The sequence below is a fragment of the Hyla sarda genome, chromosome 1, assembly GCF_029499605.1.
Source record: "Hyla sarda isolate aHylSar1 chromosome 1, aHylSar1.hap1, whole genome shotgun sequence".
Taxonomy (NCBI): Eukaryota; Metazoa; Chordata; class Amphibia; order Anura; family Hylidae; genus Hyla; species Hyla sarda.
In genome coordinates this window covers 386,818,260-387,971,692 of record NC_079189.1, presented here as the reverse complement: position 1 = coordinate 387,971,692, position 1,153,433 = coordinate 386,818,260, and the positions used below count along the sequence as shown (strand labels likewise).

General features: G+C 42.9%; 4 protein-coding genes across 7 annotated transcripts; 1 reads left to right on the top strand and 3 right to left on the bottom strand.

Moving 5' to 3' along the window:
• Positions 1–186,222: 186,222 nt before the first annotated feature.
• On the bottom strand, positions 186,223–400,432 carry LOC130276223 (glutathione S-transferase theta-3-like). 2 transcript variants are annotated; one of them, XM_056525267.1, is made up of 5 exons: positions 400,399–400,432; positions 234,001–234,088; positions 233,752–233,902; positions 191,037–191,213; positions 186,223–187,134 (listed from the first exon to the last, which is right to left on the bottom strand). In XM_056525267.1, the coding sequence occupies exons 3-5, from the start codon at positions 233,899–233,901 to the stop codon at positions 186,916–186,918; spliced, it is 546 nt and encodes a 181-aa protein (XP_056381242.1). In that variant the 5' UTR covers position 233,902; positions 234,001–234,088; positions 400,399–400,432; the 3' UTR covers positions 186,223–186,915. The 2 variants fall into 2 exon arrangements, with proteins under 2 accessions (XP_056381242.1, XP_056381252.1); XM_056525277.1 differs by lacking the exon at positions 400,399–400,432 and adding an exon at positions 243,932–244,064.
• Positions 399,055–801,001, top strand: CNTNAP4 (contactin associated protein family member 4). Of its 3 annotated transcripts, none has more exons than XM_056525258.1 (24): positions 399,055–399,570; positions 476,553–476,663; positions 538,376–538,569; positions 575,408–575,555; positions 591,268–591,471; positions 593,745–593,929; positions 616,511–616,654; positions 618,718–618,979; positions 620,021–620,170; positions 624,629–624,800; positions 648,215–648,321; positions 671,278–671,397; positions 694,579–694,776; positions 705,173–705,257; positions 705,608–705,735; positions 733,163–733,333; positions 735,073–735,291; positions 750,053–750,292; positions 751,917–752,138; positions 758,079–758,212; positions 779,260–779,347; positions 786,332–786,556; positions 795,231–795,302; positions 800,126–801,001. In XM_056525258.1, the coding sequence occupies exons 1-24, from the start codon at positions 399,486–399,488 to the stop codon at positions 800,323–800,325; spliced, it is 3,864 nt and encodes a 1,287-aa protein (XP_056381233.1). In that variant the 5' UTR covers positions 399,055–399,485; the 3' UTR covers positions 800,326–801,001. The 3 variants fall into 3 exon arrangements, with proteins under 3 accessions (XP_056381233.1, XP_056381226.1, XP_056381217.1); XM_056525251.1 differs by having other exon boundaries at positions 705,101–705,257; positions 786,335–786,556; positions 800,126–801,000; XM_056525242.1 differs by having other exon boundaries at positions 399,056–399,570; positions 705,101–705,257; positions 800,126–801,000.
• A 30,271-nt stretch (positions 801,002–831,272) lies between these two features.
• Positions 831,273–852,643, bottom strand: LOC130362613 (uncharacterized). Its single transcript, XM_056567447.1, has 3 exons — positions 852,529–852,643; positions 840,050–840,251; positions 831,273–832,271 (listed from the first exon to the last, which is right to left on the bottom strand). Exons 2-3 carry the CDS (start codon positions 840,065–840,067, stop codon positions 831,273–831,275), a joined length of 1,017 nt encoding a protein of 338 aa, XP_056423422.1. The 5' UTR covers positions 840,068–840,251; positions 852,529–852,643.
• Positions 852,644–919,472: 66,829 nt separating this feature from the next.
• Positions 919,473–920,961, bottom strand: LOC130362572 (uncharacterized). The gene is made up of 2 exons (XM_056567324.1): positions 920,914–920,961; positions 919,473–920,582 (listed from the first exon to the last, which is right to left on the bottom strand). Exons 1-2 carry the CDS (start codon positions 920,959–920,961, stop codon positions 919,584–919,586), a joined length of 1,047 nt encoding a protein of 348 aa, XP_056423299.1. The 3' UTR covers positions 919,473–919,583.
• Positions 920,962–1,153,433: the final 232,472 nt, after the last annotated feature.

Sequence of the window (1,153,433 nt, the reverse complement as noted above, 5' to 3'; positions counted from 1 at the left end):
AATCTTAATCCTTCCAGTACTTATTAGATGCTGAATACTACAGAGGAAATTATTTTCTTTTTTGAACACAGAGCTCTCTGCTGAATCACGAGCACAGTGCTCTCTGCTGACATTTCTGTCCATTTTGTGTAGGAGAAAATCCCCATAGCAAACATATGCTGTGGACAGTTCCTAAAATGGAAAGATATGTCAGCAGAGAGCTCTGTGGTCATGATATCAGCAGAGAGCTCTGTGTTCCAAAAAGAAAATAATTTCCTCTGTAGTATTCAACAGCTAATAAGTACTAGAAGGATTAAGATTTTTTAATAGAGGCAATATACAAATCTGTTTAACTTTCTGGCACCAGTTGATTAAAAAAAAAAAAAAAAAAAAAGATTTTTCCACCGGAGTACCCCTTTAAAATATTGACCAACATACTGACCAAAATATTGTGTATAAACCAAGCCTTTGCTTTATTATGCAATGTGCATTTTAAATTTCAGTACTAACAGAAAACGTTTTCTCGCAGTTTCTTTCAGAATTCAGGGTAGGTAAACTTTGGCACGCAGAACATCAGAACTTGGCAAGGCTTGGGTCATGTTAGCCTGCATCAGCGCTATTATTAGCAGAAGGGATAAGGAACACATGGCATTTTGGTGCCTGAATAACTGGAGGAAGTACCAGGAACACTGAGATGAAGTCAGGGTAGCAAAGCATACCTTGCATCTAGCAGCAAGATCACATGACCACAGAATACTTGGTGTTGATGTATTGGAAGCAGAATAACTGATCTAGACTTTTCCCCTGTAGCAGTGGAGAAATATGATATAAGGTTATGGCAACACAGTGACACGTGCGGCAGAATGACAAGATTACAAGCAATCATATTCCTTATCAATAGTTGCGATGTAGCACAATTTTGTGTCATGCAGCTACATACAGCCATGTAACACTGTACAAGGAATGCCCCAGCTTAAACCTGCTCCTACCCAGCATCTCTCAGCTCTAGCTAATAGAAGACGGAAAATGAACATATGGACAGGGAAAATCTTCATGAGACAACCACTTTAAAACCTACATATATATATATATATATATATATATATATATATATATATATATGCATTGTTTACATAATTGCAAAATCTATTCAGATTGGAAATATAAGGGGAAATTAATCAAAACTTGTGCAGAAGAAAAGTTGACCAGTTGCCCATAGCAACAATCAGAATGCTTCTTTAATTTTTTACAGGCCTCTTTAAAAATGAAGGTAGTGATCTGCTTCGTTGCTGTCAGGGTCCGGAGTGGTATGTAGGGATGACACGGGTAGTGGATTCTCTATGTCAGTGAGGTGATGGCGTGGGCCATACCAGGGGACGGAATCTAAGGGGTTACTGGTTTTCACCAGAGCCCGCCGTAAGGCGGGATGGACTTGCTGCGGCAGGTAACCCCCAGGTCGTTCCACCCAATAGCGACTCAACCTCACTGACTGCTGAGTCAGGCGCGGTACACAAGGACTAGGCAAAAGGCAAAGTCAGACGTAGCAGAAGGTCAGGGCAGGCGGCAACGGTTCATAGTCAAGGGCAACGGCAAGGGTCTGGATACACAGGCAATGGACACACGGGAATGCTTTCACAGGCACAAGGCAGTGATTGGTACTGATTGGGCCAGGCACCAATTAATGGTGCACTGGCCCTTTAAATTTCAGAGAGCCGGCACGCGTGCCCTAGAGAGCGGGGCCACGCACGCCGGGACAGGACAGCAGGAGGACGGAGCAGGTGAGAAGATTGGGATGCGACCCGCGGGGGGGGGGGGCGCACCCCGCTACGCGGATCGCATCCCTGCCAGTGTTAACAGAGCAGCGCTCCCGGTCAGCGGGTCTGACCGGGGAGCTGCACGCTGAAGAACGCCGCGAGCGCTCCGGGGAGGAGCAGGGACCCGGAGCGCTCGGCGTAACAGTACCCCCCCCTTTGGTCTCCCCCTCTTTTTGGAGCCCAGGAATCTGCCGACAAGCTCTTTGTCCAGAATGTTGGCCTCAGGTTCCCAGGACCTTTCTTCTGGACCACAATTCTCCCAATCAATTAAAAAAAATATTTTACCTTGGACGATCTTGGAGGCGAGGATCTCTTTGATAGAGAAAACATCAGAGGAGCCAGAAACAGGAGCAGGAACAGTGACCTTGGGAGAATAACGGTTAAGTATAAGAGGTTTGAGAAGAGATACATGGAAATAGTTGGAATATGAAGAGAAGAAGGAAGGTGGAGCTTGTAGGAGACAGAATTGATTTGTTTTTTTATTTAAAATGGCCCGAGATAACGAGGACCCAACTTGTAGCTAGGGACACGAAACTGTATGTATTTGGCAGAGAGCCACACTTTGTCACCAGGGACAAAGACAGGAGGAGTTCTTCTCTTTTTATCAGCATGTCTTTTCATACGAGAAGAGGCCAGTAAGAGCGACTTTTGAGTCTCCTTCCAGATAGAGGAGATGTCCCGGGTTAATTCATCCACGGCAGGAACTCCAGAAGAAGTGGGAATGGGGAGGGGAGGCAGCGGGTGACGGCCGTACACCACAAAAAATGGAGATTTGATGGAAGATTCCGAATTTTTGAAATTGTACGAGAATTCAGCCAAGGGCAGAAGGTCGACCCAATCATCTTGGCGGGAGGAGACAAAATGTCGCAAGTAGTGACCAAGAATCTGGTTCACTCTTTCCACTTGTCCATTGGATTGGGGGTGATGGGAGGAAGATACATTTTATTTGATCTTTAATTAATTGCAGAGTGCTCTCCAAAATTTTGACGCAAATTGAGCACCTCTATCCGAGACGATATGCGTGGGAAGCCCGTGAAGACGAAAAATCTGCTGAAAAAATTGCTTCGCCAACTGTGGCGCATTAGGAAGGCCAGGAAGCGGAATAAAATGAGCCATTTTGGAAAAACGATCAACGACCACCCAGATGACAGTGTTGCCATGGGATAAAGGAAGGTCAGTGATGAAGTCCATGGCTATGTTGGACCAATGTTGTTCAGGCACCGGCAGAGGAAGGAGAAGACCTGCAGGCTTCTGGCGTGGGGTCTTGTCACGTGCACACACTGTACAGGCTCGTACGAAATCGGTCACATCCTTTTCCAGGGAGGACCACCAATAGTGTCTGGCAATCAACTGTATAGATTTTTTGATTCCAGCGTGACCAGCCAGAAGGGAGGAATGGCCCCATTTGTGGATCCAGAGGCGAAGACGTGGAGGAACATAAGTTTTTCCTGGAGGAATAGGCACCAGAGAAGAAGGAGCAGAAGAGATCAGACACTCAGGAGGGATGATGTGCTGAGGAAGGGTCTCGGCTTCTGAGACATCTGGGGTACATGATAGAGCATCAGCCCTGACATTCTTGTCTGTGGGACGAAAATGGATTTGAAAGTTGAAACGGGCAAAAAACAACGACCATCTAGCCTGGCGAGGATTTAGCCACTGGGCGGATTGAAGATAAGACAAATTTTTGTGATCTGTATAGATGGTGATGGGATGAAGGGATCCTTCCAGAAGATGTCTCCACTCCTCAAGTGCCAACTTAATAGCAAATAGTTCATGGTCTCCTATGGAATAGTTTTTTTCAGGAGGAGAAAAGGTTTTGGAGAAAAATCTGCAAGTGATATTTTTTCCTTTAGCGGATTTTTGTAGGAGAACAGCTCTGGCTCCAACTGAGGAGGCATCAACCTCAAGGAAGAAAGGCTTCAGAGGATCTGGTCTGGACAAGACAGGAGCAGAGGAGAAGGCGGCTTTGAGGTGGTTAAAGGCTTCCTCCGCCTGTGGCGGCCAGGATTTCGGATTAGCATTTTTCTTAGTCAGTGCTACGATAGGAGCAACGATGGTGGAGAAGTGGGGAATAAATTGATGATAATAATTTGCAAATGCAAGAAATCTTTGGATAGCTTGTAGGCCAGTGGGACGAGGCCAATCTACTACCCCAGATAGCTTATCAGGGTCCATTTTGAGACCTTGACCGGACACAATGTATCCCAGGAAGGGAAGACTGCTGCGTTCAAATAAGCATTTCTCAATTTTGGTGTAAAGATGATTTTGGCGTAGTCGCTGAAGCACTTGACGGACATGAAGGCGATGTTCCTCTAGGTTGGAGGAAAAAATGAGGATGTCATCAAGATAGACTACCACACAGGAATACAGCATGTCCCGAAAAATCTCATTAACAAAGTCCTGAAAGACTGCTGGGGCGTTGCATAGGCCAAAAAGCATGACTAGGTATTCAAAGTGACCATCTCTAGTATTGAAGGCGGTTTTCTATTCATCACCTGCTCGAATACGGATGAGGTTATATGCGCCCCTTAGATCAAGTTTGGTGAAAATCTTTGCTCCACGCAGTCGGTCAAAGGAACTGGGAGGAGACATCACTTGTGGCAAGAAGATCCCCAACACTTAATGTCCCCGGTGGCCAAGTCGAGGCTAGGCGAGTGACGTTGGAGCCAGGGCAAGCCCAGAAGAATTTCTGAAGTACAGATGGGCAGCACAAAAAATTCAATATGTTCATGATGGTGAACTCCAACGCTCATGAGCAGCGGTTGAGTGCGGTAACGCACGGTGCAGACCAGCCTCTCTCCATTGACGGATGAAATGAAGAGAGGTTTGACAAGACGGGTAACTGGAATATTGAATCTGTTGATTAGGGAGGCTTCAATGAAACTTCCTGCTTAACCAGAGTCCAAGAAGGCCACAGCGGAGAAGGAAGTATTAGTATTAGCGGATATAGCAATCCGCACACGTATAGTTAGTCGTGGAGAGGAAGAATTCACACCTAGCAACGCCTCTCCAACGTTAACTAGGTGCGAGCATTTCCCTGATGCGGAGAACGAATAGGACAGTCCTTTAGGAAATGTTCGGTACTAGCACAATACAGGCACAGGTTTTCGTTCCTACGGCAGGTCCTCTCTTGTTGGGTCAGGCGAGACCGATCCACTTGCATAGCCTCCTCGGCGGAAGGCACAGGAACAGATTGCAAAGGATGCTGGAAGAGAGGTGCAAGGGGAGGAAACCGTCTGGTGCGAACAAGATCCTTTTCCTGACGAATCTCCTGGTGTCTTTCAGTGAAACGCATGTCGATGCGGGTGGCCAAATGGATGAGTTCAGATAGGGTAGCAGGAATTTCTCGTGCGGCCAGAACATCTTTGATGTGACTGGATAAGCCTTTCTTGAAGGTCGCGCAGAGGGCCTCATTATTCCAAGATAGCTCAGAGGCGAGGGTGCGGAACTGAATGGCGTATTCGCCCACTGAAGAACTCCCTTGGACAAGATTCAATAGGGCTGTCTCGGCTGAAGAAGCCCGGGCTGGCTCCTCAAAGACACTACGTACTTCTGAGAAGAAGGACTGGATAGTAGCATTGGCAGGATCGTTGTGGTCCCAAAGCGGTGTGGCCCAGGACAAGGGCTTTCCAGACAGGACCACGAACGCCACCTTCGACCGTTCTGTAGAAAATTGGTCTGACATCATCTCCAGGTGTAGGGAACACTGGGACAGGAACCCACTGCACAGTTTAGAGTCCCCATCAAACTTGTCAGGTAGGGACAGGCGGAGTCTGGGAGTGGCCACTCGCTGCGGAGGTGATGCAGGAGCTGGCGGAGGAGATGGTTGCTGTTGTTGAGGCAGAAGCTGTTGTAGCATAGCAGTCAACTGAGTCAGCTGTTGTCCTTGTAGCGCGATCTGCTGAGATTGCTGGGCGACCACGGAGGTTAGGTCAGCGACACTGGGCAGCGGGACCTCAGCGGGATCCATGGCCGTATCTACTGTCAGGGTCCAGAGTGGTATGCAGGGATGACACGGGTAGTGGATCCTCTATGTCAGTGAGGTGATGGCGTGGGCCGTACCAGGGGAACGGAATCTAAGGGGTTACTGGTTTTCACCAGAGCCCGCCGCAAGGCGGGAGGGACTTGCTGCGGCAGGTAACCCCCAGGTCGTTCCACCCAATAGCGACTCAACCTCACTGACTGCTGAGTCAAGCGCGGTACACAAGCACTAGGCAAAAGGCAAGGTCAGACGTAGCAGAAGGTCAGGGCAGGCGGCAATGGTTCGTAGTCAAGGGCAACAGAAAGGGTCTGGATACACAGGCAATGGACACACGGGAATGCTTTCACTGGCACAAGGCAACAAGATCCGGCAAGGACAGGAAAGGGAAGTGGGTTTTTATAATGTGGGAAGTGATTGGTACTGATTTGGCCAGGCACCAATTAATGGTGCACTGGCCCTTTAGATTGGGATGCGACCCGCGGGCAGGCGGGCCCCGCTACGTGGATCGCATCGCCGCCGGTGATAACAGAGCAGTGCTCCCGGTCAGCGGGTCTGACCGGGGCGCTGCACGCTGAAGAACGCTGCGAGCGCTCCGGGGAGGAGCAGGGACCCGAAGCGCACGGCGTATCAGTTGCTGTGGGCAACTGGTCAACTTTTCCTCTACACAGGTTTTGATAAATCTCCCCGATAATGTGTATATGTGCAACAGCATTAGTTCTCTGCATTGTGTTATATAAAAGCATGTACAAGAAAGGAAATCAGACTAAGTGCCATATTTATAAAAAAAATAAATAACCTGTCATCACTTTCATGCTGCCAAAACCATGAGTCATCCGGGGTGTTCCCCAGTGGCTTCTATCTGCCCCACAGGCCTTAAAGGGGCACTCCCGTAGAAAACTTTTTATTTTTTTATTATTAATCAACTGGTGCCAGAAAGTTAAACAGATTTGTAAATTACTTCTATAAAAAAAATCTTAATCCTTCCAGTACTTTTTAGGGGCTGTATACTACAGAGGAAATGTTTTTCTTTTGGGATTTATCTTATGTCACGACCACAGTGATCTCTGCTGACATTTGCTGTCCATTTTAGGAACTGTCCAGAGCAGCATATGTTTGCTATGGGGATTTTCTCCTGCTCTGGACAGTTCCTAAAATGGACAGCATAGGTAAGCAGAGAGCACTGTGCTCGTGACGGAAGCGAAATCCCAAAAAAAAATATTTCCTCTGTAGTAAACAGCCCCTAAAAAGTACTGGAAGGATTAAGATTTTTTTATAGAAGTAATTTACAAATCTGTAAAGATTTAGATCAGTTGATCTAAAAGAAAAAGTTTTCCAAGGGAGTACCCCTTTAACCCCTTAAGGACGCAGATCGTAAATGTACGTCCTGGTGAGGTGGTACTTAACGCACCAGGACGTACATTTACGTCCTGTGCATAACCGCGGGCATTGGAGGGATGCCCGTGTCATGTGCGGCTGATCCCGGCTGCTGATCGCAGCCAGGGACCCGCCGGCAATGTCCACCATTAACCCCTCAGGTGCCGGGATCAATACAGATCCCGGCATCTGCGGCAGTGTGCGATTTGAATGAATGATCGGATTGCCCGCAGCGCTGCTGCGGGGATCCGATCATTCATAACGCCGCACGGAGGTTCCCTCTCCTTCCTCCGTCCGGCTCCCGGCGTCTCCTGCTCTGGTCTGTGATCGAGCAGACCAGAGCAGAAGGTCACCGAAAACACTGATCTGTTCTATGTCCTATACATAGAACAGATCAGTATTAGCAATCATGGTATTGCTATGAATAGTCCCCTATGGGGACTATTCAAGTGTTAAAAAATTTTTTTTAAAAATGTAAAAGTAAAAGTAAAAAAAAAGTGAAAAATCCCCTCCCCAATAAAAAAGTAAAACGTCCGTTTTTTCCTATTTTACCCCCAAAAAGCGTAAAAAATTTTTTAAAAGACATATTTGGTATCGCCACGTTCGTAAATGTCCGAACTATTAAAATAAAATGTTAATGATCCCGTACGGTGAACGGCGTGAACGAAAAAAAAAATCCAAAATTCCAACTTTTTTAATACATTTTATTAAAAAAAAATTAATTAAAAGTTTTTTAATATGCAAATGTGGTATCAAAAAAAATTACAGATCATGGTGCAAAAAATGAGCCCCCATACCGCCGCTTATACGGAAAAATAAAAAAGTTAGAGGTCATCAAAATAAAGGGATTATAAACGTACTAATTTGGTTAAAAAGTTTGTGATTTTTTTTAAGCGCAACAATAATATAAAAGTATGTAATAATGGGTATCATTTTAATCGTATTGACCCTCAGAATAAAGAACACACGTCATTTTTACAATAAATTGTACGGCGTGAAAACGAAACTTTCCAAAATTAGCAAAATTGCGTTTTTCGTTTTAATTTCCCCACAAAAATAGTGTTTTTTGGTTGCGCCATACATTTTATGATATAATGAGTGATGTCATTACAAAGGACAACTGGTCGCGCAAAAAACAAGCCCTCATATTAGTCTGTGGATGAAAATATAAAAGAGTTATGATTTTTAGAAGGCAAGGAGGAAAAAATGAAAACGTAAAAATTAAATTGTCTGAGTCCTTAAGGCCAAAATGGGCTGAGTCCTTAAGGGGTTAAATGAGTAGTGTAGTTAAACGTGACTTATCCTTTATCCAAAGGATAAGGGATAAGTTATAGATCGCGGGGGATTCGACGGCTGGGACCTCCCGCGATCTCCTGAATGGGGCTTCGGCAGTCTGCTGGAAGGGGACGTGCTGACCGCCGCACGGAGCGGTGGCCAGCATGCCCCCTCCATGTATCCCACAGCGGCTTTCTGCGGGGGTCAATAACAGCCACTTCCGTTCAGGAGATTGCGAGGGGTCCCAGCAGTCGGACATCCACAATCTATAACTTATACCCTATCCTTTAGATAGGGGATAAGTTATGTTTCATAGCGCTACTCCTTTAAGTGATACATGTTTTTCTATTTGGGTATAGGGAGCGGTCTATCAACCAAGGCTGGCAGGGCATATAGAAAATACCAGGGACCATGTCCAATGGCTTGTGGCTCGCACAACATTAAAACCAGCCTTCCTGGCCACTATTCCTGACACAAATATTTGTACATTTGGGAAAAAGGAGGTTTAACTCGCTTTTCTAAAAAAAAAAATCTTGGTGGATATAAACACACACACACACACACACACACACACATATATATATATATATATATATATATATATATATATATATATAATTTGGAGAACAAGTGAACAAAACGTGTACAATGGAAAGAGTGATAGAGCTAGTGGCCTTTTCATGTTCTTGGTATTTTCTACATTCCTGTGACTTTTGTGAAGTCTTGGTTCACTGGAGGATAACTTCAGCTGCGATGCTTGGCTCACTCTTGTATTTAATAGATTATTTTTTTTCATCTCCTTCCCATTTATGACAGGAACACACCAGGTGGACAGTTCATTCTACCATCTCTCCCTCTAAATGTTGTCTATCTATTGAAGCACAGAAAAAATGAAATTCCATTATGCTTTCAAAAGGTCAGCAGACAAAAATTAAGCTGCAATTTTGGGATAATTGTCTTTTTCTCTAAGTATGATTATTGTCAGTTTTAAATTACACTGAAAATTACTTTTCTAACTAATTTGATTTAATATACAGAACACTGTTACAGTGTTTAGAGGGTTTGTGGAGAAACCATCCACAGTAAGTAATGGTTTATCTAATTGATACAGTAACAATTGCTTTCAAGTTTAATTACATTTTTGTAACTTGAGATGTGCAGATCGAGGATGTCTGAATTAAAACTAATAAGGCACATCAGTTGGATCTGTGACACAACGAGTTGTTTACTGGAAAACATAAATGCAATGCACATAGTCCCATTGACAGAAGAAGCCAAAACCAAACTAAATACCAATTGCTTTTATATTAGGCTAGGTTCACATCATGATTTGTGCTTCCAAGGTACAGATACATTGGGAAACTGTCAAAATGATATGCCAATGTATCCATGCTTGAACAGGACAGGCCATTTCAATGGCCTGGATATAGTCAGCTAGTGACTACTGTCAGGTAATTTTCCAAATGAATCCATGCCTTGTCTTAGACTGAAAAGTACTGCAAGCCTTACTTCTCAGTCCGAGCCAAAACTTGTATACACTCTGAAAATGACGTGAACATGGTTGCTAGCTGACTTTGCTCAGGCCGTCAAAATGAATGGGGGCCATGCCTGTCCAAGAATGGATACATCGGCATGTTGCTTTGACAGTTACCCCACGTATCCAGAGGAATAAATTGTGATGTGAACCTAGCATTAATATTTTAGCACTGATTCATTGCAAAGTAAAAAAAAAAATATAATAATAATTATTATTATTTCAAAATATAAATTATTTCATCTGTTTAGTTTTTCACACAGGTTTTCTTTCTGGTGTTTATTGGAATGTTGCTGCTGCAGTTTTTGAGCCAAAGCCATAAGTGAATCCAGCAGGGAGAAGTAGTAGTCCTTCCTTTATATTTCATTTTCCTTTTGAATACAGAGGTGGAAACCCTGCCTGTTTCTCAGTTAAGGACCCATTGCAATTTGATCCTGTGGTGCCCAGTGACATACTAATTTAAAAACACTATGGACTTTCTGTTGGATTTTTGGATTATTTTGCTTATTAAGTATCTGGATACCACCCCTGTCAGATTTATTAACCCCTTAACGACCACAGACGTAAATGTACATCCTGGTTTGGCGGGACTTTGCGCACCAGGATGTACATTTAGGTCCTGTGTATGACCGCGGGCATCGGAACGGTATTCACGTCATACACGACAGGGGACCTGCCATTAATGGACGACATCCGCGATCGTGCGGATGTCTGCCATTAACCCCTCAGATGCTGTGATTAATACAGATCACGGCATCTGCGGCAGTGCAGTACTTTGAATGGATGATCGGATCGCCCAAAGCGCTGCCCCGGCGATCCGATCATCCAGCATGATGGCCGGAGGTCCCCTCACCTGCTTCCATCCGTCTCCAGGGGTCTTCTCCTCTGGTCTGAGATCGAGCAGACCAGAGCAGAAGATCACTGATAATATTGATCGGTGTTATGTCCTATGCATAGCACTGAACAGTATTAGCAATCAAATGATTGTTTTAAAAAGTCCCCTATGGGGACATAAAAAGTGTAAAAAAAAATAAGTGAAAAATCCCCTTCCCCAATAAAAATTAAAATTGTCTGTTTTTCCCATTTTACCCCCAAAAAGCGTAATTTTTTTATAAACATATTTCGTATCGCCTCGTGCGTAAATGTCCAAACTATCAAAATATACACCATTCCCGTACGGTGAATGGTGTAAACGTAAAAAATAAAAAAAAGTACAAAAATGCTGCTTTTTTGTCACATTTTATTAAAAAAAATAATAATAAATGATTTAAAAGTTTTATATATGCAAATTAGGTATTAATAAAAAGTACAGATGACAGCGCAAAAAATGAGCCCTCATACCGCCCTACATACGGAAAAATGAAAAAGTTATGGGTGGTCAAAATAGGGCAATTTTAGATTACTGATTTTGTACAAAAAGATTAAAAATTTTTTTAAGCAGTACAAAAAATATAAAAGTATCTAGCCATGGTTATTGTTTTGATTGTGTTGACCCACAGAATAAAGAACACATGCCATTTTTACTGTAAAGTGTACAGTGTGAAAACAAAACCCTCCAAAATGTGCAAAATTGTGGTTTTCATTAAAATTTCTTACCTCAAAAAAAGTTTTTGGGGGGGTTTGCCGTACATTTTATGGCAAAATTAGAGATTTCATTACAAAGAACAATTGGTCACGCAAAAAATAAGCCCTTATATGGGTCTGTAGATGGAAATATAAAAGAGTTATGGATTTTAGAAGGCGAGGAAAAAACGAAAATGCAAACATAAAATTGGCCTGGTCCTTAAGGTTAAAATGGGCTTGATCCTTAAGGGGTTAAGAGTAACCTTCAGTTTTTCAAAAAAATTGTGCCTACTTCATCAATTGTCTACAGAATAATGAAAAGGGGTCATGATCTTGGTATTTTCTGCTTTCCAAATAGATTTATGATGGGGTTCCCTCCAGGGTCTGAAGCATGTACTCTGCTTTCCATCGTGTGAACATAGCCTAAAGGTAGAGTCTCAACTATGTATTCAGATGTTGCAGTCAGATGTTTTTACTTTTTCATTTTGAATGCAGTAGTAGGAGCTACATGTAACCTGACCACCAACTGGAATGCGACACAGAACTTTTGACTACAAACAAGTAGAATTTATTAGTAGAATTTATATATTGCAACTCTGTAAATAGTTTTTCATTTTTTTATTTTATTTTATTTTTTACAGCTTCTATAGATTAGAAACCTAATGGTAAAATATTACATGCAAAACTTTTATAGTCTGTTTTTCCTTTTGATCACTTCTTCTTGCTAATCTACTAAATAAAGATTGTTTGTTGTTAAGTATCATTTCCCCCACACAATATCACTTACCCATTCCAGTGTCATATCTCTTCTCCACAAAATCACCTCTTCCCTAACTCAGTTATCATCCCCTGATATCATCTCATTCTTTAAATGGGCACAGTCAGATCCAAAAACTTTTTATATGTTATTACTGATGAAAATTAAAGACCTTTTTTAATATGGTTATCTTAAGGACCCAACCTATTTTCACCTTGACCCCTTAACCCCTTGAGGATACAGGGCAAATGGGTACGCCCTGGCTCACTGGTACTTAAGGACCCAGGGTGTACCTGTACACCCGTAGGAATTTCGGTCCCCGGCACGCACTGGGATGTGCTAAAAATGGCCAGGTCTTAAAGGTGAAATGGGCTTGGTCCTAAAGGGGTTAAGGACCCAGACCATTTTCACCTTAAGGACCCGGGCATTTTTTGGACATCTGACCTCTATCACTTAAAGCATTTATAACTCTGGGATGCTTTTACTTTTCATTCTGATTCCGAGATTTTTTTCCCGTGACATACTTTACTTCATGTTAGTCGTAAAATTTCGTCGATACTTGCATAATTTCTTGGTGAAAAATTCTAAAATTTTATGAAAAATTTGAAAATGTTGCATTTTTTTAACTGTATTTAAAATGAACATCCCAAATAAATGATATACTGATTCACATATGCAATATGTCTACTTTATGTTTGCATCATAAAGTTGACATGTTTTTACTTTTGGAAGACATCAGAGGGCTTCAAAGTTTAGCAGCAATTTTCAAATTTTTCACAAAATTTTAAAAATCTGAATTTTTCAGGGACCAGTTCAGTTTTGAAGAGGATTTAAAGGGCCTTCATATTAATAAATACCCCATACATGACCCCATTATAAAAACTGCACCCCTCAAAGTATTCAAAATGACATTCAGTAAAGTGAAGGAGAAAATTCAAAATCAAAATTTTTTACACTCACATGTTCTTGTAGACCCAGTTTTTGAATTTTTACAAGGGGTAAAAGGAAAGAAATCACCCTTAAATTTGTAACCCCATTTCTCTAGAGTAAGGAAATACCTAATATGTGGATGTAAAGTGCTCTGTGGGTGCACTAGAGGGCTCAGAAGGGAAAGGAGCGACAATGGGATTGTGGAGAGTGAGTTTTTCTGAAATGGTTTTTGGGGGGCATGTCACATTTAGGAAGCCCCTATGGTGCAAGAACAGCAAAAAAAAAAAAAAAAAAAAAAAACATGGCATACTATTTTGGAAACTACACCCCTCAAGGAACGTAACAAGGAGTACAGTGAGCCCTAACACACTATTTTTTTTTTCACAAAAATGCTGGTTTTCCCCCAAATGTTACATTTGTACAAGGGGTAATAGGAGAAAACGCCCCCCCCCCCCCCCCCCAAATTTTTAACCCCATCTTTTCTGAGTGTGGAAATACCCCATGTGTGGACATCAAGTGCACTGCTGGGGAACTACAATGCTCAGAAGAAATGAAGTCACATTTGGCTTTTGGAAAGCAAATTTTGTTGAAATGGTTTTTGGGGGGCATGTCGCATTTAGGAAGCCCCTATTGTGCCAACACAGAAAAATAAAAAAAAATAAAAAAAAAACAACTGTTGGCTGTGCAAATGAAAAATAAAATTTTTCCTTTTCACAGACCACTGTTACAAAAATATGTCAGACACCTGTGGGGTGTAAATGCTCACTGCACCCCTTATTACGTTCCATGAGTGGTGCAGTTTCCAAAATGGGGTCACATGTGGGGGGGGGGGGCACTGTTCTGGCACCATGGGGGCTTTGTAAACGCACATTGCCTTCAATTCCAGGCACATAGAGGGAGATTTATCAAAACCTGTCCAGAGGAAAAGTTGCTGAGTTGCCCATAGCGACCAATCAGATCGCTTCTTTCATTTTTGAAAAGGCCTCTGAAAAAAGAAAGGAGCGATCTGATTGGTTGCTATGGGCAACTGGTCAACTTTTCCTCTGCACAGGTTTTGATAAATCTCCCCCATTCTCTCTCCAAAAGCCCAATAGTTTTCCTTCTCTTCTGAACATTGTAGTGCAGCAGCAGAGTACTTTACGTCCACACATGGGGTATTAAATTTTGGGACAACACCAGCATTTTTGTGAAAAAAATAAAATATTTTCATTTTCACGTCCAACTTTAATGAAAATTCAAAGGCTCACTATACCCCTTGTTACGTTCTGTGAGGGATGTAGTTTCCAAAATGTTTTTTTTTTGTTTTTTTGTGTTTATGTCAGAACTGCTGTAACGATCAGCCACCCCTGTGCAAATCACCTCAAATGTACATGGCTCTCTCACTCCTGAGCCTTGTTGTGCGCCCGCAGAGCATTATATGTCCCCATATGGGGTATTTCCATACTCAGGAGAAATTGCATTAAAAATTTTGGGGGTCTTTTTTTCTTTTACCTCTTGTGAAAATGAAAAGCATGGGGCAACACCAGCATGTTAGTGTAAAAAATAAAAAAAATTTACAACAACATGCTGGAGTAGACCCTAACTTTACCTTTTCATAAGAGGTAAAAGGAGAAAAAGCCCCCCAAAATTTGTTAGGCAATTTCTCCCGAGTACGGAGATACCCCATGTGTGACCCTAAACTGTTGCCTTGAAATACGACAGGGCTCCCAAGTGAGAGCGCCATGCGCATTTAAGGCCTAAATTAGGGATTTGCATGGGACGGACCAGGATGCAAGAATTACACTTGCTTCCGATACCAAAATTACCCTACGGCAGTGTTTCCCAAACAGGGTGCCTCCAGCTGTTGCAAAACTCCCAGCAACCTGGACAGTCATTGGCTGTCTGGCAATACTGGGAGTTGTTGTTTGGCAACAGCTGGAGGCTCCAGTTTAGAAACACTGCCATATGAGACGTTTTTTTATTTTTACTGTAAAGGATGGGAGGGGGGGTGTAAGTGTAGTGTAGTGCTTTTAGGGTACACTCACATGGGTGGGGGTTTACAGTGAGTTTCCCGCTGGGAGTTTGAGCTCCAGCTGTTGGGGGTTGTAGTTATGCAATAGCTGGAGGACCACTGGCTGCAAAACACTGAGAGTTTGTTACTTAACTCAGTTTTTCGCAACCAGTGTGCCTCCAGCTGTTGCAAAACTACAACTCCCAGCATGTACGGTCTATCAATGTATGCTGGGAGTTGTAGTTTGCAAAAGCTGGAGGCAAGCTGGTTGCGAAACAGTGAGTTAGGTAACAAACTCTTAGTGTTTTGCAATCAGTGTGTATCCATCTGCTGCAAAAACTACAACTCTCAGCATACAGTGACAGCCGAAGGGCATGCTGGGAATTGTAGTTATGCAACAGCTGGAGGCATACTACTACAACTTCCAGCATTCACTTTGGCTGTCCGTGCATGCTGGGGGTTGTAGTTATGCAACAGCTGGAGGCACACTGGTTGCAAAACACAGAGTTTGTTACTTAACTTAGTGTCTCCAAACCTGTGTGCCTCCAGCTGTTGCAAAACTACAACTCCCAGCATGCATGCTGGGAGTTATAGTTTTGCAACAGTTGGAGGCACACAGGTTGGGAAACACTGAGTTTGGAAACAGACAATGTTTCCCAACCACTTTGCCTCCAGTTGTTGCAAAACTACAACCCCCAGCATGCACGGACAGCCGAAGGGCATGTTGGGAGTTGTAGTTATGCAACAACTGGAGAACAGTTTGGAGACCGCTGTGTAGTGGTGTCCAAGCTGTAGCTCTCCAGATGTTGAAAAACATCAACTCCAAGCATGCCCAGGCATGCTGGGAGTTGTAGTTGTGCAACATCTAAAGGGCCAGATGTTGCCGAACTACAACTCTCAGCATGTCTTGACAGTCTCGGTATGCTTACAGTTGAAGTTTTGCAACCTCTGGAGGGCTACAGTTTGGACACCACTGTATAGTGGTCTCCAAACTGTGTCCCTCCAGATGTTGCAAAACTATAACTCCCAGCATGCTGAGACTGTCCAAGCATGCTGGGAGTTGTAGTTATGCAACATCTGAAGAGCCAGATGTTACAGAACTACTACTCCCAGCCTGCGCTTTCTGGGCTTGCTGAGAGTTGTAGTTTTGCAACATCTGGAAGGGAACAGATTGGAGACCACTGCACAGTGGTGTCCAAACTGTGGCCCTCCAGATGTTGCAAAACTTTGACTTCCAGCATGCCCAGACAGCCAAAGGCTGTCTGGGAATGCTGGGAGTTGTAGTTTTGAAACTCCTAGAAGCAGTAGTGAAGATCCCTTTACAGAGATCTTCACTGCTGCCTCTGATGTCACCGCCACTGCATCCATTTGCCTTCGCCTCCTTTCTGCGACCGGTCCCCGTGTGTCCTCCAGGTATCATCCGCTGGTCCCCCCCGCATTAATGGCCACCGGAGCTGTCAGCACCATCTTTCACTCCTCTGGCCGGACTTCTAGGGGCGGGCACAGCGGGGGAAATTAACTTTCAACCCCCCCGCACCTGCCCTGTGATTCGCCGGTCTTGACCGGCCAATCGCAGGGGATAGGAGGAGGTGGCCTCCCTGCCACCTCGCTCTTATTCTTCAGGATGATCGCGGTTTTCAGCAAATTTCAGCAGGCATCCTGGTCCGGCGAGCGGCGGGGACCGGAATTCCCACGGGCGTAAAATAAATATAGGTGATAAAGGAATAAAGATTAGATGTGCATGGCAAGGATTAGGTACTGAGTAACATATTAACGTGTTAAGGACGGAGGGCATAACTGTACGCCCTACGCCCGGTCCCAGTGTTTAAAACAGGGTCACACCGTAACCCTCCATCACACCGGGTCAGTCCCGGCTGCTAATGATAGCCGGGACCCTGGGCTAACAGAGCATGGCACCGATCGTTGTGCCGCGTGCTATTAACCCTTCAGACGCGGCGAGCAAAGTTGACTGCCGCGTCTGAAAGTGAAAGTAAACGCTTCCCGGCAGCTCAGTCGGGCTGATCGGGACATCGCGATAAAATCGTGATGTCCCCATCAGCTAGGACGTGAGCGGAGAGCCATTGTTACCTGCTATTAGTGCATAATAATACTGTACTGGGCTGTACTGCACAGCCACTCTGTGCTGCAGCACTAGTGTGTACTACATCACAGCTAACAGGGGCCAGTTAGGGTTAGCACAAAAATCCATAGTCACCTGATTTTAGTGCCTAATACAGGTTGCATAGCGGAGCGTATTGTTCTCTCATAAGTGTTACCTGTGCGTACATAGGTGGTGTACATTTTTTTCCCTGTGAAACTAGTTTGGGCCTACTTACTGTGAAAGGCCAGCCAAAGCTGCACACTTGTTTCTGTAGTCTAATGCAGTTTTAAGGTACGGTTACACGTACGCAGATTTGATGCGCAGGATTTGATGCACAGGATTTTCTGCCACTTCTAATCGGCAGTTACAAATCCTGCGCATCAAATCTGCGCAGGGTCTTGTATGTGTGAACGAACCCTTAAGTGTAGCGGAGCGTATAGTCCTACTCTCATAAGTGTAAAATGTAGGTACACCTATGTGGTGTCCTTTATATTTTTCCTGTGAAACTAATTTCAGCCTAGTTACTGTGAAAAGCCAGCCAAAGCTACTTACTTGTTTCTGTAGTCTAATACAGTTTTCGGGTCTGTTCACAAGTGCGCAGATTTTATGCACAGGATTTTCTGCTGCAGATTTCAATGTAAACTAAATGACTGAACACTGCTTCGGCAGTTACAAATCCTGTGCATCAAATCTGTGCAGGATTCTGTAGTTTAATACAGTTTTAAGGGTGGTGGAGCACATAGTCCTCCTCTCAAAAGTGTAAACTGTACCTAGACCTACGTGGTGTCCTTCATATTTTTTCCAAATTTTAGGGTGATTTCTCTCCTTTTACCCCTTGTAAAAATTCAAAAAATGGGTCTACAAGAACATGCGAGTGTAAAAAATGAAGATTTTGAATTTTCTCCTTCACTTTGCTGCTATTCCCGTGAAACACTTAAAGGGTTAACACATTTATCATTTTGAATACTTTGAGACGTGCATTTTTTATAATGTGGTCATTTTTGCCCCCTGCTTGAACACCTGTCATCCACCACCACAGTTTTTTTTTTGTCTTTCTAACAAGTCTCATTCCAATCCAGCTATGCACCCCTTTTCCTTTATCCTGCCACACAACCCCTTTTCCCAACCACTGCACATACCCTCCTTAGTATACCACTCTTAGGACAAAGCTGACGTCTACAAAAAAACACAAGGGCCATCCAAACAACACCAAGAATACAGGTAGCTTGTATAGCCTGGTGGTTAGTGTCGCTGCCTTGCAACCCTAAGGTCGTGAGTTCAATTCCCATGATGGTCTAGAAGCCAGACGTACCAGAAGAGTCCAGCCGGCATCCAGGAAGCGGATATACCTTGAACATCAGAGATTCTCAGCAAAGGAACAAGGGCGGTGAAAGCAGTGACCAGTGAAGAGACCTATCATGAAGCAGATGAGACGGCTCACGCTTATCCAGTCTCAAATCCAGGAATGTGCAAGTGGTGCAGAGACATATCGTGAAGGTAGTAAGGACAGTGAAGGCGGGTAGGGTGGTAGAAGTGGTCAAGCTCATCGGAGCAGGAGGTTGGTAGTGGCAAAGAGAGAGGGCCCCTCAAATTCACTTCAGAACTGAACTGGTCCCTGTAAAATTCTGATCGTGGAAAATTGCTGCTGCTGAACTTTGAAGCCCTCTGATGTCTTCCAAAAGTAAAAACATGTCAACTTTATGATACAATCATAAAGTAGACATATTTTTTATGTGAATCAATATATAATTTATTTGGGATGTCCATTTTCCTTATAATCAGAGAGTTTCCAAGTAAAGAAAATGCTAAATTTTCTAATTTTTCATCAAAGTTTGGAATTTTTCACCAAGAAATGATGCAAGTATCGACGAAATGTTACCACTATCATAAAGTCGAATATGTCACGAAAACACAATCTCGGAATCAGAATAAAAAGTAAAAGCATCTAAGAGTTATTAATGCTTAAAGTGACAGTAGTCAGATGTGCAAAAAAATGGCCGGGTCCTTAAGGTGAAAATGGGCTGGGTCCTTAAGGGGATAAAATTATGATATTGTCTACTTTTCAGAATTTTGCTTTTTGTTACTTTCCTGGTGATTTTTTATTTATATTTTCTTTAAAAAATGAAGCATGTTGCATTAGCAGATATTTTGTAAGCATTATCACATGCTTCTAAAACACAGCAACAAACAGCAAAGTCTTAAACAAACCTAAAAATTTTGATTGTATTAAATAAAACTACAATGCAGGTAAAACAAAGTAATCTGCTTTTTATTTAAATAGATGCAAAATAAATATTTACAATTCTTTTTTTTTACATATTATATCTGTTTCATTTTTGTTTTCTTGTTTAAAAAAAAAGAAAAATGAAGAATGTGTGTTTGGAGTTTTTATTTAGGTTCACTTGAGCCAAGTTCAGCCCATAACAGATGTTGCACATGAGCATTGTATTACTTTCAACTGCACCATCATAATGTTTAGTGGAAAAAATATTAAAGTTCCATTTGAGAGGTAGAGTTAATGAGATGTAAATGCTATGCTTTGACACATTAGTGCCTTGATGTTAGCACATCTTAACAACACAATATTAGGCAAATGAGTGTTTGATGTCGATAGTGATGTGGTATAAATGATGATATCCTTTTGAGATTCTTAACCTAAGCTGTATCCTTTTCTCTAGTCTTCTGAACTTTTCATGTTTTCCATGTTAACTCACCAATTATTTACACTGATAATCCAACATGAAACTGCTGACAGGCCATATTAAAAACATTGATGATCTTATGATCAATAAATATGATATGTTAGGCAATAAGTGAACCGTCAGTTGTTGGAGAAAATATATTATCGTACAAAAATGTTAAGTGTAAAGATTTCAGCTGGTCAAATTGTAATGGCTATAGGATTGTGTCATCTTGAAAATGGTAGATCTTGTGGAATGTTCCTGTAGTTGTGGTAAGTACCTACCAAAAGAGGACCAAGGAAGGGCAGCCACTCAACTAGGCACTCAAGACTTATTGATGCCCCCAGAAGTAGCACAACTTCCTGAAAGCTTAATTGAATCTTTCAGGAGGTTAGGCCCTAAAGGCCCTTAAGATGCTAAAAGGGACAGTTACCATGAGCATTATACCCATAATAGGACCCTCCAGGTCACGGTATACCTGCAATATCAGTTTTATTAATAAGGAAATTAGGCTGTAATTCAAGGGCACTTCAGAAGGGAGGTTCACTATTCTTCATTAGCTGGTGTTGGTAACCCTTAATGATGCAGGATGTAAATATAGATCCTGGTGAGTTGGTACTTAACGCACCAGGACATACATTTACGTCCTGGACATGACCGCGAGCATCAGAGCAATGCTGGTCATGCGTGGCAATTCCTGGCTGCTGATCGCGGATGTCGGCCATTACTGGCAGGTCCCTGGCTGCTATCAGCAGCCAGGGACCTGCCAGTAATGGCCGACATCCGCGATCGCACGGATATCTGCCATGAACCCCTCAGATGCCGTGATCAATACAGATGCATGATCGGATTGCACACAGTGCTCCCGTGGCGATCCGATCATCTGTCATGGCGGACAGAGGTCCCCTCACCTGCTTGCATCCGTCTCCCGGCATCTTCTGCTCGGGTCTGAGATCGAGCAGACCAGACCAGAAGATAGTCGATAACACTGATCAGTGCTATGCCCTATGCATAGCACTGAACAGTATTAGCAATCAAATGATTGCTATAAATAGTCCCCTATGGGGACTATTAAAGTGTAAGAATAAAAGTTAAAAAAAATTGGAAAAATACCCTCCCCAATAAAAATGTAAATTGTCCCTTTTTCCCCATTTTATCCCCAAAAAGTGCAAAATAATTTTTTTATACACATATTTGGTATTGTCACGTGTGTTAATATCCAAACTATTGGAATATAATGTTAATTATCCTGTACGGTGCACGGCGTGAACCTAAAAAAAAAAAAGGCAAGAAAAGGACAGGAACCAGCGCTGGGATATCTTCAGATTTATTGGAGGTTAAAACACAGGAAAAGATAAGCACACATACCAACATACAGAGAAGGCAGTAACGTGTTTCAGGTCATGTGACCCTTTGTCAGACTGATGCAAAGTGATTGACACACACGTATTTATGCGGTGGTTCACAGGTGAGGCCAGAAGGAGATTGAAGACGCTCCATTAACCCTTTATAGGCCAAACGTAGGGAATAACACCTTACACTTCGCATGTAAAGGTACAAAAAACATTCTATGCACAACAACATAAAAAAAAGGCAATCACAAATGATTCCTATGCATTAAAAACGAATGCTATATAGAAAAAGTATATATAAATGATAATTCACATGGGAGCATGCACATAGAACAAAATTACAAAAAAAAATTTAAACATTAATTATTATGTAAAATGATGATTATGGAGAGTTTTCACCCAGTCTCCACCTCAATTTGGCCTATATACTTTCTCTATACCATTAAATGAAAAAGAAGAAGTATCATCACCATGTTCATCCCGAAAGTGCTTGGAAGCACTTGAGATATTAACATAATGTGGGTTACATATGCTTCTGACATGTTCTTGAATCCTAAGCTTCAAAAGGCGTTTAGTGCTTCCTATATATGATATTTGACATGATATACACATAATCCTATATACCACATGTGATGCCTGGCAATTAATAAAGGATTTTATGAGCAATTTGTGATGGTCAGACAGCCCAGGTGTGAATGCACACTTATGGGCAAATCTGCAGACCACACATCTAGATCTGCCACAAGGAAAAAATCCCTTTAATGCCAACCAGGTGTCAGAATGTGGTTGCAAAGTAGGCAACATACTAGGAGACAATAAATTGCCAAGGGTAGGAGCCCTTCTGGACAAAAAATTACAACCATTTTTCAAAAATTTTCAAAATTTTAGCCAGGGATGGATCCTGGTATAAAATGGTAAGATATTTCTTGATAATATTGATAATTTGCTGATATTGGTTTCTAAAAGTTGTAACAACATTTTTCAAAATTTTAGCCAGGGATGGATCCTGGTATAAAATGGGAAGATATTTCTTGATAATATTGATAATGTTACGCCGAGCGCTCCGGGTCCCCGCTCCTCCCCGGAGCGCTCGCTTCACTCCCTCCGCTGCAGCGCTCCGGTCACGTCCTCTGACCCGGGGCGCTGCGATCCCGCTGCCAGCCGGGATGCGATTCGCGATGCGGGTAGCGCCCGCTCGCGATGCGCACCCCGGCTCCCCTACCTGACTCGCTCCCCGTCTGTTCTGTCCCGGCGCGCGCGGCCCCGCTCCCTAGGGCGCGCGCGCGCCGGGTCTCTGCGATTTAAAGGGCCACTGCGCCGCTGATTGGCGCAGTGGTTCCAATTAGGGTAATCACCTGTGCACTTCCCTATATTACCTCACTTCCCTTGCACTCCCTTGCCGGATCTTGTTGCCTTAGTGCCAGTGAAAGCGTTCCTTGTGTGTTCCTTGCCTGTGTTTCCAGACCTTCTGCCGTTGCCCCTGACTACGATCCTTGCTGCCTGCCCCGACCTTCTGCTACGTCCGACCTTGCTTCTGCCTACTCCCTTGTACCGCGCCTATCTTCAGCAGCCAGAGAGGTGAGCCGTTGCTAGTGGATACGACCTGGTCACTACCGCCGCAGCAAGACCATCCCGCTTTGCGGCGGGCTCTGGTGAAAACCAGTAGTGGCTTAGAACCGGTCCACTAGCACGGTCCACGCCAATCCCTCTCTGGCACAGAGGGTCCACTACCTGCCAGCCGGCATCGTGACAGTAGATCCGGCCATGGATCCCGCTGAAGTTCCTCTGCCAGTTGTCGCTGACCTCACCACGGTGGTCGCCCAGCAGTCACAACAGATAGCGCAACAAGGCCAACAGCTGTCTCAACTGACCGTTATGCTACAACAGTTACTACCACAGCTTCAGCAGTCATCTCCTCCGCCAGCTCCTGCACCTCCTCCGCAGCGAGTGGCCGCTCCTGGGATACGCTTATCCTTGCCGGATAAATTTGATGGGGACTCTAAGTTTTGCCGTGGCTTTCTTTCCCAATGTTCCCTGCATCTGGAGATGATGTCGGACCTGTTTCCCACTGAAAGGTCTAAGGTGGCTTTCGTAGTCAGTCTTCTGTCCGGAAAAGCCCTGTCATGGGCCACACCGCTCTGGGACCGCAATGACCCCGTCACTGCCTCTGTACACTCCTTCTTCTCAGAAATCCGAAGTGTCTTTGAGGAACCTGCCCGAGCCTCTTCTGCTGAGACTGCCCTGTTGAACCTGGTCCAGGGTAATTCTTCCGTTGGCGAGTATGCCGTACAGTTCCGTACACTTGCTTCAGAATTGTCCTGGAATAATGAGGCCCTCTGCGCGACCTTCAAAAAAGGCCTATCCAGCAACATTAAAGATGTTCTGGCCGCACGAGAAATTCCTGCTAATCTACATGAACTTATTCACCTAGCCACTCGCATTGACATGCGTTTTTCTGAAAGGCGTCAGGAACTCCGCCAAGATATGGACTCTGTTCGCACGAGGCGTTTCGTCTCCTCGGCTCCTCTCTCCTCTGGTCCCCTGCAATCTGTTCCTGTGCCTCCCGCCGTGGAGGCTATGCAGGTCGACCGGTCTCGCCTGACACCTCAAGAGAGGACACGACGCCGTATGGAGAACCTCTGCCTGTACTGTGCTAGTACCGAACACTTCCTGAGGGATTGTCCTATCCGTCCTCCCCGCCTGGAAAGACGTACGCTGACTCCGCACAAAGGTGAGACAGTCCTTGATGTCTTCTCTGCTTCTCCACGTCTTACTGTGCCTGTGCGGATGTCTGCCTCTGCCTTCTCCTTCTCTACGGTGGCCTTCTTGGACTCTGGATCTGCAGGAAATTTTATTTTGGCCTCTCTCGTCTACAGGTTCAACATCCCGGTGACCAGTCTCGCCAGACCCCTCTACATCAATTGTGTAAATAATGAAAGATTGGACTGTACCATACGTTTCCGCACGGAGCCCCTTCTTATGAGCATCGGAGCTCATCATGAGAGGATTGAACTTTTGGTCCTCCCCAATTGCACCTCAGAAATTCTCCTTGGACTTCCCTGGCTTCAACTTCATTCCCCAACCCTGGATTGGTCCACTGGGGAGATCAAGAGTTGGGGGTCCTCTTGTTCCAAGAACTGTCTAAAACCGGTTCCCAGTAACCCTTGCCGTAACTCTGTGGTTCCTCCAGTAACCGGTCTCCCTAAGGCCTATATGGACTTCGCGGATGTTTTCTGCAAAAAACAAGCTGAGACTCTACCTCCTCACAGGCCTTATGATTGCCCTATCGACCTCCTCCCGGGCACTACTCCACCCCGGGGCAGAATTTATCCTCTCTCTGCCCCAGAGACTCTTGCCATGTCCGAATACGTCCAGGAGAATCTAAAAAAGGGCTTTATCCGTAAATCCTCCTCTCCTGCCGGAGCCGGATTTTTCTTTGTGTCCAAAAAAGATGGCTCCCTACGTCCTTGCATTGACTACCGCGGTCTTAATAAAATCACGGTTAAGAACCGCTACCCCTTACCCCTCATCTCTGAACTCTTTGATCGCCTCCAAGGTGCCCACATCTTCACTAAATTGGACTTAAGAGGCGCCTATAACCTCATCCGCATCAGAGAGGGGGACGAGTGGAAAACGGCATTTAACACCAGAGATGGACACTTTGAGTATCTGGTCATGCCCTTTGGACTGTGCAATGCCCCTGCCGTCTTCCAAGACTTTGTCAATGAAATTTTTCGTGATCTGTTATACTCCTGTGTTGTTGTATATCTGGACGATATCCTAATTTTTTCTGCCAATCTAGAAGAACACCGCCAGCATGTCCGTATGGTTCTTCAGAGACTTCGTGACAACCAACTCTATGCCAAAATTGAGAAATGTCTGTTTGAATGCCAATCTCTTCCTTTTCTAGGATATTTGGTCTCTGGCCAGGGACTACAGATGGATCCAGACAAACTCTCTGCCGTCTTAGATTGGCCACGCCCCTCCGGACTCCGTGCTATCCAACGCTTTTTGGGGTTCGCCAATTATTACAGGCAATTTATTCCACATTTTTCTACCATTGTGGCTCCTATCGTGGCTTTAACCAAAAAAAATGCTGATCCCAAGTCCTGGCCTCCTCAAGCAGAAGACGCCTTTAAACAACTCAAGTCTGCCTTTTCTTCGGCTCCCGTGCTCTCCAGACCTGACCCTTCCAAACCCTTCCTATTGGAGGTTGATGCCTCCTCAGTGGGAGCTGGAGCTGTTCTTCTACAAAAAAATTCTTCCGGGCATGCTGTCACTTGTGGTTTTTTCTCTAGGACCTTCTCTCCAGCGGAGAGGAACTACTCCATCGGGGATCGAGAGCTTCTAGCCATTAAATTAGCACTTGAGGAATGGAGGCATCTGCTGGAGGGATCAAGATTTCCTGTTATTATCTACACCGACCACAAGAACCTCTCCTACCTCCAGTCTGCCCAACGGCTGAATCCTCGCCAGGCCCGGTGGTCTCTGTTCTTTGCCCGATTTAATTTTGAGATTCACTTTCGTCCTGCCGATAAGAACATTAGGGCCGATGCTCTCTCTCGTTCCTCGGATGCCTCAGAAGTTGATCTCCCTCCGCAACACATCATTCCACCTGACTGCCTGATCTCCACTTCCCCTGCCTCCATCAGGCAGACTCCTCCAGGAAAGACCTTTGTTTCTCCACGCCAACGCCTCGGAATCCTCAAATGGGGTCACTCCTCCCATCTCGCAGGTCATGCGGGCATCAAGAAATCTGTGCAACTCATCTCCCGCTTCTATTGGTGGCCGACTCTGGAGACGGATGTTGGGGACTTTGTGCGAGCCTGCACTATCTGTGCCCGGGATAAGACTCCTCGCCAGAAGCCCGCTGGTTTTCTTCATCCTCTGCCTGTCCCCGAACAGCCTTGGTCTCTGATTGGTATGGATTTTATTACTGATTTACCCCCTTCCCGTGGCAACACTGTTATTTGGGTGGTCGTTGATCGATTCTCCAAAATGGCACATTTCATCCCTCTTCCTGGTCTTCCTTCTGCGCCTCAGTTGGCTAAACAATTTTTTGTACACATTTTTCGTCTTCACGGGTTGCCTACGCAGATTGTCTCGGATAGAGGTGTCCAATTCGTGTCTAAATTCTGGAGGGCTCTCTGTAAACAACTCAAGATTAAATTAAATTTTTCCTCTGCATATCATCCCCAGTCCAATGGACAAGTAGAAAGAATTAACCAGATCTTGGGTGATTATTTGCGACATTTTGTTTCCTCCCGCCAGGATGACTGGGCAGATCTCCTTCCATGGGCCGAATTCTCGTATAACTTCAGGGTCTCTGAATCTTCCTCCAAATCCCCATTTTTCGTGGTGTACGGCCGTCACCCTCTTCCCCCCCTCCCTACCCCCTTGCCCTCTGGTCTGCCCGCTGTGGATGAAATTTCTCGTGACCTTTCCATTATATGGAGAGAGACCCAAAATTCTCTCTTACAGGCTTCTTCACGCATGAAGAGGTTCGCGGATAAGAAAAGAAGAGCTCCCCCCGTTTTTTCCCCTGGAGACAAGGTATGGCTCTCCGCTAAATATGTCCGCTTCCGTGTCCCTAGCTACAAGTTGGGACCACGCTATCTTGGTCCTTTCAAAATTTTGTGTCAAATTAATCCTGTCTCTTATAAACTTCTTCTTCCTCCTTCTCTTCGTATCCCTAATGCCTTTCACGTCTCTCTTCTCAAACCACTCATCCTCAACCGTTTTTCTCCCAAGTCTGTTCCTCCCACTCCTGTTTCCGGCTCCTCGGACGTCTTCTCGGTCAAGGAAATTTTGGCTGCCAAAAAGGTCAGAGGGAAAAATTTTTTTTTAGTAGACTGGGAGGGTTGTGGTCCTGAAGAGAGATCCTGGGAACCTGAGGACAACATCCTTGACAAAAGTCTGCTCCTCAGGTTCTCAGGCTCCAAGAAGAGGGGGAGACCCAAGGGGGGGGTACTGTTACGCCGAGCGCTCCGGGTCCCCGCTCCTCCCCGGAGCGCTCGCTTCACTCCCTCCGCTGCAGCGCTCCGGTCACGTCCTCTGACCCGGGGCGCTGCGATCCCGCTGCCAGCCGGGATGCGATTCGCGATGCGGGTAGCGCCCGCTCGCGATGCGCACCCCGGCTCCCCTACCTGACTCGCTCCCCGTCTGTTCTGTCCCGGCGCGCGCGGCCCCGCTCCCTAGGGCGCGCGCGCGCCGGGTCTCTGCGATTTAAAGGGCCACTGCGCCGCTGATTGGCGCAGTGGTTCCAATTAGGGTAATCACCTGTGCACTTCCCTATATTACCTCACTTCCCTTGCACTCCCTTGCCGGATCTTGTTGCCTTAGTGCCAGTGAAAGCGTTCCTTGTGTGTTCCTTGCCTGTGTTTCCAGACCTTCTGCCGTTGCCCCTGACTACGATCCTTGCTGCCTGCCCCGACCTTCTGCTACGTCCGACCTTGCTTCTGCCTACTCCCTTGTACCGCGCCTATCTTCAGCAGCCAGAGAGGTGAGCCGTTGCTAGTGGATACGACCTGGTCACTACCGCCGCAGCAAGACCATCCCGCTTTGCGGCGGGCTCTGGTGAAAACCAGTAGTGGCTTAGAACCGGTCCACTAGCACGGTCCACGCCAATCCCTCTCTGGCACAGAGGGTCCACTACCTGCCAGCCGGCATCGTGACAGATAATTTGCTGATATTGGTTTCTAAAAATTGTAACAAAAGAAACCTTTGATGACCTGTCTATTTCGTTCACATTATGTGATTATGCGATGTACTGTTATTCCCACCAAAAAGCTTACAAATTAGCTGCCGAGGGGGAAGACTTTGCCCCCATTGACGTATGTGGTAATGATGAATACAAAGATTTAATATCCATAGTCAGCCAGGAGTATGAGGACTTCCACTCAAGCTGGCTGATGATGGATAACTAATGCTGGGTGTCCTTAATATAACTTGGACAAAAAGAAACAAGGGGCTAAAGGATAGAGTCCACCCACTCATGTTCATTTAAAGACACGATGCCCGCCACGATGGGTCTCATAGGTGGCGGGAATCGGCCCTTATGAACCTTAGGGAGTCAGTGGAATACCAGGACGGGGTTGGATATCAAAATATAGTCAAATTGTTTCTGAGAAATGACCCCCATGAGAAATCCTATGTTCAGAAGTTGAGTAATGTCCTGTGTGAACATCACAGTAGGATCATAACTCAAATGACTATACATTCTAGCATCATCTAAGAGGGCTCTATTCAAATTGCAATAAAGTGACCTATTAATACATATCACTGCCCCCCCTTATCTGCCGCATGTACTACCAACATGGTTGTTTTTCAATTGCTGAACAGCCAGTTTTTTCCCTTTGGACAAGTTTCCCGGAATCCTGTCACACAAATTGTGTTTTAAACACATAAGATCCTGTATAACAACGTCCTGGAAACTGTCCATAGGCGGAGATCTAGACTGTGAAAGGTAAAAACCAGAATTACCTACAGCAAAATAAGGAGACTCATAGAAAGTATGCATAACCGAAGATTAATTTTCAAGTAATCAAAATGTTTTTTAACCGTTAGAGTTCTAACAAATCTGTCCACATCCAGGATGGTGTTAAAAACATTAAAATGATGCGATGGAGAGAAGCCCAGTCCCTTAGACAATAACGATATATGAGTTTTGCTTAGAATAAAAGATAACAGGTTTATCACATCCTGAGAGACGGTTACTTGGTTCCTACCTTGTTCTCCCATGTATATTGCCTTGGGCCGGTATATTCTGCCGGCCCTGCGGCCATGTTTTTTGGATTTTCTTTTAGAATCAGTGTTACGTGGATGAGATAAATTCAAGGTATCCGCAGCGGCGTCCAACATCTCTGATGTATCTGAAAAGGAATCAGACAAATCTGATTCAGGGGAACTAAAAGTAACTCTTTGTCCTTTAGATTTAAGTGTAGCAGGTTTCTGTTTTTTAAGCATTGATTTAGATGAGGTGATTTTGTCCCAATAACTCCACACATAAAATTTTTTAGACTGAAAGTTTTGGAGGTCTTTCTGAAACTTCTACTTTTTAGCTTCAATGACCACACTCTCCAATTTGGGCATATTTTCCTTAAGCATATGGTCAAAAGCAATGAGTACAGGCAAATCAGAGTAGGGTGCTAAATCCTCCTGTGTCTGTTTAATCTTGTTCCTGACCTTAGGGAGAGAGGATTGTTCAGATGTAATCAAAATGTCAATCAATTTCAAAGAACAGGCAGTTAATGCTTCATCCCACATAAATTGTAATTCCTCTCCAATGGGAATGGTGGGAATTCTCTTGAGACGTAAACCCCTAGGAACTATTTTCTTTCAAACATATTGTTCCAGAGTAGTAATGTCCCACCACAAAGTTTCACGTACCGAGGTGGAGATTGAGTGAAAACTCTCCGTAATCGGGAAGTCTTTTGGATATATAATTTACAATGCTATCAACCTTGTGGTCTTAATCTAAGAACAGACATAATTTTACATCATAATTAATGTTAAATAAAAAACATGTTTTGGTTCTATGTGCATGCTCCCATGTGAATTATCAGTTATATATACTTTTTCTATATAGCATTTGTTTTTTAATGCATAGGAATCCTTTGTAAATGCCTTTTTTCTTTTTATGTTGTCATTCATAGAATGTTTTTTGTACCTTTATATGTGAAGTGTAAGGTGTTATTCACTATGTTTGGCCTTAAAAGGATTAATGGAGTGTCTTCAATCTCCTTCTGGCCTCACCTGTGAACCACCGTGTAAATACGTGTGTGTCAATCACCTTGCATCAGTCTGACGAAGGGTCACGTGACCTGAAACGCATTGCTTTCTTCTCCGCATGTCGGTATGTGTGCTTATCCTTTCCTGTGTTTTAACCTTCAATAAATCTGAAGATATCCCAGTGCTGGTTCCTGTCCTTTTCTTGCCTGTTTTCTGTGGAGATGACCATGCGCTTGGGATAAGTGAAGCTGACTTCCATTCTCGTTTGTCTAAAAAAAATTAAAGTCCCAAATAGCTTTTTTTTATAACATTTTATAGAAAAAAAATTGATAAAAAATGTATTAAAAGTTTTCAAAAATGTGGTATAAAAAATGTGGTATAAACAAAAAGTATAGATCACAATGCAAAAAATTTACCTTCATACCGCTGCTTACACGGAAAAATGAAAAATTTATAGGTCAGCAAAATAGAGGGATGTTAAATGCACTAATTTGGTTAAAAAGTTAGCGATTTTTTTTAAGTGGTACAATAATAGAAAAATATGTAATCATGGGTATCATTTTAATCACATTGACCAACAGAATAAAGAAAACATGTCTATTTTACTGTAAAGAGTACAGCATGAAAACAAAACCTTCCAAAATTAGCAAAATTGAGGTTTTCTTATCAATTTCCCCACACAAATTGTATTTTTTTTCATTATTCCATACATTTTATGGTAAAATGAGTGATGTCATTACAAAGGACAACTGTTTGCGCAAAAAAAAAAAAAAAACAAGCCCTCATACTAGTCTGTGGATGAAAATATAAAAGAGTTATGATTTTTAGAAGGCAAGGAGGAAAAAACAAAAACATAAAATTACAAAAGTCCTTATGGCCCAAATGGGTCCTTAAGGGGTTAAAGAGAGAACAAGAGGGCAGCCATATTGGTGCACCTAATGGTATAATAACGCTCCCAATAAAACTCATATTACAGATAAAAATTATCATATTAAAAAGTACCATTTTGCTCATGGTAACCATCCCTATTATCCTAACCTTATGATAGATTTCCTTCAACCCATTAACGACATAGGACAGAAATGCATGTCCTGGTGCCCTGGTACTTAACTCACTAGGACCTACATTTCTGTCCTATACATGAGGCCAGCACCAGAGTGGTGCTCGCATCATGCACAGCAGGTTCTGACTGTTATCAGCAGTCAGGGACCTGCCGGTAATTGCAGACATTAACGATCACCCTGATGTCAGCCATTAACCCCTCAGATGCCGTGATCAATACAGATTAGATCATCCAAGAACTTGCCTCTGTTCATCCTTCCAGCATCTGCTTCGCTGGTCTGACAATGAGCAGACCAGAGAAGAAGATCACCAATAATACTTATCAGTGCTATACCTATACATAGCACTAATCAGTATCTGCAATCTAAAGATTGCAAAAAGTTTAAAAAAAATTGGAAAAAGACCCAATTTTCCACATAATTAATATTGTTTTGTTTTGCCATACATTTTATGGTAAAATGAGTGATGTCATTACAAAGTACAATTGATCATGCAAAAAACAAGTCCTCATATTGGTCTGTGGAGGGAAATATAAAAGAGAGATGATTTTTAGAAGGAGGGGAGGAAAAATGAAAATGTAAAAATAAAATTGACTGTGTCCTTAGGGGGTTAATAATGACTGTGATAGAAAGATATAAAAACACACAGGCCCAGATTTATCAAAGAAGGTCTACAGTAGAGCTATTTTCCCACGTTAATTTGAGTGGTGGGTTTGACTAGCGTGCATCTTATTTATCAAGAAGGTGCAGCAGGATGATGACTTTTGTGCAGCTCTGCTGTGGTGGGAAAAGCTCTACCACATACACTTTTTCTAGACACTTGTGAGGGAGGGAAGTAGACACTTTCTTGGGTCCTGAATTTGTCAGGATAGGTGTTTTTACTTACTTTCACAGAGCTGCCGGGACATTTTTATTGGCATTTTAGTCGCTACAATCAAATTTGATTGCGGTGTCTAAGGGGTTAAAGCCGGGCATCACCGTGACCGTTGATATCTGGCATTAGAGATGGGTCCTGGTGGCAGCTCCTGAGCATGTGTCATAGAAGGGGAGTGGGACGCTGTCGTCCACAAGAGGTTAAAGGTTGAATTGTGGAAAGTAGAAGTGATTCTCACGCCTACTGGTAGGCGGTGTAGCTTCGCGCCTAAAAAAGTACCTTTGCGCACAAAATAGAGACTTTTGACAGAATTCTCAAATGATAAATACGGGACCACTGCATGGTGAAAAAGAAAAAGTTCTACAGGTAGGAAAAAAGAATACAACTGTCTATATCAAAAGGCGCATAAAAGTCTCAAAATATGCTGCTTGCGCCTGAACTGTGCCTAAACATAGACGAAAAAAAAAAATGCTCTAAAAGCAATGACAAATCTCCCCCTGTGACAGTGTATAGCAGTATGTTGAAGGTTGGACTTTGTAGCTGCAGACTAGGCAGAATGCCCACGGGCACACAAGCATGTGAATTAAACCACCGAGCAATTAAGAAGGTTGTCAGGTCTGATTAAACCCCTCCCTCCACAGGACGTATAGGTATGTGATGAGGGGGGGGGTTGGGAATGGCATTGAAGTGGGATTGTGACGTCATCCTGGTCCGTACCATGCGGCACCCTGCTGGAATTGTCAGGAAGGGGCTACAGATAATAGATGGCAGGTAATAGCCTGCAGTGGTGATTAAAGCTACTAGGCTATTGACCCTTTAGATCCCCAATAAACCTAAAGTATGTTACTACAGATGAGCGGTTGGTGAGCTAAGTTGATCAGGACCACTGCAAGGAAATCACAGGGTCCCGATGAGCTTACATGATGGCTGGAGGGTCCCTACATGCCTCTGTGCCGTCTAATCCTTTCTGTGCCTGCTTTGGCAGCCTAGAACAACATAGCACAGATTACACAAATCAAGCTGACATATAGATTCCATGTTATAGGTTTTTATGGGAACCAAAAAAGTGTAAAGCTTAATAAGAGAAATTGAGTAATAAAAATTAACAACAGTTTAAAAGTTACAAGTTTGAATCACCTCCTTTTCCTATTTTTAAATAAAATAAAGTAAACAAAAATAAACAAAAACATGTGGTACCACCAAGTTCAGAAATGTCCGAACTAGTTAAAGAGAACTTTAATTTAACTACATGGTGAATGGTGAATGTTGCAGATTTTTGGTCACTTCATATACCACAAAAAAAATAAAAATAAAAATAAAAAATTATATATATATATATATATATATATATATATTTATACAAAAAAATCTATCTATAAAAACTACAGATCATGGCTTAAAAAAAATAAAAAATGGGCTTTCATAAAGCTCAATATGCGAAAAAATTTAAGACGAAAAGGTATCACCAAAACCTCAAGGATAACAAAAGTATTTACTGGTGCATGATGGAAAATGGCTATAGAAAAGACTGTGCTTTAATTATATGTTGGTTTTATTAATATAAATACATACAATATATAAATCATGCCACAGGGCCCTTGTGACAGGAATATCATAAAACTGTATATCAGCAGATAAAGTACACACTACTACGATATGCTATAGAATATTCACTAATTATATTATATAAATCGAGCATTTGTTTAAACATGCAGTCCTGTATGTAAAAGACCTGTATAGTGGCCTAAAGTTAATGAGATTTCATAGGCAGGCATGAAAAGTTCTCACCCATAAAGTGTGAAATTATGACGTTGGAAGATCTGCAGCCACACTTGCATAAGACGTCAGACGCTGTAACTAAAGCGTTGGCAAGCATGGCTGTAGATGGTCCGGTGGTGCAGGATGTCAGATGTGATTAAACCCAGAGCGCTGGAGAGCGCTGCTGCGGCTGGTCCGAAGGCACGGGACACAGTAGATGCCTCAGGATGACTGGAAGATGAAGCTGAGGCTGGAACGCAAGTAAGCGCTGCTGGTCCGATGGCACGGGACACAGTGGAAGCCGCAGGAAACTGAATACACTGTTTAGAAAAAATGAAATACCTTGATGGCTGTTTGATGAGCCTATCCAGCTAATAGATGAAGAGGTAGCAACACGTGCTTGTAACACACACTTTCATCTAAGTCTAAGTCACTGGCTCAGTTGTCTCTATAACTCTGTCAGACTTCAGTGGAAAGGGTAGTATGCATGAGTGGTCTCTTCTTCTTACATGGCTGCAACAGAGAATTAGGTCCCACTGTGGGATACAGGCCTCCACCAGTCTTGAGCTGGCTCTGACCATGTTTGTTATTTTTAACACTTTAAAGGAGTAGTTCAGTTTAAAAAAAATGTATCCCCTATCCACAGGATAGGGGAAAAGTGTCAGATGGTTGGGGGTGTGACTGCTGGGATCCCCCGCCATATCCTGCCTTTGCCCTGGCTCTCCCCATGAATATAGCTGAGTCAACCACTGCACAAAGCTGTGGCCGTGCTTCTATGAGAGAGACGGAGATACAGCGCTTGTGCAGATGAATGATATGTTTTTTTTTAAACTGGAGTACTTCTTTAATAAAAGTTGCTTTGCAGGTGTGAAATTGCTTATTACCCACATTCACTACCTACAGTAGTGGCAAACTATACAATGATGCATTCATTATTTCTTCACACTATTACGTTAATAAAGTATAGAACAAATTGAAATACATTTTTTATGAACCATGACTATCTGGCTACATACTTTATTTCTGTTATTTCCATGCACATTTTGTACTTCAAATATGTATGCCCTGACTCTAGTTATGCCATGAAGTTAATGAGGCAAAAGATATGAAACGTTTAACCGAGTCTAACAGCCCTCCATCTTTTATATTGTGGAAAGATTTTCATGTTAATTATACAATATGCAGCTTGTAAACTCCGCTGACTAGGTTTGATAACAAGCCCTAAGATTTTAGAATGTTATAATCTTTAATTATACTGGTTTCAATTATATAGCGGCATCCAGTACAAACAAGGATACTACATCTATAACACATAGAATAAAATGGCATCATTAAAAGAGCACAATTGTCTAGCTTTGAGTACATGGCAAAACTAATCTGGTTCAGTTAATGTTTGAGTTCTTTTTATAATCCATCCGAAGTGAATCATGAGTCTCAACATTCTCAGGTAAACAACTGCCATGGTATCCTAAACTGAAAAACATTTCTCCCTCTAGAACATGTAAACTCTCTCAGCCCAATCTGTAGTAGAAGTAGAAAAAAAAAGACACCGGAGAACAGCGCCTCGTCTGTTATCCTTGTATGATAGGGACCCTTAGCTATCGCTCAGGGAGAAGCATGTTAAAAGTCAGTCAAGATGGCCGCTCACCTTAATTTTGAAAAAAGGTGCATATCACCCCTGTGAATGAGGTATCAATGTCCTGGAGATGGCTGCTTAGCCAGATGGTCACAGGGTGGGGGCAACTTAGCCTTTTTAAATGCAATAGGAAGAAAAGTAGAAGAGGACCATTCAATCAAAGGCATTGGTAGTACAAGGAGTTAAATCCAAGTGTGATTCTTTATTAAAACAACAAAAGTCATAACAGGCAGGATAAGTATTGGTTGACTTAATTAAGTTAGCCTGATTTGTGGGAGGATCTGGTCTTTAAATGCCCACCTTTTTCACACTGTCAGCAGCGTGCTAGACATCCAGCAGGTTGGCATGCTTCTTGCTTTCCGGCATCTCCTCGTGGACAAGGGCACAGTATTCTGTGCAATCGTCCATTTTCCTTTCCTTCGCCAGAAGAGACCAGTTGGGTAGTGGGGCCTATGTGTCAGTAGCCAGCACGCCACTGCAGTTGATGATCAAAGTGCTGGTTGATATTTTTGCAGAACCGCACTCCATACACATGTATTGCGGCACTTGCAACCATCCCATTCCTGGTTATGGACCCGCGCTGCCGGGTTTCTTTTCAGGGGGGTCACGTGGGCTGCCGTGGCTGAGGTAAGATCCACACAGAGTCCGGGGGGATCCTCCAGGCTCTGCCCTGCTGTTAATCCTACTCTCATGCAATGGCAGTGGCTGTTGGGCGCTGCTCTGGCCGGTGATGCTTGCAAGTTGCACAGTGTTTCTGCTTGCAGCTTCACAGTGCAGGTGTTGCAAGGGTGTCATATCACATCAGAGATTAGCCTGTCATAAGCAAACAATTCCTCCTGCCGTTTTCATAACATTAGGGATATGTTTACTTGTTGTGTGCTGACTTTGAGTTCTATTTTATGGCCTAGAACAATTTTACTCACTTTTCGTCTGGTAGGGACACTGTACATACATTACATTACTTATTTTGCACTAATCCTGAGTTATAGCCTCTATTATACTCCAGATCTGTACTCACTATTCTGCTGGTGAGGTCACTGTGTACATACATTACTTATCCTGTACTGATCCTGAGTTATATCCTGTACTCAGGAGTTGTACTCACTATTCTGCCGGTATTGTCACAGTGTTCATACATTAAATTACTTATTGTAACATTCACGTTTCAGTAGACTGGAACACAGATGATAGTGGATCCACTGGACCTGTGTGGTGGATGACTCGGGCCGTACCAGGGAGCGTAGTCTAAGGTGCCGCTGGTTTTCACCAGAGCCCACCGCAAGGCGGGATGGACTTGCTGCGGCAGGCGGCACCCAGGTCGCTACCCCTGGCATGGCTCGACCACACAGGCGGCTGAGGAGATTCGAGGCAATGGTGGGATTAGGCAACTCGTGGTCTGGTTAGCAGGAGGTCAGGACAGGCGGCACAGTAGCGTTGTCAGGAATGTAGCAAATAGTCAGTAGGCAGGCGGCAAGGGAGCAAGGTCAGGTCACGGAGCAAAGGTATGATACACTGCAAGGCAATACACAGAAATTCTTTCTCTAAGGGTCTAGGGCAACAAAGATCCGGCAGGGAAGTGTGGGAGGTGGAGGAATTTATCAATGAGCCACACGTGTTACTTCACTAATGGACGCACTGGCCCTTTAAATCTTAAAGCTCCGGCGCACGGGCGTCCTAAGGGACGGGGACACAGGCGCAGGAGCAGAGAGGCAGAGGTGGGGGCAGGAGAAGCACCAGGTGAGTGACGGGCTGGGATTCACATACGATGCAACTCTAAGCCCCGCCAGCAGCAGGTAACGGGACCATGCGCTCATGGCCAGCACGTGCGGCCGGAGTGCATAACGTAAGACTTATCCTGCACTGATCCTGAGTTATATCATGTATTATACATAGTTACATAGTTACATAGTTAGTATGGTTGAAAAAAGACATACGTCCATCAAGTCCAACCAGGGAATTGAAGGGAAGGGTGTAAGGGGATAAGGGAAAGGGATGTAGTTTTATAATTCTGCATAAGTATTAATGTTATTTTGTTCCAGGAATGTATTTAACCCTGTTTTAAAGCTGTCAATTGTTCCTGCTGTGACCAGTTCCTGAGGTAGACCGTTCCATAAATTCACAGTCCTCACGGTAAAGAAGGCGTGTCGCCCCTTTAGACTAAAGCTTTTCTTCTCCAGACGGAGGGAGTGCCCCCTCGTCATTTGGGGGGGTTTAACCTGGAACTTTTTTTCTCCATATTTTTTGTATGGGCCATTTATATACTTATATACGTTTATCATACCCCCCCTTAAACGTCTCTTCTCAAGACTAAACAATTGTAACTCCTTTAATCGCTCCTCATAGCTAAGATGTTCCATGCCCCATATTAGTTTAGTTGCGCGTCTCTGCACCCTTTCCAACTCCGCAGTGTCCCTTTTATGAACAGGCGACCAAAACTGAACAGCATATTCCAGGTGAGGCCGTACCAATGCTTTATAAAGGGGGAGTATTATGTCCCTGTCCCTTGAGTCCATGCCTCTTTTGATACATCTAGGATTGTTCGCAATGTGTGGGAACCGCATAGTTTGTGAGTAAAGGACGAAACCAGAAAAAAATATATTACATTTTTAGGAATATAGTATATAAGTTACTATGTATAAGATAATGTACATGCAGTACATAAATAGAAAGCACTTTATGGATAATGTTGACTATAGTATTTAATAATGTGAAAATGATAATACATGCATATGGTGTAAATTAGATGTGCACTAAGTGAAAAGAAAAAAATATATATATATATAAAGAGATAATAAAATAATAAGTGAAAAGTATATATAAGAAAAACATTTATTATTTAAAAAAAAATATATATATATATATATATATATATATATATATATATATATATGGTGAAAATATAATAGTAGTTAAATAAGGATGTTAATAACTGATAACTTAAAATGTGACCATATGTGGCATGCTGTTAGAGTATATCAACAAAGTAAAGGAAAATACTACAGCATCCGCCTCTGAGCATAAGGATAAAAAATCCTACATTGTGTATGTTAGTAACATGCATAAAGTTATCAGTTAATTAGACTAAGAGTATCTAATTGGAGCTAATTATTCATGTGCTGTAAGAGTGTATAATTCCAACCATGGGAAAAGTCCCCCAACATCACAACCATGCAGATACCCACAGTAATTAAAAGAACCCGAACGGGATATGTGAGGCTAATCGGACCAAGCACCTGTAGTATCAATACAGAGTTAAGTATCTACAAGGACAGTATAATAACAATAATTGTGAATAAGCAATAATGTAATTAGTAATAATGTCTCTATATTAATCATATCTTTATAGTCATCCTATTGTTCAAAAAAATGGAGGTGAAGAACAGCCCATATATCAGACAATAGGCTGGTATTGCTTGCATGGAGTACCTTAAGGACCTTGGTTCCCGTAACGTCCAGTTCTGACACAAGTGTCCACAAGCAACTAAAGACTTTTTTTCTTTCTTTTTAGGCAATTTTTCTTTCTTTTTTTTTGGTTTCGTCCTTTACTCACAAACTATGCGGTTCCCACACATTGCGAACAATCCTAGATGTATGCTAACTCTACATGCTCCATTCTCTTGGATCTGCACCTGCGCGATCATCGTCTAATCATGTGATCACATGGGGACTCACGTGACTCGGACGAGTCACCTGTGTCAACAAACTACGTCACAGGCCGCTTCCGACCAGCCGCGTAGTCGACGCGTGCGTAGTGCTATCGTCGATGATACTGGGGCTGACGCGTGCACAGTACTTTTTGTTCGGGGTGGACCAGCGCATGCGTGCACCACATTAGCCAAAGGCTGAAGTACACAGGGCGGAAGTCCACGCCAAGTTATTGCATGCACACAGCGCCCATACTACGCAGGCTCGGACCACGCACCTGATAGGTATCTTTTCTGTAATTTGTTTTGTATATAAGAAGGAGACTGAGAATCTTCATCCAAAACCCCTGAGGAAGTCACCTGGGAGTGACGGAACGCGAGGGGCTTTGCTCTCCCTGCCCTTTTTGGTATTGTAATACTGCTCCTCCATCTGTGGATTGCTTTTTCTGCACTCATACTGCATTATTGCCTGATTTGCATTATATATATATTTATCTGATGACCTTTTGTTATTTTGCACATACCACTTTGGAGCATTAGTTATATCTTTATATTGATATCAGGGCAGGGTAGGGGTTAGGGGGTCATGTCCCCTTCCCCAGTGATGTTTTTAGGCTCACTTGGGAGCCTTTTTAAATGTTTTTAGATGTATGTGTCTCATCTTATGGTTTCTACTAATAAAGTTCTTTGTATTTATACTTATTTTGGGTGTGCACTGTTTGCAGCTTGCTTTTCTTGGAATAGATAAGATCTTTTGATACATGACAATATCCTGCCGGCTTTGGAAGCAGCAGCCTGTCATTGCATGCTATTCTGTAGTCTGTGATCTACAAGTACACCCAGATCCTTCTCTACCAGTGACTCTGCCAGTTTAATCCCCCCCTAAGACATACGACGCATGCAGGTTATTAGTACCCAGATGCATAACTTTACATTTATCCACATTGAACATTTGCCAAGTGGATGCCCAGACACTTAGTCTATCCAAGTCATCTTGTAACTTATGCACATCCTCTATAGACTGTACCATGCTACAAAGCTTGGTGTCATCTGCAAAGATAGAAACAGAGCTGTTAATACCATCCTCTATATCATTGATAAATAAATTAAACAGCAGCGGGCCCAGTACTGAACCTTGGGGTACACCACTAACAACCGGGGACCAATCAGAGTACGAATCATTGACCACCACTCTCTGGGTACGATCCATGAGCCAGTGTTCAATCCAGTTACAAACTAAAATTTCCAAGCCCAAGGACCTTAACTTACCTGTCAGACGTCTGTGAGGGAAAGTATCAAATGCTTTGGCAAAATCCAGAAACACTATATCCACAGCCATTCCTCTGTCAAGGCTTCTACTCACCTCTTCATAAAAGCAAATTAGATTGGTTTGACAACTTCTATCCTTAGTAAACCCATGCTGGCTATCACTTATAATACTATTATCCCCTATGCATTCCTGTATGTAATCCCTTATAAGTCCTTCAAACAATTTACCCACAATGCACGTTAGACTTACCGGTCTATAATTGCCTGGCGAAGACCTAGAGCCCTTCTTGAAGATTGGTACCACATTCGCCTTGTGCCAGTCCCTTGGCACAATACCAGACACCAGAGAATCTCTAAATATCATGAACAAGGGTACAGATATTACTGAACTTACCTCTCTAAGAACTCTTGGGTGTAGTCCATCCGGCCCTGGAGATTTGCTTACATTTACTTTACTTAACTTACCTTGTACCATCTCTACATTAAGCCAGTTCAATACATTATATGATGTGTTACCAGCACTGACCTGGCCAATGTCAGCTCCTTCTTCCATAGTATATACAGAACTAAAGAACCCATTCAGTAGCTCCGCCTTCTCTTGATCGCCCGTGACAACCTCCCCATTATCATTATTAAGGGGTCCTACATGCTCTGTCCTTGTTTTTTTCGTATTTATATATCTAAAAAAAATATTTAGGATTAGTTTTGCTTTCTTTGGCCACCTGTCTCTCATTTTGAATTTTTGCTGTTTTTATTAAATTTTTACAGATTTTATTAAGCTCCTTGTACTGTTTAAATGTTATAGCTGACCCATCAGATTTGAATTTTTTGAAGGCTATTTTTTTGTTGTTTATTGCTCTTTTAACCTCATTTGTCAGCCATGTAGGATTTAGTTTTAATCGTTTATATTTGTTCCCCTTTGGTATATATTTAGCTGTATAGTTATTTAGAGTTGATTTAAAGATGTCCCATTTACCTTCTGTATCAGTATTTGAGAACACCTCCCCCCAGTCTATGCCCTGTAGTGTAGCTCTCAGCCCAGGGAAATTTGCCTTTTTAATGTTATATGTTTTTGCCTTCCCCGTCTGTCTTTGTTTTCTACATTTTAAGTCAAAAGTAACTATATTGTGGTCGCTATTACCAAGGTTTTCCCGCACAGTTACATTACCAATCAGCTCTGCGTTGTTGGAAATGATCAGATCCAACAAGGCATCACTTCTTGTTGGGTCCTCCACAAACTGGCCCATAAAATTATCCTGCAATAAATTTAGGAATTTTCTCCCCTTTGTAGTTTTAGCCAGCCCCCGGCCCCAATCTATATCTGGATAGTTAAAATCTCCCATTATTACCACTGTACCTGCCCGGGCGGCCCTCTCTATTTGTTTATACAGCCGACCTTCTATCTCTTCAGTGATATTAGGGGGTCTGTAGATTACACCAAATATTATTTTTTCAGTGTTTCCCTCCTTTTGTAATTCTACCCACAGTGATTCTACCTCCTCAGAATCATCACACACTATGGCATCGTTCACACTGACTTTCATAACACTTCTTACATACAGACAGACTCCACCACCTTTTCTGTTCATTCTATCCTTGCGAAACAATGTAAATCCCTGCAGATTGACAGCCCAGTCATGCGAGGAGTCCAGCCAGAGCTGTGCTCACTATTCTGCTGGTGGGGTCACTGTACATACATTGCATTCATTATCCTGTTCTGATCCTGAGTTATATCCTTTATACTCCAGAACCATATTCACTATTCTGGAGAGGTCACTGCATACATACATCATTTTATACTAATCCTGAGTTATATCTGGTGCTGTACCCAGAGATGCACTCAGTATTCTGCTGGTGGGGTCACTATGTGCGTACATTGCATCACTTATCCTATACTAAGTGTAGGGAAAGTGTAAAATGTAGGGAAACCTTAGTAAATACTGTGGAAAATAAATTATAGGGAATTAAAACCCACATAAGGGCCAGTAAATAAGGGCCAGTGTCTTACTCCGGTTCCTACTCAGCGGATGTGCATATTTTTCCCTGGCAGTGTGGTGCAACATCTAATGCTTTTCTTCAACGTGGCTTGCATACGTTCCTTACAGTTTGTCTTCATGGCTTATGGTCACGTTTCAGCACTGTCATGTTGTTTGTGCATACATGACCATGACATTTAGGCTACTTTAGTTCCGATGATGTGCTTTACCTGAGCTGTTACCGTGCTTCTGTTAATTATTTCTGGTATACTGGGTGTTGATACTAATGGCTGTTGTACTGTGCTCGGGTTATTATAGTTAATATACTGGGCTTTGTGTTAATATAGCCGATACTGTGCTTTCATTCCATTCCATTGCTGTCATAGGGTGCATTAGTGTTCCTATAGTTGTTACTATAGGGGTAATTATGTTACGTGAGTAGTAGTCATATGCTAGGCACTAGTGTGAAGTTGCTGATATACTGTACATTAACGTTACTCGGGGCTTGCGTTACTATTACGGATACACTGGGCATTGAACGTTCCTTTTACTGACATTAGGGGCCTATGTTAATATTGATGGTAATTTGTTTCTCATTACTGTTGCTTATAGATACTGTGTTTTAGTGGTTAATCTAGCTGTTATGCTGAACTTCCATGTTACTTGGGCTTACGTTACTATAGCTCAAATGCTGGGCATTGATGTTATACGGTGCTTATGTTACTTCAAGTGACATACCTAGCTTTAATGTTAACGGTTCCCTATGATTTGACATACATACGGTCCCCTACAGGGTAATATTCATACAGTTCTTAGTGTACATAGTTATTGTTATGGTCTTTTGTTTCAGCTCTGTCCCATTAGGCTTATATTATGTACACTAGTGAAGTACTTTGGGCATTAGTATTAGATTTATGTTTCACATGTGCTTAGGTTGAGTTATTAGGCGTTGCTTACATTGTTCTTGTAGGCATGTCAGGTATGATAAGCTGTCATTATAGTTGGGTTTCACCAGGTTAGGCTGTCTTTGTAGTGTTTGCATTATGTTTGTGGATGCAGGTCTGGCATGTGTAGATGGTCATTATAGTCTTTATATACCCTTTCTGTTCCCGTTACCCCACTTTTGTCCCCATAGCTTTGCATATTACCTAGAATTGTCTCCATGCACTAGTTAACAGTGCGTTGACACTTGTGTAAGAGGTGATGGGCACTGTTACTACGCTTATATTACATTTGTTCGGTTCTGGACATGTGTTAAGTCTTGTAGGTCAAGTCAATTAGTTGCTATAGCATTGGTTTACGCAGATTTCTTTGTTGAGTTAGTACGTTCTCTTTAGCATAGCAGCATTTGGCGACATTTCTCAGATACCCTAGCAGGTATTATTCCATTACCAGGTTTGGTTTCCCTTTTAGCTCTATACGTTCGGTTTAGTTGAAGGCAGATTGCTGTCATCAATCCGTGAAGCCTCTTGTCTTTATAGGTTCCCTTTATAGTTGTTACACTCCCTGCTACAGTTTGATCTCGCGTTCCAGGTAAGCTTAAGTCAGTTCTGTTGATTTCTGTGTTGCATACATTTCTGTCCAGGGCAGACTGCTTTGTCAGTCCACAAGCCTCATGTCTCCATTCTGTTACTCTCTATTTTGCATACGTTTCTGTCCAAGGCAGTTTGCATTGTCAGTCCACGAGCCTCATGTTGTTGTCATCTCTTTCTTCTTCTCACATTTGCTACTCATGTGCCTTATCGTGATCTTAGTTGTACACGTCTTAGTGTTAAGTTCTTTGGTGTGAGTATAGCTTCTGAGCCTCTTGTTGTGTATGTTCATGTCTTGTCATGCGTTTACCTGTTGGGAAATTTGCTCTGATCTGTTATTTAACCTGCTTGTCATGTTGTTTTCTTTTGTGATAAGTCTCAGTGCCCAGCAGTAATCATCTTCTTTACGGCTGCAAGTATGAAGATACTGCCTTATTGGTACCTGAGACCTCAGGTTAAGTATGTCTTGTCCTTTATGTATTAAAAAATCTACGGAAAAACGGAAAAAAAAATCATTGTGAGACAAAAAAAAAAGCCATTTTGTAACTTTTGGGGGATACCGTTTCTACGCAGTAAATTTTTCTGTTAAAATTACACTCCTCTTTATTCTGTAGATCCATACAATTAAAATGATACCATACTCATATAGGTTTGATTTTGTCGTACTTCTGGAAAAAAATCATAACTACATGCAGGAAAATTTATATGTTTAAAATTGCCATCTTCTGACCCCTATAACTTTTACATTTTTCTGCATATGTGGTGGTATGAGGGCTCATTTTTTTGCGCTGTGATCTGAAGTTTTTAGGGGTACCATTTTTATATTGTTCAGACTTTTTGATCACTTTTTATGCATTTTTTCATGAAATTAAAAGTGACCAAAAAATACGCTATTTTTTGGTGCGTACGCCATTGACCGTGCGGTTTAATTAATGATATATTTTTATAAATTGGACATTTCCACACGTGGAGATACCACATATGTTAATTTTTATTTACACAGTTTTTTTTTTTTAAATGGGAAAAGGGGGGTGATTCAAAGTTTTATTAGGGGTTAAATTATCTTTATTCACTTTTTTTGCACTTTTTTTTTTGCAGTGTTATAGCTCCCATAGGGGGCTATAACACTGCACACACTGATCTTTTACATTGATCAGCGGTTTCTCATAGGAAATCACTGATCGATGATTCTGCCGCTTGACTGGTCATGCCTGGATCTCAGGCACTGAGCAGTCATTCAGCGATCAGACAGCTTGGAGACAGGTAGGGGCCCTCTGGCTGTCCTGTAAGCTGTTCAGGATGCCGCAATTTTGCCATGGCGATCCCGAACAGCTCCCTGAGCTAACCGGCAACGTTTTAGTTTCACTTTAGACGTGGCGATCAACTTTGAATGCCGCGTCTAAAGGGTTAATAGCGTGCTATTAGCCACGGGTCCCGGCCGTGGCAACGCGTTATAGAACGGGAGCGGACTTAACAGGTTAATATGTTATGTGTATAGCATGGGACGCTTTGCGTTTTTGAAATTTATCTGGCTCTACCTATTGAATACCTACTGACGTCTGTGCTTTGGCCACTTCTCAATCTAATCAGAGTCATTGACCCTGAATTACTAAGAGTGGAGTGTTTATTCTGGAGTGATTTCAATATCACTCATCTTTTTTTTCAGGCTTATTTACAATTCTGTCGCACATTTCTTTTTTTTTCTGTCGTACTTTTTTTGTGTCCCACTAGTCAATTGTGTTGCACAAACTCTGAGCTAAAGAAATTAGTTGTGTGAGTCAAAATGGTTTAGACTTTGTTTAAAAATATTTTCATGAATCAAAAGAATTCATGTGTTATAATTTTTCAAACATTACAACAATTATCCTTGTTTATCAGCTTGGGTGTTAAATTAATTTAAACCTAATATTGCAAATGTGTTAAAAGAAAAAAAATATATAAACATTAACTATCACAAAAGCATTCAATATTTTATTGATAAAAGTGTTGAACTGTACAAAATGTTTTCAGGTTAGAAAACAGGTTACTTTCACACAAAACATAATGGTTGTCACGATGCCGGCTGGCAGGTAGTGGATCCTCTGTGCCAGAGAGGGATTGGCGTGGACCGTGCTAGTGGACCGGTTCTAAGCCACTACTGGTTTTCACCAGAGCCCGCCGCAAAGCGGGATGGTCTTGCTGCGGCGGTAGTGACCAGGTCGTATCCACTAGCAACGGCTCACCTCTCTGGCTGCTGAAGATAGGCGCGGTACAAGGGAGTAGGCAGAAGCAAGGTCGGACGTAGCAGAAGGTCGGGGCAGGCAGCAAGGATCGTAGTCAGGGGCAATGGCAGAAGGTCTGGAAACACAGGCAAGGAACACACAAGGAACGCTTTCACTGGCACTAAGGCAACAAGATCCGGCAAGGGAGTGCAAGGGAAGTGAGGTAATATAGGGAAGTGCACAGGTGATACCCTAATTGGAACCACTGCGCCAATCAGCGGCGCAGTGGCCCTTTAAATCGTAGAGACCCGGCGCGCGCGCGCCCTAGGGAGCGGGGCCGCGCGCGCCGGGACAGAACAGACGGGGAGCGAGTCAGGTAGGGGAGCCGGGGTGCGCATCGCGAGCGGGCGCTACCCGCATCGCGAATCGCATCCCGGCTGGCAGCGGGATCGCAGCGCCCCGGGTCAGAGGACGTGACCGGAGCGCTGCAGCGGAGAGAGTGAAGCGAGCGCTCCGGGGAGGAGCGGGGACCCGGAGCGCTCGGCGTAACAGTACCCCCCCCCTTGGGTCTCCCCCTCTTCTTGGAGCCTGAGAACCTGAGGAGCAGACTTTTGTCAAGGATGTTGTCCTCAGGTTCCCAGGATCTCTCTTCAGGACCACAACCCTCCCAGTCTACTAAAAAAAATTTTTTCCCTCTGACCTTTTTGGCAGCCAAAATTTCCTTGACCGAGAAGACGTCCGAGGAGCCGGAAACAGGAGTGGGAGGAACAGATTTGGGAGAAAAACGGTTGAGGATGAGTGGTTTGAGAAGAGAGACGTGAAAGGCATTAGGGATACGAAGAGAAGGAGGAAGAAGAAGTTTATAAGAGACAGGATTAATTTGACACAAAATTTTGAAAGGACCAAGATAGCGTGGTCCCAACTTGTAGCTAGGGACACGGAAGCGGACATATTTAGCGGAGAGCCATACCTTGTCTCCAGGGGAAAAAACGGGGGGAGCTCTTCTTTTCTTATCCGCGAACCTCTTCATGCGTGAAGAAGCCTGTAAGAGAGAATTTTGGGTCTCTCTCCATATAATGGAAAGGTCACGAGAAATTTCATCCACAGCGGGCAGACCAGAGGGCAAGGGGGTAGGGAGGGGGGGAAGAGGGTGACGGCCGTACACCACGAAAAATGGGGATTTGGAGGAAGATTCAGAGACCCTGAAGTTATACGAGAATTCGGCCCATGGAAGGAGATCTGCCCAGTCATCCTGGCGGGAGGAAACAAAATGTCGCAAATAATCACCCAAGATCTGGTTAATTCTTTCTACTTGTCCATTGGACTGGGGATGATATGCAGAGGAAAAATTTAATTTAATCTTGAGTTGTTTACAGAGAGCCCTCCAGAATTTAGACACGAATTGGACACCTCTATCCGAGACAATCTGCGTAGGCAACCCGTGAAGACGAAAAATGTGTACAAAAAATTGTTTAGCCAACTGAGGCGCAGAAGGAAGACCAGGAAGAGGGATGAAATGTGCCATTTTGGAGAATCGATCAACGACCACCCAAATAACAGTGTTGCCACGGGAAGGGGGTAAATCAGTAATAAAATCCATACCAATCAGAGACCAAGGCTGTTCGGGGACAGGCAGAGGATGAAGAAAACCAGCGGGCTTCTGGCGAGGAGTCTTATCCCGGGCACAGATAGTGCAGGCTCGCACAAAGTCCCCAACATCCGTCTCCAGAGTCGGCCACCAATAGAAGCGGGAGATGAGTTGCACAGATTTCTTGATGCCCGCATGACCTGCGAGATGGGAGGAGTGACCCCATTTGAGGATTCCGAGGCGTTGGCGTGGAGAAACAAAGGTCTTTCCTGGAGGAGTCTGCCTGATGGAGGCAGGAGAAGTGGAGATCAGGCAGTCAGGTGGAATGATGTGTTGCGGAGGGAGATCAACTTCTGAGGCATCCGAGGAACGAGAGAGAGCATCGGCCCTAATGTTCTTATCGGCAGGACGAAAGTGAATCTCAAAATTAAATCGGGCAAAGAACAGAGACCACCGGGCCTGGCGAGGATTCAGCCGTTGGGCAGACTGGAGGTAGGAGAGGTTCTTGTGGTCGGTGTAGATAATAACAGGAAATCTTGATCCCTCCAGCAGATGCCTCCATTCCTCAAGTGCTAATTTAATGGCTAGAAGCTCTCGATCCCCGATGGAGTAGTTCCTCTCCGCTGGAGAGAAGGTCCTAGAGAAAAAACCACAAGTGACAGCATGCCCGGAAGAATTTTTTTGTAGAAGAACAGCTCCAGCTCCCACTGAGGAGGCATCAACCTCCAATAGGAAGGGTTTGGAAGGGTCAGGTCTGGAGAGCACGGGAGCCGAAGAAAAGGCAGACTTGAGTCGTTTAAAGGCGTCTTCTGCTTGAGGAGGCCAGGACTTGGGATCAGCATTTTTTTTGGTTAAAGCCACGATAGGAGCCACAATGGTAGAAAAATGTGGAATAAATTGCCTGTAATAATTGGCGAACCCCAAAAAGCGTTGGATAGCACGGAGTCCGGAGGGGCGTGGCCAATCTAAGACGGCAGAGAGTTTGTCTGGATCCATCTGTAGTCCCTGGCCAGAGACCAAATATCCTAGAAAAGGAAGAGATTGGCATTCAAACAGACATTTCTCAATTTTGGCATAGAGTTGGTTGTCACGAAGTCTCTGAAGAACCATACGGACATGCTGGCGGTGTTCTTCTAGATTGGCAGAAAAAATTAGGATATCGTCCAGATATACAACAACACAGGAGTATAACAGATCACGAAAAATTTCATTGACAAAGTCTTGGAAGACGGCAGGGGCATTGCACAGTCCAAAGGGCATGACCAGATACTCAAAGTGTCCATCTCTGGTGTTAAATGCCGTTTTCCACTCGTCCCCCTCTCTGATGCGGATGAGGTTATAGGCGCCTCTTAAGTCCAATTTAGTGAAGATGTGGGCACCTTGGAGGCGATCAAAGAGTTCAGAGATGAGGGGTAAGGGGTAGCGGTTCTTAACCGTGATTTTATTAAGACCGCGGTAGTCAATGCAAGGACGTAGGGAGCCATCTTTTTTGGACACAAAGAAAAATCCGGCTCCGGCAGGAGAGGAGGATTTACGGATAAAGCCCTTTTTTAGATTCTCCTGGACGTATTCGGACATGGCAAGAGTCTCTGGGGCAGAGAGAGGATAAATTCTGCCCCGGGGTGGAGTAGTGCCCGGGAGGAGGTCGATAGGGCAATCATAAGGCCTGTGAGGAGGTAGAGTCTCAGCTTGTTTTTTGCAGAAAACATCCGCGAAGTCCATATAGGCCTTAGGGAGACCGGTTACTGGAGGAACCACAGGGTTACGGCAAGGGTTACTGGGAACCGGTTTTAGACAGTTCTTGGAACAAGAGGACCCCCAACTCTTGATCTCCCCAGTGGACCAATCCAGGGTTGGGGAATGAAGTTGAAGCCAGGGAAGTCCAAGGAGAATTTCTGAGGTGCAATTGGGGAGGACCAAAAGTTCAATCCTCTCATGATGAGATCCGATGCTCATAAGAAGGGGCTCCGTGCGGAAACGTATGGTACAGTCCAATCTTTCATTATTTACACAATTGATGTAGAGGGGTCTGGCGAGACTGGTCACCGGGATGTTGAACCTGTTGACGAGAGAGGCCAAAATAAAATTTCCTGCAGATCCAGAGTCCAAGAAGGCCACAGCAGGGAAGGAGAAGGCAGAGGCAGACATCCGCACAGGCACTGTAAGACGTGGAGAAGCAGAGTAGACATCAAGGACTGTCTCACCTTTGTGCGGAGTCAGCGTACGTCTTTCCAGGCGGGGAGGACGGATAGGACAATCCCTCAGGAAGTGTTCGGTACTAGCACAGTACAGGCAGAGGTTCTCCATACGGCGTCGTGTCCTCTCTTGAGGTGTCAGGCGAGACCGGTCGACCTGCATAGCCTCCACGGCGGAAGGCACAAGAACAGATTGCAGGGGACCAGAGGAGAGAGGAGCCGAGGAGGAGAAACGCCTCGTGCGAACAGAGTCCATATCTTGGCGGAGTTCCTGACGCCTTTCGGAAAAACGCATGTCAATGCGAGTGGCTAGGTGAATAAGTTCATGTAGATTAGCAGGAATTTCTCGTGCGGCCAGAACATCTTTAATGTTGCTGGATAGGCCTTTTTTGAAGGTCGCGCAGAGGGCCTCATTATTCCAGGACAATTCTGAAGCAAGAGTACGGAATTGTACGGCATACTCGCCAACGGAAGAATTACCCTGGACCAGGTTCAACAGGGCAGTCTCAGCAGAAGAGGCTCGGGCAGGTTCCTCAAAGACACTTCGGATTTCCGAGAAGAAGGAGTGTACAGAGGCAGTGACGGGGTCATTGCGGTCCCAGAGCGGTGTGGCCCATGACAGGGCTTTTCCGGACAGAAGGCTGACTACGAAAGCCACCTTAGACCTTTCAGTAGGAAACAGGTCCGACATCATCTCCAGATGCAGGGAACATTGGGAAAGAAAGCCACGGCAAAACTTAGAGTCCCCATCAAATTTATCCGGCAAGGATAGGCGTAGCCCAGGAGCGGCCACTCGCTGCGGAGGAGGTGCAGGAGCTGGCGGCGGAGATGACTGCTGAAGCTGTGGTAGTAACTGTTGTAGCATAACGGTCAGTTGAGACAGCTGTTGGCCTTGTTGCGCTATCTGTTGTGACTGCTGGGCGACCACCGTGGTGAGGTCAGCGACAACTGGCAGAGGAACTTCAGCGGGATCCATCGCCGGATCTACTGTCACAATGCCGGCTGGCAGGTAGTGGATCCTCTGTGCCAGAGAGGGATTGGCGTGGACCGTGCTAGTGGACCGGTTCTAAGCCACTACTGGTTTTCACCAGAGCCCGCCGCAAAGCGGGATGGTCTTGCTGCGGCGGTAGTGACCAGGTCGTATCCACTAGCAACGGCTCACCTCTCTGGCTGCTGAAGATAGGCGCGGTACAAGGGAGTAGGCAGAAGCAAGGTCGGACGTAGCAGAAGGTCGGGGCAGGCAGCAAGGATCGTAGTCAGGGGCAACGGCAGAAGGTCTGGAAACACAGGCAAGGAACACACAAGGAACGCTTTCACTGGCACTAAGGCAACAAGATCCGGCAAGGGAGTGCAAGGGAAGTGAGGTAATATAGGGAAGTGCACAGGTGATACCCTAATTGGAACCACTGCGCCAATCAGCGGCGCAGTGGCCCTTTAAATCGTAGAGACCCGGCGCGCGCGCGCCCTAGGGAGCGGGGCCGCGCGCGCCGGGACAGAACAGACGGGGAGCGAGTCAGGTAGGGGAGCCGGGGTGCGCATCGCGAGCGGGCGCTACCCGCATCGCGAATCGCATCCCGGCTGGCAGCGGGATCGCAGCGCCCCGGGTCAGAGGACGTGACCGGAGCGCTGCAGCGGAGAGAGTGAAGCGAGCGCTCCGGGGAGGAGCGGGGACCCGGAGCGCTCGGCGTAACAATGGTAAACAGTCCCTTGTTAGAAATCACTCCATTTTTGGAATTTCACTCGGCCTCTTGGCTGTCGGTTATTGTGTGAGGCAAACTCACTTTTTCTCGAGTGATTTTTGAAGTACTCCGAGTAATTTTAGTTTTTTGTTGGTAAAATGACAATCTTTGCATAAAACACGCCCATTTCAGAATGAAAAAAAAGTGTCGGTTGTGCGACTAAAATTTGGTTGCTTGAATAGTCGCACAGACGTTGCGACTACAATTTAAGCGCAATAACCGAGAAAAAGTTGGTTGGACTTTAGTAAATGAGGGCCATTGTTTCTTCATATATATCTAGCACTTCTCCTAAAACTTGTACAATATGAAAAAGATATAAAACAGACAAAAGCGCAAAAGACATGTGCCGTTACTCCGATGGTACAGAGATAAATGGAAGCAGCAGTAAAGATAACCGCTCACCTGAGGGCGTTATGCTCAGAGCACATCTATTGAAGCTTGTAACCCAATAATAGGGTAAGAAGTCGGGAAGCAGCCTGGATCCTGCCCGTCTCTGTGTAGCACAGTAGCGGTCGGGGAAATCACGTTTGGAACTGCAAGATTTGCAGAGGAAAAAACTTGGATCCTCCTGGCGCTCACCGGTTAAATGAAGAAGCCGTGAAGGACAGTAGATAAAATATTCACAATTCTTTAATCAGCACTAGAGACTACGCGTTTCAAGAGGGGGTCCCAACCCTTGAAACGCGTAGTCTCTAGCGCTGATTAAAGAATTGTGAATATTTTATCTACTGTCCTTCACAGCTTCTTCATTTATCGAGTGAGCGCCAGGAGGATCCAAGTTTTTTCCTCTGCAAATCTTGCAGTTACAAACGTGATAGCACTTCTCCTACACTTCATATCTCGGTCACCTAGATTTCCTTTGTTTTCATGCACACCCTGGTGATACCATTCTGGTGGGCAGCGCTATGGCTTCAGAAGGGCCAAGTGGTACATCCAGAATTCCATCTTGGTTCAGCTCCCTAATGGCTGAGTCAGCCTCTGGGTAGGGGCTTCTCTTGTCAGTTATCACTTATATGTTAAGTTAGGGCACTGTTATCGCTCTGTTCCACTAACATGTTCCAACCGGCTGTTAACTGAATCATTTTGTCTGTTACCTTGGGTTCTTATGATGTATGTTTATAACCATTAATTCTTGCATTACCTAACTGATGTGTTTTGCCCGCTTCTTTAGGTTACCCATCACGGCCGGCCAGGCACACCCCAGGCCTATTGATTCACCTAGTGGTACATTCCACTCACGGTACATGTAACCCGACTACAAGTATTGGTGGTTAACTTAATTAAGTTAACCTGATATGTGGGAGGTTCTGGTCTTTATATGCCTACCTGTGCCACACAGGTGCTGTCAGCAGCGCGATAGACATCCCACCCTCCCTTTCCCATTTTCTTTTCAGTCACTCTCAGGGTATCACCCTTCTTTAAGTTACCCTTCATGGCCGAAGGTACATTCCACTCACCGTACATGTAACCCGACCACAATTACACTTTTTGGGGCATCATACCCTTCCTAAGTTTGTATCGAGTGAAATAATGGCAGGGACAGGGTCTGGGAATGAGAGCAGCAACCAGGGCAGGTTCCTTATACAGAAATTTCCACCCATACTTTTTCTTAAGTTAAGAATTGCAATTTCACATACAACCAGCACAACACAATATAATGACATGCTATCAGAACACTCAAAAAGGCTTCATTTATAATAAAAATAAAAATAAAACACTGCTGGGGACACAAAATAGACTTCTACAATGTTCTATTTACTGAAATTGTTGCTGGAGATCATGTTGTCATGAAAGGCTGGTAATCTCAAATAATACATCATTAATACATTAAGTTTAGAGAGAAGTTAAGAATGGACAAATCTATAGTATCTACTTGTCATATGTGCTTGTCAACAGAGTATAATATAGATTATATAACATAGTAACATAGTTCGTAAGGTTGAAAAAAGACCAAAGTCCATCTAGTTCAACCTATATCCCTAATGAGTCCCTATTGAGTTGATCCAGGGGAAGGCAAAAAAACCTCAAACTAGAGGTAAAAATTCCTTCCCGACTCCAAATATGGCAGTCAGAATAAATCTCTGGATGAACATGCTGTCCCTAAATATCTAGTATACATAACCATTAATGTTATTATTCTCCAAAAATGCATCCAGACCCCTTTTGAACTCTTTTACACGATGACCACCTCCTCTGGGAGAGAATTTCACAGTCTCACTGCTCTTACAGTAAAGAACCCCCGTCTGTGCTGGTGTAGAAACCTTCTTTCCTCTAAACGTAGAGGATGCCCCCTTGTTATGGATACAGTCCTGGGTATAAATAGATCATGGGAGAGATCCCTGTACGTCCCCCTGATATATTTATACATAGTTATTAGGTCTCCCCTAATCCTTCTTTTTTCTAAACTAAATAATCCCAATTCTGATAATCTTTCTGGGTACTGTAGTCCTCCCATTCCCCGTATTACTCTGGTTGCCCATCTTTGAACCCTCTCCAGCTCCACTATATCTTTCTTGTACACTGGTGCCCAGCACTGTACACAGTATTCTATGTGTGGTCTGACTAGTGATTTGTACAGCGGTAGAATTATTTCCTTGATGTGGGCATCTATGCCCCTATTGATGAACCCCATGATTTTATTTGCCTTGGCAGCAGCTGCCCGACACTGGTCACTACAGCTAAGTTTACTATTAACTAAGACCCCTAAGTCCTTTTCCACGTCAGTCGTCCCAAGTGTTGTCCCATTTAATATATAACCCCGTCCCAGATTTTTCCTCCCCATGTGCATTACCTTACATTTATCAGTGTTGAACCTCATCTGCCACTTCCCAGCCCAAACCCCCAAACTATCCAGATCCATTTGTAACAGTGCACTGTCCTCTATTGTGTTTACCGCTTTACAGAGTTTAGTATCATCTGCAAAGATTGCTACTTTACTATTCAACCCCCCTACAAGGTCATTAATAAATATCCCAAGACTGACCCCTGTGGTCATAAAACAGTAGGTGCTGATTTTAACAATTATGACATTTTAGGGACTAGGGTCTTTATCCGGAGAGATAAATATCTGGGTCATAGAAAAGACAAAAGACAAACATGAATACTATAAGCAGTGTTTGGGCCACCTCACAATGTTGCCTTGCTGACTTGCACCATGTACAGGTACTGGAACTGTTACTATGCCACCCAGGTGAGGAGTGCTGCTGCTTGTGTCTATCTCACCGTCATGTCTGACTTAATTTCCCATTGGCTGTATTTTATAGTCATCACGTCAAAACATGGCTGCAATTTCTGGTGCCTGTGGGCAGACTGGTCTGATTAGGGAAGTAGAAGACAGACCGGACCTCTGCTCCACTGCAGAGATAGAGGGGCATTGGACATCTGTTGTGTGGTCTGTATCCCCCATGAAATTACATTCTGATTTAACAGCATGTTAGGCAGGAGGGTGTTGTAAAAAATAAATATCTGTGTATTTTTTATGTATAGACTTGAAAGGGAAATCACAGGATTGCAATAACCTTGCTTGTGCGTGTATGGTGTTATACACAGGCAAGGATGGTGCTTGCATTTCCAAGTGCTAATATATTCCTCTTTGCATCTGTTCTGAATCACATGGCCTGGTAATGGTTGAACAAACGGAAAACATTTATTATAAATTTGATCTTGTGGAAATATACAAAAAATAAGAATTTATAGGGAAGAAACACCATTTTTATGTATAGCAGCTGGCAGCAACCCACACTAAAAGGCACAACCCAAGGCAATAGACCTCTAGTACCTTTTCTACACAGTACATTTTTCTGTAAAAATGACACTTCTCTGTATTCTGTAGGTCCATACGATTAAAATAATACCCTACTTATATACGTTTGATTTTGTATTACTTCTGGAAAAAATCATAACTACATGCAGGAAAATGTATATGTTTAAATTTGTCATCCTCTGACATCTATAACTTTTTTTTTTTCCGCTTATGGGGCAGTATGAGGGCTTATTTTTTACGCCGTGATCTGAAGTTTTTTAGCTGTACTATTTTTGTATTGATCAGACTTTTTGATTGTGTTTTATTCATTTTTTCATTATATAAAAAGTGACCAAAAATACCCTATTTTGGACTTTGGAATTTCTTGCGCGTATACCATTGACCGTGCGGTTTAATTAACGATATAATTAACACGATTTTAGCATTTGGACATTTCCGCATGCGGCGATACCACATATGTTTATTTTTATTTTAATTTACACAGTTTTTTTTTTTTTTTATGGAAAAAGGGCGTGATTCAAACTTTTATTAGAGAAAGGGTTGATAGATCTTTATTAACTTTTTTCACTTTTTTTTGCAATGTTATAGCCCCCGTAGGGGGCTATAACACTGCAACTACACATCTTTTACATTGATCAATGGTTTATCATAGGAAACCATTGATCGGTGATTCTGCCGCTTGATTGCTCATGCCTGGATCTCAGGCACTGAGCAGTCATTCGGCGATCAGACATCAGGAGGCAGGTAAGGGGACCCTCCTTGTGTCCTACAGCTGTTCAGGATGCCATGATTTCACCGCGGCAGTCCCGAACAGCCCCTTGAGCTAACCGGCATTCGTTTACTTTCACTTCAGACGCGGCAATCAACTTTCAACACTGCATCTAAAGGGTTAATAGCACCACGATCAGTGCCATGTGCTATTAGCCACAGGTCCCGGTCCGCTATGACGTGGGGCCACACATTGGCCCCGCGTTATAGAAAGGGAAAGGACTCAGGACGTACAGTAACACCCTTGGTCCTTAACAGGTTAAATAAATATTGATGGATAAAGAAATGACACAGTTTGCAAGTGGCATGAAACAACATAGACACATTGAGGACTTTTCTATTTACGGAGACTTTTTCTCCAAGTTCCATTACTGGAAATATAGTACAGCAGACATCTTATTTAACATTATCTAGGAACATTTCTTAAAGATTACAGCTGTCCCTGTACAAAACACTGAAAACCACTTTCTATTTTAGCTCTTCTCATTCATGTCTACAGAGAAACTTTCAGAAAACACAATCGATGCTCTATTTGCTATCATGCCATTTTATTTTGCAATTTATAGTAACCTTTGGAGTTTTGTACACTTTATCCTCTACCCATCTAGAAAGCCATTTATTTATGTCTGGACTTTCAGTTGCAGTTGCATTGTGGTTAGTAACTGCATCACGTCAATTTCCAATATTGATTAAAGGGTTTTATTGCAATATTGAAAACTACAACAAAACTTCTTAAAATCAACAGACATTGCACATGTTTAGCTATGTTCACATGTCCAGCTGCACTGCATTTTCATTACAGTACTGTTGCGGTACTGCATAATTACGTAAAAAATTACCTGTACATCTTGGCCCAGTTTTATGAAGGCTGTGCCAGGCTCCGAGCTTGCACAAACAAGTTTTCTTAAATATCTGTGACTTTTTGCTGGGTCAGTGCTGCCCTCACCAGGTGACATGATGGGGGTATTGCCTGCCTTTGTTCCAAATCTACTACAATTTACACCTTTAGGTGCTGCAGATTTCTATGGCTGCTTTGCCTTAGATGCGGCGGATTTATTTAGAGGTGATTGTAAATAAATCTGGCATGGGTGAGAGAGGTGCAACTTTACCTCTCCCCCCACACCATGATTTTTTGTGAAAAGGTAAACAAATAAAGGTTCAAATTGCTCAAAACATATTTATCAAAATAGGTTAAAGCCATCAAACCTACTCTATAGGAATGTGCAACATGAACATTTGACATATTAGTAGATTGTCCTTTCTTGCTCTGCTGAAAATTATTATAGCACGTTTTAACTAGAGTTACATTTAATCAAGTTCTTTAAATGTATTTATTTGCTAAATAAGCACATTTGTAAATGTTTAAATTTATCTATCTATCTATATATATATATATATAAAACTCAATGGCCCTCATTAACTAAAAATGGAGTGTCGGTTTGTGTTTGACTTTTGCTTTTCCAACCTTTTTTTCTCTTAGTATTTACTAATCTGTTGCACTTTTCCCGATCTTTTTAGTCGCAGGGAAAAAAATCTGTTGCGCGGTAATTTACGTCGCAGGTTTAATACTGTAGCACAATAAAATCTGGCATGCATAAATCTGATGCAATGAAAATTTTGTCTCAGTGCGACAGATTTTTTAAATAAAAACCGGGAAAAGAAAAAAAATTATAACAATTTGGAGTAGAAATAGAGATATATAACTATATATATATATATAGAGAGAGAGAGAGAGAGAGAGAGAGAGAGAGAGAGAGAGAGAGAGAGAGAGAGAGAGAGAGAGAGAGAGAAAGAGATCTCTAGATATTAACCCCTTAAGGACCAAGCCCATTTTGGCCTTAAGGACCAGAGCATTTTTTGCACATCTGACCACTGTCACTTTAAACATTAATAACTCTGGAATGTTTTTAGTTATCATTCTGCTTCTGAGATTGTTTTTTCATGACATATTCTACTTTAACATAGTAGTACATTTTTGTGGTAACTTGCATCCTTTCTTGGTGAAAAATCCCAAAATTTGATGAAAAATTTGAAAATTTTTCATTTTTCTAACTTTGAAGCTCTCTGCTTGTAAGGAAAATGGATATTACAAATATTTTTTTTTTGATTCACATATAAAATATGTCTACTTTATGTTTGCATCGTAAAATTGATGAGTTTTTACTTTTGGAAGACACCAGAGGGCTTCAAAGTTCAGCAGCAATTTTCCAATTTTTCACAAAATTTTCAAACTCAATATTTTTCAGGGAACAGTTCAGTTCAGGCTCCAAAGTAAGAACGCCATGCGCATTTGAGGCCTAAATTAGGGACTTGCATAGGGGTGGACATAGGGGTATTCTACGCCAGTGATTCCCAAATAGGGTGCCTCCAGCTGTTGTAAAACTCCCAGCATGCCTGGACAGTCAGTGGCTGTCTGGTGATACTGGGAGTAGTTGTTTTGCAACAGCTGGAGGCTCCATTTTGGAAACAGTGGCGTTCCAGACGTTTTTCTTGCAGCCGGATACTTGCTGTAAGCCTCCACCCATGTGAGTGTACCCTGTACATTCACATTGGGGGGGGGGGGGGGGGGGACATCCAGCTGTTGCAAAACTACAACTCCCAGCATGCGCTGACAGACTGTACATGCTGAGAGTTTTAGTTTTGCAACAGCTGTAGGCAATGGTTATGTATCACTGAGTTTGTGACCTAACTCAGTGTTTCACAACCAGTGTGCCTTCAGCTGTTGCAAAACTAAAACTCCCAGCATGTATGGTGCATGCTGGGAGTTGTAGTTTGCAACAGCTGGAGGCACACCTGTCGTGAAACATTGAGTTAGGTAAAAAAAAATCTGAGTTTCATAACCAATGTGCCTTCAGCTGTTTCAAAACTACAACTCTCAGCAGTCACCGACAGCCAACGGGCATGCTGGGAGTTGTAGTTATGCAACCAGCAGATGCACAACTATAACTCCCAGCATGCACTTTAGCTGTTTGTGCAAGCTGGGGGTTGTAGTTATACAACAGCTGAAGGTACACTTTTCCAAAGAAAAAATGTGCCTCCAGCTGTTACAAAACTATAAGTCCCAGCATGCCCATAAGGGAATGCTGGGAGTTGTGGTGGTCTGCCTCCTGCTGTTGCATAACTACAGCTCCCAGCATGCCCTTTTTGCATGCTGGGAGCTGTTGCTAAGCAACAGCAGGAGGCTGTCACTCACCTCCAACTGCTGCTCCACGCCGCCGCCGCGCAGGTCAGTCCCTCGCCGCCGTCGCCCTCCTGGGGCCCCGATCCCAACAGGGACGCCGGGGTCAACTTCCCACACCCGCTCATGTCCTCCGGAAGAGGGGCGGAGCGGGTTGCGGGAGTGACAACCGCAGCAGGTGCCCTGATTGGTCGGCCGATAAACCCGCCCACGAATCAGGGCGATCGTGAGGTGGCACCTCACCCCTGCTGGCTATGGCTGTTCGGGGCCGTCAGAGCCTGTAATTCCGGGTCACCGGGTCACTGGAGACTCGATTGTCCCGGAATCGCCGCAGATCGCTGGACTAAATTGTCCAGTGATCTGCGGCCATCGCCGACATGGGGGGACATAATGACTCCCCTGGGCGAAATGCCGCGATGCCTGCTGAACGATTTCAGCAGGCATCTGGCTCCGATCCCCAACCGGCTAGCGGTGGGGACCGGATTTCCCACGGGCGTATGGATACGCCCTCGGTCCTTAAGCACTCGGAATGCAGGGCGTATCCATACGCCCTGTGTCCTGAAGAGGTTAATTAATTTAATAAAATAGTCTATCTATCTATATATATAAAACTGAATGGGGTTTATTTACTAACCTGATCCCAACTCTTTTTTATCGGGTTTTGCACCCAAATTCTGTCGCACGTCCCTTGCGACACAATTTGCGACCAAAAAAATAACAAAACTCTCCATTTTACAAGAAAAAACTGAAAAGGGGCGTGTCCACATGATGAAGGGGTGTGGTCCCATCAAAAGGGGCGTGACCCCACAGTTTTAAATAATCCCAACATATTTACTAAGGTTTCCATAGAAAATGTGGTGGATTTGAGCTGAGGAAAACAAGACAGATCAGAGCAGGTGTAAAAAAAGCAAAGTGTAGGGAAAGTGGAAAATGTAGGGAAACCTTAGTAAATACCGTGGAAAATAAATTGTAGGGAATTAAAACCCTCAAAGAAACATACACAACACTCTTAGTAAATAAACCCCAATGTGTGTGTGTGTATGTTCCACAATCACGTCCATATGGCACATGAAACTTGCCACACATGTTACTTATATGTCAACAACAAACATAGAATAGGTAATTTAAAGGGGTATTCCAGGCAAAAACTTTTTTTTATATATCAACTGGCTCCGGAAAGTTAAACAGATTTGTAAATTAAAAAATCTTAATCCTTACAATAGTTATTAGCTTCTGAAGTTGAGTTGCTATTTTCTGTCTAACTGCTTTCTGATGACTCACGTCCCGGGAGCTGTCTAGCTCCTATGGGGATATTCTCCCATCATGCAAGGGATATTCTCCCATCAAGCACAGCTCCCGTGACGTGACATCATCATTGAGCAGTTAGACAGAAAACTTCAGAAGCTAATAACTATTGGAAGGATTAAGATTTTTTAATATAAGTAATTTACAAATCTATTTAACTTTCCGGAGCCAGTTGATATATATATAAAAAAAGTTTTTGCCTGGAATACCCCTTTAACCCTTACTCACCCCCTATTTGCCAGGGTCAGGGTTTTTGTTTAAAGTCCCATACAAGTCTATGGGAAATATATGTTACTGCATAACTTCCAAACAGCTGGAGATATTTCGATAATACTTGGTCACATGTTACTTTTATGTCCACTTAAAATATAGGATAGGTAATTTAAACTTTAACTACCCCCATTTGTGAGAGTTGGGGTTTTTGTTTAAAGTCCCATGCAAATCAATGGGAAATGTATGTTCCCACATAACTTCCGTACGGCTGGGGATATTTCAATACCTAGTACACATATTAAAGGTCAAGATGTGAGGGCGTGATGGGAGGTCGGGATAGGAGGTCCAGATAGGAGGTCGAGATAGGAGCACGGGATGGGAGGTCGAGATAGGAGGACGGGATGGTCAGGATAGGAGGTCGGGATAGGAGGTCAAGATAGGAGGTTGAGATAGGAGGACGGGATAGGAAGATGAAATAGGAGGTCTAGATAGGAGGACGGCATAGTAGGACAGTATAGGAGGAATGGATAGGAGGTCGAGATAGGAGGACGGGATATGAGGACAGGATAGGAGGTCGAGATAGGAGGACGGGATGGTCAGGATAGGAGGTCGGGATAGGAGGTCAAGATTGGACGTCGAGATGGCAGATCGAGATAGGAGGACGGGATAGGAGGATGAGATAGGAGGTCGAGATAGGAGGACGGCATAGGAGGACAGTATAGGAGGACGGGATAGGAGGTCGGGATAGGAGGTCGAGATAGGAGGACGGGATATGAGGACAGGATATGAGGTCGGGATAGGAGGTCGAGATAGGAGGGCGGGATATGAGGACGGGATAGGAGGTCGGGATAGGAGGTCGAGATAGGAGGTCTAGATAGAAGCACGGGATGGGAGGTCGACATAGAAGGACAGGATGGTCGGGATAGGAGGTCGGGATAGGAGGTCAAGATAGGAGGTCAAGATAGTAGGTCGAGATAGGAGGACGGGATAGGAGGACGGGTTAGGAGGACGGGATAGGAGGATGGGATAGGAGGTCGAGATAGGAGGTCGAGATAGGAGGTTGAGATAGGAGGATGGGATAGGAGGTCAGTATAGAAGGACAGGATAGGAGGTCGGGATAGGAGGTCGAGATAGGAGAATGGGATGGGAGGTTGGATAGGATGTTGAGATAGGAGGTTGGGATAGGAAGTCGGGATAGGAGGTCGGGATAGGAGGTTGAGGTAGGAGGTCGAGATAGGAGGATGGGATAGGAGGTCTAGATACGAGGTCAGGATAGGAGGTCAGGATAGGAGTTCGAGATAGGAGGATGGGATAGGAGGATGGGATATGAGAACGGGACATGAGGTCGGGATAGGAGGTCGGGATAGGAGGTCGGGGTATGAGGACGGGATATGGGGATGGGATATGACAACAATATATGAGGACGGGATATGAAGTGAAAAGCTTCCTCCACAACAAGGATTAGGAAGGAAAAAGCGGGCAACAGCGGGTACTCAGCTAGTAAATATATATATATATATATATATATATATATATATATATATACTATGGGGGAGATTTATCAAATCTTGTCCAGAGGAAAAGTTGCTGAGTTGCCCATAGCAACCAATGAGATTGCTTCTTTCATTTTTCAGAGGCCATTTAAAAAATGAAGGAAGCGATCTGATTGGCTGCTATGGGCAACTCAACAACTTTTCCTCTGCACAAGTTTTGATAAATCTCCCCCTATGTATATATATATATATATATATATATATATATATATATATATATATATATATATATAACTCAATGTGTGTGTCTATGTATGTTCCACAATCACGTCCAAAGATAAAGATATTAACATGAAATTTGGCACACATGTTACTTATATGTCAACAACAAACATAGGATAGGTAATTTAACCCTTACTCACCCCCATTTCATGGGAAATATATATTACTGCATAACTTCCAAACAGCTGGAGATATTTCGATAATACTTGGTCACATGTTGCTTATATGTCCACTTAAAGTATAGGATAGTTTATTTAACCCTTAACTAACCCCATTTTTGAGGGTCGTGGTTTTTGTTTAAAGTCCCATGCAAGTCTATGGGAAATGAATGTTCCCGCATAACTTCCGTACAACTGGAGATATTTCAATAATACCTAGTACACATATTACTTATATGTCAAATAAAAAGATATGTGTTGGTCTGGCTTGCAAGCCACACCCCATCTCACAAAGACACACCCACTGTTTAAGCCCCACTCCTTTTATTCCCTACCATTTTTGTGCATCAGTCTGGCTTGCAAATCACGCCCCGTCCCACAAAGCCATGTCCCATTCTATTTTCAGCTTACAATATCTTCATCACAAATCAGTGCCACCTGAGGACAGGATATGAGGATGGGACATAAGGATGGAATATGAGGTCGGGATATGAGGTCTGGATATGAGGTCAGGACATGAGGTCGGGATTTGAGATCAGGATATGAGGACAGTATAGGAGGTCGGGATATGAGGTTGAGATGGGAGGATGGGATAGAAGGTCGAGATAGGAGGACAGGATATGGGGACAGGATAGGAGGATGTGATAGGAAGACAGGATGGCAGGTTGAGATAGGAGGGCAGGATATGGGGTCGAGATATGGGGACGGGATATGGGAACGGGAATTGGGGGGTCTGGATATGAGGACTGGATAGGAGGTCAAGATAGGAGGATGGGATATGTGGACTGGATAGGAGGACAGGATATTAGGTTGAGATATGAGGTAGAGATATGGGGACGGAATATGGGGTCGGGCTATGAGGACAGGATATGAGGTCGGGATATGAGGTCCGGATATGAGGACGGAATATGAGGCTGGAATATGAGAACAGGATATGAGGTTGAGACAGGATGGGATAGGAGGTAAGGATATGAGGATGGGATATGAGAATGAGATATGAGGTCGAGATAGGAGGTCGGGATAGGAGATCGGGATATGAGGACGGGATATGAGGTTGAGATATGAAGACAGGAAATGAGGATGGGATAGAAGGTCGAGATATGAGGTTGGGATATGAGGTCGAGATATAAGGACGGGATAAAAGGACGGGATATGAGTTTGGGATATAACAACAATATATAAGGGTGGGATATGAAATCAAAAGCTTCCTCCTTTGTTGATTTTACTCCCCAGCAAGGATTAGGAAGGAAAAACCATTCAGCGCCGGGTACTCAGCTAATGTTTGGAAAAATGTGTTATGCATTACTTTCCAACTTTGTAAATACACCGGATTTTCAAAAAACGAAAGTAATATTTTACTAAAAGAAATAATAGACATTGCATAATGTGTGAATATTATGTTACAAGAATGTCCCTAAAGACCTTGGCTCAGTCAGGAAAAAACAAGAACCTTTGAGAACATGATCAAAAAAAGTAAATTTGATGCAAGAACCCTGCCTAAGTTGTACTGTATGTGATTTCTTTGTTACAGTTCAGTCCAAAACACTGGCCTAAAACAGTGTTTCCCAACCAGGGTGCCTCCAGATGTTGCAAAACTACAACTCACAGCATGCCTGGATAGCCAAAGACTGTCCAGGCATGCTGGGAGTTGTAGTCTTGCAACATCTGGAGGCACCCAGGTTGAGAAACACTGTGCCCGGCCTCCGCCCCACCTTACTGTAAGGGCATGCTGGGAGTTGTAGTCCTGCAGCTGGGGGCAGGGGACAAGCTTGTCACTTGCCCACACATCTCCTGCACCACACAACTACAACTCCCAGCATGTCCTTACTGTAAAGGCATGCTGGCAGTTGTAATCGTGTTGGGCGGGAGATGTGTGAGCAGGTGATAATAAATGTACCAACCCATTTTTTTTCTTCTCATTTCAGATCCGTGTATCCTGTGGACTCCTTCGGATTTGGTGGACTACTTCGATGACCAGCGTTTTTCTTTGTTTGATTTTAATAAAATGGTTAACGAGGGCTTGTGGGGTAGTGTTTTTTGTAATAAATTTTTTTTAAAACCTGTTGTGTTTTTTCCTTACTTTACTAGACAGGCTTAGCAGTGGAAGCTGTCTTATAGACGGAGTCCATTACTAAGCTGGGCTTAGCATTAGCCACAAAAACAGCTAGCGCTAACCCCCTATTATTACCCCGGTACCCAACGCCACAGGGGTGCCGGGAAGAGCCGGTACCAACAGGCCTGGAGCATCAAAAATGGCGCTCCTGGGCCTAGGTGGTAACAGGCTGGCGTTATTTAGGCTGGGGAGGGCCAGTAACAATGGTCCTCGCCCACCCTGGTAACGTCAGGCTGTTACTGTTTGGTTGGTATTTGGCTGAGAATGAAAATAGGGGGGACCCTATGCGGTTTTTTTTAAATAAATAATTAAATATAAAAAAAACACATAGGGTCCCCCCTATTTTTATTCTCAGCCAAATACCAACCAAACAGTAACAGCCTGACATTACCAGGGTGGGCGAGGACCATTGTTACTGGCCCTCCCCAGCCTAAATAATGCCAGCCTGTTACCACCTAGGCCCAGGAGCGCCATTTCTGACGCCCCGGGCCTGTTGGTACCGGCTCTTCCCGGCACCCCTGTCTAGTAAAGTAAAAAAAAAAAAATGACAACAGGTTTAAAAAATTTTTTTTTACAAAAAAACACTCCCCCCACAAGCCCTCGTTAACCATTTTAATAACATCAAGCAAAGAAAAACGCTGGTCGTCGAAGTAGTCCACCAAATCCGAAGGAGTCCACAGGATACACGAATCTGTAGAAGAAGTAAGAAAAAAAAAAGTGTAAGTACATTTAGGGAGAAAAAAACTGTGTTAAAAAAATGTAATAAACACACACACACACACACTAAACGTCGTTTACCACTATTCTGAGCCATGACTACAATTTAGTTATTGAATTATTTAGATGTGGTGAAAAAGCTAAAAAAAAAATCAAAAACAAAAGATCCAGAAGGAAACCTAGCAGCCAAACCTATTCAGACAGCAGGAAAAAGGAACAGACTATTTTTTCTACTACATGAAGTAAATTTCCCACTTTTGCCTATGTGTGCCAAATTTATTAATGCCGTGCAACAATTTAGTAAATTTGTCGCACATAGTCAAAAATGAAGTAGAAAAAAACAGGGTAAAAACCAGACTACATAGTAAAAGATTAGTAAATGCCCCTCTATATCTTTATATTACTGTTGTGCAATATCATTGTATTAATATACTGTATGTATATGCACATTTACATTCTAATATACTCAGGCACCTCATTGAATTGGTGCAATATTTAGTAATACCCACAATCGTGGTAAGTGTATACTATATATACCGCACGTAGAGCACTCTAGCAGGAATAATTTATGTGAAGTGCAGTTCTCTAAGGACTGATAAACCATACTGATTACCTTCTACACCATATTATATGCAAGCTTATTGTAGCTGGCAGGAGCCCTATTTTTTTTGTACTGGTATTTAACCTTAATCCCATTTCCAATTTTTGGCGTCTGTTTACACTGTTTTTAAAAATTGCTTCAATAAAATCATGATTTTAATTATTAAGGTGTTGTTTGAACTCGATTTTCTTTTTGTATACAAATAATTGCACAAGAATGGTTAAGAAGGAAACAAAAATACTGTTTTAAATTGCCCTAATCCTGTTTATGCCATGTACTGTTTTGAAAATTGACATGCTTAAACATTCCCCATTAAAGTCAATGGAAGGTGGAAAACATGATTTTAGGGATGGTTTTATAGCATTTGTTTCCCTGTGTGAACATATCCATAAAAATGCACAGGACAACCATTATTGATGAATTCCCCCTATAGTGTCTACATTCGGTCTATTTCCTAAACAGATACTGTTTCTGGGGAGATTTCAAAAGTCAACGCCACACAGAAACAGTATACATTCAGTAAATGAACCAAATATTTCCATTATTAGACTATTTTAAGTCTATTAAAGGGGTTATCCAGGAATAGAAAATCATAGTTGAGTTCTTCCTACATCAATGTCACATCTATCCTCAGGTTATGTGTGGTATTACAGCTTATCTCAAACCATTTCAATGGATCTGAGCTGAAATCCTGGATAACCCCTTTAAACTTAATACTTTTTGCTAATATAGTCCACACTTAAAGATAGGAATAATACTGGCACAACCACACAATCCAGCAATATAGGTGCCAATATCAATGTTGTTCTCTTACACTTCTAGTATCTCACATATATAGGTGGTGCTACACGTAGATATGCAGTTCAAAATTAGATCAAAATATAGAGAACGGAGCACTAACACGGGAAAACTATAAATCAGTGGATGGTTCTTTATTTCATGAATTCATGTGTCGACAGGAACAACAAAGGAGAAGGGAAGGCAGACAGGATGGTATGGGGGGGGGGGTTTGCAGTCACATGGGGTGATGGTCCGGATCACGCGATGTCTCTTCGTCAGGCCCCCTGGCGTATCCAGACAGGGGAGCTTAAAGAACACGTGATCAGTAACCATAGTGAAGATCAACAAACAGAAATTAACGCATTGTTGTTAAGTGTACATTAAAGCTAAAACTCAGTTTAAAAAACAGGTATTTATAAAAGGCAGAAAATTCTTGTAGGTCATTTAGACCAAGAGGATCGTTGGCCTCCAACCGGAGGATCCAGCGTGCCTCTTTAAGCAGCAACAATTGATGCTTGTCTCTTCCAGGGGTAGCATTTTCCACTTTTTCAAGGGCAGCAAAGCGGACAGCATTAATATCATTATTATGAATCTCAGCCATATGGGCTATAGTTCGTGCCGGTCCGATTCCTGTCCTTAAAGAAGGGAAATGTTCCCTTATGTCTTTCCTATGTGATAAAAACCTCAGTAACATCTCATACTATGTACTACATAATCAGACCTGCACATAATGCATTTTTTTACATGCACGGTACAGCTACCTAATTTGAACATTTTGGACTTCATATTATATCTGCAAAAACAACAAGACCCGCACATGTGATTACCCAAGGGTCTAGTATCTGATAACTATTTAGTCTTCTTTTCTTTCATGACTTTTTTTCTCTGAATATGATCTCTTATAGTTTTATTTTTCTTATATGTAATCATAGGTGGTAAGTCGAAATTGAAGCTAAATCTGTGTCTTGTTATGAACCATTTTTTTTATAATAGAACTTTTGATGCAGTCGTTCACCGGGGAATTTTTTAAGAAAAAAAAAAATGCTCACCCTATGTTTTTCTGCTTGGAAGGGTATTTAAGCAAAGAACTACGGAGAATGAAATCCTCCCTAAAATGGGCATTTTTAACAATTTGTAGAGGGTAACCTCGGGCAATGAACCTTTTCTCCATTTCGTTGGCCTGACTTTGGTAAATCTTGTCTGTATTATTAATGCGTTTAATCCTAAATAACTGACTAAAAGGGATACTGTCTTTCTTCTGGGACGGATGGGATGATCTGTAGTTCAGGTTTTCTAAATCCTGATATACATAAACCCCCTCCTACTATCGCCGCGGGGATCCGATCATCCATAATGGCAGAAGGAGGTCCCCTCACCTACCTCCGTCTGTCTCCAGGGGTCTTCTGCTCTGGTCTGAGATAATACTGATAACACTGATCAGTGCTATGCCCTATGCATAGCACTGAACAGGATTACCAATCAAACGATTGCTTTAAATAGTCTAGGACTATTGAAGTAAAAAAAAAAAGTAATTTTTTTTTTAAATATATGAAAAATTAAAAAAAAATATGAAAAATCCCCTACCCCAATAAAAATGTAAATAATCCGTCTTTCCCATTTTACCCCTCCCCAAAAAAAGCGTAAAAAAATATATTTTTCTGAATTATCAAAATATATTGTTAATTATCCCATATGGTTAACAGCGTAAAAGAAAAAACAATCCAAAATTGCTGCTTTTTTGTCACATTTTTTTTTTTAAATGATAAAAAAAAATATAAAAAGTTAAATATAAGCAAATGTGGTATCGATAAAAACTACAGATTACAGCACAAAAAATGAGCCCTCATACCGCCCCATATACAGAAAAATTTGAAAGTTATAGGTGGTCAAAAGAGGACAATTTCAAACCGAATTTTGTTAAAACAGTTTGAGATTTTTTTTAAAGCGGTACAAATATGAAAAGGAATATATCATGGGTATCATTTTAATCATATTGACCCAAAAAATAAAGAAAACATGATATTTTTACCATAGAGTGTACAGCGTGAAGACAAAACCTTCCAAAATTAGCTAAATTCTGTTTTTGTAATTTTCCTACATAAATAATTTTTTGGGGGTATGGTAGAATAAGTGATGTCATTACAAAGAAAAATTGATGACACAAAAAATAATCCCTTATATGGGTCTCTGAATGCAAATATAAAAGAGTTATGATTTTTAGAAGGTGAGAAGGAAAAAACAAAAATGCAAAAATAAAATGGGCCTGGTCCTTAAATGGTTAAGCAGTTTTTAAGATTTGAAGATTTCAGCATCCATAGATTCAAATAACAAAACACATTTTATTTTAGTTATTTGGGTATAGTTACAGTTATGCAAAAAAACATAGGGTGAGCGTTTTTTTCCTTTAAAAATTCCCCAGTGAACGACTGCATCAAAAGTTCTATTATAAAAAAAAAATGGCTCATAACAAGACACAGATTTAGCTTCAGTTTCAGACTTACCTCCTATGATTACATATAAGAAAAATAAAAGAGATCATATTCAGAGAAAAAAAGTCATGAAAGAAAAGAAGACTAACTAGTTATCAGATACTAGACCCTTGGGTAATCACATGTGCGGGTCTTGTTGTTTTTGCAGATATAATACGAAGTCCAAAATGTTAAAATTAGGTAGCTTTACTGTGCATTTAAAACAATGCATTACATGCAGGTCTGATTGTGTAGTAAATAGTATGATATGTTCCTGCGGTTTTTATTGCATAGGAAAGACTATACGCCCATTGTTTCATAGAATAAGGGAACATTTCCATTCTTTAACCCCTTCAGGACCAAGCCCATTTTGGCCTTAAGGACCAGAGCGTTTTTTGCACATCTGACCACTGTCACTTTAAACATTAATAACTCTGGAATGCTTTTAGTTATCATTCTGATTCCGAGATTGTTTTTTCGTGACATATTCTACTTTAACATGGTGGTACATTTTTGTGGTAACTTGCATCCTTTCCTTGTGAAAAATCCTAAAATTTGATGAAAAATTTGAAAATTTTGCATTTTTCTAACTTTGAAGCTCTCTGCTTGTAAGGAAAATGTATATTACAAATAAAAAAATTTTTTATTCACATATACAATATGTCTATTTTATGTCTGCATCATAAAAGTGATGAGTTTTTACTTTTGGAAGACACCAGAGGGCTTCAAAGTTCAGCAGCAATTTTCCAATTTTTCACAAAATTTTCAAACTCACTATTTTTCAGGGACCAGTTCAGGTTTGAAGTGGATTTGAAGGGTCTTCTTATTAGAAATACCCACAAAAGACCCCATTATAAAAACTGCACCCCCCAAAGTATTCAAAATGGCATTCAGACATCATTTTAACCCTTTAGGTGTTTCACAGGAATAGAAGCAAAGTGAAGGAGAAAATTCACAATCTTCATTTTTTACACTCGCATGTTCTTGTAGACCCAATTTTTGAATTTTTACAAGGGGAAAAAGCGATAAGGGGATTTTGGAGAGTACGTTTTTCTGAAATGGTTTTTGGGGGGCATGTTGCATTTAGGAAGCCCTTATGGTGCCAGAACAGCAAAAAACCCTCACATGGCATACCATTTTGGAAACTAGACCCCTTGAGGAACATAACAAGGAATAAAGTGAGCCTTAATACCCAAGGGTTAATAGCAGGAAATACCCCTCAATATTTGTAACCCCTTCTCTTCTGAGTATGGAGGTACCCCATAAGTTGACCTGAAGTGCACTATGGGCGAACTACAATGCTCAGAAGAGAAGGAGTCATATTTGGCTTTTTGAGAGCAAATTTTGCTCGGGGGGCATGTCACATTTAGGAAGCCCCTATGGTGCCAGAATAGCAAAAAAAAAAAAAACATGGCATACCATTTTGGAAACTAGACCCCTTGAGGAATGTAATAAGGAATAAAGTGAGCCTTATTACCCCACAGGTGCTTCACGACTTTTGCATATGTAAAAAAAAAATAAAAAATTTCCACTAAAATGTGTGTTTCCCCCCTAATTTCACCTTTTTGCAAGGGTTAATAGCAGAAAATACCCCCAAAAATTTGTAACCCCATCTCTTCTGAGTATGGAGGTACCCCATAAATTGACCTGAAGTGCACTATGGGCGAACTACAATGCTCAGAAGAGAAGGAGTCATTTTTGGCTTTTTGAGAGCAAATTTTGCTTGGGGAGCATGTCGCATTTAGGAAGCCCCTAAGGTGCCAGAACAGCAAAAAAAAAAACACACATGGCATACCATTTTGGAAACTAGACCCCTTGAGGAACGTAACAAGGGGTACAGTGAGCATTTGCCCCCCACTGGTGTCTGACAGATCTTTGGAACAGTGGGCTGTACAAGTTTTCATTTTCATGGACCACTGTTCCAAAGATCCGTCAGACACCTGTGGGGGGTAAATTCTCACTGCACCCCTCATTACATTCCGTGAGGGGTGTCGTTTCCGAAATGGGGTCACATGTGTTTTTTTTTTTTTTTTTGCGTTTGTCAAAACGGCTGTAACAATCAGCCACCCCTGTGCAAATCACCTCAAATGTACATGGTGCGCTCTCCCTTCTGGGCCTTGTTGTGCGCCCCCAGAGCACTTTGCGTTCACATATGGCGTATCTCTGTAGTCGGGAGAAATTGCGTTACAAATTTTGGGGGGCTTTTTTCCCTTTTACCTCTTGTGAAAATGTAAAGTATAGGGCAACATCAGCATGTTAGTGTAAAAAATAAAAAAATTTTACACTAACATTCTGGTGTAGACCCCAACATTTCCTTTTCATGAAGGGTTAAAGAAGAAAAAGCCCCCCAAACCTTGTAACGCAATTTCTCCCGAGTACAGCGATACCCCATATGTGACCCTAAACTGTTGCCCTGAAATACGACAGGGCTCCAAAGTGAGAGCGCCATGTGCATTTGAGGCCTAAATTAGGGATTTGCATAGGGGTGGACATAGGGGTATTCTACGCCAGTGATTCCCAAACAGGGTGCCTCCAGCTGTTGCAAAACTCCCAGCATGCCTGGACAGTCAACGGCTGTCCGACAATACTGGGAGTTGTTGTTTTTCAACAGCTAGAGGCTCTGCTTTGGAAACAGTGGTGTACCGGACGTTCTTATTGGGGGAGGGGGGCTGTGTAGGGGTATGTGTATATGTAGTGTTTTTAACTTTTTATTTTATTTTGTGTTTGTGTAGTGTAGTGTTTTTAGGGTACAGTCACATGGGCGGGGGATTACAGCGAGTTTCCCAGCGCAAAATTTGCTGCATCTCAAGATGCGAGAAACCCACTGTAAAAGCCTCGCCCATGTGAATGTACCCTTGGGGGGGTTGCATCAGCTGTTGCAAAACCACAACTCCCAGCATGCACTAACAGACCATGCATGCTGGGAGTTGTCATAGTTTTGCAACAGCTGGAGGCACACAGGTTAGGAAACACTGAGTTAGAAACAGACAATGTTTCCCAACCAGTGTGTCTCCAGTTGTTGCAAAACTACAACTCCCAGCATGCCCAGACAGCTGAAGGGCATGCTGGGAGTTGTAGTTCGGCAACATCTGAAGGGCCAGATGTTGCTTAACTAAAACTCCCAGTATGCCTGGACAGTCAGTGCATGCTGGGAGTTGTAGTTTTGCAACAGCTGGAAGAGCACAGATTGGAGACAATTATACAATGGTCTCCAAACTGGGGCCCTCCAGATGTTGCAAAACTACAACTCCCAGCATGCCCAGACAGCCAAAGGCATGCTGGGAGTTGTAGTTTTCAGACTCCTAGAAGCAGCAGTGAAGATCTTCACTGCTGCTTCTGAGGACTACATACTTACCTGCCAGTCCCGTCGCTGCTCGTCCACGTGGCCGGTCCTGCCGCTGATCCTCGGTCCTGCCGCTGCTCCAGGTAAGTCCGCCGGTCCCCACGTGTTCCCCCAGTGTGCCGCAGGTCCCCGCGAGCCCCTGCAGCCTTCGTCCTCCGTTCTGCCCGACTTCCAGGGGCGGGCAGTGCGGGGGATCTGAACTTTCACCCCAGATCACTGTGATTGGTCCACAGGGACCAATCACAGTGATCGCTGACCAGGACCATCAATGGATGGTCCTGGGGGTGAAGCAGAAGTTGTCCCCTGCTGGAAACAGCGGGACTTCTGCCAGTTAACCCGTGCGATGCTGCGCATCGCCGGGTTAACTGAATGTCATTTATAAACGCCGGGATGCGCGAACGCACTGCACAACCCGGCGTTTATATATGACATTCTGCGGGAAGGGGTTAAAGGGGTTCTTCGGTGCTTACACATCTTTTCCCCTAGTCTGCCTGCAAAACGCGACTATTTTCCACCTCCAAAGGCGTTTTTCAGTTTCATGCGTAATTTCGTCATTTCTGCGAGAAATCCGCGGCTATTCCGGACGGAAATGAAGCCACCAAATCCTCCTTAAATTTCCGCTTAAATTTGACGCAGAAAACAGTGGGAGTGCACTGAGAGCCAAGTTCAGCCCCTTTTGGACCATGTGATTACATGACCCGACCCAGGTCCGTCAATTTTTTTTAAGTTTGGCTGGGGAAGTAAGGTCCCACATTATATTAAATTTGTGTGGCGAAAAAGCAGAAAGGAAACCAAACACCAAGCCACAAGAAAAAGCACAACTCCTTGACCAAAAAGGAAAATGGGGATTGCAAACTGGATAAGGGATGTATTTAAAAGGAAGAATGTGGGCTAGTCCAAGAAATGTGGGCTGATCATATTTAAATTTCTGACTCAAATCCGTACGGATTTTCCGCATGTAATCTGCTTTCAATCTGCCTACGTTCTGCCTTCGAACAAAAATCCGCCGGGAAATGAGAGTCCTATTGAAGTCAATGGGATTCTGCGGCGGAAATCCGTCTGAAGAAAGAGCACCTCCTTTCTTTATGCGGAAATTTTCAAGCGGAAATTTGGCACGCAAATTTCAAGTGAAAAAATCCGAAGTATGAACAGGTGCACGGAAATCCCATTGACTCGCATGTAATAATTATAATAATAATGATTTATTTATATAGCGCCTACAGCGCATGTACTTTTTAGCTAGCGGAATTTCAAACGGAAATTTTAAAACGGAATTTATGTCGGAAATTACGTAGTCTGATCCTGACTGATCATTAGATAGACCTGCGAGAAGTGCATGCTTATTACTCTTTGTCATGAACAAGATTTTTCCATAATCTAATGGTAACCACCTCAGTCACACAGACACATAGGGGGAGATTTATCAAAACTTGTCCAGAGGGAAAGTTGCTGAGTTGCCCATAGCAACCAATCAGATCTCTTCTTTCATTTTTCAGAGGCATTTTAAAAAATGAAAGAACCAATCTGATTGAAAGAAGCAGTCTGACAGGTTTTGATAAATCTCCTCCATAGACACAGATCAGAGAGAGAAGTGTACAGCCACATGCTTCCCCCCCTCCCCCCGATAGTTATAGTGATCGATTGGGATCTGAACACTCATACCCTGACCTGTCAAATCTTTTCACATAAACACAGATTGGGCAGAGAAGTGCACAGCAGCATGCTTCTCTCCCAGCTATTCTAGTGATTAGTTGGGGTCTGAACGCTCATACCCTGACCAGTCAAAACTTTTTACATGTCGCTAGGGCATATCAAAACTTTTTATAAGGACAAGTTGTAATGCCATTGATTGGCATCTCCCGGAATACTGTTTGTCCCGGCAATCACCGACTCCGAGAGGCACTCTCTTCTCCACTGTAGGCCTCAGGCTTCCCCTTATGGACTCACTTCTTCTGCTTTACCACTGCTGCAGTTTCTGCTATCCCCTCTAGAAGCTACAGTATGCATGAGCACTGCCTAAAACTTAATGGGTCAATGTGCACTTATCTAAAGTTTTCCTCACCGATCCATGTCAGACACCACATATATAAGGTTTCTCTATCCACCTCATGTTACCTGTGAAAAGTCTAGCTTCTGTATGCTAAAGCAAGAAAAAGTGTGGAAACCAGGGGAATACTTAGATTCTACCTCCAAGTTTGGGTCAAAGTTAAACCACTAGATGACAGAATGGGTCTCCACTCGTTGGGGTAATGCACAGGTACACTTTAATCCATCAAAATTCCCTTCATGTCCATATTGGAGAACACTTTTGCTTGATCATTCCGCAGTGTGAACCTGGCCATAGACAGCATAGAACATAGGCTATAAGGCTAGTCCTACAACACATCAGATTTTTGACTATGACAGAAATATAGCTTTTTGCCATATGGGTGAATAAACTGCACTATTTTTTGACTCTTCAAATACTGCTTCCTACTTGTATTTTGCATAGATTTTTGGGATGGTGAGGCGGGCCCAGAAGCTGGGCACCCAGGTTCCAATTATAAATCCTATATTGGACTACAAGTCTCAGAACTAACTAATCTGTATAAGTGGACTCTAGTCTTACTTCAGGAGCAGAAGTCATGTGACCTTCACAGCTCATCACTGGCCTTAGCGGTCAAGCTCCGTACTGATGGCAAAACATCTCAGTGATGGGCAACATGATGCCAGGAGTATGGAGCATGACCACCTAAGCCACTGATTATCTGTGACAGTCATATGACCTCAGCTCCTTAAAGGAGTATTCCAGGAATTTAAAAAACAGGCCTTTTTCCTTTCAAAGACAGCAAACTCCTTGTCTCCAGTTCTCGTGTGGTTCTGCAGCTTAGTTCCATTGAAGTGAATTGAGGAGTCAGGCCTAACCAACTTTCCGTTAACCAGTAACGCTGGCAGAGAGGCACATACTAAACCTTATTCTCCATTCCTGGCCAAGCCAGGACTGTTTTGCTAGATCTCTCTGGGAAAGTTAGATTTGGAGACTCCTCCCTTGGGCTTCCAAACCCAGAAGTATATCAAGCAGGAAGGAGACCTATAGATATAAAATACCTGTAAGTTAATTGGCAAAATCTATGTAACAGTAATAACTACCAAAAGTAGCCAGAGATGCAGCCATAAGAATCACATTAAAAGGGAGAATGGTAAATCAGGCCTAATCTTCAGACATACAGTAAATGTGATAATATCAGCTGTTTATTTAGCGAAATGCTTTTCTTTTCACCTTTACCCCTTAACTTGCACATAAACAATATAGTAGAATATCTGAAGAAAAGTTTGTTTTAAACTGAAGAAAGAAAAAAGACAATCGGGTCAAGGATTTTAGGACCTCGCATTGAAAATCTAGTTTCAACTATTGCATGAATAATAAGCGTCAAATTGACATTCCTGTGATTGCTGATCCCAGAGAGAATTCAGTTCTAGCCCTTTATCTTTTGAAATGCCAAGACTTTTATCTCAGTGGTCTACATCTGAAGATAAGCTTGCTGATATGTTATGCACTGCACCTTGCTGAACTATAACAGTTAAGTCTTTGCTTTTTGCGGTGTCTGCATGTGGACAGGAATTGTAAAGCTATAATGAATGACATTTCCGTTGAGAAAAACTTCTAGAGAAAAACTTCCAAGCAGATTTTCTCTTGAGGAAAGAAAGAAAATAAAATAAAGGCTTCATTTATAGCTCAGTTCCCGGGGAAAACATCCATTGTTTTCAAGTTCGATGGCCATGTATTGTATTATAGTAAGTCTTACCCCATTAACAAGTCACAATTACATCATGACAATATAATTTTGCCTGTATGATGTAATGAAAAGATAACCCTTAAAAGTAACAAATAAAACTTAGCACTTCAGGCAAAACATATCCATTGTATTATGCCTAGAGCAAAGCCTGAAGGGGGTAGCGCATGATACAAGAGTCTAAAGAACCATAGAGGCTGACACTAAGTAATACATTACCCGCTGCAGCCCTGTACTAGGCATGATGTATACATTTTGCTCAGGATGGTGCTACAGAGTGTTGTTTTGAATAAACTACAGGAAACACTACATCATCTGACAAATATTTTCTGTAGAAGGTGGGCAAATTCTGGCAAGAGATGCAGTACAGCAAGACTTTGGAGTAAGGATCATGGAGCAGACAGTGAGCTTGTGGTGACTATAAGGCTATGTTCACATGTCAGAATGTCCGCACGGAAAAAGATTGCTGGCACTGGTATCACATGCCGGAGCTAGGACTGCTCGGGAATGCATCATCTCATAGATGGCAAAGCATTCTGTGCAGAGTCTGCAGAAAGAATGGACATGGCCATTCTTTCTGCAGACACCGAAATTAGAATTTCCCTGTGTGGAAATTCTGCTATGCGCCCTGTGCAGCAGAATCCCATTGAAATCAATGGGACTTTGCTGCTGCAAAATCTTTGTGCAGAGTACCAATGCAGAATTCAACATGGAAATTCTGGCATGTGAGCATAGCCTTAGTGGTCTGGACTTACAGCTGGGGTCTACCATTGTTCTTTGTGGGGCACACAGTGGCAGAGATTTATCAAAACCTGTGCAAGGGAAAAGTTGCCCATAGAAACCAATCAGATCGCTACTATCATTTTGCAGAGGCCTTGTTAAAAATGAAAGAAGTGAGGTGATTGGTTGCAATGGGCAACTGGGCAACTTTTCCTCTGGACAGGTTTTGATAAATCTCCCCAAGTGGGTCTTAAATCATCTTGTCAGCCAATGGGGGTTGGTACTGGGAGTCCACTGGAGCTGTTTGAATAGTCAGTCCAATATGGGTGCCAGTGTTGTCAGGGTATGGTTGCAAATCAGGGAAGACTATAAGGCTAGGTTCACACTTAGGAAGCTTTAGTCAGAAAAATTCCTTCCAGGACTTCTGAGTGTGGCCCGCACCGGCTGAATCCCTTAGGTGGAATTTCCAGCGTTGGTTCTGCCTAAACATTGAGCAAGCTCATTCTTTTGGCAGAAGAATTTTAGCGGCGGCACATCTGCCACTGTTAATCTGTAGTGTGCAATGTGCAGCAATAGGATTCTGCTGCACCAGAATTTCTGACAGAAATTCCTAAGTGGAGTGGGAGGTTGCCTACCCTACAAGACTGGAGTGCAGCCCTAGTGTGTCTTGAGATCGCCCAATGCATGTTATTCTAGGCAGAATCCTTGAGATGCAAGGAACTGTGACTAAGAGGCAGAACCCTTGAAAGGCAAGGAACTCTGCCCAGGAGACAGATGGAGGTATCAAGCTTAGTTTCATGCAGCTGGACAGTATTCTGTGAATTTAATATATTGTGCCACACTGCGTCTTTTTTTACCTGCCAAGAGATGGACCTCTTAAAGAGATATCAACTTATACATTAGTGCCATTGTATTTAATCATGTTGGTAAAGCTTATCTGTTTATCTGCATGTGACCTGCAACATAATATGTTCCCTGCTGTCCCCATTTACAGTAGTAGCAGTCCATCAGTCCACTGTTATGAATGATCTGTTTAGATAGACATGAAGGAAAGTTGCAGATAGTGTCTTCTACTTTTAACCCCTTAAGGACCCAGCCCAAATATACCTTAAGGACCCGGCCATTTTTTGAACATCTGACCACTGCCACTTCAAGCATTAATAACTCTCGGATGCTTTTACCTTTCATTGTGATTCCGAGATTGTTTTTTCGTGACATATTCTACTTTATGTTAGTGGTAAAATTTTGTCGATGCTTGCATCATTTCTTGGTGAAAAATTCCCAAATTTGATGAAAAAATTGAAAATTTTGAATTTTTTTAACTTTGAAGCTCTCTGCTTATAAGGAAAATGGATATTCCAAATAAATTATACATTGATTCACATATACAATATGTCTACTTTATGTTTGCATCATAAAATTGACGTGTTTTTACTTTTGGAAGACATCAGAGGGCTTCAAAGTTCAGCAGCAATTTTCCAATTTTTCACAAAATTTTCAAAATCGGAATTTTTCAGGGACCAGTTCAGTTTTGAAGTGGATTTGAAGGGCCTTAATATTAGAAATACCCCACAAATGACCCCATTATAAAAACTGCACCCCTAAAAGTATTCAAAATGACATTCAGTAAGTGTGTTAACCCTTTAGGTGTTTCACAGGAATAGCAGCAAAGTGAAGGAGAAAATTCAAAATCTTCATTTTTTACACTTGCATGTTCTTGTAGACCCAGTTTTTGAATTTTTACAAGGGGTAATAGATGAAAAATCCCCCCAAAATTTGTAACACAATTTCTCTCGAGTAAGGAAATACCTCATATGTGTATGTCAAGTGTTCGGCGGGTGCACTAGAGGGCTCAGAAGGGAAGGAGCGACAATGGGGTTTTGGAGAGGAAACTTTGCTAAAATGGTTTTTGGGGGGCATGTCACATTTAGGAAGCCCCTATGGTGCCAGAACAGCAGAAAACCCCTACATGGCATACCATTTTGGAAACTAGACCCCTTAAGGCACGTAATAAGGGGTCCAGTGAGCCTTAACACCCCACAGGTGCAGTTTCCCCCCAAATTTACCATTTTTACAAAGGGTAATGGGAGAAAATGCCCCCCCAAATTTGTAACCCCATCTCTTCTGAGTATGGAAAAACCCCATGTTAGGACGTAAAATGCTTTGCGGGCGAACTACAATGCTCAGAAGAGAAGGAGTCAAATTTGGCTTTTTGAAAGCAACTTTTGCTGAAATGGTTTTTTGGGGGCATGTCGCATTTAGGAAGCCTCTGTGGTGCCAGAACAGCAAAAAATACCCACATGGCATACTATTTTGGAAACTACACCCCTCAAGGATCGTAACAAGGGGTCCGCTGAGCCTTAACACCCCACAGGTGTTTGACGACTTTTCGTTAAAGTTGGATGTGTAAATGAAATAAAAAAATTTTTTTACTAAAATGCAGTTTTTCCCCAAAATTTTACATTTTTACAAGGGGTAATAGGAGAAAATGACCCCCAAAATTTGTAACCCCATTTCTTCTGAGTATGGAAATACCCCATGTTAGGACATAAAATGCTCTGCTGGTGAACTACAATGCTCAGAAGGGGAGGAGCGCCATTGAGCTTTTGGAAAGAGAATTAGTTTGGAATGGTAGTCAGGGGCCATGTGCATTTACAAAGCCCCCCGTGGTGCCAGAACAGTGGACCCCCCCATATGTGACCCCATTTTGGAAACTACACCCTTCACAGAATTTAATAAGGGGTGCAGTGAGTATTTACACCCCACAGATCTTTGGAACAGTGGGCTGTGCAAATGAAAAATTTAATTTTTCATTTTTACGGACCACTGTTCCAAAAATCTGTCAGACACCTGTGGGGCGTAAATTCTCAATGTGCCCCTTATTACATTACGTGAGGGGTGTCGTTTCCAAAATGGGGTCACATGTGTCGGGGGTCCATTGTTCTGGCACTATGGGGGCTTTGTAAATGATTTCAGGGACTTAGGCCGCAAGCTTAAGGCAAGGACCTCCAAGGTAGTCTTTTCTGAAATACTACCAGTACCACGAGCCACACCAGAGAGGCAGCGGGAGATCAGGGAGGTAAACAAGTGGCTCAGAAGCTGGTGTAGGAAGGAAGGGTTTGGGTTCATGGAGAACTGGGCTGACTTCGCTGTCGGTTACCGGCTCTACCGTAGGGACGGGCTGCACCTCAATGGGGAGGGTGCAGCTTTGCTTGGGGAGAAGATGGCTAGAAGGGTGGAGGAGTGTTTAAACTAGGGACTTGGGGGGAGGGAACCTACAGCAAAGAGGGGGAAGATAGTGTAGATAGAGAGGTGGGAATTATAAATGTACCTGGGGGTGGAGCGGAGGGAGGGGTTAGAATAGTTAATAGGAATAAGCTTCATAGGAAAATAAAACTTACACCCTTGAATCCCATTAACCCCAATAACATAAAGGATGGAAATGTAAAGTGTATGTTCACAAATGCCAGAAGCCTAGCAAATAAAATGGGGGAGCTTGAGGCCTTGATACTGGAGGAACATATTGATATAGTTGGGGTCACTGAGACATGGCTGGACTCCTCGCATGACTGGGCTGTCAATCTGCAGGGGTTTACATTGTTTCGCAAGGATAGAATGAACAGAAAAGGTGGTGGAGTCTGTCTGTATGTAAGAAGTGGTATGAAAGTCAGTGTGAACGATGCCATAGTGTGTGATGATTCTGAGGATGTGGAATCATTGTGGGTAGAATTACAAAAGGAGGGAAATACTGAAAAAATAGTATTTGGTGTAATCTACAGACCCCCTAATATCACTGAAGAGATAGAAGTTCGGCTTCACAAACAAATAGAGAGGGCCGCCCGGGCAGGTACAGTGGTAATAATGGGAGATTTTAACTATCCAGATATAGATTGGGGTCCGGGGTTGGCTAAAACTACAAAGGGGCGACAATTCCTAAATTTATTGCAGGATAATTTTATGGGCCAGTTTGTGGAGGACCCAACAAGAAGTGATGCCTTGTTGGATCTGATCATTTCCAACAACGCAGAGCTGGTTGGTAATGTAACTGTGCGGGAAAACCTTGGTAATAGCGACCACAATATAGTTACTTTTGACTTAAAATGTAGAAAACAAAGACAGGCGGGGAAGGCAAAAACATATAACTTTAAAAAGGCAAATTTCCCTGGGCTGAGGGCTGCACTACAGGACATAGACTGGGGGGAGGTGTTGTCAAATACTGATACAGAAGGTAAATGGGACATCTTTAAATCAACTCTAAATAACTATACAGCTAAATATATACCAAAGGGGAACAAATATAAACGATTAAAACTAAATCCTACATGGCTGACACATGATGTTAAAAGAGCAATAAACAACAAAAAAATAGCCTTCAAAAAATACAAATCTGATGGGTCAGCTATAACATTTAAACAGTACAAGGAGCTTAATAAAATCTGTAAAAATGTAATAAAAAAAGCAAAAATTCAAAATGAGAGACAGGTGGCCAAAGAAAGCAAAACTAATCCTAAATATTTTTTTAGATATATAAATGCAAAAAAACCTAGGACAGAGCATGTAGGACCCCTTAATAATGATAATGGGGAGGTTGTCACAGGCGATCAAGAGAAGGCGGAGCTACTGAATGGGTTCTTTAGTTCTGTATACACTATGGAAGAAGGAGCTGACATTGGCCAGGTCAGTGCTGGTAACACATCATGTAATGTACTGAACTGGCTTAATATAGAGATGGTACAAGGTAAGTTAAGTGATATAAATGTAAGCAAATCCCCAGGACCGGATGGACTACACCCAAGAGTTCTTAGAGAGGTAAGTTCAGTAATATCTGTACCCCTGTTCATGATATTTAGAGATTCTCTGGTGTCTGGTATTGTGCCAAGGGACTGGCGCAAGGCGAATGTGGTGCCAATCTTCAAAAAGGGCTCTAGGTCTTCCCCAGGAAACTATAGACCGGTAAGTTTAACGTGCATTGTGGGTAAATTGTTTGAAGGACTTATAAGGGATTACATACAGGAATACATAGGGGATAATTGTATTATAAGTGATAGCCAGCATGGGTTTACTAAGGATAGAAGTTGTCAAACCAATCTAATTTGCTTTTATGAAGAGGTGAGTAGAAGCCTTGACAGAGGAATGGCTGTGGACATAGTGTTTCTGGATTTTGCTAAAGCGTTTGATACTGTCCCTCATAGACGTCTGACAGGTAAGTTAAGGTCTTTGGGTTTGGAAATTTTAGTTTGTAACTGGATTGAACACTGGCTCATGGATCGTACCCAGAGAGTGGTGGTCAATGATTCGTACTCTGATTGGTCCCCGGTTATTAGTGGTGTACCCCAAGGTTCAGTACTGGGACCGCTGTTGTTTAATTTATTTATCAATGATATAGAGGATGGTATTAACAGCTCTGTTTCTATCTTTGCAGATGACACCAAGCTTTGTAGCACGGTACAGTCTATAGAGGATGTGCATAAGTTACAAGATGACTTGGATAGACTAAGTGTCTGGGCATCCACTTGGCAAATGAGGTTCAATGTGGATAAATGTAAAGTTATGCATCTGGGTACTAATAACCTGCATGCATCGTATGTCTTAGGGGGGATTAAACTGTCAGAGTCACTGGTAGAGAAGGATCTGGGTGTACTTGTAGATCACAGACTACAGAATAGCATGCAATGTCAGGCTGCTGCTTCCAAAGCCGGCAGGATATTGTCATGTATCAAAAGAGGCATGGACTCAAGGGACAGGGACATAATACTCCCCCTTTATAAAGCATTGGTACGGCCTCACCTGGAATATGCTGTTCAGTTTTGGGCACCTGTCCATAAAAGGGACACTGCGGAGTTGGAAAGGGTGCAGAGACGCGCGACTAAACTAATATGGGGCATGGAACATCTTAGCTATGAGGAGCGATTAAAGGAGTTACAATTGTTTAGTCTTGAGAAGAGACGTTTAAGGGGGGATATGATAAACGTATATAAGTATATTATTGGCCCATACAAAAAATATGGAGAAAAACTGTTCCAGGTTAAACCCCCCCAAAGGACGAGGGGGCACTCCCTCCGTCTGGAGAAGAAAAAGTTTAGTCTCAAGGGGCGACACGCCTTCTTTACCGTGAGGACTATGAATTTATGGAACGGTCTACCTCAGGAACTGGTCACAGCTGGAACAATTTACAGCTTTAAAACAGGATTAGATACATTCCTGGAACAAAATAACATTAATGCTTATGAAGAAATATAAAATCTCATCCCTTCCCAATATCGCGCCACACCCTTACCCCTTAATTCCCTGGTTGAACTTGATGGACATATGTCTTTTTTCGACCGTACCAACTATGTAACTATGTGGCCTTAAATTCCGGACAAATTTTCTCTACAAAATCCCAATGGCGCTCCTTCTCTTCTGAGCATTGTAGTGCGCCCGCCAAGCACTTTACATCCACATATGGGGTATGTTCTTACTCAGAAGAGATGAGGTTACAAATTTGGGGGGGCTTTTTTCCTATTTTCCCTTGTTAAAATGAAAAATTTAGGGTAACACCAGCATTTTAGTGAAAAAATATAATTTTTTTCATTTTCCCATCCAACTTTAATGAAAATTCGTCAAACACCTGTGGGGTGTTCAGGCTCACTATGCCCCTTGTCACGTTCGGTGAGGGGTGTAGTTTCCAAAATGGGGTCACATGTGGGTAATTTTTTTTTTTGCATTTGTCAGAACCGCTGTAAAATCAGCCACCCCTGTGCAAATCACCAATTTAGGCCTCAAATGTACATGGTGCGCTCTCACTCCTGAGCCTTGTTGTGTGCCCGCAGAGCATTTTACGCCCACATCTGGGGTATTTCCGTACTCAGGAGAAATTGCGTTACAAATTTTGGGGGTCTTTTTTCCCTTTAACCGCTTGTGGAAATAAAAAGTATGGGGCAACACCAGCATGTTAGTGTAAAATTCTTTAGTTTTTACACTAACAGGCTGGTGCAGCCCCCAACTTTTCCTTTTCACAAGCAGTAAAAGGAAAAAATGACCCCCAAAATTTGTAGTGCAATTTCTCCCGAGTACGGCGATACCCCATACATGGCCCTAAACTGTTTCCTTGAAATACGACAGGGCTCCGAAGTAAGAGAGCACCATGCGCATTTGAGGACTAAATTAGGGATTGCATAGGGGTGGACATAGGGGGGGGGGGGGGACAGTGTAAGGGGGTATATATGTAGTGTTTTACCCTTTATTATGTGTTAGTGTAGTGTAATGTTTTTAGGGTACGTTCACACTGGCGTGTTACGGTGAATTTCTCGCTAGGAGTTTGCGCTGCGGCAAAAAATTTGCCGCAGCCCAAACTTGAAGCAGGAAATTTACTGTAAACCTGCCTGTGTGAATGTACCCTGTACGTTCACATGGGGGGCAAACCTCCAGCTGTTTCAAAACTACAACTCCCAGCATGTACTGACAGACCGTGCATGCTGGGAGTTGTACTTTTGCAACAGCTGGAGGCACACTGGTTGGAAAACCTTCAGTTAGGTTCTGTTACCTAACTCAATATTTTCTAACCAGTGTGCCTCCAGCTGTTGCAAAACTACAACTTCCAGCATGTACTAATCACCGAAGGGCATGCTGGGAGATGTAGTTATGCAACAGCTGGAGGTACCCAACTACAACTCCCAGCATGCCGAGACAGCTGTTTGCTTTCTGGGCATGCTAGGAATTGCAGTTTTGCAACATCTGGAGAGCTACAGTTTTTAGACCACTGCACAGTGATCTCCAAACTGTGGACCTCCAGATGTTGCAAAACTACAACTCCCAGCATGCCCAGACAACAAACAGCTATGTGGGCATGCTAGGAGTTGTAGTTTTGCAACATCTGGAGGGATATAGTTTGGAGACCACTGTATAGTGGTCTCAAACTGCAGCCCTCCAGCTGTTGCAAAACTACATATTTCAGCTTATCCAAACAGCTGTCTGGGCATGCTGGGAGTTGTAGTTTTGCAATATCTGGAGGGCTACAGTTAGGGACCACGGTCTCAGACTGTAGCCCTCCAAATCAACTTACCGGCTTCCGTAGGATCCCGGCAGCCGTCCTCTTCAGACGCACGTGACGCCGCCCGCCAATCAACGTCGCCGCAGCCTCCGGACGGGTAAGTGGATGTCGGCGCCCGGTCCCCTTCGGTTCCCCGTTCTGCCCCGCCTATTGTGGGTGGGCAGGACGGGGAAAACAAAACTTAACCCCCCCGCCCCCGGTATGCTATTGGTCGTCGCCTCTGATGATCAATAGCAGACCAATAGCAGGGATAGGAGGGGTGGCAACCCTGCTACCTCACTCCTATGCCTACAGGGGGATCGTGAGTGTCTTAGACAACCACGATCCCCCTTCTATTCCGGGTCACTGGGTCACAATATACCCGTATGACCCGGAATCGGCGCAAATCGCAAGTGTGAATTCACTTGGGATTTGCGCCGATCTCCGACGAGGGGGGGTCTGATGACCCCACTGGGCATTTGCACAGGGTGCCTGCTGATCGATATCAGCAGTCACCCCGGCCTGGTCCCCGCCCGGCGTGCGGCGAGGACCGAAATTCCCACGGGCATACGGATACGCCCTGGGTCCTTAAGTACCAGGACGTCAAGGCGTATCCATACGCCCTTGGTCCTTAAGTGGTTTAAGGGGTACTCCGGTGGAAAACTTTTTTTTTTTTAAATCAACTGGTGCCAGAAAGTTAAACAGATTTGTAAATTACTTATTTTAAAAAATCGTAATCCTTCCAGTACTTATTAGCTGCTGAATACTTCAGAGGAAGTTCTTTTCTTTTTGGAACGCAGAGCTCTCTGCTGACATCATGAGCACAGTGCTCTCTGCTGACATCCCTGTCCATTTTAGGAACTGTCCCCATAGCATAGAAACATAGTGTCACGTACCTGGATGTGGATGTCACGGAGCAGGTAGTGAATCCTCTACCTGTGTGGCTGATGACTCCATCCGTTTCGGGGAGCGAAGTCTAAGGTGCCGCTGGTCTTCACCAGAGCCCGCCGCAAGGCAGGATGGATTTGCTACTCCCGATAATGCTCGACCACACAGGTACTGGGCAAGGCGAGGTACAGAAGGATGAGACAGAGGCGTAGTCAATGTAGCAGAAGGTCAAGGCAGGCGGCAAAGGTTCGTAGTCAAAAAGCGTAGCAAGTAAGTCTGGTAACACGGGTAGGCAAAACAGGCAATGGGAACGCTTTCTCTTAGGCAAAGTGCAGTGAAGATCCTGCAGGGAAGTGTGGGAGGTACAGGGACTTTATTAGTTAGTGTCAGGTGCCTACAGTAATTAAGGGTGTACTGGCCCTTTAAATCTCAGAGCTCCGTCGCGCGCTCGCCTTAGGAGACAGGGGCGCGTGCGACGGGGCCGAGACACAGGAGCGGAAGTGGCAGCAGTACTGGGTGAGTGACAGGCCGGGATTCGCATGCGGGCGCGTCCCGCGATGCGCATTCCGGCCCCGCCGGGAGTAGGAACAATGCGCTCTTGGCCGTCATGTGCGACCAGAGCGCAGGCAGTAACAGTACCCCCCTCCCTTTTGGTCCCCCCCCCCCCTCCCCTTTTGCTGCTCAGTAATTTGCTTTGTCCAGAATATTGTCCTGTGGCTCCCAAGACTTCTCCTCCGGTCCGAAACCTTCCCAATCAACCAGAAAAAAGCATTTTCCTCTGATGAACTTAGAATCCAAGATTTCCTTTACAACATACACATCAGAGGTTCCGGAGATTGGGGCAGGAGAGATGTCCTTTGGAAACAAACGGTTGAAGATGGCTGGTTTCAGTAGAGAAACATGGAAGGAGTTCGAGATCCGGAGAGAGGAGGGAAGATGGAGGGAATAAGCCACAGGATTGAGCGGTTTCTTGACTTTATAGGGACCTACATAACGAGGACCTAGTTTATAACTGGGTATCTTAAAGCGGATATATTTAGTACATAGCCAGACTTTGTCACCAGGAGAATATTCAGGAGGAGGATGTCTCTTCTTGTCTGCCTGAACTTTCATACGAGAAGTAGCCTGTAGAAGTGAAAGACATGTTTTACGCCAGATGGAAGAAAAATTCCGTACTTGTTCGTCAATGGCAGGAACTCCAGAGGAAGAAGACAATGGATGAGGAGGACGAGGGTGAAGTCCATAGACCACATAGAAGGGAGAAGCACCTGAGGAATCGGAATTCTTGTGGTTGTAGGAGAATTCAGCCCATGGTAGCAGATCGACCCAGTCATCTTGACGCGCAGAGATAAAATGGCGTAGATAGTCACCAAACACCTGATTCACCCTCTCGACCTGTTCATTGGATTGGGGATGGTAAGCCGAGGAGAAATCCAACTTGATTTGTAGACATGTACATAGGGCCCGCCTGAATTTAGAGACAAACTGAACCCCTCGGTCGGAAACAATATGGGAAGGGAGTGCATGCAAATGAAAGATATGATGAAAAAAAAGCTTGGCAAGTGGTGGAGCTGACTGAGGGCAAGGTTGAGGTACAAAATGCACCATCTTAGAAAATCGATCGACTACCACCCATATGACAGTATTTCCTTGGGAAGATGGAAGGTCTGTAATGAAATCCATGGCAATATCAGACCAAGGAAGCTCAGGAACTGGTAAGGGCTGAAGCAGACCTGCTGGCTTGGAACGGGGAGTCTTGTCCCGGGCACAGATTGAGCAGGACCGAACAAAATCAACAACATCCTTTTTCAAAGTATGCCACCAGTAATGTCTTGAGATGATCTGTAGGGTCTTACGAACACCTGGATGGCCGGCCAAAAGAGAAGAATGTCCCATTTCAATTCTCAGAGTTTCATACGAGGTGATACGTAAGTTTTTCCAGGAGGTAGATGTTGGAGACTTGCTGGTGCTGAGGAAATGAGATGCTCTGGTGGGATAATATGCTGTGGAAGGGGTTCACCGTCGTGCACATCTAAAGACCTGGAGAGAGCATCAGCTCGGACATTCTTTTCTGCAGGACGGAAGTGGATGAAGAAGTTGAACCTCGAGAAAAATAATGACCTTCGGACCTGTCGTGGGTTGAGACGGTGGGCTGACTGAAGATAAAGTAGATTCTTGTGGTCAGAATAAATTGTGATGGGATGTACAGAACCTTCCAGGAGGTGACACCACTCTTCTAAGGCCAGCTTGAGCTCGCGATCTCCGATAGTATAGTTTCCCTCAGCAGGGGAGAAGGTTTTAGAAAAAAATCCACAGGTTAAAGTTCTCCCTTTAGTACACTTTTGTGTTAAGACTGCCCCAGCTCCTACTGAGAAAGCATCCACTTCCAAGAAGAATGGCTTGCAAGGATCAGGTCTTGATTAAAACAGGAGCAGAAGCAAAGGCGGACTTCAACTGTTTAAAAGCTTCTTCAGCCTCTGATGTCCACACCCTAGGATTAGCCGTCTTTTTGGTTAGGGAGACGATGTTAGCTACCAGAGTGGAGTAATGATGTGTAAATTGCCTATAGTAGTTGGAAAAACCAAGGGAGCGCTGGGTCGCTTTCAAACCAGATGGTAGAGGCCAGTCCAGAACTGCAAACAACTTGTCGGGATCCATTTGGAGACCTTCACTTCTAACAATATAGCCCAAGAAAGGAAGACTGGTCTTTTCAAAAGTGCATTTTTCCAATTTGGCATAGAGATGATTTTCACAGAGACGATGTAAGACTTGGCGGAGATGAGATCGCTGAGATTGAGGATTGGGCGAATAGATGAGTATGTCGTCCAAGTAGACTACGACACAGGAGTAAAGAAGATCTCGGAAAATATCGTTGACTAACTCCTGAAAGACTGCTGGAGCATTACAAAGTCCAAATGGCATGACAAGATACTCGAAATGTCCATCACGGGTATTAAACGCAGTCTTCCATTCGTCCCCTTTACGATTTTGAATTAAATTATATGCCCCACATAGATCAAGTTTAGAGTAGATTCTGGCACCTCTCAGGCGATTAAATAATTCCGAGATTAGAGGTAGTGGATAGCGGTTCTTCACAGTAATTTTATTTAAACCACGGTAATCCATACAAGGTCGCAAGGAAGTGTCTTTCTTCTCAACAAAGAAGAACCCAGCACCGGCAGGAGAAGAGGACTTCCTAATAAAGCCCTTGCACAGTTTTTCTTGGATGTAGTCTGCCATGGCCTGGGTTTCTGGTACAGACAAGGGGTAAACTCTGCCTCTGGGAGTGGTGGTGCTGGGCAGGAGATCTATGGGGCAATCGTAGGGACGGTGTGGGGGCAATATTTCAGCTTGCTTTTTACTGAAAACATCCGCAAAGTCCTGGAGGTAAGAGGGCAGTTCAGGCAAGGGTCTAGAAGTTGGTTTCTGCTTAGTAACTCGTACATGAATACAATGACTGTTACAATGTGGGCCCCAGCGTAGAACTTCTCCAGTTTTCCAATCCAACTGTGGGGCATGGAGCTGCAACCAAGGTAGACCAAGCAGGAGAGGAGAAGTACAGTGTGGGAGAACGTAGAAGGACAAGTTCTCCTTCTGTGAAACTCCGACCTGCATCGACAGGGGTTCTGTGCGGTATAGCACGGTACAGTCCAGTCTTTCTCCATTTACCGTAGAAATGTACAGGGGTTTCTGAAGGCAGGACACAGGCAGAAGATACTTATGCACCAGGGAGACGTCAATAAAGTTTCTCGCAGAGCCAGAGTCCAGGAAGGCCAGAACGGAGATGATCTATCCGGTATGCCAATTGTATCAGTTCATTCAATGTAGACGGCAATTCCCCGGCTGCAAGGACATCCTTAATTTGGCTAGATAATCCTCTCTTGAATGTAGCGCAGAGAGCTTCATTATTCCAGGACAACTCCGACGCCAGGGTTCGGAACCGGATAGCATACTCGCCAACAAATATCCTCTCCGCCTTTACCATGTTGATTCCCTATATGTATTTAAAAGTCTCTATCATATCCCCTCTGTCTCTTCTTTCTTCCAAGCTATACATGTTAAGGCCCTTTAACCTGTCCTGGTAAGTTTTATCCTGCAATTCATGTACTAGTTTAATAGCTCTTCTCTGAACTCTCTCTAGAGTATCTATATCATTTTGGCGATACAGCCTCCAGTACTGTGCACAATACTCCAAGTGAGGTCTCACCAGTGTTCTGTACAGCGAACATATGCTGCTCTAGACAGTTCCTAAAATGGACAGAGATGTCAGCAGAGAGCACTGTGCTCATGATGTCAGCAGAGAGCACTGTGTTCCAAAAATAAAAGAAATTCCTCTGTAGTATTCAGCAGCTAATAAGTACTGGAATGATTAAGATTTTTTTTAATAGAAGTAATTTACAAATCTGTTTAAGTTTCTGGCACCAGTTGATTTAAAGAAAAGAAAAAAGTACCCCTGCTAAGGTATCCTTATTGATGTCATAGGATTCCCAAACAACTACCAAATTCAGAAGCAGCTTTTCTGTATTTGGAAACACAACACTCATAATGAGCACACTTATTGTTTCCACAACAGTGTGCCTCCAGCTGTTGCAAAATTACAACCCTTAGCATGCCCAGACAGCCAACGACAAATAAATTGTTGATGAGAAGAACATGCAGTTCAAAAGCTGACAGCATGGGGTTAATACATTTACAATAAAGAGTTGAAAATAGTTTTCAGTAGTGCAGTTATTCACATACTAATAGCAATGCTAAAAATTCACAGAAAATGAAGTACAAATTATACACAACATAACTGTAACTAGACCCAAATAACTAAAATAAAATGTGTTTTGTTATTTGAATCTACGGATTGTAAAATCTTCAAATCTTAAAAACTGGTTAACCATTTAAGGACAGGCCCATTTTATTTTTGCATTTTAGTTTTTTCCTCCTCGCCTTCTAAAAATCATAAGTCTTTTTAATTTCCATCCACAGACCCATATAAGGGATTATTTTTTACGTCACCAATTTTACTTTGTAATGACATCACTTATTTTACCATAAAATGTATGGTGCAACCAAAAAAATATTATTTATGTGGGGAAATTAAAAAAAATACAATTTAGCAAAATTTGGAAGGTTTTGTTTTTACGCTGTACACTCTACGGTAAACATTATATGTTTTCTTTATTCTGTGGGTCAATATGATTAAAATGATACCTATGATATATGCCTTTTCATATTTGTACCTCTTTAAAAAAAATCTATAACTATTTTAACAAAATTAGGTTTGAAATTGTCCTTTTTTGACCACCTATAACTTTCTAATTTTTCTGTATACGGGGTGGTATGAGGGCTCATTTTTTTAGCCTTGATCTGTAGTTTTTATTGATACCACATTTGCTTATATTTAATATTTAATTACTTTTTATTAATTTTTTATAATTTTTTTTCAATTAAATGTGACAAAAAAGCAGCAATTTTAGATTGTTTTTTACTTTTATGTCGTTAATCATACGGGATAATTAACAATATATTTTGATAGTTCAGACTCGTACACACGCTACGATACCAAATATTGATACAGCAGCTCATAAGTACTGGAAGGATTAAGATTTTTTATATAGAAGTCATTTACAAATCTGTTTAACTTTCTTGCAGCAGTTGATTAAAAAAATAATTTCCACTGAAGTACCCATTTAAAGATGAACTGGCAGCTCTCCTAACATGTCTGTGTTACTAAATCCCTGCTTCCCACATAATCTAAAAATTCTAGGTTATCTTTTCTGACCTGTCTGCCATTCCTCTGTTAGTGAGTCATACTGGGTGCATCGGCAGCATATTTCACACTGCGGATTAGACGGCAGTCACAGAGGGACTGCAGATTGAGCTGCTGGCTGTGGCCATATAGTTCTGCGTGTCCACTCATAGTGGCAGATTTCTACAGCTGGAAACCCTTCACTAGAAGTAGAGAAACTTAGATACCCGGCCGCAGCTAGAAGCTCACTCTACAGTCCCTCTGTGACTGCCATTGGTGCATCCACAGTGTGAAATATGCTGGGGATGTGCCATGTGTCACCCTGTCCTTAAAGGGATACTGACAGTCAGTTCACCCGCACTAAAACCAATACATAGGGTTAAAGTGCGGGCAAACAGGAATTAAGAATGTTATCACATGTATCAATTACCCGGACAGGCACTGCTTAGATTTTGTGCTATATTATATTCTGGTGTGCTAGGCATGCTTCTGTATCTGGTTCTGAATTTTCTGATTTACTTGAGCTGAGAGGATGAGCTAGGGAAGAGTTCAGAAAGCTCTGGGGTCTTAAAATGAAGAGTTCTCCTGGGCACTTGTGATAGTGCCAACCAGGACATTAAAAATGTCTTTCATGAAAGTAACTAAGGTTATGTTTTTACTGCTATCTCCTCTGTTTAGTTCGAGATCTTCTGCCAGCAGCTTCCTGGATAAAGTTCAGTTTGCCGTCCACCAATATACTATATTTATCCTGTGTATTACCATTTAAAACAGAATTGTAAATTTTTATATCACAAGTGCATAACTTTAAAGATGTGTTATAGTTCAAAAAATATTATTCTAAATGAGTAAAAAAAAAAAAAAACACTTGCTCCAATCCCACAACTGCCATTCTGAAAGCTCCTGGTCCCCGCTGCTTCCTTCTTCCTGTGAGGTGTCCAGTTAGACAATCGGTGGCCGCGGGGGTGACCCACCTAATCCATTGATCAAGTGACCAGGCATTACCTGCGACGATAATATGTCACAGGAAGAAAGAAGCAGCAAAAGAAAAAACACTTTCTAAAGCCAGAATACCCCTTTAAATGTATCCACAATGAACTTGATAAGCATTCATCTATGTTATATAGCTGACACTTACTTGCAACAATCAGGGCTACACTATTCCAATGTCAGCTGTTTAACCCTTCAGATACCATGATCACTGGAAAATGCGTCATCAAAAGGCTTTCAAAGTAGAAGAGGTCTCTGTCACACAACTACACCTCCATTATGCAGTTGAAGGGTGATGAGGGGTTGTCATGTTGGCAGGGGACCTGCCTTTTTAACCCTTTAAGGACCCAGCCAATTTTCACTGTAGGACCCGGCCATTTTTTGCACATCTGACCACTGTCACTTTAAGCATTAATAACTCTGGAATGCTTTTACCTTTCATTTTGATTCCGAGATTGTTTTTTCGTGACATATTCTACTTTACGTTAGTGGTAAAATTTTGTCGACCCTTGCATCGTTTCTTGGTGAAAAATTCCAAAATTCGATGAAAAATTGAAAATGTTGCATTTTTTTATCTTTGAAGCTCTCTGCTTATAAGGAAAATTAATATTCCAAATAAATTATATATTGATTCACATATACAACATGTCTACTTTATGTTTGCATCATAATGTTGACATGTTTTTACTTTTGGAAGACACCAGAGGGCTTCAAAGTTCAGCAGCAATTTTCTAATTTTTCACAAAATTTTCAAAATCAAAATTTTTCAGGGACCAGTTCCGTTTTGAAGTGGATTTGAAGGGCCTTCTTATTAGAAATACCCCAAAAATGACCCCATTATAAAAACTGCACCCCCCAAAGTATTCAAAATGACATTCAAAAGGTTTGTTAACCCTTTAGGTGTTTCACAGGAATAGCAGCAAATTGAAGGAGAAAATTCAAAATCTTCATTTTTTACACTGGCATGTTATTGTAGACCCAGTTTTTGAATTTTTACAAGGGGTAAAAGGAGATAAATCTTCCTAAAATGTGTAGCCCAATTTCTCTCGAGTAAGGAAATACCTCATATGTGTATGTCAAGTGTACGGCGGGCACAGTAGAAGGGAAGGAGCGACAATGGGATTTTGGAAAGTGAGTTTTTCTGAAATGGTTTTTGTGGGGCATGTCGCATTTAGGAAGCCCCTATGGTGCCAGAACAGCAAAAAAAAAGCAACACATGGCATACTATTTTAGAAACTACACCCCGCAAGGAACACATCAAGGGGTACAGTGAGCCTTAAAACCACACAGGTGTTTGACGACTTTTTGCTAAAGTCGGATGTGTAAATGAAAAAAAAAATTTTTTTTCACTAAATTGCTGGTTTTCCCCCACATTTTATATTTTTACAAGGGGTAATAGGAGAAAATTACCCCCAAAATGTGTAACCCCATTTCTTCTGAGTATGGAAATACCCCATGTGTGGACATCAAGTGATCTGCTGGCGAACTACAATGCTCAGAAGAGAAGGAGCGCCATTGAGCTTTTGAAGACAGAATTTGGTTGGAATAGAAGTCGGGGGCCATGTGCGTTTACAAAGCCCCCCGTGGTGCCAGAACAGTGGACCCCTCCACGTGACCCCATTTTGGAAACTACACCACCCACAGAATTTAATAAGGGGTGCAGTGAGTATTTACACCCCACTGGCGTTTGACAGATCTTTGGAACAGTGGGCTGTGCAAATGAAAAATTTAATTTTTCATTTTCACGGACCACTGTTCCAAAAATCTGTCAGACACCTGTGGGGCGTAAATGCTCACTGCACCCCTGATTACATTAAGTGAGGGGTGTAGTTTCCAAAATTGGGTCATATGTGGGGGATTCCATTGTTCTGGCTCTATGGGGGCTTTGTAAACACACGTAGCCTTCAATTTCGGACAAATTTTATCTTCAAAATCCCAATGGTGCTCCTTCTCTTCTGAGCATTGTAGTTCGCCCGCCAAGCACTTTACATCCACATATGGGGTATGCTCTTACTCAGAAAAAATGGGGTTACAAATTTTGAGTTTTTTTTTTCCTATGTTTCCTTGTGAAAATGAAAAATTTTGGGTAACACCAGCATTTTTGTGAAAACACCTGTGGGGTGTAAAGGCTCACTATACCCCTTGTTACTTTCCGTGAGGGGTGTAGTTTCCAAAATGGGGTCACATGTGGGTATTTATTTTTTTGCGTTTATGTCAGAACCGCTGTAAAATTAGCCACCCCTGTGCACATCACCAATGTAGGCCTCAAATGTACATAGTGCGCTCTCACTCTTGAGCCTTGTTATGCGCCCGCAGAGCATTTTACGCCCACATATGGGGTATTTCTGTACTCAAGAGAAATTGCTTACAAATTTTGGGGGTCTTTTTTTTCCTTTTAACGCTTGTGAAAATAAAAAGTAAAGGACAACACCAGCATGTTAGTGTAAAATTTTAATTTTTTTTACACTGACAGGCTGGTGTAGCCCCCAACTTTTCCTTTTCATAAGAGGTTAAAGGAGAAAAAGCCCCCCAAAATTTGTAACGCAATTTCTCCCGATTATGGAGATACCCCATATGTGGCCCTTAACTGTTTCCTTGAAATACGACAGGGCTCTGAAGTGAGAGCGCCATGCGCATTTGAGGACTAAATTAGGGATTGCATAGGGGTGGACACAGGGGTATTCTACGCCAGTGATTCTCCAGCTGTTGCTAAACTCCCAACATGCCTGGACAGTCAGTGGTTGTCCGGAAATGCTGGGAGTTGTTGTTTTGCAACAGCTGGAGACTCCGTTTTGGAAACACTGCCGTACAATAAGTTTTTTATTTTTATTGGGGGGACAGTGTAAGGGGGTGTATGTCTAGTGTTTTACCCTTTATTATGTGTTAGTGTAGTGTAGTGTTTTTAGGGTACAGTCACACTGGCGGGTTACAGTGAGCTTCCCGCTAGAAATTTGCGCTGCTGCGAAAAGTTTGCCGCAGCTCATACTTGAAGCAGGAAACTTACTGTAAACCCGCCCGTGTGAATGTACCCTGTACGTTCACATGGGGGGGGCAAAGCTTCAGCTGTTTCAAAACTACAACTCCCAGCATGTACTGACAGACCGTGCATGCTGGGAGTTGTAGTTTTGCAACAACTGGAGGCACACTGGTTGGAAAACCTTTGTTAGGTTCTGTTACCTAACTCAGTATTTTCCAACCAGTGTGTTTATAGCTGTTGCAAAACTACAACTCCCAGCATGTACTGATCACCGAAGGGCATGCTGGGAGATCTAGTTATGCAACAGCTGGAGGGATCGCAACTACAACTCCCAGCATGCCAAGACAGCTGTTTCGGCATGCTGGGATTTGCAGTTTTGCAACATCTGGAGGGCTACAGATTAAGACCACTGCACTGTGATCTCCAAACTGTGGACTTCCAGATGTTCCAAAACTACAAATTCCAGCATGCACAGACAGCAAACAGCTATGTGGGCATGCTGGGAGTTGTAGTTTTGCAAGATCTAGAGTGTTACAGTATAGAGATCACTGTGCAGTGGTCTCTAAACTGTAGACCTCCAGCTGTTGCAAAACTGCATCTCCCACCATGCCCAGCAGCTGTCTGGGCATGCTGGGAGTTGTAGTTTTGCAACATCTGGAGGGCTACAGTCTCAGACTGTAGCCCTCTAGATGTTGCTATGCAACTTACCGGCTTCCGTCGGATCCAGGGAGCCGTCCTCTTCTGCCGCACGACATCACCGCCCACGCCGATCACCGCCGCCGATCCGGTCCCGCAGCTTCCACTGACGGATAAGTGGATCTCCGGCGTTCGGTCCCCGTCATTTCCCCGTCCTGCCCCGCCTATTGTGGGAGGGCAGGACGGGGAAAATGAAAGTAACCCCCCCCCCCGCCCCTAATCTGCTATTGGTGGTCGTGTCTAGACCACCAATAGCAGAGATAGGAGGGGTGGCACCTCTGCCACCTCACTCCTATGGCTACAGGGGGATCGTGGGTGTCTTAGACACCCGCGATCCCCCTTCTATTCCGGGTCACCGGGTCACCATAGACCCGAATGACCCGGAATCGGCGCAAATCGCAAGTGTGAATTCACTTGCGATTTGCGGCGATCGCCGACATGGGGGGGTCTTATGACCCCCCTGGGCATTTGCACGGGGTGCCTGCTGATCGATATCAGCAGTCACCCCGGCGCCGGGCGGGGACCGAAATTCCCACGGGTGTACAGGTACGCCCTGGGTCCTTAAGACCCAGGTACAGAAGGCGTATCCATACGCCCTAGGTCCTGTACGGGTTAAAATAAAAACTACAACTCTCCTTACAAATAGCAAACCTTTACATAGCTCTGTTGGTTTATACCAATTTTTGAATTTATAGGTGTCAGAATATGACAAAAGGAATAGTAAAAAAAAAAATAAAAAAAAAGTAATTTGGTATCATTGTATTCATACTAGTAAATAGTTTCACAAAAGAGAAAAATAGCTGCAACTTTAAGCGGTTAGTAACTATATGTATTAAAATTAATATGACTATATAAAAGGAGTAATTCATGAGGTTAATCTAATATAATATCATATACTGTTACATATTATAGACTTTTTTAGGCTTTTTTATTGCATAAAACACAGGTGGTAAAAATGATGAATGTTGCTATTTTATTTTTTTCCATAAAGATGACAAGGTAACAAGCTGGATCATGATTCATTTGAGCTAAAAGTAAACTGTGAGCCGTCTATGGGAAACCGCTCGGAACAATAACTTTATACTTTCTAATGTGCACTTAGTAAAAGTAATCCGTCCCCTAGACATTTTCACTATCTATTCACACCAGGTATCTAAATTTAGAAATACATTTTTTTGTTGTTGGCCCTAGGCAACAAAGTATCATCATAAATACCGCTCTCTATGTGAGATCTTATTGCATGATGAAGTTTTTCAATAATAACCAGAGCATTCTAAACGTTTCATATATCATTAGTTGTAATGTATCTACAAAAATGAAATAATAAAAACATTTTTTTAAAGAAAATGCAACCTGGCCTCAAAGACTGTACATGACAAACAAAGATGTTAAGGTGTCCATTCCTCATGAGGTATAGTGTTCATCTCAATGTAGCTGGATACTACCATTAGGTGGATACTTTTTAGCAGCAGCCACATCAATCATTCTCTTGACTGATAAAAGATTGGCTGGGCTACAGCACAAGGTAGAAAAGAAAAGCCTATTGTGGCATATTGTCAATACCTATGGTAGCTATAACACTGCAAAAAAAAAGTTAAGAAAAAGTTAATAAAGGTCATTTAACCCCTTCCCTAATAAAAGTTTGAAGCACCCCCCTTTTCCCATTTAAAAAAACAAAAAACAAAACAGTGTAAATAAAAATAAACATATGTGGTATCGCCACGTGCGGAAATGTCCGAATTATAAAAATGTATTGTTAATTAAACTGCACGGTCAATGGTACACGTGCACAAAAATTCAAAAGTCCAAAATAGCATATTATTGGTCACTTTTGATATCATGGAAGAATGAATAAAAAGCGATAAAAAAGTCCGATCAATACAAAAATGGTACCGACAAAAACTCAGATCACAGCACAAAAAATGAGCGGAAATATAAAAAAGTTATAGGGGTCAGGAGATGACAAATTTTAACGTATACATTTTCCTGCTTGTAGTTATGATTTTTTTTTTTCAGAAGTACGACAAAATCAAACCTATATAAGTAGGGCATCATTTTAACCATATGGACCTACAGAATAAAGATAAGATTTTACCAAAAAATGCACTGTGTAGAAAGCCCCCAAATTTACAAAATGGCATTTTTTCGTAAATTTTGTCGCACAATGAAATTTTTTTTCGGTTTCGCCGAGTTTTTTTTTTTTTTTTACTAAAATGACTAATGTCACTGCAAAGTAGAATTGGTGGCGCAAAAAAATAAGCCATCATTTGGATTTTTAGAAGGTGATGAGGAAAAAATGAAAATGCAAAAACGGAAAAACCCTGCATCCTTAAAGGGGTTCTCCGCCCCTAGACATCTTATCCTCTATCCAAAGGATAGGGGATAAGATGTCAGATCGCCGGGGTCCTGCTGCTGGGGACCCCGGGGATCGCTGCTGCAGCACCCCGCTATCATTACTGCGCAGAGCGAGATCGCTCTGCACGTAATGACGGGCAATACAGGGGCCGGAGCATCGTTACGTCACGGCTCCGCCCCTCGTGATGTCACGGCCCGCCCCCGTCATGTCATGAGGGGTGGAGCCATGACGTCATGCTGCTCCAGCCCCTGTATCGCCCGTCATTACGCACAGAGCGAACTCCCTCTGTGCAGTAATGATGGCGGGGTGCAGCAACGGCGATCCCCGGGGTCTCCAGCAGCGGGACCACGGCGATCTAACATCTTATCCCCTATCCTTTGGATAGGGGATAAGATGCCAGGGGCGGAGTACCCCTTTAAGGGGTTAAAAACCATCTGAATTATGTGGACATATTAGGGAAGAATTATCAAAATTTGTGGAAAAGTGGAGCAGTTGCCCATAGCAACCAATAAGATTGCTTCTTTTATTTTTCAAAACATCTCTGGAAAACAAGAACTGGAGTGTGATTTGTCACTATGGGCAACTGCTCTACTTTTGCTCTGTACATGTTTTGGCAAACCTCTCCTATTTGTGTATTTGTGTATGAATTTGTTAAACAGTATTTTACATCCATCTATATCAAGTTCTTGAAGAGTGGATGGCAGATGTTTAACCTCTAAGGCTAGGTTCACACTACGGAATCTCCGGGCAGAAAATTTCCACCCGGAGATTCCGAGTGCGGCCAGCGCCGACTGAATTCTTCAGGCGCAAATTTCCAAGCAGACATTCCGTTCACAAATTCCACTTCACAAATTCCGAAGTGTGATTTTGTGAACGGAAACCCATTCACTACTCTATACATTTTAGCAAGCGGAATTTCTGCCTGCAATTTCAAAGCAGAATTGCAGGCGGAAATTCCGTAGTTTGAACCTAGCCTAAAGGACACAGCCCATTTTGGCCTTAAGGATGCAGCCAATATTATTTTTGGATTTTCATTTTTTCCTCCTCACCTTCTAAAAATCATAAATCTTTTATATTTTCACCCACAACCTAGTATGTGGGCTTGTTTTTTGCGCGGCCAGTTTTCCTTTGTAATGACATAACTCATTTTACCATAAAATGTATGGCACAACCAAAAAAAATATTATTTGTGAAAGGAATAAAAAAAAAACTAAATTTAGCAAATTCTGGAAGGTTTCATTTTCATGCTGGAACTTTACGGTAAGCATGACATGTTTTCTTTATTCTTTGGGTCAATACGATTAAAATGATACCCATGATTACATACCTTTCTATTATTGTACTGTTTTAATAAAAATCTCCAACCAAATTAGTGCGTTTAAAATATTTATTTTGATGACCTATAACTTTTACATTTTTTGCTCCTTTTTTGCGCCGTGATCTGTACTTTTTAGTGATATAAACAATTTTTTTTATATTATGTGACAAAAAAGCAGCAATTTTTTTTTTTTTTTTTTTACGCTTACGTCGTTCACTGAACGGGATCAATAACATTATATTTTTTATAGTTCGGGCATTTGTATGTTCGGGGATTGCGTGGAAGGTATTATAGAGAGGTATTTGATCCATGCTGCATAAGAGGCCATAATGATGGGGTTGGAAGTAGGGAGGGACAATGGCTTCCAAAAGGGTAATAAAAGGACATCTCTGATCTGGTATGGAGCTACCATAGCTTGTTCAATATGCACCGATGGAAGTGTAAGAACAGCTTTCCATCAACTCCGTAGGAGTCCAACCAGAGTAGCAAAGTTCCACCCATGTGGACCCATGTAGGGCTCCCATTACACCCACTGCTCTAGTCTTGGTTTAAAGGGATGCCGTCACCATCGGTTTGTTTCCCGCCCACACAAATTGAGAGAGAATGCGTCTGGCTTTATAAAAGAAAGGTTGAGGGACAAATATAGGTAGTGTGTGGAACAGATACAGAAAGCGAGACAGAAGAAACATTTTAAATGTAGCAACTCGGCCTGTCCAAGAGATGTCAAACCCAGTCAGCCTCTGTGCTTCCTCTGTGATGGTTTTTAAAAAGGGTTCATAGTTGTGAGAATAGAGTTGTTTATGGGGATAAGACAGTTTGACTCCCAAGTAGTCGAGGCTGTCGGTTTTCCAATCAAATGGATGAAGAGTCCTTAAGTGGGCTATCATGTTAGAATCTAAGTGTAGAGGGAGGGATTCTGTTTTTGTAGCGTTCAAATGGTAGTAAGAGTGGTAACCAAAGTGAGATATAATATCTAAGGCGGCACCGACAGAGGACGAAGGGTTGGTAAGAACTAGGACTACCTCGTCCACGTAAAGGAAAATAAGGAGTTGCCAGCTATCTATAGAGATAAGTAATAAATTACGTGGAAGGATAAGGGTGTCCACCCACCCTAGCCAGTTAATAATCCCAGCAATAAATATGCAAAAGGATGGGGGGGGAGTGGGCCTTAGCAGCCGGCGATATTGCATGGCTCCCCACCACTGCGGGTGCATGGACATTGGACTGGATTTCAAAAACAGTCTCCCTGGAATGGGTTGGATGGCATACTCACCTATACCTGTATTTGTAACTGGCATACATATGTCTGACCATTGCTCCTGTATGCTTACAACAGGTTTATTGTGGGACAGCAGGACCACTGCATTTGTCTCTGTTGCCTGCATCCTTTGATTGTATCTCAGGTATCTCCAAGTCTGTGTGTGTTGTGACAGCCCCTGATGAGGCCGCCTTCACCTGTGAGCTGAAACGCATAGGTAAATTGACAGACTTACCTGCATTTTATGTTTTTGAGATACTACACTAATATTGACATTTCACCCCACTTTCTTATAACAGATGGTGAAGGATTATTCATTTGGCGTCAGAGGTTAGCCCCACAGTGGACTGCCTCTCCATATACTTCACAATTTAGAGGTTATTTTATCAAGAACCATAATCCCTAAATGACCACAGATGTAAATGTATGTCCTGGTGCAGTGGTACTTAGCGTACCAGGACGTACATTTACGTCCTGTGTATGACCGCGAGCATCGCAGCAGTGCTTGCGTCATACACAGCAGATTCCAGCTGCTAGCAGCAGCCGGGGACCCGCCGGTAATGGCCGACATCCAGGATCACGCGGACGCCCACCATTAACCCCTCAGATGCCGTGATAAGTATGGATCATTGCCTCTGCGGCAGTGCGCATCTTAAAATAGATGATCGGATCACCCACAGCGCTGCCGCAGGGATCCGATCAGCTGTAACGTTGGACGGAGGTCCCCTCACCTGCCTCCATCCGTCTCCCGCTCTGGTCTGAGATCAAGCAGACCAGAGCAGAAGATCACCAATAATACTGATCAGTGCTATGCCCTATGCATAGCACTGAACAGTATTAGCAACAAATGATTGCTATAAATAGTCCCCTATTCAGACATAAAGAGTAAAAAAAAAAAAAGTAAAAAAAATTTGAAAAATCCCCTCCCCCAATAAAAATTAAAATTGTCCGTTTTTCCCATTTTCCCCCCAAAAAGCGTAATTTTTTTTAAATAAACATATTTGGTATCGCTGCATGTGTAAATGTCTGAAATATTAAAATATAATGTTAATGATCCCGTACGGTGAACAGCGTAAATGTAAAAAAATCCAAAAATGCTGCTTTTTTGTCACATTTTATTCCAAAAAAAATTCATATAAAATTATCTAAAAGTTTTATATGTGCAAATGGTATCAATGAAAAGTACAGATGACGGCACAAAAAATGAGCCCTCCTACCGCCCTATATATGAAAAAATGAAAAAGTTATTGGTGGTCAAAATAGGGTGATGACTGATTTTGTACAAAAAGTTTTAGATTTTTTTTAAGCAGCACAAAAATATAAAAGTATCTAGCCATGGGTATCATTTTAATCGTACTGACACACAGAATAAAGGACACATGTCCTTTTTACCATAGTATGTACAGTGTGAAAACGAAACCCACTAAAATGTGCAAAATTCTGGTTTTCATTAAAATTTCCTCCCTAAAAAAATAATTTTTTGGGTTCACCGAACATTTTATGGTAAAATAAAAATGAGAGGGTTCATTACAAAGTACAATTGGTCACGCAAAAAAAAAACCCTTATATGAGTCTGTAGATGGAAAGTAAGTAAAAGTTAAGTTTTATGCACTCTCCCCCCATCCTTTTGCACATCTATAGAAATGCTAGAGACTTGAGGGGCTAAACGAAGGGCTTGAACAAGGTGGCTCCAGACAGAGGATAAAGATAAGGGGAAAAACGGGGCCCTGCCTTGTACCGTTTGATATCATAAATTCCTCCGACAGTGCTCCATTAGCAAAAATTCTCGCTGAAGGCAAGGTGTATAAGGAGGCGACAGCGTTAAAAATCGGAGGACCGAGAAGGCGTACGACTAGCGAAGCCGGTCGAACGCCTTCTCAGCGTCGAGGGCCAGTGCCAAGGCAGGGATGTTGTGAACCTCAATATGGTGAAAAATATATAAACTACGTGGTGTCCGAGGCCTGATGACCAGCAATAAATTGAGCCTGGCATGTCAGCATGCCAGGCTAGGTAGCACTGTGGTGAGACATGTGGCCATTACCGTGGCAAATATTTTGAGGTTTTGGTTCAGGAGGGAAATCAGTCTATAGTTTTGAGGGGCCATGGGAGACTTGCCTGGTTTTGGCAGAGTTACGATGAGAGCTGATGACGTTCTGCCAACTTCAGAGTAGATTTGATAAAATGCTGTTGACCTAAATTAGGTGCATAAAGAGAAAGAATAGTATATGGGGCATTGTTAATAACACAGCACAACATTACATACTTGCCATTGGAGTCGCTTAGTACTTTAGTGATAGAAAAGGCAACAGTGTTTCTAATAGCTATAGCTAAACCTCTGGACTTAGATGAAAAATGCGAGTGGTATACATGTGGAAAAGCGTGATGTTTCAGGCGAAAAGCATCAGCGCGTGAAACTCACCGTTACACGTCAGTGCGAATGTACCCTAAAAACACTACAGTTCACCACACTAACACAAAATAAAGGGTAAAACACTACATATGCACCCCCTTACACTGTCCCCCCCAATAAAAATGAAAAATGTATTGTACGGCAGTGTTTCCAAAACGGAGCCTCCAGCTGTAGCAAAACAACAACTCTCAGCATTTCTGGACAGCCACTGACTGTCCAGGCATGCTGGGAATTTAGCAACAGCTGGAGGCACCCTGTTTGGGAATCACTGACGTAAAATACCCCTATGTCCACCCCTATGCAATCCGTAATTTAGTCCTCAAATGCGCATGGCGCTCTCTCACTTCAGAGCCCTGTCGTATTTCAAGGAAACAGTTTAGGGCCACATATGGGGTATTTCCGTGAGGCCTAAATTGGTGATTTGCACAGGGGTGTCCGATTTTACAGCGGTTCTGACAAAAACGCAAAAACATAAATACCCACATGTGACCCCATTTTGGAAACTACACTCCTCACGGAACATGACAAGGGGTATAGTGAGCCTTAACACCCCACAGGTGTTTGACAAATTTTAATAAAATTTGGATGGGAAAATAAAAAAAAAAAGTTTTCACTAAAATGCTCGTGTTACCCTAAATTTTTCATTTTCACAAGGGAAAACAGGAAAAAAGCCCCCCAAAATTTTTAACCCCATTTCTTCTGAGTAAGAAAATGCCCCATATGTCGATGTAAAGTCTCTGCTGGCACACTACAATGCTCAGAAGAGAAGGAGCGCCATTGGGATTTTGAAGAGAAAATTTGTCCGGAATTGAAGGCCATGTGTGTTTACAAAGCCGCCATAGTGCCAGAACAATGGACCCCCCCCACATATGACCCCATTTTGGAAACTACACCCCTCATATAATGTAATAAGGGGTACAGCGAGCATTTACGCCCCACAGGTGTCTGACAGATTTTTGGAACAGTGGTCCATCAAAATGAAAAATTTTATTTTTCATTTGCACAGCCCACTGTTCCAAAGACCTGTCAAACGCCAGTGGGATGTAAATACTCACTGCACCCCTTATTAAATTCTGTGAGGGATGCAGTTTCCACAATGGGGTCACATGTGGGGGCGTCCACTGTTCTGGCACCACGGGGGGCTTTGTAAACGCACATGGCCCCTGACTACCATTCCATTTACGATCAGTAAATAAAACAATCAGGACAAAGGATATGGAAAACAACAGTATTAATCCAAAGGCACTGGTGGGGGACAAGTCCATGCCGAAGGCAAACAATATGTCCAAACACCCCAGCCGTACTCACAGCGAATACCAAATAGTACTGGGATCACTTCACAGTAGCCCAATCATTCTGGACTTTCCGAGGAGTGATGTTCTGGCGGTTGAAAAGGGTTCCACAATTATTTTCAAGCAAGACAGTAGCTCTTAGCCTTCCTCCAGTGTGCGGACAACATACATCTGATCTGTCTCTGCGGACTAGGAGACACACTGGAAATCACCAGTGATAGGGCATTTTTGCAGCCTAAAGAGCACCAGTAATAGGTTTTAAGTTGCGGTGCAGTTGTAGTGTAGCCGCTGAAAGGTCCGCATATAGCGAGATAAGGTGGTATAGAGCCGGCAGGCCATTGTTGATCCAAGACAGTTCCATCAAGCGTTCTTTTGTAGAAAAGAAGTGAATATGGGCCAAAATATCCCTGGGGACCGAGACATCCAAATGGCGCAGGCGAGACACTCTGTGGGCATGGTCCACTTTCAGTTCTTGTGCAGAGCAGGTCGGCAAGACCGTTTTAAGCAGCGAGCAGACATAGGGTAAAACCTCCGCAGGTGAGACTGACTCAGGGACCCCCCGGATCTTGTCATTGTTGTGGCGGCTACAATCTTCAAGGTCGGCAATCGTAGCCTTCAAGACCACCACATCTTCTTCCACAGATTTGTGTGTCTCAATAAAGTCATTATGTGAATTGGCAAATTCCCCAAATTTAGACTCTATGTGGTCTTCACAGTGACCTAAGTTGTCTACTGCAGTTTGCAATGGGTTTGCGAAAAGATCTCTGTAGAACAAGGAGCATGTCCTTCATTGCCGTGTCTTTCAGTGACATGTCAGGAACTGATATATCCCCTAGCATAAATATTGTCGCCCCCCCCCCCCCCCGTGTTTACCTTGGTTTGCCAGGCAGGAGAGGAGTAGTGAGGCCGTTGCTTCAGAGGGCTCCCTGAGGGAGAAGAGGCTTGTCTTGGTGAAGGAGAACTGCCATGTGAACCTGACCATGTAAGTGCACTGGGCTGGGGTTCTTAGGAGAGGCAGTAGCCGAGGTGGAAGGTACTCCGTCATTAGGTACGTAAAGCTCATGAAGTGCAGGGTCTGATATGGATCTTCTGTGCAGCTGTGGCGCAGATTCACCGAGGGTCTGTGTAAGAGACTGTTCAGAGTCACTCCCGACTTCGGTGTCATCTTGGATTGGAGACTTTGTTCGGGAAAAGTACAATTTAGCAAGTGACCCTTGTTTATAATTCTTCTTCTTGCACACTGGCATGATCAGGAGAGATTTTGGAACCCGTAGGTGTAAAATAATCCCAGGTATGTTCTTTGTAGTCCCTAGGAAAGGCGGGAATCACCAGAGCTAAGCTAAGATGCGACCATACAGTCCGGCAGCCAGGCCACGTCCCCGATACTTTGGACATTTACACATGCGGCGATACCAAATATGTTTATAAATTTTTTTTTTTTACACTTTCTGGGAAATGAATCATTTACAGTTTTATTGGGGGAGGGCATTTTTCCATTTTTTTAAAACTTTTTTTTTACAATTTTTTAAACTTTTTTTTTACACTTTAATAGTCCCCATTAGGGCTATTTATAGCAATCATTTGATTGCTAATACTGTTCAGTGCAATGCATAAGCCATAGCACTGATCAGTGTTATTGGCTATCTTCTGCCCTGGTCTGCTTAATCAGACCAGAGCAGAAGACCCCTGGAGATCGACGGAGGCAGGTGAGGGGACAATCAGATCTCTGTGACAGTGCCGCAGGCGATCTGATCATCCATTTCACTGACCACATGCCGTGATCTGTATTGATCACGGCATCTTGATGGTTACAGGTGCACATCAGCGCGATTGCTGATGTCCGCCTTTACCGGCGGGTCCCTGGCTGCTGATAGCAGCCGGGACCTGCCGCGCATGACACGAGCACCACTCTGGTACTCGCGGTCATGTACAGGATGTAAATGTATGTCCTGGTGCATTAAGTACCAGGGCATCAAGAGATACATTTACATCCTGTGTCGTTAAGGGGTTGAGAAGGAAAACATTTTTTTTAAATAAATTTTAAGTCAAATTGAGATCAGGACTGTTTACTGTCATTGAGTTGATGTGCCTTTTTTTAAGAAAAGCGTTGAAGCTCTTTGTACTGTGGCAAGATTTATTATTATCCTAAAAAGTTGCTTAATCATCACCAAACAATTTTCCATTAATAGAATAAGAAACATATTAAACATTTCTCCATAAAATTGTGCATTGACTGTTGAGGTAATGAGAGTCATCTCCCTGGTATGTTACCTTGAGAGCCGCAACATTTCATAAATATATGGGCAAATGTGATTGTTTTCTTCAAGCATTCAGTTTTATAGGTTTCTTTAGAAAGGCACCAGACACGAGTTCTGGCATCATCTCCTTGACCAATACAGATATGCTACTCAAAAGTGAATATCATTTTCATCTAACCATTCGCACTTCATGACTGCTTCTCTTTATCTCATTGTATTTATTTTCCCCAGTTCAGGTGTTACTGTTGGATTGTATTTAGCATTTCTATAGGTAAGAGCCTTTTCTTCAGCTGACAGCCTTGTCACAAACATTAACTCCTGCTTCCGTTCATTTGTTTTATTGTTCATTTTATATTTTCATGGTATATGCTCTGAGTTTGCTACCCTTTAAGCTATATGATCGACAATAGAAAAACACATAAGCAACTTTTATCTCACATCTGAATTTTGCACTAAAAAACAACATTAACTATTTGGCTGCTGTACCTGCCCCACATCTTCCTTCAGCACACTATTACTTTTAGTAAGTAGGGACAGTTTTACATGTAAGTCTATGCTCACACTTTATTTTTTTTAGCTGGAATTTAAGGGCTCCAAACATAGTTACATAGTTACATAGTTACATAGTTAGTACGGTCGAAAAAAGACATATGTCCATCAAGTTCAACCAGGGAATTAAGGGGTAGGGGTGTGGCGCGATATTGGGGAAGGGATGAGATTTTATATTTCTTCATAAGCATTAATCTTATTTTGTTCCAGGAATGTATCTAATCCTGTTTTAAAGCTGTTAATTGTTCCTGCTGTGACCAGTTCCTGAGGTAGACCGTTCCATAAATTCACAGTCCTCACGGTAAAGAAGGCGTGTCGCCCCTTGAGACTAAACTTTTTTTTCTCCAGACGGAGGGAGTGCCCCCTCGTCCTTTGGGGGGGTTTAACCTGGAACAGTTTTTCTCCATATTTTTTGTATGGGCCATTAATATACTTATATACGTTTATCATATCCCCCCTTAAACGTCTCTTCTCAAGACTAAACAATTGTAACTCCTTTAATCGCTCCTCATAGCTAAGATGTTCCATGCCCCATATTAGTTTAGTCGCGCGTCTCTGCACCCTTTCCAACTCCGCAGTGTCCCTTTTATGGACAGGTGACCAAAACTGAACAGCATATTCCAGGTGAGGCCGTACCAATGCTTTATAAAGGGGGAGTATTATGTCCCTGTCCCTTGAGTCCATGCCTCTTTTGATACATGACAATATCCTGCCGGCTTTGGAAGCAGCAGCCTGACATTGCATGCTATTCTGTAGTCTGTGATCTACAAGTACACCCAGATCCTTCTCTACCAGTGACTCTGCCAGTTTAATCCCCCCTAAGACATACGATGCATGCAGGTTATTAGTACCCAGATGCATAACTTTACATTTATCCACATTGAACCTCATTTGCCAAGTGGATGCCCAGACACTTAGTCTATCCAAGTCATCTTGTAACTTATGCACATCCTCTATAGACTGTACCGTGCTACAAAGCTTGGTGTCATCTGCAAAGATAGAAACAGAGCTGTTAATACCATCCTCTATATCATTGATAAATAAATTAAACAACAGCGGTCCCAGTACTGAACCTTGGGGTACACCACTAATAACCGGGGACCAATCAGAGTACGAATCATTGACCACCACTCTCTGGGTACGATCCATGAGCCAGTGTTCAATCCAGTTACAAACTAAAATTTCCAAACCCAAAGACCTTAACTTACCTGTCAGACGTCTATGAGGGACAGTATCAAATGCTTTAGCAAAATCCAGAAACACTATATCCACAGCCATTCCTCTGTCAAGGCTTCTACTCACCTCTTCATAAAAGCAAATTAGATTGGTTTGACAACTTCTATCCTTAGTAAACCCATGCTGGCTATCACTTATAATACAATTATCCCCTATGTATTCCTGTATGTAATCCCTTATAAGTCCTTCAAACAATTTACCCACAATGCACGTTAAACTTACCGGTCTATAGTTTCCTATAGACCGGTAAGTTTAACGTGCATTGTGGGTAAATTGTTTGAAGCACTTATAAGGGATTACATACAGGAATACATACAGGAAAACACATATGTTTGTTATGTATTTTTGCCAGTTTCCCCACCAAAAACAGTCAACCCTATGTCCAAAAATACTACCAAATAGGGCATGTCAATTAATTTTACGGCTATAAGTTTAATAAAATTTAATGGTAAAATGACAGCCATTTTTGACATGTTTAATTGCTATTTTACAGGGCACAAAAACTGATATGTGAACATAGTCTAATTCTGTCAAAAGCAATAATACTGATGTTGGTATGTGACTCAGGGTGGTTAGATGTATCACTACGTGATGCCAGCACACCGTTAACCTACAGGATCCTACAGATTTTCCTGGGTCAGGTGCGGGATAATAAATATACCGATGTCAGGTTATGGATAATGGTCTTTACAGCTGCAGGAACAGTTGTTACAATCCTCACAGCACAGATTAGAGTAGAGGTGGTGCAGGAGCCCTGTAGACTTGCTGGGACTTGTAAAATTTTACACCAACTTGACTTTACTTGTTGGAGACTTGGGACTTTAGACTTAGTATTGAGGCCTACCACACTGAATAGGGTTCTGATAGTGTCCAATTAAAGCTATACCACCAGGGTATGAACCAGCCCTTGGGATCTAGCTGCCAGAGGCTTTTTGCTGTATCTATCCCGGACTAATATTGTGTTGCCTGGTGACTTACCGGCTCCTGTGTCCACAGCTAGGAATTTTCCAAATCATCCTGGGCAGAGAACACTTGCAGAATGGCGTGGTGGTTTGCTTATAGATTTTCATTAGGCTTCCCTTGAATCACCTCACACTCCTGCTGTCTCTTCTCCGTGCTGCAGCTCACACTGAGCTCTGCACTCCACACGCTGAGACTAGACACAATCTCTCTCCTTCACTTAACTCTACACTGAATAACTCCTAACACTAAATAACCCCCCCCCCCCCCCCCCCCACACACACACACACACACACACACACTACATATGATCTAGCAAGGGGGCAATCAGGGTCACATGGGTACTCTGCATCATACCTCCTAACAGTTTATTAAAGATACAGTGCAAAAGTGCAAAACATTACAGATCAACAGGCAAAGACTATAATAAATAGATGAAGCAAAAAAGAGGAAAATACGGCTCCCAGGACTGGATAAAAATTTGTAGCTTTAATGAATCATATTAAAATCCAAAGTAGAAAAGTAGAAAAAAGAATGAGCTAAAAGCACAAACGAAACGCACCAACACGTTTCGACTTGTTAACAAGTCTTAATCATGATTAAGACTTGTTAACAAGTCGAAACGCGTTGGTGCGTTTCGTTTGTGCTTTTAGCTCATTCTTTTTTCTACTTTGGATTTTAATATGATTCATTAAAGCTACTAATTTTTATCCAGTCCTGGGAGCCGGATTTTCCTCTTTTTTGCTTCATCCTTTGTACCTGGGAACACGGCCCTTGCTCATTCCGTGGCTTCCGCTGGAAGGTGTGCTGAGTTCATTGTGATCTGGGTCTGCATGCTGCTAATGGTGAGCTGAACCTTTACCAATTTTTTTGGACTATAATTAATAGAGTTAAGCGAACTTTTGAAAAGTTTGGTTCGCCTGACTTGCCAAACTTTTCGGAAATCACAAGTACGGTTCGGCACAGTTTGACTCGAACTGGCAATGAAATAAGCCCCTAAACACCTTTATAACACTCCTGTCTAACACTGTCGAACTCTGTTAGGAGTGTATTAAAGTAGTTTTAAAGTGTTTTTAAGGCCCAGTTATGGTGACATATGGTAACCCATGGAAACTATTTCAGCTCGCCCATTTTTTAGGCTTATTCCCACCAAAATAAAACAACACAAGGTATCCCTTTTTTCGTGGCAGAGATAACAGCACAATGAGTACTGAAGGTGTTTGTGGAAATCTATTATATTCACAACTGTTTTGACAGGCCCTATAGATATATAGTTGCCACTTTATTACGCTTTGTGGGTGGGTGGCACAGATAACTGCACCTCACTGGCTGCTGCAGGTGGTTCTGGAACACTACTATAGTGAGAAATCACTGTGTTGCCAGGCCCTATAGGACTATAGGTGCCACTTGAATACACTTTGAGGGTGGGTGGCACAGATCACTGCACCTCACTGGCTAATGTAGCTGGTTCAGGAACACTCTTTAATTCAGGTATATGCAAGTATAAGCCTTAAAGGAAAACTGTCAGATATTTTCTCCTGCACTATTCACAGGTACTGATGGATAGTGCGGGAGACGCTGATTCCAATGAGCCCTACCTTGCCCGGATCCGCCCGGCTGTTCGCCCACAATTGTAGTTTTATTCTATGTTGAAATCTTGCTGTAACTGGCACAGGCGGGGCTTCAGCAGCTTAACTGGCACTGACGTCAGTGCTGCTTATGACTATTCATCCCCCCTCCCTCCAGTTCTCCCTCTCTTTGCCGCACCTAACTGGAGGGAGGGGGGATGAATATTCATAAGCGGCACTGACGTCAGTGCCAGTTATCTGCTGAAGCCCCGCCCGTGCCAGTTACAGCAAGATTTCCACATAGAATAAAACTTCAATTGCGGGCGAATGGCCGGGTAAATCTGGGCAAGGTAGGGCTCATTGGAATCAGCATTTCCTGTACTATCCATCAGTACCTGTGGATAGTGCGGGAGAAAATATCTGACAGTTTTTCCTTAAAGGGGTACTCCGGTGGTTAATTTTTTTGACTATATGGCATCTTCTTTGTAAATTTAATTTTTTTGCAATATACATGTGCTATATGTTTTGGCAGCATGTATGTGTTTTTCTTACCTGTTTGTTGGGCAGGAAGTTCTGTAGTTCAGAGGGTTTTCTTTTACTGTTGTCTACAGTTCTGAGTCTGTTGTGGACAAGATGTCACAGCTTTTTTTTTTTCTCTGTCTGCATGAGAGGAATAAGCCACGCCCCCTCATCTCATCCAGCTGAGTACACAGCTCCTCACCTCCCCTCCCCCCTGCTCTGTATTCTAAGGACACAGGTCTGCACAGGAGAAGGACCTCACAGAGAAGATAAGTGTTATCTGAAGGGGAGGATGAGAAGGTGCACGGGCTGGGGATGTATGGACTGCAGGGGAATAAATCTCATACTGGTAATGATCCCTATGGGGGAGATTTATCAAAACCTGTGCCGAGGAAAACTTGCCCAGTTGCCCATAGCAACCAATCAGATTACTTCTTTCATTTTTCACAGCCCTTCATAAAAATGAAAGCAGCAAGCTGATTGGTTACTATGGGCAACTGGGCAAGTTTTCCTCTCCACAGGTTTTGATAAATCTCCCCCTATATATGAAGGGGGGGGGGGGACCCTTGAATGACACATGCCGGGAGTTGTAGTCCCTGTTGTGTGTGTGTGTATATGCTAGTGTTCACAAACCAGTGTGCCTCCAGCTGTTGCAAAACTCCTAGCATGCCCTGACAGACTTTGGGCATGCTGGGAGTTGTAGATTTGCAACAGCTAGAGGTACACTGGTTGGGAAACACTGTTCTAGCCTATTCAGCAAACACCAGTGTTTCCCAACCAGTGTGCCTCCAGCTGTTGCAAAACTACAACTCCTAGCATGCCCAAAGGCTGTCAGGGCATGCTGGGAGTTGTAGTTTTGCAACACCTGGAGGCTTATTTTTTGCGCAACCAATTCTACTTTGTAATGAAATCAGTCGTTTTACCCAAAAATCTACGGCAAAATGGGAAAAAAAATCATAGTGGGACAAAATGGAAGAAAAAACACAAATTTGTAAATTTTGGGGGCTTCCGTTTCCATGCAGTACATTTTTCGGTGAAAATGACACCTTCTCTTTATTCTTTAGGTCCATACGATTAAAATTATACCCTACTTATATAGGTTTGATTTTGTATTACTTCTGAAAAAAATCATAACTTCATACTTTTCATCACTTTAAAAAAAAAAAAAAATTATGGTAGTAAAAGTGACCAAAAATACGCTATTTTGGACTTTTAAATTTTTTGGCGCATACGTCATTGACTGTGCGGTTTAATTGACAATATATTTTAAAATTTTGGACATTTACGCACGTGGCAATACCACATATGCTTATATTTATTTTTATTTACAAAGTTTTTTTTTAATGGGAAAAGGGTGTTGATTCAAACTTTTATTAGCGAGGGGGATAAATCCTCTTTATTAACTTTTTTCTTCACTTTTTTTTTTTGCAATGTTATAGCCCCCTTACCTTTTAAATGCATTGCAATGCATTGATCAGTGTTATCGGCCATTGATTGCTCAAGCCTTGATTTCAGACTTGGAGCAATTAATCGCTGATCGGATGCACAGGATGCAGGTAAGGCACCCTCCTGTTGCGTTCTAGCTTATCCGGACCAACCACAAAAAGAACCCCTGGGTGGGTTAGGGATCCCACTAATATATATCACACAAACCCGGGGCCTAAGCCCAGGGCACAAATCCCTTTAAGGTGAACCCCCCAAAATAAAATATAACTTTTATTGTATTATCATATAAAATGATGACAAGTGATTAAAACCACAAATTTCACAGTTCCAGATAAGTAATGAATTCTGGGATTAACCCAGTAATTTCCTGTCTTATGGGTCTGCAGTACCCAAACAAATGGAATCTGTGAAATTGATTAAAATCTGAAATTTGCCTCCTCTACTAGTTTCGGCGCATCTGCGCCGTCCTCAGGAGGAGTATGAGGCAAACACCCGTCCACGTGTCTCACTCTGTCTTTTATATCCTAGGTTTATTACCTCATCACTCCTCGACACTCTACCGGGCCAATCCTTGATTCTTTTCCTTATATCCAATAAGTACTTTCCACCTCACTTACCTGTGTGGAATGTGGCCAACCAGGTTGATGTTTACCTGTTCCTATCTGATGACGTGAACTACTGTCATCACGATGCGCCATTGTTATGATGTCCCGATCATGTGTGTAGTCACATGATCGGTTGATCGCTTGTCCTGTTGCCGCGCATGCTTATCTGGAACTGTGAATTACTTGTGAATTACTTATCTGGAACTGTGAAATTTGTGGTTTTAATCACTTGTCATCATTTTATATGATAATACAATAAAAGTTATATTTTATTTTGGGGGGTTCACCTTAAAAGGATTTGTGCCCTGGGCTTAGGCCCCAGGTTTGTGTGATATAGCTTATCTGGACATCACGATTTTACTGCGATGGTCCTGATCAGCCCGGCTGAGCTGCCGGGAAGCTTTTACTTTCACTTTAGACGCATTGATAAACTTTGATCGCCGATCCGTGATGTCTGGCATTTGCCGTGGGTCATGGTTGCTTATAGCCAAACCGTTTAAAGGGGTATTCCAGGCAAAAACTTTTTTATATATATCAACTGTCTCCGGAAAGTTAAACAGATTTGTAAATTACTTCTATTAAAAAAAATCTTAATCCTTCCAATTGTTATTAGCTTCTGAAGTTGAGTTGCTGTTTTCTGTCTAACTGCTTTCTGATGACTCACGTCCCGGGAGCTGTCCAGCTCCTAAAGGGATATTCTCCCATCATGCAAGAGATATTCTCCCATAATGCACAGCTCCCGTGACGGGACATCATCATTGAGCAGTTAGACAGAAAACTTCAGAAGCTAATAACTATTGGAAGGATTAAGATTTTTTAATAGAAGTAATTTACAAATCTGTTTAACTTTCCGGAGCCAGTTGATATATAAAAATAAGTTTTTGCCTGGAATACCCCTTTAATGCTTGAATGTTCACCGAGCTGGAAAGATCCTAAAGTTTGGGTCGAATCCAGGTTTGCCGGATTCGACTCACTCATCTCTAATAATGAATATTAAGGCATCACCTGAGCAGCAGGGCCCAGCACAGGCACCTGAAGCTATTTTTACCTGACAGGACCCACTCAGGTACTGGGGACACCGCATATGTTCCTAAACACCAGGCACCTATCTACAGTATATGATTTCCTACTTTTCACAGCAGTTGTTTTTAAGACGTAGATGAGGAACAAGAAAGGATTTTTTGAAATTCAACCCTTAAGGGGGTGAAAAAGGGGTTGAAAGTTTGTATGGAAGTCCGTCATTTTTGAAGCTTGAAGCATGAAACTTTGTTTTTAGGCCAACAATTAGAGATAAAGAAACCCGTGTTTTAATGTTTTCTAAAATTCCACCCCTGAAGGGGTAACATAGTAACATACTTCATAAGGTTGAAAATAGACCAGAGTTCATTAAGTTCAACCTATAACCCTAATAAGTCCCTCCTGAGTTGAGTTGATGCAGAGGAAGGCAAAAAAAATCCTCCTCCTTCCTGACTCTAAATATGGCTGTTATAATAAATCCCTGGATCAACATTTTATCCTTATAAATCTAGTGTACATAACCAGTGATGTTATTATTCTCCAAAAATGCATCCAGATGCTTTTTGAATTCTTTTACAGAGTTCACCATGACCACCTCCTCTGGCAGTGAATTCCACAGTCTCACTGCTCTTACAGTAAAGAACCCCCGTCTGTGCTGGTGTAGAAACCTTCTTTCCTCTAGACGTAGAGGATGCCCCCTTGTTATAGATACAGTCCTGGGTATAAATAGATCATGGGAGAGATCTCTGTACTGTCCCCTGATATATTTATACATAGTTATTAGGTCGCCCCTAAGCCGTCTTTTTTCTAAACTAAATAACCCTAATTCTGATAATCTTTCTGGATACTGTAGTCCTCCTATTCCCCGTATTACCCTGGTTGCCCGTCTTTGAACCCTCTCCAGCTCCGCTATATCTTTCTTGTACACTGGTGCCCAGTACTGTACACAGTATTCTATGTGTGGTCTGACTAGTGATTTGTACAGTGGTAGAATTATTTCCTTGTCATGGCATCTATGCCCCTATTGATGCACCCCATTGTTTTATTTTGCCTTGGCAGCAGCTGTCCGACACTGGTCACTACAGCTAAATTTACTGTTAAAGGGGTACTCCGGTGAAAAACTTTTTTTTTTTTTTTTTTTAAATCAACTGGTGCCAGAAAGTTAAACAGATTTGTAAATTACTTCTATTAAAAAATCTTAATCCTTCCTGTACTTATTAACTGCTTAATACTACAGCAGAAATTCTTTTCTTTTTGAAACACAGAGCTGTCTGCTGACATCATGAGCACACTGCTCTCTGCTGACATCTCTGTCAATTTTAGGAACTGTCCAGTACAGCATGTGTTTGCTATGGGGATTTCATTTTACTCTGGACAGTTCCTAAAATGGACATAGATGTCAGCAGAGAGCACTGTGCTCGTGATGTCAGCAGACAGCTCTGTGTCTCAAACAGAAAATAATTTCCACTGTAGTATTCAGTAGCTAATAAGTACAGGAAGGATTAAGATTTTTTAATATAAGTAATTTAAAAATCTGTTTAACTTTCTGGCACCAGTTGATTTAAAAAAAATTTTTTTCACCGGAGTATCCCTTTAAGTAAGACTCCCAAGTCCTTTTCCATGTCAGTCATCCCAAGTGTTTTCCCATTTAATACATAATCCCAGCCCAGATTTTTCCTCCCCATGTGCATTACCTTACATTTATCAGTGTTGAACCTCATCTGCCACTTCCCAGCTCAAACTTCCAACCTATCCAGATCCATTTGTAACAGTGCACTATCCTCTATAGTGTTTACCGCTTTACAGAGTTTAGTATCATCTGCAAAGATTGCTACTTTACTATTCAACCCCTCTACAAGGTCATTAATAAATATATTAAATAGAACAGGCACCCAAGACTGACCCCTGTGGTACCCCACTAGTAACAGTCACCCAATCAGAAAAAGTACCATTAATAACCACCCTCTGTTTCCTATCACTGAGCAAGTTACTTACCCACTTACACACATTCTCCCCCAGCCCAATCCCTCTCATTTTATCTGGAGCTCACCTCCTCATAAAAGCTGATCAGGTTAGTTTGACAGGACCGATCCCTCATAAAGCCATGCTGATATGGAGTCCTACATTTATTTTTATCAAGATATTCCAAAATAGCATCTCTTAGAAAACCCTCAAACAACGGGGGTTCAAAGTTTGTATGAATTAACCCGTTGTTGCAGAACACCGGGTATACCCGGCACTGCAGCATGGGAGGGTTATGAAGCGTGCTCAGCAGCCAGGACCCGTGGCTAATGCTGGACATCGCCATTCCGGCAGATGTCTGGCATTAACTCTTTAAACACGGCGATTAAAGTTGAAAGAATTCAGGTTTCTTGAATGCCCGTAGACTTTACCCAGAGCGGCATCATTACTATAGGATCGTAAAAAGTAGATCTATGTTACCGCAAATTTAACGCAAGCGAAGCCGCAGGCAAAAGCTAGTGGCACTATATATGTAGAAAACATGTACAGGCCCGTACATTTCTGAGATCTTGATGAAGACATTCATTACTGCCCTTACGGCTCACAGAGCTATTTCATATTTCTGTGATTTTCCCTTTTGTATAGCATATATAGTTGTTATACTGCAAAACAGAACCACAACATTTCCTTTAATTTGGATCCAGGAAAAAGGCAGAGTTCTACATTGGAGCCTGGAAACTTCACACTGTTGACAGTTGATCAGCATTTTGTTGTATTTCGTTAATCAGAGTTTTCATTTAGACCATCTGTAACCTGACAATATTAACTTGCTATAAGTGATCTAATCTTCACATGGTGTCATTATTCCTGTTACTGTCATCTTCTCTTCAGTAACATGAACACAGCAATGGACATATCACGGCCTCACATTAGATGAGCACAATTGTCTCCTGCTGTGAGAAACATTCTGAACTGTCAGACCATGATATGAAACTTTCAGTGATCCAAATGACAGAAAACACACAGACAATCAAAAGTAGAAGATTGAATAGTACACAGGCCATAGTCAGATACACCTTTAACACCATCATAAAAATACAATTGTTTCATGTATGATGAAATGCACTCATCTTTAACTCTTTGAGATCATATTGTTCTAAATAAATATGTTACCTTCTTCACTATTCACTGCCTCAAATTTAACCTTTAATAACCCTGTCCACCAAACCCATTTTTTTACTTCTTTTTTTTTATTTATTTCCTATTTGCCTTTTCAGAGCCATAACAGTTTTGCATTCCATAAAAAATGTGATATTCATGATATCCATTCAGCCGTTCAGACCAAAATATTGTGTGTATGAACATAGCTAGAATGGTTGAATTATTTTTGGATTCAAAGGCTGATTCAGTTTCAGCCCCACAATTTATGCAATGCACCAGGCCTAATGCTGAATGTATCACAAAGCACTGTGATTTTATTGAAATCTCCTATTATGTCATGACAACCAAATCACACTCCAGTATTGCACTGTGGGGGAAGGGGGGTATGGCAAAAGGGGGCACAGTCAGGACTGACACCTGGCATCTAACCAACTAGATGTTGTCATCACTATTGTTTGCAGCATTTAGAGGGTTAAACAGCCAGATATGGAGATATCATCAATCTCGACTGTTAATGGGTTCACATATGTTCGGCATCCGGCATAGGTGAACTCAGTCTAGACCTTGACTGCAAGCAAGCTCCGTTCCCCTGTCCGGTGCTCTACGGCATGTCTAACCATCCTGTGTCAAAATTGAGATGCTGGATGATCGCCGAATGACTGCTCAGTGCCTGAGATCCAGACATGAGCAGTCAAGCGGCAGAATCATTGATCAATGGTTTCCTATGAGAAACCATTGATCAATGTAAAAGATCAGTGTGTGCAGTTTTATAGCCCCTATGAGAGCTATAATGTTGCAAAAAAAAGTGAAAAAAAGTGAATAAAGATCATTTAACCCCTTCCCTAATAAAAGTTTGAATCACCCCCCCCCCCTTTTCCCCATTAAAAAAAACCCAGTGTAAATAAAAATAAACATATGTGATATTGCCACATGTGGAAATGTCCAAATTATTAAAATATATTGTTAATTAAACCACCCGGTCAATGGCGTATGCGCAAAAAAATTCCAAAGTCCAAAATAGCGTATTTTTGGTAACTTTTTATATAATGAAAAAAAAAAAAAAAAACGATCAAAAAGTCCCATCAATACAAAAATGGTACCGATAAAAACTTAAGATCATGGCGCAAAAATTAGCCCTCATACCGCCTCATATGTGGGAAAATAAAAAAATTATAGGGGCCAGAAGATGACAATTTTAAATGTATACATTTTCCTGCATGTAGCTAAGATTTTTTCCAAAATCAAAATACAACAAAATCAAACCTATATAAGTAGGGTATCATTTTAATCGTATGGACCTACAGAATAAAGATAAGGTGTCATTTTTACCGAAAAATGTACTGCGTACAAACGGAAGCCCCCAAGAGTTACAAAATTGTGTTTTTTTCTTACATTTTTTTCGTTTTGCCATAGATTTTTGGGTAAAATGACTGATTTCATTACAAAGTAGAATTGGTGGCACAAAAAATAAGCCATCATATGGATTTTTAGGTGCAAAATTGAAAGGGTTATGATTTTTCAAAGGTAAGGAGGAAAAAATCAAAAGTGCAAAAACGGAAAAACCCACTGTCCCCAAGGGGTTAAGGACACAGGGTGTACCTGTATGCCCCAACGCCTTAAGTGGCTTTAAGCAGTAAGTGTTTGCTACTATGAGTAGTCAGACACTCACTGCTTATGGCGGTCAGTGGCGATCCCACTGCTGCCCATCATTTAACCCATTAGACACCGTGATCAATGATGATTATGGTGTCTCAAGTAAAAGTAAACATCTCTGGTAGCTCAGAGGAGCTTATCGCACTCCCGCAAAGTGATCGCAGGGGTTCGGTAAGCTAAAATGGTGAAGGAGGGTCCCATTACCTGCCTCCTGCCACCAATAGCCAATTCATTGATGTATACTGACTTGGCCAGCCTATATCAGTGGATCACTGATCTCACTGTGTAATGCTATGCCACCAGGGTTCGGTGAGCTCCATTGAGCTACTGGAAACTATCACTTTTGTTTTAGACACCATGATAGCCATTGAATACAGCATATAAAGGGTTAAATGTCAGGAACTGGTGGGATCAACGCTGCCTGGCATAAGCAGTGACTGTCTGGCTACTGATCGTAGCCAACACTTACTGCTCTCAAGCGAGCACAGCTTCTGTGTCCGCTTCAAAGCCACTTAACTCATCATGGCATACAGGTACACTTGGATTCCTTAAACCAGATTCCTGCCACTGGGGACCCCCACAATCTCTCCTGCATTACTCCCTATCATCATGGACCGAAGATCGCTCCTTGTCTGATGACTCACGATACAGGGGCCGGAGTTTTGTGACATAAACTTGCATTGAGGGGGCGGTGAGTGACATCACGAGGGGCGGAGCAGTGATGCCACAACACTCTGGCCCCTGTATCGTGAGTCATCAGACACTGAGCGATCTTTGCTCTGTGAGGCTGATGACAGGGGGTGCTGCAGGAGAAATTGCAGGGACCCCCGCAATCACACATCTTATCCCCTATCCTTTGAATAGGGGATAAGATGTATATGGCTGGAGTACCCGTTTAAGTACCAAAACGTGAGGGAGTACCTGTATGCCCTGCATCCTTAAGTGTTTAAATTCCCCTTTTTAACCCCTTAAGGACTGAGCCCTTTTTCACCTTAAGGACTCAGCCATTTTTTGCAATTCTGACCACTGTCAATTTAAACATTAATAACTCTGGAATGCTTTTAGTTATCATTCTGATTCCGAGATTGTTTTTTCGTGACATATTCTACTTTAACATAGTGGTAAAATTTTGTGGTAACTTGCATCCTTTCTTGGTGAAAAATCCCAAAATTTGATGAAAAAATTGAAAATTTAGCATTTTTCTAACTTTGAAGCTCTCTGCTTGTAAGGAAAATGGATATTCCAAATAATTTTTTTTATTCACATATACAATATGTCTACTTTATGTATGCATCATAAAATTGACGTGTTTTTACTTTTGGAAGACACCAGAGGGCTTCAAAGTTCAGCAGCAATTTTCCAATTTTTCACAAAATTTTGAAACTCGCTTTTTTTCAGGGACCAGTTCAGGTTTGAAGTGGATTTGAAGGGTCTTCATATTAGAAATACCCCATAAAAGACCCCATTAAAAAAACTGCAACCCCCAAAGTATTCAAAATGACATCCAGTCAGTGTTTTAACCCTTAAGGTGTTTCACAGGAATAGCAGCAAAGTGAAGGAGAAAATTTACAATCTTCATTTTTTACACTTGCATGTTTTTGTAGACCCAATTTTTGAATTTTTGCAAGGGGTAAAAAGGAGAAAATTTTTACTTGAAGTTGAAACCCAATTTTTCTCGAGTAAAGACATACCTCATATGTCTATGTTAATTGTTCGACGGGCGCAGTAGAGGGCTCAGAAGGGAAGGAGTGACAAATGGTTTTTGGGGGGCATGTCACCTTTAGGAAGCCCCCTATGGTGCCAGAACAGCAAAAAAAAAACACATGGCATACCATTTTGGAAACGAGACCCCTCAGGGAACATAACAAGGGGTAAAGTAAACCTTAATACCCCACAGGTGATTCACGACTTTTGCATATGTAAAAAAAAAAAAAATTCCCTAAAATGCTTGGTTTCCCAAAAGTTTTACATTTTTAAAAAAGGGTAATAGCAGAAAATACCCCCCAAAATTTGAAGCCCAATTTCTCCCGATTCAGAAAACACCCCATATGGGGGTGAAAAGTGCTCTGCTGGCGCACTACAGGTCTCAGAAGAGAAGGAGTCACATTTGGCTTTTTTGAAGGAAATTTTGCTCTGGGGGCATGCCGCATTTAGGAAGCCCCTATGGTGCCAGGACAGCAAAAAAAAAAAACCCACATGGCATACCATTTTGGAAACTAGACCCCTTGGGGAACGTAACAAGGGGTAAAGTGAACCTTAATACCCCACAGGGGTTTCACAACTTTTGCATATGTAAAAAAAAAAAAAAAAAATTACCTAAAATGCTTGGTTTCCCAAAAAATTTACATTTTTAAAAAGGGTTAAAGCAGAAAATACCCCCTAAAATTTGAAGCCCAATTTCTCCCGATTCAGAAAACACCCCATATGGGGGTGAAAAGTGCTCTGCTGGCGCACTACAGGTCTCAGAAGAGAAGGAGTCACATTTGGCTTTTTGAAAGCAAATTTTGCTCTGGGGGCATGCCGCATTTAGGAAGACCCTATGGTGCCAGAACAGCAAAAAAAAAACACATGACATACTATTTTGGAAACTAGACCCCTCGGGGAACGTAACAAGGGGTTAAGTGAACCGTAATACCCCACAGGTGTTTCACGACTTTTGCATATGTAAAAAAAAAAAAAAAATTAACCTAAAATGCCTCTTTTCCCAAAAATTTTACATTTTTAAAAAGGGTAAAAGCAGAAAATACCCCTCAAAATTTGTAACAGAATTTCTCCCGAGTATGGCAATACCCCATATGTGGCCCTAAACTGTTGCCTTGAAATACGACAGGGCTCCAAAGTGAGAGCGCCATGCGCATTTGAGGCCTAAATTAGGGACTTGCATAGGGGTGGACATAGGGGTATTCTACGCCAGTGATTCCCAAACAGGGTGCCTCCAGCTGTTGTAAAACTCCCAGCATGCCTAGACAGTCAGTGGCTATCTGGCAATACTGGGAGTAGTTGTTTTGCAACAGCTGGAGGCTCCGTTTTGGAAACAGTGGCGTACCAGACATTTGTCATTTTTATTGGGGAGGGGAGGGGGGTTGTGTAGAGATATGTGTATATGTAGTGTTTTTTACTTTTTATTTTATTTTGTGTTAGTGTAGTGTTTTTAGGGTACAGTCGCACGGGCGGGGGTTCACATTAGTTTCTTGCTGGCAGTTTGAGCTGCGGCAGAAAATTTGACGCAGCTCAAACTTGCACCCGGATACTTACTGTAATCCTCCGCCCATGTGAGTGTACCCTGTACGTTCACATTGGGGGGGGGGGGGCGGGAACATCCAGCTGTTTCAAAACTACAACTCCCAGCATGTACGGTCTATCAGTGCATGCTGGGAGTTGTAGTTTTGCAACAGCTGGAGGCTCTGTTTGGAAACAGTGGCGCACTAGACGTTTTTCATTTTTATTGGGGAGGGGAGGGGGCTGTGTAGGGATATGTGTATATGTAGTGTTTTTTACTTTTTATTTTATTTTGTGTTAGTGTAGTGTAGTGTTTTTAGGGTACAGCGGGGGTTCACAGTAGTTTCTCGCAGGCAGTTTGAGCTGCGGCAGAAAATTTGCCGCAGCATAAACTTGCAGCCGGATACTTACTGTAATCCTCCGCCCATGTGAGTGTACCCTGTACATTCACATTGGGTGGGGAACATCCAGCTGTTGCAAAACTACAACTCACAGCATGTACGGTCTATCAGTGCATGCTGGGAGTTGTAGTTTTGCAGCAGCTGGAGGCACACTGGTTGTGAAACACCGAGTTTGGTAACCAGTGTGCCTTCAGCTGTTGCAAAAGCTACAACCCCCAGCATGTACGGACAGCGGAAGGGCATGCTGGGTCTTGTAGTTATGCAACAGCTGGAGGCATACTACTTTGGCTGGGGATGCTGGGGATTGTAGTTATGCAACAGCTGGAGACACACTGGTTTGCTACATAACTCAGTGTACCTTCAGCTGTTGCAGAACTACAACTTCCAGCAGTCACCGACAGTCAACGGGCATGCTGGGAGTTGTAGTTATGCAACCAGCAGATGCACTACTACAACTCCCAGCATGCACTTTAGCTGTTTGTGCAAGCTGGGAGTTGTAGTTACACAACAGCTGAAGGTTCACTTTTCCATAGAAAAAATGTGCCTCCAACTGTTGCAAAACTACAAGTCCCAGCATGCCCATAAGGAGTTGTGGTGGTCTGCCTCCTGCTGTTGCATAACTACAGCTCCCAGCATGCCCTTTTGCATGTCGGGAGCTGTTGCTAAGCAACAGCAGGAGGCTGTCACTCACCTCCAAGGATCCACGCCGCACAGGTCAGTCCCTCGTCGTCGCCGCCGCCGCTGCTCCTGGGGCCCCGATCCAAACATTGACGCCGGGGATCGGGGTCCCCAGCACCCGGGGTGCACGTCCCGCACCCGCTCACGTCCTCCGGAAGAGGGGCGGAGCGGGTTGCGGGAGTGGCACCCGCAGCAGGCGCCCTGATTGGTCGGCCGGGAAACCGGCCGACGAATCAGGGCGATCGTGAGGTGGCACCAGTGCCACCTCACCCCTGCTGGCTGTTGCTGGGCCACCTGTAATTCCGGGCCACCGGGTCACTGGAGACCCGATTGACCCGGAATCTGCCGCAGATCACTGGACTGAATTGTCCAGCGATCTGCTGCCATCGCCAACATGGGGGGGCATAATGACCCCCTGGGCGATATGCCCCGATGCCTGCTGAACGATTTCAGCAGGCATCAGGCATCGGCTCCCCTCCAGCTAGCGGCGGGGGGCCGGGATTTGACAGGACGTACTCAAACGTCCTGAGTCCTTAAGGACTCGGAAAAGGGGCAGTTTGAGTAGGTCCTGCGTCCTTAAGTGTACCTGAGTTTTCATGTGTAGCGTCCTGGTACCGCATCCTATATGGTACCTATGTATGTGTATCCCCATAGCCAGAGTCCCTAGGATGTAGGGATCCCTGTCATTTAATAAAACCCTTGTCGCCTCTATTTCTACTAATAGACCAGTCGTCTATATAAGGTTAATGTAAATATAATGATATATCTGTAAATAAATGGTTAATTATCTGTGCCCTAGCGTTGCAGGACCTGCAGGTCTTGGGACTAGGTGAACTCTATGGTATTAAGCTTAAGGAACTTTGGAGGCCCTGTGACGTAGGCAATCCCATTACTCTCTGTAATGGTGAATGGCAGATGTTCGGACCAATCGGATTTGCCCCGCCAGCAACTAACGCAGTGAGTTAGGCCTGAGCCTTGCGGCAACGGCTGAACAATTCTAAGTCTAGAGTGTATCAATCCCCAGACACTCTGCAGCATCACCGGACCTAATAATACCCCTAAATCCGGACGGATCTGCAAATATCTACCCTAAATTCAGAGACTGTATGACTAGCTCAAGGTCCACAACAACTGCCAGTCACTAAGCAAATAAGGGCTGTTTATATGAGACTGTTACTGTGCCTTGGATACTGCAATCACTTAAGTAAAGTTGTTCAAGTTCAATCTCTTTGTGGACCTTCAGTCATTTCATGCACCTATCGTTACTGGGAAGGGCGGCGATAGGCCGGAGCATTGACTCAGCATACCAGCCCTCACCCTGGCGTCACGAACTATAGGGTTAACATTAACCCCTCCTATACCGATACCATACCACCACTACCATACACCCCCCAAGGGCTACCACACATGTTAAAGTGAGAGACCTCTTTGGCTTCATTATTTAAACATGAGGCACTGGTTAAACCACTCTTCATAGTTGCATTATTTATATGCCATGTCCTATTTCTGTTGTAATTTCTCTCCATGGCAGGGAGCATGTCTCTTATCTGGAATCTACCAGTACTATCCTGACTGCAACTTGTGACAGTTCCTACACCAAGAGGCTGCCAGATAAAATCTGAATTCCTAAACTTTTGTGTGTCCATGCTTACTGGAACAGGAGACTAGCAACAATCAGACAAGACACTAAAATATATGCTTTATCCCAGTATTCCCTTTTGCTACGTCTATGTGTTCTGCATTTCACAACTACATTTGTCCTATAGATGTTTTTATAGTGATGATGACTAAATGTGGGGGTCACCTCTGGGCAGCCACTGTACTATATATTATCCTTATTCATCGCATGGTTGTTTTAGGATATAACTAAACATTAAATCAGACTCTTGTCAAAAATATATGCTGTGTCGGGGTTCGCCACTCAGGGACTGTCACACAATCAACAGAGCAAGAGATGGGAGAACAGCACCAGGTTTATTTGCAGATATCACAGAACAAAATGCAATCCACAGGATGAGGGGTGATCCAGAGTCTGGGCAAACAATGGGCAACAGAAGGGCACAGTCACTGGGAAAAGGGTGAAGGAACAAACCACCAATCCCGGGATTCCGCTCCGGGTCCAACACTCCTCACTCCAATGTATCATCCACAGTCCACAGATAACAGCTCCACGTCTAGTGGTTCCTCAAGTCCCCCGGGATGTTCAGTCTTCACATCCGCTCCTCAGTTCACAGGGGTCCACATCTAAGTCCACTGATAACTCCAACACGATTCCTTTGTTCCAGAGGGCGGCCTCAACCACGGCTCCTCTATCCCAGCAATTCTCCAGATTCTGCGGCACAATCTCCAGGGCAGTGTTGTACTAGCAGCAACTCTTACCTCAGAGATCATCACAGCAACTGCAGGCTCTGTCCTCACATCAGGTGCCGTCTCTGGGACATCACACACTCCCCCGAATCCCACACCCAGCTCTTCTTATCTTCCCAGATTCCTGTGGGAGGAGGGAAGTCACCTCCAGTGTCTCCAAGGTGTCTGCCCCAAGACCTGAGGTGGTCAACTGGAATGATTTGCATTCCTTTGGTCAGTATCCCCTCATCTTCCTGTGTCCATCCAGCCCCCAGCCAGACCATATGAACAACAGAAGCAATTCACATTCCTTTGCTCAGCATCTTCCTGTGTCCATCTCATGAACAGATCTGACAACCATGACATATGCCCTCCAGTATCTTTTAGCTTCTTCTTCAGTCCCATATACAATGCAAGAAATCAGAACATTATCTCTGCTGTATGTATGTATATTACACTTATTTTGTTTTCTATTTATTTACTTTTTTTATGGCACTCCACTTGCGCAAACAATATTAACTTTATTCTGTGGGTCAATAAGATCATTGAATTACCAAAGTTGCATAGTATTTTTTGTATTTCTATACTTTACTACTTTTAGAAACTGCTTGATTTTGTGGTGCCTTAATAATTGACCAAGGACAGCTACAAACATGTACAAAAGGAACCTAGCTTACTAAGGCATAAGGGGTAAAAGGAATAAGGTATATGTGATAGGAAAGGGATATGAGGGAATATGGAAGGTCTCGCTCACTGCTCATCTCATCTTTAAGCAGACTTATATACCATTCATACAAACACATATATGCCATGCATTACCCATCCCCGGAACACCTTTTAAATACTCTTAGCAAATCAGGACAGTTCCTTCACATTCTAAGCCGTAGAGTTCAACACCTTTCTGTAGGTAGCATCCTTTAGGAAGAATAGACCCAGAACAGCTGTCACACATGCACAATTTATTGAGAGCAACAAACACAGGGGCTGGTTTTATGACTTTACAATAGATGGAAAACAGGAACTAATAGCTCATCTCCATTCTTATCATTTAGCTGCAAGGCTTATTGACATTGATCTTTATGGCTTTAGATACAATGAAAGCACATGACTGTTGAATCAATCACTTCTCTTGCATCAAGTCAGCATTCCATCCATGATACTCCATTTCATTGTATTCTTAAGTCTATCAAAATATATCAAATTTATACTGGGTGCTGCCAATGTTGGTTTCAAACGCTGCATTAAAGGGGTACTCCGGTGAAAACCTTTTTTCTTTTAAATCAACTGGTGGCAGAAAGTTTAACATATTTGTAAATTACTTCTATTAAAAAAGCTTAATCCTTCCTGTACTTATTAGCTGCTGAATACTACAGAGGAAATTATTTTCTTTTTGGAATGCTCTCTGATGACATCACGAGCACAGTTCACTCTGCTGACGTTATAATAATAATGCTTTATTTATTGTTGTCCTTAGTGGGATTTGAACCCAAGTCCCCAGCACTGCAAGGCAGCAGTGCTAACCACTTAGCCACCATGCTGCCCTTAGCATACATCTGCTATGCATGGTTACTAAAATGGACAGAGATGTCAGCAGAGAGCACTGTGCTCGTGATGTCATTAGTGTTCCAAAAAGAAAGGAATTTACTCTGTAGCATTCAGCAGCTAATAAGTACTGGAAGGATTAAGATTTTTTAATAGAAGTAATTTACAAATATGTTTAACTTTCTGCCACCAGTTGATTTAAAAGAAAAAAAGGTTTTCACCGGAGTACCCCTTTAATATTCTGAAAAACACTTTTTTTATGAAAATACTTTTTTATGGGAGGAATTGCAACATTCATTAATACCATTTTGGGATACTAATATCATTACTGTCCCTCACATATTCTCTCATTCTCTTAAAGGAGTAGTCCAGTGGGGCCCCCAGCGATCTCCTGTACGGAGCCCCGACAGCCCGGGGGAAGGGGACGTGTCGACCTCCGCACGAGGCGGCGGCCGACACACCCCCTCAATACAACTCTATGGCAGAGCCGAAGCGCTGCCTTCGGCAATCTCCGGCTCTGCCATAGAGATGTATTGAGGGGGCGTGTCGGCCGCCGCTTCGTGCGGGGGTTGACACCCGCTATCTGGGCCGAGAGCCGGGTCCCCGTACAGAGAGATCACAGGGGGCCCCAGCGGTCGGACCCCCCGCGATCTCAAACTTATCCCCTATCCTTAGGATAGGGGATAAGTTTTTCACCACTGGACTACCCCTTTAAGAACTCTGCCTCAGCTCTCCCCTCTTCCACACCTCATACATCCATCTCCAATGCTTCCCTTTGCTTCCTCTATACTGGATCTCACTAGAATTGACTCCTTAAGCTCTCACCCACCATCAGATTATGTTCCCTAACTACTCCTAACACCCCTCCTGCCCTTAAAATAATGTTATGAGCTTAAAAAATCTCTGTATCATACCTTTTCCCTTCCTTACATTGTGTGAGCTCCCGGCAGGAGAAAGTGGGCGTTCCCCAGCAGGCGCAACATCAGTGAAGCCTGTGAGATCTGTGCCTTGCCATGCCCCACACGCACTTCCTGAGTTTGGTCTCCTGCCAGGCTGGGAGGAGACCAAAACTAACTGTTTGATTTAAGGCAGGCAACAGAACAGAGTCACCTAGCGGCCGTTTTTTCAATCACATTAAAAACAAGGTTGGGAATTTTAACAGCAAGTAAATAGCAAAGTCTCTTATAATTACATAAGGAAAAATATATTAAAAGTTTAGTTTGGTGACAAGCACTCTTTAACTTTTCATGGACTACTGTCCCCTTGAAGATTGTTAGCCCTTATGGGCTGCAATTTTCTCTGCCACACATTAACTATACCTGCATTTGTGCCAAGTATTGCAACCTTTATTATATATGTATGGCCCCCTCGAACCAAGAGTGCTATATAAATAAATAAATGATAAATAAATAATACATCTTCTCAATCACTTTAAAGTTTTTAAGTTTTTTTTGTTTTTTTTTTGAGAGCAGACCCTGACACTCTTACGTAGCTAATAGAGATGAGCGAACTTACAGTGATTCGATTCATCACAAACTTCTCGGCTCGGCAGTTGCTGACTTTATCCTGCATAAATTAGTTCAGCTTTCAGGTGCTCCGGTGGGCTGGGGACTCTCTCCTAGGACTCTATCTACCTTTTCCAGCCCACCGGAGCACCTGAAAGCTGAACTAATTTATGCAGGCTAAAGTCAGCAACCGCCGAGCTGAGAAGTTTGTGACGAATCAAATTACTGTATGTTCGCTCATCTCTAGTAGCTACTTACAGCTACCAAAATCATAACTGACTGTAGGGTGTAAGGAATTAAATAGTTGGGAGTTATATTTGAAAAAGGCAATTGTAACAGGTTATATACTGTATGTTACTGATGACTCTCTCTGCGCTAAACATGGGCCCACTGAGCCATATATGTGTGAAGCAGGTCACCCATTATCTTGGCACTTTAGCCAGTTTATCATTTAGATATGTGGTTGAAAAACATGTTGTATCTACATACTGAATATCTGCATTTATATAACAAAATAGGTAAAAAAAACAAAAACAAAAACAAAAAAAAACATCATCCAGTAATTTACCATAAATCATGGCTGGCCAGTATTAGTGAATTCAATGCAACATTTAATTTAAAAGCCTCATCCCTCTCTAGTAAGGGATTTTATATAAAAAATAAAATTAAAAAAAAGAACAAATTTCTGCAAAGCAGCAAAAACTGTGAAACCATCCATGAAGATATTCTTTGACCAATATTTCAAAGACCTTTTGAACTGAATGTTTCCACTTCACATAATTCTGCATTTATATGTAATCACTATTACTAAATGATCTTAAACCTTGTTAATGGCCAGTGACCTCATCAGTATGTTTAATGGAATGAAGGTGTATATTAAAGGACTTGTTCTATCACTACATATACACCAGTTGTGTTCAATGGGACAGAACAAATTACATTTCTCTTTCAAAGTGAATCCTAATCTATATAAAATCATAATAAAATAATTGTACTCACATAATGATATAATGATACAAAAACAGCCTTATGGCATTTTTAACTGTTTAGCTATTGTTCCATGACTGCAGGTAGATTAAAATACTTCAAAGGACTTTTACTGGTGTAAGCTTAACCCCTTAGGGACTCAGCCCATTTTCACCTTAAAGGGGTTCTCTGGTGACCGCTATCACGCCCCCTCCCGTATGCTTGCATTGAGGGGCGGAGCGTGACGTCACCCGGGGCAGAGGCGTGACATCACATGCGGCAGGCCCTGTAGTCGCCGGTAATCAGACCCGGAGGGAACACGCTCCGGAGACTTATTACAAACGGGGTTCCGCGTGCAAGATCACGGGGGTCCCCAGCGGCAGGACTCCCACGATCAGGCATCTTATCCCTATCCTTTGGATAGGGGATAAGATGTCTAAGCACCGGAGAACCCCTTTAAGAACTCAGCCCTTTTTTGCAACTCTGGCCACTGACACTTTATGTATGTTATACAGTGTGCTCCAGCCGGACACACTGCCCATGAGTGCATCTCCACGTTAATCTCAGCAGCCGACAAGGCTGGGATTCGCATCGCGGGACGTGCCCGCATGTGAGTCCCATCCCGTCACTCACCTCCATCCTCTGCCTCTGTTCCTCAGCTCTGGCGAGCATGCCCCCGCCTCCTAGGGTGCACGCGTGCCAGAGCTCTGAAATTTAAAGGACCAGTGTGCCCGTAATTAGCCTCCACACCTGTACCTCTGTTATAAGTTCAAGCACCTCCCTCATACCCCTGCCAAATCTTTGTTTGCCTCGGTGCCTTAGAGAAAGCATTATTCTGTGTTCCTTGCCATCTATCAGACCTTGCATTCCGTCACCCGACCGTTTTCCTAGCCGCCTGCCTATTGACCTACTGCTACCTTCCTGACTGCACTCCTGTTCTGCCTGCCCTGACCTCCTGCCATCCAGACTACGTTCTGTCTCATCCCTTCTGTGCCTCGCTGAACCCCAGCCGTGTGTGGTCAAGTCGTGCCAGGGGTAGTGACCTGTGGGGCTCTGGTGAAAACCAGCAGCACCTTAGATCCCGTTCCCTGGCACGGCCCACATCATCAACCACACAGGTCCAGCGGATCTGCTACCTCTCCAGCTCCAGACTACCGTGGTCCAGCGGATCTACTACCTCTCGAGTTCTCGTCAACTGAGGTGAGTATAACAATGTATTAATAACTTTGAGATGCTTTTACTTTTATTCAGATTCCGTGATAGTTTTTTCAGGACACAATCTACTTTAACATAGGGGTGAATTTTCGTTGTTACTTGCATCCTTTCTTGGTACAAAAATTCCAACATTTCATGAAAATTTTGAAAACTTTGCATTTTTCTAACTTTGAAACTTTTTGCTTGTTAGGAAAATGGACATTACAAATAAATTATAAATTGATTCACAAATACAATATGTCTACTTTGTGATGGCATCATAAAATTGACATGTTTTTACTTTTTGAAGACATTAGAGGGCTTCCAAGTATAGCAGCAATTTTCAAAGTTTTCACAAAAAATTCTAAATCTGAATTTTTCAGGGACCAGTGAAGTTTGAAGTGGATTTGAGGGGTCTTTCTGTTAGAAATACCCCATAAATTACCCGATTATAGAAACTGCACGCCCAAAGTATTTAAAATGACATTAAGAAAGTTTGTTAACCCTTTAGGTGTTTAACAGGAATAGCAGCACAGTGAAGGAGAAAATTCAAAATCTTAATTTTTTACACTCTCATGTTCTTGTAGAGCCATTTATTTTTTATTTTTACCAAGGGTAAAAGGAGAGAAATCCCTCAAAAATTTGTAACCCAATTTCTCTTGAGTAAGCAAATACCTCTTATGTGGATGTAAAGTGTTCTGCGGGCGCAGTAGAGGACTCAGAAGGGAAGGAGAGACACTGAGATTTTGGAGAGTGAATTTTGCTGAAATGGTTTTTGGGGGCATGTTGCATTTAGGAAGTCCCTATGGTGCCAGAACAGCAAAAAAAAAAAAAAACTACATGGCATACTATTTTGGAAACTACACACCTCAAGGAATGTAACAAGGAGTACAGTGAGCCTTAAAACCCCACAAGTGTTTGCTGATTTTTCATTAAAGTCGGATGTGTAAATTATTATTTTTTTCACTAAAATGCTGGTTTTTCCCCAAACTTTAAATTTTTACAAGGGGTAATAGGAGAAAATTTGTAACCCCGTTTCTTCTGAGTATGGAAATACCCCATGCGTGGTTGTCAAAGTGCTCTGTTGGCGAACTACAATGCTCAGAAGAGTCACATTTGGCTTTTGGAAAGCAAATTTAGCTGATATGGTTTTTGGGGGCATGTCGCATTTAGGAAGCCCCTATGGTGCAAGAACAGCAAAAAAAAAGCCCACATGGCATACTATTTTGGAAACTACACCCCTCAAGGAACGTTATCAGGGGTACAGTGAGCCTTAAAACCGAACAGGTGTTTGATGACTTTTCCTTAAAGTCGGATGTGTGAATGAAAATAAATTGCACTAAAATGCAGTTTTTCGGCCAATTTTACATTTTTACAAGTGGTAAGAGGAGAAAATGCCCCCCAAAATTTGGAACCCCATTTGTTCTGAGTATGGAAATACCCCAATGTGTGGATGTAAAGTACTCTGCGGGCGAACTACAATGCTCAGAAGAGAACCAGTCACATTTTGCTCTTAGAAAGCAATTTTGCTGAAATGGTTTTCTTCTGAGTATTTTTGGAGAGAAGATTTGTCTGCAAGAGTCAGGGGCCATGTGCGTTTACAAAGCCCCCATTGTGCCAGAACAGTGGACAGAACAGTCCCCCCACATGTGACCCCATTTTGGAAACTACACCCCTCACAGAATTTAATAAGGGGTGCAGTGAGAATTAACACCCCACTGCCATTTGACAGATCTTTGGAACGGCTGTGCAAATGAAGCATTACATTTTTCATTTTCACAGACCACTGTTACAAAAATTTGTCAGACACCTGCGGGGCGTAAATGCTCTCTGTACCCCTTATTACATTCCGTGAGGGATGTAGTTTCCGAAATGGGGTCACATGTGTGGGGGGTCCATTGTTCTGGCACCATGGGGGCTTTGTAAACACACGTGGCCTTCAATTCTGGACAAATTCTATCTCCAAAAGCCCAATGGCGCTCCTTCTCTTCTGAGCATTGTAGTTTGCCCGCAGAGCAATTTACATCCACATATGGGGTATGTTTTTACTCATAAGAAATTGGGTTACACATTTTGGGGGTCATTTTTCCTATTTTCCCTTGTGAAAATGAAAAATGTAGGGTAACCTAAACAGATCTGAATTGATCGTGGTCTCAAGACCCACCAGGGGTTTGCACAGGGTGCCTGCTGAATGACTTCAGCAGGCAATCACGTTCCATGAATTTCCAGGGGCGAACAGGTATGACCTGGGTCCATAAGGATTGGGGATGCAGGGTGTATGCATACACCCTGCTTCCATAAGACATTAAAGAGACTAAATGTGAATCATATAAATCTAAATTACTACTATATTATAATATATAATGCTTCTTGTGGTTCTAGGCCACATTTCTGAGCAGTCTAAACTGTAAGATGGGTATGTATTGTATAGGCATATACGTTTCTGTGTATGTGTAAATGTGAGTAAACAGCAGCATGGTTGACATTATAGAACAGTGCTGAGCAGTCTAAGCTGTGAATAAAGCCCTGGTGTGAAACTATCTGTAGTTTAAGGTAACTTTTCAGCATAAGTTGTTGTTTGTGTACATGAAGACTAGCACACAGGGGGTGGAGCCTAATGTTTATGATGCCTCCCATACACTGCTCACATAAAAATAAGGGAAGCCTGCTGTTCTATCTCATACTCTAATATATACTAAAAATATATTCTATATACTCATATACTCTTAGAAGCAGCAGCTGCATGGTTGGCATCATAGAACAGTTCTGAGCAGTCTAAACTGTGAGATGAGTATGTACTATATTGGCATATAAGTGTGTGTGTGTCTGCGTGTGTGTATGTGTACATATGAATAAACAGCAGCATGGTTGACATTATAGAACAATGCTGAGCTGTCTAAGCTGTGAGTAAAGCATTGGTGTGAAATTCAAAGGGGTACTCCCATGGAAAACTTTTTTTTTTTAGATCAACTGGTGCCAGAAAGTTAAACAGATTTGTAAATTACTTCTTTTAAAAAAATGTAATCCTTCCAGTACTTTTCAGGGGCTGTATACTACAGAGGAAATTATTTTCTTTTTGGATTTCTCTGATGTCACCACCACAGCGCTCTCTGCTGACTTCTGCTGTCCATTTTCGGAACTGTCCAGAGCAGGAGAAAATCCCCATAGCAAACATATGCTGCTCTGGACAGTTCCTAAAATGGACAGCAGAGGTCAGCAGAGTGCACTGTGGTCGTGATATCAGAGAAATCCAAAAAGAAATGCATTTCCTCTGTAGTATAGAGCCCCTAAAAAGTACTGGAAGGATTAAGATTTTTTAATAGAAGTAATTTGCAAATCTGTTTAACTTTCTGGCACCAGTTGAGTAAAAATAAAAAGTTTTCCACGGGAGTACCCCTTTAATACTCATAGTAAAATCTCTTTAAAGACTCTATTTGCTTTGCTTATGTATATATGTGAATATTAGTGTGCATGTGTGTGTAAAAAGGTGTGTGTAAGTGTGTATAAGTTTTGTGTTTGTATATGCGTATATAAATATGTTTTATATGTATATAAACTGTGTAAGTGTGTGCATTCATGAGTGTGTATATGAGTATTACTGGAGATGCGTAAAAGTGTGTGTGTGTATGTGTGTGTATGAGTGTGTGTATGAGTGAATAGGTGTGTATTTATTTGTTTTTTGTGTGGGAATGGAACTTTAATAAGCAGAAAAATATTAGACAGAAAAGTCCAATGAAACACCAACACATCAAATTTCACACTTCCATGTCAATCACATGACAGTATATTTAGATGTAACGAGGAAACTCCCCAATACATTGTATACACAAACAATTATTTTATGGAATATCAAAATATAAAATATGTTTATATAGAAACATTCTCTACAGAAAAGGAGTTGGATTAGTACTAGGAATGTGCTAGCAAAATTGCAGACAACAGATATCCAGCCTCATACATCCTAAAAATGTCATAGTATCATCAAATATATCAAAGACTAACACAATATAGCTACACCTTGAAAAATAACTTAGTCCAAAATGTACATAGGGGAGCAGGCACAGACATGACCAGCATCATGGGTAAGATCTCTACTAATTTTGTTTTGTTAAGCACGTAGCATTTTGTTTGCCCTAGTGTCCACAGTATAGAACTTTTCTGCAGTGAGTACTTTCTTTATTGGTCTCTATTTAGGGCGATAATGTTTCCATGGTTGGATATATGTACAACAGTACTTTTATTGTGGTAGACAGTACTATATTGTGCTAGTCTTGGATATATTTGATACTATGACATTTTAAAGATGCATGAGGCTGGATATCTGTTGTCTGCACGTTCTTGGTGATACTCCAACACTTTCTCTGTAGAAATGTTTCTATATAAACATATATTTTATATTTTGGCTATTCAATAAAAGAATATATATTTTATTTAATTATGGATGGTGAATTCTAGTATTTGTGAATAAAAAGTAGAAAAATATGTATTACTTTGGTATTCCCATCTCAATATTTACAGCATATCCTATGTAAATGTCATGAATAGAAACATAAAATGTGTTGGCAGATAAGAACCCTTTGGCCCATCCAGTCTGCTTGATATTGTGTAGATTTTAGAGGTGGCACCCGCACCTATCTTCAGACTATGGCCTTAAAACGTCCATTTACTTCTATAGCTGCTCTTTTTGCAATCCTCGCCGTTTCTGTTTGCCATGACCGAGCCAGAATGGTTCATGGTTGCCCTATTCTAGAGATAGGTGTGAGCACTATTACTGTGCAGAGGTCTCTAAGGGGACACAATTACGGTCTAGTTGCAGTTAGGGAATATTATTCCTGTGAGGCTGTCACTAATTACAATGCATGGACACATGGGGGCATTATTACCATTTAGGGCACTATCAGTTTTGCACAGATTTTTGGAATATTGCTATAACTATGAGGGCTTTGGGATCAGTAGAAGCCAGAGCATTGGGGGAGAGCAGCAGAAACTTGAAAAGCCAGGTCTCTAAACTGATCTGGTGAACTTTGAAGGGGTCAATCTTTGCTAGAAAAAAAGCATTATGGTTGTTGGGGCAGATGGAGAACATAGGGAAATTGCATGACACCAATCAGAAAATACATCACCTGTGAGTCACTTGATGTCACTGCAGTGTAATCACTTATGCAGTCTGCAGAGCCAGTGTAGGAATTATTAGGATAATATTGTATGTATAGGACCCATCAATGTGCTCCCCCCCCCCACTGTTTCTGAACCCCTGTCTACCCTTTTGCATTTAAGGAATGTTCTTTAAATCTCTAATCTCTAGTGTCATGCATGGCCCATTTAGACCCTGATCTAGGCACAATACAGCGCTTCACTTTAGCCCATTGCAGGAAATTTATTAAGGGTGGTGTAGGTGAATGATTTTTCTACACCTTAAATTTGAGTGATAGCAATATGAACATGCGGAAGTTTGTTAAATGGTTGCATGCCATAAATATGGTGCTGGTACACATTTTTTATTACGCTTCATCATACCATTTTGTATGGTTAAATATTATGCATCTTTTTTACCTGTTTCTCCAAAATGTGTGACTTTTTACAAATGCTGTCCGCAGCCAGTTCTGTAATCTAGGTCTGGGCTGGTGTAGATTTGCAACCAATTGAGGGAAAGATCACAGATGATCAATTCATGACAAATTGTGTGACAAATCAACACCATAAAAACAGGATAAAACCAATGATATATCCAACCCCCCATATCAGGAACTATATATATATATATATATATATATATATATATATATATATATATATATATATATATATATATATATATGTTTTTTCTTTGTTTTTTAAAAGAAATTAAATATTTAATGAACATTGTGTGTTTTATTAGGAAGCATTCTACCTCAGAGAACCATTGCAGACTTACAGTGAATAAATAAGTGTTCCTGTAGGAAATTAGATGCAAATACTGCCCAATATATTTCCACATTAATTACTAATCATTACAAAATGGAAATTACCAATTAGCACTTAATGTAAGTTACTTTATTATATGTGACTTGTGCATTTAGCTCATTAACACATATAATTACTACATTCTACAGCAATTTTAGTTTTCATTACATTTTGCAAGATCTTTATTACAAACAGTTTTTATATAAAGTATGAAAATATAATAGACAGACAAAGAAAGAAAAAAGAAAAAGTAAAAAAAATATGAAGAAATATGTCTTGGGTCAAATGTACCAACATTGTTGTAACTTAAACTAATTGGCTAAATGGACATGTTAAGCAAACATGCCATCACAACATACAGAGTAGCAGAAGAAATATATAAACAGGTAAATCACAAACTTTATACAAGCAAATCACAAGCAGAAGATGGTATACAAAGATAAAGCCAGCAGGAAAGAGCAAAGTTCCAGTGACCTGAAAGAAGGCCACCTTCAGGGGGAGATAGAAACTATAGGCAACATATCTAACCATGTACTATACTGACTAGAGCACAAACAAGGTCCTCAAGAACCAAAAAGGGTGTTCACATTGTTTTACACTTCCCACGCTTAACATCATTTTTCTAGACTAAAGATCTGGAGAAACAGGGCTTAACATCATTTTCCTAGGCTAAAGATCTGGAGAAACGGGGCTTAACATCATTTTCCTAGGCTAAAGATCTGAAGAAACGGGGTGCTTGTCAGCCGACTGAGAGAGACGCCATTCTTGACATAAGCATAGTAGTACCTTTGGAGAAGTTACATGCTTAGAGCTTTGGTGAGTAGCGATGATCCAGCCTGCAAAAGATCTCATTGTCTCGAGGAATCTTAATTCAAGCATTGAATATGCCATGTAACTTGAAAAGCCAAAGTAGCTGGAGAGATCAGCAAAAATGGATAGATTGGCAAAGCATTCAGGTAACGATGGTGAGCATCTGGCCACATCCATAGGCTGTTCCATAATATGAAAGAAGGTATGGCATCTCAAGGAAAGGTAGACAAAAAAAGATTTAGACTTTGGCCGCCGATAAGCACAGTCCAGGAGAAGTTCAGCAGTAGATGCAGATGGTAATAATAAGTTATCCAAAAGAAAGTCCCAAAGATCCTGAGTCTTAACAGCCTCCAAAATTCCTTGGTTGCGGAGGTTGTTCCGCCAAGAACAGTCTTTAACATCAGCTAATTTATATTTTTGGCAATTTCTTCTTTCTTAGCATTAACTGTATCCACCACACTGTTGTTAGAGGTTAGTTTGCAGTTAGGTTAGTTTGCAGTTAGTTCAATATAAGCAGCATGGGAGCCAAGAGGTTGTAGGTTCTGCTGAATATTGGAGACAGCAGAGTGGATTTCTTGTTGGATAAAGTACTTCAGTTCTGCAGAAACAACCAGCAGAGTAGCTTTGGTGAACACAGGAGATGTGCATACCTCCATGTCGTGCTTCATGGGTGAAGCTCACTGTGCTAAGAAGATGGAGGACCCGGGCTGGCTGGTAGTAGCACGTAGTTGTGGAGAGCCAGTCTCTGGAGACAGGGCTGAGCCTAAAGATGAGGAAGCCTGGGAAAGCCTTCTTGAGGGATGAGACTGAGATCTGCCACTCCATAAGAATCTTGTAGTACTAGCAAAAGACAGGCTGCCACCACCATCTTCAAACCCTGCAGCACTATAAAACTCTGTGAGTTTGGTAGGACTGTTTTTAGCCTTCATGCAAGTGTAGGCAGGTTTAGGGGAAAGTAGGGAAAGTTTGAATCTGAAATAGCCATTTAGCACTGCTTAATATACCAGTATCGTATAGAGCTCTTGCACTATGCAACCTCCGCCATGCACTGCTAGCGATGCCCCCCCATTCTACATAAGACTAAAGAATGTTTACTTCTCTGTTCACACTTTATTATGGAGGGTTAAAGAAGAATATTAAGAATTATTGGGGCTTTCCTTGATTTTACAATGCTGGACTATCCTAAGGAAAGGGATTGAGTGATCTCTGGGGGTCTGATGCCTTTTATACTCAATGATTAACTTAAAAATAGGTTTGTAGTGGTCACTTGAGTGCTCAGACATCTTTAGTGTAGTAACCAGTTTTCTCAAATCAGTCTTAGTGCAGTTACGTACACTTAAAAGGGTATTTCAGTTTGGGTAAAAAATGTATATAGTGCTAGGGATGTGATAAAATGGAAAAAGCTATACTTACCCACCCCGAGTCCCCTGCTGATCCTGTTACTTCTTCCTACTTCTGAGATGAGAACTCTGTACAGGACATGTCTGCTTTAAAAAATCTTAGACCACAGCAGTGTCTATTTTCAGCCAGTGATTGACTGAGGGAGCAAGTCCTGCATTAAGCTCTAGTATTGGAAGTTGTAAGAAGGCAAGTGTGGTGTCCCAGCACAGGATGTCATCATGTGGGCTAAAGATCACCTCGGGCATCCCTGCTGTCTCTGTGCTGGGCCCACTGCTCCATCATATATTTTGTTACACTGTGACATATTCCTATGTTATGTTATCATTAATTGTGTACTGTGTTCTTAAAGGATTGTGGCAGAGAAAATTGTACATCTAATTCTGACTTTTTGGAACAATCACGTATTTTACAGAATCGTTTTAGAGAGAAAAACTATCCAAAATCGATTCTAAATAAAGCTTACAATCAGGCTAAGGGACAACGACAAGAGGATTTGATAATTGATAAAATTAATGCGAATGATATTAAGAAAGAAATTATAAATCCCACAATCGACAAATGTCAAATTGATTGTAAGAATAGTAAAAAATCCAATAAGAATTATAGTCACAATTTCGTTACCAATTTTAATTGCGCAGCACCCAAGATAAAAACAATATTTAATAAATATTGGTACATATTAAAAGGTGATCCGATACTTAAAGATATATTACCTGACCACCCAGGTGTCACATTCCGCAGATCACAAAATCTGCGTAATTTGGTGGCCCCCAGTGATGGTCTTAAGAATAATTGTTTTGTTACATCTAATTGTGTAGGACAGGATAATGGCACCATCCTCTGTGGAAAAATGAGATGTAAATGCTGCATCATGATAGAAAAAGGTGACAATTTTGTTTGTAATATTTCGAAAAATGTATTTCGGATTAAGGGAACGCATGATTGCGAAAGCAGCAATGCGGTTTACCTTTTATCTTGTATTTGCGGTTTGCAGTATGTGGGCCGCACCGTTCAGACAGTGCGGTGCCGCATGAATAAACATCGTTCTAATGTGGGAAGACAATTCATGCTACACAGTGTCTCACGACACATATGTCAAATACACTCCGGGAATTTTGACTGTCTTAAATTAAAAATCATTGAAGTCATACCATCTATTATAAAAAATTGTTTTCAAAGGCAATTAATAGAGAATCATACTGGATTTTTTCACTTGGTTCCCTTTTCCCTGGTGGTTTAAATGAGATGATTGAGAACGCTGTGTGACTTGACTTGCCTTCTTATTATATTACAAATTTATCGACATATTTTATATTTTATGTATATACATATCCAATTTTTCTAGTTGGGTATGTGAGATATATATAATTTCCTATCTATTTATTTTAATATATTTTTGTATTTTATCATTTTTTATATGTGTGTTTTATGGGCTCCTGCCTATTGCTTTTATTCCAGCAATGTGCGGGTTAACTGTTGTGTATAAATACCCTATATGTCTCCACCCTCAACATGCCTGATGAAGCTGGTTATCCAGCGAAACGCGTTGCATGCCGGGTAAATAAACCATTTTACCTTTGAAGTCCTGTGCGCTGCCTCTATCCTGGTTTGTTCCCTGGAGGGATCCGCTTCACATACCATCCGTGGCACCACACAAGAACATTGGGGGACCAGAAGGAGATAAACAGGAGCTTCAGCTGGACCAGTGGAGACTTGTATTGCAATGATGCCAAATCTGTATCTTGAATACTGTAGTCTTGAACAAGTCTCAAGCAAGGGGTATGGAAATTCAAACACATATCGCTGGAGCAAAACTGGACTTTTAAAAGTACTCGGCTCTTATAACACTCTTTATTATAGTGCAGCATTGCGACCTTTCATTTTGCCAGGAGTTTAACTTAAATATGTTAAGTCTGTTCATGTTTAATTTAAGTATTTCATCTAAATTCCGGATGACCTTAAACAGAAGAAATTAAAAGTTAAATATTAACATAACAACTTCCAAATTAACTGGGAATGCTTAATGAAAGCCAAACAAACAGACTCACTTTTTTTCGTGATCTCTAATAAACTTTTTTCCAAAAGTGAGACAGAAAAGGAGAGGACAATGTGTTATTTATCAATCTCTCAGTCCATAATGATATATTTTATTTGGGTGAGTTTCATTCTTTCTGATATATTGATGGGATGTGTAGATGAGTTAACAGATATATTTTATGTTTCCTTTCTCACACTGCCATCCAGCTTCATTTATTGCATGCACAGTACATTAACCACATTCTGGCAGATAGATTATTCAGATCATGACACTGCTGTAATAATGGCCTTGCAAACGGTAGCTCTTTTTTCAGGAGTAACATATTCTAAGATGCCATTAACCAAGGAGGGAAATGTAACTTATCTTCTTTGCCACACATATGACGTTTTTTTTCTGTTGTGTTTTTCTTATACTTTGTTATACCTAGTGCAGTTCCTGAGAGGATTATACATGCACAAGGATCTCAAGGCGATATGAGTGAATCCCTATGACATGCCCCCTAGTGCCTTATTAGGCATAACAAAGTAAATCAGATTTGCCCAGAGTGATCCTTCTTTCACCTGATCACACCCCCCCCCCCTCCTGCAACTCAAATGCAGATCACAAATGGTTTAATATGACAGTCGAGGACTTAAAGGGGTACTCCGGCAGGAAATATTTTTTTTCATATTAACTGGCTCCAGAAAGTTAGACAGATTTGTAAATTACTTCTATTTAAAAATCTTAATCCTTCCAGTACTTATCAACTGCTGTATACTGCAGAGGAAGTTGTGTAGTTGTTTTTTCTCTGATCACAGTGGTCTAAGTTGTATAGTTGTTTTCTGTCTGACCACAGTGCTCTCTGCTGATATCTCTGTCCATGTCAAGAACTGTCCAGAGCAGAAGCAAATCCTCATATCAAACCTCTCCTGCTCCTGATCCGGACAGTTCCTGACACAGACAGAGGTGTCAGTAGAGAGCACTGTGGTCAGACAAAAAAGAACTATACAACTTCCTTTAGAGCATACAGCAGCTGATAAGTACTGGAATGATTAAGATTTTTAAATAGAAGTAATTTACAAATCTGTTTAACAACTTAAGCACTTTAGTTTTTTCCTCCTCACCTTCTAAATTTATAATGCTTTTCCTCCTACAGACATATGTGGGGCTTGTTTTATGTGCTACTAATTTTACTTTGTAAGGACAAAATCTACGGCGAAACAAAAAAAAAAAAATATATATATATACATATATATATATATATATATATATTTTTTTTTTTTTTTTTTTTTGTGGGACAAAATTTAAAAAAAGAAAAGACATTTTGTAATTTTAAGCAGCTTCCATTTCCACACAGTGCACTTTTAAAAATGACACCTTCTATTTATTCTGTAGGTCCATACAACTTATATAGGTTTGAATTTGTTTTACTTCTGTAAAAAGAATTATAACTTTGTTCACGAAAATTAGTACATTTAAAATTGTCCTCTTCTGACCCCCATAACCTTTTAATTTTTTTCTATACTGACATGTGTGAGGGCTCATTTTTTTCACCGTGATCTGTAGTTTTTAACCCATACCATTTTTGTTTTGATGTGACTTTTTGATAGCTTTTTAAACTTTTTTTAGGGTATACAAAATGACCAAAAAACACAATTTTTTTTTTTACATATACGCCATTGAACATGCGGTTTTATTTTTTATAGTTTGGACATTTACGCATGCGGCGATACTGCATATGTTTATGTTTATTTTTGTTTGCATTCTTTTATGGGAAAAGGGGGTGATTCAAACTTTTGTTAGCAAAGTGGTTAATTCACATTTATTAATTTTGTTTAACTTTTTTTACACCATTTTATATTCCCCATAGAGTACTATTACATGCAATCCTTGGATTGCATACATCATTCAATGCTATGCTATAGCATAGCATTGATCAGTGTTATCAGTGCTCAATTGCTCCAGGCTGCTGAGACTGCCTGGAGCATCGAGGAAGAGATTGGACAGCAAGGAGGCATGTAAGGGCACTCCTGCCACCCTCTAAGCTGATCGGGACACAGCGGTTTTACCGCGGTGGTACCGATCAGCTCCACTGAGCTGCCGGGACTGAATTCATTTTAGGGTTAGAGGGCTAATGCCAGGCATCACCACAATCTTTGATTACCGGCATTAGACACAGGTCCTGGCTGTTGATAGCTATGTGCCCGCGTCATAGCAGGGGAGCATGATGAGGGCATAGAGGTATACCCTGCGCTCTTAAGGGGTTAAATGTCTGGCACCAGCTGATTTGAAAACATTTGTTTTCCACCGGTGTACCCCTTTAACATTGGGCCTTACTTCTGGCATACTTTCTTCATATCCTTGACCTTTATTTCATTGCCAACCTGCCAACCTTATGCAGACTATACTGTCATATGGAAGCTTATGATAACGTAAGAAAAATTATATACTGTTAAAAATAAATAAAATAAAAAATCCCCCATTTCTCTTTAGTATGGAGAAAAAATGCACCCATCTCATATTGCTGCATCTGTATTGACTCAAAATATAAGGTCCTTCATAAATGGAGGACACTTATGAAGAAAAGTCTGAGACATCATTTATCAAATCCATTCCTGGCTTTTTGTTCTATAATTGCATTTAAAAACCTGCAAGTGTGAACACACCCTAAACCATAATAGTTAAACTGCATGGTAATCACAAGAAAAACAAACAGGATTGCTGTTCTTGTCAATACCACAAAATGGGAGAAAAAGCTATCAAAAAGTAAGCCTTTACATAGCTCTGTTGACAGAAAAGTAAAAGTAATATGTGTATTGTGATGAGACAATTTTTAAGTGTTTTTATTGTCCAATTGTGGTATGGTAACATAATAAAACTATTGATTTGGAATGCTGTAATTGTACTGTCCCTCAAAATGTCATGTTATTTATATTACAGGCTAAAACCTGTCAACAAAATAAAACAAAATTAAAAATCTAAAAGACAATGCCAGTATTGCTGTGTTTTGTGTATCCTGCCCCCTGGAAAATGTTATCATGTCACGAAGACCAAAGCTGGATGCAATGCCAAGGTTTTAAGGCGAAGAGCCGCATGAGAACATTTCAAGGATTTCAAGCACTTCTGTTATACTGACACTGTGCCCGGCATTAAATATATCTGCACATATACCCATTCTGCTTCTGATTTGTGGTTAAGGTATTTGCCTCTTTATATTTATTTCACTTTATTAGACATGCTGACTAACTTGTATTTTGCATTACAAATGAGTTATGGGCCAAAGTAGAGTCTCCTAGGACTGTATCCACCTTTTCCAGCCCACAGGAGCACCTGAAAGCTGAACTAATTTATGCAGGAAAAGTCAGCAACCGCCGAGCCAAGAAGTTCGTGACGAATCGAATTTACTGTTAGTTCGCTCATCTCTAGGCCAAAGCTTACCAAAATTACTTTCTACTGTATAATGGTTCATAATACTATTATTATGTTGGCCAGGACATTATTATAAGCATCATTTTATGCAAAGATTGGACTTAATTTACTAAGAGTGGAGTATAGTTTTCTTTGTGGGTTTTGTTTCCCAACAGATATTTTTCCATGGTGTTTACTAAGGCTTTCCTATGTTTTGCACTTTTCCCTACATTTAGCTATTTTTTTTTTACACGTGCTCTGAGCTGTGGGGTTTCCCAGAGCTCAAATCCACCACATTTTTTTGTGGAAACCTTAGTAAATATGTAGGATTTTTTTGAAAATGTTGGGGACACGCCCTTTTCCAGTTGACCAAGCCCCCTTTTCAGGTTTTCTGTGTAAAATGGAGAGATGGTTGGGTTGTCAAAAATGTTTGCCGCAGACTCTGGTGTAGACACAATTTGTGTTGCAATGGCCAAATTCTGGCGCACAACCCAACAACACAGGTCAGTTTTAGAATAGTAAATCACGGCCATTGTGTTTTACTTCTCTTTTATTGCTTTGGATGACACTCTAGTATGCTATTTGTATATTAGAGTTAACGTATATGATTGCTGTAGTTATTTGCTTTCTTTGAAATAAGACCTTATTCTTTTACTAGCTTTAAACTCTTCAGAAAATGCCTAAAGCAATGTTCCCTATCTATCATTGGTAGCCTTTGGATGTTTGACTATGCCCATGATTGGTGTTGGGAATTGACTGCTGATACCAACAGTCTCTGACCATGTATAGTAGATATCACTAGAGATGAGTGAACGTTTGAAAAATTTGATTCGGGTGATTCGCTGAATTTTTCGATGGTTCGATCCAAATTTATTTGCAGTGAATCTATATTTAAAACAGCTATTTCTGGCTGTTACGCCGAGCGCTCCGGGTCCCCGTTCCTCCCTGGAGCGCTCGCCTCATCCTCGTTGCTGCAGCGCCCCGGCCAGATCCACTGACCGGGTGCGCTGCGGTACCGCCCCCAGCCGGGATGCGATTCGCGATGCGGGTGGCGCCCGCTCGCGATGCGCACCCCGGTCCCCGTACCTGACTCGCTCTCCGTCGGTCCTGTCCCGGCGCGCGCGGCCCCGCTCCCTAGGGCGCGCGCGCGCCGGGTCTCTGCGATTTAAAGGGCCAGTGCACCAATGATGGTGCCTGGCCCAATCTTCCCAATTACCTTGATTAGTTTCCACCTGTGCACTCCCTACTTATACCTCACTTCCCTTGCACTCCCTTGCCGGATCTTGTTGCACTTGTGCCTAGTGAAAGCGTTCCCTTGTTTGTTCCTAGCCCGTGTTCCAGACCTCCTGCCGTTGCCCCTGACTACGATCCTTGCTGCCTGCCCCGACCTTCTGCTACGTCCGACCTTGCTTCTGCCTACTCCCTTGTACCTCGCCTATCTTCAGCAGTCAGAGAGGTGAGCCGTTGCTAGTGGATACGACCTGGTCACTACCGCCGCAGCAAGACCATCCCGCTTTGCGGCGGGCTCTGGTGAAAACCTGTAGTGGCTTAGAACCGGTCCACTAGCGCGGTCCTCGCTATCCCTCTCTGGCACAGAGGATCCACTACCTGCCAGCCGGCATCGTGACAGTAGATCCGGCCATGGATCCCGCTGAAGTTCCTCTGCCAGTTGTCGCCGACCTCCCTACACTGGTCGCCCAGCAAGCCCTAAAGATCGCCCAACGAAATCAACAGCTGGCATACTTGACCTCCGTGACACTGCATCTTCAGTCACAGATACAGCAGCTGCAGCCGCAGATACAGCAACTTCAGTCACAGCTACAGCTGCAACAACCATCTCCTCCGCCGGCTCCTGCAACTCCTCCGCAGCAACCGGCCGCTCCTAACCCCTGCTTGTCCCTGCCGGACAAATTTGATGGGGACCGCAATGATCCTGCCACAGCCACAGTCCAGTCCTTCTTTGCTGAGGTCCGTGGTGTCTTCGAGGAGCCTGCCCGAGCTTCTTCTGCCAAGACTGCCCTGCTGAACCTGGCCCAGGGTGTTTCTTCCGTTGGCGAGTACGCCATTCAGTTCCGTGCTCTTGCTTCCGAGTTGTCCTGGAATAGTGAGGTTCTCTGCGCGACCTTTAAAAAAGGCCTATCCAGCAACATTAAAGATGTTCTGGCCGCACGAGAGACTCCTGCTAACCTACATGAACTCATTCATCTTGCCACTCGCATTGACATGCGTTCTTCCGGATGGCGTCTGGAGCTCCGCCTGGATATGGACTTTGTTCGCACGAGGCGTTTTTTCTCCCCGGCTCCTCTCTCCTCTGGTCCTCTGCAATCCGTTCCTGTGCTTCCCGCCGCGGAGGCTATGCAAGTTGACCGGTCTCGCTTGACACCTCAAGAGAGGACACGACGCCGCATGGAGAATCTTTGCCTGTACTATGCCGGTACCGAACACTTCCTGAAGGATTGTCCTATCCGTCCTCCCCGCCTGGAAAGACGTACGCTGACTCCGCACAAAGGTGACACAGTTCTTGATGTCAACTCTGCTTCTCCACGCCTTACTGTGCCTGTGCAGATATCTGCCTCTACCTTCTCCTTCTCTACTATGGCCTTCTTGGATTCCGGATCTGCAGGAAATTTTTTTTTGGCCTCTCTTATCAACAGGTTCTACGTCCCTGTGACCAGTCTCGCCAGACCCCTCTACATCTATTGTGTTAACAATGAAAGATTGGACTGTCTCGTGCGTTTCCGCACGGAAACCCTCCTAATGTGCATCGGACCTCATCACGGAAAAATTGAGTTTTTTTTCCTCAGGTTCTTTGGCCCCAAGAAGAGGGGGAGACCCAAGGGGGGGGGTACTGTTACGCCGAGCGCTCCCGGTCCCCGTTCCTCCCTGGAGCGCTCGCCTCATCCTCGTTGCTGCAGCGCCCCGGCCAGATCCACTGACCGGGTGCGCTGCGGTACCGCCCCCAGCCGGGATGCGATTCGCGATGCGGGTGGCGCCCGCTCGCGATGCGCACCCCGGTCCCCGTACCTGACTCGCTCTCCGTCGGTCCTGTCCCGGCGCGCGCGGCCCCGCTCCCTAGGGCGCGCGCGCGCCGGGTCTCTGCGATTTAAAGGGCCAGTGCACCAATGATGGTGCCTGGCCCAATCTTCCCAATTACCTTGATTAGTTTCCACCTGTGCACTCCCTACTTATACCTCACTTCCCTTGCACTCCCTTGCCGGATCTTGTTGCACTTGTGCCTAGTGAAAGCGTTCCCTTGTTTGTTCCTAGCCCGTGTTCCAGACCTCCTGCCGTTGCCCCTGACTACGATCCTTGCTGCCTGCCCCGACCTTCTGCTACGTCCGACCTTGCTTCTGCCTACTCCCTTGTACCTCGCCTATCTTCAGCAGTCAGAGAGGTGAGCCGTTGCTAGTGGATACGACCTGGTCACTACCGCCGCAGCAAGACCATCCCGCTTTGCGGCGGGCTCTGGTGAAAACCTGTAGTGGCTTAGAACCGGTCCACTAGCGCGGTCCTCGCTATCCCTCTCTGGCACAGAGGATCCACTACCTGCCAGCCGGCATCGTGACACTGGCCTACAGAGAGCCTCAATAGGGGTGTAGGTGTAAAACACTTTGCTCTGTTCTAATATGCATATGGAGTGTGCTGGGGTAGTATAATAATACTGTTATTCAGAATAACATGCAGATTACCGGCATCACTTTTAGAATCACTGCCGCAGAGTGGCACAATGACAGAGCCTGAAGGTGGCATCAGAATGAAGAGACCATATAGTGGCTGAATGAAACAGCGGGGAGGTGTTGGCAGCATGAGGAGACCATATAGTGGCAGAATGACACAGTGCGGAGGTGTTGGCAGCATGAGGAGACAATATGGTGGCTTAATGACACCTTGTGGAGGTGGCGGCAGCATGAGGAGACCATATAGTGGCTTAATGACACAGCGTGGAGGAGGTGGCAGCATGAGGAGACCATATTGTGGCTGGATGACCCAGCTTGGATGATGCTAAAGCATGAGGAGACCATATAGTGGCTGAATGACACAGCATGGAGGTATTGGCAGCATGAAGAGAACATATAGTGGCTGAATGGCACAGCCAGGAGTTGGCAGCAGCATGAGTAGACAGTAGGCCTTCACAATCCCTAAGATTATAATATGAATTCTGAATTTTAAACCGAAGATTTTGGGTAGCTGGTGCTTTTACATTTTTATTCCCATACCCAGTCCCAGCAGCATCAGTAAACCATATATTGCCTGAATGGCACAGCCTGGAGTTGGCTGAAGCATGAGGAGACCCTATAGTGTCTGAATGGCACAGGGAAGTTGGCGGCAGATGAGGAGACAATAGGGCCTCACAATCTCTAATAATAAAAGAGGAATTTTGAAATTTCAATTATAGATGCATGGTACCTAGTGCTACCATAAACATATATAGGTAATGTCCTAGGCTCAGCAGCATCACTAAACCATGTAGTTGCTATATGACACATACAGGAGCACAGGCAGCAGCATGAGTGAATGTTGAAATCTCTATTGAAGATGCATGTTAGCTAGTGCTACCATCCAAAAATGTAAAGCCCAAGCCCAGCAACATCACTAAACCATGTAGTTGCTGAATGACACAGACAGGAGCAGTCAGCAGCAGCAGTACACAAGAGGGTTTCATAACCCATAAGATTGAAAGATAAACATTGAAATCTCAATGAAGCATGTATTTAAGCTAGTGCTAACATCCAAAAATGTAAGGCCCAAGCCCAGCAGCATCAGTAAGCCAAGTAGTTCCTGAAACACAGTCAGGAGCAGGCATCAGCGGTACACAAGAGGGTTTCATAACCCCTTTTATTGAACAAACAATGTTGAAATCTCAATTAAGCATGTATGTAAGCTAGTGCTAACATTCAAAAATGTAAGGCCAAAGCCCAGCGGCATCAGTAAGCCAAGTAGTTCCTGAAACACAAAGTCAGGAGCAGGCATCCGCAGTACACAAGAGGGTTTCATAACCCCTTACATTGAAAGAACAATGTTGAAATCTCAATTAAGCATGTATTTAGCTAGTGATGAACATCCAAGAGTTTAAGGCCCAAGCCCAGAAGCATCAATAAGCCAAGTCGTTCCTTAAACACACACTCAGGAGCAGGCATCAGCAGTACACCAGACATATTCATAACCCTCAAGATTGAAAGATCAATGTTGAAATTTCTATTAAGCATGTATTTAGCTAGTGCTAAACATCCAAAAATTTAAGGCCCAAGCCCAGAAGCATCATTAAGCCAAGTAGTTCCTGAACTGAAGGAGGAGGAGGGGGCACAGTGGAGCACAGTTTAGGTTTTGCGAGATTGGCATTTTTTCTAGTCATCTGACAGGAGAGGAGGAGCAGGAGCAGCCAGAGGAGCTAGAGGGTTATGAGGAAGGCTAGACACAGAACCCAGATACACCATGGCAGTATACAGTGGAGATGGAGGCTGGTAGTCCCTCGGAGTTACTTGCACAAATGCACGATGCATGCTCACTTGCTTGCGTAGTGACCACCGAATTGTCACCATTCGGCAGCGAGATGACTTTTGGCTCTCCACCTTATTGGACCCTCACAGGTCTGACTCGGGGGGCACTCTGTGCTCACCTTCCACTGCCATGGCTGCTGGGGAGGGGTAGGGTGGCAGAAGCAGTACCAGCTCCTTCAGCAGCAGCCTGAGTCTACAGTCACTGATGAGTAGCTTTCTTCACCCGAATAGTGAAGCAACTCATCAGCAGAAGGTAGACCTGGAGCAGGACCTGAACCAGCAGGTGGTGGCATACCTTGACATGACCATGCCAACACACCTTGAAGATCTTCAATCTTGGACTTCTGGGCAGCCAAACTTTGTGGCAGCAACTAGCAGAGTTTGCCCTGGAAAAGTTGTCCTGCCCGGGCAGTAGTGTGCCATCAGAAAGGGTGTTTAGTGCAGCGGGGGCCATAGTCACCCCAAGGAGAACTCATCTGTTCACAAAAAATGTGGAGAGACTGACTTTTGTGAAGATGAGTCAGGCATGGATCAGCCAGGATTTCCACCCACCAATGCCTGATGCATCAGAATAGATTGACCATGGTGCCACACCAACACTTCACAAATATGAATAGTGCTAAACATATTTATGGCGCTGCTCTCCAGTTACAGACATTCCTCCGCATCAGACCACAAGTAAGTATTGAGGATATGTATTACATAAAACTTAACTTTTAATAATATTCTTAGGATAAAATATATATGACCAGAATTTTTTGGAAATAAAACAAAAGGAAAGGTGTGCAAAAAACAACAAGTGCCACCTACACCACCAAGTACTGATGTGATGCAAAGACCTCTAAAAGGTGGAAGGGAACAATGTATGGTCCATTGTAACCAGTGGGGGTAAAAACTTCCCCTGTAATGCCCTACTCTCACATTATTATTTCCCTTCTTGGCAAGTGTTACTCGCCCTAAAAAGTGTTGCCCCACACAGGAAACTCTCCCTATTTCACCCTATAAACACTGCCATTTCCCAGGGGTTTTAGGTGGAAATAGAGAGAGTTTCCTGTGTGGGGCCACCCTTTTTAGGGTGTGTAACACTTGTCAAGAATGGAATTAATAATGTAGAAAACTAAGTAGGTGCCATAAAATATAACTTTTAATTAGATAATATTAAAATACACCAAAATAATAAAGGGTAGTATATTTAATGTGGTTCCAACCCAAAACAAAAATACAAGGGTGGGGGGGGGGGGGGACACAAGATGCAGCTCCCCTAACTCACATAAAGATCCTTATCTCTGTACACAAAAATAACACCAATATCAATCCCATTTTTTATATATAAATATACCCAACGTGTCTCCGTTCAATCAGAACTTCATCAGGGGTAATTTGGAGGGCACAAGTATTATACCAAAGAGAATATATATAATATAGATGACCGGTGTCAGATAGGTAGATAGAAAAACCACACTACAGACAGCACCAGGTCCAATTGCTTAGAAATGCAGGAATTAGAACAAGTAATACGAATTAGATTATTAGAACTTCAGAGTTGTAACAATTAGATAAATAACCTCTAGCAGGCATGATAGCCTGTAAATGGATGATACCAATATACCAGGGGGTACCAAAGAGCTCTTCATACACCAAATGAATCATAGAGATGAGCTCAGGTTATACATAGGGGCCATCTAGCTGCTGCTGAACCAAAGGCGGGGTGCCAGGTAGACTCAGTAGCAGTAGCAGAGTGCCCGTACAATGCCGAGGAGGTTTTTCTTTCTACCTATCTGACACCGGTCATCTATATTATATATATATGGTCTACTCATGCTGCCACCACCTCCACACTTTGTCATTAAGGCACTATATGGTCTCCTCATGCTGCCGCCAACTCCAGGCTGTGTCATTCAGCCACTATATGGTCTCCACAACTCTGCAACAGTGATTCTAATAGTGATGCCTCTGATTTGCATGCCATACTGAATAACAGTATTATTTCAATGACCCAGCACACACCCTATGCGTGTTACAGCAAGGCAAAGTGTTCTACACCCCTATTGAGGCTCTCTTTAGGCCAGAAATAGCCGTTTTTAACCTCTTAATGACAGAGGACGTATGTTTACGTTAATCAAAGTTGACCGATGTGTTCGAAGTGAAACCAAAATCATCCCGGCAGCACAGGGGGGGCTGTTTGGGACCACCACAGTGAAATTGCAGCATCCTAAACAGCTTGCAGGACACAAGGAGGATCCCTACCTGCCTCCTTCATGTACAATCGCTGAATGATTGCTCCGTGCCTGAGTTCCAAGCAGGAGCAGTCGAGCGGCCGTAACACTGATCAATGCCATGTTAAAGGGGTATTCCGCGAATTTTTTTTTATTTGACTATGCTACAGGGGCTGTAAAGTTAGTGTAGTTCATAATATAGTGTCTTTACCTGTGTGTGACGGTTTTCTCACAATTCTTATGTGATTTTCACCCCAATATTTATTTTTAACACAATGTGTACTCAAGTAGAAAACAGACATGGTGCACATCTATAATCATGCACAATGATCCAATTGCTTCTCAGCATAATTTCTAAAACTAACAGGTTGTTAGTATATACGTTTTGATCAAAAAGTACAAAGCCCACTCGCCACGTCAAGGCCACCTATTTAGAGTGGGTCCCTAACGTCCTTAGCATAAAATGGCGTAGCACCGGGCGGCGACCACCACCGCCGCAACACCAGGGCCCACAGGGGGAACGACCCACTGGCAGAGCAGCCCCAACGCCACTCAAACCAGTCCATGGTTCGCACCTCTCCGCAGACACGGCGCCACGGCAGCAACGGACGCCGCACAGCACCACACCAGTGTGAACAGGATGTTATAGCACACTTACCATGCTCTCCCAGTCAAACTGTGAGGCTGCCAGTAAAGAAAAGGTGTTACGCCGAGCGCTCCGGGTCCCCGCTCCTCCCCGGAGCGCTCGCTACACTCTCGCTATTGCAGCGCTCCGGTCAGATCCACTGACCCGGTGCGCTGCGATCCTGCCTCCAGCCGGGATGCGATTCGCGATGCGGGTGGCGCCCGCTCGCGATGCGCACCCCGGCTCCCGTACCTGACTCGCTCTCCGTCGGTCCTGTCCCGGCGCGCGCGGCCCCGCTCCCTAGGGCGCGTGCGCCGGGTCTCTGCGATTTAAAGGGCCACTGCGCCGCTGATTGGCGCAGTGGTTCTAATTAGTGTGTTCACCTGTGCACTCCCTATGTATACCTCACTTCCCCTGCACTCCCTCGCCGGATCTTGTTGCCATTGTGCCAGTGAAAGCGTTTCCTTGTGTGTTCCTAGCCTGTGTTCCAGACCTCCTGCCGTTGCCCCTGATTACGATCCTTGCTGCCTGCCCCGACCTTCTGCTACGTCCGACCTTGCTTCTGTCTACTCCCTTGTACCGCGCCTATCTTCAGCAGTCAGAGAGGTTGAGCCGTTGCTAGTGGATACGACCTGGTCACTACCGCCGCAGCAAGACCATCCCGCTTTGCGGCGGGCTCTGGTGAACACCAGTAGTGACTTAGAACCGGTCCACTAGCACGGTCCACGCCAATCCCTCTTGCCAGCCGGCATCGTGACAGTAGATCCGGCCATGGATCCCGCTGAAGTTCCTCTGCCAGTTGTCGCCGACCTCACCACGGTGGTCGCCCAGCAGTCACAACAGATAGCGCAACAAGGCCACCAGCTGTCTCAACTGACCGTGATGCTACAGCAGCTACTACCTCAGCTTCAGCAATCATCTCCTCCGCCAGCTCCTGCACCTCCTCCGCAGCGAGTGGCCGCTTCAGGCCTACGACTATCCTTGCCGGATAAATTTGATGAGGGCTCTCTGTAAACAACTCAAGATTAAATTAAACTTTTCTTCTGCTTATCATCCTCAGTCCAATGGGCAAGTAGAAAGAGTTAACCAGGTCCTGGGTGATTATTTACGGCATTTTGTTTCCTCCCGCCAGGATGACTGGGCAGATCTTCTACCATGGGCCGAATTCTCGTATAACTTCAGAGTCTCTGAGTCTTCTTCCAAATCCCCATTTTTCGTGGTGTACGGCCGTCACCCTCTTCCCCCCCTCCCTACTCCCTTGCCCTCTGGTTTGCCCGCTGTGGATGAAATAACTCGTGATCTTTCCACCATATGGAAAGAGACCCAAAATTCTCTCTTACAGGCTTCATCACGCATGAAGAAGTTTGCTGATAAGAAAAGAAGAGCTCCCCCCATTTTTTCTCCCGGAGACAAGGTATGGCTCTCCGCTAAATATGTCCGCTTCCGTGTTCCCAGCTACAAATTGGGACCACGCTATCTTGGTCCTTTCAAAATTTTGTGCCAGATTAATCCTGTCTCTTACAAACTTCTTCTTCCTCCTTCTCTTCGTATTCCTAATGCCTTTCACGTTTCTCTTCTTAAACCACTCATCATCAACCGTTTCTCTCCCAAACTTGTTTCTCCCACTCCTGTTTCCGGCTCCTCGGACATCTTCTCCGTTAAGGAGATACTGGCCTCCAAGAAGGTCAGAGGGAAAACCTTTTTTTTGGTCGATTGGGAGGGCTGTGGTCCTGAAGAGAGATCCTGAGAACCTGAGGACAATATCCTAGACAAAAGTCTGGTCCTCAGGTTCTCAGGCTCCAAGAAGAGGGGGAGACCCAAGGGGGGGGGTACTGTTACGCCGAGCGCTCCGGGTCCCCGCTCCTCCCCGGAGCGCTCGCTACACTCTCGCTATTGCAGCGCTCCGGTCAGATCCACTGACCCGGTGCGCTGCGATCCTGCCTCCAGCCGGGATGCGATTCGCGATGCGGGTGGCGCCCGCTCGCGATGCGCACCCCGGCTCCCGTACCTGACTCGCTCTCCGTCAGTCCTGTCCCGGCGCGCGCGGCCCCGCTCCCTAGGGCGCGCGCGCCGGGTCTCTGCGATTTAAAGGGCCACTGCGCCGCTGATTGGCGCAGTGGTTCTAATTAGTGTGTTCACCTGTGCACTCCCTATGTATACCTCACTTCCCCTGCACTCCCTAGCCGGATCTTGTTGCCATTGTGCCAGTGAAAGCGTTTCCTTGTGTGTTCCTAGCCTGTGTTCCAGACCTCCTGCCGTTGCCCCTGATTACGATCCTTGCTGCCTGCCCCGACCTTCTGCTACGTAAGACCTTGCTTCTGTCTACTCCCTTGTACCGCGCCTATCTTCAGCAGTCAGAGAGGTTGAGCCGTTGCTAGTGGATACGACCTGGTCACTACCGACGCAGCAAGACCATCCCACTTTGCGGCGGGCTCTGGTGAACACCAGTAGTGACTTAGAACCGGTCCACTAGCACGGTCCACGCCAATCCCTCTCTGGCACAGAGGATCCACCTCCTGCCAGCCGGCATCGTGACAAAAGGCCCATGTGTAGCTAACTACTAATTATATAGTGTTGGGCTGAGGGGGTGGGGAAGAGTGCAGACAACATGTTCAAACAAAAAAAAAAAGAGGGGATAGAAATCACAATGTGTACTCAAGTAGAAAACAGACATGGTGCACATCTACAATCTTACACAATGATCCAATTGCTTCTCAGCATATTTTTAACAGCATACAAAATGACTGCTGTCTCAGAAATTTTCCCAGCTTGCAATGCGGTCGAGACCTTACTCACTAGTCAGCTGATGACAGGGAGCCTGTCTGCTTCAATGGGTGAAGGGATTAATCTGCAACTAATGCAACAGCTGTAGGCATCCTGATTGAAGACCACAGGTCTGCAGCTCATTTGGTTTCAATGGGTGGGGTAGCTGATGTGTGGGAAGGGGGAAAATTGAATCATGGGATTTGTAGGCAAACAAGAAAACAGAAAACAGGAAATACAAGTTCACAGAAAGCTATCCACAGTGTTATGGTAATCTCACAGCATAGCCATTTAGCCCAAGACAAGCACAGATCCTTCCTAAGCATGTCCATTACTGTCTGCCAGGTATGTACTAAAATCACCTTATGCTGGATAACCCCTTTAATGCATGGCAGTGATCAGTGTAGGAAATCAGTGTGTGCAATGTTATAGCCCCCTATAACATAAAAAAATTATGTAAATAAAAATAAATATAAACATATATTGCATTGCTGCGTGCTTAAATGTCCGAACTATAAAAAATATATTGTTAATTAAACCGCACGGTCAATGACGTACACGTAAAAAATATTCCAAAGTCCAAAATAGCATATTTTTGGTCACTTTTTATACCATAAACATTTTTATAAAAAGCAATCAAAAAGTCAGATCAAATTAAAATGCTAACAATGAAAACTTCAGATCATGGTGCACATAATGAGCCCTCATACTTCCCCATATGTGGAAAAATAAAAAAATTATAGGGGTCGGAAGATGACATTTTTAAACGTATAAATTTTCTTGCATGTAGTTATGATTTTTTCCAGATGTATGACAAAATCAAACCTAAATAAGTAGGGTATCATTTTAATCATATGGACCTATAGAATAAAGATAAGGTGTCATTTTTACCGAAAAATTTACTGCGTAGAAATGCAAGCCCCAAAATTTACAAAATGGCGTTTTTCCTTAAATTTTTTTTCTTTCACCGTAGTTTATTTTTGGTAAAATTACTGATGTCATTACAAAGTAGAAATGGTGGTTCAAAAAATAAGCCATCACTTGGGTCTGTTGGTGCAAAATTGAAAGGGTTATGATTTTTAAAAGGTGAGGAGGAAAAAACGAGAGTGCAAAAATCGAAAGTCGAGTCCCCAAGGGGATATTCTATATATGTGTATATCGTATATATATAACTTTTGGGTAAAATGACTAATGTCACTGAAAAGTAGAAATGGTGGCACAAAAAATAAGCAATAATATGAATTTTTAGGTGGAAAATTGAAAGGGTTGGGGTTATGATTTTTAAAAGGTAAGGAGAAAAAATTAAAATGCAAAAACCTAAAATCGCTTAGTCCTTAACCCCTTAAGGACCAGGCCATTTTACACCTTAAGGACCAGAGCGTTTTTTGCAATTCTGACCACTGTCACTTTAAACATTAATAACTCTGTAATGCTTTTAGTTATCATTCTGATTCCGAGATTGTTTTTTCGTGACATATTCTATTTTAACTTAGTGGTAAAATTTTATGGTAACTTGCATCCTTTTTTGGTGAAAAATCCCAAAATTTGATGAAAAAAATGAAAATTTTGCATTTTTCTAACTTTGAAGCTCTCTGCTTGTAAGGAAAATGGATATTCAAAATAAAACATTTTTGGGTTCACATATACAATATGTCTACTTTATGTTTGCATCATAACATTTATGAGTTTTTACTTTTGGAAGACACCAGAGGGCTTCAAAGTTCAGCAGCAATTTGGAAATTTTTCACAAAATTTTCAAACTCGCTATTTTTCATGGACCAGTTCAGGTTTGAAGTGGATTTGAAGGGTCTTCATATTAGAAATACCCCATAAATGACCCCATTATAAAAACTAAACCCCTCAAAGTATTCAAAATGACATTCAATAAGTGTATTAACCCTTTAGGTGTTTCACAGGAATAGCAGAAAAGTGAAGGAGAAAATTCACAATCTTCATTTTTTACACTCGCATGTTCTTGTAGACCCAATTTTTGAATTTTTGCAAGGGGTAAAAAGGAGAAAATTTTTACTTGTATTTGAAACCCAATTTCTCTCGAGTAAGCACATACCTCATATGTCTATGTTAATTGTTCGGCGGGCGCAGTAGAGGGCTCAGAAGGGAAGGAGCGTCAAATGGTTTTTGGGGGGCATGTCACATTTAGGAAGCCCCTATGGTGCCAGGACAGCAAAGAAAACCCACATGGCATACCATTTTGGAAACTAGACCCCTCAGGGAACGTAACAAGGGGTAAAGTGAACCTTAATACCCCACAGGTGATTCACGACTTTTGCATATGTAAAAAAACAAAAAAAAAATGTTTTACCTAAAATGCTTGGTTTCCCAAAAATGTTACATTTTTAAAAAGGATAATAGCAGAAAATACCCCCCCAAAATTTGAAGCCCAATTTCTCCCGATTCAGAAAACACCCCATATGGGGGTGAAAAGTGCTCTGCTGGCGCACTACAGGTCTCAGAAGAGAAGGAGTCACATTTGGCTTTTTGAAAGCAAATTTTGCTCTGGGGGCATGCCGCATTTAGGAAGCCCCTATGGTGCCAGAACCGCAAAAAAAAAACACATGGCATACCATTTTGGAAACCAGACCCCTCGGGGAACGTAAAAAGGGGTAAAGTGAACCTTAATACCCTACAGGTGTTTCACGACTTTTGCATATGTTGAAAGAAAAAAAAATTACCTAAAATGCTTGGTTTCCCAAAATGTTTACATTTTTAAAAAGGGTAATAGCAGAAAATACCCCCCAAAATTTGAAGCCCAATTTCTCCCGATTCAGAAAACACCCCATATGGGGGTGAGAAGAGCTCTGCTGGCGCACTACAGGTCTCAGAAGAGGAGGAGTCACATTTGGCTTTTTGAAAGCAAATTTTGCTCTGGGGGCATGCCGCATTTAGGAAGCCCCTATGGTGCCAGGACAGCAAAAAAAAAAAACACATGGCATACTATTTTGGAAACTAGACCCCTCGGGGAACGTAACAAGGGGTAATGTGAACCTTAATACCCCACAGGTGATTCACAACTTTTGCATATGTAAAAAAAAAAAAAAATTACCTAAAATGTTGGTTTCCCAAAAATTTTAGATTTTTAAAAAGGGTAATAGCAGAAAATACCCCCCATAATTTGTAACACAATTTCTCCCGAGTACGGCGATACCCCATATGTGACCCTAAACTGTTGCCTTGAAATACGACAGGGCTCCAAAGTGAGAGCGCCATGCGCATTTGAGGCCTGAATTAGGGACTTGCATAGGGGTGGACATAGGGGTATTCTACGCCAGTGATTCCCAAATAGGGTGCCTCCAGCTGTTGTAAAAGTCCCAGCATGCCTGGACAGTTGGTGGCTGTCTGGTAATACTGGGAGTAGTTGTTTTGCAACAGCTGGAGGCTCCGTTTTGGAAACAGTGGCGTACCAGACGTTTTTCATTTTTATTGGGGAGGGGAGGGGGGCTGTGTAGGGGAATGTGCATATGTAGTGTTTTTTACTTTTTATTTTATTTTGTGTTAGTGTAGTGTAGTGTTTTTAGAGTACAGTCGCGCGGGCGGGGGGTTCACAGTAGTTTCTCGCTGGCAGTTTGAGCAGCGGCAGAAAATTTTCTGCAGCTCAAACTTGCAGCTGGATACTTACTGTAATCCTCCGCCCATGTGAGTGTACCCTGTACATTCACATTGGTGGGGGGGAACATCCAGCTGTTGCAAAACTACAACTCCCAGCATGTACGGTCTATCAGTGCATGTTGGGAGTTGTAGTTTTGCAACAGCTGGAGGCACACTGGTTGTGAAACACCGAGTTTGGCAACAAACTCAGTGTTTTGCAACCAGTGTGCCTTCAGCTGTTGCAAAAGCTACAACCCCCAGCATGTACGGACAGCGGAAGGGCATGCTGGGTGTTGTAGTTATGCAACAGCAGGTGGCATACTACTTTGGCTGGGGATGCTGGGGATTGTAGTTATGCAACAGCTGGAGACACACTGGTTTGCTACTTAACTCAGTGTGCCTTCAGCTGTTGCAAAACTACAACTCTCAGCAGTCACCGACAGCCAACGGGCATGCTGGGAGTTGTAGTTATGCAACTAGCAGATGCACCACTACAACTCCCAGCATGCACTTTAGCTGTTTGTGCAAGCTGGGAGTTGTAGTTACACAACAGCTGAAGGTACACTTTTCCATAGAAAGAATGTGCCTCCAGCTGTTGCAAAACCATAAGTCCCAGCATGCCCATAAGTGCATGCTGGGATTTGTGGTGGTTTGCCTCCTCCTGTTGCATAACTACAGCTCCCAGCATGCCCTTTTTGCATGCTGGGAGCTGTTGCTAAGCAACAGCAGGAGGCTTTCACTCACCTCCTGCTGCTGCTTGATCGCCGCACAGGTCAGTCCCGCCGCCGCCGCCGTCGTCGCTCCTGGGGCCCTGATCCCAACATTAACGCCGGGGATCGGGGTCCCCAGCACCGGGGGTCGTCTTCCCGCACCCGCTCACGTCATAAATCAGGGCGATCGTGAGGTGGCACCAGTGCCAGCTCACCCCTGCAGGCTCTGGCTGTTCGGGGCCGTCTCTGACGGCCCCGATCAGCCATTAATTCCGGGTCACCGGGTCACTGGAGACCCGATTGACCCGGAATCGCCGCAGATCACTGGACTGAATTGTCGCCGACATTGGGGGGCATAATGACCCCCCTGGGCGATATGCCGCGATGCCTGCTGAACAATTTCAGCAGGCATCGGGCACCAGCTCCCCGCCGGCTAGCGGCGGGGGGCCGGGAAAGGACAGAACGTACTCCTACGTCCTCGGTCCTTAAGGACTCGGAAACGGGGGCGTAGGAGTACGTCCATTGTCCTTAAGGGGTTAAGGGGTTAATAGCGATTTGCCACCAATAAATTCAGACCGAAACAAATTGTGGGGGAAAATTCGGCGAATAGGCCAAATCGTTTTTTTTTTTTAAATTCGCTCATCTCTAATAATAAACACAGAAACAACACAAGGCTGAAATGATTACAGACAGCGATGTTCCATAATTAAATGTACCAAGTTAGTGTAGGACAAAAATCCTAAGAACCCTAGGTCAAAAAGGAATTCATAAATCAAGAGTAAAGGATGAAAAAGACAAGAATAAAGTAACAGGAATCACAGCCAGCATGTGGTCAGTTTTTTGCCGATCATGTGACCTGCTCAGCAGGTTACGTGGTCCGCGTCTGTGACATATCTCAAGGAGGTGAAGTCTTCCACTCCCCCTCCTCTATTATTACGTGCCCTGCACCGTCACATGATCAACACCCCTTTCATGTGACCTTCTCTACTTCTGATGGAATGTAAATACCGGAAGTTGCAGTTTACGTAGCCGACATTCAGCCTTATCGGACCATGTGTGTATTGTGCAGCGGGTATTTGTGATGTCACACGCCGGACATACCGGCATATCCTATTACAGGCCAACATGAAGCACGTTTCGCAGGATGTGATGTAGATGGGATGGATGCGATTGGGTGCTTTACAAGTCAATCACAGGAGAGGAATTATGATTGGGTGACCTGCTATACCAGTGTGTGGGGTTAGAGACGCCACCTGAGGAAGCCATTTTGGGTGACACTTACGTTGGGGTAGGTGGTACTGTGTTCTGGATTACATACAGCTGGATGTGATTCTTGTTACTTTATTCTTGTCTTTTTCATCCTTTACTCTTGATTCATGAATTCCTTCTTGACCTAGTGTTCTTCGGATTTTTGTCCGACACTACTATGGTACATTTCAGCCTTGTGCTGTTTCGGTGTTTATTATATGTATATCCATTACCAGTAATGCTATTCATCTGTATCTGTCCAATCTCTAATTTTTTATACATGTTTGTCATTTTATTAATGAGATTAATAAAGCATTTTCATCTTTGTAATTAGTGACTGGTGTCTTGTTTGTTGGTGATTTTTGCCTTCCCAAGGTTGTTGAATGGACTAGTTACCTCTGTGCAGCTGCTGTTGATATCGGCTTTTGCAATTCAGTATGTCTGTTCTTCTTTTCTAGATTGTTTTATTGTCTCTTTTTGCCAGTATGATCCTATATGATTGTGGTGTCCATTATTTGTGGTTCTTTGTATGAATCATTTTGCATGCACATAGGAAGAAGTTCACCATTCCAATGGTCAATGCGTATGAAAAAGGACCTTAGCACTGGCGCAGCTCACATAGTAATGATACATGAAAAAGTTGAGTAAGTATGTATTGTTTCTTCTTCTTTCTTATTTGCAGATTTAAAGCCCAACTTAACCTAATGTATTTGAACCTGCTTTAGAGTAGTGTTGCTCACGAATATTCGCAATGCGAATTTTATTCGCGAAAATCGCATATTCGCGAATTCGCGAATATTCGCGAATATAGCACTATGTATTTGTAATTACGAATATTCTTTTTTTTTTTTCACAGTACACATCACAGTGATCATCCCTCTCTGCTTCCAGCTTGTGTGGTGTAAAGAAGGCTCTAATACTACTGTGTGAGACTGGCGTGCGAATTTTCGCAGATGCGAAAATTTGCATATGCTAATTTTCACATATGCGAATTTCCGCTTATGCTAATTTTTGTATATGCTAATTTTCACATATGATAATTTCCGCATACGCAAATTTTCTCATATGCGAAAATAAAACGCGAATATTATGAATATGCAAATTTAGGGAATATATGATGAATATTTGTCCATATATTCGCGAAATTTCGCGAATTTCAATATGGCCTATGCCGCTCAACACTACTTTAGAGTATATACTGTAGTGTATAATAGATTACTGTATAAATAATGATATGAAGATGTTGTTTTTTTAACTCTCTGGTGCCTTGGATGTTTTATTTTGAATTTGTAGTGATGTGATTTCATATGTAACAGACTTTCTTGTGAGTGTATATATATATATATATATATATATATATATACATATGATCTTCAGCTTGTTTACCCCATCCTCTGAAGTCAAAAGTCATGCAGTAGACCGGAAACAGGTTGTTTTTGTGTTTTTAAACTGCAAATAAAGAAGAGACAACCCATGTATCATTCTCCTGTGAAGTGCATCAGTTTGAAGGTCCTTTTTCATCTGCACTGTTCATTGCTTGCTAACGGAATGCCCAGCCAATCTGGGTGGACTATGGGCTGCATCTCACTTTATTGTGTTAAGAACATGTCTCTTGAAAGACAGCTCTGGCTGCAGTGCTCTTAGGATAACATTTTAAGGTGACTGCATTTTCTCCATCTCACAAGTGTTTCACATAGTAGCAATGTACATATGGATGCTCTCTCTGTTTTTTTTTTATATTCATTTTGCAAGCACTGCAATTTCTATCATTGCAATCATACCAAGTAAGTAGATGCTCACTATCTGTACTATTACTCCTATCTGTATTGATCATCCTGATGAGAAGCTGCTCTTTATTTCTGACTTTGATACAAGTTTTTATCAATTTCTTGCACAGTTGCTGGTGGGTCTTCCTATCCTGCCATACCATAAGCCCTGGGGGCATCTGAGTTTGTGGAGCAATTATGTGGACCTCAGAAAGACCACTACTGTAGGTGATTCCTGGTTATGCAGCTTAGCAGCCCACCAATCTTTGTTACACACATTGACATTACAGGGCAGCTATGGCTAAAAGGTGGGACTGCACTGGACATACACTGCCCAGTTAGGAACATAACACCACTGTTCATCTCATGTGAGTTAATGAATTTACATGTTAATCAAGTTTCAAACATTTTCAATCAACATTGCTAACTGATTAAAGGTGATATTGATTTAAGCACTTTCCGTATCTTATGTATTCTAATGCGTTCTATATTTTATAATCATGATTGAATAATTAGCATTTATTGTACTATGCAATATTATTCAAACACTGCTGGAAAAATGCCCAAAATAGAATACCTTTTTATGTTCATCTTCCGTAGCTTAGAGAGGAGCGTCTGAGAAGGGACGAAGTGGGCGGGGCCTGGCAGGCACGACATCATCTGAAGCCTTGCCGGGCTGCTTCCGCCCTTCTTCCTGTATCTCGAGAGCTCGATCAGACGCAGGCAGACCCAGAGTCAAATACAATAAAAATATGTTCTCTGTTCAAGAGCTGCGCTCAACTGACTCTGGGCCAGCACGCACCAGCTCTCCTTGTCAGCGGGAGGAGCCTGAGACGCAGTTGGCCAGCAGAGTCAGGAGTGCGCCTGGCAGGGATGCGCGCAGAGCGCTCGCTCCCGCCTGTCTGCTTGACAGGCGGGAGCTGCGCTGAGTATCAGATTGCGGACTCAGCCTCCAGGCCGGCGTGAGTCCGAAATCACCAAAAAAGGGACTCCTAGGGAGACCCCTAGTGGGCAAAAGTTTAAACACAAAAAAAACATAGAAGAATGCATTTTTTTTTAATAGATACCCTATTAGTAAATTGTTTTATATACAATAAACTATAAAATATAGAACATCAAAGAAAAAACCAGGGTATTCAGGGACACAAATTTCAAACTTTATTGTTTTAGAAAAAAGGACATACATTTAAAAACATTTTAAAAAAAGGGGGGTTACAGAGTACCAAGATGGTCCTACAAATGCACAACCGGAGGTCCATAAAGCAACAGGTTAATCACCAGGAAATGTCTATATATACAAATGGCTATAAAGAGCCTACTTTATAATAGCAAAAGTGTCCCAGCTAATGGCTATGATAGCAGAAGTGTCCCAGCTAGTGGCTATATTTAGTAAGGTAACAGCCATATACATTTATACATATAGCAAGAGGATGTTAGTATCACCTTCTAAGGACACACCAGGACCTCCGTCACCCAACGTTTCGCAATTAAATGCTTCTTCCGGGGCGGAAGAAGCATTTAATTGCGAAACGTTGGGTGACGGAGGTCCTGGTGTGTCCTTAGAAGGTGATACTAACATCCTCTTGCTATATGTATAAATGTATATGGCTGTTACCTTACTAAATATAGCCACTAGCTGGGACACTTCTGCTATCATAGCCATTAGCTGGGACACTTTTGCTATTATAAAGTAGGCTCTTTATAGCCATTTGTATACATAGACATTTCCTGGTGATTAACCTGTTGCTTTATGGACCTCCGGTTGTGCATTTGTAGGACCATCTTGGTACTCTGTAACCCCCCTTTTTTTAAAATGTTTTTAAATGTATGTCCTTTTTTCTAAAACAATAAAGTTTGAAATTTGTGTCCCTGAATACCCTGGTTTTTTCTTTGATGTTCTAATTTTGCATGGTATGGGAACATACAAATAAATATTGGCACTTTATATACAAACTATAAAATATGAAAAGTTTTTTTGATGAGAGGTACTCTTTAAAGGAGTTCTCCAGTGCTTACACATCTTTTCCCCATTCCAAAGGATAGGGCATAAGATGCCTGATCGCAGGAGTCCCGCCGCTGGGGACCCCCGGGATCATGCACACGGCACCTCGTTTGTAATCAGTCCCCGGAGCGTGTTCGCTCCGGGACTGATTACAGGCGACCACCAGGCCGGTGGCGATAGCTATCACGCCCCCTCCCGTAGGCTTGCCTTGAGGGGTGGAGCGTGACGTCACAAGGGGCGGATGCGTGACGTCACGCGCCGCCGGCCCGGTGGTCGCCTGTAATCAGTCCCGGAGCGAACACGTTCCGGGGACTGATTACAAACGGGGTGGCGTGTGCATGATCCCGGGGGTCCCCAGCGGCGGGACTCCTGCGATCAGACATCTTATCCCCTATCCTTTGGATAGGGGAAAAGATGTGTTAGCACCGGAGAACCCCTTTAAATAAGGGTACTCAATCAGTACCAAATGTGTTAATTATACAGCAATCAAGTGAAAAATACAGAATAACAGCAATCAAAAAAATATAGTGTACAAAGCACACATCATATTAAATACAGTGCAAACAAATATTACAAGCCGTGTATAGTGATCACTTAGATGTGATGCAGTATCACCACACCATAAAAATAGGATCATTATTACATTATTAACCACATCCTAGTGCAGAGTTAAAAACAAATGCTTACAGTTTCTATGGGCACTTCCACTCACCGGGACACACGTGTAAGGATCGTTTGTAAGCATTATCAATGCGCTTGCGCGCCGAATGCACCAGGGACGCGAATCGGCGTTCGCAGCATAGAATGATGTCATATCCTAGGGGATGTACGTACATGCAGAGCGAGCTGGTGACTATGGCAACCCGGCTTGAGTATAGTGCACATTCCCAGAACCTCTATGCTTAGGTAGGAGCCATCTTTGTTGAGGGAACAATGCCCTTAAGTGTGTTTAGAAAAGAAATAAATAACGAAATATGCAGCCTCTTATGTGGTAGATAGATAAATAGATATTGTATATATATATATATATATATATATATATATATATATATATATATACAGGGTGGGCCATTTATATGGATACACCTTAATAAAATGGAAATGGTTGGTGATATTAACTTCCTGTTTGTGGCACATTAGTACAGTGGTCCCTCAACATACAATGGTAATTCGTTCCAAACGACCCATCGTTTGTTGAATCCATCGTATGTTGAGGGATTCATGCAATATAAATTATAGGAATTTATACTCACCTATCCCCGCCGCTCTGGACCGCGTCCTCACCGCTCCCGATGCTGTCCCAGGGGCTCCCGATGCTGTCCCGCTGCTCCGGCATCTTCTTCGGGATCCTCCGGATTTTTCCGCATCTTCTCCGGTGTCTGGGCCTCATTTTCTGGTGACGTTATTACTTTGAGGCGCCGGGACGGCGTGTGCAGTGACGTAATAACGACGCCTGAAAGCGAGGCCCGGACCCCGGAGAAGATGCAGAAAACGCCGGAGGATCGCGAAGTGGACCCGGAGCAGCGGGGATAGGTAAGTGAACCTGTCCGGGATGCTTAAACTGCTATCCGACAGCAGCTTAAGAATTTTGCGCTGTCGGATAGCAGTTAATGCGATGGCCCCGACATATAAAAGCCGTGCATGTTGATGCTGACATCGACATGCGATGGCCTCTGAGAGGCCATCGTATGTCGATTTGATCATATGTCGGGGCCATCGCATGTCGGGGGGTTACTGTATATGTGAGGGGGAAACTTTTCAAGATGGGTGGTGACCATGGCGGCCATTTTGAAGTCAGACATTTTGAATCCAACTTTTGTTTTTTCAATAGGAAGAGGGTCATGTGACACATCAAGTGCAAGTCTGTCATGCCCCCTCCCATAGACTTGCATTGAGGGGCGGGGCGTGAAATCACACGGGGCGGAGTCGTGACGTCACGCTCGTCCACCATTGTGGTTGGGATCTGAAGCCTCCAACGTTGCCGGTGTGAGGTGAAAGCCGTACAGGTGGGTGCTGCTGCCGAGATCCCGGGGTCCCCAGCAGCGGGAACCCTGGCGATCTGACATCTTATTCCCTATCCTTTGGATAGGGGATGAGATGCCTAGGAGTGCAGAGTACCCCTTTAACTCTTGTTCTACACATTTTTTTGCAATGTTATAGCCTCCATTGGGGACTATAACATGCATTACACTGATTGAATACACTGTTCAATGCTCTGCCATAGCATTGAATTGATCAGTGTTATCGGCGGTCGATTGCTCCAACCTGGATCTCAGGCTTGGAGCAATCAATCGCCAATCGTACAGCTGGGAGAAAGGTGTCTGCGGAAATCTATTGTATTTAATACTTTGTTGACAGGCCCAGGCACTATAGGTGCCACTTGAATACACTTTGTGGGTGGATGGCACAGATCAATGCACCTCCCTGGAGCTGGTTCAGGAACACTAGTCAACTCAGGTACATGCAGGTATGAGCCTTGAAATGGATTTGTGGTAACAAAAGATGAGTCCTTAAGAGGCTGCGATTAAGATGTCCCCTTATATGCTGTTTTGGTGTAGAGGAGCACCTATGGGATTCTTCTTGTATGGGGATTTAATCCTGTTTACACACACACACATGGTCTCTATTTGTAATCTTTCTCTCTCTCTTTCTAATCACTAACTTTTCCTATTTCTTCTTTCTTTGTAAACTGTATCTCAGTCTCTATCTTTCTAACCACTAACTGTCCCTAGGTCTGGTTCACTCCCTCTATCTGTCTGCTCTATGCAGAAGTTCCCAGCTCTCAGAACGCTATGGGTGACGTCAGTGCCTGTTTGCCTTTTATCTGTGTGTCCATGGTTGTGTCCCATTGGCCTTTGTGTTTAATTGACACAGTAAGCAGCAAATCACATGATAGACCTGGGTTATCATGTGATCTGCTGCTTTCCCTACATCATCTCACCGCCCCCTGTCCCTCCTGCTTCTTCTGTCCTCCAAAAAAACATGCCTTCAGGTTTTTTGTGCTATTTACCGGCTTGTGCTAGCTGAAATGGTAAAAGCTTGAATGTTCACCGAGCCGGAAAAATCTTAAAGTTATGGTCGAATCCGGATTCAGCTCGCTCATCTCTAATAATCACATATTGAAAAAAATGCATCCATTTCTTTGCATCGACTGGCCTAGTAAAAAGATTCACAAGTTTATTATGTAGCGAATGACAAGCCCTTTTTCTGAGGTCTCACTTCTCCCAAAGCCTCATTATCAATAAACACTTTAATCAATATAGCACTGTAATCAGATTGCTGAACTGAAACTATTGTTTAATGTTTTGTGTATTTTAAAATGACTATTCACCTTTAAATCAATAACAATTATATTTCTTCTGATTGTGTTTAAAATAGATATTGATGGAAAAAAGAATGTTAAATGTGTTCCAGGCAAATTGTGCACATATATTTGTAACAAATGTCAGGGGTTCAGTGAAAATCTGGTCATAAATTTGTGTACTTTTAAAGGTCATCTTCCTTTGTGTTAGATGTTCAATGTTTGGAAAGAAAATGTATGCAGGTTTGGATTGGCTCACATTAAGAAAACAGTATACAGAAAGTATATTGCCACATGGCATAGGGAAAATAATATAGGATTGATCCTATAGGAGAACATAAGTCATGCAAACTCACCAGCCAATCACTGCAAGTATATACCAGATTCTATGATTGCTTTATTTAAATATCAGCGATTTGGGCATTATAGTCATGTGTGGTGTAGTCACTATAGATGACACAGTGGCAGTAGATGTAGAATACTGATGGTTGCGGAGTGCTGAACAATCTGTAAAGCAAGTATTACAAGAAGTTTGTAACTTCTTATTTGCACATATTTTTTTTTTTTTTATAAAAACTTTACAAATATCTCCCCTTCTCAGTATGTACCCATCCATCAAGCGACCCCCTCCCATTCTAAGCATGACCCCATCCATTTATAAGGTGCCCTCCTTCTCAGCATTTCCCCATCTATACTTTGTCCTACCCTCCTCATCATGTCCTCCTTCCATCCTTTGCTCCCCACCATGAGCATGTTTCCCCATTCATACATTTACCCCCCCCCCCCCAGCATGCCACCATTCATACTGTGTCCTCCTCTCCTCGGCATGTCCCTCCAATTATCTAGTGCCCCCACCTCTTCAGCATGTTCCCTCCATCCATCCTGGTATTCCCTTCCTCACATTCATCCCGTGCAACCCCCCTTAGCATGTCCATCCATCTTGGACTCCCCTTTTCAGCATGTCCCCCCATGCATCCTGTGTCATAATTCCTCCTCAGCAGACCCTGCCCCCACCATCAATCCTGTATCCCCCACCTCAGTATGGCCCCCCTATCCATCCTCTGTCCTGCCTCCTTAGCATGTCCCCCACCCAGTGTAGAAGAATAGTAGACCAGGTGCCCATACTAACCAATCAGTTTCCCTTTTTTTATTTTTCAAAAGCCTTTTTTTCAAATTAAAGAGGCAATATAATTGATTGCTATATGAGCAACTGCTTGATAAATCTGTACCTTCATTTTTATTATTAATCAAAAGCAGATTCACATACTATGGAAGATGACACTATCACTTGTTAGTGAAAGCTTATACTTTGAAGTTCTTGATGTCAACCCTCAATTTAGACGGGGAACTTATTATTATTTACATATGTAAAAATTATATTATCTGGTAATCAAATTTTAACCATTGTGAAATAAACCATAACATTTATTTGTTTGGCACTGGATTTATCTTCTTCTTGAAAAATTAGGCAATTATCGCCTTAGGGTTTGGGTAAGGTGGTATATCTTTATGTTTGTACTGTATGCACATATGGATGCAGGCACATTTTCAGTTGGTTTTCTTTCTCTGCTCTGGTTATGTCGATTTTTGTTCATTGCAGACATCAAATAGTAAATGAAAAGTAGCACAAAACAGCAGGAAGTAAATTGAATGTATCAATACCATGGCTGTAACCTGGAAGAATAAATCAATGATCTGCACAGTGCTTGTAATATTTAGTTAAATCTGTTTATCCAACAGCTCTATTATTTATTCTGACAATGAGGAAAGTGTCATTGTATGTCCTTAATACCAGAAAATCATACTTCACATCTATTACCTTCACACAATAAACAGAATTCAAACAACATTGTCCAAAATTAGCCATAGCCACGGTTCTCATATAGACTTTACTGTGATTAAAATAGATGAGATTACATTGTCATAAGCAAATAAAAATAGGAAACTGGATTATTAAGCCTTTAACACCCAAATATATTTATGCTGGATTACTATACTATGTTACTGTACTGTTTTCCCAAACACTAAGCACTAGTTGAGCAACAGTGCATACATAGGAATCATAAACATCCTGAGAAAAAAATAGCTTGGCCCTGAAAAGACCATTGGCACATTAACAAACATAAGTAAAGAGCCAAATATGTGAGTCAGTCCTGGGCAAAGGCCGATTTGTTAGTGCCATTCTGGATGATGATTTATGACTTTGCATTGAGTGGAAGATCTCTGAGACTTTGCAATCTGTTGCCTCAACGCTAGGGTCTGTCTAATTAGCTATCTGGGTGGATTCTTCAAGATGGTGCACCATCTGCTCCTACTAGCTAGCAAAACAATCATCCATCGAAAGGGGATGGCAAAAATAAATAATAATGAATCCTGAAGGCCAATTGCTACAACGGGTCAAAACAGTTAAGCTACAGGATGCAAATGACTGCAGCTGATAGCAGGGAAGGAAGGCAACAGGTGTGACATATGGTAGAAAGGGTCAAAAGCATTGGCATATTTACTGTCACCGGCCAATGATGCAGTAACACAATTCTAATGAATATTGTGTAGCGTGTAATGAACCTAGACATCACACAAATGGTAGTCTGTTACAGTGAAAATGTGACACATTGCCATTGAAAATCCTTTGTGTTCTTTTTATGTTAAGGAGTTAGATGTCTGAATAGATTTTGTTTAATATTCACAGCGTTGTAAATCACAAAGTCTAAATCCACACTGTAAATACACAATTGTCTTAAGGCATTCAGAATCGCATGTAAATGACCAAGCCAAGATGTGACATTTACCTGACTGATAAACTAAAATTGTAAATAAAAATACATAGCTACAATAGTTGCTGTTCAGCATGAAAGAACATAAAAGTAAATAAAATAAAAACAATATAATAAACAATATCATTTGCTAAAATAAGAAACATTCAAGTTGCTTTCTAGATTCTTTCAATAATGTAAATTTGTATTTGTTATTTAATTGAATATTTTAAGTGTGTCTTAAAGTTTTAGAGTAAATAATAAAATAATGACTATTTTAGTATCAATTGAGAGGTACTTATTAGGTTTTCACAGGGGTTGAGCAAGCAAAATTTTATCCAATATGTTATAAAATTTTGCACCCTCTAGAAAAACTAGATTGATTGATATACAGAGAATATTAGAAGCTGTATAGCTTGTCTTTGCACAGTAAATAAACTACAAAACCCCTTCAACAAATCCACCTGTCAATATTTCACATACAAACAATGAGATGAAAGGTTTCTTCCATTCTATAACTCTATCATCTTACTGGTTCCTTTCATTTCACCATGCCATATGGGCTCTAGCTGTTTTGTTGCTCAACAAGCACTACTTGATGGAGATATGGTTTATATACACACTTTTAAGCTGTATACAAGTGGAAATAAAATATATTGTACAAAAAGGCTGTATCGCAACTATACATCAGTAGGTGATGTACATCGATGTACAGCTGCGTGATGGTGGAAAATAAATTATTTTCAGGGATTTAGAGGAAAGAAAATTGCTTAGGTATTAAATGTTTGCAGAGGGCATGATTAAATCATGAGAAGGTAAAATTTGGGTTAGCATTTGAAAATATTTTTTTTTTAATTTAAAATCCAAATATATTGAATTTGGAACAAGTTCAGATCCCCCAGGGATCTACTATATGTAAGCAGGTTTCCTAATAAACTTAAAAAGTAACATGTAAATATATGTCACGATTCGGCTGGCAAGAGGTGGATCCTCTGTGCCAGAGAGGGATTGGCGTGGACCGTGCTAGTGGACCGGTTCTAAGTTACTACTGGTATTCACCAGAGCCCGCCGCAAAGCGGGATGGTCTTGCAGCGGCGGTAGTAACCAGGTCGTATCCACTAGCAACGGCTCAACCTCTCTGACTGCTGAAGATAGGCGCGGTACAAGGGAGTAGACAAGAGCAAGGTCGGACGTAGCAGAAGGTCGGGGCAGGCAGCAAGGATCGTAGTCAGGGGCAACGGCAGGAGGTCTGGAACACAGGCTAGGAACACACAAGGAAACGCTTTCACTGGCACGATGGCAACAAGATCCGGCGAGGGAGTGCAGGGGAAGTGAGGTATACATAGGGAGTGCACAGGTGAACACACTAATTAGAACAACTGCGCCAATCAGGGGCGCAGTGGCCCTTTAAATCGCAGAGACCCGGCGCGCGCGCGCCCTAGGGAGCGGGGCCGCGCGCCGGGACAGGACTGACGGAGAGTGAGCCAGGTACGGGAGCCGGGGTGCGCATCGCGAGCGGGCGCCACCCGCATCGCGAATCGCATCCCGGCTGGAGGCGGTATCGCAGCGCACCCGGTCAGTGGATCTGACCGGGGCGCTGCAGTGGCGAGGATGTTGCGAGCGCTCCGGGGAGGAGCGGGGACCCGGAGCGCTCGGCGTAAAAGTACCCCCCCCCTTGGGTCTCCCCCTCTTCTTGGAGCCTGAGAACCTGAGGACCAGACTTTTGTCTAGGATATTGTACTCAGGTTCCCAGGATCTCTCTTCAGGACCACAGCCCTCCCAATCAACCAAAAAAAAAGTTTTCCCTCTGACCTTCTTGGAGGCCAGTATCTCCTTTACGGAGAAGATGTCAGAAGAACCGGAAACAGGAGTGGGAGAAACAAGTTTGGGAGAGAAACGGTTGATGATGAGTGGTTTAAGAAGAGAGACGTGAAAGGCATTAGGAATACGAAGAGAAGGAGGAAGAAGAAGTTTGTAAGAGACAGGATTAATTTGGCACAAGATTTTGAAAGGACCAAGATAGCGTGGTCCCAATTTGTAGCTGGGGACACGGAAGCGGACATATTTAGCGGAGAGCCATACCTTGTCTCCGGGAGAAAAAACGGGGGGAGCTCTTCTTTTCTTATCGGCAAACTTTTTCATGCGAGATGAAGCCTGTAAGAGAGAATTTTGGGTCTCTTTCCATATGGTGGAAAGATCACGAGTTACTTTATCCACAGCGGGCAAACCAGAGGGCAAGGGAGTAGGGAGGGGGGGAAGAGGGTGACGGCCGTACACCACGAAAAATGGGGATTTGGAAGAAGATTCAGAGACTCTGAAGTTGTACGAGAATTCGGCCCATGGTAGAAGATCTGCCCAGTCATCCTGGCGGGAGGAAACAAAATGCCGTAAATAGTCACCCAGGACCTGGTTAATTCTTTCTACTTGCCCATTGGATTGAGGATGATAAGCAGAAGAGAAGTTTAATTTAATCTTGAGTTGTTTACAGAGAGCCCTCCAGAATTTTGACACAAATTGGACCCCTCTATCCGAGACGATCTGCGTGGGCAAACCGTGAAGACGAAAAATGTGTACAAAAAATTGTTTTGCCAACTGAGGCGCTGAAGGAAGACCAGGAAGAGGAATAAAATGTGCCATCTTGGAAAATCGATCAACAACCACCCAAACAACAGTGTTGCCACGGGATGGGGGTAAGTCAGTAATAAAGTCCATACCAATCAGAGACCAAGGCTGTTCGGGGACAGGCAGAGGATGAAGGAGACCAGCAGGCTTCTGGCGAGGAGTCTTATCCCGGGCACAGACAGTGCAGGCCCGCACAAAATCAACAACATCCGTCTCCAGAGTCGGCCACCAATAGAAACGAGAGATGAGTTGCAAGGACTTTTTGATGCCCGCATGGCCAGCGAGGTGGGAGGAGTGACCCCATTTGAGGATTCCGAGGCGTTGGCGTGGAGAAACGAAGGTCTTCCCTGGAGGAGTTTGCCTGATGGAGGCTGGAGAAGTGGAGATCAGGCAGTCAGGAGGAATGATGTGTTGCGGAGAGAGCTCTACTTCCGAGGCATCCGAGGAACGAGAGAGAGCATCGGCCCTAATGTTCTTGTCGGCAGGGCGAAAATGAATTTCAAAATTAAAACGGGCAAAGAACAGAGACCACCTGGCCTGGCGAGGATTCAGCCGTTGGGCAGACTGGAGATAGGAGAGATTCTTGTGATCGGTGTAAATGATAACTGGAAATTTTGATCCCTCCAGCAGATGCCTCCATTCCTCCAGTGCTAATTTAATGGCCAGTAGCTCTCGATCCCCGATGGAGTAGTTCCTCTCCGCCGGAGAGAAGGTACTAGAAAAAAAACCACAAGTAACAGCATGCCCGGAAGAATTTTTTTGTAGAAGAATGGCTCCAGCTCCCACTGAGGAGGCATCAACCTCCAATAGGAAGGGTTTAGATGGGTCAGGTCTGGAGAGCACGGGAGCAGAAGAAAAGGCAGACTTGAGCCGTTTAAATGCGTCTTCCGCTTGAGGAGGCCAGGACTTAGGATTGGCATTCTTCTTGGTTAAAGCCACGATAGGAGCCACAATAGTGGAAAAATGTGGAATAAATTGTCTGTAATAATTGGCGAACCCCAAAAAACGTTGGATAGCACGAAGTCCGGAGGGGCGTGGCCAATCTAAGACGGCAGAGAGTTTATCTGGATCCATTTGTAGTCCCTGGCCAGAGACCAAGTATCCTAGGAAAGGAAGAGATTGACATTCAAACAGACATTTCTCCATTTTGGCATAAAGTTGATTGTCTCGAAGTCTCTGAAGAACCATGCGGACATGCTGGCGGTGTTCTTCTAAGTTGGCAGAAAAAATCAGAATATCGTCCAGATACACAACAACACAGGAATATAAGAGATCACGAAAAATTTCATTAACAAAGTCTTGGAAGACGGCAGGGGCGTTGCACAGGCCAAAGGGCATGACCAGATACTCAAAGTGTCCATCTCTAGTGTTAAATGCAGTTTTCCATTCGTCCCCCTCCCTGATGCGGATGAGATTATAAGCACCTCTTAAGTCCAGTTTGGTAAAGATGTGGGCACCTTGAAGGCGATCAAAGAGTTCTGAGATAAGAGGTAGAGGGTAGCGATTCTTTACCGTGATTTTATTAAGTCCGCGGTAGTCAATGCAAGGACGTAGGGAGCCATCTTTTTTGGACACAAAGAAGAATCCAGCTCCGGCAGGAGAGGAGGATTTGCGGATAAACCCCTTTTTTAAATTTTCCTGGATGTATTCAGACATAGCAAGAGTCTCTGGGGCGGACAGAGGATAAATTCTGCCCCGGGGTGGAGTAGTGCCCGGGAGGAGGTCAATAGGACAGTCATAAGGCCTGTGAGGGGGTAAAGTCTCAGCTTGTTTTTTGCAAAATACGTCAGCAAAGTCCATATAAGCCTTAGGGAGACCGGTTACAGGGGGAACCACAGGGTCACGGCAGGGAGTACTGGGAACCGGTTTAAGACAGTCCTTGAAACAAGAAGTACCCCAGCTCTTGATCTCTCCTGTGGACCAATCAAGGGTTGGGGAACGGCGTCGAAGCCATGGTAGTCCAAGGAGAATTTCGGAAGTGCAATTGGAGAGGACCAAAAACTCAATTTTTTCGTGATGAGGTCCGATGCACATTAGGAGGGGCTCCGTGCGGTAACGTACGGTACAGTCCAATCTTTCATTGTTAACACAATTGAGGTAGAGGGGTCTGGCGAGACTGGTCACCGGGATGTTGAACCTGTTGATGAGAGAGGCCAAAATAAAATTTCCTGCAGATCCGGAATCCAGGAAGGCCATAGTAGAGAAGGAGAAGGTAGAGGCAGATATCCGCACAGGCACAGTAAGGCGTGGAGAAGCAGAGTTGACATTAAGAACTGTCTCACCTTTGTGCGGAGTCAGCGTACGTCTTTCCAGGCGGGGAGGACGGATAGGACAATCCTTCAGGAAGTGTTCGGTACCGGCACAGTACAGGCAAAGATTCTCCATGCGGCGTCGTGTCCTCTCTTGAGGTGTCAAGCGAGACCGGTCAACTTGCATAGCCTCCACGGCGGGAGGCACAGGAACGGATTGCAGAGGACCAGAGGAGAGAGGAGCCGGGGAGAAAAAACGCCTCGTGCGAACAAAGTCCATATCCTGGCGGAGCTCCTGACGCCTTTCGGAAAAACGCATGTCAATGCGAGTGGCTAGATGAATGAGTTCATGCAGGTTAGCAGGAATTTCTCGTGCGGCCAGAACATCTTTAATGTTGCTGGATAGGCCTTTTTTAAAGGTCGCGCAGAGGGCCTCATTATTCCAGGATAGTTCGGAAGCAAGAGTACGGAATTGTATGGCGTACTCGCCAACGGAAGAATTACCCTGGACCAGGTTCAGCAGGGCAGTCTCAGCAGAAGAGGCTCGGGCAGGTTCCTCAAAGACACTTTGAATTTCCGAGAAGAAGGAGTGTACAGAGGCAGTGATGGGGTCATTGCGGTCCCAGAGCGGTGTGGCCCATGACAGAGCTTTCCCAGACAGAAGGCTGACTACGAAAGCCACCTTAGACCTTTCAGTAGGAAACTGGTCCGACATCATCTCCAAGTGCAGGGAACATTGTGAAAGAAAGCCACGGCAAAACTTAGAGTCCCCATCAAATTTATCCGGCAAGGATAGTCGTAGGCCGGAAGCGGCCACTCGCTGCGGAGGAGGTGCAGGAGCTGGCGGAGGAGATGATTGCTGAAGCTGTGGTAGTAGCAAAGCGGGATGGTCTTGCAGCGGCGGTAGTAACCAGGTCGTATCCACTAGCAACGGCTCAACCTCTCTGACTGCTGAAGATAGGCGCGGTACAAGGGAGTAGACAAGAGCAAGGTCGGACGTAGCAGAAGGTCGGGGCAGGCAGCAAGGATCGTAGTCAGGGGCAACGGCAGGAGGTCTGGAACACAGGCTAGGAACACACAAGGAAACGCTTTCACTGGCACGATGGCAACAAGATCCGGCGAGGGAGTGCAGGGGAAGTGAGGTATACATAGGGAGTGCACAGGTGAACACACTAATTAGAACAACTGCGCCAATCAGGGGCGCAGTGGCCCTTTAAATCGCAGAGACCCGGCGCGCGCGCGCCCTAGGGAGCGGGGCCGCGCGCGCCGGGACAGGACTGACGGAGAGCGAGTCAGGTACGGGAGCCGGGGTGCGCATCGCAAGCGGGCGCCACCCGCATCGCGAATCGCATCCCGGCTGGAGGCGGTATCGCAGCGCACCCGGTCAGTGGATTTGACCGGGGCGCTGCAGTGGCGAGGATGTTGCGAGCGCTCCGGGGAGGAGCGGGGACCCGGAGCGCTCGGCGTAACAATATATAACCTCTGATGATATAATATAATAACCTCTGATGATTCTCCTGAAAGTAGCAACAAAAGGCTTCACAAGATAAACTGTCACGTGTTTTCTGATACAGAACAGATTACCAAATATTCCTATAAATAGTGTACTTCACTTTGCTACAATGAGTGCAGTCTTAGGAAAGCACATCCATTAGTTTTCCAAGTTTGGATACATAAGCTTCACTAAAGAAAGTTGAAGGAGAAAACTCCAGCCAGCTCACCCCGCCCGGAACAGATGGAGCACGGATCCGGGTGCCGGACAACTCCAAACAATGGTGAAGAACAAGGAAGGTAGGATCCAGCTCAAATGCAAATAAAATCCGTTTATTGAGGACAAAGCAGGAACAAGAATGTAGTTACGCGTTTCAAGCGCCAAGCGGTCTTAGTCACTGATATCTTTGTTTTCTGAACTCAGGGAACGGGCCAGCTTCAGTGCATAAAGAGGGAAACACATCATCATGTAGGCAACTAGATATGCAAAATTGCTACATTATGATATGTTTCCCTCTTTATGCACTGAAGCTGGCACGTTCCCTGAGTTTTTCCAGCAAGATGGTACACCACCACATTATGGGTGTCAGGTCCGAGCATTCCTAGATGAACAGTTTCCTGGAAAGTGCATTGGTCGTCGTGGGCCAGTTGAATGGCCTCCAATGTCTCCCGATCTGACCCCCGATCTGACCCCTGAAACTACTGATACTTGAAGCCTGTGCTAGCATTTCTCCTGCGGTGTTGCTATCAGTGTGTGAAGAGTGGGAGAAGAGGATTGCATTGACAATCCAACACAATGGGCAGCACATTGAACACATTTTATAAGTGGTCAGAAACTTGTAAATAACTCATGAAAGAATACAGCTACGTTAAAACCAAGCACATCATTGTTTTTCTTGTGAAATTCCCAATAAGTTTGATGCGTCACATGACCTCCTTCCTGTTGAAAAAACAAAAGTTTGATTCAAAATGGCCAACTTCAAAATGGCCACCATGGTCACCACCCCTCTTGAAAAGTTTCCCCCCTCACATATACTAATGTGCCACAAACAGGAAGTTAATATCACCAACCATTACCATTTTATTAAGGTGTATCCATATAATTGGCCCACCCTGTAGTAGAAAAATGCCAAATTAAAGTGCAAAAGTAAAATGTCATGGGTGGGGGATATATCAGTGTGAACGTGGACCGTTCTACCAGTCAGCACCAATTGTGAAAATAAGGTGTTAAATAAAATTGAAATATTTTCACAAGTGTTTCAAAGCCCTATAAAAACAACATTTTACAATGGGTCAACATCACTCATTGGTTCGATATAATAGGGTCAAATTCATTACACTTAAATCTTACCCAAACCAGCTCCCTGTATAAATTGTAAAAAAAATTACTTTTGGCTTGACATTTCATGGATGTCATATTCTCATTTCCTTAAAATATCAGTTTGTCATCTCTTACTATATCAGATCAAATAAAAACTGTGGGATAATACATTTGTAGGTTTGGTGGCAGAAGCCAAATGGGCTTTATCAAAGTACATCATTTCTGTTATAGGGGAAAAAAATAAATAATCCACTTACCAGTATCTGGAAGTATTGTACCTAGCACTAGGTACAGACTTGTCTTTACTTAAAAGGGTACTCCAGTGGAAAACAAATTTTATCAACTGGTGCCACAAAGTTAAACTGTGTAAATTACTTCTATTTAAAAATCTTAATCCTTCCAGTACTTATCAGCTGCTGTATACTACAGAGGAAGTTATTTTCTTTTTGAATTTTCTTTCTGTCTGACCACAGTGCTCTCTGCTGACACCTCTGTCTGTATGAGGAACTGTTCAGAGCAGGAGAGGTTTGCTATGGGGATTTGCTTGTCCTCTGGACAGTTCCTGACATGGACTGAGGTGTGAGCAGAGAGCAATGTGGTCAGACTGAAAAGAACAACTCAACTTCCTCTGTGGTATACAGCAGCTGATAAGTACTGGAAGGATTAAGATTTTTTAATAGAAGTAATTTACAAATCTGTTTAACTTTCTGGCACCAGTTGATTACAAAAAAAATGTCTTCCACTGGAGTACCCCTTTATCTGTCCAAAAATATTCAATTCTGGGCATTGGTATATTTTTTTGCATACACCATTGACCATACAGTTTAATTAATGTTATAGTTCAGACTTTTACGCAATAGTTCAGACAATACCACATATGTTTATGTTTATTTTTGTTTACATTATTATTATTTTTTTATTTTTATTTTTTTATGGGAGAAGTTGGGTGATTCAAACTTTTATTAGGGAGAGGGTTAAATCACATTTATAATTTTTTTACATTTTTTTTTTACAAATCCTGTGGATAGGGGATATCCCGTGGATAGGGGAAAAGTTAAAGGGATACTCCAGCCCTAAGAAATCTTATCCCCTTTCCAAAGCATAGGGTATAAGATGTCTGATCGCGGGGAGGTTCCCACTGCTGGGACCCCTGCAATCTCAAATGTAGCACCCACCTACCCACCTGTAGCGCTGCAGCCTCCGAGTCTGCCAGGTCACAACTACGGGGCCAGAGAATCGTGACGGGGCGTGATGTTACAAAGGGGGGGGGGTACTCCGACTATGTAGTCGTAACCAGGTAGACTCGGAGGCTGCAGCACTGAGTGCAGCTCCCATAGGTGAGTGCTGCATGCGAGATTGCAGGGGTCCCCAGCGGTGGGACCCTGCAATCAGACATCTTATCTCCTATCCTTTGGATGGGGGATAACATGTCTTAGGGCCGGAGTACCCCTTTAATTTTGGCTGCAGTACTCCACCTCTCATTTGTTACAAGAACCCCAGGGATCACTCAGTAAGAGGAAATATCAATAGTCAGACATTTAAACCAAGACAAACTTTCTTAGCCAATTGTCTTTGTTTAAAATGTGGGGATAATTTTTCCCATCCACAGACTGGAAAATATTTCCTCATTAGAGATATTTTTACACTTGACTCCAAATACGCAATTTATATAATAAATAGTGTTGAGCGGCATAGGCCATATTCGAATTCGCGAATATTCGCGAATATATGGACGAATATTCGTCTTATATTCGCGAATATTCGCATATTCGTTATATTCTCGTTTTTATTTTCGCATATGCGAATATTCGCGTATGCGAAAATTAACATATGTGAATATTAGCATATGCAAGATTAACACACGTGAAATTCGCATATGCGAAAATTAGCATATGCGTATTTTCGCATATGCGAATTGTAGCATATGCGAATTTTAGCACGCCAGTCTCACACAGTAGTATTACAGCCTTCTTTACACCACACAAGCTGGAAGCAGAGAGGGGTGATCACTGTGATGTGTACTGTGAAGAAAAAAAAAATAAAAATAAAAAAAAAAACGAATATTCGTAATTACGAATAAATAGCGCTATATTCGCGAAATTCGCGAATTCGCGAATATGCGATATTCGCGAATAATATTCGAATTGCGAATATTCGCGAGCAACACTAATAATAAAGTGCCTTTGTGGCCTTGTGAATGTGGGGGAGACCACTCAACATACTGTATATGGGACCAAATATCAAAGCATAAAGCCACCATCCATTGCAAACAGACTTTACTACCCATTCCTTTCACCTAAAGAACAATCGAGTACCCCATCTATGATTTTCAGGTCATCAAGATCTTTGCTATACTCCGTAAATACCCCCCTCTTAATTTTTTTCCCTGTTTTTCCTCCCCACACCCTCTTTTCTACTTGCCTCTTTTGATGCCTATCTACTATTTTGCCCTTATCTTTCCTTTTCCTATATCCTTTCTCTTACCTCATCACCTTGCTTCCTTCTTTAAAGTCCTCTTTTTTTATATTCCTATTTTTGTTCACTACCACAAGCATTCCACTTTTACATTTTCCTTTCTTATTCTATCACGCCTTATTTATATTTCTTTGCCAGTATCCTAATTCACACAACTCATATATCCTTCTTAACTATATATTCCCCCTTTTGCTCCCTTATCCAGGGCTTGTGCAAGGATTTTGCCACCATAGGTGAAAGCTAATTTTGCCTCCCCTTGACCCCACCTATTGGATCTGCCGTTTGACATGCTCCACCTTACTACTGGGGTGACACACTGTAACAAACCTAGTCATGTGATCACCTTACTACTGGAGTGACATACTCTAACAAACCTAGTCATGTAATCACCTTACTACTGAGGTGACACACTGTAACAACCCCCCCTCATGTAATCTCCTTACTACTGGGGTGACACACTGTAACAAAGCCACTCCTCATGTAATCTCCTTACTACTGGGGTGATACAGCGTAACATACCTTCTCCTCATGTAATCATCTTATTACTAGGGTGACACACTGTAACAAACCTCCTCAGTATGTAATTACCTTACTACTGGGGTTCTGGAAAAAGGAAGTAACAGCCCTCTGTGGTGTGATAAAAGAGGACAATAAAAACGTATAAAAGCTGTATAAGCTGCTCACCTGATACAGTTGTGTAACCACATACACAACAATGGTGAGCATGTAATATAAGGGTGTCCGCAGCCCTTCTGCTTATAGCAATGGTAGAAAGGGGTAGCTTTGAAGGAGACGCCGGCTCAATGTGGTGGTGGACACAGGCAGCCAGAATAGGTAAAAGCAGGGGTGTTTATTTTTTAAGAATGCAACATGTTTTACTGCATAAGCAGCTTCATCAGGCATCTGATGAAGCTGCTTATGCAGTGAAGAACATTGCATTCTGGGATAAATAAACACCCCTGCTTTTACCTATTCTGGCTGCCTGTGTCCAGTGCCACGTTGAACCGGCGTCTCCTTCGAAGCTACTCCTCTCTACCATTACTACTGGGGTGACACACTGTAACAAACCCACTCCTTATGTAATCTCATTACTATTGGGTCGACACACTGTAACAACCGTCCTTCTCATGCAATTACCTTACTACTGGGGTGACACACTGTAACATACCTTCTCCTCATGTATTCACCTTATTACTAGGGTTACACAGTGTAACAAACCTTCTCAGTATGTAATCTCTTTACTACTGGGGTTACACACTATAACAAACCTCCACATTGTCCTTTATAGCCCGAGCGGGGGAAGAGTGGAGGAGACAGAGTGGTGATGTCATGAGACAGAGGACATCAGTGATCATGCTTGTCTGCCTCTGAGGAGCACGTTGCCGCTGAAAGCAGTACTCCTCCGAGGCAGACCGACGTGATCACACAGGAGCGGAGGGGGGTTGGGGCGGATGTATGGAGGCGCGCGCAATGTCAAGATGCTGTACGTAACTGACCTGCCTGTCTGCCTCAGAGGTGGCATGGCACTACTCCAACAGGCTGAAGAATGCATATTGTTATCGTACCCATATCGTACTTCAAATGAGCGTGTGGATGCTGGCTGGCTACTAACTTTCTTGCAGCAGACAGAGTGGCAGTTTCTTGTAGCAGGCAGAACCGGCCCTGCCCTTATCTAGATACTCCTCACTTTCTATGGTGCATGGATAATAGTATAAATTTGCTACTAGTGAGGGTATCAGCTGCTTTTCTGATCTACTGTGTTCCTAACTCAAGCCTGTTACCCTACTCAGCCTCTGTCTGATCCTGCTTGTACCTTCCTGATTCTCTAATGCATGGCCCAGGTAGTTGATCATGCCTCCTTCCTCTGCATACTGAATAAGTTAAACACAACCTTGCTTTTTCTGAGCTACTCAGCTCTGCTACTAATACCAAGTCAGTTTTGCTACATTGAACTCTGTTTGCTGTGCTATACCATCCACAGCCTCAGTTCGCCCTTCCTGCCTGTATTCCCAATGCCTGGCACTGTGTCGTTCTGGCCTGCTACCATATAACCGGAACAACTTGGTATTTTCCCTGCAGCTGATGCATTCTGGAGAGGAATAAAGGGTGAAAACTAGGGGAATAGTTAAAATCTGCTCAGGAGCCAAACTGATAAGTGGCACACCTGTTGGAATTATACAACAGCACTATTCCATACACAAATTCTATCCTTTGGACTTCCCCTTTCATACACCTAATTTTCAATGTTTATTTTTCACTACACTCTCTAGCATCACAGTCCCTTCTTTACTCTGAACCGACCCCTTTTCCACCTCTGAAATTACTTCGCACATTGGCTGCATCCTGACTCCCTGACAATCCCGTGCACCGCCAGCCCTGACAACCAATGTGAGTGATGTCACAGGCATGATACATTATGAAAAGTGAATAGAGGAACAGCACTCGGCACTGGTGGAATTTAAATGTCCTGAGTCTTAACATGCAGGGAAAATGAAACTGTAATAAGGGTTTGCCGGAGGTGCCAAAGTGCTGATAGTTATAGACTGTCTTGTAAATGCAAAGATAAATAGTAGCACAGCACTCACCCTTTAGTTGCCAGTAGGGATGAGGTTTATTTAAAAAAAAACAAAAAAAAACATTAGAATAGTGGTGGAAGGATAGAATTGAAGAGCTCCATGGAGCTTGTGTAGCGACAGTCCCATTTAACGGATTTTCCCGCTTGGTCATGATACATGCCATCACTGCTGGACCATCTTTTTCCTATTTATGCTCCAGTATCTGCCCTCACATTTATTTCACCCCAGCTGTGACCCTTATTACTGTGTCTCTCTCCCACTGTCACTGACCTGGGGAAGTGTCAAGTCCCCTATCAGTGGAACACCTAGCATATAGGCAGGGTACACCACTGTTATGAGGTCCAGTGGCCAGGGATTGCTGCCAGAGACCAAAGGGTCATGCCCCCCAATCCACCTGACCCCGCATAGTTTGAGCGGTTGTGTAAACTGCCCACTTTTTCTCTTGAACTTTAACCTGGAGGTTAGTGAGTGCCATTTTGGTGAAGGCAGCAGACAGCCTATGGCTGTAGCATACACCAGGAGCACAGCCTGACCTCTTCCCTGCACCAGACCCGACATGGAAATAGGGTAACTGGCTGCTTTTCTGCAGTGGAGAAGTGATAAGTATGATTTTTTTTAATATATATTTGTCAGTATAATAATTGGGGGGGGGGGTCTAATGTGAGGAATACTTGCAGACTGTTGGGAGGCTAATCATCTGGGAGTTCCTGCCTAATGGTAGGGACTACATGCCTACTGGGTGGAGGCTGCCTGACTAATCTGGAGACTACCTGCCTACTGGGGGTGAGGGCTACCTGGCCAATGGGGGAGACTGTCTAATGGGGAAAAGGGCCTGCCTTCTAAAGTGGGGAATACCTTTCTACAGGGAGGCTTCCTGCCTAGTGAGGGCACCAACTGCATTATGGATGAATTGCCAGTTACGGGTGCAAAATAATTAATTAAGTACACCCCTGCTTTTCCTCCCAGTGGTGCTGAAATGATAATATATATTTGCATTTATATCTTAGGGGAGTCCCCCGGCATCTCCTTCTCTTCTTCATCTATAAACTTTTTGTCCACCTAAGCAACAAAAGAGTAGAGGGACATTCACCAATATGTTGCAATTTAAAAGTTTCCTTTATTCCATTTTATAAGTGCAGCATACAGGAACACCTTAAGCAGATGGCTGGGATGCTAAGGTTACAGCAGTTTCGTGTGATTAATTGTGTAATTTCAGATATGAACTTTGCATTTTTCTCTACAGATGTGACTTGATAAAGGTCCTGCGTGGACTGGAATGTCAGACCATATATCTACTACTACATCCACCGGTCTTTCCTTTATACAGTATAGAAAAGGAATAGCATAGCAGCTATTTCTTGTTTTGCTACATGTGTTTTCCACTTTGATGCACAAACATATATATATATATATATATATATATATATATATATATATATATATATATGTATATATATTTGTGTGTGTGTGTGTGTGTGTGTATCTTTCAGCATTAACTTCAAAAAGGCTGGAAGTTAACTTCCAAGGGGACCCACTTTAGATCAATTTTCCCATTTAAAGGCAGAGATGTCTCTTTGTGGTTGCTGGAACACAATATATATAATAATCAACTGTATAAAAAAGGTGGTCAAATTGCCTTGCATTTAGTTTACTTTTAAGGCTAGGTTTCCACGCAGGTTTTTTCTCGTGTTTAAAAAAAAATGTCACTGCAGTTTTTGAGCCAGAGTCAGAAGTGGATCCAGTAGGAAGGAGAAGTGTAATAATTTCTTTTTATTCCCCATTCCTATTGAATACACTTCTGGTTTTGACTCAAAAACTGCAGTAGCAGATTTCCAAAAAAAACATCAGAAAAAAAACCTGTGTGGAAGCCTAGCCTAACACTGAAAATTAACAGGAATTAATAAATATTCCACCCATGTCTTTTAAAATGTATTTTTTTCCCAACTAGGATCTAAACTGCTTGGATATTTTTTTTCAGTGATAAAGTATATTTAAAAAAGTAGACAAAAATTTGGAATGATTCATGAGGAATGCACAGGACTTATAGTGCACGAAGCCCAAATATTTGGTCTCCGACTTCAAACAGATACTGCAACAAAGGCTTTGTAAGCAGAATTGTCTAACAGAACCTTTATGAACCCTAAGAGATACATATATTGCTGATTTATTATAAAATGTTGTATACATTAGCACAACCACATCCCAGCATTTGTAAAAAGACGAAGTCTGCCTTTAAATTGCTCCTTGGCTTCAGGGGTCAGTAAATTAAGCTGTTGCTCCTGAACATTGAGGATGTCCTCGTGAGCTTCTCTAAAGAGCTCTGACCCCAGCTCTTCCTCAACTCTCTGTTTCCATGCTTCAAGCTTTGGTCTTTCTTCAAAAATAGGTACTCCACTTGCAGTTACCTGGAGAATGAAGAACAGTATGGTCAACATTACCAAAATTCTGTCCAAAAATGAAACTGAGGACAGAACTGTGGCAGCAGGACAATGTAGTCCTGAGTATAAATTATATATTACACATAGGTTTTTGGTTTTACATATGCCACACTTTTTGGGAGGAAGAAGGTAAAAGGTGGATATGATCAAAACATTTAAATGTGCTAAAGGGTAGATAAGTTTCAGGAGGTAATTGTTTGTTAACAAAAACCTAAACACAAGAACAAAGGGGCTCATTCTTAGGCTAGGTTCACATTTGCGTTATGCTCTGTTCAGACACTTTGTTGCATGCTTAGTTGGGAGCCAGATGGTCCTTTATAGACACCGTTGGATCCTGAGAGATCGCATTGCTTTCAATGGGGTCCATCTGGTTACTGTGTAGTGTATATTTATTTAGCAGGATTTAAAATGACTACTTGCTGTATTTTTTTTGTCCAGTCAGATTCTCAAAAATAAACTCTGACACAGAGCCCTAAAATTGAGCAATAATACCTGAACCTCAAATATTATTTTACCATGAAAGTAGTAAATGCTTGGAACAAACTCACAGAAAGTGTAATTGATAAAGTATACCCTCAACTACACACAACAGACTGTACCATGTCATAATGGGCAAAATACAAATGGCATGTGTGAAAAACTAAGTACACCATGTGAATCAACAGCCTGTAGAACCACCTTAGCAGCAATAATGCTGCTATCAGTCTCTCATGGATAAATTGTGGCCCCAGGGCGTTGTGATGTGTGGGCATTTGTATGTGCACAGCTCTGTGAGGCTATGTTCACACTGCAGAATTTCTGTATGGAATTCCTCACAAAAATTCCGCAGAAACAGAGTCTTATTGAATTTAATGGGTTTCTGCTGCACTGTTAACATTGCAGAAACATCTGGTGCGGAAATTCAAATTCCAGTGTCTGTAGAAAGATTAGACGTGTCTATTCTTTTTGCAGACTCTGCACGGAATGCATTGCTCTCTATGTTATGCCAGCGATCTGCACTCAGGGCAATGTCAGCACAGAGATTTTCCGTGCGAACATTGCCATGTCAACATAGCCATTAGGTCTCCTCTACTGGGAGAATTGTCAGCTGCTTTAAATGTATTCTACTTCATTCTTCAAAATTGCGACTGGGGTTTTTCCTCCTTGGCATTAGGTAAAAATGCCTGAATGCTCCCGACCAGCAAATTACCAAACCTTCTGCTTCAATAAGGAAGGTCAAATTTGCTAATTATCAATTAATCAAGGGCACTTAATAAACAGCACCTGGCTGCCACTTACACTCTTAATTTCTTTTTAAGCATTGAAGGTGTACTGCATTTTTTCACACTGATTTAGCATGTTGACCTTGTTTTTGTTACATAAATATTTGGTGTATTTATTTAATTTTAAGGATCTAGGGATCTGAGTTTATTTATTATGTTACATAAAACATTAGAATTCAAAGAAAGTGATTTTTTTTCATGGCTGTATGCCAGCCATTGTAACAGAGGAAATTAACATTAAAAGTCAACACTGGACACCATTCGTCTTGTACATGATGATATTCACTGCTACCCTGGAAACACAAATAGTCACAGCAAGATCGGAAGGCCCAGATATTAAAAAATTCGGAAGTTTTGATGCAATCAAACCTCAGCATTTTTTTTACTTTCTGGGCCTTCTAATCTTGCTATGACTAGTTTTCTACAGACACACAAAAACACACACACACACACACGCAAACAGTTATAAAAAAAAAAAAGGATTTTAGCAGCATTTTGTGATTTTCACAAAGGAAAATATAGAAAATATAGAAACACTTTTTTTTAACAGTAAAAAGCAGAAAGTTTTGGCTGGTTCTCAAGGACTAAATAAAGAATAATAATAGATAATAAATAGATGAAATAAAAATAGGATGGGTGTGATAATAGATCATAAATAGAAAAATTATATAGTCAATGTAGTTGTATAGAATGGTGTGTGTAACAGTTGAGTATTGTGTAGGTGTGAATGGAAACAGTGTTGGTTAGTGTTAATATATTGTAACAAATGTATCAAAGGGATATATAAATTCTAGTGTGTTACAATAACTCATGTGCTGACCATGTCCAAAGTATAACAATATTTTATTAGATAAAATTTATAAACACTATAATACAAGTGCTGGATCCTAGCACTAACTTACAGCGCTTAGAGTAATTGGCATAAAAGTTTGTGAATATTTAACAAATATTAAACAAATAATTAGTCATAAAAGTTATTAAAAATTAATGAACATTGTTCAAACAGTCTCAGGGGGTATGAGGAACAGATAGATAATACAAGTTAGGTGGTGGGAGCGCCTGCAGTGCACTTGCAGGCGCTGGAGTACCACAGTTCTTTGCCCACTCCTATTTAGCCAAAGTAAGAAGGTCCCAGGCGGACCAAAACACGTTTGATCCAGTTAAACAGCAAATTGACATTACCCTCAGCCTCACATAAGGTACCGGACACATCGTGGACATCAGCAAGGACATCACCGCCACCACCGCTGCACGCACCACCGGCGCTCATTGCTCCACGTCTACAACTCTGAGCGTGGTCCCACAAGCCACCTTACCCGATCCCTGACGGAGTGTTAACCTGACATGGAAGATCGGACTGCTGGAATGCAGACCCGGCCGAGACTATTAGGAACTCACCGCAGAGGAAGGAGAGGACTGCCATATCCTTCAGCACAGGGTAAGAGGTACTCTGTACCGGCGGGACTTCATTCATTCATTCACGGCCGCCGTGCCGTTTACTATAGTTGGAACTTTGCTGCATAGCCGCTGTGCTGTGTCTCCAGACGGCCACCGAGCCATCCACCATCTACTGTATCACATCTAAGAGTTTGCATTAGCCTGTCCGGCAACCATTTCATCTTTTTTACCACCAATGAGGAACTTTTACTTTGGCTAAATAGGAGTGGGCAAATAACTGTGGTACTCCAGAGCCTGCAAGTGCACTGCAGGCGCTCCCACCACCTAACTTGTATTATCTATCTGTTCCTCATACCCCCTGAGACTGTTTGAACAATGTTCATTAATTTTTAATAACTTTTATGACAAATTATTTGTTTAATATTTGTTAAATATTCACAAACTTTTATGCCACTATAATACAAGTGCTGTAAGTTAGTGCTAGGATCCAGCACTTGTATTATAGTGTTATGTTTATAAATTGTATCTAATAAAACATTGTTATACTTTGGACATGGTCAGCACATAAGTTATTGTAACACACTAGAATTTATATATCCCTTTGATTCATTTGTTACAATATATTAACACTAACCAACACTGTTTCCATTCACACCTACACAATACTCAACTGTTACACACACCATTCAATACAACAACTACATTGACTATATAATTTTTCTATTTATGATCTATTATCACACCCATCCTATTTTTATTTCATCTATTTATTATCTATTATTATTCTTTATTTAGTCCTTGAGAACCAGCCAAAACTTTCTGCTTTTTACTATTTTCTCCAGTGGTTTGAGGATACCATTTTAGGCTAATTTCTCGGACAATACACTGTTAGATAGATAGAGTAACCCCACCTATTGTTACTTTTTTTTAACAATTCATTAAAACAAAAAATGTACTGATATAAAAAAAACATGTGTTGCTAAAAAAAAAAGCAGTAATCAAATTTGAATACCTGTAAAAGAACAAACATTATAGCTTTTAAATCATTCTGAACAGTAAAAAAGAAAAAAAAAAACACAAGATGAATTAAAAAATAAATAAGTTAATGTGTCCGGTCACAATTGGAGGAAACTAGCAGTGGTTACAAGGAGAAATACCAAAGCCTTTGCTAAAGAAAGAACTGTTAAATAATACCGTTAGTATTCTCACCTGCATGATTTCCACTATAGCCACGAGATCTGCCAATGATATTTCATCTCCGGCCAGAAATGGTTTTTCTTGCAGGAATTTATCCTCAAACTGTATCATGATCTCTCTGAACTCAGCAAGGACATAATCCAGTTTTTCTGGTGCAGCCTCTTCGTCCATAATAGCTGGAGTCATACACTTTAAAAAAAAATACATTTAGATTTATGGAAAAAAAAATGATTCCCCTTCAAAACATTAAATCATTCAAAAAAGTAAAGCGAAGACATGAGCATTACTATTCAACTGGGTCTTATAGGGAGTTCCCACCTGGACATTTATGCTAGAGATGAGTGAATTTTTAAAAAATTTGATTCTGCTGATTCGCTGAATTTTCCCCAAAAATTTGTTTCGGTCCGAATTTATTTGCGGCAAATCGCTATTAAAAACAGCTATTTCTGACCTACAGAGAGCCTCAGTAAGGGTGTAGAACACTTGACCTTGCTGTAACACCCTTAGGTTGTGTGCTGGGTTATTGAAATAATACTGTTATTCAGTATAACATGCAGAAGAGTTGTCATTAGAATCACTGTTGCAGAGCAGCACAATGATAGAGCCTGGAGGTTGAATCAGTATGAGGAGACCATATAGTGGCTGAATGACACAGCATGGAGGTGTCGACAGCATGAGAAGACCATATAGTGGCTGAATGACACAGCCTGGAGATGGCGGAAACATGAGGAGGCCATATAGTGGCAGAATGACACAGCCTCGAGTTGGCAGCAGCATGAGGAGACCATATAGTGGCTTAATGACACAGCCTGGAGTTGGCAGCAGCCTGAGGACAACATGTAGTGGCTAAACGACACACAGCCTGGAGGTGGTGGAAGCATGAGGAGACCATATAGCAGCTAAATGACACAGCCTGGAGGTGGCAGAAGCATGAGGAAAACATATGCTTGCAATATGAGACATTTTGGAGCTGGCATCAGCATGAGGAGAACATATGGTGGCAGAATGAGACAGATTGGAGGTGGCATCAGCATTTGGAGAAAATATGGTGGCAGAATGACACAGTCTGGAGGTGGTATCAGCACGAGGAGAACATATGGTGGCAGAATGAGACAGCCTGGAGGTGGCAGCAGCAGCATCAGTAGTCCTAAAAGTGAACCCGGTGAAAGAGTGGTGCGGTGGGTGGCAAGACCAGTATCAGGTGTAGAAGGTGAAAAAAAGGAGAACTTTGCATCAGATGTGTGGTATCAAGCGGGTGGCATGATCAGAATAGTAGCTGAGGCAAGTAGGCAGAAGAAAACGGTCTCTTTTGTAAAAGTTTTATCATGCACAAGTAAGTATTGAGGATATGCATTACGTAAAACTTAACTTTTAATAATATGCTTGGGATAAAATATATGGACCCAAATTTTTTTTTTTAATCAAACAAATGGAAAGGTGTGCAAAAAGCACCATGTGCCACATACACCACCAAGTATTGATGTGATGCCAAGACCTCTAAAAGGTGGAAGGGAACAACGTTTGGTTCATTGTAACCGTTGGGGGGTAAAAACGTCCCCTGTAAGGCCCTACTCTCATATTATTAATTCCCTTCTTCACAAGTGTTACTAACCCTAAAAAGGGGCGGCCCCACGCAGGAACCTCTGCTTATTTCCACCTACAAACACTGCCATTTCTCAGGGTTTTTAGGTCGAAATAGGGATTGGTTCCTGTGTGGGGCCGCCCTTTTTAAGACGAGTAACACTTTCCTTGAAAAGGTGGAAGGGAACAACGTATTGTTCATTGTAGCAGGTGGGGTAAAAACTTCCCTGTAAGGCCCTACTCTTGCCCTATTAATTCCCTTCTTGGCAAGTGTTACTCACCCTAAAAAAGGCGGCCCCACAGAGGAAACTCTCTCTTTTTCCACCTAAAACCCTGGGAAATGGCACTGTTTGTAGGTGGAAAACGGAAGAGGTTCCTGTGTGGGGCAGCACTTGCCAAGAATGGAATCAATAATGCCAGAGTAGGACCTTACAGGGGACGTTTTTATTCCCACCCTTTACAATGGACCATACGTTGTTCCCTTCCACCTTTTAGAGGTCTTTGCATCACATCAATACTTGGTGGTGTAGGTGGCACAAATTTTAAAACATTTTTGAGTACATATATTTTATCCAAAGAATACTATTAAAAGTTAAGTTTTACGTAATGCATTTACTCAATACTTACTTGTGGTCTGATGTGGAGGAATATCTGTAACTGGGGAGCAGCCCCTTAAATATGTTTAGCACTATCCATATTTGTGAAGTGTTGGTGTGGCACCATGGTCAATCTACTCTGATGCATCAGGCATTGGTGGGTGGAAATCCTGGCTGACTCCACATTTTTAGAGGACAGACGAGTTCTCCTTGGGGTTATTATGGCCCTGCCCCACTAAACACTCGCTCTGATGGCACACTACTGGCCGGGCAGGACAGCTTTTCTAGGACAAACTCTGCTAGTTGCGTCCACAAATCAAGATTGGCTGCCAAGAAGTCCAGCTGATCTCCAAGTTTTTTTTGGCATGGGAATGTCAAGGTATGCCCCCACCTGCTGTTTCAGGTCCTCCTCCAGATCTGCCTGCTGCTGATGAGTTGCTTCCCTATGCAGGTGAAGAAAGCTACTGATCAGTGACTGTAGATTCAGGCTGCTGCTGATGGAGCTGGTACTTCTTCTTCCACTCCACCCCTCCCCAGCAGCCATGGCAGTGGAAGGTGAGTGCAAAGAGCCCCCCCCCCGAGTCAAATCTGCGAGACGATGGTGCAGATAGGCATCGGCCAACTCACTACGTAGGATATCTCTGTAGTAGGTCACTTTGTCCTCCCTCTCAGTTGGTGTAAAAAAGGCCCCCATTTTGTGCCTGTAGCGAGGGTCCAATAAAGTGGAGAGCCAGAAGTCATCCCGCTGCCGAATGGGGAAAATTCGGTGGTCACTAAGCAAGCAAGTGAGCATGCATTGTGCCATTTGTGCAAGTGATCCGGAGGGACTCCCTGCCTCCATCTCCACTGCATACTCCCATGGTGTGTCTGGGTCCTCTGTCTCATCTTCCTCATAACCCTCTAGCTCCTCTAGCTGCTCCTGCTCCTCGTTTCCAGTCAATGTGCTCCTCCTCCTCCAGTTAGGTCCCCACAGGGCTCATGAAGCTGGGAGTTGTAGGGGCCAGTGCCCTGACCAGCCATTGTTTGCAACATGTGTTGTAGAAGATGAAGCAGTGGAATGACGTTGTTCATCCCGTAATCCTGGCGAATGACTTATAATGTGGCCTCCTCAAAGGGCCTGAGCAAACAGCAGGTGTCACGTATGAGCTGCCACTGGTTGACATTGAAGTTAACCCACAGCTGAACCCACAGCATAAGATACTTCTGTGGGGGAGGGAACAGCATAGGACAGGGGCAATGGGAGGACAGAGATTACTCCCGGGCCATGCTAACTGAGGGTTGTGTCTGAGGAAACCAATGACTGTTGACTGGGGGTGTCAGATGTCACTTGTGATGAAGTGGATGACCATGTTAACCAATCAATGACAGCAGATGGGTTGCTGGTCGAGAAACGACCCCTAGCTGATACCGGGAGCTCGGGCCTCTCGCTTTGACTCCTGCTTCTACTTGCCCCTAGTCTGCTGTGACCTCTGCCTGATGAATTTAGGCCTCTGCAACTCCTCTGAGCAAGTCCTGGCACTTCTCTGCCTGAAATACTTAGTGTGTATATATGAGGGGAGTACAAAATGCTCCACTACGTGTAAAACAGTACGACGTGTACTTTTGCCTGGCTTTTCACAGTATCTAGGCCCTTAAGACTTTAACAGAACAAAATGGTACACCACTTAGATGTACGTATGTCGTCTGCACTTATGAGGTGAGGACCATGCGCTCTAGTACGCTTTAAACAGTATTTGTCTACAACACCAGCAGGTGGGTACTTTTGGCTGGCCTTTCACAGTATTTAGGCCCTTAAGACTTTAACAGGAACAAAATAGTACACCCCTTGGATGTACATATGTGGTATGCACTTATGAGGGGAAGACAATGGGCTCCAGTACGCTTAAACAGTATTTGTCTAAAAAAACAGCAGGTGTTACTTTTGCCTGGCCTGTCACAGTATTTAGGCCCTTAAGACTTTAGCAGGAACAAAATGGTATGCCACTTAGATGTACTTATGTGGTATGCACTTATGAGGGGAGGACAATTCACACCAGTACGCTTAAAACAGTATTTGTCTAAAAAAACAGCAGGTGTTACTTTTGCCTGGCCTTTCACAATATCTAGGCCCTTAAGACTTTAACAGGAACAAAATGGTACACCACTTAGATGTATGCACAGGTTACACTTAATAGAGGACAATATGCTTTTAGTGCTCTGCTCACCCTAACTGACTGGCTATTATTAGCTTTTCAGTTGTTGTACACACCAGTGCTGCAGCACACAGTCGCTGTGTACTACACCCAAAATTGCATTTTCTCTCCCAATCTCACTCCCTTCCCTCTCAGTGCTTCTGGCTGGATTTGGGCTTGAGGTGAATCACTGCTGAAAAAAAGCTTTTCTGTGCAACACACTGCTCTCTTTCCCTCTCTGCAATAGAACGCTGATGTGACTGGGAGGTAAATCGCTGCTGTCAAAATGCTTTTCTGTGCAACTCACACTGCTGTCTGTCCATCTCTCTCTCTGCAATAAAAGGCTGAAGTGACAGGCCGCAAGAGGGCTGCCAATTATATAGGGCTGTGACATCACAGGGGTGACTGGCTGCTGATAGGCTGCATGCTGCATGTGATTCAGGGTCATCCCGCCAACCCTTATTTCTGCCTTCCCAGGATTACTTGCCCCATGTCCTCACATGTGGATCTGCCATTTTAGATGCCCTGGAGCCTGGACAGCACTAAATGGAGTTTAATGAAGCAAATCAAAATTTTCCTGAAATTCCTAACGAATTTGGATTCGTCAGATTCGATTCGCTCATCCCTCTTTATGGCATATGGACAAAATATGTCATACATGTCTCAGAGGTTCATTTCTCACATTGCCCTAGATTTACTATTCAAATGTAACCAAACTTTAATGTTACAAAAATAAATTATAAAAGACATCACATTTATTAAACACATTTCTGGCAGTTTTAAACACATTTCTGGCAGTTTAAGGCTATGTTCGCATGGGGGAATGTCTGCACGTTAAATTTCCATGTGGATATTTCCCCAACAGCAGAGTTGTTTGGAAATGTTTTGTCTCATGAATGGCAATGCATTTCCGTGTGAAGTTTGCAGAAAGAATAGACATGTTTATTCTTTCTGCTGACACCGGAATTTGAATTTCTGCGCCAGATGTTTCTGTCAAGGAAATGTTACTATGTAAATAGCACAGCAGAGTCCCATTGAAATTAATTGGTTTCTGCTGCTGCGGAATTCTGCATGGAAATTCTATCGTATGAACATAGCCTAACAACTCTGGTTGAAACTAAACCAATGAATGACACTCTTTTTATTTAGGATCAACTTCTCATTTTGCTCCAAAATATGAACCAAACTGCCTGTTGTAAATCTAACCTAACTACTGTCATAGAGTTACCAGGCATAATTTTGGTGCTAAGCCATCAATTGGGTACAAGTCTACACAAGTTTTGGTCTGGTATACAAAACTGGCTGTGGGGGAAGCTTGCATGGTGTAAGGAGGCAGCACATTCCCAGAGCTCCTACCTGCCCCCTGCTGTTAGGACAGCTTCCATCAGCTGTTGAGACACCAATATGCTGTGTCAGGACTCCAAGACAGAAGTCTTGCTCACCACGGCCATAACATGTATGGCCTGAACAAATGGAGAGGAGCACTATAGAGCGGCCAGCTCATATTTCTGATACCAGCGCTCTCTTACCTACCTGAAACTTGCACTCACGAATGCCTCTTCTGTTCTGCACTGAGTTCATCTCCACAACATTAACCCCTTTGCTGTACAGTTCTATTGTGTGTATATATATATATATATATATATATATATATATATATACACACCTGCTATGTACCTTGCCTTCAGCCATACTTTCATACAGGAAAAGGGCACTAGAATTCACAATATCTTACAGTCTCAATACTCATTTAACTATACCATTTCTTCAAATGTGTACATAATGAGCTAACCATTACTCTTTGCCACATTGTTCTTCCATGTTTTGACGAAACAGGCAAAAAGACACAAATTTTTACACAGCAGAGGAACCATAAAGTAGTGTACTGAAAAGTTGTTTTAAAGAAAAAAACTGTATCAGCACCATATTTATCACATGCCATGCAGACATTTTATAAATTTGGGCAATGTACACATTAGCACAATTAAAGGTGCAGAAAAATCCTTTACCAAACCCCTCAAAAAATTTCCCCCATAGGAAAAAAAAAACTTGACTAACTCATGTTTAGTGTATATTTTAAAAGTGCACATGTCACGAACCGGCAGGACTGGTAGTGGATCCTCTGGACCAGAGAGGTGATGACGCGAGTTGTACCAGAGGACCAGTTCTACGTGGTTACTGGTTTTCACCAGAGCCCGCCGCAAGGCGAGATGGACTTGCTGCGGCGGTAACCACAGGGTTGTATCCTCCAGTAGCAACTCGACCTCTCTGGCAGCTGATATGGCGTAGTACACAGGGAGCGGGCAGGAGCGTAGTCGGACGTAGCAGAGGTCAGGACAGGCAGCAAGGTTCATAGGCGAGTGAACGGTAGCAACAGGTTCGGCAACAGGCAAGGCAATATACACAATATGGAACACTTTCTCAAAGGCACTGGGGCACAAAGATCCGGCAAAGGCAGGAAGGGGCAGGTAACATTTATATGGAGGTGGACAGAGATAAGGAACCAGTGCACCGATTAATGGCGCACTGGCCCTTTAAATTTACTGAAGGCGGCGCACGCGCGCCCTAGAGAGCGGGGCCGCGCGCGCCGGGAGACAGAGATGGACGGCGCAGGGAGCGAGGAGCCGGGTAAGCGCGATAAGGACGCGGCGCGTGAACGGGGACCAGCCGTCACGGCAGCCACGTCCCCGACACAAGGGAACCCGTGCTCCAGTTCAGTGCGTCTGACCGGGGGACGCCGGGATCCCGAAGCAGGGGGCCGAGGGAGCGGGCGCTCCAGTCCGGTAAGGGGACCGGAGCGTACGCTATGAGAGCACAGATTCAATTATATTGGTTTGTTCAACTCCTATAAAAAGTAACAACTGTTAAATATCAGGCTGTTGTAAATACAAAAGAATAGAGATGAGCTCACTGAGCCTGGAAAACCTGCTCTCGCTCAGAACTTTTGAGTCACAGTGGCTCGCCAAGCTTTTAAAGTTTGCCAGGCCTGCGCAAGCCTGACAGTGGCAGCAATAATAGCAAAAAGGATGAGGAACATATGATGTTTTGGCACCTGAATGAGTAAAGGAAGTAAAGGGAACACTGAGATGACATCAGGGTAGCAGATCATACCCTGCAGCCAGCAACAAGATCACATGACCCCAGATTATCCAATCATTGCTTGCATTTATTTGACATACAGCTCCCAGGCCATTCAGGATACTGCAAAGGGATGGGTTTAAGAGACGGATGAAGCCCTATGCACTGCATTGCGTCTGCCATCTTAGAGAGAGAAGATCCAATGGAATTTTAAAAGCAGCTGAGCAAAGTATTGATTAGTGGGTTGACCTCAGGCAGTAACCTCCTGTCATCTGCATTTGTGGTAGCCCTTGGGGGGGAATATAATACAGTGGGGGTGTTGCTTAGGTATATGAGGGGTTAATGTATCCCCTGTCACTCGTGACGCCAGGGTGAGGGTAAACACGCTGAGGTAAATCTTTGGCCTATCGCCACCCTTTCCAGAAACGATAGGTGCGTGCTTAAATGAGTGAAGGTCCACAATTAGGGATGAACTTGAACTTGCATAAACTTTACTGAAGTACTTGTGGTACATCCAATTAACAGCAACAGTCTTAGTAATACAGTCTCTATACAGCTCAGCAATGATTGACAGATGCTGCGGGCCGTTGACTTATCCAAGGGTTAATTAAATTAGGAGTTGTGTAGAGATCCATCTGGATTTAGGGGTCTATTTAGGTCCGGTGATCCCGGGAAGTTAAGAGAGATTAAGATAACTCACAGTTCTGTATGGATGGCCGTTGCCGCAAGGCTTGGGCCTGGTCACTGCTGAAGATAGCTGCACAGATCCTCCTCTATCAGCAGCCCACGAGGAAAGAGAGAGCTTAATGGCCGCCGCTCCCTTATATGGGCAGCAGCAGAGACATTTTGGATTGGTCCGTGTCAGCTGTCACTCACCGTTACAATGCATGGTGGGAGAACACGTCACTGGGACCTCTTAAGGTCCTAAAGCAAAACCATAGAGTTTCACCTGATCACATGACCCCGCAGGTCCTGTCATGCTACAAACAGGTAGATAATTCACTATATACACTTTTTATACTTATAACTGTATAAGTATCAGATAGAACTATTATATGTCTAGTGGCTAAGTGAGAGGTGACAAGGGGAAGACTAGAAAAGAGGGACCCCGACGTCCTAGGGACTCTGACTATGGGGACCTCTATAGAGGTAACGTATAGGATACAGTACTGGGACACCAGAAACCCCGTTTATTAAAATAAGTCGACCTCGACGCCTGTCCCCTAAGGCAGAGGACTAGGACTAAACAGGATTATATATATATATATACATTTTTCTATACATCCTGACAAAACCTAAGCAAACATTAAACACATTCACATTCTCTGGATACTCTTACTAGTATCTACTAGACAATAGGAATCTATCTAGACATTTTGATGCTACCTAGACAGTGATGAAGCTATCTAACCTTTAGTTTCTAGCTCCTTAAACATTTATTATAGCTCTCTATAATATTTATGAGGCTAACTAGACATTAGTACAGCTCTCTATACTTTTAGCTTCAAGCTGACTATACATTTTGAAATCTCACACTTTTTCTTTTTTTGCCAACAATAAGTTACCTGTTAGTTCACGAAAGGTATACTGGCTAGCCGGAAGCTAGGTCACAGTAAGATTGGCTGCTAGGGTCTATCGGCTACACGCTACTTACCCCTAGAGCACTTCCAAATAACCTACCTAGGTTACCTTTAGAAATACGTGTTTAATTCTATACTCGCAAGAGCACCTACTGGCCAGGTAGAGCATCTCACACACGTAATACAGAGAAAATAAATATGAGTGTACCTAACAGTGGCAGGAGTTGGATATCAATAGGCTACAATAAAGTGTTTCTTGAATGTGAGATATATTATATTTTTGTGTATGTACTGAAATAGACTGAGGTAGTACATTTAAGTCAGTAGTTTAGAGTACTATGTGTGCAAGTACTATCTTAAGGGTAATCTTCCCTATTTTTTTCTGTTGAGACAGGTGCTAGTGATTGGCGACCGCAATAATACTACCCTCGGAGGAGCCGGGGTGTCACCTATTTAGCAACTACTAAACACGTTTAGCATTCTATACATTTGTATGTACAAGAATTATTTACGTTTTTAGGGTTTAGTGTACACGTGTAACATGCTGACATTTTCCATGTACAACTCTTACCTGTTTTTTTTATGTACACAGACACGGGGATACCTTCCTGTGTACAAGAACCATATACCCATTTATTACTCAAACCCTACACAATTATCAACACTCCAACAGGGTTCAGGCGCATTCACCTGATAAGTGCAACATTTAGCATAAGAGTTCTTATGAAGCTGCTGGTATATACATAAAGCAGACGTGTAAGGATCAACAGTCCACCTACACTAAGAGTCCATAGAAATATAAAAATTGACGTGTAAGGATCAGCAGTCCACCTACACTAAGAGTTCATGGGAAGGGAAAGGAAAACAGGGCCGTACCACAAATCAGCCGGGTACAGTCCTTATGAATCTCCTACTGGCTAGGAGTCTCTTGACTCAATACTTAGGCACAAACCTTAGTGGTTACGTTGCTGAACTTTGAACTGGAACAATCTTAGCACAGTCCTGCTAGGCACAATTCTTGAACTTGGTTGCTGTAAAACAAAAGTGGTTAATAAAACAACAAGACATTACTTTGAAGTCCTTTAGAGAATATTCTTCCTCACTCTTGTTGTGCCTCTTCTGGTTCCTCTGTACCTCCCAACATCAGGGACAGGTATGAAATTAACATAGCTCCGCCACACCATACTGGTAAGGGTGAAGTGGTTGATGGTAGGATTCAAAGAGGCCATAGGCTTGCTAGCCGGAATCTAAGTGGGGCAATAGGGCTTGAGCACCATCTCCAAACTAGGATGGACCCATGACCCTTTCGTCGGTACCTCAGGAACAGGCGAACTCTCATGGCTCCGAGAGGGCCTAGGTACTGTTTGTGGTGGCCGCAACTTTGGGCTACTTTCCTGATCCTGTGCAGGACTTGGCTCTTGGCGGGACACAGAAGATGATGAACTTGGCTCTTTGCTGTACACAGAAGAAGATCTTTGGTGTTGAGGCTCCCCCTCCTTTGGTACGTTGATGGAGACTTTAGGAGCGGACCATGTCGGCCTCAAGTTAAAGGGATCGGACTCCCACTCAGTCGACGGGAAATACTTGAAAGGAAGCTGTGTTGGGGCAGTTGGTCTTGTGACCGCAGCCGCCCATTCTCCACACAGGCTTTGGACGGGGGTGTACTCCACAATTTCACCCATCTCCAAGGTGTAGAACTTCTTGTGTAGATATGGCCTTTGTACTGCTCGCCAGTTTACGAGGATGGTCTGCCCAGTGTGGCAGTCAAGAAGTGTCCCATAACCTCTGACCTTGTTGAATTTGGCCACAGTTGCTCTTTTTCTTTCCAATGGCTCCTCCCCTTCTCGGGGGGGATTCCATTTGCATATGTACAATGCCTCAATTTCTTTGGTATTTTCTTGATACCGCATTTTTTCTTCATTAGACAAATGCACGTGTTTAGGGGCATACAGTTCTTTGTGTCGGGCCTTTAACTTTTTCATCAATTCGGCTAGTTCGGCTTCTTGATGGGCCCTTTCTCTCTGTGCAGTTGGGATTTGTGGGAGTGTCTTCCCAGGTATTGGCTGAAAAACCTTGTGCATATATTCGATCAGCTCCGGCTCATCTCCAAACACCCATTGTGGCAATTTCGGTGAGCATGGGGGTGCACTTGGCAAGCTTGATCGGGGTATGACCTCAGGGCTGGAGGAGGAAGAGAAGTCCGCCTCTGGCGGGGTACTCACTGCAGACTCCTCCGATGGGATCTCGGGCCACGAGCCCCAAGTTCTGTGGTGAGAGGGACAGTCTCACCGGTGATGCACCTCCAGGTATCCCTGCGCTCTCCGCTGGAGGTGTCTCTGGCCAATCTTCGTCATCAGGCAGTGGGGGAAGATTGCAGTTGACAACCGCTGCAGACAGTCAGCAAGTTCTTAAAAAATTTGGGCTGCGACTGCCACAACTTTCAGTTGTTCCGGCGCCATTTTGCCATCTTCACCACGTGGAACGCTGCTCTCCGCCGTGTCTGTACTCTCCGGCTCCCTGTGCAGACTGAAGAGGTCGCTGTGCGTGGTGTCTTTTATAGTGGGCTTCCCCAATATGGCGGCCGTTAGGAAGGACGTCATCGGTGCAGCCCCGACTTAAATATGCATTGAATGCAGTATAACCACCTAAGTGCACTTTCTGGCTTTTAGTCAAACATATAACCCTTCTTCCTGGGTTTAACAGAAATACACATTAAAATCATTGAAAGTGGAAGTAAAAAAAAAGTCATTTGATAGTCAAATTAGTCAAAAAGGCCAAGTTTTGTGTATTTTCTGAATTTAATCAAACACATGGTATTTCTACCTATGGGTAACATAAATATGCACTTAAACACATTACGAGTACACAAATAATTGTTCTTAGACCAAAATGTATGTATTTTCTGGGTTTAATAAAACATATAAGATTTTTACATCTGGTTTTACAATAGAAAAACATTACAAGGATTGAAAGTGAATGCAGAATAGCAATTTAAGGCCAAGTTAAGTGCATTTTCTGGGTTTAATCGGACATAGCGTATTTCTAGCTGGGTATAACATAAATATGCATTAAAAGTGTTGACAATATGATGTCAAGACAGGTGTCAGTGGATTCTTCATTGTCTCAGTTACATGGCATGGTGGGACTGTCCGTCCTAGCTGGAAATATCTGTATATCTTTTCCTCCCCCCCAGTGCAGAAGGATATCATTAGTCACACATAGGAGTTGTGTGAGGACAGTCAGCCTTTGGAGTGTGTTGCAGAGGTGCTAGAGGAGGAAGCTGTAGCTGACAATAGCAATAGTGGGACTGGTGGTTGTAGGCATGGTGGGGATACTGTCGGGCATCATGGTGGATATGCTGAGGGGGAGCAAGGAACCCATGAGCAAACATCAGAAATTCATGCTGGGGATGATGAAGAGGAGTTTGATTATAACAATGTAGCACTGGACAGGATTTGGATACAGGTTGTGGAGAAGGTGACATTTTTCGAATACTTGGGTATTGGAAGTGTCAGTAAAGAAGAGCATAGCCTAGGTAAGGCCAGACATCTGACAAACATAGGCATGTTGGTCTTTTCAGCTCAGGTGATGCAGAGTTGGCTTTAGACTTTGTGAGGCCTTAAAGGGGTACTCCGGTGAAAAACTTTTTTTTTTTTTTTTTTAAATCAACTGGTGCCAGAAAGTTAAACAGATTTGTAAATTACTTGCTATTAAAAAATCTTAATCCTTCCTGTACTTATTAGCTACTGAATACTACAGTGGAAATTATTTTCCGTTTGAAACACAGAGCTGTCTGCTGAATCACGAGCACAGTGCTCTCTTCTGACATCTCTGTCCATTTTTAGGAACTGTCCAGGGTAAAAGGAAATCCCCATAGCAAACATATGCTGTCCTGGACAGTTCATAAAATGGACAGAGATGTCAGCAGAGAGCACTGTGCTCGTGATGTCAGCAGACAGTTCTGTGTTTCAAAAAGAAAAGAATTTCCGCTGTAGTATTCAGCAGCTAATAAGTACAGGAAGGATTAAGATTTTTTAATAGAAGTAATTTACAAATCTGTTTAACTTTCTGGCACCAGTTGATTTGAAAAAAAAGTTTTTCACCGCAGTACCCCATTAAGCAAAACTCAAGCACAAGGCCCTCACTGACGAGATGCGTGATGTAGTGTGGGTTGGCAGCACCTTGGGCTAGGCAAAGTATTGCAGTTCTCCTCACCAGGGGCGTACACAGGATTTTCTCAAGGGTTGCGATATAGAAACAAAGCAATACCTCAAGACCAGGACCACGAAAAGAAAATGTGTCGACTCCCACACGAAGCGGCCGCTGACAGAGAGCTAGATATTTACGTTCCCTGTACCCCTTTCGATCAGACACTTATCCCTTATCTACTTTACAGAAGACCTTGCATTGTGCCATCTTAGAAAACAGAAAATAAGATGTGGCCAGGTTACATACTGTATATAGGAATTATGTTTCTATGTAGGTACATGGAGCTGCATCACACGGCCGCTTGGGACAGTCAAGACGCCCCACAACTAGAAAAATCTAGTGCATACTAATGCTCTTTTTACAGGTAGTGCATGCAATATCTTGTCCTCATCAGTGTCATGTCCTTCTTCTCTATCCCTTTAGTCATCTACTTTGGAATGTATATCATACAGACAACAGTATTTCCCAGTCACCCTGTTGTATTGCGCCTTAATTAGCACCTGGCTAATTTGCTGTGGGGTAGCCAATACTGTACCATCTTGTTGGCTCCATGGCTTTTAGAAAGCTAATAGGGTGTGTCCATCCCAGGTGATGCATACCTAGTTTCCATTATTTTGCCAAAAATGATGTCCCGTTTTGCATAGTCATGTGATGGATAGGGTGGGCCACTCCATGCAGTGGTCCATGTTCAGTATATTGCATGCTATGGTAGATACTTAAAGTAGTAGCTATGGCCTGGGCCAAAACATGTCTTTTGCAGCCCACTGGGTCAACATCCTGCAGAACGAGGTTTCACCGCAACGAGGCCAGAGAATAGTAGTGACACCTCCACTGTGGCACCAATTTGGTTCAAATATCTTACTTGTAGTTAACCCTCTTCCCTCATTTCAAAGTTAAGTGCTGCCACACTATTACATCTGGTAAGCCTGTATATGTTGCTGCCCTGTCTGTTACAGAATGTTTGACACTGACTCTCTACTTGTAATCTAAGATTGGGAAACATGGTCGCAAACATTGTAGTTGCTGCGTCTCACACATAACACACTCTTCGTGTATGGAATATGCTAAATCTTGTCGTCAAACATTTAAGAAATTGTGATGTGCTGGCTCTGTGCAGGAGAATGTCTAATCATTTTAGCATTTCTTATACTTTTAAACATGCCCTCCTATACCTACCGCATCAAAATAGTCCTTCTCAATACTGCCTCATTTGCAATGTTCCAAAACATAGTGGAACTCAACATTACATATGTTGAAACGCCTGTTCCTGCAGCACAAATTAATGACAGACTTCCTAATGCAGCAGACTGACAGGATACGCTGACAAGAATAGGGAGCTGTATTTTTTCTTGTTTGCAACAGGCATTTTAAGCTGGTGAAGGAAAGTACTGGAAAACCACACTCTTAGAACCTTGGTATAAAGCCAAATAGGGGAATTTTTTTCATCTTCTGAAAAGGATAAATTGTATTTTCATAGGGAGTCGATACGCAGCCAGCCTGCCACAGCTTTCCAGCACCAAAAGACCTGACAAATAAGGGCTCCACGCAGAAGCAGGAGCAGTGGCAGCAGCATCCTCTTCAAGTACATGATGACAACATTTTTACATCCAGTTTATCTTTCTGACATGAATCATCACCAAAGTGATCAACACCACAATCTTATCAACCAGGTGGATGAATACCTTAGTAGTACCCTTTCTCTGGCAGACACCATGAGCCCAGATCCCATAAACTTCTGGGTCACCAGATTAGGCTTTTGAGTGAAACTTGTCAAGTTTTCATTGGGTGTTCTGCCTTGTCCACCCTCCAGTGTAGCATCAATAAAGAGCATTCAGCACAGAAGGTGGCACCACCCGTAAGGGTACAAAATTGTTGGCCATCATTGTGGAAAAACTTTATAAAATAAATCTGGCATGGATCAGTGAGGAATCTAAAACTCTTGTTCCAGGTCCCACTGACTAGACAGTACTACCACCACCTCTGCTGTCTGCTGGCTGCTATAACTCCCACCAGTCTGCCACTGCCTGCTGTTCTCTGGATACTACTGCTGACACCTTTCCACCACTACCTTCTGTCCACTGGCTACTACAACTGCCACCAGTCCAGACCATTTTAGGAGACCCAAGTAGTGTTATACAGGGTTTTAAAGCTCTTATGCAGTGCTATATATGCATTTTGAGGCTTTGTTTAATTTCTGGTTTGCAGAGAACCTGTTCATCACGAACCAAACTTTTTCAGACAGTGTGTCGAGCCTGTCGATCCAAACTTTTGAATGGTGGGCTCAGCTCTACTAAAGAACTATATTCATCACCTACACATTTTCCATGCAGATTTTCTATTGAATTTCCTTTGATGTCAATGGGAATTCTACTGTTTAAGTCACATCACAGAAGTTCTTTACCAGAACTTCTGATGCAATAAAGGATTCTGCTGAAAAATTTAACAAATTCAATCTTCTGGTGGAATCTGCTGGAGAAGTCCCAGCACTGTGCTTTAGTGAATGGGATGGCACTTACTGCGTGCGGTAGATTGCCACAGACATTCAGAGCCAATTCCTGAGGAGGCTGCTGTTTCCATAGTTTGAATGGGGCCTCAGGCCATGTTAACATGTACGAAAAATGTTGCAGATTTCATGCAGCAATCTTTAGCATCAATTAACCAGCATAAAATCTGCAACATGTACAGAATATGTTATAATATCCATATAAAGATATAAATCATTAAATGGGTTCTCCAGGATGGGGAAAATTAATAAATGTCATCTTTTCTCGACACTCTGCTTCCTCTTTGCTATGGTCTCAGAATATACCTTACAGTCAGTAGGGTGGGTACTGTCATTATGTTTTGGCAACATCTTGCAGCTATTGGCAACTGCATACGTGCTTGATTTCGCCAAGATGCCATAAATCTAAATACAGCATCCACCCACCCTGGCTGAGTAGTTATACTTCCGAGATAACTGGAATATAATGTCAAGAACAAAATAACCTAACTTCTTACAAAGTAAACTCAAAACTTTTAAAAAGCTCCTTTAAATGACATTTATTTGGAAGATTCTACTACAGGTAACAATCAAACCGCATGAATCTTTCACAGTCATACTGTGTTATACTTACAGGTAGTTATTACTTTGCAGTATGGATTAAAATTTAACCTGATTATGTGGAAATGCAAATGAAGTGTCTTACCCTCCAGAAATAAAAGATGTGTATCTATATATGCAGGCCGTCAAGCTAAGTATGAAATGTGCTGAATCATAAATACCAGATACTCCATTTTTCAAGGTCATATTAGAAATATTAATATTTAATATTGTTCTTTGTCAAGATTGAACATCACCCCAGTATATGAAATTTAAACAGCAATGGCATTTACATGTGTTCAAAATTAGATTAAATTGCTTAAAGAAGCACTACATCCCCCCTCCCCCCATATCATGGTACATTCCCCATTACTAATTCTACAGCGTTCTACTTCATCACAGCTGCATTTCATTACTGTAACTCATCACTAGTCTGACCCACAGAAAATCAGTTATTTACATAGTAACATAGTTCATAAGGTGAAAAAAATCAGAGTCTATCAAGTTCCACTTATATCCCTAGTTTGTCCCTACAATTGTTTTGATTCAGAGGAAGGTAAAAAAAAAATAAAACCTTATGAGGCTGATATCAATTGCCCCATAACAGAGGGAAAACTTCCTTCCTGACTCCAAATATAGTAGAATAAATCCCAGGATCAATGTTCTGTCCCTATAAATCTATTATCCATAACCTCTAATGTTATTACTCTCCGGAAACACTCTCCAGAAACACGTCCAGGCCTCTTTTGACCACTTCCTCATGGAGAGAATCCCATAGTCTCACTGCTCTTACAGTAACAAACCCCTATGTAGAAACCTTCTGTCCTCCAGACGTAGGAGATGCCCCCTTGTTATAAATACAGTCCTGGGTATAAAAAGATCAAAAATCTGAGATTTTTGTACTGCCCTCTAATATATTTACACATAGTTATTAGGTCACCCCTTATCTCTCTTATTTCTAAACTAAAGAGCCCTAATTTATTTGACTTGGAAGCAGCTGCCTGACACTGATTGCTACAGTTAAATTTACTAATAAATAAAACTCCTTAGTTTTTTCCCTCGTCAGTCGTACCTAGTGTTATACTATTTAATACATACTCCCAGCCTAGATTTTTCCTCCCCATGTGCATAACCTTACATTTATTAAACCTCATCTGCCACTTAGCCCAAACCTCTAACCTTTCCAGATTCATTTGTAACAGTGCACTGTCCTCTATTGTGTTAACCACTTTACAGAGATTATTATCATCTGCGAAAATACTTTAAAACACCTCTACAAGGTCATTTAGAAATATATTAAAAGGAATACTCAAAACTGACCCCTGTGGTCTCCACTAGTAACCATCACCCACTCAGAGTATTTACCATTAACCCCTTAACGACGCCGGACATAAATGTACGTCCTGGTGAGCTGGCACTTAACGCACAAGGATGTACATTTATGTCCTATACATAACCGCGAGCATCGGTTCAATGCTCGCATCATGTGCGGCAGGTCCCAGCTGCTGATAGCAGCCAGGGACCCGCCGGTAATGGCGGACATCCGCAATCACGCGGATGTCCACCATTAACCCCTCAGATGCCGTGATCAATGCAGATCACGGTATCTGCAGCATTGCGAACACTAAAATGGATGATCAGATCGCCCGCAGCACTGCCGCGGTGTTCCGATTATCCAGCATGGCAGCCGGAGGTCCCCTCACCTGCCTCTGCTGCCTTCCTTGGGTCTTCTGCTCTGTCTGCGATCGAGTATCACAGTGTGCATAAATATCCCAAATATTAAAATAATATGTCAATGACGCTGTACGGTGAACGGCGTGAACGTAAAAAAAAAGTCCAAAATAGCTGCTTTTTATAACATTTTATTCCCAAAAAATTTATAAAAAATGTATTAAAAGTTTTACATAAGCAAATATGGTATCAATAAAAAGTACAGATCACAGCGCAAAAAATGAGCCCTCATACCACCACTTATATGGAAAAATGAGTTATAGGTCTTCAAAATAGGCGGATTTTAAACGTACAAATTTGGATAAAAAGTTTGCGATTTCTTTTAAGCGCAACAGTAATAGAAAAGTAAACTATCATGGTATCATTTTAATCGTATTGACCCAAAGAATAAAAAACACATTTTTACCGTAAATTGTACGAAACAAAATCTTCCAAAATTTCGGTTTTCTTTTTAATTTTCCCACACAAATAGTATTTTTTGGTTGTGACATACATTTTATGGTAAAGTGAGTGATTGCATTACAACGGACAACTGGTCGCGCAAAAAACAAGCCCTCATACTAGTCTGTGGATGAAAATATAAAAGAGTTATGATTTTTTGAAGCTGACGAGGAAAAAACAAAAACGTAAAAATAAAATTGAGTCCTTAAGGCCCAAATGGGCTGAGTCCTTAAGGGGTTAATAACCACCCTCTGTTTCCTGAGTCAGTTACTTGCCCACATTCACACATTCTCCCCCAGCCAATGTATTCTCATTTTATGCACCAACCTTTTATGCTTTGGAGAGGCAGTGGCCAGTCCTGGGTCAGCAGACTTCCTGTCAACTATAGGATAACATCACTTATCAGATAAATCCTGCTAGTTTATAGACCCCTACCCTCTGAACTCTATCTGCTGCTGTCATTTCTATGGAGTCTGGATATATGGTCCCCCTGAGGCTGTGCTAACATGTTTTTTTTTGTTTTTTTTTTGCTGTGTTTTTTTCTTTGTGCTGTGTTTTCCCCCAAATTGCTGCAACATTATGATATTTAACTAATGTGTGCAAATCACATTACAAATGTGTGATTTTTACTACAATTTTGGAAAGCAGAAAGAGACAAAATGCAGTCAAAATTCAACATATGAACACAGCCTAAAGACTTCAAATCTTCTTAAAACTCCTCTCTTGTGATTTTAGGCCAAATCTCTTTTGCCCAAACAATATTTGTTAAAAAAAAAATGCACTTTTAGCAAGAAAACGTATGAAAACTGAACTGACCTTAACCCACTTATGAGTCTAATGAGTTCACCTGAACGCCAACACCAGTCTACTTTGTCATTATAGGTTACAGCATGCAGAATTATGGGGGGCAATCCAATTTTTTTTAAAGCATTAATCTGTAACAAGTTTTTAATACAAGTCTGTAAGAAAACAAAGGATATTTTTGAATGCACTGTACACCTCACTTGTAAGTTGCAGGTTTGCATGTCGGGTGTACTAGTAAAGGTACTGCCACTATATAGTCTAATGAGTTTTACAAGACCTCAATGCTTCCTTCCCTTTTTGCTATGGCTGTTGAGCATTGCAATAGTAAAAGGCAAGGCATAGATGCACTGCACAATCTAAGTTGAAATCTCCAGGCTCAGACATTTACATACCACCAACAACACAGACAATATTAAAATATGCAGAAACCTTGCAATGATTTATAGTTGCTAGTAAAAGCTTGCTCTAGGCAGATATATGCTCACACTTAATCAGGTTTGTATGGCAGAGGAACAAGAGTGGGTCAAAACAAAATCTGCAATTCGTTCCCATATCTGTAGAATGTCAGGAAGGTTTTAACTTCTTCAATTAACCCTTTAAGGGTGCGTTCACACTCTAGTAGCTAGCAGAGAGTTTCCAGCTGTGGGAAACCTGCTGCGAGTTACGCTACCATTGATTTAAATGGGTCAGCAGACATTCCACAAATCTGACACTATTGCGGACAGTCTGTGGACCAATTCAAATCAATGGTAGCGTAACTCTTAGCAGATTTCCCGCAGCTGGAAACTCGCTGCTAGCTACTAGAGTGAAACCCGCTGCGCGAAACCACACTGTTAGTAATAGCATGGCATGGCAGTTTCCGTCATGTGACACAGAGCCAGAATCTTTCTAGTGTTTGGTTGGGGTTTAACTTCAAACTTCCACCGTCCAAAGCTTTTGATAAGTAATTATATATATATATATATATATATATATATATATATATATATATATATATATATATATATATATTGTGACGATCCGTCTTGGGGATTAGCTCTGGGATCGTCCTTGACCACGCCACAGGATGCGTTTCTCCTCAATAAACCAGCAAACAAACGCTTATAATGCAAATCTGCCACTTTTATTAGACAGGTTGCAGGGTAAGAAATGAACAAAAAGCAGGAACAAAACAAAATCCTAGACCGTCTGGTCACTGACTTAACAGATCAGCTTGTCCTGACTAACAACCGCTGAGCTTCCCTCAGTCGGTTAAACATATGTCCCCCTGCAACCTTCTACTCACAATGTCACTCTCTTTGAGCCACTCAGCTCGGGCTGTGTACTCCTCAGCAGCCTCTGTCTCTTCCCTACAGCCCACATGCTGTCTCCTAGGAAGAGCCCCAACTATTCTGTTCCTTTTCCTTTTAAACACACACTTTCCCTTCCTGATACCTCATTAATCAGGCCACAGGTGGAGCATTCTGCAGAGATAGCAAGGGAAATACACCCTTTCCTTGCCACACTGCCACATATCCCCCCCCCCCCCCCCTCTGCTCAGACCACCGGGAAGGAGCACTTGTATTCAAAAGGCAGAGTCCAACTGCCTTTCCTTTTCCTTGAACAACTACGTCCAACAGATTTTGAGGCACTTGGCTTCCTTCATCAGTAGATTTTATCTGCACCACTTCAATGGTGCACCCTTCTTTCATTCGCACTTTCATCAGCCACCGAGCACAAGACTTTTGGTCACCTTTGACAAATTCCTTGTAAAAAGCTCCATTCATGTCACACCTTTCCAACACCAGGTTCTTCATCTTGGTCTGTGCAGTGCTCTGGACTCTAGGTGCGGACAAGGCAGATGCTCTAGGCCATTGTCTTTTTCTGTCACTGGTATGACCATTGCACGAACTTTGCTGGTGGCCAACCGAGCCTGTATCACCCATTTGAAGGTCTTCCAAGTCATCCTCCACAATTTCAGGAGGCTTCCCTTTAATGCACCTGTCCCTCTTCTCCTTGAGACGGACTCTTCTCCAAATTCTACTTCTGCGGACTTTCTTCCAGTGTTTTCTAATCCAGTGCCTCTCAGGGTTTCCACCACGACCCAGTCTTCTATCACAGTGACCTCTTTTTAAGGACTCTGCTTTCTTATTAGCCCTTTCTTTAGGGACACAGACTTTCACAGGCTCATTTTTAGGCTGAGAACTCTTGGCTCCTTTAGCCAGTTTTTCACCTGCACCTTCAGATGTGTCACTGACTTTACTTGCAGCTTCTGCAGTTATCTCTGGTTTAACTTCTACCTCAGAGAACTTCTCTTCCTCAGAATTTTTACCATGCAATGTTAATATCTCTGCAGCTTCAGAGGACTTCCCATATGGTTTCACCTCAGTCTCAGCATCAGAGGACTTCCCATATGGTTTCACCTCAGTATCAGCTTCAGAGGACCTTTCATATGGCTTCTTCTCATGGTCTTCAGACTCTACTGTTTCTTGCGTCCATTGTTCAGACTCCGCCTTTTTTAGAGAAAGCATCCCTGTCTCCAGTAGCTTTTGCCTCACAAGCAATTTTTCTTCTTTTACACGGACCGCTGTGGTTTTGGCCTCAATTTCCATCTGAGACACTTTTAACCTCTCGTTAGCCAGTTCTGCTATAACTTGGTCACGGCTTTCTTTTAGGACCTTCATGTCCCCTTCCAGCTTTAAACATTTCTGCTGCTCACTCTTGAGCTTAGCAGAGTTCTTCTTCTCACTTTCCAGCAATTCTGTCAAGTTTTTGACAGTATCCTCCAGGGACAGCAGTTGTTCTCTCATCTGCTCATTGTCTTTATTCAGTTGCGCCATCTTGGACACTTTCTGCTCATAGACTTTTAGCTGAGCCTCTTGTTCAGAGAGCTGAGTACCCAGTGAATCCAAGGCAGCTGCGCGAGACTTAATATGCGTTTCGTTCTGCGCCTCCAGGCTCTGCACCTTATGAGCCATTACCACTTTCTCCTTCTCCAGCTCTTCCATGGCTACCAACCTAGCCTTGTGATCACTTTGTAGAGCCAGATATGCCCCACACAGGACATTCACTTCTTCATCCTTGAATGAGATCTACTTGGCCAGAATCTCCAATTCTCTCTCCTTGCTGGTCATAAGACCCTGGGAGCGGGACAGTTCATCCTGCAGAGCCGCAAACTCACTTTTGTGGCGCTCCATATCTTTCTGCAGCTGAAGCGTTGCTTCCTGCTCTTTATTCAAGTCTGCAAGCATTTTTTCTTTCTCCTCTGTCAGGTGATGAACCACTTCTTCCTTTTGAGACAATTTAGCAGAAACCATCTGTAAGGTTTCTTCAAGGTTCTGGATCTGCTCCCTTTTTTTACCAAGACCAGCGCGTTTTTCCGAGATTATTTACTTACAGCGGTCTCCTTACTCTCGCTGCTGGACCTTGTGACATTCTCTTGTCCTCTGACAGTCACCTGTGCTTGGCCTGTCTCTTCCTTCAAGCCAACTCGTTCAGACTCTTTTCCACCTTTAGGAGTAGTCTCCCCCTTTTCAAGGGTCTTGGTCACTTGGGCTTTAGGGTAGTTCCTGGACAGTCTCTCTGGACTGTCTCTCTGCTCACTGGCAGACTTCTCTTTCACTTCAACACTGTCTCTCTGCTGCCCAGCAGAAAGGTCTAGGGCTCCTGGGTCTGCAACAACATCTGGTCCAGTGGTTCGACCTTCCTGGTCACGATCCATCTCTGGTCCAGACATCACATCTCCTTCACTCAGGACTCTGTCTGTGACAGTAAGCGCAGCACCCAGCTCCACATGTACTCTCTTCAGTACTTCTGCATTATCCACAGACATCTCTGTAGCTTCTTTTCCAGTCACCTCTTCCAGATGACCGCGCAACTCTAGCCCCACCTTGGGCTCATCTTCAGCTGGCGGATGGAACCCATGTTCCTGTACCTGATCCGTTTCTGGTTTCACTGAAGATTCTGTTTCAGTCAGAGGCACACTTGTCACTTGAGTCACTGGATCCTCTTGGACTTGACTCACGGTCTGGTCTTCAGCTCCCCCAGCTCCCCCAGCAGTCTGGCAGACCCCTATCTGACCTACATCTAGTAACTGCTGACACTCCCCGTCCTCAGCCTCTGCTGAGTAACTCTCCTCTAGTGTGTGATGCAAGTCAGGTGTTGTGAGCCTATCAGGTGTTCCTGCTCTAGTCACCTGACAGTCTTCCCATAATTGCTGAAAAAATTGAAAACCCGTCCCCAGTACTACATCATACTCCAAGGAGGGCTCTATTGCAACCTTGTGACCTATAGTACCATAGGGAGTAGAAATACAGACATTAACCGTTTTATAACCCCAAATACCAGCCTCCATAGACATTATAGCGGGGTCTGGCTTTCTCCTGCTGGACTTTACCAGACTTATTACACATCTAGGGTCTAACAAAACCGTCATCTTTTTACCTTCTATTTCCAGCTCACACAGGTTTTCTTTTGTCCTGTCAGAGGTGGCAGCAGTTCTCTTTACATCTGAACACAACATAAGTTTTTCAACAAAAACATTATCAGATTGCACATGTTCAAAATTTACAGGACAGTTCATAGCACTAGGACCTAACTCAGGCAAAGTGTGTTTTGTTACATTTTCTCCCAGTCCTGCATTTAACATTTTCTGTTCACCAGATTTTTTCAATCCGATCTGCACAGTGTGAACAGTCTCATCAGTCTTCATGAGGGGTTCCCCACCCTCACATGATTGTGCAACTGGACATAGGTTGGTACCACCTTGAACACTGTTCACACAATCAACTAGGGAAACACCACCCTCCGACTCAGCATTTTTATGCACAGTCCCATCATTTTTATGCACAGTCTCATAGTCACTAAACATGGCCCCCATAACCTCTGGAACAGTCTTACCAGAATCTCTTGCCGTCCAATCAGTTAAGGGCTGGTGCTGGACACCTCTCACCAGCTTCTCTGCTGCAGAACATCGCTCCACTTGCTCTTTAAGTAGCTCTGCAACTTTAAACCCAGCGTCACTGTTAGGCTGCAGTGCACACTGTAGTCTTGCAGCTTGGCTTGCTCCCACTTTAGTCAGGATCTCTGTCTTGACTTTCTCATTGTCCCGTAAGATCTTTGGATCCAGTTCACAATGAACTTTTTGGGCATCTCCTCCAATGAATCCAAACACCAAGTTTCCCCAGTGTGTCTTGGGCCATGCCTCATGCATAGCAATCTTTTCAAACTCTGCAAAGCTTGCTTCCTCTTGTGCTGCAGCAGTCTGCAACAAAGCACTTATCAGGACATCCATCTTGCAACACTTCAAACCTTGCAAACACAGTACAGTCCTCTGCCGAAATGTCAGCCGCTTGCCAACAAAATTTTTCCGTTGCCCCTAGCAACGCCTTTATACACAGTCTCAAAACGTAATCTGCACTCTGCAGGTGGCCCGTCCACCTGTCTCCTTACTTGAGAAAGAGCGCCCACTCGCTTGATGCGATCTGTTGCCCCTAGCAACAACTTCACCACAGGCGCAGTCCTGCTCTTGGCAACAACTTCACTGCAACTCGACCACTGGTTGCTCCTAGCAACGTGTTTGCCCGCATCCTCCACCAAAATGTGACGATCCGTCTTGGGGATTAGCTCTGGGATCGTCCTTGACCACGCCACAGGATGCGTTTCTCCTCAATAAACCAGCAAACAAACGCTTATAATGCAAATCTGGCACCTTGCCAGTTTTATTAGACAGGTTGCAGGGTAAGAAATGAACAAAAAAGCAGGAACAAAACAAAATCCTAGACCGTCTGGTCACTGACTTAACAGATCAGCTTGTCCTGACTAACAACCGCTGAGCTTCCCTCAGTCGGTTAAACATATGTCCCCCTGCAACCTTCTACTCACAATGTCACTCTCTTTGAGCCACTCAGCTCGGGCTGTGTACTCCTCAGCAGCCTCTGTCTCTTCCCTACAGCCCACATGCTGTCTCCTAGGAAGAGCCCCAACTATTCTGTTCCTTTTCCTTTTAAACACACACTTTCCCTTCCTGATACCTCATTAATCAGGCCACAGGTGGAGCATTCTGCAGAGATAGCAAGGGAAATACACCCTTTCCTTGCCACACTGCCACAATATATATATATATATATATATATATATATATATATATATATATATATATATATATATTTATATATATATATATATATATATATATATATATATATTAGAATTTTCTTTTTATTATAGTGTCCATTTAAGTTTTGTGCAGCATAATTAGTTTTAACTTTATTCTGCATGTTAATACAATTACAGCTTTACTGAATTCATTGTTTTTTTATGATTTATTACTTCTGAACAATAAAAAAATATACCTATTTTATAAAATTTTATGGATGGAGCAGTGTTAGAGCATGTTTTTGGAAAGTAAAATGTAGTTATATTGGTACAATTTTGGGGTACATATACATTTTTTATCCCTTTTTTTGAGGCAGGAATGAAAAAGCACAGCAATTATTATTGAATATTAATTGAAATTATTGTTATTGTATTTTTATTTTATTTTTTGCATTTTCTTAACAATATTCATGAGGCATCCATGAAGTATAACTGCGGGTTGATGTAAGTACAGCAAGTTTTTATAGGCTTTTGAGTTTACTATTTTTCCAAAGTATATCAAAATTTTTTTAAATTTTTGACACCATATTTTAACTTTTCATACTTTAAATAATACATTGCCCTACTCCACAGTACTGTAGATGAGGCAGTGTGTTAAGACTATCTGTTATTATTCTAGCCATGCCTAATAGGATTCTGTACATGGCATCTGGCCGCAAAGCAATTTATTATGGAGAAGGGTTGACAAAATGATACCCCTCTATCTGTCTAGCCTCTGGTGACTACTTATTTCAAAATCTAAGGGGTAAAATGGCTGGCTAGCTTCAAACCTGGCCTTTTCTGCTGACATTTACTGATGATCATGTAGATTCAACTCAAGATAAAGATTACTAGCTCCTGATGTAATGGTACGTCACGGGGCAAGATGTGGTTTGGACCAGGCCAATTGGGGTTTTGGACCAGCTGCAATTCATGCTAAACTGCTGAAACTGTGAGATGGTAAGACAAGGAGATACAAGGTACCTTTCATATATCTGTCTGTACTTTCATAATGTAAAAATTCCCCTGTGCAAAGGGTCAACGTAATGTTCTCAAGCCTCTAAAGTGCTGCAGGCTGGAAAACTTCTTTACTCCACCTCCCATCCCTTTCCCTCTTTGATTGACAGTCAGCTGGAAGCCAAGCCCTGTCTCCATCTAATTTGTCTTGATTTAGCTGTTACTAGAGACAGATTACCCCTGACAACAGGTAGAGGACAATAGATTGCAGAGAAGCAAGATGCCTTGAGACCAAGATTTTAGAGATGTTGATTGACTGTTTGAAGTTGTTTGACAGTGCCCATTTAAGGCTACTTTGCTACTTGACATCTTGTTTTTTGTAGGGAAAGTTGTATTTTTTATCAGTGCAATTTAATCATATGTCAATATGATGCAATATGACAGTAGATTACTGTAGGTCATGCAAAATTAACAAGCATAACTAAGGCATAAATTATTACTAGACATCCTAACGGGTCTTTATTAGGACCTGGGCTGGTTCAATTCCAAAGCCAATCCTGGCGGATATGTTGCCAGCTGATGGGAACAGAAAAAAGGAAGCCCACTCTCTATGTTTGTTCAGTGATCAGCAGTTGCAGGATTTTTAATAGGATTTTTTTTTCCAATCTATTAGTGCATAAGTGTGGCCTTTAACCCCTTAAGGACCAGGCCATTTTATACCTTAAGGACCGGAGCGTTTTTTGCAATTCTGACCACTGTCACTTTAAACATTAATATCTCTGGAATGCTTTTAGTTATCATTCTGATTCCGAGATTGTTTTTTCGTGACATATTCTACTTTAACTTAGTGGTAAAATTTTATGGTAACTTGCATCCTTTCTTGGTGAAAAATCCCAAAATTTGATGAAAAAAATGAAAATTTTGGACTTTTCTAACTTTGAAGCTCTCTGCTTGTAAGGAAAATGGATATTCAAAATATATTTTTTGGGGGTTCACATATACAATATGTCTACTTTATGTTTGCATCATAAAATTTATGAGTTTTTACTTTTGGAAGACACCATAGGGCTTCAAAGTTCAGTAGCAATTTTGAAATTCTTCACAAAATTTTCAAACTCACTATTTTTCAGGGACCAGTTCAGTTTTGAAGTGGATTTGAAGGGTCTTCATATTAGAAATACCCCATAAAAGACTGCATTATAAAAACTACAACCCCCTAAAGTATTCAAAAAAACATTCAGTAAGTGTATTAACCCTTTAGGTGTTTCACAGGAATAGCAGCAAAGTGAAGGAGAAAATTCAAAATCTTCATTTTTTACACTCGCATGTTCTTGTAGACCCAATTTTTGAATTTTTGTAAGGGGTAAAAAGGAGAAAATTTTTACTTGTATTTGAAACCCAATTTCTCTAGAGTAAGCACATACCTCATATGTCTATGTTAATTGTTCGGCGGGCGCAGTAGAGGGCTCAGAAGGGAAGGAGCGACAAATGGTTTTTGGGGGGCATGCCGCATTTAGGAAGCCCCTATGGTGCCAGGACAGCAAAAAAAAACACATGGCATACCATTTTGGAAACTAGACCCCTCAGGGAACGTAACAAGGGGTAAAGTGAACCTTAATACCCCACAGGTGATTCACGACTTTTGCATATGTAAAAAAAATATATATTTTTTTTACCTAAAATGCTTGGTTTCCCAAAAATTTTACATTTTTAAAAAGGGTAATAGCAGAAAATACCCCCCAAAATTTGAAGCCCAATTTTTCCCGATACAGAAAACACCTCGCATGGGGGTGAAAAGTGCTCTGCTGGTGCACTACAGGTCTCAGAAGAGAAGGAGTCACATTTGGCTTTTTGAAAGCAAATTTTGCTCTGGGGGCATGCCGCATTTAGGAAGCCCCTATGGTGCCAGAACAGCAAAAAAAAACACATGGCATACCATTTTGGAAACTAGACCCCTCGGGGAACGTAACAAGGGGTAACGTCAACCTTAATGCCCTACAGGTGTTTCACGACTTTTGCATATGTAAAAAATAATACATTTTTTTTACCTAAAATGCTTGTTTTCCCAAAATGTTTACATTTTTAAAAAGGGTAATAGCGGAAAATACCCCCCAAAATTTGAAGCCCAATTTCTCCCGATTCAGAAAACACCCCATATGGGGGTGAAAAGTGCTCTGCTGGCGCACTACAGGTCTCAGAAGAGAAGGAGTAACATTTGGCTTTTTGAAAGCAAATTTTGCTCTGGGGGCATGCCGCATTTAGGAAGCCCCTATGGTGCCAGAACAGCAAAAAAAAAAACACATGGCATACCATTTTGGAAACTAGACCCCTCGGGGAACATAACAAGGGGTAATGTGAACCTTAATACCCTACAGGTGTTTCACGACTTTTGCATATGTAAAAAAATATATATTTTTTTTTACCTAAAATGCTTGTTTTCACAAAAATTTTACATTTTTTAAAAGGGTAATAGCAGAAAATACCCCCCAAAATTTGAAGCCCAATTTCTCCCGAGTACGGCGATACCCCATATGTGGCCCTAAACTGTTGCCTTGAAATACGACAGCGCTCCAAAGTGAGAGCGCCATGCGCATTTGAGGCCTAAATTAGGGACTTGCATAGGGGTGGACATAGGGGTATTCTACGCCAGTGATTCCCAAACAGGGTGCCTCCAGCTGTTGTAAAACTCCCAGCATGCCTGGACAGTCAACGGCTATCTGGCAATACTGGGAGTAGTTGTTTTGCAACAGCTGGAGGCTCCGTTTTGGAAACAGTGGCGTACCAGACGTTTTTCATTTTTATTGGGGAGGGGAGGGGGGCTGTGTAGGGGTATGTGTATATGTAGTGTTTTTTACTTTTTATTTTATTTTGTGTTAGTGTAGTGTAGTGTTTTTAGGGTACAGTCGCACGGGCGGGGGGTTCACAGTAGTTTCTCGCTGGCAGTTTGAGCTACGGCAGAAAATTTGACGCAGCTCAAACTTGCAGCCGGATACTTACTGTAATCCTCCGCCCATGTGAGTGTACCCTGTACGTTCACATTGGGGGGGGGGGGGAAATCCAGCTGTTGCAAAACTACAACTCCCAGCATGTACGGTCTATCAGTGCATGCTGGGAGTTGTAGTTTTGCAACCGCTGGAGGCTCCGTTTTGGAAACAGTGGCGTACCAGACGTTTTTCATTTTTATTGGGGAGGGGGCTGTGTAGGGGTATGTGTATATGTAGTGTTTTTTACTTTTTATTTTATTGTGTGTTAGTGTAGTGTAGTGTTTTTAGGGTACAGTCACACGGGCGGGGGATTCACAGTAGTTTCTCGCTGGCAGTTTGAGCTGCGGCAGAAATTTTGCCGCACCTCAAACTTGCAGCCGGATACTTACTGTAATCCTCCACCCATGTGAGTGTACCCTGTACGTTCACATTGGGGGGGGGGGACATCCAGCTGTTGCAAAACTACAACTCCCTGCATGTACGGTCTATCAGTGCATGCTGGGAGTTGTAGTTTTGCAACAGCTGGAGGCACACTGGTTGTGAAACACCGAGTTTGGTAACAAACTCAGTGTTTTGCAACCAGTGTGCCTTAAGCTGTTGCAAAAGCTACAACCCCCAGCATGTACGGACAGCGGAAGGGCATGCTGGGTGTTGTAGTTATGCAACAGCTGGAGGCATACTACTTTGGCTGGGGATGCTGGGGATTGTAGTTATGCAACAGCTGGAGACACACTGGTTTGCTACTTAACTCAGTGTGCCTTCAGCTGTTGCAAAACTACAACTCTCAGCAGTCACCGACAGCCAACGGGCATGCTGGGAGTTGTAGTTATGCAACCACCAGATGCACCACTACAACTCCCAGCATGCACTTTAGCTGATTGTGCAAGCTGGGAGTTGTAGTTACACAACAGCTGAAGGTACACTTTTCCATACAAAGAATGTGCCTCCAGCTGTTGCAAAACTACAAGTCCCAGCATGCCCTTTTTGCATGCTGGGAGCTGTTGCTAAGCAACAGCAGAAGGCTGTCACTCACCTCAAACGATCCTCGCTGCACCAGGTCAGTCCCTCGTCGTCTCCGCCGCCGCCGCTGCTCCTGGGGCCCCGATCCCAACAGGGGCGCCGGGGATCGGGGTCCCCAGCACCCGGGGTGCACGTCCCGCACCCGCTCACGTCCTCCGGAAGAGGGGCGGAGCGGGTTGCGGGAGTGACACCCGCAGCAGGCGCCCTGATTGGTCGGCCGGTAATCCGGCCGAAGAATCAGGGCGATCGTGAGGTGGCACCAGTGCCACCTCACCCCTGCTGGCTCTGGCTGTTCGGGGCCATCTCTGACGGCCCCGATCAGCCAATAATTCCGGGTCACTGGAGACCCGATTGACCCGGAATCCGCCGCAGATCGCTGGACTGAATTGTCCAGCGATCTGCGGCCATCGCCGACATGGGGGGTCATAATGACCCCCCTGGGCGATATGCCCCGATGCCTGCTGAACGATTTCAGCAGGCATCGGGGACCGGCTCCGCTCCAGATGGTTGCGGGGGGCCGGTAAAACACATGACGTTCTCATACATCATGTGTCCTTAAGGACTCGGAAATGGAGACGTATGAGAACGTCATGTGTCCTTAAGGGGTTAAACTCCCACTTCTCATGCCATGGAAACAATAGTTGTGCCAGATAATTAGCGATGACATACAAATGTGGTTAGAAAACAGTAAGATAGTCAGAACAACAACCAGATACAAAATAAACAAAAAAAAAAAAAAGGTTGCAACAGCACCATAGTAGTCTTTTGATCATGCAAGTAAAATCGAGGCAGGACCCACTATCAATTTAAAAACTCCTATGTGGATTTAACTTTTGTGATCAAATACATAGTGCTACTGTAAAAAAAAAGAAGAAAATGGCAGCAGCACACTTGGTCAACAAAATGGAGGCTCTTAGCGCACTTTTTGATCAAAACGTGTCCCCCATCCACCACGCGGATGTGGCCTCTTATCGGATGGGTCCCTAAACACTCACCTACCTCAGGCTGGGTGACATGTTGGATCCACTAACGATCCAAACCACCTCCTGTGAAAATAGGGGAGGGGATGCACGGCTACAGAGGGAGCCACTCCCCCCAAATTTGCACAGCAAAGAAAAAAAAAAAACTGAAAATGTAGCCAGCACCTAAACCCAATGCACGGGTGCACGCTGCTGTGGCAAGTACAAAACATGTAAAAAAAAAAGAAAATGGCAGCAGCACACTTGGTCAACAAAATGGAGGCTCTTAGCGCACTTTTTGATCAAAACGTGTCCCCCATCCACCACGCGGAGGTGGCCTCTTATCGGATGGGTCCCTAAACACTCACCTACCTCAGGCTGGGTGACATGTTGGATCCACTAACGATCCAAACCACCTCCTGTGAAAATAGGGGAGGGGATGCACGGCTACAGAGGGAGCCACTCCCCCCAAATTTGCACAGCAAAGAAAAAAAAAACTGAAAATGTAGCCAGCACCTAAACCCAATACACGGGTGCACGCTGCTGTGGCAAGTACAAAACATGTAAAAAAAAAGAAAATGGCAGCAGCACACTTGGTCAACAAAATGGAGGCTCTTAGCGCACTTTTTGATCAAAACGTGTCCCCCATCCACCACGCGGAGGTGGCCTCTTATCGGATGGGTCCCTAAACACTCACCTACCTCAGGCTGGGTGACATGTTGGATCCACTAACGATCCAAACCACCTCCTGTGAAAATAGGGGAGGGGATGCACGGCTACAGAGGGAGCCACTCCCCCCAAATTTGCACAGCAAAGAAAAAAAAAACTGAAAATGTAGCCAGCACCTAAACCCAATACACGGGTGCACGCTGCTGTGGCAAGTACAAAACATGTAAAAAAAAAGAAAATGGCAGCAGCACACTTGGTCAACAAAATGGAGGCTCTTAGCGCACTTTTTGATCAAAACGTGTCCCCCATCCACCACGCGGAGGTGGCCTCTTATCGGATGGGTCCCTAAACACTTACCTACCTCAGGCTGGGTGACATGTTGGATCCACTAACGATCCAAACCACCTCCTGTGAAAATAGGGGAGGGGATGCACGGCTACAGAGGGAGCCACTCCCCCCAAATTTGCACAGCAAAGAAAAAAAAAAACTGAAAATGTAGCCAGCACCTAAACCCAATACACGGGTGCACGCTGCTGTGGCAAGTACAAAACATGTAAAAAAAAAAGAAAATGGCAGCAGCACACTTGGTCAACAAAATGGAGGCTCTTAGCGCACTTTTTGATCAAAACGTGTCCCCCATCCACCACGCGGAGGTGGCCTCTTATCGGATGGGTCCCTAAACACTCACCTACCTCAGGCTGGGTGACATGTTGGATCCACTAACGATCCAAACCACCTCCTGTGAAAATAGGGGAGGGGATGCACGGCTACAGAGGGAGCCACTCCCCCCAAATTTGCACAGCAAAGAAAAAAAAAACTGAAAATGTAGCCAGTACCTAAACCCAATACACGGGTGCACGCTGCTGTGGCAAGTACAAAACATGTAAAAAAAAAAGAAAATGGCAGCAGCACACTTGGTCAACAAAATGGAGGCTCTTAGCGCACTTTTTGATCAAAACGTGTCCTCCATCCACCACGCGGAGGTGGCCTCTTATCGGATGGGTCCCTAAACACTCACCTACCTCAGGCTGGGTGACATGTTGGATCCACTAACGATCCAAACCACCTCCTGTGGTGGATGGGGGACACGTTTTGATCAAAAAGTGCGCTAAGAGCCTCCATTTTGTTGACCAAGTGTGCTGCTGCCATTTTCTTTTTTTTTACATGTTTTGTACTTACCACAGCAGCGTGCACCCGTGTATTGGGTTTAGGTGCTGGCTACATTTTCAGTTTTTTTTTTTCTTTGCTGTGCAAATTTAGGGGGAGTGGCTCCCTCTGTAGCCGTGCATCCCCTCCCCTATTTTCACAGGAGGTGGTTTGGATCGTTAGTGGATCCAACATGTCACCCAGCCTGAGGTAGGTGAGTGTTTAGGGACCCATCCGATAAGAGGCCACCTCCGCGTGGTGGATGGGGGACACGTTTTGATCAAAAAGTGCGCTAAGAGCCTCCATTTTGTTGACCAAGTGTGCTGCTGCCATTTTCTTTTTTTTTACATGTTTTGTACTTGCCACAGCAGCGTGCACCCGTGTATTGGGTTTAGGTGCTGGCTACATTTTCAGTTTTTTTTTTCTTTGCTGTGCAAATTTGGGGGGAGTGGCTCCCTCTGTAGCCGTGCATCCCCTCCCCTATTTTCACAGGAGGTGGTTTGGATCGTTAGTGGACCCAACATGTCACCCAGCCTGAGGTAGGTGAGTGTTTAGGGACCCATCCGATAAGAGGCCACCTCCGCGTGGTGGATGGGGGACACGTTTTGATCAAAAAGTGCGCTAAGAGCCTCCATTTTGTTGACCAAGTGTGCTGCTGCCATTTTCTTTTTTTTTACATGTTTTGTACTTGCCACAGCAGCGTGCACCCGTGTATTGGTTTAGGTGCTGGCTACATTTTCAGTTTTTTTTTTTTTCTTTGCTGTGCAAATTTGGGGGGAGTGGCTCCCTCTGTAGCCGTGCATCCCCTCCCCTATTTTCACAGGAGGTGGTTTGGATCATTAGTGGATCCAACATGTCACCCAGCCTGAGGTAGGTGAGTGTTTAGGGACCCATCCGATAAGAGGCCACCTCCGCGTGGTGGATGGGGGACACGTTTTGATCAAAAAGTGCGCTAAGAGCCTCCATTTTGTTGACCAAGTGTGCTGCTGCCATTTTCTTTTTTTTTACATGTTTTGTACTTGCCACAGCAGCGTGCACCCGTGTATTGGGTTTAGGTGCTGGCTACATTTTCAGTTTTTTTTTTTCTTTGCTGTGCAAATTTGGGGGGAGTGGCTCCCTCTGTAGCCGTGCATCCCCTCCCCTATTTTCACAGGAGGTGGTTTGGATCGTTAGTGGATCCAACATGTCACCCAGCCTGAGATAGGTGAGTGTTTAGGGACCCATCCGATAAGAGGCCACCTCCGCGTGGTGGATGGGGGACACGTTTTGATCAAAAAGTGCGCTAAGAGCCTCCATTTTGTTGACCAAGTGTGCTGCTGCCATTTTCTTTTTTTTTACATGTTTTGTACTTGCCACAGCAGCGTGCACCCGTGTATTGGTTTAGGTGCTGGCTACATTTTCAGTTTTTTTTTTTTCTTTGCTGTGCAAATTTGGGGGGAGTGGCTCCCTCTGTAGCCGTGCATCCCCTCCCCTATTTTCACAGGAGGTGGTTTGGATCGTTAGTGGATCCAACATGTCACCCAGCCTGAGGTAGGTGAGTGTTTAGGGACCCATCCGATAAGAGGCCACCTCCGCGTGGTGGATGGGGGACACGTTTTGATCAAAAAGTCCGCTAAGAGCCTCCATTTTGTTGACCAAGTGTGCTGCTGCCATTTTCTTTTTTTTTACATGTTTTGTACTTGCCACAGCAGCGTGCACCCGTGTATTGGGTTTAGGTGCTGGCTACATTTTCAGTTTTTTTTTTCTTTGCTGTGCAAATTTGGGGGGAGTGGCTCCCTCTGTAGCCGTGCATCCCCTCCCCTATTTTCACAGGAGGTGGTTTGGATCGTTAGTGGACCCAACATGTCACCCAGCCTGAGGTAGGTGAGTGTTTAGGGACCCATCCGATAAGAGGCCACCTCCGCGTGGTGGATGGGGGACACGTTTTGATCAAAAAGTGCGCTAAGAGCCTCCATTTTGTTGACCAAGTGTGCTGCTGCCATTTTCTTTTTTTTAACATGTTTTGTACTTGCCACAGCAGCGTGCACCCGTGTATTGGTTTAGGTGCTGGCTACATTTTCAGTTTTTTTTTTTTTCTTTGCTGTGCAAATTTGGGGGGAGTGGCTCCCTCTGTAGCCGTGCATCCCCTCCCCTATTTTCACAGGAGGTGGTTTGGATCATTAGTGGATCCAACATGTCACCCAGCCTGAGGTAGGTGAGTGTTTAGGGACCCATCCGATAAGAGGCCACCTCCGCGTGGTGGATGGGGGACACGTTTTGATCAAAAAGTGCGCTAAGAGCCTCCATTTTGTTGACCAAGTGTGCTGCTGCCATTTTCTTTTTTTTTACATGTTTTGTACTTGCCACAGCAGCGTGCACCCGTGTATTGGGTTTAGGTGCTGGCTACATTTTCAGTTTTTTTTTTTCTTTGCTGTGCAAATTTGGGGGGAGTGGCTCCCTCTGTAGCCGTGCATCCCCTCCCCTATTTTCACAGGAGGTGGTTTGGATCGTTAGTGGATCCAACATGTCACCCAGCCTGAGGTAGGTGAGTGTTTAGGGACCCATCCGATAAGAGGCCACCTCCGCGTGGTGGATGGGGGACACGTTTTGATCAAAAAGTGCGCTAAGAGCCTCCATTTTGTTGACCAAGTGTGCTGCTGCCATTTTCTTTTTTTTTACATGTTTTGTACTTGCCACAGCAGCGTGCACCCGTGTATTGGTTTAGGTGCTGGCTACATTTTCAGTTTTTTTTTTTTCTTTGCTGTGCAAATTTGGGGGGAGTGGCTCCCTCTGTAGCCGTGCATCCCCTCCCCTATTTTCACAGGAGGTGGTTTGGATCGTTAGTGGATCCAACATGTCACCCAGCCTGAGGTAGGTGAGTGTTTAGGGACCCATCCGATAAGAGGCCACCTCCGCGTGGTGGATGGGGGACACGTTTTGATCAAAAAGTCCGCTAAGAGCCTCCATTTTGTTGACCAAGTGTGCTGCTGCCATTTTCTTTTTTTTTACATGTTTTGTACTTGCCACAGCAGCGTGCACCCGTGTATTGGGTTTAGGTGCTGGCTACATTTTCAGTTTTTTTTTTCTTCATAGTGCTACTGTAACTTTCTTTTTATGCATTTTGTTTTTCCCATGGCTGCAATTAGAGATGAGCGAATCGAAGCTGACAAACCCGAATTTGTTGCAAATTTTGCGTGAATCACTTCATTAAGCTCCATTTACTGCAGTCCAGGCTCTAGGGCATCTAAAATGATGGATCCACATGTCATTACATGGGGCAAGGAACGCTGGGAAGGCGGGAAGGTAAGGCGGGTAGGAAAGTAGGCAGGATGACCCTGAATCACAAGCAGGATGCAGCCTATCAGCATTCAGTCATGCCTGTGATGTCACAGCCCTATATATTTGGCAGCTATTTTGCGGCTCGTCATATCATTAATTACACTGCATACAGACGGACATCGCTGTGTATGTGTTACACAGAAAAGCTCATTCCATCAGTGTTTCACATCAGCGTTCTCGTGGGCAGAGAGCAGTGTTTTTTACACTAAAGGATTTTTACTGCAGCTGAAGGCATTAACCTCACAGTCACTTTCTTTAGCATTGTATTACAGAGAGGGGCAGATAGCTGTGTATTACCTCATACATTTTAACAAGCTGCCTCAACTTCATGAACCTTAGCAGAGGAGGCAGCAATAATTTTTCAGAGCAATTCTGTGTCTTTGTTCCACAACAAATCATCTGCTGGTTATACTAGTCTGTAGACAGTATAATAGCCAGCAGTCCATTCCTAATAGTCTTTGACAGAGTGCAATTTTGTGTTTAGTACACAGCTGTTGTGTACTGCTGGTATTATGCAAAAATGAAAAATTTTAAGCATACTGTACCCCATCTTTCTGCCCTCATAAGTGCATACCACATACGTACATCTAAATAGTGTACTATTTTGTACCTGTTAATCTGCCAAGGGCCTAGATACTGTGAAAGTCCTGGAAAAAGTAATCACCGGCTGGTGTTTTATTAAAATGTGTTTTTTTAAGCGTACTGTACCACATTTTTTCTGCCCTCATAAGTGCATACCACATACGCACATCTAAGTGGTGTACTATTTTGTACCTGTTAATCGGTGAAGGGCCTAGATACTGTGAAAGTCCAGGCAAAAGTAATCACCGGCTGGTGTTTTACTAAAATATTTTTTTAAACGTACTGTACACCCTTTTTCTGCCCTCATAAGTGCATACCTGACACCACATACCTACATCTAAGTAGTGTACTATTTTGTACCTGTTAATCTGTCAAGGGCCTACATACTGTGAAAGGACAGCTAATAGTACCCACCTGCTGCTGTTCTAGACAAATACAGTTTTAAGCGTAGTGAAGTATATTGTACTCCCCTCATATATGCAATAATTAGGTCAGGCAGAGTAGTGCCAGGACTTGGCAGAGTCCAAAATTCTTCTGGCGCAGGCAGAGGTCATAGCAGAGTAGGGGCATGTGGCAGCCAGAGTCATAGCGAGAGAGTCTCGGCCAGCAACTCAGCAGCCGTGATTGATAGGTTCACTCGGTCATCCACTTCATCCCAAGTGACAACCGACACCCCCAGTCAACAGTCGGTGGATTCTTCAGACTCAACCCTCACTTGGCATGGCCTTCATGCTGCTGCTGCCATCTCAAGGCTCTGTCATTGTGCTGCTCTATGGTCTCCTCATGCTAATGCTATCACCTCCAGGCTTTGTCATTGTGCCGCCATATGGTCTCCTCATGCTGATGCTGCCAAATCTAGGCTCTCTCATTGTGCTGCTCTATGGTCTCCTCATGCTAATGCTACCTCCTCCACGCTCTGTCATTGTGCCACCTTATGGCCTCCTCATCCTGATGGTACCACCTCCTGGCTCTGTCATTGTACCGTTATATGGTCTCCTCATGTTGATGCTGCCATCTCCAGGCTCTCTAATTGTGCTGCTCTATGGTCTCTTCATGCTGAGGCTGCCACCTCCAGGCTCTCTAATTGTGCTGCTCTATGGTGTCCTCATGCTGATGCTACCACCTCCAGGCTCTCTCGTTGTTCTGCCATGGATACTGCAAAACATAAATAAGGTGCTGGTCCCCAGTTTCAATAATTACTCTGCATTAGGGTCACTTTCAGGACTCATGATGCTGCTGTCACCTCCAGGCTGTCTCATTCAGCCACTATATGGTATCCTCATGCTTCAGCCACTTCCAGGCTGTGTCATTCATCCAATATATGGTTTACATATACTTCAACCACCTCCAGGCTGTGCCATGCATCCAATATATGGTTAACAGTTGCTTCAGCCACCTCCAGGCTGTGCCATTCTTCCAATATATGTTTTACTTATGCTCCAGCCACCTCCAGGCTGTGCCATTCATTCAAATTTGGCCAGCCAGGTAACTCAGGCCTGGCTGTTTGGAAGGAGAGAGGGAGGTTGCAATAGCAACATTCAGTATGTCACAGTGGTTTACTGAAGGAATGTGTAGTAGCCTATGTACAGCAGCAAGTTGCGAAACCATTAAAATTAATTCAAATTTAGTCAGCCAGGTGACCCTGGATGGCTGAAGGGAGGGAGGGAAGTTGCAATAGCAACTTTCAGCATGTCACAGTGGTTTATTGGAGGAAGTAGTAGTATCGTGTGCACAGCAGCAAGTTGAGAAACCTTTAAAATCAGTTTGAATCTTTCCCCAGCCAGCCAGGCAGCCCAGGCCTGGTTGGAAGTACCAGGTTTGCCAAAAAATCTATTTCAATTTGACCAAAAGCCCTGACTGGCCACAGGGTGTTTTTAAAAGCAAACACAATAAATTACAATTTTGCCCCAGACAGGCAGACTGCCCAGGCCTGGCTGGAAGTAACAGGTTTGCCTAAAAAAAATTTTTTTATTTGGCCAGAAGCCCTGGCTGATTTTGCAAAGCAGGGATGGCTTTCTTTGCAAAATAATGGCGACTAAGCACACGCCACCTGGGCTGGTCACACCCCATTAGTTAACTGAATGCCATGGAGTCAACAAGATGGTATGGGAGGGCCTGCCCCACCAGCAAGTTGGCCAGGTTGGAATTGAAGCACACTACAACAGGCTCACTGGGAGAATATTGTTGTGTGGAGGACATGGATTCCCCAATGCATAATTGACAGTATCGGGGAGGAGGAGGGCACAGCACTGATGCGGAAAATCCCAAAATGTGCTGCCTGTTAAAGAGGCTTGACTGTAAGACAGTTGGGAGGGATCTGGAGAATAAATAGTAGCAGCAGCAGTGTTTTCCTCACATTGTGGGAGTGTCTTGGCTGTCCAACACAGTCTTTTGGTGATGCTCCATTTGCCTACGTAGAGATATAGTTCCTACACTCTGACCCTGGCCACGACTTTCTTTCTGTTTGCAGAGACAACATATCGCCATGTTTTCCACATCAAGTAAGGTGTAAAAGAAATTCCACACATCAGAATATCAGACGCAGACTGCACCACCACCTGACTGTGCCCCTTCTCTGGATGATTCTTTAAAAGAACCTGAACATGCAGCAGCATCGTTGTCACTTGACCTCATCAGACAAGAAGCCCTTTCTTCCCCTACCTTGGCTACACACTTTTAGGCTCACAATGCCACTTCCCTCCTGCTCGGAACATGTCAACTCAGGCATAGGTAATTCTCACGTCTTGTCTAACACCACATCATCGTCAATATCAAACTCCTCATCATCCATGCCACTCCTCTCTGCATGGACTTCTTGGGCTCCTTGCTTCCCCTCAGCATAGCCACCTCGACACCTTACAGTATCCCCACCACACCTACCACCACCATTACCACTTGTGCTGGGCTCGACCACTGATTTTACCTGATTCCAGACAAGTTATTTTTTGGTTACCTTTATCCTTTTTGGGTGAATTTTCACAAACCTACTTGTAAAATCTAAGTTCCAACGCTTTGAATGCTTTTTGCGTGGCAAAGACGACAGCACAATGAGTACTAAAGGTGTTTGTGGAACAATATGAAATACGAAAGAACTGTATTAAAGGGGTACTCTGGTGGAAAACATTTTTTTTTAACTGATGCTAAAAAGTTAAACAGATTTGTAAATTACTTCTATATAAAAATCTTAATCCTTCCAGTACTTATCAGTTGCTGCATGCCCTAGAGGAAGTTGAGTTGTTCTTTTCAGTCTGACCACAGTGCTTTCTGCTGACACTTCTGTCCATGTGAGGAAATGTCTGCAGCAGGAGAGGTTTTCTATTGGAATTTGCTCCTACTCTGGACAGTTCCTGACATGGACAGAGGTGTCAGCAGAGAGCAATGTGGTCAGAAAGAAAAGAACAACTCAACTTCTTCTGTAGTATACAGCAGCTGATAAGTACTGGAAGAATAAAGATTTTTTAATAGAAGTAATTTGCAAATCTTTTTTCTTTCTGGAGTCAGTTTATATGAAAAAAAAAAAAAAATGTTTTCCACCAGAGTACCCCTTTAACACTACAGGCTAGATACGTATATCTTTAACACGCTTTAAGTGTGGCAGGGTTGACATCACAAGGAGTACTGAAGGTGGCTGCAGAATAATATTAAATACACCAGTATCGTATAACACTACAGGCTAGATAAGTGTAACTTCAACATGCTTTTTGCGTGGCAGGGTTAACAGCACAATGAGTACTGAAGGTGTTTGTGGAACAATAGGAAATGCACCAGAACTGTATTCACACTACGGGCTAGATGCGTGTAATTTTAACACGCTTTTTCTGTGCCAGGGATGACAGTACAAGTACTGAATGTGTTTGCGGAACAATATTAAATGCAAGAACGGTAATACACTACAGATTAGATACGTGTAACTTTAACATTCTTTATGCTTATTGCCATATAATGATTGAACAATACCATTAGGAATAAGCAGTAGGAAGAGGAAAGTGCTCATGCCGCTGTACAGAGCACTGGTGAGACCTCACTTGGAGTATTGTGTACAGTACTGGAGACCATATCAACAGAAAGATATAGATACTCTAGAGAGAGTTCAGAGAAGAGTTACTAAACTAGTACATGGATTGCAGGATAAAACTTACCAGGAAAGGTTAAAGGGCCTTAACATGTATAGCTTGGAAGAAAGAAGAGACAGAGGGGATATGGTAGAGACTTTTAAATACATAAAGTGAATCAACATGTTAAAGGAGGAGAGCATGTTTAAAAGAAGAAAAACTACCACAACAGGACATAGTGTTAAATTACTTTACTGAGAGAGTGGTGGATGCATGGAATGGCCTTCCTACAGAAGTGGTCGCTGCAAATACAGTGAAGGAGTTTAAACATGCATGGGATAAGCATAAGGCTATCCTTCATATAAGATAGGGCCATGGATTATTGATAGGATTCAGATCATTGGTCAGACTAGATGGCCAAATGGTTCTTATCTGCCGACACATTCTATGTTTCTATGAGAACTAAGCAAAATGCCTACATCTGTATTCTAGGTTATGTGCATGATCTCAACACAACTAAGGACTTTAAGTTAACTGTTGTGAGAACATTATATCTTTCTAGGAAACTTGTTGCAAGATTCTACCTTGATAAATCACTTTCTTTCTATAAGAGAACTTAATGAAAGAGTGAAATGGCAAAGCAATGGAAAAGCACATTTATTTAAAGAAAAGCTTATCAGACATTTGAAAGAGTGTGGGCCACATGACTCAATAATTTTGGTCTGGCATCTTCTAATATTCCAAAACACAAGGTACAAGGCCTGAATCACACTTTGGAGCAGTGAGGGACTGAAATAAATCTTTAGTGGTCCTTTTCTCTAGGTTGTACTTACACAGATCACAGTCCTTTCCTAACAAGTCAAACAATGTGATAATTGTCCACATTCAAATTCTTTCTTTTTCTGGATTGATTTCTGTACTTTTTAGGGAAAAAGGGGGTGGGATGGGGGCTGAATTACTTTTTTGTTTGTTTGTTTATTAATTTTTTGTTGTTGTTAAAACCCTATAAAGAATCACTTGAAGAAAAAAGGGATTAGCAAAATATTTTATATGGCATGCATGTTAAGACAAAATTAGGTTATGTTTAAGATTTATAAAACCCATCTAGGCCAGTCAGATGTAAATTATGTAAAAGACTACAAGCCCTTTTTGCTGCCATATCATGTAGCGTAGCTGGGATAATGTACTATATCTATGTATTATCCATATACTCATACTTGCTTTCCTATAAGTGTACCCTTTTAAGGAGATTTGTGGTGTGGCACACACTGTGTGTCACTTGTTACGTGTTACGTAAATTTAAAATCAAAGAAAAGACCATAACCTTATAATAGCCAAAATGCTGTGTCACAAAAAAGTACCAGCACAGTGGCCACTATAAATGGTGCCACATAAACATATCCAGTCAGCAGCCTAACTTGAAGCTTCTGGGCCAATGTAAACAGAAGCTTAGTAACAGGACCCTTCTTACCATGTTTCATTCATAATACTGGTATCTTGTTAAGTGGATTAAGAGAGTTCTTTGGAATTGCTTATGCACCAAGGCCCACCTGAGAATGCCACCTCTGCACCCCTATAACTACACCACTGGTTATAGTACAGTGCATTTTGATAAACAGCATCATTAGACTACATGTTGTAAAACAAAGTTACCTTCACCCAGAAGACTCTACAGCTGTGGAGACGCGTGTTGGTGTGCTGCCACGCAAGATATTCATCAACACGTGTCCGTATCTGAGGGTCAGATGAGTACCAATGATCAGGTGTGCTGTATTTTTGTACCAGGTAGCGCAGCATAGCCATACTGAGGATAGATTACATATTAATTTCAGAATAGAAAACAAATTTGGTTAAAGTATTGCTAAATTAATAGTATGACAAAAACCAAGAGTTTGCATCCACCTTTCAACAAGTGTTAAGTCTCCATCTTTTAAGACTGGAACTTTGCGTAATGGATTTACATTTTCAAACTCTTCCGTGAGATGATCCCCTACAAAGGAATATCAAAAATCAGAGACAATGTAAAAATAATTTACAGGTCACAGATACTTTCAATTGTACAAGGTATTAAACGTCAGTTAAAGGGAATCTGTCACAAGATTTAAATCTCCTTTCTCACTAACCCCAGGAGATGTTCCTGCCCACAGAGATGGTGAGGATATAATGTTAGAAAGTCTCCCTGGGCGGGAAGGTATATTCACCTAGTTTTGTCCGGCTATAGGCACGCCGCCTCAGCATGATTGACAGCCCAGACATGGCCCAAGTTATGGCTCTGCTTCATCTGCTTAGGGAGCAGAGCAGTCTGAGGACTGTAAATCAGGGTGAGGGGGAATGATTGTAGCCGGTAAAGATGGGACTAGAAGAGTATAGCTCCCTGCCCAGAGGACTACTTAAGGGGCTGGAGGGGGACATTTTCTAACATCATATCCTCACTAGATAATTTTTGAAAAATTTTATTTGGCCAATTCGCAGTATTTTCCAAAAATTTTTAGGTTCAGTCCAAATTTATTGACGGCAACTGCTATTAAAAGCAGCTATTTCTGGGATAGAGAGCCTCAATAGGGGTGTGGAACACTTTGCCTTGCCATAACACGCATAGGGAGTGTGCTGTGTTAGTGAGATAATGCTGTTATTCAGGATAACATGCAGATTAGAGGCACCACTATTATAATCACTGTCTCAGAGCAGCAAAATGACAGAGCCTGGAGGTGGCATCAGTATGAAGAGACCATATAGTGGCTGAATGACACAGCCTGAAGATGGCAACAGCATGACGAGACCATAGTGCCCCACAATTTAAAAGATTAAAGATATTTTTTAACATTTAAATTGAAGATTTCAAATAGATGAACCTAAAAAGTTTTATTTAATGTGCTAGCAGAATGAGGAGACCATAATTTGGCAGAATGACACAGCCTGGAGTTGGCATCAGTATAAGGAGACCATATAGTGACTGAATGACACAGCCTGGAGTTGATGGCAGCAAGAGGAGACCACATAGTGGCTGAATGACACAGCCTGGAGGGGCCAGAAGCATAAGGAGACCATATAGTGGTTGAGTGATACAGCCTGGAGGGGGTGGCAGCATGAGAAGACCATATAGTGGCTGAATGAGACAGCTTTGATCTGGCATCAGCATGAGGAGAACATATGGTGGCAGAATGAGACAGCCAAGAGGTGGCATCAACATGAGGAGAACATATGGTTGCAGTATGAGAAAGCCTGGAGCTGGCATCAGAACGAGGAGAACATATGATGGCTGAATGAGACAGCTTGGAGCTGGAATCAGCATGAGGAGAACATATGGTGGCAGAATGAGACAGGCTAGAGCCTGCATCAGCATGAGGAGAACATATGGTGTCAAAATGACACAGCCTGGAGGTGGCAGAAGCATGAGGAGAACATATGGCGGCAGTATGAGACAGCCTGGAGCTGGCAGAAGCATGAGGAGAACATATGGTGGCAGAATGAGACAGCGTGAAGGTGGCATCAGCATGAGGAGAACATATGGTGGCAGTATGAGACAGCCTGGAGCTGGCAGCAGCATGAGGAGAATATATGGTGGCAGAATGAGACAGCGTGAAGGTAGCATCAGCATGAAGAGAACATATGGTGGCAGAATGAGACAGACTGGAGCTGGCATCAGTAGGAGGAGAACATATGGTGGCAGAATGAGTAGGAGCAGGAGCATCTGGAGCGACAGAAGATTGGTATGATACTAAGCTCCCGTCAGCTGAGGTGGTGGAGCCTTGGCTGGCTGAAACAGGTAGCAGCGTGCCACTGGGTGATGCAGCAGGCTAGACCACCACAATACGGAGCCATGGTTCTCCTCTTCATGTTGACGCTGCATTTGTTGACGCAAGGCCGTGGTGCCAACATTGGGGCCCTGGCCTGGCCACGCTTCACCTTCTGTCAACACATCTTGCAAGTAACCAGGTGAATATCCTCCGGATGTTTGATGAAAAACTGCAACACCGCTGAGTAGCTGATTTTCCCCCCAACAGTCCACACTAATTGACAACAGTCTGCACTGCTACTGCCGCCAACTCCAGGAACCCCTGTTTCACTACTTCCCGGGAAGGCAGGCTGCCGTGAAGCAGGTGGTCTCCCCCTGGCACGTTTGGCTCCAGACTTTCAACTTCTGCCACCTTGCTGGCTCAGCTGAATCCTTACGGGCAACCTGCAACCCTCTTCTCCTGATGATGATGCCACTTCTGCACCCAGCTCCCAAGTGCGATCGGCTTCATCATCATCGAGTTGTGCCTGCACATCACTGATGTCCTCTTCAGGTTCCTTAACAGTGTCCGCTTCAGGAGCCTGAACACTCGCAACACCACCTCCCATGCCACTCTTCTCATCACTACTTGCTCGCCTAGTGGATGAAGCGGCGGACGTCTCCTCCACTTCTTGGCTGGACAGTAGCTGCTGATTGTCCTCTAGTAGATCGTCCTCACTAAATCGTGTAGCTGTACCCACAGCATAAGATACTTCTGTGGGGGAGGGAACAGAATAGGATAGAGGCAATGGGCAGACAGGGACAGCTCCCAGGCCATGCCAACTGAGGGTTGTATCTGAGGAACCCACCAACTGTTGACTGGGGGAGTCAGATGTCACTTGTGATGAAGTGGATGACTGAGTTAACCAATCGATGACTGTAGATGATTGCTGGTTGAAACACGACCGCTAGCTGATGTCGGGAGCTTAGGTCTTTCGCTGCGACTCCTGCTGCCACTCATGCTTACACTTATGAGAGGACAATAAGCTTCGCTATGTAACCTGTATTAGGCAATGTAATCACAGGTGGGCAGGCCTGGGCAGAAAAATAATATTTCGCACCAGAGTGTCCTGGCACCCTGGTTGGGAATCAATGCCTCAGTGTTATGTGTGCTGGACTCCCCTTGCACACCTTGCAACAGCGCACCTGAGGCGATCACCTCACTCACCTCATCGGAGCTACAGCCCTGATGAACAGAACATGCAAGTGCAAAAAATACAAACTTCAAAAAACACTAAAATCTGTGATAAAAGTGCTTTAAAAAAAGAGATAGTATTATATGTGACAAGGTCATCAAGGGTGGATTTAAAAGTAGGGCAGTTTAAGTTGTAGAAATTTCTGCAACAGTCCATTCCAGAGTGAGGGGAACTCTGAGATGAATGTTTGCCACCAGTTGGTTTCAAAACAATTTATCCAGATTTGTAATTTTCTTCTAGAGCTGGAATAACCACGGTTGTTGGCACCAGACTTGCCCTCCAATGGGTCCTCAAAAAGGATAAAAAAATAAAAAATGTAATTAAAATGTAATTATAATATCTCGTTAATCTCTTCAATTGTGACATCATACTGTCTCCCGACCCTGCTGCCACATCCAGACGCTCTAAGGCAGTGATTCTAACAGCGACACCTGTAATCTGCATGTGACTTGTAAAAATTTTTATAATATTTAATATAATTTAAACAAATATTTGCTATACAACCCACTGACTGTTGACTGGAGGTGTCAGATGTCACTTGAGATGAAGTGGATGACCGAGTTAACCAATTAATGACGGCAGATAGGTTGCTAGCTGATAACAGGAGCTCAGGCCTCTTGCTTTGACTCCTTCTGCCACTCGCTCCTAGTCTGCTGCAACCTCTGCCTGATGAATTTAGGCCTCTGCCACTCCTCTCTGCCTGACATACTTATACACCAGCTGAGTGCTTATATGTTACACTTATGAGAGGAGGACAATACACCCCACTACCCTTAAAACTGTATTAGCCTACAGAAACAAGGGTATAGCTTTGAATGGCCTTTCACAGTAACTAGGCCCAGATTAGTTTTTCAGGAAAAAAACGTACACCAATTAGGTGTACCTACAGTTTACACTTATGAAAGCTGGACAATATGCTCAGCTTAAAGCTGTATAAGGCTATAGAAACAAGGGTGTAGCTTTGGCTGGCTTTTTACAGTAACTAGGCCAAAATTAGAAGATTTTACCATGTATATCCATATATATATATATATATATATATATATATATATATATAAAGCATTGCCACATGTTATTTATGGTAAAATCTCATGAAAGGTTCCCTTTAAAGGGATATACAGTATGCATGATTCATGAGATCCACTGCAGACACATCCCTCATACTGTTTTTATTATTATTCAAGATCACCAAACAATAATCTTTTCTTCAAGTAATAATTGCATCAGGGCTTTTAGACCTGAACATCAGCTATACTAAAATAATCTATTATCACTATAAGCTTTTAATGCGATCAATATGGCTTTAATTGAACCAGGATGATCCAGGCCTTGCATTCTAAAATGCAGACCCTTAAAGGACAACAGCAGCACAATATACACTTATCCCCTATCTACAAGATAGGGGATAAGTGTTTGATCGCGGGGGGTCCGACCGCTGTGACCTAACGGGGCGCCGCCATTAGCGCTCATAGTGAGCGCTGAAGGCGCGTAGCGTCGACCTAGAGGTCGACGGTGATGCCCCATCTCCTCCCCGTCCCAATACAGTTCTATGGGGGAGACGGGGAGGCAGGAACACTGCCTCCCCGCCTCTCCCATAGAGATGTATGGAGGGGGCGTGCCGGCTGCAATGTCATTCTGCGGCTGGGACGCCCCCTGCACGGGAGAGCCACGGCATAGCCGCTGCCCCATACAGGAGATCACAGGGGGTCCCAGCGGTCGGACCCCCCCGCGATCAAACACTTATCCCCTATTCTATGGATAGGGGATAAGTGTTAACCCCTTAAGGACTGAGCCCTTTTTCACCTTAAGGACTCAATTTTTTGCAATTCTGACCACTGTCACTTTAAACATTAATAACTCTGGAATGCTTTTAGTTATCAATCTGATTCCGAGATTGTTTTTTCGTGACATCTTCTACTTTAACATAGTGGTAAAATTTTGTGGTAACTTGCATCCTTTCTTGGTGAAAAATCCCAAAATTTGATGAAAAATTTGAAAATTTATCATTTTTCTAACTTTGAAGCTCTCTGCTTGTAAGGAAAATGGATATTCAAAATAATTTTTTTTTTATTCACATATACAATATGCTTACTTTATGTTTGCATCATAAAATTTACGTGTTTTTACTTTTGGAAGACATCAGAGGGCTTCAAAGTTCAGCAGCAATTTTCCAATTTTTCACAAAATTTTGAAACTCGCTTTTTTTCAGGGACCAGTTCAGGTTTGAAGTGGATTTGAAGGGTCTTCATATTAGAAATACCCCATAAAAGACCCCATTATAAAAACTGCACCCCCCAAAGTATTCAAAATGACATTCAGTCAGCGTTTTAACCCTTTAGGTGTTTCACAGGAATAGCAGCAAAGTGAAGGAGAAAATTCACAATCTTCATTTTTTACACTCGCATGTTTTTGTAGACCCAATTTTTGAATTTTTGCAAGGGGTAAAAAGGAGAAAATTTTTACTTGTATTTGAAACCCAATTTCTCTGGAGTAAGCACATACCTCATATGTCTATGTAAAGTGTTCGGCGGGCGCAGTACAGGGCTCAGAAGGGAAGGAGCAACAAATGGTTTTTGGGGGGCATGTCACATTTAGGAAGCCCCTATGGTGCCAGAACCACATGGCATACCATTTTGGAAACTAGACCCCTCGGGGAACATAACAAGGGGCAAAGTAAACCTTAATACCCCACAGGTGATTCACGACTTTTGCATACGTAAAAAAAAATAAAAAAAAAATTCCCTAAAATGCTTGGTTTCCCAAAAGTTTAACATTTTTAAATAGGGTAATAGCAGAAAATACCCCCCAAAATTTGAAGCCCAATTTCTCCCGATTCAGAAAACACCCCATATGGGGGTGAAAAGTGCTCTGCTGGCGCACTACAGGTCTCAGAAGAGAAGGAGTCCCATTTGGCTTTTTTGAAGGAAATTTTGCTCTGCGGGCATGCCGCATTTAGGAAGCCCCTATGGTGCCAGGACAGCAAAAAAAACCACATGGCATACCATTTTGGAAACTAGACCCCTTGGGGAACGTAAAAAGGGGTAAAGTGAACCTTAATACCCCAAAGGGGTTTCACAACTTTTGCATATGTAAAAAAATTTTTTTTAAATGTACCTAAAATGCTTGCTTTCCCAAAAAATTTACATTTTTACAAAGGGTTAAAGCAGAAAATACCCCCAAAATTTGAAGCCCAATTTCTCCCGATTCAGAAAACACCCCATATGGGGGTGAAAAGTGCTCTGCTGGCACACTACAGGTCTCAGAAGAGAAGGAGTCACATTTGGCTTTTTTGAAGGAAATTTTGCTCTGGGGCATGCCGCATTTAGGAAGCCCCTATGGTGCCAGGACAGCAAAAAACCCCACATGGCATACCATTTTGCAAACTAGACCCCTTGGGGAACGTAACAAGGGGTAAAGTGAACCTTAATACCCCACAGGGGTTTCACAACTTTTGCATATGTAAAAAAAAAAAAAAATTACCTAAAATGCTTGGTTTCCCAAAAAATTTACATTTTTACAAAGGGTTAAAGCAGAAAATACCCCCCAAAATTTGAAGCCCAATTTCTCCCGATTCAGAAAACTCCCCATATGGGGGTTAAAAGTGCTCTGCTGGCGCACTACAGGTCTCAGAAGAGAAGGAGTCACATTTGGCTTTTTGAAAGCAAATTTTGCTCTGGGGGCATGCCGCATTTAGGAAGCCCCTATGGTGCCAGGACAGCAAAAAAAAAAAAAAAACACATGGCATACTATTTTGGAAACAGTGGCGTACCAGACGTTTTTCATTTTTATTGTGGAGGGGGGCTGTGTAGGGGTGTGTGTATATGTAGTGATTTTTACTTTTTATTTTATTGTGTGTTAGTGTAGTGTAGTGTTTTTAGGGTACAGTCACACGGGCGGGGGTTCACAGTAGTTTCATGCTGGCAGTTTGAGCCGCAGCTCAAACTTGCAGCCGGATACTTACTGTAATCCTCCGCCCATGTGAGTGTACCCTGTATGTTCACATTGGGGGGGGGGGGGGGGGGACATCCAGCTGTTGCAAAACTACAACTTCCAGCATGTACGGTCTATCAGTGCATGCTGGGAGTTGTAGTTTTGCAAACGCTGGAGGCTCCGTTTTGGAAACAGTGGCATACCAGACGTTTTTCATTTTTATTGGGGAGGGGAGGGGGGTTGTATAGGTGTGTATACGTAGTGTTTTTTACTTTTTATTGTGTGTTAGTGTAGTGTTTTTAGGGTACAGTCGCACGGGCGGGGGTTCACAGTAGTTTCTCACTGGCAGTTTGAGCTGCGGCAGAAAATTTGCCGCAGCTCATACTTGCAGCCGGATACTTGCTGTAATCCTCCGCCCATGTGAGTGTACCCTGTATGTTCACATTGGGGGGGGGGACATCCAGCTGTTGCAAAACTACAACTCCCAGCATGTACGGTCTATTAGTGCATGCTGGGAGTTGTAGTTTTGCAACAGCTGGAGGCACACTGGTTGTGAAACACAGAGTTTGGTAACAAACTCAGTGTTTTGCAACCAGTGTGCCTTCAGCTGTTGCAAAAGCTACAACCACCAGCATGTACTGACAGCGGAAGGGCATGCTGGGTCTTGTAGTTATGCAACAGCTGGAGGCATACTACTTTGGCTGGGGATGCTGGGGACTGTAGTTATGCAACAGCTGGAGACACACTAGTTTGCTACATAACTCAGTGTGCCTTCAGCTGTTGCAAAACTACAACTCCCAGCAGTCACCGACAGCCAACGGGCATGTTGGGAGTTGTAGTTATGCAACCAGCAGATGCACTACTACAACTCCCAGGATGCACTTTAGCTGTTGGTGCAAGCTGGGAGTTGTAGTTACACAACAGCTGAAGGTACACTTTTCCATAGAAAAAATGTGCCTCCAGCTGTTGCAAAAATATAAGTCCCAGCATGCCCATAAGGGCATGCTGGGAGTTGTGGTGGTCTGCCTCCTGCTGTTGCATAACTACAGCTCCCAGCATGCCCTTTTTGCATGCTGGGAGCTGTTGCTAAGCAACAGCAGGAGGCTGTCACTCACCTCCAACGATCCAGCCGCATGAGGTCAGTCCCGCCACCGCCGTCGCTCCTGGGGCCCCGATCCCAACATTGACGCCGGGGATCGGGGTCCCCAGTACCTGGGGTGCACGTCCCGCACCCGCTCACGTCCTCCGGAAGAGGGGCGGAGCGGGTTGCGGGAGTGACACCCGCAGCAGGCGCCCTGATTGGTCGGCCGGTACCAGGTACCTCACCCCTGCAGGCTCTGGCTGTTTGGGGCCGTCGGAGACGGCCCCGAACAGCCTGTAATTCCGGGTCACCGGGTCACTGGAGACCCGATTGACCCGGAATCTGCCGCAGATCGCTGGACTGAATTGTCCAGCGATCTGCGGCCATCGCCGACATGGGGGGCATAATGTCCCCCCTGGGCGATATGCCCCGATGCCTGCTGAACGATTTCAGCAGGCATCGGGCACTGGCTCCCCTCCAGCTAGCGGCGGGGGGCCGGGATTTGACAGGACGTACTCAAACATCCTGAGTCCTTAAGGACTCGGAAAAGGGGCCGTTTGAGTACGTCCTGCGTCCTTAAGGAGTTAATTACGCTGCAGATGTCCTTTAAATGTAATCATATGACAGGTATGTGCACCCTTTCTTCTGTCTAGATCTCTGTTTGGTTACACTTAGATAAATGTGAAGATGTGACTTCTAGTCTATATATACTGCAGGATAAATATTGCTTCAGAAAAATATAAATGAGCATCTAAGAAATGCAAAGAGTAAACTCATTACTCTAATATTTTAGACACATGGGAAAGGCGTTACTGTTAACAGCTTGCACAGCATTCTCCTGTATGTTGCCCCTGGGTCTGTCTTTAACCTGTTGCAACAGAGATATGTTGAATAGTCTCAGGCTCTCTGCTTCATCTGAATATTAACTCATACTAAGGCATTCTCCATGCTACATATGTTTTAACAGAATGCTGTGTTCTTCTTTGCCGTTATAAATTGTGTACATTATTCATTCCATTCTTTAATAATAAACATCTAGTACACTATAAGGTCTATGGACTGTATAACTAACACAGTTCTTATTTTCATGTGTCAAAAATGCTCTGCAGCAAGTTTCTGCAAAAGAGTTCTACTTTAATAAATATACATATTATTTTATGTAGAAGGTACAATATCTTGAATAACATTAACTGAAACATGAACAAAATGAACAAGATAATATTGATCATTCTAAAGCTGGACATACTCTTCTGATAGGTGTTGGACAAGCGCTTGTTTGGCCGACATTTATTCTTTCCAAAGATCTCATACATATGCATGCTCTTCCTGACTGAGAGTGCATGTGTTTTTAAAGGGGACTGGGCAATAAGCCACCTTGTTTCTCATAAAACAAAATGATTGAGCACATCATAATCCAACTGCCAGATACTTCTCTCCCCACTAACATCTGTTAGAGGTCCCATACAAAATTGAGGGCTTGTAACATTTATAGGTATTATTATCATTATCAAAAGAAAACTTTCTACATGTGAACCCAACTAGGCAAATTACACATTTGTTTTAAAGAAAAATCATAACACCGTCACCAGTTATGATGCTGTATCTTAGAATACTCTGTTGCCTCAACAATTCTCCCCTTAACTTTACAATGCTCATGTACATCAAGCAATGAAATGATTTTGTAGTATCTAATAGAAGAAAATACTTATACTAAGACTTATATAGAGTGTAATTGTATATAGAGATAGACAACTGTCATAGTGTTACATTATCTTGTGCTGCAGCTGCCCCCAGCCTAATGTCTATATAGCACACATACCCCTCGGAATAGACACAAGATGCACAGCTAACCTTGAAACAGCTTTATCTCATGGTGCTGAAATGGAATGTTGTTGGCTTTTGCGAAGAGATAGACAAATCTGCAGGGCTGAGACCGCAGGTCCAGGTATAGCTTCAATTCAGCCATAGTGATAGTGACAGCCAAGCTATTCACATTCCATATACACAGCTGTCAAATGAACTGTTCTCAAGCTCCACCCAGAAAAAATATCTCAGTTCACACATTAACGCTCCCACCATCATCATCATGTCCTGGAGTCATGTACAGTTCTCTATCTGTGTAATTGAACACTGCTGAATATACTGTATCTGTGCTTTCTGTTGTGCTTTCCTGGCATGTTGTAGTGTTTTGTGTTCACATATAGGGATGAGCGAATCGAATCTGATGAATCTGACTTTGTTACGAATTTCAGGAAAAATTCAATTTGAAACAAATGCGAAAACGCCGCGATTCGAGCAAGCAAATTGCTTCATTAAACTCCATTTAGCGCAGTCCAGGCTCCAGGGCATCTAAAATGGTAGATCCACATGTGATCTGGAAAGGCGGGAACAAGGGTAGGCGGGATGACCCTGAATCACATGCAGCATGCAGCCTATCACCAGCCAGTCACCCCTGTGATGTCACAGCCCTATATAATTGGCAGCCATATTGCGGCCAGTCCCTTCAGCCTTTCACTGCAGAGAGATAGATAGGGACAGAGAGCACTGTGTGTTGCACAGAAAAGCTTTTTTCCAGCAGCAATTCACCTCCTAGTCAAGTCAGCGTTCTGTTGAACAGAGAGAGGGACAGAGAGCAGTGAGTGTTTTGCACAGAAAAGCATTCTTACTGCAGCAATTCAACTCCCAGTCACTGTCTATAGCGTTCTATTACAGAGAGGGACAGAGAGCAGTGTGTTGCACACAACAGCAGCGATTCAGCTCAAGCACAAATCCTGCCTAGAAGCACTGATAGGGAAGGGAGTGAGATTGAGAGAGACAGTGCAATTTTGGGTGTAATACACAGCGACTGTGTGCTACAGCACTGGTGTGTACTGCTGGTGTTGTGCACAAATACTTTTTTAAGCGTACTGTAGCGCATTTTTCTCCACGCATAAGTGCATACCACATATGTACATCTAAGTGGTGTACTATTTTGTACCTGTTAAAGTCTCAAGGGCCTAGATACTGTGAAAGTCCAAGCAAAAGTACTCAAAGGCTGGTGTTGTACACAAATACTGTTTTAAGCGTAGTGTAGCACATTGTTCTCCCCTCATAAGTGCATACCGCATATGTACATCTAAGTGGTGTAGTATTTTATACCTGTTAAAGTCTCAAGGGCCTAGATACTGTGAAAGTCCAGGCAAAAGTACTCACAGGATGGTGTTGTACACAAATACTGTTTTAAGCATACTGGATCGCATAGTACTCCCCTCATAAGTGCAAACAACATACGTACATCTGATTGGTGTACTATTTTGTTCCTGTTAAAGTCTCAGGGGCCTAGATACTGTGAAAGGTCAGACAAAAGTACACACCTGCTGGTGTTACACACAAATACTGTTTTAAGCTTACTGTAGCGCATTGTCCTCCCTTCATAAGTGCATACCACATATGTACATCTAAATGGTGTACTATTTTGTTCCTGTTAAAGTCTCAAAGGCCTAAATACTGTGAAAGGCCAGGCAAAAGTACACACCTACTGGTGTTGTAGACCAATACTGTTTTAAGCATAGTGGAGCGTATTGTACTTCCCTCATATACGCACTAAGTATGTCAGGCAGAGAAGTGCCAGGACGTGCACAGAGGAGTGGCAGAGGCCTAAATTCATCAGGCAGAGGTCGCAGCAGACTAGGGGTGAGTGGCAGCAGGAGTCGCAGCGAGAGGCCTAAGCTCCCATATGAGCTGGCAACCCATCTGTCATCATAAATTGGTTAACTCGGTCATCCACTTCATCCCAAGTGACCTCTGACACCTCCAGTCAACAGTCAGTGGGTTGTACAACCATTATTTGTTTAAATTATATTAAATATAATAAAAAAGTCACATGCAGATTACAGGCTTTGTAATTAGAATCACTGCATTAGAGCGTCTGGATGTGGCAGCAGGGTCGGGAGACAATATGGTGTCACAATTGAAGAGATTAAAATTTTATTTTTTTAAATCCTTTTTTGAGGACCCATTGGAGGGCAAGTCTGGTGACAGCAACCGCAGTTATTCCAGCTCCAAGGAGTGGAAGTGTTAACATTTTTAAGTAAAAGAAAATTACAAATCTGGATAAAATTGTTTTGAAACCAACTGCTGCCAAACATTAATCTCAGCGTTCCCCTCACTCACGTTTATGGAACGGACTGTTACAGAAATTTCTACAACTTAATCTGTCCCCCTTTTTAAATCCACCCTTGATGACTTTGTCACATATAATACTACTTCTTTTTTCATAGCACTTTTATCACAGATTTTAGTGTTTTTTGAAGTTTGTATTTTTTGCACTTGTATGTTCTGTAATCAGGGCTGTAGCTCCGATGAGGCTCCGGGTGCCAGAAAACTCTGGTGGGAAATCAAACATTTTTTTATTTTTCTGCCCAAGCATGCTCATCTTTGAGTAACAGGCATGCAGGCCATGCGGGAGGGAAGTCTGCGTGCTGTGCCGGGACAGGTGATGCTGCAGCTCCAATCCTCATGTATCCTCCCTCTCCTGTGGAGCAGCTCTGGACTCTGGATTCTCCCTGGTCCAACAGCAGATTGATCAGGATGGAGAGAAGGAGCAGGGGTGGTGCTAACAGAGGCCTACTCAGCTTCAGGCAGTGCACCCTCACCCTTCTTTCACTCCTCTACACCTCTCTGTCTCCCCTTGTAACCTTTTTGTAACCCCTGAACCCCTCTGTTATCCCATACACCCATCTGTCACATCTCTACACTCTTCTGCCAAACCTCTAAGCTCCTCTGTCACCCCAGTACACCCCACAGTTACCCCCTACACTCCTATGTCACCCCTCTACACCCCTTTCTCACCCCTGTATGCCCCTCTGTCACCCATGTACACCCCTCTATACCCCTGTCTCCCATGTACATTCTCCAAGTGTCAGTCATTGTAATACTCAGGTACCTGGAAATGGGACGAGCTACATAACTATTGTCCCTGGCATCTTAACATATGTGTATATTAAATGTCGGAGAGAGAGTAACACAAATCTATTTTCTATAGATTTTTCCAAAACACTAATCCCTTTTTTGTGTGAATTTTCCACAAATGAGGGATAAATGGCGTCATTCCTATTCAGATGTTCAAACAGGAACAACTCTTTTATCTAAGAGAAGGTCTCATGTTAGTATTAGCCAGGATAATCTAATATCACAATAACTTCTGTTTATAAGAAGAACATATAGACATATACACAAATAAGCTATTCCACAGCATACAAGTCTGGATTTGCTTTTGCTGAGCCATTAAAAACAGTATATCGCATTTTTGTACATATTTTATTTTATCTTTTATGTGAGAAATTACACCTTTCTACAATTTAACGTAGTGAGTGGACAGCCTGTATAACAGTGATTAATGTTGTTTCACCTCAAAATAACTCAATAATAAAATGATCTAGTCTATAAGAAGGGCAGGTTTCACTTAAAAGAGACCTCGCCATGGTCAACTAAAGAAGTTGATACGTGCTCAGCATCATATGTAGAGATTGTCTATGGGAAATAGACTTATGAGCGCTTCCAGCATTGCTGTAGAAAATGAAGGGCTGTTGAGTAAGCGTAGACAGTGCTCAGACCATATGCTGTATTAAATTAGTCTCCATGGTTGTGGTTTCAAAATGAAGCCTCTTCTAAAGATAAAGCACAAGAAATTTTACAGTTTGCTAAAGACAAGCAGACTAAGGACATGGATTTATGTAACAGTGTACTGTGGTCTGATGAGACTGAGATAAACTTATTTGGTTACAGTGTAAAGGCAATCCGATGAAAAATACAAACACATGCATGTCTTGATGATAGTAAAGCATGGTGGTGGGAGTGTCATGGTCTGGGCCTGCATGCGTGCTGCTGGCACTGGGAGGTTACAGTTTATTAAGGGAACTATGAATGCCAACATGTACTGTGATATACTGAAGTAGGATAATCCCTTCCCTATGGAGATTGGGCCGCAAGGCAGTATTCCAACATGATAATGACCCCAAACACACCTCCAAGACAATCATAGCCGTGCTAAAGAAGCTGAAGGTAAAGGTAATGGACTCACCTACAATGTCTCTAGTCCTAAACCCTATTAAGCATCTATCGGGCATCCTCAAATGGAAGGTGGGGGAGCAAAAGGCCTCTAACATCCACCAGATTCATGATGTTGTCATGGAGTAGTGGAAGAGGACTTCAGTGGCAACCTGTGAAGTTCCAAGAGACTTAAATGGGCACTGTCAGATGTAAAAATTTTATATGTTATAAAGCAGTGCAAATCAATATGTTTTGCAAGTGCTTTCATCAGAACATTTTTAGAATTTCATGGTGAAAAAGCCAGTCAAAAAACTGACCACTAGGGGGTCCTCCTGCCTTCTGGGACACATATCAGTCTGGCCCTGTCCTGTCGTCATCGCCTACATCATGGACGGACGGTTTCCTTGATTGACAGCAGGTTCAAGTGCGCGCACATACATCAGGCACATCAGCAGCATCAGCAGCATCCTGAGCAGCAACCCAAGACCAGGAAAGTTGGTATGTGTATGTTGCGGTCCCCCGGCAGTGTTCCAGTCCCCTAGCAGTGTTCTGGTCACCCGGCAGTGTTGCGGTCCCCCCAGTGTTGCGGTCCCCCGGCAGTTTTGCGGTCATCTGGAAGTGTTGCAGTCCCCCGGCAGTGTTGAAGGATGGAGAGGCAGCCAAAAGTGCTCCCCACAGGAGCTGCCGGCCCCCGGACATCGCCGCTTGTGAGAGCCTGGAGTAGTGGGGCAGGCATTTCGAGCGGACGTTTAGGGTACAGTAAACTCTCTGAAACTATAGCTCCTAACATGTCCTGACAGCCTGTATATCTGTCAGGGCACTATGGGAATTGTAGTTTCAGAGAGTGACAGGTTATGGAGAGCACTGTTTCCCTGCCAGGGCTCCCCCATCTGTTGCAAAACTACAACTCCCAGCATGCTGGGAGTTGCAGTTTTGAAACAGCTGGAGGCACCCTGGCTAGGAAGCAGTGCTCTCCATAACCTGTCACTCTCTGAAACTACAACTCCCATAGTGCCCTGACAGATATACAGGCTGTCAGGACATGTTAGGAGTTGTAGTTTTAGAGTGACTGCAGATTGACTGTGGAGGGATCATATAAAACTACAACTCCTTTCATGCTCTGACAGATATACAGGCTTTCAGGGCATGATAGGAGTTGTAGTTTTATAGTGGCTGCAGAGTGACTGCTTTTTTAGGGATCATATAAAACTACAAATCCCATCATGCCCTGACAGATATACAGGCTGTGAAGACATGATAGGAGTTGTAATTTTATACGATCCCTCCACATACAGTCAATCTGCAGTCGCTCTAAAACTACAACTCCTAATGTCCTGACAGCCTGTATATCTGTATATAGCATAAAACCAGAGAGGAAAGGGTTACAGATGAGACTTCTGTACTTGGCTGACAGGCTCGCTCCCAAGACCAGTGACTCAGAGAGAGGGAGGGGGAGGAGGGGGAGTGGTTATCACACTGAGGAGAAGAGGGACACTCCCCCTGCTTTTTGTGAACAACTTTTACAGTGAACAGCATATAAAAGGTAATTCTAACAGAAATAAAGGCCATGTAAAAATTACATGTACATGAGCAGGATGAGGCAACTGAGCAACATAGAACTTTTTTTTTTTTTTGGCTTATCTGAGAGGTATGCTTTAAGGCAGTCCTGTAAAATAATGGTGGCCATACAACATATTGACACTTTGGGCCAAATTTGAACATTTCCACTTAGGGTTGTACTTACTTTTGTTGCCTAGATTTAGACATTAATGGCTGTGTGGAGTCATTTTAAGGGCCAAACTACTACAAATTGCCAAATAACACATGTAGAGGTATATGAACCTTGCAACAATATAACCCTTGGGGGTTAGCTAGAACCTCTATGGCACATATGTTACTTATAAAACATAACTTTTAATGTGTATTAGAGAATAAAATAAAGGTAAGAATACACCTTTAAAAGCACACCCCAATTGTGTCTCAATAGGATTCTGAAAAATGTCGCTCTGAGATCACATACTGAATAGTCAGCCGAGGAGTGGACCTTAAAGGGGTTATCCACCATAAGGTGATTTTAGTACATACCTGGCAGACAGTAATGGACATGCTTAGGAAGGATCTGCGCTTGTCTTGGGGCTAAATGGCTATGTTGTAAGATTACCATAACACTGTGGCTAGCTTTTTGTGAAGTGGTATTTCCTCTTTGAGTTTTCTTCTTTATCAACAAATCCCATAATTCCATTTTTCTCCCTCCCGCACATCAGCCACCCCAACCATTGAAACATAAATGAGCTGAATCCATTCAAAAGACCTGTGGTTTTCAATCAGGGTTCCTACAGCTGTTGCATTAGTTGCAGATTGATCTCTCTCCCACCAAGCGATCGCTCCACCCATTGAAGCAGACAGGCTCCCTGTCATCAGCTGACTAGTGAGTCAGGTCTCGGCTGCATTGCAACCTGGGAAAAATCTGAGACAACAGTAATTTTGTATGCTGTTAAAAATAAATATTGGAGAGAAAATCACAGAACAATTGTGAGAAAACCGTCACACACAGGTACAGACACTATATTATGAAGTACACTAAGTTTACAGCCCCTGTAGCATAGAAAAAAAAATCCTGGAATACCCCTTTAACCTTTGGCACTAGATTACTACCACAGTGTGACTAACCTCTTATAACACAGATAGATCTATACTCCAGGGGATTAATGTGCATCAATTCATGCCAACCAACTAGGTTGGATACTCCTGTTACCAGGCCTAAATTATACTTGAGTGACGCTAATGCGTTCCACCTTCAGGTTACTCAGCCACTTATATATGTGGTATTGGAGCAGATATTCCCATATAACATGTGGTAACACTCGACTGACAATTCAGGTTTATAAATATCAGTGTCCGTTGCAATGCTGTGCACTGCAGGTATGGACAAAAATTTGTCTCACTAGCCTTTCATTTTGAACATGACCCTATTAGATATTAGGCACAATGGAGATGCAATTAAAACATATAACTGTCACACCCCAACATGTTTTGCCACTTGCGTGGCTTTATCAAGGAGACAACTGACAGCAATGGATGTCAAACCCAAATGAGTGCTAGGATGACCTTATTACTCAACTCATCAATAAGAGTCTGTATCCAATACAGCAAGTCATATTGCTTCTACTAAAACTCACCATACTCACAAGCCTTCTATAGGGCCAATCAGTGTGAATTATCTTGCACCACGTCACGCGCTCATTCTGCAATCCACCAGCCCAAATTCCTTCTGAAGAGACCAATACATGTATCTAGTTATGTAAACATCCGCATAAGTCACTGTGTAGATGTCTCCTCTGTGAGCGCAACATCCTCTGCAATCTCCGGTCCACATGACCGGCCGGACTCATGTGGTCTAATTTTTACTCACGTGACCTTTCTCTCCATACTGCGCTGTATCGGTGTGTTTTGTACATGTGCGCATGCATCCAACCGTCACTGTTTTCGCAAGCGCTCTTATGTATGGTATCTGCCTCCTGTTAACTCCTGCATGACCAGAGTTTGGAACAGTAACTATTAAATAGCCTAATCTATTAAACTCTTGAAGGGAATCCTGATTTATTAGAGACATAAATGGACATATGTTAGTATATTAGTGATCTATGGCCTTGTAATTCCAATATGTATTACCTATGGTTTATTAAACAAAGTGATTAAAATACATATATTATACTGATAGATCACCCCCAGTCATTAAATCAATATTATAACCACAATATATTGGAAAATAGTCCAACTATCCACCAATTACTCTTTTCATTTGTAAAACCTATACTGGGGGCCTCATATGCTATGTGAGATGGCTTACCAATGGATATAAATTTGCTCGATAACTACTCTACAGAGAGGCAAAAGTAAGTATAGAGAGGATCAATAGATTTAAATTATGACAAATTATCCTAGTCTGAGGATTTAGTAGGTCAATTCCTAATGTGAAAAATTAATGAGAGTTTAGTAAGTGAATTCCTAATGTGAAGCTTCTATGATAGGTTCCATATTGGGAATTTTTATTTAGCACTGGACTCAGTTTGATAGACACCATATTCTTCTCTATCAATCCATACTATGTTTAGCTTTACCATGTTATATTTTCTTCACATGTGGTTGAATAGTATCCATAGGACACAACATAGTGCACTTAACAGGTCATGATTACATCTATAGGTGAGTATATCCATACTTCAGTAACATGTTAGATAAAGACTGTATAGTTGAATCCTTAATTTAATCCATAGGGATTTAGAGTTTTCAACCGAAAAATCTATTTTGATTCTTCCTTTAGCAAAATATTGCCCAAATTGCCACCTCTTGGACCAAATCTTATCTGTCTTACACCCCAAAACCTCAAACTTCTTGGGTCATTGGCATGTACCTCTCAAATGTTACGGGCTATAGGTGTATCGGGACCCGTCCGGGTGCCGCTGAGATGTTTCGAAATGCGTAGCCGAAATTCTTGTAGGGTTTTCCCTACACATAACTTTGGGCATGTGCATGCACAAATATACACAATGCCTGTAACTTTTGTAATTAATAAAGTCATACAGTTTGTAGACTCTATTGTCCGCTGGGTTGGTAAATTTTTTCCAGCGAGTCACAAATGTGCATTTTTCACATTAAAATGACTGTGAACTACAAGGTCTCTTAAATTTGAGCCCCTCCAATAGGTAACACTCGGGTAAGTATGTAACACAGTCTTAAGATCTTCATCTGCTCTTAAAATGGACCAGTATATTCTGATAATATTCATTACTTCATCTGATCTGTTATTGAATGTTCCGATACAACAAATCATTTTAGTTGGTTCTCTTACAAGTTTGTTCTTCTCTTTTTACAAGTCCATCCTAGATATGTGTTTTTTTCCCTATAAAGGCCTTTCTTAAGATATTCCTTGGGGTACTCCCTGTCCTCTAATCTCTTGATCAGCTGCCGAGACTACAATTTGAAGGTATTGTCCTGAGAGCAATTACGCCTTACTCTCAGGAACTGACCCACTGGTATCCTTTGCTTCAAAGGTGTTGGGTGCCAGCTCCCCCACTCAAAAAAGCTGTTTACTGCTGTATCCTTACGGAACATAGATGTCTGAATACAGCTGCTATCGTCGATCTGATCCAAAAAATTAATAGATTTGTGTCCAAATTCTGATGTGAACAACATCCCTATCTGATTGTGATTTAAAACTGAAACAAACTTGTGAAAAAGCTCCCTACCACCATCCCACAAAATCAAAATATCGTTGATGAATCGACCCCAGAAAAGAATGTGCTCAGTGAAAATGTTATTGTCCTCAGTGAAAACAATTGTGTCTTCCCACCACCCAAGAAAGAGGTTCGTGTAGGTGGGTGTGCATACTGTGCCCATTGCGGATCCCTTTATTTGATGATAAAAAATATGAAAAGCAAAATGCAAAAGTGAAAGAACAAATTTATTGTGTGCGTGATAATGTTTACCCTTAGTGCTCAGAAAGTGAGTGAGTGCCTTAATACCCAGGTCGTGTCTGATGCTGCTGTACAGGGCATTCCCGTCCAGACTAGCTAGACATGTACCACTCTGCATAGAAACATCATTCAATTTACACATCGTGTCCTTCGTGTTTCATAAGAAAGAGGGTAAACTCTGAACAAAAGGAAAAAGAATATGATCAACATTGCGGCTGCATTCCTGCATTAAATTATCATTCCCAGAGACAATAGGCCTCCCTGGAATTGGGGAGGCCTTCTTGTGCACCTTTGGGAATGCGTAAAACGTTGTTATGACGGGCTGGGTTAAATTTATCCTTCGTAATAAGCTAGTTATTCTTAGCTTCAGTCAGCAAAGCTTTAAGCTCCTTACTGATATTCCCTTATGGGGTTTGAGGCCAGGACCTCTTAAGTAGTTCGGTCCCCAAGAAGTCTTAGGACCATGGCAACGTAGTCATCCTCATCAAGGACTACCACATTGCCTCCTTTGTCCACTGGCTTAATTTCAATGGTCTCATCTTTCTGAAGAGACTGTAAGGCATCCTATTCTGATGGGCTCAATTTGCTCGGTCTATTTTTCTTATTCATCTTAATCTGCCCCAAATCTTGAGTGACCAACTGTATGAAGCAAATTCCAATTCCCTTCAGGGTCGGAGACCCATCCGGGACTAAGACCCCCAACTAGGGTCACACACACACTTCCTTTTTGTATTATTTTTGCACTATAATTTGGTTTATTTTAATATAATAAATAAAAGTGAAGTTTTAAAAGGGTGACCCTAGTTGGGGGTCTTAGTCCCGGATGGGTCTCCGACCCTGAAGGGAATTGGAATTTGTGAATTAAATACCCTGGGTACCCTATGGGGGATTTTTGTGTATATGACAACTGTATGAAGGTCTCAATATTATTAAATTGACTCAGAGGTGGGGTAATTTTACTCTTAATTTTGAGATTTGAAAAAGATGCCTTTGGTAGTGGTGGGCCGCTCACATTTTCTTCCAATGAGGATATTAATTCCTCAATTACCTGCTCGTCCCCCTTACGCATGCCCATTTCTGTACGTTCTTGAATTGCATGATATTTGTGTGAAGCCAATTTGCGGCCAAATTAATTAACATCCTTGACCCAGGAAAATAAATTGGGGTAAGCGCCTCCGAGCGCTCCTAGAAGACGCCGATCTTCCCAGTGTCCCCGGACTCCTAGGATGGATGACCGCAACCCAGCGGTGAGTGCATACTACCTCTTTTCTTTGTATTCTATTTCATACTGCAGCGTAAAGGATAAACCCTTGGAGAGCACTGCAAGATGTTTACTCGACAAATTAATAATCTGTAATTCATCCTTCTCATGTTCGACTGTAGGGTTGATCTCTATTTCCGTATCCCTAGAAAAGTCGCTGATGTAGACGGGATCCCCAGTGGAGGTGCAATTGTATAACTTGGTATTATAGATTATGTCAAGTTTGAGACATTCAATCCACTTACAGGTCCAGGGCCACTGGTTTGCATACCATTTCTATTTATAGGATATTGGCTGTTGGGTGAAGAGACAGTAGAGGGCACAAATGATGTAACAGAGGAGTTGCCTATTATCGGTTGAGTTCTCTTGGGAGGGCATGTTGTGCTCCGATTTTTGGATGTTCTGGGGACTTATGATTTCCTTGGTCTCTGAGGATACCTCGGACTGGTCTTCCTCTTAGTGCCTGATCTGTGTGAATTCTGATCACCACCGACTGAACTATCAGTCTCTGAGGTGTCAGTTTTATTGGTTTGTCTGAATCTTAGAGGGGGTCTTGAGGTTTGTTGTTTCAGTGGATCTTTCCTGATTGGAAATCAGTGGAGTCCCTAATGAATTTCTGATGTTTTTGATCTTTTAAATCCTTTTTGTAGGATTCAATATTTCTCTGTAGATTTAGCTTGAACCGACCAAAATCAGAAGATGCTGACAAGGTCTGGACTATGTTTCCATGGTTCTAAGACTTCTTGGGGACCAAACTATTTACGAGGTCCCGGCCTCAAAGCCCATGAGGGAATATCAGGCGGAGTTCAAAGCTTTGCTGACTGAAGCTAAGAATAGCCAGCTTATTACAAAGGATGAATTTAAAGTTTTCTTCAACCAGCCCGTCATAGCGATATTTTAAGATCTCCCAAAGGTGCACAAGAAGGCCTCCCCAATTCCAGGGAGGCATATTCTCTCTGGGAATGATAATTTAATGCAGGAATGAAGCTGTTATGTTGATCACATTCTTTTTCTTTTTGTTCAGAGCTTACCCTCTTTCTTTTCTGGGGTCGATTCATCGACAATATTTTGATTTTGTGGGATGGTGGTAGGGAGCTTTTTCACAAGTTTGTTTCAGTTGTAAATCACAATCAGATAGGGATGTTGTGCACATCACAATTTGGACACAAATCTATAAATTTTTTGGATCTCACAATTCAGATCGACGATAGCGGCTGTATTCAGACATCTATGTTCTGTAAGGAAACAACAGTTAACAGCCTTTTTGAGTGGGGGAGCTGGCACCCGAAACCTACTTACCCAAGTGTTACCTATCGGAGGGGCTCAAATTTAAGAGACCTTGCTGTTCACAGTCATTTTAATGTGAACAAAAAGGAAATGTGGCATAGGAATCCGAATATAGGCACTTGGCCTTGTGGCCAATGTTCTTTTTGCACATATGTGACTCGCCAGAAAGAATTTACTAACCCAGCAGACAATAGAGTCTACAAACTGTAGGACCTTATTAATTGCAAAAGTACGGGCATTGTGTATATTTGTGCATGAACATGCCCAAAGTTACATGAAGGGAAAACCCTATAAGAATTCTGGCTATGCATTTCAAAACATCTGAGCGGCATCCAGACAGGTGCCGATACAGAGGTACCTGCTAATGACCCCAGAAGTTTGAAGTTTTGGGGTCTAAGACAGATAAGATTCGGTCCAAGAGGTGGCAATTTGGACATATTTTGCTAAAGGAAGAATCCAAATAAATTTTTTCAGTTGAAAACCCTAAATCCCCATGGATTAAATGAAGGATTCAACTATACAGCCTCTTTCTAACATGTAAGTAAAGTATGGATATACTGACCTATATATATGTAATCATGACCTGTTAAGTGCACTATTTTGTGTCCTATGGATACTATTCAGACACCTGTGAAGAAAATATAATATGGCAAAGCTAAATATAGTATGGATTGGTAGAAAATAATATGGATTCTATTAAATTGAGTCCAGTGCTAAATAAAAATTTGCAATATGGAACCTATCATTAAACCTTAGTAAGCCATGTCACATAGCATATGAGGCTCCCAGTATAAGTTTTCCAAATGAAAAGAGTGATTGGTGGATAGTTGGACTATTTTTCGATATATATTGTGGTTATAATATTGATTTAGTAACTGGGGGTTATCTATAATTATAATATATGTATTTAAATCACCTGGTTCAATAAACCATAGGTTATACATACTAGAATTACAGACCATAGACCAATATTATGCTAACATATGTCCTTTTATGTCTCCAATATATCAGGTGGGTTATCTATCAATATAATATATGTATTTTAATCACCTGGTTTGGGAAATGATAGGTAGTACATATTGGAATTACAAGACTATAGATCACTAATATAATATCATGTGTGCATTCATGTCTCCAATATATCAGGATTCACTTTAAGAGTTTAATAGATTAGGATATTTAATAGTTACTGTTCTAAACTCTGGTAATGCAGGAGTTAACAGGAGGCAGATACCATACATAAGAGCGCTTGCGCAACAGTGATGGTTGGTCGCATGCACACATATACAAAACACTCTGATAGAGTGCAGTATGGAGAGAAAGGTCACATGAGTAAACATTAGACCATGTGAGTCTATGTTGCGCTCACGGAGGAGACGCGTACACAGTGACGTATGTGGATGTTTACATAACTAGATACACGGATTGATCTCTTCAGAGGGAATTTGGACTTGTGGATTGCAGAATGAGCAGGTGATGTGATGCAAGATAATTCAAACTGATTGGCCCTATAGAAGGCTTGTGAGTATGGTGAGTAATGATTGGCACTGTGAGGTTTAGTAGAAGCAATATGACTGGCTGTATAGGATACAGGCTCTTATTGATGAGTTGAGTAATAAAGTCATCCTAGCACTCTATAAAAAGGCTCATTTGGGTTTGACATCCATTGCTGTCAGTTGTCTCCTTGAGAAAGCCACGCAAGTGGCGAAACATGTTGGGGTGTGACAGTTATATGTTTTAATTGCATCTCCATTGTGTCTAATATCTAAAAGGGTCATGTTCACAAGGAAAGGCTAGTGAGCCAATTATTTGTCCGTACCTGTGGTGCACAGCAGTGCAATGGACGCAGATACTTATAAACCTGAATTGTCAGCCGAGTGTTACCAAATTTTATATGAGAATATCTGCTCCAATACTACATATATAAGTGGCTGAGTAACCTGAAGGTGGAACGCATTAGTATCACTCCAATATAATATAGGCCTGGTAACAGGAGTATCCAACCTAGTTGGTTGGCATGAATTGAGGGACGTTAATCCCCTAGAGTATAGATCTCTCTGTGTTATAAGAGGTTAGTCACACTGTGGTAGTGATCTAGTGCAGAGTGCCAAAGGTTATGGTCCACTCCACGGCTGACTATTCAGGATGTGATCTGAAAATGACATTTTTCAGAATCCTATAGAGACACAAGGGGTGTGTTTTTAAACGTGTGTTCTCACCTTTATTTTATTCCCTAATACACATTAAAAGTTATGTTGTATTAGTAATGTCAGAACCTATAGTGTTAAAAGGTTCTGACAGCTTCTTTGTTGTTTTTTGTTGCTGGGTTACGCCTGGCTGTCTGGACTGGTCAGCTGACCTTGTTTGCAGCACCTGCTCTGGCTCCATATAAGCTGGCAGTCTACTCCCAGTCAGTGCTTGCTATAGAGCTCAGTTTGTACTTTTGCTAGCTGTCTTTTGTATTGGTAATATCTGGCTTTTATGAACCTTTGGCTCCTCTCTCTGACTATTCTCTCTGGTATTAGCGACTTTGTACTGTGACTTCCTGGCTTCAGACGCTGATAGTTGACATTGGACTTATTGTGTGAGTGTTTAGTCTTCCTTTGTTAGTCTGTCTGTTCCTATTGTCCCGGACCTAGTCTGTCATTGTAGTTTATTATTTTGACAATTACGCCCCTCATGTATATAGGAAGGGACTGTCTTCATGGTTATGGACCTGTCGTTTAGGACAGGTACGTAAGTAGGCAGCGACAGGGCTGCGGGCGAGATTAGAGTGCACTTCTTCCCTGCCCATTCCTGACAAGTAACACATGTACCATAGAGGTTCTATCTAACCCCCAAGGGTTATATTGTTGCAAGAGTCATTTTTAGGGGGCACAACATTAAACACTGTTATACAGGTTGTGCACTCACTACTTTACATTGTAGCAGAGTGTCATTTCTTCAGTGTTGTCACAGGAAAATATGTAATAAAAAATTTACAGAAATGTGAGGGGTATACTCCCTTATGTGGGATACTGTATATACGAGAGAATAGCACATACATAGCAGTAAAAGAAGATTTCATTATAGTTATTAGTGTTGCTCGCAAATATTCGCAATACAAATTTTATTCGCCAATATCGCATATTCGCGAATTCGCGAATATTCGCAAATATAGCACTATATATTTGTAATTACGAATATTCGGGTTTTTTTTAATAATTTTTTTTTTTCACAGTACACATCACAGTGATCACCCCTCTCTGCTTCCAGCTTGTGTGGTGTAAAGAAGGCTCTAATACTACTGTGTGAGACTGGCATGCGAAGTTTTGCTTATGCTAATTTTTATATATGCTAATTTTCGCATACGCGAATTTACACATATGCAAAATTAAAACGCGAATATTACGAATATGCGAATTTAGCGAATATATGACAAATTTTCATCCATATATTCGTAAAATATCGTGAATTCGAATATGGCCTATGCCGCTCAACACTAATAGTTATCATTAATTAAAAGCCATCAGGAATACGGGCACCATAAACAATGTCTGTATTTTCCTAATTTTGCTCATTTGTTTTATTATTATTCTATATATAGTACCATCAACTTGCATAGCACTAAAGAGTTAACTGCTGCAATAGGTTTCATTTTCTTTAAGGAATGACATTTTCTAGGTATGGCTGCAGGCATATCTAAAGCTGCTATGCTACTGTTAGGATTCCATCTCTTCTTGATTTAGAAAAAGCTGTTTGTCTCTGTATTCTGTGTCTGATGCCTAACAAAGTGAACATTGTTTTATCAGTGAAGCCAGTAAGAGACTGATGAGATGGCATAAAAGATTACACCTTAGGTCTGTAAAGCAGTTGTGTTTATCTTCTCCTATAAACTAGTCCTCCAAGCTTAGTCTAGTGTGTCTGGAGAGAAGGGGATTGTCGGAATAGCGTGTGCAGGTGTGCAAATGCATCATTGTCTCAATGTCCACTAAATGGGTGCTTATCTTTTCTGAAATAAGCAATTTATGTATATGTTTTTTGTATTCTGCTTCTAGATGGAGAAGGAGTTTAAGGAATAGAATGGGTAGCCACATAATCGGTTAACACTAAAAGTTTTCTGGATGTACAGTATGCCTAATGCAAATGGTCTCGTTACAATACAGTACAACCTGATATGTAAAGATCTGTGATAGAGCACTGACAGCATTCTATTAATGTAGACAGAACTAAAAGCTTTTCTATTTTTATAGACAGCAATCATAGTATTCTATTTTTATAGACAACAATCATAGTATTCTATTTTTATACACAGCAATCATAGCATTCTATTGTTATAGACAGCACTTATAGCATTCTATTTTTATAGACAGCAATCAAAACATTCTGTTGTTATAGACAGCAATCATAGCATTCTATTTTTATTGACAGCAATCATAGCATTCTATAGTTATAGACAGCAATCATAGCATTCTATTGTTATAGACAGCAATCATAGCATTCTATTGTTATAGACAGCAATCATAGTATTCTATAGTTATATACTGCACTCATAGCATTCTATTGTTATATACTGCACTCATAGCATTCTATAGTTATATGCAGCAATCATAGCATTCTATTTTTATAGACAGCAATCATAGCATTCTATAGGTATAGACAGCAATCATAGCATTCTATAGTTATAGACAGCAATCATAGCATTCTATTGTTATATACTGCACTCATAGCATTCTATTGTTATATACTGCACTCATAGCATTCTATAGTTATATGCAGCAATCATAGCATTCTATTGTTATAGACAGCAATCATAGCATTCTATAGGTATAGACAGCAATCATAGCATTCTATTGTTATAGACAGCAATCATAGCATTCTATTGTTATAGACTGCACTCATAGCATTTTATAGTTATATGCAGCAATCATAGCATTCTATTGTTATAGACAGCAATCATAGCATTCTATAGGTATAGACAGCAATCATAGCATTCTATTGTTATAGACAGCAATCATAGCATTCTATTGTTATAGACTGCACTCATAGCATTCTATATTTATAGACCGCAATCATAGCATTCTATTGTTATACAAAATACCAACAAGGACCCACCCTTTAAAAACAACCCACCCTTAAAAACCATAAACCCCAGAACGCTGACAGGGACATCACGAGGGTCAGCGGAAAAACGCCCTCAATGTGCTACATATACAACAGCAATGTTGCATATACAAGATTACAGCCTATTACCTGATTGAGACATCCGGAGTCCTACTGCACCATGCCTCACCTCTACACGTGTTTCAAAAAGTCTCTTCCTCAGGAGACTTAGGGATTACTGCACCTTGCTACCTTAACCCCTTAAGGACATGTGCCGTAAATGTATGCCGCTGCATAGCACCTCTTAGCGCACAGCCCCATACATTTATGGCACGGCTGTGATACGAGCGCAGGAGCTGCACTCGCTTTATTCCTGGCAGGTCCCGGCGGCTGTCAGCAGCTGATCATTACATATCACGGCATCTGCAGCAGTGCGGCACTTATAATGGCTGATCTGATCCCCACGGCACTGCCGCAGGGATCAGATCACCCAAAATGGCGGACGGAGATCACCTCACCTGCCTACGTCCATCTCCTGGGGTCTTCTGCAATGATCTGCCTTCCAGCAGACCAGAGCAGAAGATCACCGATAATACTGATCAGCTCTATGCCCTATGCATAGCACTGAACAGTATTAGCAATCTAATGATTGCTATAAATAGTACGCTATGGAGAATAAAAAAGTGTAAAATAAAAATGTATGAAAAAGTAAAAAAATAAAAAAAAATTGAAAAAGCCCCTCCCCAATAAAGTTTTCCCCCATATTAATACATAAAAGCGTAATAAAACAATAAATAATAAACATATTTGGTATAATTGCGTGCATAAATGTCCGAACTATAAAAATATAATGTTAATGATTCCCCACGGCAAACGGCGTAAACGTAAAAAAAAAAGTTTAAAATTTCTTCTTTTTTGTTGCATCAAAATAATTTAATAAAAAGCAATCAAAAAGTCACATATGCGCAAATCTGCTACCAAAACAACTTTCAGATCATGGCACAAAAAATGAGCCCTCACACATCCCAGAATACAGAAAAATAAGAAAACTAGAGGTGGTTAAAATAGGGAAATTTTTAACATACTGATTTTGTAAAAAAAAAGTTTGAGATTTTTTAAAATAATAGAAATGTATATAACCATGGGTATCATTTTAATCGTATTGACCCAAAGAATAAAGAAAACATGTATTTTTTACTATAAAGAGTACAGCGCGAAAATGAAACCCCCCAAATTTGCTAAATTATGATTTTCGTTTAAATTTCCATACACAAAAAATTATATTTTGGGGTTTACCATACAATTTAGGGTATAATGAGTGATGTCATTACAAAGTACATCTGGTCACGCAAAAAACAAGCCCTCATATGGGTTTGGGAATGGAAATATAAAAGAGTTATGAATTTTAGAAGGCGAGGAGGAAAAAACTAAAATGCAAAAATAAAATTTACTGTTTCCTTAAGGTGAAAATGGGCTTAGTCCTTAAGGGGACTGTCGGCACATCCGCCCACTCTCCACGCCGCCCGACTTCCGTTTGACGTCATGAGAGGAAGTGCGTCATATGATGCACAACCTCCCAAAAAGACAGCCCTTCTAAAGCCCAGAGCCATGATCATAGCGGGCGCAGCGAACTCCACCCCGGACCTCAGAATACGATGACACAATATAGCCACAAGAGGGAGCTGCTCAAGAGTATTCAATGGATGGTAAGTGTCATTAAGAATTAACCATAGGGAAAATTAGATGTGTGGACTTCCCACAGCTTCATTAAGTTATAAGGTAAAATAACTTTTTAAGGTTTGTAAAATAACTTTGTATGCAAAGTGGACTCCTAGACTGGAGATCAATGATGAGCATAAGATTTTCACTTGCAGACATGGCCACTTCAGCGAACTGCGGGACAGAATGCCTGTGTTTTTGTGCGCACTTCACAAATGTATATAAGCAGACAAAATAAGACCTGTCTATAGGCAGCAGTCAAGGAGACATTATGATAGTCTTTTGGTTGCTCTATGTACAGTGCTACATAGTTCCACACAGTACATTGTTCAGTGTGATCTTTTAAACACCATGAAGAAAAGATGACACATGTTTCATACACCTCTGAAATGGCAAGAGGAAGCAAAACATCATGCTCATTTAGATCAATAGGAGTCAAAGAAGTAAGACTTCTACTTATAAAACATTTATGGCATCTCTTATCAGTATGCCACAGATGGCCCTACTGGGACAACCTCTTAATGCAGAAGGGAATGTAGTATCCAAGTACCGTATTTATCAGCGTATAACACGCATATTTTAGACTAAAATTTTTAGCTTAAAGTCTATCTGCGTGTTATACGCCGATAGAATGTTTCTGGCCCCGCAGAAGCCACTTTAGTTCAATGAGTTAAAGTGGGCACTTTAAATCATTGAACTGTGCAGCCAGAGTCCTGCTGCCACCACCCGATTCCGTCCCCTATCCCCTGTTTTATAGTTAGATGTCACTGTCCCTGTCGCTACCCGATTCCCTCACCATCCTCTGGTTGCATGTTCCGCCGATGCCCGATTCCCTCACCGTCCTCTGGTTGCATGTCCCGCCGATGCCCGATTCCATCCTAGTGACCGAGCTCTTTATGGTCCTGCAGCATCCTTATCTGTCACTGTGCGCCGCGCACTGACTGATGAGTGATGTCGCGTTGACATGTCGCGTTGACATAAAGAGCGCGGTCACCAGGATGGAATCGGGCATCGGCGGGACATGCAACCCGAGGACGGTGAGGGAATCGGGCATCGGCGGGACATGCAACCCTAGGACAGTGAGGGAATCGGGCATCGGAGGGACATGCAACCAGAGGACTGTGAGGGAATCGGGCATCGGTGGGACATGCAACTAGAGGTCAGTGAGGGAATCAGGCAGCGGCGGGACATGCAACCAGAGGACGGTGAGGGAATCGGGCAGCAGCGGGACAGTGACAGTGACATGTTACTATAAAACGGGGGATAGGGGACGGAATCAGGTGGCGGCAGGATTATGGCCCCACAGAAGCCGCCTCAGTTGAATGATTTAAAGTGCCCGATTTAAATCATTGAACTAAAGTGGCTTCTGCGGGGCCAGAAACTGTTTTATTGAGGTATACCCACTCACACACGCACCCATATTTTAACAAGGATATTTGGGTAAAAGAAAACTTTTTTACCCAAATTTTCTTGGAAAAATGAGGGTGCATGTTATAGTCCGGTGCGTGGTATACCCCGATAAATACGGTAGATTAGGGCCTACATTTAAAGGTCCTAAAGGTCCTGTGCAGGTCTAGAAAAACATGGCTGCTTACACAGGTCATTGTAGGTGACTCCATTTACTTTACAATACCAGACACAAAACATGAACATGTATACTTTATATCATATTTGGTAATAGTTCTCCTTATCTAATTGAGCTTGTTAGGACTATACATGGTGGTGATTCTTTCAGTCCTTAATTTCTCAGAATAGTTAAATGTTCTTACCGAAGTGGCGATCAACATAATAAATTATTGAGAAGTAAAGCCATTTGGATCCTAAGAATCAAAACACTTGGACCTTTGGGTTTAAATACAAAAATGACATATTTCATATTCATTTAACTGCTATCTCTTGTACATTTTAAATCACTGGTTTTAACCACTTTGTATTTTTATGTGTACATTTGTGAAGTTGATAGATGCTGCTATGGATTACCCTTTTGCACTTCCGCTGTCCTTCCGTGTACTTGGTTGCTATAGATCCGATTGGTGATGTATATTACTAGCACCAGTTGCATGAGGTTTCACACGAGTCAGAGGAATCACATAGCATGAAACAGCTGTAGCTTGTCCTTGTGGAATGCACTGCTCCTGTTCATGCACGCCATAGCAAATGGAATAAAAAGCTTGAACAAAAAATTAGTAAGTGCTGTTCATTCATGTCTCTATTAGTGATGAGTGTCAGGGGCCATATTTGAATTCGCGATATTTCGCGAATATATTGATGATTATTCGTCCTGTATTCCCTAAATTATTTGCATATTCGATATGTTCGTTCACTTTTTTTTTTCATGCGGAAATTCGCATAAAAATTTGCAGAAAAATTTGCATGTAAAAAAATATATTCGTCATTACGAATATATAGAACTATATTCTAAATATCCGCAAAATCGCAAAGTGCTAATATTTGCAATAAAAATCAGCATTACGAATATTCATGCTCAACACTAGTCTCTATTATGATACTGTTTGGATCGCCTTTGCTTTCTATGCATTTGAGCTGAGCACAGTCAGAAGCTTAATCTAGAAGTCTGTGGCATGGCTGCTCATGTAAGTCATTGATGCTGTGATTAGTAGTGCCAGCTGTATACTTTCTCCCATTGGTAATTCCTAGAAGCAAATGGCAATGTTTTTTAAATCATGCGTAACCCCTGTCATGTAAAGGAAAAGTAACCTGGACAACTAGCGCACAGCAGTTTCTTAATATATTTTTGGGCCTATTTTACACTAAGTTGTAATTGTTTGACTTGGTAAACTAACACAAATTGTGCAGTCTTCATTTTCTTTTCCTCCTTCTGTAGTTTGCTATATACACAAAGAAAATCTCTTATTTAGTCATGCCATAGTCCCAGCAGTTCTTACACATAGGCTACATTTCCAAATGTAACTAAATTATTTATAAAAGGCCAATTGTAACTGGGCCAATTGGCCTATTGTACTGTAGTAAACACTGCCTCCAAGTGGTATTATGCTCAATTTGGTGGTAAGTTAGCTGGTGTTTCTTGCCATAGAATTTAATATGCATCTCTGAGGAATGCAAACATTTAAATACAAAGACTTGTCCTTAAGTAAATCAAAAGCTGATAGTTTTACTGCAAAAGTAGAAACAGGCAAGTGAAAATTAAAGGTGAAATAAGGTATTATTCCCCATATTATTCCCACGTCTGTTTAGTCAATTCTCCAGGGTCTATATCTGCTTGCATCAAGTGACAAGTTTCTTATCATCATTACACATTAGAGAGAAGTGTCAGACACATTTCTTGCATAATTGCTCTGGAAAAGTTACAGAACTTATTAGATTAATTGATGTTACCAATTCTAAAGCAGTTAGTAAGAGCATATGTGGCATCACAACTGCTGCTCAGAACCTTGAAGCTGCCAAGTATAGAAAACCAATCATTTTGTAAAGAAAAGTTATATAAATAGGTACAACTGTCCTTTAGGATTTGTGAATAAACTCCAAGAGATCCAGCATCATAGCATCCCCTCCTCTAGTGACCTAATGTTTTCTCACTCTCACTCTAGTTACCCTATCTTACATCTCCTCCCTACTGACCCAGTGTTCTAGTATCCACTGTTTATTGACATACAGCTGTGATTAATCTCAAGTGATCCTTCGGAATAATTTATTCATTGGTTCTCCTGTGCAACAGAGTCCTTTCCCTTGTGATATGCTGTAGGATCAAATACCTCAGACTCTGTTAAACAGTGGAAACAAGGTGTCGTAAACTAAATGTCTAAGTATGCAAGAACCTCTTTGGACAAGCAGGTGCCCTCCATACAAAAAGAGTAGTTTATGGAACTAGCAACAGGGTCAAAGCTAACCCCTTAAGGACTCAGCGTTTTTCCGTTTTTGCTCTTTCATTTTTCCCTCATCACCTTCTAAAAATCATAACGCTTTCAATTTTGCACCCGTTTCTACGCAGTGCATTTTTTAAAATCAAAATTACACCTTATATTTATTTTGTAGGTCCATACAGTTAAAATGATATCCTATTTATATAGGTTTGATTTTGTCGCACTTCTGAAAAAAATCATAACTACATGTAGGAAAATGTTATACGTTTAAAATTGTCATCTTCTGACCCCTGTAACTTTTTATTGTTCTGCGTACGGGACGGTATGAGGGAATTATTTTTGCGCCCTGTTCTGAAGTTTTTATCGGTACCATTTTTGTGTTGATTGGACTTTTTGATCGCTTTTTATTCATTTTTTATCATATAAAAAGTGACCAAAAATACGCTATTTTGGACTTTGGAATTTTTTTGCGCATACCTTATTAACCGTGCGGTTTCATTAATGATGTAATTTTATAGTTCGGACATTTACGCATGCGGCAATACCACATATGTTAATATTTATTTTTATTTACACAGTTTTTTTATGGGAAAAGGGGGGTGATTCAAACTTTTTTTTAGGGAAGGGGTTAAATGACCTTTGTTAACTTTTTTTTTCACTTTTGTTTTGCAGTGTTATAGGTCCCATAGGGACCTATAGCACTGCACACACTGATCTCTTATGCTGATCCTTGAAAAGCCATAGCTTTGCACGGATCAGCGAGATAGGGGCTTGATTGCTCAAGCCTGTAGCTCAGGCTTGGAGCAATCAAACCCCGATCGGACGCGGCGGAGACAGGTAAGGAGACCTCCGCCTGCGTCCCAGCTGATCGGAACATCGCAATTTTATGCCCGACTGAGCTGCTGGGAAGCGTTTACTTTCAGACGCGGCGGTCAACTTTGATCGCCGCGTCTGAAGGGTTAACAGCTCGCGGCTCGTGACCCCGTTTTTCACACAGGGACCGGGCTCAGGGCGTACAGGTACGCCCTGAGTCCTTAAGAGGTTAAGAGTGTTAAATGGGCACTCTTATTAAAAAAAAATTGCTATTGCACTCCTTATGGTAAATAAAAAAATCGTTCTAATCTACATTGTTTTAAAAAAATGAAGTTTTCTATGTTTTATTTGTGTTTAAAAAAAACTACAGCTAGGTGTCTCCCTACTTGTGCAGAGCACATTTTCCTGCATCTTTTGCACAGACTGGCCTGGCAGAAGTCCAAAATCAGGAAATACTCAGGGGGTGTGTGCAGCCTTAGCCAATCAAAGCTCATCTAACACACTGAACTGCTCTGGGCTGTGTGAAGCAGAGTGAGGGAAGTTCTCCCCTGTATGGATTCAGATGATGTCACAACCTGCTGGGGATCGCCCCTTCCCAGTCTGTATGAGACTGAGCAGAAAATACAAGTTAGAAAACTAAACAATTAATAAAAATAAATAAAGGCAGGGGGTGGTTTATCATGAAGGCGGCCGCGGGCAGTGAACTGGGAGGATTATAACATTTTACAAGATCATGAGAGGTACTCTTTAAGAAAAAGGTAACTTGTCTGGTCCAATCTCACAAAAGAACAACTGTGACACAACAGTCTAAAAAATGCTAAAAAAAAATGTCCAAAAATTTGAATTGTGGCTGTGCTAGAAAGGTATCAGAATACACAGAAGATGATACATTCCTGGGAATGGGGCGATTTAACTGAAGATTGTCAGATTGCCTATTAAGATCGATTTGCACTGTCAAAACACCTACAATGGAAATGTGAGCATCACACCTGATTCAAAATGGAAGATCTTGTGGATTGTCTCATGTACAGTATTGGTAGGTAGCCATGAGAAGGGGAACCCAAAGATCAATGATTCGCATGACAAATAAAAGCTAACAAATTTAGTCTATGATAGAATGGTGTGAGAAAGCCCAATGCATTGCCGTTTGCTTTGTATGTAGCTGTATAGCTGCAAACTGATCAGACAGCAAGTACTAAAAGCATGTACAATATGTATATGAGCATCAGAACCAGACCTTGGATCAACCTTGGTCTAATGAATCACATTTATTTACAGGTGTATTCTGGTGTTTCAAAATTCAAAATTACTATTACTCCTCTGTGCTCTCCTGTCTGATATAGTGTTGAGCGACATAGGTCATATTTGAATTCGCGAATATTCGCGAATATATGGATGAATATTCGTCATATATTCGCTAAATTCTCATATTCGTAATATTCTCGTTTTATTTTCGCATATGCGAAAATTTGCGTATGCGAAAATTAACGCATGCGAAAATTTGCATATAAATAATTAGCATAAGCGAAAATTCGCATATGCAAAAATTCTCAAGCCAGTCTCACACAGTAGTATTTGAGCCTTCTTTACACCACACAAGCTGGAAGCAAAGAGGGATGATCACTGTGATGTATACTGTGAAAACAAAAAAAATATGCGATATTCGCAAATAAAATTTGCATTGCGTATATTCGTGAGCAACACTAGTCTGATAGAACTCCTCTGTGCTCTCTCCTGTCTGATAGTACTCCTTTGTGCTCTCTCCTGTCTGATAGTACTCCTCTGTGCTCTCTCCTGTCTGATAGGACTCCTCTGTGCTCTCTCCTGTCTGATAGGACTCCTCTGTGATATCTCCTGTCTGATAGGACTCCTCTATGCTCTTTCCTGTCTGATAGCACTCCTCTGTGCTCTCTCCTGTCTGATAGCACTCCTCCGTGCTCTTCCCTGTCTGATAGAACTCCTCTGTGCTCTCTCCTGTCTGATAGTACTCCCCTGTGCTCTTTCCTGTCTGAGAGCACTCCTCTGTGCTCTCTCCTGTCTGAGAGTACTCCTCTGTGCTCTCTCCTGTCTGATAGAACTCCCCTGTGCTCTCTCCTGTCTGAGAGCACTCCTCTGTGCTCTCTCCTGTCTGAGAGTACTCCTCTGTGCTCTCTCCTGTCTGATAGAACTCCTCTGTGCTCTCTCCTGCCTGATAGTACTCCTCTGTGCTCTCTCCTGTCTGATGTTACTCCTCTGTGCTCTCTCCTGTCTGATATAACTCCTCTGTGCTCTCTCCTGTCTGATAGGACTCCTCTGTGTTCTCTCCTGTCTGATAGCACTCCTCTGTGCTCTCTCCTGTCTTATAGCACTCTTCTGTGCTCTCTCCTGTCTGATAGCACTCCTCTGTACTCTCCTGTCTGATAGTACTCCTCTGTGCTCTTTCCTCTCTGATAGGACTCTTCTGTGCTCTCTCCTGTCTGATAGTACTCATCTGTGCTCTCTCCTGTCTGATAGCACTCCTCTGTGCTCTCTAATGTCTGATATTACTCCTCTGTGCTCTCTCCTGTCTGATAGGACTCATCTGTTCTCTCTCCTGTCTAATAGTACTCATCTGTGCTCTCTTCTGTCTGATAGTACTCATCTGTGCTCTCTTCTGTCTGATAGTACTCCTCTGTGCTCTCTCCTGTCTGATAGCACTCCTCTGTGCTCTCTAATGTCTGATATTACTCCTCTGTGCTCTCTCTTGTCTGATAGGACTCATCTGTTCTCTCTCCTGTCTGATAGTACTCATCTGTGCTCTCTCCTGTCTGATAGTACTCCTCTGTGCTCTCTCCTGTCTAATAGCACATCTCTGTACTCTCTCCTGTGTGATAGCACTCCTTTGTGCTCTCCTGTCTGATCGTACTCCTCTGTGCTCTCTTCTTTCTGATAGTACTCCTCTGTGCTCTCTCCTGTCTGATAGTACTACTCTGTGCTCTCTCAGGCCTGATAGGACTCCTCTGTGCTCTCTCCTGTCTGATAGGATTCCTCTGTGCTCTCTCCTGCCTGATAGGACTTCTCTGTGCTCTCTCCTGTCTGATAGTAATCCTCTGTGCTCTCTCCTGTCTGATAGCACTCCTGTGTGCTCTCTCCTGTCTGATAGCACTCCTCTGTGCTTTCTCCTGTCTGATAGCACTCCTCTGTGCTCTCTCCTGTCCAATAGTACTCCTCTGTTCTCTCTTCTGTCTGATAGCACTCCTCTGTGCTCTCTACTGTCTGATAGCACTCCTCTGTACTCTCTCCTGTGTGATAGCACTCCTCTGTGCTCTCTATTTTCTAATAGCATTCCTCTGTGCTCTCTCCTGTCCAATAGTACCCCTCTGTTCTCTCTTCTGTCTGATAGCACTCCTCTGTGCTCTCTACTGTCTGATAGCACTCCTCTGTACTTTCTCCTGTGTGATAGCACTCCTCTGTGCTCTCTATTTTCTGATAGTACTCCTCTGTGCTCTCTCCTGTCTGATAGTACTCCCCTGTTTTCTCTTCTGTCCAATCAGACAGAGGAGTGTTAGCCCACCCTCACTTACTGGACTTTGTCCATGCCTGTGCTTCAGCTTGAACAAAGCCATGATTTTATAAACCATGATTTCTATAAAAAGGAAATAAAATGTTTTAAGAAGTATATTAGAAAGGTTAATGTTTTGCTAAGATGGACAACATATAAGTTTTTGTATCTGAGTGCCCATTTAACTGTGTTACACAATAGATTAAACATGTACAAATTATTATTATATTTTTAATGTTCCTATCTCATCTTCCTTATTTATGCTTTCACTGCCCCTTTATATTTAGTCAATGCCTTACAATTTCACCTGAAGCTACTACTGAGCGCCTCCCAGGGAGATTGGGAATGATTTGATCTATAGGATATAAAAATCTGTTGTGATCCTTAGTGATATTTTAATATCACGGCTAGTTTGTGTACATTGCAATCAATAGAATACCACCAAGAAATCTATGTGGGAATTTATCAGTAGTGTAGTTAAATGTTTTTTTACACCTCTAATTTGTGGTGTTGGAAATATGTACGTACCCCAAATATATTACATGGTGCAAGGCATGTGATAAATATGGCGCTGGCACACTTTTTTTTACTTCAGTATATCCCTTTGTAAATTTCCACCTGTGTGACTTTTTACGACCCGTTGCGAAAAAATTTGAACTTTTTAAACATGGTGTTTAACGTGATCTTTGTAAACCAGGTCTGTGCTGATGTAGATTTGTCGAGCTTCGGATGGGTTTGCAACTTTCTGTGCAACTTTTATAAGAAGTTGCAATAATAAATTCCTGACAACTGCCTCTGTAAACCGAGATTTGACTGTCCATAGTGTTTTCTCACAAAGCTGCTGTGGGCAAATAGTTGCAAAAAGTAAGCATGCAAAACGCGTGGAAATTTTTTAGTGCCAAACCACAGCGTAAATAAAAACTTTTAAATTCTTTGATAGATTCTCCCCTTTTTCTTTGTTCAAATGCTTTTACCTTCTTGTTTGCATTTCTGGACCCATGGAGACAACATTCCTTCAAACACCCATGGAAGAATTAGTTGTGAGTTCTTATTTTATTCATAGTAAGAATAAAATCGAAAAACATACATTTTAATAGTATTCTAAATTTGTCTCTTGTTAAATTGTCATATGTCAGTTCATACTAATACATGTCTTAGCTTACATAGGAAAGGTGCCAGGGGACTCATATTAGTGACAATTTACTATTTCCCTATTTAAACCATTGCAGGGTAACACTGGTAAATAGATGGATAATTAGTAAATATAATTGGTAATTATCTTCCTCCTCTCGTCCATGGTCTTGTTTACCTTTTCATGCAGACTCAAACTGTTTCCCTCAGATCAATGTAGCTACAAAGTCTAGCTCCTACTGTATGTCGCAAACATTTAGCGTGTTCATGTTAATTGCTTTTAGCATAGAGATAATGATACTTTCAGCCTGTAATCCCTTCATAAGCTTTGATCGTAATAGCACTGAAATCAATCAACCTTATACCACAATAATCTGGAAATTAATATTAAATTAGATAACATTATCAAAGCTTCTAGTTTTGGAAAATAGTCCTATATTCTAAGATTGGCTTTGTATATTTTAAATAATTTAGCACTTTGTACTTTAAATGCAGATACAAGTGATGCATTGTGCTATTATGTTACAGTATTTAACCCCTATTTCTCCATACAGCTCTCTTTTACTATTATGCATTGCTTTGGGAGCTCAAATATTGAATATTTACTTTTACCATAGAAAACAAAAAAAATCTTTTACATATGGAAATTACTATGTAGTAATATGATGCTGTTTTAGAAACTTCTTTCTGAGACCTTAGGAGGTATGGATGACAAGTAGATTTTAAAAGCTTCACAATAGGATATTGACATCTCTTTCTGGATTCTTTCCCAGGACTACCTTTGCAGCATATTTTACTGCTACCTAGAGGACATTCTGCTCACAAATTGCTGGAAGGGCCACCCTAGAGCATTACAGGCAATTCCTTACATCACCACACAAGAAATATTGGTCATTAAAGGAGTTGTCCACTGGTAAATTATTATTGATTCTACTTGCAGAGTACCCGGCGTTCTCCTGTGGATAGGGGAAAAGTTATTTTTTGCTGGAGTACTCCTTTAAGTGTAATGCTATGGCTCCTCCTTCAGTTGCTGATCTAGTAAAAGTAGTTATAGTGTTGCTTATCACTACAGTTCAGTTAATGTGAACAAAGTGGAGACCCCACTTCATATTTAAGTATTCTAATACACTGAGACCACAATATTCTTAGTCTATTCTTATTGTCATGGCAAGTATACTGTAAATAGTACAGTCAATAATAATACTACTGTATATTGGGTGACAGTACATATATGTAATTATGTAATATTTAGATTGTGATAAAATAATATATAAGCCACATAAATACAGCCAGATCATTTGAAATGAGTAAAACAAGGAAATAAAACATATTATTAACTACAAAGTAGGAGTGAAAGGCGTGCAATGTAACACCAAGCTAGAAATACACAGCATCCTGACAGTTACATCATTTACCTCTGATTATAACACCTAAGGTGGTTTACATGTTAAATTACAAATAAGTAACTAAGGCGCAGCTTATACTAAAGGAATTTGCCTACATTAGCTGCACACATTTTCTTGAAATACTTGTTTTATGTTTGAATAAAACTTTGATATAGACATTAGAGTCCTGCCTTGCTGTTCTGCAAGAGAAGAGAGCAAGTGGACTAGAGACTTCAAAGACGCTGTTATAATGGAGGCTGGGAAAGATACAAAAGCCTATGTGAAGCTGATCCTGATAAGGGGCCTAATGGTGTCAGTTAAAGATTAGCAAGCTAAGCCCCACCAACACAAATTCTAGATGAAGTTAAGGTTGACAGTGTAGCCCAGCATACTGATGTCAGGGTAGCCCAGCATACCTTGCAGCTATCATATGACCCCAAATTATCCAATCATGTGCTTGTGTTGATTTGTCATGCAGCTTCTAGGCCAATAGGATACAGCACAGGAGTGGGTTTAAGGGGTTGATAAAAACCCAATTTGGAGAGAGAAATCTGAGAGAGAGTAAGGACTACTGATCTCAGAAAGCCTTTACAAATCCTTTATAATTCCAATGCAAGCTAAGGACAACATTAATCAGTAAGCTTACCTCAGACAGTAACCTCCTGTCTCTTGCAGTACTGTGTCCAGTTGGTGCACTACAAACTTTAGCAAGCAGGAAACCAGCCCATAAAAAATCACATTACCATTACCTAGAAAACTGAGCAAAGCAATGGGCTAACCTGTATTTCAGCATAAATACGTGTTAATAGTGTTGTGAACTCGGTATAGAAATCTAAGGACAAGTTTCGTGTATTTTCTGTGTTTAATCTAATTTAGTCAATTAGATTTTACGTGGTGCTGGGGAAATGTACATCCTAGATGGTTTGTTCCATAACATCTGTCCTTACTCAACACAATTAGTGCTAAATAGGAGGATAGCATTAGCCACAAGGAGGAGTTGTGTCACAGCCAGGCTAGGTTTCCGTGCAGGTCTTTTTCTGACATTTTTTGAAAAACTGCCACTGCAGTTCTTGAGCTAGAGTCAGAAGTGGATGAAGCAGAAAGTATATTTGTATTTCCCATTGCTATTGAATACACTTCTGACCTTGGCTCAAAAGCTGCAGTGGCAGTTTTCCAAAAAACGCCAGAAAGAAACCTGTCTGAAACCTTGCCTCAGCCTTCAGGGTATGTTGCAGAGGTGGTGGAAGTGGAAGCAGTGGCCGAGCATAGCAATAGTGGGACTGGTGATGAGATCGTAATGTATCCTGGTGGATATGCAGAGGGGGAACAGACCATGATCAGATATCAGAAGTTCATGCTAAGACAATAGCGGGGGGGGGGGGGGGGGGTTAGTGATGAGAATGTCAGCAGACCTCAGGAGCAGGTGACAGCGACGTTGCTGTATCTGCGGGCTTTGTGAAAGAATCCTTCCAGAGAAGATGCACAGCCGCATAGTGGTGTACTTGTTTATGGTATCTTGCCATGTGGAGATTCTTTACTAACTTACCAGATGCAGATTCCATGGAGCAGCATCACATGGACTGGCTACAAGTATCAGTAGTCCACCAATGTCTGCTGGCTACAGGTAACTTCATGCAGTTGTCGATGAACAGCACAGTGCATGCCATACTACAGGGTCAGCCATTTATACTGATACACCTTAATAAAATGGGAATGGTTGGTGATATTAACTTCCTGTTTGTGGCACATTAGTATGTGTGAGGGGGAAACTTTTCAAGATGGGTGGGGACCATGGCGGCCATTTTGAAGTCGGCCATTTTGAATCAAACTTTTGTTTTTTCAATAGGAAGAGGGTCATGTGACACACCAAACGTATTGAGAATTTCACAAGAAACACAATGATGTGCTTAGTTTTAACGTAACTTTATTTTTTATTCATCTTCTTATTCACAAGTTTCTGACCACTTAAAAAATGTGTTCAATGTGCTGGCCATTGTGTTGGATTGTCAATGCAACCCTCTTCTCCCACTCTTCACACACTGATAGCAACACCGCAGGAGAAATGCTAGCACAGGCTTTTTGCACCTTTATCCTAATGTTAAAAGGCATACAAAATCTGCTAGTGTATTGTTTTTTAAACAAGTTACTCATGTAAATCAAACTTTGAAACCACTTTAAAATTAATTGAATACATTCCTATGTGACCCTAGCAGTGTTAAACAGGGCCTTAGAGCTCTTAGGCAATGATTTGTTGATTTGCAGAGAACTTGTTAAAGGGGTATTTCGGGCAAAAACATTTTATCTCCTACCCAAAGGATAGGGGATAAGATGTCTGATCGCAGGGGGCCCGCCACTGGCGGGAGCTGCGTCTCTATTTTCGGAAACCTCCAGGTTTCGAGGACTGGCGACGTGACGTCACACCACGCCCCCTCCATTCATCCCTATAGGAGGTGGCGTGATGGCCACCACGCCCCCTCCCATAGACATGAATGGAGGGGGTGTGTCATGATGTCACGTCCCCAGTCCCGTAAACTCGGAGGTTTCCGTAACTGGAGGCTCAGCACCCGCATAGAATGTGGGTGCTGCATGGAGATCGCAGGGAGTCCTAACGGTGGGCCACCCGTTATCAGACATAATATCCCCTATCCTTTGGATAGGGGATAAAATGTTTTTGCCTGGAATACCCCTTTAAATGCAAACCCAGGGTTATTGGGGCTATATTAGGGCTTTAACCCCGGGTCTCGCTCAGGCTCGCTCTCTCTCTCATGGGAATCTGGGACACTTGTCCTGGATCCCCAGGCGAGTGTGCGCCGCTTTTCCCTGTATGCACACACGTGCATACCGGTTAAAGCTGCCTGTCAGGGTAAAATGAAGGCCTGAAGGCCTCATGCAGTGCAGGCACAATGATGTCACTCATCGGTGCTTGCATTGTGGAGAAAAAAGGATGTGGCCGGACTGTGCACACCTGATCGCTGCGTTGGACTTTAGGTCAGTATATGTGTTTGCTTGTTTTTTTACTTTTTTTTCAACCTGGCACAAAGGGAAGGGGGGACTACCTGGCTGGCAAAATACCTGGCTGGCAAACTATATTACTGACTACCTGCATACCTAGATAACTCAATTCCTTGCTACCTCCATACCTGGTAAACTATATAACTGGCTAATTACATAACTGGCTACCTATATACCTGACTAACTACATAACTGCCTAACTTAACTACTGGATATCTACATACCTGGCTAACTACAAACCTGCCTACCTGTGTACCTGGCTTACTCGTTTCATTATTTTTTATTTGATTTTATATTCACATCAAACAGCAACATAAACAACAGAAAAGGAAACATGGAAAGAAGAAAAAATAAAAATAAAAGAAGAAAAAAATAAAAACATACACATAAACAAGCACAAAGGGAAAAGAACATTACATTTTGTCTGTGAAAGTCCTTATTCCTGGTCTCCTTTTTTATTCCTGATCTCCTTTTTATGAAGGTTATTTATATCTATTTCTACTACCTATTGTTTATGTTCTATTACATTTATCCACGGATTCCATATCTTATCAAAAAGAGCTATTTTACCTTTATTATAAGCTAAGGTTTTTTCACAAACATATGATTGCTTAATCAGGTTGGTAAGATCTTCGAATTTAAGAATATTCTCAGATTTCCACTGCTTGGTAATGGCCAACTTGGCCATCATTAAAATTTTGAATATTAATAGTCGTGATGTGCCCGAATATATGTGGGTATCTAGTAATAACAAAGCCCTCTGGAAAGTAAGTAGGATCGGAATGCCTGTTAATCGAACTAGTAGCATCTCAACTTTAGACCAGTAAGATATTAATTTAGGACAGCTCCACATAATATGCGTTATTGTGCCTACTGAACCACACTTTGTCCAGCAATTTGATGAGGCGTATAGTATAATTTTGCTGGGGTATAGTACCATCGGTATCTAGTTTTTATTGCAATTTCTAAATAAGTTACGCATGGGAGGGCTCTGTATGACCAATGGAAGCTTTCTTCCCATTCTTCTTCCGAAATACTACTGAGTGTATCCTTCTCCCATGCTCTAAATGGGGCATATTGTCGGAGGGCTTTAGGGCACTCTAGAAGATCATAGATAGGGCGAAGCCCTCATTGTGGTTTTGCTATGAGTTGATATGCCTCCATATTATAATGCCAACCCTTTTTAGTCCTCTCCTGTACCTGGCTTACTCAATAACTGGCTACCTACACACCTGGCTAACTACATAAATGATTACCTACACACCTGGCTAACATAATTACTGGCTACTTATATACCTGGCTAACGGCATAACTGGTTAATTACATACCTGGCTAACTCAATTACTGACTAAATACATAACTGGCTACCTATGTAACTGGCTAACTCAATTACTGGCTACCTACATATCTGGCTAACTACATACATGGCTAACTACATAACTGGCTACCAACATACCTGGCAAACTCAATTACTGGCTACCTATATACCTGGCTAATTACATAACTGGCTATTTACATACCTGTCTAACTACCTAACTGGCTACCTACATACCTGGCTACCTACATACCTAGCTAACTACCTACCTGGCTAACTACATTACTGACTAACTACTTAACTGGCTAACTACATTACTGGCTAACTACTTAACTGGCTATTTACATACCTGGCTAACTACATACCTGGCTAACTACATTACTGGCTACTTACATACCTGCCTGCTAAACCTCTTGGCTACCTAACTAACTACTTCAGTGTTTCCCAACCAGGGTGCCTCTGGAATTTGCAACACTTCAACTTCCACCGTGCATGGACAGCCAGAGGCTCTCTGGGCCTCTGGGCATGAGTTGTAGTTTTGACACTGCTGCAAGCATCCTCATTGGGAAACAGTGGCCTACCTACATTTTTGGCTACCTAGCAACATACCTGGCTACCTAACTACCTACTGCAGTGTTTCCCAATCAGGCAGGATGCCTCCAGAAGTAGCAAAACTACAACTCCCAGTATGCCCAGACAGCTAGAGGCTGTCCGGGCATGCTTGCAGTTACAGTTTTGCAGCAGCTGGAGGCACCCTGGTTGGGAAACACTGACCTACATACATACCTGGCTACCTAACTACCTACCTCAGTGTTTCCCAACCAGAGTGCAAAACTACAATTCCTAGCATGCCAGAGACTGTCTGGGCATGCTGGGAGTTTTAGTTTAGCAACAGCTAGAGGCACCCTGGTTCAGAAACTGTGAACTTCCTTCATGCCTGGCTACCTTGCTGTCTTTTTACTGAGCAGGAAACCAAGGGGGGATTATTACAGTTTGGGGGCCTATAGATAGGGAGATTGTGTAGAGGAGGGGAGGGCACTGGAGTCTAACATGTTTATCCTGCAGATGTTGAAGAGATACGTTTTGGCTGGAAGAAGTCATCATGGCGGTCTGATGCGAAAGAAGAAGCAAAGAAAAGAGAGTGTTGCTGATCAGAAAATATGTCATCTCTGAGTAACTTTAAAGGGGTACTCCGGTGAAAAACTTTTTTTTTTAAATAAACTGGTGCCAGAAAGTTAAACAGATTTGTAAATTACTTATATTAAAAAATCTTAATCCTTCCTGTACTTATTAGCTGCTGAATACTACAGCGGAAATTATTTTCTTTTTGAAACACAGAGCTGTCTGCTGACATCATGAGCACAGCGCTCTCTGCTAACATCATTTTAGGAACTGTCCAGAACAGCATATGTTTGCTATGGAGATTTCCTTTTACTCTGGACACTTCCTAAAATGGACAGAGATGTCAGCAGAGAGCACTGTGCTCGTGATGTCAGCAGTCAGCTCTGTGTTTCAAACGGAAAATCATTTCCACTGTAGTATTCAGCAGATAATAAGTACAGGAAGGATTAAGATTTTTTAATAGAAGTAATTTACAAATCTGTTTAACTTTCTGGCGCCAGTTGATTTAAAAAAAAAAAAAAGTTTTTCACCGGAGTACCCCTTTAACCCCTTAACGTCGCAGGACGTATATTTATGTCCTGCGCCGGCTCCCGCGATATGAAGCGGGATCGCGCCGCGATCCCGCATCATATTGCGTCGGTCCCGGCGCTCATCAACGGCCGGGACCCGCGGCTAATACCACACATCGCCGATCGCGGCGATGTGCGGTATTAACCCTTTAGAAGCGCCGCTTCTAAAGTGAAAGTGACCCGGCCGCTCAGTCGGGCTGCTCGGGACCGCCGCGGTGAAATCGTGGCGTCCCGAACAGCTAACCGGACACCGGGAGGGCCCTTACCTGCCTCCTCGGTGTCCGATCGGCGAATGACTGCTCCGTGCCTGAGATCCAGGCAGGAGCAGTCAAGCACCGATAACACTGATCACAGGCGTGTTAATATACGCCTGTGATCTGTGTAAAAGATCAGTGTGTGCAGTGTTATAGGTCCCTATGGGACCTATAACACTGCAAAAAAATGTTAAAAAAAAGTGTTAATAAAGGTCATTTAACCCCTTCCCTAATAAAAGTTTGAATCACCCCCCTTTTCCCATAAAAAAAATAAAACAGTGTAAAAAAATAAATAAATAAACATATGTAGTATTACCGCGTGCGTAAATGTCCGAAATATAAAAATATATCATTAATTAAACAGCACGGTCAATGGCGTACGCGCGAAAAAATTCCAAAGTCCATAAAGCGTATTTTGGTCACTTTTTATACCATTAAAAAATGAATAAAAAGTGATCAAAAAGTCCGATCAAAACAGAAACCATACCGATAAAAACTTCAGATCACGACGCAAAACATGAGCCCTCATACCGCCCTGTACGTGGAAAAATAAAAAAGTTATAGGGGTCAGAAGATGACATTTTTAAACGTATACATTTTCCTGCATGTAGTTATGATTTTTTCCAGAAGTGCGACAAAATCAAACCTATATAAGTAGGATATCCTTTTAACCGTATGGACCTACAGAATAATGATAAGGTGTAATTTTTACCGAAATATGCACTGCGTAGAAACGGAAGCCCCCAAAATTACAAAATGGCGTTTTTTTTCCGATTTTGTCGCACAATGATTTTTTTTTTCCGTTTCGCCGTGCATTTTTGGGTAAAATTACTAATGTCACTGCAAAGTAGAATTGGCGACGCAAAAAATAAGCCATAATATGGATTTTTAGGTGGAAAATTGAAAGGGTTATGATTTTTAAAAGGTAAGGAGGAAAAAACGAAAGTGCAAAAACGGAAAAACCCTGAGTCCTTAAGGGGTTAATCACGTTTGTGATATATAAATCCTGAGCACAGCTGGTATCTACCTCTATATGGTGAATGTATGTGGAAATATTGGTCTTTTGTATAGTCGATCTTATTTAGTAACAAAATACCAGTATTTAGTAAGTGGTAATGGTGGTGGTGGTAATGATGTTGTGGTGTAATTTGTCCCTTACTGGAAACACATAAAACTAGCAGTGCGCACATTTAAAAAAAAAAAAAAAAAAAAAAAAAAAACATTTGTACTGGTAATATTAGTATTACTGGCCTCGGTTTTGGTCAGTAACAGTATGAAGGTAATATGTATGGTGATAATATTCCTCCATGTATACTGGTATTATTGATAATATTGGTCTCAGTATACAGAATTTGGTCAGTAACAGTATGATGGTAATGTGTGTGGTGATGATATTCCTCCTTGTATACTGGTATTTTTGTTATATTGCTCTCAGTATAAAGGATTTGATCAGTAACAGTATGCAAGTAATATTGTCAGGGACGGACCAGGGGACAGGGAGAGTGAGCCCTAAACTGACCCTAAAACTGCTCTCCCTGCCTACTTGTCCATCTACCCTAAACGGTGGATTGACAACTGGGTCCCGGTCCCTTCCTGAGTTAAAGTGCAGGGGCCTAATAAAAACACATACTAATAAATAGTCGGTCACAAACAAGAAACATAACAGGAGCATGGAACTCAATAGTGTAGGTTCAGAGGACACAGATCAGTGAGCAGCACAGGGGACACTATGGATCAGCGGTCATGAACAGAGGACACTATAGGTCAGCGGACATGAACAGAGGACTCAGTGGTCGTGAACAGAGGACACTATAGATTCATGGTCGTGAACAGAGGACACTATAGATCAGTAGTCATGTACGGAACTCCAAAGATCTGAAATCAAGAACTAATAAAAATAGGGTTCAAAACACCAGACTTTAGGAACAGACAGGAATATAGCATAATCCCCCAGAACATCCAGTAGACACAAAGTCTCCATGGACCAGAAACAGGGATCAATCGCTAATCAGAAATATTTGCATTCCCTATGCAAAACCTCCAGTAGACAAGGAGTCCCATGGAGCAGTAACAGGGATGCCTAGATACACAGGATACATTTATAGAACACTGTTCACACTGAACACACAAACCGGACACTCCACTCAACTATAGGAGGAGCCATTAATAATAAATCCAAATAGACTACTGGCCAGCGGCACACTCCACCATGTGGTCAGGATGCTGGCCCAGTAGGAAAACAGAAATATAAAACACAGAACTTCCCATTAACGGATACAAGAGAAAACACAGTGTGAACAGACACATAACAGAAAGGATAAACAAATCCTAAAACCGACTAAACAAACACAGCTTAAAATCCACTAAGAGCATGCCACCTAACATGGCTTAAACCAGAAAATACAAAGTGCATGCTAAAACAGAGATAGTAATTTAAAAGATCAAACAAAGCGTGTTTCACCAAGCCTTCATTAGCAGCATAGCTAGCATGTTAGCAGCTAGACATCAGGAAGTCCATCAGTAAATGAAGTCAGGATGAAATGAAGTCAATCACCAGCCCAGAGGTTAGACTGGGCTGACTATAAATAGACACACCCTAAAGGCCATTGACTAACAGAGGCTGAGGCTGAAAAAAACAGAGACATTAACTATTCCCTGAGAAGAGAACATAAAACTGTTCACACACAGCAAATCCAAGAGCTGTGTGTGTATACAGACCAGGACAGACATGACAAATATGTATGGTGATAATATTCCTCCTTGTATACTGGTATTATTGGTTATATAGGTCTCAGTATAGAGGATTTAGTCAGTAACAGTATGATGGTAATATGTATAGTGATAATATTCCTCCTTGTATACTGGTATTATTGGTAATATTGGTCTCAGTATAGAGGATTTGGTCAGTAACAGTATAATGGTAATTTGTATGGCTATATTCTAGCTATGGCCCTGCCATGACAACTTACAGTGATGCATGTTTATGACACATGGATACATATACAACACACAATCCCCGCATAATCACACATACAACAGACAATCATCACATAATTACACAAATAGCACACAATCACCACATAGTCATGCATACAACACACACTAGATGTAACATGCATACATACAGAGTCACATATATGCACATTACTACAGAAATGAATAGCTATCTATCTTACTGCTAGTGAGGCTAGAAAACACATGAAGTACCATGACAGTAGTGCTGTGAGGTCACTTTATTTTCATGTCAGGGACCCGTTCCTGTGTAGATCATGGTTTTCATGGGAATGCAGGACAGTAATGAGTTAACTCTGCTTCTTCTGCAGTCGGGGTTGACAGGAGGGACTGTACAGAGCTGGTTTTTTGTCACTGTGTAAAGGCTGCTAGTTCTTATGTACCTGCACTCTATATGTACTCCCCTCCCCCTCCTTTCTGTCTCCATGGCTGAACCGTGCAGATCAATCCCATTCATGTTACTTCCTGACAGAGAAAAGGACACTTTTAGGAAGAGCATCAAAAGAGCAGGGACTCAGGCCCTCTTTCTAGTCAATACGTGCACGTCCCTGCTGCTACCACCAGCCCACTTACCCACAGACTAAGAAGTACACAGACATGGCAGGGGAAAATTAGGGGAGGCATTCTCATCAAATGTAATTGTTTCATTGTTTCAAAGTTAAAGAGGTATATCCAGCTCAACATTTGTGGCTTATCTCTAGATTTGGCACCTCTGACCCTAGATGCGATTCTATAAACTGATTTCTTGGGAGATAAATGTAGCCAACTGTGTTTACCACAAAAAGGGTGGACAGGGTCATAGGCCGCCATTCTAGAGACAGGTATAGACCCACATCTATCAGGCATTTATGCCATAAATGCTGAGATGGAAACACTTATTTAGCTGGTATAATTGTATTGATAAATCACCTTGGATATTTCTTTATCTGTCAATAAATTATTTGGTATGAAGCACTTCCATGTATAAATCAATGCAGGAATTGATTATGTAACATTTCTGAATCCGACTTTTATTAGTTAAATGCTAAATGAAAGGGAAATTCAGCTGTGTGTCTGATTAACAGAACATTTACAGTATCTAATTCCCAAAATGTTTATTGCCACCGCATATTAAATGAAGAAACACTTTCTTCTGGAACTATCAAACATTGTCTATGTGAGACTTGAGCCCGCATCAGGATAATATGATGAGATTCAAACATGCAGCTTCTATACATAATCTCTGGCCGGATGTGCAAATATATACACCCAGGTTCTCTGTTATCAATGCAAATCCAGTGCTGGGGCAGTCAGGGGAAATCAAAGAATACATTATATTTACAAATAAGTAGTAGGGCAAAGAATATTTTCCGAGAAGATTATGCTGAATGTTGAGAGCTTTTATCTCAGCAGAGTTGAAATATCTGCATAAAGTGAATAGTGAGATAAATAGATGTTCCTTATCGAATGTCACATTCACATTATAATAATTGTCTACTTTTGCATGTATTTATTAAAGAAAAGTAAAATTTAGAGATTTTGACTCTGCCCAGATGCGCACCAAAAACAAAGCTGTTTTATCGATCATAGGATATTGTAAATGTTAATTCAAAAAAGATGTTGCAAAAAGTAAAGGCCTGTAGTTCATGTAACATCAGTGGTAAATAGAGAGTGACTGAATATAAAAGCAAAACTGGCTTAGTTGCTCATAGCGACCAATCACAGCACAGATTTGATTATCAAGAGATACCGTATATCCTCAAGTATAAGCTGAGTTTTTCAGCACAATTTTTTGTGCTGAAAACTCCCCCCTCGGCTTATACTCGAGTGAACTCTCCGCCTGTCAATCCCTTCTCAGTAGTCTTCAACCTGGGGACCTCACGCTGCTGTGCACGGACGTCCCTGTTTGTCGTCGTCAAGGCAACGTCACTAGTCCGGGGCCGGGCCCGGAGCGGAGAAGAGGGCATCCCGGGGATAATGGACAGCCCGGAATGACTAACCCTCCCCACCGGACGGTCCCTGCAGCATAGATGGCCTGGACCAGCTCACCCTTCCTTCCCACCGAGGGGAGGTGAGTAGAAAACTAAAGGAGGGGGGTTTGGATGATGACGAAAGCCGATGGCTGTCCGGGCATGCTGGCAGTTGTAGTTTTGCAACATCTGGAGGTCCGCAGGTTGAAGACCACCGAGGGATTGACAGGCAGTGATGATGAAGGGGGGGGGGGATGATGACGGGGTGATGATGAAGGGGGGATGATGACAGGGTGATGATGAAGGGGGGATGATGGTGATGATGACGGGGGTGTTAATGACGGGGATCTGGATGATGACAGGGGGGGGGGGGATGATGTATTTCCCACCCTAGGCTTATAGTCGAGTCAATAACTTTTCCTGGGTTTTTGGGGTGAAATTAGGGGCCTCGGCTTACATTCGGGTTGGCTTATACTCGAGTACATGCAGTACATTTGAAATATGCCTACATAGTGTGATGGTGACATCGAGGAAAGAAAAAGCTTTTTGTGTGTTGGAATTTGCAAGAATTGGGTCTGTTGTGACTATACAGTGAAACTTTGGTAAATGTGTTCTGGATAAAAACATTTCACATTTGGTAAAGCAAATAAAAGCCGCTTGGTGTTAATGTCATCGGGAAAGACTCAAGAATAGACAGTGAACAGGTGTACGAGCCTGGTCATAGAAAGTTGACCAGACTAACTAGTATGAAACTACAGATCTCACAAACCAAGGCATGAAGTATCTTACAAAAATGTCTCAGTTATAAGCCATACAGATTACATCTTCTTTAGGAGATGAAACCAGAAACCAAACCAAACCCTGTTACTTGATCTGCAGGAACGATTGGAAAAGGACACATTTACTGACAGGCTGATGTTTAGAAATGAGGCAACCTTGGGGGCGTGGCTTGGCGGTTGAGATGAGCGGTCGCACGCTGTGAGTGCTCCCGCTTAGAACCTGCATTTAACTTATCCTGAGGTGAATCCTGGAGTCCCTGACCCCACAGACTCGGCTGAGGACCCGCATTATGGCCTCTAAACAAGACCCGACGAGAAACAGGGATCGACCGGCCGTGGAAAAGCTCCGGGACTATGCCCGCGCTGTCAGGCAAGATGGCGCCGCTCAGGCCGGGGCGCGTGTTCCACCAGCGGCTGAGGAGGAAGGAGAGGCTCCACATCGTGAAGAGGGAGCAGATTCTACTGACCTTACCCTTCGAGAGGTGAGCGATACCCTCCTGATGGCGATCCAGACATGTCGCACTTCTCTCACCGGAAAGCTAGAAGAGGTCAGGGTGGACGTGGGCCTCCTACGGCAGGACTTTCAGACCCTGAGGGAGCGGGTGACGGAGACTGAGACGCGCATCTCCACCCTGGAAGACACGGTACAGCCTCTACCCTCTTCACTCCGCGAGGTCCGGGAGCAGCTGGATTTGGCCCGTCAGAAGAATGACGACCTCGAGAACCGGCTGCGCCGGAATAACATTAGAGTGATCGGTCTTCCTGAGCGGGCGGAGGGTCAGAACCCGGGGGCCTATGTGGAGTCCTGGATAAAAGAGCTTTTTCCGGATGCCCCATTCTCAGCTGCTTACGCCGTGGAGAGAGCACACCGAGTACCATCTAAGCCTCCGATCCCTGGTGCACCTCCTCGTCCTCTATTGGCGAGGTTTCTCAACTGCAATGATCGGGACTTGATCCTCCGCTCTGCCCGGCGGCTGCCGGAGATCATAGTGCAGAACGCAAAGGTGTCCATTTTCCCGGACTTCTCCTCTGATCTTCAACGCAAGAGGGCCTCGTTTACTTCTATCAAGGCGCGGCTGAGAGAGAGAGGGGTACCATATTCCATGGCATACCCTGCCCGGTTGAGAATCGTGGATGGTGACCGGGCGATTTTCTTTACTTCCCCGCAGGATGCGGATGACTGGCTACGGCGCCAACGTTGATCCGGATCCTGTAGGTGACCCCGGATTATGTGGGGAGATGGAGATGCTGGTACAGGACCTCCTGCCATGACCTTTACCCTCCCTCTCCTTACCTCTACCCCCCTGTATGGCCCCGGTCTCCTGGACCCCTCTGCGGAGCTCAAGGTACTGTGCTTCCTCTTCCCCCCTCCCCGGGAGCCTAGTCTCCCCGGACCCTCCACTCTCCCCATGCACCTAATGCCTCCCTGATGATCCCAGGCCTTACCTCTCCCTTCCCTCGCCCCCATCCTGTTGCTTACTTTGGACTGCTGTGTGCCCTGATTCAGGACTGTTCCTCCGGGACTGCATGAGGGCCCTACCCTGACCCTCTGAAGGGATTTACTCTGTCCCTCTCCAGTCTATCTTCCACGTCACCCTGTCCCTTTTTCCTTGGTCGGTCCATTTTTTTTTCTTTTTTTTTCCCCTTTTTTTTTTATTTTTATTTTTTGAGTCACGGACTTGGAGGACGTCGGCCGCTGGACTACTAGTACGCGATCTTTATCTGGTCTCCTTCCCCCCTCCCTGATGTGCCATTTTTTCCCCCCCCCTTCCCATTCTCCCTTCCTAACCAACAAACCCCCCCCCCATTTTGGTGCCTTAGGCCTTTTGTTCCTCGACTACCAGGACTGTCCCTTGCTGTGTGACTCCTGTTTGCTGGGGTTATAAATTTTTCTTTTTTTTTTTTTTGTTTTGTTTTTTCCTTTTTCTTCCCTTTTTTTTTTATTTTTTCCATTTGTGGGGGGGTCGGGGTGGCGGGTGGACAATCTCTTGAGGAGGGGATGGGATTTACTGTTGATCATATGAGTTTCTCATGTTCTATTTCCTCTCTCTCTCTCCTGCTTCCCCTATCCTTCTCTCCTTCGTAGGACCCTCCCTCCACCCCCTGTTCTTCCCCCTCCCGTCCCCCCTCTCTCTCCTTCCTCTCTCCTTCCTCTCTCCTTCCTTTTCTCTTCCTCCTTTTCCCCTTCCCCCCCCCTCGGGTCTTTTTTTTCTTTTCTTTTCTTTCTTCCTGTATTCTCCTCCACTTCTTCTCTCGGGTCCCAGTTGGACTAGTATTCTCCTACTGATTGATGTACATACTCAGGGTTCTCCACTGTTAGCATGTATGAGCAGGTTCTCCCCACTAGATGGAGCTGTTGCTCCACTGATGCTTATGCAACACTGGTATAAATATGTTTACTGTTTGATTTATTTACTGTTCCCCTACTTAGTTTGGGGTTTCATTTTGCCTCCAAGATACCTACCCGCGAGGTCGCCTATTAGTAGGGTTTTGTGTCTAACCACTTCAGTACTACGGTCTATATATGGTCCCACGCATCCCTGTCAGTATTTCTCACCCCGGCTGGGGCATGTATGTCTTCTCTGTCTTTACCTCTCCCCCTGCTGTTTTATGTGTTGTCTCTTCTTATGGCTGATATTAAGATAATGTCATGGAATGTTAGAGGAGCACGCACCCCGCGCAAGCGCACTATGATATTCTCCCATATTAGGAAATATCAGCCTCATATTGTGGCACTGCAGGAGACACATCTTACTCCAGATAGAGCTGGTCAGTTTTCTAAACCCTGGGTCCAATGGTCCTTGCACTCCTATCACACGTCCTTCTCAAGGGGGGTTTCCCTACTGGTTAGTCGGAGAGTGAGGTGGGACCCGGTTACAGTACGTAAGGATTCACAGGGTCGTTTTATCTTTGTATACGCATTTTTAAATAATGTGCCTTTTGTCTTCTTATTCATATACAACCCTCCCCCCGCCTCTATGGATATACTCCATAAGGCGGTTACATTCGCAGCTAGTTATCCCTCTGCCCGTGTCCTCTGTATGGGGGACTTCAACATGGTACCGAATCCGTCCCTAGATCGTCATAGCCCCAGGGGGATCCCGGCGGGAGTTGGGGGTGGCCCTTTATCGCTGTTTTTGGAGGAGGTTGGATGGGTAGACATTTTTAGGGCCAGGTACCCTCAGGCTAGGCAATACTCTTGTCACACTCTGGGCAGAAATGCGCTGTCCAGGATTGACCTTGCATGTGGCAACTCGCTCCTTCTTCCCCAAGTTTCAGCGGTTTCCTATGAACCGCGGGCTATATCAGACCATTCCCCCCTAATGCTTGATGTCTCCATGGTAGATCCTGGTTCACCGCGGAGGTGGAAAATCCACCCTTTCTGGCTGGAACAGATAGGCCCCTGCGACCGTATTCCGGACCAGCTTCGAGTCTTTCTTGAGGCTAATTCCCCTGGGAGTTCCCCCACCCTGGTATGGGAGACACTGAAAGCGTATTTGAGGGGGTGTTTGCGCTCCACTATCTCCTTTCTCAAAAAGTCAGCGTCTAGGCGGGAGGAGGAGCTGGCTGGACGATGTGCGGAGTTGGAGGCCCGATACGTTGCGGACTCATCCGAGGCTAATAAGGTTGAATGGCTGTGTGCGGGGCGGCAATATATGTTGCACCTCTCAGAGAAGGCCAATAGAAAGCTGTTTTTCACAAAACAATTCTACTTTGAACATGGCAATCAATCTAGTAAGCTGTTAGCACATATAGTCAGGCAGAACTCTTCTGCCCCTGCGATTCTTAAGATAGTGGCCTCGGATGGGTCCGAGCTGTTGGGGGTTGCGGACATTGCGTGTTGCTTTGCCACATACTACTCTAATCTTTATTCTTCACAGGTGCAATATGGTGCTGAGGAGTTGGACACCTACCTGGACGGTATTGACTTTCCGGTACTATCGGATAGTGATCGGATGATGTTGGAGGCCCCCCTCTCCTTACTGGAGATTCAGGATGCCATGGGGGACATGACTAAAGGTAAATCTCCGGGCCCTGATGGCCTTCCACTGGAGATTTACTTGCGGTATTCCGACATGCTCCTTCCTTCCCTGCTTGCAATGTTTGAACGGGCATTTGAGGATGATATTCTACCAGCCTCTATGTATGAGGCAACCATAGTTGTCCTCCTAAAACCTGATAAAAATCCTGTGGAGTGCGGTTCTTACAGACCCATTTCGCTGCTGAATCTGGATTATAAAGTGCTTACGAAAGTTTTAGCTAACCGATTGAACAAGGTAATCCTATCCATAATTCACCCAGATCAATCCGGCTTTATGCCTGGCAAATCCACATCCGATAACATCCGTAGGGTACAGGCGGCTGTCCAGGTGGGTAACGCTCTGGGGGGAGATTGGGCTTTGGCGTCGCTGGACGCCGCCAAGGCCTTTGATTCCGTGGAATGGGGTTATTTGCAGGCTACCCTTGTTAAATTTGGTTTTGGTCCTAATTTTAGAAAATGGGTGTCCCTCCTGTACAGATGCCCGCAGGCCCAGATCCTGGTGAATGGTGTATGTTCCTCCCCATTTGCTCTCGGCCGGGGCACACGTCAGGGGTGTCCCTTGTCCCCGCTTCTGTTTGCGGTGGCAGTGGAGCCCCTCACCCTCCGCATTCGGCAGGATCCTGGCTTCCGAGGTATGTCTACGGGGGGCCGGGAGGAGCGCATAGGCCTCTATGCCGATGATATGGTGTTATTCCTCTCTGACCCTACATTGATGCTACCCTATGTCATGACACTCATGGACCGATTTGGGTATTTCTCGGGTCTACTCATTAACTGGACTAAGTCTGCAGTGATGCCGCTTCTGTCTAGGGATTGGCCCCCGGTAATGAATGGCCTCCCGGTGGTTTCCTCATTTAAGTATTTGGGGGTGCACATTCACAGAGATCCTTTGCTTGACCTGTCCGCCAACATACTCACTCTACTTCCTTATGTTAAAGCGAAGTTCCGGGTGTGGACCACGCTCCCATTGTCGGTCGCTGGCCGTATCAATCTTATTAAACTCATTGTCTTACCTAAGTGCCTTTATGCGCTGGAGCATGCCTCAGTGCCTGTACCTAGACACTTCTTTGATTCTCTTCACTCCCTTCTTTCACCATTTATTTGGGGCCCCAATAGACCTAAAATTCGGCTAACCACGTTACAACGCCCCAAGTTGGCGGCGGGAATGTCACTCCCTGATTTTTATTTATATTATTTGGCCGGTCAACTTCGGTATATCAGGCACTGGATCTCTGGGGATGTGGTGCCAGACTCCGAACAGTCCCTAGCTAGGTCTGTCCCGATAATGTCCCTTAGGATGCTGCTAGATAGTCCTGTCATGGGTGGTAGAGCTTATCTCCAACTTCATAAGCTGGCTATAAAGGTGTGGCGGGCTGTTAAGGGGATATATGGATATACTGACATCGCTGAGGATACCCCTCTATGGCATAATCCTCAACTTCCTCAAGTGAGCGATGCTCTGGACCCAGTCTTCTGGCAGAACGCGGGGGTGCTCACCTTGGGGCATGTTTATCGTGACAATGTGCTCTGTTCATTTGATCAGCTGCAATCCAGTCATGCTCTTCCCAGAAACAGTTTTTTTAAATACCTCCAGCTCCGACATGCCCTGAATGCCCAGTTCCCCATTGGGAGCCCATCGATATCAGCGTTTCCCCTCATCGGGGTTCTGAAGTCACAGGGTCCCAGGGGGCTGGTGTCCATCCTGTACACGCACCTTATTCAGGCCAAGAACTCCCGCAATCCAGTACCGGCGGTCCGGCATTGGGAATCCCATATCCCTAATTTGACTAAGGATGTATGGGAGGACATTTTTTCCTCCCACATGTTAGTGTCCCCGGCGGCGAATAATAAATTGATCCAATTGAACATTATACACTACAGTTATATCACTCCTTTAAGGCTCAATAGAATGGGTCGTTCAGACTCCGATGCTTGTCATCGTTGTAGCGCTGCCAGGGCAGACTTTTGGCATTTGATTTGGGCTTGCCCATATATCGCAGCTTTCTGGCATGCAGTGCTCACTTTTTTAGCTACTCTGGCTCAACCTTCCCTATCTCTTGATCCTTTGATCTGCCTTTTTGGTATCTTAGATGAAGAGATATGGACACATCACGTACGTACGTTTTTGCGGGAAACTCTGTTCTTGGCCAGGAAGGCTATTGCTCTTAAATGGATGGACCCCGGCTCTCCTACCCTGACTCAATGGAAGGCTATGGTAAATGCTACATTGCCTTTCTCACACATAGTGTACAAAAATAGGAAGTGCCCGGGTAAATTTTATTCTGTGTGGGGTGGTTGGTGTTCCTCTCCCTTGACTCAATGCTCGTATTCTGTGACCCCCTCTGGGACAGTGTAAGATACATTGATGCTATGCTTGCTATCTGTGGTCTCTACTAACCTTCGTTTCTCTTTCTGTGTACGTCTGTTGATTCTTTTTCTACCTCTTTGGATGCGTGGGTGCCTTTCGGGATTATTTATCATGGGTTATTTGATGGTACCACTAACTAGTGATAGTATTGGTGCTCCTCGCGGGATGGTATACGATTGCTAAATTTGGCGAATGTTCGCCTTCTTGTTCTATTTTGTTCTCAGTTTCCCTACCTCAGTTGGGTAGTGTTTTATGACTTCGACGTTTACCATGTGATGTAACCTGGAGTATCCTGTCGCTTACATTCTGTAAATTGATGTATGGTCTCATGACCCTTTTCTATGTACTGTGGATATGCTTCATGTTCACTTTAATGGGCCTGTGGTCTACAGTTATTTACTTTTCAATAAAACGAATTTAAAAAAAAAAAGAAATGAGGCAACCTTTCACCTCAGTGGGAAGGACAAGTGCCTCAACATTAGAATTTGGGGCTCAGAAAATCCATGTGCTCTTATGTAGCACAGGAGGGATTCACCCAAAGTAAAAGTATTCTGTGCAATGAGCAGGTGCAAAGTCTACAGTCCCTTCTTTTTAACCAACAATACTTTCACTGGCAACTCCTACCTGGACAAATTAAAGGAATGGCTTATGCTAGAAATAGAGGAGAATCTTCCAAATGTAGTCTATCAGCAGGATGGTGCATCTCCACATTTCTATTTGGATGTTCGCCGATACCTGAATAAAACTCAGCTACGCCAACACACCAATGTTGCGCTGGCCTCCATGATATCCAGATGTAACACCCTGCAATGTCTTTCTGTGGGGCAACATCTGCCCCCAGCCACAGGATTTAAACAATCTGAAAAGATGTTTCACTGAAAGAGTGAATTCCATATCCAAGGATATGCTGGCACAAGTCTGGGCAGAACTGGACTATCACCCAGACATCTGCTGTGTCACCAATGGAAATCACTTTGAACATCTGTAGTGTATAAATAATACTTAGATAGATAGTGAGCCCTCATGTCCATACATTTGTGTTATAAACTCTTGGTTATACAGTAGATATGTGGCCATCATTTTACACCATCTTTTTTTAATCACTCTGTATATGAAACACATTTTAATCAACTAACTGGAATTAAACTTTCATCTGCACCTATTTTACAGTAGGGCTCCTCTTACCAGACCAGCTGCAGAGATAATAATGATGCACAATAATGATGCAGTTTGGGGTTTTCATTATTATTATATTTTCAATTTAAACAGCCAATTTGTATACCTACCATAAAATTGTCCATCCTCCCCACCATTTATTTTGTTACATACAACTTTCTGGTTGTTCAAGGGTCTGTGCTTGTCTTGGGGCTAAATGGCTATGTTGTGAGATTTCCTTAACACTGTGGCTAGCTTTTTGTGAACTGATATTTCCTGTTTGAATTTCCTTCTTTGCTTTCAAATCCCATAATTCTATTTTCCTCCCCCCCCCCCACACACACATCAGCCACCCCACCAATTGAAACATAAAGTGGTTTTCAATCAAGGTGCCTACAGCTGTTGAAAAACTACAATTAGTTGCAGATTGATCTCTCTCCTACCTAAGCGATTGCTCCACTCATTGAAGCAGACAGGCTCCCTGTCATCAAGTGACTAGTGAGTCATTGCAATCTGGGAAAAATCTGAGACAACAGTCATTTTGTATGCTGTTAAAAAGAAACATTGTGGCAAAGATCACATAAGAATTGTGAGACCACAGTCACACACAGGTACAGACACTTTATTATACACTACACTATCTTTACAGCCCCTGTAGCATAGTCAAATAAAAAACAAAAACATTCCTGGAATACCCCTTTAATTATGCAGCCACCGGCAACAAACAACAACCGCAACATTAGAAAATACTCTTAAAGGAGATGTATCATGCTGAAAACTTGTCCCCTATCAAACGGATACGTTTTAGATCCGGGAGGAGGGGGGGGGGTGGGATCCATCCACTGAGACCCCAACACGATCTTCAGCATGGGGCCCTAGCTCTCCCTGGGCATGGTGTATGTCCACTCCAGCACGAAACAGTGGACGACATGCCCCCTCCACATATTTCTATGGGAGAGCTGGAGATTGGGGAACGGCTCTCCCAAAAAGATACACAGAGGGGTGATCTAAAACTTATCCCCTATCCTTTGGATAGAGGATAAGTGTTTTTGGCATGATATATCTCCTTAAAATCCTTTTACTATATAAATCCCTTGCGACTTATTGGCTTTTCCTTAATTTTTTTCTCTCTCATTTTTAGGTGTATTGGTTGTTTAACTGTTTTTATAACACATGATGTACATGTATACAACGTCTACAACCAGGTACTGCGGCGTAAGCTCTGAAGCTTAAAGGGGTACTCCGGTGAAACCCTTTTTTCTTTTAAATGAACTGGTGGCAGAAAGTTAAACATATTTGTAAATTACTTCTATTAAAAAATCTTAATCCTTCCTGTACTTATTAGCTGCTGAATACTACAGAGAAAATTATTTTCTTTTTGGAATGCTCTCTGATGACATCACAAGCACAGTTCTCCCTGCTGACATTATTATAATCATAATAACGCTTTATTTATTGTTGTCCTTAGTGGGAATTGAAGTGGGATTGCAAGGCAGCAGTGCTAGCCACTGAGCCACCATGCTGCCCTTAGCATACATCTGCTATGCATGGTTGCTAAAATGGACAGAGATGTCAGCAGAGAGCACTGTGCTCGTGATGTCATCAGTGTTCCAAAAAGAAAGGAATTTCCTCTGTACCATACAGCAGCTAATAAGTACTGGAAGGATTAATATTTTTTTAATAGAAGTAATTTACAAATATGTTTAACTTTCTGCCACCAGTTGATTTAAAAGAAAAAAGGTTTTCACTTGAGTACCCCTTTAACTCACTCTATAGATGGTAGATGCCAGCTGCTATCAGTACATAGAGATCATGCTATTTAAAGGGGTACTCTGGTGGAAAAAATTTTTTAAATCACCTGGTGCCAGAAATTTTACCTCTTAAGGACTCAGGGCGTACCTGTATGCCCTGTGCCCGGTCCCGGTCTATAACGCTGGGTCACGTCGTGACCCTGCATCATAGCGGGTCAGTCCCGGCGGCTAATGCAAGCCCGAACCTTGGGCGAATAGGATGCAGAAACAAACGTTGTGCCGCATGCAATTAACCCTTCTAAAAGTTGATCGCCCCATCTAAAGTAACAAAAATACACTCCCGACCATTCAGTTGAGATGATCGGGACCATCGCAGGGCAATTGAGATGTCCCGATCAGCTAGAACAAGAGCAGAGGGTCTGTTACCTGCCTCCGGCACGTCTGATCGGCGGTTGATTGCTCCATGCCTGAAATCCAGGCTTGAGCAATCGACCGCAGATAACACTGATCATTGCCATGTCAACGCATAGCAGTGATCTGTGTAGAAGATCAGTGTGTGCAGTGTTAAAGCCCCTAAAGTGTAAAAAATTAATCATTTAACCCCTTCCCTAATAAAAGTAAGAATAACCCCCATTTTCCCATTTAAAAAAAACTGTGTAAATAAAAAACATATGTGGTATTTCTGCGTGCATAAATGTCCGAACTATAAAAATATATAATTAGTTAAAAAGTATGGTCAATGGCGTACGAGCAAAAAATTCCAAAGTCCAAAATAGCGTATTTTTTGTCACTTTTTATATCATGAAAAAATGAATAAAAAGCGATCAAAAAGTGTGATCAATATAAAAATATTACCACTAAAAACTTCAGATCAAGTTATAGGGGTCAGAAGACAACAATTTTAAACATATTCATTTTCATGCATGTAGTTAGGATTTTTTCCAGAAGTAAGACAAAATCAAACCTAAATACGTAGGTTATCATTTTAATTGTATGGATCTACAGAATAAAGAAAAGGAAGGTGTCATTTTTACCGAAAAATGCACTGTGTAGAAACGGATGACCCCAAAAATTACAAAAAAGCATTTTTTGTCAATTTTGTCACACAATTATTTTCTTCCATTTTGCTGAGGATTTTTTGATAAAATTACTAATGTCACTGCAAAGTAGAATTGGTGGTGCAAAACATAAGCCATAATATGGAATTTTTGGTGCAAAATTGAAAGGGTTATGATTTTTAAAAGGTAAGGAGGAAAAAACTAAAGTGCAAAAACTGAAAAACCCTGAGTCCTTACGGGGTTAAACAGATTTGTAAATTACTTGTAATCTCAGTCCTTCCAGTACTTATCAGCTGCTGTATACTACAGAGGAAGTTATTTTCTTTTTGAATTTCTTTTCTGTCTTACCACAGTGCTCTCTGCTGACACCTCTGTCCATGTCAGGAACTGTCCAGAGCAGGAGAGGTTTGCTATGGGGATATTCTCCTGCTCTGGACAGTTCCTGAAATGGACAGAGGTGTTAGCAGAGAGCAATGTGGTCAGACAGAAAACAAATTTAAAAAGAAAAGAACTTCCTATGGAGCATACAGCAGCTGATAAGTACTGTAAGGATTAAGATTTTTTTTAACCTAATTTACAAATCAGTTTAACTTTCTGGCACCAGTTGATTTAAAAAAAAAAATACATTGGAGTACCCCTTTAAATGACAAAATAATTGTTGCCATGGTTTTAGGGTGATTGGTCTGCTTGACTTTTGGGTAACTTCTGAATGCCTTCGTGCTAGCTATATTGGCTCTGCTAATCTAGTCTTCATCAGACAGACTATACTAGCAAACTGCCAAATTAGCATAGCATTGATCAGTATCTGCAATCCAATGATTGCTTACATAATTTGCCTAAAATGTTTTTTAAAAATTATAGAAAAAGTTTAAAAAAATATCCAAAACGCTCTCCCCTAAGAAAAATTTAAATCATCCCCCTTTTCCCATTTTTTTTTTATAAAAAAAGGAAAGACAAAAGATATTTGATATTGCTGTGTAATATAATTTTTAAGGTACTATACAGTAATTGGCATAAATGAGGAGAGAAGAACAAAATGTCATTTGCGATGCGTAAACATTAAAACCCCAAAATTAGCGTTGTTTTTTTTTTATCGGCTTTGCCATAGATTTTTTGATAAAATAAATAATGTTAAGTACAAAGGGGGAGATTTATCAAAACCTGTCCAGAGGAAAAGTTGCTGAGTTGCCCATAGCAACCAATCAGATCGCTTCTTTCATTTTTGAAAAGGACTGTAAAAAATGAAAGAAGCGATCTGATTGGTTGCTATGGGCAACTCAGCAACTTTTCCTCTGGACAGGTCTTCATAAATCTCCCCCAAAGGGTTCAGCATAAAACAAGCCCTCATATGGCCATGTAGATGTAAAATTGAAAGAGATATGCTTTTAATGGCGTGGAGGAAGAAATTAAAATTAAAAAAATAAAACTGGCTGTGTCATGAAGGGGTTAACCCATTAGTGGCATCTGCCATCCTGCTGAAGCTCAAGGGAACATAGCTTGGGGTGTAATAGGAGATTGGTAAAATGACAGTATGGTGCAATGCATTAAGATTGATGTGTATTTTATACTCCATCAAAGGAATCATATGTTCAAGTCCCCTAGGGGAAGTAAGAGTATCAGTTCAAAAAAGGTTTAAAAAATTAAAATAATAAAAAAAATGATCGTATAAGAAAATCAAAACTATTAAAATCATAATTTATATTGCTTTGATCTGAAGGGTTCGGATTATTAAAATGTGACCTATTTTATATCCTGCACAGTGAAATTCACAATGCCCAAATTTTTTATAGTAAAACTTCACAAACTAGAATACTGCAGTATCACTGTAACCAAATCAAACCACAGAATAAAAATAACATGTCATTTTTAGCACAGAATAAATGCCGTAAAAATACTATGTTAGAAAAACATTACTTTAAAGAAGATCCCTCAAAAAGGCTATGAGGAGGGACAAATAAAGCAGCTTTGGCTCTTTAGAGGCAAAGAGAAAACAATGCAAAATAAATCTATGTCCCTAAGGTATAAATGGCGCTTGGGATACAACTGTTGTCAAGTAAGCACAGTTAACAATTGACTGAGCTCAAAGGAAGATGGTAAGATAGAAGAATACAGTGTAATACAGTGTACAGCATAGTCAGATATATTACTGTATCGAAAGAATAGAGGTTATCATTTAATAAAGCAGCTGGGACAGTTCTAACAGGATTGCGACAAGCTGTCATGCTATTAATACATTCTCTAGTTCCCAACACTAATGGTTAATGGTGTTTGTTTGTCTACCAACATTTGTCTCTAATGTCTTTATGTGCAGATTAATTCATGTTGCGTTGGTGCCATTCCATCTCACAAAAATAAATGTATCTCGGCAAGACAGGAATAAATGTCTAACTGTTTTTGGAACAGCATTAATATACAAGGTACAGCTTGTCTTTTACTTGGTGGATAAAATCCCGTATTGAACCACACATGAAAATCCCTTTACATAAATCATACAAGACATAGAAGATTACTGGCAGTAAAGGATTATCCCAACTCGTAAAACATTCAAGAGTCTTTGGCACTATGTTATCCTTTGCTTTGATTTGCTGGCCACGGGAGATTTAAGATGGAAGTTACAAAAGTCCCAATGCAAATAATCTTATTTTAGGTCCTTTTCAATTTTGAAATGGCAACATTTCCCGAGGTTTCATAAAAGCAAGGCAAATTGATGGTTTGCTAGGGTTACTACTTGGATCCACAATACAGAACATAGAATATTTGTAATAGTTGAAACATATCAAAGATTGTCATGAAGCAGATAGTGTTCACTTTACTGCTATAAGAGAAGATCACTTTATTCTATAGTAAACTTGTCATTTTAATTGAAGTCAAGAAAAGTCCACTTGTGCCACTAGGACATGGGTGTGACTGACAGGTATACACTATTGTACAGCTTAATCTCAAATTCACCCCACGTTTAGCTCAACACATACCCTAAACAGTCCACACTCCAAGAAACACTAGTGCTGCTATCATTTTTTCAGAAATAGGTGATAAGAGCTGAGCCTGGCGAATAAAATTTCCACTCAGACTTGGGGATGACCGCAGCTAGCTGTTCTTCTGAACAGGAGCAGGCTGGGGAGCTACAGGGTGATGAGGAAGAGAAGACAGAGTACCCAGACACACCGTTACCATGTGGTCTCCTCATGCTGCTGGCACATGAAATGAAACTTAATCTATTTAAAATCTTCAATTAAAATTTTCCAAAATATCTTTAATCCTTTAAATTGTGAGGCCCTATGGTCTCGTCAGGCTGTTGCCACCTCCAGGCTGGGTCATTCTGTCCCTATATGGTCTCCTCTTGCTGCCGCCAATTCCAGGCTGTGTCACTGCCAGTCAGATTATGGTCTCCTCATGCTGCTGACACCTCCAGGCTGTGTCATTGTGCCACCATATGGTCACCTTATGCTGTTGGCACCTTAAATCATTTTTTATTTATTTGAATGCATCTAAAATCTTTAATTTAAGTTTTCAAAAATATCTTTAAACTTCTCTTTTATAATGCCCTATGGTCTTGTCGGGCTGCTGCCACCTCTAGCTCTGTCATTGTGCCGCCATGTGACTCCTTGTTATATTGTGTTTTGTGGTCATACAGTATGAGTTCAAAGTAAACGCGTCGTGCACCCTGGACATTAAACTTGAGAATCTAATCAAAATCTTAAATTTAAAGGGGTACTCCGCCCCTAGACATCTTATCCCCTATCCAAAGGATAGGGAATAAGATGTCAGATTGCCGCTGTCCCGCTGCTGGGGACCCTCGGGATCGCTGTTGCGGCACCCCGTTGTCATTACTGCACAGAGCGAGTTCGCTCTGTGCGTAATAACGGGCGATACAGGGGACGGAGCAACGTGACATCATGGCTCCGCCCCACGTGACATCATGACCCGCCTCCTTAAGACAAGTCTATGGCAGGGGCGTGACGACCATAGACTCGTATTGAGGGGGCGGGCCGTGACATCACAAGGGGCGGGGCCGTGATATAACAATACTCCGGCCCCTGTACTGCCCGTCATTACGTGCAGAGGGAACTCGCTCTGTACAGTAATGACAGCGGGGTGCAGCAGCAGCAATCCTGGGGGTCCCCAGTAGCGGGACCGCGGCGATCTGACATCTTATCCCCTATCCTTTGGATAGGGAATAAGATGTCTAGGGGCGGAGTACCCCTTTAAGTAAAAAAAAAATCAATGTACACAAGAATCCAATGAAACAGGTTGGAGCAATAACAATGAGTCATAACTGATTAAATGAAACATTTGCAGTTCCACACAAGGTAAGACAGTCAGGGGGGGGGGGCACTGAGAGGCTGGGGCTGGAACAGGTGGAAGCTCGCCTTGCGGCGAACCGCCAGCTTGATGTTCGCCAGAATGGTTACTCAACATTTTTTTATACATTCAAATTAAATTAAATAAAAATTACATCAAGAAATCTTTTTAATCTCTTCAATTTTGATGCCATATGGTCTCCATGTTGCCACATCCAGATGCTCTGCGGCAGTGATTCTAATAGCGATGCCTGTAATCTGCATGTCATACTGAAGAACACTATTATTTCCCTAACACAGCACACTCCCTATGCGTGTAATGACAAGGCAAAGTGTTCTACACCCCTATTGAGGCTCTCTGTAGCCCAGAAATAGCCGTTTTTAATAGCGATTTGCCACAAATAAATTCGGACCGAAATACATTTTGGCGGAAAATTCAGCAAATTGGCCAAATTAAATTTTTCATAAATTCCTTTGTCTCTAATAAGGCCGTTTTAGACTTTAGTATGCAAAAATACAGTGTCTACTAGTTACAAGAAAAAAAGAAATAAAGGCAGAAATGCTCAATGACACAACACCCTTTCAACCTCAAGGAAAAGTTTGGTCCTGCCAGAGCTAGTTCTGTAAGAACCTGATGTTACTTAACCCCTTAAGGACTCAGCCCATTTTGGCCTTAAGGACTCAGACAATTAAATTTTTACGTTTTCATTTTTTCCTCCTCGCCTTCTAAAAATCATAACTCTTTTATATTTTCATCCACAGACTAGTATGAGGGCTTGTTTTTGCGCGACCAGTTGTCCTTTGTAATGACATCACTCATTATATCATAAAATGTATGGCGCAACCAAAAAACACTATTTTTGTGGGGAAATTAAAACGAAAAACGCAATTTTGCTCATTTTGGAAGGTTTCGTTTTCACGCCGTACAATTTATGGTAAAAATGACGTGTGTTCTTTATTCTGAGGGTCAATACGATTAAAATGATACCCATTATTACATACTTTTATATTATTGTTGCGCTTAAAAAAAATCACAAACTTTTTAACCAAATTAGTACGTTTATAATTCCTTTATTTTGATGACCTCTAACTTTTTTATTTTTCCGTATAAGCGGCGGTATGGGGGCTAATTTTTTGCGCCATGATCTGTACTTTTTTTTAATACCACATTTGCATATAAAAAAACTTTTAATACATTTTTTATAATTTTTTTTAAAATAAAATGTATTAAAAAAGTAGGAATTTTGGAGTTTTTTTTTTCCGTTGACGCCGTTCACCGTACGGGATCATTAACATTTTATTTTAATAGTTCGGACATTTACGCACACGACGATTCCAAATATGTCTATAAAAAAAAAATTTATGCTTTTTGGGGGTAAAATAGGAAAAAACGGACGTTTTACTTTTTTATTGGGGGAGGGGATTTTTCACTTTTTTTTTACTTTTACATTTTTTTAAATTTTTTTTTACACTTGAATAGTCCCCATAGGGGACTATTCATAGCAATACCATGATTGCTAATACTGATCTGTTCTATGTATAGGACATAGAACAGATCAGTGTTTTTGGTGATCTTCTGCTCTGGTCTGCTCGATCACAGACCAGAGCAGGAGACGCCGGGAGCCGGACGGAGGAAGGAGAGGGGACCTCCGTTCGGCGTTATGAGATCGCGGGCGTCGGCCATTGCCGGCGGGTCCCTGGCTGCGATCAGCAGCCAGGATCAGCCGCGCATGACACGGGCATCGCTCTGATGCCCGCGGTTATGCATAGGACGTAAATGTACGTCCTGGTGCGTTAAGTACCACCTCACCAGGGCGTACATTTACGTCCTGCGTCCTTAAGGGGTTAAAGGGGGTACTCCGGTGGAACCCTTTTCTTTTTTTTTATATATCAACTGGTGCCAGAAAGTTAAACAGATTTGTAAATTACTTCTATTAAAAAATCTTAATCCTTCCAGTACTTATTATCTGCTGAATACTACAGTGTAAATTATTTTCTTTTTGGAACACAGTGCTCTCTGCTGACATCCTGACCACAGTGCTCTCTGCTGACATCTCTGTCCATTTTAGGAACTGTCCAGAGCAGCATATGTTTTCTATGGGGATTTTCTCCTACTCTGGAAAGTTCTTCAAATGGACAGAGGTGTCAGCAGAGAGCACTGTGGTCATGATGTCAGCAGAGAGCTCTGTGTTCCAAAAAGAAAATAATTTCCTCTGTAGTATTCAGCAAGTACTGGAAGGATTAAGATTTTTTAATAGAAGTAATTTACAAATCTGTTTAACTTTCCGGCACCAGTGGATTAAAAAAAAAGTTTTCCACCGGAGTTCCCCTTTAATATAACTTTTAATAGTATATTCAGAGCAGGTGCACTGCAACTAATGCGGGTAATCTTTCCCCAGCCTTAGGGAAGGGTCACACGTAACGGATCCGCAGCGTATTTTACGCTGCGGATCTACCGGTGACATGGCCCATTGTGTGCCTCCAACTGTTGCCATCCTCATCCCCCCCCCCACACGCTCCGAGCAGCCACACAGGGGCCTGCGAGTGGCCACGCACATGCGCAGTACACTCAGACATCACGGCTGTTCCGCGATGTCTAAGTAAACTGTGAGTGCACTCGGCCGTTGCGAGCAGGACAGGGGCCAAGGCAGGGTGGGGGGTGGCAATAGCTGGAGGCACACTATCAGTCAGGCCACCGGCGGATCCGCAGTGTAAAATATACACCTGATAGAGGTTGGTGGGGTGCAAGAGCCAACATGGAGGTAGCCACTCCCCCATATGTGTAATTCAAACAAAGGATAAGTTGCCCAGCACTATTGATTCCAAACTATTATATGGACCTGGCTTACAGGTGCAGGCTGCTGGGCTAAATATACAGCAACAGGAGAATACAGCAGCACACTGCTAGCACAAAGATTGTTTGGAATCAATAGTGCTGGCCAACTTATCCTTTGTTTGTATTACACATATGGGGGAGTGGCTACCTCCATGTTGGCTCTTGCACCCCACCCACCTCTATCAGGTGTATATAAGGGGACTTGGATGTTCCAGATCCTGCAATGCCTGCTGATCTATTCACACAGAGGCATATTCATAGTGTAGGGTCCGTCCCAATGAGGTCACTTTATCGTGGTGGGACGGTCCAGGCTATTTGGCCACCAAATTGCAAGCTAAGTACCTCACTATTTCATTACTTCACAATTTTATACTTTCATCTACTGCACCATAGCTGAATAGCTTCTCATGTTGTATCTATATACTCATGTTTTATCTATATATTTGTGCTAGCAGTGTGCTGCTGTATTCTCCTTTTGCTGTATGTATATATATACCGTATATATATATATATATATATATATATATATATATATATATATAATTTTTTTTTTTACATATTTGTAATAGACCCCTCCAAAATCTGGATACTGGCAGGCCCGAACTATCAAAAATATTATTCTCTGGGACTGGGCATTAGAAGGCTGGTATTACTTGACTATCAATGGCAAAATACAGTGGGGCAAAAAGTATTTAGTCAGCCACCAATTGTACAAGTTCTCCCACTTAAAAAGATGAGAGGCCTGTAATTTTCATCATAGGTATACCTCAACTATGAGAGACATGAGAGAAAAAAATCCATAAAATCACATTGTTTGATTTTTAAAGAATCAAACAATGTGAGAGAAAAAAAATCCATAAAATCACATTGTTTGATTTTTAAATAATTTATTTACAAATTATGGTGGAAAATATGTATTTGGTCAATGACAAAAGTTCATCTCAATACTTTGTTATGTACCCTTTGTTGACAATGACAGAGGTCAAACGTTTTCTGTAAGTCTTCACAAGGTTTTCACACACTGTTGCTGGTATTTTGGCCCTTTCCTCCATGCAGTTCTCCTCTAGAGCAGTGATGTTTTGGGGCTGTCACTGGGCAACACAGACTTTCAACTCCCTCCAAAGGTTTTCTTTGGGGTTAAGATCTGGAGACAAATGCTTCTTACGAAGCCACTCCTTCGTTGTCCGGGCGGTGTGTTTAGGATCATTGTCATGCTGAAAGACCAAGCCATGTTTCATCTTCAATGCCCTTGCTGATGGAAGGAGGTTTTCACTCAAAATCTCACGATATATGGCCCCATTCATTCTTTCCTTTACACGGATCCTTTCCTGGTCCCTTAGCAGAAAAACAGCCCCAAAGCATGATGTTTCCACCCCCATGCTTCACGGTAGGTATGATGTTCTTTGGATGCAACTCAGCATTCTTTCTCCTCCAAACATGACGAGTTGAGTGTTTACCAAAATGTTCCAGGTTGGAGCTGTAAGAATCATTCTGTATAGTGGACCACACAGTTTCCCAGGCTTTCCTACTGTTGTTGGGCTGCCACCTCCACCATGCCTGGAGAGCCTCAAGCATAATGGCAGCTGTGTTTATTTGTTTTTTTTTCTCTCTCTTTTTTATTTGACTATGCTACAGGGGATGTAAAGATAGTGTAGTTAATAACATAGTGTCTGTACCTGTGTGTGACGGTTTTCTCACAATTCTTCTGTGATTTTCACTCCAATATTTATTTTTACCCGATTTTTTACCCAGCTTGCAATGCGGCCGAGACCTGACTCACTATTCAGCTGATGACAGGGAGCCTGTCTGCTTCAGTGGGTGGAGGGATCACTTGGTGGGAGAGGGATCAATCTGCAACTAATGCACCAGATTGAAAATCACAGGTCTTTTGAATGGATGCAGCTCATTTATGTTTCAATGGGTGGGGTGGCTGATGTGTGGGAGGGGGGAAAATGGAATTGTGGGATTTGTAATCAAAAAATGAAAAGTCAAACAGGAAATACCAGTTCACCAAAAGCTAGCCACAGTATTATGGTAATCTCCCAACATGGCCATTTAGCCCCAAGACAAGATCAGATCCTTCCTAAGCATGTCCATTTCTGCATGCCAGGTTCGTACTAAAATCACCTTATGGTGGATAACCCCTTTAAGTGTTAGCTTTTAGTACATTATTTCCTATTATTGCCAATTAACCTCAAGCACCAGAGGTACTGGTAACAGTAGGATTCCATAAAACTCAGCGTGTAAAAAAACAAAAAAAAAACAGGAATGCTGTGGCACTGGAGCATAATAGACTGGTAAAATTAGACTGGGAATGGCCAAAATAAATAGCCCTTGCCACCATGGTAATGTCAGGCTGCTACGGCTTAGTTTTGTACCTGGCTGGTTATGGAAATTTGAAGGGCCGCACACATTTTTTCATGAATAAATAAAAAAAGTGGGTCCACCCTATTTTCCATTAAACAGACAGGTATAAACCCAAACTGGGCAGCAATGGCCATTTATTTTGATGTTGCCAGCCTAATAATACCTGCCTACTTATCCACCAGGCATGATGGCCCGGGCCTGCCAGTACCCAGCTCTTACCAGTACCGCTGGTGTTGGTAGGTAGTGGGGTCAAAATAGGGGGGATTAGCAACAGCCAGTTTAGGGGCTAGCACAATTAATTATTATTATTATGGCTATAATTAATAGCCAAATATAATAAAAATATATATACACTACAAAAATTTGATTGATAGAAGCCTCTCATTAACCATTTTATTAAGTAATCATTTTATTTTCTGTTCTTGCCCTGGTTTTCTTTTTGTAAAAAAAAAAAACTAAAACATACCTCTTCTTTCTAGCATCTTAAGTGATTGGCACCAAGCCAATGCTGGTCAGGACAATCTATTTCAGTAGGCTATTATAGTAGCACACATTAAGTCCCTCCCATCTGCACACAGGATCTTTGGAGCTTCCTTACTAAGAATCTTTTTCCTCAATTACTTTTGTTTTGTGGGGTGACCAGCTCTAGAATCCTGGTTGCTCCAAAAAATTTTTAATTTTGGGATAGTTTTTGTACTTTTTTGTACCAATCTCCAGATCCTGTCTCAGAGGTCTACAGCCAGATCTTTGCACCTAATGACTATATTTGGAAAAACATTCACCGCTGACGAACTGTCCAGGGCAGGAGAAGTTTGCTATGGGGATTTGCTTCTACTCTGGACAGTTCCTGACACAGACAGAGGTAACAGCAGAGAGCACTTTGGTCAGGCAGAGAAGAACTACCGTATTTATCGGGGTATAACACGCACCGGCCTATAACACGCACCCTCATTTTACCAAGGATATTTGGGTAAAAAAAGTTTTTTACCCAAATATCCATGGTAAAATGAGGGTGCGTGTGTGCGCGTGTATACCCAGATACACCCCCAAGGAAAGGCAGGGGGAGAGAGGCCTTCTCTCCCCCTGCCTTTCCTGGGGTCTATAGCCCTGCTGCCGCCACTTCTCTCCCGCTGGCTATCTGCGCCGCTGCCCGTTCTCTCCCCCTGACTATCGTGCCGGCGCCGATAGCCGGGGGAGAGAAGCGGCGCCGACAGCCAGGGGGAGAGAAGGGGCAGCGGCACCCATTGCCGGCACCGCTGCCTTGTTGCCTTCCCCCATCCCCGGTTGCATAATTACCTGGGTCGGGTCCGCGCTGCTTCAGGCCTCCGGTGTGCGTCCACCGCGTCTGACGTCATGCGCCGCGCCGTGCAGCGCATAGCAACGACTCAGGGGACGCACACCGGAGGCCTAAAGCAGCACGGACCCGACCCCGGCAACAGGAAATTATGCAACTGGGGATGGGGGAGGCAACGGGGCAGCGGCGCCGCTGCCATTTCTCTCCCCCTGTCTGTCGGCGCCGCTGCCCCATTGCCGGCGCCGCTTCTCTCCCCCTGGCTATCGGCACCGGCACCGATAGTCAGGGGGAGAGAACGGGCAGCGGCGCCGATAACCAGGGGGAGAGAAGAGCCGGCAGCAGGGCTCTAGACCCCAGGGCAGGCAGGGGCAGAGAAGCCGGCAGCGCTGGCTGTCTCTGCACCTGCAAAGCCGCTGCAGTTCATTGATTTAAAGCGCCCGCTATCGGCGTATAACACGCACATAGACTTTAGGCTAAAAATTTTAGCCTAAAAAGTGCGTGTTATACGCCGATAAATACGGTATATAACTTCCTCTGTAGTATACAGCAGCTGATATGTACTGGAAGGATTAAGATTTTTAAATAGAAGTAATTTACAAATCTGTTTAACGTTTTGGCACCAGATAGGTAAAATATATATATATATATATATATATATATATATATATATATATATATATATATATATATATATTCCAACAGAGTACCCCTTTAACAAAATCTTTTTAAAATAGACAAAAATCTTACTAAAGCTCTTAATGATCTCTGCCTCTGTAGCAAAATGTCAGCTGTATGAACTTGAGAAGCATTATTTTATTTATTTATTATACTTTATCGTTTATTATAAAAAAGGAAGGTTGTTTACCTTTTTACATTAAACACGGAAAATTCAAGAAAACTTTGCCAACTATAAGTAATTGTGTGCATTCAGAAGCTATTGGCAGATGATGCCCTTTGTAAGCAAACCTGCATAACCACTGGATTCATAAACTGGAAGAAGGCACTTGAGTAATTCCAGACATATGATGCCAGCTTTTCCCATACGTTTCCATGCTGTCAGATCATACAGGCACAGAGCTTGGCTATCACAAGACACAGCTGTCACAGCAGGTATTAAGTCCAACTATGAAGAACGTTACGTTAGTTTCTGCAAGTTTCATCATAATAAAAAAGTCTAAAATTGTCAAAGAAAAAAATTAACACATATTCTCTGAAACTTGCTGGCAATTGGCTCTATATTATTTGACAAAAAAGCAAACAAATAAAATGATAAAACTTATGTTCATGCCTTCCAAAATATTTATTATGTTATACGCAAAAGGGTGAGGGTCTTGGCTCAGTGATAAAGAGGCATGGCTTTGCAGTAAGGATTGAGGCTTGAAATGTAACACTGAGTTTTTGGTGTAAACTAAACCAACCAATTAGTAAAATAAAGTAAGACAAAAGTGCCTAAAGATGCATAACCCCTTAAGGACATGCACTGTAAATGTACAGGGCTGTAAAGCACCTCTTAGCACACAGCACCATACATTTACAGTCGGCTCTGATACGAGCACAGGAGCTGGGCTCGCTTCATTCCGGCAGGTCCCGGCGACTGTCAGCAGCTGCGGACCCGCCGGTAATGACAGACATCAGCGATCGCACTGATGTCTGCTATTAACCCCTCAGGTGCCGTGATCAATACAGATCACAGCATCTGCGGCAGTGCGGCACTTATAATGACTGCTCTGATCACCCGAGGTACTGCCGTGGGGATCAGATCAGCAAAGATGGTGGACGGAGGTCCCCTCTCCTGCCTCCGTCCGTCTCCCGGGGTCTTCTGCACTGATGTGCCTTCCAGCAGACCAGAGCAGAAGATCACTGATAATACTGATCAGTACTATGCCCTATGCGTAGCACTGAACAGTATTAGCAATCTAATGATTGCTATAAATAGTCCCCTATGGGGACTAAAAAAGTGTCAAATAAATGTAAAAAAAGGTTTAAAAAAAAAAAGGAAAAAAAATTGTAAATAATATCCTCTCCCAATAAAGTTTTAAATCACCATTTTCCCCTATATTAATACATAAAAGCGTAGAAAAACGATAAATAATAAACATATTTGGTATTGTTGCGTGTGTAAATGTCCAAACTATAAAAATGTAATGTTAATGATCCCCTACGGCAAGCAGCGTAAACATAAAAAAAGTAAACAATGTCAGCTTTTTTGTCACATCAAACTGCAAAAAAATTTAATAAAAGGCGATCAAAAAGTCACATATAAGCAATTCTTGTACCAAAACAAGAATTCAAGATCAGGGTGCAAAAAATGAGCCCTAAAAATCCCTGAATGCGGAAAAATAAAAAGGTTAGAGGTGGTCAAAATATTAAACATACTGATTTTGTGAAAAAAAAGTTTTAGATTTTTTAAAGCAGTACAATAATAGAAATGTATGTAACCATGTGTATCATTTTAATCGTATTGACCCAGAGAATAAAGAAAACATGTATTTGTTGCTGTAAAGTGTACAACGCAAAAACGAAACCCCCAAAAGTTATGATTTTCGTTTAAATTTCCTTACACAAAAAATATTTTTGGGGGTTTACCATACATTTTAGGGTAAAATGAGTGATGTCATTACAAAGTACAACTGGTCACGCAAAAAACAAGCCCTCATATGGGTCTGGGAATGGAAATATAGAAGAGTTATGAATTTTAGAAGGCGAGGAGAAAAAAAAAAAAACACAAAAATAAAATTGGCTGCGTCCTTAAAGGAGATATCCAGTGGTGAACAACGTATTCCCTATCCTAAGGATAGGGCATAAGTTGCAGATCGTGGGGGGTCTGACTGCTGGGGCCCCCCGCGATCTCCTGTACGGGGCCCCGACAGCCCGCAGGAAGGGAACGTGTTGACCTCCGCACGAAGCGGCGGCCGACACGCCCCCTCAATACAACTCTATGGCAGAGCCGGAGCGCTGCCTTCGGCAATCTCCGGCTCTGCCATAGCGTTGTATTGAGGGGGCGTGTCGGCTGCCGCTTTGTGCGGTGGTCGACACCCGCTATCTGGCCGAAGAGAGCCTGGCCCCCGTACAGAGAGATCGCAGGGGCCCCCAGCGGTCGAACCACCTGCGATATCAAACTTATATGTTTTTCACCACTGGACTACCCCTTTAAGGTGAAAATGGTCTGAGTCCTTAACCCCTTAATGACAATGGACATAAATGTACGTCATGGTGACATGGTAATTAGCGCACCATGACGTACATGCCCAGCAGGTCCCAGCTGCTATTAGCAGCCAAGGACCCGCCGGTAATGGCGGACATCCGCGATCACGCGGATGTCCGCATTACCCCCTCAGATGCCGTCATCAATACAGATCACGGCATCTGCAGCAGTGCGGTACTTTGAATGGATGATCAGATCGTCCGCAGCGCTGCTGCGGGGATCCGATCATCTAGCATGGCGGCCAGAGATCCCCTCACCTTGCTTTGGCCGTCTCCCGGGGTCTTCTGCTCTGGTCTGAAATCGAGTAGACCAGAGCAGAAGATGACCGATAATACTGAACAGTGCTATGTCCTATACATAGCACTAAACAGTATTAGCAATCAACTGATTGCTATGAATAGTCCCCTATGGGGATATAAAAAGTGTATAAAAAAAGTTAAAAAAAAGTAAAATAAAAAAGTAAAAAAATTAGAAAAATCCCCTCCCCAAATAAAAAAAGTTAAACGTCCGTTTTTCCCATTTTACCCCCCAAAAAGCGTAAAAAAAATTAATACACATATGTATTTGGTATCGCCGCATGCGTAAAAGTCTGAACTATTAAAATATATTGTTAATTATCTCGTACGGTGAACGGCGTAAATGTAATAAAATAAAATAAAGTCCAAAATTGCTGCTTTTTGTCACATTTTATTCCAAAAAAAATTTATAAAAAATTTATAAAAAGTAAAACCTAAGCATTAGTGGTACTGATAAAAACTACAGATCATGTCGCAAAAAATGAGCCCTCATATTGCCCCATATACGGAAAAATGAGAACGTTATAGGTGGTAAAATTAGGGCAATTTCAAACATACAAATTTTGTTAAAATGGTTTGAGATTTTTTTTGATTGGTACAATTATAGAAAACCATATAACATTGATATCATTTTAATCGTATTGACCCACAGAATAAAGAAAACAAGTAATTTTTACCGGAAAGTGTACAGCGTGAAAACAAAACCTTCCAAAATTTGCTAAATTGCATTTTTGGTGAGGCAAAAAACAAGCCCTCATATGGGTCTGTGGATTGAAATTTAAGAGAGTTATGATTTTTAGAAGGCGAGGAGGAAAAAACAAAAATGCTAAAATAAAATTGGTCTGGTCCTTAAAGGGGTATTCCAGGAAAAAACTTTTTTATACATATCAACTGGCTCCAGAAAGTTAAACAGATTTGTATATTGCTTCTATTAAAAAATCTTAATCCTTTCAGTACTTATGAGCTTCTGAATTTAAGGTTGTTCTTTTCTATCTAAGTGCTCTCTGATGACACCTGTCTCGGGAAATGCCCAGATTAGAAGAGGTTTGCTATGGGGATTTGCTTCTAAACTGGGCATTTCCCGAGAGAGGTGTCATCAGAGAGGACTTAGACAGAAAAAAAACAACCTTAACTTCAGAAGCTCATAAGTACTGAAAGGATTAAGATTTTTTAATAGAAGTAATTTACAAATCTAGGAAAAAGAAGAAAGAATATGTGCAGCTCACAGTTATATAACCTACCGAGGACAAACGGGTAATATACCTATACCTATGGTGCTAGTATTAGAAATAAGAAAAAGAGGAAAAATACCCAGACCTCAAGGAAGGTATGAGAAATGTAATACATTGAACTATAATCAATAGACCAAGGATCGTGCTTCAATTATAATAAAATGTATTTTTATTAATTAATAAATAAAAATACCACCTCACAATGGGCCCCTTGTGAGGGAAGTATACATCTACCAACTAAAAGATATATAAAAATATAAAAACTATCACTGATATAGAAGGGTATTTTTTCTATTGTAGAATGCACTGAAGGAATAAAAAACACTTAATTAGTATCCTTAAACTCATTCTTTTCTCACTGTAGAGATGGTAAGAAGAGAGGATGCAATGATGTATGCGATATTGCAACAAGTTCCTTTTGGCAGACAGGAGTGTAACAGTGTTCAATATGTTACAACTATGAGGGTACCATTATTCTCTGTTGCACGTTTTTCTGTATCTCTGTATCAAAACAGATGACTGACAGCTTTACAGTACATTACCGGTCCTTGTGAGCGGAGATCTCCCGTTGGGCTAGATGGAAAAAGCCCTATGGATGGTCACTGTAGGTGAATCACCTCCGGATCCCGGCGCTGGCAGGCGTCGGGGATGGTATCTTGGAGAGGTGGTACTGACTGATGGAATGTCTCGGCGTGGAGGTCAGGTCTGCACTAGACCAAAGGTGGAAACTTCTGCCTCGTGGAAATGGCGTGTGACGTCAGTACCGATGTTACGCCTTGTGCCAGAGAAAGCGTTTAGTGTTGTCCAAAGCCTGTGTTCCAGACCTTCTGCTATTGCTATTGACTACGAACCTTGCCGCCTGCCCTGACCTTCTGCTACGTCTGACCTTGCCTCTGTCTAGTCCTTCTGTCCCACGCCTTCTCAGCAGTCAGCGAGGTTGAGCCGTTGCCGGTGGATACGACCTGGTTGCTACCGCCGCAGCAAGACCATCCCGCTTTGCGGCGGGCTCTGGTGAATACCAGTAGCAACCTAGAACCGGTCCACCGACACGGTCCACGCCAATCCCTCGTTGACACAGAGGATCCACATCCAGCTAGCCGAATCCTAACAGTAGATCCGGCCATGGATCCCGCTGAGGTGCCGCTGCCAAGTCTCGCTGACCTATCCACGGTGGTCGCCCAGCAATCCCAACAGATTGCCCAACAAGGACAGCAGCTGTCGCAGTTGACCGCCACGTTACAGCAACTTCTGCCACTGCTACAGCAGCAACCATCTGCTCCGCCAGCTCCTGCACCTCCTCCGCAGCGAGTGGCCGCTTCTAGCCTCCGCTTGTCCCTGCCGGACAAATTTGATGGGGACTCTAGATTCTGCCGTGGTTTCCTGTCTCAATGTTCCCTACATATGGAGATGTTGTCGGACCAATTTCCTACAGAACGGTCTAAGGTGGCGTTCGTAGTTAGGCTTCTGTCTGGAAAGGCCTTGTCTTGGGCCACACCGCTCTGGGACCGCAATGATCCTGCCACAGCCACAGTCCAGTCCTTCGCTGAAGTCCGTAGTGTCTTCGAGGAACCAGCCCGAGCTTCTTCTGCCGAGACTGCCCTGCTGAACCTGGTCCAGGGTAATTCTTCAGTAGGCGAGTACGCCATCCAATTTCGTACTCTCGCCTCCGAATTATCTTGGAATAACGAGGCCCTCTGCGCGACCTTTAAAAAAGGCCTATCCAGTAACATCAAGGATGTGCTGGCCGCACGAGAGATTCCTGCCAACCTGCATGAACTTATCCATTTGGCCACCCGCATTCACATGTGTTTTTCTGAAAGACACCAGGAGCTCCACCAGGAAAAAGACCTTGATCTCTGGGCACCTCTCTCACAGTATCCTTTGCAATCTACCCCTGTGCCTCCCGCCGAGGAGGCTATGCAAGTGGATCGGTCTCGCCTGACCCATGAAGAGAGGACTCGCCGTAGGGATAAAAATTTATGTCTGTACTGCGCTAGTACCGAAAATTTCTTGGTGGATTGCCCTATTCGTCCTCCACGTCTGGGAAACGCACGCACCCAGCTCACGTGGGTGTGGCGTCTCTTGGTACGAAGTCTGCTTCTCCGTGTCTCACTGTGCCCGTGCGGATTTCTCCTTCTGCCAACTCCTCCTTCTTAGCCGTGGCCTTCTTGGACTCTGGTTCTTCTGGAAATGTTATTCTGGCCTCTTTGGTTAATAGGTTCTACATCCCGGTGACCCGTATCGTCAAGCCGCTCTACATTTTTTTCGGTCAACGGAGTGAAGTTGGACTGCACTGTGCGTTACCGCACAGAGCCCTTGCTTATGAGCATTGGACTGCATCACGAGAAAATTTAATTTTTTGTCCTGCCCAACTGCACCTCTGAAGTCCTCCTCGGTCTGCCATGGCTCCAGCATCATTCTCCCACCCTTGACTGGACCACCGGGGAGATCAAGAATTGTGGTCCTGCTTGCCGCAAGAGATGCCTCATGTCTGCTCCCAGTCCCGTCTGTCGGGCCTCAGTGTCTCCTCCTGTGCCTGGTCTCCCCAAGGCCTATCAGGACTGTGCCGTGCCTCCTCATAGCCCCCGTCCTGGTGACACTCTGATCCGTGACAAGCTTCACCCTCTGCCCCCCCTCCCCATTCCCACTTCTTCTGGATTACCGGCCGCTGATGTAGCTACCCAGTACTTTTTTTTGTTCCGGGAGGAAACTCAAGAGGCGCCCCCTATGTTCTCTTCTCATTTGAAGGGACAAGGAGACAAAAAGAGGGGGAGACCTAAGGGGGGGGTACTGTTACGCCGAGCGCTCCGGGTCCCTGCTCCTCCCCGGAGCGCTCGCGGCGTTCTCCTCTCTGCAGCGCCCCGGTCGGACCCGCTGACCGGGAGCGCTGCACTGACATTCACGATGGGGATGCGATTCGCATAGCGGGACGCGCCCGTTCGCGAATCGCATCCCAAGCCACTTACCCGTCCCGGTCCCCGGCTGTCACGTTGTGGCGCGTGCGGCTCCACTCTCTATGGCGCGCGCGTGCCAGCTTTCTAAGATTTAAAGGGCCAGTGCACCTGCTCCCTGTCTATTTAACCTCACTTCCCCTGCACTTCCTTGCCGGATCTTGTTGCCATGTGCCAGAGAAAGCGTTTAGTGTTGTCCAAAGCCTGTGTTCCAGACCTTCTGCTATTGCTATTGACTACAAACCTTGCCGCCTGCCCCCAACCTTCTGACCTTGCCTCTGCCTAGTCCTTCTGTCCCACGCCTTCTCAGCAGTCAGCGAGGTTGAGCCGTTGCCGGTGGATACGACCTGGTTGCTACCGCCGCAGCAAGACCATCCTGCTTTGCGGCGGGCTCTGGTGAATACCAGTAGCAACCTAGAACCGGTCCACCGACACGGTCCACGCCAATCCCTCGTTGACACAGAGGATCCACATCCAGCTAGCCGAATCATAACAACCGGCACCTACAGGATGTGCTTAGATTGCCCTGGCTTTCTGCAAGTCCGCTCTGGACTGAAGCAGCAGGATCGTCTCCGGACCGGAATAGCAGGATCGCAATAAAATATCCAGGTGGATATGAAACAGAGGATTAGGATGTAGTTGTTGTAGTATCAAGTGCATTCAGAGCGTAGTTTCAGTGATAGTCCACAACTGACTAGACGCGTTTCAGGGTATATAAATGAACCCTTTCTACAGTAGTCATGACTACTGAAGAAAGGGTTAATTTATATACACTGAAATGCGTCTAGTCAGTTGTGGACTATCACTGAAACTACGCTCCGAAAGCACTTGATACTACAACAACTATATCCTAAGTGCAATTAAGCACATCCTGTAGGTGCCGGTACTGATGTCACACGCCATTTCCACGAGGCAGAAGTTTCCACCTTTGGTCTAGTGCAGACCTGACCTCCACGCCGAGACATTCCATCAGTCAGTACCACCTCTCCAAGATACCATCCCCGACGCCTGCCAGCGCCGGGATCCGGAGGTGATTCACCTACAGTGACCATCCATAGTGCTTTTTCCATCTAGCCCAACGGGAGATCTCCGCTCACAAGGACCGGTAATATACTGTAAAGCTGTCAGTCATCTGTTATGATACAGAGATACTGAGAAACTTGCAACAGAGAATAATGGTATCCTCATAGTTGTAACATATTGAACACTGTTACACTCCTGTCTGCTAAAAGGAACTTGTTACAATATTGCATACATCATTGCATCCTCTCTTCTTACCATCTCTACAGTGAGAAAAGAATGAGTTTAAGGATACTAATTAAGTGTTTTTTATTCCTTCAGTGCATTCTACAATAGAAAAAATAGCCTTCTATATCAGTGATAGTTTTTATATTTTTATATATCTTTTAGTTGGTAGATGTATACGTCTGTGATGCGAAAGCGCGCTGTCGTTCTGCTGATAAGCTCCTGCTCCGGCTGCCGGCTGGTAGCCGTATTCCCTCCCTGATGTTGTTTATGGACTCTGTTCATTTTATCGTGCTATGAATTAAAGCATGAATTGCATTTGAACATTATGGTGAGTGCGGACATACTTCTTTCTACTTTGCTTTTTGGTACTAAATTTAACAGGAGCTACTATGAGGAACTCCGCGGATGTATTTTAATTTATGACAAATAAGGTGGTGAAGGATTGGCAACTATTCTAAATATGTGCTAATGTTAATGCATTAATACGCATAGGCCATGCCCCTTTCTCTGCAGATGAAAGTTGGATAATCTATATACTAAATCTACTACAATCTCAACATAGAGATTAAATATATCTATTCACTATCTCAATTGCCATAATGACATCCACATTTTAACTCTGATTCTTAACATCTAAAAGTTAACTTGTTGTTACCAGTTGCATGTAACAAAGTAGCTTTTGTATATAGAAACCAAGAAGAAAGGAAAAGACATAATACATAACTATAATATTGTTACTGGGTATCTTTCCATGACACACAGCAGCACCTGGGACAGTCTCCCAGAGCCCTCATCTTGGCATGTGCCCCCGCCCCCTTGGTGCGGGTGGAGATGGCATACTACCTCATGGCATCTTCTGGTGTCCTCTGTTCCCATAAACCTCCCTTACTTCCTGTCCCCAGGTGCTTTTATGATCTCTTGCTGTCAATCAAGTAGACCCCGTGGTACGGACTTCTTAACCAATGGGTATAAATGACCATCCAAGTTCCAAGTTCCAAGCATATTCCAAGTTACACAACATAAAGGGGTATTCTGGGCAGAAACATGTTATCCCCTATCGAAAGGATAGGGGATAAGATGTCTGCTCACGGGAGGGGCCTGCCGCTGGGACCCCCCGCAATCTCCCTAGAGATAACTTGTCGGCGACAAAATGGAGCCTTACATGTTGGACTTAGCCCAATATGTCCGACACAGTGAGTAGTGGCAATATTGTGCAAATATTTTTTGTGCAAGACCTGCTATTAGGCAAAAAAAAAGTTGCACAAGCTCCCACTTGGCACAAAATCTATGTGCAAAATTTAGCTTACGCAAAAAATTGTGCAATATGACATTCTGCCCTAGCACAGGGAGTAATACATTCAAAGTAAAGAATTGTGAGAAAAAAAGAAAAATAACCAACTGTTCACTGTTAAGCATAAGGCAGTTGCTGGGGGCACTAGATATACTTTGCAGATGGAAACAAATGGATTTCACTAAACTTATCACCAAACCCTAAAAGCCAAGAGAAGTACCACACGAACTCACCTTATTCATAAAGTTGTGTGGGATAATTCAAAAATCAACAATACCGGCATGGTTTCTAACATAGGTTTTAATGCTATTTACCATGTCGTATAAATAGGCCAAAATGTACTGTTTATAGCACCCATTAAGTCTTTTCTTGGGGCCCTTGCTGCTTCAATATATTTAACCCCTCTCAAACACCCAACCAAAATTCATGGCATGGTTGCCATGCTTTAATGCATCATGCTGTACATTTAAGTTATAAGGGGCACTGTATCAATGAAGGGAGAGCATAACCAGTTGGCTCTCAGCAGTCAGCACTCACAGTCAATGTCTGATATTATCAATCATATTGACCTTAAATATGGTATCTAAGAGGTTCTGTGACAGGAGCAGCACCTGTCATCTCTTCTATCAGAACCACCGAAGTTGCATGTGACTGGGGTTGGCTTTCATGGTAGCCGGAGGCCTTCAGTTTATAAAACATGCCTCAGGCAGACGCTACATGCCAAGTGCCAATGCTATGTTATGGTGTTGAAATTGATTAAAATGATTCTGTCTGCTGATTAATATATTAATACTTATATGCCATTGCTATTGCTGCAAAAAGATATTTGTTACCCACCCTAAACCTATATACCAGCTTGCTATCTGCTCGTGACTAAGATGGAGACCTTGGGATGAGGCCAAGAGAAGCAATATAAAGAAGGCTGGAAGTTGGAAGACAAAATATTAGAAAAGATATAGACTGTGTAGGAGGACAGAGAAATCTGTAATTTTCCAGTATGAGAGTGAGAGGGCAGCATAAGTGAACTTTGGCCAAGAAAGAAATGGATGCTTAAATATGCTAATATATACAGACGCAATACTCAAATAACCAATCAAAATATAACATGATGAATTTGACAGGATAACTAACCTCCCCTTTTTGTCAAATGTAAAAACCAATGTACTTCTGTGTAATAAACACAACTTTTGGGACAGCTCCTGAGCTTCCTGCTGAGAAAGAGTTTTATACCAACCTTTTGTCTGTTGTATATTTCTTGTGTCGACACTCAGCAGTATACATCAGCAGTTATGCACATTTTAAGGTCTAACCAGAAGCCATCCTTGACAATAGCATAACATTGCTTATTATATGCATTCTAATGAATGCTTATAAAAGTTCCCTAGAGGGACCTAACTGGTTTATTCAGGATTAGAAGAAGTAGCTGATTTCTTAAAAAAAAAAAAAAATATATATATATATATCCACAGGTTACGTGTGATATTGCATCTCATTTCAATTTAGGTGAATAGAGACAAGATGTAATACCATACACACTATTTCTCTATAACCCCTTCAATCCCTTAACAGAATGGGTTTTGACATTGAAGACACCAATTAGTTTCATAACTCTTTTATTTTTCCATCCACTTTCATTTTACTATAAAATGTACATTTTTAATTAAAGGGGTACTCCCCTGAAAAACACTTTCTTTTTAAATCAATTGGTGCCAGAAAGGTAAACAGATTTGCAAATTACATCTATTTAGAAATCTTAACCCTTCCAGTATTTATCAGCTGCTGTATGTTCCAGAGGAAGTTCTTTTCTTTTTCAATTTCCTTTCTGTCTGAGTACTCTCTGCTGAGTGCTCTCTGTCCATTTTAGGAATTGTCCAGTGCAGGATAAGTTTGCTATGGGGATTTGCTTCTACTCTGGACAGTTCCTAAAATGGACAGGGGTGTCAGCAGAGAGCACTGTGGTCAGGCAGAAATGAAATTCAAAAATAAAAGAACTTCCTCTGGAACATACAGCAGCTGATAAGCACTGGAAGGATTACATTTTTTAAATAGAAATAATTTACAAATCTCAAAATAGATGGAGAGCTCACAACAAAAACTATACAAGGTTAACTGGGTGTACAATGGAATGTAAAATAATAGAGTTCCCAGTCCTCAAATATCTCAGCCACAATGGATGTTTGGAAAGATGCATACATTTTATTATAAATAACTTTTACACATAAAGTTTCTCACTGGGCCCGTGTGATATAACAAAATAACATAAAAATATTCATGATAATAAATGGACAATCTATAAAAAGGGAAACCTGTAAGATAGAAGAAAAATGTCCAGTGTGTTTGGAAGGACACTTCTGAATATATATATATATATATATATATATATATATATATATATATATATATATATAATAGTGATTGCTATTTACATTCAATAGCAGTTCGTATTCAATAATGCGGTATCTGAATAACTGATGGTACTATGTACAGCACACCACTCCTTGAATAATTGCTTTCCACCACTCTGTAAAGGCTCCGTTGATGTATGTAAAAATTGCCGGTGTACAGTAAATAATATTGCGACTCTGCCGGAACAGTATACAGCCAAGGTGCTCCAGACCAGGCACGTGTAGATGGTAAGTAAAAGCGTTGTCTGACGTCACTCAGTCAGCTGTTTCTGCTACGGCCAGAAGCTGAAGAGCTCCGGTGATTTTGAAGCGCTGGAGACACATGGTGGTATGCAAAGTAGTACCTGGCAGGGTACACAGATGGAAGCACACACAGTGGTATGCAGTGGTATATGAAATAGTACCTGGCAGGGTACACACATGGAGGCAGCTGGAGTAGTATTTGGCAGGGTACAAGGTTGGAAGCACAGATGGAGGCAGCTGGAATAGTACCTGGCAGGGTACACAGATGGAGGTAGTCTGGCGCCAAGAGCGGCAGAATTTTCGATCTAATAGCGGTCAGATAGTAATCCAGGTAAAGTTCCTAAATAAAAAGTCCTTTCTTAGCACCTTGTTCAGACAGGGTAGGTAGGCCAAACGCATTTTGGGGCATGGACAAGTGTGTACTAACCCCTTCCTCAGTGGCTTTAGAAGGCAATAAGGAAGCTCCTGCCGCCACACTGTTCCAACTACTTCCATCTGTGTACCCTGCCATCTACTATTCCAGCTGCCTCCATCTGGTTACCCTACCTTTTACCCTGCCAGGTACTACTCCAGCTGCCTCCATCTGTGTACCCTGCCAGGTACTATTCCAGCTGCCTCCATCTGATTACCCTACCTTTTACCCTGCCAGGTACTACTCCAGCTGCCTCCATCTGTGTACCCTGCCAGGTACTATTTCATATACCACTGCATACCACTAAGTAGTACCCTGCCAGGTACTATTTAGCATACCACCATGTGTCTCCAGCGCTTCAAAATCACCAGAGCTCTGCAACTTCCGGCCACAGCAGAAACAGCTGACTGAGGGACATCAGACGCAATTGGCTGTATACTGTTTCGGCAGAGTCGCAATATTTTTTACTGTACACCAGCAATTTTTACATACATCAATGGAGCCTTTACAGAGTGGTGGATGGCGATTATTCAAGGAGCGGTGAGCGGTACAAAGTACCATCAGTTATTCAGATACCGCATTATTGAATACAAATTACTATTGAATGTTAATTGCGGTCAATCACTATTACAGTTATATATATATATATATATATATATATATATATATATATATGTGTTTTTATATATATATATGTATATATATATATATATATATATATATATATATATATATATATATATATATATATATTCAAGCTGTCCTTCCATACACACTGGGCATTTTTCTTGTATCTTAAAGGTTTCCCTTTTTAAAGATTGTCTATTTATTATCAGGTATATTTTTATGTTATTTTTAGAGATGAGCGAATCGAAGTTGACGAACCCGAATTCTTTACGAATTTCATGAAAAATTTGATTCGCAACAAATACGAGTATCGCCACGATTCTATTGCTTGAATCGCTTCGTTAAACTCCATTTTACAGCGTTCCAGGCTATTGGAGACCTAAAATGGCGGATCCACATGTGAGTGCATGGGGAAGGGGATTATGGGAGGGCGGGAAACAGCGGCAGGAATGAAGGTAGGCGGGCTGACCCTGAATCACATGTGAGATGCAGCCTATCAGTGTTCACTGACCCCTGTGATGTCACAGCCCCTATATAATCGGCGGCCATCTTGCCTCTCTTCATTTCATCTATGCACTCAGATGGAGAGGACGGGACTGCGTGTGTGTGAATAGCTCATACCCCAGCGTTACACTGCAACTGCTAGTCACATCAGCATTAGGGAAAGACAGGAGTGCAGAGTGCTTTGCTGTTACTCTGAAAAGGATCATTAATTGCTAAACCTCCTATTCACCTTATAGAGCATTGCAGCAGAGAGGGGCAGATAGCTGTCAGCTGCATCATACATATCTCCAAGCTGCCTGAACTTTCTGAAGCATCTTATCTCCTCATTTTTCAGCTCTATTGAGTTTATTTTTATTTGCTTCACAAATCTTCTGCTGCTCAGAATTGTGTGACAGAGTGCAATTTAGGATTTAATCCCTGGATTTTTTTTTTCTGGTGCTGCACTGTTGGGTCCTGCTGCTGTTCAGAAATACGTGATTGTTCAGTGGACTGTAGTGCATTTGCACCATTTTGGACCTGTTAATCTGTCAAGGGGCTGGCTACATACTGTGCAAGTCCAAACAATACTATTCACCGTCTGTTTTTTTTTTTATTATTGTTTTTTCTGCGTATAGTTACGCAAATATAACAGCCCTCATCAGTGCATACCACATAGGTACATGCAAGTAGTGTACCATTTAGTATCTGTTAAGCTGTCAAGGTGCTCCATACTGTCAAAGTCCAAACAATAGTATCCACCGACTGGTGTTTTACAAAAATACAGATTTTTTTCTGCCAATAGGCATATTACTGCCCTCATCAGTGCATACCGCATAGGTACATCCAAGTATTGTACCATTTAGTACCTGTTAAGCTGTCAAGGTGCTCCATACCGTCAAAGTCCAAGCAATAGTATCCACCGGCTGGTGTATTACAAAAATACAGATTTTTTTCTGCTAACAGTTAGGCATATTACTGCCCTCATCAGTGCATACCGCATAGGTACATCCAAGTATTGTACAATTTAGTACCTGTTAAGCTGTCAAGGTGCTCCATACCGTCAAAGTTCAAACAATAGTATCCACCGGCTGGTGTTTTACAAAAATACAGAGTTTTTTCTGCTAATAGTTAGGCATATTACTGCCCTCATCAGTGCATACGCATAGGTACATCCAAGTATTGTACCATTTAGTACTTGTTAATTTGTCAAGGTGCTCCAAATAGTCAAAGTCCAAACAATAGTATCCACCGGCTGGTGTTTTCCAAAAATACAGAGTTTTTTCTGCTAATATTTAGGCATATTACTGCCCTCATCAGTGCATACGCATAGGTACATCCAAGTATTGTACCATTTAGTACCTGTTAAGCTGTCAAGGTGCTCCATACCGTTAAAGTCCAAACAATAGTATCCACTGGCTGGTGTTTTACAAAAATACAGAGTTTTTTCTGCTAATAGTTAGGCATATTACTGCCCTCATCAGTGCATATGCATAGGTACATCCAAGTATTGTACCATTTAGTACCTGTTAATCTGTCAAGGTGCTCCAAACCGTCAAAGTCCAAACAAAAGTATCCACCGGCTGGTGTTTTACAAAAATACTGAGTTTTTTCTGCTAATAGTTAGGCATATTACTGCCCTCATCAGTGCATACCGCATAGGTACATCCAAGTATTGTACCATTTAGTAGCTGTCAAGGTGCTCCAAACCGTCAAAGTCCAAACAAAAGTATCCACCGGCTGGTGTTTTACAAAAATACATTTTTTCTGCTAATAGTTAGGCACATTACTGCCCTCATCAGTGCATACCGCATAGGTACATCCAAGTATTGTACCATTTAGCACCTGTTAAGCTGTCAAGGTGCTCCATACCGTCAAAGTCCAAACAATAGTATCCACCGGCTGGTGTATTCCAAAAATACTGATTTTTTTTCTGCTAATATTTAGACATATTACTGCCCTCATCAGTGCATACAGCATAGGTACATCCAAGTATTGCACCATTTACTACCTGTTAAGCTGTCAATGTGCTCCATATCGTCAAAGTCCAAACAATAGTATCCACCGGCGGGTGTTTTACAAAAATACAGAGTTTTTTCTGCTAATAGTTAGGCATATCTCTGCCCTCATCAGTGCATACCGCATACGTACATCCAACTATTGTACCATTTAGTACCTGTTAATCTGTCAAGGTGCTCCAAACCGTCAAATTCCAAGCAATAGTATCCACCGGCTGGTGTTTTACAAAAATACAGATTTTTTTCTGCTAATAGTTAGGCATATTACTGCCCTCATCAGTGCATACCGCATAGGTACATGCAAGTATTGTACCATCTAGTACCTGTTAATCTGTCAAGGGCCTACATACTGTTCAAGGACAGCCGTAAGTAATCACCTGCTGCTGTTCTAGACAAATACTGTTTAAAGAGTAGTGTAGCGTATTGTAATACCCTCATAAACACACTAAGTATGTCAGGCAGAGAAGTGCCAGGACGTGTGCAGAGGAGTGGCAGAGGCCTAAATACTTCAGTCAGAGTTGGCAGCAAACTTGGGGCGAGTGGCAGCAGGAGGCCTGAGCTCCCGTTATCAGCCAGCGGTCGTGTCTCCACCAGCAACCCATCTGCCATCGTGGATTGGTTAACACGCTCATCCACATCCTCACAAGTGACATCTGACACCCCCAGTCAACAGTCGGTGGGTTCGTCGGACACAACCCTCAGTTGGCATGGCCCGGTAGCAGTCCGTGTCCTCCCATTGCCTTTGTCCTATGCTGTTCCCTCTCCTAAAGAAGTATCTTATGCTGTGGATTCAGCTCCACTATTTACTGAGGACGATCTAATAGAGGACAGTTAGCAGCTACTGGACAGCCAAGAAGGGGAGGAGACATGCGCCACTTGCTCCGCTAGGCGGCCAAGTATTGATGCAGAGAGTGACGTGGGAGGCGGTGTTGCAAGTGTTCCGGGTCCTGAAGCAGACACTGTTGGGGAACCTGAGGAGGACATCAGTGACGTGCACACACATGTGGATGATGATGAAGCCGATTGCAATTCGGAGCCGGGTGCAGAAGGGGCTTCATCATCATCAGGAGAAGAGAGTTGCAGGTTGCCCTTGAGGAAGCAAGGCGGTAGCACGGTTGGCAGTCAGCCTGGTGGCAGTAGTGGAATTTCAGGAGCTAAACGTGCCCGGGGGAGACCACCTGCTTCGCGGCAGCCTACCTTTCCGGGAGGTAGTGGAACAGGGGTTCCTGGAGACAGTGCCAGAAGCAGTCAATTAGTGCGGACTGCGGGTAGAGAAAATCAGCTACTCGGCGGTGTGGAAGTTTTTCATAAGGCATCCGGAGGAGGTTCATGTAGCCACATGCAAGATCTGTCGGCAGAAGGTGAAGCAGGGCCAGGGTCTCAATGTCGGCACCACGGCCCTCCGTCAACACATGGTTCGCCACCATAAAGCGGCCTGAGAGAACCGTGGCTCCGATGTAGTGGTCCAGCCTGCTGCATCACCCAGTGGCCATCCGCTCCCTCCTTCATCCAGCCAAGGCTCCACCACCTCAGCCGAAGGGAACTGTGTGTCAAACCCTCCTTCTGTCGCTCCTGCTTCTCCCACTTTTAGTCAGCCATTCTGCCAACAATCCATCGGCGAAGCCATGTCCAAGAGACAACAGTATGCGCCCACTCATCCAATGGTGCAGAAGTTGAATGTGCTCCTGTCCAAGTTGCTGGTGTTGCAGTCCCTCCCTTTTCAAGTGGTGGACTCTGCACCTTTCAGAGAATTGATGGCTTGTGCCGAGCCGAGGTGGAGAGCCCCAAGCCGTCATTTCTTTGCGAAGAAGGCAGTACCAGCCCTGCATAAGTTTGTACAAGAGAAGGTGGGCCAGTCCTTGAGCCTGTCAGTGTGTTCAAAAGTGCACGGCAGCGCCGACGTGTGGAGCTGTAACTACGGGCAGGGACAATACTTGTCTTTTACGGCTCACTGGGTAAATGTGGTTCCTGCACAGCCACAACAGCAACTTGGACAGGTCACACCGCTCCCTCCTCCACGCTCTCGCTCCCAGGCAGTTGGTCCTGTTACAGTGTGCGACACCGCCTCCTCATCCTCCACCGTGTCCTCGGCCTCCACTGCACGTCCAAATCTTGGTGGCCTTTCATCATACCATGTGTGTAGGGCACGGCGGTGTCAAGCTGTTCTTCACATGGTTTGCCTTGGCGAATGGAGTCAAACAGGGGAGGAACTGCTAAAGTTCATTCGTAAAGAAATCAGAGTATGGCTTACTCCATGACATCTGGAAATGGGAACCATGGTGACCGACAACGGGTAGAACATTGTGTCCGCGCTGCGACAAGGAAGTGTGAAACATGCGCCCTGCATGGCACACGTGTGGAATCTGGTTGTCAAGCACTTCCTCAAGTCTTCACCCCATTTGCAAAACATCCTGAAAATGGCAAGGAAACTGTGCATGCACTTCAGCCACTCGTACACCGCCAAGCACACCTTTCTTGAGCTGCAGCATCAGAACGGTATCCCACAACATAGTCTTATTTGTGACGTTGCCACACATTGGAATTCCACCCTCCATATGTTGGACAGACTATACGAACAAAGAAAAGCCATCACCGATTTCTTGATTATCCAAGCAGATAGGAGTACTCGCCTGTGTAACTTCAATGTGAACGAGTGGCAGCTCATACGTGACACCTGTCGTTTGCTGAGACCCTTTGAGGAAGCCGCATTATTTGTGAGTAGCCTGGATTACGCCATGAACGACGTAATTCCACTCTTACATTTCCTACAACAAATGATTGAAACCATGGCTGGTCACGGAAATGGAGACGTTGCGCCTACATCTCAAGGCTACATGAGCCCTGTGGGGGCTAAACTGGAGGAGGAGGAGGATGATGAGGGGCAGAGCGGAGCACAGTTTAGGTTGGATGAGATGGCCGGTGTTTCTAGTCTTCGGACTGGAGAGGAGGAGAAGGAGCAGCCAGAGGAGCTGGAGGGTTATGAGGAAGTTGAGACAGAGGACCCAGACACACCGTGGCAGTATGCAGTGAAGATGGAGGCAGGGAGTCCCTCTGAGACACTGGCGCAAATGGCACGATGCATGCTCAGTTGCTTGCGTAGTGACCCCCGAATTGTCAAAATTCGTCAGCGGGATGACTTCTGGATCTCCACCTTATTAGACCCTCGCTACCGTCCCAAAATGGGGTCCTTTTTTACACCCACTGAGAGGAAGGACAAACTGACCTACTACAGAGAGATTCTACGTAGTCAGTTGGCTGATGCCTATCGGCCACATGGTCCATTCACTCGCAGGTCTGACTCGGGGGGCCCTCTGCGCTCACCTTCCCCTGCCATGGCTGCTGGGGAGAGGAGGGTTGGGAGGAGCAGTACCAGCTCAATCAGCAGCAACCTGAGTCTACAGTCGCTGATGAGTAGCTTTTTTCACCCGCATAGTGAAGCAACTCATCAGCAGCAGGTAGACATGGAGCAGGACCTGAACCAGCAGGTGGTGCATACCTTGACATGGCCATGCCAACAACCATTGAAGATCCGCTGGACTTCTGGGCAGCCAAACTTGATTTATGGCCACAACTAGCAGAGTTTGCCCTGGAAAAGCTGTCCTGCCTGGCCAGTAGTGTGCCATCAGAGCGGGTGTTTAGTGCGGCCGGGGCCAAAGTCACCCCAAGGCGAACTCGTCTGTCCACCAAAAATGTGGAGAGACTGACGTTTGTCAAGATGAATCAGGGATGGATCAGCCAGGATTTCCAGCCACCAATGCCAGATGCCTCAGAGTAGATTGACCATGCTGCTACACCAACATTTCCCAATTATGGTTGGTTATGAAACCCTCTTGGGATATCAATTAGGGTTATGAAACCCCCTTTCGTACTGCGATTGCCTGCTCCTGGCTCATCCTGTCTTTCAGGAACTACTTGCCTCACCGATGCTTCTGGCCTTGGGCCTTTAATTTTTGGATGTTTAGCAGTAGCTAAATATATGCTTAATGTAAATGTCAACATTGATCTTTAAATGTAAGGAGTTATGAAACCCTCTTGGGTACTGCAAATGCCTGCTCCATACTCATTCTGTGTCTTTCAGGAACTACTTGCCTCCCTGCCCTCAGGCCTTGGGCCTTCAATTTTTGGATGTTTAGCAGTAGCTAAATACATGCTTAATGCAAATTTCAACATTCATCTTTAAATGTAAGGGGTTGGTTATGAAACGCTCTTGGGTACTGCCAATGCCTGCTCCTGGCTCATCCTGTGTCTTTCAGGAACTACTTGACTCACTGATGCTTCTGGCCTTGGGCCTTTAATTTTTGGAAGTTTAACAGTTGTTACGCCGAGCGCTCCGGGTCCTGCTCCTCCCCGGAGCGCTCGCGGCGTTCCTCTCTCTGCAGCGCCCCGGTCAGACCCACTGACCGTGAGCGCTGCACTGACACTGCCGGCGGTGATGCGATTCGCATAGAGGGATGCGCCCGCTTGCGAATCGCATCCCAAGTCACTCACCTGTCCCGGTCCCCTGCTGTCACGTCCTGGCGTGCGCGGCTCCGCTCCTTAGGGCGCGCGCGCGCCAGCTCTCTAAGATTTAAAGGGCCAGTGCACCAATGATTGGTGCCTGGCCCAATCAGTCTAATTAGCCTCCACCTGCTCCCTGCTCATATGACCTCACTTCCCCTTCACTGCTTTGCCGGATCTTGTTGCCTTGTTCCAGAGAAAGCGTTTATAGTGTTTGCCTTACCAGTGTTCCTGACGTCTTGCTATCGCCATTGACTACGTACCTTGCCGCCTGCCCCGACCTTCTGCTACGTCTGACCTTGCCTCTGTCTAGTCCTTCTGTCCCACGCCTTCTCAGCAGTCAGCGAGGTTGAGCCGTTGCCGGTGAATACGACCTGGTTGCTACCGCTGCAGCAAGTCCATCCCGCTTTGTGGCGGGCTCTGGTGAATAACAGTAGCAACCTAGAACCGGTCCACCGACACGGTCCACGCCAATCCCTCGCTGACACAGAGAATCCACATCCAGCCTGCCGAATCCTAACAGTAGATCCGGCCATGGATCCCGCTGAGGTCCCGCTGCCAGTTCTCGCTGACCTTACCACGGTGGTCGCCCAGCAGTCTCAACAGATTGAGCAACTAGGACAACAGTTCACCCAACAAGGACAGCAGCTGTCGCAGTTGACCGCCATGCTACAGCAACTTCTGCCACAGCTACAGCAGCAAATATCTCCTCCGCCAGCTCCTGCACCTCCTCCACAGCGAGTGCCCGCTCCTGGCCTCCGCTTGTCCCTGCCGGACAAATTTAATGGGGTCTCTAGACTTTGCCGTGGTTTCCTGTCTCAATGTTCCCTACATTTGGAGATGTTGTCTCCAAATGGACCAATTTTCTACAGAACGGTCGAAGGTGGCTTTTGTGGTTAGTCTCCTGTCTGGGAAGGCCCTGTCATGGGCCACACCGCTCTGGGACCGCAATGATCCTGTCACTGCCACTGTACAGTCCTTCTTCGCTGAGGTTCGTAGTGTCTTCGAGGAACCAGCCCGAGCTTCTTCTGCCGAAACTGCCTTGCTGAACTTGGTCCAGGGAAATTTTTCTGTAGGAGAATACGCCATCCAATTTCGTACCCTCGCCTCTGAATTATCTTGGAACAACGAGGCCCTCTGCACGACCTTTAAAAGGGCCTATCCAGTAACATTAAGGATGTGCTGGCCGCACGAGAAATTCCTGCCAACCTGCATGAACTTATCCATTTGGCCACCCGCATTGACATGTGTTTTTCTGAAAGACACCAGGAGCTCCACCAGGAAAAGACCTTGATCTCTGGGCACCTCTCTCACAGTATCCTTTGCAATCTACCCCTGTGCCTCCCGCCAAGGAGGCTATGCAAGTGGATCGGTCTCGCCTGACCCATGAAGAGAGGACTCGCCGTAGAGATAAAAATTTATGTCTGTACTGCGCTAGTACCGAACATTTCTTGGTGGATTGCCCTATTCGTCCTCCACGTCTGGGAAACGCACGCACCCAGCTCACGTGGGTGTGGCGTCTCTTGGTATGAAGTCTGCTTCTCCACGTCTCACTGTGACCGTGAGGATTTCTCCTTCTGCCAACTCTTCCTTCTCAGCTATGGCCTTCTTGGACTCCGGTTCTGCGGGAAATTTCATTTTGGCCTCTTTTGTTAATAAGTTCAACATCCCTGTGACCCGTCTCGTCAAGCCGCTCTACATTTCCTCAGTCAACGGAGTAAAATTGGACTGCACTGTGCGTTACCGCACAGAACCCCTGCTCATGAGCATTGGACGGCATCACGAAAGAATAGAATTTTTTGTTTTGCCCAACTGCACATCTGAAGTCCTCTTCGGTCTGCCATGGCTCCAATGCTACTCTCCTACCCTTGACTGGACTACCGGGGAGATCAAGAGCTGGGGTGCTTCTTGCCACAAGAAATGCCTCACGTCTGCTCCCAGTCCCGTCAGTCAAACCTCAGTGTTTCCTCCTCATAGCCCCCGTCCTGGTAACACTCTGCCCCATGCCAAGCTTCACCCTCTGCCCCCCCTCCCCATTCCCACTCCTTCTGAACTACCTGCCGTTTATGAGTATACCCAGGACTTCTCTGTCCTCCAGAAGGAGACTCTACAATCGCTCCCAATGTCCTCGTCCCATGTGGAGTGACAACCGGACAAAAAAGAGGGGGAGACCTAACGGGGGGGTACTGTTACGCCGAGCGCTCCGGGTCCCTGCTCCTCCCCGGAGCGCTCGCGGCATTTCTCTCTCTGCAGCGCCCCGGTCAGACCTGCTGACCGGGAGCGCTGCACTGACACTGCCGGCGGGGATGCGATTCGCATAGCGGGACGCGCCCGCTCGCGTATCGCATCCCAAGTCACTCACCTGTCCCGGTCCACGGCTGTCACGTCCTGGCGCGCGCGGCTCCGCTCCTTAGGGCGCGCGCGCGCCAGCTCTCTAAGATTTAAAGGGCCAGTGCACCAATGATTGGTGCCTGGCCCAATCAGTCTAATTAGCCTCCACCTGCTCCCTGCTCATATGACCTCACTTCCCCTTCACTGCTTTGCCGGATCTTGTTGCCTTGTGCCAGAGAAAGCGTTTATAGTGTTTGCCTTACCAGTGTTCCTGACCTCTTGCTATCGCCATTGACTACGTACCTTGCCGCCTGCCCCGACCTTCTGCTACATCTGACCTTGCCTCTGTCTAGTCCTTCTGTCCCACGCCTTCTCAGCAGTCAGCGAGGTTGAGCCGTTGCCGGTGGATACGACCTGGTTGCTACCGCTGCAGCAAGTCCATCCCGCTTTGCGGCGGGCTCTGGTGAATGCCAGTAGCAACCTAGAACCGGTCCACCGACATGGTCCACGCCAATCCCTCGCTGACACAGAGGATCCACATCCATCCTGCCGAATCCTAACAGCAGCAGCTAAATATATGCTTAATGCAAATGTGAACATTGATCTTTAAATGTAAGGGGTTATGAAACCCTCTTGGGTACTGTGAATGCCTGCTCCATATTCATTCTGTGTCTTTCAGGAACTACTTGCCTCCCTGCCCTCAGTCCTTGGGCCTTCAATTTTTGGATGTTTAGCAGTAGCTAAATACATGCTTAATGCACATTTCAACATTGATCTTTAAATGTAAGGGGATGGTTATGAAACCCTCTTGGGTACTGCTCCTGACTGCTCCTGACTCATTCTGTGTCTTTCGGGAACTACTTGGCTCCCTGATGCCTCAGGCCTTAAATTTTTGGAAGTTTAGCAGTAGCTAATACATGCTTAATGCTAATTTCAACAATGATCTTTAAATTCTCAGCGCTCTGCTAGGGCCTTCTCCTACCCCGCCGGGGCCAATCCGAGGACCTCACTAAACCATCAAATTGGTAGTAGAGACATGCGGTGTGTACAAAGGGCAGGGACTTAATGAAGCCGAGTTTATGACCGGCGCTTAGTTGTGATTCTTCTTTCCTGTCAAATAATTGCAATCCCTGATCCCTATCGCGAAGGGGGTTCAGCGGGTCACCCGCACCTGTCGGTGAAAGATAGACACATTTTAGGATTTTTTAAATACATACATACATGCTTAATTTAAATTTCAACATTTATGGTGCAATGTATGGGGTTATTAAACACTCTTGGGTAGTGTTTTTTTCAAATTTTCTGATAATTATCACAGTAATAAACTTGAATTTTCCACATTAATAACCATTACACCATTGAACAATTGTTGAGTGTGATTTTTTAAGTAAAATTTTCAAAAAAAAATACGCAGAGAGATGAACTCTGTGTCTTTATTTCATAAAAAATTATTTTATAGAAGAATGTCTTTTGGTGGTCCACCGTCCTGCATTATAGAGTCTTCTGGACTCTTGGATATGCGCTTGTTCTTAAACAAAGGTACAAAAAACAAAAATGGCCGGTCAGGACTATGGAGATGTTGCGCCTACATTTTACAGCCACATGAGCCCTGTGGGTGCTTGTGAGATTAGGTCCTTTGTACCCACACGGCGGGGTCCGGGACACAAATTTTTATTTAAATTTCAAATAAAAAAATCACACATTTCAATGGTCTCCTCATGCTGCAGCCAACTCCAGGCTGCGCCATTCTGGTAATATATAGAGAGCACTCGCTGTCCTAAATTTTCATAAAAAAATTTTCAGCAAAAATGTTTGTCTTTTTTTATTAGGGATTGTGAAGCTTTGGTGCATACTCATTCATCAGCCAACTCCAGCCTGTGTCATTCAGGCAATATATGGTTTACTGACGGTGCTGCTGGGCCTGGGTCTGGGAATTTCAAATTTTCTCATAGGTAGCACCCGCTATCCATAAGTCTTCTTCATAAATTTCTACAATTGTTGTGTTTTTTTGGATGGATTGTGAAGCCCTAGTGTGTACTCATGCATCAGCCAACTCCAGGGTGTGTCATTCATGAAACATATAGGTAGCACCCGCAGTCCTAAATATTCTTAAAATTATTTTAAAAATGGTTGTTTTTTCTTTGGGATTCTGAAGCCCTGGTGTGTACTCAATGCTGGTTCCTGCTACACTCTGTCAGCCCGTTGGTCCTGCGACAGTGTGCTACTCCGTCTCCACATCCTCCACTGTGTTTTAAAGGGGTATTCCAGGAAAAAACTTTTTTTATATAAATCAACTGGCTCCAGAAAGTCAAACAGATTTGTAAATTACTTCTATAGAAAAATCTTAATCCTTTCAGTACTTATAAGCTTCTGAAGTTATGATTGTTCTTTTCTGTCTAAATCCTCTCTGATGACACCTGTCTCAGGAAATGCCCAGTTTAGAAGAGGTTTGCTATGGGGATTTGCTTCTAAACTGGGCGGATCCCGAGACAGGTGTCATCAGAGAGGATTTAGACAGAAAAGAACAACCTTAACTTCAGAAGCTCATAAGTACTGAAAGGATTAAAAAAAAATTATAGAAGTAATTTACAAATCTGTTTAACTTTCTGGAGCCAGTTGATATATATAAAAAAAAGTTTTTTCCTGGAATACCCCTTTAAGCCTTCACTGCCCGGACAAGTCTCAGTGGCCCTTCAGCATACCATGTGTGCAGGTCACGGCAGTGTCACGCTGTTCTTCACATGGTTCGCCTTGGTGAGAAGTCTTGGAAACATTGGCCAGTCAGGGTAATGGAGACGTTTCGCCTAAATCTCACGGCCACATGAGCCCTGTGGGGCTTGTTGGATTTGGTCCTTCGTACCCACACGCTGGGGTGTGGGACACGCAAAGGTTGTTTTAAATTTCAAATCAAAAAATGATGGCGCTGCTGGGCCTGGGTCTGGGAATTTCAAATTTTCTCATGGGTAGCACCCGCTATCCAAATCTTTTTCAAAAATTTCAAAAATTCTAGTGTTTTTTGGGGGGGATTGTGAAGCCCTGGTGTGAACTCGTGCATCAGCCAACTCCAAACTGTGTAATTCAGGCAATATATGGGTTACTGATGCCGCTGTGGGTCCTGGGTCTGGTAATTTCTAATTATCTCATAGGTAGCACCCGCTATCCAAAATCTTTTTCAAAAATTTCAAAAATTGTTGTGTTTTTGGGGGGGAATTGTGAAGCCCTGCTGTGTACTCGTGAATCAGCCAACTCCAGGCTGTGTCATTCAGGAAATATATGCTTTACTGATGTTGCTGTGGGGGCTTGTTGGATATGGTCCTTCGTACCCACACGATGGGGTCCGCGACACTCAAAGTTTGTTTTAATTTTCAAAGAAAAAAATGATGACGCTGCTGTGCCTGGGTCTGGTAATTTCAAATTTTCTCATAGGTAGCATCCGCTATTCAAAATATTTTTCAAACATTTCTAAAATTGTGGTGTTTTTTGGGAGGGATTGGGAAGCCCTGGTGTGTACTCGTGCATCAGCCAACTCCAGGCTGTGACATTCAGGCAATATATGGATTACTGATGCCGCTGTGGGGCCTGGGTCTGGTAATTTCAAATTTTCTCGTAGGTAGCACCCGCTATCCAAAATCTTTTTTCAAAAATTTCTAAAATTGTGGTGTTTTTTTCTTAGGGATTGTGAAGCTCTGGTGTGAACTCGTGCATCAGCCAACTCCAGGCTGTGTCATTCAGGCAATATATGGGTTACTGATGCCGCTGTGGGGCCTGGGTCTGGTAATTTCTAATTTTCTCATAGGTAGCACCCGCTATCCAAAATCTTTTTCAAAAATTTCTAAAATTGTGGTCTTTTTTGGGGGGGGGATTGTGAAGCCCTGGTGTGTACTCGTGCATCAGCCAACTACAGGTTGTGTCATTCAGGCAATATAGGGGTTACTGATGCCGCTGTTGGGCCTGGGTCTGGTAATTTCAAATTTTCTCGTAGGTAGCACCCGCTATCCAAAATCTTTTTCAAAAATTTCTAAAATTGTGGTGTTTTTTTCTTAGGGATTGTGAAGCTCTGGTGTGAACTTGTGCATCAGCCAACTCCAGGCTGTGTCATTCAGGCAATATATGGGTTACTGATGCCACTGTGGGGCCTGGGTCTGGTAATTTCTAATTTCTATTCAAAATCTTCGTTGAAATTTCTTAATTCATCTTTTAATCTTAGGGATTGTGAAGGCCTAGTGCCTACTCATGCTGATGGCAGCTCCGGGCTGTGCCATTCATCCTCTATATGGTCTCCTCATGCTGACAACATGTCCATGCTGTGTCATTCAGCCACTATATGGTGTCCTCATGCTGCCAACACCTCCACGCTGTGTCATTCAGCCACTATATGGTGTCCTCATGCTTCAGTTTCATCCAAGCTTTGTCATTCAGCCACGATATGGTGTCCTCATGCTGTCAACACCTCCACACTGTGCCATTCAGCCACTATATGGTGTCCTCATGCTGCCAACACCTCCATTCTGTGTCATTCAGCCACTATATGGTGTCCTCATGCTGCCAACACCTCCACACTGTGCCATTCAGCCATTATATGGTGTGTGTCCTCATGCTGCCAACACCTCCACACTGTGCCATTCAGCCACTATGTGGTGTCCTCATGCTGCCAACACCTCCATTCTGTGTCATTCAGCCACTATATGGTGTCCTCATGCTGCCAACACCTCCAAGCTGTGTCATTCAGCCACTATATGGTGTCCTCATGCTGCCAACACCTCCATGTTGTGCCATTCAGCCACTATATGGTCTCCTCATGCTGCCAACACCTCCATGCTATGTCATTCAGTCACTATATGGTCTCCTGACACTGATGCCACCACCAAGCTCTGTCATTGTGCTCCTGTGCGGCAGTTATTCTAAAAGCGATCCCGGTAGTCTGCATGTTATTCTGAATAACAGTATTATTTCACTACCCCAGCACACTCCATATGCGTTTTAGAACACAGCAAAGTGTCCTATACCCCTATAGAGGCTGTATGTAGGCTAGAAATAGCCTTTTTAATATAGATTCACCGCAAAAAAATTCAGATCGAAACAAAGTTTTTCGGAAAATTCAGCGAATCGGCCGAATAAAATTTTTGAAAAGTTCGCTCATCTCTAGTTATTTTATGTTATATCACACAGGCCCTGTGAGAAATTTTACGTGTAAAAGTTATTTATAATAAAATGTATGCATCCTTCCAAACATCCATTGTACAATTTTTTTGGCTGAGGTATTTGAGGACTGGGAACTCTATTATTTTAATTTACAAATTTGTTTAACTTTCTGGCACCAGTTGATTTAAAAAATAAAAAAAAAAATGTTTTCCAGTGGAGTAACCCTTTAAGGTAAAACTGACATGCTATTTTTATTCTGTGGGTCAATACAATTAACCCCTTAAAGGTGTTAAACACCATAAGATGATTTTAGTACGTACCTGGCAGACAGTGATGGACATGCTTATGAAGGATCTGCGCTTGTCTTTGGGCTAAATGGCTATGTTGTGAGATTACCATGATACTTTGGCAAACTTTTTGTGAATGGATATTTCCTTTTTGAGCTTTCTTTTTTGCCTATAAATCCCATAATTCCAATTCCAATAAAAAAAAATCCTGGAATACACCTTTAAGGGCACAGACCATTTTGGCCTTTAACCCCTTAAGGACTCAGGGTTTTTCCGTTTTTGCACTTTCGTTTTTTCCTCCTTACCTTTTAAAAATCATAACCCTTTCAATTTTCCACCTAAAAATCCATATTATGGCTTATTTTTTGCGTCGCCAATTCTACTTTGCAGTGACATTAGTCATTTTACCCAAAAATGCACGGCGAAACGGAAAAAAAAATCATTGTGCGACAAAATCGAAAAAAAAACGCCATTTTGTAACTTTTGGGGGCTTTCGTTTCTACGCAGTGCATATTTCGGTAAAAATTACACCTTATCATTATTCTGTAGGTCCATACGGTTAAAATGATACCCTACTTATATAGGTTTGATTTTGTCGCACTTCTGGAAAAAATCATAACTACATGCAGGAAAATTTATACGTTTAAAAATGTCATCTTCTGACCCCTATAACTTTTTTATTTTTCCACATATGGGGTGGTATGAGGACTCATTTTTTGCGCCGTGATCTGAAGTTTTTATCGGTATGATTTTTGTTTTCATCGGACTTTTTGATCACTTTTTAATCCATTTTTAATGGTATAAAAAGTGACCAAAATACGCTTTTTTGGACTTTGGAATTTTTTTGTGCGTACGCCATTGACCGTACGGCTTAATTAATGATATATTTTTATAGTTCGGACATTTACGCATGCGGTGATATCACATATGTTTATTTTTTATTTTTTTTACACTGTTTTATTTTTTTATGGGAAAAGGGGGGTGATTCAAACTTTTATTAGGGAAGGGGTTAAATGACCTTTATTAACACTTTTTTTTTACATTTTTTTTGCAGTGTTATAGGTCCCATAGGGACCTATAACACTGCACACACTGATCTCCTATGCTGATCACTGGCGTGCATTAACACGCCTGTGATCAGCATTATCGGCGCTTGACTGCTCCTGCCTGGATCTCAGGCACGGAGCAGTCATTCGTTGATCGGACACCGGGGAGGCAGGTAAGAGCCCTCCCGTTGTCCGATCAGCTGTTCAGGACGCCGCAATTTCACCGCGGCGGTCCCGAACAGCCCGACTGAGCAGCCGGGTCACTTTCACTTTCGCTTTAGAAGCGGCGGTCAGCTTTGACCGCCACTTCTAAAGGGTTAATACCGCTCATCGCCGCGATCGGCGATGTGTGGTATTAGCCGCGGGTCCCGGCCGTTGATTAGCGCCGGGACCGACGCGATATGATGCGGGATCGCGGCGCGATCCCGCTTCATATCGCGGGAGTCGGCGCAGGACGTAAATATACGTCCTGCTTCGTTAAGGGGTTAAAGCGGTATTATTTCAGGATTTTTTTTATTTGACTATGCTGCAGGGGCTGTAAAGTTAGTGTAGTTCATAATATAGTGTCTGTACCTGTGTGTGACGGTTTTCTCACAATTCTTCTGTGATTTTCACTACAATATTTATTTTTAACAGCATACAAAATAACTCAGATTTTTCCCAGGTTGCAATGCGGCCGAGACCTGACTCACTAGTCAGCTGATGACAGGGAGCCTGTCTGCTTCAATGTGTGGAGGGATCGCTTGGTGGGAGAGAGATTAATCTGCAACAGCTGTAGGCACACTGATTGAAAACCACAGGTCTTTTGAATGGATGCAGTTCATTTATGTTTCAATGGGTGGGGTGGCTGATGTGTGAGAGGGAGGAAAATGGAATTTTGGGATTTGTAGTAAAAAAAAAAAGAAAAGTCAAAAAGGAAATTCCAGTTCACAAAAAGCTAGCCACAGTGTTATGGTAATCTCACAACATAGCCATTTAGCCCCAATACATGCACAGATCCTTCTTAAGCATGTCCATTACTGCCTGCCAGGTACGTGCTAAAATCACCATATGGTGGATAACCCCTTTAAGATACAGAGAATAAGAACCATAACTGATTGTTTTCTTTTCTATCTACAGACCCATATGAGGTGTTGTGCATGAAGCAATCACAGCTCCAGCAGTTGCTTCATGTACGGGACATAAATGTTCGCCCTAGTGAGCCAAGGCATTGGGATGTACATTATGTCCATTGTCCTTAAGGGATTTAAGCGATTTTCTAATAACATACTACTTTTATTTTAACAGTGTGTCCTGTTATGACAAGTGCCAGGCTGTCAAGGTGTACAGGTAGTCCTGCATTCCTCTGGGGGTTAAAGAGGTATTTACATCTCAAAGATTGTATTTTACTTTGTGGTTCATGTAAAAAAAAAAAACACTTTTGCAAATAGTTACAATTACCTTTCTTGCATCCTTTTAAATATATGGAGGGAGATTTATTAAGGGATTTAAGCATCTTTTTTGGCTTACAAAAGTCGCACAAAAAGTCTCACGTGCGCCTAAGCAATTTTTGTGTGACTTTTGTGGGTAAGCAAGAAATACCAATCAGCCCTACCTAAGCAACTTTCAGTTTTTACTTTGCAGTGGTCCAGGATTTATCATGGTTAAAGTCGCACGTAAGCAAATAAAAGTCACAAACCCCCTTCAAAAAGTCGCAAGTGTAAGCAAGGTCAGACCTGGCTTACAAACTTGCCTATGACAGCATTTTCAAAAAGTCGTAGGTGAGACTTTTTGTGCGACTTATTTTACTTTCATTTTCACAGGCACAGTGGGACGAGCAGGTAGGAGAAGTACAGGAGGGTGACAAGCTTGTCAACTGCCCGCACATCTCCTGCACACGCAACACTACTACAACTCCCAGCATGTCGTTACTGTAATGACATGCTGGGAATTGTAGTTGTGCGGCACGGATGGAGTTTGTTAGATGGGTGGGTGGATGACAAGCTTGTCACCCGCACACTGCTCTGAGTGCAGAAGCCCTTATCTGTATGTTTACTTTACTAGTGACAGCTGCCTGACTACTGGGGAAGAGGGCTCTCCAGCCCTGCATATTATATCTTAGCCTCCTTTAGGAGTCCTGAGCCAATTTAAGACTGTATTCACACCACATTGGGGAATATGCCAGCCGGAGCTAGCAGTGGAATTTCAAAACCGCCTCCCTTGTCAGATCCATGCCTTATCCCATTCATTTCGATGAAGTGATCGAAGTCAGCTGGTAAATCTGGTAAATTTTTTCTACCATATCTAGTTTTTGAACCAGATAGAAAAGTGCAGCAGACCCTTTTAATAAAAGAAAAAAGATGATGGTCATTAATGTAATCAAATGAATCCAACATGTACAGATCTGAAACGAGCAGAAAAGAAAAACACAAAAAGGGTTAGTAAATTTTAGGTGCTCTCTCCTGGGGAAGATTTCCCATAATGCAGTGTCTTCCCAAACAGGGAGCCTCCAATTGTTGCAAAAGTACAACCCCATAGCCTTTGGATGTCTGGGAATAATGTATTTGTAGTTCAGCAACAGCTTGAGTCTCCCTGTTTGAGAAGACACTACCAGAAGGGTCTGTTCACAAAACGCACAATGTTATGTTATACAATGTTATACAAAATGCACAATGCAATCAGAGCCTTACACATACACCCCCCCACCCTGGCGCCTACATACACCCCTCCCCCCCAGCCAGGGAGGTAAGTGAACTTCGGCTTCTCTATCCAGTATATCCAACTATCCAGCTAGTGCAGTATATCCAGCTAGTGTGGCTGTTTAAGTGTTTTTTGGGCCAACATGACCAAGAAAACCCCAGTGGAAACCTAGCAGAAGGAAGATATAAGCTAGTGAGGGAAGTAAAGTGGGATTGTGAAAGTGAAATGTATTTGATTTTGTATACTGTATATGTGTGTATGTATGTGAGTGCGTGCGTCTTTATAGGACCACCCACTCATTTTAGAGCCAAACCAGAAAGCTACACTAAGCCTGCAATTCCCTTAGTGATGCGTGGCACAAAGGAATCAAATAATGTATTGGCAGAAGAAAATGTAGGACAAATAATAATAAAAAAATCATCATAACTTTTATAAAAATAAATAAAATAATAACTTAGCATCATCTACACGAGAAGCAGAAATTCAGGATTATTTTGAGAACCTGAGCATATCTGCATTTTATATATGCAAATTACCCAATTTTGAATATCCAGCAGCAGAACACTGAAATATGTCATGGATGGTTTAACTTGCGTTTACGTGTGAAAGCATGTCAAAAGAATGTCCTTATCACTGTACTCCATTCACTGACATGCAATATGACTTTCCTATTTTAAATGAAAAATAAAACAGCTTTGGGACAAATCCCTCATACAGCCTGTACTTTTCAGGCAAGTCCCACTTTTTCCTGGTAATGCTAGATGACATCAGCCTTATAAATTGAGCAACTCAATCTTCTTAAGCATTATGGTTTACCTGGGCCTTCTCATGAGACGTTCTCTTATTGAGCAATTATTGTAATCCAGCTGTGTGGCTGCTGAACTGTGAGACACTGATTTCAATGACTTTCCGAGGTGTTTAGAAAAGCTGCAACAACATCCTTCGGATATTGTCAAGTGCTGCAGACTTTTCAGTCAGAAACAATACAAGTTCCGTGAAATTAATCCTAAAATCCTATTTCAAAAGGAATGAAGCATTTCATCATCCAACTCTTTGTACACAAACCAAGCATAATTCTGCGTACATATAACAAGCTTAAAATAGTATGATTTGATAATTGATTTGTATGACTATTCTCACTAAAATGTACATGACAACCAAGTTTTAGCAGATATCTAAAAATAAAACTTGCGGCAAGTATCGTCCTTACAAATTTTAGCGCTAAATTTCCTTAGCTGAAGATCAAAAATATTCTAGAACATTAAAGAGCTTATATTACACACTGTGTCATTCTCATGCTAGAAAAGAATTGCTAAATTCTGGATGGACTCCATTGTACTTATCTTTCCCAACTGGATACATTCATTTAACCCCTTAAGGACTCAGGCTTTTTCCATTTTTGCATTTTTATTTTTTCCTCATCAGCTTCTAAAAATCATAACGCTTTTAATTTTGCACCTAAAATTTCATATTATGGCTTATTTTTAACATTAGTCATTTTACCAAAGTATACAAGGCAAAATGTAAAAAAAAAATAATTGTGCGACAAAATTTAAGAAAAAATTCCATTTTGGGGGCTTCCGTTTCTACGCAGAGCATTTTTCGCTAAAAATGACACCTTATCATTATTCTGTAGGTCCCTATGGTTAAAATGATACCCTACTTATATAGGTTTGATTTTGTACTACTTCTAAAAAAAATCCTAACTACATGAAGGAAAATGTATACGTTTAAAATTGTCATCTTTTGATCCCTATAACTTTTAGATTTTTCCACATACGGGTCGGTATGAGGGATAATTTTTTGCACCATTTTTATATTGCTCAGACTTTTTGATCGCTTTTTATTAATTTTTGTTCATGATATAAAAAGTGACAAAAAATACGCTATTTTGGACTTTGCTATTTTTTGGTGCGTAAGCCATTGACCGTGCAGTTTAACCCCTTAAGGACCGGGCTTTTTCTGTTTTTTTCATTTTCAATTTTTCCTGCTCAACTTTAAAAAATCATAACTCTTTAAAATGTTTACCAAAAATTCTTTATGATGGCTTATTTTTTGCGCTACCAATTCTACTTTGTTTTGACATCAGTCATTTTACCCAAAAATCTACGGCGAAACGGGAAAAAAAAATCATTGTGCGACAAAATTGAAAAAATGCCATTTTGTAACTTTTAGGGGATTCCGTTTCTACGTAGTACATTTTTCGGTAAAAATGACACCTTATCTTTATTCTCTAGGTCCATATGGTTAAAATGATACCCTACTTGTATAGGTTTGATTTTGTATTACTACTGAAAAAAAAATCATAAATACATGCAGGAAAATTTATATGTTTAAAATTGTCATTTTCTGAGCTCTATAACTTTTTTATTTTTCCATGTTCAGGGGTCTATGAGGGCTCATTTTTTGTGCCGTGATCTGAAGTTTTTGTCGGTACCATTTTTGCATTGATCAGACTTTTTGATGGCTCTTTATTCATCTTTTCATGATATAAAAAGTGACCAAAAAATACGCTATTTTGGACTTTGGAATTTTTTTGCGCATACGCCATTGAACGTGTGGTTTAAAAAGCAGTATATTTATATAATTCGGACATTTCTGCACACGGCGATTCCACATATGTTTATTTTTATTTACAAAGTTTTTTTTTTATTCTTGGAAATGCCGGGTGATTCAAACTTTTATTAGGGGAAGGGATCATTGAAAGGGTTAGCGATTTTTTTATGCTTTTCTTATGCCATATTATAGCCCCTAAGAGGGGCTATAACATTGCATGTACTGATCTTTAACAATGATTGATGCATCTCCTTAGGAGTGCGTATAACCCCGCGTTATATCACGGGAGCGGGACCAAGGGTGTAAGTTTACGCCCTTGGTCCTTAAGGGGTTAATTATTTATATATTTTTATAGTTCGAACATTTCCGCATGTGGGGATACCACATACAGTACAGACCAAAAAGTTTGCACACACCTTCTCATTCAAAGAGTTTTCTTTATTTTCATGACTATGAAAAATGTAGATTCACACTGAAGGCATCAAAACAACGAATTAACACATGTGGAATTATATACATAACAAAAAAGTGTGAAACAACTGAAAATATGTCATAATCTGGGTGGAAAGTGTCCTCAAGTGCAGTCACAAAAACCATCAACAGCTACAAAGAAACTGGATCAGATGTGGACCTCCCCCAGGAAAGGAAGACCAAGAGTCACCTCTGCTGCAGAGGATAAGTTAATCCGAGTCACCAGCCTCAGAAATCACAGGTTAACAGCAGCTCAGATTAGAGACCAGGTCAATGCCAAACAGAGTTCTAGCAGCAGACACATCTCTAGAACAACTGTTAACAGGAGACTGAGTGAATCATGCCTTCATGGTAGAATATCTGCTAGGAAACCACTGCTAAGGACAGGCTACAAGCAGAAGAGACTTGTTTGGGCTAAAGAACACAAGGAATGGACATTAGACCAGAGGAAATCTGTGCTTTGGTCTGATGAGTCCAAATTTGAGATATTTGGTTCCAACCACCGTGTCTTTGAGCGACGCAGAAAATGTGACTGGATGGACTCTACATGCCTGGTTCCCACCGTGAAGCATGGAGGAGGAGATGTGATGGTGTGGGGATGCTTTGCTGGTGACACTGTTGGGGATTTATTCAAAATTGAATGCATACTGAACCAGCATGGCTACCGCAGCATCTTGCAGCGGCATGCTATTCCATCCAGTTTGCGTTTAGTTGGACCATCATTTATTTTTCAACAGGACAATGACCCCAAACACACCTCCAGGCTGTGCAAGGGCTATATGACCAAGAAGGAGAGTGATGGGGTGCTGTGCCAGATGACCTGGCCTCCACAGTCACCAGACCTGAACCCAATGAAGGCAAAAGGGCCAACAAGTGCTAAGAATCTCTGGGAACTCCTTCAAGACTGTTGGAAGACCATTTCAGGTGACTACCTCTTGAAGCTCATCAAGAGAATGCCAAGAGTGTGCAAAGCAGTAATCAAAGCAAAAGGTGGCTACTTTGAAGAACCTAGAATAAGACATATTTTCAGCTGTTTCACACTTTTTTGTTATATCTATAATTCCACATTCATAGTTTTGATGCCTTCAGTGTGAATCAACAATTTTCATAGTCATGAAAATAAAGAAAACTCTGAATGAAAAGGTGTGTCCAAACTTTTGGTTTGTACTGTATGTTTATTTTTATTTACACAGTTTTTTTTTAATGGGAAAAGGGGGGTGATTCTTACGTCTATTAGGGATGGGGTTAAATGATCTTTATTAACTTTTTTTCACACTTTTTTTTTTTGCAGTGTTATAGCCCCCCCAGTGGCTATTACACAGCACACACCAATCTGCTACACAGATCATTGCCGTGCATTGACACGGCAAAGATCAGTGTTATCGGCGGTCAATTGCTCAAGCCTGGATTTCAGGCTTGGAGCAATCAATTGCCGATCGGAAGTGACGGAGGCAGGTAAGGGGACCTTCGCTAGCATTCTTGCTGATCGGGACATCGCGATTTCAACACATTGGTCCCGATCAGCCCGACTGAGCTGCCAGGAAGCTTTCACTTTCATTTTAGATGCGGCAATCAACTTTGAACGCCTAGTTACAATGATTGGTACCGCATGCTATTAGCCCAGGGTCCTAGCTTTCATTAGCCACCGGAGCCAACCCGGTATGACGCGGGGTCACACCGTGACCCCGTGTTATATACAAGGATCAGGCGCAGGGCGTACAGGTACGCCCTGCGTCCTTAAGGGGTTAACAGAGTTTTCCAACATAAGGTGACTTTAGTATTTACCTACCAGACAGTAAAACAAATGCTTAGTAAGATCTGTGCTCATCCTAGGGCTAAATCACTGTGTTGTGAGTGCACCATAAAGCTACTGCGTTCTATGTGTGAAATGGTGTAATGTTTGAAACTACAAGTCCCAGGATCCCTTGTTTGTTAGTGTGAGGTAACTTTTCTCACTCTCACACATCAACCACCCCCTCCATTGCAGCACACCTGAGCTCCCTTGCATATATTCTCTGTTTGAAACTACAATTACCTGCAACCCTATGGAATATGATCTCCCACAGGTTCCCCTTCAACACCTGACTAGTGACGTAATGTCTTGGGCCACACTGCAACCTGGGAAAAGCTGAGACAGCACTCCTTTTAAATGCTGCTAAAAATGAACTTCCAGAGCAAAGATCACATAAGATTGCGAGACCAGCCATAAAACACAGGTACAGATAGTATATTATGAATTACACTAACTTTACGGCTCCTGTAGCACAATCAAATGAAAAAAAAAATCCTGGAATACTCCTTTAACCTTACACTACCACCTAAAAAATGACCTGTGAACACAAAAGTAAAGAGGTCATATTTTATAATACTAACAATTGCACAAACTCTCCGGCTACCATCTCCACCCAATCTCTTTTATTTGACTACAATTATAAACATCTATTAAAATATAATAATAATGAAACTGCGTGAGTGGTATAAACACAAATAATACAAATGTCAGGACAGTGGATTTTTTGGTCACATTACATCCACCAAAAACTGAAAAAAAAAAAAAAAACATCAGTGCCAAAAATCTACCAATAAAAACTACAGATTATGGCAATAAAATAGCCCCTCCATACAGGGTAGACAAAGAAGTAAATAGGTTATAGGGGTCAGAAAATAGAAAATTTAATAATTATTGTTAAATTTGTGAAAAATTGTGTAAAACGTGATGAAAACTACACAAATTGGATATTGTAATTGTATACCTCTCAATAATACCTTGTAAATTGCTTGAAAACAAAAAATTGAGCCCCAACCAATGCAGCCTTCCATTAAACTAATTTTTTTAAAGTATTGTTCAAGAGTTCACTGATTTTGGCATGTAAGACAATGATACCTTTACAATAAGTTGATCTCCCATGATCAACTTTGAGGAGTATCATTAAAAAATGTAAATGTTTAAAATCTGGGGGAACTCAACCACAAAGTGGGGTGGCCACATGCAAAGATGCGAATAACATAAAAATTGCCAACTTTCTGCTCTCTCAATAACTACATAGTTCCAAACCTTACTGGGCACTAATCTCACATAGAAACTTGTGTTGGGAGCTCAATGGCATGCAATTCCATAGCCAAACATGCAAGCCATACATCACCAAACACAATGCCATGCTTTAGATGGAGTGGGGAAAATCATGCTGCCATTAGACTCTAGAGCAGTGGAAATGTGTTCTATGGAGTTCTAAGGTGTTCTATAGAGTGACAAAATATGTCGGAGTGTAGGAGTGCAGCAGCGCTACAGTCTGTTACAGTTGAGAGAAATTCATCAGAGCTGTGGTAGGTATAATGCTGGCCTTTACACTGGGTTAAATAAAACTTGGAAGGCCGTGATCCAACACTTTGATCCAACAATGCGACTAGGGACTTTTAAAAAGGTATTCTGGTGTTTTTAGAAAAAAAAACTTATACGTTTCAGGAGCTATAGTTTATGCAGTCCTTAACCCCTTAAGGCCCATGGACGTACGCGTACGTCTAAGCACCCTGGTAGTTAAGGACCAAGGACGTATGCGTACGTCCGTGGGAATTTCGGTCCCTGCCTATCAGCAGTCACCCCGCGCAAATGCCCAGGGGGGTCATTAGACCCCCCCATGTCGGCGATCGGCGCAAATCGCAAGTGAATTCACACTTGCGATTTGCGCGATTCCGGGTCATTACGGGTCTGTGGTGACCCGATGACCAGGATCCCCCTGAAGGGATAGGAGTGAGGTGGCAGTGGTGCTATAGCATATCGGGGGAGGAGGGGTTAACTTTCATTTTCCCCATCCTACCCACCCACAATAGGCGGGGCAGGATGGGGAACCGAAGGGGACCGGCGCCGGAGTCCACTTACCCTGCGGGCAGCGATGACTTGCAGCAGGCTCCCTGCATCTGATGGAAGCCGGTAAGTTGCCTAGCAACATCTGGAGGGCTACAGTCTGAGACCACTATACAGTGGTCTCTATACTGTAGCACTCCAGATGTTGCAAAACTACAACTCCCAGCATGCCCAGACAGCTGTTTGCTGTCAGGGCATGCTGTAATTTGTAGTTTTGCAACATCTGGAGGGCCCCAGTTTGCAGTGGTCTCTATACTGTAGCTTTCCAGATGTTGCAAAACTTCAAATCCCAGCATGCTGTGAGTTGTAGTTTCGATCCCTGCAGCTGTTGCATAACTACATCTCCCAGCATGCCCTTCGGCAATCAGTACATGCTGGGAGTTGTAGTTTTGCAACAGCTGAAGTCACACTGGTTGGAAAATATTGAGTTAGATAACAGAACCTAACTGAAGGTTTAACAACCAGTGTGCCTCCAGCTGTTGCAAAAGTACAACTCCCAGCAAGCACGGTCAGTCAGTACATGCTGGGAGTTGTAGTTTTGAAACAGCTGGAGGTCCCCCCGCCCATGTGAATGTACAGGGTACATTCACACGGGCGGGTTTACAGTAAGTTTTCTGCTTCAAGTATGAGCTGTGGCAAATTTTTTGCTGCAGCGCAAACTCCTAGCAGGGAATTCACTGGAAACCTCTGCCAGTGCGATTGTACCCTAAAAACACTACACTACACTACACTAACACATGATAAAGGGTAAAACACTACACTTACACTTACACTGTCCCCCCCAATAAAAATTTAAAATGTCTTGTACGGCAGTGTTTCCAAAACGGAGCATCTAGCTGCTGCAAGGCTGTCCAGGCATGCTGGGAGTTTAGCAACAGCTGGAGGAACCCTGTTTGGGAATCACTGGCGTAGAATACCCCTATGTTCACCCCTATGCAATCCCTAATTTAGTCCTCAAATGTGCATGGCGCTCTCTCACTTCAGAGCCCTGTCGTATTTCAAGGAAACAGTTTAGGGACACATATGGGGTATTTCCGTACTCGGGAGAAATTGCACTACAAATTTTGGGGGGCTTTTTCTCCTTTTACCCCTTATGGAAAGGAAAAGTTGGGGTCTACACCAGCCTGTTAGTGTTAAAAAAAAGGTTTTACACTAACATGCTGGTGTTGCCCTTTACTTTTTATTTTCACAAGAAGTTAAAGGAAAAAAAGACCCACAAAATTTGTAACGCAATTTCTCCTGAGTACGGAAATACCCCATATGTGGGGTAAAATGCTCTGCGGACTCATAACAAGGCTCAGGAGTGAGAGCGCACCATGTACATTTGAATCCTAAATTGGTGATTTGCACAGGGGTGGCTAATTTTACAGCGGTTCTGACATAAGCGCAAAAAAATAAATACCCACATGTGACCCAATTTTGGAAACTAAACCCCTCACGGAATGTAACAAGGGGTATAGTGAGCTTTAACACCCCACAGGTGTTTGACAAATTTTAGTTAAAGTTGGATGGGAAAATGAAAAAAAAAAGTTTTTTCACTAAAATGCTGGTGTTACCCTAAATTTTTTCATTTTCACAAGGGAAAATAGGTAAAAAGCCCCCCAAAATTTGTAACCCCATTTCTTCTGATTAAGAACATACCCCATATGTGGATGTAAAGTGCTCTGCGGGCGAACTACAATGCTCAGAAGAGAAGGAGCACCATTGGGATTTTGAAGAGAAAATGTGTCCGGAATTGAAAGCCATATGTGTTTACAAAGCCCCCATAGTGCCAGAACAATGGACCCCCCAACATCTGACCCCATTTTGGAAACTACACCCCTCACGTAATGTAATAAGTGGTACAGTGAGCATTTACAACCCACTGGTGTCTGACAGATTTTTGGAACAGTGGTCTGTGAAAATGAAAAATAAAATTTTTCATTTGCTCAGCCCACTGTTCCAAAAATCTGTCAGACACCAGTGGGTCGTAAATGCTCACTGTACCCCTTATTACATTACGTGAGGGGTGTAGTTTCCAAAATGGGGTTAGATATTGGGGGGTCCATTGTTCAGGCACGATGGGGGCTTTGTAAACACACATGGCCCCTGACTTCCATTCCAAACAAATTCACTCTTCAAAAGCTCAATGGCGCTCCTCCTCTTCTGAGCATTGTAGTTCGACCACAGAGCACTTGACGTCCACACATGGGGTATTTCCATACTCAGAAGAAATGGGGTTACAAATTTTGGGGGTCATCTTCTCCTACTACCCCTTGTAAAAATGTAAAATTTGGGGAAAAACCAGCATTTTAGTGAAATTTTTTTTTTTTCATTTACACATCCAACTTTAACAAAAAGTCGTGAAATACCCGTGAGGTGTTAAGGCTCACTGTTCCCCTTGTTACATTCCTTGAGTGTTGCTGTTTCCAAAATAGTATGCCATGTGGGTATTTTTGCTGTTCTGGCACCATAGGGGCTTCCTAAATGCGACATGCCCCCCCCAAAAAATGTCAGCAATATTTGCTTTCCAAAAGCCAAATGTGACTCCTTCTCTTCTAAGCATTGTAGTTCGCCCGCAGAGCATTTTACATCCTAACATTGGGTATTTCCATACTCAGAAGAGATGGAGTTAAAAAATTTGGGGGGCATTTTCTCCCATTACCCTTTATAAAAATGGTAAATTTGGGGAAAAAACTGCCCTTTAGTGAAACATTTTTTTTTTATTTACACATCCGACTTTAAGGAAAAGTCGTCAAACACCTGTGGGGTATTAAGGCTCTCTGGACCCCTTGTTACGTGCCTTGAGGGGTGTAGTTTCCAAAAATGGTATCCCATGTGCTGGGTTTGCTGCTGTTCTGGCACCATAGGGGCTTCCTAAATGGGACATGCCCCCCAAAAACCATTTCAGAAAAACTCACTCTCCAAAATCCCACTGTCGCTCCTTCCCTTCTGAGCCCTCTACTGCGCCCGCCGAACACTTGACATACACTTATGAGGTATTTCCTCACTCGAGAGAAATTGGGTTACTAATTTTGAGAGGATTTTACTCCTTTTACCCCTTGTAAAAATTAAAAAACTGGGTCTACAAGAACATGCAAGTGTAAAAAAATGTTCTCCTTCACTTTGCTACTATTCCTGTGAAACACCTAAAGGGTTAACACACTTACTGAATGTCATTTTGAATACTTTGAGGGGTGCAGTTTTTATGATGGGGTAATTTGTGGGGTATTTCTAATAAGAAAGCCCTTCAAATCCACTTCAAACCTGAACTTGTCCATGAAAAATTCAGATTTTGAAACTTTTGTGAAAAATTGGAGAATTGCTGCTGAACTTTGAAGCCCTCTGATGTCTTCCAAAAGTAAAAACATGTCAACTTTATGATGCAAACATAAAGTACCGTATATACTTGAATATAAGCCAAGTTTTTCAGCACGATTTTTCGTGCTGAAAACACCCCCCTCGGCTTATACTCGAGTGAACTCTCCACACGCAGTGGTCTTCAACCTGCGGACCTCCAGAGGATTCAAAACTACAACTCCCAGCAAGCCCGGGCAGCCATCGGCTGTCCGGGCTTGCTGGGAGTTGTAGTTTTGAAACCTCCGGACGTCCGCAGGTTGAAGACCACTGCGGCCTTCGACATCATCCAGTCCCCTCTCACCCCCTTTAGTTCTGTACAGTACTCGCCTCCGCTCGGCGCTGGTCCGGTGCTGCAGGACTGTCCGGAGAGGAGGTCGTCCGGTGGGATAGTGGTTCCGGGCTGCTATCTTCACCGGGGAGGCCTCTTCTAAGCGCTTCGGGCCCGGCCCCAGAATAATCACGTTGCCTTGACAACGACGCAGAGGTACGTTCATTGCCAACGTACTTCTGTGTCATCGTCAAGGCAACGCCTCTATTCTGGGCCCAAAGCGCGGAGAAGAGGCGCCCCCAGTGAAGATAGCAGCCCGGAACCACTATCCCACCGGACGACCTACTCACCGGACAGCCCTGCAGCACCGGACCAGCGCCGAGCGGAGGCGAGTACTGTACAGAACTAAAGGGGGTGAGAGGGGGCTGGATGATGTTGAAGGCCGCAGTGGTCTTCAACCTGCGGACCTCCGGAGGTTTCAAAACTACAACTCCCAGCAAGCCCGGACAGCCGATGGCTGCCCGGGCTTGCTGGGAGTTGTAGTTTTGAAACCTCTGGAGGTCCGCAGGTTGAAGACCACTGAGGGCGGATGATGACAAGAGGATGATGAAGGGGGGGGTGTGGGATGATGACAAGAGGATGATGAAGGGGGGTGGGGATGATGACAAGGGGATGATGAAGGGGGGGTGTGGGATGATGACAAGGGGATGATGAAGGGGGGTGGGGATGATGACAAGGGGATGATGAAGGGGGGTGTGGGATGATGACAAGGGGATGATGACAGGTGATGATGATGAGGGTCTGGATGATGACAGGTGGTGATGATGATGAGGATGTTAATGACGGGTCTGGATGATGACAGGGGGGGATGATGTATTTCCCACCCTAGGCTTATACTCGAGTCAATAACTTTTCCTGGGATTTTGGGTTGAAATTAGGGGTCTCGGCTTATACTCGGGTCGGCTTATACTCGAGTATATACGGTAGGCATATTGTATTTGTGAATCAATATATAATTTATTTGGAATGTCTATTTTCCTTACAAGCAGAGATCTTAAAAGTTAGAAAAATGCAGAATTTTAAATGTTTTCATCAAATTTTGAAATTATTCACCAAGAAATTATGCAAATATCGGCAAAATTGTACCACTAACACAGAGTAGAATATGTCACGAAAAAACAATCTCTGAATCAGAATGAAAGTTTCCCCCATCATTCTGCACTCAATACCAAATAATTTGCATGTTAAACAAATAAAAATATTAGGAAAATTCTTAAAAAAAGAAAAGCAAAAGGGCTACATAGATAAATGTATTACATTTAGCTCTGGAGTTCTCCCAATTCTCTTGATAATCTCTGAGATGTTTTTAAACTTTGGTTGGAGTCATCTATGGTGAATTTAGTTGGTGGACACAATTTGGAAAGACCTCTGTTTATATATGGTATTATAGCTGAAAATGCATATCAGAGCAAAAAGAAAAAAAACAGGCTATGAAGGGGAAATAACTGCCTGTAGAGCTCAGTAGCAGGATTGTGTGTAGGCACAGGTTTTGAGAATGGTACAATTTTTTTTTTATAATTCTTAAATAGAAGAAGTTTGTAAAAACCATGACTTCTCCCAGTGCTGGGCATTTCAACAACTCAGTGAATGCCCTTGAGTAGCCCAGCCAGAACCCTGACTTAATCTCAAGCAAACAGCTCTGGATAGACCTGAAAATTGCTGTCCACTGACAGTCCCCATTCAAATTTACAGAGCTTGAGATGATCTGCAGAAGAGAATGGCAGATAATCTCAAAATCCAGGTGTGCAAACCTTGTGGCATCATACACTGGAGGCTGTAATTACTGTCAAAGGGGCTTCAACTAAGAACTGGGTCTGAATACTTATGTCAATAAATATTTTAGTTGTTCCCTTTTCAATAAATGATTATTTCTAACATTCTTTTACTTTGTCATTATGGGGTATTGAATGCAGAATAATGGGGTGAAAGGCCAAAACAAAACATAACCCAGAGACAACATCGTAAATATAGTGCGTTAATAAATTCTGCTCCACTAGTACATATAGGCAATACAAATGAGCATCAGGACATGAAATTATAGTTTCCCTCTAAATTAGATTCATACAGTAGGAAGTTTAAAAATACTGTAGAAAGAGGAAAATGCTAATATTGTTCATTACAATGATAAAAGATTCTAGGCCTTTTATGTCCCCTTGCTAATAATAAATGCCCTTTACATCTTAGAGTAACTGTTGACAGCTCAATATAATATAACACATTTAAATCTGTACCCACTGTTGTAAATGTCATACCCATGGCTGCTTTAAAAATGTCTATTCAGTTCTTGATTACAGTCAGCTGTGTAGAAATCGAGACGATAAAGACAAACTATCAAGAATATTCTTTTTTCATTTGAAGCAAAAATATCAAACTCACAAGCTGATATTTATAAGAGTACTAGCTGAGTACCCGGTGTTGCCCAGTTTTTCCTTCCTAATCATTGTTGAGGAGGAAAAGCTTTTGACTTCATATCCCATCCTCATATATTGTTGTCTTATCCCAACCCCATATCCCGTCCCCATTTCCCATCCTCATATATAATCCTCATATCCTGTCCTCATATCCTGACCTCCTATCCCATCCTCATATCCTGTCCTCATCTCGACCTCATATCCCGTCCTTATATCCTGTCCTCATATCCCGACCTCCTATCTCATCCTCATATCCCGACCTCATATCCCCTGTTCATATCCCTTCCTCATAGCCCAACCCCATATCCCGTCCTCATAACCCATGCTCATATCTCAACCTCATATCCCGTCCTCCTATCCCGACCTCATATCCCATCCTCCTATTTTGACCTCAGATCCCGTCCTCATATCATGCCCTCATATCTCCACCTCATATCCCCACCTCATGCCCTGTCCTCATATCCCGACCTAACATCCCGTCCTCATATCCCCACCTCATATCCCATCCTCATATGATGTCCTCATATCCTGTCCTTATGTCCCATCCACATATCCTGTCCTCAGATGGGACTGATTTGTGCTGAAGATATTGTAAGCTGAAAATAGAAGGGGACGTGGCTTTATGGGACTGGGCGTGATTTGTAAGCCAGACCGATGCACAAAAAGGGTTGATAACAAAACGTGTGTGGCTTCAACTGTGGGCATGTCTTTGTGAGATGGGGTGTGGCTTGAAAGCCGGAGTGACACATTCACCAGGAGATGTAGAGCAGAGCTTGTGGATAAAGGTACTGGAAGTCCCATACACTTGCATGGGACTTGAAACAAAAAAATATTTTTTAGAAGGGTGTAGGTAAGGGTTAATTTAACTATCATATATTTTTATTTGACATATAAGTAATATGTGTAACAGGTATTATTGAAATATCTTCAGCCATACGGAAGTTATGCGGAAACATACATTTCCAGTATTTTTGCATGCGACTTTAAAAAAAAACCCCGACCCTCACAAATGGGGGGTAGTTAAGGGTTAAATTAATATCCTCAATTTTAAGGGGACATATACGTAACATGTGACCAAGTATTACCGTGTTTCTCCGAAAATAAGACCGGGTCTTATATTAATTTTAGTCACAAAAAACACACTAGGGCTTATTTTCAGGGTAGGGCTTTACGGTATGGGGGGCTGCAGCAGTGTGGAGGATGGGAGGCTGCAGGATTGGGGAGGATGGGGGCTGCAGGAGTGTGGAGGATGGGGGGCTGCAGGAGTGTGGAGGATGGGGGGCTGCAGGAGTGTGGAGGATGGGGGGCTGCAGGAGTGTGGAGGATGGGGGGCTGCAGGAGTGTGGAGGATGGGGGGCTGCAGGAGTGTGGAGGATGGGGGCTGCAGTAGTGTGGAGGATGGGGAGCTGCAGGAGTGTGGAGGATGGGGGGCTGCAGGAGTGTGAAAGATGGGGGGCTGCAGGAGTGTGGAGGATGGGGGGCTGCAGGAGTGTGGAGGATGGGGGGCTGCAGGAGTGTAAAGGATGGGGGGCTGCAGGAGTGTGAAGGATGGGGGGCTGCAGGAGTGTGAAGGATGGGGGCTGCAGGAGTGGGAAGGATGGGGGGCTGCAGGAGTGGGAAGGATGGGGGGCTGCAGGAGTGGGAAGGATAGGGGGCATCCTCCACACTCCTGCAGCCCCCCATACTCCTTCAGCCCACCATCCTCCCCTTCCCCTGTCATCCTCCACACTCCTACAGAACCCTACAGCAGTGTTTCCCAACCAATGTCCTCCAGCTGTTGCAAAACTACAACTCCCAGCATGCCCGGACGGTATCGAAATATCTCCAGCCATTTGGAAGTTATGAAGTAACATATATTTCCTATAGACTTGTAAAGGACTTTAAACATAAACCCTGCCCCTGGCTAATGGGGGTGAGTAAGGGTTAAATCACCTATCCTATGTTTGTTGTAGACATATAAGTAACATGTGTGCCAAGTTTTATGTTAACATCTTTAGCCGTTTGGACGTGATGCTGGAACATGCACACATACACACACACATACATGCACACACACATACCTACACACACACACATACACACACATACATACACACATACATACACACATATACACACACACATACACACACACGCATACACACATACATACACACACATACATACACACATACATACACATACATACACACATACATACACACACACACACACACACATACACACACTCATTGAGTTTTACATATATATATTGATAAGCATTCTGAGATATCTGCCATTGTCTGTAATTGGAGGCGCTGGCAGGTTCTCACTGTCTTACAACTTAAATAACAAAAAAGCAGTCAATAAGCCAAAGTATTTTAAGCATGTTTTTCTGAATTTATCTATTGCAGTAAAATGCTGATGCAGGCTTTATCCTTCTTTGCTTTTAATACCAAAATAAAGGTAAATGCTGTGAAAAAATGGAAATTTTCTGCAATAAAAAATTAATGCTTTCTGCTAGGGCTTACTTTCGGGGTAGGGTTTATTTTCGGGGAAACACAATTAAACTATCTCCAGCCGTTTGGAAGTTATGAAGTAACATATATTTCCTATAGACTTGTAAGGGACTTTAAACATAAACCCCGCCCCTGGCTAATGGGGGTGAGTAAGGGTTAAATCACCTATCCTATGTTTGTTGTAGACATATAAGTAACATGTGTGCCAAGTTTCATGTTAACATCTTTAGCCGTTTGAACGTGATGCTGGAACATGCACACATACACACACACATACATACACACACACACACACACACACACATACCTACACACACACACACACATACACACACATACACACACATTGAGTTTTATATATATTGATAAGCATTCTGAGATATCTGCCTTTGTCTGTAACAGGAGGCACTGGCAGGTTCTCACTGTCTTACAACTTAAATAACAAAAAAGCAGTCAATAAGCCAAAGTATTTTAAGCATGTTTTTCTGAATTTATCTATTGCAGTAAAATGCTGATGCAGGCTTTATTCTTCTTTGCTTTTAATACAAAAATAAAGGTAAATGCTGAGATAAAATGGAACATTTCTGCAATAAAAAATCAATGCTTTCTATTTGGGCTTCTTTAATTTTGGAATTAAACTTCTACCAAAACTTTTGTGATTGGTTCCAAATGATTTTGAATGTTAGTACCTTATATACTCGAGTATAAGCCGACCCGAGTATAAGCCGAGGCCCCTAATTTCAACCCAAAATCCCAGGAAAAGTTATTGACTCGAGTATAAGCCTAGGGTGGGAAATACATCATCCCCCCCTGTCATCATCCAGACCCCCGTCATTAACATCCTCATCACCCTGTCATCATCCAGACCCTCATCATCATCACCTGTCATCATCCCCTTGTCATCATCCCACACCCCCCCTTCATCATCCCCTTGTCATCATCCCCACCCCCCTTCATCATCCCCTTGTCATCATCCCCACCCCCCTTCATCATCCCCTTGTCATCATCCCACACCCCCCCTTCATCATCCCCTTGTCATCATCCCCACCCCCCTTCATCATCCCCTTGTCATCATCCCACACCCCCCTTCATCATCCCCTTGTCATCATCCCCACCCTCCTTCATCATCCCCTTGTCATCATCCCACACCCCCCCTTCATCATCCGCCCTCAGTGGTCTTCAACCTGCGGACCTCCAGAGGTTTCAAAACTACAACTCCCAGCAAGCCCGGGCAGCCATCGGCTGTCCGGGCTTGCTGGGAGTTGTAGTTTTGAAACCTCTGGAGGTCCGCAGGTTTAAGACCACTGCGGCCTTCGACATCATCCAGCCCCCTCTCACCCCCTTTAGTTCTGTACAGTACTCACCTCCGCTCGGCGCTGGTCCGATGCTGCAGGACTGTCCGGTGAGGAGGTCGTCCGGTGGGATAGTGGTTCCGGGCTGCTATCTTCACCGGGGGCGCCTCTTCTCCGCGCTTCGGGCCCAGAATAGAGGCGTTGCCTTGACGATGACACAGAAGTACGTTGGTAATGAACGTACCTCTGCGTCGTCGTCAAGGCAACGTGACTATTCTGGGGCCGGGCCCGAAGAGCTTAGAAGAGGCCTCCCCGGTGAAGATAGCAGCCCGGAACCACTATCCCACCGGACAACCTCCTCTCCGGACAGTCCTGCAGCACCGGACCAGCGCCGAGCGGAGGTGAGTACTGTATAGAACTAAAGGGGGTGAGAGGGGGCTGGATGATGTTGAAGGCCGCCGATGGCTGCTCGGGCTTGCTGGGAGTTGTAGTTTTGAAACCTCTGGAGGACCGCAGGTTGAAGACCACTGCGGGTGGAGAGTTCACTTGAGTATAAGCCGAGAGGGGTGTTTTCAGCACGAAAAATCGTGCTGAAAAACTCGGCTTATACTCGAGTATATACGGTATATAATATTCTCTTTTCTACGGTATATATTTGGGTGAATACTTACTGAATACATACTTACCTTTTCAGAGAGAAAAAAACACACAATGGCACTGTATTGAAAATGTGTGATAAGGTTTATAAAAGGGTATAAAATGTTGTTTACTAACTTCCTGTGCAAAAGCGCTCATACTTACTGCACCTACTGTGCTGCAGCTGTCAGATCTTCCAGTCCCAACTGCGCTCCTCTTTTTTTCTTCCTCTTATTACATTTTGCTTCCTGCTCAGCCAATCACAGCATGGGGGGGGGATCATCAGAAGGTGACAAAAAGGAGTGAAGTGGAGACCATAAGATCTGACAGCTGCATCACCATGAGAACAAATAAGGTAAGCATGCCAGTATTTGTTTTTTTACTAATGTACAGGGAGGCAGTAAATGGCATATTACAATGAAAACCCCTTTAACCCCTTAACAACCAAGGATGTAAATGTATGTCCTGGTGAGTCGGTACTTCGTGCACCAGGACATACATTTATGTCCTGTACATAACCGCGAGAATCGGAGCGATGATCGGGTCATGTGTGGCAGGTCCCAGCTGCTTATAGCAGCCAGGGACCCGACGCTAATGGCCGACATCCGCGATCACAGATAAAATTGGCCTGGTTCTTAAGGTCAAAATGGGCTTGGTCCTTAAGGGGTTAAACACAATAGAGAGCGATTACATGAAGGGTCTCTCTCTGTACCTCTCTCTCTCCCTCTCTGTATCTTTATATCTCTCTGTATCTCTCTCTCGCTCTCTCTCTGTATCTCTCTCTGTATCTATCCCTCTCTCTGTATCTCTTTCTCTCTCTCTCTTTGTATCTCTCTCTCTCTCTGCATCTTTTTGTATCTCTCTCTGTATATCTCCCTCTCTCTATCTCTCTGCATCTCTCTCTGTATCTCTTTCTTTCTCTCTCTGTATCTCTTTGTATCTCTCTCTGTATCTCTCTTTCTTTCTCTCTCTGTATCTCCCTCTGTATCTCTCTATCTCTTTGTTTCTCTCTCTCGCTATCTCTTTGTATCTCTCTCTTTCTCTCTATATCTCTCCCCTCTCTCTCTATCTCTTTGTATCTCTCTCTCTGCATCTCTATATATTTCTCTCTCTGTAACGCTCTTTCTCTCTCTCTTTGTATCTCTCTGTATCTCTCCCTCTCTGTATCTCTCTGTATCCCTTTGTATCACTCTCTGTATCTCTCTTTCTCTCTCTCTGTACCTCTTTGTATCTCTCTCTGTATCTCTCCCTCTCTTTATCTCTTTGAATCTCTCTGTATCTTTCTCTCTCTCTCTCTCTCTCTCTCTCTCTCTCTCTCTCTGTATATCTCTCTCTGTATATCTCTCTCTGTATCTCTCTCTCTCTATCTCTGTATCTCTCCCTCTCTCTCTGTATCTCTTTGTATCTTTCTCTGTATCTTTTTTTCACACTCCCTGTATCTCTCCCTGCATCTCTCTCTTTGTCTCTCTCTCTCTTTTTCTCTCTGTCTCTCTATCTATCTCTCTGAATCTCTCTCTCTGTATCTCTCTGCATCTCTCTCTGCATCTCCCTTTCTGTATCTTTCTCTCTGTATCTCTGTTTCTATCTCTGCATCTCTCTCTCCTTTTCTCTCGATCTCTCTGTATCTCTCTGCATCTCTCTCTTTATCTCTTTGTATCTCTCTCTGTATCTCTCTCTTTCTCTCTATCTCTCTCTCTGTATCACTCTTTTCTCTCTGTATCTCTCTCTTTCTCTCTATCTCTCTCTGTATCACTTTTTTCTCTCTGTATCTCTCTCTTTCTCTCTATCTCTCTCTCTGTATCACTCTTTTCTCTCTGTATCTCTCTCTTTCTCTCTATCTCTCTCTCTGTATATCACTCTCTGTATCTCTCTCTCTCTGTATCTCTCTCTCTCTGTCTCTCTCTCTCTCTCTCTCCTTCTTTCTGTATCTCTCTCTGTATCTTTCTCTCTTTGTATTGCTCTCTTTCTCCCCCTCTCTCTCTGTCACTTAATTTTTTTGTTGACTTGACTCATTTGTAAAATACATGTTATTTTATTGGTGACTAGATGCAATTTATTTTGGGAGGATTCCCGTGACTCCAATTGTTGCAGATTTGACTCTGCTTTGCATAAGACACTGCACTTTCAAGGCCAGGTGTAGATTGCTCAGCCCAGGGAGTGTAATGAGTTAAGTGACAAGTAAGCAGCAGGGACACCTCAAACTACATACCGTGTGCCTCCTGCTCAGTAAATACTCATTGGGACTGGTACAGAGCTGTGCAAAAATGCAGTTTACAGATGTAAGTGGTGGTGAACAGCATTGTTACTTACCTCCATATAAGAAAAAGTATTAATGCAAAGTGAATAACTGCTTACTGTAGAGGAGCAGGGACCCCTGTCAAATGCCAAGGATCCCTGTTCCTCTTCTATTGGGGTAATGTAAAGATAATCAACCTCTTCCTGCTCCTTTCTGTAACCAGGCCTGAATTGGGATTTTTCTCTGTCCAAAAGTGGAGAGTGGATAAGTATTTTTTTTTTTTTTAGGTTAGGGGCTGAACATGCGTATGCCTGGCCACTCAGGAGCTGGATTAGTCTAAAGCAAATAGTAAAAAAAATGGATTTAACAGTTTTGGTAAAATGTGGAATCTAATTTGTATTGAATCTATTACAAATAGTTACTATGTAATCTTATATTTCAGGTATGGCAGTGCTGTGAGTATATTAAGGTGTACTGCTATAGGTTACTCCTGTTTTCTGTGCCCCCCAAATCAAAAGTAGACTGAGAACAGTGGTGGAACTTTGGGGAGAATCTATTAAAAAAGGTTGTTGTTAGGCAGTTTTTTAGCATTTTTTCTGATTGAAAAGTTATAGATTTTTTTTGTACGGCATGTGGTAACTTTGGCTATAATAACTTTATGGAATCAGCATTTTTGAATAGTCACACATAGTAAATACATTACCAATGCAAAATTCTTAACCAAACACAACCATATAGTCAACAACTCAAGAAATCTTCCATATGAAAAGATGTACACTTATGACAAAAATAGGTTTAAAATCCTTTTAATAAATGATAAATTCCCTCCTGTCTTGCAGAGGTTACTTGTGCACCTAAGCCCTGCTGCTTGATGAACTATAATTATGTCTTGTTGAAAAAATATATATACAGTATATACCATAAATTGCATAAAATATCTAGTGTGTGTTATTGTGAATAACACATGAAAATCACTCAAGTTCACCAGTAAAATAGGTCAAGCTCATCGAGCCGTGCCTGCACATGTTTTGGGATTCCACTCTGACTGGTGTCTACATAAACAGGATTCCTATTTCAGCATCTGCATTCTTTATAATACATATGTCCTTGCTTTCTAGCCTGATTGATATCTGTTATTTTGCTGCTCTGATATTTATACCCTGCAATTTTGCGACACATCTTTTTCTTAAATGCATGTGTTCTATGTAATAAACACAGGATATATTTAAAACAAAGCTATATTTTAAAACTTATTGGTCTAAAAAAGTGACGTGCTACGTGCAAGCCCAATACCTCTGATGGGTAAGCATTGAATGAAGTGAATATAATAGCTGATGCCAGAAAAGGGCTCACAACAGCCTGCATCTACACTTCTGTTTTTGAAGTTCACTGGGCTACAGCTCCCAGCACCTATTGCTTTTTAACCTATTCATTTCTATATATGAAATTTTTTGTTTTGTTTATTAGTTCTAATAGGCTTATACGTGCAATTGCTTGATCTGTAGTACACTGCAAAACTTACATGGGAGGCTTGATGATCTTTACAAGACTACAACCCTGTGGCACCCAAAACTGTATTGTTGGGGGTGGTCACCCTCTACCTAATCCATATCGATTGCAGCATTTGAGGGTTTAAATGGCCTGGATGTTACCTCTGCTTTCGGCTATTGTAGGTAGGTTTAAAACAAAGCTGGTACCCACTTGCTTATGGCATGGGCTCAGCTCCTGAGTCTGTACCATATTTTCTACTATATATGTATGGCAGATGTCACCAATGTCAACAATGGAGAAAATAAGAGAATAAACTAACATTTACAGATTGTACATGAAGAAAGAAATAAATACATTTCACACATAATGATATTTTCCCCCAGGACAGGAAATAAGCAGAAAAAGATAAAAGTTAGTGATCAAGGTAAATGAGAAAGAGAAATGAGTTAACACATTCACACTCAACACTGGACACTCAAAATGGATTGAATATTGTACACATACGGTACTCTGTTCGTGTTCTCATTGCCTACAGTAATGTAAACATCCTTGATGGCTGCTATTTGTTTTCACCAGATTTATTAAAAGGCGCCAGGCCGTTAATAATTCTGCCACTGTGCAGTGCTAGCCATGCACTGCACAATGAAATCCGTGCCAGGTCTGAGGTGAAGAGACCAATGGAGTCCTCCCATGAGGCTGAGATACATAAGATAGTATTGATCCAGAGATTCATCCACACAGAGACCAAAAGAAAATAATAATAAAATATAACTTTTACTGATAACCGTGTAAAAAATGCTTTACAATAATGACAAGACAAAAAATATAGCAAGTGAGTAGCCCACAGGAAATTGAGGATGGGAGAAAGGGTAACAGGTGAATACCTAACAATCACTAGCCTACCTAGCCTAAATAAATCTATACCTAACACTAAGTGTGGATAGGGAGGGATATGGAAACCAATGTACCATAACTGCTCTTGCTCCTTGTTTCCCGTGTGTATTATTCAATACATTGACATGAAACCATCATACTGGTGTCTGATGATCAAGTTTATATAACAAGAATGAAATGGCACCTCTAATGTAACTATCTGAAGAACAGCAAATAATTCCAGCTGAGTCCCTTTGTTCTCTTATGTTTCTGTAGCAGTGAAGGCTTGTTCACACAGGACCTTTTTCAAGTTGTAATCGCAAACAAAGCACATATATCATATGTTTGTAGAGTCTTCAATTAAATGGCATTCCCTTCAACAATGAAAGGGAAATGATGAGATGCAGTTGCTACAGGTACACAAAACACAAACTATAAAGGTTTTATTTATAGAATGAAAATACAGTGGGGCAAAAAAGTATTTAGTCAGCCACCAATTGTGCAAGTTCTCCCACTTAAAAAGATGAGAGAGGCCTGTAGTTTTCATCATAGGTATACCTCAACTATGAGAGACATAATGAGAAAAAAAATCCATAAAATCTAAATTTTAAAGAGTTTATTTGCAAATTATGGTGGAAAATAAGTATTTGGTCACCTACAAACAAGCAAGATTTCTGGCTCTCAAAGACCTGTAACTTCTTCTTTAAGAGTCTCCTCTGTCCTCCACTCATTACCTGTACTAATGGCACCTGTGTCAGGGACCAACCGGGGGACTTGGAGAGTGAGCCCAAAACTAACCCTAAAACTGCTTTCCCTGCCTACTTGCCCATCCACCCTAAACGGTGGATCGACGGTCCTGCGCTAAAGTGCAGTGGTGTAAATATATCAGATAAATGGCAGACATGATAAAATGAACAAGACTAGGCATGATATGAGTATACAACAGAATCCAGGAGATGAAGGGGATAAACAGAAGAACTGAGAGCCAAAACACTAAACTGAACAAGTAACATAGAACAATGTTCACAAACAGGTACAAGTACAAAGGACAAAGATCAGATCAGCCAAAAAGGATATAAATATAGGACACTGTTCACATTGGGACACAGAACATACAAACTGGACACTCCACTCCACTAAAGGAGTAGCCATTAATAATAAAGTCAAATAGGCTACTGGCCAGCGGACAAAATGCTGACCCAGTAGGAAACGGAAATATAATACATGAGACACTAGACTAGAACCGAATGAGTCTGAATAGACTCCAGAATACCGAACAAGAATTTAACATACAGAGCACAGGGTACAAGCTATGCTTACCAAAACCCTTTCAGAGGACAAGCCCCCTTCAGGGAAAACAAAAACCTTCACTAGGGTACCACTAAAAACCTTCTTTATTGATATGCATTATAAATGAAGTATTAATAACACATGAGACAAATAGTGATGTTTTCAAATTATCAGGGACTCTATTTATATCTATAGTTTACTTTTAATACTGTTTATGGGATGTATCCCTTACTTATGGTGAGATGGCAGCTACCTCTGTCACCAATTTATGATATGAGGCTAATTGTTGCCTTCCTTTATCATTGTTGGTGAGAACAGTGGAGGTATGGCTATGACAGTCGTCCTTTGAGAGGGCTGTCACTCCTTCTCATAGATGTATAGAGGAAGGAAATATACCCTACCAAGAGTTACTTAGTTGTTAATGGTGTACCAGATGCTCATGTCTTTTTTGTGGGGGTCTCTCACACCCTCCTACATTATGCTTATGCTGTTAGTACTTTAAATAGCCTGGAACTGACATTCAGGAGGGACTTTCTGCCTAACAATGACGTTGTTGCTCAGTACAGGTTTATATAGCACGTCCACTTCTACCTGCTATGACACCACTTATTTTTTGCTTTTTCATTTATATTAGATATTCTTATAGAGTCCCTGTCTAAAAAGATGAACACTAGCACGCCCGACGTTTCGCCAGTGAACTGGCTTTGTCAAGGGCTATTCAGCTAGACTGCACAGGGTACAAGCTAGACTCAGACACAGTGTGAACACAGACAGAGCAGAATGAACAAACATAATCCTAAACCATTGCTAAAAACCCAGATAAAATTACAAGATAAATACAAGGTAAATGCTCAAGCAGACATAGTCAGAATATAGCACAAACAGATATAGTAGTATTGCACTCAATAACCAACACCAGAATGCAGGAGAACTCTGGCTAAATAACTCCACCCAAGTTCTCATTCGTTCAGAGAATTAAAGGGGTATTCCAGGAAATTTATTTTACTTGACTATGCTACAAGGGCTGTAAAGTTAGTGTAGTTCATAATATGCGGTTGCGTTTTTTTCTATATTGGCAAGACAATAATATCACTATTCCACAGGGTGAGAGAGCACCTCCGCTCCTTTAAAACGGGTATAGGAGCCCCAAGGTTTATAAAACATATGAGAGATGTTCATGGGGGCCAGCCCGAAGTTTGCAGCCCTAGAAAGTTTAGATAAAACAAAAAGGTTTGGAGATAAGGATAACCAACTCAAGCGAAAAGAGGTGTATTGGATCGCATATTTAAACGCAACAGGCCCGCTAGGTCTTAATGACTGAAATGAGATGGGTGCGTTTTTTGCTATAATTTACTGCTTTTATATTGCGGTCCAATAATACCTCGAATAGCATGCCATGATTCTTGCAGGAGGTATAGTTCTTATTGTGAAAAAAGCGCATTTCCTTCGTGAGAAGTTGACATTTTTAACAGTTTTCTATGTTTAAAGGAATGTATGTTTACCTTTTACCTGGGATACCCTTCCGGTGGGGTCCTTTTTAAGCACACCTTTCTACCTATGACGTCAGTAAAGGGCCTTATGAAGCGCTTGTAGCGCGAGACGGGTCCGTAGCTATGTTTGACCTCTTCCGCGACACCCCCTGCACCTTGTCCAAGTGACATGAAATAAAGAATATTGAAGAAGCAACATAAGTGGTGAGTGGGCTAGAGTTATTTTCTCCTGCTTGGATTTGGCATTGCACTTATAGCTCTCATGCAAGCTTTGCACCACCACTGTGTCTATATCTACCTGGATGCTGCTACATTGTGACAGATTATTAGGAAGTCCGCAGGTGTGTGAAGTTGCAGTGCCAGACTATCTGTTTCTACCTTGCATTTGTTCATAATACAGTGTCTGTACCTATGTGTGCCTGTCTGCTTCAATGGGTGGAGCGATCGCTTGGTGGGAGAGTGATCAATCTGCAACTAATGCAACAGCTGTAGGCATCCTGATTGAAAACCACAGGTCTTTTGATGGATGCAGCTCATTTATGTTTCAATGGGTGGGGTGGCTGATGTGTGGGAGGGAGGAAAATGGAATTGTGGGATTTGTAGTCAAAAAAAGAAAAGTCAAACAGGAAATACCAGTTCTCAAAAAGCTAGCCACAGTATTATGGTAATCTCACAACATAGCCATTTAGTCCCAAGACAAGCACAGATCCTTCCTAAGCATGTCCATTACTGTCTGCCAGGTACGTACTAAAATAACCTTATGGTGGATAACCCCTTTAACTATTCCCTATTCAGGTGGAATAGCAAACTACTCTGAACAAACTAGTGTGTGAATACACACCTAAACAGAAAAATACAAAAACAAATAAATGGACATTACAAACTGTTTGAACTTGTTATCAGTATAAAAGACAGCTGTCCACAACCACAAACAGTCACACTCCAAACTCCACTATGGCCAAGACCAGAGAGCTGTCGAAGGACACTAGAAACAAAATTGTAGACCTGCACCAGGCTGGGAAGACTGAATCTGCAATAGGCAAGCAGCTTGGTGTGAAGAACTCAACTGTAGGAGCAATTATTAGAAAATGGAAGACAAACAAGACCACTGATATTCTCCCTTGATGTGGGATTCCACACAAGATCGCACCCGGTGGTGTCAAAATGATCACAAGAATGGTGAGCAAAAATCCCCAAACCACATGGAAGGAACTAGTGAATAACCTGCAGAGAGCTGGGACCAAAGTAACAAAGGCTACCATCAGTAACACTATGCCGCCAGGGACTCAAATCATGCAGTGCCAGACATGTCCCCCTGCTTAAGCCAGTACATGTCTGGGCCTGTCTGAAGTTTGCTAGAGAGTATTTGAATGATCCAGAAGAGGATTGGGAGAATGTCATATGGGAAGATGAAACCAAAGTAGATCTTTTTGGTAAAAACTCAACTTGTCGTGTTTGGAGGAGAAAGATACAATACAGGAATGTGGGTGCACTACTGTGGTAGATGTATACAATGACATTGGCTATCCCTCAATGTTAAAATTGAGACATTCGCCAGTATATCCTTATATGAAGAACATACCAGAGCCCGCACACCAAAGCCAAGGTTTCTCAAATGGCACGGGACCTAACGCTAAACCTACCTGTGCGTGATAAGCAAAACAGGGGCCAATGGGCAATTATGGCAGCATTAGATCGACTCACAGCATCCTCCAAGGTACCCTCCAGCGTGGCTACAAGCACACACATATAATGGGAGGAGAAGGGCAGGCTGCAAGCCCCACCTAAGTTGGCTAATATAGGTGCATGGCCTCACAGGTACTACCCTAATGCTGCCTGGAAGATATTCAAAGCGCATTACATATGGAGTTTACACACCTCCAAGTATAAAATTTAAACAAGCAACAAAAAACGTGGTCTCAAATGGCTGAAGGTGCTTAACCCCAAATGCGGTTGTGCATTTATACTGGGGGAGCAGATCTTGCCCTTGTAGTCCGTTGCTAGGGGCGATCCCCAGCATAAAAATGCATAAATGGAGGATGCCTGCAGCGGACTACAAGTGCCACAAATGAATCCTACACCAGATAGACTGTGTGGATGTGCAACAATTAGAATAATACAATACAGGAATGTGGGTGTCTACTGTGGTAGATATATACAATGACATTGGCTATCCCTCAACAATAATGTTAAAATTGAGACATTCACCAGTATATCCTTATATGAAGGACATACCAGAGCCCGCACACCAACGCCAAGGTTTCTCAAATGGCACGGGACCTAACGCTAAACCTACCTGTGTGTGATAAGAGTTGCATCCAAAGAACACCATACCTGCTGTAAAGCATGGGGGTGGAAACATCATGCTTTCAGTCTGTTTTTCTGCTAAGACAAATAGTGATGTTTTCAAATTATCAGGGACTCTATTTATATCTATAGTTTACTTTTAATACTGTTTATGGGATGTATCCCTTACTTATGGTGAGATGGCAGCTACCTCTGTCACCAATTTATGATATGAGGCTAATTGTTGCCTTCCTTTATCATTGTTGGTGAGAACAGTGGAGGTATGGCTATGACAGTCGTCCTTTGAGAGGGCTGTCACTCCTTCTCATAGATGTATAGAGGAAGGAAATATACCCTACCAAGAGTTACTTAGTTGTTAATGGTGTACCAGATGCTCATGTCTTTTTTGTGGGGGTCTCTCACACCCTCCTACATTATGCTTATGCTGTTAGTACTTTAAATAGCCTGGAACTGACATTCAGGAGGGACTTTCTGCCTAACAATGACGTTGTTGCTCAGTACAGGTTTATATAGCACGTCCACTTCTACCTGCTATGACACCACTTATTTTTTGCTTTTTCATTTATATTAGATATTCTTATAGAGTCCCTGTCTAAAAAGATGAACACTAGCACGCCCGACGTTTCGCCAGTGAACTGGCTTTGTCAAGGGCTATTCAGCTAGACTGCACAGGGTACAAGCTAGACTCAGACACAGTGTGAACACAGACAGAGCAGAATGAACAAACATAATCCTAAACCATTGCTAAAAACCCAGATAAAATTACAAGATAAATACAAGGTAAATGCTCAAGCAGACATAGTCAGAATATAGCACAAACAGATATAGTAGTATTGCACTCAATAACCAACACCAGAATGCAGGAGAACTCTGGCTAAATAACTCCACCCAAGTTCTCATTCGTTCAGAGAATTAAAGGGGTATTCCAGGAAATTTATTTTACTTGACTATGCTACAAGGGCTGTAAAGTTAGTGTAGTTCATAATATGCGGTTGCGTTTTTTTCTATATTGGCAAGACAATAATATCACTATTCCACAGGGTGAGAGAGCACCTCCGCTCCTTTAAAACGGGTATAGGAGCCCCAAGGTTTATAAAACATATGAGAGATGTTCATGGGGGCCAGCCCGAAGTTTGCAGCCCTAGAAAGTTTAGATAAAACAAAAAGGTTTGGAGATAAGGATAACCAACTCAAGCGAAAAGAGGTGTATTGGATCGCATATTTAAACGCAACAGGCCCGCTAGGTCTTAATGACTGAAATGAGATGGGTGCGTTTTTTGCTATAATTTACTGCTTTTATATTGCGGTCCAATAATACCTCGAATAGCATGCCATGATTCTTGCAGGAGGTATAGTTCTTATTGTGAAAAAAGCGCATTTCCTTCGTGAGAAGTTGACATTTTTAACAGTTTTCTATGTTTAAAGGAATGTATGTTTACCTTTTACCTGGGATACCCTTCCGGTGGGGTCCTTTTTAAGCACACCTTTCTACCTATGACGTCAGTAAAGGGCCTTATGAAGCGCTTGTAGCGCGAGACGGGTCCGTAGCTATGTTTGACCTCTTCCGCGACACCCCCTGCACCTTGTCCAAGTGACATGAAATAAAGAATATTGAAGAAGCAACATAAGTGGTGAGTGGGCTAGAGTTATTTTCTCCTGCTTGGATTTGGCATTGCACTTATAGCTCTCATGCAAGCTTTGCACCACCACTGTGTCTATATCTACCTGGATGCTGCTACATTGTGATTATTAGGAAGTCCGCAGGTGTGTGAAGTTGCAGTGCCAGACTATCTGTTTCTACCTTGCATTTGTTCATAATACAGTGTCTGTACCTATGTGTGCCTGTCTGCTTCAATGGGTGGAGCGATCGCTTGGTGGGAGAGTGATCAATCTGCAACTAATGCAACAGCTGTAGGCATCCTGATTGAAAACCACAGGTCTTTTGATGGATGCAGCTCATTTATGTTTCAATGGGTGGGGTGGCTGATGTGTGGGAGGGAGGAAAATGGAATTGTGGGATTTGTAGTCAAAAAAAGAAAAGTCAAACAGGAAATACCAGTTCTCAAAAAGCTAGCCACAGTATTATGGTAATCTCACAACATAGCCATTTAGTCCCAAGACAAGCACAGATCCTTCCTAAGCATGTCCATTACTGTCTGCCAGGTACGTACTAAAATAACCTTATGGTGGATAACCCCTTTAACTATTCCCTATTCAGGTGGAATAGCAAACTACTCTGAACAAACTAGTGTGTGAATACACACCTAAACAGAAAAATACAAAAACAAATAAATGGACATTACAAACTGTTTGAACTTGTTATCAGTATAAAAGACAGCTGTCCACAACCACAAACAGTCACACTCCAAACTCCACTATGGCCAAGACCAGAGAGCTGTCGAAGGACACTAGAAACAAAATTGTAGACCTGCACCAGGCTGGGAAGACTGAATCTGCAATAGGCAAGCAGCTTGGTGTGAAGAACTCAACTGTAGGAGCAATTATTAGAAAATGGAAGACAAACAAGACCACTGATATTCTCCCTTGATGTGGGATTCCACACAAGATCGCACCCGGTGGTGTCAAAATGATCACAAGAATGGTGAGCAAAAATCCCCAAACCACATGGAAGGAACTAGTGAATAACCTGCAGAGAGCTGGGACCAAAGTAACAAAGGCTACCATCAGTAACACTATGCCGCCAGGGACTCAAATCATGCAGTGCCAGACATGTCCCCCTGCTTAAGCCAGTACATGTCTGGGCCTGTCTGAAGTTTGCTAGAGAGTATTTGAATGATCCAGAAGAGGATTGGGAGAATGTCATATGGGAAGATGAAACCAAAGTAGATCTTTTTGGTAAAAACTCAACTTGTCGTGTTTGGAGGAGAAAGATACAATACAGGAATGTGGGTGCACTACTGTGGTAGATGTATACAATGACATTGGCTATCCCTCAATGTTAAAATTGAGACATTCGCCAGTATATCCTTATATGAAGAACATACCAGAGCCCGCACACCAAAGCCAAGGTTTCTCAAATGGCACGGGACCTAACGCTAAACCTACCTGTGCGTGATAAGCAAAACAGGGGCCAATGGGCAATTATGGCAGCATTAGATCGACTCACAGCATCCTCCAAGGTACCCTCCAGCGTGGCTACAAGCACACACATATAATGGGAGGAGAAGGGCAGGCTGCAAGCCCCACCTAAGTTGGCTAATATAGGTGCATGGCCTCACAGGTACTACCCTAATGCTGCCTGGAAGATATTCAAAGCGCATTACATATGGAGTTTACACACCTCCAAGTATAAAATTTAAGGGACCAGGACAACTGATCAGTGTAAAGGAAAGAATAAATGGGGCCATGTATTGTGAAATTTTGAGTGAAAACCTCCTTCTATCAGCAAGGGCATTGAATATTAAAATGTGGCTGGGTCTTTCATCATGACAATGATCCCAAACACACCGCCAGGGCAACGATGGAGTGGCTTTGTAAGAAGCATTTCAAGTTCCTGGAGTGGCCTAGCCAGTCTCCTGATCTCAACCCCATAGAAAATTTTTGGAGGGAGTTGAAAGTCTGTGTTGCCCAGCAACAGCCCTAAAACATCACTGCTCTAGAGGAGATCTGCATGGAGGAATGGGCCAAAATGTCAGCAACAGTGTGTGAAAACCTTGTGAAGACTTACAGAAAATGTTTGACCTCTGTCATTGCCGGCAAAGGGTATATAACAAAATATTGAGATGAACGTTTGTTATTGACCAAATACTTATTTTCCACCATAATTTGCAAATAAATTCTTTAAAAATCAGAGAAAGTGATTTTTTCTCAAAGTCAAATGTTTCTGACAAAGGGATTTTATGTTTTTTTTCTCATTATGTCTCTCATAGTTGAGGTATACCTATGATGAAAATGACAGGCCTCTCTCATTTTATTAAGTAGGAGAACTTGCACAATTGGTGGCTGACTAAATACTTTTTTGCCCCACTGTATATCACAGTGAATGCAGAGAATACAAAACATAGTAAGAGAAGAGTTAGACAGAAACTTTTAACCCCTTAAGAATGAAGCCTATTTTGGCCTCAATGATTGGGCCAATTTTCATTTTTGCATTTTCGTTTTTTTTCCTCTCTTTTATTCCCTTAGGGACCAAGCCCATTTTGACCTTAACCCCTTAAGGACGATGGATGTACTCCTACGACCCCGTTTCCGAGTCCTTAAGGACCGAGGACGTAGGAGTACGTCCTGTCCATTCCCGGCCCCCCGCCGCTAGCCGGAAAGGAGCCGGTGCCCGATGCCTGCTGAAATGGTTCAGCAGACATCGCGGCATATCACACAGGGGGGTCATGATGACCCCCCATTTCGCCGATGGCCGCAGATTGCTGGACAATTCAGCCCAGCGATCTGCGGCGATTCCGGGTCAATCGGGTCTCCAGTGACAGCCATAGCCAGCAGGGGTGAGGTGGCACTGGTGCCACCTCACGATCGCCCTGATTTGTTGGCCGACCAATCAGGGCACCTGCTGCGGGTGTCACTCCCGCTCCGCCCCTCTTCTGGAGGACGTGAGCGGGTGCGGGAAGAAGACCCCGGGAGCTGGTGACCCCGATCCCCGGCGTCAATGTTGGGATCTGGGCCCCAGGAGCAGCGGCGGCGGCGAGGGACTGACCTGTGTCCCAGAGCAGCAGTAGGAGGTGAGTGACAGCCTCCTGCTGTTGCTTAGCAACAGCTCCTAGCATGCAAAAAGGGCATGCTGGGAGCTGTAGTTATGCAACAGCAGGAGGCAGACCACCACAATTCCCAGCATTCCATTATGGGCATGCTGGGACTTATAGTTTTGCAACAGCTGGAGGCACATCCTCAATAAAAATGAAAAACGTCTGGTACGCCACTGTTTCCAAAACGGAGCCTCCAGCTGTTGCAAAACAACTACTCCCAGTATTGCCAGATAGTCACTGACTGTCCAGGCATGCTGGGAGTTTTACAACAGCTGGAGGCACCCTGTTTGGGAATCACTGGCGTAGAATACCCCTATGTCCACCCCTATGCAAGTCCCTAATTTAGGCCTCAAATGCGCATGGCGCTCTCACTTTGGAGCCCTGTCGTATTTCAAGGCAACAGTTTAGGGCCACAATTGGGCTTCAAATTTTGGGGGGTATTTTCTGCTATTACCCTTTTTAAAAATGTAAAAATTTTGGGAAACCAAGCATTTTAGGGAAAAAAAAAATTTTTTTTTACATATGCAAAAGTCGTGAAACACCTGTAGGGTATTAAGGTTCACATTACCCCTTGTTACGTTCCCCGAGGGGTCTAGTTTCCAAAATGGTATGCCATGTGTTTTTTTTTTTGCTGTTCTGGTACCATAGGGGCTTCCTAAAGGTGACATGCCCCCCAAAAACCCTTTGTCGCTCATTCCCTTCTGAGCCCTCTACTGCGCCCACTGAACAATTAACATAGACATATGAAGTATGTCCTTACTCAAGAGAAATTGGGTTTCAAATACAAGTAAACATTTTCTCCTTTTAACCCCTTGCAAAAATTCTAAAATTGGGTCTACAAGAACATGAAGTGTAAAAAATGAAGATTTTGAATTTTCTCCTTCACTTTGCTGCTATTCCTGTGAAACACCTAAAGGGTTAAAACACTTACTGAATGTCATTTTGAATACTTTGGGGGTGCAGTTTTTTTAATGGGGTCATTTGTGGGGTATTTCTAATATGAAGACCCTTCAAATCCACTTCAAAACTGAACTGGCCCCTGAAAAATGGTGAGTTTGAAACTTTTGTGAAAAATTTCTAAATTGCTGCTGAACTTTGAAGCCCTCTGGTGTCTTCCAAAAGTAAAAACTTATACATTTTATGATGCATACATAAAGTAGACATATTGTTTATGTGAAACAAAAAAAATTCTTTTAAATATCCATTTTCCTTACAAGCAGAGTGCTTCAAAGTTGGAAAAATGCTAAATTTTCATTTTTTTCATCAAATTTGGGGATTTTTCACCAAGAAAGGATGCAAGTTAGCATAAAATTTTTACCACTATGTTAAAGTAGAATATGTCACGAAAAATCAATCTCGGAATCAGAATGATAACTAAAAGCATTCAAGAGTTATTAATGTTTAAAGTGACAGTGGTCAGATTTGCAAAAAACACTCTGGTCCTTAAGGTGTAAAATGGCCTTGTCCTTAAGGGGTTAAGGACCAGGGCAATTTTATTTTTTTGTTTTCTTTTTTTTTCTCCTCGCCTTCTAAAATCCCTAACTCTTTTTATATTTTCATCCACAGACCCATATAAGGGCTTGTTTTTTTGTGTGACCAATGGTACTTTGTAATGACACCTCTCATTTTACCATAAAATGTACGGCAAACCCCCAAAAAAATGTTTAAGCGAGGAAATTTAAATGGGCACTGTCAGATACAAAAACTTTTGATATGTTGTAAAGCATGTAAAACCAATAGGTTTTACAATTGCTTTCATTAGAAAATTTACAGTATTTCATACTGAAAAAGCCAATCAAACAACTGCCCCCCCTGCCTGCTTGGACACATACTAGTCCTGCTGTGTGCATGCATCATGGACACACTTCCTTGATTGACAGCTGTCAGCGCAGGGCTCACAGCTAAAGGAAAAATCCTCCCACTGTCAGCTTGTGTCCCGCTACTGTCAGTGAGGACAAGCTGGGAGTTGTAGTTTTGCTAATGCTAGGGGAGATGTGAGCAGACAGCATATTGAGGGAGGGGGCGGAGACCTGCACAGTGAGGCCACGCCCCTTCCCTTTGAGAGGAATTAAGACTAGTGAGCTAAATTAAAAGTGTAATAAAAAAATAAAGGTGCTAGACACATAAAAATAAGATGTACATGGTCAGGATTAGGTACTGAGTGATATATAAAATAAAATTTTTGTTGGATCTGACGGGTACGCTTTAATGAAAACCACAATTTAGCAAATTTTGCAGGGTTTCGTTTTCACACTGTTCACGTTATGGTAAAAATTACATATTTTGTTTAATTCTGTGAGTTAATATGATTAAAATGATACCATAATTACATACTTAAAAAAAAAAAAGAAACTTTTTTTTCAAAATTAGTTTGTTTAAAATCTTCCTATTTTGACCACCTATAACTTTTTCATTTTTCCGTATACGGGGCTGTATGAAGGCAAATTTTTCACACAATGACCTGTAGTTTTTTTTAGTACCACTTTTGTGTATATGTGACTTTTTGATCACTTTTTATGAATTTTTTGTGAATGTAATGTGACTAAAGAGCAGCAATTTTGTACATTTTTATGCATAGGCATAGCACTGATTAGAGATGAACGAACTTTTCAAAAAATCGATTTGGCCGATTCGCCGAATTTTACCGAAAAGTTTGTTTCGATCCGAATTTGTTTGCAGCAAATCAATATTAAAAAGGCTATTTCTAGCCTACATACAGCCTCTATAGGGGTATAGAACACTTTGCTGTGTCCTAAAACGCATATGGAGTGTGCTGAGGTAGTGAAATAATACTGTTATTCAGAATAGCATGCAGATTACCGGCATCGCTGTTAGAATCACTGCCGCACAGCAGCACAATGACAGAGCCTGGTGGTGGCATCAGTGTCAGGAGACCATATAGTGACTGAATGACATAGTGCGGAGGTGTTGGCAGCATGAGGACACCATATAGTGGCTGAATGGCACAGCGCGGATGTGTTGGCAGCATGAGGACACCATATAGTGGCTGAATGGCACAGCGTGGAGGTGTTGGCAGCATGAGGACACCATATAGTGGCTGAATAGCACAGCCTGGAGGTGTTGGCAGCACTAGTACACTACACACCAGGGCTTCACAATCCCCCCCCCCCCCCAAAAAAAAAAAAAAAAAAACACAATATAGGACATTTTTGACAAAGATTTCTCATAGGTAGCACCCGCTTTCCAAAAATGAGAAATTTCCAGACCCAGGCCCCACCTCTGCGGCATCAGGAACCCATATATTGCCTGAAGGACACAGCCTGGAGTTGGCTGATGCACCAGTACACACCCGGGCTTCACAATCCCCTCCAAAACACAACAAAATTTACAAATTTTTTTAAAGAAACAAGCGCATATCCAACAGTTCACAAGACTCTACAATGCAGGATGGTGGACCACCCAAAGACATTGTTCTCAAAAATAATAAACCACACAATGTTTGAAATTTTTTTATAAAATCTAATTCAATATGTGTGTAAGCGCATCTGTCTCCAAAAGATCAGATCACCAAAGGACTTTTTTCACCCAAAATGATGAAGCAGAGTTAATCCCTGTCCGTATTTTTTTATTTAATTTTCATAAAAAAATCACACCCAACAAGAGTTCAGTTGTGTAACGATTAGCATTCTGGAAAATTCTACTTTATTACCGATAAAATTATCAGTAAATAAAAAAAAAAACACTACCCAAGAATGTTTAACCCCTTAAGGACCGGAGGTTTTTCCGTTTTTGCATTTTCGTTTTTTGCTCCTTGCCTTTAAAAAATCATAACTCTTTCAAATTTACACCTAAAAATCCATATGATGGCTTATTTTTTGCGCCACAAATTCTACTTTGTAATGACGTCAGTCATTTTGCCCAAAAATCTATGGTGAAGCGGGAAAAAAAATCATTGTGCGACAAAATTGAAAAAAAAAACGCTGTTTTGTAACTTTTGGGGGCTTCCGTTTCTACGTAGTACATTTTTCGGTAAAAATGACACCTGATATGTATTCTGTAGGTCCATACGATTAAAATGATACCCTACTTATATAGGTTTGATTTTGTCGGACTTCTGGAAAAAATCATAACTACATGCAGGAAAATTAATACGTTTAAAATTGTCATCTTCTGACCCCTATAACTTTTTTATTTTTCCGTGTATGGGGCGGTATGAGGGCTCATTTTTTGCGCCGTGATCTGAAGTTTTTAACAGTACCATTTTTGCATTGATAGGACTTATTAAATGATATAAAAAGTGACCAAAAATGCACTATTTTGGACTTTGGAATTTTTTTGCGTGCACGCCATTGACCGAGCGGTTTAATTAATGATATATTTTTGTAATTCGGACATTTCCGCACGCGGTGATACCACATATGTTTATTTTAATTTTTATTTACACTGTGTTTTTTTTTTATTGGAAAAGGGGGGTGATTCAAACTTTTAATAGGGGAGGAGTTAAATGATCTTTATTCACTTTTTTTTTTCACTTTTTTTGTGCAGTGTTATAGGTCCCATAGGGACCTATAACACTGCAAACACTGATCTTCTATGTTGATCACTGGTTTCTCATAAGAAACCAGTGATCAACGATTCTGCCGGATGACTGCTCATGCCTGGATCTCAGGCACTGAGCAGTCATTCGGCGATCGGACAGCGAGGAGGCAGGTAGGGGCCCTCCCGCTGTCCTGTCAGCTGTTCGGGATGCCGCGATTAGCCGCGGCTATCCCGAACAGCCCGACTGAGCTAGCCGGGAACTTTCACTTTCACTTTTAGCCGCGCGGCTCAGCTTTGAGCGCGCGGCTAAAGGGTTAATAGCGCGCGGCGCCGTGATCGGCGCTGCGCGCTATTAGAGGCGGGTCCCGGCTTCACTATGACGCCGGGCCCGCCATGATATGAGGCGGGGTTACTGTGTAACCCCGCGTTATATCAGAAGAGCAGGACCAAGGACGTACCGGTACGTCCTTGGTCCTTAAGGGGTTAATTACCCCATACATTACACCAGGAGCAGTCAGGAGTAGGCCTCAGCAGTACCCAAGAGGCTTTAATAACCCCCTACCTTTGCACGATCAATTGCGAGATCGAGCAATACCAGGTGTGTTATACCCTCAGATTTCCGGGGCCGCAGCCGCGCTCCACTGAACGGATTGGCGTGTCTCTATCTTTCAAGGACAGGTGCGTGTTGCACGCTGAAACCAGTTTGTGATAGGGATCTGGGATTGCAATTATTTAACCTTAAAACGAGGAATTACCAGTAAGTGAGGGTCATAAGCTGGCGTTGATTAAGTCCCTGCCCTTTGTACACACCGCCCGTCGCTATAAGCGATTGGATTAGTTAGTGAGTTGGTTAGTGAGGTCCTCGGATCGGCCCAAGCGGGGAAGGAGAAGGCCCTGGCAAAGAATTTAACGATCATTGTTGAAATATGCATTGAGCATGTATTTAGCTACTGCTAAACATCCAAAAATGTAAGGCCCAAGGCCAGAGGCACCAGGGAGGCAAGTAGTTCCTGAAAGACACAGAATGAGTCTGGATCAAGCATTTGCAGTACCGAAGAAGTTTTCATAACCCCTTACATTTAAAGATCAATGTTTACATTTGCATTAAGCATGTATTTAGCTACTGCTAAACTTCAAAAAATTATAGGCCCAAGGCCTGAGGCACCAGGGAGGCAAGTAGTTTGTGAAAGACACAGAATGAGTCTGGAGCAGTCATTCACAGTACCCAAGAGGATTTCATAACCCCTTACATTTAAAGATCAATGTTGACATTTGCATTAAGCATTTATTTAGCTACTGTTAAACTTCAAAAAATTATAGGCCCAAGGCCAGAAGCATCAGTTTTCCCCAGATTAGGCAGCATAGATGTCACCCAGATTAGGCAGCATACATGTCCCCCAGATTAGGAGCATAGTTGTCCCCCAGATAAAAAGCATAGTTGTCCCCCAGATTAGGCAGCATAGATGTCCCCCAGATTAGAAGCATACTTGTCCCCCAGAGTAGGCAGCATAGATATCCCCCCGGATTAGGAGCATACTTTTCCCCCAGATTAGGCAGCATAGATGTCCCCCAGATTAGGAGCATACTTGTCCCCCAGAGTAGGCAGCATGGATGTCCCCCAGATTAGGAGCATACTTGTCCCCCAGATTAGGCAGCATAGATGTCCACCAGATTAGGATCTTAGTTGTCCCCCAGATTAGGAGCATAGTTGTCCCCCAGATAAGGAGCATAGTTGTCCCCCAGATTAGGCAGCATAGATGTCATCCAGATTAGGCACCATAGATGTCCCCCAGATTAGGCAGCATAGATGTCCCCCAGATTAGGAGCATAGTTGTGCCCCAGATTAGGCAGCATATTTGTCCCCTAATCAGCGAGGGCCGGTCAGAGCCAATCAAAGGGCCGAATGTGGCAAGCGGGCGGTACAATGCCCAGATCTGCCCCAGAGGGTTTCATAACCAACCACAATAGAGAACATTTTGTTGTAGGAGCATGGTCAATCTACTCAGACTGTCATTGGTGGCTGGAAATCCTGGCTGATCCATCCCTGATTCATCTTGAAAAACGTCAGTCTCTCCACATTTTTAGTGGACAGATGAGTTCGCCTTGGGGTGACTATGGCCACGGCCGCACTAAACACCCGCTCTGATGGCACACTACTGGCAGGGAAGGACAGCTTTTCCAGGGCAAACTCCGCTAGTTGCGGCCATAAATCGAGTTTGGCTGCCCAGAAGTCCAGCGGATCTTCAATGGTTGTTGGCAGGGTCATGTCGAGGTAAGCCATCACCTGCTGGTTCAGGTCCTGCTCCATGTCCACCTGCTGCTGATGAGTAGCTTCACTATGCGGCTGAAGGAAGCTATTCATCAGCGGCTGTAGACTCAGGCTGCTGCTGATTGAGCCGGTACTGCTCCTGCCACCCCTCCCCTCCCCAGCAGCCGTGGCAGTGGAAGGTGAGCTCAGAGGGCCCGCCGAGTCAGACCTGCGAGTGGATGAACCATGTGGCCGATAGGCATCGGCCAACCGACTACGTAGAAGCTCCCTGAAGTAGGTCAGTTTGTCTTCCCTCTCACTGAGTGTGGGTGGGACTACCTGCCTCCATCTCCACTGCATACTGCCACGGTGTGTCTGGGTCCTCTGGCTCGCCTTCCTCGTAATAACCGTCCAGCTCCTCTGGCTGCTCCTGCTCCTCCTCTCCTGTCCAATGACCAGAAACACCGGCCATCTCATCCACCGTAAACTGTGCTCCGCTCTGCCCCTCATCATCCTCCTCCAGTTCATCCCCCACAGGACTCATGTAGCCTTCTGATGTAGGCGCAACATCTCCATTGCTGTGACCAGCCATGTTTTCAATCATTTTTTGGAGTAAATGTAGGAGTGGAATTACATGGTTCATGGCATAATTCGAGCGACTAACAAAAAATGTGGCTTCCTCAAAGGGCCTCAGCAAATGGCAGGTGTCACGTATGAGCTGCCACTTGTTCACATTGAAGTTACACAGGGGAGTACTCCTATCTGCTTGTATCATCAAAATATCTGTGATGGCTTTTCTTTGTTTGCATAGTTTGTCCATCATATGGAGGGTGGAATTCCAACGTGTGGCAACGTCACAAATGATACTATGTTGTGGGATACCGTTCTGACGCTGCAGCTCAAGCAAAGTGTGCTTCGCGGTGTACGAGTGGCTGAAGTGCATGCACAGTTTCCTTGCCATTGTCAGGACATCTTGCAAATGGGGTGAAGACTTGATGAACTTCTTGACAACTAGATTCAACACATGTGCCATGCAGGGAGAATGGTTCACACTTCCTTGTCGCAGCGTGGCCACAATGTTCTTCCCATTGTCGGTCACCATGGTTCCCATTTCCAGATTTCGTGGAGTAAACCATACTCGGATTTCTTCCCTAATGAACTTCAGCAGTTCCTCCCCTGTGTGACTCCGTTCACCAAGGCAAACCATTGGAAGGACGGCTTGACACCGCTGTGCCCTACACACGTGGTACGATGAAGGGCCACCGAGTTTTGGACGTGCAGTGGAGGCCGAGGACACGGGGGAGGAGGAGGAGGAGGCGCAAACTGTAAAAGGACCAACTGCCTGGGAGCGAGAGCGTGGAGGAGGAAGCGGTGTGACCTTTCCAAGTTGCTGTTGTGGCTGTGCAGGAACAACATTTACCCAGTGGGCCGTAAAAGACATGTATTGTCCCTGCCCGTAGTTACAGCTCCACACGTCGGCGCTGCCGTGCACTTTTGAACATACCGACAGGCTCAAGGACTGGCCCACCTTCTCTTGTACAAACTTATGCAGGGCTGGTACTACCTTCTTCGCAAAGAAACGACGGCTTGGGACTCTCCACCTCGGCTCGGCACAAGCCATCAATTCCCTGAAAGCTGAAGAGTCCACCAGTTGGAAAGGGAGGGACTGCAACACCAGCAACTTGGACAGGAGCACATTCAACTTCTGTGCCGTTGGATGAGTGGGCGCATACTGTTGTCTCTTGGACATGGCTTCGCCGATCGATTGTTTGCGGAATGGCTGACTACGAGCGGAAGAAGCAGGAGCGCAAGAAGGAGGGTTTGACACAATGCTCCCTTCGGCTGAGGTGGTGGAGCCTTGGCTGGATGACGGAGGGAGCGGATGGCCCCTGGGTGATGCGGCAGGCTGGATCACTAAATCAGAGCCACGGTTATCCCAGGCCACTTTATGGTGGCGAATCATGTGTTGATGCAGGGCCGTGGTGCCAAGATTGGGACCCTGGCCACGCTTCACTTTCTGCCGACAGATTTTGCATGTGACTACGCTAAGGTCCTCCGGATTCTTTATGAAGAACAACCACACCGCAGAGTAGCTGATTTTCCCACCTGCAGTCCGCACTATTTCACTGCTATTGGCGCCGTCTCCAGGAACCCCTGTTCCACTACCTCCCTGAATGGTAGCTTGCTGCGAAGCAGGTGGTCTCCCCCTGGCACGTTTGGCTCCTGAATTTCCACTACTGCCACCACCACGCGGATTGCCAACCGAGCTACCGCCTTGCTGCCTCATAGACAAAGAGCAAATCTCTTCTCCTGATGATGATGAAGCCCCGGCTTCTGCACCCGGCTCCCAATTGCGATCGGCTTCATCATCATCAAAAGATGTGTGCACGTCACTGATGTCCTCCTCGTGTTCCACAACAGTGTCTGCCTCAGGACCCTGAACAATTGAAACACTGCCTCCCACGTCACTCTCCGCATCACTACTTGCCCGCCTTGCGGAGCAAGTGACGCATGTCTCCTCACATTCTTGGCTGCCCATTAGCTGCTGACTGTTCTCTATTGGATCGTCCTCAGTAAATAGTGGAGCTGAACACAAAGGATGAGATACTTCTTTGGGAGAGGGAACAGTATAGGACAAAGGCAATGGGATCACGGGGACTGCTCCCGGGCCATGCCAACTGAGGGTTGTGTCTGAGGAATCCACCGACTCTTGACTGGGGTTGTCACATGTCGCTTGTGATGATGGGGATGAGTGTGCAAACCAATTGACGAGGAGAGATGGGTCGACGACACGACCGCTGGGTGTTAACGGGAGCTCAGGCCTATTGAATAGCACTGAATTTAGCACAGAGACAGAATAACAGGTTGTAAATAGTACACTACTTGGTTCTATGTATGCCCTTTGCAATGATGAGCGCACTGTTAAGCGTATTTATACGCAGAAAAAAACTCTTTTTTTTGTTGTATACACCAGCCGGTGTATACTAATGTGTGGAATAGCACTGAATTTAGCACCAAGACAGAAATACAGGTACTAAATAGTACACTACTTGGTTGTATGTATGCCCTTTGCAATGATGAGCGCACTGTTAAGCGTATTTGTACACAGGAAAAACTATTTTTTTTCTTTAATACACTGGCAGGTGTATAACGTGTGGTATAACACTGAATTTAGCACAGAGACAGAAAAAAAGGTAGTATATGGTACGCTATTTGCTTGTATGTAGGCCCTTTGCAATGATAAGGCCACTGTTAAGCGTATTTGTATGCAGGAAAAACTTTTATTTTCTTTAGTACACCAGCAGGTTTATAACATGTGGTATAACACTGAATTTAGCACAGAGACAGAAAAAAAGGTAGTATATGGTATGCTATTTGCTTGTATGTAGGCCCTTTGCAATCATAAGGCCACTGTGAAGCGTTTTTGTACGCAGGAAAAACTTTTTTTTCTCTTTATTACACCGGCAGGTGTATAGCGTGTGATATAACACTGAATTTAGCACAGAGACAGAAAAAAAGGTAGTATATGGCAGGCTATTTGCTTCTATGTAGGGCCTTTGCAATGATAAGGCCACTGTTAAGCGTATTTGTACGCAGGAAAAACTTTTTTATATAATCGGCAGCCATATTCCGGCTCGTCACTTCATTCTATCACTGCAGAGAGATAGGACAGTGCTGTGTGTTACACAGACAAGTTTTTTACAGCAGTGTTTCACCTCATAGTCACGTCAGCGTTCTGGTGGACAGAGAGCAGTGCATTTTTCACAGAAACTAATTTTTACTGGAGCCATTAACCTCCCAGTCACTATCTACAGCAGTGTATTACAGAGAGGGGCAGAGAGCTGTGTGTTGCCTCAGACATTTGAACAAGCTGGCTGAGAAACAGAGAATGAAGGAATAATTTTTCTGTGCAATTCTGTGTCTTTGTTTATACTAGTCTGTAGACGGTATAATACCCAGCAGTCCATTTCTAATAGTCTTTGAGAGAGTGAAATTTGTGTACTGCTGGTGCAAAAATATATTTTTAAGCATACTGTAGCGCATGTTTCGGCCCACATACCTACATTTAAGTAGTGTACTATGTTGTACCTGTTAATCTGTCAAGGGCCTAAATACTGTGAAAGGACAGACAAAAGTACTCACCGGCTAGTGTTGTATTCAAATACTTTTTAAAGCGTACTGTACCGCGCATTTTTTTGCCCCCACATAAGTGCATACCACATACCTACATTTAAAAAATGTACTATTTTGTACTTGTTAATCTGTCAAGAGCCTAGATACTGTGAAAGGCCAGGCAAAAGTAATCACTGGCTGGTGTTTTACTCCAATACATTATTAAAGCATACTGCAGCACATTTTTCTGCCCTCATAAGTGCATTCCACTTTTTTAAGTGTACTGTAGCGCATTTTCTGCCCTCTTTGTTCCACAACAAAATGTCTGCTGGATATACTAGTCTGTAGACGGTATAATACACACCTAGCAGTCCATTCCTAATAGTCTGTGAGAGAGTGCAATTTTGGGTTTAGTACACAGCGACTGTGTGCTGCAGCACTGTTGTGTACTGCTGGTGTTGTGCAAAAATATGTTTTTTAACCCCTTAAGGACCCAGCCATTTTACACCTTAGGACCCGGCCATTTTTTGAACATCTGACCACTGTCATTTTAAACATTAATAACTCTGGAATGCTTTTAATTATCATTCTGATTCCGATAATTTTTTTTCGGGACATATTCTACTTTAACATGGTGGTAAAATTTTGTGGTAACTTGCATCCTTTCTCGGCGAAAAATCCCAAAATTTGATGAAAATTTGTTCTAACTTTGAAGCTCTCTGCTTGTAAGGAAAATGGATATTCCAAATAAAAAAATTTTGATTCACATATACAATATGTCTACTTTATGTTTGCATCATAAAATTGACATGTTTTTACTTTTGGAAGACATCAGAGGGCTTCAAAGTTCAGCAGCAATTTTCCAATTTTTCACAAAATTTTCAAACTCACCATTTTTCAGGGACCAGTTCAGGTTTGAAGTGGATTTGAAGGGTCTTCATCTTAGAAATACCCCACAAATGACCCCATTATGAAAACTGCACCCCCCAAAGTATTCAAAATGACATTCATTCAGCATTTTAACCGTTTATGTGTTTCACAGGAATAGCAGCAAAGTGAAGGAGAAAATTAACAATCTTCATTTTTTACACTCACATGTTCTTGTAGATCCAATTTTTTTTATTTTTACAAGGGGTAATGGGAAAAAATTTATACTTGTAATTGTAGCCCAATTTCTCTCGAGTATACCTCATATGTCTATGTAAAGTGTTCGGCGGGCGCAGTAGAGGGCTCAGAAGCGAAGGAGCGACAAGGGGATTGTGGAGAGTTTTTCTGAAATGGTTTTTGGGGGGCATGTTGCATTTAGGAAGCCCCTATGGTGCCAGAACAGCAATAAAAACCACATGCCATACCATTTTGGAAACAATACCCCTCAGGGAACGTAACAAGGAATTAAGTGAACCTTAATAATAAATAAATATAAAAAATAATAAATATAAACATTTTTTTTATAAAATGTGTGTTTCCCCCCAAATTTCCCATTTTTGCAAGGGTTAATAGCAGAAAATACCCCCCAAAATTTGTAACTCCATCTCTTCTGAGTATGGAGGTACCCCATAAGTTGACCTGAAGTGCACTATGGGCGAACTACAATGCTTAGAAGAGAAGGCGTCAAATTTGGCTTTTTGAGAGCAAAGTTTGCTTGGGGGGCATGTTAAATTTAGGAAGCCCCTATGGTGCCAGGACAGCAAAAAAAAGAAAAACTGGGCATACCATTTTGGAAACTAGACGCCTTGAGGAAAGTAACAAGGAATTAAGTGAGCCTTAATACCCCACAGGGGTTTCACGACTTTTGCATATGTAAAGAAAAATATTTTTTTTTCACTAAAATGTGTTTCCCCCCAAATTTCACATTTTTGCAAGGGTTAATAGCAGAAAATACCCCCCAAAATGTGTAACCCCATCTCTGCTGAGTATGGAGGTACCCCATAAGTTGACATGAAGTGCACTATGGGCGAACTACAATGCTCAGAAGAGAAGGAGTAATATTTGGCTTTTTGAGAGCAAATTATGCTAGAGGGGCATCTCGCATTTAGGAAGCCCCTATGGTGCCAGGACAGCAAAAAAAAAAACACATAGCATACCATTTTGGAAACTAGACCCCTTGAGGAACGTAACAAGGAATTAAGTGAGCCTTAACACCCCACAGGGGTTTCACGACTTTTGCATATGTAAAAAAAAATTAAAAAAATGTCACTAAAATGTGTGTTTCCCCCCAAATTTCTAATTTTTGCAAGGGTTAATAGCAGAAAAGACCCCCCCATTAAATTTGTAACCCCATCTCTTCTGAGTATGGGGGTACCCCATAAGTGGATGTCAAGTGCACTGCAGGAGCGCCACAATGCTCAGAAGAGAAGGAGTCACATTTGAAAACTTTGCTGAAATTGTCACGATGCCGGCTGGCAGGAGGTGGATCCTCTGTGCCAGAGAGGGATTGGCGTGGACCGTGCTAGTGGACCGGTTCTAAGTCACTACTGGTTTTCACCAGAGCCCGCCGCAAAGCGGAATGGTCTTGCTGCGGTGGTAGTGACCAGGTCGTATCCACTAGCAACGGCTCAACCTCTCTGACTGCTGAAGATAGGCGCGGTACAAGGGAGTAGACAGAAGCAAGGTCGGACGTAGCAGAAGGTCGGGGCAGGCAGCAAGGATCGTAGTCAGGGGCAACGGCAGGAGGTCTGGAACACAGGCTAGGAACACACAAGGGAACGCTTTCACTAGGCACGAGGGCAACAAGATCCGGCAAGGGAGTGCAGGGGAAGTGAGGTATAAGTAGGGAGTGCACAGGTGGAAACTAATTAAGCTAATTGGGCCAGGCACCAATCATTGGTGCACTGGCCCTTTAAGTCTCAGGGAGCTGGCGCGCGCGCGCCCTAGAGAGCGGAGCCGCGCGCGCCAGCACATGACAGCAGGGGACGGGAACGGGTAAGTGACCTGGGATGCGATTCGCGAGCGGGCGCGTCCCGCTGTGCGAATCGCATCCCCGACGGCCATGACAGTGCAGCGCTCCCGGTCAGCGGGACCGACCGGGGCGCTGCGGAGAGAGAGACGCCGTACGCGCTCCGGGGAGGAGCGGGGACCCGGAGCGCTAGGCGTAACAGAAATGGGGGGGACATGTCGCATTTAGGAAGCCCCTATGGTGCCAGGACAGCAAAAAAACAAAACCACATGGCATACCATTTTGGAAAATAGACCCCTTGAGGAATGTAACAAGGGGTAAAGTAAGCCTTAATATCCCACAGGGGTTTCACGACTTTTGCATATGTAAAATAAAAATAAAAATTTTCACTAAAATGTGGGTTTTCCCCAAAAGGGTTAATAGCAGAAAAGACCCCCCAAAATTTGTAAATACATTTCTTTGGAATAAGGACATACCTTAATTTTTGATGATTTTTGCTCCGTGGGTACACACCAGGTCTTGGAGTGGGAGGTCAGTCAGGGGCCTTGAGCTTATTATAGCAGCCAGGATGTGGGACCCCCCCTCAAGGAGCATTAATGGGGGGAGCACTGAGCCCTAAAATAGGGGAACACTATGGGGGACAACAGGCCGTAACTAGGGTAGACAGGTGGGGTACTGAGGCCTGTAATATGGGGAAGAGTGGCCAGAAAACTATAAATCATAAAATAATAAAACAGGATATGTTCCCAGAATGATGACCCAGAGCATAGCTAAAACTAAAAAAAAAATATGCCCGCCCCAAACCCTATGCTCTGAATCATCATTCTGGCAATGTGATGTGTGTGGCCATCCCTAACCTGTTGCCTCAAATGCTCACCCGCTCAGGTGGACAGAGAGCGCTGCGCATTTGAGGCAACATAAAAAAGTCCCCGATGATAGTGACTCAGTGACCTATGACCCATTTTTGAAAAAACACCCCCAGAGGTCTCATCAAGTTTTTTTTGGGCAATTTAGTGATATATGGGGGTTATATTTTGGAATGTACTCTGGACTTGGTACATTGGTCAAATTTTGGAAAATTCTAATGAAAAGGGAAAATTTAGTCCTCCATGGAAGTGTGATACTCTCTGAAGCAGCCTATGCAGAGGCCTGGATTATCTGGGCAAGTGTCACATTGATACCTGGTGTCCTTCCGCATCCCCTTCCTGTAACACACTTTGCATTTTTTCTGGGATCGCCCCTTCTTTCCACTGTGGGGGACCTCACCTGGAAAGTGTTGGCCTGGGACGATCCTGGTGCCTATAACTCCAGACCGTTGGGAAGTCCGCCCTGATCTTTCCCGGTCAGCAAAGATCAGGAACCTTAGGACTTCTTTTTGGTACTGGAGGAATGTCCCTGTGTTGCCAGCGTACTGGGATAGTACAAAAGCGTTGTACATGGCAACTTGTACCAAGTAAACCTTTTTTGTACCATGCCCGTGTTTGCCGCATGGCGTTATATGGCTTAAGGACTTTATCTGAGAGATCAACTCCCCCCATATACCGATTGTAGTCCAGAATACAATCGGGCTTGAGGACCGGTCCCACGGTACCTCGCACAGGGACAGGGGTGCTGCCGTTCCCATGAATAGTGGTGAGCATAAGGACATCCCTCTTATCCTTATACTTTACCACCAACAGGTTATCATGGGTGAGGGCACGGGACTCACCCTTGGGGATAGGCGTATTAACAAAATTTAGAGGGAGGCCTCTCTGGTTCTTACGCACGGTCCCACGAGCAGACGTGGATCTGGTGGAAAGGGATTTGAACAGAGGGATGCTAGTATAAAAGTTATCCACGTATACGTGGAAACCCTTATCCAGCACTAAACACCCGCTCTGATGGCACACTACTTTCCAGGCAGTACAGCTTTTCCAGGGCAAACTCCGCTAGTTGCGGCCATAAATCGAGTTTGGCTGCCCAGAAGTCCAGCGGATCTTCAATGGTTGTTGGCAGGGTCATGTCGAGGTAAGCCATCACCTGCTGGTTCAGGTCCTGCTCCATGTCCACCTGCTGCTGATGAGTAGCTTCACTATGCGGCTGAAGGAAGCTACTCATCAGTGACTGTAGACTCAGGCTGCTGCTGATTGAGCCGGTACTGCTCTTGCCACCCCTCCCCTCCCCAGCAGCCGTTGCAGTGGAAGGTGAGCGCAGAAGGCCCCCCGAGTCAGACCTGCGAGTGGATGGACCATGCGGCCAACCGACTACGTAGAAGCTCCCTGAAGTAGGTCAGTTTGTCCTCCCTCTCAGTGGGTGTAAAAAAGGCCCCCATTCTGGGCTGGTAGCGAGGGTCTAATAAGGTGGAGATCCAGAAGTCATTGCGCTGACGAATTTTGACAATTCGGGGGTCACTACGCAAGCAACTCAGCATGCATCATGCCATTTGTGACAGTGACTCACTGGGACTACCTGCCTCCATCTCCACTGCATACTGCCACAGTGTGTCTGGGTCCTCTGTCTCGCCTCCCTCGTAATAACCCTCCAGCTCCTCTGGCTGCTCCTGCTCCTCCCCTCCTGTCCAAGCGGTGTGACCTGTCCAAGTTGCAGCTGTGGATGTGCAGGAACAACATTTACCCAGTGGGCCGTAAAAGACACGTATTGTCCCTGCCCGTAGTTACAGCTCCACACGTCGGCGCTGTCGTGCACTTTTGAACACACCGACAGGGTCAAGGACTGGCTCACCTTCTCTTGTACAAACTTATGCAGGGCTGGTACTACCTTCTTCGCAAAGAAATGATGGCTTGGGACTCTCCACCTCGGCTCGGCACAAGCCATCAATTCCATGAAAGCTGCAGAGTCCACCAGTTGGAAAGGGAGGGACTGCAACACCAGCAACTTGGACAGGAGCACATTCAACTTCTGCACCGTTGGATGAGTGGGCGCATACTGTTGTCTCTTGGACATGGCTTCGCCGATCGATTGTTGGCGGAATGGCTGACTACGAGTGGAGGAAGCAGGAGCGCAAGAGGGATGGTTTGACACAATGCTCCCTTCGGCTGAGGTGGTGGAGCCTTGGCTGGATGACGGAGGGAGTGGATGGCCACTGGGTGATGCGGCAGGCTGGACCACTACCTCGGAGCCACGGCTCTCCCAGGCCGCTTTATGGTGGCGAATCATGTGTTGACGCAGGGCCGTGGTGCAGAGATTGGGACCCTGGCCACGCTTCACTTTTTGCCCACAGATTTTACATGTGACTATGCTAAGGTCCTCCGGATTCTTTATGAAGAACAACCACACCGCAGAGTAGCTGATTTTCCCACCCGTAGTTTGCACTATTTCACTGCTGTTGGCGCCGTCTCCAGGAACCCCTGTTCCACTACCTCCCTGAATGGTAGCTTGCCGCGAAGCAGGTGGTCTCCCCCTGGCACGTTTGGCTCCTGAATTTCCACTACTGCCACCACCACGCTGATTGCCAACTGTGCTACCGCCATGCTGCCTCATAGACAAAGAGCAAATCTCTTCTCCTGATGATGATGAACCCCCGGCTTCTGCACCCGGCTCCCAATTGCGATCGGCTTCATCATCATCAAAAGATGTGTGCACATCACTGATGTCCTCCTCGTGTTCTACAACAGTGTCTGCCTCAGGACCCTGAGCAATTGAAACACCGCCTCCCACGTCACTCTCCGCATCACTACTTGGCCGCCTTGTGGAGCAAGGGATGCATGTCTCCTCACATTCTTGGCTGCCCATTAGATGCTGACTGTCCTCTATTACATCATCCTCGCTAAATAGTGGAGCTGAACCCAAAGCATGAAATACTTCTTTGGGAGAGGGAACAGCATAGGACAAAGGCAATGGGATTACAGGGACTGCTCCCGGGCCATGCCAACTGAGGGTTGTGTCTGAGGAACCCACCGACTCTTGACTGGGGTTGTCAGATGTCGCTTGTGATGATGAGGATGAGTGTGCAAACCAATTGACGAGGAGAGATGGGTCGACGACACGACCGCATGGTGTTAACGGGAGCTCAGGCCTATTGCTGCGATTCCTTCTGCCACTCGCCCCAAGTATGCTGCCAACTCTGCCTGAGGTTTGTAGGCCTCTGCCCCTTCTCTGTGCATGTCCTGGCACTTCCCTGCCTGACATACTTAGTGTGTTTATGAGGGTATAGAACAGCAGCAGGCGATTACTTATGGCTGTCCTTTCAAAGTATATAGGCCCTAGACAGAATAAGTTACTAAATAGTACACTCCTTTGTTGTATGTATGCCCTTTGCAATGATGAGCGCACTGTTAAGTGTATTTATACGCAGAAAAAAACTCTTTTTTTGTTGTATACACCAGCCAGTGTATACTAATGTGTGGAACAGCACTGAATTTAGCACCGAGACAGAAATACAGGTGCTAAATAGTATACTACTTGGTTGTATGTATGCCCTTTGCAATGATGAGCGCACTGTTAAGCGTATTTGTACACAGGAACAACTTTTTTTTTCTTTAATACACCGGTAGGTGTATAACGTGTGGTATAACACTGAATTTAGCACAGAGACAGAAAAAAAGGTAGTATATGGTACGATATTTGCTTGTATGTAGGCCCTTTGCAATGATAAGGCCACTATTAAGCGTATTTGTATGCAGGAAAAACTTTTTTTTTTTTAATACACCGGCAGGTGTATAGCGTGTGGTATAACATTGAATTTAGCACAGAGACAGAAAAAAAGGTAGTATATGGCAGGCTATTTGCTTTTATGTAGGGCCTTTGCAATGATAAGGCCACTGTGAAGCGTATTTGTACGCAGGAAAAACTTTTTTTTTCTTTAATACACCGGCAGGTGTATAACGTGTGGTATAACTCAGAATTTAGCACAGAGACAGAAAAAAAGATGGTATATGGTACGCTATTTGCTTGTATGTAGGCCCTTTGCAATTATAAGGGCACTGTTAAGCGTATTTGTACACAGGAAAAAAAAAATGTCTTTCATACACCGGCAGGTGTATAACGTGTGGTATAACACTGAATTTAGCACAGAGACAGAGTAACAGGTGAAAAATGGTAAAAAGGCACTAAAGTCCACACTAATATGACTTATTTCTGAACAGCAGCAGGACCCAACAGTGCAGCACCACACAAAAAAAATCCAGGGATTAAACCCTAAATTGCACTCTGTCACACAATTCTGAGCAGCAGAAGATTTGTGGAGAAAAAAAAAACTCAATAGAGCTGAAAAATGAGGAGATAAGATGCTTCAGAAAGTTCAGGCAGCTTGTTGATCTGTATGAGGCAGCTGACAGCTATCTGCCCCTCTCTGCTGCAATGCTCAATAACGTGAATAGGAGGTTTAGCAATCAATGATCCTTCTCAGAGTAACAGCAAAGCACTCTGCACTCCTGTCTTTCCCAAATGCTGATGTGACTAGCAGTTGCAGTGTAACGCTGTGGTATGAGCTATCCACACACACAGTCCCGTCCTCTCCATCTGAGTGCATAGATGAAATGAAGAGAGACAAGATGGCCGCCGATTATATAGGGCTGTGACATCACAGGGGTCAGTGAACACTGATAGGCTGCATCTCACATGTGATTCAGGGTCAGCCCGCCTACCATCATTCCCGCCACTGTTTCCCGCCCTCCCATAATCCCCTGCCCCATGTACTCCACCATGCCCCATGTACTACATGTGGATCCACCATCTTAGGTCTCCAATACCCTGGAATGCTATAAAATGGAGTTTAATTAAGCGTTTCGCACGACAGAATCACGGCGATATTCGTATTCGTTGCAAATCGAATTTTTCATGAAATTCGTAACGAATTTGAGTTCATCAACTTCGATTCGTTCATCTCTAGCACTGATCAGTATTATCAGCGATCTTCTGCTCCGGTCTGCTGGAAGGCAGATCAGTGCAGAAAACCCCGGGAGATGAACGGAGGCAGGTGAGGGGACCTCTAGCTGGCATCTTAGCTGATGCCATGTCGATCAGATTAGCGATTTCAAGTGCCGCACTACCGCAGATGCCGTGATCTGTATTAACCACTGTATCTGAGGGGTTAATGGCAGACATCAGCACGATCGCTGATGTCCGCCATTACTGGCGGGTCCCTAGCAGCTATCAGCTGATAGCAGACGGGACCTGCCGTGCATGACGCGAGCACCTCACCGATGCTCGCGGTCATGTACAGGATGTTAGTATACATCCACGTGCGCAAAGTTCCTCCGCACCAGGACGTACATTTACATCCATGGTTGTTAAGGGGTTAAAATCCATAACTATTTAAAGGGGTATTGCAGGCAAAAACTTTTTTTTATATATCAACTGGCTCCGGAAAGTTAAACAGATTTGTAAATTACTTCTATTAAAAAATCTTAATCCTTCCAATAGTTATTAGCTTCTGAAGTTTTCTGTCTAACTGCTCAATGATGATGCCACGTCACGGGAGCTGTGTATGATGGGAGAATATTCCTTGCATGATGGGAGAATATCCCCATAGGAGCTGGACAGCTCCCGGGACGTGAGTCATCAGAAAGCAGTTAGACAGAAAACAGGAACTCAACTTCAGAAGCTAATAACTATTGGAAGGATTAAGATTTTTTAATAGAAGTAATTTACAAATCTGTTTAACTTTCTGGAGCCAGTTGATATATAAAAAAAAGTTTTTGCCTGGAATACCCCTTTAATTTTTTCACCTACAGACCTATTTAAGGGCTTTTTTTTTTCCGCGGGAACAATTGTACTTTGTAATGACATCTTTCATTTTACCATAAAATGTATGGTGTAAGAAAAAAATACAATTTTTGGGCCGAAATTTATAAGAAAACTGCAATTTTGCAACTCTTGGGGGGGTTGTTTTTATGCAGTGTGATACATTATCTTTATTCTGTAGGTCAATGCGATTTAAATGATACCCAATTTGTACCGTTTTTCTATTATTGTACTATTTAAAAACAAATTATTAAAATTGGTATTCATAACATTGGCCTATAACTTATTTTTCTTTTTTGTATACGGGGATGTATGAGGGCTCATTATTCGCGCTGTGATCTGTAGTTTTTATCGGTACCATTTTTGTTTTGATGGACTTTTTGATCACTTTTTATTATTTTTTTTTCCAATACTTGATGTGATTAAAAATCTGTATTTTTGGGGTTTGGTATTGCTCCGCCAGTTTGGCTCACGGAACACCCCCCTCCCCACGACTAGGGATTCCCCTTTGTACCAAAATGAACTAAATATAGGATTTTCTGGTTTTGAGCACTCCACTACTGACCCCTACAGGTTACCCATACTGAATTTGTCCTACAACCAAGGCTAGCTACTCACAGACTAATGCCTTAATTACATAGCATTTTATAAGCCATCCACTTCTATTGACAATTCCTTTTTAGCACCAAGATAGTAAAAATGATCACTTCACTGGTTCATTTCTTGCGCTATAAAATCCCATCCCGGTTTGTCAAAGCAGTGCTATATGTTGCTCTTTCACAAAGCTGCTCCTTTTGCAAATAATTACTAAAGCTGGAGAGGTGGTTCAACCGGACATCTCCTGGCTCACCACGGGTCTGTGCCACATCTCCTGGCCTCCAGTAGACCTGTCTCCAGTCCTCTGCTGCAGAGGGGAAACCAGTGCCCCAATGACCAACCACAGGCCTATTTTTTAGTGCACACAGATCAATAGCATTTCTCACTGTACCTGACAACACTAACCCTTTACTTGATCCCTGCTTGGTACCATGAGCCCAGTACGCACAATGGCCCACATTTATCATTGCAGTGCAAGTGAAGCATTTTTTTATGCCTTTTTTTTGTGTGCTGATAATGTGTAGGAGCACCAAATTTATTAAAAGGTAAAAGAGCTTTGATAAATTTTGTGCAGGTCCACATTTTCTGAAATTTCTGTCTACGCATACACCAAAAAGCTACACCATGTCTGGGCTGGTGCAGTTTTAGAGACTTTTCAGTGGCTTTGCGCCTTTTTTGCTCCTTTTTACAAAAAGGCGCAATGATAAATCCCTTCCATATCGTGTCTATTGCCAAAATCAGTGGATTGCAACTCAAAATCAGCAGAAATGTGTAAACAAAAAGGGGCAAAAAAAGGCGCAAAAAACCCTGCTTGCGCCTTTTTTGCCCCTTTTTTAGACACAGGAAACAGTCTAAAGACAATGATAAATGTGGGCCATTATGCACAAACACAATTACTGAGAGGGAGAACTGACAGTTCATCCTTTATACAAGCTAAGCATCATGGGACCAGTGTCTCTCCCCTATGGATCATCATAAAATCCATATTGAATGCATGTGATCCATTTTGAATAGATAACCAAAAGCACTAGGGGCTCTTAACAGTGGCACTCTGCTCTGAATCATAAAGGAAGCTTCCAACTGAGAGTCTCTTCTTCTAACCCTAATAGGTCATATAAAAAATGGTTGTCCAGATGGAAAAACTCCTTTAAAGAGGTACTCTGCTGGAAAACATCAACTGGTTGCGAGAAAGTTAAACAGATTTGTAAATTACTTCTATTGAAAAATCTTAATCCTTCCAGTACTTATCAGCTGCTACACTGGAAGTTTTTTCCTTTTTGAATTGCCTTTCCTTCTGACCACAGTGCTCTCTGCTTACACTTCTGTCCACGTTAGGAACTGTCCAGAACAGGATAGGTTTGCTATGGGGATTTGCTCCTACTCTGGACAGTTCCGAAAATGGACAGAGGTGTCAGCAGAGAGCACTGTGGTCAGACAGAAGGGAAATTCAAAAAGAAAAGAACGTCCTGTGGAGCATACAGCAGCTGATAAATACTGGAAGGAATAAGATTTTTTAATAGAACTAATTAACAAATCAGTTAAACTTTCTGGCACCAGTTGATTTTTTTTTCCAGTGGAGTACCCCTTTAAGTTGTTGAAGGGGTTAGGCTACATTCACATCTCGTTTTTGCAGTACGGTCCCCATATCCGGTTTTAGTGTAAAAACCGTATTGCAAACCGTATGTATAGACATGTCATTGAAAACCGTATGCCAACCGTAGCATCCAGTTGTGCACATTTTGCATCATTTACGGTTTTATCCTATTTTTTCCTGTACACAAAACCGTAGTCTTCTATGGTTTTATGTCCAGGTGAAAAACCGGATACAACCCGTATACGTTTTTTTTAAAATGGTGGTCAATGGGAACCGTACAGAACCGTATGTGCATACGGTTTCATCCGGTTTGCACAATACGGTTTTGCAGTTTGCACACGCCGAAAGTTCTTCCCACAAATAGAACAAGAAGGGCTTTATTTAATTATGGACAAACATTAAACCCTATCCGTTTTTTTTCCTAAAAACTTATTAAACAGCATGCAACTGCACATCCGTTTTAAAACCGTTTACAGTTTAAAACCGTACAAAGGTATGTACGGTTGTATACGGTTCGGTTCGGTTTTGAGACATAGGTTTTTTTTTTACAAAAAACCTGATATGGGAACCGTATTGCAAAAACTAGATGTGAATGCAGCCTAATCCAGAATGTTAGGCTTTCCATTGGATAAACCCAGTAGGGTTTTAGGTTGCACTTAATGGGCACTTGCATTTTTTTTACCTTATAAACTATGTTACTATGTAACTGTGTGGTAGCTTGGGGGTGTAGGGTGTAGGTGGTGTAGCTGTGCAGTAATGAAAGGGTGTTGGATTAACCCTTAACTGCCGTGACGCCAGGGTGCGGGTTCTTCCTCAGTATATATATCCTACCGCCACCCGTCCCAGGAACGATAGGGAGGAATAAAGGTTTGTCCACAACCGGAGGTTTAGTAAACTGTAGATAACTTTACTGCAGCTTTTATGCAGGTTGATAATGGTAAACATTCTATATAGGAGAGTAGTCTGTAAGTTCCTCACAGTTGGTTGGGACCTTGTAGTATATAAGCTCTGAGTCTGGAAATATGCTGTTCCACTGGATTTAGTGGAATTGTTTAGGTCCAGCAGTCACGCAGGATTAACAGGATTTAGATTTGGTAAACTCACATTTATTAAGTTGCTGCAGTGATAGGCTTCAGACCCAGTTCTGTCTTTAGATTTGTGCTGAGCTCTGCTCGCTGTCATGTCCCGGGGAAAAGAGAGAGAGAGATTGGTTACAGCGCCCCTATATGGAGAGGGGCAGGCTTAGAGCTTATTGGTTCCCACCAGAGGTCAGTCCTTTCACAAAGCATTATGGTACATCATGTGACCACATCACGTGCCCTGGAAGGTCCTTAAGCTTAACTTAACTTTAGATTTAATGATCATGTGACCTAAGGTCCTGGAAGTACTATACACATAATAGAATATATATGATTTATACACATTAAACATAATAAAATTAAAGAAGGAAGAGGTGACAAGGGGTTGTCCCACCAGGAGGATCCTACTGGTACATAGGGACTCTGGCTTTGGGGACTTAGCACACAAGGTACGGTACAAGGTACGGTACCGGGACACCACATATGAATTTTGCAACAATTCATTTTCTGCCGAGACCTGGAAAAAAAATAGAAGTAAAACGCAGAAAAAAAAACTTTAAAATGTACTGTACCTTTACAAAGCAAGATAAATAATTGATAAGTGGTTATTTATGAATAAAAATATGTATCTTTAATTTATTGACATTCCTTTTCTGCAGCTAATATAGCATAAGAAAAACTATAGACCAAATCAACAGCATCATGTATGGCCCGAAACATCCTCATCCTTCAGTTCCTATAGGCTGGCTTCTGAGATGAAAGTGTTTTATAATGCTTTAGAAATACATAAGATGACTAAGCATTCTCTGAAAGGCCTTCACTAATAATAAATCACTAATTAGATAGAACTAGATGATTTAAACTTGTTGCGTGAAATACTGTACGTATTATTCTTTTGTGCCACAAGATGGCAATCTGAAAGTGCAAATATTTTCCGGAGAGCAACTTTGCAGCTAGGTGAATCAATTAGATGTCCCCTCCTATTTACTGTAAATATGAATCCAAGTGTGTACAGGAAAGATAAGATTACCTTGACTGCATTTCTTTATATATGTGCTAACAATTATTTATCTACAAAAAAACTAAAACAAAAAACACATGATGCTCCGCCAGCATCATAAAATATATTGTCAGTGTCTTTTATAAACACTTTACAGGAACTAAACAATTCATTGTCATACAATGACACCTTGCAGCTAAAATTAAATGGTGTTGGGTCATTTCATTCACCAATTCAATGGCTTTGAAAATATTCACAATACATAAAATAAGGCTTTATATACTGTAAATAGTCATATTACATCATATTGTAGAGCTTATTTATAATATGTAATTTATACTGACTGAAAAGCCTATGTAACCTAAAAACGTACCCGCAAAAGACCATAGAGTGCAGTGATCTTCAAGCGGTGGACTTTCAGATGTTGTAAAACTATAACTCCCAGCATGCTTGGACAGCCAACGAGGGTCTCTTATAAACACTTTACAGGAACTAAACAAGTCATTGTCATAGAATGACACTTTGCAGCTAAACAAAAATGGTGTCGGTTCATTTCATTAACCATTTCAATGGCTTTGAAAAGATTCACAATGAATATAATAAGGCTTTATATACCGTGAATAGTCATATTGCATCATTTTTTTATAGCTTATCTTTAATATCTCATTTATACTGACTGAGTGGTATATATATCCTATACAACATGTACACAAAAGACCATACTTTTAAATTAAATAAAATTAAATATTATTATAAGGATGCAGGGCGTACATGTACGCCCTGCGCTCAGTCCCGGTCTATAACGCGGGGTCATAGCGGGTTGGTCCCGGTTGCTAATGAAAGCCGGGACCCTGGGCTAAGAGAGTGCAGCACAACAATCCAAAGTTGAAAAAATTGCATCCCGGCAGCTCAGTCGGGCTGATCGGGAACACCGTAGTTAAACACTTTCGGTGTCCCAATAAGCTAGAGCACCAAAGGAAGGGCCTCTACCTGCTTCCTCGGCATCCGATCAGCCATTGACATCTTCTTGCCTGGGATCCAGGCAGGAGAAGTCAAGCCCCAATAACACTGATCATCTGCATGTAGTTCCTTGCCGATGATTAGTGTTAGGAATCAATGTAATGCATGTTATAGCCCCTAGAGGGGGCTATAACATAGAAAAAAAGTGGGAAAAAAAGTCACTAATGATGAATTAACCCCTTCAATAATAAAAGTAAGAGTTACCCCCCTTTTCCCATTTTCAAAAAAAACTCTGTAAATAAAAATAAACATATGTGGTATCGCCGCATGTGGAAATGTCTGAACTATATAAATATATTGTTACTTAAACCGCGTGGTCAATGGCGTACGCGCAATCTAATTCTAAAGTGCCGAAAACAGCGTCTTTTTGGTCACTTTTTACAGCACAAAAAAAATGAATAAAAAGCAATCAAAAAATCCAATCAAAACAAAAATGGTACCAATAATAACTTCAGATCACTGCACAAAAAATGAGCCCTCAATTGAGCCCATACGCGGAAAAGTTAAAAGTTATAGGGGTCCGAAAATTACAATTTTAAATGCATTTTCCTGGATGTATTTATGATTTTTTTCTACAGGTAAGACAAAATCAAACCCATATAAATAGGCTATCATTTTAACTGTATGGACCTACAGAATAAAGAGAAGGTGTAATTTTTACCGAAAAATGCACTGCATAGAAACGGAAGCCCCCAAAAGTTACAAAATGGCGTTTTTTCTTAAATTTTGTTGCACAATATATATTTTTTCTGTCTTGCAGTGAATTTTTGGGTAACATGACTGGTTAAACAGACAAATACATGCATATTTTGTTTTGGCATTTGTGTATCTCACCTAAAACAAATTCTTCTCTGTGATAGATAAATAAATAAATAAATAAACAAAAATAAAACAATCTCCTCCCCCCCTCTCTTTCTCTCTTTTCTTTCTTTCTTTCTTTCTTTCTTACTTCCTCTCTCTTTCTCTCCTTCATTCTTTCTTTCTTTCATTCCCTTTCTTTCTTCCTTTCTTCCTTCTCCTCTCTCTCTCTCTCTCTCTCTCTCTCTCTCTCTCTCCCTCTACCTCTCTCTCATTTTTATTTTTTTCTCTCCTTCTTTCTTTCTTTCATTCTTTTTCTATATTTCTTTCATTCTTTTTCTTTCTTTCTGTCTTCCTCTCTCTCCTTCTCTCTCTCTCTCTTTCTTTCTTTCATTCTTCCTCTATATCTCTCTCTTATTCTTATTTTTTTTCTTTCTTTCCTTCCTTCCTTTCTTCCTTCTTTCTTTCTTTATTTCTTTCTTCCTCTCTCTCTCTCTCTCTCTCTCTCTCTCTCTCTCTCTCATTCTTATTTTTTTCTTTCCTTCTTTCTTTCTTTCATTCATTCTTTTTCTTTCTTTCATCCTCTCTCTCTCTTTCATTCTTTTCTTTCTTTATTTCTTTATTCCTCTCTATCTTTCCCTCTTTCATTCTCTTTTTCTTTCTTTATATCTCTCTTTCTTTCTCTCTCTTTCTTTCTTTCATTTTCCTGTCTCTCTCTCTTTCTCTCTCTCTCCTCTCTCTCTTTCCCTCTATCTTTCATTCTTTTCTTTCTCCATTTTTCTCTCTCTCTCTCTCTCTCTCTCTCTCTCTCATTCTTATTTTTTTCTTTCCTTCTTTCTTTCTTTCTTTTTTTCTTCCATTCATTCTTTTTCTTTCTTTCATTCTCTCTCTCTTTCATTCTTTTATTTCTTTATTCCTCTCTCTCCTTCCCTCTTTCATTCTCTTTTTCTTTCTTTATCTCTCTCTCTTTCTCTCTCTTTCTTTCTTTCATTTTCCTCTCTCTCTCGCTCTCTCTCCTTCATTCATATTTTTTTCTTTCTTTCCTTCTTTCTTTCTTTCATTCTATTTCATTCATTCTTTCTTTCATTATTTTTCTTTCTTTCTGTCTTCCTCTTTCTCTTTCATTCTTTTCTTTCTTTCTTTATTCCTCTCTCTCTTTCCCTCTTTCATTCTCTTTTTCTTTCTTTATTTCTCTCTCTCTCTCTCTCTATCTATCTCTTTCATTCTTTTCTTTTTTTTATCTTTCTCTCTTTCTTCATTCCTCTCTCTCTTTCCCTCTATCTTTCATTCTTTTCTTTCTCCATTTCTCTCTCTCTCTCTCTCTCTCTCTCTCTCTCTCTCTCTCTCTCTCTCTCTCTCTCTCTCTCTCTAAACCCCTTCTGTCCTTTTAATGAAATAGATACAGCTTATTTTAGTTAGACATCTGCTGTGTGCTGTGACAGCCTCATATCACCTCAATCCCCTTTCATACCTTCCCACGTTGTGTGCCAGCCTGTTCAGTGATCAGGGCAGAGTGAGAGCAGAGAAGACATCTGCAGAAGGCTCTGTCCTGATGCACATGTGCAAAGCTGCTCCATATTTTATTGTCTGCATTTCATCGCAGAGTCACATTTCCCACCTGTCACCACAAGGGGTATGCAGGACACATTGTGAACGTGAAGCTCCAGTAACCAAGCTGATCAGGGGAGCAGTCTGACAGTTTAGCCCTGACTGATGGTGTAAAATTGGAGAGCTTCACACAGCTACAAGAAGCTGCTGCTGCTGCCAGGGCTGTTCTTAGGACTTGCAGCAGCCAGAACTGGAGCTTAGTTTCTTTGAGAGAAGATACAGGGGGGCATTTGTCTCTGTTGTCTGCCAGCTGGAAATCCCTGCTAGACATCAAGGAAGAGGCAAAGGGCAAGTAGTGAAGTGCTAAGAAGCCTCCCTGCCTACTACTTTCCAGCACTCTGTGGATTTAAAGATGGGTTTTGTCTGGTCAGTCCTTATCAATGGGATCCTTCTGCTCTTGCTTCATGATCCTATCACTGCGGTGAATGGGAATAAGTGTAAGTAGAACATTGTTTCCTATTCTTTTAGCTATTGGAATGAAATGTGGCATAGTGTGATGGTGTGCTCTGTCCAAGTGCTGAAATGCTCCATAATGGAATAGTAGGTAATGTGATCTATAGATTGTGTGTTCAACTTAACTCTGTTCAGACCAACACTTCTTGACTGAATAGAAAAGTTTACACCCCCTTGAGTATTTCTATTAATCAGTAATTCACTGTATATGTCTAATACAGTGTTTTCCAATCAGGGTGCCTCCAGCTGTTGCAAAACTACCTTCGGCTGTCCGGGCACGCTGGGAGTTGTAGTTTTGCAACAGCTGGAGGCACCCTGATTGGGAAACACTGGTCTAATGCACTGGTTAGTCCATACCATTATTATGCTTTATCACATATAACATAGGACTGGACAGCATCCTGTCTTACTTTTTTAGCCATGCATCATTTGCAGTCAGCTAATTCCCCATATCACGGGAACCTTGTCCTGAGATAGAGCAGATCATACAGAACTATACATTGACATACAGGAGAGCTCACATTGCAGAATGCATGCCTGACTTAGAAAGGCATAATAATTGGTATAAGTAGTGCACAGAATGGGACCAGGTTCTATATACTGCTATATTTTGTATACTGTAGCGGCATGTCCATTATTTTGCTTAGAATGCAGTGGACAGACCAAATCTGCTATGTGTTACTACATGGGGATGGAATGTTATATGGAACGATAGAGGCACATCCTGCTGGTATTTTATGAGTAGTGGAAATGAATTGGAGCAGTTTCCTATTGATGGATATTGGTATTTTGGGATAGCTAGGAAGACTTACCCTTAGGGAGAGCAGCTGTTCTGGGAGGTTGTAAATTGTCAGCAACACATAAGGTGGTTCCTATAACATTGATATCTTCTAAATATACCTCATCACATGACTTTAGTGGAGACAGTCTGTCCTCTTATGTCTTATAGTGTGGAGCACGAATATTCGTAATACAAATTTTTATCAGGAATATCTCGGCGATTTTCCGGAATATTTAGAATATAGTGCAATATTTTCGTAATGACGAATATTATTATTATTTTTTTTGTGTGTGTTTTTTTCACATGCGGAATTTCCATGAAAAAAAAGTGAACAAACATAGCGAATATGCAAATGTCACGAACATAGAACGAATAATCGTCAATATGATCGCAAAATATTGCGAATTCGAATATGGCCCCTGCCACTAATCACTAATTATCACTAATGTCTCATGCTTGCTCTTTATAAGTGGTTCATTCTGCTTAATATATTATGCAAACCGATTTATTATGACTCCTCTATATCTGGTTTAAACAATACAAGTAGCAATTGAAAGTTTGGGGCAGTAAGTGATATGGAATGGAAAGAAGCTTTAGTACAGTAAGCCATGCAGACAGTATCTCTGGTTGTAGCACAAAGCAGCTGAAGCGCTAGGGGTCACTCTAACAATTTAGGAAGCACAAGCTTTGCAGCAGCACAGGGAATAAAATATTAAAAAGCAACAAAGTGCCGACTACTGAAGCACTTGAGAAATTCAAAGCAAAATGGTGTTCAAAGTCATTTACAGTATACCAGGCAGGACATATAATGAATTTCTGTAACACTGGAAAACATGGCTTTATTCATAACTGAAAGAGGCTTGTAATCTGACTTAAACTATTAGAGGAATAATAGGTTATTGGGGACTTTTACTAAGCAGTGACCAGTTAAAGGGGTACTCCGCTGCTCAGCGTTTGGAACAAACTGTTCCAAACATGGCTCCAGCGTTCGGAACTGTTTGTTCCAAACGCTGAGCAGTGGAGTTCCCCTCTAAATGTGTGTAAGTGTTAGTTTAATAACTGGATAATACTGCTGAGGAAGTACATCACCTATAGTCTACGGATTGCAAACATACACATGTATACTTAAATTACGTATTTGTATAAATATGAATTATTATTATTGTTAATAATAATAATAACAATATGTGGATCTTTCTCTCTCTCTCTCTCTCTCTCTCTCTCTCCATATATATATATATATATTTATATTAAAAAGAGAGGATCAGGTATGTACATTTGATCAAAAAGCATACCCTAAATGATAATAACACCTAAAGTTTACAAAAAGTTTGAGGAAAAAGCAGCTACGCTTTGAGAATATTTTATCTGTGTTAGCTCTGCAATAGTAAATCAGTCAGTCAGTAAATCAGATCCTGGCTGGTAGACTAAAACTGGGTCACAAGCACTAATACACATGAGGTACGGTGTTTTCTCAGCTCAGAAACAATCCAGCAAATACATCAAAATGGACAGAAAGGCTATGAACATCAAACCAAGAATCTGTCCTTAAAAGGACTTGAGGCTTAGAACTTTTAAATCTCCCCTCTTTTATGTGATACTCCATGAAAAACTGCCCATTACTAACAAAGGTGTGGCTGTGGACCATGTAGATTTTACAGAAAACTCTAAAAATATTAACAAATTTAACTTTGGTTGCCATATCAAGTGGCATAATGAACCAATGTGATCATTCTATTCCAGTCCTGGAGGAATTTGAAAAGTTGGGTTTTCTGAATAAAAAGTTACTTATTGTGTTGTAATGTAACAGAAAGGAAGATTTAGAACATCTTAATGTGTCCACACATTAGGGAAACAATGGCTTGGTCAACATAATAGACCTGGGTCATTTGTGTGGGACAATTGTGTTTTCTATATAGTAGCAGTTAAATCGACCATACAGCATTCCCACAATGTATAGTCTTCAAAAGAATTGTTTACTTACACATTCAGCTCGGCTACATTAGTTTAAAGATATTTTATTCCACTAATGTTTGCTGGATGTTGGGATTTTACCATTTATACCATTCAGTTATAAACTTTTAGCAAATTTTTCAAATTATTAAAGTTGAACTTTGAATTGTCTTCTTATTTTGGAGAAAAACTATAGTGAATCCATTATGCCACTCTTTAAAATGCACATGTCAATACAATTCCCTAAGTAAGAAAAAAACATCAGTATTCTGCTGCTGACTATGAACTTTCTTAGATTAGACCCATTTTACTAAGATGAAACTCTGTCAGACATTGACTTTGTGCCTATCATTACTGCCAATACCCCAAAGAAAACAATGTCTTACTTTATAGAGCTTGTTATTTCTGGCAAGCGTTCTGTGTGTCATATTGTATTGTTTGTATTGTTAGTAAGGTCAATGCAATTTTAAAACATATTCTGACTATGGTGGATTGGTATTAATGTGTTCCAACAATGGGCTGCCTTCATATCAATAAAAGTACAAAAATACAACATTTTATAGGCTATATAAGGCAGTTTTTAGATATTTATCACCAAATAGGAGATGGTGAATCTCATTTTTCCACAACAACTAAGTCAATAGATAACTGTATTTTCTTAAAGTTGGTAAAGTTTGCTTATGAGGAAGTATGATATTCTTTATCAACATCAATACTGTCACTGTTGGCTTTATTATTTGGCACTTGCTATTCTTTGGCAAATATGTTCTCAATCCGAAGCCCATAAAGTGTTTTTAAAGGTAGTGTCTGAAATAAGAGTAAAAAGTTTCCTTTTAACCCAGACACAAAACCACTCTTTTTATATATAGCTATATTTAGTCTTGCAGCTCAGCACTATTTATGTGAACCCAACCAAGTCAAATTTCTCAAATCAGGCTGTATTATGATGAATGTCCTATGAACAAACAAAAAACAATAGAATGACCTCATAGTACCATGCATAGTCACACATTGATTAAAGAGACCATCTCTTCTATATGCCTCTATTAGTAAACAATGGCATTCCACGTGAAATAACAATACTAGTGCATGTTTTCTGTTGTGCTATGGGGAATACAAGTACAATATGTAGTCTATCAGAATATTTTTGTTTTCTTATAACATTAAGACCTCTATAAATTACTCTCTCTCTCTCTCTCTCTCTCTCTCTCTCTCTCTCTCTCTCTCTCTCTCTCTCTCTCTCTCTATATATATATATATATATATATGAATATACCGTTGTTTTACTTTATTTGTCAGAAGCCTGTTAAATATATTATTTAATTTCAGATTTGACCTTGAAGACAACGTGTTTCAATTAATTCGTACTCATGCCAATACCACCACTCTCAAAAGTGTTAACCCTTTTATTGACCTAAATTGAAATTTTTGTACTGCAAATTCAATCCAAAACGCCAACCTTCGGGAGTGCCACTTCCTTCTAACTTGATATTGACTACCTGTTGTCATATTTAGTCAATCTTTAACAGCAAAGCCACTAAAATAGATTACAGGAAATGGGGACACACTCCTGTCTCCTGGACACTACCCATCCCTACCCTTTCCCCTGACTGTCTTGAAATGAGTCCAGCACTCCTTTCCTCTTCTGTTGAGAATCCATATAACCATACTCTGTGGAGATTGAAGCAATGCAACTTTGTAACGTGCACATTGTTTATTTTCTTTTTCATTAAAAAACCATGTGGTTTTGCCATGATTTCACAAGTTAAAAAAGAAAAAATTATGAAAATCAAATAAAAAAAACATTAAAAAAAGCATCATGATGAAATAAAATGCATTCTGCTTGTCTTACAATTACCATATATAGATTTGCCCTACCTTGCCTCCCCTTTGGCTTAGGTAAGGATTCCAGTTTCTCCTGAAACCCATTCAATACAATACCATGTGATGCCACCTATTACCATATATTTCAGCCACCATTGCTGTTTAGCAGTGATGCTTGTAGGCAGTGATAAGGAATATATAGGTTCTATGCTTACACATCCTGTTGCCCTCAGTCTAGTTCTGCCAATGTCCCAATGCTAAATCCCCAGTGGAATCGCCCCAGTCACTGACCTCAACTGTCACGTGCAAGAGTTTACTTATCCACCAAGGTTGAATGCTTTTATGGTTCCTTCATGTGCATCCACTAAACGCTGAAGATAAGGCTGTTAATATTGAGACGTTCAATTACCTTGTGTTTATTGTTGTGGATTAAAATCACCACATAGAGTTTTTTTTAACTTTTCTATTAATCAGTGTATAAAAAGTCTATTTAAATTGTCTTCAATTTTATACTTTGTGAGATATATTTGATTCTACAGAGAACACTGAACATGGTTTTATTCTATAGAGAACCCAGCATGTTGCTTCTAGTGAATTGATCAGAGTCATTAAATGTTGTTAGTAGAGACCATTACTAAGGATAGACTAACATAGTGCTTTTACAGATATGGTTTACATGGAGTCAGAGCCATTTTTCACTTGCAAAAATATTTTTCTGTAATATAGGAGCAATAAAATACATAGCAAAATGCTCCTGTGCATTTAGTCCTCAGACTTTCCTTTCCTGTGTTGTTATGTCTCATTTCCCCATTTGACAATGATTGTACCTGACTGACTGTCAATGAATGACCTGAACTCGTGAATGTAGGTTCCCATATATATCAAAAGTGGTGTCATTTTAGATTTTATGTTTAAATATATTGTAGCCTTATTGTTTGAATATATTGGCATGTACTAATATATTGGCATGTGTTGTGAAAACTGTTATCCTAAGTGTCCTATGGACACTCCATCAATCACTGGCTAACCTGATACATGTTTTCACTGTCTACACATATACACTGTCTACACCAGAAGCTGTATCAACAGGGTGCCTTTAAGTTGCATAAGTCTATAAAAACAGCAGACAATTCAGAATCCATCACCTAACTGTGCCATCAGTTTTATTCCAGCACGGCCTCATTCATGGGTTTTATTACTATACCTGGGTCATGTGACCAGCAATCAGACCACCAGAAAATTACTTGGCTTTATGTGTCTCATGAAGTGGTCTGTTCAGGGTCAGCTGACCTTTGAACTATAGAAGAACATCAACACCTATCAGATCACTCTAGGCGGTTCCCAGCCCACCGAAGTAAGCCTTGACCTTAAAGGGGTACTGCACCCCTAGATATCTCATCCCCAATGTAAAGGATAAGGGATAAGATGTCTGGTCATGGGTGTCCTGTCGCTGGGGACCCCCGCAATCTCCCTGCTGCACCCTGCGTTCCTTTAGAGTGTCGGGTGCAGCACTGGAGGCTCGTGACATCACGGCCACACCCCGCTCGTGATCTCATGGCCATGTCCCCTCAATGCAAGTCAATGGAAGTGGGAGTGACGGGCGTCACGCCCTCTCCTATAGACTTGCATTGGGGGGGCATGGCCGTGATGTCATGAACCGGGCGCGACCCTGGTTGGACTTGATGGACGTATGTCTTTTTTCAACCATACTAACTATGTAGCATCACGAGCCTCCACCCTGCATTGCCAGTCATCCAGCACAGAGCAAAGTTCGATCCCTGCACCAGATGTCTGGGGTGCCGCAGCCAAGTTCGCAGGGGTCCCCAGCGGCGGGACCCCTGCTATCAGACATCTTATCCCTTATCCTTTATATAGGGGATAAGATGTCTAGGGGCGGAGTACCCCTTTAAGGAGGCATGGGATGCCTGGAACTTTATCATATTTTACAATATTAACCAAGGGAGCACTGACGTCTTCTCTCCCTTTTCTGTTTCTTTTTTTTTAATCCCATTTACATGTACACAATCCAATGGATGGACTAGGCAACAATTTGGGATCATATGTTTCTCTGTATACATACCAACAACTGGATTTGAACAAAAATTTACTTCCATAAAAAGTACCCCTGCATTTCCAGGACACTATAAGCTATGCAGTTGAAGTACCACAAAAATTACAATATTGTTATAAAATGATAATTGGTGTCTGTATAGAGGCTAACATTTGCTTTCTGCTGCCCATGAGTGGGCTCCTATGAACACTTTATTTATGACATAAGAAATGTACTCAAGCAAAACCCTCTTTGAGCTGTACAAGGCAAGTCATATGATATGCATTGACAACTTCTAAGTATTTTTATGGTTATTTTATGTCTCATTTGATCTATGTAAAGTCAGAAAGGTACTCTGAAACAAAATTATGATAAAGTGACCTAAACATCATATCTGCCGTTTGATGATAAGCGTCAACTGTAGAAGGATGCCTGGTGGTGCTTTGCGTTAAATATTAATACTGTAAAAGCTTCTAATGTATCCACTGATAAACAAGAGATTCCAGGTAAATTCACATTAAATAAATGACAAATGTTCATTAGAAGCAGGCAAATAAGAAAAAAATATATATATTGTCCAAGAAAGTTTTAATTGGTTCCTTAGAAGTTGATCTGCACACTTTTGTATGCTGCGCAGATGACACTAAGCCTTATAGGAATCAAAAACGTGTTTAATGGAATATTTAAACAGTGACAAAATTGCTTTGGTAAGTATTAAAACTTTAAACGAAGAGTAAATTACAGATTGTATCCAAATAGGGAACAAGTCTTAAAAACAGCTCCATGGCAACACGTTACTGCGAACGTTCTTTCTAAGAGACATAAGAAGTTGTGAGACACTTTAAAGAGAGTTCTGTAATCTGCACCTATTGAGAATTCATTTTCCACTCAACATTCCTCTTACTTATTCTGAAATCAAAGATCTAGTATAAAATGCTTATGATAATACCTTTATACCTAGACCACTGATGACTGAAAGTGTACATATGCAGTTCATTATTAAGCTAGATTCACACTGTGCTTTGGTTCAAAGTTTAACATATATATCTAATGTGCCTATAGACCAGTGGTCTCAAACTGTGGCCCTCCAGATGTTGCCCAACTTCAACTCCCAGCAAGCCCGGACAGCCGTTGGCTGTCCGGGCATGCTGGGAGTTGGAGTTTTGCAACATCTGGAGGGCCACAGTTTGAAACCACTGCCATAGACTGATGGAGGAAGGCAGGCAGAACACACTACCAAGAAGCTTCTGATCCAGGCCACCCTTAAAGGGGTACTCCAGTGAAAAACATTTTTTTTTCTAATGAACTGGTGCTAGAAAGTTAAACAGATTTGTATATTATTTCTATTAAAAAATCTTAATCCTTTTAGTACTTTTTAGCAGCTGTATGCTACAGAGGAAATTCTTCACTTTTTGAATTTCTTTTTTGTGTTGTCCACAGTGCTCTCTGCTGACACCTCTGTCCGTGTCAGGAACTCTCCAGAGCAGCATAGGTTTGCTAAGGGGATTTTCTCCTGCTCTGGACAGTTCCTGATACATGCATCAGGTGTCAGCAGAGAAAAATAAATTAAAAAAATAAAGATTTTCCTCTGTAGCATCAAGCTGCTAAAAAGTACTGAAAGGATTAAGATTTTTCAATAGAACTAATTAAAAAATCTGTTCTGGCACTAGTTCATTAAAAAAATAAGTTTTTCACTGGAGTACCCCTTTAAGGGTGGCCTGGATCAAAAGCTTCTTGGTAGTGTGTAGAGCTTGCATCTACATTTTAACTTCATCTCTTCCTCTGAGGAAAATATTATGAGAGACAGTGGAGGATGCGGATCACAGACTACACGGCATGTGTCACGTTTTTTTTAATTAACCCCTTCCCTCTGTGGCGATTTTTCATTTTTGTACTTATTTTTTCCTCCTTACCTTCTAAAAATCATAACACTTTCAATTTTCCACCTAAAAACCCATGAGGGCTTGTTCTTTGCGCCAACAATTTAACTTTGTAATACCATGACTAATTTCACTGCAAAATCTATGGCAAAACCAGAAAAAAAAATATTTGTGGGGCAAACTTGAAAAAAAAAAGTCATTTTGTAATTTTTTTGTGGCTTCCGTTTCTACGCAGTGCAGTTTTCGCTAAAAATTGCACCTTATATTTATTCTTTAGGTCCATGGGGTAGCAAGGATACCCAATTTAAAAAGGTTTGATTTTATTTTGCTACAAAAAAAAAATCATAACTACATGCACCAAAATTAATACGTTGAAAAATGTCCTATTCTGTCCCCTAAAACTTTTTTTATTTTTCCATATAAGGGATAATATGAGGGCAAATTTTTTGCGACATGATCTGACGTTTTTATCTGTACCATTTTTGTTTTGATCGGACAATTCGATCACTTTAGCAAAAGTGTTTTTTAAGTTTAGTTTGGTGACAGGTACTCTTTAAGTAAAGGGAACTTTAAAAGGGGCACAATGTGTATGGTGCTATTTAATGTAATACCACTTTACACTGTGAATATAGCACTATTTACTGTCAGGAATTCTCTTTTAATGCAGTATAGTATTAGGAAAATGCAGCAAAGCACTTACATTACTAAAGTAACAGCCTTCTGACATGGGAGAAGCAGGATGGTGGTTTTGTAAAAGAATGGACAAGTGCTGGGGACAGATGAAGCCCTGAGGGGCAAGTTTCATATATACTTACCTGTGAGTCTGTAACCAGTACCAGAGAAATCAGGACACCGAGACACTTAATTAGTTGAGATAAATATGGAGTCAACAATGCCGGGACAACCAAAGCAGTTAGATACTGTATATAGTATTTAACCCCTTAAGGACACATGACGTTCTCATACGTCTCCATTTCCGAGTCCTTAAGGCCCTTACCGGCCGACCATCAGGGCACCTGCTGCGGGTGTTACTCCCGCAACCCGCTTCGCCCCTCTTCTGGAGGATGTGATTGGGTGCGGGATGTGGACCCCGGCAGCTGGGGACCCCGATCCTCGGCATCCCTGTTGGGATCGGGGCCCCAGGAGCGGCGGCGGCGACGAGGGACTGACCTGCAGCGGCGGCGTGGATCAGCAGTTGGACGTGAGTGACAGCTTAGCAACAGCTCCCGGCATGCAAAAAGGGCATGCTGGGAGCTGTAGCTATGCAACAGCAGGAGGCAGACCACCACAACTCTCAGCATTCCCTTATTGGCATGCTGGGACTTATAGTTTTGCAACAGCTGGAGGCACATTTTTTCTATGGAAAAGTGTACCTTCAGCTGTTGCATAACTACAGCTCCCAGCATGCCCGTTGGCTGTCGGTGACTGCTGAGAGTTGTAGTTGTGCAACAGCTGAAGGCACACTGGTTGTGAAACACAAAGTTTTTTTTTAACTTAACTCAGTGTTTCACAACCGGTGTGCCTCCAGCTGTTGCAAACTACAACTCCCAGCATGCACCGTACATGTTGTAAGTTGTAGTTTTGCAACAGCTGGAGACACATTGTTTGTGAAACACTGAGTTAAGTAGCAAACCAGTGTGTCTCCAGCTATTGCATAACTACAATCCCCAGCATTCCCAGTCAAAGTAGGATGCCTCCAGCTGTTGCAAAACTACAACTCCCAGCATGCACTGATAGACCGTACATGCTGGGAGTTGTAGTTTTGCAACAGATGGAGGTTCCCCCCTCCACAATGTGAATGTACAGGGTACACTCACATGGGCAGAGGTTTACAGTAAGTATCCGGCTGAAAGCTTGAGTTGCGTCAAATTTTCTGCCGCAGCTCAAACTGCCAGCGAGAAACTACTGTGAACCCCTGCCTGTGTGACTGTACCCCCTAAAAACACTACACTACACTAACACAAAATAAAAGAAAAAGTAAAAAAACGCTACATATACACACAGCCCCCCTCCCCTCCCCAATAAAAATGAAAAACGTCTGGTACGCCACTGTTTCCAAAGCGCAGCCTCCAGCTGTTGCAAAACAACTACTCCCAGTATTGCCAGACAGCCACTGACTGTCCAGGCATGCTGGGAGTTTTACAACAGCTGGAGGCACCCTGTTTGTGAATCACTGGCGTAGAATACCCCTATGTCCACCCCTATGCAAGTCCCTAATTTAGGCCTCAAATGCGCATGGCGCTCTCACTTTGGAGTCCTGACGTATTTCAAGGCAACAGTTTAGGGTCACATATGGGGTATCGTCGTACACGGGAGAAATTGTGTTACAAATTTTGGGGGGTATTTCCTGCTATTACCCTTTTTAAAAATGTGAAATTTTGGGGAAACCAAGCATTTTAGGTAAAATTATTATAATTTTTTTACATATGCAAAAGTCGTGAAACACCTGTGGGGTATTAAGGTTCACATTACCCCTTGTAACGTTCCCCGAGGGGTCTAGTTTCCAAAATGGTATGCTTTTTTGGTTAAAAAAAAATGACACATTATCTTTATTTGGTAGGTCCATACGGTTACAGGGATACCCAATTTATGTAGGTTTAATTTATTTTACTACTTTAAAAAAAATTATAACTACATGCACCAAAATTGTCATTTTCTGACCCCCTAAAACTTTTTTTGTTTTGCATGTATGAAGCTTTTTGAGAGCTTATTTTTGCACCGTGGTCTGTAATTTTAATCGGTACCATTTTTGTTTTATATGACTTTTTAATCGCTTTTTATTAATATTTTTATGGAACATAAAGTGACCAAAAATTCACTATTTTTGACTTTGGTATTTTTTTACGTGTACGCCATCGACCGTGCGGTTTAGCTAACCTTACATTTTACTATTTCGGACATTTACGCATGCGGCTGTACCACATATGATTGTTTTTTTATTACATTATTTAAAAAATAGGAAAGGGGGGTGATTTAAACGTTTATTTTGGGGGCTTATTCACATGTATTCTCTTATTTTTTTACCAATTTTTTATTTTTTTTGGCTCCCTTAGGGGGCTATACTATGAAATCTTTTGATTCCATACACTGTTCAATGCTATGCCATTGATCATTGTTACCTATGCTTGGATCATGGTATGGAGCAGCAGATCGCTGATCAGACAACGAGGAGGCAGGTGAGGACCCTCCTGTCATCCAGTTAGCTGATCAGGACATTGCGATTCTGTCGTGATAGTCCCAATCAGCTCCGCTGAGCTGCTGCGATAGTTTCACTTTCAGTTTAAGGTTAATGCTCGGCATTAGCCGTGGGTCCTGGCTGCCCAACTGGGACCCACGGGGTTTAACCCGTTCTCCGCTTGTGAGAATGGTTTAAACCCTGTTAGCGGGACAAAGGACGTACAGGTACGCTCTGAGTCCTTAAGGACTCGGGAACAGCTGGGTACCCGTACGCCCTGCATCCTTAAGGAGTTAAGAGTCTTCTCTGTCCTCCACTCGTTACCTGTATTAATGGCACCTGTTTGAACTTGTTATCAGTATAAAAGACACCTGTCCACAACCTCAAACAGTCACACTCCAAATACCACTTTGGCGTTGAAGGACACCAGAAACAAAATTGTAGTCCTGTATCAGGCTGGAAAGACTGAATCTGCAATTGTCAAACAGCTTGGTGTGAAGAAATCAACTGTTGGAGCAATTATTAGAAAATAGAAGACATACAAGTCCACTGATAATCTCCCTCGATGTGGGGCTCCATGCAAGATCTCACATTGTGTTGTCAAAATGATCACAAGAACTGTGAGCAAAAATCCCAGAACCACACGGGGGTGGGGGGGTGGTGGTGGGGGGGGGGACCTAGTGAATGACCTGCAAAGAGCTGGGGCTAAAGTAACAAAGGCTACCATCAATAGCACACTATGCCTCCAGGAACTCAAATCATACAGTGCCAGACGTGTCCCCCTGCTTAAGCCAGTACATGTCTTGGCCCATCTGAAGTTTGCTAGAGAGCATTTGTATGATCCAGAAGAGTATTGGGAGAATGTTATATGGTCAGATGAAACCAAAGTAGAACTTTTTGGTAAAAACTCAACTCATTGTGTTTGGAAGAGAAAGACAGAGTTGCTTTCAAAGAACACCATACCTACTGTGAACCATGGGGGTGTAAACATCCTGTTTGGGGCTGTTTTTCTGCTAAGGGACCAGGACAACTGATCCATGCAAAAGAAAAAATGAATGGGGCCATGTATTGTGAGATTTTGAGCGAAAATCTCCTTCCATCAGGAAGAACTTCGAAGATGAAATGTGACTGGATCTTTAGCATTACAATGATCCCAAACACACCGCCCGGGCATCGAAGGAGTAGCTTCATAAGAAGCGTTTCAAGGTCCTGGAGTGGCATAGCCAGTCTCCAGATCTCAACCCCATAGAAAACCTTTGAAGGGAGTTGAAAGTCCATGTTGCCCAGCAACAGCCCCAAAACATCACTGCTCTAGAGGAGATCTACAAGGGGGAATGGGCAAAAATACCAGCAACAGTGTGTGAAAACATTGTGAAGACTTACAGAAAATATTTGACCTCATCATTACCAACAAAGGGTAGTTAACAAAGTATTGAGATTAACATCTGTTATTGACCAAATACTTATTTTTCACCATAATTTACAAATTAATTCTTTAAAAATCAATGTGATTTTAAGTGAGAGAATTTGCACAATTGGTGGCTGACTAAATACTTTTTTGGCTCACTCTAATAGCTAGGAAGACACCAAGTAGGTGGGAATGTGGGATTAGGTAAGTAGTTGGATAAGTACCCTCACCCCCTCATTAAGAATATGTGTCCTATTTTTGTTATCTGGTGTTGGAAGCATGATGACAACATTTCATTGAACTAAGGTGTCCCTGACCTGAAGGAAGCCTGTGACAAAAGGTGACCAATGACTTTCTGCTATCCCAGTTTCCAACTCTGAGGATGCAGATGTAGTTGAAAAGCAAGCAAATAGTGCAATATAAAATATATACCACATCATATGATATATACCACATGTCACAATGAAATAGTAATTCTGATGTAAAATGAAAGAACCAAAATTTGTTCTGGCAAAATGTTTTGTAATTTGGTCATCCATTTAATTCCTATTTAACAATTGATTTGGATTTGGTCCTATATTTGCTTGGCCAGCTGTAACTACTATCTCTGTAATCTCTCTGTGCTATCATTGGCCACTATGTTTTTAGTACACATAAGATCAAGCCAAAGAATCTCTTCATCCAAAATGTTGCTAAATACAACATATGGGTAGGTTTACATGGGTGGATCTACCGTGATTTTACATAGCAGATTACATTGACTTCAGTGGGATCTTCTGCAGAAGATTTGAAGAAGATCCGCCCATGTGAATGTGCGCAAAAGGAAAATGTTGTTATCTAGTATACAATTTTTCTACTTAAATTACTAGTTTCTCTACTAAAATTCAAGGGAGGGAAATTGGGAAGAGCTATTTTTCTTATTGTTCTAGAATGTTTCTTGAAATTTGGTTTTCTATAATTTTCTACACAGACTCAAAGGGGTACTCCCCGCCCTAGACATGTTATCACCTATCCAAAGGCTGGACCCCGCGATCTCCGGGCAGGTGCTGCGGCGTTATGGTCAAGAAAGCCTGGGACTTCTGTGATCGTGATGTCACACCACGCCCCCTCTATTCATGTCTATTGGAGGGGGCGTGATGGCTAGTACACAGCCGTCACGCTGTGTGCATCAGTCATCCGGCATGGAGTGGAGTTCGCTCCGAGTGGGGTGCCGCTGCAGAGATCGCTGGGGTCCCTAGCGGCCAGACCCCCTGTGATCAGACATGTTATCCCCTATCCTTAGAACATGTATACCTCTTTAAAGTCAGGTGTCTCTCACTATGCATTCTGGACAATATAATTGTATGGTAGTAGTTAGTAGTACATATTAGAGTCATTGAAATGGAATGTCATTGTACATTAGGACTGCCACCTTATAAAGAAATTGTATACTCCTCTGTGAGGTTTGAATAATAATAATGGTCTGTGCTGTAGTAGGTAATAATTCATAGTAGGAAAGGTCACTGTGTGGCAAGAAAGGATACAGCATGTGTGCTTGAAGATAAAGCAAACTAAAGAACGATATTGCTTTCAAGTGTTCAGAGAAGTACCATTATAACAGAAAAGATAATAAGGGGAAAAGGTTTCTATAAGAAACACAAACCCAATATAAAGGTCTTTCTATGTAAATATTTGTACAGTGTTTCTTTAGATAGCCTTTGCTGGCACTTGGTGTTTATGGTTAGTAGGTGAGTTATATATATAAAAAAAAGGATATACATTATTTGTGCGTCTAGAGAACCACCACAGTAACCATTTTTCAACAGGCCCTTTAAAAATAACTTTTGGTGCTTAACTATTGTAGTAATATTACCATGGAAAATACACATTAAAAGGAGAAATGTTATATTATTACTCTAGGTATCTGTAACAGTATAACAGGACATACAGTATCTCAGTACAACCCTGCCAGGGCCTTTCTCTTACAATCATGATATAATATTGCAACCATAGATGTCAGAGATGTCAAGTTTAACACTTGGTTTACCAGACATTAATATATAAAACAGCTAAATGCCTTATGGCACATGACTTGGAGGCTGAATGTCAACAATCACAGTGCCCTATGTCTTCATGCTACAGAGGCTTTATGGTTTGTGTTAAATAATTATTAAATTATTATTGTAGAAAAATGTTGATGTTGAATAGTAAGAAAAATCATTATAATTAAATGTTGCTAGAAAGAAAAAACATATCACATAATTATTTTAAAAATAATATATACATACAGTTGTGTATTGATGCATTACATTGTTTAAAAGCGCTGCATACTATAGTATTTATACAATGGCAAATGGTAACTACCAGCAGTGTATCTGTTATGGCCTTAACCCCTTAAGGACCACAGGTTTTTCAGTTTTTGCAGTTTCATTTTTTCCTCATTACCTTCTATAAATCATAACGCTTAAAATTTTGCACCTACAGATGAGGGCTTATTTTTTATGCCATCAATTGTACTTTGTAATGACATCAATTATTTCCCCACAAAATTTACGGTGAACCCAGAAAAAAAATATTTGTGGGGCAAAATTGGAAAAAAACGCCATTTTGGGGGCTTCCGATTCTACTCAGTGTACTTTTCAGTAAAAATGACACCATTTATTTATTCTGAAGGTCCATGCCATTACAATGATACCCAATTTATATAGGTTTTATTTATTTTACCACTTAAAATAAATTATAACTACATGCACCAAAATTTGTATGTTTACAATTGTCCTTTCCTGACCCCTATAACTTTTAAGTTTTTTGGTTTATGGTGCAGTATGAGGCCTAATTTTTTGCACCACAATCTGAAGTTTTTATCGGTACTATGATTGTTTTGATCTGAACTTTTGATCCCTTTTTATATATTTTTTTAGGGTATGCAAAGTGACCAAAAATATGCAATTTTTGGGCTTTGGGATTTTTTTACTTGTACGCAATTGACCGTGCGGTTTAAAGGGTAGCTCCCACCATCCTATTATTTTTTTTTCGGTCCCTGCCTATTAACAATCTATCCCTAACCCCCTCCCTGCTTTTAATTTTTATTTTTACTATATTAAAAATGCTTTTTGTCTGCCTGGCAGTGTGCTCACTACCAGGCAGACTTCCCCAGCAGGCACCACGTCACTGATGCCTGCTGGGGGGGACTTCCGCCCTTAGTTCATCTACACAGGGTGCCTCCAGCTGTTTCATCACTACAACTCCCAGCTTGCCCTGACATCTATTGGCTGTCAGGGCATGCTGGGAGTTGTAGTATTGAAACAGCTGGAGGCACCCTGTGTAGATAAACTATTAGTTACATGCGGCGCTAGCCCGTCCCCTCCGTCTCCCTCCCCCCCGCGCCATACCCCGTTCCCTCCATCACAACACCCGCCCCCCCCATTACACTTACTGCAGAGTCCGGCAGCTGGCGTGCAGGGACAGCGGCGGCGATGAGGCGGAGGCGACGGCGGCGATGTGCGGGAGGAGTGGCCTCCCAGCCAGTTGCCAGGGAGCCAATGCGCTCGCTCCCTACCTGTCTGATTGACAGGCAGGGAGCGAGTGCAGGCTGAATGAAAAAGGACCGATGCCCGGCCGCATCAGTCCTCTTTCAGGTGTGACATCACGCCAGGCTGCAGCCGGCCACTAGGAGGGAGACCCCTAGTGGCCGGTTTTCAAATGTAAATTAAACAATTTTAATAAAAAAAAAAAATAATAAAAGTATATTAGGAAAACTGTCACCCGTTCATCCACACTAAACCCAATACACAATGTTATAATGAGGGTGAACAGGAGACCGGTGCAGGGTTTCTGACAGTTATACGTACCTGCATTCCGGTGCCCAGGCCTTCTGAAATTAGGCTTGTTTCAGTGCTGACTTGCTTACTGGAGGCGGGCCTGCCATCTGAATTTGAATATTCAGGGGCGTTGGGCACGTGAGCGCTTGTGCCTACTGATACTGAGCACTCATGTGACCAGCCCCATGAATATTCAAATCCAGCTGGCGGGCCTGCCTCCTGTGTACAATTCAGTCCTGGAAGAAGCCGAAATTCAGAGGGACCAGGCGCTGGAATGCAGGTATATATATCGGTCAGAAACCCTTCACTGGTCTCCTGTTCACCCACACTATAACCCCGTGTATTGGGTTTAGTGTGGGTGAATGGGTGACCATTTTCCTTTAAAGGGGTCATCCACTATAAGTTGATTTTAGTATGTACCTGACAGACAGTAATAGACATGCTGAGGAAGGATCTGCGCTTGTCTTGGGGCTAAATGGCTATGTTGTGAGATTACCATAGCACTGTGGCTAGCTTTTTGTGAACTGGCTATTTCCTGTTGGTCCTTCCTTCTTTAACTACAAGTCCCATAGTTCCTTGTTTGTAAGTGTGCGCAAAAAAAAGACACAAAAAACAGCTTGCGCAAAATTTTGCACAAAAATTTTAATACAAAACGGGTAAAATATTTGATACATGTCCCCCAATGTGTGTGTGATATTAACATGAAACTTGCCAAACATGCTACTTATATGTCAACAACAAACATAGGATAGGTAATTTAACCCTTACTCACCCCCATTTGCCAGGGGTGGGGTTTATAAGTCCCATATAAGTCAATGGGAAATATATGTTACTGCATAACTTCCAAATGTCTGGAGATATTTCGATAATACTTGGTCACAGGTTACTAATATGTCCACTTAAAATATAGGATAGTTAATTTAACCTTTAACTACCCCCATTTGTGAAGGTCAGGTTTTTTTTTAAAGTCCCATGCAAATCAATGGGAAATGTATGTTCCCTCATAACTTCCATACGGCTGGAGATAATTCAATAATACCTGGTACACATATTACTTATATGTCAAATAAAAAGATATGATAGTTAAATTAACCCTTACCTACACCCTTATATAAAAGAGGGGCTTTTGGTTTCAAGTCCCATGCAAGTATATGGGACTTCCAGTACCTTACTCCACAAGCTCCGCTCTGCATCTCCTGGTGAATGTGTCAACCCGGCTGGGAAGACACACCCCATCTAACAAAGACACACCCACATTTTAAGCCCCACCTTTTTATTATCTTACAATATCTTCATCACAAATCAGTCCCACCTGAGTATGGGATATGAGGATGGGATATAAGGACGGACGGTATATGAGGACGGGATATGAAGACGGGATGTGAGGACGGGATATGAGGATGGGATATGAGGTCAGGATATAAGGTCGGGATATGAGGATGCAATATGAGGTCGAGATAGGAGGTCAGGATATAGAAACATAAAAACATAGAATGTGTCAGCAGATAAGAACCATATGGCCCATCTAGTCTGCCCAATAATATGAATCCTATCAATAGTCCCTGGCCCTATCTTACAAGAAGGATAGCCTTATGCTTATCCCATGCATGTTTAAACTCCTTAACTGCATTTGCAGCGACCACTTCTGCAGGAAGGCTATTCCATGCATCCACTACTCTCTCAGTAAAGTAATACTTCCTGATATTATTTTTAAACCTTTGCCCCTCTAATTTAAAACTATGTCCTGTTGTAGTAGTTTTTCTTCTTTTAAATATGCTCTCCTCCTTTACCGTGTTGATTCCCTTTATGTATTTAAAAGTCTCTATCATATCCCCTCTGTCTCTTCTTTCTTCCAAACTATACATGTTAAGGTCCTTTAACCTTAACCTTTAAGTTTTATCCTGCAATCTATGTACTAGTTTAGTAACTCTTCTCTGAACTCTCTCTAGAGTATCTATATCCTTTTGGAGATACGGCCTCCAGTACTGTGCAAAATACTCTAAGTGAGGTCTCACCGGTGTTCTGTACAGTGGCATGAGCATTTCTATCTTTCTACTGCTAATACTTCTCCCTATACATCCAAGTATTCTGCTAGCATTTCCTGCTGCTTTATTACATTGTCTTCCTACCTTTAAGTCTTCTGAAATAATTACTCCTAAATCACCCTCCTCAGATACTGAGGTCAGGACTGTGTCAAATATTCTATATTCTTTCCGAGGGTTTTTACGCCCCAGGAGCATTATCTTGCACTAATCCACATTAAATTTTAGTTGCCAGAGTTCTGACCATTCTTCTGGTATTCCTAAATTCTTTTCCATTTGGCGTATCCCTCCAGGAACATCAACCCTGTTACATATCGTTGTGTCATCAGCAAAAAAGACACACCTTACCATTGAGACCTTTTTCAATATCACTAAAGAAGATATTAAACAAAATTGGTTCCAGTACAGATCCCTGAGGTATCCCACTGGTGACAAGACCTTGCTCTGAATATTCTCCATTGACTACAACCCTCTGTTGTCTGTCATTCAGCCGCTGCCTAATCCACTCAACAATATGGGAGTATGAGCTCAATGACTGTAGTTTATTGATAAGTCATCTATGAGGGGCAGTGTCAAAAGCCTTACTAAAATCTAGATATGCGATGTCTACTGCCCCTGTGCCATCTATTATTTTAGTCACCCAGTCAAAAAAATCAATAAGATTTGTTTGACATGATCTCCCTGAAGTAAACCCATGTTGTTTTTCATCTTGCAATCCATGGGATTTTAGATGTTCCACAATCCTATCCTTTAGTAGGGTTTCCCTTACTTTCCCCACTATTGATGTCAGACTTACTGGCCTATAGCTTGATTCCTCCCTACTACCTTTCTTGTGAATGTGCATGAGATTTGCTAATTTCCAATCTTCCAGGACGACTCCTGTTACCAGTGATTGGTTAGATAAATCCGTTAATGGTTTTGCTAGCTCACCACTAAGCTCTTTTAATATTTTTGGGTGTATCCCATCAGGCCCCTGTGACTTATTTGTCTTCACTTTAAATAGCAAACATAGTACCTCTTCCTCTGTAAAGACACATGCATCAAACAATTCATTAGTCTTCCTCCCTAATGGAGGTCCTTTTCCTTCTATTTCTTCTGTAAAAACTGAACAGAAGTATTTATTAAGGCAGTCGGCTAGCCCTTTCTTCTGAGGACGGGATATGAGGATGGGATATTAGGTTGAGATATGAGGATGGAATATGAAGACGGGATAGGAGGTCGGTAGAGGAGGTCGAGATATGAGGATGGGATATGAGGACAGAATATGAGGACGGGATATGAGGTCAAGATAGGAGGACGGGATAGGAGGTCGGGAAAGGATGTCAGGATAGGAGGTCGGGATATGAGAACAGGATATGAGGTCTAGATAGGAGGTCTGGATATGAGAACGGGATAGGAGAATGGGATATGATGTCGACATATGAGAGCGGGGTAGGAGGTGAGAATATGAGGTTGAGATATGATGACAGGATATGAGAATGGGATATGAGGTCGGGATATGAGGTTGAGAAATGAGGATGGGATATGAGGTTGAGATATGAGGACGGGATATGGGGTTGGGATATGGCAACAATATATGAGGACAGGATATGAAGTCAAAAGCTTCCTTCTTTGTTGATTTTCATCCCACACAAGGATAAGGAAGGAAAAACCGGGCAACGCCAGGTAATCAGCTAGTACAGTTATGTACTACTATATATCGGTAGTAGTATATAGGGATAATAGTTACTTCCTCCCTTACTTCTCTAGCCAAGCAGAGCACAGTATAACAAATCACATACTCTGCTTTGCACTCATCATAGTGCTAGTGAAAATGCACTGAACAGACATGCACAGGGCACCAGCACTATTTTATAATTTGCCCAACTGTGGGGACAGGGAGAATGAGCCCTATGCTGTCCCTAAATACACTCTCCCTGCCTACTTGCCAATCCGCCCTAAGCGGCAAATTGATAACCATGGTGCCGGTCGTTACCTGCGCTAAAGTGCAGTGGGCGTAAAACAAACAATAATATACATAGTCGGTCACAGGCCAGAAACTACCAAGCAAGCAGATTTACAAGACAGAATATATACAGGAAAACAGGGCAGAATATAATGAACTAACATACAGTTCAGAAACCGGACTCCAGATAAACAGCAATTATGAATAAATGATCTAGACAAGGTATAGAATGAGTAAACAGCAGAAGATAGGAAATGCAGGGGATGAAAAGAAGAACTGAAACATAATCTGGAATTTAGGACACTGTTCACACTGGATTTAGATAACAAACAAACTGGACACCCCACTCCACAAAAGGAGTAGACAGAAATAATAACTCCAGATATAATAGTAATAACTCCAGACTTCTAACAAGCGGGCACACTCCACCGTTTGTTCCGAATACTGGCCGAGAAGAACATCTGCATCTGTTAACCCCTTAAGGACCAAGCCCATGTTGACCCTAAGGACCAGAGCATTTTTTGCAATTCTCACCACTGTCACTTTAAGCATTAATAACTCTGGGATGCTTGTACTTATGAATTTGATTCCAAGATTGTTTTTTCATCACATATTCTTCTTTATGATAGTGGTAAATTTTCATCAATACTTGCATAATTTCTAGGTGAAAAATTCCACTTTTGAAGCTCTCTGCTTGTAAGGAAAATAGACATACCAAATAAATTATATATTGATTCACATATACAACATGTCTACTTTATGTTTGCATCATAAAGTTGACATGTTTTTTTATTTTTTGAAGACATCAGAGGGCTTCAAAGTTCAGCAGCAATTTTCCAATTTTTCAAGTACATTTCAAAATCTGAATTTTTCAGGGACCAGTTCAGTTTTGAAGTGAATTTGAGGGTCTTTATGTTAGAAATACCCCATAATGGACCCCATTATAAAAACTGCACCCCTCAAAGTATTCAAAATGACATTAAGAAAGTTTGTTAACCCTTTAGGTGTTTCACATCGCAGCAAAGTGGAGGCGAACATTCTATATCTTCATTTTTTACACTAATTTGTTCTTGTAGACCCATATTTTTTATTTTTACAAGGGGTAAAAGGAGAAAAGCCCCCAAAGTATGTAACCTAATTACTCTGGAGTAAGGAAATATCTCATATGTGGATGTAAAGTGTTTTGTGGGCGCACTAGAGGGCTCAGAAGAGAGGCAGCGACAATGGGATTTTGGAGAGCGAATTTTGGTGCCAGAACAGCGAAAAACACCCCACATAGTACACTATTTGGGAAACTACACTCCTCAGGAAACATAACAAGTGGCACAGTGAGCCTTAACACCCCACAGGTGTTTGACGAATTTTCAATAAAGTTGGACGTGAAAATTATTTTTTTCTTTTTTTTTACTAAAATGCTGATGTTACCCCAAATTTTTCATTTTCACAAGGGGTAATAGGTGAAAATGTCCCCCAAAATTTGAAACCCTATTTCTCTTGAGTAAGGAAATACCTCCTATGTGAATGTAAAGTGATCTGCAGGTGCACTACAATGCTTAAAATGGAAATAGCAACATTGGGCTTTTGGAAAGCAAATTTTGCTGAAATGATTTTTTGGGGGCATGTCACATTTAGGAAGCACCCATGGTGCCAGAACAGCGAAAAACACCCCACATGGCACACTATTTGGAAAAGAACACCCCTCAAGGAATGTAACAAGGGGTGCAGTGAGCATTTACAACCCACTGGCGTTTGACAGATCTTTGTAACAGTGGGCTGTGCAAATGAAAAATTACATTTTTCATTTTCACGGATCACTGTTTCAAAAATCTGTCAGTCACCTGTGGGGTGTTAAGGCTCACTATACCCCTTGTTATGATATATGAGGGGTGTAGTTTACAAAATGGGGTCACATGTGGGTATTTATTTTATTTGCGTTTATGTCAGAACTTCTGTAACCAGCAGCCACCCCTGTGCAAATCACCCGTTTAGGCCACAAATGTACATAGTGCGCTCTCATTCCTGAGCCTTGTTGTTCATCCGCAGAGCACTTTACGTCCACATATGGGGTATTTCCATACTTGGGAGTAATTGTGTTACAAATTTTGGGGGTCCTTTTACTTCATGAAAATGAAATGTATGGGGCAACACCGGCATTGTTAGTGTAAACATTTTTATTTTTTTACACTAACAAGCTGGTGTAGACCCCAACTTTACCTTTTCATAAGGGGTAAAAGGAGAAAAAGCCCCCCAAAATTTGTAGTGCAATTTTAAAAATAAGAGTTATGGCTCTTAGAAGGACAGGAGGAACAAACGAAAACGGGAAAATTAAAATTGTCTGGGTCCTCAAGGGGTGAAACGGACAGCAATAGTGATGTGTGAACATACCCTAAGGTGCTTGATGCAATGTGAGCCAGCCTTCTAGCTAAATTTTATTACTTACAACGCTATGCCTATAAAGGAATGGAATGATTGGCAAATAGGAAGGTAAATAGTGAAGGTGGAAAAGAGGTAGAAGATAAAGAAAGGGAAGGAGAAGAGTAGTCTACAAGAATGATGAGCAAAAAATTAAAGAATCATGAAGATGGCTAAGATAAGGTCTATATTGCATTTGGAATCTTTATCACGGGTAAGAACATGATACCAACATATATTGTGGTGGAGAGTAGTGGGTGCAGTTTCATTCATTTGTCCAAACAGCGTCGCCTAGTCATTTATTTATGGCCATATACGCTCTTTTAACTGGACAGGACAACAAAGCCGATAAGTTGTGGTAAAAAAGCGTATACAGACAGAATGGAGCAGATTTTGTTCAGGCAATTTAACTGCTTTCCGCCACAGTATATGTCCGTTTCCAGTTCTTGGCTGGATGCTGACAGATAGATATTGTTCTTTTCTGGTATAAGTGTTATTCAACCATTGTATGGAGTGTTGTTCACAAAAAAATTGCAAATTTTTGGTCTCTTTTTAAACCATAAAAAAAATAATAAAAAGCGATCAAAAAGTTTGATCAAAACAAAAAGTGGTACCAATAAAAACATCAGATCACGGCAGGAAAAATGAGCCCTCATACCACCCCGTACCCATAAAAATAAAAAAAGTTATAGGGGTCAGAAGAGGACAATTTTAAACGTATAAATTTTCCTGCATGTAGTTATGATTTTTTTCAGAAGTACGAAAAACTCAAACCTATATAAGTAGGATATCATTTTAACCGTATGGACCTACAGAATAAAGAGAAAGTGTCATTTTTACCGAAAAATTTACTGCGTAGATACGGAAGTCCCTAAAAGTTACTAAAAGGGCTTTTTTTAAATTTTAACGCACAATGATTTTTTTTCCCCCGTTTCGCCGTAAATTTCTGGGTAAAATTACTGATGTCATTACAAAGTAGAATTGGTGGAGCAAAAGTAAGCCATTGTATGGATTTTTAGGTGCAAAATTTAAAGAATTATGATTTTTTTTTAAAGGTAAGGAGGAAAAAACGAAAGTGCAAAAACAGAAAAACGCTTGGTCCTTAAGGGGTTAAGAGTAATAAATGGGTCCATTCCTTCTGTCATTTACATTGTGGCTGCGGCCATTGACAAGTGGGGCTGGTATGCAGTAATTTCCAGGGCTGGTTTTTATCCCCAGTCCGGCCCTGGGTACTATAGATGGCATTACATTCTCAGGGTAGTTATGCACTGGCTTAGCCAGGTGCTACCTGTAGAAAGAAAATAAACAAGGGGAAATGGTAACATTAAGCATTGCTGCTGAGATTAGAGAGAAGCCTTGATTTACCTTGCATGGGCAATGCAGATCCTATGAACACTCACAGATGCAGGGGCACAGTCTTTGTTTCTCCTTCTTTTTCTAGCACAGAGCACATGCTAAACCCCACCCCACTTCTTTCAATCCATCTTGTGGATGCTGTTACTGGAGTTACATCCAGTGAACAGTATATTACAGAGAAACCTAGTAGCCGAGACCTTACAGCCCTTCTTCTGGGGTAAGGAGTCATTTTTTTTTGCAAAGTATAAATAGTTTTGATACACAAAAATGTTAGGGATCACATAGCCTATCAAATGGGGGGAAGTTGTTTGAAATGACTATTTAACTTATGTTATCTGAGCAACGGAATATAAGAAGACATTAAGGACTGTGAGACATTACAAACTACTGTATTGGATTGGATTGGAGCCAGCGGCTGCATTGTATGGAAAGGGTGCTCACTATTCTTTAGTTTAATATAGCAATTTCTGCTGCTAAGTAAAATCCATTAAATGGCTAAACATTATGTAAAATGATACTTGGAAAGTAATTGCCTAATACAGTGTACTTCTTTTGTATGAGGGGAACTTTTACAGTACATTTGATAGATGATAAATCAGAACATTGCCAACACAACTGGCAGGTATCCAAACCTATCTATTTAAAAGATGCAGATGTTCTTTGCATACTTTAAAAAAATTCATGGTCAATTTTGCCTACAGTAAGTATATGTTCAGACTGCAGAAATAGAGAATTTATTTGGTTGTGTATTAACCACACTATACAGTTTATGAACAAATAGCTTGTTCCAGATGGTCCATATTTTTCAACCTTTGACAGGCAATTTGTTTATGTCATAGATCATTTTGCCAACATTCAAAAGCATCTAAATAGTAAAAGGCAAGCATTTTGTAATTATAATTCACTTTTACATGGAAGAAATTTAAATCATTACACATGAAATGTTATACATTTGTAATTGCCAGTACTTTATTACATATATTGAAAGCATTTTTCAAAGATGTATAGGAAAAAGAAAAAGGGGGAATATTTGGACTGTGAGAGGAGTTAATTGGAATGGCTTTGGGAATAGTGTTAAGCGTACAGTTAACTGTCTAATTTTGGAAATGTTTTGGAAATGATATTTTCTAATCGCCATATGTCCAGCTTTTCAACACTGATTAAACCCTTTTTTTTGTAGACTCCTTAGTCAGCACAAATTTGTATTATTATTTTTTTGTGTGTGTGTCATTACTCCCTCCCCCTCCTTATGGTATTTTGTTCCATAGTGAGTACTTTAGTATTGTTTTAAAATTAATGTTGGGAGACAACCAGTGTGCATATTACATCTCAGGGAAGAAAAAAAAAAAAAAAAAAAAAAAAAAAACAGGGATTAGTGCTTTACTCATAGCTCCTCCACATGAGTTAACCTTTCCACTACCTTCTGGTACCATCAACTATTTGTCAGTTTTCATAATTTTTAGATCTATACCAAGATATTGTGCCTACATATTATCCATGAAGTTTGTTCAGTATTTTAAACCTTGACTCCAGATGTCTTGGCTTTCATGCCCTCACAAGATCAAGGCCAAACCAGTTGCCATCACCGAGATACTGTAGCAGGGTGTGCCCTGAGGGATCCTCTTCATAACCATCTGTACATCTCCTCTCTCTTACCTTTGCACCAGTCTGTTAGAGCATGGGACTGCCTTATAAGACACTTAACCTATGCTACAGGGGCTGTACAGTTAGAGTAGCTCATAAAATAATGTCTGTATCTATGTTTTATGGTGGTACCGCAATTTTTATGTGATCTTTGCCACAATATGTAATTTTAACAGCATACAAAATGAGTGTTGTTTCAGGTTTTCCCAGGTTGAAGTGAGGCCTGGGACATTACATTGCTATTCAGATGTTCAAAGGACCCTGTCTGCCCCAATGGGTGGAGCAACCGCTAGGTTGGAGGGAGATCATTCTGCAGTGGATTGTAGTTTTGCAACTGCTGGAGTCACACTGATTAGAAAGCACTGGTTTATTGTTCACAGCTCAGCATAGAAGGCAGCACACCTGTGGTTCAATGGATGGGGTGGCTGTTGTGTGGGAGGGAGAAAGGTGACTTCACACTTACAAGCAAGGAATTCTGGGACTTGTAGTTCAAGGAAGGAAACTCCAACAGGAAATAACCATTTCACAAAAAGAAATCAGCAGCATTATCGTGGACTCACAACATAGCTATTTAGCCCCAAGACAAGCATAATTCCTTCATAAGTATGTCCATTACTGTCTTGCAGGTAAGTACTAAAATCATATTATAGTGATTAACCCTTTTAAGCCTTACTGACAGAACAGTGACAAGGTCCTGTTCTCAGTGTTTGCTACAGTCTACTCTCCCCACTGAGCTGCTTCACAGCACCTTTTTATTAATTGGAAGGAGAGTGGGGAGGTGTAGGAAAGTAGGGAAAGCCCTTAACCTGAATATACTGGATTCAAAAATATATCAGTTGTATTTTCTGATCACTCTCATAAGCCTTACATATATTTGTCATGCTATTTTGCCTAATAAAGGAATAGACCTCATAAATGGTACCCTTACAGAGGGAATGATAGTCTGATGACTGATCAGTCTTTAATGATGGATTTGCAGTTATTGCCATTATTATAACATCTGAGTCATGAACTTGTTACAATGTGAATCTCAGTCTAATTGAGAATCCATTAATACTTGAAGTGCATAGTAATGGCACAGAATATCCAGCCCTCTCAGCTAGAAAAGCAGTGAGAGTATTAAAAAAAAAATAATAATAATAAAAAGATTAGGAAATACATCTTCTTATAGGTTAAATCTGCTAATGGTATCGTCCTTGTAGGTAATGATTTACTTGTTATTTTTATTCCTTCAGTGAGAGTATCTATGCCATTTTATCTATGAATAATGTATAAATAACATAGTAACATAAAACACATTACATAGAATACATTCTCTTTGACATATTACAATGCATAGTGCTGTCTACTATATATATATATATATATATATATATATATATATATATATAAATATATATATATAAATACATATTTGTTATATATGTAACTTTATACATTTAGGAGTTGTGTATGAATTAGTTTGTATAGATTGATTTATTTATTAATACAATGTACACATGATTCATGCTTAGGATGTACCATGGATATTAATCAAATTGTGATAACAGGAATTTGATTTCCTGAGAGACAAGGTGTAGGGAAGTAGCTTTCAAGTTGTTACTGATGTCTGTTTATTGATTTTTTTTCAGGACGCAATGATATTGTTAAATGTGTGTACATCATGTCAGATCACACACTAGTTACTGTTTTTCTGTTTAGTATTTATTGTCCGGGCTTGAATTATTTAATAACTTCATTCGAAACATGAAACAAACAAACAGAAATTGGATTCTGGGCAAATAGCTCTATCATGCTCCAGTTGTTTTTTTGAAAGATTAAAAAAATAGTGATAACTATTAAATGTATAGTGATAATAGGATGTGCCACAGAGTCCACTGTCTAGGACTCTTGCAGGTATCAGAATCCATATTGCGTGTCTCTTCATAATTGTAATAACAGAGAAAAAAAGGAATACACAAAAGGGCGCACATCCAAATGGAAGAAAAATATGACAATCTTTATTGTACAAATGCAGAACAGAGGTTAATTAGACAGACATTTATAAACATTTAAAAAGACCCCATAGGGTCATTCCACAACAGGGAGGAGCCCCTAGGATCCCTCCCAGGGCACCTGTACTAATCTAGTATATAAGACTGTCCCCTATGGTCCAAAAATAATGTCACAATCAAAATCAAGGTCCATATAAATTCCCCAGAACAATAATAAACCTGAATACAACCTGTAAAGACAGTAATTCAGTGCACTGATTAGCCAATAGTATACCAGGGAACGAAGGAGCCGGGAACAGCAGATGGAGGATGAATATCCTCATGTTCCTCCTCCATCTGCTGTCCCCGGCTCCTTCGTTCCCTCATCGCCCACTCATCCAATGGCACAGAAGCTGAATGTGCTCCTGTCCAAGATGCTGGTGCTGCAGTCCCTCCCTTTACAAGTGGTGGACTCTGCACCTTTGAGAAAACTGATGGCTTGTGCTGAGCCGAGGTCGAGAGTCTCAAGCCGTCATTTCTTTGCGAAGAAGGCAGTACCCGCCCTGCACAATTTTGTGGAACAGTGGGCCAGTACTTGAGCCTGACGGTGTGTACCAAAGTGCACGGCAGTGCCAACGTGTGGAGCTGTAACTAGAGTCAGAGAAAATACATGTCCTTTACGGGGTGAATGTGGTTCCTGCACAGCCACAACAGCAACTTGGACAGGTCACGCCGGTTCCGCCTCCACGCTCTCAGGCCACTGGTCCTGTGACAGTGTGTGACTCTGCCTCCTCATCCTCCACCATGTCCTCAGCCTTCACTGCACGGACAAGTCTCAGTGCCCCTCCAGCATACCATGTGTGCAGGGCATGGCGGTGTGATGCTGTTCTTCACACGGTTTGCTTTGATGAAAAGAGTCACACAGGGGAGGAACTGCTAAAAGTAATTCATCAAGAAATCGAATCATGGCTTACTCCATGAAAATTGGAAATGGGCACCATGGTGACCGACAACAACAAGAACATCTTGTCTGCTCTGCGACAAGAAAGCCTAAGCCATGCTCCCTGCATAGCACACGTGTTCAATCTGGTTGTCCAGCGGTTCCTGAAGTGTTCCCCCATCTGCAAGACATCCTAACAATGGGAAGGAAACTTTGCATGCACTTCAGCCACACCGTAAAGCACACCCTCCTTGCGCTCCAGCGTTAGAACGGCATCCCCCAACATAGTCTGATTTGCGACATTTCCACACGTTGGAATTCCACCCTCCATATGTTGGACCAACTATACGAACAGAGAAAAGCCATCACGTATTTCTTGATGATCCAAGTGGACAGGGGTAATCCCCTGTGTAACTTCAATGTCAACCAGTGGTTTACTCAGGCCCTTTGAGGAAGCCACATTATTAGTCAGGATTACAGGATGAACAACGTCATTCCACTGCTTCATCTTCTTCAACACGTGTTGGAAACAATGGCTGGTCAGGGCCCTGGAGACATGACGCCTGAATCTCATGGCCACATGCACCCTGTGGGGGCTGAACTGGAGGAGGAGGGGGAGGGGCACAGTGGAGCACAGCTTAGGTTTCACAAGATGGGTGGTTTTTCTAGTCATCTGACAGGAGAGGAGGAGCAGGAGCAGCTACAGGGTTATGTGGAAGGCGAGACAGAGGACCCACACACACCGTGGCAGTATGCAGTGGAGATGGAGGCATGGAATCCCTCCGAGTCACTTACACAAATGGCACGATGCATGCTCTCTTGCTTGCGTAGTGACTGCCGAATTGTCCCTATTTGGCAGTGGGATGACTTCTGTCTCTCCGCCTTATTGGACCCTTGCTACTGGCACAAAATGGGGGCTTTTTTTTATACCCACTGAGAGGGAGGACAAATTGACCTACTACAGAGACATCCTACATAGTCAGTTGGCCAATGCCTATCTGCACCATCATCCATCCTCTTGCAGGTCTGATTTGGGGGGCCCTCTGTGCTCACCTTCCACTGCCATGGCTCCTGGAGAGGGGTGGGCTGGAAGGAGCAGTACCAGCTCCATCAGCAGCAGCCTTAGTCTACAGTCGCTGATGAGTAGCTTTCCTTCACCAGCATAGTGAAGCAACTCATCATCAGCAGGTAGACCTGAAGCAGGACCTAAACCAGCAGGTGGTTGCATACCTTGACATGACCATGCCAACACACCTTGAAGATCCGCTGGACTTCTGGGCAGCCAAACTTCATTTGTGGCCGCAACTAGCAGAGTTTGCCCTGAGCGGGTGTTTAGTGCGGCAGGGGCCATAATAACCACAAGGAGAACTCCTCTGTCCACGAAATATGTGGAAGATGAATAAGGCATGGATCAGCCAGGATTTCCACCCACCAGTGCCTGATGCATCAGAGTAGATTGACCATGGTGCCACACCAACACTTCACAAATATGGATAGTGCAAAACATATTTAAGGTGCTGCTCCCCAGTTACAGATATTCCTCGGCATCAGACCATAAGTAAGCAGTGAGGATATACATTAGATAAAACTTAACTTTTCTTAAGATAAAATACATGTACCCATTTTTTTTTTTATGAAACAAAAGGAAAGGTGTGCAAAAAACACCATGTGCCATCTACACCATCTAGTAATGATGTGATACAAAGACCTCAAAAAGGTGGAAGGGAACAATGTATGGTCCATTGTAACCGGTGGGGGTAAAAACCTACTCTTGCATTATTAATTCTTCTTGGCAAATGTTACTCGCCCTTAACGGTGGCCCCACACAGGAACCTCTCCCTGTTTCTCCCTTCAAACACTGCCATTTCAAAGAATTTTTGGGTGGAAATAGGGAGAGTTTCCAGTGTGGGGCCACTCTTTTTAGGGCGAGTAACACTTGCCAAGAAGGGAATTAATAATGCAAGAGTAGGGCCTTACAGGGGAAGTTTTTACCCCCATAGGTTACAATTGACCATACGTTGTTCCCTTCCACCTTTTAGAGGTCTTTGCATCATATCAGTACTTGGTGATGTAGGTGGCACATGGTGTTTATTCACACATTTGCTATTGTTTGATTTAAAAAAGTTTTTGGGTCCATATATTTTATCCTTAGCATATTATTTAAAGTTTTTAGTTTTCTTCTGCCTACCTGCCTCAACTACTATTCAGCTCCTGCCACCCGCCTGATGCCACACATCTGATGCCAAGTTCTCCTTTTTTCACCCACCTTTGTCACCGGGTACTGGTACTACCACCCACCGCACCACTCTGTCACCGGGTCACTTTCAGGACTCATAATGCTGTTGCTGCCACCTCCAGGCTGTCTCATTCTGCCACCATATGTTCTTCTCGTGCTGATGCCACCTCCAGGCTGTGTCATTCTGCCACCATATGTTCTCCTCATGCTGATGCCACCTCCAGGCTGTATCATTTTGCCACCATATGTTCTTCTCATGCTGATGCCAGCTCCATGCTGTCTCCTTCTGCCACCATATGCTCTCCTCAAGCTGCCGCCAACTCCAGGCTGTGTCATTAAGCCACTATAAGTTCTGCTAATGCTGCCGCCAACTCCAAGCTGTTTCATTCAGCCAGTATATGGTCTCCTCATGCTTCTGCCATCTCCAGGCTGTGTCATTCTGCCACTATATGTTCTCATGCTGCCGCCAACTCCAGGCTGTGTCTCTCAGCCACTATATGCTGCCGCCACCTCCACGCTGTCATTCAGCCACTATATGGTCTCATCATGCTGCTGCCACCTCCACGCTGTGTCATTCAGGCACTATATGTTCTCCTCATGCTGCCGCCACCTCTACGCTGTGTCTTTCAGCCACTATATGGTCTCTGATGCCACCTCCAGGCTCTGTCATTGTGCAACTCTGCGACAGGGATTGTAATGGCGACGCCTCTGATCTGCATGTCATACTGAATAACAGTATTATTTCACTAACTCAGCACAAACCCTATGCGTGGTACAGCAAGGCAAAGTGTTCTGCACCTCTATTGAGGCTCTCTGTAGGCCAGAAATAGCTGTATTTAATAGTGATTTTCTGCAAATTTATTTGAATCAAAACAAATTTTGGGGGAAAATTCTGTAAATTGCCCGAATTGAATTTTTTTTTAAATTAGCTCATCTCTTATTAATACACTTGGTAGCACCCCAGCAGTTATTTCAGGGCTGAGCCTGCTTACTGCTTTATAGTCTCTTCATAATTATGTCTGCTTATAAATAACATTAAAAATTCAACAGATCATAATGGAGTACAATCATAACACAATAGATCTTTATATTTTTTTTGTAAAAAAGCAAAAACAGATCAAAGAAGTCCCAAATTAGTATAGTGAATGAAACTGTAACTGCTTTACCTCTAAATGTAATAGTTTATATCCAATAAAATTCAATTAACGGACTCTTTAGAATTAAATGAACAAAAGAAAAAAATTTAAAAAACAAGGAATAACAAATAAGATGTTTTGCATGATAGACTAGCTTTAGCTTCTTTTTCTTGCCCATATGTTTCTTTCCCTTCTTCCCTATTATGTTTCTGGATGTAAGACATGTAGCTGTTGCACAAATTTCCCCCACTGCTTTGTCTACAGTAGGACATATTAAATAGGCACTTGAAAAAAGTTTGACATGTCACAGGGAAATGTGATACCAAAAATATAGGGCTATGCAACTATAAGTCAACAACTGGTGTGTTGCTACAATAAACTCCCATAAACACACCAGAACAATGAGTATGAATAAATGTTTATCTTTATTAGACATACATGGTTAAAAACATTAAAAAAAAGGGACAGCAACAAGACAGACAAATCATGGCTGCTACATAGGTGGGTAATTGGCAATGTGCAAAAAAATTGATGTGCAAAAATACAAAAAATAAATACTACATTAAAGTGACTTATGCAATCTATAAGGCTGCCAACGTGCAGCAGAAAGTAGATATAGACAATGTAAACACTTCAATATGTAAACCTGTTCCTCCCTGAGGAAGCCTTCATGGCGAAACGGCGTTGGGGTCTGGCGTGCTGCATAGGGGTATGTGTGTACCATGGGTCTGATCCGTCACTCCGCTGTGGCAATTCACCTTCCAGCCTACTAGCTGACACCGGGTTTGATGTGGTGGGTTTTGCTCCAGGTCTTTCCCACCAACATCTTAGGTGTTCTTCTTGCCCGGCTCAGTAACGGGTCAGATAAGTGCAGGCTTTGTTATTGTTCTGCCCCCTTTCATTGTGTCACTTTATGTTATGTGAAATATTATTTGTCTGTGGTCATAATATTTACTGTTTACATATTGAAGTGTTTACATTGTCTATATCTACTTTATGCTGCGCATTGGCAGCCTTATAGATTGCATAAGTCACTTTAATATAGTATTCATTTTTTGTATTTTTGGACATTAATTTTTTTGCACATTGCCAATTACCCACCTATGTAGCAGCCATGATTTGTCTGTCTTGTTGCTGTCCCTTGTTTTAATGTTTTTAACCATGTATGTCTAATAAAGATTAACATTTATTCGTACTCATTGTTCTGGTGTGTTTATGGGAGTTTATGTCACAGGGAAATATCACAAATTGTGATCGGTTAGGGTTTTAGTGCTTGGCATTGCTGTTCACTCCCTGGCCTTTAGCAGCAAGAAAAAGATCCCTATGAGTAGAATGAACAGAAATGTTATATACTGTACTTCTCCCAGCTCATTTTCCTGATCCGTAGGGTTTTTGGCACTCAGAAAGCAAACAAACAATACTTCTGCAGTTCATCGCTCCTCAGAGTGTTGATATCTGCGGTTAAGGCCAGGTAGTCTGCTACCTGTCGGTCAAGTCGTTCTCTGAGGGTGGACCCCGAAGGGCTGTGGCGATACGTAGGACTTAAAAAGTTCTGCATGTCTGTCACGATGCCGGCTGGCAGGTAGTGGATCCTCTGTGCCAGAGAGGGATTGGCGTGGACCGTGCTAGTGGACCGGTTCTAAGCCACTACTGGTTTTCACCAGAGCCCGCCGCAAAGCGGGATGGTCTTGCTGCGGCGGTAGTGACCAGGTCGTATCCACTAGCAACGGCTCACCTCTCTGGCTGCTGAAGATAGGCGCGGTACAAGGGAGTAGGCAAAAGCAAGGTCGGACGTAGCAGAAGGTCGGGGCAGGCAGCAAGGATCGTAGTCAGGGGCAACGGCAGAAGGTCTGGAAACACAGGCAAGGAACACACAAGGAACGCTTTCACTGGCACTAAGGCAACAAGATCCGGCAAGGGAGTGCAGGGGAAGTGAGGTGATATAGGGAAGTGCACAGGTGAATATACTAATTGGAACCACTGCGCCAATCAGCGGCGCAGTGGCCCTTTAAATCGCAGAGACCCGGCGCGCGCGCGCCCTAGGGAGCGGGGCCGCGCGCGCCGGGACAGAACAGACGGAGAGCGAGTCAGGTAGGGGAGCCGGGGTGCGCATCGCGAGCGGGCGCTACCCGCATCGCGGATCGCATCCCGGCTGGCAGCGGAATCGCAGCGCCCCGGGTCAGAGGACGTGACCGGAGCGCTGCCGCGGGGAGAGTGAAGCGAGCGCTCCGGGGAGGAGCGGGGACCCGGAGCGCTCGGCGTAACAGTACCCCCCCCCTTGGGTCTCCCCCTCTTCTTAGAGCCTGAGAACCTGAGGAGCAGACTTTTGTCTAGGATGTTGTCCTCAGGTTCCCAGGATCTCTCTTCAGGACCACAACCCTCCCAGTCCACTAAAAAAAAATTTTTCCCTCTGACCTTTTTGGCAGCTAAAATTTCTTTGACCGAGAAAATGTCCGAGGAGCCGGAAACAGGAGTGGGAGGAACAGATTTGGGAGAAAAACGGTTGAGGATGAGTGGTTTGAGAAGAGAGACGTGAAAGGCATTAGGGATACGAAGAGAGGGAGGAAGAAGAAGTTTATAAGAGACAGGATTAATTTGACACAAAATTTTGAAAGGACCAAGATAGCGTGGTCCCAACTTGTAGCTAGGGACACGGAAGCGGACATATTTAGCGGAGAGCCATACCTTGACTCCAGGGGAAAAAACGGGGGGAGCTCTTCTTTTCTTATCCGCGAACTTCTTCATGCGTGATGAAGCCTGTAAGAGAGAATTTTGGGTCTCTCTCCATATGATGGAAAGGTCACGAGAAATTTCATCCACAGCGGGCAGACCAGAGGGCAAGGGAGTAGGGAGGGGGGGAAGAGGGTGACGGCCGTACACCACGAAAAATGGGGATTTGGAGGAAGACTCAGAGACCCTGAAGTTATACGAGAATTCGGCCCATGGGAGGAGATCTGCCCAGTCATCCTGGCGGGAGGAAACAAAATGTCGCAAATAATCACCCAAGATCTGGTTAATCCTTTCTACTTGTCCATTGGACTGGGGATGATATGCAGAAGAAAAATTTAATTTAATCTTGAGTTGTTTACAGAGAGCCCTCCAGAATTTAGACACGAATTGGACGCCTCTATCCGAGACAATCTGCGTAGGCAACCCGTGAAGACGAAAAATGTGTACAAAAAATTGTTTAGCCAACTGAGGCGCAGAAGGAAGACCAGGAAGAGGGATGAAATGTGCCATTTTGGAGAATCGATCAACGACCACCCAAATAACAGTGTTGCCACGGGAAGGGGGTAAATCAGTAATAAAATCCATACCAATCAGAGACCAAGGCTGTTCGGGGACAGGCAGAGGATGAAGAAAACCAGCGGGCTTCTGGCGAGGAGTCTTATCCCGGGCACAGATAGTGCAGGCTCGCACAAAGTCCACAACATCCGTCTCCAGAGTCGGCCACCAATAGAAGCGGGAGATGAGTTGCACAGATTTCTTGATACCCGCATGACCTGCGAGATGGGAGGAGTGACCCCATTTGAGGATTCCGAGGCGTTGGCGAGGAGAAACAAAGGTCTTTCCTGGAGGAGTCTGCCTGATGGAGGCAGGAGAAGTGGAGATCAGGCAGTCAGGTGGAATGATGTGTTGCGGAGAGAGTTCAACTTCTGAGGCATCCGAGGAACGAGAGAGAGCATCGGCCCTAATGTTCTTATCGGCAGGACGAAAGTGAATCTCAAAATTAAATCGGGCAAAGAACCACCGGGCCTGGCGAGGATTCAGCCGTTGGGCAGACTGGAGGTAGGAGAGGTTCTTGTGGTCGGTGTAGATAATAACAGGAGAACTTGATCCCTCCAGCAGATGCCTCCATTCCTCAAGTGCTAATTTAATGGCTAGAAGCTCTCGATCCCCGATGGAGTAGTTCCTCTCCGCTGGAGAGAAGGTCCTAGAGAAAAAACCACAAGTGACAGCATGCCCGGAAGAATTTTTTTGTAGAAGAACAGCTCCAGCTCCCACTGAGGAGGCATCAACCTCCAATAGGAAGGGTTTGGAAGGGTCAGGTCTGGAGAGGACGGGAGCCGAAGAAAAGGCAGACTTGAGTCGTTTAAAGGCGTCTTCTGCTTGAGGAGGCCAGGACTTGGGATCAGCATTTTTTTTGGTTAAAGCCACGATAGGAGCCACAATGGTAGAAAAATGTGGAATAAATTGCCTGTAATAATTGGCGAACCCCAAAAAGCGTTGGATAGCACGGAGTCCGGAGGGGCGTTGCCAATCTAAGACGGCAGAGAGTTTGTCTGGATCCATCTGTAGTCCCTGGCCAGAGACCAAATATCCTAGAAAAGGAAGAGATTGGCATTCAAACAGACATTTCTCAATTTTGGCATAGAGTTGGTTGTCACGAAGTCTCTGAAGAACCATACGGACATGCTGGCGGTGTTCTTCTAGATTGGCAGAAAAAATTAGGATATCGTCCAGATATACAACAACACAGGAGTATAACAGATCACGAAAAATTTCATTGACAAAGTCTTGGAAGACGGCAGGGGCGTTGCACAGTCCAAAGGGCATGACCAGATACTCAAAGTGTCCATCTCTGGTGTTAAATGCCGTTTTCCACTCGTCCCCCTCTCTGATGCGGATGAGGTTATAGGCGCCTCTTAAGTCCAATTTAGTGAAGATGTGGGCACCTTGGAGGCGATCAAAGAGTTCAGAGATGAGGGGTAAGGGGTAGCGGTTCTTAACCGTGATTTTATTAAGACCGCGGTAGTCAATGCAAGGACGTAGGGAGCCATCTTTTTTGGACACAAAGAAAAATCCGGCTCCGGCAGGAGAGGAGGATTTACGGATAAAGCCCTTTTTTAGATTCTCCTGGACGTATTCGGACATGGCAAGAGTCTCTGGGGCAGAGAGAGGATAAATTCTGCCCCGGGGTGGAGTAGTGCCCGGGAGGAGGTCGATAGGGCAATCATAAGGCCTGTGAGGAGGTAGAGTCTCAGCTTGTTTTTTGCAGAAAACATCCGCGAAGTCCATATAGGCCTTAGGGAGACCGGTTACTGGAGGAACCACAGAGTTACGGCAAGGGTTACTGGGAACCGGTTTTAGACAGTTCTTGGAACAAGAGGACCCCCAACTCTTGATCTCCCCAGTGGACCAATCCAGGGTAGGGGAATGAAGTTGAAGCCAGGGAAGTCCAAGGAGAATTTCCGAGGTGCAATTGGGGAGGACCAAAAGTTCAATCCTCTCATGATGAGATCCGATGCTCATAAGAAGGGGCTCCGTGCGGAAACGTATGGTACAGTCCAATCTTTCATTATTTACACAATTGATGTAGAGGGGTCTGGCGAGACTGGTCACCGGGATGTTGAACCTGTTGACGAGAGAGGCCAAAATAAAATTTCCTGCAGATCCTGAGTCCAAGAAGGCCACTGTAGAGAAGGAGAAGGCAGAGGCAGACATCCGCACAGGCACAGTAAGACGTGGAGAAGCAGAGTAGACATCAAGGACTGTCTCCCCTTTGTGCGGAGTCAGCGTACGTCTTTCCAGGCGGGGAGGACGGATAGGACAATCTCTTAGGAAGTGTTCGGTACTAGCACAGTACAGGCAGAGGTTCTCCATACGGCGTCGTGTCCTCTCTTGAGGTGTCAGGCGAGACCGGTCGACCTGCATAGCCTCCACGGCGGGAGGCACAGGAACAGATTGCAGGGGACCAGAGGAGAGAGGAGCCGAGGAGGAGAAACGCCTCGTGCGAACAGAGTCCATATCTTGGCGGAGTTCCTGACGCCTTTCGGAAAAACGCATGTCAATGCGAGTGGCTAGGTGAATAAGTTCATGTAGATTAGCAGGAATTTCTCGTGCGGCCAGAACATCTTTAATGTTGCTGGATAGGCCTTTTTTGAAGGTCGCGCAGAGGGCCTCATTATTCCAGGACAATTCTGAAGCAAGAGTACGGAATTGTACGGCATACTCGCCAACGGAAGAATTACCCTGGACCAGGTTCAACAGGGCAGTCTCAGCAGAAGAGGCTCGGGCAGGTTCCTCAAAGACACTTCGGATTTCCGAGAAGAAGGAGTGTACAGAGGCAGTGACGGGGTCATTGCGGTCCCAGAGCGGTGTGGCCCATGACAGGGCTTTTCCGGACAGAAGGCTGACTACGAAAGCCACCTTAGACCTTTCAGTGGGAAACAGGTCCGACATCATCTCCAGATGCAGGGAACATTGGGAAAGAAAGCCACGGCAAAACTTAGAGTCCCCATCAAATTTATCCGGCAAGGATAAGCGTATCCCAGGAGCGGCCACTCGCTGCGGAGGAGGTGCAGGAGCTGGCGGAGGAGATGACTGCTGAAGCTGTGGTAGTAACTGTTGTAGCATAACGGTCAGTTGAGACAGCTGTTGGCCTTGTTGCGCTATCTGTTGTGACTGCTGGGCGACCACCGTGGTGAGGTCAGCGACAACTGGCAGAGGAACTTCAGCGGGATCCATGGCCGGATCTACTGTCACGATGCCGGCTGGCAGGTAGTGGATCCTCTGTGCCAGAGAGGGATTGGCGTGGACCGTGCTAGTGGACCGGTTCTAAGCCACTACTGGTTTTCACCAGAGCCCGCCGCAAAGCGGGATGGTCTTGCTGCGGCGGTAGTGACCAGGTCGTATCCACTAGCAACGGCTCACCTCTCTGGCTGCTGAAGATAGGCGCGGTACAAGGGAGTAGGCAAAAGCAAGGTCGGACGTAGCAGAAGGTCGGGGCAGGCAGCAAGGATCGTAGTCAGGGGCAACGGCAGAAGGTCTGGAAACACAGGCAAGGAACACACAAGGAACGCTTTCACTGGCACTAAGGCAACAAGATCCGGCAAGGGAGTGCAGGGGAAGTGAGGTGATATAGGGAAGTGCACAGGTGAATATACTAATTGGAACCACTGCGCCAATCAGCGGCGCAGTGGCCCTTTAAATCGCAGAGACCCGGCGCGCGCGCGCCCTAGGGAGCGGGGCCGCGCGCGCCGGGACAGAACAGACGGAGAGCGAGTCAGGTAGGGGAGCCGGGGTGCGCATCGCGAGCGGGCGCTACCCGCATCGCGGATCGCATCCCGGCTGGCAGCGGAATCGCAGCGCCCCGGGTCAGAGGACGTGACCGGAGCGCTGCCGCGGGGAGAGTGAAGCGAGCGCTCCGGGGAGGAGCGGGGACCCGGAGCGCTCGGCGTAACAATGTCCTCCATCAACAGCATGTCTGTACAGCTTCCTGTCCTTGCCGGCGTGTTCGTGGGAGGAGGAGGAGGATTACTTTCACCTCTTCCCCTGTTAGATCCCTGCTGTACTGTGACATGACCCTTATACGCTGTGTACAGCATACTTCTTAATTTATTTTGGACCTGCTGAATCCTTTCCGCCTTGCTGTAATGCGGTAACATGTCAGGCACTTTATCTTTATACCGGGGGTCTAGTAGCGTGGACACCCAGTACAGGTCGTTCTCCTTCATCCTTTTTATACGAGGGTACTTCAACAGGCATGACAGCATAAAAGACCCCATTTGCACAAGGACGGATGCCGAGCTACTCATGTCCCGTTCCTCGTCCTCAGTGATGTCAGGGAAGGTATAATCTTCTTCCCCCCCAGCCACGTACAACCCCACAGGAACCAGATAGGTGACAAGGAGCACCCTGGGATGCCTGCTGTGGTTGGTCTTCCTCCTCCTCTTCAAAGCCACATTCCTCCTCTGACTCCTCTTCCTCACAATCCTCTTCCAGCGTTGCCGCAGGTCCAGCAAGTGATGCTGATAAGGTTGTTTCTGGTGGTAATGGTGTCCACAACTCTTCCTCTTCACGCTCATCTACTGCCTGATCCAGCAGTCTTCGCAGGGCACGCTCAAGGAAGAATACAAACGGTATGATGTCGCAGATGGTGCCTTTGGTGCGACTTACAAGATTTGTCACCTCCTCAAAAGGACGCATGAGCCTACAGGCATTGCGCATGAGCCTCCAGTAACGTGGCAAAAAAAATTCCCAGAATATTCATTGACGGCTTTTTCTTGTTGGAGCAGGCTGTCGAACATTAGGAGTGTTGAATTCCAGTGTGTCGGGCTGTCGCAAATCAAGCGCCTCACTGGCATGTTGTTTTGCCGCTGGATATCTGACAAGTGCGCCATGGCCGTGTAGGAACGCCTGAAATGGCCACACACCTTCCTCGACTGCTTCAGGACATCCTGTAAGCCTGGGTACTTGAGCACAAAGTGTTGTACAATCAGATTACACACATGTACCATGCACGGCACATGTGTCAACTTGCCCAACCTCAATGCCGCCAACAAATTTGTTCACAAACCACCTTGACGATCTCCAGTTGGTGCGGAGTCAGCCACTGGTCCACCTGTGCGTTCAGGGCCGACAGGAGCGCTGGTGCGGTGTGACTCTCCGCTTTGAGGCAAGTCAACCTCAAGATGGCGTGACACTGCCGTATCCGGGGAGCTGGGGGGGGGGGGGTGCCGGTGATGTGGAGCAAGACGCAGTAGTGGAAGAGGACTCGGCCGAGGATGTTATGGAAGAGGATGGAGTAGGAGGAGTAGAGGAGGTGGCAGCAGGCGGTGCCTGCAAGTAGTGGCAGTGTCACCAACTCCTCTGCAGAGCCACGCATTTCATGATTGGCAGCCGTCACCAGGTTTACCCAATGAGCAGTATAGGTGATATACCTGCCCTGACCATGCTTTGTAGACCAGGTATCAGTGGTCAGATGGACCCTTGCCCCTACACTATGTGCCAGACATGCCATAACCCCTACTAGGGTGACAAAATTTGCCCTGCAGGCAGAAAAAATGGCAACTGTGACGTGAACTAACAGTGACAGCTGATTTTATTTAACAGCCAAAAAAGGTATTTCTTTTTATTTGCACAACTGTCACACCTAATGTGATTTGCACTAGGGTGACACAATTTGCCCTGCAGGCAAGAAAAATGGCAACTGTGACGTGAACTAACAGTGACGACTGATTTTATTTAACAGCCAAAGAAGGTTTTTTTTTTTTATTTGCACAACTGTCACACCTAATGTGATTTGCACTAGGGTGACACAATTTGGCCTGCAGGCAGGAAAAATGGCAACTGTGATGTGAACTAACAGTGACAGCTGATTTTATTTAACAGCCAAAAAAGGTAATTTTTTTAAATTTGCACAACTGTCACACCTAATGTGATTTGCACTAGTGTGACAATGAGCAAAAAAACTTGCCAGCGTAGTTCTGCTTTTATGCAGTGGTCCCCAACCAGGGTGCCTCCAGCTGTTGCAAGACTAACAGACTGATATCTTTCAGCCCTTTGAATACTGTAGTAGTTAGTTGCTTGAAGGAACTTAAGTTTGATTCTGGAGTACCCCTTTTAACCAGCGGTTCCCTTCCAACCAGGACTGATATCTTTCAGCCCTAAAAAGGGCGTTTTTGGGTGCTGTCCTTAAAGCAGATGTTACACTAGTGCTTTAGGAGTAAACTGGACCCTGAATACACCACCTATCAGCAACCTAGCTATTGCTTTCCCTATACAGCAGGATCAGCTTCTCTAATCCTCCACTTCCTAAGCCTGCAGCATGCTGAATGAGGCTAAAATGGCGTCCGTGCAAGGTAGGAGGGTCTGGAAGGGAGGGACTGATGCTGATTGGCTGTAATATGTCTGCTGACTCTGACTCACAGGGTCAAAGTTTACTGCAATGTTAAAGTATAGGGGGTGGATCGAACTTCATATATGTTCGCCCAGCGATACGAATGCGAACAAGTGAAATTCGCCGGGAACTGTTCGCCAGCGAACAATTTGCGACATCTCTAATTGGCACTTGTCTTTACAGAATCTATTAAACAGCCCGAATGTCAGACATTGAGGACAGCATGAATGATGATTGAATCGGGGTTACAGCTCTTTGCATCAATCTGCCACCAGCTGCATGTCCCATATTACAGAGGGATATGTGCAGGTGACGGATGAAATTTTTTTAATGGGTTGACTTAGCTTATCCTGTAAGCCATTCAGCAGAATTTTTTTTCTTGACTTAAGGTACATTAGCACAGGCTTCTAAGATTAAAGTTGAGTGAGCTTTTAAAAAGTTTGGCTTACCGGCATGCAGAACTTTCCAAAAAGTTGGGCTCACAATAGCCCTCAAAACTTGTGTATAACACAGCCTAAGAGCTCTAAAGTGCAGTACAACATTGCTAGGGTCACATAGGAATGTAAAATAGTTCTAAGTAGTTTAAGGTAATGTCAGAGTTAGAGCAACATCCGGTTACCTATGGTAACTAACAGCTTGTTTAAAAACACACTGAACTATTAGAATTTGTATGCTTTCTAACAATAAAATAAAGGTGCATAAAGTATCCCTGTTTGATGAAAGATGCCTTCCGGTGTTAAAATGCAAGGTATCGGAAGATGCAGTGGCTTTTTTCAAAACTTTCAAAAACTCCTCCCTTTTTGGGAGTTTGAAGTGTCTCAAAATCGTGAGGAGGAAATAGATTTTTCAAAAGCTAGAAAAATTTTCCCTTTTTTGGGAACAATAGTGGTATCTGTAGCAAGCAGACAGCAGGCATTAGGGAACTAGTATTAGCTGTAACCAGTTGACAGCAGGCAGTGGAAGACTAGTGATTGTTGTAACCAGGTCTTGTGCTGTCACTCCATGTGGTTATGATGAGTGGGAATTCCCAAATTCCATGTTTTCAGAGATGCAACAGGATGAAAATTGCTTTTGTATTAGAAAGTTGGAATAGTTATCAAAAATTCTCCCTTACTGGGAGTTGCAAAAAGGATTGGTGTCCCAAAATTATTAAGAAGAAACAGATTTTGTATGAAAAGCTGAAAAACTAAAAATTCATTTTTAGGAGGATCATGGGTTATGTAAATGTATGCCTAGCTGGTAGTAGAAGCAGCAAGGGTGGTGGACTGGTGGTAGTTGTAGTAGCCAGGGGACAGCAGGGCTGGCAGACTAGTGGAAATAGTAACTAATGGAAAGCAGATAGTGGTGGACTGATGGTGGTAGTAGTAGTAACCAGCAGACAGCAGTAGTGGTGGTGGCTAGTAGTGGCCAGCACAACGCAGACAGTCGTGGACTAGTAGTGGTCATAGTAGCCAGAGGATAGCAGAGGTGGTGCTCTAGTAATAGTTGAAGTCAGTAGATAGTAGGCAGTTGTGGACTGGCAGTTGTGGACTAGTGATAGTTGTAGCCAGACCTTGTAATGCCACTTCATGTGCTTACGTAGAGCCACATTTCCTGGTAAAGTTCTAATATTCTGTGAACCTTGTTTTAGTCAAAGTAAGACTGTGTTTTATGTTTATGTTTCATGTAATAAAACTGAAACCAGTGAACCATAAACATAAAACACAGTTTAAACCAAACCTTAGTGTTAGAGATAACAGCAGGGGGGAGGTTACACACCAGGCTCAGATATTGACAGGGGGGAAAGAAATCAAGTAAGAAAGCTCACAAAGGCAGGAAAGCAGATATACTGTAAGGTAGTCTGCTGGGAAGAATCATATATCGAGGAAAAGCTCATAAAGCATATTGTAGAAGATGTACAAACAAAGTGAGCAAAATGTTTAATGAATACCTAATTCCCTATAAGTAAAAAGCAATAATAATGAAAAAAAAATGTTTTTTCATGTGTCCACAGGCTTCATAGCAATATTATATTAGGTAAAGCATTATATCCTTTTATATCCTTTGCCAATACTTTGGAAAATATATTTTTTCCCTTTTTACTCCTTTAAATATACATTATAGAATAGGATAGTCAATCCTTAGTTAATGAAGATTGAATGCAGACTGCCGTATATTAGAGTAGGCTTTGATACCTCATCAAAGGGGTGATTGTTGTAGTATCTTTATAATAACAAGAAAAACACCAGAAAAAATTCAGAATGAGGTCTGGGTAGTTTGGCTTTAAACTGTGACCACATTACAACTATCTGAAAACAGCCTAATGTGCATTATTATGGAGAGACAATGTTTTACAGACTCAAGAGACTATTTTTACCAGCAAATAATTATTTCACTGCTATTTTTTACTTTAATCAAAGCCTTTTAAAGAAAGAAATCCTTTTTTTTTCAGCCAAGCATCATTATCCACTGATTAGAAACAGGAAAAAGTGATCTTGCATTAGCTTGTAGTTTGCTTTATGCATTTTTAATGTTAGTTTTTTTCTCTTTAGAAATAAAGCCACATATGTGCTGCAAAACAATATAATTAAAAAAACAATTCTGATTCCACACAAGCAAATAATTTGTACTAAACACAATATACTGTATTTTTCCATGTGAGTAGTCAGAAAATCCTAACTGGGTAATCTAGTAAGGTTATTTTAAAATGATTATTTTCTATTTTAAAATGTATGGTTTTATTAACTACATGTTGAATGTTTAGTCAAGATGTTTTCAGTGATTGTTTATAAATCAAGAAATCTTTATGGAGTAGCCATATGTTGGAAGAGGCCATTTAAAGGAAAATAAATCAGCGCTATAAGTAGGTGGTATGTCCATTTTAAGTCTCAACAAATCCAAGTAAATTGGCTTCTTGGCCATTATGCATTTGTATATCTGTAGCTGATGGTTCCCAATTGTCATTTTCATTATATTTAATTGTGTAGAATGTAAATACAGCTAATAGTGATCTTCCGGAATTATTAGTTCCATGGAGAACAATTTTTGTATAGCACAGAAACCTTTTTTTATATAATTTGGATGGTATTTTATGTTGTAGTAGCCTAGCTTATTAAAACTTCTTTGATACTGTATACAGATAGGTCCACCCTTCTACAAATTTATTATACTATCATACCATGCTAACATCACAACCACTGGAAGGCTACATGCAGACATTTATTACCTATATATAGCCTGACAGAGTATCAAATAATCATGTTATTTTTTATTTTTTCATAGACTAGTCATCTCTCATCACACATATTAATTTATGTTGAGCCATATGGAAGGACGCATCTTTAACCCTTAACAATCAAGGACATATATTTACGTCCTTGGCTGGCTCCCGCGATATAACGCGGGGTCACGTGGTGACCCTGCGTCATATCGGGTCGGTCCCGGCATATGTCTGAAGCCGGGGACCCGAGGCTAATAGCGCGCAGCAGCGATCGCAGTGCCGCTGTTACACCAAGCGCTCCGGGTCCCCGCTCCTCCCCGGAGCGCTCGCACCGTTCTCTTATTCACAGCGCCCCAGTCAGACCTACTGACCGGGTGCGCTGCGATATTGCTCCCAGCCGGGATGCGATTCGCGACGCGGGACGCGCCCACTCGCGATGCGCATCTCGGCTCCCGTACCTGACCCGTTCCCCGTCTGTGTTGTCCCGGCGCGCGCGGCTCCGCTCCTTAGGGCGCGCGCGCACCGGGTCTCTGCGATTTAAAGGACCACTGCGCCACTGATTGGTGCAGCAGGCCTAATCAGAATCCTCACCTGTGCACTCCCTACTTATACCTCACTTCCCCTGCACTCCCTCGCCGGATCTTGTTGCCATTGTGCCAGTGAAAGTGTTTCCTTGTGTGTTCCTAGCCTGTGTTCCAGACCTCCTGCCATTGCCCCTGACTACGATCCTTGCTGCCTGCCCTGACCTTCTGCTACGTCCGACCTTGCTCTTGTCTACTCCCTTGTACTGCGCTTATCTCAGCAGTCAGAGAGGTTGAGCCGTTGCCGGTGGATACGACCTGGTTGCTACCGCCACTGCAAGACCATTCCGCTTTGCGGCGGGCTCTGGTGAATACCAGTAGCAACTTAGAACCGGTCCACCGAGACGGTCCACGCCAATCCCTCTCTGGCACAGAGGATCCACCTCCAGCCAGCCGAATCTTGACAGTAGATCCGGCCATGGATCCCGCTGAGGTCCCGCTGCCAGTGGTCGCCCAGCAGTCGCAACAGATAGCGCAACAAGGCCACCAGCTGTCTCAACTGACCGTGATGCTACAGCAGCTACTACCACAGCTTCAGCAATCATCTCCTTCGCCAGCTCCTGCACCTCCTCCGCAGCGAGTGGCCGCATCCAGCCTCCGATTATCTTTGCCGGATAAATTTGATGGGGACTCTAAGTTTTGCCGTGGTTTTCTTTCGCAATGTTCCCTGCATTTGGAGATGATGTCGGACCAGTTTCCAACTGAAAGGTCAAAGGTGGCTTTCGTAGTCAGCCTTCTGTCTGGGAAAGCCCTGTCATGGGCCACACCGCTCTGGGACCGCAATGATCCTGTCACTGCCTCTGTACACTCCTTCTTCACAGAGATTCGAAGTGTCTTTGAGGAACCTGCCCGAGCCTCTTCTGCCGAGACTGCCCTGCTGAACCTGGTCCAGGGTAATTCTTCTGTTGGCGAGTACGCCATCCAATTCCGTACTCTTGCTTCCGAATTATCCTGGAATAACGAGGCCCTCTGCGCGACCTTTAAAAAAGGCCTATCCAGTAACATTAAAGATATGCTGGCCGCACGAGAAATTCCTGCTAACCTGCATGAACTTATTCATCTTGCCACCCGCATTGACATGCGTTTTTCCGAAAGGTGTCAGGAGCTCCGCCAGGATATGGACTTTGTTCGCACGAGGCGGTTTCTCTCCCCGGCTCCTCTCTCCTTTGGTCCTCTGCAATCCGTTCCTGTGCCTTCCGCTGTGGAGGCTATGCAAGTTGACCGGTCTCGCTTGACACCTCAAGAGAGGACACAATGCCGCATGGAGAACCTTTGCCTGTACTGTGCCGGTACCGAACATTTCTTGAAGGATTGTCCTATCCGTCCTCCTCGCCAGGAAAGACGCACGCTGACTCCGCACAAAGGTGAGACAGCTCTTGATGTGAACTCTGCTTCTCCACGTCTTACTGTGCCTGTGCGGATTTCTTCTTCTACCTTCTCCTTCTCAGCTATGGCCTTCTTGGATTCCGGATCTGCAGGAAATTTTATTTTGGCCTTTCTCATCAACAGGTTCAACATCCCGGTGACCAGTCCCGCCAGACCCCTCTACATTAACTCTGTTAATAATGAAAGATTGGACTGTACCGTGCGTTACCGCACGGAACCTCTCTTAATGTGCATCGGACCCCATCACGAAAAAATTAAATTTTTGGTCCTCTCTAACTGCACTTCAGAAATTCTTCTTGGATTACCGTGGCTTCAACGCCATTCCCCAACCCTTGATTGGACCACAGGGGAGATCAAGAACTGGGGTACTTCTTGCCACAAGGACTGTCTTAAACCGGCTCCCAGTACTCACAGTCAAGACCCTGTGATTCCCCCGGTATCTGGTCTTCCCAAGGCCTATCTGGATTATGCTGATGTTTTTTGCAAAAAACAAGCAGAGACTTTGCCTCCTCACAGGCCTTATGACTGTCCTATTGACCTCCTCCCGGGTACTGCTCCACCCCGGGGCAGAATCTATCCTCTGTCTGCTCCGGAAACTCAAGCCATGTCGGAGTACATCCAAGAGAACTTAAAAAAGGGGTTTATCCGCAAGTCCTCCTCCCCTGCCGGAGCTGGATTTTTTTTTGTTTCCAAAAAAGACGGCTCCCTACGCCCTTGCATTGATTACCGCGGACTTAATAAAATCACTGTAAAAAAACGCTACCCCCTACCTCTTATCTCGGAACTCTTTGACCGCCTACGAGGCGCCCACATCTTTACCAAGCTAGACTTAAGAGGTGCTTATAATCTCATCCGCATCAGGGAGGGGGACGAATGGAAGACTGCATTTTACACCAGAGATGGACACTTTGAATATCTGGTTATGCCCTTTGGCCTTTGCAACGCCCCTGCCATCTTCCAAGACTTTGTAAATGAAATTTTCCATGATCTTCTATATACCTGTGTTGTGGTTTACCTGGACGATATTCTGATTTTTTCTGCTAACCTAGAAGAACACAGCCAGCATGTCCGCCTGGTTCTTCAGAGACTTCGGGACAATCAATTATATGCCAAAATGGAAAAATGTCTCTTTGAATGTCAGTCTCTTCCTTTCCTAGGATACTTAGTCTCTGGCCAGGGACTACAAATGGACCCATATAAACTATCTGCCGTATTGGATTGGCCACGCCCCTCCGGACTCCGTGCTGTCCAACGTTTCTTGGGGTTCGCCAATTATTACAGACAATTTATTCCACACTTTTCCACTATTGTGGCTCCTATCGTGGCTCTAACCAAGAAAAACGCCAATCCTAAGTCCTGGTCTCCTCAAGCGGAAGACGCATTTAAACATCTCAAGACTGCCTTTTCTTCTGCTCCCGTACTCTCCAGACCTGACCCATCTAAACCCTTCTTATTGGAGGTAGACGCCTCCTCGGTGGGAGCTGGAGCAGTTCTTCTACAAAAAAATTCTTCCGGGCATGCTGTTACTTGTGGGATTTTTTCTAGGACCTTCTCTCCGGCGGAGAAAAACTACTCCATTGGTGATCGAGAATTACTGGCCATAAAATTGTCGCTTGAGGAATGGAGACACCTGCTGGAGGGATCCAAATATCCAGTTATTATATACACTGACCACAAGAATCTCTCTTATCTCCAGTCTGCCCAACGGCTGAACCCTCGCCAGACTAGGTGGTCATTGTTCTTTGCCCGTTTTAACTTTGAAAAATTTTTTCGCCCTGCTGACAAGAACATTAGGGCCGATGCCCTCTCTCGTTCTTCAGATGCCTCTGAATTGGAAGCCTCCCCGCAACACATCATTCCTCCGGACTGTCTGATCTCCACTTCTCCAGCTTCCATCAGACAAACTCCTCCAGGGAAGACCTTCGTTTCTCCACGCCAGCGCCTCGGGATTCTCAAGTGGGGACACTCCTCCCACCTCGCAGGCCATGCTGGCATCAAAAAATCCATCCAACTCATCTCTCGATTTTATTGGTGGCCTACTCTGGAGACTGATGTTGTTGATTTCGTGCGGGCTTGTACTGTCTGTGCCCGGGATAAGACCCCTCGCCAGAAGCCTGCTGGTCTCCTTCATCCTCTGCCTGTTCCTGAACAACCTTGGTCACAGATTGGTATGGACTTTATTACTGACTTGCCTTTATCCAATGGCAACACAGTTGTTTGAGTGGTCGTTGATCGATTCTCCAAGATGGCACATTTTATCCCTCTTCCAGGCCTTCCTTCGGCGCCTCAGTTGGTGAAGCAATTTTTTATACACATTTTTCGCCTTCACGGTTTGCCCACGCATATCGTCTCGGATAGAGGCGTTCAATTTGTGTCTAAGTTCCGGAGGGCCCTCTGTAAGCAGCTCAAGATCAAATTAAACTTCTCTTCTTCTTATCATCCCCAATCCAATGGGCAAGTAGAAAGAATTAATCAGGTCCTGGGTGACTATTTGCGACATTTTGTTTCCTCCCGCCAGGATGACTGGGCAGATCTTCTACCATGGGCCGAATTCTCATACAATTTCAGAGTCTCCGAATCCTCTGCTAAATCCCCATTCTTCGTGGTGTACGTCCGTCACCCTCTTCCTCCCCTCCCCACTCCCATGCCCTCTGGTTTGCCCGCTGTTGATGAAGTGACTTGAGACCTTTCCACCATATGGAAAGAAATCCAAAATTCTCTTTTACAGGCTTCATCCCGGATGAAAAAATATGCTGATAAGAAAAGAAGAATTCCCCCCATTTTTGCTCCCGGAGACAAGGTATGGCTCTCCGCTAAGTATGTCCGCTTTCGTGTCCCCAGTTATAAACTGGGACCACGTTATCTTGGTCCTTTCAAAGTCAAGTGCCAGATCAACCCTGTCTCTTACAAACTCCTTCTTCCTCCTTCTCTCCGTATTCCCAATGCCTTCCATGTCTCTCTCCTTAAACCACTCATCCTTAACTGCTTCTCTCCCAAAGTTGTTTCTTCCACTCCAGTTTCCGGGTCATCTGACGTCTTTTCGGTGAAGGAGATTCTAGCATCCAAAACGGTCAGAGGTAAAAGATTCTTTTTGGTTGACTGGGAAAATTGCGGCCCAGAGGAGAGATCTTAGGAACCTGAGGACAACATCCTGGACAAAAGACTTATCCTCAGGTTCTCAGGCTCCAAGAAGAGGGGGAGACCCAAGGGGGGGGGTACTGTTACGCCGAGCGCTCCGGGTCCCCGCTCCTCCCCGGAGCGCTCGCAGCGTTCTCTTATTCACAGCGCCCCAGTCAGACCTACTGACCGGGTGTGCTGCGATATTGCTCCCAGCCGGGATGCGATTCGCGATGCGGGACGCGCCCGCTCGCGATGCGCATCTCGGCTCCCGTACCTGACCCGTTCCCCGTCTGTGTTGTCCCGGTGCACGCGGCCCCGCTCCTTAGGGCGCGCGCGCGCCGGGTCTCTGCGATTTAAAGGGCCACTGCGCCACTGATTGGCGCAGCAGGCCTAATCAGTATCCTCACCTGTGCACTCCCTACTTATACCTCACTTCCCCTGCACTCCCTCGCCGGATCTTGTTGCCATTGTGCCAGTGAAAGCGTTTCCTTGTGTGTTCCTAGCCTGTGTTCCAGACCTCCTGCCGTTGCCCCTGACTACGATCCTTGCTGCCTGCCCTGACCTTCTTCTACCTCCGACCTTGCTCTTGTCTACTCCCTTGTACCGCGCTTATCTCAGCAGTCAGAGAGGTTGAGCCGTTGCCGGTGGATACGACCTGGTTGCTACCGCTGCTGCAAGACTATCCCGCTTTGCGGCAGGCTCTGGTGAATACCAGTAGCAACTTAGAACCGGTCCACCGACACGATCCACGCCAATCCCTCTCTGGCACAGAGGATCCACCTCCAGCCAGCCGAATCGTGACAGCCGCGCGCTATTAACAGTTTAGACATGGCGTTCAAGGTTGAACGCCGCATCTAAAACGAAAGTGAAAGCTGCCCGGCTGCTCAGTGGGGCTGATCAGGACCACCGCACTGAAAATGCGGTGTCCCCATCAGCTGGGACACGAGCGGAGGTCCTCTTACCTTCCTCCGGCGTGTTCCTTCGGCGATTGATTGCTCCAAGCCTGAGATGCAGGCTTGAGCAATCGACCGCCGATAACACTGATCAATGCAAAGCTATGGCTTTGCAGTGAACAGGGTATAAGATCAGTGTGTGCAGTGTTATAGCCCCCTATGTGTGCTATAACACTGCAAAAAAAGTGTAAAAAAATGTTTATAAATGTGATTTAACCCTTTCCCTAATGAAAGTTCAAATCACCCCCCTTTTCCCATAAAAAAATGTAAATATAAACATATGTGGTATCGCCGCATGCGTAAATATCCGAACTATAAAAGCATATCATTAATTAAACCGCACGGTCAATGACGTATGCGCAAAAAAATAGCAAAGTCCAAAATAACATATTTTTGGTCACTTTTTATATCATGAAAAAATGAATAAAAAGCTATGAAAAAGTTCAATCAATACAAAAATGGTATCACTAAAAACTTCAGATCACGGCGCAAAAAATGAGCCCTCCTACCACCCCATACGCGGTAAAATAAAAAAAGTTATAGGGGTCAGAATATGACAATTTTAAACGTAAACATTTTTCTGCATGTAGTAATGATGTTTAACAGAAGTATGACAAAATCAAACCTATATAATTAGGGTATCATTTTAACCGTATGGACCTACAGAATAAAGATAAGGTGTGATTTTTACCGAAAAATGTACTGCATAGCAACCGAAGCCCCCAAAATTTACAAAATGGCATTTTTTCTTCAATTTCGTTGCACAATGATTTTTTTTTTCCATTTAGCCATAGATTTTTGGGTAAAATGACTCATGTCAGTGCAAAGTAGAATTGGTGGTGCAAAAAAATAAGCCATCATATGGAATTTTAGGTGCAAAATTGAAAGGGTTATTATTTTCAAAAGGTGAGGAGGAAAAAAACGAAAGTGCAAAAACGGAAAAACCTGTGGTCCTTAAGGGGTTAAATTTCTATATTTTTCACCCCTTAAAGTTTTCTCCATAACTGGCTGCTGTTGGCTGCTTTCAGAAACTGACACCTGTGGTGAGTAACTGTCATCATGCTAGCTCTGATTTAAATTATTTAACCATTTAGATGCCGCTGTCAATGGTGACTAGTGACATTAATACTGTTAGAAGCTTCACCATGGTGCCTTCCAGATTCAATAGCTTCTCTCTGAACTTCAATTATGGGAAACTGCTTAGTTGTCTTGGGAACCAAAGGCCTTTTATAAGCCTCCATGGCTGCCATGACATGTCAACAATTATAGCCTAGCAAAGATAAATGCTGTAAACAAAAACATTTGTGATTTGTGGTTTTTGGCTACATCACATTTTAGGAAAAATGGAATAAAATGCAATCAAAAAGTTCCATTTATCCCAGAATAGTAGATCATAAAGCCGAATAGACACATAACTAAAAAAAAAAGGGGTCAGAACATGACAATTTGAAGCATTTTTTTAAAAGTAATTTTTATTTAAAGTAGTAAAACATAACAGAAACTATATGAATTATATATTATTGTAGTGTATAGTTTTGACCAGTAGAATAAAGGATACATGGCAGTTTTACTGCATGGTTAATTTTATCTGATAGATAGATAGAAAGATAGATAGATAGATAGATAGATAGATAGATAGATAGATAGATAGATAGATAGATAGATAGATAGTGAAGTAGAAAACACGGCAGCACTCCAGGAAGTAAAGTGAATGATGGCTTTATTATCACCAAAATTCACAGCAACGTTTCGGCCACCTCACGTGGTCATCATCAAGAAGTCTGAATTACAAAGTGAGCAGTTTAAATAGGGTGAACATAATGACATCACATCCTGTGGGCGTTGCTTACATTAACATAAATACACAAATAAACTGACCATTGCTGTAACTTGAGGCCATGCACCTATATCAGCCAACTTGGGTGGGGCTTGTAGCCTCTCTCCCCCCTTCCATTGTATGTATGCTCAGTCATGCTGGAGGGAACTGGGAGCAGGCTGCATGTCGACCTAGTGCTGCTGTAATTGCCATCCGTGCCATCTGAGAAACCTTGGCGTTGGTGTGCGGGCTCTGGTGTGTCCTTCATATAAGGATACACTGGCAAATGTCTCAATTTTAACATCAGTTTTGAGGGATTAGCCAATGTCATTGTATACATCTACCACAGTAGTGCACCTAAATTTCTGTATTGTAGTATTCTAATTGTTACACATCCCCACCGTTTATCTGGTGTAGGATTCTATTGGGGCACTTGTAGTCTGCTGCAGGCATCCTCCATTGTATGCATTCTTATGCTGGGGATTGCCCCTAGCAACGGACTACAAGGGCAGGATCTGCTCCCCCAGTACATATGCACAACTGCATTTGGGGTTGAGCACCTCCAGCCATTTGAGACCACGTTTTTTGTTGTTGTTTGTAAATTTATACGTGGAGGTGTGTAAACTCCATATTTTAATGCGCCTTGAACATTTTCCAGGCAGCATTAGGGTTGCACCTGTGAGGCCATGCACCTATATCAGCCAACTTGGGTGGGGCTTGTAGCCTCTCTCCCCCCTTCCATTGTATGTATGCTCAGTCATGCTGGAGGGAACTGGGAGCAGGCTGCATGTCAACCTAGTGCTGCTGTAATTGCCCACTGGCCCCTGGTTTTTGCTTATTACGCACAGGTAGGTTAGCGTTAGGTCCCGTGCCATCTGAGAAACCTTGGCGTTGGTGTGCGGGCTCTGGTGTGTCCTTCATATAAGGATACACTGGCGAATGTCTCAATTTTAACATCAGTGTTGAGGGATTAGCCAATGTCATTGTATACATCTACCACAGTAGTGCACCTAAATTTCTGTATTGTAGCATTGCTGTAACTTACTCAGTTTATTTGTGTATTTATATTAATGTAAGCAACGCCCACAGGATGTGATGTCATTATGTTCACCCTATTTAAACTGCTCCCTTTTTAATTCACACTGCTTGATGATGGCCACGTGAGGTGGCCGAAACATTGCTGTGAATTTTGTGTGATAATAAAGCCACCATTCACTTTACTTCCTGGAGTGCTGCCGTGTTTTCTACTTCACTGCATATAGAGGGACCTAGGACCCGGGTCAAACTGCTTCCTGCACCCACCTACAATTCCATTGTGTGCTGCTCCATTTATCGATTGTCTAGATAGATAGATAGATAGATAGATACATAGACATACAGACAGATAGATAGATAAATAGATAGATAGGAGATAGATATGAGATAGATAGATAAATAGAAAGATAGGAGATAGATATGAGATAGATATATGATAGATGGATAAATAGATAGATAGGAGATAGATATGATATTGATAGATGGATAGATAGATAAATAAATAAATAGGAGATAGATAGATAGATAGATAGATAGATAGATAGATATGAGATAGATAGATAGATATGAGATAGATATGAGTTAGACAGACAGACAGATAGATAGATAGATAGATAGATAGATAAATAAATAGGATATATATATATATATAGATATATATAGCAGATAGATAGATATATATGAGATAGATGGAGATATATAGATAGATAGATAATTAGATAGATAGATATGAGATAGATAGATAAATAGATAGATAGATTGATGGATAAATAGATAGATATGAGATAGATAGATAAGAGATAGAAAAGAGAATAGCAGAGTAGCAGCATGACCAAAATTAGATTACTGAGGTGGTGCAGGCGGCCAATATTCCCCGGTCACAGGTCAAAATCCAGACAAAAAAAGAATGGCTGCAGCACTCAAAATGCGGTGAAAAAAACAGGTGGTAGCTTTATTCCAAGATAAAACACCGATGCAACGTTTCGGTTGCTTGTGTAGCCTTTTTCAAGCATGCTTGATAAAGACTGTGCAGACAGTCAAAACGTTGTATTGCTGTATATGAGGAAATAAACTTCACCGTGTTTTCACTTGGAATTGGAGTGCTGTGGGACGTTTTATTTGGTATCTACTGCTGCTGCCAGTGACCTGGGCTGCGATTGTGCCCGCTTGCACCCACATCACCTCGGACACTGCTGGTTGTGCTGCTCTCTTCTGCTTGCATATATAGATAGGCCATAGATATGAGATAGATAGATAGATAGATAGATAGATACAAGATAGATATATAGATAGTAGATAGATTGAAATATAGATAGATAGATATAGATAGATAGATAAAAGAAATTGTGAAACAGAGCAGCACAACCACACATTTGAAGCAACAACGGGTGCCGGCAGATAAATGTCTCAGGTCACGGGTCACAACGAGATCTCCACACCAAAGAAGTAATTCCGCAGCACTCCAGGATAAGTGAAACTTGAGTCAAGTTTATTGGCCTGACATCATAGCGACGTTTCGGCTGCCCACTTGCAGCCTCTTTCAAGCTTAACTTAAGTGATACTAACAGAGTATTTATACAGGTGATGTACATTTGTTCAATTCATTAACTTAATGAATACAAAATACATAATAAACAACAATAAAGTGCATAAACCACAAGATCTATTGTTCATAGACATGTATACAGTAAATACACCAAACAAAAAAGGAATCAGCATAACAATTATTGAAAAAATAGTGCATAAACTTTATTTAAGTGAAATACATAAAAGCATACTAGAAGGTAAGGAGATGATGATAGCCACAGAAGAAAGGTAAAGGCTCCAACTTGGTAGATAGCTCAACAGGACTACACATTGCACAGTTCCCATAAGATAAACATAGACAAGTGGCACAAAGTAGTAGCAGCATGTAAATATAATAGCAGCATCATTAGGGCATATTGCCTGTGTGTCCATCCATAAATTGCACAATGCCCAAGAGTATCAGAAAAATACATAATCAAATAAAACAGTGATATAAATAAAATACCTGCCATGCACCAAGTTAGGTTACCTATACCAGAACCCCAACGCGTGTTTGGCGTCTAGGCTTCGTCAAGGGTTTACCTTTCTTCTGTGGCTGTCATCATCTCCATACCTTCTTATTTTAAATGTATGCTTTTATGTATTTTAATTATATAAAGTTTAAGCACAATTTTTTCAATAATTGTTATGCTGATTCCTTTTTTGTTTGGTGTATTTAGTTTATTTTTGGGATCAGTATAGATTCCATTGCCAGTTAGCCGACTGTGTAGTTTGATGACAACATGTATACAGTGCAAATGCCAAGATGTTCTCCCATAAATAAGCAAACCATTGGGCATCCTGCATAGATATACAAAATGCATACAATACATTGTAGTGACTTTAATAACAATTAAGAGAGGGGGTGGAGCATACATACATGAATTTGCCGGGCAAGAAAGTCTGTAATAGTGCAAACTGTAATGGCGTGAGACGCTGCCTCTGCTTGCCAGCGACGCGTGCCGTTCAGTGTGTCTGTGTGCACGCGCAGCTATGACTCACTGCTGTGCAGAGCCTATCATCATCATCATCGCCTCAGCAAGGGATCTCCTGGTGTCTGCGTGCAAGCGCAGAAATGTATGTAGAGCGTGAGTCAGTCATTAAGGGAGCTGGCAAGCTGCACAGCTTACCCTCTTTGTGTATACTGGCAAAAGTCTTGACATGGGGGCAAATCCGGCAAGCATTTGAGTCACAACCCTGTGCAAGTCGCACAAGGAGGGACTCAATTCTTGCCAATGTGGAGCTCGTAGTAACGAGGACCACAGATGACCAGAAATACAGTCATGGCCGTAAATGTTGGCACCCCTGAAATTGTTCAAGAAAATGAACTATTTCTCACAGAAAAGGATTGCAGTAACACATGTTTTGCTATACACATGTTTATTCCCTTTGGGTGTATTGGAACTAAACCAAAAAAGGGAGGGAAAAAAGCAAATTGGACATAATGTCACACCAAACCAAGTCACAGGTGTGGGCAATAAACAAATCACACCTGAAAGCAGATAAAATGGAGATAAGTTCACTTAGCCTTTGTATTGTGTGTCTGTGTGCCACACTAAGCATGGACAATAGAAAGAGCAGAAGAAAAGTGTCTGAGGACTTGAGAACCCAAATTGTGGAAAAATATCAAGAATCCCAAGGTTAAAAGCCCATCTCCAGAGATCTAGATTTGCTTTTGCCCACAGTGCACAGTAGTATCAAGAAGTTTGCAACCCGTGGCACTGTAGCTAATCTCCCTGGGTGTAGACGGAAGAGAAAAATTGATGAAAGATGTCAATGCAGGATAGTCCCGATGGTGGATAAGCAGCCCCAAACAAGTTCCAAAGATATTCAAGCTGTCCTGCAGGCTCAGGGAGCATCAGTGTCAGCGCGAACTATCCGTTGACATTTAAATGAAATGAAACGCTATGGCAGGAGACCTAGGAGGACCCCACTGCTGACACAGAGACATAAAAAATGCAAGACTACATTTTGCCAAAATGAACTTGAGTAAGCCAAAATCCTTCTGGGAAAATGTCTTGTGGACAGATGAGACCAAGATAGAGCTTTTTGATAAAGCACATAATTCTACTGTTTACTGAAAACGTAATGAGGCCTACAAAGAGAAAAACACAGTACCTACAGTGAAAAATGGTGGAGGTTCAATTATGTTTTGGGGTTGTTTTGCTGCCTCTGGCACTGGGTGCCATAAATGTGTGCAAGGCATCATGAAATCTGAGGATTACCAATGGATTTTGGGTCGCACTGTACAGCCAAGTGTCAGAAAGCTGGTTTTGCGTCCGAGATCTTGGGTCTTTCAGCAGTCCAATGACCCCAAACATATGTCAAAAAGCACCCAGAGATGGATGGCAATAAAGCGCTGGAGAGTTCTGAAGTGGCCAGCAATGAGTCCAGATCTAAATCCTATTGAACACCTGTGGAGAGATCTTAAAATTGCTGTTGGGAAAAGGCGCCCTTCCAATAAGAGAGACCTGGAGCAGTTTGCAAAGGAAGAGTGGTCCAACCTTCCGGATGAGAGGTGTAAGAAGCTTATTGATGGTTATAGGTAGCAACTGAATTCAGTTTCCAAACGGTGTGCAACCAATTATTTAGTTAAGGATACCAATAATTTTGTCCAGCCCATTTTTGGAGTTTGGTGTGACATTATGTCCAATTTTCTTTTTTTCCTCCCTTTTTTTGGTTTAGTTTTAATACACACAAAGGGAGAGATTTAACAAAATCTTTCCAGAGGAAAAGTTGCTGAGTTGCCCATGGCAACCAATCAGAATGCTTCTTTCATTTTTAGAGGCTTTTTAAAAAATGAAAGAAGCAATCTGATTGGTTGCTATGGGCAACTCAACAACTTTTCCTCTGGACAAGTTTTGATAAATCTCCCCCAAAGGGAATAAACATGTGTATAGCAAAACATGTGTTACTGCAATCCTTTTCTCTGAGAAATACTTCATTTTCTAGAAAAATTTCAGTGGTGCCAGAAATGACGATATACAATTACTGTACAAACCGGGACAAGCATCTGTCAAGCAAGCATTATATGGTCTCTCCTGTGTTATTACCTTATTTCCATGTTTATGCATATAATTCTCTTTCTGGACCTGGAGGTGCGATGTGGCATGCAAATTTCTGGTCATCTGTGGTCCCTCGTTACTACGAGCTCCACATTGGCAAGAATTGAGTCCCTCTTTTTGCGATTTGCCCAGGGTTGTGACTCAAATGCTTGCTGGATTTGCCCCCATGTCAAGACTATTGCCAGTATATACAAAGAGGGTAAGCTGTGCATCTTGCCAGCTCCCTTAATGGCTGACTCACGTTCTACATACATATCTGCGCTTGCACGCAGACACCAGGAGATCCATTACTGTGGCAATGATGACGCTCGCCTATGATAGGCTCCGCACAGCAGTGAGTCATAGGTGCGCGTGCGCAGACACACTGAACGGTGCGCGACACTGGCGAGCAGAGTCAGCGTCTCACTCCATTACAGTTGGCACTATTACAGACTTTCATGTATGTATGCTCCACCCCCCTCTCTTAATTGTTATTAATGTCACTACACTGTATTTTATGCATTTTGTCTATCTATGCAGGATGCACAATGGTTCACTTAATTATGGGAGAACATCCTGGACTTTGCACTGTATACATGTCTTTGAACAATAGATCTTGTGATTTATGCACTTTATTATTATGTATTTTGTACTCATTAAGTTAATAAATTGAACAAATGTACATCACCTGTATAAATACTCTGTCAGTATCAATTGTTGTTAAGTTTGAAAAAGGCTGCAAGTGGGCAGCCGAAACGTCGCTATGATGTCAGGCCAATAAACTTGACTTGACTCAAGTATCACTTATCCTGGAGTGCTGTGGAATTACTTATTTGGTGTAGATAGATAGATAGATAGATAGCAACAACAGAAGAATGCAGCAGCACACTGCCAGCACAAGGATATAGATGAAACATGAATATGCAGTTAAAACATGGAGAGCTATACAGCTATGGTGTAATAGATGCAAATGTGAAACTACGAAATAGTGAGGCACTTAGCTCGCAAATTCGTCTCCGCCGGCAGTCAAATAGCTTGGACCGTCCCACCGCGATAAGGTGGCCTCATTGGGACGGACCCTACACTGTGAATATGCCTCTGTGTGAACAGTTCAGTAAGCATGGCAGGGTCTGGAACATCCAAGACACCTTATATACACACCTGATAGAGGTGGGTGGGGTGCAAGGCCAACATGGAGGTAGCCATTCCCCCGTATGTGCAATACAGACAAATAAGTCAGCCAGCACTTTAGTTGATACCAAACTATTATATGGACCTGGCCTACAGGTGCACGCTACTAGGCTAGATATACAGCAACAGAAGAATGCAGCAGCACACTGCCAGCACAAGGATATAGATGAAACATGAATATGCAGTTAAAACATGGAGAGCTATACAGCTATGGTGTAATAGATGCAAATGTGAAACTATGAAATAGTGAGGCACTTAGCTCGCAAATTTGTCTCCGCCGGCGGTCAAATAGCTTGGACCGTCCCACCGCGATAAGGTGGCCTCATTGAGACGGACCCTACACTGTGAATATGCCTCTGTGTGAACAGTTCAGTAAGCATGGCAGGGTCTGGAACATCCAAGACACCTTGGTGTCTGGCTGACTTATTCTTTGTCTGTATTGCACATACGGGGGAGGGGCTACCTCCATGTTGGCCTTGCACCCCACCCACCTCTATCAGGTGTGTATATAAGGTGTCTTGGATGTTCCAGACCCTGCCATGCTTACTGAACTGTTCACACAGAGGCATATTCACAGTGTAGGGTCCGTCCCAATGAGGCCACCTTATCGCGGTGGGACGGTCCAAGCTATTTGACCACCGGCAGAGACAAATTTGCGAGCTAAGGGCCTCACTATTTCATAGTTTCACATTTGCATCTATTACACCATAGCTGTATAGCTCTCCATGTTTTAACTGCATATTCATGTTTCATCTATATCTTTGTGCTGGCAGCGTGCTGCTGCATTCTTCTGTTGCTGTATATCTAGCCTAGTAGCGTGCACCTGTAGGCCAGGTCCATATAATAGTTTGGTATCAACTAAAGTGCTGGCTGACTTATTCTTTGTCTAGATAGATAGATAGATAGATAGATAGATGAGATAGACAGACAGACAGATGGATATGGGATAGATAATTAAATGGAAAGATAGATAGATAGGCAGATGGATATGGGATAGATAATTAGATAGATAGAAAGATAGATAGAAATATATACATGAGATAGATATGAGATAAATAGAAAGATATATATGTGAAATAGATAGATACATATGAGATAGATAGATACATACATATGAGATAGATAGATAGGAGATAGATAAAATGAACACTGTCATTATATAGAAAAAAATAGATCCTTATATGACTCTGTAGAGGAAAAATTAAAGAGTTCTGGTTTTTAGACTGGGTTTACATATATATCAGGATATCAGGAGTATAAAGTTAAGTTTTTTATTCAAAGATTTGTCCAGTCTTTTCACAATATTTGTAATAAAAAATCCATATGCTTATTATTATTTTCATATTTTTTCACTTTTACTACTACACTAGTGGGAAACTGTATGTGAACGAGCCATTATAAGGTGCAAAGTTAAAAATTTTAATTTTTTTTTCCTTAAAATTGTTTTCCATATCAGGCATATATGACATTATAACAGGGTATGCAGCATGAGTCATAAGAGTGGGTTCCACCTGTGGGTAGTCCACCGATTTGAAAGACAGGAGTCCTGTAACAAAATGGCCATCATTTACCACTTATTTGTGTTTTGTTTTATTTCCATATTAACTTTCTAGAGTGTTTTCTATCATATTCGACAACATGATTTTCAGAAGTTGGGAACTTTTGGAGCACTGGGAAATTGCCATAGTACACCCACATGAGCAAATTAAGATATTTACATTTAATTATTTATTAATTAATTTAAATGTAAAAGATAATGGTAAATTTAACCAAAAACAGTGCAGAAAGTGTGGGCACCACATATCAGATAACCAGCTGAAAGTAACAACTTTATTGAAAAAAAAAAAAAAAAGAAATTTTGGCATATGTTTGGCACAACATTAATAAATGGAGTAAAATGTGTTTCCCCATACTTTTTTCGTCACAATTTATTTCAAAATCCCATTAAAAAAAATGGGGGCCAATGTAAAACAAAACCTGAATATATTATACTAGTTATATGCTTCTTATATTCACATCATGTAGGAAAGCTCTCCACAGCTGTTTTGCCAGGTAGTATCAGCCAAAGTTTGTTTTGTTAAAGTTCTAGCCTTCATATAATGAGTTTTTGTTGGAACTGAACAAAGAGAATGTAGATAATTTGATTTATTTAATGCTTAGGCCAAGCTGGTTAGAGATAAAAAACGATGTTCAAAGTAAGTAAAAGATACTGTCACTGAAATGCATTTGAAATGAAAAGCAACTTTATTTTGAAGTAATAGTAACTTGTATTTTAATAGTTAAATTTAAATATTTGTATTGAGATTCAGATTAGAATGGAAAATGATAAATTATCTTGTTTTGGTCGCAGACACTTCCTAAATGTATATACATTGCATTGTATAAATTACTGTCCATGGAAAAAAAAAATTATACATTTTTTATACATTTTTATACAGTTTAATAAATCTGGGCTGATTAGTTTATAAACTTCATATAAAACATGACCACGGCAGTACTAATTCTGGAAAATAACTGATCTTATAACACCATTTTTTAACAGAAAGTACAACTATTTCTGCTTCCTCTTGATACTGTACATAGCTCATAGAAATATCTATAATTCATGTTAAATTGGGTTCAAGCATTAAAGTAGCTCTCTGGTTTATAAATAATAACAAAAAGGGAGGCAGACTGGTTTAATAATAAAAAAATAAAAAAGTATTCATCATGCCAATCCCTTCTGACAGTACTTGAGTCCCTGCTGATCTCGGTCTCAAAATACAGGAAACACCTTCTTATCCAATCACAGCACATATTGGTGACCTTTCTCTCCCAATGATTGGTTGAGAGGCATTTCCTTGTGTTGAGAAATGGACCATAAAATGAAGGTTAACAGGGTTTCAAGTGTCATTAGAACAGCAGTGTGGGCAATCAGTGAGTTGAGTACTGCCTTAAAGCATACTCATCAGATCCAACAATTTTTTTTTGTAATATATCACTCAGTACCTAATCTTGACCATGTACATCTATTTTTTTATGTGTCTAGCACTTTTATTTATTTTTTATTACACTTTACAATTTAGCTCACTAGTCTGAATTCCTCTCAAAGGGAGGGGGCGTGGCCTCACTGTGCATGTCTCTGCCCCCTCCCTCAGTATGCTGTCTGCTCATATCTCCCCTAGCATTAGCAAAACTACAACTCCCAGCTTGTCCTCACTGACAGTACCGGGACACAAGCTGACAGTGGGAGGATTTTTCCTCCAGCTGTGAGCCCTGCGCTCACAGCTGTCAATCAAGGAAGTGTGTCCATGACATAGGTGATGATGCATGGACACAGCAGGACTAGTATGTGTCCAAGCAGGGGGGGGGGCAGTTGTTTGACTGGCTTTTTCAGTATGAAATACAGAAAATTTTCTAATGAAAGCAATTGTAAAACGTTTTGGTTTTGCATGCTTTACAACATATCAAAAGATTTTGTATTTAACAGTGCCCATTTAATATTTGAACCTGTCTGCCCCTTTTTCATCTTATCTGGCCTAACAATTCCTTCGTGGAGTTTGAGTGTTTATAACCCCAGGTTTATAGAAACTCTATTGTCAATAACTTACTGATATTTGCCCAGATGAGCTGAAAACATCGCTTTTCTCTCATGTCAACAAATTACCTTTCAAAAAGTTTAAAACACACAACTGTCACCAACTTCAGTAAATATGTTTTTCATTTAAGAACATATTCCTTTAACACAATTGCAGCACTGTAGGAAAATTCAATAATATTGTTAGACTTATTGACATTCCTATTTAATTTTGGAATAAATATGCTTTTGAAATAAGGCACTGTATGCAAATCACCAGCTTTCTATAAAAATACATTTTGAAATGAATACTTCATACGACTGATAATTAATGTTGATACTTTGGAGATGATAGATGTGGATAATTACATTAAATATTGTCATATAACTTCTGAAATTTAGTTTTGCATTACATTGTACGATCTGATTCCAGTCGCTCTTCTGGTTTACAATGTAATTTGCCAGGGAAAATTGCCTCACATATAAAACAGGAGTAATTGCAATTTGTCTAGTGGTTATTGAAATACATTATGAGCCCTGTTTTGTCTTTCTAAACAGTCTCCATATAAAACATGGCTTATTTTGAAGTAAGAAATAGTATACAGGGAGTTTATTAATTTTCAATAAGACTTTAGGGAGTCTGCACAATTATAGATAGTAACTTGTTGATCTGTATACGCAGATACAGGAAAATGCCATCCTAAAAATGACTTTGCTTTTATAATTTGAAATAATCCGCATGAAAATCATTTCAGCAGAGGTGAATGACTAGAGATGAGTTTAGAAAATGAGAATGTATTTTGTCTATGTTTCTCAGACAATCAAAACTTCCCATTATGGAGCATTATTTCTCAGAATGGAGCTTCAAATAGTTTAATACAGATATGTATTTCAGTCTCCATTCTTATATGAAGGAAGCACAGTGTTGCTGTAAGATTTGCCTGTTGGTGGATAACAGTAAAGCAACTTCCTAAGCTAAGCATTGCTAAACTGTTTCAGATTCACTTTCTCAATAACAATTGAAACAATTGACCTAATTGAATTACTGACATAGACATTTTTTCTATTGGCACAGCTGTCACGCCCCCTCCATAGGCTTGCATTGAGGGGGCAGAGCGTGACGTCACACGGGGGCAGAGCCGTGACGTCACAATGCTCCGTCCCCGTGATCGACAGTAATCAGCCCCGGAGAGAGCACGCTCCGGGGCTGATTCTAACGGGGTGCAGCGTGGAAGATCACGGGGGTCCTCAGCGGTGGGAGCCCCGGGATCAGGCATCATTTGGATAGGGGATAAGATGTCTTAGTACCGGAGCACCCCTTTAATACAGAGACCTCTGGTCCGGGCTTCTTCTTGTGTAGCCCTGCCTCTAGCGATGATAGTGAGGGGGAGTTACACAAGAAGAGAACTGGACCAGCGACAAGAAGGTAAGTATTACTCTGTTCACTGTATACATTATACAGCCATATAAATGGCTGTATAATGTATACAACCCCCTTCTCCAAGAAGTTAACTAGAGCTGCTCAGCGGGTTGGGAATGTGGCTTTCTGTGACCTAGCACATTCACTATAACATACCAGATACTGGTGTGAATTATAGCTTAAACCTAAGTCCTATTACCTGGTGAAGATATCAGGATTCAGTGTGTGGTTCATAGAAGTTACTGATGTGCCAAATTTATAAAGCAGCCAGCATCTCTTAATAAAATTGGTGCATCTTTGGCTAGAATGCTTTACCGTAAGATTGGCCTATCATTTGATAAATTGCATTTATTGTTTGTAATGCTTAATATTTTAAAATAGATTTTCATGTAGCATCTGGCCATAGCATTTTTTGGAATAAAAATGCAAGGAAAAAAGGTCAGCAAAAAATGCCTTGTGAAAGTAGGAATAAATATTAAAATCTGCTTTACATACCGTTCTTAGATGCCATTTGGAGACTCAATCCTCTAAAACTATATTTTAGATAGAGACTTTAAAATGCCAGACTATTAAGAGACTTTCAATTCTACATTAGCAGTAATCTTGGGACAAAATCAGAACAAAATGAACTTTATCATAGAAAGAAATGTGTCAGAATATGCTAAGCTTTGGTAAATAAAACACTGTAACCCCTTTACTGAGGAAACAAAACCATACCAAATTATGTAATACAGATGTCTTCTATATCTGTCCATATAATAGATTACTCCTCTACATTAGGGCCTAGTAGTTGTTGCAGATTTTTTTTTACCTGTGCCATATATTTCTTGGGGGTTTGTGAAAATCCCACAAACATGCTGCAAAAACAACAAAAAAACTCATTCAGATGCATAAAATGTAGTATTTCTGCCATAAATCTGCTCTCATGAACGCATCCCCAAAGAATTTCGCCAGTGAGAGTAATTGAAAAATGTAACTTCAATAACAGTCTCGCTTTTCTGCATATAAACATATTAGTACATGCACTATGGTGTCATTATGGATGTTTGTCTACGGTATTCTGGTTTTTGCACTATCCAAATTGAAATAAATCCCTCATGAAAAAAGTCACTGAAATATAAATATGCTCCAGGAGCTAAGGATGAATAAATAATGTCTCAGGCTGTTAGATCCATGCTACCTTCATACTGCAGAGCTTGTAAATATCAAAACTTAATTAAATGGAAACTTTTAATGAGATGCATGCATTGGTGTCAACATAAAATACATGCACGCTTTATGGAGAAAGAAGAATGGACTGTACGTGGCAACGGAGGAATATGCTTGAAATGTTTAAATCATTCAATTTCTATTTAGTTTTATATGCCATCTCCTGTGGAAATCAGTTTTCAGTGTTCTGAACATAAGTAATTTTGTTTATAGCCGTAACCAGTAACATTGGCAACAAAAAATACAGGACACTTGCCTTCTTTTTAAAATCTACGTAATCACAGCATCTGGATCAACGATAGAACAAAGGAATGTCCAGTGCCAAGTGCGGTAAAAGGACACGAATTTTATTGTAGGATCAGCGGATACAAACTTGCATCAGGCAGGAGCCGACACGTTTCGGATGGTTACAGGTCCTTATTCATGGTATGGTCCGAAACGCGTCGGCTCCTGCCTGATGCAAGTTTGTATCCGCTGATCCTACAATAAAATTCCTTTAGTTTTACCGCACTTGGCAGTGGACATTCCTTTGTTATATCGTTGATCCGGTTCGGGAACGCTGCCGGCTAGCCCGCGCGCTGGTGCTGGAAACACGAGGGAGAGAGCTGTCCACACACAGTGTTGCTAATTGCATCTGGATCACTAACACTGAACACTAATGATGGTTTTCATGGCCTGCTTACACACCATCATCAGTGCTCGATGTTAGGCACGCTGAGACTACATGTCTACATGTAAGTGATATCTTCTTGCCCTCTTTAGCGTGACAGTCATTGAACCTTCTGATCCTTGCAGCGTCCAGTAAGGTTTTGTCTCACAGTTTATGTAGTGCGGTTTGCCCATGTGGGAGTTGGATTTAAACAGGCCAGGTACCTATTTTGGCAATGTGCATGGAGCCATATAGGAAGGGGATCTTACTATATTGTTTATTTTTATACTTTGGTGTATGTCCCATCTGTATAATAACCTTTTGGATCACTGTTTACAATAACGACTGCAATTCCTTGGGCACAGATTATTGGGCCACACATTTGATTTGTTGTATCCCTAATCCCGAAACATGTTGGATCAGATTTAGTGTTTGTATGCCAGGTCACAGACGGGCCATTGAATATCTCATGAATGCATCGGCATAGTGACCATGCGTTGGTATCTAGTAGTAGCCTTGACTTTTAGCCTCATCTTTCTTAGTCCTGTTTCAGGGGATTATTTACACACTCACACTTATTTATTATCTTAATTGTCCTTTTGTATTTTTTGAGTGTGTGTTAATCTACATAGGTATGGTGACTATTTATGGTAACTGGTTCATGTTTATCTTCACAGATAAACATGAGCCAGGTGGAATTTTTTTTTTTTAAATCAACTGGTGCCAGAAAGTTAAACAGTTTTATAAATTACTTCCATTAAAAAATCTTAATCCTTCCAGTACTTATTAGCTGCTGAGGAAATTATTTTCTTTTTGGGACACAGAGCTCTTTGCTGACATCACGAGCACAGTGCTCTCTGCTGACATCTCTGTCCATTTTAGGGACTGTCCAGAGCGGCATATGTTTGCTATGGGGATTTTCTCCTACTCTGGACAGTTCTTAAAATGGACAGAGATGTCAGCAGAGAGCACTGTGCTTGTGATTCAGCAGAGAGCTCTGTGTTCCAAAAAGAAAAGAATTTCCTCTGTAGTATTCAGCAGCTAATAAGTACTGGAAGGATTAATATTTTTTTTTAATAGAAGTAATTTACAAACATGTTTAACTTTCTACCACCAGTTGATAAAAAAAAAAATTCCACCGGAGTACAAAGGGAGGAGGTTCCAATGCAGGATCAGCCTTGTTGGGACAGAAACCTTGTTTACTAGGCAAGGTGAAGTCCTACTCACAAGTCCTACTCACAAACTAACCCTGACCCTTTAATCCTACCCACATTGAACTTTTACCACCCACAAATTGGTGAGACATTAATATTCAATGAGCTAGCGATTTTTTTCTGTTTCATTATTATTTACATTTTTAGAACTGGATTTTCTGTTATTTGCTTTTAACAATTAATGGCCCTGATTTACTAAGAGTGTTGGGTTTTATTATGTGGAATGTTTTAGATTTTGTTCCACTCTATTTAATATGTGGATTCACAGATTAGGAAAGTTATGACCAGAATTTTTTTAGTCAACTTCGCCCCTTTTCTGGAATACCTTGCTAATTTTATGGGTTTGTAGGTTTATTTTGCTGCATTTGCACATTTTGGTGCACAACCTGACAAAACTAAGTGTACAATTTTTTTTTTTTTTTTTTTTTGCATTAGGGCTAGTGGTCTTTTATTGGTTGATGATATATTTGCAAACCCTGTATAAACAGAAATTGTCTGTTTATGCAGGGTAATTCACACATAGCATATGTTTACACTTCTGATTTGGTTGCAGCAAATTTGTGTTACAGTATGTTTTAAAACATTGTGGGGGTTAACCAGGGCATGAAAAATGTCTATGTGGCTGGGGTAAAAATAAAAAAGAACCTATATTCACCTACCCTAATCCCCTGCTGCCACATTCACAGCTCCATGTCTCCTTAACAACTTCCGGCACTGCCCCCCTCAACCAACCCCTTTAAATACTGTACGTGAAAACAAGGTCAACTTGAAACAGCTAAATATTACTCTGTTTTAAGAATCTAAAATCAATTGGAGCTTGGTTTTATTTTGTTTATCCTGATGTTACGCCTTGGACTCGTACAGCCTGATTTTGTCATTGACAAATTTTATGGGAATGACCATTCATCTCTTTACTGTATGTGCCTTCAAATTCTAAATATGCCATTTATCTTCCCTATGTTTCAAGCCATAGCACAATAGAAAGTAAGCTTTGTTCACTAGAATCTATTGTGCCTACATTACTGAGTATATCAGTCTTTCCCTGATATGAAACCACCCTATGTCCCAAGGTAGAAAATTACTATAGTGAAGTCATTTTTCCTGTTTGAAGGAATGCATTATTATGATGGTAATGTATAGAAAATAGCGTTCACACATCCTTACATTAAACAACTACCCAAATCCATTTGGCGGCATTCTGAAGGCAATCATTGCTATTTCTCATAAAATAAAAACAATTTTATTATTCTACAGTCTAACCGGTAAAACAATACACAAAAGCATTTTAAACTAAAAGCATTGCCATATATAGTACTGTCGATATTCAGTTAGAACTGGGGAGAATGTTTAGTGAAAAATACATTCTGATCACAGCACTTTATTCTCAAAGACTTTGACATAACCGCCAGGTGAGTAGTCTAGCCTTACCTGTATGTTTTTGTTGTTACCTAAGCAAACTATATTCACTTAGTTCATTCCTAAATTTATGAGAGAAATCCGTGAATCCAATGTAGAAAAAATACATATATTATTTTTTTGTCATAGTTTGAATTTCTTGTTTGAATAGTAGTAAAATGCAAAACTCAAATTCCTAAAATAATATCTTAATGAAATTGTAAAAATGCTTAGATTAATGTTACTGTTTAGTGAGGGAGGGGAAGGCTGAGCAGTGAGCTTCTGCTTTTGTCTTCTCTATCTACCTGTGTCACCTTTCACTATAATGCTGTAGATATTACTTTCTAGCACCCCCTCCTTGCTATCAAAGTCTCAGCTTTGTTTTTGGCTTAGAGTTCAGAATGAATACTTCAGGATTTTAGGACTATTTCATTATATAGATAGTAAAATGGAAAATCAGAAAAAATACACCACCTAAATTCTTAAACTTTACCTCTTTTAAAAAAAAATATATTTTTACATGTCCTAAAGACATGTCACAAGTTATGACTGGTTGAATCTACAGTTCCTGACTAGTAAGGAAAAAAGTGCAGCTAACCAAGGCAATCCCATAGACTTACATTGTAAATGTGTCTCGCTTAGCACGCTCTTCTCCCAGCTAGTTCCAGTTATTGGTTGCAGTCTGAACACTTAGTCCCCCCACCGATGACATTTAATGACAAAAGGTCATGAATCACACTACGGTGAAAAGTTGTTAATCTCATGTCATACATCATACACAGGGCCGGTGTTAGGGCGGGGCAAACCAGGCAATTGCCTAGGGCCCCCATCCCCCAGGGGGCCCCTTGCTGGCTGCTCAGCACACCCTAATTAAGCCCAGGAGGGATTTGCGGCCACCACTGAGCAGCCCGCAGGGGGCCCCGTCACATTCTGGACATCCCTGTGTCCAGAAAGATCTTCTCAGGACACAAAGATGCCCAGGTTACCTTTCTGCGGCGGCCTCAGCTTTAACTTTAAAAACACAGGGGCCGCTAGGAGGTAGCGCACGTAGGGACGTCACTGATGTCCCGTGTGTGCGCCCATTGCAACAGAGGAGCGGAGTGGAGCTGTGAGGAGGACGCGCGCCGCCCGGCATGGTAAGTCACCAGCGCCAGCTGGCAGCACATCCTCTTCGGTGTTCTGACCACCGCTCCTCCGGTCCCGGGACTTACTGCTATGTTCTATAGGCCGGTGGTCGGAACACTGAAGTGGGGCAGTACACAGACATACAGCCTCCAGCCATACACTGTATATGGCTGAAGGCTGTATGTCTGTGGGGGAACTATACTGCACCTAATGTGGGGGGAATTATACTGCACCTAATGTTGGGGGAACTACACTGCACCTAATGTGGAGGGAACTATACTGCACCTAATGTGGGAGGAACTATACTGCACCTAATGTGGGGGGAACTGTGCTGCAGCTAATGTGGGAGGAACTGTGCTGCAGCTAATGTGGGAGGAACTGTACTGCACCTAATGTGGGGGGAACTGTACTGCACCGAATGTGGGGGAACTGTACTGCACCCAATGTGGGGGAACTGTACTGCACCAGTGCAGTTACCCCACATTAGCTGCAGTACATTCCTCCCACATTAGGTGCAGTTTAGTTCCCCCATATTAGGTTGGCAGTATAGTTCCCCCTCATTAGGTTGGCAATATAGTTCCCCCACATTAGGTTGGCAGTACAGTTCCCCCCACATTAGGTTGGCAGTACAGTCCCCCCCACATTAGGTGCAATACAGTCCTTCCACATTAGATGCAGTACAGTTCCCCCACATTAGGTGCAGTACAGTTCCCCCACATTAGGTGCAGTACAGTTAGTTCCCCCACATTAGGTGTAGTTCAGTTCCCCCACATTAGGTGCAGTACAGTTCCCCTACATTAGGTGCAGTACAGTAACCCCACATTAGGTGGCACCTAATGTGGGGGGAACTGTACTGCACCCAATGTGGGGGAACTATACTGCACCCAATGTGGGGGAACTATACTGCCAACCTAATGTGGGGGAACTACAACCTAATGTGGGGGAATTATACTGTCTACCTAATGCGGGGGAACATACTGCTTACCTAATGTGGGGGAACTCTACTGCCTACCTAATGTGGGGGAACTATACTGTCTACCTAATGTGGGGGAACTATACTGCCAACCTAATGTGGGGGGCTACAACCTAATGTGGGGGAACTGTACTGCCAACCTGATGTGGGGGAACTACAACCTAATGAGGGGGAACGATACTGCCTACCTAATGTGGGGGAACTATACTGCCAACCTAATGTGGGGGGAACTATACTGCCAACCTTATGTGGGGGAACTATACTGCACCTAATGTGGGGGAACCATACTGCCAACCTAATGTGGGGCAACTATACAAAAATATAAAATTGTACAATTCTGATCCCTTCTGATCCTCTTATTTTTCTGTATATGGGCATGTATAAGGGTCCTTTTTTACGCTGTGATTTGTAATTTTTATTGGTACCATTTTTGTTTTAATGGGACTTTTCAATGGCTTTTTAGATATTTTTTATGGTATTTGAAGGGAGCAAAAATGTGCAAATCTGGTTAGTGCACTATAACGACTTTTGGGGCCCCTCTTTTCATTTTGCCTAGGGCCACGCTAAGCCTAAAACCGGCCCTGATTATACATAAAGTTTAGAGATAAGTTAGGAAAGGACACATCTGTAAATGACAATCTGTTTCCAAGGGCAACCACTAAAACAATGTACAGCAGCTATGTATATAAAATGAGAAAATGCTTAAAATATCTGAGTATCTAGAAAAATAAAGCAAATATATTTTTGCACAGCGACTTAACATTTTGTATAGTTTTAACCCTGAAATTTTGATAAAAGATGTTTTTAAAATAAGGCATGTGCACTGCAGTGTTAAGATTGTATACATTAAAATAATCCTTTTCCATTTAATAAATTAATAATAAAAAAAACTACATATCGTATTTAGTATCACTGCATGTGGAAATATCCAAAATAGTAAAACTTAAATGGGGATATATTTAAAACCTACTGTAATTTCTGTTTCAGCGATATTAATAACACTTTTTTTTCCTCCTCACATTTTCAAAGGTCTCTTGTGCTGCTTTGAAAATATGAAAATATCTGAGTTCATTTTCGTGCCACTTTTGCTTTTTTTCATGCCAAAATTGTAAAACCCGAAAAAGTCTGGCAGAAGCATCTCATGTAATATTCCATGATTACTAGTACTCATACAATTTACAACTATATAAATAAAACATGTCCACGGGCTAATGGCTAAATGCGAGTACAGGTGCAGTGACCATGAAGAAAAAAAAAACATTTATTAACATTCGACAATAATTCATATTTATATTTTAATAACTGATTAAGTAATCCTCCCCCCCCCCCAAAAAAAAAGCTAAACTAAAAAAAACAACCATTTCTGTGATGTCTACACTAGCAAAGAGCTCGTGTGAATATTTTTTTTTTATGTAAAATGGACTCTCACCCCTTTGAAAATGTCATGTAAGACATGAAATTTAAACCTTGGATCATTATAATATAAAACACTTTGAATAACTGATGAAAACTTTTTCGAAGCATAACATTTTCGATGTGATGAGATTTGAATATGATCCCATTGTTTATGATCCCGTAAGGCAAACAGCGTAAACGTAGAAAAATACCTAATTCCACAACTGATATTTTTTTGTCACATTAAAGTCCAGAAAAATTGAGTAAAAAGTGATCAAAAAGTTATACATGCTCAAACGCGGTACCAATAAAAACTTCAGTTCATGGTGCAAAAAAATGAATCCTCATGCAACCCTGTATACGAAAAAAAAAGTTATGGGGATAAGAATACAGCAATAAAATAAAAAAAAGTTAGACTTTTTTTCAACCCCATAAGAACGCAGTGGGGATTTTTCATTTTTGCACTTTTTTTTTTCTCCTAGCCTTTTAATAGCCACAATACTTTACAAATTGTGGGGCACAATTGAAAAAAATTCAATTTTGTATCTTTTGGGGGATCAGTTTTTATGCAGTGCACTTTTCAGTAAACATGACACATTATCCTTATTATTTAGGTCCATATGATTATGACAATTTAAATAGTTTTTTTTTGTATTACTACTTTTAACCCATCTAGGACACTGGGCGTACAGGTACGTCCTGGCGTCCTGGAACTTAACCCCTTAAGGACGCATGGCATAGCCATGTGTCCCGGTTTCTGAATCCTTGAGGACTCAGGGCGTATGGATACACCCATGGAAATTTTAGTCCCCGCAAGTAGCCGGCACTTCAGCAGGCACCCCGTGCAAACCTTTGGTGGGGTCCTGAGACCCCCCCGTGTTGACGATCGCCGCAAATCGCCGCAATTCAGACCAGCGATTAGTGGCGATTTCCGGTCAATTGTTGACCCAGAAAAACAGGGTGATAGGTGCCATCCGAGACGGCACCTATCACTCTTTACCAGCTGGAATGAGGTGACACCTCACGATCTTGTGATCTTTCAAAATGACCAACCATCACTTTCCTGCTGGGCGGTGATCACCGGTGATTGGGACGGTGATCGGGGCCCTACTTACCTGTCCGGAGGTCATTGGGGACCCGTTTAGGTGGCGGCAATGGCAAGAGAAGCGATGGCAGCAGCTGGAGCAGCGGCGGCAGTAGGATACAGAAGGAGGTGAGGCTTGTTCGCCACCTGCTGTTGCTTAGCAACAACTGCCAGCATGCACAGCAAAAGGGCATGCTGGGAGTTGTAGTTTTGCTACAGCTAAAGGCACAACTACAACTCCCAGCATGCCCTTTGGCTTTCTGGGCATGCTGGGAGTAATAGTTATGCAACAGCTGGAGGCACACTGGTTGCAAAACACTGAGAGTTTTTTTTTCACATTTTAGACACTGGAATAAACTTTGATTGCAGAGTCTAAAGACTTAATGCCGGCCATCACCCTGGCCAGCCTTAGCCACGTTCTATGAGCATGTGTCCTAGAACAGAAGCATTTACGCCCTGTCCTTAAAGGGGTACTCCCGTGGAAATTTTTTTTTTAAATCAACTGGTGCCAGAAAGTTAAACAGATTTGTAAATGACTTCTATTCAAAAATCTTAATCCTTCCATTACTTATTAGCTGCTGAATACTACAGAGGAAATGGTTTTCTTTTTGAAACACAGAGCTCTCTGCTGACATCATGACCACAGTGCTCTCTGCTGACATCCTTGTCTATTTTAAGAACTGTCCAGAGTAGGAGAAAATCTCCATAGAAAACATATGCTGCTCTGGACAGTTCCTAAAATGGACAGAGATGAGTACTGTGGTCATGATGTCAGCAGAGGGCTCTGTGTTCCAAAAAGAAAAACATTTCCTCTGTAGTATACAGACCCTAAAAAGTACTGGAAAGATTAAGATTTTTTAATAGATGTAATTTACAAATCTCAATAGTAATATAGTAACCACACCTCAAGGATGATACACAATGAACAAAAATTATAGACTCAAGGCCCCTACTGAGAAGGGGCCTTGAGAAGCGCGTGAGTGCGCGAGGCGGACCAGCTAGCCCGAGAACGTCTCTGTACCTGTCGTCCCCCCGCACGTTTGTACCTGTGTCCGGCTGACCTGGCCGTGTCTTTGATGTCACGAAAATAAAGACGCATGAATATAATCTAAACCCGCTGAGTGCGCTGATCTTTCTTCTTTAAGTGCATAAGTCATTTATGTTGCAAGGCCTCTAGCTTGAGATTTTTCCATCCTTCCACAAAGCCCAATGTTTAGACTTCTTGTATCCATAGACTCCATCTCAAGGTTCTAGTCTTAATTACGGGCAAAGAGCAAGCTGCAATGTTTTGAATAAAGGAAAGCAAAGTTCTTCTGCAATATTTAGCAATAGCATATATGATTTAATAAAGGCATATGAGTATAGATATAGCAATCAATATATCAGAATATTATAGACCCAACATCATTACAAAGTACAATTGGTAGCACAAAAATTTATGGGTCTGTAGAATGAAGAGTAAAAGAGTTATGTCTCTTAAAAAGCGAGGAGGAAAAAAAAATGCTAAAAAGTTACTTGCGGTGTCCTCAAGGCCAAAGTGATCTGTGTCCTTAGGGGTTAAAAAAGAGAAAATATTATTATATTTTGAAATATTATTCTCAGTGTAATGTCACCTTAGTAGTTGGAATCTCATTGAGGATAATTTTATGTCACATTAATTTTCATGCACCACCCGCAGCATTGTTTAATGAATCCCCAGCTATCATTTTTTATGATTAAAATATGATGATGTTTAGCGCTCATGATATAGTATAGCCAGATTGACTTACAACACCCAGAGAGATACTCAACATCTGGTAAGTTCACGTGGTCGGCAGATCTTGCAAGTGATTTGTATTAGGAATGACAGATGTCAGTATGTACATTTTACAACGTGATAGCCCTGTTATATTTGAAGTTGTTCATTGAAGTCTCTGTGGGAATAGTAAAGTAGACTAGTAGACTGTAAGAAATGACTGGAGAAGCAGACTGGGACGAAAAAACTGATAGATTCAATCTAGTTGGAAAGAATTTGCTGGCCTAATTGATGTTTCTGTACCTCTATTATATAAATAGTTTCACTCTGAATTTTACACATAGATGTTATATTAAAACCTAACTTTCTGTCAATATTTATTAAATAGAATTTACAGATTAATGATGAAAACTTAAATATTCTCATTTTATTTAGCAGCTGTAAGGCTGGGTTCACATATATCAGGCGTCTGGCATAGTTTCCCTCCGGCGTGCACGGGAGGGAAACTGATGCTAGAACTGATGCCATTCATTTGAATGGGACAGTTCACAATCATCCAGCGTCTCAATTTTTACCCTGGATGTTCGGACTCACCAGAGGGTACTGGACAGGGGAACGCAGGAAGCTGTCATCAGTTGTAGCATCAGTTGCATCGAGATCTGGGCTGAGTTCACTTATGCCGGATGCCAAACATATGTGAACCCAGCCTGAGAAAGGTAGCCCCATAGAAAATAATATAATGAGACCCCTATTATAGTAACAGGTCTTGTTACCTATGAAAGATTTGCCTGGTATTTTTGGGGATCCCAACAGTGGGTCTTACCATACAGTAGCCAAGGTGATAGGATCAAACAGAACTGAGTGCTGATTTTCTAAGACCCCAATAATTAGATCTTTGTTTCTTGTATCTGGCACTAATAAGAAACGTATTTCAGTTTTGGTTCCAAAATTTTAAGACCATAGTTTTACTGGAGATATTTAGGTGGGGCTAACAACTTTAGTTCTCATGTTTATACTATATAATTGAAATTGAGTAATAGACAATTCATTTGAAGAGACACAAAGAATATTACCTGTTATCATCAATAAATAGATGTAAAGTTGGATAAAGTTCATATTTCTTTTTTTCTTTTCTTTTCGCAGATGATTGTGATGGTCAGCTTGCTTCATCGCTCCCTCCTTCCTCCTTCACCAGTTCCTCAGAATTTTCTAGCACTCACAGTGCTGGGTTTGCTAGGTTAAATAGAAGAGATGGTGAGTTTCTTTTGTTTTTGCTTGAACATTACACAAGGAGAGTGCTGACGTATATATCACAGTATTGCTGTCAGAGTTTTATATGGCTTGGTCTCCAGGGATAAGCTTATCACAATATATTTCACTTCTTGTTCCCCTGTGATCAGTTAATATTATGGGAGGAACTACTTTGTAACTGCTATTTTTCTTTGCAGTAGTACAGCAATAAAGCATTGTAAAATGTCCTTTGAGAACAGTAGGAACCCATTGTTTTCAAGGAAAATCAGCAATTCTCCAAAAACAAGGAGTTATGTTTTATATGATGAACTATTAGCCAGAGCCAAGATCCATGTATGTTCAAGCCTCTCTTTCTTTCAGCTTAGATTAATGCAATAGGACATATGCATATCATTTGTTAAACCAGGCAACCAAATCTATTTTATTAACCAATATTTATGTTTTATGTTAGTCAATAAAAAATATTGAAGTCTTATATACGCATGAATGTATGTCGATATACAGCCAAACACATGGATAGTTTAAGGTTTAAGGGCAGGTGAGCCTGCTGTCAATTTCCATTTAAAGGTAGGATCACACTTACTTTTTCTTTTGGATGTTCATACAATGTGCTCAATAAAAGACATTTAAACAGTTAGATTGTGTTTGTCTAAAACTGTGACTTATTCCTTTAGGGTAGGGTCACATGGAGCATATCCACAGCGTATTTCAGCATAGTCACAAGAGCGAGCTCCCTGCTGTGGCTGGGTAGCTCTGTGTGTCCGCTTGTATTGGCGGATTTCCCGCTGTAGACACAGTGCTGCTTGTGGCAGACAAACACAATCTAACTGTCTTTTATTGAACACATTGAGTAAACATGCACAGTGCAGGGGGAAATGGTGAGTGAATCTCTGTGTTAATAAATTCTCGCAAAAGGTAGGTAAATTAGGATGATGATATTGATAGCATGGGTTTCACAGAGGCTTTGCAGATTAAATAAAGGCATGCAAAAGATCTGGATGTACATCGATTCACATTTTGACAAATTGTCTTCATGTAGCTATGCCCCATAAGCACCATGTTAAAAAGCATAAGGGGCAATCCTGAAAGAGGTGAGAAAGAACACAAGGGTAACCTTATAACACCTGATTGAAATTTTACAAACTGCAAAACCTCTGTTCATGTTCATTTTTAGAAAAACTAAGAATGCTGTTCATCAAAACACACCACAAAGAAAGCTGCTTACATCCTACTTAATATCATACAAATCTTATTTTATAGATACAGGCAATGTTTTGTAGAGGTGATTGCTGCTAAAAAGGAAGCTAAAGATTATTAAATTTAAAGGGAACCAATCATCAGATTTTACCATATATAAAACTTGGCAACACATTTTATATGGTAAATCTGTATCCCTACTATCCCCAGGAATATTTTTGCACCTAGGGATGGTGAAAATATGACATTATAAAGTCCCCCCGGCCGCCTTGCAAGTAGTCCCCTGGGAAGGGACCTACACACACCAGCACCCGTTGCTCCCCGCCTCTCAGGCTGTGGCTCTGCCTCGTCTGCCTGATTGATGGCTTGCAGAGCAATAATGTGAGTCGTCAATCAAGCTGACTGGGAAGGGCCATGGCCAGAGCAGGTGCTGGTAAGTATAAGTTCCCCCCCAGTGGACTACTTGCGAGGCAGCCAGGGGTGACTTTATAACTTCATATATTTGCTTTCCCTGGGGGCAAAAACATTCCTCGGGTATAGGAAGTAGGGATGAGTGAATCCAATCTGACAAATCAAATTTGTTAAGAATTTCAGGAAAAATTAGATTCACAACAAATGCGAATATCGCCTCGATTCGATCGAGCAAATCACTTCATTAAACGCCATTTAGTGCAGCCAAAGCTCCAGGGGCCAAGCATCTAAAATGGTGCATCCACATGTGAGGGCATAGGGCAAGGAATCCAGAGAAGGCAGGAACAAGGGTCGGCGGGATGACCCTGAATCATATGCAGCATGCAGCCTATCAGCAGCCAGCCCCCCCTGTGATGTCACAACCCTATATAATCGGCAGCCATCTTGCGGCCAGTCACATCAGCGTTCAATTACAGAGAAAAAGGGACAGACAACAGTGTGTGTTGCACAGAAAAGCATTTTTACAGCAGCGATTTGCCTCTCAGTCACATCAGTGTTCTATTGCAGAGAGGGACAGAGAGCAGTGTGTTGCACAGAAAAGCTTTTTTATAGCAGCGATTCACCTCAAGCCCAAATCCAGCCTAGAAGCACTGATAGGGAAGGGAGTGAGCTTGAGAGAGCAATTTTGGTTGTAGTACACAGCGACTGTGTGCTGCAGCACTGGTGTGTACAACAACTAAAAAGCTAATAGTAGCCAGCCAGTTAGAGTGAGCAGAACACTAAAAGCGTATTGTCCTCTATTAAGTGTTACCTGTGCGTACATCTAAGTGGTGTACCATTTTTTCCTGTTAAAGTCTTAAGGGCGTAGATACTGTGAAAGGCCAGGCAAATGTACACACTTGCTGGTGTTGTAGACAAATACTGTTGTAAGTGTACTGGAGCGTATTGTCCTTCCCTCATAAGTGCATACCACATACGTACATTTAAGTAGTGTACCATTTTGTTCCTGTTAAAGCCTTAAGGGCCTAGATACCGTAAAAGGCCAGCCAAAAGTGCATATCTGCTGGTGTTGTAGACAAATACTGCTGTAAGCATACTTGAGCGCATTGTCCTCCCCTCATAAGTGTATACCACATATGTACATCTAAGTGGTGTACCATTTTGTTCCTGTTAAAGTCTTAAGGGCCTAGATACTGGGAAAGGCCAGCCAAAAGTACACACCTGCTACTGTTAAAGACAAGTATGGTTTTAAGCGTACTGGAGCATATTGTCCTCCCCTCATAAGTGCATACCGCATGCCTACATCTTAGTGGTGTACCGTTTTGTTTCTGTTTAAGTCTTAAGGGCCTATATACTGTGAAAGGTCAGTCAAAAGTACACACCTGCTGGTGTTGTAGACAAATACTGTTGTAAGCGTACTGGAGCGCATTGTCCTCCCCTCATAAGTGCATACCACGTATGTACATTTAAATGGTGTACCATTTTGTTCCTATTAACCCCTTAAGGACTCAGCCCATTTTGGCCTTAAGGACTCAGACAATTTAATTTTTACGTTTTCATTTTTTCCTCCTCGCCTTCTAAAAATCATAACTCTTTTATATTTTCATCCACAGACTAGTATGAGGGCTTGTTTTTTGCGCGACCAGTTGTCCTTTGTAATGACATCACTCATTATATCATAAAATGTATGGCGCAACATAAAAATAACAATTTTGGTGGGGAAATTAAAACGAAAAACGCAATTTTGCTAATTTTGGAAGGTTTCGTTTTCACGCCGTACAATTTATGGTAAAAATAACGTGTGTTCTTTATTCTGAGGGTCAATACGATTAAAATGATACCCATTATTATATACTTTTATATTATTGTTGCGCTTAAAAAAAATCACAAACTTTTTAACCAAATTAGTACGTTTATAATCCCTTTATTTTGATGACCTATAACTTTTTTATTTTTCCGTATAAGCGGCGGTATGGGGGCTCATTTTTTGCGCCATGATCTGTACTTTTTTTTGATACCACATTTGTATATAAAAAACTTTTAATACATTTTTTATAATTTTTTTTTTAATAAAATGTATTAAAAAAGTAGGAATTTTGGACTTTTTTAATTTTTTTTCGTTCACGCCGTTCACCGTACGGGATCATTAACATTTTATTTTAATAGTTCGGACATTTACGCACGCGGCGATACCAAATATGTCTATAAAAAATGTTTTTTACGCTTTTTGGGGGTAAAATAGGAAAAAACGGACGTTTTACTTTTTTATTGGGGGAGGGGATTTTTCACTTTTTTTTTACTTTTACTTTTACATTTTTTTACATTTTTTTTTACACTTGAATAGTCCCCATAGGGGACTATTCATAGCAATACCATGATTGCTAATACTGATCTGTTCTATGTATAGGACATAGAACAGATCAGTATTATCGGTCATCTCCTGCTCTGGTCTGCTCGATCACAGACCAGAGCAGGAGACGCCGGGAGCCGCACGGAGGAAGGTGAGGGGACCTCCGTGCGGCGTTATGAATGATCGGATCCCCGCAGCAGCGCTGCGGGCGATCCGATCGTTCATTTTAATCGCGAACTCCCGCAGATGCCGGGATCTGTATTGATCCCGGCACCTGAGGGGTTAATGGCGGACGCCCGCGAGATCGCGGGCGTCGGCCATTGCCGGCGGGTCCCTGGCTGCGATCAGCAGCCGGGATCAGCCGCGCATGACACGGGCATCGCTCCGATGCCCGCGGTTATGCTTAGGACGTAAATGTACGTCCTGGTGCGTTAAGTACCACCTCACCAGGACGTACATTTACGTCCTGCGTCCTTAAGGGGTTAAAGTGTTAAGGGCCTTGATACTGTGAAATGCCAGCCAAAAGTACACACCTGCTGGTGTTGTCGACAAATACTGTTTTAAGCATAGTGGAGCGCATTGTACTCCCCTCATATATGAACTAAGTATGTCACACAGAGAAGTGCCAGGACGTGTAAAGAGGAGTGGCAGAGACCTAAGTTCATCAGGCAGAGCTCGCAGCAGACTAGGGGCGAGTGGCAGCAGGAGTCGAAGCGAGAGGCCTGAGCTCCCGGTATCAGCTAGCAGTCTTGTCTTGACCAGCAACCCCTCTGCCGTCATTGATTGGTTAACATGGTCATACACTTCATCACAAGTGACATCTGACACCCCCAGTTCACAGTTGGTGGGTTCCTCAGACACAACCCTCAGTTGGCATGGCCAGGGAGCAGTCCCTGTCCTCCCATTGCCTCTGTCCTGTGCTGTTCCCTCCCCCACAGAAATATCTTATGCTGTGGGTTCAGCTTCACTGTTTAGTGAGGATGATCTAGAGGACAGTCAGCAGCTATTTCCCAGCCAAGAAGAGGAAGAGACATCTGCTGCTTCCTCCCCTAGGTGGGCAAGTAGTGATGAGGAGAATGGTGTGGAAGGTGGTGTTGCCAGCTTTCAGGCTTCTGAAGCAGACACTGTTGAGAAACCTGAGGAGGACATTAGTGACATGCAGACACAACTCGATGATGATGAAGCTTATCGCACTTGGGAGACATGTGCAGAAAGTGCTTCATCATCATCAGGAGAAGAGGGTTGCAGGTTGCCCATGAGGCAGCAGCTGGGCCCGCAAGATGGTAGCATGGTTGGCAGTCAGCATAGTGACAGAAGTGGAAAGTCTGGTGCCAAACGTACCCGTGGTAGACCACCTGCGTCACGGCAGCCTAACTTCCCGGGAGGTAGAGCAACAGGGGTTCCCTGAGTTGGTGGCAGTAGGTGGCAGTTGGTGGGAAAATCAGCTACTCGGTGGTGTGACAGTTTTTCATCAAGCATTGGGAGGATGTTAACCTGGCCACATGCAAGATGTGTGGGCAGAAGGTGAAGTGTGGCCAAGGTCCCAATGATGGCACCATGGCCCTCCGTCAACATATGCAGCATCACCATAAAGCACCCTGGGAGAACTGTGGCTCTGATGTGGTGCAAAGTAGCTCAAAAACAATGATGCTCTTGCCCCAATTCTTCACAGTAGGGATGAGGTTTGGTGTTGCACACAATTATTTTTCCTCCAAACATAGTGTTGTGCCATAATGCATAATTTTCCACTTTTCTTTTTGTTCCTTCCATGACATCATTCCTTTTCAGTGTTTTTCACACAGTGAATACATCTACAGAGGTTTCTGCAGCTTGTCCTCTAAATCAGTGTCACTTTTTTCAGAATTTCCCATTGTGATCAATCTTGGAGTGTTCTTAACCACTTAAGGATGCAGAGCGTGCAGGTATGCCCTTGTGTCCTGGTACTTAAGACACCATGGCATGCCAGTATGCCCTGAGGCGTTAAGCTGCTTTAAGTGAGTGCTGGATCTGCACTTTCTTCAGAGCAGTGATTGTCATCTACCATCAATAGCCAGATACTCACTATTTATGCCTGGCAGCGTTCCCGCTGCTTCCCTGGATTTAACCTTTTACGAAATGAAAGTGGAAGTTCCCGGTAGCTAAATAGAGCTCATTGAACCCCTGAAGTGTGATTATGGAGGTTCTGTGAGCTAAAATGGGGGAGGAGGGTCAACTTACCTGCCTCCTGCCACCGAATGCCAATTCACTGTTGTATCCTGAGTAAGATACTAGTTTTAAGATTTTTGGTGGAATCTGACAGGTAGCTTTAAGGCCAAAATGGGCTAAGTCATTAACTTTTTAGAATTGTTTTTCCAATTATAAATAATTTACCATCTATCTAGCACTCAGATCTTTAAAAATACTTATCATTTTCCTGTTCTGAGATCTACTAAAAATAGTCTGCATGTGGTTCACTCTAACCAATTCTTTTTGGGATGGATTGACAAAGACATGTTTTAAACATCTAAGTCTGATATTCAGGTGGATGTGGGAGGTTTTCAACAGATTCCTAAATAACCCATTTAATAAAGTACCTGTGGCCAACCCCCCAAAATTTTGAAATAGCTTAGGGTGCCCTAATCACATACTTTTTACACCTTTTTACAGTTTATTGGAACGCCCTCCTGTTCCTGAGATATGTCTGACAATTCAGGGAATCAGTCAGATAGGCGGGACTTAATTGTATTAATGGGAGTGAATATTAAGTGATGTGTGGGATTATACAGTCAGAGTTGTGTATTTGGTATACGCGCCCCTCAAATGTACAACATTCATACCCCCTAACTGTATAATCCTGCCCATGATCTGATATTTACTCCTACTTTTTAATTTATGTTCACGCCCGTCTGACTGATTCCTGAATTGTCAAACTATAAACCTGCAAATCTCAGGAGTGGGAAGACATGTCAAGAAACTGTAAAAAATGTCATCATGACAATATAATCTCTAGTTATTTGGGTTGACCACAGGTCATCTTTAGGCATTTGATTTCCCAAGGAAAGAATGATTTGATGACAGGCTTAAGAATGTCTCATTAGAATGATTTCTTATTAAGTTATGTTTATACCGGTTTGGACAGATCAACCGCCCTATGTAGATCAAATGGTATTATTTGTTTGACCATCATCCAGGGGCATTGAAAATCAAATTTTCATTGACAAAGTTGTTTGTATATCATGTGGTCTCATTGTGGGTTGCCAGCTGGTGTGTTCTGAGAATAAGTAATGTATTATTCATAGCTGATGCTTTAATGAAATAGCCTTTTTATAATTGAAGCTCATGATCAACTCAGATGTTTAAATCCTGATATCAAGATAATTGACATTTTATGAGCTTAGAAAATAAATAGAATGGTGCAGCAGATTAACACATTCAACAAATAACTTATGAATTGTGATAAACCTGAATAAAAATGTAAAAAAAAAAGAATGGTATGAGAACTATGGTTCAACATTGTAAGATTTCAATAGTGCAAAAGAGATAAATATTAGTAAAAGAGAAAAACATGGGTGCACCTTTGTGTAGAGGTCAATGTTTGATGGAACACAACACCACACTTAAGTTGTATACTAACCTTCTATAGCTATGAGATGAATAGACACAACTCTATGGTAGGTGATACCAACAAAAAGGCTGCTGCACCTGACCCGATCTGACAGCACTTGGAACCACATAGGGAAATCAAAATGGAGGAAAGAGGAACAAAGGGGGGGTTCTAGAGGCGCTGCTGCAGAACATGTGTGTGAATGACCACTGGCAATGCACAGGACAAATTAACTTTATTTTTACAGAACAATTTGTCTCATAAATGCAAAAAAATAACATTGATTTTCCCTGTGCCCTACCTACGGTCATTCACACACAAGTTATCCAGCAGCACCACTAGGATCCTCCCATTGTTTCTCATTTTAAGGGTAGGGTCACACATTGCACATACTCATTGTATTTCACGATGCACAAAAGCTGCTGCACAGCGGAAAATGTGCTGCATATTCTCCCATAAGCAAACACATAGGTTTTCCCTGCGGCAGCCCAATATGCGCAGTGAGGTTTGGAGGTGGGGCCAGCCTGCTACCTCCCAAACCCCTTTCCACTCCTCCCAGCTCCATATGCTATCTTTATGGAACCAGGGTATATATCACTACAGCTGAAATGCAGTAAAATGTGGAAATTGCTGTAAAAATCATTTGTGTGAACATAGCTTAAATATGTCAAATCTTCATAAAACAACATAATTTGTGACTGTAGGTCAAATCATGGCAATAAGTGTGAATTTGACCTCAACCCACTTTTATTCTAATGTGTGATCTCCAGTACTAGCAGCCTGGTGAGATGACCACAGTGAAACACCACAGCCAAAGCCGGAGAATGTGTGTGAAATGTAGGATGCATTATATAATCCACATCATTGCGCATTTGTAAAAATGGAGCCTATCCCATGCATGCCACATCTTCAAAAAGAGGTAAGAAAAGGTATACATAAAGACCACCACACTATTCTCTAATAATAGCCTTTACTGCACTATAGAAGCAAAAAAAATAGAACTGTAAGGGGTGCAATAAATAATAAAAAATAAAGCATTTAAATTACTGAAAGAAGAAGGTAGTGAAGAGGCATTAAAATGTATATGAAGAAAAATATGTTTTGTACAAGACAAATAAAGATTGAAGAGGTAAAATGTATTAGAAGTGTTTGTCCCCTCTGGGTGGTAATAATCTGGGTAGTATGTTGAAGGAAAATGAGGGTAAGGACATAAGGCGTACACCAAGGTGCTTGAAAGGGGATTTTCTTTTACTTCTGGCCCTAAATGACAAATCACACTGTATCCACATTCATGCAAGGATTCAATAGATTCTCCATTATATTCACAGCTCAGCTTTACACTTTGCCAGAGCTTGTTAGGATATGAAAACTGAGCTGTGATTGGTTGTTTTGGGCAAAATCTCTCCATTTTCCACCACACATTTTGATACACACAGTCAGTGCAATGATTAACCCCTTAACCCTTTCATGACCCAGCCTTTATGACCCAGTCAGTTTTTTCAAATCTGACGTGTCTCTTTAACCCCTTAAGGACTCAGCCCATTTGGACCTTAAGGACAATTTTATTTTTACGTTTTCGTTTTTTCCTCCTCCCCTTCAAAAAATTATAACTCTTTTATATTTTCATCCACATACTAGTTTGAGTGCTTGTTTTTTTTGCGCAACCAGTTGTCCATTGTAATGCCATCACTCACTTTATCATAAAATGTATGGCACAACCAAAAAAATACTATTTGTGTGGGAAAATTAAAAAGAAAACCGCAATTTTGAAAATTTTGGAAGGTTTTGTTTTCACGCCGTACAATTTATAGTAAAAGGGACATGTGTTTTTTATTCTCTGAGTCAATACGATTAAAATGATACCCATGATTATACACTTTTCTATTACTGTTGCGCATAAAAAATCGCTAACTTTTTAACCAAATTAGTACATTTAAAATCCCCCTATTTTGAAGACCTATAACTTTTTCATTTTTCCGTATAAGCGGTGGTATGAGGGCTCATTTTTTGCGCCGTGATCTGTGCTTTTTATTAATACCATATTTGCTTATACAAAACTTTTATTACATTTTTCATAAATTTTTTTGGGAATACATTTTTTTACAAAAAAAACAGGTTTTTTGAACTTTTTTTTTTTACGTTCACGCCGTTCACCGCACGGGATCATTTACATTTTATTTTAATAGTTCGGATATTTACGCACAAGGCGATACCAAATATGTATATAAAATTATTTTTTTACACTTTTTGGGGGTAAAATAGGGAAAATGGGACAATTTACGTTTTTATTGGGGGAGCGGGTTTTTTACATTTTTCTTACTTTATTTTTTTACTTTTTTACTTTTATTTTTACACTTTAATAGTCCCCATAGGGGACTATTTAAAGCAATCACTCGATTGCTAATCCTGTTCAGTGCTATGTATAGGACATAGCACTGATCAGGGTTATCGGTCATCTTCTATTCTGGTCTGAGGGAAGGCAGATCAGAGCAGAAGACTCCCGGAAGGCAGCAGAGCCAGGTGAGGGGAACTCCGTCTGCCGTGCAGGATGATCAGATCGCTGCGGCAGTGCTGCGGGCGATCCGATCATCCTGTTAAGTGACCGCGATGCTGCAGATGCCGTGAACGGTATTGATCACGGCATCTGAGGGGTTAATGGCGGACATCTGTGGGATCGCGGGTGTCCGCAATTACTGGCGGGTCCCAGGCTGTGATCCACAGCCGGGACCTGCCGCACATGATGCCGGCATCGCTCCGATGCCCGCGGTTATGCTCAGGACGTAAATGTACGTCCTGGTGCGTTAAGTACCACGTCACCAGGGCGTACATTTACGTCCTGCATCGTTATGGGGTTAAAGGGGTACTACCAGGGAAAACTTTTTTTTTCAAATCAACTGGTGCCAGAAAGTTAAACAGATTTGTAAATCACTTCTATTAAAAAATCTTAATCCTTCCAGTTCTTTTTAGGGGCTGTATACTAAAGAGAAATCCAAAAAGAAATGCATTTACTGTGATGTCCTGACCACAGTGCTCTCTGCTGACCTCTGCTGTCCATTTTAGGAACTGTCCAGAGAAGCATATGTTTACTATGGGGATTTTCTCCAGTTCCTAAAATGGACAGCAGAGGTCAGCAGAGAGCACTGTGGTCAGGGCATCACAGGTAATGCATTTCTTTTTTGGATTTCTCTTTAGTATACAGCCCCTAAAAAGTACTGGAAGGATTAAGATTTTTTAATGGATGTGATTTACAAATCTGTTTAACTTTCTGGCACCAGTTGATTAAAAAAAAAAAGTTTTCCACGATAGTACCCCTTTAAGTGGTAATAACTTTGAACTGTTTTTACCTGGCAAAGTAATTCAGAGATATTTTTTTGAGACATATTAGGGGAGATTTATCAAAACCTGTGTAGCAAAGCGATTCTGAGATTGTTTTTACGTGATATATCTTACTTTATATTTGTGGTAATTTTCTTGTTGATGCAGGCAGCATTTTTGGGAAAAACTCTAAATATTGTGAAAAAGTGAAGCATTCCTGGCATTTTTGTAAATAATTTTTTTATGCATTCACTGTGGGGTAAAAATTTCTGTGGATCGGTACATTTATGACGATACCCAATTTATATAGCTTTTTATGTTCTGTTTCCTTTTTACAATAAAATTCTTTGTTTTCCCATTTTTTGTGTTGTCGTGTTTTTTATTTTTCAACCAACCGCATTGTGTGAGGGCTTGTTTTTTTGTGGGACAAGCTGTACTTTTTCTTGGTATAATTTTTGCAATACATAATAGTTATCATTATGTTTATCATAGTTTTATAGTACATTATGGCCTTGGCAGTACTTATTATGTATATGTTTTTCTTTTTTGGGGAAGTAATACAGGGCTTTTTTTGGAAAGGGAAATTTTTTTTACACTCATTTATTTAAAAAAAAACTTTTATTTTAATACTTATTACTTCTTACAGGCTATACTTTGCTGCAGTACATCTGTACTGTAGCACAGTATTACTGTCAGTATTACACTTATGTCCAGTCTGTGCGATCCAGACTATAGCTGGACCTCACAGGCTGCTGTACTTGGCAGACAGGAGGCCATCAGCTGGCCTCCTGCTGCCAAGCCAGACAGAGGGAGCCAGACAGAGGGAGCCCCCTCACCTGTCAATCCTTTAAAAGGATTGTGGAGGGTCTCGCCTCTGGGGACCACCGTGATCTCGCACGCTGCACCCCGTTAAAATCCGTCCCCGGAGCATGTTTGCTCCGGGTCTGATTACTGTCGATCAAGGGGCCGGAGCATTGTGATGTCACAGCTCCGCCCCCGTGTGATGTCACACTCCGCCCCTAAATGCAAGCCTATGGGAGTGGGTGTGACATTCATTTATTAATTTTTTAATAGGGAGCAATTTTTTGGGTGGGCAGGGCACTAAAAATTTAGCTGTCATTAATAAAAATGTAGTGTGTGTTTGTGTTTTTCACTTTTTTTCTTTATTTTTTATAATTTTTAGGTAGTGCTTCTACTACTACTCCCAGCATGGGACACACTGTTCTATGATAGGAGTAGTAGTTCCTGTAACAATAGGCAGATCGCCTGGGTGTCACTCCTTACACCCGATGCGATCGTCCATAATATAGTAGAAATGCGGAGCAGCTCTATACAGTGCTCTATGCAGTGCACCATACTCCTGGTCGGCCAGTGATGTGAATAGAAATTTACCTCACTCATTCATATTTTCCTCCCGGAGTGTGGATTTGCTGGATGGTGGCAGCCAATCCCCGCTCTCAGCGGGAAATATGAATGAGTGAATGGCCGGTCGGAGTATAGTGCAGAGATGTGGAGCCCAGGAGAAAGCTGCTCCGCAACTCAGGGATGAAGTATGTGAGGAGGGACACCTGCTGTGATCTTTCCTTAACTGCAGGTACTACTGCTCCCAACATGGAGCCCACTCTGCTCTATGCTGGGAGCTGTAGTACCTGCATTAATAGACAGATTGCAGAGAGTGTCACTTCTGACACCTGTTGCGATCTGTCTATTAAAGGGGTATTCCAGGATTTTTTTTATTTGACTATGCTACAGGGGCTGTAAAGTTAGTGTAGTTCATAATATAGTTTCTGTACCTGTGTCTTATTTTCACCCCACTATTTGTTTTTATCAGCATACAAAATTACTGTTGTCTCAGATTTTTCTCAGGTTGCAATGCGACCAAGACCTGACTCACAAGTCAGCTGATGACAGGGAGCCTGTCTGCTTTAGTGGGTGCAGGGACCGCTTGGCGGGAGAGAGATCAATCTGCAACTAATGCAACAGCTGTAGGCCCCCTGATTGAAAACCACAGGTCTTTTGAATGGATGCAGCTCATTTATGTTTCAATGGGTGGGGTGGCTGATGTGTGGGAGGGAGGAAAGTGGAATTATGGGATATGTAGGCAAAAAAGAAAAAGTCAAACAGGAAATGCCAGTTCACAAAAAGCTAGCCACAGTGTTATGGTAATCTCACATCATAGCCATTTAACCCCAAGACAAGCGCAGATACTTCCTAAGCATGTCCATTACTGTCTGCCAGGTACGTACTAAAATCATCTTATGGTTGATAACCCCTTTAATGCAGGTAGTACAGCTCCCACCATGATGCAGAGTGTGCTCCATGTTGGAAGCAGTAGTACCTGCAGTTAAAGACAGATCCCAGCAGATGTCACTCCTGACACTTGCTGTCATCCTCCTGAATATTGTATAGATACGGCCGTCTGCTCTTCTATGGTCCGCTGCACTGCCAAATATATATACACCTATTCATATTTCCCACAGAGAGTTGTGATTGTCTGTAACCATCCGGCCAATTACAGCTCTCTGCGGGAAATATGAATCGGTGTATATATACGGCCGGCCACATCTAGGTGCCAGTATAGATATTACTACTCCCATCATGGAACAGGGTGTTCCATGCTGGGAGTAGTAGTACTACCTAACAAAATGTAAAAAATAAAGAAAAAAAAGTCAAACACACACGCACACTACATTTTTTTTTATTGTCGGCTACATTTTTAGTGCCCTACCCGCCCACATAAATTGATCCCTGTTTAAAAATGTATGAAAATTTTGTTATAAAAAAGATACATTTCGTTAGATACAAGTTTTTTCCATCACAACTGTATCTTTTTTATAATTTTTTTTTAATGGTACCCTACAAAATTTTATTAAGAAAAGTATCTCCACCACTTATTTGGATCGCTGAAGTCCAAAAAAGAATAAAACCCACATGCCATTTTTCTTGGCATTTTTTTTACTTTAACCCCTTAAGGACGCAGGACGTAAATGTACGTCCTGGTGAGGTGGTACTTAACGCACCAGGACGTACATTTACGTCCTAAGCATAACCGCGGGCATCGGAGCGATGCCCGTGTCATGCGCGGCTGATCCCGGCTGCTAATCGCAGCCAGGGACCCGCCGGCAATGGCCGACGCCCGCGATCTCGCGGGCGTCCGCCATTAACCCCTCAGGTGCCGGGATCAATATAGATCCCGGCATCTGCGGCGGTTCGCGATTTAAATGAACGATCGGATCGCCCGCAGCGCTGCTGCGGGGATCCGATCATTCATAACGCCGCACGGAGGTCCCCTCTCCTTCCACTGTGCAGCTCCCGGCGTCTCCTGCTCTGGTCTGTGATCGAGCAGACCAGAGCAGGAGATGACCGATAATACTGATCTGTTCTATGTCCTATACATAGAACAGATCAGTATTAGCAATCATGGTATTGCTATGAATAGTCCCCTACGGGGACTATTCAAGTGTAAAAAAAAAATAAAAAAAATGTAAAAGTAAAAGTAAAAAAAAAGTGAAAAATCCCCTCCCCCAATAAAAAAGTAAAACGTCCGTTTTTTCCTATTTTACCCCCAAAAAGCGTAAAAAACATTTTTATAGACATATTTGGTATCGCCGCGTGCGTAAATGTCCGAACTATTAAAATAAAATGTTAATGATCCCGTACGGTGAACGGCGTGAACGAAAAAAAATAAAAAAGTCCAAAATTCCTACTTTTTTAATACATTTTATTAAAAAAAAATTATGTATTAAAAGTTTTTTATATGCAAATGTGATTTTTACAGATCATGGCGCAAAAAATGAGCCCCCATACCGCCACTTATACGGAAAAATAAAAAAGTTAGAGGTCATCAAAATAAAGGGATTATAAACGTACTAATTTGGTTAAAAAGTTTGTGATTTTTTTTAAGCGCAACAATAATATAAAAGTATATAATAATGGGTATCATTTTAATCATATTGACCCTCAGAATAAAGAACACACGTCACTTTTACCATAAATTGTACGGTGTGAAAACAAAACCTTCCAAAATTAGCAAAATTGCGTTTTTCGTTTTAATTTCCCCACAAAAATAGTGTTTTTTGGTTGCGCCATACATTTTATGATATAATGAGTTATGTCATTACAAAGGACAACTGGTCGCACAAAAAACAAGCCCTCATACTAGTCTGTGGATGAAAATATAAAAGAGTTATGATTTTTAGAAGGTGAGGAGGAAAAAATGAAAACGTAAAAATTAAATTGTCTGAGTCCTTAAGGCCAAAATGGGCCTTAAGGGGTTAATAGATTTATGTGGGAGAAAAATGTCACAATTTCAAGAAAAAAAATGCCATAGGCTCAACATGCTGTGACTTTGCAAAACTGCCAAGGAGCTGAAAAAGGCCAAAAAAGAGTGAAAAAAAAAACACCAAAAGGATAATAAAAAAAAAAAAAAAACTGAAAAACGCAAAGTGGAAAAATAATTTAACGATTTCTCATTGATTTACAGCTTACATCTGGCCGCAGCGTTCTTCAATGAAAAAACGCCATGTGGGTCGTTTTGACATTTTTTGGGGAAAAACGCACAAAGAAAAGACAAGTGGAAACTTAGCCTGTATTTTTATAGTCTATGCGTGCAATAATTCTTTCTAAACCTATACAATTTTCAGCAAAACATCACAATCATTTTGTCATGCTTTTTTTTAATGTATTTTATTACAAATAACAACCCTGATATTAAAGGAGGAAGCACAGTATAAAAGTGTGCAAAATCTTTTCAGGTTTACGACAAAGCCCTTAGAGTGAAAAGGAAATAAATAATACTACAGTACACTGATAAGTTGGCAAACAGATTACTAAGCTTTGTGCTTCACCAATAAAGAACTTTTATGTTGGTTATTATAAGGTACAGTGTTACCAGATACATTCAATTTGCTTTCTCCCAGACGGATGTTGCAGTCAATAGCTGGCACTACAAAGAGCAGAAGGGATGCATATTTCAGGGATAGAGAAAAGTGAGAGGCCATTCTCTGATGTTACAGTGATAATGGCGTGCTGATAAAGAAATATATTACCTTACTAACAGAATGACAGATTTTAAGGCTTTTCTTCAAGATCAGAGGACATAACTCAGAAAAGAGGGAATTACTCTCCTTGGTTACTGGCATAAAAGCTAAACTCCATTCTTATGGAATAAAAAGTAAATACTTTGTAAATAGATTTAACAGTTTTTTGTTTTTTTTTGGCTTTTTTTAAGGAAAGCCCTCTGGAAAACGAGTGTGTGCTTTTTATATGATATTGCAGCTATTTATTTTGCAGCTATTTTATTTCTTATGTGCTTTCAAACATTGTATGCATACAGAGACATGGCTTTACACATATCCAATACTTACTCTCCAGAAAAGCTTTCACATCCAAGTAGTGTAGAGAAGTCATGATGATCAAAGCTGCTCTCTCCTTTCCCTCCCCTCCCTCTCCAGTACATCCATAGACTAGGTTTCCATTTGTTTTGTTTTTTTTACACCTAAAAAAAATGCCAGCAAAAATGCCAGAAAAACTACCACAGCTTTTTCCTGCGTTTTGGCAGTTTTTCCTGGTGTCTGGAAGAAGGCAATTTTGTCCCCTGTGGCAGTTTTCTCACTGTCTTCTGGGTACCACTCTGTGGGTCGGATGCTGAGCGCCCGGTCCACAAAGTGTAAGGAGATGAGGAGTGATGTATAACATCACTGCTCACCTCCCCAAGCCGTATAGTATATAGGGGTGCATAGTGTACCCGTGTATACTATACAGGAGCCGAGAATCCTGTCACCAGACTGACAGGACTCCCTGCTCCTATAGCCCCTTTGGGCTGTATACACTATATACAGCTATCTATAGATAACTGTATATAGTGTATACAGAAGATAAGGTCCACTTACCTCCCCCGGTCCCTGTCCCTGCTGGGTCTTTGTAGCTACGCCCCTATTGATGATTTCATTCGGGGCGGAGCTACAGACGGGAGCCAGGCTGGTAAGGGTGAAAGGCTCTGTCCTCCCAGACAGGGAGACTCCAGCTGTTGCTAAACTATAACTCCCAGCATGCCCAGATATACAGTTTTGCAACAATTGGAGGCTCCCTGTTTGGGAAGACATTGCATTATGGGTTCTCTCCCCAGCAGAGAGTGCCAAAAATGTCCTACGGCTTTTTTTGTGTTTCTTTTTTCTTCTCTTTTCAGATCCGTGTATGCAGAGGATTACAGCGGATTCTGAGGACTACTATTGTGGATGAACTGGATTTTTTTTCTTTTAATAAAATGGTTAAAAAGGGCTGTGGGGGAGTGTTTTTTAAAATAAAATAATTTTTCCAATGTGTCGTCTTTTTTTAAATTTATTTTTATTACATTTTCAGGCTTAGTAGTGGAAGCTGTCTTATTGATGGAATCCATTACTAAGCCGGGGCTTAGTGTTAGCCCCAATCACAGCTAGCGCTAACCCCCAGTTATTACCTCAGTACCCACCACCACAGGCGTGCTGGGAAGAGCTGGTACCAACAGGCCCGAAGCATCAAAAATGGCACTCCTTGGCCTAGGTGGTAACAGGCTGGCGTTATTTAGGCTGGGGAGGGCCTGTAACAATGGTCCTCGCCCACCCTGGTAACGTCAGGCTGTTGCTGTTTGGTTGGTATAAATATATGGGAAACGCTATGCGTTTTTTATTTATTTAAAAAAAAACGCATAGGGTATTTTTATTCTCAGCCAGATACCAACCAAGCAGAAACTGCCTGACGTTACCAGGGTGGGCGAAGACCATTGTTACTGGCCCTCCCCAGCCTAAATAACACCAGCCTGCTACCGCATAGGCCCAGGAGCACCATTTTTGATGATGCGGGCCTGTGAGTACCGGGTCTTCCCGACAACCCTGTGGCGGTGGGTACCGTGGTAATAATTGGGGGTTAGCGCTAGCTGTTTTTGGGGCTAATGCTATGTCCCGGCTTAGTAATGGATTCCCTCTATTAGATAGCTTCCACTACTAAGCCTGAAAATTCAATTTAAAAAAAAAAAGACGACACATTGGAAAAATTATTTTATTTAAAAAAAAGACTCCCCCACAGTCCTCTCCATTTTATTAAAAGGGAAAAAAATCCAGTTCATCCGTAGTAGTCCTCCGAATCCACCATAATCCTCTGCATACACGGATCTGAAACAAGAAACATTTTTGTCGCTCTCTGCTGGGGAGAGCACCCATATTGCAATGTCTTGCCAAACAGTTTAGCAACAGCTGGCGCCTCCCTGTCTGGGAAGACACTGCCAGATGGGTCTGTTTACATTTTTCAAAATGTACAATGTGAACAGAGCCTCACACCATTACCAGCCTGGCTCCTGTCTGTATCTCCACTCCCCTAATGACGTCATCACTAGGGGGCGGAGCTACACAGACCCAGCCGGGACTGGAGGGAGGTAAGCGGACTTCGATTTCTGTATACACTATATACAGCTATCTATAGATATCTGTATATAGTGTACACCACTCAAAGGGTTAACCTACACTGTCCAGCAGTGTAAGTTAACTCTTCCCTTGCTGGGCTGGTGCATAGCGCACCGCTCAGCAAGGGGTTAAGTGAGCTAGCAATGTGTATACTGTATACACATTGCAGGCTCACTGTAAGTTCTTGCTGGGCAGTAGATATAGGACATGTATCTACTGCTCAGCATCAGCTGTTCTAACGGCTCTGTCAGGAGTGATACCTGCTGTGATCTGTCGCTTACTGCAGGTACTACTGCTCCCAACATGGAGCACACTCTGCTCCATGCTGGGAGCTGTTGTACTTGCATTAACCCCTTAAGGACCAAGCCCATTTTCACCTTAAGGACCAGAGCGTTTTTTGCACATCTGACCACTGTAACTTTAAACATTAATAACTCTGGGATGCTTTTACTCATGAATTTGATTTCGAGATTGTTTTTTCGTGACATATTTTACTTTAACATAGCGGTAAAATTTTGACGATACTTGCATCCTTTCTTGGTGAAAAATTCCAAAATTTCATGAAAAATTTAAAAATTTAGCAATTTTCGAACTTTGAAGTTCTCTGCTTGTAAGGAAAATAGGCATTCCAAATAAATGATATTTTGATTCACATATACAATATGTCTACTTTATGTTTGCATCATAAAGTTGACATGTTTTTACTTTTGGAAGACATCAGAGGGCTTCAAAGTATAGCAGCAATTTTCTAATTTTTCACAAAATTTTCTAAATCTGAATTTTTCAGGGACCAGTTCAGTTTTGACGTGGATTTGAAGGGCCTTCATATTAGAAATACCTCATAAAGGACCCCATTATAAAAACTGCACCTCTCAACGTATTAAAAATGGCAATCAGTAAGTGTGTTAACCCTTTAGGTATTTCACAGGAATAGCAGCAAAGTGAAGGAGAAAATTCTAAATCTGCATTTTTTACACTCGTATGTTCTTGTAGACCCAGTTTTTGAATCTTTATAAGGGGTAAAAGTAGAGGAATCCCCCCAAAATGTGTAACCCAATTTCTCTCGAGTAAGAGAATACCTCATATGTGTATGTCAAGTGTTCGGCGGGCGCAGTAGAGGGCTCAGAAGGGAAGGAGTGACTATGTGATTTTGGAGAGTGAATTTTTCTGAAATGGTTTTTGGGGGGCATGTCACATTTAGGAAGCACCTATTGTGCCAGAACAGCAAAAAAAAACTCACATGGCATACTATTTTGGAAACTACACCCCTCAAGGAAAGTAACAAGGGGTCCAGTGAGCCTTAACACCCCACAGGTGTTTGATGACTTTTCGTTAAAGTCGGATGTGTAAATGAAGAAAATTTTTTTTTATTGAAATACAGTTTTTTTTCCCAAACTTACCATTTTTACAAGAGATATAGGAGACAATGCCCCCCAAAATTTGTAACCCCGTTTCTTCTGTGTATGGGAATACCCCATATGTGGATGTAAAGTGCTCTGTGGGCAAACTACAATGCTCAGAAGAGAAGGAGTGCCATTGGGATTTTGGAGAGAGAATTTGCTTGGAATAAAGGTCAGGGTCATGTGCTTTACAAAGCCCCCCGTGGTGTCAGAACAGTGGACCCGCCCCACATGTGACCCTATTTTGGAAACTACAAGGAATGCAATAAGGGGTGCAGTGAGCATTTACAACCCACTGGCCTTTGACAGATCTTTGGAACAGTGAGCTGTGCAAATGAAAAATTAGATTTTTCATTTTTGCGGACAACTGTTCAAAAAATCTGTCAGACACCTGTGGGGCGTAAATGCTCAATGTACCCCTTATTACATTATGTGAGGGGTGTAGTTTCCAAAATGGGGTCACATGTGGGTGTTTTTTTGTGTTTGTCAGAACCGCTGTAACGATCAGCCACCCCTGTGCAAATCACCTCAAATGAACATGGCGCTCTCACTCCTGAGCCTTGTTATGCGCCCGCAGTGCATTTTATGTCCACATATGGGGTATTTCCATACTCAGGAGAAATTGTGTTACAAATTTTGGGGGTGTTTATTTCCTTTTACCTCTTGTGAAAATGAAAAGTATGGGGCAACCCCAGCATGTTAGTGTAAACAATTTAAAAACAATGACAGCTGGTATAGACCCCAACTTCACCTTTTCATAAGGGGTAAAAGGAGAAAAAGCCCCCCAAAATTTGCTAGGCAATTTCTCCTGAGTACGAAAATACCCCATATGTGGCCCTAAACTGTTTCCTTGAAACACGACAGGGCTCCGAAGTGAGAGAGTGCCATGCGCATTTGAAGACTAAATAAGGGATTTGCATGAGGACGGAACCGGATGCAAGAATTACACTTGCCTCTGATACCAAAAATACCCTATGGCAGGGTTTCAGAAACAGGATGCCTCCAGCTGTTGCAAAACTTCCAGCATGCCTGGAAAGTCAATCGCTGTCCGGCAATACTGGGAGTTGTCTTGCAACAGCTGGATTCTCCGTTTTGGAAACAGTGTCATACGAGAAATTTTTTATTCTTATTTGGGGGGGGGGGGGGGTGTAGGGGTATGTGTATATGTAGTGTTTTACTTTTTATTTTGTGTAATGTAGTATAGTGTAGTGTTTTTAGGGTACACTCACACGACCGGGGTCTACAGCGAGCTTTCCGCTGAGAGTTTGAGCTGCGGCGGAAAACTTGCTGCATCTCAAACTTGTATCATGAAGTTCGCTGTAGACCCCCGCCTGTGTGAATGTACCCTGTACATTCACATGGGGGGGGGGGGGGGGTGTCAAACCTCCAGCTGTTGCAAAACTACCACAACCAGCATGCCCTTTGGCTGTCCGTGTATGCTGGGGGTTGAAGTTCTTCAACTGCAGAGTTGTAGTTTTTGCAACGGCTGAAGGCACACTGGTTGCAAAACACAGTTTGTACTTAACTCAGTGTTTTGCAACCAGTGTGCCTCCAGCTGTTGCAGAACTGCAACTCCCTGCATGTACAGTCTATCAGTGCATGCTGGGAGTTGTAGTTTAAAACAGCTGGAGAAACACTGGTTGCAAAACACTGAGTTAGGTAACAAACTTCACAACCAGTGATCCTTCAGCCGTTGCAAAAACTACAACTCTCAGCATGCAGTGACAACTAAGGGCATGCTGGGACTTGTAGTTATGCAACAGCTGGAGGCATACTGCTAACACTCCCAGCATGCCCTCTGGCTGTCCGTGCATGCTGGAGGTTGTAGTTATGCAACAGCTGGAGGCACACTGGTTGCAAAACACTGAGTTTGTTACTTAACTCAGTGTTTCCCAAAAAGGGTGCCTCCAGCTGTTGCAAAACTACAACTCCCAGCATGCCCAGACCGCCGAAAGACATGTTGGGAGTTAGTTTTGCAATATCTGGAGGGTCACAGTTTGGTGACCACTGTGCAGTGGTGTCCAAGCTGTAGCCCTCCAAATGTTGCAAAACTTCAACTCCAAGCATGTCCAGACTATCCAGGCATGCTGGGAGCTGTAGTGCTGCAAAATCTAAAGGGCCACATGTTACAGAACTACAACTCCCAGCTTGCCTGGACTGTCTGGGCATGCTGGGAGTTGTAGTTTTGCAACATCTGTAAGAGCACAGTTTGGACACCACTGCACAGTGGTCTCCAAACTGTGGGCCTCCAGATGTTGCAAAACTACAACTCCCAGCATGCCCAGACAGCCTTTGGCTGTCTGGGCTTGCTGGGAGTAGTAGTTTGGCAACTCCTGGAACGCAGCAGTGAAGATCACTTACCGCTGATCTTCACAGCTCCGTCTGCCGCTGCCTCCGCCGGTCCCGCGCTGTCTGTCAGGCACCGCCGCGGGTCCTGCTGCGATCGCTGGCCCCGGGACATGATCGCTGGTCCCGGGACATGATCGCTGGTTCCGGGACCCTCCGCCATCTTCCCCCCGCTCTGTCCCAACATCCAGGGGCGGGGCAGAGCGGGAATTTCACCTTTAACCTCCCGCCCCCCTCCTGCCATTAGTCGCTAGTCCTAACGACCAATGGCAGGGGTTTAGGAGCGAGGTGGCAGCTGCCACCTCGGTCCTATCCCTTCAGGATGATCAGAGCGGTCTCTGACTGCTCCGATCATCGTTATTTTCCGGGCGATCGGGTCACCAGAGACTCGATCACCCGGAACCCCGCAAGTCCTTGTCATTAGTCAGTCACTAACTGACTGACTAATGACAATGATCTGCAGCAGGGGACCAGTCTGATTAGTCCCCAGCTGCATAGTGTCATCGGTCAGCTCTCCAGTAAAGCTGAGATGACGTTTCTATCCCCATGGAGTCATATTTAGGAAGCCCCTATGGTGCCAGGACAGCATAAAAAAACACATGGCATACTATTTTGGAAACTAGACCCCTCGGTGAACGTAACAAGGGGTTAAGTGAACCTTTATACCCCACAGGTGTTTCACAACTTTTGCATATGTAAAAAAAAAATGTGTTTTACCTAAAATGCTTGTTATCCCAAAAAATTTACATTTTTAAAAAGGGTAAAAGCAGAAAATACCCCCCAAAATTTTTAACACAATTTCTCCCGAGTACGGCGATACCATATATGTGACCCTAAACTGTTGCCTTGAAATACGACAGGGCTCCAAAGGGAGAGCGCCATGCGCATTTGAGGCCTAAATTAGGGATTGCATAGGGGTGGACATAGGGGTATTCTACGCCAGTGATTCCCAAACAGGGTGCCTTCAGCTGTTGTAAAACTCCCAGCATGCTTGGACAGTCAACGGCTGTCTGGCAATACTGGGAGTTGTTGTTTTGCAACAGCTGGAGGCTCCATTTTGGAAACAGTGGCATACCAGACGTTTTTAATTTTTATTGGGGAGGGGGGCTGTGTAGGGGTATGTAGTGTTTTTAACTTTTTATTTTATTTTGTGGTAGTGCAGTGTTTTTAGGGTACAGTCGCACGGGCGGGGGTTCACAGTAGTTTCTCGCTGGCAGTTTGAGCTGCGGCAGAAAATTTGCCGCAGCTCAAACTTGCAGCCGGATACTTACTGTAAACCTCCGCCTATGTGAGTGTACCCTGTACATTCACATTGGATGGGGGGGGGAACATCCAGCTGTTGCAAAACTACAACTCCCAGCATGCGCTGACAGACTGTACATGCTGAGAGTTTTAGTTTTGCAACAGCTGTAGGCACACTGGTTAAGTATCACTGAGTTTGTGACCTAACTCAGTGTCTCACAACCAGTGTGCCTCCAGCTGTTGCAAAATTACAACTCCCAGCATGTATGGTGCATGGTGTACGGTGACTGCTGGGAGTTTTAGTTTGCAACAGCTGGAGGCACACCGGTCGTGAAACACTGAGTTAGGTAAAAAAAAAAATTTGAAGTTTCACAACTAGTGTGCCTTCAGCTGTTGCAAAATTACAACTCTCAGCAGTCACCGACAGCCAACGGGCATGCTGGGAGATATAATTATGCAATCAGCAGATGCACCACTACAACTCCCATCATGCACTTTAGCTGTTTGTGCAAGCTGGGAGTTGTAGTTATACAACAGCTGAAGGTACACTTTTCCATAGAAAAAATGTGCCTCCAGCTGTTGCAAAACTATAAGTCCCAGCATGCCCATAAGGGAATGCTGGGAGTTGTGGTGGTCAACCTCCTGCTGTTGCATAACTACAGCTCCCAGCATGCCCTTTTTGCATGCTGGGAGCTGTTGCTAAGCAAAAGCGGGAGTCTGTCACTCACCACCAACGATCCACGCTGCAGGTCAGTCCCTTGTCGCCGCTGCCGCTCCTGGGGCCCCGATCCCAACATTGACGCCGGGGATTGGGGTCCCCAGCTCCCGGAGTCCACGTCCTGCACCCGCTCACGTCCTCCGGAAGAGAGGCGGAGCGGGTTACTGGAGTGACACCCGCAGCAGGTGCCCTGATTGGTAGGCCGGTAAACCGGCCGACGAATCAGGGCGATCGTGAGGTGGCACCAGTGCCACCTCACCCTTGCTGGCTATGGCTGTTCGGGGCCGTCTCTGACTGGAGACCCGATTGACCCATCACTGGAGACCCGATTGACCCGGAATCGCCGCAAATCGCTGGACTGAATTGTCCAGCGATCCTGGGCGATATGCCGGGATGCCTGCTGAACGATTTCAGCAGGCATCCGGCTCCGGTCCCCAACCGGCTAGCGGCGGGGACCGGAATTCCCATGGGCGTATGGATAAGCCCTGCGTCCTTAAGGATTCGGAATGCAGGGCGTATCCATACGCCCTGCGTCCTGAAGAGGTTAAAGGGGTACTCCCATGGAAAACTTTTTATTTTTTATTATTAATCAACTGGTGCCAGAAAGTTAACAGATTTTTAAATGACTTCTATAAAAAAAAAATCTTAATCCTTCCAGTACTTTTTAGGGGCTGTATACTACAGAGGAAATGTTTTTCTTTTTGGATTTCTATTATGTCACGACCACAGTGCTCTCTGCTGACCTCTGCTGTCCTTTTTAGGAACTGTCCAGAGCAGGAGAAAATCCCCATAGCAAACATATGCTGCTCTGGACAGTTCCTAAAATGGACAGCAGAGGTAAGCAGAGAGCACTGTGGTCGTAACAGAAGAGAAATCCAAAATGAAAAACATTTCCTCTGTAGTATACAGCCCCTAAAAAGTACTGGAAGGATTAAGATTTTTTAACCCCTTAAGGACCAAGGATGTATTGGTACGTCCTGAATCCTCTCCCTTACTATAACGCATAATAGCCGGTCGGGCCCAGCCTCTAACAGCCGGGACCAGTGGCTAATAGCTCGCGGCACTGATCATGGTGCCGCATGCTATTAACCCTTTAGACGCAGCATTCAAAGTTGAATGTCGCATCTAAAATGAAAGTAAACCATTGCCGGTTAGCTTAGGGAGCTGTTCGGGATCGCCACAGTGAAATCGAGGCATCCCGAACAGCTGTAGGACAGCAGGAGGGTCCCCTTACCTGCCTCCTGGTGTCCGATCGCAGAATGACTGCTCAGTGCCTGAGATCCAAGCATGAGCAGTCAAGCAGCAGAATCATTGATCAATAAATAGTTTGTATTGAAGTCAGCTCCCTCCCTCCTTCTGAGCACAACTGTGCCGCGGACCCGCCGGCACCGCCCGGCTTCACTGATACAATCCAGGTAAAAACGCAATGTCCGGCATCAGGGGTTCAGATATAAAACTTATTAATGACAAGACATACAGTCGCAGTGGTCACCCTGACGCGTTTCGCGCTGTGCAGCGCTTTGTCAGAGAGTGAAGACCAACACATAACAACTTGTTAAAATAGTGTGCATACACATCACGTGATACATAAAAACAATGGGTAACAGGAAAACACAATATGGATCCATATAGTCCTATGAGAAACCATTGATCAATGTAAAAGATCAGTGTGTGCAGTGTTATAGCCCCCTATGGGAGCTATAACACTGCAAAAAGAAAGGTGAAAAAAAGTGAATATAGATCATTTAACCCCTTCCCTAATAAAAGTTTGAATCACCCCCCTTTTCCCATTTTAAAAAAACTGTGTAAATAAAAATAAACATATCTGGCATCGCCGCATGTGGATAAGTCCGAGTTATAAAAATCTATTGTTAATTAAACCGCACGGTCAATGGCGTACACGCAAAAATAGTGTATTTTTGGTCACTTTTTTTATTATGAAAAAATTTATAAAAAGCGATCAAAAAGTCTGATCAATACAAAAATGGTACTGCTAAAAACTTCAGATCATGGCATAAAAAATTATCCCTCATACCTACCCCTACACGATAAAATAAAAAAGTTATAGGGGTCAGAAGATGACAATTTTAAACTCATACATTTTTCTGCATGTAGTTATGATTTTTTCCAGAAGTACGACAAAATCAAATCTATATAAGTAGGGTATCATTTTATTCTTAGGGACCTACACAATAAAAAGAAGGTGTCATTTTTACCGAAAAATTTAGTTTTTTCTTCAATTTTATCGCACAATGATTTTTATTTCCGTTTCATCGTAGATTTTTGGGTAAAATGACTGATGTCATTACAAAGTAGAATTGGTGGTGCAAAAAATAAGCCATCATATGAATTTTTTGGTGCAAAATTTAAAGAGTTATGATTTTTTTTAAAGAAAGGAGGAAAAAATGAAAGTGCAAAAAAGGAAAAAACCCTGGTCCTTAAGGGGTTAATAGAAGTAATTTACAAATCTGTTTCACTTTTTGGCACCAGTTGATTTAAAAAAATAAAGTTTTCCACTGGAGTACTCCTTTAAAGGGAACCAATCATCAGATTTTACCCTTGGCAAAGCGTTATATAGGGTAAAATCTTTATTTTCACCATTCCCGGGGGATGCTCCTACCCCCAGGGATGGTGAAGATATGAAGTTATAAACTAGTCACCGCCGCCGCCGTAAGTAGTCACCTGGGCGGGGAGGTCCTCTTACCTACTCCCGTTCTTCTGCAGGCAGCGACGCCTCCTCCGCTTGATTGATGGGCTGCGTCATTGTTCCGCTCACTTAACGGACGGAGCAGAGCGATGACGCGGCCCATCAATCAAGCGGAGGGGGCGTCGCTGCCTGCAGAAGAACGGGAGTAGGTAAGAAGAGCTCCCCGCCCAAGGGACTACTTACGGCGGCGGCGGTGACTAGTTTATAACTTCATATCTTCACCATCCCTGGGGGCAGGAGCATCCCCCGGGAATGGTGAAAATAAAGATTTTTACCCTATATAATGCTTTGCCAAGTGTTATATAGGGTAAAATCTGATGATTGGTTCCCTTTAACCTCTTAAGGACCAAGCCCATTTTGACCTTAAAGACCAGGCCAATTAAATGTTTGCGTTTTCATTTTTTCCTCCTCGCCTTCTAAAATCAATAACTCCATTATATTTCCATCTACAGACCCTTGTAAGGGCTTGTTTTTTGCGTGACCAATTGTACTTTGTAATGAAACCTCTCATTTTACCATCAAATGTACAGCGAACCCCCCCAAATTTTTTTTATAGGCTGGAAATTTAAATGAAAACCACAATTATGCACATTGTGGAAGGTTTTATTTTCACACTGTACAATTTACAGTAAATATGACGTGTTCTTTACTCTGTGGGTCAATATGATTAGAATAATACCCATGGCTAGACACTTTTATATTTTTGTACCGCTTAAAAAATATCTAAAACTTTTTGTACAAAATCAGTCATCTAAAATCGCCTTATTTTGACCACCTATACCTTTTTCATTTTTCCGTATATAGGGCGATATGAGGGCTTATTTTTTGCGCCATCATCTGTACTTTTTATCAATACCACATTTGCATATATAAAACTTTTAGATCATTTTTTATGAATGTTTTGGGAATAAAATGTGACAAAAAGCAGCATTTTTGGATTATTTGTTTATTTTTTGCATTTACGCCGTTAACTGTATGGGATCATTAACATTATATTTTGATAGTTCGGACATTTATGCATGCGGCGATACCAAATATGTTTATAAAAAAAATGTGTTACGCTTTTTGGGGGTAAAATGGGAAAAACGGGCAATTTTCATTTTTATGGGGGAGGGGATTTTTTATTTTTTTTTTACATTTTACAACTTTTTTTTTACACTTGCTAATACTGTTCAGTGCTATGTATAGGACATAGCACTGATCAGTATTATCGGTCATCTTCTGCTCTGGTCTGCTCGATCTCAGACCACAGCAGGAGACGCCGGGAGACGGACGAAGGCAGGTGAGGGGACCACCATTACAGATGATCGGAATGCTGTGGGCGATCTGATCATCTATTTTAACATGCGCATTGCCACAGATGCCGTGATCTGTACTGATCACTGCATCTGAGGGGTTAATGGCAGACATCCGTGCGATCGCGGATGTCGTCCATTACCAGCGGGTCCCTGGCTGCTCTTAGCAGCTGGAACCTGCTGTGTATGATGCAAGCCCCGCTCCGATGCTCGTGGTCATACACAGGATGTAAATGTACGTCCTGGTGCACAAAGTACAGCCAATCCAGGACATACATTTACGTCTGTGGTCGTTAAGGGGTTAAAGGGAGTTTCCTGCCAGGGTGAGTTTTGCATGGCCATTGTAGAATATCTGCAGCAGACATCATGGAAGTCAATGTAATCTTCTGCAGATTTTTCTTCTGCAGACATTCCACCACAGCTTAAACCCTTAGCAAAAAATCTTCTAATCCATACCTATAACATACCTTAAAAAGCACTCTTTACTTGGTATTCAGTGGTGGCAATCTTTTACTTCCTTTGTGTATTACAGTTGCTGAAAAAACATGTTCATGTCACTGAAGACTTACTATGTATTGCTGAATATTTTTTGAAATTGCTGAAGTAATTTTGACTGCAATCATGGTTGCATGCCAAGTAATTCTTGTTTAGAAGTCATTTTACTTGCATGAACAACAACATCTTTCTGAGCTGGAAATTAGGCGTAAAAACTATTCAATTTTTGCCAGCTCTTTGGCACTTTCTGATCTAGGTTCCTCAATGAAACCTAATGCTGTAATGTATTGAAATAATGATTATGGTTCAGGAAAAGTGTCCTCTGGGGCCTGAACTGTCAAGAAGGCCCGGGGCACGGCTATGTGAATTGCTAGGAGAATAAATAGCTATTCTAAAATCTAGAATGGTAATCACAAATACAGCATGCTAGAATTAATGTGGGTCAGGGGAAAGGGTTATTTCATTATAAAACACGCAAATAAACTCGGTTTTTCATAGAACAATGAAAGTCGATGACATGTAGGGCGTCAACAAATTATGTGGATTAAAGTGTAATTGAAAATGAAATTTCATCAGAAATCACAGTACTTAGTTACTTTAACCAGTTCCCTTTTATTAGACTTCTATTAACTGTAGAACATACTGAGTATAGAGCACAGGCTAGCAGTAATTCTAAGATGTGTCAGTTCTCCTTACATTCAGGTATAGAATGTAGGTGCAACAGAGTGAATTGCTAGTATAATGCTGTCAATATCAATTCAAAAACTTTTCTTATGTCATCAAATAAAAAAGTATTTTTACAAGGTTTAGTTATGTCACAGATAATCTGTAGTATGTGGTGAAAAACTAAAATACATTAATGCTGTGTTCCCACAGTGCTTTTTCAGGTTTATTTTAACCCCTTCCTGACCCAGCATTTTATTTTATCATACAATCTATTACAAAAATATATGTAAGGCTAAACTTTAAAAAAAAAACAGAATTGCACAATTTTGTGGGGCAATAATTTTTTCAGGGCTAAAAATACGGTAAATCTGACATGCCATATTTATTCTATGGGTTAGCACGATTTCAGTGATACCAAACTTGGAACATTTTTGTTTCATTTTAAAGGGGTACTCCGGTGCTTAGACATCTTATCCCCTATCCAAAGGATAGGGGATAAGATGCCTGATCGCGGGAGTCCCGCTGCTGGGGACCCCCATGGTCTTGCACGCGGCACCCGGTTTGTAATCAGTCCCCGGAGCGTGTTCGCTCCGGGTCTGATTACCGGCGACCACAGGGCTGACGGCGTGTGACGTCATGCCTCCGCCCCTTTGTGACCTCACGCTCCGCCCCTCAATGCAAGTCTATGGGAGGGGGGGGGTGACAGCTTGCATTGACTGATTACAAATGGGGTGCCGCGTGCAAGATCACGGGGGTCCCCAGCGGTGGGACTCCCGCGATCAGGCATCTTATCCCCTATCCTTTGGATAGGGGATAAGATGTCAAAGCACCGGAGTACCCCTTTAAGGTAAAAAAATAAATAAAATAACTTGAAAAAAAAAAGTTTGTTCAATGCCATGTTCTGACTACTATAACTTTTTTGATTTTGTTTGTTTTTGGCGCTCGATTGCTAGCGGCTCCCTGATATAAAGACAACTATTTCACTAATTACAAATCATGCTGGGAGATGTATTCTCTTAAAATTACAGAATCGGTTTGTTATGTATAGTAGTTGTATATGTGAAAGGTAATTACTGTTTATTGCTAGACATCATATACTTGAACTGCGGACTGCCATGCTTTTAACATCAATTGCTTTTCATAAATAAGCTGACAGAGTTGCCCTTACAGATTGTATATTTCTTGAAAGGAAGCTTTTGAATTAATTTCATAAGAAAAGAGTTAAGGTTAAACAAGGTAATTTAGCATTATGCAATGCCATTAATTTATTCTAAAGTCTTACTTTAGATAGATCAAAAGATCTTCTCAGTGTAAGTAAGAAATTGCCTAAGCATGTACACGGGGCTCCTTCATCAAATATTCTCATTCATCTCATGATAGATATATATGACATTTTGCTATTTTGCACTGGTTCAGATATCATGCACATAAAACTCTATACAGCAAGTTAAAAGCATGGAAAAATGTAGTTCAATTTTACATAATATTTTTGTGGGATATATATTTACAGATGCTGCCTTGAGCATTCCACCTGCACACTCTGCAAACTTTATGCATACTCTACAAGCCATAGGCATACACAGCCTTTTTAGCTTTGCTAGAAGAAATGTGTAAAAGGTTATATACTAACTAGAGATGAGCAAATTTTTAAAGGCCAATTCGCCAAATTTTGCGAAAATATTCTGTTTGGTCCGAATTTATTTGCGGCAAATCACTATTAAAAACGGCTGTTTCTGGCCTAAAGAAAGGCTCAATAGGGGTGTAGAACACTTTGCTTTGTCCTAACACGCATAGGGTGTATGCTGTGTTAGTGAAATAATACTGTTATTTAAGTGTGACATGCAGATTACAGGCATCGCTATTAGAATCACTGCCACAGAGAAAATGGATGGATGTGGCAAATTTTTTATGTAATTTTTATTAAATTTAATTTGAATTTATTTACATTTTTTGATTACCCATTCTGGTGAGCATCGAGCTGGAGGTGCGCCACGAGGCAAGCTACCACCTGTTCCAGCCCCTGCCTTTCAGCGCACCCCCATACTCTAGTGTCCACCTGAAAAGGGAGGGACTGCAGTACCAGCAACTTGGAAAGGAGCACATTCAGCTTCTGTGCTATTAGATAAGTGGGCGCATAAAGCTAGAAGTGGCTGCAGTGAAAAAGCTCGTACTTGTATCTAAAAATCGAGCTGGCGGTCCTCTGCCAGGCGAGATACCACATGTTTCAGCCCCAGCCTCTCATCGCCCCCCCCTGACTGTGAAAATGTTTCATTTAATCAGTTATGGTTCATTGTTATTGCTCCAAGTTGTTTTATTGGAGACTTGTGATAATTCCACAGGTAATATGAGGGCGAAAACCATAGGCTATTGTAGAGCTAAGATGGCGGATCCACATGTGAGTACATGGGGCAGTGGATTATGGGAGGGCGGGAAACAGCTGCGGGAATGAAGGTAGGCGGACTGACCCTGAATCACATGTGCGATGCAGCCTATCAGTGTTCACTGACCCCTGTGATGTCACAGCCCCTATATAATCGGCGGCCATCTTGCCTCTCTTCATTTCATCTATGCACTCAGATGGAGAGGACGGGATTGTGTGTGTGTGAATAGCTCATACCACAGCGTTACACTGCAACTGCTAGTCACATCAGCATTAGGGAAAGGCAGGAGTGCAGAGTGCTGTGCTGTTACACTGAGAAGGATCATTGATTGCTAAACCTCCTATTCACGTTATTGAGCATTGCAGCAGTGAGGGGCAGATAGCTGTCAGCTGCCTCATACAGATCTCCAAGCTGCCTGAACTTTCTGAAGCATCTTATCTCCTCATTTTTCAGCACAATTTAGTTTATTTTTATTTGCTCCACAAAACTTCTGCTGCTCAGAATTGTGTGACAGAGTGCAATTTAGGGTTTAATCCCTGGATTTTTTTGTGTGGTGCTGCACTGTTGGGTTCTGCTGCTGTTCAGAAATAAGTCATATTAGTGTGGACTTTAGTGCCTTTTTACCATTTTCACCTGTTACTCTGTCTCTGTGCTAAATTCAGTGTTATACCACACGTTATACACCTGCCGGTGTATTAAAGTAAAAAAGGGTTTTCCTGTGTACAAATACGCTTTTTCAGTGGGCTTATCATTGCAAAGGGCCTACATACAAGCAAATAGCGTACCATATACCACCTTTTTTTCTGTCTCTGTGCTAAATTCAGTGTTATACCACACGTTATAGACCTGCCGGTGTATTAAAGAAATTCTTTTTTTTCCTGAGTAAAAATACGCTTAACAGTGGTCTTATCATTGCAAAGGGCCTAAATTTAAGCAAATAGCGTACCATATACCACCTTTTTTTCTGTCTCTGTGCTAAATTCAGTGTTATACCACACGTTGTACACCTGCCGGTGTATTAAAGAAAAAAAAAGTTCTTCCTGAGTACAAATACGGTTTTCAGTGGCATTATCATTGCAAAGGGCCTACATACAAGCAAATAGTGTACCATATACCACCTTTTTCTGTCTCTGTGCTAAATTCAGTGTTATACCACACATTATACATCTGCCGGTGTATTAAAGAAAATACATTTTTTCCTGAGCAAAAATATGCTTAACAGTGGCATTATCATTGCAAAGGGCCTAAATACAAGCAAATACCGTACCATATACTACCTTTTTTTCTGTCTCTGTGCTAAATTAAGTGTTCTACCACACGTTATATACCTGCCGGTGTATTAAAGAAAAAAAAGGTTTTCCTGCGTAAAAATTCGCTTAACAGTGGCCTTATCATTGCAAAGGGCCTAAATTCAAGCAAATAGTGTACCATATACCACCTTTTTTTCTGTCTCTGTGCTAAATTAAGTGTTATACCACACGTTATACACCTGCCGGTGTATTAAAGAAAAAAAAAAGTTTTTCCTGCGTACAAATACGCTTAACAGTGCGCTCATCATTGCAAAGGGCATACATACAACCAAGTAGTGTACTATTTAGTACCTGTATTTCTGTCTCGGTGCTAAATTCAGTGCTGTTCCACACATTAGTATACACTGGCTGGTGTATACAACAAAAAAAAAGTTTTTTTCTGCGTATAAATACGCTTAACAGTGCGCTCATCATTGCAAAGGGCATACATACAACAAAGGAGTGTACTATTTAGTAACTGTTATTCTGTCTAGGGCCTATATACTTTGAAAGAACAGCCGTAAGTAATCGCCTCCTGCTGTTCTATACCCTCATAAACGCACTAAGTATGTCAGGCAGGGAAGTGCCAGGACATGCACAGAGAAGGGGCAGAGGCCTACATACCTCAGGCAGAGTTGGCAGCAGACTTGGGGCGAGTGGCAGCAGGAGTCGCAGCAATAAGCCTGAGCTCCCGTTAACACCCAGCGGTCGTGTAGTCGACCCATCTCTCCTCGTCAATTGATTTGCACACTCATCCTCATCATCACAAGCGACATCTCACAACCCCAGTCAAGAGACGGTGGGTTCCTCAGACACAACCCTCAGTTGGCATGGCCCGGGAGCAGTCCCTGTAATCCCATTGCCTTTGTCCTATGCTGTTCCTTTTCCCAAAGAAGTATCTCATGCTTTGGGTTCAGCTCCACTATTTAGCGAGGACGATGTAATAGAGGACAGTCAGCATCTAATGGGCAGCCAAGAATGTGAGGAGACATGCGTCCCTTGCTCCACAAGGCAGCCAAGTAGTGATGCGGAGAGTGACGTGGGAGGCGGTGTTTCAATTGCTCAGGGTCCTGAGGCAGACACTGTTGTGGAACACGAGGAGGACATCAGTGATGTGCACACATCTTTTGATGATGATGAAGCCGATCACAATTGGGAGCCGGGTGCAGAAGCCGGGGCTTCATCATCATCAGGAGAAGAGATTTGCTCTTTGTCTATGAGGCAGCAAGGCGGTAGCACGGTTGGCAATCAGCGTGGTGATGGCAGTAGTGGAAATTCAGGAGCCAAACTTGCCAGGGGGAGACCACCTGCTTCGCGGCAAGCTACCATTCAGGGAGGTAGTGGAACAGGGGTTCCTGGAGACGGCGCCAATAGCAGTGAAATAGTGCGAACTACGGGTGGGAAAATCAGTTACTCTGCGGTGTGGTTGTTCTTCATAAAGAATCCGGAGGACCTAAGCTTAGTCACATGCAAAATCTGTGGGCAGAAAGTGAAGCGTGGCCAGGGTCCCAATCTCTGTACCAACACATGATTCGCCACCATAAAGCGGCCTGAGATAACCGTGGCTCAGATGTAGTGGTCCAGCCTGCCGCATCACCCAGTGTCCATCCGCTCCCTCCGTCATCCAGCCAAGGCTCCACCACCTCAGCCGAAGGGAGCATTGTGTCAAACCATCCTTCTTGCGCTCCTGCCTCCTCCGCTCGTAGTCAGCCATTCCGCCAACAATCGATCGGCAAAGCCATGTCCAAGAGACAACAGTATGCACCCACTCATCCAACAGCGCAGAAGTTGAATGTGCTCCTGTCCAAGTTGCTGGTGTTGCAGTCCCTCCCTTTCCAACTGGTGGACTCTGCAGCTTTCAGGGAATTGATGGCTTGTGCCGAGCCGAGGTGGAGAGTCCCAATCCATCATTTCTTTGCGAAGAAGGCAGTGCCAGCCCTGCATAAGTTTGTACAAGAGAAGGTGAGCCAGTCCTTGACCCTGTCGGTGTGTTCAAAAGTGCACAACAGCGCCGACGTGTGGAGCTGTAACTACGGGCAGGGACAATACCTGTCTTTTACGGCCCACTGGGTAAATGTTGTTCCTGCACAGCCACAGCAGCAACTTGGACAGGTCATACCGCATGGACTGGAGGGGAGGAGCAGGAGCAGCCAGAGGAGCTGGAGGGTTATTACGAGGGAGGCGGGACAGAGGACCCAGACACACCGTGGCAATATGCAGTGGAGATGGAGGCAGGTAGTCCCAGTGAGTCACTGTCACAAATGGCATGATGCATGCTTAGTTGCTTGCGTAGTGACCCCCGAATTGTCAAAATTCGTCAGCGCGATGACTTCTGGATCTCCACCTTATTAGACCCTCGCTACCAGCCCAGAATGGGGGCCTTTTTTACACCCACTGAGAGGGAGGACAAACTGACCTACTTCAGGGAGCTTCTACGTAGTCGGTTGACCGATGCCTATCGGCCACATGGTCCATCCACTCGCAGGTCTGACTCGGGGGGCCTTCTGCGATCACCTTCCACTGCCACGGCTGCTGGGGAGGGGAGGGGTGGAAGGAGCAGTACCGGCTCAATCAGCAGCAGCCTGAGTCTACAGTCGCTGATGAGTAGCTTCCTTCAGCCGCATAGTGAAGCTACTCATCAGCAGCAGGTGGACATGGAGCAGGACCTGAACCAGCAGGTAAAGGCTTACCTCGACATGACCCTGCCAACAACCATTGAAGATCCGCTGGACTTCTGGGCAGCCAAACTCGATTTATGGCCGCAAGTAGCGGAGTTTGCCCTGGAAAAGCTGTCCTGCCTGGCCAGTAGTGTGCCATCAGAGCGGGTGTTTAGTGCTGGATAAGGGTTTCCACGTATACGTGGATAACTTTTATACCAGCATCCCTCTGTTCAAATCCCTTTCCGCCAGATCCACGTCCGCTCGTGGGACCGTGCGTAAGAACCAGAGAGGCCTCCCTCTAAATTTTGTTAATACGCCTATCCCCAAGGGTGAGTCCCGTGCCCTCACCCATGATAACCTGTTGGTGGTGAAGTATAAGGATAAGAGGGATGTCCTTATGCTCACCACTATTCATGGGAACGGCAGCACCCCTGTCCCTGTGCGAGGTACCGTGGGACCGGTCCTCAAGCCCGATTGTATTCTGGACTACAATCGGTATATGGGGGGAGTTGATCTCTCAGATCAAGTCCTTAAGCCATATAACGCCATGTGGAAAACACGGGCATGGTACAAAAAAAGTTTACTTGGTACAGGTTGCCATGTACAACTCTTTTGCACTATCCCAGTACGCTGGCAACACAGGGACATTCCTCCAGTACCAAGAAGAAGTCCTAAGGTTCCTGATCTTTGCTGACCGGGAAAGATCAGGGCGGACTTCCCAACGGTCTGGAGTTATAGGCGCCAGGATCGTCCCAGGCCAACACTTTCCAGGTGAGGTCCCCCACAGTGGAAAGAAGGGGCGATCCCAGAAAAAATGCAAAGTGTGTTACAGGAAGGGGATGCGGAAGGACACCAGGTATCAATGTGACACTTGCCTCTGCATAGGCTGCTTCAGGGAGTATCACACTTCCATGGAGCACTACATTTTCCCTTTTCAAATTTTCCAAAATTTGACCAATGTACCAAGTCCAGAGTACATTCCAAAATATAACCCCCATATATCACTAATTGCCCCAAAAAAACTTGATAAGACCTCTGGGAGTGTTTTTTCAAAAATGGGTCATAGGTCACTGAGTCACTATCATCGGGGACTTTTTTATGTTGCCTCAAATGCGCACCACTCTCTGTCCACCTGAGCGGGTGCGCATTTGAGGCAACAGGTTAGGGACGGCCACACACATCACATTGCCAGAATGATGATTCAGAGCATAGGGTTTGGGGCGGGCATATTTTTTTTTTAGTTTTAGTTATGCTCTGGGTCATCATTTTGGGAACATATCCTGTTTTATTATTTTATGATTTATAGTTTTCTGGCCCACTGTACCCCATATTACAGGCCTCGGTACCCCACCTGTCTACCCTAGTTACGGCCTGTTGTCCCCCATAGTGTTCCCCTATTTTAGGGCTCAGTGCTCCCCCCCATTAATGCTCCTTGAGGGGGGGTCCCACATCCTGGCTGCTATAATAAGCTCAAGGCCCCTGATTGACCTCCCACTCCAAGACCTGGTGTGTACCCGCGGAGCAAAAATCATCAAAAATTAAGGTATGACCTTATTCAAAAGAAATGTATTTACAAATTTTGGGGGGTCTTTTCTGCTATTAACCCTTTTGGGGAAAACCCACATTTAAGTGAAAATTTTTATTTTTATTTTACATAGGCAAAAGTCGTGAAACCCCTGTGGGGTATTAAGGCTTACTTTACCCCTTGTTACGTTCCTCAAGGGGTCTATTTTCCAAAATGGTATGCCATGTGTTTTTTTTTTGCTATCCTGGCACCATAGGGGCTTCCTAAATGCGACATGTCCCCCCCATTTCAGCAAAGTTTGCAAATGGGACTCCTTCTCTTCTGAGCATTGTGGCGCTCCTGCAGTGCACTTGACGTCCACTTATGGGGTACCCCCATACTCAGAAGAGATGGGGTTACAAATTTTATGGGGGGGTCTTTTCTGCTGTTAACCCTTGCAAAAATTTGAAAGTTGGGGGGAAACACACATTTTAGTGACATTTTTAAATTTTTTTTTTACATATGCAAAAGTCGTGAAACCCCTGTGGGGTATTAAGGCTCACTTAATTCCTTGTTACGTTCCTCAAGGGGTCTAGTTTCCAAAATGGTATGCCAAAATGGTATGCCATGTGTTTTTTTTTTTTTTGCTGTCCTGCACCATAGGGGCTTCCTAAATACGAGATGCCCCCCTAGCAAAATTTGCTCTCAAAAAGCCAAATATTACTCCTTCTCTTATGAGCATTGTAGTTAGCCCATAGTGCACTTCATGTCAACTTATGGGGTACCTCCATACTCAGCAGAGATGGGGTTACAAATTTTGGGGGGTATTTTCTGCTATTAACCCTTGCAAAAATGTGAAATTTGGGGGGAAACACACATTTTAGTGAAAAAAATTCATTTTTCTTTACATATACAAAAGTCGTGAAACCCCTGTGGGGTATTAAGGCTCACTTAATTCCTTGTTACTTTCCTTCAAGGCGTCTAGTTTCCAAAATGGTATGCCATGTGTTTTTTTTTTTTTTGCTGTCCTGGCACCATAGGGGCTTCCTAAATGCAACATGCCCCCCTAGCAAACTTTGCTCTCAAAAAGCCAAATTTGACTCCTTCTCTTCTAAGCATTGTAGTTCGCCCATAGTGCACTTTAGGTCAACTTAAGGGGTACCTCCATACTCAGAAGAGATGGGGTTACAAATTTTGGGGGGTATTTTCTGCGATTAACCCTTGCAAAAATGTGAAATTTGGGGGGAAACACACATTTTTGTGAAAAATATATTTTTGCACCAGCAGTACACAAATTTCACTCTCTCAAAGACTATTAGAAATGGACTGCTGGGTATTATACCGTCTACAGACTAGTATAAACAAAGACACAGAATTGCGCTGAAATATTATTCCTTCATCCTCTGTTTCTCAGCCAGCTTGTTCAAATGTATGAGGCAACACACAGCTCTCTGCCCCTCTCTGTAATACACTGCTGTAGAAAGTGACTGGGAGGTTAATGGCTCCAGTAAAAATTAGTTTCTGTGAAAAATGCACTGCTCTCTGTCCACCAGAACGCTGACGTGACTATGAGGTGAAACATTGCTGTAAAAAGCTTGTCTGTGTAACACACAGCACTGTCCTATCTCTTTGCAGTGATAGAATGAAGTGACGAGCCGGAATATGGCTGCCGATTATATAGGGCTGTGTCACAGGGGTGATTGGCAGCTTATAAGCTGCATCCTGCATGTAATTTAGGGTCATCCCACCTACCCTCATGCTCACCTTCCCAGAGTTACTTGCCCCATATCCTCACATGTGGATCCACTATTTTAGATGCCCTGGAGCCTGGACCGCACTAAATCGAGTTAAATGAAGCGATTTGTGCGATAGAATTGCGGCGATATATGCCTTCATTGCAAATCAAATTTTTCATGAAATCCCTAACGAATTCAGATTCGTCAGATTTAATTCACTCATCTCTAATTCTAACATTTCATACTATTCTGTACAATAGCTATGCCCTTTGAATCCATACATAAAACAAAACATCACTCACACAAACATATATCTACAGTAGATGAATGAAAAACACAGGATATAAAGGAATGTAGTAGTTTTAAAGTGGTTTGAAGTTAATAGCTTTTGTAAATATTGAAAAGTTGAAAAAATGATCAAGAATTCTCCCATTTTGGGAGTTCCAACAGGTTTTATGGCTGGCAAGTAAAGAAGATGCAAAGGCTTTTTCCAAGTATTAAAAAAATGTTACCTTTTGGGAAAATTTTACCTTTTGAGGATTGATGTCCCGAAATTAAAAAAAATATATAAATAAATAGGTTTTGTATGAAATGCTAAAAAAATATATATTCTGATTTATCTCCAAATGGCGGAGGACAGCACAACCACTAAAGATCTTGAAGCGGTAATCCGGGTGCAATAGGCAAAAAACGTGGTCCCAGTCGCAGACCACATCCATAGATACCAGCAATAAGTCCAGCAGCACTCACGGGATCAAGTAGAAACACAGCAGTGTTTATTAAACCATGTATAATGCAACGTTTCAGTGATATCCACCATGCTTGAAAAAGGTGGTGGATATCACTGAAACGTTGCATTATACATGGTTTAATAAACACTGCTGTGTTTCTACTTGATCCCGTGAGTGCTGCTGGACTTATTGCTGGTATCTATATTCTGATTTATCTTTATGAGAGTTGCAAAAGGGATCTTGTCCTTAAATGGTGAAGAAGAAATAGCTTTTGTATAAAAATAAAAATATCCTTTTTTGGGATCATGGTTGTGTACGTGGGTGCTTGGTTGGTAGTAGTACCAACAAGGGTAATAGACTGATGGCGCTTGTAGTTGCCAGTGGACAGTAGGCAGTGGTGGACTAGTGATACTTCTTGCGAGGCCTTATGATGCTGCTCCATGTGTTTACATAGAGTTGTGATTCCTAAATTCGAACCATGGCTATGCCTTAAGATAGAAATGAAATTTCACATGGCAGAATACAATGAAAAGATTGGTACAACACCACCAAAAGGTGCCCCTCCTGCTCCTGAGCTGATCAGACCAACAGGCCTTCTGACATCATTATCATCATACTCCTCCTCATCGGCCCCCCCCCCACTCCTCTCAGTATAAACTTCTGATCTCTGATCATGGGTTCCTTGCTCCCCCTCAGCATATCCACTATGATGCCTTACAATTTTACCACCATGCCTACCACCACCAGTCCCACTTATGCTTTTCTCAGCCACTTCAAACACCTCTGCAACACACTCCAAAGGCTGACTGTCCTCACACAACTCCTCCTCATGTATAATGCTATCCTTCTGCTTAGCACTATAGGGATAAGCAAAGAAAGAGATAATGGAACAAACCATCTAGGATGGACATTTTCATCGTGCCATGGCCTAATGTCATATTGTCAGACTTTTCTTCCTCTGACTGAGAAGACCTCACACAAGCCATCCAGTTCTCAAGGGCCACAATATTCTCCAAAACCATGCAATTTCTGAAAGACAATGACAACTTTTGTTTGCTGATGCAAGTACTACTAGTAGTAGGCACCTGGTGCTGGTACAGCCACCAACATTCTTACTGGCAGCGGACATTTTTTTTTATTGAAATAGATTTGGAGGATATTTTTATGTTTTTGGGGAGATTTGTCACATATACCTGAATTGAATAGTGTTCCTGAACCAGCTCCAGTGAGGTATATTGATCTGTGCCCACCCACCCACAAAGCATATTCAAGAGGCACCTATATACGGGGCCTGTCAACACAGTAGTGAATATTTAGTTTTACGCAAACACCTTCACTACTCATTGTGCTGTCATCCCTGCCACGCATAAAGCGTTCAAAGTGTTGAAACTTAGATTTCCCAAGTAGGTTGGTGAAAAATCACCCAAAAAGGATAAAAGTAACAAAAAAAACATGTCTGGAAAACGAGTTGGTGGGGGAGCAAGGAGCCCAAGAAGTCGATTCAGAGAGGAGTGGCATGGATGATGAGGAGTTTGATGTTGATGAGGACAATGATGTGGTGTTGGACAGGACTTTAGAAACACCTGGGCATTAGCTACCATGTTCAAAGCAGCAGGGTAGTGGTAGTGTCAGCGAAGAAGCTCGTAGCCGAGGTTGGGGAAGAAAACCTGTGAAACGTAACAGGCGTAGGGCTGCTGGTGAGATTAGCTCATGTGACAGCGATGCTGCTGAATGTTCAGGTTCCATTAAAAAACAATCGAGAGGAAGGACACAGTCAGGTGGTGCAGTCCCTGTCCGATATTCTCATGTGTGGTACTTCTTTTGTACCTTACCTGATGCAGAAAACGGGGCCATAAGTCATATACGCGTCATGTGGAGCGTCACCACAAGGCCGCATGGGACAGTCAAGATGCCCCACAACGCGAGGGAAATGCTGCTGCTGCTACTGATGATCCTCCAGATACCTACTAAATGTTTAACAGCCAGGCCTCTTCCACAGGAAGCACATTTTCGTGATTTTTCTCATCAGTGTCATGCCCTCCTCCTCCCTGATCCCATCAATTATCCATTGGGAAATCCAAATCCTCCAGACAAAAATATTCTCCCTATCACCCTGTTGTAGTGCGCCTCAAGTTGTTGGTGGTCAAGTGGTTGGTGGGGCAGGCCCTCCCATACCAAAGTATTGACTCCACAGCCTTCAGGCAACTAATGGGGTGTGGCCAGCCCAGTTGCCATTTTTTTTTGCAAAATTTTTTTTGCTTCATTGCTGTGGTCTCGGTGTGATTCCCCAGCCAGACCTGGGCCGTCTGGCTGGGATAAAATTCAAATGTATTGTGTTTGCCTTTGCAAACACCCTACGGCCAGCCAGGGCTGCTTGCTAAATGAAAATTGATTGTTTGGTAATCTGGCATCAGTAGTCTCTCAGCTTTCCCTCTCCAATAAGGTGGCCTCAATGCAGTGTATAGGGCTTTATAAGCCTCTTAAACCCACCCATGTGATGTCTCCTAATTGGCTTGGGAGCTGTATGTTACATAATGCATTTCCTTAACTGGGGTCATGTGATCGTCCTGATAGCTGCATGGTATGCTGGGCTACTATGACATCTTATCAGTACTCCTAGCACTTCCTCCGTTTAGTCAGGGAGCAAAATGATTTTCTGATGCAGAAAATCTACCACTGAAAACCTGCTGCGGCTTAAACTCACTGAAAACTTACTTTTAAATACTTACCTTAAAAGTGTTAATTGTTTATGGAGAATGATTCATCAGTATTATTAATATTGATAACAATTCTTCCACTTACTTGTGCAGGTTATAACTAACTATAACAATCCTTGAAATTGCATAGCAAAAGCATCTATGTTTACAGTAAAATAAATACATAAGGAAAATTGTGGAACATCACAGATACAAAGAAACATAAGAAACACAAAATGACTTTCAAATACTATAATTTTCTACCCGCTCTCATTTGTATTCTTGTAAAGTGTGATGACCTTTGTGAATTTAAAACACGATCTCTGGAAATCAAACTTGCTTTAACCGAACTTGAAACTGCTATTTTATCAGATTAACTCTTTTGGTGCAAAAGGACTCACTGAGGCTTGTGGACCTTGACTACCTGCCTGTGCTACCATATACACAGTAGTGGCAGTCCCTGGTCAGTTTACGCCAACCTGCTGCAATAAGAACTTGCTTTTATGTTCTTAATATTTTATCCTTGTGTCTATATCCTCATATTATAAAAGAACAAACAACCTTACTGATGATGCAAACACACTTGATGCTCTTATATGAGGGTGTTCATGTGTCCTCTCACACGGCCGTTTTAGTGTGGAATGTTCACCTGGAAAATACACACTGACATTCCGCAAATTTGAATTATCTGGCGGATGCTAGGACTTCTGGGAAATGAGCTTTCTAATAGATAGCAATGCATTCCCGTGTGAAAGCTGCAGAAAGAATAGACATGTGGAAATTTCTTAATGTGAACAGAGAGGCGAAAAGGCCACTAAATTCAAAGCAACTTTCATTCTAGGCGGAAATGGAGTGGGATACTTGCACAGAATCACGCAAGTTAATTCTTCATCAATTCCTTAGTGTGAAGGCACTCACAAAAAAAAAAGTCAAATTCAGCTACAACCCCGGACTGAACCAGGTGATCACCGGCCTTAGACCAGTCAGGCTCCTGATACTTACTGCTCATCAATCCCTTACAGGTGACATCAAACACAATCTCTTCTTGACTCAGTTGTAGCGCCCCCTCGAGGTATGAGTCTAACCAACCATCCAACCTTCCTTGGCTTCCAGTCTTCTGTAGATGCATTACTCTGTTTTGTTTTTCGATTGTTTCTACACTTGAAATTTGCAGAATTAACCTTTTCCAACTAGTATATAAAAGGACATAAGACTAAGATTTCTAGTTAAATGTGTTTATTTCTTCCACTGATTTATTTTTGTCTAATCATTCAATTATAATAATTCTTTGCTGAAGTGCTGTCCAACCATACTGCTATGAACTACTGCTGCTATTTCCATGAGCACTTAGCCAAGGAAAACCCATCAGTATATTTCATACTACTTAAAGGGGTACTCTGCCCCTAGACATCTTATCCCCTATCCAAAGAATAGGGGATAAGATGTCTGATCGTGGGGGTCCCATCGCTGGGAACCCCCGAGATCTCTTCAGCAGCCCCCCTGTCATCTGGCGCACAGAGCGAACTTCGCTCCGTGCCTGATGTCTGGCGATGAAGGGGCCAGAGGATCGTGACGTCATGGCCCCGCCCCCTTGAGAGGTCACGTCCCACCCCCTTAATGCAAGTTTATGGGAAACGGCATGGTGGCCATCACGCCCCCTCCCATAGACTGGCATTAAAGGGGCAGGGCATTACATCACGATCCTCCGACCCCTGCATCACCAGTCATCAGGCACGGATCTAAGTTCGCTCCATGCACCAGATGACAGGGGTGCTGCAGGAGAGATTGCGGGGGGTTCCAGCAGCTGGACCCCCACAATAAGATGTCTATGGGCAGAGTACTCCTTTAAAATTACAGATTATGGCACAAAAAAATTTATGAAAGTAGTAAAACTGTGAAAACTCGACAAATTGGGTATTGTTGTGATCATACTGACCTGACAAATACAGAAGAATTGTCTGTTGTCACGATTCGGCTAGCTGGAGGTGGATCCTCTGTGCCAGAGAGGGATTGGCGTGGACCGTGTCGGTGGACCGGTTCTAAGTTGCTACTGGTATTCACCAGAGCCCGCCGCAAAGCGGGATGGTCTTGCAGCGGCGGTAGCAACCAGGTCGTATCCACCGGCAACGGCTCAACCTCTCTGACTGCTGAGATAAGCGCGGTACAAGGGAGTAGACAAAAGCAAGGTCAGACGTAGCAGAAGGTCAGGGCAGGCAGCAAGGATCGAACGGCAGGAGGTCTGGAACACAGGCTAGGAACACACAAGGAAACACTTTCACTGGCACAATGGCAACAAGATCCGGCGAGGGAGTGCAGGGGAAGTGAGGTATAAGTAGGGAGTGCACAGGTGAGGATACTGATTAGGCCTGCTGTGCCAATCAGTGGCGCAGTGGCCCTTTAAATTGCAGAGACCCGGCGCGCGCGCCCTAAGGAGCGGGGCCGCGCGCGCCGGGACAACACAGACGGGGAACGGGTCAGGTACGGGAGCCGAGATGCGCATCGCGAGCGGGCGTGTCCCGCATCGCGAATCGCATCCCGGCTGGGAGTAATATCGCAGAGCACCCGGTCAGCAGGTCTGACTGGGGCGCTGCGAATGAAAGAACGCTGCGAGCGCTCCGGGGAGGAGCGGGGACCCGGAGCGCTCAGCGTAACAGTACCCCCCCCCTTGGGTCTCCCCCTCTTCTTGGAGCCTGAGAACCTGAGGATAAGACTTTTGTCCAGGATGTTGTCCTCAGGTTCCCAAGATCTCTCCTCTGGGCCACAATTCTCCCAGTCAACCAAGAAGAATCTTTTCCCTCTGACCGTCTTGGATGCTAGAATCTCCTTCACCGAAAAGACGTCAGATGAACCGGAAACTGGAGTGGGAGAAACAACTTTGGGAGAGAAGCGGTTAAGGATGAGTGGTTTAAGGAGAGAGACATGGAAGGCATTGGGAATACGGAGAGAAGGAGGAAGAAGGAGTTTGTAAGAGACAGGGTTGATCTGGCACTTGATTTTGAAAGGACCAAGATAGCGTGGTCCCAGTTTATAACTGGGGACACGAAAGCGGACATACTTAGCGGAGAGCCATACCTTGCCTCCGGGAGCAAAAATGGGGGGAGTTCTTCTTTTCTTATCAGCAAATTTTTTCATCCGGGATGAAGCCTGTAAAAGAGAATTTTGGGTTTCTTTCCATATGGTGGAAAGGTCTCGAGTCACTTCATCAACAGCGGGCAAACCAGAGGGCATGGGAGTGGGGAGGGGAGGAAGAGGGTGACGGCCGTACACCACGAAGAATGGGGATTTAGCAGAAGATTCGGAGACTCTGAAGTTGTATGAGAATTCGGCCCATGGTAGAAGATCTGCCCAGTCATCCTGGCGGGAGGAAACAAAATGTCGTAAATAGTCACCCAGGACCTGATTAATTCTTTCTACTTGCCCATTGGATTGGGGATGATAAGAAGAAGAGAAGTTTAATTTGATCTTGAGTTGCTTACAGAGGGCCATCCAGAATTTAGACACAAATTGAACGCCTCTATCCGAGACGATATGCGTGGGCAACCCGTGAAGGCGAAAAATGTGTATAAAAAATTGCTTTGCCAACTGAGGCGCCGAAGGAAGGCCTGGAAGAGGGATAAAATGTGCCATCTTGGAGAATCGATCAACGACCACCCAAACAACGGTGTTGCCACGGGATAAAGGCAAGTCAGTAATAAAGTCCATACCAATCTGTGACCAAGGTTGTTCAGGAACAGGCAGAGGATGAAGGAGACCAGCAGGCTTCTGGCGAGGAGTCTTATCCCGGGCACAGACAGTACAAGCCCGCACGAAATCAACAACATCAGTCTCCAGAGTAGGCCACCAATAAAATCGAGAGATGAGTTGAAGGGATTTTTTGATGCCAGCATGGCCTGCGAGGTGGGAGGAGTGTCCCCACTTGAGAATCCCGAGGCGCTGGCGTGGAGAAACGAAGGTCTTCCCTGGAGGAGTTTGTCTGATGGAAGCTGGAGAAGTGGAGATCAGACAGTCCGGAGGAATGATGTGTTGCGGAGAGGCTTCCACTTCAGAGGCATCTGAAGAACAAGAGAGGGAATCGGCCCTAATGTTCTTGTCAGCAGGGCGAAAATGGATTTCAAAGTTAAAACGGGCAAAGAACAACGACCACCTAGCCTGGCGAGGGTTCAGCCGTTGGGCAGACTGGAGATAAGAGAGATTCTTGTGGTCAGTGTATATAATAACTGGATATTTGGATCCCTCCAGCAGGTGCCTCCATTCCTCAAGCGACAATTTTATGGCCAGTAATTCTCGATCACCAATGGAGTAGTTTTTCTCCGCCGGAGAGAAGGTCCTAGAAAAAAAACCACAAGTAACAGCATGCCCGGAAGAATTTTTTTGTAGAAGAACTGCTCCAGCTCCCACCGAGGAGGCCTCTACCTCCAATAGGAAGGGTTTAGATGGGTCAGTTCTGGAGAGTACGGGAGCAGAAGAAAAGGCAGACTTGAGATGTTTAAATGCGTCTTCCGCTTGAGGAGACCAGGACTTAGGATTGGCGTTTTTCTTGGTTAGAGCCACGATAATAGCCACAATAGTGGAAAAGTGTGGAATAAATTGTCTGTAATAATTGGCGAACCCCAAAAAACGTTGGATAGCACGGAGTCCGGAGGGGCGTGGCCAATCTAATATGGCAGATAGTTTATCTGGGTCCATTTGTAGTCCCTGGCCAGAGACTAAGTATCCTAGGAAAGGAAGAGACTGACATTCAAAGAGACATTTTTCCATTTTGGCATATAATTGATTGTCCCGAAGTCTCTGAAGAACCAGGCGGACATGCTGGCGGTGTTCTTCTAAGTTGGCAGAAAAAATCAGAATATCGTCCAGGTAAACCACAACACAGGTATATAGAAGATCACGAAAAATTTCATATACAAAGTCTTGGAAGACGGCAGGGGCATTGCAAAGGCCAAAGGGCATAACCAGATACTCAAAGTGTCCATCTCTGGTGTTAACTGCAGTCTTCCATTCGTCCCCCTCCCTGATGTGGATGAGATTATAAGCACCTCTTAAGTCCAGCTTGGTAAAGATGTGGGCGCCTCGTAGGCGGTCAAAGAGTTCCGAGATAAGAGGTAGGGGGTAGCGTTTTTTTACAATGATTTTATTAAGTGCGCGGTAATCAATGCAAGGGCGTAGGGAGCCGTCTTTTTTGGAGACAAAAAAAAATCCAGCTCCGGCAGGAGAGGAGGACTTGCGGATAAACCCCTTTTTTAAGTTCTCCTGGATGTATTCCGACATGGCTTGAGTTTCCAGAGCAGACAGAGGATAGATTCTGCCCCGGGGTGGAGTAGTACCCGGGAGGAGGTCAATAGGACAGTCATAAGGCCTGTGAGGAGGCAAAGTCTCTGCTTGTTTTTTAAAAAAAACATCAGCATAATCCAGATAGGCCTTGGGAAGACCAGATACCGGGGGAACTACAGGGTTTCGACTGTGAGTACTGTGAGCCGGTTTAAGACAGTCCTTGTGGCAAGAAGTACCCCAGTTCTTGATTTCCCCTGTGGTCCAATCAAGGGTTGGGGAATGGCGTTGAAGCCACGGTAATCCAAGAAGAATTTAGAGTTAGAGAGGACCAAAAATTCAATTTTTTCGTGATGGGGTCCGATGCACATTAAGAGAGGTTCGGTGCGGTAATGCACGGTACAGTCCAATCTTTCATTATTAACAGAGTTAATGTAGAGGTGTCTGGCGAGATTGGTCACCGGGATGTTGAACCTGTTGATGAGAGAGGCCAAAATAAAATTTCCTGCAGATCCAGAATCCAAGAAGGCCATAGCAGAGAAGGAGAAGGTAGAAGAAGACATCAGCACAGGTACAGTAAGACGTGGAGAAGCAGAGTTCACATCAAGAGCTGTCTGACCTTTGTGCGGAGTCAGCGTGCGTCTTTCTTGGCGAGGAGGACGGATAGGACAATCCTTCAAGAAATGTTCAGTACCGGCACAGTACAGGCAAAGGTTCTCCATGCGGCGTCGTGTCCTCTCTTGAGGTGTCAAGCGAGACCGGTGAACTTGTATAGCCTCCACGGTGGAAGGCACAGGAACGGATTGCAGAGGACCAGAAGAGAGAGGAGCCGGGGAGAGAAACCGCCTCGTGCGAACAAAGTCCATATCCTGGCGGAGCTCCTGACGCCTTTCGGAAAAACGCATGTCAATGCGGGTGGCAAGATGAATAAGTTCATGCAGGTTAGCAGGAATTTCTCGTGCGGCCAGCACATCTTTAATGTTACTGGATAGGCCTTTTTTAAAGGTCGCGCAGAGGGCCTGGTTATTCCAGGATAATTCGGAGGCAAGAGTACGGAATTGGATGGCGTACTCGCCAACAGAAGAATTACCCTGGACCAGGTTCAGCAGGGCAGTCTCGGAAGAAGAGGCTCGGGCAGGTTCCTCAAAGACACTTTGAATCTCCGTGAAGAAGGAGTGTACAGAGGCAGTGATAGGATCATTGCGGTCCCAGAGTGGTGTGGCCCATGACAGGGCTTTCCCAGACAGAAGGCTGACTACGAAAGCCACATTAGATCTTTCAGTTGGAAACTGGTCCGACATCATCTCCAAATGCAGGGAACATTGCGAAAGAAAACCACGGCAAAACTTAGAGTCCCCATCAAATTTATCCGGCAAGGATAATCGGAGGCTGGAACTCACTGGCGGCCACTCGCTGCGGAGGAGGCGCAGGATCTGGTGGAGGAGATGATTGCTGAAGCTGTGGTAGTAGCTGCTGTAGCATCACGGTCAGTTGAGACAGCTGGTGGCCTTGTTGCGCTATCTGTTGCGACTGCTGGGCGACCACCGTGGTGAGGTCGGCGACAACTGGCAGCAGGACCTCAGCGGGATCCATGGCCGGATCTACTGTCACGATTCGGCTAGCTGGAGGTGGATCCTCTGTGCCAGAGAGGGATTGGCGTGGACCGTGTAGGTGGACCGGTTCTAAGTTGCTACTGGTATTCACCAGAGCCCGCCGCAAAGCGGGATGGTCTTGCAGCGGCGGTAGCAACCAGGTCGTATCCACCGGCTCAACCTCTCTGACTGCTGAGATAAGGGAGACAAGGGAGTAGACAAAAGCAAGGTCGGAACGTAGCAGAAGGTCAGGGCAGGCAGCAAGGATCGTAGTCAGGGGCAACGGCAGGAGGTCTGGAACACAGGCTAGGAACACACAAGGAAACGCTTTCACTGGCACAATGGCAACAAGATCCGGCGAGGGAGTGCAGGAGAAGTGAGGTATAAGTAGGGAGTGCACAGGTGAGGATATTGATAAGCCTGCTGCGCCAATCAGTGGCGCAGTGGCCCTTTAAATTGCAGAGACCCGGCGCGCGCGCGCCCTAAGGAGCGGGGCCGCGCGCGCCGGGACAACACAGACGGGGAACGGGTCAGGTACGGGAGCCGAGATGCGCATCGCGAGCGGGCGCGTCCCGCATCGCGAATCGCATCCCGGCTGGGAGTAATATCGCAGAGCACCCGGTCAGCAGGTCTGACCGGGGCGCTGCGAATGAGAGAACGCTGCGAGCACTCCGGGGAGGAGCGGGGACCCGGAGTGCTCGGCGTAACATCTGTTTATGTTTGCCCCAGGGATGCAAGTCAGAACTAGACCACTGCAAAACCATTTTCTCTATCGGCTCCATTGGGGGACACAGACCATGGGTGTATGCTGCTGTCACTAGGAGGCTCGACACTATGGCAACAAGAGAAGTCGTCTCCTCCCAGCAGGATATACCCACCTCCAGGCCCTGAGCTAATCAGTTTTAGCCTAGTGTCTGAAGAAGGTGGACATGGTCTGGAGTTCTCCAGACCAGGTCTTATGTTTTATTATTTTCCTTGTTAGGGATGTGTTAGTTTTTTATTCCTTTTTCTTTCATGTTTTCAGTTGGGGATTCAGGAACTGCGGCTCACTGTCTCCCCATTGCGATTGAGGGGGCACATACATTGCTCTGTTACTCCGCCCTGTAGCAAACGTCGCTCCCCTAGAGGACGCTCCCATGGTCGCCGCTCTTGCTCTGTAGACCTGTGTACCTGGTCAGTCTCCCCCTCTTTCAGGGCCACCTCACACGTTCCCATTCACCTGGAGAACTTGTGGATGAAGTTTCCGATTTGGCCTTTGATTCAGAGGACCACACGGATATGTCGGACATGGTGCACTCATGGTGCACAAGAGACACCTTCCATCTAGAGGACCCAGGAACTTCGGACATGGCTCCAGAAGTTTCCTTTAATTGTGCCCAACCTCCAGGGCTGCCTCACCTCGTTCCCATTCACCGAAGAACTTGTGGATGAGATTTCTGATTCGGCCTCCGACTCAGAGGACCACATGGATATGCCTGATGTGGTGTACTCATTGGTTTTGGCCATAAGAGACACCTTCCAGCTAAGGACACAGGAATTTCAGACGTGGTCCAGAAGTTTCCTCTCATCATGCCCGACCTCTTCCAGGGCTGCCTCACCTCGTTCCCATTCACCTGGAGAACTTGCGGATGAGGTTTCTGATTCGGCCTCCGACTTAAAGGAACGCACGGATGCCTGATGTGGTGTACTCATTGGTTTCGGCCATAAGAGACAGCTTCCATCTAAAGGACCCAAGAACTTCGGACGTGGCTCCAGAAGTCTCCTTTTCTTCGTGCCCGACCAGCACCCAAAACCTTCAGCTCTCATGCTGAATTTTACGCCCTGCTGGTATCCGCCTGGGGGCACCCTGACAAGAAGTTTCAGGAAACATAGAAGGTTCAAGCGCAGTATCCCTTCACCAAGGACCTCATTCCTCGGTGGACCTCCTCTCCAACTGTGGATCTGCCGGTCTCCCGCCTCTCTAAGGTGCCTACCGGGCCTTTGGCTGATGCGGCTGCCTCCAAGGATCCAGCCAACATTAAGGTGGAGACTTTGGCAAACTTTGCCTTTGAGACAGCAGGATCTTCCTGCTTTTGCTTCGGCCTGGGGGTCAAGGGCCCTTTCAGTATGGTCTCCCATCTCTGCCAGGGTAGTCTTCAAGATCCCTCTGGAGGATTTCTTTAATCTAGCTCCTGATGCTCCGCAGCTGGAGATTTTCTGTTCCATGCGCAGCCACTGTGCTGCCTTTGCCACAAGCTACCTGGTAGCCACCGTCCGTCCATGTGGCTTAAAGCCTGGAATGTGGACGCCGCCTTCAGGAAGTGAGGTGTCGGATGGAAAAGAGTTCTTTATTACCTCTGGATACGGCTCACAGAACAGCTTTCCGTCGTAAGACCTCCTTCGGGTTCTGCGGACCTTTGGTACCACCACAGGGTACCAACAAAGGATCCAGCTGGGCGCCTTCACGGGAAGAGGGCTCCCTCCTTCCGGATCTGTCCCTCACGGAGGACGGCTAACCGTTCAGGCCATTTTGCGGCCCCACCCGTGGGCCTTCCTCGATCTGATGGGTCGCCCCCACCCGCCGACCTTTCTCGGGTGGTTGGTCGCCTCTTACTCTTCCGGGATGCCTGGATCAAGCACATTCATTGTCCCGGTTCCTTCAGGGGAACGTTTTCGAGGTTTATTCCAACCTCTTTGTGGTCCCTAAGAAAGGCGTTTCTGTCCGCCCAATCTTGGTTCTCGAGTTTCTCAGCCAGCATCTTTTGCTTCCCATCACAAATGGAGTCTCTCCGTTTGGTGCTGGCGTCTCTGGTTCATGGGGAATTTTCATTCTTCGGTGGACATCAAGGATGCCTGCCTCCACATCTCATTGTTCTGGTCATCAGCGGTACCTCCGCTTTGCAGTTCTGGACGGTCATTTTCTATTGTGGCTCTCGATTTCGGTCTGGCCACTTCTCCGCAGTCCTTTAACAAAGTTCTGGCGCCTGTGATAGCCCCTTTTACGGACAACAGTTGTTTCTGTGATTCCTTACTTGGACGACCTTCTGAGCAGAGCTCCAGCCAGGGCCCAGATCCTGGAGAGTCTTAGTCTCAACCTCCAGACCTTGTCTCTCTTCGGTTGGATGGTCATTCGGGACAAGTCCAACCTCTTTCCTGGGGCTCCATTTCGACCTGGCCTCTGCCCGCTTTCAACTCCGCCGACCAATCGACTGACTCTCTTATCAAGTGTCCGATTACTTTGGCACCCTGCTCCAGTTTCCATTCGCTTTTGCATGCATGTCCTGGGTCGGTTAGCGGCAGCCGTGGAGGCCGTGCCATTTGCCCAGTTTCATCACCGACCTCTTCAATTGGTGATTCTCTTCCGGTGGGACAGGTCTCCATTGTCACTCGACAGTCTTGTTGGCCCCTTCTATGGTGGCTTCGTTCCCCCATGCTTTTTCGGGGGCGCTCCTTCCTGCCCCTCCCTGCCAGTCTGTCGGGCTGGGGAGGTGTTTTCAAGGACCGGCCGGTCTGGGGCCTTGGTCCCTCGAGAAACCCTTTTCACCTTCAACATGTTAGGGCCTAGGGCAATCCTTTCTTTGCTTGCTTCTTGGTAAATTCCCTTCTGGGCGAAACTCAGGTTTCCGGCCATCTCAGCGGTTTTCATTCAGGGCGTTTCTGGGATGTGGTCTTTCTCAGCCGGTCCTCAGCCGTCCAAGGCGAGTGGTCTCTCGTGCCCTACCTTATCTGTTTATTGGTCGGGCTTTGCCCTACCTTATCTGTTTCCCCCCCCCCCCTTCCTCTCTTTTCGGGGTCCTGAGGAAACTCACAGCAGAGGGCGTTCCCACCATTCTCGGTGGCCAGACTGGCCCTGGCGGGCGTGGTACGTCGTCGTTTTCAGGGTCCCATACTACTTACCTCTGCACCTTCCTTATCATCCAGACCTCCTATATCAGGTCTCCTGTGCCACCCCTATTTACCGTCTCTGCTTTTAACGGCGTGGCAGTTGAGACAGCAGTTCTGAGGACCCGCATTTTCTCTTCCCAAGTGGTTCACACCATGCTGAGGGCTCACAAGCCTTCCTCTGCAAAGATTTACCACCATACCTGGCGGTCTTATTTCTGTTGGTGGGAAACTCAGCCTTTTTCTCCGGTCGTGGTTGGCTTTCAGCTTTCAGTCAAAGGTTCGGCCGTTTCCATTCTATTTCAACGTTCTTTAGCGTTCAATTATCTTGTCCGAACCTAGTTCAGGGAGTGGCACAAGCTGCCCCTCCTTATCAGTCTTCTTCTTTCCCTTGGGACTTACACTTGGTCTTAGGTGCTCTGCAAGATGCCCCATTTGACCCTCTCAGGGACATTTCTCTTTGCCTCCCTCCCCGGAAGGTGGCGTTTCTTATTGCTCTTCCCTCTGTTAGGAGGGTGTCAGAGCTGGTAGCTCTCTCCTGCCGTTCTCCCTTCCTGGTGGTATACCAGGACAAGTTGTTTTCCGTCCAGGTCCGTCCTTCTTACCTGAGATGGTTTTTGACTTCTTCATCTCAATGAGAACCTCGTCCTACCGTCCTCTTGTCCGGCCTCTTCTCATCCCTGAAAGCGTTTGTTCCACAACCTGGTTGTGGTGAGGGCTGTTCGGACTTATCTCTCAGTCACTCTTTCCTTTCGGCAATGTGACCCCCTTTTTTGTTTTTCCAGAAGGTCGTTGTATAGGACAACCTTCTTCTACGACCACCATTTTTCGGTGGATCCGGTCTGCTCTTTTTGGGAACTTACCGCTGCAAGGGGAAGATCCCACCCTTCAGGGGTTTGGCTCATTCCACCCATTTTTTGGGGCATCCTGGGCCGCTACGTGGCTTCAGCCTTGCAGTTCTGTAAGGCATCCACGTGGTCATCTTTGTACACTTTCTCAAGGTGCTACCAGATTCATGCCTTCGCATCAGTTGATGCTACTCTGGGCTGTAAGATGTTGCAGACGACGGTGGTCCAACCGTCCACCTGTCTGATTCCTTACCCACCCAAGGGACAGCTTTGGTACGTCCCATGGTCTGTGTCCCCCAATGGAGCCGATAGAGAAAAGGAGATTTTTTATGCTTACCGTAAAATCTCTTTCTCGAAGGATCCATTGGGGGACACAGCTCCCACCCTTTTTTTCTGGTGTTCCTATTTCAGTTATCTGTCCGAAGGTGTGTTCAGTTGCCTTTTCTTCTGATTGCTCAGACAGTCTGTGGTTTTCTCTTAATCTGTCGGTCTTCTCCTATTGCTCTGGGACTAAAACTGATTACCTCAGGTGCCTGTGGGCGGGTATACCTGGCTGGAAGGAGCTGACTTCTCTTGTTGCCATAGTGTCGAGCCTCCTAGTGACAGCAGTATACACCCATGGTCTGTGTCCCCTAATGGATCCTTCGAGAAAGAGATTTTACGCTAAGCATAAAAAATCTCCTTATTTTATTTCTTCTGAACTATTTAGATGTGGATTTTCTTGTGTGCTTCGGATCATTGTCCTTCTGCAAAACCCAACTGCAAGAATTATCAGGTGGAAGATGGAAGTACCAGTGGACACTGTCATTCTGCAGAGGAGGGAGAAGACATTATGGTGATCTGGGTTGAATAAAAAAAAAAAGACTAGTCTGCAACGCTACTGTATTTAGCTGATATCGTACATTGAATACACTGAGTACATGCACACATGTCATTCACAAAGTCAGAAAGTCAATATTATTCTGATTACCTAGAGTATCTATAGTAGTAATACCCTTTTATCCACTGATACAAACAGTCTTAATTATCACTAATGTAACTATTGAAAACAAACTTCAAAAAGGTTATCAGTAATATGTGAACAGATTTTACTCTACTATTATAGACACATTTACAGCGCACAATTTTTACTTATAGGGAAAAAAGTTTATTGCCTAGCAGAGCATAGAATTCTGCACAGAAGCCTAATAGTACCTTAAACTCAATCTGTCTCCTGTCAATAGCTTTGTGAATTGCACTTTGCTGATTTAAAACTGAATCTTGCCAAAAAATAACTATTCATTTTTCCCCAGATTGGCCTAGATTTACTATTGTAGTGACATAAATCTGACTGACTACAACATGAAGTATATCTAAGCATTGCTATTTCCATAATAGTAATGACAGATAACTGTCAGCTTTATACAGCTGAAATCTACATCTATTCACTCATTAGTAACCGCACTGTACATAAGGCCAATCATTAAATAGAAATAATATAACAGAGGCAGCCCAGCAGATCAAATAGACAACCTATACCTATAGCTTATTCATCTGGATCTTCTTCCCCTATTTATATTAACCAAACCTATAGTCATTTCATATAGTCACCAATAAGGAGGGAATCAGAGCATATGAAGGCTGTTTAGCTTCAAAGGAGCCCAGACGAAAGAAGGGCCCATGTGGCTGGCACTGTGACCAGTACTTGGTAGGATTACACACTGATGTTGCATCCTGCTGGTTTGGTATGATGCCTACCACAGGATGGTAGCAAATCAACAACGAGAAGGAGTATATAGATTCGGAGAGGAAGTGTTTGGGGTGCCTCAGTATCTCCAGGATACATTGATGGTAGGATGGACTGTTTAACAGTGTTGATAAGACATTTAAGGGGTACTCCGGTGGTAAACAATTTTTTTTTATATAAACTGGTGGCAGAAAGTTACACAAATTTGTAAATTACTTCTATAAAAAATCTTAATCCTTCCAGTACATATCAGCTGCTGTACACTACAAAAAAAGCTGAGTTGTTCTTTTCTGTCTGAACACAATGCTCACTGCTGACACCTCTGTCTGTTTCACAAACTCATCCTGCTCCGGAGAGTTTCTGACATGGACAGAGGTGTCAACAGAGAGCACTGTGGTTAGACAGAAAATAACTATTCAACTTTCTCTGGAGTATACAGCAGCTGATAAGTACTGGAAGGATTCATATTTTTATATAGAAGTCATTTTCAAATCTGTTTAACTTTCTGGCCCCAGCCTGTTGCTATCTCAGTAGTGTACAGTATGTTCAGGCATAGGATAGTGTGCTTTATATAGGGGGCATATGATAGGCATACTGTATAGAGTGAAATTAGGGGTTTATGGGCTGTGTACATTAAACTGTGCCAGCTATATTACAGTTTTTTTTTTTCACAAGAATTTCACTAAGGCTGTGAACTAGCAGCCGAAATGCATCATCTGGTCTGTACCGGTCTTTAATCTGTTAAATTCTCGTGAATTCACCGACACAAGCACTGAACCAGTCTGCTTTGTTGCCTGGACTTGGTCTGCTCCGGTCCGAGACGCTGGGGGCTATAGAGGGAGAACTGGACATTGCAGCACTTTAGAAGTTTCTTTTAAAGATATAATACAAATAAATCTGGTTGTACAATTTGAGTTAAGATTGAAATTGACATTTACCTGAAAAACCTTCATTTACCTGCACAACTTCAGCACAACTTCGCTCGCCAATATTAACATCTGAGATGAGATGCTGTAACTGTTGCAACCATTTTTTTTAAAAATGTTATTACATTTTTATTAGTGATTGGCTGCAGAGGTTTGATATGGAATGTCATTGCAGATTGCAGAAAAACTAAAACTGGATAAGCAACCACAGGATAATTTCTTGCTGGAGGGGAAGGGAATTTGACAGGTCTGTTTTGGCATATCTGCATGTATTCTACAGCCTTTTTTTTTTTGTAATACCTAAACAACCAGTTTAAAATGAATTGCCTTTTTTTAATAAGAGCATGGCATATGGCTAGGATTTACCATCACCTTAATGGTCATAACTCAGGATAAAAGATCATTCAGGAGAAGAGAGAGATGTTCTGAAGACCCATCAGAGAGCTCTGAGCCACACATAGAATACTATGGCCCTCATTTACTATTGCAAACCCGACATGCAAAACAACATATTTACTAAGGTTTCCACAAAAAATGTGGTGGATTTCAACTGAGGAAAACCAGACAGATCAGAACATGTGTAAAAAAAGGAAAATGTAGGGAAAAGTGAAAAATTTTGGGAAAACTTAGTAAATACCGTGGAACAAAAATTGTAGGGAATTAAAACCCACAAAGAAACCTACACAACACTCTTAGTAAATAAGGGCCTATATGTTAAAAAGTGCAGCCTGCAGAAGATGAACTGAGCTAAATTTTTAACAAAACTCTAACAAAAAAAGTTAAATTTTTTCACTATTTATTTTTGTTTTTATTTTTTTTACCATAAGTAGAAGGGAGTCCAAACACTCCACAGGTTTTATATCAGTTTTTTTAACAAAAGCCCCTTGTAGATTTAAAAGGAATAGGCAATATAAAGGAAACATTAGACTAAGTTCGCAGTTTTTTTAGCCACATTTTTTTTCTGTTCATACACAGTTTTTTCAGCATTTTTCTGCTTTTGGGCAATTTTTATTAGACATTCACAGCTCAAAATGAAGCTCCAAAATGGTTTGTGAACATAGCCTTAGACTGGGTTCACACAGCATAAAATTTTCAGCGCATAGTACATGTTGTGCATAGATATGAATGCATGGTGTGGCCACATTATCATTTTTTTTTTTTGCAGCCACGTTTTACGGCAGCATTTTTATGGCAAAATGTATTAAAATTGCTATGACATTTTTGCAATAAAATATTGTGTGAACTGAACCCGTTTTAATAAGTACAATGTGATAATGTAAAAAAAAAACAATGCTTTCAAGCCTTTATTGAAATTTATTTATATTAGCAACTAGCTGAGTACCCGGCATTGCCTGGTTTTTCCTTCCTATTCCTTGTTGGGGAAGAATAAAAACAAAGGAGGAAGCTTTTGACTTCATACCCCGTCCTCATATATTGTTGTCATATCCCGATCTCCTATCCCGTCATCGTATTCCGACCTCCTATCCCGACCTCCTATCCCATCCTCCTATCCTGTCCTCCTATTCCGTCCTCCTCTCATGTCCTCCTATCCAGTCCTCTTATCCCGTCCTCCTTTCCCGTCCTCATATCTCAACCTCCTTTCCCGTCCTCCTATCCCGTCCTCCTATCCCGTCCATCTATCCTGTCCTCCTGTCCCGTCCTCTTATCCAGTCCTCCTATCCCTTCCTCCTTTCCCGTCCTCCTTTCCCATCCTCCTTTCCCTTCCTCCTTTCCCGTCCTCATATCTCGACCTCCTATCCCGTCCTCCTTTCCTGTGCTATTTTTCCGTCCTCCTTTCCCATCCTCCTTTTCCATCCTCCTATCCCATCCTCCTATCCTGTCCATCTATCCCGTCCTTCTATCACGATCTCCTATCCCGTCCTCCTATCCCGTCCTCCTATCTCGTCCTCCTATTCGTCCTCCTATCATGACCTCCTATCCCGTCCTCATATCTCGACCTCCTATCCCGTCCTCCTATCTCAACCTCCTATCCCCTCCTCCTATCCCGACCTCCTATCCCGACCTCTTATCCCGACCTCCTATCTCGACCTCCTATCGCGTCCTCCTATCCTGTCCTCCTATCCCGATCTCCTATCCCGTCCTCCTATCCCGTCCTCCTATCCCGTCCCCCTATCCCGTCCTCATATCTCGACCTCCTATCCCGTCCACCTATCTTAACCTCCTATCCCGTCCTCCTATCCCGACCTCCTATCCCGTCCTCCTATCGCGTCCTCCTATCCTATCCTCCTATCCCGATCTCCTATCCCATCCTCCTATCCCGTCCTCCTATCCCGTCCCCCTATCCCGTCCTCATATCTCGACCTCCTTTCCTGTCCTCCTTTCCCGTCCTCCTATCCCGACCTCCTATCCCGTCCTCCTATCCCGTCCTCCTATCCCGTCCTCCTATCACGACCTCCTATCCCGTCCTCATATCTCGACCTCCTATCCCGTCCTCCTATCTCAACCTCTTATCCCGTCCTCCTATCCCGACCTCCTATCCCGACCTCCTATCCCGTCCTCCTATCGCGTCCTCCTATCTTGTCCTCCTATCCCGTCCTCCTATTCCGTCCTCCTATCCCGACCTCCTATCCTGACCCGTAATATGTGTACCAGTTATTGAAATATCTCCAGCAGTATGGAAGTTATGTGGGAACATACATTTCCCATTGATTTGCATGGGACTTTAAACAAAAACTCCGACCCTCACAAATGGGTTAGTTAAGGGTTAAATTAACTATCCTATATTTTAAGTGGATGTATAAGTAACATGTGACCAAGTATTATCGAAATATCACCAGCTGTTTGGAAGTTATGCAGTAACATATATTTCCCATTGACTTGTATGGGACTTTAAACATAAACCCCGCCCCTGGTAAATGGGGGTGAGTAAGGGTTAAATCACCTATCCTATGTTTGTTGTTGACATATAAGTAACATGTGTGCCAAGTTTCATGTTAATATCTTTAGCCGTTTGGACGTGATGCTGGGACATACACACATACATACATACATACACATACATACCGTATTTATCGGGGTATACCACGCACCGGCCTATAACACGCACCCTCATTTTACCAAGGATATTTGGGTAAAAAAAGTTTTTTACCCAAATATCCATGGTAAAATGAGGGTGCGTGTGTGCACGTGTATACCCCGATATACCCCCAAGAAAGGCAGGGGAGAGAGGCCGTCGCTGCCCGCTTCTCTCCCCCTGCCTTTCCTGGGGTCTAGAGCGCTGCTGTCGGCCCTTTTCACCCCCTGGTTATCGGCGCCGCTGCCCGTTCTGTCCCCCTGACTATCGGTGCCGATTGCCAGGGAGAGAGAAGCGGCGCCGACAGCCAGGGGGAGAGAAGGGGCAGCGGCACCCATTGCCGGCGCCGCTGCCCCGTTGCCTCCCCCCATCCCCGGTGGCATAATTACCTGAGTCCGGTCCGCGCTGCTCCAGGCCTCCGTCGTGCGTCCCCGGCGTCATTGCTATGCGCTGAACGGCGCGGCGCATGACGTCAGAGCGCCGCGCCGTGCATAGCAACGACGCTGGGGACGCACGACGGAGGCCTGGAGCAGCGCGGACCGGACTAAGGTAATTATGGTAAAGGGCCGACAGCAGCGCTCTAGACCCCAGGAAAGGCTGGGGGAGAGAAGCGGGCAGCGACGGCCTCTCTTCCCCTGCCTTTCCTGGGGGTGTATCGGCGTATAACACGCACACAGACTTTAGGCTAAAAATTTTAGCCTAAAAAGTGCGTGTTATACGCCGATAAATGCGGTACATACACACACACGTTGAGTTATATATATATATAGATATGTCCCCTTCAGGTCTTTGCATGTTTTATATTGTCTTTAGATGGATATATTTATGTGTTTTATTTGTCATAATAAAGATTCTGTATAAATATATATTTCTATTTATTTCATAGTACAGTAGTTTAACTGTTAATAGCTTTTGTGTCTTGGGTTTTTAGGTTAAATTCATAAAAAATGTTCCTGTTTGGTAACTGTGTTTTGTTGTGATATTTAAAAAAAAAAAGTTATGTGAGTGTGGTTTAAGGGTCTCTGGATACAATATTTTTTCGGGATATACCCTAGATACCGTGAGAGATATTGAATTGTCATTGATTGTCTGCATTAGATAAGTGAGACATGATTCATGACCATGGCCACTTACAAATAACAAGACGTGGAGGTAGGTTACAAGTGTTTTGTCATTTATATTTGGGATTATATGAAAGTGAATTTTGCTAATATATACAGTATGTAGTCATTTCACAATGTTGCTAGCAGTTTTTAGTTTTTGTGCGCCTATTAAGAGTTTACCATTTTATCTCAAGACCTGGAGAACTTAAATGAGCCAGACTCTAGTTTCTGCTCAGTCCTGTGCCCACTAAGAGGTAATCAGGTGGTCCAAAATTTTGATTCCATTTTTATTAAAGGTGTATTCTGATTTATTTAAAAAAGAAGTACTGCTGTGCATGTAGAATAACAAAGTAAGCATACTCACCTTGGCCAGTCTAGTTCCAATGTTCTAGCCTTTTTGGTAGAATGCTGTTTACTAAGGTTGGGTTCACCTATCTCAGTTGTCCGGAATAATTTCCCTCTGACGTGCACTGGACGGAAACTGATACTAGGACTGACCCCATTCATTTGAATGGGACAGTTCGCAATCATCCAGGGTCCCAATTTTGGAAGGTTGGAAATGCCGGACAGCACCGGACAGCTTGCTGCGTTCCCCTGTCTGGTGCCAGAAACAATGGACGCCGGATACCATACAACTGATGAGTTCACCTGTGCCAGATGCCGGACATATGTGAACCCAGGCTTACCCTGATGACCCACTCTCCCGGTTCTTCTGTTGAAATTCTGAACCCACTACAGATAATCACTGAGGCTGTGTGTGTTCAAAATGGGACCGAGGGATAAGGGTGGACCGGGCAAGGTGATTGTGTAAGTATGCTATATTTTACATGCACAGCAGCCTGTCCAGTTTTTTTAGTTTTTTTTGTTTTTTTTCTTAATAAATTGGAAACCGATTTTAATATTTGTCTTTCCTCAGATTTTTTTTTATTGTAACGTTTGTGCAAAGACAGTTAAAAAACTATTGAAATTCCTTCACTTCACCGCCTGTGAATATCTAACTTGACAACGGAAAAGAGTCAGGATTCAAATTGGAGAAATGTTGGTGGTTAAATCTGACCCACCTGTTACTATTTTACTAGCTTTGGTTGTATATGTCGTTTTATTGACTCATTCTGAAAAATAATTGAACAATTGTTGGACAGTGTTAGAAGCCTTGAACCCTGTACATTTCATGAATATCACTTTTTCATTTTCTGCAGGAGCTGGGGGATGGTCTCCACATATATCGAATAAGTACCAATGGCTTCAGATTGACCTAGGACAGAGGACTGAAATTACAGCTATTGCCACACAAGGCAAATATGGAAGTTCAGATTGGGTAACAAGCTATCTGCTTCTGTATAGTGACACTGGGAGGAACTGGAAACAGTATCATCAGGAGGAAGGCATTTGGGTAAGTTCTTAACAATAAACCCCAAATAATTTTCAATAACTGCATCAGTATTCTTTAAAAGTTCATTTTACCGTAAACTGCAATACAGTTTCTTGATTTTATATTCTATATGTCTTGCTGGGAATTAGCAGATTAAACTAATACATTTCACATTCAGCTATTTTGGTGATATGTATAAATGTATATATTTTTGTGGCATGAAACATACGTATATTTTAAAATGCTTAGCTTTAAGAGTAAAATAAAATACAAGTAATAGGGTAGGTATTATTCGTTTAGCTTAAGATCATAAAATGAACACTAGGAATGAGTTTACAGATGTAACAGAGTTAACAGTGTTAATGTGCTATGACTCTGACAGATAACACTGCTGTATCTTTTCTGCAAGTCTATGCATATACAGATGCAGCAGAGTTAATGGAATTAATGTACTATGGACTGCCTGTTATCTCTGCTACTCTATATCTCCTATGCAAGTCTATGCAAATACAGATGTAGCAGAGTTGTCACGATGCCGGCTGGCAGGAGGTGGATCCTCTGTGCCAGAGAGGGATTGGCGTGGACCGTGCTAGTGGACCGGTTCTAAGTCACTACTGGTGTTCACCAGAGCCCGCCGCAAAGCGGGATGGTCTTGCTGCGGCGGTAGTGACCAGGTCGTATCCACTAGCAACGGCTCAACCTCTCTGACTGCTGAAGATAGGCGCGGTACAAGGGAGTAGACAGAAGCAAGGTCGGACGTAGCAGAAGGTCGGGGCAGGCAGCAAGGATCGTAGTCAGGGGCAACGGCAGGAGGTCTGGAACACAGGCTAGGAACACACAAGGAAACGCTTTCACTGGCACAATGGCAACAAGATCCGGCGAGGGAGTGCAGGGGAAGTGAGGTATACATAGGGAGTGCACAGGTGAACACACTGATTAGAACCACTGCGCCAATCAGCGGCGCAGTGGCCCTTTAAATCGCAGAGACCCGGCGCGCGCGCGCCCTAGGGAGCGGGGCCGCGCGCGCCGGGACAGGACCGACGGAGAGCGAGTCAGGTACGGGAGCCGGGGTGCGCATCGCGAACGGGTGCCACCCGCATCGCGAATCGCATCCCGGCTGGAGGCGGTATCGCAGCGCACCGGGTCAGTGGATCTGACCGGGGCGCTGCAGTAGCGAGAGTGTAGCGAGCGCTCCGGGGAGGAGCGGGGACCCGGAGCGCTCGGCGTAACAGTACCCCCCCCCCTTGGGTCTCCCCCTCTTCTTGGAGCCTGAGAACCTGAGGACCAGACTTTTGTCTAGGATATTGTCCTCAGGTTCCCAGGATCTCTCTTCAGGACCACAGCCTTCCCAATCGACCAAAAAAAAAGTTTTCCCTCTGACCTTCTTGGAGGCCAGTATCTCCTTTACTGAGAAGATGTCCGAAGAGCCGGAAACAGGAGTGGGAGAAACAAGTTTGGGAGAGAAACGGTTGATGATGAGTGGTTTAAGAAGAGAAACGTGAAAGGCATTAGGAATACGAAGAGAAGGAGGAAGAAGAAGTTTGTAAGAGACAGGATTAATCTGGCACAAAATTTTGAAAGGACCAAGATAGCGTGGTCCCAATTTGTAGCTGGGAACACGGAAGCGGACATATTTAGCGGAGAGCCATACCTTGTCTCCGGGAGAAAAAATGGGGGGAGCTCTTCTTTTCTTATCAGCAAACTTCTTCATGCGTGATGAAGCCTGTAAGAGAGAATTTTGGGTCTCTTTCCATATGGTGGAAAGATCACGAGTTATTTCATCCACAGCGGGCAAACCAGAGGGCAAGGGAGTAGGGAGGGGGGGAAGAGGGTGACGGCCGTACACCACGAAAAATGGGGATTTGGAAGAAGATTCAGAGACTCTGAAGTTATACGAGAATTCGGCCCATGGTAGAAGATCTGCCCAGTCATCCTGGCGGGAGGAAACAAAATGCCGTAAATAATCACCCAGGACCTGATTAATTCTTTCTACTTGCCCATTGGATTGAGGATGATAAGCAGAAGAAAAGTTTAATTTAATCTTGAGTTGTTTACAGAGAGCCCTCCAGAATTTTGACACGAATTGGACGCCTCTATCCGAGACGATCTGCGTGGGCAACCCGTGAAGACGAAAAATGTGTACAAAAAATTGTTTTGCCAACTGAGGCGCTGAAGGAAGACCCGGAAGAGGAATAAAATGTGCCATCTTGGAAAATCGATCAACGACCACCCAAACAACAGTGTTGCCACGGGATGGGGGTAAGTCTGTAATAAAGTCCATACCAATCAGAGACCAAGGCTGTTCGGGAACAGGCAGAGGATGAAGAAGACCAGCGGGCTTCTGGCGAGGAGTCTTATCCCGGGCACAGACAGTGCAGGCCCGCACAAAATCAACAACATCCGTCTCCAGAGTCGGCCACCAATAGAAACGAGAGATGAGTTGCACGGATTTCTTGATGCCCGCATGGCCTGCGAGATGGGAGGAGTGACCCCATTTGAGGATTCCGAGGCGTTGGCGTGGAGAGACGAAGGTCTTCCCTGGAGGAGTTTGCCTGATGGAGGCTGGAGACGTGGAGATCAGGCAGTCAGGAGGAATGAGGTGTTGCGGAGAGAGCTCTACTTCCGAGGCATCCGAGGAACGAGAGAGAGCATCGGCCCTAATGTTCTTATCGGCAGGGCGAAAGTGAATTTCAAAATTAAACCGGGCAAAGAACAGAGACCACCTGGCCTGGCGAGGATTCAGCCGTTGGGCAGACTGGAGATAGGAGAGATTCTTGTGATCGGTGTAAATGATAACTGGAAATTTTGATCCCTCCAGCAGATGCCTCCATTCCTCAAGTGCTAATTTAATGGCCAGTAGCTCTCGATCCCCGATGGAGTAGTTCCTCTCCGCCGGAGAGAAGGTCCTGGAAAAAAAACCACAGGTAACAGCATGCCCGGAAGAATTTTTTTGTAGAAGAACCGCTCCAGCTCCTACTGACGAGGCATCAACCTCCAATAGGAAGGGTTTAGATGGGTCAGGTCTGGAGAGCACGGGAGCAGAAGAAAAGGCAGACTTGAGCCGTTTAAAGGCGTCTTCCGCTTGAGGAGGCCATGACTTAGGATTGGCATTCTTTTTGGTTAAATCCACGATAGGAGCCACAATGGTGGAAAAATGTGGAATAAATTGTCTGTAATAATTGGCGAACCCCAAAAAACGTTGGATAGCACGGAGTCCGGAGGGGCGTGGCCAATCTAAGACGGCAGAGAGTTTGTCTGGATCCATTTGTAGTCCCTGGCCAGAGACCAAGTATCCTAGGAAAGGAAGAGATTGACATTCAAACAGACATTTCTCCATTTTGGCATATAGTTGATTATCACGAAGTCTCTGAAGAACCATGCGGACATGCTGGCGGTGTTCTTCTAGGTTGGCAGAAAAAATCAGAATATCGTCCAGATACACAACAACACAGGAATATAAGAGATCACGAAAAATTTCATTAACAAAGTCTTGGAAGACGGCAGGGGCGTTGCACAGGCCAAAGGGCATGACCAAATACTCAAAGTGTCCATCTCTAGTGTTAAATGCCGTTTTCCATTCATCCCCCTCCCTGATGCGGATGAGATTATAAGCACCTCTTAAGTCCAGTTTGGTAAAGATGTGGGCACCTTGGAGGCGATCAAAGAGTTCAGAGATAAGAGGTAGAGGGTAGCGGTTCTTTACCGTGATTTTATTAAGACCGCGGTAGTCAATGCAAGGACGTAGGGAGCCATCTTTTTTGGACACAAAGAAAAATCCAGCTCCGGCAGGAGAGGAGGATTTGCGGATAAAGCCCTTTTTTAAATTTTCCTGGATGTACTCAGACATAGCAAGAGTCTCTGGGGCGGACAGAGGATAAATTCTGCCCCGGGGTGGAGTAGTGCCCGGGAGGAGGTCAATGGGACAGTCATAAGGCCTGTGAGGAGGAAGAGTCTCAGCTTGTTTTTTGCAAAACACATCAGCAAAGTCCATATAGGCCTTAGGGAGACCGGTTACAGGGGGAACCACAGGGTCACGGCAGGGAGTACTGGGAACCGGTTTAAGGCAGTCCTTGAAACAAGAGGTACCCCAGCTCTTGATCTCCCCTGTGGACCAATCCAGGGTTGGGGAATGGTGTTGAAGCCAGGGTAGTCCAAGGAGAATTTCGGAAGTGCAATTGGGGAGGACCAAAAACTCATTTTTTTCGTGATGAGGTCCGATGCACATTAGGAGGGGCTCCGTGCGGAAACGTATGGTACAGTCCAATCTTTCATTGTTAACACAATTGATGTAGAGGGGTCTGGCGAGACTGGTCACCGGGATGTTGAACCTGTTGATGAGAGAGGCCAAAATAAAATTTCCTGCAGATCCGGAATCCAAGAAGGCCATAGTAGAGAAGGAGAAGGTAGAGGCAGATATCCGCACAGGCACAGTAAGACGTGGAGAAGCAGAGTTGACATCAAGGACTGTCTCACCTTTGTGCGGAGTCAACGTACGTCTTTCCAGGCGGGGAGGACGGATAGGACAATCCTTCAGGAAGTGTTCGGTACCGGCACAGTACAGGCAGAGATTCTCCATGCGGCGTCGTGTCCTCTCTTGAGGTGTCAGGCGAGACCGGTCAACTTGCATAGCCTCCACGGCGGGAGGCACAGGAACGGATTGCAGGGGACCAGAGGAGAGAGGAGCCGAGGAGAAAAAACGCCTCGTGCGAACAAAGTCCATATCCTGGCGGAGCTCCTGACGCCTTTCGGAAAAACGCATGTCAATGCGAGTGGCTAGATGAATGAGTTCATGTAGGTTAGCAGGAATTTCTCGTGCGGCCAGAACATCTTTAATGTTGCTGGATAGGCCTTTTAAAGGTCGCGCAGAGGGCCTCATTATTCCAGGATAATTCTGAAGCAAGAGTACGGAATTGTACGGCGTACTCGCCAACGGAAGAATTACCCTGGACCAGGTTCAGCAGGGCAGTCTCAGCAGAAGAGGCTCGGGCAGGTTCCTCAAAGACACTTCGAATTTCCGAGAAGAAGGAGTGTACAGAGGCAGTGACGGGGTCATTGCGGTCCCAGAGCGGTGTGGCCCATGACAGAGCTTTTCCAGACAGAAGGCTGACTACGAAAGCCATCTTAGACCTTTCAGTAGGAAACTGGTCCGACATCATCTCCAAGTGCAGGGAACATTGTGAAAGAAAGCCACGGCAAATTTTAGAGTCCCCATCAAATTTATCCGGCAAGGATAGTCGTAGGCCTGAAGCGGCCACTCGCTGCGGAGGAGGTGCAGGAGCTGGCGGAGGAGATGATTGCTGAAGCTGTGGAAGTAGCTGCTGTAGCATCACGGTCAGTTGAGACAGCTGGTGGCCTTGTTGCGCTATCTGTTGTGACTGCTGGGCGACCACCGTGGTGAGGTCGGCGACAACTGGCAGAGGAACTTCAGCGGGATCCATGGCCGGATCTACTGTCATGATGCCGGCTGGCAGGAGGTGGATCCTCTGTGCCAGAGAGGGATTGGCGTGGACCGTGCTAGTGGACCGGTTCTAAGTCACTACTGGTGTTCACCAGAGCCCGCCGCAAAGCGGGATGGTCTTGCTGCGGCGGTAGTGACCAGATCGTATCCACTAGCAACGGCTCAACCTCTCTGACTGCTGAAGATAGGCGCGGTACAAGGGAGTAGACAGAAGCAAGGTCGGACGTAGCAGAAGGTCGGGGCAGGCAGCAAGGATCGTAGTCAGGGGCAACGGCAGGAGATCTGGAACACAGGCTAGGAACACACAAGGAAACGCTTTCACTGGCACAATGGCAACAAGATCCGGCGAGGGAGTGCAGGGGAAGTGAGGTATACATAGGGAGTGCACAGGTGAACACACTGATTAGAACCACTGCGCCAATCAGCGGCGCAGTGGCCCTTTAAATCGCAGAGACCCGGCGCGCGCGCGCCCTAGGGAGCGGGGCCGCGCGCGCCGGGACAGGACCGACGGAGAGATAGTCAGGTACGGGAGCCGGGGTGCGCATCGCGAGCGGGCGCCACCCGCATCGCGAATCGCATCCCGGCTGGAGGCGGTATCGCAGCGCACCGGGTCAGTGGATCTGACCGGGGCGCTGCAGTAGCGAGAGTGTAGCGAGCGCTCCGGGGAGGAGCGGGGACCCGGAGCGCTCGGCGTAACAAGAGTTAACAATTAAACTTAGTGAACTTGCTATGACTCTATTAACGTTGCTACATCTGAACATTAATGTGAAGCTGTTTTATGATCTAAACCAATGTTTCTCAACCAGTGTGCCTTCAACTTTTCCAACACTATAACTCACAGCATTCCAGGACTGCCAAAGGCTGTGTTTTTTAAGCTTGAAAAAAAAACCCTATGGAAGTTTGAAGGAGGAAAAACACCACAAACTAGAGCAGGCAGTGTTTTGGAAAAAGCTGCCACTGATCCAAAAACCGCCACAAACCAAAAAAAATTGAAGGCGTAGCCTGTTATATTTCCATATTGACTCCCTGGATGCAGTGTTTTTACGTGTTTCAGATTCTATTGATTTAAAAACACAAATGGAATCAAGAAGTGGACAGGAAGAAAAGTGGGAAATGGTTGCAAAGATGATGAACATTGAAATTTCGTCATTAAATGCTATCTCAAACCATCTTGTGCTGTACATAATGGTGATACTTCCTGTCTTCGGTTTTCTAGAGAGGGTTAAACCATGGAGGTAGGGTGGAGGTCTTGTCTGCAAGACCATTCAACCGTGAGATTAAAACTGATCTAATTTTACATTACTGAGCATTTCCATGTGAATTTTGAAATGAATGAGAATCTACACCCTGGAGCACCAAACCATTTATGGAAACACTATCACCGTATATGTGATAACAATTCAGATATGGGTAGGCAATGAGTAAGGATCAATAGGAACCAAAATGCTCTAGCATGTGTGGTGCGTTTCACTTCTGTTTTTTTACAATGGGAATTGTCCTCTTGATGTTGCTATACTGCAGTACAATTGGATTTTACTGGACTTTAAATGTGTTTTCAGCATAATGCTGACTCAAGTATCTGGATATATTTACAACTTGGAGAACTGCCATGCACAACAGGTTCCCAACTGAGATTAAAACCTTTTTTCGCTTTTTTGGACAAAAATATAGAAATGTAGACAAAGCTGTAAACTCTCCTGGTTTTCTATATTAAAGAGAATCTGTCACTTTGTATTTCTTCTCTAATGTTTTCCTGTCAGATGGCTTATATGCAGTTTTTCTTATCTGATCTGTAATGACAGGGGGGGGGGAATGCTACATAGTAAAAAGTGAATGTTATACAAGAGCAAAATATTTAGTGAGGAGGAGAAGAGGGTGATGGTCAGATATCTTCAGTGAGATCTCGTCTTCTGTGTATAAATACAAAGCTTTACCCTGGGCGTTTTTTTTTTTATAATACAGTAAATCACAGCATGCATAGAAAAATGACAGGTGTTCTTTAAGTACCTATTTTTATGTTGATTATAATAGAAGTCACAGAATTGCTTGTAGGGGTATCCAGCATAACAGTTGATTGTAGCGCTTACTATCTATGAAACTATCAAAATATGCAAAATCAGCCCCCTTGAGCTATCAGAACCCAGCTATATTGCTACTTAAATTAAAATTTATCCAAGTTACTTAAGATTGCTGCACTCTGGAGAGCTAGAACAACATATAGACATAGAGATCTCATTAACATCATGGCGTGATTCTTTAATATAAAACATCACAAGATGTTTCTAATGGAAAATGCATTTAATTTTGAAACTCAGTGGGCCTTGTTTATCACTCTTGTAGACAAATATTAAAGTTGTTGTGTATAGATGGTTTGTTTTACGATGAAACAGAAGACACACACGTGAAATCTGCTTCGCTACAATAGCTGGCGCTTCTATTTTCAGGTTTTTTAACTGTAATTTTTGTGGAGCTTGGGAAAGGCATATAAGGTAGGGATTCTAGTAAATTGGACATACAGGTTCTTCATACATAAGTCTGTCATACAGGTCCCTGGTGATAATATTATTCTGCACTGTTCTGTATCATTTAACTTTTGATTCAAAAATTAAGACAGGATTACATGGCAGTAATTGATAAGCATTCTTATCACTCAGTTGATATCTAGCCCAAGCTTTGTATGTAAAACATGACCAGACCACCATATTACCACCGTGCAGGCTCATATAACCTAACTGATGCAAGGCTTGGCAGTTTCTCTGTCATTTTTTTTTTTTTTTTTGACAATTAATTTACAAACAAATTAACCTGTGGGCAGAGTTGCAATGTGATGAAGTTCTTAGACTTCCTGACCAAATGTACTGGAAACTTGTCATTGTCCTGCATTAGGTCAGAGTCACCATAATTTCATAATTCTTCTAATACCAAGAGTGATTCCCTTTTCTGCTCAGCAACAGGGGTTAAACCCCTTTCCCCTATTAATGAAAATGTCTCTTAAATAACAATCTATAAGCAAATAGATATAAACTATTTAAAAAAATTGATGGCCTGAAAAAAGGTTAACCCCTTTCTAGACTACTAATTCCCAGGATGTTCAATTTTTCTCTCCAATTGTGTTGTTCTGGTTTTTACAGAAGATCTACCCTGTGTCCACCTTCCCTTAGAATAGTTGTATATGAGGAGGTGATAATCATGATATTGTGATAATAATCGTGCAGCTCACAATCTTTGCATTTTTAAACTATGTTATTGATGTTTAAATATCTTGACCTTGCGACTTTAAATTTCCATTCCCCACTTTCTGAAGCTGACATCCAATTCACTCTTTTATAGATAATCTGTAGGACTGTGTACAACATTTAACCTAACCTTTAGTTTATTAATCAACTAGCTGAGTACCCAGTGTCCGGTCTTCCCACCTAAATCTTGTGGGAGAGGAAAAACAACATTGACTCTCTCATCCTCATATCTCAACCTGACATTCTGACCTCATATCCCATCTTCATATGCAGACCTCATACCGCAATCTAGCCAGTTCTCATATCTTGTCCTCATATCCCATCTTTATCCTGCAGATGCAGAGCTTGTGAAATAAGATGGAGGGGAGATGTGATAAAGAGATTGTGGTCAAAGGATCTGTGTTGGTGTATCAGACAAAATGGCGTTTTCAGCCACTTAAATAAATAAACTTAAATAAAAGATAAAAGGTCTGAAAAAAAGAACCATCAATGGCTTTGAGTGGGGGTGGGGTTGGGGGGGGGGTAAATGGTTTGTGGGAGGGGCACGGCTTGCAAGCTGGACTGGCACTTACCAGGAGATGCAGAGTGGATCTTGTGGAGTAAGGTACCAGAAGTTTTATAGACTTGCATGGAACTTTAGCCAAAAATCCTGACCATTGCAAATGGGGGTGTTTTAGGGTTAATTTAATATATACACACACATTGAATATATATATATATATATATATATATATATATATATATATGAATGAGTCAGGACTTTTCGGCATGTGCCATATAGACAGCCCCTACTGCCACTTAAGTGTCAGTGTTTGTAGCACACCCCATCTTCTCTAATAAAAACTTCAAAATGCACGCTGAGATGGAAGCGGGATCCTACCTCAGGCATGTCAGTCTCATGTAATGAGTGTTTTTGAGTAATGGTTTATTTACATTAGTTCATTGTATCTGTTGTAAATGACTGTATGTGATATTATAGAGCCAGTATACGGCTTAGTCTTAGTCTTGCCTAATCTGACCCAATTAAGATTTTATTATTGGGTACTTGTTGTGGTTTGGAGTGGAGGGTTTGTTTTGTGTGTAACTGTATATTATTGGTATTGTGTAATAATCTAGGGTCATTCTACACTATTTATGGTATGTGGTTTGTAGTGTTGCTCGCGAATATTTGCAGTGCAAATTTTATTCCTGAATATCGCATATTCGCGAATTCGCGAATATCCGCGAATATAGCACTATATATTCGCAATTACGAATATTCGTTTTTATTTTATTTTTTTCACATTACACATCACAGTGATAATCCCTCTCTGCTTCCAGCTTGTGTGGTGTAAAGAAGGCTCTAATATTACTGTGTGAGACTGGCGTACGAATTTTTGCATATGCAAACATTTGCATATGCTAATTTTCGCATATGCGAATTTCTGCTTATGCAAATTTTCGCATATGCTAATACATTTTCACTTATGCAGAATTTCGCATATGCGAATTTTTGCATATGCGAAAATAAACTCGAATATTACAAATATGCGAATTTAGCGAATATATGACGAATATTCGTCCATATATTCGCGAAATATCGCGAATTCGAATATGGCCTATGCCGCTCAACATTAGTGGTTTGACAATATGTTTTGTTGCCACCAGTAGATTTTTGTAGGTTTTGACCAGATTTATCAATCTGTTTGAGGACATAATTTCTTATTATAACAACCAGCCATAGTCTAGCTTTTATATCTTTATGAGCTTTGGTAAAATAAAAGCTGAGCTGTGATTGGTTATGATGAACAAATAAGACCATTTGAGATTGAAAAATCTGAGCTACCTTTCACCTATGAAAACTATGCAGCCAATAACCACACTGCCCATAGCAACCAATCACAACTCAGTTTTAATTTGTTTGTGGATTTTCTGCAAAATTTGTCCTCAGCAAATCTAACCCATCTAGACCCATAAAAAAGTACAAAGTTCTATCATAAATGCATAATGTTTTTGTCAACTTGTACTTTTATATGAAAAAAATAATTAACTTAAAATTGTATTTTTGTATTGAAATACTAAATTGTTTAGTGAATTTAAAAGTGAAGCCAATTATTCCATTTGTAAGGAAATAATGTTTCATTATGCATTCAAATAACAGTTTTCTATTCAGAATTGGGTAAATGAATAGGAACAATGGCGGAGAAACAATGGAAATTTTCAAACAAAAAAGAACTAATCACAAGGACATATGGATTACTGCTAAAATTAAGCATTGTGCGCAGCACAGCTGATGAACCATTTCAGTTTTGGCTACCTTCCATGGTAATAGTAAAGCAAGAATACACATTGACATTAGAAAGAACAACCAAATGTAATTTTTTTGTGCAACCGTCCATGCATAATGTATACCTTTTTATCAAATAATATCATGAATGTTCTCACTACGGCTAAAGTAGATTGATTTATTAATCTCAAAAAATCTACTATACACTAGGTGTATACTTGTTATACTAGTCTCTATTGGAAGCACCTGGAATTGCATAGTCTTTTGCTATAGAGATCCCCACAGTTTAAATGGTTCCTGTCATTTGAAACAATGTCCTTGCATGTGATATACTGGGTATTCCCTAACATATTTTAATAGGCACTCCATTTACCAAAAATTACTTCTTACCCCAGAAAAAATACTAGTCTTGGCCATTATTTTATTTTTTTTATCTTCCATGCAATCTGTAGTCCAATGCCTGTTGTTAGGCTCAGACGATATTTTGGATTACTAGTGCCCCAGAGGGCCCACACTGTTTCTAAAAGATAAATCAAGTTTTCCTTCTTATCTTTGATCACCTATAGAGGTTTGGGCATTTTGGGGAATTTTATAAACACCAGTGTTCCTATTACTGTATTTAGCCAGTGCTGCCTCCTGAATATAACTCTCCCTACCACCTCACTTTAGTCTTCATTATTATCATCAGCAGCAGCAAAGTGTTTAATGTAACCCTTTCCTTTTTGTGCTGTTTATGCAGTTTTTTTACTTTCTGCTCAAACCAAGTACATCACTAACCCTTTCCCTCCCATGCCATCAATAGTGATATACTGTAACTCATTCCCTAGCACAGTGTCATCCTGTTTAATCCAGTGCACTTTCACCAGCACAGCTTTTTTGCATAGTTGCCAACCGTCCCAAATTTGCTGGGATCATCCTACATTTTTAGAGACAATCCCAGATAATTATTGTCCTGGCTCGGTCTTGGGCAATATAATTGAGACATGTGACCTGATGCTGAATGCAAAATTGTGTGCAAGTAAGAAATCAGCCTACTGGGCATAAAATGGCTACATACTAACAAAACTCCTTTCAGTTCCAGTAACAGTGGATGGTGGGAGGAATGAAAAATTGATCTAGCTATAGGCTGGCCTGCTGACACATTATGTGGGATGAGGATGTGGAGAAATGAATAGTGGTCTCTGCCATTGCTGCTGCCGATTTTTAAACGTGGCCGATCATGATTGATGTGGGGAAAGTGGAGTGGTACAAGTCCATACTGCCAGCTTACTGACCATGTGGTGGTGGCAGTGCTGCTGGCAGTGTGGAAAATATGGTTACAAACCATGTGTTTTATGCTGTACTGTGGGGATGAGAAGATGACTACATGCCTGGAAGTAGGGACATCAGTAGCAGTCCTGATCTTTTTACTTCCCTTTGATGCTAATAATGCATCCACTACTGCTTTTGTCAAATGATGCATGCCAGGGAAATAGGAAGATGAGGGATGTTACTGTTAATTTGATGGCAAGGTATACAGTCAATTGTCCACTGTGTGTCACATCTATGTTGGTGGTACAAGGCCATAATATCTGATGCTGACAAGTGGTATGGTATTGTCCATGGCATTGCCCAAAACATCACCTCAACAGACCTCTGTGTAAGGTCTATGTGTTGTCTATTTGATCATGTGGCAATCAGAGGTTATTAATGGTACATGGTAGATTTGGTGTCACATGTATATTGAAGGCAGTCAGCATGGCACATTACATATCACTTTTAAGTATTGGCAGCATGAATATTATTATTAAATCTGTGGTATTTTTCCCAAAATTGCTGTGTGTAAAAGTAAGGCACCCATTTCACACATCTTATTGGATGAAGGGGATGCAGTATTAAAATAAAGTTGTTGCATCTTTATTTTTAGGATCAAAGATATTTAGATAAACAATTTTTTTCTGATGGATTCCACTTAAGGGAGCAAAGCTGGGTAGGAAAAAAAAGGGAACAGGTAGGTCCCAGAGGCCAGAACCTAAGTGATCATAAAGTAGTGGATCATTATGTTTTATAGTGCAGTATGTGTTGTACATATAGAGGGATTCTTGCTTACCATTCCACATAAAAAAAGGATCACAGCCTGTTGTGGATTTTTCTAGCATGTTGCAATATTGTTTTGACTTTATCATTAGAAATTTAAATCCTTGACTAAATTCAAGGGATGGTAAGGGACACATCTCAGGGAAGGGCTGGACATTGGACAACACTTTTAACATGTCAAAAGTTTATTCAAATGACAGTGACACTTTAAGCAGAGAAGTAATGCTATATTAGGGTTCTTGATTTATTATCTGTTAGCCTAGTGTATTTTTTCCTTTTTTTTTTTTGGGTGTGACTCTGTGTGGGCCACTTTTTCCCAAACTGCTTCAATCATTTTACTAATATGGAAATCAGAATTGATACCGGAATTAACAATGCTAAATTTAAATGCAATAATATCAGATTTTGTAAGTACTGTAAAATTGATAAAACTGACTTTAAGAGCCAATTTATTTTTGTTGCCGCTTTTTTAGTTTGGACACCAAACTAGGTGTCATTATTGGCTCAACCCTGTCTATAAGTATCATATTTTATTCTAATATGGAAAATTACCAATTTAAAGTTGGAGAGAAAAATGCAAACACCATGCACCAGAATCTGTAGGGAATACCCACAATGCCTTTTTGGCTTAATACATAGAATTGTTACATAGGTGCAAATTCATGCAAAAAAAAAACAATGGAAAGTCATGATAAATAAATCAGGAAAGGTATGAATATGCTTGTAATTAGGGGTCAAGTCCTAGAAAAAAAAGTGTGGGAACCACAGATTTTCATTTAAAGGGGTATTCCAGGATTTTTATTTTATTTGACTATGCTACAGGGGCTGTAAAGTTAGTGTAGTTCATAATATAGTGTCTGTACCTGTGTGTGTGTTTTCTCACAATTCTTCTGGGATTTTCACTCCAATATTTATTTTTACCAGCATACAAAATGACTGTTGTCTCAGATTTTTCCCAGGTTGCAATGCGACCAAGACATGACTCACTAGTCAGCTGATGACAGGGAGCCTGTCTGCTTCAATAGGAGGAGGGATCAATCTGCAACTAATGCAACAGCTGGAGGCACCCTGATTGAAAACCACACTCATTTGAATGGATGCAGCTCATTTATGTTTCAATGGGTGGAGTGGTTGAAGTGTGGGAAGGAGGAAGATGGAATTGTGGGATTTGTAGTCAAAAAAAGAAAAGTCATACAGGAAATACAAGTTCACAAACAGCTAGCCACAGTATTATTTTAATCTCACAGCATAGCCATTTATCCCCAAGACAAGCGCAGATCCTTCCTAAGCATGTGGATTACTGTCTGCCAGGTATGTATTAAAATCAACTTATGCTGGATAACCCCTTTAACCCCTTAAGGACCAAGGACATACCGGTACATCCTTGGTCCTGCTCTCCTGATATAACGCGGGGTTACGTCATATCACGGCGGGCCCGGCGTCATAGTGAAGCCGGGACCCGCCTCTAATAGCGCGCAGTGCCGATCGCGGCGCCGCGCACTATTAACCCTTTAGCCGCGTGCTCAGAGCTGAGCCGCGCGGCTAAGAGCAAAAGTTGCCGGCTAGCTCAGTCGGGCTGTTCGGGATAGCCGCGGCGAAATCGCGGCATCCCGAACAGCTGACAGGACAGCGGGAGGGCCCCTACCTGCCTCCTCGCTGTCCGATCGCCGAATGACTGCTCAGTGCCTGAGATCCAGGCATGAGCAGTCATGCGGCAGAATCGTCGATCACTGGTTTCCTATGAGAAACCAGTGATCAATGATGAAGATCAGTGTGTGCAGTGTTATAGTTCCCTATGGGACCTATAACACTGCAAAAAAAAAGTGAAAAAAAAAAAGTGAATAAAGATCATTTAACTCCTCCCCTATTAAAAGTTTGAATCACCCCCCTTTTCCAATAAAAAAAAAAACACAGTGTAAATAAAAATAAAAATAAACATATATGGTATCATCGCGTGCGGGAATGTCCGAATTATAAAAATATGTCATTAATTAAACCGCTCGGTCAATGGCGTGCACGCAAAAAAATTCCAAAATCAAAAATAGTGCATTTTTGGTCACTTTTTATATAATTAAAAAATGAATAAAAAGGGATCAATAAGTCCTATCAATGCAAAAATGGTACCGTTAAAAACTTCAGATAACGGCGCAAAAAATGAGCCCTCATACCGCCTCATACACAGAAAAATAAAAAAGCTATAGGGGTCAGAAGATGACAATTTTAAACGCATTAATTTTCCTGCATGTAGTTATGATTTTTTCCAGAAGTCCGACAAAATCAAACCTATATAAGTAGGGTATCATTTTAACCATATGGACCTACAGAATAAAGATAAGATGTAATTTTTACCGAAAAATGTACTACGTAGAAACGGAAGCCCCCAAAAGTTACAAAACGGCGTTTTTTTTTTTCAATTTTGTCGCACAATGATTTTTTTTTTCCATTTCACCGTAGATTTTTGGGCAAAATGACTGATGTAATTACAAAGTAGAATTGGTGTCGCAAAAAATAAGCCATCATATGGATTTTTAGGTGCAAAATTGAAAGAGTTATGCTTTTTTAAAGGCAAGGAGCAAAAAAAGGAAAATGAAAAAACGGAAAAACCCACGGTCCTTAAGAGGTTAAGGGCTGATCCTGCAGGACGCCTACTAATGGGAACGGTGTTCTTGCTGTGGAAAAAGTGCAGGAACTCAGTTCCCACTCGTTCCTGCTTGTAATGCTTTGTATTGTTTTTTTATATAAATAAATTGGGGTCATCATTGTACACTAGTAAGAAGCTAAAGAGCTATAAGCTATATTATAAATGAGAAAAACTGTGGTTACTGCCTGTGGCATTGCTATGGAAGTAATAATCCGATGATTTTGTCACCCCAACTGGCATCTTGCTTGCCAGCAGAAGGAAAACAGGCATGGGAGAGTGAGAAACACAATCTTCCCATGCAACGTACCTAGGAAGATTGCGTGATCACAGACGGGGTAAGACTATATAGGAAATGCAGTAGGAGAGGAATGAGCCGGAATGAGAGACTGTTTCACGCTCCTTTGCGCTTCCTCCAGACGGTATACGACTTACACTCGTGCAGTGGCGTCATAAGAAGGCACCGCGTCAAGATCATCATTGCCAGGAATCCATGCAATGCACAATATCATGTGATACAGTGTCATGTGATGAGACAAAAACAAAAACAAAACGTGCTGGTACTAACAGTATAAACTAATACAAAAAACATAATTATCAGTGTTTAGATAGCAAACAGATCTTGCCGTAAAAGATACAGCCGGGATAATTATAAAAAGGGTGCCAGCTCAATGCGGTCATTCAAGCCTAAGGCTCCAACGGCATGGCTCCGGAAGGCGTGGCGATCACCGCCCTGTGGGAGTGCTTTAACTCTCTCCAAACCGGCAAACTTTACAATACTGGAATCGCCTGAATGGGCTTCTTTTACGTGGGCTACCAATTTTGGGGCAAGTTATCAAATCATTCACACGATGATTATAACCCCCCAATTTAAGGTGTCTCAAAGGGGCAAAAGGAACATGTACCACAAGAAATGTTGCCTTTTGGAGTCATGTTAGTAAGCCAGGTGCAACCGCTTGATGTTATATTCTGGATTCGGTATTAGGAATATTAAGTTATTCTTCAGGTATGTTGATGACATCCTAATTGTTTGGGATGGTCCAGAAGAGTTAATCAGCGATTTCGTCACATACCTGAATGGTGCTAATAGGAAGAATATGCTCTTTACATCTGTATTTGGGGGTCTCCAACTTCACTTTTTAGATGTCAAATTGACAGCTAATGGAACCACATTAATCTCACAAGGTTACTGAAAGAGCATAGTCCGCAATTCCCTGCTCCACTATACCAGCTCCCACCCCATTTACGTAAAATGTAGCATTCCCTACTCTAAGTTCTTGCGATTTAGAAAGGTAAACAGAAGATGATGAAACTTCTGATCTTAAGAGATTCCTTTTAGATCAATGGTACCCGTCTAAGGCTGGGTCCACACTACGTTTTGTCCCATACGGGAGCGCATACGGCAGGAGGGAGCTAAAAGCTCGCGCTCCCGTATGTGACCGTATGCGCTCCCGTATGTCATTCATTTCAATGAGCCGACCGGAGTGAAACGTTCGGTCCAGTCGGCTCATTTTTGCGCCGTATGCGCTTTTACAACCGGACCTAAAACCGTGGTTGACCACAGTTTTAGGTCCGGTTGTAAAAGCGCATACGGCGCAAAAATGAGCCGACCGGACCGAACGTTTCACTCCGGTCGGCTCATTGAAATGAATGACATACGGGAGCGCATACGGTTACATACGGGAGCGCAAGCTTTTAGCTCCCTCCTGCCGTATGCGCTCCCGTATGGGACAAAACGTAGTGTGGACCCAGCCTAAGTTAATAGATGAGTGTTTTGCTAAAGCTATTACAGTCCGCCATTCTGACCTCCTAAGTAGTGATGAGCGGCATTGCCCATATTCGAATTTGCGATATTTCACGAATATATAGACGAATATTTGTCCTATATTCGCGAATTTCACATATTTGTTATATTCGCATATGCGAATATTCGCATATTCGTGTATTCGAGGTAGAAAACAGTGAGGGGGTGGGCAACTTTACTATTGGTTGCTAGGGATGTTGTTGATAACCTCTGACAAGTGTATTTGCATCATTTTAGTTAGCCCACAAGTGAAAAAGAAGGAATATGCGCATATGCGGAAAAAAGGGAATATTCGCAATTTCGAATATATAACGAATATATTTGCAATATTCATGAATATGCAATAAAAATTTGAAATGCGAATATTCGCACCCAACACTACTCATAAGACCCAAAAAGAGGTGTACACAAAAACCCAAGATGTACATTTTCTCTTTGGCTAATTCCATCATGAATAACACCGTAGTCAGCGCAATCTAAAAGAACTGGTATATATTGGAGTCAGACTCCGATTTTAAAGAGGTAGCTTTGAATTCCCCTCATAACCTATATAAAAAAATTGAACTATAGGTGACAAATTAAAAAAGCTGCAACACCCAATCTAGAATATAGACTGGTTTACTAACATGACTTTTCTTGTGGTATATGTTCCTTTTGTCCCCAGAATCTTTTTATGAGACACCTTTAATTGGGGGGGGGGGGGGGGGGGTTATAGTTATCATGAGAACGATTTGATAACTTGCTGCACACCTGCTGTTGTGTACGTGATTACTTGCCCTTATGGTTTCTTTTACGTGGACAAAACCATCTGGCCCCTAAATGTCTGTTTCCGTGAGCATGTACGTTCCATTAGGACAGGAGCAAGTGCCCCAAAATTGGTAGCCCACGTAAAAGAAGCCCATGCAGGCGATTCCAGTATTTTAAAGTTTGCCGATTTGGAGAGAGTTAAGGCACTCCCACAAGGTGGTGATTGCCACGCCTTCCTCTTACATAGAAAAGCTCACTGGATCATTGTCTCGATGCCGTTGGAGCCTTAGGCTTGAGTGGTCGCATTGAGCTGGCACACATTTTATAATTCTCCCGGCTGTATCTTTTACGGCAAGATCTGTTTTCTATTTAGACACTGATAATTACGTTATTTGTTTTAGTTAATACTGTTAGTATCAGCATTTTTAGTTTTAGTTTTTTGTCTCATCACATGACACTGTATCATATGATTTACTATTAGATGATGTGTTCACATTGCACGGACTCCCGGCGATGATGCTCTTGACGCGGTGCCTTCTTATGATGCCACGGCACGAGCGGAAGTCATATACTGGCTTGTGCAGTCTCCTGCACCTGCAGATGTCACATAGGGCAATGGTAAGTGGCATGTCTTCACAGGGATGTAATAGCTCTTAGTTGTGTCAACAACTGGTGCAAATAAAGGGTACAGAGTGTAGTGCAACTCTCTTCTTGGCAGGTGAGAGCCAGGCAAGAAAAAGGCCCAGAACCCCAGTTTGAGGTAGGCATAGTTGAGGGACAGGGTCTTCCGTGATGTATATGGGCCTCTTAGGTCTGTGGGTAGAGGAGGTGTACACCACTGAAATATTTAGGGGTGTAATCCATGGCAACAAGAAAAGTCCCTTGGGTAAAGTTGAGATGCCACTGACTGGAGAACATTAGACAGAGGGACTCCAGACACTAGTCCATCACAGGCATAGGTGCAGCCCAGGGGATAACCCGTACCTTCATCCAAAAGTTATAGGGCCGGTAAGCAATGCTATTTGTCCCTATAAATACAGCTTAAGTTGTGGTACTATCTTGGCTTGGTCTGGATCAATAATGGTGTTGTTTGAGGTCTATCCTCATTTAGGTATGACAACAGGGCTTGGAAATACAAACCCCTCAGTGAGGTAAGAGGAGAATGACACATGAGATGTTGCATCTTTACTGGTCAGAGCCAGACTCTACACTAACTGTTAGAATCCCTTCCCTATCCCAGTGGGGTTGGGCAGCAACAAGCATGGTTTCTCTGATTGGCTGCAGAGAACATGTGACTAACTGATACTTGGGATTTTCTTCCCTATCCCAGAGTGATGTGGTGGAAACAAGGATGACTTCCCTGATTGGCTGCAGGAGACATGTGGTCTTCACCAGCTCTTTTAGTTGAAAACAGTTACCCTTTGCACAGCAGTATGCTGAATGCTGATAACACTGAAAAACACAATTAAATACATTTTTATATCAGAAATACATTAGGACTCTGACCTATAACAGAGACAGGCACCTTGGGAACTCCAACTACCATGACAGAGTTCAAGTAGCGAACTGCTCTTGGACACGACAAAAGCATACTATAGTATAATTGCCTTGAAAGGGTACTCTGCCCCTAGACATCTTATCTAGAGATAAGCGAATTTTTGAAAAATTTGATTCGGCCGATTTGCTGAATTTTCCCCCAAAATTAGTTTTGGTCTGAATTTATTCGTGGGGAATCACTATTAAAAATTTCTATTTCTGTCCTACAGAGAGCCTCAATAAGGGTATAGAACACTTTGCCTTGCTGTAACACATAGGGTGTGTGCTGGGTTAATGAAATAATACTGTTATTCAGTATCACATGCAGATTATTTTTGAAATGTCCTTCATGCCATGAGAATGTAGCGACAAGTGTTATCTTCCATTCTGGACTTCTTATCTGGCTTTTATGTATAGCAATTATTTATTTACATAATATTAAATATTATTTATTATTAAATATTATTTAAAAATGTACAAGTCACTTTTCATAAATTATAAAATGCCTTTAAACAAAGTCTGCACACTACAAGGCTCTTATAACAGCGATCATCTAAGTGCTAAACATTGTTACATGATGTGCATTACAGACAGAGCTGTAGCTAGCTCTTTTTGCTCCTGAGGGGAGAATGTAAAATAACAGCAATGAACTAAGTGCTAAACATTCTTACATGATGTGCATTACAGACAGAGCTGTAGCTAGCTGTTTTAGCTCCTGAGGCGAGTACAGAAAATAACAGTGATCAGATAAGTGCTAAACATTGTTACATGATGTGCATTACAGGCAGAGCTATAGCTAGCTCTTTTTGCTCCTGAGGCGAGAACAGTTAATAACAGCGATCAGCTAAGTGCTTAACATTGTTACATGATTGTTAACATTGTTACATGATTGTTACGTGGAAAAACTAAAGTGCAAAAATGAAAAAACCCTGTGTCCTTAAGAGATTGAAGGGGTTATCCAGGAAAAGAAAAACAGAGCTAATTTCTTCTAAAAAAACTGCTCCCCACCTGTCCCTAGGTTGTGTGTGGTATTACAACTTTCCTTCATTGACTTCAATGGAGCTGAGCTGCAATATTACACACAACCTGGGGACAGGCGTGGTGCTGTTTTTTTTATTTTTTTTATTAAAGAAATCAGCTCTGTTTTTCTAATACTGGATATAAAATTGACCAAAGTTTGTGTTTGAGATAATAAAATGATGTGAGTTCTGTTGGGGACAAATAACAATCTCTGTACAGCACTGTGAAAATGTTGGTGCAATAAGAAATGATAAATACAGTAGATTGAAAATCTGTTATTGGAAATTCATTTCAAATGACGATTCCCAAGTAAATATACCAAAAATGCTTATGTATTAAGCTAATAAACCAATATGTTAAAAGCTTCTCAAATGAATTTAGTTTACCCACAGAATTAATTATTTAAAGCAAGTTCTTTTCCTACTATGGCCTCTCCTAGAACTCCATATCTAGGGCAGAAAGCAAAAGAGCTCTAATTATACCTCCTCTTTGAGCTTCTTGGCAGAGTGCCTGAGGAGAGACACTCATTGAATACCTCAGTCAAGAAGGGAGCTAAAGACTCCTTAAAGGTCCGGTACCACTCAGATGTTAAGCCATCCGGACCTGGCGACTTCTTAGGGACAAAACCCTCGATCGCCAGTCTCACTTCCTCTTCCCTGATCTCTTCTGCCAAAACGCCAAGAGAGGGGTTTACCCCTGGCTCGGGAATGGCTTCAGCCAGGAAACCCGACATCACATCCCAATCCAGAGCCTTCCTTCCCAAGAGGTGCGAGTAGAAGGATCTGATGACCTCCAGGATCCCTGATCTGGACCGATTCAGAGATTTCATACTATTAATCAGTCCTGAAATGACTTTACCACTCACTGACATCTTACAGTTTCTCTAAGGGTCGGGCGAGCGGTACCTCCCTATATCCCTCTGAAAAACCAAAGATGTCTATCATACTGACACCTCATCAACAAGGACTTCACTCTGGACATATCCTGTTGGCTACCTTGAGTTAAGACAAGAAGCTGGAGTTTCCGCCTCCGACCCTGATACATAGGATACCTATTCAGGGACCTGAGGCTCGGGAGCTGGTGGAAGGACCCCGCCACTCGCTTCTTGAATATCTCCCACCACTCTGAATTACTACTACATAGGCCCAGTAAAGGTAACTGACTCTGAAAAAAGTCCTCAAAGGACTGTCTTACCTCTGCTTCCTCCAGGAGGGATAAATTCAGCTTCCAATAACCTTTACCCATCCGGGTGGTCTCTGAGACATTCAGGGAAAAATAAATCATACAGTGGACGTAGAACTCCACCTCAACCACGGACACCACAGAAGAGACGGCTTTCTCCTTTAAATAAAACCTAACTAACCTAGACCTACAGCTACCTCGATGAAAGGTGAAATCCACGTGGCCTGAGGGGCTCCGAATGTGGGCATTCTCTCGGCAAGCTTCCCTAACTACAGTCAGCTGATTATTGGAACCTCTCCTAGAGAGGGACGCCAGTATGTTGCTTCTTTCTTCGTATTACTGATGTGCTATTCATATTGTCCTAGCACCGCCGCATGTTGATTTACCTGACTACCTGCCCTTTGTTCCTATTATCCATCTCGGGGCTGCATCCATGAGGTATTGGTGCCACTTTTTCCTTTTTCTCTTGCTAAGTATCAAAAAAAGAAAGGGCTTAATCCTCAAAAAGAGATACTCACGGCCCCACCTGGTTTGTTCTGCATAGATGTTAATGAGCTGAAGCTCTTGTCCCTTCATGAAGACATCTAAGATCAGGCACCTCCCCATTTCTAATTCAATAACCTGTCGGCAATCAACAGGAGCGGTGAAAAGAACCGCAACCCCACAATACGGCTCAGCCGCAAGAGAACAGTGGAAGGGACCATGCCTCCACTCTCTTCTGGCTTTTACCAGAGAGGCTGGATCTGACAACTTGATCTCCTGTAAAAAAAAAAAAAAAAATGTCAGCTTCAAAGGCTTCAAATCTAGCCATATCAGACTTTATGCTGGCACAATTAATAGTGCCGCCATACAGGGTGATTAAATTTGATGGCCAAACCTTTTACTTTTGTTTTCCCTTCTTTTTAGCCCCCTCATCTCCGGAAGAAGTAGAGAAGGCACGCTTTGGGAAATTTTTTGGGATTCTGATTAATCCCTTTGATCTTTGTCCGGCCCCGGTCTAGCCCTGCCCTCCAACGATGATGCCTCCACAGGACAGGGCCCAGTTCCCCCCAGAAGCTTTTTCTCACTAGGCATCTTGCCCTCACCAGGAGATGGTATCGAGGACGAGGTACCAGTTTGACAGTTTAATCAGAGGGGGGCAGTCAGGCTTCTGTTTTGACTTGGCCCACAGTACAAGGAAAAGATGGCTCGGACCTCTTCTTTCTCCCTTCCCTTTTGCCCTTGTCTTTCTTTTTGGGCCTTTCCTTGCTCACCTCATCCACACTTTCATAATGGGAGGAATCAGAAGGGTTGGCCACATTGCCTTCCTTTCCCGACAGCACGGGCTCTGTGGCTGATCCAGGCGCCCGGACACTCCCCCCCCCCTCACAGAAGAGTGCCCCGCAGCGCCCACAGAGCATACAGTACTCGGAGGTTCCCCCCCTGAGCACCCGGACCCAACACTCTCCGCTGGCACCCAGACACTTCCTCACCTCACAGGGGAGTGCCCCGCAGCACCCGTAATGCCTGCAGCACTCGGGGAACCACTCCCGGAGCACGCGGCCGCATAACTTGCCTCTGCAACTCTGGAACGGTCCTTCAGTGCCAGTACTGCCCATCATAAACCGGTCCTGCCCTTTCCTACCAGCAGGATGGGTGGGCTTTACATCTATTGTGTCCGCAGCCATCTTTGACGCCATGCTGTACCCCCCATGCTGGCTCCATTCCACCACAGAAACGGGGTCTGGCAGTCTGGGGGGCCCAGCAGCCTGACCCAGCTTTGCAGCTGGCCCAGACTACTGGAAAGGACGAAACACGTAATGTACAGATTCTTGGGTCTTCTGTTTCTTTGCTCTTCTCTTCACTACCACATCCTGTCACTGGTCATCACCAAAAGTAAAATGCTGGAGGTGGGTTGGGGACTCCTGCATCCCAATCGCCCTAAATAATCCCCCAGCCTCACTCTCCACATCATCCTCCTCACTATCGCTTAAAGGAAGCACCACCTGGGCCAGCTCAATGTAGTTGTCCTGGGTGGTCTTGGTGGTCTGAGTATCACATGGAGTAGGGACAGACACTGCATCTTCCTCCACAACTTGTACACTTCCCTCCCACTTCTCCTCCTCCTTTACACCATCACTGCCATCTTCACTTTCTTCACCGCCACTACTCTCCCCATCCTCCACCTTCACCTTACCTGGGGATTTAATGGCGGCAATCCAGTCTTCGTTTTCTAGTTTCTCCCTGAAGAGATCGCTCCCTTCCAGGATCTCTGCACTCCTCTCCTCCAGCTTTGCGATCACAGCCTTCAGGGATTAAATAATTGTTTTCCGCTCAGGCCTGCTTCTCTTGGACCCAGAGTTTGCCAGACTCTGAGCCCCACGCATGTGCTCTCTTGCCAACCTGAGCTCCTTACCGCAGCGATCGTATTCAACAAACCGTGTGGTCATGCAGGAGCAGTATGCAAGATAGTACAATTTTACTGTGTTTTGATTTGTGAAATGTCATTGTATTAGTTTTTAAAAATGAAGCATTGTTCAGTATTAACAAGCACATAATATTGTGAATTTAATGGTTATATAGATTTTGCTGATATATTCACGTTCTTATGCTTGTAGCCAAATGCTGAACGTTAAACAGACAATTGACAAACTGAGACATCTGAGTGATCAAATTAAAGACATTATCAATTTTACAAAACAACTATAAACAAAGCCACCCGCTTATCATTTAGTAGCGTATTATCATAGAATTGCCAGCAAAGCAGAAACCACATACAAATGTGTTCTGCATGAATTCTTTAATAACATAGAATACAGAGTCACCACAAATAGTTTGCTGAAGATTTTCTGTTACTCATCCGACTTTCAATACAGTACATTATTTATCTGCAAAAACATATCCTTCATTTATGAAATAATTTTATATTTAAGTGCAAGCTGTATAAGATGAGTCATTGTAGACTAATAGACTATTGAAGTAATATACACTATACTAGCTTTTGTTCTGCTTATTGAGTTCAGCGCCACCACTCTGGTCCACCCTACTACCCCTGTTTACTTGTATTGATGACATGCTCTCCCTGCTCTCTTGATGATGATTGGAACCCACTGTAGACAACCATTGAGACGCCCCTTATAACATTACGCCACACCTCCTCAATGCAAGTCTATAGGAGGGGGTGTGGCAGCTGCCACGCCCCCTCCAATAGACATTCATTGAGGGGGAGTGATGTGACATCACGAGGGGGGCATGATCATGATGTCACAACCCCTGCAGACTGCACCGAGCATTCGGAACAAAATGTTCCAAACTCTGGGGCAGTGGAGTACCCCTTTAAGAGCATCATCAGGAAAGCAACATCCAAGCAAATAAACAGGCAGCAGGGGAAGATTAGAGTAGCATCATTTGGTTGTTCAAATATATATCTATCTATAATATATATATATATATATATATATATATATATATATATATATATAATTTATTTTTTATTTTGGTGTTTTTTTTCTAATTTTCCATTTTGCTATCTATATTATAAAATAATCATGAAATTGTGTAGTTTTCAGTCTGGCCGCAAGGTCAAAAACTAAGCAGAGACTTCCTGTTCTGTCTGTGATGATAATGATGAGGCTGCTGGAAAGTACAGCATTACAGTGAATTCCCGGTGACATCAGTAGGTAGAAAAGACAAGAGCAGTTCAGCCTCCCCTCCCCTGTAGAATGACATCTGCGTAGGCCATAGAGCATGCTTTGAAATCTATCCCACACATAGAATAGGGTCTGGAGATGATTAATGAGTATTTGTCTATGGGGCTTACTATAAAGCATTTCACTTAATGCTTCTAAAAATCTTATCAGGCAAGGTGGCAACCCCCATAATAATGTACTAAAAGTAAAAAAAAAAAAAAAAAAAAATATGACCAAAAAGTAGAAACATGTTAGAAAACAAGAACATGGTTCAATATATATCTATAGTCAGGAAAAATAATCTAGGCGACACATTCTCTTTGAAGCACCTGCTGTAAGTTTTGTGGTACATGTGTTTTGGAGCTTGTTCTTGCTTCACCACAAGCTGTTTCTTATGTAGCTAACAAACTACTGGCATCTAATTTAGTTGTTTTTAATGAGTATCTTTTAAAACAAAGGAAGTTCAACAATAATTCTTAGGTCACACACATGATTTAATGTAGCAGGGTTACTAAATTTTCTGGTAAATAGATGCACTTTACTATGAATAAATATAGTTTTCAAATTTTTATAAAGGCTAAATTGTTTTTAATCTATATGCAAATTCTGGTTTAGCATAGACTTCTTTTCATTTTAAAGATGATTTAGATTATGTTTTCAACTACCTCACTGCACAAAGAGAAGATCCAAAATAAGTGATGAGGAGAGAGAACATTCAATAACGAAATATATGCTGAAGCGTGTTTTGCACGCTGGCAAGGTACTGTATTATTTCTGCTTACACCACCCCCCTAAATCCCCCGCAGCAAATCCCTACCCCTCCCCCAACCACTTAAAAAAGTCAGGTCACACAGTCACACATACAGTTAAGAAAAGTGACTTACAACTGATGTCTTCTGTGATCGGGATCATCCGTTTTCCTTTTCTTCTCAGGCTCAGACTGCCACATCAACTTCTTCCAGCCAAAAACTGCTCTTCAGAATGTGCAGGACAAACATTTCATACTCTGCATTTGTTCAGTGGCCTCCCCTCCTCAACACAATCTCCCCATCTATAGGCCCTCAAACTGTAATAATTCTTCCCTTGGTGTCCCACACAGTAAAAGGTTAAAAGGTTAGTAGTTCCCCCATTAATTAGGTATATCCCTTATAGTAGATTAGGCAGGTATGTCCCACAGTAGTTAGTTCCCTTATAACGTAGCACCCCCCCCCCCCAGTATGTTGGTATTTCCTCAGGTTGGTAGCACACCCTTAATTGAGATAAGAGAGATATTCCAAATGGAAGTAAATCATTTTTAAAGGGGTAGTCCAGTGGTGAAAAACTTATCCCCTATCCTAAGGATAGGGGAATTGCTATGACAGAGCCTGAGATTGCCGAAGGCAGCGCTCCGGCTCTGCCATAGAGTTGTATTGAGGGGGCGTGTCAGCCCCCGCGTCGTGCGGTGGTCGACGCGCCCCCTTCCCGCGGGCTGCCGGGGCCCTGTACAGGAGATCGCGGGGGCCCCAGCGGTCGGACACCCCGCCCTCTGCAACTTATCCCCTATCCTTAGGATAGGGGATACGTTGTTGACCACTGGACTACACCTTTAAGTGATTCAAAATTTTGTATATCATTTCCTGAAATTTGAATATATTAACCTCTTTCTGTTTCTTTGGTCAATTGAGTATGATGTGCCCTATTTAACAACATTTTAAATTTTCATGAAAATAATTCAATGTAACATAACAACATGCTATCAAAAGACTAAATAGGCTTCTTTCACAGACCAATCACTGGGTGAGACACATCAGGTCTCATATACTATTACTGTTACTTTCAACAAGGAGGTTAGAAATGTTGGTTCATTTTGATGCAGTTTGGCTCATTTCCAATGTGCCATAGTTTAAAGAAATGTGAAACCCCATTCATACATATGATTAAAAAGTGAATTAAACGGGGAAATAATTGTACATGAGGCCCATAGACTTATATTGTGTTTGCACACAGGGTAGGATTTACTAAGACCAGCATTTTAGATGCAGGTCTTAAGTAAAGTCCCACTGGTTTTCTCTTTGCATGGTTTCTGGTGGCTTATATTGTTCACAGTGGTGCCTAGCAATAACTCCTTAGATACCACAATCAAATTTGATTGTGACATCTAAAATCTAAAAATAAATTATCCTGGCTGTTCAGTCAGGCTGTTCGGGACACTCACAATGAAATGGTGAGTCCCGATCAGCTAAGAGGATGATGAGAGTGCACTTACCTGCCTCCTTGCTGTCCAATCAGGGCTCCAATGCTCCAGGAAGTCATGGCAGTTTGAAGCAAGGGAGCATCGACAACACTGATCAATGTTGTCCTATGGCATAGCATTGAATAGTGTATGCATTCTAAGGATTGTGTGTAATAGTCCCCTATTTAAAAAAAAAATAGTGTAAAAAAAGTTTAAAAAAGTTAATAAATTTGAATTAACCCCTTCCCAAATGAAAGTTTAAATCACCCCTCTTTTCCCATTTTTAAAGGGTACCTTTCATCAAAATAGTTTTTTATTAATGTATGCAGAATAAGCTGTGTCCCAGCTGTATCCCGGCTGCAGTCTGCTGTATGAGATTTAGAACTCCAGCATGAGTCTGAAATCTATATTAAAAAAAAGGCTTACCGGACAGGACTGGTAGGATGACCCCTAGTGGTCATTTTTTCTAAGTGGAAAATTAAATAGAAAGAAGCCTATTTTTTTTAATAACATTCTACTGGAAAGTTATTCTGCATACATTAATCTATAATATATCAAAAGTTTTATTAAATAATAAATCTTTAAATTTAAATAATATTATGTAGACAAAAATTAACAAAAACATGTGGGGTAATGCCACATGGATAAATGTTCAAAATACAACGTTAATTAAATGCTTGGTCAATGGCATATACGTAAAAAAACATATATAAATTGGGAATTTTTGTAATTGTATGGACCTACAGAAGGAGAACAATGTGTCATTTTTACCGAAAAGTACTGTGTAGAAACGGAAGCCCCCAAAATTTACAAAATAGCCTTTTTTTTCTTGCAAATTCACGACACAAATATTTGTTTTCAGATTTTGTGGTGAAATTATCGATTACAAGGTCCTCATATGGGTCTGTAGGTGGAAAATTGAAAGTGTTCTGATTATTTGAAAGTAAGGAGGAAAAAACAAAAGTGCAAAAATGTTCTTAAGGGATTAAACCCTCAGTATAATGCAAGTGAATAATGGGGGAATTTTGCCAGCCAGCCTGCCAAACACCTGCTAAACGGGGGTCCAGTCTTCGCTTCCAGCTGAGTCAAGGCCCCACTACCTCTGAAAGTGGCAGGAGCAGCAGCAGCAGCAGTGACATATTCATGTTGGTGTATACAATTATGACATTTTTACATCTGATATTACAGCCTGACATAAGTCGTCACCTAAAGGATGTACTGATACTACCAGCCAGGCCTACACATACACAACCCGCCATGATCCCTAAAAAAGGATAATTTTTTTCAACTTATTAATGTTGACAAAAGCAATTTCTTCTTTGCTATTTTAAGACAATCACAACTCCTAAAAAGGGAGCAACTTTTCAATGTTTACATAAGCTATTTCATCATGTCTATTTTAAGATATCAATCCACTTGAAGCTCCCCAAAAGGGAAAAGTTTTAATATTTCTCTTTCAACTTTCCAATGTTTACATTTCTTCTTTACTATTTTGAGACACTTTATCCTGTTGCAACTTCCAAATAAGGAGAATTTTTGGAGACTTGGGACAAGCTTTTTTGTGCACTGGTAGGCATCTACCAAGAAACAGGGATACTTTACGCAGCTTTATTTTAGTAAATCCGCTAGTGCATTGTGTTTTTAACCCCTTCCCGCAGAATGTTATATATAAACGCCGGGTTGTGCAGTGCGTTCGTGCATCCCGACGTTTATAAATGACATTCAGTTAACCCGGCGATGCGCAGCATCGCACGGGTTAACCAGCAGAAGTCCCGCTGTTTCCAGCAGGGGACAACTTCTGCTTCACCCCCCAGGACCATCCATTGATGGTCCTGGTCAGCGATCACTGTGATTGGTCCCTGTGGACCAATCACAGTGACCTGGGGTGAAAGTTCAGATCCCCCGCACTGCCCGCCCCTGGAAGTCGGGCAGAACGGGGGACGATGGCTGCGGGGGCTCGTGGGGACCTGCGGCATAGGAGGGGAACACGCGGGGACCGCGGCCTTACCTGGAGCAGCGGTGGGACCGAGGAGCAGCGCGGGACCAGCCACGTGGACGAGCAGCGAAGGGACCGGCAGGTAAGTATATGGTCCTCAGAAGCAGCAGTGAAGATCTTCACTGCTGCTTCTAGGAGTCTGAAAACTACAACTCCCAGCATGCCTAGACAGCCTTTGGCTGTCTGGGCATGCTGGGAGTTGTAGTTTTGCAACATCTGGAGGGCCCCAGTTTGGAGACCATTGTATAATGGTCTCCAATCTGTGCTCTTCCAGCTGTTGCAAAACTACAACTCCCAGTATGCACTGACTGTCCAGGCATGCTGGGAGTTTTAGTTCAGCAACATCTGTCCCTTCAGATGTTGCCAAGCTACAACTCCCAGCATGCCCTTACGCTGTCTGGGCATGCTGGGAGTTGTAGTTTTGCAACAACTGGAGACACACTGGTTGTGAAACATTGTCTGTTTCTAACTCAGTGTTTCCTAACCTGTGTGCCTCCAGCTGTTGCAAAACTATAACTCCCAGCATGCACTAACAGACCATGCATGCTGGGAGTTGTGGTTTTGCAACAGCTGGTGCACCCCCCCCCCCCCCCTGTGAATGTACATGGTACATTCACATGGGCGAGGGTTTTACAGTGGGTTTCTCGCTGCAAGTTTGAGATGCAGCAAATTTTGCGCTGGGAAACTCGCTGTAATCCCCCGCCCATGTGACTGTACTCTAAAAACACTGCACTAGACTACCACAAAATAAAATAAAAAGTTAAAAACACTACATATACACATACCCCTACACAGCCCCCCTCTCGCAATAAGAACGTCCGGTACACCACTGTTTCCAAAGCAGAACCTCCAGCTGTTGAATAACAACTCCCAGTAATGCCGGACAGCCGTTGACTGTCCAGGCATGCTGGGAGTTTTGCAACAGCTGGAGGCACCCTGTTTGGGAATCACTGGCGTAGAATACCCCTATTAGTGTTGAGCGGCATAGGCCATATTCGAATTCGCGAATATTCGCGAATATATGGACGAATATTCGTCATATATTCGCGAATATTCGCATATTCGTTATATTCCCGTTTTATTTTCGCATATGCGAACATTCGCGTATGCGAAAACTATCATATGTGCATATTAGCATATACAAAATTAACATACGTGAAAATTCGCATATGCTAATTTTCGCATATGCGCATTTTCGCATATGCGAATTTTCGCGCGCCAGTCTCACACAGTAGTATTAGAGCCTTCTTTACACCACACAAGCTGGAAGCAGAGAGGGATGATCACTGTGATGTGTACTGTGAAAAAAAAAAAAAAAAAAAAAAAAAAAAAAAACGAATATTCGTAATTACGAATATATAGCGCTATATTCGCGAAATTCGCGAATTCGCGAATATGCGATATTCGCGAATAATATTCGAATTGCGAATATTCGTGAGCAACACTAACCCCTATGTCCACCCCTATGCAAATCCCTAATTTAGGCCTCAAATGCACATGGCTCTCTCACTTTGGAGCCCTGTCGTATTTCAGGGCAACAGTTTAGGGCCACATATGGGGTATCGCCGTACTCGGGAGAAATTGCGTTACAAGGTTTGGGGGGCTTTTTCTTCTTTAACCCTTCATGAAAAGGAAATGTTGGGGTCCACACCAGAATGTGTTTTTTACACTAACATGCTGATGTTGCCCTATACTTTACATTTTCACAAGAGGTAAAAGGGAAAAAAAGCCCCCCAAAATTTGTAATGCAGTTTCTCCTGACTATGGAGATACCCCATATGTGTGCGCAAAGTGCTCTGGGGGCGCACAACAAGGCCCAGAAGGGAGAGTGCACCATGTACATTTGAGGTGATTTGCACAGGGGTGGCTGATTGTTACAGCGGTTTTGACAAACGCAAAAAAAACAAAACCCCACATGTGACTGCATTTCGGAAACGACACCCCTCAAGGAATGTAATGAGGGGTGCAGTGAGAATTTACCCCCCACAGGTGTCTGACGGATCTTTGGAACAGTGGTCCGTGAAAATGAAAACTTGTACAGCCCACTGTTCCAAAGATCTGTCAGACACCAGTGGGGGGAAAATGCTCACTGTACCCCTTGTTACGTTCCTCAAGGGGTCTAGTTTCCAAAATAGTATGCCATGTGTTTTTTTTTTGCTGTTCTGGCACCTTAGGGGCTTCCTAAATGCGACATGCCCCCCGAGCGAAATTTGCTCTCAAAAAGCCAAATATGACTCCTCTTCTGAGCATTGTAGTTCGCCCATAGTGCACTTCAGGTCAACTTATGGGGTACCTCCATACTCAGAAGAGATGGGGTTACAAATTTTGGGGGGGTATTTTCTGCTATTAACCCTTGCAAAAATCTGAAATTTGTGGGGAAACACACATTTTAGTGGAATTTTATTTTATTTTTTTACATATGCAAAAGTCGTGAAACACTGTAGGGTATTAAGGCTCACTTTATTCCTTATTACGTTCCTCAAGGGGTCTAGTTTCCAAAATGGTATGCCATGTGTTTTTTTTTTTTTTGCTGTTCTGGACCATAGGGGATTCCTAAATGCGACATGCCCCCCGAGCAAAATTTGCTCTCAAAAAGCCAAATATGACTCCTTCTCTTCTGAGCATTGTAGTTCGCCCGTAGTGTACTTCAGGTCAACTTATGGGGTACCTCCATACTCAGAAGAGAAGGGGTTACAAATATTGGGGGGGGGGTTTCCTGCTATTAACCCTTGGAAAAATGTGAAATTTGGGTGGAATTTTTTTTTTTTTTTACATATGCAAAAGTCGTGAAACACCTGTGGGGTATTAAGGCTCACTTTATTCCTTGTTACGTTCCTCAAGGGGTCTAGTTTCCAAAATGGTATTCCATGTGAGGGCTTTTTGCTGTTCTGGCACCATAGGGGCTTCTTAAATGCAACATGCCCCCCAAAAACCATTTCAGAAAAACGTACTCTCCAAAATCCCCTTGTCGCTCTTTCCCTTCTGAGCCCTCTACTGCGCCCGCCGAACACTTTACATGGACATATGAGGTATGTCCTTACTCAAGAGAAATTGGGCTACAAATATAAGTATAAATTTTCTCCTTTTACCTCTTGTAAAAATTCAAAAATTGGGTCTACAAGAACATGCAAGTGTAAAAAATTAAGATTGTGAATTTTCTCCTTCACTTTGCTTCTATTCCTGTGAAACACCTAAAGGGTTAAAATTATGACTGAATGTCATTTTGAATACTTTGGGGGATACAGTTGTTATAATGGGGTCTTTTGTGGGGTATTTCTAATATGAAGACCCTTCAAATCCACTTCAAACCTGAACTGGTCCCTGAAAAATAGTGAGTTTGAAAATCTTGTGAAAAATTGGAAAATTGCTGCTGAACTTTGAAGCCCTCTGGTGTCTTCCAAAAGTAAAAACTTGCCACTTTTATGATGCAAACATAAAGTAGACATATTGCATATGTGAATAAAAAAATTTTTTTATTTGTAATACACATTTTCCTTACAAGCAGAGAGCTTCAAAGTTAGAAAAATGCTAAATTTTCAAATTTTTCATCAAATTTTAGGATTTTTCACAAGGAAAGGATGCAAGTTACCACAAAAATTTACCACATGTTAAAGTAGAATATGTCACGAAAAAACAATCTCAGAATCAGAATGATAACTAAAAGCATTCCAGAGTTATTAATGTTTAAAGTGACAGTGGTCAGAATTGCAAAAAACGCTCTGGTCTTTAAGGCCAAAATGGGCTTGGTCCTGAAGGGGTTAAACAAGCTTCTAGTTACCATTGGAACTTTCTGCATGTCATCGCAACTTTGACTTTTTGCTTGTCTTAAGTCACCATAAAACTACTTGAATACATTCCTATCTGACATTAGCAGTGTTATAGAGGGCTCTAGAGCTCTTCTGCAGTTCATCTTTATGATTGAGCCTTATTGCATTGTTGGTTTACAGGGAACCTATTCTCCACTATCCAAACTTTTTCCATAAGTTATGCAAGCCCAGCAAGCCGAACTTTTGAAAAGCTTAGTTAACTTTACAACTGATACATAAAATTGTATTTTCTTATGGCATTTTACTCGTTCTATTTCTAGGATTTCGCATTCACTTTGGATGCTGTAAAATCCTGTATCCTAACTAAACTAATTATTAAAAATGAAAGAATTTTATCAAGCAGTGATTTTATTTGCACATCTTTTTGATGGATTTTTATGTCAAACAAACCAATAAAAGACTCTTTTTGTGTATGTGATCTTATTATCTGCTACTAAGTATATATTAGAGAAGTCTGGGAAGCCTCAGGATATTTTCACTTGTGGCATTTGATTCAGTTTTTGAAGCCAAAGAAAAAAAGAAGTAGTAATAGTAGTAAGAGGGGTATAAAATACAGAAGGTTTAATGTCTCAATTTATAATAATGCATCAAAAAAACTGCATCCAAATTGTACATGTGAAAGCACTCTAATTTTATATGTATTGTCTAATCAACTCCAATGTAATAACCAGTGGCATGTATGATTAAAGGGGTATCTCATTGTAAATTATTTTTTTTTAATCAACTGGTGCCAGAAAGTTAAACAGATCTGTAAAGTACTTCTATTTAAAAAGCTTAATCCTTTCACCTTTCAGTTCTTATCAGCTGCTATATGCCCCACAGGAAGTTAAGTTGTTCTTTTCAGTCTGACCACAGTGCTCTCTGCTGACACCTCTGTCTATGTCAGGAACTGTTCAGAGCAGGAGAGGTTTGCTATGGGGATTTGCTTCTACTATGGACAGTTCCTGACATGGACAGAGGTGTCAGCAGAGAGCACTGTGATCGGACTGAAAAGAACAACACAACTTCCTGTGGCACATACAGTAGCTGATAAGTACTGGAAGGATTAAGAATTTTTCACAGAAGTAATTTACAAGTTTGTTTAACTTTCTGGAAATCGTCGATTTGAAAAACATTGTTTTCCACTGGAGTACTCCTTGAAAGATGAACAAATAGATTCAGAAAAAATGCGATCAGTTCTAAATATATAAAAAAAATCAGAATAGCCAAATATGATGAATCAATTCAGGCACAGGGACTCCTGTACAAGGAGGCATGCATGTATTCCTGCTGGTTTATTCACATTTACTGAGAAGTAAATGTGAATAATATGAGCATCATAATTATATGAGCATCGTAATGATAATTCACATACTCTAGGCTGAGTGTTTAGTAAGCAGTGAGGCATACAGTGTATGTCTTACCACTTAATACATAGTTTCCATGGCTCCCTAGCACTCTAGCCCAGCCAGTAGACACCGAGGAGAAGTAACACAATGGCCCAGATTTATCAAACTGTGTGAGAGAAAAAGTGGAGAGATTTTTCCACAGCAACCAATCACAGCTCAGCTTTCACTTTACCTCAGCTCGTTAGCTGAACTGTGATTGGTTGCTCTGGGAAAGTCACTCCACTTTTTCTCTCACAGAGTTTGATAAATCTGGGCCATTGTATTCCTTTTGCTCAGTTTGTAGTTTCTATGGCATGACTCCATGGAAACCACATAAAGTGGTAAGTACTTTTGCAGGTACTCCAGCACAGTAAGTTTAAAAAAATTCTCTGTATTATGATCCACGAAAAATAGGTGTAATATAAATGTAAAATATCTTGTTTAAAAGCAGCCTTTAAGGGCTGCCTCAAGTGAAATGTTTTTTTTACCCTTCCCAGCATAAGCACGGTGAGGGTACGCGGCCACTCTGCTATCCTTTCCACTTGTTGGCTATTTTGCTGATACAATTTTTTTCCAGACTTTCTGCTGTCCAATGTAGCTGATTTATACTCTGTGTTGAGTTAAAGAGGTTTTCCAAGATTAGAAAAACAGAGCTGATTTCTTCCAAAAACAGTGACTGAGGCTTTTTGCAGCTTTCAGTGAGGCTCTGTGCAGATATCAATCAAGCTCAGTGCAGAGAAGCCCTTCATGAGTTTGGTCTCCTGCCAGGCCAGGAGGAGACCAAGCTCACTGCATTAATTGTGGCAGGGAACAGAACAGAGCCGCCTTTTTATATTACATTTTAAGCATATTTATGTTGATGATTTTAAAAGCAAGTGTCTGCTAATTACACAAGTAACGCTATATTAAAAGTTTTATTTGGTGACAGGTACTCTTTAAGGGAAGAAAGCCACCTACCGTATTTTTCGCCCTACAGGACGCTCCGGCATATAAGACGCACCCTATTTTAAAGGTCCAAAATCTAGAAAAAAAAGATTCTGAACCCAACAGTGGGCTTCAACCTGCGGACCTCCAGATGTTGCAAAACTACAACTCCCAGCATGCCCGGACATCTGGAGGTCCGCAGGTTGAAGGCCACTGGTATAGGAGGTAATACTGCTCCGGACCCGTCCCCGCTGCCCTGGATGTCGCTCCATCGCTGTCACCGCGTCCCCGTGGTGTCCCCGACGCTCCGGACATCTTCTTCCCCGGGATCCACGCTCTCCATCGCCATCATCACGTCGCTACGCACGCCGCTCCTATTGGATGACGGGACGGCATGTGCGACGACGTGATGACGTCGAAGGAGAGCGCCGCCATGCAGGGGATCCCGGCACGGAGCAGACACCGAGGAGGCAGGTAAGGTCCCTCCCGGTGTCCTGTAAGCTGTTCGGGACGCCGCGACGGTCCCGAACAGCCCGACTGAGCAGCCGGGTTAGTGTTATTTTCGCTTCAGGCGCGGCGGTCAGCTTTGATCGCCGCATATGAAGGGTTAATACAGGGCATCACCGTGATCGGTGATGGCCTGTATTAGCCGCGGGTCCTGGCCGTTGATGGCCGCAGGTATTCGCCGTATAAGACGCACCAACTTTTCCTCCCCAGTTTTGGGGAAGAAAGAGTGCGTCTTATACGGCAAAAAAAATGGTAGTCAGGATGCGAGCGAGGCAACCCTCCCCTTCAGGATGCTTATGCTGGGAGAAAAAATAACTGGTCACGTTATGTACCTTTTTATATGTTAAAATGTAAATCCTTTTATTATTCTTTATATGTATATTTTGTCATTGTAGGAACTTACAGGAAATACAAATGCTGATAGTGTTGTTCACTATAAGCTTCAGAACCACATACGAGCGAGATACCTGCGTTTCAACCCATTGGATTGGAATATGAATGGCAGAATTGGAATGAGAGTAGAGATATATGGCTGCACATACAGTAAGTATTACTAGTTACCTTTTATACATATTTACCAAAGGGAAGGGAGTGGAAATACATCTGGAAAAGTATAAGTCTTCTTTTAATTTATATTCTATTACTAATCTAGTCAAGTAAGTTCAGTATATTGTGAATTCGGGTAGAATCGGGTAGTAAGTATATTACTTAAACAAATAAGAACATGAAGATAAGCACTGTTTATGCCTTTGATGCTTATGTATTCTCAGTTCATAAAATATGTTAGAAGAAGTAACAAAAAGTAAAATTATTTAGTGATGACTCTTATTAGTAGAGATGAGCAAAGTTACAGTGATTCGATTCGTCACAAACTTCTCGGCTCGGCAGTTGCTGGCTTTAGCCTGCATAAATTAGTTCAGCTTTCAGGTCCACCTTTTCCAGCCCACCGGAGCACTTGAAAGCTGAACTAATGTATGCAGGCTAAAGTCAGCAACTGCCGAGCCGAGAAGTTTGTGACAAATCAAATCACTGTAACATCGCTCATCTCTAATTATTAATTATAAAGAAACAATCACCAGAAATCTATAAAGGAATAAACCTAATATCTGCCATTTGTTAACTTTTCAACTGTATTGTAAACGTTATATGCAAACTTATTTAGTACAAAATAAAGTACAAACTCATTAAAAAAATGTTACTAAATGATCAGTTTTGTATAAAATTCAAATGTTAAGTCTGAAATTTTAAGTACTTATTGCCGCCACGCCTCCTCCCATATACTTACATTGAGGGGGCGGGTTGTGACATCACCAGGGGGTGGGGCCGTGATGTCACGTTACTCCCTGTATCGCCCGTCATCAGCCATGGAGCGATCCTCGCTCCATGCAGCTGAGGAACGGTGGTGCTGCAGAAGAGATCACAGGGGCCCCAGCGGTGATACCCCTGTGATCAGACATCTTATCCCCTATCCTTTGGATAGGGGATAAGATGTCTAGGGGCAGAGTACCCCTTTAAGGCGTTAACAAAACTAATAGGGAACGCATGGCTAGCAGCCATACACACTAGACATGTTGCGCTAGAACTTTTGCCCTCTACAGTCCCTTGAGAAAATTAAGTTGAGGTGCCGCTGAACCAATCTAAACTACAGTGGGACTTTCGAGACCACCCAGTTCAGTAGCCTGCGTTTCTCCAGAGGTGGTACCGTGAGAAGAATGCACTTGATCTCATTTCACCTCTTGCCATGATCTGATAACTTCTACTTCCCACAGAGGTTATAGTAGACTGCAGTGGCGAACCCTAACAGGCCATATTTCATCGGCGTTCGCGACTCGGGAACTAGTGTCACATACTGACTGTACAGCTGCTACATAAGCACTTGTTTTTCTGTGTGTACCTCTTCCATTATTGCCCCGGCTCTAATAAAATCTTTGGGTTGCTGACCCTAGTGCACATACTGGATCTTCATTACTTGCAGCAACTGACATTATTTACCATATTTTGTAAGCTTTTTTTGTCAAACCAGTTCTCCCCCTTTCTAATAAGGCATGTTAGTGGTCTGTAACAACCAGCCTAAGGTTTAAAGGGGTTATCCTGGAATCAAAAAAACTGAGCTTTTTTCTTTCACAAACTGCTCCCTGTCTGTCTCCAGGTTGGGTGTGGTTCTGCTGCTCAGTTCCATTGAAATGAATGGAGCCAAGTTGTAATACCACACCCAACCTTGAGACACACAGGGAGCGGTTATTGAAATAAAAAAGCTCTGTTTTTCAATTCCTGGATAACACATTTAATGCTTTCTAAGGGACACTGATCACGCCTTTAACCCCTATCAGTCTGTTCCTCATGCCAGAAACATGTGCATTACAGACTCTTCACACTTATCCTCGTGGACAGGGATCAGCAAGGGCCCTTTCATTAGTCTAATCAAATAAGATTTTACCTTCTCGACCCTACTTTATTTTTTAGTCTGTCACGTGCAGTATAACAGTTACGGGGGTACTCCACTTGCCAGCGTTCGGAAGTCTATAGGAAGGTGCGTGGCGGTCTTCACGTCCCCTCCCATAGACTTGCATTGAGGGGGTGGGTCCAACATCACAAGGAGACGTGGCCGACCCCCGCAGTGTACACACAGTGTTTGAAACTAAATGTTCCGAACGCTGGTTGGTGCAGTACCCCTTTAAAGGGGTACTCGGGTGGAAAAGTTTTAATCAACTGGTGTCTGAAAGTTATACAGATTGACTTCTATTTAAAAAATGTTATCCTTCCAGTACTTATCAGCTGCTGTATGCTCCAGAAAAAGTTATTTTATTTTTGAATTTATTTTCTGTCTGACCACAGTGCTCTCTGCTGACACCTCTGTCCATGTCAGGAACTGTCCAGAGTAGGAGCAAATCCCCCTAGAAAACCTCTCCTGTTCTGGACAGTTCCTGACACAGACAGAGGTGTCAGCAGAGAGCACTGTGGTCAGACAGAAAATAAATTAAAAAAGAAAATATCTTCCTCTGTAGTATACAGCAGCTGATAAGTACTGGATGGGTTAAGATTTTTAAATAGATGCAATTTAGAAATCTGTATAACTTTCTGGAGCCAGTTGATTTAAAAAAAAATTATTCCACCGGAGTACCCCTTTAATAGTAATGCTGGCTACTGCCTTTGGTATACCTAAAATATTGCTATATTGTAAAGACCTATGAAGTTTGTACCATTGCCTCTCTTTCAACATTTTGATCTTGGATAATTTTGAAAAGGCAACAGCATGTACAGACTAACAGTAATATCAGAGTAGAGAACTTGATGTACTCTTTTGAGTATACTCTGTGCACTTTTAGTCTTTGGTTTTTCGCTTTTAATTAGCAGTTCAGTACTATGATGCTCATAGTAACCAAAATTTCCTAAGGTATATGTCAAATAGTTGAAATAACATTTTTTTTCTAAAGCCAGGGTTATACTTGAGGTGAACCTAAATGCTACTTTAAAAAATGTAACACCTGATTGTCTCTAGTGTTGTTTTATAATGTCACTAAATACTAGCTGAAAAATGGTGCCTGTAATGAAAACATTGAAGAAGCTCTCCAGATTTTTTTTCATGAGATAACATGGCATTATTATGAGCTGGAAGCAGGGTTTGAGGTCTAAGAGGCCAGTCCTCTGCTGGCATCTCTCAGCATTGATAGGTCTCTCCCTCTGCCATAGAAAGACCAATGGAGCAAGGCTTCAATCACTGACCTTCCCCTGCATATACATAGTAAGAGACCTATCAGTAAAGCCTAGTGGGGTGGGGAGAAAGTGGAAAATGTGGGGAAACCTTAGTAAATACCGTGGAAAATAAATTGTAGGGAATTTAAACCCACAAAGAAACCTACACTCCACTCTTAGTAAATGAGGGCCAATATGCTTGGTCAACCCCTTTAAAGATAGTTTATCATTGTACTGTAGACAAGGAGTTTGTCTGTTTTTGTGTGTTTCTATGTTTTTTTTTGTTTTGTTTTTTGCCGGACTGAGTTAAAAAAAGAAGAAAAAAAAAAAAAACAGTACTCTGCGTGCCTAGCTCCCCTGCACTACTTTTCTGATAGTAACTGATTTGCCACTGCTCACCATTTTCTGATTCTTGTGTGAAGTCTTGTTTGCTCAGCTCACAAGCTGAGGCGGGTCATTACTACAGTTGATAATGGCCTAAGTAGACATTTTTACAGCCTGGCATAGTGGAAACTAACAGGTGAACGCCAGATTCTAGCACTCAATAAGACCTAAACTCCTTTTTTGCACTTGCTGAGTGGCTTATCAGACACAGATCACTGGTGTGCCTTCAGCTCTAAAAATAGATAAGAAGCTTTTACTTTTATTAATTTCAGACTAATCTATCTGATCACACCTAATTAAGCTGAGCCTCTCTGGAAATGATAGAATAGGCTCATAAATGAATGTGCTTTGCATTCTGTTGTATCTATAAAAGCCTCAGCATGAGCATTATGCATTCATTGATGGAGTTAAACATTTTTTAACATATAGTTATTATAAGGATAGGGAACAGCCTGTCAAGCTATTGCACTTCCACCGTGAGCCTTATTCCCTAGTCATTCTGGTTAGCAGAGTGGCAATTTCGGATATGTATTTTCTTTGACCTTTTTATTGAGATTTTTTGAAAATTTTCAGCAATTTTTAACACTTTGTATAAAAGTTTGCTGAATAATCTGAACCACGTAGCACAGAGAAGGGAAACAGCCCACTATAATCATCTCCTCCATCCAACCTTTTCCTCATCCTAGTCGTCCTACCGAATCTGAGTAGACCTGAAAACACCTTCTAAACATTTCAGAGCTTTTTTTATTAAACCCTTTTACAACCAGTCAATAATAATATCTTTCATTTATGTTTTGTCCCTTCCTCCTTGTCTTCTAGGAGTCATAACTTTTTTTTTCAAAAAAGCTGTGTTATTGTTATTGTGGGGCAAGTTGTACTTTAAATTTATTTATTTACCAAAAAATTAGAATTTTGGTACTTTGGTAAGTACCAAAAAATTTGAATTTATTCTTTGTCAGATGCAATATTTTTTAGATCTACAGTAGAACCATTCTCAAACATGTGACACAAACAAACTAATGATATTAAAAATACATGAAGAAATTTCTAGCAACCCTTGGTATCAGAAAGGGAAATTAAAAACATTAGATAAAGTGTAAGAACCGCACATGGCACGTTGCTCTCCGGTCAGGTAATAGTTACAGGTCTGAGCCAATAAGCAGCTAAGAAGGGGTTTTTCAAGCCTCCTCAGCCTTTCACGCTGGCTGACTCTGAATACATGTAACTTTTGTAGCTTACTTCTTACCTCTGTGTGCTTTTAGCTTAGATTGTTTGTTACCTATTTGTCTATGCCTTGGTCAGTTTATTCCGTCTAGTTTGGTTTCTGTATTAGTAACTTGCTCCTTGTATTTTGGCTTGTGTTTACACCTGTTTCTGTGTTCCTTTATGGTTAGGTCTGTTACATAGCTTGTTGCTTGTCCCTAGTGTCTGTTTTGTTCTTGTGTTTGATTCCTGTTCCTCTATGGGTTGGTCCGTTCCATAGTTAGTCACTTTGGGGGAGATTCAGCAAGACTTGTGCAAAGGAAAAGTTGACCAGTTGCCAATAGCAACCAATCAAATCGCTTCTTTCCTTTTTGAAAAGGCCTCTGAAAAATAAAAGAAGAGATCTGATAGGTTGCTATGGGCAACTGGTCAACTTTTCCTCTGTACAAGTCTTAATGAATCTCCCCCTTTGTCCTCAGTTCTAGTAAATCATATAAAAAAAAAAAGAAAGGAAAAAAAAAAGAAAGGCTTATTTATTTATTATTTAACCAGGGATAAAGGGAAGGGGAAGGAGATTGTAGTACTGGATGAAATGTATTATTATGAGGACTCTATATGGTTACTTAATGACACTAAAATGTGCAAAAAAAAACCTACTAAGAAATTTGTTGAAAATCTAACAGTATAGGAATGTAAAAAAAAAAAAAAATAATAATAATTTGAGTTAATTTAAACAAAATACTTTGTTTAGCTGCTTTCCTTCCCATCCCAAAAATCCAAAGGTACACCACTGCCCCTCCGGGCAGTCCCATTACATCTTGTATAGGTTGTGTATCTCACTTTGTTGATGAACATCTACAACAATATGTTAAAATACTACCAGCTTGCCTAAGGAATACCTCCTACATTCTCCAAATTTTTGAAAAATTGTGGAGAGATTCATTCTTATTGGGAATCCTCGATGTATGACATACTATAATAGAAAAGGAGAAAGGCTTTGAAGCGTTGGGATTTTTCCTTTGCCGCAAACTTCAATTTGAGCCAATTATTTAATACATATAAATACTTTTTATTTGCAGACCTTGAATACTGCTATTGGGACCAGATTTGACCCTAGGTATGCCAACCTGTACATGTATCATTTTTCCAGGGACACAGCTTAGGCTAAATCTGGTACTCTGGAAGTGTTTTAGAGACAACATTTTCATTATTTGGAATAGTATATATGGCCATGTACCAGTTTGTGGCTGAACTACAAAACAATAATTTCATTTTACTTTCACTACTTCTACATCAGCATAACAGGAATGCTTTTTTTTAGACATCTTGAGGCATCAATCATTGTTGTTTTTACAAGTTGTATACTGTGGCCACATATTGCAAATATTATTGGTGCACAGTAGTGATTTTATATATTTTATTTGTACACAGCTCTGGGATGTTTCATAAAAATGTCTGTACCACTGTTTCCATGACCAAATTTATGCAGTACTGAATTGATTGAGTGTACCTGGAATGAAGACTAGAGGGGTACGGCTACTTTATATTATTCCCCACACCATAAACCTGGCAGTAGTACCTCCTTAACATTGAAATTACAACACCACATAGGAAAAGCCATAAGGTTATGGTGCAGAGAAAGATGGAGGCTGGAATGAAGGTTTATCCTCTTCAGTGATGAGTCGTTCTTTTGTCTTGGATGCAACAATAGAATTGTTTTCGACTGGACACCTCATGAAAAACTCCATGAAGAGGCTACAATGGTCCTGGTTCTGGGATTATTGTTTGGGGAGGCATATTATACAGGGTGGGCCATTTATATGGATACACCTTAATAAAATAGGAATGGCTGGTGATATTAACTTCCTGTTTGTGGCACATTAGTATATGTGAGGGAGGACACTTTTCAAGATGGGTGGTGACCATGAATTTTGAATCCAACTTTTGTTTTTTCAATAGGAAGAGGGTCATGTGACACATCAAATATATTGGGAATTTTACAAGAAAAACAATGATGTGCTTGGTTTTAAAGTAACTTTATTCTTTCATGAGTTATTTACAAGTTTCTGACCACTTATAAAATGTGTTCAATGTGCTGTCCATTGTGTTGGATTGTCAATGCAACCCTCTTCTCCCACTCTTCACACACTGATAGCAACACCGCAGGACAAATGCCAGCACAGGCTTCCAGTATCCGTAGTTTCAGGTGCTGCACATCTCGTATCTTCACAGCATAGACAGTTGCCTTCAGATGCCCTCAAAGATAAAAGTCTAAGGGGGTCAGATCGGGAGACCTTGGGGGCCATTCAACTGGCCCACAACGACCAATCCACTTTCCAGGAAACTGTTCATCTAGGAAAGCTTGGACCTGACACCCATAATGTGGTGGTGCACCATCTTGCTGGAAAAACTCAGGGAACGTGCCAGCTTCAGTGCATAAAGAGGGAAACACACCATCATGTAGCAATTTTGCATATCCAGTGGCCTTGAGGTTTCCATTGATGAAGAATGGCCCCACTATCTTTGTACCCCATATACCACACCATACAATCAATTTTTGTGTTCCAACAGTCTTGGAGGGATCTATCCAATGTGGGTTAGTGTCAGACCAATAGCGGTGGTTTTGTTTGTTAACTTCACCATTCACATAAAACTTTGCCTCATCACTGAACAAAATCTTCTGCGTAAACTGAGGGTCCTGTTCTAATATTTTTTTTTACCATTCTGCAGCACCTGAAACTACGGATACTGAAAGCCTGTGCTAGCATTTCTCCTGCGGTGTTGCTATCAGTGTGTGAAGAGTGGGAGAAGAGGGTTGCATTGACAATCCAATACAATGGGCAGCACATTGAACACATTTTATAAGTGGTCAGAAACTTGTAAATAACTCATGAAAGAATAAAGCTACGTTAAAACCAAGTGCATCATTGATTTTCTTGTGAAATTCCCAATACGTTTGATGTGTCATATGACCCTCTTCCTATTGAAAAAAAAAGTTGGATTCAAAATGGCCGACTTCAAAATGGCCGCCATGGTCACCACCCATCTTAAAAAGTCCCCCCCCTCACATACACTAATGTGCCACAAACAGGAAGTTAATATCATCAACCATTCCCATTTTATTAAGGTGTATCCATGTAAATGGCCCACCCTGAACAATATCTGGACCCCTCTAGTGTTCATTCCAGGTGCACTAACAGCTCAGCAATACATTGATTTGGTCATGGAACCAGTGGTATGGCCACTTCTCTGAAGTGTCCCAGCAGCCGGGTTTTTGTCAGGGGACCAGCAAGTTGCATATGCTCATGCTGCTGTGAGCAGCCTATGTGTTCCATTATAGACTATATGGCCTCTAGTCTTGAGTACATTTATTATGTCATTGATCAGCATTTGTAAAGGGAGCCTCCAGTAGCGGATTTTGGTGATTTGCATGCCCAAGTGCATTGTGTGGCAGAACATTGCTCAGACAACTATCATTAAGCCATGACACATTAGGGCATGCATTTCTGCATATGGCGCTCATACTTTGTACTCAATAAATCAAGATGTTTTCAATATTCTGTTTTCATTTTGTCCATTTGCATATCATTTGATGTCTACTGATCCTGTGATTTTCCCAACTCCATGAACTCTCCTTCTTGGTAACCCAATTTTAATGTTGAGGAGTTTATATATATATTTGTTAATGCCTTTCTTGATTGTTATTTGGGAACTATATATTTCCTCACCAGCTTTACTGGGAGTTTTACTTTGTAATTTTTATTTTAGTTACCTGTTCACTAAGGTGTTATAGTGCTCTATATTTTTCTATTTTTTTTCCATTTACAATATCAAGATAAGGTGAAACAGTTTCAGCAGCTCCTTTTCATTCTATGCCAATCTTTAAAGGAACATTTTAAGGGTTTGTACAACCAAAATAGAAAGATAATTTTAGATAACAGAACATAACTGGTAGTGGGCTAATTCCCTTATCTCTAACAGTAACACCAACTTCATGATAGAATGTCAAGTTGATCAATTTAGGATTATACCACAGCCCCCTCTTCTTAGAAAGTTTTCAAATTGTTCTGATAATTACTTTGGTTATCTGAACATCATCATTCTCATTTTGTAAATAACATCTGTTTAAGACCTTAAAGGGGTAGTTCCGTGGAAAACTTTTTTTTTTAAATCAACTGGTGCCACAAAGTTAAACAGACTTGTAAATCAGTTCTATTACAAAATCTTAATCCTTCTAGTACTTTTAGGGGCTGTATACTAAAGAGAAATCCAAAAAAGAAATGCATTTCCTCTGATGTCATGACCACAGTGCTCTCTGCTGACCTCTGCTGTCCATTTTAGGAACTGTCCAGAGCAGCATATGTTTGCTATGGGGATTTTCTTCTGCTCTGGACAGTTCCAGTTGTATTTCTCTTTAGTATACAGCCCCTAAAAAGTACTGGAAGGATTAAGATTTTTTAATAGAAGTGATTTACAAATCTGTTTAACTTTGTGGCACAAGTTGATTAAGAAAATAATTTTTCCACAGGAGTACCCCTTTAAGATTCAATAGACTTATCAATCTTAAAGGAGATTGATAATAATTATATTTTCACATTTTCAAAAATAATTCAATAATTACTGTAAAACAGAAGCACAGTATAAATGTGATTAAAAAACGGGAAAAAGGAAAATATGGGAGCCAGTGTGTTTATGGATGGGGATATGATAATACTAACAGAAGTATGGTAGTGCTGTATAAATGCTTGATACAGAAAATAGTAGGAATGGGGCAGAGCATTAAGTGGGCAGAGCATGGCTTCCCAAGAAAGGGTGGTGTTTACTACAGACCCAGGGGATGTAGAGATGGCATGGTGTAAGAGGTTGAGGGGAGATTTAGTGGAAAATGCCCTGAAGACTTAGACTGCATGGCATGTTGAAGAAGAGCTGTGGCCCGGCTTGCTCTAAATTGAGAAGAGGAGTGGTGAGTGGGGTGGAAGTCGAAATAAGGGAAGGAAATATAGTGACCGTCTGTCTTAAGGAGTCCATGTGGAGACTGAAAGATGGTGGTACAGTATATGGATCTGTGGGCGACATTTTTTTTACAGCTGGCTATAGACTATATAGACGAGTATATAAAACAGGACATGTATGCTCCCTGGATGGCAATGGCGGCCAGTGATTAGTCCTTCTTAGTTCTCCTATTCCCACTCTGAGTTTTCTTCATTGATTTCTCCACTTTCTTTTTAATGGTACATTAGTCCTCAGTAGAACTTTACTAACTATAAGAACTTATACACTACTAATTTTGATATTGGAATACTGCTTAAAAACCATAGTGTATCATTGTTAGAAGCCGCTCTAGGCCGCAAGAGAAAGTATTGTTTGGAAAAGCTGAGAGAAAGGTGTAACTATTCTAAGGACAAATCAGAATCATAGACCCAAATTCAACAACAGAAAGGATCACCAGAAGTTTTGCAGCCGATATTGGAAGGAATAATAAAAACGTTTATGGCTTTAGTGGAAATACAAGATGAATCTAGGGGAGTAATGGTGAACATCTATTTAATTAGGGGAGGTTTGAAAAAGGTAAAAAAAAAGGATAGTAAAAGTGGAACAGACAGTGGGAGATAGTAAAGATAGAACTGTTAAGATGGAGAAGGCAGAAAGTTAGCAGTGGTCTACAAGGAGGTTTGCAATACATTGAAAGATTTGGAATACTGGAGTAGAAAAAGTGATATAAATACTTTGTTATGTCAACACAAGTATGCCAGTATTATCCTCTATTTGACCATGATACTTTAAAGGGTACCTCTCATCAAATAAACTTTTGATATATTTTAGATTAATGAATGTTGAATAACTTTCCAATAGCATGTTAATGAAAAATATGCTTCTTTCTATTGTATTTTTCCCGATCAGTCCTGTCAGCAAGCATTTCTGACTCATGCAGGAGTCCTAAATACTCAGAGCTGCCAGCCTGCTTTGTTCACAGCCAAACAGGCTGTGAACAAAGCAGGCTGGCAGCTCATAGTGTTTAGGACTCCAGCATGAGTCTGAAATGCTTGCTGCCAGGACTGGTAGGGAGACCCCTAGTAGTCATTTCTTCAAAGTGGAAAATGAAATAGAAGGAAGCATATTTTTTAATAACATGCAATTGTAAAGTTATTCTGCATACATTAATCTATAATATATCAAAAGTTTTTTTGATGAGAGGTACCCTTTAAGGTTAACATCTTTGTAGAATTGACATATTACGGTTATTTAACATACTAGGGTGTCAGGTCCAAGGCCTGATTATGGAAACATACCTGTGTTTTATTATTGCATCTGTGTATAAACTAAGACCTGGGGGGTGAGGGGTCATTCAGACGGTGTATCCTGTGTCTTTTGTATATTGCAGTTTATTGGGGGGTGGGGGGGGGGTGGTGGTCTGGCTGTGTGTTTACATCGTCTTTGAAGTCCTGCATATAATCAACTAGATAAGAGGGCCAGGAAGAGAGATGCCCCCCTGGTGGGACCAGAGGGGAGGGGGGAATGGAGTCCCTCCAAAAAGGAAATATATAATATGTAACAATGCTAGAGTGAGGGTTGTTAAGATCTGTGCCCCAAGCTGACAAGACCATCCTAAGAACAGCTGGAGACCCTCTCTCATGGACTGCTATAATATCAATGCTGTAAGAACTTCATTTTTACTTTTCTGAACTTGATTGCTAAACTCTTATATATATTCTTATACCTGTATGTCATTTGTTTATTTTTATGCATAGCACTGTGATACCTTTTATCAGATTAAATGTTTAATTAATCAGCTCTGGTCTTTGATCTCTAAATATATGAGCTCACCTTTCTGAAGGCAGCTCGGGTGAAACACGTTTATCTAAGGGTTAATTTGGTGACTTGCTGGGACTAGTAGTGGATACCCAGACGTCTGGCGGCTTTAACCCTTGCACCATCACACTCTCTCTAGCGTCTTGGCTGGACCGATTGGGTGTGATCGTGACATAGGGGCACTGTGTTTTTCATTCTTGATCTCAAATACAAATTTGTTAGGTACTTTGTACCTTATATTACCTCAAACTCATAAGTAGTAATAGAAATGATTGCTTACGGGACTTTAGAGGACATACCCATTCTCCAAAATAATGTCTGCTCTGCAGCTATTGCCTGAGGTTTCATCTCATAGACTTCCTGATCTAGCCGCCCCCTTTCACATATAATGTTGGGAATGCTAAGAGGTCTCTACTCCATTTTGTCTGTGATATCTAGACATATCGGTGCATTTAGACCAGAAAACAGACAAAAAGATCTGAAATGTAGCAGAAACCTATCATTATTTATTACATTTGTTATGTGCAGGGTGCGTGAAGGCAGTGAGCGGAACTCTCGGAGGTGAAGCTAGATCCAGTAGCTGCAGAGCACTTCACTGCATGCTTAGCAGATCCATAATATAATGCTAATATCATAGCTATCTGAGGATTCTAATAGTAAGCTGCAGGGTTGTTTACCATTTCAGACTGACAATCCTTTGCTGTGCAGGAGACTAAGGCTATGTTCTCTTTAAGTAAAATGAATAGCAAAACACATCTGGAAAATTGGAATAAAATATTTCTGTTTTTTTTATCTAATAATGTACACAGTGAAAGTCAATAGAAAAGTGGCTATGAGTGCATATCCTGTTTAAAAAACAGGTATAATGTGATCATTGAAATTACGGACATTTTTTTTTTTTAACAGTCTATTATTTTACTTTTTACATTGGTAAACTGCTTCAAAAAATTTGTAATTTCCATCAACAGAGATTTCTTGGCTTTATAAAGGCTTTTTATCGCAAGTGCTTTTAAAGTTCAAAAAGCCTGTCTTGTTAAATGTTGACTGCGTCCATGTCATTCCCTGTCTGTTTAATCAATACATCATATGAAGTTTACATTAAACCCTGTCATTCCATTCACAAATCATTCAAGTCACAGATAAATCAAACTCTGGTCCTCCCACTTACTGTAAAATTCTGGTCTTACCATAAATCTGAAACCTTTCAGTAATGGAATGTAAAACACAAATATAGATTTCTTGCTGAAAAAAAAAAAAAACTATTACATTTCAATTATTCTATATTCTTTAGTCTCCATGAGAGACTAAGGTTTAATGCAGGACAAGTAAGATTGAGTATACACTGTATTTATTTTTATTGTTTTACTGTTTTTGTTACGGAATATGTAATTGTGCTACATCCAAAAAAGGTAGTCACCTACTCTATTGTGTATATCAAAACCCATGTATACTTTACTATTTTTTTTAAATTATATAAGTCAATGGGAAACGGATTATTCTATATGGCATACAGCAGGATTCATTTTTAGCATTGATTAATGTATATGTTTTTTCACTAAGGGTAGGATCACACACATCGCATCCGCAGCTTATTTGATACTGCGGATGCGCTGCTTGCAGTCACAGAGTAATGGCAGAGAGAGCTCCCTGCTCACTGTAGCTCAGTGTATCTGCTCATAGCCCTAACCGCAGCTCGCCCTGTAAAGATCGGCTTCTATGTATCCTGCTAATGGAGCAGGGCTTAAGTCCTGCAGGAGATCATGGGAACAGAGTTCCTGCACTTTTTTCACAGCAAGAACCCCATTCCCATTAGCAGTCCTGTAGGACTAGCCCCTTAGGATAAATCTTGAGTGAGTTCCCACCCTTTTTTTCCAGGACTTAAAGGAAAATGGTGATCCCGTTCACCCACACTAAACCCAATGCAGGGTTTAGTGCAGGTGAACAGGAGACCGATGCAGGTTCTCTGACTAATATACATACCTTCAGTATGGTGCCCAGTCCCTCTGAAGAATGGCTTCTATCTGCACTGAATTGCTCGCTGGAAGCGGGCCCATCGGCTGGATTTGAATATTCATGGTCGCTGATCACGTGAACACTCATTACGCACAAGCGCTCATGGGACCAGCGACCATGAATGTTCAAATCCAGCCGGCAGGCCCGCATCCAGCACGCAATTCAACACAGATAGAAGCTGGTTTTCAGAGGGACCGGGCGCCGGACTGAAGGTATGTATATTAGTCAGAGAGCCCGCATCGGTTTCCTGTTCACCCACACAATAACCGGGTGTATTGAATTTAATGTGGGTGAACGGGTGACTGTTTTCCTTTAAAGAGTACCTGGCATCAACTAACCTGTCCCTGATCCCCCTCTCCATCTGTCCCTTACACTAACTATGCCTATCCCTGTGTTTATTGAGATTTAAAACGCTGTGGATATACCTTTTTTATCCCTCTTCATTAGCTCAGGAGCACTGTCTTTCTGAGGGGTGGAAGAAGGCGGGTCCCGGCAGGCATGATGTCACATGAAGCCTGGCCGGGACTCTGCTTCTGCCAGTCTTCCTGTATGCTGTTCTCCCTCTGCAGCAGTGTTTCCCAACCAGGGTACCTCCGGCTGTGCAAAACTACAACTCCCAGAATGCCCAGACAGCCAACAGCTTTCCCTGGTTGGCAAACACTGCTCTGCAGTGTGCATACAGACTAAGTACAGGGGAGGGATGGCAGCCTCTGTCTCTCTCTCTCTCCTGTATCTCTCTGCAATAAAAAGTTAATGCTGAGAACCAGGGGCGGTGGGAGCAATTACAGAGGCAGTAATTAAGATGAATGTCAGGCTGGGAGCGAGTCCTGAGCTGAGAGTACTGAACTTCCTGTGGAAGGACCAGTGCCCTTTCAGCATTAGTCCTAAAAGCTGTACACTTACTATGAAAAGCATAGGAAGCTGCCTGCAGACCAGGCATAGAAGAGAGACCCCTAGTGGCCAAAAGTATAAAATGAAAAAACTGGTATAAATATTAATATTTTTTAATGAAGATATATTACAATATGTCTTCATTAATGATTATGAACAACATATTAAAAGTTTTTGTTGATGACAGGTTCTCTTTAAACCTTGTATTGGAGAGAAGTGATAGAAATGCTTTAAAGGGGTACTCTGCACCCCTAGACATCTTATCCCCTATCCAAAGGATAGGGGATAAGATGTCAGATCGCTGGGGTCCCGCTGCTGGGGACCCCCGGGATCTCGGCAGCAGCACCCACCAGTACGGCTTTCACCTCACACTGGAAACTCTGGAGGCTTCGGATCCCGACCACAATGGCGGATGAGCGTGATGTCACGACTCCGCCCCATGTGATGTCACACCCCGCCCCCTCAATGCAAGTCTATGGGAGGTCCGTCATGCCCCCTCCCATAGACTCAGCATAGACTCTCATAGACTCAGCACCGTACAGGTGAATGCGGCTGCCGAGATCCCGGGGGTCCCCAGCAGCGGGACCCTGGCGATCTGACATCTTATCCCCTATCCTTTGGATAGGGGATAAGATGTCTAGGGGTGCGGAGTACCCCTTTAACTAATTCTAAAGATGACAGTGGAGACCTCCTGGGCTCTGTGACCTAGGTCCTCCACAAAATGCAAAACTTGTAAAATAGCTAAAGGTGTACAAGTAAACATTGGGGAACCCTATAGAGTAATCTAGATTTCTGCATATGTTTTGTTTAGAAACCCTTTTTCTTCCCCATGCTGAAGTGAAGATAATATGGCAAAAATTGGCTCAGAATTTGGCAAATATAAAGTTTCATAGACTTCAATTAGACGCTTCTTTGTGAATTCTGCCTCAAGAAATGATATTATAATAAATTATAGGAAAAATGTGCATCAACATTAGCATGCATTCTACTGGAAAATGACTCAGTGTGCACATACCCTTAGTCCACTACCCCTTGAATATATTCCAAGCTTAGCAGGCACCCAGTAATGAATTGGCAGTGGGACCATGCGAGGATACCATTGACGGCAATGTATTTCTATGTGGATTCCAGTGAGATTGTTCTAATTATGCGCTTAGAGGAATTTTCATTTGAAGTTGCTAACACAATTAAACAAATTTTTATTGTGCAGATAAAAAATACATTCATGTGTAAATTCGACTTTTCTTTTTTTCATTTGTAGGTTCTGATATTATTTATCTTGATGGTAAAAGCTCCATAATGTATCGATTTTTTGAAAAGTCAATAAGCACAACAAAAGACTTGATTTCTCTTAAGTTTAAAACAATGCACAGTGATGGTATTCTGCTTCATGGAGAAGGGCAGAATGGAGATCGTATTGCACTGGAGCTCATTCGGGGAAGACTTTGTCTAAGTATTCATCTAGGTAAGATGTTATGTTTCATGCACTTTTTATCAACTCTTTGAATAGTAAGACATGTGTGTAAGGCACAGTGCTTGCAATTGAAAGATTACAGGTAATAGTAAAATATAGTGAATTACATAATTAACAAATGTTGTAATAATTATGAATAAGCCCCACCCCTTAATAAAGTTGAAATCACCCCCCTTTTCCCATTATATGAACATATTTAGTTTTGCTCTGTGCTGAAGTATCCGAACTATTAAAATATAATGTTAATAAAACCGCACAGTGAATGCCATTAACCCCTTAAGGACCAAGCACATTTTGACCTTAAGGACCAGGCCAATTTTATTTTAGCATTTTCGTTTTTTCCTCCTCGTCTTCTAAATATTCTTATATTTCCATGTATAGACCCATATAAGGGTTTGTTGTTTGCGTGACCAATGGTACTTTGTAATGAAACCTCTCATTTTACCATAAAATGTTCGGAGAACCCTAAAAAATATTTTTTTACGGAGGAAATTTAAATGAAAACCACAATTTTGCACATTTTGGAGGGTTTCATTTTCACACTGTACACTTTACGGTAAAAATGACATGTGTTCTTTATTCTTTGGATCAAACAATTAAAATAATACCCATGGCTAGATACTTTTAAATTTTTGTACCGCTTAAGAAAAATCTAAAATTGTTAGTACAAAATCAATAATCTAAAATTGCCCTAGTTTGACCACCTATAACTTTTTAATTTTTCCGTATATAGGGTGGTATGAGGGCTCATATTTTGTGTCCCCATAGGGGACAATCTATACACAATTTTTATGTCCCCATAGGGGACTAACTATAGCAATCATGTGATTGCTAATACTGTTCAGTGCTATGCATAGGACATAGCACTGATCAGTATTATCGGCTATCTTCTGCTCTAGTCTGCTCGATCTCAGACTAGAGCAGGAGACGCCGGGAGATGGACGGAGGCATGTGAGGGAACCTCTGTCCACCATTAGAGATGATCGGATTGCCGCAGCAGCGCTGCAGGCGATCCGGTCATCAATTTTAACATGTGCATTGCCGCAGATGCTGTGATCTGTACTGATCACGGCATCTGAGGGGTTAATGGCAGACATCCACGTGATCGCGGATGTCGGCCATTACTGACGTGTCCCCGGCTGCTGATGGCAGCCGGAACCTGCCGTGTATGACGCAAGCATCACTCCAATGCTCGCGGTCATACACAGGACGTAAATGTACATCCTGGTGCGCGAAGTACCACCAAACCAGGACGTACATTTACGTCCATGGTCGTTAAGGGGTTAAAGGAAGTTTGTCATCAGTGTCACCTGCACTAACCTGCATTAACCTGTCTGTACAGACAGGAAGTGCAGGTGACACTCATGGAAATGGTACTTACCTTGTCCCATTCTGTGCAGTCATTCTTCGGTAATCTTCTCTAGTATCTTCAGCTCGGGGCCGGCTTAGAGTATGGGCGGAGCTTAGTGATGTCACTAAGAACTGCTGTTCTCTGCTGGGTCTGGCTGCTAGAGAACAGCAGCGGTGATGTCACTAAGCTCCGCCCATGCTACAAGCCTGGCCCGAAGCTGCAAATACTGGAAAATATTACCAAAGAACGACAGCACGGAACGGGACAAGGTAAGTACCGTTGTCATCAGTGTCACCTGCACTACCTGTCTGTACCGACAGGTTAGTGCAGGTGACACTGATGACAGATTTCCTTTAATTTTAAAATTGCTAATTTTTGGTCAATTCATATAGCAGAAAAAAATAAATAGGAAGGGATCAAAAAGTCCCATCAAAACAAAAATTGATAAAAATATAAATAACTACATGTCACAGGGCAAAACTGTCATACAGCCTCACATACGGAAAAATAAAAATGTTATAGGGGTCAGAAGAGGAAAATTGTAAACGTACTAATACAAAAAGATAGTATTTATAAAGTAATAAATGTAACAAAATCTATATAAATTGGGTATCGTTGTAATCCTATGGACCCACAGAAAAAGATAACATGCCCTTTATTTCATTTTAACTGTAAAGTGGACTACATAGAAACAAAATCCCCAAAACGTTGACAACATTTTTCTTAATTATGCCTTAACATGGCCTTGTAGGTGGAAAATTGAAAGATTTATTGCTATTAAAAGGTGAGGAGGAAAAAAAACTAAATGCTAAAAATTACAAATTGCTGTGTTCTCAAGGGGTTAAAGAGAAAATATCATGTGCCCAACCTGTGTTCAGAAACAGATGCTTATTTTTTGTATGTTTCCTTCAAGGAAATTTGCAATTTCATGCCTCTAATCCTCATGTTAATGTATTCCTGGGAAGCTTGCTGGATGACCAGCAGTGGCATTCAGTTGTCATAGAGCGTGTTGGGAGACAAGTCAATTTCACTGTTGACAGGCACGTGCATCACTTCTTCATGAAGGGAGACATCTCGTATTTGGACATTGATTATGAGGTGTGTATTTTGTGTATGTTAAATATGGATGAGAAACTAAAACAAAGCATTAAACGATTAAAACCCTGTCAATATTTACAATATTTTAATCATCACATTTAAAAGTGAAGAAAATAAATGAAGAAATGCATCAATTAAATAGGATCCTTATCAAGAGACTTAATAGAGGAAGGCTGACAGGATATGTGCCCCCAGGTGGTGGGCAATGAGGATGATGTATTTAGCTGCATGTCATTTATGCATTTCTTTTTCTTTTTTTCATTTTAAACATACAAATATCACATGATACACAGATACACAGTCATATAATATACAAAATTAATCTCTTACTCCCATCCCCACCCTTACTCTCCCCTCCCTACCCCTACCACCTGCCGGGGAGAGAGAGAGAGAGAAAAAAATGAATACTGACACGTCTATCTGTTGGAACATAGATCCCCCTACCTATGCCCAAGATCTTTTGAACACTTTTTTCTCTTTTTAAATCCTATAGACCCCCAGTTTACATGATCTTTAACTTTTGAAATTAGATTTACCCAGTTTTTAATAGTTGGTGGATCTTCAGCAGACCATGTCCTCAATATCAAAAGTTTAGCAAGGAAGAATATCTTTAGAAATATTTCATTATATTTCCCATAAGACCCAAATACACCTAAGATAGCAATTAAAAGGAAGTCGTCCAGCTCACCACCGCCGCCTTAGTGCACGGACTCGTGCGAACACCACGAAGACAGGTAAGTAGAAAATTGAAGAATGTCGAGCACAAAAGCACGATGCAAGAAGACTAATGCGACTAAGGTTGCTGAAACTCATCACTCTACTCCATGATCCATGTTGCTGTTTGCTGTGTGAATTCACAATAAATCATCTTCTTGCATCGTGCTTTTGTGCTGGACATTCTTAAATTTTCTAAGATAGCAATTAAGACCGTTCCCTTAACTTTAATCTCAAATTTCCTTTCCAAAGTTCCAAAAATGTACTGCCAAAAGTTACGAATCTTAGGACACTCCCACATCAGATGTAAATATGTTGCGTGTCCCCCCCCCCCCCCCCCCTGCATTTAGGGCAGCTATGCTCTTTTCTACATCCCATTTTCCACAGTTGCATTGGTGAGTAATACAGCCTATAGACAATTTTTTATTGGGTGCATTGAAATTGTTTATTTGAGGAACATCCCACCGTATTCTGAAGAACCTGTTTCCATGTCACCCCATCAATCATCCCAATTTCCCCCTCCCATTTTTCCTTAATTTTTGTTTGAAAATCATCCAAAATTTAATTTAGCAAAATTATATATATCCTTTCCATGTGTCCAGTGCCCACATCAAAGACTCTAAGAAAATCTATTAATTTATGTTATTCAATAGAAAAATATGTTCTTTTTTTCGAACATCTATATGCCTCCATAATCAGTAAATACCAAAACCTGTGTGAATCTAACAAGTTGGACTCTTATTTTAAAACCTCAACATCTTTCATATTCCCATTGTGAAATAGCTGCTGAACAAATTTTACCCCTTTGTAAATCCAAAAGTCCTTACCCAACCCCAAGATAAATTGGTCAAAGTTCCAATTGTCCAATATGTGTGCAAAAGTACAGGTATCCTCTATTTAACAAATTCGTTAATTTCTAACGATAATTTGTTTTCCCTTAGTCCTAACAGTAGCACAGATGGGGTATTCCACCCCCCGCGAACTGGTAGGACAGATGGAAGTTTTATTGAACCTAATTAAACAATCAGTAAGACACACCCACAACCCCCTGTATAAGTAAGAGGGTCATCCTCTGCCTCATTGTGTAGTAACAAGAAGAAAATAACTTAACTAGGGAGGGAAAGTTGTGCTACTGTTAGGACTAAGGGAAAACAAATTATCGTTAGAAATTAACGATTCCCTTACGTCCTAACCAGTAGCACAGATGGGGAAATGGCAAGCAGAAACCCTATGAGGGAGGGCTCTCATGCCTGACGGCAGATAATACTGTCCGTCCAAATGAGGAAAAATCGGCCAATCTACTGTCAAGTCTGTAGTGGGTGATAAATGTGGAGAGTGAACTCCAGGAAGCAGCTTTGCATATATGTTCCAAGGGAACAAGACTCCTTTCCGCAAAGGAGGTAGATACAGACCTGGTGGAATGAGCTTTTACAAACTCAGGAGGCTCCTTACCTTGGGATACCATGGCAATACGAATGGCATCTTTTACCCATCTACTGATGGAGGGCTTTGAAGCTTTAAGACCTCTCTTGGGTCCTGAAAAGAGAATTAGCAGATTTTCATCCTTCCGAAACTCCAAAGATCTTCTTATATAGATCTGGAGACATCTCGAGATATCTAGGCAATGAAGAGCACTATCTTCATTGGAGGATGGAGGAGGAGAAAATACTGGCAGGGATATAACTTGATTTATATTTTGGAATGATGGAACCTTAGGTATAAAGGATGGCATGAATCTGAGTAACACTCGATCCGGCAAAAATTTAGTATATGGTTCAAGTGCCGAGAGCGCTTGAAGTTCCCCAATCCTTTTGGCTGAAGTGATTGCCAGTAAAAAAGTTATTTTAATGGTAACAAACTTCATGTCCACCTCCTCCAAGGGCTCAAAGGGGGGAGATGCTAACCCCTTGAGCACCGTCGATAAGTCCCAAGCTGGGACAGGTTGTATAATTGTAGGTTTTAACCTTGAGGATCCCCTCAAGAATATTTTGACTAGTGGGTCTTGAGACAATGGTTTATTGAGAAAGGCAGAGATGGCTGATACCTGAACTCTGAGTGTGGAAGGAGATAGATTCTTGTCTAATCCCTCCTGGAGAAAGTTGAGGATTGTGGCAACAGCTGGATTCTGTCCAGGTAGTTGTTTCTTGGAGCACCAAGACTGAAAAGTTGTCCAAATTCTTTTATAGGCTCTGTTAGTGGACTCCGCTCTGGAATGCGAGAGGGTATTCAAGACCGCACTAGAAAGCCCTTCTAGATGTGGAAGGGACTGGTCAACCTCCAGGCTGTCAGGTTGAACATTTGAAGATTTGAGCAGCTGTGAGTGTCCCCCGACACTAGTGCTTGCTCTGGGGGAAGCCTCCAGAATTGTCCCCGACTCATTTGCAAGAGTTGGGTAAACCAAGCTCTCTTGGGTCAAAATGGAATTATGGCTATGACAGAGGCTTGGTCCTGCCTGATTTTCATCAATACCCTTGGGATCAAGGAAATTGGAGGGAAGATGTAGGCCAGCCTGAACCTCCATGGGATTGAGAGAGCATCGATTGCTGCTGGGTTGTCTTCCCTGTACAGGGAACAAAATCTCACCACTTTGGTGTTGAACCTTGTTGCCATAAGATCTATTTCTGGCATACCCCACCTGAGTATTATTTGTTTGAACATCTCTGGATGGAGAGACCATTCTCCAGTTGAAAGTCCTCTGCTCAGGCGGTCGGCGATCACATTGAGAGATCCCAGAATGTGAACTGCCGACAGGTGGGTTAGGTTCCTCTCTACCCAATCCAAGATCAGACCCACCTCTCTGAGGAGGCTTTGTGATCGAGTGCCTCCCTGCTTGTTGATGTACAATACAGCCGTCATGCTGTCTGATTGGATCTTTACTGCTTTCCCTTGAAGAAGAGAAGCAAAGTGGAGGAGTGCTAATCTGATGGCTCGAATCTCGAGGAGATTGGAGGTTAACCCTCTCTCCTGAGGAGACCAAGATCCCCGCACTAACAGATCCAAGAGATGCGCTCCCCAACCTACAAGGGACGCGTCGGTAGTAAGCATGATCCAAGGGGGTTGGATCATTGACTTGCCGTCCTCGAGGTGAGACCACCATCTGAGAGAGGACCTGACTCGATAAGACAGGGAGTGGCACTTGTTTAGGCCCGAGGGCCTGAGATTCCAAGTGGCGAGCACCTCTGATTGAAGAGGGCGTAGATGCCAAAGAGCCCAAGGAACCGCATCCACGGTAGCGGACATAAGTCCCAACATCCGCATGAGAGTGCGAATGGAAACTCTCCGGGGTACAGAGAGAAAAAGGGCCAATTCCTGCACCCGAGATTTCCTCTCGGGAGAGAGGTAGAGTGTCATGGAGATTGAGTCGACTATGAAGCCGAGAAACCTCACTGAGGTAGTAGGGAGGAAATTGGATTTGGCCCAATTGACTATCCACCCTAACTGGTGAAGGAAGGATACTGCTAGTTGCAGATGTTGGGACAGGATCGCAGAAGAAGGAGCTCTGAGGAGCCAATCGTCTAGGTAGGGAACGACGCTGAGCCCCTGGAGCCTTAGAGCAGCGACTACCGCTACCACCACTTTGGTAAATGTGTGTGGGGCCGAAGAAATTCCAAACGGGAGGGCTACAAACTGGAGGTGTTTTAGAACTCCCCCTACCTGAACTGCGATCCTTAGATACTTTCTGGATACCGGATGAATAGGAATATGAAGGTAAGCATCCTTTAGATCCAGAGTAGCCAGGTAATCCCCTGGCGAGATGAGGTTGACCACAGATTGAATAGTTTCCATACGAAAGCGTTTGTGCTTAACATACTGATTGAGATATCTCAGATCTATAATCATCCGCCAGTCTCCTGTTACCTTGGGAACTGGGAAGACTGGAGAATAAATTCCTGACCCCCGTTCTGAAAGAGGAACTTCCTCTAAGGCATTCTTCTGGATGTATTCCAGAATGTAGGTTTCTAGCGCCCCCTGTTTGATTGGTGAAAAAACTCTTGTCTCCACATAATTGGATGGGGGAATTGATTCGAGGTCTATCGAATAACCATCCGAGATTAATCTCAGGACCCAAGGATCCTGAATGTGGAGGGACCAGGCGCTTGAAAAGTGGTGAAGACGACCACCAACTGGAATCTGGGGGGCAGGATGGGAAACTGGAAAGGTCACCTCGGCAAGGAACCCAGAGCTTCGTAGAAGCCCGCAGTCAGAGCTTTCTGTTGTCTTTGGAGCCACGGGAGCGTTTTCCGCCCCGGCGTTGATTACCCCATTCTCTCTGAGGCTTAGGCTGGGGGGCTGATCCGCCCCCAGAACGCCGGCCTCGACCACGAAAGGAGGAATAAGGAAGGGACTTGCCTTTCTTGTCAGAAAGTCCCTCCATAATGCGGTCCAGCTCAGCTCCGAAAAGAATGCCGGGTTCGTAAGGCATAGCACATAAGGTGTTCTTGGAAGAGTTGTCAACCTTCCAAGGTTTTAACCATAGAGGACGTCGTCCAGCGGAAGCCAGGGCCATAGACTTGGAGGCCAATTTAAGATGCTGGGTGGAAGCATCGCACAAAAAATCAACGGCCAGATTGGACGTCTTGAAGGATGAAAGAATTTCATCTCTAGGAACCCCCTGGTCCAAATCCGACTGGATGTTGGAAAGACGGGTCTTCAAAAAGTTTGCTACCTCAGAGCAAGTTATCGCCACTGATGCAGACGCAGAAGCAGTGGAGTAGGAGCGCCTCATGGCACAGTCAGCCTTCCGATCCATTGGATCCTGCAAGGAAGACCCATCCTCGGCAGGGACCACTGTCCTCTTGGACAGTTTGGCAACTGCCATGTCAACCTTAGGGACAGGGCCCCAGGAAGAAAGCTGAGATTCCTGTATAGGAAACATGGTCTTAAATCTTTTAGTTAAGACCGGACCCTTTTCTGTTTTTTTCCATTCCGTTCTAAGCACGGACAGAAGGGTATCATCCGCTTTAAAGACCCTAGGTCCCTTAGAGGCGGAGGTAGAGGCTTCCCCGGGATCAACATCCTGGTCCCCCGACCGGATGGATCTCAGAAGACGCTGGGTCTTTTCCAGCGGAAAAAAATAAGATGCAGTGACCTCCTCATCCGAAGAGGAGGACTTGGATTCTTCTCTCTCCTGATTCACAGACATCTCCATTCTGGGAGGTGAAGAAGGTCTGGCGCGTTTCTGAGAGACAACGTGTTTCAGCTCCTCAATAGAGGCTTGCATAGCCGACATGTTAGAGGAGACCCACACATACATATCCTGGACTGTAGGTTCAGTCTGATGGGAAGGTAGAGACTTAGCCCTACAAGGAGGGCACCTGGAAAATTCATAATTATCCTCCAGGGGAGTATTGCAGTCATGGCAAGAGAGGTGCTTGCGCTTGGCGGATCTTTTTGCCAAGCCTTCACGATCCCCTGAGCCCTCGGTCGACATATCTAGGTAAATATGAGAGGAGTGATTAGATAATGTAGCGGCAAGAAAAAATTGCGGCTAGCTAAAATATAATAAAAATACCCAAGTTCTCAGCAAGAGACCAGGTAAGAGAGATAGGGAAACAGTAGTATCCGCAAGGATGCACTACTAAGACTCAAAAAGACAGGACTGTGGAAGTACCAACAGCTCTGCGCTCTAGGAGGCTGAATGGCAGCCTAGGCGGAGTTTAAATATCCTCCTGGCTGGCGCCAAAACAAGACTCCGCCCACAAGGCGGAGTTGCAGAAAGAGAAATCCTGTCTTACAAAAAACAGGAGGAAAAGGAACCCTATTAGTTAGAGGGTTATAGAAGAGGCTCCTCGCTCGGTTTCGCCGCATTATTGGCAAAAACGGCGCAAAAAACCGAGCCGGGAGCGAAAGAGAGAAACAGGAAGTGACGTCAGACGCCGCTGACGCACTTCCGGCCGGGGCCGCGATTGGAGTCGCGGCTCCGAGGATAGGAGCAGATGGGCTCGCAAACTAAGCCCAGAACTGCAAGTAAGAGAAACCCCCCCCCCTCCAACAGGAGTAAGGGGGTCACCATCTGTCCCACTGTCCGGGAGGACAGAAAAAAACACAATGAGGCAGAGGATGACCCTCTTACTTATACAGGGGGTTGTGGGTGTGTCTTACTGATTGTTTAATTAGGTTCAATAAAACTTCCATCTGTCCTACCAGTTCGCGGGGGGTGGAATACCCCATCTGTGCTACTGGTTAGGACGTAAGGGAAGTTTTTAGTTTCTTTCACACTTTGTTGTACATATGTAATATAGCACATTGTCTCACTTGTGAAAGGCACATATAATTATCCACAATTACCTCTAGTGTATCTAAAAAAAAAAAAAAACTCCCTTTGTTTTCCCAGCAAATTTCTAAAACCCAGTTATTCCACCCTTGTTTTAAGTTTTGGAGCTTTGTAGACAAATAATATAGTCTAAAACTAGGGAGAGCCCATCCCCTTCCAGGGGGACCAACTTTGTGTACTTACTCTACCTCTTCCCCACAACATCCTACTCAACATTGCCTCCAACCCAAAAAACTATTTTCCCGATATCCAAACTTTGCATTTCTTTTATTGTCAACCTTCATCTATATACCTTGTTCTATAATAGCAAATACTAAGTTAGAGGAGAACAAGCCATGGGCAGCATAAAATTAGTGCAGGCATCATAATACTGGGACACTATGAATTATACATGAGAGGCAAAGGCGTTTAAGAGTAATCATAATTAAAAATGCCACTGGGGCCTGAGCAACTAGTCCTCGGGGTGGGTCCCAGCAGCTGCTTCCGGCTTAAGTAATGCATCTCACACCGTGTACAAGGACAGACGCATCACTCAAGCTGACCTGGCAGCGGATAGTTGCCAGGACCCTTCCCAGGGACATGTTACCTTGGCCCTGGTGGCATTTCTTAACTATGGCTACTCTGAAATGCCTGAGAATATTAGAGTTATTCATATTGTGCCATGATCGCAATGCCTGCACCAGTTTTATGCTGCCCTCATTTAGTGCCAGGTTCCCTTTAACCCCTTAAGGACCAAGCCCATTTTCACCTTAAGGACCAGAGCGTTTTTTGCACATCTGACCACTGTCACTTTAAGCATTAATAACTCTGGGATGCTTTTACTCATGAATTTGATTCCAAGTTAGTTTTTTCATGACATATTCTACTTTAACATAGCGGTAAAATTTTGTCGACACTTGCATCCTTTCTTGCTGAAAAATTCCCAAATTTCATGAAAAATTTGAAAATTTTGCAATTTTCGAACTTTGAAGCTCTCTGCTTGTAAGGAAAATAGGCATTGCAAATAAATGATATTTTGATTCACATATACAATATGTCTACTTTATGCTTGCATCATAAAGTTGACATGTTTTTACTTTTGGAAGACATCAGAGGGCTTCAAGGTATAGCAGTAATTTTCAAATTTTTCACAAAATTTTCTAAATCTGAATTTTTCAGGGACCAGTTCAGTTTTGATGTGGATTTGAAGGGCCTTCATATTAGAAATACCCCATAAAGGACCCCATTATAAAAACTGCACCCCTCAACGTATTCAAAATGACAATCAGTAAGTGTGTTAACCCTTTAGATATTTCACAGGAATAGTAGCAAATTGAAGGAGAAAATTCAAAATCTGCATTTTTTACACTCGTATGTTCTTGTAGACCCAGTTTTTGAATCTTTATAAAGGGTAAAAGTAGAGAAATCCCCCCAAAATGTGTAACCCAATTTCTCTCGAGTAAGGAAATACCTCATATGTGTATGTCAAGTGTTCGGCGGGCGCAGTAGAGGGCTCAGAAGGGAAGGAGCGACTATGGGATTTTGGAGAGTGAATTTTTCTGAAATGGTTTTTGGGGGGCATGTCACATTTAGGAAGCCCCTATGGTGCCAGAACAGCAAGAAAACCTCACATGGCATACTATTTTGGAAACTACACCCCTCAAGGAACGTAACAAGGGGTCCAGAGAGCCTTAACACCCCACAGGTGTTTGACGACATTTCACTGAAATGCAGTTTTTTTTCCCAAACTTACCATTTTTACAAGAGGTAATAGGAGACAATGCCCCCCAAAATGTGTAACCCCGTTTCTTCTGTGTATGGAAATACCCCATATGTGGATGTAAAGTGCTCTGTGGGCGAACTACAATGCTCAGAAGAGAAGGAGCGCCATTGGGATTTTGGAGAGAGAATTTGGTTGGAATGAAGGTCAGGGATCATGTGCTTTACAAAGCCCCCCGTGGTGCCAGAACAGTGGACTCCCCCCACATGTGACCCTATTTCGGAAACTACACCCTTCAAGGAATGTAATAAGGGGTGCAGTGAGCATTTACACCCCACTTTGACAGATCTTTGGAACAGTGGGCTGTGCAAATGAAAAATTAGATTTTTCATTTTTGCGGACAACTGTTCAAAAAATCTGTCAGACACCTGTGGGGCGTAAATGCTCACTGTACCCCTTATTACATTATGTGAGCGGTGTAGTTTTCAAAATGGGGTCACATGTGGGTGTTTTTTTTTTGTGTTTATGTCAGAACCGCTGTAACGATCAGCCACCCCTGTGCAAATCACCTCAAATGAACATGGTGCTCTCACTCCTGAGCCTTGTTATGCGCCCGCAGTGCATTTTATGTCCACATATGGGGTATTTCCATACTCAGGAGAAATTGCCTTACAAATTTTGGGGGTCTTTTTTTCCTTTTGCATCTTGTGAAAATGAAAAGTATGGGGCAACCCCAGCATGTTAGTGTAAAAAATGTAAAAACATTTTTACAATGACAGCTGGTATAGACCCCAACTTCACCTTTTCATAAGGGGTAAAAGGAGAAAAAGCCCCCCAAAATTTATTAGGCAATTTCTCCTGAGTACGAAAATACCCCATATGTGGCCCTAAACTGTTTCCTTGAAATACGACAGGGCTCCGAAGTGAGAGAGCGCCATGCACATTTGAGGACTAAATAAGGGATTTGCATGAGGACGGAACCGGATGCAAGAATTAGACTTGCCTCCGATACCAAAAATACCCTATGGCAGGGTTTCCCAAACAGGGTGCCTCCAACTGTAGCAAAACTTCCAGCATGCCTGGAAAGTCAATCGCTGTCCGGCAATACTGCGAGTTGTCTTGCAACAGCTGGATTCTCCGTTTTGGAAACAGTGTCATACGAGAAATGTTTTATTCTTATTTGGGGGGGGGGGTGAGGGGGGGGCTGTGTAGGGGTATGTGTATATGTAGTGTTTTACTTTTTATTTTGTGTAATATAGTATAGTGTAGTGTTTTTAGGGTACACTCACATGACCGGGGTCTACAGAGAGCTTTCCGCTGAGAGTTTGAGCTGCGGCGGAAAACTTGCTGCAACTCAAACTTGTATCATGAAGTTCGCTGTAGACCCCCGTCCGTGTGAATGTACCTTGTACATTCACATGGGAGGGGGGGTGTCAAACCTCCAGCTGTTGAAAAACTACCACAACCAGCATGCCCTTTGGCTGTCCGTGCATGCTGGGGGTTGAAGTTATGCAACAGCTGAAGGCACACTGGTTGCAAAACACAGTTTGTTACTTAACTCAGTGTTTCGCAACCAGTGTGCCTCCAGCTGTTGCAGAACTGCAACTCCCTACATGTACAGTCTATCAGTGCATGCTGGGAGTTGTAGTTTGAAACAGCTGGAGACACACTGGTTGCGAAACCCGAGTTAGGTAACAAACTTCGCAACCAGTGATCCTTCAGCCGTTGCAAAAACTACAACTCTCAGCATGCAGTGACAACTGAGGGCATGCTGGGACTTGTAGTTATGCAACAGCTGGAGGCATACTGGTTGCAAAACACTGAGTTTGTTACTTAACTCAGTGTTTCCCAAAAATGGTGCCTCCAGCTGTTGCAAAACTACAACTCCCAGCATGCACAGACCACCGGAAGACATGTTGGAAGTTAGTTTTGCAACATCTGGAGGGTCACAGTTTGGTGACCACTGTGCAGTGGTGTCCAAGCTGTAGCCCTCCAAATGTTGCAAAACTTCAACTCCAAGCATACCCAGACTGTCCAGGCATGCTCGGAGTTGTAGTGCTGCAAAATCTGAAGGGCCACATGTTACAGAACTACAACTCCCAGCATGCCTGGACTGTCTGGGCATGTTGGGAGTTGTAGTTTTGCAACATCTGTAAGAGCACAGTTTGGACACCACTGCACAGTGGTCTCCAAACTGTGGGCCTCCAGATGTTGCAAAACTACAACTCCCAGCATGCCCAGACAGTCCAGGCATGCTGGGAGTTGTAGTTCTGTAACATGTGGCCCTTCAGATTTTGCAGCACTACAACTCCCAGCATGCCTGGACAGTCTGGGTTGTAGTTTGGCAACTCCTGGAACGCAGCAGTGAAGATCACTTACCGCTGATCTTCACAGCTCTGTCCGCCGCTGCCTCCGCCGGTCCCGCGCTGTCTGTCCGGTACCGCCGCAGGTCCCGCTGCGATCGCTGGCCCTGGGACATGATCCACCATCTTCCCCACGCTCTGCCCCGACATCCAGGGGCGGGGCAGAGCGGGAATTTCACCTTTAACCTCCCGCGATGTCCCGATCAGCTAGAACGTGAGCGGAGGTCCCCTTACCTGCCTCCGTCGTGTTCGATCGGCGACTGATTGCTCCAAGCCTGAAATCCATGCTTATCTTTGCTGTGTCAATGCACGGCAATGATCTTTGTAGCAGATTAGTGTATGCAGTGTAATAGCCACTAGGGGGGCTATAACATTGCAAAGAAAAAAAAAAACGGGAAAAAAAAGTTAATAAAGATCATTTAACCCCTTCCCTAATAAAAGTAAGAATCACCCCCCTTTTCCCATAAAAAAAAACCTGTGTACATAAAAATAAACATATGTGGTATCGACGCGTGCAGAAATGTCTGAACTATAAAAATATATAATTAATTAAACGGTCAATGGCGTACGCGCAAAAAAATTCCAAAGTCCAAAATAGCGTATTTTTGGTCACTTTTTATATCATGAAAGAATTTATAAAAAGCGATCAAAAAGTCCAATCAATAAAAATGGTACCAATAAAAACTTCAGATCACGCGCAAAAAATTAGCCCTCAAACCGGCCCGTACGTGAAAGAATAAAAAAATTATAGGTGTCCGAAGATGACAATTTTAAACGTTTACATTTCCTGCATGTAGTTATGATTTTTTTCAGAAGTACGACAAAATCAAACTTATATAAGTAGGGTATCATTTTAATCATATGGACCTACAGAATAAAGATGTAATTTTTACCAAAAATGCACAGCGTAGAAATGGAAGCCCCCAAAATTTACAAAATGGCATTTTTTCTTCAATTTTGTCGCACAATTAATTTTTTTTCCGCTTCGTCGTGGATATTTTGGTAAAATGACTAATGTCACTGCAAAGAAGAATTGGTGGCGCAACAAATAAGGAATTTTAATATGGAATTTTAGGTGCAAAATTTTAAGTGTTAAGATTTTTAGAAGGAGATGAGGAAAAAATGAAAATGAAGAAACGGAAAAACCTTGCGTCCTTAAGGGGTTAATAGATGAACAGAAAATGTGCAATTTGCATCAACTCGAAAGTAGACAGGTGCATAAATTTGGGTCCTCTTGTCATTTTGTTGATTTGAACACCTGTAACTACCTTGTATTGATTAATTGGAACACAAAAAAAGCTTTGGTGAGATCATTTACCATTGAACTTCATAGACAGGTGCATCCAATCAGGCGAAAAAGGATTTAAGGTGGACAATTGCAAGCTGCTGTTCTCTTTGACTCTCCTTTGAAGAGTGGCAACATGGGCCTTTTAACCCCTTGCCGCAAATGGACGTACATTCGCATCCATTTGCGGCTCCGGAGGTATGACGCGCACTCAGCAGGTGAGCGTGCATCATACCCGGTGGGTATGATGTCAGCATTAATGGGCTGATGTCAGCATTAACCCTTTAGACGCGGCGATCAAGTAAACAAAAGTAAAAATTGCAGATTAGCTCAGTGGTGCTGTTCGGGACTGCCACGGTGAAATCATGGCATCCCAAACAGCTTGCAGGATGTGAGGAGGATCCCTACCTGCCTCCTCACTGTCTGATCGCCGAATGACTTTTCTGTGCCTGAGATTGCATGGCAGTGAGTGAACTGTGTAAGAGATTAGTGTATGCAATGTTATAGCCCCCTGTGATTGCAATTTAACCCCTTCCCTAATAAAAGTTCAAATCACCTCCTTTAACCCCTTAACGACGCAGGACGTATATTTACGTCGATCGCAGCGATGTGCGGTATTAACCCTTTAGAAGCGGCGGTCAAAGCTGACCGCCGCTTCTAAAGTGAAACTGAAAGTATCCCGGCTGCTCAGTCGGGCTGTTCGGGACCGCCGTGGTGAAATCGCAGCGTCCCGAACAGCTGATCGGACACCGGGAGGGCTCTTACCTGCCTCCTCGGTGTCTGATCGACGAATGACTGCTCCGTGCCTGAGATCCAGGCAGGAGCAGTCAAGAGTCGATAATGCTGATCACAGGCGTGTTAATATACGCCTGTGATCATGATGAGAGATCAGTGTGTGCAGTGTTATAGCCGCTAAAAATTACTATTTTTTTTTTCAATGTTGCCCCACAAATATTTTTTTTCTGGTTTTGCTGTAGATTTTGTGGTGAAATTATGAAAAGTATTACATAGTTAAATTGTTGGCGCAAAGAACAAACCCTCATATGGATTTTAGGTGGAAAATTTAAAGTGTTAAAAAAAAGTGCCCAAATGAAAAATCACCAAAGAGGGAAGGGAGTTAAGGGGTTAATAGATTTAGAATAGAATTAAGGGTTAATAAAACAGCTCTCAAATTACCCAAAAGCAAAGATTGTTTAACATTATGGTTTTAGGGGAAGGCTACAAAATGCTATTGCAGAGCTTTAAAGAGGTATCCAGGGGGGGAAAAAAACTTTTTTTTATGTGTCAACTGGCTCCAGAAAGTTAAACAGATTTGTAAATTTCTTCTATTAAAAAATCATCCAATAATTATCAGCTGCTGAAGTTGAGTTGTTTTTTTCTGTCTGGCAACATTGCTCTCTGCTGACATCTCTGTTTGTCTCGGGAACTGCACAGAGTAGAAGAGGTTTGCTAATGGGATTTGCTTCTACTCTGGATAGTTCCCGAGACAGGTGTCATCAGAGAGCACTTAGAAAGAAAAGAACAAATCAACTTCAGCAGCTCATAAGTACTGAAAGGATTAAGATTTTTTAATAGAAGTTATTTGCAAATCTGTTTAACTTTCTGGAGCCAGTTGATATATATATAAAAAAAGTTTTTCCCTGGATAACCCCTTTAAGCTATCAGTATCCACTGTGAGAAGCAGAGTGAGAAAATGGAAGACCGTGGGCACAGTTCTTGTTAAGGGACAGAAAAGGTAGGCCAAGTATAATATCTAAAAGGCAAAAAATGATGTGAAAAGTTAATAATGCCTCAAAGACCACCTCCAAAGATTTACAACATTATATTGCTGCAGATGGTGTCACTGTGCATCGTTCAACAATTCACCGCACTTTGCACAAAGAGAAGCTGTATGGGAGAATGATGCTGAAGAAGCCTTTTCTGCACACACATTCCACAAACAGAGTCGCGTGTGGTAGGCAAATGCACATTAGGACAAGCCAGCTTCATTTTGGAAGACGGTGCTGTAGATTGATAAAACAAAGTTTGAGTTTTTTGATAAAAATAAGGGGCAATATGTATGGTATGAAAAGAACACAACTTTCCAAGATAAACACTTGCTACCCACAGTAAAATTTGGTGGAGGTTCCATCATACTGTGGGGCTGTGTAGCCAGTGCCAGTACTTGGAGTCTTGTTTAAGTTTAGGGTCGCATGGATTCCACTCAATATCAGTAAATACTTGAGAATAGTGTAAAGGAATCAGTCACAAAGTTGAAATTACACCTAGATATTTCAACAAGACAACGACTCACAACACACTCAAAATCTACTCTGATATTTATGCAGAGGAACAAGTACAATGTTCTGGAAGGACCATCCCAGTCCCCAGACCTGAATATAATTGACAAGCTGTGGTGTGATGTGAATCACACTGTCCATGCTCGGCAACCATCAAGCCTAACTGAACCGGAGATGGAAGGAGGAATGGTCCAAAATCCCTTCATCCAGAATCCAGACACTCATTGAAGGATATAGGAAGCATCTAGAGGCCGTTATTTCTGTTAAAGGAGGCTCAACTAAATATTGATATGATATTTCTGTTGGGGTGCCCAAATTTATGCACCTGTCTACTTTCGTTTTGATGCATATTGCAGATTTTCTGTTCGTTCGATAGACCTCATTACACTACTGAAATATTACTGTGTCTTTTGGATATTTTATAGCGAAAAACTGAATTGCTGATCCAAACACCCAATAATTTTTTAATGAGAATCATGGAAATTGTCAGGGGTGCCAAGACTTGCATGCAAATGTATATACTCTTCTATTATTAAACTTTAGCCACTTAACTTGGCGACAGCCCCTTAGTTCTGCATTATTTCAGACTAAATTTACACAGTCTGGTAAAACATTCTATTCCTTTGGAGCTTGAAATGTTTCTTTTGAAAGTGTGGACAAATGAAAGATTGATTCAAAATCTGAAAATCTTTATTCCCAAAGGATATTCATAGTGAGATAGGAAGCTGAGAAATGAGACGATTTGTTTTGTCAAGGTCCTCTCATTGGAGAAGGAGTACTCACTTGTGATCTTTTTATGGAAAATAAGCTAGATGCTTTGCACTAGACATGTGCAATTCGGTTCGGCACGAATGTCTAAATTAACGAATTTTACAGTTTTCGTGCATTCGGACCCATCCGAATGCACGAAAACATATTTTGAACATTCCCGAATAGCCACGATAATACGAATAGCAAAGTAACGAATACATTCGTTATTTCCCGACCTGTAAATAACGAATGCATTCGTTATCCATAAACGACGTGAAGAATTAATTCTGATAACAAAGTTAATAAAAAGGATACAGATAGTTTGATTTTTCGGATACATTCGGTATTCGGGTACATTCGGTAAATCTTTTTATTCTATTTTGGACTTTAGCGATCCTAATAAATAATGGAGATACCTTTTTTATTAAAATTTCGTAGGGTATCATAAAAAAATCATAATAAAAAAGATACAGTGGTGATGGAAAAAATTGTATCTAATGAAATGTATGATTTTTATTATGAAATGTTTATTCATTTTTAAACAGGGATCAATTTATGTGAGCGGGTAAAGCACTAAAAATGTAGCCGACAATAGTAAAAATGTAGTGTGTGCGTGTTTTTCACTTTTTTTTAAACATTTTTTAGGTAGCACTACTACTCCCAGCATGGAACACACTCTTCCATGATGGGAGTAGTAGTTACCTGTACTAATTGACAGATTGCAGGGGTCCCTTGCGATCCTCTTGTATAATGTACAGATGCGGCGGCCGCTCTTCTCTGGTCCCTGCACTCACGTATATATACACATATTCATATTTCCCGCAGAGCTGTGATTGGCCAGATGGTTCCAGCCAATCACAGCTCTCTGTGAGAAATAGGAATATGTGTATATATACGGCCGTGCAGGGGACCATAGAAGAGCAGCCGCCGCATTCATACATTATACTGGAGGATCACAGCGGGTGTCAGGAGTGATACCCGCAGTGATCTTCCCTTTACTACAAGTACTACCACTCCCAACATGGAGTACACTCTGCTCCATGCTGGGAACTGTAGTACCTGTATTAATAGACAGATCGCAGCGGGTGTCAGAAGTTACACTCGCTGCCATATGTCTATTAATGCAGGTACTACAGCTCCCAGCATGGAGCAGAGTGTACTCCATGTTGGGAGTGGTAGTACTTGTAGTAAGGGACAGATCCCAGGGATGTCACTCCTCCTGACACCGCTGCGATCGTCCTTATGTGAATGTCGGGATCAGCTGTTCTCAGGGCTACAGAGCCGGGAGAACAGCTGACGCTGAGCCGTAGGTATACATCGTATATCTACTGCCCAGCAAGAACTTACAGTGAGCCTGCAATGTGTATATACAGTATACACATTGCTGGCTCACTTAACCCCTTGCTGAGCTGTGCGCTATGCGGAAGCCCAACAAGGGAAGAGTTAACTTACACTGCTGGACAGTGTAAGTTAACCCTTTGGGCGGTATACACAATATACAGCTATCTATAGATAGCTGTATACAGTGTATACAGAAGATGTAGTCCAGCTTACTTCCCTGAGTCCCGGGCCGGGTTCGTGTAGCTCCGCCCCCTAGTGATGACGTCATTAGGGGGCGGAGCTACAGAAGGGAACAAGACTAGTTAATCTGAAGCTCTGTTCACATTGTACGTTTTGTATAATGTGAACAGACCCTTCTGGCAGTGTCTACCCAGACAGGGAGACTCCAGCTGTTGCTAAACTACAACTCCCAGCATGCCCAGACAGCCAAAGGCTGTCTGGGCATGCTGGGAGTTGTAGTTATGCACCAATTGGTGGCTCCCTGTTCGGGTAGACATTGCATCATGGGTGCTCTCCCCAGCGGACTGCGCCAAAAATGTCATAACCAATTTTTTGTGTTTTTTTCTTCTCTTTTCAGATCCGTGTATGCAGAGGATTACTGCGGATTCGATGGATTACGGCGGATTATTTATTTTTTCCTCTAATAAAATGGTTAACGAGGGCTGTGGGGGAGTGTTTTTTTAAATAAAATAATTTTTCCAATGTGTTGTGTTTTTTTTATTTTTTTATTGAATTTTCAGGGTTAGTAGTGGAAGCTGTCTTATTGACGGAATCCATTACTAGGCCAGGGCTTAGTGCTAGCCCCAAAAACAGCTAGCGCTAACCCCCAATTATTACCCCGGTACCCACCGCTACAGGGGTGCCGGGAAGAGCCGGTACCAACAGGCCCGGAGCGTCAAAATGGCGCTCCTGGGCCTAGGCGGTAACAGGCTGGCGTTATTTAGGCTGGGGAGGGCCAGTAACAATGGTCCTCGCCCACCCTGGTAACGTCAGGCTGTTGCTGTTTGGTTGGTATTGTGCTGAGAATGAAAATACGGGGAACCCTATGCGTTTTTTTTAAAATTTTTTTTATTTAAATAAAAAAAAAAACGCATAGGGTTCCCCGTATTTTCATTCTCAGCACAATACCAACCAAACAGCAACAGCCTGACGTTACCAGGGTGGGTGAGGACCATTGTTACTGGCCCTCCCCAGCCTCAATAACGCCAGCCTGTTACCGCCTAGGCCCAGGAGCGCCATTTTGACGCTCCGGGCCTGTTGGTACCGGCTCTTCCCGGCACCCCTGTGGCGGTGGGTACCGGGGTAATAATTGGGGGTTAGTGCTAGCTGTTTTTGGGGCTAGCACTAAGCCCTGGCCTAGTAATGGATTCCGTCAATAAGACAGCGTCCACTACTAACCTTGAAAATTCAATAAAAAAAAAAAAACACAACACATTGGAAAAATTATTTTATTTAAAAAAACACTCCCCCACAGCCCTCGTTAACCATTTTATTAAAGGAAAAAAATAAATAATCTGCCGTAATCCATCGAATCCGCAGTAATCCTCTGCATACACGGATCTGAAAAGAGAAGAAAAAAAACACATAAAATTGGTTATGACATTTTTTGGAGCTGTCCGCTGGGGAGAGCACCCATGATGCAATGTCTACCCAAACAGGGAGCCACCAATTGGTGCAAAACTATAACTCCCAGCATGCCCAGACAGCCTTTGGCTGTCTGGGCATGCTGGGAGTTGTAGTTTAGCAACAGCTGGAGTCTCCATGTCTGGGTAGACACTGCCAGAAGGGTCTGTTCACATTATACATAACGTACAATGTGAACAGAGCTTCAGATTAACTAGTCTTGTTCCTTTCTGTAGCTCCGCCCCCTAATGACGTCATCACTAGGGGGCGGAGCTACACGAACCCAGCCCGGGACTCGAGGGAAGTAAGCTGGACTTCGTCTTCTGTATACACTGTATACAGCTATCTATAGATAGCTGTATAAAGTGTATACCGCCCAAAGGGTTAACCTACACTGTCCAGCAGTGTAAGTTAACTCTTCCCTTGCTGGGCTTGCGCATAGCGCACAGCTCAGCAAGGGGTTAAGTGAGCCAGCAATGTGTATACTGTATATACACATTGCAGGCTCACTGTAAGTTCTTGCTGGGCAGTAGATATACGATGTATACCTACGGCTCAGCGTCAGCTGTTCTCGAGAACAGCTGATCCCGACATTCACATCAGGAGGATCGCAGCGGGTGTCAGGAGAAGTGACATCCCTGGGATCTGTCCCTTACTGCAGGTACTAATACTCCCAACATGGAGCACACTCTGCTCCATGCTGGGAGCTGTAGTACCTGCATTAATAGACATATGGCAGCGAGTGTAAATCCTGACACCCGCTGCGATCTATCTATTAATGCAGGTACTACAGCTCCCAGCATGGAGCAGAGTGTACTCCATGTTGGGAGTGGTAGTACTTGTAGTAAAGGGAAGATCACTGCGGGTATCACTCCTGACACCCGCTGTGATCCTCCAGTATAATGTATGAATGCGGCGGCCGCTCTTCTATGGTCCCCTGCATGGCCGTATATATACACATATTCCTATTTCTCACAGAGAGCTGTGATTGGCTGGAACCATCTGGCCAATCACAGCTCTGCGGGAAATATGAATATGTGTATATATACGTGAGTGCAGGGGACCATAGAAGAGCAGCCGCCGCATCTGTACAAGAGGATCGCAAGGGACCCCTGTGATCTGTCAATTAGTACAGGTAACTACTACTCCCATCATGGAAGAGTGTGTTCCATGCTGGGAGTAGTAGTACTACCTAAAAAATGTTTTTAAAAAAAAGTGAAAAACACGCACACACTACATTTTTATTATTGCCGGCTCCATTTTTTGTGCTTTACCCGCTCACATAAATTGATCCCTGTTTAAAAATGAATAAACATTTCATAATAAAAAAGATACATTTCGTTAGATACAATTTTTTCCATCACCACTGTATCTTTTTTATTATGATTTTTTTATGATACCCTGCGAAATTTTAATAAAAAAGGTATCTCCATTATTTATTAGGATCGCTAAAGTCCAAAAAAAGACTAAAAAGATTTACCGAATGTACCCGAATACCGAATGTATCCGAAAAAAAACAACCCGAACACCCGAATACCGAATGTATCCGAAAAATCTAAACCGAAAATATTGCCGAACCGAATTTTTTTTCCAAAACGAAAAAACGAAACGAAATTAAACGAAAATTTTTCTAGTGCACAAGTCTACTTTGCACAGTTAGGGAGTGGATTGTATTCTTATTTTTGCAGCCACACCTGACAATAGTTAGTCCCTACAATAATAGCTGAAGAATACATATTCATAGACATATTTGCTTTTTCTCTATTCGGCAACTCCATTGGTTTGAATCTTACTTTTATTATTTACTGGATCCTCAAGGACATGATGGATGCTTCAGAGATGGCTGCTACCTTGTATATAATTACTATGAACATACTGCAGTTCACTATTTGGGTATTGTTTCTTCAGGGGGGGTTCTACCTACATATTTTTATTAATAAAATGTATCCATCTTATTACTGCAGTAGGAGCATACATGCTCAACTTCCAAGAAGCTCAATGCATGCTGGCAGCTTCCCATACAGACGCAAAATTGATTATGTATCCTCACATGAGATTAGTGCTACAGTATCTTAACCCAACTTAAACAGAAGGCTTGAATAATACATTAGGTACGATCATGAAAAGCTCTAGAGAAAAGTAAGAGTGATGTAATGTAAAAGGTCTTCTGGAATAAAATATGTCCACAGGGTATAAAAAATTATATGCCCAACAGATTTTACTGTGAGAAAGTAATTTACAAAAAAGTGACAGTTTTAATCTTATGACATAAATCAAATCTGAACTTCTTTATTTCTATCAAAATAAAAAAAAATTGAACAATCATTATTTTCATTTCATAATATCCTTTTCCGCTAGATTTACATAAACACTAAGTTTATGCAACTCAAGTTATTATTAATAAGAGTTACACAGAAGGCATAAGGCACAAGGAAGCTGTTTTTGGCTTCCCAACCATCTTCAGCTGCCCTGTTCATGGCAGAAGTGACCGGAAAGCCACATTTATGCTCTGTGATTAAACTCCCTTAGAAACATAGAAAGTGTTGGCCAATTTAGTCTGCCCAATATTCTGAATACTATGAATAGTCCCTGGCACTATCTTATATGAAGGATAGCCTTATGCCTATCCCACATATACTTAAACTTCTTCACTGTATTTGCAGCTACCACTTCTGCCTGAAGGCCATTCCATGCATCCACTACTCTCTCAGTAAAGGCCTTTAATAAGGAATTAGTATCATGTAAAAAAATAAAAAATAAAATAAAAAGCAAATATATGCATTGTAAACATATTCAGTCATTGCTCAATCGGTTAAAAAGAATTCTAAAAATATTTGGCAATAATTAAAGTGTACCTGTCATCAACAAAAAATATTTATATAATGTAGATACCGTAATACCATTATGTGTACAGTATATTGGTAATATACATTGGTTAAATAAATATGTATAAAAATAAAATACAGGAAGTGAGGGTGGACAAGCAGGGCTCTGTGCAGTGAGGACAAGCAGGGCTCTGTGTACTGAGGACAAGCAGGGCTCTGTGCAGTGGGGACAAGCAGGGCTCTGTGCAGTAAAGACAAGCAGGACTCTGTGCAGTGGGGCTCTGTGACATGCTATGGGCTCACACATGAGGATGATTGACAAGCCAGGAGCCTGCACAGATCCCTGTTTGTCCTGTCCTCACTTCCTGTATTTGGACTCCTCACAGAGACACACAGGCAATAGCTGCAAAGACAGCATTTTTCACAGAAAAGTATACACATTTTTTAACCAATGTATATTACAAATATACATATAATGTTATTATCTACATTATATAAAACATTTTTGTTGACGACAGGTACACTATAAATATTTCATGATGGAATGATGGGAGGAAATGTGAGGAAAGAAGTAGTGAGAAGGCAGCACTCCACCAAACCAGCACTGTATTTCGCCTACTCACAGGATACATAGAATCATAATGATTTTGCTGTGAGAGATTCTGGGTATATTGTAAACTTTTGGGATTTTTGTTCATATTTTGTTAAACATTTTCATGTGGATATTTAGTTCTTTAATTCTGCAAAATGTTTCCATTGTAGTAAATGTATGATCAACAACTGAACTTATTGTGCTCGCAAAAGCAAATCCAGTATGATACATCTTAAGATCAAGCCAACTCTGATGTATACCACTGTATAGCTTACAGCGGCATATGCTTTCCAGGGCATCCAGTTGTTTAGACAAGAGCAATATGCTGTGTTTTCCTGGACAGTTGAAAAATGTATATCGACACATACCACCTTTAAAGTACACTCTTTTGGCCTCTTTTGGGTGAATCAAGTCCTATGGAAATATTTGCAACTTATGCCAAGTGTTTTTCTATACTTATTTATTCTAAGACCTACCTATTATATTTAATAAGCTTTAGACTGGAACAATCATGAAAATGGACAGCAATGAATGTGTCAATAACTGGTGAAAATTTTACATAAGGCCAGATTGGTCTATGTATAAACTAGGTCTCACATTTAAAACTGACATTGTGCTTTTCAATGTGTTATATTTACTTTTTACCAATAAATATTATGTTAAAAAAAATATGCAAAAATTACCACTCAATATACAGTTAATAATTGAGAAAATGCTTTAAGAAACCTAGAAGAAACTGCTGTAATTAAATGCTCAATTAAGAATGTAACTGCACCATTTTGTATCACACTATAGAATCAGGCTTAATGGCTATATTGATTTTATTTTCTTCTAAGCTTAGCTTTGGAGGGATCACATCACAAGGAAAATCAGCATCACTGCTGCAGAAGAACTTCCATGGATGCATTGAGAATCTTTATTATAATGGTTTAAACATCTCTGACTTGGCCAAAAGATATAAACCTCAGATTCATATTGAGGTAAGAAATATTTTATTTTTGTTATGATAAAGACATAAATATTAGGGGTAGTCCAATTTTAGACATCTATGGCAATTACAGCTACAGAATAAGTCATTAATGTCTCATAAATGCAGATACCACCTCTGGGATTTCTAGAAAGTTCTTCCTCCACAACTGTGTCCCAACTACATGCAGCAAGCTAAAGTGAATAGATCTGAATAAGAATTATGGAAACAGAAGAGCTTTTGGTGCATTACTGTATCTGTAATTCACAGTTATGTCTATGATATTTATAGAAACAGCACTAAACAGAACACTTGTATATTTTTGCAGTCCTTTTGACTATTTCATCCAGGTGGAATTGGAGCAGGAAAGTCCCATTCTAGGCATAGGTGCAGGTCTCAGTGTTGGGCTACATATCAATCAGATATTTATGGCTATGCCATGCATATCTGAAACGGGAATACCCCTTTATTGTACTGGGTTTTTCTAGCTCGGCCATTTGGAATAGAGCATTTCCATCTATTAATCTATCTATCTATCTCTCTACCTACGCACCTTCAGAGGGCATAACCATAGGAGATATATAGGTTGCTCTCATCGCTGTGCCAGAAGATTTCTCTGTTTCGAAATGACGAGACCAATACTTTAAATGATGTGTGATGGTTAGGGGTTCTGTTAAAACTACCTAACATTTTGCATGAATGGATTTAAGGGTTTTGCGTACTGTGTGTGGTGCACTCTTGGGGCAGTCAATATAAAAGTCATTCAAAATGAAAGGCCCCCCCCCCCCCCCCCCCCCAAAAAAAAAGGGCCATTAAAAAAAAATGTTTGAAATGTCTCAGGGTCATGTCTAAAGTTTTTATTAGCCAAATTCTCAATGTTGTGACCATGACTGATCAGTAGAACTAGCAGGGCTTCCCTTAATGGCCTTATAAATGTATATTAGGGCCATTAAGAAGAAGATTAATGAAGATTGCTGTGATGGATCAAAACTTTTGTTGTGTCAAAAGTTATTTTAATGACAGAAACAATTTAAGCTGCAATAGGCAAAGCATTATACAGTGAACAAAATTAGTGATTGCATATAATAGTCCCTCAACACCTTAACGACAATTTAAATAAATGTACGTCATGGTGCGGTGCCACCGCACCATGACGCACATTTACGCACTGTAATGATCACAAGCATTGGACCTGTGCTCGCACCTGCATGGCAGGTCCCGGCTGTTTAATGGCTAACATCAGTGATCACGCCGATGTCCGCCATTAACTCCTCAGATGTCGTGATCAATACAAATCACAGCATCAGCGACAGTGCTGCCGCGGGGATCAGATCATCCAGCATGACGGCCAGAGGTCCCCTCTCCTGTCTCTGGCCGTCTCCAGGGTTCTTCTGCTCTGGTTTGAGATTGAGCAGACCAGAGCAGAAGATCGCCGATAACACTGATCAGTGCTATGCCCTATACATAGCACTGAACAGTATTAGCAATCAAATGATTGCTAGAAATAGTCCCCTATGGGGACATAAAAAGGGTGGAAATAAAATAATAAAGTAAAAATATTTTTAAAAATCCCCTCCTACAATTAAAATGTAAATCGTCCCTTTTTCCCCATTTACTCCACAAAAAGAGTAAAAAAAAATAATATAATTCATCAACATATTTGGTGTTATCTCAAGCGTAAAAGTCAAAACTATCAAAATATATTGTTAATTATCCCGTATGGTGAATGGCATAAATGTTAGAAAAAAGTCAAAGTTTGCTGCTTTTTTGTCAAATTTTATTCAAAAAAATTTTGATAAAAAATTTATAAAATAAAAGATACAGAGTAAAGTGATTTATGTATGTGAATACATATATATTAATATATATATATATATATATATATATATATATATATATATATATTTATATATATAAATAAATACTTATATATACCCTTAGGTAATGATGTCTTTTTTTTCTCTGATATGCCTCAGCCTGTTCAGAGACACTTTCATTTAGATATTTTTTATATTATTTGTGACTTGATGAGATAGACAGACAACAATGTATTTAATGCTATTTTCTGTTTTCTAGGGAAATGTCTCATTTTCCTGTCAAGAGCCTCCAGTGGTTCCGGTGACATTTCTAAATTCACAAAGCTATTTGGTTTTACCGGGATTATCTTTGCTAGAAGAAGTTGCAATCTCTTTTTATTTCCGTACTTGGAATAGGGAAGGCTTTTTGTTTGCCACTAGACTCAGCTCTGCTCCTTTCCAGTTTGTAGTGTATATTTCTGATGGGAAGCTTAAAATGAGTCTTTTTAAAAATGGAAAATTATATCTGGATACAGTTACAGGTATGGTCGATATCAATTCTATCCTGCTTAACATTGCTTCCATCAGGTGCCAGAAAATAAATAGGACCAAAAAAAAAGAAGGAGAATGGTGCCTGTTTATGTGACTACATCAGTTAGGCTGAGTTCACATATATGAGGCGTCCGGCATAGTTTTCCTCCGGCATGCACCGGAGGGAAACTGATGCTAGAACTGATCCCATTCATTTGAATTGAACAGTTCACAATCATGCAGCGTCTCAATTTTTACGCCAGATGGCTGGACATGCCAGAGGGCACTGGACAGGAGAACGCAGCTTGCTGCATTCCCCTGTCCACTCTCCAGAAGTAATGGACGCTGGATGCCATACAACTGATACAATTTGTCATCAGTTGTGGCATCAGTTGCATCAAGATCTAAACTGAGTTCAGCTATGCCTGATGCCGGACATATGTGAAACCAGCCTTCGGTAACTAAATTCCATGTCCATTGAGATTGTGGATTGTGCCAAATTATTTCATCTATATTTTATTTTCAGAAATGTGTTAGTTTTTTGAAAATGTGCGCACAATGTTCCATAAATTTTCTGCAATTTTACATATGCATTTTTTTTTTAAATAAAACATGCCTGAAAATCACTGTGTGAACAAAACCTTAGACTCCAAATATGGCATGATATATACCTGGATGAGTAGCCCATCCCCAGAAATCATGCCATACAACGAGTTGTTTCTTTGGGAACTCCAACGAGGGGAATCCAACTATTTTGAGGGGTTTTGACAAGGGATAAGGTTTTCCCACTTTACCAATAAATGAAGGAACTAGTAGTCAGAACATTACTGAGCTAGCATTTATCCCCTTCAAAGTAAACTGTATAGTTTTTAATAATTCAAATACTACATTTTTGCATTTTTTTATATTTTGACAATTTTTTTTGGTACAATTTTTTTAGATTTATAATTCTCAAGATGTGATATTTTCTGTCATATAGGTAATTATAGGTATTATTTGTTTTCTAACAATGTCTAACAATGTTTTTACATAGATTATGAATATTTTTACAGGATTAGAACTTAACAATGGACAATGGCATCATCTTTCCCTGGCTGCTAAAAGGAATCGTGTAAATCTTATCATTGATAATGATGGATCTACAAGCCTATTTATAAGCTTACCGTTTCAAGTTTCATCAACAGAGAACTACTATTTTGGAGGTAAAATATGTTCTAATTCTTGTGATCTTTCTGTATTATTGTTTCATCAACTGTACAAAGAAAAATAAGCTTAACCCCTTAAGGACCCGGGGTTTTTCGGTTTTTGCATTTTCGTTTTTTCCTCCTTACCTTTAAAAAATCATAACTCTTTCAATCTTTCACCTAAAAATCCATATGATGGCTTATTTTTTGCGCCACCAATTCTACTTTGTAATGACGTCAATCATTTTACCCAAAAATCTACAGAGAAATGGAAAAAAAAATCAATGTAAGACAAAATTGAAAAAAAAACGCCATTTTGTAACTTTTGGGGGCTTCCGTTTCTGCACAGTACATTTTTCGGTAAAAATGACACCTTCTTTTTATTCTGTAGGTCCATATGGTTAAAATGATACCCACTTATGTAGGTTTGATTTTGTCGTACCTCTGTCGTTTCTGCACAGTACATTTTTCGGTAAAAATTACACCTTCTTTTTATTCTGTAGGTCCATATGGTTAAAATGATACCCACTTATGTAGGTTTGATTTTGTCGTACCTCTGGAAAAAATCAAAACTACATGCAGGAAAATTTATACGTTTAAAATTGTCATCTCCTGACCCCTATAACTTTTTTATTTTTCCATGTATGGGGCGGTATGAGGGCTCATTTTTTGCGGCGTGATCTGAAGTTTTTAGCGGTATCATTTTTGCATTGATAGGACGCCATTGACGGTGCGATTTAATTAATGATATATTTTTATAATTCTGACATTTCCGCACACGGCGATACCACATATGTTTATTTTTATTTACACTTTTTTTTTATGGGAAAAGGGGGGGGGGTGATTTCAAACTTTTAATAAGGGAGGGGTTAAATGATCTTTATTCACTTTTTTTTCACTTTTTTTTTGCAGTGTTATAGCTCCCATAGGGACCTATAACACTGCACACACTGATCTTTTACATTGATCAGTGGTTTCTCATAAGAAACCAGTGATCGATGAATCTGCCGCTTGACTGCTCATGCCTGGATCTCAGGCACTGAGCAGTCATTCGGCGAGCGGACAGCAAGGAGGCATGTAGGGACCCTCCAGCTGTCCTGTAAGCTGTACGGGATGCCGCAATTTCACCGCAGCTATCCCAAACAGCTCCCTGAGCTAACCGGCATGGTTTCACTTTCATTTTAGACGCGGCGTTCAACTTTGAACGCCGCGTCTAAAGGTTTAATAGCACACGGCAGCGCGATCAATGCCGCGCGCTATTAGCCACCGGTCCCGGCCGTTGTTAGAGGCCGGGCCCAACCCGCTATGACGTGGGGCCACGCCGTGGCCCCGCGTTATAGATCGGGAGCGGACTCAGGGCGTACAGGTACTCCCTGGGTCCTTAACAGGTTAAGTTTCCTTTTTATACACATTTGTATATATTGGAAATATCTTATGAGCTGTATTTTTCAGTTTTATACTTTCTTGATTAGAATAGTGGATACCCAAATCTTACTCAAGCACTCCACATCTCGTTCTATCTAAAATTATTTGAGGTGTGGTTGGCTGCCCACTCACATAAATTCTAACAATTGTTTCATCATATAAGGCTGGGTTCACATATGTCCAGCATAAATCTCAAGGTAACTGATGCTGCAACTGATGACAACGTGCATCAGTTGTCATCAGTTGTATGGCATCCGCCGTCCATTGTTTCTGGCACCAGACAAGGGAATTCAGCAAGCTGTCCGGCGTGTCCAACCATCTGGCGTCAAAATTGGGACACTGGCTGAGCGTGAACTGTCACATTCAAATGAATGGGGTCAGTTCTAGCATTAGTTTCCCCCTGGTGCACACCGGAGGGAAACTATGCCTGACTCCCAATATATGTGAACCCAGCCTTACTTTGAGCTTGCATATTTTTTTTTTAGCTACACTGCTGAAGTAATGAAGGCATTTGTGCCCACAAATTGGAAATTTCATTTTTATATAAGTTTGTATGGGTTGACTTCTTATCTTTAAGTGATCTAACATGGTCAGTAAGCAGTATTGCCAAAAAGTTCAGTAAAGTGACAGCAGCATACGTATGCTACTCTTATTGGAACCTCAGTTAAGCTTAGTGAATCTCAGTGTATTTTCTATTCAGCGTCTACTTGAACCAGCCCAGGCAAGATGGCTGCCCCCATAATATGTACTAAAGAGGAAATAGATAACAAAAATAACAATCAGAAAATACAAACAGATTTGAAAAAAAAAAAATAATGTATTTTAGTATATGGCTCTAATCAGTTAAAAAATAGGCAGCAAATTTACTTTTAGGCCATAAGTATCTAGCCTTTGCTGCTGGGGGTTCCCAGGTTGTACTAGCAGAGTAGTCAGGAGAACTAATAGCAGATAGCAGCACTAGGTGTAAAAACCAGGGCAAGGACAATGCAAGATTTATCAGTACAATCAACCTATTTTTCAATAGCTAAAGTACCACCATGTAAGGGATGTGTATATGTCCCACACATTGGGTAACCCCCAGGTAACTATTGATAACCAAGTAATATTTGTCCCAGTGTAACAAACACTAACCAAAACACTACAAAAATACAATTTGAAATAAATTTTTTATTACTTCAGTCACATGATAAAATCATACAAATACTTTAAAAGTATGAACAAAGGGGCTGAAAGAGGGGCTCACATGTATACCAATGTATAACACAGATGACATGGCAAGGTTAAATTATATAATATGTTCTTAATGTAATCTTGCCACGCCATCCGTGTTATACATTGTTTAATATTTGTATGAGGGGGTATTGCCCAGAAATACCATGTGAGCCCCTCTTTCAGTCACTGTGTTTGTACTTGCATGATTTTATCATGTGTCTGAATTATAAAAAAATTGTATTTTGCAGATTACAGTAGTCCCATGTGTATTTTTCTGGTAGTTTTTTGTCATATTTAGCAGTAGTACTGCATGTCTAAAACTGCAGGGAAGCAGGGAGTGGTCTGTGACAGGTTTTCAAACAGATTAAGGGTAGGGTCACACGTGCCGAATTGTGCTGCGTGATTTCTGAGGGAATAAGGGTATGTTCAAATGGCAAAATGTCTGTGCGAAATTCCGCATAAAAATACTGCACGGACAGTCCGCAGCAGCAGAGTCCCATTGATTTCTATGCGGACATTCCACCATGTGAACATAGCCTAAGGGAGAATCCAGAAGCAGGATCATGGCATCAATCCAAGATCAATATAAATCATTAAAGGAGAACTCCAGTGAAAATTAACTTAACTTATCCCCTTTCCACAGAACAGGGCATAAGTAGCTGATTGCAGGGCGTACGACCACTTGGACCCCGTCATCTCTGTAATGGGACCATGGCTTTCTCAGTGAGGAGAGTATGTGATCTACCGGTAGACATCATGCGCTCCATTCCTTTCTATGGCAGCAGCAATGATGCCCGAGTGCTGTACCCTGGTCTTTTCAGCGCTCCCATAGAAGTAAATAGAGCGTGTGCTGCCTGCAGCACTGAGTGCCGGGGCCCGTTCAGGAGATCGCTGGGAGTCCTAGCCGATCAGCTACTTATTACATATCCTGTGGATGGGGGATAAGTTAATTTTCACTGGATTTTTCCTTTAAACACAAAGAATCACAGACCAGAATGCAGGCAGCTTTAGCTAATAACAGGTAGAGGTGTATACCCGAAAGAGTTAAATGGACACTTCAGAAAACTTTTAACATTTTGTGAGACAAGTTGGTAGAATGAGCTAGAAAGAAACCCTGCTAAGTAAGACAATTAGCTCTATTGGTTTTCTTCAGACGTGTGGCTCGGCCGGGCACTTCTCTCCCTGTTCATTCTAGCAATCGGTTAGGGTCTAAACACAACTGATGAACACAACTGATGAAAACTGTTGTCATGTACCTAGGACATGTCAAAAGTTTTTATAAAGTGAAATGTACACTTTAAGTAGAGCTCTCAGATTCCTTATTGGCCAACAGACAGGAGCTTATAATTGGCTAACCATATAAGTGTTTAGATTGGTTGAGTACACAAGCGACTGTGCATCTATGCACATTGTGGGTCAAGCAGCATCTTCACTGGTCCAACCACAGACCTTATTGCAATGGCAGCTGACATACGGAGACAGCACAGGAGTGTAAACATGTGAATGAATGCAGGGTGATGCAATCTTTTATAATATTTTTCAGAATGTTTACATAATTTTCAGAACAAGAAAGTTTGCGCCTAGACTTAGCCTTACATTCATTTCATGGTACATAAATAACTAGAACAACAGAAACTCCAGGCATTCACAACTTGCTGAGGTGTGCTTTCTGTTGTCCTATTAGATTATTAAATGCACGTGCACCACGCGAACAAGAAGTGCTGACCCTAATCCTGTATATCCTGCATAAATAATTGGATTCCGTCTCTACATCAACCATATGTGGCATATTTTAGAGATTTTTTTAAATAATATCTTAAACCATTTGAATTTTTTTAGGTTGTTCCAACAACAGTGGGCACCATGAATGTATTCAACCTGTCAGTACTTTTCTTGGATGCATGAAATTAATTTCCATTGGGGAAAATTTGATAGACCTTACACAAGTACAGCAAAGTATACTTGGTAATTTCAGTGACTTACAGATCGATTTATGTGGTATTATTGACAGGTAAGATATGATATTAATATATTTCTCACCATAATGTGTTAATCTGTATCAGTATGCCATCAGTATGATTGACGATTGCCCCCCCCCCCCCCAATACACTGTAGGACCCGGCCATTTTTTGAACATCTGACCACTTTCACTTTAAGCATTAATAACTCTGGGATGCTTTTACCTTTCATTCTGATTCCGAGATTGTTTTTTCTTGACATATTCTACTTTATGTGAGTGGTAAAATTTTGTCGATACTTGCATCGTTTCTTGGTGAAAAATTCCAAAATTTGATGAAAAAATTGAAAATGTTGCATTTTTTTTTAACTTTGAAGCTCTCTGCTTATAAGGAAAATGAATATTCCAAATAAATTATATATTGATTCACATATACAACATGTCTACTTTATGATTGCATCATCAAGTTGACATGTTTTTACTTTTGGAAGACATCAGAGGGCTTCAAAGTATAGCAGCAATTTTCCAATTTTTCACAAAATTTTCAAAATCAAAATTTGAAGGTCCTTTATATTAGAAATGCCCCACAAATGACCCGATTATAAAAACTGAACCCCTCAAAGTATTCAAAATGACATTCAAAAGGTTTGTTAACCCTTTAGGTGTTTCACAGGAATAGCAGCAAGTTGAAGGAGGAAATTAAAAATCTTCATTTTTTTACATTTGCATGTTCTTGTAGACCCATTTTTTAAAATTTTTACAAGGGGTAAAAGGAGAGAAATCTTCCTAAAATGTGTAACCTAATTTCTCTTGAGTAAGGAAATACCTCATATGTGTATGTCAAGTGTTCGGCGGGTGCACTAGAGGGCTCAGAAGGGAAGGAGCGACAGAGGGATTTTGGAGAGTGAGTTTTTCTGAAATGGTTTTTGGGGGCATGTTGCATTTAGGAAGCCCCTATGGTGTCAGGACAGCAAAAAAAAAACACATGGCATACTATTTTGGAAACTACACCCCTCAAGGAACGTAACAAGGGGTCCAGTGAGCCTTAACACCCCACAGGGGTTTCACGACTTTTCGTTAAAGTTGGATGTGTAAATGATTTTCTTTTTTTTTCCTCTAAAATTCTAGTTTTCCCCCAAATTTAAAATTTTTACAAGGGTTAATAGGAGAAAATGCCCCCCAAAATTTGTAACCCCATCTCTTCTTAGTATGGAAACACCACATATGTGGAGGTCAAGTGCACTGCGGGCGCACTACAATGCTCAGAAGAGAAGGAGTCATATTTGGCTTTTGCAAATCTAATTTTGCTGAAATGGTTTTAGGGGGGCATGTCCCATTTAGGCAGCCCCTATGGTGCCAGGACAGCAAAAAAAAACACATGGCATACTATTTTGGAAACTACACCCCTCAAGGAACGTAACAAGGGGTACAGTGAGCCTTAACACCCCACAGGTTTTTCACGACTTTTCGTTAAAGTTGGATGTGTAAATTATTATTTTTTTCACTAAAATGCTAGTTTCCTCCCAAATTTTACATTTTTACAAGGGGTAATAGGAGAAAATGCCCCCCAAAATTTGTAACCCCATCTCTTCTGAGTATGGAAACACCACATATGTGGATGCCAAGTGCTCTGTTAGCGCGCTACAATGCTCAGAAGAGAAGGAGTCATATTTGGCTTTTGCAAATCTAATTTTGCTGAAATGGTTTTGGGGGGGGCATGTCCCATTCAGGAAGCCCCTATGGTGCCAGGACAGCAAAAAAAAAAAACACATGGCATTCTATTTTGGAAACTACAGCCCTCAAGGAACGTAACAAGGGGTACAGTGAGCCTTAACACCCCACAGGTGTTTGACGACTTTGGATGTGTAAATAATTTTATTTTTATTTTTTACTAAAATGCTGTTTTTCCTAAAATTTTACATTTTTACAAGGTGTAATAGGAGAAAATGTCCCCCAAAATGTGTAACCCCATCTCTTCTGAGTATGGAAGTACCCCATGTGTGGTTGTCAAGGGCTCTGCTGGCACACTACAATGCTCAGAAGAGAAGGAGTCACATTTTGCTGAAATGGGGGGGCATGTCACATTCAGTGCCAGAACAGCAAAAAATGAATACATTTGTAAATACATTTCTTTGGAGTAAGGACATACATCATATCTAGGCGTAGATCGGCTCTGCTCACTGGTCACGGAGGAAAAGGAGGGCAGTCAGGGGCCTGGAGCTTCTAGACAGCTGCCTATGGAGCCAGAACAGTGGGACCCCCCCTCAAGGGGCATTATATGGGGTACACTATTAACTAACAAGGGGGACATAAAATTATAAAACAGGTTATGTTCCCAGAATGATGACCCAGAGCATAGCCAAAACTAATAAAAATATGCCCACCCCAAACCCTATGCTCTGAATCATCATTCTGGGAATGTGACCTGTGTTGCCGTCCCCAACCTGTTGTCTCAAATGCCCACCCGCTCAGGTGGAGAGAGAGCGCTGCACATTTGAGGCAACATAAAAAGTCCCCGATGATAGTGACTCTTTGACCCATGACCCATTTTTGGAAAAAATACCCCCAGAGATCTTATCATTTTTTTTTTTTTTTTTTTTAATGAAATCGGTTACAATTTGGAATGTACTCTGGACTTGGTACATTGGGGTCAAATTATGGAAAATTTTAATGAAGAGGGAAAATTTAGTACTCCATGGAAGTGTGATACTCCCTGAAGCAGTCCTTAATGCAGAGGCCCGGAAGATCGGGGCAAGTGTCACACTGAGTGGTGGTATCCTTCCGTATCCCCCTCCTGTTACACACTCTGCATTTTTTCTGGCATCATCCCTTCTTTCCAGTGTGGGGGACCTCACCTGGAAAGTGTTGGCCTGGGACGATCCTGGCACCTATAACTCCAGTTTCTTGGGAAGTCCGGCCTGCTCTTTCCTGGTCTGCAAAGATCAGGACCTTTAGGACTTCCTCTTGGAACTGGAGGTATGTCCCTGTGTTGCCAGCGTTCCGGTACAGTACAAAAGAGTTGTACATGGCAACCTGTACCATGTAGACTGCAACTTTTTTGTACCATACACGTGTTTTCTGCATGGCCATGTATGGCTTGAGGACTTGATATGAGAGATCAACTCCCCCCATATACTGATTGTAGTCCAGAATACAATCAGGCTTGAGGACCGTTGTTGTGGTACCTCGCACAGGGGGCGGGGGAGTGTGTAATGAGTGCTTGGTGTAACTATGTATAACGGTGTGTGATTAGTAATCACACACCGTTATGTGAGCAAAAAAAAAATGCTGCGGCCCAAAAAAAAGGAAGGGGGGGGGCAAATTGCAGCGCCCTGAACCCCTAATAAGGCCCGGGTCATGCTAAAAAAAAAATGTGGCATGCTCTTGAGCCCTATTAGAGGGTCAGGGGGGATTTTTAATTTTTTAAACTTTTTTAAAACTTTTTTTTAACTTTTTTTTTTACTTTATTACATGGATTTCCCTACCTTTCCCTCTGGTTGATTCTGTTCCTGATCTAGGGAATCTTCGGGTCTCCTGAGGGGATCCGATGGGTGCAGAGGGGGGTCCCTGGCTCCTCTTGCAGCTCTGACCACTGACTGAACCCAGCTAACGGTCAGCGCTGCAGAGGATGCCGTTTAACCCCTCCCCTGCCGGCTGCTATTGGCTGGACGAGCCAATAGCAGCTCTCCTGGGGGGTGGGGATCGCCACCTCCCCATAGATACAGTAGGTGATAGGGGGTGTATTCTACACCCGCGATCACCTTGTATCTCCGGGTCATCGGGTCACTCATAAATATTTCTGCCCGGAGATTCCGAGTTCCGCCTGCGCCGACTGAAATAGTCGGCGCTAGGACCGCGCGGACACTGCAGTCTCCTATAGACTGCTATGTGTTCCGCTAGGATTTCCGCCTGAAGAAAGAGCAACCCCTTTCTTCAGGCGGAAATTTTCTAGTGGATTTTTCATCCGGATTTTCTGCTTCACAAAGTGTGAATTTCTGAACGGATAACCATTCACTACACTATGCATTATAGTAGGCGGAATTTCTGCTGTAAATTTCAAAGCGAAAATTCCGGCGGAAATTCCGTAGTCTGAACCTAGCCTAAGACCCGGAATTGCACAAATCGCAAGTGCGATTTCACTTGCTATTTGCGCCGATCGCCGACATGGGGTGGTCTGATGATCTCACTCGGCATTTGCGCAGGGTGCCTGCTGATTGATATCAGCAATCACCCCAGTCCGATCCCTGCCCGGCGCGCAGCAGGGACCGGAATTCCCACGGGTGTACAAGTATGCCCTGGGTCCTTAAGACCCAGGTACAGAAGGCGTATGCATACGCCCTAGGTCCTGTACGGGTTAAAGGGGTACTCCCCTGGAAAACAATTTTTTTTAATCAACTGGTGCCAGAAAGTTAAACAGATTTGTAAGTTACTTTATTTAAAAATCTTAATACTTCCAGTACCTATCAGCTACTATATGCTCCAGAGGAAGTTCTTTTCTTTTTGAATTTCCTTTCTGTCCGTCCACAGTGCTCTCTGCTGACACCTCTGTCCATGTCAGGAACTGTCCAGAGCAGGAGAGTTTTGCTATGGGGATTTGCTCCTACTCTGAACAGTTCCTAAAATGGACAGAGGTGTCAGCAGAGAGCAGAGTTGTCAGACAGAAAGGAAATTCAAAAAGAAAACAACTTCCTGTGGAGCATATAGCAGCTAGAAGGATTAAGGTACTAGAAGGATTAAGATTTTTAAATAAAGTAATTTACAAATCTGTTTAACTTTCTGGTACCAGTTGATTTAAAAAGAAAAAAAAGAAAGATTTCCAGTGGAGAACCTTCTGTGGAATAAAATACAAATACAACTCTTGTTTATAGGATGTTTATATGTTTTATTTCAGCTTAAAGGAGCATTCCAGGATTTTTTTTCTTTCAGCCTTTGAGCCCATTATTTAATTAAGTTATATGATGGGCATTTTGTCTCATGAAGATTGATACATCAGGCCATTGTGCGATTAATATAGATGATCTGTTATTCTGGATGTGAAAGCTTTTCAAATAAAAAAAAAATGCCCACTGTGTAATAAAAATTCATGGTGCAAATTACAAAAAAAAAACTACTGATGTGTAACCGTAGGTTGTTCAAGTAAAAACTGACCAGAGCTAAATAAAATATATTACACAGTTTATTACATTTACTTAAACTTTTTTCAAGTTTGTTTCAGATTGCTTCTTTTTAAAAGGCTTCATAAAAAATAAAGGACATTTTCTGATTGGTTGCTATGGGCACCTGGTCAACTTCTCTTCTGCACAGGTTTTGATAAATCTCCCCAATTGACTCTTTAAAGGGATACTTGGTTACTAGACATTTTATCCCTTATCCAAAGTCTGAACGCGGGGGTCTGGCCACTGGGACCCCCGTGATCTCTGTGCAGAAACCTGGCATTCTGAACATTATTTTCAGAACACTGGGTTCGGTAGACCGTGGTCGTGATGTCATGCCACACCCCCTCCATTCATATCTGATATCATGAGGAGGTGTGGTGTGACATCACGACCACGGCTTTCTGAACCACGCATTCTGAAAATAATGTTCAGAACGTTTGGTGTCTGCACAGAGATTTCAGGGGTCCCAGCGGCCAGACATCTTATCCCCTATCCCCTCTACTAAAGAGAAAGTTGTGTAGTTCTTTCCAGTCTGACCTCAGTGCTCTCTGATGCTACCTCTGTCCATGTCAGGAACTGTCTAGAGCAGAAGCAAATCCCCATAGCAAACCTCTCCTGCTCTGGACAGTTCCTGACATGGATGGAGGTGTCAGCAGAGAGCACTGTGGTCAGACAGAAAATAACTACTCAACTTCCTCTGAAGCACACAGCAGCTGATGGATGGATTAAGATGTTTATATGGAAGTAATTTACAAATCTATATAACTTTCTGACACCAGTTTATACCATATTTTTCCTTCTATGAGCCAGACAGTAGCAGCCATATTGCTCAGTTAATATTCATTCGACTGGCACTTGACTCAGCAAATGTTTACTGAGCAGAAAGGAATACAATGTATGCCTTACTGCTCAGTATGTAATTTCCAAGAAGTTCCAGAGTGCCACACAAACTAGATAAATGAGCTGGGATGTCAAGTTGAAGACAAGACAGGCAAATCAAAGACACATGTCTATGCTCCTAAACAGTAAGCAGGGAAGCCCTATACTTACTAAACAGTGTACTGTATGCCTCCTACTGAGAGATAAGTTCTCATGGCTTCCTGGAAACTAAGTAGAAGAGCAGGGACTCCTATTAAATACATGTATCACTGTGTATTGCTACTTACTGTATCGCTCCTTTGGATAGGGGATAAGACGTCTTAGGGCAGGAGTACCCCTTTAAGGTGAGCAGTTTTCCTCTCCTTGCAATATCCTGTGTAGGGTTGTAATACACTAGTGAGTGTCCTATATGTCTATTTTTCTTAACTGTATGCCCTTATATAAAAGAGAAATACAATATATTGACTTACATTTTACCTCTGCTGCTTATATTTCTACAAAAGCCTTTTAAGATTCTGATCAGATGCTTGCCGTATCCAGGGTGGTGGATATTTGCTGCTGCTGCTTCTCTGCAAAGTCTTCATCATTTGAATGGAGGCCTGGTGTTTATATTCTCAAGGCCAGATGGCATTTTTCTTACTGAGTTGTTTTAGTGGCTGAAAGAATTAAGCAAAATTAGATATGGAGCTAGAACTTTAATTGGACATTTGCAGGAAAACTTCTCTTATCCTGAGGAGTTTATGATGCAGTCAGTTTGATAATGGCTGGAAATTTTCTACAACTCTGCTATGTCCTTGTTAAATTCCCATTTTAATTTTAAACATACAGGCTTTTAATGGTGTCATCGGGCCACTTTCCCTGGTGATCAGACATCCAACTCTACACGGACAGTGCGGTAGTTGAACAGTTGTAACATGGGCTGATTATTTTAAATCTTTTTATGTTCTCATTGCCCAATGTAATGACCCCTGGGAAAACAAGTATCTGGTAGTTTAAAAAGCCATGGAATGTGTAAACTGTGTATACAGCATAATGGTAAATTGCAGTGTCACAATTATAATATTTTCAACTTACAATGAGCAGGATTAAAGGTTTTTTGGGTGCAAATTTTGGTCACATGAAGTGCCAAGAAAACCATTGGAAACACATTAGTAAATAACCCCCAATTTTTTGGGTAAACTTTCAATAATGGCATATACAAGATTAGACCATATGAAACAAAAGTGGCAGTATTAGTTCCAATTAGAAAAAATTATAAAAAAAACGTATCCCCATCTGACCACTAGGACTCCTTGTGCTCTTCAGAACCTTACCCATCTCTTACCACTGAACACAATAGTAATAGTCCTGGCAGTGGTTGCCCGCTCAGCTATCAGCTGACACTGGTACCTATTAGAAGGTGGGTATCAAGAGCACTGAGCAGGGAGAGTGGGACCCTGTTCTCGAGATCTCAGGGGGCCTCAATGGTTGGACCCCCGTGGTAACACATTTATCCCCTTTCCTGGGTATACGTTTTTACTAACCAGATAAGCCCTTTAACTCCTAATTTGTTTGCATAGTCTAATTCTTCCCATTATGCTAATTGTGATATTGTTTTATATAACATTTAGAGTATATATTTTCTATAATAATCCAGCATACATAAATCAGATACTGAACCATGATGTTTCCTTAAAAACAGCGATGAAATAATATAAACTTAAATGTCAGTGAAATGGAAAAAAGCTCATTACAGCGAGAAGGGTTTGTGGTGTCACATTTAGGAGGGGCTGAACAGTTTGATTAATAGCTAATGTTCTGGCATATAAGTCTTCACACCCTACCGGTGGCGTCATCAAATGTTAACTTGGAATGTAGACCTCTCTCACATAAATCAAATCTGTCAGAAGGAGAAATAGCATTAGTAAATACTATTGCTTGTTGAATTTTTTTTATCATGTATAGGATCCCTGGCTTTACAGCAAAAGATCCTGGAGTTAAAGATAAAAATATGTTGACACCACCCCAAAACTAGCAAGAGCATTTACATGGCAAATAAAGGAATAGATATTGTTTATTTTTACCTTTATATATATGCACTACACATACATTATTAATCAATGAAGCATGTATTGTATGGTAATGAATTTAACTCCAGTTTTCATTTTGTGTACATTTGTCACCAAATATATCTCTTAACAAAAGCAATATTAAAAATTCCTAAATAGACAGAACTTGCATAAGCCTCTGCCAAACAATAACCACTGCCCTAGATTGACAAAAATAGATAAAGACAATTTATGGCAAAGAAATAACAAATATTTATAGAAGGAGCCCCCTGTCTAATATATTTTTCAATATTTTTTTATACATTGTACAAACATACAAAGACAACCTAAACAACCTAAATTTAAATGGTCTTGTAAACTGTAAAAGATTCCTTAGGTGCTTTGTTGAAATGTAGAAAACCCTCACATGAAACTGATACATTGTTTGTACAATTACTGTAAGCAACAAAACGGTCTGTTCATGAGACCAAAAAAAAAAGTAAAGAATGTAGTTCAATCCTATAGAGTTTCATTAGTTACAGTGTGACTGAACCAATAAGAGTGCAAAGAAATAAATAACAAAAAATAAAAAATAAAAAAAACCTTAGAGGAAAACCACAAACAAGGGAATTGCAAACTCACTATTCAGAAGTTTTGGAGAAAGATATAAAAGTCTATATTGATCAGTTTTACCAGCCAGAATATTAGTTATGTCTGGAGCTTCTTTGAGGATGATTATCATATGTTGCTGTTTGTTGTCGCTATTATTTTCTCATACGCGTATCTTATATTTAGGCAGTTGATAGCTTCTGATAGATGTAGACAGATCCATTTTTTCCAATGCTTTGTAATTATCAGCCTAGTTTTCATAAACAGGAAAGCAAAACAAGTATTTATTGGTTCAGAAATTGAGTGTAGATTCAGAAATACCATAGAAGCATCAGGATACATTGTTAGATTTATTTTTTAAACTTTTTTTTTAAAGTGACACGTTCCACAGGAATAGATCTACAGCACCTTAATCTCCAACAATGTATTAATGACTTTGAAAATATTAGATGCAGTTCGTTTTTTAGCACTTTTTTAAGCACCTTTCTATCAGGTTGGCATTCCCGTAAAGTGCTGCAGCTCTGGAGTTCATACTTTGTGTAGTTTGTTTTTTGAGTTCTGTTTTAGTATACTAGCTGTAGGAAAGATAAGTGGAGAGAGGTTGGACGCTACTGAGCCTTGAGGAGAGGTTGTATCATCATCCAGTAGGGGTTGTTAATGTAACTTTGATGTCATAGCGTGCTTCACAACTACAGTCGTTTCACTCTGCCATGGAGTTTCATCAGGTTGTGCTGTCTCACCTGTGTGATGGAGGTTTTTAATGCACTGTTAAATTTGTGAACTCCTCTCACCTGGATCACGTGACTTGGGAGGGTTCTTAACCTCCGTCGAACAGGTGAGACAGCACAACCTGATGGAGCTCCATGGTGGAGTGAAACGGCTGTAGTTTTGAAGCCCCGTCTTCGGCTTCTGTACCTGACCATGTTCACCTCATTGCACGTATGAAGAATAAAGTCTGCTTTTTATTGAAGTATGGTGAGTGCCTCCCGCAATCTTCTTTTACACAGTATTGGATGTCTTTGTTTCTCAGGATATGAGCACCACTGAATAGCTTCATTTGCCTATATGTCCTACCCCCTTTGTATGCTTTCAAGTTTCCTGCATGGGATAATAGTGCAGGTAGTCCCGGTATCTACTTCCACTCCTTTGCCATAGATTTGCAAATGACTTCTATTAAAAAATCTTTACCCTTCCAGTACTTTTTAGCAGCTGTATGCTACAGGAGAAATTATTTTCTTTTTATATTTCTTTTTTTGTCTTGTCCACAGTGCTCTCTGCTGACACCTCTGTCCGTGTTAGAAACTGTCCAGAGCAGCATAGGTTTGCAATGGGGATTTTCTCCTGCTCTGGAAAGTTCCTGATACTGGCATCAGGTGTCAGCAGAGAGCATTGTGGACAAGACAAAAAGAAATTCAAAAAGAAAATAATTTCCTCTGTAGCATACAGCTGCCTAAAAGTACTGGAAGGGTAAAGATTTTTTTTAATAGAAGTAATTTACAAATCTGTTTAACTTTCTGGCACCAGTTGATTAAAAAATAATGTTTTCAACCAGAGTACCCCTTTAAATATTCACTTTAGATGTCACTTTGCATTAGCAGTATAACAGGTAGCTTTGGGAAATATAGCGATCCCTGGACATCATTCATGTAACTATCTCACAACGTGTATACATCCTCATGTACTAGCATTCCATTATTTTTGCTGTTCACACTTTAAACATTGTTATGGGCAACATCAAATAAACAAATAATATTTGCCTACAACAGAAAGTTTTGCCTGTCATGATAATCTACACATAATGAGTCCCTGTTCTATACAGAAAACTCCACCAGCAACAACAAGCTATATTTAAACAAAGTGAAACGTAGAAGTACAGATATGCTCGTTCCTGTATCCACCATCCACTTTGTCACCAATTCACTCCAGTATATAGGACCCAAAAACAGCCACTCACCATCCATATGCACTCCTGGGTGCTGGACCCGTACTGCACATAACGCCACAATAACATATAGTATAGAGAATGGGCAGCACTCACCAGGTCTTCAGTGCAAAACAATCTGTATTTATTTCTTAGCATAAAACAGCGTGGAGCACGGTCATGCAAAGCAGTTATCAAACAACAACCTTGGGGATATATGTCCCCTCAGGGAAACCCTAAATAGAGACCCTCTATGGTCTAAAACTTAACTTTTAATCAATTTCCAAATAATAATTTATATGCTCCAATTTACCACTAGGTGGCAGTGTGTGCTTTAAAATTACAGTCCCTATTTGTAGTAATTTTTATGGCATTCTATGCATGGATGTATCCGATCACGGGGCTCTGTTTGCAGCACTCTGCTCTGACACCGTCTACAGACATAGTGTCACAGCGCTCCGTGATCAATCCACATTATAAGTGCGGGGACTGAGCTAAAAACTTTTCTCCTCTGTCTCAACGTTTCGCTAGTTAGGTCTAGCTTTTTCAAGAGTATGAGGTACATCGTACATTGTCAGGGTCCGGACTAGTATGCGGGGAGGACACGGGAGTGGATCCTCTGTGTCAGTGAGGCGAAGGCGTGGGCCGTACCAGGGGAACGGAATCTATGAGGTTACTGGTATTCACCAGAGCCCGCCGCAAAGCGGGATGGACTTGGTGCGGCAGGTAACCCCAAGGTCGTTCCACCCAATAGCGACTCAACCTCACTGTAACCTCACTGACAGCTGAGACAGGCGCGGTACACAAGGACAAGGCAAGGCGAGGTCAGATGTAGCAGAAGGTCAAGGCAGGCGGCAAGGATTCTTAGTCAGGGGCAACAGCAATGGGTCTGGATACACAGGCTAGGGAACACACAAACGCTTTCTCAGGGCACTAGGGCAACAAGATCCGGCAAGGACAGGAAGGGGGAGTGGGTTTTTATGTGTTTACACAGATTGGGCCAGACACCAATTAATGGTGCACTGGCCCTTTAAATTTTAGTAAGCCGGCGCGCGTGTGCTCTAGGGAGCAGGGCTGCGCACGCCGGGAAGGAGCAGCAGCAGGTGTGCGGTGAGTGACATGGGATGTGATCCGTGAGTGGGCACGTCCCGTCCCACGGATCGCATCCCCATCAGTGACAGAGGAGCAGCGCTCACGGTCAGCGGCGCTGACCAGAGCGCTGCATACAGAGGGACGCCGTGAGCCGGGGAGGCAGCGGGACCCGGAGCGCTCGGCGTTACGGCGTTTACGAATGAGTTAATTGTCAAGGATATTGGCCTCGGGTTCCCAAGACCTCTCTTCGGGGGCCACAATTCTCCCAATCAATAAGAAAATATATTTTACCTCGGATAAATTTGGGGCGAGGATCTCTTTCACAGAGAAGACATCCTTGGGAGAATAGCGGTTAAGTATGAGAAGAGAAACATGGAAAGAGTTGGGAAAACGAAGAGAAGAAGGAAGATGGAGCTTGTAGGAGACAGAATTGATTTGATTTTTGATCTTAAATGGCCCGAGGTACCGAGGACCAAGCTTGTAGCTAGGGACACGGAAATGGATGTATTTGGCAGAGAGCCACACTTTGTCACCGGGGGCAAAGACAGGAGGAATTCTTCTCTTTTTATCAGCATGTCTCTTCATGCGAGATGAGGCCAGTAAGAGCGACTTTTGAGTTTCCTTCCAGATAAAGGAGAAGTCTTGTGTTAATTCATCTGTGGCAGGAACGCCAGATGAAGTGGGAATGGGGAGGGGGGGAAGCGGATGACCGCCGTACACCACAAAAAATGGAGATTTGGAGGAAGACTCAGAATTTTTTAAATTGTACGAGAATTCAGCCCAGGGCAGAAGGTCGACCCAATCATCTTAACGGGAGGAGACAAAATGTTGCAGGTAGTCACCAAGAATCTGGTTTCCACTTGTCCATTGGATTGAGGATGATAAGCAGAGGAAAAATTTTATTTGATTTTTAATTGACTGCAGAGTGCTCTCCAAAATCTTGGGACAAATTGAACATCTCTATCAGAGACAATATGCGTGGAAAGCCCGTGGAGACGATCCAATACTGTGTGAAAAATTTGCAGAAAAAATTGTTTCGCCAATTGTGGTGCAGAAGGAAGACCCGGAAGAGGGACAAAATGAGCCATTTTGGAAAAACAATCAACGACCACCCAAATGACAGTGTTGCAATGAGATGAAGGTAGAGCAGTGATGTAGTCTATAGCTATATGGGACCACGGCTGTTCAGGCACAGGCAGAGGAAGGAGGAGACCAGCAGGCTTCTGGCATGGAGTTTTGTCACGTGCACACACTGTACAGGCCCGCACAAAGTCGGTCACATCTTTCTCCAGGGAAGACCACCAATAGTGTCTGGCAATTAACTGTATGGACTTTTTGATTCCAGCATGACCAGCCAGATGGGAGGAATGACCCCATTTGAGAGTCTGGAGGCGAAGACATGGCGGAACATAAGTTTTTCCCGGAGGAATTGGCACCAGAGAAGCAGGAGCAGAGAAGATCAGACACTGAGGAGGTATGATGTGCTCAGGAAGAGCTTTGGATTCTGAGGCATCGGTGGAACGTGATAGGGCATCAGCCCTGACATTCTTGTCCGCAGGACGAAAATGAATTTGAAAATTGAAACGGGCAAAAAACAAAGACCATCTAGCCTTGCGAGGATGTAACCGCTGGGTGGAAATTTTTGTGGTCTGCGTAGATGGTGATGGGATGAAGGGATCCTTCCAGAAGATGTCTCCACTCCTCAAGTGCCAACTTAATGGCCAATAGTTCACGGTCTCCTATAGAATAGTTTTTTTCAGGAGGAGAAAAAGTTTTGGAGAAAAATCCGCAAGTGATGTTTTTTCCCTTAGCGTTTTTTTTTTAAGAAGGACAGCTCCGGCTCCAACTGAGAAGGCGTCAACCTCAAGGAAGAAGGGCTTCAGAGGATCTGGCCTGGACAAGACTGGTGCAGATTTGAAGGCGGCTTTGAGGTGGTTAAAGGCTTCCTCCGCCTGCGGTGGCCAGGATTTCGGATTAGCATTTTTCTTGGTCAATGCTACAATAGGAGCAACGATGGTGGAGAAGTGGGGAATGAATTGACGATAATAATTAGCAAATCCGAGAAATCATTGGATAGCCCGCAGACCAGTGGGGCGTGGCCACTCTATTACGGCAGATAGCTTGTCAGGGTCCATTTGAAGGCCTTGACCGGACACTATGTATCCCAGGAAGGGTAGACTGCTGCGCTCAAAAAGACATTTCTCAATTTTGGCATAAAGATGATTTTTGCGTAGGCGCTGAAGCACTTGACGGACATGGAGGCGATGTTCCTCTAGGTTGGAGGAAAAAATGAAGATGTTATCAAGATAGACTACCACACAGGAATACAGCATGTCCCGAAAAATCTCATTGACAAAGTCCTGAAAGACTGCAGGGGCATTGCAAAGTCCAAAGGGCATGGCAAGGTATTCAAAGTGTCCATCTCTAGTGTTGAAGGCGGTTTTCCATTCATCACCTTCTAGAATACGGATGAGGTTATATGCGCCCCTTAGATCTAGTTTGGTAAAAATTTTTGCTCCACGCAGTTGGTCAAAGAGTTCAGAGATGAGTGGCAGAGGATAGCGGTTCTTCACTGTGATTTTATTAAGACCACGGTAGTCTTTAGAGGGGCGTGGAGATCCGTCTTTTTTGGCAACGAAGAAGAATCCAGCTCCGGCTGGAGAAGAAGATTTCCGGATAAAACCTCTTTTTCGGTTTTCCTGAATGTATTCAGTCATGGCTTGTGTTTCTGGAGCGGAGAGTGGATAAATCCTACCACGGGGCGGTGTGATACCAGGAAGCAAGTCGATAGGGCAGTCGTAGGGTCTATGTGGTGGTAAGACCTCTGTTTGCTTTTTACAAAAGACATCAGAATAGTCCTGATAGGCCTTAGAAAGGCTTGCCAATGATGTAGCGATGGAGACTTGACTGGTAGGAATCAACTTGAGACATCGCTTGTGGCAGGAAGGTCCCCAACTCTTAATGTACCCAGTGGCCCAGTCGAGGATAGGTGCGTGACGCTGGAGCCAGGGCAAGCCAAGAAGAATTTCTGAGGTACAGTTGGGCAATAAAAAAAATTCAATATTTTCATGATGGTGAACTCCAATGCTCATGAGGAGAGGTTCTGTGCGGTAATGCACGGTGCAGACCAGTCTCTCTCCATTCACAGAGGAAATGAAGAGAGGTTTGACAAGACGGGTAACAGGAATATTGAATCTATTGATTAGAGAGGCTTCAATGAAATTTCCTGCAGGCCACAGCGGAGAAGGAAGTATTTGTATTAGCGGGTAGAGCAATCCGCACAGGTACAGTCAGTCGTGGAGAGAAAGAATTCACACCTAGCAACGCCTCTCCCACGTTAACTAGGTCCGTGCGTTTCCCTGACGCGGAGGATGAATAGGGCAGTCCTTTAGGAAATGTTCGGTACTAGCACAGTACAGGCACAAATTTTCATTTCTGCGGCGAGTCCTCTCTTGTTGGGTCAGGCGAGACCGATCTACTTGCATAGCCTCCTCGGCGGAAGGCACAGGAACAGATTGCAAAGGACACTGGAAGAGAGGTGCCAAGCGAGGAAATTGCCTGGTGCGAACAAGATCCTTTACTTGGCGGAGCTCCTGACGTCTTTCAGAGAAACGCATATCAATGCGGGTGGCCAACTGGATAAGTTCAGACAGGGTAGCAGGGATTTCTTGTGCGGTCAGAACATCTTTGATGTGGCTGGATAAACCTTTCTTGAAGGTCGAGAAGAGGGCCTCATTGTTCCAGGCGAGCTCAGAGGCGAGGGTGCAGAACTGTATGGTATATTCGCCCACAGAAGAGCTCCCCTGAACGAGATTCAGAAGGGCCGTCTCGGCTGAGGAAGCCCAGGCTGGCTCCTCAAAGACACTGCATACTTTGGAGAAGAAGGACTGGATGGAAGCAGTGTGGCCCAGGACAAGGCCTTTCCAGACAACAAACTGACCACGAAAGCCACCATAGACTGTTCTGTAGGGAACTGGTCCGACATCATCTCGAGGTGCAGGGAACATTGGGACAGAAACCCACGGCACAGCTTGGTCCCCATCAAATTTCTCAGGAAGAGACAGGCGGACTCTGGAGGTAGCATGCAGTGGAGGAGAAGCTGGAGCTGGTGGAGGAGATGGTTGACGCTGTGGAGACAGAAGCTGCTGGAGCATGGCGGTCAACTGCAACAGCTGTTGTCCTTGTTGGGCGATCTGCTGTGACTGCTGGGCAACCACGGAGGTGAGATCAGCGAGACTTGGTAGCGGCACCTCAGCGGGATCCATGGCCGGATCTACTGTCAGGGTCCGGACTGGTATGCGGGGAGGACACGGGGGTGGATCCTCTGTGTCAGTGAGGCGATGGAGTGGGCCGTACCAGGGGAACCGAATCTAAGGGGTTACTGGTATTCACCAGAGCCCGCCGCAAAGCGGGATGGACTTGCTGCGGCAGGTAACCCCCAGGTCATTCCACCCGACAGCGACTCAACCTCACTGACAGCTGAGACAGTCTGTCTCCACAGCGATACACAAGGACAAGGCAAGGCGAGGTCAGACGTAGCAGAAGGTCAAGGCAGGCGGCAAGGATTCATAGTCAGGGGCAACGGCAATGGGTCTGGATACACAGGCTAGGGAACACACAAACGCTTTCTCAGGGCACTAGGGCAACAAGATCCGACAAGGACAGGAAGGGGGAGTGGGTTTTTATGTGTTTACACAGATTGGGCCAGACACCAATTAATGGTGCACTGGCCCTTTAAATCCTAGTAAGCCGGCGCGCGTGCTCCCTAGGGAGCAGGGCCGTGCGCGCCGGGAAGGAGCAGCAGCAGGTGGGCGGTGAATCCCGTCCCACGGATCGCGTCCCCGCCAGTGATAGAGGAACAGGGCTCGCGGTCAGCGGCGCTGACCGGAGCGCTGCATACAGAGGGAAAGCCGCGAGCGCTCCGGGGAGGCAACGGGACCCGGAGCGCTCGGCGTTACATCTGTGCCTCTTGCCTTACATGACCGTCCTCCATGCTGCTTTATGCTGAGAAATTAATAAAGATCATTTTGCACTGAAGACCTGGTGAGTGCTGCCCATTCTCTATGCTATATTTATTTAAACAACATTTGCTTAAAGGGGTACTTAGCTGGAAAACATTTTTTTATTAACTGGTGGCAGAAAATTAAACAGATTTGTGAATTACTTTAAAAAAAAAAAACATCTTAATCCTTCCGGTACTCATCAGCTTCTGTATAGTACAGAGGAACTATCTGTCCACAGTGCTCTCTGTTGACACTTCTGTCCATTTTAGGACCTGTCCAGAGTAGAAGCAAATCCCCATAGCAAACCTATCCTGCTCTGGACAGTTCCTGACATGGACAGAGGTGTCAGCAGAGAGCACTGTGGTCAGATTGAAAAGAAATTCAAAAAGAAAAGCATATAACAGCTGATGAGTGCTGGAATAATTAATATTTTTAAATAGAAGTAATTTACAAATCTGTTTAACTTTCTGGCACCAGTTGATTTAATAAAAAAAATGTTTTCCAGTGGAGTATTCCTTTAACCTCTTAAGGACGCAGGGCGTACAGGTGTTTAAACTGGGTCAGGCCGTGACCCCGCATCACACCGGGTCAATCCTGAGCTGGGACCCTGGGACAGATCATTGTGCCGCGTGCTATTAACCCTTCAGACGCGGCAATCAAAGTTGATTGCCGCGTTGAAAATGAAAGTAAAAGCTTCCCTGCAACTCAGTCGGGCTGATCAGGACTATAGCAATACAATTGTGATGTCCCAATCCGCTAGGACACGAGCGGAGGCCCCCTTACCTTGCTCCGTCGTGTCCGCTCGGCATTTGATTGCTCCAAGCCTGAGCCACAGGCTTGAGCAATCAACCCCCTATTACGCTGATCCATGCAAAGCTATGGCTTTGTAGGGTTCAGGGTAAAAGATCAGTGTGTGCAGTGTTATAGCCCCCTATGGGAGCTATAACACTGAAAAAAAAAAGTTAAAAAAAATAAGTTAATAAAAGTAATTTAACCTCTTCCCTAATAAAAGTTTGAATCACCCCCCTTTTCCCATAAAAAAATGGTGTAAATAAAAATAAAAATAAACATATGTAGTATGGCCGCATGCCTAAATGTCCGAACAATAAAAATATATCCTTAATTAAACCGCACGGTCAATGGCGTACTTGCAAAAAAAATCCAAAGTCCAAAATAGAGTATTTTTGGTCACTTTTTATTTAATAAAAAAATGAATAATAAGCGATCAAAAAGTCAGATCAATGCAAAAATGGTAGCGATAAAAACGTCAGAACACGGTGCAAAAAACGAGCCCTCATACCAGCGCTTACACAGAAAATAAAAAAGTTATAGGGGTCAGAAGATGACAATTTTAAACGTATACATTTTCCTGCATGTCGTTATGATTTTACGTACGACAAAATCAAACCTATATAAGTAGAGTATCATTTTAACCATATGGACCTACAGAATAAAGATAAGGTGTCATTTTTACCCAAAAAATGCACTACGTAGAAACGGAAGCCCCCAAAAGTGACAAAATAAAAAAAATTCCTGTCGCACAATGACCTTTTTTCCCGTTACGCTGTGTATTTTTTTGTAAACTGACTAATGTCACTGCAAAGTAGAATTGGTGGCCCAAGAAATAAGCCATCATATGGAATTTTATGTGCAAAATTGAAAGCGTTATGATTTTTAGAAGGTGATGAGGAAAAAATGAAAATGCAAAAACAGAAAAATGCTGAGTCCTTAAAGCAATAACCAGCAGCATCAATCTATACACCGCTGGAAGTTTCTTGGCTATGAGATAACATTTTATAGTGGACTTTTAACAAAACCTATGTAATATCCATCTCTTTTAGAGGGGTGGCACGACAGATCCAAAAGACAACTCTCCAAAAGAAAATGTGAGATACAAAATCTATGCACTGGAAGGGTTAAGATTTTTTAATAAAAGTAATTTATAAACCTGTATAACTTTCTGGTAATATTTGTTTTCCAACGGAGTACCCCTTTGAATCTTGCTTTATCTGTTGACCCAACATCTCCCCGTAAGTTGCAATGGTGAATCCAAGTCAAAGCTTGATGCTCTATACTCTACTGCAAGCAGTTTTCATTGTACTCCTCTCAGTACAGTTTTTCCAGCTTAACACATCAATAATATCCTTATGACCTTAAAGTGAGTTGAAAATTGCTTTTTCTCTTCATCCTATGTTTACACTAAATCTCCCCTGACTTTTATTAGATCCCTAAAACAACTTTTCAACTTAGAGAAATCTTTTTTAACTTAGTTCAGCCCTTAGGAAAAAGAGTTTGTCCTTGAAATCTCTTCTTAATTGTATTGCAAAGGACCAATAAAATAGATTTATGTTGTTAACAGAAAATAATATATCATTTATTGGTCTCCATTTTATTGAAATATAAAACACACAAGATACTCGATGTTAGTGTGATATATTTTAAACTGTAGTTAAATGAATGGATGAATGGATGGATGAATGAATGAATGGATTAACAAACGAATGGATACATGTCTACATTTATGGTAGTGCATATCTCCTTATTTCAGTTAAAAGAACTGTACACTGAAATTATATGACTGAAAGAATTCTTTGATGGTTGACTTTATATTGAATAATATTAAATAGATTGTAAATTATATTCTGTCCTAGTTTCTGTAACTTATAAAATTCCTATTATGAAAGGATAATCAGTATTTTATGTGAATAAATGACACCTCACTGACTTTGCAGTAGCCTTTGGTTCTCCCGTTTCTGTCAGCAGGCTCTCTTTAAATGTTTAGTCTCCTCCTCCGTAAAAATATTGCTACAGTTTCTGCCTTTCAGCCTTTGTGCCAGTCTGTGTACACACAGCTCTGGCATCATGCCAGGAGGAGTATGCCCTGTCAGTACACCTATACGAAAAATATTCATTTGCTGAAATGAAAGTGTCTTAAAATAGTGTAGGTTATACATTTCTTGAAGCACTTACATTTATCCTAATTTTAAAGATGTCAGTGAAAGTGGGATTGTACTGTCTTAATTATTTTACGCATTTCATGTTATAAATACAGGATTTCCTGTTTGAAAGTATTCTTATTTATTCTTCTTTAATTTAATAGATAGACAAGTAAAAATGTGATTGCAATTAAAGACCAACAAGTATAAAATAACAAATGCTACACTGAATAAAAATGTAAATATAGATCCAAAAAGTAAACTGCTCATCCACATGGATATTGCAAACTTTTGGAAATAATGCTTAAAAAAAAACAATGGGGGTTATTTACTAATGTGTTTCCTATGTTCTTTTGTCAGGTTTTGCCGCAGAATTTAGGTGCATGTTATGTGCGCCAAAATTTGGGCCCCCCAAAAAATGACCATCACTCTATTTTCTATTTCAGGAAAAGTAAAACGTTAAACACCATCAAAATTAGCATTTGCATTTTTTGGCATTGTTACTTATATACATACATAAGCTGACAAGCCAACTATCTGATGTGTTTGATGATGTCACAGCCTTCTCCCATTGCCAGATGTTTCCTGATCCTTTTAATGTCATGGGGGATAAGCCATGTCTAGAAGTGTCTCACCCCCATCTTCCCACAAAGAGCAAATGCACATTTGGCAGAGTTTGCATATGTATGGGGGTAGGGAGAAACAAAAAAGAAGCCAAAAAGCATGGGACAGCAATTTATAGTGTGTTGCATAGAAACATATGTGTCGGCAAGAATCAATGTTCATATGCTTACCTTAGTTTGAAATAATATAAGTCACTAAAATAAAGTAGGAAAGGCCTTTTCTGACAGAATGTAGCCATTTAAAGGAATCTGTTAGCTGTATTTTCTGCTAAGAGCAGCAGACACAGTTAGATTGCTGTGAGGGTATAAAAACAAACTGCGCCTTTCTTTCAGCTGATGATGGTTGCCAAACTTATAAAATTGTTATTTCTTAGCCAAGTGTCAAGGAAGCAGGGAAGAGCTGCTCGAGTGCTACATCTTGGGACATATACTCGATTGTCCTCACCTCCCAGTCCCTCCTTGACTGACGTACAGGGCTCTTTACATGGCCTGGGATGTGAGTGTGAGCAATGAGGTGTGCCAGGATGTGACACTTGAGCCTAGCCTGTGGCACCCAGCTTTACTCCACCTCCTTGACACTTAGCTGAGAAATACAAAGGCAATTTTATAAGTTTGACAACCATCATCTGCTCATAGAAATGCACTATTTGTTTTCATACCTTCACAGCTATTTAACTGTGTCTACAGCTCATAGCAGCAAATCCAGCTGGTTCCCTTTTAAGAATAACCCCATCCTGTGCAGAACAGTGTAACATAGAATCGATACACTAATTTAATGCTAACATTTGGGTTTACTAATGCTACTGTTTAAGGAAGTACTGATGTCCAACTATTACACTGAGTCTGTTACAGAGGTACACAATGGCCCATATTTATTAATCAGCCTGAAACCCTAATTGTATGGTTTTCCCATAAAAACCAATCACAGCTCAGCTTTTATATCTTAACAAGCTCTGGTAAAGTGAAAGTTGCTATGGGTAAAACCAGACAATTAGGGTTTCAGGCTGATTGATAAATATGGGCCAACATTTTGGTAATTCTGGGCTATGGAGCCTTAGACAGCCTGTTTGGTGTGCCTTAACCCCTTAAGGACACATGACGTACTGGAACGTCATGTGTCCACTCCCGATCTACAACGCGGGGCCACGGCGTGGCCCCGCGTCATAGCGGTTCGGGCCCGGCCTCTAACAACGGCCGGGACCCGTGGCTAATAGCGCGCGGCATTGATCGCTGTGCCGCGCGCTATTAACCCTTTAGACGCGGCGTTCAAAGTTGAACGCCGCGTCTAAAGTGAAACCGAAAGCATGCCGGCTAGCTCAGTGGGCTGTTCGGGATAGCCGCGGTGAAATCGCGGCATCCCGAACAGCTGACAGGACAGCGGGAGGGCCCCTACCTGCCTCCTCGCTGTCCAATCGCCGAATGACAGCTTAGTGCCTGAGATCCAGGCATGAGCAGTCATGCGGCAGAATCATCGATCACTGGTTTCTTATGAGAAACCAGTGATCAATGTAAAAGATCAGTGTGTGCAGTGTTATAGGTCCCTATGGGACCTATAACACTGCAAAAAAAAAGTGCAAAAAAAAAGTGAATAAACATCATTTAACCCCTTCCCTATTAAAAGTTTGAATCACCCCCCTTTTCCCATAAAAGAAAAAACACAGTGTAATTAAAAATAAAAATAAACATAAATGGTATTGCCGCGTGCGGAAATGTCCGAATTATAAAAATATATCGTTAATTAAACCGCACGGTCAATGGCGTGCGCGCAAAAAAATTCCAAAGTCCAAAATAGTGCATTTTTGGTCACTTTTTATATCATGAAAAAATGAATAAAAAGCGATCAATAAGTCCTATCAATGCAAAAATGGTACCGTTAAAAACTTCAGATCACGGCGCAAAAAATGAGCCCTCATACCGCCCCATACACGGAAAAATAAAAAAGTTATAGGGGTCAGAAGATGACAATTTTAAACGTATAAATTTTTCTGCATGAAGTTATGATTTTTTCCAGAAGTGCGACAAATTCAAACCTGTATAAGTAGGGTATCATTTTAATCATATGGACCTACAGAATAAAGGTAAGGTGTCATTTTTACCGAAAAATGTACTACGTAGAAACGGAAGCCCCCAAAAGTTACAAAATGGCGTTTTTTTTCCAATTTTGTCTCACAATGATTTTTTTTCCCGTTTCACCGTAGATTTTTGGGCACAATGACTGACGTCATTACAAAGTAGAATTGGTGGTGCAAAAAATAAGCCATCATATGGATTTTTAGGTGCAAAATTGAAAGAGTTATGATTTTTTAAAGGCAAGGAGCAAAAAACGAAAATGCAAAAACGGAAAAAACCCCGGTCCTTAAGGGGTTAAGGAAACATACAAACCCATAATGAAAGCAAAAAAAAATAAAAAAATCAGAATGCTTGAAAACAGACATAGATACTATTGACTGCTATAATTGCTATAATTATTTAGTTTTCTTATGAATGAATAGCATTAAATGGCTTTAAATTCTTCAAATTGAGCGAAAAGGAAATATCTTTTATGACTGCTCTGTAAAGAAGTTGTGGTTGATTGCAGGCTAAGTTTAGATTTGTCTTCCATTTTCACACTATACAATACAATTTGAGTCTTAAAATGAGTTAAAATTATTAATACTTATACAGCAAATTTTTAGCTATTTTTTCTCAGTCTGGGATGACCTATTATATATCGTGGCACATATTAATTGTCTTAAATATCACAGGTAATATTACACAAGCCCAATAAAACATATAAATGTCCTAGTTAAATCCAGACTAATTAGTGGAGGGGAAAACTTTTAATTAGACTTCTAGACAGTGCAATACTGAATGAGGTGTCACAGAGCAATTACAGAATATACCGGCAGCCTATAGACTATTACCTTCAATGATTAATCAGTCCATAGTTATATCTGAAAAGTGGACAAATTTTTTCCACATGGGCCATTATTGTGTACTAGATTGGTGTATTAAATCATGATGCATAATGTAGCCGAAAATGACATTTACAGCTGGCACTATGTCAAATGTTATCACTTTTGTTCTTCCTAATGAGCGGCTGTCGGTGCTGTTTATATTTTACATTTCAATATTTCTGGAAATTATACTAATAAAATGTCTCTGCAGTCTTTCACATGAAGTAGACCTCCGTGCATGGATTTCTCTTTTATAAAATACTGATAAAGCAATTTTGCTTTTCAGATGTTTCCCAAATTACTGTGAACATGGCGGAATGTGTTCCCAAACATGGAGGGATTTTTACTGTAATTGTTCAGACACAGGATACATGGGAGCCACTTGTCATTATCGTGAGTATTTCAGTGTTAACAATATGAGATGCTGACATATTACTGTAATGCAAACGTACTCATTTTTATATTCTCTGCTCTAGTTTTGTTTGTGCGAAAGCAAAATGTACTTTTCTAAAGATTTATAGTTTTATACACGGCCAAACATTTTAAGGACATCACTCATTTTACCAAAAAATCTACAGTGGATAAAAAAGACATATTTGTAGGGTAAAAAAAAAAAAAAAAAAAATGCAATTTTACAACTTTTGGTGGTTTTGGTGGTTTTGTTTCTACACAGTGCAGCTAAAGGGATACTCCGCCCCAAGACATCTTATTCCCTATTCCAAGGATATGGGATAAGATGTCTGATTGCAGGGGGGTTGTTACGCCGAGCGCTCCGGGTCCCCGCTCCTCCCCGGAGCGCTCGCTACACTCTCGCTGCTGCAGCGCCCCGGTCAGATCCACTGACCGGGTGCGCTGCGATACCGCCTCCAGCCGGGATGCGATTCGCGATGCGGCTGGCGCCCGCTCGCGATGCGCACCCCGGCTCCCGTACCTGACTCGCTCTCCGTCGGTCCTGTCCCGGCGCGCGCGGCCCCGCTCCCTAGGGCGCGCGCGCGCCGGGTCTCTGCGATTTAAAGGGCCACTGCGCCGCTGATTGGCGCAGTGGTTCTAATTAGTGTGTTCACCTGTGCACTCCATATATATACCTCACTTCCCCTGCACTCCCTGGCCGGATCTTGTTGCCATTGTGCCAGTGAAAGCGTTTCCTTGTGTGTTCCTAGCCTGTGTTCCAGACCTCCTGCCGTTGCCTTTGACTACGATCCTTGCTGCCTGCCCCGACCTTCTGCTACGTCCGACCTTGCTTCTGTCTACTCCATTGTACTGCGCCTATCTTCAGCAGTCAGAGAGGTTGAGCCGTTGCTAGTGGATATGACCTGGTCACTACCGCCGCAGCAAGACCATCCCGCTTTGCGGCGGGCTCTGGTGAACACCAGTAGTGACTTAGAACCGGTCCACTAGCACGGTCCACGCCAATCCCTCTCTGGCACAGAGGATCCACCTTCTGCCAGCCGGCATCGTGACAGTAGATCCGGCCATGGATCCCGCTGAAGTTCCTCTGCCAGTTGTCGCCGACCTCACCACGGTGGTCGCCCAGCAGTCACAACAGATAGCGCAACAAGGCCACCAGCTGTCTCAACTGACCGTGATGCTACAGCAGCTACTACCACAGCTTCAGCAATCATCTCCTCCGCCAGCTCCTGCACCTCCTCCGCAGCGAGTGGCCGCTTCAGGCCTACGACTATCCTTGCCGGATAAATTTGATGGGGACTCTAAATTTTGCCGTGGCTTTCTTTCACAATGTTCCCTGCACTTGGAGATGATGTCGGACCAGTTTCCTACTGAAAGGTCTAAGGTGGCTTTCGTAGTCAGCCTTCTGTCTGGAAAAGCCCTGTCATGGGCCACACCGCTCTGGGACCGCAATGACCCCGTCACTGCCTCTGTACACTCCTTCTTCTCGGAAATTCGAAGTGTCTTTGAGGAACCTGCCCGAGCCTCTTCTGCTGAGACTGCCCTGCTGAACCTGGTCCAGGGTAATTCTTCCGTTGGCGAGTACGCCGTACAATTCCGTACTCTTGCTTCAGAACTATCCTGGAATAATGAGGCCCTCTGCGCGACCTTTAAAAAAGGCCTATCCAGCAACATTAAAGATATTCTGGCCGCACGAGAAATCCCTGCTAACCTACATGAACTCTTTTATCTAGCCACTCGCATTGACATGCGTTTTTCCGAAAGGCGTCAGGAGCTCCGCCAGGATATGGACTTTGTTCGCACGAGGCGTTTTTTCTCCCCGGCTCCTCTCTCCTCTGGTCCCCTGCAATCCGTTCCTGTGCCTCCCGCCGTGGAGGCTATGCAGGTTGACCGGTCTCGCCTGACACCTCAAGAGAGGATACGACGCCGCATGGAGAATCTCTGCCTGTACTGTGCCGGTACCGAACACTTCCTGAAGGATTGTCCTATCCGTCCTCCCCGCCTGGAAAGACGTACGCTGACTCCGCACAAAGGTGAGACAGTCCTTGATGTCAACTCTGCTTCTCCACGTCTTACTGTGCCTGTGCGGATATCTGCCTCCACCTTTTCCTTCTCTACCATGGCCTTCTTGGATTCCGGATCTGCAGGAAATTTTATTTTGGCCTCTCTCATCAACAGGTTCAACATCCCGGTGACCAGTCTCGCCAGACCCCTCTACATCAATTGTGTTAACAATGAAAGATTGGACTGTACCTTACGTTTCCGCACGGAGCCCCTCCTAATGTGCATCGGACCTCATCACGAAAAAATTGAGTTTTTGGTCCTCCCCAATTGCACTTCCGAAATTCTCCTTGGACTACCCTGGCTTCAACACCATTCCCCAACCCTGGATTGGTCCACAGGGGAGATCAAGAGCTGGGGTACCTCTTGTTTCAAGGACTGCCTTAAATCGGTTCCCAGTACTTCCTGCCGTGACCCTGTGGTTCCCCCTGTAACCGGTCTTCCTAAGGCCTATATGGACTTTGCTGATGTGTTTTGCAAAAAACAAGCTGAGACTCTACCTCCTCACAGGCCTTATGACTGTCCTATTGACCTCCTCCCGGGCACTACTCCACCCCGGGGCAGAATTTATCCTCTGTCCGCCCCAGAGACTCTTGCTATGTCTGAGTACATCCAGGAAAATTTAAAAAAGGGCTTTATCCGCAAATCCTCCTCTCCTGCCGGAGCTGGATTTTTCTTTGTGTCCAAAAAAGATGGCTCCCTACGTCCTTGCATTGACTACCGCGGTCTTAATAAAATCACGGTAAAGAACCGCTACCCTCTACCTCTTATCTCTGAACTCTTTGATCGCCTCCAAGGTGCCCACATCTTTACCAAACTGGACTTAAGAGGTGCTTATAATCTCATCCGTATCAGGGAGGGGGATGAATGGAAAACGGCATTTAACACTAGAGATGGACACTTTGAGTATTTGGTCATGCCCTTTGGCCTGTGCAACGCCCCTGCCGTCTTCCAAGACTTTGTTAATGAAATTTTTCGTGATCTCTTATATTCCTGTGTTGTTGTGTATCTGGACGATATTCTGATTTTTTCTGCCAACCTAGAAGAACACCGCCAGCATGTCCGCATGGTTCTTCAGAGACTTCGTGACAACCAACTTTATGCCAAAATGGAGAAATGTCTGTTTGAATGTCAATCTCTTCCTTTCCTAGGATACTTGGTCTCTGGCCAGGGACTACAAATGGATCCAGACAAACTCTCTGCCGTCTTAGATTGGCCACGCCCCTCCGGACTCCGTGCTATCCAACGTTTTTTGGGGTTCGCCAATTATTACAGACAATTTATTCCACATTTTTCCACCATTGTGGCTCCTATCGTGGCTTTAACCAAAAAGAATGCCAATCCTAAGTCATGGCCTCCTCAAGCGGAAGACGCCTTTAAACGGCTTAAGTCTGCCTTTTCTTCTGCTCCCGTGCTCTCCAGACCTGACCCATCTAAACCCTTCCTATTGGAGGTTGATGCCTCCTCAGTAGGAGCTGGAGCGGTTCTTCTACAAAAAAATTCTTCCGGGCATGCTGTTACCTGTGTTTTTTTTTCTAGGACCTTCTCTCCGGCGGAGAGGAACTACTCCATCGGGGATCGAGAGCTACTGGCCATTAAATTAGCACTTGAGGAATGGAGGCATCTGCTGGAGGGATCAAAATTTCCAGTTATTATTTACACCGATCACAAGAATCTCTCCTATCTCCAGTCTGCCCAACGGCTGAATCCTCGCCAGGCCAGGTGGTCTCTGTTCTTTGCCCGGTTTAATTTTGAAATTCACTTTCGCCCTGCTGACAAGAACATTAGGGCCGATGCTCTCTCTCGTTCCTCGGATGCCTCGGAAGTAGAGCTCTCTCCGCAACACATCATTCCTCCTGACTGCCTGATCTCCACTTCTCCAGCCTCCATCAGGCAAACTCCTCCAGGGAAGACCTTCGTCTCTCCACGCCAACGCCTCGGAATCCTCAAATGGGGTCACTCCTCCCATCTCGCAGGCCATGCGGGCATCAAGAAATCCTTGCAACTCATCTCTCGTTTCTATTGGTGGCCGACTCTGGAGACGGATGTTGTTGATTTTGTGCGGGCCTGCACTGTCTGTGCCCGGGACAAGACTCCTCGCCAGAAGCCTGCTGGACTCCTTCACCCTCTGCCTGTCCCCGAACAGCCTTGGTCTCTGATTGGTATGGACTTTATTACAGACTTACCCCCATCCCGTGGCAACACTGTTGTTTGGGTGGTCGTTGATCGATTTTCCAAGATGGCACATTTTATTCCTCTTCCTGGTCTTCCTTCAGCGCCTCAGTTGGCAAAACAATTTTTTGTACACATTTTTCGTCTTCACGGGTTGCCCACGCAGATCGTCTCGGATAGAGGCGTCCAATTCGTGTCAAAATTCTGGAGGGCTCTCTGTAAACAACTCAAGATTAAATTAAACTTTTCTTCTGCTTATCATCCTCAATCCAATGGGCAAGTAGAAAGAATTAACCAGGTCCTGGGTGATTATTTACGGCATTTTGTTTCCTCCCGCCAGGATGACTGGGCAGATCTTCTACCATGGGCCGAATTCTCGTATAACTTCAGAGTCTCTGAATCTTCTTCCAAATCCCCATTTTTCGTGGTGTACGGCCGTCACCCTCTTCCCCCCCTCCCTACTCCCTTGCCCTCTGGTTTGCCCGCTGTGGATGAAATAACTCGTGATCTTTCCACCATATGGAAAGAGACCCAAAATTCTCTCTTACAGGCTTTATCACGCATGAAGAAGTTTGCTGATAAGAAAAGAAGAGCTCCCCCCATTTTTTCTCCCGGAGACAAGGTATGGCTCTCCGCTAAATATGTCCGCTTCCGTGTTCCCAGCTACAAATTGGGACCACGCTATCTTGGTCCTTTCAAAGTTTTGTGCCAGATTAATCCTGTCTCTTACAAACTTCTTCTTCCTCCTTCTCTTCGTATTCCTAATGCCTTTCATGTCTCTCTTCTTAAACCACTCATCCTCAACCGTTTCTCTCCTAAACTTATTTCTCCCACTCCTGTCTCCGGTTCTTCGGACATCTTTCCTGTAAAGGAGATACTGGCCTCCAAAAAGGTCAGAGGGAAAACCTTTTTTCTGGTTGACTGGGAGGGCTGTGGTCCTGAAGAGAGATCCTGGGAACCTGAGGACAATATCCTAGATAAAAGTCTGGTCCTCAGGTTCTCAGGCTCAAAGAAGAGGGGGAGACCCAAGGGGGGGGTACTGTTACGCCGAGCGCTCCGGGTCCCCGCTCCTCCCCGGAGCGCTCGCTACACTCTCGCTGCTGCAGCGCCCCGGTCAGATCCACTGACCGGGTGCGCTGCAATACCGCCTCCAGCCGGGATGCGATTCGCGATGCGGCTGGCGCCCGCTCGCGATGCGCACCCCGGCTCCCGTACCTGACTCGCTCTCCGTCGGTCCTGTCCCGGCGCGCGCGGCCCCGCTCCCTAGGGCGCGCGCGCGCCGGGTCTCTGCGATTTAAAGGGCCACTGCGCCGCTGATTGGCGCAGTGGTTCTAATTAGTGTGTTCACCTGTGCACTCCATATATATACCTCACTTCCCCTGCACTCCCTGGCCGGATCTTGTTGCCATTGTGCCAGTGAAAGCGTTTCCTTGTGTGTTCCTAGCCTGTGTTCCAGACCTCCTGCCGTTGCCCCTGACTACGATCCTTGCTGCCTGCCCCGACCTTCTGCTACGTCCGACCTTGCTTCTGTCTACTCCCTTGTACCGCGCCTATCTTCAGCAGTCAGAGAGGTTGAGCCGTTGCTAGTGGATACGACCTGGTCACTACCGCCGCAGCAAGACCATCCCGCTTTGCGGCGGGCTCTGGTGAACACCAGTAGTGACTTAGAACCGGTCCACTAGCACGGTCCACGCCAATCCCTCTCTGGCACAGAGGATCCACCTTCTGCCAGCCGGCATCGTGACAGGGGTCCAGTGCTGCAGTGTTCTGAACATGAATGCTTCAAGCTTCAGTGTTCGTAACATCATGCCAGGCCCCCCCCCCCCATTCATGTCTATGGGAGGGTGGTCTGCTCTGTGCCAGATGACTAGTGGCCACAGCTGTCACAGCTCCTCCATTTATGTCTATGGAAGGAGGCATGGTGGCTATGTACTAGCTGTCACACCTCCTTCCATAGACATAAATGGAGGAGCTGTGACAGCTGTGGCCACTAGTCATCTGGCACAGAGCAGACTTTGCTCCATGCACCGGATGGCTTGGGTGCCGCACCGGAGATCGCAATCAGACATCTCATCCCCTATCCTTTGCATAGGGGATAAGATGTCTAAGGGAAGAGTAACCCTTTAATGGTTAAAATGACATAGTATCTTCTGTTAGTAAATAACAACAATATCCAATTTATATTGTTTTTGTTTTATTTCAGTATTTTTTTTTTTACTTTTTGAAAGTAAGTATGCTTAAAGGGGTACTCCACCCCTAGACATCTTATCCCCTATCGAAAGGATAGGGATAAGATGCCAGATCACGGGGGTCCCGCCACTGGGGACCTCTGGAATCTCGGCTACAGCACCCTGCTTTCATTATTGCAAAGAGCAAACTCGCTCTGTGCGTAATGACTGGCAATACAGGGGCTGGAGATCGTAACGTCACAGCTACGCCCCTCGTGACATCACAGCTATGCCCCCTCAATACAAGTCTATGGGAGGGGGCATGGAGGCCGTCACTCCTCCTTCCATAGACTTGCATTAAGGGGGCGGACCGTGACGTCATGAGGGGCAGAGCTGTGATGTCACGATGCTCCGGCCCCTGTATCGCCCGTCATTACGCACAGAGCGATTATGCTTTTGCAGTAATGAAAGTGGGGTGCTGCAGCTGAGATCCTGGGAGTCCACAGCGGTGGGACGTCTGCGATCTGACATCTTATCCCCTAGGGGAGGAGTACCCCTTTAAAAGGGCCTTTTTTTCTAAAGTATATCATATCTCTCTTTTGATGGGCATATTTGATCACTCTTTTTTCTGGTGTATGAAGTTACTAAAAATCAACAATTTTGGCTTTTGGAACATTTTAAACATTTTTCCATCATTATGCAGTATCATTACTGTTATATTTTAATAATCCAGACATTTTGACGTATAGCAATATCCAATATGTTTATGTTTATTTTTGCTTACAGTATTTTATTCGAAAAATTAGAAGTGGGATATTTTTTTTAAACTGTAAATTTTGATTAAAGTTTTCAATTATACAGACAAAAGAACAAACATCATGTCAAATACACAAGGGGCCTTCAAGGGCCAAGTATAACCAGACAATTCACAGTAATAATACAGGAATGTATGCAATAAAAGGCTACAAAAGGGGGCAATTCAAAAGTAATTTATCCCCCCAAAGAGATACACCATTGCAGCGAACAAACTGAACATGTGTATGAAACTCGAGGGGGAGGCAGCCAACATCACCCCAAACAACACAGAAAAAATAAATGACTAAAGCATATAATTCAAACAAAGACAACACTAAGGCAAAACACAACATAAAGACAAGACAAAAGAAGGAAAACAAAGAGAAGGGAAAAAAGAGTAAGTAAAGAACCAAAGAAAAAGCGTATCAAGGGGGTTGTCGATCAGAAAAGCGGTCCCACTGTTCCAAAATAGAAAGGAAGGTAGGGACAGTATTATTCAGAGAGGCCGGGAGTTATTCGAGAGAATGAATTTCTTGTACACGGGCTAACAGGTCAGTTTCAGACGGAGAAAGAGTCCTGTTCCAGTACTTTGCAATGAGAGTCTTAGCAGCGAGAACAATGTGCATAAAGAGTCTAAACCTCTTCTTAGCTAGCCCCTGAACAGATAAGTGTAGCAGATAGGGCAACGGATCTAGAGGCACACTCACACCCAACACTCCCTGAATCAGGCAACCAGCCACTTTCCAGAAGTCTAAAATAAGAGGACAAGACCAAAAAATTAGAAAAACTACCCCTAGGCCAACCCCACAACATTGGGAGGGAATAGCGGGGTTCAAATTATTAAGCAGCTCCAGGGTGTGTTATCATCCCATTATCAGTTTAAACTGAGTTTCCTTATACAAAGTGCAGATAGAGGCCTTATATGCTCATTCACAAATCACATGCCACTGAGGGAGAGTCATGACAACACCAAGGACCTTCTCCCAACGGTGCATATAGCGATGGGAAGGGGCAGCGCCTATAGGGGAAGCCAGAAGGACAGAGTAGATATCAGAGAGAAGTCCCCTCATCTGAGGTCCACCACGGCACAACAGGTTCAAAAGTCGTGGGCAATGACACCCCGGTAGAACCCAGTGATGAGGTCAGTGGAATAGCTCAGAGGAGGGGAGCCCCCAACGGGAAACTAGCTGTTCAAAAGGAAAAAGTGTCTGAGAAAGTGGGTCCACTACGTCAGCCCAGCAAAATCCCTAGAACCTGGAGACAGGCCAGAGGAAAAAGGAGAGTGATAGAGGAGAGATCGCAAAGGAGAAGAAGAAAAAAGAGCAAACTTTCTAGAGCAGTAGCCCCATACATAGCGAGAAAAAGACATCGGATGTATTGGAGCAAACCACAATTTTTCCAGCTCCATCCAAAGGCTGAACGCATGATAGGTGGACCACGCCGCAAAATGATGCAAGTGGGCAGCCCAGTAATATTTGGTGACATCCGGGACCGCTAAGCCACCCATGGATCTAATGGCCAGCATCACATCAGAAGACAATGCCACTTAGCGTCCCAAATAAAATGGAAGACCGCCGACTGAAAAGACAGCAAGACCGTCAACGGGACGTGCACCAGCAGGGTCTCAAAAAAGTATAGTAATTTGGCCAAAATCGTCATTTTGACTGCAGCTATAGGCCCAAAAAATTAGATATATTGTGACCGCCACTTTTCCATAAGGGCCCAGAGCTTACAAAAAAGAGAGGGGAAATTAGCAGAATAAAGGGAAGTATAGCGAGAGGAAAGTGAGACACTTGAAGGAGTAGTTAGAATGCAATAGAGTAACCAAAAAATCAGGAAGGTTAAGAGAAAGTGTTTCCATTTTAGAGAGATTTGCCTTATAGCTGGAGACCACACCAAAAGAATGAAGGACTCTATAAAGGTTAGTAAGGGAGAGCAATGGATCAGAAAGAGTAAGAAGGACATCATCCGCAAAAAGGCACATTATGAACTCCCTTTCATGGAAAGAGATGCCGGAGATGTCCGGGTCCCCCCTGGATCACAGCAGCAAGAGGTTCAATGTACAATGCGCAGTACAGGGGGGACAGCGGGCAACCCTGCCTGGTACCATTGGGCAGGGGAAAGGTAGTAGAAGAAGCATGAAGGAGCTTGAGAGAAGCAGTGAGCAAGGAATAAAGACCCCGCAGAGCAGTTAGAAAATTACCAGAAATACCAAACTTCTGTAAGGTGGCAAAAAGGAATGGCCAACCCAGCCTATCAAAGGCCTTCTCAGCATCTAGACTAAGTACCAAAGCCTGTTTGGACCGTCGATTGATTAAGTCAATCAGGTCCACCACACGTCTAGTGTTGTCCCCTCCCTGGCAGCAAGGAATAAAGCCAACCTGATCATTATGCACAAGGGAGGGGAGAAGTAAACTAAGGCAAGAAGCTAGGACCTTGGAAAACAATTTCAAATCGGCGTTTATGAGAGCTATCGGTCTATAACTGGAGCAGTCATGAGGGTTCTTCCCAGGCTTAGGTATCAGGGAAGGGTCTGCAGGATTCCCCCCCCCCCCCCCCCCATTAAAGAATTAAAGAGAGGAACAAGTTTAGGGAGAAGAGTAGAAAAGTAGGTTTTATAATACAGGTAAGTAAAATTGTCTGGCCTGGGAGAGCGCCCCGCAGGAAGAGATTTAAGAACCTCCGATAGCTCCTCAAGAGTAATTGGAGCGTTTAAAGTTCAAAGGTCAAGGGCTGCTGCATGCTCAACCAGGTCAGATGGAAGCTGAGAGGGAAGAGAATACAGCTTAGAGTAGTAGTTGACAAACAAATGGGAAGTCTCATCAGGGTGAGAGTGAAGAGTGCCAGAAGGGCTGAAGGGGATTGGGCCCCCACACGGTCAAGCAAGCATCTATCCAACATAATGTGGGCCTTGTTGCCCTTTTCATAAAAGCGCTGTCGAGCAAACAATAACTGCCACTCAACCTTATGGAGCGCCAAATCAGCCAATTGAGCCCAAGCAGTGAGCAAGCGCCTCAGTCACCTCCAAGGAGCCAGGCAGAGGAAGGGTATCTATGGAGCTTAGCTAGAACCCTACGTAGAAAAGGAATTTGAGAGGTGTTAGGAGCATAGAGATTACACAAAAGGAGAGGCTTCCCACCAAGTGACCCCTCAACTATGACATAACGGCCCGAAAGGTAAACATAGGAGGAAGATACCTGCAGCGGACTGGGAGATGAGAATGGCCACCCCAACAGTCTTCCTATCAGAAGTAGCAGAATAGACCTGGGGAGATAGATGAAGACGAAATTGGAAGGAGCCAGCATGATCAAAGTGCGTCTCCTGCAGAAAGACTATATCAGCAAGCAGCATCCTCAACTCCCGCTGCAAGAGGTGCCGTTTGGGGGGTTGAGACCCTTAGAGTTTAAGGAGACACACATGGTGAAGGAGAGAGAAGAAACCAAGCGAATAAGAAGAGGCACTCATCCCCGGTTCCAGGGAAGCCGCCAAAACCCTGAAGAAAAAAAGGCAGTACTGGCCCCCCTCAATTAACTAGGATCCATGTCAGAAGAGCCTGAGGGAAGACAGAAAAGACAAAGGAAAAACACACAAGGACAACAGGAAGACACACAGAAGACGAGAAGACAATAACTCAACATACATAACAAAAGGACAATACAAAACAGAACCAGTGACCTTCCGGCCAAAGGGAGGCCAAATTTGTAATGAGAAACAAGAGTATCTTTTGGATCAAAACATCCAGTCTCTTGTCACAGCCTCAATGGGGGAAGCAGGAGAATGTCACAATAAATAAGCCACCAGTGGGAAAGCAGACCTGCCCCCGAGGCTGTGCCAAAGGAAAAAACAGGGCAAAACAGACCATAGGTGACCAAAAATGTTATATGGTAACTAGCAATGAGAGTGAGCAGTTAACACAGCAATCAGCAGAGTAAATCAGGGAAAAAGTAAATACAAAGTAGCCCTGAAAATTAAACGGTGAATCCGAAACAATGTAAGTCATAAAACCCCACTCATGTATGAGCAGTAGGACCCCTGCTGGGGGCTTCCGGAGGATCTTTGCGGCATTGCTGTCAGCCAGTCTCCCGTCAGGTGAGCCACGCCAGTGGAGTGGGAGTGGAGGCCTAAGGCAGGGCCCGTTATGGCGTCCATGCTGCACGGGGTCTGGTGTAGGAAGCGGGTGATCCCTCCAGATGGGACCACAGACCGCCGGAGAGCTGCGGGGGGCTTCTTAGATTTGCGGGAGGTCTTCTTCATCAAAAGACAGCCAGATCCCCAGGTCTGTAGCACATGTAGCGCCTCAGGGAGTGGGAGCACCTCACTTATGCGGCCATCTTTCTCAGCATAACGCCACGCCCCTGGGATGATTTACATTTTTATTAGGAGGCGGGGGCATTTTTTATAACTTCTTTAAAATATTGTATATACACTTTTCAGTTTCCTATAGGGAATTATTAAAAAGCAACCATGTGATTGCTTGTACTTTTCCGAGCCAAGCCATAGTACATTTACCAGTACAATTGGCCATCTATTTGGACAGTCTACCAGAGGCAGACTGAATCAGTAAATTGATGATCGAGGGCATGAAGATAAGCGGAAATCCTCTGGACACTTTTGTAACTGCTTGTGACCACTACACTTTGCTGCGGAGGTCGCGATCATTCCTCCGAACCCACTGGCACATGTCATTTTTTTCTTTTAAATGCCATGATTGTCATTGATTTTAGCATCTAAAGGGTTTACATTAGCCATGATTCCCAGCTGCTCATAGCTATGAAAAGAGCTCAGCTCCTGTTTATTTTAACCCCTTAAGGACCCAGCCATTTTACACCTTAGGACCCGGCCATTTTTTGCACATCTGACCACTGTCACTTTAAACATTAATAACTCTGGAATGTTTTTAGTTATCATTCTGCTTCTGAGATTGTTTTTTCATGACATATTCTACTTTAACATAGTGGTAAAATTTGGTGGTAACTTGCATCCTTTCTTGGTGAAAAATCCCCAAATTTGATGAAAAATTAGAAAATTTAGCATTTTTCTAACTTTGAAGCTCTCTGCTTGTAAGGAAAATGGATATTCCCCAAAAAAAATTTTATTCACGTATACAATATGTCTACTTTATGTTTGCATCATAAAATTGACGTGATTTTACTTTTGGAAGACACCAGAGTTCTTCAAAGTTCTGCAGCAATTTTAAAATTTTTCACAAAATTTTCAAACTCACTATTTTTCAGGGACCAGTTCAGGTTTGAAGTGGATTTGAAGGGTCTTCCTCTTAGGAATACCCCACAAATGACCCCATTATAAAAACTGCACCCCCCAAAGTATTCAAAATGACATTCAGTCAGTTTTTTAACCCTTTAGGTGTTTCACAGGAATAGCAGCAAAGTGAAGGAGAAAATTCACAATCTTCATTTTTTACGCTTGCGTGTTCTTGTAGACCCAATTTTTGAATTTTTATAAGGGGTAAAAGGAGAAAATGTATATTTATATTTGTAGCCCACTTTCTCTCGAGTAAGCACATACCTCATATGTCTATGTAAATTGTTCGGCGGGCACAGTAGAGGGCTCAGAAGGGAAGGAGCGACAAGGGGATTTTGGAGAGTACGTTTTTCTGAAATGGTTTTTGGGGGGCATGTTGCATTTAGGAAGCCCCTATGTTGCCAGAACAGCAAAAAAATACCACATGCCATACCATTTTGGAAACTAGACCCCTTAAGGAACCTAACAAGGAATAAAGTGAGCCTTAATATGCCACAGGGGTTTCACGACTTTTGCATATGTAAAAAAAAAAAAAAATTTCACTAAAATGTGTGTTTCCCCCCAAATTTCACATTTTTGCAAGGGTTAATAGCAGAAAATACCCCCAAAATTTGTAACCCCATCTCTTCTGAGTATGGAGGTACCCCATAAGTTGACCTGAAGTGCACTACGGGCGAACTACAATGCTCAGAAGAGAAGGAGTCCTATTTGGCTTTTTGAGAGCAAATTTTGCTCGGGGGACATGTCGCATTTAGGAAGCCCCTATGGTGCCAGGACAGCAAAAAAAAAAAAACACATGGCATACCATTTTGGAAACTAGACCCCTTGAGGAACGTAACAAGGAATTAAGTGAGCCTTAATAGCCCACAGGGGTTTCACGACTTTTGCCTATGTTAAAAAATATATTTTTTTTTTTCACTAAAATGTGTGTTTCCCCCCAAATTTCACATTTTTTCAATGGTTAATAGCAGAAAATACCCCCCCAAAATTTGTAACCCCATCTCTTCTGAGTATGGAGGTACCCCATAAGTTGACCTGAAGCGCACTACGGGCGAACTACAATGCTCAGAAGAGAAGGAATCCTATTTGGCTTTTTGAGAGCAAATTTTGCTCGGGGGGCATGTCGCATTTAGGAAGCCCCTATGGTGCCAGGACAGAAAAAAAAAACACATGCCATACCATTTTGGAAACTAGACCCCTTGAGGAACGTAACAAGGAATAAAGTGAGCCTTAATACCCCACAGGGGTTTCCCGACTTTTGCATATGTAAAAAAATAAAAAATTCACTAAAATGTGTGTTTCCCCCCAAATTTCCCATTTTTTCAAGGGTTAATAACAGAAAATACCCCCCCAAATTTGTAACCCCATCTCTTCTGAGTATGGCGGTACCCCATAAGTGGACGTCAAGTGCACTGCAGGAGCGCCACAATGCTCAGAAGAGAAGTAGTCACATTTGCAAACTTTGCTGAAATGGGGGGGACATGTCGCATTTAGGAAGCCCCTATGGTGCCAGGACAGCAAAAAAGCCCCCACATGGCATACCATTTTGGAAACTAGACCCCTTGAGGAACGTAACAAGGGGTAAAGTAAGCCTTAATACCCCACAGGGGTTTCACGACTTTTGCATAGGTAAAAAAAAAAATATTATTTTTTCACTAAAATGGGGGTTTTCCCCAAAATTTCACATTTTTACAAGGGTTAATAGCAGAAAAGACCCCCAAAATTTGTAAATACATTTCTTTGGAGTAAGGACATACCTTATTTTTGGATGATTTTGGCTCCGCGGGTGCACACCAGGTCTTGGAGTGGGAGGTCAGTCATGGGCCTTGAGCTTTTCAAAGCAGCCAGGATGTGGGACCCCCCCCTCAAGGAGCATTAATGGGGGGAGCACTGAGCCCTAAAATAGGGGAACATTGTGGGGGACAACGGGCCATAACTGGGGTAGACAGTTGGGGTACAGAGGCCCGTAATATGGGGTACAGTGGGGCAGAAAATTACGAAACATAATAAAACAGGATATGTTCCCAGAATGATGACCCAGAGCATAGCCAAAACTAAAAAAAAAATATGCCCGCCCCAAACCCTATGCTCTGAGTCATCATTCTGGGAATGTGATGTGTGTGGCCGTCCCTAACCTGTTGCCTTAAATGCGCACCCTGCTCATATGGAGAGAGAGCGCTGCGCATTTGAGGCAACATAAAAAAGTCCCCGATGATAGGGACTCAGTGACCTATGACCCATTTTTGAAAAAACACCCCCAGAGGTCTTATCAGGTAGTATGTCTTATCGGGAAGTATGTACTGTGTGGTGCTTGGTGTAAAAAGTTTAACAGTAATAGGAAAAAAAAAAAAAAAAAGGGGGTGGCAAACGCAGCTCCCTGAACCCCCTAATAGGACCCGGGGTCAGGGATCAGACCCTAATAGGACCCTGGGGACTAGGGGGTCGGAGGGGGGGTATTTTTATTTTTTTACTTTTTTTTTACTTTTATTTAACTTTTTTTTTACTGATTTACTCATATCTTTCCCTGCAAACCGCTGTCCCTATTCTAAGGCTCCTGAGGGGGCTCCGGAGCTCTGAGGGGGGATCTAAGGCTTCTTCTCACTGCTGCACCCGCTGACTGAACGAAGAGAGCGGGTGCAGCAGCGGGAAGGATCCGTTAACTCCTCCTCTGCCGCTCTGCTATTGACTGGACGATCGCCAGCCAATAGCAGCGTTGCTGGGGCGGTGACAGTATTGTCACCGCTCCCCAGCAACGGCAGGTGATTGGCAGTGAATTGTACACCGCCGATCACCATTTATTTCTGGGTCATCCGGTCACAAGTGACCCAAATGACCCAAATCGCCGAAGATCGCTTGCGTGATTTCGCAAGCGATCTCCGGCGATCGCCAACATGCGGGGGTCCCGGGACCCCCCTTGGCATTTGCATGGCATGCCTGCTGGAGGATATCAGCAGACATGCTGTTCCGATCTCTGCCCGACGCGCGGCAGGGACCGGAATACGCCAGGACGTCACAGGACGTCCTGGGTCCTTAAAGCCCAGGGTGTCAGGACGTCCCCTGATGTTCCTGGGTCCTTAAGGGGTTAAGCACTACTGTCACTGTAAGAAAAAAAGGTCAACTTTTTCAAGAAACAGCACCACTTCTATCATACTTTGTAGATACGATTACGGCGATACCAAATATATATTCTATATATATATATATATATATATATATATATATATTTTTTTTTTAGTTCATTTATGGCATAAAACCTTTTTTTTTATCATCTTTGTAAGTCGCCGTATTCTGTTAGCTGTAACTTTTTTTTATTTTTTCACTGATGCAATTTTGTGAGGACTCTTTTTTTGCAGGACAAGTTGATGTATTGGGGGGGGACTAATTTTGGGGGTGTATTATACACATATATAATTTCTTTTATTATTTTTTATGTTTTTTACACATATGTTTTCATTAGATTTTTCTTCAAACTTTTTAACTTTTTTTATTTATATATTTTTGCTCCATTGAATTATGCCTATGTTTGTCAGTGCTGACAGGCATAGGATAGATCAGTCTCTACCTTAGGTAGGGACTGATCGCTCATGTTGTCATGAAAACGGAGGCTAGTGTCAGGCCTCCGGTTGTCATGGCAACCATCAACGTTCTGCTTTCACTTTGCAGAGTGCCGATCGGTGACAGAGGGAGCTCTCTCCCTCTGTAACCCTAGTAGACGCTGTGGTCACACACCACTGCTTCACACACCATTGCTTCACCACCGATCACTAGTGTTGAGCACGAATATTCGTAATGTGATTTTTTATTGCGCATATCGGCACTTTGCAATTTTGTGAATATTTAGAATATAGTGCTATATATTCGTAATGACGGATATTTGTTTTTTGGGGTTTTTATGCAAATTTTCTTGTGATGTCAGAGCCCCGCCCCCTCATGATGTCCCACCCTTCCACCTTAATGCAAGTCTACCCCTTTAACATAGATAGGTTTGTAAGAGATAAGAAGCAGAGGAAAAATTATGAGAAAGACAAGGTAAGTGAGCCTTGTGATAAGAAGGAATTTCTACATATTTGTATGAGTGTTTTAAGTGCTGACCTTTTTCTACATTCATTCAATGTTGTCGATTGTTTTGTAAATGTATTGTCAACTCCACTACATTAATGTGCATCAATGATCTATTAATGGTGCTTTTACTGTGCAGGTGACATCTCAAGTTTATGAAAGTACTCTGCTATTAACAATTACTTTACAAAAACTGATAAAGGAAAAAGTTTGTAAAAGAAGCGCCACATCTCTAGTAAAATAACAAGCAAAATGTCAATGTCAGTAAACTGTGCTATGAAAGCCACACAGAGTAGGTTCAAACAACAAAGACATTGGGGGATATTTATCAAAACCTGTGCAGAGGAAAACTTGCCCAGTTGCACATAGCAACCAATCAGATCGCTTCTTTCATTTTTATGAAGGCCTGGGAAAAATGAAAGAAGCGATCTGATTGATTGCTATGGGCAACTGGGCAAGTTTTCCTCTGCACAGGTTTTGATAAATCTCCCCCATTAAGTCTGATTTTTGAAGTTAGATAACAGGTAAAAAGTGTCCCATAACATAGGACAGTGAATGTTCTAGCCTATGATGAGACTTCTGAAGGCTACAAAACTCATGCTAATGATAATTTTGGAAAAGTATACAGTAGTTAACATAAATGTCCCAATCAATAAAGCAGTATAAATAAAGTACAAAAATAGTATTAAACATAATGCTATACAGCCTAATAGGAGCAGAGCCAGCTGCTGACCTGAATGAAGAGCTCCCTTCTGCTACTTTCTGACAAAGTAGGTATTTCCTTTGGCCACAGGGGATCATCTACTTTACCATATATGCTTAGGCTTTTCTCAAGCTGTGATGGTGAAAAAGAATAAAACAGCTCCCAAAATATCTATAGAATTCTTCAGCCCTTGAGCAGAGACCGATCAAAATGGTGCTGAGTTATGTAGCAGTACCTCCATCTCCAGCTCCCCTACGGCTAAATTTTACGATAGACTTAATCATGTCCTCATGCCAATCAGCTGATAAGTAAATCTGTGGTCTCTGCCTAGCTAGATTTCAGAAATATCTGATGAAAGATGTGACTCAAAAAGGGCTTTTCATAAAAATGGTCGGGCATAAATTCTAAATAACCCCTAGACGATTCAGGTTGTAAATATATGCCTTTGATGCCTGGCACTTAGTGCACCAAGACGTACATGTACCCCCTGTGGCGTGTACAATCTATGAAGCGAGAGCAGGAGCTGCACTGACTTCATGGAAGGGGGGGGGGGAGTCCCAGCTGCTATCACCTATCACATTGATGCCATTAACTCTTTAGATGTTATGAGCAATACTGATCACAGCATCTAAAGCAGCTGTGAAACTTAGGTACACTCATTGGAACACCTGTAGTGCAATTGCACAGCTTAAATGAATGAAAATGGCTTCCAGAGGCCTTCTCACCTGCTTAATGCCACTTTTCTGTGATCCGCTTATATAGTCTATCAGGCTGTACAAGTGGATCGCTGATATTACTGATAAGTGCTATGCCATTGCATAACACTGAACAGTATTAGCTATGAAGAGATTCTTCCGCTTCCTGTGGGTCGGTGAGTCAGGCTGCTCTCAGCGCATCACCAGCGGCATTAATGTCACATTGCGGCTGGTAATACGCTGAGAGCAGCGTAACTCACGGACCCACAGGAAACTGAAGAAGTCAGGGACCAGAGAACGGGAGACCAACATCGGAGCAATGGGGGAACGTAGGCAGGTTAGTTAAAGCTTGTTTTGTTTCATTTTGCAGTCCGGGCACGGAGGGTTAATAAAAAAAAAAGGGTCAATAGTACTCCTTTAATAGTCCCCTGCATAATTGAAGAAGAAAAAAAGGCAGTAATAAAAAACAAGTGTTTTTTTTTTATGTCAATAAGCCCCTCCCCAATAAGAATTAAAATGACCATCCTTTTACTATTTAAAAATAAATAAATAAATAAATATATATATATATATATATATATATATGAAAAATAAATAAATGAATCAACATACTTGGTATCACTGCATGCAGAAATGTTTGATCTATTAAAATAGTATGTTAATGATCCCATACAGTGATCCTTGGAAATGTAAAAATAAAGTCCAAAATTGCTGATCTTCAGTCACAAACTACAGCTCACTGCACAAAAAATTATAGAATATGACAATCCTAAACATGCTTATTTTGTGAAACGTAGTACGATAATAGAAAAGCATGTTAAGATGGGTATAATTTTAGTCGTATTGACTTATAGTATAGAGATGACATGGCAGTGTTACTGTAAAGTGCACTGCATTAAAAACAAAACTCCCAAAAATTTTCAAAATTTCTTTTCAATTTCCCACAATAAATATTATATTTTTTGGGTTGCGCCATATATGTTATGCTAAATTGAAAGGTGTCATTACAAATTACCCAGTGTAAAAGAAAATGTAGAGAAACAAGGCTGGCATTATTGGACTAGGAGTCCAAACAATATGGATGGTGCTGTAGGGACGCTAAGTGGCTGCATGCGGGGTGTGTGTCTCAGAGCTGGTCAAAGCAAGTCTGAAAATTCAAAAAAGGCAGCAGACTTCATTACAAAGTACAATTGATTGCTCAAAAACAATCCCTCAAATGCCTCTGTAGATGGAAAAATAATAGAGTTATGGCCCTTAGAAGGCAATGATAAAAAACAAAAACGCAAAAATAAACACTTACTGTGTCCTCAAGGCCAAAATGGGCTGTGTCCTTAAGGGGCGAAAATCAGTACTGTAATAGAAAATGATGTAAACATAGGTATCATTTTAACATGTCAGTTTTAACATGCATTGTATAAGTAGTTTTGTTTTCAAGTCCCCCCCGCATAAATAATATGTTTTTAATTTTGCAGTACTTTTAGGTTAAGGGTAAGCACAATTGGTTGTATTGCTTTAAGAACAAGCCCTTATATGGGACTGTTGATGGAAAATAAAAATGTTATGTCTCTTAACCCCTTAAGGACAAAGCCCATTTTGACCTTAAGGACCAGACCAATTTTATTTTAGCGTTTTAGTTTTTTCCCCTTCACCTTCTTAACCCGATAACGACCACGGACGAGTATAGACGTCCAGGTTGGCGGCCGTTCCCGCACCTGGACGTCTATTCTCGTCCATTATTCTCGTGGGTGCTGCCCAGTGCACCCACGAGATCGCGGCAGGGACTCGGCTGTATCACACAGCCGGGACCCTGCTGCACTGCCAGGACCGAAATAAACTTCGATCCCGGCAGTTTTAACCCTTACAGCCACGGTCGGAAATGACCGCAGGCTGTAAGTGTTATGACAGAGGGAGGGAGCTCCCTCTGTCTCCTCTGCAGCACCCCGCATCGCGATCACGGGGTGCTGTGTGTGGCCGCGGCTGGCCGGGACCTGCCGCACTGCCGGGAGTGAAGTTCACGTCACTCCCGACAGTTTAACCCTTACAGCCGCGGTCAGAAGTGACCGTGCGCTGTAAGGAGATCTGACAGAGGGAGGGGGCTCCCTCTGGCTCTCCTGCAGCACCCCGGAGCATCGCGGGTTGCTGCTGCATACCTGGGCAGCCGGGGGTCCTACAAAGACCCCCAGGTCTTTAAATAAAATAAAAGTGTAAAAATAAATAAAAATGTTATAAAAGTGTAAAAAAATGTAATTAAAAATACATGTTTTAAATTAATCTAATTAAAAAAATGCATAATGTGTAGGATCGCATTGGCGGAAATCCACAGCATGTAATATGCTGCGGATGTCCACCATGTGATCCTACACATTATGCAGCAGTCACGGTAATTAGCTCCCTGCTGCGGCTGGGTAGCTTTGTGTGTCCACTCATAGCGGTGGATTTCCCGCCAGCAGTCAGGAGCGGACACACTGAGCTACCCAGCTGCAGCAGTGATGGATATATTCGCCATGAGCGAGTGCTTATTCCCACAACATGGTGGATATATCCATCAGGAGCCTTAACTGTCACAGACAGATGCGTTATACTGCCAGCCGACCAAGGACCAATCAGAGAGGTCCCTGGTCCAGCCAATAATTTGTAGGGGTGCAGTATATAAATGGGGTCACTTGTGGGGGTGGGGGTACTGTTCTGCCCTGAAAGCCAAATGACGCTCCTCTCCTTCTGACTCCTACCACGCGGCCAAGGAACCATATATGGCCAAAGCAGGGGTATTTCCGAACATAGGACAAGCAGCTCAATAAAATATAGGGTGCATTTCTTTCAATATCAGAAGTGATGTACAAAAAATATGCGCCCCAAATTATGCATTTGTGAAAAATTGCAAATTTCGAATTTTTAACACTGACTTTGTAATAATTCCTGCCAAAAAACTATGGTGTTAAAATACTCACTGTACCCCCTAGTGAATACCTTGATGGGTCTAGATTTTAAAATGGGGTCATTTGGGGGGGTGTTCCTATGTTCTACTACCTTTTAATTTCTGCAAACCTTGCATAGCACATAAAAAAAGATGTACTTTTCAAATTTTCAAAATTTTCTAAATTTCAAGTTAAATTGTTAGCCTTCCAACTAATTTAAAATGTTAATTAAAAACAAAAAAATGACATCAAAATAAAGTAGACATCTGAAGTATAAGTTTCATAAACTATTTGGTCAGTATGTATAAATATATGCATCCTATTAGTGTTAAAATAGCAAAAAATCGTAATTTTTTTATAAAAATGTCATGATTTTTTACATTGTTAAAAAAAACTACAAATGATATCGGCTTACTTTTACTATGTACATGAAGGACAACTTGTGACAAAAAAACAATGTCAGAATTATGGTGATTGGCAAAACCTTACCAGAGTTATTCTCTAAATATAAAGACAGACATCCCCGATTTGAAAAAACAGGCCTGGTCTTTCAGGGGCATACAGGTTCATTTGCATTGGTCCTTAAGGGGTTAAATCCATAACTCTTTTATATTTCCATCAACAGACCCATATAAGGGCTTGTTTTTTGCTTAACCAATTGTGCTTTGTAATGACACCTTTACCATAAAATGTATGGCAAACCCCCCCAAAAAAATGTTTTAGTGATGAAATTTTAATGAAAACAACAATTTAGCAAATTTTGGAGGGTTTCGTTTTCACACTGTACCCTCTACGGTAACAATTACATGTTTTCTTTATTCTGTGGGTCAATACGATTAAAATTATACCCATGATTACATACTTTTCTATTATTGTATCACTTTAAAAAAAATCTCAAACTTTTTAACCAAATTAGTACGTTTAAAATCCCTCTAATTTGACGACCTATAACTTTTTAATTTTTCCGTATAAGCGGCGGTATGAGGGCTCATTTTTTGTGCCGTGAACTGTAATTTTTTATTGATACCACATTTGCATATATAAAACTTTTAATACATTTTTAACAAATTTTTTTGGAGTATGAAGTGACAAAAAAGCAGCAATTTTGGACTTTATTTTTTAAGTTTACACTGTTCACTGTACGGGATCATTGACACTATATTTTAATGGCGATACCAAATATGTTTGTTAATTGATTTTTTATGCTTCTTGGGTAAAATGGGAAAAAGGGACAGTTACAATTTTTATTGGGGGAGGGGATTTTTCACATTTTATTAACTTTTATTTAAAAAAACATTATTTTTTTACACTTTAATAGTCCCCATAGGGTATAACACTGATCAGTGTTATCAGCGATCTTCTGCTCTGGTCTGCTTGATCTCAGACCAGAGCAGAAGATCCCAGGAGATGGACAGAGGCAGGTGAGAGGACCTCCATCCACCATGTTAGATGTTCGAATTCCCGCGGCGATCCGATCATCCATTTAAACATGTGCATTGCCGCAGATGCTGTGATCTATATTGATCATGGCATCTGAGGGGTTAATGGCAGACATCAGCGTGATTGCTGATGTCTTCCATTACTGGTTGGTGCCTGAATGCTGATACCATTCAGGACCTGCAGTGCATAACTCACGGTCATGTACAGGACATAAATCTAGCGTTAAGTACCTCCGCACCAGGACGTACATTTACGTCCATGGTCGTTAAGAGGTTAAAAGGCGAGGAGGAAAAAAAACAAAAATGCAAAAATTAAAATTGTCTTTGTCCTCAAGGCCAAAATAAGCTGTGTCCTTATGGGGTCGACAGGTAAAATGTGGGAATGGCAAGCATTTTTTAAACAGTGTATGTACTGATGGCTTCTTTTCCACAGACTTTCCTTGAGCACATAAATGCATACAAGTCAATACAGACTTTTTATAGCTATTTTATGGCCATGTTTTTTTTATGCAATTAAACTCCAAATTTGGGCAATACAGCAAGGAAAACAATATTCTCTTTTGACTATAGATCGATATGAATTCTGTGATACCTTATTATTAGCAGTTATTTTTGTCGGATAAATTAATTGCATTGTGCAATGTTGTGAAAAGTCATTACTTTGTTTTTCAGCTAAATATGAACAGTCATGTGAAGCATATAAATATAAGGGAAACTCATCTGGATTCTTCTACATTGATTCTGATGGCAGTGGGCCTCTTGAACCATTCTTGGTTTTCTGTAATATGACAGGTAATCTATGGCATGATTTATGTGTAGTGTACATAAGCAAACACAAATACCGTATATACTCGAGTATAAGCCGAGTTTTTCAGCACAATTTTTTGTGCTGAAAACACCCCCCTCGGCTTATACTCGAGTGAACTCTCCGCCCTCAGTGGTCTTCAACCTGCGTGACCTACAGATGTTTCAAAACTACAACTCCCAGCAAGCCCGGGCAGCCATCGGCTGTCCGGGCTTGCTGGGAGTTGTAGTTTGGAAACCTCTGGAGGTCCGCAGGTTGAAGACCACTGCTGCCTTCGACATCATCCAGACCCCCACCCCCTTTAGTTTTGTACTTACCTCCGCTCGGCGGGACGATAGGGTGCGCTGGTCCGCTGCTGCAGGACTGACCGGTGGGGAGGTCGTCCGGTGGGATAGTCCATCTTGACCGGGGGGGCCTCTTCTCCGCGCTTCGGGCCCGGCCCCGGAATAGTCATGTTGCCTTGACAACGACGCACAGGGACATTCATTAGCAACGTCCCTCTGCATTGTCGTCAAGGCAACGCCTCAATTCCGTGCCCGAAGCGCGGAGAACAGGGCCCCCGGTGAAGATGGACAGCCCGGAATGACTATCCCACCGGACGACCTCCCCACCGGACAGTCCTGCAGCATCGGACCAGCGCACCCTAACGTACAGTACAGAACTAAAGGGGGTGAGAGGGGGGGGCTGGATGATGTCGAAGGCCGGAGTGGTCTTCAACCTGCGGACCTCCAGATGTTTCAAAACTACAACTCCCAGCAAGCCCGGGCTTGCTGGGAGTTGTAGTTTTGAAACATCTGGTGGTCCGCAGGTTGAAGGCCACTGTATCAGACATTGACAAGCGGCATGATGAAGGGGGGGGGGGGCTGATGACATGTGGTGATGATGACAAGGGGATGATGAAGAGGGGAGGGTGTGGGATGATGACAAGGGGATGATGAAGGGGGGTGTGGGATGATGACAAGGGGATGATGACAGGCGGTGATGATGAAGGGGGGGTGATGACGGGGTGATGATGATGAGGGTGTTAATGACAGGGGTCTGGATGATGACAGGGGGGATGATGTATTTCCCACCCTAGGCTTATACTCGAGTGAATAACTTTTCCTGGGATTTTGGGGTGAAATTAGGGGCCTCGGCTTATATTCGGGTCAGCTTATACTCAAGTATATACGGTAATAAGAGACAGAAATACTCTACGAGTATAGTCAAATAAAAAGGGCAGTCAATATTGTTTAAGAGATTTTCTTCTTAAAGGGGTATTCTGGCGATTTTTTTTTTTTTTTTTAATTAACTGGTGCCTGAAAGTTAAACAGTTTTGTAAATTATTTCTATTTAAAAATCTAAACCCTTCAAGTACTTATCAGCTGTATGCTGCAGAGGAAGTTATATTCTGCAGATGAAGTATAGTTCTTTTCTGTCAGTGCTCTCTGCTGACACCTCTGTCCATGTCAGGAACTGTCCAGAGCAGGGGAAAAAATCCCAAATAGAAGTAATTTACAAACCGTTTTTACTTTATGCCACTAGTTGATTAGAATAATTTTTTCCAACAGAGCACCCCTTTAACCCGTTGGGGACGGAGCCCATTATGACCCTAAGAATGGGAGCATTTTTTATAAATCTGACCCCTGTCACTTTATGCATTAATAACTCTGGGATGCTTTTACTTATAAATTGGATTCTGAGATAGTTTTTTTTGTGACATATTCTACTTTATGTTAGTGGTAAATTTTTGTCGATACTTGCATCATTTCTTGGTGAAAAATTTGAAAATTTCAGGAAAAATTTGAAAATGTAGCATTTTTCTAACTTTGAAGCACTCTGCTTGTAAGAAAAGGGGACATGTCAAATAAATTACGTATTGATTCACATATACAATATGTCTACTTTATGTTGGCATCATAAAGTTGATATGTTTTTACTTTTTGAAGACATCAGAGGGCTTCAAAGTATAGCAGCAATTTTCCACGAATATTTTAAAATTAGAATTTTCCAGGGACCAGTTACATTTTGAAGTGAATATGAGGGTCTTTATGTTGGAAATCCCTTAGAATGGACCCCATTATGAAAACCCTTTAGGTGTTTCGCAGGAATAGCAGCAAAATGGAAGAGAAAAATCCAAATCTCCATTTTTTACACTATCATGGTATTGTAGCCCCATTTTTTTCATTTATACAAGGGGTAATAGCTAAAAGGCCCCCCAAAACTTGTAATTAATTTTCTCTCAAGTACGGAAATACCTCATATGTGGATGTAAAGTGCTCAGAAGGGAATGGGCGACAATGGCATTTTGGAGAGCCAGAACAGTAAAAAAAAAAAAAAACAGATGGCACACTATTTTGGAAACTACACCCCTCAAGGAATGTAACAAGTGTTAAATTGAGTCTTTATACCCCATAGGTGATTGACGAACTTTTGCTAAAGTGGGACGTAAAAATGAAAAATTTGATTTTTAACACTAAAATGCTGGTGTTACCTCAAACTTTTCATTTTCACAAGGGATAGTAGGACAAAATGCCCCCCAAAATTTGTAACCCCATTTCTCCCGAGTAAGGAAATACCTCATATGTGGATGTAAAGTGGTCTATGGGTGCACTAGAGGGCTCAGAAGGGAAGGAGCGATATTGTGCTTTTGGAGAGCGAAATTTGCTGAAATGGTTTTTGGTGGGCATGTCGCATTTAGGAAGCCCCCATATTGCCAGAACAGTAAAAAAAAAAAAAAAAAGCACACGGCACTCTATTTTGGAAACTACACCCCTCAAGGAATGTAACAAGGGGTAAAGTAAGCCTTAACACCCCACAGGTGATTGACAAACGTTCGTTAAAGTGGGACGTAGAAATAAAATAAATACTTATTTTTTCAATAAAATGCTGGTGTTACCGCAAATTTTTAATTTTCACAAGGGGCAATAGGAGAAAAAGCCCCCCAGGATTTGTAACCCCATCTCTTCTGATTTTGGAAATACCTCATATGTGGATATAAAGTGCTCTGCAAGCGAACTACAATGCTCAGAAGAGAAGGAGCGTCATTGGGCTTTTGGTGAGAGAATTTGGTTGGAATAGAAGTCGGGGGCCATGTGCGTTTAGAAAGCCCCCATGGTGCCAGATTAGTGGACCCTCCCCACATGTGACCACATTTTGGAAACTAGACCCCTCACGGAATGTAATAAGGGGTGCAATGAGAATTTACACCCCTCTGGCATTTGACAGATCTTTGGAACAGTGGGCTGTGCAAATGAAAAATGTAATTTGTCATTTTTTCTGAAGACTGTTAAAAAATCTGTGGGGTATAAATGCTCACTGTACCCCTTATAACATTATGTGAGGGGTGTAGTTTCCAAAATGGGGTCACATGTGGGGGGTCCACTGTTCTGGCACCATGCGGGCTTTGTAAACACACATGGCCTTCAATTCAAGCGTACTTCTCTGTCCAAAAGCCCAATGGTGCTCTTTCTCTTCTGAGCATTGTAGTTCGCCCACAGAGAATTTTACATCCACATATGGGGTATGTTCTTACTCAGACGAAATGGGGTTACATTTTTTCTCCTATTAACCCTTGTGAAAACAAAAAATTTGGGGTAACACCAGCATTTCAGGAAAAAAAAATTATTTAAATTTTCATGTCCAACTTTAACGAAAATTTGTCAAAGACACCTGTGGGGTGTAAAGGCTCACTATACCCCTTGTTACATTACTTGAGGGATGTAGTTTCCAAAATGTGGTCACATGTGGGTGTTTTTTTTTTTTTGCGTTTGTCAGAACTGCTGTAATCAGCCACCTCTGTGTTAATCACCAATGTAGACCTCAATTGTACGTGGTGCTCTCTCACTCTTCAGCCTTGTTGTGAGTCCGCAGAGCATTTTACGTCCACATATGGGGTATTTAGGTATTCGGAAGAAATTGCGTTACAAATTTTGGGGGTCTTTTTCTACTTTTACCTCTTGTGAAAATGAAAAGTATGGGGCAACACCAGCATGTTAGTGTAATTTTTTTTTTTTTTTACACTAACATGCTGGTGTTGCCCCTAACTTTTCCTTTTCATAAGGGGTAAAAAGAGAAAAAGCCCCCCAAAATTTGTAACACAATTTCTCCTGAGTATGGGAATAGCCCCATAGGTGGCCCTAAACTGTTGCCTTGAAATACAACAGGGCTCTGAAGTGAGAGAGCACCATGCACATTTAAGGACTAAATTAGGAATTTGCAATAGGGCCGGACCCGAATACAAGAAAGGCGCTTGTCTCCAGTAAAATCCTACGGCAGTGTTGGAAAACTCCCAGCCTGCCAGGACAGTCAATGGTTGTCCCGCAATACTGAGAGTTGTTGTTTTGCAACAGCTGGAGGCTCTGTTTAGGCAACACTGCCGTATGAGAAGTTTTACATTTTTATTGGGGGGGGGGGGGGGGGACATGTAGGGAAATATGTATGTGTAGTGTTTTACTTTTTATTTTGTGTTAGTATAATATTGTGTAGTGTTTTTAGGGTACATTCACATGGGTGAGGGTTCACCGCAAGCACTGACAGACCGTACATGCTGAAAGTTGTAGTTTTGCAACAGCTTTAGGCACACTTGTGGGGAATCACTGAATTAGGAAACAGACTCTAGCTCAGTGATTCCAACCCGTGTGCCTCCAGGTGTTGTAAAACTACAACTCCCAGCATGTATGGTCTGTCAGTGCATTCTGGGAGTTGTAGTTTTGCAACAGCTGGAGGCACATGGGTTGGGATCATTGAGTTAGGAAACAGACTCTAGTTCAGTGTTTCCCAACCAGTGTGCCTTCAGCTGTTGCAAAACTACAACTCCCAGCATGCACTGACAGCCAAAAGGCATGCTAGGAGTTAAAGTTATGCAACAACTAGGGAAGAGCAGATGTTGCAAAACTATAACTCCAAGCATGCCCAGACTGTCCTGGCCTGCTGGGAGTTGTAGTTCTGCAGCATCTGAAGGGCCAGATGTTGCAGCACTACAACGCCCAGTATGCTTGACTGTCTGGCCATGCTGGGAATTGTAATGTTGCATCATCTGGATGTCTACAGTTTGGAAACCACTGTATAGTGGTCTCCAAACTGTACCCCTCCAGATGTTGCAAAACTACAACTCCCAGCATGCCAAGACTGTCCAGGCATGCTGGGAGTTGTAGCTCTGCAACATCTGAAGGGCCAGATGTTACAGAACTATAACTCCCAGCATGCCTGGACTGTCTGGACATGCTGAGAGTTGTAGTTTTGCAACATCAGGAAACCACAGTTTGGAGACCACTGCACAGTGGTCTCCAATCTGTGGCCCTCCAGATGTTGCAAAACTACAACTTCCAGCATGCCCAGACAGTCAAAGGCTTCTGGACATGCTGGGAGTTGTAGTTTTGTAACTTCTAGCAGGCCACAGTGAAGATCACTCACCAAAGAGGATCTTCACTGTCACCTGCAGTCTCCTCTGCCACCGCCGCAGCTCTTCATGTGCCTGCCGCCGCTACTGCTCCTGACCTGCCTGCGGCCTCTGCTCCTGTCGGGTAAGCCCCCGTGCCATTTTCCATCACGACCCCCCCCCCCCACCCCTACTCTGCCCCAACTTCTATGGGTGGGCAGAGTGGGGGATCTAAACTTTAACCCTCCCGCCCCCCTCCAGCCATTGGTCAGTCAGTCAGTCCTGACTGACCAATGGCAGGGAATAGGAGGAGGTGGCATTCCTGTCACCTCGCTCCTATCCTTTAGGATGATCGGGGCTGTCTCTGATCATCCCTATTTTCAAGGCTATCGGTTCATCAGAGACCCGATCAGCCCGGAATCGCCGCGAATCAACGATCTGAATTAATCAGTGATTTGTGGCAATCGCCAACATGGGGGGGGGTCTTAGGCGATGTCACAGGATGCCTGCTGATAGATATCAAAAGTCATTCCGGTCCGATCACTGCCCGGTGAGCAGTGGTGATCGGAAATGCGGAGGGCGTACAGGTACTTCCTTAAGTACCCGGACGCGAGGGCGTATCCATACGCCCTCCATGCCCAACAGGTTAATTAATGTAAAGGAGATCATGTACAAACAAATAAATGATGGCAGGAAATGTCCAAGTTTCTCTTCTCTTTCTCTTTGGAAGCATAACTATGCATATTATTTCATTGTCTGTAACGTCTGCTCTTTTTTTTTTTTTTTCTTTCAAGTGAAAATGTTTTAAAAATATATTCAAACACAGAAAATGAGAACATTATAACATTTATAAATATGAATCAGGTATTTAGGTATTTGACCAGTAGGTTAAAAGCATAGAAAAAATGAAACATTATAACATTATAATTAGGGATGAGTGAATCGAATCTGACAAATCCGAATTTGTTATGAATTTCAGGAAGAATTAGATTCACAACGAATTGCAATTGCGCAAATCGCTTGATTAAACTCCATTTAGTGCAGTCCAGGCTCCAGGGCATCTAAAATGCTGGATCCACATGTGAGGACATAGGGAAAGGAATCCTGGGAAGGCGGGAACAAGGGTTGGCAGGATGACCCTGAATCAGATGCAGCATGCAGCCAGCAACTACGGGATGAACAACATCACTCCACTGCTTCATCAACCACAACACGTGATAGAAACGATGGCTGGTCAGGGCACTGGAGACATGGCACCTACATCTCACGGCCACATGAGCCCTGTGGGGGCTGAACTTGAAAAGGGGGAGGGGCACACGAGATAAGCATTTTTTCTAGTCATCTGACAGGAGAGGAGGAGCAGGAGCAGCCAAGAGGAGCTTGTGGGTTATGAGGAAGGAGAGACAGAGGACCCAGACACAACGTGGCAGTATGCAATGGAGATGGAGGCAGGGAGTCCCTCCGAGTAACTTGCACAAATGGCACAATGCATGTTCACTTGCTTGCGTAGTGACCGCCAAATTTTCACCATTCAGCAGCGGGATGACTTTGGGCTCTCCACCTTATTGGACCCTCACTACGGACACAAAATGGGGGCCTGTTTTATACCCACTGAGAGGGTGGACAAAGGGACCAACCACAGAGGCATCCTACGTAGTCAGTTGGCTGATGCCTATCTGCGCCATTGTCTATCCTCTTGCAGGTCTGACTTGAGGGGCCCTCTGCGCTCACCTTCCAATGCCATGGCTGCTGAAGAGGGGTGGCAGGAGCAGTACCAGCTCCATCAGCAGCAGACTGAGTCTACAGTCACTGATGAGTACCTTTCTTCAACCCCATAGTGAAGCAACTCATCAGCAGCAGGTAGAGCAGGAGCAGGACCTGAACCAGCAGGTGGTGGCATACCTTGACATGACCATGCTAACCCACCTTGAAGATCCGCTGGACTTCTGGGCAGCCAAACTTGATTTGTGGTCTCAACTAGTAGAGTTTGCCCTGGAAAAGCTGTCCTGCCCAGACAGTAGTGTGCCATCAGAGCGGGTGTTTAGTGTGGTGGGGGCCATTGTAACCCCAAGGAGAACTCGCCTGTCCACGAAAAATGTGGAGAGACTGACCTTTGTGAAGATGAATCCGGCATGGATCAGCCAGGATTTCCACCCACCAATGCCAGATGCATCAGAGGAGATTGACCACGATGCCACACCAACAATTCACAAATATGGATAGTGCAAAAAATATTTAACCCCTTAAAGACTAAGCCAATTTTCACCTTAAGGACCAGAGCATTTTTTGCTCATCGGACCACTGTTACTTTAAACATTAATAACCATGGGTTACTTTTACTTATGAATTTGATTCAGTTGTTGTTTTTTCGTGACATATTCTACTTTAACATAGTGGTAAATTTTCGTCGATACTTACATAATTTCTTGGTGAAAAATTAAAAAATGTCATGAACATTTTTAAAATTTTGATTTTTTTTTAACTTTGAAGCTCTCTGCTTGTAAGGAAAATAGACATAAGAAATTAATTATATATTGATTCACATATACAGTATGTCTACTTTATGTTTGCATCATGAAGTTGACATGTTTTTACTTTTGGAAGAAATCAGAGGACTTCAAAGTTCAACAGCAATTTTCCAATTTTTCAGTTTTTAAGTGGATTAGAAATACCCCATAAATGACCCCATTATAAAAACTGCACACCTCAAAGTATTCAAAATGACATTCAGAAAGTGTGTTAACCCTTTAGGTGTTTCACAGGAATAGCAGCAAAGTGAAGGAGAAAATTCTAAATTTTGTTCTTGTAGACCCAGTTTTTGAATGTTTACAAGGGGAAATGGGAGATCAATCCCTCAAAATTTTGTAACCCAATTTCTCTCAAGATAGGAAATACCTCATATGTGTATGTAAAGTGTTCTGCGGCTCAGATGGCTCAGAAGGGCACGAGCGACAATGGGATTTTGGAGAGTGAGTCTTTCTGAAATAGTTTTTGGGGCGTATGTCACATTTAGGAAGCCCCTATGGTGCCAGAACAGCAAAAAAACAACAACATGGCATACTATTTTGGAAACTAAACCCCTCAATGAACATGATAAGGGGTACAATGACCCTTAACACCACACAGGTGTTTGACGACTTTTCATTAAATTTGGATGTGTAAATAAAAAAAAAAGTTTCACTAAAATGCTGGTTTTTCCCCAAATTTTATATTTTTACAAGGGGTAATAGGAGAAAATGCCCTCCAAAATTTGTAACCCCACCTCTTCTGAGTATGGAAATACCCCATGTGTGGATGTCAAGTGCAGTGCTGGTGCACTACAATGCTCAGAAGAGAAGGAGTCACATTTAGCTTTTGGAAAGCAAATTTTGCTGAAAGGGTTTTTGAAGGGCATGTTGCATTTAGGAAGCCCTTATTGTGCCAGAACAGCAAAAAAAAAAAAAAAAAAAAACACTTTCGGAATACTATTTTGGAAACTACACCCCTCAAGGAATGTAAAAAGGGTACAGTGAGCCTTAAAGGAAAACTGTCACTTGTTTTCTGCCACACTATCCACAGGTACTGGTGGATGGTGCGGGAGACGCTGATTAAAACGAGCCCTACCTTGTCCGGATCTGTGCCGCCGTTCTCCCGCAATTGTAGTTTTATTATCTGTTGAAATCTTCCTGTAACTGGTACGAGCGGTGCTTCGGCGCTTAAATGGCACTGAAGTCAGCGCCGCTTACGAATATTCATCCCCCCTCCCTCCAGTTCTCCCTCTCTTTGCCGCTCCTAACTGAAGGGAGGGGGGATGAGTATTCATAAGCGTCAGCTGATGTCAGTGCCAGTTAAGCGCCTGTGTTAGTGCGGGAGAAAACATGTGACAGTTTTCCTTTAAAGGGTCACTCTCATTAAAACAAATTTTTGCCATTGCACTCCTTGTGTTAAATAAAAAATATTTCTAATGTACTTTGTTTTAAAATAAATGAAGTTTTCTATGTTTTGTTTGTGCATAAAAAAGCTCAAGAGCACATTTTCCCCCATCTTATACACAGACTTTGGACTGAAGCCCAAATACAGGAAGTGCAGCCTGGAGTCCTGAGGGGGGTTAGCTGCCATGTGCTGTTGCTTGGACACCCCCCCCCCTCAGCACTCCAGGCTGCACTTCCTGTGTTTGGGCTTCATTCCAAAGTCTGTGTATGAGATGGGGGAAAATGTGCTATTGAGCTTTTTTAAGCACAAATAAAAACATAGAAAACTTAATTTTGTTTAAACAAAGTATATTAGAAATATTTTTTATTAACCACAAGGAGTGCGATAGCAAAAATTAGTTTCAATGAGAGTACCCATTTTAACACCCCCCTAAAGTTGGACGTGAAAATGAAAAAAAAAACATTTCTTCACTAAAATGCTGGTGTTACCCCAAATTTTTCATTTTCACAAGGGGTAATAGGAGAAAAAGCCTCCCAAAATTTGAAATACCATTTCTTCTAAGTTAGGAAATACCGCATATGTGGATATACAGTAAAGTGCTCTGCGGGCAAATTACAGTGCTCAAAAGAGAAGGAGCGCCATTGAGCTTTTGGAGAGAGAATTTGGTTGGAATAGAAGTCGGGGGCCATGTGTGTTTACAAAGCCTCCATGGTGTATGAAAAATAAATTTTTTCATTTTTACGGACCACTGTTCCAAAAATCTGTCAGACACCTGTGGGGTGTAAATGCTCACTGTGGTCAAAAGCGGAACTTATTGGAATATAAATAATCAGTTTGTTTTGATAATGGTCCCTGCTTATATATGGATATATTTATTCATTTTTTGGATAGTGTGAACCATATTCAGACACATGCGTTTTTTTCCTGCGTATTTTTTCATAATTTTGTTATTTTTTTATATTTCTGTACTTAGTAAATACCATTTTTGCTAAGGATATATATGTGTTGCAGCTTCGCTAGTGTCTTGAATATAATCCACATCTCATTTTTAAGACAATGTATTTTTGAGAATCCGGTGCATGTTTTTGAACACACCGGATCCGATTCGCATTTTACTTTCATCTGTGTTATCACCAATGGGTAAGAAGGATTTTTAGTATATATATATATATGTGTGTGTGTTCTTATGTGTTATATGCCACTCTATGACTAAGCCCGAAAGCGTGAAACACGTCAGAGATTTCATGTATGCAGCTGTCTTCATTAAATAAAGAAACCCATTTTTATCCACATCCTGGTGCTGGACATCATTTTCGTAAATGCTCACTGCACCCCTTATTACATTAAGAGCACTTTACATCCACATATAGGGTATTTCCATACTCAGAAGAAATGGGGCAACAAATTTTGGGGGGGATTTTTTCATATTTTCCCTTGTGAAAATGAAAAATGTAGGGTAACACCAGCATTTTACGGCAACATTTTTTTTCATTTTCAAATTCCAACTTTAACGAAAATTTTTCAAATTTGTCAAACCCCTGTGGGGTGTTAAGGCTTACTATACCCCTTGTTACGTTCAGTGAGGGGTGTAGTTTCCAAAATGTGGTCACAAAAAGTGTAAAATCAGCCACCCATGTGCAAATCACAAATTTTGACCAAATGTACATGAAATGCTCTCTCACTTCCGAGCCATGTTGTGCACCCTCAGAGCACTTTGGGTCCACATATGGGGTACGTCTGTGTCTGGAGAAATTGCGTTACAAACTTTGGGGGTCTTTTTTTTTTATTTTACCACTTGTGAAAATTAAAAGTTTGGGGCAACCCCAGAATGTTAGTGTAAAAAAATAAAAACATTTTACACTAATATGCTGGTGTAGACCCCAACTTCCTCTTTTCATAAAGAGTAAAATGAGAAAAAGCCCCCCAAAATTTGTAACACAATTTCTCCCGAGTACGGAAATACCCCATACGTGGCACTAAACTGTTGCCTTGAAATATGACAGGGCTCTAAAGCGAGAGAGCGCCATGCGCATTTGAGGCCTAGATTGGGGATTTGCATCTGCCACCAAAATACCCAATGGCAGTGTTTCCCAAACAGAGTGTCTCCAGCTGTTGCAAAACTCCCAGCATGCCTTGACAGTCAGTGGCTGTCCGGCAATACTGGAAGTTGTTGTTTTTCAACAGCTGGAGGCTCCGTTTTGGAAACAATGCTGGGGGAACTGTGTAAGGGTGTGTATATGTAGTGTTTTACTTTTTATTTTGTGTAGGTGTAGTGTAGTTTTTTTAGGGTACAGTCACACAAACATACCCTAGCAACATGTCAAAAGTTTTGATCAGCGGAGGTCTAAGTGTTCAGTCCGCCAATTAGGATAATGAGTTGGGAGAAGCCTGCTCTGCCGCCTACTCCTCTCCCTGCCTCCCCCATCCTCCTGTGTCAAATGGTCGAGACATGCTCACAGACTTACATGGTGAGTTTATCTTGATCATGTGACACAGAGCCAGGAGAGAACTCGCTGAGCATAAGCTTCTCCCAGCTCGTTCTCCTGATCGGCGTAGGTCTGAACACTCAGACCCCCTATCCCCAATGCCGCTAGGGCAGTGGCCATATAACTTTAGTTTGAGCAGAATAAAAATGAAATAAATTATTCCTAGGGTTCTGTACCAATACAAATGAAAACAATTTTATTTACCTGTAACTCAAACGGAGGTACAGTACAATATTACCTGTTTACTTAGGGTAATAGGGTCAAATCACATTCTGCTTACAGTTCAAATATTCCCAAATGAAAGAGTAGAGATGCTGGCACTACAACAGGGTTAAACTCTTTGCAAAGCCCCAAGGAAACTCTAGATGGAGGAAGGTAGCCAGGTGTATGCAGACAGTTTTTTGCATATATTATCCAGCATAAAGATACAAACAGGGGAGCACTCACTAGGTCCAATCACGGTTACGGTGCCAAGAGATTCTTTATTCGGGTGCGAATTAAAAGTAACAGCTGGACGCCAGGTCAGACTAGTGGTCTGAAGAAGCGCCCTGTGTATTGGCGAGAAAGCGGCTTACCTGAGCTACGGGGACCTGGCGTCCAGCTGTTACTTTTAAATCGCACCCGAATAAAGAATCTCTTGGCACCGTAACCGTGAGTGGACCTCGTGAGTGCTCCCCTGTTTGTATCTTTATGCTGGACTGTTTGCATATCTGTGAAGCCTTTCATTAGGGGTGTTTGCACCTTTAGTCCAGGAATGGTGCACCGCTAGTCTGGGACCTTCCTTTTGTTTGCCCTAGCCGGCAACACATGTAGGGCTGTGAGCCTTGGTTGGTAGTGCCGATCGTTATTTCTATAATTGCCAGTCTTTTGCATATGTGTTGCCCAATGAAGTAGCAGATACTAGGATAAATTCAACAGTAGAAGAAACAGTTCATGGCACTCACCTACGGTGTCTTGGTTAAAACAAGTAGTTCAATTGTCTCAAAACTCAATTGTCTCCAAACCAGCCTTAAAAGATAACAGAAATATTTTCCAAAGCCAGCAAAATTGATGAACCATTGTTCTTACCTACCTAAATGGATACCATAGGAGTCAGGAGAATGTTTCATTTTCCTGTCTAAAGGGCTCTGCTTCCTTCTCCCTCCTTAAGTGTCAAAAAGTCATGTTGTTGTAAAATTCCACAGCCTACATATGTGTCAGGGAGCACCCAAAAGACTACACTTAATTAATGTTGTATGGGCATCTGCTGGTCTCCAACTATGTATTGGTACATTTGATATTTGCCAAATATGCCAAATTTCCAGTCAAACCCTGGCTAATGAGAACATCTCCAAAATGTCCTCCAAAAGTCGTGATCATGAATGTCAAGGAATCATTGATGCTCACATGGAGGGAAGGCTAACTTGACTATTCGAATCAAACAAAATAGTTATACACTTTTAGATGTCTAGTAGAATCCATGCCTTGAAGGGTCAGAGTTGTTTGGCAGTAAGAGAGGAGGAAAGGAAAACGTATGCACCGAACATAGTGAATTCAGTGTAACTTTCTCATTATGTTAAAGCTTCACAATTTAAAAAAATTGTCAAACAAATGTAATGAAAAAGGCAATGTGAACATTTACTGTATTTCTAAGTTATGGTCTGTTGAAGTTGAGTTTAGTTTGTCTCACTATGCAAGCAATTTTTATTATTATGTGAAAATTTTAATTCTGAATTGGGGGGTATTTTAATTCCTATCCAAAGAATATCTCTCAAATGCAACACCTATTGGCCTTGCTTGAGGGACTTTCCGATGAAAATCTCCCCTATTATTTTAACATGAAGCTTTTTGTGATCATTTTATACAATCCCTCTAATTTATGTCAGCATTCATTAACTATAGATTGAACTTCTTTTTTCAACTTATTTTGCATTTGACTTTGAACTTTCTTAGAACAAAATGAGAGATAAAAATGCTAGTTAATGGCCAATGTTCACATTAGAAAGAAGTGCATATATTATTGGGAAGTCAATATTTCAAGTCAATATTTCACTAGGCGCTTAATCCACCTTCCGACATTATAAGGCACAAGGTAGATTGTACTTCACCCATGAGAATTGAAGAACAGCTGCTGGTATTTTCAACACTTACTCAACGCCAGTATCGTAAGAAGATTTTGCTGATCATTCCACTAAATATTTAACCTGAGAGACTGAAACATATGTTTATTTAAAGCACATGGAGAAAAAGATTTACAGGATTCATCCCCTTATTCCCTCTCATGACAGATGATTTCAGTCTGACATTTTTCTTGCTTAATCACCATGTGGTTGCTGTGTGAAAATATTTGCAGGTTAGTTAGGTCAGAATTATGGAACCTTTTTGTGGTGTTTTGTCAGTTATCTACTGTACTGCATATTTAGCCTATGATAAAGATATTACTGTTACTCAAGGCACATACTAAACTGGTCAATTTAAAATTGCCATAAATAAGGAAATAAATATGTATTACAGTCAAACAGTTTTAATGATCAGTAAATTTTATGACACTGTTTAAATGATACATGTAAAGGGGTTATTCACCATAAGGTGATTTTAGTACGTACCTGGCAGACAGTAATGGACATGCTTAGGAAGGATTTGCGCTTTTCTTGAGGCTAAATGGCTTTGTTGTGAGATTACGATAATGCTGTGGCTAGCCTTTTGTGAAATTAATATTTCTTATTGGAGTTTCCTTCCTCCAACTACAAGTTCCATGATTTCTTGTTATATAATGAGGTCACTTTTCTTTCTCTCACACATTTGTCATCCCACCCACTGAAACACACCTGTGCTCCCTCCCATGCAATAGATCAGTGCTTTCTAGCCAGGGTGACAAGACATGTTGGGTTTGCAATAGTAAATGAGGGCCATTGTGTATGCTGTTAAAAATAAGCATTGGGACAAAAATCACAGAATTGCGAGACTACCGTCACACAGGTACAGACACTATATTATGAAGTACACTAACTTTACAGCTCCTGTATCATAGTCAAATCAAATAAAAATCCTGGAATACTCCTTTAAGGAGAGGAAACAAAACAGAAAGCACTTCTTTTGCAGAAAATAAAAAAAAAGGGAGAAAATATCCCAGACGTGGTATGGTGGTATGGCCCGCACACACCTTTAGGTTTTGTGCTCCAGATGCATTAATATACTTGTTTAAAGCTGCTTCTATTACCCTCCCAGGTCACTGACACTACAGACCATTCTTTGAAATATCAATAGGGTGTCACCAGTGGAGCAGTGGAGAATTGAGGAAACAGGTGCATATATTTGTTGCTGGTTTCTCTGTTTGTGAGCAGTCAGTGCACGTGTCATATAATACAACATTTTTATTAGCAGTTAAACACTAAAGTGTGAGCAATAGGACAGCATGTTCCAAGGAAAAAATATCCTTATCAGATCCTATAATAAAAAGCTTCATACACATACTAAAACATAGATGACCCAGAAGGTAATCTATGGGAGGATGAAAGAATATCATAAGAGGATAAAACACATCAAAAACCCAGTATTATCTACATGTATTTACAAAAATATACATATAAGAAATTGTAGTAGGATAAATCATTAATTAAATATTCATGATCTAGCGTGAAACTAGTGCCATTTTTGAGCATTGGAGCCATGTAAGGTGACAGAAGAACCTGTGATATCAATTACCAACTGGAGCCGTAATTTAAATCTTTTTTTTTATTTTTATAACTTTTATTGGTGTAATAAATAAATAAAAGTTTTGTTTAATTTGGTAGGGGAACAAGGGGTACTACTGCCCATTTGAGCCCATCTTTTGTTATATTTTTTGTGACATACTTTTCTTACCTTTGGATAATGTTAGTGTTGTCAAAAGGTACCTGGATATATTTCTGGAGTGCAATAATATTACATGTTATAGTTACTAGATTCTAGAGAAGGATTTTTGATCCAGAGTTTTATTCTGGTTGTTAGATCTAGAGCCAGGAAGGCATTTTTCTGCCCAAGATGAGGAAAATAAGTTTCTACCTTGTCTCCCTCTGGATCAACACTGTAGAATCATATGTTGAAGAGGATGGACATATGTCTTTTTTCAACCTTATATGTTACTTTGTAACAAGTTAACAAGTAAGAAACATAGATAGCTTGCATGTTTATGTTTAGATAAGTACCCAAGCTATTTAGGTCCAATTTAGTACATAGTGAAGTTCTTATCTTTCCAGGTGAATAATGTTGAGATTATCATCATTTATAAGGTGGAATATAAGATTATAATGTTAGCCTATTTTATGATATTATGCATCATAAGGCAACTAATGTGAAATAAATGTATATTGCTAGATTCTGTCTACTTATATTCCATTACTCTATCTGCATCAAAACACTCTAAAGCTCTGTAGAAAAGTGGCCATCACTTGCATTAGCTCTTGTGCTCTTTGGGGCTTACAATCTAATTTCTTTTTAAAATTAGTGTTGACTAATGTTAAGCTAAATTTAAACTTAAGAAAACTTCAATTTTGCTAAAAACCCACATCTATATATATATATAGATAGGATGGGCAATTTATATGGATACACCTTAATAAAATGGGAATGGTTAGTAATATTAACTTCCTTTTTGTGGCACATTGTATATGTGAGGGGGGAAACTTTTCAAGATGGGTGGTGACCATGGCAACCATTTTGAAGTCGGCCATTTTGAATCCAACTTTTGTTTTTTCAATAGGAAGAGAGTCATGTGACACATCAAACTTATTGGGAATTACACAAGAAAAACAATGATGTGCTTGGTTTTAACGTAACTTTATTCTTTGATTAGTTATTTACAAGTTTCTGACCACTTATAAAATATGTTCAATGTGCTGCCTATTGTGTTGGATTGTCAATGCAACCCTCTTCTCCCACTCTTCACACACTGATAGCAACACTGCAGGAGAAATGCTAGCACAGGCTTCCAGTATCCGTAGTTTCAGGTGCTGCACATCTCGTATCTTCACAGCATAGACAATTGCCTTCAGATGACCCCAAGGATATAAGTCTAAGGGGGTCAGATCGGGAGACCTTGGGGGCCATTCAACTGGCCCACGATGACCAATCCACTTTCCAGGAAACTGTTCATCTAGGAATGCTCGGATCTGACACCCATAATGTGGTGATGCACCATCTTGCTGGAAAAACTCAGGGAATGTGCCAGCTTCAGTACATAAAGAGGAAACACATATCATCATGTAGCAATTTTGCATATCCAGTGGCCTTGAGGTTTCCATTGATGAAGAATGGCCCCACTATCTTTGTACCCCATATACCACACCATGCCATACATTTTTGTGTTCCAGCAGTCTTGGAGGGATCTATCCAATGTGGGTTAGTGTCAGACCAATAGCGGTGGTTTTGTTTGTTAACTTCACCATTCACATAAAAGTTTGCCTCATCACTGAACAAAATCTTCTGCGTAAAATGAGGGTCCTGGAAACTACGGATACTGGAAGCCTGTGCTAGCATTTCTCCTGCGGTGTTGCTATCAGTGTGTGAAGAGTGGGTGAAGAGGGTTGCATTGACAATCCAACACAATGGGCAGCACATTGAACACATTTTACAAGTGGTCAGAAACTTGTAAATAACTCATGAAAGAATAAAGTTACATTAAAACCAAGCACATCATTGTTTTTCTTGTGGAATAAGGCTGCAGGACTTATTGTGCTTAAACTGGAAAGGAAAAGCCCCCCAGTTATTATTCAGGGCATGTTACATGTGTAGTGAAGTAGCTAGATGGCCGAGGCGTTATTTTTAAGTTTTGTTTATCCTGCAACCTGTTTAATAAATGTGGTTAGGAGCCAGAATTGCAGAAAGGACTTGCTGTTTGCCGGTCTATTGTGAAAATATGTGTCCTTTGGCTATCCCAGTGTGAAACCCCTACAATTGGTGGAGGATGCGGGTATCACATTCGAGTTGTTGCTAGAGGCAATGATCCTGCTTACAAGTGGCTGTTGGTACAGCAGAATCGTCTTACCAGTGTAGCAAAGCAGCGGTGAGCCGTGCAAGATTGGTTTCTTTTTTTTTTTGCAAAGATGGGTCGATGTCACAAGGTTGTTGCTAGGAGCAACCAATATGGACAGCAACCAGTTGTCACAAAGACGGATGGTATGGTGAATGCCTTAACTCCTTGGGGATGGAGCCCATTATAACCCTAAGGACGGGAGCATTTTTTGCAATTCTGCCCACTGTCACTTTAAGCATTAATAACTCTGGGATGCTTTTACTTTTCATTCTGATTCCGAGATAGTTTTTTCGTGACATATTCTACTTTATGTTTGTGGTAAATTTTTGTAAATACTTGCATCGTTTCCTGGTGAAAAATTCCAAAATTTGATGAAAAAATTGAAAATTTTGCATTTTTCTAATTTTGAAGCTCTCTGCTTGTAAGGAAAATAAACATTCTAAATAAATAATATTTTGATTCACATATACAATATGTCTACGTTATGTTTGCATCATAAAGTTGAAATGTTTTTACTTTTGGAAAACATCAGAGGGCTTAAAAGTTCAGAAGCAATTTTCCAATTTTTCACAAAATTTTCAAAATCGGAATTTTTAGGGGCCAGTTCAGTTTTGAAGTGGATTTGAAGGGCCTTCATATTAGAAATACCCCATAAATTACCCCATTATAAAAACTGCACCCCTCAAAGTATTCAAAATGACATTCAGTAAGTTTGTTAACCCTTTAGGTGTTTCACAGGAATAGCAGCAAAGTGAAGGAGAAAATTCAAAATCTTAATTTTTTACACTCGCATGTTCTTGTAGACCCAGTTTTTGAAATTTTACAAGGGGTAAAAGGAGAAAAATCCCCCCAAAATTTGTAACCCAATTTCTCTTGAGTATGGAAATACCTCATATGTGTATGTCAAGTGTTCGGCGGGCGCAGTAGAGGGCTCAGAAGGGAAGGAGCGACAATGGGATTTGGAGAGTGAGTTTTGCTGAAATGGTTTTTGGGGGCATGTCGCATTGAGGAAGCCCCTATGGTGCCAGAACAGCAAAAAAAAACACATGGCATACTATTTTGGAAACTACACCCCTCAAGGCACGTAACAAGGGGTCCAGTGAGCCTTAACACCCCCCAGGTGTTAGACGACTTTTCGTTATATTCGGATGTGTAAATGAAAAAAAAAAAATTTCACTAAAGTGCAGTTTTTCCCCCAAATTTACCATTTCTACAAAGGGTAATGGGAGAAAAATCCCCCCAAACTTTGTAACGCAATTTCTCCCGAGTACGGAGATACCCCATATGTGGCCCTAAACTGTTGCCTTGAAATGCGACAGGGCTCTGAAGTGAGAGAGAGCCATGCGCATTTGAGGCCTGAATAAGGAATTTGCAGTAGGGGTGGACCCGGTTAAAAGGATGGGGCTTGCCTCCACCAAAACCCTACAGCAGTGTCTCCCACAGGGTGCCTCCAGCTGTTGCAAGACTCCCAGCCTGCCAGGACAGTCTATGGCTGTCCGGCAACACTGGGAGCTGTGGTTTTGCCACAGCTGGAGGCGCCGTTTAGGAAACACTGCCGTATGAGCCGTTTTTCATTTTTATTGGGGGGGGGGGCGACGTGTAAGGGGGTGTATGTGTAGTGTTTTAGTTTTTATTATTTGTTAGTGTAGTGTAGTGTTTTTAGGGTACATTCACACAGGCAGGGGTTCACAGTAAGTTTCCTTGAAGGAAGCCCACTGTAAACCCGCCCGTGTGAATGTACCCTGTACATTCACATAGGGGGGGGCGCCAAAACCTTCAGCTGTGGCAAAATGACAACTCCCAGAATGCACTGACAGACCGTACATGCTGGGAGTTGTAGTTTTACAACAGCTGTAGGCACACTGGTGGGGAACCACTAAGTTAGAAAACAGACTCTAGCTCAGTGATTCCAACCCATGTGCCTCCAGCTGTTGCAAGACTACAACTCCTTGCATGTACGGTCTGTCACTGCACTCTGGGAGTTGTAGTTTTGCAACAGCTGGAGGCACACGGGTTGGAATCACTGAGTTAGGAAACAGACTCTAGCTCAGTGTTTCCCAACCAGTGTGCCTACAGCTGTTGCAAAACTACAACTCCCAGCACGGCCAGACAATCAGGGATGCTGGGCGTGTAGTTCTGCAATATCTGGCCCTTCAGATGTTGCAGAACTACAATTCCCAGTATGCCTGGACAGTCTGGGCATGCTAGGAGTTGTAGTTATGCAACAACTGGGGAAGAACAGTGGCCTCCAAACTGTAGCCCTCCAGATGTTGCAAAACTACAACTCCAAGCATGCCCAGACTGTTCAGGCATGCTGGGAGTTGTAGTTCTGCAACATCTGAAGGGCCAGATATTGCAGAACTACACGCCCAGCATCCCTGACTGTCTGGGCATGCTGGGAGTTGTAGTTTTGCAACATCTGGAGGGCTACAGTTTGGAGACCACCATATAGTGGTCTCCAAACTGTGCCACTTCAGATGTTGCAAAACTACAACTCCCAGCATGCCTAGACAGTCAGTGCATGCTGGGAGTTGTAGTTTTGCAACATCTGAAGGACCACAGTTTAGAGACCACTACACAGTGGTCTCCAAACTGTGACCCTCCAGATGTTGCAAAACTACAACTCCCAGCATACCCAGACAGCCTTTGGCTGTGTGGGCATGCTGGGAGTTGTAGTTTTGCAGCTTTTAGAAGGCCACAGTGAAGATCACTTATCGCGATCTTCACTGCAGCCTTCTCAGCCGCACTTTCCAGCCGCCGCTCCTCTTGCTCGCACCGCTTGTTCCTGAGCCGCCTCCGCCGCCGATGCCAGTCCAGGTAAGCCAGGCCATGTCCCCCCCCCCTCGCCGCCAGTGTTCCCCCCGCTCTGTACCGACTTCAATCGGTGCGCAGAGCGGGGGGAAATGAACTCTAACCCCCCGCCCCCCTCCTACCATTGGTGGTCAGCCTGACCGACCAATGGCAGGGGATAGGAGGGGGTGGCAACATTGCCACCTCGCTCCTATGCTTTAGGCTGGTCGGAGATGTCTCTGACAGCTCCGATCAGTCTTATTTTCCGGGAGATCGGGTCACCAGTGACCCAATTTGCCCGGATCGTGGCAAATTGCAGGTCTGAATTGACCTGCAATTTGCTGCGATCGCCGATATGGGGGGGTCTCAGGACCCCCCTAGGCATTGCCACGGGATGCCTGCTGATAGATATCAGCAGGCATCCCGGTCCGATCACCACCCGGCGAGCGGCAGTGATCGGAAATACGGAGGGCGTATGGATACGCCCTCCGTCATTAAGTGGCGGGACGCAAGGGCATATGCATACGCCCTTCCTCCCCAAGAAGTTAAAGAGATCAGCTGCAGCTTGGCAAGAGGACATCTTCACACCTGATGATCTTCTGGGCTGGAGGCCAGAAAAGATAGACATGAGGACACGTGAGTTACATGGGGGTGGAATCCCACTGTTCATTTGTACTGTCACCAGGCTGTATCAACAGTCATGCCAGACATAATACCCTTTTTGAAGACCTGAACAGAGCCTGGTAAGACTGTTCTGATTGACTATGAAACCTGTTATGGGACAGTGAGCCATGTTATGGAGGTGTGTACCGAGCTTGAGAGAATACTGGCCAGAGACATCCCATATTGTTGGCAGTTGTGGAATGGGGAGAGTGTGCCAGAGAAATCGCACACAAAGGTTCATGAGGTAATGGTAGGTGGTGTGTAACTACTTGACTGTGTGAACTCTGTTTAAGGCCACTCCAACCAATGTCTAGTTGTGAAATCATGTGAGGGTGGGGGACCCCTCTTGAAGACTGATGGCACTGTTCACACTCTGGAGGTTGGACTAAAAAAGTCTGGTGATCTATATCCTTTTGGAGATATGACCTCCAGTACTGCGCACAATACTACAAGTGAGGTTTCACCAATGAGGCAGCAGAGAGGGGAAGTCTGTTTCAAAAGCAGAAAACAGAATAGTCTGGGCTCTCCCTTAGACAGAAGTGGCTGTTAAAGGGGGAGAAATTGTGTCCATTGCCAGGTGGGCACAGCAGGGGCTGCAAAGGACACAAGCGTGGACACAAGTGTGGAAGTGAGAGCAGTGGCTCTGGTTACATAAAGCAGGTGGCTATATGAATTGGACTTCATGTTGAAATGTGAACTGTATCTGATAAGGCTGCAGGACTTATTGTGTTTAAACTGACAGGGAAACCCCCTCAGTTAATAGTCAGGAATGCTACATGTGTAGTGAAGTGGCTTGACGGCCTGAGTGTTGTTTTTATGTTTTGTTTATTTTTCTTTATCCTGCAACCTGTTTAACCTGTTGGGGACAGAGGGCGTATCTGTCTGCCCTCCGCCCACTCCCTTTCTGGTTACTTTTTATATCATGAAAAAATTAATAAAAAGCGATCAAAAAGTCCCATCAATACAAAAATGGTACTGTTAAAAACTTCAGATCACGGCACAAAATATGAGCCCTAATACCGCCTCGTACGCAGAAAAATTAAAAAGTTATAGGGGTCAGAATATGACGATTTTAAACGTATACATTTTCCTGCATGTAGTTATGATTTTTTCCAGAAGTAAGACAAAATCAAACCTATATAACTAGGGTACCATTTTAATCATATAAATAAAGATCAGGTGTAACTTTTACTGAAAAATGTACTGCGTAGAAACGGAAGCCGACAAAATTTACAAAATGGCGTTTTTTTCTTCAATATTGTTGCACAATGATTGTTTTTCCATTTTGCTGTAGATTTTTGGGTAAAATGAGTGATGTCATTACAAAGTACAATTGGCGGCGCAAAAAGTAAGCCATCATATGGATTTTTAGGTGCAAAATTGAAAGGGTTATGATTTTTAAAACGTAAGGAGGAAGAAACAAAAGAGGAAAAACCCTCTGTCCCCAAGGGGCTAATAAACCTGGCGAGGAGCCAGAATTGCAGAAAGGACTTGCTGTTTGCCGGTTTATTATGATAAAATGTGTCCTTTGGTTTATGTATAATATATATATATATATTTTTTTTTCTTTTCTTTTTTTTTTTTATGAAAGCCAGTAAATTGATTTCTGTTTTAACTTAAACATACAGAATTGACTACTTCCTTTCCTTCTACAGCAATGTCACAAATTAACAACATTTCTCAGTATTTTCTCAGTGATGAGAAAACGGAAGTCGTCTTTTAAATAGATTGACTCTAAGAACACCTTAAAGGGGCTTGTTTTTTTTTTATTTACTAGATGAGATCTATTGTAGCTGATATGACTACACGTGGTAATCATTAAAAGTTGTCCCAGAAACTAAAGTAACAAAGTAATTTTAATAAATTAGTAACAAAGATGTTTCCATTCCGAAACTTTTAATACTTATTACTATATCATACTACATTTACTTGTGTATTGCTTAACTGTTTTTCTTAATTTCTCTAGATACAGCTATAAGTATATTACATCACAACAATACAGACCTGAAAAAGGTAAAGAGTTCCAATCAGGAAAATGCTCATATGATGAATTTCAAATACTCTGCTGATATGGAGCAGCTCCAGGCTACAATAAACAATTCTGAGCACTGCAAACAGGAAATTGCTTACCACTGTAAAAAGTCTCGAATTTTACAAAAGCAAAGTAAGTTGCAGCAGGACTATTTTGTTTGCCACAGCTTAATGTACTTTAAAATATGTTTAATCCATAAATATTGCTGTTTCAAGAAGCCATAAAGAATTCACATATGCTGAAAGAAATTTAGCTTTCTTGGCAGGATTTTCCTAGATGCAATTTTCGTTTTTTTGTTTTGTTTTTTTACTGGTGGAAGTAACATAAACTCTTTTTCTTTTTTTTTTTTATAAGTATAAGCTGGAATGTATAAAATGGTTCTTGCTTTAATCCCTCCCATTGTATAATACTTTTACCTCGGAGGCATCCTTACTAGGACAATGTTTTGTACATAAGAAATGCATATGGAAATCATAGCATAGCATAAAATTATCTCTACAATCTTGGAAACTGGTCACAAAGTCAAAAAGAATGCTAATATAGTAAACTACCATAGCCAGTGCTAAAAAAAAAAAAAAAGGCTACATAGGGTATTAGCAGTGGCAAAATAGACAAGAATAGCTTGTGTGTGTGGGGTAGAGGGTCACTATTTTTGGGATGGCAGCTCTGACTTACCTTGTGAGAAAAGAAGGGTCAAGAAAGAAGGGTCAAGAAAAGTCCCAATGCCCACTTTTTAAATATATTTTTATATCACTTTTTAGCTGCTGAAGTTGAGTTGTTCTTTTCAAAGTGCTCTCTGATGACACGTGTCTCAGGAGCTGGCCAGAGTAGAAGCAAATCTCCATCGCAAACCTCATCTATTCTGTGCAGTTCCCGAGATAAGCAGAGATGTCAGCAGAGAGCACTGTTGGCAGACAGAAAAGAACAACTCAACTTCAGCAGCTGATAATTATTGGAAGGATTAATAGAAGTAATTTACAAAACTGTTTAACTTTCTGGAGCCAGTTGATATATTAAAAAAAAGTTTTTTACTGGAAGACCACTTTAAGGTGCTCCTTTTACTTATTTGTCTAATGCACTAGGAACAGACAATGGCATAGTAGTATACTGATGTACATAATAGTAAAACCACTCTATGGTAGATGCTTTTTAGTGTTTATATTCTTTGAAATCCAAACTTCAAATGATTTAACATACTACATTATAATAATTTTAACAAGCATGGCTTTCAGTTACATTTCTTTGTTCAGCTACATTTTGGTGGTGCTATATCAACCAACCTTAGACTATTAGCTATATTCAGTTTGACCAGTCTTTTTGTAACTACATATAGTGCAACTTTTTGTATAATTTGGAAAAAACTATGGTGAGCTTGACTGTGTTGTATTCTTCTTTGTTTCAAACTCAAATATAATTTGTATTGGAGAAAAAAATTATTACTAGAGGCAAAAAAAAAAACCTGGCTTAATTTAAGTTCAGAGTTAGAAAATGATAACAATAGGCTGCTCATAAAGTCATACCTGAATAAAGAGCGCTAGATGTATCGTAGGTGCTAAAGTACATCAATACAACAACCACTCTTATGTAATTCTCCCATGGAGTCAAGAAAGCTAAGAAATGGAAAACTGGTGCAATCCTTTAGTGCTATTTTAGAAATTTCTAAATGGGAAATATAAAACACTGGTTGTTTTCTTGCCGTAAAAATAGCCATAAACATTAAAGTAAATTAATCTACTTCTTGATTTACCTCATTCAAAAATGCTATTTTATCTGAAAAAGGATATAACTACTGTATGTCACAAGCAGGCACAGATAGGGTTAAAGGGGTGCTCCAGTGGGATTTTTTTTTTTTATTAACTGGTGCCAGAAAGTTAAAGGGGTATTTCAGGAAAACCTTTTTTTTTTATTTTTTTTTTATATCAACTGGCTCCAGAAAATGACAGATTTGTTAATGACTTTTATTAAAAAATCTTAATCCTTCCAATAATTATGAGCTGCTGAAGTTGAAGTGTTCTTTTTCGTCTGGCAACAGTGCTCTCTGTAGAAATCTCTGCTGAGCACTTAGACAGAAAAGAACAACTCAACTTCAGCAGCTCATAAGTACTAAAAGGATTAAAACATTTTAATAGAAGTAATTTACAAATCTGTTTATCTTTCTGGAACCAGTTGATATATATAGAAAAAGTTTTTTCCTGGATAACCCCTTTAAGTTTTGTCTTAGTTTACTTTTTTAAGCTTTATGTCATTTCAAGGACTTTTCCTGTAACTTAAGCCCTTTAAACAGATTTGTAAATTACTTCTATTAGAAAATATTAACCCTTCCAGTACTTATCATCTGCTGTATGCTCCACAGGAAGCCCTTTTCTTTTTAAATTTCTTTTCTGTCTGTCCACAGTGCTCTCTGCAGACACCTCTGTCTCTCTCAGGAACTGTCAAGAGCAGGAGAGGTTTGCTATGGGGACTTGCTCCTGCTCTTGACAGTTCCAGAGACAGACAGAGGGGTCAGCAGTGAGCACTGTGGTAAGACAGAAAATACATTTTAAAAATGAAAAACATCCTGGGGAGCATACAGCAGCTGATAATTACTGGAAGGAATATGATCATTTACAAATCTGTTTAACTTTCTGGCACCAGTTGATTTAAAAAAAAAAATGCTTTTCACCGGAGTACCCCTTTACCAGCTCCACAATGTGAAGACACCACCTAACAGTTGCCCAGATTTAACCTTTTTAGAACTCTTGGGGGAAGATTTATCAAAACCTGTGCAAAGCAAAAATTGCCCAGTTGCCCATAGCAACCAATTGATTGTTTCTTTCATTTTGCAGAGGCCTTGTTAAAAATGAAAGAAGCGATCTGATTGGTTGCTATGAACAACTGGGCAACTTTTCTTCTGCACAGGTTTTGATAAATCTCCCCCATTGTGTGTATAAGAGCCTGATACTGGGCCAACTTGTGGACACCTTTGAACAGTTAGTTTTGAAGCTGAATCAATCTTTAAGCCTACTAGTTTACCAGTACCCTAAAAAAATCACTCCGGAAGTTAGGTCATTGACATTTTATAACTCTTGGTACAGAGTAATGATGAATATTTTATTTATATCAGAGGAGGAAGTACCCTTGTAAACATACGCTAAGAATATCATGCCTAATACAAATATAACAGATACCCTTTCTTATGTTCCTGCTTCCTTCTCATTAGAGCTAAAGGAAGAAATATATCTATTAAGAATTGATTTTAAATTGAATCTAACAGTTTTATCATATAACGTTATGCATCACATACAATTCAATAATGGACATTTACACAGTAAATAATTTATTATAGCACAAATGGCATATGAATTAACTTAATTATAGAGACATTAATTTTAATGAACCTTCTCTTGAGACGCATATTGTAATATACCAAACCACAATCAATTTAACTAGAAGAAGCTGCTTTACTATTACTTGAATTCACAGTCCATGCAAACTGAATACAAAAAGCTGTCCCAGAGATGTTACTGCTAAATGAGGAAATTTTTTAAGCATTAGTTTAAATGTATACCCCTTTAGGGTACGTTCCCACACAGCGTATTTGCTGCGTATTTGCTGCTGCGTATTTGCTGCACCAAATACGCAGCAAATACGCAGCAAAATACGCCACGTGGGAATGCACCCTAAGGGTGCGTTCCCACAGGGCGTATACGCAGCGTATTTGACGCTGCGCAAAATGTATGGCAGCAGCGGGAAATACGCTGCGTATCCCTTGCTCACTATACACACAGGGCTTTCCGGCGGCAGCCCTATGTGTGTAGTGAGTTTTGGAGGCGGGGCCGTGTGCCGGCGTATCTGTGACACGCGGCTCCGCCTCCAAAACTCACTACACACATAGGGCTGCCGCCGGAAAGCCCTGTGTGTATAGTGAGCAAGGAATACGCAGCGTATTTCCCGCTGCTGCCATACATTTTGCGCAGCGTCAAATACGCTGCGTATACGTCCTGTGGGAACGCACCCTTAGGGTGCATTCCCACGTGGCGTATTTTGCTGCGTATTTGCTGCGTATTTGGTGCTGCGTATTTTCCTACCCATTGACTTCAACAGAGAAAATAAAATACGCAGCAGCAAATATGCAGCAAATACGCTGTGTGGGAATGTACCCTTACACAAGAATACATATAGTTGTATAGTCCAGTGCTTATATGTTTCCCTTGCTTACAACATATCCTATTTTTATTTTTCTATGCTTGGACTCCTTTTTTGATGGATGAACATTACTTTATACATCAATGTTTGTATTTTATTTAACTCCTCAAGCACACAGCCCATTTTGACCTTAACCCCTTAAGGACTCAGGGTTTTTCCGTTTTTGCACTTTCGTTTTTTCCTCCTTACCTTTTAAAAATCATAACCCTTTCAATTTTCCACCTAAAAATCCATATTATGACTTATTTTTTGCGTCACCAATTCTAATTTGCAGTGAAATCAGTCATTTTACCCAAAAATTCACGATGAAACAGAAAAAAAAAAAATTGTGCGACAAAATCGAAGAAAAAACGCCATTTTGTAATTTTGGGGGCTTCCGTTTCTACGCAGTGCATATTTCCATAAAAATGACACCTTATCATTATTCTGTAGGTCCATACGGTTAAAATGATACCCTACTTATATAGGTTTGATTTTGTCGCACTTCTGGAAAAAATCATAACTACATGCAGGAAAATGTATACGTTTAAAAATGTTCTCTTCTGACCCCTATAACTTTTTTATTTTTCCACGTACAGGGCTGTGTGAGGACTCATTTTTTGCGCCATGATCTAAAGTTTTTATTGGTATGATTTTTGTTTTGATCTGACTTTTTGATCACTTTTTATTCATTTTTTAATGGTATAAAAAGTGACCAAAATACGCTTTTTTTGGACTTTGGAATTTTTTTGCGCGTACGCCATTGACCGTGCGGTTTAATTAATGATATATTTTTATAGTTCGGACATTTACGCACGCGGAAATATCACATATGTTTATTTTTATTTTTATTTACACAGTTTTATTTTTTTTATGGGAAAAGGGGGGTGATTCAAACTTTTATTAGGGAAGGGGTTAAATGACCTTTATTAACACTTTTTTTTTACTTTCTTTTTTTGCAGTGTTATAGGTCCCATAGGGACCTATAACACTGCACACACTGATCTCTCATCCTGATCACAGGCGTGTATTAACACGCCTGTGATCAGTGTTATCGGCGATTGACTGCTCCTGCCTGGATCTCAGGCAAGGAGCAGTCATTCGTCGATCGGACACCGAGGAGGCAGGTAAGGGCCCTCCCGGTGTCCTGCAAGCTGTTCGGGATGCCCCGATTTCACCGCGGCGGTCCCGAACAGCCCGACTGAGCAGCCGGGATACTTTCACTTTTGCTTAAGAAGCGGCGGTCAGCTTTGACCGCTGCTTCGAAAGGGTTAATACCGCACATCACCGCGATCGGTGATGTGTGGTATTAACTGCGGGTCCCGGCCGTTGATGAGCGCCGGGACCGACGCGATGTGATGCGGGGTCGCAGCGCGACCCCGCTTCATATCGCGGGAGCCGGCGCAGGACGTAAATAAGGGGTACTCAGGTGGAATTTTTTTTATTTTTTTTAAATCAACTTGTGCCAGAAAGTGAAAATTATTTGTAAATGACCTCTGTTTAAAAATCTTAATCTTTCCAGTACTTATCAGCTGCTGTATGCTCCACAGGAAGTTCTTTTCTTTTTGAATTTATTTTCTGTCTGACCACAGTGCTCTTTGCTGACACCTCTGTCCATGTCAGGAACTGTCCAAAGTACAAACAAACCTATCCTGCTCTGGACAGTTCCTGACATGGACAGAGGTGTCCACAGAGAGCACTGTGGTCAGACAGAAAGGAAATTCAGAAAGGAAAGAATCTGTATGCTTTCTGTGGAGTCTACAGCAGCTGATAAGTACTATAAGGATTAAGATTTTTAAACGGAAGTAGTTTGCACATCTGTTTAACTTTCTGGCACCAGTTGATAAAAAAAAATAGTTTTCAACCGAAGTACCTCTTTAAGGACACACCCAATTTTAATTAGTATTTTAGTTTTTTCCTCCTCGTTGCTAAAAATCATTACTCTTTTATATTTCCATCCACAGAACCACATGAGTGCTTGTTTTTTGTACAACAAATTGTCCTTTTTATTTTAATCTCTCATTTCACTGTAGAATTTATCATGCAACCAAAAAAATATTATTTCTGTAGGTAAATTGAAAAGAAAACTGCAATTTTGCAAATTATGGAAGGTTTTGTTTTCACGCTGTACACTTTATAATAAAAATGACAAGTATTCTTTATTCTGTGGGTCAATACAATTAAAATGATATCCATGATTACATACTTTACTAATATTGTACTGCTTTAAAAAAAATTCTAACTTTGTATTTTTTTACTAAATGAGTATGTTTAAAATTACTTTATTTTGACCACCTATAACTTTCAAATTATTTTGTATATGGGGCTGTATGATGGCTCATTTTTTTCCCTGTGATCTGTAGTTTTATCGATACTACTTTGCGTATATGTAACTTTGTAATTACTTTTTATTTTTTATTTTTTTTGGAATGTGACGTGACAAAAAAGCTGCATCATCCATTTGCTGTGGGTGATCCGAACATCCATTCAAACGCCGGCACTGCCAAAGATGCCGGGATCTGTATTGATCACGGAATCCGAGATGTTAATGGCTGACATCAGCGTGATCGCTGATGTCCACCATTACCAGTGGGTCCCTGGCTGCTGACAGCAGCCGGGACCTGCCGTGCATGATGTCAGAGTACAGGACATAAATATGCGTCCTGGTTTGTTAGGTACCAGGAAACCAGGACACATTTACGTCCTGTGCCCTAACCATGAAGAACTGCACCTGGCCCAGAGCGACATAAAGATTCAAATCTTTGTCCAAACTACCTGTTTATGCAAAAATGGCGCAACTTTTTGTCACTCTGTGCTGCACTTGCCAAGTGAGTAGAGCTATATACAAAGTGGGCATGGTCTGCATGGTCTCCTGCAAGTGCCAAAACTTATTTAAATTTTCACCTTTAAGCATGTATAAATTTTAGCTTTGAGTGGGTGACTTTGAGTGGGTGACCTCAGATGCACCCACATTGGTGACCTCAGATGCACACAGATTTATCTAGATGCATATGTCTCCAGATAAATCCAGCGTGATCAAAATTTAGCAGGGGTTTACTAAAGTGTTAATCTTCCCATGTGCCTATAAAATATCAGAACAGTTAGAATCGACAACACTTTCTTTATTCTTTAAAAGTCGTTGCGGTGCATACAATCCATAAAGCGGGACGCCAGAGGTCAACAAACAGACCTGTGAACAGCTGTTTCGCACCGAACAAGCAGCGCTTCTTCTGACCAACCCCTTCCGTCACCTGGGAGCAGGTAAATACACCTACTTACTCCGCGTCACCAAGGAGGGTGTTACACTTCGTTCATCAAAGTAGTCTAAAAACAACAATTGCAAAAAGCAACCTTTACAAGCCTCCAGCAAGCATTAAACATAAGCATTCATCTCCAATCTGTCATTTAATCCTAGATTTCCCAAGGCATTAGTTTTGAGAATCTTTCTTCAGAAGATTTGTGCATGTGTCCATGACAGCATCTGCAGCTACTGGTTCTATGCCCAAAAATTGTAGTGCTTTAGGGTCATTATTGTGTGCCTCCTTCACATGCTGCATCATTCTGTAAGTGGACACCAAAATGTGGAATTTTACTAGCTCACTTGAGGTAGATTTATTATTGAGTTCATAAGGAGCAGTATAAATCTGTTTTCAGCAAGCGCCCCCATGTGGTGACTGCAGGTAGTAAGAAATGTATCATTGGATTTGGGGGCTACAAGTAAAGAAGCAGAGTATTTGCTCTCTCTACTGAAATTGACATGTAACCCTATAAAGATATATGAGAAATTTACCGTATTTCAATTTTTAACTTCTTAAGATTAAAATAATATTGCCATACATTCCCTGTTTTTTTTTTATCTCGTAAAAGTTATTAAAAATAATACTTAAGATATTTAATATGCTTTCATAAATCATGTCTTATATAAATTTAATTAGCATGCAATACTATTTTATGTCTTTTACTAAACTAATTTTAATGTATCTTCTTTGTATGAATAATGCAGAAAATAGATGCCTACACTTAGCATGATGCTTTTTTCACCTTTAATTTTAAAATGTAGACTTGAGGTTCTCAAGATAAATGATTCTAATATCATGCCTCAGTGAGTATGCAGACTCCTGGTGCTCTTTCTCACTAATAAAAGTAAAATATTTGACAATAATGAAAAATTAGGTTATTTGCAGAACATCTTTTAACTTAAAATAAATCAGAAATGTATTGGGGGGAGTTGTAAATTTAACCATATATTCCAAGATACAACATGCATCCTAAGATATACTATACCTTTCAAAATGTGGTATATAGTGTTGTTTAGTTTATTCATTATGCAAATGTGAGTGAATTCAATTTGTGAAGTGTTACAGAAAGTATAGCAGTCATTTAAAATTTATAAAAAATGTGGGTTAAGAAAAGAAATGCAAACATGTTACCTATAATTTTAATGTGAAACTCATATAATGTAAGGTTTGTCCTCATGTAAGGAGTAAAATATAAAGGGTGGGAACTAATTAAGGAATTTGCACAGGTTTTTTTGTGTAGATTTGTCGCAAAAATGTAACATGTGCGACTTTTAGTGGTAAGCAGGCCTGCACAATTTCTCACAGAACAGATGTTTTACACGAGATCTGCTTTTAACTTTGAAGTGGTCAGTGATTTATGACGTGCCCATTTTCTAAAAAAGAGTCACAGTTTGTCGCACAGACTTCAATTACACAAAAAACCTACACCAGAACAGACCTGGCTTACAAAACTCACACAAAAAGTGGCACAAAACATGCACGGGTGAAAACATGCACAAAAGTCGCAGAGAAGGGGGTCATATAAAGTGGTGGTCTGAAGTGAAATTTCACAAAAATGTGTTCTAGCCCCATATTTATCACAGGCCCTACACAAGTTAATAAATGTGGTGCCCAGTAGGATACTGTATGTCAGTTGGTGTTGCCTTTTCTTTAATTTTTTTTTTTATATATTATTGAATTGGATTATACTGTTAATATAGACCTGCAATATGTATTTGTGAGCACATGGTTGGGTACGCCCGATAGGTTGCAGAACCGATCCCAGGGGTAGGTCAACTCTCCCTCCAGTGGAATCAGCAGGGGTATTTCTATGTAGCCTTGTTGTACCAGTGGAGATGTTTTGACCTACATGTGAAGTATATGGTAGATCAAACTAAGTAGAGGTATTACCTACGGGATTGTGGGCAGTTTTGTGCTGTTTGATGTGTGCATTATGACTAGTGATGAGCGTCATTGGCCATATTTGAATTTACAACATTTCGTGAATATATAGCCAAGTTTTTGTCCTATATTCGCGAATTTTGCATATTCTTTATATTCGCGTATTCGAGGAAGAAAACAGTGAGGGGGTGGGAAACTTTACTATTGGTTGCTAGGGATGTTGTTGATAACCTCTGACGAGTGTATTTGCATCATTCTAATTGGCCCACAAGTGAAAAGAAGGAATATGCGAATATTCACATATGCACATACCGACGGCTACGGAACATGTGACCAGCCATCTGGCCTTTCTATTACGTTGCCACGGGAGCGCACGCATGCACTGTAACAGTCTGGCTATGATATGTAATTCCTGATTGCACTTCTATGCGCGTGTGCAGTCAGGACATGCTGCGTCCGGGACTCATATGTTTACAAGTTTTCTTTGTATGAGTGAGTTAACGCAGCCGCTCCACCTCCTCCTTTTTAAATTCTAATCACTGATTGTGTACACGTGCACTAATTTTACATATGTCCACTATTACAAGTATTTTATGAATATTTAATGATTATATATATCGCTTGCACTTTATATGTATGCATTTTAATATGCCTGAACACATTTTATGTCACTGATGTAATTTATTCATCTGTTATACCCTTGATTACTTTAATTGAATTTAATTTGTGTGTAATAATATATATATATATATATATATATATATATATATATATATATATATATATATATATATACCACTGTTTTGGTCACTTTGCTTTGTGCTTGAGAAAGGCTGCATGGGCAGCAGAAACGTTGCACTATTTACAATGGAATAAAGCTACACTTTTTTGCTTTGAGTGCTGCAGCCTACCTGAGCTTAGCCGCTGCTTGCACCATCCATTTGTTTATATTGGTGTGCTGCTCTCCCTGTGAATTTCTAGACAGATGGATAGAAAAATAATAGTAAATATAATTAATATTTATATAAGCAATTTAACTTGTACCGGTTGTGAAATATGTTGCATTTTATTAAGATATAAAGATATTCCGAAATAATCTATTATTATTCCAGGCAACATTCCCGTCACTTGGTGGGTTGGGCGCAATAATCAGACTCATACTTACTGGACTGGTTCATTTCCAGATGTAAACAAATGTGCATGTGGAGCTGAAGGAAATTGTGCGGATTCCCAATCTTATTGTAATTGTGATGCTGACAAAAATGAATGGTAATATACTTATATTATGTCAATTTCAATGAAGTTGTTTTTATCAATAGATATATTAATGCATGTATCATAACCAAAGTTTACAATTAGCATTTTAAATGAACTAGTAAGTGCAATGAAGTACAATTTTAAGCATTGATGCATACAATTTAGTGTAGCATTGTTGTCATTCTTAAAGGACTTGTCTTACAAAGACTGCTCATGTTCCATGGGAGATATGGACTTTACTCCCTCAACGATCCAGACTGTATTGTATAGTATACTGTATATAGTTACTTGAAATAATGTTTATTAGGTGAGGTTTGACTGCATTGATTTTATGATACAAAGTATGATTATTCCATTTTCAGGTCAAGCGATAGAGGATTCTTGTCTAATAAAGATCACCTCCCAGTAACCCAGATTGTGATAACTGATACAGAGAGGCCACATTCAGAAGCTGCTTATAAACTTGGTCCACTGCTCTGCTGGGGGGATAGTAAGTACATTTCAGTGTGTATCTTTTAAATTTGTGGAGGATCTGGTAGATGTTTACTTGAGGGCCATGAATACTAACTCTATGACCATAACTATCTCTGCTGATTTAGGCCAGCTTTACGCAAGCATAAGGCAGGCACATTAACCGATTGCCATCTAAGGACGAGCCGGCTCATCCTGAGACGGCAACCGTTGTATGGTGCGGGCTCCCAAATCAAGCCCAAGCCATACCGGCCGGCCCCATGCTGATTCCTGCAGCTGGGGGCCGGCGTTAATAGCCAACATGTGGTGATTGCCGCGGCATGCTATTAACCCTTTAGATCGCCGCTGTCAAAGTTGACAGCGGCACCTAAAGGGACATTTAAACCATCGCTGGTGGGGCAGTGGGGTGGATCGTCCCTCTGCAGCGCGATCACGGGGGGAAGGGGTGATACACTGCTGAGGTAGCCAGAGAGCTTACCTCCCGTCCTATGCCAGCTGCTGCATTGTGCGCAGCACACACAGATCAATGTGGTTCTATGAAACCACAATGATCTGTTTAAGGAATCTAATGATTCCTCCTAAAAGTTCCCTAAGGGGACGAAAAGTGTAAAAAATTAAATAAAAAAATCTTGAATAAAAAGTTTGAAAAACACTTATTAACCCCTTCCTTATTAAAAGTTTAAATCACCCCCTTTTCCCAAATTCCATATAAAAAATATGTAACCTTAACAAAAATAAACATATGTGGTATTGCCGCATGCATAAATGTCCAAACTATAAAAATATATTGTTAATTAAACCAAAAGGTCAAGGCGTACGCGCAAGAAAATTCCAAAGCCCAAAATAGTGTATTTTTGGTCACTTTTTATGCCATGAAAAAATGAATAAAAAGTGATCAAAAAGTCCGATAAATACAGATATGGTACTGATGGAAACTTCAGAACACGGCACACTAAATTTGACCTCATATCACCCCGTACGTGTAAAAATAAAAAGTTATAGGGGTCAGAAGATGACAATTTTAAACGTATTAATTTTTGTGCATGTACTTATGATTTTTTCCATAAGTAAAACAAAATCAGACCTATATAAGTAGGGTATCATTTTAATCGTGTGGACCTACAGAATAAAGAGAAGGTGTCATTTTTACCAAAACATTTACTGCATAGAAACGGAAGCCTCCAAAATCGCAAAATGTTGTTTTTTTTCTTCAATTTTGAAGCACAATGTTGTTTTTTTATGGTTTCGCCTTAGATTTTTGTGTAAAATGACTGATATCATTACAAAGTAGACTTGGTGGCGCCAAAAATAAGCCATCATATGGATTTTTAGGTGCAAAATTGAAAGGGGCTATAATATGGATATAGAAATGTGACAATATTATGTCCATAAGACATTGCCCTACAGTCGGCAATTGTGATGGCATTGTATGGAAGGTGGTATGTTATGCCATTAATGCTGACATCTCTGTCCATTTTAAGAACTGTATAGAGTAGGAGAAAATCCCAATAGTAAACATATGCTGCTCTGGACAGTTCCTAAAATGGACAGAGATGTCAGCAGAGAGCACTGTTCTTGTGATGTCAGCAGAGAGCACTGTGTTCGAAAAAGAAAATAATTTCCTCTGTTGTATTCAGCAGTTAATAACTCCTGGGAGGATTAAGATTTTTTAATCAAAGTAATTTACAAACCTGTTTATCTTTCTGGGACCAGTTGATTTTAAAAAAAAGTATCCCTTTAACTCCTTAAAGAGTACCCCTTTAACCCTTTAACTACCACGGCCATAAATGTACATCCTGGTGCGGCGGTACTTAGCGCATCTGGACGTACATTTACATACTGTGTATGACCGTTAACATTGGAGCGGTGCTCGCGTCATACATGGCAGGTTCCGGCTGCTAGCAGCACTCAGGGACCGGCCGGTAATGGCAGACATCCGCGATCGCGTGTCTGCCATTAACCCCTCAGATGCCATGATAGGTACAGATCACGGCATCTGCTTCAATGCGTATGTTAAAATAGATGATCGGATCGCCCGCAGCTCTGCCGCGGGGATCCAATCATCTGTAATGGTGGATGGAAGTCCCCTCACCTGCCTCCATCCGTCTCCCAGCGTCTCTTGCTCTGATCTGAGATCAAGCAGATCAGAGCAGAAGATCACCGATAACACCGGTCTGTGCTATGCCCTATGCATAGCACTGAAAAGTATTAGAAATCAAATGATTGCTATAGATAATCCCCTATGGGGACATAAAAAGTGTAAAGAAGTTGAAAAATGTAAAAACAAAAAGTAAAGAAAAAGTGAAAAATCCCCTCCCCCAATAAAAATGAAAATTGTCCCATTTTACCATTTTACACCCTAAAAGCGTAAAATATAATGTTATTATATAATGTTAATGATCCCATACGGTAAATGGCGTAAACGTAAAAAAAAAAAAAAAAAAAATCTAAAAATGCTGCTTTTTTGTCACATTTTATTCCAAAAAAATAAAATAAAGATCTAATAGGTTATATATATGCCAATGTGGTATCAATAAAAATGACAGAGTATGGTGCAAAAAAATTAGCCCTCATACCGCCCTATATATGGAAAAATGAAAGTTATAGGTGGTCAAAATAGGGCAATTTTAGATTACTGATTTTGTACAAAATGTTTGAGATTTTTTTTAAGTGGTACAAAAATATAAAAGTATCTATCCATGGGTATCTTTTTAATCATATACTGACCCATAGAATAAAGAACATGTCATTTTTATCTTAAAGTATACAGTGTGAAAACGAATCCCTCCAAAATGTGCAAAATTGTGGTTTTCATTTAAATTTCCTCCCTAAAAATTTTTTTTGGGGGTTCACCGTACATTTTATGGTAAAATGATAGGTTTCATTACAAAGTAAAGTTGGTCGCACAAAAAACAAGTCCTTATATGGGTCTGTAGATGGAAATATAAAAGAGTTATGAATTTTAGAAGGCAAGGAGGAAAAAGTGAAAACGCTGAAATAAAATTGGCCTGGTCCTTAAGGTTAAAATGGGCTTGGTCCTAAAAGGGGTACTCCGGTGATAAAATTTTTTGACTATATGGCATCTTCTTTGTAAGTTTTTTTTTTTTGCAATATACATGTGTTATATGTTTTGGCAGCATGTGTGTTTTACTTACCTGTTTGTTGGACAGGAAGTTCTGTAGTTCAGAGTGTTTTCTTTTACTGTTGTCCACAGTCGGCCATGTTCTGACAACATGTCATAGCTTTTTTTTTTCTCTGTCTGCATGAGAGAAATAAGCCATGCTCCCTCATCTCATCCAGCTGAGTACACAGCTCCTCACCTCACCCCCCCCCCTGCTCTGTATTCTAAGGACGCAGGTCTGCACAGGAGAAGATAAGTGTGTTATCTGAAGGGGAGGATGACAAGGTGCATGGGCTGGGGATGTATGAACTGTGGGGGAATAAATCCCAAACTGGGAATGATCGCTATATGTGAAGGGAGAGGGGGGGACTCCTGAATGACACATGCTGGGAGTTGTAGTCCCTTTTGTGTGTATGACAGTGTATCTCAACCAAGGCTGATTTATATTAGTGTACTGTGTATAAGGGGGCCGTCCCGGGAAAATAGTAGGATGGGTAAAGGGCGGAACAAACAAACCAAAAAAAGGAGCCACCCCAAACCTTCAAGGCATGTGGCATGCTGGGATTTGTAGTTTTCAGCACAGCAAGAAACAGGAAATAGAAGCAAAGATAGGAAAACAAAGTGGGGGATAAAAAGTCAACAAAGAACGGAAATAGAGTCGCCTAAACAACAAGAATAGAAATGAAACAAAACAAATAGGGTAAGTCAGAAACAGAAAAACACGGTGACCAACGGAGTACCCCTTTAACCCCTTAACCCCTTAAGGACCGAGCCCTTTTTCACCTTAAGGACCGGAGTGTTTTTTGCAATTCTGACCACTGTCACTTTAAACATTAATAACTCTGGAATGCTTTTAGTTATCATTCTCATTCCGAGATAGTTTTTTCGTGACATATTCTACTTTAACTTAGTGGTAAAATTTTATGGTAACTTGCATCCTTTCTTGGTGAAAAATCCCAAAATTTGATGAAAAAAATGAAAATTTTGCATTTTTCTAACTTTGAAGCTCTCTGCTTGTAAGGAAAATGGATATTCAAAATAATTTTTTTTTGGGATCACATATACAATATGTCTACTTTATGTTTGCATCATAAAATTTATGAGTTTTTACTTTTGGAAGACACCAGAGGGCTTCAAAGTTCAGCAGCAATTTTGAAATTTTTCACAAAATTTTCAAACTCGCTATTTTTTATGGACCAGTTCAGGTTTGAAGTGGATTTGAAGGGTCTTCATATTAGAAATACCCCATAAAAGACCCCATTATAAAAACTACACCCCCAAAGTATTCAAAATGACATTCAGTAAGTGTATTAACCCTTTAGGTGTTTCACAGGAATAGCAGCAAAGTGAAGGAGAAAATTCAAAATCTTCATTTTTTACACTCGCATGTTCTTGTAGACCCAATTTTTGAATTTTTGCAAGGGGTAAAAAGGAGAAAATTTTTACTTGTATTTGAAACCCAATTTCTCTCGAGTAAGCACATACCTCATATGTCTATGTTAATTGTTCGGCGGGCGCAGTAGAGGGCTCAGAAGGGAAGGAGCGACAAATGTTTTTTGGGGGGCATGTCACCTTTAGGAAGCCCCTATGGTGCCAGGACAGCAAAAAAACACACATGGCATACCATTTTGGAAACTAGACCCCTCAGGGAACGTAACAAGGGGTAAAGTGAACCTTAATACCCCACAGGTGTTTCACGACTTTTGCATATGTAAAAAAAATATTTTTTTTTTGCCTAAAATGCTTGATTTCCCAAAAATTTTACATTTTTAAAAAGTGTAATAGCAGAAAATACCCCCCAAAATTTGAAGCCCAATTTCTCCCGATTCAGAAAACACCCCATATGGGGGTGAAAATTGCTCTGCTGGCGCACTACAGGTCTCAGAAGAGAAGGAGTCACATTTGGCTTTTTGAAAGCAAATTTTGCTCTGGGGGCATGCCGCATTTAGGAAGCCCCTATGGTGCCAGGACAGCAAAAATACACACATGGCATACCATTTTGGAAACTAGACCCCTCAGGGAACGTAACAAGGGGTAATGTGAACCTTAATACCCTACAGGTGTTTCACGACTTTTGCATATGTAAAAAAAATATATTTTTTTTTACCTAAAATGCTTGGTTTCTCAAAAAGTTTACATTTTTAAAAAGGGTAATAGCAGAAAATACCCCCAAAAATGTGAAGCCAAATTTCTCCCGATTCAGAAAACACCCCATATGGGGGTGAAAAGTGCTCTGCTGGCGCACTACAGGTCTCAGAAGAGAAGGAGTCACATTTGGCTTTTTGAAAGCAAATTTTGCTATGGGGGCATGCCGCATTTAGGAAGCCCCTATGGTGCCAGGACAGCAAAAAAAAAAAACACATGGCATACCATTTTGGAAACTAGACCCCTCGGGGAACGTAACAAGGGGTTAAGTGAACAGGTGTTCATGACTTTTGTATATGTAAAAAAAAAAATTTTTTTTTACCTAAAATGCCTGTTTTCCCAAAAATTTTACTTTTTTAAAAAGGGTAATAGCAGAAAATATCCGCCAAAATTTGAAGTCCAATTTCTCCCGAGTACGGCGATACCCCATATGTGTCCCTAAACTGTTGCCTTGAAATACGACAGGGCTCCAAAGTGAGAGCGCCATGCGCATTTGAGGCCTAAATTAGGGATTTGCATAGGGGTGGACATAGGGGTATTCTACGCCAGTGATTCCCAAACAGGGTGCCTCCAGCTGTTGTAAAACTCCCAGCATGCCTGGACAGTCAGTGGCTATCTGGCAATACTGGGAGTAGTTGTTTTGCAACAGCTGGAGGCGCCGTTCTGGAAACAGTGGCGTACCAGACGTTTTTCATTTTTATTGGGGAGGGGAGGGGGGCTGTGTAGGGGTATGTGTATATGTAGTGTTTTTTACTTTTTATTTTATTTTGTGTTAGTGTAGTGTAGTGTTTTTAGGGTACAGTCGCACGGGCAGGGGTTCACAGTAGTTTCTCGCTGGCAGTTTGAGCAGCGGCAGAAAATTTGCTGCAGCTCAAACTTGCAGCCGGATACTTACTGTAATCCTCCGCCCATGTGAGTGTACCCTGTACATTCACATTGGGGGGGGGGAACATCCAGCTGTTGCAAAACTACAACTCCCAGCATGGACGGTCTATCAGTGCATGCTGGGAGTTGTAGTTTTGCAACAGCTGGAGACACACAGGTTGTGAAACACCGAGTTTGGTAACAAACTCAGTGTTTTGCAACCAGTGTGTCTTCAGCTGTTGCAAAAGCTACAACCCCCAGCATGTACGGACAGCGGAAGGGCATGCTGGGTCTTGTAGTTATGCAACAGCCGGAGGCATACTACATTGGCTGGGGATGCTGGGGATTGTAGTTATGCAACAGCTGGAGACACACTGGTTTACTACTTAACTCAGTGTGCCTTCAGCTGTTGCAAAACTACAACTCTCAGCAGTCACCGACAGCCAACGGGCATGCTGGGAGTTGTAGTTATGCAACCACCAGATGCACCACTACAACTCCCAGCATGCACTTTAGCTGATTGTGCAAGCTGGGAGTTGTAGTTACACAACAGCTGAAGGTACACTTTTCCATAGAAAGAATGTGCCTCCAGCTGTTGCAAAACTACAAGTCCCAGCATGCCCATAAGGGCATGCTGGGAGTTGTGGTGGTCTGCCTCCTGCTGTTGCATAACTACAGCTCCCAGCATGCCCTTGTTGCATGCTGGGAGCTGTTGCTAAGCAACAGCAGGAGGCTGTCACTCACCTCCAACGATCCACACAGGACTGTCCCTCGCCGCCGCCGCCGTCGCTCCTGGGGCCCCGATCCCAACAGGGACGCCGGGGATCGGGGTCCCCAGCACCCGGGGTCGTCTTCCCGCACCCGCTCACGTCCTCCGTAAGAGGGGCGGAGCGGGTTGCGGGAGTGACACCCGCAGCAGGCGCCCTGATTGGTCGGCCGGTAATCCGGCCGACGAATCAGGGCGATCGTGAGGTGGCACCAGTGCCACCTCACTCCTGCAGGCTGTGGCTGTTCGGGGCCGTCTCTGACGGCCCCGATCAGCCAGTAATTCCGGGTCATCAGGTCACTGGAGACCCGATTGACCTGGAATCCGCCGCAGATCGCTGGACTGAATTGTCCAGCGATCTGCGGCAATCGCCGACATGGGGGGATATAATGACCCCCCTGGGCGATATGCCGGGATCCCTGCTGAACGATTTCAGCAGGCATCCGGCTCCGGCTCCGCTCCGGCTAGCGGTGGGGGCCGGAAATGCTCAGGGCGTATCCATACGCCCTCGGTCCTTGGAAGGACTTGGAAACGGGGGAGTATGGATACGCCCTATGTCCTTAAGGGGTTAAGGACCAGGCCATTTTACACCTTAGGACTAGAGCGTTTTTTGAACATCTGACCACTGTCACTTTAAACATTAATAACTCTGGAAAACTTTTAGTTATCATTCTGATTCCGAGATTGTTTTTTCGTGACATATTCTACTTTAACATGGTGGTAAATTTTTGTGGTAACTTGCACCCTTTCTTGGTGAAAAATCCCAAAATTTTATGAAAAAATTTAAAATTTTGCATTTTTCTAACTTTGAAGCTTGTAAGGAAAATGGATATTCAAATAATTTTTTTTTTAATTCACATATACAATATGTCCACTTTATCATAAAATTAACAAGTTTTTACTTTTGGAAGACACCAGAGGGCTTCAAAGTACAGCAGCAATTTTTCAATTTTTCACAAAATTTTCAAACTCACTATTTTTCAGGGACCAGTTCAGGTTTGAAGTGGATTTGAAGGGTCTTCATATTAGAAATACCCCATAAAAGACCCCATTATAAAAACTGCACCCCCCAAAGTATTCAAAATGACATTCAGTCAGCGTTTTAACCCTTTAGGTGTTTAACAGGAATAGCAGCAAAGTGAAGGAGGAAATTCACAATCTTAATTTTTTACACTTGCATGTTCTTGTAGACCCAATTTTTGAATTTTTACAAGGGGTAAAAGGAGAAAATTATAGTTATATTTGTAGCACAATTTCTCTTGAGTAAGCACATACCTCATATGTCTATGTAAAGTGTTCGGCGGGCGCAGTAGAGGGCTCAGAAGCGAAGGAGCGACAATGGGATTTTGGAGAGTACATTTTTCTGAAATGGTTTTTGGGGGGCATGTTGCATTTAGGAAGCCCCTATGGTGCCAGAACAGCAAAAAAAAACACATGGCATACTATTTTGGAAACTAGACTCCTTGAGGAACGTAACAAGGAATTAAGTGAGCCTCAATACCCCACAGGTGTTTCACGGCTTTTGCATATGTAAAAAAAATTAAAATGTCACTAAAATATGTGTTTCACCCCAAATTTCACATTTTTGCAAGGGTTAATAGCAGAAAATACCCCCCCAAAATTTGTCAGGATCTGATAAGCTAAAATGGCTACAGAGGTTCCTCTTATCTGCCTCCAGCCTCCGGATCCATGTTGCAGTGATGCAACCTGGGAGAGCCAGGGTGGCTGATAGTTGCAGCATTTCTGACATAAACGATAAATTATGAAAAGTTAAATTGTTCCTTTTCTCTGACCATTGTTCCAAAAATCTGTCAGTCATCTGTGGGGTGTAAATGCTAACTGCACCTCTTGTTACATTCCTTGAGGGCTGTAGTTTCCAAAATGGGGTCACATGTTTTTTTATGCCCCCCGCAGTTTGCTTTGCATCCACATATGGGGTATATCCGTACTTGGGAGAATTTGGGGTCTATTTTTCTCCTTTTACCTCTTGTGAAAATTAAATGTATAAGGCAACATCAGCATGTTAGTGTAAAATTGTTTTTGTTTTTTTACACTAAGATGCTGGTGTAGCCCCCAACATTCCTTTTTTATAAGGGGTAAAAGGAGCAAAAGCCCTCAATTTGTGACACAGTTCCTCAAGGAATGTAATAAGGGGTGCACTGGGCATTTACACCCTAGAAGCGTCTGACAGATATTTAGAACAATGGTCAGTGAAAATGAAAAATGTAATTTAATAACACATTTTGGGGGCTTTTTACTCCCTTTACCCCTTGTAAAAATAAAAAAAATAGGGCTACAAGAATGCATTTGTGTAAAAAAATAAATTAGATTTTGAGTTTTCTCCTCCACATTGGCTTAACAAACTTTCTGAATGTCATTTTAAATACTTTGAGGGATGCATTTTCTATAATTGGGTCATTTTTGGAGGATTTCTTACAGAAAGGCCCCTCAAATCCACTTCAAACTGAACTGGTCCCAGAAAAATTCAGATTTAGAATTTTTCATGAAAATTTAGAAAATTGATGCTAAACTTTGAAGCCCTCTAATGTCTTCAAAAAGTAAAAACATGTCAACTTTATGATGCCAACATAAAGAAGACATATTGTACATGTGAATCAATATATAATTTATTTGGTCCAATTTTCCTTACAAGCAGAAAGCCTCAAAGTTAGAAAAATGCAAAATTTTCCAAATTTTCATGAAATTGGGAATTTTACACAAAGAAGTGAAGCAAGTATCAACGGAAATTTACCACTGCACATCACAAAAGAAAAAAGGGGCTCAGCTGTAATCATTTGAATCGGGTGCCACCAAATGTGTCAATTGTATACCAGATTGGAAAAACAAGTACATCTCAGATTATTCTGTGTATGTGTATAATAGCCTAATAATCAAGGTGTGTCCTGGATTGCCCTAATCAATATCTGTATGGATCCAGACTAACCTAGTTTAGTGTGGTTTCTGTGTACGGCAGTTCTATGTGTATTCATCTTCAATCATAGACTGAATATCGGTGTGCACTAGTTGATATTGTGGTGTGTGAATAAGGACTATATAAGTTGAAATTTACTGCTATTGAGTGGTCCTCTTGAAGACTGAACGTGAATCAGTAGTCCAGCGACTTAATACATTGTATCAGCTATACACTACTATTTCAGTCCATCTGAGATGGGGAATCAGGCGCTCCATACATAGTGGAAGTTGGTGTTCAATTCATATTTCCTATATCAGAGAACTGTGAATACAACTACTAATAATATTTTAAGGAATCCGGAGGTGTAATAACGCAGGAAGTAAACGTTAGTATAGTGCATAAATACTGAACACTGACCTATTGGATATTCATCATCTGGAAGCCAAATGGATTAATGGACTGTGTTCATCTGACATAAAAGGAATATACTTGTGGAACAGAATGGTCATTGCAATAAGAGCAACGATAGCTACAGTGATGGCCGCCATTGACTAGAAATTTTTCTACTTTTTAGTCTTATATATTTTTTTTTACCTTTTTTGTACATTTTTTTATCAATATGTGCACATTAAAAGTTAAGTTTTAGGTTCCCTTTATATAGTTATTGTTTTGTGATTTATCTGCTTGGGAGACCAACACACTATACATTTTTTCAGTAATACTAGACCAGTGTTTCCCAACCAGGATGCCTCCAGATGTTGCAAAACTACAACTCCTAGCATTCCTGGACAGCCTTTGGTAGCCTTTGGCTGTCCAGGCATGCTGGAAGTTGTAGTTTTGCAACATCTGCAGGCATCCTGGTTGGGAAACACTGGTCTAGTATTACTGAAAAAATGTATAGTGTGTTGGTCTCCCAAGCAGATAAATCACAAAACAATAACTATATAAAGGGAACCTAAAACTTAACTTTTAATGTGCACATATTGATAAAAAAATGTACAAAAAAGGTAAAAAAAAAATATAAGACTAAAAAGTAGAAAAATTTCTAGTCAATGGCGGCCATCACTGTAGCTATCGTTGCTCTTATTGCAATGACCATTCTGTTCCACAAGTATATTCCTTTTATGTCACCCTGGTTGGGAAACACTGGGCTACACACACATTTAAAAACACTTAAAATGGTTCCACTCTGCAAAGTAGGATAGGTTTGCTATGAGTAATTGGTCCTATTATGGACAGTTCCTAAAATGGACAGAAGTGTCAGCAGAGGGCTCTGTGGTCAAACAGAAAGGAAATTTAAAAAGAAAATAACTTCCTCTGGAACATACAGCAGCTGAAAAATACTGGAAAGATTAAGATTTTTATATAGAAGTAATTTACAAATCTGCACCAGTTGATTTAAAAAAAAATGTTTCCCAGTGGAGTATCCCTTTAAAGGAGAATATGTCATGAAACAACACTCTCGGAATCAGAATGATAAGTAAAAGCATCTCAGAGTTATTAATGCTTAACATGACACAGGTCAGATTTGGAAAAAAAAAAAGGTCAAAATGGGCTGCATCCTTAATGAGTTTAAAACCCCTCCTCTAATAAAAAAAATTAAATCACCCTTATTTTACCATTTTACAAAAAAATAAAGATAAAAAACATAATTGGTATCACTGAATGCATAATTGTCTGAGCTGTTAAAATATAATGCTTATGATCTTGCATGGTGAAAAGGACAATTTTAACCATACTAGTTTTGTTAAAAAATATTCAGTTTTTGTTTCAATTTACCCCTCCATAAATAATGATTTTGTTTTATCTGTACAAATTATGGTAAAATAAAAAGTTGCAGTACAAAGGACAACTTGTTGCACAAAAAATAAGCCCTCCTATGGGTCTGTATATGGGAAAATAAAAAGTTCTGTCTCTTAAAAGGTGAGGTGCGCGTAATGACGTGTGACACAGGGGCAAAAGCATTGTGATGTCATGGCTCTGCCCCTCGTGATGTCATGGCCCACCCCTTAACCTCTTCTCAACCTTTGACATACATGTACATCATGACCAGGAAGGTTTTCCCGACCTATGATGTACATGTACGTCATGCAAATACTGCCCGCTACTCGTGGCATCCCGCCGCGCCCAGTAAGATGGTGGCTATCACTGATAGCCAGCCATCTTGCCTCGGGACCTAGGGGGGTTTCCTCCCCCCTCACAGCGATCACACAGAAAAATCCTGAGCAGCACAGTGTGTGTGTCACGATCACGGGGTCGGGGGACACACACTGGTCTGCTTGGAGACCCCAGTGTCCCTTACCTGTTCTCCTTCCCCCGGTGTCCCTTACCCATCCCGAGTTGCCGATGCATGCTTTAGTTTCACTTTCACTTTTTCATTTTTATTAATTTTTTTGTAAATTGAGCTGTTTAGTTGTACAACAGCTCCCCCTATTGTCCAAAACCTGTTACTGCATGGAGGGGATGTGTTGTACAGAAGTAAAATAAATAAATAAAATAAATACATATATATATATATATATATATATATATATATATATGTGTGTATATATATATATATATATATATATATATATATATATATATATACGTGTGTATATGTATGTATATGTATATATATATATATATATATATATATATATATATATATATATATATATATACACACACATACAAACATGTATTCAAAATTTTATAGTTCCCAAAAAAATGTGATTTTGAACTTTTAAAAATGCTCATAATAATATAAGCCTTCTAATGTCGTAAAAAAGTAAAAGAATGTTTAACAAATTATGCCAGCATAAAGTAGACATGTTGTGGATGGGACTTAATAACTAAATTTATTTGGCATGACTATTTCTCTTACAAGTAGAGAGTTTAAAACATAGAGAAATATTTTAGAGTTTTTCACAAAAATTGTTTCATGTATCAACAAAAATTTACCACTAATAGAAAGTACAATATGTGTCGAAAAAAACTATCTCTGAATCACTTTGCCAGGTAATAGCAGTTCAAAGTTATTACAACTTAAAGAGACACATGTCAGATTTGAAAAAAACAGCCAAAAGATGAAGGCCAAAACTAGCTGGGTCATGAAGGGGTTAATGCAAGTCTATGGGAGAGGACGTGATGGCAGGGGGCGGGCCATTACATCACGAGGGGCGGAGCCATGATATAACAATGCTCTGGCCTCTGTGTCGCCCGTCATTACACACAGAGCAATGTTTGCTTGGTGCAGTGATGACAGTGGGGTGCTGCAGCCTAGATCCCGGGGGTGCCCAGTGGCGGGACCCCAGCGATCAGACATCTTATCCCCTATCTTTTGGATAGGGGATAAGATGTCTAGCGGCGGAGTACCCCTTTAACGTAAAAATGGGCTATGTCCTTAAGAGGTTAAAACACTGGCAAACTATTGGTTTATATTTCTTCTTGAGCACAACAGTGGGAAATAGATGTTATTATTGTGAAGGTTCACTTCAGCTTATTTTTATTATTGATCCCAGTAAAATCCAAATTAAGATGAACTTTAAAAAGGTTTCATGTGTCATGACCCTGACTTTAATTGTCTATATATAGTACTCCTTAAAGGAGTAATGCAGTGTTAGACACTTATCCCCTATCTGGGACCCCTTGCAATCTCTCGTGCTGGGGCTCGGCATTGCCGCTGCTTTGCATGGCTAATGCGTGTGTTGTCACTGAGGTCGACAACATTCCCCCTCCATACAGCTCTATGGGAGAAGTGGCGATGCACGCCATCTGTATGGCGAGAGTTGGGGCTCCATGCAGGAGATTGCAGGGGGTCCCAGCGTACAGATCTGCGGACAGGGAATACGTGTCTAACACTGCAGATCTCCTTTAAGGCTTTGTTCACACCTTGTGTTTTTATTGTTTAAAGGGGTACTCGGGCGCTAAAAATCTTATGCCCTTCCAAAAGGATAGGGGATAAGATGTTAGATTGCAGGGATACTACCGCTGGGGACCCCCGCGATCTCTCCTGCAGCATCCCCGTTTTTCAGCTACACAGAGCAAGGATTGCTCTGTGGCTGATGATGGGCGGTGCAGGGGATGGAGCATTTTGGCGTTATGGCTCCACCCCTCATGATGTCATGCCCCCTCAATGCAAGTCTATGGGCAGAGCCATGAAATCACGATACTCCGTCCCCTGCACCGCTGAAAAACGGGGGTGCTGCTGGAGATCTCGCGGGGGTCCCCAGCGCCGGGATCCCCGCGATCTAACATCTTATCCCCTTTCCTTTTGATGGCGATAAGATATTTAGCGCCAAAGTACCCCTTTAAGGTGTTTTCACTGTGCTTTTGCAAACATTTTTCAGAAAATGTTACAAAAATTGCACTTTTTATGCACCCTTTGCTTTTAGTAAAAATGCATTTTCATGGTAAAAAAAAGGCAAGGTTTCAGCTATTGTCCCATGAAATATTACTTTTTTAAGTGGCTGTAAAAACACATGCACTGTGTATTGTGTGCGCACGCTAACAGCTATTTCATTATTGGAAAAAAAAAAAAAAGTTTTTTTTCCCCCCGATTTTAACATAAAGTATTTTTTTATGGCCCAAAAAAATACAAAAATATATTGTGGGAACATGGCTTAACCCTTTCAGGATTTTTTTTATAGGTTTTGTTTTTCGCTCCTTGCCTTCTAATAGACATAACCATTAGGAGGGCTTTTTTGCATCACCAATTGTGCTATGTAATGACATCACTAATTGTACCTCTTAATGTACAGTGAAATAAACAAAAAATTTTTTGTAGGGCAAAGTTAAAAAGAAAACCCATCATTTTGCAAATTTGGGGGCTTCCGTTTCTACACAGTGCACCTTTCGGTAAAAATGACACATTATCTTTATTCTGTAGGTCCATACAATTAAAATAATACCCAATTTATATAGGTTTTGTTTTATTTTACTACTTTTAAAAAATTCTAATTGTCCACTTCTGACCCCTATAACTTTTTTCTTTTTCTGCATATAAGAATGTATGTTTCTTTAATCATTATTTCTAGTATATGAAGTGGCCCAAAAATATGCATTTCTGGACTTTGAAACTTTTTTTCACGCTTGCGCCTTTGACCGAGCGGCTTAATTAACATTATATTTTAATATTTCGGACATTTGCGCACGCGGCAATGCCACACATGTTTAGGTTTTATTTATTTTTTTTACAATTTTTTATTTAAAGAATGGGAAAAGGGGGGTAATTTAAACTTTTATTAGGGAAGGGGTCAATGCATATTTGTTACTTTTTTATTTCTTTTTTTACACTTTTTTCTAGTCCCTGCGGGGGACTAAAAAAAAGTGTAAAAAAATAAATAAAAAAATAAGTTTAAAAGTGTTATCGGTGCTCCAATGCTTCAGCCTGGCATAGCTGACTGAAAGCTTCAAGCACCGATCGAACAGCAGGGAGGAAGGTGAGAGACCTCCTGCCATTCTCTCAGTTGATCGGGATGCCACAGTTTCGCAGCATCTAAATGGTTAATGCTGGACAACAGCCTGATCAGTGATGTCAGGCATTAGCCGTGAGTCCTCTTTGCTAATAGCAACCGAAACCCACCGGGTATGATGCGTGCTTAGCTGCTGAGCGCGTGTCATACAGCGGGAGCACGCAGTGGACGTGAATATACGTCAATTTGCGGGAAGGGGTTAAAAGTGGCAGACTTCATAATAAAATGAAATGTCTTATTGAATTTCACTTAAGGCTTTTGATGAATTATCCAACATCTATGTTAATATAAATTAGATTCCTTTTAAACATCTAAAGTTACCGTGGTGTGCAGCAAATGTCGTTGTCTATGGCTGTCTGAACATGGAACCAGTATTGCCTTGTTTGTTTTTTTTTTTTGGTTTTTTTTTTTTTTATTACAATGGAGTTATTCCTTCTTATTGAGGTCATTCTTTTATTTTAAATTATCATACAGTTCTGCCATGAGAAACAACTGTTGGACCATTGGATACTAATTTACTTGTCTGGATTTGTTTGTTAGTGTCTGCAATAAATACATTTGTAACATTATGTAAGTAAAAGCACTTATTATGTGGGGTAAGAGAAAGAATTCATGAATAACGTGATTTATTGTGTAAAGGTAAAGAGCGGCAGCAATTCCCATTCAGAAGCAGGGTAAAGATGCAATTAGAGGATGATGATTCATGCACTTGTGAAATAGATCAAAAAGTCAGTCAGGCTCAAGTTACAGGAAAAGTCCTTCAAATGACATAAAGCTTAAAAAAGTAAACTAAGACAAAACTTAAAGGGGTTATCCAGGAAAAAAATTATATATATATATATATATATATATATATATATATATATATATATATATATCTCAACTGGCTCCAGAGAGTCAAACAGATTTGTAAATTACTTCTATTAAAAAATCGTGATCCTTTCAGGACTTATGAGCTGCTGAAGTTGAGTTGTTCTTTTCTGTCTAAGTGCTCTCTAATGACACAAGTCTCAGGAACTGTCCAGAGTAGAAGCAAATCCCCATAGCAAACCTCTTCTACTCTGTGCAGTTCCCGAGACAAGCAGAGGTGTCAGCAGAGAGCACTGTTACCAGACAGAAAAGAACAACTCAACTTCAGCAGCTGATAATTATTGGAAGGAGTAAGATTTTTTAATAGAAGTAATGTACAAATCTGTTTAACTTTCTGGAGCCAATATATATATATATATATATATATATATATATATATATATATATATAGTTTTTCCTGGAATCCCCTTTAAGGTTATAGTAGCTATGTTGTATGAGCTCATTAAGACAATTCTATGATAAAGGCATAGTGGGCACAAAGAGCTAAAAAAATATTTGTATAAAACCTCTTAGAGATGTAATTGGTAGAACCAAACTACTCTACATTTCCAATTCACTTTTATCAAAAATAAGGATATCAATAAACAATGAGAAGCAATGAGAATGTAGAGTTTAACCCCATCACACCCCCCCCCCATCCATATAAATGATTGGGCTGCAGAGCTGAGCCTTATGCCTTCAACATGTTAATTTAATTTTCAGCAAGCAGTTATGTTGGCATAATCGAGCTCTCACACGAAAGGGAAAGTGATGCTTCTGCATTTTGACAGTTGGTAGGGAAGCCCACTATGTCATTTATGACAACACAGGATCTCCCTCAGCAAAGTAGACTTTATAGGCCTCCCTTTTAAATAGTAGTGTTGTTCGCGAATATTCGCAAATCTAATTTTATTCGCGAATATCGCATATTCGCAAATTCGCGAATATTGTGAATATAGAACTATATATTCGGAATTACGAATATTCGTTTTTTTCCCCGCATATGTGAAAATGTATGTGCATATGCCCTACCTTCTTTAATTGTATAGGGAACTATGACTAGTGCATTAACTATGTGATTTTTTGCCCATTGAAACCAATAGGCACCTTGTGGTCTATGGGGATCACACGGCATGTAAAACAGTAAGTCCAAGAATAAAACTCACAATTCTTTTTCCGCTTTGCATTTTTCAGTTTGGCGTTGTTTTTTTTTTTTCACTCTTTTTCAGCTCCTTGGCGGTTTTGCAAAATCGCAGCATGTTGAGCCTATGGCGTTTTTTCCCCTGAAATTGTGGTATTTTTCTCCCATAGAAGTATATGGGGGTAAAAAAATGCCAAGAAAAATGCCAGGTGGGTTTTAACTTAGGTGTTTTTTCAGGCGTTTTTTATCCTTTTTTGGACTTTAGCGATCCAAAAAAGTAATGGAGATATCCTTTTTAATAAAATTTCGAAGAGTACCATTAAAAAAATTATAAAAAAGATACAGTAGTGATGGAAAAAATTGTATTTGAAAAAATGTATCTTTTTTTTGTAACAACATTTTTATACATTTTTAAACAGGGTTCAATTTATGTGTGCGGGCAGGGCACTAAACATGTAGCCGACAATAATAAAAATGTAGTGTGTGTGTGTTTTTCACTTTTTATTCTTTATTTTTTACATTTTTTAGGTAGTACTACTACTCCCAGCATGAGAGTAGTAGTACCTGTAATAATTGACAGATCGCCCTGTGTCCGTTGCGATCCTTCTGTATAATTTATGGATTTGGCTGGTCGCTCTTCTATTGTCCCCTGCCCTGGCATATATACACACCTATTCATATTTCCCACAGAGAGCTCTGATTGGCCAGATGGTTGCAGCCAATCACAACTCTCTGTGGGAAATATGAATATGTGTATATATACGTCAGTGCAGTGGACCATAGAAGAGCGGCCGGCCGCATTATACAGGAGGATCACAGCGAGTGTCAGGAGTGACATCCGCTGTGATCTTTCCTTAACTGTACTACTGCTCCAAACATGAAGCACACTCTGCTCCATGCTTGCTGTTGTAGTACCTGCATTAATAAACAGATCGCAACAGGTGACATAAGTTACACTTGCTGAGATCTGTCTATTAATGCAGGTACTAAAGCTCCCAGCATGGAGCAGAGTGTGCTCCATTTTGAGAGTAGTAGTACCTGCAGTTAAGGATAGATCACAGCGGGTGTCACTCCTGACACTCGATGCGATCGTCCTATCTATTGCAGAGATGTGGAGCGGCTTTCACCTCGCTCGCATCTCTGCTCTATACTCCGGCTGGCCAGTGATATGAATAGAACATCACTCGTTCATATTTCCAGCTGAGAGCAGTGATTGGCTGCAACCATCCGGCCAATCCCCACTATGGCCGGAAAATATAAATGAGTAATGTTCTATTCACATCACTGGTTGGCTTGGAGTACAGAGCAGAGATGCGAGCGCTGTATAGAGCCACTCCGCATTTCTGCTATATTATGGATGATCGCATTGGGTGATATGTCTATTAGTACAGGTACTACTACTCCCACCATAGAACAGTCTGTTCCATGCTGGGAATAGTAGTACTACCTAAAAAAAAGTTACAAATACAGAAAAAAAAGTGAAACACACACACTTTATTACAAATTAATTTTAAATACATTTTTTCTCATCCCTACTGCCTCCTTTTTTTCCCCCTTTATTTCCTTTTTTTTTTTTTCTGGAAAAGGAGGCCCAAAAATGCAATTTCCACTCAAATGCAAAAATGCCAGAAAAAAGTCAGTGTTTTTTCTGGTGCTTTTTTTTGTAAAAAAAAAAAAAAAAAAAAAACGCAGGAAAAATAAAATAAAATAAAAAAAGTGGAATGCTAGCCTTAGAATTGCAGCATTCAAAAGAGAAAAGTTTTGAAGTTTTGTATTTGGCATGACAAAATTAATTTTCTCCTCTTTGGTTTTCTTCACTTTGGCTGCTTGATCATGACAATTACACACCTCAGTGCAAGGCAACTCTTTACTATTGTGCTTGTGTATGTTTTATGGTATTTAGGACCTGTTCACATCATGCTGGGTTGTCCTTTTAATTTTATATTCTTTTATATTGATTCATAACCAGATTTGCAGGCTTGGTCTGTTCCTTACATCAATATGTCAATTTTGCCAGACTGAAAAGCACAGAAGACTATGCTTTGAGTCTCATAAAAGAAACTCATATAGCTACAACAAGAAATAAAAAAAGCCAAAATGTTGAAAGCCAAATTAAATAAATGTCCTCTAAATAATGAAAAATCAGCTACCAGAGAGTGTATAATAGAGAGAGCTTAAAGGGGTACTCCAGTGGAAAACATTTTTTTTTTCAAATCAACTGGTGCCAGAAAGTTAAACAGATTTGTGAATTACTTCAATTTAAAAATCCAAATCTTTCAAGTACTTATCAGCTGCTGAATGCTTTACAGGAAGTTGTATTTTTTTCTGGAGTTCTTTTCAGTCTCACCACAGTGATATCTGCTGATACCTCTGTCGGTATCAGGAACTGTCAGAGCAGGAGAGGTTTGTTATGTGGATTTGCTCCTAGTCTGGATAGTTTCTGACATGGACAGTATTGGAAGGATTAAGATTTTTTTTTTTTAATAGAAGTAATTTACAAATTCTGGCACCAGTTGATTTAAAAAAAAATGTTTTTCCACCAGAGTATCCCTTTAACAGAAAAAAAAATGAAGCAATTAAACCCTCTCCAAGTCATATCATTACTTATTTTTCATTAGTAACCTGCAGGGGGAATAGTCATTTATAAATTTGTTAACAATCTCTATTGACTCATAGGTGTTAATTTGTTATTATGATAGTGTAGATTTTAACTCCCTAACGACACAGCCCACTTTGGCCTTCAGGACCGGAGCAATTTTATTTTAGTGTTTTTCGTTTTTTCTTCCTCGCCTCTAGCTGTAGGAAAAGTTCCTGTTTAGAGTTTTAGTTTTGCAATAGCTGGAGGTTTGCACCTGTAAACCATGGGTACATTCACATGGGCGGGGGTTCACAGCTAGTTTCCCAATGCATGTTTGAGCTGCGGCAAATTTTCCACTGCAACTCAAACTCCCAGCAGGAAACTCACTGTAAACCTTTTCCCGTGTGAATGTATCCTAAAAATACTGACTACACTACACTACCACAAAATAAAAAGTAAAACACTACATATACACCCTTACACAATTACCCCCCAATAAAAATGCGTTTCCAAAACAGAGCCTCTGGCTGTTGCAAAACAACAACTCCCGGCATTGACAGACGGCCATTGATTGTCCAGGTATGCTGGGAGTTTTGCAACAGCTAGAGGCACCTTGTTTGGGAAACACTGGTGTAGGGTATTTTTGGCAGTGGAGGCAAGTGTAATGCTTGCATCTGTGTTTGCTCCTATGCAAATCACTAATTTAGGCCTCAAATGCACATGGCGCTCTCTCACCTCGGAGCCCTGTCATATTTCACGGCAACAGTTTAGGGCCACATATGGGGTATTTCTGTACTTGGGGGTGTTAAAAATGTTGTGGGGCTTTTCCTCCTTTTACCCCTTATGAAAATGAAAAATTCGGGTCTACACCAGCATGTTAGTGTAAAAAATGTTGTTTTTTACACTAACATGCTGGTGTTGCCCCATACTTTTCATTTTCCCAAGAGGAAAAAGGAAAGCAAGACCCCCAAAATTTGTAACACAATACCCCATATGTGGACATAAAGTGCTCTGCGGGTGCACAACATGGCTCAGGAGTGAGGGTGCACCATATATGTTTGAGGTCTAAATTTGTGATTTGTACAGGGGTGGCTGATTTTACAGTGGTTCTGACATAAATGCAAAACAAAAAACAACACCCACATTTGACCCCATTTTGGAAACTACACCCCTCACAGAACATAACAAGGAGTATAGAGAGCCTTAACACCCCACAGGTGTTTGACAAATTTGGAAAAGTTGGACATGAAAATTAAAAATTTAATTTTTTTCACTAAAATCCTGGTTACCCCAAAGTTTTCATTTTCACAAGAGGTAATAGTAAAAAAGAGCCCCCAAAATTTGTAACCCGATTTCTTCTGAGTAAGGAAATACCCCAAATGTGTATGTAAAGTGCTCTGCGGGCGCACTACAATGCTCAGAAGAGAAGGAGCACCATTGGGCATTTGGAGAGAGAATTTGGCTGGAATTGAAGGCCATGTTCATTTACAAAGCCCGCATGCTGCCAGAACAGTGGACTCCCCCCACATGTGACCCCATTTTGGAAACTACACCCCTCACGGAATGTAACAAGGGGTGCAGTGAGCATGTACACCCCACAGGTGTCTGACAGATTTTTGGAACAGTGGTCCGTGAAAATGAAAAAGCGCGGTGCCGCGTGCTATTAACCCTTTAGTCTAAAGTGAAACTAAATGAATGCTGGTTAGCTCAGGGGGCTGTTTGGGACTGCCGCTGTGAAATCCTATGAGAAACCATTGATCAATGTAAAAGATTAGTGTGTGCAGTGTTATAGCCCCCATGGGAGCTATAACATTGCAAAAAAAAATAAAAAATAGGAAAAAAAAAGTTAATAAAGATCATTTAACCCCTTCCCTAATAAAAGTTTGAATCACCCCCCTTTTCCCATTTAAAAAAAAACTATGTAAATAAAAATAAACATATGTGATATCACCGCGTGCATAAACGTCCAAATTATAAAAATAAATAATTAATTTACCCGCACGGTCAATGGCGTACGAACAAAAAAATTCCAAAGTCCAAAATAGCATATTTTTTTGTCACTTTTTATATCATGAAAAAATGGGGAAAAAAAACAATCAATAAGTCCGATCAATACAAAAATAATACAGCTAAAAACTTCAGATCACGGTGCAAAAAATGAGCCCTCATACTGCTCCATACGCCGAAAAAGAAAAAAGTTATAGGCGTCAGGAGATGACAATTTTAAACATTAAACTTTTCCTGCATGTAGTTCAGATTTTTTTCAGAAGTACACCAAAATCAAATCTACATAAGTAGGGTATCATTTTTATCATATGGACCTATGGAATAACAATAAGGTGTAATTTTTACCCAAAAATTTACTGTGTAGAATCGGAAGCCCCCAAAATTTACAAAATGGCGTTTTTTTCTTAAATTTTTGTTGCACAATGGCCCTCATTTACTAAGAGTGTCGGGTTTCTCTCTGAGTGTTTCATCATTTACTCTGTGTATTTTTCTCCCTGATTTACTAATGTGTCGCACGGGGAAAAAAATTGTGTCGCACGGGTTGGAAATTGTGTCGCAGGGTAACTTGCATATATGCCCCCGCACTGCGCAATCACATGCCCCCAGCAGCGCATGTGTATATATATATATATAAATCCCCCCCCCGCATAGCGCTATTATATACCCCCGCAGCGCATGTGTACATATATATAAATCCCCCCCGCATAGCGCTATTATATACCCCCGCAGCGCATGTGTACATATATATAAATCCCCCCGCATAGCGCTATTATATACCCCACGCAGCGCATGTGTACACATATATATATATCCCCCCGCATAGCGTTATTATATTCCCCCCTGCAGCGCATGTAGATATATATGCCCCGCACAGCGCATCTATATACATATGTCTCTAAAGCGCTATTAATGACTAATGCAGTGGTCTCCAACTTGCAGACCTCCAGATGTTTCAAAACTACAACTCCCAGCATGCCGTTGGCTGTCCGGGCATGCTGGGAGTTGTAGTTTTGCAACATCTGGAGGTCCGCAGGTTGGAGACCACTGCGCTTCAGAGGCATATGTATATAGAAGCGAAGTGGGGAGCAGTCATATAGCGTTATCTGGTTCCCACTTCGCTACAATACATAATGCACAGCAAACACCAGATCTGCCCCATCGCCTCCCCCATCCCCGGTGTTATAATTACCTGTTGCTGGGGCCCGGGGTCCACGATGATTCTGGCTTCGGCGCTGTTGCTGTGCGCTGTCACTGTGCGCACTGACGATTGACGTCCCCAATGCACATCGTGACATCACCATCAGTGCGCACAGTGACAGCGCACAGCAACAGCCCCGAAGCCAGAATCATCGTGGACCCCGGGCCCCAGCAACAGGTAATTATAACACCGGGGATGGGGGAGGCGATGGGGCAGATCTGGTGTTTGCTGTGCATTATGTATTGTAGCGAAGTGGGAACCAGATAATGCTATATGTCTTCTCACCACTTCGCTTCTATATACATATGCCTCTGAAGCGCAGTGGTCTCCAACCTGCGGACCTCCAGATGTTGCAAAACTACAACTCTTAGAATGCGCGGACAGCCAATGGCTGTCCGGGCTTGCTGGGAGTTGTAGTTTTGAAACATCTGGAGGTCCGCAAGTTGGAGACCACTGCATTAGTCATCAATGTTCCATGATGGGGGTAGCATTCACTCGGTTTTCAGTAATTTCCCGACAGCTCAGAGCTGTTGGGTTTTAGTGAAGAAAAATCCACAGGTTTTCCTGTGAGTTTTTCATCATAGTGTTTTTTCTTTTTTGTCAGGAACACGCCCCTTTTTGTGATAACCACGCCCATTTTGATGGGTTTAAAAAACACTCGGAGTGATGATATCTTTTGTCAGGTTGTGCGACCAAATTTGTGTCGCATGGGCTATGCGACACAAATTTGGTCGCACAGCCCGACAAAAAAAGTCGAGTTGACATTAGTAAATGAGGGCTAATGATTTTTCTTCCGTTTTGCCAAAGATTTTTGGTAAAATGACTGATGTCATTACAAAGTAGAATTGGTGGCGCCAAAAATAAGCCATCATATGGATTTTTTAGGTGCAAAATTTAAAGAATTATGATTATTTAAAGATAAGGAGGAAAAAACGAAAGTGCAAAAACGGAAAATCCCGGGTCCTTACTTTCTGGCACCAGTTGATTTAAAAAAAAAAAAAGTTTTCCACCGGAGTACCACTTTAAGGTAAAAATGGGCTGTGTCCTTAAGGGGTTAACATCTTAACGCTGATTGCAGAATATGTATAGCAGCTGCATTCTAAAACAATATGAAGTAAGCTCAGAAGCATTGATCAGTATAAGCAATCGGATCCCCTAAAGGTGTAAAAAAAAAAAAAAAAGTTACATTTTTTTTAAATATAAAAAAAAAAAACACCTCCCAAATAAAAATTCAAATCATACCCATTTTCCTTTTTTTTCAACTAAAACATGTAAATAAACAAAAAATAAGCCTATTTGATAGCAAATATTGTATGGTAAAAAAAAAATTGTACTGAACTATGACTGAAATATGAAAAAATAAAAAATAAACTTCATGCCACAAATGCTGATGTATAAGAAAATGTGTAAGAAAAGGTGATTAAAAAAAAGTCCCACCTACTATAAAGTATGGATTAAAACTACAGATCATGGCACAAAAAATATGCCCTAATACAGCCCTGTAGAAGGAAATAACAAACTTCCGAAGGTCTGAAGTGGGGGATTTTGGGCATATTTATTTATTTATTTTAAATCAAGAACATGAGGAAGGCAAAAAACAAAAAAAAAACAAAAAAACATAAGGCTGGTGCTAATTGCTCCATAACAGAGGAAACATTCCGGAAAAACATTTACTGAGTCAGACATCACAACATCATGTGGCAGAGAGTTTCATAGTATCTCTGCTCTTACAGTAAAGAATCTCTGTGATAGTGGCAAAACCTTCTTTCCTCTAGATGTAGCAGATTCTCCTTTGTCATAGTTAGCGACCTAGGTAAAAAAAAAAGACCACAAGAGAGATCTCTGTACTTTCCATTCATATATTTGTAGATTGTGATCAAATCGTCACAAAGACCTCTTTTCTCCAAACTAAATAACCCCAAGCTAAATATTATACCATCAATTATCTTGGTTACCTTTTTCTGCACCCTCCCCAGTTCAGCCATGTCCTTCTTCTATACAGGTGCTCAAAATTGGGCACAATACTTCATAATTAGTCTGACAAGTGATGTCCCTGTCATGTGCCTCTATGCCTCTCTTCAAACATCCTATGACTTTTTTGGTCTTGGCAGTCTCTATCTGGCACTGGTCACTAAAGTTGAGTTTATTGTCAACCAATACCCCCAAGCCCTTTTCTGTAGTAGTTTTTACTCATGTTTTATTATTTAACATAAAAAAACAAAGAAAGGTTGCAGCAACACTCTTGGGCATAAAATGGAGGCTCTTAGTGCACTTGTTGATCAAAACATGTCCCCCATCCACTACGCGGTGGTGGTTTCATTTAGGATGGGACCCCAACATACTAAATAAATTCACCTTCAGCTGGGCATATGGCCTCTAACTGGGTGACATGCAGGATCCACTATCAAATTGAAATTAAAAAACCTTCTATGTGGTGGCCCCATTTTGGATGGGACCCTGACATGCTTAATTCACTCACCTTCTGCTGGGCACATGGCCTCTGAATGAGTGACATGCAGGATCCACTACCAATTTAAAACCTCCTGTGAACAGGGAGGGGTGCACGGCTAGAGAGGGTGCCACTCCCCCTTGCTTGTAAAGCAAAAACCCAATAAAGAAAAATAGCCAGCACAACCACCTAATACACAGGTGTACGCTGCTGTGGCAAATACAGAGCATACAAAAAACAAAGAAAGGTTATTATTTAGCACATACAGTATCTCACTACAGTATCTCAGTACACCTCTGACATTTTAATAAATATTTTATTACATCTTTTAATGTGACAACACTGAAGAAATGAATCTCTGCTACAATGTAATGTAGTGAGTGCACAGCCTGTATAACAGTATTTGAAGGGGTACTCCTTAGACATATTATCTCCTATCCAAAGGATAGGGAATAAGATGTCTAATTATGGGGGGTCCTGCTGCTGGGACCCCCAGTGATCTCTGCTGTGGCACCGCCCCCCAGGTGGCCCCCAGCCATGCCCCCTCTTGACATCACACCTTCCTTCCCAATGCAAATCTATGGGAGATGGCCACCATGCCTCTTACCATAGACTTCCATAGACTTCACGTGGTCGTGAAGTTACAAGGGTGCATGGCCACAACATCACAAGCCTCTGGTTCTGCAGCTGGTGTTCTAAACAAACGATGGATGCTGCAGGGAGATCACGGGGGTTCCAGCGGCGGGCCCCCCACAATGAGACTTCTTATACCCTATCCTTTGGACCCCTTTAATGTTGTGTCCCCTCAAAATAACTCAACATACATGCATTAATGTCTAAACCTTGGCAACAAAAGTACAATTTGGCAATGTCCAGATTGGCCCAAATCGGTCATTTTCTTTCTCTTGCTAGTGTTACAATGTTTCATTTTTATTTTAGTTGTTTTTTTATAGTATTTTTTCTGATAAAAATTCCTTTATTGACGGTAAAATAATGGCAATACATAACCTCTTATATGGGAAAATGAAATAAGATGAATAAAAGAAGAAATGTAAAAGAGTGTTTATTGCAGACACAACCTACAATGCACTGTATGACTATTTGAGACATAAATAACAGATGGATAAGAAGAAACTTGCGGCCTTCATTGTTTGAGGGAGGTAGTAATAAGATCTTATTAATGAGATAGATAAAGTCACAGCTGAGAGAATCAATAAAGCCCAAACTTGTGGGAGAGATGTAATGTTTGTGATTTAACAGTTGGTCAGGCTTTAAGAGAACACAAGGCTGGAGCTTTTTTATTACCACAAGGTGTGTTAGCGTTTATTGGTTGCAGAGATTGGACAGAGAATAAGGAAATCTTATAAAGTAGGGAAAGAACAGAAAACATACTGACTCACTGAATAATTAACTCATATTAAGTTCATTTATTTCCCAACATTTATGTTAACATATTCCCACAGTGCTTTACAGTGAATGTTCCCCCATCCATCAATATAATTTCTTTATTTATATACACAATACCTAAATCCAGTTTAATGGCACCTAAATTACCAGTATGTTTTTGGAGAGTTGGCGGAAAAGCAAAATAGGCAAACTGCTGCTACAAAACACTATTTCAAAGGTAACACGCAGCTCATTGCAATAGATTCTATGGCTCTATAGTTGATACAACTGTATTTCTTTAATATATTTGATAATTGACCATGAGTAGATTACTAGGTAACGACAACCTCTGTGTACATAGCATTAATAAAGTAGGGGCTTGCCCTAAGTGATGCCTGTGATCCAGACACAGTGTCCGGGGGGTTGCTTAGGATTTTTTGACTAGAGTGGAGCTCAATTTGAGAACTATTACAATAAAAGACAATAAATGAACTTGAATGCTCTGCTTGTCTCTCTTACATGATAATGTACACAATGCTTCAGTCAATGGTGTTCTCTTTTCTTTTGCCTAGGAAGTTTTTGGAATGCAGCTTCATTTAACACGATATCGTCTTACCTACATTTCCCGACCTTTGATGGTGAATTTAGTGCAGACGTATCTTTTTTCTTCAAAACTGGGTCACCCTCTGGACTATTCTTGGAAAACCTTGGAATTAAAGATTTTATTAGGATAGAATTGGAATGTGAGTCTGTCTTCTTGTTATTTCATTGATAAGTTATGTGAACATAAGTATGACTGGGGCTACACCTTCTCCAAAGGTTTAGCATGTGCATTAGAAAAACATCCCAACATACATGCTAAACATGTCTATAGGCATTTATTACAAGACAGAAGTTAAGGGGTCCATTTGGCCTCCATCTGGTGTAAAGTGTGCCATATTAGTTAATAGCTGGTGGATGCCATATAGCAGATTAAATTGAAACCTCTTTTGACTTCATTATCTTTTCATAGACAAGATCAGTGAAGCTTCTCAAGTCAGGGACCTCCTTCCTTTCCTATCACAGAGTGGCACTATTGCTTACTATCACCTGCCACATCAAAATATGTGTCAAGTGCCTGTAGGCAATACAACTGTTCAACAACAGGGATCAGGAGGAGGAAAGGGAGGCATACTACAGGACTGTACAACTCTAGGGATTCCTTGGGATTCCTAGGGATATGAGTAATTGTTCATACATAGATAGTTACTTCACTTGAGCTTCCCCAGAGTTTATTTTTGGTAACAGATGATGTATCCCACAGTATGCCTACCTACATCAGGAGCAATGTCATCAGACCACTTTTATAGAGTGTTAGTATATGTGTTATTGCTGTAATTGTAATAAGAAAGATATGTACTATGAGAATTCAGATTGTGCTTAACGGTTTTGGAAAAATATGTAGATGCTTCAGCAAATGCTTTTCTCGCTATGGCAGAATTTTTGCTTTTTTTCAGCTTCTTTAATTCTGATTCACTTTAAGCTTTTCCTAACAGTCATGGTGGGGTCTTCAATTTTTCATTCAAATATGCATCTATCCTTAACAAACTATCCCTTGACACACCCTCTCTGTTTAGCTACCTCTCATTTTGCCTAACATTTTTTACCTTTCTTTTTGACCCCCTACAAGCTTCAGTCTCTACCATTCTATCTTAACCAAAGCACCCAATGGTCTGTTAAATTTCAAAGCTTCTTGATACTGCTCTATGCTCTTACATATAGACTTGTCCTCTCTCATTGACTGTTGACCACTTCTTTCTATTATCCTCCTATTACAAATCCTCTGATCAATTGGTATAATAGACTTAGCGCTCTCCTAGATTTCCTCAATGGTAAAAAGTAAATTTAGTGTCTACCATTTGCATATCACCTCTTCTCCTCAGCGTTTCCTTTTTGGCATCACTGGCACCTTCATTCTTCTCTTTCCATTGGTTTGGCTTAGGACTGCTCATAAAATCCTCAGAGTTCCTCACAGAATGTCCTCTGTGCTCTCCAAAATTTCTCCTGTGAATCCCCCCAACTGTGTAGTTGGTTCTCCCACCATCCAAACTTTAGAAAGTAACCTCTTCCGAAATCTTATAATCTGCAATAACTCTTTCAAATTCACAACATTATTTAAGCTCAAATTCAGTTTTTTTCCCCCACTTTTCTTGTACACTGTAGCCCTCATTGGAAGGGCTCTCCTTCTGTACCAGTGAGCTTATGTTAACTGTTTTTCATGTTTATATCTTATGTGTTTAAACTCAATTTTATATGTACTACACCGTGAAAGTTTATGCTGCTTTGAGATTTGTTTTTAAAAAAGGAACTCTTTTCTAAACATTTATGGCTTGGTAAATGGAAGACACAATATCGGTTCTAACCACAAAGAATACAATAAAATAATTATAGAATGTATATGAAATGAACAGTTTGGTAAACTGAAAAATATCTCTAATTTCAGCTCCAACAGATGTTGTTTTTTCATTTGATGTTGGAAATGGCCCCGTAGAGGTTCGAGTAAGCTCACCAACTCATTTAAATAACAGCCAATGGCATTTTGTGAAAGCTGAGAGAAACATCAAAGAAGCCTCGCTGCAAGTGGACACCTTACCTCAAAAGACATACACTACTCCCTCTGATGGACATATACGTTTGCAGCTTTACAGTCAGCTCTTCATAGGTAAGTTTTAATGTAAACTATTCTAATACTAGAGATAGAGTTGGTGTTTTATGAAATATTACAAAAAAAATTATCTTAAAGATCTGTTCACCACTTTCAGGTATCCAGAGTAAACACAAAAACAAAGTTAGGTTTAAGCAAAGTGGAAAAAAAAATTGGTAGGGGCAAATCTGGTGTACATTCTGGTCCAATTGTGTTAGACTACCAGTCATGACAAAACAAGCCTATAAAAGTGGGTCCCTCTACTAAACATTAAACATGTGCAAAAGGAGATTGACCTCACCTCAATGATATTTATTTAGCATCTACGACAAAAAACAAACATTACAAATATTCATATTGATCATCAAATCAAGAGAAGTAGGGTCATTGCTCGCAAACTATAATAACCCCTAGAGGTTAGACGCAGGACGTACATCTAAGCCGTAACTGCCTGGAACTTGGCCCACTAAGACATACATATATTTCCTAAGAGGCATCCGGACTATTAAGCAAGAGCAAGAGCTTTGCTCCTTTATAGACCACAAAACTGTCACCAATCCCCCCCCCCCACCAGCACTAACCAGAGGTACTGGCCAGTAGTGTGGGGGACGCTGATCAACATGATGTCTACCATGTCTGGATCTGTCCAGCCGTTTGCCTGATATCTTCATTTTTCAAGATATGCAAATCATCTTCTAGCTGGCACGGGCAGGGTTACTGCCTTCACCTCACACAGTGATGACACTGTTGCTCGGCCCGCAGCACCGCATGGCTTATGCATATTCATGCCCTCCCTCTGTATCTCCCTTTCCTCCCCGCTTTATATGTGACTCCACTGTGCTGAGGCCGCTTCCGGGTGTACACAGGAAGCCAGCATATGCGCAATGGAGTCACTTTTCCTTTTACCCTTTAAATATTATGATCAATACTGATGGCATCTGACCAATTTGGACTAATAAGGAAATTGAAGCACCCCCTTTTCCCATTTTACAAATAAAAACTTGTTGAATAAAATAAATAAAAACATATTTGGCATTGCCATGTGTGCAAATGTCCAAACTACAAAAATATAATGTTATTGATTTTGTACAATGAACGGTGTAAACGTAAAAATTAGAGATGGAGGAACTTACAGCAAATTCGATTCGTCACGAACTTCTCAGCTCGGCGGTTGCTGACTTTTCCTGCATAAATTAGTTCAGCTTTCCAGTGCTCCGGTGGGCTGGAAAAGGTGGATACAGTCCTAGGAAAGAGTCTCCTAGGACTGTATCCACCTTTTCCAGCCCACGGGAGCACCTGAAAGCTGAACTAATTTATGCAGGAAAAGTCATCAACTGCCGAACCGAGAAGTTTGTGACGAATCGAATTTACTGTAAGTTCGCTCATCTCTAGTAAAAATAATACCAAAGGTTTCATTACAATATGCAATTGGTCGTGCAAAATGCAAGTCCTCATATGGGTCTGTTGATGAAAAAAATGAGTTATGGTTCTTAAAAGGCGAGGAGGAAAAAACTAAAATGCAAGAAAGAAAATTGACTGTGTTTTCAAGGCCAAATTGGGCTGTGTCCTTAAGGTTTTTTTTTTATAAACATATTTTTTTTTATAAACATGGTAGTGCAAGTGAAGGTGGATGAGTTAGATTATTTTCCTGATTTTCTAATTGTAGAAATTCCACTTTTGCGGACTGTACAACAGGTTCACAGGACAGGCTTGTAGTACACTCTGTGTGTACTAGCATGTAATGCTTTATGAATTTTATTAAAGTTTGTTCCTAAATTCATGAGTCAGTAAAAAAGTAAGTGCTCATTGATTCCAAAGATGGTTCTTTTCACAGTTAATTAATAAGACCAGCAAGTTGTTAAATGACTGAATATTGAAAGTAACTTTAAAATGGTAGGAGTGGAGAATGCAATATTTATTTAAATAGGAACTTAGAAGTGATTATTAACCCAGACATAATAGAATCAATTCATCATGGCAATGTAACTGACCTTGAATGCCTTTTTTGGGTTTTAAGATGGTCTATTTGTCAAGAAGAGGAAATTGATTTATTGGAATAATAGTCATTAGAAGACAGCGATTTCCATGAATTATCTTGAAAATTTATTGTACCTACTAGTTAAGTGAAGTGTTTTATCCTCATACAGCGTAAGCTATAATATTTAGAGCAGGATGGAGTCATTTCCTGTAATAGTTGTGTAATTCTATAATAAACGCTTTACATTGCAATATTAATAATGCTCTTATTATTTTTATTATTATATATTTTATTATTTATTATAATAATAAAAATAATAATAATGCATTGCAAATAAGCTAAAACATTGATGCAACATTCCAGAAAGCTAATATAAAAGTATAAGCTATTTAAACTACAGGTTGGAAAATAGTGAGCTATAACATTTGAAGGAAGAAATGTTGGTTAACCATGTTTATCACCTTTAGGGACTATTTGATTTTCAGTTTACTTAATTTACATATTATTGTAAATTTCAATTTACTACAACCACATTCTACAAAGCTACTAATGTTTCTAATGAATTCATATTTAATGTGTTTTAAAGGCATTACTTCCTCCATTATTTTCTGCACTGTTTGCAGTGATCTTGGGACACTCTTTAACAAGTGCTCCAAGCTATATTTCATGAAATTATTTTTACACATGGACAATGTAGTACATACAACCTTTATCACTTAATTTTATCATTGTAGTTTTTCTATTTAATCTACTATCTTACACATATTTTATGAATTCATTTTTTTAAACATACTTATTTTACTAAAGAAATTTTATTTTTTATTTTATTTTTTATTTTTTTTTAAAGCAGTGCAATAATAGAAAAGCATATAAGCATAGGTATGGGTTCAATCATATTTACAAACTGAATAAAGAAAACATGTCAGTGTTACTGTAAAGTGCACTGCATAAAAATGAAACCTCTCCAAAAGTTTTTTGTTTTCTTTTTACTTTCTCGTCACAAATAATATTTTTTGTTGTGTCATGTATTTAATGTTAAAATCAAAAGTGTCATTACAAAGTACAATTGTTCACGCAAAAAAAAAAAAGCCCTCATATGTGGATGGAAAAATAAAATAGTTATGATAAAAGGCGAAGAGAGAAAAGTAAAAAACAGAAGAATGATAATCGGATGTGTCCTCAAGCCCAAGATGGGCAGTGTCCTTAAGGGGTTAAGAGTTGGAGATGAAGTCATAATTTGGAATGGTTCAACCTGGCTTGAAAAGCCCTTTAACCATTTAAGGACGCAGGGAAAACAGGTACGCCCTTTCCTCTGGTACCAGGGCATACCCATACCTTTAGAGCAGTCAGTAGCCAAACACTTACTGCTTATGTCTCTACCCGGCATTTAAACCTTTACACACTGTGATCAATGCTGATCATGGCGTCTAAAGTGAAAGTTGGCGGTAGCTCAGTGGAGCTCACGGAACCCCCACGAGGTGATCGTGGGGTTCGGTGAGCTAAAATGGCAGAAGAGGATTCCCTTCTTTTGGATGCAATTTTTTTAATGTGCTGTTTTTGTATTTTTTGCCAAATTTAGATACAAATCTGAACATAAGATCAAGGAAGTTTGCAATGTTTCCACTGTGTGAACCTAGCCTTAGATGGGGAGATTTATCAAAACCTGTGCAGAGGAAAAGTTGACCAAGTGCCCAAAGCGACCAATAAAATAGCTTCTTTCATTTTTCAGAGGCCTTACTAAGAATTAAAGAAACAATATAATTAATTTGGTCAGTTTATCTGTTTATTATGTTATATAATAAAGGTGTAGCGATCCCAGCTTATCAATATGTGGCTTTTCATATACTGTACTTCCCCTCCAGTATTATCATGGTTAAAAACAATGGGAGAGAAAAAAAATTGCTGAATTGCCCATATCAACCAATCAGATCGCTTCTTTCATTTCTGGAAAGGCCTGTGAAAAATTTAAGAAGCTATCTGATTGGTTGCTATGGACAACTCAGCAACTTTTCCTCTGGACAGGTTTTGATAAATCTCCCCCAATATCCTTTCATCCTTAGTCCTATGCAATAAAGCCTTGTCCAAATATAAAATAAGAAGACTTGATGTGAAGTAAGTCAGGGTCTGGTGTCTCAATTTTTTTTCTTCATTATAGAGGCTGAAAATAGCTACCAAAGTCATAATTGTCCACAAAACGTATCAGCATGGGGTTCGGCTGAGTGGCCTTTCTGAGGTGTGTTTTGCTGCAGTCCTGACTTCATGCTTGGTCAATTCACACAGATAAAGATACAAACCTCAAGACTTTCCAAAAGTGGAGTCTGAACTTTTTTTTTTTTTACCTTTTTTTGTCTTTAACCCCTTAATGACCAAGCCCATTTTCACCTTAAGGACCAGGCCAATTTTACTTTTACGTTTTCGTTTTTTCCTCCTTGCCTTCTAAAATCCATAACTCTTTTATATTTCCATCTACAGACCCATATAAGGGCTTGTTTTTTGCATGACCAATTGTACTTTGTAATGGAACCTCTCATTTTACCATAAAATGTATGGCAAACCCCCCCAAAAAATTTTTAGGGAGGAAATTTTAATGAAAACCAAAATTTTGCACATTTTGAAGGGGTTCATTTTCACACTGTACAATTTACGGTAAAAATGACACGTGTTCTTTATTCTGTGAGTCAATACGATTAAAATTATACCCATGGCTAGATACTTTTATATTTTTGTACCGCTTAAAAAAAATCTAAAACTTTTTGTACAAAATCAGTAATCTAAAATCGCCCTATTTTGACCACCTATAACTTTTTTATTTTTCCGTATATATAGGGTGGTATGAGGGCTAATTTTTTGCACTATCATCTGTACTTTGTTACATACCACATTTGCATATATAAAACTTTTAGATAATTTTTTATTAATTTTTTTTTTATAAAATGTGACAAAAAAGCAGCATTTTTGGAATTTTTTTTATTTTTTACGTTTATGCCATTCACCGTACGGGATCATTAACATTATATTTTGATAGTTTGGACATTTACGCATGCAGTGATACCAAATATGTTTATTAAAAAAATATTTTATGCTTTTTCGGGGTAAAATGGGAAAAATTGTCAATTTTCCTTTTTATTGGGGGAGGGTATTTTTCACTTTTTATTTTTACATTTTTCTACTTTTTTTTTTAACACTTTTTATGTCCCCATAGGGGACTATCTATAGCAATCCTTTGATTGCTAATACTGTGCAGTGCTATCCAAAGGACACAGCACTGCTCAGTATTATCGGTGATCTTCTGCTCTGGTCTGCTCGATTGCAGACCAGAACAGAAGACCCCGGGAGACGGCCGAAGCAAGGTGAGGAGACCTCCGGCTGTCATGCTGGATGATCGGATCGCCCCGTTACTTTCGTTCTAGGACCGTACTCCACATACATGTTTTGTGAGTATTATCCTCCATTATTATGAGAGAAAAATTGACCCAGGAGGGGTAAGATTATTTACTATTTTCTTTATTGCTTTTTATTGCAGGGGCTGACCATCGGGCCTGTGTGGAATATCATTATATATTGGCATTCAGATATTGTGTCAACTATACATCTATTTTATTTTTTGTACAGTATACTATGTGATATATTTTCCCCTGAGGACGTCCCCATGCAGAATATATAGCATGAAGGACAGAAACGCGTTGGGAACGCATGATTAGGGAACGCATATGTATAAATACTTTCTTTGATTTCTAGACAGTACTTATGATAATTCATTGATATACCAATTATTGGTGGTATATGCACCCGTACATCTATCAGGAGTGCATTATGGACCTCTCACTAATCACCACATTCTTGTTAACCCAATAAAGACTACCAAGATTTTTCAGCGCAGTACATGGCCTCCATCTTCCATTCCTCCTTTACACTATGATAAATTATAATAAATTTGCCATGTATATGATGCCATATGATGCCACGCCCCCCCTGGCCGCAACAATATCAGAAGCCGGCCTGCTGGAGCATTTCAGTAATTTTAAATTGATTATTTAAACACATTTTTATATCAAATAAAGCTACATTTCATTGTTAAACTGGAAATGCCGCATTTATGTGAATCAGAAGTTCAAAAACATTTATCAAGGTGGATTCTAAATAAAATGTCTATACTTCATTATGAGAGAAAAATAGTCACCTGTTAATTCTGTATTTCTACGAGTTATAAATTCTGTCAAATAGGGATTGCAAAACATTTATCGGAAATGAAATACCACAAAGAATGCTTTTTTCAGCTAGCTCTAAACCCCCAGGGGAATGGTCCTATACAGTCACCCATAAATTCTTGTATTCACGTTCATTTTAAAAGGTTGGGTTTCAGAGCTAAAACATACGAGTTATAGTTCTTTTTTTCCCAGCAAGTGCTTTTATTTTAGAACATAAATGGTAGGAAAGACTGTAGTTGCCTAAGATAATGCCTTTAAAATACTGCTAAAATCTATAAAAATAGCTATCAAACAAATCATACCACAGTGCTATTGAAAGTGATATAGGAACAGTCTCTACAAATGGCTACATTTAAATGACACTTTTTCCTGGACTTATGGTATAGCATTGTTGTAACAAAAAGACTGTATTTTTTTTTAAATAGTATAAAACACCTGTAACAATAATATGACACAATCCTTATCGAAGCCAAAAAGATACATTTTCTGTTTTATAGAACTTATCAGTAATACAGATTTCATTTTTCATTGCTTGTGGAGAAATATCAAAAATGTTTATTGCCTCCATCTGTCACATAGTTTCAGGATGAGTTGTCAGAGTGAATTCAAATATATTAAATCAGTTTGAAATGGTTGGGGATTTTAACATGTCTTTCAGAATAGAATTAAGTCACAACATAAACAAGTGAGGATAGATTGTGTTGTCTATTAGTAGTACTATATAACAATAAAGGCTAAAGGCTCAGAAGCTGAAGGGAAAATTCTCATACAGCTCCATAATAGGGAACCAAACAAGACTGCACCCTATCAAATTTGTGACATAGGAAGATGCAAGAAATATCTGGGGTCTTCTATGGGTGCCATATTGTAACGTTATAAGCTCCGGCCTCACACACCGGCCATGAGAGCATGGTCCCGTTACCTGCTGCTGCCGGTGAGGCTGGAATTAGCAACGTGGGACATGCCCGCATGTGAATCCCAGCCCGTCACTCACCTGGTTATTCTGCTGCCCCGCCTCTGCCTCTCTGCTCCGGCACAAGTGTCCCCATCCCCTAGGGCGTGCGTGCTGGAGCTTTGATAAAGTCCTCCACCTCCCACACTTGCCCTAGAGCCTTAGAGAAAGCATTCCTGTGTATTGCCTTGCCATGTATCATACTTTTGCTCCGTGGCCTGACCTTGCTCCTTTGCCGCCTGCCTGCTGACCAATTGCTATGTTCCCGAATTCGCTACTGTTCCGCCTGCCCTGACCTCCGGCTGTCCAGACCTCGAGTTGCCTTATCCCACCTGTGCCTCAAATCTCCTCAGCCGCCTGTGTGGTCGAGCCGTGCCAGGGATAGCAACCTGGGTGCCGCCTGCCACAGCAAGTCCACCTTAGACTTCGCTCCCTGGTACGGCCTGAGTCTTCTACCACAAAGGTCCAGCGCATCCTCTATCATCAGTGTTCCAATCTACTGAAACATGAGTGTTACAGTAAGATCTGGCCATTGATCCCGCTGAGGTACCCCTGCCTGAAGTAGCAGATCTTCCATTGGTGGTGGTACATCAGTCTCAGCAATTGGCGCGACAGGCGCAGCAACTTACCCAACTGTCTGCTATGATGCAACAGCAAATGGCCTTGCAACAACAACAGCAGCAGGTACCCACTCCCACCACCAGTTCCTGCAGTGTCTTCTGGCTCCCAGCTATGTCTTCCGTTACCTTCCAAGTATGATGGTGATTCCAAGTTATGCAGAGGCTTTGTTACACAGTGCTCCATGCACTTGGAGCTCATGTCTGAACTGTTTCCGACGGAATGTGCGAAGGTGACAGTTTGATTCCTGCCGCTCCTGCTGAAATTCAGCAAGTTCCTCTGGGAAAATCCTCTGTGCCTGCCAGATTGAGACGCAAGATACTGAAATGGGGTAATTCTTCCTTGACAGCAGGTCATCCTGGTATATGCAAGACTCTTCTTCTAAGCTCCCGGCACTACTGGTGGCCCCATCTTGAACGTGATGTTTCTGATTTTGTTCGGTCCTGTGCAACATGTGCCCGTGACATAACTCCTCGTCAGAGACCTGCAGGACTCTTACAGCCTTTACCCATTCCGGAGACTCCCTGCTCCCATATCACCATGGATTTCATCACCGATTTGCCATAATCTCATAATAACACTGTCATTTGGGTCGTTGTAGATCGGTTTTCCAAGATGGCTCGTTTCATTCCTCTACCAGGTCTTCCTTCTGACCCACAGCTGGCGAAGTACTTCTAGTTGTACTTCTTTCATTTACATGGTTTTCCTCAGCATATCGTTTTGGATCGTGGTGTGCAGTTTGTCTCAAAGCTCTGGTGAGCCCTTTGTAACTGTCTGGACATCAATCTGGACTTCTCCTCGGCCTCCCACCCTCAGTCCAACAGTCAGGTGGAGAGGGTTAATCAAATTCTTGAGACTTATCTTCAGCATTTTGTTTCAGCTCGCCAAGACAATTGGGTCGACCCTCTCCCCTGCGCTGAATTCTCATATAATCATAAGGATTCCAAGTCCACGAGGTTGTCTCCCTTTTTTGTTGTCTCCCCTCTCTGTTCTCCTCTTCCTTTCCCAGTTTCCTCCGGTGTGCCTGCTGTTGATGAGCCTGCTGTCGTGACTTCTCCACCATCTGGCAACAGACCCGACAGTTGTTATCCCAGGCTTCTTCACGCATGGAGGCTCAAGCTGATAAGAGTAGAAGACCTCTGCCATCCTTCTCTCCTGGTGACAGGGTGTGGCTTTCATCCAAGTACATCCGCTTCAGGATACCCTTTTACAAGCTTGGTCCTCGCTACCTTGGTCCTTTCCAGATTCTACAAAAGATTTATCCTGTCTCCTACAAACTCCGGCTACCTGCTACGTTACGTATTCCCAATTCCTTTCACGTCTCTCTCCTCAAGCCTTTTGTCATAAACCGGTTTTCTCAAAAGAATCTTGTCCCCACACCTGTCCCAGGCTCTTTTGACGTCTATAAAGTTAAAGAGATTCTTGCCACTAAAACCGTAGGTAAACTATTTTTTCTGGTCAACTTGGAGGGTTACGGTCCTAGGGAGAGATCTTGGGAGCCTGAGTAGAATATCCTGGACCGTGACCTTCTCAGGCGTTTTCTGAATCGTGAAAGGAGGGGTAGACCAAAGGGGGGTACTGTTATGTTATGCGCTCCGGCCGCACACGCTGGCCGTGGGCGCATGGTCCCATTACATGCTCTGCTTCCGTCGGGGCTGGGATTAGCATCGCGGGACGCGCCTGCATGCGAATCCTAGCCCGTCACTCACCTGGTGCTTCTCCTGCCCTCACCTCTGCCTCTCTGCTCCGGCACAAGCGTGCCGGAGCTTTAAGATTTAAAGGGCCAGTGCGCCCATTAGTGAAGTAACACCTGTGGCTCATTGATAAATTCCTCCACCTCCCACACCTCGCCCTAGAGCCTTAGAGAAAGCATTCCTGTGTATTGCCTTGCCGTGTATCATACCGTTGCTCCGTGACCTGACCTTGCTCTTTTGCCACCTGCCTACTGAACATTTGCTACGTTCCTGACTATGCTACTGTGCTGCCTGCCCTGACCTCCCGCTATCCAGACCACGAGTTGCCTAATCTCACCTGTGCCTTGAATCTTCTCAGCCGCCTGTGTGGTCGAGCCATGCCAGTGACCTGGGTGCCGCCTGCCGCAGCAAGTCCATTCCCTTTGCTGCAGGCTCTGGTGAAAACCAGCGGCACCTTAGACTCCGCTCCCTGGTACGGTCCGAGTCATCTACCACACAGGTCCAGCGGATCCACTATCATCAGTGTTCCAGTCTACTGAAACGTGAGTGTTACACATACTAAAGCTCTGTACAAAATAAATCAATAATACAATCATGTGCATCAGGCACATTTTTTATATGTCTATGAATATGTTTTCATAAAAATATAAAGGATATTTTTGAATTTTTGGTGATGTTTTTCTAGTTTAAAATAATTTTGAAATCTTGCAGTTTTCAGTTCAGCCAACTATAAAACTAAACTGACACTTCCTGTTTTGTATAGATCAATTTTCAGCAGTGTGCCCAATTTTCAGGCATAAAGTCAAAAAAGTTTAAACCTGTAACAATAACCTTTGCTAGAGTACAGCCCTCCCCCATGCTGTGTAAATACCTCTCTAAATGCTCAGTCAAGATGATGATGATTGCTCCAATAATAATGTTAAAAATAAATTGAAACAAAAAAAACTATTAGTAAAAAAGGACATGTTTCAGTATCTTGCTCTAATGAGTAATTCTACTTCTATACAGTATATCTTGAGCAATCAGACATTTACATATGACTCAGCTGTTCAGCTTAAAGCTGGATTGACATTGTATAGTACTGTAAGTGTATAGTGTTTGGAAGCAATGACATATCATTATTTCTAATCTCAGATATTACTTACTTTTTTTCTTTTTTTATGTCGAACAACTTTTGAGAAGTTTTTCTTTTTCTTTTAAGCTTTTGGATATTGATATTAATATTTGTTTCCCTTGCTATTTTATTACTAATAGAAACACCCAAGGCTCATTCGGTTTAGTAAAGTATGCCTCTATTTTATATGCAACAGATGTCGCTTCATGTTTGAGCTGGGGAATATAGAATTAATTGACATTCTTTCAAATTAATTCAATTTGTTGGGATGAGTGCTGGTTTTAAACTGGAAATCCTTGAGAAAGCAAATGAAATAATTTGTGGTTTAGAAGAGCCAAATCTGTGACATTTAATTAACTGACGGAAAATGAATGCTTTACAACTGGAATACTGGAGTAGTCACATATGGTTGTTAGATTGTAATAAATATTGAGAAGCTAATGCATTTGTTTATTGTATAACCCAAAAGAGCAAGGAAGACATATGTACTACATTATTAAAGGGATTACAATAAAGTAATCTTTTATTCCATTAGAAAAGGAAGGGATTTATAATATAGCCTTTATTGCATGTATTGCATCAAGAAGAACATATTCACAAGAAAATCCTGGTCATATCACGTACTGCCTTTACTTTGCCTTATCATGATCACACATAATGACACATAATAAACAGATACATGAAGCAGCTTGTACTGAACTCAGCCATCAAAAAGGTAATACACTATGGAAAAGAGAAGCAACATGGAATTCCTTCGGCAACATTCCAAAGATATGTAGAAATAATGACACCACTGCAACATGTGGTTTCAAGGGGTGACATCCTATTAAGGCTGGGTTCACATACATCAGGCGTCCGGCATAGTTTCCCTCTGGCATGCATTGGAGGGAAACTGACGCTAGAACTGATCCCATTCATTTGAATGGGACAGTTCACAATCATCCAGTGTCTCAATTTTGACGCCGGATAGTTTGACACGCCGGACGTTCCCCTGTTTGTCATGCAGAAACAATGGATGCCGGATGCCATACAACTGATGACAACTTATCATCAGTTGGGGCATCAGTTGCATCAAGATCTAGGCCGAGTTCAACTATGCTGGATGCCGGACACATGTAAACCCAGCCTTACAAATGAAACCACAAACCCCTGTTATATAGATAAACAAGAGGAACTGAACACCAACAATGAAAAAGAAGTTCAAGAAATATTAAAATATTCAGATTTTATTTAATTTAACACTAGATTACAAGAGCTTAAATTAAATGATTTCAACATGATAGTATGAAACTGTTAAAATTATGTACAACATAAATTCACCAACATATTAAGCGAACTATTCACTTTTAAAATGACTCTTTTAGATGAGCTTATCTTTCTCAGTTGATATGATATACTAATGGCTAACTTGAAAAACAAATTATATTCTATCCTATTAATGTCACTAACATCTCAATCTTTCAAGAAAGCTAGATGGTCAAGCTATTTTGCAATAGCTAAAGTACCACCATATAGGAGATGTGTTTATATCCCACACATTAAGTAACTCCTAGGTAACAATTTAGAGCCAAGCAATGTTTGTCCCAGTGTATCAAAAACGACCAAATAAAAAAAAAAGACTAGAAAAATGCACATGGGACTACGGTAATACGTAAAGTACAATTTTTATTAATTTAGACACATGACAAAATCATACAAATACATTAAAATGACAAACATAGCCACTGAAAGAGGGCATCACATGTTATTCCCAGGCATTATCATCTCATACAAACATCAAACAATGTATGGTGTGGCAAGGCTAAATTACAGCCTAGCTGTGTTGCAATGAGTGGGGTGGTTGATGTGTGGGAGGGAGATAAGTCACTTTCCACCTAAAAACAAGAGATCATGGGGATTGTAGTTGGGGTGAGTGCACATGAACAGGAAATAGACAATTCACACAAACAAGCCAGCAGTGTGATGGACACACAGGGCACGGCCATTTACCACCAACACAAGCACAGATACTTGGTTAGCATGTCCATTTTTAGCTGACAGGCAATTAGTAAAGTCATGTTATGTTGGTAGCAAATGTGGTTGATTGCTCTGCTAGTATTATATTTTTGTCATATAATAGAATATTACTGTTTTGCCTAATTTTATATTCCTATAAATAAATAAATAATAATAGAAAATAAAAAAAAACTGGGAAAACCTGTAATATGTGTAGCAGGGCTCCTTCCAATCTCAGAAAATACCACCTAAATCTCTGTTTGTTCCTTACAAGACATTGTATAGTCTGTCAAAAAGTCGAATAATTGTGGATTGACACAATTAAAACACAAACCCTAATAAAAGCCTCCTAGACATGAAGCCTTCTAGAGTTGTCACAAAGTGAAATTTATTGAATCCTGCTCTAAAGTCTTCATATCATATAGTATTTTATCTGTAGACTTTTGGATCATACTTCCATCAATAGAGATTGTCATGCATGGTTAATAGCACACCAAATCAGTCAAACATGCACCATACATTAAATAGGATAACTTAAAATAGGAGAGGTTAAGATGACCCATTATCCACTCTCTCCATAATACACAAGTGCAGATTGATAAAGGTTTTATTTTTAGTTTTTTTTTCCATTTAGCACAATACAACAACATAACAAACGGTGAGAAAAGTAAAAACAATAAACTTTCTAAATGCTCTCTCTCTCTCTCTCTCTCTCTCTCTCTCTCTCTCTCTCTCTCTCTTGAGAGAGAGAGAGAGACAACTGCACCAACTTTATTACTGCGAGGAATCAAACACCAGACATTGAAGCTGAATATATTGGCAGAAGCATTTTGGGGTTTGCATACATCTGCTAAGATATAAATAAATGGAATAATAGGTATTATGGCATGGTGAGTAATCCAGAGTAAACAATAGTACAAGACAAAAAATAAAATGTTATTCAGACTGCTCCCAACCAGTCTTACCACAGGCAGAACAGAAAAAAACACAAATGAATGTTCCCATATGTTGTGCTGCTGATGGATGTAGAAAAGTATTTATGAACACAATAACTAAATGTTCTTAAATATGGAGGGAAATAGTAAAAATCAATAGATATATACAATCAGAAGGGACAATTTGAAAACAGAATTTACATTGACCAGGTGAATGTACCTAAAAAATGGGTTATCAAAAATATTGACCACAAAGGCATACATTCAATAGGGGTGCCATCAGCTTTGTCTTGAATTGCAATATATCAGGACTCCTTGGACTCCTGATAATAGTGTGAGGTGGTCAGGTTATTAATAAAAAACTGGGTATGCAAAAGACTTTTCAATATAACTTATAATGTTTCCCTTTCTTTCATATAATTTATATTCCATTTATATGGCAACAGAAGAATGCAGCAGCACACTGCCAGCACAAAGATATAGGTGCAACATGAATATGCAGTTAAAACATGGAGAGCTATACAGCTATGGTGTAATAGATGCAAATGTGAAACTATGAAATAGTGAGGCACTTAGCTCGCAAATTTGTCTCCGCCAGCGGTCAAATAGCTTGGACCGTCCCACCGCGATAAGGTAGCCTCCTGGGACGGACCCTACACTGTGAATATGCCTCTGTGTGAACAGTTCAGTAAGCATGGCAGGATCTGGAACATCCAAGCCACCTTATATACACACCTGATAGAGGTGGGTGGGGTGCAAGGCCAACATGGAGGGAGCCACTCCCCCGTATGTGCAATACAGACAAAGAATAAGTCAGCCAGCACTTTAGTTGATACCAAACTATTATATGGACCTGGCCTACAGGTGCACGCTACTAGGCTAGATATACAGCAACAGAAGAATGCAGCAGCACACTGCCAGCACAAAGATATAGGTGCAACATGAATATGCAGTTAAAACATGGAGAGCTATACAGCTATGGTGTAATAGATGCAAATGTGAAACTATGAAATAGTGAGGCACTTAGCTCGCAAATTTGTCTCCGCCAGCGGTCAAATAGCTTGGACCGTCCCACCGCGATAAGGTAGCCTCCTGGGACGGACCCTACACTGTGAATATGCCTCTGTGTGAACAGTTCAGTAAGCATGGCAGGATCTGGAACATCCAAGCCACCTTATATACACACCTGATAGAGGTGGGTGGGGTGCAAGGCCAACATGGAGGTAGCCACTCCCCCGTATGTGCAATACCATTTATATGGATATTTTTTTTTTCTTCAAAACAGGTGGGACACCTTCAAGACAGAAAGGATTTTTAGGTTGTATCCGCTCCTTAAAGTTGAATGGCATTCCCATAGACTTGGAAGAAAGAGCAAAGGTTACCCCCGGCATAAAACCAGGGTGCCCTGGACACTGCAGTAGCTATGGGAATTTATGTAATAATGGTGGAAGATGTGTTGAAAAACATAATGGATTTTTATGTGACTGCAGTTTATCAGCATACACAGGAGCGTTTTGCAAAAAAGGTGAGTGTACCATAGGTGGATTAGGCTGGGTTCACATTAGTCTGGTGTCCGGGATAGCGTCCCTCAGGCGTGCACCAGGGGAAAACTGATTTAGAACTGATCCTCTTCATTCCAAGGGACACTTCACAATTATCCAGCGTCTCAATTTTGATGCCGGATGGTTGGACACCTTGGACAGCAACGGACAAGGGAAAGCAGCTTGCCTGCACGGGGTCAACAAACAATGGACGCCAGATGCCATACACATTGTCATCAGTTATGGCATCAGTTGCGTCGAGATCTAGGCTGAGTTCACCTATGCCGGATGCCGGACATAAGTGAACCCAGCCTAACTTACCAACAAGAAAAGACTAAAATTCTGCCTGGCCACTTGAAAGCACACAGGACAACTTGTGTGATAATACATTTAATATGCAACTATGGCTGATCAAGGTTTATATCACATTTACAGTATACCAACTGCTGACATCTGTAGAAAAGTCTACAGGTAAACGTGTAGTATCCGGATATTTTTTTTTTCTATACCAATGTTTAATTCTGAATAACAGCACAAAAATAGTTGGAAAAGAGCATTACAGGCACTTTCTTTTAGTGGAGGAGATCTGAAAATATGTGGTTCCCACCAATGGAATGGAAGTGGTAGTCAGGCTAGCCAAGAGTAATATGATAGATTCACGAAAGAAAGAAAATAATGATCGACAGTCTTTATCTTGAGTTCTTAGACTTTAACCCCTTAAAGGGGTACACAACTGGAAAACATTTTCTTTTAAATCAACTGGTGGAAGAAAGTTAAACAGATTTGTGAATTACTTCTATAAAAAAATTCCAATCCTTCTAGTATTTATCAGCGACTGCATAATACAGAGAAAGTTCTTTTATTTTTTAATTTCCTTTCTGCCTGACCACAACTGCTCTCTGCTGACACCTCTGTCCATTTTAGGAACTGTCCAGAGTAGGAGCAAATCCCCATAGCAATCCTCTCTTGCTCTTGACAGTTCCTGACATAGACAGAGGTGTAAGCAGGGAGCACTTGTGGTCAGGCAGAAAGAAAATTCAAAATGAAAAGAACTTCCTGTGTATTATACAGCAGCTGAGAAGTACTGGAAGAATTTGGATTTTTTAATAAAAGTAATTTACAAATCGGTTTAACTTTCTGTCATCAGCTGATTTAAAAGAAAATGTTTTCTAGTGGAGAATCCCTTTAAGGACTCAGGGTTTTTCAGGTTTTTCACTTCTGTTTTTTCCTCCTCACCTTTTAAAAATCATAACCCTTTCAATTTTGCACCTACAGACTCACTGTGCACCCTCTGCTGCTTGTCCAACTTAGTAAAAAAATTTCAAGCAATGACTTGAGACAAATGGGGCCAGCCATTGGCTGCAGCAGGGAATAGGAAGTCATGCAGTAAGTTAATGGGGGTGCTGGGAGTTGGCCTCCCTCGAATCTGATGTTAATAGCCTTATTGATTATTCATATTAAAGCCCCAGAATCCCCTTTAATAGTTTTTTTTTCAATATATAGTATAATATCGACAGTTCAACTATTTAAAAACTTACACTTGTTTGATGCCCTATAATTTTAATGTAATAATTGAGTTATCTTGTCTGTTGTCCTATTATTTTACAGAAATATCGGCCCAGTTTGATGCAGAGTCATCATTAACTTATCACAATGAAGAGAATTTTACCATGATGAAAAATTCAAGTTTACAGATATCTTCCATTTATGCAGATTCATATTCTAAAGAAAACATAGCTTTTCATTTCAGGACAACTCAAGCACCATGTTTATTACTATTTGCACAATCACTAAGCAAAGCATATATTTCAGTTATCATCTCCAGAAATGGTATGTATGACATAAGAAAATATATAGTAGTATAATATCATTGCTTCTCATTTATGATCACAGTTTAGTCTCTTATCTCTTTCAAGGGGACCACAATTATGCTACATTTCCATTTTACTCATAGTTTATAACACGCAAATCAATGATATGCCGATACTAGCTGAGAATTATTTCTTTACTCAGTTATCTCTCCATTCCTGCCAGTTGTTATGAGTGGTATCTGTCATTTGTGAAGGAAATGCTGACTCAACTACTGGCTCCATTTGTAACAGCTGTTTCTTTCCTAAAGACACCTGTGGCGAAACATGCAGGGAAGTTGAATAGGAAAAAGAAAATTTAAGCACAAAATCACGCCAGACTGCTGCAAGAATATATGTTTGATTCACACCAATATATATCAGCCTTGAATTCTTACAGTGAGCTCTGCTTGTTTCTGAAATGGGTCCCAATTGAGTTGAATGTCACAGTGAAGTTATATGGGAAAAGAGAAATATTATCAAGATCTTTGGAGAGTCTCCAAATAAATAGGAGCAAAAATTAGCTTTGTGAAAATCTTTAAAAATATTTACTACAGTATATGGAATATTGCAATCTAAAAGCTAAAAGCAAATAATAAAAGCTGATACAGCAAACAAAGAAAAATTGTAACAAAAAACCGCTTTTTTCAGCACAATTGTTTGTAGAAATTGTTTGTAGAAAAAAAAAGATCACCTGGTCCATCTAGTCTGCCTTATATTATTTCCTTTTTTTTATATATTTTTTTTTATTTTTTTCTTATCATAGGATAGATACAGTATATGTTTATCCCAGGCATGATATCATATAATTTTCAAGCTTAGTGGGTGCATATTATTTGGTTGTATAATACCATGTATTATTGGTGCAGACTTTTAGAAAAAAAATTTGACGAGAACATTGAGTTTTGTGTCATGCTCAACAAGGTGGTGGAGCTTTGAAAAAACGGGTGTGGCTTACGCAAAAGGGGAGTGGTTTACAAGTGCCAAAACACACAATACTTTTTGGCATACATTTTTGCTTAACAATAAGCCAATTGAACCCCTTAAGGACGCAACCCTTTTTCACCTTAAGAACTGAGCCCTTTTTCACAATACTGACCACCGTCGCTTTACGAATTAACCCCTTAAGGACTCAGGGTTTTTCCGTTTTTGCACTTTCGTTTTTTCCTCCTTACCTTTTAAAAATCATAACCCTTTCAATTTTCCACCTAAAAATCCATATTATGGCTTATTTTTTGTGTTGCCAATTCTACTTTGCAGTGACATTAGTCATTTTACCCAAAAATGCACCTCGAAACGGTAAAAAAAATCATTGTGCGACAAAATCGAAAAAAAAAAACGCCATTTTGTAAATTTTGGGGGCTTTCGTTTCTACGCAGTGCATATTTCGGTAAAAATTACACTTTATCATTATTCTGTAGGTCCATACGGTTAAAATGATACCCTACTTATATAGGTTTGATTTTGTCGCACTTCTGGAAAAAATCATAACTACATGCAGGAAAATTTATACATTTAAAAATGTCATCTTCTGACCCCTATAACTTTTTTATTTTTCCATGTACAGGGCGGTATGAGGACTCATTTTTTGCACCGTGATCTGAAGTTTTTATCGATATGATTTTTGTTTTGATCGGACTTTTGATCACTTTTTATTAATTTTTTTATGGTATAAAAAGTGACCAAAATACGCTTTTTTGGACTTTGGAATTGTTTTGCGCGTACGCCATTGACCGTGCGGTTTAATTAATTATATATTTTTATAGTTCGGACATTTACGCACGCGGCAATACCACATATGTTTATTTATTTATTTTTTTACACTGTTTTATTTTTTTTATGGGAAAAGGGGGGTGATTCAAACTTTTATTAGGGAAGGGGATAAATGACCTTTATTAACACTTTTTTTTACATTTTTTTTACAGTGTTATAGGTCCCATAGGGACCTATAACACTCCACACACTGATCTCTCATCCTGATCACAGGCGTGTATTAACACGCCTGTGATCAGTGTTATCGGCGCTTGACTGCTCCTGTCTGGATCTCAGGCACGGAACAGTCATTCGCCGATCTGACACCGAGGAGGCAGGTAAGGGCCCTCCCGGTGTCCGGTCAGCTGTTCGGGATGCCGCGATTTCACCGCGGCGGTCCCGAACAGCCCGACTGAGCAGCCGGGTCACTTTCACTTTCACTTTAGAAGTGGCGGTCAGCTTTGACCGCCGCTTTTAAAGGGTTAATACCACACATCGCCGCGATCGTCGATGTGTGGTATTAGCCGGGGGTCCCGGCCGTTGATGAGCGCCGGGACCGACACGATATGATGCGGGATCACGGCGCGATTCCGCTTCATATCGCGGGAGCCGGTGCAGGACGTAAATATACGTCCTGCGTCCTTAAGGGGTTAAAGGGGTACTCCGGTGAAAAACTTTTTTTTTTTTTTAAATCAACTGGTGCCAGAAAGTTAAACATATTTGTAAATTACTTCTATTAAAAAATCTTAATCCTTCCTGTACTTATTAGCTGTTGAATACTACAGTGGAAATTTGTTTCCGTTTGAAACACAAAGCTGTCTGCTGACATCATGAGCACAGTGCTCTCTGCTGACATCTCTGTCCATTTTAGGAACTGTCCAGGGTAAAAGGAAATCCCCATAGCAAACATATGCTGTTCTTGACAGTTCATAAAATGGACAGAGATGTCAGCAGAGAGCACTGTGCTCATGATGTCAGCAGACAGCTCTGTGTTTCAAACGTAAACGAATTTCCACTGTAGAATTCAGCAGCTAATAAGTACAGGAAGGATTAAGATTTTTTTTATAGAAGTAATTTACAAATCTGTTTAACTTTCTGGCACCAGTTGATTTAAAAAAAAAAAGTTTTTCACCGGAGTACCCCTTTAATAACTCAAAAACGCTTTTACCGAATATTCTGATTCTGAGAATGTTTTTTCGTGACATATTCCACTTTATTTTGGTGGTAAATTTTCGGCGTTACTTGCATCCTTTTTTGGTGAAAAATTCCCAAATTTCATGAAAATTTTGAAAATTTAGCATTTTTCTAATTTTGAAGCTCTCTACTTGTAAGGAAAATGGATATTCCCAATAAATGTTATTTTTATTCGCAAATACAATATGTCCACTTTATGTTGGCATCATAAAATGGACATATTTTAGCTTTTTGAAAAAATTTGAGGGCTTCAAAGTAGAGCAGTAATTTTCAAAAATGTCATGAAAATTGCAAAATCTGAAGCGACAGATGTTACAGAACTACAACTCCCAGCATGCCTGGGCAGTCTAGGCATGCTGAGAGTTGTAGTTTGGCAACATCTGGAGGGCTACCGTTTGGGCACCACTGTAACAGTGGTCTCCAAACTGTGACCCTCCAGATGTTGCAAAACTACAACTCCCAGCATGCCCAGACAGCCTTTGGCTGTCTGGGCATGCTGGGAGTTGCAGTTCGGCCTTCCTAGTGGTTGCCACAGTAAAGATCACTTTACTTTCGCTTTCATCCCCCCCCCCCCCACCATAGTTTCCCTACCTGTGCCTATCTCCAGCGATAATCTGGGGTCCCCACGCATCTTCTCCCCACGTACCCCACGACATCCAGGGGTGGGCAGAACGGGGGAGTTGCCATGGCAACCCACTGTCCTGCGCTGACATTGGTCAGAATCAGTTCTGACCAATGGCAGGGGATAGGATGAGATCACAGCACTGCAACCTTGCTCCTGTCCCTCAGGATGATCGGGGCTGTCACTGACAGCTTTGATCATCCATATTTTCCGGGTGATTGGGTCACCAGAGACCCGATAAGCCCGGAATAGCAGAAAATCGCATGTCTGAATTGACATGCGATTTTCTGCGATCGCTGACATGGGGGGGGGGGGGGGGGGAGGGCCTGGGGGCCTGCTGAATGATTTCAGCAGGCATCCCGGTCCAGTCCCCAACAGGCTAGCGGCGGGGACCGGAATTCCCATAGGCATACGCCCGGCATCCTGAAGAGGTCAAAAGTAGTCTACAACTTCGGCTAACAAAACTAATGTGCCAGATTTTAAAATTGCCTAAGCTAAGTTGTATAGTAATAGGAATCACCGAGGTCTCAGCTGAAAATGGGCCCATAAAGTCAGGGGAACGCATAGATACATAAGCTTGGTGTGGCCTGTACTGAGCTCTCCATTGATTCTGCATGAGAATTAATGTATGGGAAATGGAGAGAGGAGTGAAAAGCCACTGCTAGAAACCGCTCACATCCTCATGAAGAAAAGGATATATGTATTGGAGATAGCATATCCTTAAGACAATAGATGGGAGGGGGTGTCCAAGCTGATTTTTGCATCGGGGCCTATGAACATTTAGCTATGCCCCTGCATTGTTAATATATATATATATACCCTGTTTAAAATATTGAGCACTTGTAAACTGTCTAGTCAAGGTTAAAACCGTCTAAGAACTAAACCACATTTGTTCTCCCCCAGTCTCAAAGTCCAGATCTAAATTTACAGCATTATACTAAAATAAAAATTCTGTTTCGTATATAAGATCATTCTGTTTACTTTTTTTCTTAATTATTTTACATGCTGTTTTGTGTATTACACATAAATGACACATTGAATGACCACTTTATTGGAAACACCATTCCTTTCATGATAAAAGCTTCCCTGTATGGAAAATAGACACAGGACACTGAAGTGCCGCATTAAATCACGTGAGCAAGTTAGTCATGGATTGTTTTTCTAGCTTCTCTGGCCTTCACAATCTCAATATCATAATCCTATAGATAATCTCTGGGATAGAATGGACTATTCCGAGCATGTCAGTACCTCCATCTAAATTGCTCTAACACTTAGAAGCTATCCTATCCACATGGGCCAAAATGCCTGCAAAACAACTTAAATACCAAGGGGAATCAATGACAAAATTAATTTTGGTACTTCTATATGCCCAAGAAGATCCAAAATGCTACCAGATGGGTGTCTGTAAGAAAGTGTCAATTCATCATATATGTATGTGTTTGTATGTGTGTTTCTTCAGACACTTTGTTATACCATGCCTGATGACAAGACCTAAGTTGGCTCAAAAGCTTGGTGTTTACATCATTTATTTTTATTAGCCATTAAAAATATCATACCTGCAGGATTATTGTTCTGTGTCTCTCAGTGATAATACAACTTTCACATAATCCTGACATAATATGTGTATAAGATGTATGAGCTATAAATTGTCCAGTTGCAGTGTATTGATTGTAGTTCATTGTCATTTTCCCATGGGCTGTCTTTAATCTACCACCTGGTGGGCGCATAACATTTTATGATTTTTGATCATAAATTAGGAGTTTTATCTCTGTTCTTGAGTACTATCCATGGAAAGCTTTAATATATGTTATAGGAGTGAGAGAAAAAACTCCCCTTGCCTGCAGGGTGCTGCTATGCTTTGTTTAGTGTAATGAGATGATTTAAGTCTAAGGTTATGTAATGTAATACATATATCATTTTAAACAGACAAAAAAAGATTATCACACAAAAATGTGTGAATAGTTTAGGGTAAATATACACTCAGTATTGCACAAAAACATTGTGACTTTTTCACACAAGTTTTCAGGTGATAAAGGGGTACTCCGCTGGAAAACATTATTTCTTTTTTTTTATTTTTATCAACTGATGTCAGAAAGTTAAACAGATTAGTAAATGACTTCTATTTAAAAATCTAAATCCTTCCAGGACTTTGGATATTGAATAAGATGTCTAGGGGCGGAGTACCCCTTTATTGTTTTGGGTTCCCAAAGCTCCCAATCTCTCTGTCAGATTATGACTTATGTTTTCATCTTACAGGAGACTTTAAATTAACTCATGGGGGATGTAACATAATGCTTTACATATGTCTAATTTCTTGCCTCTTTGTTTTCCTTTCTTTTTTTTTTTTTTTTTTAGGAAGCTTACAAATAAGGTACAAACTGAATTATTATCACGATCCTGATGTTTTTACCATCAATTCTAAAAACCTGGCAGATGGTCAACTGCACAGAGTGTCAATTATGAGAAACCAAGACATTTTGTTTGTGGAGGTATTGTTGCTATCTAAATATATTACTATATCCTGCTTTTCTGCTTTTTTTTTTTTAACAAGTGGAGTATGTTGTACTCCACTTGTTAAAGCTGTTGAAAAAAAGGTAATTTTATGAGGATTTGGGGGAAAATAAAGACAGGGATAGATGTAGTTAGTGTCAGGGACAGATGGGGAGGGGGAATAGGGAAATTTAATTTAGTGATAGCTACTCTTTAATATTTACAGTGGTGACCCTTCTCTTTCAAGACTTCTGCTATTCACCCTGACATACTGGATATTAGCTTCATCCTGACTGAAAATAAATCATTGTTGCCTAATCAGTACTTGGAGTTTATTACAATGTATGCGTTTTTGTTTGTCCACCCGCTTTTTGAGAATTGACTACAGGTTCTTCATGAGATTAATGTCTGGAGAGTTTCCTGGCCATGGGGCGAAAATTTTTAATATTTTGTTCACTAAGCCAGTTATATATCACTTTTGGCTTTTGGCATAGTGCTCCAGTGTGCTGGATAAACATTGTCCATCACTAAATTTCTCATGGATTGTTTGAACTAATTGCTCTTGTTTAGATAACACTCATTGTTCATGGCAGTGTTTTTAGGCAAAATTATCCCTTTTGGGATTCTGAAATCAAATGGGGGATAATCACTTGGATTGCGGTGGACAAGACCTACTGTGGAACATTTTATATTTCTGATTCATGAGAGCTACAGTAGAGGGCCATATGGTTAAAGGGGCATTCTGGTGTGTGTGTGTGGGGGGGAAGGTTTTCAAATCAACTGGTGCCAGAAAGTTTCTACTTAAAAATCTTAATCCTTCCAGTACTTATCAGCTGCTCTATGCTCCAAAGGAAGTTGTGTAATTCTTTCCAGCCTGACTACACTACTCTCTGCTGACACCTCTGTCTGTGTCAGGAACTGTTCAGAGAAAGAGAGGTTTGCTATGGGAATTTGCTCCTGCTCTGGACAGCTCCTGACACGGACAGATGTGTCAGCAGAGAGCACTGTGGTCATACAGAAAATAAATGAAAAAATAAAAGAACTTAATGTGGAGCATACAGCAGTACTGGAATAATAATTCTGTTTAACCTTCTAGCACATGTTGCTTTGAAAACATTTGTTTTCCACTGGAGTACCCCTTTAAGGTCCTATGGTGTCCAGTTATTTCAAAAGCAAAGTATTTAAGATCCCTGGTATATTGAAATAGTGAGGAAAGCAACTTGTATTCAAAGTTATAAAATAATGTGCAAACACTTAGGGCTTAGGGCAGTGGAACTTAAGACCTCTCTGGAATATTATAATATTTTCATGTATTTTAATAAATTTGGAGAGTGTGTGCTGGACTCCCAATGAGTAAGTTTTAGTTATGAGTATAGATAATCAAAGTTGTTAATCTATGAAGCCTTAGGTGGTGCATCCTATTGTTTCCAACAGAGGGGGATTAAAGATATTGCAAATGCAAACAGAATTTCTGAAGAAAACAATTCATGTAACTCCATTGGGGGTGTATTACCCTCTGGTGATAATTTGTGATAGTTTTCCTGTATGTTGCTGCATTTTGAGAACATCAATGTTAGAGACATTGGAGAAGATAATAAAAAACAGCTTATGATTGTAAAAAAAAAGTTAAAATATGGTGCAAGACATGTAAACCAGTTTTATTATGGTGCAGGAGATTTTAATTTTCTCCCTTATTAAATACTGCATAGGTTTGATTTGGTGAAGTTAACCATTAGATAGTCTTCTCAAGTCAACCAAACACAAAAACAGGGGGCTCAACCTCTATATTATAGTATAGTGTACATATCAGGGTGCAAAGCAGTACATCCCCATACCCATATACAAAGCAAAAGGAGATAAAAGTGTATATGCTAAAATACAGTGCACACCTATCAATAACAACAATATTCTGTATAATTACTCCATGGGTGGGAATGCGTTAATGTAACAGGTTGTAAAACTATGTCCTGCAGTTTTAACACACACACAAAGATGTAATTGCTTCATAGAAGGTGACAAACAGCTGTTATCAGCAGCCAAGACTCACTACAAGTGCTGGGAACCTGTGATCATGCTGATGCCTGGCGTAAACCCTTTCAGTTCTGTGATCAAAGTTGATTATGGAATTTAAAAGGAAAAATTACTGGGGCTGATGAGCATTAGGGGGTTGATTGTGACCTACACAGAATAATAGTGGGGTCCCAACCAGCTTAGATGATAGACAAAATAAAAATAAAAGGAAAAACATAAGAGTGATAGAGGTCAGGACAAGTTTAAGCATACTCATTTTCATACAAAAAGTTAAAAAAAAAGTAGGAAAGTAAAAAAAAAACTATATTAATTGAGCATTGTTGTAACTGTATTGACCAATAGAATAAAGATAATACTTTGCAAAAAAGACGCATCGTCCAGCACTCGGGATGCGGTAAAAAAAGTTTTTCTTTATTCAAGGATCATCAGACAATAGTCACAGACAGAGAAAAAGTGCCTTACGCATTTCGCACTTGCGTGGTTAAGCACGCAAGTGCGAAACGCGTCAGATGCTTTTTCTCTGTCTGTGACTATTGTCTGATGATCCTTGAATAAAGAAAAACTTCTTTTACCGCATCCCGAGTGCTGGACGATGCGTCTTTTTTGCATATTATTACCTGACCGAAGGCAGGATCGGCACATCCGCACACAGGTTGTGTGGATTTCCCATAAGGTGGTGAGCAGAGCTAGAAATTTGCACTAAGAAAGATAATACTGTATCTTAACTGTAAAGTGCACTGTATAGAAACAACCCCCTCTGTAAAAAAAATTTTTTTTTTTTTTGTGATAAACTTTTTTTTTTTAAGTGCAATTGGTCCTACAAGCACTCATAAAGGATACAAATTGAAAGGGTTAAAAAATATTAAATACAGTTTTTTTTATAATTGTTAAAGAAAAAAAAAGAAATCGAGGATCTAAATAGGAAGAGTTTGTATATAATATAGTATTTGGGGAAGAATTTTAGCTTTCACTAATGTTTTGCAACCAAACCATGTGGTAAAAACGATGCCACAAGAGTAAAGAAAAAATGGTGTAATAGTTCTTCTGTAGCTGACAAAGCTGTAATTGGATTTGTAATAACTATTAATAAACCATCAGAAAAAGTTGTAAGCTTGTGTTGCAATGTAATAGTGTTAAAGGGTTTGTCTGAGAAAATAAACTGTGTGTGTCTAAGCTCATCTTGAGCTAAAAAAGTAAAATGTGCCATCTCTATCTCAGTGCCGCCCCCTGCTTATAATTGACAGGTTTCTTGCTATCATTGTTCTTAAAGGTGTACTCCGCCCATCTTATCCCCTATCCAAATTATAGGGGATAAGATGTCTGATCGCAGGGGTCCTGCCACTGGGAACCCCCGCAATCTCCATGCAGCACTTAGGATTCGTTTAGAATGCCAGCTGCGGCACCGAAGGCTTGTGACGTCATGGCCATGCCCCCTCATGATGTCACAGCTACGCCCCCTCAATGCAAGTCTATGTGAGGGGCATGGTGGCCGTGAGGGAGACATGGCTGGGATGTCAGTGCCGCTTCGCTAGTCATCAGGCATGGAGCAAAGTTCGCTCCGTGCACCTGATGACTGCGGTGCCCCAGCAGAGATTGCATTTGGTCCCAGTAGCGGGACCTCCGTGATCAGACAGCTTATCCCCTATCCTTTGGATACGGGATAAGATGTCTAGGGGTGGAGTACCCCTTTAAGGAGAACCCGCTGCAGGTGTAGATTCTCAGACTCTACACCATATATTAACATAAGGGACATGGAACTGGAAACAGCAAGGGAGAATAAAGTATCCAACTGACTAGCAATGATTTGCCAGTAAGGTCTGCAAAATTGTAAGTTTGTTTAGTATTTTTATTTTTATTTTTTTGTTCTCCATAATACATTTTTTGTGAAGCTTTTTCCCCCCAAATTAGTGTTTACTAGTATAGGCATTTTTTATGTGGCATTTTCCACCTGACTTTTTTTTTTCTTATTTTTAATTACTCATGTCATGTGATTATTTTGCCATGTGATTCAAGAATTGCTCTTAATGTGGAGAAAACACCAGAAATAAATGCTGACATTCATGTACACATTTTTTTCTGTCTTTTTTTTTCAACCTTTAGAGGTTTATGTTGAGATTTTGAAAAAATTCAAATGAGTCAGAAAACATTACTAATGATTAAAAATGCCACAAATGAACACCATGTAGGCATGACATTTTATACACTGCTCAAAAAAATTAAGGGAACACTAAGATAACACACCCTAGATCTGAATGAATGAACTAATCATATGAAATACTTTCGTCTTTACATAGTTGAATGTACTGACAACAAAGTCACACAAAAATTATCAATGGAAATCAAATTTATCAACCCATGGAGGTCTGGATATGGAGTCACACTCAAAATCAAAGTGGAAAACCACACTACAGGCTGATCCAACTTTGATGTAATGTCCTTAAAACAAGTCAAAATGAGGCTCAGTAGAGTGTGTGGCCTCCACGTGCCCCTATGACCTCCCTACAACACCTGGGCATACTCCTGATGAGGTGGCGGATGGTCTCCTGAGGGATGTCCTCTCAGACCTGGACTAAAGCATCCACCAACTCCTGGACAGTCTGTGGTGCAACGTGGCATTGGTGGATGGAGTGAGACATGATGCCCCAGATATGCTCAATCGTATTCAGGTCTGGGGAACGGGCTGCCAGTCCATAGCATCAATGCCTTTCTCTTGCAGGAACTGCTGACACATTCCAGCCACATGAGGTCTAGCACTGTCTTGCATTAGGAGGAATCCAGGGCCAACCGCACCAGCATATGGTCTCACAAGGGGTCTGAGGATCTCATCTCGGTACCTAATGGCAGTCAGGCTACCTCTGGCAAGCACATGGAGGGCTGTACGGCCCCCCAAAGAAATGCCCCACCCCACACCATTACTGACCCACTGCCAAACTGGTCATGCTGGCAGCAGAATGTTCTCCATGGTGTCTTCAGACTCTGTCATGTCTGTCATATGTGCTCAGTGTGAACCTGCTTTCATCTGTGAAGAGCACAGGGCGCCAGTGGTGAATTTGCCAATCTTGGTGTTCTCTGGCAAATGCAAAACGTCCTGCACAACCCCCACCTGTGGACGTCGGGCCCTCATACCACCCTCATGGAGTTTGTTTCTGATCGTTTGAGTGGACACATGCACATTTGTGGCCTGCTGGAGGTAATTTTGCAGGGCTCTGGAACTTCTTCTCCTGTTCCTCCTGGCACAAAGGCGGAGGTAGCGGTCCTGCTGCTGGGTTGTTGCCCTCCTGCTCCCTCCTCCACGTCACCACCTGCAGAACCACTCCTTTATTGAGGTGTCTTGCAAATTGCCTATAATTTCCATGTGTTTTCTGTTCCATTTCCACAACAACATGTGAAATTGATTGTCAATCAGTGTTGCTTCCTGAGTGGACAGTGTGATTTCACAGAAGTGTGATAGACTTGGAGTTACATTGTGTTGTTTAAGTGTTTCCTTTATTTTTTGAGCAATATATTTCCTTTTGACTCTCAGCTCTATTAACATCTGGCCACAGCACTTTACATTATCTTGTAATAGCCCATGCTGCACTATACAGAATATGCAAAAATTCCCAGAGTTCTTCTTTAAGAAAGGAAGTAAGGATCTCCATCAAGGGTAGGAGCTGATAATATCCATCATTTATTTTGTCAAAAATGGTACATGCAAATCTCCCATCTGATTATATGACACTGAGAGACGAAGAGAGGAAGGATCCAGCTCACCGATGAAAAAATTAAAACTTAACTTTTACTGTTTCGAATTAAAACATGTTAAGCGAAAACATGGGATCATCACATGACCGGACAAAATAGAATATCCGGATTGGATTGATTGCCGGTCAAGTGCCGATAGCGCTCACTGCCGTATCCCATAGCAACATGACATGTGCATTGCGTAAATATATGAACGAGGGTGCATGGAGAAACAAGTTTATGAGTATATAAACGGCAATACATACATAACCTGATATAACACATTGTTGCTCCATCTCCCCTTGCTCAACCCAATGCACACAAAATAATAGATGTTTACATAATAGAGGAGAAATTGGATATGTTCCATAATTATCCGAATCAATAAGCTCACATAATGCACCATGTACCTAGAGTATCTAAGCTTAACAAATTAGTATATATACATTAGATCATTGCGATGATTAAGACCTCTGGGTACACGAGAATCCAATTGCAAAATCCCATAGGCTTCTCTTGAGAAGACCAGTTTGGACCAATCTCCCCACGTCGGGGTATCCTCACTTTCTCTATCCCTACAATAGAGATGCAAAATGCATTTCCACTGTGTTTGTCTCGTATATGCTTAGACAGACCAGACGTGGATCTATTCCCCACATCCAGTGCTGGATATTGTAAATATCGTATGTGTTCCGCAACTCTCAATTTGAGCTTGCGTGTGGTACAACCCACGTACTGTAACTGGCATTCCTTACAAGTGGCCAGGTAAATAACGTGGTCAGTGTTACAGTTAATGAGAGATTTGATGGCAAAAGATTTCTTAGTAGCACATGAGGAAAATGTGCTACTAAGAAATCTTTTGCCATCAAATCTCTCATTAACTGTAACACTGATTAAGGACTCATGTAGAGTCCGAAACGCGTCGGCAACTTGCTTTTAACGCACTGTCACTTTTCTTTCAATTTTTGCCTAACATGTTTTAATCCGGAACAGTAAAAGTTAAGTTTAAATTTTTTCATCGGTGAGCTGGATCCTTCCTCTCTTCGTCTCTCAGTGCATATACGGAATACAGCGCACTGCCTCCGTGCTCCCGATATCTACAGACCTGCTGAATATCTACACATCAATTTGAATGCTGTCCTAGGGGTGGTGAGCTGAGAATACAATTTTTTTCTATGATTATATGACAGACTGAGTCAAGAAACACCCTTATTTTTTCTTTCTTATGAGCTTGGTTATTTGAGTTGATATAGATCCTGGGTTCGAGATTAGAGAGTGTAACAATTTATAAAGATCAGATTTTTTGATTTTGTGTAATGTTAAAGTCTGTAATATTAGATTGATGGAACTACAAAGGTTTATTGCCATGGGCATATTATTGCAAGGCATTATGGGCTACCCTAGTTAATATCTGCTGGGCCAGGTTCAAAATGCATCACCTAGCATATATAGCCAAAAATGTAATAACATTTTTTTTGCATAAAATTTTGTTAAGGGAATCCTTATTCACCTTCTCAATTCTACAATGATCCAACAAAGATTCTCTGAAGGCCGAAAAATCACTAGTTGCATCAAAGCTTATAGTAGCACATGTAACAGCAAAGGTCACTGATTGGCTGCAGTGGTCATGTGCCAGTCACTTGTTGAGGGCAACCACCATGACCTTCTTCATGGAATCACCATGGGATCAAGAAAGTAAGGATTTTTTTAAACTACAACCTTGCTGTACATTTGCTGGGTCAGGAGCTCTGCATCCAAAACAGATAATGTAACTGAGCATACATTTTATGCCTTACCACTCAGTGTACAGGTTCAGGGGCTCCTGTTTTTTAAAAGGAGTGCCTGCTCCTGATTGGATTTACTCAAAATGAATTCCAAAATATTAGGATTTAGACAACTACAGTACTCAGTATATACATCGCCAGTTGGGCAGATGCCTGGCATTAACCCTTTAGATGTCGCAAGCAAAGTGGACAGATCAGAGTGGACAGTAGGAGGTCCCTTACCTGCATCCTGACCATCCAATCGATGCTATGAGGCTCTGGCCAGCCATGGCAGACTAGAGCAGCAGAACACTGATAACACTGATCAATGCTATGCTAGGGCATAGCATTGAACAGTGTATGCAACCGTAAGATTACATGTTATAGCATATGTGGGGACTAAAAAACAAATTGTACAAAAAAGATAATAAAAGTGAATTAACCCCTTTGTAATAAAGGTTTGAGTCCCCCCCTTTCCTATTTTTTTTAAATAAAACAATGTAATAAAAAAAAAACATAATCAAATATTGTACCATTGCATGCATTAATGTCCGTACTATGAAAATATGAGGTTAGTTAAACCGCACGGTCAATGGCATGCATGTAAAGAAAAAAACAAGTGGTCACTTTGTATACCATAAAAAATGTATAAAAAGCGATCAAAAAGTCCCATCAAAATAAAAATTGGACCAATAAAAATTACAGATCACGCAGCAAAAAATGAGACCTCATATAGCCATGTATGCAGAAAAATAAAAAGTTATATAGGTCAGAAGAGGCCAATTTTGAATTCAAGTAGTTAAAAATTTTTGAAAGTAGTAAAATAAAATAAAACCAAAACAAAACAAAATGATGTTTTTTTTTTTTTTTTTCAATTTAACCTTCAAATATTTTTGGGGGGTTTCGGTATAGATTTTGTTATAAAATGATTGATGTCATAATTGGTGATGCAAAAACAAAAATTGGCCTGGTCCTTAAAGGGGTACTCCGGTGAAAACCTTTTTTCTTTTAAATCAACTGGTGGCAGAAAGTTAAACATATTTGTAAATTACTTCTGTTAAAAAATCTTAATCCTTCCAGTACTTATTAGCTGCTGAATGCTACAGAGTAAATTCCTTTCTTTTTGGAACACTGATGACATCACGAACACAGTGCTCTCTGCTGACATCTCTGTCCATTTTAGCAACCATGCACAGCAGATGCACAGCAGATGCACAGCAGATGCATGCTAAGGGCAGCATGGTGGCTCAGTGGTTAGCACTGCTGCCTTGCAGCACTGGGGACTTGGGTTCAAATCCCACTAAGGACAACAATAAATAAAGCGTTATTATTATTATAATAACGTCAGCAGAGAGAACTGTGGTCGTGATGTCATCAGAGAGCATTCCAAAAAGAAAAGAATTTCCTCTGTAGTATTCAGCAGCTAATAAGTACAGGAAGGATTAAGATTTTTTAATAGAAGTCATTTACAAATATGTTTAACTTTCTGCCACTAGTTGATTTAAAAGAAAAAAGGTTTTCACCGGAGTACCCCTTTAAGGGGTTAATAAGATGTTTTGTACATGAGTTTCAAAAGCACTAATTCTTACTAGCTAAGTAACAACCTTAACACCATAAAATAAAAAAAAATAAAAAAAGTTTTTAAAGGAAAACGGTCACCTGTTCACCCACACTAAACCCAATATACCGGGTTATAGTGCGAGTGAACAGGGGACCGATGTGGGCTCTCCGTCTAATATACGTACCTGCAATCCGGTGCCTGGTCCCTCTGAAGAGCAGCTTCTTTATTCTGTAAATTACGCGTGGGGGGCAGGCCCGCCGGCTGGATTTGAATATTCATGGTTTCAGGTCACGTGAGCACCTGTGCCTACTGAGCGCTCACAGGACGAGCGACCATGAATATTCAAATCCAGCCGGTGGGCCTGTCTCCAGCGAGCAATTCACAGAAGTAAGAAGCCGATCTTCAGAGGGACCGGGAGCCGGACTGCAGATATGTACATTAGTCAGAGAGCCAGCATTGGTCTCCTGTTCACCCGCGCTATAACTTATTGGATATAGTGTGGTGAACGGGGAACTTTTCTTTTAAAATAAAAGAAGATTTCTGAAATGAGCAGAGAGCATTGAATAACACAGACAGAAGTAGGAGCACACGAACATGATAATTCTAGTAAAGCAGCACTGCTGAGAACGTACTGCATCTGTTTCAACTGCGCACAATTTGTTTAAACTGCAAGTTTAGTGTGACAGTTTTTTGTGGTATATTAATATTATTTTTTTTTAAAGCTGTGTATAGAGGGTTTGGTGTGACTTTTGTATACTTTATAGGTCACACATCCTGTTGCTAATTCCCAATTTTTTTTCAGCTTGTAAAAAGCCATACCTCTGTGTGTATGAACACCAGCCACCAAAATATGTTTATTTGGACTTTTTTATTTAGAAAAACAAAAAAACATAGATAAATGTTGCCAAAACTTTGAAATTAAGTTTGCCTTAAAAACAGCTCAATAGTAATTAGATACTCCCATGCGTGACCTAACATTAAAATATGGGGATTTTAGGGCTCTTAGACAGTGTTAGGGCTCTTAGACAGTGGATTCTTGGTGAAGTACAGGTTCAAACGGAACCTTTTGCCAGAGTTCAGTAAACCTGCTAGACTAAACTTTTGAAATGTTCGCTCATTTCTAGTTAATCATTTTCTGACATAATTTTCATTCTGCAGGAACCACAAATCATTAGGGCAGCGCCAGTGTCTCTTGCCTGCCCTACCGGCCTGGATTGATAGATCTCTTCCCATACCTAACCAAAAACAAGGAGAGATCTATCAATCAAGGCTGGTAGGTCGGGTAGAAGTCTTCAGGGACTGCCCTAATGACTCGTGATTTCGGCATTATGAAAGTAATAACAGGTTCTCTTTAAATGGGTGCTCTCATTAAAGTAAATTTTTTTATTCAAAATATTATGCTAAATTAAACATATTTCTAATATATGTTAATAAAAAAAAAAAAATTTACTGTTTTTTTCACATGAAAACTTGGCCACTAGGTGTCACCCTATATGGCTCAGGAATCCTTTCCACCCCCCTTACTTTGAGCACGTTCGGACCACTGCTGGCCGGGCAGCGAGGTCCAGCGTGGTCCGAAATGCTTGTGCACAGCTCGCTCTCTGCCTGTATATGAAACAGGTAGAGAGCGAGCACAGCGATTGTTCGTGCGGCGCGTGGAATTTTAATATCCCCACCCCCTCATATCTCCCTGCCCTGTAAAACGCCTGTATGCACGCTCCTGAGTGGGAGCGCAGCATACAGGAAGACGGGCGGAAGCAATCCCCGGCAAGGATTCAGATAATGTCACGCCAGCCGGGGCCGCCCAATTCGTGCCCTCCGGAGACTGCTCAACTCTGTGCTACCGAAGCTGGTTGGAAAAAGGCATTTTTATGGGGAATTTGAATTACATACAGGGGTAGACGTAGGTAGTGTCAGGGACAGATGGGGAGGGGGATTAGGGAAATTTAAGTGAGTGATAGCTACTCTTTAAGAATTCTATAACAAAAGGTTATATTCCATAATCTACCATGCTTGGTTGTATTAACCATTCAGAGGGGAAACTAGGGGATTTATTGACTCTAACTACTGTTATTAGGCTCCCGAAGGGTCCCCTTCATGGTGCACAGTAATTTCTTATTATCTCCATTTTAGGTGGTGGGATCAGAGCTTAGGTATTTGCCAGTAGTACACACACAGGCACTTCCTCCCTTTTTTGTCCGTACAATTACAGTACAGCTGTTACGCCGAGCGCTCCGGGTCCCCGCTCCTCCCCGGAGCGCTCGCAGCGTTCTCTCATTCACAGCGCCCCGGTCAGACCTGCTGACCGGGTGCGCTGCGATATTACTCCCAGCCGGGATGCGATTCGCGATGCGGGACGCGCCCGCTCGCGATGCGCATCTCGGCTCCCGTACCTGACCCGTTCTCCGTCTGTGTTGTCCCGGCGCACGCGGCCCCGCTCCTTAGGGCGCGCGCGGGCCGGGTCTCTGCCATTTAAAGGGCCGCTGCGCCACTGATTGGCGCAGCAGGCCTAATCAGTATTCTCACCTGTGCACTCCCTATTTATTCCTCACTTCCCCTGCACTCCCTAGCCGGATCTTGTTGCCATTGTGCCAGTGAAAGCGTTCCCTTGAGTGTTCCTAGCCTGTGTTCCAGACCTCCTGCCGTTGCCCCTGACTACGATCCTTGCTGCCTGCCCTGACCTTCTGCTACGTCCGACCTTGCTCATGTCTACTCCCTTGTACCGCGCCTATCTTCAGCAGTCAGAGAGGTTGAGCCGTTGCTGGTGGATACGACCTGGTTGCTACCGCCGCTGCAAGACCATCCCGCTTTGCGGCGGGCTCTGGTGAATACCAGTAGCAACTTAGAACCGGTCCACCAGCACGGTCCACGCCAATCCCTCTCTGGCACAGAGGATCCACCTCCAGCCAGCCGAATCGTGACAGTAGATCCGGCCATGGATCCCGCTGAAGTCCCACTGCCAGTTGTCGCCGACCTCACCACGGTGGTCGCCCAGCAGTCGCAACAGATAGCGCAACAAGGCCACCAGCTGTCTCAACTGACCGTGATGCTACAGCAGCTATTACCGCAACTCCAGCAACAATCTCCTTCGCCAGCTCCTGCACCTCCTCCGCAGCGAGTGGCCGCTTCCGGCCTACGTTTATCCTTGCCGGATAAATTTGATGGGGACTCTAAGTTTTGCCGTGGCTTTCTTTCACAATGTTCCCTGCACTTGGAGATGATGTCGGACCAGTTTCCTATTGAAAGGTCTAAGGTGGCTTTCGTAGTCAGCCTTCTGTCTGGGAAAGCTCTGTCATGGGCCACACCGCTCTGGGACCGCAATGACCCTGTCACTGCCTCTGTACACTCTTTCTTCACGGAGATTCGAAGTGTCTTTGAGGAACCTGCCCGAGCCTCTTCTGCTGAGACTGCCCTGTTGAACCTGGTCCAGGGTAATTCTTCTGTTGGCGAGTACGCCATCCAATTCCGTACTCTTGCCTCCGAATTATCCTGGAATAATGAGGCCCTCTGCGCGACCTTTAAAAAAGGCCTATCCAGCAACATTAAAGATGTGCTGGCCGCACGAGAAATTCCTGCTAACCTGCATGAACTTATTCATCTGGCCACCCGCATTGACATGCGTTTTTCCGAAAGGCGTCAGGAGCTCCGCCAGGATATGGACTTTGTTCGCACGAGGCGGTTTCTCTCCCCGGCTCCTCTCTCCTCTGGTCCTCTGCAATCCGTTCCTGTGCCTCCCGCCGTGGAGGCTATGCAAGTTGACCGGTCTCGCTTGACACCTCAAGAGAGGACACGACGCCGCATGGAGAATCTGTGCCTGTACTGCGCCAGTACCGAACACTTCTTGAAGGATTGTCCTATCCGTCCTCCCCGCCTGGAAAGACGTACGCTGACTCCGCACAAGGGTGAGACAGTTTTTGATGTCAACTCTGCTTCTCCACGCCTTACTGTGCCTGTGCGGATATCTTCCTCTACCCTCTCCTTCTCTGCTATGGCCTTCCTGGATTCCGGATTTGCAGGAAATTTTATTTTGGCCTCTCTCATAAACAGGTTCAACATCCCAGTGACCAGTCTCGCCAGACCCCTCTACATCAATTCTGTTAACAATGAAAGATTGGACTGTACCGTGCGCTACCGCACGGAACCTCTCCTAATGTGCATCGGACCTCATCACGAAAAAATTTAATTTTTGGTCCTCTCTAACTGCACTTCTGAAATTCTTCTTGGATTACCGTGGCTTCAACGCCATTCCCCAACCCTTGATTGGTCCACAGGAGAAATCAAGAACTGGGGTACTTCTTGTCTCAAGGACTGTCTTAAACCGGTTCCCAGTACTCCCTGCCGTGACCCTGTGGTTCCCCCTGTAACCGGTCTTCCTAAGGCTTATATGGACTATGCTGACGTCTTTTGCAAGAAGCAAGCGGAGACTTTACCCCCTCACAGGCCTTATGACTGTCCTATTGACCTCCTCCCGGGTACTACTCCACCCCGGGGCAGAATCTATCCTCTGTGTGCTCCAGAGACTCTTGCCATGTCGGAGTACATCCAGGAAAATTTAAAAAAGGGGTTTATCCGCAAATCCTCCTCTCCTGCCGGATCTGGATTTTTTTTTGTGTCCAAAAAAGATGGCTCCCTACGCCCTTGCATTGACTACCGCGGACTTAATAAAATCACGGTAAAAAAACGCTACCCCTTACCTCTTATCTCGGAACTCTTTGATCGCCTACAAGGCGCCCACATCTTTACCAAACTGGACTTAAGGGGGGCTTATAATCTCATCCGCATCAGGGAGGGGGACGAATGGAAGACTGCATTTAACACCAGAGATGGACACTTTGAGTATCTGGTCATGCCCTTTGGCCTGTGCAACGCCCCTGCCGTCTTCCAAGACTTTGTTAATGAAATTTTTCGTGATCTCTTATATTCCTGTGTTGTGGTTTATCTAGACGATATTCTGATTTTTTCTGCCAATTTAGAAGAACACCGCCAGCATGTCCGCATGGTTCTTCAGAGACTTCGGGACAATCAACTTTATGCCAAAATGGAGAAATGTCTCTTTGAATGTCAATCTCTTCCTTTCCTAGGATACTTGGTCTCTGGCCAGGGACTACAAATGGACCCAGATAAACTCTCTGCCGTCTTAGATTGGCCACGCCCCTCCGGACTCCGTGCTATCCAACGTTTTTTGGGGTTTGCCAATTATTACAGACAATTTATTCCACACTTTTCCACTATTGTGGCTCCTATCGTGGCTTTAACCAAGAAAAATGCCAATCCCAAGTCCTGGTCTCCACAAGCGGAAGACGCATTTAAACATCTCAAGTCTGCCTTTTCTTCTGCTCCCGTGCTCTCCAGACCTGACCCATCTAAACCCTTCCTATTGGAGGTAGATGCCTCCTCAGTGGGAGCTGGAGCTGTCCTTCTACAAAAAAATTCTTCCGGGCATGCTGTGACTTGTGGTTTTTTTTCTAGGACCTTCTCCCCGGCGGAGAGAAACTACTCCATCGGGGATCGAGAACTACTGGCCATTAAATTGGCGCTTGAGGAATGGAGGCGTCTGCTGGAGGGATCAAAATTTCCAGTTATCATATACACTGATCACAAGAATCTCTCCTATCTCCAGTCTGCCCAACGACTGAACCCTCGCCAGGCCAGGTGGTCGTTGTTCTTTTCCTGTTTTAACTTTGAAATTCATTTTCGCCCTGCTGACAAGAACATTAGGGCCGATGCCCTCTCTCGTTCTTCTGATGCCTCTGAAGTAGAGGTCTCTCCGCAACACATCATTCCTCCGGACTGTCTGATCTCCACTTCTCCAGCCTCCATCAGGCAAACGCCTCCAGGGAAGACCTTCGTTTCTCCACGCCAGCGTCTCGGGATTCTCAAATGGGGACACTCCTCCCACCTCGCAGGCCATGCGGGCATCAAAAAATCCTTGCAACTCATCTCTCGTTTTTATTGGTGGCCGACTCTGGAAACGGATGTTGTTGATTTTGTGCGGGCCTGTACTGTCTGTGCCCGGGATAAGACTCCTCGCCAGAAGCCTGCTGGTCTCCTTCATCCTCTGCCTGTCCCCGAACAGCCTTGGTCACTGATTGGTATGGACTTTATCACAGACTTACCCCCATCCCGTGGCAACACAGTTGTTTGGGTGGTCGTTGATCGATTTTCCAAGATGGCACATTTTATTCCTCTTCCTGGTCTTCCTTCAGCGCCTCAGTTGGCAAAACACTTTTTTGTACACATTTTTCGTCTTCACGGTTTGCCCACGCAGATCGTCTCGGATAGAGGCGTCCAATTCGTGTCTAAATTCTGGAGAGCCCTCTGTAAACAGCTCAAGATTAAACTAAACTTCTCTTCTTCTTATCATCCCCAATCCAATGGGCAAGTAGAAAGAATTAATCAGGTCCTGGGTGATTATTTACGGCATTTTGTTTCCTCCCGCCAGGATGACTGGGCAGATCTTCTACCATGGGCCGAATTCTCATACAACTTCAGAATCTCCGAGTGTTCTGCTAAGTCCCCATTTTTCGTGGTGTACGGCCGTCACCCTCTTCCCCCCCTCCCTACCCCCTTGCCCTCTGGTTTGCCCGCTGTGGATGAAGTGACTCGTGATCTTTCCACCATATGGAAAGAGACCCAAAATTCTCTTTTACAGGCTTCATCCCGGATGAAAAAATTTGCCGATAAGAAAAGAAGAACTCCCCCCATTTTTGCTCCCGGAGACAAGGTATGGCTCTCCGCTAAATTTGTCCACTTTCGTGTCCCCAGTTACAAACTGGGACCACGCTATCTTGGTCCTTTCAAAGTCTTGTGCCAGATTAACCCTGTCTCTTACAAACTCCTTCTTCCTCCTTCTCTTCGTATCCCCAATGCCTTCCATGTCTCTCTCCTTAAACCACTCATCATTAACCGCTTCTCTCCCAAACTTGTTTCTCCCACTCCTGTTTCCGGTTCTTCTGACGTCTTCTCCGTGAAGGAGATTTTGGCCTCCAAGACGGTCAGAGGGAAAAAATTGTTTCTGGTGGATTGGGAGGGCTGTGGCCCAGAAGAGAGATCCTGGGAACCTGAGGACAACATCCTGGACAAAAGTCTTATCCTCAGGTTCTCAGGCTCCAAAAAGAGGGGGAGACCCAAGGGGGGGGTACTGTTACGCCGAGCGCTCCGGGTCCCCGCTCCTCCCCGGAGCGCTCGCAGCGTTCTCTCATTCACAGCGCCCCGGTCAGACCTGCTGACCGGGTGCGCTGCGATATTACTCCCAGCCGGGATGCGATTCGTGATGCGGGACGCACCCGCTCGCGATGCGCATCTCGGCTCCCGTACCTGACCCGTTCCCCGTCTGTGTTGTTTTGGAAGGTTTTGTTTTCATGCTGTTCACTTTATGGTAAAAATGATTATATTTTACTTTTTAATCACTTTTATAAATTTTTTGGGGTAATAAAATGTGACAAAAAAGCATCAATTTTGGCCTTTTTTATTTTTACGTTTAAACCGTTCACCATACGATATAAATAATTATATTTTGATAGTTCGAATATTTACGCACGCAGCAATACAAATTATGTTTATTCATTTTTTTAAATGTTTTTTGGGGGTAAAATAGGAAAAAGGGACTAATACTGTTTAGTGCTATGCATCGATCTCAGACCAGAGCAGAAGATCCCTGGAGACGGCTGGAGGCAGGTGAGGGGACCTCCGTCTGCCATGCTGGATGATCGGATCGCTGCGGCAGTGCTGCGGGCAATCCGAACATCCATTTTAAGTGCCGCAGATGCCGTCATCTGTATTGATCACAGCACTTGAGGGGTTAATGGCAGACATCAGTGCGATCGCTGATGTCCACCATTACCGGCAGGTCCCTGGCTGCTGATAGCGGTGCTCGCGGTCAGTGTAAATGTACGTCATGGTGCGTTAAGTACCATGGCACCATGATGTACATTTATGTCCATTGTTATTAAGGGGTTAAATACAGGAGGCAGCAAAGTACCACATATGTACAACAGCAGAAAAGCAAAGAAGTGCTTACACTAAGCAATAAATACATATAGAAAGTGAATGCTGAGACGGCAATGCTCAGTCCGGCCATTAACAGGTAACAAGGTGTGGAGCTGTGGTAGCTAAGATAAGTCCTCTATCCTATAAATAGTCAGCGGTGGTGCTAGGATGTAATTGAAAATAGGAATCAATGTACAAAACTGTGAGAATATTCAGAAATATATCCGGACTCACTGCTCCATAAGCAACCCGATGCTCCTCAAACCGGGGCTGACCGGAGATATGGGCTGCAGAGATGAGTGGCGCTCAGAGGCAAACCACCGGTGTTTTCGTGCAAACCAGCACTTCATCCGGCCCCATGAGGCCGGATGAAGCGCTGGTTTGAGCGAAAACACTGGTAGTTTGCCTCTGAGCGCCACTCATCTCTGCAGCCCATATCTCCTGTCAGCCCCGGTTTAAGGAGAATCGAGTCGCTAATGGAGCGGTGAGTGCGGATATATTTTTGAGTATTCTCTAAGCAATAAAATGGTCCTTTTGCTTAGATGACAGGGAAGCCATGAGTTAAATGAATAAAGATTTCACGCTTGAAATATAAATCCTCTAAATCTGTTACCGTACTTTTGCTCTCACAGTGCTCAGAATGCTGCAACCAGCTTAGATATGGGAATTTGCCCAGTACAAATGACAGTATGAATAATAAACCCAAAAATTTATTCACTCCATATATATATATAAAAAATAAAACAGACAGAAAACAAGACACTTAGAAACACATGAAAAGTGCTTCCAGTGCAACCTGGATGAAAGTCAATGCATTTTATGGTCCCTCCCAAAGGCCCTTCCTTATCACTTAAAGCTGATAGACTAATGGATATTTCAGCATGGAGCATAACCTCAACACAGGTTAGTACTAACAGTGTTATTTATGAGCCCTACGTTGACTCTCCAAACCGGAAAATTATGTTCATCTTTCAATCTTTCATAAGTGCTTAAGTGTCTAATTTTCTGCAGTTTTCTTTAACATATATTTAATAAATAAATTGGATTTTTTTTATTTTATTCATACTATCATGTGTTCTGGACAAATTCCTTTCTGGAAGCCTTAACTTACCTTTCAGGGACAGTGAGGATAATCTGGAGAACCGACACAGCTGGCAGGTAGACGGTCTTTCTCCATCTCAAGCACCGAGAACATTATAAGCCTCACCCCTTCTTCTTGTGTTTTGACTTGCTGTGTTTGTTACTAAAGACAGAACTCCTGTAACAACAGGCAGTGAAGAGCAGATTAAGATTACGGAGACCTGAGACACCTAGTCACCAAGCTTTTAGAGCAGTTTTTCTGGGGTAAGGGTCCCTTTTTGAACAACAGGGACCATTTATTAAATGCCAGGATCCACGGTTTCCCAGCAGAACGTTACCCATAGCATCACACTGCCTCCACTGATGTGCACACACCCAGCCATCCACATGATTAGAGATGAGCGAATCGAATCGGACGAATCCGAATTCGTTCCAAATTTCATGAAAAATGTTATTCGAAATAACAAATTTCTTCATTCACTCCATTTTGTTATTACTCTAAGGCTAAGATTCCACTGAATTTTGGAACAAAAAAAATGGATTTAACAAAAAATGTTTTTTCTACAAACAAAATTTGTATTAATTTTTAAACAGGGACCAATTTATGTGGGTGGCAGGGACCTAAAAATGTAGCCGACAATAATAAAAAAGTAGAAAGGGGCCCTTTAAATGTACAAATAATATTTTTTTTTTTATTCATTTTGTTAAACCTTTTATTAGTAATGCATTTTAATAATGTGTTTAATAAAGTGTGTTTTAACTTTTTTAACTTTTTTTTCTTTCTTTTCGACATTTTTTGGGTAGTACTACTACTCCCAGCATGGAACAGACTGTCCCATGATGGGAGTAGTAGTACATGTACTAATAGACAGATTGCCCTGGGGTCTGTGATCCTCCTATATAATGTATAGATGCGGCGGCCGGCCGCTCTTCCGCATGATCCTACACTATGTTCTGCCATGTAAAGTTCTTCACATCCTGCAGAGAGCTGTGATTGGCCAAATGGTTGCAGCCAATCACAGCTCTCTGTGGTAAATATGAATAATAGGTATATATATATATATATATATATATATATATATATATATATATATGTCTGCTGCATTATGCAGCACATGGGGAGCGAACGCTTGCTGTGAGAGCTGGCCGCCTGCATCGCCGCTATGCACAGGAGAATGAAACTGTTTACTCTTTTACAGTAGAAAACTCACCACCCTCATATAAGAAAAAGTGGCCTATGTGCTGGGACCTGTGTGTCAATCACACAGTGGTCCCAGTGCTGACATACAGGGGATATTCAACTGTTACTGACTTTCATAAAAATCATTTTAGCCAGATTAAAGCTGCTAGAAAGCAGCAAAAGGTATGCCTGAACTGTCATTTCTAACAACTTTGTCATCCTGGGGCTAGTTTTTGGGGGTTAAAATCAGTTGCGCTTTAACTGCAGGTACTACTGCTCTCAACATGGAGCACACTCCGCTCCATGCTGAGAGCTGTAGTACCTGCATTAATAGACAGATCATGACAGGTGTCAGAATGGTCACTCACTGCTATCTGTCTATTAATGCAGGTACTACAGCTCACAGTATGGAGCTGAGTGTGCTCCATGTTGGGAGCAGTAGTACCTGCAGTAAAGGAAAGATCACAGCGGATGTCACTGCGATCGTCCTGTATAATGTATAGATGTGGGGCACGGCCGCTCTTCTCTGGTCCCCTGCACTGCCGTATATATATATATATATATATATATATATATATATATATACCTATTCATATTTCCCGCAGAGAGTTGTGATTGGCTGGAACCATCTTGCCAATCACAGCTCTCTGCGAAAAATATGAATTTGTGATGTAAAGAGAACTTCACATCGCAGAGCATAGTGCAGGATTGCGCAGAAGAGCGGCCGGCCTCCCGCATCTATACATTATATAGGAGGATCGCAACGGGTGTCAGACCCCAGGGCGATCTCTCTATTAGTACAGTAACTATTACTCCCATCATGGAACAGTCTGTTCCATGCTGGGAGTAGTAGTACTACCTAAAAATTGTAACAAAAAAAGGAATAAAAAGTGAGAAAAGCTAAAAACACACACACAGTTTAGTATATTGATTAGCCGTGAATTTATTCGGATCAAATCGAATTTGTTCAAAAAATTTGGCAAACCCGCCGAATCTAATTAAAAAAAAAAATAAATAAATTGCTCATCTCTACACATGATGAAAAATAAAACATGATTTATCAGAGCATGTCACTTTTTCCTTTGCTCCTTGGTCCAGGTTTAAGGCTAACATGCTTTTAGTGGGCACTTTTCATGGTACACAGTTGTCAGATCGGGCATTCTGGCTTATCTGAGGCTATGCAGTAATCTGTAATACAGTGTGTTCGGATGCCTTACTATCAAAGGCATCATTAACTGGTCATCAATATGTGCTACAGTACAGTAACTCTTTTGTGGGATCAAATAAGACAGTCTATCCTTTACTCTCCAAACACGAGTGAGTGCCTATGACCCTGTGGCTGGTTCACTTATTGGATTACTGTTGCTAGGCATTAACACTTGGATATTGGGAACTACCCACAAGATCTTCTGTTTAGAATTGAATATGCTCTGACATGGTCAATTAACCGTCAAAATTTGACCACAATCCCTTATACTGTTATGTTTGCTAATTTTTTTCTTCTTCCGATTCCAAATCATTACTTTCAAGAAATGACTGTTCACTTCCTATCTTATATACCCCCCCCTTCCCTTGACAGGTGACTTTTTACCAATTCAATCAATGTTAGTCATGGCACTTCTTAGTGGTTTTAATGTTATAGCTGATAGGTGTATAAGCATTTATTCTTTATCTACTGAAAAAATGATTTCATTATTCTTTTGCTGAATGTTCCTCTAGGTTAACCAATATGCATCTGAGCAATTCATTCTCAGTTCTGGCACGAAGTTCAATACAATCCATTCTCTTGCACTTGGTAAAATATCAGGTAAGCGTAATCTTTTTTTCTACAGGACCACAAATGTTATATACTTTATCTCATTTATAGAAAAGTATGTCTGGCCTGGGAATTTAATTAAAATGTGACAATCAAGAAAGAAATGTACTTTTGTCAAGTTGAAGCATCATCTCACATAAGTGCTTCCTCGCGGATGAGCAAGTGGGTTCTCGTCAACCTAATTTCACACTTATCTCTTCATTTTACAATCAGGCATCCTGGAACATCAGATTTCCCTCTAAAATGTGTTGATTTATTGTACATGATCACAGAAAGAAAAAAAAAAGACTGAGGTAAAAGCCAAATAAATCATAATGGAATATAAAACACAGATATTAATAAAAAAAAAAAGCATACACAAGTATTGCAGAATGAATAAAATGAGCAAAAAAAGCATAATACTAAGAGAAAAAGGGGAATATAATTAGTTTTTAATTTCAAATTATAGAATTTGTTAAAGAACCTCTATAACTTGTGTAAGATTGACTGTTATCAGGTTCATAGTGCATTGCAATTAAAGTGTTTTTCCATTACATAATATGGAGTATGCATTAATCATAATGACAGCTTTGAGACGTCTGGAGATTTACTTTCCATACTGTGATATATATTTATAATCCACACTAATTATTCTATCACATTCAAACCCATACAGATGATTTTAACAGAACTTCTGTGTTTGGATAGAAGAGAAGCCTCTAGGTAAATCCTGAGTGGTAGAGCATGTAATTGAAATAGAATCTTCAATTGCCTCTCTATTTATATAATCCAAAAAGTAATAAAGGATGCAAACAACTTTACAAAAAGAAGCTAAAATACTGTCCTTATATTGAGTTAAATATACAGTCATGGCAGTAAATGTTGGCACCCCCAAAGTATCTCTCACGGAAAAGGATTGCAGTAACACATGTTTTCCTATACACATGTTTATTCCCTATGTGTGTATTGGAACTAAACCAAAAAAGGGAGGAGAAAAAGCAAATTGGACATAATGTCACACCAAACTCCAAAAATGGTCTGGACAAAATTATTGGCACCCTTAACTTAATATTTGGTTGCACACCCTTTGGAAAAAAATTACTGAAATTAGTGTCTTCCTATAACCATCAATAAGCTTCTTACACCTCTCAGCCAGAATGTTGGACCACTCTTCCTTTGCAAACTGCTCCAGGTCTCTTATTGGAAGGGTGCCTTTTCCCAACAGCAATTTTAAGATCTCTCCACAGTTGTTCAATGGGATTTAGATCTGGACTCATTGCTGGCCAATTCAGAACTCTCCAGCGCTTTGTGGCCATCCATTTCTGGGTGCTTTTTGACATATGTTTGGGGTCATTGTCCTGCTGGAAGACCCAAGATCTCAGACGAAAACACAGTTTTCTGACATTGGGCTGTACAGTGCGACCCAAAATCCATTGGTAATTCTCAGATTTCATAATGCCTTGCACACACACAGAGGCAGCAAAACAATCCCAAAATATCATTGAACCTCCACCATATTTCACTGTAGGTAATGTGTAGGTACATATTTCTTTGTAGGCCTCATTCTGTTTTCGGTAAACAGCAGAATGATGTGCTTTACCAAAAAGCTCTATCTTGGTCTCATCTGCCCACAAGACATTGTCCCAGAAGGATTTTGGCTTACTTAAGTTCATTTTGGCAAAATGTAGCCTTGCTTTTTTTTGTCTCTGTGTCCGCAGTGGGGTCCTCCTGGGTCTTCTGCCATAGCATTTAATTTCATTTAAATGTCGACGGATAGTTCGCGCTGACACTGATGCTCCCTGACCCTGCAGGACAGCTTGAATATCTTTGGAATTTGTTTGGGGCTGCTTATCCACCATCCGGACTATTCTGCGTTGACACCTTTCATCAATTTTTCTCTTCTGTCCATGCCCAAGGAGATTAGCTACAGTGCCATGGGTTGCAAACTTCTTGATGATGTTGCGCACTGTGAACAAAGGCAAATCTAGATCTCTGGAGATGGACTTGTAACCTAGAGATTGTTGATATCTTTCCAAAATGTTGGTTCTCAAGTCCTCAGACAGTTCTCTTCTCTTCTTTCTGTTGTCCATGCTTAGTGTGGCACACAGACACACAATGCAAAGACTAAGTGAACTTCTCACCTTTTTATCTGCTTTCAGGTGTGATCTTTATATTGCCCACACCTTTTACTTTTCCCAGGTGAGTTTAAAGGAGCATCACATGCTTGAAACAATCTTATTTATCCACAGTTTTGAAAGGGTGCCAATAATTTTGTCCAGACCATTTTTGGTGTTTGGTGTGATATTATGTCCAATTTGCTTTTTCCTCCCTTTCTTTGTTTAGTTCCAATACACACAAAGGGAATAGACATGTGTATAGCAAAACATGTTACTGCAATACTTTTCTGTGAGAAATACTTACATTTCTTTAAAAATTTCAGGGGTGCCAACATTTACGGCCATGACTGAATTTAACCACTTAAGGACCGCTTAAGTCCGCTCCCATTCCATAACGCGGGGCCACGACGTTATATTGATAGCTGCACTATTAACCATTTAGACGCAGCGTTAAAAGTTGATCACCACATCTAAATTGAAACTAAAGTGCTGCCGGATAGCTCAGGGGGCTGTTCGAGATCGCCGCAGTGAAATTGTGGTGTCCTGAACAGCTGTAGGACATGAGTCCCCTTACCTGCCTCCTGGTGTCATTTCACCGAATGAGATCCAAGCATGAGCAGTCAAGCGGCAGAATCATTGATCAATGGTTTCCTATGAGAAGCCATTGATCAATGTAAAAGATCAGCTATCAGTTATGGAAGCTATAACACTGCAAAAAAAAGTGAAAAAAAGTGAATAAAGATCATTTAACCCCTTCCCTAATAAAAGTTTGAATCACCTCCCTTTTCCCATTTAAAAAAAACCTGTAAATAAAAATAAACATATGCGGTATTGCCTCGTGTGGAAATGTCTGAAATATAAAAATATATTGTTAATTAAACCGCACGGTCAATGGCGCACACGCAAAAAAATTCCAAAGTCCAAAATAGCCTATTTTTGGTCACTTTTTATATCATGAAAAAAATTAATAAAAAGCAATAAATAAGTCCGATCAATACAAAAATCTGAAAACGTCAGATCACAGGGCAAAAAATTAGCCCTCATACTGCCCCATACGTGGAAAAATAAAAAAAAAGTTATAGGGGTCAGAACATGACAATTTTAAACGTATACATTTTCCTGCATGTAGTTATGATTTTTTTTTTCAGAAGTACGACAAAATCAAACCTACAGTAGGGTATAATTTTAATCGTATGGACCTACAGATAAGGTGTTATTTTTACCAAAAAATGTACTGTGTGGAAACAGAAGCCCCCAAAATTTACAAAATGGCGTTTTTTCTTCAATTTTGTCGCACAATGATTTTTCTTCACATTTCGCCGTAGATTTTTGGGTAAAATGACTGATCTCATTACAAAGATGAATTGGTGGTGCAAAAAAATAAGCCATTATATGGATTTTTAGCTGCAAAATTGAAAAATTATGATTTTTTAAAGGTAAGGAGGAAAAAATGAAAGTGCAAAAAAGGAAAAACTCCGGGTCCTTAAGGGGTTAAGAAGGTTATGTATTAATAGCCATTAATGGCATTTCAATAGGATATGCCACTGGTTTAATCTAAACAGATCAAGAAATGGAAAAAAAATTTTCAAATCAACAGGTGCCAGAAAGTTAAACAGAATTATATATTGCTTCTATTTAAAATTTTTTAATGCTTCCAGTACTTATCAGCTGCTGTATGCTCCAGAGGAAGTTGTATAGTTCTTTTCTGACTGATCACAGTGCTCTCTGCTGACACCTCTGCCAATGTCAGGAACTGTCTAAAGCAGAAACAAATCCCCATAGCAAACCTCCTCTCTTGCTCTGGACAGTTGGTGACATGGACAGAGGTGTCAGCAGAGAGCACTGTGGTCAGACTAAAAAAACTACACAACTTTTTCTGCAACATACAGCAGCTGATAAGTACAGAAAGGATAAATGTTTCTGAAAATAAGTCATTTACAAATCTGTCCAACTTTTTGGTACCAGTTGATTTGAAAACAAATGATTACAGATTATTCTTCTTTACAGTTTATACAATAATTTATTTATTGTGTCTAACACCTATATTTCTCTCACAAACACCTTCTTTCTACTACTCACTTGTTTTGTCATTCTGTGCTTTTGGGGGGGGAGGCGTGTCCCTCACTCTGCATTACTCACTTTCCTTCCTGAGTCTGCTGTACTGTGCTGGATCTCTTCATCTAATCAGTGCAGGCTTCTCTGTAACCCCCTCCTCTCTATTCTCATTCTGTAATCTGATAGGACAGGAGGAGCACAGATGAGTGCTAGTCCTACCCTCTCCTACTGGACTTTGTCCCTGCTTGTGCTTCTTCTTGGACAAAAATGATGCTGCAGCCGGACAGGGTTATGTTCTGGATGGTATAGGGACCCCTATTGGTTATTTTTTTGTAAGCCATGATTGCCCTTAAAACAAAATCAAATTTTCTTATAAGATATATTAGAAAGGTTAATGTTTTGCCATGGTGTACAACACATAAAAAGTTAATGAATTTGACAGTGCCTAAATTAGACTGGTGGTGTGAAATGAGATGTTGTTTCACAGCTCTTGGTAGGAAACTGGCAGGATTGCTGTGGGAGAAAGGCAGGGTGGGAGGACTGTGATGAAGAAAAGCAATACATTATCATTTTAGTTCTGAGCAGTTGCTCAACTAGGAAGTACAGGACAAAGAAGTCCCTAAAACAAATAGATTTTAATAGTTTTAAAAATGGGGCATACAAAAATGATTATTTTTTATTTTTTGTAACTAAAATGCTGGTGTTATCCCACATTTTTCATTTTCATAAGGAGTAATTAGATAAAAGCCCTGCAAACTTTGTAACCTTTATTCTTCTGAGTGTATAAATACCCCATATGTGGACGTAAAGTGCTCTGCGGGCGCACTACAGGGCTCAGAAGAGAAGGAGCACCATTGGGCTTTTGGAGAGAGAATGTGTTTGGAATTGAAGGCCCAATGGTGCTAGAACAGTGAACCCCCCCCACACACTTGTCCCCATTTTGGAAACTACACCCCTCAAGGAATGTAACAAGGGTTGAAGTGAGCATTTAGACCTTACAGGTGTCTGACAGATTTTTGAACAGTGGTACATGAAAATGAAAACTTTTTTTTTTCATTTGCACAGCCAACTGTTCCAAAGATCTGTCAAAGCCAGTGGGGTGTAACTGCTCACTGCACCCCTTATTACATTCCATGAGGGTTATAGTTTCCAAAATAGGGTCACATATGGAGGGGTCCATTGTTCTGGTAGCATGGGAGCTTTGTAAACGCACATGGCCCCCGACTTCCATTCCAAACAAATTTTCTCTGCAAAAGCCCAATGGCGATCCTTTTCTTCTAAGCATTGTAGTTTGCCTGCAGAGCACTTTACATCATCATATGCAACATGTCTCCAATATGCCTAAATGCCCACCCAAAACTATTTCAGCAAAATTTGCTTTCAAAATGTGTCTCCTTCTCTTCTGAGCATTGTAGTGCACCCGCAGAGCACTTGACGTCCACACATGGGGTATTTCCATACTCAGAAGAATGGGGACATACATTTTTGGGGGGCATTTTCTCCTATTACCTCCTGTAAAAATTGTAAATTTGGGGAAAAAACTGCATTTTAGTGGGAAAAAAATTAATTTACACATCCGGCTTTGGGGAAAAGTCGTCAAACACCTGTGGGGTATTAAGGCTCACTGTACCCCTTGTTACATTCATTGAGGGGTATAGTTTCCAAAATAGTATGCCATATATATATTTTTCCTGTTATGGCACTATAGGGGCTTCCTAAATGTGACATGCCTCTCCCCCTCAAAAAATGAATGAACCAAGTTGACTGTTTGCTATGAGCAACTGAAACACTCTTTATCTGCACAAGGAAAATGGACAAGACAAAAAAGAAATTTAAAAAGTACTGGATGGGTAAAGATTTTTTAATAGAAGTAATTTACAAATCTGTTCAACTGGCACCAATTCATTTTAAAAAAAAAATTCCACCGGAGTACCCTTTAACCCCTTAACGACCACGGACATAAATGTATGTCCTGGTTTGGTGGGACTTCGCGCACCAGGACGTACATTTACATCCTGTGTATGACCGCGAGCATTGGAATGGTGCTCGCATCATACATGGCAGGTTCCGGCTGCTAGAAGCAGCTGGGGACCCGCCAGTAATGACCGACATCCACGATCGGCCGGATGTCGGCCATTAAACCCTCAGATGCCGTGATCAATACATATCACGGCATCTACGGCAGTGTGGTACTTTGAATGGCGGCCAGAGGTCCCCTTACCTGGCTCCGGCCGTCTCCCGGGTCTTCTGCTCTGGTCTGAGATCGAGCAGACCAGAGCAGAAGATCACCGATAATATTGAGCAGTGCTGTGTCCTATACATAGCACTGAACAGTATTAGCAATCAAAGGATTGCTATAGATAGTCCCCTATAGGGACATAAAAAGTGTAAAAAAAAAAAGTAGAAAAATGTAAAAATAAAAAGCATTTTATACTGATTACATTTATTTGTATCATGAACTGAAAAGCATCAAAGCAGTGTCTCACGTGGCAAGATCCCCCTTGTCCATGCAAGGTCCAGCCCCTATTTCTGCAGGACATTAATAGTTAGTAGTTAAAACTAATACATCAGCTGAGTACTCAGTGGTATTGCTGTGCAAAAAGGGACTTGTTTAAGCATCCTTTTAACAGCTTTAACTATTATTCTTTAATGTTGTTGGAGTTTTATTTTTTTATCCACAAACTTTTTCAAAGAACACAATCATGAACCTCTCATCCAGTCACTTTCATTGCCATCTATGAAAAAATTACTTTATTGATGTAAGAAAAAATGAATTTGGTAATAAATGATCACAATTGTAACTCATGGCTTTATTTTTGTATAGTAGCTCATGACATTGATGTTGACCCAGAGACTATGAAGGCCAGTGCTAATGGGTTTATTGGATGTCTGTCTGCTGTGCGTTTTAATAACATTGTACCATTAAAGGCAGCCTTCAAAAACAGCCTTGCTTCACAAATAGTAATAAAGGGGCATGTATCAGAGTCTAGTTGTGGATCAATAAATGGAGAAGATGCAGGAACTGGTGAAACAACCCACTCCTTTGCAGGTAATTTTGCTCAGTGATTAACTGTTTCATCTTGTAGATAAAAACAATTTAAAGCATTGCTGTAATAAAAACAACTTTTGACATGTAGCTCATTCCTGAGACCTGCTGTGGTTGTAAATTATAATCCATAGAAGTGGGCGGAATTGCAATCCACTTCCAAGCCAGTCAGGAGATCTGACCTTCTTTCTGAATAGGTCAGATCTCCCGGACAGCTGGTACGTGGAAAGTAATGCTGCCCGCTTAACCCAGATGATATTTATAGGATCTTCTTCTCTTGATCAGAAGGGATTTAAAGGGGTTATCCACCATAAGGTAATTTTAGTATTTACCTGGCAGGCAGTAATGGACATGCTTATGAAGGATCTGTGCATATCTTGGGGCTAAATGGCTATGTTGTGAGATTACCATAACATTGTGGCTAGCCTTTTGTGAACTGGTTTTTCCTGTTTGCGTTTTCTTCTTTGCCTACAAATCCCATAATTCCATTTTCCTCCCTCCCACACATCAGCCACCCCACCCATTGAAACATAAAGGAGCTACATTCATTCAAAAGACCTGTGATTTTCAATCAGGGGGCCTACAGCTGTTGCATTAGTTGCAGATTGATCTCTTTCCCACCAAGCGATCCCTCCACCCATTGAAGCAGACAGGCTCCCTGTCATCAGCTGACTAGTGAGTCAGGTCTCGGCCGCATTGCAACCTGGAAAAAATCTGAGACAACAGTCATTTTGTATGCTGTTAAAAATAAATATTGGGGTTAAAATCCCATAAGAATTGTGAGAAAACTGTCACACACAGGTACAGACACTATATTATGAACTATCCTAACTTTACAGCCCCTGTAGCATAGTCAAATAAAAAAATTCCTGGAATACCCATTTAAGTTTAACCTGTCAAGGACCAAGGGCATACCTGTACACCCTGAGTCCGCTCCCGTTCTATAACGTGGGGCCGTGGCTACTAGCACGCGGCACTGATCGCGGTCTCGCGCGCTATTAACCCTTTAGACGCGGCGTTCAAAGTTGAACGCCATATCTAAAGTGAAAATAAATCACTGCCGGTTAGCTCAGGGGACTGTTCGGAATGTCCTCGGCGAAATCGCGGCATCCTGAACAGCTCTGGGACACAAGGAGGGTCTCCTACCTTGCCTCCTGGCGTCCGATCGCCGAATGACTGCTCAGTGCCTGAGATCCAGGCATGAGCAGTCAAGCGGCAGAATCACTGATCACTGGTTTCCTATGAGAAACCAGAGATCTGTGTAAAAGATCAGTGTGTGCAGTGTTATAGCCCCCTATGGGGAAAAAAAGTGAATAAAGATCATTAAACCCCTCCCCTAATAAAAGTTTAAATAACCCCCCTTTTCCCAATTTGAAAAAAACAAAAACTGTGTAAATAAAAATAAAAATAAACATATGTGGTATCGCCGCATGCGGAAATGTCCGGTTTAATTAAAAAATATATCATTAATTAAACTGCACGGTCAATGGCGTACGCGCAAAAAAATTCCAAAGTCCAAAATAATGTATTTTTGGTCATTTTTTATATCATGAAAAAACGAATAAAAAGCAATCAATAAGTCCGATCAATACAAAAATGGTACCACTAAAAACTTCAGATCACGGCGCAAAAAATGAGCCCTCATACCGCCCCATCTAAAAAGGAAATATTGTCCAAATTGGAGAACAAGAATATGCAGTAATTTTTGTACTGCCTTAATCAAGAGTCATAGGGTGGTCCTCAGTGGCTTCTGCCTGCCCTGCCAGTCTTGACTGATCTCTCCTTATAACCAAACAAAGAAAGATCTATTCATCAAAGACAGTGGGATGGGGTAAAGCTGTCTTGAGGTTCGGGCAGCATAAAATATATAACAAGTTACATTTAACCCCTATTCCACATGCACTGTAAATGGTTGGTACTGTGAATTACATTTTGCAGTGAATCTATAAAGCGAGCACATAAACTGTGCATACCAGCGCTCAAACTGATGTCGGCCTTTAATCCCTTAAATGCCATGATCATGCCATTTACGACTTTCCGTGATAGTGGTGGAGCCTGTCACCTGTTTGATCAACACTCCCCCAAAGTGACTGCAGAACACCAATCAGTTTCCATTGCAGAAGCCTTCTGAGTGCCCCTTGCTGGCGATGGACTTACCTGCTCATAAAGTCTGCCTCAGGCAGACTTGACTAACAGAGTGCTGATGTTACTAATTCATTCTATGTACACCAACAAGAAAGCTAGCAACTATATAATGATGCACACCCAATAATTAGTATCAATGAAACATATTTATTGGACTCAACAAATGAGTACAAAAACAGTTAAACTCACTTAAAATATAGATGACTGGAGCAGAGGAATATAACCCTACTGTCACGATGCCGGCTGGCAGGTAGTGGACCCTCTGTGCCAGAGAGGGATTGGCGTGGACCGTGCTAGTGGACCGGTTCTAAGCCACTACTGGTTTTCACCAGAGCCCGCCGCAAAGCGGGATGGTCTTGCTGCGGCGGTAGTGACCAGGTCGTATCCACTAGCAACGGCTCACCTCTCTGGCTGCTGAAGATAGGCGCGGTACAAGGGAGTAGGCAGAAGCAAGGTCGGACGTAGCAGAAGGTCGGGGCAGGCAGCAAGGATCGTAGTCAAGGGCAAAGGCAGAAGGTCTGGAAACACTGGCAAGGGACACACAAGGAACGCTTTCACTGGCACTAAGGCAACAAGATCCGGCAAGGGAGTGCAAGGGAAGTGAGGTAATATAGGGAGTGCACAGGTGATAACTCTAATTGGAACCACTGCGCCAATCAGCGGCGCAGTGGCCCTTTAAATCGCAGAGACCCGGCGCGCGCGCGCCCTAGGGAGCGGGGCCGCGCGCGCCGGGACAGAACAGACGGGGAGCGAGTCAGGTAGGAGAGCCGGGGTGCGCATCGCGAGCGGGCGCTACCCGCATCGCGAATCGCATCCCGGCTAGCAGCAGGATCGCAGCGCCCCGGGTCAGAGGACGTGACCGGAGCGCTGCAGCGGAGGAGGTGAAGCGAGCGCTCCGGGGAGGAGCGGGAACCCGGAGCGCTCGGCGTAACAGTACCCCCCCCCTTGGGTCTCCCCCTCTTCTTGGAGCCTGAGAACCTGAGGAGCAGACTTTTGTCAAGGATGTTGTCCTCAGGTTCCCAGGATCTCTCTTCAGGACCACAACCCTCCCAGTCTACTAAAAAAAAATTTTTTCCTCTGACCTTTTTGGCAGCCAAAATCTCCTTGACCGAGAAGACGTCCGAGGAGCCGGAAACAGGAGTGGGAGGAACAGATTTGGGAGAAAAACGGTTGAGGATGAGTGGTTTGAGAAGAGAGACGTGAAAGGCATTAGGGATACGAAGAGAAGGAGGAAGAAGAAGTTTATAAGAGACAGGATTAATTTGACACAGAATTTTGAAAGGACCAAGATAGCGTGGTCCCAACTTGTAGCTAGGGACACGGAAGCGGACATATTTAGCGGAGAGCCATACCTTGTCTCCAGGGGAAAAAACGGGGGGAGCTCTTCTTTTCTTATCCGCGAACCTCTTCATGCGTGAAGAAGCCTGTAAGAGAGAATTTTGGGTCTCTCTCCATATAATGGAAAGGTCACGAGAAATTTCATCCACAGCGGGCAGACCAGAGGGCAAGGGGGTAGGGAGGGGGGGAAGAGGGTGACGGCCGTACACCACGAAAAATGGGGATTTGGAGGAAGATTCAGAGACCCTGAAGTTATACGAGAATTCGGCCCATGGAAGGAGATCTGCCCAGTCATCCTGGCGGGAGGAAACAAAATGTCGCAAATAATCACCCAGGATCTGGTTAATTCTTTCTACTTGTCCATTGGACTGGGGATGATATGCAGAGGAAAAATTTAATTTAATCTTGAGTTGTTTACAGAGAGCTCTCCAGAATTTAGACACGAATTGGACCCCTCTATCCGAGACAATCTGCGTAGGCAACCCGTGAAGACGAAAAATGTGTACAAAAAATTGTTTAGCCAACTGAGGCGCAGAAGGAAGACCAGGAAGAGGAATGAAATGTGCCATTTTGGAGAATCGATCAACGACCACCCAAATAACGGTGTTGCCACGGGAAGGGGGTAAATCAGTAATAAAATCCATACCAATCAGAGACCAAGGCTGTTCGGGGACAGGCAGAGGATGAAGAAAACCAGCGGGCTTCTGGCGAGGAGTCTTATCCCGGGCACAGATAGTGCAGGCTCGCACAAAGTCCCCAACATCCGTCTCCAGAGTCGGCCACCAATAGAAGCGGGAGATGAGTTGCACAGATTTCTTGATGCCCGCATGACCTGCGAGATGGGAGGAGTGACCCCATTTGAGGATTCCGAGGCGTTGGCGTGGAGAAACAAAGGTCTTTCCTGGAGGGGTCTGTCTGATGGAGGCAGGAGAAGTGGAGATCAGGCAGTCAGGTGGAATGATGTGTTGCGGAGGGAGATCAACTTCTGAGGCATCCGAGGAACGAGAGAGAGCATCGGCTCTAATGTTCTTATCGGCAGGACGAAAGTGAATCTCAAAATTAAATCGGGCAAAGAACAGAGACCACCGGGCCTGGCGAGGATTCAGCCGTTGGGCAGACTGGAGGTAGGAGAGGTTCTTGTGGTCGGTGTAGATAATAACAGGAAATCTTGATCCCTCCAGCAGATGCCTCCATTCCTCAAGTGCTAATTTAATGGCTAGAAGCTCTCGATCCCCGATGGAGTAGTACCCGGGAGGAGGTCGATAGGGCAATCATAAGGCCTGTGAGGAGGTAGAGTCTCAGCTTGTTTTTTGCAGAAAACATCCGCGAAGTCCATATAGGCCTTAGGGAGACCGGTTACTGGAGGAACCACAGAGTTACGGCAAGGGTTACTGGGAACCGGTTTTAGACAGTTCTTGGAACAAGAGGACCCCCAACTCTTGATCTCCCCAGTGGACCAATCCAGGGTTGGGGAATGAAGTTGAAGCCAGGGAAGTCCAAGGAGAATCTCCGAGGTGCAATTGGGGAGGACCAAAAGTTCAATCCTCTCATGATGAGATCCGATGCTCATAAGAAGGGGCTCCGTGCGGAAACGTATGGTACAGTCCAATCTTTCATTATTTACACAATTGATGTAGAGGGGTCTGGCGAGACTGGTCACTGGGATGTTGAACCTGTTGACGAGAGAGGCCAAAATAAAATTTCCTGCAGAACCAGAGTCCAAGAAGGCCACTGTAGAGAAGGAGAAGGCAGAAGCAGACATCCGCACAGGCACAGTAAGACGTGGAGAAGCAGAGTAGACATCAAGGACTGTCTCATCTTTGTGCGGAGTCAGCGTACGTCTTTCCAGGCGGGGAGAACGGATAGGACAATCCCTCAGGAAGTGTTCGGTACTAGCACAGTACAGGCAGAGGTTCTCCATACGGCGTCGTGTCCTCTCTTGAGGTGTCAGGCGAGACCGGTCGACCTGCATAGCCTCCACGGCGGGAGGCACAGGAACAGATTGCAGGGGACCAGAGGAGAGAGGAGCCGAGGAGACGAAACGCCTCGTGCGAACAGAGTCCATATCTTGGCGGAGTTCCTGACGCCTTTCAGAAAAACGCATGTAGATTAGCAGGAATTTCTCGTGCGGCCAGAACATCTTTAATGTTGCTGGATAGGCCTTTTTTGAAGGTCGCGCAGAGGGCCTCATTATTCCAGGACAATTCTGAAGCAAGTGTACGGAATTGTACGGCATACTCGCCAACGGAAGAATTACCCTGGACCAGGTTCAACAGGGCAGTCTCAGCAGAAGAGGCTCGGGCAGGTTCCTCAAAGACACTTCGGATTTCCGAGAAGAAGGAGTGTACAGAGGCAGTGACGGGGTCATTGCGGTCCCAGAGCGGTGTGGCCCATGACAGGGCTTTTCCGGACAGAAGACTGACTACGAAAGCCACCTTAGACCTTTCAGTGGGAAACAGGTCCGACATCATCTCCAGATGCAGGGAACATTGGGAAAGGAAGCCACGGCAAAACTTAGAGTCCCCATCAAACTTATCCGGCAAGGATAAGCGTATCCCAGGAGCGGCCACTCGCTGCGGAGGAGGTGCAGGAGCTGGCGGAGGAGATGACTGCTGAAGCTGTGGTAGCAACTGTTGTAGCAAAACGGTCAGTTGAGACAGCTGTTGGCCTTGTTGCGCAATCTGTTGTGACTGCTGGGCGACCACCGTGGTGAGGTCAGCGACAACTGGCAGAGGAACTTCAGCGGGATCCATGGCCGGATCTACTGTCACGATGCCGGCTGGCAGGTAGTGGACCCTCTGTGCCAGAGAGGGATTGGCGTGGACCGTGCTAGTGGACCGGTTCTAAGCCACTACTGGTTTTCACCAGAGCCCGCCGCAAAGCGGGATGGTCTTGCTGCGGCGGTAGTGACCAGGTCGTATCCACTAGCAACGGCTCACCTCTCTGGCTGCTGAAGATAGGCGCGGTACAAGGGAGTAGGCAGAAGCAAGGTCGGACGTAGCAGAAGGTCGGGGCAGGCAGCAAGGATCGTAGTCAAGGGCAAAGGCAGAAGGTCTGGAAACACTGGCAAGGGACACACAAGGAACGCTTTCACTGGCACTAAGGCAACAAGATCCGGCAAGGGAGTGCAAGGGAAGTGAGGTAATATAGGGAGTGCACAGGTGATAACTCTAATTGGAACCACTGCGCCAATCAGCGGCGCAGTGGCCCTTTAAATCGCAGAGACCCGGCGCGCGCGCGCCCTAGGGAGCGGGGCCGCGCGCGCCGGGACAGAACAGACGGGGAGCGAGTCAGGTAGGAGAGCCGGGGTGCGCATCGCGAGCGGGCGCTACCCGCATCGCGAATCGCATCCCGGCTAGCAGCAGGATCGCAGCGCCCCGGGTCAGAGGACGTGACCGGAGCGCTGCAGCGGAGGAGGTGAAGCGAGCGCTCCGGGGAGGAGCGGGAACCCGGAGCGCTCGGCGTAACACCTACATTCCACCGCTCCATTCATTTATATTTTAAATGATTTTAACTGTATTTTTTGTGTCTAATAAAGATGTTTTATTATTCCTTATTATTCGGTGTGCATCATTGCATAGTTGCTAGCTTTTTTGTTGGTGTACATGTCATAGTTTTGGCTGACTTGTTGCACCCTTATAGTTTATATTTCAGGCTGTGCCCATCCTTTGGTGTGACGGGCACAGAATAGCATTGTCCAGTATAACCAATCGGATCATTGCTTATAAAAGTCCCTTAAAAAGTGTTCTAATTTTTTTTTTTTATTTAATACTTTAAAATGCCCCTTTTTCTTTTTTTTTAAATTAAGAAAGAAAAATTAAAATGTTTTGCACTGATTTGGTATCGCTACATTAAGGAATGTCCTAAACGTTATTGATCCATACAGTAAACAGCATAAATGAAAACAAAAACAGAATTGCAGATTTTTGGTCACATCATATATCAGAAAAAAAAAAGTCCAATCTAAAGCAAGTTATAGGGGTCTGAATAGGGTGATATTAGACAAACTTATGTTGTTAACACCATCTACATAGCAGCTTATATAGAAATAGGTTTTCTGGACCAAGAAATACAGAACCCCAAAGCGGGCACCAACAACATAGCATGAAAAAAAAATAGCATAACTTTATTTAGATCCAAATGTTGAAAACACCCCTAAGCCTAGCGCTATATAAGTTTGGCAGGAAGCTGCATATGGCCCCAATCTTCCTGACAGTCACTGACTGGAAGCAGATGGTGAGTGAGCTTTTTATATCTGTTCACACTGGTGGGGTGCTGTGCGGCGTTCGTTGCTGCCGCGGCTCCGTGTCTATGGGGAGGTGTGACCCTGGGACTGGTTTGAGTGGCATTGGGGCTGTCAGTGGGTCGTTCCCCCTGTGGGCACTGGTGTTGTGGCGGTGGTGGTCGCCGCTCAGTGCTATGCCATTTTATGCTAGGGACGTTAGGGACCCGTTACTTACAGGTGGCCGGGACGTGGCTAGTGAGCTTGCACTTCATGATCATAACCTGTTAGTTTAATAGACGTTGCTGAGAAGCCTTAGATCATTGTGCATGTTGTGGACGTGCGACCATGTCTGTTTTCTCTATTTGAATTCACTATTAAAAATGCTTGCAGAATAAACAAGGCATATGATGTTCTTAGAGGAAGACTAGACAGGGGAGACACATATAAAGACACTGGCAAATAAAGCATGCAAAAGATAAAGTCAGTTGACCCAGCTAAAACTATGGAAATGCAGACCACTAGTGTCCTGCAAAAAATATACACAGCATAAGAGTCATTCAGACAAGAATAGTAAAGGATAAGACAAGAGAACTGCCATACTGTAATGTATAGTAATACAAAATCTCCTTATACAAATATACCTGTAAAGTAAAACTGTACAAATATGATAGCCTGCAAATATTTATGTTATTTTTGTTGTTAGCTATACATTTAATGGTACAATGAAAAATGTCATTACAAAGTAAGGGGGGTGTAAAAATTAAAGATAAGTTGGAAACAATGGAAATAAAAAAAAATGTCCTCAAGGGGTTAATAATTCACTCCTAAATTATGGCTGTTATTGTAATGCTATTTATTTATTTATTTACAATTCATTATCTATACAGCTGAACTTTTAGTATAGAAGTAACATTTTATCAGTGAAACTAAAATATTTTGTTTCCCAACCATCATATTAACCCAATGCAGATCATTCTGGAACATTGGATAATGGAGAACAGTTGACTAATGCATTGAAAAGTGGTTTTGCACTTATTGGAGGTAACATTTAAATTTTCTAATTTGTAATGCTTAGAATTATCAATTTATACAAAATGTTATTAAGTGGCATTTATTTCAAGGATCACTACACATAGATATATACAGGAACTGAAATCTCAAATAGTCATCTGTAATGTAGCAACAATTTAGTTTTTACTGTTGCAGCAGATTACAGCATTGAATAAGATTTTTCCAGACATTCTGTCCTATTTATTTGCCGGTCTGTTAACTTATAGATATGTGTATGTAAGGTCAGCTGGCCATCAGCTGGCCGTGAACGTTCTCCTCTCATGTCCCTGCTGCCAGCGGGGCTGGGATTCGCATAGCAGGACGCACCCGCATGAGTTCCAGCCCATCATGTACCTCCCTTGTCTTCCATGCTCTCAGTCCCAGCACGCGTGTCCCCGCCTCCTAGGGCGTGCACTCGCCGGAGCTCTTACATTTAAAGGGCCAGTATGCCCTTAATTAGTTAGTTCACCTGCACCTTCCATTATAAGTATCAGTTCCTCCCATTACTCCCCGTCAGATCTTTGTTGCCCTAGTGCCCTAGTAAAAGCTCTGTGTTCCTGTGTTCCTGTTTATCCATGTTCCTGATCCTTGTTCCATGACCTGACCCTGCTACTGTGCCGCCTGCCCTGACCATGAGCTATCCTGACCACATCTTGTCTTTATCCTTCTGTACTAAGCTTGATCCCAGCAACCTGTGTGGACGAGTTGTGCCAGGGGTAGTGACCTGGGTGCCGCCAGCCGCAGCAAGACCATCCCGCTTTGCAGCGGGCTCTGGTGAAAACCAGAGGCACCTTAGACTCCACTCCCACGGCTCACGTCATCATCCACACAGGCCCAAGGGACCCACCACCTGCCGTGACCCTTACAGTAGGATTCAGCCATGGATGCCGCACAGGTGCCTCTGCTAGATGTTTTGGATCTCTCCACCGTCGTGGTTCAACAGTCGCAGCAGTTAGCTTGTCAAGAGCAACAGCTGAATCAACTTTCTTCCATGGTGCAACAGCTCCTGTTGCATGGAATAGCCTTCCTGCAGAAGTGGTCGCTGCAAATACAGTGAAGAAGTTTAAACATGCACGGGATAAGAATTAGGCTATCCTTCATATAAGATAGAGACAGGGACTATTCATAGGATTCAGATTATTGGGCAGACTTGATGGGCCAAATGGTTCTTATCTGCCGACACATTCTATGTTTCTATGTTTCTCCTTGCCTCTCAGCAGCAACAACAGCAACAGTAGAAGCAACCTGTGCCTGAATCTCCTCCTGTGTCAGCTGTTTCTTCCAGGTCCAAGCTTTGCTTATGCTTGCCCACAAAGTTTGATGGAGATCCCAAGCTGTGTAGAGGCTTTGTGACACAGTGTTCTATGCATCTAGAACTCATGGCGAATCAGTTCCCGACGGAGCGTGCTAAAATGGCATTTGTGGTCAGTCTACTGTCCAGAAAAGCTTTAGCCTGGGCTACTCCTCTCTGGGATCGTAATGATCTGGTCTCCTCGAACCTGCCGGCCTTCCTTGCAGAATGCCGCAAAGTATTTGAAGAACCCTCGTGAGCCTCCTCTGTCGAGACGGCTGTTCTGATTCTTTGTCAAGGTAACTCCTCTGTCGGCGACTACGCTGTTCAATTCCGCACACTAGCTTCTGAACTGGCTTGGAATCAAGGATGCTCTCTCTGCTCGGGATCCTCCGACTAACCTGAGTGAACTTATCCATTAAGCCACTCATACTGATGTGCGTTTTGCCAAAAGGCAGAAAGAACTTCATTTGGAAACAGAACCTGTGCGAACACGATGATTACCCCGACTGGCTCCTGTGTTCCAACATCCACCTCTTCCGTCTTCTTTGCCTCCTGGATCACTTTCGGCTAACACATCAGGAAAGATCCCGTCGACGCAATGAGAATTTGTTCCTATATTGTGCCAGTCCAGAGCGCTTTCTCAAAGACTGCACTATACGTCCTCCGTGTCCAGGAGAACACTTGCATCTTAGACAAGTAAGAGTGGCGTCCCTAGATGTGAATATTACCTCTCCTTGTTTGACCATCCCAGTTCAGGTCTATTCTCCTGCCAAGACGTCTTTTAATGCTTCTGCATTTTTGGACTCTGGTTCTGCTGGTGACTTCATTGGTGCCTCCCTGGTTCAGAAACTTTGTCTTCCAGTGACTCGTCTTGCCAAGCCCTTGTACATTTCCTCTGTTAATGGACAAAATATGAACTGTAAGGTGCTATACCACACTGAACCTCTCATAATGCAAGTAGGAGATTTGCATAAGGAAAACATTGAGTTCTATGTGCTACCACATTGTTCTTCGGAGCTTATTCTTGGTCTTCCTTGGCTTCAACGTCATTCTCCTCAACTAGACTGGAAATCTGGTGAAATCACATGTTGGGGACTGTTTTGCCAAAATCATTGTCTTGTGCCGATCCAGTCTAAAACTCTTTCTTCACCTCCTCCTAGGCCTGCTAACAAAAACTTCAGAGCCGACGCTCTTTCCAGGTCCTCAGATGTCGCAGGTTTGGACTCCACGCCAAGGTATAATATTCCTGAGCGATTGATTCCTTTAGCTCCTGTCTATCTTCAGCAAGTTACACCTGGAAAATCTTGTGTGCCTGCTAAACTGAGACGTAAAGTCTTGAATTGGGGACATTCTTCTTTGCTGCCTGCTCACCCTGGAAAGCGGAAGACTAAATAACTTATCTACCAGCATTACTGGTGGCCACACCTTGAACGCAATGTAATAGATTTTGTTCGTTCCTGCGTTACCTGTGCCCGTGACAAAACTGTTCTACAGAAACCTGTGGGCCTTCGCCCATTCCAGAAACTACTTGGTCTTATAGTGCTAAGAACTTTTTTACCGACCTGCCACCTTCCTGTACTAGGGAACCTTCTAAATTCCAAGAAGAGGTGGTGAAAGCTAGTGAAAGCTCTGTGTTCCTGTGTTCCTGTTTATCCATGTTCCTGATCCTTGTTACATGACCTGACCCTGCTACTGTGCCGCCTGCCCTGACCTTCATCTTGTCTTTATACCTCTGTCCTATGCTTCATCCCAGCAACCTGTGTGGACGAGTCATGCCAGGGGTAGCAACCTGGGTGCTGCCTGCCGCAGCAAGACCATCCCGCTTTGTGGCGGGCTCTGGTGAAAACCAGCGGCACCTTATACTCCGCTCCCGTGCATGGCTCACGTCATCATCCACACATGCCCATGGGATCCACTTGCCGTGACCCTTTCAGTGTAAAAATCGATGATAAAGGAAAGCCTGAAAATTTTTTATACATTTTGAAATATTCTTAACTTCTATATTAGTTTTTTATTAAGGCTGTTGTCCCACAGCGGCATCATAAATGGTGTTTTGCTGTTGCCATTAGTGAGCTATAAAATGCACTATAGACAAAATTATTTTTTTTCTTACTTTTTTAACTGCATTTTTGCAATTTTTTCTCAAAAATCAACATGATGTAAGCCTATATGGAGTTTTCTGACTGGCCTCAAAAGTCACAAGCAAAGGACCTGTATCCCTCAACGATGGGCCTTAAAGGGGTACTCCACCAGAAAACATCTTATCCCCTATCCAAAGGATAGGGGATAAGAGGTCTAATCTAATCGCCGCTGCCGCACCCCAGTCATCCGGTGCATGGAGCAAACTCTGTTCCGTGCTGCATGACTGGTGACTACAGCCACAAGGCCCCCCTCTATTTATTTCTATGGGAGGAGCCCTGACGGCTACGTACTAGCCATCACGCCCCCTCCATTCATGTCTATCCATTCATGTCCGTGTTCCGGACACCACCACAGCGCGACCCTCATGATCAGACATCTTATCCCCCATCCCTCCCCTTTAAAGGACAAATACTTATCGCCTATCCACAGGATCCTATGGATAGGGGATATGTGACTGGGAACATTGTATCTCCGGCTTTCTTATAGAGATACATGGAGGGGTGTGTTCGCCACATAATCTGTGCATGGAGCAGAGGTTGCTCCGTGCATGGAGAGAGCTGAGGTTCCTGGCAGGAGATTGCTGGGATCCATGATCAGACACTTATATCCTATCCATAAGCTCCCCTTTAATGAATTGTTGGCCCAGATTAAGCAGCTATCTGATTCTTAGACACTGTTAACTTATACTCGACAGTCCAATGAACTAGAATTCTCAAAACGGCTCATGTTATATGATATATCTGTTACATTCTATTAGCACTTTGTGCCACTGTGTGACAATAGCCTTAAGAGGATCTATTATTAATTTGCTTAAACAGGATCAGAATCCTTTTGCTGAGGACATGCCCCTTTTAAGGGACACAACAGAAAAATGCCAAAAAAATCTTATAAATCAAAAGTTGCAATGAAAAGTCTACAAACAGCAACTGAGACAAATTAACACCACAAATACAGGGTATAACCAATGATAAATTCCCTCCAAAGTACCTATTCCTCCATAATAAGGAAGTAATGGTACTCAACAGGCTCCTTGCACATAGCACTGGCTTTCTAGGGAGATCTTAGTAAGCTTTAATTGGGCACTTTCTCTTGTAATAAAATAATGATACACACAATCCAAATTTTTAAGTAATCTGTCACAATAAATGTGAAGTTTAGTCATGATAAGCAGGTTTTGGATATCTTGCCAATACTATGTACCAGCATTTTCTACAAATTTGTGTTCATCGAATTAAAAGCTGTTTTCTGTAAAGCAGAGGTACGAAACGTATGTATGTAAATTCAGAAACCCGCTGTGTATTTATTATAACACGTGAAGTACAGTACCATATTCTAAATTGCACATTTCTTCCATTTTTCTCTATTATGATTTCCACAGGTGTAATATCTGTTGCAGTATTCATCTTATTATGCATTGCTGGCATAGCAATAAGAATTTATCTTCAGAAGAATGAATATAAAAAAAATGAAGCCAAAGAATCCGAACACGGGAACAATGTAGAAGCAGCAGCCGCACTGAAAGCTGAGCTCAGTATGCAAAATACATTCAACGAAAGTCAAAAAGAATACTTTTTCTAATGTGTTCCCATTGTGCACCCAAAAAATTGGACAGAAGGACTTTCTTTCTAAGCAAGGGAGAACTAGATGAACAGCAAAACAAAACATTCAACATTTACTACAAGCAAACAATGGCATAGACCTGTGTTAATCGGCAAAGGATCAACCGCAGTGAATACTGATAGAGGCCTCTAACAATGACGTGCGTCTCTTGCTGAATGCATTTCAGTGACAGCAGTTACTGTATTACTGTACACTCTTATTGTTGGTAGTTTCAGGTTGTTCTGATGTGACTTTTCTGAATTACAGAATTCTATATCGAATTACCGATTCCAGACTATTTTCCAATTGAAGTTTTTAATTCTGTCTGTGTGATGGTAAAATCTGAACTCAAATTTCTTGCTTCAACAGGAGAGATATGTAGTGTTTTCTATTGTGATCTTATACTTCAGGTACAGTACCACAAACCATTATTTCACTGACACCCAAAAGAATTGGATATTTGTTGACAGAATTTTAGTATCGGTAAATAAACATGTAGGTACAACAAGCTGATCCAAATGTTCAGTTATATGTTAAGATTATTTTTGCCATTTTATTTATTCCTAATGATCAAAAAAATGATATAGCATAATTGCAATTCAATGGTAAATGTGGGTTCAACCCATATAACATACCCTACAATATATATATATATATATATATATATATATATATATATATATATATATATATATATATCACAGATAATACCAAAACATTCAGGGACTTACTAGCTCCAGAGACACAATGCAGCCATTGTCCTTATTCATTTATTTATTTTGATTAATAAAGCAAACTTTAAGATTGTTACCAGAAACTGAGGAAATAATAGAAGACATTCCCTAAAGTAGAGAACACAAACCCTTTATTGATGGCACGGAATTAAAGTTGAACTCCATTTTTATTTATCCCACCCGGGTTGCTGCCCACCCGGGTTGCTGCCATTAAGGTAATAAGCTTTAACTTACTTCCTACTGTTCCCCTGGTGCCATCGATATTGGTTTCCATTCCTCTAGCCCTGGTCTGACACGTCACACTGTGCTAAGCTAATTGATGGCTGCAGCAGCAGCGTCAGGTTATGGGTCCATGCACCTGGAACAAGGCTGAGCCCAGGCCAGTTACATGACACTGCCACATAGCCTATCACATGCCGAAGTGGGACATCACTGTGGATGTTCATTAGATGAGTGCAGTGTGACTTGTTGGACCCCAAAACCAGGAAGAAGTCCGGGGTTGGAGGATAAAAGATCAATATCAGCAACATTGGAGGAAGGTAAGTCAAAGAGTATTATTTTAATGAAAGATAAATAAAAAATTTGGCCAGAGTACCCACATTTTATCTTTTGTCTCCCACACACAGTTTACATTACAATGAGCACACAATTTGTCAGTTATATTGTAAATTCATAGACTGATATAACCAGGGAAATGCATGTACAGAACATCTTCACTTCTGTGAAAACTGTCTCCCCAGCTGCGCATTACCTGGTCAACATCTCACCAGTAAGGCCCACCTCAGAGTTTGAGAAGTGACTTAGATTAATATATATCACTTGATTTAAACGCTCACTGGTCACCTTATTAGGTACAATTGCTTGTTAACACAGATGTCTAATGAACCAATCACATGGCAGCAACTCAATGCATTTAGGCATGCAGACGTGGTCAAGACGTGGTGCTTGTTGAAGTTCAAATCAAGCATTAGAATGGGGAAGAAAGGGATTTACGTGACATGGTTTTTAGTTCCAGATGGGCTGGTCTACACGGATTTTCATGTTCAATAATCTTTAGAGTTACAGAAAATGGTCCAAAAAAAATAAATATCCAGTAAGCGGTTGTGGAAGAAAATGTCTTATTAATGAAAAAGAGCAGTCTGGTTTAAGATAACAAAAAGGCAACAGTTACTCAAATAACCACCTGTAACTGGAAGGGTGTACCTAATAAAGTTGCTAGTTAGTATATACACTGCTCAAAAAAATAAAGGGAACACTAAGTTAGCACATCCTAGATCTGAATGAATGAACTAATCGTATGAAATACTTTTATCTTTACATAGTTGAATGTGCTGACAAAAAAATCACACAAAAATCATCAAAGGAAATCAAATTTATTAACCTGTGGAGGTCTGGATATGGAATCACACTCAAAATCAAACTGAAAAAACACACTACAAGCTGATCCAACTTTGATGTCCTTAAAACAAGTCAAAATGAGGCTCAGTAGTGTGTGTGGCCTCCACGTGCCCGTATGACCTCCCTACAATACTTGGGCATGCTCCTGATGAGATGGCGGATGGTCTCCTGAGGGATGTCCTCCCAGACCTGGACTAAAGCATCCACCAACTCCTGGACAGTCTGTGAGGCAACATTGCGTTGGTGGATGGAGCAAGACATGATGTCCCAGATGTGCTCAATCTGATTCAGGTCTGGGGAACGGGCGGGCCAGTACATAGCATCAGTGTGAACCTGCTTTCATTTGTGAAGAGAGCAGGGTGCAAGTGGCGAATTTGACAATCTTGGTGTTCTCTTGCAAATGCCAAATGTCCTGCACAGTGTTGGGCTGTAAGCACAACCCCCACCTGTGGACGTCAGGCCCTCATACCACCCTCATGGAGTCATTTGAGTGGACACATGCACATTTGTGGCATGCTGGAGGTCATTTTGCAGGGCTCTGGCAGTGCTCCTCCTGCTCCTTCTTGCACAAAGGCAGAGGTAGCGGTCCTGCTGCTGGGTTGTTGCCCTCCTACGGCCTCCTCCACATCTCCTGATGTACTGGCCTGTCTCCTGGTAGCGCCTCCATGCTCTTGACACTACGCTGACAAACACAGCAAACCTTCTTGCTACAGCTTGCATTAATGTGCCATCCCGGATGAGCTGCACTACCTGAGCTACTTGTGTGGGATGTAGACTCCGTCTCATGCTATCACTAGAGTGAAAGCACCGCCAACATTAAAAAGTGACCAAAACATCAGCCAGGAAGAATAGGAACTGAAAAGTGGTCTGTGGTCACCACCTGCAGAACCACTCCTTTATTGGGGGTGTCTTACTAATTGCCTATATAGTGGACAGTTGATTTCACAGAAGTGTGATTATAGTTACATTGTGTTGTTTAAGTATTCCATTAATTTTTTTTGAGCAGTGTATTTAATTGACAGCTGTAGAGCAGTCCTGGTAAATGCCATTGGTATATTTATACAAAAAAATATTTGTACCATAGCTATAGGAAAAGTTAAAGATTAAAGGGGTACTACTGTGGAAAACTTATTTATTTTTTTAATCAACTGGTGCCAGAAAGTTGAACAGATTTGTATTACTTCTATTAAAAAATCTTAATCTTTCCAGTACTTTTTAGGGTCTGTATACTACAGAGGACATTTTTTCTTTTTGGAACACAGTGCTCTCTGCTGACATCATGACCACAGTGGTCTCTGCTGACATCTCTGTCCATTTTAGGAACTATCCAGAGCAGCATATGTTTGCTATGGAGATTTTCTCCTACTCTGGACAGTTCTTAAAATGGACAGACATGTCAGCAGAGAGCACTGTGCTCGTGATGTCAGCAGAGAGCTCTGTGTTCCAAAAAGTGTTTACAACAGCTAATAAGTACTGGAAAGATTAATATTTTTAATAGAAGTCATTTACAAATCTGTTTAACTTTCTGGCACCAGTTGATTTAAAAAGAAAAGTTTTCCACGGGAGTACCCCTTTAAGGAAAATCATGTTTTTTGGGGGTTTTTTTGCTCATGAATTCGACAATCTTATGGTAAATAACAAAGGAATTAGAATGATCAGAGGGTTCTACAACTTATTCACTTAAATGAGGTTGTCCAGTTTTGAAAACCCATTTTCACATACTGTACTCGGTTGGTGCATTCTAAGTTAATAGAAAGGTGTTCCCTGTTCAGAATCTTAAGCTCTTGGTAAAAATGCAAAGCAGTTATAAAGAGTATCTCTCACTATGGATGACTTGCTTTAAAGGGGTACTCCGGCACTTAGACATCTTATCCCCTATCCAAAGGATAGGGGATAAGATGCCTGATCGCAGGGGTCCCGCCGCTGGGGACCCCAATGATCTTGCACACCGCACCCCGTTAAAATCAGTCCCCGGAGCGTTTTCGCTCCGGGTCTGATTACTGTTGGTCACGGGGCTGGAGCATTGTGACGTCAAGGCTCCGCCCCGTGTGATGTCACGCTCCGCCCCCTCAGTGCAAGCCTATGGGAGGGGTGTGGCAGCTGTCATGTCCCCTCCCATAGGCTTGCATTGAGGGGGGCGGAGCGTGACGTCACACGGAGTGGAGCCTTGACGTCACAACGAACACGCTCCGGGGACTGATTTTAACGGAGTGCGGCGTGCAAGATCACTGGGGGTCCCCAGCGGCGGGACCCCCACGATCAGGCATCATATCCCCTATCCTTTGGATAGGGGATAAGATGTGTAAGTGCCGGAGTACCCCTTTAAACAGACAAACCCTTGATCAAAATGGACATATAATGCTTATTTTCTCCAGTGGTGATGTTGTAGGGAAATTGGACACTAACAGTCAGACACTGACAGACAGATTACTCCTGAATGCTGGGGCTCCCAGCAGGATAATTTATTGCAATGAGATCATTTTCTTGGGACCCTTTGGACCCAATAAATATTGTCTAAGCCCTAGGAACTCCTGCAGAGAAAACAAAATAAAAAGAAAAAATTGATCTTATATAAGTGAGCATAGGAGTCTTGGCAGAGTGGCAAGTCACTTTCCACAATGGCACTAATGAAGCTTAACCTTACCTGACAGGTTATACATACAAGCCATTTTGTGTATTTTGAAGAATTTTGTCTTGTGCCAAGTTTTTAAAGTTGTACAATAAATCTTATGTATTGCTTGACTGACATCATACTCCACTCTTCTCAGTGTCTGTCCTGAGCTTTGTGTATGCAAACAAGAGAACACCCAAAGTAAAAAGAGATATTTATATTTATATCTAACTTATTAGAACCTTTGGGACCTATTGAGTCTAACCTGTGGGGTCTAACAAATGATTACTAAAGAGAGTGCACTCAACACAATAGTTGAAAGTACCAAAACTTCTTTATTGAAAAGCCATACTGTCAGGGATCGCCATACTGTCAGAACCCTCCCCCCCCCCCCCCCCCCTTAAAGAGGGGCCACCTTACCCTCTAAAAAAAAAGACAAAACAAGCATAAAAACATAGTAGAAATTTTTTTTTTACAAAAAATACCTGGGCGCTTAGGAGGCTCCACGATTGCCACCTGGACGCAGGTGCTTGGCTCAGGAACGGAGGAACACCATACTGCAGCAGACAGGTCGAAGAGGTCTTTGCATCTGTTCCACTTGAAAACGGAATCAGGAACATGGAAAGTCGTACCAGAGCAAGTGGTTTGGCTGGTTATTCCGTCAGGGACCAACTGGGGGGACAAGTAGAGTGAGCCATAAACTGACCCTAAAACTGCTCTCCCGGCCTACTTTCCCATCCACCCTAAAGATGGATCGACAACTGAGCGCCGGTCCCTTCCTGCGCTTAAGTGCAGACATAGAATACAGCACAAACAAACATAGTAGTATTGCACTCAATAACCAGCACCAGAATGCAGGAGAACTCTGGCTAAATAACTCCACCCGAGTTCTCATTTGCTCAGAGCTTTAACTATTCCCTATCCAGGTGGAATAGCAAACTGCTCTGAACAAACTAGTGTGTGAATAAACAACTAAACAGAAAAAAAACTAAAACAAATAAACGGACATTACACATGCAAACAGCAAGTAAAGGACGACATAAAGAAGATACAAGGAATGAATAAGTAACAGCTATTTCATGGGTTACACATGATTGGTCAGACCACCCGCGTGAAACGACTGGTACATGTTTACTCCTGGCTTCTCTATGTTGTCATTCACTTGCTGTCTGTATGGCTTTTCAATAAAGAATTTTTGATACATTCAACTGCTGCGGTGAGTGTCACTCTCTCTCTCTCCTCTTTGGTGAGCATTTATTGGACTTTCGATACAAGTTGAGCACCACTTACTTACAAATGTCTACCTGTTTTCTGGGTAAATATCAAGACTGTGTCTATATATATGTAGTGCCAGCTACCTGTGCCTGAACCAAACAGATGATCATCTGGCAGTCTGGTTAGTTTAAATAAATGCTGGAACTTGTGGGAAGTCTTTCCTTTTCTTCAATAGTACGTGTATCAGATGTATAGACAATATTAATTAGACTTTGCAATAAGGACCTAAAACACAAACACATTTTTGATATGTACACTAAATTCAGTAAATGTTTTTTGGACAGGTTGTATAGAATGTTAAAATATAACAGTTCTGATTGTTATTTCTACAGGGGTTTGTAATTATCAATTTATTTCAGTTTATAATAAACAGCCGCAAGAAATATGTATAAACTATTCCATAAACTATTTTATTGCAAAATACAATTGTTTACTAAAGTCTGCAAATTTTCTATTAAATTGGCTTGACTGTACCATACATGATTTATTTTACAATCCTTTAGACTTCCTTACGTATGTTCCTTCAGGGTCTTTTTATTAAAGCACTAAAATGTTTATTTGTGTAGCCTTAAATCCAGTGCAGACATCTCTGCTGTATACAGGGACAACTAAATAAACTAATATCCCTCATGATTTCTATGTGTGCCTTGAATGTACAGAAAATGGGAACCTAAATGTATTGCGGTGTATTAACAAATATTCAAGGCTTGTGCAAAACGATATATTGCCATTAATCACCTTCAAATACAAACAGTAGGGCAGCAAACCATTGTCCTGGAATCAATTTCTTGTTATTTGACATAGTATAACAATGTATCAGGAAAACAATTATTCACTATTATTTAAATTACCAATACATATCTCAATAATATTTTGGAATGTTTCAGATTCTAAAACCCGGACAAATAAGATAATCTGTGAGCAAGAAAAGTAATCGTTAAATTGAATTGTTTTCTTTAATAAACAATACTTTATTTTAAAATAATAGGGTAAATAATGTGTTTTTTTATTTGCTGTGTCCTTTTTTTTCAATATTTTTTATATTTTCAAGAATATTTCGTCCTAGATGATGGTATACAATACACTTAGTTTGAATTATTACAATGTTTATAATGTATTTTCTCGCTTCCAGATGTGCTCTAGTATTGAATATTTTTTTTACAGTATTAAATTATTGTATTAATTTAAAGTATACTTGAACTTTTGGAAAAAAATTAAATACTTGCATAGTTTTATTATATTAAACCTTCAGAGTGGGGACAAAAGGATTTTAGTGCCCATTTTAGTACCCTAACAGCTATTATTGAGCTCCGAAGAATCCTCTTCCTAGTGTAGGGCTCTTATTCATTCATTTCATTTAAGGGGGCATGGCTAGAACACAGCTGATTGCCAGTAGGACTCACACCTGGACTTCCTTCCTCTTACCTCTCTATCCAATGACAGGAAAACACCTACTCCCAAGACCTCCTCTTCTCTAGCATGCCTGAATAGCTTAAAGAAAAAAGTTGTGTACAGAGAAAGTGTCTTGCACAGTGTGCTCTCCACCTCCCCTACTTCCCCCCAGCTTACTAGAGATGAGCAAGTCGAGCCAAGAAAACCCAGTGTCAATTAGAACTTTGGGGGGAAAGCAGCTGTGAGAGAGAAAGTGGAGTGATTTTCCCACAGCAACCAATCACAGCTCAGATAATGAACTCTGGTAAAGTGAAAGCTGAGCTGTGATTGGTTGCTGCTGGAAAATCACTCTATTTTTTCTCTTACTCAGTTTTATAAATCTGGGCCATAGTGTTTTGGCAACATGTCAGCTTAGGATGAGAAAGTAGGAACACTGAAATGATGTCAGAGTAGCCCGGCATACTTTTGAAGCTAAAATCACATGACCACAACTGAGCCAATGATTGTTCTTATACATCTCCCAGGACAATCAGGAGGCAGCATAGTGGTAGGTTTAACAGACTGATGAAAACAGTATGTCTGCATGTTAAAAGTGGTAGGAAAGTCAGTGTTAGAGATGTCATAAGGGGATATTTATCAAAACCTATCCAGAGGAAAAGTTGCCGAGTTGCCCATAGCAACCAATCAGATCTCTTCTTTTATTTTCCAGAAACCTTTTTAAAAATGAAAGAAGAGATCTGATTGGTTGCTATGGGCAACTCAGCAACTTTTCATCTGGACAGGTTTTGATTATTCTCCCCCATAGTGTTTGGCATGATGGTGATGATGTGTATACTTAGCTGGCAAATTGTCAAGTTTGTGCTGCCAGAAAAAGGATTGTTATTATAGTAAATAGTGGATGAGGATTATAGTGTCACATGGCAGGAGTGGTGAAACCCTAAATTGAGATATATTGTCCCACAAATTACTTCTTCAGTAAAGCTAAAGCTAAAATCTGTACTAGGCCATGAGAAATAAATACCTCTAAAGCCAAGGTTTATAGATAAAAAATTGTTTCCTTCAGAATGTAGTAACAATACAGGTGAATTATACTTTAGTGCAGAATTGAGTGCCTTGTGGGACAAATATAGTCAATAGACTTTGTAGCATTTATAAGTCCGCCTCACATTGGTCCCACAGGTGCCCGACAAAGAAGAGAGAGATCTACAAAATGTGTAGGATAGGACTTTTGTGAGATATCCAGCCAACCAGAGTATCTTCTGTGGTCCTTCTGAATGCCATCTTTATCTGAGGACAGAATTGTGTCTCTAAACATACAACTAGCGAATACAGTATTCACCTAAATGGAGAACCTAAAGAAGCTTTTCTTGTGATGTGTACTGTCTTCTACGCTGTGAGTGTTTTTATCTTTTGTACACAATACATTTTATCTACAGTAGACACTTTTTCTTGTACAGTCTAATTTTAGAGTCCATATTATGAGCATCTATTTGAGCTCTGGAGGACTCAATTTGAAAAAAAAATAAGAATGTTTCAATGCAATGATTGCACTTCCATCATTTTTTTTTTCATTTACATTAATTCATGTTTAAAGTCTTCACTATTACCTAAACAGTGTATTTCAAATTAAAAATGTTGCAGGGTGCACTGGCTTATACTGTATGTATTATTACTAAAAGTGTTGAATAGCTCGCTTTTTCCTTTGTTGCTCCTTTAAATGTGTTTTTTTGGACATTTATCATATACTTATGCTGCTTTCACACTATAAAGTTCATCCGTTTTAAAGAGCCGTTGTAATGTTCCGTTATGAAAACCCTTAAAAACATCTGTTAAACAAAATCCCATATGGCCGTTACTAAATCCCATTAAAGTCTATGGGATTTTTACATTATCCGTTTTAACCCATCGCAGCCCGTTATTAATGACGGACGTTATTTTGTGACAGGAGAAAAATAGTGCATGTACCGTTTTTTCTCCCGTCACAAATGATGTCCGCTATTAATAATGGACTATGACGGGTTAAAATGGATAATGTAAAAATCCATAGACTTAAATGGGATTTTATAACAGCCATATGGGATTTTGTAATGGCCGTTTAACAGCCGTTTTTAGGGGTTTCATAACAGAACATTATAGCGGCTTTTTAAAAATGTAGAACTTTATAGGGTGAAAGCAGCCTTAGTGTGATTTTTTTAGTGGGTTTAGTGGGTTTTAGTAGGTTGTCAACCACACCCCACCCCTTTTTCATCCTGGTTGTTAATCTTCTGATATGTATATTTTATCCTCTTTCACTACTCATTTTACAGTTTTAAGTGTTACTATCCCCCATTAGTCATGTGCCAGTCATCCTATGATTCCCCCCATTTCTGAAATCAAAGTTGAATTGCCTTTATACCTAGCAGTCTTCATGAAGAGAGGAAAGCTGTTGGGTCACCTCCAGGATTGTTACCAGGAGTCCTCAGGAATTGTATATAATTTTACTATTCATTTTTTATGATATAGGAAACATTGGAACTAAAACAATTATTATACTTTAAAATTTATAGTGACAGCATGTTTTATAGTAGATATGAGCAAACTTTAGAAAAAATTTGATTAAGCCGATTCGCCAAATTTGTTGTAAAAATTTGGTTTGATCCGAATTTATTAAAAACGGCTATTTCTGGCCTACAGGGGTGTAGAACCCTCTGCTGTGTTCAAACATGCATAATGGAGTGTTATTCAGTATGACATGCAGATTACAGGCATTACTTTTAGAATCAGTGCCGCAGAGCGGCACAATGACAAAGCCTGGAGGAGGCATCAGTATGAGGACACCATATAGTGGCTGAATGACACAGCGTGAAGGTGTTGGCAGCATGAGGAGACCATATAGTGGCTGAATGAAACAGCGTGGAGGTGTTGGCAGCATGAGGAGACCATATAGTGGCTAAATGACACAGCGTAGAGGTGTTGGCAGCATGAGGAGACCATATAGTGACTAAATGACATACCGTGGAGGTGTTGGAAGCATGAGGAGAACATATAGTGGCTGAATGACACAGCATGCAGGTGTTGGCAGCATGAGGAGACCATATGATGGCTGAATGACACAGGTTGGAGGTGGCTGAACCATGAGGAGACCATATAGTGGCTAAATGACACAGTGTGGAGTTGTTGGCAGCATGAGGAGACCATGTAGTGACTGAATGACACAGCATGGAGGTGTTGGCAGCATGAGGAGACCATAAACTGGCTGAATGACAAACGTGAAGGTGTTGTCAGCATGAGGAGAGCATATAGTGGTTGAATTACACAGCGTGAAGGTGTTGGCATCATGAGGAGACCATATAGTGGCTGAATGACACAGCGTGGAGGTGTTGGCAGCATTAGGAGACCATATACTGGCTGAATGACATAGCGTAGAGGTGTTGGCATCATAAGGAGACCATATAGTGGCTAAATGACACAGGTTGGAGGTGGCTGAACCATGAAGAGACCATATAGTGGCTAAATGACACAGCATTGAGGTGATGGTAGCATGAGGAGACCATATACTGGCTGAATGACACAGCATGGAGGTGTCGTCAGCATGAGGAGACCATATAGTGGTTGAATGACATAGCTTGGAGGTGGCTGAACCATGAGAAGACCATATAGTGGCTAAATGACACAGCGTTGAGGTGTTGGTAACATGAGGAGAGCATTTAGTGGCTGAATGACACAGCGTAGAGGTGATTGCAGCATAAGGACCATATACTGGCTGAATGACACAGCGTGGAGATGTTGTCAGCATGAGGAGAGCATATGGTAGTTGAATGACACAGCTTGGAGGAGTTGGCAGCATGAGGAGACCATATAGTGGCTGAATGACACAGGGTGGAGGTGTTGGCAGCATGAGAAGAGCATATAGTGGCTGAATGACACAGCATGGAGGTGTTGTCAGCATGAGGAGACCATATAGGGACTGAATGACACAGCGTGGAGGTGTTGTCAGCATGAGGAGATCATATAGTGGCTGAATGACACAGCGTGGAGATGTTGGCAGCCTGAGGAGACCATATAGTGGCTAAATGACACAGTTTGGAGGTGGCTGAACAAGGAGTAGACCATATAGTGGCTAAATGACACAGCGTGGAGGTGTTGGCAGCATGAGGAGACCATATAGTGGCTGAATGACACAGCTTGGAGGTGGCTAAACCATGAGGAGACCATATAGGGGCTAAATGACACAGCATGGAGGTGTCGTCAGCATGAGGAGACCATATAGTGGCTGAATGACACAGCGTGGAGGTGTTTGCAGCATGAGGAGACCATATAGTGGCTGAATGACACAGTTTGGAGGTGGCTGAACAAGGAGTAGACCAGATAGTGGCTAAATGACACAGCGTGGAGGTGTTGGCAGCATAAGGAGACCATATAGTGGCTGAATGACACAGCGTGGAGTTGTTGGCAGCATGAAGAGACCATATAGTGGCTGAATGACACAGCTTGGAGGTGGCTGAACATTGAGGAGACCATATAGTGGCTGAATGACACAGCGTGGTGATGTTGGCAGCCTGAGGAGACCATATAGTGGCTGAATGACACAGTTTGGAGGTGGCTAAACAATGAGTAGACCATATAGTGGCTAAATGACACAGCGTGGAGGTGTTGGCAGCATGAGGAGACCATATAGTGGCTGAATGACTCAGCTTGGAAGTGGCTGAACATTGAGGAGACCATATAGTGGCTAAATGACAAAGCGTGGAGGTGTTGGCAGCATGAGGAGACCATATAGTGGCTAAATGACATAGCGTAGAGGTGTTGGAAGCATGGGGAGACCATATAGTGGCTGAATGACACAGCGTGGAGGTGTTGGCAGCATGAGGAGACCATATAGTGGCTGAATGACAAGCGTGGAGGGGTTGTCAGCATGAGGAGAGCATATAGTGGCTGAATGACACAGCTTGGAGGTGGCTTAACATTGAGGAGACCATATAGTGGCTAAATGACAAAGCGTGGAGGTGTTGGCAGCATGAGGAGACCATATAGTGGCTAAATGACATAGCGTGGAGGTGTTGGAAGCATGAGGAGACCATGTAGTGACTGAATTACACATCATGGAGGTGTTTGCAGCATGAGAAGACCATAAACTGGCTGAATGACAAGCGTGGAGGGGTTGTCAGCATGAGGAGAGCATATAGTGGCTGAATTACACAGCGTGGAGGTGTTGGCAGCATGAGTAGACCATATAGTGGCTAAATGACACAGGTTGGAGGTGGCTGAACCATGACGAGACCATATAGTGGCTAAATGACACAGCGTTGAGGTGTTGGCAGCATGAGGAGACCATATACTGGCTGAATGACACAGCATGGAGGTGTCGTCAGCATGAGGAGACCATATAGTGGTTGAATGACACAGCTTGGAGGTGGCTGAACCATGAGAAGACCATATAGTGGCTAAATGACACAGCGTTGAGGTGTTGATAACATGAGGACCATATACTGGTTGAATGACACAGCGTGGAGATGTTGTCAACATGAGGAGAGCATATGGTAGTTGAATGACACAGCTTGGAGGTGTTGGAAGCATGAGGAGACCATATCGTGGCTGAATGACACATTGTGGAGGTGTTGGCAGCATGAGGAGAGCATATAGTGGCTGAATGACACAGCATGGAGGTGTTGTCAGCATGAGGAGACCATATAGGGACTGAATGACACAGCATGGAGGTGTTGTCAGCATGAGGAGACCATATAGTGGCTGAATGACACAGCGTGGAGATGTTGGCAGCCTGAGAAGACCATATAGTGGCTGAATGACACAGTTTGGAGGTGGCTGAACAAGGAGTAGACCAGATAGTGGCTAAATGACACAGCGTGGAGGTGTTGGCAGCATAAGGAGACCATATAGTGGCTGAATGACACAGCGTGGAGTTGTTGGCAGCATGAAGAGACCATATAGTGGCTGAATGACACAGCTTGGAGGTGGCTGAACATTGAGGAGACCATATAGTGGCTAAATGACAAAGCGTGGAGGTGTTGGCAGCATGAGTTGAGCATATAGCGGCTGAATGACACAGCCTGGAGGTGTCGTCAGCATGAAGAGACCATATAGTTGCTGAATGACACACTGTCTAGGTGTTAGCAGCATGAGGAGATTATATAATGGCTGAATGACACAGCTTGGAGGTGGCTGAACATTGAGGAGACCATATAGTGGCTAAATGACAAAGCGTGGAGGTGTTTGCAGCATTAGGTGAGCATATAGTGGCTGAATGACACCGCCTGGAGGTGTTGGCATCATAAGGAGACCATATAGTGTCTGAATGACACAGCCTGGAGTTGGGGGAAGGAGGAGACAATAGGGCCTCACAATCTCTAAGAATAAAAGATTAATTTTAAAATATATGTTGAAGATATTTGGTACCTATTGCTACCATAAACGTATATAGGTAATTTCCTAGGCCCAGCAGCATCACTAAACCATGTAGTTGCTGAATGACACAGACTAAAACTGGCTGCAGCATGAGTAGGCCCCAGGACTTCACAATCCCTAAGATTAATTGATGAATTTCTAAATTTTTATTGAAGATGTACTACCATAAACATATATAGGTAATGTTCCCCGGCCAGCAGCATCACTAAACCATGTATTTGCTGAATGACACAGACTAGAGCTGGCAGCAGCATGAGTAGGCCCAAGGGCATCACAATCCCTAAAAATAAAAGTTGAACTTTTAATTTTTAATTGAAGATTTATGGTATCTAGTGCTACCATAAAAAAATGTAGGCCCAGGCCCAGCAGAATGAGGAGAGCATATAGTGACTGAATGACACAGCCTGGAGGTGTTGGCAGCATGAGGAGACCATATTGTGGCTGAATGACACAGTGTGGAGGTGTTAGAAGCATGAGAAGACCATATAGTGACTGAATGACACAGCTTGGAGGTGGCTGAACCATGAGGAGACCATATAGTGGCTAAATGACATAGCGTGGAGGTGTTGGCAGCATGAAGAGACCATATAGTGGTTGAATGACACAGCTTGGAGGTGGCTGAACATTGAGGAGACCATATAGTGGCTAAATGACAAAGCGTGGAGGTGTTGGCAGCATGAGGTGAGCATATAGTGGCTGAATGACACAGCCTGGAGGTGTCGTCAGCATGAGGAGACCATATAGTTGCTGAATGATACACTGTGGAGGTGTTGGCAGCATGAGGAGACCATATAGTGACTGAATGACACCGCTTGGAGGTGGCTGAACATTGAGGAGACCATATAGAGGCTAAATGACAAAGCGTGGAGGTGTTGGCAGCATGAAGTGAGCATATAGTGGCTGAATGACTACGCCTGGAGGTGTTGGCATCATAAGGAGACCATATAGTGGCTGAATGACACAGCCTGGAGTTGGGGGAAGGAGGAGACAATAGGGCCTCACAATCTCTAAGAATAAAAGATCAATTTTAAAATTTCTATTGAAGATATTTGGTACCTATTGCTACCATAAACATATATAGGTAATTTCCTAGGCCCAGCAGCATCACTAAACCATGTAGTTGCTGAATGACACAGACTAGAACTGGCAGCAGCATGAGTAAGCCCCAGGACTTCACAATCCCTAAAAATAAAAGATGAATTTTTAATTTTTAATTGAAGATTTATGGTATCTAGTGCTACCATAAAAAATGTAGGCCATATAGTGACTGAATGACACAGCCTGGAGGTGTTGGCAGCATGAGGAGAGCATATTGTGGCTGAATGACACAATGTGGAGGTGTTGGCAGCATGAGGAGACCATATATTGGCTAAATGACACAGTGTGGAGGTGTTAGCAGCATGAGGAGACCATATAGTGACTGAATGACACAGCTTGGAGGTACCTCATACTCTTGAAAAAGCTAGGTCCAACTAGCGAAACGTTGAGACAGAGGAGGAAGTTTTAGCTCAGTCCCTGTACTTACAATATGGATGGATCAAGGAGCTCTGTCACACTATGTCTGTAGACGGTGTCAGAGCAGAGTGCTGCAAACAGAGCTCCGTGATCGGCTTCATCCCCGCATAGAATGCGATAAAAACTCTTACAAATAGGGACTGTAATTTTAAAGCACACACTGCCACCTAGTGGTAATTTTGAGCACAAAAATTATTATTTTGAAATTTATAAAAGTTAAGTTTTAGACCACAGAGGGTCTCTATTCAGGGTTTCCCTGAGGGGACATATATCCCCAAGATTGTTGATTAATTATTAACAGCTTGGAGGTGGCTGAACCCCTAGGAGACCATATAGTGGCTAAATGACACAGCGTGGAGGTGTTGGCAGTGTGAAGAGACCATATAGTGGTTGAATGAAACAGCTTGGAGGTGGTTGAACCATGAGGAGACCGTATAATGGCTAAATGACACAGCGTGGAGGTGTGGGTAGCATGAGGAGTGCATATAGTGGCTGAATGACACAGCGTGGAGGTGTTGGCAGCATGAGGAGACCATATTGTGGCTGAATGACACAGTGTGGAGGTGTTGACATCATGAGGAGAGCATATAGTGGCTAAATGACACAGCGTGGAGGTGTTGGCAGCATAAGGAGAGCATATAGTGGCTGATTGACACAGCGTTGAGATGTTGGAAGCATGAGGAGACCATATGGTGGCTGAATGACACAGCATGTAGGTGTTGGCAGCATGAGGAGACCATATGGTGGCTGAATGACACAGCATGGAGGTGTTGGCATTATGAGGAGACCATATAGTGGCTAAATGACACATTCTGAAGTTGGCAGAAGGAGGAGGCAATAGGGCCTCACAATCACTAAGAATAAAAGATGAATTTTGACATTACTATTGAAGATTTATGGTACCTATTGCTACCACAAATATACATAGGTAATGTCCTAGGCCCAGCAGCATCACTAAACCATGTAGTTGTTGAATGACACAGACTAGAACTGGCAGCAGCATGAGTAGGCCCCTGGGCTTCATAATCCCTAAGAATAAAAGTTTAATTTTTTTATTCAAATTGAAGATTCATGGTAGCTAGTGCTACCATAAAAAATGTTTAGGCCCAGGCCCAGCAGCATCAGTAAACCATGTATTGGCTAAATGACACAGCGTGGAGGTGTTGGCAGCATGAGGAGACCATATAGTTGCTGAATGACACAGCTTGGATGAGGCTGAAGCATTAGGAGACATATAGTGGCTAAATGACACAGCCTGGAGCTGGCAGCAGCATGAGTAGACACTAGGGCTTCACAATCCCTAAGAATAAAAGATACATTTTTAAATTGAAATTGAAGATTTATGGTAGCTAGTGCTACCATAAACATTTTTAGGCCCAGGCCCAGCAGCATCAGTAAACCATATAATGGCTGAATGACACAGCGTGGAGGTGTTGGCAGCATGAGGAGACCATATAGTGGCTGAATGGCACAGCCTGGAGTTGGCAGAAGCATTGAAATGTGAGAATTTTTAAGAGAAATTTACGATTTTGAAATTAAAATTAGGGTTTTGAAATTGAACTTTTAATTCCCAAGTTTTAGTGTCCCAGGCCCCGGCGTGTGGGTACAAAGGACCAAATCTAACAGGGAGTCACATGTCACATGGCAGGACAATGACAGAGTCTGGAGGTGATATCAGTAGGAGGAGACCATATATTGACTAAATGACACTCTGTGGAGGTGTTGGCAGCATGAGGAGAGCATATAGTGGCTAAATGACACAGCATGGAGGTGTTGGCAGCATTAGGAGATCATATAGTGGTTGAATGGAAGAGGCTTGAGTTAGCTGAAGGAGGAGACAATAGGGCCTCAAAATCCATAAAATTAAGTAGCCAGTGCTACCATAAAAATATTTAGGCCCAGGCCCAGCAGCATCAGTAAACCATATATTGGCTGAATGACACAGCCTGGAGGTTGTGGCAGCATGAGGAGCCCATATAGTATCTGAATGGCACAGCCAGGAGTTGGCAGAAGCATGAGGAGACCATTGAAATTTAAGATTTTGAAATTGAAATGTAGGATTTTGAAACAGAAATTTCAACTCCCAAGTTATGGTGTCACGGGCCCCAGCGTGTGGGTACAAAGGACCAAATTTAACAAGGAGTCACATGGCAGCACAATGACAGAACCTGGAGGTGGCTGAAGAATGAGGAGAGACCTTATAGTGGCTGAATGGCACAGCCTGGAGTTTGTGGCAGCATGAGGAGACCATAAGTGGCTGAAAGACTAAGTGTTGAGGGGCTGGCAGCATGAGGAGACCATATAGTGGCTTAATGACATAGCCTGGAGTTGGCAGAAGCATGAGGAGAATACTGAAATTTAAGATTTTGAAATAGAAATTTAAGATTTTGAAATTGAAATTTAAGATTTTGAAATTGAAATTTAAGATTTTGAAATTGAAATTTTAGCTAAAACTCCCAAGTACACTTACAAAAGTTTCTGAGTACAACACCAGCCAGTGAGTACTTTTGCCTGGACTTATACAGTATGTAGTCCCTTTACAGATTAACAGGTACTAAATAATAAATTACTTAGATGTACATATGTGGTATGCACTTATGAGGGCAGGAAATTAGAGCTACAGCATGGTGAAAAAAAACACGTATTTTAGCATCAGTACACCATATATTGGATGTATGACGCAGCCTGGAGGTGGCTTAAGCATGAGGATACCATATAGTGGCTGAATGAGACAGCCCTGAGGTGGCAGCAGCAGCATCAGGAGTCCTGAAAGTGACCCTAATGCAGAGGAATTTTTGAAACTGGGGACCAGGACCTTAATTATGTTTTGCAGTATCCATGGTAGCAAAATGAGAGAGCCTGGAGGTGGTAGCATCACCATGAGAACCCCATAGAGCAGCACAATTAGAGAGCCTGGAGGTGGCTGCATCAGCATGAAGAGACCATAGATCAGCACAATTAGAGAGCCTAGAGGTGGCAGCATCATCAACATGAGGAGACCATATGGCGGCACAATGACAGTGCCTGGAGATGGTAGCATCAGCATGAGGAGACCATATGGTGGAACAATGACAGAGCGTAGAGTCAGTAGTTTCCGCATGAGGAGACCATAGAGCAGCACAATGAAAGAGCCTAGAGGTGGCAGCATCAGCATGAGGAGACCATATGACGGCACAAGCCAGCGATTACTTTTACTTTTATTAAAGTTTTTTCATAAACATGAACAAACAGTAGTCTATTGAGCACATGGGATTGCATACAAAAAAAACAGGAAAATAAGACAACAACAAATAACATCCTCATGTCTAGGTACAAGTTTACAGCTCAAAATGTCTCTAGGAGAGGTGAACAAAAATAACAAAAGTTGCGCCGCAACATGGCGCCTTGAACACAGATTTATCAGATAGCCGGTTAAGGAAGTAACATCTAATGCATATGCTGATGTTTACATGAGATAATGGTAGTGAGAAATCGTTTATTTCCAAAGTAGTGCATACCTAAATGATGTAGGTCCGCTATAGGGACCATATCAGTAAAGTACCTGGAGTAAGTTAATAGTCCTGGTCTGAAAGAAAATAATAAGGATAATAACGTTTGAGATTGATATATGTGTGTATAGAGGCTCTAGACAACCACAGTCGGGTGCAGTCATAGAGAACTAAGTGTGAGAATGTCCCTTATGAGACAGTAGGTAAGTCTATTATATATCTATGCAATGCCTGGAAGAGAGCCAGGTTTGCCACCTAAGATGAAAAGCTTCATATCGAGAGGAACCCAATGCTAATATTTTCTCAAAAGAGTAAGTATTATTTAGCTTTTGTATAACTGTTGCTATCTGGGGTACCGTTGGCGCCTCCAAATGAGTAGAGAGGGTGATTTTCGCTATAATACAAATTATGCAAAGGATGTCCCTATATGTGGGAGGAATATGGGACATGTCCATGAATAGTAGAACCAATTGAGGAGACCATAAAACTGGGCAGGGAAGAATTGAGTCTGCAAGTGTTTTGCAGGCTAACCAGAAGGGTTGTATTACTGGGCAGCTCCAAAGGATGTATAATAGTGAGCCTATATGTCCGCAATGTCGCCAACAGAAAGAAGAAATGTCTGGGTAAATCTTTGCTATTTTCACTGGTGTGTAATACCATCTTAAGATCGTTTTTGCCAGTGATTACTTTTGTCTGTCCTTTCACAGTATGTAGGCCCTTGACAGATTAACAGGTACAAAATAGTACACTACTTAGATGTACATATGCGGTATGCACTGATGAGGGCAAAAAAATGCGCTACAGTATGCCTAAAAACTCAGTATTTTTTAAAAACACCAGCCGGTGATTACTTTTGTCTGTCCTTTCACAGTATGTAGGCCCTTGGTAAATTAACAGGTACAAAATAGTACACTGCTTAGATGTACGTATGCGGTATGCACTGATGAGGGCAGAAAAATGTGCTACAGTACGCCTAAAAACTCTATATTTTTGTAAAACACCAGCAGTACACAACAGTGCTGCAGCCAAAAAAAGCTGTGTACTAAACACAAAATTGCACTCTGTCAAAGACTATTGGGAATGGACTGCTGGGTATTATACTGTCTACAGACTAGTATAACCAGTAGATGATTTTTTGAGGAGCAAAGACATTGAATTGCACAGAAAAATTATTCATGCCTTCTCTGCTAAGGTTTATGAAGTTGAGGCAGCTTGATGAAATGTATGAGGCAAAACACAGCTATGTGCCCTTCTCTGTAATACTATGCCGAAGAAAGTGACTGCGGCTGCAGTGAAAATCTGCAGCTGCAGTAAAAATCCTTTTCAGTGAAAAAAACTATGCTCTCCGTCCACGAGAACACTGATGTGACTAGGAGGATGTTAAACGCTGCTGGACTGCACTTTTTTTTTGTAATTATCTAAAATATCTTCTTCTTGTTAATATTTATTAGGACTGAGGTTACAGGCAGTATTGATTAACGGGGCATAAAGCTGTAAAGTTGTGTGGGAGCCATGTTGGACTGCCATCAGCCTGTAGGGGGCACAAATCTCCATAGTACAGTGTTATGCTGTGCTGTGGGGCCCTCCTGTACTTTCTCTTGACCAGCAGGGGAGGGGGACTAAGATTTTTCAAGAAACATGTCAGGGATAAAGTTGCGGAGAAGTACAAAAATATCCCATGGTTTGATCATCTCACCATAAAATTTATCTTCAGAAAATGGAAAGAAAATGGCACAACCGTAAACCCACCAAGACAAGGCCGTCTACCTAAACTGACAAGCCGGACAAAGAGAAAATTTATCAGAGAAGCAACCAACAGGCCCATGGTAATTCTGGAGGAGCTGAAAGATCAACAGCTGAGGTAGGAGGACCAATATTAGTTGTGTACTCCACAAATCTGCTTTTTAGTCAAAAGTAGCAAGAAGAAAGTGCTGTTGAAAATGAGTTGTGAGAAATCCCATTTGGAGTTTCCCATAAGACATATGGGAGACACAGCAAACAAGTGGGAGAAGGTGTTCTGGTCAGAAGAGACCAAAATTGAACTTTTGAACCTCAGCGCAAAATGAAATAGGTGGCTGACAGTGCCAGGAAATCACACCATAAATATCTAGACTTAGTATTGTGTATTATTAAGTCAACTTTGATAGCATAAGAAGATCCATTTTGTAGATAACAATATTTATAACTAGTTAGTTGGATGAAACTGTAGCACAATAACATGTTTTTTTACTTTCCTTCATAAACATCTTGCTTTACAAAAAAAATGTACCGATAACAGGCTGCCGGTGATTGTTTTTGTTGACATGGCATATAGCATAGCTATGTTTTGCCTAATTCTTCTTATTCTGAGGTAGGTTTATCCTTGCTGGTCAGACATAGCTCCAATCTTTAAGAGAACATAACATGTTGACAGTTTTGGAAAAAACATTTCACTGCATTTATATGTGTGGTAAATCGGCTACTACAGATTACTAAATCAAGAGTGCCATCCAAGGAAAATGTATAGGTATTCTCCTGGTAAAATTTCCTATCTGCCTATTGGTTGAAAATGTTATACAAGGGGGCATATTGGATAGATAGATCCAGTTTTATAAAAATATTTTGCAGGTGACAATGTGGGATTTTCTCTTTCCCATGACATACCCTCCCTGGGGCGCTTTTGACTATTCCTTATCTGAGTTCCACAAGGTCCTATTATATATGATAAAGTATATGTTGTATTAGTTTGATCAATCCAACCTGCTGATAAAATCATTTGATAGATGAATGGTCTTTGGTTTATACAAGACTTGCATTGGCTGTGGTATAGTTATTGACTATGCATTTAGATTTGCTTTTCCAGGGGATTTTGCAGATCACTGAACCTTCGGATTTAAGACAATTTAACGCCTTAAGGACCCAGGACGTACTAGAACGTCCTGGCACCCTGGGCTTTAAGGACCCAGGACGTACTAGTACGTCCTGATGTTTCTCCGGTCTCTGCCGCGCCCCGGGCAGAGATCGGAAGCGGATGCCTGCTGAAATGCTTCAGCAGGCATCCAGGGCAAATGCCGAGGGGGGCCATGTAGGCGTCTGGGCATGCTGGGAGTTGCAGTTTTGCAACATCTGGAGGTCCACAGTTTGGAGACCACTGTGCCCTTCCAGATGTTGCAAAACTACACATCCTCAACATGCACTTACTGTCCGGGCATGCTGGGAGTTGTAGTTCTGTAACATCTGGCCCTTCAGATGTTGCAGAACTACAACTCCCGGCATTCCTGGACAGTCTCTCCTCCCCTTCCTTTTTTCCCTCCCTTTCCCTTTCCTCCCATCCCCTTCCAACACCCCTTTTTCCACACAACACACCTCCACACCCCCTCTTTCCCACCCTTCCCCCCTCTTTTCCCCCCTTTTCTCCTTCCCCCCTTTTCTCTTCCCCCCCTTCCTCCCTCCCTCCCCCCCCCCCCTCCTATCCTTTTTCACGGAGTATCTAATTGGTTTACTTTTTTCCATCATGCTTCATTTTTTCATACATTTTACTTATCTATGTTAGATCCACTGTCCACCTAATATCCCCCCTCCTCCCTTCCCCTCCCCCTTCCCCCTCATGGTCCTTATACACATATATTTTTTGCACTTGTTCACTTATTCCTATTATTGTTTTCTCTGTCTTTTATGTGGTTTTCATTCATGTCATGTGTATTCATTTTATTCAAATTTCTTTATCTATGTCTGTTCTCGCTGTTTGTAATTACGCTATCCCCCTTTTTTATTGTTTGTAATTTTTTTTCCTTTTTTCATCCAATTGTCTTCTATTCATGTAGGGTCTACAATACATCTTGCTCCTCATCTCTTCAATATGGCAGGAGACCCCCTTCCTTCCTCCTCCCTCTTCTTTTCCCATGTTCCCCATCCCTATGTACTATTCTACATATCTTTAATGTATTTATTGTTACTGTTATCAGTAGTGTTGTCCAATTAATTATCTGTGGATGGTTCATGTATGCATGTTCATACAATATTGATTTGTTGCTCCTGTGATTTTCTTCTTAATTATGTTTAAAGCTATATGGGGGGCCCCCCACCTTATTATGTATGTTTATTCATAACCTATATGTTATTTATAATTATTAATATTTGGCTACTATATTATCATTCTTTTTATTGATGTATAATTCATTTATCACGCCCCTTTCTATTGGTTCCCATACCCTCTCACTTGGCAATATCAATGTATTAATTATCTCCCATATTTTTCACACTTATTTATTCATTTTATCACTTCCACCCACTCACCATCTTAGCATTAAATCCTATTGCATATTCGCACACCAGGTTCATCACATTATATAATTCCCATTCACACCTCCCCTCCTTCTCCTTCCCTTCAATTCCTCCCTGCCCTTTCACCACTTTGCACAATGTTGTTTATTCCCACGCACACACACATCCTTACACATTTCCTGTATTACATATATCCCATATGGTCGATCCAATTTAGATCCTACCATTTCCCCTCATTAAGTATTATTTTTCAATTATTTTTTACACATCACTTCATTCCCTTAGTTCATTATCGGCATTCAGCCATCTTAGTGAGGCCACAGGCATTTTTGCCTCTAGGGACCGGGTCCGGCGCACATGCGCAATATCATAGCATACGGCCATGTTTGTGTGGCCTGCGCCAATAGCTCCATCCTTGCGCGTTTCCGGCTCCCTATATGGGAGTTGAGCCGGAAAACATGCGCAGTAGTGTACCCCAGGCGAGGATGGCTTACACGGCCCTCCTCTCGCGAGATCCCGGTCTCATTTACATGAGCTGATCCGCTCATGTGACCTGACGCTACTTCCGGTTTACATCACCTAGTGTCTCGTAACAGGTGCGTTCCTCACTCCCCATTGGCACACATATACTACTTATAGCGAGGCTATCCCAGTCCACCTCACTCCTTGACAAAGCCGCTTCCGGCGAAACGCGTCAGAGTTGTGGAGGTGGACTGGGGTGAGTCCTGTGCCAGCCTATATCAAAGTTTTTTTCTCTGTATATCACTTTTTGCTGCTAGTCACTACTCAAACTTGCTGCTATCTATCTGCTGCTATCCATATTATTGCTGCTATTTGCCTGTTGGTTGTTATTGCTTATTGTTAGCACCATACTGTGTGACCCAGGTGATATTATTTTCCTTTTTTTGGGTTGCATGTTCAGGTCCTTGTCCACTTCATTTGCACGGTTAATTTTTTGCACTTGTTGTAACTCACTTGAGTGTTATGTTTTACTTATTTGTTTTCTGCCTTGGTTATTAATTAATAATTTCATCACATATATTTGTTTGTCCTCACCGGCCATTGCGTGGTATTAAATTCCACAAGTATTGCACATTTTGTTTGCACATATCTTGCACAACGCCCTTCCCCCCCTTTCTTTCCCTCACCTTGTGCATGCAACCCCTGTAGATATTAATTTATTTATTATTATCAATTTACTTATTTATAACCATTAATTGCAGCTCACTACTAGCATCGTGACTTCTCAAAGAACTTTTTTATCTCTTCATCTATTTTATTGGCATACAGGCTCTCTCACCCCAGTATCCACCTTATACTTTTATACTTATACTTTTATTTATATCCTTTATTTTTATACTACCTTTTATGAATTGATTCTGTGATTTCAGATATACATATATGTATTTTTTAAACTATATATTTCAATAAAATCATTTTTATACATGATCATACTTGTCATAAGTTACTTCTAACTGGGGTATATTCACCATTTTGTTGTGTGGTCTTCCACACCTGTAGGTTGTTGTCAGTTTTGAAATACTGGAAGTTGTAGTTTTGCAACATCTGGAGAGCTACAGCTTGGACAACACTACACAGTGGTCCCCAAACTGTTCTCCTCCAGCTGTTGCGTAACCACTACTCCCAATATGCCCTTCGGCTGTCTGGGCATGCTGGTAGTTGTGGTTTTGAAACAACTGGAGGCACACTGGTTGGGAAACATTGTCTGTTTCCTATCTCAGTGTTTCCCAACCCGTGTGCCTCCAGCTGTTGCAAAACTATAACTACCAGCATGCACTGAAAGACCGTGCATGCTGGGAGTTGTAGTTTTGCAACAGCTGGAGGTCCCCCCCCCACTGTGAATGTACAGGGTACATTCACATGGGCAGGGGGCTTACAGTGAGTATCAGGCTGCAAGTTTGCGATGCACTCAAACTCGCAGTGGGAAACTTGCTGTAATCCCCCGCCCGTGTGACTGTACCCAAAAAACACTACACTACACTAACACAAAATAAAATAAAAAGTAAAAAACACTACATATACACATATCCCTACACAGCCCCCCTCCCCTCCCCAATAAAAATGAAAAATGTCTGGTACGCCACTGTTTCTAAAATGGAGCCTCCAGCTGTTGCAAAACAACAACTCCCAGTATTGCCGGACAGCAGTTGACTGTCCAAGCATGCTGGGAGTTTTGCAACAGCTGGAGGCACCCTGTTTGGGAATCACTGGCGTAGAATACCCCTATGTCCACCCCTATTCAAAACCCTAATTTAGGCCTCAAATGCGCATGGTGCTCTCACTTTGGAGCCCTGTCGTATTTCAAGGCAACAGTTTAGGGCCACATATGGGGTATCGCCATACTCGGGAGAAATTGACTAACAAATTTTGGGGGGCTTTTTCTCCTTTCACCCCTTATGAAAAGGTGAAGTTGGGGTCTACACCAGTATGTTAGTGTAAAAAAAAAATTTTTTTACACTAACATGCTGGTGTTGCCCTATACTTTTCATTTTGACAAGAGGTAAGAGGGGAAAAACACCCCCCAAAATTTGTAACGCAATTTCTCCCGACTACGGAGATACCCCATATGTGGGTGCAAAGTGCTCTGGGGGCGCACAACAAGGCCCAAAAGGGAGAGTGCACCATGTACATTTGAGGCGATTTGCACAGGGGTGGCTGATTGTTACAGCGGTTTTGACAAACGCAAAAAAAAAAAAAAAAAAAAAACACATGTGACCCCATTTGGGAAACTACACCCCTCACGGAATGTAATGAGGGGTGCAGTGAGAATTTACACCCCACTGGTGTCTGACAGATCTTTGGAACAGTGGGCTGTGCAAATAAAAAATTTGGTACAGCCCACTGTTCCAAAGATCTGACAGACACCAGTGGGGGAGGGTAAATGCTCACTGTACCCCTTGTTACGTTACTCAAGGGGTCTAGTTTCCAAAATGGTATGCCATGTGTTTTTTTTTTTTTTTTTTGCTGTCCTGGCATCATAGGGGCTTCCTAAATGCGACACGCCCCCGAGCAAAATTTGCTCTCAAAAAGCCAAATATGACTCCTTCTCTTCTGAGCATTGTAGTTCGCCCGTAGTGCACTTCAGGTCAACTTATGGGGTACCTCCATACTCAGAAGAGATGAGGTTACAAATTTTGGGGGGTATTTTCTGCTATTAACCCTTGCAAAAATGTGACATTTGGGGGGGAAACTCACATTTTAGTGAAATTATTTTTTATTTTTGTACATATGCAAAGTCGTGAAACACCTGTGGGGTATTAAGGCTCACTTAATTCCTTGTTACGTTCCTCAAGGGGTCTAGTTTCCAAAATGGTATGCCATGTGTTTTTTTTTTTGCTGTTCTGGCACCATAGGGGCTTCCTAAATGCAACATGCCCCCCAAAAACCATTTCAGAAAAACAGACTCTCCAAAATCCCCTTGTCGCTCCTTCCCTTCTGAGCCCTCTACTGCGCCTGCTGAACACTTTACATGGACATATGAGGTGTGTCCTTACTCGAGAGAAATTGGGCTACAAATATAAGTATACATTTTCTCCTTTTACCCCTTGTAAAAATTCAAAAATTGGGTCTACAAGAACATGCGAGTGTAAAAAATGAAGATTGTGAATTTTCTCCTTCACTTTGCTGCTATTCCTGTGAAACACCTAAAGGGTTAAAACACTGACTGAATGTCATTTTGAATACTTCGGGGGGTGCAGTTTTTATAATGGGGTCATTTGTGGGGTATTTCTAATATGAAGACCCTTCAAATCCACTTCAAACCTGAACTGGTCCCTGAAAAATAGTAAGTTTGGAAATTTTGTGAAAAATTGAAAAATTGCTGCTGAACTTTGAAGCCCTCTGATGTCTTCCAAAAGTAAAAACTCCTCAATTTTGTGATGCAAACATAAAGTAGACATATTGTATATGTATATATTTTCACCAAGAAAGGATGCAAGTTACCACACAATTTTACCACTATGTTAAAGTAGAATATGTCACGAAAAAACTATCTCGGAATCAGAATGATAACTAAAAGCATTCCAGAGTTATTAATGTTTAAAGTGACAGTGGTCAGATGTGCAAAAAATGGCCGGGTCCTAAGGTGTAAAATGGCTGGGTCCTTAAGGGGTTAAAGAAAAATATCTCTATTGGGAAATGCATATTGTTCCATAGCCAATGATAGGGTCAGCCAGGATTATATGTTCATAAAAGATATACATAACTACGCTAATGCGTTGATCAGATTATAGTTGTTAGTAATATCTAAGTGAAGTAATTGGGTCTCAAATAGAGGAAATATCTGGAAACTGAATAACCTTTTATAATGCTGAATCAATTGGGTTATCGTATTGTGGTTATTGATGGTATAACTCTGGGTTAATTATTATGTCATTGTTGTTTGACTAGATTTATCATCTATCAGAAGGACAATGACCCTAAACATAAAGCCATGGCTGCAATGGAATGGTTTAGATCATGTTAAAGGGGTACTCCACTGGAAAATATTTTCTTTTAAATCAACTGGCGCCAGAAAGTTAAACAGATTTGTAATTTACTTCTATTAAAAAATTAAAATCCTGACAGTACTTATCAGCTGCTGTATACTACAGAGGAAGTTCTTTTCTTTTTGCATTTCCTTTCTGCCTGACCACAGTGCTCTCTGCTGACATATCTGTCCATGTCAAGAACTATCCAGAACAAGAGAGGTATGCTATGAGGATTTGCTCCTACTCTGGACAGTTCCTAAAATGGACAGAGGTGTCAGAAGAGAGCACTGTGGTGTGGCAGAAAGGAAATTAAAAAGAAAAGAGCTTCCTCTGTAGTATACAGCAGCTGATAAGTACTGGAAGGATTAAGATTTTTAAACAGAAGTAATTTACAAATCGGTTTAACTTTCTGGCACCAGTTGATTAAAAATAATGTTTTCCAACGAAGTACCCAATTTAATGTTCTAAAATGGGCCAGTCAAAGTCCAGACCCAAATCCAAATGGGAATCTATGGCAAGACTTGAAAATTGCTGTTCATGGACCATTTTAATCCAATCTGACTGAGCTTCAACTTTGTTTGCCAAAAAGAATGGACAAACATTTTCACCTCTATGGGGGATATTTATCAAAGTTGTCTATGTCCCGCATCAATATAGACCAAACTACAGAGGGTTAGTCTGGTCTATTGTGCACCTAATTTATCAAATGGCGCACAGCTCTTGATAAATTCTGTGCACAGACTGCATGATCTATGCTTTAGTCTATATTTAAACCTGCTCCAACATGGTCTGACATTTCGGCGTACTTTCAGCCTATGCGACTTGTCGCTGAAAAGTCGCTTTTGATAAATTCAGCACCAATGCATTTTTCAATGCATTTCAGTCTAAAATAGACTTGCATCATGTTCTAAAAATCCTCTAGAGCAAAAGTCGCAGAAAAGTCGCACATATTTAGACTGTGACTTTCTGTGCGACAAATTTAGACAAGAAAAACCAGTCTAAATCCTTTGATAAATCTCCCCCTATATGTCCAGAGCTGGCAGAGACTTCCCCAGAATTTGTTGTAATTGCAGCAAAAGATATTCTACCAAATACTGATTTAGGAAAGGTGGCTTGCAGTAAAATCTCCCAAAAAGGGACACCTCCAATAGCAGACAGCTTTTAATTCCCCAGCAGAGTCCCATAAGACTTAATGTATTTACACCCTCCAAATAGGGGGCATTCCCAATTGTGGATGCAGACACACCCAATAGGGGACAAAAAACACTCTCAATTGGGGACAATAGGGGGCAAAACATTCCCAATGTGGACAAAACACTCCCAATAGGGGACAACTAGGCTTACGTGCTGGGCCTACCTTGTACACAGGGTAGCCATCAGGAGGTACAGCCAATACCCCAGTAAGGGGCCCAGGCTTCCACTGCACTCCCCCCCCCCCCCCCCCCACTGTAGAAGCCCCAGCACAGAAGCAGAAGACCAATGTTTAAACAGTGGTCTCCTGCTTCTGTACACCCTCCAGCCTCATTATTCACCCCCCTCCTTACCTAACACCCCTGTCCCACTTTACTCCCCCTGTGCCTAATCATCCCCCTTTATTATCCCCTGTGCCACATCATTTCCTCTTGATCCCCCCACCTGGGCTATTTAATTCACCCTTTATCCGCCTTTGCCACTTCATAAAGATAGGGGTCATGACTTTACACAGAGGGTAATAAAGGGGAATGAAATGGCACAGGGGTAAGGGGGGATAACTTAGCACAAGGCACAGGGGGACTAAAGTGCCAAAGGGTATAAAGGGGGGATGAAGTGGTACAGGGGGTGATAAGGGGTGATTAAACAGCACTGGGAGATTCTACTATAATTCTGCTTTGTATCATGTTTTACAGGTAATTACTCTCTGGAGTGAGTACTGTAAAGTATTCAAACATTTAGAAAAGTTTTTGAGCCTTTTTTTTTTTTCCAATAGGGGACATCTCCCAAAAGCGGACACTATGTATATACTCAGTGGCATACCAGTGCAAAAATGCCAGTGTGCCAGCTGTGTTCACTAGTGTTGAGCGGCATAGGCCATATTCGAATTCGCGAATATTCGCGAATATATGGACGAATATTCGTCATATATTCGCGAATATTCGCATATTCGTTATATCCTCGTTTTATTTCCGCGTATGCGAAAGTTTACATATGCGAAAATTAACATATGTGGAAATTCGCATATGCGAAAATTAGCATATGCTAATTTTCGTATATGCGAATTTTTGCACGCCAGTCTCACACAGTAGTATTACAGCCTTCTTTACACCACACAACCTGGAAGCAGAGAGGGGTGATCACTGTGATGTGTACTGTGAAAAAAAAAACAAAAAAAAAACGAATATTCGTAATTACGAATATATAGCGCTATATTCGCGAAATTCGCGAATTCGCGAATATGCGATATTCGCAAATAATATTCGAATTGCGAATATTCGTGAGCAACACTAGTGTTCACTGGCACCAATAATGAAGATAGCCCATTGGCAATTAATGTGCTAATGGCAACCATCTTGGTTATAGGGGCCTGACATAGTGTCCCTCATTTACTATTGCAAACCCGACATGTTTTGTCGGGTTGTGCGCAAGATTTTGGCGCATTGCACCAGAAATTGTGTCTGCACCAGGATTGAAAAAAAAAAAAAAATTACTAACTCTCCATTTTATTGAGAAAAAGGGGCATGGTCGTCGAGGAAGAGGGCGTGGCCAAATGTGGTGGATTTGAGCTGAGGAAACCCGACAGATCAGAGCATGTGTATGAAAAGTGCTAAATATAGGGAAAACGTGGAACAAATTGTAGGGAATTAAACCCACAAAGAAACCTACACTCCACTCTTAGTAAATTAGGGCCATTGTATATCTGGATATACTGACAATAAGATACTTTCACAAAGGCAGTGTGTACAAGGTGGCTCCCAAGAAACTCTCTGTCTTTGTTCTAGAATCATCTAATAGTATACCGGACCCTCACTTGGTGTGGCTGATGTTTTATTATTCACTTAGTAACATAACAGCTGTTTTATGCACACACTGAATTACTGGAATGAGGAGTCAGTATTGTTTGAGTTTTTGGTTATGTAATGTTATACATAAAGTTCAGTGATTTATATTACATTAATGAGGTGATTAACCCTTTAATAATTATGCTTATACTTGGTTATAATGAGCTGTTAACCAAAAACTGGAAGAGTAAACACACAATTTCTAGCTTCTATAATTGATTTTGCACATGATTACAAAGCCTCTGTGTCAGCACTGGTTTACTGTCAAATATTGTGACAAAGTCTCAGAAGCAGAAGTTTATGTCTCGTTCTACAAATAATTTTTAAATATCTTCAATGAATATAAAAACTCTCACTGGATCTCCATGGTAAACACCCCGCAAGCTAGTTTGTAGGGCCCTTCTTATATATCTAAAATAACGGCTAACATCCAAATCTAAAGGGAAACATGCTTGGCAAACACTTGATTGGCCTTGTCTTTGACCATTTAATTGTACTTGCAGGTTAACATACCTCACACCTTCATGCATAAAAGTACCTTGCATATCAAGTCTTACAGAATTATAGGTAAACATTGTGCCAGCGCTAGAAGTAAAGACAGTACTGGCAGTTATCATGTTGATAACATGGGAAGCCTCCATAAATTGATTTCGATTTGGTTGACGAAATCTGGATTCTTGATATGCTATAAGAACTGTCACGCGTCTGTTTCCATGGTCTTCAACTCTGCAGACCTCCTCTTCAGTTTCACGTTTTTTTCGATGTGAAAAATGATAAGTGTTTTTACAATCACCAGTTATTTTTCCACAGTAACCCCAGTTATTAGATTCATCTGTGTAACACCAAAAATAAGATTTCCCATAGGAACCACAAAGGTGATCTTTACGACATGGCTCTCCTTTCATAGTCACATCAAAGGATGGAGAACAATAGTCATACCTATTTAGAGAATCTGTACATAGAAAATAGTCACCACGTTTATCACAGTCAGTTACACACGCCTGTTCATATCTTGTATAATGTGTCTCAAACACTTCTGTGATATATCCACAGTAGCTCCAACTCTTGTAAATTTTGCACCATGTATAGCTGGAACCATCAGATTTACAGGGTGACTGACATGGATTACCTTGGTAATCCCATTGATCTGATGTAGAACAGTAGTTCCAGCTACCTTTATAGCCCTTTTGCCAGTACCAGTAAAATTGATCACCATTATTAGAACATGGCGATGTGCAAACCCCACCACTGGTTGTTATAAAAATGTCTCTTGATAAAACACATGGTAGGACCAGGAGAACAAAACCAATACCTGGTAACATCTGAAAAACAGAAAAATATACATCATTTGTGATTCAATTTGATCTTGACTTTATTAAAATAATTGTTATTTCTTTTACATACAAGAATGTTCAGGTCATATGCTTTTTAACAGAAGCCTAAATTATTTTTTTTTATTTTCAATGTCCAATCTTTTTGAATAAAACTGAAAAATATACATGTTCTTAAAGCATATAAGGGGAGATTGCTCAAAACCTGTCCAGAGGAAAAGTTGCTAAGTTACCTGTAGCAACCAATCGCTTCTTTCATTTATCAGAGGCCTTTTCTAAAATGAAAGAAGCAATCCAGAGCAGGACAGGTTTGCTATGGGGATTTGCTTCTACTCTGGAGAGTTCCTAAAATGGACAGAGGTGTCAGCAGAGAGCACTGTGGTCAGACAGAAAGGTAATTCAAAAAGAAAATATTCTTCCTGTGGAGCATACAGAAACTGATAAGTACTGGAAGAATTAAGATTTTTAACCTGTTGGGGATGGAGGGCGTACATGTACGCCCTCCGCCCACTCCCTGTCTATAACGCAAGGCCACGCCATGGTCCCACATCATAGCGGGTCAGGCCAGGCACCTAGCAACGGCCAGGACCCGTGGCTCATAGCGCGCGGCACTGATGTGGCATTCAAAGTTTAACGCTGCGTCTAAAGTGAAAGTAAAATGTTGCCGGTTAGCTCAGGAGGCTATTTGGGATCATCGCGGTGAAATCGTGGCATCCAGAACAGCTCTAGGACAGCAGGAGGGTCCCTTACCTTGCCTCCTGTAGTCTGATCGCTGAATGACTGCTCAGTGCCTGAGATCTAGGCATGAGCAGTCAAGCGGCAGAATCATTGATCAATGGTTTCCCATGAGAAACCATTGTTCAATGTAAAAGATCAGTGTGTGCAGTGCTATAGACCCCTATGGGAGCTATAACATTGCAAAAAAGAAGTGAAAAAAAAAAGTAAATACAGATCATTTAAACCTTCCCTAATAAAAGTTTGAATCACCCCCCTTTTCCTATAAAAAAAAAAAAACAGTGTAAATAAAAATTCAAATAAACATATGTGATATTGCCGCATGCGGAAATGTCCAAATTATAAAAATACATAGTTAATTAAACCGCACGGTCAATGGTGTGCGCGCAAAAAAAATCCCAAAGTCCAAAATAGCGCCTTTTTGGTCACTTTTTATATCATGAAAATATGAATAAAAAGCGATCAAAAAGTCTTCTCAATACAAAAATGGTACCAGCCCAAAAATTCCACCCCGTATGTGGAAAAATAAAAAAAAGTTATAGGGGTCAGAAGATGCCAATTTTAAATGTATAAATTTTCCTGCATGTAGTTATGATTCCGGCAAGATTAAACCTATATTAGTAGGATATCATTTTAATCATATGATCATAATAATGATAAGGTGTCATTTCGACCGGAAAAATTTACTGCGTAAAAACAGAAGCCCCCAAAATTTACAAAATGGCGTTTTTTCTTCAATTTTGTGGCACAATGATTTTTTTTTTTCGTTTCACCATAGATTTTTGGGTAAAATGACTGATTTCATTACAAAGAAGAATTGGTGGCACAAAAAATAAGCCATTCATTATATGGATTTTTAGGTGCAAAATTGAAATGGACTGATTTTTAAAGGTAAGGAGGAAAAAACAAAAGTGCAAAAACGGAAAAACCCTCCATCCCCAAGGGGCTAAATAGAAGTAATTTACAAATCTGTTCAAATTTCTGGCACCAGTTGATTAAAAAAAAAATTATAATAATGTTTTCCAGCAGAAAACCCCTTTAACCCCTTGCCGCAAATGGACGTATGTACTTCCATTGTGCCCATGAGTTAAAGCGTACCCGTCAGATCTAACAAAAAACATTATATATATATATATATATATATATATTACTCAGTACCTAATCCTGACCATGCACATCTAATTTTTATGTGTCTAGCACCTTTATTTATTTTTTATTACACTTTTAATTTAGCTCACTAGTCTGAATTCCTCTCAAAGGGAGGGGGCGTGGACTCACTGTGCAGGTCTCTGCCCCCTCCCTCAGTATGCTGTCTGCTCACATCTCCCCTAGCATTAGCAAAACTACAACTCCCAGCTTGTCCTCACTGACAGTAGAGGAACACAAGCAGACAGTGGGAGGATTATTCCTCCAGCTGTGAGCCCTGCGCTCAAAAATGTCAATCAAGGAAGTGTGTCCATGACATAGGTGATGACGCATGGACAAAGCAGGACTAGTATGTGTCCAAGCAGGCAGGGGGGGGGGGGGAAGTTGTTTGACTGGCTTTTTCAGTATGAAATACTGAAAAAGTTCTAATGAAAGCAATTGCAAAACCTATTGGTTTTGCATGCCTTACAACATATCAAAAGTTTTTGTATCTGACAGTGCCCATTTAACGCAAATGGACATATATATACGTCCATTCCCAATCACGGTGCCGCGAGCGTGCGGGTGGTGATTGAAGGTTGGGGTCAGCAATTGCATATCGCCGGGCACCCGCCACAGCTGTCCTAACAGTTAACCCCTTCAATCTGACCGCAGCACTGATCACCTGTGACAGAGGGAGGGAGCCCCTCCTGTTCACCAAGGGCAGCGCCGCAACAAAATTGCAGGTCACCGTTGGTTGCTATGGCAGCAGGAGGTCAGACGAAGACCACCAGTCTGTCTGCTACAGAAGCCTGTGAGATCCAGGCTGGATCGCACACGCTGTACTGTGTGCAGCCAATCAGGCTATACTGTGATGCAGTACAAATGTATTGAAGCATAGTATATCCTGTAAAAAGTTAAAAAATAAAAAGGTTTGTCACTAAAAGTATGAATTAAAAAAACAAAAAACAAAGCCCATTTCCCAATAAAAGCCCTGTTTTATCATTAAAAAAAATAAAATAAACTACAAATCATATACATATTAGGTATTGCCACGCGCATAATGATGTGTAATATAAATCTATAATGTAAATTATCCTGCACGGAGAACGCCGTAAAAAAAAAAACCACAAAAAAACGCAAAATTCGCCAATGTTAATACAGATGGCAGAATAAAAATGATTAAAAGGTAGCATGTATCGCTAAAATGATACCAATAAAAAGTATAGCATGTACTTTTTATTGGTATCATTTTTGCGATGCATGCTACCTTTTAATTATTTTTATTCCGCCATCTGTATTAAAGTTGTCGAATTTTGCATTTTTCAAATGGGTATCGCCATAATCGTACCGATCCACAGAATAAATATAACATCACTTTTATCGAACAGGGAACACCATGAAAGAAATAATAAATGAAAAAACACCCAAAATTTTCCACTTTTTCACAATATTTGTGAGTTTTTAACAAACGATGCTTCATGTGTCAACAAAAATGCACCACTATAAAGTACAATACATCACGAAAAAACAATCTCAGAATCACTCCGCTCAGAAAAAGCATTCTAAAGTTATTACCATTTAAAGAGACACATGTCAAATTTAAAAAAAGAGCCTGTCATTGAGGTAAAAATTGGGTCTGTCCTTAAAGGGGATAAGCTCCATGTGGCAGCATTAATGGATTTCTCACTAGTAAAGTTGCCCATGAATGAATGCTTCCCCATGGTAGTGAAAAAGCCCAGAGAAAAACGCCATGTGGGTTTTAACTTTGGTGTTTTTGCAAGCGGTTTTTATTCTTTTTTTGGACTGTAGCCATCCAAAAAAGGGTTGGAGATACCTTTTTATTAAAATTTCGTAGGGTACCATAAAAAAAATAAAAATAAATACAGTAGTGATGGAAAAAAATTGTATTTAACAAAATTTATATTTTTTATAACAACATTTTTATAAATTTTTAAACAGGGATCAATTTATGTGGGCGGGCAGGGACCTAAAAATGTTGCCAACAATATTAATAATGTAGAAAGGGGCCATTTAAATGTAAAAATAATATATATATTTTTAATTTATTTTGTTAAACTTTTTATTAGTAATGTATTTTAAAAATGTGTTTAATAAAGTGTGTGTGTGTTTTACTTTTTTTTCTTTACTTTTTACATTTTTTAAGTAGCACTACTACTCCTAGTATGGGACAGACTGTTCCATGATGGGAGTAGTAGTACCTGTACTAATAGTCAGATCAGCCCGGGTGCCAATTCTGAAACCCATTGCGATCCTCTTATATAATGTATAGAAGCCACAGCAGGGCTACTCTTCTCCGCGATCCTGCACTATGTTCTGCGATGTAAAGTTCTTCACATCACAGATTCATATTTCCCACAGAGAGCTGTGATTGGCCAGATGGTTCCAGCCAATCACAACTCTCTGCAGGAAATATGAATAGGTATATAAACGGCAGTGCAGGGGACCATAGAAGAGCGGTCGGCCGCATCTATACATTATACAGGAGGATCGCAGCGGGTGTCAGGAGTGACATCTGATGTGATCTGTCCTTAGCTGCAGGTACTACTGCTTCCAACATGGAGCACACTCTATCTCATGCTGGGAGCTGTAGTACCTGCATTAAGAGACAGATAGCACCGGGTGTCAGAAATGACACCCGCTGCGATATTTCTATTTGTACAGAATCCGCTGCAATCCTTTGCATACACAGATCTAAAACGAGAAGAAAAATGAAACACAAAAAATTAGCTGGGGTAAGCACCCAAAATGTAATGTCTTCCCAAACAGAGAGCCTCCAATTGGTGAAAAACTACAACTCCCAGCATTCCCAGACAGCCTTTGGTTGTCTGGGCATGCTAGGAGTTGTAGTTTAGCAACAGCTGGAGTCTCCCTGTCTGGGAAGACACTCGCAGAAGGGTCTGTTCACATTATACAAAACGTACAATGTGAAGAGAGCCTTATACTTACCACTCTGCCTTCCTTCTGTAGCTCCGCACCCTAATGACATCATCACTAAGGTAAGGAAGGTAAGGTTATCTTGTCTTCTGTATACACTATAGACATGGACAGAGGTGTCAGCAGAGAGCACTGTGATCAGACTGGACAGAACTACACAACTTCCTCTGGAGCATATAGCAGCTGATAAGTACTTAAAGGATTAAGATTTTTTAATAGAAGTATTTTACAAATCTATTATTGAATTGGCAAGCGCTGTATCAGACACATTACAATTATGACTATATTGTTGAAACTGACCTGTATAAGCAGTAGGAGGGGGGAGAGGTCCTGATGATACAGATGGAACTGTGGGCGGTATGAGGGAAAGTTCTCAAGATGGCTAAAATGAAGACAAAAATAGCTTAATTGTTTGAAGTGGTATGTGTATCAATGGGATTGGGCTGTGTCAATATTGCATGATGTACCTGTAGAGGATCAATCACGCTGGTACGTGCAGTATATGATAGAGATATGCAGATTCAGATGTCCGAACAGCTGGTATAGTAGACTGAAGGAATGATATTCCTGTGGTGTCGAATGAATTAATCAATCTGTATCTAGTTCAAGAAACTATTATTAATTTTAGCAATATTGCTCCTATTAGTACCTGTTAGGGAGCTGTATTACTGTATCACAGGTCCGTATGAATATTGTAGTGGAGAGTGCTTTGTACTGTGTATCTGCGTGGGCTCTCCCTGAGGGGCGCATTTCCACTGCCACCAAACGCTCCTTCCATCAAACCGGATTACCAACAACCACTCCCGGAAAGGATTCCAATTCAACACCCTCTAACAATCCCCGGAGCACCCTCATTGAGAGCTCTCAACAGCGATCATTGCGCAGCTGACACCTGCCGGAGACACACCAGGTACTCTACTCAGTGCTATAACAGTAAGCAGTCATTCATGAAAGTATCTATATGCACTACGGACATCCATCAGCCTGAAAGATTATTTGCATTGGAACTAGGTAGTGACATCATTATATTGCCTATGTTACAGAGTTGAACTGTAGAAAAGGATCCTTAATACGCACTCTCAACCTCTGGAGCACCCTCAGGGAGAGCCCACGCAGATACACAGCACAAAGCACTCTCCACTACAATATCCATACGGACCTGTGATACAGTAATACAGCTCCCTAACAGGTACTAATAGGAGCAATATTGCTAAAATTAATAATAGTTTCTTGCACTAGATACAGATTGATTAACTCATTCTACACCACAGGAATATCATTCCTTGAGTCTACTATACCAGCCGTTCGGATATCTGAATCTGCATATCTCTATCATATACTGCATGTACCAGCGTGATTGATCCTCTACAGGTACATCACGCAATATTGACACAGCCCAATCCCATTGATACACATACCACTTCAAACAATTAAGCTATTTTTGTCTTCATCTTAGCCATCTTGAGAACTCTCCCTCATACCGCCCACAGTTCCATCTGTATCATCAGGACCTCTCCCCCCTCCTACTGCTTATACAGGTCAGTTTCAACAATATAGTCATAATTGTAATGTGTCTGATACAGCGCTTGCCAATTCAATAATACTTTTGTCATATACACTATATATTGGTGTGCATCAACAGGGGAGCACATCTATTGGCTTAGCAGCAGTCCAGCCACAGATCATATCCAAACCCATCCAGCGCTAGTGAATTTATATAGCAAGTATTTTACAAATCTGTTTAACTTTCTAGCACCAGTTGTTTTGAAAAAAAAAAATAGTTTTCCACCGAAGTACCCCTTTAAAGTGGAAAAAAATTTTTTCAAATCAACTGGAGTGTTACACCACTGTACATGTATCTGGGGGAACCTTGAATGGGACTTGGCTGCTGGCACCATTTACACAAGGATTACCGTATATACTCGAGTATAAGCCGAGTTTTTCAGCACGAAAAATACTCGAGTGAACTCTCCACCTGTAAATCCCTTCATCAGTGGTCTTCAACCTGTGGACCTCCAGATGTTGCAAAACTACAACTCCCAGCAAGCCCAGACAGCCATCGGCTGTCCGGGCATGGTGGGTGTTGTAGTTTTGAAACCTCTGGAGGTCCACAGGTTGAAGACCACTGCGGCCTTCGTCATCATCCAGCCACCCCCCCCCCTTTTGTTCTAAACTCACCTCCCCTCGGCGGGAAGTTAGGGTGAGCTTGTCCGGGCCATCTATGCTGCAGGGACCATCGGTAGGGAGGATTAGTCATTGCGGGCTGTCCATTTTCACCGGGGAGCCCTCTTCTCTGCGCTTCGGGCCCAGCCCTAGAGTAGTGACGTTGCCTTGACGACGACGCACAGGGACGTTCATGCGCAACGTCCCTGTGCGTCATCGTCAAGGCAACGTCACTAGTCCGGGCCCAAAGCGCGGAGAAGAGCCCCCCCCCGGTGAAAATGGACAGCCCGCAACTACTAACCATCCCCACCGGACGGTCCCTGCAGCATAGATGGCCCGGACCAGCTCACCCTAACTTCCCGCCGAGTGGAGGTAAGTACAAAATAAAAGGGGGGGAAGGGGCTGGATGATGACGAAGGCCGCAGTGGTCTTCAACCTGCGGACCTCCAAAGGTTTCAAAACTACAACACCCAGCACTGATGAAGACCACTGATGAAGGGATTGACAGGCGGTTATGATGAAGGGGGGGGATGATGATGGGGATCTGGATGATGACGAGGGTCTGGATGATTACATGGGGGGATGTTGTATTTCCCACCCTAAGCTTATAGTCGAGTCAATAACTTTTCCTGGGTTTTTAGGGTAAAATTAGGGGCCTCGGCTTATATTCGGGTCGGCTTATACTCGAGTATATACGGTAGATAACTAGCACTGCATTATTTCTATTTAATATATTTAGAATACAAGAGTATGTAAACTAAACAGCATAATAATCATAAATCATCTACCTGCATTGTAGGGGACATAAGGAGAAGGACAACCTCTAGAGGACTTTTCGTTTTAATACACCTGTGACCTTTCCTCGGCACTAAATACTGAGTGGTGTTGTGAGGTGTGGGGAACAGGGGTGTGCTGTGGGTGAGGTCCACCGGTACTCTCCCTCTCTAGGTAGTGGCCCACTTCAAATCAGTCTAGTGATGTTTGAAGAACCTGTAGAAGAGAACAGACAGTCAAACAGAATACATATTAAACAAATTGTGTATTTAGTGCAATTAGCGGTGATTTGCGGCGATTCCGGTTCAATCGGATCACCAGTAACCCAGGGACCCGGAAAAAAAGGTTGATTGGTGCAGTCCGAGTCAGCACCAATCCCCCTTGCCCAGCAGTGCCACCTCAAGATCGGCGTGATTAGTCGGCCAGACTGGCCGACCAATCACCAGTCCTGCTGGGCAGCATCGGCGGGGCATCGGCAGTGGAGGGAGGGGGTGATCATCGGTGGGGGGTGTGGGGAGGCTTACCCAGGGTCCCGAGTGGCGGTGGTCCCCAGCAGCGATGGTCCCGGCGGAGGAATCTAACAGCAGGAGGTAAGCACTGTTTGCCTTCTGCTGTTGCCTAGCAACAACTCTCAGCATGCACAGCCAAAGAGCATGCTGGGAGTTGTAGTTTCGCAACAGCTGAAGGCACAACTGCAACTCCCAGCATGCCCTTTGGCTTTCTGGGCATGCTGGGACAGACAGCCAAAGGCATGCTGGGAGTTGTAGTAGTGTGCCTCCAGCTGTTGCAAAATTACAATGCTCAGCATGCCCTTCGGCTGACAGTGCATGCTGAGAGTTGTAGTTTTGCTACAGCTGAAGGCACACTGGTTGCGAAACACTGAGAGTTTGTTACCTAACTTAGTGTTTCACCACCAGTGTGCCCCCAGCTGTTGCAAACTACAACTCCTAGCATGCATTGACAGACCGTACATGCTGGGAGTTGTAGATTTGCTACAGCTGGAGGCAGTTAAGTAACAAACTCTCAGTTTTTTGCAACCAGTCTGCCCCCAGCATGCATGGACAGCCTAAGGGCATGCTGGGAGTTGTAGTTTTGCAAAAGCTGGAGGTTTGGCCCCACCCCCATGTGAATGTACAGGGTAAATTCACACGGGTTGGGGTTTACAGCGAGTTCCTCGCTGCAAGTTTGAGATGCAGCAAATTTTCCACTGCAGCTTAAACTCCCAGCGGAAAACACGCTGTAGACCCCCGCCTTTGTGAATGTACCCTAAAAACATTACACTACACTACACTACCACAAAATAAAAAGTAAAAAACACTACATATACACATACCCCTACACAGTCCCCTACCACCCCTTATAAAGCCCCCATGGTGCAAGAACAGCAGACCCACCCCCACATGTGACCCCATTTTGAAAACTACACCCTTCACATAATGTAATAAGGGGTACAGTGAGCATTTATGCCCCACTGGTCTCTGACAGATTTTTGGAACAGTTGTCCATGAAAATGAAAAATTAAATTTTTCAAACTGTTCCAAAAGTCTGTCAAACGTCAGTGGGGTGTACATGCTCACTGCACCAATTGTTACATTCTGTGAGGGGTGTAGTTTCCAAAATAGTATACCATGTTTTTTTTTTTTTTTTGCTGTTCTGGCATCGTGGGGGCTTCCTAAATGTGACATGCCCCCCCCCCCCCCCCCAAAAAAAAAAAACATTTCAGCAAAATTTGCTTTTCAAAAGACAAATGTATCTCCTTCTCTTCTGAGCATTGTAGTGTGCCCGCAGTGCACTTGACGTCTACACATGGGGTATTTCCATACGTAGGAGAAAATGCCCCACAAAATTTGTAACCCCATCTCTTCTATAACCCCTTGAAAAAACTTAAAATTTGGGAGAAAACCAGCATTTTAGTGAAAAAAATAAAAACACATTTACACATCCAACTTTAATGAAAAGTCGTCAAACACCTGTGGGTGTTAAGGCTCACTATATCCCTTGTTACGTTCCTTGAGGGGTGTAGTTTCCAAAATAGTATGCCACATGTTTTTTTTGTTTTTTTTTGCTGTTCTGGTACCATAGGGGTTTCCTAAATGTGACATGCTCCTCAAAAACCATTTCAGAAAAATTTGCTTTCCAAAAGCCAAATGTGACTCCTTCTCTTCTGAGCATTGTAGTGCGCCCGTAGTGCACTTGACATCTACACATGGGACATTTCCATACTCATAAGAGATGGGGGTTACACATTTTGGTGGGCATTTACTCCTATTACCCCTTATGAAAATGTTAAATTTGGGGGAAAATTGGCATTTAAGTAAAAAAAAAAATCATTTACACATCTAAATTTAACGAAAAGTCGTTGAACGCCAGGGGGTGTTAAGGCTCAGTGTACCCCTTGTTATGTTCCTTGAGGGATGTAGTTTCCAAAATAGTATGCTGTTCTGGCACCATAGGGGCTTCCTAAATGTTACATGCCCCCCAAAAACCATTTTAGAATAACTCACTCTCAAAAATCCCATTGTCGCTCCTTCCCTTCTGAGCCCTCTACTGCGCCCTCCGAACACTTGACATACACATATGAGGTATTTTCTTACTCGAGAGAAATTAAGTTACGCATTTTGGGGGAATTTCACTCCTTTTATCCCTTGTAAAAATTCAAAAACTTGGTCTACAAGAACATGCAAGTGTAATAAATGAAGATTTAGAATTTTCTCCTTCACTTTGCTGCAATTCCTGTGAAACATCTTAAGGGTAACACAATTTCTGAATGTCATTTTGAATACTTTGAGGGGTGCAGTTTTTATAATGGGGTAATTTATGGGGTATTTTTTAATATGAAGGCCATTCAAATCCACTTCAAAACTGAACTGGTCCCTGAAAAATTCCGATTTTGAAAATGTTGTGAAAAATTGAAAAATTGCTGCTGAACTTTGAAGCCCTCTAATGTATTTCAAAAGTAAAAACATGTCAACATTATGATGCAAACATAAAGTAGACATATTGTATATGTGTATCAATATATAAGTTATTTGGTATATCAATTTTCCTTACAAGCAGAGAGCTTCAAAGTTTGAAAAATGCAAAATGTTCACATTTTTCATGACATTTTTGCATTTTTCACCAAGAAATGATGCAAGTATTGGCAAAAATTTGCCACTATGCTAAAGTAGAATATGTCACGAAAAAAAAATCTTGGAATCAAATTCAAAAGTGAAAGCATCCCAGAGTTATTAATGCTTAAAGTGACAGTGGTCAGATGTACAAAAAACGCTCTGGTCCTTAAAGGGGTACTCCGGCGCTAAGACATCTTATTCCCTATCCAAAGGGATATACCCATCCCATAAGCTTGCGTGACATCACACAGGGGTGGGGCCGTGACGTCACAATGCTCCGGCTCCCGTGATCGCCAGTAATCAGACCCGGAGCAAACATACTGCAGTACCGGGTACTGCATGCAAGATCACGGGGGTCCCCAGCAGCTTAGCGCCAGAGTACCCCTTTAAGGTGAAAATGGGCTTGGTCCTTAAGGGGTTAAGTAGACACTCTGCCAGCAACAGCCCAAAATTATTGGCGGTATTGCTTACACAACCGGCAGAGGAAGTCTGTATTCTGCTTTTTGTATATAATATGCTGTACACCCTGCTTATTGGGGCAGTTGCTCAGTCCTTCTTACTAGCCAGGATGTGTGTTCGGTTTTGTGTTACTGTGACTTTCTACTCTTTTTATGCAGTGCAGTTGAGCACCTTTCTTCTGTTAATGTTGTTCTCGTGCTGCATCTTCTGTCTCTACTTTTTATTTGTGTTTTATGTACATGCAATAATAAAGTTTGTAATTTCTGGTATGTTCTCAGTGACTGGTTTCTCTTTCTTGGGGTTCATGTATTGTAGTGTTGCTCGCGAATATTCGCAATTCGAATATTATTCGCGAATATCGCATATTCGCGAATTCGCGAATTTCGCGAATATAGCGCTATATATTCGTAATTACGAATATTCGTATTTTTTTTTTTTTTTTTTTCTTCACAGTACACATCACAGTGATCACCCCTCTCTGCTTCCAGCTTGTGTGGTGTAAAGAAGGCTGTAATACTACTGTGTGAGACTGGCGTGCGAAAATTCGCATATGTGAAAATTAGCATATGCTAATTTTCGCATATGCGAATATTCGCGTATGTTAATTTTGTACTTGCTAATTTTCACATATGTTAATTTTCGCATACGCGAATATTCGCATATGCGAAAATAAAACGAGAATGTGCGAATATTCGCGAATATATGACGAATATTCGTCCATATATTCGCGAATATTCGCGAATTCGAATATGGCCTATGCCGCTCAACACTAATGTATTGTGTGTTTCAGTCTCAGACCTATACAATGCCGGCATTTATTTTGTGATGAAGTAAAAATAAGTACATATTTGTAGTGATGTCGCGAACATAAAATTTTCGGTTCGCGAACGGCGAACGCGAACTTCCGCAAATGTTCGCGAATCAGGCGAACCGCCATTGACTTTAATGGTCAGGCAAATTTTAAATCCCACAGGGACTCTTTCTGGCTACAATAGTGATTTAAAAGTAGTTTCAAGGGGACTAACACCTGGACTGTGGCATGCTGGTGGGGGAACCATGGCAAAACTCCCATGGAAAATTACATAGTTGATGCAGAGTCTGGTTTTAATCCATAAAGGGCATAAATTACCTATTATTCCTAAATTCTTTGGAATAACGTGTTTTAGCCCCCTTTAGGCAGCACATAGAGCCCCCCTTTGGGCATCACATAGTTAGAACCCCCCTTTAGGCAGCACATAGATTCCCCCATATTAGGCAGCATACAGTTAGAGCCCCCCTTTAGGCAGCACAACGCTAGAGCCTCCCTTTAGGCAGCACATAGAGCCCCCTTTAGGCAGCACATAGATCCCCCCTTTAGGCATCACATAGTTAGATCCCCCCTTTCGGCAGCACATAGATTCCGCCATGTTAGGCAGCACATAGATAGAGCCCCCCTTTAGGCATCACATAGTTAGATCCCCCCTTTAGGCATCACATAGTTAGATCCCCCCTTTAGGCAGCACATAGATTCCCCCATGTTAGGCAGTACATAGTTAGAGCCCCCCTTTAGGCAGCACATAGAGCCCCCCTTTAGACAGCACATAGATTCTCCCATATTAGGCAGCACATAGTTAGAACCTCCCTTTAGGCAGCACATAGAGCACCCTTTAGGCAGCACATAGTTAGAGCCCCCCTTTAGGCAGCACTGGTTTTATTTCACATCCAAAAAAGGTATTTTTCTTTTTTTCTTTAAACAACTGTCACACCAAATGTGATTTGCACTAGTGTGACAATGAGCAAAAAAGATTGCAAGCGGAGTTCCCCTTTTAAGCAGAGGTCCCCAACCAGGGTGCCTCCAGCAGTTGCAAGACACACAGACTGAACTTATAGCCCTTTTAATACTGTAGTTAGTTGCTTGAAGGAAATTAAGTTTTACACCGGAGTACCCCTTTTAACCAGCGGTTCTCTCCCAACCAGGGTGCCTCCAGCTGTTGCAAGACACACAGACTGATATTTGAGCCCTAAAAAGGGCTTTTTTGGGTGCTGTCCTTAAAGCAGATGTTAGACTAGTGCTTTAGGAGTAAAGTGGACCCTGATTACACCACCTAGCAGCAGTGGCGTTGCTAAGGTTGGTGTCACCCGATGCAATATAAAATGGTGTCACCCCATACCTACTCCCCCCCCAGTAAGTTTTTAGCCTGTTGTGACAGGCGCCACTGATGTAGAGCAGTGTGAAAAATTCCAGTATAATCGTTAATTTCTAACGATAATTTGTTTTCCCTTAGTCCTAACAGTAGCACAGATGGGGTATTCCACCCCCCGCGAACTGGTAGGACAGATGGAAGTTTTATTGAACCTAATTAAACAATCAGTAAAGACACACCCACAACACCCTGTATAAGTAAGAGGGTCATCCTCTGCTCCATTGTGTAGTAACAAGAAGAACTAAAGGCAAATAATAGAAGAAAATAACTTAACTAGGGAGGGAAAGTTGTGCTACTGTTAGGACTAAGGGAAAACAAATTATCGTTAGAAATTAACGATTCCCTTACGTCCTAACCAGTAGCACAGATGGGGAAATGGCAAGCAGAAACCCTATGAGGGAGGGCTCTCATGCCTGACGGCAGATAATACTGTCCGTCCAAATGAGGAGAAATCGGCCAATCTACTGTCAAGTCTGTAGTGGGTGATAAATGTGGAGAGTGAACTCCAGGAAGCAGCTTTGCATATATGTTCCAAGGGAACAAGACTCCTTTCCGCAAAGGAGGTAGATACAGACCTGGTGGAATGAGCTTTTACAAACTCAGGAGGCTCCTTACCTTGGGATACCATGGCAATACGAATGGCATCTTTTACCCATCTACTGATGGAGGGCTTTGAAGCTTTAAGACCTCTCTTGGGTCCTGAAAAGAGAATTAGCAGATTTTCATCCTTCCGAAACTCCAAAGATCTTCTTATATAGATCTGGAGACATCTCGAGATATCTAGGCAATGAAGAGCACTATCTTCATTGGAGGATGGAGGAGGAGAAAATACTGGCAGGGATATAACTTGATTAATATTTTGGAATGATGGAACTTTAGGTATAAAGGATGGCATGAATCTGAGTAACACTCGATCCGGCAAAAATTTAGTATATGGTTCAAGTGCCGAGAGCGCTTGAAGTTCCCCAATCCTTTTGGCTGAAGTGATTGCCAATAAAAAAGTTATTTTAATGGTAACAAACTTCATGTCCACCTCCTCCAAGGGCTCAAAGGGGGGAGATGCTAACCCCTTGAGCACCATCGATAAGTCCCATGCTGGGACAGGTTGTATAATTGTAGGTTTTAACCTTGAGGATCCCCTCAAGAATATTTTGACTAGTGGGTCTTGAGACAATGGTTTATTGAGGAAGGCAGAGATGGCTGATACCTGAACTCTGAGTGTGGAAGGAGATAGATTCTTGTCTAATCCCTCCTGGAGAAAGTTGAGGATTGTGGCAACAGCTGGATTCTGTCCAGGTAGTTGTTTCTTGGAGCACCAAGACTGAAAAGTTGCCCAAATTCTTTTATAGGCTCTGTTAGTGGACTCCGCTCTGGAATGCGAGAGGGTATTCAAGACCGCACTAGAAAGCCCTTCTAGATATGGAAGGGACTGGTCAACCTCCAGGCTGTCAGGTTGAACATTTGAAGATTTGGGCAGCTGTGAGTGTCCCCCGACACTAGTGCTTGCTCTGGGGGAAGCCTCCAGAATTGTCCCCGACTCATTTGCAAGAGTTGGGTAAACCAAGCTCTCTTGGGCCAAAATGGAATTATGGCTATGACAGAGGCTTGGTCCTGCCTGATTTTCATCAATACCCTTGGGATCAAGGAAATTGGAGGGAAGATGTAGGCCAGCCTGAACCTCCATGGGATTGAGAGAGCATCGATTGCTACTGGGTTGTCTTCCCTGTACAGGGAACAAAATCTCACCACTTTGGTGTTGAACCTTGTTGCCATAAGATCTATTTCTGGCATACCCCACCTGAGTGTTATTTGTTTGAACATCTCTGGATGGAGAGACCATTCTCCAGTTGAAAGTCCTCTGCTCAGGCGGTCGGCGATCACATTGAGAGATCCCCGAATGTGAACTGCCGACAGGTGGGTTAGGTTCCTCTCTGCCCAATCCAAGATCAGACCCACCTCTCTGAGGAGGCTTTGTGATCGAGTGCCTCCCTGCTTGCTGATGTACAATACAGCCGTCATGCTGTCGGATTGGATCTTTACTGCTTTCCCTTGAAGAAGAGAAGCAAAGTGGAGGAGTGCTAATCTGATGGCTCGAATCTCGAGGAGATTGGAGGTTAACCCTCTCTCCTGTGGAGACCAAGATCCCCGCACTAACAGATCCAAGAGATGCGCTCCCCAACCTACAAGGGACGCGTCGGTAGTAAGTATGATCCAAGGGGGTTGGATCATTGACTTGCCGTCCTCGAGGTGAGACCACCATCTGAGAGAGGACCGGACTCGATAAGACAGGGAGTGGCACTTGTTTAGGCCCGAGGGCCTGAGATTCCAAGTGGCGAGCACCTCTGATTGAAGAGGGCTTAGATGCCAAAGAGCCCAAGGAACCGCATCCACGGTAGCGGACATAAGTCCCAACATCCGCATGAGAGTGCGAATGGAAACTCTCCAGGGTAGAGTAAAAGGGCCGATTCCTGAACCCGAGATTTCCTCTCGTGAGAGAGGTAAAGTGTCATGGAGATTGAGTCGACTATGAAGCCGAGGAACCTCACTGAGGTCGTTGGGAGGAAATTGGATTTGGCCCAATTGACTATCCACCCTAACTGGTGAAGGAAGGATACTGCTAGTTGCAGATGTTGGGACAGGATCGCAGAAGAAGGAGCTCTGAGGAGCCAATCGTCTAGGTAGGGAACGATGCTGAGCCCCTGGAGCCTTAGAGCAGCAACTACCGCTACCACCACTTTGGTAAATGTGTGTGGGGCCGAAGAAATTCCAAACGGGAGGGCTACAAACTGGAGGTGTTTTAGAACTCCCCCTACCTGAACTGCGATCCTTAGATACTTTCTGGATACCGGATGAATAGGAATATGAAGGTAAGCATCCTTTAGATCCAGAGTAGCCAGGTAATCCCCTGGCGAGATGAGGTTGACCACAGATTGAATGGTTTCCATACGAAAGCGTTTGTGCTTTACATACTGATTGAGATATCTCAGATCTATAATCATCCGCCAGTCTCCTGTTACCTTGGGAACTAGGAAGACTGGAGAATAAATTCCTGACCCCCGCTCTGCAAGAGGAACTTCCTCTAAGGCATTCTTCTGGATGTATTCCAGAATGTAGGTTTCTAGCGCCCCCTGTTTGATTGGTGAAAGAACTCTTGTCTCCACATAATTGGATGGGGGAATTGATTTGAGGTCTATCGAATAACCATCCGAGATTAATCTCAGGACCCAAGGGTCCTGAATGTGGAGGGACCAGGCGCTTGAAAAATGGTGAAGACGACCACCAACTGGAATCTGGGGGGCAGGATAGGAAACTGGAAAGGTCACCTCGGCAAGGAACCCAGAGCTTCGTAGAAGCCCGCAGTCAGAGCTTTCTGTTGTCTTTGGGGCCACGGGAGCGTTTTCCGCCCCGGCATTGATTACCCCAGTCTCTCTGAGGCTTAGGCTGGGGGGCTGATCCGCCCCCAGAACGCCGCCCTCGACCACGAAGGGAGGAATAAGGAAGGGACTTGCCTTTCTTGTCAGAAAGTCCCTCCATAATGCGGTCCAGCTCAGCTCCGAAAAGAATGCCGGGTTCGTAAGGCATAGCACATAAGGTGTTCTTGGAAGAGTTGTCAACCTTCCAAGGTTTTAACCACAGAGGACGTCGTCCAGCGGAAGCCAGGGCCATAGACTTGGAGGCCAATTTAAGATGCTGGGTGGAAGCATCGCACAAAAAATCAATGGCCAGATTGGACGTCTTGAAGGATGAAAGAATTTCATCTCTAGGAACCCCCTGGTCCAAATCCGACTGGATGTTAGAAAGGCGGGTCTTCAAAAAGTTTGCTACCTCAGAGCAAGCTATCGCCACTGATGAAGACGCAGAAGCAGTGGAGTAGGAGCGCCTCATGGCACAGTCAGCCTTCCGATCCATTGGATCCTGCAAGGAAGACCCATCCTCAGCAGGGACCACTGTCCTCTTGGACAGTTTGGCAACTGCCATGTCAACCTTAGGGACAGGGCCCCAGGAGGAAAGCTGAGATTCCTGTATAGGAAACATGGTCTTAAATCTTTTAGTTAAGACCGGACCCTTTTCTGTTTTTTTCCATTCCGTTCTAAGCACGGACAGAAGGGTATCATCCGCTTTAAAGACCCTAGGTCCCTTAGAGGTGGAGGTAGAGGCTTCCCCGGGATCAACATCCTGGTCCCCCGACCGGATGGATCTCAGAAGATGCTGGGTCTTTCCCAGCGGAAAGAAATAGGATGCAGTGACCTCCTCATCCGAAGAGGAGGACTTGGAATCTTCTCTCTCCTGATCCACAGACGTCTCCATTCTGGGAGGTGAAGAAGGTCTGGCGCGTTTCTGAGAGACAACGTTTTTCAGCTCCTCAATAGAGGCTTGCATAGCCGACATGTTAGAGGAGACCCACACATACATATCTTGGACTGTAGGTTCAGTCTGGTGGGAAGGTAGAGACTTAGCCCTACAAGGAGGGCACCTGGAAAATTCATCCTCAAGGGGAGTATTGCAGTCTTTCTTTTTTTTTTTTTTTTTTTTTTTAAAACAACACATTATTTATTGTTGTCCTTAGTGGGATCTGAACCCAAGTCCCCACCACTGCAAAGCAGCAGTGCTAACCACTGAGCCACCATGCTGCCCTTTTCATGGCAAGAGAGGTGCTTGCGCTTGGCGGATCTTTTTGCCAAGCCTTCACGATCCCCTGAGCCCTCGGTCGACATATCTAGATAAATATGAGAGGAGGATTAGATAATGTAGCGGCAAGAAAAAAATTGCGGCTAGCTAAAAAATAATTTAAAATACCCAAAGTTCTCAGCAAGAGACTAGGTAAGATATAGAGATAGGGAAACAGTAGTATCCGCAAGTATGCACTACTAGACTCAAAAAGACAGGACTGTGGAAGTACCAACAGCTCTGCGCTCTAGGAGGCTGAATGACAGCCTAGGGGGAGTTTAAATATCCTCCTGGCTGGCGCCAAAACAAGACTCCGCCCACAAGGCGGAGTTACAGATATAAAGAAATCCTGTCTTAAAAAACAGGAGAAAAACAGGAAAAAAAGGAACCCTATTAGTTAGAGGGTTATGGAAAGAGGCTCCTCGCTCGGTTTCGCCGCATTATTAGCAAAAAACGGCGCAAAAAACCGAGCCGGGAGCGAAGAGAGAAACAGGAAGTGACGTCAGATGCCGCTGACTCACTTCCGGCCAGGGCCGCGATTGGAGTCGCGGCTCCGAGGAATAGAAGCAGATGGGCGCAAACTATGCCCAAATTTGCAAGTAAGAAAAAAAAACCCTCCTACTCATATAACAGGAGTAAGGGGGTCACCATCTGTCCCACTGTCCGGGAGGACAGAAAAAAACACAATGGAGCAGAGGATGACCCTCTTACTTATACAGGGTGTTGTGGGTGTGTCTTTACTGATTGTTTAATTAGGTTCAATAAAACTTCCATCTGTCCTACCAGTTCGCGGGGGGTGGAATACCCCATCTGTGCTACTGGTTAGGACGTAAGGGAATAATCAAATATACCAATTACCAAAGAATGGGAAAGCGCTAAAAAAGGTTTCACCAATTAAAACTACAGCTCCCAGCATGACCTAAGCAGTGGTGAGGTTATGCTGGGAGCAGGCCCGGTGCTGTCATAAGGCAAACCATGCATCCGCTTGAGGGCGCATGGACTCGCAGCTGATGGGGGCGGAAAAATTAAGACTTTTTTTTATACTAAGACCCCCACCTGTGCGCCCCGCCGCCGCACAGCAGATGCCACTGCTACCACTCCACCCTCTCTGGTTTTATTGCTGCGGCCCACCGAGATTCCCGAAATGGAGCTTCGCTTGTGTAGGCAGAAATCCTTGCACCGGCCCTGGCTGGGAGTTGTAGTTTTACTCATCACAACTGCAGAACTTACAAGTGACTACAGCTCTGATGGGACATAATGAGGAAAATACACAATAATATCAGTGACTACAGGTGACTTCTCTATAGTCTTTCCTTATGCACCCTCATCATACATAAGGAGGATCATCCTCCTGCCAGTGGCACCCCCATCATCCAGGATGGTGGGGGTGCTACTGGCAGAAGGATGATCCTCCCAATGGATGATGAGGGTGCTACGGCCAGGATGATGGGGGTGCTACATCTGCAGGAGAATCCTCCTGCCAGTAGCACCCCCATCATCCCGGAGGATGATCTGCTGATGGATGATGGGGGTGCAGCACCCCCATAATTCATCAGTAGCACCCTCATAATACATAAGGAGGATCATCCTCCTGCCAGAGGCACCCCCCATCATCCAGAAGGGTGATCCTGCTGATGGATGATGGGGGTGCTACTCACAGGAGGATGATCCTGCTGATGGATGATGGGGGTGCTACTCACAGGAGGATGATCCTGCTGATGGATGATGGGGGTGCTACTCACAGGAGGATGATCCTGCTTGATGGATGATGGGGGTGCAGCACCCCCATCATTCATCAGTAGCACCCCCATCATACATAAGGAGGATCATCCTCCTGGCAATGGCACCCCCCAGAGCCTCTCAGCACCCCCTTTCTCCCTGTTACATTCAAACATTAAATCAGTGTTTCCCAACCAGGGTGCTTCCAGCTGTTGCAAAACTACAACTCCCAGCATGCCCTGACAGCCAAAGGCTGTCTGGGCATGCTGGGAGTAATAGTTTTGCAACAGCTGGAGGCACCCTGGTTGGGAAACACTGCATTAAATACACAGTTTTGCAGAGAGCTCTCACCAGTTCACCAGTCTCTTGTCTTTACTTTCTCCTCTCCCCGGGCGGCTCCAGGTCCAGGAATGTCCGGGGGTTGGGGAGGAATTTATCACCCATGCAGACGCGGAGCACATGAGGCAGGGACACGTCGGGGGAGGGAGCAGACGTGCACACGGCACTTCTGTTCCCAGAAAGCATTGCAGGTCTTAAAGAAGCAGCTTCCTGGGGCTGGGGGATAGGATTGTGTCGGGGGCTGAAACTGGAGTGCGGCAGCCTGCAGGTCATGAAAGAAGCCTCTTCTGTCTGGGGATGCTGCAAATACCGGCTGAGTTGAGTGACGGTGTGCAGATGTGGGGGGGGGTGCTGCCGGCCGTGGTGTCACCCCTCCAGGCTGGTGTCACCCGGTGCGCTCCGCACCCCCCGCACCCGGGTCGCAACGCCACTGCCTAGCAGCAACCTAGCTATCGCTTTCCCTATTACAGCAGGAGCAGGAGCTTCTCTGTCCCACCACTTTCTAAGCCTGCAGCATGCCAAATGAAGGTAAAATGGCATCGGTGAAGGAGGTAGGAGGGTCTGGAAGGGAGGGACTGCTGCTGATTGGCTGTAATGTGTCTGCTGACTCTGACTCACAGGGTCAAAGTTTACCGCAATGTTAAAGTATAGGGGGCGAATTGAACTTCACATATGTTCGCCCGGTGATGCGAACGCGAACATGCTAAGTTTGCCGGGAACTGTTCGCCGGCGAACAATTCGCGACATCTCTACATATTTGTATATGCAATGTGTGCATATTCAACAGTGTAAAAGACCAATGTGCATTTCATACACTGGTGCACATGCTTTAAAGGGGGTTGTCTAACAAAAGAAACAACCTGTGTATGGTATCAAAAAGTATAGTAAATCAACTTACTAATAAAATGTTATTAGTAGAGATGAGCAAACTTTTCCAAAATTCGTTTTGAATCAATTTGCGTTGAAATTGTATTAAAAACTGCTATTTCTGGCCTACAGAGAGCCCCAATAGGGGTGTAGAACACTTTGCCTTGCTGTAACATGCATAGGGAGTGTGCTAGGTTAGTGAAATCATACTGTTGTTCACTTTGGCATGCAGATTACAGGCATTGCCATTAGAATCACTGCTGCAGGGAGACCATAAGGTGTCAAAATTGAAGAGGATTAAGAGATCTTTTATGTCACATATAATGTAATTTGATGTGAAAATTACATTTTACATTACCCATACCGGCGAGAATCGAGCTGGCTGTCCTCCACCAGGCCAGATACCACTTATTCCAACCCCTGCCTCTCAGTGCCCCCCTGATTATGAAAGTATGAATGTTTCATTAAATCAGTTATGGTTCATTGCTATTGCTCCAATATATTTAATTGGATTCTTGTGATAACTCCACAGGTCATATGACGTCGGGGGCCAAAGGGCCTCAGTCTTGAAAAAATTACAACCTCTAAGAGTAAAAGATGAATGTTGAAATCTCTATTGAAGATGTATGTTAGTAAGTGCTACCATCAAAACATTTTTTGGCCCAGGCTCAGCAGCAACAGTAAGCCAAATAGTTCCTGAAAAACACAGAGTGTATTAATTTCAAAAGTTGTCATTTACCCGGGTGGTTATCAAATGTCCCTACCGGACAATACCACCTTTTAAAACGCAATTGTACATATAATGAAAAATTCTTACAAGAAGCGGATCACTTAACTAGTCAATTTCATGAAAAGGAATATCCAGTGTATGTGTATTTTTATTAATATTTTTATTTTATTATTACATGAATATATTATGTTTATGTTCACATTCCAACATTATCATGCAATAGTTTATACTGCATTTTTTTAAATGTATTTTCCTTTTTCTCAGTTATATTTGACTTACCCTTTTTTTCTTGCAGTTCTATTTGATTTAATTTCTTATTTTCATTTTATCCTCTTTTTTCTTCCTCTTTTTCTCCTTTTTTCTTTATATTACAGTTTATATCTATATTCTTGATTATTCATCTATTCCTTCAGTCTAATCCATTTTAAACATCTCATATTGGTGTGTGTGCACACACAATTTTTAGTTTTTGCTTTTATTTATTTTTATAGACTTCACAGAAGGGGTATAACAACTTAAAACTTAACATTTATTGTGCTATTTAAAAGACAGGACCCCACTGACAACAATACAACAGAAAAAGTAGTCACACTGGACCCAGAGACCATAGATTGTGAACAGCAGTCTGAGTCAGTCACAAAGGCCAAGGTAAAAAATGGTCAGGGAGTGATAGGGGATGAGCACTGAGAGACCAAGGTGGGTAGGGCTGTGGCCCTAGTATACCCTATCAGGGAGATGTCGTGCCACTACCCCTGCTCGCTCAGGGAACTGTCGAGGCACTCGTCCTAGAAAGGACTAACCCTGCCCCGGTCTACCCCTTTGTCAAACCCTGTACTATAGAATATTCAGTCCGCCCGCCCAACGCGTTTCCCCCAGGTCACTGGGTTCGTCAGGGGCTACAGAGCATAAACAACCAATGTCACCAATATAAACTATGACTTAATGACACAGAGTGCAAAACAAGAGCCAAGGCCAAAAAGGTGCATCAGTTACAATAAAGTGCACCATATAGAATAAACAAATAAAACACACCGCAACCACATCCCATCCGTTTAGGCACCCCTCAATAACAAGTTACAGTGCAGGGAGTAGCGATGTGCTAATGACCCAGAGCAGAGCCCTGCTCCTGGGTATTGACTCACGTAATCCACAGTGGTGGTCTGCGAGATGCTGGCATCTGTAGTGGCAGAGTGCACAGCTATGGCGTCTGTTTTCCGCTAGTTTGATCAGCAAAAAAGGAGCCCTATTATAGCACTTACCTAGTTAGACGCTGCTACGCTCGAATCGCGCGCCACTGCCGGATGCCGACGTCACACTGGTGAGTCTGCATCACTTCCGGGGGCGCGTCACCAGTACAGAGGGAGTGTCTGCCGTTGCCTGGCGACGCCTTAGTGCTAAGCGCAGGCGCCGTCCGCAACTTTGTAAACATAAACAGAATGAGTATTTAGTGGCTGGATCTGGGACAGCAACGGTAAGTAAAACAGAGAGGTAGTACAATCCTACCAGTTGGGGACATGTTAATCAGTCTCAGGCAACTGAAAAACTATAAAATCAGACAGATAAATTCAGAATACAGAATGTGTGGATCATTGTTGTAGATATAAAGCAAAATTATAAACAAGGGTGTAAAAGGCGGATGGGATGTGGTTGCGGTGTGTTTTATTTGTTTATTCTATATGGTGCACTTTATTGTAACTGATGCACCTTTTTGGCCTTGGCCCTTATTTTGCACTCTTTGTCATTAAGTTATAGTTTATATTGGTGACATTGGTGGTTTATGCTCTGTAACCCCTGACGAACCCAGTGACCTGGGGGAAACGCGTTGGGCGGGCGGGCTGAATATTCTATAGTACAGGGTTTGACAAAGGGGTAGACCGGGGCAGGGGTCGTCCTTTCTAGGACGAGTGCCCCGACAGTTCCCTGAGCGAGCAGGGGTAGTGGCACGACATCTCCCTGATAGGGTATACTAGGGCCACAGCCCTACCCACCTTGGTCTCTCAGTGCTCATCCCCTATCACTCCCTGACCATTTTTTACCTTGGCCTTTAGTGACTGACTAAGACTGCTGTTCACAATCTATGGTCTCTGGGTCCGGTGTGACTACTTTTTCTGTTGTATTGTTGTCAGTGGGGTCCTGTCTTTTAAATAGCACAATAAATGTTAAGTTTTAAGTTGTTATACCCCTTCTGTGAAGTCTATTTTGAAACTGGGTATTTACTACAGAATTCTGTGATTTATTTATTTTTATACATTTTTTATTTTTATTTTATTTTCATTTTTCTTTTTTTAATTTACCTTATCCATTTCTATATTTATTTAATTTCCCACTCATTTTTGATGTATGAATATAATTTAAAAAATTTTTGGGAATCCATGCATAAACCTATTTCACACTTGTGCATCTGAACGAGATGCACTGGTGTGAATATAGTTTGAACATAACCTGTTGTTGTTCTATGTTTTGTATGCCTTTAACGAAAAATCCGGGATTTATATATTTCCCCTATGTTGAAAAATCAATTTCTTTGCGAATCCATTTCTCATGTTGAGTATAATCTATCTTAATAAGAAACAAGTGTGGATGGGTCATATAAATGTACCCCGCTTGCTATTTTCTACACAATTTTCTACTGAAGAAGGGGTCGGTTTAAGCACCCTGAAACGCGTCTAGAGTCACTTGCATTGTCTGAATAAGGCACTAAAAACAAGCACTGCTGTTTGGCTGTAATCTGAACTGAAGTACTGGCTTTTCTACACTCTACAAGTCCTCACTCACCACACCTGATCCTCTCATCCACGTTCGGGATCGCTTCCAGACAACCACAAGTCTCCTGCTGGAGCAAACATCTTTACTTGCCTCCTGGGAAATTGCTCCATATCATCTGCACGGAGCCAGCGGCTGCCCGTGCCGGGGAGAGCCATTCGCGGCGCTCACATTGTCATCTATACGGAACCAGCAGCTGCCTGTACCAGAGAGAGCTATCTGCAGCGCCCGCATTGTCACATCAGTCGCAGGACTTTCCATCAGGTCCGTCGCAGCACGGGACCAGCGGCTGGAGGATCGGTGGGATAATATTCCACAATTGCTTAGAAAAATATATCTAGTCTCATTCAGGACTGCCAAATGTTCAGATTATAGCAATTCAACTATTTATGTGCTGGACTATCAGCAAAAATTTATGCTGAACTATTAGAACGTCTGAGTTACAGAAACTATTCAATTACAATCAGTGCTTTGAAAATTAGCCATAGTGTTTTTACACCATTTCTACCATTAGGGCACAATGGTAGATAGATAACATTACAGTGCATAGTTCATTTTATTCTATTTTATGTATTTTATTCGAGAATCTATCATATGCTCTTATGTTGTTATAAAGCTGTGTAATAAATATTATATCATTTTCAGACCTTTTGTTCTCATTGTGCACCATATGGTTTGGTAAAATCCTTGAGGTATGGTTAATATATTTTAATATTTAATTTTCTCTATTGGTCGGTGAGGATCGACTTCATTAAACAGTTATACCTCGGATTCTTGGTTTGAGCTGCACACACATTTTTTCTTTCTAGATTTGTAAATGACTTCTATTAAAAAATCTTAATCCTTCCAGTACTTATTAGCTACTGAATACTACAGAGGAAATTATTTTCTTTTTGAAACACAGTGTTCTCTGCTGAATCACAAGCACAGTGCTCTCTGCTGACATCTCTGTCCATTTTAGGAACTGTCCAGAGCAGCATATGTTTGCTATGGGGATTTTCTCCTACTCTGGACAGTTCTTAAAATAGACAGAGATGTCAGCAGAGAGCACTGTGCTTGTGATTCAGCAGAGAGCTCTGTGTTCCAAAAAGAAAACAATTTCCTCTGTAGTATTCAGCAGCTAATAGGTACGGGAAGGATTAAGATTTTTTAATATAGGTAATTTACAAATCTGTTTAACTTTCTGCCACCAGTGTATTTAAAAAATAAAGTTTTCCACCGGAGTATCCATTTAACCCCTAAAACCACCTGCCCCGACCTTCTGCTACGTCTGACCTTGCCTCTGCCTAGTCCTTCTGTCCCACGCCTTCTCAGCAGTCAGCGAGGTTGAGCCGTTGCCGGTGGATACGACCTGGTTGCTACCGCCACAGCAAGACCATTCCGCTTTGCTGCGAGCTCTGGTGAAAACCAGTAGCAACCCTAGAACCGGTCCACCGACACGGTCCACGCCAATCCCTCGTTGACACAGAGGATCCACATCCAGCTAGTCGAATCCTAACAATGTCTAGGGATGGAGTACTCCATTTTGGCATCGAGGACACAGAAAATTTCCATTTTTGTGCACTTTATAGTAAAAATGATAAGTTCTCTTTATTCTGTTGGTCAATGCGATTAAAACTATATCCAATTTATATAGATTTTCTTTAATTGTACTACTTTAATAATAAGTCAAACTTTATTGAACAAAATCAGTATATTTGAAATTGTACTATTCTGGCTGCTATACCTTTTTTACATTTCTGTATACAGGGATGTGTGAGGGCTTATTTTTTGCGCCGTGATCTGTAGTTTTTATCGGTACCATTCTTTTTTTTGATGGGATGTTTTCAAAGCTTTTTATTAAAAAAAATTCTGATATATAATGGGATTGTTAAGAGAGAAAATTGGGTACGTCTTCACTAGCGCATCTTTTGACACTGGATTTATCAAGTGCGACTTTTGTAAAGTTGCATCAAAAATGTGTAGAGCCCACACCACACATGCTTTAAAGTAAGTAACCCTGTTAAGACTCCATGGATCAGGTGCAGGGCACAGGCAGTATGGAGATATGTAGTGATGCATAGCAGCAACTTGGCATCTACTCATAAAATGAAGTTCTATGTGGATAAATGTAAAGTAATGTATCTGGTACTAATAACGCATGTATCATATGTCCTAGGGATACTGAATACATCATATGTCCTAGAGGGAGTAAAACTGGGAGAGTCACTGGTAGAGAGAGATCTGGGTGTACTTGTAGATCATAGACACCAGAACAGCATGCAATGTCAGGATATTGTCCTGTATCAAAAGAGATGTCTAATGGAATTTATGTTGATAATGTATCAAAAAAGGCATGGACTCACAGGACAGGAACATGTTATTACCGCTTTATAAAGCATTAGTATGGCCTCATCTGGAATATGCTGTTCAGTTTTGGGCACCAGTTCATCAAAGGGACTTTATGAAGCCATGTAAAACCCCCTCAAAAGACAACGGGAAACTTCCTCTGTCTGGAAAAAAAGGTTTAGTATCTCTTTACCATAAGAACTGTAAATCTGTGAAACCCGAGGAGCTCTACGCAAAAAAAGAGAAAAGCGGATATGCATACCCATCAGTAACAACAATATTCTGTATGATATATTAATCTTTATTAGCAAATAATGTACAAAAGTGCATAATGCAAAAAGACACAGGGGGAGATTTATCAAGACCTTGGCAGAGGAAAAGTTTACCAGTTGCCCATAGCAACAAATCAGATTGCTTGTTTCATTTTTAAAAGGGCCCTTAAAAGGGCCTTTTTTTTAAAAGGGCAAAATTAAAGAAGCACTCTCATTGGTTGCCATGGGCAACTGGGCAGTTTTTCCTCTGCACAGGTTTTGATAAATCTCCCCCACAATGTATAAAAAAAAAAAAAAAAATTAAGACTGAGGGAAGAAAATAACCATGTACATGAATAATAACAGATGACAGTGCCCAGTCCATCCAAACACCAACGAATAACACACTTACCTAGTATACAGAATTTTTAGTTTTTTTTGTGTTTACCTTAGGAGCTGGTCTCAGCAAGAATGGTTAAGGGCTTCAAAACAGGCTTAGATACATTCTTAGAACAAATTAAAATAACTGCACATGCAGAAATATAGAATCATATTCCCTTCACTTTAGCCATCCATACCTTTTCCCTTCACCTCTTTGGTTAAACTTGATGGACAAGTGTCTTTTTAAACCATACTAAGATTAAATACTATGGATTATGAATCGCTGCTTACCTCACCCAACTGTACAGTACACAGCGATGCATAGTGGACTTCTGTCAGGGACTTGAACAGGAATGAGCTGGGCCAATGGCAATTCAGCTATACTAATAATGCTTTAGAGACACAAAAGGTAAATGGAAACATAAAGTTGCCTGGTTGTAAAGCCAACCCGTCAATCCGTCATGGTGTTTAACCAAGAGTGTTTGAAAATTGGTGTTGTACCTGTATAACATAAAGCCATTTTAATTCCTTTAAGAAGCAACCTTCCTAGTTTTAGGTCTAAATTGCTACAATTCAAAAAAATGTAATAGCATGAAATAAGTAATTAAGTAATGGGAAGCCTTATCAATCATATTGCCAAAACTAATATTGCTATTTACTTACACCTACTGCATTATAACTACAAAGATTGTTAAAAACTTGTTAGAGATCCATCATACATACAAACTGCATAAACTGGAAATCTGAGATCTGAAATCACAAGAAAATAATTATTAGAGTATTTAGTGACATAGTAGCTTATTATGTCACAATAGCATATTGTGTGTAAACAAATATTATTATTGCTTGTGACACAAACATTATTGTACTGTAATGTGTTCTTTCAAGCACTGTCAACTGAAAGCTTACCTTACCTTTTTTTCCTGAAAAATGTTAGCAGTCACTGATGTTGCAATTATCCTTACATTAAATCCCTATTATATATATATATATATATATATATATATATATATATATATATATATATATGTTACTGATTTTTTTTTATCTTTCCTGAATGAATCATTTACAGCCTCAGCCATTGGGTATTTCCAAAGAATCTGTTAAGAGTTCAGTAACCTTAACTTTCTGTTAAAATTAATAGGAGAGTAGGTAGCACAATAGGAACTTGGTACAGAGCTGGCTCCAATCCAAGAGTAATCACTTTTCACATGAAGCAGTATATAAATTGTAAACTATTTATTTAAAGACATATTACCCATTGAAATTTCTGGATAGAACATGGTCAATGGGTATAACAGAAAATGTAGCCGTAGAGTCCCGGTGATCCGTAGTCATGTGTCTGGAAAGACTATGAAGTAAAAATTTCGTCTTTACATTAAATCGTTGTTTATTAACCCGTTCAGGACCCATGACGTAACGTTACGTCCCGACACCCTGGGTCTTAAGGACCCATGACGTACAGTTACGTCATGGGCAGTTCCTGTCTCCGCCGTGCGCCGGGCGGAGATCGGGTCGGGATGCCTGCCAGATGTGACTCCTTCTCTTCTGAGCATTGTAGTGCGCCCGCAGTACACTTGACGTCCACAAATGGGGTGTTTCCATACTCAGAAGAGATGGGGTTGCAAATTTTGGGGGGCATTTTCTCCTATTGCCCCTTGCAAAAATTTAAAATTTGGGGGAAAACTAGCATTTTAGTGAAAAAAAAGAAAAAATAATTTACACATCCAACTCTTTTAACGAAAAGTCGTCAAACACCTGTGGGGTGTTAAGGCTCACTGTATCCCTTGTTACGTTCCTTGAGGGGTGTAGTTTCCAAAATAGTATGCCATGTGTTTTTTTTTTTTGCTGTCCTTGCACCATAGGGGCTTCCTAAATGTGACATGCCCCCCAAAAACCATTTCAGAAAAACTCACTCTCCAAAATCCCACTGTCGCTCCTTCCCTTCTGAGCCCTCTAGTGCACCCACCAAACACTTGACATACACATATGAGGTATTTCCTTACTCGAGAGAAATTGGGTTACACATTTTAGAAAGATTTCTCTCCTTTTACCCCTTGTAAAATTTTAAAAACAGGGTCTACAAGAACATGCGAGTGTAAAAAATGAAGATTTTGAATTTTCTCCTTCAATTTGCTGCTATTCCTGTGAAACACCCAAAGGGTTAACAAACCATTTGAATGTCATTTTGAATACTTTGAGGGGTGCAGTTTTTATAATGGGGTCATTTGTGGGGAATTTCTAATAAAAAGGCCCTTCAAATCCACTTCAAAACAGAACTGGTCCCTGAAAAATTTAGATTTTGAAAATTTTGTGAAAAATTGGAAAATTGCTACTATGATTTGAAGCCCTCTGGGGTCTTCCAAAAGTAAAAACATTTCAACTTTATGATGCAATCATAAAGTAGACATGTTGTATATGTGAATCATTATATAATTTATTTTGAATATTCATTTTCCTTATAAGCAGAGAGCTTCAAAGTTAAAAAAAAATGCTAAATTTTCAATTTTTCATCAAATTTTGGAATTTTTCACCAAGAAACGATGCAAGAATCGACAAAATTTTACCACTAACATAAAGTAGAATATGTTACGAAAAAACAATCTCGGAATCAGAATGAAAGGTAAAAGCATCCCAGAGTTATTAATGCTTAAAGTGAAAGTGGTCAGATGTTCAAAAAATGGCCGGGTCCTACAGTGAAAATTGGCTGGGTCCTTAAGGGGTTAATGTGGCTTCTTAATTTTTGAGTTGTTCTACCCACATACTGTAGGCCACACTGGCATTCGATCAAATAGATAACAAATTCAGATTCGCAAGTTAAGTGGTATTTAATAGTGAATTTATCACTAGAGATACAAGATTTGAAGTGATCGCAATCATGTTTAATTTCACTACAACAGAGACATTTATTCTTCCCACAATGGTATCTGCCTGGTTACTCACAGTTTGGAATGTCCTTTTTGTGCTGCTTGATCTGGCTAGGAACAAGTATATTTTTGAAGGAGGAGCCCTGCGAAAAGTGAGAATCTTGTGGGAAACTATTACTCGTCAAGATATGCCTGTGTTTCTTTAAAATCTGCCTGAGGAGCTAAAAGTGGTAATACAATTCGTATCAAAAGCTTTAGGTTCAGTGGATATCTCACTAGGTTTCAAGCATTGTAGTTGAGACACATTTTTAGTTCTCATGAAAGCATCTGAAAGTAAGTTTCAGGGCCATCTTTAATGCGGGGCAAAAAGGGCAGCTGTCCTGGGCCCGGTCATTCCTGGGGGCCCAAAGCAGCTAACCCTTTAGCCCCATGCTAAAGCAGCCGATCCAGGCAGGGTCGGCCTTGCGGCCAGCCCTTCCATGGGTCCCTGTGGGGCCATGGTCCAAGGTGGCACTTTTTTAAGGGTGGCACACTGCACTTCCACCAGCCCCCCATCCCACGGCCACCGTCAGGGGTAAATCAAGTACCCCCCTGCAGCAGCCAGAGCACAGAAGCAGAAGACCGCTGTGTAAACAGTGTTCTCCTGCTTCTACATACCTCTGGTGAGTGATTGACTCAACCTGTCAATCACTCACATGAGGCATGAACTTCCTCTGAGCTCCGGCACACGAGGGACCTCATCAGACAATAGAGCACAATTGAAGAGGAAAGAAGAGGCCTGAGGGAGCCGCCGGGAAAGAATAAGAAAGATCCGCAGGAGGTTAGTATGTTGGGGGGGCTGGGGGGGGGGGCTAACTAATGTGGGGGAGCATCTGCCATACTAATGTAGGGGAGCATCTGCCATATTAATGTGGGGGAAAATATGCCTTACTAATGTGGGGGAGCATCTGCCATACTAATGTGGGGAGCATCTGCCTTACTAATGTTGGGGAACATCTGCAATACTAATGTGGGGGAACATCTGCCTTAGTAATGTGGGGGAACATCTGCTTTACTAATGTGGGGGAACATCTGCCTTACTAATGTTGAAGAACATCTGCCTTAGTAATGTGGGGGAACATCTGTCTTACTAATGTGGGGGAACATCTGCCTTACTAATGTGGGGGAACATCTGCCATACTAATGCTGGAGAGCATCTGCCTAACTAATGTGGGGGAACATCTTCCTAATGTGGGGGAACATCTGCTTAATGTGGGGGAAGATCTGCTTACCTATTGTGGGGGAGGGGACGTTGCACGTTGCAATCCCGTGCAGGAGGACGTCAGCGAAGTCACACGTCAGTCCCGGTCGCCGCAGGAAAGAAGAAACCACGGACGGCCAGGTGAGTGTGTCTATAAGAGTATCTGTCTGTAGTGTGTGTCTGTAAATGTATGTTTGTTAGTGTGTGTCAGTCGGTCAGGCAGGGTGAGGGGGAGGGGGCCCAAAAAAAGGGCTTGCCCAGGGTCCAATCAAAATTAAAGATGGCCCTGTATAAAATACTGGTCAATTGTACAATTTTTCCAGATCCTTTTGTATTGTGAATAAGGTACATTTTCCAACCATTTTCTATAGTGCCCATTAGAGTAATCAATATAGCTACTGGTGTCCACACTTATAAAATATGTTGAGGTGATAAAATTATTATTATGATGCGACATTACCATTACTGGTAATGTCACATATTATTATGATGCAACATTACCAGTAAGGAACTCAATCTTAGATTCACTGCTATTGACAGTTAATGTTACCCCCCAGTTATTACCATTAACCCCTTCAGGACCAAGCCCATTTTGACCTTAAGGACCAGAGCGTTTTTTGCACATCTGACCACTGTCACTTTAAACATTAATAACTCTGGAATGCTTTTAGTTATCATTCTGATTCCGAGATTGTTTTTTCGTGACATATTCTACTTTAACGTAGTGGTAACATTTTTTGGTAACTTGCATCCTTTCCTTGTGAAAAATCCTAAAATTTGATGAAAAATTTGAAAATTTTGCATTTTTCTAACTTTGAAGCTCTCTGCTTGTAAGGAAAATGTATATTACAAATAAAAAAAATTTTTATTCACATATACAATATGTCTACTTTATGTTTGCATCATAAAAGTGACGAGTTTTTACTTTTGGAAGACACCAGAGGGCTTCAAAGTTCAGCAGCAATTTTCCAATTTTTCACAAAATTTTCAAACTCACTATTTTTCAGGGACCAGTTCAGGTTTGAAGTGGATTTGAAGGGTCTTCTTATTAGAAATACCCCACAAAAGACCCCATTATAAAAACTGCACCCCCGAAAGTATTCAAAATGACATTCAGTCATCATTTTAACCCTTTAGGTGTTTCACAGGAATAGAAGCAAAGTGAAGGAGAAAATTCACAATCTTCATTTTTTACACTCGCATGTTCTTGTAGACCCAATTTTTAAATTTTTACAAGGGGTAAAAGGAGAAAATGTATACTTATATTTGTAGCCTGATTTCTCTCGAGTAAGCACATACCTCATATGTCTATGTTAAGTGTTCGGCGGGCGCAGTAGAGGGCTCAGAAGCGAAGGAGCGACAAGGGGATTTTGGAGAGTACGTTTTTCTGAAATGGTTTTTGGGGGGCATGTTGCATTTAGGAAGCCCCTATGGTGCCAGAACAGCAAAAAACCCTCACATGGCATACTATTTTGGAAACTAGACCCCTTGAGGAACATAACAAGGAATAAAGTGAGCCTTAATACCCCACAGGTGTTTCACGACTTTTGCATATGTAAAAAAAAATTATTTTTTTTCACTAAAATGTGTGTTTCCCCCCAAATTTCACATTTTTCCAAGGGTTAATAGCAGGAAATACCCCCCAATATTTGTAACCCCTTCTCTTCTGAGTATGGAGGTACCCCATAAGTTGACCTGAAGTGCACTATGGGCGAACTACAATGCTCAGAAGAGAAGGAGTCATATTTGGCTTTTTGAGAGCAAATTTTGCTCGGGGGGCATGTCGCATTTAGGAAGCCCCTATGGTGCCAGAACAGCAAAAAATACCCACATGGCATACCATTTTGGAAACTAGACCCCTTGAGGAATGTAATAAGGAATAAAGTGAGCCTTATTACCCCACAGGTGTTTCACGACTTTTGCATATGTAAAAAAAAAAAAAAAAAATTTCCACTAAAATGTGTGTTTCCCCCCTAATTTCACCTTTTTGCAAGGGTTAATAGCAGAAAAAACACCCCCCAAAATTTGTAACCCCATCTCTTCTGAGTATGGAGGTACCCCATAAGTTGACCTGAAGTGCACTATGGGCGAACTACAATGCTCAGAAGAGAAGGAGTCATATTTGGCTTTTTGAGAGCAAATTTTGCTCGGGGAGCATGTCGCATTTAGGAAGCCCCTAAGGTGTCAGAACAGCAAAAAAAACCACACATGGCATACCATTTTGGAAACTAGACCCCTTGAGGAACGTAACAAGGGGTACAGTGAGCATTTGCCCCCCACTGGTGTCTGACAGATCTTTGGAACAGTGGGCTGTACAAGTTTTCATTTTCATGGACCACTGTTCCAAAGATCCGTCAGACACCTGTGGGGGGTAAATTCTCACTGCACCCCTCATTACATTCCGTGAGGGGTGTCGTTTCCGAAATGGGGTCACATGTGGGTTTTTTTTTTTTTTGCGTTTGTCAAAACCGCTGTAACAATCAGCCACCCCTGTGCAAATCACCTCAAATGTACATGGTGCGCTCTCCCTTCTGGGCCTTGTTGTGCGCCCCCAGAGCACTTTGCGCTCACATATGGGGTATCTCTGTAGTCGGGAGAAATTGCGTTACAAATTTTGGGGGGCTTTTTTCCCTTTTACCTCTTGTGAAAATGTAAAGTATAGGGCAACATCAGCATGTTAGTGTAAAAAATAAAAAATTTTTACACTAACATTCTGGTGTAGACCCCAACATTTCCTTTTCATGAAGGGTTAAAGAAGAAAAAGCCCCCCAAACCTTGTAACGCAATTTCTCCCGAACACAGCGATACCCCATATGTGACCCTAAACTGTTGCCCTGAAATACGACAGGGCTCCAAAGTGAGAGCGCCATGTGCATTTGAGGCCTAAATTAGGGATTTGCATAGGGGTGGACATAGGGGTATTCTACGCCAGTGATTCCCAAACAGGGTGCCTCCAGCTGTTGCAAAACTCCCAGCATGCCTGGACAGTCAACGGCTGTCCGACAATACTGGGAGTTGTTGTTTTTCAACAGCTGGAGGCTCTGCTTTGGAAACAGTGGTGTACCGGACGTTCTTATTGGGGGAGGGGGGCTGTGTAGGGGTATGTGTATATGTAGTGTTTTTAACTTTTTATTTTATTTTGTGTTAGTGTAGTGTAGTGTTTTTAGGGTACAGTCACATGGGCGGGGGGTTACAGTGAGTTTCCCAGCGCAAAATTTGCTGCATCTCAAGATGCGAGAAACCCACTGTAAAAGCCTCGCCCATGTGAATGTACCCTGTACATTCACGGGGGTGGCGGGGCGGGGGGGGCTTGCATCAGCTGTTGCAAAACCACAACTCCCAGCATGCATGGTCTGTTAGTGCATGCTGGGAGTCATAGTTTTGCAACAGCTGGAGGCACACAGGTTAGGAAACACTGAGTTAGAAACAGACAATGTTTCCCAACCAGTGTGTCTCCAGTTGTTGCAAAACTACAACTCCCAGCATGCCCAGACAGCTGAAGGGCATGCTGGGAGTTGTAGTTCGGCAACATCTGAAGGGCCAGATGTTGCTGAACTAAAACTCCCAGCATGCCTGGACAGTCAGTGCATACTGGGAGTTGTAGTTTTGCAACAGCTGGAAGAGCACAGATTGGAGACCATTATACAATGGTCTCCAAACTGGGGCCCTCCAGATGTTGCAAAACTACAACTCCCAGCATGCATGGTCTTTTAGTGCATGCTGGGAGTTATAGTTTTGCAACAGCTGGAGGCACACAGGTTAGGAAACACTGAGTTAGAAACAATGTTTCCCAACCAGTGTGTCTCCAGCTGTTGCAAAACTACAACTCCCAGCATGCCCGGACAGCTGAAGAGCCAGATGTTGCTTAACTAAAACTCCCAGCATGCCTGGACAGTCAGTGCATGCTGGGAGTTGTAGTTTTGCAACAGCTGGAAGAGCACAGATTGGAGACCATTATACAATGGTCTCCAAACTGGGGCCCTCCAGATGTTGCAAAACTACAACTCCCAGCATGCCCGGACAGCCAAAGGCTGTCTAGGCATGCTGGGAGTTGTAGTTTTCAGACTCCTAGAAGCAGCAGTGAAGATCTTCACTGCTGCCTCTGAGGACTACATACTTACCCGTCGCTGCTCGTCCACGTGGCCGGTCCCGCGCTGCTCCTCGGTCCCGCCGCTGGATCAGGTAAGTCCGCCGGTCCCCACGTGTTCCCCCCGAATGCCGCAGGTCCCCGCGAGCCCCCGCAGCCATCGTCCCCCGTTCTGCCCGACTTCCAGGGGCGGGCAGTGCGGGGGATCTGAACTTTCACCCCAGATCACTGTGATTGGTCCACAGGGACCAATCACAGTGATCGCTGACCAGGACCATCAATTGATGGTCCTGGGGGTGAAGCAGAAGTTGTCCCCTGCTGGAAACAGCGGGACTTCTGCCAGTTAACCCGTGCGATGCTGCGCATCGCCGGGTTAACTGAATGTCATTTATAAACGCCGGGATGCGCGAACGCACTGCACAACCCGGCGTTTATATATGACATTCTGCGGGAAGGGGTTAAGAGTACCATTAATTGTCCAGAGCAGGAAAAGTTTTCTATGGGGATTTGCTCCTACTCTGGACAGTTCCTAAAATGGACAGATGTGACAGCAGAGAGCACTGTGGTCAGACCGAAAGGAAATTCAAAAAGAAAAGAACTTCCTGTGGATAATACATCATCTGATTAGTACAGGAAGGATTAATATTTTTTAATAGAAGTAATTTACAAATTTGTTTAACTTTCTGGCACCAATGGCTTACCTGTATACCCTGCTCCTGTTTACAGGTTTAAACTGTTCTCATGAGCGGAGAACAGGTTAAACCCAGTGGGTCCAGGTTGCTATGGGCAGCCAACACCCACGGATAATGCCGATTGGGCCAATATCCAGCAATAACCCTTTAGACACCACAATCAAAGTTGATTGTGGTGTCTAAAATGAAACTAAAACTATCTCGGCAGCTCAGCTGAGCTGATCGGGACTATCGTGACAAAATTGCAATGTCCCATTCAGCTTACTGGACGACAGGAGGGTCCTCACCTGCCTCCTCCTCGTCCGTTCAGTGATCTACTGCTCCAAGCCTGCTCAACAGGCTAGCGCAGCAGAGCGTTGAGATCACTGATCAGTGCTATGGCATAGCATTGATCAGTGTAAGCAATCAAAATATTGCATGTTATAGCCCCCTGCGGGGGCTAAAAAAAAGTGTAGAAAGGAGGTTAATAAAAAGGAATTAACCCCTTAACTAATTTTAATCACCCCCTTTTCCCATTTTTTAAATAAAATAATGTAATAAAAAAGCAAAAAACCATCATATGTGGGACAGCCACGTGTGTAAATGCCCGAACTATTAAATTATTAGGTTGGATAAACCCAGTCTCCTAGGACTGTATCCACCTTTTTCAGCCCACCCGAGCACCTGAAAGCTGAACTAATTTATGCAGGAAAAGTCATCAACTGCCGAGCCGAGAAGTTCGTGACGAATCAAATTTACTGTAAGTTCCCTCATCTCTAGTCACTTCATATACCATAAAAGCACTAATAAAAAGCGATAAAAAAAAATCCCATCAGAACAAAAATGGTACTGATAAAAACTACAGGTGCAAAAAAAGAGCCCTCATATAGCCTTGTTTGCGGAAAAATGTAAAAGTTATAGGGGTTAGTTGATGACATACTAATTTTGGTGCATGCAGTTATCATTTTTTTTAAGTAGTAAAATAAAACAAAACCTACATAACTGGACCAAGGCGCTGTTGAGGTGCCACAAGTCATCCATCTCTTCCAAATCACAAGAGACCAATTATAAGATCATGACAAGATGGTATTGGACTCCTACCATGTTAGCGTCCTTCTACCCGGGTGTTGGAGATGCAACTCAGCTAAGGGGACTATGTTACACACATTGTTTGCCTGCCCTCATCTGCTTGACTTTTGGACAAATGCCCTTGATGTCATCTACTATGTCACTTCAAACCGCCTCCCCCTCACTCCTGAAGTTACTCTCCTATCCATATTTCCTCATCCTATCCCTGCTGCTGAGACTCGACTCATCTCCTTCCTTTTGATAGCCGCTAGAGCAGTGATCCCAAGACTGTGGAAATCGACTTCCCTTCCCTCGATCTCTTCATGGTTTCAGGAGGTATCCCATATCCATAGAATGGAGGAGCTGACAGCCGAAACCACTACTCATTTATCAAGATATAACATGACATGGAGCCCATGGACAGCTTTTATGATTTCCACGGGTTTCACTGACCTACATCTCTCCGACTGATCTGATCAGCATCCCTACGATCGACAGCACACCACTAATTACACACCCATATTCAATGATGTCTGACCCGCTACCCATATTCAATGATGTCTGACCCGCTACCTGAGACTGCTCATCGCGGAGGCCCGGTGCTGATCCTATTCGCAGGTTCTTCTTCTTCTATGCTCCTAATGTCTTTCTTTCTTTCTCCCTTCTTTCCCTCTTCTTCTCCCCTCATCCCCCTTCCTTATTCCTCCCCCCATGCCTATATTATCCCCTGATTCAATATGTTTGACTTGTTGTCGAATGTATGTTTATGTTGAGCCCAAATTTATTTTCTCACTTGCTGCCTTACCTCCTGCCTTATCCCTTACCTTAAGTACTGCTCTACTACTCTCCTGGCCTTTACTATGCTGGTTCCCTCAGGGTCCCACCATTCTTACATAGCAGGACTAGACCCTCCGCTCCACTTTTTAGCCCAGCCTTGCAATTCGGGACTCAGCCGAGCTTAGACATTTAAGCCATTTCATGTCTTGTTCCATGTTTTCTGATTCTGAATTGTATTCTGAATATTTGCCTTATCGGCTTCATAAACCTTATATGTTATGAATTACGCATCTTTGAAGTTACTTGTATTTTGTGGAAATTTTTCAATAAACTTTGAATAATAAAAAACTACATAAATTAGGTATCCTTGTGACCGTATGGAACTTCAAAAAGGAACATATGGTGTCATTTTTACCTATAATTGCACTGTGTAGAAACGGAAGACCCCAAAATTTACAATATGGCATTTTTATTTCAAACCAAACCAACAAATATATATTATTTATATATGGGTCTGTAGATGCACAATTGATAGCATTATGATTTTTTGAAGGGGAGGAGGAAAAAATGAGAGTGCAAAAACGAAAATTGGCCTGGTCCTTAACCCTTTAGGGACGAAGCCCATTTTAACTTTAAGGACCAGGACATTTTTTGCAAAACTGACCTCTTTCACTTTAAGCATTAATAACACTTAGTTGCTTTTACTTATCATTCTGATTTTGAGATAGTTTTTTCATGACATATTCTACTTTAAGATAGTGGTAAATATTTGTTGATACTTGCATAATTTATTTGGGAAAATTCCAAAATTTCATGAAAATTTTGAATATTTGGCATTTTTCTAACTTTGAAACTCTCTCCCTTGTATGGAAAATAGACATGCCAAATAAATTATATATTGACTCACATATACATATATGTTTACTTCATTTTGGTATCGTAAAATTGACATGTTTTTACTTTTTGAAGACATTAAAGGGCTTCAAAGTATAGCAGGGATTTTTGCAATTTTTCACGAAAAATTCTAAATCGAAATTTGAGGCGCTTTTCTGTAAGAAATCCCCCATAAATTACTCCATTATAGAAGCTGCTCCCCTCAAAGTATTCAAAATGACATTCAGAAAGTGTATTAACCCTTTAGATGTTTCACAGGAATAGCAGAAAAGTAAAGGAGAAAACTCAAAATCTCAATTTTTTAAACTTACATGTTATTCTCATTTTTACAAGAGATAAAATTTATCTTGAGTATGTAAATATCCACATATGTGGATGTAAAATGCTCTGCGGGTGAACTACAAGGCTCAGAAGGGAAGGAGCGACATTGGGCTTTTGGAGAGCAAATTTTGCTGTCATGGTTTTTGGGGGGCATGTCACATTTAGAAAACCCCCATGGTGCCAGAACAGCAAAAGAAAAAAAAACATGGCACACTATTTGGGAAACTACACCCTTCAAGGAACGTAACATGGGTTACAGTGAGCCTTAACACTGCTCAGGTGTTTGACAAATTTTCATTAAAGTTGGACATGAAAATTAACAGTTTGATTTTTTTCACCAAATTGCTGGTGCTAACCCAAAATTTTCATTTTCACAAGGTTTAACAGGAGAAAATTCCCGCAAAAAAGTGTAACCCCATTTCTTCTGAGTATGGAAATACCCCATATGTGGACATAAAGTGCTCTGCTAGCACACTACAGGGCTCAGGAGAAAAGGAGCAAAATTTGGCTTTTAAATAGATTTTGAGGTGCATGTCCCATTTAGCAAGCCTTCATGATGCCAGATCAGCAAAAAAAAAACAGAGGACACAGTATTTGGGAAACTACACCCCTCAAGGCATGTAACAAAGGGTACAGTGAACCTTAACATCCCACAGGTGTTTGACAAATTTTGACAAATTTTCGTTAAAGATGAACATGAGGATGAAAAAAATGTTTCACAGGGGGTAATAGGAGAAAAAGCCCTCCAAACTTTGTAACCCTATTTCTTCTGAGTATGGAAATACCCAATAAGTGGACAAAAAGTGCTCAGCAAGCGCACTACAGGGCTCAGAAGTGAAGAAGCAAAATTTGGCTTTTGGAGAGAGAATTTTGTGGAAATGGATTTTGGGGGGCATGTCACATTTAGGAAGCCCCCATGGTGCCAGAACTGCAAAAAAAATATATATTGGGCGAATTGCTTCATTAAACTCCATTTACTGCGGTCCAAGCTCCAGGGCATCTAAAATGTCAATACATGGGGCAAGAAACGCTGGTAAGGTAGGTAGGCGGGATGACCCTGAATCACATGGAGGATGTAGCCTATCAGCAGCCAGTCACCCCTATGATGTCCCAGCCCTATATATTCGGCAGCCATTTTGCAGCTCCTCATATCATTCATTACACTGCATACAGATAGGATGGACATCGCTGTGTGTGTTACACAGAAAAGCTTTTTGCAGTAACGTTTCACCTCCTAGTCACCTCAGCCTTCTGTTGGACACAGAGCACAGCGTTTTTGCACAGAAATTAATTCTTACTGCAGAGATTAACCCCTCAGTCACTGTGAACAGCATTGTATTACAGAGAGGGACAGAGAGCTGTGTGTTGCCTCAGCTGCAGAAAGATTTGCAGAGGAGAGAGGAATATTTTTTTAGGGCAAATCTGTGTCTTTGTTCCACAAGAACTGGTCTGCTGGTTATACCAATCTGTAGACGGTATAATCCATACCCAGCAGTAAATTCCTAATAGTATTTGAGAGACAGTATTTTTGCAATTTTGGGTTTAGTACATAGTGACTGTGAGCTGCAGCATTGTTGTTTACTGCTGGTGTTCTGAGCAAATTTTTTTTTTACGTACTGTAGCGCATTTTTCTGTCCTCATAAGTGCATACCACATACCCACATCTAAGTGGTGTACTATTTTGTACCTGTTAATCTGTCAAGGGCCTAGATACTGTGAAAGGATAGTCAAAAGTAATCATCGGCTGGGGATAATTTTGAAGTGTACAGTAGTGCATTTTTCTGTCCTGCAATTTTGTGTTTAGTACACAGCAACTGTGTGCTGCAGCACTGTTGTGTACAGCTGGTGTTGTGCAAAAATAAGTTTTTTTAAGCGTACTGTAGCACATTTTTCTGCCCTCATAAGTGCATACCACATACCTACATCTAAGTAGTGTACTATTTTGTACCTGTTAATCTATCAAGGCCCTACATACTGTGAAAGTCAAAGCAAAAGTAATGACCGGCTGGTGTTTCACTCCAATACGTTTTTTTAAGTGTACTGTAGCACATTTTTCTGTCCTGTTTGTTCCACCACAAAAGGTCTGCTGGTTATACTAGTCTGCAGATGGTATAATACATACCCAGCAGTCCATTCCTAATGGTCTGTGAAAGTGTGCAATTTTGTGTTTAGTACACAGCGACTGTGTGCTGCAGCACTGTTGTCTACTGCTGGTGTTGTGCAAAAATAAAGTTTTTTAAGCGTACTGTAGCACATTTTTCTGCCCTCATAAGTGCATACCACATACCTACATCTAAGTAGTGTACTATTTTGTACCTGTTAATCTGTCAAGGGCCTACGTACTGTGAAAGTTAAGGCGAAAGTAATGACCGGCTGGTGTTTTACTCCAATACGTTTTTTTAAATGTACTGTAGCGCATTTTTCTGTCCTGTTTGTTCCACCACAAATGGTCTGCTGGTTATACTAGTCTGCAGATGGTATAATACATACCCAGCAGTCCATTCCTAATGATCTGTGAAAGTGTACAATTTTGTGTTTAGTACACAGCGATTGTGTGCTGCAGCACTGTTATGTACTGCGAAAGTAATCAACGGCTGGTGTTTTACTCCAATATGTTTATTATCTCCTTAAGGACTCAGCCCATTTTGGCCTTAAGGACTCAGACAATTTAATTTTTACGTTTTCATTTTTTCCTCCTCGCCTTCTAAAAATCATAACTCTTTTATATTTTCATCCACAGACTAGTATGAGGGCTTGTTTTTTGCGCGACCAGTTGTCCTTTGTAATGACATAACTCATTATATCTTAAAATGTATGGCGCAACCAAAAAACACTATTTTTGTGGGGAAATTAAAACGAAAAACGCAATTTTGCCAATTTTGGAAGGTTTCGTTTTCACGCCGTACAATCTATGGTAAAAATGACGTGTGTTCTTTATTCTGAGGGTCAATACGATTAAAATGACACCCATTATTACATACTTTTATATTATTGTTGCGCTTAAAAAAAATCACAAACTTTCTAACCAAATTAGTACGTTTATAATCCCTTTATTTTGATGACCTATAACTTTTTTATTTTTCCTTATAAGCGGCGGTATGGGGGCTCATTTTTTGCGCCATGATCTGTACTTTTTTTTGATACCACATTTGCATATAAAAAACTTTTAATACATTTTTTATAATTTTTTTTAATAAAATGTATTAAAAAAGTAGGAATTTTGGACTTTTTTTTTTTTCGTTCACGTCGTTAACCGTACGGGATCATTAACATTTTCTTTTAATAGTTTGGACATTTACGCACGCGGCGATACCAAATATGTCTATAAAAAATATTTTTTACGCTTTTTGGGGGTAAAATAGGAAAAAACGGACGTTTTACTTTTTTATTGGGGGAGGGGATTTTTCACTTTTTTTTTACTTTTACTTTTACATTTTTTTACATTTTTTTTACACTTGAAAAGTCCCCATAGGGGACTATTCATAGCAATACCATGATTGCTAATACTGATCTGTTCTATGTATAGGACATAGAACAGATCAGTGTTTTCGGTCATCTTCTGCTCTGGTCTGCTCGATCACAGACCAGAGCAGGAGACGCCGGGAGCCGCACGGAGGAAGGAGAGGGGACCTCCGTGCGGCGTTAAGAATGATCGGATCCCCGCAGCAGCGCTGCGGGCGATCCGATCATTCATTCAAATCGCGCACTGCCGCAGATGCCAGGATCTGTATTGATCCCGGCACCTGAGGGGTTAATGGCGGACGCCCGCGAGATCGCGGGCGTCGGCCATTGCCGGCGGGTCCCTGGCTGCGATCAGCAGCCGGGATCAGCAGCGCATGACACGGGCATCGCTCCGATGCCCGCGGTTATGCTTAGGACGTAAATGTACGTCCTGGTGCGTTAAGTACCACCACACCAGGACGTACATTTACGTCCTGCGTCCTTAAGGGGTTAAGCATACTGTAGCGCATTTTTCTGCCCTCATCAGTGCATACTGCATACGTATATTCAAGTAGTGTACCATTTTGTACCTGGTAATCTGTCAAGGGCCTACATACTGTGAAAGTCCAAACAATAGTACTCACCGGCTTGTGTTTTACAAAAATACAGAGTTTTTCTGTGTATTGTTGCACATTTTTCTGCCCTCATCAGTGCATACCGCATACATACATACATCCAAGTAGTGTACCATTTTGTACCTGTAAATCTGTCAAGGGCCTCCCCTATACACTGGGAAAGTCCAAACAATAGTACTCACCGTTGTCACGCCGAGCGCTCCGGGTCCCGCTGCTTCCCCGTAGCGCTCGCGGCCTGCCGGTGTATGCAGCGCTCCGATCGGCGCTGCTTCCATGTGGGGACGCGATCCGAGTTACGGGACGTGCCCGCTCTCGGATCGCGCCCCGTGTCTCTCACCTGCCCCGTCCTCCTGTTCAGTCCCGGCACGCGCGGCCCCACTCTATAGGGCGCGCACGCTGGGTCTCTCAGATTTAAAGGGCGAGTGCACCATTAATTGGTGCCTGGCCCAATTAGTCCCAAGCACTCCCTACACTTTAAAGCCCACTTCCCCTTCCTGTCCTTGCCGGATCTTGTTGCCTTGTGTCCTGAGAAAGCGTTTCTGTGTGTTCCATTGCCTGTGTATCCAGACCCTTGCCGTTGCACCTGACTACGAACCGTTGATGCCTGCCCTGACCTTCTGCTATGTCCGACCTTGCTCTTGCCTTGTCCTTGTGTACCGCTTCTGACTCAGCTGTCAGTGAGGTTGAGTCGCTATCGGGTGGAACGACCTGGGGGTTACCTGCCGCTGCAAGTCCATCCCGCTTTGCGGCGGGCTCTGGTGAAAACCAGTAACCCCTTAGATTCCGTTTCCCTGGTATGGCCCACGTCATCACCTCACTGACACAGAGGATCCCCCACCCGTGTCCTCCCCGCTTTCCAGCCCGGATCCTGACAACTGGCTGCTGTTTTACAAAAATACAGGGTTTTTCTGCATATTGTTGCCCATTTTTCTGCCCTCATCAGTGCATACCGCATACGTACATACAAGTAGTGTACCATTTTGTACCTGTTAATCTGTCAAGGGCCTACATACTGTGAAAGTCCAAACAATAGTACTCACCGTCTCTTGTTTTACAAAAATAAAGATATTTTTCTGCGTATTGTTGCGCATTTTTCTGCCCTCATCAGTGCATACCGCATACGTACATCTAATTAGTGTACCATTTTGTACCTGTTAATCTGTCAAGGGCCTACATACTGTGAAAGGACAGCCAAAATTAATCACCTGCTGCTGTTCTAGACAAATACGGTTTAAAGAGCCAGGACGTGCACAGAGGAGTGGCAGAGGCCTAAATACTTAAGGCAGAGTTGGCAGCAGACTAGGGGCGAGTGGCAGCAGGAGTCGCAGCAAGAGGCCTGAGCTCCCGTTATCAGCCAGCGGTTGTGTCTCGACCAGCAACCCATTTGCCGTCGTCGATTGATTAACACGCTCATCCACTTCATCACAAGTGACATCTGACACCCCCCGTCAACAGTTGGTGGGTTCCTCATACACAACCCTCAGTTGGCTTTGCCCGGGAGCAGTCCCTGTCCTCCCATTGCCTTTGTCCTATGCTGTTCCCTCTCCTAGAGAAGTATCTTATGCTGTGGGTTCAGCTCCACTATTCACTGAGGACGATCTAATAGAGGGCAGTCAGCAGCTACAGGAGCCAAGAAGGGGAGGAGACATGCGCCACTTGCTTCGCTAGGCGGCCAAGTAGTGATGCGGAGAGTGACGTGGGAGGCGGTGTTGAAAGTGTTCAGGGTCCTGAAACGGACACTGTTGGGGAACCTGAGGAGGACATCAGAGATGTGCACACACCTGTGGATGATGATGAGGCCGATCGCAATTGGGAGCCGGGTGCAGAAATGGCTTCATCATCATCAGGAGTAGAGTATTGCAGGTTGCCCTTGAGGCAGCAGCTGAGCCAGCAAGGTGGAAGAGCACGGTTGGCAGTCAGCATGGTGGCAGGAGTGGACATTCTGGGGCCAAATGTGCCTGGGAAAGACCACCTGCTTCGTGGCAGCCTATCTTTCCGGGAGGTAGTGGAACAGGGGTTCCTGGAGACGGTGGCAGTAGTAGTCAATTAGTGCGGACTGTAGGTGGGAAAATCAGCTACTCGGCGGTGTGGCAGTTTTTCATAAGGCATCCGGAGGAGGTTCACGTAGATACATGCAAGATATGTCAGCAGAAGGTAAAGCGTGGCAAGGGTCCCAATGTCGGCACCACGGCCCTGCGTCAACACATGATTCGCCACTATAAAGCGGCCTGGGAGAACCATGACTCCGATGTAGTGGTCCAGCCTGCTGCATCACCCAGTGGCCATCCACTCCCTCCTTCATCCAGCCAAGGCTCCACCACCTCAGCCGAAGGGAGCTGTGTGTCAAACCCTCCCTCTGTCGCTCCAGATGTCGCTCCCGCTTTTAATCAGCCATTCCGCCAACAATCCATCGGCGAAGCCATGCCCAAGAGACAACAGTATGCACCCACTCATCCAACGGCGCAGAAGTTGAATGTGCTCCTGTCTAAGTTGCTGGTGCTGCAGTCTCTCCCTTTTCAAGTGGTGGACTCTGCACCTTTCAGAGAATTGATGGCTTGTGCCGAGCCGAGGTGGAGAGTCCGAAGCCGTCATTTCTTTGCGAAGAAGTACCAGCCCTGCATAAGTTTGTACCAGAGAAGGTGGGCCAGTCCTTGAGCCTGTAGGTGTGTTCAAAAGTGAACGGCAGCACCGACATGTGGAGCTGTAACTACGGACAGGGACAAAACATGTCTTTTACGGCCCACTGGGTAAATGTGGTTCCTGCGCAACCACAATAACAATTTGGACTGTTCACATCGCTTCCTCCCCCACGCTCTCGCTCTCTGTCCTCGGCCTCCACTGCATGTACAAATCTCGGTGGCCCTTCATCGTACCATGTGTGTAGGGCACGGCGGTGTCACGCTGTTCTTCACTTGGAGAAATGAGTCACACAGGGGTGGAACTGTTAAAATTCATTTGTCAAGAAATCCGAGTATGGCTTACTCCACAAAATCTGGAAATGGGAACCATGGTGACCGACAACGGGAAGAACATTGTGTCCGCGCTACGACAAGGAAGTGTGAAACATGTGCCCTGCATGGCACACGTGTTGAATCTGGTTGACAAGCACTTCCTGAAGTCTTCACCCCATTTGCAAAACATCCTGATAATGGCAAGGAACTGTGCATGCACTTCAGCCACTCGTACACCGCAAAGCACACCCTCCTTGAGCTGCAGCGTCAGAACGATATCCCACACCATAGTCTTATTTGTTTCGTTGCCACACATTGGAATTCCACCCTCCATATGTTGGACAGACTATACGAAGAAAGAAATGCCATCACCGATTTCTTGATGATCCAAGCAGATAGGAGTACTCCCCTGTGTAACTTCAATGTGAACCAGTGGCAGTATGCAGTGGAGATGGAGGCAGGTAGTCAGTCCGAGTCACTGGCGCAAATGGCACGATGCATGCTCAGTTGCTTGCATAGTGACCCCCGAATTGTCAAAATTCGTCAGCGGGATGACTTCAGGCTCTCCACCTTATTGGACCCTCGCTACCGTCCCAGAATGGGGGCCTTTTTTACACCCACTGAGAAGGAGGACAAACTGACCTACTACAAAGAGATCCTACGTAGTCAGTTGGCCGATTCCTATCGGCAACATGGTCCATCCACTCGCAGGTCTGACTCGGGGGGCCCTCTGTGCTCACCTTCCACTGCCATGGCTGCTTGGGAGGGGAGAGGTGGCAGGAGCAGTACCATCTCCATCAGCAGCAGCCTGATTCAACAGTCGCTGATGAGTAGCTTTCTTCACCCGCATAGTGAAGCAACTCATCAGCAGCAGGTAGACATGGAGCAGGACCTGAACCAGCACGTGGTGGCATACCTTGACATGGCCACGCCAACAAACATTGAAGATCCGTTGGACTTCTGGGCAGTCAAACTTAATTAATGGCCACAACTAGCAGAGTTTGCCCTAGAAAAGCTGTCCTGCCCGGCCAGTAGTGTGCCATCAGAGCTGATGTTTAGTGCGGCCGGGGCCATAATCACCCCAAGGCGAACTCGTCTGTCCACGAAAAATGTGGAGAGACTGACCTTTGTGAAGATGAATCAGGGATGGATCAGACAGGATTTCCAGCCACCAATGCCAGATGCCTCAGAGTAGAGTGACCATACTGCTACACCAACACTTCACAATTATGGTTATGAAACCCTCTTGGGTTATCAATTAGGGTTATGAAACCCTCTTGGGTCCTGCGAATGCCTGCTCCTGACTCATCCTGTGTCTCTTTCAGGAACTATTTGCCTCACTGATGCTTCGGGCCTTGGGCCTTTAATTTTTGGATGTTTAGCAGTAGCTAAATACATGCTTAATGCAATTTTCAACATTGATCTTTAAATATAAGGGGTTATGAAACCCTCTTGGGTACTGCGAACGCCTGCTCCTGACTCATCCTGCGTCTCTTTCAGGAACTACTTGCCACACTGATGCTTCGGGCCTTTAATTTTTGGATATTTAGCAGTAGCTAAATACATGCTTAATGCAAATTTAAACATTGATCTTGCAATGTAAAGGGGTTATGAAACCCTAGGGTGTACTGCTAATGCCTGCGCCTGTGTCTTTCAGGAATTCATTGGCTTACTGATGCTTCTGGGCTTGGGCCTTACATTTTTGGATGGTAGCACTACCTAACATGCATCTTCAATGGAGATTTCAAAGTTCACCTTTTAACTTTTAGGGGTTGTGAACCCCTCTTGTGTACTCATGCTGCTTCCTGCTCCACTCTGTCAGCCCGTTGGTCCTGTGACAGTGTGCGACTCCGCCTCCACATCCTCCACTGTCTCCTAAGCCTTCACTGCCCGGATAAGTCTCAGTGGCCCTTCAGCATACCATGTTTGCAGGGCATGGCGGTGTTCTTTACATGGTTTGCCTTGGCGAAAAGTCTTGGAAACAATAGCCGGTCAGGGCAATGGAGACGTTGCGCCTACATCTCATGGCCATATGAGCCCTGTGGGGGCTTTTTAAATTTGGTCCTTTGTACCCACACGCTGGGGTCCGGGACACTCAAACTTTGATTTAAATTTCAAATAAAAAAATCAGACATTTCAACGGTCTCCTCATGCTTCAGCCAACTCCAGGCTGTGTCATTCAGGCAATATATGGTTTACTGATACCGCTGCTGGGCCTGGGTCTGGGAATTAAAATTTTATCATAGGTAGAACCCGCTATTCAAAATCTTCTTCAAAAATTTCAAAAATTGTTGTGTTTTATTTTAGAGATTGTGAATCCCTGGTGTGTACTCATGCATCAGCCAACTCCAGGCTGTGTCATTCAGGCAATATGTGGTTTACTGACGCTGCTGCTGGGCCTGGGTCTGGGAAATTCAAATGTTATCATAGGTAGCACCCGCTATCCAAAATCTTAAAAAATTTCAAAAATTGTTGTGTTTTGTTTGGGGGATTGTGAAGCCCCGGTGTGTACTCTGCGAGTGGACTAGAGGGCTCAGAAGGGAAGGAGCGACATTGGGCTTTTGGAGAGAGAATTTTGCTGAAATGGTTTTTGGGGGCATGTCGCATTTAGGAAGCCCCCATGATGCCAGTACAGTAGAAAAAAAACATATGCTATACTATTTTGGAAACTACACCCCTCACAGAATTTATTAAGGGGTGCAGTGCATTTACACCCCACTGGCATTTGACAGATCTTTGGAACAGTGGTCTGTGCAAATGAAAAATTACATTTTTCATTTTTACGGACGACTGTTCAAAAAATCTGTCAGACACCTATGTGGCGTAAATGCTTACTGTACTCCTTGTTACATTCTGTGAGGGATGTAGTTTACAAAATGGGGGTCACAAAATGGGGTCACATGTGGAGGGGGTCCACTGTTCTGGCACCATGGGGCTCTGTAAACACACATTAGCCCTCATTTACTAATGTCAACCTGACTTTTTTTGTCGGGTTGTGCGACCAAATTTGTGTCACATAGCCCATGCGACATAAATTTGGTCGCACAACCCGACAAAATATACCATCACTCTGGGTGTTTTTTAAACCCGTCAAAATGGGCGTGGTTATCACAAAAAGGGTCAAAAAAGAAAAAACGCTCGGAGTATGATGAAAAACTCACAGGAAAACCTGTGATTTTTTTCTTCACTAAAACCCGACAGCTCTGAGCTGTCGGGAAATTACTGAAAACCGAGTGAATCCTACCCCCATCATGGAACAGGGTCTGTTCCATGTTGGGGGTGGTAGTACAGGGGCTAAGGGGTTGATCGCATCGGGTCTCACTTCTGAGACCCGATCCGATCAAAAGTTATTAAGCAAGGGAGCAGGCGGCATGCTCCGCTCCCCAGCGATGTACGATGTATTTCACTTTCATTTTCAAATTCCCCGCAGGGATCCTTGAATGGCCAATACTGAAGAGCCAAATATATAGAATCGCTGGGGGTTTTGTATATGTCCTAACAGCTGCTATATATCTTGCCCCCTGCTTCGCCATATGTCTTGTCCTCCGCCGCAGCGCATGTGTACATACATATATATATATAGCCCCCGCACAGCGCTATCATATACCCGTGTGTATATATATATATATATATATATATATATATCTATCTATATGACAGCGCTATCATATACCCCGCAGCGCATGTAGATATATATTATATATGCACAGCGCATCTATATACGTATGCCTCTGAAGAGCTATCAATGACTAATGCAGTGGTCTCCTCCAACTTGCGGACCTCCAGCTGTTGCAAAACTGCATTCACGGGCATTCTGGGAGTTGTAGTTTTGCAACATCTGGAGGTCCACAGGTTGGAGACCACTGGCTAATGCTTGTCAATGATATCGCTTAAGAGGCATACGTGTATAGAAGTGAAGTGGGGACCAGACATATAGTGTTATCTGGTTCCCACTTCGCTTCTATACACAATCCTCAGCAAACATCACAGCTGCCCCATCGCCTCCCCCTTCCCCGGTGTTATAATTACCTGTTCCCGGCCCAGTTCCGCGATCATTCTGGCTTCGGCGCTGTTGCTGTGCGCTGTCACTGTGCGCACTGACGGGTGACGTCCCCAACGCACGTCGTGACGTCACCGTCAGTGCGCACAGTGACAGCGCACAGCAACAGCGCCGAAGCCAGAATGATTGCGGACCCGGGTCAGGAACAGGTAATTATAACTTCGGGGATGGGGGAGGCGTTGGGGCAGCTGTGGTGTTTGCTGAGGATTGTGTATAGAAGCGAAATGGGGACCAGATAACGCTATATTTCTGGTCCCCACTATGCTTCTATATACGTATGCCTCTTAAGCCCTATCATTGACAAGCATTAGCCAGTGGTCTCCAACCTGTGGACCTCCAGATGTTGCAAAACTACAACTCCCAGAATGCCTGGGCAGCCAACGGCTGTCCGTGCATGCTGGGAGCTGTAGTTTTGCAACATCTGGAGGTCCGCAAGTTGGAGACCACTGCATTAGTCATTGATAGCACTTCAGAGGCATACGTATATAGATGCGCTGTGCAGGGGCATATATAATACATATCTACATGCGCTGCGGGGGGTATATGATAGCGCTGTGCGGGGTGTATATATATATATATATATATATATACACATGCGCTGCGGGGGGTATATAATAGTGCTATGCGGGGGGTATATATATATCTACATGCGCTGCAGGGGGTATATGATAGAGCTGTCTGGGGGGGGTATATATCAATACACATGCGCTGCAGGGGGCATATGATAGCGCTGTGCGGGGGGGGATATATACAATTTACCCTGCGACACAATTTCCAGTCCGTGCGACACAATTTTTTTCCAGTGCGACACATTAGTAAATCAGGGAGAAAAATACACAGAGTAAATGAGGAAACACTCAGAGATAAACCCGACACTCTTAGTAAATGAGGTCCATTGCCTTCAATTCCATCCTAATTCTCTCTGAAAAAGCCCAATGGCGCTCCTTCTCTTCTGAGCATTGTAGTTTGCCCACAGAGCACTTTACATCCACATATGGGGTATTTATATACTGGGGTTACAAATTTTGGGAGGCTTTTTTTCTATTACGCCTTGTGAAAATGAAAAATTTGGGGTAACGCCAGCATTTCAGGGAAAATTTTTTTTTTTAATTTTCATGTCCAACTTTCACGAAAACTTGTCAAAGACCTGAAGGGTGTTAAGGCTCACTATACCCCTTGTTACTTTCCGTGAGGTTTTTTTTCAGAACCGCTGTAACGGTCAGCCACCCCTGTGCAAATCACCAATTTAGGCCTCAAATGCACATAGTGCACTCTCACTCCTGAGCCTTGTTGTGCGTCCGCAAAGCATTTTACATACACATATTGGGTATTTCCGTACTCAGAAGAAATTGTGTTAGACATTTTGGGGGTCTTTTTCTCCTTTTACCTCTTGTGAAAATGAAAAGTATGGGGCAACACCAACATGTTAGTGTAAAAATGTAATTTTTTTTTTACACTAACATGCTGGTGTAGCCCCCAACTTTACATTTTCATAAGGGGTAAAAGGAGAAAAATCCCCCCAAAATTTATAACACAATTTCTCCCGAGTACGGAAATACCCCCATATGTGGCCCTAAACTGTTGCCTTGAAATACGACAGGGCTCTGAAGTGAGAGAGCACCATGCGCATTTGAGGGCGAAATAAGGAATTTGCAATAGGGGAGGACCCGGTTACCTACAGTAAAACCCTACAGTAGTGTTTCCCAAACAGGGTGCATCCAGCTGTTGTAAGACTCCCAGCCTGCCAGTACAGGGCTTTATGGCAATACTGGGAGTTGTGGTTTTGCAACAGCTGGAGGCTCTGTTTAGGAAACACTGCCATATGAGACGTTTTTCATTTTTATTTGGGGGGGGGGGAAGTTTAAGTGGGTGTATATGTAGTGTTTAACTATTTATTATTTGTTAGTGTAGTGTAGTGTTTTTAGGGTACATTCACACAGGCGGGGGTTCACAGTAAGTTTTCCGCTGGGAGTTTGAGCTGTGGCGGAAAATCTGTCGCAGCTCAAACTTGTAGAAGGAACCTCACTGTAAACCCGCCCGTGTGAATGTACCCAAACCTTCAGCTGTGGCAAAATGACAACTCCTAGAATGCACTGACAGACCGTACATGCTGGGAGTTGTAGTTTTACAACAGCTGTAGGCACACTGATGGAGAACCACTGAGTTAGAAAACAGACTCTAGCTCATTGATTCCAACCCGTGTGCCTCCAGCTGTTGCAAAACTACAACTCCCAGCATGTACGGTCTGTCAGTGCATTCTGGGAGTTGTAGTTTTGCAACAGCTTGAGGCACATGGGTTGGAATCACTGAGTTAGGAAACAGACTCTAGCTCAGTGTTTCCCAACCAGGGTGCCTACAGCTGTTGCTAAACTACAATTCCCAACATGGCCAGAAAGTCAGGGATGCTGGGCATGTAGTTCTGCAATATCTGGCCCTTCAGATGATGCAGAACTACAACTCCCAGCATGCCTGGACAGTCTGGGCATGCTGGGAGTTGTAGTTACGCAACAACTCCGGAAAAACTGTTTGGAGACCGCTAAGTAGTGATCTCCAAACTGTAGCCCTCCAGATGTTTCAAAATTACAACACCAAGCATACCCAGACTGTCCAGGCATGCTGGGAGTTGTAGTTCTGCAACATATGAAGGGCCAGATATTTCTGAACTACATGCCCAGCATCCCTGACTGTCTGGCCATGCTGGGAATTGTACTTTTGCAACATCTGGATGGCTGCAGTTTGAAGACCACTGTACAGTGGTCTCCAAACTGTGCCACTTCAGGTGTTGCAAAACTACAACTCCCAGCAGGCCCAGACAGTCAGTGCATGCTGAAAGTTGTAGTTTTGCAACATCTGGAGGACCACAGTTTAGAGACCATCACACAGTGGTCTCCAAACTATGACCCTCCAGATGTTGCAAAACTACAACTCCCAGCATGCCCTGACAGCCTTTGGCTTTGTGGGCATGCTGGGAGTTGTAGTTTTGCAGCTTGTAGAAGGCCGCAGAGAAGATCACTTACCGCGATCTTCACTGCAGCCTTCTCCACGCCGCACTTTCCGGCTTGCCTCCTCCTGCCTCCGCCGGTCCGGGTAAACCGGGCCATGCTCCCCCTCGCCGCCCCTGTTCCCCCCGCTCTGCGCTGACTTCGATCGGTGGGCAGAGTGGGAAAATGAACTCAAATCCCCCCCCCCCGCCCCCAACTGCCATTGGTCGTCAGCCTGATTGACTAGTGTTGCTCGCGAATATTCGCAATTCGAACTTTATTCGCGAATATCGCATATTCGCGAATTTCGCGAATATAGCGCTATATATTCGTAATTACGAATATTCGTTTTTTTTTTTATTATTTGTTTCTTCACAGTACACATCACAGTGATCATCCCTCTCTGCTTCCAGCTTGTGTGGTGTAAAGAAGGCTGTAATACTACTGTGTGAGACTGGCATGCGAAAATTCGCATATGCGAATTTTGCATATGCTAATTTCCACATGTCAATTTTCGCATACGCGAAGTTTCGCATATGCGAAAATAAAACGAGAATGTAACGAATATACGAATATTCGCGAATATATGACGAATATTCGTCCAGATATTCGCGAATATTCGCGAATTCGAATATGGCCTATGCCGCTCAACACTATGATTGACCAATGGCAGGGGATAGGAGGGGTGGCAACACTGCCACCTCGCTCCTATCCTTTAAGATGGTCGGAGCCGTCTCTGACAGCTCCGATCATTCTTATTTTCTGGGCGATCGTGTCACCAGTGACCCGATTGTCCCGAATTGCGGCAAATCGCTGGTCTGAATTGATCAGCGATTTGCCGCGATCGCCGACATTGGGGGTCTCAGAACCCCCTAGGCATTGCCACGGGATGCCTGCTGATAGATATCAGCAGTCAACCCGGTCCGATCACCGCCCGGCGAGCTGCGGTGATCGGAAATACCGAGGGCGTATGGATATGCCCTCCGTCCTTAAGTGATGGGACGCGAGGGCGTTTGCATACGCCCTCTGTCCCCAAGGAGTTAAGCGTAGTGAAGCCTATTGTGCTCTCCTCATACATGCAATAAGTATGTCAGGCAGAGTAGTGCCAGGATGTGTACAGTGGAGTGGCAGAGGCCTAAATTCATCAGGCAGAGGTCGCAGCAGAGTATGTGCGTGGGTTAGCCGGAGTCACAGCGTGAGGTCTGAGCTCCCGGTGTAAGCTGGCAGTCATGTCTCGACCAGCAGCCCAGAAGCCGTGATTGATCAGTTCACTCGGTCATCCGCTTCATCCCAAGTGACATCCGACACCCCCAGTCAACAGTTGGTAGGTTCCTCAGACTCAACCCTCAGTTGACATGGCCCTCATGTTGCTGCCACGTCAAGGCTCTGTCATTGTGCTGCTATATGGTCTCATCATGCTAATGCTGCCACCTTCAGGCTCTGTCATTGTGCTGCCATATGGTCTCCTCAGGCTGATGCTGCCACCTCCAGGCTCTCTCATTGTGTTGCTCTAGGGTCTCCTCATTCTAATGCTACCACATCTACGCTCTGTCATTGTGCCACCATGTGGTCTTCTCATGCTGATGTTACCACCTCCAGGCTCTGTCATTGTGCCTCCATATGGTCTCCTCATGCTGATGCTGCCACCTCCAAGCTCTCTAATTGTGCTGTTCTATGGTCTCTTTATGTTGATGCTGCCACCTCCAGGCTCTCTAATTGTGCTGCTCTATGGTCTCCTCATGCTGATGCTACCACCTCCAGGCTCACTCATTGTGCTGCCATACAGCAAAACATAATTAAGGTGCTGGTCCCCAGTTTCAGAAATGTCTCTGCATTAGGGTCCCTTTCAGGACTCCTGATGCTGCTGCCACCTCCAGGCTGTCTCACTCAGCCACTATATGGTCTCCTCATGCTTCAGCCACCTCCAGGCTGTGCCATTCAGCCACAATTTGGTCTCTTCTCATGCTTCAACCAACTCCAGGCTGTGCCTTTCAAACAATATATGGTATAATCATGCTTCAGCCAACTCCAGGCTGCGCCATTCAACACTATATGGTCTCCTCATGCTTCAGCCAACTCCAGGCTGTGCCATTCAGACACTATATGGTCTCCTCATGCTTCAGCCACCTCCAGGCTGTGCCATTCAGACACTATATGGTATCTTCATGCTTAACCCAACTCAAAGCTGTGCCATTCAGCCACTATATGGTCTCCTCATGTTTCAGCCAGCCCCAGGCTGTGCCATTCAGACATTATATTGTCAGGATTCAGCAGGCTGGTGGTGGATCCTCTGTGTCAGTGAGGGATTGGCGTGGACCGTACCGGAGGATCGGTTCTAAGTTGCTACTGGGATGGTCTTGCTGCGGCGGTAGCAACCAGGTCGTATCCTTCGGTGGCGGCTCAACCTCACTGACTGCTGAGACAGGCGAAGTACAAAGGAGAAGGCAGAAGTGTGGTCGGACGTAGCAGAGGTCAGGGCAGGCGGCAAAGGTTCACAGGCGATAGGACAATAGCAACGGTTACGGCAACGGGCAAGGCAATACACAACTGTAGGGAATGCTTTCAAAATGGCACTAGGCACAAATATCCGGCAAGGGCAGGAAGGGGAAGAGCTCTTAAATAGGCAGGGACACAGTGGGGGAATCAGGAACCAGCGCATCAATTAATGGTGCGCTGGCCCTTTAAATTTAGCATAGACGGCGCGCGCGCGCCCTGGGGAGCGGGGCTGCGCGAGCCGGAATACCGAGGACGGGGCCGCAGCGCGCCGGAGCGCAGGTGAGAAGGAGGGGGATGCAGCGCATGAGCGGTGGCCAGCCGCCACGCAAGCCGCGTCCCTGGGACAGTAGGACCCGCGCTCCCGGTCGGTGTCTCTGACCGGGAGACACCAGGGACCGGGGGTAACGGAGGAAGGCAGCGGGCGCTCCGATCCGGAGGCGGCGATCGGAGCACTCGCTGTAACAGATATGGTCTCCTCATGCTGCCACAAATTCCAGGCTGTCCCATTAAGCCACTATATGGTCTCTTCATGCTGCCACAAACTCCAGGCTGTGCCATTCATCCACTATGTGGTCTCTTCATGCTGCCTCCAGGCACGGTCATTGTGCTGCCATGTGGTCTCCTTATGCATATGCTGCCACCTCCAGGCTTTCTAATTGTACTGCTCTTTGGTCTCTTTATGCTGATGCTGCCACCTTCAGGCTCTCTAATTGTGCTGCTCTATGGTCTCCTCATGCTGATGCTACTACCTCCAGTCTCTCTCATTGTGCTGCCATGGATACTGCAAAACATAATTAAGGTGCTGGTCCCCAGTTTCAGAAATTTCTCTGCATTAGGGTCACTTTCAGAACTCCTTATGCTGCTGCTGCCACCTCCAGGCTGTCTCATTCAGCCACTACATGGTCTCCTCATGCTTCAGCCATCTCCAGGTTGTGCCATTCAGACACTAAATGGTCTCTTCTCATGCTTCAACCAACTCCAGGCTGTGCCATTCAGACACTATGTGGTATCCTCATGCTGCCACAAACTCCAGGCTGTGTCATTCAGCCACTAATTCAAACAATATATGGTATCCTCATGCTTCAGCCACCTCCAGGCTGTGCCATTCAGACACTATATGGTCTCCTCATGCTTCAGCCACCTCCAGGCTGTGCCATTCAGACACTATATGTATCCTCATGCTTCAGCCACCTCCAGGCTGTGCCATTCAGACACTATGTGGTATCCTCATGCTGCCACAAACTCCAGGCTGTGCCATTCAGCCACTATATGGTCTCTTCATGCTGCCACAAACTTCCGGCTGTGCCATTCAGCCACTATGTGGTCTCTTCATGCTGCCACAAACTCCAGGCTGTGCCATTCAGCCACTATATGGTCTCTTCATGCTTCAGCCACCTCCAGGCTGTGCAATTCAGTCACTATAACGTCTCCTCATGCTTCAGCCACCTCCTGGCTGTGCAATTCAGACACAATATGGTCTCCTCATGATTCAGCCAACTCCAGGCTGTGTCATTCAGCCACTATATGGTCTCCTCATGCTGCCAAAAACTCCAGGCAGTCATCCAGCCACTATATGTTTTCCTCATACTGATGCCACCTCCAGGCTCTGTCATTGTGCCGCCATGTAACATGTGACTTTACATTTGGTCCTTTGTACTCACACCCTGGGGCCCGGGACACTAAAACTTGGGAGTTAAAATTTCAATTTTAAAATCCTAAATTTCAATGTCAAAATCTTAAATTTCTATTTCAAAATTTTAAATTTCAATGGTCTCCTCATGCTTCTGTCAACTCCAGGCTTTCCCATTCAGCCACTATATGGTCTCCTCATGCTTCAGCCACTATATGATCTCCTCATGTTTCAACCAACTCCAGGCTTTGCCATTCAGCCACTATATGGTCTCCTCATGCTTAAGCCACTTAAAGGCTGTGCCCATCTGCCACTATAGGGTCTCCTCATGATTTAGCCACCTCCAGGCTGTGTCATTCAGCCAAGATATGGTTTACTGATGCTGCTGGGCCTGGGCCTCAATTTTTTTATAGTAGCTAGCTACCATAAATAATTAATTTGAATTTCAAAATTAATCTTTTAACCCCTTAAGGACTCAGCCCATTTTGGCCTTAAGGACTTAGACAATTAAATTTTTACGTTTTAATTTTTTCCTCCTCGCCTTCTAAAAATCATAACTCTTTTATATTTTCATCCACAGACTAGTATGAGGACTTGTTTTTTGCGCGACCAGTTGTCCTTTGTAATGACATCACTCATTATATCATAAAATGTATGGCGCAACCAAAAAACACTATTTTTGTGGGGAAATTAAAACAAAAAACGCAATTTTGCTAATTTTGGAAGGTTTTGTTTTCACGCCGTACAATTTATGGTAAAAATGACATGTGTTCTTTATTCTGAGGGTCAATATGATTAAAATGATACCCATTATGATATATTTTTATATTATTGTTGCGCTTAAAAAAAATCACAAACTTTTTAACCAAATTAGTACGTTTATAATCCCTTTATTTTGATGACCTCTAACTTTTTTATTTTTCCGTATAAGTGGCGGTATGGGGGCTCATTTTTTGCGCCATGATCTTTACTTTTTTTTGATACCACATTTGCATATAAAAAACTTTTAATATATTTTTTATAATTTTTTTTTTAATAAAATGTATTAAAAAAGTAGGAATTTTGGACTTTTTTATTTTTTTTCGTTCACGCCGTTAACCGTACGGGATCATTAACATTTTATTTTAATAGATCGGAAATTTACGCACGCGGCGATACCAAATATGTCTATAAAAAATGTTTTTTACGCTTTTTGGGGGTAAAATAGGAAAAAATGGACGTTTTACTTTTTTATTGGGGGAGGGGATTTTTCACTTTTTTTTTACTTTTACTTTTACATTTTCTTACATTTTTTTTTACACTTGAATAGTCCCCATAGGGGACTATTCATAGCAATACCATGATTGCTAATACTGATCTGTTCTATGTATAGGACATAGAACAGATCAGTATTATCGGTCATCTCCTGCTCTGGTCTGCTCGATCACAGACCAGAGCAGGAGACGCCGGGAGCCACACGGAGGAAGGTGAGGGGACCTCCGTGCGGTGTTATGAATGATCGGATCCCCGTTCATTTAAATCGCGAACTGCCGCAGATGCCGGGATCTGTATTGATCCCGGCACCTGAGGGGTTAATGGCGGACGCCCGCGAGATCGCGGCCGTCGGCCATTGCCGGCGGGTCCCTGGCTGCGATCAGCAGCCGGGATCAGCCGCGCATGACACGGGCATCGCTCCGATGCCCGCGGTTATGCTTAGGACGTAAATGTACGTCCTGGTGCGTTAAGTACCACCTCACCAGGACGTACATTTACGTCCTGCGTCCTTAAGGGGTTAATCTTAGGTATTGTGAAGCCATAGTGTCTACTCATGCTGTTGCCAGCTCCAGGCTGTGTCATTTAGCAACTATATTGTATCCTCATGCTGCCAACACCTCCATGCTGTGTCATTCAGCCACTATATGGTCTCCTCATGCTACAGCCACATCCAAGCTGTGCCATTCAACCACTATTGTTACGCCGAGCGCTCCGGGTCCCTGCTCCTACCCGGAGCGCTCGCTGCGTTCTCCTCTCTGCAGCGCCCCGGTCAGACCCGCTGACCGGGAGCGCTGCACTGACACTCACGACGGGGATGCGATTCGCATAGCGGGACGCGCCCGCTCGCGAATCGCATCCCAAGCCACTTACCTGTCCCGGTCCCCGGCTGTCACGTTCTGGCGCGCGCGGCTCTGCTCTCTAGGGCACGCGCATGCCAGCTCTCTAAGATTTAAAGGGCCAGTGCACCAATGATTGGTGCCTGGCCCAATCAGTCTAATTAGCCTCCACCTGCTCCCTGCTCATATAACCTCACTTCGCCTTCACTGCTTTGCCGGATCTTGTTGCCTTGTGCCAGAGAAAGCGTTTAGTGTATGTCCCAAGCCTGTGTTCCAGACCTTCTGCTGTTGCCCATGACTACGACCCTTGCTGCCTGCCCTGACCTTCTGCTATGTCCGACCTTGCTCTTGCCTTGTCCTTTTGTACCGCGCCTGTCTCAGCAGTCAGAGAGGTTGAGCCGTTACCGGTGGATACGACCTGGTTGCTACCGCCGCAGCAAGACCATCCCGCTTTGCGGCGGGCTCTGGTGAATACCAGTAGCAACTTAGAACCGGTCCACCGGTACGGTCCACGCCAATCCCTCTCTGACACAGAGGATCTACCTCCAGCCTGCCGAATCATAACAGTAGATCCGGCCATGGATCCCGCTGAGGTGCCGCTGCCAAGTCTCGCTGACCTACCCACGGTGGTCGCCCAGCAATCCCAACAAATCGCCCAACAAGGACAGCAGCTGTCGCAGTTGACCGTCATGCTACAGCAACTTCTGCCACTGCTACAGCAGCAACCATCTCCTCCGCCAGCTCCTGCACCTCCTCCGCAGCGAGTGGCCGCTCCTAGCCTCCGCTTGCCTCTGCCGGACAAATTTGATGGGGACTCTAATCTCTGCCATGGTTTCCTGTCTCAATGTTCCCTACATTTGGAGATGATGTCGGACCAATTTCCTACAGAACGGTCTAAGGTGGCTTTCGTAGTTAGTCTTCTGTCTGGAAAGGCCTTGTCTTGGGCCACACCGCTCTGGGACCACAATGATCCTGCCACAGCCACAGTCCAGTTCTTCTTCGCTGAAGTCCATAGTGTCTTCGAGGAGCCAGCCCGGGCCTCATCTGCTGAGACTGCTTTGCTGAACCTAGTCCAAGGAACTTCTTCCGTAGGCGAATACGCCATCCAGTTTCGTACCCTTGCCTCAGAGCTAGCCTGGAACAATGAGGCCCTGTGCGCGACCTTCAAGAAAGGCTTATCCAGCAACATCAAAGATGTACTGGCCGCACGAGAAATTCCAGCTAACCTGTCTGAACTTATCCTTTTGGCCACCCGCATCGACAAGCGTTTTTCTGAAAGACACCAGGAGCTCCGCCAGGAAAAGGACCTTGATCTCTGGGCACCTCTCTCCCAGTTGCTAACTGTTGACATCCGACACCCCCAGTCAACAGTTGGTAGGTTCCTCAGACTCAACCCTCAGTTGACATGGCCCTCATGTTGCTGCCACGTCAAGGCTCTGTCATTGTGCTGCTATATGGTCTCATCATGCTAATGCTGCCACCTTCAGGCTCTGTCATTGTGCTGCCATATGGTCTCCTCAGGCTGATGCTGCCACCTCCAGGCTCTCTCATTGTGTTGCTCTAGGGTCTCCTCATTCTAATGCTACCACATCTACGCTCTGTCATTGTGCCACCATGTGGTCTTCTCATGCTGATGTTACCACCTCCAGGCTCTGTCATTGTGCCTCCATATGGTCTCCTCATGCTGATGCTGCCACCTCCAAGCTCTCTAATTGTGCTGTTCTATGGTCTCTTTATGTTGATGCTGCCACCTCCAGGCTCTCTAATTGTGCTGCTCTATGGTCTCCTCATGCTGATGCTACCACCTCCAGGCTCACTCATTGTGCTGCCATACAGCAAAACATAATTAAGGTGCTGGTCCCCAGTTTCAGAAATGTCTCTGCATTAGGGTCCCTTTCAGGACTCCTGATGCTGCTGCCACCTCCAGGCTGTCTCACTCAGCCACTATATGGTCTCCTCATGCTTCAGCCACCTCCAGGCTGTGCCATTCAGCCACAATTTGGTCTCTTCTCATGCTTCAACCAACTCCAGGCTGTGCCTTTCAAACAATATATGGTATAATCATGCTTCAGCCAACTCCAGGCTGCGCCATTCAACACTATATGGTCTCCTCATGCTTCAGCCAACTCCAGGCTGTGCCATTCAGACACTATATGGTCTCCTCATGCTTCAGCCACCTCCAGGCTGTGCCATTCAGACACTATATGGTATCTTCATGCTTAACCCAACTCAAAGCTGTGCCATTCAGCCACTATATGGTCTCCTCATGTTTCAGCCAGCCCCAGGCTGTGCCATTCAGACATTATATTGTCAGGATTCAGCAGGCTGGTGGTGGATCCTCTGTGTCAGTGAGGGATTGGCGTGGACCGTACCGGAGGATCGGTTCTAAGTTGCTACTGGGATGGTCTTGCTGCGGCGGTAGCAACCAGGTCGTATCCTTCGGTGGCGGCTCAACCTCACTGACTGCTGAGACAGGCGAAGTACAAAGGAGAAGGCAGAAGTGTGGTCGGACGTAGCAGAGGTCAGGGCAGGCGGCAAAGGTTCACAGGCGATAGGACAATAGCAACGGTTACGGCAACGGGCAAGGCAATACACAACTGTAGGGAATGCTTTCAAAATGGCACTAGGCACAAATATCCGGCAAGGGCAGGAAGGGGAAGAGCTCTTAAATAGGCAGGGACACAGTGGGGGAATCAGGAACCAGCGCATCAATTAATGGTGCGCTGGCCCTTTAAATTTAGCATAGACGGCGCGCGCGCGCCCTGGGGAGCGGGGCTGCGCGAGCCGGAATACCGAGGACGGGGCCGCAGCGCGCCGGAGCGCAGGTGAGAAGGAGGGGGATGCAGCGCATGAGCGGTGGCCAGCCGCCACGCAAGCCGCGTCCCTGGGACAGTAGGACCCGCGCTCCCGGTCGGTGTCTCTGACCGGGAGACACCAGGGACCGGGGGTAACGGAGGAAGGCAGCGGGCGCTCCGATCCGGAGGCGGCGATCGGAGCACTCGCTGTAACAGATATGGTCTCCTCATGCTGCCACAAATTCCAGGCTGTCCCATTAAGCCACTATATGGTCTCTTCATGCTGCCACAAACTCCAGGCTGTGCCATTCATCCACTATGTGGTCTCTTCATGCTGCCTCCAGGCACGGTCATTGTGCTGCCATGTGGTCTCCTTATGCATATGCTGCCACCTCCAGGCTTTCTAATTGTACTGCTCTTTGGTCTCTTTATGCTGATGCTGCCACCTTCAGGCTCTCTAATTGTGCTGCTCTATGGTCTCCTCATGCTGATGCTACTACCTCCAGTCTCTCTCATTGTGCTGCCATGGATACTGCAAAACATAATTAAGGTGCTGGTCCCCAGTTTCAGAAATTTCTCTGCATTAGGGTCACTTTCAGAACTCCTTATGCTGCTGCTGCCACCTCCAGGCTGTCTCATTCAGCCACTACATGGTCTCCTCATGCTTCAGCCATCTCCAGGTTGTGCCATTCAGACACTAAATGGTCTCTTCTCATGCTTCAACCAACTCCAGGCTGTGCCATTCAGACACTATGTGGTATCCTCATGCTGCCACAAACTCCAGGCTGTGTCATTCAGCCACTAATTCAAACAATATATGGTATCCTCATGCTTCAGCCACCTCCAGGCTGTGCCATTCAGACACTATATGGTCTCCTCATGCTTCAGCCACCTCCAGGCTGTGCCATTCAGACACTATATGTATCCTCATGCTTCAGCCACCTCCAGGCTGTGCCATTCAGACACTATGTGGTATCCTCATGCTGCCACAAACTCCAGGCTGTGCCATTCAGCCACTATATGGTCTCTTCATGCTGCCACAAACTTCCGGCTGTGCCATTCAGCCACTATGTGGTCTCTTCATGCTGCCACAAACTCCAGGCTGTGCCATTCAGCCACTATATGGTCTCTTCATGCTTCAGCCACCTCCAGGCTGTGCAATTCAGTCACTATAACGTCTCCTCATGCTTCAGCCACCTCCTGGCTGTGCAATTCAGACACAATATGGTCTCCTCATGATTCAGCCAACTCCAGGCTGTGTCATTCAGCCACTATATGGTCTCCTCATGCTGCCAAAAACTCCAGGCAGTCATCCAGCCACTATATGTTTTCCTCATACTGATGCCACCTCCAGGCTCTGTCATTGTGCCGCCATGTAACATGTGACTTTACATTTGGTCCTTTGTACTCACACCCTGGGGCCCGGGACACTAAAACTTGGGAGTTAAAATTTCAATTTTAAAATCCTAAATTTCAATGTCAAAATCTTAAATTTCTATTTCAAAATTTTAAATTTCAATGGTCTCCTCATGCTTCTGTCAACTCCAGGCTTTCCCATTCAGCCACTATATGGTCTCCTCATGCTTCAGCCACTATATGATCTCCTCATGTTTCAACCAACTCCAGGCTTTGCCATTCAGCCACTATATGGTCTCCTCATGCTTAAGCCACTTAAAGGCTGTGCCCATCTGCCACTATAGGGTCTCCTCATGATTTAGCCACCTCCAGGCTGTGTCATTCAGCCAAGATATGGTTTACTGATGCTGCTGGGCCTGGGCCTCAATTTTTTTATAGTAGCTAGCTACCATAAATAATTAATTTGAATTTCAAAATTAATCTTTTAACCCCTTAAGGACTCAGCCCATTTTGGCCTTAAGGACTTAGACAATTAAATTTTTACGTTTTAATTTTTTCCTCCTCGCCTTCTAAAAATCATAACTCTTTTATATTTTCATCCACAGACTAGTATGAGGACTTGTTTTTTGCGCGACCAGTTGTCCTTTGTAATGACATCACTCATTATATCATAAAATGTATGGCGCAACCAAAAAACACTATTTTTGTGGGGAAATTAAAACAAAAAACGCAATTTTGCTAATTTTGGAAGGTTTTGTTTTCACGCCGTACAATTTATGGTAAAAATGACATGTGTTCTTTATTCTGAGGGTCAATATGATTAAAATGATACCCATTATGATATATTTTTATATTATTGTTGCGCTTAAAAAAAATCACAAACTTTTTAACCAAATTAGTACGTTTATAATCCCTTTATTTTGATGACCTCTAACTTTTTTATTTTTCCGTATAAGTGGCGGTATGGGGGCTCATTTTTTGCGCCATGATCTTTACTTTTTTTTGATACCACATTTGCATATAAAAAACTTTTAATATATTTTTTATAATTTTTTTTTTAATAAAATGTATTAAAAAAGTAGGAATTTTGGACTTTTTTATTTTTTTTCGTTCACGCCGTTAACCGTACGGGATCATTAACATTTTATTTTAATAGATCGGAAATTTACGCACGCGGCGATACCAAATATGTCTATAAAAAATGTTTTTTACGCTTTTTGGGGGTAAAATAGGAAAAAATGGACGTTTTACTTTTTTATTGGGGGAGGGGATTTTTCACTTTTTTTTTACTTTTACTTTTACATTTTCTTACATTTTTTTTTACACTTGAATAGTCCCCATAGGGGACTATTCATAGCAATACCATGATTGCTAATACTGATCTGTTCTATGTATAGGACATAGAACAGATCAGTATTATCGGTCATCTCCTGCTCTGGTCTGCTCGATCACAGACCAGAGCAGGAGACGCCGGGAGCCACACGGAGGAAGGTGAGGGGACCTCCGTGCGGTGTTATGAATGATCGGATCCCCGTTCATTTAAATCGCGAACTGCCGCAGATGCCGGGATCTGTATTGATCCCGGCACCTGAGGGGTTAATGGCGGACGCCCGCGAGATCGCGGCCGTCGGCCATTGCCGGCGGGTCCCTGGCTGCGATCAGCAGCCGGGATCAGCCGCGCATGACACGGGCATCGCTCCGATGCCCGCGGTTATGCTTAGGACGTAAATGTACGTCCTGGTGCGTTAAGTACCACCTCACCAGGACGTACATTTACGTCCTGCGTCCTTAAGGGGTTAATCTTAGGTATTGTGAAGCCATAGTGTCTACTCATGCTGTTGCCAGCTCCAGGCTGTGTCATTTAGCAACTATATTGTATCCTCATGCTGCCAACACCTCCATGCTGTGTCATTCAGCCACTATATGGTCTCCTCATGCTACAGCCACATCCAAGCTGTGCCATTCAACCACTATTGTTACGCCGAGCGCTCCGGGTCCCTGCTCCTACCCGGAGCGCTCGCTGCGTTCTCCTCTCTGCAGCGCCCCGGTCAGACCCGCTGACCGGGAGCGCTGCACTGACACTCACGACGGGGATGCGATTCGCATAGCGGGACGCGCCCGCTCGCGAATCGCATCCCAAGCCACTTACCTGTCCCGGTCCCCGGCTGTCACGTTCTGGCGCGCGCGGCTCTGCTCTCTAGGGCACGCGCATGCCAGCTCTCTAAGATTTAAAGGGCCAGTGCACCAATGATTGGTGCCTGGCCCAATCAGTCTAATTAGCCTCCACCTGCTCCCTGCTCATATAACCTCACTTCGCCTTCACTGCTTTGCCGGATCTTGTTGCCTTGTGCCAGAGAAAGCGTTTAGTGTATGTCCCAAGCCTGTGTTCCAGACCTTCTGCTGTTGCCCATGACTACGACCCTTGCTGCCTGCCCTGACCTTCTGCTATGTCCGACCTTGCTCTTGCCTTGTCCTTTTGTACCGCGCCTGTCTCAGCAGTCAGAGAGGTTGAGCCGTTACCGGTGGATACGACCTGGTTGCTACCGCCGCAGCAAGACCATCCCGCTTTGCGGCGGGCTCTGGTGAATACCAGTAGCAACTTAGAACCGGTCCACCGGTACGGTCCACGCCAATCCCTCTCTGACACAGAGGATCTACCTCCAGCCTGCCGAATCATAACAGTAGATCCGGCCATGGATCCCGCTGAGGTGCCGCTGCCAAGTCTCGCTGACCTACCCACGGTGGTCGCCCAGCAATCCCAACAAATCGCCCAACAAGGACAGCAGCTGTCGCAGTTGACCGTCATGCTACAGCAACTTCTGCCACTGCTACAGCAGCAACCATCTCCTCCGCCAGCTCCTGCACCTCCTCCGCAGCGAGTGGCCGCTCCTAGCCTCCGCTTGCCTCTGCCGGACAAATTTGATGGGGACTCTAATCTCTGCCATGGTTTCCTGTCTCAATGTTCCCTACATTTGGAGATGATGTCGGACCAATTTCCTACAGAACGGTCTAAGGTGGCTTTCGTAGTTAGTCTTCTGTCTGGAAAGGCCTTGTCTTGGGCCACACCGCTCTGGGACCACAATGATCCTGCCACAGCCACAGTCCAGTTCTTCTTCGCTGAAGTCCATAGTGTCTTCGAGGAGCCAGCCCGGGCCTCATCTGCTGAGACTGCTTTGCTGAACCTAGTCCAAGGAACTTCTTCCGTAGGCGAATACGCCATCCAGTTTCGTACCCTTGCCTCAGAGCTAGCCTGGAACAATGAGGCCCTGTGCGCGACCTTCAAGAAAGGCTTATCCAGCAACATCAAAGATGTACTGGCCGCACGAGAAATTCCAGCTAACCTGTCTGAACTTATCCTTTTGGCCACCCGCATCGACAAGCGTTTTTCTGAAAGACACCAGGAGCTCCGCCAGGAAAAGGACCTTGATCTCTGGGCACCTCTCTCCCAGTTGCTAACTGTTGACATCCGACACCCCCAGTCAACAGTTGGTAGGTTCCTCAGACTCAACCCTCAGTTGACATGGCCCTCATGTTGCTGCCACGTCAAGGCTCTGTCATTGTGCTGCTATATGGTCTCATCATGCTAATGCTGCCACCTTCAGGCTCTGTCATTGTGCTGCCATATGGTCTCCTCAGGCTGATGCTGCCACCTCCAGGCTCTCTCATTGTGTTGCTCTAGGGTCTCCTCATTCTAATGCTACCACATCTACGCTCTGTCATTGTGCCACCATGTGGTCTTCTCATGCTGATGTTACCACCTCCAGGCTCTGTCATTGTGCCTCCATATGGTCTCCTCATGCTGATGCTGCCACCTCCAAGCTCTCTAATTGTGCTGTTCTATGGTCTCTTTATGTTGATGCTGCCACCTCCAGGCTCTCTAATTGTGCTGCTCTATGGTCTCCTCATGCTGATGCTACCACCTCCAGGCTCACTCATTGTGCTGCCATACAGCAAAACATAATTAAGGTGCTGGTCCCCAGTTTCAGAAATGTCTCTGCATTAGGGTCCCTTTCAGGACTCCTGATGCTGCTGCCACCTCCAGGCTGTCTCACTCAGCCACTATATGGTCTCCTCATGCTTCAGCCACCTCCAGGCTGTGCCATTCAGCCACAATTTGGTCTCTTCTCATGCTTCAACCAACTCCAGGCTGTGCCTTTCAAACAATATATGGTATAATCATGCTTCAGCCAACTCCAGGCTGCGCCATTCAACACTATATGGTCTCCTCATGCTTCAGCCAACTCCAGGCTGTTCCATTCAGACACTATATGGTCTCCTCATGCTTCAGCCACCTCCAGGCTGTGCCATTCAGACACTATATGGTATCTTCATGCTTAACCCAACTCAAAGCTGTGCCATTCAGCCACTATATGGTCTCCTCATGTTTCAGCCAGCCCCAGGCTGTGCCATTCAGACATTATATTGTCAGGATTCAGCAGGCTGGTGGTGGATCCTCTGTGTCAGTGAGGGATTGGCGTGGACCGTACCGGAGGATCGGTTCTAAGTTGCTACTGGGATGGTCTTGCTGCGGCGGTAGCAACCAGGTCGTATCCTTCGGTGGCGGCTCAACCTCACTGACTGCTGAGACAGGCGAAGTACAAAGGAGAAGGCAGAAGTGTGGTCGGACGTAGCAGAGGTCAGGGCAGGCGGCAAAGGTTCACAGGCGATAGGACAATAGCAACGGTTACGGCAACGGGCAAGGCAATACACAACTGTAGGGAATGCTTTCAAAATGGCACTAGGCACAAATATCCGGCAAGGGCAGGAAGGGGAAGAGCTCTTAAATAGGCAGGGACACAGTGGGGGAATCAGGAACCAGCGCATCAATTAATGGTGCGCTGGCCCTTTAAATTTAGCATAGACGGCGCGCGCGCGCCCTGGGGAGCGGGGCTGCGCGAGCCGGAATACCGAGGACGGGGCCGCAGCGCGCCGGAGCGCAGGTGAGAAGGAGGGGGATGCAGCGCATGAGCGGTGGCCAGCCGCCACGCAAGCCGCGTCCCTGGGACAGTAGGACCCGCGCTCCCGGTCGGTGTCTCTGACCGGGAGACACCAGGGACCGGGGGTAACGGAGGAAGGCAGCGGGCGCTCCGATCCGGAGGCGGCGATCGGAGCACTCGCTGTAACAGATATGGTCTCCTCATGCTGCCACAAATTCCAGGCTGTCCCATTAAGCCACTATATGGTCTCTTCATGCTGCCACAAACTCCAGGCTGTGCCATTCATCCACTATGTGGTCTCTTCATGCTGCCTCCAGGCACGGTCATTGTGCTGCCATGTGGTCTCCTTATGCATATGCTGCCACCTCCAGGCTTTCTAATTGTACTGCTCTTTGGTCTCTTTATGCTGATGCTGCCACCTTCAGGCTCTCTAATTGTGCTGCTCTATGGTCTCCTCATGCTGATGCTACTACCTCCAGTCTCTCTCATTGTGCTGCCATGGATACTGCAAAACATAATTAAGGTGCTGGTCCCCAGTTTCAGAAATTTCTCTGCATTAGGGTCACTTTCAGAACTCCTTATGCTGCTGCTGCCACCTCCAGGCTGTCTCATTCAGCCACTACATGGTCTCCTCATGCTTCAGCCATCTCCAGGTTGTGCCATTCAGACACTAAATGGTCTCTTCTCATGCTTCAACCAACTCCAGGCTGTGCCATTCAGACACTATGTGGTATCCTCATGCTGCCACAAACTCCAGGCTGTGTCATTCAGCCACTAATTCAAACAATATATGGTATCCTCATGCTTCAGCCACCTCCAGGCTGTGCCATTCAGACACTATATGGTCTCCTCATGCTTCAGCCACCTCCAGGCTGTGCCATTCAGACACTATATGTATCCTCATGCTTCAGCCACCTCCAGGCTGTGCCATTCAGACACTATGTGGTATCCTCATGCTGCCACAAACTCCAGGCTGTGCCATTCAGCCACTATATGGTCTCTTCATGCTGCCACAAACTTCCGGCTGTGCCATTCAGCCACTATGTGGTCTCTTCATGCTGCCACAAACTCCAGGCTGTGCCATTCAGCCACTATATGGTCTCTTCATGCTTCAGCCACCTCCAGGCTGTGCAATTCAGTCACTATAACGTCTCCTCATGCTTCAGCCACCTCCTGGCTGTGCAATTCAGACACAATATGGTCTCCTCATGATTCAGCCAACTCCAGGCTGTGTCATTCAGCCACTATATGGTCTCCTCATGCTGCCAAAAACTCCAGGCAGTCATCCAGCCACTATATGTTTTCCTCATACTGATGCCACCTCCAGGCTCTGTCATTGTGCCGCCATGTAACATGTGACTTTACATTTGGTCCTTTGTACTCACACCCTGGGGCCCGGGACACTAAAACTTGGGAGTTAAAATTTCAATTTTAAAATCCTAAATTTCAATGTCAAAATCTTAAATTTCTATTTCAAAATTTTAAATTTCAATGGTCTCCTCATGCTTCTGTCAACTCCAGGCTTTCCCATTCAGCCACTATATGGTCTCCTCATGCTTCAGCCACTATATGATCTCCTCATGTTTCAACCAACTCCAGGCTTTGCCATTCAGCCACTATATGGTCTCCTCATGCTTAAGCCACTTAAAGGCTGTGCCCATCTGCCACTATAGGGTCTCCTCATGATTTAGCCACCTCCAGGCTGTGTCATTCAGCCAAGATATGGTTTACTGATGCTGCTGGGCCTGGGCCTCAATTTTTTTATAGTAGCTAGCTACCATAAATAATTAATTTGAATTTCAAAATTAATCTTTTAACCCCTTAAGGACTCAGCCCATTTTGGCCTTAAGGACTTAGACAATTAAATTTTTACGTTTTCATTTTTTCCTCCTCGCCTTCTAAAAATCATAACTCTTTTATATTTTCATCCACAGACTAGTATGAGGACTTGTTTTTTGCGCGACCAGTTGTCCTTTGTAATGACATCACTCATTATATCATAAAATGTATGGCGCAACCAAAAAACACTATTTTTGTGGGGAAATTAAAACAAAAAACGCAATTTTGCTAATTTTGGAAGGTTTTGTTTTCACGCCGTACAATTTATGGTAAAAATGACATGTGTTCTTTATTCTGAGGGTCAATATGATTAAAATGATACCCATTATGATATATTTTTATATTATTGTTGCGCTTAAAAAAAATCACAAACTTTTTAACCAAATTAGTACGTTTATAATCCCTTTATTTTGATGACCTCTAACTTTTTTATTTTTCCGTATAAGTGGCGGTATGGGGGCTCATTTTTTGCGCCATGATCTTTACTTTTTTTTGATACCACATTTGCATATAAAAAACTTTTAATATATTTTTTATAATTTTTTTTTTTAATAAAATGTATTAAAAAAGTAGGAATTTTGGACTTTTTTATTTTTTTTCGTTCACGCCGTTAACCGTACGGGATCATTAACATTTTATTTTAATAGATCGGAAATTTACGCACGCGGCGATACCAAATATGTCTATAAAAAATGTTTTTTACGCTTTTTGGGGGTAAAATAGGAAAAAATGGACGTTTTACTTTTTTATTGGGGGAGGGGATTTTTCACTTTTTTTTTACTTTTACTTTTACATTTTCTTACATTTTTTTTTACACTTGAATAGTCCCCATAGGGGACTATTCATAGCAATACCATGATTGCTAATACTGATCTGTTCTATGTATAGGACATAGAACAGATCAGTATTATCGGTCATCTCCTGCTCTGGTCTGCTCGATCACAGACCAGAGCAGGAGACGCCGGGAGCCACACGGAGGAAGGTGAGGGGACCTCCGTGCGGTGTTATGAATGATCGGATCCCCGTTCATTTAAATCGCGAACTGGCGCAGATGCCGGGATCTGTATTGATCCCGGCACCTGAGGGGTTAATGGCGGACGCCCGCGAGATCGCGGCCGTCGGCCATTGCCGGCGGGTCCCTGGCTGCGATCAGCAGCCGGGATCAGCCGCGCATGACACGGGCATCGCTCCGATGCCCGCGGTTATGCTTAGGACGTAAATGTACGTCCTGGTGCGTTAAGTACCACCTCACCAGGACGTACATTTACGTCCTGCGTCCTTAAGGGGTTAATCTTAGGTATTGTGAAGCCATAGTGTCTACTCATGCTGTTGCCAGCTCCAGGCTGTGTCATTTAGCAACTATATTGTATCCTCATGCTGCCAACACCTCCATGCTGTGTCATTCAGCCACTATATGGTCTCCTCATGCTACAGCCACATCCAAGCTGTGCCATTCAACCACTATTGTTACGCCGAGCGCTCCGGGTCCCTGCTCCTACCCGGAGCGCTCGCTGCGTTCTCCTCTCTGCAGCGCCCCGGTCAGACCCGCTGACCGGGAGCGCTGCACTGACACTCACGACGGGGATGCGATTCGCATAGCGGGACGCGCCCGCTCGCGAATCGCATCCCAAGCCACTTACCTGTCCCGGTCCCCGGCTGTCACGTTCTGGCGCGCGCGGCTCTGCTCTCTAGGGCACGCGCATGCCAGCTCTCTAAGATTTAAAGGGCCAGTGCACCAATGATTGGTGCCTGGCCCAATCAGTCTAATTAGCCTCCACCTGCTCCCTGCTCATATAACCTCACTTCGCCTTCACTGCTTTGCCGGATCTTGTTGCCTTGTGCCAGAGAAAGCGTTTAGTGTATGTCCCAAGCCTGTGTTCCAGACCTTCTGCTGTTGCCCATGACTACGACCCTTGCTGCCTGCCCTGACCTTCTGCTATGTCCGACCTTGCTCTTGCCTTGTCCTTTTGTACCGCGCCTGTCTCAGCAGTCAGAGAGGTTGAGCCGTTACCGGTGGATACGACCTGGTTGCTACCGCCGCAGCAAGACCATCCCGCTTTGCGGCGGGCTCTGGTGAATACCAGTAGCAACTTAGAACCGGTCCACCGGTACGGTCCACGCCAATCCCTCTCTGACACAGAGGATCTACCTCCAGCCTGCCGAATCATAACAGTAGATCCGGCCATGGATCCCGCTGAGGTGCCGCTGCCAAGTCTCGCTGACCTACCCACGGTGGTCGCCCAGCAATCCCAACAAATCGCCCAACAAGGACAGCAGCTGTCGCAGTTGACCGTCATGCTACAGCAACTTCTGCCACTGCTACAGCAGCAACCATCTCCTCCGCCAGCTCCTGCACCTCCTCCGCAGCGAGTGGCCGCTCCTAGCCTCCGCTTGCCTCTGCCGGACAAATTTGATGGGGACTCTAATCTCTGCCATGGTTTCCTGTCTCAATGTTCCCTACATTTGGAGATGATGTCGGACCAATTTCCTACAGAACGGTCTAAGGTGGCTTTCGTAGTTAGTCTTCTGTCTGGAAAGGCCTTGTCTTGGGCCACACCGCTCTGGGACCACAATGATCCTGCCACAGCCACAGTCCAGTTCTTCTTCGCTGAAGTCCATAGTGTCTTCGAGGAGCCAGCCCGGGCCTCATCTGCTGAGACTGCTTTGCTGAACCTAGTCCAAGGAACTTCTTCCGTAGGCGAATACGCCATCCAGTTTCGTACCCTTGCCTCAGAGCTAGCCTGGAACAATGAGGCCCTGTGCGCGACCTTCAAGAAAGGCTTATCCAGCAACATCAAAGATGTACTGGCCGCACGAGAAATTCCAGCTAACCTGTCTGAACTTATCCTTTTGGCCACCCGCATCGACAAGCGTTTTTCTGAAAGACACCAGGAGCTCCGCCAGGAAAAGGACCTTGATCTCTGGGCACCTCTCTCCCAGTTGCTAACTGTTGACATCCGACACCCCCAGTCAACAGTTGGTAGGTTCCTCAGACTCAACCCTCAGTTGACATGGCCCTCATGTTGCTGCCACGTCAAGGCTCTGTCATTGTGCTGCTATATGGTCTCATCATGCTAATGCTGCCACCTTCAGGCTCTGTCATTGTGCTGCCATATGGTCTCCTCAGGCTGATGCTGCCACCTCCAGGCTCTCTCATTGTGTTGCTCTAGGGTCTCCTCATTCTAATGCTACCACATCTACGCTCTGTCATTGTGCCACCATGTGGTCTTCTCATGCTGATGTTACCACCTCCAGGCTCTGTCATTGTGCCTCCATATGGTCTCCTCATGCTGATGCTGCCACCTCCAAGCTCTCTAATTGTGCTGTTCTATGGTCTCTTTATGTTGATGCTGCCACCTCCAGGCTCTCTAATTGTGCTGCTCTATGGTCTCCTCATGCTGATGCTACCACCTCCAGGCTCACTCATTGTGCTGCCATACAGCAAAACATAATTAAGGTGCTGGTCCCCAGTTTCAGAAATGTCTCTGCATTAGGGTCCCTTTCAGGACTCCTGATGCTGCTGCCACCTCCAGGCTGTCTCACTCAGCCACTATATGGTCTCCTCATGCTTCAGCCACCTCCAGGCTGTGCCATTCAGCCACAATTTGGTCTCTTCTCATGCTTCAACCAACTCCAGGCTGTGCCTTTCAAACAATATATGGTATAATCATGCTTCAGCCAACTCCAGGCTGCGCCATTCAACACTATATGGTCTCCTCATGCTTCAGCCAACTCCAGGCTGTGCCATTCAGACACTATATGGTCTCCTCATGCTTCAGCCACCTCCAGGCTGTGCCATTCAGACACTATATGGTATCTTCATGCTTAACCCAACTCAAAGCTGTGCCATTCAGCCACTATATGGTCTCCTCATGTTTCAGCCAGCCCCAGGCTGTGCCATTCAGACATTATATTGTCAGGATTCAGCAGGCTGGTGGTGGATCCTCTGTGTCAGTGAGGGATTGGCGTGGACCGTACCGGAGGATCGGTTCTAAGTTGCTACTGGGATGGTCTTGCTGCGGCGGTAGCAACCAGGTCGTATCCTTCGGTGGCGGCTCAACCTCACTGACTGCTGAGACAGGCGAAGTACAAAGGAGAAGGCAGAAGTGTGGTCGGACGTAGCAGAGGTCAGGGCAGGCGGCAAAGGTTCACAGGCGATAGGACAATAGCAACGGTTACGGCAACGGGCAAGGCAATACACAACTGTAGGGAATGCTTTCAAAATGGCACTAGGCACAAATATCCGGCAAGGGCAGGAAGGGGAAGAGCTCTTAAATAGGCAGGGACACAGTGGGGGAATCAGGAACCAGCGCATCAATTAATGGTGCGCTGGCCCTTTAAATTTAGCATAGACGGCGCGCGCGCGCCCTGGGGAGCGGGGCTGCGCGAGCCGGAATACCGAGGACGGGGCCGCAGCGCGCCGGAGCGCAGGTGAGAAGGAGGGGGATGCAGCGCATGAGCGGTGGCCAGCCGCCACGCAAGCCGCGTCCCTGGGACAGTAGGACCCGCGCTCCCGGTCGGTGTCTCTGACCGGGAGACACCAGGGACCGGGGGTAACGGAGGAAGGCAGCGGGCGCTCCGATCCGGAGGCGGCGATCGGAGCACTCGCTGTAACAGATATGGTCTCCTCATGCTGCCACAAATTCCAGGCTGTCCCATTAAGCCACTATATGGTCTCTTCATGCTGCCACAAACTCCAGGCTGTGCCATTCATCCACTATGTGGTCTCTTCATGCTGCCTCCAGGCACGGTCATTGTGCTGCCATGTGGTCTCCTTATGCATATGCTGCCACCTCCAGGCTTTCTAATTGTACTGCTCTTTGGTCTCTTTATGCTGATGCTGCCACCTTCAGGCTCTCTAATTGTGCTGCTCTATGGTCTCCTCATGCTGATGCTACTACCTCCAGTCTCTCTCATTGTGCTGCCATGGATACTGCAAAACATAATTAAGGTGCTGGTCCCCAGTTTCAGAAATTTCTCTGCATTAGGGTCACTTTCAGAACTCCTTATGCTGCTGCTGCCACCTCCAGGCTGTCTCATTCAGCCACTACATGGTCTCCTCATGCTTCAGCCATCTCCAGGTTGTGCCATTCAGACACTAAATGGTCTCTTCTCATGCTTCAACCAACTCCAGGCTGTGCCATTCAGACACTATGTGGTATCCTCATGCTGCCACAAACTCCAGGCTGTGTCATTCAGCCACTAATTCAAACAATATATGGTATCCTCATGCTTCAGCCACCTCCAGGCTGTGCCATTCAGACACTATATGGTCTCCTCATGCTTCAGCCACCTCCAGGCTGTGCCATTCAGACACTATATGTATCCTCATGCTTCAGCCACCTCCAGGCTGTGCCATTCAGACACTATGTGGTATCCTCATGCTGCCACAAACTCCAGGCTGTGCCATTCAGCCACTATATGGTCTCTTCATGCTGCCACAAACTTCCGGCTGTGCCATTCAGCCACTATGTGGTCTCTTCATGCTGCCACAAACTCCAGGCTGTGCCATTCAGCCACTATATGGTCTCTTCATGCTTCAGCCACCTCCAGGCTGTGCAATTCAGTCACTATAACGTCTCCTCATGCTTCAGCCACCTCCTGGCTGTGCAATTCAGACACAATATGGTCTCCTCATGATTCAGCCAACTCCAGGCTGTGTCATTCAGCCACTATATGGTCTCCTCATGCTGCCAAAAACTCCAGGCAGTCATCCAGCCACTATATGTTTTCCTCATACTGATGCCACCTCCAGGCTCTGTCATTGTGCCGCCATGTAACATGTGACTTTACATTTGGTCCTTTGTACTCACACCCTGGGGCCCGGGACACTAAAACTTGGGAGTTAAAATTTCAATTTTAAAATCCTAAATTTCAATGTCAAAATCTTAAATTTCTATTTCAAAATTTTAAATTTCAATGGTCTCCTCATGCTTCTGTCAACTCCAGGCTTTCCCATTCAGCCACTATATGGTCTCCTCATGCTTCAGCCACTATATGATCTCCTCATGTTTCAACCAACTCCAGGCTTTGCCATTCAGCCACTATATGGTCTCCTCATGCTTAAGCCACTTAAAGGCTGTGCCCATCTGCCACTATAGGGTCTCCTCATGATTTAGCCACCTCCAGGCTGTGTCATTCAGCCAAGATATGGTTTACTGATGCTGCTGGGCCTGGGCCTCAATTTTTTTATAGTAGCTAGCTACCATAAATAATTAATTTGAATTTCAAAATTAATCTTTTAACCCCTTAAGGACTCAGCCCATTTTGGCCTTAAGGACTTAGACAATTAAATTTTTACGTTTTCATTTTTTCCTCCTCGCCTTCTAAAAATCATAACTCTTTTATATTTTCATCCACAGACTAGTATGAGGACTTGTTTTTTGCGCGACCAGTTGTCCTTTGTAATGACATCACTCATTATATCATAAAATGTATGGCGCAACCAAAAAACACTATTTTTGTGGGGAAATTAAAACAAAAAACGCAATTTTGCTAATTTTGGAAGGTTTTGTTTTCACGCCGTACAATTTATGGTAAAAATGACATGTGTTCTTTATTCTGAGGGTCAATACGATTAAAATGATACCCATTATGATATATTTTTATATTATTGTTGCGCTTAAAAAAAATCACAAACTTTTTAACCAAATTAGTACGTTTATAATCCCTTTATTTTGATGACCTCTAACTTTTTTATTTTTCCGTATAAGTGGCGGTATGGGGGCTCATTTTTTGCGCCATGATCTTTACTTTTTTTTGATACCACATTTGCATATAAAAAACTTTTAATATATTTTTTATAATTTTTTTTTTAATAAAATGTATTAAAAAAGTAGGAATTTTGGACTTTTTTATTTTTTTTCGTTCACGCCGTTAACCGTACGGGATCATTAACATTTTATTTTAATAGATCGGAAATTTACGCACGCGGCGATACCAAATATGTCTATAAAAAATGTTTTTTACGCTTTTTGGGGGTAAAATAGGAAAAAATGGACGTTTTACTTTTTTATTGGGGGAGGGGATTTTTCACTTTTTTTTTACTTTTACTTTTACATTTTCTTACATTTTTTTTTACACTTGAATAGTCCCCATAGGGGACTATTCATAGCAATACCATGATTGCTAATACTGATCTGTTCTATGTATAGGACATAGAACAGATCAGTATTATCGGTCATCTCCTGCTCTGGTCTGCTCGATCACAGACCAGAGCAGGAGACGCCGGGAGCCACACGGAGGAAGGTGAGGGGACCTCCATGCGGTGTTATGAATGATCGGATCCCCGTTCATTTAAATCGCGAACTGCCGCAGATGCCGGGATCTGTATTGATCCCGGCACCTGAGGGGTTAATGGCGGACGCCCGCGAGATCGCGGCCGTCGGCCATTGCCGGCGGGTCCCTGGCTGCGATCAGCAGCCGGGATCAGCCGCGCATGACACGGGCATCGCTCCGATGCCCGCGGTTATGCTTAGGACGTAAATGTACGTCCTGGTGCGTTAAGTACCACCTCACCAGGACGTACATTTACGTCCTGCGTCCTTAAGGGGTTAATCTTAGGTATTGTGAAGCCATAGTGTCTACTCATGCTGTTGCCAGCTCCAGGCTGTGTCATTTAGCAACTATATTGTATCCTCATGCTGCCAACACCTCCATGCTGTGTCATTCAGCCACTATATGGTCTCCTCATGCTACAGCCACATCCAAGCTGTGCCATTCAACCACTATTGTTACGCCGAGCGCTCCGGGTCCCTGCTCCTACCCGGAGCGCTCGCTGCGTTCTCCTCTCTGCAGCGCCCCGGTCAGACCCGCTGACCGGGAGCGCTGCACTGACACTCACGACGGGGATGCGATTCGCATAGCGGGACGCGCCCGCTCGCGAATCGCATCCCAAGCCACTTACCTGTCCCGGTCCCCGGCTGTCACGTTCTGGCGCGCGCGGCTCTGCTCTCTAGGGCACGCGCATGCCAGCTCTCTAAGATTTAAAGGGCCAGTGCACCAATGATTGGTGCCTGGCCCAATCAGTCTAATTAGCCTCCACCTGCTCCCTGCTCATATAACCTCACTTCGCCTTCACTGCTTTGCCGGATCTTGTTGCCTTGTGCCAGAGAAAGCGTTTAGTGTATGTCCCAAGCCTGTGTTCCAGACCTTCTGCTGTTGCCCATGACTACGACCCTTGCTGCCTGCCCTGACCTTCTGCTATGTCCGACCTTGCTCTTGCCTTGTCCTTTTGTACCGCGCCTGTCTCAGCAGTCAGAGAGGTTGAGCCGTTACCGGTGGATACGACCTGGTTGCTACCGCCGCAGCAAGACCATCCCGCTTTGCGGCGGGCTCTGGTGAATACCAGTAGCAACTTAGAACCGGTCCACCGGTACGGTCCACGCCAATCCCTCTCTGACACAGAGGATCTACCTCCAGCCTGCCGAATCATAACAGTAGATCCGGCCATGGATCCCGCTGAGGTGCCGCTGCCAAGTCTCGCTGACCTACCCACGGTGGTCGCCCAGCAATCCCAACAAATCGCCCAACAAGGACAGCAGCTGTCGCAGTTGACCGTCATGCTACAGCAACTTCTGCCACTGCTACAGCAGCAACCATCTCCTCCGCCAGCTCCTGCACCTCCTCCGCAGCGAGTGGCCGCTCCTAGCCTCCGCTTGCCTCTGCCGGACAAATTTGATGGGGACTCTAATCTCTGCCATGGTTTCCTGTCTCAATGTTCCCTACATTTGGAGATGATGTCGGACCAATTTCCTACAGAACGGTCTAAGGTGGCTTTCGTAGTTAGTCTTCTGTCTGGAAAGGCCTTGTCTTGGGCCACACCGCTCTGGGACCACAATGATCCTGCCACAGCCACAGTCCAGTTCTTCTTCGCTGAAGTCCATAGTGTCTTCGAGGAGCCAGCCCGGGCCTCATCTGCTGAGACTGCTTTGCTGAACCTAGTCCAAGGAACTTCTTCCGTAGGCGAATACGCCATCCAGTTTCGTACCCTTGCCTCAGAGCTAGCCTGGAACAATGAGGCCCTGTGCGCGACCTTCAAGAAAGGCTTATCCAGCAACATCAAAGATGTACTGGCCGCACGAGAAATTCCAGCTAACCTGTCTGAACTTATCCTTTTGGCCACCCGCATCGACAAGCGTTTTTCTGAAAGACACCAGGAGCTCCGCCAGGAAAAGGACCTTGATCTCTGGGCACCTCTCTCCCAGTATCCTTTGCAATCTACCCCTGTACCTCCCGCCGAGGAGGCAATGCAAGTGGATCGGTCTCGCCTGACCCATGAAGAGAGGACTTGCCGCAGAGATAAAATTTATGTCTGTACTGCGCTAGTACCGAACATTTCTTGGTGGACTGCCCTATTCGTTCTCCGTGTCTGGGAAACGCACGCACCCTGTTCAAATGGGAATGGCGTCCCTTGGTGTGAATTCTGCTTCTCCACGTCTCACTGTGCCCGTGCGGATTGCTCCTTCTGCCAACTCCTCCTTCTCAGCTGTGGCCTTCTTGGACTCTGGTTCTGCTGGAAATTTTATTCTGGCCTCTTTGGTTAATAGGTTCTGCATCCCGGTGACCCGTCTCGTCAAGCCGCTCTACATTTCTTCGGTCAACGGAGTAAAATTGGACTGCACTGTGCGTTACCGCACAGAACCCCTGCTTATGAGCATTGGACTGCATCACGAGAAAATTGAATTTTTTGTTCTGCCCAACTGCACCTCTGAAGTCCTCCTTGGTCTGCCATGGCTCCAACGTCCTTCTCCCACCCTTGACTGGACCATCGGGGAGATCAAGAATTGGGGTCCTGCTTGTCACAAACGATGCCTCACATCTGCTCACATAGCCCCCTTCCTGGTAACACTCTGCCCCGTGACAAGCTTCACCCTCTGCCCCCCCTCCCCATTCCCACTTCTTCTGGATTGCCCACCGCTGATGTTGCTTCCCAGGACTTCTCTTTTTTCCGGAAGGAAACTCAAGAGTCGCCCCCTATGTTCTCGTCTCATTTGAAGGGACAAGGAGACAAAAAGAGGGTGAGACCTAAGGGGGGGGGTACTGTTACGCCGAGCGCTGCACTAACACTCACGACGGGGATGCGATTCGCATAGCGGGACGCGCCCGCTCGCGAATCGCATCCCAAGCCACTTACCTGTCCCGGTCCCCGGCTGTCACATTCTGACGCGTGCGGCTCCGCTCTCTAGGGCGCTCGCGCGCCAGCTCTCTAAGATTTAAAGGGCCAGTGCATTAATGATTGGTGCCTGGCCCAATCAGTCTAATTAGCCTCCACCTGCTCCCTGCTCATATAACCTCGCTTCCCCTTCACTGCTTTGCCCGATCTTGTTGCCTTGTGCCAGAGAAAGCGTTTAGTGTATGTCCCAAGCCTGCGTTCGAGACCTTCTGCTGTTGCCCCTGACTACGACCCTTGCTGCCTGCTCTGACCTTCTGCTACGTCCGACCTTGCTCTTGCCTTGTCATTTTGTACCGCGCCTGTCTCAGCAGTCAGAGAGGTTGAGCTGTTACCGGTGGATACGACCTGGTTGCTACCGCCGCAGCAAGACCATCCCGCTTTGCAGCGGGCTCTGGTGAATACCAGTAGCAACTTAGAACCGGTCCACCGATACAGTCCACGCCAATCCCTCTCTGGAGGATCCACCTCCAGCCTGCCGAATCATAACAACTATATGGTCTCCTCATGCTGCCAACACCTCCACACTGTGTCATTCAGCGACTTTATGGTCTCCTTATGCTGCCAACACCTCCATGCTGTGTCATTCAGCCACTATATGGTCTCCACAATTTCAATTTAAAAATCCCAAATTTCGATTTCAAAATCTTAAATTTCGATTTCAAAATCTTGAATTTCAATGGTCTCTTCATGCTTCTGCCAACTTCAAGCTGTGCCATTCAGCCACTATATGGTATCCTCATGTTTCAACCAACTCCAGGCTGTGCCATTCAGCCACTATAGGGTCTCCTCATGCTTCAGCCACCTCCAGGCTGTGCCACTCTGCCACTATATAGTCTCCTCATGATTCAGCCACCTCTAGGCTGTGCCATTCAGCCACTATAGGGTCTCCTCATGATTTAGCCACCTCCAGGCTGTGTCATTCAGCCAATATATGGTTTATTGATGCTGCTGGGCCTGGGCTTAAAATTTTTTATGGTAGCTAGCTACCTTAAATCTTCAATTTAAATTTTAAAATTAATCTTTTAATCTTAGGGATTGTGAAGCCATTGTGACTACTCATGCTGTTGCCAGCTCCAGGCTGTGTCATTTAGCAACTATAAGGTCTCCTCATGCTTAAGCTTCATAGAAAGCTATGTCATTCAACCACTATATGGTCTCCTCATGCTGCCAACACCTCCACACTGTGTCATTCAGCCACTTTATGGTGTCCTCATGCTGCCAACACCTCCACGCTGTGTCATTCAGCCACTATATGGTCCCCTCATGCTGCCAACGCCTCCACGCTGTGTCATTCAGCTACTATATGGTCTTCTCATGCTGCCAACACCTCCACGCTGTGTCATTCAGCCACTATACGGTGTTCTTATACTGATGCCACCTCCAGACTCTCTCATTGTGCCGCTCTGCGGCAGTGATTCTAATAGCGATGACTGTAATCTGCATGTCATACTGAATAATAGTATTATTTCACTACCCCAGCATACTTCATATGCGTGTTAGTACAAAGCAAAGTGTTCTACACCCCTATTGAGGGTCTCTGTAGGCCAGAAATAGCCATTTTTAATATAGATTTGCCGCAAATAAATTCGACCCAAAACTATTTTTTTCTTAAAATTTGGCAAATTGGCCAAATCAAATTTTTCAAAAGTTTGCTCACCTCTAGTGATGATGTGTATACTTAGCTGGCAAATTGTCAAATGTGTGATGCCAGAAAAAAAAGGTTGTGATTACAGTAAATAATGGATGAGGATTATAGTGTCACATGGCAGGAGTTGTGAAACCCTATGTTGAGATATATAGTCCCACAAATCACCATTTCAGTTAAGCTAAAGCTAAACCTTTACTAAGCCCTTGAAATTAAATACCTCTAAAGCCAAGGTTTATAGATGAAAACTTGTGGGGGGAGATTTATCAAAGGATTTAGACGGGTTTTTCCTGTCTAAATTTGTCGCACAGAAAGTCGCAGTCTAAATATGTGCGACTTTTCTGCGACTTTTGCTCTAGAGGATTTTTAGAACATGATGCATTCTAGTCTATTTTAGACTGAAATGCATTGAAAAATGCATTGGTGCTGAATTTATCAAGTGCAACTTTTGTGCGACAAGTCGCATCTGCCCAAAATACGCTGAAATGTCAGACCATGTTGGAGCAGGTCTAAATGCAGTTTAAGCTGTAGACCCTGAAGTCTGAGCACCGAATTTATCAAGGGCTGTGAGACCTTTGATAAATTAGGAGCACAATAGACAGGAGACTACCACATATGCTGGTCTATAAGCATACCCAGAATAGATTAGATTAGTAAATGTCCCCCGTTGTCTCTTTCAGAATGTAGTAACAATACACGTGAATTATACTTTGGTGCAGAATTGAGTGCCTTGCGGGGCAAATATAGTCAATAGACTTTGTAGCATTTATAAGTCCGCCTCACATTGGTCCCACAGGTGCCCAACAAAGTAGAGAGAGATCTACAAAATGTGTAGGATAGAACTTTTGTGAGATATCCAGCCGACCAGAGTATCTTCTGTGCTTCTTCTGAATACCATCTTTATCTAAGAACAGAATTGTGTCTCTAAACATACAACTGGTGAATACAATATTCACCTAAATGGAGAACCTTAAAAGGGACACCTCCAGGATTGTTACTAGGAATCCTCAGGAATTGTATATAATTTTACTATTCATTTTTTATGAGACAGAAAACATTGGGACTCAAACAATTAGTATACTTTATTTATAGTGACAGCATTTTTCATAGCATTTTCTTTGGTAGTACTGATACAAGTAAAGAAACAATGTAGCCAAGACAAAAATTAGACATATTATCAGATATATGTTTACATCACTGTTAACTCCTTAAGGACACAGCCCGTTTTTGCCTTGAAGACACAGCAAATTTTATTTTTACAGTTTTTCCTCCTCGCCTTCTAAAAGCCAAAAACTCTTTTATATGACTGCTTGTTTTTTTGTGCGACTAATTGTCCTTTGTAATAACATCACTTTTTTTTACCATAAAATGTACGGCAAAACAACAAATTATTATTTGCGTGGGGAAATAAAAACAATAAATAAAAATACAATTGTGCACATTTTGCTGAGTTTCTTTTTTCGCTGTGCACTTTAGAGTAAAAATGACATGTTTTCGCTATGTCGATACGATTAAAGTAATACCCATGTTTACACGCTTTTCTATTGTACTGGATAAAAAAAAAAATCTAACTTTTTTTTTTACAAAAAAGTATGTTTAAAATTGCCCCATGTTGACCACCTATAACTTTCTAAGTTTTTCCATATACAAAGCTATAGGAGGGTTCATTTTTTGTGCCATAATCTGTAACTTTTTTTTGTACCATGTTTGCATATATGTGACTTTTTAAAGGGGTACTCCGTTTGAAAACTTTTTTTTAAATCAACTGGTGCCAGAAAAAAGTCTTAATCCTTCCAGTACTTATTAGTTACTGAATACTACAGAGGAAATTCTTTTCTTTTTGGAACACAGAGCTCTCTGGTGGCATCACAAGCACAGTGCTCTCTGCTGACATCTCTGTGCATTTTAAGAAATTTAAGAGTAGGAGAAAATCCCCATAGCAAACATATGCTGCTCTGGACAGTTCCTAAAATGGACAAAGATGTCAGCAGAGAGCACTGTGCTCGAGATGTCAGCAGAGAGCTCTGTGGTCCAAAAAGTTAAACCGATTTGTAAATTATTTCTGTTTAAAATCTTAATCCTTGTAGTACTTATCAGCTGCTGTATACTACAGAGGAAGTTCTTTTCTTTTTGAATTTCCTTTCTGCATGACCACAAGTGCTCTCTGCTGACACCTCTGTCCATGTCAGGAACTGTTCAGAGCAAGAGAGGTATGCTATGGGGATTTTCTCCTACTCTGGACAGTTCCTAAAATGGACAGATGTGTCAGCAGAGAGCACTGTGGTCAGGCAGAAAGGAACTTCCGCTGTAGTATACAGCAGCTGATAAGTACTGGAAGGATTAAGATGTTTAAGCAGAAGTAATTTACAAATCAGTTCAACTTTCTGCCACCAGTTGATTAAACATAATGTTTTCCAATTAAGTACCCAATTTAATGTTCAAAAATGGGCCAGTCAAAGCCCAGGCCCAAATCTATGGCAAGACTTGAAAAGTGCTGTTCATGGACCATTTCAATCCAATCTGACTGAGCTTCAACTTTGCCAAAAAGAATGGACAAACATTGTCAACTCTATATGTGCAAAGCTGGCAAAGACTTCCCCAGAATTAATTGCAATTGCAGCAAAAGATATTCTACCAAGTACTGATTTAGGAAAGGTTGACAAATTATTGCAGAGTCCCAGGGTGGGACGGAGTGTTACAGTGTTGTGGTTAAACTTTACTTTCCAGGAAAAGCTGTTGAGTTGCCCTTAGCAACCAATCAGATTGCTTCTTTCATTTTTCACAAGGCCTCTGCTAAATGAAAGATGCAATCTGATTGGTTGGTATGTGCAACTCAGAAACTTTTCCTTTGCACAGGTTTTGATTAATCTCCCCCTATGGTGGGAGATCTATCAAATCCTGTCCAGAGGAAAAGTTTCTGAGTTGCCCATAGCAACCAATCAGATTGCTTCTTTCATTTTTGAAAGGCCTCTGAAAAATGAAGGAAGCGATCTGATTGGTTGCCATGGGCAACTCAGAAACTTTTCCTCTGGACAGGTATTGATGAATACCCAGCCTTACACATTACATCCAGTTCTAATTAACCCTGATACCCATATTTGGTACCCAATTAACCTAGTTCCCACAGATTAAACACTTACTTAATTACCAATTGACCTACATTAGTTAATCACGAGTAAAAAAAAAGTTAAACCACAACACTGTAACACTCCGTCCTACCCTGGGACTCGAACCACCGCATGGTCTTCCACACACTGTACTGCTGAGACCCTCCTGCTTATCTTACAGTTTTACATACCATGAGATCCCCATAGACCACAATGGGCCTATTGGTTTCAACAGGCAAAAAAATCACAGATTTAATGCACTAGTGCAGTGGTCTCCAACCTACGGACCTCCAGATGTTGAAAAACTACAACTCTCAGCATGCACGGACAGCCAGCGGCTGTCCGAGCATGCTGGGAGTTGTAGTTGTGCAACATCTGAAGCTCCTCAGTTGGAGACCACTGCACTAGCCCATTAGTTCCCTATATCATTAAAGAAGGGAGGGCTCAATATTCGAGAATATGCGCATATGCGAAAAGCAGAGAGGGATGATCGGTTATCACTGTGATGTGTACTGTGAACAAAAAAAAAGTGAATATTCGTAATTCGTAATATTCGTAATTGCAAATATATAGTACAAATTTAGCAACACTAGTAATTACTCTCTGGAGTGAGTACTGTAAAGTATTCAAACATTTAGAAAGGTTTTTGAGCCTTTTTTTTCCAATAGGGGATATCTCCCAAAAGTGGACACTTTTTATTCCCCATTAGTGTCCACTATTGGGAGATTCTACTGTATATATATATATATATATATATATATATATATATATATATGTATTCAGTGGCATACTATTACAAAAATGCCACAGTGTGCCCTCTGTGTTCACTGGCACCCATAATGAAGATGGCCGTTGCCAATGAATGCGCTAATGGCAACCATCTTGGTTATAGGGGCCTGACATAGTGGCCCTAATTTACTTTTGCAAACCCAACATGTTTTGTCGGGTTGTGTGCAATATTCTAAATTGTGTCTGAGCCAGAATTTGCACCAGGATTGAAAAAAACCTCCATTTTACTGAGAAAACCCGAAAAAGGTGCATGGTCGTCGAGGAAGAGGGCGTGGCCAAATGTGGTGGATTTGAGCTGAGGAGAACATGTGTATGAAAAGCAAAATGTAGGGAAAAGTGCAAAATATAGGGAAAACGTGGAAAAAATTGTAGGGAATTAAATCCACAAAGAAACCTACACTCCACTCTTAGTAAATTAGGGCCAGTGTGTATCTGGATATACTGACAATAAGATACTTTCACAAAGGCAGTGTGTACAAGGTGGCTCCCAAGAAACTCTCTGTCTTTGTTCTAGAATCATCTAATAGTATACCGGACCCTCACTTGGTGTGGCTGATGTTTTATTATTCACTTAGTAACATAACAGCTGTTTTATGCGCACACTGAATTACTGGAATGAGGAGTCAGTATTGTTTGAGTTTTTGGTTATGTAATGTTATATATAAAGTTCAGTGGTCTATATTACATTAATGAGGCATTAACCCTTTAATAATTATGCTTGTACTTGGTTATAATGAGCTGCTAACCAAAAACTGGAAGAGTAAACACACAATTTCTAGCTTCTATAACTGATTTTGCACATGATTACAAAGCCTCTGTGTCAGCACTGGTTTACTGTCAAATATTGTGACAAAGTCTCAGAAGCAGAAGTTTATGTCTCATTCTACAAATAATTTTTATATATCTTGGATGAATATAAAAACTCTCACTGGATCTCCATGGTAAACACCCCGCAAGCTAGTTTGTAGGGCCCTTCTTATATATCTAAAATAACGGCTAACATCCAAATCTAAAGGGAAACATGCTTGGCAAACACTTGATTGGCCTTGTCTTTGACCATTTAATTGTACTTGCAGGTTAACATACCTCACACCTTCATGCATAAAAGTACCTTGCATATCAAGTCTTACAGAATCGTAGGTAAACATTGTGCCAGCGCTAGAAGTAAAGACAGTATTGGTAGTTATCATGTTGATAACATGGGAAGCCTCCATAAATTGATTTCGAGTTGGTTGACGAAATCTGGATTCTTGATATGCTATAAGAATTGTCACGCGTCTGTTTCCACGGTCTTCAACTCTGCAGACCTCCTCTTCAGTTTGACGTTTTTTTCGATGTGAAAAATGAAAAGTGTCTTTACAATCACTAGTTATTTTTCCACAGTAATCCCAGTTATTAGATTCATCTGTGTAACACCAAAAATAAGATTTCCCGTAGGAACCACAAAGGTGATCTTTACGACATGGCTCTCCTTTTATAGTCACATCAAAGGATGGAGAACAATACTCATTTTCACCTTGAGAATCTATACATTGAAAATAGTCACCACGTTTATCACAGTCAGTTACACACGCCTGTTCATATCTTGTATAATGTGTCTCAAACTCTTCTGTGATATATCCACAGTAGCCCCAACTATTGTAAGTTCTGCACCATGTATAGCTGGAACCATCAGATTTACAGGGTGACTGACATATATTACCTTGGTAATCCCATTGATCTGTTGCGGAACAGTAGTCCCAGTCACCTTTATAGCCCTTTTGCCAGCACCAGTAATATGATTCACCGTTATTAGAACATGGGGATGTGCAAACCCCACCATGGGTTGTTATATAAACATCTCTTGATAAAACACATGGTAGGACCAGGAGAACAAAACCAATTCCTGGTAACATCTGAAAAAGAGAAAAAATAAAATCATTTGTGATATAATTTGATCTTGACTTTATTAAAATAATTGTTCAGGTCATATGCTTTTTTTTCAGAAGCCCAAATTATTATTTTATTTTCAATGTCCAATCTTTTTGTATAAAACAGAAAAATCATCATGTATTCAAAGTATATAAGGAGAAATTGATCAAAACCTGTCCAGAGGAAAAGTTTCTGAGTTGCCTATAGCTGTTACACACCGCCCTCCGGCCGTGAGCGCAGTGTCCCCGACCGCCGGCAGGGCCAGGATTCGCATTGCAGGGCGCGCCCGTATGCAAATCTCGGCCCATCACTCACCTCATCCCGCTCCTGCAGCGCTCTCTCTTTCTCAGCTCCGGCGCGCATCCCTGTTCCTCAGGGTGCATGCGCGCCGGAGCTTTCAAATTTAAAGGGCCAGTACACCCATTATTAGTAAAAACACCTGACAACACATTATAAGTTGTTGCACCGCCCACACCCCCCTGCCGGATCTTCAGTGCCTTTTGCCTGAGAGAAAGCGTTACCATTGCCTGTTTTGCCATACCCGTGTATCCAGATCTTCCTGCTGGGGTTCCTCTGCCTGACAACAATAATAATTAATAATAATTTTATTTATATAGCGCCTACAGATTCCGCAGCGCTTACAATTATGGGGTGCAAACAAAGACAAGTATCAGACTTAATTGTTAGGATTCGGCTAGCTGGATGTGGATCCTCTGTGTCAGCGAGGGATTGGCGTGGACCGTGTCGGTGGACTGGTTCTAGGGTTGCTACTGGTATTCACCAGAGCCCGCCGCAAAGCGGGATGGTCTTGCTGCGGCGGTAGCAACCAGGTCGTATTCACCGGCAACGGCTCAACCTCGCTGACTGCTGAGAAGGCGTGGGACAGAAGGACTAGGCTGAGGCAAGGTCAGACGTAGCAGAAGGTCGGGGCAGGTGGCAAGGTTCGTAGTCAATGAGGATAGCAGAAGATCTGGAACACAGGCTTTGGACAACACTAACGCTTTCTCTGGCACAAGGCAACAAGATCCGGCAAGGAAGTGCAGGGGAAGTGAGGTAATATAAACAGGGAGAAGGTGGAAGCTAATTTAGACTGATTGGGCCAGGCACCAATCACTGGTGCAGTGGCCCTTTAAATCTTAGAGAGCTGGCGCGTGCGCGCCCTATAGAGGGGAGCCGCGCGTGCCAGAACATGACAGCCGGGGACCGGGACGGGTAAGTGGCTTAGGATGCGATTCGCGAGCGGGTGCGTCCCGCTATGCGAATCGCATCCCCAACGTGAATGTCAGTGCAGCGCTCCCGGTCAGCGAGTCTGACCGGGGCGCTGCAGAGAGGAGAACGCCGCAAGCGCTCCGGGGAGGAGCAGGGACCCGGAATTCTCGGCGTAACAATAATATTACACAATAACTATTCAAACAAGAGGTGTGGGGATACGTTGAGGATATGTTGAGGACAATTAGAGAATGTTATAGGCCTGTCTGAAGAGATGTGTTTTCAGGCCACGTTTGAAACTATGGATGTTGTTTTTGAGTCTGAAGGATTGGGGTTTAGCATTCCAGAGAACCGGTGCAGCACGAGTGAAGTCTTGGAGATGGGAGTGAGAAGTTCGGATTATAGAAGATGTTAGTGTGAGATCATTAGCAGATCGGAGAGAACGTGTAGGATGGTAGACGAAGATGAGAGAGGAGAAGTAGGGAGGTGCAGCATTGTGGAGAGCTTTGTGTGTGAGACTGAGGATTTTGTACTGTATTCTGGACTGAATTGGTAACCAGTGGAGTGACTGGCACAGGGAGGAGGTGTCGGTGTAGCGGCTGGAGAGGAATATGAGTCTGGCTGCGGCATTAAGGATGGACTGAAGAGGAGAGAGTTTGAAGAAAGGAAGGCCTATTAGTAAAGAGTTACAGTAGTTGAGGCGGGAGTGAATCAAAGCAATAATGAGAGTTTTAGCAGTTTCAGTAGTGAGAAACGGGTGGATTCTGGAAATGTTTTTGAGATGCAGGTGACAAGAACGTGAAAGGGACTGAATATGGGGAATGAAAGACAGATCAGAGTCAAGTTAAACTCCAAGACAGCGAGCCTGCTGCCTGGGAGTTATGGTAGTCCCACATACCGAGATGGAAATGTCAGGGTTAGGTACAGTATCAGTTGATGGAGAAAGACAAGAAGTTCTGTTTTCGAAAGATTTAGTTTCAGATATAAAGAGGACATGATGTCTGAGACAGCAGAGAGACAGTCACTGGTATTCTGTATGAGTGCAGGGTGGATGTTGGAGGAAGAGGTATAGAGTTGGGTGTCATCAGCATAGAGGTGGTACTGGAAACAAAATCTACTGATTGTTTTTACAATGGGGGATGTGTAGAGTGAAAAGAGTAGAGGACCCAGGACCGATCCCCGGGGAACCCCGACAGCAAGGGGAAGAGGAGAAGAAGTAGAGCCAGAAAACGAGACGCTAAAGGAGTGGCCAGAGAGATAGGAGGAAAAGCAGGTGAGAGCAGAGTCCTTGAGACCGATGGAGCGGAGACTACTGAGGAGGAGTTGGTGATCCATAGTGTCAAAAGCCGCAGAGAGGTCCTAGAGAATCAGTAAAGAGAAATTGCCATTTGATTTGGCAGTCAGAAGATCGTTAGTGACTTTGTTTAGGGCCGTTTCTGTGGAGTGAAGGGAGTGGAAACCAGACTGTAAGCGAAGAGTTCTCGGAGAGATAGTGGATAAGGCGGGAGTAGACCAAGCGTTCCAGGAGTTTGGAGATAAAGGGGAGATTTGACACGGGTCGATAGTTGGCTGCACAGGATGGGTCCAGAGATGGTTTTTTCAATAGTGGGGTTATGATAGAGTGTTTGAAAGAGGAGGGAAAGACCCCAGAAGAGAGGGTGAGGTTAAAGATTTTAGTTAGGTGACAGCTGATAGCAGGAGAGAGAGACTGGATGAGGTGTGAAGGCATGGGGTCACTAGAGCAGTTAGTGGGGCAGGCGGAGGAGAGGAGCCTGGAAACCTCATCCTCCGCTACAGGCTCAAAAACTGAGAGTGATGAAGAGGAGATGTGGCTGGGAATTGGATCAGAACTTTTAGGGGACTGGGAGAGGATTTCATCACGAATGTCATCGATTTTAGTTTTGAAGTATTTGGCCAGGTCTTCAGCACAGAGATCAGTGATTGGGGTCTGTACTTTAGGCCGAAGGAGAGAGTTGAACGTGTCAAAAAGGCGTTTTGGGTTGTTAGACAGAGAGGAGATGAGGGAGGTAAAATATGTTTGTTTGGCGAAATGAAGAGCGGAGTAATAGGATTTAAGCATGAATTTATACTGCAGATAGTCTGAAGAAGTCTTAGTTTTCCTCCACAGACGTTCAGCACACTTAGAGCATTGCCTGAGAAAGCAGGTTGTTAGCGTGTGCCAGGGTTGCTGCCGTCTGTGTCGGGAGGTTCGTGTTTTTGGGGGTGTCATTTGATCCAGGGTAGACTTGAGGGTGTCATGGTAATGTTTGGCTGCTAGATTAGGGCAGGAGAGGGAAGAGATTGGTGATAGTGAAGATTATAGAATGTCTATAAATTGATTGGTGTTTATGGCACGCAGGTTTCTGTAAGTGTACAAGGTTGTAGTGTCTGGAAGATGATAGGAGTTACTGATAGAGAAAGAGAGAAGGTTGTGTTCAGAGAGCTCAAAATGAGAATTAGTGAATTTAGAGACAGAGCAAAGAGAAGCTCTAGAGAAGATCAAGTCCAGTGTATTCCCATCCTTGTGTGTGGGAGAGTCAGTAAGCTGTGAAAGGGCAAATGAGGAGGTTAGAGACAGAAGCCGAGAGGCAGAAGAGGAGATTGGGGTATCAATGGGGACATTAAAATCACCCATGATGAGTGTAGGTGTTTCTGAGGAAACATGGATCTTGCTTCTATAGTGGCGCTTCAGTCACAGCAGTTGGCCCAGCAAGCACAGCAGCTTAACCAGCTATCTGCCATGATGCAGCAGTTGCTATCTGCACAGCAGCACCCGCCACAGCCACAGCCTCCTCCAGCTCCAGTACAGCCTCCCGCTGCTGCAGTCTCCTCTGGAACAAAACTTAGTTTGCCGCTTCCAGAGAAGTTTGAGGGGGATCCCATGTCCTGTCGTGGTTTTGTGACGCAGTGCTCCATGCACATTGAACACATGGCGGACCAGTTCTCCACGGAACAAGCAAAAGTAGCCTTCATCCTCAGTCTCCTGTCTGGTAGGGCCTTGGCCTGGTCAATTCCACTGTGGGATCGCAGTGATGGTGTCACTACCAATCTCCAGGCATTCCTGATGGAATTTCGCACTTTCTTTGAAGAACCTGCCCGAGCTTCCTCTGCTGAGACGGCTTTGCTGAGTCTTTCCCAGGGCAACTCCACTGTGGGCGAGTATGCCATCCGGTTCCAGACCATGGTGTAGGAGTTGTCTTGGAATAATGAAGCTCTCTGTGCTACTTTCAAGAGAGGACTGTCAAGTAAAATTAAGGATGTCCTCGCTGCCCCGGAATTGCCATCTAACCTGAATGAACTTATACAATTGGCATCGCGGATTGATATCTGTTTCTCTGAGCGACGAGAGGAACTGCGACAAGAAAGGGAATCTGCACGACCTCTGCGCTTTCCTCGTTTGGCACCAGTTTTCCAGCAACCACCGCAACCTTCTATGTTGCCTCCTGCAGTGGAGGCTATGCAAATGGATCGGTCTCACCTGATCCAGCAGGAAAGAACTCGCCAACGAACTGAAAATCTATAAATATACTGCGCCAGTGCAGACCGCTTTCTTAAGGATTGGCCTCTGCATCCACAGCCACAGGGAAACGCTTGCACCTAGGGTTCATGGGAGAGGCTTCCCTAGGTGTGAGTTCCACCTCTCCCTGTTTAAATATGATGGTCCAGATTCTTCTTTCTTCTAAAGAGATCATCTCCATTCTGGCTTTCCTAGACTCTGGCTCAGCAGGAAACTTTATTGATGCCTCCCTGGTCCATAGGTATCATCTGCCAGTGTCCCGCCTCTTAAAACCACTGTATATCTCTTCGGTCAATGGAGAAAGACTGGACTGTACTGTGCTATATTGCACAGAACCATTATATATGCAAGTTGGAGTCTCCCATAGGGAGAACTTGTCTTTCTACGTTCTCCCACATTGTACTTCTCCTCTATTTCTTGGCCTTCTGTGGTTGCAACTCCGTGCTCCGCAGCTTGATTGGAAAACTGGAAAAGTTCTTTGCTGGGGCCCGTACTGCCACCACCACTGTATAAACAGACGTGTGACCAATTCTGCCAGGTTTACCTTCATTCCTCCAGGACTTTGCTGATGTCTTAAGTGAAAAGCAAGCTGAAGTCTTGCCTCCACATCGTCCTTACGATTGTCCCATTAATTTACTGCCTGGCACCACACCTCCCAGGGGCAATCTACCCTTGTCAGTTCCTGAAACCCTGGCCATGTCAACTTACATCTAGGAGAACCTTCAGAAGGGATTCATCAGGAAATCCTCTTCTCCTGCTGGAGCTGGGTTCTTCTTAGAAAAAAAAGATGGGTCATTGCGTCCTTGCATTGACTATCGAGGACTGAATAAAATTACAGAAAAAAATCTTTATCCCCTTCCTTTAATCTCGGAGTTGTTTGATCGGCTGCAAGGTGCCAGGATTTTCTCCAAACTGGATCTTCGTGGTGCCTATAATTTGATTTGTATAAGAGAAGGGGACGAGTGGAAGACTGCTTTTAATACTCGAGACAAACAAATTATCAGCTGTACTGGAGTGGCCTCAACCTTCTGGTCTGAAAGTGATTCAGCGCTCCCTTGGCTTTGCCAATTATTACCGGCAGTTTATTCCACCTTGGTTGCCCCCATCTTGTCTCTTACCAAGAAAACTGCCAATCCGAAGTTCTGGACTCCAGAGGCAGAGGAAGCCATCAAGCACTTAAAGTCTGCCTTCGCTACTGCTCCGGGGTTGTCAAGACCGGATCCGGACAAGCCGTTAACTTTGGAGGTGGATGCATCTTCAGTTGGTGCAGGAGCAGTCTTGACACAAAGCTCTTCCAAGGGCAGGACTGTGACTTGCGGATTCTTCTCTAAGACTTTCTCTCCAGTGGAGAGAAATTATACTATAGGAGTTCGTCAGCTTCTGGCTATTAAGTTGGCCTTGGAAGAATGGCGACATCTCTTAGAGGGCTTCTCCAGGTTTAACTTTTTTATTAATTTTCGTCCAGCAGAGAAGAATCTTCGTGATGACACTCCATCAAGACCTGAAATCACACCTTCAACATATTGTTCCTCCTGATTGTCTTATTTCCGCAGCACCAGCAAGTATCCAGCATCTGCCCCCTGGGAAGACTCATGTATCTCCTCCTCTGAGACTCCGAATCTTGAAATCAGGTAATTCCTCTCTGTTGGCTGGTCATGCCGGTATCCGTAAATCTTTGCAACTAATATCCCGTGGCCCACTCTCAAACGGGATATCACAGACTTTGTATGTTCCTGCCCAGTCTGTGCCCGGGACAAAACTCCACGTGCCAAGCCAGCCGATCTTCTACATCCTTTACCTATTCCCGACCTGCCCTGGACTAACATTGCAATGGACTTTATTACAGACCTTCCTTCTTCTAGCGGCAATACGGTCATCTGGGTAGTTGTGGACCGATTTTGTAAGATGGCTCACTTTGTGCCCTTGCCTGGTTTACCGTCTGCACATCAACTCGCTATAGAGTTAATTTCCCATATCTTCCGTCTCCATGGAATACCGAAACATATTTTTTCTAACCGGGGAGTCCAGTTCATTTCTAAATTCTGGAGGGGACTCTGCTCACATCTACAAGTTAAGCTGGATTTCTCCTCTGCCTATCATGCCCAATCTAATGGTCAAGTTGAGAGGGTGAATCAGGTTTTGGGAGATTACCATTGCCACTTTGTTTCTGCCTGCCAAGATGACTGGGCCGATCTACTACCCTGGGCAGAGTTTTTGTACAACCATAAGGATACCGAATCCACAGGATCTTCACCTTTCTTTGTAGTCTATGGATTTCATCCTCCTCCGCCTTTGCCCTTGTCTTCTTCCACCGGTGTCCCTATAGCTGAGGAACTTGTATGGAACTTCTCCACCATCTGGAAGAAGACCCATCTCTCCCTTCTTCATGCCATGACCCGTATGAAATTTCAAGCGGACAAGAAAAGGCGTCCTCCTCCTGAATACTCACCAGAGGACAAAGTGTAGTATTCAGCAGTGTATAAGTACTGGAAGGATTAAGATTTTTTAATAGAAGTAATTTACAAATCTGTTTAACTTTATGGCACCAGTTGATTTAAAAGAAAAATTTCTCCACGGGAGTACCCTTTTAACGCAAATGGACATATCTATACGCCAATTCACGATCGTGCTGGCGGTGATCGGTGACTGGTGTTGGCGATCGCATATCGCCGGGCACTCGCCGCAGCAGTCAGGAGCGGAGTTCCAAACCTAACAGTTAACCCCTTCAGTGCTGCGGTCAATCTGACTGCAGCACTGATCACCGGTGACAGAGGGAGGGAGCTCCCCCATGTTCACCAACAGCGATGCTGCAACATGATCGCGGGTCACCGTTGGTTGCTATGGCAGCAGGACTGTGTGCAGGCTATGCTGTGATGCAGTACAAATGTATTGCAGCATAGTATATCCTGTAAAAAGTGAAAAAAATAAAAAATAAAAGGTTTGTCAATAAAAGTATCAAGGAAAAAACAAAAGACCCCTTTCCCAACAAAAATCCCTGTATTATCATAGAAAAATACATAAATCATATACATGTTAGGTATTGCCACATCCATAATGACGTGTACTATAAATCTATAATATAAATTATTTTTGCACCGTGAACGGCGTAAAAAAAAAAAGCAAAATTCGCCAATTTTAATACATATAGCGAAATAAAAAAGATCAAAAGGTAGCAATGATACCAATAAAAAAGTACAGCTTGTCCCGCGAAAAATAATCCCTCAATCAATGGTGTCAGACGAAAAATAAAAAAGTTACATTTGTCAAAACATGGTAACACAAAAAAGGGAAAAAAAGAGAAGGGAAGAAAAAGGAAGAATCAAATGGTTATCCCCATAATCGTACCAACCCACAGAATAAATATAACATCACTTTTACCACACAGGGAACGCCATAAAAGAAATAATAAAAGAAAAAAATGCCAGATATTTCCCAGTTTTTCACAATATTTGTGAGTTTTTCACAAAAAATGCTTTCTGTGTCAACAAAAATGCACCACTTATATAAAGTACAATATGTCACGAAAAAAAAATCTCAGAATCACTTCGCTCAGAAAAAGCGTTCTAAAGTTATTACCATTTAAAGAGACACATGTAAATAAAAAAAAAAAGAGCCTGGTCATTGAGGTAAAAAATTGTGTCTGTCCTTAAGGGGGTTAAGCTCCATGTGGCAGCATTAATGGATTTCTCACTAGTTAAGTTGTCCATGAATGCTTCCCCATGGTAGATCAAAGATACACAAATGAAATTAGCAATAATATGTCATTAAAGGGGTACTCCTGTGGAAAACATTTTTTTTAATCAACTGGTGCCAGAAAGTTAAACAGATTTGTGAATTACCGTATATACTCGAGTATAAGCCGACCCGAGTATAAGCCGAGGCCCCTAATTTCAACCCAAAATCCCAGGAAAAGTTATTGACTCGAGTATAAGCCTAGGGTGGGAAATACATCATCCCCCCCTGTCATCATCCAGACCCTCATCATCATCACCTGTCATCATCCCCTTGTCATCATCCCACACCCCCCCTTCATCATCCCCTTGTCATCATCCCCACCCCCCTTCATCATCTCCTTGTAATCATCCCACACACACCCCCTTCATCATCCCCTTGTAATCATCCCACACCCCCCCGTTCATCATCCCCTTGTCATCATCCCCACCCCCCTTCATCATCCCACACCCCCCTTCATCATTCTCTTGTCATCATCCGCCCTCAGTGGTTTTCAACCTGCGGACCTCAAGAGGTTTCAAAACTACAACTCCCAGCAAGCCCGGGCAGCCATCGGCTGTCCGGGCTTGCTGGGAGTTGTAGTTTTTAAACCTCCGGATTTCCGCAGGTTGAAGACCACTGCCGCCTTCGACATCATCCAGCCCCCTCTCACCCCCTTTAGTTCTGTACAGTACTCGCCTCTGCTCGGCGATGGTCCGGTGCTGCAGGGCTGTCCGGAGAGGAGGTTGTCCGGTGGGATAGTGGTTCCGGGCTGCTATCTTCACTGGGGGGGCGCCTCTTCTCCGCGCTGCGGGCCCGGAATAGAGGCGTTGCCTGGACGATGACGCAGAAGTACGTTGGTAATGAACGTACCTCTGCGTCGTTGTCAAGGCAACGTGACTATTCTGGGGCCGGGCCCGAAGCGCTTAGAAGAGGCCTCCCCGGTGAAGATAGCAGCCCGAAACCACTATCCCACCGGACGACCTCCTCACCGGACAGTCCTGCAGCACCGGACCAGCGCCGAGCGGAGGCGAGTACTGTACAGAACTAAAGGGGGTGAGAGGGGGCTGGATGATGTCGAAGGCCGCAGTGGTCTTCAACCTGCGGACCTCCGGAGGTTTCAAAACTACAACTCCCAGCAAGCCCGGACAGCCGATGGCTGCCCGGGCTTGCTGGGAGTTGTAGTTTTGAATCCTCTGGAGGCCCGCAGGTTGAAGACCACTGCGGGTGGAGAGTTCACTCGAGTATAAGCCAAGGGGGGTGTTTTCAGCACGAAAAATCGTGCTGAAAAACTCGGCTTATACTCGAGTATATACGGTACCTATATTAAAAAATCTTTATCCTTCCAGTACTTATAAGCTACTATATACTGCAGAGAAAGTTCTACAGTGCTCTCTGCTGACACCTCTGTCCGTATTAGGAACTGTCCAGAACTGGAGCAAATCCCCATAGCAAACATATGTTGCTCTGGACAGTTCCTGATACAGAAAGGTGTCAGGAAGGAAAAAAAAGGGAAAAAAAATCCGAAATCAAAAGAACTAAAAACTTTATCTGTAATATACAGCCGCTAATAAGTACTGGAAGGATAAATATTTTTTAATAGAAGTAATCTACAAATCTGCTTAACTTTCTGGCACCAGTTGATTAAAAAAAAAAATATATATATATATACATTTTTAAATGGGAAAAGGGGGGTGATTCAAACTTTTATTAGGGAAGGTTTTTTTTTTCCTCGCAATGTCATAGCTCCCATAGGGGGCTATAACACTGCACACACTGATCTTTTACATTGATCAATTGTTTCTCATAGGAAACCATTGATCAATGATTCTGCCGCTTGACTGCTCATGCCTGGATCTCTGGCACTGAGCAGTCATTCGGCGATCGGACACCAGGAGGCAGGTAAGGGGACTGTCACGATTCGGCTGGCAGGAGGTGGATCCTCTGTGCCAGAGAGGGATTGGCGTGGACCGTGCTAGTGGACCGGTTCTAAGTTACTACTGGTTTTCACCAGAGCCCGCCGCAAGGCGGGATGGTCTTGCAGCGGCGGTAGTAACCAGGTCGTATCCACTAGCAACGGCTCAACCTCTCTGACTGCTGAAGATAGGCGCGGTACAAGGGAGTAGACAAGAGCAAGGTCGGACGTAGCAGAAGGTCGGGGCAGGCAGCAAGGATCGTAGTCAGGGGCAACGGCAGGAGGTCTGGAACACAGGCTAGGAACACACAAGGGAACGCTTTCACTGGCACGATGGCAACAAGATCCGGCGAGGGAGTGCAGGGGAAGTGAGGTATACATAGGGAGTGCACAGGTGAACACACTAATTAGACCAACTGCGCCAATCAGCGGCGCAGTGGCCCTTTAAATCGCAGAGACCCGGCGCGCGCGCGCCCTAGGGAGCGGGGCCGCGCGCGCCGGGACAGGACCGATGGAGAGCGAGTCAGGTACGGGAGCCGGGGTGCGCATCGCGAGCGGGCGCCACCCGCATCGCGAATCGCATCCCGGCTGGAGGCGGTATCGCAGCGCACCCGGTCAGTGGATCTGACCGGGGCGCTGCAGTAGCGAGGATGTGGCGAGCGCTCCGGGGAGGAGCGGGGACCCGGAGCGCTCGGCGTAACAGGGACCCTCCTGCTGTCCTATAGCTGTTCGGGATAATGCGGCACCGCGGCGATCCCAAACAGCTCCCTGAGCTAACCGGCATTAGTTTACTTTCACTTTAGATGTGGCGTTCAACTTTGAACGCCATGTCTAAGGGTTAATAGTGCGCGGCACCGCGATCAGTGCTACGCGCTATTAGCCATGGGTCCCGTCCATTGCTAGAGGCCGGACCTGACCCACTATGATGCGGGGCCCCGCATTATAGAAAGGGAGTGGGGGAAGGGCCTACATGTGCGCCCTCCGTCCCAAACACGTTAAATGTAAAAATAATATATTTTTTTTATTTATTTTGTTAAACTTTGTATTAGTAATGTATTTTAATAATATGTGTAATAAAGTGTTTTTGTGTTTGTTTTTAACTTTTTTCCCTTTTTTTCCTTTATTTGTTCCCTTTTTTTAAGTAGCACTACTACTCCCAGCATGGAACAGACTGTTCCATGATGGGAGGAGTAGTATCTGTACTAATAGACAGATCGCCCTGGGTGTCAATTCTGACACCTTTTGCAATCCTATATAATGTATAGAAGCCGCGGTCCTGCTCTTCTGCACATCACAGAGCTGTAATTGGCCAGATGGTTCCAGCCAGCCACAACTCTCTGCTGGAAATATGAATAAGTATATACAGTCATGGCCATAAATGTTGGCACTGCTGACATTTTTATAGAAAATTAAGTATTTATCACAGAAAAGGATTGTAGTATCACATGTTTTGCAATACACATGTTTATTCCTTTTGTTTATCGTGTGTATTGGAACTAAACCAAAAAAGGAGGAAAAAAAGCAAATTGGACATGATGTCACACCAAACTCCTTTGGCTGTCTGGGCATGCAGGAAGTTGTAGTTTTGCAACAGCTGGAGTGTCCCTGTCTGGGAAGACACTGGCAGAAAGGTCTGTTCACATTATACAAAATGTACAAGGTGAACAGAGCCTCATACTTAGCACTCTGCCTCCCGTCTGTAGCTAATGATGTCATCACTAGGGGTGGAGCTACACTGATCCGGCAGGGAGCGAGGAAGGTAAGGGGATCTCGTCTTCTGTATACACTATATACAGCTATCTATAAATAGCTGTATATTCTATATACCGTCTAAAGGGGCCATAGGAGCAGGGAGTCCTATCAGTCTGGTGACAGGATTCCCCTCTCCTGTATAGTATACATGGGTACACTATAATTCACCACTGTATACTATACGGCCTGGGGAGATGAGCAGTGATGTTATACATCACTCCTCATCTCCTTACACTCTATGGACCGGGTGCTCAGCATCCGACCAACAGTGTGGTACCTGAAGACAGTGAAAAACTGCCACAGGGGACAAAACTGGTTTCCACACACCAGGAAAAACGCCAGAAAAACTGCCAAAACGCAGGAAAAAGCTGTGGCAGTTTTTCTGGCGTTTTTGCTGCCTTTTTTTTAGGTGAAAAAAACCATGTGGAAACCTAGCCTAATGGAGTCAGCACTGCTCGTAAGCGGGTTCCCTCCTACATTTGGCTGTAGGTTGGTTGCCTGATTTGTTAGTACACAGTAGAGCTTGTATACAGGCACACTGCAGATGGACCCATGCCATTGCCACCATAATAGCTGATCATAGTGAGTACGTTTTTCTTTATCTTCCTGTTCTTGACCTATATGTCTATGGTTGTAATATACACAGTATCTCACAGAAGTGAGTCTTCCCCCTCACATTTTTGTAAATATTTTATTCTTTTGACAGCACTGAAGAGATGACACTCTGCTACAATGTAAAGTAGGGAGTGCACGACCTGAATAATAGTGTTTAATGTTGTATCCCCTCAAAATAACTCAATACACAGCCATTAATATCTAAACCTTGGCAATAAAAAGTGGAAATGTCTATATTGGGCCCAAAGTGTCAATATTTCATGTGGCCGCCATTATTTTTCAGCATTGCCTTAAAGGGGAAATCTGGTGCAAACTCTTTTTTTTATATATTTTTTTTTTTCAAATCAACTGGTGCTACAAAGTTAAACAGATTTGTAAATTGCTTTGTAAAAATCCTTCCAGTACTTATCAGCTTCTGTACGCTCCAGAGGTTGTGTAGTTCAGTCTGACCACCGTGCTTTCTACTGACACCTCTGTCCATGTCAGGAACTATCCAGAGTAGGAGCAAATCCCCATAGCAAACCTCTCCTGCTCTTGACAGTTCCAGACACAGATAGAGGTGTCAACAGAATGCACTGTGGTCAGACTGGAAAGAACTACGCAACTTCCTTTGGAACATACAGCAGCTGATAAGTACTTGAAGGATTAAGATTTTTTTGCAGAAGTAATTTACAAATCTGTTTAACTTTCTAGCACAATTTTTTGGGAAAAATTTTTTCCCCAACAAAGTACCCCTTTAAAGTGGAAAACACGTTTAAAACAACTGGAGTGTTACACCACTGTATATTAGAGATGAGAGAACTTACAATAAATTCGATTCGTCACAAACTTCTCGGCTCGGCAGTTGATGACTTATCCTGCATAAATGAGTTCAGCTTTCAGGTGCTCCGGTGGGCTGTAAAAGGTGGATACAGTCCTAGGAAAGAGTCTCCTAGGACTGTATCCAACTTTTCCAGCCCACGGGAGCACCTGGAAGCTGAACTCATTTATGCAGGGTAAGCCATCAACTGCCGAGCCGAGAAGTTCTTGACGAATCAAATTTACTGTAAGTTCGCTCATCTCTACTGTACATGCATCTGGGTGAACCTTGAATGGGACTGGGTCGTTGGCACCATTTACATAAGGTATAGATGAGTAGTGCTGCATTATTTCTATTTAATATATTTAGAATAGAACAGTATGTAAACTAAACAGCATAATAATCATAAATCATCCACCTGCATTGTAGGGGACATAAGGAGAAGGACAACCTCTACAGGGCTTTTTTGTTCTAATACCCCTGGGACCTTTCCTCTGAAATAAACAGTGAGTGGTGTTGTAAGGTATGGGGAACAGGGGTTGGTTGTGTGTGAGGTCCACCGGTACTCTCCCTCTCTGGGTAGTAGAGCATAGCATTTGGAAATTACTTCATAAAATCAGGAATTGCGGCGCTGAGTCAGGCATGGAGACGTAAAGGTAAGTTGAAACAACTTTGATTATTACCCACAATGCAACGTGTTTCACTGCACACCTGCTGCTTCATCAGGCATGGCAATACAGGGGAACACTCCGGTTTAAATACATTAGTGGTGTTAACCTCTGAGTAGCAAAATTTTATAAAAGACAACAAAGTTGGTATACATACATATTTCAAATTATACAACAATAAAAGGAGATAAAAAAAAACAGTTGCCAAGGACTATCAGTATATATACATAGATTTTTTTTACAAAGAATACATTTTATATAGCTGGAATCGCGTACTCAAATTAATACTATGCAGTATTAAGTTATGCAGTATTTTGAGATTATATCTAGAAAGGCTGCCAATGGGCTCATCAATATTATATGCTTTCACCATTGTTGCGTATGTTGGTACACAACAATCTCTGGTAAGCAGTTACTCACCCTCCCCCTCCCAGGTATCCTTCTAGCCAAGAGATACTTTACAAGGAGCGCCTTTTTCTTTTTGTTTTATTTTCTCTCTGGGTAATGGCTCACTTCAAATCAGTCTAGTGATGTTTGCAGAACCTGTAGAAGAGAACAGACAGTCAAACAGAATACATATTCAACAAATTGTGTATTTAGTGCAGTATTATTAGCAACACAAACAAGGCTATTTGCACCAGATTTTTCAAAGTGGTGCCTGGATTTTTTTAAAATCTGGGGCATGATTGTTTTGTGCCCAAAACTTGTGTTAAACACATTATTTCACTAGTTTACTGCCAATCACAGCTGTATAGTGAAAGAAGATGGTGGAATAATCACAAGCACCCAGTTTGATATCTCTGTGCCCTCATATATGGCATGGATACTTCACATTTCTTAAGAAGACATTCTGTCAGCAACAGCCCAAACTTATTGGCGGTATTGCTTACATAACTTGCAGAGGAAGCCTGTATAGCTTCTTTGTATATAATATGCTGTACGCCCTGCTTATTGGGGCAATTGCTCAGTCCTTCTTACTAGCCAGGATGTGTTTTCGGTTTTGTGTTACTGTGACTTTCTACTCTTTTTATGCAGTGCAGTTGAGCATCCTGTCATCGCCACCTTTCTTCTGTTAGTGTTGTTCTCGTGCTGCATCTTCTGTCTCTGCTTTTTATTTGGGTTTTATGTACATGCAATAATAAAGTTTGTAATTTTTTGTATATTCTCAGTGACTGGTTTCTCTTTCTTGGGGTTCATGTATTGTGCGTTCAGTCTCAGACCTATACAATGCTGCTATCTATTTTTGGATAGAGTAAAAGTAATTACATATTTGTAAATATAATGTGTGCATATTCAACAGTCTAAAAGACCAATGTGCATTTTATACACTGGTGCACATGCCTTAAAGGGGGTTGGCTAGCAAAAGAAACAACTTGTGTATGGCATCAAAAAGTATAGTAAAGCAATTTACTAATCACATGGACTATTGGACTATAAATCACTGCTTACCTCACCCAACCGTACAGTACACAGCGATGCATAGTGGACTTCTGTCAGGGACTTGAACAGGAATGAGCTGGGCCAATGGCAATTCAGCTATACTAATAATGCTTTAGAGACACAAAAGGTAAATGGAAACATAAAGTTGCCTGGTTGTAAAGCCAACCCGTCAATCCGTCATGGTGTTTAACCAAGAGTGCTTGAAAACTGGTGTTGTACCTGTATAACATAAAGCCATTTTAATTCCTTTAAGAAGCAACCTTCCTAGTTTTAGGTCTAAATTTAAATAGCATGAAATAAGTAATTAAGTAATGGAGAGTCTTATAAATCATATTACCAATACCAATACTAATAATGCTATTTACTTAAACTTATTGCATCATATCTACAAAGATTGTTAAAAACTTGTTAGAAATCCATCATACATGCAAACTGGAAAAAAATCCGACTATCACAAGAAAATAATTATTAGCGTATTTAGTGACATAGTAGCTTATTATGCCACAATAGCATATTGTGTGTAAACAAATATTATTATTGCTTGTGACACAAACGTTACTATACTGTAATGTGTCCTTTCAAGCACTGTCAACTGAAAGCTTACCTTACCTTTTTTCCTGAAAAATGTTAGCAGTCACTGGTGTAGTTGTGTTGTTGTAGCAGTTATTCTTACATTAAATCACTATTATTTATACGATACTGATTTTTTTTATTTTTTTTTTTATCTTTCTTGAATGAATCATTTACAGCCTCAGCCATTGGGTATTTCCAAAGAATCTGTTAAGAGTTCAGTAACCTTAACTTTCTGTTAAAATTAATAGGAGAGTAGGTAGCAAAATAGGAACTTGGTACAGCGCTGGCTCCAATCCAAGAGTAATCACTTTTCACATGAAGCAGTATATAAACTGTAAACTGTTTATTTAAAGGCACATATCCTATTGGATTTGCTGGCTAGAACATGATCAATGGGTATAACAGAAAATGTAGCCACAGAGTCACGGTGATCAGTAGTCATGTGTCTGGAAAGACTATGAAGAAAAAATTTAGTTTTTACATTAAATTGTTGTTTATTAATAGTGTTGAGCGGCATAGGCCATATTCGAATTCGCGAATATTCGCGAATATATGGACGAATATTCGTCATATATTCGCGAATATGCTCATTTTCGCATATGCGAATTTTCGCACGTCAGTCTCACACAGTAGTATTACAGCCTTCTTTACACCACACAAGCTGGAAGCAGAGAGGGGTGATCACTGTGATGTGTACTGTGAAAAAAAAAAAAAAAAACGAATATTCGTAATTACGAATATATAGCGCTATATTCGCGAAATTCGCGAATTCGCGAATATGCGATATTCACGAATAATATTCGAATTGCGAATATTCGTGAGCAACACTATTTATTAATGCGGCTTCTTAATTTTTGAGTGGTTCTACGCACATACTGTAGGCCACACTGGCATTCGATCAAATAGATGACATATTCAGATTCGCAAGTTAAGTGGTATTTAATAGTGAATTTATCACTAGAGGTACGAGATTTGAAGTGATTGCAATCATGTTTAACCCCTTAAAGGGGTTAGGACTGAGGGCGTATGGGTATGCCCATGGGAATTCCAGCCCCCGCCGCTAGCCGGTCGGGGACCGGACCGGGATGCCTGTTGAAATCATTCAGCAGGCATCCCGGCACATAGCCGAAGGGGGTCCTGAGACCCCCACATGTCGGTGATTCCGGTTCTCGCCGCGCGCCGGGCGGGGATCAAAGCCAGATGCCTGCTGAAATCTTTCAGCGGGCATCCCGGCAAAGTGCCGATGGGGATCCTGAGTAAATACTGACCGGCGGCCTGCGGCGGTTCCGGGTCATCTGGGTCACGGATAAGGATAATGATCAGTGGTGCAATATACACCACCAATCATTATCCGTACAGTACTGGGGGTCGGCAGTGTTACCACCCCCCCAGTACAGCAGTGATTGGGCGGCCATAGTGACCGCACCAATCACTGCAGTATGAGGAGGGGGGAGGAGGGTTCAGGAGCATGTTGCTTCATTCTGCCCACAATTTCCAAGAGATCTGTTGTGCAGGACAAAGCCCTGTGCTGCCATCTTCCCCCTCACATTTAAAAAAGTGTAAAAAAGTGCCACCTTTCTGTGGCCCTTTGGCATAGAAAGCAGTTCCATTTGGAAATGTTTGCATTATGCTGATAATGCGGCATGTCTCCACCAAATTTTGGGAGGCCTATGTTCCTGGGCGGGAGGTTGCTATTTATGAGTCTCTCATCAGCTTTAAGGGGAGACTCAGCTTCCGGCAATAAATCCCAATGAAGCGAGCGCTGTATGGCATGAAGATGAATAAACTTTTCGAGAGTACCTCAGGGTACACTTGCAAGTATATGGTGTATGAGGGACAAGATTCCCGTACTGAAGTACTGAACCCCCAGAATGTGCCCCCCCCCCCACTCTGGGTGTTAGCAGGAAAATCGTTTGGGGCCTTATGCACCCATTGCTAGATAAAGGTTACCACCTTTACGTGATTAATTTTTATACTAGTATCCCTCTCTTCACATCCACGGTCGCTTGTGGGACAGTCCGGAAGAATCAAAGAGGCCTTCCGCCCCATCCCCTACATGCTCCATTCTCCCGGGATGAGTCCCGTGCCTTTTCCCATGAAAACCTGTTGCTGGTCAGGTATAAGGACAAGAGGGATGTCCTGATGCTCACCACAACTCATGGGAACGGCAGCACCCCTGTCCCTGTGTGAGGTACCGCGGGTTAGGTCCTCAAGCCCGATTGTATTCCAGACTACAATCGGTATATGGGGGGGTGTTCCTTTCTTATATTTTCCTCTGAATGTATGTAACTGTTAGGTCCGTAAGAAACATCGTCTTCAAATGCGAAGAGTTCTCGCTCATGAGCTCTGTCGTATTTCCAGGCGACAATTCGGAGTCACATGCTAGTTGTTCCCAGAAAGATGAAGCAGAGTATAGGTTGAAAATTGCAATTTTCAAAAGCTACCCTCCCTTCATCCATTCCTGGAGAAAAATGTTATTCAAAATGTTCAAAATGCCCTCTTTAGCCCTATACCCATTCCTCAGGGTGGGTACTTTCCGTAATGGTGTCACATGTGGGTGTTTCATTTTTGTATTTTCCTCTGAATGTATGTAACCGTCAGCTACTGATATGCCATAGGCCTCAAATGCAAACAGACCTCTATGACTTCTGAGCCTTGTTGTGCGCCCGCCCAGCAAGTTACCCCATATGTAAATGTCTATCCATAGTCAGGAGAAAAAGCCCTCCAAAATGTGTAACCCAATTTCTCCAATTACCCCTTGTGAAAATGTTAAACATTGGATAACCTCAGCATTTTAGTGTAAAAAAAATCTAATTTTTCAATTCACGGCCCACTGTTCAAAAAACCTGTGAGATGTAAGTACTCACTGTACCCCTTGTTACCTTCCTTGAGATGTGTAGTTTCAAAATTGGGGTAACTTGCTGGTGTTTTTTATTTAGATTGTATGTCAGAACCTCAACCATTGCAGTGCAAAGCACAACTTTAGGCCTCAAATCTCATCAGTGCTGTCTCACTCCTAAGCCCTGTTTTGCACCCGCATAGTACTTTACCGCCATATATGGGGTATACCCTTATTCTGGAAAAATTGGGCTACACATTTTGTGGAGCTTTTCTTCTCTTACTACTTGTGAAACAAAAAAAAAAATTTGGTTAATACCAGCAATTTAGTATTGAAAATCAAATTGTTCACTTTTACGGTCCACTGTTCAAAAAACCTGTGTGGTGTGAGTACTATCTATAACCCTTATTACATTCCTGGAGGGGTCTAGTTTCCAAAACGGTGTCACATGTGGGGGGTTTCTGCTGTTCTGGCATCAAGGGAAAATGCACATGGCCCCCAACTTCAATTTCAGCAAAATTCTCTCTCCAAAAATCCAATGGCGCTCCTCTGGTTCTGGGACCTGTAGTGTGCCAGCAGAGCACTTAACATCCACATATGGGGCATTTTCTTAATTGGGAGAAATTGGGTTTCAAATTTTGGGGTCCATTTTCTCCTATTACACCATGTGAAAATGAAAAATTTGGAGTAACACCATCATTTTAGTGTTAAAAATCAAATTTTCCATTTTCACGTCCAAATTCATCGCAAAGTCGTCAAACACCTGTGAGGTGTTAAGGCTTACTATAACATCATAGTGTTAAAAATAAAATGCTTCACTTTTACGGCCCACTGTTCAAAAAATCTGTGAGGTGTAAGTACTTACTGTAACCCTTGTTATGTTCCTGGAGGGGTCTTGTTTCAAAATGGTGTCACATGTGTGGAGATTCTGCTGTCCTGGCATCATGGGAGGTTTGAAAATGCACATGGCCCCCGACTTCAATTTCAGCAATATTCTCTCTCCAAAAGTCCAATGGCGCTCCTTTTGTTCTGAGAACTGTGTTGTGCCAGCAGAGCACTTAACATCGACATATTTGGTATTTTCTTAATCAGGAAAAATTGGGCTTAAATTTTGGGGTCCATTTTCTCCTATTACCCCTTGTGAAAAAGAAAAATTTGGGGTAACACCTTCATTTTAGTGTTAAAAATCAAATTTTCCATTTTCACATTCAAATTCAACGCAAAGTTGTCAAACACCTGTGAGGTGTTAAGGCTGACTATAACCCTTGCTACGTTCCTTGAGGGTGTAGTTTCCAAAATAGTATGCCATGTGGTTTTTTTTTGGCTGTTGTGGCACCCTGGGGACCTTCTAAATGCAACACGACCCCCAAAAACCATTTCAGCAAAATTCTCTTTCAAAAAGCCAAATTTTGCTCCTTCTCTTCTGAGCATTGTATGCGCCAGCAGAGCACTTAACTAGTGTTGAGTGGCATAGGCCATATTCGAATTCACGATATTTCGCAAATATATGGACAAATATTCATCATATATTCGCTAAATTCGCATATTCGTAATATACGCGTTTATTTTCGCATATGTGAAAATTTGCATATGCAAAAATACGCATATACAAAAATTTGCATATGTGGAAATTTGCATAAGCGAAAATGCACATATGAGAAAATTACCATATGCCAAAATTAGCATAAGCGAAAATTTGCATTTGCAAAAATTTGCGTATGCAAATTTTCGCAAATGCGAAAATTCGTACGCCAGTCTCACACAGTACAATTAGAGCCTTCTTTACACCACACAAGCTGGAAGCAGAGAGGGATGATCACTATGATGTGTACTGTGAAAAAAAATAAAACGAATATTCGTAATTACGAACATATAGTGCTATGTTCGCAAATATTCATGAATTCGCGAATATGCGATATTCGCGAATAAAATTTGCATTGCGAATATTCGCGAACAACACTACACTTAACGTCCACATATGGGGCGTTTTATTAATCGGGAGAAATTGGGCTTCAAATTTTGGGGTCCAATTTCTCCAATTACTCCTTGTGAAAAAGAAAAATTTGAGGTAACACCCTAATTTTTGTGTTAAAACTAACATTTTCAATTTTCATGTCCAACTTCAACGCAAAGTTGTCAATCACCTGTGAGGTGTCAAGGCTCACTATACCCCTTGTTATGGACCATGAGGGTGTAGTTTCCAAAATACTATGCCATGTGTTTTTTTTGTTGTTTTGTTTTTGCTATTCTGGCACCCTGGGGACCTTCTAAATGCAACATGACCCCCAAAAAATATTTCAGCTAAATTCTCTTTCAAAAAGCCAAATTTAGCTCCCTTGCTTCTGGGCATTGTAGTGCGCCAGCAGAGCACTTAACATCCACATATGGGGTATTTTCTTAATCGGGAGAAATTAAGCTTCAAATTTGGGGTCCAATTTCTCCAATTACCCCTTGTGAAAAAGAAAAATTTGGGGTAACACCATCAATTTAGTGTTAAAAATCTAATTTTCCATTTTCACGTCCAACTTTAAAGCAAAGTCGTCAAACACCTGTGAGGTGTTAAGGCTCACAATACCCCTTGTTATGTTCCGTGAGGGGTGTAGTTTCCAAAATAGTATTCCATATTCGGGTTATTTTGCTGTTCTGGCACCTTTGGGGCTTCCTAAATGCAACATGGCTCCCAGAAACCATGACAGCAAAATTCGATTTCAAAAATCCCACAGTTGCTCTTTCCCTCTTGAACCCTGTTGTGAGCCCACAGAGCACTCTATGTCAACATATGAGGTATTTCCATACTCAAGAGAAATTGAGTTACAATTTTTGGGGGGCTTTTTCACCTTATACCACTTTTAAAAATGAATTAAATGGGGATACAAGAACATGTTAGTGTAAAAAATCTCCTCCACTTCTCTGCTATTCTTGTGAAACACCTAAAGGGTTAACAAATTTTCTGAATGTCATTTTGAATACTTTGAGGGGTTTAGTTTCTATAATGGGGTCATTTATGGGATATTTCTCACAGAAAGGCCCCTCAAATGCACTTCAAACTTAACTGGTCCCTGAAAAATTCATATTTTGAAATTTTTGTAAAAATTTTTAAAATTGCTACTATACTTTGAAGTCCTCTAATGTCTACAAAAAGTAAAAAACCTTTCATTTTTCTGATGCCAACATAAAGTAGACATATTGTATTTGTGAATCAATATAACATTTATTTGGAATATCCATTTTCCTTACAAGCAGAGTTAGAAAAATTATACATTTTCAAAATTTTCATGAAAGGATGCAAGTAACAACGAAAATTTACCACTTTGTTAAAGTTGAATATGTCACGAAAAAAAATCTCGGAATCAGAATAATCGGTAAAAGCATCCCAGAGTTATTAATGCATAAAGTGAAAGTGGTAAGAATTGCAAAAAAGGGCTCAGTCCTTAAGGTGAAAAATCTATTCTTTCCACAATGGTAGCTGCCTGGTTTCTCACAGTTTGGAATGTCCTTTTTGTGCTGCTTGATATGGCTGGGCTTGATATGGCAAATATATTTTTGAGGGAGGAGCCCTGCGAAAAGTGAGAAGTGTATTCTTGGGGATGGAATCTTGTAGGAAACGATCACTCGTCAAGATTTGCTAGTGTTTCTTTAAAATCTCAGAAAGAAAAGCATTATATATATATATATATATATATATATATATATATATATATATATATAATAGTAACTTAAAGAAGTGCAGAATAATATTTTCACTGAAAAACACCCTTTATATTAAAATGTAACTTTTATTCTCTACTATTAAAATTATTCAAATAAAAAGCCCTGTGTATATATAATCAAATTATGATACTCAAGATAAAAGTAACATATCTCCATCAATCAGCATAATATCAATTCTTATCTTATAGGTATGCTATAAGATAATGTATCCGTATGTACAGAGAGTGTGTGGAGCCCCCAGTCCAACATGAATGGAACAATGGGCTGGTAGGATCCCAGCACACAATTTCCGGTTATAAGCCAAAAAATTATTCAAATGCACTCTCAAATAATAAATGCTATTTGAAAAGAAACCAACTCTCAACGCGTTTCACCACTCTATTATCGGGGATCCTCAGGAGAGACACCGGACTTACATATTAGTGCAAGATGACAGAATAAAACTTAAGCGTCAGCGGGAACAATACCGCAAACATATATTAACTGCGCTCAGTGCAAATAAAGATAAAAAGACGCTCCCATAATGGAGCACTCACGAGACCCCGTGTCTATGATGATCGGATGGAGGCTCGGTCTGACTCGCAATCCCTGGTTTAAATACGACTAGATGGCACCAAAATAGACTAGGAGGCGGCGTTTTCCTACCATCTTAGTACTCACCTGGCGTCTGCGCAGATGTCCCGCCGATGCTCCTGAATGTACGAAGCATCGGAAGTGTATATGTGACAACTTCCGGCCCTGCAGAGATGCCCTCGCAGGCGCCTTAGGCAGCGCTGATAGAAATACTGTAGCTATCTGTAGCTATGGCTCGCCAGGCTGCGCATGCGCCCAATTATGCAAGCGCTAGCAAAATTGGGCGCATGCGCAGCCTGGCAAGCCGTAGCTACAGATAGCTCCGGTACTTCTATTAGCGTTGCCTAAGGCGCCTGCGCGGGCGTCTCTGCCGGGCCAGAAGTTGTCACATATACACTTCCGATGCTTCGTACCTTCAGGAGCATCGGCGGGACATCTGCGCAGACGCCAGGTGAGTACTAAGATGGTAGGAAAATGCTGCCTCCTAGTCTATTTTGGCGCCATCTAGTCCTATTTAAACCAGGGACTGTGAGTCAGACCGAGCCTCCATCCGATCATCATAGACGCGGGGTCTCGTGAGTGCTCCATTATGGGAGCGTCTTTTTATCTTTATTTGCACTGAGTGCAGTTAATATATGTTTGCGGTATTGTCCCCGCTGACGCTTAAGTTTTATTCTGTCATCTTGCACTAATATGTAAGTCCGGTGTCTCTCCTGAGGATCCCCGATAATAGAGGGTTGAAATGCGTTGAGAGTTAGTTTCTTTTCAAATAGCATTTAATATTTGAGAGTGCATTTGAATAATTTTTTGGCGTATAACCGAAAATTGTGTGTTGGGATCCTACCAGCCCATTGTTCCATTCATGTTGGACTGGGGGCTCCACACACTCTCTGTACATACGGATACATTATCTTATAGCATACCTATATGATAAGAATTGATATTATGCTGATTGATGGATATATGTTACTTTTATCTTGAGTATCATAATTTGATTATATATACACAGGGCTTTTTCTTTGAATAATTTTAATAGTAGAGAATAAAAGTAAAATTTTAATATAAAGGGTGTTTTTCAGTGAAAAAATATCTTTAAAATCTGTCTTATTGAAGATGCTGAGGAGCTAAAAGTGGTAATACAATTAGTATCAAAAGCTCTAGGTTCAGTAGATATCTCTCTAGGTTTCAAGCATTGTAGTTGAGACACATTTTAAGTTTTCATGAAAGCATCTGAAAGTAAGTTTCTTGGGTAATTAAAAAAAATGTTTTTGTAAAATGTTTGCCCGAGCTATAAAATCAGGGCTGTCTTTAAAGCAGTGCAAAAGGGGCTAAAGCAGCTGGCCCCCACCGCCTGTCAAGGCAGGGTCGTCCCAGCTGCTGCGCTGCGGCCAGGGCTGGCCCTACCATGGGTCCCGGTGGGGCTATGGTCCCAGGCGGCACTTTTTGAGGGGCTGCACGTTGCGCTGCCACCGGCCACCCATCCCACGACCGCCATCAGGGGGGTACAGCAAGTAACCTCCTGCGGCAGCCAGAGCACAGAAGCAGAAGACCGCTGTGTAAACAGCAGTCTCCTTCTTCTACATACCTCCTGTGAGTGATTGACTACCTGTCAATCACTCACAACAGGCTGTAACTTCCTCTGCGCTCTGGCACACGAGTGACGTCATCAGACGCCTGAGCGCAGAGGAAGAGGAAAGAAGAGGTCTGAGGGAGCCACCGGGAAAGAAGAAAAAAGATCCGCAGGAGGTAAGTATGTTGGGGGGGTTGGGGGGGTGCCTAACTAATGTGGGGGGAGCATCTTCCATACTAATGTGGGGGAGCATCTGCCTTACTAATGTGGGGGAACATCTGCCTCATTAATGTGCGGGAACTTTTGCCATACTAATGTGGGACAGCATCTGCCATTCTAATGTGGGGGAGCATCTACTTTACTAATGTGGGGGAACATCTGCCTCACTAATGCAGGGGAACATTTGCCATACTAATGTGGGACAGCATCTGCCATACTAATGTGGGGGGAACATCTGTCCTACTAATGTGGGGAACATCTGTCATATTAATTTCGGGGAGCATCTGCCATATTAATGTGGGGGAACATCTGTCTTACTAATGTGGAGGAACATATGCCTTACAAATGTGGGGGAACATCTGCCACACTAATGTGGGAGAGCATCTGCCTAATGTGGGGGAACGTCTGCATCCTAATGTGGGAGAGCATCTGCCACCTAATCTATTGTGGGGGTACATCTGCCGCCTAACCTATTGTGGGGGAACATCTGCTTAACTAATGTGGGGGAACAGCTGCCACCTAACCTATTCTGGGGGAACATCTGCCGCCTAATGTGGGGGAACATTTGCTTACCTAATATGGGGAAACATCTGCTTAACTAATGTGGGGGGACATCTGCTGCCTAACTTATTGTGGGGGGACATCTGCCGCCTAACCTATTGTGGGGGAACATCTGCCCCTTAACCTATTGTGGGGGAACATCTGCTGCCTAACGAATTGTGGGGGAACATCTGCCGGCTAACCTATTGTGGGGGAATATCTTTCGCCTAAGCTTTTGTGGGGGAACATCTGCTGCCTAACCTGTTGTGGGGGAACATATCTGCTGCCTAACCTATTGTGGGGGAATACAGCCCAGCACAGGGGGATCAGAGGGGGGGTTAATAAAATGGGGGGGGGATGACAATGAAATGGCACAGGGGGGTAATTAAAATGGCACATTGGGATCAGGCTGGCCACATTAATTTCCAATCTGATTCCCCTGTACCATTTTAATCCCCCCCAATCAACCCTTTGCCATTTAAATTCCAATATCCCCTTTGATCCCCTGTACCATTTCAATCCCCCCCTCTGATCCCCCTGTACCATTTCAATAAAGATATATATAAAAAAAAAAAAAAACTGGGATTTTAAATAATAGATGAGGGGACATTTTTTTTGGCTGTCCCCGCCGTGGCAGAAAAGAAGAAACCACGGACGGCCAGGTGAGTGTGTATGTAAGTGTATCTGTCTCGAGTGTATGTCAGTAAGTGTATGTCTTTAGTGTGTGTCTGTCCAATCAAAATTAAAGACGGCCCTGTGTAGGAATTCAATCTTAGATTGACTGCTATTGATAGTGAATGTTACCCCCCAGTTATTACCATTAAGAGTAATGACTTGGGGTAACATTCACTATCAATAGCAGTCAATCTAAGATTGCGTTCCTTGGCCTGGTAATTTTGCATCATAATAATAATTTTGTCACCTCAACATATTTTAAGTGTGTTCACCTATAGCTATATTGATTACTCTAGTGGGCACTATAGAAAATGGTTAGAAAATTTAACTTATTCACAATACAAAAGGATCCGAAATCTTTTTTCCAATGACCAGGATTTTAAAGCTCAGGCAAACATTTTACAAAAACGGTTTTCAGCTTAAAGAAACTTACTTTCTGATGCTTTCATGAAAACTAAAAATGTCACTCAACTACAAAGCTTGAAACCTAGTGAGATATCCACTGAACCTAAAGCTTTTGATACAAATTGTATTACCACTTTTAGCTCCTCCATTTATCTTCAATAAGGCAGATTTTAAAGAAACACTGACATATCTTGACGAGTGATAGTTTCCTACAAGATTCCATCCCCAAGAATCCACTTCTTACTTTTTGCAGGGCTCTTCCCTCAAAAATATACTTGTTCCCAGCCATATCAAGCAGCACAAAAAGGACATTCCAAACTGTGAGAAACCAGGCAGCTACCGTTGTGGGAAGAATAGATGTCTCTGTTGTAGTGAAATCAAACATGATTGTGATCACTTCAAATCTCGTACCTCTAGGTATAAATTCACTATTAAATACCACTTAACTTGCGAATCTGAATATGTCATCTATTTGATCGAATGCCAGTGTGGCCTACAGTATTTGCATAGAACCACTCAAAATTAAGAAGCCGCATTAATAAACACAGAATTAAAGTAAAAACAAAATTTTTACTACATTGTCCTTCCAGACACATGACTACTGATCACCGTGACTCTGCAGCTTTATTTTCTGTTATACCCATTGACCATGTTCTGTCGAGCAAATCCAATAGGATATGTGCCTTTAAGTGTATATACTGCTTCATGTCAAAAGTGATTACTCTTGGATTGGAGCCAGCTCTGTAACAAGTTCCTATTTTGCTACCTACTCTCCTATCACTACACCGGACTAGTCGGACCTGGTACCTGGAGGAACACAGCTGCAGGACCACACATTGTATAATACGCATGCAGATGTTGTGCTCTTAGCGCAACTGTGCAAGGTGAACATCTCCCATATAGTGCTTTAATGGTGATGAATTTATTTTATCAAATTCAAGCATTTACTGAAAGAAAATCATACAAGAATTTAAATAATCTCCCAAATAAAATTCCATTTTGTCACAGTATGGGATGAAGCCTTAATACATTGTGACTCACGCAGCTGCGGATGTATCATATAGCATGTAGATAAGGACACTTTTACAAAATATGAGATAATAAAACTTTCAGAACTTATAGAACAAACAGAAATAAAAGGTAATATTTCAGGAAAAAAAGTTAAAATCTTGTTGATAAATCTCTCAGGAAAAGAATACATTCTCTTAAAGAGGTTGTCTGTAAAAAAAATAGATAAATAAATAAAAAAAAACATGGCCAAACAAAAAACCTATACTTACCTCTTGCACTGGCTGAGGCGGGACACTGCTGAGCCCTGTGATTGACTAATGGGAAATGTCTTGCTCCGTCCACAGCATCCAGTCTCGGGAAACTTTTCTTCCCAGTGGTGTGGTCCAATGCATTACATTTTCGCTCAGCCAATCACTGGCCTCCTCAGCCATTGATTGGCTCAGTGGCTCTCTGACATCCCATGCCCAAACAACAGGAAGTGAAGTCTGGCAGAGAATAGGAGCAGCGATACCAGAGGATATGGGGACCAAGTGAGAGGTACTTTTTGTTTAAGGAGGCAGCCAGGGCCTGTTTTTAGAAAAATAATTTTCAACAGTCCTGCCCTTATAATCATTGTCAGGATATGTAGCAGGACCCTTAGTGCAAACATCAGGAACTTAGCTAACTAGTGAACTGGTTCTTTAACTGGCCAATCTAAAATTGATACAATAAAAAAAACTAGAAAGTGACAAACAACAAGAAAAAAAAAACTAAAATTAAGGCAAAACAGAGACTAACAACACTCAAAACACACACACAGAGTGACATCAGAACAGTCAGAATCAGAACACCAGAAATTTATTGTAACGAAGCTGGATGTGGATCCTCTAACCTGTGTGGCTGGTGACTCGGACCGTATCGGGGAGCAGAGTCTAAGGTGCCGCTGGTCTTCACCAGAGCCTGCCGCAAGGCAAGATGGACTTCCTGTGGTAGGCGACACCCAGGTCGCTACCCCCGACACAGCTCGACCACACAGGTAGCTGTGCAAGGCGAGGTACCAAAGGATGAGGAGTAGCGTAGTCAAACGTAGCAGAAGGTCAATGCAGGCGGCAAAGGTGCAGAGTCTAATAACGTAGCGGTTTAGTCTGGATACACGGTTAAGGCTAACAGGCTATAAGGTTCGCTTAATCTCAGGCTAGGGGCACTGAAGATCTGGCAGGGAAGTGTGGGAAGTGCATGGACTTATAGAATGGTGTCAGGTTCACACAATAATTATGGGCGTACTAGCCCTTTAGATTTTTGAGCTTCGGCACCCTAAGGGACGGGGACATGCGCACCGGAACTGAGACACAGCAGAAGCAGCAGGGGAGAGAGGAGAGTAACGAGCTGGGATTCACAAGCGGACATATTCCGCGATGCAAATCCTGGCCCTGCCGGTAGCCGGGGACACGGGAACAATGCGTTCGCGGCAGGTGCCGGCAGCCGGAGTGAAGAGCATGACATTTATCACAGGCAAAAAGTCAAGGTAGGCGGCAGAGAAAGAATGCTCAACAAATATAGCTAAAGTCATATGTAGATTATCAGAATGGCAAAAGAAGGAATTGGTAGCAAAGCAAATGGCAAAGACCACACAAGGTCAAAAGGAAAAGGCGGCTTATGTCTAATGTTTTATGTACTATAGGGGGATAGTTCCTATGTGAGGCATTTTCATACCCTGCACATAAATTAAGCTCCACCCATTTCAGTTTATTGAATCTACTAAGAGGTGCACACAGCATAGTAAATGCACCCGTATATGTTTTGAATTTACTATTAATTACAAAGCACGTTCAGATTATAGTGATCATGTCTGGGTGATGCAGGGCTACAACCAACAAGATTCTGTGGTTCAAACAAGTGGGCAACTAGCCTGATTTAAATTGGCCCACTAGTCAGAAAGAAATAGGGCACTGGAGCTCCTCATATCTCACAGCCAGCCCTTATTTCTCACACCTCACAACACCACTCAACATTTGGTGCAGGGGACAGTGTCGTGCCTGCCTTATTGAGGGGGCTGTGTGCAGACTTCAATCCCTAATGATCTGCTTGGTTTCTAGCTTCAGATGGCTTGCCCATGGTAGAGGATTCATCTTCTATTTTCTGTGGTCTCCATACAGTGCTGTCAGGATCACTTCCTCTCATACCTGCCTAGAGAAGGGAAAAGAAAGCAACTTAAGTCAATTGCTGTGAGCCAAGGCAGTTCCCTGCAGTTCAGTACAGGTCCAGGACTTATACTGCATTTCATACAGATGAGGATGCACAAAATCGCCAAGTGCATGGAGTATGGGAAAAGGAAACAAAGACTGTATGGGGAGGGCTCACTTATGCTGAGCAGGCCAAATAAAGGTGAAAAACACCTAAGGTGAAAAAACTAGCAATTAAAGTGATAAAATATTTTTGGCGCTCAAGGGTATATGGATATTGAAGTCAAGTGTACAGATAAATTTATGTGAAAAACAGTGGTTATCCACTGGAAAACATTTTTTTTTTTTTTAAATCAACTGGTGCCAGAAAGTTAAACAGATTTGTAAATGACTTCTATTAAAAAATCTTGATCCTTTCGATACACATCAGCTGCTGTATGAGCCACAGGAAGTTATTTTCTTTTTGAATTTCCTTTCTGTCTGACCACAGTGCTCTCTGCTGACACCTCTGTCCATTTTAGGAACTGTCTAGAGTAGGAGCAAGTTCCCATAGCAAACCTATCATGCTCTGGACAGTTCCTGACATGGAAAGAGGTGTCAGCAGAGAGCACTGTGGTCAGAAATTAAAAAAGAAAATAACTTTCTGTGGATCTTACAGCAGCTGATAAGTACTGGAAGGCTTAAGATTTTTTAATAGGAGTAATTTACAAATCTGTTTAACTTTCTGGCACCAGCTGATTTAAATTAAAATTGTTTTCAAATGGATCGCCCCTTTAAATTATAACAGTTTACTATACCGCAATATTAACAAATACAATTCTGTAGTGTAATCAAAGGGCCCTTGTGACACACCCCTAATAGATATAAATTTTAAAAATAGTATACAATATTATAAATATATAAAAAAGACCTATAAATTGCTGCCTGTATTCTAGCTATTTGTAAAAAAAAAAAAAAAATATGTCCTTCATAGTAAGCTTGGATCTGTAGTCCTCCCATAAAGTCTAATTATGGCTTAGAAATAGTGAATCCTCAATTGTAATTACAAGGTATGCTGGGACATATAGTTGCCGTCATACAGTTCACGTTATTCTCAGTTCCTTATACCAGTAAAAGTGTTCAGCATTCTTTACTGATATACATACAAATGACGGCAACCCTGTAAGTTAGGGTGCTTCATTTTGTAAGGCAAAAAATAAAAATGTTAAATGTTTGCCGACTTTGCTTACTCCCTGAGTCTCAGTGATGTAAAAGATATACCGTCATGGCCGTAAATGTTGGCACCACTGAATTTTTTCAAGAAAATGAAGTATTTCTCACTGAAAAGGATTGCAGTAACACATGTTTTGCTATACAGGTGTTTATTCCTTTGTGCATTTTGGAACTAAACCAAAAAGGGAGGAAAAAAAGCTAATTGGACATAATGTCACACCAAACTCCAAAATTGGACTGGACAAACTTATTGGCACCCTTTCAAAATTGTGAAAAAATAAGATTGTTTCAAGCATGTGATGCTCCTCTAAACTCACCCAACAGGTGTGGGCAATATAAAAATACACCTAAAAGCAGATAAAAAGGAGGGAAGTTCACTTAGTCTTTGAGGACTTGAGAACCAACTGTTACGCCGAGCGCTCCGGGTCCCCGCTCCTCCCCGGAGCGCTCGCAACATTCTCGCTACGGCAGCGCCTCGGTCAGATCCACTGACCGGGTGCGCTGCGATACCGCCTCCAGCCGGGATGCGATTCGCGATGCGGGTGGCGCCCGCTCGCGATGCGCACCCCGGCTTCCGTACCTGACTCGCTCTCCGTCGGTCCTGTCCCGGCGCGCGCGGCCCCGCTCCCTAGGGCGCGCGCGCGCCGGGTCTCTGCGATTTAAAGGGCCACTGCGCCACTGATTGGCGCAGTGGTTCCAATTAGTGTGTTCACCTGTGCACTCCCTATGTATACCTCACTTCCCCTGCACTCCCTCGCCGGATCTTGTTGCCCTTGTGCCTAGTGAAAGCGTTCCCTTGTGTGTTCCTAGCCTGTGTTCCAGACCTCCTGCCGTTGCCCCTGACTACGATCCTTGCTGCCTGCCCCGACCTTCTGCTACGTCCGACCTTGCTTTTGTCTACTCCCTTGTACCGCGCCTATCTTCAGCAGTCAGAGAGGTTGAGCCGTTGCTAGTGAATACGACCTGGTTACTACCGCCGCAGCAAGACCATCCCGCTTTGCGGCGGGCTCTGGTGAACACCAGTAGTAACTTAGAACCGGTCCACTAGCACGGTCCACGCCAATCCCTCTCTGGCACAGAGGATCCACCTCCTGCCAGCCGGCATTGTGACAGTAGATCCGGCCATGGATCCCGCTGAAGTTCCTCTGCCAGTTGTCGCCAACCTCACCACGGTGGTCGCCCAGCTGTCTCAACTAACCGTGATGCTTCAGCAGCTACTACCACAGCTTCAGCAATCATCTCCTCCGCCAGCTCCTGCACCTCCCCTGCAGCGAGTGGCCGCTTCCAGCCTACGACTATCCTTGCCGGATAAATTTGATGGGGACTCTAAGTTTTGCCGTGGCTTTCTTTCACAATGTTCCCTGCACTTGGAGATGATGTCGGACCAGTTTCCTACTGAAAGGTCTAAGGTGGCTTTCGTAGTCAGCCTTCTGTCTGGAAAAGCTCTGTCATGGGCCACACCGCTCTGGGACCGCAATGACCCCGTCACTGCCTCTGTACACTCCTTCTTCTCGGAAATTCGAAGTGTCTTTGAGGAACCTGCCCGAGCCTCTTCTGCTGAGACTGCCCTGCTGAACCTAGTCCAGGGTAATTCTTCCTTTGTCGAGTACGCCATACAATTCCGTACCCTTGCTTCCGAATTGTCCTGGAATGATGAGGCCCTCTGCGCGACCTTTAAAAAAGGCCTATCCAGCAACATTAAAGATGTTCTGGCCGCACGAGAAATTCCTGCTAACCTACATGAACTCATTCATCTAGCCACTCGCATTGACATGCGTTTTTCCGAAAGGCGTCAGGAGCTCCGCCAGGATATGGACTTTGTTCGCACGAGGCGTTTTTTCTCCCCGGCTCCTCTCTCCTCTGGTCCTCTGCAATCTGTTCCTGTGCCTCCCGCCGTGGAGGCTATGCAAGTTGACCGGTCTCGCCTGACACCTCAAGAGAGGACACGACGCCGCATGGAGAATCTCTGCCTGTACTGTGCCGGTACCGAACACTTCCTGAAGGATTGTCTTATCCGTCCTCCCCGCCTGGAAAGACGTACGCTGACTCCGCACAAAGGTGAAACGGTCCTTGATGTCAACTCTGCTTCTCCACGTCTTACTGTGCCTGTGCGGATATCTGCCTCTACCTTCTCCTTCTCCACTAAGGCCTTCTTGGATTCCGGATCTGCAGGAAACTTTATTTTGGCCTCTCTCATCAACAGGTTCAACATCCCAGTTACCAGTCTCGCCAGACCCCTCTACATCAATTGCGTTAACAATGAAAGATTGGACTGTGCCGTGCGTTACCGCACGGAACCCCTCCTAATGTGCATCGGACCTCATCACGAAAAAATTGAGTTTTTGGTCCTCTCCAATTGCACTTCCGAAATTCTCCTTGGACTACCATGGCTTCAACGCCATTCCCCAACCCTTGATTGGTCCACAGGAGAGATCAAGAGCTGGGGTACCTCTTGTTTCAAAGACTGCCTTAAACCGGTTCCCAATACTCCCTGCCGTGACCCTGTGGTTCCCCCTGTAACCGGTCTCCCTAAGGCCTATATGGACTATGCTGACGTATTTTGCAAAAAACAAGCTGAGACTTTACCTCCTCACAGGCCTTATGACTGTCCTATTGACCTCCTCCCGGGCACTACTCCACCCCGGGGCAGAATTTATCCTCTGTCCGCCCCTGAGACTCTTGCTATGTCTGAGTACATCCAGGAAAATTTAAAAAAGGGGTTTATCCGCAAATCCTCCTCTCCTGCCGGAGCTGGATTCTTCTTTGTGTCCAAAAAAGATGGCTCCCTACGTCTGCATTGATATGGCTCCCCTGCATTGACTACCGCGGACTTAATAAAATCACGGTAAAGAACCGCTACCCCCTACCTCTTATCTCTGAACTCTTTGATCGCCTCCAAGGTGCCCACATCTTTACCAAACTGGACTTAAGAGGTGCTTATAATCTCATCCGCATCAGGGAGGGGGACGAATGGAAAACGGCATTTAACACTAGAGATGGACACTTTGAGTATTTGGTTATGCCCTTTGGCCTGTGCAATGCCCCTGCCGTCTTCCAAGACTTTGTTAATGAAATTTTTCGTGATCTCTTATATTCCTGTGTTGTTGTGTATCTGGACGATATTCTGATTTTTTCTGCCAACCTAGAAGAACACCGCCAGCATGTCCGCATGGTTCTTCAGAGACTTCGTGACAATCAACTTTATGCCAAAATGGAGAAATGTCTGTTTGAATGTCAATCTCTTCCTTTCCTAGGATACTTGGTCTCTGGCCAGGGACTACAAATGGACCCAGGCAAACTCTCTGCCGTCTTAGATTGGCCACGCCCCTCCGGACACCGTGCTATCCAACGTTTTTTGGGGTTCGCCAATTATTACAGACAATTTATTCCACATTTTTCCACCATTGTGGCTCCTATCGTGGCTTTAACCAAGAAGAATACCAATCCTAAGTCATGGCCTCCTCAAGCGGAAGACGCCTTTAAACGGCTCAAGTCTGCCTTTTCTTCTGCTCCCGTGCTCTCCAGACCTGACCCATCTAAACCCTTCCTATTGGAGGTTGATGCCTCCTCAGTGGGAGCTGGAGCGGTTCTTCTACAAAAAAATTCTTCTGGGCATGCTGTTACTTGTGGTTTTTTTTTCTAGGACCTTCTCTCCGGCTGAGAGGAATTACTCCATCGGGGACCGAGAGCTTCTAGCCATTAAATTAGCACTTGAGGAATGGAGGCATCTGTTGGAGGGATCAAGATTTCCAGTTATTATTTACACCGATCACAAGAACCTCTCCTATCTACAGTCTGCCCAACGGCTGAATCCTCGCCAGGCCAGGTGGTCTCTGTTCTTTGCCCGATTTAATTTTGAAATTCACTTTCGGCCTGCCGATAAGAACATTAGGGCCGATGCTCTCTCTCGTTCCTCGGATGCCTCGGAAGTAGAGCTCTCTCCGCAACACATCATTCCCCCTGACTGCCTGATCTCCACTTCTCCAGCCTCCATCAGGCAAACTCCTCCAGGGAAGACCTTCGTTTCTCCACGCCAACGCCTCGGAATCCTCAAATGGGGTCACTCCTCCCATCTCGCAGGTCATGCGGGTATCAAGAAATCCGTGCAACTCATCTCTCGTTTCTATTGGTGGCCGACTCTGGAGACGGATGTTGTGGATTTTGTACGAGCCTGCACTGTCTGTGCCCGGGATAAGACTCCTCGCCAGAAGCCCGCTGGTCTTCTTCATCCTCTGCCTGTCCCCGAACAGCCTTGGTCTCTGATTGGTATGGACTTTATTACTGACTTACCCCCATCCCGTGGCAACACTGTTGTTTGGGTGGTCGTTGATCGATTCTCCAAGATGGCACATTTCATCCCTCTTCCTGGTCTTCCTTCAGCGCCTCAGTTGGCAAAACAATTTTTTGTACACATTTTTCGTCTTCACGGGTTGCCCACGCAGATCGTCTCGGATAGAGGCGTCCAATTCGTGTCAAAATTCTGGAGGGCTCTCTGTAAACAACTCAAGATTAAATTAAACTTTTCCTCTGCATATCATCCTCAATCCAATGGGCAAGTAGAAAGAATTAACCAGGTCCTGGGTGATTATTTACGCCATTTTGTTTCCTCCCGCCAGGATGACTGGGCAGATCTTCTACCATGGGCCGAATTCTCGTATAACTTCAGAGTCTCTGAATCTTCCTCCAAATCCCCATTTTTTGTGGTGTACGGCCGTCACCCTCTTCCCCCCCTCCCTACTCCCTTGCCCTCTGGTTTGCCCGCTGTGGATGAAATATCTCGTGATCTTTCCACCATATGGAAAGAGACCCAAAATTCTCTTTTACAGGCTTCATCACGCATGAAGAAGTTTGCTGATAGAAAAAGAAGAGCTCCCCCCATTTTTTCTCCTGGAGACAAGGTATGGCTCTCCGCTAAATATGTCCGCTTCCGTGTCCCTAGCTACAAATTGGGACCACGCTATCTTGGTCCTTTCAAAATCTTGTGCCAGATTAATCCTGTCTCTTACAAACTTCTTCTTCCTCCTTCTCTTCGTATTCCTAATGCCTTTCACGTTTCTCTTCTTAAACCACTTATCATCAACCGTTTCTCTCCCAAATTTGTTTCTCCCACTCCTGTTTCCGGCTCCTCGGACATCTTCTCCGTAAAAGAAATACTGGCCTCCAAGAAGGTCAGAGGGAAAACCTTTTTTCTGGTCGATTGGGAGGGTTGTGGTCCTGAAGAGAGATCCTGGGAACCTGAGGACAATATCCTAGACAAAAGTCTGCTCCTCAGGTTCTCAGGCTCTAAGAAGAGGGGGAGACCCAAGGGGGGGGGTACTGTTACGCCGAGCGAGCGCTCCGGGGAGGAGCGGGGACCCGGAGCGCTCGCTTCACCCTCGCTACCGCAGCGCTCCGGTCAGCTCCACTGACCCAGTGCGCTGCGATACCGTCTCCAGCCGGGATGCGATTCGCGATGCGGGTGGCGCCCGCTCGCGATGCGCATCCCGGCTCCCGTACCTGACTCGCTCTCCGTCTGTCCTGTCCCGGCGCGCGCGGCCCCGCTCCCTAGGGCGCGCGCGCGCCGGGTCTCTGCGATTTAAAGGGCCACTGCGCCGCTGATTGGCGCAGTGGTTCCAATTAGTGTGTTCACCTGTGCACTCCCTATTTATACCTCACTTCCCCTGCACTCCCTCGCCGGATCTGTTGCCATTGTGCCAGTGAAAGCGTTTCCTTGTGTGTTCCTAGCCTGTGTTCCAGACCTCCTGCCGTTGCCCCTGACTACGATCCTTGCTGCCTGCCCCGACCTTCTGCTACGTCCGACCTTGCTTCTGTCTACTCCCTTGTACCGCGCCTATCTTCAGCAGCCAGAGAGGTTGAGCCGTTGCTAGTGGATACGACCTGGTCACTACCGCCGCAGCAAGACCATCCCGCTTTGCGGCGGGCTCTGGTGAAAACCAGTAGTGACTTAGAACCGGTCCACTAGCACGGTCCACGCCAATCCCTCTCTGGCACAGAGGATCCACCTCCTGCCAGCCGGCATCGTGACATTTCTGCTGTATCATTGACCACCTTAAGAGCGTTCACATGGCTTCTTAGAGAATGACTGCAGCCTTTTTTCACGTCATGGATCCCAAACAATTCAAAGAACGTCTTTGTTTTATTAGTAATGAAATGGCTCAGGTCTTTTCCCTCAAAAACTAGGTTTTATCCTCTAATCATTTCATTTCCTTTTTCTTTGCAGGTTTGGTTTTTAAATTTTTAGTCATATTTTCCTTATCAGCCTTAGTTCCTTATCAGAGTAATACGTTCGTCCAAAAAATCTAATCCTATGTTTGTTTCTGACAGATACCAAAGGTATCTCTTAGCAACTGTGAGAGCACTTTTTTTTACGTCTGCCTCTGGGTAAGTGTTCAGAACCTGTAGCATATCCAAATCATTCTTTGGAGCCCATCGACTTACAATTGCCTTGTGCCAAAAGTGAACATATATGAGACTGACAAAATGTGCAACCCATTTCATTCCTTTCAATTCTCGTTGAGGAATATTCAACTGTTTAATGAAGAGGACAATTTTAAGTGCATATGTTGCCTTTGCCATCCACCTTGCTTGATGCAGAGCCCCTTGGATCCTGAAACAGAATATGAATACAAAAGAAAGAGAAGCGCTCCTTAGTGCATTAACCGGGCAAGTTGGTATTCACAGTAGTTTACTGGAAGAATTTACCCGGTAGGTTGTGCTGGTATGCCAGGCAAAACACTGTTAAGAGTTTCCAAAATGCAGCCAGTCCCGCCACCATATAGGTGTAACGAATACAGCAACCTCCAAATACTCCCAAGGGACTTCAAAAGGTGCAGAAAGGATGAGGAGTTATAGGTATACTGTATAAGCAATATATCATTTATTTGCAGAACAACGCGTTTCAAAGCCAGGACGGGCGTCTTTCTCAAGTTCATAGCAAGTACTAACAAAGGAACATATTTATACAAAAAACAAACAAAGAAGTAATCAACTCACAGCAGGCGATTTCTCCGTCTGTGCCAAACCGGAAATTGTCAATCAGAATCACGGTGCACAGACGGAAGTAATGAACCGGGCTATAATACAGACAGCACAAAACGTAAGTATATATAACAATTTCCGGTTTGGCACAGACGGAGAAATCGCCTGCTGTGAGTTGATTACTTCTTTGTTTGTTTTTTGTGTAAATATGTTCCTTTGTTAGTACTTGCTATGAACTTGAGAAAGACGCCCGTCCTGGCGTCAAAACGCTTATATACCTATAACTCCTCATCCTTTCTGCGCCTTTTGAAGTCCCTTGGGAGTATTTGGAGGTTGCTGGAAACTGAATATTAGAAATTTCCTTTCTTCAGCAGTGAATAGATATGATAGCACAAGGGTTGTTTAACATATATATAGAATGAAAAAAAATCTTGTGCTATCATATCTATTCGCTGCTGAAGAAAGGACCTACGGGTGGTCCTGAAATGCATCCAACCATTGAATTATTATAGACTATTTGCTGCAAATAATATCAACTCATTTGTCATCACTTTTTTTTTATTTGCCCTGTGAATTGCCGATCTCCCACCAGCGCTGCATGAGGACGCTACTTACAGCTGTCCCATCCTCTATCTCCTGCATGAAAATTTCATGATGCTTTTTAAATCTTTACCCTGTCCAGGACCAAGGGCGAACAGGTATGCCCTAGAGGACCAATGGCTTTCCTGTACACCCTGGTCTCGTTTAAGTGGTTTAAAACATTCTCATGAACAGAGAATGGGTTACACCCAGTGGGTTCAGGTTTCTATGGGCAGCCAGAACCCATGGCTAATGCCGGTTGGGCCGATGTCTGGCATTAATTCTTTAGACATCGCAATCAAAGTTGATCTCGGCATCTAAAATTAAACTAAAACTATCCCATGAGCATTAGTTGAGCTGATCGGGCAAAATTGCAATGTTCCGATCAGCTTACTGGACGACAGGAGGGTCCTCACCTGCCTCCTCGTCCTCCGTTCAGTGATCTGCTGCTTCAAGCCTGCTCAGCAGGCTAGAGCAGCAGAGCACAGTGAACACTGATCGGTGCTATGCTATGGCATGATACATGACCCCATTCATTCTTTCTTTTACACTGATCATCCTGGTCCCTTTGCAGAAAAACAGCCCCAAACATGATGTTTAACCCCCATGCATCACAGTAGGTATGGTGTTCTTTGGATGCAACTCAGCATTCTTTTTCCTCCAAACATGACAAGTTGAGTTTTTACCAAAAAATTCTACTTTGGTTTCATCTGACCATATGACATTCTCCCAATACTCTTCTGGATCATCCAAATGCTCTCTAGCAAACTTCAGACAGGCCCGGTCATGTACTGGCTTAACCCCTAAACAACCAAGGACGTAAATGTACATCCTGGAGCAGCGGTACTTCGCACACCAGGACATACATTTACGTCCTGTACATGATCGCGAGCATCGGAATGATGCTCGGGTCGTGCAAGGCAGGTCCCGACTGCTGATAGAAGCCAAAGACCCGCTGGAAATGGCCGACATCCGCGATTTTGCGGATGTCTGCCATTAACCCCTCAAATGCCGTGATCAATACAGATCACGGCATCTGTGGCAATGCAGCTACATTTTAGTCTGATCTGATCGCCCACAGCACAGCCATTGGGATCAGACCAGCTAACATGGCAGATAGAGGTCCCCTAACCTACCTCTGCCGCCTTCCCGGCGTCTTCTGAACTGATCTGCCTTCAGTATTATCAGCGATCTTCTGCTCTGGTCTGCTTGTTCAGTGCTATGCCTTATGCATAGCACTGAACAGTATTAGCAATCAAGTGATATGAGGACATAAAAAGTGTAAAAAAAAGAAGTAAAAAAAAAATAAAGAAAAAAAAAGTTAAAAAAATGTTAAAATCCCCTCCCCCAATAAAAATGTGATTTGTATCTTTTCCCCATTTTAACCTCAAAAAGTGTAAAAAAAAAAAATTAATAAACATATTTGGTATCGCCTCGTGCGTAAATGTCCAAACTATTAAAAACATAATGTTAATGATCCTGTATGGTGAACAGCTTGAACGGAAAAAAAAAATTCCCAAATTGCTGCTTCTTTGTCACATTTAAAAAAACAAAATTAACAAAAAAAAATGATTTAACGTGTTATATACACAAATGGGGTATTAATTGTGATCACGGCACAAAAAATTAGCCTTAATATCGCCGCTTATATGGAAAGATGAAAAAGTTATAGGTCGTCAAAATGAAGGTCAAAATGGGCTTGGTCCTTAAGGGGTTAAGCAGGAGGACACGTCTGGCACTGCATGATTTGAGTCCCTGGTGGCATAGTGTGTTACTGATGGTAGCTTTTGTTACTTTGGTCCCAGCTCTCTGCAGGTGATTCACTAAGTCCTCCTGTGTGGTTCTTTTGCTCACCGTTCTTGTGATCATTTTGACACTACGGGGTGAAATCTTGCGTGGAGCCCCAGATCGAGGGAGATTATCAGTGGTCTTGTATGTCTTCCATTTTCTAATAATTGCTCGCACAGTTGATTTCTTCACACCAAGCTGCTTGCCTATTGTGGATTCAGTCTTCCCAGCCTGGTGCAGGTTTACAATTTTGCTTCTGGTGTCCTTCGACAGCTCTTTGATCTTGGCCATAGTGAAGTTTGGATTGTGACTTTTTGAGGTTGTGGACAGGTGTCTTTTATACTGATAACAAGTTCAAACAGGAGACATTAACCCCTTAAGGACCACGGGTTTTTCCATTTTTGCACTTTCGTTTTTTCCTCCTCACCTTTTAAAAATCATAAGCCTTTCAATTTTGCACCTAAAAATCCATATGATGGCTTATTTTTTGCACCACCAATTCTACTTTGCAGTGACATCAGTCATTTTACCCAAAAATCTACAGCGAAACAAAGAAAAAAATCATTGTGCGACGAAATTGAAGAAAAAACGCCATTTTGTAAATTTTGGGGGCTTCCGTTTCTACGCAGTAAATTTTTCAGTAAAAATGACACCTTATCTTTATTGTGTAGGTCCATATGATTAAAATGATACCCTACTTATATAGGTTTGATTTTGTCGTACTTCTGTAAAAAATCATAACTACATGCAGAAAAATGTATATGTTTAAAATTGTCATCTTCTGACCCCTATAACTTTTTTATTTTTCGTATGAGGGCTCATTTTTTGCGCTGTGATCTGAAGTTTTTAGCGGTAGCATTTTGCATTGATCGGACTTTTTGATCGCTTTTTATAAATTTTTTTCCTGATCTAAAAAGCGACCAAAAATACATTATTTTTTTGCGCGTACGCCATTGACCGTGCGGTTTAATTAATGATATATTAATATAGTTAGGACATTTACGCACGCGGCTATACCACATATGTTTATATTTATTTTTATTTACATGGTGTTTTTTTTATGGGAGAAGGGGGTGATTTGAACTTTTATTAAGGAAAGGGTTAAATCACATTTATTAACTTTTTTTTTTTTGCAGTGTTATGGCTCCCATAGGGACCTATAACACTGCACACACTGATCTTATACCCTGTTCACTGCAAAGCCATAGCTTTGCAGTGATCAGGGTTATCGGCGGTCGATTGCTCAAGCCTGAATCTCAGGCTTGGAGCAATCAATCGCCGAGGGAACATGCCGGAGGCAGGTAAGAGGACCTCCGCTCGTGTCCCAGCTGATCGTGACACCGCATTTTCACTGTGGTGGTCCCGATCAGCCCCGCTGAGCAGCTGGGAAGGTTTTACTTTCGGATTAGACGCGGCGTTCAACTTTGAACGCCACGTCTAAAGCGTTGATAGCGCGCGGCACCGCGATCGCTGCTGCGTGCGATTAGCCCTGGGTCCCTGCATCAGATACATGCCGGGACCGACCCGATATGACGCGTGACCCCGCGTTATATCGTGGAAGCCGGCCAAGGACGTAAATATACGTCCTTGGTCGTTAAGGGGTTAATACAGGTAACGAGTGGAGGACAAAGGAGATTGTTAAAGAAGAAGTTATACGTCTGTGGGAGCCAAAAATCTTGCTTGTTTATAGGTGACCAAATACTTCTTTTCCACCATAGTTTACAAATACATTCTTTAAAAATCAGATAATGTGATTTTATGGATTTTTTTTCTCATTATGTCTCTCATAGTTGAGGTATACCTATGATGAAAATTACAGACCTCTCTCATCTTTTTAAGTGGGAGAACTTGCACAATTGCTGGCTGACTAAATACTTTTTGTCCCACTGTATGTGAGTTAGTGAGAAGCTTTAGTAGATATGTGTGTATTATACTTGTAAATCTAGATTTAGATTGTATTTTGGCTGAATTTGAATGAACAAATTTCTCACATTTGTTTCCTAAATCAAGTATATAAATATAAATCATCAAGCACTTGATTAAAATGCATACTATGTCCTGTCATGGTAAGTGGGCATATTATAGTCTTTAAGCTATAAAAGAGATCTTAACACTCTATGTCAAAATCTGGCAAGTAACTCCTTCTTTTGAAGAATTAGAATCTCTCCTCTTATTTGGGACTCAATTTAATTGTTTTAAATTAGCTTTTAAATTACGGTATCACAATCTGTTAAAAAAAGTAAAAAAATTGTGTATAATTATGATATTTATACTTTTATAGATGTTATCATCAATATATATGGGCATCTTTGTGATTAAATGATTTATATAACAGATTGTAAGCTGTTAAAAAAGTTGATTCAAATGGTTTAAATCGAAGCCTCCATTAGAAAAACTTTTTAAATGATCCATCTACAAATATTCTCAAAGACTTTAATAGTGACGTCTGTAGATAAATCATTTGAAAAGTTTTTTTTCTAAAGAATTTGAATTTGAAAAGGTAATCCAAAAAGAATTAAATTGAGCTCTTTCATTTTACAACTTCTGATTTATCATTATAATATTTAAATTCCCTAATGAAGTATATGGGGATTTTTGTAAATAAATAATTTGGAAACAGTTCAGCATGGTTTGAAAACCTGATTCAATTGAACTAAATCAAGGCCTAAGGGGTTGATCACAATAGGCATGATCGCTGATATTTAGGCCATTATCTGCTAAAATTCTGGTTTAATCAATGAGAAAACTCATTGGCCCTGATTTACTATTGTAAACCCGACCTGTTTTTTTGAGTTATGCGCCAAATTCTGGTGCATTGCGCCAGAAATTGTGTCTGCCCCAGAATTTTGGGCCAAAATAATAACCCGACCAACTCTTCATTTTACACAGAAAACTCAAAAAGGGCATGGCTGCTGGGAAAAGGGTGTGTGGTTGCCTTAACCCCACTGGGACCAAGGGTGTACAGGTATGCCCTTGCGTTCTGGGACTTAAGGCGTTTCCGTTCACCGCCAGTAACTGGGCGGTGAACAGAATGGGATGCCTGCTGAAATCGTTCAGCAGGCATCCCGTGCCAACACCTAGGGGGGTCCTGAGACCCCCCATGTCAATTCAGACCGGCGATTCCGGGTCGTACGGGTCTCCGGTGACCCGGTGACCCAGAAAATAAGGGTGATCGGTGCTGTCAGAGACAGCACCGATCACCCTGAAGGTATAGGAGTGAGGTGGCAGGGGTGCCACCCTTCCTATCGCTGCGATTGAGTGGTCACAAGCGACTAACCAATAGTAGATTGTTGTTGCATCCTGTTAAGACTTTTTTTTAAATTTAATTTAAAAGTTTTTTTATCCTTACGTATGTTTCTTTTTCACACTTCTTTGGCTTTGAGTGGAGGTATTCAAAAGATGGTGTAAATTATTAAGCCCTATAAAATGACTAGTGCTACCTGGCCCTAACTGGCACAGGAGTACCAAGAAAAGCTAGGTACCCCTAAAAAAATGACATTTTGGGACTGGGCCATAGAAGGAAAGTATTATTAAGCTGGCAAACGCCGTTATATAATTAACCCTTGTCATCCTGGTAATGCCAATATGCTGCTATTTGTTATTTTACCTGGCTGATTAAGGAAAGTAAGGCGGAACCAATAATTTTTTTTCGGACCAAACAGGAGCCTCCTGCCATTACGGGGATGGCAATGACCATTTAATTTGTCCATTACCAGCCTAATAATACTAGCCTTTTACAATCCAGTCCGGGGGCATCAGTTTTGATGCTCCAGCATGCAGATATCTAAGTTTCCGCAGTACCCATATAGTGAAGGGTACTGAGGTAATAATGGAGGAATTAGCTTCAATTACTAAGCCTGAAAACAAGTTGTCACTGAGCCCCAGCTTAGTAATGGATGCCATCTATCACGCAGCTTCCACTACTAAGTAAAAATAGGTACAAAAACAACCCCTCCCCCCCCCCCACACACACACACCATTTTTTTTTTTTTTTAAAGTTAACTTTTTTAATTAAGAAAAAAATCTTCTTCCTTCCATGCTTGATCTAAAGTAGTCATAGTCTTTTTTTTTTTTTTCTGGAAAAAAAAAAGAAAAGAAAAGAAAGAAAGAAAGAAAGAAAGAAAGAGAGAACGAAAGAAGCCAGAAAAATGTTTTGCATTGGCTGGAAAACCCCAAAGCAGTCAGCAGCATGTCAAGGCTGTGAACAGCAGCTTGCTATGTGGTGCAAGGGGATAGATTTCCCAGGTCAGGAAAAGTATTTTCTCTATTGTTTTACTGTTGTAAATACATTTCTTTATTTCATTTAGATATCCCAGTCTTTTCCAAGATATATTATTTGGCCTACAGAGATTGTTAAGCGCATCTGCCTGACTGCAATGATTCCCTATATTGCTGTCATTGTACCCCTTATTACTCATCTTCTAGCCCTTCCTCTACTCCGGATGTGGTATTTGGGTAAAAGGCTTTATATATTCCTATATAAATGAAATAAATTACGTACTTGGCAAGTGTTACTCACCATAAAAAGGGCGGTCCCGCACTGGAAACTCTCCCTATTTCCACATAAAAATTCTGTGAAATGACAGTGTTTATAGGTGGAAATAGGGAGAGGTTCCTGTGTGGGGCTGCCCTTTTTAGGGTGACTAACACTTGCCAAGAAAGGAATTAATAATGCGAGAGTAGGGCCTTATAGGGGAAGTTTTTGCCCCCACCAGTTACAATGGACCATACGTTGTTCCCTTCCACCTTTTAGAGGTCTTTGCATCACATCAATACTTGGTGGTGTAGGTGGCACATGGTGTTTTTTGCACACCTTTCCTTTTGTTTGATTTCAAAAAATGTTTGGGGACATATATTTTATCCTAAGAATACTATTAAAAGTGAAGTTTTACGTAATGCATATCCTCAATACTTACTTGTGATCCGATGCGAAGGAATGTCTGTAACTGGGGAGCAGCACCTTAAAGGGTAGCTCCCACCATCCTATTTTTTTTTTTGCTAGCCCGTTCCCCACCCCCCCGCTACGGCACTAGCCTGTTCCCTCCTCCCCCCCCCCTGCCCACCTACCCTGTTCCCTCATTACACTTGCAGTTACTGCAGAGTGCGGCAGCGGGCATGCAGGGACAGCGGCGGCAACGAAGCGGCGGCGATGTGCGGGAGGAGTGGCCTCACAGCCAGTGGCCGGGGAGCCAATGCGCTCGCTCCCGCCTGTCTGATTGACAGGCAGGGAGCGAGTGCACCCTAACTGAAAAAGGACTGATTGCCACTCCAAAATCTGTCCTTTTTCAGTAGCCGGTTTTTAAATGTAAATTAAACCTTTTAAATGAAATAAAAAATAATAAAAGTATATTAGAGATATGTTGTAGTACATAAGTACTACAACATATCAAAAAATAAAGTTGGTGACAGTGCCCATTTAAATCTGTTTAGCACTATCCATATTTGTGAAGTGTTGGTGTGGCACCATGGTCAATCTACTCTGATGCATCAGGCATTGGTGGGTTGAAATCCTGGTGGATCCATGCCTTATTCATCTTCACAAAGGTCAGTCTCTCCACATTTTTCATGGACAGATGAGTTCTTCCTGGGGTTACTATGGCCCCAGCCGCATTAAACACCTGCTTTGATTGCACACTACTGGCCGGGCAGGACAGCTTTTCCAGGGCAAACTCTGCTAATTGCAGCCACATATCAAGTTTGGCTGCCCAAAAGTCCAGCGGATCTTCAAGGTGTGTTGGCATGGTCATGTCAAGGTATGCCACTAGGTGCTGGTTCAGGTCATGCTCCAGGTCTACCTGCTGCTAATGAGTTGCTTCACTATGCTTCACCCTACCCCTCACCAGCAGCCATGGCACTGGAAGGTGAGCGCAGAGGGCCCCCCGATTCAGACCTGCAAGAGGATGGACGATGGCGCAGATAGGCATCGGCCAACTGACTACGTAGGATGTCTCTGTAGTAGGTCAGTTTGTTCTCCCTCTCAGTGGGTGTAAAAAAAAGGCCCCCATTTTGTGCCGGTAGCGAGGGTCCAATAAGGTGAAGACCCAGAAGTCATTCCGCTGCCGAATGGTCACTACGCAAGCATGTGAGAAGGCATTGTGCCATTTGTGCACGAGACTTGGAGGGACTCCCTGCCTCCATCTCCACTGCATGCTGTCACGGTGTGTCTGGGTCCTCTGCCTCGCCTTCCTCATAACCCTCTAGCTCCTCTGGCTGCTCCCTTTCCTGTCAGATAACTAGAAAAAAAACCATCTTGTGAAACCTAAACTGTGCTCCACTGTGCCCCTCCCCCTCCTCCCCCTCCCCCAATTCAGCCCCCACAGGGCTCATTTGGCCGTGAGATGTAAGCGCCATGTCTCCAGTGCACTGACCAGCCATCGTTTTCAACACGTGTTGTAGTAAATGAAGCAGTGGAATGATGTTGTTCGTACAGTAATTCTGACGACTGAATAATAAGGTGGCTTCCTCAAAGGGCCTGAGCAAATGGCAGGTGTTGGCACTGCCATGTACTTTGGTACACACCGACAGGCTCAAGAACAGGCCCACCTTCTGTTCCACAAAATTGTGCAGGGCTGGTACTGCCTTTTTCACAAAGAAATTACGGCTTGGAACTCTACCTCGGCTCGGCACAAGCCATCAGTTCTCCACTTAAAAAAGGGAGGAACTTCAGCAGCAGCAACTTGGACAGGAGCACATTCAGCTTCTGCCTCGTTGAACGCTAGGGCACATACTTTTGTCTCTTGGAAATGGCTTTGCCGATTGATTTGCTGGAGCATCTGGAGCGACAGAAGATGGGTATGATACACAGCTCCCTTCGGCTGAGGTGGTGGAGCCTTGGCTTTCTGAAACAGGGAGTGGCGAGCCACTGGGTGATGCAGCAGGCTGGACCACCACATTGGAGCCACGATTCTCCCAGGCCGCTTTATGGTCACGCTGCATATGTGCCAAAATTGGGACCCGGATGCTTGACGAAAAACTAACACACCACCGAGTAGCTGATTTTCCCACAAACTGTCCACACTGATTGACTGCTACTGCTGCCGACTCCAGGAACCCCTGTTCCACTACCTCCCGGGCAGGTAGCCTGCCACGAAGCAGGTGGTCTACCCTGGGCACGTTTGGCTCCAGACTTTCCACTTCTGCCACCATGCTGACTGCCAACCATGCTACCACCTTGCTGGCATAGCTGCTGCCTCACAGGCAACCTGTAACCCTCTTCTCCTGATGATGATGAAGCCCCTTCTGCACCCAGCTCCCAAGTGTGATTGGCTTCATCATCATCGAGTTGTGTCTGCACGTCACTGATGTCCTCCTCAGGTTCCTCAACAGTGTCTGCTTCAGGAGCCTGAACGCTCGCAACACCACCTCCCACGCCACTCTCCTCATCACTACTAGCCCACCTAGCGGAGGAAGCTGTTGATGTCTCCTCCACTTCTTGGCTGGGCAGTAGCTGCTGACTGTCCTCTAGTAGATAGTGAAATAAAGGAGGTCCCAGCACTCACCGATGCAAGCAAATGGATGATTTATTGTATATCCAAGTAACAGGACGCGTTTCGGCACTTAGCCTTCCTCTGCTGCCCTCAATCCTTTATCCGTTACCCTGGAAAAAACCTTGATACCTCTGGTTAGGCAAGCAACATCCTTCTTGCTAGACACATCTGAATTTCTTTCCATCCTTAGAAACATCACTGACACCTCTGACAACACCTGGTTAGTCACAATTGATGTAGTTAGTCTCTACACATCAATAGCACATGAAAAAGGTATCAGAGCGGTAGAATGGTTATTACAAAAAAGCACATACAATGACAATCAAAAGGATTTTTTCATTTCACTACTCAGAATTGTACTGTATGACAATTACTTCATGTTCAAGGACAAATTCTATCTACAGACTTGCGGTTCGGCGATGGGCGCGAACGTGCCCCCTCCATATGCAAATGCCTATATGGCTTTTTTTGAAGAGTTCTTCATATACAACCATCCGGCTTTTCAACGTCACGCCAAAGTATGGCGCAGATATATTGACAATATTTTTTGCATATGGGAGGGGCCATGGTACACCATCATGTCCTTCTTGTCTCCTACACTTCAGTAGTGCACATCCACATAGCATCAAAAAGGCGATTCCCAAATCCCAATTTAAAAGAGTGCAACATATTGTAAGTGACCCTGACACACAATTGACCAGACTCAATGAGATGGAGTCCATATTTAGGGATAGAGGGTATCCTGAAAGTATCCTCAGAGAAGCTAGAAGTGATAACTGCATTGCAACTGCAGGATTTTATATGCACTGCTTTTCGCTGCCAGACGCGAGCGTTTTTTGGGGGAGTCTTAGCACCTTACCTTATAGGCGTTTATAATACGTCCTCGGACATTGATGAGCTGCGCTAACTCCCCCTTGCCGGGGGAGCGCGAACAGCACCGCGTCCGGTCTGCAGCGAATTGCGACATGTTTTTTGTTACATTACCTGATGCATTTCTGTATTCCCTGCTGCTTGCAATAGCGGGATGATGTGCACACTTCCCCTGTTACTATGTATGTTAATACAATGAATTATACTGCTATGACTATGTTGTACATATATGACACTTTGTTGATGTTACCATGACTGGCGTGCCGGCCAGTGGAGTGACGTCCCTTTAGGGCACCTCCTCGTGCATATAACTGGCTCCTGTGAACGATCCAGTTGACAGCAGAGGAAGGCTAAAACAGCAGAGGAAGGCAAAGTGCCGAAATGCGTCCTGTTACTTGGATATACAATAAATCATCCATTTGCTTGCATCGGTGAGTGCTGGGACCTCCTTTATTTCACTACATTATTTCTCTCCTCGTGCACCACCACCATTCAGATAGTGCCGACCATTGCCCTACCATTGTCCTCTAGTAGATGACCTCTAGAGCTAAACCCATAGCTTAAGTTACTTCTGTGGGGGAAGGAAGATCATAAGACAGAGGCAATGGGAGGACAGGGACTGCTCCCGGGCTGTGCCAACTGAGGGTTGTGTCTGAGGAACCCACCGACTGTTGACTGGGGTGTCAGATGTCACTTGGATGGCCGTGTTAACCAATCGATGACGGCAGTTGGGTTGCAGGTCGAGACAAGACTGCTAGCTGACACCAGGAGCTCAGGCCCCTCCTGCTTCCACATTCCCCTAGTCTGCTGCAACCTCTGCCTGGTTAATTTAGGCCTCTGCCACTCCTCTGTGCACATCCTGGCACTTCTCTGCCTTACATACTTAGTGTGTATATGAGGGGAGTACAATACAATTCACTACGCTGAAAACAGTGTTTGTCTACAACACCACCAGGTGTGTACTTTTGGCTGGCCTTTCCCAGTATCTAGGCCCTTAAGACTTCAACAGGAACAAAATGGCACACCACTTAGATATACGTATGTGGTATACAATTATGAGGGGAGGACAATGTGCTCCAGTACGCTTAAAAACAGTATTTGTCTACAACACCAGCAGGTGTGTACTTTTGGCTGGCCTTTCAAAGTATCTAGGCCCTTAAGACTTTAACAGGAACAAAATGGTACACCACTTAGATGTACATATGTGGTATGCACTTATGAGGGGAGGACAATGCGCTACAGTACGCTTAAAAACAATATTTGTCTACAACACCAGCAGGTGTGTACTTTTGGCTGGCCTTTCACAGTATCTTTGCCCTTAAGATTTTAACAGGAACAAAATGGTACACCACTTAGATGTATGTACAGGTTACACTTCCCAGGATTCCATGCCCCATGTCCTCACATTTGGATAAGCCATTTTAGATGCCCGGCCCCTGGAGCCTGGACCGCACTAAATGGAGTTTAATGAAAAGATTTGCGCAATTAAATCGCGGTGATATTCATATTCATTGGGAATCTTATTTCTCCTGAAATTTGTAACAAATTCGGATAAGTCAGATTCGATTCGCTCATCCCTACCAATAATGGCACGGCTTTACCAAACCGACAAAAAAAATCTGGTTTTCCCTTAGTAACCAATTACAGCTCAGCTTTTACATCTCAAAATGTGCTTGTAAAATGAAAGCAGAGTTATCATTGGTTAAAACTTTATAAAAAAAAAATATATATATATATATATATATATATATATATATATATATATATATATATATAATTTAAAGTTTAAATGTTATTATATGGAATGTCAAAGAACTGGCATTTCCATAAAAGAATTAGCTTGAAAATCTTACAGCTCACTTAACCCCTTAAGGACCAAGCCCATTTTGACCTTAAAGGGTACCTCTCATCAAAAAAACTTTTGATATATTATAGATTAATGTATGCAGAATAACTTTACAATTGCATGTTATTAAAAAATATGCTTCTTTCTATTTAATTTTCCACTTTGGAGAAATGACCACTAGGGGTCTCCCTACCAGTCCTGGCAGCAAGCATTTCAGACTCATGCTGGAGTCCTAAACACTACGAGCTGCCAGTCTGCTTTGTTCACAAAGGAGAACACTCAGAGCTGCCTGTCTGCTTTGTTCACAGCCTATTTGGCTGTGAACAAAGCAGGCTGGCAGCTCTGAGTGTTTAGGACTCCAGCATGAGTCAGAAATGCTTTCTGACAGGACTGATTGGGAAAAATACAATAGAAAGAAGCATATTTTTCATTAACATGCTATTGGAAAGTTATTCAACATTCATTAATCTAAAATATATCAAAAGTTTATTTGATGAGAGGTACCCTTTAAGGACAAGGCCAATTTTATTTTTGCATTTTCGTTCTTTCCTCCTCGTCTTCTAAAAATCGTAACTCTTTTATATTTTTATCCACAGACTAGTATGAGGGTTTGTTTTTTGCGTGGCCAGTTTTCCTGCATAATGAAATTATAAATTTTACCATAAAATGTATGGCACAACCAAAAAAATACTATTTGTGTGAGGAAATTAAAAAGAAAACCGCAATTTAGCAAATTTTGGAACATTTTGTTTTCACGCCTTACAAGTCACAGTAAAAATGACATGTGCTCTTTATTCTGTGGGTCAATATGATTAAAATGATACCCATGATTATATACTTTTCTATTATTGTTGCGCTTAAATAAAATCGCAAACTTTTTAACCAAATTAGTATGTTTAAAATCCTTCCATTTTGACTACCTATAACTTTTACATTTTCCGTATAAGCAGCGGTATGAGGGCTCATTTTTTGCGCCATGATCTGTACTTTTTATTGATACCACATTTGTGTTTATAAAACTTTTATTAATATTTTTTATTTATTTATTTTTAATAAAATGTGACAAAAAAGTAGCAATTTTGTGATTTTTTTTATTTTACGTTCACGACGTTCACCGTACGGGATCAAAAACATTTAATTTTAATAGTTTGGATATTTACGCACGTGGTGATACTAAATATGTGTATTCATTGTTTTTTTTTTTTTACACTTTATGGGGGACATTTTTCTTTTTTACTGGGGGAGGGGGTTTTCACATTTTTTTTTAACTTTTTTTTTTTTTTACTTTTTTTTACTTTCATTTGTACACTTTAATAGTCCCCATAGGGGACTATCTATAGCAATCGTTGGATTGCTAATACTGTTCTGTGCTATGTATAAGACATAGCACTCATCAGTATTATTGGGGATCTTCTGCTCTGGTCTGCTCAATCTCAGATCAGAGCAGAAGACCCTGGGAGATGGCCGGAGCAAGGTGAGGGGACCTCCAGCTGCTATGCTGGATGATCGGATCGCCGATCTGCGGGCATCTGCGGGCGCGCTGCGGGCGATCCGATCATCCATTGAAAGTACCGCCCTGCCGCAGATGCCGTGATCTGTATTGATCACGGCATCTGAGGGGTTAATGGTGGACATCTCGGGTGTCTGCCATTACCGGCGGGTCCCTGGCTGCTGATAGCTGCCGGGACCTGCCGCGCATGACGCCTGCACCCGCCCGGTTCTTGCAGTCATGGTGGCGTGTAAATGTATGTCATGGTGCGTTAAGTACCACATCACCATGACTTACATTTATGTCCATTGTCGTTAAGGGGTTAACGATAAAAAAATAAAAATAAATAAAAAATAAATATATATATATATCACTCTAAAAGCCCAAGGCAATTCATTTTATGCATCATGCATATTTACAATTTACTGTTTAAATTCCAGTTAGTCCCTCATGCTGACAAGGAAATTATGATTTTACCTTACTGTGCAGATGATATATATTTTGTTGAATATATACTAGAGCAAAATCTAGTTGTCTCTTCTTTTATTATAATAGTAAAAATAAAGCGTCTCTGCAACTGGTTTGAATTATGTATGTACTGTATATAAATATGTATTTTATTATATATTTATAATACATGTCCCCATAGTGACTATAGAAGTACTAATGACTAACCAATTTTTTTATTGTCATATTCAGGGAGCCATAACTTTTTCCCCCTCATATTCTTCTTTCAGGCCATATGAGGGCTTGTTTTTTATTTGTATTTGTAGAGTTATTATTTTAATGGCACAATTTCAGAATATGTATAACTTATACAATAATGTAGAAAAAAGAATACAATAGAATTGTACCAATATTTGTGTGTGGGTTTGACACACACTCCCAGTTTTCTGTGTTAGATGCCAGATTAATATAAATATTTCCTTTACTCCTTTTTGCTCCTAGGCTCCTCTTTAGGGTACCCCAGTATTGTGGCCCCTGCACTAAACAAGGTTCCAGGGAGCTAGGAAAGTAGTGACCCAGTAGTGACCTGTTGTAAACAAACCTTTATTTGAATGGATGCTTCTAAATCAAGTAGCATAATTTACTATAACAATCTAAAAAATACATTAACACATACAGACCTGCCTTATTTAAAGGGAACCAATCAGCATATTTTAGCATATATAACGCTTGTCAATGTGTTATATATGCTAAAATCATTATCCTCACCATCCCTGGGTGACGTTTGAGCCCTCAGGGATGGTGAAGATATTAATTTACAAAAAGATCACCCCCCCCCCCCCCAGCCGCCCGGCACATAGTCCCCTGGGCAGAGACTTACACATACCAGCTCCGTTCGCTGCGGCCATTGCCCCGCACCGACGGCTTGAATGACAGCTTGCATCCCCGCTCTGCTCCGTCTGCTTAGGGAGCAGAGCGCTGATGTGTGCCGTCATTCAAGCCGTTGGGGCAGGGCCACGGCTGCAGTGAACGGAGCTTACACTTATGTAAGTTCCTTGCCCAGGGGGCTACTTGCTGGGCAGTCAAGCGTTATATATGCTAAAATATGCTGATTGGTTCCATTTAACATGTCTTGTACTATCTATAAGCTAAAAGATAAAATTTGCTATATAAGATAAAAACTTAAAAGGGCTGTTAAAGGAGCAGAAAGTGTCTTACTTGTTATGTTTTATGATGCTCTCTTCTACCCTGTCCACTTCTCGAAAGTATACCTTCTAAGATGAGAGGGAAAAGGTTCAATTCACATAAACAATAGCTTCAGGATGTTGTCAATATTGCAACAACATCCGGTAGTTATTCAACATCATGTGTGAATAAAACCGACTTGGTAATCATGACTAGCACCCCATCTCTGAAGGTACACTTCCAAGAAATGGAGAGGGTAGCAGCAATCACTGCAAAGCAGAACAGATAATGCCTTTTCTGCTTCCTGGACAACTCCATATTTTGTAAAGAACACATCAGAAACAGATATAAATAATACTTCATCGCACAATGACATAGGTACCCATTCAATGCCATAAACTTAATAATGCCCCCCCACCCCCAGTGCTGGTTGCATGCAAAAAGAATTATATTTTTATCAGCGGCATATAAAATGAATTCTTGAACAAGCGAGTTTTAATAATTCTGGACCAATGACAAGCTATGCCTATTATCCAAGCAAAGAAGAACAAGAATACAAGGTGTTTCAGAAAGCCTCCCTTAGGTTTTGGTCCCTAAGGGATGCTGGCTGCCACACAAAGGGCTACTATGCCCCTAGACATCTCATCCCTATCCAGAGCCAGGGACCCCTGCGATCTCTCTGCAGCACCCGGTGTTCATTTAGAACGTCAGCTGTGGCACCGCAGGCTCATTACGTCACGATCACAGCCCCTCCCATAGACTTGCATAGAGAGGGAGGGTGTGATGTCATTAGGGGGCGTGGCCATGACATCAGTGCCGCATCGCTAGTCATCTGGTACGGAGCGAAGTTCGCTCCGTGCACCGGATGACTGCGGTGCCACAGCAGAAATCAGATCAGACATCTTTTGGATAGGGGATAAGATGTCTAGAGTTGGAGTACCTCTTTAAGAAACCTGTATTATTAATGACAAGGCTTCGACATGCTGTTCTGTGACATCATTAAGTGGCTTCTGTGAGTGATAAATATTTTTAGTAATCCATACATCCAAAGCATTTTAATTACTATCTACTGCAATAATTGTATATGTTTATTACATACAATTACAGGCAAGCACAACCATGTACCATATTTTCTGGCATATAAGGTGACTTTTTAACCCTGGAAAATGTTCCCAATAGTCGGGGGGTCGTATTATACACCTTATGTCGTCTTATACACCAGGTGCTGAAGTCGGCCAGGACTGAGTGCAATTTTGTGTTAAGTACACAGCTTTTTTTTTGGCTGCAGCACTGTTGTGTACTGCTGGTGTTTTACAAAAATATGTTACTTTTATGGGTACTCTAGCACATTTTTCTGCCCTCATCAGTGCATATAACATATGTACATCTAAGTAGTGTACTAATTTGTACCTGTTAATCTGTCAAGGGCCTACATACTGTGAAAGGACAGACAAAAGTAATCAACGGCTGGTGTTTTACACAAATACAGAGTTTTTAGGCGTACTGTGGTGAATTTTTCTGCCCTCATCAGTGCATACCGTATACGTACATCTAAGTAGTGTACTATTTTGTACCTGTTAATCTGTCAAGGGCCTACATACTGTGAAAGGACAGACAAAAGTAATCACTGGCTGGTGTTTTACAAAAATATAGAGTTTTTAGGCTTACTGTAGCGCATTTTTCTGCCCTCATCAGTGCATACCGCATACATACATCTAAGTAGTGTACTATTTTCTACCTAGGACGATCTAATAGAAGACAGTCAGCAGCTACTGCCCAGCCAAGAAGTGTAGGAGACATCCGCAGCTTCCTCCGCTAGGCAGGTAGTGATGAGGAGAGTGACGTTGGAGGTGGTGTTGCCAGGGTTCAGGGTCCTGAAGCAGACACTGTTGAGGAACCTGAGGAGGACATCAGTAAAATGAAGACACTTGTTGATGATGATGAAGCCAATAGCAATTGGGAGCCAGGTGCAGAAGGGGCTTCATCATCATCAAGAGAAGCTGAGCCAGCAAGGCGGTAGCATGGTTGGCAGTCAGCATTGTGGCAGAAGTGGAAATTCTGGAGACAAGTGTGCCCGGGGGAGACCACCTGCTTCGTGGCAGCCTACCTTCCAGGGAGGTAGTGGAACAGGGGTTCCTGGAGACAGCGGCAGTAGCAGTCAATTAGTGCAGACTGTTGGTGGGAAAATCAGCTACTTGGCTGTGTGGCATTTATTCATCAAGCATCCGGAGGAGGTTCACATAGCCACATGCAACATATGTCGGCAGAGGGTGAAGCTTTGCCATGGTTCCAATGTTGGCACCACGGCCCGGTGTCAACAGATGCTTTGCCACCATAAAGCGGCCTGGGAGAACCGTGGCTCTGATGCAGTGGTCCAGCCTGCTGCATCACCGAGTGGCACGCCGCTCCCTCTTTCAGCCAGCCAAGGCTCCACCACCTCAACCGATGGGAGCTGTGTGTCATACCCTCCTTCTGTCGCTCCAGATGCTCCTGCTCCTCCTACTTTTAGTCTGCCATTCCACCAACAATCCATCGGTGAAGCCATGTCCAAGAGACAACAGTATGTGCCCACTCATGCAACGGCACAGTAGCTAAATGTGCTTCTGTCTAAGTTGCTGGTGCTGCAGTCCCTCACTTTTCAAATGGTGACTCTGCACCTTTCAGAGAACTGATGGCTTTTGCCGAGCAGAGGTAGAGAGTGCCAAACTGTCATTTCTTTGCGAAGAAGGCAGTACCAGCCCTGCACAATTTTGTGGCAGAGAAGGTGGTCCAGTCCTTAAGCCTGTTGGTGTGTACCAAGTGCACGGCAGCGCCGATGTCTGGAGCTGTAACTATGGTCAGGGACAATGGATGTCCTTTATGGCTCACTGGGGTGAATGTGGTTACTGCACAGCCACAACCCAAACTTGGACAGATCATGCCGCTTCCTCTTCCACGCTCTCAGCTTGTTGGTCCTGTGAAAGTGTGTGACTCCGCCTCCTCATCCTCCACTGTTTCCTCAGCCTCCACTGCCCAGACAAGTCTCAGTGCCCCTTCAGCATACAATATGTGCAGGGCACGGCGGTGTCACGCTGTTCTACACATGGTTTGCCTTGGCGAAAAGAGTCACACAGGGGAGGAACTGCTAAAAGTCATTTGTAAAGAAATCGGAGCATGGCTTACTCCACAAAAATTGGAAATGGAAACTATGGTGACTGACAACGGGAAGAACATCTTGCATGCGCTGTGACTGGGAAGGCTGAGCCATGCGCCCTGCATGGCACACATGTTCAATCTGGTTGTGAAGCAGTTCCTGAAGTGTTTCCCCCCATTTGCAAGACATCCTAACAATGGGAAGGAAAGTTTGTATGCACTTCAGCCACTTGTACACTGCAAAGCACACCATCCTTGAGCTGCAGCGTCAGAATGGTATCCCACAATATAGTCCGATTTATGACATTGCCACCCGTTGGAATGCCACCCTCCATATGTTGGACCGACTGTACGAACAGAGAAAAGCCATCACCGATTTCTTGATGATCCAAGCAGATAGGGGGACTCCCTTGTGTAACTTTAATGTGAACCAGTGGCATCTCATACATGACACCTACCGTTTGCTCAGGCCCTTTGAGAAAGCCACATTATTAGTAAGTCACCAGGATTATGGGATGAACGACGTCATTCCACTGCTTCATTTCTTACAACACGTGTTGGAAACGATGGTCAGGGCACTGGAGACATGGTGCCTACATGTCATGGCCACATGAGCCCTGTGGGGGCTGAACTGGAGGAGGAGGAGGAGGAGTGGCACAGTGGAGCACAGTTTAGTTTTTGCCAAATGGGTGTTTTTTTCTAGTAATCTGACAGGAGAGGAGGAGCAGGAGCAGCCAGAGGAGCTAGAGGTTTATGAGGAAGGCGAGACAGAGGACCCAGACACACCGTGGCAGTATGCAGTGGAGATAGAGGCAGGGAGTCCCTCTGAGTCACTTGCACAAATGGCACGATGCATGCTCACCTGCTTGCCTAGTGACAGCCGAATTAACACCAGTGGGATGACTTCTAGGAGACTTCTGGATCTCCACCTTATTGGACCCTTGCTACCGCCACAAAATTGGGGCCTTTTTTACACCCACTGAGAGGGAGGACAAAATTACCTACTACAGAGGCCTCCTATGTAGTCTGTAGCCACTATATGGTCTCTTCTCATGCTTCAGCCAACTTCAGGCTGTGCCATTTATCCAATATATGGTTTACTGATGCTTCAGCCAGCTCCAGTCTGTTTCATTCAGCAACTACATGGTTTAGTGATGCTGCTGGACCTAGGACATTACCTATACATGTTTATGGTAGCAGTAGGTATCATAAATGTTCAATGGAAATTTCAAAATTCATCTTTTATTCTTAGAGATTGTGAGGCCCTATTGTCTCCTCATCGGCCGCCAACTGCAGGCTGTGCCATTCAGACACTATATGGTCTCCCCATGCGGCCACAAACTGCAGGCAGTCATTCAGACACTATATGGTCTCCTCATACAGATGCCACCTCCAGGCTGTCTCATTCAGCCACTATATGGTCTCTTTTAATGCTTCAGCCAACTCCAGTCTGTGCCATTCAGCCACTATATGGTCTCCTCCTACTGATGCCACCTCCAGGCTCTGTCATTGTTGTCAGGATTCGGCAAGCTGGAGGTGGATCCTCTGTGTCAGAGAGGGATTGGCGTGGACCGTGTCGGTGGACCGGTTCTAAGTTGCTACTGGTTTTTGCCAGAGCCCGCCGCAAAGCAGGATGGACTTGCAGCGGCGGTAGCAACCAGGTCGTATCCACCGGCAACGGCTCAACCTCTCTGACTGCTGAGATAGGCGCAGTACAAGGGAGTAGACAAGAGCAGAGTCGGACGTAGCAGAAGGTCAGGGCAGGCAGCAAGGATCGTAGTCAGGGGCAACGGCAGGAGGTCTGGAACACAGGCTAGGAACACACAAGGAAACGCTTTCACTGGCACAATGGCAACAAGATCCGGCAAGGAAGTGCAGGGGAAGTGAGGCATTATAGGGAAGTGCACAGGTGAAGATACTGATTAAAACCCATGCGCCAATCAGTGGCGCACCGGCCCTTTAAATCGCAAAGACCCGGCGCGCGCACCCTAGGGAGCGGGGCCGCGCGCGCCGGGACAGCACAGACGGGGAACGAGTCTGGTAAGCGGGTCGGGATGCGCACCGCGAGCGGGCGCGTCCCGCATCGCGAATCGCATCCCGGCTGGGGACATAATCGCAGCGCACCCGGTCAGCGGGTCTGACCGGGGCGCTGCGAACAGGAGAATGCCGTGAGCGCTCCGGGGAGGAGCGGGGACCCGGAGCGCTCGGCGTAACAATTGTGCTGTCATGTGACAAGTGACTGCTTGTTAGATTTGGTCCTTTGTACCCACATGCCGGGGCCTGGGACACTAAAACTTTGGAGTTAAAAGTTCAATTTAAAAACCCTCAATTTCTATTTAAAAATCTTACATTTCTATTTAAAAAATTTTTATTTCTCTTTAAAATTCTTAAATTTCAATGGTCTCCTCATGCGTCAGCCACCTCCAGGCTGTGACATTCAGCCACTTTATGGTCTCCTGATGCTTTAGCCAACTCCAGGCTGTGCCATTCAGCCACTATATGGTCTCCTCATGTGTCAGCCCACTCCAGGCTATGTAATTCAGCCAATATATGGTTTAGTGATTCTGCTGGGCCTGGGTCTGTGCCTAAAATGTTTTTATAGTAGCACTAGCTACCCAAAATCTTCAGTTTAAATTTCAGAATTCATCTTTTAATCTTAGGGATTGTGAAGCCTTAGTGTCTACTCATGCTGCTGCCAACTCCTGACTGTGCCATTCAGACTCTATATGGTCTCCTCATGCTTCAGCCAACTCCAGGCTGTGCCATTCAACCAATACATGGTTTACTGATGCTGCTGGGCCTGGGTCTGGGAATAGAAATTTTGTTATGGTAGCAATAGCTACCCAACATCTTCAGTTTAAATTTCAGAATTGATCTTTTAATCTTAGGGATTGTGAAGCCCTAGTGTCTACTCATGCTGTTGCCAACTCCTGGCTGTGCCATTTAGACACTATATGGTCTCCTCATGCTTCAGCCAACTCCAGGCTGTGTCATTCAGCCATTAGATGGTTTACTGATGCTGCTGGGCCTGGGCCTGGACCAAAAAATATGTTTATGGTAGCAATAGCAACCATAAATCTTCAATTTAAATTTCAAAATTCATCTTTTAATCTTAGGAATTGTGAAGCCCTAGTGTCTACTCATGCTGCTGCCAGCTTCAGACTGTGTTATTCAGCCACCATATGGTCTCCTCATGCTGCCAACACCTCCACACTGTGTAATTCAGCCAGTATATGGTCTCCTCATAATGCCAACGCCTCCCGGCTGTGTCATTCAGCCACTATATTGTCTCCTCATGCTGCCAACACCTCCACGCTGCGTCATTCAGCCACTATATTGTCTCCTCATGCTGCCAACACCTCCACACTGTGTCATTCAGCCAGTATATGGTCTCCTAATGCATGCTGCCAACACCTCCACGCTGTGTCATTCAGCCACTATATGGTCTCCTCATGCTGCCAATAGTGATGAGTGGCATAGGCCATATTCGAATTTGCGATATTTCGCGAATATATGGACGAATATTCGTCATATATTCGCTAAATTCACATATTCGTAATATTCATGTTTTTTTCTCATATGCGTAAATTCGCATATGCGAAACTTCGCATATGTGAAACTTTGCATATGTGAAAATTTATGAACTTTAAAGGCAAGTATACCAGTGTAACTTGATAAAAGCAGCAGAAGGGAGGGATCAATATTCGCGAATATTCGCATGTGCAAATATTCGCATATGCGAATATTCGCCCCTGGCGGTCTCACACAGTAGTATTAGAGCCTTCTTTAGACCACACAAGCTGGAAGCAGAGAGGGATGCTCACTGTGATGTGTACTGTGAAAAAAAAAGCGAATATTCGTAATTTCGAATATATAGTGCTATATTCGTGAATAACATTCAAATTTGGATTATTCGCGAGCAACACTAACTGCCAACACCTCCACGCTGTGTCATTCAGCCACTATATGGTCTCCTCCTGCTGCCAACACCTCCAAACTGTGTCATTCAGCCACTATATTGTCTCCTCATGCTGCCAACACCTCCACGCTGTGTCATTCAGCCACTATATGGTCTCTTCATACTGATGCCGCCTCCAGGCTCTGTCATTGTGCCACTCTATGGCATTGATTCTAAAAGCGATTCCTGTAATCTGCATGTCATACTGAATAACAGTATTATTTCACTACTCCAGCACACTCCACATGCGTGTTAGTACACAGCAAAGTGTTCTACACCTCTATTGAGGCTCTCTGTAGGCCAGAAATAGTCGTCTTTAAAATAGATTTGTTGCAAATAAATTCGTATTGAACCAAATTTTTTGTAAAAATTGGGCGAATCGGCCAAATCGAATTTTACTAAAGTTCGCTCATCTCTAAACTATAATGCCAACCTAATGTGGGGGAACTATACTGCCGACCTAATGTGGGGAAACTATACTGCCAACCTAATGTGGGGGAACTATACTGCCGACCTAATGTAAGGGGACTATACTGCCAACCTAATGTGGGGGAACTATACTGCCGACCTAATGTGGGGGAAATACAACATAATGTAGGGGAACTACAACCTAATGTGGGAGAACTATACTGCCAACCTAATGTGGGGGAACTATACTGCCGACAGGACAACAGTGAAGAAGCATTAAAAAGCTATAAAGAAAAATGTATAATATGTAAAAAAAACTGATAAAAGCCGCAAAAATAGAGACAGAAAGACTCATTGCCAAAGAGAGTAAAACTAACCCCAAAATGTTCTTTAACTATATAAATAGCAAAAAGGTCAAAACTGAAAGTGTTGGCCCTAAACGGGGATCAGAAAAAAGCAAATATATTAAACAAATTCTTCTCCACTGTACTGGAAAATGAAATGCCAGGTGAAATACAGCGAGATAAGGTAAACTCCCCAGTACAGGTCACCCATCTAACCCAGGAAGAAGTACAGTGCCGCCTACAAAAAATCTAAATATACAATTCACTAGGTCCAGATGGCATTCACCCCCGTGTTCTAAAGGAATTAAGTAATGTAATAGTCAGACCCCTATTTTTAATATGCAGGGACTCTATAGTGACAGGGACTGTTCCCCAGGACTGGTGGATGGCAAATGTGGTGCCAATATTTAAAAACGGGTCAAAAGGTGACTTTTAGACCTGGTAGTTTAACCTCCGTTGTATGTAAATTGTTTGAAGGTTTTCTAAGAGCTGCTATTTTGGAATATCTTGATAAAAATAAATGTATGACTCCATATCAGCATGGCTTTATGAGGGATTGGTCCTATCAAACTAACCTGATCAGCTTTTATGAGGAGGTGAGCTCCAGACTGGACCAGGGGCAATCGCTGGATGTCGCATATGTGGATTTTTCCAAAGCATTTGATACGGTGCCACATAAAAGGTTGGTGCATAAAATGAGAGGGATTGGGCTGGGGGAGAATGTGTGTAAGTGGGTAAGTAACTGGCTCAGTGATAGGAAACAGAGGGTGGTTATTAATGGTACTTATTCTGATTGGGTGACTGTTACTAGTGGGGTACCACAGGGGTCAGTCTTGGGCCCTGTTCTATTTAATATATTTACTAATGACCTTGTAGAGGGGTTGAATAGTAAAGTAGCAATCTTTGCAGATGATAGTAAACTCTGTAAAGCGGTAAACACTATAGAGGACAGTGCACTGTTACAAATGGATCTGTATAGGTTGGAAGTTTGGGCTGGGAAGTGTCAGATGAGGTTCAACACTGATAAATGTAAGGTTATGCACATGGGGAAGAAAAATCCAGGCTGGGATTATGTATTGAATGGGAGAACACTTGGGACAACTGACATGGAAAAGGACTTGGGAGTCTTAGTTAATAGTAAATTTAGCTTTAGAGACCAGTGTCGGGCAACTGCTGCCAAGGCAAATAAAATCATGGGGTGCATCAATAGGGGCATAGATGCCCACGACAAGGAAATAATTCTACTGCTGTACAAATCCCTAGTCAGACCACACATAGAATACTGTGTACAATACTGGGCACCAGTGTACAAGAAATATATAGTTGAGCTGGAGAGGGTTCAAAGACAGGCAACCAGGGTAATATGGGGAATGGGAGGACTACAGTATCCAGAAAGATTATCAGAATTGGAGTTATTTAGTTTAGAAAAAAGAAGGCTTGGGGTGACCTGATAACTATGTATAAATATATCAGGGGGCAGTACAGAGATCTCTCCCATGATCTATTTATACCAAGGACTGTATCTATAACAAGGGGTCATCCTCTACGTCTTGAGGAAAGAAGGTTTCTACACCAGCCCAGACAGGGGTTCTTTATTGTAAGAGCAGTGAGACTATGGAACTCTCTGCCGGAGGAGGTGGTCATGGTGAACTCTGTAAATGAGTTCAAAAGGGGTTTGGATGCATTTTTGGAGAATAATAACATCGCTGGTTATGTATACTAGATTTATAGGGACAGAACGTTTATCCAGGGATTTATTCTGACTTCCATATTTGGAGTCAGGAAGGAATTTTTACCTCTAGTATGAGGATTGTTTGCCTTCCTCGGGATCAACTCAACTCAGTAGGGACTTATGAGGGGTATAGGTTGAACTTGATGGACTCTGGTCTTTTTTGAACCTTATGAACTATGTTACTATGTTACTATGTAATGTGGGGGAACTATACTGCCGACCTAATGTGGCGAAACTATACTGCCAACCTAATGTGGGGGAACTATACTGCCAACCTAATGTGGGGGGGAACTATGCTGACAACCTAATGTGGGGCAACTATGCTGACAACCTAATGTGGGGCAACTATGCTGACAACCTAATGTGGGGCAACTATGCTGACAACCTAATGTGGGACAACCATGCTGACAACCTAATATGGGTGGTACCTAGAGGGGTAGGCTTATATGGCGAGTAAATCCCAAACTCTATATTTTAACCGTAAAAGTTGGGGGTTGTCTTATATGCCCAGTCGTCTTATACGCCGGAAAATACGGTATGTTATTGATCTGTACACTTGCGGTTAGTGCATTGATGATTTGTTTAATACACATTTATAAAGCAGCGTGAATAACAATGCAAAAGTCACTACAATTTCTTAATAAACCATGTTAAATGTTTTAGGAAACAAAAATGAGAACACATGCATTATAGTAAATATGAATGGTTTTAAATAGACAATGCTTCTTTGCAATGGCAATCAATTGTATTCTTTTTTTTAATATGGCTCTGGCTATGGTTCAATGTTTTTAAAAATACAATGAGAAACATATTGTATTATCGCTTTTAAAATTTGTATCAATCTTTATGACTGTACCACTTATGCAAATATGCAGACTTTTTCGGATGATAGGAAAAAAATTATTTTCACAGTTTGATGAATGATAACAACAAAAGGTCAGAACTGGTTATCTCTAATCTCTATTGCTAAATGAATAGTTATTTTCATTTAAAAGTCAAATCAGACAGAAAATAAAAATGGTCATTTTAATTCACTCCATAAAGAAATACGAGAAAAAAAATGTTCAAATGAATAGAGAATCAAGGTCAGAGAGGACAAGAAATGATCGAATAAAGCAAAAAGATTTACGTATGATGAGAAGTTCCTAAGCAACTGAGTAGCTCTTGAACACTATCTGAACAGTGCAAGAAGGTCAAACATAACACTGTCTTACTCCTTCAGAGTTACTCAATTTTATTACTGGGATAGCGATATAGGTCCTATAAAGGTATATGTTGGAACAGTTAAAAGAAATACTTTATAAAAAAGAACAGCCTTTTATCAAACACTAAAAATCCTTTGGATGATAGTTAATGGATATATCTTGAATTGTGCACCTCATGTAGGTACATATGTATCTTGTAAAAGCAATGTAGAAATGTAAAGGCCTTTCTTTAAGACAAAACAAAAAAAAACAGTGTAACAGATATATAAAATACAAAAATATTTTTGAAAACTGGTCAGTTGGAACCTTAAAGTATACCTGTCATATCCCATAAAAACAGTTATATGCTACTCAGTACCCAATGCTGATCATGCACATATAATGTGTATAGCGCCTATATGTATCTCACCAATACCTTCTTACTCACTTGGAGGTGGTGTGTCCTCACTCTGTATGACTCATCTACCTCCCTGAGCATGCTGTTCTGTGCTGGGTCTCTTCATTTAATCACTGCAGGCTGCTCTGTAACCCCTTCTCCTCTGTTTTTAGACAAGAGTTTGATAGGACAAGAGTAAGCACAGAGGAGTGCTTGCCTGTGCTTCAGCTTGATGATGATGCTGTAGCCAGACAGGATTGTGTTCTGGTTTGGGGTGTTTTTTTTATAAGCCATGATGTCTATTAAAGGAAATAAAAATGTTCTTATGAAGTATATTAGAAAGGTTAATGTTTTGCCAAGATGTACAACATATAAAATGTTTTTTGATTCTGTTCATGTCCATTTAAAGGCATACTTAAAATACCTCCAATTAATTTAATAAGCATTGTTCATTTGGTCTTGTGCAAGTACATAATTGCATATTCTAAGCCATCAATCTAAAATATGTTATAATTTTAATGGTTTGCAGATCGCCAGATAGACAACTAATGCTTATCTAGGTTCTCCTTTCACGCATTATCAGTCTATTTGGTTACTTGGTTACATACTCAAATAACTCTCAATGTATTATTCATTTCAGCCTTTATATTAAGCCTTTGAACAGAAGTAGGAATGAGGGAGAAAAATAAAACAAAATCATATAACACTCACCCCTACAATCCCTGCAAGAGAAGTTCAGCCAATCACTGGCCTCAGATGTTGTGTGCAAGTATATGTGACTAGGCCAGTAATTTGCTGAGGCACTCCCAAGCTCAGATCACAAAAGTTAATATAGCTTTTTATTTAGCCACCACACACATACACACACACACACACACTCATACACATACACACACACATTTTGTATGTGGTATTCTAATTTCTTTGAAAAAAAAATAAAAATAAAATAAAACAACGCTTGCCTACTAGGGCTATGAAATAAAGTACTTTGTTCTCACTCTGCTGCTCTAGTGCCACGGTTCCAGTCCAATTTCATCTTTATCTAGATGAAATTCTGTAGGCAAATTTCTTTTGTATGTTGTTATTTCAGTGTTGATGTGACATTTCAGAACAAACTTTACTCTAGTAAAGAGTACAAACTTTACTTTTGTAAGAATTACTAACTTGACTCTTGCAAGAAGTAGGCACTGGTATATGGTTTGATATGCACAGCAGTCAGTACTGCCAAATAGTTCATGCACTACAGTGGGGCAAAAAAATATTTAGTCAGCCACCAATTGTGCAAGTTCCCCCACTTAAAAAGATGAGAGAGGCCTGTCATTTTTATCATAGTTTTACCTCAACTATGAGAAACATAATGAGAAAAATAAAATCCATAAAATCACATTGTTTGATTTTTAAAGAATTTATTTGCAAACGTTCAGGTCAAACATTTTCTGGAAGTCTTCACAAGGTTTTCACACACTGTTGCTGGTATTTTGGCCCATTCCTCCATACAGATCTCCTCTAGAGCAGTGATGTTTTGTCGCTGGGCAACACTGACTTTCAACTCCCTCCAAAGGTTTTCTATGGGGTTGGTATCTGGAGACTGGCAAGGCCACTCCAGGACCTTGAAATGCTTCTTATGAAGCCACTCCTTCGTTGCCCGAGTGGTGTGTTTGGGATCATTGTCATGATGAAAGACCCAGCCATGTTTCATCTTCAATGCCCTTGCTGATGGAAGGATGTTTTCACTAAAAATCTCACAATACATGGCCCCATTCATTCTTTCCTTTACACGGATCAGTCGTCCTTGTCCCTTAGCAGAAACATAGCACCAAAGCATGATGTTTCCACCCCCGTGCTTCACAGTAGGTATAGTGTTCTTTGGATGCCACTCAGGATTCTTTCTCCTCCAAACACGACGAGTTAAGTTTTTACCAAAAAGTTCTACTTTGGTTTCATCTGACCATATGACATTCTCCCAATACTCTACTGGATCATCCAAATGTTCTCTAGCAAACTTCAGACGGGCCCGGACATATACTGGCTTTAAGCAGCTTACTTTGGTCCCAGCTCTCAGCAGGTCATTCACTAGGTTTCCCCCGTGTGGTTCTGGGATTTTTGCTTATCGTTCTTGTGATAAGTTTGACACCATGGGGTGAGATCTTGCATGGAGCCCCAAATCGAGGGAGATTATCATTGGTCTTGTATGTCTTCCATTTTCTAATAATTGCTCCCACAGTTGATTTCTTCACACCAAGCTGCTTGCCTATTGCAGATTCAGTCTTCTCAGCCTGGTGTAGGTCTACCATTTTGTTTCTGGTGTCCTTCAACAGCTATTTGGTCTTGGCCATAATGGAGTTTGGAGTGTGACTGTTTGAGGTTGTGGACAGGTGTATTTTATACTGATAACAAGTTCAAGCAGGTGCCATTAATACAGGTAATGAGTGGAGTACAGAGGAGACTCTTAAAGAAGAAGTTACAGGTCTGCGAGAGCCAGAAATTTTGCTTGTTTGTAGGTGACCAAATACTTATTTTCCACCATTATTTGCAAATAAAGTCTTTCAAAATCAGACAAAGTGATTTTATGTTTTTTTTTCTTATTATGTATCTCATAGTTGAGGTATACCTATGATGAAAATTGTAGGCCTCTCTCATCTTTTTAAGTGGGAGAACTTGCTCAATTGGTGGCTGACTAAATACTTTTTTGCCCCACTGTATATTGCAATTTTGTGGGATGAATTCCACTGTCTCCTATTCTGGATAATTCTAGATCCATTGCTGCGGTTACTTGATTGAGGAATGAGCTTGAATGGACATTTCTACTAAAGAGTTACTATAATTTTAAAAAAAAGTTTTGGTTGCATGGGTTCTCAGTCTTGACACCCCCTGTGATTGTTAGTTATAAGCAGGGAAAGTGTCTCCACTCCCTGACTGCCAGTCAGATCCAACCTTTTTGCTGCATAGACTTCTATAGCATAAAGGTCGGAGTTGATTGACAGCCAGGAAGCGAACACAGTGGGTCTCAGGAGTAGATATATTTTTCAATGATAGTTACCCTTTAAAGAGTACCATTCATCACTTTCTTTCTGCCTGAACCATGAGTTATCAAGGCATTACCTGGAAGCTTCTCCTTGTCCCACCAGCATTGATTGATGTCTCCCTGTTTGAGTATATGAAGTAATCTATCAATCAAAGACAGTAGGCAGGCAAAAGTCACCTGAGACTAGCAGGATGACTAGAAGTTCATTCAGAATGAAAGTGATGTCAGATCTCCTTTAAAAAAAAAAAAAAAAAAAAAAAAAAAGAAAATTACAATTTTAGGGACAAGTCCCCAAGAACTGCCCTAAACTAGAGACCACTTAATTAAATTATTAAAACTTAACTTTTATTACAACCACTTAATTATAAATTGTGCTTTTGGTACCATAGTGAAAAATTTTTAAAAAGTACGGTCATCCACTGTGTGACTACAAATGGGTCAATATTCCCAATATGCCTTGTGATCAGTGTCACAGTGGGAAAATCTAGCTCTCACAGACAGTGATGCCACCGCTGACTAGAAATTCCCACCCAATTAAACTATTGCTTTTGTGTCACTAGGATGCCGTTTTATAAAAACATTATAGCCCCTCCTGCTAACGTTTCGCCAGCGTACCCTGGCTTTTTCAAAGATCTCCTTTAATTCTTTCAATTCTTTTTGCAGAAAAGGTAATATTTCTTTTTTGTAGAACTGTGTAAACAGTACACATGTATTGAGCCAAAAGATGAAAGATGCAAATCAATCATTTTGTCAAAGGTAACTAAGGACAGTAGTCCACATTATCTTTTATTTTTTTTTCAACAACAAGTTATTATAATAATAATAGACACCCTTGATGGTGTGACTGATTTCACGAAACATGTAGGCGAGGCAGGTTATACATGTTTTAAACAACAGCAGTATCCTCATTTAGTGGCCCTGTAGCACTGCAGGCACAGGGCTTAATACAGTCCTCCGGTTGGAGGCCTATTTATCATTATAAGTATCTGGAAACAATTACTGGGCTTTTAAATCATTGTTTTTTCCCCTCACAAGGTTGATAAACATTATTTTTAAAGCAAATCAATAAAAGTGAAGTTTTATAAGGGAGGGTGCACTATAAAAGGGGTTTTGCACCCCCATCCGGAATTCATTCATTTGGTCTTTTTGTTTAATAATACCCCAGCACTATCTCCTGGGCATTGGTGTTAATTATACATTACAATATTATACACTAAATATTCAGTGAGGGCCCTGCTCATTAGAGATCAGAGACTTTGAGGAATGGGGATGAGACAAAAGGAAGAAAGTGTTTTATTGATGGTCCAGCCATGTTTTATAAATAGAGGAGGTTATATATAGTGTTGAGCGGCATAGGCAATATTCGAATTCGCGAATATTCGCAAATATATGGACCAATATTCGCGAATATTCGCATATTCGTAATATTCTCGCGATATTTTCGCATATGCGACAATTCACGTATGCGAAAATTAGTGTATACGAACATTCGCATATGCGAAAATTAACATATGCAAATTTTCGCATATGCGAAAATTCGCACGCCAGTCTCACACAGTAGTATTATAGCCTTCTTTACACCACACAAGCTGGAAGCAGAAGGGTGATCACTGTAATGTGTACTGGGAAAAAAAATATATACGAATATTCTTAATTACGAATATATAGCGCTATATTCGCAAATATTCGCGAATTCGCAAATATAATTCGCATTGCGAATATTCGCGAGCAACACTAGTTATATAAAGGACGGTAAATCAGTCACTAGCTAATCTCCAGTCTCCGGATGTCTAAAGTGCATAAAGCACAGGGGAAGACAGCTGAATATGGCACTTTTGATGTTTCCAAGACCCAGAGGTCTCAAAAGAGCAGATCAAATTATGGGATGCTATAGACCTACTTGAAGAGATGTGTCTTGAGGACAGGTTTGAAAGGTATGGCAATCTTCACCAGATAAAGGTATTTTCACATGCTCTGTACCTGCAAATTGTCATATATTAGGATTTCTCATCTGTACATCTCTGATATGTGAAATTAAGTGTGGGTTCTTTTCTAGAGCTAATTGTTATGCCGAGCGCTCCGGGTCCCCGCTCCGCCCCGGAGCGCTCGCGGCGTTCACCTTCTCGCAGCGCCCCGGTCAGACCGGCTCTCTGCGATTTAAAGGGCCAGTGCGCTACTGATTGGCGACTGGCTCAATCAGTGCTCACACCTGTGCCCTCATTATAAAACCTCTCTTCCCCTTCCCAGCATTGCCGAATCTTGTTGCCCTTGTGCCAGTGAAAGCGTTTCCTGTGTTTGTCCCAAGCCAGTGTTCCAGACCCTCTGCCGTTGCCCCTGACTACGATCCTTGCTGCCTGCCCTGACCTTCTGCTACGTCCGACCTTGCTCTTGCTTAATCCCTTGTACCGCGCCTATCTCAGCCGTCAGTTGGGGTTGAGTCACTATCGGGTGGAACGACCTGGGGGTTACCTGCCGCTGCAAGTCCATCCCGTTTTGCGGCGGGCTCTGGTGAAAACCAGTAATCCCTTAGACTCCGTTCCCCTGGTACGGCCCATGTCATCACCACACTGACACAGAGGATCCACCACCAGTATCCTCACAGTATACGGATCCTGACCGTAGATCCGGCCATGGATCCCGCTGAGGTCCCGCTGCCAGTTGTCGCTGACCTTACCACGGTGATCGTGAATCTCAACAGATAGCGCAACAAGGACATCAGCTGTCCCAACTGACTGTCATGCTGCAACAACTTCTGCCACAGCTACAGCAACCATCTCCTCCGCCAGCTCCTGCACCTCTTTCACAGCGAGTGGCCGCTTCCAGCCTCCGATTGTCCCTGCCGGATAAATTTGATGGGGACTCTAAACAATTCCGTGGTTTCCTGTCTCAATGTTCCCTACACTTGGAGATGATGTCGGACCGATTTCCCACAGAACGGTCTAAGGTGGCTTTCGTGGTTAGTCTCCTGTCTGGAAAGGCCTTGTCATGGGCCACACCACTCTGGGACCGCAATGATCCTGTCGCTGCCACTGTCCAGTCCTTCTTCGCTGAGGTTCGTAGTGTCTTCGAGGAACCAGCCCAAGCCTCTTCTGCCGAGACTGCTTTGTTGAACCTTGTCCAAGGAAATTCTTCTATGGGAGAATACGCCATCCAATTTCGTACTCTCGCTTCTGAATTATCCTGGAACAATGAGGCCCTCTGCTGCGACCTTCAAGAAAGGCCTATCCAGCAACATCAAGGATGTACTCGCCGCACGAGAAATTCCTGCTAACCTGCATGAACTTATCCATTTGGCCACCCGCATTGACATGCGTTTTTCTGAAAGACGCCAGGAGCTCCGTCAAGATAAGGACTTTGTTCGCACCAGGCGATTTCTCTCCCCGACTCCTCTCTTCTCAAGTCCACTGCAATCTGTTCCTGTGCCTTCTGCCGTGGAGGCTATGCAAGTGGACCGGTCCCGCCTGACCCTACAAGAGAGAACTCGCCGCCGCAACGAGAATCTATGCCTGTACTGTGCTAGTACCTAAACACTTCCTAAAGGATTGTCCTATCCGTCCTCCGCGTCAGGAAAGACGCACTCCGATTCCGTACAAAGGTGAGACAGCTCTAGGTGTGAACTCTGCTTCTCCACGTCTTACTGTGCCTGTGCGGATTTCTCCTTCTGCTAACTCCTTCTCAGCTGTGGCCTTCTTGGATTCCAGTTCTGCAGGAAATTTTATTTTGGCCTCTTTCGTTAATAGGTTCAACATCCCAGTGACCAGTATCGTCAGACCACTCTACATCTCTTCAGTTAATGGAGAAAAATTGGACTGCACTGTGCGTTACCGCACAGAACCCCTGTTAATGTGCATTGGACTACATCACGAAAATTTTTTATTTCTTGTCCTACCCAACTGCACTTCTGAAATTCTCCTCGGCTTGCCATGGCTCCAGCGTCATTCTCCTACCCTTGACTGGACCACCGGGGAGATCAAGAGCTGGGGTTCTTCTTGTCACAAAAAATGCCTCACGTCTGCTCCCGTCCGTCAAACCCCTGTGGCTCCACCTATACCAGGTCTTCCCAAGGCCTACCAGGACTATGCCAATGTTTTCTGTAAAAAACAAGCAGAGACTTTGCCACCTCATAGGCCTTATGACTGCCCTATTGACCTCCTTACTGGTACTACTCCACCCCGGGGCAGGATCTATCCTCTGTCCGCCCCTGAGACTCAAGCTATGTCTGACTACATCCAGGAAAATTTAAAGAGGGGATTCATTCGCAAGTCCTCATCCCCTGCCGGAGCGGGGTTCTTCTTTGTTTCAAAAAAGTCGGTACCCTACGGCCGTGTATTGACTACCGCGGTTTAAATAAAATCACTATCAAAAACCGCTATCCCCTGCCTCTAATCTCGGAACTCTTTGACCTCCTTCGTGGCTCCAACATCTTCATTAATTGGACTTAAGAGACGCATATAATCTCATTCGCATCAGGAAAGGGGATGAGTGGAAAACCGCATTTAATACCAGAGACGGACATTTTGAATATCTCGTTATGCCCTTTTGGCTCTGCAACGCCCCTGCAGTCTTCTAGGACTTCTTTAATTAAATATTTTGGGACTTGTTATATACCTGTGTTGTGGTTTACCTGGACGACATCTTGATTTTTTCCTCTAGTCTAGAGGAACACCGTCATCATGTCCGCCTAGTGCTCCAGAGACTCCGCGAAAATCAACTATATGCCAAGATGGAGAAATGTCTCTTTGAATGCCAATCTCTTCCCTTCTTAGGTTACCTAGTCTCTGGCCAGGGACTTCAAATGGACCCAGACAAACTGTCAGCGGTTCTAGATTGGCCACGCCCTTCTGGACTCCAAGCTATCCAACGCTTCTTAGGATTTGCCAATTACTACCGACAGTTTATTCCTAATTTTTGCACCATTGTGGCTCTGATTGTGGCCCTAACCAGGAAGAATGCCAACCCTAAGTCCTGGCCTCCCCAAGCGGATGAGGCCTTCAATCGCCTCAAAACTGCCTTTGCTTCTGCTCCATTACTGTCCAGACCTGACCCATCGAAATCCTTCTTGCTGGAAGTGGACGCCTCCTCAGTCGGAGCCGGAGCCGTACTCCTTCAAGAAAACTCTACCGGACATAATATTACTTGTGGTTTCTTTTCTAAAACCTTCTCTCCGGCGGAAAAAAATTACTCCATTGGTGATCGTGAACTTCTGGCCATCAAACTAGCTCTCGAAGAATGGAGGCATCTACTGGAAGGTTCCAAACACCCCATTGTCATCTACACAGATCACAATAATCTCTCGTATCTCCAGTCTGCCCAACGTCTGAACCCTCGCCAGGCTAGGTGGTCGTTGTTTTTTGCCCTCTTTAACTTTGAGATTCACTTTCGTCCTGCTGACAAAAACGTCAGGGCTGACGCCCTTTCACGTTCCTCTGATGCTACCGAATCTGAAGCCCCTCTGCAACACATTGTACCTCCTGAATGCCTGGTCTCCTCTGCTCCAGCTTCTATTAGACAAACTTCTCCTGGAAAGACCTTTGTCCCTCCACGCCACGGGGACACTCCTCGCACCTCACTGGCCACGCTGGCGTCAAGAAGTCCATCCAACTCATTTCTCGTTTATATTGGTGGCCTACCCTGGAGGGAGATGCCGCTGATTTCATTCGGGCCTGTACAGTTTGTGCCCGAGACAAGACTCCCCGTCTGAAGCCTGCTGGACTCCTCCTTCCTTTACCTGTTCCTGAGCAACCATGGTCTCAAATTGCCATGGATTTTATTACGGATCTGCCTTTATCCCATGGTAACACAGTCATCTGGGTGGTCGTTGATCGTTTCTCCAAGATGGCACATTTCATTCCACTTCCAGGTCTTCCTTCTGCGCCACAGTTGGCAAAGCAATTTTTATGCCTATTTTTCTCCTTCACGGGCTTCCCACGCATATCGTCTCGGATAGAGGCGTCCAATTTGTATCAAAATTTTGGAGAGCTCTCTGTAATCAATTAAAAGTCAAATTAAATTTCTCGTCCTCCTATCATCCCCAATCCAATGGGCAAGTAGAGAGAGTTAACCAGATCCTTGGTGACTATTTGCGACATTTCCTCCCGCCAAGACGATTGGGTCGACCTTCTACCCTGGGCTGAATTCTCGTACAATTTCAAAAACTCTGAATCCTCCGCCAAATCCCCGTTCTTTGTGGTGTACGGCCGTCACCCTCTGCCCCCCCCTCCCCATTCCCACTTCTTCTGGATTGCCTGCCGTTGATGAAGTTTCCCAGGACTTCTCTATCATCTGGAAGGAAACTCAAAAGTCCCTCCTACTGGCCTCGTCTCGTATGAAGAAGCATACCGATAAAAAGAGAAGAACTCCTCCTGTCTTCGCTCCTGGGGACAAAGTATGGCTCTCTGCCAAGTATATTCGCTTCAGTGTCCCCAGCTATGAGCTGTGACCACGTTATCTTGGACCTTTTAAAATCAAGAGTCAAATCATTCCTGTCTCCTACAAACTTCTTCTTCCCCCTTCTCTCTGTATTCCTAACTCTTTTCATGTTTCCCTTCTCAAACCTCTTGTCCATAACTGCTTCTCTCCCAAGGTTGTCGCTCCAGCTCCTGTCTCTGGCTCCTCCGATGTCTTCGCTGTTAAAGAAATTCTCGCATCCAAAACAGTTAGAGGTAAAAAAAAAATTAACATCCTCGACAAGGAGCTCATTCGCAAGTTTTCAGGTTCCAAAAAGAGGGGGAGACCAAAGGGGGGGGTACTGTTACGCCGAGCATTCCGGGTCCCCGCTCCTCCCCGGAGCGCTCGCGGTGGAAGCGCTGCATTAATGTCACTGGCGGGGATGCGACCCGCGTAGCGGGACGCGCCCGCTCGCGGCTCGCATCCCAGTCACCTCACCTGTCCTGTCCCCGTCGGCTCAGTCCCGGCGTGCGCGGCCCCGCTTCCTAGGGCGCGCGCGGGCCGGCTCTCTGCGATTTAAAGGGCCAATGCGCAACTGATTGGCGCCTGGCTCAATCAGTGCTCACACCTGTGCCCTCATTATAAAACCTCTCTTCCCCTTCCCAGCATTGCCGGATCTTGTTGCCCTTGTGCCAGTGAAAGCGTTTCCTGTGTTTGTCCCAAGCCAGTGTTCCAGACCCTCTGCCGTTGCCCCTGACTACGATCCTTGCTGCCTGCCCTGACCTTCTGCTACGTCCGACCTTGCTCTTGTCTAATCCCTTGTACCGCGCCTATCTCAGCCGTCAGTTGGTGTTGAGTCGCTATCGGGTGGAACGACCTGGGGGTTACCTGCCGCTGCAAGTCCATCCCGCTTTGTGGCGGGCTCTGGTGAAAACCAGTAATCCCTTAGACTCTGTTCCCCTGGTGCGGCCCACGTCATCACCCCACTGACACAGAGGATCCACCACCAGTATCCTCACAGTATACGGATCCTGACACTAATGTTTCATAAATATCACATTAAAGGGGTACTCCGGCGCTTAAACATCTTATCCCCTATCCAAAGGATAGGGGATAAGATGCCTGATCGCTGGTGTCCCACCACTGGGGACCCCCATGATCTTGCACGCAGCGCCCCAGTTAAAATCAGGCTTGCATTGAGGGGCGGAGCGTAATGTCACACGGGGGCGGAGGCGTGACGTCACACGCCGCCTTCCCCGTAGTCGCCGGTAATCAGACCCGGAGCGAACATGCTCCAGAGACTGATTTTAACTGGGGTGCTGCGTGCAAGATCACAGTGGGTCCCCAGCGGCGGGACCCACGCGATCAAGCATCTTATCCCGTATCCTTTGGATAGGGGATAAGATGTCTAAGTGCCGGAGTACCCCTTTAAGTCTGATTATTTTCCTCACTTTAAAAAAAAGTAGCCCCAAAGGCAGCACAAAACTTATAAACCTGTTATGGTCATTAGCCCAGACTTACTAATCTGCCTGAAGACAAATAGTGACCGGTTTCCCTATTTCCACAAATCCCAGCTCATATTTTACCATAGCTCATTAAGATATAAAAGCTGAGCTGTGATTGGTTGTTATGGGCAAAATTAGACAGTTTGGTAAATCGGGGCCATTTTTTACAACTGAAATAGCCCCTTGCAATCTTTCTTTCAAACTAAATATTATGAGGATTGGAGATTCTACCCCTTACCAATGCCTCTGTTTAATTTGGATCAAATTCTTCCATGTGTAAATTTTTAAGAATATTTGATCTAGTGCCAATGGACTATATTGCAAAGAAGACACTTTAATTTTATTAAGATTCTTAAAAATTGCCATCTGTTTAATAATTCAGAATGGTAAAATAGGCTTGCTCTCTTTATTGCTGCAATGAACATAACATGAGAATAATTTCTCTGTAATAATCATGTTTTCAGCTCTAAGGCTTGTTACAGAAATTGATTGTTGTTACAATTTTTTTCTCCTTAAATAAATAAACTGACCATATGAAAATGCAATTTTTTGTAATATGAATGAAACCTACTGTAATACAACAACACATTAATAGTAGCACTTAATTGAAGTAGCACTAAATTGATGTAAAGTAGCAATATTGCCACAAGCTCTTTAGAACTCGGTTTTGGTTAGAAGTAGAGTTAAGTGAGCTGAGCCCTTCAAACCCAGTTCTATTTGAACTTTGAGGGGGTTTGCGGCTCACCAAACTTTCAAACATTGCCATGTTTGTTTAGCACAAACGTGCCTGGAAATGTCAGAGCTGAGCTGAGCTTACAGCTGACAGTCATAAAGACAGCTCAGCCAAGCAAGACTGAGCGTTGCTAAGCTAATTAACTCCTCTGGGGGGTTATAAAGCCATCTATGTGGCTGTATAATGCATACAAAGAAGAGAGTAATACTTACCACCTTGTTGCTGGTCCGGGCCTCTGCTTGTGTAGCTCCATCCCACTCATAACATCATCACTAAAGGTGGGGCTGTGACCGGCGAGGAAATAGTCAGTATCACTCTCTTCACTGTATACATTATACAGCTATATAGATGGCTGTTGACCGTGTACACCCCTCTCCTCCCCTCTCACCCTAAGGTGTTAACTTGAGCTGCTTAGCACTGCTTAATAACTCCTTTCATGTTGGGCCGGAACATAGCGTTTTACCCAGTAAGATGTTGCAGTAAACCAGCGGATTTGCTGGTTTTCTGTGACAAACTAGTTAAATTGCATTGCACTGGGCAGCACAGCTTACCCCTTTCAATGCCAGTTCATGGTAAACCAAAGGCTTTCCAAAACTTTTGCAAAGCTCACTCAATTATATTCAGAATTGGGACAAACTTGAACCTGGGGTTGTTTAGTTCAGCCATACCTGCTAAATTAACGTCAGCCACATATCAAAAAGGAGGGAGAATCACATATTCAGCAAAATCACAGATAGGGGCAGGATCACACAAACACAATAATTGGACTTTAAGCAGCACTGCAGAGAATAATCTGCATATGGTCAGTAAGGGCAAAATCTGTTTTTGAAACAGTAAGTCTACCTGTCACCTGTGTTCTGTTGATCATGTCATCCATTAAACGCCTGTGTTGAGTGTGGCAGTTTTCTCTCTGCATTATCTGTGTGGACAGTTTTCCTGTACTTTTCTGTACTGCTGAGCGAAGAGGTTCGGCCACCACTTTGATATATTCCCTTACCACAGGAGAGGGCATAAGTGATGGTGGCATTCCCTTTTGGCCTATGGAGGGCAGCCTATATATTGGAGACATGCACAAAAGCATCTATGAGCAAGCTAGACAGGCGACTTGACACCACAAGGGAGATGTAAAGAAATTATTCTGGGAAGGGGTTATGAGTTAACCAGGTCAACATATATTACATGACTAATTATCTTACTTTGGCTCACATGTCTACAGATTTTATTTGAAATAGGAGACTGGACATTCTTTTCTAATGACCCACTAGGCCTATCTATTAAAAAAAAAAAAAGCTCCAAAGCCATCATACTACCTGGTTATGTTACCTGTAAACCATCCTGCCTGATATGCATGGCTCTTGTGGCTTCTGTTGTATTCTCTGGCTGCTTGATCTGGCTACCATCCTTCCCTCCCCTTGCCTACATCTCCCAGCAAGCATTGCAACTCTGCTCTGCCAGCCAGCTCACTCTCTGAGAGCAGCTCACACTCTTCTGCTCGGAGCAGCAGAGAGGAGTCCAGTGTGTGATTGGCTGAGGCTGCACACACCTTGAATTTCTCAGCACAAAAGAGAGCATGACTCATCAGTGCAGGGCAGAAACCACATTGTCTGTGTCTCTCAGGAGTGTGGGGGCTGCTTTCAGAGAGAGATTTGGACAGAGACAATGTGGATGGCTGGATGATGTAATTTCCGCACATCATGCATGTGAGTGAAAACCAAAGAGGGAAAACTATTCTATATGGCTAATGAATGATATTCAGACATTTAGGTTGATGAAAGGAAAATGATGGGCTATGGGTTTAGTTCAATGGAGATCCCCTTAAAGTTTTTACCATTATTTGTGCTTTAATAGTTAAATAGATAGGGATATAATATAACTTGTAACCGTAACTGCATATCCTCTGATTCTCCCGATGAACCTTTGCATCATCTAGACAGGGTAAAATGTTGAAATAGCTAAACAGAGATTACTGATTATGAGGAAGTTAGATTGCATTGAGACTGGATCAATTCCAAGCAATGCTGGGAATAAGGGTTCGCCTGATTTTTTTTTTATTACCAGCCAAATATTTGTTATTTGTGAGAAGTTCAGAGCTATTTATTTTGTGTTTTGCATTAACATTTTATTCTGATACATGTAAATGTAGTTGTCACTTTATATTTTAGTGACCTGAGAATAAATAGAATGCATATACTGTAGGTGGTAAGAGTCTTCAGGTTGGGGTTGCTCATATCATGGTAAGAGTACCAAATAGGTAGGGAAAAAAGGGTTAGGGTGGCTTAGTCTATACCTATATGGTTAACCCAATTTTGTAACTACTGAACCCAGTAAATATTAGTTCATAACAAAATAAAGAAAGTCTGCCCCTGACCATGGGTAACAATATGAGATCTTGTCTGAAGATGTTTTGTTTGATACATCTGTATTTGATGGAGCAAAACACCAATCTGACTCATATGAACAGCATTGGCCTACTCATGTAGCCTGTATAGCAGTGTACAGCGCATGTGAGATCTGTATAGCATCTAGCAGAAAAGCTTCATTCTCTGCTGTACAGCATGCAATGGATAACTTAGGTACAGAGATATCCTAATGTGAAAGCAATGCTTCATTATACCTTTATGCACAGAGCATCCTACATAGCAAGATATTACTTTATGGATTACAATATGATTATGTTATGTGCATATGTTACTATATTATTGTGCTAATGCACATGGCCATATTATTTCTTTGTTTTAGGCATAGCAGTAAAGATGGCACACCACTGTAGGACTCGAATCACATGATTATGAATCTAAAGTAAAAATAAGTGCTCTGGCTTATTGTATACAATATTATGAAACAGATAAGAACCTGTTAATTTTAAAGAGGATGGGGAGATTTATCAAAACCTGTGCAGAGGAAAAGTTGACCAGTTGACCATAGCAACCAATCAGATTGCTTTATTTCATTTTTAAGAGGCCCTTTTCAAAATCAAAGTAGCAATCTGGTTGCTATGGGCAACTGGATAACATTTTTTCTGCACAGGTTTTGAAAAATGTCCCCCGATATGTCTATAAATAAAGGCTGTACAGCAGTACATAGTCCATACATCTTTGTTAACTGAAATAGTTTGGTGGCTATGCAATGAAACACTCTGACCAAGGAACCCATGGTTTTACTTTGTGTTGTTTTACATGTAGTTTTAACTGATTAATGACCAAGGACCTGTATACACGTCCTTGTGCCGTTAACGGTGTATGGCGCGGGCTCCCGACTCGAGCCTGCACCATATCGGCTGGGCCCCAGCTGATTCTTTTAGCTGAGGGCTGACGTTAATAGTCGACATCCGGCGATCACCGCGGATGGCTATTAACCCTTTAGATTGCCGCTGTCAAAGCTGAGACTCCCTGGTGGTCCAGTGGTATGGATCGCTCCCCTACCCCCGCAGAGTGATCTTAGGGGAGAATTGCATAGACCAAAGATTGATCTATGTAATCAATCAAATAATTGAATATAAAAAAGAAAAAGAAAAAAATGTTTCTAAAAAATAAAAATAAATATTTGAGATATCACTGTTTAATTGTCCAACCTATTAAAATATGGTGTTATTGTTACCTCATGATCAACGGCATGGAACTATGGCATTTTAAAGAACAACTAACAGTGTGTAAACTAAGGGGTACACAGCCTGATAAAACTTTTTTTTTTTTATTCAAATCATTTTATTGTACAACAAAAACAAAAAGTACAACATCTGAACAGATGCCATGCACATATAGAGGTAACATATACATATTTAACCATAATACGAATGCAAGTAGGAGATAAGCTGAACTCTCCTAGAGCCCCTTGGTGGAGACCAAGGGTTCAGGGGGGGGGGGGGATGATGGTTGGAGAAAAGAAAGAAAGAAGGGAGACAGGGAAAGAAAAAAATTAGATAGTCCACTTGAGAGGGGCTACCATACTCAATTATCACAACCCGCATGAGGCCCACAAAAACAATAGCCTAATTTCTCACCATAAAGTACAATCAAGTGGGGTCCACAGGGGGACAGTGACGGCTAGCAAGCCATCTATCCCATCGTTTATGAAAAGTCGTAGAATGGGAATGGACCAGCGCATACGATCTCTCATAACCACATGTTAAATTTACCATATTAATTCTAGTAAACTAGGAACATCCGGGGAGCAGCACATACTGGGTGGAGTGTGGAGTCTGCCTAAGATCAACTGAACCCCATTCCAAAGGGAGAGGAGCTTGGGGCAGCTCCACAATGTATGCAAAAGGGTACCCCACTGACCACAATTCCTCCAGCATACATGCGAGGTAGCTGGGTTCATAAGATGGAGCCTGGAGGGTGTAAAATACCATCTGTAGATAGATTTAAGAACCGCCTCTCTATGGTTGGTAGAAAGTAATAGTGTACGAGAGTGTCTCAAAGCTTGTTGCCATTGATCATCAGAGAAGGAGTCGCCCAGATCCGTCTCCCATCTCACCATAAATGGAAATTTTGCAAACTCCAAACGGTCCCCCGTCATATCATAGAACTGTGTAATGCCCTTTTGACATGGAGTCATAGTTACATAGTTACATAGTTAGTACGGTCGAAAAAAGACATATGTCCATCAAGTTCAACCAGGGAATTAAGGGGTAGGGGTGTGGCGCGATATTGGGGAAGGGATGAGATTTTATATTTCTTCATAAGCATTAATCTTATTTTGTTCCAGGAATGTATCTAATCCTGTTTTAAAGCTGTTAATTGTTCCTGCTGTGACCAGTTCCTGAGGTAGACTGTTCCATAAGTTCACAGTTCTCATGGTAAAGAAGGCGTGTCGCCCCTTGAGACTAAACTTTTTCTTCTCCAGACGGAGGGAGTGCCCCCTCGTCCTTTGGGGGGGTTTAACCTGGAACAGTTTTTCTCTATATTTTTTGTATGGGCCATTAGTATACTTATATACGTTTATCATATCCCCCCTTAAACGTCTCTTCTCAAGACTAAACAATTGTAACTCCTTTAATCGCTCCTCATAGCTAAGATGTTCCATTCCCCATATTAGTTTAGTCGCGCGTCTCTGCACCCTTTCCAACTCCGCAGTGTCCCTTTTATGGACAGGTGCCCAAAACTGAACAGCATATTCCAGGTAAGGCCGTACCAATGATTTATAAAGGGGGAGTATTATGTCCCTGTCCCTTGAGTCCATGCCTCTTTTGATACATGACAATATCCTGCCGGCTTTGGAAGCATCAGCCTGACATTGCATGCTATTCTGTAGTCTGTGATCTACAAGTACACCCAGATCCTTCTCTACCAGTGACTCTGCCAGTTTAATCCCCCCTAAGACATACAATGCATGCAGGTTATTAGTACCCAGATGCATAACTTTACATTTATCCACATTGAACCTCATTAGCCAAGTGGATGCCCAGACACTTAGTCTATCCAAGTCATCTTGTAACTTATGCACATCCTCTATAGACTGTATCGTGCTACAAAGCTTGGTGTCATCTGCAAAGATAGAAACAGAGCTGTTAATACCATCCTCTATATCATTAATAAATAAATTAAACAACAGCGGGCCCAGTACTGAACCTTGGGGTACACCACTAATAACCGGGGACCAATCAGAGTACGAATCATTGACCACCACTCTCTGGGTACGATCCATGAGCCAGTGTTCAATCCAGTTACAAACTAAAATTTCCAAACCCAAAGACCTTAACTTACCTGTCAGACGTCTATGAGGAACAGTATCAAATGCTTTAGCAAAATCCAGAAACACTATATCCACAGCCATTCCTCTGTCAAGGCTTCTACTCACCTCTTCATAAAAGCAAATTAGATTGGTTTGACAACTTCTATCCTTAGTAAACCCATGCTGGCTATCACTTATAATACAATTATCCCCTATGTATTCCTGTATGTAATCCCTTATAAGTCCTTCAAACAATTTACCCACAATGCACGTTAAACTTACCGGTCTATAGTTTCCTGGGGAAGACCTAGAGCCCTTTTTGAAGATTGGCACCACATTCGCCTTGCGCCAGTCCCTTGGCACAATACCAGACACCAGAGAATCTCTAAATATCATGAACAGGGGTACAGATATTACTGAACTTACCTCTCTAAGAACTCTTGGGTGTAGTCCATCCGGTCCTGGGGATTTGCTTACATTTATATCACTTAACTTACCTTGTACCATCTCTACATTAAGCCAGTTCAGTACATTACATGATGTGTTACCAGCACCGACCTGGCCAATGTCAGCTCCTTCTTCCATAGTGTATACAGAACTAAAGAACCCATTCAGTAGCTCCGCCTTCTCTTGATCGCCTGTGACAACCTCCCCATTATCATTATTAAGGGGTCCTATATGCTCTGTCCTTGGTTTTTTTGCATTTATATGTCTAAAAAAATATTTATGATTAGTTTTGCTTTCTTTGGCCACCTGTCTCTCATTTTGAATTTTTGCTGTTTTTATTACATTTTTACAGATTTTATTAAGCTCCTTGTACTGTTTAAATGTTATAGCTGACCCATCAGATTTGTATTTTTTGTGTCAGCCATGTAGGATTTAGTTTTAATTGTTTATATTTGTTCCCCTTTGGTATATATTTAGCTGTATAGTTATTTAGAGTTGATTTAAAGATGTCCCATTTACCTTCTGTATCAGTATTTGAGAACACCTCCCCCCAGTCTATGTCCTGTAGTGCAGATCTCAGCCCAGGGAAATTTGCCTTTTTAAAGTTTTATGTTTTTGCCTTCCCCGCCTGTCTTTGTTTTCTACATTTTAAGTCAAAAGTAACTATATTGTGGTCGCTATTCCCAAGGTTTTCCCGCACAGTTACATTACCAACCAGCTCTGCGTTGTTGGAAATGATCAGATCCAACAAGGCATCACTTCTTGTTGGGTCCTCCACAAACTGGCCCATAAAATTATCCTGCAATAAATTTAGGAATTGTCGCCCCTTTGTAGTTTTAGCCAACCCCGGACCCCAATCTATATCTGGATAGTTAAAATCTCCCATTATTACCACTGTACCTGCCCGGGCGGCCCTCTCTATTTGTTTATGAAGCTGAACTTCTATCTCTTCAGTGATATTAGGGGGTCTGTAGATTACACCAAATACTATTTTTTCAGTATTTCCCTCCTTTTGTAATTCTACCCACAATGATTCCACATCCTCAGAATCATCACACACTATGGCATCGTTCACACTGACTTTCATACCACTTCTGACATACAGACAGACTCCACCACCTTTTCTGTTCATTCTATCCTTGCGAAACAATGTAAACCCCTGCAGATTGACAGCCCAGTCATGCGAGGAGTCCAGCCATGTCTCAGTGACCCCAACTATATCAATATGTTCCTCCAGTATCAAGGCCTCAAGCTCCCCCATTTTATTTGCTAGGCTTCTGGCATTTGTGAACATACACTTTACATTTCCATCCTTTATGTTATTGGGGTTAATGGGATTCAAGGGTGTAAGTTTTATTTTCCTATGAAGCTTATTCCTATTAACTATTCTAACCCCTCCCTCCGCTCCACCCCCAGGTACATTTATAATTCCCACCTCTCTATCTACACTATCTTTCCCCTCTTTGCTGTAGGTTCCCTCCCCCCAAGTCCCTAGTTTAAACACTCCTCCACCCTTCTAGCCATCTTCTCCCCAAGCAAAGCTGCACCCTCCCCAGTCGGTCTCTGGAAGAATGGTAAAATACGGGGAGGAAGAAGAATATTGCAAACAAACTCCTGTGTCAGTAGACTCCTTATTTGGAGCCCTTTGTAGAAGTCGGTGTGTGGAAGATCATACTTCCCTCTTAGATATGGAAAGTGAATGGAGCCCCTATCATCAACTAGGTCACCCAAGGTCAATATCTCCTTTCGCATCCAGGGACGCAAAGCTAAGTCTGAGATGTAGTGGGTAAGAAAGTCTACAGGGATTTCCCTCAGTAGAACCGTTCTCTTCTGCAACAGTTGTTTCAAGAATTGTGCCCATATTCTACCAGAGACATTAATGGATGATGTTGTGATATAATCCCCAAATGTGAATCACTATTTCTAATATAACATGGCATTATGATCCACCATTTTGTGTGTATTTTCAGAAGGCCTAAAATGGAGCCTTTGAGACACCAAAAGTCCTTCTCTAAGAAATGGGTATCTCTTCAAGGTAGATATGTAAATAAGCCAAACAATGGTTTATTGGTAGGCTCCTTATCAAACAATGGCAGAAGTCTTAAAAAGTAAATGTTTAAAGTATTCACATTTTAAAGCGTACCTTTCATAGTGCAAAAAAAAGAAAAACATTGATATGTTACTCAGGACCCAATCCTGATCATGTGCATATAAATTTTTATGTGTCTCGGACCTATATATCCAGAGATATAAGCATTTATCTGTGGGTGAGTTACTTTATCAGTGTGCAGGCTGGAGGGGGCATGTCAGTCTGTCTCCCTCACAGGAGCAAGCCTGGGCAGTCAGCCAATCAGTACTCTCTACTCTGTAACCTTTTCCTCTCTGGTTTTATGCTGTGTCATGTTACACAGAGAAAGATACTTCGAGCTTGCCTGCAGTAATCAGAAGACATTATGGGGAATTCATAACAGGATAAAAATGTTAAATATAAGAATAGATCTTTATAAAATTAGTGCAAGGATTTTTTAGATAAAAGTACAGCATTGTTATGAATACATGTTCTATCTGTTTTATCTTCTCCTAGTAAAGCTGGATGCTAATCAGCATAGCTGTCACTATGTGTGTCATTCATCTTTCACAGACTCCTGAATGTCTGATCAACTTCTTTGTCATTCAGGAGTCCGAGAAAGCTTTGACTATTTCAGCATGCTGGGAGTTGTAGTTTAGTAACAACTGAAGCTGCAATGTTTGTAAATAACTGTGTTAGAGCAGTGTTGCCTCCAGCTGTTGTAAAACTAAAGCTCCCAGCATGTCCACACCTCCTTTAGCTGTAGTTTTGCATACACTCAATTGAAATCTCCTATACTGGATACCGGTATGCTTTACGGCCAGTATCCAGTATGCTGTAAAATCCAGACTAGTCTGTCTGGCTAAAAGACAGGCGACCCCTAGTGGCGGCTATTTTGAGCTTGAATTTCAGGTGAAAATGTAATTTTTTTTTAACAGGTGTATATTGTGAAATGTCATATTATAATGAGTCCTGCAATATATGAAAAGTTTTTAACAATATAAGTGCCTCTTTAACCGTGTTAGCTGAGATTTCAGTACAATGGCTCTCATATGTATTGAGCTAAGTGATACTGGGGAGTTATATGATCCAATGGTCCACGAAGAGAAGTCAGTCAACATGACTAGTTTCAGCCAGGTGAACTAAAAAGGCTAAAATATAATGTCTTCTTATAAAGCATTCTCATGGTATAATCCTTATAGCATGAATCTTGCCCTATCATACAATATATATATATATATATATATATATATATATATATATATCTGATAGATAGGGGCATTATAACTTTTAGTATGATTGTGTATACAGCTATATAGCTAAATGCTGTAATCAGATGGATTAATTCATGATTATTAATCTCAGGAATAATATAGCGTACTATGAAAAATATAGTAGCCATGATATAAATATCTATATATAAATAACTTATCGTGAATTTAATCATACAGCATAAAGAGTAAATTAATGATTAGCTGTGATGTCATGAGCTTAGACAAGTGACTTGCCCTGATCTCCATATACACACCCACAATCACCATTGGATGATTTCATATTTGTGGGGGAGGATCTTTTAGATAGGGGAAGAGTTAAAAAGTGGGTGTGGGACAGACAGACACAGACACACACATCCAGATCCAAACACCAACAGAGAGACAGCCATACAGACAGAGGGACCTATCCTCTTCACAAAGGCTACCTGAAGGGGTGGAGCCATGAAGAGTCAGGGAGAAATACTTTAGTCCACAAGCACATTTCTTCCCTATTCACCGGTTATGACTAAAGGCGTTCCCATGGGATTCTGGCCACTATCTTTCTTTTATCCAGAAGTACTCTTGGTAAGATACACTGGTTTCTTATTTGACTGAGTTACCTCATTTTATGTGGACAGTTATGTCATGTTTATGAGCAGACCGGCTTATTACATTTATATATATATAGTAGTAATATGCAGCACACCGAAATGTCATGCAAAGTGCTTTATTCTATGTGGTACAAAAGCGACGTTTCGCCTGCCTCACACCAGCATTCTCAAGTGATAATGAGTGATACAATCGGGCATATATACACACCGCCCACCATCAATTAGTGACATCATAAGTGTATTAGCATACATAAATAAACATCAGAAGACATAATCGTGCATTAAATATCGATCATCATAACAAATCCAGACCCAGACTTGCTATATATTATAGTCCATCACTGGTAATATAGCAAATAGTGTACATCTTACTGTGAAAATAAGTGTAGATTGCCTCCGGGGTCCAGCCACGGTGTCCACAGCCTCCCGCCGCGATTCACGGGGAACGCCAGAGTCAGCGCCATCCGCGCTGTCAGTAGAGAACAACATCCGGTCCGTCACTTCCGGTTCATAGAAGATCACAATACTAGCAGCGCTGAGCATCGCGTTGCCTAGTGATAGTGCTTGATAGCCACAGCATCCATAGAAACAAAGACTGATAGTACTTATCTACAGGACACCATGGATTTTCTAGTCAAAATTTCTAATATCCATTTACCAGATAATGTCTTAATAGCATCCTTCGATATAGTATCTTTGTACACATCAATACAACATTCCAGGGGTGTCCACGCAGTAAGAGAGGGCTTGGTCGCTTTAAACATGGATCCCATTAAAATTGATTTAATCTTAGAATTACTTACATTTGTACTACATAACAACTTCACTTCAACTTCAATTTCACGCTTGATGATAAATTTTATATTCAACGCCGGGGGACGGCTATGGGCAGCAATATGGCAACAACCTATGCCAACATAGTCATGTCAAACTTTGAAGAACAGCATGTGTATATATCCCACCACTCCAGGTATATCCTGGGGTGGTGGAGATATATCGACGACATTTTTCTGATTTGGAGCGGGGGTACAGCTGAGCTCTTAGAGTTTCAGCAATACCTCAACAGTATAGATGCAGATTTACAATTTACATTAACACATTCCAACGAAAAAATAAATTTCTTGGATACTGGGGTCACCATCTCAAACAATAAACTGTCAACAGATATTTATACCAAACCAACAGATTGTAATACATTGCTAAGATACGATTCATCACATCCAAGATCCATGATCAAATCACTTCCGTTCAGCCAATTTATCCGGGCAGGTCGGATTACTGATACATCGGAAATATTTGATAGAGCATGTGACAAGATGGCTAGACAATTCCTACTGAGAGGTTACCCGGCTGAAATCATTCATCATCAGAGATGTAAAGCCAGAGAAATACAGACTACCAATTCCATTTCCAAAATCAACAATAACAGGCAGCGTATTCCATTCATTTCCACATATAGTGAGAGCTCTAATGCCATAGCTAAAATTGTGAGAAAATATTGGCACTTGATAAAAAAACAGTTATTCACACATCCACAAATTTCAGAGCCCCCCTCTTATGTCATATAGAAGAGCCAGAAATCTTAGAAACCACTTAGTAAAATCAGATACATCCAGATACAGTGGATCTACCCAAAAATATCTAACTGTACAGGCAAAAGGCTGTTTCCCTTGCAGACACTGTGTCAATTGTAAACATATTCAAAAAGGCAATACATTTATCCACCCATTCACACCATACCCGATCAAATATTATCTCACATGCGACAGTGACCCCATCATTTACATTTTGTGGTGTCCATGTGACTTAATATATGTGGGGGAAACGAGGAGAGATCTTAAAACCGGACTTAACCAACACCGTTATTCCATAAGAAAGGGGAGGAGGGACTTGCCAGTTTCTAATCACTTTACGGAAATGGGTCACAAAGAGTCTGATCTGAAATGCATGATGATCATATTCCGCCCCCTAATAGGGGGGGGGGGGGGGGGGGTGATAGAATCACCATGCTTAAAAAGCGAGAATTAAAATGGATCTTCGATTTGAACTGTCTCAAACTCAATGGGTTAAATATTGAATTTATTGTCTCTCCGAAAATGATGAAGTAATTTGATGGTCTAGCCCCGGCTGGGGTATAACGGTCCCCCCTATGTAGGGTGATTTGTGATACATTACTTAATTACTTTTAATTTGTTCTAATACTCTATTTTAATCATGTATTCTCTTTTGTTTTTATTTAGGTTGCTCTCTTCTTGGGTGACAGTCAAGTCTTGAGCCAGAACACCGCGTCAATGCATCCTCCGTCACTATGGGAATCAGATCGCTTAGGCTTGGACATATAATTCTGACATTACATGGGGTAATGAGACTGTGGGTCAGTGTGTATGTGCCTCTGTATGGGGGAAATTTGAGCGCTTCCACCAGCACCAAGAGGGGGTTGAATTTGTGGATTGTTTGACCGATCCTGCAACAGTACCTGTGCGGGTCTGCCTTCTCCACATACTGTGGGTACCCCGGTATACCCGGTTTGTCCCACAGATCTCACCCTTACCCTCATTAGCAGGAGGAATGCTGCGCTCACATCCCCAGTGTATGCATCTGTTTGTGACCCCAGATACATTCCCCATTTATGTTTGCATAGTAACCTATTTTTACTTCTACATATGATGGATGCCTTATCTTACATCATCTACATGATTTTTTCCTGATTACTACTATCAGTCTTTGTTTCTATGGAAGCTGTGGCTACCAAGCACTATTACTAGGCAACGCGATGCTCAGCGCTGCTAGTATCGCGATCTTCTATGAACCGGAAGTGACGGACCGGATGTTGTTCTCTACTGACTGCGCGGATGGCACTGACTCTGGCGTTCCACGTGAATCGCGGCGGGAGGCTGTGGACACCGTGGCTGGACCCCGGAGGCAATCTACACTTATTTTCACAGTAAGATGTACACTATTTGCTATATTACCAGTGATGGACTATAATATATAGCGAGTCTGGGTCTGGATTTGTTATAATGATCGATATTTAATGCACGATTATGTCTTCTGATGTTTATTTATGTATGCTAATACACTTTTGATGTCACTAATTGATGGTGGGCGGTGTGTATATATGCCCGATTGTATCACTCATTATCACTTGAGAATGCTGGCGTATATTGCATATATAGCATAGTCTGTTGGGATCCCACTCTACTTATATACATCTATATATATATATATAAAACTCAACGTGTGTGTGTGTGTATATATGTATGTATGTATATATGTATGTATGTGTGTATGTATGTATGTTCCACAAAAACTTTCAAACGGCTAAAGATATTAACATGAAACTTGGCACACATGTTACTTATATGTCAACAATAAACATAGGATAGGTAATTTAACCCTTACTCACCCCCATTTGCCAGAGGCGGGGCTTATGTTTGAAGTCCCATGCAAGTCAATGGGAAATATATGTTACTGCATAACTTCCAAACGGCTGGAGATATTTAGATAATACTTGGTCACATGTTACTTATATGTCCACTTAAAATATAGGATAGTTAATTTAACCCTTAACTACCCCCATTTGTGAGGGTCAGGGTTTTTTTTTTTTAAAGTCCCATGCAAATCAATGGGAAATGTATGTTCCCATCTAATTTCCATTAGGCTGGAGCTATTTCATTAACTGGTACACATATTACGAGTCAGGATATGAGGACGGGATGGGAGGTCGGGATAGGAGGACAGGATATGAGGACGAGATATGAGGTCGGGATAGGAGGTTGGGTAGGAGGTCGGGATAGGATGTCGGGATAGGAGGACAAGATAGGAGGACAGGATATGAGGACGGGATAGGAGGTCTGGATAGGAGGTTGGGATAGGAGGTCGAGATAGGAGGACGGGATAGGAGGTCAAGATAGGAGGTCGAGATATGAGGCCGGGAAAGGAGGTCGGGATAGGACGGGATAGGAGGTCTGGATAGGAGGTCAGGATAGGAGGTTGAGATAGGAGTATGGGATAGGAGGTCAAGATAGGAGGTCGAAATATGAGGACGGGAAAGGAGGTCGGGATAGGAGGTTGAGATAGGAGGTCGAGATAGGAGGACGGGATAGGAGGTCAGGATAGGAGATCGGGATAGGAGCTTGAGATTGGAGGTCGGGAGGGATAGGAGGTCGAGATAGGAGGACGGGATAGGAGGTCGAGGACGGGATAGCAGGACGAGGTAGGAGGACGGGATAGGAGGTCGGGATAGGAGGACGGGATAGGAGGACGGTATAGGAGGTCGGGACAGGAGGTCGAGATAGTAGGTTGGGATAGGATGTTGGGATGTGGGGTTGGGATATGACAACAATATATGAGGACTGCATATGAAGTCAAAAGCTTCCTCCTTTGTTTATTTTCCTCCCCAAAAAGGATTAGGAAGGAAAAACCGGGCAACGCCGGGTACTCAGCTAGTGACATAATAATAATTACCCCGAGAAAATTTAATTTAAGTTTTCCTAAGAATTAGTATATTTTTATACTGTATCTTACTAGGGAAAAGCTGTGGTTAGGACTGGGCGGGGTTTATTCCCTTTTTATATATCTAGAAATAATATGCCCATAGGATATCATATAATGTGATGAACTCTACACATAGTAATGTAAGGATATCTGAACTAACCCACTTCTGTGACCAGGTTTAATGTTGTTAGTCAACTTTCTAATACAATATAGTTTAAATCTGACAATAGGTCGTTGCTATTTTCTTTATATCTTTTTATTGATATCATGGTCTGTTTGTATTACTGTCACGATGCCGGCTGGCAGGAGGTGGATCCTCTGTGCCAGAGAGGGATTGGCGTGGACCGTGCTAGTGGACCGGTTCTAAGTCACTACTGGTTTTCACCAGAGCCCGCCGCAAAGCGGGATGGACTTGCTGCGGCGGTAGTGACCAGGTCGTATCCACTAGCAACGGCTCAACCTCTTTGGCTGCTGAAGATAGGCGCGGTACAAGGGAGTAGACAGAAGCAAGGTCGGACGTAGCAGAAGGTCGGGGGCAGGCGGCAAGGTTCGTAGTCAGGGTGGATAGCAGAAGTACTGGTACACAGGCTTTGGGACACACAAAACGCTTTCACTGGCACAAGGCAACAAGATCCGGCAAGGGAGTGCATGGGAGGAGGTCAGATAAAGGCAGGGAGCAGATGGAAGCCAATTAAGCTAATTGGGCCAGGCACCAATCATTGGTGCACTGGCCCTTTAAGTCTCAGGGAGCTGGCGCGCGCGCGCCCTAGAGAGCGGAGCCGCGCGCGCCAGCACATGACAGCAGGGGACGGGAACGGGTAAGTGACCTGGGATGCGATTCGCGAGCGGGCGCGTCCCGCTGTGCGAATCGCATCCCCAACGGCCATGACAGTGCAGCGCTCCCGGTCAGCGGGACTGACCGGGGAGCTGCAGGGAGAAAGACGCCGTGAGCGCTCCGGGGAGGAGCGGGGACCCGGAGCGCTAGGCGTAACAGTACCCCCCCCCTTAGGTCTCCCCTTTTTTTTGTCCGGTGACTGTCTCCCCTGGGATGAGGACACCGGGAAGGAATGGATGGTTTCCTCAATGGCAGGCAGTACAGCAGGAGTGGGAATGGGGAGGGAGGGCAGAGGGCGAGGCCTGGCACGGGGCAGTGTGACACCAGGACGAGGGCCATGAGGAGGCACCGAGGCTTGCCTGAGTGGACTGGGAGGGGGGGAGAGGCATTTTCTGTAGCAGGCAGAGTCCCTAACGACCTTAGGGGGACCGGATACAGGAGGAACCACAGGGTCACGGCAGGGAGTACTGGGAACCGGTTTAAGGCAGTCCTTGGAACAAGAGGGACCCCAACTCTTGATCTCCCCAGTGGACCAGTCCAGGGTTGGGAATGGTGTAGAAGCCAGGGTAGTCCAAGGAGAATTTCGGAAGTGTAATTGGGAAGGACCAAAAATTCAATTTTCTCGTGATGAGGTCCGATGCACATTAGGAGGGGCTCCGTGCGGTAACGCACGGTGCAATCCAACCTGGCTCCGTTGACCGCGGAAATGTGGAGTGGCTTGACAAGACGGGTCACCGGAATGCGGAATTTATTCACCAAGGACTCCCGAATAAAATTCCCAGAGGCACCAGAATCCAGGCAGGCCACGGCTGAGAGGGAAGAGCTGGCTGAAGTAGAAATCCGTACAGGCACCGTGAGACGTGGAGAAGCCGACTTAGCATCAAGAGACGCTACACCCACGAGAGCTGGGTGCGAGCGTGCGTTTCCCAGACGTGGAGGACGGATAGGGCAATCCACCAAAAAATGTTCGGTACTGGCACAGTACAGACAAAGATTCTCTTCCTTACGGCGATTCCTCTCTTCCAGGGTCAGGCGAGACCGATCCACTTGCATGGCTTCCTCGGCGGGAGGCCTAGGCGCAGATTGCAGTGGAGACTGTGGGAGAGGTGTCCAGAGATCTAAGTCTTTTTCCTGGCGGAGCTCTTGATGTCTCTCAGAAAAACGCATGTCAATGCGAGTGGCTAGATGAATGAGTTCATGCAGGTTAGCAGGAGTTTCTCGTGCGGCCAGAACATCTTTAATGTTGCTGGATAGGCCTTTTTTAAAGGTCGCGCAGAGGGCCTCATTATTCCAGGATAGTTCAGAAGCAAGAGTACGGAATTGTATGGCGTACTCGCCAACGGAAGAATTACCCTGGACCAGGTTCAGCAGGGCAGTCTCAGCAGAAGAGGCTCGGGCAGGTTCCTCAAAGACACTTCGAATTTCCGAGAAGAAGGAGTGTACAGAGGCAGTGACGGGGTCATTGCGGTCCCAAAGCGGTGTGGCCCATGACAGGGCTTTTCCAGACAGAAGGCTGACTACGAAAGCCACCTTAGACCTTTCAGTAGGAAACTGATCCAACATCATCTCCAAATGCAGGGAACATTGCGAAAGAAAGCCACGGCAAAACTTAGAGTCCCCATTAAATTTGTCCGGCAAGGACAGGCGGAGGCTAGGAGTGGCCACTCGCTGCGGAAGAGGTGCAGGAGCTGGCGGAGGAGATGGTTGCTGCTGCTGTAGCTGAGACTGAATCTGCTGTAGCTGCGACTGGAGTTGCTGAGTCATGGTGGTCAAGTACGACAGCTGGTGATCTTGTTGGGCAATCTGTCGGGCTTGCTGGGCGACCAGTGTGGGGAGGTCGGCGACAACAGGCAGAGGAACTTCAGCGGGATCCATGGCCGGATCTACTGTCACGATGCCGGCTGGCAGGAGGTGGATCCTCTGTGCCAGAGAGGGATTGGCGTGGACCGTGCTAGTGGACCGGTTCTAAGTTACTACTGGTTTTCACCAGAGCCCGCCGCAAAGCGGGATGGACTTGCTGCGGCGGTAGTGACCAGGTCGTATCCACTAGCAACGGCTCAACCTCTCTGGCTGCTGAAGATAGGCGCGGTACAAGGGAGTAGACAGAAGCAAGGTCGGACGTAGCAGAAGGTCGGGGGCAGGCGGCAAGGTTCGTAGTCAGGGTGGATAGCAGAAGTACTGGTACACAGGCTTTGGGACACACAAAACGCTTTCACTGGCACAAGGCAACAAGATCCGGCAAGGGAGTGCATGGGAGGAGGTCAGATAAAGGCAGGGAGCAGATGGAAGCCAATTAAGCTAATTGGGCCAGGCACCAATCATTGGTGCACTGGCCCTTTAAGTCTCAGGGAGCTGGCGCGCGCGCGCCCTAGAGAGCGGAGCCGCGCGCGCCAGCACATGACAGCAGGGGACGGGAACGGGTAAGTGACCTGGGATGCGATTCGCGAGCGGGCGCGTCCCGCTGTGCGAATCGCATCCCCAACGGCCATGACAGTGCAGCGCTCCCGGTCAGCGGGACTGACCGGGGAGCTGCAGGGAGAAAGACGCCGTGAGCGCTCTGGGGAGGAGCGGGGACCCGGAGCGCTAGGCGTAACAATTACTCTCCTTAATGTTAATCAACTGTAACAAATAAATGTACTTATTTTTATAATAACTGCGTTATTATTTTATTATATTACAAAAGTTACACTACCACTAGAACTCATATCTGGGAAAATAGTCGGGCCCAGATATGGTGAATTGCATTGTTTGTATATTTTTGGCAATCCATAACAGTCATAATATTTTTCATATTTTTGTTGACCATAATTAATAATTCATAATTCATAAATGAGTTATAAACCCCCGACAATGAGACATGAGAGGGATTGGAGGAGGACCATTACAGGATGTTATGGGCAAGCGGGATTTGAGGGAGATCGGGAGGGAGGAGTATTCTTCAATACCCACCCATAATTTGTCCCTACTGCCAGACCACCAGTGTTGGAGTTGGTCAAGCATACACGCATGGTAATAATCCTCAATATGAGGCATGCCCAGCCCTCCTGCATTCGGATGAGTAGTCAAAATTTTCCTGGTCACTCTAGGCCTCTTTTTCACCCAAACAAAACTATAAATAATTTAGTTAGAGGTAAAAGAGGCAAAGTGGGGCCGAGGTATGGCAATAGGGAGATTCCTTAACAGGTAGAGAAGCTTCTATAATAGAGACATCTTGAAGGCCACCAGACGACCCAGCCAAGTTGGAAGTTTTTTTGGAAAAGTCAGTCAGCGAAGCAGAGATAGAAGTAGATAAGTGAGGAAAATTGGTATGAAATGTACGGGAAGAGTTAAACGTCAGCTGAATTCCTAAATATGTCACTGAACTCGTCTGCCAATCCAAGGGGTGGTTCCTTTTCAGGGTTTCTAACAGGGCGTTAGGCACATGAATGAGGGAGGATCTGTAACTTGGAAGAGTTAAGTTTGTTAAAAGAGATGTCACTAAAAGTCCGTAAAAGGGAAAACAGAGCCGGCATAGAGGAAGAAAGGTCAGTCAAGGTAAGAATAATGCTGTCCGCAAACTAAGCCAGTTTATGCTCTTATTGTCCAACTGCATTGCCATGAATATCTGCATGTGATCTAATGGCACAGGCCAAGGGTTCAATAGTCAGTATAAACAAAATGGGAGAGAAAGAACCCAAAAGCCCATAGGGCCGAGAACGCGTATTGCCAGTTCACCCTGTCAAACGCCTTCTAGGCATCTAGAGTCAGAATGGCTTCAGGAGTTCAGAAACGTTCCCATTGTTGGAGAAGGGAAAAGACACGTCTAGTATTATCTGGGGCTTGGCACCCGGGCGTAAAGCCCACTTGATCTGGAGCTATAAGATATGGGAGGATGGGGAAGAGTCTGGTCGATAGGATCTTCGCATAAAGTTTCATGTCTCCATTTAACAAAGAGATGGGTCTATAGTTTGGTAGGTCAGGTTACCCTGCTTGGAAATTGTTGTAATTAATGCCGTGAGCATTTTCTGGGGGGGGGAAGGAGCCAGAGGCCAAGGCATCAGTAAAAACAGTGTGGAGATGGGATAGTAGGACTGACTTATATCTTTTATAATATTCATTCGGCAAGCCATCGGGGCCCTGGGCTTCATCTGAGGGGAGTGATTTAATGGCCTTTTATATTTCAGGTACAGATATGGGCGAGTTAAGGGAGGCAAGGGCAGCGTCTGAGAGTCGGGGAAGGTGTAAAGAGTGGAGCAAAGAATCGATGTCCGAGTCGGCTGGGTCGTCTGGGGGTCACCCTGGAGTTTGTAGAGACTAGTGTTGAGCGGCATAGGCCTTATTGGAATTCGCGATATTTCGCGAATATATGGACGAATATTCATCATATATTCGCTAAATTCGCATATTCGTAATATTTGCGTTTTATTTTCGCATATGCAATTTATTACACACCAGTAGAGACCACAATAATACGTTTGGAATGCATTGGCTATATCCGTGGGTGCAAGCAGAGTTTCCCGTGTAGTGGGATGTAGTAATTTGCCTATCTTACATTTTGTTCTAGGGGGTTTGAGCCGTTTAGCGAACGGGGCCGTAGGTTTGTTGTCTTGCGTATAGAAACGCAATTATATGTGTGTTGGCCCTCCATACAAAGTCGCTGTGTTTAGAATGAGAGACAGAAATAGCTAAGGAAGTGGGGGCATGGTCCGACCATGATAATTCACCAATCCCTGTGTGCCTAACTCTATCTAACAATCCTCTATAAACCAGGATGAGGTCAATCCTGGAATATGTTTGATACCTTGGAGAAAAGTAGGTAAAGTCGCGTTCCAAGGCGTGGTTAATTCTCCATGCATCAAAGAGATCATATTGGGACAAGAGGCCCCCAAGGGCGCAAAATCTACGTCTGGCCAATCCCAAGAGATCAAAATATTGGTCCGGGACTGAGTTAAAGTCCCCACAAACAATAAGTTCACCTGTGCGCACCGTGTGTAGTAATTTAAAGATCCTCCTCAGAAAGCGATGCTGCCCACTATTAGGAGCATACAGATTTACCAGGGTAAATGGAAAATTATCAATCATGACAACTAAGATAATATAACGGCTCTGGGGATCAATGAATTGTTGAAAAATTTGGACCGCTAAATCATCTCTAAACGCGATCAGTACTCCCCTCTTCTTTTTGTGGAAAGAGGAATGTATGATCGCCGGGAATGTCCGGTGACAGACAAGAGGTGGATTATGCAATGACACATGGGTCTCTTGAAGGCAAACCACTGAGGCTTGACGTCTCACCACCTCTCGCCAGAGGAAATGCCGTTTTTGTGGGCTGTTGAGGCCATTAACATTTAAGGAAAGAACATCTCTACCCATTGCAGCTAATATGGAGGCGGGGGTGAGGGGTTAATGAAAAACTTGACTTACCACCTGGTGGCACAGACGAGGGTGTCACAATGCCAATAGATAGAGGTACTTACTGAGGGCAAGAAAGATTAAAAACTTGACTTGACTCTAAGAGACACAGACAAGGATTTCACACAATGCTCCAATCAGCTATCTGGTGGCTCCTAAAAGAGAACTGTAATAGGCAGATTAAAAACGTGACTGGGCCCGAGAGCCCTAGACGGGGATGTCACAAACTAAAATGACTAATAGAAAAAAGGCAGTCCTAGAAGAGGACAGTGAGGTGAGCAGAAGCTAGAGTCGTTGAAGCAATCAGGTATGACAGGAAAATACAGAAGAAATAGGCAAAAGGGAAGATAGAGAGCAGGAGGTGAGTGTGTAGTAGAGCTGAGAAATAGAAGAACAGGATTAGAACAAGAGTAACCAAGAGTGGTAACACTAGAGCAGTCAGTGAGGAGAGCAAACTGTATCACCGATCGTATGGGGGTGGGAGAACTGGAACAATTAACTACCCAGCAGCAGTAACTCCAACATGCAGGACAACATTCAATATCTTCTAGGTGCTGAGTCAGTCTGGATCATTTAGACTCGGGGAGTGGTTGCGGGGACCTAAAGCACCTTCAGCCGAAGGGATCATACCCCATTCTTGCAGGACAGATAGGCCATGTGCATGTAAAGAAGGCTGTAATACTACTGTGTTAGACTGGCGTGCGAAAAATCGCATATGCGAAAAATCGCATATGCAAATTTTCGCATATGCGAATTTTCGCATACACTAATTTTGTATATGCTAATATTCACATATGTTAATTTTCGCATACGCGCATTTTCGCATGTGCGAAAATAAAACGAGAATATAACGAATATGCGAATATTCGCGAATATATGACGAATATTCGTCCATATATTCGCAAATATTCGCGAATTCGAATATGGCCTATGCCGCTCAACACTAGACGTCAGGCCCTCATACCACCCTCATGAAGTCTGTTTCTAACCGTTTGAGTGGACACATACACATTTGTGGCCTGCTGGAGGTAATTTTGCAGGGCTCTGGCAGTGCTCCTCCGGCTTCTCCTTGCACAAAGGCAGAGGAAGCGGTCCTGCAACTGGGTTGTTACCCTCCAACAGCCTCCTACATGTCTTCTGATGTTACAAATCTGGCACCAGTTGATTAAAAAAAAAGTTTTCCACCGGAGTACTCATTTAAGTGTTCCCTTTAATTTTTTGAGTAGTGTACATTTATAGTATCAAACTAAAAAATATTACTATATTATTAATTTATTACTATGCTGCATATCTGCAATGTACAAAAATAACAATAAATAGCAAGTAACCACAAAAGGTGTGACTTAAATGTTAAAATGTGATAGTTAAACAGAAAACATTCTCAGCACTTTCACATATCACATTGAAATGCTAATCCTTAACAGTGTTTGATAACAGAAACTGCACATATTATTTTAGGCTCAACGACCTTTTTAAATGTTTCATTTGAAATCTCTATGTAATTTCTCTTTAATTTCCGGAGATTTATTACCTATTTAAATGCCTCTTTTAGCCTAAAGCCAAGAGATTCTACCAAGCCTGCATATTCTTTCCTAATGTAATGATCCTTGAAATTACATTACATACACACATGTAGGAGTCATAAACAATTTTGTGTTGTACGTTTAGTATTATGTTACAATTTTTTATGTAACAAAAGTTGTCACAATAGTGTTGTTTTAAAGTGTAAACTAAGTTTAATAGAATTTAAAGTTATGAGAATTAAATTGCAGTGAATTCAATCCTGGTTCAAGATTGGCTATTTCTTTTACATTGAAAACTCTGTTGGTTTGGTAATATTTTCTCTAATTTTCAATTTTTCTATCTATATTAACCCCTTAAGGACCCAGCCAATTTTCAGTGTAGGACCCGGCCATTTTTTGCACATCTGACCACTGTCATTTTAAGCATTAATACCTCTGGGATGCTTTTACCTTTCATTCTGATTCCGAGATTGTTTTTTCAAGACATATTCTACTTTATGTAAGGGGTAAAATTTTGTCGATACTTGCATCATTTATATGTGAAAAATTCAAAAATGTTATGAAGAAATTGAAAATTTTTCTTTTTTTTTTCTTTGAAGCTCTCTGCTTATAAGGAAGATGAATATTCCAAATAAATTATATATTGATTCCCATACACAATATGTCTACTTTATGTTTGCATCATAAAGTTGACATGTTTTTAACTTTTGGAAGACATCAGAGGGCTTCAAAGTTCAGCTGCAATTTTCCAATTTTTCACAACATTTCCAAAATCGAAATTTTTCAGGGACCAGTTCAGTTTTGAAGTGGATTTGAAGGGCCTTCATTTTAGAAACACCCCATAAATAACCCCATTATAAAAACTGCATCCCTCAAAGTATTCAAAATGACATTCAAAATGTTTGTTAACCCTTTAGGTGTGTCACAGGAATAGCAGCAAATTGAAGGAGAAAATTCAAAATCTTCATTTTTTTACACTCTTAGTTCTTGAAGACCCAGTTTTTGAATTTTTACAAGGGGTAAAAGGAGAGAAATCTTCCTAAAATTTGTAACCCAATTTCTCTAGAGTAAGGAAAAACCTCATATGCGTATGTCAAGTGTTCGGCGGGTGCAATAGAGGGTTCAGAAGGGAAGGAGCAACAGTGGGATTTTGGAGAGTGAGTTTTTCTGAAATGGTTTATGGGGGGCATGTCACATTTAAGAAGCCCCTATGGTGCCAGAACAGCAAAATAAAAAACAAAAAAAACAAAACACATGGCATACTATTTTGGAAACTACACCCCTCAAGAAACGTAACAAGGGGTACGGTGAGCCTTAACACCTCACAGGTGTTTGACCACTTTTTGTTAAAGTTGGATGTGTAAATTAAAAAAATATTTTTTTTTCACTAAAATGCAATTTTTTCCCCAATTGTTACATTTTACAAGGGGTAATAGGAGAAAATGACCCCAAAAATGTGTAACCCCATTTCTTCTGAGTGTGAAAATACCCCATGTGTGGATGTCAAGTGCTCTGCTGGCGCACTATAATGCTCAGAAGAGGAGGAGCACCATTGAGCTTTTGGAAAGAAAATTAGTTTGGAATGGAAGTCAGGGGCCATATGCGTTTACAAAGCCCCCCATAGTGCCAGAACAGTGGACCCCCCACATGTGACCCCATTTTGTAAACTACACCCCTCACAGAATTTTATAAGGGATGCAGTGAGCATTTACACCCCACTGGCATTTGACAGATCTTTGGAACAGTGGGCTGTGCAAATGGAAAATAAAATTTTTCATTTTCACGGACCACTGTTCCAAAAATCTGTCAGACACCTGTGGGGCATAAATGCTCACTGTACCCCTCCTTACATTACATTAGGGGTGTATTTTCTGAAATGGGGCCACTTGTGGGGGGAGGGGGGGCGTCCATTGTTCTGGCACTATGGGGGCTTTGTAAACACATGTGGCCTTCAATTCCGGACAAATTTTCTCTTCAAAAGCCCAATGACACTCCTTCTCTTCTGAGCATTGTAGTGTGCCAGCAGAGCACTTTACATTCACATATGGGGTATGCTCTCACTCAGAAGAAATGGGGTTACAAATTTTGGGGGCTTTTTTCCTATTTTCCCTTGTTAAAATGAAAAATGTAGGCCTCAAATGTCTCAAATGTAACACCAGCATTTTTGTCACGATGCCGGCTGGCAGGTAGTGGATCCTCTGTGCCAGAGAGGGATTGGCGAGGACCGCGCTAGTGGACCGGTTCTAAGTCACTACTGGTTTTCACCAGAGCCCGCCGCAAAGCGGGATGGTCTTGCTGCGGCGGTAGTGACCAGGTCGTATCCACTAGCAACGGCTCACCTCTCTGACTGCTGATGATAGGCGAGGTACAAGGGAGTAGACAGAAGCAAGGTCGGACGTAGCAGAAGGTCGGGGGCAGGCGGCAAGGTTCGTAGTCAGGGTGGATAGCAGAAGTTCTGGTACACAGGCTTTAGACACACAAAACGCTTTCACTAGGCACAAGGGCAACAAGATCCGGCAAGGGAGTGCATGGGAGGAGGTTAGATATAGTCAGGGACCAGGTGGAAGCCAATTAAGCTAATTGGGAAGATTGGGCCAGGCACCATCATTGGTGCACTGGCCCTTTAAATCGCAGAGACCCGGCGCGCGCGCGCCCTAGGGAGCGGGGCCGCGCGCGCCGGGACAGGACCGACGGAGAGCGAGTCAGGTACGGGGACCGGGGTGCGCATCGCGAGCGGGCGCCACCCGCATCGCGAATCGCATCCCGGCTGGAGGCGGGACCGCAGCGCACCCGGTCAGTGGATCTGACCGGGGCGCTGCAGCAACGAGGATGAGGCGAGCGCTCCGGGGAGGAACGGGGACCCGGAGCGCTCGGCGTAACAGTACCCCCCCCCCTTGGGTCTCCCCCTCTTCTTGGGGCCAAAGAACCTGAGGGAAAAAAACTCAATTTTTTTGTGATGAGGTCCGATGCACATTAGGAGGGGTTCCGTGCGGTAACGCACGGCACAGTCCAATCTTTCATTGTCAACACAATTGATGTAGAGGGGTCCGGCGAGACTGGTCACAGGGACGTTGAACCTGTTGATAAGAGAGGCCAAAAAAAAATTTCCTGCAGATCCGGAATCCAAGAAGGCCATAGTAGAGAAGGAGAAGGTAGAGGAAGATATCCGCACAGGCACAGTAAGGCGTGGAGAAGCGGAGTTGACATCAAGAACTGTGTCACCTTTGTGCGGAGTCAGCGTACGTCTTTCCAGGCGGGGAGGACGGATAGGACAATCCTTCAGGAAGTGTTCGGTACCGGCATAGTACAGGCAAAGATTCTCCATGCGGCGTTGTGTCCTCTCTTGAGGTGTCAAGCGAGACCGGTCAACTTGCATAGCCTCCACGGCGGGAGGCACAGGAACGGTTTGCAGAGGACCAGAGGAGAGAGGAGCCGGGGAGAAAAAACGCCTCGTGCGAACAAAGTCCATATCCAGGCGGAGCTCCAGACGCCATCCGGAAAAACGCATGTCAATGCGAGTGGCAAGATGAATGAGTTCATGTAGGTTAGCAGGAGTCTCTCGTGCGGCCAGAACATCTTTAATGTTGCTGGATAGGCCTTTTTTAAAGGTCGCGCAGAGAGCCTCACTATTCCAGGACAACTCGGAAGCAAGAGCACGGAACTGAATGGCGTACTCGCCAACGGAAGAAACACCCTGGGCCAGGTTCAGCAGGGCAGTCTCGGCAGAAGAAGCTCGGGCAGGCTCCTCGAAGACACCACGGACCTCAGCGAAGAAGGACTGGACTGTGGCTGTGGCAGGATCATTGCGGTCCCAGAGTGGTGTGGCCCCGGACAAGGCCTTTCCAGAAAGGAGACCACGGCAGAGTCTAGAGTCCTCATCAAATTTGTCCGGCAGGGACAAGCAGGGGTTAGGAGCGGCCGGTTGCTGCGGAGGAGTTGCAGGAGCCGGCGGAGGAGATGGTTGTTGCAGTTGCAGCTGCTGTAACTGTGACTTCAGTTGCTGTGTCACGGTGGACAAGTATGCCAGCTGGTGATTTTGTTGGGTGATCATCGTGGAAATGTCGGCAAGACTTGACAGCGGCACCTCAGCGGAATCCATGGCCGGACGCTGCGGAGGAGTTGCAGGAGACGGCGGAGGAGATGATTGTTGCAGTTGCAGCTGCTGTGTCAGTGGCAGCAGCTGCTGTAACTGTGACTTCAGTTGCTGTTTCACGGAGGACAAGTATGCCAGCTGGTGATTTTGTTGGGTGATCATCGTGAAAATGTCGGCAAGACTTGACAGCGGCACCTCAGCGGAATCCATGGCCGGATCTACTGTCACGATCCCGGCTAGTAGGAGGTGGATCCTCTGTGCCAGAGAGGGATTGGCGAGGACCGTGCTAGTGGACCGGTTCTAAGTCACTACAGGTTTTCACCAGAGCCCGCCGCAAAGCGGGATGGTCTTGCTGCGGCGGTAGTGACCAGGTCGTATCCACTAGCAACGGCTCAACCTCTCTGACTGCTGAAGATAGGCGCGGTACAAGGGAGTAGACAAAGGCAAGGTCGGACGTAGCAGAAGGTCGGGGCAGGCAGCAAGGATCGTAGTCAGGGGCAACGGCAGGAGGTCTGGAACACGGGCTAGGAACAAACAAGGGAACGCTTTCACTAGGCACAAGGGCAACAAGATCCGGCAAGGGAGTGCATGGGAGGAGGTTAGATATAGTCAGGGACCAGGTGGAAGCCAATTAAGCTAATTGGGAAGATTGGGCCAGGCACCATCATTGGTGCACTGGCCCTTTAAATCGCAGAGACCCGGCGCGCGCGCGCCCTAGGGAGCAGGGCCGCGCGCGCCGGGACAGGACCGACGGAGAGCGAGTCAGGTACGGGGACCGGGGTGCGCATCGCGAGCGGGCGCCACCCGCATTGCGAATCGCATCCCGGCTGGAGGCGGGACCGCAGCGCACCCGGTCAGTGGATCTGACCGGGGCGCTGCAGCAACGAGGATGAGGCGAGCGCTCCGGGGAGGAACGGGGACCCGGAGCGCTCGGCGTAACAATTTTTTCATCCAACTTTGAAGAATTTTCATTAAACACCTGTTGGTGTTAAGGCTCACTATACCCCTTGTTACATTCCGTGAGGGGTGTAGTTTTCAAAATTGGGTCACATGTTTAAGTTTTTGTCAGAACCACTGTAAAATCAGCCACCCCTGTGCAAATCACCAATTGAGGCCTCAAATGTACATAGTGCACTCTCACTCCTGAGCCTTGTTGTGCACCCGCAGAGCATTTTATGCCCACATATGGGGTATTTCCTTACTCAGGAGAAATTGTGTTACAAATTTTGGGGGCCATTTTTTTCCTTTTACCACTTGTGAAAATAAAAAGTATGGGGCAACACCAGCATGTTAGTGTAATTTATTTTTTATTTATTTACACTAACAGTCTGGTGTAGCCCCAACTTTTCCTTTTCATAAGGGGTAAAAGGAGAAATAGCCCTCCAAAATTTGTAGTGCAATTTCTCCCAAGTTTGGAAATACCCCATATGTGGCCCTAATCTGCATCCTTGAAATACGACAGGGCTCCGAAGTGAGAGAACGCCATGTGTATTTGAGGACTAAATTAGGGATTGCATAGGGGTTGACATAGGGGTATTCTATGTCAGTGATTCCCAGACAGGGTGCCTCCAGCTATTGCTAAACTCCCAGCATGCCTGGACAGTCAGTGGCTGTCCAGAAATGCTAGGAGTTGTTGTTTTGCAACATCTGGAGGCTCCGTTTTGGGAACACTGCCGTACAATACGTCATTCATTTTTATTGGGGGGACAGTGTAAGGGATTGTATATGTAGTGTTTAACCCTTTAGTATGTGTTATGTGTTAGTGTTAGTGGCGAAGGTTTACAGTGAGTTTCCCGCTGGGAGTTTGCGCTGCGGCGAAAAGTTTGCAGCTCAAACTTCAAGCAGGAAACTTACTGTAAACTCGCCCGTGTGAATGTACCCTGTACGTTCACATGGGGGGAGGGGGCAAACCTCCAGCTGTTGCAAAACTAGCACTCCCAGCATGCACTGACTTTTGCAACAGCTGGAGGCACTCTGGTTGGAAAACCTTCAGTTAGGTTCTGCTACCTAACTCAGTATTTTCCATTCAGTGTGCGTCCAGCTGTTGCAAAACTACAACTCCCAGCATGTATTGATCACCGAAGAACATGCTGGGAGATGTAGTTATGCAACAGCTGGAAGTACGCAACTAATACTCCCAGCATGCCGAGACAGCTGCACAGTGATCTCCAAACTGTGGCCCTCCAGATGTTGCAAAACTACAAATCCCAGCTTGCCCAGACAGCAATCTGCTGTGTCGGCATGCTAGGAGTTGTAGTTTTGCAAGATCTAGAGGGCCACAGTTTAGAGATCACTGCACAGTGATCTCCAAACTGTAGCCCCCCAGCTGTTGCAAAACTGCAAATCTAGTATACACAGTAGTAACCGAATTATTTCAATGTGTAGAGCGTATATACAACTCCTATACGACAAAGCTCCAGCCTCTCTGTTTAATAGTTCATGATTAGACACACATGTATAGGGCGCAACTCCAGCTGACACGCCGGAACAGGATTTTAGGTGAGCATACACATGAATGTTCTGACTCACGGTTTAGTAGAAAGTTTCTTTCTTGTTTATTCAAGTATATTCGGGTATTGTCTCGCAGGACATCAGGTTAGCAGCATAATATGCAAGCAGCAAAGGTGGATACAAGCTCCGTGCTCCCTTCAGTCATGGCCCAACGTTTCAGGGGCAAGCCCCCTTAGTCATGCGCAATGACTGCCCGGAACATGAGCGATTAAATAGAAGTAAGACAGCTAAAAAATATTAACCCTTTATAAAATTCATCATTATGCGCATAAATATTTATCATTAGGGTACAACTGTAAACAACTATAAAAATACGTTGAAATTACAACATTCATTCATCCCTCTCGGTGTAAGTGTGTCCAGTTCTTTTATCTAGAACGTTTCTCGCTGTAACAAACGTTTGCGGTTTAAATCTTCATATGTCTGAATAGGGACCTGTTCTAACACCTGCCATCTAAGTTCTGAAATTTAAAATGTCGGGCTATAGTGGTTTCTCCATATTTAGTGGGTACGCTATCTGTTAGGTCTTGTGCAGATTTCTGTAACGTTTTTCTAATAGCTGACTTATGTTCAGTAATCCTAGTTTTTACATTTCGAGAAGTTTGGCCTACATACCCTTTGCCGCACGGGCATTTTAATAAATAAACGACATTGTCAGAATTACAAGTAAAAAAGCCTTTGCTTTTAATTTTATTCCCTTTACTTGGATGGGTGACATTGTCCCCTTTGATGATATTATTACAATTCGAGCACGAGAGGCAAGGGTATGTGCCATACTTCTTAGCAGCCAAAAAAGTTTGTCTATCTTTTTTCTTTTTAACAATATCACTTTTAATTAGTTGATCTCCAATAGATTTGCCTTTTGTATGTACATACATAGGTGCTGTATTAAACAGATGTCCGTATTTTTCATCATTTCTTAATAATCCCCAATATTTTTGAATCGTGTTTTTAACCATCTTACTCCTTTTATCGTATGTACCTACGTATAAAATCTGTTTCTTATCTTTCTCTTTTCTAGTTGATCTAGTCCTTAATTGTTCTCTTGTTAGTTGCCTTATTTTCTCTTTCTCTTTCTGAATTTTATATTTATTATAACCTTTCACAATAAATTTATTTGCGATCTGCTCGCTAGTTTTTTCATATTCTATGTCTGTACTTGTAATACGACGAGCTCTTATAAACTGACTTTGGGGTAGACTATTAAAGATATTGGGAGCATGGTAACTATTTTTATGTAGCTTATTATTCCGATCAGTCGGCTTTGTATAAAGTGTAGTGGAACAGCTAGTCACTATTTTTGTTACCTCTACGTCTAAGAAATGTATCCTAGATTTATCATAGGTAAGGGTGACTTTAATGCTCTCATGTGCCTGATTTAATTTGCTGACAAAATCTAGTAATGATTCTTCTGTATCACGCCATAACATAAACACGTTGTCGACGTAGCGAACCCACGTTGACGACGGGTCCAACATTCCTGTGGAAAAAACATACTGATCTTCAAATTTAGACATGAATAAATTTGCTAGAGATGGGGCCACAGAGGACCCCATTGAAACGCCATGTTTTTGGAGATAAAACTCTGTATCAAATCTGAAATAATTTTTTGTAAGTGCCATTTCTAAAATTGTCATAAAAAAAGCTAGCATTCTATTATTTAGCATGGGATTATTTGCTAAAATTTCTCTTATACATTCAAATCCTTCCTCTTGGGGGATATTAGTGTATAAGCTTTGTACATCTAAAGTGCATAAATAGGTAACATCATGAAAATCGACTTTTTCCAAACGTGACAAAAAATCTGTAGTGTCAAGTAAACGTCTAGGTAGTTTTTTTTACTTCTTTCTGTAGGTAACTGTCCACAAGGATCGCAAGAGGCTGTAACAGGGATCCCGATCCGGATACGATCGGGCGCCCCGGGGGCCTCTCGCGGTCCTTGTGGACTTTATATACTCCATATATTAAGTCTAACCTGAATAAAGCCGAATATTTTGCATTACAGTCGCTTAAAAATGACCCCTCCCTTGTCATAAAGAGAGCCGACAAGGGAGGTGCCATAGTTGTGATGAATAGGTCAGACTATATGATAGAAATTTATAATCAATTATCTGATGATAAAGTTTATGTTAAATTGAAAAAAGATTCTACATGCGAGTTTAAAAGTACAGTTGATGCTTATATAAGCAGAATGTAGAAGATGGTGTTATTTCAGAAAAATTGGCCAGATCACTTATAGTGGACTATCCTAGAGTTCCAGTGTTGTACACTTTACCTAAAGTCCACAAGGACCGCGAGAGTCCCCCGGGGCGCCCGATCGTATCCGGATCGGGATCCCTGTTACAGCCTCTTGCGATCCTTGTGGACAGTTACCTACAGAAAGAAGTAAAAAAACTACCTAGATGTTTACTTGACACTACAGATTTTTTGTCACGTTTGGAAAAAATCGATTTTCATGATGTTACCTATTTATGCACTTTAGATGCACAAAGCTTATACGCTAATATCCCCCAAGAGGAAGGATTTGAATGTATAAGAGAAATTTTAGCAAATAATCCCATGCTAAATAATAGAATGCTAGCTTTTTTGATGACAATTTTAGAAATGGCACTTACAAAAAATTATTTCAGATTTGATACAGAGTTTTATCTCCAAAAACATGGCATTTTAATGGGGTCCTCTGTGGCCCCATCTCTAGCAAATTTATTCATGTCTAAATTTGAAGATCAGTATGTTTTTTCCACAGGAATGTTGGACCCGTCGTCGACGTGGGTTCGCTACGTCGACGACGTGTTTATGTTATGGCGTGATACAGAAGAATCATTACTAGATTTTGTCAGCAAATTAAATCAGGCACATGAGAGCATTAAATTCATCCTTACCTACGATAAATCTAGGATACATTTCTTAGACGTAGAGGTAACAAAAACAGGGACTAGCTTTTCCACTACACTTTATACAAAGCCGACTGATCGGAATAATATGCTACATACGGTAATAATAGTTACCATGCTCTCAATATCTTTAATAGTCTACCCCGAAGTCAGTTTATAAGAGCTCGTCGTATTACAAGTACAGACATAGAATATGAAAAAACTAGCGAGCAGATCGCAAATAAATTTATTGTGAAAGGTTATAATAAATATAAAATCCAGAAAGAGAAAGAGAAAATAAGGCAACTAACAAGAGAACAATTGAGGACTAGATCAACTAGAAAAGAGAAAGATAAGAAACAGATTGTATACGTAGGTACATACGATAAAAGGAGTAAGATGGTTAAAAACACGATTCAAAAATATTGGGGATTATTAAGAAATGATGAAAAATACGGACATCTGTTTAATACAGCACCTATGTATGTACATACAAAAGGCAAATCTATTGGAGATCAACTAATTAAAAGTGATATCGTTAAAAAGAAAAAAGATAGACAAACTTTTTTGGCTGCTAAGAAGTATGGCACATACCCTTGCCTCTCGTGCTCGAATTGTAATAATATCATCAAAGGGGACAATGTTACCTATCCAAGTAAAGGGAATAAAGTTAAAAGCAAAGGCTTTTTTACTTGTAATTCTGACAATGTAGTTTATTTATTACAATGCCCATGCGGCAAAGGGTATGTAGGCCAAACTTCTCGAAATGTAAAAACTAGGATTACTGAACATAAGTCAGCAATTAGAAAAACGTTACAGAAATCTGCACAAGACCTAACAGATAGCGTACCCACTAAATATGGAGAAACCACCGTAGCCCGACATTTTAAAGAGGCAGAACACCAAATTTCAGAACTTAGATGGCAGGTGTTAGAACAGGTCCCTATTCAGACATATGAAGATTTAAACCGCAAACGTTTGTTACAGCGAGAAACGTTCTGGATAACAGAACTGGACACACTTACACCGAAAGGGATGAATGAATGTTGTAATTTCAACGTATTTTTATAGTTGTTTACAGTTGTACCCTAAAGATAAATATTTATGAGGATAATGATGAATTTTATAAATTGTTAATATTTTTAATGATGTCCTGCGAGACAATACCTGAATATACTTGAATAAACAAGAAAGAAACTTTTTACTAAACCATGAGTCAGAACATTCATGTGTATACTCACCTAAAATCCTGTTGCCGGCGTGTCAACTGGAGTTGCGCCCTATACATGTGTGTCTAATCGCAAAACTGCAAATCCCAGCATGCCCAAACAGCCCCCCCATGTGAACTTTTTTTTGCAATGTTATAGCACCCATAGGGGGCTATAACACTGCCCACACTGATCTTTTACATTGATCAATGGTTTCTCATAGGAAACCATTGATCAATGATTCTGCCACTTGAGTTACTCGGCAACATTTAACTTTCACTTTAGACACGGCGTTCAACTTGGAACCCGCGTTATAGAACGGGAGTGGGCCAAGGGCGTACAGGTACGCCATCAGTTCCCAACAGGTTAAAAACAGCTTGTGTAAGATGACTGCCCCCATAGTAATGTACTAAACATACAAATGTTAAAGGGGTACTTCGGCGCTAAGACATTTTATCCCCTATCCAAAGGATATGGGATAAGATGCCTGATCGCGGGGGTTCCACCGCCGGAGTACCCCTTTAAAGAAAACACAAAGGTTAAATCTCACAAAATATGCAGGGGTAATAAAAAACTGATATAGAGGATTCACACTAAGATGGACATACATTTTCCAGTTATAGGATTATAGACTACATAGATAAGGATGAGAAGGGAAGGAGGGGAAGCAGGGGTGAGATTGGTGATACAGCAGGACATGGTGAGATACAGAAGATAAGACAATCCAGTGCAGGTTATGGGAAGTTTAATGTCAGGCAGAGAAGTGCCAGAATGTGCACAGAGGAGTGGCAGAGGCCTAAATCCTTCAGGCAGAGGTCGCAGCAGACTAGGGGCGAGTTCCAGCAGGAGTCGCAGAGAGAGGCCTGAGCTCCCGTTATCAGCTAGCAGTCGTGTCTCGACCAGCAACCCATCTGTCGTTGTCAATTGGTTAACACGGTCATCCACTTCCTCACAAGTGACATCTAACACCCCCAGTCAACAGTCGTTCCTCAGACACAACCCTCAGTTGTGGCCCGGGAGCAGTCCCTGTCCTCCCATTGCCTCTGTCCTTTGCTGTTCCCTCCCCTATAGAAGTATCTTATGCTGTGGGTTCAGCTCCACTATTCAGTGAGGACGATCTAATAGAGGACAGTCAGCAGCTACTGCCCAGCCAAGAAGGGGAGGAGACATCCGCCGCTTCCTCCACTCCTAAAGCAGAAACTGTTGCGGAACCTGAGGAGAACATCAGTGACGTGCAGACACTTGATGATGATGAAGCCGATCGCAATTGGGAGCCAGGTGCAGAAGGGGTTTCATCATCATCAGGAGAAGAGAGTTGCAGGTTGCCCATGAGGCAGCAGCTGAGCCAGCAAGGCGGTAGCATGGTTGGCAGTCAGCATGGTGGCAGAAGTGGAAATTCTAAAGCCAAACATGCCAGGGACAGACCACCTGCTTCGCGGCAGCCTACCTTTCCGGGAGGCAGTGAGCAGTCAATAAGTGCGGATATGTGAAAATTTGCACGCCAGTCTCACACAGTAGTATTAGAGCCTTCTTTATACCACACAAGCTGGAAGCAGAGAGGGGAGATCACTGTGATGTGTACTGTGGAAAAAAAAACATTAAAAAAAACGAATATTCATAATTACGAATATATAGTGCTATATTGGCGAATATTCGCGAATTCGCGAATATGAGATATTGGCAAATAAAATTTGCATTGCGAATATTCGCGAGCAACACTATAAAAGACATAGTGCAGATAAAATAGATATCACAATGATATCAAATCAGTTATAGTTAATGGAGCCCAAGTATGTGTAATATAAACAAGCCTTACCAAGGTTTGTGTAAACTCCAACGACTGTTACAGTATGCTCCAACTAAGCTTCCTCTGCTTCCTTTTATACCATAACATACTGTGAATACTAAAATTCAGCTCGCTATGAACAGAGGCAGCTTAGAAGCCCTACTGAAGACCTACTATTTAGTTCAATGGAGCTTTACAAATCTGTCTTCTGTAAGCTCCCCCTAGTGGTAGATGCAGGTAGCTATAATCATATCATTCAACTTTACACAAGGAATTTCAGCTTTGTAATAACAAATTGTCCCCAATAATGATATATTATGATATTGATATTAAATTAATATTAAAAATTAAATGAATAAGGACAGAATTTAAACAAGAAACAACTAATTCATAGGTAAAAATGTCACCCAAAAAATTAAGAAAACCTTGGAGGGGGGGGGGGGGGGGGGTTACCAACTGGCATGCACCTGAAAATTGCATGTTCAGTGTGTTTTTATTTTTTGCATTGACTTGCACTGAAATTTTCATCTAATTTTGCACCATTTTTGTGGTCTGTTGTCTGTTCTGGCTCTTTCCTGTTGTGTGTATCTAGGGGGCTTAGTCAGATGGTGCACCAAATAAAGCACAGTGCACTGAATGTAGCCCCGGAAATTTGTTAGGCTTAAATATACTCTAGTGTAGTGACCAGCTGGCATATGAGCTTTTCACCCTTTTTTGCACTATCCAGGAGCTTCCAGTCATTTACGCAAATTTATGAAGTGACATGAGCAACATAATCAATTTTGCACATAATCCATTTTGCACAGCAACTAGGAAAACCTTGTGCAGCATGTCTGACATTGTGCAAAAATCTGAACTAATGATAAATCCCACCCTTGGTGTATTTTAATAATATATAAAAATATAAAGTAACAATAATATACTAAAGTTTTAGACCAGAATGAGAAAAAAAAATAAAACACTTTGTTCAACATCCATGTGTAGAGGAACATAAATCCTATAACTTGTGTGTATTTCACCAGCATGTCTATAAATATCTTCTATATTTCCTTGTCACTTGAATACAGCCAATACCATAGGAAAAAGAGGAAAGTCAAATTTATTGGACAATGGGGAGAAATGAGAACATTGATGCCACTATATAAATTGATTTTTGATGGAAAATGTCCAGTTATTTAACTTTTTTATTGGCATTTCTGGGTCATAATCCACTCTTATTTATGACATTTGTCACATACTTTTTCTTCGGTTTATATTACTGAATTCTATATTTGAGAATTTATTTTATATTTTGTGTAATTGTGTTTTTCTGCTACTATTTGCAGTACATGACAAAAGAGTGAAACTAAGTTTCTTTTATTTGTTCTTCGAATAAATGAGTCAGTTTATAAAGTTCCAAGTTGTGAAGTATCATTTGTTTGCCGGCCTGGTGCAAGTATTTTTGCCAACCTAGGTGAAAGCTAATTTTACTGTGCATTGGCTCCACCCTTTGACACGCCCCACCTTACTACTGGGGTGACACACTGTAGCAAACCTCCCCCTCATGTAACCTCCTTACTACTGGGGTTATACACTGTAACAAACCTCCGCCTCGTGTAATCTCCTTACTACTGGGGTGACACACTGTAACAAACCTCTTCATCATGTAATCTTCTTACTACTGGGGTGACACACTGTAACAAACCTCCGCCTCGTGTAATCTCCTTACTACTGGGGTGACACACTGTAACAAACCTCTTCATCAAGTAATCTCCTTACTACTGGGGTGATACACAGTAACAAACCTCCTCGTCATGTAATCTCCTTACTACTGGGGTGACACACTGTAACAAATCTCCTTCTCATGTAATCTCCTTTCTACTGGGGTGATACACTGTAACAAACCTCACCCTCATGTAATCTCCTTACTACTGGGGTGACACACTGTAACAAACCTCACCCTCATGTAATCTCCTTACTACTGGGGTGATACACTGTAACAAACCTCCTCGTCATGTAATCTCCTTACTACTGGGTTGACACACTGTAACAAATCTCCTTCTCATGTAATCTCCTTATTACTGGGGTGATACACTGTAGCAAACCTCACCCTCGTGTAATCTCCTTACTACTGGGGTGACACACTGTAACAAACCTCACCCTCATGTAATCTCCTTACTACTGGGGTGATACACTGTAATAAACCTCCTTGTCATGTAACCTCCTTTCTACTGGGGTGACACACTGTAACAAATCTCCTTCTCATGTAATCTCCTTACTACTGGGGTGACACACTGTAACAAACCTCCTCCTCATGTAATCTCCTTACTACTGGGGCGATACACTGTAACAAACCTCCTCGTCATGTAATCTCCTTACTACTGGGGTGACACACTGTAACAAATCTTCTTCTCATGTTATCTCCTTACTACTGGGGTGATACACTGTAGCAAACCTCACTGTCATTTAATCTCCTTACTACTGGGGTGATACACTGTAACAAACCTCCTCGTCATGTAATCTCCTTACTACTGGGGTGATACACAGTAACAAACCTCACCCTCATGAAATCTCCTTACTACTGGGGTGACACACTGTACAAATCTTCTCATGTAATCTCCTTACTACTGGGGTGACACACTGTAACAAACCTCACCCTCATGTGAGCTCCTTACTACTGGGGTGAAAGGGTTTTGCTGGATGGGTCGGTGCTTTAGATGTTGGCTAACTTTATTGCTGGCAGCAGAGTGGTGCCCCCAACATGAGTGTGCTCTAGGTGGCTGCCTATTTTGCCTATAAGCAGAGCCGACCCTGTTTGATATTGTTAAAGTAACCAGTATGTGCATAGTACCAATACTAAACAGTGCTAATAAAGATTGTGTTCACGTGTAATATTCTTAGTCCTAGGTGGCGCTCACAAGTTTATATATCTTTCTCAGACTTATTTCTGGTGTGTGGGAGAAAAATATATTATTTATGGGAAACTCTGGCAGCAAAGTTATACCCTATTTCTGTGACTAGCATCAGACCCATACCATCCAGGTGAGCAAACACTTTACAAAAACCTTTGGGTACAGTTTTTACAGCACATATTGTACCATATGCCTTTGAAACTAGCAGAAATGAATGCTGTATTATAACGGTGTATTTTCCTAAAGGCACTGTTTTAAGAGGTTTCTAACATTGTACGCCTAAAGGCTTCATGCACCAGTGCACAAAGTGACGTTACTTTGTAATATAAAACTGTAGGAGTTCCATACAGAACTAACCATGCATACCTAACATTGCCCACATACTAGGGTAGGTAAATATATCCTGCTGGGATTCATATGCATGTTACTTTCACATGTATCCAATACTTTCAGTATTGTTGTCGACCAAAAACTTCTCTTCACGGAAATTTTATTCTTAAAGTGTACCTGTCGTTAACTAAAAACCTTTGATATAATGTAGATAATATGTATATTTGTAATATACATTGGTTAAAAAATGTGTATATTTTTGGGTGAAAAAGGCTGTCCCTACAGCTATTGCCTATGTTTCTCTGTGAGGAATCCAAACACAGGAAGTGAGGGCAGGACGAACAGGGCTCTATGAAGACTCCCAAATTGTCAACCATCTTGCTGTGTTAGCAGGAAGCATGTCACAGAGACTGAGTGCATAGAGCCCTGCTTGTCCTCAGTGTACAGAGCCCTCCTTACCTCAGTGTGCAGAGCCCTGCTTGTCATCACTGCACAGAGCCCTGCTTGTCCTCAGTGTACAGAGCCCTTATTATCCTCAGTGTACAGAGCCCTCCTTACCTCAGTGTACAGATCCCTGCTTGTCCTCACTGCACAGAGCCCTGCTTGTCATCACTGCACAGAGCCCTGCTTGTCCTCAGTGTACAGAGCCATTATTATCCTCAGTGTACAGAGCCCTGCTTGTCCTCAGTGTACAGAGCCCTGCTTGTCCTCAGTGTATGGAGCCCTGCTTATCCTCAGTGTACAGAGCCTTGCTTGTCCTCAGTGTACAGAGCCCTGCTTGTCCTCATTGATCAGAGCCCTGCTTGTCCTCAGTGAACAGAGCACCGCTTGTCCTCACTGCACAGAGCCCTGCTGGTCCTTAGTGTACAGAGCCCTGCTTGTCCTCAGTGTACAAAGCCCTGCTTGTCCTCACTGCACAGAGCCCTGCTTGTCCTCAGTGTACAGAGCCCTGCTTGTCCTCAGTGTACAGAGCCCTGCTTGTCCTCAGTGTACAGAGCCCTGCTTGTCCTCACTGCACAGAGCCCTGCTTGTCCTCAGTGTACAGAGCCCATATTATCCTCAGTGTACAGAGCCCTGCTTGTTCTCAGTGTACAGAGCCCTGCTTGTCCTCAGTGTACGGAGCCCTGCTTATCCTCAGTGTACGGAGCCTTGCTTGTCCTCAGTGTACAGAGCCCTACTTGTCCTCAGTGTACAGAGCCCTGCTTGTCCTCACTGCACAGAGCCCTGCTTGTCCTCAGTGTACAGAGCCCTGCTTGTCCTCATTGTACAGAGCCCTGCTTGTCCTCAGTGTACAGAGCCCTGCTTGTCCTCTCTGAACAGAGTCCTGCTTGTCATCACTGCACAGAGCCCTGCTTGTCCTCAGTGTACAGAGCCCTTATTATCCTCAGTGTATAGAGCCCTGCTTGTCCTCAGTGTACAGAGCCCTGCTTGTCCTCAGTGTACAGAGCCCTGCTTGTCCTCAGTGCACATTGCCCTGCTTATCCTCAGTGTACAGAGCCCTGCTTCTCCTCAGTGTACAGAGCCCTGCTTGTCCTCATTGCACAGAGCCCTGCTTGTCCTCAGTGAACAGAGCACCGCTTGTCCTCAATGCACAGAGCCCTGCTTGTCCTCAGTGTACAGAGCCCTGCTTGTCCTCAGTGTACAGAGCCCTGCTTGTCCTCAGTGTACAGAGCCCTGCTTGTCCTCACTGCACAGAGTCCTGCTTGTCATCACTGCACAGAGCCCTGCTTGTCCTCAGTGTACAGAGCCCTTATTATCCTCAGTGTACAGAGCCCTGCTTGTCCTCAGTGTACAGAGCCCTGCTTGTCCTCAGTGTACGGAGCCCTGCTTATCCTCAGTGTACAGAGCCTTGCTTGTCCTCAGTGCACAGAGCCCTGCTTGTCCTCAGTGTACAGAGCCCTGCTTGTCCTCATTGCACAGAGCCCTGCTTGTCCTCAGTGAACAGAGCACCGCTTGTCCTCAATGCACAGAGCCCTGCTTGTCCTTAATGCACAGAGCCCTGCTTGTCCTTAGTGTACAGAGCCCTGCTTGTCCTCACTGCACAGAGCCCTGCTTGTCCTCAGTGTACAGAGCCCTGCTTGTCCTCAGTGTACAGAGCCCTGCTTGTCCTCAGTGTACAGAGCCCTGCTTGTCCTCACTGCACAGAGTCCTGCTTGTCATCACTGCACAGAGCCCTGCTTGTCCTCAGTGTACAGAGCCCTTATTATCCTCAGTGTACAGAGCCCTGCTTGTCCTCAGTGTACAGAGCCCTGCTTATCCTCAGTGTACGGAGCCCTGCTTATCCTCAGTGTACAGAGCCTTGCTTTTCCTCAGTGTACAGAGCCCTGCTTGTCCTCATTGCTCAGAGCCCTGCTTGTCCTCAGTGAACAGAGCACCGCTTGTCCTCACTGCACAGAGCCCTGCTTGTCCTTATTGTACAGAGCCCTGCTTGTCCTCAGTGTACAAAGCCCTGCTTGTCCTCACTGTACAGAGCCCTGCTTGTCCTCAGTGTACAGAGCCCTGCTTGTCCTCAGTGTACAGAGCCCTGCTTGTCCTCAGTGTACAGAGCCCTGCTTGTCCTCACTGCAAGAGCCCTGCTTGTCATCACTGCACAGAGCCCTGCTTGTCCTCAGTGAACAGAGCACCACTTGTCCTCAGTACACAGAGCCATGGTTGTCCTCACTGCACAGAGCCCTGCTTGTCCTCAGTGCATAGAGCCCTGCTTTTCCTCAGTGTACAGAGCCCTCCTTATCCTCAGTGTACAGAGCCCTGCTTTGCCTCACTGCACAGAGCCCTGCTTGTCCTCAGTGAACAGAGCACCGCTTGTACTAGGTGTACAGAGCCCTGCTTGTTCACAGTGCACAGAGCCCTGCTTGTCCTCAGTGCACAGAGCCCTGCTTGTTCACAGTGCACAGAGCCATGCTTGTCCTCAGTGCACAGAGTCCTGCTTGTCATCACTGCACAGAGCCCTGCTTGTCCTCAGTGTACAGAGCCCTTATTATTCTCAGTGTACAGAGCCCTGCTTGTCCTCAGTGTACAGAGCCCTGCTTATCCTCATTGTACGGAGCCCTGCTTATCCTCAGTGTACAGAGCCTTGCTTTTCCTCAGTGTACAGAGCCCTGCTTGTCCTCATTGCTCAGAGCCCTGCTTGTCCTCAGTGAACAGAGCACCGCTTGTCCTCACTGCACAGAGCCCTGCTTGTCCTTATTGTACAGAGCCCTGCTTGTCCTCAGTGTACAAAGCCCTGCTTGTCCTCACTGTACAGAGCCCTGCTTGTCCTCAGTGTACAGAGCCCTGCTTGTCCTCAGTGTACAGAGCCCTGCTTGTCCTCAGTGTACAGAGCCCTGCTTGTCCTCACTGCAAGAGCCCTGCTTGTCATCACTGCACAGAGCCCTGCTTGTCCTCAGTGTACAGATCCCTTATTATCCTCAGTGTACAGAGCCCTGCTTGTCCTCACTGCACAGAGCCCTGCTTGTCCTCAGTGAACAGAGCACCACTTGTCCTCAGTACACAGAGCCCTGGTTGTCCTCACTGCACAGAGCCCTGCTTGTCCTCAGTGCACAGAGCCCTGCTTTTCCTCAGTGTACAGAGCCCTCCTTATCCTCAGTGTACAGAGCCCTGCTTTTCCTCACTGCACAGAGCCCTGCTTGTCCTCAGTGAACAGAGCACCGCTTGTCCTAGGTGTACAGAGCCCTGCTTGTTCACAGTGCACAGAGCCATGCTTGTCCTCAGTGCACAGAGCCCTGCTTGTCCTCACTGCACAGAGCCCTGCTTGTCCTCACTGCACAGAGCCCTTCTTGTCCTCAGTGTACAGAGCCCTGCTTGTCCTCAGTGTACAGAGCCCTGCTTGTCCTCAGTGCACAGAGCCCTGCTTGTCCTCAGTGTACAGAGCCCTGCTTGTCCTCAGTGTACAGAGCCCTGCTTGTCCTCAGTGCACAGAGCCCGGCTTGTCCTCAGTGTACAGAGCCCGGCTTGTCCTCAGTGTACAGAGCCCTGCTTGTCCTCAGTGTACAGAGCCCTGCTTGTCCTCAGTGCACAGAGCCCGGCTTGTCCTCAGTGTACAGAGGCCTGCTTGTCCTCAGTGTACAGAGCCCTGCTTGTTCTAACTGCACAGAGCTCTGCTTGTCATCAGGGTACAGAGCCCTGCTTGTCCTCAGTGTACAGAGCCCTTATTATCCTCAGTTTACAGAGCCCTGCTTGTCCTCAGTGTACAGAGCCCTGCTTGTCCTCAGTGTACAGAGCCCGGCTTGTCCTCAGTGTACAGAGCCCTGCTTGTCCTCAGTGTACAGAGCCCTGCTTGTCCTCACTGCACAGAGCCCTGCTTGTCATCACTGCACAGAGCCATGCTTGTCCTCAGTGTACAGAGCCCTTATTATCCTCAGTGTACAGAGCCCTGCTTGTCCTCAGTGTACAGAGCCCTGCTTGTCCTCAGTGTACAGAGCCCTGCTTGTCCTCAGTGTACAGAGCCCTGCTTGTCCTCACTGCACAGAGCCCTGCTTGTCATCACTGCACAGAGCCATGCTTGTCCTCAGTGTACAGAGCCCTTATTATCCTCAGTGTACAGAGCCCTGCTTGTCCTCAGTGCGCAGAGCCCTGTTTGTCCTCAGTGTACATAGTCCTGCTTGTCCTCAGTATACAGAGTCCTGCTTGTCCACAGTGTACAGAATCCTGCTTGTCCTCAGTGCACAGAGCCATGCTTGTCCTCAGTGTACATAGCCCTGCTTGTCGTCAGTGTACAGAGCCCTGCTTGTCCACCCTCACTTGTCTTTGGACTTGTCTTAGAGACACACTTTTTTAACCATTGTTTATTACAAATATACATATAATGTTATTTTCTTCATTATAAAAAAAAGTATTTGTTTATGACAGGTACACTTTGTGTCAGCAGTCACTTTTGCCATGGTAATGCAACCTGACATACTGGAAAATTGCTTAGAAATGGTTAGAATTTTCAGCTGTTGTATTGGCCTCTAAATTCTTTAAATCTGAAAAATCTGAAAAATGAAGGGCAGTCCTTGAATTCCCCACCAGGCATCTTACAGGACTGAAATGAGCACTTTCATTATTTTTATTGATTTATTTTTTTGCATGTGATAAAGCAGGTGAACTAAACAAGATTTATAATTTACTCTCTGTAAAAAAAAAATATTTTTATGTCACTTTCATGGCCTTATACATCTGTCCACTAGAGGTCTCCCTTCTGGTCTAGACAGTGCACAGAGCCCTGCTTGTCCTCAGTGTACAGAGCCCTGCTTGTCCTCAGTACACATTGCACTGCTTCTCCTCAGTGTACAGAGCCCTGCTTATCCTCAGTGTACAGAGCCTTGCTTGTCATTAGAGTACAAAGCCCTGCTTGTCCTCAGTGTACAGAGCCCTGCTTGTCCTCACTGCACAGAGCCCTGCTTGTCCTCAGTGCACAGAGCCCTGCTTGTCCTCAGTGTACAGATCCCTGCTTGTCCTCACTGCACAGAGCCCTGCTTGTCATCACTGCACAGAGCCCTGCTTGTCCTCAGTGTACAGAGCCCTTTTTATCCTAAGTGTACAGAGCCCTGCTTGTCCTCAGTGTACAGAGCCCTGCTTATCCTCAGTGTACAGAGCCATGCTTGTCCTCAGTGTACAGAGCCCTGCTTATCCTCAGTGTACAGAGCCTTTCTTGTCTTCAGTGCACAGAGCCCTGCTTGTCCTCAGTGTACAGAGCCCTGCTTGTCCTCAGTGCACATTGCACTGCTTATCCCCAGTGTACAGAGCCCTGCTTCTCCTCAATGTACAGAGCCCTGTTTGTCCTCACTGCACAGAGCCCTGCTTGTCCTCAGTGCACAGAGCCCTGCTTGTCCTCAGTGTACAGATCCCTGCTTGTCCTCACTGCACAGAGCCCTGCTTGTCATCACTGCACAGAGCCCTGCTTGTCCTCAGTGTACAGAGCCCTGCTTGTCCTCAGTGTACAGACCCCTGCTTGTCCTCAGTGTACAGAGCCCTGCTTGTCCTCAGTGCACAGAGCCCTGCATGTCCTCAGTGTACAGATCCCTGCTTGTCCTCAGTGTACAGATCCCTGCTTGTCCTCAGTGAACAGAGCCCTGCTTGTCCTCACTGCACAGAGCCCTGTTTGTCCTCAGTGTACATAGTCCTGCTTGTCCTCAGTATACAAAGTCCTGCTTGTCCTCAGTGTACAGAATCCTGCTTGTCCTCAGTGCACAGAGCCCTGCTAGTCCTCAGTTTACATAGCCCTGCTTGTCCTCAGTGTACAGAGCCCTGCTTGTCCACCCTCACTTGTCTTTGGACTTGTCTTAGAGAAACACTTTTTTAACCATTGTTTATTACAAATATACATATAATGTTATTTTCTTCATTATAAAAAAAAGTCAGGTACACTTTAAGTGTCAGCAGTCACTTTTGCCATGGTAATGCAACCTGACATACTGGAAAAATTGCTTAGAAATGGTTAGAATCAGCTAACCAGAATCAGCTGTTGTATTGGCCTCTAAATTCTTTAAATCTGAAAAATCTGAAAAATGAAGGGCAGTCCTTGAATTCCCCACCAGGCATCTTACAGGACTGAAATGAGCACTTTCATTAAAATGATTTTTATTGATTTATTTTTTTGCATATGATAAAGCAGGTGAAATAAACAAGATTTATAATTTACTCTCTGTAAAAAAATATATATTTTTATGTCACTTTCATGGCCTTATACATCTGTCCACTAGAGGTCTCCCTTCTGGTCCAGACCACATTCCGTCTGCACAAGAGCACAGACTTTGGTCTTTTGTTGGACTGGCAGGAGACAAAACTGAGGAAGTGCGATCTGCCCATAAACATTGAATAGCACTGTCTGTTTTATTCACAGGCAGAGAGCGAGTGCTATTCAGAGCGCACCTCCTGAGTGTGGCTTCCTGCCAGTCCAGCTGGAGACCACAGTCTGTGCTTTTGAGTAGACGGAACGTGGATTGGACCTGAAGGCAATTATATAAGGCCATGAAAGTGACATAATATTTTTTTTTACAGGGAGTAAACTACAAATCTTATTATTTACTATTCTTATTATTATTCATAGCTTATTTATTTTACCTGCTGTATCATATGCAAACAAAAAATGACAGTGCCCATTTAAGGAAATCTGCTGCTAGCATTCTGGTGCAAGATTATAGGGGACAATTTAAGAGATTTCATGAAGTCCATTCCTAACTGTTTGATGGCTTGATGGGAAGCTACACTATATTAGGCATTAACCCCTTAACTACAAAGGACATAAATGTACTTCCTGGTACTTAATGCACCAGGACATACATTTATGTCCTGTATGTGACACGAGCACTGAGGGGTTGCTTGCATCATGCACAGCAGGTCCCAGCTGCTATCATCAACCAGCAATTGCGATGATGCCTACCATTAATCCTTCAGATGCCGTGATCAATACAGATCATGGCATCTTCCACAATGCGGGCATTCTAATGGATTACAGCATGGCTGTGGGGATCTGATCATCCAGGATGGCAGACGGAGGTCCCCTTACCTGCTTCGGCTGCCATCCTGCTCTGGCTGCTATCCTGGGATCATCCTGGGAGCATATGCATAGCACTGATCAGTATCTGCAGCCTGATGACTGCTATAAACAGTCCCCTATGGGGACGTAAAAAAAATTGAAAAAGAATAAAAATTTAAATGGGCACTTTTTTCCATTTTACTACAAAAAGGTATATGTCTGCGTAAATGTCTGAATTATCATAATATAATGTTAATGATCCCCAACGATGAACATTGTAAACGTTAAATATCCAAAAAAACGTTGAACATTGTAAACGTTACATATCAGAAAAAAGAAAATAAAAACTAAGAAAAAAATAAAAATAATAGCAATAATAAAAATAATAATGTAAACACAATACATAAAACTAGATTGACAACGTGATATATTATTTGCCTCCCCACAAGGGCCCTGTGTAAGGAGGCATATATATATATATATATATATATATATATATATATATATATATATATATATATATATATATTATATTGTATTGTATTTATCTTAATAAATGTATTCTTTGTTATCATCATCAATTTGACGATGATTTGTGTTTAAATGTATTAATATTTATTTTAATTCATCATGTACCAGTTTATCTGGTATTAGTCTTGAGGTGATGGTTCTATATATTTTTCTTTTTTCATAGATTTGTATATGACTTCTATTAAAAAATCGTAATCCTTCCAGTACTTATCAGCTGCTGTATGCTCCAGAGGAAGTTGTATAATTATTTTCTGCCTTACCAGAGTGCTCTATGCTGACACCTCTGTCCATGTCAGAATCTGTCCAGAGCAGGAGAGGTTTACTGTGGTGATTTGCTCCTGCTCTGGACACAGAAAGAGGTGTCAGCAGAGAGCACTGTGGTTAGACATAAAAGAAGTACACAGCAATCTCTATAGTACACAGTACAGACCAAAAGTTTCATGAAAGTTTCAAAAGTTTCATGACTATGAAAATTGTAAATTCACACTGAAGGCATCAAAACTATGAATTAACACATGTGGGATTATATACATAACAAAAAAAGTGTGAAACAACTGAAAATAAGTCATATTCTAGGTTCTTCAATGTAGCCACCTTTTGCTTTGATTACTGCTTTGCACACTCTTGGCATTCTCTTGATGAGCTTCAAGAGGTAGTCACCTGAAATGGTCTTCCAACAGCCTTGAAGGAGTTCCCAGAGATGCTTAGCACTTGTTGGCCCTTTTGCCTTCATTGGGTTCAGGTCTGGTGACTGTGGAGGCCAGGTCATCTGGCACAGCACCCCATCACTCTCCTTCTTGGTCAAATAGCCCTTACACAGCCTGGAGGTGTGTTTGGGGGTCATTGTCCTGTTGAAAAATAAATGATGGTCCAACTTAACGCAAACCGGATGGAATAGCATGCCGCTGCAAGATGCTGTGGTAGACATTCTGTTTCAGTATGTCTTCAATTTTGAATAAATCTCCAACAGTGTCACTAGCAAAGCACCCCCACACCATCACACCTCCTCCATGCTTCACAGTGGGAACCAGGCATGTAGAGTCCATCCGTTATCATTTCTGTGTCGCACAAAGACACGGTGGTTGGAACCAAAGATCTCAAATTTGGACTCATCAGATCAAAGCACAGATTTCCACTGGTCTAATGTCCATTTCTTGTATTTTTTAGCCCAAAGAAGTTTCTTCTGCTTGTTGCCTGTCCTTAGCAGTGGTTTCCTAGCAGATATTCTACCATGAAGGCCTGATTCACACAGTCTCCTCTTAACAGTTGTTCTAGAGATGTGTCTGCTGCTAGAACTCTGTGTGGCATTGACCTGGTCTCTAATCTGAGCTGCTGTTAACCTGTGATTTCTGAGGGTGGTGACTCGGATGAACTTATCCTCTGCAGCAGAGGTGACTCTTGGTCTTGCTTTCCTGGGGCGGTCCGCATGTGAGCCAGTTTCTTTGTAGCTCTTGATGGTTTTTGTGTCTGCACTTGGGGATACTTTACACATAGAATATGACATATTTTCAGTTGTGTCACACTTTTTTGTTATGTCTATAATTCCACATGTGTTAATTCATAGTTTTGATGCCTTCAGTATGAATCTACAATTTTCATAGTCATGAAAATAAAGAAAACTATTTGAATGAGAAGGTGTGTCCAAACTTTTGGTCTGTACTGTACATCAGATGAATTACTGGAAGAAGTAAGATTGTTAAATAGAAGTAATTTAGAAATCCGTTAACTTTTTGATACCAATTGATTTAAAAAAAAAAAAAATCCACCGGAGTACCCCTTTAAGGACACAGTCAATATTATTTTGTGATTTTCGTTTTTTCTCCTCGCCTTCTAAAAATCATATCTCTTCTATATTTCAATCCACAGACCCATGTGAGGGATTGTTTTTTTTGCGTGACCAACAGTCACTTATTTTACCATAAAATGTATGTCAAAGCAAAAAAATATTATTTGTGTGGGGAAATTGAAAAACCACAATTTAGCTAATTTTGGAAGTTTTCGTTTTCACGCCGTACAGTAAAAATTACATGTTTTCTTAATTTTTGTGGGTCAATACGATTAAAATGATACCCATGTTTAGATAGTACAAGCAAGTAGAACCAGCTCCACCCCAGGCTTCTGCGCGCGGACAGGACCAGGACTGGTCCAAACATATGCAAGAAAGGAAGAATGTCCAGCGCACACACGTGTAAAACTGAGCTGCTTTATTGCATGGTTGCCATGGGATACATCGGACACTCAGGTAACGTGACGCGTTTCGGCCCGCAGGGCCTTAGTCATACACATGTTACTAGCACTTAGATCATTTATATATGCAGGGTGAGAATGTCCTGGGCGGAGCTTAGCCCCGAATCACGTGACATCACGTCTGCACATATAATTACAAACAATGTTAAAAGGTACGTACCATATCTTTATTTCGTCATACTTATAACAAAATTGTATAAAAAAGAGAAAAAGGAAAAATTAAACATTGTAAAGATAAATCTTATGCATTAGTTGTACATATCTGGTTCCAAAACCTGGAAAACCAGACTCCATCCATTTAAAAAATATACCCGGACGGTAATGAACAACTAGCACTTGGACCTAAAATATCCAATGCTGATTTTGAAGAATGATTATGTACCAGAGCAAGGAAACAGTTTCAGGCAGTCAGAACGCCAAGTTGTAGACAAATTAAGCAGAAAAATTATTATTATATGCTTATATAAAACACTGAACAGGTGACTGGAGAGCATAAAACAACCAAGACATGCACAGCAATGTCTGGATTATTAGCATTATGATCATAAAACCCAACTAGTTTAATAGTGTAAAATCGTGTCCAGTCTCCTGCTCAGACCTAGGTATCCTCGTCTCGAGGGTGAGAATCCAGTATATTTCACGATCCAACACTTTCTGTCTCATGTTTCCACCTCTCAGTGGTTTATCCACCCTTTCGATACCTTGCACCGCGAGGCTAGAGGTATTTCCACCATGTACCTCAGCACAATGCTTGCTGACCATTAATACGTGCCGTGCCTGGAAATGTGCAATATCTGATAGATATTTTCGTACTCAGATTTTTAGTGGGTTGATGGTACAACCCACGTATTGCACACTGCAGGCACGGCACGTAAATAGATACACAACTCCAGCTGTATTGCAATTAATGTATTGCCTGATATTGAATGTTTTATTGTTGCTTGTGGATGTGAATGATACTGAATTGTTCATGTAGTTACAGCAAATACATTTTCTAGATCCGCATTTGTATGTACCTTGGCAATTAAGCCAAGTAAAAGCTTTTTTCGGAGAGGTAGAAAAGAGGCTAGGGGATAATGTCTGGCCCAAAGTTGGGGCTCTCCTGGATACACATCTAATGCCCCCTTTCAATGCTGTCCGAAATTCTGGATCAGTGTATATAATCGGCATGTTCTTTTTAATGATATTGCTGATTGAACTCAGTAGTGAACTGAGTAGAAAAAACCACAGGTGGATTGAGACTATGAGTCTTATTGCTATGAGTTTTTTCTTTTATTAAATCAGAATGACTCCTCTTAGTAGCAATACTCTGTGCTTTTTAAATGGTCCATTCAGGGTAGCCACGTTGCTTCAGTCTGTTGCTAATGGCAACCACTTTGCTCGAAAAATCCTCATCGAGCGAGCAATTGCGGCGTGCCCTGATCATTTCTCCTGTGGGTAAGTTCTCTATTACATGCGAGGGATGACAGGAACCGGCATGTAGGATGGAATTTACTGCGGTAGGTTTTCTAAATGTGCATGTAACAATATTGCCGGTATCACTGTCACCCCGCAATGTAAGATCCAGGAAGTTAACCACACTATACATAAACATTTCTCATGCATAGAGAGTAATTGTGTTTTTGATAATGTGTTGGATGTGTCTACACCATCGATAAATAATTTGCAGCAAGAAGTCATGCATGAGGGTGTTGATTATACCAATAATCCAACAGGTGTGTGTGGGTTTGAGTTCAGGGATTTGATAGTCAGGACGCAATTACAGGAGTTATATGACGGTAACACTGAAGATAAGGTTCCCGAATTTCATATCTCCAACCCTGGCTTCTACCCCATTGCCTCACGCTCCCCGGCATTGGACTTGTTCCAGGAGTCCGTGGAGCGTGAAATACTGTTGTGGTATCATCTGGCAATAAAAACACCCACCACAATTTAACTCTACAAGAACATCTGGCTCTAACAGAACTGCACAAATTAGATCAGATTGTAATTAGGCAGGCCGATAAGGGGGGAGGGGGGCTGTTGTGATTTTGGACAGCGGTCTGTATTATAAATTGAATATGCAGATGTTGGAAGATATTGATACGTACAGACCCCTCTCCAATTATCCCACAGCCCAGTTCAAAAATCATTTAATGTCTTTGGTTCGCCTTGGGGTTGAGAGTGGATGTATGAATGAAAAAATAGCAGATTATATTATTATTCAAGATCCCATCATACCTATATTCCCCTCCCTCCCCAAGGTACACAAGGACATTTTCCCTCCCCCGCTTAGGCCCATTGTGGCAGACATCTCGTCATTGAACGAAAGATTATGTGAATGGGTTGATTCCTTGTTACAGCCCCTCATACCCATGATACCTGGCCATATAAAGTATACTAAACATCTTCTAAGTATGATGAACTCTGTACAATGGCGACCTGAGTGCAGGTGGGTCACAGCAGATGTGACCTCCCTGTACTCGGTCATTCCACACAGATTAGCTATCAGTGCACTTACATGGTTTCTAAATACGTATTCACAGTATCCAGTCAACCTACGTGAATTCATAATTTTGGCAGTTGAATATCTTCTTGGTCACAATTTTTTCATGTTTGATTCTAAATTTTTCCTGCAGGTGACAGGAGCGTCTATGGGGGCGAAGTTCTCCCCCTCTCTCGCTAACATTTATATGTGTTGGTGGGAGAGGGGGATTCTCTTAGCCACCACTAACCCTTTCTCCTCTGGCTTGTTGTGGTATGGCCGCTACATCGATGACCTCCTGTTTATTTGGGGGTCCGATGTGGCGGCCATACAGGGTTTTGAAGAGTTCATGAATTCTAATGAGCTCAACCTTCATTTTACAATCGGCCAGGAGCATAGTGTGGTTAACTTCCTTTATCTTACATTGCGGGGTGGCAGTGATACCGGCAATATTGTTACATGCACATTTAGAAAACCTACCACAGTAAATTCCATCCTACATGCCGGTTCCTGTCATCCCTCGCATGTAATAGAGAACTTACCCACAGGAGAAATGATCAGGGCACGCCGCAAATGCTCGCTCGATGAGGATTTTTCGAGCGAAGTGGTTGCCATTAGCAACAGACTGAAGCAACGTGGCTACCCTGAATGGACTATTAAAAAAGCACAGAGTATTGCTACTAAGAGGAGTCATTCTGATTTAATAAAAGAAAAAACTCATAGAAATAAGACTCATAGTCTAAATCCACCTGTGGTTTTTTCTACTCAGTTCACTACTGAGTTCAATCAGCAATATCATTAAAAAGAACATGCTGATTATATACACTGATCCAGAATTTCGGACAGCATTGAAAGGGGGCATTAGATGTGTATCCACGAGAGCCCCAACTTTGGGCCAGACATTATCCCCTAGCCTCTTTTCTACCTCTCCGAAAAAAGCTTTTACTTGGCTTAATTGACAAGGTACATACAAATGCGGATCTAGAAAATATATTTGCTGTAACTACATGAACAATTCAGTATCATTCACATCCACAAGCAACAATAAAACATTCAATATCAGGCAATACATTAATTGCAATACAGCTGGAGTTGTGTATCTATTTACGTGCCGTGCCTGCAGTGTGCAATACGTGGGTTGTACCATCAACCCACTAAAAATCTGAGTACGAAAACATCTATCAGATATTGCACATTTCCAGGCACGGCACGTATTAATGGTCAGCAAGCATTGTGCTGAGGTACATGGTGGAAACATGAGACAGAAAGTGTTGGATCGTGAAATATACTGGATTCTCACCCTCGAGACGAGGATATGGCTAGGTCTGAACAGGAGACTGGACACGATTTTACACTATTAAACTAGTTGGGTTTTATGATCATAATGCTAATAATCCAGACATTGCTGTGCATGTCTTGGTTGTTTTATGCTCTCCAGTCACCTGTTCAGTGTTTTATATAAGCATATAATAATCATTTTTCTGCTTAATTTGTCTACAACTTGGCATTCTGACTGCCTGAAACTGTTTCCTTGCTCTGGTACATAATCATTCTTTAAAATCAGCATTGAATATTTTAGGTCCAAGTGCTAGTTGTTCATTACCGTCCGGGTATATTTTTTAAATGGATGGAGTCTGGTTTTCCAGGTTTTGGAACCAGATATGTACAACTAATGCATAAGATTTATCTTTACAATGTTTAATTTTTCCTTTTTCTCTTTTTTATATAATTTTGTTATAAGTATGATGAAATAAAGATATGGTACTTACCTTTTAACATTGTTTGTAACTATATGTGCAGACGTGATGTCACGTGATTCGGGGCTAAGCTCCGCCCAGGAGATTCTCACCCTGCATATATAAATGATCTAAGTGCTAGTAACATGTGTATGACTAAGGCCCTGCGGGCCGAAATGCGTCACGTTACCTGAGTGTCCGATGTATCCCATGGCAACCATGCAATAAAGCAGCTCGGTTTTACACGTGTGTGCGCTGGACATTCTTCTTTTCTTCCATGTTTAGATACTTATCTAATATTGTACTGCTTTTAAAAACCTTTTTTTTTTCAAAATATGTATGTTTAAAATTGTCCCATTTTGATCACCTACAACTTTCTTATTTTTCTGTATACGGGCTGTATGAGGGCTAATTTTTTGCACCCTGATTTGTAGTTTTTACTGGTACAACTTTGGCATATATGTGACTAATTGCTTTTTAATCTTTTTTTTGTGACAAAAAAGCAGCAATTTTGGACCTTTTTTTACGTTTACGCTCTTCACTGTATGGGATCAATAACATTATATTCTGATAATTCGGACATTTATGCTTTTTTCGGTAAAATGGGAAAAAGGGGCCATTAAAATTTTTATAGGGGGAGGGGCTTTTTCACATTTTTTTTTACTATATTTTTTACACTTGATATGTTTTTACACTTTATATTTATATGTATTTACACCAATCCTTAGATTGCAGATACTGAACAGTGCTATGCATATTCATAGCACTGATCAGTATAATCAATCATCTTGTTCTCTGGTCTACTGGAAGGCAGACAAGAGAAGAAGACCCCTAGATGAAAGCCGGAGCAGGTAAGGGGACCTCTTCTTACTATCTTTAAAAATCGAGTTAAAAACCAGCATCCATACTGCGGGCGATCCAATCATCCATTAGAATGCCCGCATTGCCACAGATACTGTGATCTGTATTGATCACAGCATCTGAGGGGTTAATGGCAGATATCAGTGCAATCGCTGATGTCTGCCATTACCGACAGGTCCCTGGCTGATGATAGCAGCCGGGACCTGCTGGGTATGATGCGAGCACTGCTCCGGTGCTCGGCTCATGTACAGGATGTAGATGTATGTCCTGGTGTGTCAAGTACCAGGTCACCAGGACGTACATTTAATTTAAGAAGTTAACAGCGTAAATATTTCAAAATACAAAATACCCTGTTACCTACCTCTAACCTGCTGAATGAAAGAGAGAAAAAAGGGGTTAAGTATTTTATGCCTTAATCAAGTAACTGTAGAATCTCTCCAAACTGTAATGAAACACAGAAGTTTGTGGACTGTTCCCTTTAAATCGTCAGAAGTAGGAAAAAGTATTCAAATTTTCTGAACATTAAACAAATAGAAATATGACATTTTTACAACAGTAAATCAGGACTGTACTTAATCATCCCATTCTTTGATGTATTAGATAGATACTATTAAGCATATTTCTTAAAGTATCTTTTGATGTTAGAAAGCCTCTGGTAAAGCCTACGGGAACAAACTTTGATCTTTCTGGCCTTGACTTTAGTACAGCATTACAAAATCATTATCTCATTTCAGCAGATCCGTGTGATCCATTTACCAATACACTACTACGTTCTGTAAACACTCATGTTGATTATTTATACAGACATGCTCATATCAAGATAAAGGCCGGCAACTATAAATGTTATCTTCTTCATTTATTATAGACACATTCTGTTATCAAAGATGAATGGAAGGTAAGCAGTGCATGGCAATGTTGAGATATACACTATATATATATATATATATATATATATATATATACTGTAATAAATATATATATATATATATATATATATATATATATATATATATATACTGTATATACATCTTTTATTTATGGACTTGAAAAGGTCTAATCTACACTAATATGCATTCATATCTATCAACAATACAAGACTGCAAAAGAGTCCATAGAAAAATTATTTGCACATTCAGACTTCAATATTTACACTGCTCAAAAAAAAATTAAGGGAACACTTAAACAACACAATGTAACTCCAAGTCAATCACACTTCTGTGAAATCACACTATCCACTCAGGAAGCAACACTGATTGACAATCAATTTCACATTCTGTTGTGCAAATGGAACAGACAACAGGTAGACATTATAGGCAAAAAGCAAGACACCCCAATAAAGGAGTGGTTCTGCAGGTGGTGACCACAGATCACTTCTCAGTTCCTATGCTTCCTGGCTGATGTTTTGGTCACTTTTGAATGCTGGTGGTGCTTTCACTCTAGTGGTAGCATGAGACAGAGTCTAAAACCCACACAAATGGCTCAGGTAGTGCAGCTCATCCAGGATGGCACATCAATGCAAGCTGTGGCAAGAAGGTTTGCTGTGTCTGTTAGCGTAGAGTCCAGAGCATGGAAGCACTACCAGGAGACAGAACAGTACATCAGGAGACATGGAGGAGGCCGTAGGAGGGCAACAACCCAGCAGCAGGACGGTTACTTCCGCCTTTGTCCAAGGAGGAGCAGGAGGAGCACTGCCAGATGCCTACAAAATTACCTTCAGCAGGCCACAAATGTGCATGTGTCCACTTACGGCCAGAAACAGACTCCATGAGGGTGGTATGAGGGCCTGACGTCCACAGATGGGGGTTGTGCTTACAGCCCAACACTATGCAGGACGTTTGGCATTTGCCAGAGAACACCAAGATTGGCAAATTCGCCACTGGTGCCCTGTGCTCTTTACAGATGAAAGCAGGATCCCACTGAGCACGTGACAGACGTGACAGAGCCTGGAGACACCGTGGAGAACATTCTGCTGCCTGCAACATTCTCCAGCATGATCGGTTTGGCGGTGGGTCAGTAATGGTGTGGGGTGGCATTTCTTTGGGGGGCTGCATAGTCCTCCATGTGCTTGCCAGAGGAAGCCTGACTGCCATTAGGTACCGAGATGAGATCCTCAGACCCCTTGTGAGACCATATGCTGGTGCGGTTGGCCCTGGGTTCCTCCTAATGCAATACAATGCTAGACCTCATGTGGCTGGAGTGTATCAGCAGTTCCTGCAAAAGTAAGGCATTGATGCTATGGACTGGCCCGCCTGTTCCCCAGACCTGAATCCAATTGAGCACATCTGGAACATCATGTCTCTTTAGTCCAGGTCTAGGAGGACATCCCTCAGGAGACACATCAGCCACATCATCAGGAGCATGCCCAGGCATTGTAGGGAGGGCATATGGGCACGTGGAGGCCACATACACACTACTGAGCCTTATTTTGACTTGTTTTAAGGACATTACATCAAAGTTGGATCAGCCTGTAGTGTGGTTTTCCACTTTGATTTTGAGTGTGACTCCATATTCAGACCTCAATGGGTGGATACATTTCATTTCCAATAATAATTTTTGTGTGATTTTGTTGTCTAGAGATGAGTGAACTAGAGATGAGTGAACTTTTGAAAAATTTGATTCGAAAAAATTTGTTTTGATCCAAATTTATTTGCAGCTGATCTATATTAAAAATGACTATTTCTGGCCTACAGAGAGCCTCAATAGGGGTGTAGAACACTTTGCTGTGTTCTAACACGCAAATGGAGTGTGCTGGGGTAGTCAAATAACACTGTTATTCAGAATGGCATGCCTATTACCAGCATCACTTTTAGAATCACTGCTGTAGAGTGGCACAATGACAGAGCCTGGAGGTGGCTTCAGTATGAGGAGACCATATAGTGGCTGAATGACACAGCGTGGAGGTGTTGGCAGCATGAGAAGACCATATAGTTGCTGAATGAAACAGCTTGGAGGTGCTGGCAGCATGAGGAGACCATATAGTTGCTGAATGACACAGCTTGGAGGTGTTGGCAGCATGAGGAGACCATATAGTGGCTGAATGACACAGTCGGATGAGGCTGAAGCAGGAGGAGACCATATAGTGGCTGAATGACACAGTGTGGAGGTGTTGGCAGCATGAGGAGACCATATAGTGGCTGAATGACACAGTGTGGAGGTGTTGGCTGAAGCATGAGGAGACCATATAGTGGCTGAATGGCACAGCCAGGTATTTGGCAGCAGCATTAGAAGAAACTGGACCTTCACAATCCCTAAGACTTTAAGATTAATTCTGAAATTAAAACCAAAGATTTTGGGTAGCTAGTGCTGCCATAACAAAATGTTTATTCCCAGACCAAGACCCAGCAGCATAGGTAAACCATATATTGCCTAAATGACACAGCCTGGAGTTGGCTGAAGCACGAGGAGACCATATAGTGACTGAATGGCACAGCCTGGAGTTGGCAGCAGCATGAGTAGATAATAGGCCTTCACAATCCCTAAGATTAAAAGATTAATTCTGAAATTGAAACTAAAGATTTTCGGTAGCTAGTGCTATCATAAGAAAGGTTTTTTCTCCCAGACCCAGGCCCAGCAGCATCAGTAAACCACATATTGGCTGAATGACACAGCCTGGAGTTGGCTGAAGCATGAGGAGACCCCAGGGCTTCACAATCCCTAGAGCCTGGAGGAGGCATCAGTATGAGGAGACCATATAGTGTCTGAATGGCAAAGCCTGGAGTTGGTGGCAGATGAGGAGACAATAGGGCCTCACAATCTCTAAGAATAAAAGATGAATTTCGAAATTTCCATTGAAGAAGTATGGTACCTAGTGCTACCGTAAACATATATAGGTAATGTCCTAGGCCCAGCAGCATCACTAAACCATGTAGTTCCTGAATGACACAGACAGGAGCAGTCAGCAGCAGAAGAACACAAGAGGGTTTCATAACCCCTAAGATTGAAAGCTCAATGTTGAAATCTCAATTAAACATGTTGTAAACTAGTGCTTACATCCAAAAATTGAGGGCCCAAGCCCAGCAGCATCAGAAAGCCAAGTAGTTCCTGAAAGACACAATCAGGAGAGGTATGGTACCTCGTGCTATCATCAAAGAATTTAAGGCCCAAGCCCAGCAGCATCACTAAGCACAGTAGTTCGCTAGTGCTAACATCATAAAATTTTAGGCACAGGCCCAGCAGCATCACTAAATCATATAGTTGCTGAAACACACAGCCTTGATCAGGCAGTAGCAGAAGTACACAAGAGGGCTTATTAACCCTAACATTAAAAGGTGAATATTGAAATCTGTATAGAAGATGTATGCCTGGATCAGTCAGCAGGATACGTACATAAGAGGGCTTCACAACCCCTAACATTAAAAGATCAAAGTTGAAATCTCTACTGAGCATGTATATTTGCTATTGCTACAATAAAAAAATTGTAGGCAATATCGAATACAGTACTAGCAGCATCAGAAAACAATATATTGGCTGAATGACACAGCATGAAGGTGGGGAAAGCATAAGGAGCCCATTTAGTGTCTGAATGGTACAGCTTGGAGGTGGCCAAAGCATGAGGAGACCATATAGTGGCTGAATGGCACAGCCTGGAGTTAATGTAAGCATAAGGAGACAAAATAGTGGCTGAGTGGTGCAGTGGGTGGCAATACCAGTACCCGGTGATGAAGGTGGCAGAAATGTTTGTAACTGGGGGGCAGTGCCTTAAATGTGTTTGGCACTATCCATATTTGTGAAGTGTTGGTATAGAACCATGGTCAATCTACTCTGATGCATCTGGCATTGGTGGGTGGAAATCCTGGCTGATCCATGCCTGATTCATCTTCACAAAGGTCAATTTCTCCACGTTTTTTGTGGACAGACAAGTTCTCCTTGGGCCTATGGCCCCGGCCGCGCTAAACACCCGCTCTGATGGCACACTACTGGCTGGGCAGGACTGCTTTTACAGGGCAAACACTGCTAATTGCAGCCAAAAATCAAGTTTGGCTGCCCAGAAGTCTAGAAAATCTTCAAGGTTTGTTGGCATGGCCATGTCAAGGTATGCCACCACCTGCTGGTTCAGGTCCTGCTCCATGTCTACCTGCTGCGGATGAGTTGCCTCAGTATGCGGGTGAAGAAAGGTACTCATCAGCGACTGTAGACTCAGGCTGCTGCTGATGGAGCTGGTACTGCTCCTGCCACCCCACCCCTTCCCAGCAGCCATGGCAGTGGAAGGTGAGCACAGAGGGCCCCCCGAGTAAGATCTGCGAGTGGATGGACGATGACACCGATAGGCATCAGCAAACTGACTACGTAGGATCTTTCCGTAGTGGGTCAGTTTGTCCTCCCTCTCAGTGGGTGTAAAAAAGGCCACAATTTTGTGCCGGTAGCGAGGGTCCAATAAGGTGAAGAGCCAGAAGTCATCCCGCTGCCGAATGTTTTGACAATTCAGCAGTCACTACGCAAGCAACTGAGCATGCATCATGCTATTTGTGCAAATGGCTCGGAGGGACTCCCTGCCTCCATCTCCACTGTATACTGCCATGGTGTGTCTGGGTCCACTGTCTTGCCTTCCTCATAACCATCTAGCTCCCCTAGTTGATCATGCTTCTCCTCTCCTGTCAGATGACTAGAAGTGCAGCCCATCTCATGAAACCTAAACTGTGCTCCATTGTGTCCCTCATCCTCCTCCTCCTCCTCCAGTTTAGCCCCCACAGGGCTCATGTGGCTGTCATACGTAGGCGCAATGTGTCCATTGCCCTGACCAGCCATCGTTTCCAAAACTTGTTGTAGGAAATGAAGCAGTGGAATGATGTCATTCCTCCCGTAATCCTGGCGATTTACTAATAATGTGGCTTCCTTAAAGGGCCTGAGCAAACGGCAGGTGTCACGTATGAGCTGCCACTGGTTCACATTGAAGTTACACAGGAGAGTACCCCTATCCGCTTGGTTTATCAAGAAATTGGTGATGGCTTTTCTCTGTTGGTACAGTCAGTCCAACATATGGAGGGTGGAATTCCAACGTGTGGCAACCTCAAAAATCAGGCTATGTTGTGGGATACCATTCTGACGCTGCAGCTCAAGGAGTGTGTGCTTTGCGGTGTACGAGTGGCTGAAATGCATGCAAAGTTTCTTTCCCATTGTTAGGATGCATTACAAATGGGGGGAACACTTCAGGAACTGCTTGACAACCAGATTGAACACGTGTGCCATGCACGGCGCATGGCTCACCCTTCCTTGTCGCAGCGCGGCCAAGATGTTCTTCCTGTTGTCGGTCAACATGGTTCCCATTTCCAGTTTTTGTAGAGTAAGCCATGAACCAATTTCTTTACGATTGACTTTTAGCCGTTCCTCCACTGTGTGACTCTTTTCCCCAAGGCAAACCATGTGAAGAACAGCGTGACACCGCCGTGCCATGCACACATGGTATGCTGAAGGGCCACTGAGCCTTGTCTGGGCAGTGGAGGCTGAGTACACATTGGAGGATGAGGAGGCAGAGTCGCACACTGTCACAGGACCAACGGGCTGACAGCGTGGAGGAGGAAGCGGTGTGACCTGTCCAAGTAAGGGTTGTGGCTGTGCAGGAACTACATTCACCCAGTGAGCTGTAAAAGACATGTATTGTCCCTGACCGTAGTTCCAGCTCTAGACGTCGGCGCTGCCGTGCACTTTGGTACACACCGACAGGCTCAAGGACTGGACCACCTTCTCTTCTACAAAATTGTGCAGGGCTGGTACTGCCTTCTTTGTAAAGAAATGACGGCTTGACACTCTCCACCTTGGCTGGGAACAAGCCATCAGTTCTCTGAAAGGTGCAGAGTCCACAATTTTAAAAGGGAGGGACTGTAGCACCAGCAACTTAGACAGGAGCACATTCAGCTTCTGCGCCGTTGGATGTGTGGGTGCATACTGTTGTCTCTTGGACATGGCTTCGCGGATGGATTGTTGGTGGAATGGCTGACTAAAAGTGGGAGGAGCAGGAGCATCTGGAGCGACAGAAGGAGGGTAAGACATACAGCTCCCTTCCGCTGAGGTGGTGGAGCCTTGGCTGGCTGAAAGAGGGAACGGCGTGCCACTGGGTGATGCAGCAGGCTGGACCACTTTATCAGAGCCACGGTTCTCCCAGGCCGCTTTATGGTGGCGAAGCATATGTTGACGCAGGGCCATGGTGCCAACATTAGGACCCTGGCCACGCTTAACCTTCTGCTGACATATCTTGCATGTGGCTATATGAACCGCCTCTGGATGCTTGATGAAAAACTGCCACACCGCCGAGTAGCTGATTTTCCCCACCAACAGTCCGCACTAATTGACTGCTACTGCTGCCATTTCCGGGAACCCCTGTCCACTACCTCCCGGGGACGTAGACTGCCGCAAAGCAGGTTGTCTCCCCCGAGCACGTTTGGCTCCAGAATTTCCACTTCTGCCACCACGCTGACTGCCAACCATGCTAACGCCTTGCTGACTCAGCTGCTGCCTCACGGGCAACCTGCAACTTTCTTCTCCTGATGATGATGAAGCCCCTTCTGCACCCGGCTCCCAATTGCGATCGGTTTCATCATCATCAACAAGTGTCTGCATGTCACTGATGTCCTCCTCAGGTTCCTCAACGGTGTCTGCTTCAGGACCCTGAACCCTGGCAACACCGCCTCCCACGTCACTCTCCTCATCACTACTTGCCCGCCTAGCGGAGGAAGCGGCGGGTATCTCCTCCACTTCTTGGCTGGGCAGTAGCTGCTGACTGTCCTAGATTGTATTAGATTGTCCTCAGTAAATAGTGGAGCTGAACCCACAGCATAAGATACTTCTTTAGGAGAGGGAACAGCATAGGACAGAGGCAATGGGAGGACAGGGACTGCTCCCGGGCCATGCCAACTGAGGGTTCTGTCTGAGGAACCCACCGACTGTTGACTGGGGGTGTCAGATGTCACTTGTGATGAACTGGATGACCGTGTTAACCAATCGATGACGGCATACGGCAGACACTACCGCTAGCTGATAACGGGAGCTCAGGCCTCTCACTGCGACTCCTGCTGCCACTAGCCCCTAGTCAGCTGCGACCTCTGCCTGAAGGATTTAGGCCTCTGCCACTCCTCTTTGCACGTCCTGGCACTTCTCTGCCGGACATACTCAGTGCGTATATGAGGGGAGAATAATGCTCTTCACTAAGCTTAAAACAGTATTTGTCTAGAACAGCAGCAGGTGATTACTTTTGGCTGTCCTTTCACAGTATCTAGGCCCTTGACAGATTAACAGGTATAAAATAGTACACTACTTAGATGTACGTATGCTGTATGCACTGATGAGGGCAGAAAAATTTGCTACAATACGTCTAAAAACTCTGTATTTTTTTAAAACACCAGCAGGAGATTACTTTTGTCTGTCCTTTCTCAGTATGTAGGCTCTTGACAGATTAACAGGTACAAGATAGTACACTACTTAGATGTATGTATGCAGTATGCACTGATGAGGGCAGAAAAATGAGCTACAGTACGTCTAAAAACTCTGTATTTTTTTAAAACACCAGCAGGAGATTACTTTTGTCTGTCCTTTCTCAGTATGTAGGCTCTTGACAGATTATCAGGTACAAAATAGTACACTACTTAGATGTACGTATGCGGAATGCACTGATGAGGGCAGAAATATGCGCTACAGTACCCTTAAAAAATATATATTTTTGTAAAACACCAGCAGTACACAACAGTGCTGCAGCCAAAAAAAGCTGTGTACTAAGCACAAAATTGCTCTCTGTCACAGACTATTAGGAATGAACTGCTGGGCATTATACCGTCTACAGACTAGTATAACCAGTAGATGATTTTTTGTGGAACAAAGACACTGAATTGCATTGCAAAATTATTACTGCCTCCTCTGCTAAGGTTTATGAATTTGAGACAGCTTGTTGAAATGTATGAGACAACACACAGCTATCTTCCCCTCTCTGTAATACTATGCCAGAGAAAGTGACTGGGGGGTTAATGCCTGCAGCTGCAGTAAAAATCCTTTTCAGTGAAAAAAAACACTACTCTCTGTCCATGAGAACACAGATTTGACTAGGAGGATGTTAAACGTTGATGGAATGCGTTTTCCTCTGCTGTAGCACACACACACACACACAGGCTGTCCGTCCTATCTCTCTGCAGTGTAATGAAAGAAGGGGCTGGCCGCAATATGGCTGCCGATTACATATGGCTGTGACATCAGAGGGGTGATTGGCTGCTGATAGGCTGCATCTTGCATCCCGTCTACTTCCCTTCCCGCCTTCCCAACATCCCTTGCCCCATGTACTGAAATGTGGATCCGCCAATTTAGATACCCTGGAGCCTGGAACGCTGTAAAATGGAGTTTAATGAAGCAATTCCCGCAACAGAATCGCGGCGATATTTGCATTCGTTGCAAATCGAATATTACCTGAAATTCGTAACGAATTTGAGTTCGTCAGCTTCGATTCGCTCATCTCTAGTCAGCATATTAACATTAAACTATGTAAAGACGAAAGTATTTTATACGATTAGTTCATTCATTCAGATCTATGATTTATTATCTTAGTGTTCCCTTTATTTTTTTTGAGCAGTGTATTATTTGAATGTTACATAGAAATCACTACAGAGCACTATTAGAACAAACACTACACCCCAGAGATCTGATCTCTATGCATATTTATAGATCACTTGGACCATTCACTTAAAGGGGTTATCCAGGAATAGAAAAACAGAGCTAATTTCTTGCTCAAACAGCTCCACGTCTGTCCCCAGGTTGTGTGTGGTATTGCAACTTGGCTCCATTCATTTCGATGGAACTGAGCTGCAGAACCACACCCAACCTGGAGACAGACAGGGAGCATTTTCTTTTAAGAAATTGACTCTGTTTTTCTATTCCTGGATAGCCCATTCAACACTGCAGAAGTAATAAAGAAAGAATGTTTAATAGTGACTAATTAAAGCATTCCATAACACAAAGCAGGCTCTCCTGGTTGCACATGAAGATTGACCCTAACATAAAATATAACATGGTATAAAAAGGTAAGTTTCTCATAAGCATTCCCTTTATAAAGCTACAATTGCTGTGTTTTTCACATGTAGATATCAACCACAAATCTTCAGAGGCATTTTTAGCCTGTAGAGTGTTCCCAAAAGCTTTATAAAGACTCCTCTCTAACGTAGAGGTGGACTACATCAGTTGGCTTTACCCTACCTACTGTAGCTAAACACAGCGCTCGTCAATGGGAGGTCTCATACTAAAACGCTTTCCCCGTTTGTAGTATTAACATTACTGAAGGATGCATTTAAAGTTTAGCCATATATTATATTGTGGTTCTATAGAAATATGTTTTTTTGTATGTATATTGATTATTAATGTTTTGTTTACATTATCTATGGTGGCCCACATCTGGGCCACACCCCCTTTACTGTTTGGCACCAATTTGGTGCATATAAAACACACACTGTTCTCACCTTTGTGTATGCCTGATCTGAGGAAGAGGGGTATCCCCTCGAAACGCGTCATCACTGTTTTTTGTTTTTATATGTAATAAAGACTACTGTGTTTATCTAAACCTGTAGTAATTTGACCTTTATCCCCACTGGAAACTAAGTTGGCAGCGCCTGGATTCCATAGGTCTTTTTTTCCGTTCTTGTTCATAGACGTCTTCTCCAGGACAAGGGTCCTCTTGTTTCCTGCGACCTCCGGCACAGCAGCCACTTGGACACCAGTGAGTACCCCATTGTGGGGTGATATGCGCATTCTTCTATTTTTTCTGGTGAGCACCCAACCATAAGAGAGGTGGGTTATCCACCAGAATATATTTCCCATATCACCAAGGGTAATAAACGAGGCGCCATTCCTTCGGTCTTTTTTCTTCTCTTAGTGTTTACTGTAGCTGAAAGAAGTCAAAGTAGAGAACAATATAATTAGGGTAGGTTCACACGTAGCGTATCCACATCGTATTTCATGCTTCACCAATGACCATCCTTAGAGTGAGCTCCAGCTGTACCTGTGTGTCCTGTGTGTCTTCTTGTAGCAGCAATTTGCTGCTATGAGCAGACACACAGCGATCTGGGAGTCTGTAGTATACTGAGCGTGCATGCACAGTTTACTCTCAGACATCGGGCCACATTTACTAAGCTGAAACCGACCAATTTTTGTCTGGTTATTTTGTCTGAGACATGTCTGAGACATGTCTGCGCCATTGTGCGCCAGTGTGTGACAGTGTGCACCTGAAAAATCCGACAAACCCGAAAGGGGGCGTGGTCTGTTGCAAAGGGGACGTGGTCGGACAAAAAAGGGCGTGGTTTCACAACCCGACCGATTTACTATGGAATTCACAGAAAATCATGTGGGTAAATGGCTGGAAATATCGACCTAAAAAAAGCTGGTTAGAAAATTTTCCCGACTTTTCCCAATAGTGAATAGAGAGGAATCCTGCATGTCTGAAACAACTTTTCCCACTAGCAAAAACCCAAAACTCTTAGTAAATGAGGCCCATCGCGGTAGCTCCCCTTGCTACCTGAGTTAGGCCAAGAGCGGTCCAGGGAGCAGCAAATGTATTAACTTTTCTTACTCTCAGGCGCTCCAATTCTATCTTAGAGTTGTCTTGCAAGTATAACTTTGGAAAAGGAGGTGGGAACTATTGTGATCATTGCATATGGGCGAAACCGCACCTACATGCATTGGCCAATGGCCACGCAATGTTGCCGCAACATTGTCAGTATAACTTCCAACATGACGTGGAGTGCCAGGATGAGAGAAATTGAATCAGAAATAAAGCTATTACCATCAAAAGCATATCATAAAAAAAAATCAGAGATAACAAATAAATAAAAATCTGTTAACATCTTTTTCCCATGAAAATTATTTTAGAAGTTTGTCTAGTTTAGCAATTACTTTTTTACATTGAGACTCAAAGTAAGGGTTTATACTGCTAGGAATCCTTAAATAGTTGTGTTTGGCAATGTATTTCCACATAAATGGAAGATTTGCCATTCAGCAGTCTGTAATGATCCAATTTCCTTAAAACATGCACTATATAACAGAATACTATACCATTTAACAACTTCAAAGATGATGACAGTGCCAGGACTTATATTTACTGGTGAATTTGCATTAGTGTCAGAAATTGAAGCCTTGCTGGAATTATTTGATAATTAAATCTTCCACTATCAAACAATTCACTTACTGAAGTTAAATGTTATTACATTTTAAATGCATTCTTATAATTTAAAATCACCATAAAAACTGACCTTTTGTACACATTTACCACAATGATAACAAGATATTTTAATGGCTGTGTCCAAAACACTTTGATTCCGCTGGATTGGTTGTCAGTAATAACTGTATATTGATTTTTACAATTTTACTATTTATTAGAGTAGAATATATATTGCTCCATCGTGGTGGCTCTCTGACAGACATTTGTCAAACATACCCAGCCCAAAATTTAGTAAAGCTCCATAGGGAACCCAAAATATTGCACTATTGACATGGATGAATGAGTCATCCATGTCAATAATCCATGTCTTTGTGCTACCTCCACCTTTGTGCAAGGAGGAGCACTGCCAGAGCCCTGTAATAGGACCTACAGCAGGCCACAAATGGGTATGTGTCCACTCAAACGGTCAGAAACAGACTCCAAGAGGGTGGTATGAGGGCCCTACGTTCACAGTTGGGGTTGTGCTTCCAGCCCAACACTGTGCAAGATGTTTGGCATTTGCCAGAGAAAACCAAGATTGGCAAATTCGCCACTGGTGCCCTGTGCTCTTCACAGATGAAAGCAAGTTCACACTGAGCACGGAGTGACAGACGTGACAGAGTCTGGAGATGGTGTGGAGAACGTTCTGCTGCCTGTAACATCCTCCAGCAGGACCAGTTTGGCGGCGGTGGGTCAGTAATAGTGTGGGGTGGCGTTTCTTTGGGGGGCCACACAGCCCTCCATGTGTTTGCCAGAGGTAGCCTGATTGCCATTAGGTACCGAGATGAGATCCTCAGACCCCTTGTGAGACCATATGCTGGTGCGGTTGGCCCTGGGTTCCTCCAAATGAAAGACAACGCTAGAGCTCATGTGGCTGGAGTGTGTCAGCAGTTTCGGCAAGAGAAAGGCATTGATGCTATGGACTGGCCTGCCCGTTCCCCAAACCTGAATCCGAGTGAGCACATCTGGAAAATCATGTCTCGCTCCATCCACCATTGCCATGTTGCACCACAGACTGTCCAGGAGTTGGCGGATGCTTTAGTCCAGGTCTGGGAGGACATCCCTTAGGAGACCATTTGCCACCTCATCAGAAGCATGCCCAGGCATTGTAGGGAGGTTATACGGTCACGTAGAGGCCACACACACTACTGAGCCTCATTTTGACTTGTTTTAAGGACATTACATCAAAGTTGGATCAGCCTGTAGTGTGGTTTTCCACTTTGATTTTGAGTGTGACTCCATATCCAGACCTCCATGGGTTGATAAATTAGGTTTCCATTGATAATGTTGTGTGATTTTGTTGTCAGCACATTCAACTATGTCAAGACGAAAGTATTTCATACGATTAGTTCATTCATTCAGATCTAGGATGTGTTATCTTTGTGTTCCCTTTATTTTTTTGAGCAGTGTATTACTGCGCTTCTCCATTATTCTATCTGTTATGTCGTATTCTATATAAGCAACTCTGTTTGCATAAAAAGTGATGCAAAATGATGGATCAACCTCATATTAGACATTTTCCATGGTTAATCTCAGTTAACCTTGCATTTACTTTGTTATAATATATATATATATATATATATATATATATATATATATATATACATTTATTATTAATGTGGGAAATCTTGCCATCTGTTATTTTGATGATTCTGCTCAGCCATCTGTTCGAATTTTTATAGGACAGTGGTAATAATGTGTTAACAGTAGCAATTCTATTTGACTCTAGATACCTATTTAAATTTTACCTTTCAAGTTACTGGTGTGTTCCTTATACAAAATTCCAAAATGAATATGCAATGTAACAATAAGCCTAACAGAATGCATACATAAGGTTCAACTGCAAGTGTACTTGCTAATAAAAATATATACTGTTATCCAACCCCTTGTATTGCTAAAACACCTCTGTTCCATCAAGCATACACTCCACAAGACCTCTGAAGATATCTTATGATATATAGCACCAAATATTTCACAGCAGATGTTTTATGTCTTGTGTCAAGAGGTTGGGCCTCCATGGTTTAGACATTTTTTTTCCAGTACAACCCACAGATTCTTAATCAATTTCAGATAAGTTAAGAGATCAAGTCATCTCCTTACACTTTTTTACATGTTACTCAAATCAATTTTGCAGTTTTGGTGTACATTATCCTGCAGAGACCACTGCTATTAGAGAATCTAAGAGGCCTAAGAGGCCACTGCTATTAGAGAATCACATTGCCATGAAGAGGTATGCTTGGTCTCTAATAATGTTTTGGAAGGTGCCTCCACTGCCTCCACTGGCTTGCATTCTTCAAATAGAACTAAGGGTGATAGGGCCTAAAGTTCTTCAACAGGATGAGGTCAGATACAGGTGCGAATTCCTCTTTCACCTGAGACCTTGCAAATAGAAGTCATTCATTGGAATGATGAAGCAGACCGATGGAGTCCAGTGAGAACATGGACCCAGAGAAGATGCATAAAAACCGACATAATGCCTTGATCAACCTCTATGGGTAGAGAAAGATTTATTTCCAGGAGACAGGTGGCCTAAGGACTGACTCTCCTCCTGAGACATTTGGTTCCTCTGAATGGGAGACCTTTGCACATCAGTGCCAAAGACTTAATCAACTAGATTGGTAAGTTCAACCATTTTATGGCCTTGACCCCGAATTTATCCTTTATGTTCATTATTATAAGGCCATACTCATCATAGATTATTAAAGGGGTATTCCAGGATTTTTTTTATTTGACTATGCTACAGGGGCTGTAAAGTCAGTGTAGTTCATAATGTCTGTACCTGTGTGTGATGGTTTTCTCACAATTCTTATGTGATTTTCATCCCAATATTTATAATATACAAAATGACTGTTGTCTCATATTTTTTCCAGGTTGCAATGCGGCAAAAACCTGACTCACTAGTCAGCTGATGACAGGGAGCCTGTCTGCTTCAATGGGTGGAGTGATCGCTTTGTGGGGGAGAGAGATCAATCTGCAACTAATGCAACAGCTATAGGCACCCTGATTGAAAACCAAAGGTCTTTTGAATGGATGCAGCTCAATTATGTTTCAATGGGTGGGGTGGCTGATGTGTGAGAGTCAAAAAAGACAAACTCAGTTCACTAAAAGTTCACTCAATACCAGTTTCTCAAAAACCTAGCCACAGTATTATGGTAATCTCCCAACACAGCCATTTATCCCGAAGACAAGCGCAGATCCTTCCTAAGCATGTCCAATACTGTCTGGCAGGTATGTACTAAATCCCCTTATGGGGGATAACCCCATTAAACTCCTATTGATCTCAACCCTCTAGTGGTCAACCATTGCTAGCTAGTGGTCAGCCCTTGTATCAATGTATACCAAATATCTTTATACAGAGACTACCATCTCTAACACTATTATCTACTGGCTAGCAGTCAAATGGACACTCTGAATAAGTGTACCATATATACCCCCCCCCCCAAAATTATTGTCATGGGGCTTCCTACCTCTTCTACTGACTGATTCTCACATTCATATGTTGTACATTTAACCATTGGTGCAGCATGAACTTTTTATTACCCCAACACATGGAACAAAATGTTGGTGAGTTTGTTGTTATATGCCAGCTATCCTCACAGTGTTCTACTACACTTTATGTGTTGGTTATATTTTTTTTCATGTTCAAGGTACCAATCACTTAGTATGAAAAAACAATCTTCCTAGAACTAGAGCATAATTTTAGATGGTGTCTGGCTCTACTTGATACTCCTGATGGTGGTGCGTAACGGAGTAATACGAAGGGGTTAGTACTGGCTGTTGTAAGGGCTAACACTAAGTCCCTGCTTAGCACTTAAAATCCATATATGAGATGGCTTCCCTACCAACACAGTGCTGTCATAAAAAACACAGCAGGAAAAAACTTTTGAAATCAAAACACCCCTCCATAACCCTTCTGGAGTCTTTAAAGTTGTCCAACTAATCCAACAGCATAGTCCTTAGATATCTGTTAAAACAAGTAAAAAAACATACCAGTTAATGTCCAAACAAAAAATGTATTTTCTTTGTCCGACACAGACTCTGTCAATATCATGGAGCTTCCCAGTCAAGAACAGAACATGCATCAGATTATAGCACTCAATGTCTCGATGCATAAAACATTCCTGGATTACTGTTTATTTATTTGGGCAGGGGACTGTTATTAGATTTTGACAGTAGTCCCTGCTCCACCTATGGAGTTTATTGGGCACTATAGAAACTATAGTGTACTGTAAGTGGTGGTGGATGGTGTATAGAAAAACCTCTACAATACTCTTCCTCTTTACAAAAACTGCATAGAGCAGTTTAGTGTAGCCAGTGCTAATGATTTTACGCTGGTGCTGAACTATTGGTGGGTTGCTGGTTCCCCTAATATTAAAATACTTTAAGGCCTCTACAGTAGTAAAACTTGAACACTGCGTCTGATGTCTCACTGTGGTTGCAGAATCTAAGATTCCTCCCTTACTTTAAATTATTCTCCCCTCATTGGTCCTATGGAGATTGGCCTGATTTAAATATGGGCTACAATCTTCTATTTCTCGTGCTACACCTATTTTGGCAAACCCAATGTTTACTAGGCTAAATGATTTATCTGGTGGAGTACTAAATATCTGTGCAGAATTCATGATATTTTCATTCATAAACACGTTATGTTGATAACAATTTTAAAATGATCATCCTCCCACCTCTGATACATTAAACATACATCTCTAAACTTTTTTGTACATTCTGAATCTGATGTGTCTTAATCTGTACAGGAATCTATACCTCTTTATATGCAAATGAAAATAGGATTCTTAGTCTTATTATATGAAATGTTAAATAAACCATTAGTGGATACCAAGTGTGTTTTATGGCACAGTAGGGGGAGGACTTGTCATGCCTAAAGATCGCAGTGGCTGGGGATGACAGGAGGTAAATCTAGGAGGAGGTGATCTAGGAGGTAAACTGCATGCAGGCACTTTTCCCATGCAGGGGCCATGATTTGACTGCCATACTGTTGTCCGAGCTCCCATGATGCCTGTACAGGAGAACTGCTAAAGCTTATTCTAGCCCCATTACGGTGGGCTAGAATAAGTACCCTTAAATACTGCTGTAGAAAGAAGTATCAGCAGTTATTAAGATATTAAACAAGGATTGATTTTGTTAAAATTTTTTGCCAGGGATTGCACTTCTGTTTTCTGTCTGTTGTGTTCCCCTCTCATTAGAGATGATGTATTGAATCTGATTAAGTCGAATTTGTTCCGAATTTCATGAAAAATTCAATTCGGACCGAATCCGAACTTCCACTCAATTATAAATAACGAATTTCTTCATCATCAACACCCCTGCAATCGTCCTATATAATGTATAGATGCAAGCGGCTTTCTCCTGCACTCGCATCTCTGCAATAGATAGGACGATCGCATCAGGTGTCAGGAGTGATACCTGCTGGGATCTGTTCTCAACTGCATGTACTACTGCTCTTCATGTTGGGAGCTGTAGTACCTGCATTAATAGACAGTTCACAGCAAGTGTCACGTCTGGCACCCGATCCGATCGTCCTGTATAATGTATAAATGCGGGTGGCCGGCCGCTCTGTCCCACTGTAGTATGCGTATATGCCGTATATAAACCTATTATTCATATTTCCTGCAGAGAGCTGTGAGTGGCTGAAACCGTCTGGCCAATCACAGCTCTCTGCGGGAAATATGAATAGGTATATATATATATATATATATATATATATATATATATATATATATAAATATATATATAGCAGTGCGGGGGCCATAGAAGAGCGGCTGGCCGCATCTATACATTTTACAGGAGGATCGCACCGGGTGTCAGAAGTGACACGGGCGATCTGTCAATTAGTACAGATACTACTACTCCCATCATGGAAAAGTGTGTTCCATGCTGGGAGTAGTAGTAATACCTAAAAAAAAAAAAAAAAATTAAAAAGTGAAAAACACACACACTACATATTTTTTTTTATTGTCGGCAACATTTTTAGTGCCCTGCTTGCCCTCATAAATTGATCCCTGTTTAAAAATTTATTAAAATTTCGTTAAAATAAAGATACATTTTGTTAAATACAATTTTTCCATTACTACTGTATCTTTTTTACTATCTTTTTTTAATGGTACCCTACAAAATTTTATTTAAAAAAGGTATCTCCATCACTTTTTTGGATCACTAAAGTTCATATTGCCTCTGTTATTGCCTGCTAAATGGACCATTCTAATATCGGATGCAAATGAATGCCATTTAGTGGCATCCATTTGCATCAGTTTTTCATCCGTTAGTATCAGCCTCGGGCAGACTCCCGCAGCCGAGTGTACTACTACTCCCATCATGGAGCATACTTCTTTCCATGACAGGAGTAGTAGTTCCCTGGCTACCGGAGTCTGCCAGCAGCTGGGGAGGCTACATTAGTGTTTGTACTACTACCCCCATCATGGAACTGACTCTGTTCCATGATGGGGGTTTACAGGGGCTGAGCGATTGATCGCACCGGGTCTTACATCTGAGATCCGATGCGATCAGAAGTTATTAAACAGGGAAGTGGGCAGCATGCTCCACTCCCCTGCGATGTACGATGTATTTTTACTTTAATTTTTAAATTCCCCGCTGGGAGCCCTGAATGGCCGGTATGGAGGAGCCATTCAGGGCTCCCGACAGGGTTCTTAAACTTATAGTGTGCCTAATTACTGTATAATCACATTCCCCCTGACTTAAGTATATTAATTTTATTCCTCCCATGTGTATATGTATGATTTCCCCCCCTGCCTGCTGCCCTGCCATCTTCTAGCATTGTCACAGCGCACAGCAGGGACATGCCATTCCATTCCCTGCTGCTCATCTCCGTATCTGACAGAGAGGAGCAGAGGAGAATTTAGGGACCTGTCTCCCATGTGCGCTGCTTCATTCATTCCCCACCGCCAACCGATATGTCAGGCTATTCCACACTGCTCATCTCCGTCGGGTACGGAGATGAGCAGTGGGGAATAGACTGGCATGCCCCTGCTGTGCGCTCTTGTTGCGCTTGGAACAGGGCAGCAGAGGGGTCATGTCTGGAAACGGTGGCGGCAGTGAATGAATGAAGCAGCGCACAGGGGAGACAGGTCCCTCCATTCTCCTCTGCTTCTCTCTGTCACTGCTGTGTGCTGTGACAGTGCTAGAAGATGATCTGGCAGCAGGTAGAGGGGGGGAATCATTCATATACATATGGGGGGAATGCAATTAATATACCTAAGTCAGGGGGAATGTGATTATACAGTAATTAGGCACACTGTAAATTTTAAAACCCTGCCAGAAGCCCTGAATGGCTCCTCTGTACCGGCCATTCAGGGCTCCCAGCTGGGAATTTAAAAATGAAAGCAAAAATACACCGTACATCGCAGTGGAGTGGAGCATGCCGCCTGCTCCCCTATGTAATAACTTCTGATCGCATCTGGTCTCAGAAGTGAGACCCAGTGTGATCAATTTATCAGCCCCTGTACTACAACCCTCATCATGAAACATTAATGCAGGTACTACAACTCCCAACATGGAGCAGTGCTCCATGTTGGGAGCAGTAGTACCTGCAATTAAGGACAGATCACAGCGGGTGTCACTCCTGACACCCGCTGCGATTATTCTTCATCCCTGAGATGTGGAGCGGCTTTCTCTTGCGCTCGCATCTCTGCTCTGTACTCCGGCAGGTCACTCACCTTTCCTATTTCGCGCTGAGAGCGGGGATTGGCTGCCACGATTCGGCCAAACCCAACCCTGGGGGTGAAAAATATGAATGAGTGATGTGAATTTCTATTCACATCACTGGCCGGCCAGGAGAATAGTGCAGAGATGTGAATGCTGTATAGAGCCACTCTGCATCTCTGCTATATTATGGATGATCTGTCTATTAGTACAGGAACTAATACTCCCATCATGGAACAGTCTGGGAGTAGTAGTACTACCTAAAAAATGTTAAAAAAAAATTGAGAAAAAAATTGAAACACACACACACTTTGTTAAACACATTATTAAAATACATTACTAATAAAAATTTGCTGAGAATTTATTCGGATCACATAGATTTTTGATTTTTTAATTTGGCGAATCGGCCGAATCAAATTTTTCAAATATTCGCTCATCTCTACCTCTCATCTGTAAGCAGTACTAAGGCTTGATGAACACCACATCACACCTTCATGGTTTCCTCTACCAGGTGAAATTTACTATATAAAGCTCACATCAACAGATTAAAGGGGTACTCCGGTGGAAAACATTTATTTTTAAATCAACTGGTGCCAGAAAGTCTATTAAAAAAATATTTACCCTTCCGGTACTTTTTAGCAGCTGTATGTTACAGAGGAAATTCTTTTCTTTTTGAATTTCTTTTTTGTCTTGTCCACAGTGCTCTTTGCTGACACCTGATGCCCGTATCAGGAACTGTCCAGAGCAGGAGAAAATCCACATAGCAAACCTATGCTGCTCTGGACAGTTCCTGACATGGACAGAGGTGTCAGCAGAGAGCACTGTGGACAAGACAAAAAGAAATTAAAAAGAAAAGAGTTTCCTCTGTGCTAAAAAGTACTGGAAGGGTAAAGATTTTTTTTTATAGAAGTAATTTACAAATCTGTTTAATTTTCTGGCATCAGTTCATTTAAAAGGAGTACCCCTTTAAACACAAACACAGAGAATTACCAAATGCTCATCGATCTGCACTGTGGTCGTACCTCCTCTTTGTAACAAGCCCATGTTCTGCTTCCATGTGCCAGCAGACTATAGCATTCAACACCGTGAGGGGACCTGCCAGCTTTTTTGTTCACCAAATATTATTGCAGACCTGAAAACACAAACATATTGTAAGGTAAATGTAATATTTCATAATTTTTTCTCTTTTGCTAACCTTAGGTTAAAGTTATATTCTAGTTCCAGCAAATCTGCATATGTATAAATTAAGACGTGTTACACAAATATGGAATAATCACATTTTAACTTTTCAGACAAAACTTATGCTTTTGCTGTGATGCTACCATTCAGCTCTATCAAATAATTTACTTATTTTCTTTGATCTTTTTATTCTGTTTTATCTTTGTGTTTATGAACGTGCTTCTGAAAGAGATGAAGTTTTTCTCTTAATCATAGTCTTGGTTTAAACTGATTTTAGACATTTCCATAATGACATTTAGTTTCTCTTTGACCTAATTATTGCTTTAAAAATGGTATTTTATGAGTATTCCGATTCTGTCTGTCATCTCTAAAGGATTCAAAGAACAGAACTTCAAGAGTACAGACATCAAACCAGAATATCAATTGATGTATTGTTTCTTATTTAATGTGTCTATAATATTTTTTTTTAGCAAATAACTGCATTGTATTAAATATTTTTTTTACATTTTCACTATTATTAATATAATTATTAAAGATGAGCGAATCAAAGCAGACGAACCCGAATTCGTTACAAATTTCAGGATTTATTTGATTCGCAACTAATGTGAATATCGCCGCTATTCTATCGTTCAAATAAACTCCATTTAACAGCGTTCCAGGCTCCAGGACACCTAAAATGGCAGATTAACATATCAGTACATGGGGCAGGGAATGCTGGGAAGGCAAGGCGGGAAGGGAGGTAGGCGGAATGACCGCGAGTCAGATGCAGGATGCAGCCTATCAGCATTCATTCACCCCTGTGATGTCACAACCCTATATAATCAGCAGCCATTTTGCGGCTGCTCATTTCATGCCATACACTGTAGAGGGATAGGACGGACTGCATGTCTCTGTGTTACACAGACACGCTGAATTAATCATAGCGCTGCGTTCCACTTCCAACTGCTAGTCACATCAGTGTTGTGGACAGAGAGCAGTGCTTGTTCTCACTGATTTTTACACCAGTCATTAACTTGTTGGGGACGGAGGGTGTATAGCGGGTCGGGCCCGGCACCCTGCAATGGCCAGGACCTGTGGCTAATAGCACTGATCGCAGTGCCGCACTCTATTAACCCTTTAGATGCGGCGTTCAAAGTTGAACGTCACGTCTAAAGTGAATGTAAACCATTGCCGGTTAGCTCAGGGGGCTGTTCGGGATCGCCGCAATGAAATTGCGGCATCCCGACCAGCTTACAGGACAGCATGAGGGTCCCCTACCTTTCTCCTTGCTGTCTGATCGCTGATTGACTGCTCAGTGCCTGAGATTCAGACATGAGCAGTCAAGCGGCAGAATCCTTGATCAATGATTTCCTATGAGAAACCATTGATTAATATAAAAGATCAGTGTGTGCAGTGGTTTATAACCCTATGGGAGCTACAACATTGCAAAAAAAATGAAAAAAAAAGTGAATAAAGATCATTTAACCCCTTCCCTTATAAAAGTTTGAATCACACCCCTTTTCCCATAAAAAAAAACTGTGTAAATAAAAATAAATATAAACATATGTGGTATCGCCATGTGCGGAAATCATGTGTCAGCATTATAAATAAATATTGTTAATTAAACCGCACGGTCAATGGCGTATGTGCAAAAAGATTCCAAAGTCAAAAATATCGTATTTTTGGTCACTTTTTATATCATGAAAAAATGAATAAAAGTGAGCAAAAAGTCTGATGAATACATAAATGGTACTGCTAAAAACTTTAGCTCATGGCGCAAAAAATGAGCCCTCATACCACCCTGTACGTGAAAAAATAAAAAAGTTATGGGGCTCAGAAGATGACAATCATAAACGTATACATTTTCCTGAATGTAGCTATGATTTTTTCCAGAAGTACAACAAAATCAAACCTATATAAGTAGGGTATCATTTTAATCATAGGGACCTACAGAATAAAGATAAGGTGTCATTTTTACCGAAAAATGTACTGCGTAGAAACGGAAGCCCCCAAAATGACAAAATTGCTTTTTTTCTTCAATTTTGTCGCACAATGATTTTTTTCCCGTTTCGCCATAGATATTTGGGTAAAATGACTGATGTCATTACAAAGTAGAATTGGTGGCACAAAAAATAAGCCATCATATTGATTTTTAGGTGCAAAATTGAAAGGGTTATGATTTTTAAAAGGTAAGGAGGAAAAAACGAAAGTGGAAAAACCCTCTGTCCTCATGTGGTTAACCTCCCCGTCACTTTATTCAGCATTTTATCAGAGAGGGGCAGGTAGCTTTTCGTTGCCTAATACATATCAACAAGCTGTCTTAACTTCATGAACCGTATCACAGGAGCCAGGAATGATTTTTCAGCGCAATTCTGTGTATTTTTCCCACAAGATATCATCTGCTGCTTATACTAGTCTGTAGACGGATTAATAACCAGCAGTTCACACCATTGTTAATGCTATGTGACAGAGTGCAATTTAGGGGTTAACCTCTTAAGGACCCAGCCATTTTACACCTTAGGACCCAGCCATTTTTTGAACATCTGACCACTGTCACTTTAAACATTAATAACTCTGGAATGCTTTTAGTTATCATTCTAATTCCGAGAATGTTTTTTCGTGACATATTCTGCTTTAACACAGTGGTAATTTTTTTTGGTAACTTGCATCCTTTCTTGGTGAAAAATCCCAAAATTTTATGAAAAAGTTTGAAAATGTTGCATTTTTCTAACTTTGAAGCTCTCTGCTTGCAAGGAAAATGGATATTCAAAATTATTATTTTTTTATTCACATTTACAATATGTCCACTTTATGTTTGCATCATAAAATTGACATGTTTTTACTTTTGGAAGACACCAGAGGGCTTCAAAGTTCAGCAGCAATTTTCCAATTTTTCACAAAATTTCCAAACTCACTATTTTTCAGGGACCAGTTCAGGTTTGAAGTGGATTTGAAGGGTCTTCATCTTAGAAAGACCCCACAAATGACCCCATTATAAAAACTGCACCCCCCAAAGTATTCAAAATAACATTCGGTCAGCCTTTTAACCCTTTAGGTGTTTCACAGGAATAGCAGCAAAGTGAAGGAGAAAATTCACAATCTTAATTTTTTACACTTGCATGTTCTTGTAGATCCAATTTTTGAATTTTTACAAGGGGTAAAAGGAGAACATTTATACTTATATTTGTAGCCCAATTTCTCTCGAGTAAGCACATACCTCATATGTCTATGTAAAGTGTTCGGCGGGCGCAGTGGAGGGCTCAGAAGCGAAGGAGCGACAAGGGGATTTTGGAGAGTACGTTTTTCGGAAATGGTTTTTGGGGGGCATGTTGCATTTAGGAAGCCCCTATGGTGCCAGAACAGCAAAAAAAAAAAAAAAAACACATGCCACACCATTTTGGAAACAAGACCCCTTGAGGAACGTAACAAGGAATTAAGTAAGCCTTAATACCCCACAGGTGTTTCACGACTTTTGCATATGTAAAAAAATTAAAATAAATTTCACTAAAATGTGTGTTTCCCCCCAAATTTCACATTTTTGCAAGGATTAATAGCAGAAAATACCCCGAAAATTTGTAACCCCATCTCTTCTGAGTAGGGAGATACCCCATAAGTTGACCAGAAGTGCACTACGGGCGAACTGCTCAGAAGAGAAGGAGTCATATTTGGCTTTTTGAGAGCAAATTTTGCTCGGGGGCGTGTCGCATTTAGGAAGCCCCTATGGTGCTTTTGTAGAGCAAAAAAAAAACCCACATGGCATACCATTTTGGAAACTAGACCCCTTGAGGAATGTAACAAGGAATAAAGTGAGCATTAATACCCCACAGGGGTCTCACTACTTTTGCATTCCATTTTGGAAACTAGACCCCTCACAGAATGTAATGAGGGGTACAGTGAGCATTTACCCCCCCCCCCCCCCAATGGTGTCTGTCAGATCTTTGGAACAGTGGGCTGTACAAAATTTTTAATTTGCACCGCCCACTGTTCCAAAGATCTGTCAGACACCAGTGGGGGGTAAATTCTCACTGCACCCCTCATTATATTCCGTGAGTGGTGTAGTTTCCGAAATGGGGTCACATGTGTTTTTTTTTTTTTTTACGTTTGTCAAAATCGCTGTAACTATCAGCCACCCCTGTGCAAATCACCTCAAATGTACATGGTGCGCTCTCCCTTCTTGGCCTTGTTGTGCGCCCCCAGAGCACTTTGCGCCCACATATGGGGTATCTCCGTACTCGGGAGGAATTGCATTTCAAATTTTGGGGGCTTTTTTCCCCTTTTACCTCTTGTCAAAATGAAAAGTATAGGGCAACACCAGCATGTTAGTGTAAACAATTTATTTTTTTACACTAACATGCTGGTGTAGACCCCAACTTCACCTTTTCATAAGGTGTGAAAGGAGAAAAAGCCCCCCAAAAATTTGTTAGGCAATTTCTCCCGAGTACGTTGATACCCCATATGTGGCCCTAAACTGTTGCCTTGAAATACGACAGGGCTCCAAAGTGAGAGCGCCATGTGCATTTGAGGCCAGAATTAGGTATTTGCATAGGGGTGAACAAAGGGGTATTCTACGCCAGTGATTCCCAAACAGGGTGCCTCCAGCTGTTGCAAAACTCCCAGCATGCTTGAACAGTCAATGGCTGTCCGACAATACTGGGAGTTGTTGTTTTGTAACGTACCAGACGTTTTTCATTTTTATTGGGGAGGGGAGGGGGGCTGTGTAGGGGTATGTGTATATGTTGTGTTTTTTACTTTTTATTTTATTTTGTGGTAGTGTAGTGTTTTTAGGGTGCAGTCACACGGGCGGGGGATTACAGTGAGTTTGAGCTGCCGCGCCAAATTTGCTGCATCGCAAACTTGCAGCCTGATACTCACTGTAAGCCCCCTGCCCATGTGAATGTACCCTGTACATTCAGAGGGGGGGGGCGGTGACTTCCTCCCGCCCTGCCCGCACCGTGGAAGTCCGGATGTGGACAGTAGTGAAAGCCTGGAGGAACCGGGCTGGGAAACACTGGATTGGCTGGTTCACCGGCCCCGTCGTGTTCAAACCATCGTCCCTGATAGACCCTGATGAAGACGGTGAGTTCCTCTTCAGCCGCTGTCGGGCCCTTTACAGCAGCCCCAGATGTTGCAAAATCTTTAGAGCCAGATGTTGCCAAACTACAACTCCCAGCATGCTTGGAGTTGTAGTTTTGCAACATCTGGAGGACTGCTGTAAAGGGCCCGACCGCGGCTGAAGAGGAACTCACCCGTCTTCATCCGGGTCTTCAGGGACGAGGTAAGTACCGGGGCCGGGCCCCAGCAATCCCGCGTCTCCCGCCGCGTCCTCCGGTCTTCCTCCTGTCCTCTCCGGACTTCCAGGTGCCGGGCAGGGCGGGAGGAAGTAACCGCCCCCCCCCTGCGATTGGTCGGTTAGCTAATCGACGGATCGTAGGGGATAGGAGGAGGTGGCAGGCTTGCCACCTCGCTCCTAGCCTTCAGCATGGTCCTAGCTGTCTGTGACAACCGGGATCATGCAAAATTACCGGGCGGTCGGGTCCCAGAGATCAGCATGGTATTGCCGCAAATCGCAGGGGCTAATACACATTTATTTTAATTTTTTTTTGTGGGGCTGTACTGTTGTGTCCTGCTGCTGTGCAAAAATATGTTTTTTCAGTGGACTGTAGTGCATTTTTCTTTCCTTATATGTGCATACCACATACCTACATCAAAGCAGTCTACTATTTTGTATCTGTAAATCTGTAACAAGTCTAGATACTGGGAAAGTCCAGGCAAAAGTAATCACCGGCTGGAGTTTTACGAAATTACGTTTTCTAAGTGTATTGTAGCGCATTTTTTTGCCCTCATACGTGCATACCGCATAACTACATCTAAGTAGTGTACCATTTTGTAACTGTTAATCTGTCAAGGGCCTACATACTGTGAAAGTCCAAGCAATAGTACTCACCAGCTGGTGTTTTACAAACATACAAAGTTTTTTGGCATATTGTAGCAAATTTTTCTGCCCTCTTCAGTGCATACCGCATACGTACATCTAAGTAGTGTACCATTTTGTACCTGTTAATCTGTCAAGGGCCTACATATTGTGAAAGTCCAAGCAAAAGTGATCACCGGCTGGTGTTTTACGCTGTTCCAAGTGTACTTGTCAGGATTCGGACTGGTATGCAGCGAGGACACTGGTGGTGGTTCTCTGTGTCAGTGGGGTGATGGCGTGGGCCGTACCAGGGGAACGGAATCTAAGGGGTTACTGGTTTTCACCAGAGCCCGCCGCAAAGCGGCATGGACTTGCAGCGGCAGGTAACCCCCAGGTCGTTCCACCCGATAGCGACTCAACCCCAGCTGACAGCTGAGACAGGCGCGGTACACAAGGACAAGGCAAGAGCAAGGTCGGACGTAGCAAAAGGTCAGGGCAGGCAGCAAGAGTCGTAGTCAGGGGCAACAGCAGAAGGTCTGGGTACACACGCTTGGAAACACACTAAACGCTTTCACAGGGCACAAGGCAACAAGATCCGGCAAGGACAGGAAGAGGAAGTGAGTTTATATACACATAGCGCAGGTGTAGGTACTGATTGGGACAGGCACCAATTAATGGTGCACTGGCCCTTTAAATTTCAGAGAGCCGGCGAGCGCGCACCCTAGAGAGCGGGGCCGCGTGCGACGGGACAGAGCAGCAAGAGGAGATTGGGATGCGACCCGCGGGTGGGCGCGTCCAGCTACGCGGATCGCATCCCCGCCGGAGATACCAGTGCAGCGCTCCCGGTCAGCGGGTCTGACCGGGGTGCTGCACTGAGAAGAACGCCGCGAGCGCTCCGGGGAGGAGCAGGGACCCGGAGCGCTCGGCGTAACAGTACCTCCCCGCCTTAGGTCTGCCCCTCTTTTTGGAGCCCAGGAACCTATGGATGAGTTCCTATGGATATTGTCCTTGGGCTCCCAAGACCTCTCTTCGGGGCCACAATTCTCCCAGTCAACGAGAATTTTTTTTTTTACCTCTGACCACCTTGAAGGCGAGGATTTATTTTACCGTGAAGACATCAGAGGAGCCAGAGACAGGAGCAGGAGCCGGTGACCTTGGGGGAAAAGCGGTTAAGAACGAGAGGTTTGAGAAGGGAAACATGAAAGGAGTTAGGAATACGAAGAGAAGGAGGAAGATGAAGTTTGTAGGAGACAGAATTGATTTGACTTTTGACTTTAACCCCTTCAGGACGGAGCCCATTTTGGCCTTAAGGACCGGAGCGTTTTTTGCACATCTGACCACTGTCACTTTAAACATTAATAACTCTGGAATGCTTTTAGTTATCATTCTGATTCCGAGATTGTTTTTTCGTGACATATTCTACTTTAACATAGTGGTAAATTTTTGTCGATACTTGCATCCTTTCTTGGTGAAAAATCCGTAAATTTGATGAAAAATGTGAAAATTTTGCATTTTTCTAACTTTGAAGCTCTCTGCTTGTAAGGAAAATGGATATTCCGAATACATTTTTTTTTGGTTCACATATACAATATGTCTACTTTATGTTTGCATCATAAAATTGACGTGTTTTTACTTTTGGAAGACACCAGAGGGCTTCAACGGTCAGCAGCAATTTTCCGATTTTTCACAAAATTTTCAAACTCAGTATTTTTCAGGGACCAGTTCAGGTTTGAAGTGGATTTGAAGGGTCTTCATATTAGAAATACCCCATAAATGACCCCATTATAAAAACTACACCCCCCAAAGTATTCAAAATGACATTCAGTCAGCGTTTTAACCCTTTAGGTGTTTCCCACGAATAGCAGCAAAGTGAAGGAGAAAATTCACAATCTTCATTTTTTACACTCACGTGTTCTTGTAGACCCAATTTTAGAATTTTTACAAGGGGTAAAAGGACTAAATTTTTACTTGTATTTGTAGCCCAATTTCTCTCGAGTAAGGACCTACCTCATATGTCTATGTAAAGTGTTCGGCGGGCGCAGTAGAGGGCTCAGAAGGGAAGGAGCGACAAGGGGATTTTGGAGAGTACGTTTTTCTGAAATGTTTTTTTGGGGGCATGTTACCTTTAGGAAGCCCTTATGGTGCCAGAACAGCAAAAAAAAAAACACATGGCATACCATTTTGGAAACTAGACCCCTCGGGGAATGTAACATGGGATAAAGTGAACCTTAATACCCCACAGGTGTTTCACGACTTTTGCAAATGTAAAAAAAAAAAAAAAAATTTACCTAAAATGCTTGTTTTCCCCAAAAAATTTTATTTTTAAAAAGGGTAATAGCAGAAAATACCCCTAAAAATTTGAAGCCCAATTTCTCCCGATTCAGAAAACACCCCATATGGGGGTGAGAAGTGCTCTGCTGGCGCACTACAGGTCTCGGAAGAGAAGGAGTCACATTTGGCTTTTTGAACGCAAATTTTTCTCTGGGGGCATGCCGCATTTAGGAAGCCCCTATGGTGCCAGGACAGAAAAAAAAAAACCACATGGCATACCATTTTGGAAACTAGACCCCTCGGGGAACATAACAAGGGGTTAAGTGAACCTTTATACCCCACAGGTGTTTCACGACTTTTGCATATGTAAAAAAATTTTTTTTTTTTTACCTAAAATGCTTGTTTTCCCAAAAATTTTACATTTTTAAAAAGGGTAAAAGCAGAAAATACCCCCCAAAATTTGTAACACAATTTCTCCCGAGTACGGCGATACCCCATATGTGATCCTAAACTGTTGCCTTGAAATACGACAGGGCTCCAAAGTGAGAGCGCCATGCGCATTTGAGGCCTAAATTAGGGATTGCATAGGGGTGGACATAGGGGTATTCTACGCCAGTGATTCCCAAACAGGGTGCCTCCAGCTGTTGCAAAACTCCCAGCATGCCTGGAGAGTCAACGGCTGTCCGACAATACTGGGAGTTGTTTTGCAACAGCTGGAGGCTCCGTTCTGGAAACAGTGGCGTACCAGACGTTTTTCATTTTTATTGGGGAGTGGAGGTGGGGCTGTGTAGGGGTATGTGTATACGTAGTGTTTTTTACTTTTTATTTTATTTTTTGTTAGTGTAGTGTAGTGTTTTTAGGGTACAGTCACACGGGCGGGGGTTCACAGTAGTTTCTCGCTGGCAATTTGAGCTGCAGCAGAAAGTTTGCGGCAGCTCAAATTTGCAGCCCATGTGAGTGTACCCTGTACACTCACATTGGGGGGGACATCCAGCTGTTGCATAACTACAACTCCCAGCATGCCCGTTGGCTGTCGGTGACTGCTGAGAGTTGCAGTTTTGCAACAACTGTAGGCACACTGGTTATGTATCACTGAGTTTGTGACCTAACTCAGTGTTTCACAACCAGTGTGCCTCCAGCTGTTGCAAAACTACAACTCCCAGCATGTACAGTGCATGGTGTACGGTGGCTGCTGAGAGTTGTAGTTTGCAACAGCTGGAGGCACACCGGTCGTGAAACACTGAGTTAGGTAAAAATAAACTCTGAGTTTCACAACCAGTGTGCCTTCAGCTGTTGCAAAACTACAACTCTCAGCAGTCACCGACAGCCAACGGGCATGCTGGGAGTTGTAGTTATGCAACCAGCAGATGCACCACTACAACTCCCAGCATGCACTTTAGCTGTTTGTGCAAGCTGGGAGTTGTAGTTATACAACAGCTGAAGGTACACTTTTCCATAGAAAGAATGTGCCTCCAGCTGTTGCAAAACCATAAGTCCCAGCATGCCCATAAGGGAATGCTGGGAGTTGTGGTGGTCTGCCTCCTGCTGTTGCATAACTACAGCTCCCAGCATGCCCTTTTTGCATGCTGGGAGCTGTTGCTAAGCAACAGCAGGAGGCTGTCACTCACCTCCAACGATCCAGACGCTGCAGGTCAGTCCCGCCGCCGCAGCTGCTCCTGGGGCCCCGATCCCAACAGGGGCGCCGGGGATCGGGGTCCCCAGCACCCGGGGTGCACGTCCCGCACCCGCTCACGTCCTCCAGAAGAGGGGCGGAGCGGGTGCGGGAGTGACACCCGCAGCAGGCGCCCTGATTGGTCGGCCGGTAATCCGGCCGACGAATCAGGGCGATCGTGAGGTGGCACCAGTGCCACCTCACCCCTGCAGGCTCTGGCTGTTCGGGGCCGTCAGAGACGGCCCCGAACAGCCAGTAATTCCGGGTCATCGGGTCACTGGAGACCCGATTGACCCGGAATCGCCGCAGATCGCTGGACTGAATTGTCCAGCGATCTGCGGCGATCGCCGACATGGGGGGGCATAATGACCCCCCTGGGCGATATGCCGGGATGCCTTCTGAACGATTTCAGCAGGCATCCGGCTCCGGTCCCCAACCGGCTAGCGGTGGGGGCCGGAATTCCCACGGGCGTATGGATATGCCCTCGGTCCTTAAGGACTCGGGATGCAGGGCGTATCCATACGCCCTATGTCCTGAAGAGGTTAAATGGCCCAAGGTAACGTGGACCCAGCTTGTAGCTAGAAACACGAAACCGGATATATTTGGCAGAGAGCCACACTTTGTCACCAGGAGCAAAGACAGGAGGAGTTCTTCTCTTCTTATCTGCATGTCTCTTCATACGAGACGAGGCCAGAAGGAGCGACTTTTGAGTCTCCTTCCAGATAACAGAGAAATCCCGTGTTACTTCATCTACAGCAGGAACTCCAGAAGAAGTGGGAATGGGGAGGGGGGCAGAGGGTGACGGCCGTACACCACAAAGAATGGGGATTTGGCAGAGGATTCCGAATTTTTGAAATTGTACGAGAATTCAGCCCAGGGCAGAAGATCGACCCAATCGTCTTGGCGGGAGGAGACAAAATGTCGCAGGTAGTCACCAAGAATCTGGTTTACTCTCTCTACTTGTCCATTGGATTGGGGGTGATAGGAGGACGAGAAATGTTATTAGATTTTTAATTGGTTACAGAGAGCTCTCCAAAATTTCGACACAAATTGAACGCCTCTTTCCGAGACGATATGTGTGGGAAGCCCGTGAAGGCGAAAAATATGCAGAAAAAATTGCTTCGCCAACTGTGGCGCAGAAGGAAGACTTGGAAGCGGAATGAAGTGAGCCATTTTGGAAAAACGATCAACGACCACCCAGATGACGGTGTTGTCATGGGATACGAGCAGATCAGTAATGAAATCCATGGCAATTTGGGACCATGGTTGCTCAGGGACGGGCAAAGGAAGGAGGAGTCCAGCAGGCTTCTGGCGAGGGGTTTTATCCCCGGCAAAAATAGTACAGGCCCGAAAGAAATCAGTAACGTCACCCTCTAGTGTAGGCCACCAATACAGACGGGAAATGAGCTGGATGGACTTTTTAATGCCAGCATGGCCAGCTAGGTGAGAGGAATGCCCCCATTTGAGGATCTTGAGGCGAAGGCGTGGAGGAACAAAAGTCTTTCCAGGGGGGGTTTGTCCCAGTGAGGCTGGAGCAGAGGAGACCAGGCACTCAGGCGGTACGATATGCTGCAGAGGGGTTTCAGATTCGGTGGCATCAGAGGAACGAGAAAGGGCGTCAGCTCTGACATTTTTATCTGCGGGACGGAAGTGTATCTCGAAGTTAAAGCGTGCAAAAAACAACGACCATCTAGCCTGACGAGGATTCAGACGCTGAGCAGATTGGAGGTACGAGAGATTCTTGTGGTCAGTGTAAATGACAATGGGGTGTTTGGAACCCTCCAATAGATGCCTCCACTCCTCGAGTGCTAACTTGATGGCCAGAAGTTCACGATCTTCAATGGAGTAATTATTTTCTGCCGGAGAGAAAGTTTTAGAGAAAAAACCACAAGTAATGTTACGTCCGGTAGCGTTTTTTTTAAGAAGTATGGCTCCGGCTCCGACTGAGGAAGCGTCAACTTCCAGGAAGAATGGCTTCAATGGATCAGGTCTGGACAGCACTGGTGCAGAAGCAAAGGCAGTTTTGAGACGATTGAATGCCTCATCTGCTTGAGGAGGCCATGACTTAGGATTAGCATTCTTCCTGGTCGGGGCCACAATAGGGGCCACAATGGTGGAGAAGTGGGGAATAAACTGTCGGTAATAGTTGGCAAATCCCAGGAAGCGTTGGATAGCGCGGAGTCCAGAAGGGCGTGGCCAATCCAAAACTGCTGACAGTTTATCTGGATCCATTTGAAGTCCTTGGCCAGAGACTAGGTAACCTAGGAAAGGAAGACTGTAGCATTCAAAGAGACATTTTTCAATTTTAGAATACAGGTAGTTTTCACAAAGTCTTTGGAGCACTAGACGGATATGACGACAGTGTTCCTCCAAGTTAGAGGAAAAAAATCAAGATGTCGTCCAAGTAAACCACAACACAGGTATACAATAAGTCCCGAAATATCTCATTAACGAAGTCCTGGAAGACTGCAGGGGCGTTGCAGAGCCCAAAGGGCATAACTAGATATTCAAAATGTCCATCTCTAGTATTGAACGCGGTCTTCCACTCATCACCCTTCCTGATGCAAATAAGATTATACGTGCCCCTTAAATCCAATTTAGTGAATATATTAGCTCCGCGAAGACGGTCAAAGAGTTCAGAGATCAAAGGCAGGGGATAGTGGTTTTTGATGGTAATTTTATTTAACCTGCGATAGTCAATGCATGGTCGTAAGGATCCATCCTTTTTAGAAACAAAGAAGAACCCCGCTCCAGCAGGGGATGAGGACTTCCAAATAAAACCTCTCTTTAGGTTCTCTTGGATATACTCAGACATGGCTTGAGTCTCTGGGGCAGACAGAGGGTAGATCCTGCCCCGGGGCGGAGTGGTACCAGGAAGGAGGTCAATGGGACAATCATAAGGCCTATGAGGTGGTAAGATCTCTGCTTGCTTTTTGCAGAAAACATCTGAAAAGTCCTGATAGGCCTTGGGAAGGCCCGGTATAGGTGGAGCCACAGGGGTTTGACAAGCAGATGTGAGGCATCGTTTGAGACAAGAAGGACCCCAACTTTTGATCTCCCCAGTAGTCCAGTCAAGGGTAGGAGCATGACATTGGAGCCACGGCAGACCAAGAAGAACTTCAGAGGTGCAGTTGGGCAGAACAAAAAATTAAATTTTTTCATGATGCAGTCCAATGCTCATAGGCAGGGGTTCTGTGCGGTAACGCACAGTGCAGTCCAACTTTTCTCTGTTGACAGAAGAAATATAGAGAGGTTTGACGAGACAGGTTACTGGGATGCTGAACCTATTAACAAAAGAGGCCAAAATAAAATTTCCTGCAGAACCAGAGTCCAAGAAGGCCACAGCTGAGAAGGAGGAATTGGCGGAAGGAGAAATCTGCACAGGCACAGTCAGACGTGGAGAGGCAGAATTCACACCAAGAGTCGTCTCACCTTTGTGAGGTAATAGAGTGCGTTTCTCCTGACGCGGAGGGCGGATAGGACAGTCTTTTAGGAAGTGTTCGGTACTAGCACAGTACAGGCACAGATTCTCGTTACGGCGGCGAGCCCTCTCTTGTAAGGTCAGGCGGGACCGATCCACTTGCATAGCCTCCTCGGCGGAAGGGACAGGAACAGATTGCAAAGGACTTTGTAAGAGAGGAGCCGAGGAGAGAAATTGCCTGGTGCGAACAAGATCCTTTTCCTGTCGAAGTTCCTGGCGTCTTTCAGAGAAACGCATGTCGATGCGGGTGGCCAAATGGATAAGTTCAGACAAATTTGCAGGAATTTCTCGTGCGGCCAGGACATCTTTGATGTTACTGGATAAGCCTTTCTTGAAGGTCGCGCAGAGAGCCTCATTCTGGGTACACAGGCTTGGAAACACACTAAACGCTTTCACAGGACACAAGGCAACAAGATCCGGCAAGGACAGGAAGGGAAAGTGAGTTTATATACACATAGCGCAGGTGTAGGTACTGATTCGGCCAGGCACCAATTAATGGTGCACTGGCCCTTTAAATTTCAGAAAGCCGGCACGCGCGTGCCCTAGAGAGCGGGGACAGAGCAGCGCCGGGACAGAGCAGCAAGAGGACGGGGCAGGTGAGGAGATTGGGATGCGACCTGCGGGCGGGCACGTCCCGCTACGCGGATAACATCCCCGCCGGAAATACCAGTGCAGCGCTCCCGGTCAGCGGGTCTGACTGGGACCCTGCACTGAGAAGAACGCCGCGAGCACTTCGGGGAGGAGCAGGGACCTCATACGTGCATACCACATACCTACATCTAAGTAGGGCACTTTTTTGTACCTGTTAATCTGTAACAAGCCTACATACAGTAAAAGGCCAGGGAAAAGTAATCATTGGTTGTTGTTTCATGAAAATATTTTTTCCAAGTGTACTGTAGCGCATTTTTTGCCCTCATACGTGCATACCACATACCTACATCTAAGTAGTGCACTTTTTTGTACCTTTTAATCTGTAACAAGCCTACATATAGTGAAAGGCTAGGGAAAACTAATCACTGGCTGTTGTTTCATGAAAATATGTTTTCCAAGTGTACTGTAGCGCATTTTTTTGCCCTCATACGTGCATGCCACATACGTTCATCTAAGTAGTGTACCATATTGTACCTTTTAATGTGTCAAGGACCTACATGCTGTGAAAGTCCAAGCAAAAGTACTCACTGGCTGGTGTTTTAAAAAAATACAGTTTTTTTGTGTATTGTAGCACATTTTTCTGAACTCATCAGTGCATACCGCATATGTACATCTAAGTAGTATACTATTTTGTACCTGTTAATCTGTCAAGAGCCTACATACTGTGAAAGTCCAAGCTAAAGTACTCACCGGCTGGTGTTTTACAAAAATACAGAGTTTTTAGGTGTATTGTAGCACTTTTTTCTGCCCTAATCAGTGTAGACCACATAACTACATCTAAGTAGTGTACTATTTTGCACTTGTTAATCTGTCAAGGGCCTAGATACTGTGAAAGGACAGCCAATAGTACACACCTGCTGCTGTTCTAGACAAAGAGTGTAGTGAGTGAAGCCTATTGTACTCTCCTCATATACGCAATAAGTATATCAGGAAGAGTAATGCCAGGACATGCACAGAGGAGTGGCAGAGGCCTAAATTCATTAGGCTCAGGCAGAGCTCGCAGCAGAGTAGGGGTGTGTGGCAGCCGGAGTCGCAGCGAGAGGTCTGAGCTCCCGGTGTCAGCTAGCAGTCGTGTCGCGACCAGCAACCCAGCAGCCATGATTGATCTGTTCACTCGGTCATCCACTTCATCTCAAGTGACATCCAACAGCCCCAGTCAACAGTCCGTGGGTTCCTCACACTCAACCCTCAGTTGGCATGGCCCTCATGCTGCTGCTGCCACCTCCAGGCTCTGTCATTGTGCTGCTCTATGGTCTCCTCATGCTGATGCTACCACCTCCAAGCTCTCTCATTCTGCTGCTCTATGGTCTCCTCATGCTAATTCTACAACCTCCACGCTCTGTCATTGTGCCACCATATGGTCTCCTCATGCTGATGCTACCACCTCCATTCTCTGTCGTTGTGCTGCCATATGGTTTCCTCATGCTGATGCTACCACCTCCAGGCACTGTCATTGTGCTGCCATATGGTCTCCTCATGCTGATGCTGCCACCTCCAGGCTCTCTAATTGTGCTGCTTCATGGTCTCCTCATGCTGATGCTGCCACCTTCAGGCTCTAGAATTGTGCTGTTCTATGGTCTCCTCATGCTGATGCTACCAGCTCCAGGCTCTCTCATTGTGCTGCCATGGATACTGCAAAACATAATTAAGGTGCTGTTCCCCAGTTTCAGAAATTCCTTGCATTAGGGTCACTTTCAGGACTCCTGATGCCACCTCCAGGCTGTTCCATTCAGCCACTATATGGGCTCCTTATGCTTTCCCCAACTCCATGCTGTGTCATTCAGCCAATATATTGTTTTCTGATGCTGCTGGGCTTGGGCCTTACATTTTTGGATGTTAGCACTAGCTTACATACATGCTTAATTGAGATTTCAACATTGATCTTTCAATCTTAGGGGTTATGAAACCCTCTTGTGCACACCTGCTGCTGACTGCTCATGTCTGTGTCAAATAACAACTACATGGTTTAGTGATGCTGCTGAGCCTAGGACATTACCTATATATGTTTATGGTAGCACTAGGTACTATACATCTTCAATTGAAATTTGAAAATTCATCTTTTATTATTAGAGATTGTGAGGCCCTATTGTCTCCTCATCTGCTGCCAACTCCCGGCTGTGCCATTCAAACACTATATGGTCTCCTCATGCTTCAGCCAACTCCAGGCTGTGCCATTCAGGCAATATATGGTTTACTGATGCTGCTGGGACTGGGTCTGGGAATAAAAATGTTGTTATGGTAGAACTGGACACTCAAAATCTTCTGTTTAAATTTCAGAATTAATCTTGTAATCTTAGGGATTGTGAAGGCCTAGTGTCTACACATGCTGCTGCCAACTCTCGGATGTGCCATTCAGCCACTATATGGTCTCCTCATGTTGTCAACACCTCTAGACTGTGTCATTCAGCCACTACATGGTCTTCTCATGCTGCCAACACCTCTACGCTGTGTCATTCAGCCACTATATGGTCTCCTCATGCTGCCAATGCCTCCACACTGCGTCATTCAGCCCCTATATGGTCTCCTCATGCTTTTGCCTCATCCAAGCTGTAACAACCAGCCACTATATGGTCTCCTTATGCTGCCAACACCTCTACGCTGTGTCATTCAGCCACGACATGGTCTCCTCAATCTGCCAACACCTCCACACTGTGTCATTCAGCCACTATATGGTCTCCTCATGCTGCCAACACCTCCACGCTGTGTCATTCAGCCACTATATGGTCTCCTCATACTTCAGTCCCATCCAAGATGTGTCATCCAGCCACTATATGGTCTCCTCATGCTGCCACCCCCTCCACGCTGTGCCATTCAGCCACTATATGGTCTCCTCATGCTTCTGACTCATCCAAGCTGAAACATCCAGCCACTATATGGTCTCCTTATGCTGCCACCACCTCCATGCTGTGTCATTCAGCCACTATATGGTCTCCTCATGCTGCCAACACCTCCACACTGTGTCATTCAGCCACTATATGGTCTGCTCATGCTGCCAACACCTCCACGCTGTGTCATTCAGCCACTATATGGTCTCCTAATGCTTCAGTCCCATCCAAGCTGTGCCATCCAGCCACTATATGGTCTCCTCATGCTGCCACCCCCTCCACGCTGTGCCATTCAGCCACTATATGGTCTCCTCATGCTGCCAACACCTCCACACTGTGTCATTAAGCCACAGTATGGTCTCCTCATGCTGCCAGCACCTCCACATTGTGTCATTCAGCCACTATATGGATACCTCATGCTGCCAACACCTCCACACTGTGTCATTCAGCCACTATATGGTCTCCTCATGCTGCCAAAACCCCCACGCTGTGTCATTCAGTCACTATATGGTCTCCTCATACTGATGCCACCTCCAGACATTGTGCCACTCTGCGGCAGCGATTCTAAAAGCGATGCCGGTAATCTGCATGTTATTCTGAATAACAGTATTATTTCACTACCCCAGCACACTCCATATGCGTGTTAGAACACAGCAAAGTTTTCTACACCCCTATTGAGGCACTCTGTAGGCCAGAAATAGCCATTTGTAATATAAATTTGCTGCAACTAAATTCAGATCGAACCAGATTATTTTGAGAATTTTGGCGAATCGGTCGAATCAAATTTTTCAAAAGTTCGCTCATCTCTAATTATTATTATTATTGAAACTTGTTCAAGTTTAATGCATTTTTTTTACTTGCTTTGTTCCAAAAAATATGGATGTTAATAATTTGTTGTTCATTGATCTCTTTGGATTTTTAATAACTTTTTTAATTTTATATAAATCAGGTATTAAAGGTTCAGAATTCATTTGTTCCCAAATTGTAGAAATGCAATGTTGTTTCCTCTTTCTTCAAACTTTCTCATCCTGCAACTTTCTATTTTCTTAAACTTGCCTTACAATACGTACCACAGTACATTAACTCACAACTGTGACCTAACTCATGTAAGGTGACATGGACATTGCAAAATACATCTAGAAAAGAAAAGAAACAATTTGTTTTCTAGGAGGACACACATTTAAAATTCAGCCCACTTCATTGCATCCTTGTCGAGAAGGAAATAAATGCAGTTTATACCAAGCAGTACCATATACAGTATGTTATTAGAACATGAGCAAGTACACTACTGAAAACATCCCTTGTATTTTTAATTGCAAAGTTCCTTATATGTGAAAATTTCTTTCAGGGGTACATCTAGCCATTCTGCTGCCTGAGGTGAACTGTTAGGCTGGGTTCACATTTCACATATATCCGGTGTCCGGCCTAGGCGATCTTAACCCAAATCTGGGCACAACTGATGAGACAACTGATGACAACATGAATCAGTTGTCATCAGTAGAGATGTCGCAAATTGTTCGTTGGCGAACAGTTCCCGGCGAATTTCGCATGTTCGCGTTCGCATCGCCGGGCGAACATATGTGAAGTTTGATCCGCCCCCTATACTTTAACATTGCAGTAAACTTTGACCCTGTGAGTCAGAGTCAGCAGACACATTACAGCCAATCAGCATCAGTCTCTCCCTTCCAGACCCTCCTACCTCTTGCACGGACGCCATTTTAGCCTCATTCAGCATGCTGAAGGCTTAGGAAGTGGAGGGTTAGAGAAGCTGCTCCTGCTGTATAGGGAAAGCGATAGCTAGGTTGCTGCTAGGTGGTGTATTCAGGGTCCAGTTTACTCCTAAAGCACTAGTGTAACATCTGCTTTTAGTACAGCACCCAAAAAAAACTTTTTTAGGGCTGAAAGATATCAGTCCTGGTTGGGAGGGAACCGCTGGTTAAAAGGGGTTCTCCAGAATCAAACTTAAGTTCCTTCAAGCAACTATCTACTACAGTATTAAAAGGGCTGAAAGATATCAGTCCGTTAGTCTTGCAACAGCTGGAGGCACCCTGATTGGGAGGGAACCGCTGGTTAAAAGGGGTACTCCAGAATCAAACTTAAGTTCCTTCAAGCAACTAACTACTACAGTATTCAAAGGGTTGAAAGATAACAGTCCGTGTGTTTTGACACAGCTGTAGGTACCCTGGTTGGGGACCACTGCTTAAAAGGGCAACTCAGCTGGCAAGCTTTTTTTCTTTAAAGCAACTAACTACTACAGTATTCAAAGGGCTGAAATATATCAGTCCGTGTGTTTTGCAACAGCTGGAGGCACCCTGATTGGGGACCACTGCATAAAAGGGGAACTCCGCTGGCAAGTTTTGTTGCTCATTGTCACACTAGTGCACATCACATTAGGTGTGACAGTTGTGAGAATTTAAAAAAAATACCTTTTTTGGCTGTTAAATAAAATCAGTCGTCACTGTTATTTCACGTCACAGTTGCCATTTTTCTTGCCTGCAGGGCAAATTGTGTCACCCTAGTGCAAATCACATTAGGTGTGACGGTTGTGCAAATTTAAAAAAAAATACCTTTTTTGGCTGTTAAATAAAATCAGTCATCACTGTTAGTTCACGTCACAGTTGCCAATTTTCTTGCCTGCAGGGCAAATTGTGTCACCCTAGTGCAAATCACATTAGGTGTGACACTTGTGTAAATTTAACCAAAAAAAAATGACAGGCAGAGGAAGGCGACCCCGCAGGGACCATCGTGGTGCTGGGATTCCCTTTGGCCCTAGAATGGCCAGTGTTCAGAGGCCACGTACCCTGAACCCCCAAAGTTCTGAGGACTTAGTTGACTGGCTGTCACAAGACACCCAATCTACTACTAAAGCTTCCGCTCGGAACCTTGACGCACCGTCCTTCTCCTCCTCTAGCTTAGCTTCGGGCACCTCTCATGCTACCACTTGCCCGCCTGCCGCCACCACCAACACTAGCACCACAGCAGCTTTACTTGATCCGTCAGAGGAGTTATTTACACATCAGTTTGAAGACATGAGTGATGCACAACCATTATTGCCAGAGGATGTAGTTAACAGGGATATGTCTCAGTCAGGCAGCATTACACACATGGACGTACGGTGTGATGATGATGTTGTACCTGCTGCTGCTTCCTTTCTTGAGGTGTCAGATAGCGGTGAAGGTGTTGATGATGACGATGTGTCCGTGGATGCCACGTGGGTGCCCGCTAGAAGAGAAGAAGAGGGGGAAAGTTCAGATGGGGAGACAGAAAGGAGGAGGAGACAAGTTGGAAGCAGGGGAAGGTCGTCGCAAGGAGCTAGTGGCACAGTCAGACAGCATGCATTGGCACCCGGGGTCAGCCAGACGGGACGCCAATAAACGCATGCTGTTGCCACCACCAGAATGCCGTCATCGCAAAGCTCAGCAGTGTGCCATTTTTTTTTGTGTGTCTGCCTCTGACAACAGCAAGGCCATTTGCAACGTGTGCCAGAAGAAACTGAGTAGTGGGAAGTCCAACACCCACCTAGGCACAACTGCTTTGCGAAGGCACATGATGTCACATCACAAACGCCTATGGGATCAACACGTCAGTTCAAGAAGCACACAAAGTCAAAGCCGCCATCCTCCTCCTGGTCCAGCATCTTCAGCCAGGTCAACCACTGCTGCCCTCCTTGCCCCCTCTCAACCATCCGCCTCTCCGTCTCTCGCCTTGAGCAGTTCCACCCCCTAGCCCGGCGTCTGACAGCTGGCTTGTCAGAACTGCTAGCCGGCCAGCTTTTACCATACAAGCTGGTGGAGTCTGAGGCCTTTAAAAGAATTTGTAGCCATTGGGACACCGCAGTGGAAGGTACCCTGCAGAAATTTTTTTGCACAAAAGGCAATCCCCAACCTTTACTCCATTGTGCAAAAGGAAATGTTGGCATGTCTGGCATGGTCCATCTCACCAGGGGGGCAAGGGTCCATCTGAACACTGATACCTGGTCCGCAAAGCATGGTCAGGACAGGTATATCACCTACACTGCGCATTGGGTAAACCTGGTGACGGCTGCCAAGCATGGAATGCGTGGCTCTGCAGAGGAGTTGGTAACACCGCCACAACTTGCAGGCAGGCCTGCTGCTACCTCCTCTACTCCTCCTACTCCATCCTCTTCCATAACCTCCTCGGCCGAGTCCTCTTCCACTGCTGCCCCTTCCTCTACATCACCTGCACCCCCCCCCCACAGCTCCACAGGTGCTATTCCACATCCCAGATACGGCAGTGTCACACCATCTTGGGGTTGACTTGCCTCAAAGCGGAGAGTCACACCGCACCACTGTCCTGTATTATAAAGTCTTCTGGACTTCATGATCATTCAAACATGGATTTTCAAGAGTACTAACCATTACACAAAGGAACGCTTGTTGCGTGTGATTTTTTTACTTACATTTTCAAAAGTAAAATACAGAGAGGGAAGAACTCTGTTTCTTTATTTGATGAAAATTTTTATTTAGAAAATGATTTCTTTGTCTGTTTCTCCATCCTGCATTATAGAGTCTTCTGGACTCTTGGATAATGCGCTTGTTCTTATATTTCAGCCATGTGTACATGCCTAATTTTTCTGGCCTCTAGTGCTGCACTTTTTATGCTGCCGCAATTTTTCTGGGCGCTGCTACAGCTGCTGGTACTCTCTGCTGACATCTCTGTCCATTTTAGCAACCGGGCATATTAGATGTATGGTAAGGGTAGCATGGTGGCTCAGAGATTACCACTGCTGACTTTCAGCGCTGGGGCCTTGGGTTCAAATCCCACTATGTGCTGCCTAAAGGGGGCTCTATGTGCTGCCTAAAGGGAGGCTCCAACTATGTGCTGCCTAATATGGGGGAATCTATGTGCTGCCTAATATGGGGGAATCTATGTGTTGCCTAAAGGGAGGCTCTAAATATGTGCTGCCTAAAGGGGGCTCTATGTGCTGCCTAATATGGGGGAATCTATGTGCTGCCTAATATGGGGGACTCTATGTGCTGCCTAAAGGAAGGCTCTAACTATGTGCTGCCTAATATGGGGGAATCTATGTGCTGTCTAAAGGGGGGAATCTAACTGTGATGCCTAAAGGGGGGCTCTATGTGCTGCCTAAAGGGGGCTAAAGCACGCTATTCTAAACCATTTAGGAATAATAGGTGATTTATGCCCTTGATGGATTAAAACCAGACTCTGTAATTTTCCATGGGAGTTTTGCCATGGATCCCACTCCGGCACGCCACAGTCCTGGTGTTAGTCCCCTTGAAACAACTTTTAAATCACTATTGTGGCTAAAAAGAGTCCCTGTGGGTTTTAAAATTCGCCTGCCCATTGAAGTCAATGGCGATTGGCCCGGTTCGCGAACTTTTGCCGAAGTTCGCGTTCGCGGTTCGCGAACCAAAAATTTGATGTTCGCGACATCACTAGTCATCAGTTGTTTAGCATCCGGTGTCCGTTGCTTCTGCTTCAGCAAGCTGCGTTCCCATGTCCAGTGCCGTTGGGCGAATCCAACCATCTGGCGTCCAAATTCAGACGCTGGGATGATTGTGAACTGTCCCATTCAAATGATTGGGATCAATTCTACTATCAGTTTCCAGATGCATGCCGAAGGAACACACTGCCATTCAACTGATGTTTGTGAAGGAGGCCTCTACCTGCACTTTATAGTGAGGAGGGAAGGGTAGTGGACTGATAGCGGAGGGGGAAAAAGTACTAATTTTTGTTTCACTTTATATAAATTTGCATAATACAAGTGTATAGGATTTATATACATTTATCACATCCTCTATAAAAAATGTGGTGTGTTACTGATAGTACATATAGATACATTGCTAACCTATCAGAGCTTTATGTATTAAACTCATCCATTGTGGGCATAAGCATATGCACAGTCTATGCATCAAAGACATGCACAGTCTATTTGCTTTGGAAAAAGCCCAGTAAAGAGTACCATAATATATATAAATATAGCATTTCATATGTTGCTTTGCCTTCCTTTGGATCAAATTTATAGAATAATAAATTGTATTAGGTTAACATTATCTTTCTAATCTTTTTGCAAAGTTACTAACTGAACTATGTTAAATCCACAGTCTTCTGTTGTTATTAAATGGAGATTCATGTCATCGCAAACCAGAAGTAAGTTTAATGGGCCTGCTAGATAGAGTACCACTACCTCTGACATCTGAATTAAAGATTTGGTAAAGGATGGTCCTGCTGTGCTACAATTTCCATGATATGATAATGGTGGTAAGAACATGACAAAGAAGATAATGATAATGCATGCAATAAAATAAAGCAGTAATACACTTTCTTGTAATGTCAGGCAAAAAAAAAAAAGTTTACAAATATGTATGATGTATGATTTAAGATAGAGAGGACACCATATAGAAGTAAAGGAACAGTTTTTCATACGAAGCATAACACATCTAAATATTGTTCTAATTGAGTGTGCAGTTTTTGTCTCCTTTTTTTAACAAAAAAAATCATTCCAATTTTATATATTGTTTGCATTTCCCTTCTCTATTAATTCACGAGACAGAAACTAGTGAATTGCCAATTTGTAACTTTCTAAGCTTGCCATCTCTTGTCAGTTTAGTACTATTCCAATTACCGCATTTGATTATCTTTTTGTAATTTTCTTTTTTATATTACATTTCTCAGTGACTTAAGTGCCTGTAAAAATGTAGTACAAAGACAGAAAATTTAGCTTTGAGGGCAAAAGAAGTAAAAGCTGCTAAAGCACGAAAACTACATTGTCAGTAAGAAACATTTTACTTAACTTATATAAGGAGACAGCAGCATGATAAAGAAAAATGACCTTTTCCCCCTATTGTTTCCATTTATTTTTAGATGAATCTTTATTTAAACCAATTTCACATTTAAATGTCCAAGTAAAAAATATAATTCGTTAGTAAGACGTTAAAAAAGGCACACTGTTAAAAACAAGTCACTTTTAAAAATTGTTATAAACTTTATTAAAATGGATTCAGTACTAAATGTGTTTTATTAACCAAATGTTATTAGTATTAACATTATTTATAATGTCTGTTTTACTGGGAGAAATTATATTGCAAGCACTTGTCTAAGAAATATTTTTTCACTAGTTGTTTTCACAGATGTAATTTTGAATATTAACATTTTAAGAAAATAGGATTTGAATTTTGCCTTGATTGATGATTGATGGATTCAACTACTGATGGATTTGATTTATATCAGTCCCTTGCATGATTTATGGATGTGGCTCCGTCCATTGGTGTCCTGACCACATTCACTGGGCCAGGTAAAGAGGTAAGTGGTGATGCTGTCAGCATTGACCAAGCAACACCCTAGCATAGGGTACCATGGAAACTACTTAGAAGAGTAGGGACTCTTGTCGAAGACCATAGTCCTTGCCCATGTATAGTATGCAGTTGTGCATTATGTATTGCTTTGTGCTCTTTTTGAAGAAAAGGTGTGTAAGGCTGCATTCACACTACATTTGCAATCTACAGCTGCCGGGACCAGCGCAGCTTCTCATTGATTTTAATGAGCCGAACATGGTCAGATAGGGACTCCGGTCGGATTAATTTTTTGGCCCGTATCTGGTTTTGTGACCGGACCTAAAACCGTAGTATACTGCAGAGTCACTGTCTAACTCAGATCAGCTCATTAAAGAGAATGGGCTTCGGTGCCATTCCTGCTGGAATACGGGAGGTCCCTGTTTTGAAATTTCCCAGCCGGATCCAACAGCCATAGGCTGCAAACGTAGTGGCAATGCAGCCTAAGCCGTTCTGCTCTCTTCCCAACTAGTAAATCATTTTGACAGGTGTCTCTACTCTTATATAAAAGGCAGCATTGTGTTATGCACTGCTGCTTACAGCCTGGCCTTCTGAGGTGAGTAGCAAAGATGTGCATTATCACTTATCTAATTACGCTTGCTCTTGTACCTGGCCTGAATTTGTATTGACCATGGATTCTAAAATAAATTGGAAAAACAATTTGAGTAAAACCTCCCAAAAATAGTTTCAGGAGGTGTACTCATTAATACTTTAAGATTTTATTCTGGCAGGTAGAGTTATCCCTACGTATTTGAGCCATGTAGTTCAAGAGGGCCTAGCTGGTCTTCCCATGAAGGCAACTCTGAAGATACTTAAACCCCTGGCAACATTTTTGGGAACATCCCAGTTCACCAAGCTATTATATTTCATACCAAATACGCAAATGACAAATGCTACACAAAACAATGTATGTTTGTAAGGGTAGTGTCACACATGGCATATTTTCTGCAGCTGATTTTGCTACCCATCAACTTGAATGGGTAGTGAAATATGCAGAAACAAATATGCAGCAAAATATGGCTTTATGACCCTACCCTAAAAGTATATATTTTTGAGAATTGCAAATGCAAATAGAAATGCAAAAAGAATGCATTTGAATTTCAAATTTAACTGTAAATACTTCTCTGCATTGATAGTCAGTGTTGACCACATATACCGACTAGAAGAGCTTGCATCATGGGAATATTGGGCACATGATCAATGTAGACACATTTGATTTGACCAATGTTTAACTTGATGCATTCTTCCTTTTACACAATTTTACACAATAAATAGAGAGGAGCGAATTTACAGTAAATTTGATTAGTCACAAACTTCTCGGCTCGGCGGTTGCTGACATTTCCTGCATAAATTAGTTCAGCTTTCAGGTGCTCCCGTGGGCTGGAAAAGGTGGATACGGTCCTAGGAGACTCTTTCCTGGGACTGTATCCACCTTTTCCAGCCCACCGGAGCACCGGAAAGCTGAACTAATTTATGCAGGAAAAGTCAGCAACCGCCGAGCTGAGAAGTTCGTGACGAATCGAATTTACTGTAAGTTCGCTCATCTCTAACAATATTGTGTGTATTTGCTATGAAAATGGAATACACTGCTCAGAAAAATAAAGGGAACACTAAGATAACATATCCTAGATTTGAATGAATGAACTAATCGTATGAAATACTTTCTTCTTTACATAGTTGAATGTGCTGACAACAAATTCACACAAAAATAATCAATGGAATCAAATGTATCAACCTATGGAAGTCTGGATATGGAGTCACACTCAAAATCAAAGTGGAAAACACTACAGGCTCATGCAACATTGATGTAATGTCCTTAAGACAAGTCAAAATGAGGCTTGGTAGTGTGTGTGGCATCCACGTGCCCGTATGGCCTCCCTACAATGCCTGGGCATGCTCCTGATAAGGTGGCAGATGGTCTCCTGAGGGATGTGCTCCCAAACCTGGACTAAAGCATCCGCCAACTCCTGGACAGTCTGTGGTATCAACTGGCTCTGGAAAGTTAAACAGATTTGTAAATTACTTCTATTAAAAAATCTTAATCCTTCCAATAGTTATTAGCTTCTGAAGTTGAGTTGTTGTTTTCTGTGTAACTGCTCTCTGATGACTCACGTCCCGGGAGCTGTGCAGTTCCTATGGGGATATTCTCCCATCATGTATAACTCTCGGGACGTTACATCATCATTGAGCAGTTAGACAGAAAACTTCAGAAGCTAATAACTATTGGAAGGATTAAGATTTTTTAATAGAAGTAATTACAAATCTGTTTAACTTTCCGGAGCCAGTTGATATATATGTAACAAAAGGTTTTGCCTGGAATACCCCTTTAAGGTCTCGGGAATGGACGGCCAATCCATAGCACCAATGCCTCACTCTTGCAGGAACTGCTGACACGCTCCAGCCACATGAGGTCTAGCATTTTCTTGCATTAGGAGGAACCCAGGGCCAACCGCACCAGCATATGGTCTCACAAGGGCTCTAAGGATCTCATCTCGGTACCTAATGGCAGTCAGACTAAGTCTGGCAAGCACATGGAGGGCTGTGCGCCCCCCCCCCCCCCCCCCAAAGAAATGCCACCCTATACCATTATTGACCCACTGCCAAACTGGTCATGCTGGAGGATGTTGCAGGCAGCAGAAAATTCTCCACGGCATCTCTAGGCTCTGTCAAGTCTGTCACATGTGCTCAGTGTTAACCTGCTTTCATCTGTAAAGAGCACAGGGTATCAGTAGCGAATTTGCCAATCTTGGTGTTCTCTGGAAAATGCCAAATGTCCTGCACGGTGTTGGGCTGTAAGCACAACCCCCACCTGTGGACGTAGGGCCCTCATACCCCCCTCATGGAGTCTGTTTCTGACCATTTGAGTGGACACATGCACATTTGTGGCCTGCTGGAGCTCATTTTGCAGGGCTCTGACAGTGCTTCTCCTGCTCCTCCTTGGAGGTAGCGGTCCTGATGCTGGGTTGTTGCCCTTCTACGGCCTCCTCCATGTCTCCTGATGTACTGGCCTGTCTTCTGGTAGCGCCTCCATGTTCTGGACACTACACTGACAGACACAGCAAACACAGCTTGCAATGATGTGCCATCCTGGAAGAGTTGCACTACCTGAGCCACTTGTATGAGTTGTAGAATCTGTCTCATGCTACCCCTAGAGTGAAAGCACCGCAAGCATTCAAAAGTGACCAAAACATTAGCCAGAAAGCATAGGAACTGAGAAGTGGTCTGTGGTCACCACCTGCAGAACCACTCCTTTATTGGGGGGTTTCTTGATAATTGCCTATAATTTCCACCTGTTGTCGGTTCCATTTGCACAGCAGCATGTGAAATTGATTGTCAATCAGTGTTGCTTCCTGAGTGGACAGTGTGATTTCACAGAAGTGTGATTTGGAGTTACATTGTGGTGTTTAAGTGTTTCCTTTATTTTTTGGAGCAGTGAAGTTGAGTGTTACTGTTCCCTAACTTTTGCAAGGGTTAGTATTTCAATGTTGAATGCTACTGATTTTAAACCATGTTTTGTGAGATTTACAAATGTATTCAGCCCTATATTTCTTATAGTTAAGGGTCCCAGTTTCCAGGAAGCTGATTAAGCACAATGCCCAGATGTTGTACGCCAACTTAAAGTCTGTGTAAATTGAATCAGTCTACAGATTTACCACATTTATCAGTCACAGGATATTTTGATAAAGCTGGCACATTTGAAAACTCTCCACTGATTTGCCACCCGACCCTTTCATTCAGGAAGGGACAAACCAGCGCCAGAGACATCTGGCTGCAGCTTACCTCTTCCCTCCCCACAAACAACTCATAGACATTCTGAAAGTTCATATGTCTGGGGAGGACAGGAGAGATTACTGTGGGGCAAAATAATGTTTGGCCAACAGTTTAAACTATATAATTAGGGTATTATTGTCTAGTTACAACAATACCCTAATTATATTTCATCAAACTGTGTGAGAGAAAAAAAATTAAGTTATTTTCCCACATCAACCAATCATAGCTCAGCTAACAAGCTCTGGTAAAGTGAAAGGCTGCTGTGGTAAAATCCTTCTATCTTTCTCACACAGTTTGATAAATCTGGGACATAGTTTTATTTTGTTTAACTTCTTTTAAAAAAATTATTATGTTTTGTATGAAAATTTGTATGTTCAAAATTGCGCTCTTCTGACCTCTATGGGGGACATTTATCATTGTTTGCTTTGGTAAGCGAGTTCTGTAGGCATTTTTTTCTTGCTTCGGTTTTGATTAGGTGGGACCTATTTATCATACTATCACAGGGGGTTGATAAATTCTGCTCACACAAGCAATAAAAAAAAAATCACTTTTGAATACCATTTTTTATTTAGCACACATAAGCAAAAACCAAGAAATAATATATATATATATATATATAGATATATATATATATATATATATATATATATATATATATATATATATGTATATATGTGTGTGTGTGTGTGTGTGTTTTTATAAATTTTTTTAACCACTTTTTCCTCTTAAATGTATGAATCCATTTTTTTTCTTCTCATTTCAAATCCTTGTATCCTGTGGCGTACTTCAAATTTGGTGGAGTACGATGACCAGCATTTTTTGGTTTAATATTAATAAAATGGTTAATGAGGACTTGTGGGGGAGTGTTTTTAAATAAAAGTTTTTTAAACGTGTATTGTTTTTAAAAAAAGTACTTTACAGGTTTAGTAGTGGAAGCTGTCTAAAAGATGGAGTACATTACTAAGCCAGGGCTTAGCGTTAGCATAAAAAACAGCTAACGCTAACCCCCAATTATTACCCTTGTACCCAACTACAGGGGTACCGGGAAGAGTTGGTACCAACAGGCCTGGAGCATTAAAAATGGCAGTCCTGGGCCTAGGCGGAAACAGGCAGGCATTATTTAGACTAGGGAGGGCCAGTATCAATGGTCCACACCCACTCTGGTAATGTCAGGCTGTTGCTGCTCGGTTGGTATCTGGCTGAGAATAAAAATATGGGGAACCACACATGTTTTTTTCACAAATAATTAAATATTAAAAAAAAGAAAAAATGCATAGGGTTCTCCGTATTTTTATTCTAAGCCAAATACCAACCATGCAGCAACAGCCTGAAATTACCAGGGTGGGTAAGGACCATTGTTACTAGCCCTCCCCAGCTTAAATAACACCAGCCTGTTACCGCATAGGCCCAGGAGTGCCATTTTTGATGCTCCAGGCCTGTTGGTATGGATCTTCCCGGCACCCCTGTGGCGGTGGGTACTGGGTTAACAATTGGGGGTCAGGGCTATCTGTTTTTGTAGCTAACGCTAATCCCCGGCTTAGTAATGGATTCTGTCTATAAGACAGCTTCCACTACTAAGCCTATAAAGTAAATTCAAAAAATACATCTTTAATAAAACTTTAATTACAAAAAACACTCTCCCACAAGCCCTCGTTAACCATTTTATTAACATTAAACAAAAAAAATGCTGATCATTGACGTAGTCCACCGAATCGGAAGTAGTCTACAGGATATAAAAATCTGAAATGAGAAAAAAAAAAACATGGAAAATAGGTTAGTACATTTGTCACCCGCTCGCACATCTCCCACCCGTGACGCACAACTACAACTCCCAGCACGTCCTCAATATAAGGGTATGCCGGGAGTTGTAGTCATGTGAAGGCAAACTGGTGGGAGATGTGAAGACAGGTGACAAGCAAGCCAGAGAAGCTTGTCACCTGCTCATACATCTCCTGCCACCTGCGCCGCACAACTACAACTCTCAGCATGCCCTTGCAGTAAGGACATGCTTGGAGATGGAGTCGTGCAGCACAGGCGGGAGATGTACGGGCGGGCGGGTGACAAGTTAAATACATGAATACAACTCCCAGCTTGCCCTTACAGTAAAGACATGCTGGGAGTTGTAGTTGTGGGACATGGCAGGTGGGAGATGTGTTTGTCACCTGCCTCCGCCGCACGGCTACAACTCCCAACATGCCCTTACGGTGACAGGGGTGGGTGACAAGAACATCTCCCGCCACCACCGCAGTACTACAACTCTCAGCATTTCCTTACTGCAAGAGCATGCCGGGAGTTATAGTCGTGCAGCAGGGGCAGGTGACAAGCTTGTCACCTTCCCCTGCCGCACGACTACAGTACAATTCCCAGCATGCTCTTGCAGTAAGTACATGCTAGGAGTTGTAGTGGTGCTGCGTGGGCAGGTGACAAGCTTGTCAGCCGCCTGTGCTGCACCACTACAACTCCCAGCATGCCCTTACAGTAAGTTGTGGAAGTGTATTTCCCGCTGGCAGCTGTGATTGGCCATGCGCTGGACCAATCACAGGTCTGCTCGGGAAATATAAAATTACAGTGCTATAATTTCATATTTCTGTCGGCTGGCTAAGCTCCCTGGCCACCCGCCCGTATGTATCACCTGCCTGCTAGGTATTGCAGAACTACAACTCCCAGCATGTTCTCACTGTAAAGGCATGCTGGGAGTTGTAGTTCTGCAATGCTTAGTGAATGGATAGTAGATGCAGTCGGGTCGCCTGGGAGCGGAGCTTTTCAAAGCTTTTTTGTAAAGCTCTGCTCCCAGGCCATCCGCCCGCATCTACCACCCACCCGCTAACTACTGCAGGACTACAACTGTCAGCATGCCCTTACAGTAAGGACATACTGGGAGTTGTAGTTCCAAAAGCTTGCGGGCAGGTGGTAGCCAGGTCCTACCTGTCTTACACTTGCTACTTTTTGAAGGGGTTTTGCAACTTTTTTTTTGCTTACGTGAGACTTTCGCACTTGATAAATTCCCGACCACTGCAAAGTGAAAACTGAAAATTGCTTAGGTAGGGCTGACTGGTATTTTTTGCTTACCCCCAAAAGTCAGACAAAAACTTGCTTAGGCGCACATGCGACTTTTTGTGCGACTTCTGTAAGCAAAAAAATCTGCCTAAATCCCTTGATAAATGTCCCTCTTTAACATTTAAATTTTTCCATATACAGGGATGTGTGATGGCTCCTTTTTTGCGCTGTGATATTTAATATTTATTAGAACTATTTTTGTTTTTAACCCCTTAAGGATGGACCCATTCTGCTATACTGAGATAATTTTTTGTTGACATATTGTACTGTATATTGAAATGTATAAGTGGTGCATTTTTGCTGAAATATGCAGCATTTTTTGTGGAAAACTCCAAAATATTGTGAAAAACTGGAAAATTTGGGGCATTTAAAAATTTTTTTTTTAATGGTGTTCACTGTGCAGTAAAAGTGATGTTATATTTATTCTGTGGGTCGGCACGATTATGGCGATAGCCATTTTATATAGATTTTTATGTTCTTTTTCCTCTTCTGAGCAAAATTCTTGCTCTTCTCTTTTTTGTGTTATCATTTACTGACAGCCGTAACTTTTTTAAATATTCGTCCAACACCATTGAATGAGGAATTATTTTTTGCGGAACAAGCTGTACATTTTTTTTACAATACATGCAACCTTTTGATCTTTTTTATTCCACTATTTGTACCTAAATTGGTGAATATTTTGTAGTTGTTTTTTTACGGCGCTCACCGTGTAGGATAATTTACATTAAAGCTTTATAGTACACGTCATTACGGACGTGGCAATACCAAGTATGTATATGATTTGTGCCATGGCTGACTGGAGCATAGGAGCGCCAATCAGATGGCAAAGAGGAAGGTAAGTGCCCTCCCGCCATCCTCTCAGCTGATCGGGACACCACAATTTCCCCATGGTGGTCTAACTAAGCAATTGAAATGAGTTTTTTTGCATTTTAAATGCCATTGTCAATGCCTATCCATAGTATAGGTGATAACAATTTGACCTGTTGGAAGCATTAATGAGAGTTTTTGGAAGTCCCAAATTAGTGACCTTCACATCAGTTATATGTAATCTATTCTATGATTTTGAAATATCCTTTTTAGGTCAATCTCATGCCATCATGTCACTTGTCCCACTGAGAAGTTGGTTGGGACCTGCCATGGGTCACATAACTAGTTAAGGTCTATAGCCACCTTTAGGCAAGCATATCTGGTCTTTTGCTGTTTATGAAATACATTTTATTCATGAATAGGTTTGTAAATGGGCAGTAAAGAAGGTCTCTGTTATACTTAAGTTGGAGTACCATGTTATTAGCATACCTCTCTATAATATTTATTCACAGTGGCTAATATAAACTTTTTCAAAGGTATTAGTTAAAACAGATTCTTATCACTTGACTGATTTAAGCCAGCGCCATTGAATTGTCTTTATGTTTTACAGATTCAGTCAGAAAAGCCAGATTCATTAGTTAAAAGCTTTCCTTCTATATGTTCCTTTTTTATTTTATACTGGGAATTGAAGTAAAGCAGACTGCAAAAATTAATTGAGTCTTCTCTTTTAGTAGTTAAATGCAAATAAAACAATAGGGGGCCAGCATATTGATAACTACAAGTAATGATCATTATCCTAAAAATGTTGATTATTTTTGTTTTATAGTCTTCTTCAATCACACTATGCTATTTATACACTTCACAGACTTCTTATATTGTTGTTTATCAAAGCCCCCCAAAAATGCTCCTAACTGTGTTCAATTATATAGAATTCAATTATAATAAATGCAGCACCAATGGTTTAATTAGATGCATCATAAATGATGTTTTCACAATTTCTGAGACTTTTTAATGCCCTTTCATTTAGTATTAGTTGCACCAGTTTCACAAGCTAACTGCACACACTAAATGAATGCAAAAAACATAAACTACTTCTTCAAGTTTTATAACATACTGTAAGTATATTTCAAATGTGACCGAAAACACTGATATCTAGTATTATTCTGCTTACTGCTCTTTCATGTGCAGCTATTCTAGCAGCCTTTCACAATATTTCCGAATAGTTACCATTTCAGGATATCCCATCCCCCCCCACAAAAGAAAAAAAAAAAAAATAAATAAATGTTGTTCATTCTTACCAGGGATTAGTTGCAAAGGGGTATACCACAAAGTTTCTGTTACGATTCGGCAGGCTGGATGTGGATCCTCTGTGTCAGTGAGGGATTGGCGTGGACCGTGTCGGTGGACCGGTCCTAGGGTTGCTACTGGTATTCACCAGAGCCCGCCGCAAAGCGGGATGGTCTTGCTGCGGCGGTAGCAACCAGGTCGTATCCACCGGCAACGGCTCAACCTCGCTGACTGCTGAGAAGGCGTGGGAAAGATGGACTAGGCAGAGGCAAGGTCAGACGTAGCAGAAGGTCGGGGCAGGCGGCAAGGTTCGTAGTCAATGAGGATAGCAGGAGATCTGGAACACAAGCTTTGGACGACACTAAACGTTTTCACTGGCACATGGCAACAAGATCCGGCCAGGAAGTGCAGGGGAAGTGAGGTAATATAGCCAGGGAGCAGGTGGAAGCTAATTAGGCTGATTGGGCCAGGCACCAATCATTGGTGCACTGGCCCTTTAAATCTTAGAGAGCTGGTGCACGCGCGCCCTAGGGAGCAGAGCCGCGCGCGCCAGAACATGACAGCCGGGGACCGGGACGGGTAAGTGACTTGGGATGCGATTCGCGAGCGGGCGCGTCCCGCTATGCAAATCGCATCCCCGCCGGCAATGTCAGTGCAGCGCTCCCGGTCAGCGGGTCTGACCGGGGCGCTGCAGAGAGAGAGACGCCGCTAGCGCTCTGGGGAGGAGCAGGGACCCGGAGCGCTCGGCTTAACAGTACCCCCCCCCCCTTAGGTCTCCCCCTCTTTTTGTCTTCTTGTCCCTTCAAAAGAGACGAGAACATAGGGGACGCCTCTTGAGTCTCCTTCTGAAAAAAGAAGTCCTGGGTAGCTATACCAGCGGCAGGTAGTTCAGAAGAAGTGGGAATGGGGAGGGGGGGCAGAGGGTGAAGCTTGTCACGGGGCAGAGTGTCACCAGGACGGGGGCTATGAGGAGGCACGGTAGAGTCCTGATAGGCCTTGGGGAGACCAGGCACAGGAGGAGACACTGAGGCCCGACAGACGGGACTGGGAGCAGACGTGATGCATTTCTTACGGCAAGCAGAACCCCAATTCTTGATCTCCCCGGTGGTCCAGTCAAGGGTGGGAGAATGATGCTGGAGCCATGGCAGACCGAGGAGGACTTCAGAGGTGCAGTTGGGAAGGACGAAAAATTCAATCTTTTCGTGATGGGGTCCAATGCACATTAAGAGGGGTTCTGTGCGGTAACGCACAGTACAGTCCAACTTCACTCCGTTGACCGAAGAAATGTAGAGCGGCTTGACGAGACGGGTCAGCGGGATGCAGAACTTATTCACCAAAGAGTCCAGAAAAAAATTTCCAGAATCACCAGAGTCCAAGCAGGCCACGGCTGAGAGGGAGGAGTTGGCAAAAGGAGAAATCCGCACGGGCACAGTGAGACGTGGAGAAGCAGACTTCGTACCAAGGGACGCCACACCCATGTGAGCTGGGTGCGTGCGTTTCCTAGACGTGGAGGACGAATAGGGCAATCCACCAAGAAATGTTCGGTACTAGCGCAGTACAGACATAGATTTTTTTCCCTATGGCGAGTCCTCTCTTCATGGGTCAGGCGAGACCGATCCACTTACATAGCCTCCTCGGCGGGAGGCACAGGGGTAGATTGCAAAGGATACTGTGGGAGAGGTGCCCAGAGATCAAGGTCTTTTTCCTGGCGGAGCTCCTGGTGTCTCTCAGAAAACGCATGTCAATGCAGGTTGGCAGGGATCTCTCGTGCGGCCAGCACATCCTTGATGTTACTGGATAGGCCTTTTTTAAAGGTCGTGCAGAGAGCCTCGTTATTTCAAGATAATTCGGAAGCGAGAGTACGAAATTGGATGGCGTACTCGCCTACTGAAGAATTACCCTGGACCAGGTTCAGCAGGGCAGTCTCGGCAGAAAAAGCTCGGGCTGGCTCTTCGAAGACACTACGGACTTCAGCGAAGAAGGACTGGACTGTGGCTGTGGCAGGATCATTGCGGTCTCAGAGCGGTGTGGCCCAAGAAAAGGCCTTTCCAGAGAGAACACTCACTACGAACGCCACCTAAGACCGTTCTGTAGGAAATTGGTCCGACAACATCTTGTCGGGCCAGGCACCAATCATTGGTGCACTGGCCCTTTAAATCTTAGAGAGCTGGCGCGCGCGCGCCCTAGGGAGCGGAGCCGCGCGCGCCAGAACATGACAGCCGGGGACCGGGACGGATAAGTGACTTGGGATGCGATTCGCGAGCGGGCGCGTCCCGCTATGCAAATCGTTTCCCCGCCAGCAATGTCAGTGCAGCGCTCCCGGTCAGCGGGTCTGACCGGGGCGCTGCAGAGAGAGAGACGCCGCGAGCGCTCCGGGGAGGAGCAGGGACCCGGAGCGCTCGGCGTAACAGTTTCCTCCTGAGTTCTTTGGTGTTTTTGTTATATAGGAGAAGGTTTGGTAGAAAAGGTCTCATTCACACTACGATTTGTGCCCCCATGCATGGATACATCGGGAAAAGTCTGTGCTCAGACAGGCACATGCTCAATTTACTTCAATGACCTGAGCGTAGTCAGCTAGTGACTACATGCGGGTGATTTCATGAGCGTGTACAAGTTTTGGCTCACACAATGAAATGCGAGTTGCAGCACTTTTCAGTCTGGGACAAAACTCAGATCACTTGGGAAAATTACCTGAACATAGTTACGAGCTGACTATTGTTACGCCGAGCGCTCCGGGTCCCTGCTCCTCCCCGGAGCGCTCACGGCGTCTCTCTCTCTGCAGCGCCCCGGTCAGACCCGCTGACCGGGAGCGCTGCACTGACATTGCCGGCGGGGATGCGATTGGCATAGCGGGACGCGCCCGCTCGCAAATCGCATCCCAAGTCACTTACCCATCCCGGTCCCCGGCTGTCATGTGCTGGCGCGCGCGGCTCCGCTCTCTAGGGCGCGCGCGCGCCAGCTCTCTGAGACTTAAAGGGTCAGTGCACCAATGATTGGTGCCTGGCCCAATTAGCCTAATTAGCTTCAACCTGCTCCCTGGCTATATCACCTCTCTTCCCCTTCACTTCCTTGCTGGATCTTGTTGCCTTGTGCCAGTGAAAGCATTTAGTGTTGTCCAAAACCTGTGTTTCCAGATCTCCTGCTATCCATATTGACTACGAACCTTGCCGCCTGCCCCGACCTTCTGCTACGTCTGACCTTGCCTCTGCCTAGTCCTTCTGTCCCACACCTTCTCAGCAGTCAGCGAGGTTGAGTCGTTGCTAGTGGATACGACCTGGTTGCTACCGCCGCAGCAAGACCATCCCGCTTTGCGGCGGGCTCTGGTGAATACCAGTAGCATCTTAGAACCGGTCCACTGGCACGGTCCACGCCAATCCCTCGCTGACACAGAGGATCCACAACCAGCTAGCCGAATCGTGACAGTAGATCCGGCCATGGATCTCACTGAGGTGCCGCTGCCAAGTCTCGCTGACCTACCCATGGTGGTCGCCCAGCAATCGCAGCAAATTGCCCAACAAGGACAGCAGCTGTCGCAGCTGACCGCCACGTTACAGCAACTTCTGCCACTGCTACAGCAGCAACCATCTCCTCCGCCAGCTCATGCACCTCCTCCGCAGCGAGTGGCCGCTCCTAGCCTCCGCTTGTTCCTGCGGGACAAATTTGATGGGGACTCTAGACTCTGCCGTGGCTTCTTGTCTCAATGTTCCCTGCATATGGAGATGTTGTTGGACCAATTTCCTTCAGAACGGTCTAAGGTGGCGTTCGTAGTGAGTCTTCTATCTGGAAAGGCCTTGTCTTGGGCCACACCACTCTGGGACCGCAATGATCCTGCCACAGCCACAGTCCAGTCCTTCTTCGCTGAAGTCCGTAGTGTCTTTGAGGAACCAGCCCGAGCTTCTTCTGCCGAGACTGCCCTGCTGAACCTGGTCCAGGGTAATTCTTCAGTAGGCAAGTACGCCATCCAATTTCGTACTCTAGCTTCCGAATTATCTTGGAATAATGAAGCTCTCTGCGCGACCTTTAAAAAAGGCCTATCCAGTAACATCAAGGATGTGCTGGCCGCACAAGAGATTTCTGCCAAATTCATTTGGCCACCCGCATTGACATGCGTTTTTCTGAGAGACACCAGGAGCTCCGCCAGGAAAAAGACCTAGATCTCTGGGCACCTCTCCCACAGTATCCTTTGCAATCTACGCCTGTGCCTCCCGCCGAGGAGGCCATGCAAGTGGATCGGTCTCGTCTGACCCAGGAAGAGAGGACTCGCCGTAGGGAAGAAAATCTTTGTCTGTACTGTGCCAGTACCGAACATTTCTTGGTGGATTGCCCTATTCGTCCTCCACGTCTAGGAAACGCACGCACGCACCCAGCTCACGTGGGTGTGGCGTCTCTTGGTACGAAGTCTGCTTCTCAACGTCTCACGGTGCCCGTGCGGATTTCTCCTTCTGCCAACTCCTCCCTCTCAGCCGTGGCCTGCTTGGACTCTGGTGCCTCTGGGAATTTTATTCTGGATTCTTTGGTGAATAAGTTCTGCATCCCGGTGACCCGTCTCGTCAAGCCGCTCTACATTTCTTCGGTCAACGGAGTTAAATTGGATTGCACCGTGCGTTACCGCACAAAACCCCTCTTAATGTGCATTGGACCCCATCACGAAAAGATTGAATTTTTCGTCCTTCCCAACTGCACCTCTGAAGTTCTCCTCGGTCAGCCATGGCTCCAGCTTCATTCTCCCACCCTTGACTGGACCACCGGGGAGATCAAGAATTGGGGCTCTGCTTGCCACAAGAAATGCGTCTCCTCTGCTCCCAGTCCCGTCTGTCGGGCCTCAGTGTCTCCTCCTGTGCCTGGTCTCCCCAAGGCCTATCGGGACTGTGCTGTGCCTCCTCATAGCCCCCGTCCTGGTGACACCCTGCCCCGTGCCAAGCTTCACCCTCTGCCCTCCCTCCCCATTCCCACTCCTGCTGTACTGCCTGCCTTTGAGGAAACCCTACAATCACTCTCGGTGTCCTCGTCCCATGTGAAGCAGTTGCCGGACAAAAAAAGGGGGAGACCTAAGGGGGGGGGGGGTACTGTTACGCCGAGCGCTCCGGGTCCCTGCTCCTCCCCGGAGCGCTCACGGCGTCTCTCTCTCTGCAGCGCCCCGGTCAGACCCGCTGACCGGGAGCGCTGCACTGACATTGCCGGCGGGGATGCGATTCGCATAGCGGGACGCGCCCGCTCGCGAAACGCATCCCAAGTCACTTACCCGTCCCGGTCCCCGGCTGTCATGTGCTGGCGCGTGCGGCTCCGCTCTCTAGGGCACGCGCGCGCCAGCTCTCTGAAACTTAAAGGGCCAGTGCACCAATGATTGGTGCCTGGCCCAATTAGCCTAATTAGCTTCCACCTGCTCCCTGGCTATATCACCTCTCTTCCCCTGCACTTCCTTGACGGATCTTGTTGCTGTCACGATGCCGGCTGGCAGGTAGTGGATCCTCTGTGCCAGAGAGGGATTGGCGTGGACCGTGCTAGAGGATCGGTTCTAAGTCACTACTGGTTTTCACCAGAGCCCGCCGCAAAGCGGGATGGTCTTGCTGCGGCGGTAGTGACCAGGTCGTATCCCCTAGCAACGGCTCAACCTCTCTGGCTGCTGAAGATAGGCGCGGTACAAGGGAGTAGACAGAAGCAAGGTCGGACGTAGCAGAAGGTCGGGGCAGGCAGCAAGGATCGTAGTCAGGGGCAACGGCAGGAGGTCTGGAACACAGGCTAGGAACACACAAGGAAACGCTTTCACTGGCACTAAGGCAACAAGATCCGGCGAGGGAGTGAAGGGGAAGTGAGGTGATATAGGGAAGTGCACAGGTGTAAACACTAATTGGAACCACTGCGCCAATCAGCGGCGCAGTGGCCCTTTAAATCGCAAAGACCCGGCGCGCGCGCGCCCTAGGGAGCGGGGCCGCGCGCGCCGGGACAGAACTGACGGAGAGCGAGTCAGGTACGGGAGCCGGGGTGCGCATCGCGAGCGGGCGCTACCCGCATCGCGAATCGCATCCCGGCCAGAGGCGGTATCGCAGCGCCCCGGGTCCGTGGAACCGACCGGAGCGCTGCAGTGAGAGGAGTGTAGCGAGCGCTCCGGGGAGGAGCGGGGACCCGGAGCGCTCGGCGTAACAGTACCCCCCCCCCTTGGGTCTCCCCCTCTTCTTGGAGCCTGAGAACCTGAGGACCAGACTTTTGTCCAGGATATTGTCCTCAGGTTCCCAGGACCTCTCTTCAGGACCACAACCCTCCCAATCCACTAAAAAGAAGGTTTTCCCTCTGACCTTTTTAGATGCTAAAATTTCTTTGACGGAGAAGATGTCCGAGGAGCCGGAGACAGGAGTGGGGGAAACAGATTTGGGAGAGAAACGGTTAATGATAAGTGGTTTAAGAAGAGAAACATGAAAGGCATTAGGAATACGAAGAGAAGGAGGAAGAAGAAGTTTGTAAGAGACAGGATTAATCTGGCGCAAAATCTTGAAAGGACCAAGATAGCGTGGTCCCAACTTATAGCTAGGGACACGGAAGCGGACATATTTGGCGGAGAGCCATACCTTGTCTCCAGGGGAAAAAATGGGAGGAGCTCTTCTTTTCTTATCCGCGAATCTCTTCATGCGTGAAGAAGCCTGTAAGAGAGAATTTTGGGTCTCTCTCCATATGATGGAAAGATCACGAGAAATTTCATCCACAGCGGGCAGACCAGAGGGCAAGGGGGTAGGGAGGGGGGGAAGAGGGTGACGGCCGTACACCACGAAAAACGGGGATTTGGAGGAAGATTCAGAGATTCTGAAATTATACGAGAATTCGGCCCAAGGTAGAAGATCTGCCCAGTCATCCTGGCGGGAGGAAACAAAATGTCGTAAATAGTCACCCAAGATCTGGTTAATTCTTTCTACTTGTCCATTGGATTGAGGATGGTATGCAGAAGAAAAATTTAATTTAATCTTGAGTTGTTTACAGAGAGCCCTCCAGAATTTAGACACAAATTGGACGCCTCTATCCGAGACGATCTGCGTAGGCAACCCGTGAAGACGAAAAATGTGTACAAAAAATTGTTTAGCCAACTGAGGCGCTGAAGGAAGACCAGGAAGAGGGATGAAATGTGCCATTTTGGAGAATCGATCAACGACCACCCAAATAACAGTGTTGCCATGGGATGGGGGTAAGTCAGTAATAAAATCCATACCAATCAGAGACCAAGGTTGTTCGGGAACAGGCAGAGGAAGAAGAAAACCAGCGGGCTTCTGGCGAGGAGTCTTATCCCGGGCACAGATAGTGCAGGCTCGCACAAAGTCCACCACATCAGTCTCTAGAGTCGGCCACCAATAGAAGCGAGAGATGAGTTGCACAGATTTCTTGATGCCCGCATGACCTGCGAGATGGGAGGAGTGACCCCATTTGAGGATTCCGAGGCGTTGGCGTGGAGAAACAAAGGTCTTTCCTGGAGGAGTTTGCCTGATGGAGGCTGGAGAAGTGGAAATCAGGCAGTCAGGAGGAATGATGTGTTGAGGAGAGAGTTCAATTTCAGAAGCATCTGAGGAACGAGAGAGAGCATCGGCCCTAATGTTCTTATCAGCAGGCCGAAAGTGAATTTCAAAATTAAATCGGGCAAAGAACAGAGACCACCTGGCCTGACGAGGATTCAGCCGTTGGGCAGACTCGAGGTATGAGAGGTTCTTGTGATCGGTGTAAATAATAACTGGAAATCTTGATCCCTCCAGCAGATGCCTCCATTCCTCAAGTGCTAATTTAATGGCTAGAAGCTCTCGATCCCCGATGGAGTAGTTCCTCTCCGCCGGAGAGAAGGTCCTAGAAAAAAACCCACAAGTAACAGCATGCCCGGAAGAGTTTTTTTGTAGAAGGACAGCTCCAGCTCCCACTGAGGAGGCATCAACCTCCAATAGGAAGGGTTTAGATGGGTCAGGTCTGGAGAGCACGGGAGCCGAAGAGAAGGCAGACTTGAGTCGTTTAAAGGCGTCTTCCGCTTGAGGAGGCCAAGACTTGGGATCGGCATTTTTTTTTGGTTAAAGCCACAATAGGAGCCACAATGGTAGAAAAATGTGGAATAAATTGCCTGTAATAATTGGCGAACCCCAAAAAACGTTGGATGGCACGGAGTCCGGAGGGGCGTGGCCAATCTAAGACGGCAGAGAGTTTATCTGGATCCATTTGTAGTCCCTGGCCAGAGACCAAGTATCCTAGAAAAGGAAGAGATTGGCATTCAAACAGACATTTCTCAATTTTAGCATAGAGTTGATTGTCACGAAGTCTCTGAAGAACCATACGGACATGCTGGCGGTGTTCTTCTAGATTGGCCGAAAAAATTAGGATATCATCAAGATATACAACAACACAGGAGTATAACAGATCACGAAAAATTTCATTAACAAAGTCTTGGAAGACAGCAGGGGCGTTGCACAGGCCAAAGGGCATGACCAGATACTCAAAGTGTCCATCTCTGGTGTTAAATGCTGTTTTCCACTCATCCCCCTCTCTGATGCGGATGAGGTTATAGGCGCCTCTTAAGTCCAATTTAGTAAAGATGTGGGCACCTTGGAGGCGATCAAAGAGTTCAGAGATGAGGGGTAAGGGGTAGCGGTTCTTAACCGTGATTTTATTAAGTCCGCGGTAGTCAATGCAAGGACGTAGAGAGCCATCTTTTTTGGACACAAAGAAAAATCCGGCTCCGGCAGGAGAGGAGGATTTACGGATAAAGCCCTTTTTTAGATTCTCCTGGACGTATTCAGACATGGCAAGAGTCTCTGGGGCAGAGAGAGGATAAATTCTGCCCCGGGGTGGAGTAGTGCCCGGGAGGAGGTCGATAGGACAATCATAAGGCCTGTGAGGAGGTAGAGTCTCCGCTTGTTTTTTGCAGAAAACATCCGCGAAGTCCATATAGGCCTTAGGGAGACCGGTTACTGGAGGAAGCAGAGAGTTACGGCAAGGGTTACTGGGAACCGGTTTTAGACAGTCCTTGGAACAAGAGGGCCCCCAACTCTTGATCTCCCCAGTGGACCAATCCAGGGTTGGGGAATGAAGTTGAAGCCAGGGAAGTCCAAGGAGAATTTCCGAGGTGCAATTGGGGAGGACCAAAAGTTCAATCCTCTCGTGATGAGATCCGATGCTCATTAGAAGGGGCTCCGTGCGGAAACGTATGGAACAGTCCAATCTTTCATTGTTTATACAATTGATGTAAAGGGGTCTGGTGAGACTGGTCACTGGGATGTTGAACCTGTTGACGAGAGAGGCCAAAATAAAATTTCCTGCAGATCCAGAGTCCAAGAAGGCCACAGAAGAGAAGGAGAAGGCAGAGGCAGACATCTGCACAGGCACAGTAAGACGTGGAGAAGCAGAGTGGACATCAAGGATTGTCTCACCTTTGTGCGGAGTCAGGGTACGTCTTTCCAGGCGGGGAGGGCGGATAGGACAATCCCTCAGGAAGTGTTCGGTACTAGCACAGTACAGGCAGAGGTTCTCCATGCGGCGTCGTGTCCTCTCTTGAGATGTCAGGCGAGACCGGTCGACCTGCATAGCCTCCACGGCGGGAGGCACAGGAACAGATTGCAGGGAACCAGAGGAGAGAGGAGCCGAGGAGAAAAAACGCCTCGTGCGAACAGAGTCCATATCTTGGCGGAGCTCCTGACGCCTTTCGGAAAAACGCATGTCAATGCGAGTGGCTAGGTGAATAAGTTCATGAAGATTAGCAGGCATTTCTCGTGCGGCCAGAACATCTTTAATGTTGCTGGATAGGCCTTTTTTAAAGGTCGCGCAGAGGGCCTCATTGTTCCAGGATAATTCAGAAGCAAGAGTACGGAATTGTACGGCATACTCGCCAACGGAAGAATTACCCTGGACCAGGTTCAACAGGGCAGTCTCAGCAGAAGAGGCTCGGGCAGGTTCCTCAAAGACACTTCGAATTTCCGAGAAGAAGGAGTGTACAGAGGCAGTGACGGGGTCATTGCGGTCCCAGAGCGGTGTGGCCCAAGCCAGGGCTTTTCCAGACAGCAGGCTGACTACGAAAGCCACCTTAGACCTTTCAGTGGGGAACTGGTCCGACATCATCTCCAAGTGTAATGAACATTGGGAAAGGAAGCCACGGCAAAACTTAGAGTCCCCATCAAATTTATCCGGCAAGGATAGTCGTAGTCCAGAAGCGGCCACTCGCTGCGGGGGAGGTACAGGAGCTGGCGGAGGAGATGGTTGCTGGAGCTGTGGTAGTAACTGTTGTAGCATAACAGTCAGTTGAGACAGCTGTTGGCCTTGTTGCGCAATCTGTTGTGACTGCTGGGCGACCACCGTGGTGAGGTCAGCGACAACTGGCAGAGGAACTTCAGCGGGATCCATGGCCGGATCTACTGTCACGATGCCGGCTGGCAGGTAGTGGATCCTCTGTGCCAGAGAGGGATTGGCGTGGACCGTGCTAGAGGATCGGTTCTAAGTCACTACTGGTTTTCACCAGAGCCCGCCGCAAAGCGGGATGGTCTTGCTGCGGCGGTAGTGACCAGGTCGTATCCCCTAGCAACGGCTCAACCTCTCTGGCTGCTGAAGATAGGCGCGGTACAAGGGAGTAGACAGAAGCAAGGTCGGACGTAGCAGAAGGTCGGGGCAGGCAGCAAGGATCGTAGTCAGGGGCAACGGCAGGAGGTCTGGAACACAGGCTAGGAACACACAAGGAAACGCTTTCACTGGCACTAAGGCAACAAGATCCGGCGAGGGAGTGAAGGGGAAGTGAGGTGATATAGGGAAGTGCACAGGTGTAAACACTAATTGGAACCACTGCGCCAATCAGCGGCGCAGTGGCCCTTTAAATCGCAAAGACCCGGCGCGCGCGCGCCCTAGGGAGCGGGGCCGCGCGCGCCGGGACAGAACTGACGGAGAGCGAGTCAGGTACGGGAGCCGGGGTGCGCATCGCGAGCGGGCGCTACCCGCATCGCGAATCGCATCCCGGCCAGAGGCGGTATCGCAGCGCCCCGGGTCCGTGGAACCGACCGGAGCGCTGCAGTGAGAGGAGTGTAGCGAGCGCTCCGGGGAGGAGCGGGGACCCGGAGCGCTCGGCGTAACAGTTGCCTTGTGCCAGTGAAAGCGTTTAGTGTTGTCCAAAGCCTGTGTTTCCAGATCTCCTGCTATCCATATTGACTACGAACCTTGCCGCCTGCCCCGACCTTCTGCTACGTCTGACCTTGCCTCTGCCTAGTCCTTCTGTCCCAAGCCTTCTCAGCAGTCAGCGAGGTTGAGCCGTTGCTAGTGGATACGACCTGGTTGCTACCACCGCAGCAAGACCATCCCGCTTTGCGGCGGGCTCTGGTGAATACCAGTAGCATCTTAGAACCGGTCCACCGGCACGGTCCACGCCAATCCCTCGCTGACACAGAGGATCCACAACCAGCTAGCCGAATCGTGACAACTATATTTAAGCCATTGAAATGAATGGGGCCAGTGCCTGACAGAGCACAAACACTTTGGCATTTCATTTTGACATTTTCTTGACGTATCTGTGCCTCATAGGCAGAAATGTGGCAGGTGAAGACTTCCAAAGAGTAGTGTGTTTCAACGACGCTGACCAGGCATGGACACGTCAGTTGAGTAGAAAAGGTTTATAAAAAAAAATATGCCCTGCGTTTCACCGTGCTTGCGCGGTTTCATCAAGCATCATAGGCAGAAATGATGGTGTGAAATTAGCTATAGGTTTGACTGCTTGCTAGGGACACAAAACTGTGCAATAAAGTTGATATTCTTGAATGTGTGAGTTTAATATGGAAAATGATTGCGCTTTACTGAAAAAGATTGTTAAACAATGGAAACTGGATATAAAATCCAAAGTCCATCCTGAAACATGCCTTGGATAAAAAAAAAAATCAATCCTAAGATTTAAAAAAATGGTAATAATATAATATGAGGATGAAAATGTAACACTTTTCTGGGACATTCTCAAGCCATTGGAATGGTTATGACACAAACTTTCTTGTGGCAAAATGGGGAGGTAGGACAACTAGTCTAACTCCATGCAAAACAGCTGTTTGGTACCATGGTCAGGGAGTTTTTATGCACAAGAGACTGGAAAAGGAGAGTATACCACCCCTCTTAAAATAAAACAAGGAGGGAGGGGGGAAGGGAACCACACAACACAAAATTCCCATATTTATTGCTCACAGACAAGCCAGATGTGACAAGGATTTGGCTGTGATTGAACATTGTGTCAGCCATGGCCAGCTGAATGCACTCTTTTGGAAACAAACTATAAAAACCAAATAGGGCATTTCATTCGAGGTTGCAAAGGGGAATTTAAGCTTGCACACTATCCAACCATTAAATACAGCAATCTACTGGAAATATTTTGTAACAACAGAGCTAAATAAGCCGTAGATATATAAAGTGTCTACTAACTCTGATAAACAGACTCCAAAAAATATAAAGTATGAAGGGGGCTGGGAGAAGTGTATAAAACTTTTAATTAATATGATGTTAAGAAACATAGATAAACCAGTGCATAATACTGATGATGCTCCATTGGTCCAAGTAACACAGGAAATGACTCACAGTTAATATGCTTATAATACTGTCTTTTTTATGGCAGTCTGACTAAACAAAGTCAGATTACAAATTCTCCTGGTCATAAATCAAATATTGTACTCAATGCCCTGCCCTACGTGTTTCTGTCTACAAATATATGTACCTCATCAGGGGCTTTTTGCAATTTGCATACACAGGACCATCTACCCTCAAACATAAACAATTTTGCTAGGGCCGCCGATGCAGTAAAAACCCGGGCAGCAGGTTACTGATAGTATATATTCATAAATAACTTCCACAGTCGAACGGGTTCTGATCCTGTGGGAAACAATTCAGGATGGCATCTGAAGGTCTATTTCAGATGTCCTGAGCTTTACTCTATGCGCGCACCCGCAGTGGCGGGGAGCCACGCAATACTGCCGGCTTCCTGCGCACATGTGCGCAATTATGAAGTGTGAACCTAGCCTTAGTGATGTATCACACTAAGGAAATATAAAACAAAAATAAAGAAACAGAAACACATCCACAATTTGTATTTTGATCTACTTGCTTCTCAGCATAAATTCAAAAATAACAGGTTGTTAGTATACATTTTGATCAAAAAGTACAAGCCCACTCGCCACGTCAAGGCCACTTATTTAGAGTGGGTCCCTAACCTAACAGGGGTGTAGTACCGGGCGGCAACCACTGTCACTGCAACACCTTGCCCACAGGGGAACGACCCAGTGGCCAGGCAGTCCCACTGCTGCCTGACAAAGCCCCTGGCTCCGGGCCACTTCACCTTAAAGACAAAGCACCACAGTAACAATGACTGCCGCAGAGCACTACTCCAGTATGAACACCTACCATGTGATCCCTGCCAGGAAACGCTACGCCAGGAAATGGCTGGGAAAACGCTAGGAGGAATCCCATATGCAGTCTGCTGCTAACTAAAAAAGATTGTTTGTTATGGACAAAACCAAACATTTTACGTCAGATTGATAATTCAGGGCTATTTAGGGACAAAATGATAGTAAGGCATTGGTTTTTGAGGAGCTACTCCTGAAAGGGCAACTAATATGGCTGCACTTCATGTTGTTCCCTTTTTTTTTTTTTTTAAAGCCAGATGTAACAAAAAGTAAAGTATCAACATCTCTAGTATAGAACTCACAACTGAAGAAAAAAAACATTTTTTAAGAAAAAATTCTTGTTATAGGAAGTGCAAAGTCAAAAATGATGTGTCCCTTCTCAGTCTGTGATTGACTGAATGGGCAGGATCTGCTCTGACCTCTCGCCTTAAAAACAGGCAGAGAAAACAAGGGTCAGGGTATGGGAAGGAATTGAACAGGAGCTGCAGTGTAGGTAAGGGGGCAAGTGTAGGTAAGTATATGTTTTTCTCTACAGCCCTAGAATTATATAAAGATTTTGGGGAAACTAAGGATTCTCTCTAAAGCTTATTGGGAATGAGAATGGGCCTAACTACCGTATTTATCGGGGTATACCACGCACCGGCCTATAACACGCACCCTCATTTTACAACGGATATTTGGGTAAAAAAAAGTTTTTTACCCAAATATCCATGAAAAAATGAGGGTGCGTGTGTGCGCGTGTATACCCCGATATACCCCCAGGAAAGGCAGGGGGAGAGAGGCCGTCGCTGCCCGCTTCTCTCCCGCTGGACAGCTCCCGGGACGTGAGTCATCAGAAAGCAGTTAGACAGAAAACAGCAACTCCACTTCAGAAGCTAATAACTATTGGAAGGATTAAGATTTTTTAATAGAAGTAATTTACAAATCTGTTTAACTTTCCGGAGCCAGTTGATATATATAAAAAAGTTTTTGCCTGGAATACCCCTTTAAGTTCTGGATTACCATGACATGTATGACTACACTTCACAGTGACACAGCTAGGTATGTTTGGACATGAAAGAAATGGATATAAAATTAAAGGGGTTATCCACCATAAGGTGATTTTACCTGCCAGACAGTAATGGACATGCTTAGGCAGGATCTGCGCTTGTCTCGGGGCTAATTGGCTATGTTGTGAGATTACCATAACACTGTGGCTAGCTTTTTGTGAACTGGTATTTCCTGTTTGACTTTTCTTTTTTTTTACTACAAATCCCACAATTCCATCTTCCTCCCTTCCACCCATCAGCCACCCCACCCATTGAAACATAAATGAGCTGCATCCATTCAAATCAGTGTGGTTTTCAATTGTGGTTTTCAATCAGCTGTTGCAGATTAATCTCTCTCCCACCAAGCGATCCCTCCACCCATTGAAGCAGACAGGCTCCCTGTCATCAGCTGACTAATGAGGTCAGGTCTCTGCCGCACTGCAAGCTGGGAAAAATGACAACAGTCATTTTGTATGCTGGGAAAAATCAATATTGGGGTGAAAATCACAGAAGAATTATGAGAAAACCGTCACACACCGGTACAGACATTATATTATAAACTACACTAACTTTACAGCCCTGTAACGCATAGTTCAAATACAAAAAATTCCTGGAATACCCCTTTAATTATATGGACCAGTCCTCAGAGGAACATAGGAAAATAATGGAAGATGGATCCAGTAATGCAATAAAATAACAATTTATTAGAATAAAAAGAGATGACTTCTCTCTGGTATTTTATTACCTAAGGAACATGAATTTATTTTTAGAACACAGGAAAAACTTCCAATATTCTACTGTCTTCCCAAGATTCATAAAGACCCCATTAACCCTCCCGACCGCCCAATAGTATCGGGTTTCAATTCATTAACATCTAACCTCTCACAACTAATTGATCGTCTTCTACAACCTTTTGTACAAACCATAACCTCTTATCTAAAAGACACTACCCAAGCCATACAAGTTCTTGAAAACATCAAATGGGGATCTGATTATATACTCGTCTCTCTTGACGTAAGTTCCCTCTACACTATTATTAAACACGAAGATGGCCTAAATGCCGTCAGACATTTTTTAACAACAGGAGATATCTTGCCAGAACAAATTAATTTTATCTTTCAAGCCATCCATTTTATTTTAACTCATAATTATTTTAACTTTGAAAACAATTTTTACCTACAGTTAACCGGCACTGCCATCGGTATGAGGTTCGCGCCCAGTTATGTCAACTTATTCATGGCAGCCTGGGAGGAAAAAAACATCACCCCCAGGATTGGCACGGACCTCATACTATGGCTGCACTACATAGATAGCATTATTTTTATTTGAAAAGGAACTAGAGATCTTTTAGATCATTTTATCCAGGAAATTAATACTATTGTCTTAAATCTCAATTTTACACCCTATATCAGCACTGGCACTTTAGACATTTTAGACATTTTACTTACCATTGATTCTCCAAAATGAATATGCAGTACATACCACAAGCCAGTTGTGAAAAATAGTTTTATTCTTTTTAATAGCGGTGGCTTTTAAATGTCCCAATGGGCCAGTACCGCAGATTAAAAAGAAATTGCACTTTAAGTGCTAAATTCGAAGAAGAAGCACAAACCCTGACTGAGAAATCCCTGGATAAAAATTATCCTAAGAGCATTTTAAATAAATCTTAAAAAAAAAAAAAAAATTTGCACCTTAGATAGATGCAAATTTTTTATTCCCAAACCAGCTGACCTAACAACCAGCAATGATGATCCTAAAATAATTATACCATTTAATAAGGAGTACAAAAAAATAGAAACGATCATCAAGAAAAATTGGCATTTTCTAAAAAACGATAAAACAATTGGGCAAGATATCCCCCTACACCTACTGATTGTATACACCAAGGCCCCAAATTTGGGTTTCCAAGTTGGCTCCACCGTCAAACAGCCATCTATTTCTCATTCGTCACCTACATTGCTACAAACCAAGGGTTTTCACAGATGTGGGTCTTGTATGAGATGTAAAATCACAGATTTCCCTAAAAAAAACATTGAAGTTTCATCCACCTCTAACCAATTCACATACCAAATGTCCGAATGTCTCTCCTGCCATAGTAAAGGTGTAATCTATTTAATTCAGTGTAGTTGTGGCAAACAAAACATAGGCTGCACAAAAAGACAATTAAAAACCCACATCTCTGAACACATTTATAATATAAAAAAAAGGAACAAAAACACACCCTGTATCATTACATTTCAGCGAACATCATGACCAGGATCCATCTGATTTCTTTTTTGTAGCTATTGAAAGTGTGAAAAGATGCTGGAGAGGTGGTGATTTTATTACACGTATGTCCAAGGCTGAATCTAGGAAAATTTTCGAGTTTGACTCACTGACACCAAGAGGACTCAATGCAGATCTCAAAATCTTTGGGTTTCTTTAATTTAATTCTGTCTTGTGGTTTGGCCCTGCTCCGCGGCCCATCACTGGCTGGTCGCAGTGACGGTCCCTGGGGTTTAGCCCACCCAAGTCCATCTCCGGAAATTGTAGGGATCCAGCTTTTAGAAGTTGGAATTATATATATTCATTTATTTATTTACTATTTTCAAATATTTTTTCATCATTTATTCATTTTTTTCTGTTATACTTTATTCTCTTTTTTTTTCTTTTCTTTTTTGATCCAGTATCATCATCATCATCTGATGTGCCGTTCCAATGTTCCTTTCCATATTTTCCATTTTCCCAATGAACACTTCATTACACTGAGACTATATAAAGCACTCTAATTTCATTCATGAACTCTTATATCGCTACTGAAGAAAAGGCCCACGGCCTTGAAATGCATCTAGCATTAATATCCACATACCCCACGCAACCCCACAGTCTGTATACCAACCATTAACTTGGACTTCGCATTTGCAAAAGCTGGATGGCCTCTGTCTTGGGACCACTTTTATACGTGCTTGCAGCGCATCACTGACACGTGGACGCCTGCTCCCACTCCCGTACCAGCACAGGACTCACTGTTGTCTCCACGTTGTCAGCTACAGCTATCATCCCCTCATCCTCCATCAGGCCGGACGCCTTCTCGTGCCAGCCGAAGACTACTGAACTATCTAGAGGCTCCGTGACATTGCGCATATGGGCATAACTCCCAGTGCCGGACGCAACCGTGCCAGCCTGGACTGCATGCCTTATCATATTCCATATGGTCGGTGAGTGGTGCCGTGCACCAACCCTGTTTCATTCAAGTGCCATTATACCACCAACGAATATACAATATTAATGGAATTTGTCTTTGCTACAATATTGCTGAACTTTGCACTGCGCTACCAATGAACTTTTCCATGAACTAGCGCACTATACAATTGCATATTAATCCAGCTGCAACTGATTTACTTGGTATACACGCCTGAACTTTAGTTGGTATACACGCCTGAACTCTTTATTTTATATTTAATTTGATACCATTATTTTATTATCAAATATACCTACCTTTGACGTCTAACATATCCACTTATATTTGTTGAGCCCCTTCGCCTTATGCAAGGGCCCTGCTAGAGCGATAGGTGGCTAAGTCATCTCTTTTTTATTCTAATAAATTTTTTATTTTATTGAAATACTGGATCCATCTTCTATTATTTTCCTATATACCTTTGAGGACTGGTCCAGATAATTCATTTTGTATCCATTTCTTACATATTCCTAGCTTTTTTGGGTGAAGGCATCACCAGTAACCTTGGGTACATATTCTGGCCCTAAATGAGCTACACACATTTTTCCTTTTTGTACCATATTTGGACATGACATTATGTTAAGGACGTAGAAAACGATGGGCTATAGCTACTGAAGAAAAGGCCCGCGGCCTTGAAACGCGTCTAGCCCATTATCTGCACCTTATCCATAAGTGTATATCACTTCAAATAGACTGTATCTGCCATATTCCAATTGCAACAGCTGGATGCCCGCGATTCCGGGACCACTGCTGCACGCGCGCTGTTAGCACCTTATTCATACGTGCAATCCGCACCACCTGTTACCTGCATCCTCTCACAGCCCCGGTCGGCAGAGTTACTCCTGGACATCATCCTCCCCAAGGCCGGACGCCTCCCGTGCCAGCCCAGGACACTCGGACCCCCGGAGATTCAGCCATTCACCCAGCATACCACCCAGGCGGGCATTGATATCCAGAGTGCCGGACTCAGCCGTGCCAGCCCGGACCTGAGGACTCCAAAGGAGGGTGAGTGGTGCTGTGCACCGAGACTTGACATCTTCATCGCTGACAGTGTTTGCCACATTGTCTGCATTACCTGTCCATGAATTTCCTATTGTAGCTATTGTCGCTACACTCACTACCATATACCGTTACTCCGGACACACCCAAACTAATTGTGACTTTTCATTCTGGACATTTCTTGTGGATTTTTCATTGAAATATCCCTATGAATTATATGGACTGAGAACGTTTTCTCCTGATATATGCAGCAGATATTTAATTAATGAATTTTCTTTGGTGCTACTTACCCATCATATTTATTTCATTTTAATCCTACTATATTCTGTATTTTTTATTATATCTATTTTTTACCCAGTATATTCCATTCGCCTTTAGCAAGGGCCCTGCTAGGCGATTGGTCATATATATCCTTTTTATATAATAAAGACCATTTCTTGGATCCCATCTCCACTAGTCTTTTCCTTTTTATCTCCCCTGTGCTTTTGAGGACTGGTTCACATAAATATTTTATGTTTATAATTTCTACATATTACATTAGGCCTTTTGGGTGAAGGCAACACCTTTAACCTCAAGCACATTATTTCTTTTATCCTAAGTGAGCTACACATATTTTACAATATCAGGAAAGTGTTATTCTACTGAGAGAGTGGTGGATGCATGGAATGGCCTTCCTACAGAAGTGGACGCTGAAAATACAGTGAAGGAGTTTAAGCATGCATGGGATAAGCATAAGGCTATCCTTCATATAAGATAGGACCAGGGACTATTGATAGGATTCAGATTATTGGGTAGACTAGATGGCCAAATGGTTCTTATCTGCCAACACAAGTGGAGCTGCAAACAGGATTAGGACCCCAGAACCACAACACATTAAAATGACACTTAATTATGCTCTATGTGCACTGTCAAACAACTAAACAGTCCCTTTAATTAAAGCTTCATTTGAAAAGAAGCCCTCAAATTAAAATGCAACATTCCATTTATACAGGAGACAGACATACTTCTTCAACTATAAACATCAAATTGTTTCCATACAAAAAAAAAATTTTCTTTTGGTCTTCAGTAGAGATGAGCAAACTTTAGAAAAATTAGATTCGGCCAATTCGCAGTATTTTTCGAAAAAATTTGGTTCGATTTGAATTTATTCACAGCGAATCTATATTAAAAACAGCTATTTCTGGCCTATAGAGAGACTCAATAGGGGTGTAGAACACTTTGCTGTGTTCTAACAAGCATATGGAGTGTGCTGGGGTAGTGAAATAATATTGTTATTCAGTATGACATGCAGATTACTGGCATCGCTTTTAGAATAACTGCTGCAGAGTGGCACAAAGACAGAGCCTGGAGGTGTCATCAGTATGAGGAGACCATATAGTGGCTAAATGAAACAGAGTGGAGGTGTTTGCAGCATGAGGAGACCATATAGTGGCTGAATGACACAGCTTGGATGAGGCTGAAGCATGAGGAGACCATATAGTGGCTGAATGACACAGCTTGGATGAGGCTGAAGCATGAGGAGACCATATAGTGGCTGAATGACACAGCGTGGAGGTGTTGGCAGCATGAGGAGACCATATAGTGGCTGAATGACACAGCTTGGATGAGGCGGAAGCATTAGGAGACCATTGAATTTTAAGAATTTTAAATAGAAATGTAAGATTTTTAAATTGAAATTGAGGGTTTTGAAATTGAACTCTTAACTCCCAAGTTTTAGTGTCCTGGGCCCCGACGTGTGGGTACAAAGGATCTAATCTAACAAGGAGTCACATGTCACATGGCAGCACAATGACAGAGCCTGGAGGTGGCATCAGTAGGAGGAGACCATAAAGTGTCTGAATGGCACAGCCTGGAGTTGGCGGCAGATGAGGAGACCATAGGGCCTCACAATCTCTAAGAATAAAACATGAATTTTGAAATTTCAAATGAAGATGTATGGTACCTAGTGCTACCATAAACATGTATAGGTAATGTCCTAAGCCCAGCAGAATCACTAAACCATGTAGTTGCTGAATGACACAGACTGGAGCTGGCTGAAGCATCAGAAAACCATATATTGGATGAATGGCACAGCCTGGAGGTGGCTGAAGCATGAGAAAAGACCACATAGTGACTGAATGAAACAGCCTGGAGGTGGCAGCAACAGCATCAAGAGTCCTGAAAGTGACCCAGTGACAGAGTGGTGCGGAGGGTGGCAATACCAGTACCCGTTGACAAAGGTGGGTGGAAAAAGGTCTGATGTGGAGGAATGTTTGTAACTGAGGAGCAGTGCCTTAAATCTGTTTGGCACTATCCATATTTGTGAAGTGTTGGTGTGGCACCATGGTCAATCCACTCTCATGCATCAGGCATTGATGGTTGGAAATCCTGGCTGATTCATCTACACAAAGATCAGTCTCTCCACATTTTTCCTTGGGGTGACTATGGCCCCCGCCGCACTGAACACCCACTCTGATGGCACACTACTGGCCGGGCAGGACAGCTTTTCCAGGGAAAACTCTGCTAATTTTAGCCACAAATCAAGTTTGGCTGCCCAGAAGTCCAGCGGATCTTCAAGGTGTGTTGGCATGGGAATGTCAAGGTATGCCACCACCTGCTGGTTTAGGTCCTGCTCCAGATCTACCTGCTGCTGAAGAGTTGCTTCACTATGCGGGAGAAGAAAGCTACTCATTAGTGACTGTAGACTCAGGCTACTGCTGATGGAGCTGGTACTGCTCCTGCCATCCCACCCCTCCCCTCTCCAGGAGCCATGGCAGTGGAAGGTGAGAGCAGAGGGCCCCCCGGGCCCCGGGTCAGACCTGTGAGAGGATTGACGATGGCGCAGATAGGCATCGGCCAACTGACTACATAGGATGCCTCTGTAGTAGGTCATTTTGTGCTCCCTCTCAGTGGGTGTAAAAAAGGCCCCTTTTTTATGGAGGTGGTGAGGGTCCAATAAGGTGGGGATCCAGAAGTCATCCCGCTGCCAGATGGTGACAATTTGGCTGTCAATACGCAAGCAGGTGAGCATGCATCATGCCATTTGTGCAAGTGACTTGGAGGGACTCCCTGCCTCCTTCTCCACTGTATACTGCCATGGTGTGTCTGGGTCCTCTGTCTCACCTTCCTCATAACCTTCTAGCTCTTCCGGCTGCTCCTGCTCCTCCTCTCCTGTCAGATTACTAGAAAAAAATGCACATTTGGCGAAACCTAAACTGTGCTCCACTGTGCCCCTCCCCCTCCTCATAGTAACATAGTTCATAAGGTTGAAAAAAGACCAGAGTCCATCAAGTTCAACCTATAACCCTAATGAGTCCTTCCTGAGTTGATCCAGAGGAAGGCAAAAAACCCTCATACTAGAGGTAAAAATTCCTTCCCGACTCCAAATATGGCAGTCAGAATAAATTCCTGGATCAACATTCTGTCCCTATAAATCTAATATACATAACCAGCAATGTTGTTACCCTCCAAAAATGCATCCAGACCCCTTTTAAATTCTTTTACAGAGTTCACCATAACCACCTCCTCTGGGAGACAATTCCAGTCTCACTGCTCTTACAGTAAACAACCCCCGTCTGTGCTGGTGTAGAAACCTTCTTTCCTCTAAACGTAGAGGCTGCCCCCTTGTTATAGATACAGTCCTGGGTATGAATAGATCATGGGAAAGATCTCTGTAATGTCTCCTGATATATTTATACATAGTTATTAGGTCTCCCCTAAACCTTCTTTTTTCTAAACTAAATAACCCTAATTGTGATAATCGTTCTGGGTACTGTAATCTTCCCATTCCCCGTATTACCCTGGTTGCCCGTCTTTGAACCCTCTCCAGCTCCACTATATCTTTCTTGCACATTGGTGCCCAGTACTGTACATATTATTCTATGTGAGGTCTGACTAGTGATTTGTACAGTGGTAGAAATATTTCCTTGTCGTGGGCATCTATGCCCCTATTGTTCCACCCCATGATTTTATTTGCCTCGGCAGCAGCTGCCCGACACTGGTCACTACAGCTAAATTTACTGTTAACTAAGACTCCCAAGTCCGTTTCCAAGTGTGGCCCCCCAAGTGTGCTTCCATTTAATACATAATCCCAGCCCGGATTTTTCCTCCCCATGTGCTTTACCTTACATTTATCAGTGTTGAACCTTATCTGCCACTTCTCAGCCCAAACCTCCAACCTATCCAGATCCATTTGTAACAGTGCACTGTCCTCTATTGTGTTTACCCCTTTACAGAGTTTAGTATCATCTGCAAAGATTGCTACTTTACTATTCAACCCCTCTACAAGGTCATTAATTAATATATTAAATAGAACAGGACCCAAGACTGACCCCTGTGGTACCCCACTAGTAACAGTCACCCAATCAGAATAAGTACCATTAATAACCACCCTCTGTTTCCTATCACTGAGCCAGTAACTTACCTACTTGCATACATTCTCCCCCAGCCCAATCCTCCTCATTTTATGCACCAACCGTTTATGTGGCACAGTATCAAATGCTTTGGAAAAATCCAGATATATGACATGCAGCGATTCCCCCTGGTCCAGTCTGGAGCTCACTTCCTCATAAAAGCTGATCAGGTTAGTTTGACAGGACCGATCCATCATAAAGCCATGCTGATATAGAGTCATGCATTTATTTTTATCAATATATTCCAAAATATCATCTCTTAGAAATCCCTCAAACAATTTACATACAACAGAGGTTAAACCAATTCCCTGGGTCACCTTTTGTCCCTTTTTTAAATATTGGTACCACATTTGCCATGCACCAGTCCTTGGGAACAGTCCCTGTTACTATAGGTCCCTGAATATTAAAAATAGGGGTCTGTCTATTACATTACTTAATTCCTTTAGAACACGGGGGTGAATGCCATCTGGACCTAGGGATTTGTGTATTTTGATTTTTTGTAGGCGGCACTGTACTTCTTCCTGGGTTAGACAGGTGACCTGTACTGGGGAGTTTACCATATCTCGCTGTATTTCACCAGGCACTTTTTATTTTCCTCGCTGAATACAGTGGAGAAGAATTTGTTTAATATATTTGCTTTTCCTGATCCCCGTTTATAATTTCTTCTTTATCGTTTTTAAAGGGCGTACACTTTCATTTTTTTACCTTTTTGCTATTTATATAGTTAAAGAACATTTTTGGGTTAGTTTTACTCTTTTTTGGCAATGAGTCTTTCTATCTCTATTTTTGCGGCTTTTATCTGTTTTTTTTTTTTTACATATTTTACATTTTTCTCTATAGCTTTCTAATGCTTCCTCACAGCCGTCCTCTTTTAATAGTTTAAATGCTTTATTTTTGTCATTTATTGCCCCTTAACCCCTTCCCGCAGAATGGCATATATAAACGCTGGGTTGTGCAGTGCGTTCGCGCATCCCGGCGTTTATATATGCCATTCAGTTAACCCGGCGATGCGCAGCATCGCACGGGTTAACTGGCAGAAGTCCCGCTGTTTCCAGCAGGGGACAACTTCTGCTTCACCCCCAGGACCATCCATTGATGGTCCTGGTCAGCGATCACTGTGATTGGTCCCTGTGGACCAATCACAGTGATCTGGGGTGAAAGTTCAGATCCCCCGCACTGCCCGCCCCTGGAAGTCGGGCAGAACGGGGGACGATGGCTGCAGGGGCTCGCAGGGACCTGCGGCATAGGGGGGGAACACCAGGGGACCGGCGGCCTTACCTGGCGGGACCGAGGAGCAGCGGCAGGACCGGCCACGTGGACGAGCAGCGACGGGACCGGCAGGTAAGTATGTAGTCCTCAGAAGCAGCAGTGAAGATCTTCACTGCTGCTTCTAGGAGTCTGAAAACTACAACTCCCAGCATGCCTAGACAGCCTTTGGCTGTCTGGGCATGCTGGGAGTTGTAGTTTTGCAACATCTGGAGGGCCCCAGTTTGGAGACCATTGTATAATGGTCTCCAATCTGTGCTCTTCCAGCTGTTGCAAAACTACAACTCCCAGCATGCACTGACTGTCCAGGCATGCTGGGAGTTTTAGTTCAGCAACATCTGGCCCTTCAGATGTTGCCGAACTACAACTCCCAGCATGCCCTTCAGCTGTCTGGGCATGCTGGGAGTTGTAGTTTTGCAACAACTGGAGACACACTGGTTGGGAAACATTGTTTCTAACTCAGTGTTTCCTAACCTGTGTGCCTCCAGCTGTTGCAAAACTATAACTCCCAGCATGCACTAACAGACCATGCATGCTGGGAGTTGTAGTTTTGCAACATCTGGAGGGCCCCAGTTTGGAGACCATTGTATAATGGTCTCCAATCTGTGCTCTTCCAGCTGTTGCAAAACTACAACTCCCAGTATGCACTGACTGTCCAGGCATGCTGGGAGTTTTAGTTCAGCAACATCTGGCCCTTCAGATGTTGCCGAACTACAACTCCCAGCATGCCCTTCAGCTGTCTGAGCATGCTGGGAGTTGTAGTTTTGCAACAACTGGAGACACACTGGTTGGGAAACATTGTCTGTTTCTAACTCAGTGTTTCCTAACCTGTGTGCCTCCAGCTGTTGCAAAACTATAACTGCCAGCATGCACTAACAGACCATGCATGCTGGGAGTTGTGGTTTTGCAACAGCTGGTGCACCTCCCCCCCCCCCCCCCTGTGAATGTACAGGGTACATTCACATGGGCGAGGCTTTTACAGTGGGTTTCTCGCATCTTGATATGCAGCAAATTTTGTGCTGGGAAACTCGCTGTAATCCCCCGCCCATGTGACTGTACCCTAAAAACACTACACTACACTACACCAACACAGAATAAAATATAAAGTTAAAAACACTACATATACACATACCCCTACACAGCCCCCCTCCCCCAATAAGAACATCCGGTACACCACTGTTTCCAAAGCAGAGCCTCCAGCTGTTGAAAAACAACAACTCCCAGTATTGCCGGACAGCCGTTGACTGTCCACGCATGCTGGGAGTTTTGCAACAGCTGGAGGCACCCTGTTTGGGAATCACTGGCGTAGAATACCCCTATGTCCACCCCTATGCAAATCCCTAATTTAGGCCTCAAATGCACATGGCGCTCTCACTTTGGAGCCCTGTCGTATTTCAGGGCAACAGTTTAGGGCCACATATGGGGTATCGCCGTACTCGGGAGAAATTGCTTTACAAGGTTTGGGGGGCTTTTTCTTCTTTAACCCTTCATGAAAAGGAAAAGTTGGGGTCTACACCAGAATGTTAGTGTAAAAAAATTTAATTTTTTACACTAACATGCTGATGTTGCCCTATACTTTACATTTTCACAAGAGTTAAAAGGGAAAAAAGCCCCCCAAAATTTTTAATGCAATTTCTCCCGACTACAGAGATACCCCATATGTGAGCGCAAAGTGCTCTGGGGGCGCACAATAAGGCCCAGAAGGGAGAGCGCACCATGTACATTTGAGGTGATTTGCACAGTGGTGGCTGATTGTTACAGTGATTTTGACAAACGCAAAAAAAAAAAAAAAACCACATGTGATCCCATTTCGGAAACGACACCCCTCACGGAATGTAATGAGGGGTGCAGTGAGAATTTACACCCCACAGGATCTTTGGAACAGTGGTCCGTGAAAATGAAAACTTGTACAGCCCACTGTTCCAAAGATCTGTCAGACACCAGTGGGGGGCAAATGCTCACTGTACCCCTTGTTACGTTCCTCAAGGGGTCTAGTTTCCAAAATGGTACGCCATGTGTTTTTTCTGCTATTAACCCTTGCAAAAATGTGAAATTTGGGGGGAAACAAACATTTTAGTGGAAAAAATTATTATTTTTTTTTTACATATGCAAAAGTCGTGAAACACCTGTGGGGTAATAAGGCTCACTTTATTCCTTATTACATTCCTCAAGGGGTCTAGTTTCCAAAATGGTATGCCATGTGTTTTTTTTTTTTTTTGCTGTTCTGGCACCATAGGGGCTTCCTAAATGCGACATGCCCCCCGAGCAAAATTTGCTCTCAAAAAGCCAAATATGACTCCTTCTCTTCTGAGCATTGTAGTTCACCCATAGTGCACTTCAGGTCAACTTATGGGGTACCTTCATACTCAGAAGAGAAGTGGTTACAAATATTGGGGGGTATTTCCTACTATTAACCCTTGGAAAAATGTGAAATTTGGGGGGAAACAAACATTTTAGTGGAAAAAATTATTATTTTTTTTTTACATATGCAAAAGTCGTGAAACACCTGTGGGGTAATAAGGCTCACTTTATTCCTTATTACATTCCTCAAGGGGTCTAGTTTCCAAGATGGTATGCCATGTGTTTTTTTTTTTGCTGTTCTGGCACCATAGGGGCTTCCTAAATGCGACATGCCCCCCGAGCAAAATTTGCTCTCAAAAAGCCAAATATGACTCCTTCTCTTCTGAGCATTGTAGTTCGCCCATAGTGCACTTCAGGTCAACTTATGGGGTACCTTCATACTCAGAAGAGAAGTAGTTACAAATATTGGGGGGTATTTCCTGCTATTAACCCTTGGAAAAATGTGAAATTTTGGGGGAAACACATTTTAGTGAAAATTTTTTTTTTTTTACATATGCAAAAGTCGTGAAACACCTGTGGGGTATTAAGGCTGACTTTATTCCTTGTTATGTTCCTCAAGGGGTCTAGTTTCCAAAATGGTATGCCATGTGAGGGTTTTTTGCTGTTCTGGCACCATAGGGGCTTCCTAAATGCAACATGCCCCCCAAACACGATTTCAGAAAAACGTACTCTCCAAAATCCCCTTGTCACTCCTTCCCTTCTGAGCCCTCTACTGCGCCCGCCGAACACTTTACATAGACATATGAGGTATGTGCTTACTCGAGAGAAATCGGGCTACAAATATAAGTATACATTTTCTCCTTTTACCCCTTGTAAAAATTCAAAAATTGGGTCTACAAGAACATGCGAGTGTAAAAAATGAAGATTGTGAATTTTCTCCTTCACTTTGCTTCTATTCCTGTGAAACACCTAAAGGGTTAAAATGATGACTGAATGTCATTTTGAATACTTTGGGGGGTGCAGTTTTTATAATGCGGTCTTTTGTGGGGTATTTCTAATATGAAGACCCTTCAAATCCACTTCAAACCTGAACTGGTCCCTGAAAAATAGTGAGTTTGAAAATTTTGTGAAAAAATAGAAAATTGCTGCTGAACTTTAAAGCCCTATGGTGTCTTCCAAAAGTAAAAACTTGTCAATTTTATGATGCAAACATAAAGTAGACATATTGTATATGTGAATAAAAAATTTTTTTATTTGTAATATACATTTTCCTTACAAGCAGAGAGCTTCAAAGTTAGAAAAATGCTAAATTTTCAAATTTTTCATAAAATTTTAGGATTTTTCACAAGGAAAGGATGCAAGTTACCACAAAATTTTACCACTATGTTAAAGTAGAATATGTCACGAAAAAACAATCTCGGAATCAGAATGATAACTAAAAGCATTCCAGAGTTATTAATGTTTAAAGTGACAGTGGTCAGATGTGCAAAAAACGCTCTGGTCCTTAAGGCCAAAATGGGCTTGGTCCTGAAGGGGTTAAAGGGGTATTCCAGGCAAAACCTTGTTTTTATATATATCAACTGGCTCCGGAAAGTTAAACAGATTTGTAAATTACTTCTATTAAAAAATCTTAATCCTTCCAATAGTTATTAGCTTCTGAAGTTGAGTTGTTGTTTTCTGTCTAACTGCTCTCTGATGACTCACGTCCCGGGAGCTGTGCAGTTCCTATGGGGATATTTTCCCATCATGCACAGCTCCCGGGACGTGACATCATCATTGAGCAGTTAGACAGAAAACTTCAGAAGCTGATAACTATTGGAAGGATTAAGGATTTTTTAATAGAAGTAATTTACAAATCTGTTTAACTTTCCGGAGCCAGTTGATATATATAAAAACAAGGTTTTGCCTGGAATACCCCTTTAAAGTTTTCATTCATCCATATTGGTTTTCTTTTATTTCTGACCCTTTTATTCCTATAAGGTATATACATCTTACAGTGAGAGTTTAAGATATTTTTAAAAGTCTCCCATTTAGTGTCAGTATTCTTGTTTTTGAGGACATTATCCCATTTTATATTGTTAAGGGCTTCTCTGAGTTGGTCAAACTTTGCCTTCCTAAAGTCCATTGTTTTTGTGGCCCCTCGAGAGATTCCCTTATTGAAGAACAAGTTACAATGTATTATATTATGATCACTATTTCCTAGGTGTCCTTTTACCTGCACATTAGTTACTCTGTCAGGTCTGTTGGTTAATATTAAGTCTAGTAGGGTGCTGCCTCTGGTTGGGCCCTGCACCATTTGGGACAGATAATTGTCTTTAGCTATAGTCAGTAACCTGTTTCCTTTATGAGATTCACAGGTCTCAGTCTCACAGTTTATATCAGGATAAAGTCCCCCATTATTATCACCTCATTCTGATTTGCTGCCATGTTTATTTGCCTCATTAATTGATCTTCTGCCTCTTCCATTATGTTTGGTGGCTTATAGCAAACCCCTATCAGAATTTCTTTATTTTTATCTCCATATATTTCTACCCATATTGCATCCACATTATCGTTTCCCTAGTATATATCCTCCCGCAGTGCGGCTTTCAGACTGGACTTTACATAAAGACAGACTCCTCCCCCTTTCCGTTTTGTCCGATCCTTCCTGAATAGACTATAACTCTGTATGTTGATCGCCCAGTCACAGCTATCGTCCAACCAAGTATCTGTTGTACCCACTATGTCATAATTCTCTTCAGACATCAACCCCCGCAGTTCATTTGTTTTATTGGTCAGACTTCTGGCATTAGTCAACATGCAATTCAATGGTGTATGTTTTTTCTTCCTTTGAAGCCTATCCCTATTAACTATTCTAACCCCTCCCTCCTCTCCACCCCCAGGTACATTAATAAGTCCCCCCCTCTATCTACACTATCTTCCCCCCTCTATGTTATAGGTTCCCTCCCCCAGTCCCTAGTTTAAATACTCCTCCACCCTTCTAGCCATCTTCTCCCCAAGCACAGCTGCACCCTCCTCATTGTGGTGCAGCCCGTCCCTAGAGTAGAGCCGGTAACCAACAATGAAGTCGGCCCAGTTCTCCATGAACCCAAACCCCTCCTTCCTACACCAGCTTCTGAGCCACTTGTTTACCTCTCTGATCTCCCGCTGCCTCTCTGGTGTGGCTCATGGTACAGGTAATATTTCAGAAAATATTACATTGGAGGTCCTTGCCTTAAGCTTGTGGCCAAAGTCCCTGAAATCATTTTTAAGGACAGTCCACCTACCTCTTACTGTGTCATAGGTGCCAATATGCACCATGATTGCTGGGTCTTCTCCAGCCCCACCCAGCAACCTGTCAACCCGATCCGCGATGTGCCGAACTCGAGCGCCAAGAAGACAACATACTGTTCGGTGATCCCGGTCTTTGTGACAGATCGCCCTGTCTGTCCCCCTAATAATTGAGTCCCCCACTAAGAGTACCTGTTTGGCCTGCCCTGCACTTCTCCCTCCCTCCTTACTGGAGCAGACACCCCCCTGGCGGTCAGAGGCAGAGTCTTGCTGCAGTACTGCTAGCTCTGAAATAGCACCCTCCTCCCAACCGGGCAAACTTGTTGGGGTGTGCCAGTTCAGGACTAGCCTCCCTGACACTTTTCCCTCTACCTTGTCTTCTAACTATAACCCAGCTAGGTGCCTGACTGTCTTACACCTCCTTCCCACTATCCTCCCCCACCTCTACCCCAGAGAGTACTTGCTCAGCGAGCAGGAGACTCCTCTCCAAGTTGTCAATGCGTCTCAGTGTTGCCAGTTGCTCCTCTAGATCCAGGATCTGGGCTTCCAAATGAACAACTCGCACACATCCTGCACTGCAATATGCACCTTCTAACTGCTGTTCAAGGATTGCATACAGTAAACAGAATGCACACTGGACTGCATGTTCCTCCTCCTCCAGTTCAGCCCCCACACGGCTCATGTGGCCGTGAGATGTAGGCGCCACATCTCCAGTGCCCTGACCAGCCATCGTTTCCAAAACGTGTTGTAAGAAATGAAGCAGTGCAATGACGTCGTTCATCCTGTAATCCTGGCAACTTACTAATAATGTGGCTTCCTCAAATGGCCTGAGCACACGGCAGGTGTCACGTATGAGCTGCCACTGGTTCACATTGAAGTAACACAGGGGAGTATCCGTATCCGCTTGGATAATCAAAAAGTCGGTAATGGCTTTTCTCTGTTCGTACAGTCGGTCCAAAATATGGAGGGTGGAATTCCAATGTGTGGTAACGTCACAAATCAGACTATGTTGTGGGAACCGTCCTAATGCTACAGCTTAAGGAGGGTGTGCTTTGCGGTGTACGAGTGGCTGAAGTGCATTCAAAGTTTCCTTCCCATTGTTAGGATGTCTTGCAAATGGGGGGAACACTTCAGTAACTGCTTCACAACCAGATTGAACACGTCTGCCATGCAGGGCACATGGCTCAGCCTTCCCAGTAGGTGCGCATGCAAGATGTTCTTCCCATTGTCAGTCACCATGGTTCCCATTTCCAGTTTTCGTGGAGTAAACCATGCTCCGATTTCTTTACAAATTACTTTTAGCAGTTCCTCCCCTGTGTGACTCTTTTCGCCAAGGCAAACCATGTGAAGTACAGAGTGACACCGCCGTGCCCTGCACATGTGGTATGCTGAAGGCCACTGAGACTTGTCTGGGCAGTGGAGGCTGAGGACACAGTGGAGGATGAGGAGGCAGAGTCGCACACTGTCATAGGACCAACAGGTTGAGAGCGTGGAGGAGGAAGCGGTGTGACATGTCCAAGTTGGGGTTGTGGCTGTGCAGGAACCACATTCACCCAGTGAGCCATAAAGGATATGTATTGTCCCTGACCTTAGTTACAGCTCCAGACGTCGGTGCTGTCGTGCACTTTGGTACACACCGACAGGCTCAAGGACTGGCCCACCTTCTCTTCCACAAAATTGTGCAGGGCTGGTACTGCCTTCTTTGCAAAGAAATGACGGCTCGGGACTCTCCACCTCGGCTCGGCACAAGCCATCAGTTCTCTGAAAGGTGCAGAGTCCACCATTTGAAAAGGGGTGGACTGCAGCACCAGCAACTTAGACAGGAACACATTCAGCTTCTGTGCCGTTGGATGAGTGTGCGCATACTGTTGTCTCTTGGACATGGCTTCACCGATGGATTGTTGGCGGAATACCTGACTAATAGTAGGATGAGATGGAGCATCTGGTGTGACAAAAGGAGGATATGGCACACAGCTCCCTTTGGCTGAGGTGGTGGAGCCTTGGCTGGCTAAAAGAGGGAGTGGCGTGCCACTGGGTGATGCAGCAGGTTTGACCACTACATTGGAGCCACGGTTCTCCCAGGCCGCTTTATGGTTGCAAAGCATATGTTCACACAGGGCCGTGGTGCCAAAATTGGGACCCTGGCCACGCTTCACCTTCTGCCAACATATTTTGCATGTGGCTATGTGAACCTTCTCCGGATGCTTGATGAAAAACTGCCACACCGCCGAGTAGCTGATTTTCCAACCAACAGTCAGCACTAATTGACTGCTACTGCCGCCATCTCTAGGAACCCCTGTTCCACTACCTCCCGGGAAAATAGGCTTCCGCAAAGCAGGTGGTCTCCCTCGGGCACGTCTGGCTCCAGAATTTCCACTTCTGCCACCACTACCACCTTGCTGGCTCAGCTGCTGCCTCACGGGCAACATGCAACTCTCTTCTACTGATGATGAAGCCTCTTCGGCACCCTTCTCCCAATTGCGATCAGCTTCTTCATAATCAACAAGTGTCTGCATGTCACTGATGTTCTCCTCAGGTTCCTCAACAGTGTCTGCTTCAGGACCCTGAACCCTGGCAACACCGCCTCCCACATCACTCTCCTCATCACTACTTGCCCGCCTAGTGGAGGAAGCGGCGGATGTCTCCTCCCCTTCTTGGCTGGGCAGTAGCTGCTGACTATCCTCTATTAGAGCATCCTCAGTGAATAGTGGAGCTGAACCCACAGCATAAGATACTTCTGTAGGAGAGGGAACAGCATAGGACAGAAGAAATGGGAGGACAGGGACTGCTCCAGGACCGATGTTGACTGGCAGTGTCAGACGTCACTTCTGATGAAGTGGATGACTGTGTTAACCAATCGACGATGGCAGATGGGTTGCTGGTCGAGACACTGCTGCCACTCAGGCCTCTCGCTGTTACTCCTGCTGCCACTCGCCCCTAGTCTGCTGTGACCTCTGCCTGAAGGATTTAGGCCTCTGCCACTCCTCTGTGCACGTCCTGGCACTTCTCTGCCTGACATACTTAGTACGTGTATGAGGGGTATACAATACGCTTCACTACGCTTAAAACTGTATTAGTCTAGAACAGCAGCAGGTGTGAACTTTTGGCTGGACTTTCACAGTATCTAGGCCCATGACAGATTAACAGGTGCAAAATAGTACGCTACTTAGATGTAGGTATGTGGTATGCACTGATCAGGGCAGAAAAATGCTCTACAGTACACTTTAAAAAGTATCATCACTGATGAGGGCAGAAAAATGCGCTACAGTACGCCTAAAAACTCTGTATTTTTGTAAAACACCAGCCGTTGATTACTTTTGTCTGCCCTTTCACAGGATGTAGGCCCTTGACAGATTAACAGGTACAAAATAGTACACTACTTAGATGTACGTATGCGGTAAGCACTGATGATGGCAGAAAAATGCGCTACAATACGCCTAAAAACTCTGTATTTTTGTAAAACACCAGCCGGTGATTACTTTTGGCTGTCCTTTCACAGTATTTATGCCCATGACAGATTAACAGGTACAAAATAGTACACTACTTAGATGTACGTATGCGGTATTCACTTATGAGGGCAAAAAAATGCGCTACAATACCCTTAAAAAAAACATATTTTTGTAAAACACCAGCAGTACACAACAGGGCTGCAGCTAAAAAGAAAGCTGTGTACTAAACACAAAATTGCACTCTGTCAAAGACTATTAGGAATGGACTGATGGTCATTATACCGTCTACAGACTAGTATAACCAGCAGATGATTTTTGATGGAACAAAGACACTGAATTGCGCTGAAAAATTATTCCTGCCTCCTCTGCTAAGGTTTATGAAGTTGAAGCAGCTTGTTGAAATGTATGGGGCAACGGAAAGCTATCTGACCCTCTCTGTAATACTATGCCGAAGAAAGTGACTGGGAGGTTAATAAACAAGACAGGGCAAAGAGTGAGTCCGGCACTGCAAGCCACCTGAACCCCGTCCACCTGAACAAATTCCTGCGGGGCAACACTGAGGGGGCAGCCCGAGGAAGTGCGTCTAGGGCGCAGGAAACAGTCTGTCGCTGTGAGGCTGCTCCTCTGCGTCTACCCACTGTACCTTGCTACGGATACCAAATAAAGACTCCGTTTGGCAGGAATACCTGAGTGAGTGCATCTGCTTTCTGACTGGGAGGTTAATGCCTGCAGCTGCAGTAGAAATCCTTTTCAGTGAAAAAAAACAACGCTCTTCGTCCAAGGGAATGCTGATGTGATTAGGAGGATGTTAAATGCTGCTGGACTGCGCTTTTCTCTGCTGTAACACACACAGGCTCTGCGTCCTATGATCCTTCTGCAGTGTATTGTAATGAAGTGACTGGCCGCAAGATGGCTGCCGATTATATAGGGCTGTGACATTACAGGGGTGACTGGCTGCTGATAGGCTGCATCCTGCATGTGATTCATCCTGCCTACTTCCCTTCCCACCTTGCCTTCCCAGCATTCCTTGCCCCATGTACTGACATGTGGATCCGCCATTTTAGATGCCCTGGAGCCTGCATCGCAGTAAATTGAGTTTAATGAAGCGATTGGCGTGACAGAATCGCAGCTATATTCGCATTCGCTGCAAATCCAATATTTCCTGAAATTTGTTGCAAATTCGGGTTCATCATCTTCCATTCGCTCATCTCTTGTCTAAACAAGGTGGTATACTGACAGCTGTTAAGACTTGGTTGCATTTAAATTATGAAGCATTCTGACCCTACAGGTAGTAGTAGTCATAGTGTTAAATCAAGCGAATAGGTAATAATCAATACTGTGTAATGTTGGGTCTGAGAAACGCACTCCATTGTTTTCTGCGCCAAAAATATATGCATACAACATAAATAAACTTTACATATTTTCCAAAACAGATGACGTCACATGTAAATAATCTCTAATAGCATTGGTTCTTTTATTTCTCATTGTCTATACATGTACAAAGCTACTCTTGTATATTGTTTTTTTTACTATTACATTGGGAGACATTTACTATCTGCTGTATCTGCTGTGCACCTGCCAAACTGTGTGCCTGACAAAAGTTGCTGTTTCTCTCCATTGTCCCCAGATGTCCCCCATGGTCTCTGTTGCAATTTACATGCTGACCTAATGTGTTATAATTTTTTTACTGAAAAGGCAAATAAAAAATATCGATAAAGTTATTTTTAGTCTTGCAGTAGAAGGAACCCTTAAAAAGAGCTAAAAATCAAAGAACAATTAAATATTCAAAGAGCACCAGGAAGATAAAATTCTGTCAATAATACATATATTTCATATATTTTTACATTATTTTATCATATCAGCATCTACCGACAAACTGAATTTGAAAGGTTTACTGTTCAGAAATGTCATGTTCTAGTAAACATCCCGGCTGTTGTTTGGATGCAGTAGGAATTTATACATAGTGAGAGATAATGTGATCACTTTACACTACACTACATATACGATAAAGAATATAATTAATGTTAAATTGTGCATTCAGTTGCTAAAGTTCAATCTCAATTCAAAGTAACCTTCAAATATACAACTAAGGCTTTGTTCACATTGCACATTAATACTGTTTAGCGTACAGTATCAGGAGAGCACATATGAGAGTATGGTGGCCTTTCCGTTGGGACCACTGCAGTGCAAAGTGTTAACCTTGGAACTAGCTTAGCCAGGTTTGTGTGTTCTCAGTATAATTGGTTTGGACACTGTGATTTTTGTCACACTACTAACTGATTTTAAAGGGTACCTCTCATCAAAAAAACTTTTGATATATTAAAGATTAATGTATGCAGAATAACTTTACAATTGCATGTTATTAAAAAAATATGCTTCTTTCTATTTAATTTTCCACTTTGAAGAAATGACCACTAGGGGTCTCCCTACCAGTCCTGTCCGCAAGCATTTCAGACTCATGTTGGAGTCCTAAACACTACGAGCTGCCAGTCTGCTTTGTTCACAAAGGAGAACACTCAGAGCTGCCAGCCTGCTTTGTTCACAGCCTGTTTGGCTGTGAACAAAGCAGGCTGGCAGCTCTGAGTGTTTAGGACTCCAGCATGAGTCAGAAATGCTTGCTGACAGGACTGATCGGGAAAAATACAATAGAAAGAAGCATATTTTTCATTAACATGCTATTGGAAAGTTATTCAACATTCATTAATCTAAAATATATCAAAAGTTTATTTGATGAGAGGTACCCTTTAACTATCTAAGTTATAGCTGCAGCCCAAAGGCATACAGTGAGTTGTTTGCAAATCGTGCAAGTTTGTCTATAGATCACTCAATAGTTAAATTGAATCAATAATGCTTTAAAAAGTTGTAAAATAACATTTTGACAGGTAAATTAGCTCCAGAGAATGAGGGTAAAAACACTGAGAAAGATTAGCGAAACACACCAGTTTTTTTTTATGTGTATGGTTTCGTCTGGACATGTTATAGAGAAGTACAGTTTATATATCTTTTCTATTCCATCGAGTGCTGGATATACTTTCCTGGCAGAATTGTTTTCTTTTGGTTTTCCGTGGTCTTAGATTGTTCCACCCAACGGCTGTGAGTTTCATCCCCGGCACCTGGAACCAGGGGTCTGGGGAGTCATACATCAAACAGTGAGCTGTATCAAATCATGTTATTTTCTGCTATAAAGATAAAATGCTGTCTCTACAAGTGAGAAAGAATAACCCTTTGACCCAATGTGCATCTATTATTATTATTGTTATTGTTATTATTTTATTTTATGGAAAAAAAAATTCAAAACTTAGATAAATCCTCTTATAAATTATACAATTAAACCACATGTTAACATCTAGTGATCAGTGATGATTATTATGGTATGATGCACTATGTATTATGTATTATAGTATAATGTGCATGCACATTTTTGTTCTCTGTCCTTCAACACTCTGTGGAGCATGACCTGTTGAATGTTTGTTGAAGCCATAAAAGATGTGGATGATTACTGGATGGGCAGTCTTTTGGACCAGCACAATACATGAAAAATTAAGGATCTTTTTCAACAGGGAAGCCAAGACTACAGACAAGATATTCATAACAGCAAGCCAAGTGCTGTCACAGCATCAGTGCTCTAGTCCCCCTAAACCCTCAGTTTACCTCTAGTCTCACCCAGCGTTCCTGATGACAATCTGAACACACTGTAGTCTCATTGATCGGCCTTGGTGATTGGTTGCAGTAGGCTAAGAAAGTAATTGGTAGACCATAAAAAGTGGGTCATCAGGACAATTAAACAGAGGACCAGGACAGACCAGACTGATAGTGCTGGACTGGTATGTATGCCGCAGTTTGTTATTTTACATACATAACAAGTTGTAATTAGGTTTTTCTGTGTTTTAGACCCACCCTGTTTTTTTGGCTCCAAATGGACCAAATACTGGCCTAACTGAATGTGCTAACCCAGCCTATTCAGTCATATTTCCATATTTTTTATGAAGAGTAGTTATAATAACCTTAGCCTGTTAGAAAAGCTGCTGCTGTCAAATCACCAACCTGCCACTAGAACCCTCTCCCAACATACAGAAAAACTATAGGTGGGAGATATGACAAAGAAACAGACAAAAAAACTTGAAAAAAGCAAAAACATATACAATTTTTGCAATGATAAAAACTACAGTATGTTTGTATTTAGTAAGCAGTGTATAGCGCATGTTACTCTTTTTTGTGTAAATAATGAAAAATAACAAAATGAGAGTTATTTACTATTGGTTTCCCAACAATTTTTCTTGGTTTTTGTGGCTGAAATTTGGCGCACGTCGATTGCACCATAGTCTGTGACCAACAAACCCTTCCAACTTGCTTTCTTCCGCAAAAAAATTCTGAAAAGGGTGTGTGACTGATGTGAAATGAGGGAGTTGCCACTAAAAATGAGCATGACCCTGACAGTTTTGAAAAATCCTAACATATTAAGTGATGTTCCCACATAAAATGTGGTGGATTTGAGCTCTGGATAACTCGACAGTTTAGAACAGTTGTAAAAAATAAAAAAATAAAAAACAACACCGAAATATACAGCAAAATAGCTGTTGGGAAAAAAAAAAACACATAAAATTACACTCCACTCTTAGTAAATCAAGACCAGTGTTTTTTTATTATTAATTGATTTGATACTTAATTTATTTATTTTCCTTACTATTTACTTTTTCTTAGGATCTCAATGGTTATATGTGAGTTACAGTTTTGTGCACCCTGTGTATAAGGGCCAGTGATCAACCGAAGAACAAGCCAGAAAGTCAAACATATTTGTAAATTACTTCTATTAAAAATTCTTAATCCTTCCAGTACTCATTAGCGGCTGTATTCTACAGAGGGAATTCTTTTCTTTTGGGATTTCTTTTCTGTCATGACCAAGGTGCTTTCTGCTGACACCTCTGTCCATTTTGGGAACTGTCTAGAGCAGCATATGTTTGCTATGGGGATTTGCTCCTGCTCTGGACAGTTCCTGACATGGACAGAGGTGTCAGCAGAGAGCACTGTAGTTGTGACAGAAAATAAATCCAAAAATAAAAGAATTTCCTCTGTAGCATACAGTTTCTAATAAGTACTGGAAGGATTAACATTTTTTAAAGGGGGTTTCCAGCATAAGGTGACTTTAGTACATACCTGCCAGACAGTAATGGACATGCTTATGAAGGATCTCTGCATGTCTTGGGGCTAATTGGTTATGTTGTGAGATTACCATAATACTGTTGCTAGCTTTTTGTGAATTGGTATTTTCTGTTCGAGTTTTCTTTTTTGCCTACAAATCCCATAATTCCATTTTCTTCCCTCCTACACATCAGCCACCTCACCCATTGAAACATAAATGAGCTGCATCCATTCAAAAGAACTGTGGTTTTGCCTACAGCTGTTGCATTAGTTGCCGGTTGACATCTCTCCTACCAAGTGATCCCTCCACCCATTGAAGCAGACAGGCTCCCTGTCATCACCTGACTAGTGTCTGAGAAAATCTGAGACAACAGTAATTTTGTATGCTGTTAAAAATAAATATTGGCGTGAAAATCACAGAAGAATTGTGAGAAAACCATCACACACAGGTACAGACACTATATTATGAACTTGAACATAGTCAAAAAAAAAATCCTGGAATACCCCTTTGTATTAAAGGGTACCTCTCATCAAATAAACTTTTGATATATTTTAGATTAATGAATGTTGAATAACTTTCCAATAGCATGTTAATGAAAAATATGCTTCTTTCTATTGTATTTTTCCCGATCAGTCCTGTCAGCAAGCATTTCTGACTCATGCTGGAGTCCTAAACACTCAGAGCTGCCAGCCTGCTTTGTTCACAGCCAAATAGGCTGTGAACAAAGCAGGCAGGCAGCTCTGAGTGTTCTCCTTTGTGAACAAAGCAGACTGGCAGCTCGTAGTGTTTAGGACTCCAGCATGAGTCTGAAATGCTTGCTGCCAGGACTGGTAGGGAGACCCCTAGTGGTTATTTCTTCAAAGTGGAAAATTAAATAGAAAGAAGCATATTTTTTACTAACATGCAATTGTAAAGTTATTCTGCATACATTAATCTATAATATATCAAAAGTTTTTTTGATGAAAGGTACCCTTTAATTTAAAAATCTGTTTAATTTTCAGTTGATAAAAAAAAAAAAAATGTTTTCCACCGGAGTATCCCTTTAAGACAAGTATAATTTAATAGCCTGCAAAGATTTGGGGAAAGTTGTCAGATAACAGCTCCCCCTCATTCAACACGTGTTCTCTTTCTAGAGTTAATACAGTGTTGCAAATATTCAATTATAAGGGACATGTGAAAACATCCAAGTATGTTATGAGGGAGAAAACTGTATATACTAAAGTTTATATCTAAACTTAATCTAGGTGAGTCCGATGTGACAAGGCAGCAAATCCTTAATACAACATAGGAGTGATTGAAACAAATATTTCACTTCTGTCGCTTAGCATAAAATTGTCATTGCCGTCATGTTTTATGAATCTTATAATAATTGAAAACTTAACATTGCACATTGGATTCACACTTTACATAAAGTTCTAATTTCACAGTAATAGTCATAATTTTTCAGACTGATTGGATCATTGCTATTCATAATTAAGGCCTAACTAATAAGCTTTTGGCAGAAGAACAGCTTGAAAAATAAGACCTATATATTTCCTATTTCAGAAAAATACTAAATTACTCTCACAGAGCAATGCATATTGTTAATGCTTCCCTCATGATTTCAATGGCAATGAGAGCTCAAGTATAGCATCACATTCTAAATGAATTGTGAAAAAAAGATAATTTAAGGCTACTACAGTATCCCCAAATAGAAATATGAATATAAAGACAAAAAATACAGTAAGATGTTAAAGGGGTATTTAATGAATAAAAAATACTACTTCATAAGTCCCATGGCAAACATGTTGTGCTGTACACTTTAAAACAAAAATGCAGCCTATGTTGGTTGCCATGGCACTAACCTTGTCCTGGAAGCTGTGTAATGTTTTTCTTTGCATATTACTGAATGCGTTAATTCTGCCTCTACTCGCTTCCAACATCCCATAATTCTATAGGTCATGTATTCCATAAGTTCAGGGGGCTGTTTTACATAGCAAGACTAAGCTCATAGAATATGTGATGTGTACTGAAGGGGGGGAGGCGTGGGTGTGCAGAAAAAGTCAGGTCCAGATGTTGTATAACAAAAAAAGTATTACACAGCTTCCTGGGAAGGGTGAGTGCAGTGAAAATCACACAAAGGCTTTATTTTTCGATTTTTTTGTTTTATATCATTTTATAAACACTTATGTTTAACATGGAACTCATAATTGTATATGCCCAAAATACCCATTTAAACAAGCTAATAAAAAGATACTTTTCAATATATAGAACAATAATATACAAATGCAAACAAGAACTCATCAGTAAACAAAACATTACAGATTGGGGACAGTGTATAGTCTATAGTGGTTTAAGATTTCCAGGATGTTGGAAATTGGCCTACCAAAGTACCAGAGGTTGGTCCAAAGTACTAATAGGTTCCAAAGGTCCAGCACCAAGCAATCCAATTTAAAGCTTGACGTTAGAGCCAATAACTTCCCACTAATGTCTGTAAATTCATTAGATTAAAAAAACTTTTTCAATCTGACAATGTATTCTATGTGTAGAAAAAAACAGCAAATTTTAAAATCTTAAAGTGGGCAAGAATGTTTAAAGGGGTACTTCAGTGGAGAATTTTTTTTTTTTTTATAATCAACTGGTGCCAGAAAGTTAAACAAATTTCTAAATTACTTCTATTAAAAATGTTTAATCCTTCCAGTACTTTTTAGCTGCTGAATACGACAGAGGAAATTCTTTTCTTTTTGGAACACAGTGCTCTCTGCTGACATCATGACCACAATGCTCTCTGCTGACATATCTGTCCATTTTAGGAACTGTCCAGAGCAGCATATGTTTGCTACTGGGATTTTCTTCTACTCTGAACAGTTCCTAAAATGGACAGAGATGTCAGCAGAGAGAACTGTGGTCATGATTCAGTAGAGAGCTCTGTGTTCCAAAAAGAAAAGAATTTCCTCTGTAGTATTCAGCAGCTAATAAGTGCTGGAAGGATTAAGATTTTTTAATAGAAGTAATTTACAAATCTTTTTAACTTTCTGGCACCAGTTGGGGGCTTCCATTTCAACGCAGTACAGTTTTCGGTAAAAATTACAACTTATCTTTATTCTGTATGTCCATACGATTAAAATTATACCCTACGTATACAGGTTTGATTTTGTCGTACTTCTGGAAAAAATCATAACTACATGCAGGAAAATGTATACGTTTAAAATTGTCATCTTCTGACCCCTATAACTTTTTAATTTTTACATGTACAGGGCAGTATTAGGGCAATTTTTTTTTTTTTGCGCCGTGATCTGAAGTTTTTAACAAAACCATTTTTGTATTGATAGGACTTTTTGATCGCTGTTTATTCATTTTTTCATGATATAAAAAGTGACCAAAATTACGGATTTTTTGGGCGTGTACGCCATTGACCATGCGGTTTAATTAACAATATATTTTTATAAGTCGGACATTTCCAAATGCTGCAATACCACATATATTTGTTTTTATTTACACAGTTTTTTTTAATGGGAAAAGCGGGGTGCTTCAAACTTTTATTAGGGATGATATTTATTAACTTTTTTTCCCCACTTTTTTTTTTTTTTTTGCAATGTTATAGCCCTCATAGAGGGTCATGGCCACTAACAACGGCCGGGACCTGTGGCTAATAGCACGGCACTATTAAAAGCTTAATCCTTCCAGTACTTATTAGCTGCTGAATACTACAGGGAAATTATTTTCTTTTTGGAACACAGAGCTCTCTGCTGAATCATGAGCTCAGTGCTCTCTGCTGACATCTCTGTCCATTTTAAGAATTGTCCAGAGTAGGCGAAACTCCCCATAGCAAACATATGCAGCTCTGGACAGTTCCTAAAATGGACAGAGATGTCAGCAGAGAGCACTGTGTTCCAAAAAGAAAACAATTTCCTCTGTAGTATTAAGAAGCTAATACTACTGGAGTAGTGGACTGGAAGGATTAAGATTTTTTAACAGAAGTAATTTACAAATTTGGATACAAGTAGATACAGCAGTCGGCACTATCTGTATTGCATGTGAAGCTTGGCTACTGTTGCAAGTTCATTCATCTGGATACAATGAAGAGAGTTCACACACCGCTTCTGGTGCTTGTACTTTATCACAGGGTGCAGTAAAACAGCGCCTACAAGGGTATGTTCGGACGCTGGCTAAGACACGAGCGACAGTACTGTTTTACACCAGCATGGTGTTTCTTCAGACTCATTCTCACCTGTGCAGGGGGAGATTTTAACTCACATCCTGCTTGACATAGGTGAGAGGTGTGTCTTAGAAAGCAATATTAGGAAAGACATACAATATTAAAATAAAATGCAAATAAGACAGTGCAAATAGTTATTTCAAATAAACATACTTAATTCCTGCCTATCATTTAAGCCTGCATTGCCTAAAGCTTTCGTGGCAATAATCCATCATGCTTCGCACTGCAACAATGCCTGTCGTCTGTCTATGCCGTTCTGAGGATGCACCCTTTCTGTGCCAAGCATTTTTAAACATCTTTGGTTTCCATTGTGTGCTTCACGTATGTGTGCTATAATTTTTGGTGCTCCTTTTCCCGTTCTCAGGGAATAAATATGTTCCCTGAACCGGGTGTTTAATGCTCTGCCCATGCATCCGATATAATATCATATGCACGGGCAGAGAACCGCATAGATGACGAAGGTTGTGCAACAGCAAATGCAGTCCTTGCTAGGTATGCTGATGCCTCCTATGGTGGGATTTTTTCCCGTAACCATATAGGGGCACCATGTGCAAGAACCGCATTTGAAGTTTCCTTTTGGTACCGATTTTTCCTAACCAATTCGATCCTTTAGATTCTGAGAATTTACTACGTGTAAGTGTGCTGCCGATGGTGTTGCATTTTTTAAATGAAACGAGAGGTCTTTCTTTGCTGAAGTTTTTTAGATCAATGTCATTCTGTAATATATTCCAAATTTCTGTTGATGATTTCTTTAATTTTATTAGCCATGGGACTGAATTTAAACGTGAATACAAATTTATCTTGTTTTAGTCTGTCTTTTTGCTTCTTTGAATTACACAACAGTGTGAGGCGATTTTTCACTTTTGCTTTTGCTAATGCAGGATTTAATATTTTAGGTGGATAACCCCTATTTTTAAGCATGTCACACAGCTCCTTGGCTTGTTTTGAAAATTCCTCTTCACTGTCGTTAATCCGCCGAAGTCTCGAAAATCGGCTATATGGTACTGCGGTTTTGGTGTGGTTACGGTGTTTCCTGCAGTTATTTTTTTATGGAATCCTGACACTTCTACACCCCCTTCCTTTTTGGTGATCAATACATCCAGTAATTTACAAATCTTCAAAAGGCAATGAAGGAATAGAATGAATAGGCAACTCACCAGTCTTCTCTATAGAAAAGGTTCCTTTATTCAAACATACTCACAGCATGAAATGCAATCAGGGAGAGGGATCGGTGCAGGGGGGGGTAAAAGTAGTAGGCGACAGATTCTGTTTCACTCGTTACACGAGCTTCATCCGGATGAAGCGTCATACCCGATTGTCCGTCAGAGCCTATTATAGCAGTGCCGAATATCACATCTTTGCTTCAGTTAATTTACAAATCTGTTTAACTTCCTGGCACCAGTTGATTAAAAAAATATATATATATGTTTTCCACCCGAGAACCCCTTTTAGGCCAAAATGGCCATGTCCTTAAGGGGTTAATAATACTAAGAGGTATTTAATTTGGCCAGCTAAATAGGCAATCAACATATCTGTTATTTGCAAGACTTCTGAAAGTTCATTATGACTAGTAAAGACTCTTTTAGGGACAACATAAAAAGAAAACTCCTTGTACAGATACAACAAATTGTCTGTATCAAATTATAAGCATACAATGAATATTTAGCTATGCCTTTTATGGGTTTTAAAAACCTTCATTTAGGGGCATAAAATCGGTGCCCAGCTCATCACAAAAAAAAAAAAAAAAGCTGAATGCATTTCAGACAAGTGATGGATAGTGATGGTGATGTGTTTTTAGCTAATGCAGGTGCTTCAATATTATCAGCGGACGCATAAGTTCAATTTTTAAAGCTCCATTATTTTAAGCTGCAAAAATCTGTGAATATGTCATTATTATTAACATAGTATAGTCGTGCAGTTTGGAAGTAATTGGAAGAAGACCCTGAGGGCTACAAATCATGCAAAGAAGAAAATGGATGTAGCAATCTGCACTGGTATGAAAGGCAGAGCCAAATATCATTCAGTGAAAGTATTCGTGCTTCTATTTTTGTATTTTACCACGCAACATCAATCCCCTGAAAACAAATATTTATCCGTCATGAAGAGAGGATATAAAAACAATATTTAAAAGTACTTCAAGCAATTCATAATGCTGCAAAGCAGAATAAAAACTGTAAATGCAATTTAATAAACATTACATATGTCACAAAAAGTATTGGCTGCCGGTGTAATTACAATTTCTTACCGTTTGAATTGAGACGAGAAATTACTATTGAAATCTCAAAGAGTAGTTTGGTCCAATGTTTTCAATCTATAATATTGACAGTTTAAAAAAAATAAGTAAAGCATGTTTGGATGATTATTATAATAAATGTATTGTTTGTGTAAAGCATCATTGTATCTCAAAAGGCATACAGGCAGTTTAAATGTTTGTGTTCTTCAAGGTGAACCCCTAATAGATTTTTCTATGCAAAAATAATAATAATAATAATAATAATAACAAATTATCTATTAATACAGACATCTATTAAACATTAGGTAAATATTAGGCTAGGTTTGCATATGTTTTTTCTGTTGTATTAAATTTATAAAAATGTGTCTGCAAAATCGTGGACAACTTGCGGCCACATTTTAAAAATGTATGTGCTGTATTTCTATGGGAAAGTAGTTGTCTGTGCACATGATATGTAAAAATATACATTTTTACAGCCGCATTGTTAAAAAAAAGGAAGGGAAATTTTAATTTCCAAACATACATTGCATTGTCAATGTGTCATATCATCACGTACAAAAGCTTTCTATAATATAGCTAATTAAATTATATAGCCAGCACTGCACATTTCCGATGTCACATATAAGGACACCCACAATGCACACTTGGATTAATAGACAATTACCTAGCATACATTTGGCTATTTGTCACTTTACACATACTGAGAAGACCTGAAATAGGAATCATTTTGCTTTAACGTTTAATTTAATGACATAGACCAGTTTTTAAACTAACCCTGGCTGGAAAAGCAGGGAAACATTAAACTTTTATCATTCCAGTTAGTGCTAGAATCAGATTAGGTGATGTTCTTTATTTCCTATGGGCATAATTATCATGAGGCAATAGGATGTACAGTACTTAATACAATTAACTTTTGCAATATAATAGGTTAGTAGGCTGCTCGCTATTCAAGAAATAATGCTCATTTTTGCCAAATTAAGGCTTAGTTCCTGCTACAATCTCTACTTAAAAGAAGGAGAATGTCTCCTTTTACTTCTCTCCCGCTATTTCTTACAGTATACCCCCTGTAGTATACTGTATGATCTGAGTTGTCTTTTGTCAAATGCTATTTTCCAGCTTCAGGGTACGTTCACACAAGCGGATTTACAGCGTATTTTACGCTGCGGATCCACTGGTGAAGGCCCGCTCTATGCTGTCTTTACATGTGCCTGCTCGTAGTGGTAATACGCCACCACGAGCAGACACCCTGCAGTGATGTGCGCGGCGTACTCGCACATCGCGGCCACTCTCCCTGCTCTGAGCTAGGCAGAGAGCTCCCGCGAGCAGTGTGTCTGCTTGCAGCGGCGTATTGCCACTACGAGCAGGCACATGTAAAGACAGCATATAGCGGGCCTTCACCAGCGGATCTGCAACGAAATCCGCTCGTGTGAACGTACACTTATTCTGCATTCCCTCCCTCCCCCCCCCCCTTTTTTTTTTTGAGGATTTATGAAGTAAATGTAAAAAGTAAATATAAAATTGAGGAGGATATGTAAGAAGTAGTACTAGAGCCAATAACTGGAGAGCAGAGTAATGTATGTGTATTGTATCATATTTTTCTATTTTACTGCTGCAATACTTTGATAAAATGTTGCCTGCACATTTTCTTTACACTGCGGATGCCCTAACCATTAGGGATGTAACGTTGAAGGTAGGAGAGGAAGAGAGGTTGTGATACCATGGTGATATTGGGTTTATCACATAACTTAAAGCAGGAAGACCTGGAACCTTGTGGGTACATTTATTGAGCATTAGCTCTCTAAAGCATTTGTAAGTCTACATTGTTAGTTTAAAAACATGCATTTTATTTACATCGGTTGGAAGGAAACCGCACAATAAAAGTACCTACATTTATCATGCATTAGCCCTCTCTATCGCTTGTAAGTATACATTGTTGGTGTAAAAACACACGTTATATTGCTGTACATATACAGTGTTTGTTTAATCAAACACATGTTAGATAAAACAATGCAGTTCAAAGCGTTGAAAGTTAAAGTTGACTATTGGTGAGTTAAAAATCACCCCATTAAAATGGCCTAAAAAATGTATGTCTGGAAAAGGAATTTTTTGGACAAGGTAGAGAACAGAAGACTGCTCAATAACTCTGGGATATAGGTATGTGCTGATATACTTTATATTATATTTGTGTATGCAGCACCTGCCTTCTGTACACATCTCTGGTTTGTAGCTTATTTTGCAAAAGTAATTTGCCTTGCTGTTCTCATATGCATTTTTTGGTATGCTGTGTTCATTATTGATTCATATTGTGCATACATCTGTGGTCAGTATGCACGATCTGTTTAGCAGTACATGCTTGTTTTGTTGCTTCTATATGTTTTGTGGCATATACTGTACTATGCTGGTTGTTTTCATCTATATTGTGCCTATCTTTGCATTATTTTCTGCTTTGCAAGACTTATCTGTATGATTAATTTACTAAATTAAGTTGCTTTTGATCATTATATATATATTTTCAGTACAGTATACTGTATATCCACACTCACTGTGACATTAGTAATTTTTCCATATGTTTAGACTGAACTCTGGTAACCCGGGGTGATATTATCACTTGAACCTGAGGGTGTAAACTAGGTGCTACATTGTTGAATAACATCATTACACCATATCCATACGATATAACTTATGAATGATATAACCTATGTATGTTGCATTTGATTGCAGGATTTGATCATCACTGTACCACCCATAGGTTTGTAATTATTTGAGCAGTATATACCCCTTGTGGACGTTTTGGGAACAGTTGAGGACCCTAGGCACTAACCATTAATAGTACCTATCTTTTATATATTAATAGCATCTACCATATTCTCATGATTACATATAGCCGCAGGGATTAGCCCAGCTAGTAAGTCAGTATATATCAATAGTAAGTGAGTTAGTGTACTGTAGGGTAAGGGCAGCTTGTGTGAGTGAGGTTCTGGTGCGGGACCATCCTTATTAGGATGACCCTTCTGTCTAGGTGTAGGGCCTAGAGTAGGACTAGCTATAGGGATTGATAGGCTCCTGGTCCCGGCCTTCCCAATTGCCCCTCTCTTTATCTATCTCTGAGCCCTCGGGGTTAGGGCCTGATAGCAACACCATTATGTATACTAATATTTATTGAGTATAGACTCTGTGATTTATCTGTGGCATTGGTTTTTATCTTGGTGGATCGATGCATACTGTGTTTTGTGCTTTATCAGATGTATCAGAGGATTTATGAGCAGTATGCTCTTTCAGTGTGTGTTTTGACGAGTTGTTTAGCTCTATGAGAATTTTTTGTTACTCTTGGTTTTATGAGAATGTAATAAAAGTTATATTTTAATTTTAGTCTATGATTCTGTGACCAGATTTTGTCGATAGACCAAATACCTGTTCTGTGAATTGGTAGTAGTAGCAGCCACGTCAGCCATCCAAAGTTCTTACTGTCTGCCAGGGATTGTGTGGTTTCACAGGATAGTATGTCCCTTGTGGACTGGTTGATTCATTCAAGGTCTACTCAGAAAGAAGAAGAAAAGTCTGACAATATGATGATGAGCCAACGGTCAGTGGATACCTTATTGTCTACTGTTACATGAAGTGGTGAAAATGTCCATCCCAGACGGTCTGTTTCCTTATCTCCGTCTTTAATTCCCCCCCCAAACTGCTAGCACCAGCCACGAGGAGTTGTGTCATTGTCAGTCTCTCGGGCAAGTTGCTGAGGTGGTGGAAAGATGAGCATAGCACTAGTGGGACTGGTGGTGATAGGTGTGGTGGGAATACTGGGGATACTGTAATGTATCATAGTGGATGTGCTGAGGGGGAACAAGGAGGCCACGATCAGACATCAAAAGTTTTTAATGAGAGGAATGGGGAGGAAGAGGCGTTAAAGGATGAGGATGTCAGCGGACCTGTTGGTCAGAGCAGTTCAGGAGCAGGTGACAGTGATGCTGCTGCATCTGCAGGATGAGAAAAATACCTTCTAGAACAGGACACAGTCGGGTGATGCTGTACCTACGGTATTCTACCATGTGGA

Coding starts and splice junctions, on each gene's coding strand:
- LOC130276223 (XM_056525277.1), bottom strand. CDS start 244,046: ATGGCTGAATTGAAGCTATACCTGGACCTGCGGTCTCAGCCCTGCAGA. Junction 233,903..234,000: donor GACTTAACACTTGTTGAAAG/GTGGATGCAAAC, acceptor ATCTATCCTCAG/TATGGCTATGCTGCGCTACC. Junction 191,214..233,751: donor GTAGAGTCTTCTGGGTGAAG/GTAACTTTGTTT, acceptor TTTTTTTTAAAG/TGTATGACTCCAGCTATTAT.
- CNTNAP4 (XM_056525242.1), top strand. CDS start 399,486: ATGGGTTTTGTCTGGTCAGTCCTTATCAATGGGATCCTTCTGCTCTTG. Junction 648,322..671,277: donor GGGAGCCACTTGTCATTATC/GTGAGTATTTCA, acceptor TTTGTTTTTCAG/CTAAATATGAACAGTCATGT. Junction 779,348..786,331: donor TGCACTTGGTAAAATATCAG/GTAAGCGTAATC, acceptor ATTTTTGTATAG/TAGCTCATGACATTGATGTT.
- LOC130362572 (XM_056567324.1), bottom strand. CDS start 920,961: ATGCGCGCCGGAGCTGAGAAAGAGAGAGCGCTGCAGGAGCGGGATGAG. Junction 920,583..920,913: donor CGCTGCAGGAGCGGGATGAG/GTGAGTGATGGG, acceptor TCTCTTTTTCAG/ATGTTACCAGGAATTGGTTT.